Here is a 1,153,433-nt window from a genome sequence, read left to right on the forward strand (position 1 = left end):
TCCCGGCTGTTATAAACATGTAGTCCAACCTTGAGTGCAAATCATGTGGCGCTGTGTAGTGTGAGTACTGTCTATCCGTGGGATGCAGCCTTCGCCACGCATCCTCTAGGCCTAGATCTTTCAGTAGGGTACTCAGCGCTTAAGCCACCGGTGCCATTTTTCCTGCCCTGCCCTTGGACCTATCCATGCTGGGGTCTACAGTACAGTTAAAGTCCCCCCCCACACTACCGTACCCCCCGCCAGGGGGCCAAGTTTACCGTAGAGGGTCTTAAAGTAAGCCGCTGTATCGTTATTGGGGGCGTACAAATTTATGATGTGTACTTCTCTGTTTTCCAAGAGACCCGTTACCACCACCATTCTACCCTCCGGGTCCACCGTAGAATCAAGCACTCGAAACGGCACGTGGGGCGCCACCCAAGTGACAACCCCTCTGGCATACGCTGAGTACGCCGCCCCCACAACGGTGCCCTTCCATTTCCTCCCGACCACCTCCAGCCTTTCCCTAGTGAGGTGGGCCTCTTGCAGCAGGGCTATGTCTACGCGCATCCTCTTTAAATACATCATCACTTTGTTATGTTTAAGGTAGCTGTTGAGGCCCCGTACATTCCAGGTCACAATTCTAAGATTACCCGATGCCATCTAGTCGGTCTATCTCCGACCCATCCCTCCCCATAATGTTCCCCATGTAGGGTCGCTTCCTGGCTCTTTCCCTTCTGTTAACGAACCGTGCCCCCCTCCCTCCTTCCCCAACCTCACACCACTGCACACAACTCCCCCCCTCCCCACCAACCCCCAACAGTAGCCTAGCTCCATCCCTGGATCTCAAGCCTACCCACGTCTGGACCCGTCTTGTGACCAAGAACAAGGACTCCGCGGGGTGTCACCAATCTAACAGTGACCTAACTAAATGTACTACTATCAGGTGCAGAGGTTGCTCCCCAGGAGCTCCCAGTCATCTATTTAGGAGAAGTGAATTCAACGGGACCCGCCGGCAGATGCCGTGACTTCCCCCACACAAGCACAATATCAAACTATATTCTAGTCCCAATGTCATAGCTATGGCCTCACGGGTGCCTCTGCAGCGTGCTACTTATCTCCATCCGCTTCTGTCTGGGCATCCGATTCCTTTGGTCGACCTTGCATATCCAGCCAATCCATCGCGTCGCTCGGCGTCTCAAAGAAGAGGGATCTGTTCTTATGAATCACCTTTAGCCTAGCGGGGTAAAGCAACATGTAGCAGTGGCCTGCCTCTCTGAGCCTCCTCTTCACCGTTCCAAAGTTCATTCGACTCTGTTGTACAAGCAGCGTGTAATCCGGATACGCTGTTATATTCGCTGACCCCCTTTCTATCGTGCCCCCTTTCCGGAAAAATTTGAGAATCTTCTCGCAGTCACAATAGTTCAAGATCTTTGCAATCAACGGCCGCGGGGGGGCTCCTGGGGCCGGTCACCTGGTCAGGGCCCTGTGCGCCCTTTTTACCGCGAACCCCTGGGTCAGCTCTCCGCCTGTAATCTCCTGCAAAAGCATGGTTTCAACGAAATCCGTGGGGTTCGATCCTTCCATTCCCTTCGGTACCCCCACTATGCGAATGTTATTGCGCCTGGCGCGCCCCTCCACCTGCTCTGCTCTGTCCTCCAAATTGCCCACTCGTTGCACGAGGGCATGAAGTTCCTTGGCGTGTGTATTGCACGCCTCCACGGTCAGGGCCAACTCCTTCTCCAGTTCCCCAGTGCGCTCCGCGATCGTTCGCACATCCTGGCGCAACAGGTTCACTTCTTCTCGGACCGCTCCTATCTTGAGGTTTAGGCCCTCTTGCAACTCTTTCATGGCCAGGCCCAGCTTCGTCTCCCAGGCCACCTTCAAGTCGGCAATTGCTGCCAGCACCTCCTGGCTAGTACCCGTGGGTCCGTCGCTGCTGCAGGGGTATCTTTGCTCTTGCCCCCTTCCGCGCCCGAGGGTGACCTAGCATAGGTCTCCATCGTAGGCTGTTTGATCCGGGGTCGCACCACCTTGGAAGACATCTTGTTGCGTCGATTGGGCCCACGCTCTCCGCTGTATCCTCGTGGGGTTCGCTCGCCGGCCTCTTCACAGCGAGGTTTCGCAGAACCTGGATTCACTCTGCTAGCTCGCCACGACCCATGGCCTCTGCAGTGGGGGCTCGCCCTTATGTTCTTGCCTTCAGCCCGAGGCGCATGCGACCCGTCTATCTGGGTGGGTTCGCCCACGTTCCGACCAACCTTGTCTTCCTCAGTTCGTCGGACCTTTTATGGCCCTTTGTCCACAGGCGGCCATCTTGGGTGCTCCCCTTCTTTTGCACAATCGCCACCTTCTTCGGGGTCTGGTTCCGTAAATATGCAGTCTCGCCTTTGGGGAGGGCACGCACCGTGTGCCCCCCACTTTCAGATGCCTTTAGATGCACCGTGGGCTCGAAGGTCCGCCAAAAACATCACTTTTTTCCATGATCGGGATCGGATCATCGGGAGCTCCTCCAAGGAACGTCCTTTCACGTAGCCATCAAGCCATGCCCCCCCCACACAGGTTAAACTTTGCAACTCCAATGGTGTATTGAAAATATAAATGGATGAGTGTGAACATTCCCTCCAGCCCCCACCCACCTCCCTCCAACACCACAACAAACCCCCCTCCAACTACCTCCCGCCCAACTCCACAACAAACTCTCCCCCCTAACCCCCATCCTAACTCCACAACAGTAGTCCCATGTTGTCCATTAAGGCCACATATGGCAGCAATGCCGATTAATCCATGCTCCCGGGGCCCGGGGGAGGCATGTCCCGGCGCCGCATAGAACGCAGAGTGTGTCGCGGTGGGCTTGCTGGGGTGGACCAGATGGATGAGGGATGAGGGGTGTCCTCCTGCTGAGGCTGCTGATTGGTATTCGCAGCCTCAAGGGCATCTGCGATGCGTCCTAGGACGTCACATAACCTGTTGCTGCTCTCTGTGACCGCCTGACTCATTTCCCTAAACTCATCTAGCCACTCCACCCTGGCCTGGTGGTTGTCCTCCATCAACCCAGTGATGAGGGCAGTCAGCTGTGTTGCACGTAGTGCATCCATTGATGGTTGTTCATCCCTGCAGGGTATTGGACCTACATGCCTTGGCATGGCCTCGACTGGGGAAGTGGGGTCAGGATCAGCGTCTCCCTGTGTATCAGCACGTGCACTGTGGCCAGGTGTTTCAGGCTCCCCAGAGTTACAGCACTACGCCTGGGGGACATTGCTGGGCTCCGGGGTGTGGTCTGTGGGGTAGAACACCTCCTCGGACGCCCCACAGATGGACAAGAGGCTGTCCACATTCTCCTGGGTTGCCGTAGCTGCCACCTCCCCAGCAATGCTAGACTCCTCCGACCCTGGGATGGCCATTGTGGCAGGCGCCGATGCAGGGAGGGATTGGGGTGGTGCATCCTCCACTGACCTTTGGGGAGCCGGGGTGGCTGTTTTTGTCTGGGCTGGTATGCGGCGGACCCTGCCTCTGTCCGTCGAGGTGGTTGGACAGCTCGTCTCAGGCTCTCCGCTCTCATGCTCAGTGCCTGTGGGGGTAGAAGAGAGGGACGACATGAGTGATTGTTTGAGACGCTAAATACATTGATGGCTGCATTCACATTTCAGTCATTTGGGGTTTGTGGCCTTTTGGGCGTTGCAACAGCACTAGTACATATGCATGTGTATGATCTAGATGCAGGTGTCGGAGTGACTCATCCTGCCCTGGTAATGTGCAGTCTGACTCGCACACTGCCGAACCTGCTGCACAGTGTGCATAATGGGATGTGCAAGTTAGTGCACTATGGTTGATGTGCGTTATGTACTTGCACTTGTCCCTTGATTGCGTGGCAGTTGGCTCTGCATTATTTGGATGGGGGGGGGCAGCATGACAAGGTGCCTTTGACGGCCCTTCGGGGAGTATACATCATGTAAATACCATTGGCAGTGTTGTCTTTGGACACTCACCTCCATCGGCAGACGATGTTTCCCCGCACTCCATATCGCCGACGCCCTCTATCGATTCGGTCCCGATCAATGACGCGCATGTCTCCTCCCATGGCTCCAGTCTCATTGGGGAACTTGGGCCCCCTCCGGTCTGCAGTGCCAGACTCCGGTTGGTGGAGAGGAGGCTCCGCACCCGCAAGTCATCCCACCGCTTGCGGCAGTCCTTGGGGGTGCATGAGGGTGGTGCCTACTGCGCTCACCCTTTGGGCGGTTTGTGCCCAGGTGTTTTTTTTCCGGATGATTGCCTCTCGCCGCATGTTGGTGCTGAACACGACGTCAGCATGCTCCGCCAGGTTGTCCACCAGGGCCTGCAGCTCTTCAGGGCTGAATCTCTTCTTGTGGAGCCGGTCCTCAGACTTCTTTGGGGCTTTAGGCATTGTTCCTGGGTGTGTGGTCCTTTCCCAGACTTCGGATTGCTCCCAAGGGTGCTGCCTGATGAGGATGGCAATGGATTGTGTTTTTAAAGATGGCCGCCGCGCTCTTCCCGTTCCTGTGCGATGATGAAATTTCCGGTTCCGTTGTTTTGCAGTGACCGTAATTTATGGGATCCGTAAATTACAGTCACTGTTATTTACAGACGCTGCAGCTTCCGTGGCGGTATTGTTAACTACGTCTCGCAGCATGCCGGAAGGGGGTTTTACGGGTCATTTACCGGCATGCTGCTTGGTACTTTTCTGGCATGGCGAAAAGCGCGTACCTGCGATGTCGTAATGGGCCGCAATTAGCGGTCTGTCACCAGGCCCGTCTCGTACTTTCCGCCATGCCGGAAAGTACCTGTACTTACCTCCATTCTCGGAATGAGGGCCCCACACCCTGGCAAGACAGACTCATCCTTTCTTCTCTCTCTGGGGTTGATAAACCTGAGCATATAAAGTTTGGTGCTAACACCGACTCTGCTACTAAACAATGTATTTGCATCAGAAAGTTCTAGTAATAAAAAGGAACATACAATCAGTATGATGCTGATGTAAAGATTGTTTCCTCCAAATGAGTGTTGTAAAAATTGGGCAGCCAGTTGCAATGAAGAGTGTTAGCTGAGAAAGGTGGATAAGCAGAGGCTTTTTTAATATATGTAACTAAAGTGTTGAGGCTCATATCCCAGCTTTACCATCAGGCGATAGTGTGATCCTGGACAAATCATCTTATCTCATTTGTATTGTACTGCCCTTTCTTCTGTGAAAAGGTTTGCCATTTCATATTCCTGTAGAATTTTTTAGCCCATTGCCTGTCTTTTTTTTCAAGATCATTTGATTGTAAGAAGCCATGTTGAGTTATCAGGTGATTTGTCTACTTTCCAAGTCGGTTTTACAAGCAAAATTATTTTAGTTCATGAAAGTAGAACATTCACAGACAATTGCACTACACAACAAGAACTGGAAATAACGTCCTTCTGTGTTCAGATATGCCAACATTCCTGGTAGCGTCTTATTCATATCTCTGACTATGCTATAGTATATCCCCCCAGCATCCTTTCCTGGACTAGCCCAACTTGGTCCTCCCTATCCACTGCACTCATCCTCCCTTTTTCCCTTTTCCCCTGGCACTTGCCACCTTGACCAGCCCAGTACTTGCTGGCCCCCTTCTCTAGGGGCACCCCACTCCACTTCTCCATCTACCCCCTTCCCTTGCACTTACCACCTTGTCAAGCACTTGCATGGTAGGATTGTCACAAGGCCAATTTACGCATTTTCTGTTGTTCTACTTCGTCATTCCCATGCCCCTCTCCCTCTTGCTAGTGGCGCCTGGAAACACTTGTGTATAAGCGCCATACAAATGTTCAATAAATAAATACCTATTTACCTTCCATGTTACTTCCAATCGGTCTCCTGTATCCATGTTTGAGAACTTGTATGTTCTGTGAGGTTGCTAATCGTAGTTTTGTGTCTAGTGAATTTGCACCTTTTTCCTACGGCTACTGATCTGTCCTGCACAGTTCTGGTCATTGGGCTGGATTTTCCCGAATCTCGGATCTGGTAAAAAAAAGTCTCCATGAATCTCAGATGCTGGAAATCTATTTGCACCCTTCAAGCGTTTCAGTGTTTTTGACTGGCTTAAACATTTCCGAAATGGGACTCAAACTCATGATGTCCGAGGCAGGTTTGAGACACTTAAACAAAAGACCACTTGAACGTCTGGTCAAAATACCTGCCAAATGGCTACAGTGACCAGACATCCTAGTTTTGCCGGGACTGTCCCGCACTTGGGCCTCTTGTCCTGAGAGTTTTTCTAAATTAAAAACCCTGTCCCAGTTTTGGGGAAAGGGAGAGTGGGCGCCAACAATTTAACATACTGTGTATAAAGCAAATACATTTTTTTAACATCTTAGTAATTCTACACTTTATCCTGTGATGGGCTCGAACCACCAACCTTTGAAGTAGAAGCTAGGTACACTGATTTTGCCACACCTGGGTGAAAAATATATGCCCAAGGCCTCATAGCTATAAAAGCAAAGGCTCCTTTGTTTTTTAAATGCTTACATTTACAACCAAATACGCACAGTTTATTTAAAGCAGTGCTGAAATGGAGATTATTATTTACTGTGATATCACTAGAGTGGGGGAAGCCCAGGATATTGGGGGTTGGAACGGGTTGTCTGGACATGTTGGGGTTAGTCCTACTTTTTTGTTTGTGGCTGTCCAGTTTTTTTTATTTTGAAAATCTGGGCACCCTAGAAATGGCTTGTTAGGATAGTACTCTGAAGAAAATATTTAAGTAGTCTTTTATGTTTAAAATGTGTGCACCGTTCAAGGGAATGAAACGCTGCTCTCGTGGATAATCTTCCATGGGCTTATGATTAACCTCTCCTAAAAGAGACATTTTCATTTGCCTTCCTACAGTGTATCTTTGATTATTGAAGTCTCCATTGACCTAACTAGCCTGTCAAACATTATTTTACAAATGTACCACTAATTATGTTCTCTTATACTGCATACTAATACATCACTCGTTGTTTCCGCCACCTGAGGTCTATGTTGTATGGCTCATTGTGAGGCAAATTGTGCCACATTATCTTTTGTGTCTACCAGCACACATTCTACAAACTTCAAGTTCTTGGCTCTGTCACCTCAGTCAGCGTGGCTGGCTTTACCAGAACCCCTTTTTGGCTATTAGCAAGAGGAATACAGTATGATTTTCTAGTTGATAGCTTCCACGAACCCTAGCCACTCGGGCAAATCTCTAGGCCATCATGCGCCCACCACGTGACGTAATGTAATTTTGGAAGCACACAATTGCCTCCATGAACGTTCTGTTGGCCAGTAAGGGAGGCTCTCCCTTAACTTGATTTAAATCTGGTTAAACGCCCAAAACTATGCATACATTCAATGACTATCACTTCTCTTACTGTTTTCCTTTACCATCACACTGTGAGTCAAGTCTGTATGTATTTATCAAAAACATTCTTCCTCTTCCACGATCTTCTTGGCCCAGTTTCCTTTTCACCCCACAGACCATGGTCTGGGTTCCACCCTGTGCGTAGTCGCAATTCACCTCTAAACTCAAAGAAAACAATGGTGGTGGTTTGCACTGCATAAAAGGTTAATAACTTAACACCAAGCATACAACATTTTGAGTGATTGCTCTTTAAGGTCTATGTAACAAATGTGAATATTCTTATATAATCGAAACCATTTAAATTCTTATTGTTAACAAGCAATCCTACCAAATTTTTCTAAACATGTACATTTACTATAGGGCACACAGTTTCCACTTGCTACTACCCATTGATTATTCATAATTGACGCTTGGTGAGTAAGAAATAGTGTGCTGTCAGCATTTTAAGAATTGAGGTTGTGATTGACTTTTTATGGCTGGCTGGTAGCTTGAAACGTTTGCCCCTGCCTACCAGGAGGTTCTCTACCAAATTGAGCCCTTTTTGTTTTTGTTTATTTAATTTCCATAATGGCATTGGAAGATTAATCTTTTTGTATGTCTTTACCATTTTGCCTGTCCTTCTGAAAATTCCTTGCCAGAGTTCATTAAAACGAAATGTCTAACCCAATCTATAAAAAGTGAAGATCTACTTTGCTCATTGTTAATTAAATTCATTTAACAATAATAAAAATGAAATAATCTGAACCACACACTGTATTACCCCCCCAAGCAAGAATTATTTGTAATTGTAGTACTTATAACTTAAATCGTCTAAAATATACTGGGGCTAAATTTGACGAAAACTAACACATTAAAAAAAAGGTTTATTGAACTTGTTAAATAAGACTGCATTAGCTAAATCTACGCAGTTTGTGTATCCAAAATAATTATAGTCACTTATCGCCTCCTCTGAGAAATTTCATGGTCACAACAAACTCTTGAAACTGAAGTTGTGTGATAGAATGTCCACCATTTTTAAGTGATTTTCAAATAGTCATTTAGAATGTTATTTCTGAAAACATTAATCTCACTTTATCTTTTTGTACGTTTATGGCGGTACAATAAAATTATATTAAGCTACATGGGCATTTGATAAAGTACACCATGAATTTTGATCGTCTGTTGTTTGATCTCATGGGTATTTGTCAAAACGGCACCCGGATGACTCGGGATGCCCTTGAGGATTGTATACTTTCCTCTGGACCGCACCCCTGCGAACAGATATAACTACACTGCTGAGAGGAGTGGTCTGGGGGAAAGCAAAGGTATGACGGCACATCTCTCTGTTGGGTGTCCTGACCCACGTTTGAGCTATCATGCTGCCACATTTGGTGCTGTGGACTTAGAAAATCCAAGATGGCCAAAAAGCCCACATGTGCGCCAGAATCCAGGAGAACCACGCAGTTTGTGCGCACACCAAAATGGTTACCTAACTTGCCACCCACCAGTGCAAAGAAAGATCTTTGTTAACAAAATCCACTGTTACTGATGTCAAAAAGTTGCTGAAATCGTGGCTCATCGGACCATTTTAAAGATTCAACCCTTTTGTGGGGTTCCACATAACCATTTTACTGTAAGGAGCCCCATCAAAACAATGTTAAGCAAGGATTATTTACTACCATGTAAGAACAATTCCTGTTTGGAATGCATTAATCCAAGAAAGATCCCAAAAATGGATGCAGTACCAACAAAATCCTCAAGGTGGCGCTAGCGGTCTAAACTCTGACAGGAGAACTGAGTGCAGTTGCTGACAAAGGAATTTGACTCAGCTGACTTCAAAGGCTGCATTTTAATCAAAAAGTAGCCACCTGCTGTTCCCAGAGGCCAGAAGCCTGGGAAACCCTCTCACCTCAAGAGATTCACACCACAGCCCAGGATATCACATGGTCATAATAACCAAATGCAAAGTGACCCCCTGGTCTGCTGACCTAAGCCTCCTGGAGACCACACAATAGGCTCTTGCACTTGAATAGAATATGCTGATGTTGACTGTTGACTGTACACAAAGAGCTCCCAGCAGAAGACACATGTGATCACTGACCCACCCAAGTCTTGGAGACGGACTCCAACACTCTGAGAACTGAATTGAAAGCAAAATATATATTTTACAGAAACACTGATAACTCTTTGTAATCAAATGACAGGAATGTATAACTTTGAGAGCCTTAATTTAAAAAATGTACCTTGGATTCAAGCCCAAACTCCTATTTGTGTGATGTTCTGGGGCAAAACCCCCATTTATTTACACCACATACTCTGTGTTTAAGCTAGAGATATGGGAATTTACTGGAGTAGGTATGGACAGCCTGTGTATATGTGTATAACTTTTAATGAAGAATCAAGGTTGCATAACCCACTAAAATCGAAAATAAGTTGCCATTTTTGAATGCAAGCCCTCAGGAAGAGCAGAGTTTGAACAGAGTATACCTCATGTGATATGTGATTGGTGCATGTAATTTTAAACAACTGTGTATCTGTGCAATATGTATTTGAATGAAATATAGATTTGTGGGCAAACTGACCAGGGGAGGATCCTCTGACCCATAAAACCTACATCATCACTCTGACTCACATTTCCTTCCCCCAATCATGGGAGAGGGGAGAATTGGGCCAATGACAAGTAGAAAGGGGCAGGCTTAGCTAGGCCCAGGCACACACCCACTTTCAAAACACATAAAAAGAGACTGCTGGGACAGGTAGAGACATTCAAATCCAGTTGCTGCAACGCACTCTGCCGGACCACACAACATCCAGAAGATACCAGATCCAACACTTAGGGCCTCATTACACGGATGGCGGTAAGGATTTACCGGTACCGGTAAGATACCGGTACCGGTAAATCCTTACCGCCTTACTACGAGGTCCCTTTGCGGGTTGGGGGATTTAATGCCTGCTTTTTGCAGGCGTTAAAAACCAACCCGCAAAGGGACCCAGGGAGCTAATTACGGTAACGCAATTTGCGGTACCGTAATTAGCGCCTTCCCCATTCCCATTGAGCCCTATGGGGCAAAAATGGGAATGGGGAAGGGCAATGGTGGAAGGGGGAATTACCGCCCCACCAACCTTGGAATGGGGCGGTAATTTCCCTTTCCGCCAAGGCGGTGCCGGTATTTTACCGGCATGAACCATGGTGCTAATAGCGCCATGGTTCTCTGCCATCCGTGTAATGAGGCCCTTAGACTTTAAAACTCCAAAGAACTTGATTCAGAACTCAAATCAGAGGCCTAAACCCACAAACTGAGGACTCTTCTCACCAGGCCTCAGCATCCATCAAACCTAACAGCGGTAGCAGCTTCCAGGAGCCGTGCAGATCAGCGCTGTGTCTAGAGAAAGCTGTGCAGAAAGATCCAGGAGCTGTGCAGAGACGCTGTACCCAGAGACCAGACTGTGCCAGAACCGGTGCCCGACAGAACCAGAGACCAGATCGCTGTGAAGTGCTGTGCGCAGAAACCGTCCGGGGCGAAACCAGAACCGAAGCCATCTTGACCCGATCCGTGAGACCTAGATCTTCCAAAACACATTGTGAGTACAGCTAGGACGGGGTTAAACCAAATCTCTTAGTCTAATATAATATAATTCAATCTATTTAACCTACGTAGAGCTGCCCCTGTCATTTTCTAGCTGCAAGCTGTAACCTGTCGCTTTGAACTTTTGAAATTTCAAATCCGAAAAACAACCTTCACAAAATCGTTCATAACTCCGTAACCGTTTGTGCTAGGAACTTGGTTTAACTTTCCTCTGAAAGCTTAGAATATCAGCTTCTCAACAAGCCCGATTTCTTTACTGTAAAAATCAGCAGCTTTTGCCTGAACTGCTAAAATTTCGTTTGCCTCTTAAGAACCATCCCTGAATCATTGCTAGAGTGAGCCTGAACTCATTTGAACTAGATACCACTCACCCTGAACCTCCTGAAGGGAATTAAAAGCATTTGCAGCATATTTCTCACTGCATTGTCACCATATTCAAAGCATTTTGCCTGTGTTTCAAAACTCCCATCTGTTGTATGAGCTGCTGAGGGGGAATTGAACTGAATTCTATTTGATTACATTCCTAAGAACTGTGTGCTCTCATCTTCATCTCCTTACATTGCATAAATGGGGGAGTGGATTGCCAGAGAAAAGTGATTACATTGTTTTGCTGAAATCCTATCAAGTTATTTTCTGTACTGCATTTTCATTCCACATTGCATCTATTTGAAACCATAAAAGTATTGTTGCTATCTTATCCATCCTATACCCACTCATCATTGATTATAAAGAAGTGTGCTAGTGCCAGACTATCCATTATTGATTACTGCTCAGTTTAAGTGTGATATTCAATTATTAATTTATTATAAAAGTGTGATATATATATATATATATATACTGTTTAATTTTTTTTCAAATAAACCTTTTAAACTTGCAAAACAGAACTACTTCTTGGCTCAGTGGGGTCAGGGGGATTCCAAGAGAGGGGTGTTATATAGGGGTAGTCATCCAGAACTCATGAACTGGACATAAAGATATATCAATAAGGGTTTCCATTCAGTATCCCAGACTAGGCATTGACTTAGCTGTAGTGTTAAATTGAATCCTCTTACAAATTGGGGGCTCGAGCCAGACGTTTGGGTTAGATCTATCACTTGTGCAGCTTAATACGTCGTGCTAACTGACGGGATACATACATCAGGTCGGATCACCACGCTGTTTTACGCTGTAAAGCACTCTTCAAAGGGACACTCTAAGGAAAAGGTCTGTTTTGCAAAAATAAAATACTAATTTCTGTAAGTCAGGACAGAGATCAATCTCTAGAATGACGACCTTGGTAGACATGAAAATAGCGAGGGAGCACCTCTTACATAAGCTATTTGTGAGAGGTGAGTGGACTCACCAGGACCAAACGGTCTGGTTGCAGGCCATCGCGCAACAGGTCACTGAAACAGGGTCAGACATATGGAGAGATCAGGGTCCATTACATGTGGCCCTGAGTGAACTATATATGGCTCCTAAAGCCAAAGATGAAAACAATAAGATTGCCAGGATAGCGGCATACCTGTACCTATATATGGGAGACATGCAGGATAAATGTACTGAAAGCCAAGATCTGGCAAATAGGCGACAGATGGCGTTAGAGAAGGTCCAATCTGACCTGGTCTCTTCTGAGCAGAGGCTGCAGAGGAGCCATGAGTCAGAAAATGATAGTAGGCAGTATATCATTAAAATAAAAGAGGACATGGATATACTGCAACAGGAAAAGACAGACCAGGATACCAGAATTCTGGCTTTGCGGAAGGAACGCCAAGACAGTTTGGACTCCCTACTGCAGAACCAGAAAAAGCTGGAGCAACAGATCAATTTCAACAGGGCATGCACAGAGCAGGTAGCCACCCTGCAAATCCAACTAGACAGAGAAAAAGAGGAGAGCAATAAACTGATCCTGAAAGACCTGGATACCCAGGCAGAGTTTGATCAGGAGCGCCAGAAAGCTGGGGCCTTCCAAAGGCAAAGGGACGACCTGGCGTCACAAATTCAAGCTCTTGGTCAGGAAAGGGACACCTTAGGCCAGGAAGTCTGCCACTTAAGAAGAAAAATGGAAAAAAAATCACCTCGCCCACCAGGGACTGGGTGACCTCCAAAAAGAACACCAGGACTTGCTAGAGCACACCAGGAGGGTGGAGGAGGCTCTGGCAAGACAGGAGCAGGCCAATAGGGACACAGCTCAGGCCCAGTGCTCCAGGACCAATCCGGAAACGCAGAGAGAGAATGAGGCTCTCTGCCAGCACAACGATAGGCTCCAACAACAGGTAGCGATGCAGGAGAGACTGATAGAGTCTAGTAAGGCCTTAACTGAGGAACTGAAGGCGCAGGCTCTTGCATTGCAACAGGGAGCAGGGGCGGATAGAGACCAGGTTCACTGGGAAAGGGAAACTCCTGAGCATAACCTCAGGAGCCGTAGTACCAGAGGCCTTTATCTCTCTCAGTCCCTGGACTCTGCCACCCCCATGTCACCTGGCGCACATGAGCACCGGGCCACAGGGATGGCAGATTACTATCCAGCCAAAAGCATGGGGCTCATAGGCCAGTACCACCCAGGTATGGAGGGGCGGGCATCTGGGTATGGGCACCCAAGCACAGTGCAATCTAGTGGGGAACCCCAGGAGAGTAGGTCCATTAAGGGCATCCTGAAAACCTCTGCCCAGTTAGGTCAGTGGGGGGTTACCCATCAAATCCTGGCAGAAATGAGGAATCTGAAGACTCCTCTGAACGGTACAGGACACAGGAGACCAGGTCCACACATTCTGCCAGCCACTCCCAGGCTCGCAGAATCCAGGAAAACCTGGAAGATCAGACAGGAACCTCTGAGAGCAGTGCCTCTGAGTCAGAGGATGAATGGACCATGGTTACCCGAACCAAAAAGGCCAATAAGGCAAAAAGGGCCTTGCTTAAGGACCCATTGAAACAGATTAAGGCAATCAGGAGTGTCATCACGCCTTATCATAAGAACGCCAATTATTCTGTTTGGGAACACTTGGAGCTCTATGAGCAAATGATGGAGACCTTTCATTTGAAGGACAGCCAAAGCTGTATTCAGTATGTAAAGTGGACATTCTCCCCAGAGTACTCCAGTTTCTTTGTGGGGCTGGAGGACCAAAATCATTCAAGGTGGTCCACCTATAGGGCGGCCATCTTGAAATATTTTTCTGTGCACAGAAATCCCCAAGAGGCTCGCAAGGCAGCCTACAATTTGCAATGTGGGGAGGATCAGGCCCCACAAGAATTCGTGCAAGAACTGAAACATGCCTTTGCACAGACCACCAGAAGGGTGCGCACAGACAGCAGAGAATTTGTCAATACATTTTTCCATGCCTTGCCCAAATACATAATGACCCAGCTCGTGAGAGATTTTCATGAGAAAAGATCTTTAGACTGGGTCATTGAACAGGCTACCCGGATCTATGAGGTGCAGAAGCCTATCGAAAATAAAAATAACGCGCCGAAAACCCCCAAAACCAACAGCACCCCTGCTGCTGCCAAGGTGGCAGAGGTAAAGGTCGCACCCGTTTTTGATTTGGAGATGGGGGGCCTAAAAACCTGCCTGCACCAAATAATTTACAGCCCAGAAGGCCCTCGGGCCAGTCACAGACAGGGAGTCGAGGAGGTAGTCCCACAAATGGGGTCCCCCGCTCCCCTGACTATGTAAGTCCCCGCTACAAGGGAAACCGACCAACCCTGGGTTATGTGTGGACTCCTCCAGCCCAAGGGGGGGGATCCAGCCAAGCACCTGACCCGGGGAACTTCCCTCCTTACTTCCCCCAGGAGGGCAGAAATTCTCCAAATCCTGGGCAGAAATTTTTCCCCAGGTATCCACCCAATTTCCAGCCCCAAAATCCTCCACCCTTCTTTCCCCAATTCCCTGAGCCCAGACAACCTAATCCGGGAGAGGGGAGGCCAAGGGTGGAGGGGTACCAAAATCTTCCCAACCAGGGGTACTACCAGAGAAGGGATAGGTACCCTTCCCGGGATCAGCCCAGAGGAGAAAATAGAGCCCTGTATCAGCCTGAGCGGGTTTCCCAGTTAGAGCACCAGGTCCAAAATATGGCACGGGATCTGGGTCACATACTGAGGGCTCAACAGAACCCTCAGATGAGCATGCCACCGCAGAATGCCCCAAACTCTGGACCTGGTGCTCCAGAACAATGACGGGGGCAGCACCCCGATAACCCACCGGTTCCCAGGGAGGAGGCACAAGGGGAATGGGGGGTGTAAAGCCTTGGAGGAAGCTTCCTTCCCAACTTGTAAATAGCCCCTGGAAAACCAGGAACCGGAAACAAAATCTCCTGCCCCTGAATGCCTGCCTCCCAAGGAGCAGAGGGGGGGTAGGAGAAACAAAGGACCCAAACAGACCCACTTTGTGGAGGAAGTACAGGTCTTCCAATTTGTGGGAGAGGGATCCTCAGAAGATCCTGGGAAAAGGATCTTCTCCTTCAGAGATGGGGGAACTCCTCCCAAAGAAAAATGGGTCCCAACGGATGCCAATTCAGACTGGGGAGATATGGAGACTGAGCTACCGCCGCCCATCATCTCATCCCAGAACCCACAATACCGAAATCCCTGGGTTCAAACCCATCCTGATGACTGCCTCCAAAAAGGACAGGGCGGCCCAGAACCGGAACCAGGGGAACCCACAATGGCTCTGATCTCCAGTTGCCAACTTTTTCTTTCAGATTCCCAAGGCTCTCCACAGAATTCTGCCCAAATCTCTTCTCTCGCCATGTCCAAAACCAGAAAGTTAGCCCACCAGTTGTCCAAAAATGTGCATTATCTGTGCCCCCTTGACGAGAAGGAGGGAAGATACTATGCCCCGGTACAACTACAGGGGCAGGGTACAATTTTGGCACTGGTGGACACTGGATCCCAAGCTACCCTTCTGTCCAAAAGGGCCTTTGAGGAACTAAATGCCGGAAGGGGGGAGAATTACCATATTCCTCTCACCTCTCTTCCTGGACAACTGCAGAACTTTGACGGGAAGGAAATTCCCATTGAGGGGACTGCAGACTTGGACATTAAAATTTGGCGACACAAGGTGAAACACCCGGTCATAGTAGTGACTCCAGAGGGCACCCCTTGTTTAATAGGGAATGACCTCCTGAGAAGGTTGTCACCCCTAATAGATTGTGTAAACAAGGTCCTCTGGACCCAGACTAGCTTTAAAATTAAAACAGAGTGTCAATCATGTTAGTTTAAATGGCACCTGCCACATGGCTGAACAAAAATATGACCAAGTAGAATTTCACTTCCAGAACAACCAAACTCCAGACGTGACAGTAATAGCAGTAGGACAACAGACTGGTGATGGGGGGGGGGGTCTTCTCTATTTCTGAAAATCAACCTTCCTTCCAGTTTAAGGTGGTATTCCACACTGGAAGGAAACACTCTGAAATTCTTCACCAATCCACAATCAGAAACTCCCACTCCTATAGTCCAGAAAGATGTGAAATCAGCTCAGAGCCTGGCTGATATTCAGCAAATTGGAGAGCAGTTGTTCATCCCTGTTCAGTTAAATGATGGGAAGGACTCTGTTCTCGCTCGAGTGTGTGTGAACAACGGTAAGAGCTTCATCAGCGAAGCCATGTTCTGCCAACTCCCAAAAGATCCAGCCATTCCCACATTCAAACTGATAGGTGCTTCCAGGTCCGTTTCCCATTTGTCTAATTCCAAACATCTCCTGCCAAGCAGGTGTATGCTCAAAATCTCCATTGGCAACAAGAGCATAGTCCATAATTGTTGGGTCGTGCGAGACATCACTGCCGCCTTTTACTTAGGCAGTGACATTCTCAATCGCTTTGCCATTAGTTTGGACCTAATAAACTTCAAAGCTTGGTCCCGATTAGCGGATAATCCCATGGGCTTTGATGATCCAGAAAAAGCATTTAGGTCAGCTCAATTGCTACCTTATGCAGTTGAAATTCAGATCAAAGAGGAAGTCACCATCCCAGAAAGGACCCGACAATTCTCCCTGGAAGTGAAAGTTAAAAGAGGACAAAAATTGCAAAACCCTGATGCTTATATTCATCTAAATGCTTCTCTCAAACAGCAAGGGTTGGGGGTAAACCCAACTCCATTAGTCAACATAGAACCTGACACCATTCTAATAGAGGTGGATAACAGCGACTTAAAGAGTATTACTCTAGCCGCAGGCACCATTATTGGAATGGCGGTTGATGACCGACATTTTTCCATTGATCTAGGAAATGAACTGTTAGGACCAATCCCCAAGGACTGTTTTGACGGTGACAGTGATGACAACACAACACCAGACAGGATTTTCACCCGGCATGGGGGGAACTTCCTGGTGTACACTTGTTGCCCCTATGGTAAGGAAGATGTGACTTGTGACTTCAGGAGGGATGAGGTGATTTTCCAGGTCCATGAGGGCTGCCTTTCCCACCTGACGCCTCCAGTCCAAATCAGCACTCTGACCAGGGACTTCTCCACCCAGCTGGAGGAGGCCGCTGAGATAGCCAAACCAGAAGTCTTTCCAGGCTTCAGGCAGATGGTGGAAGAGAGAGTCAACCTAGCTGATGCCTGTGTGACTCTGGAACAGAAGCAAAAGTTGAAACAAGTTTTCTTGGATTTCCAAGATCTCTTTGCAGTAGACTCATATGACTGTGGCCGCACCGACATCCACACAACAACAATCCCCATGGACCCTGGAATGACTCCAGTGTTTGTGAAGCAATATCGCTTGCCTCTCGCATCCATGGAGTCCCTTACTGAAATAATTAAGAACCTTGAGTCCCGGGGAATAATCCGTCCAGTCCACAGCACTTTCAATAATCCGGTGCTGGGAATATTGAAGCCAAACGGCCAGTGGAGACTCTGCGCCGACCTCAGGGAGCTCAACAAACGGGTCCATACTTCCCGATGGCCTCTGCCCTACATTGACCAAGGGCTGGCCCAGATTCAGGGGTCACAGGTATTCACAGCAATAGACCTGACCAATGGATACTGGACCGTGCCTGTCAGTAGGGAGGACCAATACAAACTGGCTTTTACCTTTGGGGGCCAGCAGTACACATGGACCCGGACTCCCTTCGGATACCTCATCTCCGGCAATGAATTCAACATTTTCCTACATAAGGCCATGCCTGACCTGGGTGTGAGGGGTAACCTGGCTTATGTAGATGATGTCCTCATCAAAAGTTCATCTGTGGAGGAACACATAGTGGAGATCCGTTATGTCCTGACACCGTTGAGGGCCGCCGGAGCAAAACTTTCCTTTCAGAAAGCACAGTGGTGTAGAACCCGTGTTAATTTCTTGGGGCATGAGGGTCTCTGTCCCCAGGAAAAGAAAGTGGAAGCACTTCAGAAACTGAAAGACCCCACAACTCTGTGGGAACTAAGGAGCTTCCTTGGACTGACTAATTACAGCAGAAAGTTCATTGAGGGCTACGCAGAGATCACTAGACCCCTGATTCATCTCTTGAAGGGGGGGTCAAGTGGGAATGGGGTCCAGAACAATCCGAGGCGGTAAGACAACTCAAAAGAAGCCTCTCACAAGCGCCTTGCCTAGCTTACCCTGTCAGAAACAAGGAGTTCTTCCTGGAGACGCGGTTCTCTAATATGTGCTTGACGGCAGTATTATACCAAAAGCATGACAAGGTCAATAAAGTAATCTCCTATGCGAGCAAAACTTTATCCTCTGTGTAGGAAAAATTCAACGATTATGTGAAGGCACTCCTGACAACGGTGTGGGCATTGAAGAATTACCGCCCGTTTATCCATAGGGAACACATCATAGTGGAGACTCCACACCAGCCTCTGCAATATCTCCAAAGTGACAGAATCCGGGCCGGAAATGTGAGTAATTCCCGAATTACTTCCTGGATTCTGTCAATGTAAGGCTTTCCTGTGGAGGTCAGATATGGCCAAAACAAGAAGAGTCCCCTCGCGCAAGGTCTGGCTGACTTGCATGATTGTGCCAGAGAAAACTGTCTCGAGGACGAAAGTCTAAAAATCAAGGACAAAATGGAGACATACCTTAATTCCCCACACAAAGTCTTTGAAGAAGACAAGTGTGAGGGAGTGCCCTCTGTCTATGTGGATGGATGCTCTTACCATGTTGACAACGACGAGGAGAAACAACTGGTGGCTGGCGTAGGGAATGCATGGGTGAAGGAGTTCCCAGAACCCTCCGCTGGATACAAAATTGGTCCCCGAAGTAGTCAGGTGGCAGAATTGATGGCGGTGCATCAGGCCATCCTCACTGCTGTCCAACATCAACTCCACAAACTGGTCATAATCACAGATTCGGATTATGTACGGAACGGGTTCGTGGAGCACCTGGTTAATTGGAAAACCGGAGGCATGTTATGTGCTAATAACAAACCCTTGAAACATGGGAAGTTAATCCAAAACATTGATGATCTGGTCACATCGAATGGGATGACCATCTACTGGAAAAAGATCAAGGGTCATTCCAAAGTAGAGGGACCAGACAAAACTGGAAATGACTTAGCTGATCAGCTGGCCAAAACCGGGGCCATCCAAGGGGATCTAATTGAGATTGAGTCCCTGTTGGGGGAAATCCAGGTCACTGCTATCACTAGGTCCCAGACAAATGCTCACAATGATCTTTCAACTGCCCAATGGAGCAAGGAGACCCCTGATGCTAATTTGATTACAGCTCAGAAGAGGGATCCAATTATTGGTAAGTTTTACCAACACCTTGAGGACCCTGAGAACTTTCCCCTGACGGATACCGATTACATTGGGAAAGAGGACCTAAGAGTGTTGATGAAATGTCCAAAAATGTTCTGGATCCAAGACGGTTTGTTGGTAAGGAAATCCAAAGCTGGCCATGATCAGTGGGTAGTTCCTACCTCCTTCCGAAGCCTGATGTTAAGTCACGCCCATGATGCGGCTACCGCCGGTCATAGGGGGTTTCATACAACACTTGAGATCTTAAGAGAGGTTGTCTACTGGCCACACATGGGCCAGGACCTCAACCAATATTTGAAGGGTTGTGTCATGATCTCTGCTTCCAAAAGGTCAGGGTTTTCCCAACTCCCTTGGAAGCAGATCCATAACCCAGGTTCCGAGTGCCAACCAGTCCCAATTGGGACCTTTTGGACCCAGTCCTGGCGCCAGTGGCACCAGGCTCATAAATATGCCCAGTCCCAGCGCTGGAAGCGCCGGGCTCATAATGCTTGGGTGGACTTACCTGCAGCAGACCATGCTGCTTACTTGCCTGCCAGTTGAGCCTCTGATCCCCTTCTGTTTGGAACTACTTTTCCTGTTGGGTGGGGCTGGAGCCACTCTCTAGATTCAGAACACTGGAACTCTTCTGGAAAGCAGGAACTCTTTTCTTACCTAGGCGTGGCTGTGGAAGGAGACACCTAAGCACTACAGGAGGCTATTTAAACCACACCCGATGGATGAATCTTGCTTTGCGTTATTCTGCACCCTCTGCAGCAGAACGCTCATCGTGTCTTCTGCATCCGGTCCTGGGCCTAAGGAAAAAGGCTTACCATCCTGAATCCAGTCTTCAGCAACACCTATAAAGACAAGAAAGAACAGGTTAGCATTCCGGCATCTGAAAGGCAAAGGCTTACCTACTCTTCGTGCGCTCCGGAGGTCTTCACACTGCATTCCGGCATCTGAAAGACAAAAGCTTACCAACTCTTCGCACGCTCCGGAGGCCGTCGGCGCTGCATCCCGCATCTGAAAGACAAAACAAGGTGCGTTTAAAGACATTGGGGAACTTTAATACTCACGTGCCATTACTCCTTTCCACATCTAACCCAGTGGGTATTCCGGCACCCTGCAGCCGCTCCGAACTTGTACCTGCAAAATAAAAAGACAGTTAGAACGCATCGTGAAGCAGGCAACAAGCGCTTACTTACGTGCTTCTAGGCGCTTCTATTCATCACACGGGCTCCATCTTCAACTCACTCCAGCCCGTCATCCGCCATTGCCGGAACCCTGCAAAACAAGAGACATCATTATTAAAGACTTTAAAGACATTTGAATTACTCGAAACTTACCGTTCGTGCAGTAAACAACGGACAGCAGTCCTCTGAAGTCAAGAGGCCTGCGCTACCTATCCAGTGAAGAAACTGGTTACAGCACCCTGCCCCGAGCCAGATGGAGAGCTCGGCATTCACTTACCTAAGGTGAGAGCGTTAACCTTTGGGGGTCTTCAGGAGAGGAGAAGAGGAAAGAGATAGGGACACCCCAATAACCCCAGTTCATTAACCCCATATTTTCTATCTGCAGACATCTTACTCTTCACGTCAGGCATACAGTGCACAGAGGTCCAGCCCAAAGAGCCAACCGGGTGCTACACATCACCTTTGAAGATACGGTAGTCGCCCAGTCAAGACCGGCGCCTCTGCGAGAATCAGGTGAGCGTTACAGGTTGTCTTGTGTGTGCACAATTTCAGCCAACATCTCTCACACACCGGGCGCCTCTCCAAAAGAGGGGAATGACACTCCCATGGTCAGATTTACAAATCGACTTTGTAGGCCCCGTGATTCGCTCCGCTAGGGGGAATAAGTACTGTGACATGCTTGTTTACCAAGTCGGTGGAATATCTTCCAGCCCCAAACTGCAAGACAGAAACGGCAGCTGCCTTGATGATTAACCACATCTTTTCCCGTTTTGGTCTACCTCAAAGGATTGAGTCAGACAGAGGTAGCCACTTCACCAGTGAAGTGATGACAAAGGTGTGGGAGATACTGGGGGTCAAGAGAAAGCTACACATTGCTTACAGGCCAGCTTCTTCTGGAGCAGTGGAACGCTACAACCGGACAATTGTGAGCATCTTAAAAAAGTTTGTGGCAGATTCTGGGCCAAGTTGGGATATCCGATTACCTCTGGTCCTAATGGCCATCAGATCTACCCCTTCATCTGCAACCAAAATGTCACCATTCGAGTTGATGACTGGGCGCAAGATGGTGCTTCCTCAGCATTTGCTCTACAGGACCCAAGAGCAGACACTGATAAATGCCTCCACAACTCATGAGTATGTGGAGAATTTAAGGAAACACCTCCAACATGCTTTTGCTTATGCCCAGCGGAATCTAGAAAGATCAGTCGAGAGTATGAAGACCCACTATGATATAAAAACTACCCGAAAGGAATATAAGGTGGGTGATCGGGCCTATCTATACAATTTCCAAAGGAGCCAGGCCAAAGAGCGAAAATTCTTGCCTACATGGAAGGGACCGTTTGAAATTATAGACAAGATCTCCCCTGTGGCCTACAAGATCCGCATCCCCAAAGGCGGTTTGGCAGAGGGGGAAGACAAGTGGGTCCACATAAACCAGTTGAAGTGTTGCCATCCCAGGCACACTTTGCAGCAACTGGAGGAGTCCTCTGCAATCCCAGAGTAATTCAATTCCAACCCTAAAATATCCTTCATATAGCCTAACAAATTCTGTGTTTCTCAAGTTTATGTGTTCCTGTCTCTTAATTTAAAAAAATGTGCATGTTCATATCTGTTGAGTTCTAAAATATATATGCCACCCCACTATATCAATGGTGGGGGAGAAATGTCCATGAATAGGTATTGCCGCTTTTCCTTTGTCGTCCTAGGAGAAAGAAAACCTGGAGACTGGCAAAGAGGATGATCCGGAGACCGGGAGCAGAGACCCAAGGGGCGCGGGGTACCGCCCAATATTCCCATCAGGACCGGCGAGGAGAACCGATCGATCAGTACCGGATGGAGGAAAAGAGGCTGAACTGTGCCATTTGCAGAATTGGGAGAAGATTATGCGGACATACCAGTACGTGGGTCAAAACACTCTTTGCACCCGACTCCCCATCGACTCAGATTTAAAGTGCAGTCGGGTGGGGGGCTTTGTTGGGTGTCCTGACCCACGTTTGAGCTATCATGCTGCCACATTTGGTGCTGTGGGCTTAGAAAATCCAAGATGGCCAAAAAGCCCACATGTGCGCCAGAATCCAGGAGAACCACGCAGTTTGTGCGCACACCAAAATGGTTACCTAACTTACCACCCACCAGTGCAAAGAAAGATCTTTGTTAACAAAATCCACTGTTACTGATGTCAAAAAGTTGCTGAAATCGTGGCTCATCGGACCACTTTAAAGATTCAACCCTTTTGTGGGGTTCCACATAACCATTTTACTGTAAGGAGCCCCATCAAAACAATGTTAAGCAAGGATTATTTACTACCATGTAAGAACCTTTCCTGTTTGGAATGCATTAATCCAAGAAAGATCCCAAAAATGGATGCAGTACCAACAAAATCCTCAAGGCGGCGCTAGCGGTCTAAACTCTGACAGGAGAACTGAGTGCAGTTGCTGACAAAGGAATTTGACTCAGCTGACTTCAAAGGCTGCATTTTAATCAAAAAGTAGCCACCTGCTGTTCCCAGAGGCCAGAAGCCTGTGAATCCCTCTCACCTGAAGAGATTCACACCACAGCCTAGGATATCACATGGTCATAATAACCAAATGCAAAGTGACCCCCTGGTCTGCTGACCTAAGCCTCCTGGAGACCACACAATAGGCTCTTGCACTTGAATAGAATATGCTGATGTTGACTGTTGACTGTACACAAAGAGCTCCCAGCAGAAGACACATGTGATCACTGACCCACCCAAGTCTTGGAGGCGGACTCCAACACTCTGAGAACTGAATTGAAAGCAAAATATATATTTTACAGAAACACTGATAACTCTTTGTAATCAAATTACAGGAATGTATAACTTTGAGAGCCTTAATTTTAAAAAATGTACCTTCGATTCAAGCCCAAACTCCAATTTGTGTGATGTTCTGGGGCAAAACCCCACTATTTATTGACACCACATACTCTGTGTTTAAGCTAGAGATATGGGAATTTACTGGAGTAGGTATGGACAGCCTGTGTATATGTGTATAACATTTAATGAAGAACCAAGGTTGCATAACGCACTAAGATCGAAAATAAGTTGCCATTTTTGAATGCAAGCCCTCAGGAAGAGCAGAGTTTGAACAGCGTATACCTCATGTGATATGTGATGGGTGCATGTAATTTTCAACAACTGTGTATCTGTGCAATATGTATTTGAATCAAATATAGATTTGTGGGCAAACTGACCAGAGGAGGATCCTCTGACCCATAAAACCTACAGCATCACTCTGACTCACATTTCCTTCCCCTAATCATGGGAGAGGGGAGAATTGGGCCAATGACAAGTAGAAAGGGGCAGGCTTAGCTAGGCCCAGGCACACGCCCACTTTCAAAACACATAAAAAGAGACTGCTGGGACAGGTAGAGACATTCAAATACAGTTGCTGCAACGCGCTCTGCCGGACCACACAACATCCAGAAGATACCAGATCCAACACTTAGACTTTAAAACTCCAAAGAACTTGATTCAGAACTCAAATCAGAGGCCTAAACCCACAAACTGAGGACTCTTCTCAGCAGGCCTCAGCATCCAGCAAACCTAACAGTGGTAGCAGCATCCAGGAGCCGTGCAGATCAGCGCTGTGTCCAGAGAAAGCTGTGCAGAAAGATCCAGGAGCTGTGCAGAGACGCTGTACCCAGAGACCAGACTGTGCCAGAACCGGTGCCGGACAGAACCAGAGACCAGATCGCTGTGGAGTGCTGTGCGCAGAGACCGTCCGGGGCGAAACCAGAACCGAAGCCATCTTGACCCGATCCGTGAGACCTAGAACTTCCAAAACACATTGTGAGTACAGCTAGGACGGGGTGAAACCAAATCTCTTAGTCTAATATAATATAATTCAATCTGTTTAACCTAAGTAGAACTGTCACCTGTCATTTTCTAGCTGCAAGCTGCAACCTGTTGCTTTGAACTTTTGAAATTTCAAATCCGAAAAACAACCTTCACAAAATCGTTCATAACTCTGTAACCGTTTGTGCTAGGAACTTGGTTTAACTTTCCTCTGAAAGCTTAGAATCTCAGCTTCTCAACAAGCCTAGAACTCCTTATACTTTTGCCGTAATCAAGATTCACGCACTCGCAGATTTTTGCCGCGATTTGCGATTTGGCCCGATTTCTTTACTGTAAAAATCAGCAGCTTTTGCCTGAACTGCTAAAATTTCGTTTGCCTCTTAAGAACCATCCCTGAATCATTGCTAGAGTGAGCCTGAACTCATATTAACTAGATACAACTCACCCTGAACCTCCTGAAGGGAATTAAAATCATTTTCAGCATATTTCTCACTGCATTGTCACCATATTCAAAGCATTTTGCCTGTGTTTCAAAACTCCTATCTGTTGTATAAACTGCTGAGGGGGAATTGAACTGAATTCTATTTGATTACATTCCTAAGAACTGTGTGCTCTCATCTTCATCTCCTTACATTGCATAAATGGGGGAGTGGATTGTCAGAGAAAAGTGATTACATTGTTTTGCTGAAATCCTATCAAGTTATTTTCTGTACTGCATTTTCATTCCACATTGCATCTATTTGAAACCATAAAAGTACTGTTGCTATCTCATCCATCCTATACCCACTCATCATTGATTATAAAGAAGTGTGCTAGTGCCAGACTATCCATTATTGATTACTGCTCAGATTAAGCGTGATATTCAATTATTAATTCATTATAAAAGTGTGATATATATATATAGATATATATATATATATACTGTTTAATTATTTTTCAAATAAACCTTTTAAACTTGCAAAACAGAACTACTTCTTGGCTCAGTGGGGTCAGGGGGATTCCAAGAGAGGGGTGTTATATAGGGGTAGTCATCCAGAACTCATGAACTGGACATACAGATATATTAATAAGGGTTTCCATTCAGTATCCCAGACTAGGCATTGACTTAGCTGTAGTGTTGAATTGAATCCTCTTACATCTCCTAGGCTGAAAAGGAATAAAGGCTAATGTTACTCATGGATGGGGCCACACAACTCCCTCTCCAACCTACTCCCTTATCCTACCTTAGAGATCTTGATTGCTGATTGGAAACCTATATGCCTCAAAAACTTGACCTGTTGTTGCCTGAGTTCAGAGATCCGATAGCCCGCCCAGTCTCAGTCCGAGACCGTGAGCAAAAGGCTCCCAAAACAAAGTAGTCAGGATGGACCTAACCTGGGTGACACGAAAAACGGCAATCTAAGGGAATGCAGAAGGACTAAGAAAAACCACACGCATCCAAGGGAATAATCCAGAGAGTGAAAGCCAAGTCAAAATGTGATGTTCAATCCAGATGTCGTGAACAAGTGTGGAAATCCAATGTCAAAAGTCCACGAAACCAAGCCAAGTTGTTATTCAGAAGAACACCAACATCAACCATAGCAGAAAGGGATAATCCAATCTCTTAATCCAACACATAGAAACTGGGTTGAATCTAGGGAAGCAGCCCGCAAATCGGTGTGACAAACCAGGTCAATTAGTTTGACTTGTCGGGTAAGTGGATGCAAGGGATCGAAGCAAGAAGCCAGAATATGGAGTCAGAATGAAATGCTACTCACTTGTGACAGTTTGCGGACCGTGGGGTTGGCGTAATGCTAGATGTTTATTTGTGCATTGGTGCTTCACCTGCGATTCACCTTGGCAGCTTGGCTGAACATCACCGAGCGTGATGACACATAGGGCACCATGGGACCCTCCAGGGTTGTCGCTGTTGATGCACGCCTAGCGCACAGCAGTGCCAGGGAAGGACAGTATTTCTTCCCTCATTTTTGGATGTCTTCCCCATTGCACCTTTTTAATGCTGTTATACAAGCTCCATGAATGAACTGCAATTTCAATGCGTATTATGCTATTTATAAGTGAGAAAATTGTGGCTATCTATGGTTGATCGAGCATACTTCTTCTCGGTCGAAATAGTCTTGTAGAAACTTTACAATTTGAAGTGGGGTAGCGATCAATGGCACAACCAGTCATCTAAGGATGACTTAATATAGTTATTCCTAGACTTTGAGAGTTTACATTAGTTTTCAACAAAGCATTAGTGGTCTGCATCTCGCTAACCTTTAATTGCTCTGATGGGAAGCTTTGATTGAATTTTAAATTTGTTTTTAATATTTGCTAAGTACTTCATATAGATACAGAACATAATCTTTGATATGATATGGTGGATTGGAGAGACGCTACACAGCAAGGTTGATATCGATTTATACCATAAAGTTAATGTATCAATTGACATAGCTTACTGATAGCAACATCTGAACATTTTTTCTTTTCAATGTGTATACTTTCTAATCTTATTCCTTCTTACATTTTCTGTACTGTTTGAATAAAAGTATTAAAAACCAACTGAATTGTTTTTGTAAAAGTGTTCTCAAATATGTTGTGTACACTTTGATGTATGCTGCTTTTTATATACAACAATAAATCGGTTGATAACCAGTGTTTTTAAATAATACTTCATGCCCGATTCTTCAGCTTTCAAGCCCTGTAATAACGTTGCTATTAAACAATTTAACAATAGTACATGTTTCAACCTTGAAAGAACAAAGGGCTTGCCTAGGTTGCCACCTGTGACTTCAGGTTGCACACAGACCTGTGATACAAGTGCATAACTTGCTAAGATTTCTTAGAGGTTATTGGTTTGCAGTGATAAATAAAGCCTACATACATATAAAAACACAAACACAATACAGATGCTCCTAGATAACCTGCTCTGGTGATTCTAAATTATCAGCAGTACCTATGCCGCTGTTGGATGCTCGTTGCATTACAGCTAAAAGTAAATATTTTTAGCAAATTAATGCGCTGATAAAAAAAAAAAACCTTTACTTGAAAAGATGCAAGGGAATTGCACTTGATGTGCGATTATCATTTTCAGTGTGGACCGCACCAAAATGAATAACAAATGAAAATAGAATTAGTATGTACATCAAAAAATAAGCACCATCATTGTGTACTTAATTAGTTTGCATGAAAGTCATGGTTTGTGAATCTTGGTAATTCATTCTTGATTACTCAGTGTTCTATCTATTTCCTTGAAATATTGATTTTCCCCCCATACCTAACATATGTTTCACACTTGGTGGAACAAAGTCTTCAACAACGTGTGCTTCTTCAGGGTCTAAAAAATGAAGACCTTTTCACATGCTAATTAGTGCTAATATTTAATAAATAGTGTGTAAACTAAATTTAATATAAGATTGTATGATACAGTAAGATTTTTGTCTTCAACTGAAAGTAACCTGGTTCTCTGCCTCGATCACTTGAGGTGAATTGAATCTCAAGTGGAAATATCTTCCAAGCATAAGAACCGGATAGGTTGTTTAATTGGCTCTTGACTTTTCATTTGATGCTATTACCAAAGGCAAACAGGTATTTTACCCTGAGAGAAACAATATCAAATTTGAAGTGTGTTGAAGCTACCATTGGCATCAAGTGTAGATCTCAAATCATCACTAAATGTTCAATCTTACCTGTCCAATACAGAGCAAGGCTGTACAGTTGACACATGTTTGTTTCTTGGTGCCAGCAGTTCTATTTTGGACATGCACTTAAATAGTAAAGCCAATTGAAAACAAAAAGTAGTCTTGATATAATTTTGTTCTGGCAACATCTTTGTTAATAATTGCATATATGTTTAAAATAGAAATGCACTAATATAAACATTAGTTAACTACAGCCACATAAAGTATCTAACAGCAAATGACTGGAAGATCTGTAGACTGGTGGAGAGAAGGACCCTTTATGTGGAAGCTGGCCAAAAGCTATGGATTTGCTATTGGAAGGATGTTGTGTCCATGAAGGAAAATGGTCTTGCGATATTCTGTAGTGCAAGTTGTTTTCAGGTACTCCTCTTCTGTAAACTTATGCCATTATTAGTTTAGCCTCAAAGCCACTATTATGGGAGACCAAAAGGGTGTGAGAACACTTAGTGCAGGGTGGTTCACAGCTCTTTTGATCAGATGCGAGAGATGTGAGAGCAATAGCTTGCTTTAGAGGGAATAAGAAATTGACTGGATCTCTGAAGCGTTACAAAAAATATTTGGTTGTGGGCCTATGACTCACCAATAGTTAAGGAACGTTGAAAAGACTCTTGCCCTATGCAACTAAACACAGGACCTAAAAGACAAAGGGGGGTCATTACGAGGTTGGAGGTAATGGAAAAACGCTAATAACGGTGCCTCTAATAGCGGCATGTGGGATGTATCAACCCACTCATCCAAGCCCTGCAACTTCACTGTGCATTGCTGGCAGCAGGATCATCATAATGGCCGCCGGAAAGCATGCTGCTCGCCAGAAATCACCAGAAATTGTGCAGTGAAAACTTGAAAAATAGACCACCATCTACTTTTGCCTATGTCAGTGGTAACACAGGAGACCACTGCCAAACCCCCCATCCTTTGGCTGCTCACAGAGCAAAATCACTGCCAAGGAATACAGAGCTGTCTCAAAAATCTGTTTTTATTTGGTGTCACATTTGCTAAAATCATGGCTCACAAACCATCTAAAAAGATCCAACCTCCTTGTTGGGTGTTTCACATCATTATAATGCAAGAATCCACATAAATCCAATGTCAGAAAGAATCATATGTTATTAGAACAAAATCCACTTTTAAAGATACTTGATGGAAAGAAAGCTGTCAAAATGGGTGCAATACCGGTACTCACCACTACCACAAGCCGGCATTTTAAAACCATTTTCTTTGTAAAGTTGAACATGGAACCCCAAACTATGCCAAAGAAATATTTGCTATCAGAGGCCTAAGGGGTGGAGACAATTTAAAACTACATTCTGAAATGGCTTGAAGGAAGAAATTGTTTAATGAATGTGTTAAAAATGTGGGTTATATTGTAAGAAAAGATCAATTGTAGACATTGGTTGCAGAGTTAAAAAGTTTCCCACACTGGGATCAAACAAATTGCACACCTTCCCCTCGACAAAGGAAGCTTCCCCAGCCCTTGGCCAAGAGATTGACAGACTGGTGTGAACAGGAACTAGCCAAGGCACCCTGGCATGTTGCTCTCAGTCAAGACAATGGATTCTTTGGGATGAATAGGAATATGCTGATTTGGGTGTGACTGGTCAACAACTCCTGGCAGGAAACAATGTCCCTCTGAGTCAGCCAGCTCTGGGGGCAGAGACAAACCATTGTGTGAATAGAATTGAAAGCAAATGTATGTTTTATAAAAATGCAAAGTGTACCAAGCTGACAAAAATATGAAATGTTGAGGTTCTTAAAATGAAAAATTCCCTCACGATTTAAGACTAAGCTGGATGCCGTTTGATGTTCTGAGACCAAACCCCAGAATTATTAATATTGCAGCTGCAGTGTTTTTGCTATGAACATAGGAAATTACAGAGATATGCTTAGATGGAGTGTGTATGCCTGTGTAAAATTTGGTGCAGAACAAATATTGGGAAACCCACCAAAAGCGTGAATAAGTGGTCATTTCTGAACCCAAGCTCGTAGGAACATGGGACTTGAACAAAGACATGCCTTAATTAAGCTGTGATGTGTATATGTATTATGAAAAACTTGTGTATCTGGGAAATATGTTTTTTGGGAAAAATAGAGTTTCTATGAAAAAGCAAAGGGGAGGGATTTCAGTTAAGCCATAAAACACAGCATCACTCTGACACATATGCCACACTGCTCCTGTCTCAAATCAGGGGACAGGAAATTCTCTGACCTATCAGGATCCTTAGAGGGTTGGGCACAGAGAGTCAGCCTCCCCACCCCCCTTGGAAACACACAAATAGGGACTGCTGAGACCCAGATAGGACATACTCTTTTCCACTACTCAACTATTCTTGGAAGACTCCAGAACTTAGACTCCAGACCTAGAACCAACTCTAGAACCAAACTCTAGAACTTAGAAACTTAGAAGCAGAGAGGCCTAATCCAAAAGCTGAACCCTTCTAAGCAGGCCTGCAAAATCTACCAACCTGATTCTAACCCCTAAACTGCCAAGGGGCTCTCACATTCAACAGCCAGGCTGAGCTGTTTTGCTTCTCGCTAGGAACCCTGTGCTAGAACCAAGATCCAGACCCAGAAAGCAGTGCTGTATCCAGAGCCCATCAGATCCAGTCTAAGAGGCCGTCTAGACCGCTGTGCAGTGCTGAGTGCAGAACCCAGAGTGCCTGAGACCTGTCTGGTGGCGAGTGAAGCCAAACCCTTGACCAGTTCCTGACGGGGCCCCTTCCATTCCCAAGCCTAGGAGTGAGTATCTAGTCTAGAACTGTCCATAACCAATCTCTTAGTTTAAAGTAATCTTACTCCAACCATTTAACCTATCCAGAACTGCATTATAGAATCCTGTGTCCATCCTGTTGATTCCAAATCTGTAAAGCGCAATCTGTCATTTTGAAATCTTTATTTCTGAAAATCTACCTCCACAAAAACCTCTGTAACTTTTGAACCGCACGTCCTAGAACCGAAATTTAAAGCTAAGATCCTAAGCTTTCTAACAAACCCAAAATGACATTCCAATTCATTATAGTTTTTCCGTAATCACGTTTTACGCACATGGAAAAATTAATACGAATTGCAATTTAGCTCCATTTCACCACATAAAAATAGCTGTTTCTTGTTTTCAACTGCTGAAATTCGTTTCCAATCTGATAATCATTCATGAATCACTGCTGGTGTTGTCCTGACCCAATCCAAAGTAACTATCACTTATCCTGAATCTCCTTTAGTGAATTAAAATCATTTTAGAATATTTCCCCTTTCATGACAATCACATTCAAAAGTATTTTTGCCTGTGTTTAAAATCATACCTGTTTTCTCTAAGCTTTCTGGGGGAACTGGGATTGAACTGCATTATTGATTGTATTTCTGAAACCTTTGTGCCCTCATTTCCATCTCTTCATATTGCATACTGGGGGGAGTGAGTAGTCACAGGGGAAAAAGTGATTATCTTGTCTTTTGATTGAAACCATATCAAGTTTATTTCTGTGTTGCATTTTTCCCATTATTGCATTTCCTTGAATCCATATAAAGTATTCTCTGATACAGTATCCTTCCTATTCCTACTCCTTACTGATTAAAGAGATTGTTGAGACTGTAATATTATCCATTGCTGATTACCGTTCATATTCGTAAGTGTGCTATACCGATATTATTTTATTCATAAAAGTGTGATATATATATATTGTTTCATTCTTCAAATAAACCTTTTAATTTGCAAAACAAACCTACTTCTTGGCTCAGTGAGGTCAAGGGGATTCAAGGAGAGGGGCGTTATATAAGGGTTCATCATCCGGATTTAAAGAACTTTGACATAAAAATATATAAATAAGGGCTTCCATTGGGCATCCCATACTAAGCATTGATTTAGTTGGAGTGCTGGATTGAAGTCACTTACAGGCAAGGGCGCGGGCATGCGGGCCTTCAGGCCGGCAATACCGGGATGCTGTTAACAGGAGGACATCACAAGTCCGGCAGACATGCAAATACCGGCATCATGAAGGCGCTAATAGGGGATGCCAGCATGCCGGCAATACCGGCATCACGAAGCACCCGTAAACTGCTATGTGCAGTTTTCCCAACTGCCACAGGTGCACACAATCAGCACAGGTGGAGCCAATGGAATCTGGGCCAGCACATAAGGAGCACACCCACATACCACACCCCTTCCCACACCAAAATGATTCCACTAGTAGTAGCAATACTGGGGATGGAGGACATGCTTGCATTGCTACACCAGCAATAACAACAACAGCAGGCACCACAGGGGAGACACAGGAGGAGAAGGAGGGTGAGACAGGCCCAGCGTGCCCCACCAGTGCAGCCAGTGGTACCACGCATGTCGCCCCCATCCTCGCATCAGAGCCAGTCCATTCAACCTAACCCCTGAGCAGATCCACACCCTGTACCGTCTGGACTGGGACACCATCACCACCATCGTGGACATGATACACAACAACATTGTCAGCCTCATTGAAATACGCACCGCATCCACCCTCTACTGAAGGTAGTGTCGGTGCTCCAATTCCTTGCCACAGGCCCCTACCAGCACACAGTGGGGCACATGCATGGCATATCACAACCCTTATTTTCTCGCATGCTGAACCAAGTGCTGGATGCCCTCCTGAAGCACACAAGGGACTACATATCCCTACCACGGACTCCGCAGGAGATTTTTGACACAAAAGTTGCCTTCCATGCACTGGCAGGCATGCCAAAATATATAGGTGCCCTCGACTACACCCACGTGGAGTTGGTGGTCCTGCATGCCATGGAGGTGGCATACCGCAATCGCAAGCAATACCACTCCATCAATGTACAGATGGTATGTGACCGCCAGCAAGATCATCACACATTATTTTGCCCGATATCCTGGATCAGCACATGACTCAATGGTCCAGCGGAACTCCATGCTATATGGAGCGACATACAGGACGACGTGCCTGGCTGCTTGGTAAGTTGCATGACAGGCACATGGCAGTGAAAAGGGGGGATAGATGCACACACCACCATGGTGTCATTGTTGTGGTGACAGCACGATGTGCACATCACAAAACACAGTGGCCCAAAGCATCCCAAACTGAACATGACAACCAAATCCCATAGCAATGAAGTAAGCTGGACACCTATCACAACATGCCAAACTCAAAAACACCCCACATCCCACAACACATCCACCACCCATCATCGTACCTCACCCTCTGTAACACAATCCAGCAACATGCATTGAATATTCACTATGTAAATGTCTGCAGCAAATCACTACACAGAACAAGCATCCATGGGAGTGCACTGAACAAAATCACCAAGGGAATCCACTGCTTGTCACAGGGACGCCACCACCAGGGAAGTGCAGCATGTCACCATCGTGATAATCAGCACTGAATGCCTAATATTGCAGAGCCGACTGCCAACGCTGCCAGTTAGAAAATCATACAGAACACAACACATCACAAATTTGACACAAACACAGCGGTATGCGTCCACAATGCATGAGCAACATCAAGGCAGTGTACACCGTGTATCATCTAGGAGATACAACCCACATCATAAGTCCATGGCACAGAACACATTGAAGGCATTCAAATTGTGTGCATACAACCAGGGACATGTGCATGTGACCGACGATAATCTGCAGGCACGTGTGACGAGTACAGCTGTCCATCATGAATCGACTAACATATACCTTTTATTGCCTCTCATGCAGGTGATAGTGGCTATCCCTTGAAGCCGTGGCTCCTCACCCCTGTCCGAAACCCACAGAATAGGCACGAGGAGGACTACAATCGTTCCCATACCCGTGCCCGTGTGGTCATCGAGCAGACCTTTGGCCTGTTGAAGGCACAGTTTCGCTGCCCTAACCGGTCAGGTGGGGCACTCCTCTACAGGCATGAGAAGTTGGCCAAGATCATGATGGTATGTGTCATGCTGCACAACATGTGTATCTGACGGAACGTGCCCCTGCCCCCTAGTAGATGGGGAGCAGGTGCAAGTGGATCTAGGTCACCTGGCCTAAGCCCCACCCACCTGGTGCCTTCCTGTTTGCTGCTCTTTTTCACCACTTAGCAAGCCACGCCCACCTGGTGCCTTCCTGTTTGCCGCTCTTTTTCACCACTTAGCAAGCACCACCCACCTTTTTAGCCCTGCCTCTTCATTCCTGCTCCTAACTATTAGATCAAGGGCGTGTCTCACCTGGGCGTCCTAAGCGAAGGGCAGATGAAGAAAAGGGGAATTCCTGTTTGGACCTGTTCGGACCAGGAGGACCCAGGGCCCGACCCCCTGCTCAGACAGCAGGTAGGCATGCACCACCATGTTTTACTCCCTCTGGTCCCCCCGTGATGTTCCCTTGTGCCCCCTTTTCTCGCACACAGGTGTTGCCTGTTTTGCTTGATTCTTCTACCCTGCTCCCCCCTCACCCCACTCAAGCCTATTTCTGCAGGAGTCTGTCCTGATACATTCTGGTTTCACCATCACCGTCTTGTGGACACTGCTGTATTTTACTTTTATGGACTTCATTCATTCATGGTGTGTCACCCTTTCTCAACTCTCATGCTGCACTTCTTTTGCATCTTGCACTCATGGTGGCCCTGAATCATGCTGTTCCCATCTTCATCTTGTATCCTGGCTTGCAACATTATGTGTTACTACTGACTTCTGCAATTGTATTCACTCTCCCCTCTTGCTTCTCCACTCTTTTGACTACTAACTCTCTGTTCTCTCCTCCTTTCCCTTCTCCCTTTTCCTATCTCCTCCCCTTACTTTCTTCTATGCCCTTACTCTATCAGAATTGTCCCTGGACCTAGTATGATAGCAACCTCGTCTGTCTCCTCCTCCCTCCCCTTACTGTTTTTTTCCTCCTCAAACCCCCTCTAGCACTATCTGAAATGTCGTCAGGCCTAATATGATAGTCGCTTGTTTTGTTCCTCCCCTACCTTTCTGCACCCCTCTCCCTCACCTCTTGTTTTTTTTCCGGCTCTACCAGAAATGTCGTCAGGCCTAGTACGGTAGTCGCCTGTCTGTTTCCATTTCCTTCCCACTCTTCCCCCTCCCTTCCTTATCTATGTTTTAGCTCTTGCACTATCTGAAATGTCGTCAGGCCGAGTACGATAGTTAATTTCACATCCTTACTGTTCATGGCCTGTAAGAATGTCATTGTTTTTTCCCTTGTACCCTACCTTGCCTTGAAGCACTTTCAAACACATTGTGTATAGGCGCTATATAAATAAACTATCATATCATAACACATCATATCATTGAACTGCAACCACCTGGTGATGATGAAGGGGATGAAGAAGATGTGGGTGCACATCATCGCGGTGCCAATGCACAGGAGGGACGTGCTGTGTGTCAGTCAGTGATTGCACAATATTTCTAACACACATGGGTGCAGAGGCTGACATGAAAGTTGGACAGAGGGCACTGGGTGTGGGAGTAAATGTACACTATGCACTGTATATCAATAAATGACACATATGCAATAAGGAATGTCCACTCAAGATTTTTTTTTAACACAACAGGTGTATTTAACTGTCCAAAAAGATTAAAGTGCTCAAACCCTCCACCTCACACACCCTCTCCCCCTCCTCCTCCCACCACAACTCCCCCACACATGGAACTCCCCCACACATGGTGTCCAAGCAAATGCTTCATGTGTCAGTGTCTATTGCCTTCATCAGGCTGCCCCGCCTACATCCTTCCGCCTCCTGCCCCTGGTGGCGGCATGTCCGAGCGGCGCAGGGTGCACACTGACCTGCATAGGGAGCTGGTTTGGGTGGAGCTTGACGAAGAAGGGGTAGCCGCTTGCTCCATTCTGGAGGCTGGACGCTCAGCCTCCATGGTATCTGCAATGGCAGGGCACACACCTCCTCGCATAATCTATTGGTGCTTTTCACAATGACCTGCCTCAGGGAGGCAGTGTTGTCATGCCCCTCCTGCCTTTCATGGGCACTGTCTGCAACAAACTGCCTCACTAGGGTAGTGAGCTCCACCTGGCGCTGTGCTGCGTGTCCTGCCTGCTAGACCCCCGCCTGTACAACAGTGGAGGTGGGCAAATCCATTTGGGTCCTCTGTGGGACTCATGCTCCCTTGTACGGACCCCCCACCCCCCACACTGCTCCAGGGTGGTGTCATGGTAGCAATCGACAGGTGTGAACTGGGGGGATGGGGCGGGACTTGGTATTGCAGGTACGTCCAAGGAGTCGTCCTCGACAGGCACACACACCTGGCCCTGCACGTCATCATCTGTCAGGGGTGCCGTGGCAGCTGCCTTCCCAACAGAGCTGTTCTCTGCAGATTGTGCCCCTTCGACTGTCTCCTGTGCAGGTGTCACAGGTGTTGTGGAGCCTGTAATGATGGACCTTAGCAGCACCAGTGCTGTGGCATCCTGGGCGGTTTTGGTCTTCAAAGCATGTTGTGTCTTGTCTGGGTCTTTCAAAGAGGAAGGCCTGTTGCCTTCATCCCATGCTCTCTTCTGGGGTGTAGTCGCCTATGGGGGTGAATCCCAAGCCTTTCTGTTCGGATCTGAACCTGTGGGGGACCAAGAGAGGGACGGCATGAGTGATGGTGGGGGGATGGGGCGGGACATGCATACATTTGTATGATTGCTCTTCTACACATTAGAGGGGATGAGGCAGTGGAGTTTTGATGATCACGTTGCTTGCTATATGGGTGGATCATGCAAGCATCCGTCGGGGTCACTCATGTTGGGGCGGGCATATGCTATGTGACATGCATTTGTGTTGTGGCCTGCGTGCAGTGTGACTTATGACATTTTCATATTTGTGTGGTGTGTGTCAGGTCTGGCATTGGATAATAAAGGATTTGCACTACCTATGGTTAGACAAATGGTAACTCTTTTAATCAATAAAGTCATTACACTTCTGGAGCTGCCGGACTGTTGTGGGGTCCTCTGACACAAGGGCCCTGTGTCCACACAATGTACAAGAATGAAGTTGGATAAAACTATCCAGCTAGGTCTGGCGCTCTCAGTGAGGCTCGTGGTGAGCTATGATCATTCAATTAAGGTTTGTTGAATTGCAATAGTTTCCAAAACTTCAAGTAATTCCTTAGTTATATTCTGAATAAGGTATGTTAAAGGTGAGTGGTTAACAGTCCATTAGGTACAGAACCAAGAAGCAAATTGTAATGGTTGGTGTGCAGTTAGTTTAATGCCAATGCATTTCTGAGTAAAACTCCTTTGTCAGGGCATTAACCACACTTACATATGAATGTAGCAGGAGTAACATAAATTGCATGTAGAGTAATGTATCAGAAATAAGGAACATTAATGAAACACATGACGTGTACAGATTTTAAAGGTTTACATATCCACATGAGTAAATCAAGCCAACATAAAACTCAGAAAGATAACCATATTTGTGCATACACATTATGAATTTAATTTCCAGTTGCAAATGTGAGAAAAAATGAAAAAGAGAAAGAAAAAGGAAAAACACAAAGTATATAAGGTTTGTATCGTGCAATATTGGCCAATTGAATGTCTTTATCTTATGCACTATGTGCAACATTTATCCAATTACATTCAAATTACCTTTTGTTAATTTAATGGAATTTTGTACTGCTAGCATATGCCAACATCTTTTTTCGAATTGCTGTGCTGTGAAAAGAACAAATAATGTTGGCTAAGTGTGGTCATAACGTGCACGGTGCTATCAGAAAAGAATTGAGTATCATTAATGATAGAAACGGGGCTTACCAGTGTGTATTCTTTGCTTGAAAAGCTATGCTATGAAAGACAAAGTGATATGGTTTGAGTGTGGTCGTTGCGGTTCTGATAATAGCAAATATAGTTCCTGTGCAGGCTGTGACTTACCGATGCAATTTTTACAGTGTAGCAGCAAGAAAGGTATGCGTTAGTGTGCGCCGCGGTAATGGAGGGGATTTTATTGTTTCTGGTTCACTAGGCAACCCTGCGGGGCGTAACGGAACGGCTGTGGGCATGTGTCTGTGCTGCGGACGACATCTAGGCAGGGAATGTGTATGTATTGGGCCATGCATTGCCTCTTTAGACAGACAAATTGGTGGACTATCATCATACTTTCCTTTACAGTGTTTTCTTAGGACACTCACCTCCTTCCGCCAATGAGGTGGTGCCACGGTCCATCACTCCCACAACTTCAATGACCTGTATGCCAATTGTGCTGGCACAGATCTCCTCCCACCGGCTTAGCTTTATTGGTGAGCTTGGTCCTCCACCAGTAGCCATGGCTTGACTCCTGTTTGCGGACTGGATGTTCCTGACTCGCAGGCGCAGGTCATCCCATCTCTTCCAAACATCCTTTGTGCGGGGTGGAACAATTATTGTGCAGGGGTGTTGCGGGGGTGTTGCCTACCGCACTGACTCTTTTGGGAAACAAGTTCCCAATTTTTTTTTTTTATCTCTGCCTCTCTCTTGAGGCTGTTTGCAAAAACAACCTCGGCATTGTCAGCCAGGGTCTCAGCCAGCATTGTTAATTAATCTTCATTAAAGCGCTCTTTACGCTGGCGGGAGGCGCCTTTTTTTTTTACTGCCTTGGCCATGATTTTGTTGTGGGGGGTTGATGTCTGTAGTCAGCAATATGCTCCGGGTCCTGTATGCTGAGGATCGCAATGGATTGTGTTTTTCAAGATGGCCACCGTGTCTTTCCCGTTCCTGTGCGATGACACTACTTCCAGTTCCGCTTATTTACGGTCACCGCTAATAGTGGTCTAAAGAATAGTCTATAACTAAAGAAATAATGTAAAGCCAAACGTCTAAAACTGATATCATGATCACCCATGTTTAGAATCGCATATAGTGGGCAAGTGTTGTGTTGTCACTTGTCATTCATTGATTTAAAACTGCACAGCTCGGGGTGCCATGCAGAGCCCTAACGTGAACAAGGCTGACGTGGACCCTGCTGAGGCTTAGCCCTGGCTTACTTAGAGCAGAAAATCGATCAAGCAGGCACGAAAAAGAGCCTCCAACACTGACCGTACTATATGTCTAACGCCAATAGAAAAAATGAGATTAACAGATTGGTCTGTGTGACCACGTATAGTCCTTTGAGTAACCTCATCAAACAAACTGTAAATAAACATTGGCATCTCATTAAGAATAAGGGTACTCTTGAAAAAAAGCCTATTTTTGCCTTCAAGAAGAACAAGAACTAAATGACACCTTGGTCCATACATATTTAGAAGAAACAAAGAAATCCAACAGCTTATGGGCCCTTCCAAATGTTACGGGACATTACTGATGCGGCAACTGTGTAGCATGTCGCTTTACTACTCCGACAAAAACTTTTGACCATAATGACTATCACAGGACTCTTCAGACCCACACAAATTGTAACAGCAAGTTTGTTATCTATGGCATTAAATGTCCTTGCCACCTGTTATACATAGGGAAGACAACCAGACCAGTGAAGCAACGGATTTCAGAACATAGATCCTGCATTAGAAATAAGACACCTGATAAGCCTATGGTGGAACATTTCATTCGCCTGGGACATACACATGATGACATCTCTTGGACCATTATACAACAACTAATCACACAAAAAAGAGGAGGGGACAAGGACAGGGCCTTGACCAGACTTGAACAACAACTGGTCCACAAACTAGATACTGTCAAGACTGGCTTAAATGTCTCTGTAGAATGGAAACATTTCTACAGACAGTGATATCACCAGATGTTCTTGAATTGTACTGGGACAGTTACCTCTAAGAAGGAGGGCCATTCCAAACATTTTGTCTTGACATTTTACTTATAATGAGCACATGTTTCACTGTTTGGCACACAGAACTTTGGCACGGTATTTCTAATAATAGCCTGTATGATTAGCTTCAAAATGTTCGAAATACTATTGGTTTTGTTCCCTATATATTTTTCTGATATATTTTCCTGAGGTATCTTTGGTGCATGGTACCAGTGTTGCCTCTTATGAAAATGCACATGATGTTTTCTGTGGCCAATAATTACACATCCTGCCCAACTAGATTTAGAAAGAGTATGTGTTTCAACAATTTGTAATGGCACTACTGTGGACTTGATAAGCCCCCACACACGACATTGATCCTCTTTCATTAATTTTGCACACTCTGATTCCATATTGACACAAGTAGGGCCCGAGTTTGTGTTTGGGACGTGATTTTGTTTACGCATAGGGACGTAATAGTCACTAGAATTTCGAGCAGATCACATATCTGCATTGAAGCGATTCTGACAACATGCCATTATTCGCTCGCTCCTTTACTTGGCCCTGCCCCCCTTTTTTCATTTGTCTTTCTTCGCAGCTCGCGTACATGCGATAGCGGCTTTTTGGGCTATCCACGATGACAGGCACTTTTGGGAATTGCCGCACGTCGGCCTCTCGGGTTCGCCACGTAGTTATTTTTACGCTCATCCAATGAAAAGGCGCTTTTCGTGGGAGTGTCGGATGTCATCCAATTGTCTGTGACGCCGAGCCCCATGTATACGCCGTCTCCCAGGGAGACGGGTTTTTCCTCCAGCTAGCGCTCAGAACGAGAGACGCCACACGCCGTCACCTAGGGAGACGGACTCCTCCTTCAGTCAGTGTTCGTAACGAGAGACGCCGCGTTGAAGCGCTACACCATTTTTTCCAATCCAAGTAAGTGTACGAGTACAGGGCTGCGTTATGCGGTCTGGAGTCAGCAATACACATTGTTGGGTTGCACGCCATTACTACTATTTCAAATCCTCTATACGTGCTACCCCAGGCCATATAGTGAGACCACAACCTTATATTAGTATTTTTTGTCTCATATATAGATTTGGCCACACTCGAAACTATCTTGCCAATCTTGCACTGACGTGTGGGTGCAATTCATTGGGTTTTTCCAAACCTATTTTCAAGTTTGACCAGATCATTCACCGCTGCAGGTAAGACGATACTAGTTGTACATATACATATATATTTATATATTTTTGTTTATGTTACTATTCCGTAAGTCCTTTAGTGTGACAGAACACATCAGGTTGAACTCCATGTGTTTTTTTTTAGGCTTTCAATTACTTCAACCATGGGCCAGTCTCATGCAAGCATGCCATTCTTACCAAGATGGATGCCACATCTTACTCTAACACTGGCTACGTTTTAGGTAAGATTTACACTCCTTATATTGATGGAGCATTTAGCTAAATGATTGAGCATCTATTTTTTGAGCTCAAACAAATATTTAATTATGTACATTTGAGGCCACCCCTTTACTCATCACATTCCCTTTGTTAATTATAGATAGAAACCCCGGGACCCGAACAATCTATGTTTACGTCCTGAAGAAGGCCTGCATAACAAAGCTACATTCCACAGCCCTTATTATTGGCCGAAACACCTTGTGTCGACAATCACTTTTTATGTTCATCAAAGCAATGTTCAGCTGATTTCTATATGTTCATTTGATTTGCTCTTTTGACATCTGTTGTATCTGCTTTACTTATTTTTGTCACATATTTTAGCAGATTTTGTTAGTTCCATTTGAATCCAGTTCATTAACCCGGATTATACCTACCTGTATTGTGTGTTTTCATTGTTCTCTGGGTTTTCTATCCCAATATTGTGTTATCACATATTTTTGATATACTAATTAAAATGTATTAAGCCAAGACATGAACAGGTTTTGACTTCTACCAGTTTTTCAAGACAAAAGAAGAAAAATAGAAAAATCGGTTATGTTTTGGTGTGACCTCTCACCCTGAAAATTTGTTTTGTTGATTTACTTAGAGCAACTTCCGCTGTGCTGAACCAAGTTAAGGCAAACATTGCTTTCTTTTACCATCCGACTTCTTGTTTGCTCCAATGTGTGCAGGGTGCCAAAAGCCACACAAGTGCACTCCTTGAAAGGAAACGCTCCCCCGTGCTTCCCCCAAACTGGATGCCCAAAGACCCCAATGGGTGACTAATGTCGCGGCCATTTTACCAGGAGGTGTCCGAATTGGTGTTTATTGTTCTTAGCTACAAAATGGTGCTATTAGGGTGAAAATTGTAAAATATGTAATGGGCACCAAACCCAGTGTTCGTTAAATGCTTAGTGATACAGTCATACTCCCCTTTGTAAAGACTGGAGGGGGGTGTCTGTACTTCCGCTCTCTATATGGCAGAGGAGAGGCACAGAGGACCCCAGCCAAGATTCTCTGGGCTGGTTCTTAAGTACAGTGTAGTCCCCGAACCCCCACAAAGGAATGTCCACACACTGTATTACTGAAAACACAGTCTTTATATAATGTACACGATCACAATAACGCACTTTGTACTCGGAAATCAACAATGATAAATATATACAATTCTAAAGTGGTACCACCAATGTTATCGAATCTCGTTAAAGTGCATCAACAGTACGGTTAAAATGTCACACAGATCAATAATGCGGAAACCAGCAATAGAGATAGGAAGGAAAGCAAGATGGTTGAAACGGTAGGCAGGATACTGGCCCCTACCGATCGACACAGTTCTGTGTGGAGATCCCCCCACCTGGGCAACCTGTAAAATAAAGATATATAGCACAAGCCCAGTCCATATATTGTTCAATAGCCTTATTTCCTCCTATTAAGCTTTTACCCACCCCCCAATGTACCTGGTGGAGTAGAGTTCTTCGAAGACGCGTCAAAGGATCCTTCTTGAGTGACTCCCTTTAAAGCAGGAGCCACAGATCGTCGAGAAGTGTTGGAGATGGTGAACTTGTCATCGACGGCGGCGATGAGTAGTTCAAGGGTGCCGAGACCCCGATGTCGATCCAGGCGGTGCTCGTCAGCGATGTCCTACGAGGATGAGGTGTGCGGGGCACCTCGCGATGGATTGTTCAGGACAGCAAATAGTTTCAGAAGAACTGTGGCCCAACAAGGGCGTTGAGTCGTTGAAGTCTTTGTGGCCTTCAGGTGGCGGGAAACCCACCGGCGGATTCTCCTCGGCGCGTTGGTCTTCCTCGACTTTCTCCGGCGGGACAAAGCGGTCGACGCTGCGGACAAGGGAGTCCTTGGATTCAAATGTTCTTAGGCACAGGAGCGGGCGGCTCCAGTCGTCGGCGGCACGGCGTCAAGTGGTCCCCACGGCTAGGCAACACAACTTTGATGGGCCTCCAGCGGTTAAACAAACCTGTGAACCCTGGTCGACGGCAATGGAATTCGACAGCGGCGAAGTCCGGGTGCTTTGCTTCGTTCTCCTCAGCGGTCCCGTCTCGGCTCGGCAGCCTTTTGAGGTTCTGACTTCCAGGGAGCTTCGGCGAAGGTTAGCGGTGGTCGAGGGTCCCTCGGAGCACGGGAAGAGGGCACCTTACCAGGTCCTCTCTCGGATCAGTCCTTGATTAATTCGGAAGCTTTCAGATCGGTCGAAGCAAATGCAACAGCAAGTATTCTTCTTCCAGCTGGGCGTCGAGGATCAGCAGTTCCAGTTACTCTTAAAGTGTAGACGCAGCTTCTGAACGCTTCTAAACAATTTCCAGTGGTGAAAGGTCCCCAGATATACTATCTTGTCTCTCATCCACACTGCTGGGTCACTCTCAGCAGCCAATCATACAGAAGGGCATTCATGCAGTCAGTCAGCCAATCAGGCACACAGTGCATTCAGGCCATCCTCCTCCCTCTCAGACACTCACAACAAGGAATGTGGATTGGGACAAGTACCCAGCCATTCAACACTACACACTGCATTCAGGCCAGTTTCGGGCAGGGCTGTCTCAGTCTTTGTCTCTCATGCCAGAAACCAGACAACCACAACAAGAAGTGCATATTGGCCACACACTCCATTCACCCAGGTCCCACCCACAGGAGGTACCCACAACATACAATCACTGGGAAGGCTCCACCTAGTCTGGCCGGGCCTTCACCACAACACCATATATGGCACTTCCACCCAACAGCCAGTCAGGGGGAAGGGACAGAGTCAGGGCTTCCCAGGACTTTGGGAAAACAAGGTAATAGGTAATAGAAAGCAAGAGGTCACAGGGGCCATCTTGTTTTCCATCAGGAATCAACTGATTCCAATGGCAGGGCCTGGGGATCCCCAAAAGGGAGGATACTCAGCGCACCTGTCAAAGTCAGCATGGAACTACCACCAGCCCATAACCTGCTCTGCGGGCCACCCACAGGTGCCCAAAAACATACACTAGGGGCACAGGGTTGTACCCCCACCAATGGGTGCCATAAGGGTATCCCACGGGTCCGTTCACCAAACCAAAAGAGAGAGAGCTGCACCGCCAGAAGTCCCACATGAACTCCTGCACGGAAAATACGACAGAACACACGATAAAAAGCAGTAAAGGACAAGGATACGGAGGCCCTGTCCCTCAGATGCATTACCAGCATCACACCCTTTTAGACCTATTTGTCAAATGGACACCGGTATCAATTGCTATTTCAAATAAAACTTGCAAAAAAGAAGAAACTGAGAAAAGTAACTAAGGACTAAATTGCAGGTTTTGGGACAAGTACAGTAGCTTAATGTTGCTGCCCTTTACAAAAAATGTTTTAAAGTTCTTTTTTTTCAGTTATATACAGATATCAACAAAATGAGGTCATACACTGTCATGAGAAGAACACTGGGAAACATTTACCTCAAAAAGAGACACTTTACAACACACCTAGTCCCGTGACACTGAGCACACTGCATCCAAAGAACATGCAAAATAAATCCTCACCAAGAACGCTCTCCCCAACCCATCCCAAAAAGGTTGTTTGGGGGACGGGGCCGCAGTCAGATATTAAAGCAATGTGAAATGTTTCAATAATAGAGGGCGCACTACCGGGCCTAGAAACTTGTTGCAAAAGTCATGGAGCGGAAACCATTCTCAAACATACTTGGAGAATCAGCTATGTTTCATGGCCAAGATCCCTTCCGCTGAACCAGTGTCCCACAGCTTATACCACCACATATTGGTCTGCAGGCCTTCTGCCGAGCTCCACCACCTGGCTAAAGCTACTGCAGCAGCAAGTGGTTGAGTAATGCCGGTCACATTTGCACAGGACATCCGATACACCACCTTTTGGATAGAACAACCATTGGGTGTGTGGATAACAAAGCCTCTGTTGTCTTTTAATACGTGTCGGGACCGGCTTCCAGTAAATTTGGGCTTTCCCACAGGACCACCAAGGGTGCAACAAATCCCTGCAGGCTCCACAGTTCTGCCATCATAGGAGGGGATTGCAAGATTAAACTTGTGTAGCATCGCTGAGGTCATATACCACCTATGTAGGATTTTGTACCCACATTCTTTGTTGGTGACTCATGTAGATGAAGTGCCCACTCTGTGCCAAATCCCCTCCCATGAGACTTCCAGTAGCAGACCCTGTACATCCCTCTCCTATTGCTTCATAGGCAAAATTCTCAGCCGTGTCTACCCCCCAAGAATGTATATAGCATAGACATTTACTGCCCTGCAAACCCCTCCCTAATCCTAGGTTCTGGGCTGGCGTGTACTGGCCCTGCGTGTAATGGTGTGAGAAGCCTAATGACGCAACTGCAAGTGCACCGGTCGAGTTCTGTGACATGAAAATTTTCTTTTTGCTCAATGAAGGTCAGAGGGACCCCCACCTGGTATCATTGCAACGGTTCCATTTCTTAAAATCGCGGAAAAAATGGCTGTGAATACAAAATATTGTGGCAAAAATGATATAGTTTTGACGCCACAATCATGAAAAGGATGTGGGGGACACCCCCGCAACCCCAGACCCATTATACCATTCAAGGGGAGCGGGGGACACTTAAATGCTATAATGGGGTACACCTTTACCAGGTCAAACCACAGCATTTTTACTGCGATTTATTTTACCAGCAAAATTTTTGCAGCAATTTTATTACCTCATACCATTGTAACGGGTAAGCAAGACCCCCAATATTATCCAGTCTGTTGCTGCCTGATATGAATCCAGTCTGGTCAGGATCATTATTGGTCGGGGGCACCCCCCATTCATCTGCAAGCCAACACTTAAGTGCAGATCTTTGCGCCACATACTGAGCAAAGAAATCGGGTGATACGAATTGCAAACTGAAGGGTCTTTCCCTGGCTTCGGGATGAACGTCGTCATAGATTTACCCAATAGTGCCCGTTACCATGCCCGGGGCCCCAACTGGTGCCGGAAAGCCTTATAAAATGGGGCCGAAAACCATCGGCCCTTGGGCCTTCGAGGGAGGAAGGGATCGGAAAGCACTTCAAACCTCCTGTACAGAAATGGGGCTCTCCAGGTCATCACCCACTTGTTGTGTGATCCAAGGGAGGTCGGCCTCTTTGACTGATTCAGACTGTGGCTTAGAGGTCAATGGGTTGCGATAGAATGCTGAACAGGCATCAAGCTTTGCCCCCTCTTTAAACTGAAGAGTGACGTTTGTGTCAATGATATTCCTCCCACAATTTCTTGATTTGAGCCGACGTAGTTTATATGCCAAATTCTTAATGGCCTTATTGCCTTGCGAATAGTAACATTTAGTTTGGAGGAACAATGCTGCCGTATCTGCCTCCAGATCCACCCTAACAAATCTCTTCACCCTATATGCCCTTTTGGTCCCCAATTGTGAATTGATTCTCTTTCCAGTGTATCTCACCCTCCAAGGGTTGCCTTACCACCCTCCTCGATGAGAAATGCTCAGCGGCTGATAATTTTGCCTCTGACCACTGCCTTCAAAGCATCCCAAACCACTCCTGGGGAGGGGGGTGAAGTGTGTCGGCATTAGCGTCAAGCCAAATCCTGAAGAAGAGGATCATCTAATCTCCACTGTCTCGTGGGCGTATCACCCTTTGAATTCTTGTCAAAGCAGAAACCTACGCGTGATCGAATTTTGGCCCAATAATAACTTCATCTAAATATGGGACCAGGGAGAAGGAAAACAGGAAAAGGTAAATATGGGAATTACCCCCATGAGCGTGACAGAAGTGTGTATAATCCCTCACGTTGCCATGAGAGAAGCGCCAGACCTCTATCAAACCTAGTTTGTGCAGCACTCTTGCCAAAGCAATTGCATCGCTAAAATCCAACTAATGGGGGGGGTCTTGTCCAGTGTAGAGTCAGGAACGAGTTTGAAGTCTCCCCTCATAAGACACACTCCTTCAACAAGAGGCTAGTGGAGGGAGCACAAAGGATAAATAATCGTTCTTCCTGCTCATTCGGGAGATAAATGGGTACCAGGGTCAACAAGTGTCCAAACAAACAGCGCTTCACTGCTAAATATCTACCTTGAGGATCTCTCAGCATCCCTCACATGGAGAATGAGGTAGTGTTAGAAAACCTGTACCCTTCTTTTTGGAAGAACAAGAATCAAAGAATTACTTCAGAGTATCGGCTATAGAGTCTCCTTACATTCATCGTCATCGGGTGGGTTTCTTGAAGGAATACTATGTGCAGCCCCTCTGTCCGAAACTTGTCTAACAACAATGTCCTCTTAACCGGGGAGTTCATTGACATTAAGGGTAATTATCAAATGTTTCCATCTGTGTCCCTGCAAGCGAGCCATTCCTGAAGCTAACAAAGCAATAGATCCCAAATTAACAATTTCCCCAACCCAGAGGCCGCTTCCTCCTCACCCAAATGACCAAAACCCTCAAGTAACATTTTACCAAACTAACAAATCCCCACTTAGGTGAGATCTCAACAAAAACACCTAACAAAACTACCAATTGCCTGTTGCAGCTCGGGGGCTCTGGGCCAATCTATCCTGTGGCAACCGAGGGAATGCACCCCTCCTCCCCACCCCATGAGGCCCCACCCAAACCCCCTCTTAAACTCCTGTCTCGGGACCCCAGCATACTCGCAGTGCTGCATCTGAACTGGCAATGTATATGCTTTTATGGCTTGGAACCAGTGAAAGCAGGGCCAAAGTGCGAAGGATATTAGTGTTCCGTATCATGGGTCAGTGCCTGCTGCAATGATCCACGGACCCCACCAGTCCTCTTCTGGCCTTTGGACCTGCCAACTCTGGACCAGGGACCCACCTGCGGTTGACTGGTCCCAGAGGACCCAGAGGAGCCCATGGTGATAGTTCCAGATTGGGGTAGAGAGGCTTCTATCGGTGTGGGATTCATGATCCGTCTAGCCTCCTTCATGGACCTGATCACTCCATTGGTGGCATAGATCACAGCACATGGAAATCCTCATCTGGAGGAAACATTGTGGGAAAGCAAGTCCTTGCTATGTTGGGCGTTTTTTTTCAGAGCCATCGATCACAGATCCAGGAGACAAATTTAAATGGTAAAAACGATCCATATTGAGCTGAAAAACGGAGTAGTTGGGCATAGCAAGTACCACATTTAGATTGAATTGTGAACATTAGCCTGCGCCGGACCCAGACAGAATTGTGAATGATAGCAAGTACCACATTTAGATTTGGGAACATTAGCCTATGTTACATCTAGATAGGATTGTGAATGTTAACAAGCATGGGCGTAATTTTAGGGGGGGACAGGGATGTTTGTCCCCCCCAACTTTCATGGCACACTATTTTGTCGCCATTCATTTGGCCGGGGTACATTTTCTTCAGATGTCGTGTCCCCCCCAACATTTTCAGCAAAGTTACTCCACTGTTAGCAAATGCTACACTTAGAATTGTGAACATTAGCCTGCATCACATCTAGACACGATTATGAATGCCGGCCAGTGCCACATCTAGATAGAATAGCGAATATTAGCCATTGCCACATCTAGAGTGCATTGGGAATATTACCAATGACACATTTAGATAGAATTGTGAATGCTAGTTTGATTCACATCTAGACAGGATTTTAAAGATGGGCCAGTGCCACGTCTGGATATAATTGTGAATATTGGCATGCGTTGTATATAGACAGGATTCTGAATATTAGCCAGTGCCAGATCTAGATAGAGATATTCACGAGCCACATCTAGAAAGAACATGGAAATTTAGCACATATCACTTCTAGATAGCGAGGCCAATAACCAACCCACTAACAATTTCACCTTGCTGCATCAATCTCTTAAACTCTAACCAAACACAACCACAACCGCACAACAAACCACATAAACTTCACTACACCGCAACAACAAAACAAACCACACATAGCATCGCTCAAAAGCACACGATGGCTACCGACAGGAAAGCACCCCCAAGCTCAGCGAACAGTGTTAACCGAACTGAAGCTGCCAACAGCACGTCACTGCTCTCTTGCACATATCCCGCTTGTTCCCACTAACTTTACCCCACACCCACTTTCCTTTTCAGATCCGCCAGAGCGCCAGGGGACCACTCCGGTGGTTATAGTGGTATAAATATCCTTTAACATTAGCATTGGTGGAAGGAGGGGTGGTGAGGTGCGAGCTAAATCTACTCCTCCCATTCCCTGTCTCGCCCTGCCCCAACCCCCGGTTCACTGGTGGGATTCCCCAGTAAATAATTTCATTTAACACTGTTGCTTCATGTATACCACAGCCGGTGTACATTCCTACTGGCTTCTATTGATAAAACGTGTCCTGCACCACCCCTAGAACGCAGGTACCCCTGCTCACTAGTTTATTATTCTGATTCTAGCAAGGGGACTTGGCTGGAGCACCCAGGCTTATGTTGATCATTGTATGTGCAGAGTATTAAGCTATGGTGCTTCTTGTTCACAATCAAAATGGAGGCTGTGGCCGCCTGACCCCGATTCTTGGATTTCTTCTTTGCTTTGGTTGCAAGATGGCCCTGAATGCACCTCTGACAGGTAACTATTTGTCCACATTAATTTGTGGACAAATAATAAATTAGCCCTACATTCGCGCGTGTGTGTGTATGTGTGAGATAATTAGTCCTGAATGCGTTGTCCCCCTGTTAAATGATGTACTAGTGGCTCAAATCCTGCTCGACCCTATGTCCCTCCACTATTTATCTTCAGGTCTTTCAGAATAACCCGATGCTGCTGCATTGTGCAGAACAGCTGATGCGTCATCAACTATTAGGCGTCGCTTGAGCGAACGTGGGGGCGTCTTCCAGGCGCCTGGTTTTATCTGTAAACTGCCTCTGCCACTTGTGGAGAAGGCTCTGCTATTGCCGGTATCCACAGGCAACGGGGTGTCTGCAGTCCTGGTGCAAACGTCTCTTTGGCGGAAGAGCCCGTGCCAATGCAAACAGCGCGATGCTTCAGTAGCAGAGGCCCCTTTCCTTGCCTGGGAGGCAGTGAGCGCAAAGAGCCCTCCTTGCTTGCTGCCACATACGAATCTCGCATTTAATCCTGGAGGGGCCGCTTCCATCATGACAAGCCTGTGCTTTTCTCATGTAACTTCCAGTAAGTGTGATGCCACGGTCTGTGATGTGAGCGTGTTTGAAAACCTTCACTCGACCTTCTTGGGGTGGGACGTGTGTAAACTCAAGCAAAGCATTATATCCAGTGTTGTTCCAAAAATTGCATAATCTGTAAAACACGCAATCACGCAGCCAGGGTATTCTGTGGAGGCACTGCAGAGGGGAGAGGAGGAGCACCGTGTAACAGCAGAGAACAAAGGGGGCGGGGCGCCTGGCAGGGCGTCACACAGAGAACCACCAGCAAGGCGCATTTCAGTGACTATTGCAAAGGCGCAGGTGCCTACACTCTCCTTCCACCTTTGAATGAAATGTACTGTAAAGCAGCATTTCAGAGAATAACAAGCATTGACAAATCCAATAGCTTAAGCTGATATATGGGCATTCAATAAATACTGCCATAACATACCCAACAACTACCATCATGTGCTGGTACTCAGCATGCTGGACTTAGTGGCAGCAGCAGCCTGGGCGAATTGCCACCCCCCTTGCACGCCCCTGGTCAACAGGTCTGGTGCGCAATATAAGTAATAACAGTGGGCGGGGGCGACAGCATGTGCCACATTTTGTTTAATACCTCCTCGCTCCGGCGCCTCGCAGGGGGTTAATCACTGGAATAGGAAACGCATGCTAATGCATGAGCGCCCTATTCCAATGAAAACTGCCTCACTCCCGCGTCAGAGCGAGGAGGTAATCATGTGAATAGGAACACCCTATTGTTATTAAATGCGCCCGCCGCTGCAGGTGTATTTAATAAAAAAAGGGCACCTGCCCGCCGCCACCAAGCTGAGGTAGCGGGGGGGCTAATGGCGCCCTGGGGGTCATGGCACCCCGGGTGGTCGCATGGCCCGCTCTGCCCTAAAGCCGGCCCTGCTGGTACTCGACAATGCAGCAGTTACTTTATTAACAGATTGCCATCAATGGCCTGGGTACTCACAGTTTCCATGGTTCACCATCTTATCTTATTGACGCTTACAGAGCGCAAAGTTCGACCGAGGGATAACAGCAGGCACAGTTAGGCAAGCGGTGAGGAAAATTATTGAAACAAAAAAGCTTTCCAAAAGGCGACGGAAGGAGAGATGATCCTTAGTGTTGGGGGCTGCCTCCGGTCTCCGAGGCAGCCCACAGATGCAATCGGGCTCACCCGACAAAGACGGATACGCCAGTGGGCAACCGGCGAACCAAGGGTAGGGCACACCCTACTGCGCCCGGTCCACCAGGCGCAATGTTAGCCGTGTGGGGTGGTCACCCCCAGTAACCGGCAGTCGCGGCTCCGAGGGCATTCGGGCCGCACTGCTGACCAGGCCACGACCACGTGGCAGACACACAGGACACACACAAATCACAGACACGAGTTGCCGCTTCCTGGGCGTCTGCTGCTCTGCCCTCGCAGCGCCAGCAGGGCCCCTTTTATTAAATGGGCACGTGAGCGTCATGACGCAGTCACGGCGCTCACGTTGCCAAAACAACTAGACCCCCACACAACATCCCTCCTTTATTATACCCAAACAAAATCAAATAAAATCCCACCACAAACCTTTGGTGCATTCCAGTCCGCGCACCACCTAACAGCCACTAAAACTCAAACATATTTGACACTGCAAAACAAACAGGTGTGTTCCAGTCCTCACACCACGGGGCCCTCTAACGGGCCCCTTCAACTTAGAAAATCCCGGGATCAAACTGGCTCCCGGCGCCGCTGCAGGACAAGAAGAATACATTCTCTTCGTACTCCTCCTCCCCCATATCATACAGTGCTTCTCGGGGACTCTCCGCCACCTGGACCGCCGCCACCTTGGGGGTCTTTCTCCCCTTCACCTCACTCCCCCTTGATACCCCCACCATACCGGCTGGGGCTGGAGCGAGACATATTCGTGCAAAGTGATCTCCTTTCCCTCACCTCCCACAGATTTGCTCTATCGCCGGGCAGTCCTGCGGGTGTGGAAGATCCCACCCACACTGATGACATATTGTGGCATTGGGGTCTCTCTTCGGCCAGTCTCCCCTCCTCATCACTCTTCCTCCTGGCCACCTGCCAACAGCCGCCACCTCCTCAACCTTCACCCGCTGCATGGGGACCTCCATCTTTAGGTGGTGTCTAGAGGAGTCCATGACCGAGGCCCGCACCTCCGCCAGTTCCTGGGCCCGGCCAAGCTCCAGTATTCGATCGAGGGTCAGGGCTGGGTCCCTCAGAACCTGTTTGCGCAGTTTGGTGGAGCTGCAGCCATAGATGATTTGCGCCCGGATCTCGTCCTCCTCGAAATTCCCCAGGTCACAGGACAGTGCAATGCTGCGCAGCTTCCCATTGAATGCATCGAGGCTTTCCCCTTCCTCCTGCCTCGCACACCTCATCCTGAACTTCTCATAGTCCCTGTTGACCATGGGTCTGAAATACTCGTTCAGGGCTGCGATGGCTGCGCCGTACGATTGATCTCGGGGCTTTAATGTCTTGAACAGACTCTGGACGGCCAGCCCGGCAGAGTACAAAAGTGTCGGGTGTTTGGCTGCATCTTTGATCTCCATTGCAATGAAATACAGCTCCAGGTTCTCCACCCAGGTCCCCACCGGGCCCCCAGGCTTGCCGGCGCACCGAGGACATCAAAATGGGGTATTGGTGCCAGCTGACCCCGACATACTCCCCCGTCGTCCGACATGCTGAGTGCAGGTGAGGATGTCATGTGCAAATCACCGTTGTTGAGGAGCGCCCGCCGTTGCTGAGTTTCAGGCAGCTTGACCCCTGGTGGGGAGATCCTTTGGAGGCGTCCACCTGCTCCCTCGGGCAGCCGCTACCCCAGGGAATGTGGATGGGAGCAGAGGTGTCACAGTGGGCCCGTCCCCATTATTTTACCCCTGAGCACTTGCCCCCTTCTTCCAGAGGTATTCTTGATGAGCGGGTGACAGAAAAATGTCTCGGCTTCAATGTCCACCCCCCTGGGCTTTCACGTTCACACCTCTTCCAGGTGCCTCGGACACCCATTGGTTATTGACCCCAGTTGTGCCACCCTCATCCACCTCCCCAGGGGCGCACGAGCACTCCGGATGGAGCCGCTACCCCTTGGGTCTGAGGCTGATGCGGGCACAAGGATGTGTCGACGCGGATGACCTTCTGCGGTTATAGAGCCTCCCCTTTGTGAACGAGAGGATAGTGTCACTGCAGTCCCATGTGCTGCACACCAGTTGTTTTTGGGGGGGGGCACGAGATGAGGCCCTTTCTCCTGTCCTGGGGCCACACTGTGATGAGGCCCCAACCCTTTTCTTTAAGTAGGGCCGCGGCTCTCCCTCCCCACGCGGCTCCAGCCACGCGGATGCCACCAAACTCAAATGAGGCCGCCTGTGGCTCCGTCTCATGCACCCCTCCTTCTCGCACTGCGAGGAGAAGACCCTTTCGTGAACGCTCTCACCCGTCGGCAGCCCGGGGCACAGCAGGTAGAGTCCCCGCTCTGATAGGCCGCGCTGCCGCTGGCCGGAGCCCGAGGCCCCGCCCACCTCCTTTGTTCTGAGCAGGGCGGCCGCACCGTGCTCCAGTCACACGGCTGCCGGCTGCGGCCGTGTGCGCGGATCTTTTCATCCGCCCGCCGCAAACACTAGCTGGCGGGCGCGACTTCCTCGTCGCCACTGTTGGGGGCTGCCTCCGGTCTCCGAGGCAGCCCACAGATGCAATTGGGCTCACCCGACAAAGACGGATACGCTGGTGGGCAACCGGCGAACCAAGGGTAGGGCACACCCTACGGCGCCCGGTCCACCGGGCGCAATGTTAGCCGTGTGGGGTGGTCACCCCCAGTTACCGGCAGTCGCGGCTCTGAGGGCACACGGGCCGCACAGCTGACCAGGTCACGACCACGTGGCAGACACACAGGACACACACAAATCACAGACATGAGTTGCCGCTTCCTGGGGCTCTGCTGCTCTGCCCTCGCAGCGCCAGCAGGGCCCCTTTTATTAAATGGCCACGTGAGCGTCATGACGCAGTCACAGCGCTCACGTTGCCAAAACAACTAGACCCCCACACAACACTTAGTAGCACGTAGAGGCTATGGGAGCCAGTTTCACAGCTTAACCCCGGCAACGGAAAAAGCACGGCCACCCACTTGGGTGAGCCGAGCATGTGGCACTTGAATGGTGAGTGACTCCTGAGACCGTAGATATCGGGGAGAATTTAAGCTTCAAGTACCATGCTTCCATGCCATAAACATCCTGGTGCGCTATGCACCTAGATTTAAATTGGACTCTTTGAATAACAGGGGGCCAATGCAACTGTCTCAAGGCTGGAGAAATTTGCATGGATAAGGGGGTCTGTGTTACCAGTCTAGCTGTTGCGTTTTGCTAAATCTGGAGGTCAAGAACAGGCAATTGCAATAATCTATTACACTGAGCACCAAAGAATGGATGGAATAAAAACAAGCACCTTACGAAAGAACCTGAGTTTGTGGTGCCCAGATTGGCAGACAGATGCTATTTGTGCCTCAAGGAAGAGAGAGGACATCAAGACGTTGTCTAACCACACCATTGCTTCCCAATACCAATTTACTCACAACATTGCCAGCTTTCATTGTGCCAGTTTAGCACAGCAGTGGCATGTTTTATTATGTTAAATTAAACAAGCGGTGCCAGCTTCCATTATGCTCAGTTAGAACAGTAAGGCCAGATTTCATTATGCCTTATTAGTACAGCAGTACCAGATTCAGTTTTGCCTAGTTTACGCAGTAGGCCTCCTTTTGAAGAAACCAGTAAATTCCACTGAAGGGGCTCACTGCGTTTGAACTTTCAAACAAAAAGTCTCTGCTGCAATTTTTGAAATTGCACAATTTTTAATTTTTTATTTTAGTTAAACTTCAGTTCAATAAACCAATACTGAACTTTTGTTACATTAGTAAACCATCGTCTTTTACATGTTCATTCCCAAATCGTTCTCAAAGTCTAAGTCGAGGTCCACATTCATTACATTTCCTTAGGCTATTTCATGACACGTATGCTTCCAGGCAGTAGGTCTTTTCTTTCTCTCTGATTTTCTTTTCGCCAGTCGCTGACTATTTGTCGCTCAGGATCATATTGAGGTAGTCAATTAGCCTGCATGATAGCTTGATGTTCCTGCCAGCACTTACATAGGCCCACCATTCCTATATGTCATTGTTTTGCGGTTTGAAGCTACTCAAATGCAGAATCTGCTGGCTGTTGGTGCCAGTACAGGCAGTTATCAGATGCTTTAAGGACTCCATTTCTCCAGTACCACAGAATCTGCATTTATTATCAGTTGTATCCTTACTCCGTCGTATCCAGAGCATTTCCTTATTATTCAAGGCGTTTAGCCTGAATCTTAGGAATTGATTTCTGTGATGACGTGAAGGACAGTCTAATAAGTACTTTGGTTGGTTATGTAGTTTGATTTCACCTAGCGCTAGTGGAAGAGCGGTTTTGAGTTTCATGCGCTTTTCGGAGTTCGAAATCCAGTCCCATATCTCAAATTTTTTGTTTGCATGTTGCTGGCGATCTAGTAACTCCGATCTGCTAATGCTAGCAGCTTCCATGATGGCATCTAACTTTAGCTTCCACATTTGTGTTAGTTTGGATTGCATCTCTTTGTTTCCAATCGCAACGATTTTATATGCGGGAATCTTTTCACAAAGGTACATTTTCCTCAGGGTGGTGAGAGATTTCCATATAATTATCATGTGGAGAGAGTTAATTGCCAATTCATGTCTCAGCGCAGTTACTGAGATGTAATGGGGGAGCCTCAGGGCTCGTCTCCAAAAGATGCCCTCTAATCTTTGCCGAAGACAATGGTCACGATTACAACCTGCTTCGGCACCAAACACGATGGTTGGAATACATTTCTGAAGGTAGAACATCATTATTGGGGCAATCGTGAATTTCCCATAATAGTTGTTGATCTTTGCTTCTTGTAGACCTAGTTTGATCACTCTATTAGTTAGGTCTTTAGTCCATGCTGCTTCGCAAATAGAGTCATTGAACATCACACCAAGGTATCTTATGTACTTTACAGTGCTTAATGCGTCGTTTGCAATAGACCATCTGAATTTTTTGTCTTTTCTTGTAAGCACTTGTCCAATGCTTATGATCTTTGTTTTTTCTGCGTTAATCATAAGCTCATTTGTTTCCATATACTCATATAAACGATTCAAGAGATGCTGCAGACGAATCTGAGTATAATCAGTCAGCACCATGTCATCTGCATAGACAAAGCATTTGATTGTTGTTCCGTTGATCTTAGGAGGAAAGCAGTGGACTGTGTCTAGCCACACGTGCAAGTCAGCTATGAATAGTTTGAACAATTCAACTGCCAAAGGGCAGCCTTGCTTGACACTTTTATTGGCATGCTCAGATCACCTTGTTTATTCACCTTATTTGCACCGTAGTTTTAGCATGAAGTGCTTTTAGTGGTTCCAGAATTGAAGGTGGACAATTCCACTTTGTTAGTTTAGACCACAATTTCTCACGATGTATTGTGTTAAAGGCCTGCCTCAGGTCTATGAATGCAAAGAAAAATTTCTCCTTGCCCTTTGTGCCTCCAACTTTAAGACATTCAACAATAATAAGTTCACTTTGACTCCCACTCTCTCGGTGAAGCCTGCTTGACGAATATCAGTTATCCCTGACTCTGTTGCCCATGCGGCAAGCCTCTTATGAAGAAAAGAGCCAAAGATTTTCCCAATTGTGTCGAGAGGGGCAATAGGACGATAGTTCGCCGGATCGTCTCTATTGCCCTTCTTGTAAATTGGACCACGATTGCTTTTAGCCATGACTCTGGAATGATCTTGCCTTTAGACATTTTGCAGAATAGACTTTCCATATACTTTGCCCACAGAGTTCCTTATGTTTCTTCAGCAGAGATTTGGACTGGGTCGGCAGCTCTCAAGCTTTTTAGGTTTTGTATTGCCAGTTCAATTTCATCACTTGATGGAGTTATGTCCCACATCGAGGATGGGTTGTGTGATTCAGATTGAATTTCATCTGTTATCTTTTTATAAATTCCCTCAAAATACTCGACCCATTTCTCACTGGCAATTGGATTCATGGTTGTCGGTAGAGATTTTGTGTTCTTTTTTTAGAATGACCCAAATGTCACACGTGTTTTTTGTAATCAATAGTTCCAACATAAGTTCGGCACGATTTTGTTCGATTGACACAGCGTGAGACTTAAGCCAATGCCCATAGGCCTTGCATCTTTCTTTCACTTTGGTGAGTTTACATTCAGCTGGTGTCTTCATTTTCTTTATCTGTCTCAGATCTTTCCTTAGTTCCTTTTTTGCTTGGACGATGTCTTTACTGAACAAATGTTTATAAGTGTGACCAATTATTCTTGAAGATGCCTTTGTCATCTTGAAGTCTGTCAGCAAAGGGGAATAGTCCACGTTGTTCAATTGATTTAATTCAGATTGTAGTCTTTCAATTTGTGGTCCGTTGATCCTCAAACGGTTTCCCGCCGCATTTGAGGCAAGTTGTACATCATAAATGACAGTTGGTTCTCCCCAGTCGACTTCCCAGACAAGGCGTAGCAGGTCGTGATCACTGTCAGACATTGGAATTACATTTAGGCAATCCACTCTTTCGAAGACATTACGTGAAGCCCAGATGTAATCCAAAGTGTTTTGACTACACGAGCCTCGCCATGTTGGGTTGCATGGCTGGTCACCTCTGGTATTGCCGTTTACCATTGTGCAATTTCTTATTGTAAGAGCATCGGACCAGATTTGTCCTCTGTTTGCTACCGCATTAGCTGGAATCTGCAGATTCCCCTTTTTTTCATGGTCATATTTGAACCAGCTGCAGTTTAGATCACCACAAACAATTATTGATAAATTGTTATAAGTCAATATTGCTTCATCAATTAATGTTGTTACTGCACTAATGAAGCTTGTTGTGGTTATCATAGCAGGGTTCCAATATCGTTTATTAGTAATAGCATTTGGGTTTGACGACTCCAAGGGAATCAACCAGTTGTGTATTTTCAGTATTGTAACTAGGCCCGAAAAATGACGCCCAGTGGCATTTTTTCCAGCAGGGTCTAGAAAAATGATGAATCCATCACGGCTTGGTGGCTCGCGTAACCAGGTTTCCTGCAGGCATATTGCAAAAATGTTGTCCATCGGCACCTCAAAGTTATTAAACAAATGTACGAAGCCTCGTGTGTTCCAGGATCACACAATTTGGGCTGGATTGGTCCTCTTCAATCATTGTTATTGATGTTTTGCATTTGATGGTTGAATTCCAGTTCTCGTTCTTGTAAGTGCTCCTTGATTAGTTCTCTCGTTACGAGTAGCAGAAGGATATGACAGTGATTGCCGCAGTGTAGCTCGTCGTAGTTCTATTTTTTCCTCATTTTAGCGGTCCTGTCGACCCGATTTTCCATTTTGTGTCACTTGATCGGGTTCAGTGTTATGTCAAATCCAAATACAAGTAGCTCCTCAATAGCTTGCAGTAACATATTTTTCACCGCAGAAGAACTAATGTGAGGTAATACTTGATCAGACGTTATCTCAGTTGGGTGCTCTACAATTCTTATGTCATCAGAGGATATTGTTATTAGTACAGGAATACAGGCAAATAGTTCATTACGTTTGCTCTGTTTAGGTTAACCTCGTTGTCATCAGTTTGAATGTTTTGGAGACGCAATTTTCAAAGACGAGTGTTATTTTTTTGGCTTTTGCTAAGGTGTACCCTAGATGAATAATGTACTCCTTTATTCTGCTGATTTGTTGTGAGTTTGGATTGAGCTTAGAGGCAAGTGTTGACGTTGACATCCGTCCGCAAGGATTTTTCGTTTTCTTTTTTTGGGGCATTCTCAGTTGACTTTTTTGAAGATTGTACCTTTCGTTTTCTCCAGTTGTCAGCTACTGATGACCACGAAAGACCTGTACATCCAGCAGCAATCCATATTTTATGGACTCTTCAGGCTCTTCAGCAACAACTGAGTAAGTTGAAAGGTAGCATAGGTCTACCGCCGATGAGGCAGATATGCTGGCATTAATCATTTCGTCTGATTCTAGATGACAACGTTTTGCTGTTTGTTTATTAGCTTGTTGACCGTATTCTTTGCCGGTTCCTTGGTCAGGCGCAGACTGAACGACCCTCTTGTGCCTGGTGTGCGGTCAAACAGGCCGATTCTTGTCGGGGTGGTTAAGTTCCTTATGTTCTTTTTCACATTTGGACACACATTCATTTGTTGATTGATTTTCTTTCCTCGTACTGAGACATTGTTGACTTCTTTAGAAGGTCTTGTAGAATTGCCAATCATCACAATGTTTTAGCAGGGCCATTGAAGATGTCAAACGAACATTGTGGATTATTAATTGGCGCTGTTGACGTATCTGCCTCAGGTTTTTTGTTAGAAACTGTGGACTTATTTGCATTGGCTGGTGCGGGTGGAGCATCAGCTAAGCATTGCAGAGGGTTCGCTGCGTTCGTGATGCATTTGAGCGGATGCTGATTGTTTACTTCTATGTTACCGGCTTTGTTTTGTTCAGAACTATTAGTTTGGATTCCCTTTTCAGTCGATGAGCCATCCAAGGTTAAAGCCGAGGTTTGTTCGCTAAGGCTAGTGGTTGCGATTGGCCTTGTGCCTTGGTCTGTCATTGGCTCGTTTAAAGAGCACCTCCCATGCACCTTTGGAGGCTTGACTTTATTTTGTTGGAAGATAGTTTTGGGAGGTCTCTCTTTCGTTAAGATGGATTCTCGTTGGTCCTGTGCTTTCTTTTCCACTTCTCCGGTATGGTGACCCATCCATCTCACAGCCTCTAACAAACTTTCAATTAAATTATCATTTTGGCAATGGTGCCATGCAGCTAAATCGCTTAGGCATTCTTGCCATCGCACAGAGAGGTCAGCTTGCTGCTCTATTTGTTTTTGCAAGAACCCTGTGAAAAGATCACATTTTTCCATTTTATTTACAAGGTTGGACAGCATTGCCCCTTGATCACTGATTGCTCCATTCAGTGATTCATATAGTTTAGTAAACGGGAGCAGTACACTTGAGGAGGCTGCTACAATGTTGTTATTTAACTGGGTTAGGGTTTCAACAGAGACTCAATTGTGGTTCGTTTTGGGCAGATGAGTTGTTTCCATTCGTTGAAGCATGCAAGCTTTAGATGTTGAACTGGGCATCTAGTTGTGAAAGGTTTTGTGGTTTGTTGTTTGCTTGATCCTCCAGAGAAATACAATTGATTTTTTAACACGGCGTGCTCGCATTTATTGACAAGATTTCTGGGTCCTTAAATGTTGAGTGGTTTAGTTTTAGCTTTAGCTCAATAATTCGCTGTAGGCATTGTGCTCTTGAAATAGAGCTCAAATCCATAGTGTTCATTTTGGATGTCGGTTGAGGTGAACTTTGGAATGCAGCAGAGGCATCAGTATTGTCTAAATTTGTGCCTAAAGTTACCATAATGCACTTCCCTGTCACTTCAGGAACTTGACATGCATATTCACTATGGTTGCCATTTTCCTTTGTCTGGTTATTTTTTTTGCAGCTCCCGACTCTCACAGGTTGACTTCGCTGCCGCCTTATTTGCGGTTCCGTCGCTATAGTTGCTGCTGTTTACGACCGAGACACATGGACTCATGTCTTTTTTTGCTGCAATTGACTCGGACAAGTCTTTCAACGTTTCCTTGTTGAATGCGCGACTATTTACTGGCGTGCCCTGATGGTTCAAAGTAGAAGGTCCTGTCTCAGGGGAAACTACTTGAAAAGATGGAAGATGCGTTGAGGATGGTATAAGAAAGGCTTCGTTAAAGGGACTTTGTGATGTCTCGTTTCCATTTTCGTTGAATGTGCTTTTTTGGGGGGCACCTTCAATTGACTCCCACACATTGATCTTTGCAGTCTGAGGGTCAGCATTTGGTGCGTTAGATGCGCTGATTAACTCATCATCACTGATGGAGAAGGGAGAATAGAACATGTCAGAAGTATCACCATTTTCAGTGATCGTGGCCATCTTTGCATGTAGTTGTGGCACGTTAAATGCTGATAGATTTGGAACCAGCATTGTATCCAGGTCGCGCAGTGATAACAGGGTAAGCACTTTTTCCTTTGGGGTTACCACGGGTACCTCTGCGTTTTCACTGACTTCGCTGCACGGTTGCTGGATGGATGAGGAAGGCTGGGTGTGCGGGATTGACTGATGATCAACTGTTCCTGTGTTTACAGGTGTGTGATTTTGCGTGCTGTTTTGGGCACCCGAACAGTCGTAAGTTTGTTGTGAGATAGATGGGGTGGATAAATTACGGCACTTTCAGATTCACTACTTGTGCCGCCAGAGTGACTCGGAAATTGTTTTTTAGACAATGATGATGATGGTAAGGGCGAATTTACACACTTGCTTACCTTTTCACACCCGCTCGAAGTAGCTTTCATAGCTGTCCACGGGTTCAGCATGTGTCAATGCTGAAGCGGTTTCCGTCGGGTCTGAGGTCCTTCAGCAGTTAAAGTCATTATGCCCAAATGCGCTATTGGAACAGCGAGAAGGCGTGCTGTGGCGGACTGGGGCAGACTGGGACTCTGTGTCTGGACTCCGCGTGTAGGAGGGGTTTTAAAGTCACAACTAGTGGAAATAGAAACAGGACACCGCGTCGTGCAGCTCCTCTCGCCAAGAAGAACAACTGGAGACTGGGGCAGACTGGGACTCTGTGCCTGGACTCCGCAAATTGCACAATGCTGTTACGTAGTGTACAAATTGTAAAGGCCTCCCACAAGTTGCAGTTTGCGGAAGCATTTACAATGAATTCCTATGGAATGTGCTAAAAACACTTGGCTTCCATATGTAACCCCTCATGGGGAAGAACCGAAGAAATAAAATGTAAGTAAAGGCTCCCCCGGTGCGTCAGACCGTGCGGGGGACCCTTTAAAACAAAACAGAACATTAAGCATGAAGCGAGCGGAACGCCGTTGTAAAAGAACAGTTTGCCAGACCCTCATGACGTAAGTTAAGTTTGAGCCGGTGCATCCCGCAAAATCTAGAAAACAACCGTTGCCTGGTTGATCCTGCCTTTTCACTGCCACACTTGTGGTGCCCGGTTGCCAGGAAGGGTGCCATATAAAATCTCATCCACTGCAGCCCAGGCTCAAAGTTTGGTGCTTCCTGTGAGAGAGAGGGGAGCACCCAAATCACTGCTGCTTCTGGTAACCCGCTCACCATCACCTGCCCCCTGGTCCTCTGTACACAGCACTCCCCAAGTAGGAAGGGGAGCACTGCATGATTGTTGCAGGACCCACCTCCTGCCTAGACGATCCGACAAAGACTCTGCTGCTGGCAGACGCAGCCTGCGTTGAGAGAATGACTGTGGTCCCCCACTTCTGTAATCACTGCTGGGCTGCTCCTAGCATACGCACTCACCAAACGTACTCACCAAACAGCATTCAGTGTCACAAGAACCATCACCTGCAATAGGAAGAACCTTGAGACAGCCCTGGCCATGCTCTCCTTCAAGAAAGGCTTTTTGTACATACTTTTTACAGTGCACCTCTATTATATTTTTGGTTTTTGTAAAGGACTTTTTAATTTCAAGAAGTTCTTATTTTAGTTTACTGCAGCTGCTTACGGATAGTTCTAGAGTTTGTATATAGTGGCTAATGAGTTGCTATATAGCGCTTACACCCAAGCACTGTACATGGAACATATTTACATACATTAACAATCCCAACCATGGTTGGTACTCATTTATCGACCCTGTAAGGCTGAAAGGCTGAGTTGGCCTTGCCGGGATTTGAACCTGCGACCTGCAGATCACACATAGATCACACCAGTGAGCACTCAACCCGCTGAGCTATCTTACTAGCTCCCCCCCTTTTTTTGATAAAAAAAGCTAAAAAACTGCTGGTGTATTGGGATAGAACTGAAATATCTATATTTCGCTAACAACAATTAAAGGAAACGTACACCAACATTTCTTCACCTGCCTTTACATATGTGTGATTTATAGTTATTATAACCTAGTGTTTCTTCCTAGGGGGCTTGGGGAATCCTGTTAACCATTGCCTTTCCTGCTCACATCTGTTTCCCAAAGAGGTGCATCCAGGGTGAACCAGACCTCAGGTAAGCAGGGGTTCCTGGAGGCAGGTAAGGGGTAGGGTAAGTATTTAAAAGGGTTCCATGTCATTTTGCTGACAGAAATCACTTTGAAGTGATTTACTTTGAAGTGATTACTGCAAAATGTTACTTCCCATTTTTTATTTTTAGATTTGGGGGTCCCCCATGCTCTCCCTTCCCCTTCACTACTACCCCTTCTTAAGCCCCTCACCACCCACTTTTTACCCCTAAACCCACAACTCCATATATTTTTCGAGGTATTTTCAAAGTAATAATTACAAAATGATTTGCGTCGGTGAAACCACAGGATACGATTTAACAGTAACAAAAAGACTATTGCATAGTGGAACAAGTTACTTACCTTATCTAGTAACGTTCTTTCGATAGGATGTTCCTCTGACGTATTCCACATCTATGACAGGTAATGTCCACAGCTGTGCTGCTTCGGAATATTTTTCGGCAGAGGGCATCCTGCATCGATGACATCGATACGTTGTCCCTCGTGGACCTCCATCGAGGGTCGACATCACCGGATGTTATATATAGGACACACGGCGCCCGTAGATTCAGTTATAGTTTTTTCCCAAAACGTGTGGCACCAATCTCATGCTAGTATGACTGCAGAAAGCCTTGCAGAAACGTAAGCTGCAATCTCATAAGAAATTCTTAGTAGCGGGGCAGGCTTGGAGGCTTCGATGTGGAATACATCGGAGGAACATCCGATCGAAAGAACGTTACCAGATAAGGTAAGTAACTTGTTCTTCGAGGAGATTGTGTCCTCCGACATATTCCACATCTATGACAGACTCCCAAAGCAGTACCAACATACGAAGTTGGGAAAAGAATTTACAATTTATAATTTTACAATGCCCAATTCAAATTGCTGAATAAAGGACTGCCTTACCAAAGGCCAAATTCTGCCCATGGATGGAGTCCAAGGAATAGTGTCTCACTAACGTATGGACAGAGGCCCATGTGGCTGCTTCGCAAATATTGCAAATCGGAACACCCATCTGTAGAGCAGTCGAGGCAGCCACACCCCTACTATAGTGAGCCTGTAAGCCTACTGGATGGTCCTTTCCTGCCAAACGGTAACACTCAGAGATCGTCAAAATGATCCATCTAGACAAGGTCTGTTTGGAAACAGCCTGACCTAAGCACCTTCCAGCATAACCAACAAAGAGCTGATCGTCCACTGACCCGGGACATCTGTGAGAGATAGAAACTCAAAGCCCTTCTAGGATCCAACCTATAGGGCCTCTCCTTTTCCTTACCAAGATGTGGAGGAGGATAAAACGCCAGAAGGATCAATCTGGCTCAAATGGAATTCCGACACAACCTTTGGAAGAAAAGAAGGCTGCACCCGCAGGACAACCCTGTCCTTATGGAACACAGGGTGGCTTGGCGGAGAGTGCCTGTAACTCACTCACTCTGCGTGCGGAAGTAACCGCGAACAAAAATACAGTTTTAAAGGACAACAGTCACAACGGACAAGAATGTAAGGGCTCAAACGGAGCTCCCATTAAGAACTTTAAAACCAAATTCAAATCCCATCCCAGCACCTGGAAAGGTGACGGTGGAAACACATTAGTTAGCCCTTTTAGAAACCGAGAAATCAAAGGGATCCTAAAATAAGAACATTCCTCAGGCGAGCGCTTAAATATGGACAGCGCTGCCATGTAACCCTTAATGGTACCCACTTGCAGGCCCTTGTGGGCTAAAGAAAGCAAAAAAGACAAAACCAAAGGAATGGAACATTGGAAAGGATCCACATTCTGTACCCTGCACCAGTCACAGAACTTTCTCCAACGGCAACGGTACAGGGATTTTGTTACGGGCCTTCTAGCCGAAAGCAACACCTCCATCACGTCTTCGGGGAGGTACCAATCCTTATACCTCAACCTTTCAGATACCAAGCATGAAGGCTGAGAGACTTGACCTCCGGATGGAGAACCCGACCCCTCTCCCGTGAGAGCAGATCTTCTCGGTAGGGAAGATGGCGTGGAGAGCAGAAGGACATGTCTAGAGGGTCCGGGTATCACGCTCTCCTGGCCCATTCCGGAGCAATGAGGATCATCCGGGAACCGAACCTCAGCAACACCTGCGGAATGACGGGGACTGGAGGAAACGGGTACAGCAGTGGGAAGGACCACTCCACTACGAACGCGTCCCCTAAGGCTCCTCTTGGAGGAAATTCCCACAAGCAGAATCTTTCGCACTTCCGGTTGACACTGGTGGCGAAGAGATCCACTTGCGAGGTTCCCCAGAGGCGAAGATTTCCAACAGAACTTCCTGAGCCAGCTCCCACTCGTGAGAGACCGTGCTCTGCCTGCTCAGAGCGTCTGCCGCCACGTTTTCATCTCCAGCCAGATGAACTGCTGAGATTGAAATTTCCTGCTGGATGGCCCAGAACCAGAGCTGCAACACCTCCTTGCACAATGGGAGTGACCCTGCCCCCCCTTTTTTGTTGAGGTAGTGCATGGCCACTGTATCGTCCATCATAATCAGGACATTCTTCCCCCGCACAGATGGCAGAAAAGCCTTCAAGGCTAGCCTGATGGCCCGCAGCTCTAACAGATTGATGTGGAGTCTGAACTCCGACGGAGACCAACGGCCGCTGGCTGTCAACTCGTTGGCATGAGCTCCCCAACCCGTTAGGGATGCGTCGGTCGCGATCGTCACCTCCGGCTAAGGTTGCCAAAACAGAGCCCCCATCATCAGATTGCCTTCGACGGCCCACCACAGAAGATCCTGTGCAACCGAGGGCGGGAGCTGAACGGGATATGACATCCTGCTGGAGAACTGCAACCACTGCATCTTGAGAGCCCACTGCAGAGATCTCATCCGCAGCCTGGCCTCTGGCACCAGGAAAATGCAGGATGCTATGAGGCCGAGCAACTCAAATTCCGGGAGACTCTGGGCACGTTGAAATTTGTCCAACATCTGCAGAATGTGATGAGCCATCACCTGGGGAGGCGAACACTGCCCCAGGGATGTGTCGAGCACTGCTCCGATGTATGGAGCCACTGGGTAGGTGTCAAATGAGACTACTTCAAATTGAGGGAGAAGGCCAGCTTGTGAAGGGAGTGGCAGGTGATGGACAGATGATCTAGGGCTTGCTCGGGAGAGCGCGCCCTGATCAACCAATCATCCAGGTAGGGGTAGACTTGAATCCCCCTTTTCCTGGGATATGCTGCCACCACCACCATCAGCTTGGTGAAGACCCTTGGGCAGAGGTCAATCCGAACGGCAGGAACGAAACTGAAAATGCGAGTCGCCAACCGTGAACCTCAGGTACTTCCTGTGCTTGGGATGAATCGGCACATGAAAGTAAGCATCCCTGAGGTCGAGAGACACCAACCAATCCTGAAGTTGAAGGGCCTGGAGGACTTGAGAAAGAGTTACCATCTTGAACTTGTCCTTCCTGAGGAGCTTGTTCAGCCCACGCAAGTCCATGATGGGTCTCAATCCCCCGTCATTTTTCAGGATAAAAAAATAAGGGGAATACCATCCCTTGTTCCTCTCCGCTACAGGCACCAGTTCTATGGTGCCTTTCTGCAGCAGGGATAGGATTTCCTGCGCAAGGAGCGGATCCAGACGCTTCAAAGAGAGCTTCCCCGGTGGATTATTGTGAGGCCTCTGCCGGAAGGGAAGACAGTAGCCGTGGGTTATGATCTCCAGAACCCACACATCTGAAGTAATGGCACGCCATTCTCCAAGATGATGCGCAAGTCTGCCACCAACCGGCGAACCATGGGACATGGCCTCATGACTGAGCGGATGTGGCTGCAGTGCCTGAGGGCAAAGAGGCAACTGCCCGAGCGGCTTTGGCACCTCGAGTACCTTGCTTTCCACCTCTTGTACTGTTACGGTGGCCCCTTTGACTGGCAGCTCCTCTCGATCTACCAAAGGAAGAGTAGTACCGAAAGGAACCTCCCATCCCATTGCTGTCCCCTAGGACGAAACGGTGGAGGTTGATGTACTGCAGCGCTCAAATACTTCGCTGCAGCTTTGGAGGTCTGCAACCTCTCAAGGCTCTCGTCAGCCTTGCTGCCAAACAGGTGGACACCATCAAAGGGCATGTTGAGAAACCGAGATTGCACATCAGGAGCAAACCCTGACTTCCGCAACCACGCAAACCTGCATATCATGGTGCTCGCTGCCATGGACCGACTGACACAGTCTGCCGTGTCCAAACCCGACTGAACGGCTTCGCACATGGCATCCCTGCCGTCTTGCACGAGAACCATCCATTCCTCCCCTTCGGGAATATGCTCAGCCGCCAAAGATGCACAATCCCACAGCGTGTGAGTGAATCTCGCCAAGGCACAAACGGAGTTGGCTGCCTTCAAAGCCATACCCCCAGATGAAAATACCTTCTTCGCCCAACCATCAAAGTGCTTATCGTCCCTATCAGGAGGGATGGTAGAGTACACAGCCTGCTTTGCGGGGGACGTAGCCGCCTGCACCACCAAACTCTCCGGAGTCTGGTGTGTCTACAAGTAGCAGGGGTCACTACTGGCTGGGCAGTATTTTTTCGGAAGTGACTTATTCACTGCCGAGAGACTCTCCGGAGCAGTCCAAGCCGCCGCCACCCTTCTGTGCTAAGCCATGTGAAATGCCAACACCAGGTCAGTGGGTGGCCCTTGGTCCAGGATGTCCGTCAGATCATCCTGATCAAAATCAACAGGTGGAGCAGACCACCACAAGTATTCAGTCACCCTCGACATGAGACGCCTATAAGAGGATTCGGCATGCATCCCCGGCTCAGGCCTGCCAAACTCCACCTCCGGAGAGGTGTCAAGACCACAGGCGTCATGCAAGGACTGAAAGAGTTCCTCCAAATGACTGTTCCCAGACACAAGGTCATCAGGAACATCAGGAGGAACAACCATCTCCTCCTCAGACCCTTCCTCCACCTCCGAAATATAATCCAAAGGTTGGAACAAATCCAATCTGGGAGGAGGAACATAGTAGGGCTCAAAAACAGGCCTTACAGATTTACTGAGAGCCTTCCTCGGAGGTTCCACAGCCCTCCGGGGCACCTCCGGCAAATCCTCCACAAATGGCATTGAGGGCACCGAGGGAATCGGCATCGACGTCGACCGAGGCGCCGACGGCGTCAACAACCTCTTCCAGGGCGGAGCCCCGAGAGTGTCCCTCGATGTACACAGTGCAGATGGCGTTGATGAATTCTTCGAGGGCACAGCCTTGAGAGAGCCCCTCGACGGACACAGCGCCGATGGCATTGACGCCTTTTTCGAAGGCTTCACAGGTTCCAATGGTCTCGATGGCGTCGAGGACCGGGACCTGGACCTGGCATGGCTACATCGATCTCCCTTGTCCGAGCGGGACCTCGATGGCTCCCGATGATCGCGCCGATCGCCCAAGCCCAAAGGCATGCGAGTGGTGGACCGAGCCCGTTCGTTTCGGGCTTCTTTCAAAGGCATGGATGGAACTGTGCCTTGTGATTTGAAAATTGCTAACATCTGCCAGCGGAATTAATCCCATTGGGCCGGCGACGAAGATTTTGTGGGACAAGTCAACCGTCTAGCGAGTCCTCCTCCGGTGAAGACAGGGAAGGTGACCAGTGACGGCGCTTCCTAGAATGCCTCGACGAGGCAGAGAAATGGCGGGAACCACTCCTAGACCGAGACCCCCTGGACTTTCGCTGATGCAGAGAGTCACCCCTCGAGTCATCGGTTGAAAGCCCAGCAGACTTCAACTTATGGAGCTTAGACACCCTACCTACTTTCAATTTCTTCTTACGTTCCCAAAAGGCCTTAGACGTCAGGGACTGACACTCCTCGCAGTCGACGGTGGCGTGGCTTTCGCCGAGGCACCAAAGGCAGATGTCATGCGGGTCCGTGATGGACATCTTCGACCCGCAGTCCCGACACTTTTTAAAGCCCGACTTCGGGGTAGCAGAAGAAGACGAAGACGTATTCGAATAGAAGAATCAAGCGCGCCAAGATTCCGAAGCAAACACGTTGCGGAAAAAATGGAATTGAGGCTACGGGCGCCATGCGTCCTATATATAACATCAGGTGACGTCGACCCTCAACGGAGGCCCTCGAGGAACAACGTATCGACGTCATCGATGCAGGACACCCTCTGCTGAAAATCTTTCCAAAGCAGCACAACTGTGGACATTACCCGTCATAGATGTGGAATATGTCAGAGGACACAATCCCCTCGAAGTCATTTATATAGCGCCTCTTTGCATTTGTATGGCCTCAAAGCGCTTTGTAGTAGGAATGCCCGCATTCTTGCAATACAGCAGGCATACCACTTTCTTTTTGGAAAGCCTTTGTTTTACATAACGTATAATTGCCTCTATATTCTAATGTATAATGTTGCAAGGTTGCATGCTATGTTTGGTATTATTTATTTTGTTCAAATATTCAAGTTAGCATCCTATGTATATTGCAATGTGCTAAGCATTGAAACTGTAAGGGAAAATAAAAGACAAATGGAGACTGCTTCAATTTACAGTGAAGAGGTGCCGAATAATGCTTTGCTTTTTCCTCACCAGCAAACGTGACAAGGGAGCACTTATGTGATGCAAATAATTACCTACAACCTTGAGAGGAAGCACCCGCAAATGGTATTCATCCTGGACCCAAGACTTGGTTTTGAACAATTTTGAATTGACAGCAGGAAATGCTGAAAGCTCCAATATTTCTCAAAAAAAACACTGTTTTGAATGAGAACTGTGCCTGCCACACTGGAACAATGTGATTCACAGAAATATATAAACCCGAAGTATTGGTGAGATACAGTGCAGCATTACATGTCAACAGATGCAGTTTCATTCCCTACACATCGTGGAACTGCACATACAAAATACCAAGGCCGAAACGTGTCAGAAATATAATGAAGCAAGCAAGAGAATGTAGGCTGTGTTACAGAAATATTCATGTTAAAGTGAAAAAAGTAATGCGAACAATTTTGTAATTTAATAGATTGTTGCCACAGTTTTTGAATGGAACACCTGCCATGCAGAAGATGCAATTGTACCATCACCGTATATTAAGTCCTCCTGTAATGTGTAATGTGACAATTCATTTTATGTAAAGCATGTAAAACACGTGAAACAAGCAAATGAGGGGCAAGGCTCATTTATCACATCAGAAAAAAACATTAAATGCCCAGAACAAAAGACATGTGAATATACCCTTTGAGTTAATGAGCAGCCCCCACTTTTGCAAGCCGTTTAGGGACAATATATTATTATAAGTATAAGCTAAAATACCAATAGAAGCAAACATATGGTATGCTGCCTGATAACCATCAGGTTGATTCCGAGCTTCAACCCATCTTCTTGGACTTAGCAGATCAACTTTCACATTAGATGGTTGGCTTAATGAAAACACAAAATAAGGGTGCCCTGTGTCAGCAGGTCAGGTTAATTGCTGGCTGAGAGGCCTGCAACATTGGTTTCATTATCCCAGAAAACGAAAGTTGGAACACTGTTTAAGAAATAATGCGCCATTTAAATTAAAATTGCACTTGATTTTAATTAAATCCTCAACCAAATCAGTTGCATTCAAACAGAAAAATGTTATGATCAGGACACATTAATCTTTCATATGCAAACAAAATAGAGTTGTCTGTTTTTTCTAATAGTTTTTAGTTATTAATACTGATAACTTTATGATAATGAACTCCACACATCCATGTTGCATATCCAGATGTGTGTGTGTGTGAGCTGGGGAATACAGCAATCTGTGTTTCAACGATGTTACCTATTGCTACAAAAAATGAAAGAACAACTGAATTGCAACTAATTTTCCTCTGAGGATATCGGCCCCCTCCTTTTTCATATTCAAACATATGACCACCCAATGGAGATTGATGGTTGTGTTAAGGTGTTATTGTAGACAGTTTGATAAGCCAATGGAAGAATTTAACTGATCAAAAAATGGAACATAATCATGATATATGCATGGGAATATTGCACATTTTAAAAAACAGGAACACACAGGGAATAGGATTTTGACTCTGAAATTAATGCTGCAGGCAAGATTATCACCTTCCCCCGCTAGATGAGTGCTGAATGTGGATATCAGCTGTAAAATTGACCATTGTCCATGAGGGATACTGAACCAACTTAACCTGATGCAGATTTGCTTTTCTGAAAAAGGGAAGAAGGGACCAGGAGAGACCTGCTACCTGGAAATTCCCTGGGAACACTCGAGGGTCTCTGCTGGCTATGTATCTTAAAGAATTATTCAAAGTGAGTACAACAAAATACCAAAATGTAATTAGACAAATCCCCTAGAATTATTGGCCTTATCAGTACCTGAAGTGAGAGAGAATTAAATGGTGACCACTAGGGTGCGTTCATTTCAAATTGAATAACTTTTAAGATTTTGTCTGAAATGCAACGAGACTGTGTGTAAAAAACATAGCATTTTGCACACCGATTGCAGGGGATGATAAATATTATTGATAGAATCATAATAGAAATTGTAGTTTGCCGGTGTGAATTACATTGTGCTTTTTATTGTACTTAATGGTGAGGGAGATTGCATTCAAATACATACAAAAATACTTTCTCTGTGTCATGTGCACTGTTTAAAACGGGATACATTTCCTAGTGCTGTCATTGTAGCATTTTGTAAGTGAAAGTTAAATGGTACCCAATGTTTTTTCAGAGATATAGCAAACATTGGGCTGTAGTTCGAAGGTGCCCCACACTGTAACCTAATGAAGACTTGCTTGATAATGTGTGATCTGTGAAAGCCATAAATATTTAGAAAGAACTTGGAAATGTGAGTTAGCTAAGTTGTTTCATTTCCACTCCCCTAGAAAATAACACTAATCTAAATTTCATTCACCTCGTACTTTTGACCCTACACAGTGTGACTAGGTTCACGAAGTGATGTGGCAGGGGTACTTATCCTTATATTACGAAATCACAAAACCATGTTCCTATCTTGGGTGGGTGGACTGACATCATGTCTGGTCTAAATTGTTAGAACTGCTTTTCATCAGAATTCTGATGCAATTCATTTTAGCCAGCATTTCCATCACATGTACATAGATTAGAAATTCACAACCCCACATGAACTTATGTAGCTATGTATGTAACTTTCATTTTTCTATGCAACCTTTCTCTGGTACGAATAGTTGTTTTTGATACTGGAGAAAATAAAATGTTTTTAGGACTTGCTAATTATTGACTGAATTTGGTTTTGTGTAAATGTTAATTGAAAAGAGCTTAAATACAATGGACGAAAAGCAGCATTATGTTCATAGGACTCACTACTGCTTAGAGGTTGTCTTTATTTAAGATTGTCAAAAATAGTCATGGGCACCCCTCTGCAAGAACTATCACACCCTGTTCTTTAGGAAGGAACCCACTCGAGAGTCTGTAGCCACACTTTAGCTCACTCTACCTTTCACAGAAGGCAAAGATCCATGTGCATATCAGTCTTTGTCCCACCCACATGGGCGGTCCAACACTGAGATGCAATGGCAATTCTCTTGTGAACAAGAGTGCCAATAGCTACCACAGACACGTGTTTCAGCCTTGTTGAGCCTCATCAGTGAGGTGGAGCTGTGCCTTTCTGAGCTCGGTGAACAAGGGTCTACATCATGATGACCCTAGGAAACTTAGGGTCCCTAAACCTAAGTCCCTTAAACAATCAAAATATAGTCATTGGTGCCCCTCTGTGAGAACAAACATGGCTAAATGACCTGTTCTTTGGTAAGGTACCCACTCGAGAGTCCACAGCCATACTTTAGCTCACTGTACCTTTCACAGAAGGGAAATAACCATTTGCATATCAGTCTTTGTCCTGCAACGTAATGCTATGGCAATTCTCTTTGGAACAAGAGAACCAACAGCAACCCCAGACATGTGTTTCAGCCTTGTTGGGCCTCATCAGCGAGGTGGAGCTGTGCCTCTCTGAGCACAGTGAGCAAGGGGTCCACAGTGAGCTATTTTATAGCAACAAATGTAATAACACCTTTTTTATTGTAACTTAACTATATAGTTCAACTGGATTACAACGTCTGTTAAAAATAAATTGTTCTTACTGTCTACAGTGCTGTAGTCACAACCTTTATGGAAATGTGACATACAATTTGTCAGTGTTATCGTGTTCCTGAGAAGATAAAGAAAAGACTAGAGCAGGGCAGCAGACATGATACCGTCAGCACTGCCAGAGGCGCCACAATCAATGCCTGCTCTGAAATTCCTATGGTGACTGTGCAGTGCTATGGAGCAACAGATCTCACAGTTCATGGTCAGCAATTACAGCTAAACTAGTATGCATGCCCTGCATTATTACACAGATCCTCATCCAGTACTGTTATATTATTTGCATTCTGGGATTTACAATCATGGATTTATAATGATTTACAAAAATTTCAAGTCCCAGAATGCAAAGAAAAAACAGGACTGGCTAGGCATCTGCCAGATGAAATGAAGAAGGAGTTCCCTCCCAGCGCAATACCTGGGAATTCCTTTGTGTGTGCATTTTGTTTGAATCACATCTTTTCTGAAATTACTATTATTCCTGAAATATGTTGTCTTCAACAGGATCATCAGTTATCTGGAAAGTAATGGAATATGTGAACTCTTTCATTCTGGGTTCTACAGATGGTATTCCACAGAAATTGCCCTCATTGTTTTCTCCAGTTTTCTCACTAATCTGCACCACCTCAAGGCCTCTTCCATTATCATCCTCACAGACATCCTCCAGCCTTCAACCAGTTGCCCCTCTACCTACCTGCCTTCTCCAACTTCAGTATCTAAGGGACTTAACTAAATGGCTGCCCACCTCTTCGATGACACCATCTCCATCTCACAAAACAAGGATATCTCTGATACCAACTCCTCCTAGAGGGGTTTGCCCTGCCCTTGTTCCACTAATCTTCACCCTGTACTGTTCATCCTTCAGCAAGTTCATCTCTTTATTTGGGTCTTCCTACATCTTCTTCACCGATGATTTGTAAATATTATTTTTCCTTTCCTGTCTTCACCCTGTACCTCTCCTCTAAGATCTCTGACTATCTCTCAGTAGTCCACCAGTGAATGGTACTTTGTTTTAGCTTAGTTGAGTGGTAATATAGGCCCAAATATGCCAATAAAGAGAAAATCTCAATAAACAGAGTAACTCCAAGAGCACGAGAAAACACAGCTTTGTTCTGATACAGATGACCGCTGGGAGAGTATACAAAGGACAATCTCAAAATACTGTTAGGAACAAGGTTTTTAAGAAATGAAATCATCATAGCTGATTGTATAGTTAGTATAATCATTAAAAAAGTCTACTCCCGCACTTGATTTGTTGATAGAGTATATAACATATAGTTTTCTATAAGTGAACCTTTTGCTATTGGTTCTTCTACAACTAATAACTCCTTCTAGGTTCAATCTTCAAATGATACATTTCAGTCTAACGTGCTATTGGTTGGCATTCTGCTACACTAGTCGATAAGAAGAACAGGGTTTGATTGGCTATTTATGTGATCATCTGGCCTCAGCACTTTTATGCTGTGCCAAGTTGCGTGGTGAGGAAGAAGAGGTGGGTGGACCGCTATGATCCAGTTTAAAGAAGTTACTCTCTTCCTGTTTCCTCACCCAAGATCTTATTTGCTGTGACGGTTTATTGAGAAGACGCCTTCAACAAAGGGAGTTCCTTCCCACCCCACTGAATTGGTTATGCAACAAACTGTGTAACAGATTCTTTTTTAGCCCTATCTCAGACACATATCATGCCCCTTGCATCCCTCTCCTCTGAGCTAACAATGAGCCAAGAACCAGGCCGGTGTGCGGGGGGAATGTATTGATATTAATTTAAATTGAAAGTAATAGAAATTAACAAAAACGTCAAACACCACTTTATCCGTGGCACAACACAATCAACTTCTCTCAGCATAAATAAATCACACAAGTGAAATTAAAATGAACGCAATCACAATTCTTCACTTTCTGCAAATTTCAGTTTACTAAATTATTACACTGATCAATCACGAAGGCAATAATAGTGTAATGTTGTGCGATTTTGATTTTCCTGTAGGCTTAAAAGGCTTGCAGTAAGATTTCAAGAGTGGTACAAATACAATTATGATTTTGCCCCCACTTTTGATTTAAAATAAACACAGGGTGATTTAGCGGTTTGTTTTTAGACGCTTCCCCCCACCGTTGCTTTGGTCTATGTTGGGAATTCAGACAGAATAAGTGGAATGATTTGGGGAATTTTGGAATTCAGACCCCTCTTACTGAAAGGCCTGTGTTGGGTAAGCTGGATAAAAAGGTTGGACTGATTTAAGAACAAAGACACCCCTCTTCCTTAAAGAAGTAGAATTCAGCTGGACAACAAGGAGTACCCAATTAATGTATAGGCTATAGTTTTCAACTCACACTGGGAAGTGAGCTTTGTTAATTTCAGATTTTAACAAAACTCACCGTAGTGTTCTGCCAAATGGCAAATTCATTAAATTAATATTTGTGTTCAAATAGGCTAAGGATATCCATGGATTGCCCCCTCTCTGCCCCCGCCCACTACAAAGGGAAAGGATTCAAGGCAAGCAGACTCCCCCCACCTTTTGATTTCCCAGGGCTCAGTTATACTTGCAAAGCATGCCTCTGTTTAAGGTTCAGAAAAGCCAGCTGCATCCCAGGACACTCTGGAAAGATAGGGCAGGGGTATGGTCACTCCACTCTCAAAGATGGCCTCCTGCTCTCCACTATAGGACCCAGTCAGCCTGAGACCTTCCTAGAGATAGACAGCTCCACCCAGATCCACTCCCAGCAATCTCCTCTGGTGTCTCCTTGCAGCTGCCAGATGCTAAGTTTCAGCAGCCTTCCTGATGGTTTGTCTCTTCTCTCTGTATTGCCTTTCTGTCTGTCTTAGTGCAATCTCCTTTATAAAGCAGCAATGACACCACCAATTTTATAATCTTTGGGAAGTACCCTGCAATAATTCTTGCCACTAGGATTGGACAGTTACCATTCTCTCTCCTCCCAAAACCAGCCTCCAAGTCAGGATTGGTTTAGGAGTCTGGAGCAACATATGGCAATTCCCATGTGTAATCCCCCGTTGTTCTCCTTTCAACCCTTTCGCAAAAACTAGTTATGTATCACAACTTTATTATTTTACTAGAAACTTCCATAATAAACATATTTTCTAATTCAGCTAATCATGGAGAATTAGATAAACCAACCACCAAATCCTGTACCATGTTGCACGGCCATGTGGCACCTTTCTGCTGTTTCCATAAAAAGCACAACCGTTATGAATATGTAAGTTATTAAGCAAATAACCCCAATTTCATTTTCCACCCGCTCACCAACTCTCACATTCGGAACATGTTCAGATCAGCCAGAAACCTAGTTGAACTGGCCATTACAGTTCCCCGATTCACTGGTAGATGAATTTTATATGCCCCAAATTGCCTGTAAATTACATTAAAAATGCTACTTTTATGAATCCATCCACCTTATGATGGCTGAGAAAAAGGCCTAAATGATAATAGTCCTTTTAAATTAATTGTGAATCTTCATGTGAGACAAATGGCAATCCTGCCTTTTGGCCATTTGTTTTCACTTGGTCAACCCGTACACAGAGTTTTTATTAGTCTCCTTTGTGTTGGAAGCTTGCTCTTTGAAGTTGGTGCCCTCATTTTCACACATATTAATCATGCTCCAGCCAAGGGTAACTTTTCTTGATGGCAATGCTTTCAGAGCCAGCAGGTCTTCAGAACACTGCATGTTGCCACATTTCGCAGGACATTTTATTGCGGCTTGTCATTAGATGGAAGATTTGACATACAGGCCGGGAGTGGGAGATCTCCTTGTGAAGTTTTGCCCACAGCCTGCAAAAGGGTCTGCCTGGGGCTGACATTTTCCATGAAGACAAAGTGGCTTTTCCAAATGTCACTGGAGTTTTGTAGGTGAAACATATATACATTGCTTTTTGTCAACCCGCACATCATGTTTTGTTTTCCTGACATTTTTCTGAGAGCAGTGATTACTTTTTTTGTTTTACTTTTTCAAAGTGCATTTTATTTTCACATACCTGTGCAGGCCGTTTTTGTTTTCAATGTTTGAAAATCCTGTTTTCCCCTTGACAGGGATCTTTGAATCCTCCTTTTTTGTAAATTAAAATGGTGCTTATCCATTAGTAATGACAGGTAGGCCCCTTTACACATGTCTCTTTAATTTTGCTTAAAAAAACAAAAACAAAGGGCAGGCTGTTTTTTGTTTGTGTTTAAAATCCTGTCTTTTGTTTGGGGCCTTTAAATGCACCCCACACTGCCAGTCCATTTGTGGCCTTGGCATGTTGTCTCTATGTCTGAATGTACTAAGAAAATAGCAGGGGCATTATCTAATTGGGCCTGGAACAAATAACCATTGTTTGGGTTACGTGTTAGGGGACCACTGTTCAGAGCATAATTTCATCTATTTATTAGATTTCCTGCTATCCTTACGTGTGTGCTTCCGTTCGGCAGCCACTTGCGGTGCTGTGTGTTCACTCATTATGGGATCCATTGGCATGGTAGCTACTTGCACCTGGCATTCAAGGATATCTCTATTTCTCATGATTACCAACTGAAACTAATTAAACCTTGGGAAATGTTATCTGGTGTGCTTTCAGCTTGCAAAACACAACTCGCCTAGCGCACTGACCTTGATGCTTGGGACTCGTCTGAGTATTGTGGGGCCTGGAATCTTGATTTAAGCAATTTTATGTCAGACTGCAGTATTTCAGAATTGAGGCCTTACTGAGTTTGGTCTGATTAATGGCTGTACTTCTGTTCATTCTACACCATATTGTGCTCTTCATGTCTTGCATGCATGCCACCGTTCATTATTCCCAACCCGTGAATGCAGCAACCTGCACCCTCCCCCAACCTAGTCATGTCTATACTACTTGTGTAACCCCATCCGGGTATTCTGCAACCCTCCTACTCATTTGAGTGCAAACTACTTTTCTCCCTAATTGTGTCAAACAACCTAACCTAGTCTTAATGGCAGCTGCCACTAGTGTTTTGCTAACAGTTTTTAGACCCGTTCTCAGCTTGTACCTTCGTGCATACTCATGAATGGGTGGGGACGTGGCCAGACCTGGTGCAACCTTCATCTCCATTATTACATGAGCATAAGGCAGCAGTCACCTAACTCCCAGCACAGAATGCCCCATCTCTTCCCCTGGCCTATATCTGTTTCCCCTGTCATTCTACTGCTTACCAAAAGGCACACAATCTCTGAGTTCCCTCTGACAGCAATCTCAAGCTCCAACAATGTTTCACATCTACCGTCACTGCTGTTAGAATCAACGTACTGAAAATCAAGATGATCCATCCTCTTCTTACCAACTATTCCACTAAAACTCTCCTCTCCACTCTAGAACTTAGCTTGACTACTGCTTGAGCCTATCACTCTACTCATTTGCACCCCACAACAATATTCTCAGTTTTGCAACCCATACCCTCTACAATCTCCACTGATTTTCACCAACCTCTTCACCCTGCCTCCATGCTGGCATGCTCCCTGCACACAATCTTTGTCTCTTCAAGTTCCTGCTGCTGGTCTTCAGATGTATTTATGGGCTACCAATGCCCTACCTGCCTGCTTCCATCCCTGCTTCACCCTGCCTCGCAGTGCCCATCCCAACACTGTTCTCAATCATACTGTTTCTCACTCACCATGTTCAGCCTCCCGTTTCTGCTCCTTCTCTCTCCTTGCACCTCTCCATTGGAACTCCCTAACCCTTGAAATCAAAAACAGCACCAGCATCCTTTGATTCAATAAGGTTCTGTCCTTCAACCTGAAATGGCTCACACTCTCCAACGAAAGTGCCCCTATTCTTGAACGCCCCCTCCCAGGTGCACCGACATCCCAGTGTAAACATCCCTGGCTTGTCCCTTTACTAAACTTTTCGTCACACATTCATGTCCCACTTCACCCCTTTGATCGCCTGGTTTATTTTCTATTGCACACACTCTGTTGAAAAGAACCCATTAGTGGCACTTCCACGGCTATTGGACGATCCTATGAATGTGTTTCTTTCTGAAACACCATGGAGTAAAGAAAAAGATACAAAATATCATAAGAGACATAACACTGGCTAGCAGATGCTTGCAGGTTTTCTAAACTCTTCATCAACTACTAGTCCAAGCAAATCTGGGCGATATCCATGGTAGCAAAACCTGTGGATTCGAGGTCCCACAGAACATTATTTGATCTACTGAAAAAATAAAATCAAAATATATAGGGCAAGGGCAAAAAGATACAGCACTCACAACACTTTGTGGAATGCTCGACATATTTTCCTTTCTTTCCCATTGTACTTATTATATGGGTTGTGATGCACTTTTGGTTAATGTCAACAGATGAGTGGCTCAAGCAATAGCGCAGGCCTGTTGGGGGTGTGTGCAGCGCCCCCACGCGATGCCCGTAAGCACCCACCCTGTAAGGACCACACGTCCTTACAGTTCGGGCTTCCCGGTCGCTCTGACGCGGCCGGGAACGCCCCGTTTATTTATACAGCACGTGGCGGCGTGCAACGTCACACCGCCGCGTGAGCGTCCTGTTACGGGGCAGCGCCACACTCCTCCTTTTTCGGGAGGACAAACAAATGCTTTACTACTATACACTGCAAACCGCACAAAACGCTTAACAGCAACATTTCACACACCACTTGCCCAAAAACCCCTTTATTGTCAACCACCTGGGTCCCCTTACTCGACAGTCCCCGGACTCAGGTTGATCAGCCAAATGTCCCAGCACGTAATCGCTGAGGTAAGCGGGTTTCCCTCGCCCAGCCCTCTGGGGGTACCTCCCGCTTACCTCCGGCACGGGAAGTCCTTCCACAGACGTCCCCCGGACAGGGGACTCGAGTATGCTAGGAGATCCTCCTCCGTCATCTGGCATGTCCATTAAGTCTGGCTCCAAGGGGGGTTCAGTTCTGGGATCCCCCAGCTTCTTGAAGAAGCTGACAATCCGGGTGACGGCAAACCTTCCATCGGAGGCAGTCACCATGGACCCCTTTACGGCCACAACGTCTAATGGCTCCGGCTCATAGGCGAGTTAGAGCTTCCCATGGGGGTGTCTGTTGCGGGTGAGGACCTCGTCTCCTGGCTCCAGCCGTTGTGGGCGGAGGCCCCTTCGCAAGTTCTCCTAATCGATCCTCACCCGCCGGTCCACCTCGACCTGTTGGTTGTCAATCACCCCAGGCTTTTTCTCCCCCACTTTGGGCAGTAAACCCCGCGGGCAGCGCTTGAACAGGGCCTTGGCCGGAGCCACCCCCGTGGATGCATGTGGGGTAATGCGGTACACCCGCAGGAATTGATACAGAGCTCTTTGGAGGGACTGTCCCTGCCCTTGTGCGATCCTGAAGGTCTTATTCAGTGTCCGCATTAGTCTCTCAGCATCTCCATTTGCCCTGGGCCACAACAGGGATGCCTTCCGGTGCTGAACCCCGCAGCTCTCCATCAGCTCAGAGAACCGTTCACTCTGGAAGGGCGAGCCGTTGTCCGAACACAATGCGTGGGGGAATCCATGGGCCGTGAACACCTTCTCCACGGCCAACACCACGTGCTCGAAAGCCACAGACTCCACAAACTCCACCTCCGGATACCGTGAATACTCATCAACGATCACCAGGAAGTGGGTGCCTACGGTCATTGATCCAAAGTCTGCATGGACCACCTCCCAGGGCCGCGTGCCCCAGGGCATCTCTTCGATGGCCAGCTCTCGTTGCAATGGAGATGCCGCCTGGCACCAGACACATGCCGCCACAAAGTCGCCGACCTTCCGCTCCAGTTCGGGGAACCAAACCTTCATCCGCAGCCTTGCCTTGGTCTTTGCGCCACCCTGGTGTCCATGGTGGGCCAGGGTGATCACATCCTTTACCTTGGACTGGGGGACCACTATCCGGTCGCCTCGAAGCAGCAGGCCCGATGCCGAGAAGGACAGCTCTTCCTTGATCTTCCATAGCTGCTCTAGCCCCGTCTTGGCCTCCTGAGTCCGTCCTGCCAAGGACTCCAGCACTGACCTCCAGGAGCCCTGCTGCATGGAGTGCTTTAGGATTTGGAAACACTCGTCCTCGGCAGCTGCCGCATCAAGCTCCAACAAGGGCATTGCGTTCGGCGTGGCCGCTTCCACCACCATTTGGATATGATCATCAGCCTCCTCAGCACAGGTGTCATATTCTACTCCCCCACGTGCTCCCGGATGCCGGGAGAGATAGTCTAATGCGTTGTTGGCCCCCAGCCGATACACCAAGGTGACGCCATACTCCAGAAGAGCGAGCATCCACCGCTCGATCCTGGCCGGTGGCTTTGAGGATGACCCTGCCAGAATGGAAAGCAGGGGCTTATGGTCAGTCACAACCGTCACCAGGCGTCCCAGGACATAGAGCCGGAAGTGCCTGCAGCCCCAAAGGACCGCCAGAGCATCACGCTCAATCTGTGAATATCTATGTTCGGTCTCGGACAGCGCTTTGCTGGCGTACGCCACTGGCCGGACACCCCCATCACGGTCTACCTGGCATCCACAATGATCTCGGATGGTAACGCCGGGTCGAAAAATGCCATTGTGTCCTCAGCTGCCAGGGCACCTTTCATTTCTTCGAACGTCGCTTGCTCAAGTGGGCCCTAGTGCCAGGTGGATTCCTTCTTTGTTAGAGCCCTAAGGGGTTCAAATCTAGAGGTGAGGTTTTGAATGAACCGCCCACAGTAGGTGACCATGCCGAGGAAGCTCCGCACATCGGAAACCGACTCGGGTGGCTGTGCCTTCTTGATGTCCTGGACCTTCTTCGGGTCCGGTGATACCCCTCCCTCCTTGAATACGAATCCAAAGAATTCGATGGATGGGTGCAGGAACTCACATTTGTTCCTATGAAGGGTGAGGCCTAGCGATTGCAGTCTCTCAAACGTCTTCGCCAGCTTTCTCAGATGGTCCACCTCGGTCCTTGCAAACACCAAGATATCATCGCTGATGTTTAGCACACCCTCCTGATCTGCGAGGGCGCCTCGGATGATATTCTGAAACACATCCGCTGCCAATGACACCCCGAAACTCATTCTCTTGTAGCGGTATAGCCCCCGGTGAGTGGTGAATGTGGTGATATACCTCAATTCCGGGTGGAGGACTACCTGATGATAGCCCGTCCGGAGGTACAGCTTGGAAAAGAAACAAGCCCCTTGTACCTCTGCAATAATGTCACCGATGGTGGGGGTGAGATGCCGCTCCCTCTTAATGGCCTTGTTGGGCGGCCTCATGTCTACACAGATACGGACAGATTCAGGTTGCTTGGGCTTCCTCGCCACCACAATCGGGGATACCCAGGGAGTCGGGCCCTCCACCTTCTCAATAATGTCGAGGCTCACAAGGTTATCCAGTTCCCTGTCCACCTGCTCCCGGAGGTGGAACGGCACCCTGCAGTGTTTCAGGGCAATGGGCTGCACAGAGTCATCAATATGCCACCTCATCGGGTCACCAGTCATCCATCCAATTCCACTAAAGAGGGCGGGATACTTATCGAGCAGATCATTAATGTCCTCAAGGTACACTGAATATGCGAAGCTGACAATTCCGAGAGCCTCAGCGGCGGCACAGCTCAGGAGAGTGTCGGTACTTACTGGCGTTACGTAGAATCGGGCCTTGATCTGCAAGCCCTCATGTTCCACCTTTGCCACGAATGCACCGTCCAGTGGGATTGGTTCCAGTCCCCCAAATGCAAATATGCGAGCTTTCGGTGTGAGAGCTTGAGGGGCGAGTCCAGAGCATCATAATGCCCCCGGGCCATCACATTGACCGATGCTCCAGTGTCTACCAGGACCGGGACTGGCGATTGATTGACTTCCACCACGCACCTCGGTTGTCTCCTGTTCTTGCCCTTCAGGATCCCCACACTGGAGACAAAGAAAATGTTCTCTTCCTCTTCCTCGTCGGCCTCCTCCACGTGGGCATCTTCCCCGCCTTGGTCCACCTCGGCCAAGTTTGGTGGGCGGTTTTGGCACTGAAACCCGGTCCGAGCCAGGCCTCTCGGCACCATCACGGGCAGGGCTGCCTTGCACACCCTTGAGAAATGGTCAGGCAGTCCGCACCTGCCATACGTTCTTCCGGCCGCCGGACACTCAGTCGGGTGGGAAGGTCGTATCTGCATTTCTGGCAAGATTCACCTGCTCTTCCTGCTCTGTCACGGGGTCCTGCCCCAGGCCTTCCCGATCCTTGACCACCCCACCACATGGCACACACCTCATCAGACTTGACTGAGCGGGACCCCGCCTCCATCCTGGCTGCCCGAGCCTCCGCCACCTCGTGGCACCGGCCCAGCTTGAGGATGCAGGGTAGGGTGATTCCCGGCTCCCTCAGGACTTGCCTTCTGAGTTTGCCCGAGGAGCAGGCCTGGATCAGCATGGAGCGTATCATGTCCTCCGCGTCTCCCCACGCGCATGCCAGGGAGAGGCGGCACAGGCGTCCATAGAAAGTGTCCAGCGTTTCATCCTCCTTTTGTTTGGCCGACAGCATTACAAATCTCTCATAGTCCGAGTTGGCAAGAGGCAGAAAGTGAGCCTGGAGGGCAGTATTTGCCATACCGTAGGAGCCATCCCCTGCTGGAAGCGACTCAAAAATCTCCTGGACCGAAGGCCCCGCCGAGTACAGCATCGTTGCCACCCTGCTGTCATCAACCGTCACCTGTGCGGCCCTAAAGTACATATCAAGGCGGTCAACCCACCTCTTCCACCTGGGCCAAATGCTGGATGGTGGGCCCGACACGTCAAACTCGGGGATGGGCTGCAGGGCCGCATGGGCAAGTGCTTGGGCCATGATGGGAAGTCCTTGCTGAGCAATCGGCTGTGACACGGGCGGCACTGGAGCTTGACCACCCACTTGGGCTTGAGGGAGTTGTTGTGGAGCAGCCACCTGTGGCTGCACTGGAGGCACCGGAGCCTGAAGGGCCTGTTGTTGAGCTGCAGCTTGACCACCGTCCTGTTCCTCAGAATCACTCATGGGCTTGAGCGCACAGGCACCCCCTCTTGGGATCTTTGGGGCCGCAACTCAATCTCCCACTACCTCTGCAGAGTCTTGATGCCCCACCCAGGCAAATAAAGGTTCAACCTGGGGGAAGATGGTGGAACTCCGAAGGGTCCGCCACTGCAGCAGTCCACCCTGATGATGAAGAGGATGAAGATGAGGCCTCAGCAGCCTGATGATGAAGGGGATGAAGAAGCACCTGTCTCCTCGCTGCAGTAGCACCCAGTGGGTGTAGGAGTCCCAAAAATTGAGCCAAGAAAAGAGAATTGGGCTAAGCAGGCCCAGCCATTATAGCCCCTCTCCTAGTTTACACTCGACGTAGGAGGCCCAAATGATGGAAAAAATACAAAATTCGGGCATGGGCATGCAGGTATATCTGCCTGCTAGCAGTGTATCCAAAAATTAGGCCTGGATGCCACTCACCGCCCAAACCGAGCTCAGTGAAGTTCCACGGCCTCATAGACAAAATGGCCACCAGCTGCGTGTGTGATGCACGGCCACGGCATGAAACAAAACATCCGTTTGTTCCGTTTCAGGGAAGAAAAATTGCCCATATTTTTCACCGCCGGGCCCGGGCATCAGCCTCCACTCGTCGCCACTGTTGGGGGTGTGTGCAGCGCCCCCACACGATGCCCGTAAGCCCCCACCCTGTAAGGACCACACGACACACGTCCTTACAGTTCAGGCTTCCCGGTCGCTCTGACGCGGCCGGGAAACCCTGTTCATTTATACAGCACGCGGCTGCGTGAAACGTCACGCTGCTGCGTGCGCGTCCCGTCACGGGGCAGCGCCACAAGGCCGCAGGACATGGGGCAATCCCTTTCCCTGCAATGTAAGAAACGTTTCGTGTTGAAACCAACGTCACTGAGACAGGTGCTGCTCTACATAGTGTGCGTGCAGATGAACCGTGAAACTCGTCGACCAGATTGCATTGTTTCACTGAGAAGCAACTTGGAAACAGTCGTCTACTGAAGCATTTGCCTAGGGCTAAAGAGAGCTGAAAATGGCTCCAAGTTTGTTAATATAGCACTCTACGCTTGTTTTGCCCATGTTATGTTCAGGTTTGTCTGTGCTAACAGCAGCCTGTTTTGAGTGTTTTTGAAAAATGTGCTGCTTGAGTGTCTTCTTACATTACGTCATGCGTGTGCAATGGAAGCGCAGTTTTCCTGCGGGTGATGATTTCAATGAGGGAAAGGCATGCTTCTTTTCATGTGTCTCCTCTGACACCCTACACACGCTGGCTTTCTCCAATCAGCATAGGTTAAAGGGCTTTTGCTATCCCCATCACAAACATACATAGACATTGGGACAATCTGGGCGTGTAGTGAGGACTCCCCTGAACTGCAGGGCTCTACTTTATGCCTCTATTACGGATCTCAACATGTAAACACATTATAGAGCTCATGCTTCATAAATCTTCCATGCTTTCAAACATTTTGTAAAATTAACATGTAATATTACCCCATCCTCTAAAGATGAAACACTTTTCCCTGTAAGGCCTCTGCAGTTCTAATTAGCCATTATAATGTTTTGATCCCTTCCGTTCTTCTTGCACTTTTAAACCCGTTTTACGGATATACATTACACTATCTGCCTAGAGGAAAAGGCAGCTTTTGTGAAAGTGCCCCGAGGGCCAGCCCTAATTTCTCTGAAGCTCTACAGACCTATTTCTTGCTCTTGGCAATGACAGCGGAGGCAGCGCCAGTAGCAGGGCAGGGAACATGGTGGCATTGTGGTCTGAAGAGTCCTGCAGACAGCCGTATGGTGGGGGGGCTTCTCACTGTGAATCCTCGTCGGAGCAGTGGTAGGGCTCTCAGCAGTAATGGCTGAGTAGAGGAAGCTAGTAACTTTGATAACCTGCCAGGCCAGGATTAGATGCTGGATCCAATCAGAGCCCAACCAGTGCAATCACTCTGGGGGTCGTCGGTCACCTGTCACCACCTACTTAATGCTTCAAATCCGGGTTCTAAAAAGAATGAGCCCACTCGCATTCACAAGACAATCGAAGAAAAGAGGAGGTGCTGAGCGCATCTGATGGCAATCTCACCGTATTCATGGCAGATCAAAGGATGCACACCCATCTCCACAGCCCTATGAATATGCATTTGCACACGTGGAATACAGCTACATGATGAGGTGCTAAAACCATACTACTATACTTGTGATTTCTGCAGTGAACATACTGAAGAACACTGAACAGTATCTCTCTCACCAATAAATCATCTGGGCAGTGGTTCACCTCATGCATGGTCTCAGTAGAAACACTTGCGGGAGAAGGGTGTGTGTGGACACTAGGCAACAGTGCAACTGATAAACAGAGATGCTTACTGTGATGAATCAACTTCAGGGCACCATTGGTCCAGGGATGAATATTGGTTTCTGAACCATCCCTCAGCCCCACACCTCTAGTACACCAGAAGGGATCTGAACAGGTTGGAAACACAAGCAAATTATAAACCTCCTTGTCCAATTTTGGTAATGTGGATGGAACGGCAGGCTTATCTACGAAAGGTTGTGGATCGTTGGTTAGTTGCAACACAGCGAAACTAAAATTATTACCCAATGATAAAAGGGACTGTCCAGTCAAGGTTATCACAACCAACAGTTCTAGAAGACTATGAAATACAACCCTCCCTGTAAAGGAATGCAGAAGCCAGACAGTTTCAAAGAATGAAAAGGGATGCACACTGGATACTGACAGAAGGGTAGTCGGTAAAGAAATGAATCACAAAAGTTTCAACACAAAGAGATCAAAGGGTCGTAAAACGTCACTTAGGGCCTACGAAGAAGCACCAGTGCGACAGAACCACAATGCACCTTGTGCTGTAGGAGTTCTTGGGGCTTGACACGGTCGAGTCGGTTTCAGAGTGCTTTGCAGCTTCTGTAACAGAGTTCAAGATGAGAGACAGCTGCAGGTACCAGGCGGCAGGCAGTTCGGCGAACTTAGCTGGAAGGACGGCTGTAGGCTCGAAAACATCCTTTAAAGAGGACGTCAGTAGATGCTTGTGTATGCACTTCTAGCTTCTTCACTGGGCTTGTGTCATCCTTTAAGGTGCAAGGTCCAAAGCTGAGAAGAGGGGTGCAGGCAGCTGCGTTGTCCTTGGTTTGGGTCAGAGACTCCATTCCCACCTAGGAAGCTTGATACAGAGCCTAGCAGGGCACGCTGTGTGCTGGCTGGGTACCAGTCCTGGAGCTGCGGAGGGTCCTCTGGACTCGGTATCTCCCTCTGTTCCCTTGGAGATGTCTGTGGTTCCTGATTAAAGCAGCAGGTCTCCTTGAAACTATTGTGAGACCAGACTTTCTGTCTCTGTCAAACCACGTACTCCTACATTCTGAATGGGGTCTCCCTGAGGGGAGGACTACTGTAAACACACACTGCCAAGCATGACATTTCCCTGTCAAACAATATTGAAGGTAGGAGCTGGCATCAGGTTGACACAGTGCATATGAAAGGTTGTTGGGGTGTCCTCTCTCCTTTGTGGGTCTGTCTGAATTAAACTGTGATTAGTATGCAAAGTCTGTCACCAGCTTCAGGGCTTAACAAAAGGACAGGGCGGATCCATGGAGTTTTTGTTAATTAGGTTAGCCATGGCAGGGAGAAGGTTTGGCCCTCCCTCTTCTGAAGAAGCACTGTGTACTCCACCTGTCAGATCCCAACTAAATATGACAGAGGGGATGGCGCATGTAGGTTGTTTCCACCCAGAGTACACTGGTCTATGCGTATGTTGTGCGGTGAGCATGGCAAAATGTTTTCCAGAGGTTGATCTACCATCATTCAATTTCATTTTAAAATTGAAAAAAGACCAAGCGTGCGCACTGTGGGATATATTTACCCATTCAGCAGTACTTCCCCACACCACCAAGCTGCACTTCAGCAGAACCAGCAAAATGGCTGCACTTGCTCCTTTGAGCACCAAGGCCTTGCCTCAAAACTGCATTTTGCAGCGACAAATGGATGGCTGCACTGTTTTGACAAGCACCATTGGGCAAGTTGGAACAGGGAGCACCGAGAAAGGCTGCCAGGGTGTGTCAGGTGCTGTCACGTCAATGAGATAATTCACCTCACTGACTATTTCCAGCACACAGTAAGGCCCAGTCCTCTTGTCCTGAAGGGCACTGCGTTTGGCAGGCTCCATAATCCACACCCGCTGGCCTGGAGAATAGACTGTCACTGTAGCCTTCTGGTCGTGCCAGTGCTTCATCAGCTCCTGACTGGCCTTTAGGTTTTTTGTCGACTGTTCCATGTACTTTGTCATCCTAGACTGAAGGCCAAGTACATAGTCCACCATATCTCGCGTAGGGGATGAGGGATTGCCTTCCCATCCCTCTTTAACTAGTCTGAGTTTACCTTGGTCAGGGTGTCCGAACAGAAGCTCAAAGGGGCTAAACCCTACTCCATTCTGTGGCACCTCCCTCTAGGGGAACAGAAGGCATGGCAGGAGAATATCCCATCTTCGCCTCAGGTTCTCATACAAGCCACCTCTCATTCCTTTCAGGGTCTTGTTGGACTGCTCAACAAGCCCATTTGTTTGTGGATGGAAGGATGTAGAGAACAGGTAGGTGACTCCGCACTCTTCCCACATAGCCTTCGTATATGTTGATATTTAGTTTGATCCCCTGTCAGAAACGACTTTCTTGGGGAATCCAAAATGGAAGAATGTCCCAGTCAGAGCCATCACAACCATGGGGCTTTGATGCTCCTCAGAGGGACAGCCTCATGGCACCTTGTGGTATGGTCTACCACCACCACCAAGATGTATATGCTCTCTGAGCTGATTTGAGGATGCAAGGGACCCACAGTATCCATGTCTTTTCTCTCGAAAGGCCGTCCAACCACGGGTAGTGGAATTAAGGGGGCCTTTGTGGCACCACCTGACTAGCCAGAAGCTTGACAAGTTGGGCAGGACCAAACAAATTACTTAACTTTTACGCCGAACTGCGGGCAATAAATGTGTGTAGACAACCAGTCCGATGCCTTAGTCACTCGCAAGTGACTGGCTAAAGGAATTTCGGGAGCCAAATCCAAAGGGAACTTTTCGTGGCATTGGGAAATCACCACCTTCTGGTGCCCTCGCCCTCAGTATTTTGGCTCACTGTGCCTGCTTCTGCAAACCCACCACTCTTTCTGGGCTTTACAGAAGTTAATCTGATCTTGGCCCCCAGGTGATGCAATCTCATCCAGCTTGAGCAGATCCTTCAGCTCTGAGCTCACCCGGTCCTCCTCTTCAGGTTCCTGACTGTGCCAGGCAACTCTGAAGTCAGTGAGTCCCCTGCTACCAAAGTAGGGTCCTCAGTGGCTACAGTTTTGTGTCCATTGAAATACACATATTCAAGATAGAGTTGAGTATTATTGGGAACTGGGATCTCTTCTGAAGACCCAGTACTGCTCCCACTAAGTATAACCAATCCACATTCGGCCACTCCTTGGCCTAGTGGGAAGTCTTCCTCTTGGAGGCCCACACTAATGATGGCCTCTTCCATGAGTCCAACATTCACTATGGTTTGCGAGGGTAAGCCCTTGCAACCGGGATCCCCTTTCCTATGGCCCGCTCCTTAGACACAAAACAACCTTTGGGTGGCAAGAACGTAGGTGTCCCAGTGTTAGGGGTTCTGCGCTCTTCTTTTTGGTCTGTATGGCTGAACTAAAGTTTTGGGATTAACGTTCAGTATTTTAGGGACCTGTCTTTGAAGATGAATGGGTTGGACCTTTGTCCTTCCCATCCTTGTTAACTTTTTCGTCCGAAGATTTCTCTTCTGGTTTAGGTGTGCACACCTGATCCTTTTTCTGGACTCGAGTACTTACAAACCTGTCAGTAACCTTTGCAAGCTCCCTTGGGTCTGTAAAAGTCTTGTCCACAAGATGTTGGTGTAGGTCAACCTCACAATTCTTCAGTGCATGCTTACACGCAATCAAATTGTACATCCCTTTAAATGTGTCAACTTTGTAACCAGACACCCACAGGCTCAGATATTTTAATGACAAATGGGTGATGCTTCAAATGTCTGCCCACTTTTCTTTCCAAGCTCTCTGAAGCTCTTGAGATACTGTTCTGGGGTTTTACAGAACTTCCTGAGAAGGCCATATTCATGCTCTCATAACCAGGCTTTCCCTCAGGAGTTAACTGAAGAATTGCATCAGTCCCTGGTGTCTGTAAGCGACTCATCAGGGTTGCACCCCACAGTACCACATCCACCTCCTGTAGCTTAAAAGCAAGCTTGAGTGCTTCAAACCAGTCAAAAATATCCTTCCCCACTTTCCACTTTGTATGTCTGCAATAAGTCTTTGGGGATGTGCCGCCGGGCTTATCCCGGGGACCCTGGTATGAGGCACTACTGCTGCTTTCTGTAGAGGTGGATCTCTTGGCCTCCTTATCTTCGAGCACCAGCTTGCGCAGCTCTATGGTGACCTTGTCCCACTGTTTCTGTTCGTCTAGCATTAGTGCCCTCCTCTAGACGGAGCATTCTAGCCGCTACCTTGTTAAAATCCGGAACAATTACAGGGCCACTAGCGACCTTGCAGAGGCATGTGACCTGTGGATTAGCGCACTAGCCCCTGACCTCACTGATTCTTTAGAGTGTTGAGGAACCACGCTTGCCCCCCGGCGGGATGGTTGACAAGAAACATTGCTCATGCTGTCTTCCTCGTCATCTTTCATTACCCCTTCTGCAAGGTCTTCTTCATTTTGGTACTCAGGGTCTAACCCGTCTCCTGGGTTCTTCTCCCCAAACACCCTCGCTTATACCCAAGCTTGGAGGCTGGCCAGCAACTCAGGTTTATTAACCTTAATGCTTTGGGGAAGCCCCTCCCTTGACAGGACGTGCAGGATATCCTTGTTCATGTCTTTCACAGTGTCAATGTCATGATCCAGGATTATAAAAAATACCTAGTAGTGTTCTAAACTTTGCCTGCAACAGTACTTTTATTGTTGGGTGACTAAGCTGTGCACAAGGCTCCAACTACATCCGACTGCCTGCCACCAATGTGACAAATCAACTTCCAGGGCATCAGTGGTCCAAGGATGAATATCAGTTTTAAAACCATCAATCAGCCCCACACCACTAGTACACCAGAAAGGATCCGAACAGAATGTAAACACAAGCAAATTATACACATTCTTGTCCGGTTTTGGTAACGTGGTTGGAACAGCAGCCCTTTCTCTGAAATGTTAAGTATCATTTGTTAGTTGCAACATAGCAAAAATACAATTATTAGCCAATGAGAAAAGGGACTGTCCAGTCACGGTTGTATACAAATTTCTCCTGCATTGGATCTTTCATAGATTCACTGGTTTTGAATATTCCCTGTCATCAATCTGGGAATCCTCTGTAATTTAAATAATTATAAACTATATTAAAACCTTTCCGAAAGGAAATGCTACACACCCAACCCTATAGGGCCTGTGTAGCCTCTCACTTGTGCAGTCCCTCCACCTCTGTTCGTCCTTTTAGACCCTAACCAAGAGGTGGAAGGGGTTATGCTCCACCCCAGTCGGCCATCTTCAGATTTTTCACTGTGGTCTTACTAAACAGTGGAATCCTCTCAGGCTATTTGAGCTTCATTCACTTTTATCATCTAAAGCCATATTTTATTTTACCTAGGGTAGTTTTATCCCTTTATTGGGAATGTGCCTTCACTGGCTTAGCGTTCCTGGGCCCAGGTCACTCTTTTTTTCCTCCTAAACGTCGAGTGTTGGTCTCCTATGCTGTTTCCTCATGGCAGAGTCAGTACTGCAGCAAATGTGGCAAGAGGGTACTTTGTATTTGAGACCCTCACAAATATTGTATTTATTGCCCTACCCTCATGAAATTTAGCCCTACAAAATGTGTCAGACCTGTTAAGTGACTTCAATTCAGTACACCAACTAAGTCAGTGCCTAGTCTAGGATGCCCAATGAAAGCCTTTATTTATATATTTTTATGACTAGTTCATGAATCTGGATGATAAATCCTTGTATAACACCCCTCTCTTTGAATCCCCCTGACTTCACTGAGCTACGAATTAGGTTTGTTTTGCAAGTTAAAAGATTTATTGAAAAAATAAATTAATATTTGATAGCACACTTATGAATATGACAGTGATCAACAATGGATAATATTAAACTAGCACACTTTTTTAATTACTTAGGAGTTAGTATAGAGAGGATAAAGTAGCTTAGAATGCTTTTATGGTTTCAAGGAAATGCAATGATGGAAAAGAATGCAGCAAAGAAATAAACTGAGATGGTTTCCGCAAGAGATAATATGATCACTTTTTCTTTTGACAATTCACTCCCCCCCTATGCAATATAAGGAGATGGAAGGAGAGCACACAATTTGCAGGAATACAATTGAATGCAATACCAATTCAGTTCCCCCTAGCAAGCTTAGAGCAACCGGTATGCTTTTAAAACATGCAGAAATACTTTTAATGTGATTTAAAATTAAGTGAATATATGCTAAAAATGATTTTAATTCCCTTTAGGAGATTCAGGGTAGGTGACAGCTACTTTGAATTAGTCCAGGTCAACACTAGCAATGATTCAGGAGGGATTATCAGGTTGAAAACAAATTTCAGCAATGCAAGCAAGAGACAGCTATTTTTTAACGTGTGGTGAGATTGAGCTAGTTTTCAATTCGCGGCACTTTTTCCCAGTGTGTAAAGCGCGATTACGGAACAGGGCTTGTTGGAAGGCTGTGGATCTTAGCTTTAAAATGAAAGTTAAATCTCGTTCCTAGCACGTATGGTAAGATACGGACAATGTTGTGGAGGTATATTTTCAGAAAGAAAGTAAGATTCAAATGGCAAATTACACTTTCACAGGTTTGAAATCACAGAATGGACACACGATTTCTATGCAGTTCTAAATAGGTTGAAATGGGTTGAATTAGATTATTTTAAACTAAGAGATTGTTTTGCACAGCTCTGGCTGGATACTCACTCCTAATTTTGGAAGGAATGGACCTCGTCACAGATCTGGTCAACAGGTTTAGCTGCATTTCTCTCTGCTCTGCTGGTCTGGATCTCTGGTTCCGGCAAAACTTCTGGCACTGCACAGCGGTCTGGTCTGGGTCTGGTCTTCTATCGGCACTGCACGGCGGTCTGGTCTCTGGTTTTGGCAAAAGTTCTTGGCACAGGGTTCTAGCCAGAATCACACAGCTCACCCGGCTGTTGAATGGTTTGGTTAGGTTGCTGGATTCTGAGGCCTCTAGAAAGGATTCAGCTTGTGGGCTAGGCCTTTCTGCTACAAAGTTCTGGAATCTGGAGTCTGGTTTTCTAAGTTCTGGTCTCTGAATATTGTCTGGATTTGAAGTCGTCCGGCAAAGTGCTTTGCAAGAAAGTGGAAAGAGCAGTCCCTACCTGGCTCTCAGTGGCTCTTTTTATGTCTTTTGAAAGTGGGTGGGAAGGCTGACTTTCTATGCCCAACCCTCTGAAGATCCTGATAGGCTATAGGATTCTGACTGGGGAACTGAATTGTGAGTCATCCGGCATCCTTTTTATGGCATACAGAAAGAACACTCCCCTTGTCACTTTGCACACAAATCTATTTTTGACTTAAATGCATATTTATCTATGTACAATGTTTCTGATATTATATGTCCAGTTAACATATTTTCTGTAGCACCAAACCATCCGATCCCTGTCTTTGTAAGGTGTTGTGTTCACTTCTGACAGAATTCTGCCCTTTTCATCCAGAACACAACCTCTAAACTTTTCCAGAATTTACACAAATGTGCGCAATGAATATGGGCATCAGATGATGAAGTGTCAGATTTTTAACATACAGACATTTGGAGTAATACCCTATTTTCCGCTACTACCCCCCAGAACATACCGCAGAGTCCTAACACCTCTTAAAATGTGCACAGAAAAATCCCACAAATCATGATATTATTGATATAATTTTGACAATTATATACTATGAATTATCCATCTTTCTAAAATTATGCTCTGGCCCAGAGGGGTGTGGTTTCCCAAAGCACATGGGGGAATTTCTGGTTTGTCCACTTCCTCCAAGCTCAGCTGGCTCACAGAGGCAGTGCCCCTCCCATTTCCTTCCAAGAAGCCATTTACGACCCCCTGATTTAGAAATTGCTTGGAGCAAAGGGAAGTTCATTGTTCTGTTTCCCTGCTCCCAGGTACTCCTCCCTTGATTCAATCAGAGAGGTGTGATCTCCTTTCGGTGGGGGCAGCAGAATGCAGCCAGGCCTGTAAATGCAGTTGCTGGGCAAGTTTCAACTCCTGTCGGGGGTAGTTGCCGGGCAGAATTCAATCCCTTTAAGCCAGGCTTCAGCCAAATGTCACTTTTGTTCCCATTTTTCTTCATTCAAATCAAACTTACGATTTTGACACATGCAGCTAGAATGCTGATTCTAAGTTCAAAACTATGACATTTTAAACAGTTGCAACCTATGTGACACTCCAAAGTAAATCACTCATTTATTTTAAATATTTCGATTTTAGTGGTTTTAAGTCCAATTTCACTTAAGCTGCTGACATCCACAGTTAAGCCAGTTTTGTTATGAACATTATTTTAGGCTCTTCATCTTTCCAGATTTGGTATGCACACACGACTTCATTCTACCAGACGTCTGCTGGTGTTCAGTAAGATTTTTTAATATCTTGCAATGTTTGAAATAGGCATTTTGAGCTTGCATTTCAGAGAAACAAAGGTGATTTCAAAGCGCTTTTTGAGCTAACAGGCACTGCTGTTTTTCCTTTGGCACCACGTTTCACTCATGGCGCTTCCGGCCCATCACGCTCGCACTGGTGGGTGGCAGGTCAGGCGACCATTTTGGTGTGCGCAAAAACTACGCGGTTTTCCTGGATTCAGGCGCAAATGTGGGCTTTTTGGCCATCTTGGATTTTCTAAGCCCACAGCACCAAATGTTGCAGCATAATAACTTGAACGTGGGTCGATACACCTGACAAGCCCCCCCACCCGACTGCACTTTGATTTCGAGTCGAGGGGGAGTCGGGTGCAAAGGATGTTTTGATCCACGCGCTGGGATGTCCGCATCATCTTCTTCCGATTCTGCAGATGGCACAGTTCAGCACCTTTTCCTCCATCAGGGTGGATCGGTCGGTTCTCCTCGCCGGTCCTGATGGGAATATTGGGCGGAACCCCGGGCCCCTCGGATCTTTGCCCCGGTCCCTGGGTTGTCCTCCTTGGTCAGTCTCCATGGTTTATCTCTCCTAGGATGACAAAGCAAAGTGGCAGAAACATATTCGTAGACATTTCCCCCCCACTATTAATGGTGGGGCGACCATATACATTTTATACATCAGGAGACATTTGCATTCAAGAATCATAGGATTTTATAGGCTATATGTGGAATATTTTAGGGTTGTAAATGTATTTCTCCGGAGCGGCCCCCTGTGGGATTGCAGAGGACTCCTCCAGTTGCTGCAGAGTGTGCCTGGGATGGCAACACTTTAGTTGATTTATATGGACCCACTTGTCTTCCCCTTCCGCCAAACTGCCTTTGGGGATGCGGATCTTGTAGGCGACTGGGGAGATCTTGTCTACAATTTCAAAAGGTCCCTTCCATGTAGGCAGAAATTTCCGCCATTTGGCCTGGTTCCTTTGGAAATTGTATAGATAGACCAGGTCTCCCACATTGTATTCTTTCCTAGTAGTCTTCAAATCATAGTGAGTCTTCATGCTGTCGGCTGATCTTTCTAGGTTTCGCTGAGCATAGGCAAAAGCATGTTGTAGGTGTTTCCTTAAATTTTGAACATACTCATGCGTTGTGGAGGCATTGATCAAGGTTTGCTCTTAGGTCCTGTAGAGCAAATCTGGGGAAGCACCGTCCTGCGTCCAGACATCAGCTCAAACGGTGACATTTTAGTTGCAGATGAAGGGGTAGATCTGATGGCCATTAGGACCAGAGGTAATCGGATATCCCAACTTGGCCCAGAATCTGCCACAAACTTTTTTAATATGGTCACAATGGTTCGGTTGTAACATTCTACTGCCCCAGAAGAAGCTGGTCGGTAAGCAATGTGTAGCTTCCTTTTAACCCCCAGTATCTCCCACATCTTAGTCATTACTTCGCTGGTAAAATGGCTACCTCGGTCTGACTCAATCCTTTGGGGTAGACCAAAACAGAAAAAGATGTGGTTGATCATCAGGGCAGCTGCTGTCTCTGCCTTGCAGTTTGGGGCCGGGAGACATTCCACCCATTTAGTAAATAAGCATGTCACCGTCAACATGTACTTATTTCCCCTAGAGGAGCGAATCACGGGGCCTATGAAGTCGACTTGCAAATCTGACCATGGCAGGGTCATCCCCCTCTTTTGGAGAGGCGCACGGTGTGTGAGGGATGTTGGCTGAAATTGTTCACACACAAGACACCCCTTCAAGTATTGGTTGAGGTCCTGCCCCATGTATGGCCAGTATGCAACCTCTCTTAAGATCTCAAGTGTTGTATGAAACCCCCTATGACCGGCGGTGGCCGCATCATGGGCGTGACTTAACATCAGGCTTCGGAATGAGGTAGGGACCACCCACTGATCATGGCCAGCTTGGGATTTCCTTACCAACAAACCGTCTTGGATTCAGAACATTTTTGGACATTTCATCAACACTCTAAGGTCCTCTTTCCCAATGTAATCGGTATCCGTCAGGGGAAAGTTCTCAGGGTCCTCTTTGTGTTGGTAAAACTTACCAATGATTGGATCCCCCTTCTGAGCCGTAATCAAATCAGCATCTGGGGTCTCCTTACTCCATTGTGCAGTTGAAAGATCATTTTGAGCGTTAGTCTGGGACCTAGTTATAGCAGTGACCTGAATTTCCCCCAACAGGGACTCAATCTCTATTAGATCCCCTTGGATGGCCCCGGTTTTGGCCAGCTGATAAGCTAAGTCATTTCCAGTTTTGGCTGGTCCCTCTACTTTGGAATGACCCTTGATCTTTTTCCCCTTGATCCCATTCACGGTGACCAGATCATCAATGTTTTGAATTAACTTTCCATGTTTCAAGGGTTTGTTATTAGCACATAACATGCCTGTGGTTTTCCAATTAACCAGGTGCTCCACGAACCCGTTCCGTACATAATCTGAATCTGTGATTATGACCAGTTTGTGGAGTTGATGTTGGACAGTGAGGATGGCCTGATACACAGCCATCAACTCTGCCACCTGACTACTTCGGGGACCAATCTTGTATCCAGCGGAGGGTTCTGGGGACTCATTCACCCATGCATTCCCTACGCCGGCCACCAGTTCTTTCTCCCCGTTGTTGTCAACATGGTAAGAGCATCCATCCACATAGACAGTGGGCATTCCCTCACACTTATCTTCTTCAAAGACTTTGTGGGGGGAACTAAGGTATGCCTCCATGTTGTCCTTGAGTTTTAGACTTTCGTCCTCGAGACAGTTTTCTCTGGCACAATCATGCAAGTCAGCCAGAACTTGCGCGAGGGGACTCTTCTTGTTTTGGCCATATCTGACCTCCACAGGAAAGCCTTGCATTGACAGAATCCAGGAAGTAATTCAGGAATTACTCACATTTCTGGCCCGGATTCTATCACTTTGGTGATATTGCAGAGGCTGGTGTGGAGTCTCCACTATGATGTGTTCCCCCTGGATAAACGGGCAGTAATTCTTCAATGCCCACACCGTTGCTAGGAGTGGCTTCTCACAATCGTTGAATATTTCCTCCACAGAGGATAACGTTTTGCTCGCATAGGAGATTACTTTATTGACCTTGTCATGCTTTTGATATAATACTGCAGTCAAGCATGTATTAGAGAACTCTGTCTCCAAGAAAAACTCCTTGTTTCTGACAGGGTAAGCTAAGCAGGGCGCTTGTGAGAGGCTTCTTTTGAGCTGTCTTACTGCCTCGTATTGTTCTGGACCCCATTCCCACTTGACCCCCCCTTCAAGAGATGAATCAGGGGTCTGGTGATCTCTGCGTAGCCCTCAATGAACTTTCTGCTGTAATTAGTCAGTCCAAGGAGGCTCCTTAGTTCCCGCAGAATTGTGGGGTCTTTTAGTTTCTGAAGTGCTTCCACTTTCTTTTCCTGGGGACAGAGACCCTGAGGAGTAATCTCATGCCCCAAGAAATTAACACGGGTTCTACACCACTGTGCTTTCTGAAAGCAACGTTTTGCTCTGGCGGCCCTCAACTGTGTCAGAACATAACGGATCTCCGCTATGTGTTCCTGCACAGATGAACTTTTGATGAGGACATCATCTACATAAGCCAGGTTACCCCTTGCACCCAGGTCGGGCATGGCCTTTTGTAGGAAAATGTTGAATTCATTGCCGGAGTTGAGGTATCCGAAGGGAGTCCGGGTCCATGTGTACTGCTGGCCCCCAAAGGTAAAAGCCAGCTTGTATTGGTCCTCCCAACTGACAGGCACAGTCCAGTATCCATTGGTCAGGTCTATTACAGTGAATACCTGTGACCCCTGGATCTGGGCAAGCCCTTGGTCAATGTAGGGAAGAGGCCATCGGGAAGTATGGACCCGTTTGTTGAGCTCCTTAAGGTCGGCGCAGAGTCTGCACTGGCCGTTTGGCTTCAATATTCCCAGCACCGGATTATTGAAGGTGCTGTGTACTGGACGGATTATTCCCCGGGACTCAAGGTTCTTAATTATTTCAGTAAGGGACTCCATGGATGCGAGAGGCAAGCGATATTGCTTCACACACACTGGAGTCATGCCAGGGTCCGTGGGAATTGTTGTGTGTGGATGTCGGTGCGACCACAGTCATATGAGTCTACCGCAAAGAGATCTTGAAAATCCAAGAAAACTTGTTTCAACTTTTGCTTCTGTTCCAGAGTCACACAGGCATCAGCTAGGTTGACTCTCTCTTCCACCATCTGGCTGAAGCCTGGAAAGACTTCTGGTTTTGCTATCTCCGCGGCCTCCTCCAGCTGGGTGGAGAAGTCCCTGGTCAGAGTGCTGATTTGGACTGGAGGCTTCAGGTGGGAAAGGCAGCCCTCATGGACCTGGAAAATCACCTCATCCCTTCTGAAGTCACAAGTCACATCTTCCTTACCATAAGGGCAGGCAGTGTAAACCAGGAAGTTCCCCCCATGTCGGGTTAAGATCCTGTCTGCTGTTATATTATCATCACTGTCACTGTTAAAACAGTCCTTGGGGATTGGTCCTAACAGTTAATTTCCTAAATCAATGGAGAAAAGTCGGTCATCAACCGCCATTCCAATAATGGTGCCTGTGGCTAGAGTAATACTCTTTAAGTCGCTGTTATCCACCTCTATTGGAATGGTGTCATGTTCTATGTTCACTAATGGTGTTGCGTTTACCCCTAACCCTTGCTGTTGGAGAGAAGCATTTAGATGAATATAAGCATCAGGGTTTTTCAATTTTGTCCTCTTTTAACTTTCACTTCCAGGGAGAATTGTCGGGTCCTTTCTGGAATGGTGACTTCCTCTTTAATCTGAATTTCAACTGCATAAGGTAGCAATTGAGCTGACCTAAATGCTTTTTCTGGATCATCAAAGCTCATGGGATTATCCACTAATCGGGACCACGCTTTAAAGTTTATTAGGTCCAAACTAATGGCAAAGCGATTGAGAATGTCACTGCCTAAGTAAAAGGCGGCAGTGACGTCTCGCCCGACCCAACAATTATGGACTATGCTCTTGTTGCCAATGGAGATTTTGAGCATACACCTGCTTGGCAGGAGATGTTTGGAATTGGGTGTTTCCAGATCCATTTCCCATTTGTCTATCAATTTGAATGTGGGAATGGCTGGATCTTTTGGGAGTTGGCGGAACATGGCTTCGCTGATGAAGCTCTTACCGTTGTTCACACACACTCGGGTGAGAACAGAGTCCTTCCCATCATTTAACTGAACAGGGATGAACAACTGCTCTCCAATTTGCTGAATATCAGCCAGGCTCTGAGCTGATTTCACATCTTTCGGGACTATTGGAGTGGGAATGTCTGATTGTGGATTAGTAAAGAATTTTAGAGTGTTTCCTTCCAGTGTGGAATACCACCTTAAACTGGAAGGAAGGTTGATTTTCAGAAATAGAGAGGACCCCTCTTCACCAGTCTGTTGTCCTACTGCTATTACTGTCATGTCTGTAATTTGGTTGTTCTGGAAGTGAAATTCTACTTGGTCAGATTTTTGTTCAACCATGTGGCATGTGCCATTTAAACTAACATGGTTGCCACTCTGTTTTAATTTTATTGGTCGGCTAGTCTGGGTCCAGAGGACCTTGTTTACGTAATCTATTAGGGGTGACAACCTTCTCAGGAGGTCATTCCCTAGTAAACAAGGGGTGCCCTCTGGAGTCACTACTATGACCGGGTGTTTCACCTTGTGTTGCCCAATTTTAATGTCCAAATCTGCAGTCCCCTCGACGGGAATTTCCTTCCTGTCAAAGTTCTGAAGTTGTCCAGGAAGAGAGGTGAGAGGAATACGGTAATTCTCCCCCCTTCCTGCATTTAGTTCAGCAAAGGCCCTCCTGGACAGAAGAGTAGCTTGGGATCCAGTGTCCACCAGTGCCAAAATTGTACCCTGCCCCTGCACTTGGGCATAGTATCTTCCCTCCTTCCCCTCAAGGGGGCACAGATAATGCAAATTTTTGGACAACTGGTGGGCTAATTTTTTAGTTTTGGACATTGCGAGAGAAGAGATTTGGGCAGAATTCTGTGGAGAGTCATGGGAATCTGCAAGAAAAAGTTGGCAACTGGAAATCAGAGCCATTGTGGGTTCCCCTGGTTCCGGTTCTGGGCCACCCCCCCCTTTTTGGAGGCAGTCACAAGGATGGGTTTGAACCAGGGAATTTTGATGCGGTTGGTTCTGGGATGAGATGATGGGTGGCGCTAGCTCAGTCCCCACAACTCCCCAGTCGTAATGTGAATCCCTTGGGACCCATCTTTCTTTGGGAGGAGTTCCCCCATCTCTGAAGGAGAAGATCCTTTTCCCAGGATCCTCTGAGGATCCCTCTCCCTCAAATTGGAAGATCTGTACTTCCCCCACAAACTGGGTCTGTTTGGGTCCTTCGTTTCTCCTACCTCCTCTCTGCTCCTTGGGTGGCAGACTTTCAGGGGTAGAAGATTTTTTTCCGGTTCCTGGGTTTCCAGGGGCTGTTTACAAGTGGGGAAGGAAACTTCCTCCAAGGCTTTACACCCCCCTTCCCGTTGTGCCTCCTCCCTGGGAACCGGTGGGTTATCGGGGTGCTGAACCCGTCATTGTTCTGGAGCACCAGGCCCAGAGTTTGGGGCATTCTGTGCCGGCATTCTCATCTGAGGGTTCTGTTGAGCCCTCAGCTTGTGACCCAGATCCTGTGCCATATTTTGGACCTGGCGCTCTAACTGTGAAACCCGCTCAGGCTGATACGGGGTTCTATTTTCTCCCCTGGGATAATCCAGGGAGGGTACCCGGGTTGGGAAGATTTGGGTACCCTTCCACCCTTGGCCTCCCCTCTCCCGGATTAGGTGGTCTGGCTCAGGGAATTGGTGTAACGCTCACCTGATTCTCGCAGAGGCGCCGGTCTTGACTGGGCGACTACCGTATCTTCAAAGGTGATGTGTAGCACCCGGTTGGCTCTTTGGGCTGGACCTCTGTGCACTGTATGCCTGACGTGTAGAGTAAGATGTCTGCAGATAGAAAATATGGGGTTAATGAACTGGGGTTATTGGGATGTCCCTATCTCTTTCCTCTTCTCCTCTCCTGTAGACCCCCAAAGGTTAACGCTCTCACCTTAGGTAAGTGAATGCCGAGCTCCCCATCTGCCTCGGGGCAGGGTGCTGTAACCAGTTTCTTCACTGGATAGGTAGCGCAGGCCTCTTGACTTCAGAGGACTGCTGTCCGTCGTTTACTGCACGAATGGTAAGTTTCGAGTCATTCAAATGTCTTTAAAGTCTTTAGTAATGATGTCTCTTGTTTTGCAGGGTTCCGGCGATGGCGGATGACGGGCTGAAGTGAGTTGAAGATGGAGCCCGTGTGATGAATAGAAGCGCCTGGAAGCACGAAAGTAAGCGCTTGTTGCCTGCTTCACGATGCGCTCTAACTGTCTTTTTATTTTGCAGGTACGAGTTCGGAGCGGCTGCAGGGTGCCGGAATACCCACTGGATTAGATGTGGAAAGGAGTAATGGCACGTGAGTATTAAAGTTCCCCAATGTCTTTAAACGCACCTTGTTTTGTCTTTCAGATGCGGGATGCAGCGCCGAAGGCCTCCGGAGCGTGCAAAGAGTTGGTAAGCTTTTGTCTTTCAGATGCCGGAATGCAGTTTGAAGACACTCCGGAGCGCACAAAGAGTAGGTAAGCCTTTGCCTTTCAGATGCCGGAATGCTAACCTGTTCTTTCTTGTCTTTATAGGTGTTGCTGAAGACTGGATTCAGGATGGTAAGCCTTTTTCCTTAAGCCCAGGACCGGATGCAGAAGACACGATGAGCGTTCTGCTGCAGAGGGTGCAGAATAACGCAAAGCAAGATTCATCCACCGGGTGTGGTTTAAATAGCCTCCTGTAGTGCTTAGGTGTCTCCTTCCACAGCCACGCCTAAGTAAGAAAAGAGTTCCTGGTAAGAAAAGAGTTCCTGCCTTCCAGAAGAGTTCCAGTGTTCTGAATCTAGGGAGTGGCTCCAGCCCCACCCAACAGGAAAAGTAGTTCCAAACAGAAGAGGATCAGAGGCTCAACTGGCAGGCAAGTAAGCAGCATGGTCTGCTGCAGGTAAGTCCACCCAAGCATTATGAGCCCGGCGCTTCCAGCGCTGGGACTGGGCATATTTATGAGCCTGGTGCCACTGGCGCCAGGACTGGGTCCAAAAGGTCCCAATTGGGACTGGTTGGCACTCGGAACCTGGGTTATGGATCTGCTTCCAAGGGAGTTGGGAAAACCCTGACCTTTTGGAAGCAGAGATCCTGACAATTGGGGAAAGAAGGATGGATGATTTTGGGGCTGGAAATTGGGTGGATACCTGGGAAAAAAGTTCTGCCCAGGGTTTGGTGGATTTCTGCCCTCCTGGGGGAAGTTAGCAGGGAAGTTCCCTGGGTTGGGTGCCTGGTTGGATCCCCCCCTTGGGCTGGAGGAGTCCACACATAACCCAGGATGGGTCGGTTTCCCTTGTAGCGGGGACTTACATAGTCAGGGGAGCATAGCACCCCATTTGTGGGACTACCTCCTTGACTCCTGTGACTGGCCCGAGGGCCTTCTGGGCTGAGAATTATTCGGTGCAGGCAGGTTTTTAGGCCCCCCATCTCCAAATCTGAAACAGGGGCAATCTTTACCTCTGCCACCTTGGCAGCAGCAGGGGTGCTGGTCGGTTTGGGACTTTTCTGGGTGTTGTTTTTATTTTCTATGGGCTTCTGCACCTCATAGATCCGGGTAGCCTGTTCAATGACCCAGTCTAGTGACCTTTTCTCGTGAAAATCTCTCACTAGCTGGGTCATTATGTATTTGGGTAAGGCATGGAAAAACTTATTTACAAACTCTTTACTGTCCGTGCGCATCCTTTTGGTAGTCTGCGCAAAGGCACGCTTCAATTCCTGCACAAATTCTTGTGGGGCCTGATCCTCCCCACATTGCAAATTGTAGGCTGCCTTGCGAGCCTCTTGGGGATTCCGGTGAACAGAAAACTGTTTCAAGATGGCCGCCCTATATATGGACTATCTTGAATGGTTTTGGTCCTCCAGCCCCGCAAAGAAACTGGAGTATTCTGGGGAGAATGTCCATTTGACGTACTGCATGCAACTACTGCTGTCTTTCAAATGGAAAGTCTCCATCATTTGCTCGTAAAGCTCCAAGTGTTCCCAAACAGAATACTTAGCGTTCTTGTGATAAGGGGTGATGACACTCCTTATTGCCTTAATCTGTTTTAAGGGGTCCTTAAGCAAGGCCCTTTTTGCCTTATTGGCCTTTTTGTTTCGGGTAACCCTGGTCCATTCATCCTCTGACTCAGAAGCACTGCTCCCAGAGGTGCCCGTCTGATCTTCCAGGTTTTCCCGGATTCTGCGAGCCTGGGAATGGCTGGCAGAATGTGGGGACCTGGTCTCCTGCGTCCTGTGATGCTCAGAGGAGTCTTCAGATCCCTCCTTGCTGCCAGGATTTGATGGGTACCCCCCCCCCACTGACCTAACTGGGCAGAGGTTTTCAGGATGCCCTTCGTGGGTCTACTCTCCTGGGGTTCCCCACCAAATTGCACTGTACTTAGGTGCCCATACCCGGATGCCCGCCCATCCATTCCGGGGTGGTACTGGCCTATGAGCCCCATACTTTTGGCTGGATGGTAATCTGCCATCCCTGTGGCCCTGTGCTCATGTGCGCCAGGGGACATGGGGGTGGCAGAGTCCAGGGACTGGGAGAGGTGAAGGCCTCTGGTACTAGGGCTCCTGAGGTCATGCTCAGGTGTTTCCCTTTCCCAGCGAACCTCATCTCTATCAGCCCCTGCTCCCTGTTGCCATGCAAGAGCCTGTGCTTTCAGTTCCTCAGTTAAAGCCTTACTAGACTCTATCAGTCTCTCCTGCATGGCTACCTGTTGCTGGAGCCTATCATTGTGCTGACAGAGAGCCTCATTTTCTCTCTGTGCCTCCTGGTTGGTCCTGGAGTACTGGGCAAGTCTTTGCTGCAGGAGGGTTACCTCCTGGGTCCCATCCCTACTGGCCTGCTCCTTTCTTGCCAGAGCATCTTCCACCCTCCTGGTGTGCTCCAACAAGCTTTGATGCTCTTTTTAGAGGTCACCCAGTCCCTGGAAGGCCAGGTGATTTTCTTCCATTTTTCTTTTTAATTGGCAGACTTCCTGGCCTAAGGTGTCCCCTTCCTGACTAAGAGCATGCATCTGTGCCGCCAGGTCATCCCTCTGCCTTTGAAAGGCACCAGCTTTCTGGCATTCTTCCTCAAATTCTGTCTGAGTATCCAGGTCTTTCAGAATCAGTTCGTTGCTCTCTGCCTTCTCCCTATCTAGGTGGGTTTGCAGGGTGACTACCTGCTCTGCGCATGCCCTATTGAAGTCCAGTTGTTGCTCCAGCTTTTTCTGGCTCTGCAGTAGGGAGTCCAAAACTTCTTGGTACTCCTTCTGCAAGGCCAGAAATCTGGTATCCTGGTCAGACTTTTCCTGTTGCAGGATATCCATATCCTCTTTGATTTTAATGAGATACTGTCTACTCTCATTGTCTGACTCCTGGCTCCTGTGCAGCCTCTGCTCAGAAGAGACCAGGTCAGATCGGGCCTTCTCTAATGCCATCTGTTGCCTATTTGCAAGATCTTGGCCTTCAGCACATGTGTCCTGTATGGCTCTCATATATAAATACAAATATGCTGCTATCCTAACAATCTTGTTGTGCTCATCTTTGGCCTTAGGGGCCATGTATAGTTCGCTCAGGGCCACGTGTAAGGGACCCTGATCTTTCCAGCTGTCTAACCCAGTCGCATCGACCTGTTGTGTGATCACCTGCAGCCACACATTCTGGTCCTGTTCAGACCATTCACCTCTCACAAACAGTTTATGTAAGTGGTGCTCTCTAGCTATCTTCATATCTACCAATGTCGTCATTCTGGAAATTGATTTCCTTCCTGATTTACAGAAGTTTGTATTTAATTTTGCAAAACAGGCCGTCTCCTTAGAGCGTCCTTCTTTTGAGGGGTAATTTTACAGTGTAACACAGCGTGGTGATCTAACAGGATTTATGTATCCTGTCAGTTAGCACACTGTATTAAGCTGCACAAGTGGTAGATCTAATCCAGACGTCCCGGCTCGAGCCCCCACTCTGTTAAGTGACTTCAATTCAGTACTCCAACTAAGTCAGTGCCTAGTCTGGGATGCCCAATTAAAGGCCTTATTCATATATTTTTATGACTCTGGGATTCCCAATGAAAGCCCTTATTTATATATTTTTATGACTAGTTCATGAATCTGGATGATAAATCCTTGTATAACACCCCTCTCTTTGAATCCCCCTGACCTCACTGAGCCAAGAATTAGGTTTGTTTTGCAAATTAAAAGATTTATTGAAAAATTAAACAAGGTATATATCACACTTTTATAAATAAATTAATATTTGATAGCACACTTATGAATATGACAGTGGTCAACAATGGATAATATTACACTAGCACACTTTTTTAATTACTTAGGAGTTGGTATAGAGAGGATAAAGTAGCTGAGAATGCTTTTATGGTTTCAAGGAAATGCAATGATGGAAAAGAATGCAGCACAGAAATAAACTGAGATGGTTTCCACAGGAGATAATATGATCACTTTTTCTTTTGACAATTCACTCCCCCCCTATGCAATATAAGGAGATGGAAGGAGAGCACACAATTTTCAGGAATACAATCGAATGCAATACCAATTCAGTTCCCCCCTAGCAAGCTTAGAGCAACCGGTATGCTTTTAAAACATGCAGAAATACTTTTAATGTGATTTACAATGAAGGGAAAATATGCTAAAAATGATTTTAATTCCCTTTAGGAGATTCAGGGTAGGTGACAGCTACTTTGAATTAGTCCAGGTCAACACTAGCAATGATTCAGGAGGGATTATCAGGTTGAAAACGAATTTCAGCAATGCAAGCAAGAGACAGCTATTTTTTAACATGTGGTGTGATTGAGCTAGTTTTCAGTTCGTGGCCCTTTTTCCGAGTGTGTAAAGCTTGTTGGGAAGCTGAGGATATTAGCTTTAAAATGAAAGTTAAATCTCGTTCCTAGCACGTATGGTTCAAAAGATACGGCTAATTTTGTGGAGGTAGATTTTCAGAAAGAAAGTAAGATTCAAATAGCAAATGACACTTTCACAGGTTTGAAACCACAGAACGGACACACGATTTCTATGCAGTTCTAAATAGGTTGAAATGGGTTGAATTAGATTATTTTAAACTAAGAGATTGTTTTGCACAGCTCTGGCTGGATACTCACTCCTAATTTTGGAAGGTATGGACCTCGTCACAGATCTGGTCAACAGGTTTAGCTGCGGTTCTCTTTGCTCTGCTGGTATGGATATCTGATTCTGGCAAAAGTTCTGGCACTGCACAGCGGTCTGGTGTGGGTCTGGTCTTCTATCGGCACTGCACAGCGGTCTGGTCTGGTCTCTGGTTTTGGCAAAAGTTCTTGGCACAGGGTTCTAGCCAGAATCACACAGCTCGCTCGGCTGTTGAATGGTTTGGTTAGGTTGCTGGATTCTGAGGCCTCTGGAAAGGATTCAGCTTGTGGACTAGGCCTTTCTGCTACAAAGTTCTGGAATCTGGAGTCTGGTTTTCTAAGTTCTGGTCTCTGAATATTGTCTGGATTTGAAGTCGTCCGGCAAAGTGCTTCGCAAGAAAGTGGAAAGAGCAGTCCCTACCTGGGTCTCAGTTGCCCTTTTTATGTCTTTTGAAGTGGGTGGGAAGGCTGACTTTCTATGCCCAACCCTCTGAGGATCCTGATAGGCTATAGGATTCTCTGTCGCCTGACTGGGGAACTCAATTGTGAGTCATCCGGCATTCTTTTTATGGCATACAGAAAGAACACTCCCCTTGTCACTTTGCACACAAATCTATTTTTGACTTAAATGCGTATTTATCTATGTACAATGTTTCTGATATTATATGTCCAGTTAACATATTTTCTGTAGCACCAAACCATCCGATCCCTGTCTTTGTAAGGTGTTGTGTTCACTTCTGACAGAATTCTGCCCTTTTCATCCAGAACACAACCTCTAAACTTTTCCAGAATTTACACAAATGTGCGCAAGGAATATGGGCATCAGATGATGAAGTGTCAGATTTTTAACATACAGACATTTGGAGTAATACCCTATTTTCCGCTAGTACCACCCAAAACATACCACAGAGTCCGAACACCTCTTAAAATGTGCACAGAAAAATCACACGAATCATGATATTATTGATATAATTTTGACAATTATGTACTATGAATTATCCATCTTTCTAAAAGTATGCTCTGGCCAAGAGGGGTGTGGTTTCCCAAAGCACATGGGGGAATTTCTGGTTTGTCCACTTCCTCCAAGCTCAGCTGGCTCACAGAGGCAGTGCCCCTCCCATTTCCTTCCAAGAGGAAACCATTTACGACCCCCTGATTTAGAAATTGCTTGGAGCAAAGGGAAGTTCATTGTTCTGTTTCCCTGTTCCCAGTACTCCTCCCCTGATTCAATCAGAGAGGTGTGATCTCCTTTTGGTGGGGGCAGCAGAATGCAGCCAGACCTGTGAATGCAGTTGCTGGGCAAGTTTCAACTCCTGTCGGGGGAAGTTGCCGGGCAGAATTCAATCCCTTTAAGCCAGGCTTCAGCCAAATGTCACTTTTGTTCCCATTTTTCTTCATTCAAATCAAACTTACAATGTTGACACATGCAACTATCATGCTGATTCTAAGTTCAAAACTATGACATTTAAACAGTTGCAACCTATGTGACACTCCAAAGTAAATCACTCATTTATTTTAAACATTTCGATATTAGTGGCTTTAAGTCCAATTTCACTTAAGCTACTGACATCCACGGCTCAGCCAGTTTTGTTATGAACATTATTTTAGGCTCTTCATCTTTCCAGATTTGGTATGCACACAAGACTTCATTCTACCAGACGTCTGCTGGTGTTCAGTAAGATTTTTTAATATCTTGCAATGTTTGAAATAGGCATTTTGAGCTTGCATTTCAGAGAAACAAAGGTGATTTCAAAGCGCTTTTTGAGCTAACAGGCATTGCTGTTTTTCCTTTGGCACCACGTTTCACTCATGGCGCTTCTGGCCCATCACGCAAAAACTTCACTTTTTTCCTGGATTCTGGCGCAACTGTGGGCTTTTCGGCCATCTTGGATTTTCTAAGCCTACAGCACCAAATGTTGCAGCATAATAACTTGAACGTGGGTCGATACACCTGACAGACCTTCAATAAAAAAGACTCTGGAGGACAGACATAGAAGACTCCTGCTACATCTAAAAAGCAGGCAAATGTCTTCTGACGAACAATCCTCAAAGACTGCACCTTCAACATCCACCAGGCACACTGAGAAGCAAACTCCAAAGAGGACAGCTTCATCAGTGGATAGGATGGAGTCTCCACCCCCTAAGACAAAGAAGAGGAGTAAAACGTCCTCCTTGGGGTCAGGAAAATCCTCCAAGGCCCTGCAAAAGGGGGATCTTCATAAGGAAGGTAAAGATTTTAAATCTTCCTCTTCATCGGCAGATTGGTCGTCCACAGGGACATTGTCCATGCCTAACACTCTTCACCGTCTATGAGTGGCCTCCCGCCCTCTAAAACCCTTGGACTGTCAATGGAAAAATCATTGTCGACCAAGATTTCCATTATCTCATTGACATTTGTGATATCATCTTTGATATCATGGGTGTTAGTCCTTGCAGTGCACAGGGGTAGCACGAGTTATGGTTGCTTATCTTTCCATAACTGGCGAATTTCTGGGGGTTTTCAGTTTTACCTGTAACCATAACATCCCTGTAACAACGTTTGTCCATTGAATTGCATAGGTTTTTAGTAGTGCAACTTAACTATTACGTCCCTTTAACAATGTTTTTTGTCAGTGAATTTCATTGGTTTTTAGCAGGATACTCTTAGTTTGTAAAGAGGAACTGTGCAACATAGTGCAACTGCTGGCACCATGTTAATGCAGACAGCAGTCACAGATTATGCGTCTGTTTGCGGAGATCGTGTGGCATCCAACCTGCTGAGGAAGGCAGGTGCTCTCTTACATAGTGCTACCAAACGCAAAGAACATAGACAAACAGTAGCATGTGCAAGAATTGCCAGGGAAAATAGAGTAGGTTTGCAAATTGTGTACTTATGAAGCAAACAGGACAAAGGCATAGGTAGTACACCATAACGGAATGCATCAACAACAGAAGTGGCGTCTGCCTTCACCAATCTTACCGCACTGCTACTGTAAAGGGGAACAAATAACGAATGGCCAGAGTAACGACTGGAAAGTGCCAAGACCTGAACGTCACTACAATGTAGTAAGGACCCTAAACTTTGTCTAATAATTGCACAGGTGCTGCAGTATGCAATAGTACAGAAGCATAAGGTGTCTTTTTGTAATGCAGCAATGGCAAACACCTTAGAGTGGCAGGAAGAAAATTTCCCTCGTGACGCAATGACTTTCTCTAGTAACTCCATTGGTACGCACAGTGCTGTGAACCGTAAATTATGTAATATATATTGCTGCATGTACACCAAACACTTTCTCTTTTCGGTAAGAGAACATATTAGAAAGGAAAGCAAGGCAGTACAAGCAGCAAACCTTCCACAACAGCATATGGGATATATATAGGAAAGGAAAGAAACTCTGTGCATAGGGAAATGGACAGCGTGGAAGTCAAAGTGGAAAAACTGAGGTACAATTGTGCCACTTTAAAGGTTGCGTACAAGGATATATTTTGGACAAAATGAAACAGCACTGGCACACCCGCATGTGTACTCCTTCCCTGTGTGGGAGCCCGCCATTCCTTTAAAAAACGTTTCATGGGAGACGTTACGGTAATACATCAATCTCTTCCTCCTCTCACAACCAAGTTGTGCAAATCCCCATTTCCCCACAATAAGTATCCACATCTGCTACCCCTTCCCTTTCCAAATGGGCTGTATGCATGTGTACAAGTAAACAGTAATGATGAGAATGTTGCTGAGTGTTTGTGTGGTATTCTTTGTTACCTGAAATGGAGTTCTGACTCAGTGGCACACAGTCCTCTTTGCAATGACTAAAATTAAGAAAAAGATAGGTGTCCTACGGACACTGTAGCTATCCGGCTTATCCACAATGACAATGGAGGCATCTGTACGCCGCCAGCAGGCTCCGCATGTCTGCATGTTGTCCACCACTTATCAATGCGTGTGGGAGCGGACGTTTGTGCGTAGTGCAAGTACACGCATGTGTATCTGTTCCTCTGTGTCCTGGTAACATCGCCACTGTGCAGAATATGCGAAGGAACGTTAATTAGGTCGGGCATCCACCCACGTCCTACAGGTAGCTATACAGATACACATCCCACCTGCTGTACCCTATAAATAGCCAGCGTCTCCCAAAATGGTTGGCACACGTGTGGCGCACTTTCAGTCAGTAGAGAAGAGGCAACGGTGTGCATAGGACACCCAAGCATGTGCACACAATGTATTCTGCCCAAAACGCATCCAGCTAGCAGCCGTCCCAAAGGAGAACAGTGGCAACGTCACCATGCGACCGTACCCACGCTGCAGGTGGGCCCTTATTTCAGAGACAGGAGCCAGACCCTCGCACAGAGGCAAAGTGCAGGGTTGAGCAATGTACGGAGTGTTTTTAGGAAAGTACGCACTTACAAACACACCACAATGTGCCGTTGCACAGGTATGTATGTTTTGGAACAATGTAGGCTTGCTTTCTGGGTGAAAGTTGTCCACAGCAACCCTACAAAAGGGCACACTCCAGAGGTGCTGTGCAATCTGTTTGCAGCTTTTCAGAACAGAGTAGCAGGCCACATAGGTTTGCCCTATAAGTAATGGTGCTCCAAATCTGCCGTGCTACAGTGTGTCTGCAACTAATAGCGACCATGTCAGTCCAGCTGAGTACGCACAGTAATGGAGAAAATTATGAACTGGCCTGGCTGTGACCCACACCTGCGGCTGCAATAGTCCCCATTGTCCCAATCTCATGGGTAGCTAGCGGCAAAGGGGAGTATGCGCACATATGTTTCCCCAAGGACGGCAAGGGCTGTATCCCAATGAAGCAGAAACATTCCTTCTTCCCTTTCCAGTTTCATCTTTGCAGCACATCGTCATTGCGTACTGTTAAAAAGTTCCACACACTTCCAGCAATGACATTGAAGAGCTCTCCATGTAACAGTATCAGTTCTGTACAACAGTCCTCCGCGTACACACCACACCCAGAAACGTTGTTGACAATCCCTGTGGCTCCACAGTCCCATTTCCATGGCCGCCATCCTGAAAATCCCCAGATGTGGCTTTGGTGCTGCTTGCGAGTGTGGGGGAATAACTTGCAACCAGGGTAGAGGGAGATCGTTGTAAGTGGCAGCTCTGAATTTACTTTTTATTTCATGTTGTGTTTTCTTGTGCGGACATTGTTACAGTAAACTCTTCACCGCATCTTGTAAACGGGCAAACAAAACAGCATTACGAATGGGCTACAAAGAAATGCCATTTGCTTGGAAAAATTCTGCATTTCCACAACTAATGAGGTCATTGTTGCAGAAGAACATCCCAGCAGCGGACAAAAAAGTATACATGCTTCTGTTGATGAGACACCTTCCTGCCTCTGGCTGGGAACAACTTCCTCCAGGAGCAATGTCCCATACTCTTTGTGGTGTTATGAATGAGAAAAGCACCTTAGCAGTGGAAAAAAGCATCTTCACTAGATTTAGCAACCCCTTCAGTCGATGGAATAAGCCTAAACAACACACCTAACCCATCTGCATGCTGCCGTAGTGAATGAGGATAACATTGGCTCTAGCAAAAGTGTCCAGGTCTTTGCAAAGTGCATGCATGTTGGCGAAACTGCGCTCGTATACACCGTTCCACAATGCGACCACTCCTTCCAACCTGAAATTGACATCAAAGTTTCTTTCCAGGGCATACTTGTGCAGGTCTAGTAGAAAGGCATCACCTATAGGCAACACAATGCGTTTCGCCATGTCAGCCAGACTCATTATGCAGAATATAATTTACAGCAGTTTGATTTCCCCATCCTGTGAACTACACTCACAGTACCTGATTGGATAATCCCCAAAAGTCCCATGTCCATTGGCCAGCAAGGTAAGAAACGCAGATTGTGGCATGTGCGGTGCCCAAAGTACTGCGAGGGAAGCACTCCTGTAAAGCAGGAGCAGTGCTTCTTCCCTTTCCACTACATTTTGTCCATCACAACATCATTGGGTACGGGTAAATGGGCACACACGTTTCCACAAATGCCATCCAAGACGTTACCATCTAACACTGTCAGTTCTGCACAACACTTCTTAGGGACCGTTACAAATTCAGCCTGCTAGTGTGCTGGCACTGGACAGCACGTCCAGTAGAAAGTTCAGTAAAAGATTGCAAGATTTGTGCATCCACATTCATCCACTTGTGCACCCATCACCACAAAATAGAGGTACGGAAACTTTTTCTGCACTAAGTGTATGACTGTGTTATAAGTGCCTCTGTGCACAGTATCTGCCACTGAGCGGCCATTACATTCTTTAAAAGCATACTGTTTTTTTCCCTTCCCCTGCCATGAAGTGGCACTTCAGTGATATGTCCTTGCAATGTTGTCATTCAGCCATATCATACAGTGTAATATCAAAACAGGAACTCTCTGCTTTCCTTCCGACAATGCTACGAAATGTTTTTCCCATTAACCCACCTCCTACATAAATCGTAAAAAAAATATCACCAATTGCAGCATTGAATGTATCGTTCCAAGCGAAAGTAACTTTCCAAAAGATCCCTGTCTGCACAGCTGTACTTCTGTCTAGGTTGCATTATTGCAACATGCTCTTTTTAAATCTACCCCCTTCTACTCTCTGCCCTCTGGAACGCATCCAGAAGAGGAGTGCGTGACTTGGGATGGTATCTCTCCTGCCCTGAAATGTCACCAATAGCTCTCAGTGGATGCAAGTAATAAAGTGAGAAGATGCTGCATTATGCAGAAGGCCTTCTAGGCCCCGGAACCTCAATACCTTCAACTCTAACTCTCTATGGGCCTCATTACACGGATGGCGATAAGGATTTACCGGTACCGGTAAATCCTTAACGCCTTACTACGAGGTCCCTTTGCGGGTTGGGGGATTTAACGCCTGCTTTTTGCAGGCGTTAAAAACCAACCCGCAAAGGGACCCAGGGAGCTAATTACGGTACCGCCATTTGCGGTACAGTAATTAGCGCCTTCCCCATTCCCATTAAGCCCTATGGGGCAAAAATGGGAATGGGGAAGGGCAATGGGGAAGGGGAAATTACCGCCCCGCCAACCTTGGAATGGGGCGGTAATTCCCCTTTCCGCCAAGGCGGTGCCGGTATTTTACCGACATGAACCATGGCTGCTAAAAGCGCCATGGTTCTCCGCCATCCATGTAATGAGGCCATAGGTCTATATGTCTGCGTGCGTGAGCTCTTCCCTCATCCACCTCCAACTCCCTCAGCATCAGGCGCTTCTGCAGACAACCAGTTGGTGGTAGATATGCGTTTTTGCCTGGAGCCTCCCTCTGCAATAGCCTCCATGCTTCCCTGACACCGGAGGGGAACCATCGCCGGTTCCCGAAGCACCTCAAATCATTTCTCTTAGCGTCTGCTGCTTCTGCTCCTCTCCTCATCTAACTGCCTGATGTAAACTGATTCCTCATTGCTTACCTAGCGACTCTGGGATGTCGGGTCCATGTCACCTCCCCCCCGCCAGGCGAACCACTGCACTGGCTTTCTAGCAAACCCTGCACTTGAGGACTGTTTTCTGTATGCCTAACAGTGCATCCACCACCTGTTGTGTGCACTTATCCATGCACTTGGCACAAATTGGCCCATAGTTGTACTTATTGTCATTTGTTCTTCTTCCCATGTACTGAACCTTCCCCTCCCTCCACCCATGCACTTGGACGATCTAAGTCACACCTGGCCTAGCAGGGTCGTTGTCTCTGTCACCCCTCTGTTTCCCCTCCCTTGGCTTGTTGCACTTTGCTAGACGTGTGTCTAGGCGCATTACAAATGCCATTGCATACAATTGCACATCATATGATATCATACACACAATGCATGCACAACAGCAGGATGCCTGCCACTTAATGTGTACACTGCAAAGTTGTTTTTTGTTTTCCGCAGTACCCCACTTACTGCACACTTTTCAAAAAATATCATGCACACGCAGCAGAGCTTGCATGTTACTAAATGCAAACAAATATATACAGTTCATGCATACACCCAGGATGCCTGCCCCTTACCTGGCACACTTCCACCATAGCCTTCTGCACTTCTTTGTGCAAAGAGACCTTCTGGTACAGTGTTTGCATATACACCAGACCCACCAACCTTATAGAGCAGTGTCTTTCGCTCCACAGTTTCCTTTCCACCAACCTTATAGAGCAGTGTCTTTCGCTCCACAGTTTCCTTTCCATGGCTCCCATCCAGAAAAATGGCTGCATGTGGCACGTGGAAGTGTGAAAGTACAGTGTAATCCGCTGAGTTTTCATGCTAGGGATGGAGGGGGATAGGTTAGGGGGGGTAAGTGCAAAACAGGGTAGGGGCTTGGGTCTGTAGTACTGTCTCAGAAAACAAAAGTTTTTTTTGTCCTGTTTTTGTTATGTGCGTGCTTGCAAACAATTTTTTTTTAAATCTCTTTCGATGAGTTTCTGTTTGCTTCTCCTCCTGACATTTGTACGGGCTGAACGTCAACGCTTCTCTTACAGTTATACAGGATTGTCTGCAACGTTGCATGCAGAGTGGCAAACAAATCAGCATTGCCAATGGAGGTAAAAAAATGCCATTTCATTGGAACCACTGCAAATCTTGCTAGTTAATGCTGTCATAGTCGATGCAGAACATCCCAGCACTGCACATAAAGTTACACATGCTTCTGTTTATGAAACATCTCCCGACCTCTGACTGTGGGCAAATTACACCGGCATGGTCCCATGCACCTATTGGTGGTATGGAGGAGAAAATAACCTTGGCAGTGGGAAAAATCTGCATCACTGCGATCATCAACTTCTTGAGGTGACGGAGCAAACGTGAGCACGACATACACCCCAAGTGTAGTGCTCCATAATGCATGACCACAACATCCACAGTACCGACAGATGCCACACATGTACAAAGGAGAACCATGGCACCGAAACCCCACTGATACACTGTGCCCCAAAAAGCCTCCACTCCTTCCAACTGAAAGTATCAAAGCCTCTTTCCACGGCCTACCTGTGCAGATCTTGCACAAAGGTATAACCCATGATGAGCACTTTGCGTCTGTCCACCTCTGTCAATCTCTCTGCATCGAGGTTTGGGGAAATATATCACTGCCACTTCCTGTGAATCACACCCTCGACAACTGATTGGGTAATCCCCACAGTTCCATATGCAAAGGCACCATGCTCAGAAGTGCACATTTTAGCAAGTGCCCCTTCCCAGCTACAGCGAGGGCCACACCCCAGTAAAGCACAGGCATTTCTTATCCACTATTGTATATGCAACACTCCCCCATTAGGTAGTATTCAATAATCACCCATGCATGTAGCATTCACATCCAAGACCTCAGCATCGAACACTATAATTTCTGCACTCCACTGCAGACGTACCTTTACACACTCACAGTACAGGTCTTGTGTCATGTGAAAGCACCTCCAGGTAACAGCTCTCTAAACCGATGCATGCTTTCAGAGTCCACATTCCCCCAGTGCAGCACCCAGTACCACCAACTGCAGGTAGCCATTGTTTTTTTCCTCCCCGCACTCCACAAACTCCAATGACAAAATACTTCAAAGTGCAGTACAGTAGTTATTAATCTGCGCAATGGACACTACTCAAGCACACATACACTATGCAGTTGAACCCTATGCACTGGTACACACACACACTTTCTCACTGCAGCAATCAGTGGACACACTGCAGAACTGTTGACTCCATAAGCTCCTGACATACCCTGGAAAATGTACCATGTGCGAACAATATGCACACCCTTGGACATACAATGTATGCACAACTCACAAACCACACAAGAAATGCAACAATCTCAGGAGTAGTTGCAAGCAACCCACATAGCTGTTCTTGTAAGGCTGTTACGCTCACCTGGTCTTTGCGGAGGTGTTGGGGCACAGTTGCAGCCCTCCCCGAACTTGAATCACCCCATTCAGACGTCTCCCTCAGTAGAAAAGCTGTGAGCGGTGGTACATGGTGATACTGCTCCTGTGTGGAGATAATAGTGTGTGAGTATGCCAATCTGTGATTGTTGTACCTCTCAAACCCTTCACCCCAAACTACGGTTTCTGTGAGCATACGCTGGCCCATAAAGCTCACCTGTGAATTATGGAAGATAAGCTCTCCGTCCTGCTATTTCTGGCAGGGGCGCGTCGAAGGCAATCCATTAGCAGCCACACCCAAGAATACACTTGGGGCTGCTTAATGTATAGAATGTTCAATGTTAATGCATCCTGATTAATGGATGGAATGTTCAAGGTTAATGCATCTGAAGTGCTATGTCCATAATAAAAGCTTTTTGGTGTTAAATGGATGTTCTTGTTTACTTTTGTTCATGAGCCTGGTGCCAAAGGCCCCATTATAGTGTCCACCCAGGTCTCCTGTGCATGCGACCCCTTGCATGGCTGTGCCCCAGACTTCATAACCATGACAAAGGCATCCAGCAATGCATCTAAGACACTAGGCCCTCACCACACACAGCACACCCTAGTACACCCCAGGTTGTACTCCTCATGTCCTGTGTAATGCATTCCCCATCTGCAATTGCGCCTGCCACCTTTCAACCTGGCCACATCTTTGCATGCATGGCTCCATGACGTTGCTTTGGCTGTGCTGTACGGTATGTGAGTGGCTCTGTACATTGTCCATATTGCATACTTTATGATGCTGATGAATTCCTTTCATGGTGCAATATGTTAAAACAGTTCCTAAAGCAAGGGTCTCCCATAGCAAATGGAAATACTACCATATGGCTCCCTAATGTGCAACACGTGCAATGACCTACACCATGTGCTCGTGAACGCATAGCACCTCACTTTGGTTGTTCCACCAAGTGTAAAATTCCCTCTGCACCCACAGTGTAGGAATTGCAACCTATCCCCACAACCATGAAAGCAACATGTTATGCAATGATCACAAACCGCACACCAAAGGCAACAATGTAAAGCCTACTTCAACCCAGGGCACATATTTGGCGTTGCAAGGTGGCCACCCATTCATCGAAGGAGCTACGGGCTTAGCACATGCAACACACCATACTGCAGTGTACGTTCCAAGTGTCATGTGGTCTTCATTGTATTCCCCTTCTGCCATTGCTCTACCATCACTAACCGCTAGTGCCTTACCACACACAGCCAGCATACCCTAGTAAAACCCATGTTTCACTCTTCATGTCATGTGTAATGCACTCCACGTCTGTAATTGTGCCTGCCAACTTTCACCCTGGCCACATCTTTACATGCATGGCTCCATGACGTTGTGTTGCCTGTGCTAAACGGTATGTGAGTGGCCGTGTACATTGTCCATATTGCAACTTTCTGATGCTGATGACTTCCTTTCATGGCGCAAGGTGCTCAAACACTTTCTCAAGCAAGGGTCTTATAAGGGCCTCACCATAGAAAATACAAATGGTGACATGTGGTGCCCTATTGTGCCACATGGGCAATGATGAACACCATTTGCTAATGTGCGCATAGCAGCTCACTTCTGCTGTTCTACCAAGAGCACAATGTCATCCGCAACCATTGTGTGCTCCTCAGCAACTTCAAATGAATGCAGACTGACAACTGGATCACTGTATTATGTTTTGGTGGCTGTGGTGAAGGCCTAGGCTGTTGGGTGCACCCAACAGTCTAAGCCTTGGCCACACTCACCACAACATAACAGAGCCATGCAGGCAACCATGCAGGCATGTGCCAGAAATCACAAAGACAACATACGCACCAGCACTTCCACCCAACTGCTGCACCATAAAGCAGGGAGGCAAGGACACGTATTCCACTTGCCGTAATGCAGAATCATATTGCTGTGTTTGGCACCTCTATCCACTTCCAATCACAAAGGCCTTATAAGCAAGCCAACCAAACAAGACAATCTTCACAACATTTGGCCTGCTCCCAACACTCTAGTGCGTGCATAGAGCCAATGGTGCGTAGTGCACTGCAACACATACTAATCTGTGCAAGGCACACTGCGCAAGCACACTTAACAACCAGTTGCAGTGTGACCTCTTCCATTTGTACACTATTCCGTTAGTGCACCCAGTGGACACACTGCATGACTGGTCGCTGCACCATCTCCACCCATACACCGACAACTGTACGTTGTTCTACCAATCACCACACCCATGCAACTAGCATTGTGTGCACTGCAGCCAAACCACACACAATAAGCAATAATGTGGCACCTACTTTCAACCAGTGCACATACCTTTTCAACCAACGGACATACTTTTCTGTGCTAGGGCTGCAGCCATGCATCGAACGGGGCTACATACTTACCTCACACAGCATACCATAGTACACGCTATATTTCAATCCTCATGTCTTGTGCAATGCACTCCCCTTCTGCAAATGTGCCTGCCACCACTCATCACAGAAAGACATTGCGCTGCAGCTCGCATGCCATAACGAAGGCTGTCTGCAATGACCACACAAGATTGTTGCCTGTTGAGGTATCCGCCCATTGGCGGAGCATGCACGGATAGTGCTGGCACACCACTTCTCACTCCCGCACCCTTTCCATCACTTCTTCTCACCACCAGATGTCGTACACTTTGTTTTTCAGGCCCTTTTGCCGCCGCATTGTCCTCCGATACAACATACCGCCGTCATGAAACACTTTTGACGCACATCCCGTCACTGCACAGTGCAGTGCAATCAAAATGTTGACCGCGCAGCGAACAGTTAAATGGGACGCCATAGCGGAGCCAGATATGACTAATTATAGTGCGCACACTACTACGTACAAGGGGATAGCCATGCACACAATGGCTTAGAGCCTTGCCACACACACCACAACACTGTCCTCGAATACACCATGGCGGCATTTCCCAAAACCTTTGACGCACAGCACGCTTCCCTCCAGCCAACCAACGGCTGCATCCAATGTTCGCCGACATCACGGCGTACTGCAGGCCAATGAGTCTTCGGTCCGCGGCACGAACAGGCAAATGGGTCCGCAAAGCAGACCCAGATATCACACATTTTTTGGGACGTACATTTCAGATCTTTGCAACAAAAGTACTAGTCGGATTTCCACCAAACACGCAAAAGCATGCTTTCTGACTCAAGCCCAATCTCCTCCCGCAAATATGGTGAAAATCCATCCAGCCTTTTGGCCTGTAGCCGTGCACAAAGTTTTTCCCCATTCAGTCTATGGAAATATACTTTTTTTGCAAAGTTTGGTGAGAGCAAAGCTATAAGCCTGCTGAAAACGTGGTCTTCCTATCAGTTTAGCAATTTAACCATAACTACAAGGCTGCTAATGCAGGCCATGTAATATATATATATATAGAAATATATATATATATATATATATATATATATATATATATATATATATATATATATATATATATATATATATATATATATGTATATATATATATATATATATATATATATATATATATATATATATAAACCTCTTGCTATTTGACACATTCATGCTCCTTTTGGACTGCTTAGTATTCCATTCAAGCATGTGAATCTATAAAAGATCCAATGCCGGAGAAGTCTTAGTTACTTACCTGTTACCCGCCCTCTCCCCTGGGGAGTGGCTGCTCCTTTCTCCAGTCAGTCAACTGTCAGCCTACACAGTTCAAGATCTGAAGATGGTTAACTGGGGTGGATTGTATGTCCTGCCACCTCATTGGGTAGGATCTAATAGGAGCAAAGGAGGTGGAGGGCTGGTTGGGTAGCATTTCCTTAAGGAAAAGTTTGAATACAGTTCATAATTATTTAAATTACTGAGGATTCCCAGTCTGACGATGGGGAACATTCAAGTATGTGAATCTATTAAAGATATCAATGCTGGAGAAATACAGTTACAGGTAAGTAATTAAGACATCTACTTTATTATTATCCAAACAGACAGTTCTAGCAGACTACGAAATACAACCCACCCTGTAAAGGAATGCAGAGGACAGACAGTTTCAAAGAAGAAAAAGGATGCACACTGTATACTGTCATGAGGGTAGTTAGTATAGTAAATAATCACAACAGTTCAAAGATACTCGGTTTTAGCACTTGGGTCGTAAAATGTCAATAGGGGCCTTTGGAGAAGGACCAAGGGGACAGAACCACAATATACCTTGTTCTGTAGGAGTTCTTGGTGCTTGACAGGGTCGAGTCCGTTTCAGGGTGCTTTTCAGCTTTTGAAACAGAGTTCAAGATGGGAAACAGCTGCGGTTATCAGGCAGCAGGTAGTTCGGCGAGCAAAGCTGGACGGATGGCTGCAGATTGGTCTACACAGCGGCTCACATTCAGGAATCTTTGTCTCATTGCTGGTTGGTGGTTGTAAAGCACTGGTCGAGGCATCTCGAACGACTTTAGCGAATGCAGAATCACAACAGTCAGCGGTGCAGTCAATTGCAGCTCGAGGGGCTCAACGGGCTTGAAAATGTCCTTTAAGATGGACGTTGTTAGATGCTTGTCGATGCACTTCTACTAGTGTCTTCACTGGGCTTGTGTCGCCCTTCAAGACGGAGGGCCCAAAGCGGAGGAGAGGGTTGCAGGCAGCTGCCTTGTCCTTGGTTTGTTTCAGAGACTCTCTGTCACTTCCCACCTAGGAGGCTTGCTGAAATGCCTAGCAGGGCACGCTGTGTCCTGGATAGGTACCAGTCCCGAAGCTGCAGAGTGTCCTTTGGATTCGGTATCTCCCTCTGTTCCCTTGGAGATGTTTAGGGGAGGGATCTTGCTTCCGTCTTTGGAGGTCCTGGACTTCCTTCACTCAAGATGTAAGGCAGACTGTTCCTTCAGCCAGGGTCCAATGATGAGTGCTTCTTGCAACTCCTTGCAAAGTCTTCACATGATCTGCCAAAAGATGGGCTCAGCGATCTTTTAAAGCCAAATGGACTTCAGTGATTGGTGTAGGCTAAGCCGACCTTAATGAACCAATCATGGGTCCCCACCAACAATCTCCTGTATGTGTGAGTTCATAACCAGAGTGCTTTGCAACAGAAAAAGTAAAGGAGTGAAAGCATGTAATACTAAGTCCAACCCATCTTCCTGTCTGTTGTGGATCAAAGAGTCTTTCTGGTTAAGGGAGCTTTCTATGGTTCCTGATTAAAGCGGCAGGTCTCCTTGGAAGCTGTGGCGAGACCAGACTTTCTGTCTCCGTCAAATCACATACTCCTACTTTCTGAATGGGGTCGCCCTGTGGGGATGACTACTGTAAAGACGCAGCCCCAGACATCAATCGATACTGAAGGCGGAGCTGGCATCAGGTTGACACAGTGGATACGAAAGGGTGTTGGGGGTTTCCTGTCTCCTTTGTTAACCTCTGCAGCCAGGACCCATGTGGGCCTGTTGAATTAAACTCAGATTAGTATGTGAATGCTGCCACCAGCTACAGGGCTGAACAAAAGAACAGATTGGATCCATGCAGCCTTTGTTAGTTAATTAGGCTGACCATGGCAGGGGAAAGGTTTGGCACTCCCCCTTATGGAGATGTATTGTGTACTCCACCTGTCAGATCCCAACTAAATATATCACAGGGCACCACGCCTGTAGGCTGTCTCCACCCTGAGTACACAGGTCTATGTATATGTCATGCAGTGAGCATAGAAAAATGTGTTCGGCTCAGCTGCACACATTTTCCGGAGGTTGATCTACCATCATTCAATTTCATTAAAAAATGTAAAAAAAGCCCAGGCGAGCGTACACCAATCGTGCAGATGGTCGAATTCCACACAGTTACCACATCAAAGGTATGCCATTCCTATTAAATTACAGATAGAATTGATTCCACATACTGCACTTCAAACTGACATTTGTACTTAGCCATTTTGGGCGATAAAAAAAGAGCGCTATCTCATCAACACATCTACCCAATATTTTGGCCCCCAGTTTATGTCTGATACACGGACGATACAGCTGTGTGAGATTCTAGCTACCATTTTGCCATTGGTATCTCCTTGACATTCAGCAAGAGTCGAAGAGACTGCACCTGTATGCCCTGCCCAAAGAAAACACAGGCATGTATCGTTTCCTGGACCAGAGGTTAGAAGGTTCTTCTGGTGAACCCCTCAATCAAGTGAGAACCAGGATTCAATCCTGGATGAACCCCCCCCCCCCACCTCCATCAATTATCAATTGGGAAGCATGGTTCGATCCTCCCCACCAGTTTTTATTTCTGACGTTAGACACTAGTATTATTTTTATGTATGCAGTTTTTAGTGGATTTTGTAAGTTTACTGGTTCTTCCAACATAAAGTCATGTAAAAACAGTATGTCACTGTGGAGACTTGAGTTTTTATGCTAAATATTCTTTCTCAAAGACTATTTTATGGTGCACTTAGCACATCTTTGCAGGATATAAACATGGTGCTCCTTTCCACTAAAGCTTTATACAGTAGGTACTAAAGAACAGACATTTTGAGTCAAGCAGGGCATTGGTAGTCCAGCAGAACTAGCCGGCATGCAGCAATTCGTGCATTTATCCACTATCCAGTTCAACCCCTCCTAGACAATGCTGGCCATGACACCAGTCCAGTCTGGAAATATAATATCTCCAAATATCGAAAAAGGTCCCTCTCTCGATGACCCATGCACATTTCCCTTGCTGTTGTGCATTTCTGCCTCACAACCCATAATGAATAATCGTACATCTTTGTTTATAGTCCATGTCCTTTTTCCAGAATCCCGTGACTTAGAAAGGCTCAGCTTCACCTCACTGAGGAGCCCCAAAAAGGCTGAAACACATGCTGGTGGTTGTTGAAGGTTCTCTTGTTCTGAGGAGAATTGCCTAGCATTTCGGTTCTGGGCTGCCCTTGTGTGTGGGACCAGACTGATATGTAAATGGAATTTCTCATCTGTGAAGGGTGCAGTGAGCTAAAACATGGTTGACCCTCCTGAGTGCAAGAAATTCCATAGAACAGGGTATTTGACCCATGTTCATTCTCAGAAGAGGGGCTAACACATCCTTGCTTCATTTGTAATGCTTGGGGTTTCACCCTAAGTAACCAGGGGTAGTCCAGATATGGACCCCTTGCTCACTGTCCCTTACAGAGCCTCAGCTTCAACTCACTGAGGAGGCTCAACAAGGCTGAAACACGTGTCATGGGTTTCTGATGGTACTCTTGTTCTGAGGAGAATTGCCTCGCATTTTGCTTTGGTTCTGGACCTCCCTTGTCGGTGGAGCCAGACTGATGTGCAAATGGATATTTCCCCTCTGTGAAGGGTGCAGTGTACTAAAACGTGGTTGTCGACCCTCTTGAGAGAAAGAAATTCAATAGACCAGGGTTTTTGACCCACGTTCGTTCTCAGTAGAGCGGCTCTCACATCTTTGTTTCATCTATAAGGCAGGTGCCCTCAAGTCACCCAGCTATCTTGCGGAGAAACTCAGCATCTACGGGTGAACAGCGCACAACCAGAAGTCGGGACACATGCAGACTTGAAATCTGCCACTGCAAAAAGGAAAGGAACAGAAAACAAGCCTTCTCTGCCTATGCCCCAAGAATATGGAACTTCCTCCCTGTCAGCATCAGATTTACCCCCACGCTCCTCCAATTCAGAACATAACTGAAAACCCACCCCTTCAAATAGTCTCTCCTCCTCAACGCCTAGGTGATTGTGTCGCCCCCTGCACCACCTGACTTGCAGGACTGTCTGCCCTTTTCCTCCCGGCCACTCTATGCAGCTGTACCCCTCCTCTGTATCCCTCCGCCGCTGTATATCTGTTCTGTTGTTACCTCTGAAAAGAGCTCTGTTATGCATCTGTACTGTTGTATACTTCTATAAATCGCTCCGTTGCTTCTCGAAGCTAGGTCTGCGCTCAATGAATACCATAATAATAAGAAACCCTTCCATAGCATGGCAGCATGTCAAAAAGAATAAAAGAAAGGAATATGCATGATAGAAACTCTGCTAATGTGACAATTATCTTTGTGCCACTTAAAACCATGAGAGAGATTCTGTTTTCAGTTGTGCCTGCTGCTGCCTGTTCAAGACTAAACACAGAGGTTGCCAAAGCTGGCTTTGTAAATGGTACTCAACGAAGAATGGAGGCCAACAGGTAGTAGTATACAAGTATTGAGTGCAAAACGTGTAGAGAACAACCATTTTCAAGACACTACATAAAATACACAGAACAATAAAAAAAACATAGGACAAATATAACAGTGGCTAAAACAAACATAGTTGCAAACAGTACAGACAATAGCAGAAAAGCTGAGCTACACAAAGACATCCGTAACAGTCAGGGAACTCCGGAAAATCAAATCACCAGTGATCCATTAAACAGGTAATTCAATTTACTAAGCATGAAAGTTCTGCAATATGAGGACCAGCCCAAGAAAGCAGCTCAGGTTTGTTGATAGACCCGAGTAGGGATGTCAGGGGCCTGCCGTGGAAAGCACAAGACCTCGGAAGGAGAATGTCCCCCAGAGGCTACAGGGTGGAACAAAGCTCTCTTCATCACTGAAGGTAAGTTACTGTGATGCACGTTATGTACCTTTCCTGACACTATTACAAACTATTACATGAGCATGAGACTTGGAAGAATTTTTTTTAAGGGTGCTTCACTATGTGGTTTGTTATTCTCATTTAGTAAGTTGTCATTCATTTTCTCCTCATTTGGCAGAGTGTGACTTGGGTTACAGTGTTGTGTTCCTGTATTCTTCCCATTTGCAAGGGTCCTGCACATTACCAAGATGTATGTTCGTTTTCTTTAGTACAAACACCTCTGCTGCAAGGACTACTAGATGACCACAAAAGAGCCTTGCGATTTCAGGGCTGGCCCTGCTCCTGATAAAGAGGGTTTTCAATGAACGGTGCAGCCTAAAGCAGCATTTGCATTTCCTAACAACAAATTTGTGTCTGTTAAGGGAGCCTGTCCATAAATAACATGTGGTTCTGGCTGTGGAGTCCACGTGACAAGGAGAAACACAGGAGGCACGGGTCAAGGAAGAACTGGAGGTGAAAGAACCCAGAACTTTGTCCCAGATTCCCATTATCTCCACCCTGCCCATTACTTCCATCCCAATCTCCTTTCTCGGCCTTCTACTCCAGCACCCCGAAATATAAATGGCAGAACGATTTGCACTGTCTTCCCCTCTAGACCCTTAGCCATCATCCCAGTGCGCCCCGTATATCAATGTGTCCTCATTTGAGGCAGTATATGTAAATAAAACATGTGTATGTGTGCTTTTGTTGTCTGTGCTGGGGTCAGATTTGTGAGAAATCATAACAGGTCACTGCTAAGCATCCTCTGGTTTGCACAATGCAAAGCGGCACATGGTTGAAATGAGAGCCCCATCCCGCAGGACCTCCCTGTTCACAAGGCCAAATGGCAGCACATGGCAAGATGCAGTGTAGCCTTAGTACCCCCTGCCCTCACCATCACCATCACCCCACCCGTCAAAACAGCTCTCTGCATATCCAAAGTGAACTGAATGTGAAAGAGTGTACGGGTGCTTTGAATGTATTGTTTCATGAGCGTCTCACCCTCTATGTGTCCCTCATCAATGTCCCTCTCTTCCCTGCCATGCCGGCACTAGTGTGGGTATTCCCTCTATAGTACTGTAAGTTGTAAGAAGGTGGGAGGTTTTACTGGCTCAAGTAGATATCAAAGGTCTCTTGTTCTGTGCCAGAGGCAGGGGTTATGTAATGATTGACCGATGACTATTAAATATCTATTGTTTATTATTAGTTTTATTATGTTTTTTTCCTAATATGTATTTTTTGTCTCTGACTTATTTTCTGGAGTAGTCAGCTCTAGGAGCTTTGCAGAATATAGAAACAGGGTTATATTACAGATATGAAATGGGTCCCCCTCTAGATGATCAGTACTCCTTTCCTTTGGTTTTCCGCACCTTTGCCTCTCTGCCCTAACTAAATAATAATAATTGTTTGTGTATGTGCCATGTTGTTTTACTTCTTTCTGTCCACCCATTCCCCCTTGACACCCTGCCCACCCAAATTAGCTGTTGACCCCTCCATGACATCTCTTCCCTTGCTAGTACAGTCCATGACAGCTTCCTTCAGCCGCCCCTCAAGTAAAACAATGCATGGCCAAAGCTCCCAACACCATGCACCATCTCCCTCCCAGAAAACAGCTGCATGTGCATCCTAGGTGAGCTGGCCTTGAGAGAACAGCCGTTTGTGGATTGAGGCAAAGTCCCTTGTTGGAGTCAGAGAAATGGGATTTTGGTGATCCTGCGGCACCAGTGCCACTATTTGCTCTGTGATGCAGGCTATGGATGAGGAACATGGAGGTTCCCCACCCCGGTTCCATCACCAGCCTTAGAATGCAGCCTGATGTCGATACCCCCTAATGCCCCATAGTCCACCAACTTAAGGACTCACCAAAACTGTCTGGTGTATAGTACTACTCTCATATGCATAATTTCCTTGCCGCTCCATTCCCATACTCTCCGTCACCACTTATCATGTGCTGCCTCTGTGAACCCTCCTGAATGGGGGCACCAAAATAATTGGTGTTGCTGTAAAATGCATGTTTCAATGACCCCACTGATATGACTTGATTTCTCATTAGGATTCACTCTATGAATTGCTCTGCATAGTCCTTGCTCTCAGCTATTCTTATGGTGGCCCTGCCCTTTGAACCTATTCATTTTAATTGTGACTTCTCTCTTTACTTGTAGTGTACACATCTTGCCCCCATGATGTGTCTGGGTTCACCTGGAACCTCATTCAGCCATGGCCAAGAGTGAACGTTAGTGTTGTCTGAACAAACTGTGTAGGCTTGCACTTGTATTCTGATGTCTATCTTCACTAAACCCATTGTCTGGGTGTTGTAGCCATGTTTGGTTGGTGAAGGCCAAGGCCCAACCTTCTTATGCCCTTGCAAAATGCAGTTGTCACACTTTCTACCCTAGGATTTATGGTCCCTTCATCTACACCCATCCCTCTATCCCAGTACCTCTGATCTCCTTCTCTGTTGCTAATGCCATCCCTGTCTCCCCTTGTCAGGAAGTCCTGATGGCCCATGGGGATGGCCCCAATGGCCCACCCACGGAAGCATGAACTGAGTAGGTATGGTTCTCTCCATTCTCGCACTTCCTGGTCTACTTTCCATAGATCCATATGTTTGGCACAGACTCATAAAGTGGCATGCATGTGCTGCGTGCACAGAAGTGTGACATTAGGTCACCTGCATGGTATGGGTGTGCTGGCATGAATTTATTAAGGGGTGGCGTTTTTCACACTTACCCAGCAGCCCTGTCCATCATTGCTGGAATCCATCCATGATGTTTGCCAGGTTGCTTTGAGCCAAGATCATTGTGTCTTGGGTGGAGCTAGAGAATGAGGCACAAGCGTGACTGAAGAGCATGTCTCCATCACAGACCATCTGCAAATTGATGGAGTGTTGCATACCTCTGGTATGGAAGACCTGCTCTATTGCCTTGACTGGTACAAAAGCCCCTGTGGGCAGTACACTACATCAATCTCGTCGGGGAAGCCCACAATGGTATAGAACTGCCATTTGATGTGGTCTATGGCCACTGAGTCCATGGAGAATGAAATGTAGTGATGGACCCGCCTAATCATTGCAGGCAACACCTGTCGAAGGATGCGGGAAAAGCATGACTGGGTAATGCCATGCACCAGGGTCACGGTGTGCTGAAAGGTAACTTTCACACAGAAATGGAGCACCGGGAGTGTACATGTCAGTCTGCCTGTCGGGCTCAATGTAGTGCTTAATTTCTGTCAGGGAACTTTAGATGGTGCACAAGTCCAGGCGGTAAGTGGAGAAGATCTGCTGGTCTGTGAGGTGATGGTGGGACAGCCTGGGCCTGTACACCCTTGGAGTGAAGGGCCATTGGGCTCTCCTACATCTCCTGCTGCCATGGCACTTCTGCTTGGAGCCTGGAGGACAGATTGATGGGCTGCCTGTCAGGTGGGCTGGGCACAGGCTGGTGACCTGCCTGATGGAGAGGTTGGGGCACAGGCTGAATGTCTGCCTTTTGGGGGAGGGGGCTGGAGCTCGGACTGATGGGCTGCCTTTCTATTTCCAGTTTTCCCATACTTTTGTCTTCCTCTTGCTCATTTCCATTCCACCAGCACACTAGAGTCTGAATAACCCTAGAGGGGGCACGGCATGCCCCATTGTGGGAAAGCCTAGGCACTCTGAAACTACTACGGTAGGGATATGATGCAGTATAAATGCATTTTAACATTAACACAACATTGCATTTGATCATCAAGGAAAGAATTGGTATTACGTATTGCTCCATGCTTCCATTCCCTCCAGACCCAATCTTCTGTGTTTATGTGGCAACGGATATTAAGAAAAAAAGTGCTGGTTTGGCTTTTTCTGAGTATGCCACACAGGGCCTCTGCAACCAGTGGCTCTGTTGGTCATCCATTGTTAGGGAACATTATATGATATGATATGATATTTTATTTGTATCACGCTCATACACAAGTGTTTCAGAGCGCGACGAGGCAAGGGAGGGGAACAAGGGAGAACAAACAGCGATCTTACTAGGCCCAGTAACATTGAGAACGCGCAAGTGCAGGGGGGAGGGGAGAAGTGGAAAGTGCTGAGCAAAGGGTAAAACGACAACAAGTTGTAGTGCAGCCAGCAAGGTGACAAGTGCTAGGTTTAAAGCACAAACAGGGGGTGTCTGATAAGTGCAGATAAGGGGACTGTAGGGTTACAGATACAGACCCAAGTGCAAGGGTTGCCAGGAGGCAGTATGGGTGCGTAGCAGGGTGGGTAAGTACTTGGGCCCAAAATCAGAGGGAAACCAAGTGCACAGTGCTGAAGAAGACAGATCTGCAGGGGAGAGGAGTAGAAAAGGCAGAAGCAAAGAGGAAGGTCTTGAGGTGCTTCCGGAATCAGAGATGGTTCTCCTCAAGTTTCAGAGAGGCAGGGAGGCTGTTCCAGAGGGAGGCCCCAGCCGAAGACAAATAAACAGACACTGAATCCATCTCAGCTGCCTCAGATAGTGCTTGACTGTCTGTTTCTTGGTAAACTGTGTACCATTGTGGTGTTTAGCTGAAATATCCATAAGCTTCATGGGTCTTATCTTATTTGGATCATTTTGTGAGCTTACTGTCCATAGTTGTAATCACATGCCCTGCTTCTATTGAGCAAGTTAAATGCACCCTCATACTCTTGCCATCTGTTTGTTCCCAAAATACAGTGTGCTTCTGGGTGTTATGGCAGGATCCCATTATAACCTTTGAAGGTATTTGCATTCTCTATTATCTTGCCTGTGCCAGTTCCATTTGGGAATTTGGAGTATTTGTGGAATTGTTAGTGCTTTTCATAACATATTTTTTGTATTATGCTTCAACTGCAGTACTTGTCACCGACATTTGTAATATCAACTGACATTCAATGCACCCTTTGCCATGATAAGAGATCCCATGTCTCAGTAAGCAGTCATCAACACATGTATTTCTTTTTTCTCCAGTGCTGACAAACTATTTGCAACTCTACACTCACTTTAGAATGTGGTGCTAGACCCAAAACACACTGCACATGTGACATTTTCGGCCATATCCAACATGCTGCCTCTGTCTTTCATAGCAGTGACCGAATGCCATCATTAAAATGAAGCAAGCACCTGGTGACATATGGTGATGTACTGTGCTGTGCTTCAGCATATGAAGGCGTGTGCAGGCTTCATGATCATGGCATTGGTAATGTAGATGTTCGACTTGGTAAAAGGGGCAGCATGGGGAATGTATGTATTCTACAGAAACTGGTTCATTGGAACCCCTTTCCCTGTGCCTTTTTTTATTGGCGTAAAATGGGCTTCGGTTAAAATAATAATAATAATTATTATAATAATCAGTTGTACAAAGCCTCATTTTTCTTCTTGAACAAAGAATTGATTGACTAGTGATTACAGGCTAGATGCAGGGACCAGTCGCCCTCACAGTTTAGGTAGCTGCCTGAATCTGCTGCCAAGTTTTGCCTCAGTGATCAAAGTTTTGCACCTTCACTCCCCAGACAACTAGACAACCAATGCAGTTTTTGTTTTATTTGGGGCAGAGCAATCAGCCTCACAGCTGTAGTTACACTTCCCAGCTATGTTTATTTTTTAAAAAATTGACCATTTGCTATATTTGTGGCTACACTTCGCATAATGCATTTGGCAGATGCATGAGAGGCATGGCTGCTTTAGTGTTCTGTCAAGATTTTAAGTGACAGTACAGTAATTACAAAGTAAATAATAAGATGATGTTTTTCACTGATCACAGGCACCATGACTTCATACCTGTACTCAGCTTGGAAATACATTCCTTGCATAGTATTGTAGAAGAACAAGTTACTTACCAACTGTAACATTCTTTCGACTGGATGTTCCTCCCACGTATTCCTCATCTTAGATATATTCGGCAGCATGCTGCTTCTTTCGGAAATTTTTTCGCCAGAGGGTGCTGTGCTCGAGGCCGCATAGCTTGGTCCCTTGAAATCCGCCGTCGAGCGTCGACGTTATCCGTCGTATAAAGGGCTCGAGGCGCGCCCGTTGCTTCAGTTCAGTTTTTTTCGATGTTAATGGTCTCATCAGTTGTATTTGTGTCGGCAGATGTCAGGCTCTTAAGGAAGTGCAAAAGCAACAAGCGTAAGAACTGTACCGAGGGGGAGGTTGGGAGGGTCGAAGAGGAATACGTGGTAGGAACATACAGTTGAAAGAATGTTACCGTTGGTAAGTAACTTGTTCTTCGAATGGATTGTGTCCTCCCACGTATTCCTCATCTTAGATAGACTCCCATAGCAGTTGTAATTTAGTGGAGGAGGGAGTACCATAGTTCTTCAATTATGCACAGAATGAAGGACAGCTTTTGCAAAAAGGCCTCCTTGGTAAGAAGTGGTGTCTTGCACTGGGACACCCCTCTGATGAGCGTGGAAGTTGCTATGCCCCTGGTTGAATGAGCCCTTAAACCATCTGGAGGCTCCTTCCCAGCCAAATTGTAACATTCAGATATTGCTAGGATAATCCATCTGGATATAGTTTGTTTGGACACACCAAGGCCCAATTTGTGTCCAGTATACTCGACAAACAACTGATCTGTTTGTCTAAATCTTTCCAGTCTAGATATGTAAAAACTGAGAGCCCTTTTAGGGTCCAGTCTGTGAAATCTTTCCTCCTCTTTACTAGAGTGCGGAGGAGGATAAAAGGATGGTAAAGTGATTTTCTGTGACAGATGGAAATCCGAAACTATTTTAGGTAGAAAAAAGGCTTGACCTTTAAAACAACTTTATCCATGTGGAAAACCGTGTGAGGAGGCTTGCAATAGAGCGCCTGCAACTCACACACCCTGCGGACTGAAGTTAGAGCCACTAGTAGGACCGTTTTTAAAGTTAGGAGCCTTAAAGGACAAGAATGTGAAGGCTCAAAAGGGGCACACATAAGAAACTTTAAGACTAAATTTAAATCCCAAATGGGAACTTGGAATGGTGAAGAAGGGAACACATTTGTTAACTTTTTTACGAAATTGGATAACTAAAGACATTTTGAAATATGAAACGTCTTCTGAGGAACGCTTGAAGATAGATAGCGCTACCAAATATCCTTTAATAGTTCCAACTTGGAGCCCCGAGTTGGCCAAATGTAATAGAAAGGAAAGCACCATGGGAGTAGTACATTGAAAAGGATCCACATTCTTATCCCTGCACCAGTTACTGAATCTCTTCCAACAACACCGGTACAAGGATTTTGTTGCTGGCCTTCCGGCCGAAAGCAAAATCTCCATAACATCATCCGAGAGGTCCAAATCCTTATATCTCAACCTCTCAGAAGCCAAGCGTGAAGGTTGAGTGTCTTGACCTCTGGATGGAGAGCCCGACCTTTCTCTTGCGAGAGAACATCCTCTCTTTGTGGAAGACGTATTGGAGGGAAGATGGACATGTCCAAAAGGTCTGGGTACCACGTCCTCCTGGCCCAGTCCGGGGCAATTAGGATCATGGTTCTCCTGAAATTTCTCAACCTCCTGATTACATGAGGAATCACGGGGACTGGAGGAAACGTGTAAAGGAGTGGAAATACCCAGTCCACTACGAATGCATCCTCTCAGGGGAAATTCTCTTGAGCAATACAGTTCGCACTTCCGGTTTGCCCCGGTCGCGAACAGATCTAATTGAGGGGTTCCCCAAAGGGCAAAGATCTCTTGAAGGACTTCCTGAGCTAGCTCCCACTCGTGGGAGACTGTGCTCTGCCTGCTCAGAGTGTCCGAGCCATGTTCAGCTCTCCGCCTAGGTGAACTGCTGACAGAGAGATTCCTTCTTGCATTGCCCAGAACCAGAGCTGCATTGCCTCTCTGCACAGTGGGAGTGATCCTACGCCTCCTCGTTTGTTGAGGTAGTACATGGCCACTTTGTTGTTCTGTCATTATCAGGACATTATTTCCCTGTACAGAGGGCAGAAAGGCCTTCAGCGCTAGTCTGATTGCCCTCAGCTCCAACAGGTGTAGTTTGGACTCCGATAGAGATCAACGACCGCTGATTGTCAGAGGCATCCGTCACTACAGTTATCTCCGGTTATAGTTGCCAAAAAGGTTCCCCTCTGAGAATATTCTCCATGTGAGCCCACCAATGGAGATCTTGAGCCACCTTGGACGTGACTTGTAGAAGATCTGACATCTCCCCTGAAAACTGGGACCATTGAATCCTGAGGGCCCATTGAAGGGATCTCATCCTCAGTCGACCCTCTGGCACCAGAAAAATGCAGGATGCCATGAGGCCTAGCAACCTTAGGAAGTCAAACGTCGGTAGTTGTTGGGTATTCTGAAATTTTGTTACCATCTGCAGAATGTGGTGAGCTCTTTCCTCGGGAGGTGAGGCTTTCCCTGAGGTGGTGTCCGGGACCTCTCTGATGAATTGGAGTCTTTGTCTCAGAATCATTTGTGACTTTCTTGTAATTGAGGGAGAAGCTCAATCTGTGTAGGAAGTGACAGGTCATGGACAGATGTCTCTAGACCAGTTCGGGTGAACTTGCCCTGATTAGCCATTCGTCCAGATAAGGGTAGATGTAAATCCCCTCCCTCTTGAGATTCGCTGCTACTACCGCCATTAGTTTGGTGAAGACCCTCGGAGCGGAGGTCAGCCCAAATGGCAGAACTCTAAACTGATAGTGACATCCGCTAATTGCGAAATTCAGGTACTTTCTGTGTTTGAGATGGATTGGTACATGAAAGTAAGCATCCTGAAGGTCCAATGAAATGTGTCCTTCCTGAGGAATTTGTTCAAATTTCTCAAGTCCAAGATGGGTCTCAATCATCTGTCCTTTTTGGGAATGAGAAAATAAGGGGAGTACCAACCCTTGTTCCTCTCCGCTACAGGTACATGTTCTATTGCACCTTTCTCTAGCAGGGTTAAAATCTCCTGCACAAGGAGCGGGTCTGGAATTTTTACAGAGTTGGCTCCCGGTGGATGATCTTGAGGCCTTTGATGAAAAGGAAGGCAGTAACCATGGGTCACTATCTCTAGTGCCCAGGCATCCGACGTAATGCCCCACCATTTGTCCAGATACTGAGTGATTCTGCCTCCCACTGGGGTCTTGTGGGTTAAGGCCTCAAAGTGGCGTTGCAGCGGCTGCAGCAGTGGCTGAGGAGGTAGTAACCGCTGCTGTGGCTGATCTACCGCTTCTCCCTTTTCCACCACAAAAGGGTTTTCTTTGTTGTCCCCTCTGACTGGCCTGCCCTCTCCCTTTTCCAGAAGAGGAATAGAAGCGAAAAGGGCGACACTTCAAGGAAGATGACCCTGCGTAAGAGTGTTACTGAGGTTGCCTTATAGTGGCGCTCAGTGATTTTGCTGCCGCTTTCGAGGTCTGCAACTTCTCCAAACTCTAGTCCGCCTTGCTGCCAAACAACCTCAAGCCATCAAAGGGCATATTGAGTAATCTGGATTGTACATCAGATGCAAACCCAGATTTTCTTAGCCATGCAAATCTACGCAAGACTGCGCTAGATGCCATGGATCTGCTTATACTCTCTTCAGTATCCAGTCCTGACTTGAGGCACTCCTCCATAGCCTCCTTCCCATCCTTTACTATCGCCAGGAAACCATCCCGCTCCTCATCCTCCAGGATGTGATCAGCCACTGCATCTAAACACCTCCACAGGGTATAAGTGAACCTGGCTAATGTGTAGGTCACATTTGTAGACTTAAGGGCCATACTACCAGAAGTAAAAGCCTTCCTCGTCCAGGCATCAATCTTTTTGTCATCCCTGTCAGGGGGCATAGAGGGATAAGCCAACTGTCTTTTCGCAGTCGCAGCTTGAATCACCAAGCTTTCAGGCGAAGGGTGCTTAGATAAATATTATGGATCTGAGGGAGCAGGTCTATACTTTCCTACAAACTTCTTACTCACAGCTGGTAGAGATTCAGGTGTCTCCCAATTTGTCATAACTCTCTTTTGAAGAGCTTTGTGGAAGGGGAGGACTGGGTCTTTCTGGGGTCCCTCATCAATAATATCTTTTAAGTCGTCCTGGTCATATCTTGGGGACACTGACTTCCACCCCATAAAATCTATCACTCTTCCCATGAGGTTCCTATACCCTGGTTCAGCATGGTCTGCGGGGTAAGGCCTTTCAAAATCTAACTCAGGTGAGGTATCGAGGCCACTGGCTGATTGTAGACAGTCAAAATGGTCTGAAATTTTTGAATTTGCATCTACCAGTTCCTCAGGGACTTCTCTTGTCCCAAATCGAACACCAGCTGATGTAATTTCCTCATCAGAGGTTTGTTCCTCAAAAATAGCAGACATAGATTTAAAGAATTCCTGAGGGTGGAAAATATTTTCTGGTAAAGGTGGAACAGACGTAGCCTTGGGAACCGGTATGAGAGATTTCCCAGACAAAGGCGTTGACGGCTTCGACGGAATTGACACCGGCTTCGACACACTCAAAGGAATCCCTGAGGTTATCGAGGAGGGCTTCGATGTCGAGTAAGGCTTCGACGCCGAGGCCAAAGGTATCAACGCCATTTTTGGCTTCAACGGCGTCGTCAAAGGACGCGTCGAGTCGACAGCTGACTTCGACGATGAGGACGCCATTTTGTCCTCGGGCAACCTCGATTTATGCACTGAAGGTTTTTGTATAGTCTCATGAGGCGCTGGAGAATCATCGTCGGGGACGCCCTCGATTTTTTGTTGGATTTAGCGTGAGATGTTTTGGATTTCCCTCTGTCACCTTTGGAGTGGACAGGGGCATGCTCTTCACGCAACTTTTTTTGAGGGGGTAGGGCCACCTTCTGAAACATTTTTAACATTGAAGCCCTAAAGGCCTCCCATTTCCTTGGGGAATCATGTTTCGGAGGACAAGAAATTAACCTTCTGTCGGGCGAGGAAGAAGAGGACGAAGATCCATGATGTCGCTTCTTTGATTTTTTTTATGACGAGGGAGAGGACTTCCTTGAGCGACTTTTCGACCTCGATCGCCACGACTCATGATGAGATTTAGTTCTCGATTCTCTCGAGTCTTTTAGCCTTTTTGCAGACTTGAAAGACTTGAAGACATTTCGCAATGAGAAAAACTGACACGCTGTTTTCGATACACGAAGCACAAGCTTGGAAATACGTAACAGAACCAACAGGTGCGGCTCGAGCCCTTATACGACGGATGCCGTCGACGGTGGCCTTCGAGGGACAATGCTATGCGGCCTCGAGCACAGCGCCCTCTGGCAAAAAAAATTCTGAAAGAAGCAGCAAGCTGCCGAATATATCTAAGATGAGGAATACCTGGGAGGACACAATCCATTCGAAGTGTGTTTTCTTTAAAAAAAAAACAATTAACTGAATGTACATATGGGAGAAATGAGTGGGGTTCCCTTTACAGGAGGGATCATGGTTAACCCTAGATGAACTGTAAACACCGCCCCACCCCAGTGATATCATGCCCCTTTATGCCCCTAGTTTAATTTTCTATTTACTAAGATACCATTTTCCCACTTGTGGATAAAGACAATGCTTGTCCTGCTGTACACTAAAGGGCACTTGCACAGAGACTGCAGGCCCCATCCCCTGGTGGTTACTGGTGCAAGGCCGTGGGCCTGAGTTCAGCGAAGTAAACTTGCCTTCACTGGACTACACAATTGCTCGTGTAAGAGAACAGAAGTCGTCGCAGGGGTGGAGGACCTATGCCCTTCGGCTGAGTAGGCGAGGCCGTAAGCACTGCTCTGAAAGGGGTCCCCGCCTTCTGTCGTGTCCTGCTTAACCAGAAATACGTTGGTGTACTTCACTTCATGAACATGATAGTTGGACTTGTATCTTGAATTAAAGGGCTCATTGTTTGGCTTAGGCAGGATAAATGTGATGGAAGTCCTAGTTGAATGTTTCCCATACCTTCCTTGGTAAGGTGACCAAATATCTATAAAGGTAACTAGCCTAGAGGGCTCAAGTGAGTTAGGAGGATTTTTTTATCGGCCGGGTGCTGTGCTCCCTGACATGCAACCGAATGAATACATTGCCTTTGATTGCCATCAACCTAAATTAAAGTGTGAGTCTATTTTCTCCAACAGCATAGTGACCAGCTAGGAAAGAATCACGTGTTAACCTCCTGCTGATTGGCTAGTACTGCTTTCAGTCTCTAGTAAGGTGTTTATTCACATATCCTATCACATGTCCTATAAAGGAAAATTCCTATCAACCTGGGATGCAAAGGCCAATTGGCTTTCAATATTAATGTGCCAAAGATTTATATATGTAAGACCTGTAAGAGCTGCAGACCTCGCACTTACTAATAATCCTCCTCAGCCTGCCTTAGCTGCCCATGGCCCCCAGACCTCACGCAATCTCGGCATTGCTGAAATAAACCTCCAATCAACTGTTGTTCCCGAAGTCTCCTACTTCCTGAATCGGAGCCGGCACGGCTTCTTAGGTAAGCGTTCCTGGCACTGGCGCTCTTGGTGACCTTTTTGGAGTATTTGAAAGTGGCATACTTTTATTTAAAAGAAAAATTGAGCGAGTTTTAAAAAAAGTAGAAAAAAGATTGTTTTTCTACAATTTGTGCATACTTGTTTCTTTTGTTTGCGCTTACCAACTACAGCACAGATTATTTCTAGAAGCACAGCAGTAAAATCACGTTTTAATTTTTCTGTATTCTTGAAGACTGTTGCTCAGCATTGAGTGGAAACCAACTCCTTGATGGCTGCCTGATTGCACCTCAGCCTTTGTTGTCTTCTCTGGCCCCTGCCAATTTCTGCCTGCACCTTCATCTTCCAATCAGGGTGGAGCGGAAGGCGCAAGAAGGCCTGTTTTTCAAAGGCCCTTTTCTAAGGCCACTGTCAGCATCCCTGTCCACTTTCATGCCGCTAGATGAGGCTTTCTGCAACAGCCTAACCCTCCAGGAGGCTGCTACCTCTGGACTATTGGACTACCATAACTATATTACCATATTCTGCAAGGGTTAGTTCTCTTCATCCTGAGTTCCCTGTACTTCCTTTCTCGGCGGGTTCTCTCAGCTCTCCCTGTCATGTATTCATTTGAAGCTGTTCTGTAGTCACCCTTACCATCAGACTCCCACTTTAACTTCCTTAACTACTGGGCCCTCTCCTAACTTGTAAGTCAAACTTGGGTGGATTGTGCATTTAACTTGTAAGTCAAACTTGGGTGAATTGTGCATTCAACTTGTCAGTCAAACTTGGGTGGATGTGCATTTAACTTGAAAGTCAAACTTGGGTGGACTGAGCATTTATCTTTGGTCATTGATTGTAACCTGCTAGCCCAGTGACTGTTTCTATACCGCTCTACTTGCTTACTCCTTCCTCTGCCTCCTCTCTTCCCACTCATGGTGCTTTTAGTTTCCCCCATCTTTTCCAACTGCTTCTCTGTCAACTATCCTTCCGTTCTCACTAAGTCTGGTAAGAAGAAGTTCAAAAAGGATATCTTGGCCTCCAACCCTGGTCTATACCAGCGCCTCTTCCAAACAGACTCTTACTGACATCCTCTTTGCTGTTCCTTCACCCAAGCTATGGACCCTCCATATGATCTCTGTGCTCTGCCCTGTCTCGTCCTCTCCCATAAATGGTGGCACTCGCTGGGATGTCCTCATGGCTTCTTCCGACTCCTCAAGAGTCATCCTAAATGTCTACCTAAATTGCACTGTCATGGTCCAAGGCCCTCAGGCCAATCTCCTGCTCTTCGATAGGCGGTTCCCTCGGCTCATCAACTTCCTTTCATCTCTGGCTGTCCCCTCCTCTCATTCCTTGGCTACCTTGCCCACTTGTCCCTCCTCCTCTGCCCCTCTTCAGGCTACCTCCACAACTCTGCAGGGCATACCTCTGAGTTGTACCCCTCCCCGGAAGGTCTTTAAGGCCGGCAACCTTCTTCATCTTGCCACTCTCAACTCTCACTCTGCTGTCAAAAACTCCTCTGACATCTTCCACCTCCTTTAAGAACTGGATCTTGATGTCCTTGGTCTTACGGAGACATGGTTCAAGACCAGCTCTGTCACAAGCTTTGACACTCTCCTCCTTGATGGCTAGATCCTCTCCACGCCCAGATCCACTCGGCCTGGAGGGGGCGTAGCCCTGATATTTCCTGAGTGGATTCCTGCCACTATCATTCCCACTCAGACTTACTCCTCTTTCGAATGCCCTGTCTGCAGACTCTCAATCTCTCCTAGCCACTCTCTTACTGTTGCTACTCTATACCGGCCCCCTGGGAAAATCATCTCTTTTCTCTCTGAGTGGGCTGACCTCTCCTCCTCCCTCCTGGCCTCAACCACTCAATTCCTACTCCTTGGTGACCTCAACATCCACCTCGATCCCCCCTGTCCCTCATCTCTGCTCTTTCGCGACCTCTGCGATTCACTCTCCCTCTCTATCCTCCCCTCTGGACCGACACACTCTGCAGGACATACACTTGATGTCTTGATTTCTGCTGGCCTCCCCCTCTCTATCCCTATAACCACTCCTCTCTCTTGGAGTGACCACTGCCTTCTCTCCTCTCATCTCTCACTCTCTTCCCCCCAAGCAAAGCCCACCCCAACACTGCCACCTACCTTCTCGGTCATCTGACCTATGAAGCGTGTGTCAGTTGAGGCTTTCGCTGCCACCTTCTCCCCCTCCCTCCACCTCTGGCTGACTCACACACGGACACAGCCCTGTCCCTTCTCTACTCTTCGATTTCTGATACTCTTGATGCTCTTGCCCCCGTCATGAGGATCCGCTTGAAGTCCAAAGCCAAGTGCAATTCCTGGTATGACTCTGACCTAGCTACACTTAAGCGTAGGCGTAGAGCGGCTGAGAGGAAATGGGGGGCTGCTTGTTCATCCTCTGACAAACTGGCCTGTCGCCTGCTCCAAAGGCAATACCGACTCTCTGGCCGCACCAAGAAGAGAGCTCACATTCAAGCACGTGTCTCTGTGGCATCAAACAACTCGGCCGAACTCTTTAAAATCTGCAAGGAGCTTGCCAACCCTGCTGCAGTCTCTACCGCTCCTCTTGCCTCCCAGGCTCTCTGTGATGCCCTTGCCTCACACTTTATCTCCAAAACCCAGGACATCCTGACCATCCTCTCCTCCACTTCCCCGCCTATTCCCTCTCAGTCTGTGCTGGCTGACCCGCCTTTAGCCACCCCCTCACCTTCCTTCTCTTCCTTTCCTCTTTTTCCCCCTGATGAGGTCGCTAGACAAGTCCGATCTATGAAAGCCTTGTTCATCCCTGTTCCTCTAAAACCATCAAGGACCAAATTAACACCCTCGCTACGGCCCTTGCCAATTTCTGCAACCACTCCTTTGCCTCAGGCTCCTTCCCCTCCCCTCTGAAGCACTCGCTTGTGCATCCTCTTCTCAAGAAACCCACAGCTGATCCTTCCTGTCCTGCTAATTACTGCCAAATTTCCATTACTCCCTTCCTGGGTAAACTCCTGGAAAAGCTGGCCATCTCTCAGCTTAACCTGCATTCCGATTATGTTGGCTGTCTCCATGATCACCAGTCTGGCTTCAGGGTGGCCAGGAGCATGGAAACTGCTCTCCTGAACATCTGTGAAGACCTGCTCTCAAACCTTGACTCTAACATTCCCTCTGTCCTCATCCTACTCGATCTCTCTTCTGCCTTCGACACGGTCAACCATACCATCCTGCTCAACCGTCTCTGTGATAATCTGGGCATCACTGATCAGGCTCTGGCCTGGCTAACCTCTTTCCTCTCCGATCAACCCTCCCAAGTCCAATTTGGGTCCTTCCTTTCATCTGTCTTCCTCTCTAACTGTGGTGTTCTCCAGGGGCTAATTTCTCGCCCTGGCTTTCCAACCAATACCTGGCAACTCTTGCCCACCGCATTGCCATTTTCTGCTCAAACTTCCAGTGTTACGCTGATGCCACTTAACTCATTTTCAGGCTGCCCTCAGCCACCTCCTCTCCCTCTCTCATCTCTGATTGCCTAACTGCCATTCAAGATTGGTGTGCCGTCAATGATCTTTGTCTGAATGCCGGCAAGACGGATATTCTCCTCATCGGCTCACCATCACCATCCTTTCCCCTCACTCTGTGGCCGGCCCCCCTTGCCACTCCTCCTACCCCCACCTGCGAGTCTAAGAACCTTGGGGGTCATCTTTGACTCCACACTTTCCTTCTCCGCCCACATCTCTGAGGTCTCTAAAATGTCAAACTTTCTACTGCACCTCCTCAGAGGTACTCTGCCTTTCCTCTTCTTCCCCCAGAAGCTCACTATCTCCCAAGCTCTGGTTCTCTCTAGGTTGGACTATTGTAACAGCCTCCTTCTAAATCTACCTGCCTCTACCCTCTGCCCTCTGCAACTAATCCAGAACAGGACTGTAAGACTTGTCCTTGGCCTCAAGCCCTGGGATCGTATCTCTCCAGCTCTGAAATCTCTCCATTGGCACCCAGTGGATGCAAGGATTAAATTCAAAACCCTCCGCATTGTCCACAATGCTTTCTGGGGCCTGGGTCCAAAATACCTTCAGCTATCGCTCTGCAAATACCTCCCCTCTCGAGCTCTTCGCTCCTCTACCTCTAACTCCCTCAGGGGCAGTCGTTTTTCAAAGAAACGAGCTGGGGGCAGATCTCTGTCCTCGGCTGGGGCCTCCCTCTGGAACAGCCTCCCTGCCACTCTAAAACTTGAGGAGAACCATCTCCAGTTCCAGAAGCACCTCAAGACCTTCCTCTTTGCTTCTGCCTTTGCTCCCCTTTCCCCCTCTTCCCTGCAGACTCTGCTCTCTCTTGGCACTGTGCACCTGGCCACCCCTGTCCCCTGGGCCCAGGTACCTTCTCACCCTGCCACCCTCCTGCACTGCCTCTTGGCCACCCCTTGCACTGGTGATTGTATCTGTACCCATACAATCCCCACCCCATTTTCTTCTTTTTCTGCACTTATTCAGACTTACCCAGTCTGCTGCCGTAAACACAGCACTTGCCACCTGCTGGCTGCACTACCACTGTTTATTGCCTCTATTACCTAGGTAGTTTTATTTATTATTATTTATGTATTTATTTATATATTACCCTCTGCTCTGCACTTTCCACCACCCCCATCCATGCACTTTTCCCTTTTCCCTTTCCCATGCACTTGCACGTTCTCAATGTCACTGGGCCTAGTAAGATCGTTGTTGTGTTCTCCCCTGTTTCCCCTCCCTCACCTTGTCGAGCTCTGAAACACTGGTGTATGAGCGTGTTACAAATAAAATATCATTCATATCACTCATTCATACTCATCCTGGTACTCTTTGAAATGATTAAACCCCAGACTCCTCCTCTTTCCACCCCGTTAAAGGTCCCTTTTTGAAGAGTGCACTCATTGCGACTCATGACCTAAATCGTGTTGTCCACTCCACTTTTTTGATATTCACAATCCTAGAATCATCAGCCCAGAGAAGAGCATCAGGTTGAGGGAGGTTTTCAGTTCCAGATATACCATTACAATAATCCAGCAATGGTCCATAGAATTTCACTCAACAAGTATGCCATCCATTACAACTGTAGGCAAAGCACATCAAATGAAAAGGATAATCCAGCGTTAGGATGAGTGGATGCTATAGGGTGTTGTAGAGTATACTCTAGAAAATGATGAGGTCGATCTAACTGTTTACTACACATGTGTATGGTAAGTGCAATGTTTTGAGTATATTTTGCTTGGTTTTGAACACTGCAGTAACAAGGCCTCATAACGAGTGGGTGGTATCCCTGCGGTAAATCTGCCAGGATCCTGCCCAGTGCTATGAACGTTACCACAACTTGGTCCATCGCTATTGGCGCCAGATCACAAATTGGGTTGGGGTGGTAAGTCCCCATTTACATTGGACCCAATAAGGCATTGCGCTGAAAGTGGATGGAAAGTCGGCGAATGTACCCCCAGCTCAGAGCTGCAGGTGAATCCCCAACGTTCTGCCCGACTGATAGTTGGGCGGAGCGGTAATGCAGAAGTAATAACATTACCACCACATTTTTACTGCTTAGTCCAACTTGTGATGAGGGACACAGTCACTTCCTTTTGTGTGCCTGTGTGCCGTTACTGACTCCCTCTCTTAAGAGGATGTTTTAAGAATTGTGTCCCAGCGCAGATTTTACCAGTCCGCGATTAACAGGATTTTACTGAAAATCTGGCTCATTTAAGGTGCTCCACGAGTACTGGGTCGGGGATTGTGGACTGTGATATGACTCAGACTTACATGTCCTGTCAGACTGAGGAGACGGGGACAAAACTTTACTTTGCTGTGCTGTGTTGAAGTGAAATTGTATCTAGGGTACAGTAATGGAGTGTAATGGGGCTGTAACTAGAAGGGTTAAAAGTGCACCCTTACTTTTTGAGCAGTGCTTACGCGCTTTGTTTTTTTTTACAGTACAGTAATGACGTTTTTCGGTATGTACTAGCTTGTCACTTGTGATCTGTGACGTGAAAAAGATGCATGTATTGCACACAAAACAGTGGATTGAGACTGCACGGACTTCAAATACTTGCTTTTGACTGATTAAACATCCACCATTCTTGAATGGTTAAACATGATGACATTTCATAAGAGAGGGTGCCCATCTAATAATCCTCCAGTGAAATGATGTGCCTTGGAGACAAGTATGACCCAGACTCAATAGTCATCTTTAAGAGATAATGTACCCATCCTTCTTTAAGGAGAACACTGTCTGCGGGAATGATGGTACCTTATGTCAAAAATTATTATGTTCAGGGTGCACAAAAACTGAGAATTATAATGGGCAATAATGTATAACTGTGGGATAGATGCTGAGACAGGGCCTTAATTGGGTTAGGACGCCTACTGAGTTTCCAAACATCTGATTGACATGGTACTGAGGCAGCTCATAGGTCATTGGAAGCATGTTCATTAGGTTCCATGTAATTTCATTGCGGGATGTTTTTTCGCAGGGTTTTTTTACCGCACATTTTTTAAAGAAAAAACCCATCAATTTTATTTTACATTATTTTTGGGGGGTCCCACCCAAATCCCCCATTCCCTTACATTTTTTAGCTATTCCCAAACACCCACATCCCATATATATAATTTTCTAACTCCCCCAAAAAATGTGATGTTTTTTTTCGTTAAGAAATTTGCGGTAAAAAACCCAGCGAAAAAACGTCCCGCGATGAAAGGACGTTGTGTCGTTCATTAATACATAAATAAGGCATAGCTATTTGATAGCATCCCAAAGACTTGGTGAGAGGTAAGTCATGATGTCCTCCCCTCTTCCTAGGTTTCCTGTCACCACCTCCTTGACATTGTCTATACTCTCCCAACCTCCTTAACGGTTGATTCTGCCTCCTCATTTCTTTTCTCTCTCTCTCTCTCTCCTCTACCTTTTTTTCTCTCTGTCATTCTTGCCTCCTCCCCCACCACCTCCTGGTATCTGTGCTTTCCTTCCTTCACTTATTTTCCATATATCTTATACTTCACCAACCCGTCCATGTCATTCTTGTCGCATTCTGCTTCTTATAGCTGCTCTCACCCTCCTTCACCTAGTAATGACTTCTTTCTATAGACATACCTAAATGTCTAACATTTGATTACTTTTACATAGATATATCCCTGATATAATAGCCCCTCCACCCTCCACCCCCACCATGACAATCCTACCCCAAATTATGGGACAAGAAACAGACTGTTTTAAATCTGAATATTATGTTTTATTTAAAATACATCAATAAATTAACAGTGGTCCCCTAACCTTCAATTTAGCAGACGTCAATCTCAATATTCCACATAAATACAGGCCACTTGCCTACAGAGCTAAAATGCAAACTGCATGCTGTTATCTCATTTATGCTTGCATCATACTACAATATCCAATTTATTTTCTAGAATCAAACCTACATCCAAAACATGCAATCAACTATAAATGATTATTGTAGACAAAAACAGGATCTTCCGTTATGTGTAGATACTGAAATCAAAATACTTATGTTTCAAACAATACATCACTCAGAAGAAACAGTTCAATAATATGGGAACAATAATTACATTCCATGCTTATTAAAATATACCAGCAATCCATTATATCTAATAATAAAGAGATATGTTCCTAATATTTCATGCAAAAACGTCTTCTTTCATTAAAATGTCACACATGCATGGGATTCAAAAAATGAAATGAAGGAGGAATCCACAACTTCATTTTATTTAGTATTAGGAGTCAGCTTAATGCAAAATCCTTCTATTTCTGTGAAATGTTACTTTAAAAAATGACATTGGTCATTTAACTTGGTATTATTTTCTTCTGAGTCAAAGAGAGAATCTAACCTCATTCCATTTCTTCTTTGAGTAGTAGAAAACTCTACTCAGAAGGTTCTTTTATGTAATATTCAGGTTTCTTCTTTTATATAAACTACGGTTTTCACATAGCAACTAGTTTATCAATCCCTGCAAATCTGGGAAACACTTTGTCCAGTGCGCTTACAAATCCAGATAATAATTGCCCATGTGAAAATCCACAGAATTCATTAATAATTTGTAACTGTCAGAGTAAAATACGCCCTGAATGATTTTATATTCTTGGACAATCTTTTTGAAATATACTTCCACAAACTTTCATCTTCAGGTTGAGTTTCCCCTTCAGTGACTTAGCTTGTAAACAGTGTTCCTCCAAAATAATTTCCAGTATTATTGGGGTTTAATGCATTCTTGTGACAATTATCTAAATATTCTTGGAATTGTTGACTCGCTTCTTCTTTGACCTTCAAATGCCACCAAATAGGCATTTCCTTCAGTCTGCCTGACTTCTGCTCCCAAATTTCCATTCAGGTCATCTGGTTCTGCTTTAGGAAAGGCCTCTGCATTCAGTTCTCTTTGAAATAAAGGCCTTCTTAAGGGAACTTCCATGGGCTACATTCAGGTGGAATGCAAATCAGATTTTCTCCTATCGGGCAGGCTCTTTTCCATTTATTCTTCTCAAAATGCTCTTCCTTCTTCCTAAGTGTTTGATTTAAATATCAAGCAAAGTCCATCCATCCAGCATCATTTGATGCAGCAACTTTGGATGGGACAGTGTCTGTGATACGTTCCCTCAAATGACTCACTTCCACCAGGATCCTCTTCTTTGTTTCGATTGCCCCAATATATTTTAACACGTCTCAAGGAGATGTATTAGCTGTGAGTTAGCCCTCGCCTCAGGAATTATGATCAAATCGGACTGAAATATGTCTTTCCCTTATAATTCCTTATATGGACTCTAGGCCTTTATTTAGAATTATATATACAGAATCACAAGACTATCCTGAATTCAGAGGCATGTTTTAATTTTCTGTCACTGCATAAAAAAAATAGTTATTTCAATTTGCAATGTGCAAATGTATCAATAATTCATATTTTTAATCTATATACTTTGTATATGTGATTTGGGCCCCTTCTCTGAGTTAAAATCTCTTTTTAGTTTTCAAATCAGACTAAGGGTTCACATATTACAGCCACAAATTAATTTCCTTAGTTCTCACTTACAATACTGCTGCAGGGAAGAACATGTTTTGTTGGGCTCTTGATATCAATAGAAAACATCTGCTGCCATGATCAAAGTGCCCTTTTAATAGTCGTTTTAATGGAAGAGACACACATTTTACAGGAGGCCTTTTGCCAGATCTTAGGTGAGGATCTGTTTGAGGCCTCTGCTAAGTTAAGTTGTCATTACCGGATGGGCATGCAATCATCAATGTCACTGAAGGATGGCATCCCAGCTAAACTTAAGTAATCAAACTATACAACTCCTGAATTTCAATGTATTTAGCTAAGTATTGTACTTTATATGCAAGCCTTTTTCCTGGATATACATGGTGGTGCCAATAATCTCATAATACTAAAATGAGGGCACAGTTTGCTATATTCCTTTTGCAACATGGCTGCAAAAGCACAAACTCCTTTGCCTTAGCTAAAAATCAAATTAGAATAAAACACATGTTCTTATGTTTAACATTAGTTTACATAACACTTAAATGTTTAGCCATTCAAAATACACATCGTTTAATGAAAAGTGCTACATTTAGTGAAATATTTGCTTCAACCTGGACTCCACACCTTAGTCTCTACCACCTCCTTCCCAACCACCTCCTTTCTGTCATCAGCCTCCTGACAGCAACACAACCTTCTCCTCTGATCGCTAGACCTCCAACGCCGGTTTCAAACCTTCTTTTATAAACCATTGCGTCTGCTTGCTGACATGATAATTGTGTAATGTCCCTGAACTGGGGTTTTGCTATAAGCAAGGCATTGGCCCCCTTCCCTGCCAGACTACAAAACCCCAGTTTATTGTGCTCTTCGTATGCACAGTGTGGTGCCCCACGATTCTAGGTTTCAACCTGTGGGTCATTTGTTTGCTGTCTGCAGTTGCTACTGCATTGTTGCTGCTCGCATTCCCATTTCCTTGTCCTGGCTCAGTGCTTGATCTCCTGTGGATAGATGTCCTCTGTGAGCGTTTGTCGATCGGACTTGCAAATGGCTACACAGGAAAGTCCTGAATACATTGTCCAATTCTTGGACCTGCTGTAGTTGTCCACCAAGCAAATTCAGGTTTGAAGTCTCTTCTTTGTCCACTAGCACTTTTCTCCCTATCAAAGCAATTCCCTCTCTAAGTTAATTTGTCAGCTGACCCTTTAAGGAGGGCTGACCTTCCATTCCAAACAGCCAGTATTTTAGCAGAGGTGACAACAGTCCCCTAGTCACTACTGTAGGTCTTTATATGAATGGGCAGCGAGGTCCCTGTAGCTACAAGAATATGTATAAATTAAGAACTTGATGCTATACATTTCCGTTGGTTATGGTGGTCTATAGATTTCTTTATTCCTCTCCTTGAGATTAAACTAGATGGTGCAGCTATCCCTACTCCCCTCACGCCCCTTACGCTGCAAATACCTTCAGAAATCTGGCCAGTTTTGAAGGAATAGCTGAGAGCAAGAACTATGCAGAGCAATTCCATAAGTAGAGAGTAAATGCTAATGTGACATAAAGTCATATCAGTAGGGTCATTGAAACATGCATTTTACAGCAACACCAATTATTTTGGTGCCCTCATTCAGGAGGGTTCACAGAGGCAGCACATGATAATCGGTGACGGCGAGTATGGGAGTGGAGTGGCAAAGAAATAATGCATATGAGTGGAGTGCCATATGCCAGACAAAGAAGAGAAATAGTACAGAACTTATGGACTAATCAGTCGGTAACTACTGTGGCACTAGTGTGGCGTGTGTACAGGTCCATGAGACACAGCATATGTTCAAAGTGATTAACTGCACAGTGATGTGAGGGGCAAATAGTCACCTTAGAGGAGGCCATGGGCAAACATGGAGGCTCATGAACCAACGAACATTAGACAGGGACAAACCCACCACATACACCCAGGAATTCCTACAAATCCCCTGCAACCCATTTGAAGAGGACACTGTGGGGGCATGCTCATTATACATATTCAGTGATCTGGCAAGATTGCCATGGCACAACATAGGCTGCAACTAATACCACGCCAGGTGTTGTACTTATAAATATCAGAGGCAGGGGATAGGATGTTGCAGTCATCTCAGATGACAGAGAATCACTGCTCCGACAGATGCCAGGTTGCTGGGCGAGGTAATGTTAGAAGTCAAGTAGCACACATGACATGGCACCTCAATTTCATGTCTCCACATGAGATATGAACTAGATTTTCCATTTACCCTACACTGTGGGGCACATCTTGAGTCTGGTGCCGTGGGAAAGGGATATTTAAATATGCCATGCTATTATGCCCCCATTTTCTGTATCACCTAGTTCCATATTAAACCTACACAGCACAACTGACAAGTCAAGATGCTTGTGGCTGCTTATGTGCTTCTTTTTCACACCCGCCCTTGCGAATGTTCAAAGTTGCATGCAGTGGGCACAACATTTCTTAAGGGGTAACATTGGTTGCCCCTTGCATGCAATTTGCACATACACAAATGAGGACTACTAGGTTCCACCAACCATTCCATGTCAGTACAGATATCACTTAATGTCGCACAATGGAAAGGCAATCAAGGATTCCAGTGCTAAGTATAGATTGTCAAAGAACGCCTCAGAGACAGGTTTGTGTGCGGTGCTAGAAGGGGTTCCCAACCAGCATTCCTAACCATGTCGGTGTCCTGCACATGTACCTCTAGCAGAACCTCAGACATAGGTATTTCTCTCATCTGATTCCTTACCCCTACTGCAGAGCATGGCACATACAAGTCATATGTTTGCATCCACCGAAAAGCACTTTTCACACACATCCCCTCATGGGACAACACAGGTGATTTTCACATTGAATTAATGTATTGACTATCAATGCCATGCTTTGTGCCACACAGATGATGCTGCACACCCAAAGTGTCCATGGCTGATAACAACCCTTCGCAATACAGTGAATCCCAGACAGCACTGATATAATATGGCTCACACCTGCACCAACCACCCCATTGAGTGGTCTTTTGGGTTCCTCAAGAACTGATTTTTTTGCCTGCACTGTACATGTGGTGCTTTCATGTACCGTCCTGAGAAGGTTAGCCTCATCATGCTGATGTGTTGCATACCGAATACCTTGCCATCAGGCACAACATGCCCATGCCCAAGGAGGCCGATGAAGACCAGCATTCCAATAATGAAGGCCATGTCCATGACTCAGAAGCACCAAAAGGACAATGTTGTTGGGCTAGTGCTGTGATCAACAACTTCTTGCAATAGAGGTGAATGCATCCCTGTGAACAACCTGGCCCTCCTCGCCAAACCCGCTTCCTCTACATGAAGGTCTCAATGGAAATGACATCAACCACAGGACAGCCAAAGGATTTATTGCACATATAAGTGTGAGGAAGGACGCTGCTGCCCCATTAGGGTTATAGGCAAGGGGTAACAGAAAGATATCAATGTGTGGTGGAATATCCTGAAAAGCAAAGTGTCCATGAGGAGTAAAAAGAAAACATTGCCAAGGGCCATGTCACATGTGACCAAATAAAATAAGCATCCAACAGGTGTAAAAATATGGTATCAGAAAATATTGACGAGGAATTGGGAAACCTGCCAGGGATGAAATATAGGGAAGATGGAAAACTCAGAGGGTGGCCTTACTTCCTGTGGGATGTTTGAACCCACGCATCCAAGCCCTGCAACATCATTGTGCATTATGGGCAGTGGAAACATCATAATGGCTGCCGGAAAGCATGCTGCTGGCCATAAATCACCAGAAGGAGAGCAGTGAAAACCTGACTGACAGGCCACCATCCACTTTTGCCTCTGTCAGTGTTAATACAGGAGACCATTATCAGACCCTATCCTTTGGCTGCACACAGAGCAAAATCAGTGCAAAGGAATACAGATCTGTTCAAAAATCCACTTTTATTTTGTGTCAAAAATGGCTAAAATCACGGCTCACAAAACCACTAAAAAGATCCCACCTCCTTGTTGAGGGGTCAACATCATTGTCCCGCAAGAATCTACATGAATATGAGGTCCACAGAAGTGCATCTATATTTGCACAAAGTATATTTTGAGGATTGCTTATTGGTAGGGCAGCTGTCAAAAATGGGTGCAATACCGGTGCTTGACACTGACCGGCGCTAGCGATCTAAATTCTGACAGAAGACCTGTATTTCTGAAGCTAAACTGTACCCGGAGTTAGCTGAGACTTCAAAGGCTGGCTGTCCCCGGGAAGTCTTCACACCTAGTCTTCTCAGCAAGAAGGCAGGAAATCAAATGGTTCTGTTAATCAGATGGAGAGTGGCACCCTGGACTGATGCCCTGCTAGCAGGAAAAACAGGATAAAGGATTCCTTCAGCTGAATAGGGTATGTTGATTTTGGGTGTGAACTGTCAACACTGCTCTGGGGGAAGGCAAGACATCTGATCTATGAGTCAGAGCCAAACTTCTAGTGGCGGGGACAAACCAATGGGTGTACTGGCAGTGGAGGCAAATGTATGTTTTATTAAATTGCTTATAAAATATTGTATCAAGCTGACAGAAATGTACAATTTGGGGATTCTTAATATGAAAAATGCACCCACAATTTGAGACTAAGCTGGACGTTGTGGGGTGTTCTGAGGCCAAACCCCATAATTATTAATATTGTGGATGCAGTGTTTATGCTAGAAACATAAGAACTTCCAGTAATATGCTCAGAGAGGGTGTGCACCTCCGTGTAAGATTTGATGCAAAATTAATATAGCAAAACCCATCAAAAGCGCAAACAGTTATCATTTCTGAACCCAAGCTCGTAGAAACATGTGACTTGAACCGAACTGTACCTTAAGCAATCTGTCATGCAATTTAGGTAATATTAACAAGTGGTGTATATTGTAATTATGTGTTTTATGAAAAAGAAGATATGCTGTACGGACACAAAGCGGAGTGTCCTTTCCTGGAGCCATAAAGATGATATCTGATGACTCATTCTGACTCACAACTCCGTTCTCCAGTCAGAGGACAGTAAATCCTTTAACCTATCAAATCCTCAGTGGGTTGGGCATAGAAAGTCAGCCTTCCCACCCACTTTCAAAAGACATAAAAAGAGCTACTGAGACCCAGATAGGGACATTCATTTTCCACTCTTCAATCGATTTCTGCACAGCACTTTGCCAGACAACTGCAAACCCAGATAGATCCAGAGACCAGACTCTAGAACCCAGCTCTAGAACCTTAAGCAGGGGCCTAACCCAAGAGCTGAACTCTTCTCAGCAGGCCTCAGAATCCAGCAACCTAACCAAACTATTCAACAGCCGGGCGAGCTGTTTGATTCTGGCTAGAACCATATCCAGACCCAGAAAGCAGAGCTGTATCCAGACCCAGAAAGCAGAGCTGTATCCAGACCCAGACTAGACCGCTGTGCAGTGCTGATAGCAGACCAGAGGCCCCGCTGTGAGCAGAACCAGGGCCAGAGACCGTCCCGTGGCGAGAGAACCGCAGCCCAAACCTGACCAGATCTGTGACGAGGTCCATTCCCTTCCAAAACTAGGAGTGAGTATCTAGAACTGTCCAGAACCCATCTCTTAGTTTAAAGTAATCTTATTCAAACCATTTCAACCTGTCCAGAACTGCATAGAAATTGTGTATCCATTCTGTGATTTCAAAGCTGCAAAAGTTCTGAAATTTTGACTTCATTTCGGAAAATCTACCTCCACAAAAACGTCCGTATCTTTTGAACCGTATGTCATAGAAGCGAGATTTAACTCTCAACTCCTTATAGTTTTTCCATAATCGCGCTTTACTCAGTCGGAAATAGTGCCGCAAATTGCAAGTTGGCTCAATTTCACCACTTGTAAAAATAGCTGCTTCTTGCTTTCCACTGTTGAAATTCGTTTTCACTCTGATAAATCATTCATGAATCATTGCTAGTGCTGACCTGAACTAATTCAAAGTAGCTGTCACCTACCCTGAATCTCCTATAGGGAATTAAAATAATTTTTTGCATATTTTTCTCTTCATTGCAATCACATTTAAAAGTATTTGGCCTGTGTTTTAAAATCATCCCTGTTACTCTAAGCTTGCTGAGGGGAACGGGAACTGAACTGCTTTTGATTGTATTCCTGAAAACCTGTGTGCCCTCATTTCCTTCTCTTCATATTGCATAGGGGGGAGTGAGTAGTCACAAGGGAAAAAGTGATCATATTATCTCTTGTTGAAACCACATCAAGTTTATTTCTGTGCTGCATTCTTTCTCACCTTGCATTTCCTTGAACCATAAAAGTATTCTCTGCTACCTTATCCTTTCTATACCAACTCCTAAGTAATTAAAGAATTGTGCTACTGTAGATTATCCATTGTTGATCACTGTTATATTCATAAGTGGGCTATCAAATATTAATTTATTCATAAATGTCTGATATATACAAATTGTTTAATTTTTCCAATAAACCTTTTAATTTGCAAAACAACTTACTTCTTGGCTCAGTGAGGTCAGGGGGATTCAAAGAGAGGGGCGTTATATAAGGGTTTATCATCCAGATTTAAGAACTTGACATAAAAATATATGAATAAGGGCTTCCATTGGGCATCCCAGGCTAGGCATTGACTTAGTTGGAGTGCTTGATTGAAGTCACTTACATTCCAGAGCCATTCTTGTGGGAGCTACGCAATCTCTGTAAAATGAGGGTGAATGTAATGTTGCATGAGGTGTACGAGAGTGTGCACGTGCAATCGTGGAAGTTTGGTGGATTATTTACCTGGCAATCTCTATATGTTTTACACTAGGTCAAACTGCAGAATGTACATTCTGTGATTGCCAAACTTGAACCATGATGTGGCTCAAGCAATGATAAACTCTGTATAAAGGTAAATGTTGATCGCAACAGGAGGAAATTGAATGGTAAAACTGGTACTGTAAAATGGACGAAGCCTGATGTCTTCATAACAAATACGTCATTAATAAGAGTTTGTTCCATGTCATGTCATGCTACACTTTATTTTTGTTCATGCTGAGACAGAGTGGCACCTTACTTTGGGAGTAGGCTTTCAAAGTATAGCATTATGTAGCCATCTAAAGTGAGATAATGTACCATGATATGATATGATATGATATGGCATTTATAACGCGCCTGTACACAAGCGTTTCAAGACAGGGAGGGGCAAACAAGGGAGGACAAAATAACGATCTTACTAGACCTTGTGTCATTCAGATCATGCAAGTGTGGGTAAGACGGAAGGGGAGAAGTGCCAGGGGCGAGGGGATGGGGGTACTGTAGTTAAATCACAAGTGCAGCCAGCGGGTGTCTCATACGTGCAGTGAGAATAAGCTGTAGGGTTGCAGATACAGACCCTCAACTGCTGGGGAGCCCCGGAAGCAGTGCAATGGTAACTGGACATGCAGGAGCCTGATTCCAAGTTCAGAGGGTGACCAGGTGACCAGTGCGCAGACCAGTTAGGTGCATCAGCAGGGGAGAGGAAGAGAGAAATCGGAAGTGAAAAGGAAAGTCTTGAGTTGCTTCTGGAACCGGATGTGGTTCTGCTCAAGTTTGAAAGAGGCAGGGAGGCCGTTCCAGAGTAAGGCCCCAGCCGAGGAGATAGATCTGCCCCCAACTCTCTGCTTGGAGAAGCGTCTGACCCTCAGAGAGTTGGAGGTGGATGAGCAGAGAGCTTGAGAAGGAAGATGTTTTGGAAGAGAAAGTTGGAGGTAGAGCAGTCCCAGGCCCTAAGAAAGCCCTGTGGACAATGCAGAGGGTCGAAGAGTAGAGACAGGAAGATTTAGAAAGAAGCTGTTGCAATAGTCCAGCCTAGAGAGGAACCAGAGCTCTGGAGACAGTGAGTTCCTGGGGGAAAGTGAGAAAAGGAAGAATACCTCTGAGGAGGTGCAGCTGATAGTTTGACTTCTTAGTCGGAGATGGGAGGAGAGAAGGAGAGGGTGGAGTTGAAGATGACACCAAGGTTCCTAGGCTCACAGGAAGGAGCAGGAAGAGGGCCCAGAGTGGGCGGCCAGGAAGAGAGAGGAAAGGAGGGAGCAGGTGTCCCAATGAGGAGGATCTCAGTCTTACTGGCATTAAGGCAGAGATCATTGGGGGCACACCATTCCTAACACCATTCCTGAATTGCAGCCAGACAGTCTGGTATGAGAGAAGAAGAAGAGGTGGCTGAGGGGAGCCTGAAAGAGATCGGAGTGTCATCCACATAACATTGAAAATTGGAACAAAAAGTAGCGATGCAGTGGGCAAGAGGTGCCAGATAGTGGTTGAAGATCCAGAGAGAGAGGTTAGACCCCTGGGGAACACCACAAGTAGAGAGACGGATAGAAGAGAGGAAAGACCCCAATTGGACCTGAAAGAGTTGATCAGTGAGAAAGGAGGTCAACCAGGCCAGGGCCTGGTTAGTAATACCAAGGTTATCCCAGAGGCGATTGAGCATGATAGCATGGTTGACCGTGTCAAAAGTAGAGGATAGATCAAGGAGAATGAGGACAGAAGGGAGATTAGAGTTAAGATTGGAGAGCAAGTTTTCACAGTGTTCAGGAGAGCAGTTTTCGTGCTTCTGGCAGCTCTGAAGCCAGACTGGCGGTCATGGAGGCATCCAACAGATTGCTCAGGAAAGGAGTGATGGAGATCGGGCGATAGTTAGCCGTGGAGTAAGGATCGGCCGAGGGCTTCTTTAGAAGGGGGTGAACAAGAGAGTGCTTAAGGGGGAGGAGAAAGTTCCAGTGGCAAAGGAGTGATTGCAGAAATCGGCCAAGGCTAGAGTAAGGGTGTCGATGTGGTCCTAGATTGTTCTGCATGAGCAGGGGAGAACCTGCTTTACCATGAGTTCCCTATGAGGGTGTGTTTGTTAGACAGTATGAAAGAGAAAGTTGGATGTGTGACAGACAGAGCAGGTATGGCAAGAATGGCCAGATGTCTGTCCTCCTGTATGCAGTCGCAGGGTGGCACCCTTCTGTTATGTTATGGGATGTTACTATGCCTTAACTGCAACCTTAATGCACACTTTATGGCTTGTACACTGCTTTGTGATACAGTAAGGCTGCCTCACAGGACTGAGGAGCAGATCGTTCAGGCTGCAAATCAACAATATGATCGCCAGGGTACCAGAAGATCCATACTGAAGGGCCTATCATATAAATGCATTGCAGGTGTTCCTACTGTGAATGTTTAGACCAAAAAATGTTAATTAAATATTGTTTTTAAATAAAGAAAGGTGCCATGTTAGACATAGTTATGACATTTTGGAGTGATGTAATTAATACACCTTCCTTTCAGGACCAAATGTTAGAGACCCTGCACATGAGCAAACAAATATACAACTAATTTAATGGATATTTTTCAATATGCCAGTATTCTGACTGAAAGAGGGCTAAAACAAGGGTGCATACTGGCATCCACTTTGTTCAACTTATTTCTGTTAGATATAGGAATAATAACTTTTGAGGCTATTTTTGCTGATGCTCCCAAATTAGGTCATCAAACGATCATCTGGCTCCTTTATGCCGATGATCTTGTTTTATTGTCTCAAACACCCAAGGGACTTCAAAATCTACTGAACAAACTGGATGATTATGTTTGGAAAAATAACTTGACTTAATGTCGAAAAAACCCAAATTGTAATCTGCCAGAGGAAACAGAAGAATAAAACCTCACATCACATGTGGTCTTTGCATATAAGAGACTTACAGTAGTACCTTATTATAAGTATTTGGGAATACCACTTACTGGAACTAATAGTGACTCCATGCATACAGCGACACTGGATGCTAAAATTAGATCGTTAACATTTCCAGCTAAAATATTACTACACAAATATGGCTAATTTACATTGTATCATATTCTGACTTTTTTTCAACAGAAGGTTGTTCCGATTGTTACAAATGGATCCAACACGATTGTTCCCAGAATAAGACAGCACTGGGATCAGTAGAGGGTAAGTTCTGGAAATCAGTGTTGGGACTTCCAAGGTGCACGCCCTTACCACTACTACAATACGAACTAGATACGATTTACATCTATAGCCAAGTTATTTGGAAAATATGCAGCCTGTACAGGAAATGTCTAATAGGATCTATGGCTCCAAACATTTTGGGCATAGAGGCTCAGTATGTTCTAACCGCAACTGAAAGGTTTCCTAAAACGTGGTCTAATTGCGTGCTTGATGCTCTGTTTGAGGCAGGTATTTCAATCGAACTTTTGTTAATGAATCCAAAAGCAACATTTCTTCCACTGTTTCCAAAGGCTAAAGTTTCTTTATATCGTTTTGACTGGATAAGCACTCAAGTACAGTGTAAAAATATCTAGTTTCAACATGACACTATTTCCACATAAAAGCTATCGATCTGTGGAGAAATATCTAGTCAAATGTCCCTCTATGTTTATTAGAACACAAATGATGAGAATACGACTGAATCTGTGTATCACAAAGCAAATCTTAGCAAGAAAGGGAATGATCACCAAAAATCAAACTGCATGTTGCTTTTGCAATGACCAGAATCAAATTGAAACTCTTTCACATTTAGTGATTGTTTGTCCTACATTTAATACCACCCAACCAAAACATGTTTATAATCTGTGTCAATGTTTGTTTTCCTATCCTGAAGACGACATATGGGGTTTCCTATTAACTAGTGCAAGAACTGCAATACATATCGCACTTGGTCAGTTTGTCAATAAAGTTTTACCAAGAGAAATAAATCTGAGCTAGACTGCGTTATAGAATAATGAACCCTGCATGTTTAGCGAACTAGGTCATGCTGAATAATTATGTTATTTCTGTTAGCTCGAATGGCTCTAGTAACCAAACAATGCTTTTTGTTGATGGTTATCAGGTTTGTCTGTAACATATTTTAATGTTTAATATGTGTTTTATTAGCAATAACATTGATATGAACAATGACATTTTTGTATGTAAAATGAATGAAAATTTGAAAGGTTGAATTATTCAGCCAAACAAATAAAAAAATAAAAAAATGGATATTCTTCAATATGTTAATTATGGAGGCACTCACTGAACATGATTGGAAAATATTCTGATGCCCAACTCGTCTCTCTGGATCTAATGCCTGTGTTTCAACATCTTTCAAACATCTTTCCTTCCTTGAAAACTAAAATAAAACTCAAATAATAATAATTATACTTCTGCAGTACAAATGCAATCTATTTTGATTGTGAAGCTTAGTAATGTGTTTGAGTCACATACCTCTGGCTGCATGAGGCAACATTCATCCTTCTTGCATTGAGTCAATTAAGAGGAGCGATCTGATTCATTTCAAATTGATTTTGATATGTTGGTAAGTGTATGCCTAACCAGAAGAGTTTTAGGTACTGTTAATAATAGCTGTGAGACAGGCATGGCATCAAGAGAGACACAGACTCAAAAGTGTTTTAAAACCTTTATTTACCAAGGTTCATGGGGTGGTGGAATGCCTGACTGGCCCTAACTCTAAAAGGATGTTTCCCTTAACTGATGTTTCTAATGGCCGCCGTCGTCCAAAATAAATGTCTGTCTGTGTCTAAACCTGTGCTTGCCCTCATGCTGTATAAAAATGTGATAGGAAGTCTTTTAAAAAGGAAAATAGTGGTTCAACAAAAATAGCAAAACCAAAGTTGGATTCAAGAGGTCTTCTAAGTAGGTCCAGTTTGGGCAATGTCACAAATATGGGTTCATTCACAAGGGCTGTTTGTACGACCATCTCCACAGGGCTGTTACAGTGAATTCAAACACCTCCAATGTCCTCGAGTTCCTTCGGGTTTCCTTCCCGAAGCTTTAACTTGTTCACGTTCAGCTTTCAATGCAAAACACAAAAGTCTGTTTCTTCAGTAGGCCACTCAGAGTTCCCTTCTCAAAGCTCAGGCCTCTTCCAGCTTTCAAAACACAAAACAGAATGTCACTTTCTTCAATAGGCCTCTGAGGGTTCCCTTGCCCAAGCTAAGGCCTTTTCCAGCTTTCAAAATGCAAAACACAAAACAAGTCCAGATGTGCCTTTTCTCATGTACTATCTTTCCTGCATAACATCCTCTTATGGGGTAGAATCTGAGTTTTTTCGAAAATCCTAGGCTCTTTACTTTTCCTCAGTGCGACCACTCTGACCCTTTTACCCTCTCTTGGTTCATTACTTTCACTTCCTGTTGCACTTTTTATCTTCAGGTGCTTCCTGCACCATTTTCCTATTTTCCTTTGCTTTTTCCGTGCACACTTGCACTGACCTTTACTCCTTATCTTGATTGTGCATCTTACACACTTCTTTCATGCTTTTGCGCACTCTTGCACTTGTTCCTTTCTTTTCAGGTCACTCGCACCCTTTTTATACTGTCCTTTCCTTTTGTGTCTTTTGCACCGTTTCCACGGCCTTCCGGCCCCTTTCGGGTCACTCAAACCCTTCTTTTATACTGTCCTTTCCTTCGTGCCTCTTTCACCTTTTCTCACAGGCTTCTGGCCCTCTTTCATTCATAGCTTTTCATTGTCCAACACACACGCGCGTCTTGTGCTTCCACTGTTACACTGTTGCTTGTATCTTTGTTGAAGACTTCCCGTCAGCTTCAAACGAACGCTCATTCAAATGCAGTCCTCTTTCTTACATGTATCTGGCGTTACCTTGTATCGCGCTCTTTGCAAAGCTTTCCGACTCACCAGGCTGATTTCTGTGTTGCTGCTTCATTACAGCTTTTTGTTGCAAGGTCAGGGTCTCATCACCTGCCCCTCGGACATTCCTGGGGTGTCTCACCAGACCAGGGGAATGAGAATTCACATACACAGATTCTGCAGGGCACTGGCATGCCTCTTGTCTCCCGTACATGGATCCTTCTTGCCTTCATGGAGACACGGCTCCCTCGCCACGATTCTGCCTTTTCGCATGGCAGTTCCCCAGCGTCTCGGCATCCTGGTATCTGGCGTCTGGCACTGGGCAGCTCTGGAATCTCGGCTCTCCTCCCAACTCATTCTCCTGCATGCTCTTCCACTTGCTCATACATTTTTGTCAGGCCACACCTTTTATAGTGAAAATACCAGTCAAGTGGAGTCAGGTGTGAATGGTTTCTATTAGATGACTGGCCCTGCCTCACTCTATTAGTGGGACAACTTGAGTTCTTGCTATGGTAGGTTCCCCTTAATTTACCCATGTTACTCCTATGGGTAATCTTTGCTGATCTTAATCGCCTCTTCCTCGTCTCAGTATTTAGTGGAAATGGGGAGGGGAAGATGGAATGAGACTGGAGATACCCCATAAAGGCTGCGGGAGAGTAGGTTGGGGAGGTTCTGGGGCTGGGGAAACACTATGTCTCACCCTTGGGTATCCTCCTCCCAATCCCTTGTGACCCTCCAGTCAAGTGATCATTCCTTGCTTGTCCACCCCCAGGGTCAAGATCTGAAAGCAATGGCCTTTCCCTGGTCTCCTGAATGGAAGGTCATGAGGGAGTGGGTGGGAGAATACCATTAAGTTTCACACATAGCACAAAAGGAAAAGGAAATTATGTTTTAAAGAATGAATAAGCTTAAAAGAATGAATAAATGCTAAAGTATGTGTAATGTACCCTTGTGCTTACCAGGCCGTGTGGTTGACTGCCACATACGAGAACTGCGTGTCACGTCTACATACAAGTGCCACTATGAACATGCTGGTGTATATTTACGGGTGGAACGTCATTGCATATACATTGAGATAGCACCAAAAAAACGTGTGTCACAACTGGATATTTGGAACAGGAAATTCTTAAATGGTACTCAAGTTTGTAGTTCAACATCTGAAATCGGCAGTCAACTTTGGTTTTAGAAATCATTTTTTATCAAAATTTGAAAAAACGCTTAGCCCTCCATGTCATAATGAGGATGCTTTTATGAAGAGAAGAGAAGAGAGGTACTGTTTCTCAGATGGAATTTGTTTGAGTCTACTGTTAATCAGGTTGCGACAAAAGAAAACCAGTCCAATTGACCATTTAAAATAACCAAACAAGATTTTACACAGTATATGAATTGTAGTTGCTTGGGGCCTTCAGCTAGCCACCAGGCCAAAGTGGAGAGAATGGGCATAAAACAGAAGTGAATGAGCTCCAAAACTGAATTACTTGAAAGAGGATGTGGTGATCTTGGCAGCTTGTGCACCTGGTGAACCTTTCAATAACAGTTGGGATTGCTTATACGTCAGAAATGCAAGTTGGCCATTGCCATGTTCGCGACTCCCTGGTAAATGGGCAAAATGCCTCAAATATGCATTTGGGCAAAATGTTCTATTGTTTTCGATTTTGTTACATTGTTTTTATACTGCACCAAGTCACCACTGTACCGTCCAGAGAGCACAAAGTCGAGTCCTTTTTGTGCAACATCTTTAATGACATAAGCACGTCTTAGTGCTGCAGTGGTCAGGCTTTTAAACCTCAAGAGCCAGCATTTGATTGCAAGCCTGCACAGTTTGAATGCATGCACAAGAAAACAGGAGAGCAAAGCCCTTCTTTATAATCTCATAGATGGTAACAGCCAGGATCTATATACGGAAAGCAGGAAGGAAATATGGCCATTTTTAAATGAGGGTGGGTTTTGAATCATGGCTCCCTGGAAGCCAAGCATGTGGAAAATAAAATACAGCTGGGTGAAATGATGAGTCAAAAGAATTAACGTTGTCATGTATGTGTAAGTGAATTCAGATGAATCAGTAAGAAAAAGGTAGAGAGAGAGTTTCTTTAACAGTCCCTTACTCTAGAACATCGCTTCAAAACATATTTACAAATAAGTGATAGATAATCAATACAAAATAATGTCATAAAGATTCAATCCAAGATAAAAATCCCATGAGGTAGAAACTACAGTACAGTATATTACATAAAACAACCCCAAAACAAGCATTTTTGAATAATGCTAGTGATGCTAATGACCAAACATAAAAAGTAAATATGCATCAATTGTTTACGACAAGAAAAATAGTACACTTAGTTACAACTCCAAGTTACACACTGGACATGTTTCAGTCCTCTTGAAAGCTCTGGGACTTTCTTCAGGAGTAGGCATCACAAAGGAGTTTTTTTTAAAAACCTATAAAAGCTTCTTTCAATGAAGACACATTCACTTGTTTGGAGACGTGACTGTTGATAAAAACAAGAAAAAACAAAACATCAGCAATTTTGCTTGTATGTTCGGGACACTAGCTAGTTGTCCAACTGGACCCTCAGTCTTTTTACCTGGGAACACTAGTTTTTCTTCACCAGAACCTGTAAAATTAACGTCAAATTTTGCAATAGATGGAATAACCAGTTTCTGGTAGTTTTGTGGTCTCTATACCTTGCTAAATTGTAGTAAAATAGCAGGATAATTCTGGCATGAGGAAAATGGCAATTCTAACTAGTACCCTCATCTGTAATTGACTTACAGGTCCTGGTGAAGAAAATCTGATTTCCCAGTAACTAGCCCATAATTGGACATATAACCCGACGGAGGTCTGTTCGCAATAGTGTTCGCAGGTAAAAAGTAGGAAGGGTTAAACTTATCAAGCAAATACATTGCATTCCGGGGAGGCTGGCGGGCGCATGTGAATCCATGAAAGATACCAATGCTGGAGAAATGGAGTTACAGGTAAGAAACTATTCCCTTCTCCAGCATTGGATCTTTCATGGATTCACATGCTTAGAATAGATTGTATAGCAGTAACACCTGAAACGCGGGTGAGAATGTAATGTAATATACCCTCACCATAATACACAATGCATATGTACAGCAGGAATAAGTTAACTCATATAACCTTACCCACATAAAGTATACTGTCATCAAAGGTAGAAAACCGACTCTCCACAGCGCAGAGCTTACCTTACTGAAACAGATGGCGCAGGACAGCTCTTCCCATCTGCACCTCGTCCGCATGCTGCCTGGCAAGGCAGTAGTGGCGGGTAAACGTGTGGGGCACTGACCATGCTGCAGCCTGGCATATGTCTGTTAGCGGAATTCCTGCCCATAATGCTGCTGAGGAGGACGTTGATCTTGTAGATTGGGCTCTAGGATGCCCTTGCAGCGGCCTTCCGGCCTTGGAGTGGCAAAACACAATCGTCGATGAGACCCATCGAGCCAATCCTTGTTTAGAGATTGCTTTTCCCCTCGTCGACGGACCATATGCGATGAACAGTTGTCGAGTAGACCTGAGTTCCTGTGTACGATGTAGGTAAAGTTTCAGAGCCCTCTTAACGTCCAAGGTATGAAGAGCTTTTTCTGTTGCCGATGATGGGGTCGCGAAGAAAGCAGGGAGAACAATGGACGAGTGTTTGTGATACACTGTCGGAACTTTTGGGACGAACGTAGGATTAGTTGCCAGGACCACCTTGTCCTTAAAGAATCTTAAGTATGGCGGGTCTACGACCAGCGCTTGCAGTTCCGAGATTCTCCTAGCTGATGTGATAGCAATTAAGAATGCCAACTTCCACGATATGAATTTCATGTCCGACGTGGCCATAGGCTCAAAGGGCGGTTTTATTAAGCCTGCCAACACTGTGTTGAGACTCCAAGTTGGAGGGAAACGTTTTACCGGGGGAAAAGTTCGAAATAAACCCCTCATGAAGTGTTTCACCAGTCTGTCGGTGAATAGAGGAGACGACTGTCTCTTCCTCGTGAACCTCGAGACGGCCGCCAGGTGCACCTTTATCGATGTGAAGGATAAACCCCTCTCCGCCAAGAGAAGCAGGTAAGGTAGAACTTGTTCCGGCGTCACTGTCAACGGTTGTAGGCCTTGCTGTCCTCGACACCATTCACAGAACCTCCGCCACTTATAGATGTAAGATTTGTTGGTAGAAGGGGCTCGAGCCGCCTGCAGAATTTTCTGACAATCCTCCGAAACGTCTAAAGCACCGAACTCCGAAAAGTCAGGAGCCAGGTTGCAAGGTTGAGACTGTCCGGGTCGTGATGCCACACCGTGCCTTTGTCCCGGGATAGTAGGTTCGGGACTCTCGGAAACGCTATTGGATGTTCCAGCGACAGGTGAAGCAGGTCGGAGAACCACGGTTGCCGCGGCCAATACGGTGCCACTAGAATTACCCAGCAACTGTATCTGCATATCCACTGTACTGTCCTCCGTATGAGGGGGAACGGAGGAAAAGCATAAAGGAACATGTCCGTCCATGGGAAGGAGAATGCCTCCCCCATGGAACCCTCCTGAGGCCATCTGCTTGCGAATTGCTCGCATTTCTTGTTGTCCGTGGTTGCGAAAGTGTCCAGAGGGGGGTGACCCCATTTCTCGAACACTTTCATCAGCTGAACTGTGTACATTTCCCATTCGTGTATCTAGGCCATGCTTCTGCTGAGGGAATCTGCTTGCGAATTCCTCACTCCCGGGAGATGGTGAGCCACGATGGAAATCTCGTGCTTTAATGCCAGATGCCATGTTTTCTGGGCCTCTATGGAAAGAGTTCTTGATCGCGTCCCTCCTTGTTTTCTCAAATAAAACATGGCCGTCGTATTGTCGGTCAGTACTTGTACTCGCGATCCCTTGATGTGTGGTAGGAATGCCTTCAAGGCCCATCGTACTGCTCTGAGCTCTAACACGTTTATGTGTAGGAGTGACTCCGTTGGAGACCAGCGACCTTGCGTTTGAAGAGTACCCATGTGAGCTCCCCATCCGGTTAGGGACGCATCTGTGACTATGGTTCGCTGAAACTCCGGTTCCTGTAGGGGTACACCGTTGTTCAGATTGTGGAAACTCTGCCACCACTGAAGGGTCCGAAGCAGCTTGTCATCGTCGATGGTTATCTTGTCTGACCACGATCCTTGGGCCTGCGTCCATCGGTCCACGAGGAATTCCTGGACTGGCCTCATGAATAGGCGACAGTTTGCCACCAGATGGATGCAGGATGCCATGGCCCCTAGGACCGAAACGTATTTCCTCTCTGAGAGCCTGGTGGTTTGTCGTAGTCGGCTCGCCAGCTGATTGAGTTTTGAGGTTCTGTCGAGAGAAGGCTTCACTAGCCCTAACTGGGTCTCGAACTGTGCCCCCAGGAACACCAACGTTCTCGATGGCCGCAGAGAGGATTTTTTCGAAGTTTATGGCAAATCCCAGCTGTTGTAGAAGCTGCATGGTGGCTTGCAAACTTGTGTTGGTCGACGCTGGGGAGGATCCCCTTACCAGCCAGTCGTCGAGGTATGGGTATACGTGGTGGCCTTGCTTCCTTAGCCAGGCCGCTACTGGGGCCAGGCATTTCGTGAACGTTCTGGGGGAGGTCTTGAGCCCAAAGGGAAGAACCGTGAACCGCCCTATTACAAACCTCAGGAATTTCCTGTGTTTCCGACACATTGGAATATGGAAGTACGCGTCCTGTAAATCCAGGGTCGCTAGAAAATCCCCTTCTTGAACGGCGCGGATCACTTCCTGCAGCGTGAGCATTTTGAATTTTGGGCTCTTTAAAGACTTGTTGAGATCGCATAAGTCTAAAATGGGACGCCATTTGCCATTCGGCTTTTTTACGACAAAGTATCTTGAGTAGACTCCTTGACCTCTCCGTGATGTTGGAACTAATTCTATCACGCCCTTTGCTAACATGAGTGTTACCTCTTGTTGCAGTATCCTCAGATGGGAATGAGCGGTGAACGCAGGTGGAATGTGCGGAGGGCTGTGCTTGAATTGTAGAGAGTGCCCGTTCCTTATAGTGTCCAGCACCCATTGATCCGTCGTTATTCGTTCCCATTCGTCGACATATGCTGACACTCTTCCCCCCAGAACGGTGTGTTGTCTGTCACTGCTGATCTTTATTTTGCTTGTCTCTGGACGACGACGGATAGGATGGTCTCTTCCTGGACGTCTGGAAGTTCCGGCGTTGGTTTGCCATTTGGGAAGCACGCCTGTATCCCTGGGAGGGGTAAGCCGACCTGCCAAAGGATCTGTCTCCAGACGCAGAGAATCTGGAATTACCTGAAGCCCCTCTAAAGGGACGAAAAGACTTGTAGCTTCGGCCACTCTGGAGGGCACCCAATGAACGTGCCGTGTCCGAATCCTCTTTCATTCCCTTTAGGGCCTCGTCTACCTTCTCTCCGAATAGAAGGTCTCCCTCAAAAGGCATATCTAATACTTTGTATTGTACCTCTGGTCTGAAGTAGGTACACTTAAGCCATGACTTGCTTGAAGCCTGACTCAGCGAGATCCACTGTGATGTTTATTGCGTGATTGGAGGCTTCCTCACCCTCTCGGACAAGTAACATCGCTGCCTTCCTATGCTCTTCCGGAGGATGATCCAGCAACGGCGCTAGCCTGTGCCACATCTTTCTCTCGTATCTGGCTACAATAGCCAGAGAGTTTGCGGCCTTTACTGTGGTTGCTCCCACGGATAGCACTTTTTTGCCAAAGGCATCCTGGCGTCTTGCTTTGTTTTCAGGCGGAGTCGTGCACTTGTGCTGGGCCTTCGCCTTCCTCGCCGCTGCCGCCGACACCACCGATTCTGGCGTTGGTTGGGAGGATAAACACTTGGGGGTAGACTCTGGAGCCTTAAACTTTTTCTCGAGGCGTCCTTTCACTGCCGGCTCCGAAAAGGGGTGACGCATTGTCTGTAAACCCCTCCTTCCACACGTGGTCTAGTATTGGTATTGAGAACACAGACCTCCTTCTCTTACCCATGTGGTCAAACAAAAAACAGTCCTTTTTCTGTTCTTCCTGGGACAAACCAAATTCCTTACACGCCTTCTCCATCATAGAATGGAATGATGAAATGTCGTCCGGAGGGGACGGGTGAGCTGGGCTTCTTGGGGTTTCTAACTCCACCTCTGACTCCCAGGTTGGATCCCTGGAGGGGGATGATGAGATATCCGACATGGCTCCCCTGTCAGACTCCGAATCTGGCAGCTCACCTTCCTCTTGGGGTGCCAGTGCTGCGTCGGTGGATTGGACGGGCCCGGCTCGTCGACGGGTGACTGTGGCAGGTTTACCTGAGGTAGTCTCTGGTCCAACGACTGTACCAAAGACTGAAGCGTGGACAGAATTTCCAACGACAAAACAGATTGAGGATTGAGAAGAGGGGCAGATACCGGTATACCGGATCCCCTCATCGACGACTTGTCAACCACTCGTAGCCCGAGGTCTGCCGGGCCAGCTATTCTCCCGCTCTCGTCCTCCCCGAGGACAGCGACACAGCCTGTTCTTGCAATAAAGTATCCGGGGGGATCGGATCAAAAACTTCAGGCCTCAGGGCTTCCTGTAGAACCCCCGTTGACGAGGCCACCGTCACAGTCATTGTCGGTGGGACGGTGGATACCACATGCGTCAGTGGCAGGGTGGAGGCCGATGACTGGACCGCCGTCGACGACAGTGATTTAGCAGGTGGTTTAGGCGGTCCCGCCTTTTCCACACTTGGCCTGCCTTTACTCAGCTCTCGACTCGAGGTCGATCTATGGTGATCACCCGAGGAGGATTTCGGCCTTTCCTTGTCATGCTTTTTTGATGAAGATGACGATTTTTTCCGACGAGGACTCTCTAGCTGAATGACTCCGAGATGACTCTTTTTCCGTCGGTCGAGATTTCTTCGTCGGTGGTTCCGACGAGGCAGCGCGGTGTGATGTTTTCGCCGATTGTGTGGAGCCTACCTCCGAAGGGGGGTATGCCCCCGCTCCATCATTCAGCCATGCCACCAGCCGTCGATTTCGGTCTTTGAGGGTCTTTTGAGAAAACCCTTTGCATATGTCGCAGTCATCAGCCGAATGATGAGGGTGGAGGCAGTATATACAATCCATATGTCCGTCCCCCTCGTAAACTTTTTTCAAGCCACACGTCGCGCATGGACGGAACAGCGCTTTTCCTGACATGGAGGAAAATTTTCCTCGAACTCCAACTCCAGGTACACAGCCTTGTACAAAATAGTAAGACGACGCGAGGAGATCCCACTACTTTGGAGACGGTTGAAATCTGAAGGGGGGCCGCGGGGGAGGGCCTCTTATACTGGGACGGCCTACGGAGCATGCGTAGGCGGGTCCTAAAAGGACGTAGATAGGACACAAAAGTGTCGGAAGTTTTCCTATAGGAAAAGGCTATATATGTGTACCGAGGGTCCCAGTCTGACGACGGGGAATATTCTAAGCATGTGAATCCATGAAAGATCCAATGCTGGAGAAGGGTATGTTATCTCAAAGCAACACAATCCATTTCTCTTCTGTACTGATTTTTTAAAATTCATGCGGAAAATGTGCCTAAAAGAATTCTTTGCGAATACAAGTTAAGAGTCTGGCGAGTCTCGAATGGTGAACCACTCTGGACTAAAAAACCCTTCCAACTTTTGTCCATCTTCCTATGCTTTTACACCTGATGTCATGCCGCCGGCTTGCAGAGGCCACTGGCGGCTTCGAAACGCTTGGCACTGGTTGCGCCATTAGGTTGTTCCATTTTGGTTTCCGCGCTTCCTGAATCGCGGTCCAGTCTTTTGTTCAGTCTCTTTCATTTCTGTATTTAGATCCGCCCTCATTTCCGGATCGGCCCGTTTCAACTTTTGCTACCACTCTGTTGCTGTACTTTTTCCCCATAATCTGTGATTTGTTTATTAGAGTATTGTTCTTTCCCCTTTCCTGCCTATTTTTTCTCCTCCGGTTCCTGAGTATCCCGCTACTCGTCCGTACCTGCCCTTCTTTTTTCCATTTTGCCTTGTTTTTTCCTTTTCTTCCTTGCCTTCCTCTTTGCTGTCATTTTTCCCTGCCTTTCCTCCCCCTTTCCTCCGCTTGTTCCCTGCTACTGCCTCACTCCCTTCCCCTTTCACTTTCTGTCTTTGTTTATTTCTTTTATTCCGCAGACCCGTCTCCTCGGGTTGCGGCGTACGGTTCACCGGAGAATTGCCTTCTGCTAGGAAGCACCCTCTATGTTCTAATTACCTGAGAACCTCCTTCTGCTATGTTACATCTACAACGTCCAACTCACCTGGGAACTGCCTTCCGTCACTACGCCACTGTGTTCCCCCCCTTCAGGACTTCTGTGTCATAAAGATCCGGGCCACCTACCAGCTGATCCAGGACTATTCAAGTTAAACCATCCATCCGCTGAAACAACTTACTCTCAGAGGTTTTTTTTAAGCAGCTGCTTTTTTTCCTCTCTACTTGGTCCCTGCGGGAGAGGGTCCCCTGCTTCCCTGTTTAGCAGGGAATCAGGGTGGCGTCTTACTGCAGAAGACCGTTCCTCTTCACTAAAAAGAAGAAGTCTAAAAAGAAGTTAAACAGGCACGAGATCTCATCGGTAGAGACAGGTGAGGAGGAAGGGGAGGTGGATACAGATATTGCTGATATACAACCTTCTACTGCTGAACGTGATACCTGAATCTGAAATTTATGAGAAAAGAGTGTTGGCAGATGTAGCTAAATTGGAAAAGATCAAAAATCCTGGTTTTCAAAATTTGAATACTCGTGAGAAAACAGCTATGGAATCTCTGGCCAATAATGATAGTATTGTCATCAAAAAAGCTGATAAAGGTGTAGCAATCGCATTAATGAACAAAAAAAAACGATTATATTGAAGAATGTCAGAGACAACTGAATGACACCCAGTACTATAAAAAGTTGGCTGTTGACCCTACCAGGGAATTACGAACCTTGATTGAAGTGAAAACCAGCAAAGCCTGTGAAAGAGGCTGGATTAGTAAACAAGAATATGTTTTTTAACAATCTAGACCCAGTGATTCCTACATTTTACTGTCTGTCCAAGATTCATAAGACACTGGGACCCATAGTCTCGGGGATGAATTCGATTTTAGAATCTCTTTCCAAATTTTCTGATCATTACCTAAAGGGTTTTGTTCTGAATATGAAATCATATGTAAATGACACAATAGATGTAATAAAAAAATATGAGAATTTGCCATATAATGTGAATACGTTTTTTTTGTTGGGGCTCGATATTGTATCTTTGTATACGAATATTCCACAGCAGGAAACTTTGGAAACAGTGGAAGAAATTTTGCATACTAGAGTAGACAAGGATCCAGTACCAAACTCCTTTATCCTATGGTGCATTGAGTTGGCCTTAATAAGGAATTATTATGAATTCCAAGGAGTGTTTATTCAGAAAATAGAAGGGACCGCTATGGGGGCCACAATGGCCCCAAGTGTAGCAAATTTGTACGTCGAGGGATTTGAGAAAGAACATATTAATACAACTCATCCTTTTACTCAACAACTACACTCATGAGCACGCTACATCAATGTAGTCTGGACAGAGACATTTGACCAAGCTAATGAGCTTTTAGTGTGGCTAAATCAGCTCAACCGGCATCTAAAATTCACCATCAATATTCAGAAACATTCCATAGATTTTTTGGATTTGACCATTTTTCATGAGGCAGGCCGCCTTTTAGTGAAAGCTTTTCATAAACCTATGGAAAGGAATTCACTTTTGCATTGCCAGAGTCATCATGTAAAGCATCTGAGGGATAATCTGCCCTATGGTCAATTTTTACGACTCAAAAGGAATAGCAGTCAGCAAGCTTCCTTTGAGGATGAAGCATCTAAACTGACTAAGAAATTAAAACAGAGAGGATACCCGAAAAAACTTATTAAGAAATCTATGAAGAGAGCATCGAATAACAACCGGGATGCACTCCTAGAAGATAAACAAAAAAAAACACTTGGGGAACGGTTGGTTTGTGTTAATACATTCACAAACCTGAGCTTGAAGATAAGCCACATTGTCCGGAACCACTGGAGAGTGTTTTCTGATACTAACCCCGAGGTACCGATGCTACTGTTTGCCTATAAGAAATCAACAACTATTAGTAACCGGGTGAGCAGTAGTAAGCTCAGAGAAAGGGGCTCAAAATCCACGAGCCTGACACAATCCTGGGGTTTAAAACCACTGATTGGTCATTACCCATGTGACCAGTGTGTGAAGTCAAAAGAGGTAGACATTGGTCTACCGAAGCCATGGCAACAAAACCAGTTTTCAAACTGCAATTCAGATTATGCAATATACATGATTACATGCCCATGCAATTTGCGGTATATTGGTAAGACCATTAGAAAGGTGAAAATTCATATCAAAGAACATAGAAGTTGCTTGAAGACTTGGGTCCTTTTAGCACCGATGGTGAAATGTTTTATTGACAAACAACATAATCATGAGGAGTTCAGATGGACAGTGCTGCTAACGGTACAAGGGACAAATCAACATATTAAAAGCAGGATTTTGTTGAAAAAAGAGCAAAGGCTCATTTTTTTGACACAAAGTGACACCAGGGGGCTCAAAGAGGTGATTGAATGGCATTGAATGTAAGTATTAGGCCCGACGACTGATAGAAATTTTATAATAAACGTCACGTAAGTCAGGGTTTTCTAATCCTACACTTGGTTGCATTAATTTGAGACAGCGCTAAATGTGCACAGAATGGCACCCTAGTGGGTTTTAGTGACAACTAATTTTCATTTGAAAGCTGATGTACGGCACAAGAGAGGTTAGGGTGGTAGGCATGTGCCTACTGACCTTGATTGAAAACAAGTGTTTGTTTTCCTATTTACGGGCATTGTTACTAGGTGCACTGAGGGTTTCCAAGATGGACGCATTGATGTGAGAGATGTGGACTAGTCGTTGTTCAAAATGGCCAACCAATGTCCATTCCTATGGTACCATTCCAAGAGGTTGGCTATCCGATATGTTTTGGCGCCAAAACGAGTCTTTACAGGCAATAGAGAGGCCTACTTAAAGGCCCTGTAAGTAGAAAGCACTCTAGGACTCATTTTGCGAGACCAGTTCGAGGCTGTAGATGGCAAGAGGAAATAACTAAGGAGACTGAACCCCTAAAAATGCTCAGGTAAGAATGGAAGGGCATACTTAACATCGCGGTGTGTTTTGATTAATTGGGTAGGTCTTCTAAACATTGAATGAAGAATATTGAATCCTAAGTGAAGAGAACCTTAGAAAATTGGTCCACTGATTAAAATTGACTTATTAGAAATCTTATTACTAGCCTTGTTTTAGCCCCCGTAAGTTAAGGGGCACCCACTTTTTAATACCGTGTGTCTTTTACCCTGTAGAGCTGAATGAAACAAGAGTTGTCCCTGGGCCGCTGTAGCGACATAAATCTTTTGGACAGGCCACCCCAGAAAGGGTTTTAAGAAGATTGGTGACCCCGACCCGCACAGGCACACACTGCTTCTGTGAAATGGGCACTTACCCATTGGTAAGATCTTGAGCCTTGGAAGTGTAATGTAGGTGGATGATGACCCATAGTAATTTTAAAAACAATAATGAAAGATGCATCCTTATAAGATAAGAGTACCTTAACCAAGAAAAATTAACTACAAATATTGGAATAGACGAAATAACCAGTCTGGTAGTTTTGCGGTCTCTAAACCTTGCTAAATTGTAGTAAAATAGCAGGCTAATTCTGGCATGAGGAAAATGGCAATTCTATCTAGTACCCCCGTCTGTAATTGACTTACAGGTTCTGGTGAAGAAAAACTGATTTCCCAGTAACTAGCCCATAGTTGGACATATAACCCAATGGATGTCTGCTCGCACTAGTGTTCCCAGGTAAAAAGACGAGGGTCTACTTGGACAACTGGCTAGCGTCCCGAACATACAAGCAAAATTGCTGATGTTTTGTTTTTTCTTGTTTCTATCAACAGTCACATCTCCAAACAAGTGAATGTGTCTTCCTTGAAAGAAGCTTTTGTGGATTTTTAAAAAAAAACTCCTTTGTGATGACTACTGCTGAAGAAAGTCCCAGAGTTTTCAAGAGGACTGAAACAGGTCGAGTGTGTAACTTGGAGTTGTAACCAAGTGTACTATTTAAATTGAATATGTATATTTAATTGATTAAAATTAAAACACAGATCTATCCTCTTGTGATTTTGGTCATAAACAATTGATGCATGTTTACTTTTTATGTTTGGTCATTCACATATTCAAATATGCTTGTTTTAGGGTTGTTTTATGTAATTTACTGTATTGTAGTTTCTACCTCATGAGATTTGTATCTTGTATTGAATCTTAATGACATTATTTTGTATTGATTATCTATCACTTATTTGTAAATGTGATTTGTAGCGATGTTCTAGAGTAAGTGACTGTTGAAGTAACTCTTTCTCTACCTTTTTCTTACTGATTAGTCTAACCTTCCCGAAATTAGGGTAGAGGACCATTTTTGTAAAAAGTGGTTATTTGGGCTCTCTCAAACCCTTGTTTGAGTAGTGAATTCAGATGAACATGAAAGGAAATGTACTTATTTAGGAAGAGTAGACCTTATGTTTCCTACACTGGCCTTGTATAGTTATAAAGATTCTATGCTGAATTACCTGTTTGCTTCCTGACCAGATTGAGTCCCACTTTGGCACATACCTGCTTAATGCAGCCTCAGCTTATGTTCATGAAATTCCACAAATGTGGTAAATTCTAGTCCAGTGCAAGCTGACCCGACTTCAAACTGAATGTAGACAAGGCTGAGCATGTAATTGGAAAGTGGGTGCACATCTGCGCTGGTACTTTTAGGAGGTGTAGAGAGTAATCGAGTAGAGTCCAGCGGTCAACCGCTCTCAAGTAAAGGATCATTGTGTTAATTGGAAGGTGTGAAAGCCCCCTTTCATGAAGTTATACATTGTTTTGCTGAACTCATTAGTTGTAATGTGTTCAAAATCTATATAGGATTTTGCACAGGTGGCGAGGGTAATGCTGCAACGGGATATTGGAAGTGTTGTATTTATGTGTTCCTGTGCTCTCTCTGCACAACTGTTATTAAATGTTATCTCAACAAACCTCATTGAGATTTGATTAATGTGTCTGATTTCCTTAGCAAGCTCTGGACCGGACCTCCTGCAACTTCTTGAGACTTCCGAGGAACTTAATGAGCAAAGATATTGCGTTATGCAAGGCATAGCTCCTCTTGAGCTGAGGCTGGACTCTTTTGGGAGTTAATCCCCATAATCCAACCTACTCTACTCTTTCTGGGATGCAGTTACCTTGCTATTTTAATAGAGATCAGGGGTGGGTAGTGCAGGTCCTAAAAGGGATGTAAAGTCTAGTTTCCAGCTTACATTTGCAGGTCTACTGTGGACATTAAGACCCTTTTCATAAACTGAGTACTAGTCCGGTGAATTGTTTATTTTGGTGTTTTGGGCAGTGCTACCTGCCTCCTTATGGTTGATTTGAAGTGCTTAACATTAGGTATTAATGTGAAATGGCATTAAATATATGACAATGTAACCTTTCCACCTAAGCAGCTAGTGTAATAAAATCAACATCATGTTATAAAAAAAGAAGCAGTGAACAAATATAAAAAGAATAATAATGAAAACCCCTTAAAACCAAGAAACTCAAATTCGGTTACAAGATCGCAATCGGGGAGGGAGAATTTGCTTTGAATCTTTTTTTAATATTTCTTAATTCAGAATTGGACTAGACAAATTTGGAATCATGTAATGTTAGTTTTAACGAGATTTCACGTTTTATCGAACTGAATTCTTGTTTGTTTTATTATGATTATGGATTGTGTTTTTCTTTTCCTTTTGTGATTTTACGAATAATTTATGCTACTTCTATGAATCTTTTTTTTACTGTTTATTTATTTTGTGTAAGGTTTCTTGTAAACTATATACGCAACAATAAAAAAAAGAATTTAAAAACAAAAACAAAATCACAAGTGTGGAGGAGCATTCATTTTAGATGCTTTGAGGGAGGAAGTGGAACTCCTAATAGAGGTATGTGGGGCTAAATGGGACACCCACCTAAAAAGAAAAGGAAGGTATACATTAAAACATGAATTCAAGTCAAGAAACCTTAATATTTGTCAACAAAACACATACCTCCTAACAGACAAACATTGAACATCATGTCCCTGCAGCATAACACAGTGTAGCATACTAAATCTAAGTGAGAATCGCTTGGTAAAGTCGGCCAGAGAATAGGTAAAATAGCACAGCAGAGCTACATAGTAACAACACGGCATAGCATAGCATATCAAGCACATGATAATGCAACCCGGCACCACAAAGGGAGAATTTACCAAATAAGATATTACAGTTCATTTAACAGACAGACAGACACACACACACACACACACACACACACACACACATACTCACTCACTCACTTACACACTCACACACTCATTGCTCCCAGCTCACTGATTCTAGATTTGGAGTCTGCAGGTCTAGAGGTGGCTGGCAAAATGTGGGAATGGAAAGGTGTTTTGGAAGACAAAGTAAGGAACTGAAAGGCAAGAGGACTCCATCTTTCACACTCTTAATGTATTCCACTCTGGGGTAAATTGTTCTTTGCTTTCAGTAAGAGGTCTCATCTCCTGACTGCAAGAAGAAACACTTTGCCAAATGTTTTGGCAATTGAAGCATATCTCATCCTTTGAAAGAAATAGAGGCTTCCATATAATAAATATATTATTTTTTGTTTGTTCATTTGTTTATGTAGCATTAACATTCTACCTTAAATTTGCTTCATAGTGCTTTGAGGCACTGCAGCGTGTTGCTAAATCTAGGAAAGAAAATACATTAATCACATTATTTTTAAAACCCATAGCTGAGAAAGCTACATCAAACAAAAGCAGCATTAGTCCTCCACAGGGACTGTGCTGGGCCCATGTGCCTTTGGAGGGACCCTGATAAAGAGTGATACCCATAAAGCACTCTTTCTGTGCACCAGCTACCTGGTTTCAAGGAATCGCATGTAATAGGAAGCAATGGAATGTGCTGCAATGTGCATGTAATGTTGGACGCCTTTCCTATTGAAGCAAATATGTTAATAGGATTTTATACTGGGTCACATTTCCACTAGGCTTCTCAGTGGAGCGGCATGCTGTGCTTTCGCCAGAGATATCCAGACCTTAGTCTGCTTGAGTAAAGACAAGGTTGCCGGTCTGGTAACAAGGTGCCAGTAAGCTACCGGCACTGTTGTCACCGGACCAGCAAATATAGGAGGTTTGCGAGCGGGGGCCTTTCTGCCCGCCAGGTCTGAACTGGCGTGCGGAACGGCACCCGTTTGCAGACCTTGACGGATGCACCGGCACCATTCATGAATGGTGGTGGTGCATCTGTCCTCCCCATTCCCATTGAGTCCAATGGGCCTCAAATGGGAATAGGGGCAAATATTTTTCAGTGTCCGGCAATGGGCTATTACCGGGAGCGCCAGGTCCGTAATGCCTCACTAAGTCCCCATTGCTGGGCGCCAGAAAAAAAATGACTCTGGCGGCAGCCGTGCCGTTTTTACCAGCACGGCTACCGCCGGACTCATAATGAGGCCCAATGAGCGAGAGGAAGATAAGTGAATGGGAATGGGGGATATAGGTGCTACGGACACGTGGAGGGGGTGAATGTTTTGTGGTAGCATGGGTGCATATCAATCCTGTTAGGTGGACCATAGGTCTGCAAAAGGGGGGAGGCACATATGTGTTAAACCTTTGAGATAATTGGGTTTTGTTTCAAAAGCAGATTTGGAGAATTGTAAGTGAGAGAATGTGTGCAGCATCAACAAATGCACACCAGCACAAGCATATTGACATTTTCCCATTCCCAAATGCATGCATCCACATAGAAGGCAACCCCCACACAGAATATTATATTGATATATGTAAGATGAGCAGCATTTGCCTTGCGAATTAAAAAGATAATCATATGCAGGGACCAATACACATTGAGGTATCATCCCATAACTCTATCTAAGCACTGCAGAGCAGAAATAAACAGTCATAACTGCACATACATATACAACAAAGCACTACCTCCACATCCCTCTTCCATGTTGCAGTCTTTACAGTGAGGTGGATCCAATTTAAAAGGTCGGAACCTACGTTGCTTCAAATATTGTTCAACCCTTTTCAGGGTCAATCACATGATTCCTTCTGGTAAGGTATAAAGACATGGATTACCCAGAAACCACCAGCTCTGGACACATTCTTCTGCTGCATTTTAGGGTGGAGCTCCTGCCTGGCTTGATTCTGCTAGGAGCATGCCTGTTGAAGGACAGAGGGAGAAGGTAGATTTGAGGCATGCTTAGGAATGGAAGATTTCTTCCTAGGCACCTTGCTGGAATAGGTCCTATGTTTAGTGAATGTGATCATTGAAAGGCATCACTCTGGACTTCGGCTGGTCAGCAGGCCCAGATTGAGCAGAGGCTTGTGATTTTTGTTGAATGTAGGATGTGTGGGAGCCATATCAGAGGTGCTGGCTGGATCGAAGTGTTGAACATTTAGGCGGGTCAGCAAATTACATTGTTGTACCCCTGGATATTTCTTTCAAGGTTCATAAAGTATGAATCTCAGCGTTCATGGCGGGAGTGTTTCGGGGACATAAGTGTGTGAGATAACTGGCAAGTCTAAATTGTTAGAAAGGTGCTGTTTTCTGATCATGATTTCCATTTGCCAAACTATTGCATTGTGGATGATGTAGCTTTGATTTTCTTTAATTGTACAAGATGTTTGCATGTAGGCTGGGACATTTCTGTTTGGTTATAGATAGCAATGCATGACAAATGTAAAGCTTTAAATGAAAATGTGGTGCCATTTCCAGTCTCCTTTTTCATATGCCATGCTGGTGCATTCTGAGAGATGTAGTCTTAGTTTGCTTGAATTGATGAACATTTTTGTTGAAAGGTAGGTCATGGCTTTGTGTAGTCTTCTTAACTGTGTCTGCAGGCGCAGGAGACACAAATGCTGGGAGAAAGCAAATGGCTGAATAGCATATATTTACGGCAAATTGATTTGTCGCAAACATTATCAGTGGTGTGTGTAAAATGAATCGGGTATTTTGCACTAAAGTTGTATTATAAATATTATTATTGTAAATAATGTGAAACGGTCAGAGCATGACCCTGTAAAGGGGGAGGGTGCAGGGACTCTCCTCAAACTGAGACATGTGGCTCACTAGAAAAACTTCAGAGCCGTCCCAGATGCAGGGAGAGCAAGTCGAGAGGCTCCCATAAAAACATGTTCCACAAACCTCATCCCCTGTACCACTATTTATCTCCCATTGCCCCCATCACAGTTTCTAGACACACTTCTCTCTTTTCAGTTGCAGGACTCCAACTCCCAGAGTGCACGGGGGAGGAACTGAGAAAACCACATCCAAATGGAGGAGAAAACAGAAACACTGCAGTGAAGCCGAACTATGAGCCTTTGCCACACGACAAGAGCAACCAGCACCTCAGAAAAGCATAGAGCTCACATCCGAAAAATCTAGAGCCACGCCCGGCTAGTGAGGGAAACTGTTGTTGAAATTGTGCTGAAAAGGGCGGCGGGGCTTAGAGGGTTTTTAAAAGCCTTTCACCTGTGTAATTCAATACAGTTATTGGAAAAGAAGACAGGCACTGATTGGTGAGAATCAGGTGAGCACTGCAGCCATTGCAAGAGGGAGGGGGAGACAGAACCACCAGACCCACAGTATAAAAGGAGAAAGAAGGAAGCAGGAAGTGTGGGTTGTTCGGGTGAGGCCAGAGGAGGTTAAGGTGGACCAAGAGACCAGTTGGAGGGCAGATTGGAGAAGTGCAGTGTGGGGAAACCGGTTGCAATATTTAAGCAGAGTGCAGTTGAGAGATTTGTGAGAGAGATTTGTACCAGTTGTACATTGTGTAGTGTGGGAAAAGGGAGAAGGTGGTTGTGATGAATCACAGGATTCAGTCACTTCCTTCCATGGGGGAGTTTTTCCCTGTTAGGCTAGGGAGGTGAGCCAATGACGCATTACCTTCCCTAGGGGTAGCGGCACACAGGACCACAGCGGGAGAGACTTCCTCCTTCACTACAAGGACTCTCGTTTCGAAGAGGAACTCCCTAAATTACTCACAACCTGCAAGTAACAGCCAAACTCTAAAGATGCCAAAAAGAACAAGCCACTGTTTGTTATTGTGATATAAAACCATTGGTTCATTATGAAGAAACATATTCTGCTAATACTGAGAAGAAGAAGAATGCTCAAGTAATACAGAACACTAGCAACAGAGAGAAAGGACTATGATGCTCTTCTGGGGAAGGCCCAGCTACATGTCATAAAAAGAGGAGGAGGTGTTCTACAGAGGAGAGAAGCCCGGGAGTTTCAATTCTGCATTGCGATGAGAGCTGAGAGAAACCGGGAAGTGCAGCGTGCTGACCTGAAAGAAAGCTGGCATGTCAGAGTGACACGAGGGAAGCTGGAAGCAGGAGAAACTGGGAAAAGGGAACCCCAATGAAGATACCGAGCATTGAGTGGTGACGTGACTGAGACGTGGTGAACTGTTCAGTCCAACAACAACGCCGAGACCACATACCCACTTGCATCACAGAATGGATGCAGAGGAAGAGAACAAGCAGGAGAGAAGACTGAAGCCAACTTAACAGCGCAAGAGTTTCCCGTCCTGCAAACAGGCCCGGCGACGCTAACCCCAAGAACAGGAGGTAACGGGGAAAGCAGAAAACCCATTAGGGATATTGAATATAATGAGTGTATGAATAATACTCATTGAAGTAAGAGTGAAGAGTAGAAATTAAGTGATAATCATTACTGGCACAATCACACTTGTCCCAGTAAGAATGGAGAGTGGAAACAAAGTGAGAAACCTTTTGAAAGTTGTGTTGACTGGCCTAGCCAGGGCAAAATGTGGACATTGTGTCAAGAAAGGGAAATATTCATACTAAACCAAGAGAGAGAGAGAGGGGGGACCTCAGAAGATTAAAGCAAGGCTTCAAAGACACGACAGAGAAGCTGAAGAATCCTATTTCTGAACTTTATTAACTGATAAAAGTAGTTGCCAAAAACTACATGCAAATCAATTACTGAAGTGGTTTTAATGAGAAGCAGGACACAGGAGAAGGGAGTCATTCTCATGTACCTTGGTTCTTTTGAATAGTTGTAGGGCCAGAGTAGATTCGATTTGGACAGAGGACAGTTCCTCCTTTTAGGCTCACCGACTACCGATGAACACCCTAGTTAGTTTTGTATTAGGCAGGGAAACCCCATAGCTTAGGGACAGTTGGGAGATACATATTTGTCCTTTCATAAAATAAAACAAAAAATGTAAAACACTCATCTATGGCTTTCTTCTGACCCGCCACAGTGTGCATAGAAGGTAAGTGGGAGGGAAAGGTACAGAAAGCATGGGAGATAGGCATAGGAAGTGGGGTAGTAGTTAGAGTGAGAGGGAGTTGATGTTGGGAGAGGGTAGGTTTAGTAGAGAGGAGAGTAGGACTGGGGTGCAAGGAGAAAGGTGTAGGAGAGAAGTGGGGTAGGCATGTGTGAGACTAGTGAGAGTGTTGGTATTGGGAGGTGAGCAGGGCACCATATCCCTGAGTGGGAGGTGCGTTGAGGGATGTATAGAGAGATGAGAATGAACAATAGTAGCTGTGCAGAGAGAGTAGTAGTGTGAAGGAGGGAGTAGCAGTGTGGGGGATGGAGTTGCAGTGTGGTGGAGGGTGTAGTAGTGTGGAGGAGGGGAATGGTAGTGGTAGGAGGGAGTAGTAGTGTGAAGGACATACAAGTAGTGCAGAGGAGGAAATACTAGTACGGATGAGGGGAGTAGAAGGGAGTGTTAAGATCTGAGACAAGCTGGTAACATCAGAGGGTGGAGGTAGGTGGTATAAGCGGTGAGAGAGAAACATCAGAGACAGAGGAGTGACATAGGAAGGAGATAAGGTGAGTGTAGTCAAACGAAGGAGAATAGGAGCGGAGGAGAGTAGTAAGGAGATAGAGTGGGCTTGGGGGTCTGACATCATATAAATAGATGGACATATAATGAGTCTCCTGCAATTGCATACTTCCCAGACTTCCCAGACTACCAGACAGCACCCATCCACATGCCAGCTCAACATGGGTAGATAACAGGGGCTTGGCAACCCCTACCTACCTTCATATTGGCTAAAATGCACACACGCATTCTAAACCTTTCTGTTGAATTTACCATACCTTGAACTTCGGACCCCCGAGGGTGTTTACCTACAGAGTTTTTAGGCCATACCAATGGGAAAGGACGCTATACAAAAGACAAATTACATTACATTACATTACATACACCACCCTATAGCACTATTATCGTTGGTAGTGTAAGGCCAAGGTAGACGTTTCCTGGGGGAGACCATATAGACAAGGTGTTTGGCTTTATGTCCTCATGACTAGCTGCAAGAAGAGCTTACACAGAAGGGATTGCCAATTGCTAGAGACTAACCCAGATCAGGGACACCTGGGTTGGGGAGGAGGTACCAAGTGAAAGAGAGAAGAATGGCCTTAGTAAACCTCTCCACCCCTTTCCAGCATGGTGCTCTCCATTTAACAGGCTTGCGTGTCTAACAATTAAACCAACTGCCTGTCATATTAATGAATATGCTGAAATTGCTGATGAGAACAGTCGATTCCCACTACACTGTTTGTTTTGATAATAAAAACCCTTGGACTCTCTTGAAGATTTGGCAAATGATTGTACCATCTGTGACAATAAGCAGTTATGAGTCCATTTTGGCATCACTTATGTTAAACAGAGGAACAGATGGGACGATGCTGGAGCACCTGAGAGAATATAGTTTAGATTACAGTTAGAATAGGAATAGTACTGCATTTAGGGATAGGTAGATAATTTTAATAGGATGTAGTCAAGGGACGGGTCAAATATTTAAATAGCATTTAATGGAGGGAGAGGTGGAAAACTGTTATAGAATTGTGTTAAGGGACCGGTAGCAAACTGAAATAGGAAAGGCCACATTTTTGTCACTTCACTGCTACAGCATTGTTACCATCCTGCATGACATCAATACACACAAAATGTCTTAGCATTGTAAAAAGAACACCATAGAATTGACATAAACACTCATGAAAATTCTTGCCATTGTGAAAAGAAAACCATGGAATTGTTTGGAGACAGGCAGGACATGCAATTACATTCAGTGGCTGCACATGACTGTGTCAGATTTTGGTGGACATACCAAATACTAGTTATTATTTGGAGGCAAAATATGATATTATTGTTTGCTAGGAAGAGGAGGTTATATTCATTTTCTGTAACTGAGTCCATTGTCTTTTTAAGGGCAATGCCATACCAAATACTAGTTCCAGAGAAAGAGGTTTGTATTTCTTAGTAGGCTGGAAGAGATATTAATTGACTGTAAGGGACTGTGCCATCTGTTAGTGACCAGGCCAGATTCTTGTTGCAAATTGCAAACCTGCATACTTGTGAATAACACATGTTATAATTATTTTGAGACAACAGAGTTAATTCTCTGTAATTTAGTTTATTATCCTTTAGCGGCCATACCAAATGCTAGTTGCCGAGAATAATCTTGAATTTCTTAGTAGGCAGAGATTATAGTCAGTATCTGCAATTGAACTAATTGTATTTTAGTGGTCATGCCAAATACTAGTTGCAGAGAATTTGTTTTTTATTCTTGGCAGGCAGTGAGAGATTATATTCAGTTTCTCCAAGTGACTGCACCATCTTTTAGTGGCCTGGCCCAATACTAGTTATTAGTAGTTACAGAAAAGCGCCAGACAATTAATGGAAGACAGGAAGAAGTTGTAAGCAGTGGCTGTAAAAAATGTGTTGTCTTTAAGTGGCCACACCAAATGCTACTAAATAACTTGATGAGAGGTGCTTCAATCTACTCTGTGCTGTATAAGATTGTGTATCTATGCTGATACTGGAATTCAGTGAGCATTTTACCTGCTTTGATGCATTAACAAATTTGAATGAAATAATCCTGAATGATACCAATACACTGACACCAAATATTACTTATTACAAATAACAGTTTCAAAAAGTGTATTGTGTACATAGTACATTAATTCTAGTCTGTGGATTCCAGATATTTGGGATATTTTTGGATCCCGAAGTTACAAACATGATATGATGTAATATCATAAATCAATTAGATATTAAATGCTCTGTGCCTCATACAATGCAACCAAAATCTAACTTTGTTTCTCGCTTTCCTATGTTTAATATAGTGGTGGATAATGTTAGTGCCCCTATTTGTGCTTCTTCAGGGCTTGTATGGCTAGTATACAGAATATTGACTGCAATCATATATTGGCTTAATGGGTGTATTGATACAATTCTCTTTGGCTCAGGTAAATTGAGATTGCTGATGTCTATATGTTATCTTTTACTTTTCTTGAATGGCATATAGTTGAAATTAGAACAGCACCTGTATTGGTAATCCCCAATTATATTGAAGAATTATTTTATTCTCCCACTCAGATGGAGTAGTAATGTCCTCGCACAGAAAACTATCATGGGACACAAACCATTAGCATTCTACAGTGGGATTTTAGATCCAGTCATGAGAGGTCATTATCCCTGCGAAAAAGCATTGGTGCAGCAGCCTTTGTGATTGAGAAATCTGCCAGCATAATTATGGGATATACAGTTACATTATATGTTGAGCATGCTCTATCTGCCATACTTGAAAGGCCCAACGGTACATTGGCCACACAAAGATCCTCCAATTATGAAGTAATTATATCAAGACCATCTATTAAAATTGCCAGGTGTCAAGTGATAAATCCAGCAAGATTTTTATAGCAGAACCAGTAAAGGAAGGAGATAATATGTATGATAGCACTAACTACACTGAATACCATGATCAAATACCACATGCCAAGGAAAATGCCCTAGGAGGCGGGATTTTCCTCTTCACTGACGGGTCATTCTCAGTAGACCAGAGCACAGGCGAATGGCACAGTGGGACAGCAGTAGTCAAGGCATAAGAGAATGACAGCTTTGAGACAATGACAAGTGCGAGATTACCCACACATTTCTTAGCACAAGCAGCATAATTGATAGTGCTGATTTTGGCACTTGGAGCGCATGAAGAAGAGGCAGTAACAGTGTACTCTGACTCCGCCTAGGTGACATCAACAGTACATGCAGGACTGTGACAGTGAAAGAGGAGGGGTTTCCTGCATGCCAACGGCAAGCCAGTGCAGTATGCACCACTATTGGACAAGTTCATAGACACACTCCAACTCCTATCGATCATCGCTGTGGAAAAGTGTGCAAAGCACACCAGGGGTGTGAATTTGATTTCTCGTGGCAATAAGGCTGCTGAACTAGAAGCAAAAGAGCAACATATTTTCCTGAAATATCTGGAATTGCAACTGCACCAACCAAGTACACATGTGCACGCAACATGATAATAAAGGAAGGGTTCAACACACTACCCATGGCAAAAATAAAGGTATTACAAGGGAGGGCACGTCCAGAAGAGCAAGATTTATGGCAACAAAGAGGGTGCTCACTGTCCCCTACAGATGCAATGTGGAGGCAGAACAGCATCGGGAAATCAGTTATGCCTTTAGGGCTGCTTACAGTAGCACTAGACAATTGCACCACCCAGCAGAAAGTACTGATTTCAGAGGACTGGTTTGTCCCCAATTTTGCAGAAAGCATGGCTAGCTTTGTCATAAATTGTTTAACGTGCCAGAAATTCACTGCTGGGTGTACTCTGTGAACAGTGAGAGGAACAATACCCTGTCCAACTTGACCATTTCAGCATTTGCAGATCGACTATGTAGATATGGTCCAAATTTGAAACAGATACAGGTATATGCTAGTGGTCGTATGTCCCTTTTCCCGATGGATTGAAGCAGTTCTACACACGCATTCAGATGCCACATGTGCTGTGAAGTTCCTCATACATTAGGTATTTCCAAGGTGGGGAGTGTGCAAAGTGTTCAGGTCTGACAATGGACCACACTTTGTAAATGAGGTGTTTCAGCACATCATTATCCTGTTGGGAATAAAGTACACATTTTCGTTAGCTCACCACCGACAAGCAAACAGCATTTGTGCGCACCTCAATGGACTCCCAAAGGAGCAAATTGCCAAGCTGAAAGAGACACTGAAAAAAGATTGGCTATATTGCCTTCCTCTAACTCTATTTGCATTATGCAATCACCCCGGCTTAGCCCATCACCTGACTCCACATGAGCTGGTGAAGGGACACTGAATGCACACGCTCCTTGCTCCACCAACTCGAGCTCAAACTGATGCAAAGAATACTGCTATTGTGCTAGGAAAAGAAATGCACAATTATTTGACAGCTATGACGGAGTGTTTTAAATGTATGTCTTGACAGGTACAAGCGCGGCAGGCGGTTTCAACAAAGACAGATGAACCATAGGAACAAGTTGATCCTTATGTTTTACTAAATCCATTGGTGTTGTTTCCAGGCACAAGATCTTGTGCAAGAATTTTACGAGAAAGTGGCACAAACCCTGCTTTGAGGAACTGTTCGTAGCAGAGGTGGTTACGCAGTGTGCAGTAAAGGTTCAAGGAAGGCATGCCTGGTGCACCTCGGGGACTTCAAGCTCTACAAAGGAGAGACCGTCTGTCCTCCAAAATTCAGCATGATGGAGAAGATGTCAGAAGAGTCCAAACAAGGTCAATGATGAGGACCAATCTGTAGCAAGAAGAATAAAAGACACATTGCTTTCTTATATAGACACACAGACACGTTACATTGACATCCTTTTTGATGACTCTTGCCCAAAGAAAGAGTGATACTTCTACAGCAAAAGAAAAACAACAGATGTTCTCTATAGCAATAATCTTTTTCTTTGTTTTGTCCTTTTTGATGAACACTTATCTCTTTCTAGGGCCTGGAACGTTTGCTTTGTGTATTGTTTAATATAAAAGCCTACCTTGTTTTACAGAGAAACTTCCTCTCAAGCTTGACATGATTCTTCCTGTGAATGTTTACTCCTTAAAGAAACTAAAAGAAATGTTTCTCCTGGTGAAAAGGATAGGATTATTCAATAATATTAGATATTCACTTTCAGCACTTAGAAGAAATAATGCTTCTAGCTATTTTCAAAAGGTAGACACGATAGCAATAATGCTTATACCACCAGTTTTACATTGTGCAGCCTTTATTTTGATATTCTTATGGCATTAAGAGAATTGGTAATTCTAATGCAGATAGACCAGTAAACAGGAGTATAACTACCGGTACAATGACAAGTGAAATGGCAACAACATAATTCCCTATGGTAAGCACACAGAAGAACAAGTTACTTCTTACCTTGTAACGTTCTTTCGATGGGATGTTCCTCCGACGTATTCCTTATCTTTGATATTTGTATCTCCAGCTTGCTGGCCTCGGAAACATTTTTTACCAGTAGAGGGCGCTGTGCGTCGACGTCCGTCGAGTAGGTGCTCCTCGACGGCCACCATATCGACGCCGACGTCATCATGCCTATAAATGGCCACGCGCAGCGTCCGTTGCTCAGTTCCGTTTTGTAGAGTAAAGTAGTTATTGTATGAATGGTTACTACCCTTGAAGGAGCGTAAGCTGCAACCACAAGGGAAATGTTACTGCAGAGATGGATGGGAGGGGCGATAAGGAATACGTTGGAGGAACATCCCATCGAAAGAACGTTACAAGGTAAGAAGTAACTTGTTCTTCGAAGGGATTGTGTCCTCCGACGTATTTCTTATCTTTGATAGACTCCCATAGCAGTGGTATGTGATTGGAGGCGGGAGTAAGAGATGCCATATTACCCTTTAAGAATGAACAGCGTGTAACACAGCTTTGCCAAATCTAGTCTCTTGACTAGAGGAGGAATCCAGGCTATAAAATTTGGTATGTGCGGACGACCATGTGGCAGCCGCACATATGTCTCTAATTGGTACCCCTATTTGAAGAGCTGAGGATGTTGCGATACCTCTGGTGGAATGAGCCCTTAGATTTTAGGGGGGGCTCTTTCCCTGCCAATTTGTAGCATTCCAAAATGGCTGAAATAATCCATCTGGAGATGGTTTGTTTGGTTACTGGTAATCCCAATTTATGTCCTGCGTAACCTACAAAGAGTTGGTCTGCTTGTCTAATTTTAGCAAGTCTACTGATGTAAAAACTCAAGGCTCGCTTAGGGTCCAGCCTGTGTAGTCTCTCTTCCTCTTTCCCCAGATGGGGAGGAGGATAGAATGAAGGTAGAGTAATCTTCTGAGTAATGTGAAATTCCGAAACTACCTTTGGGAGGAAGTTAGGCTTCACCTGTAGCACTACTTTGTCCTTGTGAAAAGTTGTATGAGGAGGTTTACAAGAAAGGGCTTGTATCTCGCTAACCCATCTAGCAGATGTTAATGCTACCAATAAAACAGTTTTGAAGGTAAGAAACTTCAATGAACAAGAGTCGAGTGGTTCAAAAGGGGCACCTTTTAGGAAGTTTAAAACTAGATTTAAGTCCCATAAGGGAACTTGGAATTGTCTTGGAGGGTAAACATTAGTTAGACATTTCAGTTATTGTATTACCAATGGAATTTTGAAATACGATGGCTTCTCTGCAGTGCGCTTAAAGATCGATAGCGCTGCGAGATAGCCCTTAATAGTGCCAATTTGAAGGCCCGAATTGCCAAATAAAGTAAGAAGGATAACACTGCAGGTGTACCACATGAAAAGGGTTCGATATTCTTTTCTCTGCACCAGCTGCAAAGTTTATTCCAACGGCAGCGGTATAGAGTCTTAGTTGCTGGTCTTCTGACCAAAAGCAACACCTCCATGACGTCATCTGGAAGGTCCCAATCCTTGTACCAAGCGTGAAGGTTGAGGGTCTTGATGGCTAGATGGAGAACCTGACCTCCCTTCTGCGAGAGAAGATCCTCTCTGTACGGTAGACGAATTAGAGGACAGATGGACATGTCCAGAAGGTCCGGGTACCACGTTCTCCTGGCCCAATCCGGGGCAATTAGGATCATGGTCTTCCGAAACCTTCTCAACCTCCTGATCATTTGAGGAATGACAGGGACCGGAGGAAACGTGTACAGAAGTGGGAACTCCCAGTCCACTACGAACGCGTCTCCTAGAGCTCCTTTCGGGGGAAATTCCCTTGAGCAAAATCTGTCGCACTTCCTGTTGATACTGGGGGCGAACAGATCCACTTGAGGGGTTCCCCAAAGAGCGAAGATCTCTTGAAGGACTTCCTGAGTTATCTCCCATTCGTGGGAGACTGTGTTCTGCCTGCTCAGAGCGTCCGCTGTCAAGTTCTTCTCTCCGGCTAGGTGAATTGCCAATAGAGAGATTCCTTCCTGAATTGCCCAAATCCAGAGCTGCCTCACCTCTCTGCACAGTGGCAGTGACCCTACGCCTCCTCTTTTGTTGAGGTAGTGAATGGCCACTGTATTGTCCGTCATTATCAGGACGTTTCTTCCCCATACAGACGGCAGAAAAGCCTTCAGTGCCAGTCTGATGGCTCTCAGCTCCAACAGGTTGATGTGTAGTCTGGATTCCGATGGTGACCAACGACCGCTGATGGTCAAGTCGTTGGCATGGGCTCCCCACCCTGTGAGTGAGGCGTCTGTGACTACTGTTATCTCCGGCCATGGTTGGCAAAACAGTTCTCCTTTCAAGATGTTCTCTGGAGAGGCCCACCATATAAGGTCGTGGGCTACCTTGTCCAGAATCCGGAGGAGATCTGTCATCCTCCCTGAGAATTGTGACCACTGAGTCCTCAGTGCCCACTGAAGGGATCTCATTCTCAGGCGGGCCTCTGGCACAAGGAATATGCAGGATGCCATGAGGCCTAGCAACCTCAAAATGTCGTAGGCTGGGAGACGTTGGGCATTTTGAAATCTGGTGACCATCTGCTGAATATCTTGAGCCCTCACCTCTGGTGGCGAGGCTCCCAGGGACGTGTCCAGGACTGCTCCAATGAATTGGAGTCTCTGTGATGGTATCATCTGTGACTTCTTTAAATTGAGGGAGAAGCCCAGCCTGTGAAGGGAGTGGCAGACATAATCTAGTTGGATCCGAGCTTGTTCCGAAGAAACTGCTCTGATCAACCAATCGTCCAGGTAGGGGTAGACGTGAATTCCTTCCCTCCTTAGACTTGCAGCCACAACCGACATTAGATTGGTGAAGACCCTCAGGGTGAAGGTCAGCCCAAATGGCAGAACTCAAAATTGATAATGAGAGTTGCCAATTGCGAACCTCAGGTACTTCCTGTGCTTGGGATGGATAGGCCCATGGAAATAAGCATCCTGAAGGTCCAGAGATACCAACCAGTCCTGAAGCTGGAGGGCCTGAAGGATCTGAGAGAGGGTTACCATCTTGAACTTGTCCTTCCTGAGGAACTTGTTCAATTCTCGTAAGTCCAGGATGGGTCTCAGTCCTCTGTCTTTCTTTGGTATGAGAAAGTAGGGGGATTACCAGCCCTTGTTCCTGTCCGCTACAGGTACCGGTTCTATGGACCCTTTCTCTAGCAGGTCTACAACTTCCTGCAAGAGGAGCGGATCCGGCACTTTCAGAGGGCTGTTCCCCAGTGGATGTCTTTGAGGGATGCGTAGAAAAAGCAGGCAGTAACATTGGGCAACTGTCTCCAATGCCCAAGCATCTGACGTAATAGCCTGCCATTCCGTCAGATGGTGAGTTAACCTGCCCCCTACAGGTGTCTTGTGATGGGAGATCTCAAAGTGGTTTGGGAGCGGCTGATGCAGTTGCCGAAGGTAAAGTGGCTCCTGCTGATGCAGCTTTCTTTCCTTTACCCCGTCCACCACGGGTACATTTTCCTTGGCCTCTTTGAGTCGGTCGTCCTCTGCCTCTTCCATATGAGGAATAATAGCGAAAGGACCTTCCTCTCCAAAATGATCCTGAGGGACAAAAATTAGTTTGTCGGATAGCAGCACCTAGCTGCTGCTTTAGATGTTTGTAGTTTTTCCAAACTGTCATCCGCCTTTTTACCAAATAGGGAAGAACCGTCAAAGGGCATATTTAAATGTCTGGCCTGTACGTCAGAAGCAAAACCGGGCTTTCTCAACCACGCATGTCTGCGGATTGTGGTGCTTGCCGCCATGGCCCTGCTGATACTGTCAGCAGAATCGATGCCAGTTTGAAGGGACTCACACATTGCATCTTTACCATCTCTGATGATATTTAAAAATGCGTCCCTTTCTTCTCCGCCGATGAAGCACACTCCCAAAGGGTGTGGCTGAACCTAGCGAGCGTACAAGTTGCATTAATAGATTTTAAAGCCATGCTACAGGCTGAGAAGACTTTCTTAGCCATGGCATCATATTTTTTATCCTATCCTGAGGAGCAGTAGGGAAAGCAGAAGTACTGCCTGATGAAGTTGCAGCCTGGACCACAAGACTCTCTGGAGTAGGGTGCTTAGATACGTATTCAGGGTCAGCAGCAGATACCCTATATTTCGCTGACAACTTCTTGTTAACCGCAGGGACAACTTCAGGAGTTTCCCAGTTAGTCAAAATCTTTCTTTGTAAAGCAGAATGAAAGGGAACCACATGATCCTCCTGTGGACCTTTATCCAGAATATCTGTGAGGTCATCCTGTTGAAAAACAGGTGAAGGCGCAGACCAACCCATGAACTCCATAATTCTAGACATTAGGGTTCTATAAGGGGTATCAGCATGTTCCCCTGGGTCTGGTTTGGCAAATTCCACTTCTGGGGAAGTGTCTAGGCCACTTGCTTCCTTTAATGCATCCTGAAGGTCTTTCAACCTTCTTTCCTCAGAGGCAAAAGTCTCTGGTTCAGGTAATGTGGTCCTCTGCAGACCAAAAGGCCTTTCTTGATCAGAATCTTCCCTTTCTTCAAAAATTGAAGTTAAGGGGGATGCTCTGGTCTGTGAAATGGTATAAAACCCATCTCTAAGGCAGAGGCCTTCAAAAGGTCGATGTCGTCAACGCTGATGTGAAAATCCTCGAAGGCGCCGACAAAGGCGTCAAGAAAACTGGAAGAGGCCTCGAAGAACTCGAGAGGATTGGAATCCTGCTCGAGGATGTCGACGACGTTCTCGGCGTCGTGTCGGAGGCTCTCGAAATAACCGTTGGCTGTGGAGTAGCCGTGGGTCTTTCTTTTATCGGCGTCGATGTCCGCGTCGACGCCGGCGTCGACACGATTGACGGATGCGTCGAAGAACCCTTCGATAACGGCGTCGATGGCGCCGATCTATGCTTCGAAGGGGCTTTCGACGATGGCGTCGAAGATGCTTTACTTCCCGATGGCTCATGGCGCTTTCGGGTCGACTCTTTCGCCGGGTGCTTCGACTCGCGGCGTTTAGATTTTTTGGGCTTTTCACCCGGGGTATCACCCTCAGCTGACTTCGAGGGGGACGAGGCCGCTTTCTCGAAGACGCTTAGCATCTTTTTTCTGAATTCCTCCCACTCAGCCTGAGAGCTGTGTTTAGTGGGGCAATTTACTCTTTCAGGGGAACTAGAAGACGACTATAAAGGTGATCTTTTTTGTCTTTTTTTTCGAGTGTCTAGACCTTGACGAGTGGTGGGAGCCACTTCGAGACCTAGTCCGAGAATGCTTTCGACGGTGAGGAGACGAATGTCTCGACTCTACCGTGGAAACTTTCGAGGAAGTTAAAATTGACTTACCTCTCTCGAGCTTTCCCTTACGCTCCTTCAAGGCTTTCGCCGTCATGGATAGGCATTCCTCACACTCCAATCACTGGTGTTCGATTCCCAGACACCACAAACAGATCCTGTGAGGATCCGTCAATGACATTTTCTTCCCACAGTCTCGGCATTTTTTGAAACCGGACCGAGGAGTCGTCGGGTCGGAGGAGGAAGCCATCGAGTACGAGTCGGTTTTCTCGAGGAAATATGAATATATATCGACTGATGAACTGAGCAACGGTATTCCGAGGCACACGAATCGCGGAAAAACGGAACTGAGCAACGGACGCTGCGCGTGCCCATTTATAGGCATGATGACGTCGGCGTCGATACAGTAGCCGTCGAGGAGCACCTACTCGACGGACGTCGATGCACAGCGCCCTCTACTGGGAAACATTTTTTCCGAGGCCAGCAAGCTGGAGATACAAATATCAAAGATAAGGAATACGTCGGAGGACACAATCCCTTCGAAGAAAAGATTAGAAAGTAGTGTGCTAGATGACTCAAAGTCCCGCAGTAGATATGTTGATGATTCTGTTCATGTCACTAACAATTTGTGGTATAAACACATGAGCAAGGTGAGAGATGTCTGATGAGAGTTGTTTTATGTGTTCCCTCATCCCCTACGCCATGAGTGCCTCCAGAATGTTGATAGCCACAGACGTCCCCTAGGACAGAGCGCATTGCTTGACACACCTTGCACTATGTATACCTGAGGACAATTCCTAGGTCAGACAGCCTGCACAGAGTGGGTGACAAAAGATCTCCACGGGAGGATAATTTTATAAAACAAGACTACCATGATAAAAGCTGAAACACAACACAAAGTAGTAAACTACTTACCAGTAGAGGTAAATGGGGGAGGGATTAGAACAGAAGATCACAAAATGCTGCATTGTAATGATGCAAAAGGAAAAGAAATACCAGGGTGCTGGAAAAGAGGACAGTTAAACATAAAGGGATACATACTTATGGCCGAAGGATGGGGCGATGGATTAATAGTGTGCAACGCATTAGCAATCCTAGAACAGCCTGACCAGGTTTTGCAAAATGCAAATAAAGTATGCCTTGAGGAATGGCCCAAGTATACCAAATAACTCAGCTGGGTAGAAGATGAAAGAGGAACAGTGCCCATAATACAATTGAAAGAGGCCACTCTGTGCTTCATCAATAATTGTACAGGGCATGTTGGAACAAACACAAGTGCAGCAATATTTTTGATGTACCAGGCATTAAAATAGGCACAGCTGTATTAAATGATCACTATTGGGCCTGTGGTTCAAAAGCCTATATGCAACTTCCCCCAAACTGGAGAGGCATGTGCTCCCTGGTGGTAATAAATGCACCAGCCTTAGTAATTCTCCAAAGTGAGGTGCAGATTGGTGATTTCCCTGGGATGAATGCACACATAAGACCTAAGAGGTCCCTTACCCTTAGGTTCTCAAAAAGGGGTAAGTATGTTTCGAAAAAAATGACAGTGGCATGCAACAACATACCAGATGAGCATTCATTTTTCAGTACAGCAGTAATGTTCTTTGGCTCCTTCGTTAATCCCGGTTTACAAGCAAGCACTAATAACAGATAACCCTGTGGGAGCTATTGCATAACATAAACACTATTTGTAAGGGTTTAGTGCCATAAAGGAAGAGCTGAGACGAGTAAGGCTCATGACCTTTCAAAGTAGATATGTCCTTGATCTGATAAGGGCCATGGAGAGGATGCTTGTGCACAGACATTGGGCTTCTTGCTGCACATACCTACCCGCCCAGGATGAGGAAAATGGGACCTTTACAGAGGTCATAGCCACCTTAACTGAAATACACACAAAGATGGTGGAAGAGGTAGAGAATATTGCAGGTGGAAACTAGTTGAATTACCTGCTTTCCTGCATACCCACCTGGTTAGCTAATGCATTCAGAATTCTAGTGGTCTTATTGGTGCTAGTACTACTGGCCTTCTGTGTTGTAATAATTGCAATAGACCACTGTAAAAAGACTGCTAAAAGGGCAGTGGGATTGAAAAACAGTTATAAAAATATGCATTCATTTAAGGCCATATAACACTATGAAAAATGACTACTAGCATTTAATATTATTGGGGGGATATGGGAGTATTTTGCAAATGTTTTTTGGGCATGTTGTTGATTTTCTGAGGGGTTTATTTGGTGTTTCCCTTTGACTGACAACCCATTTTGTGTGCTGGTCTGCTTCTAATGTGCCCTGGCTTTGTGCTGTAGTCCTTTGATTGTTTCTGTCTTTTTTCATTTCCATAACCAACCCGTTAGCAATTGGTCAGGCAGCCAGGTGTCCCTTTGCCTCTGTCCCAGCGGCCATCTTCCCCTGCTTCCCTCTCCCTTTCTGAATGAAAACTGCAGTCCTCTTGCACAGAGACCACTTGTTAAGCAGTCCTAGGGCCTGGCAGGTGAGTGCTTTTCTTTGATTCCAGTACGTTTTTGGCTTGATTTGGGGTGCCTTTTGGAGGGATTGTGAGTATTTTGCAATCTTTTTTGAGCTAGTTGTTGATTTTATGAGGGGTTTACTTGGTGTTTCCCTTTGTGGCCATATAATACTATGAAACATGACTACTATCATGTAATATTATGTGGGAGGATTTGTGAGTATTTTGCAAATGTTTTTGGGCTAGTTGTTGATTTTCTGAGGGGTATATTTGGTGTTTCCCTTTGACTCCCAAGCCGTTTTTTGTGCTGGTCTGCCTCTAGGGCGCCCTGGCTTAGTTCTGTAGTCCTTTGTGTTTCTGGGTTTTTTCCTTTCCCTATCCAACTTCTTAGCAATTGGTTCAAGCAGTCAGGTGTCCCGTTGCCTCTGTCCTGGTGGCCATCTCTCCCTTCTACCACCCACCTTCATCCATTCTCTGACCCTCCCTCCGCACTCCCCCTGCCCGTCCTTTTGGTTCTCATTGCTCCGTGCACCCCCGCGTAACTGCAACAGCTGCGTTTCAGACGCACTACCAGGGCAGCCTTGGCCGGGCAGCCATCGGTGAAGGGCCAGAGGCAGCTCCCAACTGAGCAGCTCCACTCTGTGTTTGCCCACGTTCACCTGGGATACCTGACACAGACAACCTACAGTGATGGATAAGGTGTGGTGTGGGCAGGGATTACAACAATTATTGTACTCCATTAAAAAGCCCACTGCTCACATTACCTATTATAATATAGCCTATCTCTTTCAGGTAGCCTAATAGTGTAAGGTTACCTTAACTTGCTTATAGCCCATTTGTGTTAGTCAGCCATATCTCACATTTAGGGCCTCATCACGAGTTGGGCGCTAACCCTGGCTGTATTACAGCCGGGGCTATTAGCCCTACCGGCAAACCCCCCAGCGCTATTAGCGCTGGATCACGGGTTTGGCGGACCAGTAAGTCCCCATCGCCCATTGGGCCCATTCGGGAATTTCCCATTCCCCATTGGGCCCAATGGGGAATTTTCGGTGCTATTGCTGAAGGCAGTAATAGCGCCGAAAATCAACAAAATCGGGGCGGATTTGTCCCCAGCTCAGAGCTGGGAGTGAATCTGACAAGCCTGTGATTTGGCGCGCCGCATTTAAGGGTAACCACCAAACTCGTGATGAGGCCCTGAGCCTAATTATGTAAAGTAACCTTACCTTGCTTATAGCCCATTTGTGCTAGTCAGCCATATCTCGCATTTAGCCTAATTGTGTAAGGTAACGTTATCGTGTTTATAGCCCATTTGTTCTGACTTGAGTGTCGTGTAGACCGATGAGACCTCCGTCCCCAAGTGACGCACAGGGGAACGAATAGAAACCCGCTGTGCGACCCTTGAGGCCACAGGTGAGAGATGTCTTCCCAGATCCACGGAGCCTCTGGAACACCGATGCTGCTGTCAAGAAGGAATGAGGTTAAGCACCAGGCAATCACAATACAGGCAGGTAAACAAAAGAATCTAAAGTGTCTTACCTATCTGGTGTAAGGGAGACCCAGGTAACCTAGTAGGGAGGTTCGAGGCTCAAAAAGATACAGCGGTCCCTGGAGTGGTAGAACCGCAGGTAAGCGTGGATACGGGTAGGCCACCTGTAAGATAGGGCTTGACTTGGGCGTAGAAGTACAGCAAGATACTCAGGGATGATCCAAAGGCAAGTTGATGTGCAGTCCAAAAATCCGGCAACAGGTAAACAGTTCCAAGCAAAGGTACAAGGGGTGTCCAAGAGAGTCCAAGATAGAGTTCCGTGGTCGAGGTAGCAAGGAGCAAGTAGTAACGCCAAACAGGGTCCGAAGCCAGCTGAGAAGCAATGATCGTCCTGCCTCTCAGTTCTTTATACTGTGTGTCCCTGGGTCATGTGACGTCCACCAAGATCACGTGAGGAACGCCACACTGTATCACGTGACCGACGTGATGACGTAACGCCGCCCCTTCTGCGATATATCCTCCAAGGCAGTTGCCAATGCAGGAAAGGTTGTAATCGAGCCCGTACACCAAAGAAGGTACGGTGTTTTCGGTTCTGTGGGTTCACCGAATCCCTTGAGCCTCGAAGCTGGGGTGGAGATGTTGGGGGAATGTGAGCAGTGTTCTGATGTGGGGAGGCCTGATGTGCTGAGGATCGCCTAACATAGCCCCTCCCCAACGGCCCACGACCCCGTGGGCAGGATGGATGGTCTAAATGGAAACGGGCTACCAAGCGAGGGGCGTTCAGGTCAGAGGCGGAAACCCATGAACGTTCCTCCGGGCCGTAACCCTTCCAATCCACCAGATACTGGATCCCTCCCCTAAACCATCTGGAGCCCAAAATGGCCGACACCTCGAAAACATCAGGAGAGGTCAAGGACACCGGCGCAACAGGGGTACGAAGACGGACAGAGTCGGGACAAGGTTTGAGGAGGGAGACATGAAACACAGGATGGATGCGCCAAGAGCTGGGAAGCACTAGACGGAAAGCCACCGGATTCACAACCTTTGATATCACATAAGGACCGACAAAGCGAGGTAGCAACTTCCGACAACCCACTAGGCGAAGATGACGTGAAGACAACCAGACCCTGGAACCCACCACCAGAGGGGGAGCAGCCCGACGTTTGCCATCCACACGGGCCTTCATAGCAGCCTTTGCTTCAGTGAGATGAACCACTGTACTAGCGTGTAAGGCAGAAAGATCCCTAAGACATGTCGTGGCCGCAGGGTTCGCAGAACCAGAAGCATCAGGGACCGGCAAGACCTTGGGATGTTGGCCATAGAGGGCGTAAAAAGGAGAATAACCAGTGGCTGAATGAGCCGCATTATTATATGCGAACTCCGCAAGCCGTAAAGCGGCCAACCAAGAGGTCTGATGTTGCAATATAAGGCAACGAAGGTATTGTTCCATAGATTGATTCGTCCTTTCGGTCTGTCCATCGGTCTCAGGATGATAGGCCGAAGAATACCTGGTATCAATGCCCAATAGCTTCGTCAGGGTTCTCCAAAACCGAGAGGTGAACTGTGACCCTCGATCAGATATAATGACCGAAGGAAGGCCGAATAGCATGAACACATGTTCAAAAAACAAATCCGCTAATATAGGAGCCGAAGGGATACCTTTGCAGGGAACAAAACGGGCCATTTTAGTGAACGTGTCCACCACCACCACCCAGATGGAGTCAAAGCCCTTCGACTTGGGGAGATCAGTAACGAAATCCATCGTCAACGTATGCCAGGGCCTGGGAGGTACCGGAAGCGGAAGCAACAACCCAATTGGTCGACCCCTTTGATGTTTAGCCTGAGCACATACTGCGCATGATCTAACATAACATTCTACATCGCGCTTCATAGAAGGCCACCAACACCAACGCTTGAGAAGATCTAAAGTGCGCTCTTGTCCGGGGTGAGCGTTAAAGGGAGCGTCATGAGACCACTCAAGGGCCAGATTACGTGTGTCAGGTGTGGGAAGGAACAGGCGTTCATGTACTAACGGTAATCCATCAGAATACACTGGGTCCCATTCTCGCAACTGGTCAGAATGATTGCTAGTCCAGGATCGAACCGAGTCTATCAGTGACAATGAGGGAGTACAGAGACAAATCACATGACTCTTTCCGAGAACAGTGTCGGGGAATGTAGGCAATTGGACCCCCCCCGGGAAACGTGACAAGGCATCCGCCTTCCCATGTGCCGTTCCAGGACGGTGCATAATACGGAAGTCAAAAGAGGAAAAGAAAAGATGCCATCGGACCTGTCTGCTATTAATGCATTTCAGAGAGGCCAAATCCTGTAGATTCCGATGATCGGAGTATACTGTGATGGGATGTTTAGCCCCCAGAAGATGATGACGCCAAACACGGAAAGCGTCCATGACAGCCAAGAGTTCTTTCTCCGTAACGGTATAATGAGACTCAGTACTGGAAAACTTACGGGAGTGGTATGCCACTGGATGTAATTTGCCTGTATTAGGACATGTTTGTGACAGTACCGCCCCGAGGGCAAAGGAAGAGGCATCTGCCTCGACTATGAACGGAAGATCAGGATTGGGATGTTGGAGTACCGGTGCGGTAGTAAAGGCGGTTTTCAAAGTCTCAAAAGCCTCCTGCTGTTCTCTCTGCCACTGATATGGTACCCGAGGACTAGTCAGGGCCGTGAGTGGGGCTACAATCGTAGAAAAGGAAGAAATGAAACGCCTATAAAAGTTGGCGAATCCTAAAAAGGCCTGCAAGGACTTGAGTGTTTGAGGTACTGGCCAATCCAAGACTGCTTTGACCTTAGACTCGTTCATGGATAACGCCCCAGGGGTGATGTGGAAACCCAAAAACTCAACAGAGGTATTATGGAACTGACATTTCTCAGGTTTGGCAAATAAGGAATGTTTGCTTAAGCGGGTTAATACTTCTCGGACGTGTTTTACATGGTCATCAAGATCACGAGAGAAGATCAGGATGTCGTCCAAATACACAACCATGTACACATCCAGAATATCCCTAAAAATGTCATTCATGAATCGTTGGAACGTGGCCGGGGCGTTACATAAGCCAAAGGGCATGACAAGATATTCGTACAAGCCGTAACGAGTACAGAAAGCAGTTTTCCACTCGTCTCCCTCGCGAACGCGTACTAAATTGTATGCGCCGCGTAGATCAAGTTTGGTAAAAATGGAAGCATGTGTTAAATGATCTAAGAGTGGAGTAATTAACGGGATGGGATATCTATCCTTCTTGGTGATCGCGTTAAGACGCCGATAATCTACACAAGGACGTAAATCCCCCTCCTTCTTGGGTACAAAGAAGATAGGACTTGCCGCTGTTGAAGTGGAGGGGCGGATGTGTCCTAAACGCAGGGCGTTCTTGTAAGAGGATTCAATTCAACACTACAGCTAAGTCAACGCCTAGTCTATAATACTGAATGAAAACCCTTATTGATATATCTTTAGGTCCAGTTCATGCGTTCTGGATGACTACCCCTATATAACACCCCTCTCTTGGAATCCCCCTGACCCCACTGAGCCAAGAAGTAGTTCTGTTTTGCAAGTTTAAAAGGTTTATTTGATAACTTAAACAATAGATATATATATGATACTTTATAATAAATTAATAATTGAATAGCACACTTAATCTGATATGATAAAGATCAACAACGGAGAATCTGGCACTAGCACACTTCTTATAATCACTAATGAGTTGACATGAAATGGATAAGGTAGCACACTGGTAAATAGGAACAAAAGAAGAAAGTGGTACAAAATGCTTTATAGAGTTCAAATGGATGCAAGGTTGAATGAATGAAATGCAGTATAGAAATACTCAATATGATTTCAACAAAACAATGTAATCACTTTTCTCTGGCAATTCCCTCCCCCCCCCTTTGATGCAAGGCAAGGAAATGGAAGGAAACACACAGTTCTCAGAAATGCAATCAATGTAATCAGTTCAATCCCCCCCCAAGCTTAGACAACAGAAGTTTAAAACACAGATAGGAGTTTTGAAAACACAGGCCCAAATTGCTTTGATATGTGCTGGCAATGAATGAGAAATATGCTGGAAACGCTGTTAATTCCCTTTCAGAGGTTCAGGGTGAGTGGTATCTAGTTAATATTAGTCCAGGCTCACACTAGCAATGATGCAGGGATAGTTAACAGGTTAAACGAATTTCTGGCAAATGGAAGGCAAGCAGCAGCAGTTTTTACATGTGAAGAAATTGCAAATCGCGGTAAAATTCGCGGATGCGTGTTCCGCGATTGCGGTAAAACTATAAGGGGTATGAATGCGGTTCTTGGTGCGATTCAAAGCTACGATTCTAAGCTATCAGAGGAAAGTTACTGCAAGTCTCTAGCCCAAACGGTCGCGGAGATATGAGCGATTTAATAAAGGTCGTTTTTGGGTTTGCAAATTTCAAAAGCTCAAAATGACAAGTGCAGCTTGCAACTAGAAATGACAGGTGACAGCTAGGAGGCAGTTCTACTTAGGTTAAATAGATTGAATTAGATGAATTTAAACTAAGAGATTGGTTCTACACAGTTCTGCTGGGTACTCACACTATATTCTTGAATTAAATGGGCCTCATCACGGATCTGGTCAGGGTTTTAGACTGGACTCTGGTCTGGTCTGGTCTGGCCTCTGCACTTCACAGTGATCTGGGTCAGCTCTCTCTGCTGGTCTGGGTCTCTCTGGGTACAGCACTGCTTTCTCTCTGGTCTGGTCTCTTAGTTCTGGATAGATTGAAGTCTCTAGTTTGGCTTTCTGGAGTTTGATGGAGGTAAGTATGGATTTTTCCGGCAGAGCGTCCCGCTGCAGATGGATTTGGAAAGTCCCTATCTGTCCTGTCTGTCTGCTTTTATGTGTTTAGAATGTGGGTGTGTTCTAGCATCACTGACCCTACCTCTCTCTCAGCTTCTAATTGGTCAAACTTCCATTTATCATTTGATTGGGGAATGAACTGTGAGTCAGAGTGATGTCATTTTACAGCCTGCAGAAAGTCCACTCCTCCTGTCAACTTACACACAAATCTAGATTTGAAACAAATACATATTTGCAGAGGTACATATTGTTTTAAAATCATATGCACCCATCATGCATTACAGGAGGTATACCCTGTTCAAACTCTGCTCTTCCTGGGAGCTTGCATTCAGAAATGGCACATATTTCACTTTTTAACTGATTTTGCAATTTCTGACATTGACCCAACTTTACATACATGTGTGCAGGGAGTAGGGACATTAAAAGTAACAGATTTTTAACAGTAACAGATTTTTAACATGCATACATTTAGAGTAATATCCATTTTTCCGCTAAAACCCCCCTGAACATGCCACCGGGTCGAAAAACCTCTTAAAATGTGGGCAGAAAAATCACAAGAATTATGGTATCATTTATAAAATTTTCACATGTCCGCTCTATGAGTTATTCATCTTTTTAAAGTTATGTTCTGGCTCCAAAGGGGTGTGGTTTCCCAGGTCACATGGTATAGAAACCAGTCTTTCCAGTTTCTGCCAAGCCAGCTTGCTCTCACAGGCAGTGCCCCTCCCAGCTCTTGCCAAGAGGAAGCTACATTTTACGACTGCGGTAATAAAAACCTTTGCCTGAGTGAAGAGGGCTTTGTTCACTCTCCTGCAGAGCACAGATAATTCAATTATCAGATAGATGGCATATCCTTAGTGTGGGCAGCAAAAGGAAGGTTGGCCTGGGAACACAGTGGTGACTCAAGTTTCCCTCCTGATGGGGGTAGTTGCCAGGCAGAATTCAGTTCCTTAAGCCGGGTTTCAGATAAAATGTCACTTTTTGTTCCTCAGTTTCTGCATTCAAATAAAACTAAACATTTTTACATATGCAGCTAGAAGGCTGATTCTAAGTTTAAAACTATGACATTTAAACAGTTACAAAGGCATGTGACACCAAACATAGCTCACTCATTTAATCTAAACATTTTCGATTTTAGTGTCTTTAAATCCAGTGCAACTTAAACTGCTGACTCCATAGCAGTTTTGTTATAAGCATTGTTTTGGGCTCTTCATTTCCCAGATTTTGTAGGCACACAACACTCCATTCTACCAAATGTCTGCTGGTGTCCAGTGAGTTTTTAGATGTGTTGCAATGTTTAAAATAGACAGTTTGAGCCTGCCTTCAGAGAAACACAGGGTGGTTTTAAACTGCCGGCTTTTGGATAGTGGTGAGTACTGGTACTGCACCCATTTTTGGGATTTAAGAAAATGAATTCCCAACAGTTATGGGTTTGCTTTTGGCAATCAGCATTGCCACTCCCAATGGTTTCAGACTACTGTGCGGGTAGTCCAATGGTGGTTTTAAAGCGCTTTGAAGCTAACCGGCGCTACTGTTTTTCCTTTGGCAACCCATTTCCCTCATGGCAACCCAGCCTTTCATTCTCGCACTGGTGGGTGGCAAGTGAGGCAACCATTTTAGTGTGCGCACAAACTGCGCAGCTTTCCTGGATTTCAGCGCACATGTGGGTTTTCCGCCATCTTGAATTTTCTAAGCCCACAGCACCAAATGTTGCAGCATGATAGCTTAAACGTGGGTCAGGACACCCAACAAGCCCCCCCCACGCGACTGCACTTTTGAGTCGATGGGGAGTCGCGTGCCCATGGGTTTTGACCCACGCACCGGTCTGTCCGCATAATCTTCTTCCTCTTCTGTAGATGGCACAGTTCAGCATCTTCTTCTCCATCCGGTACTGATCGATCGGTTCTCCTCGCCAGTCCTGATGGGAGTATTGGGCGGTCCACTGGGCCCATTGGATCTTCGTTCCCGGTCTCCGTATCATCCTCCTTGGCCCGTCTTCAGGTTTTCTTTCTCCTAGGACGACAAAGGAAAAGCGGCAATACCTATTCATAGACGTTTTTCCACCACCGTTGAGATAGTGGGGCAGCATATGCATTTCATCATCACGAAACATTACATTCTTATTTTGAAAAAAAAAAACAGTATAACTAAGAGACAGTTTCATGCAAATCACAATATTTTAGAGACTAGATGTGGTATGTTTTATGATTGGAACTGAATTAGTCTGAGACAGTACCCGCTAGGATTCCAGAGGATTCCTCCAGTTGTTGCAGAGTGTGCCTGGGATGGCAACATTTCAACTGGTTTATGTGGACCCACTTGTCTTCCCCCTCTGCCAAAGGACCTTTGGGGATGTGGATTTTGTAGGCCACAGGGGAGATCTTATCGACGATCTCAAAGGGTCCCTTCCATGTAGGCAAAAATTTGCGCTGCTTGGCCTGGTTCCTTTGGAAGTTGTATAGATAGACCCGGTCCCCCACCTGATATTCCTTCCTGGAAGTTTTCAGGTCGTAGTGGGTCTTCATGCTATCAGCTGATCTTTCTAGATTCCGCTGAGCATAAGCAAAAGCATGTTGGAGGTGTTTCCTTAAATTCTCCACATACTCATGAGTAGTGGAGGCATTTATCAGTGTCTGCTCTTGGGTCCTGTAGAGCAAATGCTGAGGAAGCACCATCTTGCGTCCAGTCATCAACTCAAATGGTGACATTTTGGTTGCAGATGAAGGGGTAGATCTGATAGCCATTAGGACCAGAGGTAATCGGATATCCCAACTTGGCCCAGAATCTGCCACAAACTTCTTTAATATGCTCACAATTGTCCGGTTATATCTCTCTACTGCCCCAGAAGAAGCTGGTCTATAAGCAATATGCAGCTTTCTCTTGACCCCCAGTATCTCCCACATCTTTGTCATTACTTCACTGGTGAAGTGGCTACCTCTGTCTGACTCAATCCTTTGAGGTAGACCAAAACGGGAAAAGATGTGGTTAATCATCAAAGCAGCTGCAGTTTCTGCCTTGCAATTTGGGGCTGGGAGACATTCCACCCACTTGGTAAACAAGCATGTCACAGTCAACATGTACTTATTCCCCCTAGCCGAGCGAATCACAGGGCCTACAAAGTCGATTTGTAAATCTGACCATGGCAGTGTCATTCCCCTCTTTTGTAAAGGCGCCCGGTGCATAAGGGATGATGGCTGAAATTGTGCACACACAAGACACCCCTTCAAGTATTGGTCGAGGTCCTGCCCCATGTGTGGCCAGTATGCAACCTCTCTTAAGATTTCCAATGTTGTGTGAAACCCCCTATGACCGGCGGTGGCCGCATCATGGGCGTGACTTAACATCAGGCTTCGGAATGAGGTAGGAACCACCCACTGATCGTGGCCAGCTTTGGATTTCCTTACCAGCAAACCGTCTTGGATTCGGAACATTTTTGGACATTTCATCAACACTCTTAGGTCCTCTTTCCCGATGTAATCGGTATCCGTCAGGGGAAAGTTCTCAGGGTCCTCAAGGTGCTGGTAAAATTTACCAATTATTGGATCCCCCTTCTGAGCAGTAATCAAATCAGCATCAGGGGTCTCCTTACTCCATTGTGCAATTGAAAGGTCGTTGTGAGCATTTGTCTGGGACCTAGTGATAGCAGTGACCTGGATTTCCCCCAACAGGGACTCAATCTCAATTAGATCCCCTTGGATGGCCCCGGTTTTGGCCAGCTGATCAGCTAAGTCATTTCCAGTTTTGTCTGGTCCCTCTACTTTGGAATGACCCTTGATCTTTTTCCAGTAGATGGTCATCCCATTCGATGTGACCAGATCATCAATGTTTTGGATCAACTTCCCATGTTTCAAGGGTTTGTTGTTAGCACATAACATGCCTCTGGTTTTCCAATTAACCAGGTGCTCCACGAACCCGTTCCGTACATAATCCGAATCTGTGATTATGACCAGTTCGTGGAGTTGATGCTGGACAGCAGTGAGGATGGCCTGATGCACCGCCATCAATTCTGCCACCTGACTACTTCGGGGACCAATTTTGTATCCAGCGGAGGGTTCTGGGGACTCATTCACCCATGCATTCCCTACGCCGGCCACCAGTTCTTTCTCCCCGTCGTTGTCAACATGGTAAGAGAATCCATCCACATAGACAGTGGGCATTCCCTCACACTTGTCCTCTTCAAAGACTTTGTGGGGGGAATTAAGGTATGCCTCCATGTTGTCCTTTATTTTTAGACTTTCGTCCTCGAGACAGTTTTCTCTGGCACAATCATGCAAGTCAGCCAGACCTTGCGCGAGGGGACTCTTCTTGTTTTGGCCATATCTGACCTCCACAGGAAAGCCTTGCATTGACAGAATCCAGGAAGTAATTCGGGAATTACTCACATTTCCGGCCCGGATTCTGTCACTTTGGAGATATTGCAGAGGCTGGTGTGGAGTCTCCACTATGATGTGTTCCCCCTGGATAAACGGGCGGTAATTCTTCAATGCCCACACCGTTGCCAGGAGTGCCTTCTCACAATCGTTGAATTTTTCCTCCACAGAGGATAAAGTTTTGCTCGCATATGAGATTACTTTATTGACCTTGTCATGCTTTTGGTATAATACGGCCGTCAAGCACGTATTAGAGAACCCTGTCTCCAGGAAGAACTCCTTGTTTCTGACCGGGTAAGCTAGGCAAGGCGCTTGTGAGAGGCTTCTTTTGAGTTGTTTTACTGCCTCGGCTTGTTCTGGACCCCATTCCCACTTGACCCCCCCCTTCAGGAGATGAATCAGGGGTCTGGTGATCTCTGCATAGCCCTCAATGAACTTTCTGCTGTAATTAGCCAGTCCAAGGAGGCTCCTTAGTTCCCGCAGAGTTGTGGGGTCTTTCAGTTTCTGAAGTGCTTCCACTTTCTTTTCCTGGGGACAGAGGCCCTGAGGAGTAATCTCATGCCCCAAGAAATTAACACGGGTTCTACACCACTGTGCTTTCTGAAAGGAAAGTTTTGCTCCGGCGGCCCTCAACTGCGTCAGAACATAACGGATCTCCGCTATGTGTTCCTCCACCGATGAACTTTTGATGAGGACATCATCTACATAAACCAGGTTACCCCTTGCACCCAAGTCGGGCATGGCCTTGTGTAGAAAAATGTTGAATTCATTGCCGGAGTTGAGATATCCGAAGGGAGTCCGGGTCCATGTATACTGCTGGCCCCCAAAGGTAAAAGCCAGTTTGTATTGGTCCTCCCTGCTGACAGGCACGGTCCAGTATCCATTGGTCAGGTCTATTGCAGTGAATACCTGTGACCCCTGGATCTGGGCCAGCCCTTGGTCAATGTAGGGCAGAGGCCATCGGGAAGTATGGACCCGTTTGTTGAGCTCCCTGAGGTCGGCGCAGAGTCTCCACTGGCCGTTTGGCTTCAATATCCCCAGCACCGGATTATTGAAGGTGCTGTGGACTGGACGGATTATTCCCCGGGACTCAAGGTTCTTAATTATTTCGGTAAGGGACTCCATTGATGCGAGAGGCAAGCGATATTGCTTCACAAATACAGGAGTCATGCCAGGGTCCGTGGGGATTGTTGTTGTGTGGATGTCAGTGCGACCACAGTCATATGAGTCTACCGCAAAGAGATCTTGGAAATCCAAGAAAACTTGTTTCAACTTTTGCTTCTGTTCCAGAGTCACACAGGCATCAGCTAGGTTGACTCTCTCTTCCACCATCTGCCTGAAGCCTGGAAAGACTTCTGGTTTGGCTATCTCAGCGGCCTCCTCCAGCTGGGTGGAGAAGTCCCTGGTCAGAGTGCTGATTTGGACCGGAGGCTTCAGGTGGAAAAGGCAGCCCTCATGGACTTGGAAAATCACCTCATCCCTCCTGAAGTCACACGTCACATCTTCCTTACCATAGGGGCAGGAAGTGTACACCAGGAAGTTCCCCCCATGCCGGGTGAAAATCCTGTCTGGTGTTGTATTGTCCTCACTGTCACTGTCCACACAGTCCTTGGGGATTGGTCCTAACAGTTCATTTACAAGATCAATGGAGAAATGTCGGTCATCAACCGCCATTCCAATAATGGTGCCTGCGGCTAGAGTAATACTCTTTAAGTCGCTGTTATCCACCTCTATTAGAATGGTGTCATGTTCTATGTTGACTAATGGAGTTGGGTTTACCCCCAACCCTTGCTGTTGGAAAGAAACATTTAGATGTATGTAAGCATCAGGGTTTTTCAACTCTTGTCCCCTTTTAACTTTCACTTCCAGGGAGAATTGTCGGGTCCTTTCTGGGATGGTGACTTCCTCTTTAATCTGAATTTCAACTGCATAAGGTAGTAATTGAGCTGACCTAAATGCTTTTTCTGGATCATCAAAGCCCATGGGATTATCCGCTAATCGGGACCAAGCTTTGAAGTTTATTAGGTCCAAACTAATGGCAAAGCGATTGAGAATGTCACTGCCTAAGTAAAAGGCGGCAGGGACGTCTCGCACGACCCAACAATTGTGGACTATGCTCTTGTTGCCAATGGAGATTTTGAGCATACACCTGCTTGGCAGGAGATGTTTGGAATTAGGTGCTTCCAGGTCCATTTCCCATTTGTCTATCAGTTTGAAGGTGGGAATGGCTGGATCTTTTGGGAGTTGGCGAAACATGGCTTCGCTGATGAAGCTCTTACCGTTGTTCACACACACTCGAGCGAGAACAGAGTCCTTCCCATCATTTAACTGAACAGGGATGAACAACTGCTCTTCAATTTGCTGAATATCAGCCAGGCTCTGAGCTGATTTCAGATCTTTCTGGACTATAGGAGTGTGAGTTTCTGATTGTGGATTAGTATAGAATCTCAGAGTGTTTCCTTCCAGCGTGGAATACCACCTTAAATTGGAAGGAAGGTTGATTTTCAGAAATAGAGAGGACCCCCCATCACCAGTCTGTTGTCCTACCGCTATTACTGTCACGTCTGGAATCTGGTTGTTCTGGAAGTGAAATTCTACTTGGTCAGATTTTTGTTCAACCATGTGGCAGGTGCCGTTTAAACTAACATGGTTAACACTCTGTTTTAATTTTATTGGTCGGCTAGTCTGGGTCCAGAGGACCTTGTTTACACAATCTATTAGGGGTGACAACCTTCTCAGGAGGTCATTCCCTAGTAAACAAGGGGTGCCCTCTGGGGTCACAACTATGACCGGGTGTTTCAACTTATGTCGCCCAATTTTAATGTCCAAGTCTGCAGTCCCCTCAACGGGAATTTCCTTCCCGTCAAAGTTCTGTAGTTGTCCCGGAAGAGAGGTGAGAGGAATTTGGTAATCCTCTCCCCTTCCTGCATTCAGTTCATCAAAGGCCCTTCTGGACAGAAGGGTAGCTTGAGATCCAGTGTCCACCAGTGCCGAGATTGTACCCTGCCCCTGTACTTGTACCGGGGCATAATATCTTCCCTCCTTCTCCTCAAGGGGGCACAGATAATGTACATTTTTGGACAACTGGTGGGCTAACTTTCTGGTTTTGGACATCGATAGCGAAGAGATTTGGGCAGAATTCTGTGGAGAGTCTTGGGAATCTGAAAGAAAAAGTTGGCAACTGGAGATCAGAGCCATTGTGGGTTCCCCTGGTTCCGGTTCTGGGCTGCCCCCCCCTTTTTGGAGGCAGTCCCCAGGATGGGTTTGAACCAGGGGATTTTCTTGCTGTTGGTTCTGGGATGAGATGGTGGGCGGCGGTAGCTCAGTCTCCACATCTCCCCAGTCTGGATTTGCATCCCTAGGGACTCATTTTTCTTTGGGAGGAGTTCCCCCCTCTCTGAAGGAGAAGATCCTTTTCCCAGGATCCTCTGAGAATCCCTCTCCCTCAAATTGGAAGATCTGTACCTCCTCCTCAAACTGAGTCTGTTTGGGTCTTTTGTTTCTCCTACCCCCCCTCTGCTCCTTAGGAGGCAGACTTTCAGGGGCAAGAGATTTCGTTTCCGGTTCCTGGGTTTCCAGGGGCTGTTTACAAGTGAGGAAGGAAGCTTCCTCCAAGGCTTTACACCCCCCTTCCCTTTGTGCCTCCTCCCTGGGAACCGGTGAGTTATCGGGGTGCTGCCCCCGTCATTGTTCTGGAGCACCAGGTCCAGAGTTGGGTGCGTTCTGCGCCGGCACGCCCATCTGAGGGTTCTGCTGAGCCCTCAGTATGTGACCCAGGTCCCGCGCCATGTTTTGAACCTGGCGCTCTAACTGGGAAACCCGCTCAGGCTGATACGGGGCCCTGTTTTCTCCCCTGGGCTGATCCCGGGAAGGGTAGCTGTCCCTCCTCTGGTAATACCCCGGGTTGGGAAGATTTGGGTACCCCTCCACCCTTGGCCTCCCCTCTCCCGGATTCAGTGGTCTGGGCTCAGGGAATTGGGGAAAGAAGGATGGATGGTTTTGGGGCTGGAAGTCGGGTGGATATCTGGGGAAAAAGTCCTGCCCAGGGTTTGGTAAATTTCTGCCCTCCTGTGGGAAGTTTGGAGGGAAGTTCCCTGGGTTAGGTGCTTGTCTGGATCCCCCCCCTTGGGCTGGAGGAGTCCACACATAACCCAGGATGGGTCGATTTCCCTTGTAACGGGGACTTACATAATCAGGAGAGCGAGGGACCCCATTTGTGGGGCTGCCTCCTTGGCTCCCTGTCTGTGACTGACCCGAGGACCTCCTGGGCCTAGCATTATTAGGTGCAGGCAGGTTTTTAGGCCCCCCCATCTCCAAATCTAAAACGGGGGTGACCTTTACCTCTGCCACCTTGGCAGCAGCAGGGGTGCTGTTGGCTTTGGGGTTTTTCTGGGCATTACTTTTGCTATCTATCGGTTTCTGCACCTCATAGATCCGGGTAGCCTGTTCAATGACCCAGTCTAAAGATCTTTTCTCGTGAAAATCCCTCACGAGCTGGGTCATGATATATTTGGGCAAGGCATGGAAAAACGTATTAATAAATTCCCTGCTATCCGTGCGCACCCTTCTTGTGGTCTGTGCAAAAGCACGCTTTAACTCCTGCACAAATTCTTGTGGGGCCTGATCCTCCCCACATTGCAAATTGTAGGCTGCCTTGCGAGCCTCTTGAGGATTTCTGTGAACAGAAAAATGTTTCAGGATGGCCGCCTTATATGTGGACCATCTTAAATGATTTTGGTCCTCCAGCCCCGCAAAGAAACTGGAGTATTCCGGGGAGAATGTCCACTTTACATATTGAATGCAGCTTTGGCTGTCCTTCAAATGGAAAGTCTCCATCATTTGTTCAAACAACTCTAAGTGCTCCCAAACAGAATACTTAGCGTTCTTATGGTAAGGCGTGATGACGCTCCTGATCGCCTTAATCTGCTTTAAGGGGTCCTTAAGCAAGGCCCTTTTTGCCTTATTGGCCTTTTTGGTTCGGGTAACCCTTGTCCATTCTTCCTCGGACTCAGAGGCACTGCTCCCAGAGGTTCCCGTCTGTTCTTCCAGGTTTTCCCGGATTCTGCGAGCCTGGGAATGGCTGGCAGAATGTGGGGACCTGGTCTCCTGCGTCCTGCGCAGTTCAGAGGGGTCTTCAGATTCCTCCTTGCTGCCAGGATTTGATGGGTACCCCCTCCACTGACCTAACTGGGCAGAGGTTTTCAGGATGCCCTTAATGGGCCTACTCTCCTGGGGTTCCCCATTGAACTGTACTGTACTTGGGTGCCCATACCCGGATGCCCACCCCTCCATTCCTGAGTGGTTCTGGCCTATGAGCCCCATACTCTTAGCTGGATAGTAATCTGCCATCCCTGTGGCCCTGTGCTCATGTGCGCCAGGGAACATGGGGGTGGCAGAGTCCAGGGACTGAGAGGTATGAGGGCCTCTGGTACTAGGGCTCCTGAGGTTATGCTCCGGAGTTTCCCTTTCCCAGCGAACCTCATCTCTATCCGCCCCTGCTCCCTGTTGCAATGCAAGAGCCTGCATTTGTGCCTTCAGTTCTTCAGTTAAGGCCTTACTGGACTCTATCAGTCTCTCCTGCATCGCTACCTGTTGTTGGAGCCTATCATTGTGTTCACAGAGGGCCTCGTTTTCCCTCTGTGCTTCCTGGTTGGTCCTGGAGAACTGGGCCAGTCTTTGCTGCAGGAGGGTTACCTCCTGAGCTGTGTCCCTATTGGCCTGCTCCTTTCTTGCTAGAGCATCCTCCACCCTCCTGGTGTGCTCTAACAAGTTCTGGTGTTCTTTTTGGAGATCACCCAGTCCCTGGTGGGCCAGGTGATTTTCTTCCATTTTTCTTTTTAAATGGCAGACTTCCTGGCCTAAGGCGTCTCTTTCCTGACTAAGAGCCTGCATTTGTGCCGCCAGGTCGTCCCTTTGCCGTTGAAGGGCACCAGCTTTTTGGCGCTCCTCATCAAACTCTGCCTGGGTATCCAGGTCTTTCAAGATCAGCTTGTTGCTCTCTACCTTCACTCTATCTAGATGACTTTGCAGGGTGGCTACCTGCTCCGTGCATGCCCTGTTAAAGTCTAATTGTTGCTCCAGCTTTTTCTGGCTCTGCAGTAAGGAGTCCAAACTATCTTGGTGCTCCTTCTGCAGGGCCAGAAATCTGGTATCCTGTTCTGACTTTTCCTTTTGCAGCACATCCATATCCTCCCTCATTTTAGTGATGTACAGTCTGCTGTCATTTTCTGACTCCTGGCTCCTCTGCAGCCTCTGCTCAGAAGAGACCAGGTCAGATTGGACCTTCTGTAATGCCAGCAGTTGCCTACTCGCCAGATCTTGGCCTTCAGCACATTTGTCCTGCACGGCTCCCATATGTAAATATAAATACGCCGCTACCCTGGCAATCTTATTGTGTTCATCTTTGGCTTTAGGAGCCATGTATAGTTCACTCAGGGCCACATGTAAGGGACCCTGATCTCTATATATATCTGACCCTGTTTCAGTGACCTGTTGTGTGATGGCCTGCAACCACACATCCTGGCCCTGTTCGGTCCATTCACCTCTCACAAATAGCTTATGCAAGAGGTGCTCTCTGGCTATTTTCATGTCTACTAAGGTCGTCATTCTAGAGATTGGTCTCTGTCCTGACTTACAGAAGTTAGTATTTTATTTTTGCAGAACAGAACTTTTCTTGGAGTGTCCCTTTTGAGGAATGCTTCACAGCGTAATGCAGCGTGGTGATCCGACCGGATGTATGTATCCCGTCAGTTAGCACCCTGTATTAAGCTGCACAAGTGGTAAATCTAACCCAACGTCTCGGCTCGAGCCCCCAATTTGTAAGAGGATTCAATTCAACACTACAGCTAAGTCAACGCCTAGTCTATAATACTGAATGAAAACCCTTATTGATATATCTTTAGGTCCAGTTTATGCGTTCTGGATGACTACCCCTATATAACACCCCTCTCTTGGAATCCCCCTGACCCCACTGAGCCAAGAAGTAGTTCTGTTTTGCAAGTTTAAAAGGTTTATTTGATAACTTAAACAATAGATATATATATGATACTTTATAATAAATTAATAATTGAATAGCACACTTAATCTGATATGATAAAGATCAACAACGGAGAATCTGGCACTAGCACACTTCTTATAATCACTAATGAGTTGACATGAAATGGATAAGGTAGCACACTGGTAAATAGGAACAAAAGAAGAAAGTGGTACAAAATGCTTTATAGAGTTCAAATGGATGCAAGGTTGAATGAATGAAATGCAGTATAGAAATACTCAATATGATTTCAACAAAACAATGTAATCACTTTTCTCTGGCAATTCCCTCCCCCCCCCTTTGATGCAAGGCAAGGAAATGGAAGGAAACACACCGTTCTCAGAAATGCAATCAATGTAATCAGTTCAATCCCCCCCCAAGCTTAGACAACAGAAGTTTAAAACACAGATAGGAGTTTTGAAAACACAGGCCCAAATTGCTTTGATATGTGCTGGCAATGAATGAGAAATATGCTGGAAACGCTGTTAATTCCCTTTCAGAGGTTCAGGGTGAGTGGTATCTAGTTAATATTAGTCCAGGCTCACACTAGCAATGATGCAGGGATAGTTAACAGGTTAAACGAATTTCTGGCAAATGGAAGGCAAGCAGCAGCAGTTTTTACATGTGAAGAAATTGCAAATCGCGGTAAAATTCGCGGATGCGTGTTCCGCGATTGCGGTAAAACTATAAGGGGTAGGAATGCGGTTCTTGGTGCGATTCAAAGCTACGATTCTAAGCTATCAGAGGAAAGTTACTGCAAGTCTCTAGCCCAAACGGTCGCAGAGATATGAGCGATTTAATAAAGGTCGTTTTTGGGTTTGCAAATTTCAAAAGCTCAAAATGACAAGTGCAGCTTGCAACTAGAAATGACAGGTGACAGCTAGGAGGCAGTTCTACTTAGGTTAAATAGATTGAATTAGATGAATTTAAACTAAGAGATTGGTTCTACACAGTTCTGCTGGGTACTCACACTATATTCTTGAATTAAATGGGCCTCATCACGGATCTGGTCAGGGTTTTAGACTGGACTCTGGTCTGGTCTGGTCTGGCCTCTGCACTTCACAGTGATCTGGGTCAGCTCTCTCTGCTGGTCTGGGTCTCTCTGGGTACAGCACTGCTTTCTCTCTGGTCTGGTCTCTTAGTTCTGGATAGATTGAAGTCTCTAGTTTGGCTTTCTGGAGGTTGATGGAGGTAAGTATGGATTTTTCCGGCAGAGCGTCCCGCTGCAGATGGATTTGGAAAGTCCCTATCTGTCCTGTCTGTCTGCTTTTATGTGTTTAGAATGTGGGTGTGTTCTAGCATCACTGACCCTACCTCTCTCTCAGCTTCTAATTGGTCAAACTTCCATTTATCATTTGATTGGGGAATGAACTGTGAGTCAGAGTGATGTCATTTTACAGCCTGCAGAAAGTCCACTCCTCCTGTCAACTTACACACAAATCTAGATTTGAAACAAATACATATTTGCAGAGGTACATATTGTTTTAAAATCATATGCACCCATCATGCATTACAGGAGGTATACCCTGTTCAAACTCTGCTCTTCCTGGGAGCTTGCATTCAGAAATGGCACATATTTCACTTTTTAACTGATTTTGCAATTTCTGACATTGACCCAACTTTACATACATGTGTGCAGGGAGTAGGGACATTAACTGATGAAGTTTCAGATTTTTAACATGCATACATTTAGAGTAATATCCATTTTTCCGCTAAAACCCCCCTGAACATGCCACCGGGTCGAAAAACCTCTTAAAATGTGGGCAGAAAAATCACAAGAATTATGGTATCATTTATAAAATTTTCACATGTCCGCTCTATGAGTTATTCATCTTTTTAAAGTTATGTTCTGGCTCCAAAGGGGTGTGGTTTCCCAGGTCACATGGTATAGAAACCAGTCTTTCCAGTTTCTGCCAAGCCAGCTTGCTCTCACAGGCAGTGCCCCTCCCAGCTCTTGCCAAGAGGAAGCTACATTTTACGACTGCGGTAATAAAAACCTTTGCCTGAGTGAAGAGGGCTTTGTTCACTCTCCTGCAGAGCACAGATAATTCAATTATCAGATAGATGGCATATCCTTAGTGTGGGCAGCAAAAGGAAGGTTGGCCTGGGAACACAGTGGTGACTCAAGTTTCCCTCCTGATGGGGGTAGTTGCCAGGCAGAATTCAGTTCCTTAAGCCGGGTTTCAGATAAAATGTCACTTTTTGTTCCCCAGTTTCTGCATTCAAATAAAACTAAACATTTTTACATATGCAGCTAGAAGGCTGATTCTAAGTTTAAAACTATGACATTTAAACAGTTACAAAGGCATGTGACACCAAACATAGCTCACTCATTTAATCTAAACATTTTCGATTTTAGTGTCTTTAAATCCAGTGCAACTTAAACTGCTGACTCCATAGCAGTTTTGTTATAAGCATTGTTTTGGGCTCTTCATTTCCCAGATTTTGTAGGCACACAACACTCCATTCTACCAAATGTCTGCTGGTGTCCAGTGAGTTTTTAGATGTGTTGCAATGTTTAAAATAGACAGTTTGAGCCTGCCTTCAGAGAAACACAGGGTGGTTTTAAACTGCCGGCTTTTGGATAGTGGTGAGTACTGGTACTGCACCCATTTTTGGGATTTAAGAAAATGAATTCCCAACAGTTATGGGTTTGCTTTTGGCAATCAGCATTGCCACTCCCAATGGTTTCAGACTACTGTGCGGGTAGTCCAATGGTGGTTTTAAAGCGCTTTGAAGCTAACCGGCGCTACTGTTTTTCCTTTGGCAACCCATTTCCCTCATGGCAACCCAGCCTTTCATTCTCGCACTGGTGGGTGGCAAGTGAGGCAACCATTTTAGTGTGCGCACAAACTGCGCAGCTTTCCTGGATTTCAGCGCACATGTGGGTTTTCCGCCATCTTGAATTTTCTAAGCCCACAGCACCAAATGTTGCAGCATGATAGCTTAAACGTGGGTCAGGACACCCAACATTCTGTACATATTCTTTTAACACCAGTTCCTCCGAAGGAGACAAAGAGTAGATCCTGCCCGAAGGAACAGTGGAATCAGGAAGCAATTCGATTGGGCAGTCATAAGTTCTATGTGGAGGAAGTACCTCAGACAAGCCTCGATCGAAAACTGATTCGAAAGCCCGATATTCTGGCGGAATCCCAGACATCAACCCCCCAACAGTATGGGACTGTATGACTTCTGGATCGTCAACGGTCAGTGTGAGTTGTGCTAAGGCTCCCAAGACCCGAGAGGGTGTGTCAGGGGCTTGATGGACCGGGAGACAATAATTCTGACAAATATCGGACTCAAAGAGTACAGTGCCTGCTTGCCAATTGATCAGTGGGTTATGTTCACGTAACCAGGGAATCCCTAGTATGATACCGAATTGAGGTGCGGTGATCAAATCAAAACTTAAGGTTTCTGTGTGTATGTCTTGTATGTTCAACAAGAGGGGTGCAGTTTGATGTCTAACAGGACCAGAAACCAATGCGGAGCCGTCTACGGCTTGGACATGTTCCGGTCGTGTTTTTACCACTAAGGGTAGATTGAGGGAATGGGCCAAATCAATATCTATGTAGTTACCAGTGGCACCGGAATCAATAATGATATTGACTGCATGAAGAAGGCCAGTAGAGGGACATAGAGTAGCCTTTACGGAGATGGGTTGAACACGATCAAAGGCAAGAGGGGTACCCGGAGAAGATGATGGGACACTCGACCTGTTCTCCGGTTCTAAGGTCGAGCCATCCGAAAAACCTGACTCTTCTTGGGACGTCGAGGACACTCTTTCACGAAATGTCCAGTGGTGCCACAATAAAAGCATGCATTTTCTAACCTTCTACGTTCCCTCTCAGATGTTGTAATAGGACTGCGTAACCCCCCCACTTGCATAGGTTCTTCAGTACCGGAAGCGGGAGTACTAACAAGAGTAGGAGAGGAAGAGGCCCCCAATTCAGCTCTACGCTCCGATCGGCGTGCATCTACCTGCAGGACGAGATCAACCAATTCCTGATACTGAGTAGGCATAGAAGGGATCACTGCTAAAGCGTCTTTCATGGTGTTACTCAACCCCCTATAAAAGACCACCGCCCGCTTGTTTTCTGGCCATGATGTTTCCGCAACTAGCTGATTGAACCGGGTGATGTAATCTATCAGAGTCCTTTTGCCCTGAGTCAATTCCAACAACTCCAAATCCCTAGACTGTGCCTTGTGTCGAGTATCGAATACTCGGGACATTTCTAGGACCAACAAATCAAAGTCATAAAGAACTGGGCTATTGTTTTCTAACAGGGGATTAGCCCAAGCGGCAGCTGTTCCAGCTAAATGGGAGAGGGCGAAGGCGGCCTTAGCAGTGGACGTGGGAAAAGCCAAAGGCCTGCATAAGAAATGTAACTTGCACTGGTTGACAAAGGTTCTGAATTTCTTGGGATCGCCCTGGTAACGTTCAGGAGCAGCCAGGGGGGAAGGAGTTGGGAGGATTATTGGAGTCGGGACTGTAGAAGTAGCCAAGGGAGGGGGTGTAGTGGAGGAGCTGCCATCTCCAAACTCAGGGTCTGCAGGAAGGGAATGCTGAACGCTCTGTATGGTATCCAACCTTTGATGGATCACTGTGTTCGCGGCGGCCATATCTGCCCTTAATATTGTAATTGCCTGAACTAAAGCAGTTATGGGTTCGTCCGTGGATCCCTGCATCGTCTAACACGACTATACGGCTTCTCAGTCTGTTCTGACTTGAGTGTCGTGTAGACCGATGAGACCTCCGTCCCCAAGTGACGCACAGGGGAACGAATAGAAACCCGCTGTGCGACCCTTGAGGCCACAGGTGAGAGATGTCTTCCCAGATCCACGGAGCCTCTGGAACACCGATGCTGCTGTCAAGAAGGAATGAGGTTAAGCACCAGGCAATCACAATACAGGCAGGTAAACAAAAGAATCTAAAGTGTCTTACCTATCTGGTGTAAGGGAGACCCAGGTAACCTAGTAGGGAGGTTCGAGGCTCAAAAAGATACAGCGGTCCCTGGAGTGGTAGAACCGCAGGTAAGCGTGGATACGGGTAGGCCACCTGTAAGATAGGGCTTGACTTGGGCGTAGAAGTACAGCAAGATACTCAGGGATGATCCAAAGGCAAGTTGATGTGCAGTCCAAAAATCCGGCAACAGGTAAACAGTTCCAAGCAAAGGTACAAGGGGTGTCCAAGAGAGTCCAAGATAGAGTTCCGTGGTCGAGGTAGCAAGGAGCAAGTAGTAACGCCAAACAGGGTCCGAAGCCAGCTGAGAAGCAATGATCGTCCTGCCTCTCAGTTCTTTATACTGTGTGTCCCTGGGTCATGTGACGTCCACCAAGATCACGTGAGGAACGCCACACTGTATCACGTGACCGACGTGATGACGTAACGCCGCCCCTTCTGCGATATATCCTCCAAGGCAGTTGCCAATGCAGGAAAGGTTGTAATCGAGCCCGTACACCAAAGAAGGTACGGTGTTTTCGGTTCTGTGGGTTCACCGAATCCCTTGAGCCTCGAAGCTGGGGTGGAGATGTTGGGGGAATGTGAGCAGTGTTCTGATGTGGGGAGGCCTGATGTGCTGAGGATCGCCTAACACCATTTGTGTTAGTTAGCCATATCCTACATTTGGCCTAATTAATTGTACCTTATCTTGCTTATAGCCCATTTGTGTTAGACAGCCATATTTCACATTTATTTTATTTATTGGGTACTTATAATGTGCCTATACAGCAAATGGTGTTTCAAGGTGTGTTTTATGTAATGGTGTTTCAAGCCTATTTAGTTAAGGTAGCCATATTTTGCGTTAAACCTAATTGTGTATGGTAGTCATATTTCACATTTAGTCTAATTGGGTATGGTAGCCTTACCTTGCTTTTAGCCCATTTGTGTTAGTCTGCCATATTTTGCATTTAGCCTGATTGTGTAGGATAGCCATATCTTGCATTTAGGATAGCTGTGTAAGGTAGAATTACTTTGCTTTTAGCCGATTTGTGTTAGCCAGCCATATCTCACATTTTGCCTAATTGTGTAAGGTAGCCACTTTCTGCATCTAGCCTAATTGTATAAGGTAGCAATATTCTACATTTAGAAATTGCAGGGACTAGCCACAGATCACACTTAGATAGAATTGTGAAGATTAGTCACGCATCACACTTAGATTTGTGAAGTTTAGCCATGCGTCACATTTAAATCAATTTGTGAAGATTAGCCACGCGTCACATTTAGATAAGATTGTGAAGACTAACCATGCATCACACTTAGATTTGTGAGCATTCGCCATGCGTCACACTTAGCTAGATCTCTGGATATTACCCACGAGTCACAGTAAAATAGATTACAAAATTAACCATGCGTATCACTAGGTAGGATTGTGAAGATTAGTCATGTGTCACGTTAGATAGGATATGTAGATTAACCACCTAGAAGAACTTAAAGAGAGTAGTCAATTTATTAACCACCTCGCACTTGCTCCCCTCCAACACACCACTCATATACTATACACGCCCACTGGGCTAGCCAAATGATACACAAACACACACCAAACAAAAATAAGACTTGCATACAACAAACAATCCCTGACACTGGACATTACTCATACGGATAAAACAAGCCAGTGCACACAACCTCAACATTAAATACCAGTCAATCTACACATAAAACACACAGGCCCCAACATAACAAACATTCACATAGAAAACAACCCAGGCATTGGGCCTTACCTGTATGGATACAACAAGCCAGTGTACGCAATCAACCATCTGCAAGCCAAAACACACAGACGCCAGTTTCTCCTGGTTCTGGACCTATCCTATCACTCTACCCTCACTATCAACCGAGTGCTGTTTCTTAGAGAGCCACATGAGCACCTGGAGACTGCCTTTGTGTGGTAGTGGTACGCAGTATAAATCAACATAACATAACATAGCAAAATAGTAATACACTTTTGATGCTCAAGTGTATGAGTGTACCCAAACAAAGGACTTTCCCCATGCCAAAACAATGGAAAGTCCTACCGCCCCTCCAGGATCAAAATGTATTTGTCCTCAGGACCCTCACAATTATACCGACCACTGTGTATATTGTGATTCCATGGAGAATACTGCTATATGACCTCGAGTGTGATGAACATGTCAAACATGCAGGCACCTTGGGGGGGGTTAAAGTATAGATACCCAAAGAGTACTATGTGGGGGAGGGCAAGAAGAAGAGTGCGGTTGAGGACTTGACCAGAGGGAGGAATGTTGGGAGCCAGATGAATGTCACCCATAGCTACTGCACCATCCCCAGCCCAATACTGCACAGTTGAGAAACGTTACTCACTAAGACAACTGTACCACCCATATCCCAGGCATGTACAGCAAGATATGGACAATCTGAGCTAAAAATGATAAGAGTAATAAAACTAACATTGCAACAATACATGTACATGCATTAGACACAAAGCAAAAGTGCACTCATCATTAAGAGCATACACACTAGGTAATAATGCATTAACACATGAAGAATATCAATATAGCAATCACAAGACATGAACAATGCTAACAAAAGGATTGTATAAGCTGAATGCAACATGAATGACATGCGAATATAGCTCATTAACATAAAAAACTCGAGAGCAATGAGCAGCCATCTTTTACAAAATGGAAGCTGCAACACGCTTCCAGATAGAGAAGAGCCTCAAGACTTTGAGAGAACACAAAATGCTGAAACTACAGAAATACAGATCTGAGCAGAGCTCAGACAGTAGCAAGCAATCAAAGGTTAGCATGAATAAGAGAGGATAGGAACGGCAGAGAGAAAATACGAGATAATGATACCCAAGAGGAAAGCCATATATTTTCAGATTGCTTAAGAATACAACCAGTCTTCGTTGGACAGGTGCAGGATGACTATAAGCCATAGGACTTCATTAAGAATAACTCAAGAGTGTCCCCAGTGGTAAAAGAAACCATAACACTTACATTAATATTAGTTAACATCTTAACAAATGCAGGGTAAAATAATTCCAAACACGGTCCCATTACACTTGACCAATAATTGCAGAAAACTGTCTATTCATTAGCAACAAACAGAGATAGGACACTTGCCTTACTCCCTGCATGTACTCCCAGAAACGAGATGCCACACAAGGCCAAATAAAAAGAGATCACCCTAGCTCGTGGCCTAGAAATGAGGGATGGTATCTTCTTATTTGAAAGGAAAGCAGCGGTGGACCTCTCTCCCCCTACATCTGTCTGGCTCATGTCATGGGTTGGAACAAGATAGTGGCGCGCTCCAGCAAGACAAATCTTGCTGGAGTGCTGCCCAGTACCCACATCCAGGGGCTTGTCCACGACACTCATGGATCTACTCTGAAGCCGTGTTATTGCAGGAATGTGCAACATTTCACCAAGCAGACACATTCGGTAGACTCACCATGGGACACTGAATACAGATATAGCCAAAGCCTCACATACTGCCACCTGTGATGTGGTAAGTGGCCCACTGCTGCCTTGAGCTCTCTGCGCCTTTTTCCTCACACCTGTAGGCAATTTAAAATCTAGAATTGTCCTTTAGCATCTGCCTCAAGCTCTCTGCTTGTTCATGCCTGCATTTGTGGGAAACTTAAAATCTTGAATTGTGCTTCTGCACCTGCCGCTCTGTGACCTGCTTGGGTACATCAGCCACACCTCACTCCCTCCATTTCCTGATTCCTCGCCCCCTCCCGTGCCCCACCCATCCCACGACCCCCACATTGGTCCTGGTGCCCTTACAGCAAACACAGTCAGGGTGTAACCCATGCTCTAGGCTCCACGAGGCCCTTCCAGCAGCCGCCTACAACATGGCAAGTGCTCCACCGATGCCTCAAGCTCTCTGCTCATTTTTGCCAACACCTGTAGGCAATTTAACATCTAGAATTGTGCGTTAGCACCTGCCTCAAGCTCTCTACTCGTTATTGCCAACATTTGTAGGAAATTTAAAATCTTAAATTGTATTTCGGCACCTGCCGCTCCACGCCTGTTTGGGTGCATCAGCCTCACTTCTGCTCCCCTGATATCCCGCCCCAACTCCCAGATGGGCTCCAGAATCCCATTTAGACCAAGCATCCAGGGCAGCCCTCTGCCTGTTCAGCTCATTCAGCGAATGGCCCAGAGGCAAAAGGCAGCTCCTGAAGAAGCAGCTCCAGTTGTGTTGGCCGTTGTTAGCGGGCAGCCGTGAACCAGCAGCTACTGACAAGGTAAGTGAGGTTCGGACAGGGGGTGCAAACATCACTGCTCCCCACTTAACTGACCAACCCAATCTTATTCTCTATTGGCTGGTTGTCTGATGCGTACAGCCCACAGTTTGTATAGTACTCTTTTCTCGCATTCAGCCTGATTGTGTTAGTTAAGCCATATTTTACATTTGGCCTGATTGTGTTAATTACCCATATATTGCTTTTAGCCTGATAGCGATAGTTAGCAATATCTTGCATTTAGCCAGATTGTGTTAGTTAGACATAGCTTGCATTTAGCCAGATTAGGTCCGTCAGCCATATATTGCATTTAGCCAAATTGTGTTAGTTAGCCACATCTCACATTTAGCTAGATTGGGTTTGTCAGCCATATCTCACATTTAGCCTTATTATGTTAGTGAGCCATATCTCACATTTAGCCTGATTGTGTTAGTTAGCCATACCTCGCATTTAGCCTGATTGGGTCTGTCAGCTATATCTCGCATTTAGCTTGATTGCTTTGGTAAACCATACGTTTTAAGTGTTACTGCATTTACTGTTGTACCCCATTTTAGGACATTCTCCCTCTATCCAGGTGTCCCAAATCTAGGTGTTACTGCATTTACTGTTGTGCATTTACTGTTGTAACCACATATTAGGCCACTCTCCCTCTTTCCAGGTGTCCCAAATATATGTGTTGCTGCATTTACTGTTGTGCCCCCATTTTAGGCCACTCTCCCTCTATCCAGGTGTCCCACCTATAGGTGTTGCTGTATTTACTGTTGTGTCCCCATTTTAGGCCCCTCTCCTTCTATCCAGGTGTCCCATATCCAGGTGTTACTGCATTTACTGTTGTGCCCACATTTTTTGGCCATTCTCCCTCTATCCAGGTGTCCCAAATGTAGGTGTTACAACATTTACTGTTGTGCATTTACTGTTGTGCCCCATCCTAGTCCATTCTCCCTCTATCCAGGCATTCCAAATCTAGGTGTTACTGCATCTACTGTTGTTCCACATTTTAGGGAATTCTCCCTCTATCCAGGTGCCCCAAATATAGGTGTTAATAGATTCAAGATAACCACACTGCAGTTAGCCATATCTGGCATCTAGGCCAACTGTGTATGTTAGCTATATTTGGCAATGCTGCTGTGTCCTCAAACTGAGCTTCTCTCCCCCTTGCCAGGCATCCCAAATCTAGGTGCTACCACATTCTTTGCTGCTTTCTCAGTCGTGGACGCTCTCCCACTTACTAGGTATCCCAAAGCTAGGTATCAATGTGTTTACATTTTTTTAACTGCAATCCTAGGCCCTCACCCACTTACCAGGCATCCCCAATGCTAAATACTGCTGCTGTACCCCAGCGTGGGTACTCCACGTCCCCTGGTAGCTAAGGCTCAGGTGCATTTGGAGTAATCACTGTGTCTCCACCCCAGACACCTGCACCAATCACGGGTTTCGCATAACCCAGCTCTCCCACCTAGTACAATGGCCCAAATCTAGCTTGTTTGCTGCACCATCAGCAGTGCCCCTATGCCAGTGGTCTTCAAACTTTTTTGGACTGGGCCCCCCCGGAGCAAAGTATGGGCAGGCCGGGCCCCCCCAAAAGTGCCAGATGGACAGTATGTAGAAATCGCTATGAACTTTTGCGCGCCGTCAGCGTACCCTACTCCCAGTACAGACCCTGGGCTCTCCCCACCCTACTCCCACCACTATCCCAGTGCTGCTGCCCATCCTGCTCCCACCACAGTCCCATAACACAAGCATACACATATCCATACACATTTAAATAAAAAATAAATCGCCATAAACGTACCTCGCTTGGTTGCTAAAATGCCCCGCTCCAGGTTGCTCTGCCCGTATGTGCGAGGAGGTGCAGGAGCACCCCCTCGCACATACATACATACATGCAGTGCCCCAGCCAGCATTTCCAATGAGCTATGCAAGGCTGACGAAGCAAAACACCCCCAGCGTTGCATGGATCAGTGATCATGTGCGGCTGGGGAAATGAACTGTCACAGAGTTTCCCTTTGACAGTTCAGTCACTGGGCTGGCTCTTCGGCTCCTCCATAATGGGTGAGGCGGCCAGTGGGTGGATCCCCCCTCACCCATTATGGATGAGCCGGAAGGCTTGGACTGGCCTATGGGGCAATAGGGCGATGACCGTACCGAAAATGCAAAATGCTAGTGTAGGCCAGTAAATATGGGCCACTGTTTTGGCCAATGTGGGTCAGTTTGAGGAGTTACTTCACTATGCAGCTAGTAGTTTTGACCATTGTTGCTGAATAACTATTCTTTAAATATCACCATTTGTTTACATTTGAACAAAAAACAACCCCTTGGGTACTGTTCAAACAGTCTGTGACTAAACACTGAATATCCATTTGCAACTGCTGGCCATTTTTCCATTGGTGCCTAAGACCGTTTTATGGGCCAGTCTGACCATGTGAGCTGGCCCTTCCCATTTCATCCAATCTAAAAAAAATAAAATTAAAAAAAATAATAATGTTTTTTTTTATTTTTTTACATTTCATGCTGGGCTCTGGCGCCCCCACCTCCCTGGGATGCCCCACAGTTTGAAGACCTCTGCCCTATGCGAACGCCCTCACTGCTGCACGCAAAACACCAGGTCGTTACCAATTCAATGGCTAGCTAGCCACACAACCCACCCTCTATCTACATCAACCAAAGGGCCCTATAGAAAAATACTGAAAGATAAAAAAGGGAAAAACCACATCGGAGACAGAAAGGAAACACCTGCAAAAAACCGAACTGCGAGGATTTACTACACCTGGTTCAACAACCATAACCAAAAGAACCCCAAGACAAACACCAAAAACCAAACCAGAAACACAAAGGAAATAGCAGCTAACAACCAAATGGCGAGGATTTACAACCCATGGTTCAACAACCACAACCTCACTCCTCACGCCCACAATTCTCAGAATCAAAGGATACGGACACCTAAGGAAGCAGGGGCTTTTAGAGACACCCCCTCTGCCTCTAAAAGCCACTCCATACCCAAATGTAATAGCTATCAGACTGTAACCCCCATCTCCCGATCACACACCCTTGTCCATAAACACAGGCCATCAAAAACCACAAAGATGCTAAAGGAACACAACAACCCAAACAAAACTCAGGAAAGTGTTGCCAGTGGGCAAGGGCCTCTGCGACCGAAACACAATATTTGCAAACTCATTAATCTGGTAGACTCCAAAGGACAGCAATATGCCACGACACATGATGGGATGATGTAAAAGAAAACTAGGAGAAAGAATAAATCGAATGGAACTACACCATGGCACCCTGCCAATAAGCATAGACACGACAATGGAACACACACCCATGAGCATGACAGAAAATTGAACAAACTCGAAGAGAAGGGAAAAATCTTTATACCTAACACCATACCTGGCAATGGACCACCAACCAGAACAATTCACAACAACCAACAATGCTAGATGCTCCAGCTAGATACCAGGACCACAGAGGAAAATACAGAAACATCCAGAAGGAACAACAGTGAAAATGACGTCTTCACTCCATATATCACCAAAACACTGGAGTACCTACAGCAACTGCAATGAGATACAGTAGAGGAACCGGCAGAAGTCAGGAACCCAATATAAAACCTAGCAGATCTACTCAATGATGAAACAGACCCTACTGAGCACACCGCTCATCCTAAGAGAAACAAGATCACCATAAGGCAAAACTAAGAACAAAACAAAGCCCTGTTGAAAAAATACACTGCAATCTAATCAACACAGATCAATGTCCAAACATGCAACAGAGATCTAGGATCTACTCTACACCGGTGGAATAGACATCTTATTTGTCACAGAAACCTTGTTAGACTACTACTAAAAAGTCACACTACCCGACAAAGAAACTGAAATACCATAAAAAGTAGTAACTTAAAAGAACAACTGGAATCCTCGAAACTATCAACCTCAAGCCTGGACGGAACGGACCTAGATGAAAAAGCAGACCTAATCCAGAAATGGGTCACCGAGACAATAGACAGCATCTCTCGGGAAAAAAAAACATTATCTCCTCAAAAGCAGTGGCAATATGGTTCACACCCCACCTCAGTACAGTGAAGATAAAAAACAGAAACTTGAACTGGAATGGAGGAAAACCTATGACCAGGCGAAATAAATGAAACTATCAAAAACATACAAAAAGGACCTTCTCAAAGCAAAAAAGAAATACCACGACAACTGAAGCACAATAACCACCAACACCCAAAATAAACGATTCAAATTCGTAAATGAGATGAGAAACCCACCTGGATGCAACAACACACTGTTACCTTCACAAAAACTATGCAACGACTTTGCAGACCACTTCAAAAATACAATCACTGACATACATAGGATCATACAATGCAGACTAACCAACCAGACCGTGCACCATGCCCCACTGACCCTGGAACCACAGAACAACCTGCGAAGCTTCACACAAATATCAGTAAAGAGATTCATGAAGCTGGTGAAACTTAGCAATAAAGCAGGCTCCTCAATGGACACCTGCATACCAGGCATCTATAAATCAATTCTTACACGAAGCACGCCATTGGAATGCCACAGAAACCTCTTTAATCGATCGCTCTCAACAGGGAAAGTACCAAGGTCTTTCAAATCTGCGTACATCAAACCACTCCTCAAGGATACTATGGGTGAAGTGGAAGACCTCTCTAACTACAGACCGATGTCAAACATTCCCTATCTGGCAAAACTGCTGGAAACCTATGTCTACGAACAAACACTGGAACAATTAGAAACACATCAAATATTGGGACAGACACAAGTCGGTTTGAGACCTATGAGAAGGTCAGAGATGGCACCCCTCTCTATCTGGGATGTCCTATGGACCATTGCACACTCCAACACAAACTCTGCACTGATACAACTTCACCTCTCTGCAGCGTTCGACACAGTCAGCCACAACATCCTAATCAAGAGACTGGAAGAAATATGGATCACTGACACAGCGCTGCTCTGGATTAAAGTGTTCCTATCTGAAAGAAATGAAACAGTATGGATAAAACCATTAAAATCTGTGCCATGGGACACCACCTGTGGAGTACTGCAAGGATCCTCCCTATCCCCAAGCCTCTTCAACATTTACAAAAACAAAGAGGTGCAAGAGGAGAACACAACGCTAGTAGACTGCCTGAAAGAACTCTAAGAATGGATGAACATAAGCAGCTTCAAACTCAACCCGGGCAAGACAGAAATCATGATTAATTCCAAAAACAAGAACAACAACCAATACATATCATGGCCCACAGAACTTGGAACAGCACCCACCCCATCAAAAATAGTCAAAAACCTTAGACTCCTAACGGACAACGAGCTAACACTAGAACCGCAAGTAAACGCAATAATCAATAAATGCTTCTTCCACCTACACACAATCAAAAAGATCCTGCCATTCCTCTCCTTTACACACAAAACACTAGCCATCATCTCCTCATGTCCAGGATAGACTACGCAAACAGCCTATACCTCCAAATGCTGGATTATCTACTGAAGAAACTGCAATTAATACAGAACGCAGGGAAGAGGGATGGATGAATCTCACCCCTGCTCCCCTCTCATAAAATACATGGCCCGGAAGAAGAACGGGAGATACTGGGATCGCCCATACTATTTCAAACTGATTCCTAGCACTCCTATGATAGACAAGTATGTCGGGGGAAATCCACTCAGCCAACCCTACAACCCAGGAACAGTGCAAACGCTACCTAGAGTGGACGAGGAGATGCAGGATACAACTAAGGAGACTTCAATTGACAGTATTGACTAAAGCGCCAAGATGTCAAAGCCACTGATTTCTTTAGAGACACCATGACATAGCCGCGCTAGACAGGATGCACAGGTGCCATCGGCAAATTGGGAGACAAACACGTACCCAAATACATGACAACACATGCGTAACAGTTCTACAAGTTAGAAGACAGACACATATACATACTGTCTTTGCTTTATTATTTTGCCATAAACTAACGCAGTAACGCAGAACTGCAAGAAGCAAGAGATCCTGAGCAAGCTTGCAGATGCTTATATTCTACTAACCCTATGGAGCTGCAGGGGCACCTTTGGGACCTGATCGAGCCATGTATGACTAACGTGTGGAGGATATAGAATAGTCCAAACATGTAGAAGCCATGTTATGGTTTAGGAAAAATACAACAGGCCACAGACCGTCGGCAGGAGCTGAGCTAAGTTGAATTCAGGCTGTACAGGAAAGCAAGCAACCGTGTAAGACAAGGCCTGTTGCCAAAGCTACCAGATACAAGTGACATTCCATTCCAAGAACAGCAGTAACACCAGCTGCAATAAAGCTGAATAATTCCGAATAATTCCTCATAATTCAGAGCTTCACATGCCAAAAAACACTGTCTCTGAACATGTGAATTGGCAGGCCCGTGTGAGGAATCGAAACCGGCGCTGGGAAACAGAAGCGATCTCAGGTGGCCAGACATAAGCTTGCAACAAAGTCGTTACAACGAAAAGGCAAGTGTTATGTGATGTGAACGGGCACCCTCAAAGACTATGGTGGTAAAACACACGTTACAATGCAGACACATAGTTATACTTATTACCTTGAGAAGGTACACATCGAGCTGAGAATCATTTAGGATCCCAGGCCTGGGGACATCAGCTCTAGCCAATCACAGTTCAGCATTCTGGGGGTGGGTAGCAACGGGCAAGAACCAATTGTAAGACCCTCACACTGCAACATTGTTTAGTGATAGCAATATTGGGCCAGGCCTGTCACCTGACATGGGAAAGCCAGTAAACTAACATGTATAGGGTCTGCTATAGGTGGACTATCGCTCGGCACCCAATGCAGTGATGTGTTAGGTTTGCTGGTGTGGGATGTCTTAACCCACTCATCCAAGCCCTGCAACATCACCAGGCATTGCTGGCAGCAGAAACATCAGAATGGCCATTGGAAAGCATGCTGCTCGCTCAAAATCATCCAAAAGTGCGCAGTAAAAATCTGAAAGATAGGCTGCCATCCACTTTTGCCTATCTTAGCGAGCACAGGAGATCACTGGCCAAAACCACCATTGAGCTATCCACCAATTAGCCTGAAACCACTTGGAAATAGCAATGCTGATTGCAAAAGAAACAGAGCTAGCTTCCAAAACAAAATATTTTCTTGATGCCAAAAATTGCTAAAATCATGGTTCACAAAATCGCCTAAAAGATCCAACCTCTTTGTTGAGTGTTCCACATTACTCTGCTGCAAGAATCCACATCAATACAATGTCAGCAAGAATCATATGCTATCAAGCAAAATCCTATTTTAAAGATACTGATGAAAAGACAGCTGTCAAAAATGGGTGCAATACCGGTACTCACCACTACCAGAAGCCAGCGTTTTAAAACCATATTCTTTGAAAAGTTGAACATTTATTTATTTATTTATTTTTTACATTTGTATAGCGCGCAGGCAGCCCAAGGGCATTGTGGCGCTGTTACTTGCAGACAACTTAGTTACATTATGCATAAATTACAGATTGGGTACATAGGCGTAACACATAATATGCATAGAGGCATACACAGGTCAGGTATACATATGGCGGGTGTACATGGAACCCAAACTATGCCAAAGAAGAGAATTCCATCAAAATGCCACATAGAGTGCCACACAATGATTTCATTGTTGAAATAGACTTGATTTAAAAATATGTTTCTTATTGTGAGTTATACATAGATTTTTTTTACAAGGAAGTATGTTACAATTGATCAGAAAGTAACTTGATGCAGTTAAAACTCCAAAAGGCTTGCTTCCCATTCACACCTTTTCCCTGGACAAAGGAGACTTCTCCTGCCCCGGGTCAAGAGATTGACAAGCTGGTGTGAACAGGAACTAGCCAAGGCACCCTGGACTGATCCTCTGCTGCCTGGAAACAAGACAATGGATTCTTTCAGCTGAATAGAATATGCTGATTTGGGTGTGCCTGGTCAACAACTGCTCTAGCAGGAAGGCAGGCCATGTGACCATCTGACTCACCCAGCTCTGGGGGTGGACTAGACTGAGATGTGAATTGGATGGAAAGCAAATGTATGCTTTATAAAAATGCTTATAACAAATTGTACCAAGCTGACCAACAATTTAAACTTTGAGATGGTTACAATGAAAAATTCACTCACAATTTAAGACTAAGCTGCACGCCGGGTGATGTTGTGAGACCCAACCACGGAATTATTAATATCACAGCTGCAGTGTTGTTGCTATGAACATACGAACTTACAGTAATATGCCCAGAGAGGATCTGCATGCATGTATCAAATTTGGTGCAGAACCAATATTGGAAAACCCACCAGAATCGCGAATAAGTTGTCATTTCTGAACCAAAGCTCCTAGGAAGATCAGAGTTGGACAAGAATGTACCTTAAGTAATCTGTGATGTGTGTATGCATTATGAACAAGTTGTGCACCTTGGAAATGTGTTTGTTATGAAAGGAACAAGTTACTTACCTGTAACTGTTCTCCAGCATGGGTCTGGCATGGACTCACATGCTCATGAATATTCCCCGTCGTCAGGCCGGGAATCCTCGGTAAAGAAAAAATCAGTATCCGTTCCGTTTCTGATCTGTCTTTCTTAGTAGTAACCAATCACTGATCTCTGTGTCATACTGCCCCCAGCCAATGACTGCCCTCTATCTAAGCCCCTCCCCTGGCAGACATCCTCAGATTTGGTAGCACGTAAAGTGGCAGTATGACCAAGTGAAGAACCGCAGAGGGGAAGGAGGGAGGGTTTGCATGTGAATCCATGCCAGACCCATGCTGGAGAACAACAATTACAGGTAAGTAACTTGTTTCTTCTCCAGCATGGGGTCTGGCATGGATTCACATGCTCAGGAATATAAGAATACATAGCAGTATACACATGCACAACCACGGGAGGTGGCAACAGGCTCAACATTAAGCAATACAACAACTCAACATTAAGCATCTCTTACCTCCCCACCAGGCTCACCTTAAGCAAACAGGTTGCGCAGCACTGCTTGGCCGACCCTGGACTCCTCCCTGGAGTCCCGATCGATGCAGTAGAATCTTGTGAAGGTGTGCGTCGACCTCCACGTAACAGCCCTGCAGATGTCCAGCAGGGGCACACCAGACAGGAACGCCGTGGTAGCAGCAATCGCTCTGGTCGAATGGGCTCTCGGACGGCCGGGCAGCGGTCGGTTTGCCAACCGGTGACAGTGTATGATGCAGCCGGAGAGCCATCTGGAAATGGAAGCCTTCGAGAGAGCCTTCCCTTGATTCACAGGTCCAAAGTTCACAAACAGCTGTGATGTCTTCTGAAAACTCTTTGTGCGGTCCACATAGAACTTCAGCGCTCTAGCCACATCCAGCGAGTGCAAAGTCCTCTCGGCCGGAGACGAAGGCGACGGGAAGAAAACTGGCAACACCAAGGGCTTGTTGAGGTGGAAGTCCGACGGCAGCTTGGGCATAAAGGAGGGGTGCGTCCTCAGCAGCACCCTTGTGTTGTGAAATGTCAAGTATGGAGGCTTGCAAGATAGGGCCTGGATCTCTCCCACTCGTCGTGCGGAGGTGATGGCCACAAGAAATGCTGTCTTCCATGACAGGAACTTCAACGGCGCCGAATGCATAGGCTCGAATGGGGCCCCCATGAGCCTGGTCAGCACCACGTTGAGCTCCCACGCCGGGGCAGGGGCCTTCACCGGCGGTAACGATCGCAATAGTCCCTTCATAAATTCCTTCACCAGGCGATGAGACCACAAGGACGCCCGTCCTGTAGTTCTGGTGTATCGGGAAATGGCAGCCAGATGTATCTTGATGGAGGCGTGAGCCAGTCCAGCTTTGGCCAGCGACAGTAGGTACGGCAATACTTGAGGGGCCGTAATCCGCAGAGGGTTAATCTTCTGTGCACGGCACCAGACAGAGAACCTCTTCCACTTATGTCCATAGCATTTGAGAGTTGAGGACGCCCTGGCTTTTGCAAGAACCTCTCTGAAGTCAGCCGGGATATCGTATCCCCCAAACTCTAGTGCTGCAGGAGCCAAGCCTGCAAGTTCAGCGACTCCGGGTCGTGATGGAGAATGCCGCCTCCTTCTCTGGAGAGAAGATCCGCGTCCGTCGCCAACTTGATAGGTGGGGACGTTGACAAGTCCAGAAAGTCCGGGAACCAGATATGTCTCGGCCACGCCGGTGCGACGAGGATCATCCTGCACCTGGACCTCTTGAGCTGGTTGATGAGACGGAGCAGCAACAGCAACGGAGGGAACGCGTACAGGAACAGGCCGTCCCAAGGGAACTAGAATGCACCGCCCATGCTCCTCGGTTGTGCGAACCTGCTGGCGAAGCTTTGGCACTTGGAGTTCGTCGTCGTCGCGAACAGGCCAATCTGGGGTTTGCCCCACCGTTGAAAGAGCCGATCCACCTGGTCCTGGCATAGTACCCACTCGTGGCACGAGCGCAGCTCCCTGCTGAGTGAGTCGGCGATGGTGTTTTTTATTCCTGCCAGGTGGAAGGGAATCAGAAACATAGCCTGGGCGACAGTCCAATGCCACAGATCCTGGGCCTCCTTGGATAGGGCTCGGGATCTGGTGCCTCCGTGCTTCTGGATGTAGAACATCGTGGTGGTGTTGTCGGTGAAGATCCTCACCACTTTGTCCTTGAGGGACGGAAGGAACGATTTGAGCACCCAGAACACGGCTCGTAGCTCCAGGATGTTGATGTGAAGAGACCTCTTCTCCGGGAGCCAGAGGCCTCTTGCGTGGAGATCTCCGGTGTGGGCCCCCCATCCCTCCAGGGAGGCGTCCGTTGTTACCATCTCCTGATACGCCGGGGCCTGAAAGTCCATGCCTGCCGCGAGGAGCGCACGGGCACCCCACCATAGAATCGCCCGACGGAACTCCTCGTCGAGCCGGATCCTGTCTTCGAAGCTGCCCACCGCTTGAATCCAGCGGGCGTCGAGGAACTCTTGTAGCAGATGCATCCGAAGTCTGCAAAGGGGCACAAGGTAGATGCATGAGGACATCATCCCGAGGAGGGACTTGATTGACCTCACTCTGGCCACATCTGTGGCTAACAGGCGCTGCACCTTGCCCAAAATGGCCTTCGTCCTTTCTTCCGACGGAGATGCCAGTCGCTTCACTGTATCGAGCTTCGCTCCCAGATACAGTGCCACCTGCGACGGGACCAGATGGGATTTTGGGTAGTTGATGACGAATCCCAGCTCTGTGAGCAGGCGGGCAGTCCTCTCTGTGTGTTCGACGGCGAGTTCTCTTGACCTTGCACGGATTAGCCAGTCGTCCAGGTAGGGGTAGACGTGGATCCCTTGCAGGGGCAGCCGCGCCGCCACAGGTGCGAGGCACTTGGTGAACACCCTGGGTGCCGACTTTAATCCGAACGGCAGGGCTCTGAATTGGTAGTGACGCCCCTGGACTACGAATCTGAGGAACTTTCTGTGTCCTTTTAGAATGGGGATGTGGAAGTAAGCATCCTCCAGGTCCAGTGACAATAGGAAGTCTCCCTCCTCCAGCTGTCCCAGCACATGCTGGAAGGTGACCATCCTGAATTTCTGTGCCTTGATGTACCTGTTCAACCGACGCAGGTCCAGGATGGGGCGCTAACTGCCTGTCTTCCTTCTGACGAGGTAGAATCTTGAGTATACTCCGGAGCCCTGGAGCCTCCTGGGGACGAGCTCGATGGCACCCTTCTTGAGCATTGCCCTTACCTCCAACAGCAGTTGAGGGACGTGATTCTCCTTCCTGGCCACAGGAGGAATGCGAGGACACTTCTTTTGAAATTCCAGCGAGTGTCCACGGGCCAGGGTGTCCAGCACCCAACGGTCTGTGGAGATGGACTCCCACACGCTGACGAATTTCGTCAGCCGGCCTCGCACCGGGGTGCTTCGCTAATGGCCCGACGCTACGGCCGGTTCAGTCCTGCTTGGAAGAGGCCTTGCCGCCTTGGCCTCCTTGCCGACGGCGGCGAGACCCTCCTTGCTTGCCGCGGCCTCTGTAGGCCTCCTGGGACGAGGAGCGAGCCACCTGGCGGTAAGTAGAAGAGCTGCCGCTGGATCCCTTGGAGGCTCCCTGTGTGCCTCCAGAGCTCCGAAAAGGCCGCCATTGCAGAAGGACTCCGAGGGCTCGTGCTGTTTCCGTGTCTGTTTTGATGGCCTGGAGGGACTCATCCACCGTCTTTCCAAACAGGTTGTTGCCGTCGAACGGCATGTCCAACACTCTGGTCTGGACGTCCTGGCAAAAGTCCGTCGCCTTGAGCCATCCTTGTCGTCGGAGGCAAACCCTGTTGCCCAGTTGGCGAAATCCGGTATCGGCAATGTCCGTTGCCACCGTTATGGCGTGATCCGACGCCACCTCTCCTTCCTGCAGAATCTGTAGGGTCTCTGCCCTCTTGTCGTCCGGTAGGAAGTCTAGCAGAGGAGCTATCTTGAACCAAAGCTCCCTGTCGTACATGGCCACAATCGCTAAGGCATTGGCAGCCTTAATCGTCGTTGCCGCCGACGAGATGACTCGTCGTCCCATGGAGTCCAACTTCTTGCTCTCGCTGTCCGGCGGGGAAGTGGAAGTGGAAGTTGAAGCCGCCGCACCCGCTGCTTTCTTCTTGGCCGCTGCCGAGACGACAGAGTCCGGCATGGGCTGGGCCCTGAGGCACAAGGGGACGGCATCGGGGACCCGGTACTTCTTCTCATACCTGTCCCTCTTGGCGGGTGTCGTGGAAGGGTTCTTGAGGATAGCCAGCCCCTCGTCCCAGATGTCGCCGAGCAACAGCACCGTGAGGACCGTCTTTTTCTTGGCCTCTTGTCGTTGGTAAAGAAAACCTTCCTTTTTCTGTTCCTCAGGGCAGAACTGGAAGAGCTCGGATGCCCTGGCTATCATGGCGTGAAAAGAGCCAATTTCGTCGGGCGGAGAGGCCCGAGGGGGGGTGATGACGGGATGTCCATTGTGTCATCGCCGCCGTTGTCGTCCGTCCCCGTCACTGTATCCGTCGCTGTATCCTCCCGAGGGTCCGGCGAGGGGGATGAGGGGTCCACAGGCCTCGCGGGCATGAAGGGCAGAGCGGGATGGACTCTCCTCCGCTTGTTCGGAGGGCTTCCCGACGGGCCTGGTTCTGGACGCTCTGTCGGGTCCGTGGTAACCTCGTCCTTATCTCAGTGCATAAGGATTGGATCACCAACAAAATGGCCACCGAGCTATCCTGGGGCTCGGGTAATGGCTGCGACGGACGGGATGGCTGCTCCACTGGGCCCTCGTCGTCGCCATTGACGCTATCTTCGATCACATCAGCGGGAACCTTCCCCTGGGATCGAAGCTTCTCGAACCTCTCATTGAGGCCTATGAACCTCTCATTGAGGCCTTTTACGGTTTCCACCGGATCCTCCTCGGAGGCTGAATCTGAGTCCGTAATGGCCACGGCCCCCCCCTCTTTTTCCGCCAGGGTCTTCAGGGGGGTCTTAACGATGGTCTGGAAAGAGGAAAGAGGATTCCCTCCGCGGTGGCAGGGAAACTCTGGGCCCCGAGGCCGCCTCCACTGGCGTAGCCTCTGCTGGCTTCGCCAGGGCCACTGCGACAACCTCGATAGAGGCCTTTGCCGAGTGGATCAAGGCCCTCACCACCTTAGGTACGTCCTGGGCCTTCGCTTTGGGGGGAGGGTCATCGCCTCGCTCCCCCTCGGCTCCCTTTGAGATCGACCGGGGCCTCTCCAGAAGCTTACCCGGGTTCTCAGACTTCCTCTTTCCCGAACCAGAGCACTGGCTCGTGGTTGATCGTGCCGGGGAAGTCGCGCTCTGCCTGGCAGCCGAGGAGCCCGACCTTTCGGCGCTCCCGGTGCCCGCAGACTCGCGGTGCTTGGCCTTCTGTTGGGCCCCGTGGCCGGGGCACCCTCACAGGACGTAGAAGACCGCTCAGACTTTTTCTTCGCCTTCTCACCTGCTGTGCCCTTCCCCAGCCAGGCGGCGAGGCGGTAACGACGATCTTGCTTGGTCCGTTCCGACAGGTTCTTGCAGAACGCACAGTCCTTCTCCACATGCGTCTTGTCCTAATGAAGGCAGTAGAGACAATGTCGAATGCTCGTCCTGCTTGAAACCATTTTGCAATCCGCATCCTGGGCAGCTCCTGAACAGCTTGGATCCGGGCGTCGAGCTTCCCTTGTTCTGGGCCATGTCCGTTGAGGTAGGCCACAGATCTTCTGGAATCCTCCAAGAAGCGTAACTCGACGAAAACTTCACCCTTGAGGGGCGTAGAAGAATTCCGAAACGGGTCCCCGTTATCAGAAGTAGAAACGGTGGAGCTTGAGGCTCGATTAACTGAAAAATTGAGAAAAATCTCCTGAAAAAGCGCAAAAACGCACTAAAAGCTCGTGAGCTAAAACACGAGGACTCCCAACACTTGAACGTGCGGTAAAAATCTTAGGATGGCTGCCAGGGGAGGGGCTTAGGTAGAGGGCAGTCATTGGTTGGGGGCAGTATGACCCAGAGATCAGTGATTGGTTACTAAGAAAGACAGATCAGAAACGAAACTGATACTGATTTGTTCTTTACCGAGGATTCCCGGCCTGACGATGGGGAATATTTATGAGCATGTGAATCCATGCCAGACTCCATGCTGGAGAAAAGAGATTTTCTCTGTAAAAGCAAAAGGGAGGGATTTCTTTTGGATTATAACCACAGCATCATTATGACACCTCATGACACGCTGGTCCTTTCTCCAGTCAGAACCCAGAAAATCCTTTAACCTATCAAATCCTTAGGGGGTTGGGCATGTAGAATCAGCCTCCACACTCACTTTGGAAACACATAAAAAGGAACTGCTGAGACCCAGATAGAGACTCATTTTTTCCACTACTCAACGATTCCTGCAAAGCACTCTGCCGGACCAGATCCAGACCATATCCAGATAGAGACTCCAGATCTAGATCCAGAGACCAGAACTTAGAATCCTGACTCTAGAACCCAGCTCTAGAACCCTGAAGCAAAGGCCTAATTCACAAGCTAAATCCTTCTCAGCATGCCTTCAGAATCTTTTGCAACCTGATTCTAACCCCTAAACTTTCACTGGGCCTAACCAAACCATAAAACAGCCGGGCCATGCTGTTTGCTTCTAGCTAAGAACCCTGTGCTAGAACCCAGATCCGGACCCAGAAAGCAGTGCTGTAATCCAAGACCTGTCTCATCCAGTTTAAGAGGCTGCAGACCACCGTGCAGTGCTGAACGAGGAACCCAGAGGGCCTGAGACCTGTCCGGTGGCGAGAGTGAAGCCAAACCCCTTGACCAGATCTTTGACGAGGCCCATTCTATTCCAAAGCTAGGAGTGAGTATCTAGTCTAGAATTGTCCATAACTAATCTCTTAGTTTAAAGTAATCCTCTTCCATCCATTTCAACCTGTTGTCATGATGCCTACCCCCGGAGCACCAGGCCAGGCCCAGCACCCCCGGGAGCAGGCATCATTCCCCCGGGTAAAAGCACAGCGGCCCCTTATAGGGGCTCTTTAGACTCTGTCCTGGCGCCTTTGGCGCCAGGCTCATGTTGGACATCAGTCCTGGCGCCATAGGCGCCAGGCTCATAAAGGAAGGTGTTTTTTGCACTTACCTGATGCAGACCATGCTGCAGGATTCAGGCCTCCCTGAGACCTGAAAAGGACTATTTTTTCATTGGGACTATTTTGCCACTCGGGCGTGGCCGGGGAAGGATACTTACCTGGAACTACTTTGGGGGCTATTTAAGCCACGCCCAGACAGTAGCTCACGCTTCGCGTTGTTCTGCATCCAAGCAGCTGAACGCTCACTGTGTCTGCTCCTGCATCTGGTCTCCAGCCACACCCGCCTCAATCCTGGAACACCTGTAAGGAAAGAAGAGAAGAGAAAGGTGAAAACCAAGAATTTTATCAAAACTTCGAACCTGCATCCGGAACCTTCACGCCAGCGTTCCTGAGAAAAGACTTTCATTTAAAAGCACCGCGTTGCTCGATGCAGCGCCGCGCTTCACTCACCTGTCCTCGGGAGTTCTGGCTCCACCGCGACTGTCTGCACCGGTCGCCAAATCTCTGCGCCTAGGGGAGAGAAGAAGAGACAAAAGGTGAGCAGAAGGAACATATGAGGAAAGCCTAATTTTCCGCCATAACACTTACCGGTCTTCTGTTGGTGGACCATTCCTCATTTCGGGTTGGCGCTGCTTCGTTGGCAGGTACCGCACCCCGGCCCCTATGGGGAAAGGACAAAAGACATTACTGGAGGAATATAAAGACATTAAGAGGGATCGCCCCCATTGCTAACTCACCTGAGTTTACCATCGGCAATTGAATCCCTCAACTCATCGCCTTCATTCTACACCTGAAATAAAGGACAGATCACAGGTTAGGAAGGCAACAGAAAAGGAGGCTCAACACTTGAACTTTTGTAATCTTCATACTTACGGCGTTCCGCTCGGAAAAGTCAAGTGGATTTTGCCAGCGCCATTCTGAAAACCAGTGAAGTAACTGGACAAACACGCGCCCCTGCACCAGAAGCAGGATGGAGAGTTCATCCTTTCAAACCATAAGGTGAGCTCCAACCGGGGATTTTGGAGGAAGTTAGAGAAGAACGAAGGGGGGAAGGGGAGAGCAAGCACACTAGTCTGCAGACTGTTAATCCCCTTTCTCATCTGTAGAAGGATATTCCTACGGGCCAGACAAGCAAGATTTGAGGGTCCTGCTCAGTCGGTGTTCCGAGTTCTGCGCATCACGCTCGAAGAGGCCACAGCAACCCAGACTAGACCAGCGCCTCCGTGAGAGTCAGGTGAGCGTTACAGAACGCGAAGCCTTCCTACAAATTCCCACCCAGGCGCTATGGAAACTTCCGAGACTGATCAGTTGGCCCAACTACTGGGGGAATTACGGGCCGAAGTACACGCCGCTCGTCAAGAGACTAATGCTCTCAGGAGGGAAGTGATTGTATCAAAGGAAAGAACTGATGACCTGGCTAGACAGTTTTTGCAAGGTCAAGCTGGACACACTCCTCTACCCGGTTCCGGGGGGAACCCCGCTCCTGTGGTTCCCAGTAACCCTGTGCAGATTAATCTACCTGAAAACATGCCGCTGGCCCCACCCGAACGCTTTGCTGGGGACCCCAAACGATTCGCCGTATTCATGAATCAGTGTCGTTTGCACTTCCTATGCAGACCTGGGGCCTTCCCTAATGACCAGACCAAGGTAGCCTTTGTATTGCCATTTCTCAGCGGCTGTGTTGCCGATTGGTCAGTTCCACTGGTTACTCAAGATGACCCGATTCTCCGTGATTTTCAAGGATTTCAAGCAAGCATGGAAAGGTTATTTGCTCGACACTCTCAGGGGCAGGCTCTGGATGACAAACTTCTATCCCTGCGACAGGGCAATCAGGACCTCCTATCCTACATTGCAACCTTTAATAGACTAATTGTGGAAGCTGGGTGGCCAGAGGATAAAAGAATCACGTTATTTTATCGAGGTCTACGCGGAGAACTTAAAGATGTCCTGGCCCAAGTTGTAAATCTGCCCCAAGAATGCACAGAATATAAAGACTTAGTGGTCCAATTGGATCACAGACTTCAAAACAGAAAAGCAGATTGGTCCAAGTTTGAGACCCGGGTGTTGGTCAAGGCCCACGCTAACCCCAAGGGTGCTGATGTCTCTGAGCCTATGCAAATCAGAGGGGTTAAAGGACCTTTAACTCAAAAAGAACGTTAAAGAAGACGGCAAATGCAATTATGTCTTTATTGTGGGTCCTCTGGACACTTTCTACGAGATTGCCCGGCAAAACCGCCCAAGAAGGTGGTAGGAGCCGCTGATAAAAACCATGAAGACTGTGTTTCGGGAAACGACCACGCCTGACAAGCGTAGGGGTCCGCTTGCCGAGCTTGAAAACTAACTCTCAGACCTCGCATTTCATTGTGCCAATGGTCCTCGCAGGTCCGGAACAGCCTAAGCGGTTGCATGCAATAAAGGCATACATCGATAGTGGGGCTATAGGAAATTATGTGGATCGTGAATTGGTCTCTAGGATTAACCTCCCTCTGCGTCCTAAAACCAGCAAAGATGTCATCACCACAGTCGATGGAACCGAAATTGCCTCTGGAACGGTAACACATTCCACTGCTGAGGTGACACTTATAGGTCCGGACGGCCATTGGGAGGCAGTTGTGTTTGATGTAATCAAGGCTCCACAGTTTCAGGTTATTCTCGGAATCCCTTGGTTAGAGACACATAATCCTCGAATTGATTGGCGAGCGAAGAGAATAACCTTCCCGGATTGTGCACAAACCTGCTACCCAGAAAATCTGAAGATTAGTCTAGCGTCTGTAACCTCTGTCTCCGTGCAACTGCCTCCGGAATACCAATACTTTCAGGACGTCTTCCAAAAGGAACAGGCCAACACGTTACCTCCCCACAGATTGTACGATTGCCAAATCGATCTGGTGCCCGGTGCACAACCCCCTTGTAGCAGGATTTATGCCCTTACTGAACCTGAGAATCTGCATTTGAGACAATATTTACATCAATACCTAGCCAATGGTTTCATTCGCCCGTCAAAGTCTCCGGCATCCTCGGCTTTGTTCTTCGTGCCCAAAAAAGAAGGCGACCTTAGAACTTGTATCGACTACCGCGCATTGAACCAGATAACTGTTAAAAACCGTTACCCTCTGCCTCTGATCCCTGAACTCCTTGACCAGGTGAAGGACGCTTGCGTATACACCAAGTTAGATCTCCGGGGGGCATATCATCTGGTGCGAGTAAAAGAAGGTGACGAATGGAAAACGGCCTTCCGTACAAAATATGGATTATTCGAATACCAGGTGATGTCTTTCGGGTTGTGCAACGCGCCTGCCGCCTTCCAATTCTTCATGAACGATGTCCTTCGGGAACTCATCGATGTTTGTGTTGTCGTATATATCGATGACATTCTTGTGTACTCCTCTTTGGAATCTGATCACAGAAATCATGTCAGGGCCGTCCTTGAGAAATTGCGCCAGCACAAACTGTTTGCAAAGCTGGAAAAGTGCGTTTTCCATACCACCGAGGTTGAGTTTCTTGGATTCATCCTGACACCTAAAGGGGTCCAAATGGACTCACGAAAAGTGGATGCAATCCTCAAATGGCCATCACCTAGTTCGGTGAAAGGTGTCCAAAGCATGCTTGGTTTTGCCAATTTTTATCGCAGATTTATCCCAGAATTTTCACGTGTGGTACAACCCATCACTGTACTCTTGCGGAAAAATAAACGCTTCGAATGGACCGAGGAAGCCGAACAGGCTTTTCAGGAATTGAAAGCTAAATTCACGTCCGCAACTATTTTGAAGCACCCGCGTCCCGATCTCCCATATATAGTCGAAACCGACGTGTCCAGCTTAGCCATGGGAGCTGTCCTGTCTCAGAGAGACCCTGAAACCAACCAACTGCACCCCGTAGCATTTTGGTCCAGAAAGTTCTCGCCACCTGAGGTAAATTATGCAATCACCAACAAGGAATTATTAGCCATTAAGTCCGCCTTTAAGGCTTGGCGGCATTATCTTCTTGGCACCAGGCATACCATCACCGTGATCACTGATCACCGAAACGTACAATATTTAAAAACTGCCAAGGCTCAATCGTCACGTCAGCTCCGATGGGCTTTGTTCTTTGCTGAGTTCGATTTTGTAATCACTTAACGGCCCGGCTGTAAGAATGGCAAAGCGGACGCACTATCTCGAATAGGAATGGGAGAAATAGACACAAACTCAGAACCTGTGCCGATAATTCCCGAACAAAGAATTTTGGGGATAACCTCTTTACAAACCCTTGAAGACATTCAAGCATGGGTAAAACAACTCCTGGACTCTACAGCCTTGCAGGATTGGATCGAAAGGGGGTCTTACTTTTCGGTCAACGATGGCCTACCTTACTTCCAAGGACGCTTATTTCTGCCAGAAAAGGAATTGCAAGAACTGGTTATTTCCCTTCATCATGATACCCTGATGGAAGGACATCCTGGCATTGCCAAAACTGAGGAAAAAATTAAACGACAATTCTGGTGGCCTTCCTGGCGATAGGATATTAAATCTTTTGTGATGTCCTGTGGAGTTTGCGCCCAAAACAAAGGCCAAAAGACAAAACCCGCCGGTCTTCTTCAGCCTTTAGACATTCCACCAGCACCTTGGCACACCTTGTCACTAGATTTTATCACGGACCTGCCCCCTTGTAATGGATACAATACTATTCTGGTTGTGGTGGATTTATTTTCCAAGATGGCCCATTTTATTCCGTTGAAAGGATTACCTTCAGCTTCTGTCCTAGCCAAGGAATTCCTCGAAAATATCAGTTTGCATGGATTCCCGTCCATACTAGTCTCCGACCGGGGAAGCCAGTTTATTTCTCATTTTTGGAGAAAGTGTTGTCAACTGGCACAAATCGACGTAAGACTCTCAACCAGCCACCACCCACAGACCGATGGTCAGACGGAGAGAACGAACCAGACCCTTGAACAATACCTACGATGTATGTTGCACCAATCGGAAGGGTAATTGGAAGGATATTTTATGGGTGGCCGAATATGAATAAAATAACTCGGTACACTCTGGAACTGGACAAAGCCCATTTTATACCCAATATGGACATCACCCTCGTACTTCAGACCTGGACTCACCTCTGAGCCTTGAAATGCCTGCAGTGGACCAATTGCATTCCACGATAACTCAAGCCTTCAAGGATGCAACTGCACATTTGCAACAAGCGAAAGGGAAATACAAAAAGAATGCGGATCTGCATCGGAGTGAGGCGCCTCCATACCAAATAGGGGATCAAGTATGGTTGGCTACCAAACACTTATTGCTCAAGGGACCTCGAACTTTTAATCCAAGATATTTGGGCCCTTACTCGATCAAAGCTGTAATTAACCCAGTGGCAGTCAAGCTCGATCTACCAGCTAACATGCGGATTCACCCCGTTTTTCATGTGTCACTTTTGAAACCAGTGCAACCAGGAACCAGATTAATAAAGCCACCAGAACCAATCCAGATAGATGGGGAGCCTGAATTCGAGGTGAAGAACATTTTGGATTCTAAGATCTCAAAATCAAAACTTTTCTATCTAATTGATTGGAAAGGGTATGGGAATCCAGCGACCACGTACATGCACCTCGGCTGGTAAAAAGGTTCCATCTGAATTTCCCAAACAAACCGAAACCTCCAGAGGGAACGACCTTGGGAGGGGCCTTGGGGGGAGTGCTGTCATGATGGCTACCCCCGGAGCACCAGGGCAGGCCCAGCACCCCTGGGAGCAGGCATCATGCCCCCGGGTAAAAGCCCAGCGGCCCCTTATAGGGGCTCTTTGGACTCTGTCCTGGCGCCTTTGGCGCCAGGCTCATGTTGAACATCAGTCCTGGCGCCATAGGCGCCAGGCTCATAAAGGAAGGTGTTTTGTGCACTTACCTGATGCAGACCACGCTGCAAGATTCAGGCCTTCCTGAGACCTGAAAGGGACTATTTTTTCATTGGGACTATTTTGCCACTCGGGTGTGGCCGGGGAAGGATACTTACCTGGAACTACTTTGGGGGCTATTTAAGCCACGCCCAGACAGTAGCTCACGCTTCGCGTTGTTCTTCATCCAAGCAGCTGAACGCTCACCGTGTCTGCTCCTGCATCTGGTCTCCAGCCACGCCCGCCTCGATCCTGGAACACCTGTAAGGAAAGAAGAGAAGAGAAAGGTGAAAACCAAGAATTTTATCAAAACTTCGTACCTGCATCTGGAACCTTCACGCCAGCGTTCCTGAGAAAAGACTTTCATTTAAAAGCACCGCGTTGCTCGCTGCAGCGCCGCGCTTCACTCACCTGTCCTCGGGAGTTCTTCTGGCTCCACCGCAACTGTCTGCACCGGTCGCCACATCTCTGCGCCTAGGGGAGAGAAGAAGAGACAAAAGGTGAGCAGAAGGAACATATGAGGAAAGCCTAATTTTCCGCCATAACACTTACCGGTCTTCTGTTGGTGGACCATTCCTCATTTCGGGTCGGCCCCGCTTCGTTGGCAGGTACCGCACCCCGGCCCCTATGGGGAAAGGACAAAAGACATTACTGGAGGAATATAAAGACATTAAGAGGGATCGCCCCCATTGCTAACTCACCTGAGTTTACCATCGGCAATTCAATCCCTCAACTCATCGCCTTCATTCTACACCTGAAATAAAGGACAGATCACAGGTTAGGAAGGCAACAGAAAAGGAGGCTCAACACTTGAACTTTTGTAATCTTCATACTTACGGCGTTCCGCTCGGAAAAGTCAAGTGGATTTTGCCAGCGCCATTCTGAAAACCAGTGAAGTAACTGGACAAACACGTGCCCCTGCACCAGAAGCAGGATGGAGAGTTCATCCTTTCAACCGGGAATTTTGGAGGAAGTTAGAGAAGAACGAAGGGGGGAAGGAGGGAGCAAGCACACTAGTCTGCAACTGTTAATCCCCTTTCTCATCTGCAGAAGGATATTCCTACGGGCCAGACAAGCAAGATTTGAGGGTCCTGCTCAGTCGGTGTTCCGAGTTCTGCGCATCATGCTCGAAGAGGCCACAGGAACCCAGACTAGACCAGCGCCTCCGTGGGAGTCAGGTGAGCATTACACCTGTCCAGAACTGCATTCTAGAATCTTGTGTCCATCCTGTTGATTTCAAATCTGTAAAACGCATCTGTCATTTCTGAAATCTTGACTTTATTTCTGCAAAATCTACCTTCACAAAAACATCCGTAACTATTGAACCGCACGTCCTAGAAGCGAAATGTAACTGTCATTCTAAAGCTAAGGTCCTAAGCTTTCCAACAAACCCAAATCATTCATGAATCATTGCTAGTGTTGACCTGAACCAATCTAAAGTAACTATCACTCATCCTGAATCTCTTTTAGTAAATTAAAATCAATTTAGCAGATATTTCCATCCATTGCAATAACTTTCTAAAGCGTTTTTGCCTGTTTTAAAATCATACCTGTTTTCTCTAAACTTGCTGGGGGTAACTGGAATTGAACTGCATTCTTGATTGTATTCCTGAAACCTGTGTGCCCTCATTTCCATCTCTTCATATTGCATAGGGGGGAGTGAGAAGTCATAGGGGAAAAAGTGACCATATTATCTTTTGATTGAAATCATATCAAGGTTTATTTCTGTGTTGCATTCTTTCCCATTATTGCATTTCCTTGAATTAGATAAAGTATTCTCTGCTACAGTATCCTTCATATCCATACTCCATAAGTGATTAAAGAGATTGTCAATTTTGTAATATTACCCCTTGTTGATTACCGTCCATATTCATAAGTGTGCTATTCAGATATTATTTTGTTCATAAAAGTGTGATCTATATATATTGTTTAATTCTTCAAATAAACCTTTTAATTTGCAAAACAAACCTACTTCTTGGCTCAGTGAGGTCAGGGGGATTCAAAGAGAGGGGCGATATATAAGGGTTCATCATCCAGATTTAAAGAACTTTGACATCAAAATATATAAATAAGGGCTTCCATTGGCCATCTCATCCTAAGCATTGACTTAGTTGGATTGCTGGATTGAAGTCACTTACACTGGAGAGGGGCCCAGGTTGTGACATCATTATGACGTAATGTGCCCCCAAAACTGGCCTGCGAGCGAGAGAGTGCTGAGATGTCCCAGGATTTCCTTCTATCCTTGTACTGATCCCTTTTGGTTTTGGCTGTAATAAACCACAGTTTGAACTTGCTGTCTGGCTGGACCTGCGTTCCTTTTGGGGGAAGGTGTTCAGCCTTCCATGAGTCGCTAGTCGGCAAACTCCTAGTAGCCCTCAAACCTACCTGGGAGTTTGTCCCAACAGCAGCGGACATCCTTCTCCTCAAACTCTCACGAAGGGACCACATCGCTCCTGCGTTAAAGATGCTACATTGGCTGCCAGTCAAAAAACAAATCACATTCAAAACAAGGTGCATAACGCACAGAGCAATCCACGGCCAAGTAGCAGAATTCCTACAAAAGAAAATCACCATTTACCAACCGACCAGAACACTAAGATCCAGCAACAACATCCTCCTGGAACCTAAACCGTACACAAGGAAAAAACTTGGTGGATCATCATTCTTTTGCCTAGCTGCAAAAATGTGGAACTCACTCCCGAAAGAAATACGAAACATGAAGGACCATCTAAAATTCAGAAAACTCCTAAAAACCTGCTCTTCAACTCAGAACCGACGAAAACGAATGAGCAACACCCACACCCCTCGGAATGAGCACACATATCACAAGACGGAGGACAAGACCATACCACGGGAAGTGCAGGGAGGTGGAGAGACATCCGAATAGCAGGGAGACTCTGGTTCCCATCCAGGGCCCTACCGGAGGCTAACGAGAGCGATGGGAGCGACCTAGGCTGAACCACAGACAAAGGGCATAAGAGTTGAAGGGGAAAGAGTGGTGACAAACAGATAAACCACAGGGCTTAGGTATCTCAAGGGCACAGGGAAGAGGTCCCCCCTCCCCTAAGGGGCCCAGGCAGGCAATGGCAGATGCACACCAGGATATACCAGGGACCAAAGCGGTGGAGACATCCATTAGTCTGAACACGGGTGCAGAGGAGGCATCACCACTAAATAGCCCTGCAGACAACCCACAACCATGCACCGAATATAGGAGGGCGTCCCCCCCCCACCAAACACACCACAATACGCAACACTGGTAGGCGCGCATACCACTGGTGGTCAAAGCGGAGGTGGTATGATGGTCTTCCACCACTAACCAACTCAGCCCTCTGCTTACACCTCTCAAACTCTAAACAAAACACAACTATACCTATATTGCACAACAAACCGCACGCACTTCATTACACTGCAACAATGAAGGAAACCACACATAGCCTTGCACAACAGCACATGACAACTACTGATCGAAAAATCCCACCCACGCTCAGCGAACAGTGTAAACCGAACTGAAGCTGCCAACAGCACATAACAGCTCTCTTATGCTTTTCCCACTCAGTCCTACTAACTTATCCTACCATCTTGCTTTTCAGATCAACTAGAGCACCACTCGGTGGTGATAGTGCGTTGTATACATATCCTTTAACATAACATACCATATATGTCCTGCAATGTACCGACATTTTTTTCTTAGGGTGAGTAATGTGATCAATCAAAGCTGCAGAGCCCAACTTACATTATTCGGTCAAATGGGTTTCTTACTGACTTACTATAAGACATCTTTCAAATTTAAAACTGTGGACATTATGTTCCCATACTTCTCTTTGTTTTTAAGCAAATAGCCAGTATTGGGTTCTATTAAGACCTACTGTATTGCGTGACCTGGGCTGGGGTCACGCTCCTCAGCCTGCCCCCTCTAAGGATGAGAGAGTTCCCCCAGTAAATGTTTTCCATTTCCAGCACTGGCAATAAGGAAAGGGGCACCCACTTCATTTGTTACAAATACAGTTATAACATTTCTCTCGCTCTGTGTCGTGAAACTCTACTGAGAAGGACGTCACATCACCCACCGAATGAGTATGCTTCAGATGAAACACTATTGGTCAAGTAAACCGACAGGACTGTGGAGCAGAGAACAAAGTGGGTAAGGGAAAACAGCATAGCGGGATGGGCCGTGGGAAGGGAGATGGAGGGTGAATATCGACAAAAGAATAACGTAAGTGAAACCGTGAGAGATAGAGAAAAGAGAAAGAAAGAGAAAAAGAAAAGAGAGAAAATGGAAGCGAGTGGAGGGAGAGAAAAGAGTGAGAACGAAAGAGAAAGAGAGGGGCAATTTAGAAACGAATGGAATGAGACAAAATATAAAAACGTATTGCCATGGGCGTAATTATAGGCGGAGACAGGGGGGTTTTGTCCCCCCCAACTTCTGTGGCATGCCTTTTTCTACCCCCCATCTTTTGGAGGGAGGGCAGGGTGGCCGCAATCATCAATTATGTAATTGGACAGCGCAAGCCCAGCTGGGGTGCTCAGCAAGGCTTGCGCTGTCTCATTACATAATGCAGAGATGCCTGGCAGCTGCGCTGCAACACATTCAGGGCTGGGATGCCCTGCGTGGCTCAGTCCCTCACCCTGGCTGGCCTGACTCAAAGTCAGCAGCCAGGGTGCTGAACTGGGTGCTGCAGGGCCTGGCACCTGTGCTGTCACTCTAGCAGCATCACTTCCAGGGGCCATCAGCACAGAGCATCGCTTTTTGGCTTTGTGTTCGTGCGACACACAGACAGGAACTAGGAAGCTCAATCAGCTTCCTGGTTTCTGTCTGGAGGCACGTGAGTGCGAAGAGGTTAGGTCGGTGTAACATGAGACGTTGCTCGGGCGGCATTTGAAAGCAGAGCAGAGCAGAGGTACTTTAAAAAAAATGTATAATGTTTAATTGTGTTTGTGTATGTTCTGTCCAAGCCCTCTGAGGCAAAATACATGCAAACGTCCTAATTAGCATATGAATTGAACCATCAGAAGTGACTTCACAGAAAAGGACATTGCAAGGCGCATCATCAGTCTTTGATACTTGGAGGTACCATGGAAGTGACTTTAGAGTAAGTTGCCATAAAAAAGCCAAGGGACAAATTACTTTGTGGTGCAAAATACCTAAATTGCACTATTGTTGTATGTGGAGCAACTCTATAGTCATTAGGCTTTTCCATTATAATAGCATGATACATTAACATAAGCTTTGAAGTGAACCAGAATCACTTACAGAGATGCCGATAAGGCACACTGTGATTAAATAATTTGCTAAGGATCACGCACTTGGTTAAATGGTGAAACTGGGATGTGGACAATTTAAGCGACAATGCACTTCTTTCCATGCTTAGTTGATATAGATATCATCCCTTTAACGCGGGTCGGATCTGACGCTGCAGCGTCTCTTTTCTTCTTTTTTTGTTGGGTCCCCTGCCACCAATACTGAGGAAGCAGGGGACACCCCTGTAACCTCCGAAGCCAAAAATACCAAGCAAAAGCTGAGGGGGCACCACTGCTCTTCATGTTCGGTGTGGTGGTGACCAAATTGGGTCAAATCTACAATTCGACCACATTTTTTGGAACAATTTTGCCGAAACGATCCCTCAGAGCAACCATCCGCCCTCCCTTCTCCCCACCCCTTTCATTCAGTTGTCATGTCCCCCCCAACATTTTCAGCAGTTACTCCACTGCGTATTGCAGAATAAAGAAGGAAAATAATAACTGATGCAGTAGAGAAATGTGGGCATGTAGTGCGAGCTTAAGAGGTGGGGTAAGAAGGTGAGAGTGAGCTTGGAGTGAAGCTTGAAGGAGTGAGGGAAAACGAGATCCAGATACTGGGAGAGCACGAGGTGGGCATGTAGTAAAGCTTACTCGAAGAGCAGAGAAATGTCTTGAGAGACTAGAGAACGGGGAAGAGAGGCACACGGGGAAGCGAAGGTTATTAACAGAGAGAGAGAGGGGGGAGGAGGAGGAGGAGGAGAGACCGGCAAACTTGCTCATAAGAGGGCCGAGTAAGAGCACCCAGGGCACACAGTCCTCTGCGTAAGGGCTCGGGCCGTCAACAGTTGGGTACTTTTCTTTTTTTGGTGTCTGGCGCTTCCACTTGATATTTTAATTCCCAGGCTGGGCGGTTCGGAGAAGTTCTGACTCCACGACAAGTGCGTGCGCCTCTGCTGCTCCCCGGCGTTGAGGGAGAGCCGGCTCCGTGTGGGAGGAAAGTGCGGGAACCCCCGCCGCGGCTGTGGTGTGTGAGGAGGGAGCCGCCTGCTGCCTCCGCTGCCAGTAGCCGGCCGGCCCGCGGTGCATGTGCTCAGCGAGGCGGGCCCGCTGCTGCCGCCTGCTGGACACGGGGGTGGCTGCCGCTGATCCCACGCTCTGGCAGACCTCCTCCTCCCCCTCACCCCCCCCCCCTCCCGTCCAGCAGAAGCAGCGCTCCCCATCCCTGCGCACACGTGTAGCCTCTGCTCCAGTGCCTGCCGACTGCCCTCCTGCGCAGGAGGGGGACCGAGGGCTCGTCCTCCTGGAGTGCTGCTACTTTTCTTCTAGCAGGAAAGACTTGCCTGCGAGCTGTTCTCCCGCTCCAAAGCCTGGCTTCTAGGATTTATTCGGATGCCCATCCAAGGAATTCAACATTTAGTTACAACAAACTGGCCACGCCATTTGCCAAAAGAAATCCTTTTACCAGGCGTGTTCTGGATGTTTCTACTTAGTATAGCCTGATATTTTGACTTTTTTGGGGAGTCTCCCACACCATAAGAATTTATATTTTTGTATTACTACTTGTAGCTCTTTTATATATATATTTGACATATTTTTCTATTGCGTTGTCAGGTTGCAGCATACGCTCGTGCACCCTGTTTTTCAACATTTGGAAAGTATTCGCGCAAACGCATCCAGCTGGGATTTTTTAATTTTTTTGTTTCAGTTTTTGACAATATCAACCATTTGGGTGTGGAGGAAGATGCAGGGCTGCCTGCTGCTCGTGTGCCTGACCCTGGATATGGCCACGGTGGCCCTGAGCCTGTCTACCTGCAGCACGCTGGATATGGACCAGTTCCTGAAGAAGCGCATCGAGGCCATCCGAGGCCAGATCCTGAGCAAGCTGAGGCTCAGTAGCCCGCCCGAGGATTTCCTGGAGCCCGAAGAGGTGCCCACGGATATCATCGCCATCTACAACAGCACCCGGGACCTGCTGCAGGAGAAAGCACAGCAGAGGGCCGCCGCCTGCGAACGGGAGCGAGACGAGGACGACTACTACGCCAAGGAGGTGTACAAGATCGACATGATGCCACACTACTCGCCGGAAAGTAAGTACCAGCACCAGTCCTTCGGGGGGCTTCCGGCAGTCAATGCCCGGTGGTAGCATGCCACCGCCACTGGGCACAGCTCTCATAGTGATCGATTGCTGCATCTCATGGTCAGGGGCAGAATGCAACCCCACAACACCAGGAGAGAGCTCTCGCAGTGCCATGTGTGGAGGCAGCATGCGACCTCCACATGGGCAGTTCTGATTGTGTTCCCTGGATCCCTTGCTCGTGGGCAAAATGCCATCTCTAGACTGCAAGCCACTTCCACACCAGCAGGGCTAGATCTCACAGTGCCACCTCTGCATCCCGTGCCCACAGGCTAAAAGCCACTTCCACGCCAGCAGAGCTAGATCGCACAGTACCGCCGGCAGCCCGTGCCCATGGCCTGCATGCCACTTCCACGCCAGCAGGGCTAGAACTCACAGTGCCACCTGAATACCGTGCCCACAGGCTGCATACCACTTCCACGCCAGCAGAGCTCGATCGCACAGTACCGCCGGCATCCCGTGCCCATGGCCTGCAAGCCACTTCCACGCCAGCAGGGCTAGAACTCACAGTGCCACCTGCATACCGTGCCCACAGGCTGCATGCCACTTCCACGCCAGCAGGGCTAGATCTCACAGTGCCACCTGCATCCCGTACCCATAGACTGCAAGCCACTTCCACACCACCAGGGCTAGATCTCACCACGCCACCGGCATCCCGTGCCCACAGGCTGCATGCCACTTCCACGCCAGCAGGGCTAGATGTCAAAGTGGCACCTGCATTTCGTGCCCTTCCACACCACCGGGGATAGATCTCACGGTGCCGCCTGCATCACATCTCGAGGACCAGCTGCCAGGTTCACACCACAGGAGACAGATCTAACAGTGCCACTTCATCCCGTGTCCCAGGGGTTGCATGCCACCTCCACACAACCAGGGGTAGTTCTGACAGTGGCTCACGCATCACACCCCAGGGGCAGCCTGAAACCTCCACGTCATTCGGGGTACATCTCGCTGTGCTCCCTATAGGCCAGGGTCAGGGGCAAAATTCCAACGCCACACCACTGGTGACAGCTCTCACAGTGCCACCTGCATCGCATGCCCAGTGTCTGCATGCCACACACAAGGGGATAGATCTCAGAGTGCCACCTGCATTGTATGCCTAGGCAGCCTGCCACCTCCTCTAACACCGGGGATCTTTCTAAAAGTGCCACCTGCCTCCCATGCCTAGACAGCCTGCCACCAGCATTAGGCACATCGCCCTAAATGCCATCTGTATCCCAACGGCCACCCGTAAAATGCCACCCTCCGAAGGAAACTGTCCCTTTACCACCATCTTGCAGAAGCATGCTCCCCCCCCCCTCCCGCTCCTCCACACCGTGGACAGCTCAAACACATCAGCCCCCAGGTGCACTGTGGCGCACCACCGCGGGGTCTAGCTCTCGCAGGCTGCCTGCCCTCTCCAGTCCATGCCAAGGGGAGGCATGCCACCCAGATGTGGCTACCTCGGAGACTGGTGTCTCCAAGCATGTCACACAGCCCTTCTAAGGGGAGGCGTGACTCACGGGGCAGCCTGGCATGTTTGCCTCGTCCACACCTGACTGCACAGGCCTCAAAGTACCCCTACTTTCCAAATCCAGCTCTCCTAAAGCTTGTGCACCCCCACCCCCCTTTGACCCTAAGGCCCTAACGTCCATCGTCTTCCTCCACACACCCACGTCTTCGAAGTAGGCGCCCACTTCTGCGCCACGGAGCACCCCTTCAATGTACCCTCTATCTTCTACGGTAGGCAGCGCCCCCCTGACACCCACCTATTCCGTCACTGAGCGCATATTTCACAATCTACGCGCGCCCATAGCCTGCCCCCTTTCCCCCTTTAAAGGCGCCGGTTCCCCTCCTTCCCGTTTTAGTATTAGGCAGGCGCGTTCGCCTTTTCTAAAACGCCTTCTCTACCCAGGGGTCGCCTAGCAAAACAAGCCGTCCCCTGCACCCCTATAGCTCGTATTCGCCGCAAACCAATCGGAACTTGCCTCCCCCTCTGCCCTTGGGAGTGTAGACCCACTGCTTCATTTTTAGCCCAGCTTTGGGGGAATGGTGCCACACGACTCAGCCCCACTCCTGGTTCAAGACCGAACCACGGGTACTGTAGGGCACTCCCGAGTCCAGCCCCAGCACTCCTACCACACACCGTGCAGTCGGGAGGACGCCTCCATACACCATCGATGACCCTCCTGCCTCAATGTGCACACCCCGAGGGCGTGAGGCCCCAGGGTTCCTACTCCTCCCACGCATGGCATGGAGCACCCCAGCCGCAGCACTCCTAGCACATACCGTGATGTCGGGAGGATGCCTCCATACACCATCGATGACCCTCCTGCCTCAATGTGCACACCCCGAGGGCGTAAGGCCCCAGGGTTCCTACTCCTCCCACGCATGGCATGGAGCACCCCAGCCGCAGCACTCCAAGCACACACCGTGCAGTCGCGAGGATGCCTCCATACACCAGTGATGACCCTCATGCCTCAATGTGTACACCCCAGGGGGCGTGAGGCCCCAGGGTTCCTACTCCTCCCACCATGGGGCACCCCAGCCGCAGCACTCCTAGCACGCACCGTGCAGTGCTGAGGATGCCTCCATACACCAAGCAATGACCGTCCAGCCTCAATGTGCACACCCCGAGGGCGTGAGGCCCCAGGGTTCCTACTCCTCCCACGCATGGCATGGAGCACCCCAGCCGCAGCACTCCTAGCACACACCGTGCAGTCGCGAGGATGCCTGCATACACCAGTGATGACCCTCCGCCTCAATGTGTACACACCAGGGGGCGTGAGGCCCCAGGGTCCCTACTCCTCCCACCATGGGGCACCCCAGCCGCAGCACTCCTAGCACACACCGTGAAGTCCTGAGGATGCCTCCATACACCAAGCAATGACCGTCCAGCCTCAATGTGCACACCCCGAGGGCGTGAGGCCCCAGGGTTCCTACTCCTCCCACGCATGGCATGGAGCACCCCAGCCGCAGCACTCCTAGCACACACCGTGCAGTCGCGAGGATGCCTCCATACACCAGTGATGACCCTCCTGCCTCAATGTGTACACCCCCGGGGGCGTGAGGCCCCAGGGTTCCTACTCCTCCCACCATGGGGCACCCCAGCCGCAGCACTCCTAGCACACACCGTGCAGTCCTGAGGATGCCTCCATACACCAAGCAATGACCGTCCAGCCTCAATGTGCACACCCCGAGGGCGTGAGGCCCCAGGGTTCCTACTCCTCCCACGCATGGCATGGGGCACCCCAGCCGCAGCACTCCTAGCACACACTGTGTAGTCGCGAGGATGCCTCCATACACCAGCGATGACCCTCCTGCCTCAATGTGCACACCCCGAGGGCGTGAGGCCCCAGGGTTCCTACTCCTCCCACGCATGGCATGGAGCACCCCAGCCGCAGCACTCCTAGCACACACCGTGCAGTCGCGAGGATGCCTCCATACACCAGTGATGACCCTCCTGCCTCAATGTGTACACCCCAGGGGGCGTGAGGCCCCAGGGTTCCTACTCCTCCCACCATGGGGCACCCCAGCCGCAGCACTCCTAGCACACACCGTGCAGTCCTGAGGATGCCTCCATACACCAGCGATGACCCTCCTGCCTCAATGTGCACACCCGCGAGGGCGTGAGTCCCCAGGGTTCCTACTCCTCCCACGCATGGGGCACCCCAGCCGCAGCACTCGTAGCGCACACCCTGCAGTCGTGAGGATGCCCCCATACACCGAGCGATGACCCTCCTGCCTCAATGTGCACACTCACGAGGGCGTGAGGCCCCAGGGTTCCTACTCCTCCCACGCATGGCATGGGGCACCCCAGCCGCAGCACTCCTAGCACGCACCGTACAGTCCTGAGGATGCCTCCATACACGAGCGATGACCCTCCTGCCTCAATGTGCACACGCCCGAGGGCGTGAGGCCCCAGGGTTCCTACTCCTCCAACGCATGGGGCGCCACAGCACCCCTAGCACACACCCTGCAGTCGTGAGGATGCCTCCACACACCGAGCGATGACCCTCCTGCCTCAATGTGTACAATCCAGGGGGCGTGAGGCCCCAGGGTTCCTACTCCTCCCACGCACGGGGCACCCCAGCCGCAACACTTCTAGCACACGCCCTGCAGTGACACGAATACCCCTCCGCCACAGGGCACGGCGGCGACATAGGCCCATATCCCTTGGCTTGGCACATGAGATCCTACTGACCTGGCACCACGATCAATGAACACTCCATATTTTTCGCAAAACAATTATTTTTTAGAAAAAAAAGCTAACATTGTGCCTGAACTGTTCTGAAATAAACGAAAGACCTCGTTTCTGTGTGATTGATTTGGGCTGATAGGGTGGGGGTGTTGGGGGTTTGTCGGCACCTGTCCCTGGAAGATTCATAGCGTTGCTGGCCACCTACTTCAAGATGCCTGCTGGCATGTGCCCACTCTGTGCCCATGCATCCAGACCTATCTGTGTGGTATGCCTGACAGACAACATGCTTTCTCCCCGAGCTGCACCCGTCATGCCATCGGCTGGTATGTGCATGTGTTCTAAATGCACACCCCTTGGTATTTACTGGTAATGTCTGTAAACCACCCCCACATTTTCCTTTCTGCCTCTTTTAGAATGAGCACAACGCGGCTTGAGCCCTGCCCCCTCCCACGACGTGGGTTCTACATGGTGTTATTTGGGAGAGGCGGGGGTGGGGCGGGGACCAACGCGCATCGCTCATACAACTTGCGTGCTTGCACAGATCTTCGCTCATGCATACTGCTGGTCGGAGGATGGCGGGGTAGTGCTTCGAGTCGGTGGGGCGTGAGAGAAGGGTTAGCGCGGTCGAGGGAGAAGAAGGAAGGTGCAGCGAATAGGGGAGGCGGTGAGAGCGCACAGCTGAGCGTGGCGGAGGGAACAGTGATGCTTTCACATGGAAGGATCAGGGCTTAGAATGAGACCGTAAAGGACTAGGGTGCCTGAGTAGAGGCGAGGAAGGGTGTGGAAGAAATGAGTGGTGATTATGAGCAGGGCGACTGGACATGTGTTGTGGGGACCCATTTCAACATGTCTGTGGGCACTATGGCCTACAGCTGGGGAACCACTTTGAGGCACTGGAAGGGCGCGTTGATTATAATGAACATATAAAGGAATGTAGTGAGGGGTTTAAATGTTTCAGATTATCACAGGCCAAGTAGACCACGGGGAGCTGAAACACTAAATGGCCTCTGAAAATATATCAATCACTGTTTGTCAGCAAGGTACTATTGTATTCGAACCTAGAGTAAAAAGACAATGAGGTGATACTACATTTGCTGGATACTGCAAAGTATGAGGCAAATGAGGGCCTGAAAGCGACAGCAAAAGCAGCCTTGAGGCCCATTTCAACTGATAAGGGTGAACAGTCTTGTCCCGGTCCCTAATTGTGAGCGTCAGGGGCCAGAGAGCAGTGGTGAAACTTAAGAAGCAGCAGCGAAGTTGACAATGCACAGCTGAGAGGATGGAGTAAGTGTGGGAGTGACAGAGCACGTGCGATTGGGAAAGGCAGGAGGGCGAGAACTCATAAATGATATGGGTCGTGGGTGTTGCTGTAGGTTTGAGAGGGGCAGAGATGGAGCGCGAGTGAGTTAGCAAGGCTGGTTGAGAGCTGGATAGCGACCCGAGGCGAGAGAATGGGTACGAGTGGAGTGTTGGGGGTGAACTGTAAGGGGTGTGTATGGTAGAGAGCCTGGGTGAGAGTGCAAGGACATGAGAGACCTGGTCTGAGAGCATGAGAGCATTGTGAGATATGGGGAAGGGGGGCCGCCGAAAAGAGGGGGTAGGAATGAGAGGACCGCGGCAAAGGCGAGAGAGCGCCTGAGCGTGTGTCCCAGTGCTGCGCTCTCTTGCCCCGACGCCGCCCCAGAGGCCCCTTGCGACAGAGCGACACCTGATACGTGTGCTCGTGAGGCAGAGTTTACAGTGCGAAAACAAACAGTGCCTGTTACTTTCTCATAAAAAGAAGAGAGGGCCGTCCATTTTCCACGCTGTTCTCCAGGAAAGGCTGATAGCCGCCTTCGTAATTACTCGGCGCTTTGTGTGTTCAGATGCAGCATAACAGACTCAGTTCCGCCTCCACACCGAACACTCCCTGGCAGAGTGGTGCGCAGCAGGGGGTGGTAGCCGATTTCGGTACCCAGATAATGCCCACCCTGTGTTCTGACGTGTTTAGCATTACCAAGAGCCTTGGTCAAAGCCGTCCCCATTGTACGAGAAAAACATAAGCTTTTCAGTTAATTTGCGCGATGTTATTACAGAACCATAGTTTGTAAAGTCCCATTTAAACCCCGCCCCTCCAAAAAGCTTTCTATGAACTTTCTCCCGTGTTCTAATTAGAAAAAATGTCACAATTGGGGCAGGTTTGTCACGTTCCCTTTTTAGTTTTGGCTTTTACGTGGCTAAAGCGCCACCTGTAAGCCAAACGACTGCATTCGAGTACTGCCAGGGGGAAATGGCATACAAGGAGGGACACAAAGCTTGTAGGTGTTTCGTTATTTACCCATCCATTGACTGTCCATGGCGCTGCTAATCCACATGGTCCTTTTCCCACCCACTTTCTGCCCCTCCCCGCGCAAAACACATCCTTGTAAGATCTCTGTGAGCTAACTTTATTTTCAAGCCTTGCCATCAAACCTTGTGCTCAAAGTGTCTGCCAGCATTTTTTCCAAGTAGTCTTCTGAGAGGTAATGACTTAATTGGAACTGTAAACGAGCTACTGCTGTAATCAAAATGTTTTGACCAGGTCTGCCTTCAGCCACTCGATTTATAAGCAGAAAGTCCTGGCGTCATGTTATAAAACAAGCACTGGCAAAGGCAACATTTTTGGCTTGTGTATAAGTATAAGGCATTTGCCAGACACTGCTATTATATGTACTGACAACATTTTGCAGCTCTACCAATGATGGACAGGTAATACCACTACAGCAGTTCCTGGCAAATGCCTTTCCCAAGCATACACAAAAGCAAAAGCTTTTGCCTCCACCAATGCTTGTTTTCACAGCATCAATGAGCCGCATGAGCGTCAGAACACAAGTCTCAGGGTGGCAGGACTGGGCCATGGGGAGAGTTTGGAAGCTGTACAGAATGCCAGAGCGTAGAGCACGGGTGAGAGAACGGTGGCGGGCGAGAGATAAGAAGCGTGAGTACTGGGGATGCCTCAGAGTGCAAGGGATGCCTCAGAGTCCGGGAGCTGAAGTGATGGCGATGCTGAGAGTGCAGGGGTCTGGGAAATAGAGGACATGGCTGAGAGTGATGGTGAGATCCGGTAAGAGTGAAAGGCTGTGGGCGGTTGGGGGCGGTGGGGACTAGCAGTGACAGTGAGACAATGGATTGTTTATGTGTGTGTGAGAGAAAGGAATGAGCGAGAAAGAGCGTGTGAGTAGGGGTGAGCTTCAGAATACAGGAGTGAGAGAGAGGGAGAGCAGGGGCGTGAGTGAAAAGGGATGACAAGAGTGTGAGAGCTTTGTTGAGAGTGGGAAGGTAAAAGTGAGAGTGAGACAGCAGAGATGGGAGAAGGGATGAGAGTGAGAGAGCCATGGTATACCTGAGAGTTAGAGTTGAAGTTCCTGTGAGATTGCAGGAGTATGGGGGCGGGGGGAGAGAAAGTGAGCCAGTGGTGAAAACACGAGAGCACTGGTGAACATTAGGGAGAATGGGTGTAAGAGTTAGAGAACTGCAGTGGGAAGGCAGTGATGAGGATTAGAATGGTCGTTTGAGAGACAGAAGAGAGAGAAAGCAGCAGCGAAAGAGAACAGACAGGCCCGGCTGAAGATGTGTGGGGGCCCACATCAACATGATGGCCCCCCCTTGCTTAGAGCAGAAAACAGTCTGAGGCACCTGTGGGGTGCATCCATTATAATGGAGGCAAATAAGGTGGAGCTTAATAGCCACTGATAAGCACAAGACTGTCAGCCAGCAGGGAGCTGAAACACTAAATGCCCATTGAAAGCTATACATCCTTCTTTGTCAGCAAGTGGCTGATGTGGAGGAGCCAGTGTTAAAAGGCAACGAGGTGATAACACTTCTGTATACCCCAAGGGAAGTGACAGTAGAAGGGCTCCAGCAAATGCAGCTTGCAAGGCGAGCGCTGCAAAGCGCTCATTATAAGCCCCGGAACGGAAGTAATGTAAAAAGGAATATATTGCTGTGTTATAAGACTGCTGCACGGCAACATGAGGACAGTTTCTGCCTCCCCACCCGTGAGTCTCAAGGTGTCTTTAAACTGAAAATGTTGAAAGGCGCTGACACCGTCCCTGTGAATTGAGATGAAACTGAGTTGCAGTGGCTGTTCCCAGACAAAATGTAATAGCAGAACATATGTATTTAGTTTTGGTGTTTTAAACATTATGCATGCAGAATTAACCACTTCAAATCCCACTACTAGGCCAGACCCCCTCTCTCTCTCTCTCTCTCTCTCTCTCTCTCTCTCTCTCTCTCTCTCTCTCTCTCTCTCTCTCTCTCTCTCTCTCTCTCTCTCTCTCTCTCTCTCTCTCTCTCTCTCTCTCTCTCTCTCTCTCTCTCTCTCTCTCTCTCTCTCTCTCTCTCTCTCTCTCTCTCTCTCTCTCTCTCTCTCTCTCTCTCTCTCTCTCTCTCTCTCTCTCTCTCTCTCTCTCTCTCTCTCTCTCTCTCTCTCTCTCTCTCTCTCTCTCTCTCTCTCTCTCTCTCTCTCTCTCTCGTATTTTTGTCTCTGTATGTTTGTCTGATGCTGTTGCCTTAGGATACATAGATACAATGCCAATTTGCATAGCTTCACCTGTTGTCACCGCTAGAGGGAGCTGTTGCCTCAGGCTATGTAGCGGTCCTACTGTGTCAATGAAAACCTGCACATTGGCCCTTGTAAACAGGCTCTTACACAAGTCTTGCATAAAGAATTCACAAAAATGCTGGATACTTTTTCCTTTAATACCTGGAGAAATCTGATACACTTAAACTAGCTGGATGTGGGGAGGTGAATGCCATCTTTGACCCTCTCACCTCCCACATCTAGGGAATCGTCCTGGGAAACCGTATGGTGGCTGGAGGGTCTTAACCTTAACCACCCATAGCAGCTGCCCACAATGTTGACATATTCAGGGTTACACTAGAGCTCACACCTGATCATTGTGGTTGATGGAAGCACTGACTTTCACCACTTCATAATTAAAGTAAGTCTGAGACAATAAGTGCCAGGGCTCAAACATAAGTGCCAGGGCTCAGCCCTGGCACTCACCCCTACAAATTAAGCCCTGCCCCAGAGGAGTAAAATGATCCTCTTAAATATATCAAATATTCTGGATTTTAGCCTCCAATCTTTCAATATTTCAAGACAAACACCGCCCAGTGCCCATAACCATACCGGTTAGCAGTATCCCCACAAATTAGCTCCAGACATGACACTTACTCAACCGCTTTGCAAAAGCACACCATAGCAAAGCCGCCTCGACTCTGCGACCTACACTGCCCACTAATTTCTCGTAGAGCTCTTCCTTATCCACCCATCGAAGGAAGGACGCTCTGCCAGTCCCCTTCTCGTGCTGCGTCGAGGCACTGGGGGAATGCCTTCTACCAAATCCCAGTATGGCTGTATACCCGATATACCCACACTCCATTTCCCTCAGGTTATATACCACTCATGGAACCCCTGCCAGTCAAATATGTGGTCCATGCCCTTGAATACCTTTCCTAATGCATCTGCCAAGCAATCTTGCGCCCTGCGTACCAGCAAACCCTGTCTCCAACCCCTACAAATGTCATCAAACACCTGCCCAGATGCCTGTATCCCTGGCCAGTGGTACCCCACTTTCCCTATTGATGAGGCCGCACTGACCTGTAGCTTTGCAGCTATGGGGTGTTGCTACCAGGAGATACCGCGTCTCCAACCGCCACCAATGCAACCATACATCTTACCCAAGGCATGCACCTATGGCATGCCATCCTTTAATATCTTTGGAACTAGTCCCAAGCTGAATTCCATGAATCTGTGGCAGAATGCCAACTGGGCACCCCTGCCCACTCTGCTCTCCCGGTCGGGGCAGCCCATCTGACCCCCTCCACGCGCTGCCAGAGGGGGATTAAGATTTGCTGGGAATGTGATCCCACTGATGTCAATGGAGGCAAGTCATATTTGGATGATAACCTACGTTTGTTGTGAGGTATATTTCTTTGAAGACGATGGAAGACCTCTTTGTTTGGGAGGGTGAAACTAAGTGCAGGGCAATGAGTGGGGGAGTTGAGAGGCATGCTCCTCTTGCAAGCAGTGTGCATGCCACCCCCCCTCCCCTCGCCACTCTATGAGGAGCAGCTGGGTGGAATCTGCTGACACACCACCTGGGATCTCCAGAATGTGCTACTATATAATGGGGACCACCTGGGCCTGCACAGGGACCCACTGTTATTTGGAGCGACATGCCGAGATGGCCTCCCTAGAAAAGCTGACTAGATTATTTATCCTGATGCAATGATTGAAACTGGTGTGATTTCTACGGGTATATGATTCACGATGCTCGGCTTCCCGTTGTTGTGGTGTCACATGGTCTGGCACATAGATTTGTCTACTGCGCATGCGTTGGTTCTGTCCGCGCACAGTTTTCTGATGGGCAGTATTTACTGTTTTGGAGGAATGTTCCAGTGTGCAGTGTGCGAGACCTGGCTCCTGAAGCACTGGAATAGCTCATGTGTTCAAACTGAGAACTGCCTGTCAATCCTATTGCTCGTTTATTCCATTTCTTTGTAAAACGTTGCTGTCAAAATTACCATTTGATACTAATATTTATTATCTGAATAAATAATTAATGAACTATCTGAAAATTGAACTAACATTTAAGACCCACAAAAGTGTACGGGGAGTGGATGAGGGGGCCTGGCTCTCTGGTTTTGCTAGCTCGGAGTAACCCGGGGCAGGTATTTAGGACCCATTTGCTTTGAAAGTTCCCCAGTTGCCAGTTGTATGCTCACTGGATGTGTTCTGCACACTGTGAATAGAACCCCACCCCCACCCTGCTGCTTAGGCTGAACAGTTGACGCTGTGTCTGTTTGAGTGCCTTTAAGACATCTATGCCTCATTCTTGGATCCATGAGACTTTGCTAATTGTATTTGCCAAATGGCAACTTTACAGATTTTTTCCCTGACGTGTTTGCCTCTTTTTTTTACCACAAAAAGCGGCATGAGACTATGGGGGTCATTCCGACCCTGGCGGTAGGGGGTTAACGGCACCGGTAAGGATGCTTGTGCCGTTTACCCCCTATCGCCCTATTACATGGTTCCTTAGCGGGTTCCACCAGGGCCGGCTTTACCACCTGGCCCTAGCGGGACCCGTTAAGGGACCATGGAGCTAATAACGGGCCCGCAATTTGCGGGCCTGTTATTAGCTCCTTCCCCATTCCCATTGAGCCCTATGGGGGCTCAAATGGGAATGGGGAATGCTTTTCGAAATGGGGACTTACCTGGTCCGCATAGGTCAGAATGTCCAGTTAAGTCCCCATTCCGACAACATGGACCCGGACCAGAGTTTGGAGGCAGCCATGGTGCTAATAGTGGGTACATCTCGAGGCTTTGTTCTTGGCGACCTGTGCCTGTCCCGGATTACCAAATAGGCAAAATAGCCACTGTCCTATGGGCCTCACTCCTTTTAGGGGCCCCGTGAAAACGGATCAAAATAATATTGATTTGATCTTGAAAGAAAATTACAACTAAGCTTTCTTAAATTGTTTTCAATAGATAGAAAAAAATGAATCAACTAAAAGAAACAAAAACTTGACATTAAAAGGTCGATAGAGAAAATACTGTATTAATGTAATAACAAAAATCAGGCGCAAACTACGTACGTGAAATGTACAGTAGTGTTGGTCATCTCCATCTAGAGGCCGACGTGCACCCTACTTAGTTCAATGTTCTCCCAGTAGAGCGCGCGCACAAGAAACCTCCCGAAACAAAGCTTTCTGTGAGTTAGTGTGTCACGAGAGTTCCTGCCGACACCGGCGAGAATATATACCCGACATCTGCGTTACTGTAAGTTAGCTTTTCTGAGTTATAATGAAGTTTGATTAACTGCACCGTCTAATTTAGCAGAACAAATAAGTTTGAGTCCCGTCTTCGACAATAAAAGCAGAACAATTACATGAAAGGGTTCAAATAGATTTCCCGGATCCTGGAAAATCCGGCTCAGTGACCAGCCCTATGCATACATGACGAGAAAGCCAAGATACCACTACTAGCCTTCACAGTGGCATCTGTAAATGCCCAAACTGCACGGCAGAGTGGGCATGTACAGATTTGGGGTGGGCTGTGCCTGCAAGCAAGGTCTTCTGTGTTGGTGGACAGACCTGGCATCACACACTGGTGCATAGGAATATACTGGACAACTTCCAGCAAAACTAAGAAGCACCCACAGAGTGACTCACCAATAAAGAAAGAAACAAAAAAAAAGAACAGACCTTTTTGCTTTTCGGGTGCTTTTCCAGAATGGGAAGTAAAGGGATGTGCTCCCAACAACAATACATATTTATAAAATATGATCAGCTGAGAAGAATTTGAAATAGTGGCAAAGCTATATGGCACGCTGAAGGTTATGATAATAATTGTGAAGTCGCGTGGATCTTCACATGACGGCACTCAATTCCTGACAACTGGGTTATCCTACTAAAATTGTCAACATAGATCAGGGGGCAGCTGAAGCCTCGTAGCGGTCAGCACATAATCCCGGGGTCAAAGCTTCAAATCCTGTCAGGTTGAATCGCCCTTTAAATGGTCTGTAGGTGGATTCAATAGAGTGCCTGAGCACCGAGAGCATCTTTCCCCCACTACCAAAGCCTAGAGTCATGTCATTATGCAGGGAGAGCTGTGCCAAGGCCTGCTCATTTCATTGCCTAAGTAGCGTAGGAAGGTGGCAATGTAGAACGGGTGACAATGCATAAGGCCATGCAACTTTTTTAAAAGTACCGTGGCCCTACAGAACTAGAACGGGACGTTTCATAGGTCTGGCAAAGATTTTAGCTACAAAACAAATCATTTTGTTGACCTCACTCTGTGTGCGCAGATCTTTCCACTGCCAGGCTCATTCAGCCCTGTTTTTAGTTTTGCCTACGAGGTGGCACTGTACGTGCTTCCTAGAAGCTGACACATCGGGAAGGAAAGTGAAGCTTGCAGAGAGATGGCTAGATGGCATTGTAAGTGCTTCCCAAACCTGAAACATCTGCAAGAAAAGTGAAGCTTGCAGAGAGACGGCTAGATGGCACTGTAAGTGCTTCCTAAACCTGAAACATCTGCAAGAAAAGTGAAGCTTGCAGAGAGACGGCTAGATGGCACTGTAAGTGCTTCCTAAACCTGAAAAATCTGCAAGAAAAGTGAAGCTTGCAGAGAGACGGCTAGATGTCACTGTAAGTGCTCCCTAAACCTGAAACATCTGCAAGAAAAGTGAAGCTTGTAGAGAGACGGCTAGGTGGCACTGTGCTTCCTAAACCTGAAACATCTGCAAGAAAAGTGAAGCTTGTAGAGAGACGGCTAGATGGCACTGTGCTTCCTAAACCTGAAACATCTGCAAAACACCGCCAGCGACCATTACAGTCCCAGTGGCCGTTCCCACTCACTTTTTGCGCATCCATGCCCACAACAGACCTCCCTGCCAAAAACAGTGTACCCTGTCATGTACACTACTGTCCTGCACGTGCTTGCATTACCCACAGACATTGTCTATCTCTCTATCCCCCTCGCTCTATCTCACTCCTCTCTCTCTCCCTTTCTCCCCCACTTTTTCTCTCTCTCTCTCTCTCTCTCTCTCTCTCTTTCTCTCTCTCTTTCAATCTCTTTAATAAGAACTCCAATCTCAGTGGTGGCTATCCTCAGTTGCCATTGAGTCCTTGTTGTGCGGCTGGTGGTTCATGAATTTAGTCATTAATACTTCAGATGAGCAGGGACGCCAGCTCAACACCAGAGCCCCATGCAAAGATGGCTTCCTTCCCTCACCCATGTCTTCAGAGCCACTCTGTTCATATGTGCCAGGAGAACACTCCTTCTGTGCCCCAATCACATTTGCGCAAGTTGCAGCCATGCGCTATTTTCTCAAACAAGGGTATATTTTTGTTCTTTGTTTAGGGAAATAGCTCAATATAGGGCTGGCTGGAATCTAGCCGATGGGCCTGAACTAAATGAATGGATGGGTAGATATCTAAATATCCATCAATGATGTGTTCCATATATCAAGTAAAGCATTGATGTATAGATGCACAGTATTTACTCAAGATCACAAGGCTTTACCACTACATTAAATAAAATATCACTTAGCACGCAAACTGTGGAACGCCCTGCTCAACGCTCTCAGAGCTGAGACATCACTCAGAGCTTTCTGCAAAGGCCTCATAACCACACTATTCAACTAACCTCTCTCCTCATGCACTGCCTGTAACTAAGTATGCATCTCCCATCACATTGCATGTAAGTAAGCCTGATTTTTGGCTGTATACTGTTTTTTTCTCTGCAACCAGTCATGTCTCCTGTAACAAGCGCCACGATGCATCCGGGCTGCTGTGCGCTATATAAATGTGAATAAATAAATAAATACATGTTATGTTAAAGGATCTTGCACCGCGCACTGTCGCCACTTGCGTGGCCTCTTGGCACTCTGGCGGATCTGCAATGGGTGGGGGTTGGGAGTTTGTTAGTGGGGTTGAGCAGGAGAAGAGCAAGAGAGCTTTGATTTGCTGTTGGCAGATTCCGTTATGAGAAACCGGTCACTGGGCGTTGGTGAATTTTCAGTCGGTAGCCATCATGTGGTCTTGAAGTCTGGTAGTGTATGGTTTGGTTTCATGCAGGGTGTTGTGAAGTGCGCACCGTTTGTGGTGCTGTAGAGGTATGGCTGTGTTTTAGTTTCGAGTTTGAGGGTGAGCATGCAGAATGGTAATTTTTTATTATGGTTAGGAGCAATACATTTCCTACCCCCAACCGTTCATCTAAGTGTGACACATTAATGTTCCCAACAATCCCTCTAAGTGCGGTACATGCCCTATCCCCAACAAACCATCTAAGTGTGACACGTTAATGTTCCCAACAATCCCTCTAAGTGCGGTCCATGCCCTGTCCCCAACAAACCATCTAAGTGTGACACGTTAATGTTTCCAAGCATCCCTCTAAGTGCGGTACATGCCCTATCCCCAACAAACCATCTAAGTGTGACACGTTAATGTTTCCAAGCATCCCTCTAAGTGCGGTACATGCCCTATCCCCAACCAATCATCTACATGTCCTATTCCCAACCAACCATCTAAGTGTGACGCATTAATGTTCCCAACATTCAGTCTAAGGGCCCGATTCATGGAATTCTTTGCACGGTTCAAAGTGACTTTGCACTGTCGACACAAACCCTGATTCATGGAACTGTGCAAAGTGTATTTTTGCCGTGCAAAGTCAGTGCAAAGTTCACTTTGTACTGCAAAAATGACTTTGCACAGCAAAAATACACTTTGCACAGTTCCATGAATCAGGGTTTGTGTCGGCAGTGCAGTCACTTTTCAGCAGTGCAAAGTCACTTTGAACCGTGCAAAAAAATCATTAACAGGGCTGTGTGTGTATGGATATATATATATATATATATATATATATATATACACAGCCCGGTTAATGATTTTTTTGCACGGTTCAAATTATATATATATATATACATACAATTCCTACTTCTCCTTCTGCTTGGGCTCCAGGTGAATGGTGTTCACATTAATAAGCCTGAGTGTGGGAGTGTGGGTGTCCTCAGTCTTATGTGTCATGAATTGCAATGAGCGTTCCTGGTGATTCTGTCACATGGCCACAGTAGGCCAGACCCACCCATGATCCCTGCAGGGTCCTATGCCACCATGCAAATCCACCTTAAAGATGTGTGCTGAACCTGCCAGTGGGTACAATGAAGTTGTGACCTGGAGTGCTGTCCAGGGGTCGAACCACCACACTGCAGTGGCCGGTATGTAACCTTAAAAAAGGCAGCCATCCCCACATTATTAATGAGCCCTTGCCCCTGCTAGCCAGAGCAGACGATTACTCGAGCCAGTAGCAACTGTTTATGAAGAAGCCTGACCTTTGACCCCCAAGAGTACAAACCAAGTTGTGCCTATGTGCTTAGCCTGTCCACATGGCGCCCCAAGAGTCTGCTGCCAGTAGGCCGGGCCCAGTGGCGGCCAGTCATCCACCCTCTCCGCTCTGTAAGGTAAGGATAACTTTTTCCACCGCTTGTGCTCGGAAACAGTTATATTGGGACAGCAAAGGGCTCCGAAAACACATTGTAGAAATAGCCTTGTGTTTTTCGAGTACACGTTAATACCTCCTGAGAGAGTAGTTTTGGGTAGATAGCTTTTGCTTTCCTCGCCCCCTTAAACTTCACAGTCGATTGGAAGATTGGGACCCCGTCCTTGCATCGCAGAGGTCAAAGGTCGCAGAGGGAAGCCATGGGAAAGACTCGAGTGCTCCAGCTTTACTAGAAACTTAGGAGCGTTTGGTAACTGACTGCACCACAAGAATTGCAAATATGTTCTAAATATACCGGCGACCGCCTCTATATATCACACAAGATCGCTGGTAGCTTCTTGCTGCATATTTGTGACAGCATTCGGAACGAATATTTTTAGCAAGGCGCGGATTGAGTGGAAGGACCCTCAGAGATATTGTGTGCGGCCCCCAAGCGTATTAGTGTCCTGAATGTTATCCTTGGCTAATGGCGGCGTTGCGCAAATATGAATAGCACTGGCTCTTGGCCAATCTCCTGGGATGGATTTCAGTCGAGAAGGTATTTATGGGATAAATGTAAGACTGTGTCAACATTAGGCGAAGGATCTGATTGGGTCACGGCGCCATTGTGTTCATCTCCTCTCACACTGTTGGGGTAGAGCTTAGAGCAAAGTTATGCTAAGGTTTACTACTGGTAACGTTAAAACAGGAGCACGGAGGGGGCAGGAATCCCGCTTGATAGCGCCTCTCAGGGCCGCCTTCTGTAAAAGAGACAGGCCGCGAAAGTAGACGAACTCTTGATGCAGCTCTGTGCGTGTAGCTTTGAGGTCGCATGGCTGCCAAGGGCTCAGCTGGTTGAACCGCCCAGCAGTTCTGGACAGCCACTATAAAGGTGAATGGAAAAAAGTAACACACAATCTTGATCCCCCCTCTCTACTTGTAAGAGGAGATGGGGTGGTCGGCGAATGCATGCATGCAGATTGGAGTGGTGGTGATGAGATTGCATGTGGCATTGCTGAAGCGTGCGCCAATGATAGGGTGGCGTTTGACTCACAATGCCAAAGCAAACAAACATGTGAAGACCCCCACAGGCCATCATCTGATGTGTGTTCTAGGCAGGAGTACAACTAGGCTGAAACTTCACAGAAGGCTTGGGGGCTAACACTTCAAGTGATGGGGAAGGGGAATACCAACCCCAAAACATCCTACCTCCCACCCTAACCGACAACACACCTCAGTACCCAACTCCAACAACACTGGTTATGCAATGGAACATATAACTCTCGAAGGCCCATGTCTGCACTTCATTTTCCCAAACACACCCCAGATACACCAACACAACTCTCCACACTCTTCAAACACAACTCTGACAAACAGACAACCATACACACAATTTATATTAGCAACCGGACATGCACCTTAACCACTGCTCCAGAGAACTCACAAAATATCTAAAACGTACACACCACGAAGAGCTTTACCTTTTCACATCTGCCAACAAAAACACACCAACACATCAACCATGCGGTGCTCCCTCTGCTCCAGCATTAGTGGCCAACCCCACCTCTTGCAGGCCCTGAAGTGCCAAGAAGCTGTGAAAATTATAGGTGTGCTCCCAAATGCCCTATAATACTTTGGAATGGCAAGGAGTGTCATGCATTCTCCTGTGTGTGGGGCAGAACTCAGCAACCTCGGTGACTGACAGCAACAGGGGAGGAAATTAATATTGGCTCTGCTGTAGTGAGTCTGATACACTGGAATCTCTGGGGCACTGACCCGCTGTTGGAACTGTGGACCCGATGAATGGACATTTTTTGCATGGGTCAAAGTGACTTTGCACTGCTGAAAAGTGACTTTGCGCTGCCGACACAAACCCTGATTCATGGAACTGTGCAACGTGTATTTTTGCAGTGAATAGTCCATGCCAAGTCAGCGCATAGTCATTTTTGCAGTACAAAATATAACTCTATTCCTAACTAAGCAGGTGCATTAAGAAGCGGATCTAGAAAAACATTCATAGTCTGTAAAGTGCACTTTCCATATTTCCAAAAAGTCTCTTTTAGAAAAAGAGTACTTACTTGGGGGACACAGTCTGCCAGGGCTGCCTGGGCGGTATCTCATATATGAAGTTGTCTGCAAAGGGTCTCCTCAGCCCAGGCCCCATGTGCTGAGCTGCCCTGGGCAGCAGAAGCAGCAGGGGGGCCTGGGAAATCATTATGGCTGGGCCACATATGTCAGGAGCATCCTTGCTCTTGTGACAGCAGCAGGAGGGGCCCCAGGGGAAGTCCAAGCCTGGCTGGAGCCACCTGCGGAGATGAGGCGTGGGCTGCCAGAGAGAGAGCCTCAGGCGATGTTCATTGTCTATGTTTGAAGGGTCCCTCACGCGCCACATGCACTGAGGGTGCAGTCCGGGGGATCCCCGGCTGTACCAACCACTTTTTTTCCCCACACCTGCCTCTCAAATAAGCCCCGTTCTAAGGAGGCAGGTGGGAGGGGGTTTGCACAATTCCTTAACACAAGATTTTCTCTTTGTCTATAGTTAAACTCACACGCCACCCACTCACCAGGATTGCAGTTGCACTGCTTCTTTTGTTGCACTTCCACCTCAGGTGGGTATTCTCTACCATGGTGCAGTTTGGGATGTATGCACCCTGAGCTTCACATCTGCCCTGTTCCAAATGACTGAGGTTCAGCGCTATGTTTTGCTTGGCCCCCTGGTATCCCTGCATGCTGGAAGGCTGTCCGTGTAGAGCGAAGTCTCTTGCTGCTTCACCGAGTGTGCAGGTGGGCTTTGTTTGCCAACTAGGGATAATCGAACTATTTGTGTTGCTTCCAGACAACCAACCCACGGTCTCCTTCACAGGCCTGATTCTTTTTGAAGGGTCCTGAGGGTTTGGTTCAGGAGACCATTTGACCTAAAGACATAGCTGACTGAGGCCACATTCCCCCAGTCGCTCAGGACCTGGTCACAGGTTGCTGGCCTTCCACCCTTCCATGCTTTCCCTTTCACCCCAGAGACACTGGAGAAGCGACTTTACATATACTTCAAGTCCCGGTTCCAGGCTTTGGTTGTGCCATTCATTGTAGTATGACATTCTCTTCAGTTCATTCTCTCATGGTGGTTTTATACTTATAATATAACTTGGCTTTCCGGTGAAGAATGGTTTGCGAGTTTTCACTCTTTAGCACTGCCAAGCCCCATTGGGAGTATCGAGTTCTTTAAAATGGAATGAATCCTTGCTAGAGCATCAATCAACTGGTCAGCAGTGTATTCTCTCACAATGAATAAAACACCAAGCAACTCCAAACACAGATGCAATCAATAAGTATTCGCTATTCACTCAAAGGGTGCTGCTATGTAGATACCCTAAAACACTGCAATGAAAGCTGGCACTATCAACAGGTGAAAAGAAACAGCAATCCAGTATGCTACAGGCAGCTTCACTTACAACCTTAGAATCTGTCAAACGGCTACGTAAAGTGTTAAGATTCCAGATCCTGGTTGGAAAATGTTTGTATAATCTTGTTCCATGAACCATCTGTCGAGTCCACACTTTTGGTGCCCTCAAGGGCCTTCAATGAATGCATTGTTTTTTTTTCCCAATCTGACCACCAAGTACTATTACTTTCCCTTGAAGACGGTCCCATACTTCTAAGGAACTGAAACATGTAGGGCTTTGTATACAACACTGAGGTCCCGATTCATGGAATCTCCTGCGCAGTAAATAGGAACTTTGCGCGCCAAACCACACACAAAATCCCGTTAGTCGATTCATGGAGTCGTTCTCGGCGTGCAGCCTTTGTGGAATCTCTGCGCACTTCTCCATGAAACGGGCCCTGAATCTTTTCAAGCACGTTTCTACAATTTAAACATTTGATTTGTTATCTAATAGGGACATGGTCACATTTATTAGTGGTGTTTTATCTGACTTTTTGGATCATAAATACAATCTTACAGTAATGATGTATTGTGTGGGAATTCTTTCACAATTATTTCTGAAATCAGAAGAGCTTCTCTTTTCTAAATCTTTCACATGCTGTCCAACAGAGTTCCTTGTCTTTTTGGCATCCGACATGGAACATGGCGTGCCAGTCATGTAGAGGAATAATAGGTTTCTCCTATTTACCGTTAATAAGTACCAACACTATGTGAATGAAACTGGGGCACAAGAAGTTGAGCCTTTGTTAAGACTCTAAAATGGGATTTTATTATACTTCAGTATGTCAAGGAAAGTTCAAAAGAAGATTCTTTTGGGATCTATACTTGATAGCTTGTGTACATGAAAGAGGGTCTTTTATTTTAATATATACTTACGATTAAAAATGTTGATTTATTTTGACAGATTACATGCAAAAGAGAATATTTCACATAGTACCTCCTCAAGAATTTGAAAGTGGATGTCGCTTAAAATCATTTGTTATTAATAAACTGTCTCTTAAAGAAGGCAAGGCACAGTTGAGCAGTGCCAAAACATATCCTACAAATGTCGAAATTCTGCAAGAGCAAATAGGGCATTAGGTTACTTCCAAAGCGAGCGTGTTGCCCCTGAGCTATCCTCCCGAGACTGACAGTAACATTTGCCATCATTTTCCTTGGATTACAGAGTTAAAAGCATTGGAAATCTCTGTAAAACCGAGGTACATCACATATTTAAAAGCATTTACATATTTATCCGGAATTAAAAATAGGTTTAAATCCTTCTCATCAACACCAGCCCGTTTCCTAAAAGCTAATTGGCATTCCTCTAAGATATGGCTTTGTTCACCCACTCCTCAAACGCTTTAGGATAGTCCTACCCAGCCACTTTGCTGAAGAATATATTAAAGAGATGGGCCCGTAACAATCAGGATTCGATTTAGAACCTTTTTTTTTTTTAAAAGGGACAATAATTGCATTTTTCCAGGAGGGGGGGAAAGTCCCAGAATTAAGACACACATTTGCTACTGAAGAAGAAACCACAGACCAGATTTTGTTTAAATAGATCAATTTGCAGGGAAACGGGACCCAGGGTTTTGTTATCTTTAAAAAGGTCTAATGCTTGTAGTGATTACTCTGGCGTAATCTTCTTTATAAGGTTTGTATGACTAGGAAATGTTGTACTGCCATAGGCTACTGAATCATTCTAGATGGATGAAAAATTAGTGACCCATGTTTCCGGACTAATTCTATGACAGAAACAGTGGGAAGAGGGGTCAAGCCCCGTGCAGTAACATTCCAATAAGCTCTAGAAACACCAGACAGTCCCATCTGTTCCAATGGGGCCCAGGCTCGTGTCATAACTGATTCGTGCAAGTTTTCAAGGCTTTTCTAGACTGCTGTCTGGCAATCGCAACCCCACCGGGAAGTCTGTTAGTTATCCTTTTTCAGGACAGACAGTACCAATATTCTGACCTTTTGACAATCAGCATCAAAACAATGTTGTGTATGCAGTGAGATTATTTTAATGTTTTTATTAGTAAGCAGATTTGTCTCACGGTTTTAATTATTTTTATAAAAGCCTTTTGTAGAGAAATAGCGAGTGTGGTAGCGAGTGTGGTTTACCGCAGTGTCAGAGTGAAGGGGAGCTGTGCCTTTCCGAGTCTGTCCATAGTGGCTGCTAATTTTCTGGAGGCAGAGCCCCAACCTACACAATTGAAAACTGCATCCCAGCGCGGTGCGGGACTATGGTAGTGAGTGTGGCTTACCGTGGTTTGCTGTGGGAAGGGTAGGAAGCTGCTGTCTACTCTTTCTTTTGGGCTGAACGCATAACAAACTGCACGATGCTAGACAATCGTTATTAAGGGGTAAGCAATCTATTTTGCGACTAAGTTATAAAAACTAAAGTAAGAAGTTTCTGATCATCACGCATACAGACAAAAACCGCCATATTGACCTGATCTCGCGCACCTGCCTTAGCAATCTGTTTGGACTGCTAATATATAGTGGCAACTTTTGTATTGACTTTTCATCCTCAACAAGCAGTGACTGTGGGTCATACTGGCCTTTGAGCTGCCTATGTGGACTGGCTAGTACGTTCATAGAAAGCAGTGACTGTGGGTCTAATTGGCCTTTGAGTTGCTTGAGATTGTAAAGTGCAATTGAAATAAATTAAAAACTGCTTTGATTTCACGTGTAATGCCAGGAAAAATTAGTTTAAGAAATGTGAAACAGAAGAAAGCTGCAAACATTGCAAAAACCAATTAAACTTTAGCATGTGCAGAGACGACAACCACAATAAATTTGGAAACTGCCTCAAAATCTGAACTGGCAAAAATGGATAAAACTGATTTATTTAAAGGGAAGACTGCAATATTTGATATCCATCCAACCCCGGAAGTATGTGAAAACCTGAATAGTGCACTGGCTTGCACCACGGCAGAATTTGAAAATAATAATTCTTTGTTGAATTTGTGTTATTCCTTACATGGTGAAATTATGAATCTTGAAGTTAGTCGGGATATTGCTGATACTGCTGTACATATTAATGACAAAACAGTGATTGAGGTTAGTGGTCATTCAACCATACCTCCTGCAAGACTTTCATATTCACCGCGGCTTACGGGGATTATGTATGAAAATTCAAAGATTTTAAGTGATTTTCTTGATTTTACTGAAGCTGTTACTAGCTAAGTGTATGTGGACAGTATGTATAGTGAAAGATTCAAATAGCAGGAAGCACATAATTTGGCTACACGTTTTGCGTTAAAAATCTTGTTAAATCTAACACATAACATCTTCTGTCAAGTACAAAAGAATGCAACGTGCCTGTCTGAGTTATTACAACAAAAAAGGGGTTGTCTTGATAAAGGAGTAACTATGACTCATGCTGAGGCTATTTACGCTACTAACATCGTGCTGCCCAATGAAATCCTACCGCCTGCTCATTCTGAAATAATGGAATCAACAAAGGTAGAGATTTTGGAGTGTAGTGATGAGGATGGTTTGCGGTTTCAAGAAGGGAAAACCGAAGAATTAAGAACATAAAGGCTAAGGTTGTAACTAATAGAAATTAAGATTTGCTAGTCACCTTCTAGCCCACCTTCAGATATTGCTCATGAAAGGTAAATAATGTTCATAATGCTAGATTCATTTGTCATGAAGTGTTTAATTCATAATAATTCCCTCAACACGTGTTTCACCAAATCAATTGGCTCATCAGGAGGGTTTCTAGAAAGAAATCTTTTTCAATTAAAGTGATCAGATGCATACATGCCTTTTGTTTAAATGCTCTACTTATTTGGAAAAAAAAATTCAGTCTAATGCTATGCATCAGTAGTGCCCCATTAGTTTATCTCGAGACTATTTTAGATTCAAAATGTTCATGTAGCGCATTTCCACAGTGGTTTCCCTTGTGCTATGTTTTATCAGGTAGCGGTTCGTAAAGAGTTTTACGATTGAGACTTTAATAATTGTAGCGATCATCCTTTTTTCTTGTTGTTTTAAGGTTGTAACCAAACCTCAGGTTGTGGAAGAAAGTAATGCACAATTAGGTGAGGAAGATATCCATAAGAACCAGTCTTCCTCCAAACGATCTAGGAAAAGATTGGTGAGACGAGCAAAAAGAGCTGCTAATAAAATCAGTAATTTAACTAACTGGCTAATTGGCTCTAAGGAACCCAAAAGAAAAATTGCGGTACTACAAAAAGAGGTAATAACTGAACCTGATGGAAGTACTATGGATGCTACGGAAACATCTTTTGAAACAAGTATTGCAACTACTGTTGCAAGTGTCCAATTGAATACAGCCAAGCTCAAACAAAAACATGAAATAGTGTCTGTTGCTAGTAAAGCTAAAAATCTATCAAGTGTGATAGCGGTATTAGACCATCGTCTCAGGCTACCACTCTTCTTCCTCTTACAGAGGTCACCGTTGTGAGCATGTTCGAGGACTCAGAGAAGCCAATAAATAGAAGCTGCCTACTTAAAATCCTCAGCAATCTCCTTCCTTTAATAGTGTTAAAAAGTAGTGACTTCGGTTTTGTTGAGCAATTGGACCCATATCCGTGTTATGTAACTAGGGTACATTGCGCATCCTCCAAAGTAGTTAGTCTAATCAGGGGAAACTCGGAATCACTCCTCAATTGGGTTTATTAATTAGACTGTGAGTTGAATAGAAAAGCCCATATAAAGAGCAGAAAAATACAAAGAAGTGGGAAAGGACAAAGTTTGGGATTTTTAAGAAAGCTCTGGAAAAGAAAACATCGGCTGAGGGAAGTGTCCCAGATATTAAATCTCACTGGGAGTGGCTATGTTAATGTTTACCACCAATTATGACGAAACATTGATCCATTATAGAGATTAAATCATGGAATACCAGAGGACATGCCGAGCTATTTAGATCAGACGGCTCTAGTAAAGATCTTTTTGAGGCTGAAATCATATGACTTCAGGGGACATGGTTGATAGGAAATGCACAATTTGATGGGTATACAGTATATTTGCACCATGCCAATCGGGGCGAAAAAGGTCGCCCTAATGGTGACTTGGCTACATTAGTAGAAAATCATCTGAGATCAAAAGAGTGTATGGAAGTAGAGAATGATCAGAATGCTTTAGTGGTTGAAGTGCCAATTGAATCTAATCATAAGTTGCTCATGATAAATATATATGATCCTCCTGGAGGGTCCTTTACTATGCATATTCAACCTAAAGTATTTAATTTGTTAGGAATGAAGTCTATATCTAACTGGGACACAAATGTTTTTATCTGCGGTGATCTAAATGCAAACTGTTTAATAACTAATATTAAAAGCATATTGATTACGAGTGCCTCTGCATTCTATCGTATATACGCTCACAGAAAGAATGCCATTAGGCAGATACATTTTTTTAAGATCTTGACCTGCTGATCCTTAATTGTGCACTGAAAGGGGATATTTGAAAGGGGATATTCCCCATGTATATCTTAGGTGCAGTCATCGGCAGTATTGTTATTGGGTCCTCATCCTTCTCTATCCATGTTAGCATGGGTACGTACTTCACCCAAGTCATCCAACATCTGTTGTTGTGCTCTGCAATAGTTGTAGTATCTTCTCTCGTTATCATGTTGCTGCCAACCACTTCTATGTCCCATTTGTCACCCAGGTACACCTTTCCTGTTATTATTATCAGAGGTCTTTCCCAACATCCTTTTTTACCAGCAGCTTCAGTGGCGTACCAATCACATGGTAGGTACTGTAGTGTAACTTTCGTCGTTTCTCCTTTTTCGGGGCCGCTTGTTATGTATCTGAAGGCTTCGGCATGTAAACTGGCCTTGTGGTAGCTCAAATAACTCTTAAGGAAGTTATTTTCGTACGGGTATGTGTTTCGTGATTTCCATACCAGGTGCACCGTGTTCCCTTGAAATCTCCCTTTTGTTTGGCACAGTGCCAGGTATATTATACATCATGCTGTTTTTTCATCTATTTCCGTGGCAACGAAAGTTCGGAAAGCACTCATGGCGTATGGGATCAATGAGCAGACGTAGCAGCTGTCTTCTGTTGTTTGTTTACCTATTTTGGTCATGTGTTGGTACCACATGTTGTTAGAGACGTGTGCTGAATTTTGTATTTAGTTGTCAATAAGTGACCGCTGTAAAACGCTACTGGTTTGTAGCACATGCTTGTTTTTTGAGCCAACACTACTTTCATCACTGTTGAGTCGCAATGTGAAAATATGAAAAATTGTCGTTCATAATCTGGGGTGGCCAGTACTGGAGCGGTTGATATTGCATCTTTCAGTTCATCAAAAGCCTCTTTCATTTCCATTGTCCACCCCAACTTTTTCTCCCCTTTGTTAGCTTCTTTTAACCCCTCAAGTAGGGGTCCTATGTATGAGCTGTAATCAAACGCCCATGCTCTGCAGTAGTTGCACAGTCCAAGGAACTGCTGTAGGTCTCTCACTGTTTGTGGCAATGGTGTTTTTAAAATTGCCTGTGCTCTTTGTGGTGCAATCTGTCTCCCATTTTGGGATATAAGCTGTCCAATGTAAAGTACTTGTTCCTGACAGTATTGTAGCTTTTCCTTGTCTACCTAGTAACCTTTTTCAGCCAATATTGTCAGCATCTTTAATGAGTCCTCTCTGCATCTTTTTTCGTTTGTGCTGCAAATGATTATGTCGTCAACATACTGTAACACTGTGCTTTCTACCTCAATGTTACCCAAATCCATCTGTATTACTCTGTTAAATATTGAGGGTGACTCGCAGTACCCTTGTGGCAATCTGGTGTGTTTCCACTTTGCGTTTCTGTAAGTGAAGCTTGTCAGATCTTGTGAGTCTGGGTGCAGTGGTATTGAGAAAAAGGCATTTTTAAGGTGGATCACTGTAAACCGTGATGCCTCTGCCGGAATGCCGCACAATATTGTGGCCGGGTTTGCTGCTATGGGGTATTCTGCTTCCACTATGTTGTTCAAAGGCCTGAGGTCCTGTATGAAGCGCCAAGATCCACCTCTAGCCTTGCGCACTGGGTATACAGCTGTGTTGCATGGAGATTCTGATGGGACCAATATGCCATTATTTATAAGGGCCGTTATTGTTTCACGTATGCCCTCATCTGCCTCTTTAGATAGTGGGTACTGTTTTACTCTGGGGAGTATTGCACCCTTTTTCAATTTTATTCTTACCCCCCCTATGCGTTTTATGCACCCCACATCATAGGGGCTAGTAGTCCATAATGATGTTGGTACTTTTGCCATGTCTTCCTCAAAAAATGGAACTGGGGTTGACGTGGGTGCCTCAAGTGCCATTGCAATTTTCTGTGCCACTTGTTTGTATGTCACCCTTAGCCATATTTCCACACTCATCATAAATACCATTTCACCTTCTTCCTTTTCTCCTGAGAAGAGCTCCTCATCTGACATCTGGGTAAGTCTACATCCCTCTGCTAGTGCTATCACTGCCCTCCACGCTCTTCCTTCTCTGTCTTGGGCATGCACTGCAATGTAATCAGCGGTTGCTATATGCTCTCTATGTCCACCAAAATCACCTTTCCTTCTGGTTCGTTAGCTGGCGTTTCTGGTCTAAACAAGTAGGCTGCTGGCCTCCTCCAGATCTTTCCCTCTATCCCTGGCATCCATGCAAATGCCATGTCTGTCCCGTACTGGAACAGTTCACCATCTACTGGCTCAGCCCTAATCACTGTCTGTCCACAGTATGCCTGCATGATCTGTTGCACTGTGAGCATGTTAATTCCTGGAGTGGAGCAAATTATGCCGTCCTCCGTAAAGGAGATCGTCATATTCAACCTGCTCATTATGTCCCTCCCCATTATATTTACTGGTGAGGCACTGGAATATAAAAGTGGGACTGACATGTCATAATCCCCCATAGATAAGGGAATGTTATCAGTAAAGGGAACCAACCCCCTAGCCCCAGAGAATCCTTGGGTGTTCATGGCTTCACCTGACATCTTAAATTTACCTTCCCTTATGCAAGACCGGGTCGCCCCGGTGTCAACAAGGAATGATAATTTTTTGTCACCTATCGTTACCTCTATGCGTGGTTCCTCCGCACTATTGGGTGTTACCGACAGGATGGGACACACCAAGGTCGTCTGTGGGCTGTCCTATTGGGGGTATAATGATTGACCACTTCCCGTATAAGGGTTGTGTCCCAGCACTGTCACCCTACACAGTTGTGTTTGTTGTAGTTGGGTATTGGTTGAGGTTATGTTATGGTCTTGGACTTGTGTAGGTGGCTGTACTTGCTGTGCTAGGGGGTGTTGTGTAATCGCTACCTGTTGTTGAGGCGGTGGGTATGTCCGTGGCTGTTGTTGTGTTACTAGTTGTTGCTGTCCATTTGCCTGTTGCAATGTCTGCTGTTGCTGGATGCCCTGCTGTTCCTGTGGAAGCTCTTGTTGTCCCTGTTCATTCCACAACTGTGTGCCTGGTCTCACTCTACACGTACGTGACATGTGGCCCACCAATCCACAAATCCAACACACCGGTGGTTCCCTGTTCTGCCATGGAAAGCTTCCTGTGTTGTCCTGGTATGCTGGGTACCCGGTGGGGTAGGAATTTCTAAGGCCCCCCACCTGTTGTTGTGTGTTAAATCCGTATCCTCTCCCTCTCATTACTCCTCCCCTTCCCCGGTTGTAATTATAATACCCAGCTCCTGGCGTTGAGTATCCTCCTCCCATGTTAGTCGTGTATGGTTGGGGTGGCGGCATCTGTTGTGTTACAGTCTGCGATGATTGTATTTGGGAGGGGTCTTGTGCAGCCACTACTTGTGTGGGGCTTTGAGTTATTGTGGCAGGTGTAGTTATTAGTGCTCCTTCCATCGTGTATTTAGTTAGTTTCTTCTGTACTAGTTTAGCCTCTTCCGTTTTCCTATCCTCTTCCTTTTTTTTCATTTTTTCTTGCCATGTCCTGCGATGATGCACTATAGTCAGTTGTATTTCTGGCCATGCTTTTGCTTCCATCCCTACTACTTTCTTCAGTTGTTTCTGGACTGCTTCTGGGAGCCCCTGTACTAGTATATGATAGAATATTGCTGGTGTTTTGTCCCATTGTTCTCTAGTTTCCATACGCCACTCCTCTTGAATTTCCTGGATATAATCAACAGGATCTTCGTTCTCACGCATCTTGCGCGAGGTAATAGCTCCTATGTCTGATGTGTCCGGATACTGTACCCTCAGTGCCTGCCATAATGCATGTCTGCAGTTTGCGAATGGTGCCCCATCGTGAGATGTGTTTGTTATTGTTACCCCGGGGAAGCCTGCTCTCATCCAGATGTCATCCGCAGAATCACCTAATATTGATATGAGAAGGCCCTTTACATCTCCCACTGCCAACTTCTGTCCTGCGATGTGTTTTTCCATTTCATATATCCATTTACCCGCACCTCCACTTAATGATGGGAGTCTGCATTTTATATTTTCCTTGTCTGCATGCTTCCAAGGGACGTATTGTGGTCTAACCCCTCCCCTCTCTAGAAGAGGCATTAAGTTGTGTCCCGTTTTACCCCCTGGGTTCCACAAAATCGAGTCCTCACACCCCTCCTCTTCTTCCGTCTCTTCTACATCGTCAGCTTCGTCCATATTTCTCCTGGTCTCTACTCTTACTCCTCCACCACTTCCCCTTCTTTCATCATTTCCTTTACTTATTGTGGGCGTGTGTATTCGTTCTCCCTGCCTGCGTCCAGGGAGGTCTCTAAGCCTTCCTGCATAGGGCGTCAGATCTCTTGGGAAGAGCGCTAGTTTAGATGGGCATGTTGCACGTGATGGGCCTGGGGTGGTGGAGCATGCATGACGGGACGGTGACGGCGTGGCTTCACGTATCTGCCCCTCCGCCATTCCATGCTCCTCCTCCTCACTTCTCTGTAGTTCTTCCTTTCTCCTGCAGATCCATGGTGAGTCTTTATTTGTCCGGGTGGTGTATAGTTTATCTAGGCTTTCCCTTTCACTATTTCTTCCTTCCTTCTCCATTCCTTCTTCTTCCTCACTACAAAAGTCATTCATAAATGGCAACCCCCAAACTGTCTTTTTCCCCCCAATCGTTACTGTTCTTAAGTCTATTAGATCCGTTCCTCCCTTTTCTTCTTTGCTAATCGCTCCCCTTCGTGCCGATGTTGTTGCAACTTCTGTGCCTCTATATACATTCCTCCTTTCTTCACTCTCCCCCTCCTATCTTCTCTTTCCCCTTCGTTTCTCTCTGCTATTCCTCTACCAATTTCCTCTCTTTTCTTTTTTAATTCTTCCATTACTTCACAACTCATTTTTTCCAATATTTTTTCATCTTCTTTCTTCCTTTCCCATCTCTCCCTCTCCCTTTCTAATATACTCTCTATCATCCTCCCTTCTTCATATTTCCTTGTCGTTTCTGACAGTAATCTTCCATATTGCCATTTCTTTTTCTTTCTCCTCTTCCTCTTTCTTCCTGTCGCGCAGTGCTGCCCTTGATACCCTTTCTGCCGCTGCCTTTAACCTTTCGGCTTCTCTCCTTTGCTCCTCAGTTCGTTCTCTCATTTTTCCCAACTCATTCTTACCTTCTTTCCTTTCCCGTGCTCTCTCTCTTTCCCCCCTCTCCAACCCTCTCCCTGCGGCTGCGTGCCCCTTATGACGTTCTTATACCGCCGTCCTACTTTCACTTGCTCCTCCTCCCTCCTCTGCACTTGCCGTGGCCGGCGTTCTCCGTGCGCAGCCACGTACCTCCTTTCGCCTTCCCCCGATCAACTCATTACCGTATACCTCCGTTTCCACGCCCTTAACACAGCTCTCCTCCCCGCCACTCAAAAATAAAAGATGTCTGGTTCTCGAGATGTCCTATGTAAGCCCTGCTGGTGATGTCACCGATCTCTTCAAACTACTGGTAAGTTCTTCATATATTCTCTAAGTCCAAGATACACTTGCAATCTATCCCCGTTAACCCCACAGCTGTCTTCCTGTCACTCCTGGAACAAGGTAATCAATAATATAATCGGACTGCGCACGCTGCGTCGCCTCGCGTGTGATACGCCCCTCGACAGGAGGGCTTAACCAGCCAATTATCTTCCGTATTGGGCAACCAGCTAGCTACCGCCTACAGGGAAACGTCATCTATCTATCGAGTTTCCTGCTCGAACAATAGGGATCCTCATCTACTCATTGATCAATAATTGCCAAATCGTAGGAACCCACACACACACACCCTTACACTTTTCTCCCGTAACGTAGCGGACTGCTCTCGCACTCGTCCAGCTACCATTCATTTCATTGCCAACACTAAATTATCAGACCTTCGCCGTGCACCTGTGCAACACCTCCCACCTCCCCTATTCAATTCCTCCCTCCTCCCTCACAATTTCACATTGCTTGTTGGGTGTGGCATACTCACCAAGTTCTCTTGATGCGGGGCCGCTCGACTGCGTGCACCCCTCCAAGCGGCTCGCCACCTCTCCTCGTCTGGACTACGTCTGGACACTCGCCAACCGCGGGCGGGATACTTCTCAACTGGCTCCCGAGGGCCACTATCCGGATTGCGCTGTCCGGTCTTCTCACAGTTCCGCGATGGTCCTATAGTCCTCAAAAGGGGGGGGCAGCGGCAGAGGGGGCCGCGCCACCGGGCCTTCTCGCAACGGGAGTACTTGGAAAAATAAAAATAAAAGCGGACCTTAAACAGATCTCAGCAGTGCCTCCAACTTGTCGGGGGGGAAATTCTCCCGGGGCCGGCTGGGCCGTCCGCGGACCTCCGGGCAGGGAGGCCCCAACTCCTCCCGTATATCCCAAAGTGATAGAGTATGGGACACACGCAAGAAGCAAGGTGATTCTGCTGTTTATTAAACAAAACGGCAGGGATGGCCAAGGATCGTACGCGTCCGTCCTGACACTCTCTCCGCAGCGTGGGGCTCGCAGGCCCTTTTTACCTTAGCGTGACGCGCTACTTGCGTCACCTTAGCAAAATTAGCAAAAAACCTATCGCCACTCTGGATTGGTTCCCCGAGTGGTAGGGTTAGTATAGCATACATATAGAGGACTTGGTTATTGGTTAAGGGTCAGTCAGGTGGTATACTTGGGTTGTCCCTTCAGTTTGATACATAAAAATTGTTACATGAAGACCCCTTAGGATTGGTCAATGTTAATGGCGTCCGTGATAAGGGTCCCATGTTCTGATTGGTTCACCCGCGAGCCCCCCAGTCTGGGACCATCGCTGTTCCCAGCTCGCGGTGCACCTGTCATTTGCAACAATGTTTCACTATGGGTATGTGCAGACAATGTGAGGATTTATTCATAAGCAGGAAGGCCGACTACTCCCACCATCGCAGATGTTCGTTGAGTCGCTTAATTGTATCTGCCTGTCTCTTGAGACGGGGGATCCAGACGCCTTCTTCCTCCTGAGCTTGGCACCCTATCAAGTTCGGCTTGGTCACGTGAGGTGGGGACCGTGGTTGAGGCAGAATTCTGCACAATTAATATTGCATTTCTCACTGTGTGCCTGACTTATCTTGCAGGTGCTACCTTGGCGTCGGCTTGCGGAATGAGAGTTTGCAACTTTGTGCCCTTGACTGTCTGCTTTCACTGGGCTCATTCTGCAGGGTCAGCAACCGAATCCTTGCTCATTTAATGTTCATGGAAGCTTCTGCTTGCGGCCTACTTGGGCCTGGTGCATAGGTGGAACCATTTGATGCAGAGCGCTTTAGGTTATGGTATCATATTGCTCTATCCCCAGTATCGTGTCTTCGTTATATTTCTCATTATGGTACATGGTTTTAGAAGAAGCGTGAGCAAGCCTTTTTTAGATAAGTTCATTATGCGTCTTGCGTTTCTGCATTTGAGAAGCCTATGTTGAAAATAATAAAGATGCACGTCCGTGGGTGTGTCCGTCGCCTACGTCATAGCACTGAGTATGTTCTTCGTGTGGGTTGGTGTAGGAGTGTCCGGTGTGTATGTTGCACGAGTGTGCTGACCGTTAGCTAGGTCGTCATGGCATCTCTAACGATGTGTTGATTTGGTGCTGGATGGTTTTGTCGAGTTCATCCATGCCGCAGGTGTCGACATGTGCAGGGCAGGCAGGTGGGCATGCGGGTAGGCATGCAAGTGGGCACATCCGTATGTTCTTGTACCAGGGTATTTGGTCGTCTGGGAGATGGGCAAACTCCTCTCGTGGCGTGTGTCTGGGCCGTGATCCTCTAGGCCATGGTTGAGAGGGGATTGGTGGGAGCCTTCTGTTCGCTTTTCCCACTTCACCTTCCTTCAATAGTGTTAAAAAGTAGTGACTTCGGTTTTGTTGAGCAATTGGACCCATGTCCGTGTTATGTAACTAGGGTACATTGCGCATCCTCCGAAGTAGTTAGTCTAATCAGGGGAAACTCGGAATCACTCCTCAATTGGGTTTATTAATTAGACTGTGAGTTGAATAGAAAAGCCCCTATAAAGAGCAGGAAAATACAAAGAAGTGGGAAAGGACAAAGTTTGGGATTTTTAAGAAAGCTCTGGAAAAGAAAACATCGGCTGAGGGAAGTGTCCCAGATATTAAATCTCACTGGGAGTGGCTATGTTAATTTTTACCACCAATTATGACGAAACATTGATCCATTATAGAGATTAAATCATGGAATACCAGAGGACATGCCGAGCTATTTAGATCAGACGGCTCTAGTAAAGATCTTTTTGAGGCTGAAATCATATGACTTCAGGGGACATGGTTGATAGGAAATGCACAATTTGATGGGTATACAGTATATTTGCACCATGCCAACCGGGGCGAAAAAGGTCGCCCTAATGGTGACTTGGCTACATTAGTAGAAAATCATCTGAGATCAAAAGAGTGTATGGAAGTAGAGAATGATCAGAATGCTTTAGTGGTTGAAGTGCCAATTGAATCTAATCATAAGTTGCTCATGATAAATATATATATGATCCTCCTGGAGGGTCCTTTACTATGCATATTCAACCTAAAGTATTTACTTTGTTAGGAATGAAGTCTATATCTAACTGGGACACAAATGTTTTTATCTGCGGTGATCTAAATGAAAACTGTTTAATAACTAATATTAAAAGCATATTGATTACGAGTGCCTCTGCATTCTATCGTATATACGCTCACAGAAAGAATGCCATTAGGCAGATACATTTTTTTAAGATCTTGACCTGCTGATCCTTAATTGTGCACTGAAAGGGGATATTCCCCATGTGCCAACGTGACGTAGTGGTAATAGGTCTCCCACCTTAGATTCTATTCACGTATCTGAAAAGTTGTTTCAGCTGGCAATTCAACTGCAAATATCATTTGTAGAATTTAGCGAACATGCCATGTTGATATTTAGATTCCAACTTCCTGTAATATAGCATACTCACTTTAATAAGGTTGGCTCAGTGAATGTTAATGCTAGTGCAAGTCGGCTTTCATGGATGGACAGAAATCTTGAACAAGTAAGAAAGTGGGCAAATGAGGTGCAGGACGACTATCACTACATCGGTAGTTCTAATGATAATGTATCCTGGATCTCTTTCCATACACACAGTTTTATGACAATGGGTAATTGTCAATCCCTTAAGGAGGGACAAAATGATGGCAGATCCCATGAAAAAGTTATATATGCGGGGGAAAAAAGATGCATCAGGAATTGAGAAGGGGAATGAAATCTGATTTTCCATTGGCCGAAAAAAACAGACGATGAAATGTAAAGTGGAAAATGGGTACAGTAACTGGCTAAAACGGTATAGGATGTCTGCCAGTAATGTGGTTTTGCAAAGTGTGTTCAAGGTACTGGCCACTGGTGATAGCGAAAGAGTACAGGACAAGTTTAAGGCACTTACAAATAAAGGGAATAAGGGAATAATGAGGTTATCTGTTGTATTAACAAAACCTCATGGAAAGATTATCTGATCGAGACATTTTTGGGCAGTTACTATGCTGTGGAAAATAAATCTTCCATATAAATTGAATTTGACTTAGATGATTTGATTAATATAATGAAAGGTCTGAAATCTTTGTGAGCGCCAGGAACGGATGGCCTGTGTAACTTAATATTAAAAGTGAACCCGATATTATGGGCAGACATTCCGAAGACCCTGTTTGCAACAATAACAAGTAGTGGAGAGGTCCCAGATTCCTGGAGGATATCAGATCTTATCCCTGTGCATATAAAAGGACAGCAAGATATACCTGAAAAGTACTCACTGTTAGCCTTTACCGATATGTCCAGTACAATGTTCTGTTCTGGGCTGCTTAAAGAAATAAACAATCGGGTCAAAAACTGAAACAGCCTCTGCAGATTTCAGACTGGCTTCAGGAGGCAGTTTTCAACAAATATGAATATCTTGTTGTCGAAGGGGAAAGAGTTGTTACCTCTGTATCTTTTGTTTGTAGACTTTATGTCTGCTTTTGATACAGTGGACATGACAAAATTGTGGGCAAAATCGGAGAAGATGGGAATGCCCACACATCTTTTTTATGCAGACAATTCGATATATAAGGACAACTCAGCAAGAATAAGACTGAATAATTTGGGAGAATTGTCGGAACAGATACCTATTAGGTGGGGAAGTCAGAGAAGGTTCTGTTCTGGCTCCCCTGCTATTTAATTTGTATATTTCCTATTTTGGCGCTGCTTTAGAAGAAAAAAAGAATGCTTTTCCAAAATAGGGTGGAAAGAAAGTTGGTTGGCTTGGATACGTTGACGATTTCTTAATTTTTGATAACACCGTCATGGGAATTAGTCATAGTGTCCAAGCCACCATAAATTATGCAGAATTAAGTGGATTAAAGGTAAACCTTACGAAAACCCAATTTAAGTCAGTTGGTAGGAGATGTGCTGGGAGGTTTTCTATTAGTAATAGCCTGGATCTGGTAGACAGGGTGGCCAATTATAGATACTTGGGCAATGATTTAACGACTGAGAATAATAATGAAATGTTGGTGAAAAACAAAAGAGTTAAAGCCCTATCGACTATGTCAACCATTGCCCAGTTTTCTAAAAGAAACTGCAGGATATAGCCTTATCAGAGATATAAATATATATAAGCAGACACTGACAACATCCTTTCTTTACGCCCTTGAAACATCCTATGATGATCTAACAGATTGGGTGGATCGATTAGAGGGTCTCATATGGAGGAAGATATTGGGCCTTACTAATTATACTCCGGTTGTGTATAGGCCTTGATCTAGGCCTTATTTCGTTGTCCACTTTAGTTGATATAGAGGTAAATTGTACATTAAGATCCAGAAGGCCAAAGAGAACTCACTATTGGACATTGTTAAGATCGCACTAAATGATAACAAGTGTATTGCATTACAGGTGTATACAAAAAAAATGAGGCCATTTTTATGTAAATTGGTTGTAGGTGGCTTTGGGATTATGGAGAAAGTGCCCTATTGAAATCACTCAAGGACAGTGATGAAAAATGGGACTGGTCAAATAATCATGATATGATGGCTTCAAATACATCTCTTAGCGCATTCAAAAAGATGCATTTTATGTTTAAAAAGCCACAATATTATATTAACCTGGTCCCCTCTCCATCAATGCGAAGAAGTTTTATGGCATTCCGATTTAATAGGCTGGAGGTCCTGGGTGTTAAAGGTGCATGGTAAGGTCTTCCAAAAGAAAAACGTTCATGCAGACTATGTAAAGATGATTAGCAAATAGAATATTTTGGACACGTTATACATCTTGTCCTACAATGAACTCTATATGTGCGTTATCTGAGCCAACATGTGGAAACTTAGAGGACATTACAAGTGACCTATTTTGGTTGAGATGTGTTTTTCCGGCTATAGCTGGGGTTTGTCGATAGTGGTAGTTCTGATTTGGAGAGGTGTTGAAAGACGATTGTTTTCTATAGAAGAAGCTTTATGATTTTAATAAACACATTTAAAAAAAATGTGTAATAAAGATTGATAAAATTGTATTCATTAATATTTTTCACTTTTCTTATGATGATTTTAGGATAATAAATGTATAATATTGTACTGTACTGATGTTCCATATTGATGAATTGTATTGATTTATTATACTGACAATTATTTTTTTGATACATTTGTGTAAACGTTTATATGAACTATATACACAATAAAAAAAGAGAAGCAAATCTCAATCGCCTCCTTTGTGTCTTTAAAAAAATGCCTTGCTTTTAAGCTTATCCCTTCTGACTAATGTCTAATCCTTACTATCCCCTTCAGCAACCACGATTAAATGTGACATTGTGGAAGGCGACGTATAGGTCAACAATAAATATATATAACAAACAAACGAGACATTTTGCTCCCTTAAAACAGTTACACCTGTTCTTTAGCTTTCAGCATTGCTGCTGTTTCCTGACATTGTGTCTGTCTAATGACAGAGACCAATAGCTTCTGCCCATTTGTAGTGTAAAGATCATTTCATCCAATTAGAATGATGGGATGAAATAGTTTATCCTATCAGGGTGGCCGGATAGTTCAGGGCACTCTGATTGGATGGAAGGTATGACATTTAGCCCAATTTGAACTCCTACATTGCCAATGCCACAACATGTAGAAAGCATGTGGAATGCTGCACATTTTTGATTAACATTTGGCTTTGCTGTAAAGACTTCTAGGAGTTCCAGAGTTGTGCCAAATAGAACGGTTTGTTTCAGAAAATAATGGTGGATGGAGGTACAAAACAACCAAAAGACTAACAGTAAATCATAGTATTGATTGTTACGGCAAAAGCAGATGTGTGATTGGTCATTCACTGACATCATTCTTCTATTGACAAGTTAGATCCTTGACAACTCTGCCAGGTTATGTTTAAATGATTACACTGGTCTAGCACGAGAGTCATCAACTTGCGGCTTTCCAGGTGTTTTTGACTACAACTTCCACTTCCCCTCACCATTGACTGTGCTCGTTAGGGCTGATGGGAGTTGTAGTCCAAAGCATTTTGAGAGCTAAAGGTTGCAGCCCCCTGGTCCCGCATAAAAGACCCTTTCGGAACCTTTTTGGGCCATTCATGTCTTTGAAAGGTTCATACACACACCCATAAGGTGGCACTCTAGGGCACAAGGGGCAACAGACGGTTGTGCAAGTGTGCTGTAGCATGTTCTCAACCACTGTCTCCAAAGTCCAGGCTTAAGTTAGTAATGCACCTCCCTATCTAGTGGTGCTAAAAGGTATGTAAATGGCTACCATCATAGTGGTCTCCTGGCACTGAAGCTTGTCTGGAGTATGTATTTGGCCGTGCGTGGGTATATAGACCTGAGCGCGTGGTAGTGAAAAGCAAAAAGTGAAGAGTGAAGAAGCCTAACCATAAATGGGTAGCTGGAGCTCTTGGGTGGTATTGAGTAAAACACAGATGGGTACATCGCTGAAGTTAGCTTCGATATCTGGAATTTCTGGTGGTGCTGGTTAGAGCAGGAAGTCATGAGGAAGAAATGAGGTGAAGGTGGTCAGACAATAATAGTTCATAATGGTATCCTTTGATTTTAACAAAAAATGTTTTAATGATGTAAGTTTTAACGAAACCAAAATGCCGAAAAAATACAGAAAATAAGTTTAAATATATATAGTGGAGGTAAGGGGTTAAAAGAGATGGGGAGTGGGTCGGGATGGGTTAAACAATGGGAAAACGGGGTGGGGGGACTTAGTGGGGCGAGCCCCTACCAAATAAATAATCATCCTTATTTTTTCGGTATTTTGGTTTCGGTAAACTTACCTCGTTAACACATTTTTCATTAAAAACACATATAACCGTTTATAAGAGTGGGGTTTCAGGAGGTAATTGTACTACTTCAATAAAACTTGTATCTGGTTATGTCATGGGCTTAAGTACAAGAAGTTTGTGACATACGTTAAATGGGATTTCAGGACAGACAAGACCGTAAACCATTTTATTTGAACCTATTAAAGGTAAATAACACAATCCAAACTGGTTTGAACCTCATGGCAGTCTAGGTGCTCAATCAATCTACTCTGGTGTGGCCTTTCTCGAGCCTTCCATGGCAATTTATACTCTCTTTGTTTCCATCTTTTCCACGGAAGCGTTTTGTACCCAAGGGAATCAAGCCCTGGTTATGGTGTTACCGCTAACCCATGGCTTTATATGGAATGAGATGGGTTGCTGACCGTTCTGGTTCTCTCTGGGTTCAGGTCGTTCTTGGTCTTGCATTATGGTAATTGCCAGCTGGATGTTGTGTTTAGTCATTGGAAATCCCTTCGTTTGTGGTAGCAAGCGTGTCACTGCATTCCACCTGCACTCATTCTCGTTCTAGATTTTGCCCCGACTGCCGCCCACAACCTGCTCCTGCTCCCTCCGCTTATCTGCATGACCCTCCCCCTTCAAAATGGACATGATCTCCTATCGTCCTTTTTGCCTAACCAATCACCTTCCCGCGTGCCCATGCAATCACCTGCCCCCTGCTATTTGCTTTCCGATATTTTCCAGAGAAGTACTGATTTTAGGTGTGGGTGTGGTGCTGCAAATGGGTCCATTTCTGGCACTGGAAGTGTTGTCAATATTGTAGAGAAGGTAGCTGGCATCAAAAAACAAGCATTGGCTAATCCAACAGTGTTGGCGTTTGTTTAGGCATAGGTTACTCAGGTACCACCTGGCTATAAGGTGGAAACATCTGGAAAGTGTTGTGATTACTTGGGCATATGATATCAGCATCTGGCAAGGGCCCATCTAATTCCTGTACACAAGCCAACAGTGTTGGCTTGACCAATGCATGTTTTTAACAGGACTTCAGTCAGTGCAAGGCACAGGATATATACATAAAGTGGCTGGAGGTACACTTGCATGAGTCATTTTTATTATGAAAGTAGCACCTTTATAGCTGTGATTAGGCCATTAACTCTCATCAGACTGCTTGGAAATAACTGGCCTGCCAACGTTTGATGTTACTGCTTGACATATCTAGCTCAATGAGCTCCCAGGAGGATGTGTTTCGAGTATGAAGGGGCAAGTAGTGGTGAGAATACCCATAGCGATTAGGAAGGCCAAGGGCAGTCAACAAGTGTTTTGTATAAATACCCAAACAACAGCCACAAGCTGTGTGCCTCCTCATGTGCCATGTCATCACCCTTGTAGACGTACTCCAATGCATCAGTTTCGGCTTATAGATGGTGATTAAGTGCCACCTAATAGCCAAAACTACAAAAGCCAGGATGGTCTGACGATGCAGGGCTAGGGTGCTGCTCGCGCTGTTTGTATTCTCATTGCTCTGTAGATTATTGAAGTCAAATGACACTAGCTGGGGCTACCTTTTGAAAATTCATGCTTTATTGCAAAATATAGGAGCTCCAACAGTGTCACATATCATAGGACTTGTTACATTAGCTTCCTTTCATTGAAACAAGAAGAAAAATAACACAAACAAATAACTTGGATAAGGTAAATAATGCTAAAAAAAGGTGACATAGCTCTTGAAAATGTTTTATTATTTCTAAAAGGCACCAGGAGTCCTCTTACTTCAATAACCCAAAAAAGTGCAGTGGTCATTGATATTATGTCAATGTGGTGCAATATCTGGATCTATTTACATGAGGGGGGCAGGGAATAAACACTGAATATTCTGAATATGGGATAGAACTGATGACCTATTTTCTACTCCCGTAAGTCACTTGGCCCAGAGAGGAGAAATAGAAAACTTGAAGCAGGAAAAATGTGGTTTCAAACTTTGCAGTACTGTTGCCAGGGCTGGCCTTAGGGGGTGGCGCCCCCACTCCCGTGCACCCCTGGTCAAAAGGGGGTGGGATGCAGGATGTGCCACATTGTTTTTCTACCTCCTCGCTCCGGCACCTGGCAGGGAGCTAATCACTGGAATAGGACGCTCATGCTAGTGCATTTAATAACAAAAGACCGCCTGCCGTGCCTTCTCCCACTGCGCCAGCTCGGGGAAGCCCTTGAAAGACTCCCCCGAGCTGGCATGGCATGGGGCTAATGGCGCCCAGGGCGGTCGCCCGGCCCGCCCTGCCCTAAGACCGGCCCCGACTGTGAGGTTTGTCTTGCTTTGACAGATGCGCATGTGGGACTCGTTGTATTTTTTCTCAGTGCCCGGTTCCCTTGGTGTGCATCCTCTAGAGGGAATTCATGGCTCTGCCCGTGGCCATTGCCCAAGGGTTTGCCGCACCAACAGTGCCAAAAATTAAGCCTGCGAGGAGCAAAATCAAAGTTTCCTGTCATGCACATCTAACGTTTGGCCTATGAAAGTCATGAAGCGTTTTTTGGCAGACTATCCTTTGTTTCCCACCTTGTAGATCAATATCCCCGTACTGACCCCGTTACTACCCACAAGCTGTTATTCACCTCCCCGTTAAGGGTAGAGAAAATAATATTGTACTGTTTGCTTAGTAATGACATCAAACATATCGTGACAAGCTACCTACAAAGAAATGACATGCTTAATTGACATATGTATAAATAACTAATATTTTTTCATTCGTGAGCTGCAAGCCAATCTCAACAGTAAATGAAAGTGCAGGCTAAAGTTCAGCCCTCGCTACTTCTGTGAGCCATTTAGAGTCATTCCGTTGTAATGAGGGGAATGGCATGAATGTATCGAGCAAACACAACCCTGCCAAAGAAAGACACCACAGACTAATGCGACAGACTAATCCTAAACAAATAGCCATGCGAAAAGAAAGCACACATATTCTACTGCTCACTGTGATGGTTGAATCCAACATCAAATATGAAGAATTGTCCTAAAAATACTGATACCTTACAGAAAAAGACTATTGACCACATTAAGAGTTTGCCTGTGCAGTAAAAAGTGGCAGTAACAGAATGACATCTAGTTTTACCACACAGCCAGATTCCGGCTTTCACACCGGAAACTCCTTTAGAATGCCTGCTGGTGCGTGAATGGAAGTTCCTATTCGCAAAAGTGCTACCAGATGAAGAATTAACACATGCGTGCATCTATGGATTCCTATGGGACTCCGAAATGGGGAATAACTGCGCGGTCTGCGCGACTCCAAGGAACGCGGACCCTTCCTGGAGGGAGTGCTCTAAATGAGGCCCTATGGCATGCATCAAAATCTATTTTTTAAGTTCATACTGTAGCTCTCATAACGTCACGCTATAAAAACAACAACAACTTGGTAAGGAGACATCAGAAGAGTAAACGCCACTTTACTTTTGATATGATTTTGAGGCAAAACAACTATTTTTCGTGCAATGATTTAAAAAAAGGTGGACGTAATTGGGAGGCGGACGCGTGGCGAGCAAGACAGTATACAAGCGAGCTCTATGTTCAGAAAAAGAGAGCAGGGATGGACATGAGAGTGAAACAGGAGAGACAGCACCGACCCAAGGTGCGCTCAGGGGGATGCGGCCGCCCAAAGGTGCCCCCGCCCACGCCCCCGCACAGCAAATAAAGAGTGCATTGCCACTGGTTTACACGGCACTGAGCTGGAGGCACCAGCTCAGTGTCATGTAAACTGAAGTATCGCTCTAGCCCAGCACCTCTTAAAGAATCACCCTGCATCCTTAACCACACTTTACAAGAACAGGAGGGGGGCTCAGTTCTGTTGTTTGGGTGATACTATCAAGAACAAGTATGTGGCGAAAAACAGGACTGAGCCCCCTGCTGCTTCATATCTAAAGACTGGAGGGCACACCAAAAACTCTTGTACAGGGCGCTGGCAGACCTGGGGCCGGCACTGAGGAGAGACATAACCATGCAAGTGCACAGAAGAGGTGATGTGCATGACAGAGGCCGGCCGAGTTGAGCTCACTGAACCAGCAAGGTTAGAGTATGGTGGCAGGTGTGCAAACCTTTGAAAGACGGAATTGGATGGGGCTTTGGGGTGAGAGGTGGCTGTCTACCTGACTTTCCTGGAATGCTCAAGTTCTGGGCCTTTCCACTACCAAACCCTGCAGTCGAGGCTCCGCCCAACAAGAGAGTGACTCTGCCAGCTGGCAATGTATCAATCCTCTGAGTGATATGAAGAGTTAGATGAGCTAGGGCACCGAGTGCTAGGGCTCCCTTAAGTGCTAAGGGTGAGTATGTCCGGAATTCCCATAAGGAATCATTGTAGGCTCTGCCAACTCCACAGTGCACAGGTCTCCCGGTTGAGGGTGTACATCTCCATTATTCTCCCACTCTCATGTGAGCAGTTCAGCAGGCCCTTTATTTGAGTGAGGTGTAGGCGTGGGTTTCTCTTCTCATACTTCTTTTTTTCGTCAAACCGGAAAAGTTCCCCTTCTTTGCGCTTTGCATCTGTTACCTTGCTGCTATAGTGTCTGCAGCTCTTTGTGTGAAAAGCAACAGCTTTAGCCAAGATGCTGGACGCAGCCTTCTGCCTTGACACCGGTGTACACCCTTGCGTCTCCTTCGGGCTCACAACTAATGGGGATCGTTTGCGGTGTCTGGATATCAGAGGCGCTGAGTACTTGGGTGCTCCGGGCCTAGGCAACCCCTGGGGTAAGGAAATTGCTGAATGTTCTTACAACCGCAATTGAACTTCCATGAACTGAGGCTAGCACAGGGGCAATGTGCTGGTCTTGGAAACAAGACCACACAGAGCAACAAAGGTTTGGTCCTACATGAAAACCAACCGGGCCACATTTCTCAATTTGTGCAGACGAGATCTCCCAGAGCCCTTGCTGATTCCTAACGTGTGCCCGATCCTGCACAGAGACTTTGTCTCAGCTAAAGGGATCAACATTGGTGTTGTTCATATTGATTGGTATTTCCTGATCCCCCATGTCTGATCAGGGAATCAGAGACGTAGGTGAAGGCGCAACATCGAAGGTACAACTGAGTACAGAAAGACCCTGCCGTAGTGTGCACACACGTGTGGGCAGCTGTCATGCAAGGACATGTGCTGTCACATTAGAGGCCAGTCTCCTCTTGTACCTCACTGGTGATTTCTTGAGGGGATTGTGCTCTGTAAATGATCTCGGCCACCCATCCGCTCATATCTGCCCCACTGCAATCCCAAGGCTTATTGGGGGCTACCGAATTTGCTGTTGGTGTGTCCCTAGTGCCAAGGTGTACATGATACCAGCCCACCCCCTTCAGAGGTGAAGGGGGAGGGGCAAGTGGGGTTAGGATATGCATGCACAAAAGAGGAAAGTGACCCAGTAAAGAACTAAAAAAAGTTTTAAAGCATCCAGAAAAACAGAAACCTGGTGAAATGTTTTGTACTCCTTGTATAATTTGCTGTGATGATGAAGCCCCATGTTGCCTCTGCATTGTGCTTACATACCGCCCTGGTTTTATACCTGGCAGGCAGCATTAGAAGAACAGAAGAGGGCATAATGCCCATGGCACCTGGAATTCTAAAGACATAATTTGCTCAATGAAAAATAGGAATCCAAATTCACTTTCTAAAATCAAGTGGCAGCAAATATTTTCAATAAACACTTTCTTCTTAATGGGCAGGCAGTCACCATCTTGTTAAGCAAAGTGGTACCCACTGCTCTTGTTTCATGCACAGTATGTGGCCTCATAGCACTTGCACAAATCTGTATTATAAAACAAAGATCGTGCTCAGCATTTTGAGACAGCTAGAATCCGGACTGCCTTAAGCGTTTTGGGCACTGGGGGATGCACCCCTTTGGAGTACCCTGCCCCCTTTCATGAGGATCACCACCCATGGCTCGATATGCGGCCCAAGCAACGATAAACATGAGCATGGGCACTCCCGTAATGTCCCCTTACTCCCTTCATCCAGGCTGGAATCAGAATAATAAACAAGTGGCATTTCAAGGGCAACACTAGCAGTGCACGGCAAGGGTACTTGTATTCTAGCCCAGGTACAGGACCACTTTAACAATAGGAGCCACGAGAAGATTCTCAGGGTGTAGTACAGATGCAGGGCAGACATCAGTAGTCGTATGAAAAAGATTCACATTACCCAGCATAGACCTAGAACTCAAATTAGCAGCCTCACATAATGTGCAAGTGCTCAAGCATGGTTAATAGGTACAGGACGCAGGAAGCAACGGGGAAGGTCCACTTGCCTTAGCGTAGATGGACAATAAAGCAAGAGAACCCGAGGGGGTGGCATTACCGGTCTGGAAATGCCCCTGGGGCAATAGTTACAAGTCCGAGCGAAGTGAGGGCTATAATGTAGCCGCAAGGGAATTACAAGACCGGTAATGCCCCCCTCAGAGGATTCTATTGCTGTTAGTACCCCAGCATGTCATATCAGGGTACTAATTTCTCGAGTTGAGAAACAGTGTTAAAACTGTTTTTCAACTCGAGAAAAAAAGCAAAAGAAAATGGCTGCCGGGGAGAGGGGACTACACGTACTCCGTTCTCCCTTTTCAATCAGCCATTACAAAAATAGAAGAAAAAAAGTAAACAAACAAAATGGCCACCATTAAACAGGGAGACGAGACTACACATAGACCATTCTCTCTTTCCATAGTGGCCAGGAGTGAAAGGATAGGAATTTCGCGGGACTCAGCGCTCTGAACGGAGAGCTTCAGGTGAGTCTTTCCCAGCCGGGTAACGACCTGGCAAGGGCCAATCAGATTGCAATACTAATATGGATGAAAAATTACCAGGAAGGAGCATGTATCCAATCATAGTATCAATCATAGACTGAGATTAGAAGTAGGAAATGGTTTTCAAATGGCATCTTCCTGACTGAGTAAAGAAACCAATTGCTTTGGGCCTCATTCCAAGTTTTTGGTAGTAACCGAACAACCATCAAGTTTCCGAGTTTTTACCTCAAACTGAAGGATTTATTCTGAGCAAGTTAATTGGGGTGAATGCCCCACTTTAAGGTGGATTTACTGTGGAAGAATTTCCACTTGTGGTAAATCAAAGAAATCCCCATGGAGTCTTTTAGACTCTAGAAATGGGATTTGCACTTCTTTGCCATCACTCAAAATTTGGCAGTAATTCCACTGAGCTGAATGGCAGTAATGGTAAATGATTTTGAAATACTTTCATGGAATTGCCAAACAATTACCACCAAACTCGTAATGAGGCCTTTTGTGGTGTTCAATATATCAGTGGTCACTATTAGTATATATGAAGAAACACTATAGCCAGTTGAACTTTCAGTGAACCTTTTTTAAGGGAATACCCCGATAACTACATCTCTTGTGGGGCCTGAACACTTTTGCAGGATAGGCATTAGGAAGTTATTTGATTTGTACAGTATCATACAGTTTGGTTGAATGGTGATACTGGGCTTTGGATACCAGTCTGCCATTGCAGCACTTGAACACATTTTATCCCAGATCATATCATATAGCAAAGTGCAATTATCTGTTAATCTTCGACTGCCATTAACTAAAATAAAACCCTGTTTATAGACCTGATTTAGAAAGTACCCAAGATAACCCAATAGGACAATATTAACGTTTTATTGAAGAGATGAAGGATGTTACTGTAGCTTTCTGTTCTCTTTCATCAAAGGGAGTATACTACTACTAGTACACTAACTGTCATGGACTTAAAAAACTACTCTCCGTTTTACTGCCGTACTTTAAAGCTTTACATACACCCAACAAAAGAAACAGTGTGATAAGGACACCTGTGTAAAGTCATTGTTTGACACAGAGTTGCAGATTGTTATTCATGTTGTGATGAAGAACACTTGTCAAAAAGCAAATTGATTCTTGTGTCAAATAAGCAGACCAGAAAGAAGCTTGCCAGAGGCCTATGACATTTGGTTGGCTCTCTGCTGTCTGGGACCCCTTTCACTCAAATGTTCTACCTGAGAAGAAAGAACAGCCATTGGCACCAGAGTGGGAGAAGGAAAACATTTTCACAGAATAAAGCACAGTACTGTACATAAAAAGATTTGTCCAGAATCACAAAATTTTGTGTGGCAAAGCCCAGATATGAGATTTGACACTTAACTTCCACAACCTCAAATTGATCTGCCTAATCTCTGTTCACTACTCATGCTGTATGCTCTTCATTGAGGGCAGCTGCTCAATTTTCACAGCCTTTGTTTGCGGGAACTGAGCTTCTGACTCACACTGTACTGATTATCTATGTGAGTTTTTACCACTTTTGCTTTCTGGTACAGGTATGTGCTTTTGTGAGACAGTAGACTTTAACATCACCAAAGTTTAGATACCCAAGTTTGACAACCTCACAGAGAAGAAAGGCTGCATCTGCTTGCAAGGATTTGCTACTGTGATGTGGCTTATGAAAACAGATCTCGGCAACAAATACTTAACTCAATGAGCTACCTTCCGAATAATCATTTGTTTCAAAGTATTAATGTGCATGTCAAGTTTCGTTATTGCACATGACCAAATAATTCACCAAAGAGGAAAACGCTATACGAGTTGTGCTACAGTGAATCATTTGTTTCAAAGTATTAACGTGCATGTCAAGTTCCGTTATTTCACATGACCAAATAATTCTCCAAAGAGGAAAACTCTACACGAGTTGTGCTATAGTGAACACACAAACTGTATTTACTACGGTGTACACCCCACACATTACAGGAATAATTGATCAGATTTGACCTTAGTTGCAAACAACAGCCAGCAAGTGAAGCACCCCAGCAGGCTACTAGGCAATATAATTGTATTTGTTATTAATGTTTTGTAAAAAGAAATGTGCACGTTCCATCAGGAGGCCACTCAGGGCCCCCTCCCAGTACAGGGCTTGGGGCATGCATCCTTTTTGGCCTCCCATAAAGACATCTCTGCGCAGAATTTGAACTATATGCGCTCTGTTGCGGCCAAGTGCCACACCGTGTAATGCAAAGGCCAATGGTACTAACACAGCTTTCCAAGATGGCCGCCCTAGATCCTTAAAACAACTTAATTGAAAGGAAAAGAAAAACATTCACAGAACAAAATGAAAGCTCAAACGTAATGTTTAAACGTGGGTTATTTTAACAGGGCGAAGTTCTAAAGAAATCATTATAAGCCCCGCCCACTCCCGTACTTAAGCCGCCAGGGCCCAGTTTGAAGCCTCTGCAAGAATACTGTATAGACTCTCTCATCGATCTCCAACACATACTTCCCAGCGCTGAGAGCTTTTAAATTGGCAGGACAATGAAGTTTAGGCAATGGATATAGTTGCTAACTGCTTAGAAAAACACCATCCATACTGTATCCCACGACATTGAAAATCCACTGCATAGTGCTGACATGACCAGTTGCTTTCCTGCTTTGGATTCATTGTTTCCGGATAATTAACTGTAAAGTTGCTGGCGCATGTGGTGCATGAGCGAGTCAGAAGACTGTTTTTTTTTCCATGGAAAGGAAGAAATATATGAAGTTTGACTTTTGTCTGTCATCATCATCTGAGATAAGTTCTGTGGAAAGGTTTTCAAGTTCTTCTGAATACATGCAGATTAATGCAGTTGCATCTACTTGGAGGCAGATTTCTGACCATTTAGCAGCTGCGACATGACCCAGCAGAGTAACCCCGTTTTCCCCCCAAGCTAAGCGCTTTATTTCTAACATGTCTCCTGGGATTCTATTGCTTATAAATCAAGAGGCTGAAAGGCACACTTGCTTCAGAAGTGCCTTATTACGCCAGGAACATTTACTGACTGCGCTTACCCCATTGATATTCTGAAAGTTGCTTCTTCATACAGAAAGGGATGTTCTAAATCTCTGTAATGTGACAAGGGTGTGAAAACACTGAGGATGTGCCACTGGCGATGCAACTGTCGTATATGTAGCCCTCCAAAAATGCTGTAAAAAGTGCCAAGCCCGCTACTTATAACATTCGTTTTTACCGCACACAAGCAGCTACACCAACTCTACTAGCCAACATTAAAAACAGTTGCTAGTAGGCATTTCAAAGTGTGATTTTAACAGGGCCCAGCACAATACAGATTGTCAAAAATGTATATTTTTGTTTTATTTGTATATTTACATCCCTCCCTGGTACGAATGTTGTTTCTCCAAAGAGTTGTTCAGTTTAAGAAAGTTATGGTGGGTTTAAGAAGGTTTGAAAAAACCCTTGCACCTGAAATGTGAAGGTAGTAAAGTCCATTTGGGCCAAGTCACACATTCTACAACGCCACCTAGTAGCCATAGCTGGAAGTTCGCCTCCAGTTCTGAGTCACAACAGCAAGGCATTGAGGGTATGCAAATTAGCTCAAATGCAAATCATTTTCTGTCTTGGGTTGATTAAGCTATGTATAAAGTGGCACTGCCCTTTTAGACAAAGAACATTTCCTGGAGAAAAAGGTTTGCATTTTAGCTAAATTGCATGCCCACAATGCCTTGCTGTTGTGGCTCAGAACTGGAGGTGAACTTCCAGCTATGGCTACTAGGTGGCGTTGTGGAATGTGTGACTTGGCTCAAATGGACTTTCCTACTATATATGTGATCTGTGATGTCATAATTGTGGTCATAGGCGGCGCAACTCAGGGCGTGAAGTTAAGGTGGCGTTAGCTGAATTTCCAGGGTTTTGTTGCATTAAGTTCTTACCTTAACGTCCCTGCAACTAAAACATTTTCCTTGAATATATATATCAGCATGTTCATCTGTTATCAACTTTCAGTTGCTCTATTGGAGAATATGTGTGTGGGTGTCTAGAAACCGTGTTAAGAAAGAAGAGCAGGCTTAGCCCCATAGCAAGTCAAGCACTTGACTTATGGTAGCACTTTCTCCATGACTCTTTGCCCGGAAGTCAAGTGCAAACCGGGAAGTCCTTTGAATGCCCGCCTACCATCTTGCGTTTGGTCCGTCTAAATAGAGTAATGTGCTCTTCTAACCTGAGAATGAGATATCCAAGGTGCAAAGTTACGAAAACAAGAAAAACATCCAAGTCTTTTTATCTTAAAGAAAAAAAGGCTGTTGTGAACTTTGTTGACAGCATTTACTGGAATGTGTAACAGTGTGCTGCCTTTCGACACACGTACCTTCAGTTCAAAACATTTCAAAATTACATTGCATAAATTGCAGTAATAACGCTCACATTTGTAGGCCATTCCGCAAAATACATATTTTACTGTCAGATCGGTCTCCTTTCACATATTTCGCATTTCTTGATTAGTGGGAAAAGTTGTAGTATAAATGGCCTCTAAAGCACTTACACGCATAAAAGTAGGCCTTCCCGCCAGACGACCCCTTTAACTACACGCTATCCATTTCATAACTGATAGACAAGACAGTTTTTAAGAGATCTTGAAAACGAGTAACATTTTTAAACTAATCTACTTTGGGCATCGTTCAGAGCCCGGTGGTATTTTCTCTGGCCACAATACCACATGGAATAGCTGTTCTCGCATGTGATAGGCTTGCAGTAAGTTGAAAGTCGTGCAGACCCTTTAGTTATTTCCCAGTTTGGAGTCTATGTCTATGTCTTTGTGCTTATAACGCGCCGAAAGCCGGCAGGCATCAAGGCGCGGGGGGCACAGAGAAATGCAAATCACATTCAAGAACTTTCCGAGAGTATGGTGTATCCTCCATTCTCAGGGTGCATCAGGAAACTGCTGACTTATTGGAATACAAAGGTTTTTAATGCTTTCCTGAAACTGAGGTAGTTTCCCTCTTGTCTGAGGGTCACTGGTAATCCATTCCAATATTTGGCCGCCCTAACAGGGAAGGATCTTCCCCTTCCTGTTACTCGTTTAACCTCAGGTATGGTCAGAAGACCCGTGTCTGCTGATCTTAGACATCTTAAGGGCACGTACCTGACAAATTGTTTTTTGAAATAGGCCAGTGCTTCCCCGAGGAGACATCTGTCGACTATCGACATTGCCTTAAATTTTACTCTATCCTCTATTCTAATCCAGTGCAGTTCTTTTCTTCCTTCTGATATATGGTCCCTCTGATTTTTCTTTTTGATGATGCGAACCGCATCGTTTTGCATTACTTGGCATTTGTTTAGCTCTTTCTTAGAGGCCCCCAATAGCAGAGCGTTGCCATAGTCCAATCCGGACAGCACAATTGCTCTAGCAATAGTGGCTGAATTGATTTTGTTTATAAAGGGGCTAATAGCCCGCAGAAGGTGTAGGAAGTACCGATTATTTTTATACAGGTAGTCGACTTGAGCGCCAGTGAGGCTTCCACCATCATACCCAGGGTTTTTACTTTAGGTACCACAGGTATGAAGTGCCTTTGCATCCAAGTGTCTATGATGTATATATTTCGTCTAACTTAGCACTGTTCACTGCATAGTCTCCTGTTAATTGGAATATCAACTGAGTATCATCGGCGTAATTGGTAAAAAATATGCCGCTATTTTCTAGCAGTGAACAGAGACTTCTTATGTAGAGGTTAAACAGGAGTGGAGACAAACTAAAAAGTATCAGTGTTGTTTCTGAAATATTTTCACCCCAGTGTATTCTTACCTTCCTCTCTTTAAGGAAAGATGCTAACAAAGCCTGTGCTGTTGGCGAACACCCCACTAATTTATCCAGCGCTGATTGGAGAAGCTGATGGTCTACCAGGTCGAATGCAGCGCTGAGATCCAACAGCATGAGTAGCCCCGGTTTGGCTTTCTCAATCAGTTCCAGGATGTGTGTTTGTAAATCCAGCATGGCTGACTCTGTGCTGTGGGCCGCCCTGAAACCTGATTGTTGTTCGTGTAACACATCTGTGGTTTCAACATGTTTTTGTAACTGATTGGTCGCTATTTTATCTAGGAATTTTAAGATAAAGTTTGAGTTTGTGATGGGGCAGAGGTTACTTGGATCCTTAGGATCCTGCCCTGCTTTCTTCACTAGCGGGGTTATTGTGACCTTTTTAATATCATCTGGAACAACTCCCTCCAGGAAAGAGGCATTAACTATCCTTTTCAGGATTGGTGCAAAGAGTTCTTTATGATCTAAAATGATCTTAGTTGGAAGAATGATTTCGTCACAAGAGGTTGGTTTCATTTTCGACATTACCAGACATAAGTCTTCCTCTGAGATCGTTGAGAAGTTGAAACTCTCCCTCCCCTTTAGATTGAGGTTTTCTACCAGGGGGGTCTCAAAACTGGTGGTGTCTCTAGCTACGATGATATTATCTCTTGCTTTTGATATTTCTGCAGCAAAACCTTTTTGTACCTTGTCACAGTCTTCTTTTGATGGAGTCCAATGGAGTATTAGGGCGTGGGGGCGGCATTGCAGAAACGCAACATTAATACCTACGGTACTTCTGCATATGGGAATACTCTGTGTGGTGATATTTTTTATGTGGAGGACACTTCCTGCGCCCAAAGCCAGGGGTATTTCACCGACTCTCAGTACTGAACATCTGAATTTGGCAATACGGTCAAACTGGTGGCGATCCCATCATCGCCTCTTTTCTTTTTTTACTGCACAGCCAACCTCTTAATTAGGCCCTTTTTTGTTATAACGAGATTGGAGCTTCTTGTAGAATTCCACTGGAGTATAAGATTTTCTGATATTGAAGGGAAGGTCCATGTTTAGCTCACAATCAGTTAAATAATTCCCAGGTTTCCTTGCTTTCATTTGCCAGGACCTTGGCTCGCGATTGGGAAGTGAGCTGTCACAGGCTGGCAAGGGCACAGCAAACGGGAATGCATCTCCCGTAGACCATACAATGTGTGTTCTTGGCAAACTGACCCATAGGTCCCAAAGCACCCTGGTTCCTTGTATAGCTTCTCTGCTCCCCTCTCTTCAGTTCCGTGCCAGCCCTGTCCTGTCTCCAAACATTGCAAAGAGGCCAATAGATTGCATTGTGGGTAAGGTGTCCATGCGGGGAAGCTTTATGCCACACCGCTAGGTCGGCCATGTCGCACCATGACCCCTTGGATATCACGTTTCTACTCCTCGCTGCCTAGGAGTGGTAGCCTTGGTGAACTTGAACTGAGTCGAATGAACATAAGACAAGAACCCGGACAAAACAGGGTGGAGATTTAAAGTCGTGAAGAGAGGGGATGCGTGTGCAGAAAGAGGGTCTGTGAGAGCCATTGAAACAGCGAAGTGCATGTGGAGGATCTGGGGAAGAGATGAGGGAGGAGTGGAAAAGGGGTGAGAAAGGAGAAGTGTGAGTGAGAGGGGCAGATTTAGAGTGAGAGCGCTTAACTGAGCTCCCAGACTCCTTACGTAGGCACAGGGCAGATGATGAAACCACACGTCTGCACTTTTGTCATGGATATTGGGCAAGCCCCTGACCTATCCCGCAATGGGCTTTACTCTCGACCATTTGACTTTCATGATTGTACTTTTCCACACCAGGCTTCCATACACATCAATCACGGCAAAGCTTCATTCAACCATTCACCCCCCCATGGCTCATGTGCTCATGTAGGGTGTGGCTATTCATGGTTGCGTATGTCCTCCCGACATACATGTTACAATTCAGGATGAAGGGATAAGAGCCCAGTAAGACACAGGAATTGATAAAGGCTCTTGAGAAATAGTGTGCAAAGGTCTAGCACTTGAAATCTTTCATTTCCTTAAACCGTGGCATAGTGAGAACACACGTCAGTGGTGGTGGGGGTCTTGGATCATTACATGGGACAACTAAGACTCGCCCTCTACTTGTTTTCAGATTTAAGATTGCAAACATTACAACACTTCCTTTTAGGTCAGTCATTGGGCTAATTGCCAGAGCCACATTTTCAATGGTTTTAAGCACCACCAGTAACCCTAATGATATGATATGATAGGTTATTTATAACCCGCTTAAAACCCAGAGGTTTCTAAGGGGCAGACCTGGGGATCAAACCTGTGTTGCTCCGTGTCGTCTTGCTTCCAAGGCGAGCACGTTGCCGCTGACCTATCCTCCCGAGACATTGGACCATTACAGAACGTCTCTGGTGTACACACATAGGAGATTGTTCAATGTTGCAGTGTGTTATTTTATTTGTTTGTATAGCCCAAAAACCTAAAATGTGGCACAGAAGCACTGAGGGATATCAATACCATAAGCCAAGATGTGGGCTAAAGTAACATATTTGTTTACTGCATCCTACAGAATGCAAACCAGTTGGGTCTGGTCCATTTCTGTACTGGAAGTGCATCTCAACTTTTTGAGGCTAGATTAGCGGATATATGGCGCCTGACTCTGCATGAGGTTTCATGAGGAATTGTATTAAAAAATTGAGCATTTAATCAGAAATGACGAGTGATCGCAAAAGTAGGTACATTACTTCGCAGAGTCAGAAACCCGAAATAAAAGTTGAATTTGATAATAATAGACTGGCAGCCTGTGCATATGTGAGCATGAGCACCAGATGCATGTGGAAGAAAGGATGGTCTCCAAATCCGTTTAGCTCCTAGCCCTAATATAGAGCTCTAATGGTGAAAAGAATCCTCAACATGTCCTCAAATGCACCATGTAGACAAAGGTGACTAATATATCAGATTACACATTCCCTCAAAGTTGGCCAAAGTAGTTTTCTTGCGAAGTTGCTTTCCTAAGCAGGGTCGGACTGGGGCATAGAATTGTCTCAGGCACCAATGAAAAAGTGGCCCACCGTTGCAAATGGCAATTCATTCTTTTTGTGACAGACTGTTTCAGTAGATACAAGGTGGAGGTTTTTCGATAAAATGTGATGCAAATTGTGCATTTTAAGGAATATTCATTCAGTAACACTGATCAAAGCTACTAGCTGCATGGTGAACTAAATCATCAAACTGGCCTACATGGGGTCAAAAAAGTGGCCCAAGTTGACCAAAAAAACTGTCGCACACTAGCATTTTGCCTTTTTGGTTCGGGCATTTCCCTATTGCCCTATAAGCCAGTCCGAGCCTGTTAGTGACTAGAGAATACTTAACGTATAAACGCTGGATAGATTCTCGATAGACCTATACGAAGATTACGGCACATCTAGCGTCCCTCGTATAGATATGTTCAAATATGCACCCTTTAAAAGGAATAAGGAAACCCTGCATTGGGTACCATTCCCAGGTACGTGTAGATCTACAACCTTCACTCTGATTGGCCAAGTATTCTAAATACGTTCATACAAATGTTAGCTTATCATTTGCTTTGGATTTTCGATCTCCTCGCTGATGTTAAGACGGATGTGAGAACGTTTCTAAGCATCTGAATTATTTGCGCGTCTCTAGAGAGCACAGACTGTGTGGGTGTAGAGGGTAAACATCTCAAGAGCAATGCCCCTTTCAAGAGTAATGTCCTTTTCAAGAGTAATGTACCTTTCAAGAGTAATGCCCCTTTCAAGAGTAATGTCCCTTTCAAGAGTAATGCCCCTTTCAAGAGTAATGTCCCTTTGAAGAGTAATGTCCCTTTCAAGAGTAATGACTCTTTGAAGAGTAATGCCCTTTCAAGAGTAATGTCCCTTTCAAGAGTAATGACTCTTTGAAGAGTAATGCCCTTTCAAGAGTAATGTCCCTTTCAAGAGTAATGACTCTTTGAAGAGTAATGCCTCTTTCAAGAGTAATGCCCCTTTCAAGAGTAATGTCTCTTTCAAGTCTCCAAGACTTTGAGAAAGTTCTCTTTGCGCTTCTGTAATGTCAAAGACTATGAGAACCCATTGTTCAAATACCAGGCACTTGGGTAAGGGTTGTTTTTTCGACTTTCCCCCTTTGAAATGTTTTTTTTGTAAAATCAGTTCAAATGAATTTACTTTTAATAAAGCCAAATCGATTCAACTGAACTTGGCTCTCTTATATATAAGACGTAAATGTAATTTAAATGGAAGAAATATAACATCACTGGGGGAAAGCAACATTCCTAATTTATATTTCATTGACATTTACAGATGATTGTCTTCGAACATCTGATAGAAGATATACAGAGGCGATTTCTGAACTCATTGAAATGAGATTACAATTACTGAGAAAAAAAAGTAAGGAACCAATTTGAGCTGATTGACTTTAATAAAGCTCCTGGGTAAACATTAGTAAAGAGTTAAGTGTAGTGTTTGCCAGTCCTCTATGCGTAATTTTTGAAAAAGTGATGATATCTGGATCCGTGCCTGATGAGTGGGGTAAAGCCGATGTGGTGCCAATGTATGGGGAAGGGGCACGTTTGTCAATGATCTGCCACAGTTTAATAGGGCTAAGGTTTGTGAGTCCTTTATGAAATGGCACAGGCTAAAGTAGCTGGGCATTCATTGGGTTCTGCTGACGGCTCAGGGCTTGTTCGGCGACCGTTCTCTCTGAAACGTTCTTGTGCAATGCCAATGGAAGTACAGTTACATGTGGCACGGAGCCGTCTTCCAGCATCTGGACTGGAACTACACGTGGCTCAGTGCACGAATGCCCCCCCCCCCACCCTCCTTAGTCTGTTGCATAGTCAAGAAAGGATAAAACCAGATTCCTGTATCATGTATGCCCACTCCGATTGCATTGGCTCGTTTGTTGTGACACTATAATTTCCTCAATCCTTTTCCCAAGACGTTCGTTCCCCATGGGGAAGGGAAGTAGGAAGCAGAGAGGTCTGCATTTCCCCCACTCCTGTCCCCATGCAGTTAATACATGTCACAAAGGGACCCGGGTTCACAGGCAGCATGAACATTGCATGCTAATACACACACGTCAAAACTACCTGTGCAATCTGGAGGCCTCAGTTCTGCATTATTCTGAGTTTCTTGATTTCAGTTCAGAATGATTTTATTTGCTAGCGAAACTAATCCACCCCTAATCTTGAATTTTGGGAAGAGATTTGACAAAGTGGTCTCCCCTACAAAACACAAGTCCCCAGTGTGAATGCCCCAGAGAGCAAGAAGCCTACCCAAGTCCCTCAAAGAGAACATCTACATAAAGCTCTACTCTTCCAAAATCATATCATTGCTCAGAGAACTTAAAGAACTTCTACTTTTTGTCTTGGCCTCCCATCCCTGTTTTTGTTACTCTAAGTTAATGGTGGGCTGGTCGGTTTTTGTCCTGCTATATTTATGTGGTTGCTTGACTTTCATTATGCTCTGTGCTATGGTTCATCAAACATTGTTTTTGCTATTGCAGTGTTCTCTCTTTTCTTTTTCTCTGTTCTGTTCATCTGTTTTTGCCATCATATCAATGTTCGTACCATTTCCTTATTTTGTATAAAGCCTTTTGGTGCTAAGCACTATAAAAACAAATAAAGAAACAAGCAAATGAAAAAAACATACTTGGGCCAGAACAAAACTCCCATCCCTCCCTCTTATCCTCTGGCCAGTTCTATTGCTTTCCTCACCTTCTGTTGCACAACACTTCCTGGCACCCCAGCTCGGCTTGCAATACAAAAAGAAATACTTGCACGCATACACCACACTATGCCGAAAGCTGTGGAGTGAGCATAGTTACTAACAACCCTTAAACGCGCACTCACGGCTTTGGATATTGACATGTTCGTACTATGTCCGGAAGGAAACATGCAAAAAGTTACCAATATTTTCATTTTATTTCTTTCAGATATTTTGTGCCCGTTTCATGGAATATTTGCACTGCTGAAAAGTGACTTTGCGCTGCCGATCAAGCCTGATTCATGGAACCGTGCAAAGTGTATTTTTGCAGTGCAAATCTGGGCAAAGTCAGCGCATAGTCATTTTAGCAGTACAAAATGACTTTGCCAAGACTTTGCACGGCAAAAATACCCTTTGGTGTCGGCCGTGCAAAGTCACTTTTCAGCAGTGCAAATTCACTTTGAACGGCAAATATTCCATGATCGGGCCCTTTGTTGATAACAATGTATTAAAGTTAAGAATCATTGAACTTTTTTTAATCGTAATTGGCATGCCCTTTTATTTGACATGGTTTCTGGTTGCATGTGAGTTCTGGGTAACCTTTAACCCATCTTGCACTGTTATCACGTGATAACATTAATTCATGTATGAATTGTGGGGTTGTGTAACATGTTGCAAGCAGGACCAAATAGAACTGCTTCTGCAAGAAGTCTGAAACGTCTTCCGGTTCCCTAGCAGTTCTTATACAGTTACTATCAAGTGAACATGAAGACTCCTTTCTCTCCCCTTCACTGAGCCAGCCTGGGGAGATCTGCCAAGAGACGTGTAGTATATTACAATCATAATATAATGGGAACGCAAGACCTTTGTGTGCGCTAAATTGCAAACCTCGTCCTTTATGAAATGTGAACAAGATCACACAACTTGGTATGTTAGATATGCCTGTGTTCCGTAACATAATTTGCATTTCAAAATAATCGAATATTTTCCATACTCTACACTTTCAAATACCACCGTCTTGGGGACTGTTGAATCCCTAAATTAAACAATATTTAAGTAAGGACATTTTATTCTCAAAAAGTCAATGACATTTTTCAGTTGGTCAAACAAACATGACTGGTTGAATAACAATATTAACAACCGCTTAATAGTTTAACAAGAAACTCACTGGCCAGCACTTTCTTTAAATTGTGCTGGCACAATATTAGCTTCCTAGTGTGTGTTTCTTCAGGTCATGGGAAATAAGAATGTTTGTACATTCAGTAATTATGAACACGTGTAACAATTCCTAATTGTTCAAATGTATTCAAACCCTACATGGTAATTGCTCATGTTATTTGGGTGTTCGTTTTTCTTAAATCCTAGCAACAATCCCTCAATTCCCAGTAGCCTCCAAGATTGTAGAAACACAACATTTAAAAAAATCTATCTTTTGGATGTTTCCATGGTTATATTTGATTATCAGGCTGGCTTTGCTTGATTATATTGGCTTTCATTTTATATTTGTCATTGCATAGTACAGACAATACTGTGGCAATAAGACCCGAGGCGGCGTGCCAATACCGCCCCATGTAATGCCCCAGGGGGCCCTACTTACCCCAGGGGCATTACCGTGGGCGGTATTGGCCCGCCGCCGAGGGTTTTATAGCCATTAGTACCCCGGCCCATTAGATCGGGGTACTAATGGAATTTTTTTCTGTTCCGAAACGCTGCCGGGGGGAGGGGGAAGGTCTGTCAGTGGGAGGGGGAAGGTCTGTTTCAAGACTCAATTTCTAACTGCTGAAAAGTAAATAAATACATTAATAAAGATAGCCATCCAAAGAGTATCCGATTCCCATCAGGTTATCTGAAAGTAAAAAAAGGTGCATTTGAATTACAACTTCATTGGTTAAATGGTATAACTGAAATTGTACCTTAACATTGCACAAAACATTTGGAAAACCCTCACTTTGTGATGTCGCACAGCATTTCTAGCCAATGTTGTTAATGTTAAAATCAAGAATTTCAGGCAGCATTGTGCTTCTTCTGTGACTTCTCTGTGATGAGACTGCTCCTGACATCACAGGATGAAGCAGATCTCTCAACTGCTTGGAAGAGTGCTAGAAGTAGACACCCCCATGCTTCTGCTGGATAATTGCAGGCACCTTTGTGCTACTTCTGTGACGAGCCTGCTCCTAACATCACCTGATGAAGCAGATATCTGGCAGGTGCTTGCGAGAGTACTAAAAGTAGACACCCATGCTTCTGCTGGATAATCGCAGGCACCTTTGTGCTACTTCTGTGACGTCCCTGTGATAAGACTGCTCCTGACATCACGCGATGAAGCAGATATCTGGCAGCTAGTTGGAAGAGTGCTAGAAGTAGACACCCATGCTTCGGCTGGATAATTGCAGGCACCTTTGTGGTTCTTCTGTGACTTCTCTGTGATGAGACTGCTCCTGACATCACACGATGAAACAGATATCTGGCAGCTGGTTGGAAGAGTGCTAGAAGTAGACACCCATGCTTCGGCTGGATAATTGCAGGCAGCTTTGTGCTACCTCTGTGATGAGACTGCTCCTGACACCACAGGATGAAGCAGATATCTGGCAGCTATTTGGAAGAGTTCTAGAAGTAGACACCCATGCTTCTGCTGGATAATTGCAGGCACCATTGTGCTACCTCTGTGATGAAACTGCTCCTGACACCACAGGATGAAGCAGATATCTGGCAGCTATTTGGAAGAGTGCTAGAAGTAGACACCCATGCTTCTGCTGGATAATTGCAGGCACCTTTGTGCTACCTCTGTGATGAAACTGCTCCCGACATCACGTGATGAAGCAGATATCTGGCAGCTGGTTGGAAGAGTGTTATAAGTAGACACCCATGCTTCTGTTGGATAATTGCAGGCACCATTGTTCTACCTCTGTGATGAAACTGCTCCCGACATCACGTGATGAAGCAGATATCTGGCAGCTGGTTGGAAGGGTGCTATAAGTAGACACACATGCTTCTGTTGGATAATTGCAGGAACCTTTGTGCCACTTCTGTAACTTCTCTGTGATGAACTGCTCCTGACATCACAGGATGAAGCAGATCTCTGGCAGCTGCTTGGAAGAGTGCTAGAAGTAGACACCCATGCTTATTCTGGATAATTTCAGACACCTTTGTGCTACGTCTGCGACTTCTCTCTGATGAGACTGCTCCTGACATCATGGGATGAAGCATATCTCTGTCAGCTGCTTTGGAGAGTGCTAGAAGTAGACCCCCGTGCTTCTGCTGGATAATAGCAGGCACCTTTGTGCCACTTCTGTGGCGAGGCTGCTCCTGACATCACAGCATGACGCAGATCTCTGGCAGCTGCTTGGAAGAGTGCTAGAAGAAGAATCCCCTGTTTCTGCTGGATAATTGCAGGCACCTTTGTGCTACTTCTGTGGTGAGACTGATCCTGACATCACAGGATGAAGCAAATAACTGGCAGCTTGTTGGAAGAGTGCTAGAAGTAGACACCCATGCTTCTTCTGGATAATTGCAGGCACCATTGTGCTACTTCTGTAATGAGACTGCTCCTGACATCACAGGATAAAGGAGATCTCTGGCAGCTGCTTTGGAGAGTGCTAGAAGTAGACCCCCCATGCTTCTGCTGGATAATAGCAGGCACCATTGTGCCACTTCTGTGGCGAGGCTGCTCCTGACATCACAGCATGAAGCAGATATCTGGCAGCTTGGAAGAGTGCTAGAAGAAGAATCCCCTGCTTCTGCTGGATAATTGCAGGCACCTTTGTGCTACCTCTGTGATGAAACTGCTCCCGACATCACGTGATGAAGCAGATATCTGGCAGCTGGTTGGAAGAGTGTTATAAGTAGACCCCCCATGCTTCTGCTGGATAATAGCAGGCACCATTGTGCCACTTCTGTGGCGAGGCTGCTCCTGACATCACAGCATGAAGCAGATCTCTGGCAGCTTGGAAGAGTGCTAGAAGAAGAATCCCCTGCTTCTGCTGGATAATTGCAGGCACCTTTGTGCTACTTCTGTGATGAGACTGATCCTGACACATCTGTGCGAGCTGTCGAGGGCCTTGCGCGAAACTCTGAGAACAGTGTGGGCGTGGCCTGCGCAGATGGCTGGGAAGGGGGCAGAACCCCATAAATGTGAAACTTGTGAAAAAAGTGGGTGTTTCGAGGGACGGCATGCAGGCAGTCCTGTGCACGCCTACTATTGCGCGGACAGAGATGGATTCCAGGGTGCGTGTACTTAACCAGGGTTCCAATGTAACTTAGGGGTGCAGGAACGGTTTATGGGGGACCCTACGCAGGGTCCCCGAGATGCAGGTCTGCTTGCGAGGGACCCCACGAACTGTTTGAAGGGTGCATGTATTCGCACCCGGGGGAGCGCGCAAAGGTAGCTGATCTGGCAGTTTTTCCCTCTGCCTGTGGGCGTGTTGGGGGTGTTCCGGTGGCAACTTGCGAATACAGTTACTTTGCGTGAACAATCCATGAATATGCGGTGCACACATTTCTTCTTCTGCGCACAGGCTCGCGCAATGTCCTTCTCGGCGTGCGTCCTTTGAGCGATTTCTGAGCGTAATAGAAAACGCAAGTTTGAGCTCTGAAAAGGGGGCAAGAAGAAATATCCCCACGGGCAATGTTGGTAACATCTTGTAATACTTCTGATCACAGTCGTCTATTAAGTGTTAGAGCAATCTGGCGTGAACAGATGGCGCCGTACCGTGTAATGGCGCCACATGCATGAGTGAGGCTCGTTATAGCTCCCCAAGGGCCAGCAAGCTCCTTGCTGGGAAGTGAACTCAGTGCTGACTAGGACCCTAACGCTGCTCTGCAACATTTGATCCCAACAGCCCTATTACACTGAGCAAGCCCTTCCACCTAATGCAGGAAGTCCAGAGGGGTTTCTCACGCCAAGAGAATGTTTGAGGAAATGTGGCAAAACGGTGTATTGTACAAAACATGTTCTACATGTAAAGTGAACTGAATACAATGCAGTACGTGCTAGAGCACAGTGTTGTGTTCCAAGTGATTGCATGCAGCCCGAGATCAAGGTCTAAAGTTCCCGGTAGCGCTTTGCATTTGGGACAGCCAGTGCTATTCTGCACTCTGTGTTTAGCAATTCTATGTGCAGGCTGTGCTCTAGTGAACATCACACAGATATGAGGCCAGGAATGAATAAGGAAAGGGGGGATGGAGAAAGGTGGAGGAAGACAAGAACGTAGACAGTGGCAGAAATAAAAGGTGGAGCACAGGAATGCAGAGGAGGGAAGGAAGGCAAGAGCCCAAGACTGCGGAGAGATGGGGAAGGAGCAGGGAGGCAGAAAAGGAGGACAGGAGCACAGGAATAGAAAGGGAGGAGGAAAAGGAGGAAAGGAGGAAAGGAGCGCAGGGATGGAAAGGCAGGAGAAAAAGGAGGAAAGGAGGAAAGGAACACAGGGATGGAAAGGGAGGAGGAAAAGGGGGATATGAGCACAGGAATGGAAAGGGAGGAGGAAAAGGAGGAAAGGAGCACAGGGATGGAAAGGGAGGAGGAAAAGGAGGAAAGGGGCACAGGGATGGAAAGGGAGGAGGAAAAGGAGAATATGAGCACAGGAATGGAAAGGGAGGAGGAAAGGAGCACATGAATGGAAATGGGGGAGGAAAGGTGCACAGGGAAGGAAAGGAAGGCAGAAAATGAGGACATGAGAACAGGAATGGAAAGGTGGGAGGTAAAGGATGAAAGGAGTACAGGGATGGAAAGGGAGGAGGAAAAGGAGGAAATTAGCAAAGGAATGAAAAGGGGGAGGAATAGGAGGAAAGGAGCACGGGAATGGAAAGGGAGGAGGAAAAGGAGGACATGAGCATAGGAATGGAAAGGGAAGAGGAAAAGGAGGAATGGAGCACAAGGATGGAAAGGGAGAAGGAAAAGAAGGATATGAGCACAGGAATGGACAGGGAGGAGGAAAAGGAGGAAAGGAGCACAGGAATGGAAATGGGGGAGGAAAGGTGCACAGGGATGGAAAGGAAGGCAGAAAAGAAGGAAATTTGCACAGGAATGGAAAGGGAGGAGGAAAAGGAGGACATGAGCATAGGAATGGAAAGGGAAGAGGAAAAGGAGGAATGGAGCACAAGGATGGAAAGGGAGAAGGAAAAGAAGGATATGAGCACAGGAATGGAAAGGGAGGAGGAGAAGGAGGAAAGGAGCACAGGAATGGAAATGGGGGGAGGAAATGGAGGACATGAGCATAGGAATGGAAAGGGAAGAGGAAAAGGAGGAATGGAGCACAAGTATGGAAAGGGAGAAGGAAAAGAAGGATATGAGCACAGGAATGGAAAGGGAGGAGGAAAAGGAGGAAAGGAGCACAGGAATGGAAATGGGGGGAGGAAAGGAGCACAGGAATGGAAAAGGTAGGAGGTAAAGGAGGAAAGGAGTTCAGGGATGGAAAGGGAGGAGGAAAAGGAGGACATGAGCACAGAAATGGAAAGGGAAGAGGACAAAGAGGAAAGGAGCACAGGAATGGAAAGAGAAGGGGGAGGAAAGGAGCACAGGAATGGAAAGAGGGGTAAGGGAGGAAAGGAGCACAAGAATTGAAAAGATGGAGGAAAAGGAGGAAATGAGCACGGGAATGGAGGAAAAGGAGGAAAGGAGCACAGGAATGGAAAGGGAGGAGGAAAAGAGGACATGAGCACAGGAATGGAAAGGGAGGAGGAAAAGGAGAACAGCGGGAAAGGAGCACAGGAATGGAAAGAGAGGGGGAAGGGAGGAAAGGAGCACAGGAATGGAAAGAAAGGGGGAAGGGAGGAAAGGAGCACAGGAATGGAAAAGGTGGAGGAAAAGGAGGAAATGAGCAAGGGAATGGAAAGAGAGGGGGAAAAGAATGAAAGTCGCACAGGAATGGAAAGGGAGGAGGAAAAGGAGGATATGAGCAAGGGGATGGAAAGAGAGGAGGAAAAGGAGGAAAGTCGCACAGGAATGGAAAGGGAGGAGGAAAAGGAGGATTTACACCCAGGGAAGGGCAACCCGGAAATTAGGTGGCTGGCAAGGTGGGTGAGAATACATTGTGTACCATCTGCTTTTTCAAGTCACCCGAGGCCCTTCCCTGGATAGCACCATCTTGATTGTGGAGAGGCAGCTGGGAGCCTGCCCCTGTTGCCTCATCACATCTCCACCGCTCCTATCCCCTCCCAAAGACATCCTGAACCCTTTCTACCCCCTCCCCCCACTTAGCAGCTGGACCTAAGATTTGTACTCCAGTCCTTGCGATCCTCCTGCCCATAGTCACCATCATGGAAATAGATAAGGGACCAAGTCCCCATATCCCTGCAGGTGGTCATCTTGGTTCTTTTATACCAGAGAATGAGCTAGCACAATACACGCGGAGCCCATTTCCTGTTAAATTTAAAAACACATTATTTGCCTCCAGTGCAAATAAAGTTTGTTGCTTGTGACTCGCGTGCTGTTCGCCCATGTACGCCCTCCAACGCAGGTGTGATTGCTAGAAAGGAGGAAGAAAAGGGGGAGCACAGGAACGGAAAGGGGGCCAGAAAAGGAGGAAAGGAGCACAGGAATAGAAAGGGAGGTAGATATGGAGGAAAAGTGCACACGAATCGAATGGAAATAGAGGAAGGAAAGGAAGGAGGGCCTCAGAAAGTGATAGGGAGGAGGTGGAAGCACAGTAACAGAAAAGGAAGCAGAGAAATATGGAGTGCAGTATTGAAACAACCTCCCTAAGCTAAAATGAACGGCAATAAGTCTAGTTGTGCCCCATGCCAAGCACCACCAAAGTAAAAAGGGCTCCCTACCCAATCCAACAAACACTTTAAGAGCAAAAAGGCACGGTCACAAGTGGGGTGCACTTTATTTATTTAGGGGAATAGGAAACCTTGCCAGTTCACCACTAAGTGGTCTTGTAGGGAGTATCATGCTGCCTCCTGCTTCCTTTACTAGAAACTTTCTCTAAGTGGAAGCGATCCGTTCTTAGAGCTCCAATGAAATCCTCATACAATGAAATTAAATGAAATCATTACTCCATTAACAATGGGACGGAAAAGAAGGACTAGATGCCCATTTAAGAAGCCTAACCTTTTTAGCCCAGTTCAGGCACATAGCATACATTTTATAAACATCACTGCATTTTTGTTTTTATCGCTCGAATCTACCCTGGAGCAACTTCAACTTGTGAATAAATGGAAAAAAGGGTCTTTTTTTAAGCCTCTCTGAACAAAGACAAAAAAGCCGACGTTGTCAGATGTTGACTCGACACTAACCCAATTAGCGACAACTGTACGATCATTCTGCTGGAGAGAGAGGCCCTGTGCGCCGCTGACCTTGGCCTCCGTGTCTGGCTCCCTCTCGCTGTATCTAACCCGCAGCAGGCTGACAAATGCTGCATCTGTCCCGGCTCCTCAGGTCCCAAATAAGCCCCCATTCATGAGGTTCTGCCGCGGCGAATGGACAGAGCCGGCCCTTCATCCTGCCATTGTCAATCTCTCGGGCCGATCTTTGAAACCAGGCATCACTAAATCGAGCACTTAAGCCCGCGGTGACCCGGGGAAGCCAAGAGGGAGGTCCCTTCAAAGAGAACGCTCCATTTTCCGTTACATTATAGCACATTAAAACACCGGCCCGTTGCCAAGGCAGAACTTGGAATGCTCTGTGAAAGGTAATTTCATTTTTGACTGCTGGATTGATTTCAGTAACGGCAATTTCAACACTTCCTGGGGAAGCATAGCAGCGATTGTCATAGTAGACCCCTCATTCTTTCCATTTCATTTTGTGCCCCTCCCCTATTACTCCACAGCCTTTTCCTCTTTCCTTGGCCATGCCTGCACCTCATGTTGTCGCTGGCTCTAAATCAATGAATTCCTTTGCATTCGACGTGCACTCAAACCTCCTGAGCATTTCTTCCCCCTGTATTGTCGTTTTGGGGGTGCCTCGCGTTGGACTTTGAAATGTGAACCCACATGAGTTTCTTTGCATTACATTCTCCTCCGTGTCAGACATTGCTTTTGCTCCATTCTCTGGCTGTAGACGAAGGGAGAACTTTTGTAACCCTGGGAATAAACCATGATGGAGCATTTTCTTTTCTACTCTTGACTCATCACAGGCAGATTTGGGCTTTCCACCCACCAAAATCTGCTTGGATGGGAGGCAGACTGACGGATTCAGCCAATCAGGAGGCCAGAATATTCTGTGCACCATGATTGGCAGAAGTGTCTTAGACAGTCCCCCACTTCTCTGTTCCACCCAATCAGAGAAACGAACGGGGCTTTGGCTGATTTCAGATTGTCTCCAATTCAGTGATCATATTACGTGAAGGATGTCGATATTGCCTTAAGTAGCTAAACTATATTAAAATAATACAACTGAAACTCATTTATGAAGAACATCTATTAATTCAATTAAATGTGGCTCTGTGTTTCTATGGACTGTTGGATCTGGATTATGCACCGTTCGGTCCTGTGGCATGTGATTTGAAACCAGATTATGCATGGTCTTGTGTCATGTGATTTGAAGCCAGATTATGCACGGTACTGTGCCATGTGATTTGAAGACAGTCTTCTTAATATCACTGACCATTTCTGGATTCCACCACACATACTGATGAAGGATTGTGCCAAATACTAGTCTAAACAGGGATTCCTGTACGACCTCTCGTAAGAACACGCGAGATGCCACCACCCTACTTCAAACACCTGCTCCTCTTGCCCGGGCCACGTTGTGCCTCTAGATCTGAAAATTGACCCTGCACTATTTGCTAGGTTAGTATTTTGGTATCTAACCATGCTCATTCGTTCCAATACTTTTCATAGCAATGTAGGCCTTCTATAAATACTCCAGATCATGTAAGATACATTAAATGCAATATTTCTACAAGTCCCTATAAAACGCTCATGGGGAGAACAAATATACTGCTTGTTCTTTCATGCTGATAAATAAGATTTGTGCTGATATAAGGGGATAGGGAGTTCTTGCCGCAGAAGAAAAAGTAGATTTAGTCGATTTTTTTCAGTTGGATTTTTTCGTACATTTTTGTGGGAGGTGGGTTGAGTAGATTAATTAACGACGGGTGGTTGGGAAGGCTATGCAGTGGGGGGCGCTCCCCACATATATTCGCAGCAAAATCTCCCTGTAAAAAAAAAGAAAATTGACGAAATCTGCTACCATCAACCAGATTCGACCAGATCACATAGAACTGATATAAGGGCATCGCGGAAGCTTTACTGTAAGATCTGGAAATTGTACCAGTTGCTAGGTACTATGCTTTAAATATGTACATGAATGGTAGAAAGATAATACTTCTCTTATATCACTTTGACTCAACAAAGTCGGAAAGCACTGGTAAAAATAAATCATCATTATCAACCCATAACAATGTGGCGTTAAGCCCCCTTTTGAAAGGGGGCTTAACGCCATTAGCAACCTCGGTTACCAAATCGGTAACCCGCGGTGTAAAAAAAAGTCTTTTTAGTCACTAAACGGGACGGCTCTCGCATCCCGTTCAATGACTGAAAACACTTTGCTAAAATGGCAGCCATGGAAAGGGAAGGCGGGGTATCCGTTCGGAGCCCATCTTCCCTTTCCATAGCAGACCGACAAGCTGGGAAGTTGCGGCAGGGGCCTGCGCCGCCGCAACAAACAGGTAAGTGGGGTAGGGGAGAAGAGTTGGAAATGGTAAAAAAAAAAAAAAGGATAAGAAGGAGATGGAGGATGAGCAGCCGGGGGAACCAGCCATCAAGCGTCTCGGAACACGGACTGAGATTGTAGGTTTCAGCCCGTGTTTCTAGCCACCTGATTGGCTGGTTCCCCGTGCCGGGTTCTAAATATCATTATTATCCGCCTTACTGCTATATACTTTGTTGATCTCAGAAGAGTGAGAGGCTTGCTTGTTCCAATTGGGATTCACACCATTTCTCTTTGGGTTGTGAACAGGATCTATGCTGCAGGTTCATTAAGCTTACATGTGCACCAAAACGCTGATCGAGCTAGCCAACTGAGATTGACTTCCTGTTCTCCCAGAACATGAGTTAATGCATTGCAAAGCCTCCAATAGGTGGTATGATGCTTTGGCTTGTCTTTCATCCTCGATGCATACATGATGGGCTGCAGTGACCACCATAAACTCCTGTCAATGCTGTTAACGAATATCTGTTATGAAACAAATAATTGTCTGGGAATGTTCCTGTATTATATACTGATTGTAACTGTTCCTACAACTCACTAGCTATATTTCATATTGTTTTTTTGTAAGGTGCAGACAACACCAAAATGATATTGTAGGCTATGTGAGGGATTCATAAAGTGTGAACCTAACTGGGAATCAACTGAGCGCTGTCCATAGGGTATGCACCACATAGGCTACCAGTAGGGTGAAGGGGTATCTGAGGAGCTTTGAAGGGCAGGGGCCCCAGGTCATCTGATTAGGGATTGGCAAGATATTCTCTTAAGAGTATGGGCTCAAGGACCTTACTGAAGTGCAGAATGGAACTGGAGCTCTGCACAAGGGGTCAGCTGTAAACCTGATACAAACAATGACTACTTTTCTGCTGGAAGATTGCTGCTAGCGATTGATTCTGTGGCCATATCTTCAAAACCTGGCTTGTAAACTATTAGGTGAGATACGTGACCTCCTTGTACAAACCTCCAGCCCCCTCTGGTGAATGGTCCATGTTTTATAACACTCTATATACAAATACAAACAGATATAAATACATTAATAAATGGTCTGTCTACTAGAGATTTGTCTTGAGCTAAGTGTCTTCTTCTTGTAGTCCTTGTTTTTCTTGTCTGATATATTTCTATTGATAGTTTTTGTTTTTGTGCTTGAACCATTTTAGTTTGAATTTATTTCCTCTAATTTTTTTTGACAAAAAGCAGTGGGAGACCGCCCCGCAGCCCCTGCAGCCCCCTCCAATATTGCCTAACCCCAACGCACCATCTACATTTTTGTTGAAAATTCCAGCTAAAAATATTTAATAAAATGGTTGGAGCAAAAATGGTTAGATCGATAGACCTACTTTCTTCTTCTGCTTCTTCTCCTCGTTTTCTTCTGCATCGTCTTCTTCCTCTCCTCCTCCACCACCTTCTTCATCTTCTTCATTTTCATCGTCACCATCTCTTCCTTTTATCCAACTTGTTATGACTATTTCCCAACTAATGTTTACATTTAGGGCACGATTCATGGAATTTATTGCACGGTTCAAAGTGACTTTGCACTGATGAAAAGCGACTTTGCGCTGCGGACACAAACCCTGATTCATGGAACTATGCAAAGTGCATTTTTGGAGTGCAAAGCCAGTGCATAATCACATTTGCAGTGCAAAATGACTTTGCTCTGATGTTGCACTGCAAAAATACACTTTGCATAGTTCCATGAATGAGGGTTTGTGTCGGCAATGAAAAGTCACTTTTCAGGAGTGCAAAGTCACTTTGAACCGTGCAAAACATTCCATGAATCGTGCCCTAAGTCTTTAGTAAATCTATGATTTATGGCCCGATTTATGGAATTATCTGCGTGGAAAATCAGGACTTTGTATGCCATTGTTCATGCAAAACCCAGTTCATCGATTCATGTAATTGACTGTGCAGGACTTTTCCGGGACTTGCGTGGACTTCGTGCAGGTCTGGCACACCTCTGCGAGCATTCGAGCGCCTTGCGCGAGACTTCTCGCAGAGTGTGCTTTGCGCCTATGCAGAGTCATAAATAGGGGGCGGGACATGTAAAATGTGGATAAACAATGGAAAATGTGGGCATGTCGAGGAACGAACTGTCGCGAGATGATCGCACGCCCCCAACTGCGCACAACCAATTGTATTCAAGTAACTGACCATGCAACATCACGTCGGGGGATTCAGCATGCAAAGCCCTCGATCTATCTACCACATGAAAGCAGGAGTAAGAACTGAATCGCTCTGCGCAAAGGTATGGCCCGATCGGAAATATAGCAGTGCATACACACAGTTGGGGCACCAATTGAAAGCAGGTGAGCGAATGCAGAGTAGCAGGATGCAAGCCCAGTTTACAGGGGTTCGCGCAAATATTGACTGAAAAATAACTTGAGTAAAATGGTGTGCATGTTGTTGGGGTGTTTTGCACAGTTACGGTGCACCCTATGCAGTGTTGGCAGGGTGTTGGCTTGGTTGCAGGGGACCCCATGCAGGATTACCTGGGTGCAGGAGTTAGTGCCCAAGCGCCATGCATAGCTAGGTATTAGTGGCTACATTTGCTTTGTGGGAGTATGTTGGGGGCATTCCAGCTGGGACTTGAGCATAGAGTTACCTTGCAAGAAGGATTCCATTAATACATGCACCGCGCACAGGTGCCTCATGTGTCAGGGGGCATGCAAAGTCCTTCTCGCCGTGCGAACTTTGTGGGGTCTATGCAAACTTTTCTCTAATATAAAGATGGATGGTCATTGAGCTAAATGTCCACAGCCTGAGCCATAGGTCAAGTGCCTCCCAATTGGGAAGAGTGCATGGCATATACATAAGGCAAACACTTCTCCTGCATGGGGAATACAAAATGCACTTGTTTCTGATAGTCCGACAATTGTACATTTAAATGAAAAGACAGAGGGAGTAATTTTCAATGACCCAGTTTGTAAGCATTTGTTAAAAAAAATGCTTAAACCTTTATGTCACACGTGGTTTTTTATGCAGAGCGGTGGCTTGGATCAGATTTACCGATGCCACCATCCCCATCTAATGCACCATACAAAACGGAATATCTTTCCACCAGCAACTAATTTTGTTATTACCAGAAATGTATTGGATTCCTATTGAATCCTCCAGCTATTAGTGCCTGCTTAAAGCTAGCAGATTAATGTACATTCTGGCTTCTCTGCTGGGTTTCACTTCTCTAATTGTGGAATACACAATGTGGTCTGTCAAGTTGTCAGCCTGCCCCTCCTTTGCCACTCGGAAACGTACATTAAATTGATAGAGTTATACAGAGTGCACCCATTTGTCAGTAAATTCATGAGGATATCAGAAGTGACATCACCCACATTTTCACTCTGATAACAGGGACGTAATTTCACCAAAATGCTAGGGGTAGCGGAAGTGACCTCACATGACCCTTGACCTCTGATGTGATCACAGGAAGTGATATTTGACCCCACCCCAAAGTGACATCATGAGAATCAATGAAACATGACCTTTCACCCCTTGACAAAACAGGAAGTGGCATCACATAGCATTGTTTCAAAGTACTCTACAAAAAGAACAAGTTACTTACCAACTGTACCGTTATTTCGACTGGACGTTCCTCCCACGTAGTCCTCATCTTATGATAAGTCGTTATCTCCAGCTTTGCTGCTTCGGAAAAAAAAATTCTCGGCAGAGGGCGCTGTGCTTGAGGTCGTGGTGTTGATTGTCCCTCGACGGACTCCGTACTTTGTCGACGTCACCGATGGTATAAATAGCTCGAGCCGCGCCCGTTGCTTCAGTTCTGTTTTTTCGATGAACATATAGGAGGAACACCCAGGCGTGCCCCATGACTGATACCTTCTTCGTGAGAGGAAAGTGTAAGAAAACATAAACTGTACTGCGGGGTAGGATGGGAGGGTCGATGAGGAATACGTGGGAGGAACATCCAGTCGAAAGAACGTTACATTTGGTAAGTAACTTGTTCTTCGAATGGATTGTGTCCTCCCACATATTCCTCATCTTATGATAGACTCCCATAGCAGCGCAATCTTGGAGGTGGGAGTTCTAATTACAGTTTTCATGGACAGAATGTAGAACTTCCCTGGCAAATAACCCCTCATTGGAGGAGGCAGTATGCAAGCAGTAATGCTTGATGAAAGTATGCATTGTTTTCCAAGTTGCAGCTGAACAAATATCTGCTGCTGGGACCCCCCTCTTTAGAGCCACAGAAGTAGCCATTCCCTTTGTAGAATGGGCTCGAAGCCCATATGATGGGTCTTTTCCCGCCAATCTGTAGCATTCAATTATGGCCAAAATGATCCAGTATAACCCACAAACAGTTGGTCATCTTGTCGTAATTTAGACATGTAGATGTAAAAACTAAGAGCCCTCCTGGGACCTAGTCTATGCAGTCTCTCCTCTTCCTTGCCCAAATGAGGAGGAGGATAAAATGTTGGTAATATTATTTTTTGTGACAAATGGAAGTCTGAAACTACCTTTGGTAAAAAGGAAGGTTTAACTTTAAGGACTACCTTATCCTTATAAAAACAGTATATGGTGGTTTGCATGAGAGAGCCTGAAGTTCGCTAACCATGCGGGCTGATGATAGGGCCACAAGAAGTACCGTTTTTAATGTTAGAAGCCTCAATGGACAGGAGTGCAGAGGCTCAAAAGGTATGCAAGTCAAAAACTTTAGTACTAAATTTAAATCCAAAGTTGGGACATGAAAAGGTGCTGGAGGGTATACGTTAGTAAGCCCTTTTAAGAATTGAATGATTAATGGTATTTTGAAATATGAAACCTCTTCCGAGGTGCGCTTAAAAATGGACAGTGCAGCAAGGTATCCTTTTATTCTTCCTATCTGGAGCCCCAGATTGGCTAGATGTAATAGAAAAGAGAGCACTACTAGAGTGCCACATTGAAAAGGGTCCACATTCTTATTTCTGCACCAGTTACTAAACCTGTTCCAGCGACATCGGTACAAAGATTTTGTTGCTGGTCTTCTGGCCGAAAGCAAGACTTCCATTATGTCATCTGGAAGATCCCAATCCTTGTATCTCAACCTGTCAGAAACCATGCATGAAGGTTGAGTGTCTTGACCTCTGGATGGAGAACCCGACCTTCCTCTTGCGAGAGAAGATCCTCTCTTTGTGGAAGACGTATTGGAGGGCAGATGGGCATGTCTAGAAGGTCCGGGTACCACGTCCTCCTGGCCCAATCCGGGGCAATTAGAATCATAGTTTTCCTGAACTTTCTCAACCTCCTGATTACTTGAGGAATCACGGAGACTGTGGGAAATGCATACAGCAGTGGAAACTTCCACTCCACTACGAATGCGTCTCCCAGAGCTCCTCTTTGAGGAAATTCCCTTGAGCAGTACTGCTCGCACTTCTGATTGATTACAGTGGCAAACATATCCACTTGCGGGGTTCCCCAAGGGACGAAGATCTCTTGAAGGACTTCCTGAGCTAGCTCCCACTCGTGAGAGACTGTGCTCTGCCTGCTCAGAGCATCTGCAGCCGTGTTCTGCTCTCCGGCTAGGTGAACCTCCGATAGAGAGATTCCTTCTTGTATTGCCCAGAACCAGAGCTGCATTGCCTCTCTGCACAGTGGTAGTGACCCTACACCTCCTCACTTGTTGAGGTAATACATGGGCACTGTGTTGTCCGTCATTATCAGGACATTCTTTCCCTGTACAGAGGGCAGAAAGGGCTTCAGCGCAGTCTGATTACCCTCAGCTCCAAAAGGTTGATGTGTAGTTTGGACTCCGATGGAGACCAACGACCGCTGATTGTCAGATTGTTGGTGTGCGCTCCCACCCCATGAGTGAGGCGTCCGTCACTACTGTTATCTCCGGCCATGGTTGCCAAAAAGATTCTCCCTTGAGAATGTTGTCGTTGCAAGCCCACCATAGAAGATCCTGAACAACTGCACTCGGGACTTGCAGAAGATCCAACATATTCCCTGAGAACTGGCACCACTGAGTTCTGAGTGCCCATTGAAGGGATCTCATTCTCAACCTGGCCTCTGGTACTAGGAAAATGCAGGATGCTATGAGGCCGAGCAACCTGAGAAAATTGAAGGCCGGTAGACGTTGGGCATTCTGGAACTTTGTTACCATCTGCAGAATGTGGATAGCTCTCACCTCGGGGGGCGAGGATTTTCCCGGGGAAGTATCCAAGACTGCTCCGATAAACTGGAGCTTTTGGGATGGTATCATATGGGACTTCTTGAATATGAGGGAGAAGCCCAATTTGTGGAGGAAGTGGCAGGCGATCGAAAGATGTTCCTGAGCTTGTGTCAGAGAACTTGCTCTGATCAACCAATCGTCCAGGTAGGGGTAGATGTGAATACCCCCTCTCCTCAGACTCGCTGCCACAACCGCCAACAGTTTGGTGGAAACCCTCGGGGCAGAGGTCAACCCGAATGGCAGAACTTAAAACTGATAATGAGAGTTGCCAATCGTGAACCTCAGGTACTTTCTGTGCTTTGGATGGATTGGCACATGAAAGTAAGCATCCTGAAGGTCTAATGATACCAACCAGTCTTGGAGTTGGAGAGCCTGAAGGATCTGAGAAAGGGTCACCATCTTGAACTTGTCCTTCCTGAGGAACTTGTTCAAGTTTCTTAAGTCCAAGATGGGTCTCAATCCTCCGTCCTTTTTTGGGATGAGAAAATATGGGGAGTACCAACCCCTGTTCCTCTCCGCTACAGGTACCTGTTCTATGGCACCTTTCTCTAGCAGGGTTAAAATTTCCTGCAACACGAGCCGGTCTGGAATTTTTACGGAGTTGGCTCCCGGTGGATGATTCTGAGGCCTTTTTTGGAAGGGGAGACAGTAACCGTGAGCTACTGTTTCCAGTGCCCAAGCATCTGAGGTAATGCCCCACCATTCCTTCTGATGCTGAGAGATCCTGCTTCCCACGGGTGTTTTGTGTAACTAGGTCTCAGAGGGATTTGGGGGCGGCTGCAGGAGTGGCTGAGGGTAAAGATGCCGCTCCTGAGGTTGATTTTGCACCTCTTCCTCGTGCACCACGAGGGAAATTTCTTTTGCCTCTTTGAGTAGCCTGTCCTCTTCCTCTACCAAATGAGGAGTAGTAACGAAAAGAACAACACCTCAAGGAAAATGAGCGGAATAGGGTTTTTGAGGCTGGCGCATGGAGGCACTAAGCGATTTAGCTGCCGCTTTCGAGGTCTGAAGTTTTTCTAGGCTTTCATCAGCCTTACTGCCAAACAGCCTCGAGCCATCAAAGGGCATGTTGAGGAGGCTGCCTTGCACGTCCAGTGCAAACCCCGACTTCCTCAACCACGCAAATCTGCGTAGCACAATGCTTGCAGCCATGGATCTGCTGATACTATCAGCAGTATCCAGTCCAGACTGGAGACATTCCCCCATTGCCTCCTTCCCGTCTTTGACTATATTCAGGAAGCCTTCCCTTTCCTCGCCTTCCGGAATATGATCAGCCGCCGCCGAAATACAGTGCCACAAGGTATGGGTAAACCTGGCCAGGGTACAGGTGACATTTGTCGATTTAAGGGCCATGCTGCCTGAAGTGAAAACTTTATGGGCCCAAGCATCAACTTTTTTATCCTCTCTATCCGGAGGGATAGTCGGAAATTCAGTTTGTTTTGATGTGGATGGTGCCTTAATAACTAGACTCTCTGGAGTCGGATGCCTGTTTAAATATTCAGGATCCATACCAGCTGGTCCGTATTTCTTGGGGAAATTACTATTTGCAGCAGCAATGCTCTCAGGATTTTTTCAGTTTTTCTCCACCGTCCTCTGAAGAGCCCTGTGGAGAGGGAGAACTGGATGTTTTTGAGGACCTCTGACAATTATATCTGTCATGTCGTCCTGTTCGAAAACGGGTGAAGTGTTACCCCAACCCATATACTCAATCATTCTGGTCATAAGACTCCTGTACCCTGAGTCTGCATGTTCTGAAGGATCAGGCCTGGCAAACTCTAATTCTGGGGAGGTGTCGATTCCACTGGCAGAATGTAGAGTGTCACTCAGGTCTCTCATTTTAAACTCTTGATCAATGAGTTCCTCAGGAACTTGTTTTGTGCCATATGAAACTCCGAAAGGAGTGACTTCATCTTCCTCCGAGCCAGATTCCTCATAAATTGAGGACATGGACTTAAAAAAGTCTGACCTGGGCAATCGAGTAAATCTCCTTTCTTCCTCTACAATATGTGTCAAAGGAATGGAAAGATCCTTTGAAGTTGTCGAAGGAATCTTCGATGACTTCGAAGATGACTTTGATACAGGAGTCGAGGATGATTTTGGCTTCGATGCCGAAACGATCGATGCCGATGGCGTCGATGAAGTCGTCGAAGCCTTCGACGACTTATGTTTTTTATGTGGCACCGGAGAGGTGCTCGACTCTCAAAGAGTCCTCGACGACTTGTCGTTGACTCGAGTTTTTCGAGTATCCTCGACACTACTGGCTTTTACCATAGTAGTTTTAAACTTCCCTTTGTCGTCCAATGGAGTGACTTTAAGGGTATGGCTCTTCCGAGATTCATTTGAGGGGGTCGGGGCCGCATTCTCAAATACCTCCATCATCTTTTTACGAAATTCCTCCCATTTTCTGGGGGAATCCGATTTTGTCGGACATCGAATTTCTTCGGTCGACTCAGAAGATGATGATGAGGGAGATCTATGTCTCCTCATCATTTTTTTGGACGAGGAAGAAGAGTGTCTCGATCTACTCCTAGATCAAGATCTCTTGGAATACCTATGGTGATCCGATTCCTTCGAATCAGTCGCTTTTTTTATGTTTTTTGGACGTAGCCTTCTTAGAGGCTTCCCTCCCCACCAACAGTTTACCTCTCCTCTCACGAAGGGCCTTCTTGGTCATGGACTGGCAGGAACCACAGTCGTCGGTTCGGTGACTTGAAACGAGACACCAGAGACAAACTCGGTGTGGATCCGTGATCGACATTTATGATCCACAATCTACGCACTTCTTGAACCCAGTCTTGGGTGCCGAAGGTGTCGAAGAAGACGACATTTTCTTCACAGAAAATCTGAAGCGCGCCGTTCTCGATAGCGAAGCGATCGGAAAAACAGAACTGAAGCAACGGCCACGGCTCAAGCTATTTATACCATCGGTGACGTCGACAAAGTACGGAGTCTGTCGAGGGACAATCGACTCCATGACCTAGAGCACAGCGCCCTCTGCCGAGAATTCTTTTTTCCAAAGCAGCAAAGCTGGAGATAACGACTTATCATAAAATGAGGAATACGTGGGAGGACACAATCCATTCGAAATGTGATTACGATATCACTGTAAAGTGATATACATTTATACAAGAATGGATCATCATATGTATCATAAATATCAGCATGTATAGGCCCATATTACCAAATTACTGTGAATGCAAGCAGACGTCCAACGCCAAGCGATAATGATGTCTTATTATATAGCACTTACGCGCGTCATATAGAACAAATATACATACAATATTACCCAACCTGTGTTGGTACTCATTTATCAACCTCAGCAGGATGAAAGGCTGAGTTGACCTTGCAGGGAGTCAAACCTGCAACCTGCAGATCACACTCACAATCCAGCAGCGAGTGCACAACCCACAGAGCTATCTTAACGGCTATAGCTATCAGAAAACCAGCCACTATAGAAACAAAGAGCTACATGCTGCTGGCCACAGCCCAGGAGCCTCAAATTAATTTAAAAAAAATTAGGGGTAGCAAGGGAGACAGACCACAGGGGTAGCAAGGGAGACCTCACGGGTCACAGGTGAAGTTCTCCACCACTCATGAGCACTTCAACTATCTACAAAACGAAGGGTGCCGGGAAGACCTCTGCCACTGGGAAGAAATCCCACTGTTGCAGTGCTCCACCACTTTTGAGCACTTCAACTGTCTACATAACTGAGCGTGCCAGGAAGAATTCTGCTATTGGGAATCCCACAGTTGAAGTGTGCCTGGGTTTCCAGGCCTGTGGCATTAATACGAAGAGTGGAAGGGGTAGAGAGGGGGATTGGTACACAGGGGACAGGCCACACTAAGGAGAATACCATTGCTCTATTAATGCTGCACAACGCAACTCTGCTTCAGTGTTCTGCTTCACAGTGGTGGACCGGCCATATCGGAAACAGTGATTTTCTTTTTTTATTATTAAGTTTATTGAATTTTATAGAAAACATACAAGCAACAAACTTATCAGCATTGTAATCGTAGAACGCATTGCATAGAATCCACACCCCATATCCATCCCCAAGCTTCACAGAATCTAAAAAGCAAAACAGGCCAACTTATTATCACATGCCATCCAAAAACCCACCCCACATATCATCAAACAATTTTAACTTTTTGTTCCTGCGAAGGATAACCTTCTCAATTCTAGCCACTTGCCTCAAGTCCTCCACCCATTCTGAACAGGTCGGTCTCTCATCACATTTCCATTTTCTCAAAACAATTTTTTTCGCAGAATTTGTAGCTCTAAAAAACCAGCATTTCTGTGGATAAGTGAGATCTTCCACTTTATCATCCTCACCCAAGATGACAGTGTTATAATCAAAATCGTCTTGCAGTAATAGAACCTCATTAATCTTTTCAGTGACACTCTTCCAAAATGTCCTCAGTTCATAACAGTCCCAGATCAAGTGTTCAAAGGAGCCGACATCATGCTTACACCTCCAACAGGACTCTGAGTCAATCATCCCTCTCGCATAAAGTCTCTGGGGAGTCCAAAACACTCTATTAAGAATTTTGATTTGGCGGCATTGTTCTCCAAGATTAATGGATGTCAGAGTTACGTTTTTACAAAGAAACCTCCACCTCTCCACAGTCATATCAGAGCCAAGGACCTCAGACCACTTAGTTAACAACCCCTCTGCTGGCGTGTACTGTTGGCTCAGATTTCTATATACTTTGGACGCCATACCACCTAATGTCTTATATTCAGGTAGCCATAACTGCCAACCACCGCCATCAACAGTTCTCTGGTTCCGCGGCAAACCTCTCAATTTTCTGTATTCACCCACTGTACAGTCTCTGAGATCTTTAATTTGTGAAAGTCTTCTATAGCTGATCCATTTGCCGTCTTCCATCAGATCACTCAACCATAGTACACCACTCAGGAGCCAGTTCAACCACAATAGCGGCCTCCCATTCAGCAAAATACCTGGATTCAACAAGATAGGGATGTAATCATTATCACATACCTTACGCTTACTTTTCTTCAATAGTTCCCTCCAACAAGTTCTCAGGAATCTTGTTGGCGGAAATGAGCGATAACCAGATCCATCCACTGTGGACAGTATGGCCCTAGGCGGCAACGGAGAAGAACTACTTGATTCCGCCAGCGTCCAAACATCCTCCGAATCTTCAATAAATGGAACCAGATGCCTGGCTCCAAAGGCCAAATGATAATTCTCAAAGTCAGGAACCCCCAAACCTCCAGAGTCTTGGGGCAGCTGCAATTTCCACAAGCTGAGGCGTGGCAGTTTGTTCTCCCAGAGAAAAGACTGGATTAAACTCTCAATTTTCCACCAATGGCCCTTCTTTACGTCCAGGGGAAGCACACTGAGCACATAGTTGATTCACGGTGTTGATGTCATTTTGATGGCATTCACTCTCCCCCAGAGACTCAATTTAAGTGCATTTCATCTCTTCAGGTCCACCTCCAAAGATTGAATCACATGTGTAATATTGACATCCATTATTTTCGAGACATCATTTGTTAGCCAAATCCCAAGTTATCTCATCTTATTCGGACACCACTTAAAGGGAAAACCCTGCATCTTCAAAACAGTGCAAGTGGTTGATGCCGGCAGCGCTTCCGACTTGGTCCAATTGATCTTGTATCCAGAAACCTTGTTGAACACATCGATCAACTCCATCAGCACAGGAATGGAGCTCTCCACATTCTGAACCACCACCAGCATGTCATCCGCATACAACCAAACTTTCTGGGATGCTGCACCAAAGCGTACGCCCTCAATTCTATCCTCTTCTCTTATCCTCACAGCCAGCAATTCCATGGCGATCACAAACAGAATTGGCGACAGTGGACAGCCTTGCCTCGTCCCTCTCCCAAGTTCAAAAATGCCTGAGTCCATGCCATTAGTCCGAACACAAGCAGTCGGCCGGGAATACAGCAGTCTTATCCATCCGATCATGGTATCTCCAAAACCAAAGCCTTTCAATGTACTTAAAAGATATGTCCATTCAATACGGTCGAAAGCTTTCTCAGCATCCAAGGACAACGTCACCACATCATTATGGTGTTCTTTGCTTTCATACAGTGTCAGCAACAATCTTCTCACATTTTCTGAAACATGTCTGCCTTTTACAAATCCAGATTGGCCTACATCTATGATATCCATCAGCGCATTTTCAATCTGAGACTTCTAGGGATGGTGGCTGCTTTGGGGTGTCCACAGCGCTATCAGCCAGTGAGCGAGCAGCCGCTTCACAAACTTAACTGCACGTGCCACAGGGGGTGGAGCAAGGGCGGGTTAGACAGCATACTCCTAGGCTGCAATTGGTTCCACGTTGGACCCATACACTTTCCCAAGACAATTCTCTAGATTCAGTCTCAATGTAGTCTCTTTTTGTCTGGCAAATGCGACACCTGTTGGTCTGTTGTGCACCCTGAAGTTGCTTGGGCATTATAAGTAATAAAATGACAGAGTGTTTTTCTACTACCATATACAAAGGACACAATTTTCCGCAGACATTTACTAATATAGATATGTGTAAGGAAATACAAAAACGTTATCAACTTTGTAGCATGAAATTGATTTATTTGAATGTTGCTCAGTAGTTTTAAATGAGTGCAGCTCATGATGATGCAGAATGCCATTACACATGTATAAAAGGCAAGACTAATTGGCACTGCATGAATATGCCACATTTGTATCGAGCAGGGTTACATGCGGTAAGATGCAACACAACACGGAAAACATGCAGCGGCCCTGGAAAGTAGTGCTTCCTGGCCTGCCGATCCTTTTTTGGCAAGTCTACTGTTCTCTGGCCCACCCGCTCTCATTGGTGCATACAAGGTCTTCCCGGTTCTCGAGGTAGCATGCATCTTTGCGGATATATATATATGTGCACAGGTGTGAGAGAAATTAGAATCATATGATGCTACATTAAGTGGGGGTCATCCTTGTCAAAGCATGAGGCCGGCCTGTCCTTGTGCACAGCAAGACACACCAGGTTGCCTTCATGGATCTGATAGCGTAACAAGGGAAGAGTTTGAAATACATATGTGAAAATCAGACATTTTTCTAATTCTTTTTTGTCGATGCCTTTGGAGCTAAGCACTACAATCTCTGGGTAGTGTGCTCCAATGGCATGTTCTAGGGCCTAATTCAGGAAAATAAACCCACACCACAATCATGCTCCACACTGTGTGTCATTCTCCTAATTAGGAGTGCTGGGAGGGGTGGGTGCAATTGGGGTGGGTACAATCTCTGGGTGGTGTGCTCCAATGGCATGTTCTAGGGCCTAATTCAGGAAAATAAACCCACACCACAATCATGCTCCACACTGTGTGTCATTCTCCTAATTAGGAGGGCTGGGAGGGGTGGGTACAATCTCTGGGTAGTGTGCTCCAATAGCATGTTCTAGGGCCTAATTCAGGAAAATAAACCCACACCACAATCATGCTCCACACTGTGTGTCATTCTCCTAATTAGGAGTGCTGGGAGGGGTGGGTGCAATTGGGGTGGGTACAATCTCTGGGTGGTGTGCTCCAATGGCATGTTCTAGGGCCTAATTCAGGAAAATAAACCCACACCACAATCATGCTCCATACTGTGTGTCATTCTCCTAATTAGGAGTGCTGGGAGGGGTGAGCACAATCTCTGGGTAGTGTGCTCCAATGGCATGTTCTATGGCCTAATTCAGGAAATTAAACCCACACCACAATCATGTTCCATACTGTGTGTCATTCTCCTAATTAGAAGTTCTGGGAGGGGTGGGTGCAATTGGGGTGGGTACAATATCTGGGTGGTGTGCTCCAATGGCATGTTCTAGGGCCTAATTCAGGAAAATAAACCCACACCACAATCATGCTCCATACTGTGTGTCATTCTCCTAATTAGGAGTGCTGGGACGGGTGAGTGCAATTGGGGTGGGTACAATCTCTGGGTAGTGTGCTCCAATGGCATGTTCTAGGGCCTAATTCAGGAAAATAAACCCACACCACAATCATGCTCCATACTGTCTGTCATTCTCCTAATTAGGAGTGCTGGGAGGGGTGGGTGCAATTGGGGTGGGTATAATCTCTGGGTGGTGTGCTCCAATGGCATGTTCTAGGGCCTAATTCAGGAAAATAAACCCAGACCTCAATCATGCTCCATACTGTGTCATTCTCCTAATTAGGAGTGCTGGGAGGGGTGGGTACAATCTCTGGGTAGTGTGATCCAATGGATTGTTCTAGGGCCTAATTCAGGAAAATAAACCCACACCACAATCATGCTCCTCACTGTGTGTCAGTCTCTTAATTAGGAGTGCTGGGAGGGGTGGGTACAATATCTGGGTAATGTGATCCAATGGCATGCTCTAGGGCCTAATTCAAGAAAATAAACCCACACCACAAGCATGCTGCATACTGTGTGTCAGTCTTCTAATTAGGAGTGCTTGGAGGGATGGGTGCAATGGGTTAAACCAAGACAGAGGGATACAATCTTAATGACCACAGTTACCTCTAGTTCTAAGTGTGCAACAGCTTCCCCGCCTCTAGCACCCTCAGCCAGTGGCCCCTAGGACATCTCCAACCACAGAAGGCAATAAGGCCCTCTATGAGGCATGCTCAATTCATTTTCTACACCCTTTTCCCTTTTAGGGGATTTCAATCTCCATCTTTCATCTACTCATTTTTCTTTGTCGTTCCTCCATTTACTGGAACCTTACAATATTTCTCTGCTCGCTTTTCCCCCTTTTCATATCTCTGGTTCCTCTCTGAACCTTATCTTTTCTTCTATCCCTCGTTGCTCTCCTGTTACCTGTCTTCTCTTTCCAGCGTGCAACCATCTACTTCTCTCCTTCTCTTCCCCGCTCCTTCCCCCTCCTCTCACTTTCCCCCACCCAATCTTCTTTGCTCACATCGTAATCGCGCTGCTCTTAACCCTTCTATCTTTATCCCCACATTGTTAACTTCCCTTCCTCCTCTTACTCGTTTTTCTTTTCTTCCTAAGAAGATGCTTTATTGGTTTGAATTCTAATCTTCAAAATACTCTTGACTCATTCTATCCTGCCAAACCTTTTTGCCCTTCACGCCAACTCCTCCAGCCCTTATCCTCTCCACAACTCCTTTCTCTTTGCTCCTCCCTGCATCAAGCGGAAGGTAAATGGAATAAAGACCCCTCCCCCCCACTAATCTTTCTCATCTCTGTTTCTTTGCACTCCTCCTATGATTCTTCGCTATTACTGGCAAAAAAGACCTATGACTCTGATCTCATACTTTCTCCTCATCCTCTGCCTCTTTTTCGCCTTTGCAAACACATGCTCTCTCCTCCCCCCGACCCTTCCCTACTCTCCTCCTTATCCCCATCAAACCTTGCTTTGTTTTTCTCCAACTAAGTCTCTAAACTACGTTCCTCCCTTCTCCCTCCCACTGAACCTCATTTCCTTCGGTGAAAATCGACTCATCTCTCTCCGTATTTTCACGTCTGTTTAGCACAGCCCGGTTCCTTGCTCGTGCTCACCTCACTGCTTTATCTCTAAAATCGACCCTTTGCTCTTACCTTGTCATACCTCCCTTATGAACTCTTCCCTGTCGTCAGCTACTTTTCCTGCTTCGTTTAAGAAGGCTACTATCATCCCTATTCTAAAGAAGCCTTCACTCGACCCTACTTCTTCTTCTAATCTTTGCTTTACCTCTCTTCTCCCTTTCCTCTCTAAATTACTTAAATGGGTGGTCTATGTCCAAGTTTCTTGTTTCCGATTCTCTACTTTTCCCTCTACAATCCGGCTTTTGCCCCTATCACTTATATTGTACCGTGTTGAATGAATTTATGTCTGTAATATTTGTTTCAGAATATTGTGTCGGAAGTGATTTATTGCCATTTGTAATGAACTAAGAGTTGTGAAGTATAACGTTTTTAATAAACACAAGCAAATAGGCTGATGCTCTGCCATACATATGAAACTTCAGCATTGTATGGCCAATTACTTCCAGATTATGCCAATTATAGCGGCACGTCAGGTATTGTCATTATATGAAAAGTAGATCCACTAGATTGCCAGTTGCTGCAATAATACAGTATCCAAAAATCCAATAGATGCAAGCCACTTTCCGTGCACAGTAGTATTAATACTTTAATTAATGATAATGATTTGTTATTTATATAGCACTTTTGCCAAAGCGGTGTAGATAGCACATATTTACATACAATTATCATCCAAACTAAAATTGGTACTCATTTATCAACCTCAGAAGTAAGAAAGGGTGAGTTAGCCTTGCCAGGATTTGAGCCTGCGACCTGCAGATCACACACAGATCCCAGCAGCAAACGCTCAACCGTTGCACTATCATACTACCTTGCTATTAAAAATGCAATGCCACCATAAAAAAGTGTGTCAAAACTGTCTGCCCAGTGTAGGCCAGACACATAATAACACTTATCATGTTTGCTGTAGACTTGATGATGCACTGTAAACAATTACACGCCACAGTAAGACATACCTAGAGGGGTTGCACCAAAATGCCAATCTAACCACATAATAACACTTATCATGTTTACTTTAGATGCTCAAAAAAATATACAGTGCCACAGTAAGGACTGGATGCTCCCAAATTCCAGTCTAGCCAAGTAATTACACTTATCATGATTGCTTTATCAGAGATGCCCAGTACGAAAAGTCAAGCCACAGTAAGAAATAGCTAGTCTAGTTGCAGCAAAATGCTAGACTAGACATGTAATAACACTTATGATGCTTACTTTAGATGCCCAGAAAAGGATGCCATGGCACGGTAGGAAATTACTACACTGGCTTCACCCAAATGCCAGTCTAGACAGTTATTGACACTTACATGCTCACTCCAGTATATATGCCCAGAAAAATATGCCATGAGGCAGTCAGAACTGACTACACTGGCTGCACCGAAATGCCAGTCTAGACAAGTGTAACACTTATCAAGCGTACATCATTATAGATGCCCAGAAAAGTATGGCATGATGCAGTAAGAACTTACTAGACTGGCTGCACCCATATGCTAGTCTAGACAGATATTAACACTTATTATGCTTCCTTTTTTTATAGATGCCCTGTACAAATGTCATGCCACAGTAAGAAATTACCAGACTGGCTGAACACAAATACCAGTCTTAACAGCTAATAACACATATCATGCTTACTTCATTATAGGATGCCCAGAAAAATATGCCATGACGCAGTTTTTCAAGTACTATACGGCTACACCCAAATTCAAGTCTAGACAGGTATTAACACTTCTCATGCTTACTTTATTACAGATGCCCTGTCAAAATGTCATGCACATTAAGAAATTACTAGACTCGCTATAACAAATTGCGAGTCAAGCCCCTCATAACACATATCATGCCTGCTTTATCATGGATGCTCATTATGTGAAAGGGCACCCCCTCTTTTCCCACCCTCTTGACGCGTCCCCTCTCCCTTTCACTCTCCTCCTCCAACCACAAAATCAGTCCCTTGGCCCAGCATTACCTCCACGTCCCTGTCATGCGCAGAACAGGGGAACAAGAGCATTCTACGTCCTGCTGGGGTTACGCGAGGGTTCTTTTTTAAGTCATTCTGACTTCAAAAAGAATTGATTTCCATTACAGAAATAATGTATTTTTGAAGTCAGACTCACTTCAAAAAGAAATGAATGTAAAGAGGGCTCTCGTCTAAGAGCCCTCTCTACTTTTAGTTTCTCTCTGCCTCTGCAAACCCCAGCGGTTGAGCCAAAAGTCACACAGGAGTAGCCAGGAGTCGCAATTACGACCCCTGCCATCCCCCAATTGACATCCCTGTCTGTAAACCCCTACAAAAATGAAATTATTGTCTTCCCTTCCTTTGCTGTCCCCACTCCCCCCCCGTATTTCTTTCTCCCCCTCATCTCTTTCCTTTGTCAACTCTATATGTAACCTGGTGGTCACTTCTGACCCTGCCCTCTGTTTTACATGTCATATTGCAGCTATTGCTGAATCTTGTTGCTTTCAGCTCTTCAATATCCGTACGTCTCTGCCCTTTCTCTCCTTTCCTGCACCTAAGCTTCTCATTTCTACTCGTACATATTCTCGGCTTCACAAATGCTCTTTTGATTGGTCTTCCTTCCTACCGTCTTTCTCCCCTACATTCTATCTTCAACTCTGCTACTCATCTCTCGGTTTCATCCTCTCTCCACGCTCTCTCTTGGATTACTTTTGATAATTAAATACTGTTCCACTTTCTTACTATCATTCATACAGGCACCCATGATCTTTCTAGCTCTTGTCTCTACTCAATTTCTATGTGTCTCCTTGGCCTCTCCGTTCTGCTAATCAGTTCTTACTCTCTTCTCCCAAGCCCCCTGTGTACAACCTGTTTCCGTTCTTTTTCTTCGCTGGCCCCTACGCTTTGGAACTCTCTTCCTCTAGATGGGAGACCTTCCCCTCCATGCATCTCTTTTACACTCGACTTCAACTTTGTTCTAGTTCTGATTCTATGCGCCGTCTTCTATTTGCCATCATGTTATTTTTGCTTTACATTATCTGAACTTTGTAGCGTTGTTGGCAGAGTTTGTGCAGCACTTTGGCGAAAGCTCTTAATAAATAAATGAAATACAAATACAAAAACAAACCATCTTGCAACTTTGCCCGAAAATATAGCATTGAGAGGATGCCATTTTCTGGGATGTATTCCCTGCATCACCATGAGTAGCCACTCTCTCAAAGTTAGACCTGACGCTGATGAACGTACTGCAATGGGCACTTTGGAATTTCTGCATGCGGCCCCCTCTTTTTGTCCTCTATGTTTCTTTCTTTGTGAGCGCCATGAGGCCTACAGGTTAGTGGCGCTATAGAAAAGAGCAGATAGATAGATTATAGGTTATTTACTCCATGCAGTAAATGCCTCATGCAATGCTGACTCATAATTCCTCACTATTTTAAAAACAAGTGGTTTTAAACTATCTCTTGTTTTTACTATTACAACCATGCTCGCAATGAGGCCCTTGGCGTTTGTATGAATGCTTGTAATTTAGATGCTGGTAAAAGGTGGGCCTGCTTCAAGTCCCCACCTCCCTCAGAGCAGTACAAGCCCCTCACACTGCCTAGGTGTGGGCATAATGCTTCCTGGGCTACCTTGGCTGACTCCTCTGTGAAGGATCATTGTATGTGCGGAGTGACAATTCCCGGCATATGTGAATGACTCCCCCCACAGCACTAGCATTTGAGAGGAATGTGCAACCTCACTTGTGGCTGATAGGAATAACCTTACAAGTGTTTCAGATGTACAAGTCAGGTCTGTGATTGACGTGGCCCTAACATGTGTCTGACTGTGCTGTCAGAGGCTTAGCTGTGTCTTGTGGCTAACTGTGCAGCAGCCAGGTTGTCCATTAAATGTTCGAATGCGAAATGTGTGGGGGAGAAACAAATGGAAGTTATTTAAACAAAATCGACTTCTGTGTGTAGTTAAGAAGCGCCATACAGCAGCGCGTTTGCAAGAGACACAAGCAGCTGGCAAGCTCTGGACAATGAGTGCGGGAGAGACACTCCGTTGGTAATGAGTAGCTGGGAAGTGTAATGCAGACAGTGGGTGAGGGACATGCTCTTTGCGGACAGTAAGTATTTGGGATGTGTTAGACAGCGAAACGTAAAGTGCAGGAGACTCAGCATGCAGATGCGAGTGGGTCGGAAGTGCTTCGAAGACTGATGGTGTGGGAGAAGGACTGATCAGACAGCTGGTATGTGAGAAACTCTAGACATGCAGCCAGTGTGGGAGAAGCACTCTGCTGACACTTAGAAGCGCTAGGAGGGAACCGCTCCACAGACAGTAGGTGAGGTTTAGGCAGTATGTAACCAGTGAGATGTGAGATGGCCTGCCCTTAGGAGTGGCCAACACAGGAGCTTAAGCCACCAATTTGGAGACAGCCTTTCTATGGTGATACCCCACTTTGCTTCTTGCAAAATCCCCCTCCTAACGTCACTGGCTAAGAGCAGCATCAAAGTCAATCAGCCTCATTACAAGTGTTGCAGAAAGGCAACAACGGCGCTGGTAGTGCTACCTGCGCCGTTGTTACCTCTCCGCAACATTACGAGTTCTGCTTGCTGGTGCCGGACTGCACGCGTGGTCTGACCAGGCGTGCAGACCAGCACCCACGAGCAGAACTCGTGATTGCACCGGCACCGTTATTGACCGGCCCATTCAACTCGTGATGGGCCGGTAATAGCCCATTCGCAGGTGCCTGGGCCGGTAGCGAGTTTGGCAGTAGCCGTGCCCTTAATAAGGGCACGGCTACTGCCAAACTTGTAATGAGCCTCAATGTCTTTGTGAATTTTGATGATCTTAATGGATGTCTTTGTGCCGCCAATGCAGCTAGACCAGGAGATGTCAGAGGGCCATTTGGTTAGGGAGGGGCCAATGGGGCAGGCAATAATGACCATGAGTAGGCAACCTTTTGACAACCTTTGAATGCATGTCTCTTCATGGAGCGCAGCACCTGAGTTGCTCTCCCCCTACTATTTCTCTCTCAAGTCCTCAACAATGCATCTGTAACGCTACCTGTAACAGCACCTTGATGCCCCTGGGCTTAGTGCGCTTTATAAATGCAAGAATAAATGAATAAAAGTAAATAAACCTGTGGCTCTCCAGCTTTTTTGGACTATGTCTCCCATGATTCCCCACTGTTAACTAAACATTGTGGGGTGTTGGGAGTCAGAAGCCACAATATCTGCACAGCTACAGGTTGACCTACCCATGCTCTTTAACTTGAGTTCAGACCTAGGGAATCCCAGAGGAAATCCCCCCAGCCTCTGTTAGGCATTTCTACCCCTGTCTTCTCTGACTCCAATATAGGACATTACTTTTGGTTTCTAACCAAAGTCCAAATCATCCAAGATCATTTTTCTCTGTCGTCTTAACCCACACAAAATGCTTTCCTTCTACTTCTTCCCAGCTGCTGCAATTTAATCAGTTATGAGTATGTTCAAGTATGAATCTTTGCTCAAAACACCCGACAGGTGCTTTTGGCTCCAGCAATTTTCCATACATTTTTGTCAAGCGTTCCAACTTTCTTGGAGACATTTGTAAGCAGTTACTAAGCATAGTTTTTGGCCAAGGTGTATGTTCTGAGAGGGAAGACAGGAGGGTGGGTGTATAGAATTAGCCCTCATAGAGGAGGAAGCAAGGACGTGAAGTAAGTGAGGTAGAATTTCCATGTGCTATATGTGCCTCTTTCTTTGACTTTTGGTTAAATCTATAGGCAGTTGAAACTCTCCATCCGACACAATATCAGCTTGTCTAAAACTGGCACAACATTGATTTGTTCCTCACATGAGTATTTACATACACATATAACATGCTTTAGCCGACAATGTACATCCGTACGGTAGTACATTCTGCAATGTACACATTATGGCCCAAGCTGAGGGTTTAGGGGGGGGAGGCATTCTGCTCTTCCTAAAGCAGAATTTCAGCCGGCCTGACAGAGTATTTGCATTTTTGGCACAGACTTGGCTATCAATCTTCGTTGTCCTACACACTCTGCTGTGAATTCCAAACTCTAAAATCGGTGAATTTGTTTCACAATAGTTGCAACTCAGGCAGAAAGTATACTTCAGTAAGGCGTTAAGCATCTGCATATTGCTGTACACACGCTGGTTCAATGAGTGCCCAAATGTCAATCTAACTAACCGCAAAACCGGCAGGGTCTTGGGACACGTTCTTCCAGCAGCCAGACCACCGTGAGCCTGGAGACTAAATTGGCATGCAAATAGAAACCAGGATGCAGGCATGTGCTTGCTTTGCACACGTCTGCAGGAACGCATTGCCCTCACAGTCACAATCAGGATGGGCCGATCAATCGTTTAGTTCAGGAAGGAAATCAAGGACTACTTAGGAGTCACCTAGGGCCTGCTGCTTCTAGCTATATGCCACTTCTACAGCAGTAACCCCCTTTCACTGACAGCTGTTAAACCCAAATGATAGCGCCCCATTGCTTCATTGCTAGATTTGCACTGTACACACTAAAATACAAATACAAATGCACAGTAACCTTCCCATTATACAATTTATGTTTCACAGTTTTTCTTATTCTGCTTGCTGCTATAATTCTAAAGATTATTTTCAAAATAGGACACTTTAAGGGGAAGTGCCTAGTGGTTTCTCTCCACATTTAATGGTATTGCGTCTTTTTAGGGAAACACTCATTTTTTACAGCAGTTCAACTGGTTGAGAGACATGCTATGAGATATGTGGGGCTTTTGGTCTTTTTTATTTCACCAATAATTTTGCTTAAGAATCAAAATTATATTTTATGCAACTGTTTGTATTATTATTATAAATAATTGAATACTAAACAACAGGTTGATCACTGGCAGAGAGGTTCAAACCCTGCTCCCAAAGCTGCTCTCTTTTTTCATAATCAAGTGCCTGATACTTTACACCAACAATCCTCTGGTTGGGAAGCACGTACAAGCAAACGTTAGCTTAAACCCATCATCATCATGTGCCGGCTCCATCTTGGCAATGGTACTGTCTACACTGCAGGACAGTAGATATTGTGACGCGTCGGCTAAAACCTTGCACATGGGCAGGGTTGTTTGCACCTAGCACCATTCAGTGCACCACAGGAAAGTGCAGTTAGTTTTCTTTTAGAGATATATACGATGAAAAAAAAGAAATACATGTTTGGGCAGCGCGCAGCTTGCCAAGAGGCAGGGTATTGTATCCCATTAGCATACATTGATGTTGATGACCAGTAACGTACAGTTTAGCCGATCAACCACAATATTCAACTTACTTTATTGAACATGAAAGCTGAAGGAAATTTATTGAACATGAAAGCTGAAGGAAATGGGATATTTGTAATGTAACTGTAATTGGTGATTTATAACGCGCATAATAAATACCAAGAGGTTTCTAAGCACGGACCCGGGGATCAAACCTGTGTTGCTCTGCATTGTCATGCTTCCAAGACCAGAGTGTTGCCCCTGAGCTATCCTCCCGTGTTTGCATGTTCTCTAGCAGTTGTAAACCCTTCCAATTTTCTCCTACGTTAGGCTAGCCTAATTCTAGATGAGTTTCTACATCATGCTGATACTGTCAGATACCCTTTTTGATGCTCTACTTCTCCCCAAATGTCAATACATTCCAACCCATCTGCTGGCTTAGTCAGTCTGTGGAGCATGAACAAATAATTGGTGCTAGAAAAGTGGCTCTTCCGCTCCGACTTATTGCTAGATGGTTTTTGGTGAAATGCTTAGCTCCTGCTTGGCCGTTGTTCACAGCATTTGTGCCAAGCACATAATGGCTTGCATTTTCATGCTGGATTGTTTGCGGACTTGGCCACAATCGGTTGCAAAGTAGTATTTCTCCCCGGGAAAGGCACATTGAGCCGAAACATGATAATAGACCCTCCTTGGTGAGGTCCATCCTAAGGAACATGCTATTTGGCCTTGTTTGTTCTCATTAGAGGGATTCTCACATTAGTATTTTCATTATTAACTGTTATGTCAAACATGAATTTGTTTATAGGAGAGAGGAAAGACACAACTCCATCCATGCAACATGTTTATTCCTACATATTCTATTGTCAAGATTCACAGGTGGCAAGACTATAGTTCACAGCTTTTCGATCCTGTGATTTTTGTAAATTCATAGTTTGGAAGGGAATAGTTTCTTACCTGTAACTTCATTTCTCCAGCATTGGTATCTTTCATGTATTCACATGCTTAGAATATTCCCCGTTGACAGACTTTCAACCGAGGGTTCCCAGTCTGTCGACGGGGAATATTCTAAGCATGTGAATCCATGAAAGATCCAATGCTGGAGAAGGGAATAGTTTCTTACCTGTAACTCCATTTCTCCAGCATTTGTATCTTTCATGGATTCACATGCTTAGAATATTCCCCGTCGACAGACCGGGAACCCTCGGTTGAAAGTCTGTTGACGGTGAATATTGTAAGCATGTGAATCCATGAAAGATCCAATGCTGGAGAAACCCAGCAAATAGAATCACTTTAATTGCCAGGCATGGTGTGCAGCAGGTATTCTGCTGCAAATGTGATACAAAATAGTTTTTGTTAGGTCTTATGATCGCAGGTGGAACTCTGTATTACTGAAGATATTAAAGGTCAAACATGACTGTAAATTGGACACATGGTGGATTGGCAAACCTTAGGAATCTGGGTTCACTGCATGGGCAATATGCTGCATACATGAAGGTTCGCTTCACCGGTGATATGACTGTACAGTCACTCTGTGGGTGAGGCGCTGCTTACATGAAGGTTTGCTTCACCGGTGATATGACTGTACGGTCACTCTGTGGGTGAGGCGCTGCTTACATGAAGGATCACTTGACCGGTGATATGACTGAACGGTCACTCTGTAGGTGAGGCACTGCATACATGAAGGTTTGCTTCACCGGTGATATGACTGTGCAGTCACTCTGCGGGTGAGGCACTTCTTACATGAAGCATCACTTGACCGGTGATATGACTGAACAGTCACTTTGTGGGTGAGGCGCTGGTTACATATGAAGGATCACTTGACCAGTGATTTGACTGAATGGTCACACTGTGGGTGAGGCACTGCATACATGAAGGTTTGCTTCACCGGAGATATGACTGAACGGTCACTTTGTGTGTGAGCCGCTGCATACATTAAGGTTCACTTCTCCAGTGATATGACTCTGCAGTCACTCTGTGGGTGAGGCGCTGCTTGCATGAAGGATCACTTGACCGGTGATATGACTGTACGGTCACTCTGTGGGTGAGGCACTGCATACATGAAGGATCACTTGACCGGTGATATGACTGTGCAGTCACTATGTGGGTGAGGCACTGCTTATATGAAGCATCACTTGACCGGTAATATGACTGAATGGTCACTCTGTGGGTGAGGCACTGCATACATGAAGGTTTGCTTCACCGGTGATATGACTGTGCAGTCACTCTGTTGGTGAAGTGCTGCATACATTACGGTTCGCTTCTCCAGTGATATGACTGAACGGTCACTCTGTTGGTGAGGCACTGCATACATGAAGGTTTGCTTCACCGGTGATATGACTGAACAGTCTGTGTGTGAGCCGCTGCATACATTACAGTCCGCTTCTCCAGTGATATGACTGAACGGTCACTCTGTGGGTGAGGCGCTGGTTACATATGAAGGATCACTTGACCGGTGATTTGACTGAACGGTCACTCTGTGGGTGAGGCACTGCATACATGAAGGTTTGCTTCTCCAGTGATATGACTGTGCAGTCACTCTGTGTGTGAGCCGCTGCATACATTACGGTTCGCTTCTCCAGTGATATGACTGAACGGTCACTCTGTGGGTGAGGCGCTGGTTACATATGAAGGATCACTTGACCGGTGATATGACTGTACGGTCACTCTGTGGGTGAGGCACTGCATACATGAAGGATAAATTGACCGGTGATATGACTGTGCAGTCACTCTGTGGGTTAGGCACTGCTTACATGAAGCATCACTTGACCAATTATATGATTGAACGGTCACTCTGTGGGTGAGGTACTGCATGCATGAAGGTTTGCTTCACCGGTGATATGACTGTGCAGTCACTCTGTGGGTGAAGTGCTGCTTACATGAAGCATCACTTGACCAGTGATATGACTGAACAGTCACTCTGTGTGTGAGTCGCTGCATACATTAAGGTTCGCCTCTCCAGTGATATGACTGTGCAGTCACTCTGTGGGTGAGGCGCTGCTTACATGAAGGTTCGATTCACTGGTGATATGACTGTACGGACACTCTGTGGGTGAGGCGGTGCTTACATGAAGGATCACTTGACCGGTGATAGACTGTACGGTCACTATGTTTGTGTGGTATTGCATACATGGAGGTTCACTTCACTGGTGATATGATTCTAGCATCAATATATGGGTCAGGTGCTGCTTGCATGAAAGACCACTTGACCAGTGATATGATTCTAGGATGACTGCCTGGGCAGGGGGCTGCATGCAGGCAGGTTCGCTACACCAGTGATATGACTGTACGGTCACTCTGTGGGTGAGGCGCTGCTTACATGAAGGTTCACTTCACTAGTGATATGATTCTAGCAGTACTGCATGGGCCAGGGGGCTGCATACATGAACGTTTACTTCACCACAATGCTCATGCTTTGTCTCCATGAAGCATTGAACTATTCACTGGGACACAGTTCGGGTTTCTTTCCTACCCTGTGAGCGCATACATACGTGGCATTTAATCCAATTGGAAAAATCAGAGAATTGAATCATATTAACTGTCAGGCATGGTATGTGGCAGGTAGGCTGGCGCAACTGGGATTAGCGCGTTTGTTTTCCTATCCTGTGACATGTTTGAACGTGTAAATATGTGTCATTTTATCGTATTGGAAAAACCTGAGCAGAAAATCACATTTACTGTCAGGCATGGGATTTATCAGGTATTTTGCTGCCTATGTAATAAAAGTATAGCCTTGTAGACCTTATCTAGACGCTCCCGAGACTTTTGAATAGGACAAAACCGAGTGCTGTTGACCCCTCTCTAGATTTCGCAGAAGGTCTGCTCTCTGACAAATGTATGTTCTTGCTAGGTTTTCCTGTCGGCACAGGGAATCTTAGTGGCCTCTGATTCATGCGGGTGCTACAGTGGGCCAGCGTGGCCTGCAGAAGGGGAAGTCCTGTTACTCAGCAATGTCCAAAGTGTTGAGGGTGGTATGCAAGGAGTCTCTGCATTATGGATGCCATTGACATGGGGACAATCTAAGCTTTCGTTAGAAAAATTGGGGTTTCTTAAGTGACTGACACCTAACAAGTTAGTGACTTCCAGGTCTTCTGCAATTCAACCAAGCTCTCACCGGGACTTTAGAGTTGTGTGGCTCCGATCATGCAGTAGAGTGCACAGTGAAGGGATTCCTCCGCAGCCCTAACACCTTTAGAGCTTGCAAGAGCCACTGTGTTCTTGCTCTTGGCTTCCCTTGTTCTAGGGTTCTCAGCTGCACTCAGGCTGCTGATGGCAAGTGGAAATCCATATCACTGAAGATAGTAAAGGTCTACATTGGCAATAAACCGTACCGTGGGGCATTGGCGCAGACACCGTCCCACGCACATGAAGACTCATAGCCCCAGTACCTGAAGTTGAAAGTATTGACTGGGGGATCACAACAGCAATGGAGGGCGGGTGGTAGGTACAGTGTGTTGGGGTCACCCCACCCCCTGTAAATATTTGCTTATCTGAAGATTAATCATGAACACCTGAATAATAACCCGAGAACATGGCATTGCCATGTACCTGACCATATATGTTCATACTTTACCTACTGTACCCTCTTACAGGACCCACCTGTAGTATTACTGCATTTACTGTACCTTTTACATGTTGTAACTAAGCCTCGAGTTTCCTTGTATCTGCTGCGGCCAGTTACCTAAGTGTTCGGTGCGCATTACCAAATTAATAAACAAACAAACAAACATGGCATGCAAAGTATAAAAGCTGCATATATTTGAAACTGAAAATGCTCTGTTTAAATATTTCCTGCAGAGTAAAATCCTAGCAAGCGATTCCACAGGGATCTCTCCCCTGACCTGGGCCGTTTTAAGCAGATGCTACGTCCTAAACCAGTGGTATTCAAGCCTTTTTAAGCTGAGCCCCCGCTTGTGTAAAATATATTGTTGCTGGGCCCCCTGATGGATATCTGCTTGTACTTTCTATTAGAAGCAGACACAATACTCACTTTTGGAAGTGGCTTGTGCCCTCCCGGACATCCTTTGTGCCCCCCATGGGGGGCCAGCTCCACAGTTTGAAGACCACTGCACTAAACCAACTAATGGGCACAAATGTATTTGCCCACTGACATATTTTGCGAGTTTCCTGATTTGGGAAAATCTGGCCACTGCCAGCGCTCATTTCCCCTAGGACTGCACTGACTCTGGGAAGCATTGAATTAATCACTGGAAAGTTGTACGAGTTTTGGCCCTAAGCGTGAGCCTACAGGGGAGACTCAGGGCCTAACTCACAGAATGTTTCGCACAGAGCAAAGAGATCTTGCATTGCAAAAGTACTCTTTGCACCACACTAAATGGGCCTAATTCACACAAAAAAGCGTAAGCCCATATTTACCAACAGGTCAGTAAATCAATAGGAACACCCATGGTGGCAAATTCAAGCATAGAAATGGCATGAATGTCGACTATTCTGGCCCCATGCTGGTACCCATATGCCTATTGTGGGAAAGAGCCTCTGCCCGTGAGGTCATGATGTTATCCGAAATTCAGAAGTGTGTCTGCACATGGCAGAGATAGAGCAGTTCGTCACTGCATGCGTGTAGTGATGGGTGTGGTAATTCAGGCTCTAGCCGCGTTTTCATGCCCCTTGCCCCCCCCACCCCACACACACACGCACCCGCGCGAGCGATGATACTGGGCTGCGCACTGCATCGCATGCATGCATTATTATTCAGTTCCAATGCATGGGTAGATGTACATTGACAGCACCAACTGTCAAAATGGTGGCCACCATCGTTGGTTTCCATGGATTGCGCTTGATTTCCTCTGGTGCTGGAAAAACAAGTACAATCTATAGAAAGCAACTTCACACATGCTGTCGAAACAATGTGAACTTTTCCTCTACTATGCAGTAAATCTGCATGCCGCAGGGCACCCAGATGATTAGAACTGGACGATATCCATGTACACATGCTTTGTGCTAAAATTCTCTGCATTCGTATCAGTCAGATTAAAAGTGTCAGGTGGAGTTAGATGCACAAATACCCATTCTGGCCGCGGCCCCTCCCAAACCTGCATCTAAATCCAGTGTATGATGGATAGAAACTAGTAAAGTCCACCATGCAGAGGCCTGCATGGGCAGGTCAGCACAATAATCTGGCCGACAAAGAAGCTGGACACTAAGCGAAGCAATGATTGAGAATTAGACTGTCTGCTGCATGCATCAACACACAACCAACTATTCATTTGCCTGAGGTGGGTATAGTCATCAGAAGTACTCATAAGCAGGAGAGTATTCATGCTAGCATGTGACACATATGACAAACACAGACCACAGCAGTACGTGTGGCTGTGCCATTTAGTGCTCAAAAGGCTTGAACATATCGATGATGTCTGCATATGTGCACATGCAACCACTGGCGAACGGAGCAGTGTGTCATGAAGTGGCTTCTCTCTATAGCCTGCTTTTTCCCCTCTGTATCCCTTATTATAGTTACAGGTCCATGGTAGGCCCTGTCCTTTTATTTCACATTCATTTGTGCTCACAAATAGATACGGTGTGTGTGTCCATGCAACATGCAACTGGTTAAACATGTAACTGATTAAACAAGCAACTGTCATAATGGTATTAACTGGCCATTGATGTTAGAAAAATGGGGCAGGCACCTGAGCATCTAATAGCAGTGCCTGGCAAATACTTAATACTTATACACAAGCCAAAACTGCTGGCTTTGCCAATGCATGTTGTTAACAGGTCTTCAGTGAAGGGCTCCCATAGTGCTTTTAAATTGAGTGTCTGAGGGCAGACATGATTAAGACATTTTAAGTACACGTGTAACGGGTTTACAGATCCAATTAAGTCATTAACTCTCACAAGACTGCTTTTAAAAAACATTGGCAGGCAATTTGAGGGCAAAGTGTTATGGTAAAGCTTGATTAAAGCGAGATGAAAGAATACTCATGTGTGGGTGTTTTGGGCATTGAGGGGCAGAGATTGGGTGGGAATGGCCTTAGGGATCAGCATGGCCTTGGGCAGTCAATAGGTGGCCAAATAAGCAAACAACACCTACAAGATGTGTCTCCTTCCTCATGCCAGTTCTCCCTATCTGCATTCTAATGCAATAGTATAGTTTTGACTTATAGGTGATGCAAGCGCCACAAAATTGCCAAACTAAAAAGGAAAATGGTGCGTGCAGGTGACTGGACTACAAAGCGCCCAGATTGCGCTGTGTGTGCAGGCCATCCACATGCATATCTGGTACTGAATGGACAGGAGGGGTGTACCTCCATTACACCCAAACTGCATATACACATGTGTTTTCTTGGCAGAGTGGCAATGGAGAGGCAGTGAAAATAAGGGGCAGAACTACAAATACATGTGGAACATTCTGACTCACAAAAAAGAAGACACTCATTGCTCCTTTTCTCAGGGGTCCAATGTGCTTCTCTTGAAGACAAGCTTACTTCAAAGTTGGATCGTAAGCAAATCTGCAGACACCTCTTTTTTTAAAAATGTTTTCCCTAAAAGGGTTTCACTTGCCCCATTGTTTGAAAACACTTTCAGTGAACATTGTGGCGTGTAGCCACTTTTCACCTTCCTGTGTGAGAACTCTGCCACAGACATGGCATTTGCCACCTTTTTTTGGACCAAGATTTACTAATACAAACAATTTGTGATTGCCACAAATTGTGCACTGATTTCATTGAATTATTTGTGACTCATCATGCACACATAATTTGCGTACCAGTGCAGCTGCACCATGCACAGAATTATTTTGTGAATCTTGACCAACGGCCACATAAGTCACCGGTTTATGCCCATCACTATGCCATATTACCATACCTCCTCCTTCCCCTATCCCATCGTATAGGGAATTCAATTTGACACGTGACTCAAATAGTAGCCATCATAATTCTTTAAAGGATTGGTTTGTTATGGATTTTAACAATGATCATGATTGCCAGTCAATGCGTTCACATGATAAGGAATGATGCTGGAATTTGAATAGTGCAACATTCTCTTTAAAAACATTTTCGAGGTTTAAAAAATCCAGTGTCTTTGGCCTCTCAGTATAAAATATTGAGGGAATAGCATGGTCTTTAATCTGTGCATATACTCCACGTGCTTTTCCAAGGAGTGCATTGACGGTGGTAAAGCATTCCAAAGCTTTTCAGTTTGGACAGAGTAGTATTGTGCGCCTCACTTCTGATACTTGAACCGAGGAAAAGGTAAGCAAGCCGGCTGATGCGGATTCTAATGATGTAGCAGGTTTATATTGAGGTGATATGCCCTGAGGCGGCGGGCTGACCCTGTCAGTAACGGTCCGCCACCCAAGTTAAAGGAACAAGCAAATTCTGCCGTCAGGGGTCATATGTCCATTAGCACCCATGAGTAGGTACAAGCGTGTGCTAAAGGCGATGTGAACTTTTAAAATAAAAAAATAAAAAACGTACCTTTATTCGTCCTTCAACGCCACGTCGGGACTGGAGCCCATCTTCAGAGTTGATCCTCAATCAACACTAAAGACGTACTCCTGTACTCGACGCGGCATCACAGGATGGAGTAAAGGTACTTATTTTAACTTCATCTTTACCACCAGTGTGCAGTTACCTGCGAGTGATGAAGGCAGTATGGGGGTGCTGGGTGGGAGCAAGGTATGCCAGGGCATGGGGTGCACAGTCGTGGGGGAGCTTAGCACACGGGCTTATGCCACAAGGTTTAGCCCACGTTTTGAGTCATCTGATTGGTTGGCTCCCCCACCCAGGGTGCTAATGAACAAATGGGTTTCTAAGATATACAGGACCGCGGGTGTAGTGAGATATATTTACTAAGCAAAGTAATTTGAATTCTATGCGCTAAATCACTGGTAACCTCTGAAAGGACCTGTGTCACGGTGGTATATGCTCTCTATGGCCAAGTTGCAACATTAGTCTTGAAACCGCATTCTGAAATATCTGAAAAATATGCAGTCGAATCTTTGGGAGTTCCAAATAAATTGTTTTACAATAAATGAGCTGCTTAGAGATAAAGTCATTCACTATTTTAACTCTTGCCATGAAAAAAACAAGTTCTAGAGACCAGGCTTCCTTTAAGCATAAATGTTTAAAAGGATTTGTGTGATTTTACCGTTGCGGAATGGAAATGTCTGCATGGGAAATGTACGCAACACAAAAATGTTTGTACATTTCCCATGCGTACATCCATTGAAAATCACACAGATTCAAACACACACCCTCACACACACACCCCAACACACCCACACCACCACCCCACCCCTCTTCTTACCTTTCCTTCAGACGCGCTGTGTCCCTGCGGCGCTGGTTCCCTTTCACTTCCGTCATCGGCAACCGGTGTCGCAGGGTCCTTTTCTTTTTCTTTTTATTTTTACTTTTGCTTCGGTGAGCTGCGACGGTGTCCCCCACAACCCTACACACTATACTCTATAGTATACTGAGCGGGGAGTTGTGGGGGACAACCCCGCAGACCCCAGCTTTTTTTAATTTTTATTTTATTTTTATTTTTTTCTCGGGTGAGCTGTGGGGGTAGCCCCCGCAACCGTTGCTCACTTTTTTATTTTTATTTTTCGTTCGGGTGAGCTGCAGGGGTGTACCCCGCAACACCACGTGTTGCGGGGGACCCCCTGCAGCCACTGGCTTTTTTTTCCACTTGAGTGAGCTGCAGGGGTGACCCCCGCAACTCCCTGCTCACTATACTGTATACTATAGTGAGTGTGGTGTTGCAGGGGACACCCCTGCAGCACCTGGCTTTGGCTTTTTCTTTTTATTTGCCAACCCACCAAAGGACATACCACAAACAGTTCAAACTTTTGGTGGTATGTGTTTTAGGTCTTTTTGTAAGGTCGGTAAATTATATTCAGTAATTTCTTCCTATTCCGTTTAGAATGATGTGTCTTTGATGTGCTCATCCAAGAGTCCATGACTTAATTTAGACCATAACGGAAAGCAATGCATCTGCCAGTTCCTTGCTCTAACTACCGGCCCTCCACCAGGTAGATGACCTGAGGGTGCTTCCCCAGTGACTTGCCACGACCAGGCCTGCAAGGGTGCCCCTCTCACTCCGACCCTCCTTTCAGGCAAGGATTCCTTCCGATCATCTGTGCATGCATGACATAGCCGGTGGAATCTCTTTGGCTTTTCTGCTGGCTGCAAAGTGTGTGAGAGGGGCTACTGCCATCTCTAAGCTGGCATGGGCGGTAACAAAGATACCACAGCCGACAGCACCCTCTGTTATTTACTGAAACCGCTGCTCAGTTTAGTAACGTTGGAATGGAGGTGGGGTGGGAATAAGGTGAACACAGAGCAAGGATCAGCAGAGCTACTAGAAGCCCGTCTACAAACTGTGAGTGGCTGTCGGGGAGCTGGTGGGCTGGGGGGAAGGAAATGCGAGCCTCATAGTGCCAATCCATGCATACTCTATGGGTAGTACTCATATTATTATTATTATGGTATTTATTGAGCGCTGACTTAGCTTCGAGAAGCAACGGGGCACTTTACAAAGGTTTACAACAGTGATGCATAACAGAGCGCTTTACAGAAGTAACAACAGTACAGATATACAGCAGGGGTGGGAGGTAGGATACAGAGAGACACAGAGGAGGGGTACAGCTGTACAGGGTGGCAGGGAGGAGATGCATAACAGAGTGCTTTGCAGAAGTAACAACAGAACAGATATACAGCAGGGGTGGGAGGTAGGAACCAGAGAGACACAGAGGAGGGGTACAGCTGTACAGGGTGGCAGGGAGGAGATGCATAACAGAGTGCTTTACAGAAGTAACAACAGAACAGATATACAGCAGGGGTGGGAGGTAGGATACAGAGAGACACAGAGGAGGGGTACAGCTGTACAGGGTGGCAGGGAGGAGATGCATAACAGAGTGCTTTACAGAAGTAACAACAGAACAGATATACAGCAGGGGTGGGAGGTAGGATACAGAGAGACACAGAGGAGGGGTACAGCTGTACAGGGTGGCAGGGAGGAGAGGTGGCCACTCGCACGCTGCAGGAAGGCAGGCAATTTAGTCTAATATTAATCTGGAGGTGGTAGTGTCGGATTCATAGATCCGCCAATTCCTCATATAGAGATTGGCTTCAGTCATACATAGTTCTTACTTTTATAGAGAATTTGTTGCACTTTTTTTACATTTCATGTAAATTTCTGTGCTGAGGGTTTCACTGCGTTATTTTGCATGCTGTTCAAAAACAGGCTCCAACTTTTGCAGTTTAGGGTTGTCGTGGGTGTGTTGCTATTGTCATATATACCTGACACATTTAAATGACCATGCAAAGCTGACATGTTTTTGCAAACCTCCTCCTTCTGTGGTTCTGGTTCCACCTTTCTGTAGTGCCGATGCCATGTTTGGGCAGTGTTTCTTCACTCTTTGCTGTATCGTCTTTCCTTGCATGCAGATGCAAATTTCCTCTTGCTCCCTAATGGGTATGCTTTCTTTGTGGTAAATCATGTTATGCTACTGGGTTTTATTTAGCATGGCTTCTAGCGTTTGCATGACCTCTTGGCGCATTGGGCCCTGTGCGAAAAAGGTTGGGGTTGTAGGTAGTATTCTTTTATTTTGGGAGTATTTTCTGTTTTATGGAGTGGCTATTACGCCGCTTATTTGCAATTCTGGATGTACCTAACTTGAGGATATTGGCGATGAGGGCATTATCTAACTGAAATCCACCTTGAGTAGTCCTTCTAATTCAAATAAAAAGAAGATGGCTAAAATACATTTTCTAATGTGTTTTCCGTGGAAAGCTGGAACCCACTCTCAGCATGATGATGAAAGAACTGAGTTTTGGCGTCATGCTGAAGCAGGGTGCTGTTCTCATCAAAGCATGATGCTCTGTTCTCTTCAGTCTTTCAGTAGGCAGACTTCTCGGACTCCCCTAGTAATATTTGGGTACGAGTTGGGCTGGCAGGGATATGAACTGTTGTTCCTCTTTTTTCCAATTTAAGACTGTGGAGCGGCGGCTGTTCAAGCACGGTTCTAATCTAGGCAGTGTTCCCACTTCCTGTGCCATCCTCACACATTACGCCTCTATTTCACAATTCCTCAATGAATTTTGGATTTTAATTTGTCAACATGATCGTGGTTGTGGTTTGGTTTCTTTGACTCCTCACACGACATGGGTTAGTGAAATAAATCTGAACCAAAAGACTCCTTTTAATGTTGACTACTGTCGCATAGCGTGTGGGCAATAAAAGCTCCCACTGCCTTCTTAATGAAAAATAAAATTAGTTATCAACACAAAAATTGCGCCAGTCACCAATCAGTATATTCGAACATAGATGACGTCTTTTAAGCGACACGTGTTTCGGCCTTGGGCCTTCTTCAGAGCCAGACAGATGCCAATTAATTAGTGATAGGTATTTTCTTAACCATTCATGCAAGCTCGAGTTACTGGGTATAATCCCTCTACCGATTATGCAGAGTTCTGTTCTCATGTCCACGTCCGTTAACACGGGTTCACGACAAGCAAAGTATGGGAAATTCTCTTGCTCAACTGTAATCACGTTCTACATGCAAAAGGTCACAGCGATTATTTTGTATGGCATAGAAACTAAAAAGCTTAGAAACGAACAGCTTTGGACAACAATGGAGGGCCTTTTCTGCAAAAGAGTCCTAGGCCTTCCAAAGAGTCAGCCAATGTGTAGCGTAAGGTACAAACTAAGTTTGTCGTCATTATATGTCATGAGCAACTGGAAAATACCTGCGTTATACAGAAAATGCTGTATGGCAACTGTGTCTAACATGCTTGTAACTAAAATACCTAAATGTATATGCTTGAGTCAGTCCATGAATATCCCCGACAACGGAGGAACTATGTAGCATCTGTAATGGTAGCAGCAAATATCACAGAAGCACTCGTTATTCTTAACCCAACCAAAGAAAAATACAAGCTATGGCAATCCGATTGGATTAGTACCATAGAATTACATAAGAAGTACAGGGTGTTTAAAGAAAACCCTATTATAGAAAAGAGGTTTCAAATGATTGAACTTTATCTTCTCAAATTTCCAAATCCTACATTTCGTAACACCATATTACGTTATAGGCTAAATCTATGTAAAACTAAAGAATTACTAGCTTGTCTCTGAGTGCGAGAACTTCTGCAGATTTTACTGCAATCAAGATGAACAGGAAACCTTACACCACTTGTTAACTGAGTGTCCCACTTTAGTCCAATCAGCGGAATATACTTTTCAAATCATATTTTGGACAATATATAATGCTAACATCAGAAGAACTGTGGAAGACTTTTTCATACTAAGCTAATTGCAGCAGAATTTGCATTTGTGAAATTCATAACGCTTTTAAAATTAGATGACTGATGATCATGAGAGAGTATGAATTGAAACTTAAAAGAAATATTGTATATCAATATGAATTTAGACTCTTTGTTTCCGTGCTCTTATAACCTGTAATTGCTTGTCTGATGTTCATTTAATGTGCTGATACACCTGCAAATATGATAGGACTGAGGGCAAGGAGAATCAGAAAAGAGTGGCATGAAGATGGGAACAGAAAGAGACCCGAACTTGCATTGGGTGAGAGTTCTGAACTGGTTCTCTGGAATCACAGACACCTACTAGTAATTGTTGCCCCCTTTACAATGCAGCAAATGGTGAACTCTAGTTGGTTACTTAATTTCCTGTACTTAGAAATTAGGAATCTCCCAAATGTCCAATAGCTTCATGATGAAACACTCTTGGCATTCCAATGGCCTTTTTTGCCAGGGTGACTAACACATATATTTGCATTTCTGTTTTATTTTACTTTTAAAATCGCTTACGCCTAATCGCTGTACATAATTAATGAATTGGTACATTAGATGACATGATGACAAATTTAACACCTGAACGTCATAGAAATAAAAAAGACAAAAGAGAACCATAAAAGAAGAAATGCAAAGATACACCAGTGCTACTGTACATATAAAAGTCATGCAAATGGAATTATTGCAGAATTGACATTAAAAAATAAAAGATTAAAATGGAGGATAACAGAGGAGTCCTTGAGAGCTTTAAAGGCATCAGATGACACAAGAAGGAGGAAGTCAATACAAAGGGAGCACAAAAGAGGTCAATAGAACATAGAGAGGTTCAGGCAGTAAGGTCGATCCAACATTGAGTAACCAAAGTTACTTCTGCACAAAAGTCTGGATGACCAAGAATGGACAGCCATACCACCCAATGGCCCCACACTAAAAAATCATGCTCAAGTAAAATGACCAGTATCGGCCAAACAGCTGAAATAGTCTTTGTGCATCCCAATGCACAGCAGTAACAGTAAGATTGAACAAACCAGTCACTCGACTCAGATCCTCCAAACCATCAGTCTAGTCCACCATCCCCACCGAAGCACTGCAACCCCACGCTAGAGCCACGACACCATGATGGTGGCAGAAAACAGAACAACAGCAACAAATCCTTTACTCGAAAACGGTGCCCAAGATGGACGATAAACGTGAACACCATGGGGCAAAACAGAACCGGACAAGGGGGCTCTTAGTCCATACCAGACCTTCCCCAGTGCATCAACAAGATGGAGAGATGAAATCCACTGGGGAGATGAAAAAAAAGCAACTGTGGGAAGCAGCGCCAGTGCGAAGATCCATCACGGCACACAGGACAATGGTTCACATCATGCCACGCCACGACATCCATAGCATACTGCAGCATGCACCAGGTTCGCCGCTCGCGGGTCACTCGTTGCTCGCCATCTCAGCCCAGCCATAATCAGGCTCTGGGCAGGTAAACAGGCTTCTGCTCAAAACTCCCCCCCCACCCAGCCTCGCCAACGACGATGCCACTGATGCATCGTAAAAATGCCACTGCACCACACAGCCGGTCAGCTGCAATGGAAAGCCCCTCTTTTTCCTGTAACTTTTACGTTGTCCCATTAAATGCCAGTTTGCATTACAATCCCTTCATTGATTCTGATAGTTCCCGCACTGGAGAGAACGTAAGTGTCAGCTAGATATAGCTAAAGGAGTGAATCAGTGGCGGAATCACGTGACTTGTCTTAGTTCTAATCACTTCCCAACCAGGGGACAGTGAGATCTAACCACTGTAAATGTCCTATAGCAGGCTTTGATTAAATCAGATATGCCTATTAAATCTTCTGTGACAGTCTCATTGAAGTAACCTGATGGGAGACCTCGCAGTCATGCTTGCAGCATCCTTCATGATTTTCACACTCTGACCGAGTGAGCCTCTTAGTAGTACCTTGATAAGTGTCTCTGCTTGAGGGAAGAGTAGCGGAAAGACCTCTTCACCTTGACGATCACTCTCAACAGCTGAGTAGAGTTGGCAGAGGGGCTCTCACTGTAGATGCCAGGCATCTTGCAGAAAGGCGCATAGTGCACGCCTCCATTCTCTATCAGATCAGCAGCAATTATTCGGTTCCCTTCAGACCGGAGCAGGCATTCTTTCTGAAACAGCTGGGGATTCCAAAGGCAGGCATCCATTGCAGTGCCGTCTGCGCCAATGTCTACTCTGTTGGCACGAGAACCAGGTTAGTGTAGCCAGTGGGATAGTGCACCTCTTTATGCAAGCCACAGCCCAACGTTTCAATCCTGGCCTGTCCGATTCCTGTTTTCAGTTTCCTGATGTAAAGGAAATGGTCAATTAAAAATTATTTATGAATGTTGCACTGTGAAGTAAGTATTGTTAGAAATAGATTAAAAACACACCTGTTCGACGCCCACGGTTGGTTAATAGGTACGAGATTCGTTATAATGGCTAGATGCAATCCATACTCTTCATATTTTTGGAAGGCCCAATCGAGCACCGAGAAACCAGTTGGTAGTATCGCCTACCCATTTTCTTCTAAATAGAAATAAATATATATATATCGCCACGAGGGGGGCATTTGTAGCCATGTGTGGTCACTCCGATCCTACGGAGGACAAGTAGGTGGCCTACAGTGGGTACACTGTGAGCTCAAAAATGAAATAAATGGTTCCACGGGTAACACACGGACCACCTCCAGGTCCACAGGCATCACCGGGCTCTTGGGCACAGGACGCGATCTACCCACGGCTGCAGGGCAGTTCCAGTGTTGCAACAAGTGGTTCAGTTTTTGGCTCTTCCCTGGTAACAGAAGCCACCAGGCCTGGTCCCAGGCCATGCCACTTGGACATATCGGGTAGTTTGACCCTGCCCCAGTCAAATTAGCTGGGGTTATCTATCCCTGCCCCAGACAAATCAGTAACTGGGCATGGCTGTAGGCCATAATCAGTGCCCAGTGGGCTCATCGTATAGCTCAGGAGGGACTGATCCCTTGTCAAAATGGGGTGCTTGTAGCTGGGCCGTTGACCCGGCCCCTATTCAAGTGCTCACGCAGCATCTGGGTATTGTATATGCAATAATGGATACAAGGAAAGATCATTGATATTCTATGAAAAACATTTTGAAAAGCTACATTATCATTAAGTAACCATTAAAAACATTAAAAATTCAGTGCAAACATCTTTATTTATGGGATCTTATGTTTGCAGTGCAAAACAACAGGGTATCGAAAATGCTGGTGGAACAGTTTAAGAAACTATGCTTGGTGAATGTATGACAGAGAAAAGGGACACTGGTATACGCTCCTATGGGAGTTATTTTAGCAAGACGTGGACGCTTCTTTGGCTTACCCAGGATCATTTGCAGATTCAGCCTGTCACGTGATGGGGAGATCATGGACTTGGCAAAGAGGCTATTCACACGCACTGCTGCCTCTGCTGACATTGATTCAAACAGCTGCATGATATAACTCTTACCCACTGTTCACGTGATTTCCTGCAGTCGTGGGGAACCTGATGCTCAGAGGTCCCTCAACCTGAACCCTTTTCTTCTGAACAAAGGGTAGCTTGGGGCAGGTGGAAAACTTAGTAGTGAGGGGAACACTCTAAGGCCAGAGGAACAATTGGGGTCACAGGAAACCTGGGGTTGGAGGGAAGCCTGTAGTGAGAGACATTGTAAGGGATGAGGGAGTGCCTGGGTGTGAGGCAGACTGAGGCGCATGTGGAGTGAAGGCCAGCCAGCTTCCTAGCTAAGGGGCTCATTTCTTTTTTCGGATCGTTAATGCACAACAGCCAAGGATTATTATTAAATTCCTAGCGACAGATGCAGAACTGGGGATTTTTATACACAATACTTCCAAAATCAACTCCTCATAATAGAAAGAAAACGTACTTTCCTTAAAATAAACATGTTGACCCTCCCATTTCAGTGTCACAATATTGTTTTTCTTGATCAAAAATGTGTGCAATTGTGTTCTAGTTCAATTGTTTACATCAAAGAATGAAAAACCTCTGTTAAAACAGATTTTCCCCTATCCAATAGCCAGGCATCATGAAGGGGTCATGCTACTCTAAGGTGTTCTTATATTCATTCTCCTAATGCTCGGCACTTGTTGGTTCCTTGATTCGCCATCTCCAACTACCCACACAGATGCTGCCCAGTGCACCACCCCCCTGTGGATTGTCTGCTCCCAAACCCTTAACCCTCATTATCCTTGCAGCAGAACCCACCACCCCGTCACACAAAGACCCCATGCGGCATGTCTGCTCCCAAACCCTTAGTCTCAATATCCATGCAGCAGAACCCTCCACACAAAGACCCCATGCAGCATGTCTGCTCCCAAACCCTTAGCCCTCATTATCCCTGCAGCAGAACCCACCACCCGTCACACAAAGACCCCATGCGGCATGTCTGCTCCCAAACCCTTAATCTCAATTTCCCTGCAGCAGAACTCACCACCCCGTCACACAAAGAACCCATGCGGCATGTCTGCTCCCAAACCCTTTGTCTCAATATCCATGCAGCAGAACCCTCCACACAAAGACCCCATGCAGCATGTCTGCTCCCAAACTCTTAACCCTCAATTTCCCTGCAGCAGAACCCACCACCCCTTCAAATCATGACCCCATGCAGCATGTCTGCTCCCAAACTCTTAACCCTCAATTTCCCTGCAGCAGAACCCACCACCCCTTCAAATCATGACCCCATGCAGCATGTCTGCTCCCAAACTCTTAACCCTCAATTTCCCTGCAGCAGAACCCACCACCCCGTCACACAAAGACCCCATGCAGCATGTCTGCTCCCAAACTCTTAACCCTCAATTTCCCTGGAGCAGAACCCACCACCCCTTCAAATCATGACCCCATGCAGCATGTCTTCTCCCAAACTCTTAACCCTCAATTTCCCTGCAGCAGAACCCACCACCCCTTCAAATCATGACCCCATGCAGCATGTCTGCTCCCAAACTCTTAACCCTCAATTTGCCTGCAGCAGAACCCACCATCCCGTCACACAAAGACCCCATGCGGCATGTCTGCTCCCAAACCCTTAGCCCTCATTATCCTTGCAGCAGAACCCACCACCCCGTCACACAAAGACCCCATGCAGCATGTCTGCTTCCAAACTCTTAGCCCTCATTATCCTTGCAGCAGAACCCACCACCCCGTCACACAAAGACCCCATGCAGCATGTCTGCTCCCAAACTCTTAACCCTCAATTTCCCTGCAGCAGAAACCACCACCCCTTCAAATCATGACCCCATGTAGCATGTCTGATCCCAAACACTTAGCCCTCAATATCCCTGCAGTATAACCCTCCACCCCTCCGCACAAAGAACAAATGCGGCAGGTCTAATCCAATCTCCCAGCAGGCATGACCCCCGTGCCACGTCTTCTCCAATACCAGAAAACAACGCCCCTGCGGAGGCAACTCCAAGTCACAAAGCAGACACAACACTTGCAGTGGCATCACACACAGTCTCCCACATTACATGCTTGCTCCCACCACACACACACACAAACCCTTGCGACACTGCCTCGCCCTCACAGTTTACTGCATTCTCTGTATAACACCTCAGAGGCACCGTCCATCAGGACATTTTTTCAAGGGTTTTTCCAACTGTACTGTTAAGAGAAATCTTGAAAAAACATTTTGCTAAGTAAAAAAGACATAACTGCAGCGCTAATAACCCATCAGAAATGAGTCCGCAGCTAGCTGGGAAACCGGTGAAGCGTCAGAGCGTTTTGCTAACTGCTTTATTGCTTCTTTTTGTGAGGATGCTTGAATGCCATGTGCAGTGCTGGGGTGAAGAAGTCACTCTATGATGATTGCTGCTACTCCGTTTGCATATAATGCTAATATTATTATTATTATTATTACTATTATTATAAAATTTGAGTGGAGAGAAATGATCTTACGGTTCCTGCAATGCAAGATATTGTGTTATCCCCGCAGCCATCATGGCCGCCCGCTCCCCGGTGTATGGACTCCTGTTCGTTTGTGCAGCGCCAGCCCTTTCACACTGAGCTCAGTTATTTGGGTTTTGTAAGAGCCTTTATAGGCTTCAACCGTGTATGCAATAAACATATTCAGCCATCTCCCCTGGGACCAGGTCTTTCTAACATGTTTTTTTTTCAACTCTAGAACAGTGGGGCCCAGTCTTCAGAACTGTTGGAGCGAGTTCCCTGTGATTGGGATAAGCACAGAGCCACACACATTCAACTTGAGGCTGTCCTGAAAAAAGGGACAGATTGGGAAGGGGCATACAGTGCGGTGCTGTGCTACAATGTGGTGCCACCAATATCGACATCACACTGGCACGCAATAACAGCCGGGACATAGGTCCTACTTCATAATGAGAGCAAGACCTTTTGCAGCAGGCCTATTCAGGAAAGTAATTTTTTTTAAAAATAAATGGTCAGCACACAAAGCAGTGCGAGGGGTTCATTGCAGATCAAGCGGCCATTAGACCTTGGATGCTACTAGTGGTGGGGGTGGGGGGCGCTGTCCATTTGCCCCGATAAACTAAAACTGTGTCCCATTGGTAGAGGAGGATGGTGACAAATGTCACTTCGGAGAGGATGGCAAAGACTCTTATCCAGAGCTGAAAACTATCAAACTAAGAAGCATTGTTAAATTGAAAATATGTTCTACTTTTTGGAAATTGCGAGAATGTCTTTGGATGCCGCTGGTGATATTTAATCATGGAACAGGATGTGGGCTTGTGGCCAGGATGCTCTCTTTGGAAATTGAAGGCTTGGTTCTAATCCCGGTTTTGGCACATGTCCAAAAGTGTTGTGTGGACTGGGCAAGTCTCTTTACCTCTCTGAGTATACGACTGTGGAATGTAAACTTGCAAAAACCCACTGCATTGGGCACAAGCTAGTACTTTCCCAATAAAATGCTTCCAGCCCACCTGCCCATTACATTCTGGATTCTGTAATCACATGGAAACCACACATACACCATACTATGTTCACCTTAGAAGTGCTGTTGTCACAATATATGTTCTTGGCAAAGAGTACTCGGATTCTTGACCCAAGCTATCCGAAATAGCTTAAGCAAGTGTAGGTACTTTGAGAAGTTCTCAGCCCCTCAATTGACCCAAGCCTAAATTACCCAAGGGCACCCTCACTCACAAATAGTAATTGTAAATCACATCTCAGTAGTAGCTACTCCTTGCTTGTGTTCTCTGCCCTTGGAAGAATTACAGACACAAAGAAAACCCTAATGGGAAGTCTATTACTATGCAGGTGAAAACATTGATGAAGGAAGCTTTTTTATGAGTGTAAGTTTAAAAGAGTACTCTCATTCATTCGGGAGAACGTGCTATAGTGATTATTGCAGGCTCTATTATGCACACTAGTTGCACCTAGTCTTGTCCCAGTGCCAGCCCCAGCACACTCAGCTCACTCGCAACGCAGCATTCCGCTTGATTTCTCACCTAGAGAAGAGTGAATCCCACTGGGGAGATGCTCCCTTCATTGGTTACTTTGTGAGCACCCTTTAATTTTCAGTGTGCCCAACCTAGCATTCAAGTGCTTGAATGAGTTCGACCCCTTCAGCTTGGATTATGGGGTCAAAACCTACAAGCACAACCCAGCACTTATGTTCCACCCAAAGTCTAGTTGTATTCACCCATTCTGTGTCAAACTACAGGCAAGGCAGAAGATGTGTGGTTCAGTGCCCAAGAATCTGGAATTCCCTCCCCACCAAAGATTCAGACTCTGGTTTTGCTCTTGCCCTTCGAGAAAATGAGGTTTAATGAATGTGCATTACAAATGTGCTCAAAATAAATACATAAATACATTCGGTTAGCTTTCACCAGTCCCTCAGCCTGACTTCAACTAAACCTAACCAAGTGCTTATCTCACTACGTTGGCAATGAACATTTTATGACCATGTAATACTCAAAAGGGTCTCACATTTTCTTCACTCCTTTTCACTAGTTCTGATCCCGAATGCTGCCCATGGTTTTAGATGTAACACTTCTCTGACATCTTACCTTAGGCTTAGCTGTGACGCTTATCTGACCTCTTATCTTAGGCCTTGCTGTGGCACTTCTTTGACCTCTTACGTTAGACTTAGGTGTGATGCTTCTCTGATCTTATACATTAGGCTTAGCTGTGATGCTTCTCTGACCTCTTACCTTAGGCTTAGCTGTGACGCTTCTCTGACATCTTACCTTAGGCCTTGCTGTGGCATTTCTTTGACCTCTTACGTTAGACTTAGCTGTGACGCTTCTCTGATCTTATACCTTAGGCATAGCTGTGATGCTTCTCTGACCTCTTAACCTAGGCTTAGCTGTGACACTTCTCTGACCTCTTACCTTAAGCTTAGTGTTATGTTTAGTTTATATGACTCACCATGTTCTGCATTCTAATTCTCTTTCCTTTCATTCTGGAATTGTTTGTGTGGAGTTGTAAGTTGGTGGTCAAAGCCACAGCAGAAGCTGCACTCTGCGGGCTCAATAAAGTATCTCAAAATCACCTGGCTTTATCTTATCAATGGCAGATGTGAAATGTCCCTGAAGGGGGCGGACACAGCCCGCAGAGGACCCCCTTCCAAAATGGGGAACAACAGCAGTGTTCAACCTTCATAAACTCCACGCTGAAGAGGAGTCCAACAGCAGAGGATGCAGAGATCAGCAGGGGCATTTTGACTGGCCCGGTGCCAACTGTGATTTGGGACCCGGGCACCCACGAACGACCTCCGTTGCATTCATGCATGCATAACACAGTCTGAACACTTGTGCTGCAACGTTCGAGGAAGGGACCTTTTTATGTGCTTAAGAGCACGTTCAGTGATTAGGGCCCTTAGGAACGGGCATGCGTTGCTAGGCACTGAACCAGCAGCATCGATCGGCATCACCCAAGCCAGCAGGAGGCTTCAATTTTCTTCTTTTATGTGGACTTTGTGTTTAAAAAAAAAAGGGAACGGCTCTATGGGGACATTAAGGACAGAAATGGTACCATTTTTTTAAAAAAAGGAAAGGAATGGCTGCTGCAGGAATTCCCTCCACTCCCCCACCCTTTCTATCTGAACCTGGCAACCCTGCAGTCCCGCCTGCTTCACAACCTAGGCACATATTAATGTATTGCAACAGGATGCATTATAAGAAAAGTTGCAACTGTGCCTGCACTTATTTGCGCCAAGATAAATTACTGGTGTATTTCCTTTTGCTATGAATGACAAATCCAACAGTTCTGTTGTATTTGATAAAGTTTTTTATTTTGAATTTTCAGCCCCTCTTGAGTTTGAGGAAACCCGACGCTTGTAGCGTGAGCATCAGAATTTTCGGTGGGATTGAGCCCAAGACTAAAAGTGCTTCATTTACAACAAGAACATTATTCTTTGTGTGAACCATATTGACACATTAAAGGCCCGGATTTGAAAAAGGCGCAGGTTGTACGCCGAAACATGTGTCATCCAAGAGGGGCTGAAAATTCAAAATAAAAAACTTTATCAAATACAACAGAACTTTTGGATTTGTCATTCATAGCAAAAGGAAATACACCAGTAATTTATCTTGGCACAAATAAGTGCAGGCACAGTTGCAACTTTTCCTACAGTTTACAAACGGGGTAGAGGAACTCAGTGTCTCCGTAGTGACCTACACTCATGCGAGAAAGATCCAACCACAAAAGACAAACACCCTAAAAAGGCTAATAATCACCAAGTAACCCCAATTTGGTCGCAAAGGTACAGGCCTATGATATCTCAAAAAAGTTCCTCAATGTTAGAAAAAAGGATGCATTATAAACCTCCTAAATAAAATATGCATTTACCTTTGGAGAACAGTAGAACCCTTTCCCCGAAAATCATAATATATGTAACTTCAAGCTAATCATTATATTCATAACGACATTGTTAATGATACATTGAAAAGGAGGCACTTAATCAAGAGGCCAGAGTTCTGCCCTGCTGTGTGTTTTGCAGTAGTACATACACCATTCATCTATTTATTTGTTGATATGTTATAAATCAGTAAGGTGCCCAATGTAAATCATTTGTTTCATGGTGCCACAAGGCACTGGGGGAGCAAGGACCCAGCTAAAATGGGAAAAGGACAGGGAGGGTCTGGGCCTTCAGAGTCCTTTGTGCATTCCAGTTCAGTTATGTGCAGTGCAGGTGGAGTGGGGGGGGGGCAAGTGTAAACAATGTGCAAGGGTTTAAAGCAATTCAGTCAACATTAGAGAGGTAGATAGATCAGCGCAAAAGCCAGGAGTGTAGACATCAAGCACTTCATTGCTCATCTCACAGCTGATTCCTGGAGGCACTGGGTGCAAATCAGCATTAAGAGCTCGCAAATGTGAAGCCAGAAACTTTAAGAAAGCTGTGGAATCCACTGATAGATAGCAGCCTTTTATATTGAGTGGAGTGGGTAATCCAACCGCTGAAGCCCAGGATAGGCGTTATCTTTTTTTAAAATTTTATTTTTATATTGTGTAATAGTCTAAAAACGACTTTTCACAAACATAATAATAACAATACAATTTACAAAACAAGTGACTAAAATACATTCTAAAAACGCAAGAACCTATTATCTGTTCTTAAAAAAACAATCATGAGAAATAATGATAATATCAAGAGAACAGAGAGAATTAAAAAAAATAAATAAAATAAAGACAAAACACAAAACAAGAATAAAGCATTGGAGTATAATAGGAGAAATTCCAAGGAGAATAGTAAATTACCATTTCCCTCATCCTACAATCATTAACCGTTACAATTCCAACTGACAATCAGTTGATCCAACTAAATATTAATCTTTCAACAGATTCACTATTGCAGTTGTCAGTAGGCCTTTCGCAGAAGCAAACGGTTCCAAACCACCAATCTTTATGTACAAAGTGAGACAACCTGCTCACCCTCTTCTCAAGTGTCCCCGTGCAACTACTCACCAGATGCCTCAGAGTCTGTGGGCACAAGTCCATACATAAGAGGCAGATGTTGTCCGACAAATCCTCTTTCTGTCTAATGAAGAATATTTTACGAGCGGGTAGAAGATTAAGACAAAATCTCAAAAAGTGTGACCTGTTGACGGGATCCGGAGATCTCTTCAAGTATACAGGAAGCCATGCTTGTGGTTTATCCAAGCATATAAGTGAAGGAGAAACACTAGAAGAGTGCATGGCTACTATCGTTCGAATCCAGTGAGCCCCTTTTATGCGCTCTTTAGCTTTCTAGGGATTCTCAATCAGGACTGCCTCTGTACATTCACAAGCTGTAAGAATTCCCAATGCCAAAGACTTTAAATTATTTAGGAAGTCATTTGAGTTGCCCTCCAGAGAAAGCAAAACAAAAGATCAGTCTATAAAGGGAGATCCATTTCCATTCAAACCATGCTTTCATGGACTGGAGGCCTCGTTTGCATAGTTGGGAAGATGCAATACACTCTTCAACAGGCGACCTTCCAATCTATCCCAATCTATATTTTGCAACTGGGGATTAGCCTCTAAGCCAAATAATAATACAGGAATAGCTTTCCCAATATAATATTTTATAACTGATAGCAGGGAGAATTTACAGAATGCATTAACCAATTTCTTCATTTGAGCACCCAACTGAAGAATGCTAGTCTCCAGGAGAGATGTCAGATGCACTTTTGTGGGATAGGAATGAACCACAGAGCCTGTATACTGTACTTCTGCAGTAATCGGGATTGCTTGTTCATCTAGACACCAGAAAAGGTGCTTGGTGAATTTGAGCGGTCTCTTAAAAATAACAATGTTAGACTTAAAAGGGTTAATTCTCAAGTCATTATATCTTGCATAATTTCCAAGGGCCTTCAAACATCACTGCAGACCAATCTGGGTATAATCTAGTAAGATTATGTAGTTGGCGTATGCAATCCAGTTTATTTTGGCTTTACTAATCTTGGGACTTGCCAACGGCGACTCTTCCAACCACTTCGCAAGATCAGCCAAGTACAAGTTAAAGAGGAAAGGGGTGATAATACACCCCTGACGTACCCCGCTCTCTATTCCAATTTCACCTGACAAGTTCCCTGTTTGATCCAGTCGTATTTAGAGGATGGAGTGCATTTCCACCAGTATTGCCAGCAGATTTTCTGATAGACTCCAGCTCCTTAATTAACACCATAAATGATCTCTATTCACAGTCTCAAAGGCTTGGGATAAGTCTATCCAGGCACCGAACAGCGGAGGACCACCTTTTCGAAGTGTTTTGCTACAAACTGCACTTATCACCAAGCCATTCAGCGAGGTTGAGAGTCCCCTACGAAAACCAATTTGATGTTTAGACAAAATACCCCTTGATAGTGCCCAATTCACTAGCTCCTTCATGAATAGGCAGGCAAAGATTTTACCATCTGCATCCAGCAATAAAATTGGAGGGTAGTTTGAGGGATCTCGACGATCCCCCTTTTTGACATTATCAATAAATGTGCAATGAAAGGAACAAGAAAGTGGAGGAAGTAAAAAGACAGTCAAGTATACAATGCTTTTTAGAAGAAGAATGGTTGTACCTTTTTCCTGAATCTCACATGGTTTTCCTCGACTCTGAAGGAAATTGGCAAGCTATTCTGCAGGGTAGTGCCAGAAGCTTCAAGGGACCTTCTGTCCAATCACTGAAAAGCAGGACTTTTCCCATTGCTACAAGTCCATGATTTGTTCATCGTAGTCACCTTGCAACACTATGAGAATGGAACAGATTTTGTGACATGTTCAACATTATTTTCAGTTTTTTTTTGTAAAAGTTGGGCAATATGTGCAAATGGTATGCAGTGATTATATCGAATACAAAACAACCAATGAAAAAATACCAAATGAAAAAACAACTAATACCAAAATAACTAAATTTGAAAAAACAAAAAATGGGGTTGTGAGAGGGAATAGGAGTTTTGGGGACGGGGGAAAAGTATTATTTTTTTTAAAAAAAGGGGCTTTGGGGGGAACCCCGCCACCCCCAAAACAACGAAAAATGAATTTGTTATTTTGGAATGAGTTATTTTCTATTCATTATTTTTTCATTAGTTATTATTTAATTTGTTACAATTGCATGTAACCGTGCACATTGTATTGTTCAATTGTAATGCCAGTGAAGAACATGAAATAAAGTACTTTGGACATCGTGTTATCTAAAATATCGGTCTGTGAGCACATCATCTAGGGAAATGGAACAAGTTACTTACCTGTAACTGTTGTTCTCCAGCATGGGTCTGGCATGGATTCACATGCTCATGAATATTCCCCGTCGTAAGACTGGGAATCCTCGGTAAAGAAAAAATCAGTTTCAGTTTCGTTTCTGAACTGTCTTTCTACTAGTAACCAATACCTGGTCTCTGGGTCATACTGCCACCAGCCAATGACTGCCCTCTACCTAAGCCCCTCCTCTGGCAGCCATCTTCAGATTTGGTAGCACGTAAAGGGAGGGTTCGCATGTGAATCCATGCCAGACCTATGCTGGAGAACAACAGTTACAGGTAAGTAACTTGTTCCTTCTCCAGCATGGGGTCAGGCATGGATTCACATGCTCATGAATACAAGAATATATAGCAGTAAACACATGCACAAATACGGGAGGTGGCAAAGCTCAACATTAAGCATATCAACAACTCAACATTAACCATCTCTTACCTCACCAGGCCGACCTTCAGGCGAACAGGTTGCGCAGCACTGCTTGGCCGACTCTGGACTCCTCCTTGGAATCCCGGTTGACGCAGTAGAATCTCGTAAGGTGTGCGTCAACCTCCACGTAGCAGCCCTACAGATGTCCAGCAGGGGCACACCAGACAAGAACGCTGTGGTAGCAGCGATCGCTCTGGTTGAATGGGCTCTTGGATGGCCAGGCAACGGTCAGTTTGCCAACCGGTGACAGTGCATGATGCAGCCGGAGAGCCATCTGGAAATGGAAACCTTCGAGAGGGCCTTCCCTTGGTTCACAGGTCAAAAATTCACAAACAGCTGTGATGTTTTCCGAAGGTCCTTCATGCGGTCCACGTAGAACTTCAGCGCTCTAGCCACATCCAGCGAGTGCAAAGTCCTCTCAGCCGGCGACAAAGGCGACGGGAAGAAAACAGGTAGCACCAAGGGCTCGTTGAGATGAAAGTCCGACGGCACCTTGGGCATGAAGGAGGGGTGTGTCCTCATCACTACCCTCGTCTGATGGAATGTCAGGTACGGCGGTTTACACGAGAGAACCTGTATCTCTCCCACTCGCCGTGCGGAGGTGATGGCCACAAGAAACGCTGTATTCCACGACAAGAACTTCAATGGTGCCTCATGCCGGGGCCTTCACCGGTGGGAACGATTGGAACAGTCCTTTCATGAATTCCTTCACCAGGTGATGGGACCACACAGATGATCGTCCTGGAGTTCTGGTGTAGCAGGAGATAGCCGCCAGATGGATCTTGATGGAGGCATGTGCCAGCCCCGCCATGGCCATCGATAATAAGTACGGCAGCACTTGAGGGGCCGTAATACGTAGAGGGTTAATCTTCTGTGCACGGCACCAGGCAGAGAACCTCTTCCATTTGTGTCCATAGCACTTGAGAGTCGAGGACACCCTGGCCTTTGCAAGTACCTCCTTGCACTCCGCCAGGATATCGTACCCTCCAAACTTTAGTGCTGCAGGAGTCAGGCCTGCAGGTTCAACGATCCTGGGTCGTGATGGAGGATGGCGCCTCCTTCCCTGGTGAGAATATCTGCGTCTGTCGAAGTTTGACCGGAGGGGACGCTGACATGTCCAGAAGGTCCGGGAACCAGATCTGCCTCGGCCATGCCGGTGCGACGAGGATCATCCTGCACCGGGACCGTCTGAGTTGACTGATAAGTCGTAGCAGCAATGGCAACGGGGGGAACGCATATAGGAACAGGCCGTCCCAGGGGAATGAGAAGGCATCACCCATGCTCCCCGGCTGGGGAAACCTGCTGGCGAACCTCCGGCACTTGGTGTTCATCGCCATCGCGAATAAGTCTATCTGGGGATTGCCCCATCGTCGGAATAGGAGATCCACCTGATCCTGTCGAAGTTCTCACTCGTGGCACGAGCGTAGCACCCTGCTGAGCGAGTCGGCATGGTGTTCTTTATTCTTGCCAGATGGAAGGACCTGCGCTTCCTTGGATAGGGCTTGGGATCTGGTGCCCCCTTGCTTCCGGATGTAGAATATCGTGGTGGTGTTGTCGGTGAAGATCCTTACCACTTTGCCCTTGAGGGATGGGAAGAATGACCTGAGGACCCAGAACACAGCTCGGAGCTCCAGGACATTGATGTGAAGAGATCTCTCCTCCGGGATCCAGAGGCCTCTTGCGTGGAGATCGCCGGAGTGCGCTCCTCATCCCTCCAGGGAGGCATCAGTCATCATTGTTTCCTCATGCGCCGGGGTCTGGAAGTCCATGCCTGTCGCTAGGTGTGCGGTTGCCCCACCACCGGATCGCTTGTCGGAAAATCTTGTTGAGAGAGATCCTGTCTTCGAAGCTGCCCGCCGCTTGCCTCCAACGGGCATCAAGGAACTCCTGTAGGGGTCGCATCCGCAGCCTGCACAGGCGCACAAGGTAGATGCACAAGGACATCATGCCGAGTAGGGACTTGATGGACCTCACCCTGGCCACGTCCATGGTCAACAGCCATTGTACCTTTCCCAAGATGGCTTTCGTCCTCTCCTCCGACGGTGAAACCAATCGCCCTACTGTGTCGAGCTTGGCTCCCAGGAACAGGGTGACTTGCAACGGTACCAGGTGGGATTTCGCAAAGTTGATCGAGAATCCCAAATCCGTGAGAAGTTGGATGGTCTTCACTGTGTGATCGACGGCGAGTTCTCTTGACCTTGCCCAAATGAGCCAATCGTCCAGGTAGGGGTAGACGTAGATCCCCTGCAGGCGCAGCTGCGCCGCCACTGGTGCTAGGCACTTGGTGAACACCCTGGGCGCCGACTTCAATCCGAAGGGAAGGGCCTTGAACTGATAGTGTCACCCTTGGACCACAAATCGCAGGAATTTTCGATGTCCCTTTAGGATGGGGATGTGGAAGTAGGCATCCTCCAAGTCCAGCGAGGATCGAAAGTCGCCTTCCTTCAGCTGTCCCAGCACGTGCTGGAGGGTAACCATCCAGAACTTCTTGGACTTGGTGTACTTGTTTAGACGACGAAGGTCCAGGATGGGTCGCCACCCGGCGGTCTTCTTTCGGACGAGGAAGTATCGCGAGTACACTCCGGAGCCCCGTAGCCTCTTTAGGACGAGTTCTATGGCTCCCTTTCTTAACATCACTCGTACCTCCAGAAGTAGTTGTGGGACGTGGTTTTCCTTTCTGGCCACGGTTGGAGTGCGGTGACACCTCTTTCGGAATTCCAGGGTGTTCCCCCGGGCCAGGGTATCTAGCACCCAACGGTCGGTGGAGATGGACTCCCACACGCTGATGAATTTCACTAGCCGGCCTCCCACCGGGGTGCTTCGGTGGGGGCCCGATGCCAGGACCGGTTCAGTCCTGTTTCACTGCGGCCTTGCCGCCTTGGCCTCCTTGGCGACGATGACGGGATCCTCCTGTCTTGCCGCGTCCTCTGTAGGCCTCCTGGGACGTGGAGCGGGCCGCTTGGCGGTATGACGAGGAACCGCCTCAGAATACTTTGGAGGCACCTTGTTTGCCTCCGTAGCTCCGAATGGACGGCCATCACTGTTGAAGAACACCCAAGGCCCGAGCCTTCACGGTGTCCGCTTTGATGGCCTGCAGCTACTCATCCACTGTCTTGCCGAACAGGTTGTTCCCGTCGAAGGGCATGTCCAGCACACTGGTCTGCACGTCCTGACAGAAGTCAGTGGCCTTGAGCCAACCGCACTGCGAAGGCAAACACCGTTGCCCATCTGACGAAAGCCGGTGTCGGCTATGTCCGTGGCCACCGTGATGGGGTGGTCCGAAGTCACCTCGCCTTCCTGTAGGATCTCCAGGGCCTCAGCCCTCTTGTCGTCCGGGAGGAAGTCTAGCAGGGGAGCGATCTTGAACCACAGCTCCCTGTCGTAGCGAGCCACGATCACAAGGGCGTTGGCCGCTTTGATCGTCATTGCCGCCGATGAGATGACCCATCGTCCCATGGCATCCAACTTCCTCCCATCGCCGTCCGGTGGGGATGTAGAAGTTGACGCCATCGCCCCCGCCGCTTTCTTCTTGGCTGCCGCGGAGACTGCCGAATTCGGGGACGGCTGTGCCCTGAGACACATAGGTGTAGAGTCCGGGACCCGGTACTTCTTCTCGTACCGGTCCTAGCAGGAGCCGTAGACGGGTTCTTCAGGAGCACCAGCCCCTCATCCCAGATGTCATCCAGTAATGGAATTGAGAGGACAGTCTTTCTCCTGGCCTCCCGCCGTTGGTAGAGATAACCTTCCTTCTTCTGTTTTTCGGGGTAGAGCTGGTAGAGCTCAGATGCCCTGGCGATCATGGCGTGGAAGGAGCCAATTTTGTCAGGGGGGAGGCCCGAGGAGGTGGTAATGGAGATCCATTCCGTCGTCACTACCATCGTCGTCCTTCCCCGTCGTTGCTGTCTCCGTTCCCATCTCATCCCTCGGAGGAGGGGATGGGGATGAAGGCTGGAAGGGGAGGAGGATGGACTTGTCTCCGCTTGTTAGGTGGGCTCCCCGACGGACCAGGCCCTGCTGGGTCGTCGGTGGGGGGTAAGAGCAACCCTGTCCTTATCTCTGTGCACAGGTTCTGTATCGCCATCAGGATAGCTCCTGAGTTGTCCTGCGGTACCTCGTTGCTCTCCTCGTCGGGATCCTTCCCGTGGGCCCTGGATTCCTCGAACTTCTTGTCCAGGGTCCTTTGGACGCTCACCAACTCATCCTCAGAGGTGGTATCCGTGTCCGCTATCGACCCGGAAGCCTCCACAGGTTTCGCCAGGGCCGCCACGACTCCTTCAATCGAGGCCTTAGCTGGGTGAATCAGGGCCTTCACGACCTTGGGCGTGCCTGAGGCCTTCACCTTGGGGGGAGGGACACCGCCTCGCTCCCCTTTGGCTGAATCTGTTGGATCGACCGGGACTTCTCCCGAAGCTTACCCAGGTTCTCCGATTTCCTTTTCCCCGAGCCAGAGCGTTGGCTCGTGGTTGATGGCGTCGGTGATAATACACCCTGCCTGGCAGCCGAGGAGCCCGACCGATCGGCGCTCCCGGTGCCCGTGGACTCGCGGTGCTTAGCCTTTTGTTGGGCCTCCGTCGCCGGAGCGCCCGCAAAGGTCTTAGAAGACCACTCGGATTTCTTCCTTTTCTCACCCACTGCTGGGCTCTTCCCTTCCAGCCAGTTGGCGAGTCGAATACAATGATCCTTCATTGTCCGTTTGGACATGTTCTTACAAAACACACAGTCCTTCTCCACATGCGATTTGTCATTGTGAAAGCAGTAGAGGCATCAAGAGTGCTCATCCTCCTTAAAGACGTTCTGAAGCCCGCATCCAGGGCAGCTCCTGAACAGCTTGGCTCCAACAGGCATCATGCTTCCCTTGTCCTAGGCCATGTCCACGCAGGGTAGGCCTCAAAGATCTTCTGGAATCCTCTGTGAAGTGGAAACACGATGAAAAAATGCCCTTGAGGGGCGTACAAAATTCCGGGAAACGGATCCCCGTTGATCGGAAGTGAAGACGGTGGAGCTTGAGGCTCGATTGACCGAAAATATAAGAGTAAACTCTTTGAAAAAACTCAAAACACAGTAAAAGCTCGAGAGCTACAGCACAAGGACTCCCAACACTTGAACGTGCAGTAAAAATCTGAAGATGGCTGCCAGAGGAGTTCAGAAACGAAACTGAAACTGAAACTGATTTTTTCTTTACTGAGGATTCCCAGCCTGACGACGGGGAATATTCATGAGCATGTGAATCCATGCCAGACCCCATGCTGGAAAAACAAAATGCCTGTCATGGATGTAGTACTCTCTTTACTACTAATCCAAACCCTCAAAGATATTCCCTTTTGTAAATGAAAACTTAAATACAAAAAATATCACACTGGTCCAACACATTTCCTATTTTGAGTTGAAATATATGCATTTTTTGTTAAAAAGAGACACCTACAATACATGTTTCAACTTACATATAATGTTAGCATATTGAAATATGTTCCATTTAGCCCCTCATTTTCATGCCAGCGCTAAATGACCCGCAGCACAACAATCAGGCCGAGACAAGCAGCGCACCCGTTTTTTTTACATTTTAGGTCATTTTGATCAGAATCCCTTGATGGCACAGGGGCGTTGAGCATAGGCAACCTCTGTGCCTGTTGCCTGTGCTCCGTGCAGGAAATCCCTCAACGTCTCCACCCTTCGCTAATTGTGAAGGGGTGGATAAGCTTTAAACCTTAAGAATTCAGCCTTCTTACATTCATGACACACTGCATTCCTGCTTCTTTATGAGAGAAAAAATGAAATGCAGAATCTCAAGGACCACCCAGGTTCAGTGCCTTTTTTTTACACCTCTATTACAAACATTCAAAAGCATCGGGGGAGGCAGTGTACATGCAAGAGTAAGTGTGCATAGTAATTTTCAGTGATTAGTACTTCGTTTAAAATGTGGGGTTTACCATAGATTTATATTCTATTTCAAATTTCAGTAGTTATGATTTAGGGTATTCTGTAGGTAGAAATGAGTGTTTGATACTATATGGATTGTGATTCCAGAATTATCTAACTGTACTTCTTGCAGCCTTAAAGATAATCCTGGATGAAGCTGAAAGAAAGCTACTCAAGTGAATGACACATACATGAAACAAAAGTGGTTTTCCCAAATGATAGTCGGTATGTTTGAAAATCTCACACTAATCCATTTTTTCTCAGAAACATCTGCTACTCTTGACAGTATCTAACTAACATACTGTTCAAGAGAACTGTAAATGATATTTTGGTTAATGTAAGGCTTCTACACATTAAGTGGGCATCCCTGATCTAATACCCCCTAGTAAACAGTCCAATCCCACAGTTCTGGGCAAGAAACAGGCGGTTTGATCAAAACCCGAATGTATTTAAGTAAATGAATTAAATAAAGGTGGTTCCCACACTTTATGTAGGGGAAGAAGTATTTGGGGCACTCTGAATTTTTTTTGCAAAGTTTGGTGAGGATTCGTCCAGGGGGGGCAAAGTTATAGGGGGGTCCCAAACCTTTTTTTTTCCCATAGACTGAATGGGAAAAATTTTTTGCTCGCGCCTACAGCCCAAACCGCTGCACAGATTTCCACCAAATTTGGACCAGGAGCAGCGGCTTGGTCCCGAAAGACATTTTTGAGAACACTCCCGGTGTCCTGAAATGTTCGTAGGGGGTGTCCTGAGGACGCTGTCCGTATTGTTCTCTGTCAAGTTGAATGTGTCCTAAGAACACTCGCGGTGTCCTGAAATGTTCGCAAATAAACAAGATGGTGGTGTTCTGAAGACGCTTCTAAGAACACTTGCGGTGTCCGGGGAGTGTTCGTAGGGGGTGTCCTGAGGACGCTGTCCGTATTGTTCTCTGTCAAGTTGAATGTGCCCTAAGAACACTCGCGGTGTCCTGAAATGTTCGCAAATAAACAAGATGGTGGTGTTCTGAAGACGCTTCTAAGAACACTCGCGGTGTCCGGGGAGTGTTCGTAGGAGGTGTCCTGAGGACGCTGTCCGTATTGTTCTCTGTCAAGTTGAATGTGTCCTAAGAACACTCGCGGTGTCCTGAAATGTTCGCAAATAAACAAGATGGTGGTGTTCTGAAGAAGCTTCTAAGAACACTCCCGGTGTCCTTGAATGTTCATAGGGGGTTTCCTGAGGACGCTGTCCGTATTGTTCTCTGTCAAGTTGAATGTGTCCTAAGAACACTCGCGGTGTCCTGAAATGTTCGCAAATAAACAAGATGGTGGTGTTCTGAAGACGCTTCTAAGAACACTTGCAGTGTCCAAGGAGTGTTCGTAGGGGGTGTCCTGAGGACGCTGTCCGTATTGTTCTCTGTCAAGTTGAATGTGTCCTAAGAACACTCGCGGTATCCTGAAATGTTCGCAAATAAACAAGATGGTGGTGTTCTGAAGAAGCTTCTAAGAACACTCCCGGTGTCCTGGAATGTTCGTAGGGGGTGTCCTGAGGACGCTGTCCGTATTGTTCTCTGTCAAGTTGAATGTGTCCTAAGAACACTCGCGGTGTCCTGAAATGTTCGCAAATAAACAAGATGGGTGTGTTCTGAAGACGCTTCTAAGAACACTCGCGGTGTCCAGGGAGTGTTCGTAGGGGGTGTCCTGAGGACGCTGTCCGTATTGTTCTCTGTCAAGTTGAATGTGTTCTAAGAACACCCGCGGTGTCCTGAAATGTTCGCAAATAAACAAAATGGGGGTGTTCTGAAGACGTTTTTGAGAACACTCCCGGTGTCCTGGAATGTTCGTAAGGGGTGTCCTTAGTAGGCTGTCCGTATTGTTCGTTGTTAAGTTGAAAGTGTTCTAAGAACTATCGCGTTGTTCTGAAATGTTCGTAGGGGGTGTCCTGAAAACGGTGTCTGTATTGTTCGCTGGCAAGTTCAAAGTGTTCTAAGAACACTCACATTGTTCGCGGACATTAAAAGTTTCCCATAGATCATAGTTGAAATGTTTGACTCTATGGATGTGATATGCTGCGTTGGTTGTTGCCAGGGCATAGAGTCTTGGGTGCATGGCCATTTGGCCATGCACCCAAGACTGTATGCCCTGGCAACAACCACCGCAGCATATCACTTTCATATTTGCTTATAACTTTGGGTGAAAAACAAATGTATAAGGAACAAAGGTATTAGATTCTATGGATGTGATATGTTGCTATGGTTGTCCTTATTATTGTATACTTACTGTTTGGTCTAGTAATTGGAGTCCATGTTTTTTTTCTTCATTTCTGTGATAAAAGAAAATAGCATGTTAATATTAGTATTTTGTAATGACTTATTACATTGTATAAGCAATATACTTTTATTTTTTTTCGACCCTCATATTTAGTAGAGTACAAATCAGAGTACTGTGCAATTTGCTCAGTTTCTGTATTTGTTGCTAAAATCATTGGGTCTGTGGGAGAAAAAAAAATCCATGTTGGATTAAAAAAAACCCTTTTTCTGTTATGCTACAGTTTATTTGTTTGTTTGTTTTCAGTGTTCACTTGTTGTTTCTGGCTAATGCTTTATACTTTGCTTTGTTGTATTTTTTTTGGAGCAGTAACAGATTCTTCATTTGTTTTGATATTATAAAATTTTGGAGCAGTTAGATACCAATTGGCGTATTCTAACTGTCTATTTTTTTAATATATTTTAGTGGTTTTGATTTATCTATTTGGATATTGTTAAATTTTGGGACAGTTAGATACCAATTGGTGTATTCTAACTGTGTATTTTTTGGCCTAATTTAGTGGTATTCATTTATCTGATTAGTTGTTGTAGAATCTTTGAGCTGTTAGATAGCTTTTGGAGTATTCTAACAGTTTATATTATTTTAACACAAATTTATAATTTTGGGACAGTTAGATACCAATTGGCGTATTCTAACTGTATTTTTTGGTCTAATTTAGTGGTATTCATTTATCTGATTAGCTGTTGTAGAATCTTTGAGCAGTTAGATAGCTTTTGGAGTATTCTAACAGTTTATATTTTTTAACACAAATTTACTTAAAGGTTTAAATACAGTTTATTTATCAAATTTTGGTTTTAAGAACATCAAATAAGCGTTTGTAAGATTTGCTGGTAATCTCTGCTTTAGAGTAATGGTACTATCATTACATTCAAACCATCCACATTTCTTTTTTATATATGCCGTGTAGTGCCCTGAATTGGTTGTGGCTCCTGCGTAGTAAATTATACCTATTGTTGTGAAGGTTTTCTTACCAAGTGATATTTGACTATGTGTGAATCCAGTCATCTTGCAGTTGTTTTTGGTACCATCTGCATTGTAACGTAGAAGCATTAGTATTACGTATTTACTATGTGTTTGTATTACTAACGTGGAGCGATTATCTGAATTGCAGGTAGAGCATAATCTACCATGGTTTGCATTTTGTACAAGTTGCTGAAATGGAATGGATTCACAATTTGGTATTGATATATATATACGAAGCGTTCATTGGGAATTTCTTCTTGTGTCACATTGTTGCACAGAGTGCATGTATGTTTCCACATGTATGAAATCTGGAAGATTTCCTTTATAGGTATGTTTTTGTTTTCCAATACTTGTAGTAAGTACATTAATAGTGAATTTCACCATTCAAGCACAGTAGTCCAATTCTTGTCTTATTCCATAAACACTATGGGCCTCATTACGACCCAGGCGGTAAGGGGTTTACGGCAGCGTAAACAGCGCCGACCCTTACCGCCTGAGTACGAGGTCCCTTAGCGCCATGGCGGATTTAACACCTGCTTTTAGCAGGTGTTAAAATCCATGGCGCTAAGGGACCATGGAGTTAATTACGCCACCGTAATTTACGGTGGCGTAATTAACGCCTTCCCCATTCCCATTATGCCCTATGGGGCAAAAATGGGAATGGGTAAGGGTAAATGGGGATTGGGGACTTACCGCCCCGCCAAGGTCGGAATGGGGCGGTAAGTCCGCCAATCAACATGGCGTAAACATAGTTTACGCCATGGTGGTAAAGTCACGGCCCAGGCGGTAATTTACCGCCTGGGTCGTAATGAGGCCCTATATGTGTTGTCAGGATTGTTTTTTGCGTTTCTATGAAGTACTAACATTTGCATACACAATGGGTCTCTAAAGTGTAAGTAAATGTTGTCAACAATTGGTGGTAATTGAAATAGAATATTCATTGCTACATTTGTATAGCAATTTACACCAACTATATTTGAGAATTTAAATGGTCCAGGTAGTTCTGTATCTAACTGCTTTTTTTGGAGTTTGTCTTCCTTCTTTAAAGAAGTACCTGGTTTACTTTCTCTAATTGATTCTTTTTTGTTTGTGGTACTTGATGAAGAATTAGTTTCTTTTACTCTCTTTGGAGGATTTGCAGTGACGTCCTGTTGCATATATATATTCAGTGAAAAAACTTTGTTAAAGGGACGTTATGGTTAAGTTGCGCTACTGAAAACCTATGAAATTCAGTGAAAAAAACTTTGTTAAAGGGACGTTATGGTTAAGTTGCGCTACTAAAAACCTATGAAATACAGTGAAAAAACGTTGTTAAAGGGACGTTATGGTTCCAAGTAAAACCGAAAAACCCTTGAAATTCGCCAGTTATGGTAAGCTAAGCAACCATAACTCGCGCCACCACCGTGCACTGCTAAGACTAACACCGAGGACATCAAAGATGACATCACAAATGTCATTGATGACATCACTGATGACATCACATGTGTATGTACTTCTCATGAAATATGTGTAGAAGGGATTCTTATTATGTTGCGAAAAAAGTGTCAAGAATCATTGCAAGAAATATACCCTAATAAGTGCATTGAATGATGCATTGATATAAATAGCATCCTATTATGGGGTTCTATCTAGTATACTAAGCTACTCATACAGAAACATAACATTGTGTGCAGCGTACAAGATGAAGGTATGATATTCGTAATGTTAATATGTTGAATAATGAAATGATAATTGTTTTCTTAATAGATTTTTGTGTACTGTGAAATATGTAATAAGTAGCTAATAAAACCCATGTATTACATAATTGCATTACTGTAGACAAAACACAAAGACACAAGAACACATACCAATATGGGTATATACAGGGAAAGTGAAGTTAGCAAAAAAGCACAAGTAGTAGCAGAAACAATTCATAACTTAACTGATTAGTTTCATGCAAGTAAATGATTGCTCTGTTTCAAAGCTGCTATTTACCCTATGTATATGTATCACTTGATGTGATTGGACCCTAAGGAAAGTAGTGTGAGTACAATGTATACAAATATGACCATATACAGGGAAAGTACAGCCATAAAAAAAACAACAGAACTATCAGAAAGTGCTCATAAGTCTAGTGATTATCTTTATGCACAAAAAGGATTGCTGTCTTTCAAGCTTGTGTTTTCCCATATGTATATGTTTCATATGATGTGACTGTACTCTAAGGGAACTACTGTAAGAACCTACTAGAAGGATATGTCTACAAATAAAATAAAATTCTTAGTTTCTGACTGTTACTGAAGAAAACCATGTGGCCTAGATATGTCAGCAAAAGAAAAAATAGTGAGCCAGACATGTGATGTCATCAGTGATGTCATCAATTACATTTGTGATGTCATCTTTGATGTCCTGGGTGTTAGTCTTAGCAGTGCACGGTGGTGGCGCGAGTTATGGTTGCTTAGCTTACCATAACTGGCGAATTTCAAGGGTTTTTCGGTTTTACTTGGAACCATAACGTCCCTTTAACAAAGTTTTTTCACTGAATTTCATAGGTTTTTAGTAGCGCAACTTAACCATAACGTCCCTTTAACAAAGTTTTTTTCACTGAATATATATATATATACGCACACACACTTATGAAAATGTCCTAAGCATGATAATCCATTTGAGCCAATTCAGACATTGCAAAATGCCACTTAGTAGCCATCACTGGAAGTTCACCTCCAATTTAGAGTCGCATCAGCAAGGCACTGTGGATATGAAAATTAGCCCAAATAAAAGCCTTTTACTCCAGGAAATTGTCTTTGTCTTAGAGGGCAGTGCTACCTTATGCATAGCAGTGCTACTTTATCAACCCAAACAGACATTTTGCAAGGCTGTAAGACAACAACAACCCTGGTTTCACCCTTATTAGAAATCATCAGAGCTGTATAGTCCTCAAAGGTTTGTGGCTGGAGCATTGGGCATGTTTACAAAACACCAATAAAGTTATGGTGGGTTTCAAAAACCTTTCAACTGAAACGTGAAAGTATGATAATCCATTTGAACCAGGTCACACATTCTATAACGCCACCTAGTAGGCATCGCTGGAAGTTCACCTCCAGTTGAGATCCACATCAGCAAGGCACTGTGGGTATGTAAATGAGCCCTCATGCATGCTTTTTGCTCCAGGAAATTGTCTTTGTCTTAGAGGGCAATGCTACTTTATAAATAGCTTAATCAACTCAAGATAGACATTTTACAAGGCTGCAAGGGCACTTCCTTCTAAGACAAAGAAAATGTCCTGGAGCAAAAGGCTTGTGTAGACACGACTACATATGCAACATTCATTTGTGCTATAGTTTTTCATAAAATTATGAAAATGTACCATTTGAATCATTTTTAATAATCATACAGAATGGGAATTTGGTGTCAGATTGAAAAGAAGACGGGCAGCTTCAAAACATTCCCAGCCCATGTTTGTAACATGGTACGACTGTTCCAGTATCAGTCTGCAATGTAATGGAATATGTTATCACCGATAATCCTCAATTTTGCAAAGTGAGCTTAATTGCCTTTTTCTGATCAGCCCTTCCTTTGATCCTCCTAATTCCTGTATTATCACTTCTACAGCCACGCAACCCCCACCCCCTTTCTAACTGTACACTTCCCATCTTTTGGTCATTTGTGTGTTTTCCTCTTCCCCCGCTCCTTCTCTTTACCCACCTTTACCTTCCTCCACAGACTATGGACCAGTCCATCCTTGGTGGGTTCACAATACCCACCCCCTTTTGGACAAGCATTAGTGCTGTAATACCACAGTAGTGCTGGACGGCACATTGTTAAGATTCAATAACACAACATAACATGTAGTGCAGAGGTCTGCAGCCTCCAACTCTCTAGATGCTTTGGACTACAACTCCCATGATCTCTCACCATTGCCTTTGCTGATGCAAGATCATAAACATCTGAATAGTCAATGACTGCAGACCCTGGATGTAGAATGTGTCCTCCAAAGCATGTATGTCTCCTGTCGGTTGTCAGTCACTGACCTTAGGCAGTGGGTCTAATAGTAAGGTTGAACTATGCCGGAGGGTTATGGCTACCCAACCATGCAAGAAGTTGTTTACAAAGAATAGTTTTGAATTGTGCTATCACTTTGATTGGGAGTCACTGGGCCTCATTCCGAGATTGGTGGTAGTCCGGCACCGGTTTAGTTCAATAGGGACTTAGCGGTGTAGTCCGACCTTTGCGGGACCGGTAAGTCCCCATTGAAAATGCCATTCCCCATTCCCATTTGAGCCCCTATAGGGCCCGATGGGAATGGTGAGAGCACAAATAACGGGCTCGCGAATGTCAAGCCTGTTATTTGCGCCCTGGTCCCTTAACGGGTCCAGTCCACAATGGCTGGTCAGACCAGCCGATACTGGAGGGACCGGCTAAGTGACCTTGTAGTAGGGCGGTAAGTGATTACCGGCACTGGTCTCCTTACCGGTGCCCAGTATCCCTTACCGCCCACCTTGGAATGACCCCCACTGTGTCATTAGTGTCAGTGTGATGGGAGATGTGTGTGGTAGTCCTAAAAGGAGCTGCTTGGCATCGTTTTGGGCTTTTTAAACTTTGTGTCTTGAGGGAAGCCTGTGTAACCCTTGTAGAAGGTGCTGCATGAGTCAATCCTTTTCTTGTTGCGACTGTGGCCATGCACAGAGTCACACCGATGCAGTGTTGCAGCGCTTGCAATGGCAGTGGCTTTGCATCTGCTTATTTTTTAAGGTTTCAGATGCCTGTTGAACTTTCTGTGGTCCCAAGTGCTCCTTGAGGCTCTGATCGTTTCTTTACCGCGTGCATGGAATCCTATTGTTCGATATTATCTGAAATGCTACGTATCTGCTTTGAATTGCCACAAATCATATAAGCTGGAGGTGGAAAAAAACTCTGTTGACCAACACATTTAAATGCATTTGCTTGAGACGAAGGCTATATAAAATAACGTATTGTGAACGTATATATAAAAATGCTTTTAATGTAGTGGTATTGACTGCAAAAACAGCTGTTGGCGCTTACCCCACGTGCACTTTATATGAGAATTCATAAGAAGGGTGCGGGACACTAACCAGCACTATTGACGGGCTTCCATTTTAATATTCCTATTATGAAATAAAGTTGCCAGTACTTCAGCCTCCCCTCTGCCCCTCCCCCGCCTTCCAACCACATTTAGCCGCCTTCCATTCTGCTCGTAGTCAAACCTTGAATGAGTTGTGATCTGAAGGAGACTCTATAAGAGGCCTTTAGGAGAATGGACTTCGGCTCTTTCAGCCTCTATTGTAGCCTCTCTTAGCGCAGTTGGAGGCAACACTGGCTCTTCATTGCCTGAAACCCACATTAATAGCCCAACGGTGAACAGGAGATTAGGAAGAGTTAAGAAATGTTGTTTCTCAAAGCTTCAGGCGAAGTGGCCATACACATGCAGCCAAACGCCTGCGTGACATGTTAGGCACACGCTTTCAAGTTTGCACATGAAAAGGTACGGGTTCGCAGAGCGAACATGACATCTGGCAAAACCTCTTTATAGGATGGTCACCATGGAAAAAGACATATGGCGCCCAAATGCAACATGCAGTGAAGCGTGGGGGCAGCCACAGGACCCACAAGGGTACTTACTGAGCGGAGGATGCTGTCCCGTTGGGCGAGGGTTTAGCGCAGAGTTAAGTGACAGGGACCCTGGTGCTGAGCAGCAAATAGAGCAGGTGCAGAGAGATGCACGTTCATCCCTCTAGTGCAAGCACTGAGAGTGTGAGCACCATCGTGATAATTGGAATTACAATCAAATATCAGCTTCCTTCCTTCCTTCCTTCCTTCCTTCCTTCCTTCCTTCCTTCCTTCCTTCCTTCCTTCCTTCCTTCCTTCCTTCCTTCCTTCCTTCCTTCCTTCCTTCCTTCCTTCCTTCCTTCCTTCCTTCCTTCCTTCCTTCCTTCCTTCCTTCCTTCCTTCCTTCCTTCCTTCCTTCCTTCCTTCCTTCCTTCCTTCCTTCCTTCCTTCCTTCCTTCCTTCCTTCCTTCCTTCCTTCCTTCCTTCCTTCCTTCCTTCCTTCCTTCCGAGTCAGGTGGCTCTTGAAGCTGGAAACGGTTCATTGAGTGGGAGATGAGGATGAGGCAGAGTCTTGTTGGGCCGTCGCCTCCATGATAGTTAAAGACAAAGGGACTAATTCACAGAAGCGTTTTATTATGGCAAACCCCCATTGGAAAAGGCTCTGTGAATCAGGGCCATAGGACGCCTTCAATAAAGTGAGCTGTTTCACCGCAAGCCCAGAGCCATTGCAAAAGCAAACCAGAGGGTACCCTGTTGGAGAGTTGTGTCTGACTACATTGCCAAAGGATTACAAGCAGACGGATACAGAGAGGAGTCCAGAAAAGACAGTGGGATCCCAGTGTTTGAGGGATAGTACATTGACATATTGAAGAGGTGTGAGGAGCATTCTGACCAAAAAGAAGTACATAGCCCAAACAAAAGAGAGACTCATCCAACAGAAAGGAAGCAAGCAGGCTGCAAATCCCTCAGAGTCAGACCCGAGTCTACATGAAGAGATTTAATGATGTTAAAGAGAATGGCTGATGATTGTGCAGGCCTGCAGTCCCTTGTCACACCAGGAAAGGCTAAAGTTATTCTAGCGTTGAGAAGCCCTTGAAAAGTCGTTAGTCATGGCACGAATTGAAAGACTGATGCCTTTTGGAATCTGAAGTCCACAGTGCCTCCAAGAATTACTTGAATTTTTGGGAAAGTCCTTGCTATCATAAAATAAATCATTGTCAGAAAGACAGATGCATGTTGGTACCTGTAGTCTACAGTTCCACCAAGAAAGACTTGGATCTTTATAGCATTTTCCCAGGGAAAGTCAGTAAATAATTGGGAGATGGAAACAAACGATACATTGTTGGGGACCTATACTGCCTGGACCCTTACGGGAGTCAAGATTCATAGAAATGCTGAGAAATATCATGCCAAGTCACAGAGCCATTAAAGAGAGAAAGAGAAAGACTTGGAGCCTTAAAATGGTAGGAAAGCTCAGCCAAACACCAAATTACTGAGAGAGACAAAAACCGATGCATGTTGGAACCTGTAGCCTGTTGTCTCATCCAGAGAGGCTTCAATCATTGTAACTCTTGGACAGTCAGGATAAGCCAGCAAATCATTCAAGGGGTAAAAAACCCAAACTCTCAATAAGGATCTTGCTGTTGTAATCTTATCATGTGATCTGAAAGCAACATATCCTACTGGTAAGTGTGTACAAACTTCTTAATCACCCTTTGCATTCCAGACCTTTGATTTTTAGTTCTAGACACGTTTGCACAAATACATCTGCCATCACTGAGACTTTCTTCTCCACCTAAAACACCATCCCATTCCATGGTGTTTAAAGTCCTTTTTTAGGTTGCAATGTCTTCTGCCACTTTGTGTTGTTATTCTGTCCTTTTTGCTCTAGGAAATGTACCTTCATACCTGCTGAATTTCATATGATGGTGCCTTTGGATGCATCAAGTTATCAAAGACTTTGGGTCCTTCCTTTCCTTGTTTTTTCTTTTTTGTGGTGGGAATACCTGCGTGAGTGGGATTGGCATCTTAGACCCCATTGGGTACTTACATCTCGCTTTTTGTTCGCCCCACGCAAACAGTGGGCCTCATTCCGAGATTGGAGGTAGCTATGGCGCTATTTGCGCCATGGCTGCCTCCAATACCGGGTCCTGCACTGGTCTGGTTCAATGGGGACTTACCAGTGCATTCCGACCCTGGAGGGACCGGTAAGTCCCCATTGAAGCAACCATTCCCCATTCCAATTTGAGCCCCCATAGGGCTCAATGGGAATGGGGAAAGCGCTAATTACGGGCCTCCTAAAAGCAGGCCCATAATTAGCGCCCTGGTCCCCTAACGGGACCCGTAAAGAACGTGTGGTCCGACCACACGTCCCTTGCGGTTCCCGCTAAGGGACCTCGGAATTGGGCGGTAAGGGATTACCGGCACCGGTCTCCTTACCGGTGCCCAGTATCCCTTACCGATCAACTTGTAATGACCCCCAGTGACCCTTAGTGTAAGGGCACTACCTGTTTGTGCTTGAGAGAGACTCCATGCCCATTATTGTTGTTGAGGCAGATCCAGAATTACTTGCGGAATCCCTGTGCTTCCAGAAATATGTTGGCACTATGCTGCTGCTTGTGTATGGATTCCCTAACTTCCCCACTGCTGCCCTGCCCACTCGGTGAATGATACATTGCACACTGTATGGAAATTCTGCTGAGTCAACCACTCTTAGGTATACATTGTTTGCATAATTAACAACTGGATTTTACATTCTGCTTTGGGCTAATATGAGGTTAACACTGAGGACGAGCTCTCACTTCATTAAAGCAGCATAGTCAATGTTCATAATTAACGGTGAGCTCCTCCTAGGTGAGAGCAGGAGTTTTGTATGTTGACTGATAGGACACATACATCTGACTGGGTTGATCACAACTTTATTGTAATTGGGCACCGGAGGTTTCCGGTCTTTATTCTTGATGATTAAATGAACTACTAATCTTTACTAGAGTTTTAATGCTTATTCTTCATCCAGCAGTTACATTTCACCCTCATCCCCAACTAGTCAGTTCATTAGTCAAAGCTTCATACTATCTGGTTGCCTAGTTCTCAGCACTAAGATTTCTGTACTGAGCATTTTGTATGTAGGCACATATCCTACATCTATTGCGCCACGTACATCTTTCTACAAGTAGACACACAATGAATAATCATGCAATCGTCGTGAGAATCATCACGTCAAAACTTAGGGGGTAATTCATAGAATTCAGCGCACAAGTGGCGCACGCGGCTGGCGCACAGTGTGCGCGTGCGAATCCCTGCGCCAGCCGCGTGCGCAAGAATCCATTTCCGCGCACAGCGTATTCATGGATTCCAGCCACCAAAACCAGCCGTGGCGCACAGTGGCGCAGCGACCCTGCAGCAGCGCCAGTTATGCCCCCAAGAACGCCTCCCGCGCAGGGAAAAGCCATCAACATACCCAATCCAGCGCAAAGGGCTGCGCTAACCCTTTACCAGCACAGCAAGCGGCCTATGTGTATCACTGGGGTGCGCGGGAAGTACCTCACGCGATTGGCCCCGTGCGAGCAGGGTACGCGTATTTCAGGGGTGCGCGGGAAGTTCCACACGCGATTGGCCTGGGCGCGTGTATTTCAGGGGTGCGCGGGAAGTTCCACACGCGAATGGCCTGGGCGCGTGTATTTCAGGGGTGCGCGGGAAGTTCCACACGCGAATGGGCTGGGCGCGTGTATTTCAGGGGTGCGCGGGAAGTTCCACACGCGATTGGCCTGGGCGCGTGTATTTCAGGGGTGCGCGGGAAGTTCCACATGCGAATGGGCTGGGCGCGTGTATTTCAGGGGTGCGCGGGAAGTTCCATACGCGAATGGGCTGGGCGCGTGTATTTCAGGGGTGCGCGGGAAGTTCCACACGCGATTGGCCTGGGCGCGTGTATTTCAGGGGTGCGCGGGAAGTTCCACACGCGATTGGCCTGGGCGCGTGTATTTCAGGGGTGCGCGGGAAGTTCCACACGCGAATGGGCTGGGCGCGTGTATTTCAGGGGTGCGCGGGAAGTTCCACACGCGATTGGCCTGGGCGCGTGTATTTCAGGGGTGCGCGGGAAGTTCCACACGCGATTGGCCTGGGCGCGTGTATTTCAGGGGTGCGCGGGAAGTTCCACACGCGATTGGCCTGGGCGCGTGTATTTCAGGGGTGCGCGGGAAGTTCCACACGCGATTGGCCTGGGCGCGTGTATTTCAGGGGTGCGCGGGAAGTTCCACACGCGATTGGCCTGGGCGCGTGTATTTCAGGGGTGCGCGGGAAGTTCCACACGCGAATGGGCTGGGCGCGTGTATTTCAGGGGTGCGCGGGAAGTTCCACACGCGATTGGCCTGGGCGCGTGTATTTCAGGGGTGCGCGGGAAGTTCCACACGCGATTGGCCTGGGCGCGTGTATTTCAGGGGTGCGCGGGAAGTTCCACACGCGATTGGCCTGGGCGCGTGTATTTCAGGGGTGCGCGGGAAGTTCCACACGCGATTGGCCTGGGCGCGTGTATTTCAGGGGTGCGCGGGAAGTTCCACACGCGATTGGCCTGGGCGCGTGTATTTCAGGGGTGCGCGGGAAGTTCCACACGCGATTGGCCTGGGCGCGTGTATTTCAGGGGCGCGCGGGAAGTTCCACACGCGAATGGGCTGGGCGCGTGTATTTCAGGGGTGCGCGGGAAGTTCCACACGCGATTGGCCTGGGCGCGTGTATTTCAGGGGTGCGCGGGAAGTTCCACACGCGATTGGCCTGGGCGCGTGTATTTCAGGGGTGCGCGGGAAGTTCCACACGCGATTGGCCTGGGCGCGTGTATTTCAGGGGTGCGCGGGAAGTTCCACACGCGATTGGCCTGGGCGCGTGTATTTCAGGGGTGCGCGGGAAGTTCCACACGCGATTGGCCTGGGCGCGTGTATTTCAGGGGTGCGCGGGAAGTTCCACACGCGATTGGCCTGGGCGCGTGTATTTCAGGGGTGCGCGGGAAGTTCCACACGCGATTGGCCTGGGCGCGTGTATTTCAGGGGTGCTTGGGAAGTTCCACACGCGATTGGCCTGGGCGCGTTTATTTCAGGGGTGCGTGGGAAGTTCCACACGCGATTGGCCTGGGCGCGTGTATTCCAGGGGTGCGCGGGAAGTTCCACATGTGATTGGGCTGCGTGCGGGTATTAGGGGTGCGCGCAAAGTTTCACACACGATTGGGCTGCGTGCGGGTATTAGGGGTGCGCACAAAGTTGTACACGCGATTGGGCTGCGTGCGGGTATTAGGGGTGCGCGCGAAGTTTTACACGTGATTGGGCTGCGTGCGGGTATTACAGGGGTGCACGCACATTTTCACACGCGATTGGGCTGCGTGCGGGTATTAAAGGGGTGCGCGCGAAGTTTTACACGCGATTGGGCTGCGTGCGGGTATTACAGGGGTGCGCACGAAGTTTTACACGCGATTTCAGCAGGGTACGTGTATTTCAGGGGTGCCGGGGAGTCCTACATTTGATTTGCCAGTGTGGGTCCTCCCAGGTGTTCCCTGTACACCCTCCACGGCCCCTGCAGGCAGCCCACACCACAGGGGACTACCCTGCATCCCTGGTCATGTCCCGCAGGCAGCCCACCCAACATGGGCATGCCCCCCAGCAAAGGCACATGTCTCCTTGCACCAATGATCACCAACTCATGTCCCCTTGCACCCCCACCCCCAGCATTGCGGGGCACCTGCCAGCAGGCCCCCACCCATGTCTCCCAGCACCCCCACCCCCCCCCCCAGTCACCAGGGGCAGCCTCCACCAGGCCCCCACCCATGTCTCCCAGCACCCCCACCCCCCCAGTCACCAGGGGCAGCCTCCACCAGGCCCCCACCCATGTCTCCCAGCACCCCCACCCCCCCAGTCACCAGGGGCAGCCTCCACCAGGCCCCAACCCATGTCTCCCACCACCCCCACCCCCCAGCACTGTGGGGCACCTGCCAGCAGGCCCCCACCCATGTCCAACTCATGTCACCCACCACCCCCACCCCCCAGCACTGTGGGGCACCTGCCAGCAGGCCCCCACCCATGTCCAACTCATGTCTCCCACCACCCCCACCCACCAGCACTGTGGGGCACCTGCCAGCAGGCCCCCACCCATGTCCAACTCATGTTCCCCACCACCCCCACCCCCCAGCACTGTGGGGCACCTGCCAGCAGGCCCCCACCCATGTCCAACTCATGTCTCCCACCACCCCCACCCCCCAGCACTGTGGGGCACCTGCCAGCAGGCCCCCACTCATGTCCCCTTGCACCCCCACCCCCCAGCACTGTGGGGCACCTGCCAGCAGGCCCCCAACCATGTCCCCTTGCCCCCAGGTCCTGACGATACACAATCATGGCAGTAATGGGCAGCATACCCAGCACAAACACCCAGCCAAGGATTGCATCCACCCACATAGCAAATGCAATTAGATGATACAACCCCAATGGCAAGTATGTAAATGAACACATGTCCGTCACACACACATACACAATGGGTGCAAGTGAATGTCAAAACCCATATCATGACATGCATGAAACCAATGAGAAAATACCACAAAAGAAAGTTATAAAAACATGTATTCTCGAAGAAAATGAAGTAAACTAATCAAACATAAAACAATGGGGATAACAAAATAAATTGTCCATGTCCGATAAGTAATGTAAAAATCCAAAAAACAAAGGAATCCAAAAACTAATGTTGTCCAAAGCAAAATCATGGTGAAAAAAAATAAGGAAAAACCATTGCCTCATGGTGAACACAAATATAAATCAAAAAAATGTATTTTAAAAAATCCAACTATACACAAGAATATTCCAGGGTCCATGAGCCCAACACTATAAATGAAACCTAATACTACCTAATAAAAAAACTATATACAGAAAAGTGGCCATTGTCCGAGCGGTCCAAAAAAATCTCAAAAAATATAGGAAACCTAACACTAACTAACTAAAGAACTATATACAATGGCAGCGGGCAAGTCCTGCGGCTCACTCTGTGATGTTGCCGGCCAGGGCATCATCGAACTCCATGTCGATGTCCTGGAGGCGGGACTCTGTCCTGGCCCCGAGGTCTCGCAGGGATAACCCCATGTTCACCTCAAACTCCCTGCGAGCTTCCCCGAGTCACTCAGCCCGCCTCAACGCCCGACGCATGGAGAACTACGCCCTGACCATGGTGAGCCGCTCCTCTTCCGCCCGCTGCCGCTCCGCACCTATCCGCTGGACCAACTGCTCCCACACGGAAGACACTACCATCCCAGGGTTCTCCTGCCCTCCGGCCGATGCCTGCCCCTCTGATCTTGATGGCCCCGAGCCTTGATGCCTCCCACGTCGAGCCTGCTGCTGCCTCCGACGCCACTGCCTCTGCCAGCATGACGGCATCCAGGATGATGGAAACCACCAACGCCGTCGTGCACGTGCCCTGCCCGATGATGCCGTCACATCCTCCATCTGCTGGGGTCCAGTTGCTGTGTTGTCCACCCCTGCTGGACCTCTGACTCCCGACTGTGGCAGGGATGGGATCCCCGCCGAGCTGGCTGCATTGGTCAGGGCAGGTCCACAGGGGGCCCTGGTGGCATCTGGGCCGGAAGACGACAAGGAGAACGACTGGCGTATAGTCTCCACAGAGGAGGAGAGGGCCGCCAGATTGGCCGACACATGCAGGAAACCCCCGAACATGGCCGATCCCAATTGGGCCACGTCGGCACGGTGCTCTTCGCGATGACGTGCGTGCTCCTCCTGGGAAGCACGCACGGCATCACGAATTACAGCCGTGCGCATCGCGACCCCAATCAGGACCTTCTCCACACGGCCAGGGGTCCCCTCGTCCGCAGGTGGAGGGGAGTCAGATGACATGGACATCCCCTCTACCTGCGGACGGGCCTGGGACGGGGCATCCCTGCTGGTGCAAGGTGGTGCACCCACAGGTTCAGGGACAGCGACATGCACAGGCCCCTCCACGGTGACCTGTGCTGCCTCCTGCCCCTGCCCCTGGACTGCACCACTTGCACCAGCAGGGATGCTCCCACCAGGCCCCATGTGCGCCTCAGTGGCGGCCTCCTCCTCCTCTGTGGAAACCACCAACCTGGATGGCTCCTCGCCGTCTACCGCCGTAGCAGGCCCCTGTGGGGGCTCACCCACCCCTTCCGCTGCAGCTGTGGCGGCATCACCGCCGCCTTTTCTCCACAACGCCGTCTCCGCCCTCTCCTTCACTAGCCGCTGCGTAGAGAGAGACATAGAACACAAGCATCAGGGTACTGTACAATGGTCCCCTAGACAGGAAGCAATAGCAGATGAGTGCCACTGTCAAAGTACACTTCCATCATGTCACACCACAACACATGTGTCAGTCCAGGCAAAACACACACAGTGACAGTCATGGTGCGTGCCATGGACATTTCAATGCATGTCCAATGGACTCTCGAATCATACAATGTAATGGGACTCACATGCATCATGGGTCATGCCTATCACATGCACACACTTCACCTCAGTCACATCCATCTGGCCCCGTACACCCCAATCACAGTGCATACAAGGATGACTAGGCTGCATCAGTGAATCTGTACATTGTCACAGACATGTGTCATGCATCCATGGCACTCACAAGTCACAGACACGCAGGTCAGGCACACAGACATGGATACCACATATGCATCTGGCATCAGCACCCATCCCCCTGCCCCCACCCATGTCCAGGAACAGAGACTGCCATGCTCTCATGTGTGCAATCTGCACAGGGCTCCCCATGTTGCATTCAAACACATGCAACAACCGTGCGGTTCACACATTACAGGTCGCACATGCATTCCCATGATGTCCCTGCACACATACATGCGTACATGGCCTATGTCACACATGCAGGCAAGTATCAGACAATCAGCACACTGCAACATGCCCTGTCTCACACAGCAATGCTTGGCCACTTACCGCTCAACTCCAGACGGGTCTCCCTCTCAAGGACCTGGGCGTGGAGCGCTGGGTGTGCGCGTTCCAGGACCCTCAACTGGATGGAACTCATGCGGCCCCGGCCCCCCTCCACGAGGCGCCGGGCCTTCATGAGGGTCCTGGACCTCAAGTCCTCCCAGCGCTTCTTGACCTTCTGGATGGTGCGGGTTGCCACCCCCTCCGCGTTGATGGCAACCACACAGTCGGCCCAGATCCTCTCCCGTCCTTCCCTGTTGGCGCGGGACGATCCGAAGAGGGCATCATACTGCCCCAGGACTTGCTCCACCAGGACACCAACTTCGGTGGCAGTGAAGCTGGTGCCCCTCTGGCCGGGGGTTGCCACTGGTGCCAGATGTTGATGTGCCCGACATGGCAACCCCAGGGGCAGGAGTGGGTGGGCAACTGGGTCCTGGGGCTGGGCTGTGGAGCGATGTTATCCGAGTCGGGAGTCTTCTGTTCCAGCAGGGGTGGACACAGCAACTGGACACAATCAGATGGCTGATGTGCAGGCACCAAATGGCAGGGCACGGTGGCAGCAGGCAGGCAGGCAGGCACGTGGGAGGCTGATCGGGGCACTGGGGGGCAGTAATTCGGCCTTCTGGGCAGGAGCGTGGTCTTCCGTGTGTTTTCGCGTGGCCAGCTTGATACGGAGTGATTTGGCACGTGAAAATCCTGCACGTCAGCGTGAAAATCGAGGAAAGGCCCTTAGCGCGTAAGCGCGTCAGCACGCGTACGCGATTTCATTGGACCAAAGGCCCTTACAGCGTAAGCGCGTCTGTGACGTTTTGCGCACGGGCGTTGCCCTGGCAGGGCTTGGAGATCCCGCGTGCCTTTATGTTCTGTACGTGCTTTTCGTGCGGTGCGTGTGTTTTCCATCCGTTGGGGTTCACACGCTATTACTTCACAGCGGGTGTTGGCTACTCGTTCTTCTACACTCAAGGCAGACGGTGAGTGGTACCCCGCTCCCCCAGGCCCGATCGCGTGAAAAAGTTCACGCGAACCCCTGAAATACACGTAGCCCACTCCCCCAGGCCCGATCACGTGAGAAACTTCACGCGAACCCCTGAAATACACGTAGCCCGCTCCCCCAGGCCCGATCGCGTGAGAAACTTCACGCGAACCCCTGAAATACACGTAGCCCGCTCCCCCAGGCCCGATCGCGTGAAAAAGTTCACGTGAACCCCTGAAATAAACGTAGCCCGCTCCCCGCCCGCTCCCCCAGGCCCGATCGCGTGAGAAACTTCATGCGAACCCCTGAAATACACGTAGCCCGCTCAATCACGTGTGTGACTTCCCCCGCACCACTGAGATACGCGTACCCTGCTCGCACAGGCACTATTGCTGTATGTTGCCACTTTTGTAATGCGCAGGGACGCTACCGCCTGCCTTCGTGTGGCGGACGTGTTTGGGCTTGTGCGTGTTCGCTGTGCGTGGCTTTGCCCTATTCGATTCCATGAATACGTGTGGTTCGGGTGCGTGTGGGCGTTCCGTCTGCTTCCCTGCAGTACATCCCCAGTTACGCCCTTGTTTTCGCGAGTTGTTCCCCATTCCGCGCGTTACGCCCTGTGTTCCGCCCACTTTCTAGTGTATGCGCAGAGGTTGTCCGCTTTTACTGTGCGCATCGCGCACGTCTTTCGGGATGTTGCAGTGACGTGTGCACCATGCACGGGTTTGGCGCACATCCCGAGGAAGACATGCGCAGGGACTTCCATGAATCGCACGCGTGCGCGTGCGCCTGTTTTTTTCCGCTTGCGCCTGCTTGCGCCTGCTTGCGCGTAGATTTTCGGCGCACGTTTGTTCCATGAATCGGCCCCCAAATGTCCATCAAAACAAATCACAAACACAAATATCATCTGATTTTTTGTTCTCCTTATGTTGCATTTATTTCTTCCAATTGGGCAACCACTTGATCCACATATATATACATCCAAAAAGCTGACACGTGATTCCCATAGCCCACAACTTTACTTCAGTGGAGGCTTGGGAGCTTCTTCATGGCTACGAGATATGTATGTCTATAAAAAATATGATATACCGAAAATGAATCACCCAAGCAAATATGTAACGCTCTTATCACATCCATTCTTGTTTTATGTTTCCATCCTCATCACATATATTGTGCTGTTTGACTATCTCTATTGGCATTATTCGAACCTCATAACACGCAGCCAGATTGATATATTGCATAGCATACATTATTATATTTTATCCTAGTGCTTGTTAATTAATCTTGGGCATACCATACGCAAACAATCTTCACAATTGAATAGCACTTTAAGTTTAAATCATATTCGTTTCTACTAGTCACTCACCCGAAAACATTCACAAAAGTTGCTAACGTGAGGATTCTCATTACAATCGCATGATTATTTATTGTGCGTCTTCTTGTAGAAACATGTATGTGGTGCAATAGAGGTGCTAGTGATACTAGTGTTTGCTTTTGTAAGATTAATCCTAACAGGTCAGGACTTCACTTCACCCATGCAGTAAGTCCAAATGGCAATGAACTATAGTGCGCCGTCACCACACCCTACTTCCAGTATTATCCCTGGGCTCCCCCACCTGCTCCTAACACACTCTAGGGCTCCTGCATCCCACTTTTACCCAGTCCCTGGGCTCTCCTCACCACAGACCCTGGGCTCTCCCAACTCTGCTCCCACCGCTATGCCATGGCTCCTGTCCATCCTGTTCCCAGCACAGTCCCTGGGTTCCCCCACCCTGCTCCCAGCACATTCCCAGGGCAAATGGCAGCTGGTGAATTGTTTAATTGGAGGGGCATAAATATTTCCCCTAGATGTCTTAGCGATCGACCGTAGCGAGTGGGCCCGAACCAATCAAGGGGGGTTGGCAGGGTTTACCCCTGGGATAAAAAAAAATAATGGGTTAAAATGTTGCATTTTAGAGCATACTTTAAAAAAAATTGGGTAAAAAGCCAAACAGTTTGCAATTGCTGCTGGGGGGCCGAGGCACCACGCATGATATTTTTTACTGGACATCTATTGTAGATGTCCAGTAAAATAATACCATCCCTGAACCCGTCGGTCCAGAGCACCTCAGAAAGAGAGCTAATTTTAGCAGGTGGGTAGAGGGATTGTGCAACAAAGGCATGTTAAAAATGCCTTTGGTGTACAACCCCCCCACTCACCAAAATCAGCTCCACAGACCCAGACAAACACACCAATCACTCAATCATTTACACAAGCACCCACCACCACACACAAGCATACACGCATTCATGAACAGGAATCGGGAAGAAGGAGCTTCCTGGGTCCTGCACATGCGTGCGCAGGGGCCTGCACATGCACAGGGGCCTACGCGGGCCTGCGTATTGGTGCTGAAACGTGTGGGTGCTGAAACGCCACGCCCCAGGCTGCTCTGTCCGTGTATGCGAGGAGGCGCAGGTGGTCCGTGTATGCGAGAAGGCGCAGGTGCTCCCCCTCACACATACAGACATGCAGTTCTCCAGCTAGCATTTACAATGAGCTATGCAAGGCTCGCGAAGCAAAACGCCTCCAGCCTTGCATGGCTCAGTGAGCATGTGTGGCTGGGTAACTGAATTGTCAAAGGGAAACTGTGTTTCCCTTTGACAGTTCAGCCAGCCCAGGAGCACTCCCTCAGCTGGAAAAAGCAGATAAGGGAGTGCCCAGTGTTTTACTGGGCTGGCACCTCGGCTCCTGCATATTGGAGGAGCTGACGCCCCCTCGCCCATTATGGATAATCCGCCAGGCTCGGACTGGTCTATAGGGCAATAGGGCAATGGCCGAACCAAAAATGCAAAATGCTAGTATCGCTTCGTTTTTTGGGTCAAAATGGGCCACTTTTTTGGTCAATGTGGGCCAGTTTGATGAGTTACTTCACTATGCAGCTAGTAGTTTTGACCATTGTTGCTGAATAAATATTCTTTAAATATTACAATTTGCTTACATTTTAGTAAAAATCACCCCCTCAAGTACTATTTAACAGTCTGTCACTAAAGGAATGAATTGCCATTTGCAACTGTGGGCCACTTTTACATTGATGCCTGAGGAAGTTGTATGCTCCAGTCCGACCCTGTAAGCCGCCCCTGCCCATTTCCTCCACTTAAAACCAGAATGTAAAAAATATATATATTTTTTTAATTTCAGGCTGAGGTCTCGCGCCCCCCCTGGAATGCGGCCACGCCCCTCTCGGTGGCGTGCTCAACAGTTTGAAGACCCAATGCCACATTTATAACGAAAGCGGCAAAAACACCAACCACTGTTTTTTTTTTTAGAGGGGGGCCTTCATTTTTACTGCTGGAGTTATAATGCTGCTGGTCCCATCGAAAACGACGTGGGTATAAAGAATAGATACCATGAGGCATGATTCAACCACCTCCTGCACACTGTGGGGACGCTGATGTCAACTCATGATGAATCCCTGCACTTGATGCCAAGTTCATGTCTACAACCGAGGACTACCGGTCAGAACGAAGATGGAACTGTGCAACTATATGTGGCACAACCCAAACACTGTCAAAATAATTGACAACCAATACATTTGGGAGTGTAATAGCAATTGGCCAAATGTATTACCCCTTTGTTCTACTCAAGAGTAAACTCACCGGCTGCTCAAACATTTAAAATGGCATTCCAAGGTATCAGTTTTGTAGCCTTCTGTCAAGAGTGATCTTTGTCGAAGGACTATTGAAATTGCATAAACATGTTTTTAGATGGTTGCCATTGGACGGCTGGCGGTGCCCATTTCCACCTGCCCCTGCGTGACATGGGTCCAGGCCCTAAGCTGGACACAGCAGAGGTGACTGCGTCTGCACTCAAGACGTCCTGAATGTGTCATGGAAAGAAAGCATTGCAAGGCAATGGGATTCCATCACTCTGACATTGGCGCGAAACATGCTGCAGAGCTCTTCCAAGAATAGGATTTATAAATTCTGGATGGCTTGTGAAAATTCTAGACAGAAACAGCCAACCTAAATATTGAAAGAAAAATGTGTTTTTGCTGAACCCAACGTTTCTGGGTTAGCATAGCATTGTTTTCCTTGGAAGTCATCGGAAATGCAAGGTATCCATTTCTTAGTCACAGCTCATGGCTCAGAAACTCAGATCCCTCCCCAGACTTTTAATATCCGTAGTCTAGCAGGAAACATTCTCTCTGCAGACGGGCTGGTTGGTCTTGTTTCTGTTTCTTGATCCTCGGTGTCTTGTTTATCCAAATCATCTCAATGGAAGAGGTAATTTCGGAATTGGATTTTAGTTATTTTTCTTACCATCCCGATTTTTTTTATAAACAATCTTCTCACTTCAAACCTATCAGTGCAGTCTGACATAAACCAGACATAGGCCACACAGTATCCAGTGATTTAGACGAAATCATTTTCAGAGAGGGATGTTTTACCAGAACGATAATAAAGAAAAAACAGAACATTTCTTTGTTTTTTATGTATGGGGGTGGGGTAACCGGTAACAAACGGTTTGGGAGGGGGTTGGGGTGCAGTTAAAAATCATAGGGAAAGAGGTGGCCTGGAGAGGACCCACCTAATAGAAAAGAAAATAATTTGGGGATTTTTTTGGTGTTTTCATTTTTGGCAAAACATCTCTCTCGGAAATGTTTTTGTTAACATCATATAGAACCAGGCCACAGAGTACACATGGCTTATGGTAATGCCATACTTACAGGACCGATTAAAGGCCTGAGAATTGAACTGATCTCTACCACCAGAGAAACAGGTGTACCACGAAAGTAGTGATTCATGTTTCCACAAAGAGCGCCTTAATGTAGACTCGATCATGCTTTGCAGGCAAAGGGCACGATCCTGAAAGATTGCAATGGAGCAAATCAGATGCATGCGAGCAGCTCAGATTGGCGCCTGCTATTTTATACCTGATTTCCAAAAACTTGCACTGGAGCAAATCTGGAGATGCCAAGAGCATCTCCAAGATGACCTTGAGCAAATATTTGTTAATTGACTTTGCACGTGAACATCTCAAAGAGGCTCCAGCCTGTTCAGATGTGGTCCCCTTTCAAGATTTTGGAAGCAGGTATAAGGTAGCAGGAGAAACTCAGATTTATTCATGGTCATCTAATTTGATCCAGTGCAACTCTTTAAATCAGGCCAAAAGAGTGCAAGTGAAATGCTAGGTCCACACAATGCCTGTTTCTAGTAAAGTGGACACCATCTCACCAGGACCCCCCTGAAACGGTAAACGTACGTGGCCCTGAAATGCCCTCTAACCCTTTTCTAATCTCTAGCTTCCCTCGCTTGGGAAGTTCCAGACCACGGACAGAGGCAATCAGCCGAATATTGAGAGCAGGAAAGGCGATTTAAACTTGATGGAAATTGAAGCTGTAAACCTTCTATTTTAGCTGACTGCACAGATGCCTTCAACAGCTGGGTATTTTGTTGGCGTCTCTGGTTTCAACGGTGCATGCAGGAACTGGTGGAATGGAAGGAGTTTCCAATCCATGCCAGTAAAACTAGAGCCAGTTTTCAGTAGTGACCCATTTAGTTGAGAGTTCACAGTTTCTTGTGATTTGAAGTAGCCAGCGTTTCGAGAATGTTGAGATGGCTTTACCCATCCATTTGGGGGCTTGTTCAACTTTAGGTTGCAGGTGCATCGCTCTGCAGTAAATTTGCTTGTCAATATTTGAAAATGATTCGCGCTAGAAGTAGTTTCTAAACGCCAAACAATGTCACTTAACTGGGAATATGACAAACAAACAATTTGGCCATGCTCGTAATAGTCCTTCCTTTGTTTTTGAAACCCTAGGTAGGGGTCTCATTCGCAAGTCCACAGAGTGCAAAAACAGATGTAAAAACTTGGTGTAAAAGGTTTACAATGGATTTTGCACCTGATTTTACATTTCAGGCATTTTCCTTATTTTGGCAGACAGAGCAGAGGCACACAATGAAATTGCAGCTTCCGCCTGGTCCATAGGCCAGCAAAAACATGTATTAATGGCAGCATTCATTTTCATGCTGGTGTTCCAGCAAGAACTGCCATTGAATGCCCCCACAAGCATACAGTTCAGAAGGAATTTACACGTTTTGTACTATTAAGTGCAAACAAACACGTTATTGTGTTTTCAGCCAGGTTTAACATATTTATTCTGAACTTCATCGAGCACATGTCCAAAATTGCATGGAAGGTAGCAAAGTGCATGGAAGTGCATATCTAGCTGGACACCTCTGTACAACATGCATGTTTTCAAAATGATCTCCTAAGCTCTGTTTCAGTGCATCAACTATCCATCTCTATTACACTGTAGTTAAAAACAAGGCTTGTTGGCCACCTGTCAACATTAGTGAAACCAGGCAACACATGTTCTGTATGGGCACAGGAGTGATCCTTGCACATTGATGGTGGAGGTCAATTAATGAATTGCTCTTTTATAATGCGCCGCACACCAGAGACCTGTCTCCAAGCAAAGGACAAGGACTTTCCACCTGTGTTGCTCTGTGTTGTCTTGCTTCCAAGATAAACGTGTTGCCCCTGAGCTATCCTCCCAGCCCAGGTAGGGGTAGGTAGAGGGGCAGTACACAGAATCATGCATGGTTGCAGGATGAGCTGGAAGCATCCTCACTGGATAACTGTGGAGAAAGGGTCAATGCCGCAGCTTTCCAGAATAAATACTGAACTTTCTCTCGCATTGTAACTGGCACACATAATGATTCACCTATTTATTTTTACTCAGCATCTATATTGTATTAATCCCCCAAAACATGTTTGATGCTTAAACATTCCAAGAAAGATGGTGGTTTGTATAGATAGCTTGATCACTGTATTCCCATTCCGAAAGATAGAATTTACCACACTGTCTGATAAACACGTTTCTAAAGTGTCACACAATACAAGAAAGGTTGCAGTCCCTGACAGGTTGATAGAAGCCGCATTTATTGGGCAGACATAAAAAAAACAGTCAACGGTTTCACCCCATTAAGCTTTCTCAAGGCTCATAATGTGATTTTTAGTGACAGTTAAAGTTCTCCGCTGAAAAATATTTGCTTTTTACCTTTACTTATTTCATTTATGAAACTATACATTGCTATCATATATCCGTACCCTTATTTCATATCATTTTCACAAATAACGTGCTTTCTGTTCTATCATTTTTTTTTTAAACTTTATTTTAGGGTTTTAACATAAGCATACAAACGGCCTGTGTCTTACAGGTTCAATTAACAAAAATGAAAAAAAAAAAAGAAAACCAATCAAACGCTACGTTCATAGCACACTCAATGTATATCAGATATTCGTGAATCGAATATTCATCGGAACCTTTGTTTTTTTACCTTAACCTTAATCTGGGTTGTGATTTGCTGAGTTTTGAGATTGGGAATGTGCGACATCGGTAGCAGTAAGTAGGTAACTAATGTATGGACCCCAAATGTCAGGTGGTCGCACATGTAGGGGAAGGGTCCGTGTGAAATCAGTATCCATGTCTTGACAGTAAAGGATAACTTTCTTCCATGCGGTGAGTGAGGGAAGGGGGCCATGTCCCCAGGTCAAAGCCACCCGTCTGCGGGCGAGCACTAGGAGCAGGGAAGCCAACTTCCGCACTGGGGCTTGCAGGTGTTTTGTCATACCCAAGAGCGCGAGAGTTGGGTCAGGGGTCAGCACCTCTCCTATTATGTCGCTCGTATGTAGTAGAACTGAGGACCAGAATCGGCCTATTCCTGGGCAGTGCCAAGCGAGATGAACAAAGTCAGCGGAGGGGGCTCCACATCTTTCGCATTGGTCTGAGGCTTCGGGGTGGTGACGACGTTTCTTTTGGGGAGTATAGTATGTTTGATGCACGAAGTTGAAATGGACCTGCTTGTATCGGGTACTTAGCGCAACCTTTTGGGTTTGTCGGAGAATGTAGGTCCAGTTGTCTTCGGGTATTGTGGCATGGAGGGCCGCCTCTCATCTGTGTTTCGCCCTTACGGCGGTCACAGTTGTATTGGCGAGCAGTGATCTATAAATCATGGACACCAGCCTTCCTTCTCCCTTGGCCTGGATCACATTGTGCAATAGGGTCCATGTCGGTGGTTGTTTGGGGAATGTTGGCAAGTGGGCCTGAGGGTATGGCGCAGTCTAAAGTACAGGAAAATATCAAGTGAGGTGGTGCCGCCCCTCTCCCGGATCATTTGTGGGGTAATGAACACACCATCTGGGAAGAGGTCCCCCATGGTGTGTATGTTGGTTTTATCTAGCCAGATCAGAAAAACTTTTTCGTTGGTCAGGGGAATGCCAGGGATAAACTTGACAGGTAGTAACGGGGAGTATCTTATCTGTATTTTGTAATTACGGGCGATTTTCCTCCAGATGGCATATGAGGACAGGACTGTATTTAGCGTGCCATATGGGACCGGGAGATTGCTAAAGATGACAGCTGGTAAGAGGTCTGGGGAGGCCAAGGCGCGCTCGACCTGAACATGTGGACGGACATACTCAGAGGCATACCAATGGCTCAGGAATTGAGCCTGAGCGGCCCAGTAGTACTTTTCTATATCAGGAAGTGCTAGGCCGCCTTGTGCCACCTGTAATGTCAGTGTCGTGTAGGCGACTCTCGCAGGTTTGCCGGCCCAAATGAGTTCCAAGATGAGACTTCTGATTTTCTGCAAGAATGTGCGTGGGAGTATTAGGGGTATATTCGTGAACAAATAGAGGAGTTTGGGGAGAATCATCATTTTGGTCAACAAAACCCTCCCCCATAATGGTAGGGGAAGCGACTTCCATCTCTGGATGCGCTCACGGAGGGATTGGAACACTTGTCCGTAGTTGTCCTTAAATATCTCGTCATGGTTAAGTGACATGAGAATGCCTAGATAGCGAACCTTGCTGCTTTCCCATTTAAATCCGTGGTCGTCTCGGAACTGGGGCGTAGCTGTTGTTAGCGGGAATATTATTGATTTGGAACGATTTATTTTGAGACCAGAGACACCGCTAAATCGGATCACTTCGCGCATGATTGGATTAAGATTAGTTTGGGGATCTTTGATGAACAGCATCACGTCATCCGTCATGAGGGAGACGCTCAGTCTATGTGGGCCAAGGGTGAGGCCTCTATTAATTCGGTGCGTTCTTAGCCTAGAGGCAAGTGGTTCCATAATTAAGGCAAATATAAGGGCCGACAGGGGGCATCCCTGCCTAGTTCCGCGTTCCAACCTAACTCTGGGAGATCTGGTCGAGCCGAGGGTGATGTAGGAGGGGGTGTCATTATATAGTAGTGAGATCAACCTGATAAAAAGTTTTCCCAGGCCCATTTGTGTGAGTGTTGCGAAGAGATATGGCCATTCGACAGAGTCGAAGGCCTTTTCAGCATCTAACAAAACTGCGATGGCCTGCTGTGTTGGGTCGAGTGCTGCAATGACTCCAAACAGTCGGCGAATGCCGTATGTCGTATTGCGTCCTGGAATAAAGCCGGCTTGGTCACCCAGGACCAGTGCGGGCATGAGGGGAAGGAGGCGGTTTGCTAGGATCTTGGCCAGAATCTTGTTGTCGAGGTTAATCAATGAGATCGGCCTATAAGAGGCGCAATCGTCTTGGGGTTTGCCTGGTTTGTGGATGAGAATTACATTGGCTTTGCGGAGGTTGGGCGGAAGAATCCCTCTCTCTAGGGCCTCTTCGTACATTTGGAGGAGAAGTGGGGCTAGCGTGAGTGCGTGAGCTTTATAGAATTCGCCGGTGAGGCCGTCGGGGCCAGGTGCTTTGGTATTTGGGAGGGATTTATTTCCCTCTGTGTGATGGGCGCGTTCAGTGGTTCACAAACGTCATGGATAACCCAGTACAATTCAGTGTCATTAAGTGTCATTAAGGTAGTTCTGAAGCTCTTCCGGGCTGCTAGAGATTTGAGAGCTGTACAGGTCCTGGTAGAATTTATGAAATGTGTTCACAATGTCTTCTTCAGTGTATGTTAGGTTACCCCTCGTGTTTCGGATGCATTCCACTTGGGGGAGTGTCTGATCCAGTCTCAAAAGGCGGGCCAGGAGCGCCCCGGGTTTCTGCCCCTCTCCGTACTGTCTGATCCTGTGTCTGCGGCCCAGGAATTTCAGTTCACTTTTGATAGTTCTAACTTTAGGTCAGCCTGGGTCTGCGCGTCTGGGGATACTGTTTGCTTATTATCAAGGTCTTTCAGGCGTTGTTCGCTTTCTGTTAACTCACGTCGAATCAGTTTTAGGATGCCATTTTCCTTAGCCATGCACACGCCGCTCACGTAGCACTTCAATGTTTCCCATAGCGTGCCGGGTGAGTCGACTGAGCCTTGGTTTGTCTCAAGGAAGGTGGTGATGTCTTGCCGGAGCTCGTCTGCGAAGACAGGGTCCAACAGCGCACCCGATTTAAATCTCCAGTTCACGGGGGCTTTTGGGGTCTCGGATAACATAAATTCGAGTGTGACCATGGAATGGTCGGAGAGGGATCGTGATAGAATTTGGCAGGGGCCCCAACTGAACGGACTACGGGACGATACCAGTAGATAATCGATGCGGGAGCTGGTATTATGAACCGCTGAGTGAAAGGTGTAGTCCTGGTAATCTGGATGGGTGTGTCTCCAGATGTCGGACAGTTCAAAGGCCTGGCAGATCTCTGTCACTTGGTGACTGGCCTTGGAGATTCTGTTGCTTGGACCATGCGATTTGTCGATTTGGGGGTCAAGAGGGGTATTGAGATCTGCTCCCCAGATGATTGTTGCTGAGGTATACGCACCCAGGTTTGACATGATCCAGTTAAAGTTATTCGGTCCGTCGACATTGGGGGCATAGGTGTTCACCAGAACAATTTCTTTCCCAGCCAGTAGACCCCTTACCAACAGGAACCTGTCCTCTTCATCTTTCCTAAAGCTGATCAGGCTGAAACTGGCTTTCTTGTCGATCAGTATTGCAACGCCTCTCGCATACGAGGCGTACGAAGAAAAGTATCTATGGCAGCCCCACGAACGGGCCCAGTATTGCTCTGCCGATGGTGTAAGGTGGGTTGCTTGCAGCATAGCGATAGTGATCTTGTGCCTCTGTAAGTATTGAAGGACTTTCCTGAGTTTGGAGGATTGGTTGCTCCCTCTGATATTCCAGGTAGCGGTTTTAAGTAAACCCAGATTGCAATGACGAAAAGGAGGGGGCTGATGCCGCCTCCATCATGCGGATCAAATAGTACTTAAAGGTACGCAGGGGCCTGTTACTCATCACAGGTTCCGGACTGAAGATCTGTATTTGTAGTGCGCTTGAACTCAGTTGGTTGAATGAGAACAACTTGGTAACTCTTTGATCCCTCCCTTGTGTGGGCAAACCCCTAACAGGCCCACAGTAAACCCACACTCCCTTGCACGGGCAACTCCCAACTGGCCCATGATGAACAGTCCCTGGTAAACAAAACAGTCAGCATTGCTGTGCTAGGGGCGCTAGTGGCCCTCCAAGAGGAGGCTGGCTCCCAGTCACATTGTGAGTTTGTTCCATGGTGGTGATGTTGTTGTCTTTATAACAACGTGGAATCTCCTATTTGCGACAGCCGCGGAGTGGGTCTTTATGGCGGATCTCTTCTTGGTCTATTTCCTCTTTGGGGATTTGCATCGTTTGGAGCGGATCTGCAGCCATTGCGGTCTAGGTATTCATTAGTCTCCTCAGGCGTGTTGAAAAACTGAGTTTTGCCTCCGTATTGTATGCAGAGTTTCGCAGGGAAAAGCATGGAATACTGGATTTGATTCTCTTGTAATCTTCGTTTTACTGCTGTGAATGAACGCCTTTGCGCCTGAACTGCCTGGGAGAAATCCGGGAAAAATTGAATCTTGTCTCCGCCAAGTTGGAGCGCACCCTTGTCTCTGGCGGCTCTCAGAATAGCATCAGGGTCCCTGCAATTAAGCAGCTTTGCTATGATGGGCTGGGGATTTGCTCCTGGGACAGGTCTTGCATTGGGAACTCTATGGCCCCGCACGACCACGAAGAGTTTCGATAGGATCTCCGCTCCGAACAGGTCCGTGCAAATCTTCTCTACGTATTCTTCCATTCTTTGGGTAGGCTGATGTTCCCTAACTCCAACGATCCTTATGTTATTTCGCCGGGATCGTCCTTTGAGATCTTCGTTCTTGGCACTCACCGCCTTCACTTGCGCCTCTAATAAGGATTCTCTGGTAGTTAAGGTCGATGTACCATCATCAAGGTCGGAAACCCTCTGCTTAACAGTGTCCAGTCTATCGGCATGTTTGTCCAGTCTGTGCTGGAGTTGGTCGACTTTGGAAGAAAGGGAATCTAGTTTGCTTCCCAGGCCTCCTATCCCAGCCTTGAGATCCAGCAGGATTTCTCTGATGTCAAGTTCCTGTGACTCTCGAACTTCATGGGGCTGATCTTGAGTGAGTGATTGTGGTCTGCTGTTTGAGGCGGTTGCTTTGGCAGAGGAACAGCCTTCAAAGTTTAATTTCCTCTGTGATCTACCATTTTTCCCCATCTTTAAGTTGAATATGAATGGCGGAGTGCCAGGGGGATGGCGTGCTGTTAAGTGGCTTCACTTCAACACTACAGCTAAGTCAATGCCTAGTCTGGGATGCTGAGGGAAACCCTTATTGATATATTTTAGGTCCAGTTCATGTACTATGGATGACAACCCTTATATAACACCCCTCTCTTAGAATCCCCCTGATCCCACTGAGCCAAGAAGTAGGTTTGTTTTGCAAATTAAAAGGTTTATTTGAAAAATTAAACAATATATATATATATATCACACTTTTATAATAAATTAATATCTGATAGTACACTGAGACGTATGATGTGGATCCACAATGGGTAATGTTACAGTGGTACACTTGATTACTTAGGAGTAGTATAGAGGATGAGGTAGCTGAAAATGCTTTATGGTTTCAAGGAAATGCAAGGTGGAATAAAATGCAGTACAGCAAATAAACTTGATATGATTTCAACCAACAAAAATGTAATCACTTTTTCTCTGGCAATTCACCCCCCCCTATGCAATGTAAGAAATGGAAGGAGAAGGAAAGAGGAGCACACAGTTCTCAGGAATGCAATCGAATACAATACGAAATTCAGTTCCCCCCCAGCAAGCTTAGAGGAAACAGGTAGAAGTTTCAAACACAGGCCCAAAATGCTTTTAAATGTGATGGCAACGGATGAGAAAATGTGCTAACTGATTTTAATTCCCTCTAGAGATTCAGGGTGAGTGAGAGATGCTTGTTGGTATTAGTTCAGGCTCACTTAAGCAATGCTCTATGAGTTATTACCAGGTTGCAAATGGATTTTAACAAAGGAAGGAATGGAGCTGCTATTTTGACAAGTGGAGAAATTGAGCCAAAATCGCAAATCGCGGTAAATTTCACGAGTGCGTAAATCCCGATTGCGGAAGAACTATAGTGTAGGAAGTTGGTTCTAGGTTTGTTGGAAAGCCTAGAATCACAGCTTTACAATGGAAGTTAAACAGCGTTCCTAGGACAAACGGTTCCGGAGATACAGACGATTTAATAAAGGTAGATTTTCGGATTTAAAGTAAAACTCAAAATGACAGGTGACAGCTTGCAGCTGCAGAATTGACAGGTGACAGTTGTGCAGTTTTACAAATGACAGATGACACAATTTCTAGGAGGCTGCTCTAATTAAGTTAAAATAGCTTGAATTAGATTATTTTAACTAAGAGATTGGTTCTGCACAGTTCTGCTAGATACTCACAATATAAATTTGAACTAGGCCTCGTCACGGATCTGGTCAACATGTCCGGCGGCGGTTCTGTCTGCTCGGCAGGTCAATCAGGCACCGGTTCTGCTCACAGCGATCTGGATCTCTGGTTCTGCTCACAGCGGTCTGGGTCAGCTCTGCTCTGCCGGTCTAGCCTCTCTGGATACAGCGGCCTCTGGTTCTGGATACTGCTCTGCTTTCCGGTCCGGATCAAGTGGATTCTGGATGTAACACTGCTTTCTGGGTACTGGCAAAAGTTCTTGGCAAAAGAATTCAGACAGCTCGCCTGGCTGTGGAATAGTTTGCAAATGATTTTAAGGATGCTGAGGCCTGCTGAGAAGAGTTCTCAGTTTGTGGGTTTAGGCCCTTGCTTTAAGTTCTGAAGTAAATTTCTGGTCTCTGAAGATTGATGGATGTGAAGTCTGGAGTCTCCCGGCAGAGCGTCCCGCAGAAAATGGAATTGAATGTCTCTACCTGTCCCAGCAGTCTCTTTTTATGTGTTTTAAAAATGGGTGTGCGCGTGGCATAGCTGAGCCAGCCCCTCTCTACTTGTCATTGGCCCAATTCTCCCCTCTACCATGATTGGGGTAAGGAAATGGATTGTCATCATGATGTGGTCTGTTTATGGGTCAGAGGATCCTCCCCTGGTCAATTTGCCCACAAATCTATATTTGATTCATATACATATTTCCCAGATACACAATTTGTTGAAATTACATGTACACATTATATATTCCTTATGGTCCATGCCTGTCCACCTCTGATCTTCCTGGGGGCTTGCATTAAAAAATGACAACATTTTGCGCTTTTGAACTGGTTTACCAACATCGGACATTTACCAAAAATTACACACATGTGCGCAAGGAGTATGGACATTAATTGATGAAGTGTCAGATTTTTAACATGCAGACATTTGGAGTGAGACCCTATTTTCCGCTAGCAACCCCCCAGAATACACCACAGGGTCCTAACACCTCTTAAAACGTGCACAGAAACATCACAAGAATAATGATATTACTTATATAATTTTGACCAGTCCGCACTATGAGTTATCTATCTTTTTAACTTATGCCCTGGTCAAAAAGGGGTGTGGCTTCCCACATCACATGGTGGAAGAACTGGTTTATCCACTTCCCCCAAGCTCAGCTGGCTCTCACAGGCACTTCTCCTCCCACTTGTCCCAATAGGTAGCCACTTTATGCCCCCCCCAATATAACATTTGCCTGAGTCCATTGTTTAGTTTCCTGCAGTCCCCAGGTAATTCAATCAGAGAGGTGTCACCTCCTTTTTGTGGGGGCAGCAGAATGCAGCCAGGCCTGGGAACACAGCTATTGATCCAGTTTCAACTCCTGTCGGGGGTAGTTGTCAGGCAGAATCCAGTTTCATTAAGATAGGTTTCAGCTAAATGTCACTTTTTGTTCCCAATTTTCTACATTCAAATCAAACTGACAATTTTTACACATGCAGCTAGAGTGCTGATTCTAAGTTCAAAAATATGACATTTCAACAGTTACAAACTATGTGACACTCAAAAGTAGGTCCCTCATTTAATTTAAACATTTCGATTTTAGTGGTTTTCAGTTCAGTTTAACTTAAGCTGCTGACCTCCACAGCTCAGCCAGTTTTGTTATGAACATTGGTTTGGGCTCTTTTTCTTTCCAGATTTTGTATGCACACAAAACTTCATTCTGCCAAATGTCTGCTGGTGTTCAGTGAGATTTTTGAATATCCTGCAATGTTTGACATAGGCATTTTTAGCTTGCATTCAGAGAAACCAAGGTGATTTCAAAGGGCTTTTTAAGCTAACAGGCACTGCTGTTTTTCCTTTGGCACACATTCCACGCAATGCACCCCTGGCCCATCACGCTCGCACTGGAGGGCGGAAGGTTAGGCGACCATTTTGGTGTGCGCACAAACTGCGTGGTTCTCCTGGATTCTGGCGCACATGTGGGCTTTTTGGCCATCTTGGATTTTCTAAGCCCACAGCACCAAATGTTGCAGCTTAATGACTCAAACGTGGGTCAATACACCTGACAGTGCGATGAGAGGGTCAGCTGTGGGTACGCAGAGTGTTCTGGTAATCAGAAGGCCCAGGGGGTCTCTGGCTTGAGTCGCGATTCTTGGGTTTCAGAATCGTTTTTGCACTGTTGCCTCGGGCTGAGGGGGGGGGGCTTTCGTGTCAGCCCCGTCAGATGGATGCCAGCGAATCCCAAATAGTTGTGCCGCTTATTTCACGCTTAGGCCAGCCTTAGATTGCGCTCTGATCTGGGCTGAGCTGCACTCAGGAGCTGAGGGTGCGACTGTGCCCGATGTCTGAGCTGGCCTTCCTATGTTAGGTGCTGGGTTTGTAGGTGAAGTCTTAGATGTCTTGGGGTTAGTGGGATATCTTCTTGCAGGCTTTATAACTGCAGACCCACCGGGCATCCACTGTGAGGTTATCTTCTGGCCCCCGGGGTATTAGGTTTGTTGTGTTGCCTGCCTCTATGTGCCGTCCACCCTGGGCGGGGTGAGCGACCACGGGCGGACGTGGCGCTGGAAGCGGGGGCCACCGCCACCTGATTGGCTGATCTATGTATCCCCTCTGGTGGCCGGGCAACCGTGGCCCCCGCAGGGCCGCAAAAATCGCCGGCCAATGCTCACGGGAGCTCCGGGTGCTGGGCAGGCCTGTCGCGGGCTCCCGCGATTGTGATGGGGGCGCAGGGCGCTCGTACCTGGAATCCTGCTCTCCGCTGTGGCACTCATGGCGTCAGTGAGTCCCGCCGGCTCCTCTGACTCCCGCCGGATGCAGCCGCTTCCTCGTCGGCTCTCTCCGATCCCCTGGGAGCCCCGGCGGCGTGCGGCGGGCGATTCGGCTGTCATCAGCGATCGCTGCGGAGACCCGAGCATCCGCACCGCTCCGAGATGCAGGGCAGTGTCCCGTAAAGACGTGGCTGGTTCAGCTTTGTCATGTGCACCAGTACGCCATGGCTCCAGCGAAGCCGCGCACACTGGACCACCGAAGGGGGGGGGGAGGACCTCACAGCCAGTCGCACACGGGCGAAATCGTGGAGGGCAGAGAGATAAACACAGGCGCTTATGTAGAAACGCTGCAGCTGTCAGCAACCGGAGATTGAAAACTGTGTGGGTACCACGGAACATTCGATTTTCAGGATCTTTTAGGGAGCTCCACGGAGCTCATAGGGAGACCGCCATCTTGGACGGCTCTCCAGCGCCCTCTCGTGCTTTCTGTTCTATCATAAAGCTCTCTGGTTCCAGTGAATTTTGGATCAACATTTAACTTCAAAATCAGGACATTCGCACTGGGTGATTAGCAAAATAATGTTTGGCAGATGTAACCTTTTTGGCTTTTGTGTAGACATGGGGTAGGCATTTGTCACAGATGGCCACAGAACACGCTAACTTCCAAAAAACTGTTCAAGGGTTTTTATCAGTTTTTCTTGCACGTCCGCTGAGGGCTGCCTCTATTTAAGAACAGACCAAACCCTCCCTTACCGAAGTGTTCTTACTCATCAGTTTAGTATATACTGATTGTTTCTCCCTCCTGTCAAATAGGTTGCTGGTCTATCTAAACTCCCCCTGGGACTTCCTAGACAAGCCCCACACTAGCCTTGTTGTTAGTAGTAAAGAGGTTGTAGGATTGTGCCTTCCACACACTATTTGCCGGACTTGATCTCCTTCTACTCACACCCTGATGTTCTTCTCTCTGTTTTTTTTAACTCTTTATTTACAAGCTTTACAATTGTTAAACAAGGAAATCAAATCAGGCAACATATACAATCACTGTGCAATACTAGAAACAAAAAGTCCCCCATCATTAATCAAATACCATGCCAACCCACATAATAAATCCTAAAGAACTAATAGTGCAGTACAACGGCAAAGAAAACAACATGATGCAAGCCTTTTTTCAAAACATATCTTTCCTAATCATGTACCCAACAAAACACATAAGACAAAAAAGTTCCAAATTAAGTTCTTCCCGATTCCGCCTATGAGACAAAAGCTTCTCATAGTCTGACAACATCTGCACATCATTCAACCAATTTTCTATCTGTGGTTATTGTCTGGTTTTCCAGAACTCTCTCTTTTTCTGACTGTTATCTACCTCTGGCTACTCTCCTCCATCCAACTCCGCCTGTCATCTCTCCTTCTTCTCCCTACTTCTTCCTCCTCAGTCACACTTCTACGTCCTCCTCCACACTTATACTCCCTTCACGATACTTCTTCATCTTCCATGCTGCTATGCACTCCAAACTACTACCCCCTCCTCCACAAGGGTACCCCTCCTCCACAATACTAATACTCTCTCCTCTCCAAACTACTACTCTCCCCTTTTCATACTACTACTCCATCCCACCTACTACTCAGCCACCCTCCATTCACTATCACAATCACTTTCCACTCACACACTACACGCACACATACCCACCTTGCAAGCACACTCACAACACAGCACCGCTTGATCTAACCATCCAATGCCTCACCTGTTCTCTAAATCACCTCTACACTCAAGTCCACCGTCCTGCCTGCTGCTGGTCTCTTGGTCCGGCCACCTCCCCCTCCTCTGACATCACCCGGAAAACCCACATCTTCCTGTTTCCTATTGTCTAACTTATCCTCCCCCTCCTTCTCCCATTGGATTTCTGGCCCAACCGATATAGTCTTATCTTCCCCACCCAGGAGGTGTTACAATCATTGATGTTTACAAATAGCTGGGGCTGGCGTGCTGCAACAATGGCAGCCCGCATTGCAGAGTGTCCCAGTTTGTGTTAGAGGGTGACGTCCAGTAATCTTCAAGGTGTGTGAAGAATAGTTGGGGGAAAGCTGCTCCACAGCAAGTTCATTTTGCACTGGTTCTATTAGGTCTGGTGAAGCCGTTAATGCGCTGCATGTGCAGAGGAGCAGTGGGTGGCATGCCTGGTGGCTGTGCAGGATCTTCATTCCTTTTTGTCTCCAACTCTCTCTCTCCATGATGATTCTGGTACTTTGATGACTGGGGGTGACTAGTGTAGGACGCTGGTGGATTAGCAGTTCTGTGGGTGATCTTTCCATACTTCGGCTGTCTCATTTCTGGCTCTACACAAAAAAGAGAGAAAATGTCCATCATGATTCTCAAGCGAAGTGGGGCTATGCAAGTTGGTACTGTTGATATATAAGTAGGAACTTGGGGAGGGGACAGGTATTGGGGCCCTCCCAACTGAAGCGCGATGATTGGGGCCCTCCAGATGAAGCGCGAATTCCTCCATACCCCGTGTGATTTTATGCACTTGCTGAAGGAAAGTGGCTCTGCCAACTGGCTGCAGAGTATTTTCTTTGACCTCGCGTGAACCCATTCTGCTTTCCAACAAACCCACACCAAGCCGTTTGGAGGGATAGAGGACCGGAGAGAATGACAGGCCCAGCGTCAAGTCTTCGCTCCCTCCCTTGCACTCTCTCATACATAGGCCTTCTTTAGAATACTGGAGGTAGGAACATACACATATCAACATTTAACATTATTTTGCAGTAGAGTACCTTAATCTGTCCATGGTAAATGAGTCCCATTCTGCAACTGTATCCAAGATATTAGATGCTTGAAATGTATAGATTTCTGCAACAGTTCTTTCGGATGCAAAATATGGTGCCTGTAGCTAAAAGAAACTTCTACATTTCGATATGATATCATAAAAAGTTAGTCCTCATGGTCAAATAATTGAGTGATGTGAAGATTTTCAACACAGCCGTTTACAACACCCTTCTCCATCCCAGAATCATGCTTTTTTCCCTACTCCTCTGTCCTGCATCGATTCCAGGCCACTATGCTCAACTAGCACCTGTGGTGATGTAGCCAGCCAATTAGGCTGCTTGGATCACAGCTGAATATCACAATCCAAGCCCACGTTCTGAGCAACCTGAAGGCTGCTCACACCCGCCATGCCATCTTTCCCCCAAAATACCCTTCTCTATGGTCCATTCCCCCTGACCCCACTTACGTGATTCCTTTGACAGCGGTGCCACCGCTGCTGCCAGTCCAGCCTCCTGGGCCACCGAGGAAATGGAAAAGGGCTCTGCATGGAGCCCGGCCTTCCATCTCCACAGTGGCCATCTTAGGTAAGTATTTTCTTTGAATGTACAGTACGCCGCAAGAGCATACTGTTCATTCAAACAAAGTACATTGCTTTCAGCTACCCTGATTTTTGGATTTAAAACCCGGGGTGCTAATAGCAAACAGATCAGATCAGATTTTATTGCAATAATAATTTCTATAGGTTTGATGCCCTTACAGTACAAAGTTATGGCGCTATGAGGCACATGCTTATCTGTTCGTTTCCCAAAAACTGCTGACCGCTCCACTGCACATTTATGCTTGGCCCACAGTAGCATGATTTGATAAAACCATACAAAGCCTCCTGTCAAATAATGATGGCCTCGTCCACAAGTCTAACATTCAATATGGGTTGCTTGGATAAGCCCTTGCAAGCAAGATCCCCTTTCCTATGGCCCAGCTCCTTACACACGAAACAACCTTTGGGTGGTGAGAACGCAAGTGTACCAGTGTTAGGGTTGCCTGCGCTTTTTGTTGCGGTGTGCATGGTTGAAGTAGAGTTTTGTGATTTCCCTTCATTCTTTTGGGGACCTGACTTCGAATAGGATTGGGTTGGACCCTTGTCCTTCCCATCCTTGTTTACTTTTTTGTCCGCCGATTTCTCTTCCAGTTTGGGTGTGCTCGTCTGAGCCTTTTTCTGGACTCAACTACTCACAAACCTGTCGGCAGCCTTTGCAAGCTCCATAGGGTCTGTGATAGTCTTGTCCACAAGATGCTGGTGTAGGTCAACCTCACAATCTTTCAATGCATGCTTACATGCAATCAAATTGTACATCCCTTTAAATGTGTCAACTTCGATACCAGTCACCCACCTGCTCAGATATTTCAATGACAAGTGTGTGAAAGTTTCAAATGTCTGCCCACATTTCTTTCTGAGCTCTCTGAAGCTCTTGAGATACTGTTCTGGGGTTTTACAGAACTGAGAAGGGCTGCCTTCATAGTCTCATAAACAGGCCTTTCCTCAGGAGTTAACAGAAGAATGGCATCAGTCCCTGGTGTCGGTAAGCGACTCATCAGGACTGCACCCCAAAGTACCTCATCTACATCCTGTAACTGGAAAGCCAGCTCGAGCACTTCAAACCAGTCAGAAAATATCCTTCCTCACTTCATAGGCCTGCACTAAGTCTTTGGGGTTGTGACTCTGGGCTTATCCTGGGCACTCTGGTTTGAACCACTACTGCTGCTTTCGCTAGAGGTGGATCTCTTGGCCTCGTTCTTCTCTTCAAGCGCCAGCTTGTGCAGCTCTATGGTGACCTTGTCCCGCTGTTTCTGTTCCTCTAGTGCTAGTGTCCTCAACTCGAGCAAGAGCTTTCTAGCCACTACCTCATTAAAAGCCAGAATAATTACTGGGCAACTTAGAGACTCTGCTGAGGCCTGGGACCTGCAGGATGCCGCATTAGCCCCTGTCCTCACTGACACTCTCGAGTGTTGAAAAACCACACTTGCCCCCTGGCGGGATGATTGGTGAGAAACACTACTCATGCAGTCGTCCTCGTCATTTTTCCCCTCCGGAAGGTCTTTTCCGTTCGGGTACACAGGGCCTAGCCTGTCCCCTTGGGTCTTCTCCCCAACCACCAACGCTTCTAACCAAGCTGGGAGGCTAGTCAACAACTCAGGTTTATTAACCATAGTGCTTTGGGGATGTCCCTTCTCTTGACATAAGATGCACATGACACCCTTGGTCATACCTTTTAAAGTCTCTATGTCAAGATCCATGACTATTACTAATACCTAGCAGGGACTAAATGTTGCCTACAACCGTGCTTTTATCGTTGGGTAACTAAGCTGTGCGCAAGGCTCCAACGGATCCCACTTCTGCCACCAATGTGACAGATCAATTTCTGGGGCACCAGTGGTCCAGAGATAAATATTGGTTTCTAAACCATCAATCAGATCCAAACCTTTAGTACACCAGAAGGGATCCAAACAGATTGGCAACACAAGTAAGTTATAAAAGACCTGGTCCAATTTTGGTAATGTGGATGGAACGGTAGGCTTATCTCTGCAAGGTCGTGGATCGTTGGTTAGTTGCAACACAGCGAAAAATACAATTATTACCCAATGATAAAAGGGACTGTCCAGTCAAGGATGGATAAAAATATATACTTTATTATTATTACAACAGACAGTTCTAGCAAACTACAAAATACAACCCACCCTGTAAAGGAATACAGAGGACAGACAGTTTCTCAAAGGAACGGGAAGTACTCTGGATACTGACATGAGGGTAGTCGGTAAAGCAATCAGTCTTAAATGTTCAAGACTATTTGGTTTCAGCACCAAGGGAGCAAGGGTTCAGAAATGTCACTAGGGACCTTCAGGGAAGGACCAGGCGGACAGAACCCCAATGTACCTGGTGCTTTAGATGATCTTGATGCTTGACAGCCTCAAGTCGGTTCCAGGATGCTTTGCAGCTCCTGCGACAGAGTTCAAGTTGGGAGATAGCAGGGGGTATCAGGTGGCAGGTAGTTCGCAAGCAAAGCTGGATGGGCGGCTGCAGGCTGGTCTACATGTCCGCTCAGGGTCAAGAATCAACTCTGTGCTGGTTGGTGGATCTGGAACACTGGTCGAGGTGTCTCGGATGGCTTTATTGACTGCAGTGTGACAACAGTCAGTGGTGCAGATGCTCGTGGTTCGAGTTCTCGACTGCCTCTAAAATGTCCTCAAAAGATGGTCGCTGGTTAATGCATGTCTTGGCACTACCCCAAGCTTCTTCACAGGGCTCGTGTCATCCTTTAAGGCGGATGGCCCAAAGCAGAGAAGAGTGTTTGCAGGCAACAGCCTTGTACTTTGTTCAGAGACTCCTAGGTACTTCCCGCCTCGGAAGCTTTCCGGCAGAACCTAGCAGGGCACGCTGTGTGCCGGCTGGGTACCGGTTCTGGAGCTGCTGGATGGGTCCTCTGAGTTTGGTATCTCCCTCTGTTCCATGGGTGATGTTTAGGGGAGGAATCTTGCTTCCCTCTTGGAAATCATGGCCTTTCTTCACTGGCGGCAGCTGTAAGGCAGACTGTACCTTCAGCCAGGGTCCAAATGAGTCCTTCATGTTACTCCTTTCAAAGTCATGGGATGATCTGCCAGAAGGGGGGATCAACCCTCTTTTAAAGCCAAATGGGCCCCAGTGATTGGTGTAGGCTAAGATTACCTTAATGAACCAATCCTGAGTCCCCATCAACAATCATCTGCTATGTTTGAGGTTATAACCAGAGTGCTTTGCAACAGAAAAGTTAAGGGGTGACAACATGTACTACTAGGTCTCACCCATCTTCCTGTCTGTTGTGGATCAAAGTGTCTCTCTGGTTAATTTAACTCTCTCTGGCTCCTGATCAAAGTGCAGGTCTCCCTTGAAGTTTGTGGTGTGAACGACATTCTATCTCCATCAAATCACATACTTCTTCCCTCTGAAAGGGGGTCCCCTTGCAGGGGTTGCATACTGTAAACTGTGTCCCAGACATGACATTCACTGGCCTTCATACACAGAGGTGGGAGCTAGCTTCAAGCTGACACATTGCATATCAAAGAGGTGTTGGGGTGTCCTGCCCTTTGTTAGTTCTGTGACCAGGCCTCTTCGCAGGCCTGCTCCAATTAACTTTCATCAGTATGCGCTGCCACCACACAGAACTACAATGGGCAGGGCGGATCCATGGAGCCTTTGATATTTAATTAGGCTGGCCATGGCAGGAGGAAGGTGTTGCCTTCTCCCTTCCTGAGATGTTTTTATGTTCTCCTGGCTGTCACATTCCAGTTAAATGTGACACGGAGGTCTGCACCTGTAGGCTGTGTCCCCCGGTGTACACTTGACTATGTGTATGTTGTGCGGCGAGCATAGGAAAATGTGTGCTTATTAGCCCCACACATTTTCCGAAGTTGATCTCCCATCATTCCATTTCTTACAAAATTTCAAAAAAGCCCAGGGGAGCGCACACTCCCTGTGCAGATGGTCGAATTCCTCACAGATACCAAGGCCTGTTTGTGCAGTGTTGCCCAATGATTACTGATGCAGGCAGATGCATGCAATATTTTACTGCACTGTAGCTTTTTGTCCCGTTTCATTGCACGGCAGAATTCTTCTTCCATATATGTTCACTTCAAGGATCTAAGATTACAGTACTTTACACTCTAGGTCTGATATAGCTTTCATGTAAAGCCAGTCTTTTTTGCATATTTTTTATATATCGGTGATCAGAATACAGACTACATAAATTGTACCAGTGGTAGGTAATGTTGCACCAGTGCAGGGAAGTTATGCAATAACATTTGATTCGGCCAACCAGTACACTGATAACTAGTCCCAAATTGCCCAGTTTCAGTGCACAATCTCCCTGTGTCAGAACAATGTGTTAGGGGAATATCTAAGGGGCAACACGTTTGTCTTGGAAGCAAGACAACGCAGAACAACAAATGTTTGAATCCTGGTCCTGCACTTGGGGACTGATCCCCGGTATTAAGCAAGTAATAAAAGATGAATTAATTAGTTATACTGTCTTCAGAACACTGATTACCAGTAGGTTTCCCCAAACCATTCCTATCTACACTGCTCTTACACTGAAGCACCAGTAAAAAGAAGACATTTTGCTTTAGCTTGTTGTACAAATGTTTCTGCTGTCATGACCGACCACTAAATGCCATCTTCTCCCAGTTGGTGTTTTGGCAACTTTGCCCCATTCATGCGCACATATTACTTAATCCTATTTTCCCCTTCTTCCAATTGGTTTAATCTAAGCCTACTATCAGTGGATCCTGGGAATCAGACTCTTCTCCAAAGGATGGAAAGGCCTAAATCACCCATTACTGTGAAAATGTCTTACTTTAAGATCTATTGCATGTGGCATTTGGGCTCCAAAGGATCCTGCTTTTCCTCAGCTGCAGCGGGCTACGTGGATTAGTAGAAACTAAGGGCCAATTCATGGAATTTTTTCTTCACGGTTCAAAGTGACTTTGCACTGCCGACACAAACCCTGATACATGAAACTGTGCAAAGTGTATTTTTGCAGTGTAAACTCAGTGCAAAGTCAGTACAAAGTCATTTTTGCCGTACAAAATGATGTTGCACGGTCTTTGCATTGCAAAAATACACTTTGCACATTTCCTTGAATCAGGGCTTGTGACTGCAGTGCAAAGTCACTTTTCAGCAGTGCAAAGTCACTTTGAACTGTGCAAAAGATTCCATGAATCAGGCCCTAAGTGTTGAACAGCACAACTATAGCGCCTGCGGGGCGACGTCGTGAGCAACGCAAATGAGTCAGTGTGTGGAGCAGCTTCACTGACCCACATTTTCTAGACTCGTATTTAGAGTAGGGTGGTTGGTGGCAACTTGGTTAGGAAATCGGCAGACAGACCGGCCTATCAGAGAGGTTTCTCAAAAGGCTGTTGTTTCGGAAGGGCTTAAAGGACGGGGACAGGGCAAGATGCATATCCCTGCCTGACAGGTGACTGACTCTTGCCCAGCCCCACAGCCTTTTCAGAGACTCCAGCCTTAACAAGCTCTCGTTATCCTTCTAGGCCAATCCGCCTATGGCCCTAGTTTGCATGACGGGGGCCTTCCATCCAGGTAGGATCTTCTGAGACTGGTCGTCTTTGTCAACCAAAATTGAGCCTCGATTTGGCTGCGTTTCTTTGCCTTTTCCATTACTGTTACCGGCCTCTGGATTCCGCCACCAAAAGAGATCTGTCTTGCATAAAGTCTGACGACGCTTCACAAACGTAAGACTTTCCTTTTCCATTGGACCTAATCTCAATTTTCCTGGTGAATCATCGAGGAGACTGCTTCACTCACCTTTTTCTGGCCTCGCTGGTCTGTTTACATTTTGGAGTCTCTGGATTTATTGCTGCATTCAGTTTTCAGATTTTAATTATTCATACTTCATCTGTTTTTATCTGATTTGTGAGATGTTTGTACCGTGAACGATTTTTTGGATTGCTTCCAGTGAGTGCATGGTGTAATGCACTGTGCGTTGGCACACACACACACGTTAAATGCATGTGCACACACAGAACATTGCTCAACCTACTTATTTTTACATATTTACATACAAAGCTCTTCAGTTATCCTATTTGTTTTATTTTTTTAACTAGTTATAGATTGCAACAGCCTTGCAAAGATGCTATGCTGTGTCCTGGTTGGTGTACTCGCAGAGTGCATACGTCCATGCTCCCACCTAAGTATAGGCCTCTGACCCTAGGCCTGGGCGTGCTTTCTCAAAAGTGATCTGTGGGCTCTTGTGAATATCCTAGGTAGTAGTTTTACGGTTTGCCGCAGATGTTTCCTCCAGGCTGAATCTGCCTCAATCTCCTTTAAGAGCCATACGTATTCAAGGAAGTTTGGAAGAATTTCGGGCAGGTTCTGCTCATTCTTGGGGGAAAAACATACACAAAATAACTTAAAAAGCTTAAGCAATGGAGAGAAAGGCTGTGGCTACGGGTGAGTTTGGTGAAGCTGGGTGGGGGGAGTTAGCAAGAGGAAAATGGAGACCTGTACATCTGTGAATTGTATTCATGTAAGGCAGAACATTAAACTCTGCAGTAAGATATTTCAGTAGATTAATGCACCTATTGCAGAGATCTATGTATAACCTTCAGGCCCAAAGTTTGAATCTGGGTAAGAAGATCTCTACATTTCTTCCTTCCGAACTTAATATGGGGTGTTGTTAGAGTGCATGTCAGACCAGCAGTCAGTGAAAGGTCAGGCATGTCCAGATCTGCTTTCCATCATTCATAGGTCAACACATTGAGCATTATTGTGGTTTATAATAGTAAAATAGAGGGAATTTGTAACAAACATGAACCTCTAAAAACCCTATTGGGCTGGAGAAGAGTCAGGCATGCATTAGGCGTGTATGAAGCTTCACCCTACTGAGTTTGCTTCCATGTTCACTACTGAAGTTACTGAATAATAGGGAGAGTCCATGGATGCAAGTGAATGACCACAGAAAGGCCATTAGGGCTGAGAGAGAGTCAGCCACATGTCAAGAGCTAGTGTATCTCATCACTTGCAGCCAAAAAAACATGTAATATATTCACAAAGGTCCACATCATAGATGTCCACATTCAGCTTCCCGTTTTCATTCCCTTTGCAGATTTGCACAAATAACGATATGATTCTGCACATTTTAATGAACACCCTGAAATTCAGAAACAGGGTGCAAATTACAATATCAAGAATAAAATGTGCACCTATGCAACATGTACAGGGCAAGTGCAATGCTTGACAGGTTTATTTCAGACCTCTTCATGCATTTCTTTAAGTGTAGAATCGCAGTGACATGATGAAGTGCGCTCCCAGCATTCATGTGGGTGCAGGGAGCAGCACTGTACATGCTCCTGACACTAATGTATGCAATGGGGATGGCCAGCACATCATTTGTGCTGCAGCACAGCCCCATGACTGCACTGGCCAATTTTGTGAATAAGGTGACCTGCACATATCTCAAAGTATGCATCTTCTGCATTTTTCTTTTGTCTGCATGAATTTGTGTGAATTTGTTAGTGCTTTTTAAAAAAAAATGTGAGCTACAAACAAAGAGTTAATTTAGTTTTTTTATATTAAATAAAAAGTGTGGTGAAAGCCATTAGTCATTTAGACACTTTGCTTTCTTTGACCAATCATGGCAGGAAGCGGTCTGAACTTCTGACCACTAACTTTATACTTTGTTTGCTATTAGCATTTACGGGCAGAATACGGTCTGACCTCTTCAACCCAAGGTTTACAGCAACATTTCAAGAATTGCCATGAGCATAACCCAAATCTATCAAAAAAATTCACAAAGATTTGTCTGAACCTGAGGCACCAGAATCCAGTGAAAAATCAGGTGATTCAGGGTTCTGCCAAATGTGTTTGCCCAGACCTCACATACATCACCACATACACGCGCGACTGGGCTGAATAGCCTCTCACGACTGTGGCCAACAGTAGAGATGTGATGCTGCCCAGATCTATGCAGCTGTGCATGGGAGTGACGAGACTGCTGTGCTAAATCGTCATTCAAACAGTTTATACCTCATCAGCACTGTGCCAGATGTTGCTGACTGCTCTCTGTCTCTTTCTGATAATGCACAATGACATATTCATACTTTTAACACCCCAATGTGCCTACTCTTTAGGGCATTCCGACAGCTATGCTCGCATCGGTTTGTGGTTTATTCAGAGAATTGCTTAATTGCTACATCCATTATTGGCATTGAGGCATTGTTAGTGTTTGGTGCCAAATCACTGACCGAATAAGGATATCATTTGATGTTGCTGCTGACAACCGTTCCCGCGATCTGCAACGTTAAGCTCGCCAGATGTTTTGCGCTACAACTCCCATCAGCCCTTAACAGTATAGTCAATTGTGAGGAATCACGGGAGTCATCGTCCAAAATAACTGGAGTCGCAGATTGTCAACCCTTGACTTATAGTAAAGCACTCCTAAATAGTTATGCAGCACTTTTAATCTGTAATGTTGTAGTAATTAGTTTATTTTTTTCAATGTTTTTACTGTTGTATCTGTACTGGCTTTAATGTATTTACCTATCTGTCTCCTCATTCATGTCTACCCATATGCAGTGGTGAAGAGGCTTGAACAATGGTGAATGTTTATGTAAATATATTAGATCTCAAGGTCACAGGTTAAAAGCCTGGCAGCGGCACTCTGCCAGTCATCGTTCCAAAGGTCGATACAATTAGTGCTTTTAAATTGGGGAACAACATACAACTGCAATCTGTCTACAGCTGTACATGAGTTGTTAAGGGATTCTATGGTTCTATGGATGCTATTTTGTGTTTTTGAGATGATTTTGAAGGTACACTCGATTAAAGGGTAACTCATTATAATGGCAGATGTTGCAATGTTAACATTTGAGAAAAGCACCAGTTATTTTGTAAAAAGGGTTGAAAAAGGGAGACAAACTATCTATTGCAAAGGATTTGACACTAGCCATAAATGGACCAAACTGTTAAATAAGAGACAGATAAAACATACAGGTATTTAAGATATATACATTATGTGAATTTCACCACCGAATTCTAAGCAATGCAATACTAGATACCATTATAAACAAATGTAATGGTTTATTAACTTTGGAAGGATGAAAGGCTGAGTCAGTCCTGCCAGGATTCAAAACTATGACTGTAGTCTTTGCACTTGTCTAAGGCGAGTTCTTAACTCGTTAGCTAATCACCACATACATAGACAGGCAGAAATATAGTCACAAGGGTGCCATGGTTACTTGATTAGCAAACGTGTAATACTACGCAAGTATAAAAACATTCAAGTTTAATGAATGCACTTTATTTAAGCAGACATTCATTGTACAATGGAAAGTATAAAAGTGCTCACATTTGCCAGCTAAAATAGAGACACTTGTAAAACTGAAGGTTAATTGGTGGAAAGAGTAGAGTTAATCATGACGGCTCGCATGGCACTGGGCAGCACTCTAGGCCACCATTTTTGCAGGCTGCAGTGTCATTACAGAAGAAGAAATATCATATGCCAATCAGGTATGGCCCCACCCTGAAAGGGGCATTCAGCATGGAATGCTAGGCCACATGCTTTCAACATGAAACCAGAAGAAACCACAGTCATGTTTCGGCATCATCACTGAAGTATAGTTTGCTTACCTAAGCACACACAGCAGGTTTGAACCTTTCTTCAGCCGGCCATGTGGTTACAGAAGGGGACAGACAATATGCAAATCATGGTTGGTCCCTCCTCAAAGACCACAAACAACCCCAGATGCGTTTTTCCTCATTGTTGAGGTGTAGCTTTTGTTTCTAGACACAGCAGGCTCAGGACCTCGGTCTGGGCATACCGTTTCCACTAAGAGCGACATTTGCAATACTGAAAGTAGTTAGCTGGCTGGAAGGTTTGAATTCATCATTACCTACTGGCATTGCTCTGGGCAGCCCCCAGTCCATTGTTATTCAGCCAACCATGCGAATACAGAAGGGAAAATACCATATGCAAATCAGCTTGCTCCCTCTCCAAAAGGGGCACCTTAGGCTATACAACTAGGTCACATCCTTTCTGCACGAAATCATTAGCAACAGCAGCCATGTTTCGGCCTTATTCACCACTTTCAGTGAGGTGTAGTTTGGGTACCTATGTACGGCACGTCTAGGCATACCTGCACCATTTCGGGGTGGCATTTGCAAAATTGAACAGTGATGGCTGGAAGGTTTGAATTAATCACAGCTACTGCAATTGCACTTGGCAACCCTCAGACCATGGTTTTCCAGCCTGCCATGACATTTAAGAAGGGAAAAGACAATTTGTAAATCAGGCTTGGTACCACCACAAAAGGTTAGTCCAGGCCAAACTATGATGTCACATCCCTTCTGTAGGAGACCACAAGCAACTCCAGACATTTTTCAGCCTCGGACAATACAGCTCCATAATGGCCAACTTCAGTTAAACCTACTAGACTTGTGGCATGGCTGCCGTTATTAAAGACTGTGGAAAGTTTGAACAAAGCAATGGACTGACACTGGTTACATCCAAATAGATCCAGATATTATCAACTACTGCTGAGAGTACCTCACCATGGACAAAAACAGGGCTGGCATCGGCCGAGTATTTGGATTGCCTCCATAAGGTTTTCAATTGGGATAGGGTCACCCTTCTGAAGACATAGTGGGCCTCATTACAGGTTTGGTGGTAGCCATGCCCTTAATATGGGCATGGCTACCCCCAAACTCGGGTCTGGCATCGGGTCCCGCGAAAGGGGAATAACCGGCCCATTCCGACCTTTATTGGCCCGTAATTTCCCTTGCGCAGGACCCACAGCCAGTACGTCCCCATTCCCATTTGAGCACCCATAGAGATCATAACGGTAGCATTGCTACCATCCTGTTCTGCTCACGGGTGCCTCTCTGCATGCGTAGTCCCACCAGGCGTGCAGATCAGCACCGCGAGCATAACTCATAATGTGGCAGCATGGTAACAACGGCGCCAGTAGTACTACCGGCGCCGTTGTTGCCTTACCACCACAGATGTAATGAGGCCCAGTGTATCTGAAACATCAAGCATTAGACTGGTCTATTGGTTTCAAGTAGGGTTTCTTGACAAGTGGATTAAGACTATGCTTTAGAACCAATGGAGCAAATCCAGAATACACTCAAAAACTCTCACATTTTATAATTCCACAATACCGGTCCAGGGTGCCAAGGAAACCCTGAACTCTTTTCTTGTGGGCTACCAAGCTCCAGGAAACCCAGTTAACCCTGAAATTAGTTAATAAATTGGTGTCAGAGAGGCTCTTCTTTTCATTATTAAGTGACAGTGGATATTGTTACCTGCTGGGGAGAGCATTTTCTAATTCCCCAAGCCATAGTGACACAAACTAACTAATGGTGTGGGCATCAGGGCATTTGCGGTCAATCCTTGGTAGATTTTGATTGCAAATGACGACCGTGATGGGATGTGCTGGACGCTGGAAGTCAGACGTTGGCAATGGTGGGAATAATGGGGATTGTGGGCAACACCTGCTACATGATAGCAGTATCTGCTATTTGGTAGCAATACGTGATATGATGTGACATCGGAGCAAATGAGGGAAACAGTTGGAAAAAAGTCAAATCCTGCCTAGTGCATGCATTTTTTTACATTTATTTCATTTATGACAGGTTGGAACAAGGCCCGGGGGTATAAAAGCGCAGACAGAGAACAAAAAACATGAAGCAGATGCGAGAGAGCACATCGTAGGTAACTACATGAGAGGAGAACATTCAGGTTTACTCAAACAGGAGGGGCTTGAGTTTGTGCTTGAAGGGGCACAATGAGTCACCAGATCTGAGGTCAGGTGGCAAGGCATTCCGAAGCCTTGGGGCTGTCATGGGAAAGCAACCTTCGAGAACAAGAAATCATTTTGCTTTAGGAGTCACAAGCAATTTGGCGTGATTAGATCTAAGCGTGCACGTGAATGGGAGCCATTCCAACACAGTGGAGAGATAGATGGAACTTTTTCCATAGAGACAGTTTTGCACAATAACAAGTGTGCGAGACATCACATGCTTCCATATGCAATGAACATACAAAAGACAAGCCTTTGGCTTTTGTCAATCAGCGTTTATTATAACTCCTTGAAATCATGATACGTTCATCTCTGACTACACCTCAAAATGGATGTCTGTAGATCCGTGCTAAGTGAAAACGGGATGTGGGGGTGAGGCAGTGGCTGCCAGTGAGCTGGGACTGTGCAGAGAGAGGCAGTGAAATGCAGTCTTATTTTGGATAGGTGAGGCATAGTGCCAGTAGACCAAACATAGGCAGGACAGAAAAGGGGCAAAGGCGCGAGTGTTGGAGAATAATGTGTGACATTACTGCTCTCTCTCCTTAGAACAATTCGGCATTGTAGTCAGTGTGCCCATCGAGTAGGCGCTGATTTTTCTGTTCTGCTTTCTCATCTGACAGAATGCTATGTGCTGGATGGCATGATCACAGGAGGTCCCAGGAGGATAGCTCAGAGGCACTGTGGTCGCCTTGGAAGCAAAATAGTGCTTTGCATTGCTGTGGAGCTTAGGATGAGAGGGGAGATGAGAGGCGAGGTGAGTTGGTAGTGGAATATGGCACATCATTGCTGGGGATCTAGGTACTGGGTGTGGTTTCAACACATTTCTGTGGAGCCCATAACCCTGTAAGATATCGTTGCTCAGTTGAGTGTCTGCATGACTTTTTGCTCTCTGTGATCAGTTTGGTCTGGCTTTGTTCCAGACACGTGAGTGGCCTTTTATATGGACAGGCTTGAGCTTGCCTTAGGGTCTTTAAAATGCTGAGCACTAGGGCATGTGGACTCAAACGGAGGCCCGGTTTGTCAACTGAGTCTCATTTCCATCTTAATGATACTGAAACAGATGCTTCTCCTGCGTTTATAGTTACAGGTAGAAGTCGCGTGTTGGAAGTCATAGCAAGGAGTGCTCATAGAAGACAGTGCCTTCATAAAGACAGCATGGATTCTGCAGATGAAGATGGTGGAGCTGGTATGGATATTCCAGTGGCAATTTTAGTATTGGGGAGGGGTGAAGCTGTTGCCCAGAAGGACTTTGCTGGTTTGTCAGATGAAATATTGTCCCCTAATCAATCTGGCACTTCTGTCCAAAAGCCACCAGTTGTGAGGAAGGTGCTCCAAGCCCCACTAAAAGCATGGGCGATGCGATTTCTGAAGCTGTTACCCAGCCACTTTCCAGAAATAAGGAGGGCTCCTCTGCCCCTGGCGGGTCTGTGGTTTGGCAGTCTATGAAAGAAAAGATCATTCATGACTTGAATCAGGGCAAAACTATCCTGGATTTCAGTATTTGGGTGGATTCTTTTGATGAGATTTCCTCACTTGCCCCTTTGGACAGGGTGCGTGTAGCATGTCAATGTCATCTGTTAGAATCACACTTGAATACGAGGGAGGTAGCATGTCAAACCATTGGCTGCAGAAAATATCTTGGGTGGGTTTCCGCTACCCTCGCAAAAGACAAGAAAGCTAAATTATCCCTCACCCAGACTCACCATTTCCTCCTGTGGTCAAGATATCTGCACCAAGAAGTCAGGACTGTCCTTGATAACGCATAATGCCCAAAGAGAGTTGGTTATGGACTGTAGGAATATTGTTATCAGGAATGTAGACATGTCAGAGAGAGTTGAAACTAGAGAGGCACTGAGGCATATGGTTGGGTCGTGGCTACATTCCAAAATTGGTCCTGGCTGTTCTAGAGGGTAGGATTTTTAGACTTCTGCAAAGGTTGCATGTTAAGGACTTGTACTCCGGGAATAACATAGATTGTATTATCATAGGATGTGCCCTGCGTAACCTTCCCTCATTTCTAAGGTTATATAAAAACCTGAATAACATGCCACCGGCTTCCAACCTAAGGATTGTGCTTAATTAATGCATTAATGTTTATCTGTATCCTCTGATTGGTTTGAATTTTTACCTGTACTATATGTATTTCATTTTATTCTGATTGTTTACTCTTGTTAAGTGCCGCGAAGCATATGGCATATATAGGCACTATATAAATAACATACATGAATATTATTTCCGTGCATTTATTCACATGGGCAAATACCATACAATATACGAGAGCCCTGTAATACGGGCCAGATCCCTCAATGAAACTCCTGTATACTGCATCAATGCTGTACCCTTATGACTCAAATGCTCATTGTGATGTGAGCTGCATAATCAGTGTGTTGGGCAACTAAAGGATGGTATATGTTTGCTACGGCGCTGCTTTATGTTGCTGCATCAGACACTGTTAGGTGTGGATATATATTTTATTGTTTTTTATGACACGCTTAATACCTGATTTGGGGTTCTAAGGGCGGATTCGGGATTCCGACCTCGGTTGCTCAGCATGATGTGGCTTCCGAAACCAGTACGCTGCCCCTGTGCTATCTTCCGTTCACGTTATTGTTACATGCTATTGCAATGTTTCTACTGAGTACAAGTGTTGTTGGAATATCTTTCCACTGGGCCATGATAGGTACCCATACTGTCTGACTGACTTTTGTACATTGGTAAATGGGCGCATAAAGCACCACTCCTTCATGCCTCCACATGCACTGCTCACAGTCACATACTATTTTGCTACCTACTGCATTGCTAGAAACGTCCCATAGCTTGGGTGTGAACTGCTTCTGTGAGTGCTGACTGAGATGTGCAACGCATCGACTACAACTGAACGAGTAATTGATTTAGGGGTAAACTGTACATTGTTGATTTGCACGTCTCACCAATGCACACGTCTTGGTGCAGTGTGTGGAGCCTGAGTATTTTATTGCAAACCTGCACATTGCACTTTGGTTCGCTAATGGAAAAATATATGTCCACATTTCTTTACATCGCTGGAAGGGTGACATGATGGCTCTCCTAGTTATCAGTGATTAAAATCTAGTAGCGGATATATGAACATATCTGTCATTTTCATGAAACGATGCCTGCATTATTCTAGGTGACTGGTAGCACTTATAAAGGTAATGAATAAGAGCCCTGGCAAGGGAACCCCCTCCCAACGTGTTCTCTATACAAAGGGTAAGAGGGGCTCGGTTTGATAAAGTGATGTTAATTTTATTGATCCAAATATGCCACTTGGTTTATATTGGGTGGGTCTAACTTACTGGCTGCTCACTCACATTCAAGAAGTATGCACCCTAATTGGAAACCTCAATTGGTTTGATCTTGATTGTGCTCCCCGTGCTCTTTGTACTGTTCTGAAACTCCTATCACACAACTCCAGACTTCGTCCTATCCCTCATAGTCTGTGAGCAGGTCTCTTTAGGCCAGGTGTCTGCATCCTCTGGTTCTCCAGATGTTTTGGTCTACAACTCCCACAGCCCTAGCCACTATAGACAATGGTGAGGGGTCATGGGATTTGTAGTGCAACAAATCTGGAGAGCCACAGGCTGCAGACCCCTGCTTTAGGCCTATTACTTCAGCAACCTGAATGGTTCAGTGATGGAGTTGAGCTGTCATCAGTCTGACTCCTTTTTTGGAATAGATCCAAGTGCTAGATTATGAATAAGCGCATGCTATGCATAAAGTCATCGCCTGCATTTTCACGAGTGATTAGAAAGACAGCCAGTAAAGCCAACAAGTCTCAAGTAAACATGCAATCCATTTTTGCCTATTTTTTGTTTTGGCTATTAGGCATGAGCCTAAACTATTGCATTAGAGTACAGTAGGGAGAAATAGCACATGAGGAGGGACACTAAGCTTGGAGGTGTTTTCAGTTATGTACCCACCCATTGACTGCCCATGGCCATGCTAACCCCTATGGCCATTCCCACCCAATGCCTGCCCCTCCTTGCCCAAAACACATCCTCGTGGGATCTCTTTGAGCTAGCTCTATCAAGCCTAACCATCAAACATATGCTCCAAATGCCTGCCATTGGTTTTTCAAAGCAGTCTTCTGAGAGTTATTTACTTAATTGGAGCTGTAAACGAGCAATAGGTGTAATTAACATATCTTAACCAGATCTGCCTTCAGCCACTCGATTTATAAGCACTATTTATGTCCTTCACTGAAGTCCTGTCAAAAACAAGCATTGGCCAAACCAACAGTTTTGGCCTGTATATACGTATTAGGCATTTTCCAGTGGCTGCTATTATATGTTAAGGTACTCGCACTATTTTGCACCTGCTACCATTAATGGCCAGTTAATACCAACACAGCAGTGCCTGGCAAATGCCTTTCTCATGCCTACACAAAAGCCAGAACTTTTGGCATTGTCAATTCTTGTTGATTGGATTGTGCCTTGAGCTCTTGGTCTACCAACTGGTGACAGTAAGGACTGTACCTACTGTACTGCACTTTCTACACCTGTTGCAATGTGCTCACTGAACGGCACCCGATACTAGGTCAAGGTTAAGGTCTTGTGCTTAAAGCACATGGCCCTGAATAGACTAGCTCTGGGTTGCTAAACAAACACATCTATTTCCTTCGCCCCTGAGCCCTGCAAATAGCGTGAGACGCTGCAAGGCCCCTCAGTAATGCACAGCTTTCTCAGCTGTGACTTCACATTTTTGGGATCATCTTCCCCTCCTTCAAATCCCTTTTTTCATTCCCTGCGTTTTAAGGGCCGAGCTACAACATACGCCAGTCCTCATGTGCTAAAGAATCAACTTGTTGAAATTCGGTGGCAAGCGATTACAATTGTCTACTGAACAAGAATAATACAGATGGTGGTACGTTAAGGATGCTCGGTGCTGCACGCAATATTAAGTGGCAGGGGTGTTGCTAAATCTGGAAAAGATACAGGGCTATGCTAATGTCCAGACGCGGGCCCAGCTAGCCTTTTGGTTGTAGACCCTGAGCTTCCATCCGGGGCTAAAACCAAAAGACCCAGGGCTATAACCCCCTAACCCATGCCTCTGCTAAGTGAGCACCTTGAGGCTTTGCTGTATATTGCTTGGTGCACTGAGGTGTACCAGAAAGAATGCACCTGCTTGCTTCTAGTTTGCCTCACAGAGAATCTTGCATTGTGCACCTCATGTTTTAATTATCCAAGGTAGGCATGAGCTACATAAAACACACATACGTTACAATATATAATCCTATATTGTTCTGCACACTTCCACATAGTGATAGCAAAACAATCAGAGTGGATTTGACGGCCAGCTAGAAAGAACCTCTTGCGGCACTAAAGCGGCCTCTTTGACTGTTCAGAGTAAAATCTTCTCTCTGCAAAAGCAGCACCCGCACACAGTGCTCACTGCGAGATTGGTGATAATGGCAACATTTGAAATATTTTAAAAACCACTTGTCTTTAAAATTTCACATAATTTTGGGTTGCGATCACATGGGACATTTACCATATCGGGGTGTACAGAAAGTTCTGTGTAGGGTAAAATATCCTTGTTTACTCCGAAACAGCTTGCGTTTTGATAGTCCTTAACCAATCAATCACTTTTATTAAGCGTTCATGAATAAGTAGTTGAACGTAGAATGATAGTTTCCCGGCTAATGGTAAAAATGCAGAACCAGGAAAAATGGGAGAAATAACGGTATTTCAATATTATATTCTCCAGCGTTTTAATTCTTAAATAATGTATTAACGAGTGAAATAAAAGACTTAAGGTTATACAATTAGTAAAAGGCTTCAGATCACTGTGGGCAAAAGGGAGGTCAGGTAGAGGGGGGATGGAGGAGGGATTTCATAAAAAAAACAGGAAGGGACAGAAGGAGTATTTCATAGATCTGTTGGGGAAGGTATGCATTGGGTATTTCCTGCCACGTTCCCTTTTTCCACAATTTTCTACCACGGTCTTAGCAAGACACCTACAGACTTTTTTACTGTACCAGACACACATAATGTTCTTGTAACAGTGGAAATCATAAATTGGACAGGCCACATAATAAAAACCAAACAACCACATCGAGAGGTAGAGGGCAATTCAAACCAACAAGCGACCTCAATAAAAGGGGAGTACCCTTTAAACAACAAACATACATAGCTTGTGGCTAGTACTATTCGTTTTCCAGGGAAGACATTCACAAGTGCAGTCTTATTTTAGGCATCAATGATAAGTAAGTCAGCCAGCGTAGTAAAAAAGTATATATTTTAATAATGATTCTTCTCAATTTCAGCAACAAAGTACAATGATATTCAAACCGACATTTCATCAAGCCGGTAATCACACAGGGACCAAGGTGGTCTGGTACACAACACATTCATTTCTAGAGCAATCTCCTACAGTATCTTGCTACTAAAGTGACCCGTGTTGTGCAAATTCACACTGGACATACCACATTCAAAAGCACTCTTCCACTTGCATCCCAGTCATACCATTCTCATTCTTCATCATTCCCTCCCAAATACATACTCAATACATAAAAATCTATACAAACAAAGGTGCCCAACATGTTTCTTTCCTTACAATTTCAATGTGTTAATCACCGGAAATTCATCAGGGCTAAAAAGGTTTTGTAAAAGATACATATTTATATTACACAAGGCATCTCGGCCTCTGGTTACAGTTCGTCTATCAAGTCTTCAATCCTTGAGTCAGACTGCAATTTGTACAACTGCGGATTTCATCCCCTATAAAAAAACAGCAGACATAAGGAATGCAATGCCCAAATGTATACAAATTTTAGTATCAATTAGACTACCAATTGCAATTAATCAATATCATAGTTGTGACATTCATTTGCACCCGTCATCTCAAAACCTCATCTCTTCCTCTTCTCCAAATACTCTACAACTGTTAAATGACGCTCCCATGTCCTCTTCACGGGCTACAGCACATGTTAACCCGAGTCTTGTCCCGACTTGTCAACTGACGTTTGATTAAATTCAAAGTGGACAATGTAACAGGGATCTCGCTCAATCTAGCCTCTTATCAAAAAGGCCATCCCCTTATTTTCAGTGTTATGCCCATTGAGGTGATCACACACAATGAGAGTGTAAGAAACCGCACAGCAGCACACCCGCCTGATGCTTATCATCCTCAGCGTACCCCTCGCGTTCAAAACAAATGCTGGAGTTCTAGAACCGACAATTAGAACATCGCGCTATTGCGTCTCCTTGCAGTCATATAGACTGGAAGGCCAAACGCAGCAAGTCCGTGCCTGGTGAAAGGGTTGTAGGCGTCTGGCGTCCTCCACCGATGCGCGTTCCTTGATGGTACTGTTGTGTATTATCTCCATTCAGTCACTACCCCTGGTAAACAGTATTCCCAAAGGGTGCCGAAAAAGAACATATGGACAACAATCACCAGCAAGCTAGGTATAACTTGTGTCTGCGTACTTGGTCTCTCAGGGGCACTTAAAAGCAATTAGAACAAGGTATGATGGCTTACTCAAATGCCCTAGGCTGCATACTAAACGGTCTTAACCGGGCTGTTCGGCCAGGATTGTAGCTAGGAGAAGGATTATACTTCCTTGGTTACGTGGTGCTCCACAAACGGCATTGTCTCACCACACGAATTGCGAACGGGCTCACCAGCGTCTCCCTCTACTTCAGGGGTGCACAACTGATTTTGACAGAGGGCCGAAGGTACCTTACATGAGGGCTATAGTGGGCCGGAAAGTAAATGTGGGCGGGGCGGTAGGCGGGGCATGGCAGGAGGCTTTTTAAATCCCCAATTTGTACTAAACACATGGAAAAAGAATGTTTTTGCGGGGTAACGATTTTTATTTGCATTTCAAACTTACATTTTGTACTACACATTTTCCATTGTTATAGTTTATTTCTATTTAGTTATTGTATCACGTCTGTTTAATTAACTTATATATATTTTATTGACCCTAGATTGGACATGCCGTTATTTTGGACTGCTACAGTTTTCTATTTGGGTTGCCCAAGAGGAGTATGGCCTTCGTTGAGTCAGGTTTCCTCAAAAAGCCAAAGACGAACATCTCCTAACTGTGCCTGTTTTAGCTTTATTATTGGGTTCACTCTTGGAGTGCAACACTATGCCCCATGGCCCCTTCACCCCCAACCAAACACTATGCCCCATGGCACCCTCACCCCCAACCAAACACTATGCCCCAGGGACCCCTTACCCCCAACCAAACATTATGCCCCATGTCCCTCACCCCCAACCAAACACTATGCCCCATGGCTCCCTCACACCCAACCAAACATTATGACCCGAACCCCCCACCCCCCAACTCAGCACACACACAAACAGGCACCCATACAGACCCGAACCCCCACCCCCTCCCCAACTCCAAACCTCCCACCCCCCAAATCAGCACACACACAAACCAGCACCCATACAGACCCGGACCCCCACCCCCCCAACTCAGCACACACACAAACATGCACCCATAAAGACCCAAACCCCCACCCCCCCAACTCCAAACCCCCCACCCCCAACTCAGCACACACTCTCAAGCATGCACCCATACAGACCCGAACCCCCCACCCCCCAACTCAGCACACACACAAGCATGCACCCATACAGACCTGAACCCCCACCCCCCAACTCAGCACACACACAAACATGCACCCATACAGACCTGAACCCCCCACCCCCCAACTCAGCACACACACAAGCATGCACCCATACAGACCCAAACCCCCACCCCCCAACTCAGCACACACACAAACATGCAGCCATACAGACCCGAATCCCCCACCCCCCCCAACTCCAAACCCCCTACCCCCCAAATCAGCACACACACAAACCAGCACCCATACAGACCCGAACCCCCACCCCCAACTCAGCACACACACAAACATGCACCCATACAGACCCGAACCCCCCACACCCCAAACTCAAAACCCCCCAGCCCCCAAATCAGCACACACACACAAGCACCCATACAGACCCAAACCCCCACCCCCAACTCAGCACACACACAAACATGCACCCATACAGACCCGAAACCCCCACCCCCCAACTCCAAACCCCCCACGCCCCAAATCAGCACACATACACAAGCACCCATACAGACCGGAACCCCCACCCCCCAACTCAGCACACACACAAACATGCACCCATACAGACCCGAACCCCCCACCCCCCAACTCAGCACACACACAAACATGCACCCATACAGACCCGAACCCCCCACCCCCCAACTCAGCACACACTCTCAAGCATGCACCCATACAGACCCGAACCCCCTAACTCAGCACACACACAAACATGCACCCATACAGACCAGAACCCCCCACCCCCCCAACTCCAAACCCCCCACACCCCAAATCAGCACACACACAAACCAGCATCCATACAGACCCGAACCCCCCACCCTCCAACTCTGCACACACAAACATGCACCCATACAGACCCGAACCCCCCACCCCCCAACTCAGCACACTCTCAAACATGCAAACATACAGACCCAAACCCCCATCCCCCAACTCAGCACACACTCTCAAGCATGCACCCATACAGACCCGAACCCCCTAACTCAGCACACACACAAACATGCACCCATACAGACCAGAACCCCCCACCCCCCCAACTCCAAACCCCCCACACCCCAAATCAGCACACACACAAACCAGCATCCATACAGACCCGAACCCCCCACCCTCCAACTCTGCACACACAAACATGCACCCATACAGACCCGAACCCCCCACCCCCCAACTCAGCACCCTCTCAAACATGCAAACATACAGACCCAAACCCCCATCCCCCAACTCAGCACACACTCTCTCAAGCATGCACCCATACAGACCCGAACTCCCACCCCCCAAATCAGCACACATACAGACCCGAACCCCCCACCCCCCAACTCAGCACACACACAAACATGCACCCATACAGACCTGAACCCCCCACACCCCAACTCAGCACACAAAAAACATTCAAATCAAAATATTCATTCACATCCGACAACCCCCCCACCCCCGCATCTCAACATACACACAAAAAACATTCAACTACAAACATTCATACAGATCCGACACTCCCCCAGCCCCGCATCTCAACATACGCACGAAAAATGTTCAAATCCAAACATTCATACATATCCGACACCACCCCCACCCCCGCATCTCAACTTACACACAAAAAACATTCAAATCCAAACATTCATACATATCCGACACACATCCGACACCCCCTCACCCCCGCATCTCAACATACACACAAAAAACATTCAAATCCAAACATTCATACACATCCGACACCCCCCCACCTCCACATCTCAACATACACACAAAATACATTCAAATCCAAACATTCATACACATACGACACACATCCGTCACCCCCCCATTGCAACATACACACACAAACATAAAGCAAAACAGACCCGACACACAAACACAAACAGACCACTTACCGGAGACGTGCTGGAAGGCAGGTAAGCGGCAGGTAAGCTGGAACGCTGGAATCGTACTACGGCTGGCGTGGTCCAAGGCTGAAATGCCTTCCGGCATCAAGCCTTATGAACCACGCCATCCGTATTGCTGGCCCTCCATTGGTGCAGCACACACGCATAACGTGGCTCGTAGGAGCGACGTGGTGCGTGTGTGTGCTGAGCCAATAAGGGCCAGTGTTTTGTCCGGCCCAGAAGACAACAAAGACTTTCCTAATGGAGGACGGCCGCGGGCCGCCCTCCCTTAGGAAAGTCTTTGTGCCTCGCGGGCCGGAAAAAAGAGCATGGCGGGCCGCAACTGGCCCGCGGGCCGTATGTTGTGCACCTATGCTCTACTTCCTGCAGCTCCCGGCAGCCAAGCTTCTCTCGCTCCAGACCAAACGAAAACAGAAAAGCGTGAAACGGCGTACTAACATTCCACAGTGTGCAGGTAATTAGTGGTGGCCGAGTGGCGAAGCATCTTACCATGAGCAGCTCTGTCCGTGGGCGTGCGTGTCCTTCCAACAGCATACGTGTCGGCTATTCCAGGCTTCAACACGGCAAACGCTGTACGGTTACTGGTTTTCACATGTCAGTTCTCAATAAGCTTGCTTCCCATTGGCGCATCTAGACTTTCCAGCTCAATGTGAGCTGATGTCTTTTAGTCCTCATTCTGTGTTTGATCCATGTGAGAGCGCTGCCGAGGTTTCCGTCTCAATTTCACTCAAATGCGAAAAAGTGTAAAAAAAAATGTGTAAGGGCAGAAAATCGCCACACGACCTCAAACGATTGATGAATCACGTGCACTGCTGCCCAGCCAGTGACCCCACCGAGTCGCCACCTCTGGGAGGGCCACCCTGAACGGGTCCACACCTGCCGCAAAACAAGGTCACTCAGGCAAAAAAACACCACCAGATCGCAAACAATCGTTGAGTTATGTGCACTATTACTCGGCCCGTAATTCTGCCAAGTTGCCGCTGTCAGTAGGACTACCGGAATACCGCATGAGGATCCATGCGGTCATTACTCATAAATTAATTGGTAAGTCAGCTGCATGGTCATTCGGCTTGTAATTCTACAAGATTGCAGCTTGCAGAAGGACCAACCCATTGAGATCCATGCCGGAACGGGTTCTCTGAATCACCGGCAAAGGTTTTACACCACGCATCCCAGGATATTGGCTTCTGTATCAACTCTCTCCTAGATCATGCAGTCGATTTCCTCGTTTAGACCTGATTTAGATGCTGTTGGTCAAGAAGATAAATTGCTGTTCTTTCTTCAACAGTAACTTCCTGTCTTTATTTATGTCTATTCCCTGTTTCTGCTTGTACAAGATTGACCATTTCAGATCCTATACACGGTGGACTTGCTCTATCCAATGGTCCACCAAAGATGCATTTGGGGTGCAGTTTTTAACACAACTCCTTTGATCACCTATCCACAATTTGGCTTTTCTGTCTGTTTTCCCAATATACCGTTTTTTGCACGGACACCAGATGACGTAAATGACCATACTGCAGTTGCAATTTGTGTGTGTCTTTTGTTGCCTTGGGGTTCGCAGACCAATGTCTATCGACATGCTTTTACTCGTAAATGGGCAACACGTACAGTGTCCACAAGGATAGGTACCAACCAACTCGGGTAAACTCCACTGTTGCGGTAGTGTTCTGGGTTTTGTTGGTTTAAGACTAACGTCATTGCGTGTGATCTGATCTTTAATGTTCCGACTCCTTTTAAATGCAATGGGCCTCATTACACGGGAGGCGGTAAGGGTTTACCGGTACCGGTATTTTACCGGTACCGATAAATCCTTACCGCCTTACTATGAGGTCCCTTTGCGGGTTGGGGAATTTAATGCCTGCTTTTTGCAGGCGTTAAAAACCAACCCGCAAAGGGACCAGTGGAGCTAATTACGGTACCGCAATTTGCGGTACCGTAATTAGCGCCTTCCCCATTCCCATAGAGCCCTATGGGGCAAAAATGGGAATGGGGAAGGGCAATGGTGGAAGGGGGAATTACCGCCCCGCCAACCTTGGAATGGGGTGGTAATTCCCCTTTCCACCAAGGTGGTGCCGGTATTTTACCGGCATGAACCATGGCGCTAAAAGCGCCAGGGTTCTCCGCCTACCGTGTAATGAGGCCCAATGATTGGTCTCAGTACGGGCTGTTGGATTTTCTCCAAGATATTCCAGTTTTTCACAATTATTTTTTTAATCCTGTTAGACATGTGACTAAAGGTGTTGACAAATCCGTTCTGTTTTTTCTTTTTGCATCCTCTGTTCCTTATATTCAAGGAGAGCGTCCCTGTTGTTGTTATCTGCTCTTTTAAGTGCATTAGCTGTGACTTTAAATGGGTGCCCTCTTCTAGTCAACCATTCTTGCATTTTCTTGGCTTCCATTTTGTAGTCAGACCTTTTGGTGCTGTTTCTTTTGAGCCTAAGGAATTGGCCCAAAGGAAATTACATATTTTACATAATAAAAACCACCACACATGAACAACATATGTCAACAATTTACACTGGTAGATGTGAGAAAATGAAGCACATTTCAAAACACATAGAATGTTCCTTTTTGTTCTGATAAACCCTAACTGACAGTTATTAATAGTGAGTGTAACCCGACATGAAACAAGTTCATCCTTAGTTGTACCCCCACCCCTGCCTACTATTAGGTAAGTGGGGGGATTAGGAGGCACCCTAGCTGGCACTTTGACTATGAATGAAAAGGTATTATAGATACAGTTTCAATTCTCATTTTCTTCCCCATGCCCTTATCGACTGTTGGGTTAGTGCAAGATTAAGAGTTGGTGAGATTAATAAGGTTACTCACCGTAGTGACCACCTTACTCCTAGTCCATAGTCCCCTTTCCTCCATACTTATGGGGACATTCCTCCGCCCTGTGGGACGGGACCGGAGCACTTTGTAAAAAGCACCACATTTTTCAAACATTTTTCTTTCCTCTCTTTTTACACGGGTTATTGCAGGCGGCCATAACCCCGCCCTCCTTAGCTCAGCCCAGTTCATTGCCCATCAGTCCTTTTCTATCGCCTTTAAGCAATAACAGAGGAATCTTATTAGAGGGGACGGCGGGAGGGCGTATGGAGGAAAGGGGACTATGGACTAGGAATAAGGTGGTCACTACTTATATACTCCTACGTCCCGTCCCCTTTCCTCCATACTTATGGGAGATTCCAAAGCACTCCTCACAGGATGGAAACCCCCTACTAAAAAAGGTTTTTCAGCACAGCCTGGCCAAACTGGGCATCAGATCTGGAGCTCAGGTCCAAACAGTAATGTTTACAAAAGGCCGATGGGGAGGCCCAAGTAGCCGCTTTCGCGATGGTCTCCCAGCGGACATACCTTTGAAAGGCAACAGCAGCTGCCTTGCCCCATATCAGATGTGCATGAATCCCTCTAGGAGGCTGGAGACCCTGAACAGTGTAAGACTCCGTAAAACAGGCAGCAATCCATCTGGAGATAGTTGCTTTGGAGGCCTGCTTACCGTGCGGATTACCAAAGGTCACCAATAGTTGAGAAGAACTCCTAAATTCAGATGTTCTGTCCAGATAGAACTTAAGAGCTCTTTTAACATCAAGGCAATGCAAAACCTTCTCAGCTTCTGAAGCCGGGTTTGAAAAGAAGACAGGCAGGGAGATTGACTGATTTAGATGGAAATCAGAAACCACCTTTGGTAGGAAAGAAGGATTTGTCCTTAGGACAACCTTATCCTTGTGGCAAACCAAGAAGGGATGCTCCACCGACAAAGCTTGGAGCTCACTCACACGCTTTGCTGAAGTAACGGCGACCAAGAAAGACACCTTCCACGAAATGTGCTTAAGATCTACCGTAGCCATTGGTTCGAAAGGCTTATGGCACAAGGCCGTAAGGACCACGTTCAGATCCCACGTCGGATGCGGTTTGCGAACAGGAGGGTAAAGACGCATTAGACCCGCAAAGTGCCTTTTAACCACTGGATTTGACAGTGAAAAAGAGCACTGGCCCGTGGATAGGAGGGCGGCCACAGCCGAAAGATAAGTCCTGCATGACAGGACATGAATGCCCGACTCTGCTGGATGAGAGACAAAGGACAGCACTGTGTCGATCGTAGCCACCCTGGGATTCAGCTGTTTGGCTAAGCACCAGTAACAGAACCAACGCCCTTTGCTTCTGTACTGAGACCTCGTCGAGGGCTTCCTGGCTGCCTGAATAATGCACATGTTGTCAGCAGACATGTTGAGATGTTCTAAAGATCTGAACTCAGGCACCATACCACCAAGCTGAACGATTGTGGGGAGGGGTGCCACAGCTGCCGATCTCTCTGGTGAAGCAGATCGAGAACCAAGGGAAGCCTGATCGGTGCACACACCGACAGATGTTGAAGCTCTGAAAACCAGAACTTGGCTGACCACCACAGAGCTATGAGCAGAAGAGAACAGTTCACTGTGTTCCTCAGCTTGCAAATCGTCAGATGAATCGAGGCAGAGGCGGAAAAGCATAGGCCCTCATGTTGTGCCAGGGAATCTCAAGAGCATCTCCGAGAGAGGAGGCTCCCAGCCGATTTCTGGAGGCATACAGAGGAAGTTTCTTGTTTGCCGATGTTGCGAAGAGGTCCCCTTCCGGAGTGCCCCAACACAGGAATATCTGTAAGAGGACCTCCGCTTTCAATTCCCACTCGTAGCTGACCATTGATCGTCGGCTGAGGGCATCTGCCGTAATGTTCAGCTGGCCCGATATGTGTACTTCCACCAGCCAGATGCTATGCTGAACCGCCCATTCCCAAATCTGAATGGCAAGATCCACAGAGGCGGGGACTTGGTGCCCCCCTGCTTGTTGATGTAAAACATGGACACCACATTGTCCGAGCGGACACAAACCACTTTGTTGGCAATGACCGGCCTGAATGCCCTGAGCACCAGGAAGATAGCCAGAAGCTCCAGATGGTTTATCTGAAGGTGCTTGTCTTGGGGCGACCAGAGGTTGGAGACCTGAAGAAGATCCAACGTCGCACCCCACCCCAGAAGGGAAGAGTCCGTTGTGATTGTCACCATCGGAGCAGAGTCTTGAAAACCCGCGCCCACAGACAGATTGCTGAGAGACGACCACCACACAAGGTCCACTCTCATGAAAGCGGGAATCGATATTATCTTGGAGTCCGGATCCACAGCCTGACTCCCAAGAACTCTGAAGAGCCATCTGCGTCTGCCTCATCTTGAGCCGAGCAAGAGGAAGAGCCAATACGCACAAGACCATGAGGCCCAGAAGCCTTTGGAACCACCAGGCCGACATGCTCTCCGACTGTGCAAACATCTGGCACGTGGCCAACAGATCGCATTCTGTCCCCAGTCAGGTATACTCTTCAGTCGATCGTGTTCCAACAAAAACCCAGGAAAGTCAGGTCCTGAGAGACTGTCATGGAAGATTTCCGCCAGTTCACCGACAGCCCAAGGTGGAACAGGAGCTGGAGGAGAGACTGAAGATTGCTCGAGACTTTCAGCAGGCTACGACTGCGCAACAGTCAACCGTCCAAATACGGATACACATGGATACCCTGAAGCCGAAGATAAGCTGCGATAACCAACATCATCTTCGCAAAGACACGCGGTGCCGAGCTCAGTCCAAAGGGGAGCACTCGGAACTGGAAGTGCTCCTTCCCTACGGAAAACCATAGGTATCTCCGGTGTGGATTCCAGATTACAATATGCATATACGCATCCTGAAGGTCCACCACACTGAGCCAATCCCCCTTCTGCAAAGAGGACTTTATTTGACAAGGCGTGATCATCTTGAATTTCTCTTGGGGTAGAGAAAGATCGAAATGGGAAAGGTCTAGGATGGTGTGCAGGCCAGCCTGGTTGGGTTTGGGCACCGTAAACAGCCGGGAGTAGAAGCCCTCCCCTCGCTCCTCTAAGGGAACAGGTTGCACCGCTCTGAGTACCAGTAATTTCCGAATTTCGGCTTTGAGGGAGGGCGACCCTGACTGCTGGAAGGGAGGATTGATGGGTGGGGTAGGGGGAAGGGGGAAGCAGAAGCCCGCCCGAACGACTGACAAGACCCACCAGTCCTCAGTGATGGTCTGCCACGCCTCCCAATGAGACGCAATGCGTCCTCCCACCGGGGTCTCATGCGAGCGCAGAAAACCCTAATTTAGCTGGTTTCTCGGTGGCGGCACCACCTGAACCTGAGGAGGAGGCTCAGGAGCGGGAGAAAAACCGACTCTGTTGCTGCCTTCGGCGGGAATTTCCCAAAGGGGTGTCAACCCTGTGGGATTTTCGATCTAGAAAATCCCTGAAACCAGAGGAAGGCCGAGGCTGCGACAATGATTTCTGTGTCCTGAAAGATGGTTTTACCATGACAGACAAGGACTTGGCAGTCTGAGTGCTGTCCTTAGTTTTGGTCAGCTCCACGTCTGTTGTAGAATGAAAGAGATCCTTGCCATCAAAGGGCAGGTCCAAAACCTTATCCTGCACATCCTTAGAGAACTTGGTGGCGTGCAGCCAAGTCTGACGAGAGGTATCCACGGCAGGCATAAGGCCTCGGGCGGAGGTGCCGACATGATGTGCCGCTGCCTCCAGCAAATCCTGCGCCAGGACCCTGGCATCTGACAATCCCGCTTTGAAATCTTCTGGCTTTTCAGTGGGAATAAACTCCTCAAACTCTGACAGACCATTCCACATTTTCATATTCGCCCCTGCTAACACCAGTTCTGCATTGGCTTGGATGCAGCTGCAGGGCTGAATTAGCGAAAATCTTCCTCCCTAAGGAGTCAAGAAGCTTTTCCTCTTTGGCCAGAACCTGTGTAGCCGTTGTAGATGCAGCAGGTCTGGATTGTAAAGTGGCCACAGCCACTACCGTGGAGTAGGGGGGCGGACACAACGCTAAGGTCACCTCTTCCGAAGAATGGAGCCTGTAGGGCGCATCAATTTTCTTGTTGACAAACAGTCCAGAGTGTGGTTTCTCCCAGGCTTTACGGACCTCGGCCAAGATGTCCTTCTGCAAGAACAAGCCGGTACGCTCCGAAGGAGACAAGGTGAACACCCCCAAAAAGCACGCCCTCCTGTGGAGCAGGTGCCTCGGGTACTGGAACATCCAACAGACACATCATGTCCAGCACCCGGTCGTGAAAGGCTCTGACAGAGCGAGGCTGGTCTTCGCTGTCCAGATTGCCCTGTGCGTCGTCCGAAAGGTCTGGATCATGCTGAGTCGCATCAGGCTCCACAATAGACTTGTCCACTGGGGACAACGGAAGCAGGGGTGGAAGAGTCGGGGGAGGCCCAGCGGGTAAAGGCGGTGCCGGCAGAACCACAGGAAAAACAGCTGGGACCGTTGGCGCAGGCGGGAATATCTCCCTAAACCAGCCTCGAAAATACTCCTTCATGGGGTCGGAATGTATAAGTCTTTGAAATTTGCCGAAAAATACATCCTTTGCTGACGATTTAGGCACGACTGGAGGAGGCCTCTCATGAGCGGAGTAATTCCAGGGACGCAAGGGAGAGGGTTGCCAAGAGGGCCCTTCCGCACTAGTGTCCACATAAATCAATAGCGCCGATGCGCAGGGAGCGAGACATTGTGTGGTAGGGGCATCCAAGCATTCCAGTCATAAACTGGACGAAAAGGATGTGCACAAGGAAACCGATGGTCACCTGAAAAACTACTCCCCACACCTAGGGCTGATGGCGTAGTTGTAAGGGAGGTATCCAAAATGGCCACCGTGGACTTGGCGGGAATGGCCACCATTTTGTCGCCACCTGGGGAGAACTGCGACACGTGTGGAAGTGAGGCAGGGGTCCCCACAGGTGGGTCAGGGGTCTTTATCTTAGCCTTAACACATGGAACCTCGTCCTAGTAAGTATTGCATGTCCTAGGATGTTTCTGTGACATGCTATCAGCCAAACTAGCCTTCAAAGGAAGGACCTCGGCACTGCCAGTAACGGAGGGATTACGGTCCAAGACCTTACTTCGTGCCCCCTCAACAGATCTGGAGTCACCGCTAGAGTGGGAACGATGAGGAACACCCCTCACCCACAAGACCCTAACAGGCCTCTCAGAGCTGTTGGTCACCTTAGCCTCTAAACGAGGGACCTCGAACCCGAGTCCGGTAAAAGCCTCTTCACGACGGGTCTCGAACTTCCATTCGGTATTAACAGCCTCAACTGAGGCATCAGGGCGTACCCCTGTGTTTTTACGGGAAGCTCCAGTCAAGGAGACCTCAAAGCAAACTCCGGTACCCGACGCCCCAGTAGAACTGGGCCCACAAATAGCCCCCACAGATTGTAATCCGGTGTCAATAGGCCCCTTATGGAGGCCCTCAGAGTGCACTTTTTAGGCCTATAAGGCACCTCAGGGCAAGCCCCGGTAATAGAGCTTTTGACGCTCCTCCCAAACCGGGAAGACCCCGGGAAGGAGGCCCCCTGGCCGGGGTGCTCTAAAAAGTAAAGAACTCACCGGGCGTTTCTTCTTCTCATCGATGAAAGTTTGAAAGTGCGCCGGGGGAGTACAGTGAAACACCTCCTCCCACCGCTCTAAACGATGTTGAAGCACCCGGACCGAAAAGGGAGTCGCAGTGGTCCGGACCCAAACACTCTAAACAATGAGAATGGGGATCCGCCCTAGCAAAGCGTTGCTGACAAGAAGAACAATTTGGAAAGTCTAGCTGAAACGGAATAGACAAACTACCACACAGCCGCTAAGCCGGAGCAAGAGAGGAGGAAACTGGAAGGAAGAAATCTTCAGAAGATGCAAGTATGTCCAGTCCCGAAGAAGCGGAGAAAAGGACTGATGGGCGATGCGCTGGGCGGAGCTAAGGAGGGCGGGGTTATGGCCTCATGCGGTACCCTGTGTAAAAAGAGAGGAAGGACACATTTTTGAAAAATGTGATGCTTTTTACAAAGTGCTCCAGTCCCGTCCCAGAGGACGGAGGAATGTCCCCATAAGTATGGAGGAGAGGGGATGGGACGTAGGAGTATATGGATTATGGAGAACATAACCCCTTCTGCGGGGAAGAAACAGCACTCCCAATTACTAAATTTAGAATCAGACTACTTCATCGGTAGCTCGGTACCTCAGCGATAGATGAAGATGTGCCTTTCTGTGTCAGTTTGATGCTGGGCCTAATTGCAATACCCTGCAGAAGGGGACCCAAGCGAATTAATTGAATGATTGATTGATTACTGCACTGTTTATACTTACACCAGGCTAGGCACTTTGAAGATCAGCTCGACTCTGCCAGCACTGCCCTTGGCTCGACATGGCCTCCCAAACTCCCAACTCCAAAGTCCCCAGTGACACAGCTATGCAGCCGTGCCCTGCCTTTCGCGAAGCCCAGGGCACTCGCAGAGACCCAGAAAGAACCCATGAAGGCACAGAAAGCAGCTCTCCCTCTCGTTAGGAAAACTCACATGCAGCCAAAGCCACTGATAGAGCCTGGCTGCTCTCCCCTTCATCAGCAAGCCTGACAGCAGGACCCAGGAACCAGCTTCGGAAGAAAACCAGCTGACCCCACCTTCTGCCTTTCACTCCCTTTTAAGATTTTCAGTGGGCCCTGCCCCTTCTGCTATATCCTGTATATCCCCTTTACCATTTTCCAGCCTCTGTGACATCAGATGTCACCGCCCCTACATGAAGTCACTTCCATTTTCATCACGTGCCAGAACCTTCAAGAGCTTTCCAGTACCTTTCTGCCTCCCTCTCATGTAATTCTCCTGCCCAGGCCTGAATGACCTTTGGACAGTATTCGGCACACACCTCCCAATAATGTAACTTATTCTTCCCTCCTCTTTTCCGCTCATAACAATGAACATTAATTTCCACTGCCCCTTTTTCTGCCCTGCACACACTCTGGCTTCCAAAAGATTGGTGTCAGCTCTCAATTTTACATTATTTATGAAACTGGCAATGGCCAGCCAGCATGTTGTTTGTGTGCCTGCTTCTTTGTTAGTACACACAGAGTCTATGCTCTACAAATCTAGCCCACACAAATCAATACCCAAAGGCACCCCCCTTTTATTTTCCTAATGCTAAATTTTAGTAATCCATGTTAGTCATCCATTTATTACACTACACAACACATAGCATGTGCAGCACATTTTTTAGCAAACAGCACATATTTTTTAGCACACTCCACTTCCTACATAACACTTGAAAAGCCTCCAGAGACATTGACAGATAGGTTTTGCATTTGTATTCAGAGTTAGCCTGTATTAGGAAAGCCATTCCTGCTTCTTCATGTTGACGTGTAGTGATCATCTTGACATCTTAGTTCTTGAGTTAGAATGCGTCACATTTTGGGCCAGAGGACAGCCAGTCTTCTGCCTACAGTTGTAACTTTCATGTAAGGGACTTGACATAGTATGCGTGTGGAACATGGCTTGTGGCGGTATGTGGAACATAATTTTGGCTAGCCTATGATATGTATTTGGACTGCATGTTTCATCAGACATGTTGCATGCTACAGAGTATTGTGAAGTGGTTTCTTTGATGGATTGTGAATCAATGTAGGTATCTGAGGGTTGGATTTATGTGACCCTAGTTTTTCAGACCAAGGATTTCCCTGACTGCCCAGTTTTGCACTGTTGTTATTGGTTCAAGGACTTTCATCAAAGTGCAGAAGAGGTAAGATTTTCTTCAACATGTGTTAGAGGTTGTGCATTGATCAGTGCTGAAAATCATAAGTATGCCAAATATTCCTCCCAATTACCTGGCTTTGAGATTGGCCTGGAAGGAGGGTCCCCGGATGTTGGCAGGTTGAAAGGTAATTAGTTCACCTCAAGTGTACCAACAACATTTATTTCAGCTTGTTGATATGTAAGCACAGGTTACTGAAGCTCAATCAGTTCTGGGTGACTTAAAGCAGGATATAGTTTTTCTAAGTGTGGTCAGAGTCGTTCTTCTGGTGGATCATTGTCTGGGAATCAGCATAGAGCTGAAATGTGTAGGGCGTGGCTTCATCACCTTAACCCAAGCAGGCCAACAACATGAGGAACAAGTGCACAATTTGTACGTAAAGCAAGCTTATCGTACAATTATCCGGGGAGCCATTGGATGGTGCTGTAGAACTAATCCAAGTCTCAACAAAATCTGTTAAAACACTCCCAGATACTTTATTACAATCCACCCCCACATGTGATTGGACTGAAGCCTCTTCAAAGAAATCCCATCTTTCTCCAATTCCTACATTCTCATTGATAGCCGTTTATCTTAACTACTATATTCAGCACATGTGTAGAACAGATTCATTTGTGGTAGGTCATGACACCGGAACATGGTTAAACATTTGTATGCAAACATAATTCATTACTAGCAATAACTGGCCAAGCCCTTATAACCCAAACTCTTAATTGCACATGGCTTGCATACATATTTCAAGCGATATGAAGAAGGCTGGGTAAACACGTTCTCTTTGAATTAGCGATAACCATCTCATTCTCCAGGTCACTGGTTGCTTTGGAGCATTCTAATCTAAATAACTACTTCTTCATTTCAAACAGCACATCTGAAAATACAATTGAAACTCATGGGTTCCAATTACTTTAGCCTTGGGCATTTTCTCACCCCATGTTTTACTGCTGGCCAAAAACAAATAGCAAAACTCCTTCTGTCAAGCTCCCCTGAATTCAGGAGATTACATCTACCGTCTGCAATACTCATCAGACCATAAACCCCATGGCTGTCTCCTTCAGCAGTGCTGCCCATGAAGGTTGAAGTTACTTATTTACCCATCCTCTGGCCCCTGAAATCCTGCAGAATCAGTTTTTCAAAAGTCAATGTTCACTTGGCAAACAGCCCTGACTGCCGTGTTCCAATCAATTTGTAAAAAGCCCACTACATTTAGATTCACAAATTCCCTATGTATTGGTATCAGTGTGCAGAGCACCCCATGTGTGGATTGTGCTTATTTCATTTGGTGGTTTTAACGTTTTAGCTTTCTGTGCACATGTAAGCTAATATGTATCAGTTCTAAGCAAAAAATAACACTAAAAAGTAACATATTCCATCCACAATTAACTACACTCAATACATATGAAATTGCAACATTGTGCTCAGTTCGCCACACCCCCAGTCATCAATATGGTGCCCGCAACATAAACCCCTCTTGCTCGTGGGGACCTTTCCTGACCACCCTAACAAAAGGCAGCCCAGAATTGTCAATCAGTTAGGCAAATGGCACCATGTCATTAAATATTATGGGGTAATGCTGAACCTTGCAGCACTCCATACAGTGTTGTTATCGGGGTGAATAAGAAGTGGTCAATTATCTAATCCTTCCAAGGACTGATTCACCTATCCCCATATTGTGTTGGACACATGAAGACGACTCTTGTCAGTAAACATGGAATAGGTTTCAGTTATGCCTAGGGGATTGGGGCGGCTGTAATTATTCTTTTCTACCTTACAGTGTTCACTCTGTGCTTCTGGTTGTTTGGGATCCAGCTTGGTAATCAGGTAATCATGGGATATGGTGTTGTCCTTATTGAATTATTCAAGTTTTTGCTTCAAGTGAAAGGTTTTCAATCGGACGGAAGCTAGAAGGGACTGATGGGTTGGCAAATGTTTTTTTCAAGTGGGGTTTGATGATGGTTTTCTCAAGGGATTTAGGTGCTGGCCATTATGCATGGAGGCCATGCACAATGCTTTTGGCCCTGTTCTATGGATTTGATGCTTGCTTTTAGGAAGGCTGCAGGCTCTGGTCCCCAGTTGCAACTATCAACAAGCATGTGGTCGCTTTGCTATTCAGAGGAGGAGTGCATTTTCCCCAAAAATCGCCTGTTTGCATCCGGGCAAATTGTACGCAGCTCTCACCACTGCTAAATATCAGATCATGGTAATCTTCTGCTTGCTGCTACTCAGAGGGGAACGCTCAGCGCACCGAACTCCAGTGCTGGCCAATAAATAATGTTCATTAGAAGACTTATAAAATAGGAGACAACAGATTAGTACATGGGAAGAAGTCCGGCAACAAGCAAAAGCAAATTGAATGCAAAGGCACAGAAGAGTTGACAAGCTCAATGCAGGTTAACAAAAGATCTCAGAATATAACTCAAAATAGTGAGTTAATACTTACTTGTGTTATGGAATGCTTGTGTTAAAGAATGGGACACATCGTTTGAAGGCTGGGGTCAATTGAATGCACAATAGAAAAAGGCACAATGAAGGTCTTTATGGACTGTGTTCACTTCCCATATGTGTGTGCAAGCAGAGATTTGACTGCTACCGCGCTAATATGCAATTCGTAATAAATGGAGGGATTAAGCTGCATATTTGGAGAAACTTAAAAAGGCAGGTTTCAGAAGCAATGCAGCAGGCATGGGCAGGCTTTGATCTGTTCAGAAGCAGCACCGTATGAATAGACTGTTATTTAGGCAAAAACAGAGGCACTTAGGATGGAGACCACTTTTTAAGCAACACAGCATGACTGAAAGGGCATTGCACCATGCATGAAGAGACTTAGGGCCCAATTCATGGAAAAGTGTGCATTACTCCCACAATTGCCGCGCACCAAGAACAACACTGTGCGAAACTGCGCTCTGCATAAAAAACGCATGCCCGCATATTCATGGAATGTACAGCGCAAAGTAACCTTATTTGCCCCCACGCAAAGCCTAAACAACCAGAACAGCTACCTCTGCATGCACCCTTCAAACATTGTGTGGGGTCCTCCCGCAAGCAGTCCTGCATCTCGGGGAACCTGCGCAGGTTCCTCCGTAACTGTTGCCGGCACCCCGACAACATGCATATGATACTTTGTGACTTGGGTTAACCTCTGTAAATCTGTGTGCGAACCTCCGTAAACCGTTCCTACACTCTGCTACACTGCTTACACGCACCACTAAGGCAGATCAGAAACCTGGTTGCGTACATGCATCCCTAAATCCGACATGAAAACCCACCTCCGCGTTGCGAATCCTATGCGCAAGTGTCTTTACACCTGCCTTCGGGTAGCGTAGAGATCGAGGGATTTGCGTAGCCATTTCGATGGCGAGGGGCTGTGCGGGTGGTTCCATGAATACATGTAATTTGGTGCAATTGTGGGCGTGCGAGGGACTGCCTGCGGGCCATCTCTCGTAACGTCCACTTTTTCGCATGTTCTTCCCCATTTACTATGTTGCGCCCCCTTCCCAGCCCTCTGCACAAGCAAGGCCCACGCTCTGCGTGTTGTCTCACGCAAGGTGCTGGACAGCTCACACAGATGTGCCGAGCCTGTGGGAAATCCACGCAAGTCCAGGAAAAGTCCCACGCATTTGATTCCATGAATCGACGAAAGGGATTTGCACGCAGACAGGCGTGCAAGTACCCTATTTCCCGTGCAAATAATTCTATGAATCAGGCTCTTACGAAGCAGCACTGTTCACTAAGCAATGCTCTATAGAGCATACACAGAGACACTTTGCACTATCCTTGGCTGGTTTTAAGAAGCAGAGCTGCTTATGAGCAATGCCGCATGAACTGACAGACATCCTGTTTTAGGAGCCTTACGAAGCAGCCATCCACATAATCAAGCAGGACTCTTTAAAATCAATGCAAAATTAATAGACAAGCGTTGCAGAAAAGATAGGGAGAAAGTGCACATTTCATGATTGAGACAACCAGTATTAAGAAATACTTAACGAAAGTAATGTGAACAGCATAGCCATAGGAAAAAGCATGGAGACGAGAAACCGTTAAGATGATGGTCACGTGAGTGGAAATCGGGGTGGAAGACTGCCAAAAGCAACATTGCATGGATGGTCTGTGTCCTCAGGCTCTGGCACACAGTCTAATAGGATGGTATCCCTGCCTTCCGCCCTCCGAAGGTCACACATCTTTACCTTCGAGGTCAATATGCAGCTAGGTTCGTTCTTGCTATGGCGGGTGAAGATAATGTAACCAGGAACGTGCCCACTGCACCAAGGGGTGGCCAATTTCAGTGACTTAGAAATGAGAGGAAAGCTTTAGGCCTCTGCGAAGCCTGGGACCTCTAACAGGCTACACTCCCGTCCATACTCCACCCCCTCTCAGATCCCCACACCGTACCCCACCTTGCTTTCCTTCCGCTACACTGATGACTTAATTGAGGTTTCTTTGCAGGAGGAGAGAGAAGGGCCTTTGATCAAAGAAAGGCAGCAGGAGGCTCGTTCTAGAGCAGAAGGAAACACTTAGGTGTGCCGAGAAAGGTCAAAGGTGTTGTTTCGATGACGTGAAGAACAACATTTTGTCTGTTGGAAAACTTGACCGTACATGCATCTTTCACAACTTTTTGGTATGAGTGTTTAAAGTCCTAAAATCCAGTCACAGTGGCTAAGTCCCTTATATGTTTTACAGTATTGCAACCTTCAAAATAAAATAACATTTTTTTATTTTGGGTTATTAGGTGTCACTTGCATTCGCGTACAAATATGGAGAAATGGTAACGAGGAGGGATACACAGCTTGTAGGTGTTGTTTGTTTATTTTCAAACCCATTGACTGTCCATGGCAACGCTAATCCCTATTGCCATTCCCACCTAGTTCCTGCCCCTCCATGCCCAAAACACCTCCTTGTGGGAACTCTTTGAGCTCTCTTTAATCAAGCCTTGCTATTAAACGTTGCACTCCAAGTGCTTGCCAGTGACTTCTGAGAGTTAAGACTGAATTGGAACTCTAAACTCGCTACTGGTGTAACAAAGGTGTCTTAACTAGGGTCTGCCATAAGTCACTCGATTTATAAGCACTATGGGCCTCATTACGAGTGTGCCGGTCCGGTAACAACGGTGCCAGTAAACCTACTGGCAATGTTGTTACTGGACCGGCACACTCTGAGTCTGCGAGCGGCTGCCGTCACGGCCGCCAGGTCTGACCTAGCTGGCGGGACAGCACCCGCCTGAAGACCTTCACTGTTATAAACGGTGCTGGTGCTTCCGTCATCCCCATTCTCATGGGACTCAATGGGAATGGGGATTAAAGATTTTCCGGCGCCTGACTTCCAGTAACACCGGGGTCGTAATCCACCGGTGTTTCTGTGAAGCCAGGTGCCAGAAAAATTCACAAGTCCGGCGGCAGCCTACTGGATTTACCAGCACTGCTACCGCCAAACTTGTAATGAGGCCCAATGTGTCCTTCACTGATGTCCTGATAAATCAAGCACTGGCAAAGTGACCATTTTGGCTTGTGTATAAGTATTAGGCATTTGCCAGGCACTGCTACTAGAAACAGGTTCTCGTACCATTTTCCACCTGCTATCATCAATGAACAATTAATGCCTTTATGGCAGTGCCTGGCAAATGCCTTTCCCTTCCCTACACAAAAGCCCAGACTGTTGGCATTGCCAATGTTTGTTTCTTGTTGGGTTTACCAAAACACATAGATTGTGCAACTTCACGATAGTCTCATGCAGATCTGGTGTCAAAATAAGAAAGGACTATTTGAGTCACATAGAAGTTACTTAGAGTAGCTATGACTTACACCTGACTTACACTGAGTAAATATGAGATACTCATAAACTCATAATAACTTTGTTGTGAATCGAATAGTTTTCTCAAGCGTAAGTCAAAATTAGTTTTTTCTAGGTCGGCCCACGTGTTTGTCACCCCCGTTGGAGAAAGTGGAGACTTTTTTCGGGGGATAATTGTCATGGAAACCATCTTGAGTCAGAGAAGGGCGTAAACATGACAACATAGGGCTCCTTTTCATTGAGCCATAATGTAAATTCCATGTGTTATAAGTCTAGCGTAAGACTTAAATGCATGGAATTTAGGTTACAGCTCCATTTCAGTTATTTGCATTGTGGAGAGGAGGTGTGTCTACAGTCCATCCAATTTACGATTCCACCTTAGCCTTCCTCTCCGCCGTGCAAATACTCCAGCATTTCCACTTGCATATTATGTTCATGCTGGCACACATGCTGTGGATTCCACCTGGTTTTTACACCAGCAAAAAGAAGGTGCATTTTATAGGAATCCATTATAAACGCTACCTGTCATGCGTTCACTCATTTTGCACTGCAGAGTGCATACGCGTGCAGTACAAGCATGTTCACCGCCTTTTTACAGTTCACTTTCCCTCTCAGCCATGCAAAAGTCGACAATTGCATGAAGGGGACCTACTTATCCAAAAGAGTAAACCTTACAGGCCCCCTCCATGTATTTTAAGAGGCACTCAAAACAAAAATAAGTTCTACACGATTACACTTGAATGAAGTGCGTAGCGCTATTATTGCAGACTGCTCTTGATAGCACTTGCCCATGCTGGATAAATCTTTGTTGATAATGTTTGTTGTGATACTTTTTCTGGCAGCTTTATCTGAACACTAAAAGGCATACGGCAAAGGCAGGATCACAAACCAATCGGTGGGAATCATAATACACGGACATTTGGTTGTGCATAAAGGACTACGTGTTTTAATTGGGAATGATTTTGCTTTGGGTAAAACACTTTGTTACCAGTTGTAAAGTGTGTTATTATTATTTTTTTATTTGCATATGGTCTAAAGAAATAAAACACCTTTACAAACAGTCTTCAACAGCATCAACATTAAACATCAAAAACCTCAAACTATTTAACATATGTAAAAACGAAATATTACATATGTGTTATTAATAATGACCTACTCTGAAAAAAATAGGAAGAAAATAGGGGTTAGTGTATTTTAGTGTAGAGGAGTTTTTTTTTTTAAATCAAACTCAAAATTTGTAAACCCTGCAATCCTTAAAAACACAAATGTCTGGGCACAATGAAGAAGTGATGTCACCAGTGGTAAGGGAGGTGGTTTGTTATGATGGAATATTGCCCGTTAAATGCACTGTGGTACATGAACAGAAGTCAGAGATGCTCGTGATGATTTGAAGGAAAATACACATAGGCACCCATAGAGGCTGACAATCAAGGTAAGCATTTTATTGCACACTTCTGTGTTCAGCCTGCAGTTCCCACCTTTGAATCTTGGTATGCCTGGCCCAGACGTTTATTTACATCACTATCAAGTGGCATAACTCTTTTAGCAAGATTACATTTTTATTAGATATAGTCTCATTTGAAACAATGCTCATCTGAGTATTATTTTCAATTTATTTTCGAATTGCTGTAACTCTGCACTGGCCACTCGCAAAAGGAGCTTATGCAAAATTGATTGGACCCCCACAACTATAATTGGATCGTCACAGAGCTTTGCACAATAATAGCTACCAGAAGAACAACCTGATTTTTGTAATGAAATTAACAGATTTAATTTGCAGCTATCACTACCATTTGTTTTAGCTATGGTAACTGTACTTCTAAATTGAATATGGTTAAATGTTTGTGATCAACTACACTGCAAGTTCCTGGTGTACCCGATATGCAGAAATATTAAGGTATCCAGCGGCCAGTAGAGCAGGTCGCTCATGTGGAACTTCTTCCAGTTGCCCATCAACACCTGGTACATCAGCGGATTGTATAAAATCTCATAACATCCTTATAAGCATTAATATGGCACTCATTAGTTCATGGAGAACGAAAAAGGCAGGACTTCTCTATATCATTATCACTATATACGAATAATAAGGAATCCCTTTCTGATCAAATCATTCATGCTGTGGAATTCACCAGATTGCTATGATATATTTTCCCGATAGCGCCTGAGGATCCACTCTTCCCTCATTCCCATAGGCAGCTGGGGAGATCTCACAGCACCATTGTGCCTGATCTTTCCAACCATATGTCAGTCTTGATGCTACCCTAGGCTCGGCGTTCCTTGAATTGTGCAAAAGTGCAAGTGTCCCTTGGCTGTGCTCTGTCTCTCACAATGGACCTGGATGGCTTGTGGAGGGTGTCTATATAGCTGCCATTGTCTTTTCTGCTACAGCAGTCCAGATTACTTCAAACCACACAGGATAAACACGAGGGAGATTGATTTCCAAATGTTACCATAAGAAAAAAGGGAACATTGCGGCACACATATGTACATTTTGCAGCATTCATGCTTAATTTATAGATAGTAAATTCCCTTTCTAATATTCTTTTAATGCCTAAGAAAACAATTTTTCACAAAATAATGAACATGGAGACACTGGTTCTGTTGCCACTGAATATTAGAAATTAAACAGACAGATGGTTAAACAATATGTTGTGCCTTTTTAGTGGCATTTCAGAAAGTTTGCGGCACATTTAAAAAAGTGCACATTTCAAACTTTTTTGTTGCGAATGCAAAATCACTGTGAGCTGGATGGTCTCAGTACATGTGTCATGTTATGTCTCCATGCTGGATACTTGCTCCGAGATAGACCCGCTTTAACCTCTCTAATCGCGACCTGCAAACAGTGATGGACTGGCAACCAAAAGAGGCCCTGGAAATCATTTTCAAAGTGACCCCTTATTACACATTTTGAGCAATCCCAACCGTTTTCCAATGGGAAAATGTGGAAATACGCGAAAGAGGCCCAGGGTGCAGGGGCCTTACGGGAAATCTCTAGAGTTCCCTATAGGTCAGTCCACCCCTGCTTGCAAATATTTGCGGATCCCCCCATGAGACATTTGATATACACAGTCATACTCATAGGTCACTTGGCACTTCTGAGTTGTGCCATAAACATTTTGGGGGATCCAGGATCCCAAAATCAGCAGTTGAAAATAGAACAAATGTTATTTGTAGCACAGGTCCAGTTAGAAATAGTTTTATTTCTATTGGGAGTATTATAAATACCATGTATAGCAAAGGAGCGGCCAGTACTTGAAATAGTATTTATTGTGTTTTCAGCAAAAAGCCTAAAGGTGGTGGAAAATATGAAAAAATATATATATTTCGAGTTCAGATAGGCCTCACAGTAGAAGTGGAAAAAAGAAACCTTTCGACTGCAGGTGGGCTTGTATTAGAAGTTTACAAAGGTACTATTTGTAGGGTGAGGTTTGAAAAATCAAAAAAGAAAATTGAACGCTCATGTTGGCTTTTGCTCAGAACAAATTAAAGCACTGTTTCTAGAGCAAGGCCTGCCTGCCTTACGTTTTACAAAACGTGTTTTGCATTAGAGAACATGCACTTTTGTGCCTTGAAAGCATGCCAATTTATGGTGATTTTGTGAACTTCATGTCACACAAAATGTGGGAGTTGCATGGTGTTGCCAAGGACTCTGGCCAGAGATCACTAGGTTTCTGGTCTGGGAGATTTCAGGATCACTGTCTTTCTGGTTGAGCGGGCTGCAAGGACTGAGGTGGCGATGGACTCTCACACTAGTCTGTTAAAGCTGGCATTTGAGAATGCCCTTTTAAACATTGAAGAGAAGAGGCATTTCTTCTGAGAAGTTGTGCCAGCCTGAGAGTGCTTCTGCCATGTGGAAAATGGAGGTGATATGCCACGGTTACATTTGGCTCGAAAATGACAACCATGATTCATGGCAACTAACAATGTCTATTCCTATGCATTAATGGCTCGTTGGAAAGCTTGGTGGCCAAAACATCCTATAAAAAACTGCCAGCCAGGCCGCCGAAGAAAATACCTTATATGCCAACAAAAGAAAGCACAAATACATAATCTTGTTTTGAAGAGTAACATGCAAATGCTTTCCTATTAAAAAGTGTGACTTTAAATTCCCCTTAATGATCATTGACTCAAAGGATAGCCTGGGATCCTTGCCCTACTCAGGCAGACTTGTACAAAACAAATACCCTAATTTGAAGAAAAGGGTTTTTAGAGTTGTGCTACCGAGACAATTTGTGTGAGAAGTGTCTTCTTAGGGAATAAGTGAAAGGCGGGATGAGGGGTGTTCGGTTTTGGGTGTTCTAAACGTTCAAAGTCATGGTCACATCCCAAGCACATCTGGCCGTACTGCCTACCTGCACTTAAAAATGTCCAATGATCGTTGTCTTTATGTATGTTCACTTATGTATTGTCAATGGTGACTATTCCATTTACTCCCCTTCGCAGCATGGTCAGAATGTCCCTCAAACCCGCCCCATTGTAAGGAGCTCACCGCTTCCCGTCAAATGTGATTTTGTATCTATTGTATGTTCTTTGGTGATCATTTTTCCTCCTGAATATAAATAAATAAAATGCTCCAAATAAAGAAATATGAATGGATAAATACATAATTAAATACATTTATGGTAGGGTAGCAGGAAGGGAAGGCACATATTTTACATGCCTGAGAACTTTGCATTCAGATTTGGAGTGTTAGCTCACGTGCTGTCAACGAGGCATGGCAATTATCTTAGAGGGTCACCCTGGCTCAGACGGAAACACTTAACACTGCCTTCCTCAAACTTATATAGATGTAGGATAGCACACACATTTACTCAACGGTAAATCCAAAATTATAAAGAATTGTTCTCAAGCCTCAACGCTATCAAACAATATTTGCAAGTTCAAGGGAACACTTGTATGCACACCCAAGGGTTATGCCGTGCTATCTGCCTCATTAAGGATAATACATTATTTGAATGCTTATCTGGCTCCCGGATTGGAGTGTTGCCACATGATAGGAGGGACTCCATGCAGTGCCTTTGGGAGTTGTACCGGATGCATTTATGTTTGGAAAGCCTTGCTGATTACAAGGGAATGCAATCGAAAGAGCTGTAGAGTCTCACTGTTTTTACTTAAGCCACATGGCCATTGTGCCCTGTCAGGCACCACGAAACATGATACCTACACATAGCCCATAGTGGAATGAACCATCAGAGGAGGGTGGCGGGAGGAGATCATTTTGCTTTAGTGACGTCTTGTTGATTGATATATTTTCTTGTTACAAATTAGCAATAACAAAGCAAAAATGAAAATCATATTAAAATAAAGATGCACAAATAACGTTTACAAAATAATAACTGTCTATAATAGAGAAGGCAAAAATAAGCGAACTTTAATAGTTTATAAAAAATAATAAATACAAACTAAACGAAAAACTCTTCCAGCTGGGAGTTGGATGGTTTAGAACTGAGGGGGCAGAGCAGGGTTAAAAGAGCACCTGGGTTAAAAAGGGCACTTGGAGGTACCGTACAAAAGAAGGAGTGCTGAATTAAGCCGTGACTAATCTGCTATTAGCTCATTAAGAATCCAAATGAAATGTTAGACAGATTTTCATTTTTGAGATAAAAAAACAAGTAAAATAAAATAGTTATTTTGAATTTCTTCTTTTAAGATGTCTTCATTTTTAATATGTACATTACTTTAAATGATTTGTTTTTATTTCCACCTCTTCTCTTTTACCTCAATTTTCAGTTTCTGTTATTGGCACCTGAATGGGTGCGAGCAACCAGTCAGCTTGCTCACAGCACAGGCTTTTAGTGACAGTATAAGCTTGCTTCCTGGCAAGCTGTTGGTTGCTCGCACCTACTACGTCTCCTCTTGCATTGTGCTCCACCTGCGCACCTCTACCTGCATCAGACTTCACCTCACTCCCATATAAATCTTACTTACATGCATTCACATCAGCCCTGCTCCACACGGGCACCCCCAGCTGCCGCTTTGCTGCCCGTGGTCGCCATGAAAACAGAGGAGGTGCTCCGCATGGATCACCAGCCACCATTTCCAATGTGGCTATATTAGAAGTAATTTTCTGTTTGTGTAAACATGGGCTGTACTCTTGCTGTGGCCCTTGTTTCCCCACAGAAAAGTCTCTTAGACATCCCTGCACTTTGCCTGCAGCATTAATAACGCTGAAGGTCACCACTGGGGGCTTACCTCTCTGGTAATGGGCCTACGTCGTTGATGAAAGCCTGAGCTTTGTGATGCTCTAGCATGTGAGGAACGCTGATCATTCCCAGTCAGGTCAGCCCCCCATTGTAGATAAACTATTACAATAAACCGTTTTAAGCCATGGCATTTCCCCTAATTCTTAGGTCTACAGTACATCATGAAAAGGCTGGCAAAAAATGATTTATATTAGCACCAATTAACATAGTTAGCTAAATAATGCATATTTTTACAAACTCTACTTGGCCCTCGATACCTTAAGAAAAATAAGGATGTTGAAGCAGTTATAGATTGATTTCAAGTTTATGCTAAATTAAGATATTAAAACCATTGGAGATGTCTTAGCAATGTGAAAATAGACACTCAAACCAAATAACAAAGCAATTGGCTACTGGAATGAAGTATTGAACTGCAGCACATGTTTGGGCTGGAATATGTGACCATTGTGTGGACCACGTGGTAGAGGGCCACTGATCAGACAGAGCTCGATTCCATTTATTTATTGGATTTGTGCTGTCCTGACATGTGTGTGCTTTCCTTTGGTAGCCACTCGTGGCGCTGTGCATTAGTTCGTTATGGGACCACTTGGCACGGTAGCTTCTTGCACCTGGCATTCAATGATATGTATATTTCTCACTGCTACCAATCGAAACTAATAAACTTTAATAATTGTATGCTGTATGGCCTAGAAAACATTATCAGTGTGGTTTCAGCTTGCTAAGCAGAACTCCCCTTTAAATTAAGCAATTTTATGTCAGGCTGTAGTATTTTAGAATTGAGTCCTACCAGAGTTTGGTGTGAGTAATGGCAGTACTTCTGTTCATTCTCCAACATGTTGTGTCTTGCAAGTTCATGTTCTTTGTGTCTACATGTGAGTGTTCTTCGTGTCTACTGTGTGTTATTCATGTCTACTGCAAGTGTTCTTCATGTCTACAGTGTCCCACCATTTAATTATTCCTTACCTGTGTATGCAGCAGCCTCCTACATATGTAAATGCAACTACATGTCGCCCTACATGTGTTACACAACCTATTCTACCCTTAGTGGCAGCTGCCTGTCCCATAGTATTTTACTAACTATTTATATACGGTGTCCAGTCAAAGTTTCGAATACATAGTTTCAAAATGCAATACTTTCGAAACAAAAGGATTGAAAAAACAAATTCGAATGCTTTTTTTCTAATGTATTTTTTTTGGGTTTCGTATAGGAAAAAATAGTGTTTTTTTTCCAATCCTTTTGTTTCGAAAGTATTGCATTTCGAAACTATGTATTCAAAACTTTGACTATAAACCTTTATATACCAGTTCCCAGCTTGTATCTTCATACATACTGATGAACGGGTGGGGGCGTCGCCAGTCCTGGTGCAACCCTGATCTCCATTATTACATGTAGTATGAATTCCTATTGGGACAGGGTGTCAGGAAGTTACTTCTATTTTCTATGAGGACCTAGTCGCAATATCCAGCCTGTGATTGCTGATGGTGTATTTGGTCAGCAGGTGTTGCTGATCATCTTTTGCTTCCATTGTCTAATTTTTCACTTGCATTTACAGAGCATTGCAGTGCCCCAATTAAGTGTTTTTCTTCATCCGCTGCCAATAACACACAGGTTCTATGGTGTTGCTGCTCATACCCAAGCCGGAAGAAAGATTGTTCATATTTCACTACAATCTAGCCTCTATTGGTGGAAGCTGATTCTCCAGCAATCAACAATCTAAGCACTAGCAAACTGGAGAATCCTGAAAACCTCAACGCCAACCCATATCTAGAAGATAACTCTTGAGAAATACCCTTTCAGTTTGCATATGGTGTAAATATCAGAAATAAAACTGACAAGCTCAAGGAATAGTATTCAAATTGAAATGTAAAGGCACAGTCCCATTCAGAAGTCATAGGAGAAAGCAGTTTGGGCTGCACTGCCCCTTTTGGGGTGGTTTTAAGCCTGCTTTGCATATGGTCTTTCCTCTTTCTGTAATGTCTTGGCAGGCGAGGAACAATGGTCTGGAGGGTTGCCCAAAGCGATGCCAGAGGTCAAGATTAATTTCAAACCTTTCATCCATCACCTCTTTTGTTCTGCCAGTAGCAATACACATAATGGAGCTTAGTACCATGACTACTACATCCACGTGCTAGCATGTTGAGGAGCCTTTTTGTATGTTCCTAGATCCTGATTGGATAAATCATTAAGACGTTTTGAAGGAAAGCCACCTGCCTTTTATTTTAGTGCCAGGGTACATAAATTCCAGATGTTCAGAGAGTGGATTAAATTAGTCCTTGGGCAACATGATTAGATTTCACTGAATGAGGTGAATTCATGCCATGACTTATTTGTCAGTGGTAAATGGGGTAAGTACTAGTACATTTGCATAGAGTATCTGTGTCTTCCTGGTGATAAATTAGACCGCATCTTCTTTCCAATTTACTTTCTGTCGCTCCTAGCCTCTGCTAGGTCAGGTGTAAATCAATTAAGAGTGTGACCTGATTTGGGAATCTTAACATTGGTCTTGGGAATGAGGCTATGCATTCCCCCCACAAGCCAGCCTGGAAACTCTGCATAAAGAACATTGAGCTCAGAGTCAGGAGATTCCAAGGGGCAAGGAGAACCAAAGCTGCTTATGTCGAGGACTTCTTTGTTTCAACTGGATAGGAGCAATATAAGTAGTTGACAACAAAATAGTCAGCCCAGGCTGATAGTAGGGGTAACCTGGCCTCTATGGAGCGGTCCCCATTGAAAATGATATTAAAGGTATACCCTGTTGTATGCCGTGGTATAGGAGTAGATACTCTCACTGTGTACACTGTACATTTCTGATAAGGGTGGATAGGGACTTTGTCAGCCCGCAGTGATGGTCCTCCATCCAAATATTGAGCTCTCCCAGGATGGCCAGGCTGTTATAGTTCAAGGACAGTTTGGAGACCAGATCTGCAAGACTGAGGGAAAAGCTCTGTCAGGGCCTGAGGGGGGCGGTATAACAGGAGGAAATGAGAGGACTGTTCATGCAAGGATGTCATAGAGACAAGCTTCTGCTCACAGTCTGGGATATGCTACAAGGATCTGAATTGGAGTAGATCACCACCAGGCCATTAATTCGTCCAGTTTTTCCGTTTACCTTGATAATGTTACAACTAGGAGGTACTATATCAATGATCATAGGCCCTCAGTCTGCTGTAATCCATGCTTCAGTAATAAAGAGAAAATCTATGCTCCATTGAAGTATCAACCATATATATGATGATGATTGACTGCTGATCGTGGCTGTAACCTTTTATTGAGAGGCCAACCTCATCACAGGGAGTTCCTTCCCTCCCCAATCTAGGTATCACACAATAAACGGTTTAATGTCAGTTCTTTATTTAGCCCTATTACTGATGCATATCATACCCCTTGGAACGCTCCCCCCTGAGCTAACAATAAGCCAAGAACCTGGCTGGTGTACAGGAAATATATTTGTATTTATTTGAATGACAGGTAATAGAAAATTGCACTGAAATGTCACACACCTCTTTATCCGTGGCACAACACAATAAGCTTCTCTCTACATAAATAGCTCACACAATTTGGTTGGGATAACTTAAATCACAATATTTTACTTTATACAAATTTCTAAATAAATTATCATCAACACTGGTCCCTGAATAACATCAATTTCGTTTTGCCTGCACGCTTATATGGCTAGCAGTAAATAAACAGGGTGATTTATCAGTGGGTTTTCAGACCCCCCACTTACTTTGGTCCGTGTTGGGGAAGTCGGACAGAAATATTGACATGATTTAAGAATGTGGGATTGCCAGAGAGGCAGTGCAGAGGGGCCTGAGAGGTGTTAGAAGGAGTGGCAGGAGAAGGGAGGAAATTGATGAGATGCAGGAGATGCCTATCAAGAAGGAGGAGATTGGGTTGAGAGCCCTGGACCATAACTGCACCATTTAGATAGACATTGATGATGGTCTTCGAGGATTGGAAGGGGGCTACAATGACCTCCCTTCGGATGCCACCATTCATCGGAGAGAAGGAGAAAGAAAAGAGAACAGAGACCATATAAGCGGTCCATAGATCTGGAGAGGGAAGGACAAAGAGGTTGCCGGTGAGAGTCCGCCTGGAGGAAGCACTGATGTGGGTATCAGCGCTAGGGATGCCTGGGTTGGAGACCAGGATATCCCTCTTTAACATTTTACTTCCAGACTTAGTAAGAGGGATAGGATAGGAGACAGAGCAGCAGTTTGAGAAAATAGAAGGGATTGAGAGCACAATACAGGGTGTGAGGAGGCAAGAGGGGAGAGTGAGGAAGGAAAAAGAAGCATAGCCCAGAGCTGTGAACCACAGGAAGCACCGGAGGGGGAGGGTTCACACTGAAAGGAGGAACACAGGAGGCAACACATCACAGGGGAGTGCAGGAGCAGTGTGGACAGAAGACAGGGGGGACATCACACTGAAAAAAAACCTAAAAGGAGGGAGAAAGGCCTTGTTTTAACACAACAGCAGACAAGAAATGTGACTTTCCTGGAGGGATGTGAGAGATGGCTAAATAATACAGTTCACTGAGATGCTTAGGGCTGGTGCGATAAGAGAAATAAGAGTAATTGGAGTGGTAGGTCAGCTTAGTGGGGTGCAGTGAATGCAACCCCCCCTGTCTGCACAACACCTACCCTGTACTGACAGCAAGATGATGGCTGCAGGCTTCTTGTTTCCCTGGCTGACACAGGCAGACACCATCTGGAGCAGCTTCTGTGGGAGGTGCCCTTTGCCCCTGGGTCCTTCGTCAGAGCAGCTGCCCTGTTTGTAACAGTTAAATGGAGCCGCTCACCAAATCAGGGGTCTGGGGAGGCAGGTGGGTGTGAACGAGGAAAGGGACAGGAAGCACCGGAGCAGGCAGACTGCAATGCAGTGAGGGAAATATGGTGCCAACTATCAAAAAATAATACTTTCAAATCAGAGCGGGAGCTCCTGAATGTAACTGCTCACCTGCTCTCCAAGAGAAAGGAAAAGCCGCGCCAAATGCGGGCTAGGTACACCGAACACAAACACAATTGTGAGCCACTTGCCCAATCAGGGGTCGGGTAAGGGGAGGGAGGAGAGAGGGGACGAGGAAGGGACAGGAAGCACTGGAGCAGGCAGGCGGCGATGCAGCGAGGGTAAGATGGTGCCACGATCCAAAAATATTTTTGAAACAGAGTGGGAGCTCCTGAATGTAACTGCTCACCTGCTCTTCAAGAGAAAGTAAAGGCTGCACTGAGCGCAGGCTAGGTACACCCAACACAAACACAATTGTGGGCCGCTCGCCCAATAAGGGGTCAGACATGGTAGGGAGGAGGGAAGGAGGGAACAAGGAAAGGGACAGGAAGCACGGGATCACCTCTTCAGTTTATAATCATCTTTTATAGGCCAGGAATGGGAACCCAGCACTGATAGAAAGATGGTCCCAGAATCTTACAACCGGTATTGATGAAGCGACGTGGGCGAGGATATGCAGTAACATTCCTCTTGTGTCTCTAAATGAAATAGAGCATGTGAGGCAAGTTAAGCTCTTGAACAGAACAGACTGGATGCCTGTTTGAATGTTTGAATTGGTTATGTGTGATTTCAAGTTACGTTGGGGGTGTGGACATATCGACGGGATGTTGGAGCACATGATTTGGGATTGTACCAGATTTAGAACATTCTGGGGTGAGGTGTGCATGTTAATGAACCACACTCTGAGACTCGACTGGATGTTTGATTTCTATACCCTGATATTAGGGGATGATACGCTTTTGGATGAGCAACCAACCCGTAGTAGAAATGGATGTTAAGAGCTGCAACATTAGCGAAGAAGAGGAAGAAGAGGATTCTTAGGGGCTGGACATCTATGCAGTCGCTGATGGTAAAATCTGCACTAATGAAATGTACACGCTTGAAAAGGTCTTGTTTTTGCTGCAAAATAGGTTTCATCTGTATGAGAAGATCTGGATTAGATTTATGGATCTAGACATGTAATATGTAGGCTTGATGTGTATACTGTGGAATGAAACAGTTTTTTTTCACCGTTTTTTCTCTCTCTATCATCTGATCCTGCCAGTTATACTGCTTTCGTGTCGTTTATTGTAAATACTTGTCAATACATAATAACATTAAAAAAGGAACGACCCAGCAATCGGACTGGTGTGCACATATGAGTGTAAAATAATATATTTAAACTCACCCTGCAATCCAGTTCAATCCCTGTAACCCCAAATTCATGCCAGTCTAGTGTGTGTGCATTTTAGTTGCCTGCTGCCATAGACAAAAAACGGAAACATACAAAATGGCAACAAATCATGATTTTAATGTACCGCTTTTTTCCTGTTACCACATGTTCAGACTTTCCATGGCTTGTACTACCTTTGCATCATTCTATGCACATTCACAGGTTGCCACTATGAGAGGGCATTAGAGTTGACATGTGGTCCCAAAAAGAACAGCTCTGACTCCATTATAATAGAAGAAGAAGGACAATCTATAATAGCACTTTTGTCTTGCTGGACTTTCCCGCATCTAAGTGCTTTGATAATGTGTATTATTATCCCCACATTCACGACTTCAGAAGGATGAACGTATGAGCCAGGATTCGAAGATGTCTTTCAAACTGAACATCTGAGGGCAAGCATTTAACTCACTGAGCTAGCTTACTGGCTTCAAAAGGATGAAAGTATGAGCCAGGATTCGAACATGTCTTTCAAACTGAACATCTGAGGGCAAGCAGTTAACTCACTGAGCTAGCTTACTGGCTTCAAAAGGATGAAAGTATGAGCCAGGATTTCAACATGCCTTTCAAACTGAACATCTGAGGGCAAGCAGTTAACTCACTGAGCTTGCTTACTGGCTTCGAAAGGATGAAAGTATGAGCCAGGATTTGAACATGTCTTTCAAACTAAAGATCTGAGGGCAAGCAGTTCACTCACTGAGCTATCTTACCAGTTTATGGGAGTTCTCCCGATGCGCCAACTTTTCTGGTGCTTACAGTAGATCTCTATAGAGTGCAAACATGCAACCATAGGGAGAACGTTTGCCTACATGTAAAACATGACGCAGAGTCACAGTTGTAGATCATCAACAAACATACATGATGTGTGTTCATCGGGGACAGATTGTCTTCTCCTTTTTTGTGCACTTAGCTCAATACCAAAAAATGAACTGCATTGAAATCAAGTTGCAATTTCTAGTGGTTTCAGGAGCAAACTTGCGGCCAATTTCATCACTCCTGGCTTTTTAAAGCAAGAGGATACATTCTTCCTTGCAGGTGCAATATGTGTTAGGGGAGAGTACTAGGATATTTTAACGAGTGCTTTCTAGCCTGTTTCTTAGCGCTCTACAAGTCTACAGAAGGAATGCGCTTGAAGCATTTCTGGAAATCCCTTTTAGGAAAGCTTTGAGCTGTATTGTGCAGTTCATCTCTGGAAGGAGCCAGTCATACTAATCAATACAGCAGCATTTCCATAAAGGGCTCCAATAATTTTTATATGCAGTCATTATTATTATTATTTTTATTTATGTATTATGCGCCGAAAGCCTACAGGCGTCGGGTTGCAAACAAAACATAACAGACACAACATAAAAGATAAATCCTATAGCTTGGGAAAATACATATGAAAACCAATACGAATGACAGTGATACATTAATTAAGCACAATCCTTAAACTGGAAGCCGATGACAAATTGTTCATTTTCACACATGAACTCAAGAAAAACGAGAGGTTACTCTGGCCACAGCCTATAACGATACAGTCCAAATTGGTCTCAGTACTACAGACCTTAATGTGTAATCTTTTCAAAAGTCTAAAGTCTCGCACTCTGACACAACCATTACCAATTTTAGAATGCAGCCATGACCAGACTTTAATTGCAATCTTTCACAAGGGCTCCTATTTATAAAACAAAGAACACCCAACTGCACTTTCCGAGGATATCAAAAATCACAGAGGAGCTCTATGCCACATTTGACTGTATTTATGTATTTATGTATTCATTTGTTGGTGAGGCGCTACAGCCTACAGAGAACAAGGCACTCTGCCACAGTCCTAGCTGTCGTTCTAAGGGCTGGAATTTATGAAGGCCTGCTTGATCTATTTCCTACAAGCCAGGAGGTCCGCTATGCCAAAAGCACAAAAGAGAAGGGATTCCAGCATTTGCTAGAATGAAAAATACACGCTCGGCCAAGGCCTGAAGCCCTTTTGAACCAAAGAATGAGAAAGAGGAAAGCAGGCCTGATCCCAGTGTCCAGTGGGAATATGTTCATCAAAGGCTTCTTGATATAAAGTGTGTCATTTGTGTGGAAGGCTATGTGGGCTATAAAGAGGTTTAAAGAGCATTCTAGCTCTGTAAGTTCTTTTGTTTGTTATAATATGATCCAGGATATTCTGTAGAGCCTAGAGGGACTTACCTGCATACTGAGAAGCCCATGGCAATGTAGTAGTTTAATATGGAACCTATGACAGATCTCGCAGTTGCTGCCCAATGAGGCTCTGAAAGTACGAGGCTGCAGGTGGATTGCAATGTACAGGCCCATAACTCGAAGGTAACCTCTACTAGCCTTAACATGCATTTCCTGGAGGGTGTGTTGTTCTTTAAAATACCCAAATAAAGCAAGTCAAAACATACAGATGTTCTAATGTGATTATCCAAAGCAAAAATGAAGTGGGGATGAGTTTCATTGGCACGTTTCAGACGAACCAGCATTATACACAGTCGCCACACTCTGACTTTAGTGAAGTTCAGACATTGGCTTCAGAGCAAGTTTGGGCAAAAGGGCAGGAATGGGCCTCTGAGTGGTAAAGGGTCTTTGGGCAGGGAAGAGCCTTGCGACTGGTGTGGGCATTGGAGTGGTGATGGGCTGTTGAGCAGGAATGTGCCGTGGGTTGAGGCTGTGCCTCAGGGCAGGTGTGAGCCTTGGGGCAGGCAATGGCTCACGGCAGAGATGGACCCCCAGAGAAAACAAAGGGTTTTGGGAGGGATGGGCTTTCTGGATAATGCCAGACCTCGGGTAAGATGAGACTTGAGTAGTGATAGGCCTTATGGCATGAGTGTGCATTGGCAGGGATGGGTCCTGGACTTGGGAACATGGATGGTCCTTTGGTGCGGCTAGGAACCAACACTAAGAAGTATGTTTGGTGAAGTTGCCTTTGGCTGGGAAAACAAGGAAGCAGTGTCTGTCATGCACAGTGTGATGATGTGAGTGTTAGCCTCTTTCATTAGCACCGGATAGTTCTGATGTCTTAACTGTTAATAAGATTATTCTCCACGTTACATTTTGTGACGATTATTTTACACTTAGTTTTATAATGCAGTCCCTTTGAGCAAGAAAGTTATGGCACTCTTCTGTATGACTGCAATCATTATAATTGTGCACATAATCATTTCTTGCGAAATACGTGCAACAGCTAGCAACCAAGACAGCAGCACTTGTAATCGAGTCTTGACCTTCTTTTGTAACTTGAATGCTTCTGGTTGGCGAATCTGATGAGTGATGCAATGTATTAATATACTGATGATACAGAACTTGTCCAGTAATGTGGACACTCTTACATCAATCGGGCGGTTTCCAACTGGCCATTCAAGGGACTTCATGATAACTAAGAGCAATGATCTCTTGCTGGAGAGTATGTCACATTAAGAGCTACAACCGTGCAGAGAACCTACCTAGCATTGTCGACATTGTGTAAGGTCTATTACTTCCAGAAATTATAACTACTCACATGAGAACATTCCCTAAGCAAACCTGAGGGTTGGATGAACAGAAGACCCCGGGTGAAGGTAAAGAGTTTAATTCTGTGAGACAGGTGTCGTGTCTGCATCAAACCTTGGCTGGATCGATCCCCTCCTGCCCTCTTTATACTCCACTTCTACACTCCACTTTATACTCCATTTCTCACGACACCTTGTCTCCATGCACCCACATGTTTTAGAAACTACTCAACCACTCGCCACCGAAACCTGTACACACAAACACACACACACAAACGCACACACTTATATACACACATGGCATTACAAAGGCTGTACTATTAAACAACGATATGTACTCTTTCAAACACTAAACGTTTAATATAAAAGTGTACGACCTAAAGACCTTGCAAAATGGCATTCAGTCCTATCTGCAAGTGTGGTCGTTGGTCACCATGCTTTATCTGAATGCAACTGGATGTTGAGCGCAAATTGTGCATTTTACGGGACCCAACTATATCATGTTCAAGAGATCTTTAAAATCCATCCCAATCGAGACAGGATTCCCTGCACACAAAAACAATCATGCGGATTTCCATAGATCAGGCCAGGCATTGCAAGACCTTTACCTCGGATTTCATTTGGGGGATTTCCTCCCTGGGAATAGCCTTAAGCTTGAGTTACTAGATGAGATCGTACTGCCTTGCACACTTCCTGGATCTTCTCTGGATCCTCCCTGTATTTCTTTTTGTCTTCAAATGACTCTTTTCTTAGTTATGCTCTGTTGAGAATTGGAATCCACTCTACTCTGCACTGCACGGATGTGCTAATTATATTGTATTGCCTTCTGCACTTCCGAGATCTTTTCTGGATCGTCCCTTTATTTCATTTGTCGTTTCAATTATGCTTTGCTTAGTTGTTCTCATGTTGATTACTGGAGTGTACTGTAATCTATACTGTACTGATGTGCTAGATTATATTATTTTGCCTTCTGCACTTCCTAGGTCTTTTCTGGAGCCTTCCTTTATTTCATTTCTTGTTTTGATAATGCTTAGGTTAGTTATGCTCTGTTGGGATTTGGAATGCACTCTACTCTGTACTGTACTGATGTGCTAGATCATATTGTATTGCCTTCTGCACTTCCCGGATCTTCTCTAGATCCTCCCTTTACTTTTGTCTTTATATGACTCTTTTCTTAGTTATGCTCTGTTGAGTATTGGAATGTACTCTGCTCTGTGCAGCACCATGTTTGTTTGAATGCACTACCCGGTTCACCCTCTTGTATCGCCCAATCATTTGTTTCCCTATCCTGATGCTTTGAAACAACACTGTTGTAAGTTGGCATGTTATAAAAGACAAATAAAATCAAAATAAAAACTTGCACAACTGGCAAAATGTGCATTCTTTAATAGCCTTACTTTACCTTCATAGCTCATGGCAAATGTTTTTTAAACCTGGTAATTGAGTAGTTAAATTGCCTGCCATTTATAGTGTAAACACATTTATAGGACTCATTGAAAGGGACAATGATGATGCCACCTACCACAGTGATTAGAAGTTGGAGGAAATTAGATAACCCTGGCAGAAAAAAACGTGTTTTTTCTGGCATCTGTTGTGTACACGCAAACACTTGTTACCCACATCTCAAAGCCATGGTTTTTCGTTTTGTAGCCAATTATAATAACATACTGGGAATGCCTGTAATCCTTCCTTCCTTATCTTCCAGAACGCTGCTTTTTATGTCGCCCTGTTTATCCAGGCCTCGTTCGTTTATAGGCGTGCCCCATCCCGTTTTCTCCTATTTGGACTATAATTTGGCATATCAGTAGTAAATGGACCTCACACAATCTAACTACATTCCTCGCCTATTTTTGTACATCGATAAGATTTCCTTCCTGAATTTCGAGCAGCAGAAGGCCTGCAGAAATGTCGCCTCCTAGTGACATCTCACACTCTCACGCCTCATCCAAGCTCCCCAAATATCAATTTTCGCATTATTCTGATCCTTTTTCCTGTTTGCTCGCAGTCACGCTAAAACTATTCGCATAGAAATCATTAACACATTATCTGAATGCCGTTGGCGCTTGACCAAGAATGGGGACTGACATTTTGCCAGTGCCATCTTTGGTATGTACTCTTGGCACATTTCTTTTCACAAATGTCACTACTTTACAAAAAACAGTCAAGGGTTTAAAGCGTGACAAAACTTGTTTGCTCTCAGAGCTCGCCGGAGAAGAGATCTCGAGCACCGTGGACACATTCTCAGAACATTCTATCCGCTGGGGACTGCTCAGAGTCCGCAAATGTCTGCAAACATACACTGCTTGGGCTGATTCACACGTCAATGTCCGTGCCTAAGCTGCTTTGAAATTAGCAGGTTCAGCTTGGGGAGTCAGGCCAAATGCAGAATGCACGCCAGGGTGGCTCTGCACCACAATTCACAAGGGGATGCGCATTGATCTGCAGCAATTCTGGCTCTCCTTACCCTGAGCTTCATGTCCCCTCACAATGGCCCTGACTTCCACTGCACCGCCTCTGAAAAGATACCCAACAGCATTGATCTGCCAAAACGGAAATGCTCATGCTCTACTTTCGGGGTTTGGGAGGATAGCTCAGAGGCAACGTGCTCGCCTTCGAAGCAAGATGACATGGAGCAGCACAGGCTCGATCCCTGGGTCAGCGCTTGTGTATTAAGTGCGTTATAAATAACCAATTATAAATAAAAAAACGTTAAAAAACATTCCTCAACTGTGGCGTAAATCTTACAAAAAATGCAATTACAGTGACAAGCGCCTTAAGGCAAATATGGCTGGGGATGGAACCATGCCCCGCCCATAGGGATTCAATGCATATTCTGGAGTTAGAATGTACTTGACACCTGAATATGCACGACTGAGGCTGGCTGGCAGTCCTTTGCCCCCTCAGCCAGCCCCACCTTTACCGTGCCTCTTTGAATAATGGTCTTACAAAGTGAACTCTGTGTATGCAGACATATGAGATTGTTACGCTGATTACATCTTCAGTCAGTATTTCTCTCCTCTGGGTATATTCCCAGTGCTCTGAAACATGCTCTGGTAATTCCTCTGCTTAAAAAAGCCTCTCTTGATCCTTCTGTTCTTTCAAATTTTCACCCTATTTCGCTTCTTCCTTTTCTCATGAAGTTGCTAGAGTCTTTGGTGTCCCCTCTGCTCTCATCTTCCCTTGAATCTTTTAGCTTCTTTGATTTCTTTCAGTCTGGATTTCGCCCTGGGAGGGGCACAGAGTCATTTCTTACATCCCTAATTGACGATCTTGTCTGTCTGGTTGATCAGGGTGGTGTCGGGGCACTGATTTTATCAGATCTATCTGCTGCTTTCGATACGGTTGATCATCCCACCCTGATCTCCTGGCTAACGTCCGCGGGTCTGTAAGGCCAGGTCCTAGTCTGGTTCTCTGCTTTCTTGGCTGACCATTTTGAGTCTGTTTTTCTTCCACCTTTTTGCTCAAAGTCTGTTCCTCTCTCTTGCGGAGTCCCGCAGGGCTCTGCTCTCTCACACACTCTATTTAACATTTATATTCGATCACTTCTCCGCATTATGCATTCCCATGGCTTCCGGTGTTACTCTTATGCCGATGATACACAGATCATGGTTCGCCTGGACCTCACCAGGCCTGATACTGCTGCACAGCTTAGGGGCTGCCTTGAAGACTTGGGTTCATGAATGGCCGAGAACTGGCTGAAGTTGAATGGTGAAAAGAAGGAGGTTCTGGTTGTTGGCATCTCCAGCCCTCTGTCTTTCTGGACCCCTGACTTTTTTCCTGTTACCCTTGGCCCATTTCCTTCTCCTGCCACTTTCAAGGATTTGGGGGTTAAAATCTCCTCTTCTCTCTCTATGTGCGACCAGGTCACTTCGGTTTGTAAATCCGGCCATTTGGAACTTAAAATCTTACAGAAAGTTCTCTCTTTTATTCCTGTGCAATTTCAGGCACCCGTGGTAGCCGCTCTTGTACTAAGCAATATTGACTACTGCAATGCACTATATCTAGCCCAACCTGTTTATCTTATGCGCCATCAGCAACTTCTTCAGAATGCTGCGGCCTGGTCTGTTATCCGCCCCCCTTTTGGCGGCCATATGTCTCCTCTTCTTCGACAGCTTCATTGGCTCCCGGTCAAGAAACGTGTCCTTTTCAAGTCACTCTGTATTGCATACAGAGCTTTCTATAAATGTGGCTCAGAATACTTGCAGACCAAATACCCCTCTTATTTCTCCCCGAGACTACTTCAATCACTATCAGCCTTTCTGATCCAAATTACTCGGGTCAGATTCTCCCTTATGGGTGGCCATGCTTTTTTGGTTGCTGCGGCCAATGCTTGGAACTCTCTTGCCCTGTCCTTCATTCCACCCCTGATTATTTCCCTTTCTGTAGGGCCCTGAAATCCTTTTTGTTCTGAAACTGCTGTGTTTTGTTTTGTTGTCCGTCTTGTTCGGTGAGCGCCATGGTGCCTTTGGGTGAACGTGCGCAATTTGCTGACCCAAGTGACCAACAACATTGTATACCATCCGCTATCATAAAACGTGATTTCTTTGCACTTCGTTTGAGCAGCTTGCTTCGTCTGTGGAATCCTAACCATGCCCTAACCCCAATGAATGAACAGCATAGTAATAGCAGATAAAAGACAAGAGCTGAATTACATAAACTGCGCTGGTTGGTCCATATTCAGATTTTTGCTTCAGTGGTGCTAAATCGAAAAAGGTTGTTTTGAATGTGGTTGCTCCAAACTGCAATGGGAGATATGCTCCCCCCAATATCTGCATTTCTTATCATTTAGCTTGCAAATATTGCGCACTCAGACAATCTACACATTAAAACTAAGATAGATGTGCATGAAAAGGGGAATGTGTCCGCCAGCGCAGTAATAATATCTCCTTTTAATGCAGCCTCATGAGGAATTCCTTTGATTTCTGAGTGCTGTACTAGTTGGTGCTACTAGTTGCTGTTATTATTACCCAACCTAATGGTGTCAGATCATTCCGAAAAGGTGGCTAGAACTGTCCTTGGGTTGTTTCCTTAGACATCATAACACCTGCCTTAAAATCCCTTCGCTGGCTTCCAGTTGACCCAGCAGCTTAAAGACTCTTGGTATAGTTCGCTGGAAATACTAGGGCCTGAGACCCTGCAGTCGATAATCTTTGACGAGGCTATTCATATCTGCATTCTCCAGATCCCTGTCAGACACTCTAAGAAAAAGGAGATTGGGTGTTCCTGAGGTAGAGCTCTGGAATGATTTACCCACTCTGCCAGAGCTGAGGAAAATCACATTTGCTTCAGAAAAGGTTTAAAATGTCTCCTGTTCCAGAAAGCCTCTTTCAGTTTGTTGTTTGGCCCCACACTTATTCAGCACCTCTCCTGTTTCCCCTCCCCAGCACTTTCCCCCCTCCATTCTCATTTGCACTTTGCTTATCTTATGCTTCCGCTGCTTTTAGGGTCTCTCTCCCCCTCCTAGTTCCCTTGGGCGCCACATAGTGACTTTGCTCACAACTAGTACATTATTAATCATAATAAATAAATACATTGAAATCGCTGAGTGTGGCCTGGCTCAGATTGAACCTGTGACTCTGGGTCGTACAATCCTTTGCCTGAAATCAGCTCTTCACGCATGTGCAATGCTCCTCTGTGCAATGTAGCATGACTGGAGGTAACACAGACATGTCATTTAGCGAATGTTTTTTTAAATTTGTTTTATTTTATTGCTTTGGTTTATACAAACCTTTCCAAAATTACAATTACAAAATTCATAAAAATAAATAACAATAGAATAGTTTTAATTCACAATTCCAATTACAGTTCCGACTACATTACATTTTCAATTAACCTTTACTGATGCATCTACAACTCTAATTTAGGGCAGCCTTACATCCAAACGTTCTAAAATGTGTTAATTCGGCTTTGTTATACAGTGCTAATGTTTAGGTGTAACCTACAAATATGCCTTTGGCTCCAATAACAATCTCCTCTTTATACATCGAGCAGTGTTATTATTCTATTTAATATGTCCCTCACTGCTTCAATCAAACTGAGATACAGATGTTTTGTAAAAATGTGTTCACCCTCATTTTCAGGGCTATAGAGTTTCCATGCAACATTTCGCACCAAAGTTTGTCTCTATCAACATTTGAGATGTCACTTACAATTTCGAAAAACAATCTATTTTGTGTTGCCGTAGATTTGGACAAACCAAGAGCAAGTGTGTCAAAGATTCTGTCACACCAGTTTGCTTGCAAAACCTACACTGGTTGCTCCCATGGCACTCATCCGACGAATTGCCAAGATCTCATTTGCATTCAGAACATTAAATCTTAAGCGCATGGTCAGATTCCTAAAAGACCGTGAGGGGTATTTGACTAGGTAATTCTCTGGTTTCGGGGTCCATTTCCAGAACGAAATTACTTGACAATGGAGCTTAGAATTTAGCACAATTGCGTTATTTTCAAGCCAATCAAAAGCTTTTATGATATCCTTGTATTACTTAACAAAGTCGACAATGGCAGACGCAAGTTTAACAGTTTTTTCTTACAAGTCGTTTTCAAGGCATGCATAAAATTTCCCTTCAGATCTTCTTTTATATAATAGTACAGTGAATCCCTCTCAGCCACCATACATTTCCTTAACAGGGATAGTTTTTTAGTATGCATGATACAGGTGATAGATTGGAGACCCAGTTCGTATCGAATCAATTCTAACGGAATACACTTTGGAATGAAGAATAACATTTTACGGCAAATATGGCTTCCAATTGCCTCAAAAACAGCACTAGTGATTCCGGAAAGAATTCCATCCCATATGTTATTCTTGGAATAACTTTTAACCGGTAGAATTGAATGCATGGGGCCAATGTGAATTTCCCAAATTTTCTTTCTATTGCCTTGATTTGATTCAAGGATTCTTTGTCTTTCAGCAAGAGGTTGTTTTTCAACAAAACACAAGAACTAGAACTGGAGAATACATATCCTAAGAGTCTTAGCACAGCTTGACTCTTTATTTTCACACCACTGCAACCCCAGGAAGAGAAGAATGGGGTCACACTTTTACCGCCAGTTTGAAAAATAATGGTTTTACTAGGATTGATTTTTAGTTTCCTTTCCTCTATGAAATTGCCAAATCTTAGAGCCAATGAGCCCCTCATATTTAATGTCTTCCCTGCTTGTGATACATACAAGTTAAAGAGGGTGGCCGCCAACCTGCACCCTTGCTTCAAACCATTAGAAGTTGTTATTACATTTGACAGTAGCCCTTTATTGTTGAACCTTACCCTAATCACTGTTTCAGAGTACAAGTATATGATTACACCTAGCAGCCCACTTTCGATCCCTAAAGATGATAAGGTTTTCCATAGGGTTGGTCTATCGACTATGTCAAACGCCGTGGTCAAGTCCATTGACGCAATTTACAAATGTTCCAGTGATTTGAGTTTGACCCGACTTAATAGTTGTGATACAAGGAGACCTCCCGCATCAGTCCCAGTTAGCCTGCGGAATCCTATCTGTCTACAATCTAGTATGGAGTTATCATCCATCCATGATGTAAGTTTTTCCAGAACAATGGCGGCAAACATTTTATTCAACATTTAGTAGGATGATGGGTCGATAATTTTCCGGGCTGAGTCGGTTACCTTTCTTAAAGAGCAACAGTACATAGGACATTTCCCATGAATCGGGTGTCTTTTTTTTATTACATATATCCCAGAAAAGTAAGTGTAGAAGTTTGGACCACATGATAGCGTGACTCTTTAAATTAACAAACGACAGGTGGCTGGGACCTGGTGTGTAGGTGGATTTCAATTTCGTAATTAATCTTAGAATATTAGAGACTGAAATGTCCAAAGACCACACAACCTCTCTGTCATACTGTGGTACCCAGTCCCCTAATGATTTCTTATATAAGGAACCAAAATATTTGGACCATTCCAGAGAATCAATTGGATTGGTCTGCAACTGATGTTGGGAAGTTTGTAGACTATTTATAATACAGCAATACATAGGTGAATTCGATCCCCTCATTACTTGAATCATTGTTTCACTGTCATTTTGAGCAATTGAGGCTTTGATGCTTTTGATCCAATTTTTGTATGTTTGTTTACTTTGTTTGATCTTCAACTTTGCCTCCATAACCCCAGTTTCACCTTTCTCTATGCTTCGAATAGCTTTTCTAAGATTTGCTTTTGCATTTTCTATGGCTTGAACAAATGTATGCTTGTGGACTTTACGCTCACCTTTTTTTACAGTTGTAAATGATTTGCTGCGATTTAATGTACACATGAGGTACCGTTTACATCGGGACACGTGTGGGGACGCAGGAAGGTAGGCCATGTGTTGTTGGCGGTGTGTTTCAGTGTGAGGCCAGAGCAAAATGTCTGAGAATTGTCTTCATTTCCAGCCAATTTCAGAGACATTTCCCTCTGTCCACTCACCGAAACACGTCGCCAACAACAGATGTCATACCTTCTCGTGTTCCCACAGGTGTACCGACGAAAACGGTACCTCACATGTGTGGGTGCACCTACCGGGGCACAAAAGGAAAAGGGTAACCTGCTGGTAACCCCAAGCCTTTCGCCACAGAACATTTTGTTCATGTAGGCAACCTACAGATTTGGGCCTACCGTGTCGAAGCCAGCAAGGAAAACAGGGAACCCCATACATTTCCCAAAAGAGGACACCCGTGGGAATGCACAGAGGTCTGACTTGCGCAAATCGGCCCAGAATCTACTACCCAGAACCCCCGGCAAAGTCCAAATTTGGGGGGAAAAACACAATTTCCAGACATTTCTCTCTGCTCACCCACCGAAACACGCTGCCAACAACAGATGTCATGCCTTCCACGTTCTCACAGGTGTCCCAATGAAAACGGTACCTCACATGTGTGGGTTCACCAATCTAGCCGCAAAGGGGAAAGGCTACCCACTGGTAACCACAAAAGGGTTTGGGGAGATAACCTACAGATTTGGGCCTAGGGTGTCCAAGCCACCAAGGAAAACTGGGAACCCCATGCATTTCTGAAAAGAGGGCACCAGTGGGAATCCACAGAGGTCCAACTTGCGCGAACCGGAGCAGAATGTTTTACCCAGAACCCCCGACAAAGTGAAAAATGTGGGTTTTTTTCAGCCGATTTCAGAATTTGCCAGGGCTTCTGGGTAATACATTCTAGGCCGATTTGCGCAAGTCAGCCCTCTGCGGATTCCCACGTGTGTCCTCTTTTCAGAAATGCATGGGGTTCCCAGTTTTTCTTGGTGGCTTGGAAACCCTAGGCCCAAACGTGTATGGTGTGGGCTTGAGCGAAATTCTGCTGTCAGAAACGACTTGGAGTTAGCAGGGTTTTTCGCTTTCCCCTTGGCGCCCAGGTAGGTGCACCCAAACATGTGAGGTACCGTTTTCATCAGGACACCTGTGGGAACGCGGGACGGTAAGCCATGTGTTGTTGGCGGCATGTTTCGATGGGTGACCCGAGTGAAATGTGCAAAAAATGAATTTTCTTTCCCACATTTCGGACTTTGCGGGGGTGTCTGGGTAATACATTCTGGGCCGATTCGGCAAATCATACCTCTGCGGATTCCCACGGGTGTCCTTTTTTCGGAAATGCATGGAGTTCCCTGTTTTCCTTGGTGGCTTGGACACCCAAGGCCCATATCTGTATGGTGTGCTCGTCTGCAGAAAGTTTGAAATTCACGTATCAAAACAGACTTGGGGTTACCTGTGTTTTAGGCTTTCCCCTTGGCACCCAGGTAGGTGCACCCACACATGTGAGGTACCGTTTTCAATGGGACACCTGTGGGAACGCGGGAAGGTATAACATTTGTTGCGTTTGTGTGGTTTTCATAACGTTTTGACCCATTTGCTGGTGCCCTTTGTCACACAACCCTTTCATTTCCCAAATGTGCCCTACATTTAGTCGCTGCTTTAGGCACCATACACTTTTGAAACTGGCACAAGTCACCTACCCTTGAAAAGGTCTGCCTGTGCTCTTTCAAAAAAAGTATGCTTGCCGTTCCTCACCACATTGGTTTTCCTGATTTATACATGCTAAGTGCGTCTGTTCAGGATGTAAGCATAAAACTCCTGTGTACCATGGCTCCGTGTTTGGCTTGTGCTATTGCTTGTTTTGTAAAACACTACAAAAATGTGCGCTTTCCTAACTGCAAGAGTCGGGGGAATGTAGCACAGCATTGCTTTTCTCAAAATTCATAGAAGCCGTGCCAAGCCAATCATGTCCACCACATACCTTTTTTTCGGTCATTTTCCCGCTTTCCCCCCAATCTATGGCATTTTCCCCTACCTAGTTGTTGCCTGACCTACGCAAATCACCCCTTCCTAAACTTGGAATTTTGTCTACTTTTCAGAAATATATGCCTTGCTGTCCTACAATTCGGCTTTCCTACCCTTTTCTTCCATTCCGTCCATGCATTTCCAATTGGCAAAAAATGGCCAAAATCGCCTACTTCTCACAAAACAGTTGATAACCACATCAAAATGTTCCACTCAACCTGTTCTTGAAAGCCAGGAAAGTGGGGAATTGAACACAGCAAACCATTTGTTACTATCTCTTACAAGAAAAAAACCACAGGCTTCTTTGTACATCATTTCATTGTCATTTTTGAAAAAACCCAAAATGTTCGCCCTTTTTGTTATTTTCTCTCAACCGCCTACAGCAATTTAGGATTCATGGGTGGCGTTATGGCCGCCTACATGTGGGAAAAAAGGAGCCAAATTTGGCTGAGATATCTAATGTAACAAAAAAGTTACAAGCCATTGAATGGCCACATATCGAAATCACCAAAAAAGGCCTTGGTACTGGCGGGAATACCCATGGCACTTAAAGGGTTAAACGAATCTACGGAATATATTGCAAGTTTCATTTCATAAGAGGAGCATACAAAATATTGTGTCAGGATACAATTAAATTGTGCAAGTTTACCTGGGGTCCACTTCACTCGCCTACAATTGGTTCTGACTTTCATCTGCATCAGAAAGTGAAAGTGAATACCCTCTTCGTTATCCTTCATGCAGGGTAAATCAAGACAAAGCATGGCATGATCACTATTCAATGAATTAATTACTTTGAGATTGTTCCACATCAAGGTATTGTAAGTACTTATAAATATGTAGTCTATAATTGAACTGACCCCTCAGGCTTGACATGTGGGTATGATGTTAAATATGGGTCCAGATCCTAACTCTTACCGAAGTATAACCACTGACTCCCTCCATATCTTTTACTTGAGACCTTTGAGGGTGCAGACCTAAAAGCAGCCAGGCTCCACTACATTTCATCTGTTGTGATGTTACATTCGGCATGTAGGACACCCGCAAGTAAAATGGACCCCTGTGGGTGGATATCAAACCATTTACCAATCTGTACATTGCAACACTTCTTCAAGCTGACCATCATTCGCTAGACATGTATTCCAATAAATGTTAAACATCAGTATGTGAGCATTGCCGCCTTTGGTTACAAGGTGAAAACCAGCAGAAACAGTGGAGTCCATAACGAGGGAATTGGACTCAAGTATAATTCTATTATTGTTTCTATAAACCTGGCCAAGACCTCCACTTGGTCTGCCCCTGAACACCTTTTTTGCTGGCAAACAGATTGTGTTATGTTATAACCATTCCTGAACAGATTACATGTAGCCCAGGTATCTTGTAACATTATGAAATCAACCTTTTCAAATGTAGCACATTCTTCTGTATCCTGGAACAATTGCTTGTGACCCCTAGTGTTCCAGGAAACCAATTGAAAATGGATCTCTTCGCTAAAGGGGTTTATGTGCCTGTTTTAGTTGTGCTATTGATTCTCGCAGTGATAGAGCCAGCCACCGCCATTCTGCATATCTTTTAAATAGGACTTGGCTTCATTTATCACCTGAACCCCTCCATTTTGTACTGGGGTTACATCAATTGTTTTTCCTTCCATTTCCTCTCTGGACTTGTATCTCAAATTTTCAGTTTTTTTGGGAATTGTGTCTATGAAGGGAACAATGTCGAACCCCTTTTTTTGCAGAGACCCCACTTCTTTTAGGAGAGCTCTAACTAGGGGAGAGGTGATAATTAGCCGTACATAATCATGACGGTAGTTGTGGATAAAATCCACAAGTTGTATAGGAGATTATCAGACTTAGTTCTTTAATATCACTGAACATGCTTAGAATGTACGGTCTACTAAGTGCTCTGGGTCCCCCTTCCTCAAATACATAATAAAAGATTAGGCTAGGCTCATTAGGAAAGGCCGGGGCCCTGAGATGACCTGTTGGAACCTCAGCGTGATTGGAACTACCGGGCTTGGAATAAACACCATTTGACACATTCCGGACTAGTTTAAATCCTGCCTTGATCCTTCACGATGAGTCATTAAACACCTGTGGATTATACTCAGTTACAGAGACTCTTTTGTGTACCAGAGATGGGTTAACAACATCCTTAACCTGAAAAGGAATTGAGAATTATTTGGCCAATATATCTTTGTATCCATTTTCCATTTTCTTATTCAAGATGTTTTCAATGATGATACTCAATGATTTATTTGTTAACCCCGCCAGTGGCTCACCCGTACCTGACTGTACTTGCTTCATTTCAGCTAGGATTTTATCCCTGGTATGACTCTGGTTTTGATCTACTTTCACACCACCAGAATGGCCCAGATGACCATCATTACCCAGGTCCTCTAGCACATTACCGGACCCCAAGGAAGATTGTAAATCATCTAAACAAATTATTGATTGTTCGCTTGTGTTTGTGGGCATTACTGTTGTCAATGGACCCACCGAGGAGGGGGTGTTGGCTCACGACGGAGCATCAGGGTTCTTAAATATGTCAAATATGTCTGCCACACCCAGTTCCATAATTTTTAGGTTCCTGTCTATCCTATCTGACACCTCTTTCTGTTTTAGAGCATCTGTCAGCCTGTTTGGCCCCTCTGAGTACTCCTTTTGATTGTTAGAATCATTAACAATTGTAAGGGGTAACACAGGATTGCACCCTTGTTGAACTCTTGGTGCACTGGGTGCACCTCATGATTCTACTTAAGAGTCTTCCTTTTTTATTAGGTATTCCGCTACGTCCTCACGCAAGTCCATACGCTGCATGAACTTGCGCGAGGACATGTTGGCACCCTTATTTAGGGACATATTTCTTTTCCATTTTCTTTTCCTTTCTTTTTTCTTGGATATTTTTGTTTCCACTGGATTAGAGGCTTTACTCGCAATAATTACTTCAGCCCCAGATACCTCTGAATTTGCTATTGGATTGGGTATAGGGTGTTGGTCACTGCTCTGAATCAAAGTAGTTAAGTCAGACGCCATAATAGGTTCCCTGGCCGAACCCAGTATCTGGTCTACTTTTTCTAGTGGGAAAATAACAGCGTTTTGTTGGTTTAGATATATGTTTGTATTTGTTCTGGAGACATCACACCACTCGGCCATCATAGTACGACACAGTTCAGGCAAAGCTGTTAAGGCCATAACTATTTCGTTTAGAAGTCTGGAATGTTTTTTTTTAATTCCAGAAACATCATGCCATTTCAGTTGGCATGTCTTGGTTCTTCGGTTTCACTAGGCTTATGGCTGACACCAGTAGTGTGGTGACTGCCATCCTCTTCAGTTATGGTATCCAGGTGTTGTGAAAGGCCCAACAAGGTGATTTCACTCGTACTGAAAATTGGCAGTGTATTGTCGTACATAAAGCTCGAATTCATGTCACAATTATCAATTATGTTATTTACATGATTCACCCCTTCGCCAAACAGACATTGTGAGGATTCGGATATACCGTCATTATTTGAATTTTGATCCCCTCCCCCTTCCATAGAACATGTTTGTGCACATTCAATAAGGTATTCGTCCGTATCGGAAGACCCAGGTAGTGGAGCCGGTGTGGCCAACGCCATGCTTGTGCATCTGGTCACAACTGTGGTAGCAGATATTAATTTGCGTTTCGTTTTACTGTTATTTGTTGCCATTATGTTGAGAAAATAAACATGGTGCTACATACACCGTTGTGGCCCTCTTGTGTATAACAGACACTCTTATAGCAAGGACTCACTGCTCCAATAACGAAAATTCAAACTGCCAGCAGACTCTGTGCATACTTATATATTGGGTACTCCTGAATGCACAAACCCTGATATCGACTTGCCCAAGCCAATGCCTCACATGCCTAACAGGCTCAACCGGCTACTTAGGAGGCTACTTGCTGAGGCGCGTGCGCTGATGGCACGCGGCCTCGCTATTAAGTAGTCTCCTCCTCTATAGTGTGCGTGGCCTGCAGATAAACATATAACACGCGGTTTTAGTTTCCTTTATCTGACGATGTTAAAGGTTGTTAAGATAAATTAATCTGACAGCAGTCATTGCTTTAGAGGTCCACAGTATACAGACTTTTGTTCACGGCTGCTTGTCTTCCACAGGCTTCCACTTACCAGCACACCCAGCGTTCCAGGCTCAACAGGCTACTTACGAGGCTACTTGATGAGGCGCGCGTGCTGATGGCGCACGGCCTCGCTATTAAGTAGTCTCCGACTCTATAGTGGTCGTGGCCTGCAGATAAACATATAATACGCGGTTTAGTTTCCTTTATCTGACAATGCTAAAGGTTGTTGACAGCAGTCACTGGCTTTAAAGGTCCACAGTCCACAGACTTTTGTTCACGGCTGCTTGCCTTGCTTGTCTTCCACAGGCTTCCACGTACCAGCACACCCAGCATTCCAGGCTCAACAGGCTACTTACGAGGTTACCTGCTGAGGCACACGCGCTGATGGTGCGCAGCCTCGCTATTAAGTAGTCTCCTCCTCTATAGTGGGCATGGCCTGCTTTAAAGGTCCACAGTCCACAGACTTTTGTTCACGGCTGCTTGTCTTGCTTGTCTTCCATGGGCCTCCACGTACCAGCACACCCAGCGTTCCAGGCTCAACAGGCTACTTACGAGGCTACTTTCTGAGGCGCATTTAGCGAATGTATCTTACTTTACAGCGCCCAGCAACATGTGTGTAATCCTGCCCTTTGGATGACAGTGAATCAGTATTGCGGCATGATTACTCTGCTACCATTGATACTTTTCCATGTGTCTTTTGGAGTATAATTCTTTTTATATCTGGTGAAAAGTCTCATCTGCATCTTTTCTCTCCCTTACCTTTCCCCGCTGCTTCTCCCACACCCTGAACCCCCTCCTGATATTTCTCTGTACCCTGCTCCCAAGTGGTGTTTTCCTCTCTTCATTCCTCACTTCGGTGTTTTTGTTCCATTGGCACTTATTGGTGGAACTCCCGACCTACTGTGTATGTAAGAATCTATTTTGAAAATCTAGAGCTTGGCAAGTCCAATTTTCGAAATTTATGTGACAAGGCAAGGGATACATATGTGCCACACCTCACGAAAATGACCCTGGACAATTCCGAGATAAGCCTTTTGCAAAACATATTTTTGTGGCTCCATGGAAAACTCATTTCAACAAACACTTTGGGCCCGATGCATGGAATATTTGCCCCGTACAAAGTGAATTTGCACTGCTGAAAAGTGAATTTGCACTGCCGACACAAACCCTGATTCATGGAACCGGCAAAAAGTCAGCGCATAGTCATTTTTGCAGTACAAAATGACGGCCCGGCAAAAATACACTTTTCAGCAGTGCAAATTCACTTTGAACCGGGCAAATATTCCATGAATCGCGCCCTAAGTATTCAAGATTTTTTTTTTAAATCACACCGTTCTTAAAAGCTTCCCATGAATACATTAGATAATGTGCATTTGACAGAATAAAGATGAACATTTGTACTTACAGTGAGTCATGTTTTCCTGTTTCCCTCAACTAATGTGTATTTGGGCATATGACCTGGCAATGGCATATCCACATAGTCTAATACAGGTGCCCCGACCCTTAGTTAATACACAGCAGTGCAAGAGGTCCACTTTATTGAGGGGGCCCTCATTATTACTGCGGCTGAATTTTTCATGGGAAAAGCCTGCTGTGTGCCATTTTTCCAGTTTCTCGTTCAAGCCTCTGTTTGCACAGCCAAGCCCAGGCATGTGTACCCTGCGCCACCCCGTGCCAGTTGAACCTTCCTTCGAAATGGCCAGGCCCCGAGCCCAAGTGCTGTCTAAAAAAGCACAAAGCCAGCCGGCTCGTCGCGGTCACACCTCGGCGCGGGCCCTGATTGGCTGAGCATCTGCAGTGCCCTGAAGCTAGCAACAGTAACTGATATGGCACGCATCTTTGGTATGCTGCGGCCACAATATAATTTGAAACCAACAATTCTCCCACGCAGCGCAATACGTTTGAGTTGTTGTACTTGCAGGTTTAAAAATATTTAAGGGTCGCTCCTATTATTAGAAGCAACATTTGTTTTCCAATAGCATTTTGATATTAAACAAAACAGGATGGTTATTTCCCCATCTGTGCTATAGTATGAATCGTCCCCGTGTCCTCCACGTGCAGTATTGTACAGAGAAACACATTTTCTATTATTTTATTTTTTTGGCGGCAATCTTATTCTCTTACCAGGCAGCCTCATATTCAAGTTTCAATTTTTATTTTAACATATACTCCTCTTTTGTCTCTCTGACAGGAAAAGCGCTTTGCCGCCATAACCCATGGCAGGAGGTGCTACACAAATGCAATATAACATAACATCATTTGGGACAGAAACATTCTGTTTACAGATAAAACTGAAATGATCATGAAATAGAAGAAAAACAGGACAACATAAATTGAAAAGGAAAATATGCAACAAGAAAAAAGGGATTTTTTGTGCAAAAACAAAGATATTCAATAGGCTGTTGCATTTTGTCGCAGTTGTAGGTGGGGTAGGCTAGCGTTATGGCGGGAGTAAGGTTCTCTTTAGAGGGCAGTTTCGTGCTTTTCTCCGTCTCCTCTTTTTCACAATCCTCATATGTCAAGGATGGGATTTCCTAGATTTCTCATGAGAATGACCCCAGGGAAGTAGATTGCCTCACTCCTCCACACACCTGGGAAGAGTGCAGGTGGCAGCCCCAAAGGTCCTCTTGGGTGGAAGTGCTTTATTGATTACTTAAATGTGGGATACACGCGACAGATCACAGCTGAAAACGGACATTGCTGAAATAATAATAGCCGCGGACCGTACCATTGCTTGCGTCTAGCTTCCTATGTTTTCATGCCAAGAAGCTGAATTCCAAGCATAACGCTGTTCTCTACGCAGCCCACCTTCCTCCGGCTCTATAACAGTGCTTGTTAAATGACACTTTACCTGTCTAGTAGTTGAGTTCACTCTGTGCCGAGACACAGTCCTCCCTGTGGCTCTTTTTCCTACAGTTGTAATGTCAAATATTGACGCCTAAGCTCAGAAGAACGGCGAGCAATGCTATTGAGGAAGGGAATGGCAGTGTAGGTGGAGTGGCACCCCCGGGACAGTCATCCATAGGCCCGGAGTAGTGTCGGACATTACGCATCCTGGGTGTTCACATTGAAATATTATGCAACATCGAGTGCTTTTCCGATCGTCAGGAAATAATTGCTGATACTGTTACACCCACCGCCGTAGGCTTGTGGGAGCATACCGGTAAGAGAAGAGAGTACCAAACGCGGGCGTGGGTCCAGACCAGCAGGGCAAGCACAGACAGTGGCCTAATGCCATAAGAGCAGAGGTTTAGCAGCACAGTAGGCCAGACAGAGGCCCTGACATCAACATCCCTTCTCTTCCTCCCCTCAGCACCACCTTTTCTGCAGCTGGCAGTGGACTGGTATTCTCTATGTGGATCAGCAGTTCCTTGACTCCAACTAGGAGGGTAAAGAACATCTAATCTGGCCCTGAACCAAAATAACTCTTTCCTCAGAGAAAGGAGTAGCAGTAGTCAAAAAGAATTACCCCCATGTCCTCTCAGGAATTACCTCCAAAGTCTTAGTGGGCTGGCTGTTCCCTTTTGGAGAATGGCTTTGTGCACCCAGCTTAGAAATCAAGCTTCAGACAGAAGCCCTCTCATCCTTCCTTAGAGGTGCACCCCTTGGTGCAGTCTGAGTTCAGGAACCATTGGCAGTGGTTTCCCTCCCAGTTCCCGGCCCTACCTACTGCTGCTGTGCCGAGGTGGAAGTTCCTAGCCAAGCACCAGGTGCAGCTCCCCTGCGAGCGTTGTGGGTCAGAAACACCGTCCCATTGCTGCTCCCTGTGGTTCTCCCAATCCTGACCTTACATCTCATAGTCGCGTTCCCCCCATGTAAGCTCTGGGTAGTTAAAGCTGGCAGACGTTCTTCTGCTGCCAGGGCCTACCCGAGTGTAGGTATCCGAAACCTCTGCCATGGGAGAGGTTGCAGATCTGTGTTGTGCTTGCTTCTTAGTATTCTTCAATAACCGTACATACACTTGTTACCGTATTCAGCGGGTTTTATTACCAGTGGAGAGTTCCCCTGCAGCCACCCAGCTCCGATGCCGTTGTCTCGCTCTCGTAAACCGAGCCGCCAGCCAACGTCATCTAGAACCCGAGGTGGCACAGGTTCTGTAGATGACGTAATCACTTGTTTACATATAACATCTCCCCCCCCTTACAATTGATAAAATACTTATCACATTCTAAAATTAGCAGGAAGAAAAACGAAAACAAAATAACAGAAGAAATGGAAAAATAAAGACACTCTAACATCTACCTAAAAATTCATAACCATGGCTGCAATATAACCATCAAAGGATACGTGTTATCTCTGTCTTAAGGTGGCACAGGCGTATAGCAAAACTATCAATAATACATGAAGTCCTTCTTAAAATATGGTACTCTGCTTCTGGTTCTCGCCATACATGTATAATCCTTCCTCTCCTCCGCACTATTGGCTTGTTCATTTGTCACATCGTCTCTACCTTTATCACCATCGCTCCACACCACTCTTTTAAAATTGTCCATAATTCGCTTTGCCTTCTCATCGACTTTGACCACGTCATCACATGACCACCTGTTTCCATCTTCCAATATCACTGATTTCCCAGAACAATTCACTACCATCTGTGGGTCACGATATTTGGATTCTCCCTTCACCACTTTTCTGGGCTCTTTTACTCTCACCCAATCACCTTTCTTTATGGTATTTTCTCTCACCTTTTTCTGCTTGTCATAATATCTCTTATATTTAGCTTGCTTGTCTTTTACTCTTTGTACCACAGCTTCCATGTCTACCACCTTGTCGTTTCTCCTTGTTAACCAAGCTGGTCTTAGTCTGTTGGTAGCCACTCTTCCCCTCATCAATGTGAATGGTTCCACTTCTGTTGTGGAATGTGGCGTGACTTTATAAGTGAGTAATGCTTCTTTAAGAGTCTCTTTCCAAGAAATGTTGTTCACAACAGCTAATTGAATGGTATCTTTGATAAATCTGTTCATTCTCTCAACCAATCCATTAGCCATGGGGTGATATAATGACGTAGTTCGGTGTCGAATAGCTCTTTCTTTGAGGAACTCTTGTACATCGTTTGCCAAAAATTGCACCCCATTATCTGATACCAACTCCTGAGGATCTCCTTCCCTGTCAAATATCTCTTCCAGAAACTTCTTGACTTTTATCGCCGACATCGACTCTTCTGCAATACCACACTCGACCCACTTAGAGGTAAAGTCAACCAACACCATGATGTAAATCTTATGTGGCTCCAATATTTCAAATGGTCCTGATATATCAATGGCCAACTTCGTCCACACTGATACCGGTATCTCTATGGGTTGCAGGGGTGTACATCTGACAACTTTTCCTTTGTCACTGACTGCACATGCAGAGCAGTCCTTCACCATGTTTTCCAACTCACCCCACATCCTGGGCCACCAATATACTTCTCTTACTCTTCTTTTAGTGAGATTTCTCCCTATATGTCCTTCATGAGCTATTTGCATTATCTTCTCTCTCAACCTTGTGGGTGGTACAATGCGATCACCTCGATATATACAGCTCCCATTAAAGGACATCTCTTCCTTCTTGCCTTCCCATGGCAGTATGCATTCAGGAACCTCCTTCCAACCATTCCTTATAGCTAATCTCAATTGTTCCTGTTCTTCGTCAACTTTGATAGCTTCCTCCCAATCTTCCTTGGTGAAACCCGGATGTACATGTGCAATTACACTGTCCATTTCCACTTCACTTTTACACTCATACCCATCCTCTGAGGAGCACGGAAGTCGAGACAAGCAATCTGCAACCACATTACTCTTGCCTGGTGTATAATTGATTAGTACATTGTACTGCATTATGACTAGAATCCACCTCCTTATGCGAGGAGAGGTCAAATGCGGATTTCTTGGATTAAGAATATGAATCAGCGGCTTATGATCAGTTCTTACTTCAACGGGGATACCCCATATTAACCCTTTAAAATGTTCTAAAATCCACATAACAGCCAGAGCTTCTTTTTCTATAGTAGAATAATTCTTTTCAGCTTCTTTAAGTGTCCTAGACGCAAAAGCTATGGGAACCATCTCTCCATTTTGAACTTGTTCAAGTACTCCCCCCAAGCCTAAGTTGCTAGCATCCACCGATATGACAGTTCTGGCACTGAAATCAAACATTTTCAGGGCGGGAGCCTTGTTAATTAGTTCTTTAATTGTCTTCAATTCTTCTCCACATTCCTTCACCCACTCAAACTTCACATTCTTCTTCATCAAATTCCTCATATGTGTGGTTTTGTCTGTGTAGTGATCAATGAACTTCGCATAATACTCTGTTAAACCCAACAAACTCCTCAATTGATCCTTGTTAGACGGCTCAGGAAGTCTTAGTATAGTACCTATTAAAGCCTCTTTAGGTTTAATCCCATCAGCATCAATACAATGACCTAAATAAGTCACCTCCTTTTTTTTTATTCTGCACTTTTCAATCTTCAATGTTAGACCTTTCTGTTGTAATATTTGAATGACTCCAAGAAGCTTTGCATCGTGATCCTCTTCGCTCATGGCTGAGATTAAAATGTCATCTTGAAAATAGTAAACTCCCGGCAGACCTTCAAATAGATGTTGCATCAATCTCTGAAAAACAGCAGCCGCCGATGCTAGACCAAATGGCATCCTTTTGACACGAAACGCTCCTAATGGTGTTATGAATGACGTTAGGTGTCTAGAGGTCTCATCTAATTCAACTTGATGGTATGCTGATGATAAATCAAGTGTGGAAAAATATTTGGCCGGTTCCATAGTGGTGAGCATTTCTCCAATATTTGGTAGGGGATGTCGATCTATCCATATGTTATTGTTCAAGTCTCTTAAATCGACACACATCCTAATGTCCCCTCCTTGTTTTCTCACTATCACAATGGGTGACAACCATTCTGAACTTTCTATTGCTTCAATGATATCTTGGGAACACAATTTCTCTAATTCCTTCTTCAAAGAGTCTCGTGTCCCAACTGGTATGTTCCTTAATTTATGCACTACAGGTTTTGCTCCTCTTTTCAAGACTATGCGATGTTTAAAGCCCTTGAGAATCCCAATCTTTTCATTGAAAACTTCTGGAAATCTTTGGACCAACCCTTCGGGAGAATCACAACATTTATCCATCACGCTCAAAATGGGCTTCATTTCTCCTGGATGAATTCTGATCCTTAGTGCAGCTTGCTCCCACCAACCAACTATCGCAAAACCTTCTAGTGCTACATATAACTTACAGTAAGTTTGTCTCCCTTCAAAGGATAGTTGTACCCAAACATAGCCCACTATATCAATAGGAGATTTGCCATATCCTGTTGCCTTGACTTTTGTCATATATAGATTCTCCATCTTCTTATTCAAGATTTTTTCAAATGTCTCCTTGTCAACTATGGTGTACGGGGATCCTGTATCAACCATAATTTGTATGGTTACACCATCCACTTCCATCGGTACCCACGGACCCGCAGCTTTGTTACAGGATGTGAGAGCTAAAATCTGCATTGCTTCTTCAAACTCCTCTGAAATTGCAACTACTCCATCAGGTTGTTGACTCTCTTCGACAGTTCGCACACCAGATATGGCTTTCCTACTGTTGAATCTATTGCTTCGATAGTTATTTCCACGGACAAAGTATCTCCCCCTTCCTCTGAAGTTTCTGCACATCTTCCCATAGTGTCCCACTTGACCACATTTAAAACATTCTGCACCCACAGCCGGACAGTCTTTTTCTGCATTAGCGTGCTTAAACCACCCGCACTTGTCACAATTGTTTTGATTTCTCAAATAATTCTCTCTATGTTGCCATTGGCCTGTACTCTTGTCAGATCTCACCATTTTCCTTACCATGGCAATCAACGACTCTTCATTTATATTTGGACTCTCAGACTGTACAGCTTGAATTGTACATTTATCCAACACTTCTTGCTTATTTTGCACTTCCCGCATGCACTTGTCTCCTAATTCAATGGACCTAGCTATCTCCAGTGTTTGCTCCAACGTCGGATTCTTCGCCTGCCAAAGTCTCTGTTGTATCTTTGGATCAGCCACGTGTAGAACTATCTGATCCCTTAGATATTCGTTAGGTATGCCAGAAAAGTCACACGTCGCAATGAGACCTCTCAATGCTGCCACATACGTATCAATTGACTCATTTTTGAGTTGTTTCCTAGTAAAGAATCTGTATCTCTCTAAGACCACATTAGTTTTATTTCCAAAATGTCTACTCAACTTAGATAATGCCACTTCATACTTTCTTGAACTGGTTGTGGCATCACTTGAACTACTACCTCCAGAGTCAACATCCCCAGGTAGTGTTCTAAAAATCCTCAATGCCTCAGTACCTATGCAGTTTAACAATGTGGCTTCCTTCAAGTCATCACTGAATTTTGCACCTCCTATAGCTCTCATATACACTTGAAAATTGTCCAACCATTGTTCCCACGTCAACACTGGGCTTCCTGGATGAGCCAAAAATTTTTCCGGAGCCGGTATAGCCTGCATTGTCCCTTACTTTTCCTTTTCCTGTATTACTTATTATCCCTGTGTACTTGCATTGAATTGTGTACTCCGCGCTTTGCTTTTAAACTCCAGCGTCTGATTTAGATTATTTGCTAGTTAACTTGCCTTGCACTTTTCTTTCTTTTTTTTTTTTTTTTTTAAGAGGTTGCAGTTCGTGTTTATTAGATTTCATCCGATTATTAAATTTCTTGTGGGGTGTGCTGTATATTTTTACTACTATCAACTGGTGTTGCAGATGTCACGTTTTAATGGCGCTTCTTTCACAGGGTCCGTAGCTTCGCTGTGAAGCCTTTACAATAGCGATCCTCGTTTTTTTTTTTTTTTTTTTAAAACAATATGGTGGCACGCAAAGCACGTTATTACGGGTGCTTTACTCTAAACGTGACCGCGTCATCACGTTGCTCTTCATGGCCGTCCGTTGCAATGTTACTGTCACTGGCAGCGTCGCGCACCCACTTCAAACGATGCCCTTCACAATTGACACCGCGCGCCCTCCACAAAGTCCTCAGCACACCCACTTAATTCCAAATTCACCTGGATCCTCCTTACAAAGTAAGCGTATAGCACTTTTCCATACACTGCCGTACCTCTTTCTCTAATATGTGTCGATGTCCGTCGTTCTAATCTCTCCTCATTACTGGAACTCTCCACCACTCACAACGACGGCACCATCCTCGTCGCCACTTGTTGTGCTTGCTTCTTAGTATTCTTCAATAACCGTACATACACTTGTTACCGTATTCAGCGGGTTTTATTACCAGTGGAGAGTTCCCCTGCAGCCACCCAGCTCCGATGCCGTTGTCTCGCTCTCGTAAACCGAGCCGCCAGCCAACGTCATCTAGAACCCGAGGTGGCACAGGTTCTGTAGATGACGTAATCACTTGTTTACATATAACAATCTGCCAGAGCTGAGACAAAGAGCTGGGGTTTTCACTTGCCGCCCCTACTGTGGTGAGGGTTAGGTGCCTAGTGAAGCTTAACACCTGGATCCCCTACCATTGTTTCTGCTCAGGGTTTTTCTGATTCTCGATCCCTCACTCTTAATTCCAGAGCGAATGTTGCTTTCCCTTGCATAGCATCAATTCTGATACGTCACCTGCTCTCCTGTATCAAAGATTTATGTCATTTTTGAAAGGGCAAGTCTCTGCCCGCTTTCATGCCAAATGGAAATATAAACTGGCCTGTGAAACCATTACAGTGATGGCCAATGATGTTTAATGTTGTCCACATTTGCAGGCTGACATCGTTCCTGAAATGTGAATTCCATTATTAACACATGACACCCAAATCTATGCCAAGCTGCACATAAAACTTGGCCCACATGAAATTGTCGGTTGATTTAGTAAAAATCTGCTCATTGTTTTTACATTAAAAATCCTGAAAAGTGGGTCAAGAAAGGTAGCAACACTTCATCCATTTGTTTCTCAGACAGGTCCTACGCTGAATTCAAACCCACATCCAAGAATGTAATTGGGTGATGCCAGAGTGAACATTTTGCATCGGTTAGCCAGTTTGGGCTGCAAAATTGAATCTGAGTTAGCTGACCTAGAGGTACAAAAATATTTAAAACGGACTATAACATCACTCTAGGCATAGTCAGACCCTGGAGAGGGAAAGGGCATGGCCCTAATGTGGTGGATTGTGCGTCTTTCACAAAAAAAGGTTTCGTTTACAGCTGAGTTTCCTGCCCCTGTGGCAGCGATGGGGCATATGTTTTGCCATCCCCTGACAAACTTAGAGTATAGTTGGACCACAGTGAAACCAATTTGTCAATGCTCATACCTTTAACTCCCATGGACGGAACTGCTAAAAACATAGACTACTCTGATTTTTTGGCTGGAGGCATGAGGACAATCTCATAAGGATAGCAGCAAATAAAATACACATTCAACTTCAATTACCCTGAGCGTGGAGCTGCACTCTACTCCGTTATCCTGAGCATGGAGCTGCTCTCGACTCCATTATCCTGAGCATGGAGCAGTACTCTAGTCCATTACCCTCAGAATGGAGCTGCACTGGACTCCATTATCTTCAGCACGGAGCTGCAGTCTACTGCATTATCCTGAGCATGGAGCTGCACTCTACTCCATTATCCAGAGCATGGAGATGCACTTTAATCCATTATCCTGAGCATGGAGTTGCCCTCTACTCCATTACCCTCAGCATGGAGCTGCACTGTACTCCATTATACGGAGCATGGATCAGCACTCTGCTGCATTATCCTGAGCATGGAGTTGCACTATACTCCATTATCCTGCACATGGTGCTGCACTATACTCCATGATCCTGAGCATGGAGTGGAACTCTACTCCATTACCCTCAGCATTGACTACACTCTACTTCATTACCCTTAGCATGGAGCTGCACTATGCTCCATTATCCTGAGCATGGTGCGGCACTCTACTCCATTACCCTCAGCATGGAGCTGCACTCTACTCCATTACCCTTAGCATGGAGCTGCACTATACTCCATTACCCTGAGCATGGAGCTGCACTGTACTTGATTACTCTTAGCATGGAGCTGCACTCAACTCCATTAGCCTGAGCATGGAGCTGCACTCGACTGCATTATTTTGCTCAAATGCTCATGAATTTTAGAATGCCAAGGCCTGGATAAAGAGAAATTATGGCTACAGTGCAAAACCTAAAACACACTGACATTTGCCAGTAATGGTCACACATGCAACTAGAAGTCACCCCTGCCATGCACTGATCATGACCTCAGACAAGTCGTGAAAGATGACATCAAGCTTGGCCTGCTTGATGATCAAGAAGCTTGTTGGCAGTACAGGCGCTAGACCTGCCAGGACAGTTCTCCTTCCTCTTTCAGATGAGGAATCCATTTATACATCTGAGAATTTTGCATCTAGTGATGCATTTCTCATAGCATGTTTCCTCTCTGTAGATGCTGCACCATAAAGAAACAAATGAAAGCTGCATGGCTTTTCATCCCATTTTTCTGAAACATTGTGATTTCAATATATTATATAAAAAATGCCTTGGGGGTAGAACAACATCGAATCCGTCCAATTACGTTGCCAATCTTGGTTGCTCACGCTAATATGGGGAAATATTTAGGACCCTCCACTGCAAAGATTCACCATCCATGAGGAATGATTCCTTTAGGATGCTGGTGACCCTTCAGGAGCCGCTAAAGTCCAAACTTCTACTGAGGCGATATTGACTGAGGCGGCGGGCAGTTACTGACAGGGTCGGCCCACTGTCAAGGTTAATATTGCCATTAGCACCTGTGTAGTTACATGGGTGCTAATGGTGTATTTTCTAACTAAAAAAATAAACTTACCTTTGTTGTGTGGCCCGGTGCCACGCAGTGCTGCTGTAAGTGAAGTCCGTTTTCCATGTTGATGATTCTGACTTTATTAGCATGGAAAACAGACTTGGTTGACAACAGCACTGCGTGGCGCTATGCTGCGCAGCAAAGGTACGTTACTTTTTGTTTTCTTTGGAAAAAAAGACACCATTAGCACCTGTGTAGGAAACTACACGGGTGCTAAGCAGTGAAGGGGGAGTGGGGAAGTGGGTGCTGGCTGCCCAGGCAGCTCGGAATTCATGCTTGTACCATACAGTACAGCCCGTGTTCCGGGCCTCCTGATTGGCCAGCGCTCCCTCCCAGGGTGTTAATGTTAAGGTGTAACTTGCTGATGTATTTTCAAGCTACCGATGAACAGTTCTTCCATCTTGACTTGTGTGCAATGCTATTTTGGGACTTTATTTAACACTAATACAGCATGAATACAATGCACAATCTTTTCCATTCGCCAAGGGTTGTTTAGAATGAACAACTTCGACATATTGTAAAGCTGGGCAGATTTTTTTGTGAAGCTGTTGGCAGCTAAAATAGTGGAAATTGAAAGAGGAATTATATTGTAACCTTAAAGACATAACTCTAGAAAAATATCAGATAACATGCCAAGTGCTGCTGTTGCTACATTATTTGCTAATTATTTTGACCTACCCAATTAACATAATACACTTTCCCTCTTGTAAAATATTATTACTCCTGAGATTGTTGCCTTTTGTTATGATTATAATAACACGCAATATTTTTGCCATTTTACAGAGGATTTTAGTACCTTTAAAGCGGTAACGTGTTTGCTCATTTCTAAGGAGCAGGCAGGCTTTTGGGGTGATATGTAGCTTGTTTCATGGGTACAAAAGCTGGAATGCTACTTGTATTTGGATGTGTGTAAGCGGATTCAATTCAACACTACAGCTAAGTCAATGCCTAGTCTGGGATGCTGAGGGAAACCCTTATTGATATATTTTTATGTCCGGTTTGTTTACTCTGGATGACAACCCTTATATAACACCCCTCTCTTAGAATCCCCCTGACCCCACTGAGCCAAGAAGTAGGTTGGTTTTGCAAATTAAAAGGTTTATTTGAAAATTAAACAATATATATCTATCACACTTTTATAGTAAATTAATATTTGACAGCACACTTGTGAAGATGATAGTGATCGACAATGGATAATGTTACAGTGGTACACTCTTTTGATGGCTTAGAAGTGATAAAGAGAGGATAAAGTAGCTGAGAATGCTTTTATGGCTTCAAGGACAATGCAATGGTGAATGAAAATGCAGTACAGAAAATAAACTTGATACGACTTCAACAAAAGACAATGTAATCACTTTTCTTTGACAATTCACCCCCCCCCCGCTTTATGCAATGTACAGAGATGGAAGGAAAGCACACAGTTCTCAGGAATGCAATCAAATATAATTCAGTTCCCCCTAGCAAGCTTAGAGGAAAACAGGTAGGAGTTTTAAACACAGGCGATATACTTTGATGTGGTTGCAACTAAGTGAAAAATATGCTAAAAGGCTTTCAATTCCCTATAGGGGGTTCAGGGTAGTTGATAGATACTTTGAATCAGTTCAGGCCAGCCCTATCAATGATTCAGGGATGGTTATTAGGTTGAAAACAGATTTCAGGGATGGAAGCAAAAACAAATATTTTTACCCGTGGCTAAAATGAAGCAAAATGTCAAATCGCGGCAATTTAGTCGCGTGCCTCGAGCGCAATTACGTAGGTCGGTGCTAGTTTTTGTTGGACAGCTTAGAATCTTAGCTTTAAGATGAAAGTTAAATCTTGTTCCTAGCACAAACGGTTCCGGAGATACGGCCGATTTAGTAAAGGTAGTTTTTCGGATTTGAAATTTTAAAGCTCAGAATGACAGATGACAGTTTTCAGTTTTAAAGATGACAGAATGACACGATTCTAGGAGGCAGTTCTAATAGGCTAAAATAGTTTGGATTAGATTATTTTAAACTAAGAGATTGGTTTTGGCACAGTGCTAGCTGGGTACTCACACTAGATTTTGGACAGGAATGCGACTTCGTCACCGATCGGCTCAGGATTGGCTGGACTTCTGCTAGCGGTTCTTCACAGCGATCTGGTCTCTGGGTCTCTGGTTCTGTTATCGGTTCTGCTAGCGGTTCCGGATACAGCGGTCTCTGGTTCTGCAGGTCTGGTTCAAGTGGATTCTTAGCAAGCAGCAAACCGCACAGCCCGGCGGCTGAATAGTTTGCAAATGATTTTTGAGGCCTGTTGAAGAGAACTCAGCTTGTGGGTTAGCCTCTCTGCTACAAGTTCTGAAGTAAAGTTCTGGATCCCTGGAGTTCTGGATTTGAAGTCTGGAATCTCCCGGCAAAGCGTCCCGCAAGAAAGTGGAAAGTGAATGTCCCTACCTGGGTTCCAGTGGCTCTTTTTATGTGTTTAGAAAGTGGGTGGGTCAGCTCATTCTGCATGCCCAACCCTCTCAACTTATCATTGGCCAGTTCCTCCTCTCTTCCTTGATTGGGGGAACTGGGTTGTGAGTCAGAGTGATGAGGTAGGTTTATGGTCAGAGGATCCTCCCCTTGTCAAATTGCACACAAATCTATTTCTGATCCAAATACATATTTATCTATGTACCATTTTTCTAATATTATAGGTCCAGTTAACATATTTTCTGTAGCACCAAACCATCCGATCCCTGTCTTTGTACGATGTTGTGTCCACTTATGACAGAATTCTCACCTTTTCATCCAGATAACGACCTCTAAACCTTTCCAGATTTTACACAAATGTGCACCAGGGATATGGGTTTCAAATGATAAAGTGTCAGATTTTTAACATGCATACATTTGGAGTAACAACCTTTTTTTCCGCTACTATCCCCAAGAACATACCACAGGGTCCTAACACCTCTTAAAACGTGCACAGAAAAATCACAAGAATGATGATGTTGTCTATATAATTTTTACAAGTCTGCACTATGAATTATCCATCTTTTTAAAATCATGCTCTGGCCCCAAAGGGGTGTGGTTTTCCAAAGCACATGGTGGAATTTCTGGTTTATCCACTTCCCCCAAGCTCAGCTTGCTCTCACAGGCACTGCCCCTCCCAGTTTCTCCCAAGAGGAAGCCATTTTACGACCCCCCCAATATAACATTTGCCTGAGCCAGGAACAGTGCTTTGTTTAGTTTCCTGTAGTCCCCAGGTGCCACTCCCCTAATTCAATCAGAGAGGTGTCATCTCCTTTTGGCAGGGGCAGCAGGATGTAGCCAGGCCTGGGAACACAGCTGGTGAATTCCCTCTCCTGTCGGGGGTAGTTGTCAGGCAGAATCCAGTTTCATTAAGCCAGGCTTCAGCTAAATGTCACTTTTGTTCCCAGTTTTTCTTAATTCAAATCAAACTCACAATGTTTGCACATGCAGCTAGAATGCTGATTCTAAGTTAAAAACTATGACATTTAACAGTTGCAACCTATGTTACACTCAAAAGTAGGTCACTCATTTATTTTAAACATTTCGATTTTAGTGGCTTTCTGTCCATTTAACTTAAGCTGCTGACATCCACAGCTCAGCCAGTTTTGTCATAAACATTGTTTTGGGCTCTTCATCTTTCCAGATTTTGTATGCACACAAGAATACATTCTGCCAAATGTCTGTCATTGAGATTTTTGAATATCTTGTGATGTTTAAAATAGGCATTTTGAGCTTGCATTCAGGGAAACAAAGGTGATTTTAAAGTGCTTTTTTTTAGCCAACCGGCACTGCTGTTTTTCCTTTGGCACACATTTCACTCATGGCATTCCTGGCCCATCATGCTTGCACTGGTGGGTGGCAGGTCAGGGGACCACTTTGCTGTGCGCAAAACTGCATGGTTCTCTAGGATTCTGGCGCAAATGTGGGCTTTTCCGCCATCTTGGATTTCCTAAACCCACAGCACCAAATGTTGCAGCATAATAGTCCAAACGTGGATCAGGACACCCAACATGTTGTATCTCCAAATTTGTATTTGGATTATTTATATTATTGAGTTGTTTCAGTGATGATAAATCTAAAAAATGTGAATGTGATGATAAATCAAAGGGGATGAGAAGCCACTTTTGTTTTTCTGTTTGAAGAAGGGACAACAAATTCAAGAGGAACCATTACCACATTATCTGCATGGACTAGTCTGTATTGTGCTTGCCTGTTTCTGTATGTGGGGCGATGGCCCTAGGATTCAAATAAAAGCAATGAGGTTGGCGGTACAGTAAAAAAGTGGTGGTAATTCCGTTACTACCACTTTTTTTGGTCAGTAACAGAATTAACGCTGTTTTTACTGCACGAAAGTTTCGAGTTTGAAGTACAAATTGAGGATATACCTCCAGCAAATTTAAAGGGGTCGGGTTCTGTCCATGCATCCCCTCTTGCCGATCCCCCACCCCTCAGCCCAAATACCACCCCCTCAACTCCTCACACCATATATACATGCATATCTATATGTAATTGGTCGATTTCGACCAAAAGTGTACAAAGTGCACACTCTTAAAAAGGCATCTATAAAAATATGTATTACGGTTCAGGCATATCATATGTACCTGCTAGGTAACCTAATAGGGTGCACTAATATAAGGAAAATAAATAGGTGCAAAGGGGTTGAATATGTAACCCTAGAGCCAGTGGCCGAAGTATATGAAAATAAGTTGTTGAAATATGTTCCCTGCTGGCCTGCCCTGCTCCCTACAACCCCCATTGCCACGCCCCCTCACACGCAGGCTCCAAACCTCCAATCACAGACACCTGCTATTGAAGGGAACTTTCAGTGCAGTGCACTGAAGTGCATGTTTCAACTGTTTCCTGCACTTGTATGTGAAAACGAAACCATTTCAGAACAGTTTGTTTTTAAAACAAAAGTATAGGAACCCTAAAACTTAATAAAAGAAAAGGAGAGGAGCACTGCTTCCAACCGCTCCCTCCCACTTAGACCACTGCCTAGAGCTGGATAGCAGTGTTACCTTGTAGGTAGCTGAGATGAGAAGAAAGCTGCAGTGAGGGGCAACCCATCATTTGCCCTTTTTGTAAGGATGTGGGGGGTTAAGAAGATAGCGTTTCACGATTAAGCTAACCATTACAATGTTACTTGATAAGGATTTTGCCAGAAACCTTTTCTGAAGCACGCGTGCGTGTGTGTGTGTGTGCGTGCGTGTGTGTGTGTTTGTCTGTGCGTGTACCTATGTATATGTTCGGTTTTATATTGCCCAAACATAAGTGACAAGCAATGGAGATCAAGATGAAGTCTGACATGCCTTTTCATATTCAGTATATGTACTTGCGTGTTGCAGATTTTGTCAACCCATATTCATTTGAGTGTGTCACAGGGGGCAAGGCTATGTTACAATGCAGTCTGTACTTTTGTGGCAATTAAAACTTATGAACTCCTTATGAATCCCATAAATCATCTGATGGATGAAACAGGTCAGGTTTTGAGTGCTTGTGAGGATCTGTAGTAGAAAGGAACAACATATTGATAACTTACTTTATTTAAGTGTTGTTTATTGGCTTTCTGACTCAACAAAGGGAATAAGGGATCATTATGATGTGTTTAGTCTGCTGTTTTTTGGATTGGTCTTTTTTGGTACATTCACCTGGTGAACATGTGTCTGTTTTTTTTATTTTGAGGATTCTTAAGTAACACTGAGACCTGATGCCACCTGGTCCTATCTGTATCCTCCTGTTAGAGCGGCAGCACTGCGTCAGTTTCTTGAGGCCATATCTCCTGAGAGGAGAGCAAAGCTTGTCCTTAAAAAATAATAATCTTCTGATACCAGACTTTTATTTTCTCACATGTATTAAATATGTATCGAACCAAGGTAGAAAACACATTTAATTGGTTATCCCTTGTTGTTGCAATACTTGTCTCCCCTAAACTCCACCAGATCATGAAATGCATTTAGAACTGTTTATTAAGGGACTCTGAGCATCAATCACCATTTCATGTCTTCGGATCTAGATGTGGTGACCCCGTCCACTAAAAATAAGAATTGTGCCTCCTCTGGAATCTGTGCTGAGGTTCCATGTGGTGAAATCATAATCCTTCTGTGGTCAAAATAAATGCCTGCGTCCTTAAACACATGCCCTGATTAAGAGTGCATGTTACCTTTCTCAGCACAGCATGGAAGTTATCAGCAGTCTACTGAAAAGGCCATATTAGTGCAGTGGCATGCTGCATATATTTCTGTTTCTCTCAGGCCAGTCGCCTAAGCAGATGTAGATGACTCAATGCTTCAGATGTACCAGAATTGTATTAAAGTGTGCCATCAGTTCCAATTTAAGTTTCTGCGAAGTATATGCACCAGAACAGCATTTTATTGACTCCGCCCCCTGGTCTCTGCCCCATAATGTCAGGATCCTGATGACAATGCTCGCTGTCAAAAGACTCTGACACACTGGATTAATAGATCCTCAATTGGAGTTTATAGTTTTTGTTCCAGCAGATTCAGAGCTTTCCCTATAGGTGCATTATGATGAATAACTTTAAAATTCAACAGTTGGGCATATGGGGATTTTCATTGTGGATACAGAACCGCATGTGCATTTAAATCAATACAATTCTCAGTTTGTGCCGGATGACATTAATTCCTCCTATGCTGGGCAATTTTGCAGCAGTGCTTGGCAATTTATTAGTGACATTTTCACCTTCGTCCAGGTGCAAAATGTCTTCTTGACACTAGCCGCTCAAAACAAATATCATTGCAAAATTGCACGCACCAATGCAAAATTGCCCGCCACTGCCACAAAAAATTCCGGTGCATTTTTGTACGTCTTGCCGGAGGGTTGATTAACCAGTTCACCGGGAACCAAAATCGCAACAGCAATTCGTGGATATAGTCGTTTGCGATGCCTGGGGAGGGAATCTGATGGATACATTTTGCGTGTTGACACAGAAATCCTAGGCCCACTGTCTCCATAGGACAAACAGTGAAATGACAAATATACAAGTTGGATCCAGGCTAAGGCCTTTAAAAACAATCCTCCCACGCGACCCTGGAGCAGCTATTTTCTGCTTGATGGAAAGAAAATAATCACGCCCCTTAGGGGAGGCTTTTACTGGGAACCGTTACTGTACGCATCAGTTGGTTCCAACTGGCTCAGGTCACCTACTCATATACCATCCAGCAAACCCAACAGTGTAAATTAATACTGGAAGCGTTACTAACCTCACAAAACAAAAGGATTCCTTGTGTTACACAACAGCTGCGCTCTTGGGTTGAGCAGCAGTGGCCAGTCCTCTGAGGACACAATCAAGGGAGGACCACAGATGAATCCATCCTGTGTGTTTACATGTTGGCTCCGGGGAAGCCTTCCAAGCGTATAGTATTAAATAACTCGAATGGTAATAGGGCCCTCTAGTTCTGAGCGTGTAAGGGATATTTACTGGATGGGCTGCACGCTGGCAGGTAGGAATGCTACTTGGAAACGACTGGAAAAGTGTAGGGGGTCCATATATTGTGCAATGAATTTTGCTTTTTGGCCCAAAGGCACCTTTTTAGCAAACAAAATAGGAGCCTGTACAGCAGGGCTGTAAAACTGACTAAGCTGAAGCAGAACAGGGGCAAATATCAATTGACTTAGCCATGCATCTACTCAAATGACAGCATAATTTGTGTGATTTTCTTGAGATGTACCTGTATGTGGTAACTCTGTAGCAGTGCATGAGGGTGTGGGCAATCCAGGGTCTATTTCCCCACATCCCAATGTACCGTCCCAAGTGTAGCGAGGTAATGTAAGCACAATTTGATGTTTCGAAGTTTAATGTGGCCTGCAACAGCTGCTTGCTTCTTTCAATGTTCACTTCTCGTCCTGAGTTGGCATCTTGGTTGTAGAACCTAGTATTCTTTAGAGCAAAGTGCAGATTTCATTTTAGTGCCACATAATGATGTGTTTTATAGAATGCACATTTATGCATGTTAACCTGGTGTTCTTAATTTTGTGGCGAATGTATGTGTCTAATCAGTCTATCATTTTCATTGCAAGGCAATGCTGCATTGTAGTGACATCTTCCGGCCAACATGCATTAAATAGACAGGGTTAAAGGACAGACATTTATTTGGTCGACATACATTAAGGCAACCTTATTTCATTTAGGATGAACAGGGAACACGTGATGTAAAATGATAATCCTCCCAAAAAAGGACAGAAGGCTTTCAATTAAAAATATCTATATTGACCTAAATGCATCTGCACAAACTAAGTCTGTCTTTTGCCTGTCTACCTAATGGATGCCGATAAAAAGACCCACAGCTGCTGCATTCACTCACTTCTACCTTTCTTCATACTCCCATTAGCACTAGCTAGCACAATCAATGGTAAGGATCATGGGAACTGTAGTCCAAATATCTGGAGAGCTGCAGGTTGCATAGCCCTATCTTATGAGTTTGCGGGCACTCACTTTAGTCACATCAGTGAGATCTCACCTCATTAATCTTTTATTTCTTTTTCCAGACTGCTGTGCAAGTTTTGCCCCAGCCCCAATGGTATCAGACACTCCCTGCCCAACCTGACCCTCCCCACTTACCTGGTCAGCCCCAGGCCGACGTCTTCCCACAACAACCACGCCCTCGCCCTCACCATTGCCATGGAAATAGAAAAGAAACTTGCTCTGTTTTCTATTTCCCTTAGCACTGATCCTTTTTTTGTTTTTTTGGTATATTGGACAAGCACAATACATTGCCAATAGCATTATTGGCCCGAATGTGGGGGTGATCACAATAATCAATAGTGTCACAGAATGGAACACAGTTTTTAAAGGTGCAAGGGTGGAAGATGGAAGACAAGTTAGGTTGGAATGAAAAAACTAAGGCTGCACAGAGGAATGGAAGTCTGTTGAGAAATAAAAGCTTTAATCTGAGTTTAGTAAAGAAATTGAAAAAATGCAAGATCCCGAATGATGACCAATGTGGTCATAAAAGAAGAAATATAAGATCTATAATTATGAAAAGGAAAAACCTGTCTAGCGAAATAAGCCAAAAGAAAGTACGGTTTTTTGGAGTTAACTTCAAGAGAGAGTTACGTGTCAACAGCATGCATGTACATCCATCCAATGGCCCGTGCCAACAGCCAGATCTTCCAAAGGCTCCTTGTAGATATTTTAAAGCATAGCTAACATGATAAGAGACTTGAGTGACACCACGCAGCATTGAAAGGGGTTCTGACCTGCATGAACTCACCTGCACATATGTGATATTTCAAAAAGGAGGAGAACCAAGCCAGGATAGCCTCAGCCATGCCCACACATGTGAATAAAAGGTTAATCAAAATTAATGGTTTAATGTGCCAAAAGCCGTGGAGAGATCTGGAGTATCAGCAAACAGGTCCTCTTACACCTAGGATGAGTGTGGCGACATACGCCAACTGAAGAGTAGATTTCTTTGCGCTACTTCAGGGCGGAAACCAGGTTGACAGTGCCTAGGAAGAGTGTATTTGGAAACGTGCACGGTAGCTGATCCGGTGCACAACTCTAATCGAAGGTGCGTGCATAAAAACAGCAACGAAGTGATAGAGGACATTTAAAACAATTCACAGCATTGAGGGGGCTTTGTTGTTAAACCTGACCAGCTTTTAATTTATGAGGGACTAGCCTGGCTTAAAAGAAGCATTGACTAGGTGAAGCCAAAGGACGGAGCTGTCTCTGGCAGTTGCTGGAGAAGAGTAGCAGAAAGAGCGCCATCTTAATGGACGTACAACTTTAACCAGTTAATACTGCGATTTTCTTATCATCTAGGCAAGGGTGTTTCATCAAATCATGAAACTTCTGTAACAAACCAAACTTAATCATAAAATTGCAAAATGTAAAATAAGGTTTAATCACAGATCATATAGGAAAAGTCAAATGGAATTGTGCAACAGTTTGTTTCAAGCTGCATAACTTATCACAGAAGAACAGGCCATAGACCAGTGCATGTGAGATGTCAAATAACTCAGAGGTAACTAATACAACCTGGTATGGGGCAGTTACAGGTGGCTTATTCCACGCCATAGCAGACACCCAAGTTAGCACTGTAACACACAATTGTGAAAAACGAACGTGCTTTCACACATTACTGCATTTGTGTGTTTGAAGTATTTTGAGAGGTCTATTACCTTCACTTGTTCCCAAAAATGTAGGTGATTTTGAATAGTGCAAGTTGCAGTCACGCTGCCAGTCATCTAATGCTATGTTTATGTGGCATGCACTATCGAAGCATAACATACCTGTTACTTTGTTATTACAGTGCAATATTACAGGCCCAATGGCATCAGACACTTCCTGCCCGACCTGACCCTCCCCACTTACCTGGTCAGCCCCAGGCCGACGTCTTCCCACAACAACCACGCCCTCGCCCTCACCATTGCCATGGAAATAGAAAAGAAACTTGCTCTGTTTTCTATTTCCCTTAGCACTGATCCTTTTTTTTGTTTTTTTGGTATATTGGACAAGCACAATACATTGCCAATAGCATTATTGGCCCGAATGTGGGGGTGATCACAATAATCAATAGTGCCACAGAATGGAACACAGTTTTTAAAGGTGCAAGGGTGGAAGATGGAAGACAAGTTAGGTTGGAATGATAAAACTAAGGCTGCACAGAGGAATGGAAGTCTGTTGAGAAATAAAAGCTTTAATCTGAGTTTAGTAAAGAAATTGAAAAAATGCAAGATCCCGAATGATGACCAATGTGGTCATTAAAGAAGAAATATAAGATCGATAATTATGAAAAGGAAAAACCTGTCTAGCGAAATAAGCCAAAAGAAAGTACGGTTTTTTGGAGTTAACTTCAAGAGAGAGTTACGTGTCAACAGCACGCATGTACATCCATCCAATGGCCCGTGCCAACAGCCAGATCTTCCAAAGGCTCCTTGTAGATATTTTAAAGCATAGCTAACATGATAAGAGACTTGAGTGACACCACGCAGCATTGACCTGCATGAACTCACCTGCACATATGTGATATTTCAAAAAGGAAGAGAACCAAGCCAGGATAGCCTCAGCCATGCCCACACATGTGAATAAAAAGTTAATCAAAATTAATGGTTTAATGTGCCAAAAGCCGTGGAGAGATCTGGAGTATCAGCAAACAGGTCCTCTTACACCTAGGATGAGTGTGGCGACATACGCCAACTGAAGAGTAGATTTCTTTGCGCTACTTCAGGGCGGAAACCAGGTTGACAGTGCCCAGGAAGAGTGTATTTGGAAACGTGCACGGTAGCTGATCCGGTGCACAACTCTAATCGAAGGTGCGTGCATAAAAACAGCAACGAAGTGATAGAGGACATTTAAAACAATTCACAGCATTGAGGGGGCTTTGTTGTTAAACCTGACCAGCTTTTAATTTATGAGGGACTAGCCTGGCTTAAAAGAAGCATTGACTAGGTGAAGCCAAAGGACGGAGCTGTCTCTGGCAGTTGCTGGAGAAGAGTAGCAGAAAGAGCGCCATCTTAATGGACGTACAACTTTAACCAGTTAATACTGCGATTTTCTTATCATCTAGGCAAGGGTGTTTCATCAAATCATGAAACTTCTGTAACAAACCAAACTTAATCATAAAATTGCAAAATGTAAAATAAGGTTTAATCACAGATCATATAGGAAAAGTCAAATGGAATTGTGCAACAGTTTGTTTCAAGCAGCATAACTTATCACAGAAGAACAGGCCATAGACCAGTGCATGTGAGATGTCAAATAACTCAGAGGTAACTAATACAACCTGGTATGGGGCAGTTACAGGTGGCTTATTCCACGCCATAGCAGACACCCAAGTTAGCACTGTAACACACAATTGTGAAAAACGAACGTGCTTTCACACATTACTGCATTTGTGTGTTTGAAGTATTTTGAGAGGTCTATTACCTTCACTTGTTCACAAAAATGTAGGTGATTTTGAATAGTGCAAGTTGCAGTCACGCTGCCAGTCATCTAATGCTATGTTTATGTGGCATGCGCTATCGAAACATAACATACCTGTTACTTTGTTATTACAGTGCAATAAAACATGGCTATAGGTTACAACATTTCTCAAATGATAAATGGCACATCCATAATTACTCCTTACACACTAACCGAGGAGTCATTGAGGCAGGTTAATGACCCACTACCAAGTTGTGCAATGGTCATTATTCTAAGTGATCATGACTCCCTCCCGAGGTCTATAAAGCTATTATCATGTGCAGCTGTGAAACTAACAAGGACATTGAATCATTTTAGGGTGCTGCTCAAATCAGAAAGTTTGGAATAAAGTCTATACCAGACATTCTAGACTGAAATGCAAGCGTTATCGGAGGCTGAGAGGTGGTCTATAAACAAATTGATATGCTAACACGACGTAGAAAAAGTAAACTAGGAAACAATTAAAAAAATATATATTTTGAAATGCAAAATGTTTATTGTTCCCATTTACAACAATGACAGTGTAGTAGTCTAACAGACAGAATTAGTGGTACATACAGTGAGGGCATTATCTTTCATTATCACAGAGATTGTTATTGACCTCCTCTATGTTTATATATGATTATCTGTATTAACAACAACATTCCAATACAATGATATTAGATGAGTACATTCTTTATTTGTATTGTATTTTGTATTTTATTGATTTATAAAGCGCCTTACGCCAAAGCGCTGTACAAAGAACAACATGATACATAAAACATGAACGATAAACTGTTGAAGCATAACAATATGAATCAATCAGACAACAAAACAATGGAAAGAGCAATTAACTGAAAAGGGGGGAAGGGAGAAGGGACAGGTTCGGGGCAGAGTGAAGGAGGAGGAGGGCAAGCGGGGGAAAGGGAGGGAGGAAAAAGGGGGTAAGGAGGGGTGGGAGAGAGTCAAGGAAAGAGAGAAGAAGGGGGAAGTAGAAGGGGGTAGGGGATTCAAGGAAGAGGATGGAGAAGAAGAGATTTCAGGGAAGTGCGGAATGAAGGGAAGGTGGGGGAAGAACGGATGGCAAGAGGAAGGGAGTTCCAGTGTAAAGGAGCTAAGAGCTGGAAGGAGCGAAAACGGGAGGAGGCACTGGGAGGAGGAGGTGAAGTGAGAAGGAAATGGTCAGCTGATCGGAGGGAACGGGAGGGAGAGTAGAAGGAGAGAAGGGAGGAGAGATAGGGTGGGGCAAGACCATGGAGAGATTTGAAGACAAGACAGAGAAATTGAAATTTAAGTTGTGAGTGAAAAGGAAGCCAGCCAAGGTAGAAGAGAGAGGAAGAGATGGAATCACAGGAGGTAAGGAGACAAAGGGTGCGTACAGCAGAGTGGTAAATAGATTTAAGAGGGGCAAGGTGAGAATTAGGGTGTCCAAAGAGTAGGGAAGAGCAGTAGAAGAGGCGGAAGAAGATAAGGGAGGAGATTATGGGTTTAGTAGCGTGGAAAGTGAGAGAGGGGCGGATTTTGCGAATATTGAATAGGTGGAAGCGGCAGGAGCGAGAAGTGAGGGAGATGTGTTGATAGATTAAGTAGTTAATAGATTAAGTCGTTCATGATAGGTCTCCCGATCACTCCTGACGTCTTGTTATCAACAATATAAACACAACTCATTGTAGAGACTTTTCATCAAAATGTATTTCATGTGTGATATCATCAGTGATGTCATCAATGACATTTGTGATGTCATCTTTGATGTCCTGGGTGTTAGTCTTAGCAGTGCACAGTGGTGGCACGTGTTATGGTTGCTTAGCTTACCATAAATGGCAAATTTCAGGGTTTTTTTCGATTTTACTTGGAACCATAATGTTCGTTCAACAAAGTTTTTTCTTTGAATACATATTTATATATATATGGCAGTGAACAACAACAAAGGGGCTACACATGTGATATCATCAGTGACGTCATCAATGACATTTGTGATGCCACCTTTCATGTCCTGGGTGTTAGTGTTAGCAGTGCACAGTGGTGCGGGCAGGTCTGGTTGCTTCGCCTACCATAACTGGCGAATTTCAGGGGGTTTTCGGTTTTACTTTGAACCATAATGGCACATTTGTAAAGTTTTTTTAGTGAATTGCACAGGTTTTTAGTAGTGCAATTTAACCATAACGTCCCCTTAACAAAGTTTTTTTGAGTGAATTTTACGGGTTTTTAGTAGGTCAATTTAAGTATAACATCATTTTAATAAAAACATTTTGTACTGAATGTCACAGATTTTCAGTAGAGCAACGTAACCATAACGTCCCTTTAACAAGGTTCTTTTGCTAAACAGTATACACCTTGCGAAGAATGCCACATGACAATATGCTGGCGTACAGCACAGCGACGTGTCCCAGAAGCAGTACACACTTAACAGTAAGATCTCTGCCTCGTGGACAGTGTGGAAATAGATTTTATATTAATGTAGGAATGTCCACCTTCAACATTTCCCTTACACAGCGCCAACACGTATTGGTAGGCAGCGATTACCAATGCACTACACATTATATATTTTTAGCAAAAGTTCTACTTATCTGAAAATGACATCAGCTAAAGCCATCCCTCCTCCCCAAGAAACAGCAGCACTGCTGTAATGAAGAAGCATGAGAAACAGTGCCACTATCTTGCAAATAACAAATGCACAACATTTTTCGTCGTACATCTACCGACCCATATTACCGTTTGTTGCCTCTTTGCTCATTGCCGTTCGCAAATTGCCTTATTACCTGTCGTACCAAAAAATAAAGCCACCTGTAAACAAAGCAAATATTCCATTAAGAGCGACCTTTCACAGTGTAAATAAATTTAAACAAAAAAAATCTCATACACTCCATGTACTTCATATTTCTCAGTAAAATACATAGACGCAATAATCTTTGCCAGTAATAGTCTAGATTTGCAAAGCAGAACGTGTGCTACTAAACAATAGGATTACTGGTTATAATCCGGGGCGGCTTTGGCGGGTCGGATTACAAAACAAAATCCTTTTTCAAGATAGCCACCATAGAAAGGGAAGGCGGTTGTTTCATAAATAGCCCCTCTTCCCTTTCCATGGTAGGCTGCAAAAAGCACAAGTACCTGACGTGACGCAGAACCTGTAAATAAACATACAGCGACGTACAACGTAATAACTTACATTTTGAAATAATAGACTGGATTGTAAAAGAAAACGTTAACATTTTAGAGTTCGTAAAGTAGGTTTATTTAACAATAAACTGTCAGAGATCATCGGAGTAACCCCATTTTCAATTGAATGATAACAATGGTTCTAAGGGCGTCATTGCAAATGTTAAAGATGAGGAACACGTTGTTTTTTGCAATACAAAAATTATAGGTTCTTGGTTAAAGCAGCTGCTTTGTTTCCACAGTGATTTCCAAGAAGGCGCCATGACCTTCGGCCTACAGCACCATAAATAATGTGATTTTGCTCCGAATAGCTAATTCAGCGTACGGGCAAAGCGGGCTTAGGGTGTCATACCACATAATTGTTATGGACAGGCAACCGCTCACGAGCAGTTCTATTTGCCGTCCGAAAAAGCCCTCACTCGGCTTCTGGAAACCATGGCACGGACAGTACGGCAAGATGTACCTGGGTGGAAAACGTAACAGAAAATAAATGTCAATAACCAACCTCAAGCAAAAAATTACAAAAAAGACACAAAAGATGTGCAAAGTAATACACAAATGTAATTGGTCAAACATGACATTTTAGTGAAATGTTACTATTGACCATGTGTAAATATAGTAACAGGCTACAAACGCCGAGATTCTTTATGCGCCGTAAGATGAAAGAAAATGGCAACTACACAGGAAGACGATAATTCAGTTATGAAGACAAAATTAATGGACAAGTAAAAAAAAGTACATCTCATCATTTCAAACAAGACCAAAAGAACGTGCAAAGTGATACACAAAGCTATGTGTGCAAACATAACGTTTCAAACAAGAAATATTAACGTCAAAAAAGGATGAGTGTAGTTATACCATACAAATGCAGAACCTGTGCACTCTGCATTATTACAGGAAAAATATAACAGCGCAGAAAGATGATACTTCAGTTATATTGTAACAATTAGAGTTTCGGTAATTTAAAATTAAAAAGCGGGTCGCTGTAGAGTGGTCAAAAGTAAACTTACTTAATATTTACTGCCTCCTTTCTTTTTGTGCAAGTCAGACACCAATGTATTCGCACTGAAGAATCTTCGTGGACTGATATTGCATGTGCCTTACAAACGTTTTAAAACATAGCCTTATCAATTTCTATTTTATTCGACCCCTTCATTGCTTAAATTGCTTCTAAATTTTCCCTTTCGCTCAAGGTAAAAAAACAATGGCTCCTTATACATTCACTCGGATGCGTGGGCCTATTGAGTGTCAAACCAAAAAAGCAACTCATGTGATCTTCACTCAGAAGGCAAATACATTCTTACTTTGCAACAACATATTGAAATCCAATTATGAGGACCGCTACTCCCATACACCTCCAGAATCGCTGGTTCCAGCAAACAGTGCAGATGGTGAGTTTAGTTTTCAAAATTTAGGACCCCAATCTGACGGCAATATTATTCAAAAAACATTTTAACCCACACGCACTAATTGGTAGTGGTACAGTGAGCACGAAATTCTATTTAACCGTATGACTTTGGTGACAAGAAAAATCCACTTTTTCAGTTTGTGCTCCCACATCCCATCCCAGCCTCCTTAAAGGTCACCTTCTGAAATAGTATTACATAAGTGTGACAAGTGCAATGCTGTCTTGTTTTGTATGTGTTTATGGCGAAGTCCACGTACACCAAAACATGAATAAAAGATGGCGGGGGCACCAAAGAAAGCTGACGTACTTCACGCTGTTCCACAACCAATCAGGGAAAGCGCCACATGTCCGCGGGCACATACTTTTTCCCCCAGTCTAAGGGGAAAAGAGACGTTTTGAGAACCACCCCTTATAACTCCCCCCCCGAGAACAAACATCACCAAACTTTCCAAAGAAATTCAGAGTGTCCAATATACTTTGGCCATGCAGCCAAGACTCTACGTCCTCCACAACCACCACAGCATATCGCACCCAGTGTGGCTTGTAACTTCAATGGCCTTCGTCCATGCACCCAAGAGTCTAAGTCCTGGCCACAACCACCACAGCATATCGCACCCATTCTCGCTTGTAACTTCAGTACCTATAAATGTCGTCTTGGGTGCATGGCCTTTGGCCATGCACCCAAGACTCTAGGCCCTCCCCACAACCACCTGATTGATGTTCAATACTACGGGTGTATATATAGCTGTGATATGCTGCAGTGGTTGTGGCCAGAGGCTATAGTCTTTGGTGTAAGGCCATATATATGTGAATGCATGGGTGTCCAGTATATCAAACCCATAGTGGCTTATAACTGCAGTGCTTAAATCTGTGTTTTTGAGTGCATGGCCTTCAGGCATGCAGCCAAGACTCTACATACTGTCCACATCTACCGCAGCATATTGCACCCATAATGCCATAGTGCCTTATACATTCTCTACATACAAATTTGATCTTGTGTACATGGCCTTTGGCTATGTATCCAAGACTCTAGGCCCTCCCCACAAACACCTGATCAATATGCGAGACTACGGGTTTAGGTATAGCTGTGATATGCCAGATATGATATGATATGATATGGTATTTGTAACGCGCCTATACACAAGTGTTTCAAGGCGCGACGAGGCAGGGAGGGGGGGAAACAAGGGGAAGACAGACAAACGATCCTACTAGGCCAGGTGTCATTCAGATCGCGAAAGTGCAGAGGTAAGGGGAAAAGGAGAAAGTGCAGGGGGAGGAGGTGGGGGGAAAGTGCAGTACAAGGTAAGTAGCGTAATAAAATAATAAATAATATTAAAAGGGCCAGCTGGTGGCAAGTGCGAGGTAAGTGCAGAGCAAGTGCTGGGAAGGGGGCTGTAGGGATGCAGTGACAGTCCCACAGTGCAGGGGGAGCCAGGGAGGCAGTGCAAGTGGAGAGTGGCTGGGCCCTGGACCGAGGTCACAGAGTGGCCCAGATGCAGGTTTAGTGCAAACTTCAGTGGGGAGTTTAGCAGGTTTAGCAGGGGAGAGGGAGAGAGAAGGCAGAAGCGAAGAGGAAGGTTTTGAGGTGCTTCCGGAACCGGAGATGGTTCTCCTCAAGTTTCAGGGAGGCAGGAAGGCTGTTCCAGAGGGAGGCCCCTGCTGCGGAGAGAGATCTACCCCCAGCTCGTTGCTTCGAGAAGCGGCTGACCATGAGGGAGTTGGAGACGGATGAGCGAAGGGCTCGTGAAGGCAGATATTTAGGAAGAGAGAGTTGAAGGTATTGTGGCCCCAGGCCCCAGAAGGCCTTGTGGACAATGCAGAGGGTTTTGAACTTAATCCTCGCAGCCACTGGGAGCCAGTGAAGAGATTTCAGTCCTGGAGAGATACTGTCCCAGGGCTTGAGGCCAAGGACAAGTCTCGCAGTTCTGTTCTGGATAAGTTGCAGAGGGCGGAGAGTGGAGGCAGGCAGATTAAGATAGAGGCTGTTACAGTAGTCCAGCCTTGAGAGAACCAGGGCTCGGGAGACAGTGAGCTTCTGGGGGAAGGAGAGGAAGGGAAGAATACCTCTGAGGAGGTGCAGCTGGTAGTGTGACTTCTTAGAGACGTCAGAAATATGAGGAGAGAAGGAGAGTGTGGAGTCGAAGATGACCCCGAGGTTTTTAGCTTTGCAGGTAGGGGCAGGAAGAGGGCCAAGGGAGGCCGGCCAGAGAGCTGCAGGAAAGGAGGGAGTGGGTGTGCCGATGAGTAGAATCTCAGTCTTACTGGCGTTAAGGCAGAGGTCATTGGCGGCACACCATTCCTGGATAGCAGACAGACAGTCGGAGATGAGGGAAGGAGAGGAGGAGGCCGAGGGTAGCCTGAAAATGAGCTGGGTATCGTCCGCATAGCACTGAAAGTGGGGGCAGAGAGCGGCGATGCGTGGGCAAGGAGTGCCAGATACTGATTGAAAAGCCAGGGAGAGAGGTTGGATCCCTGGGGGACACCACAGGTGGAGAAAAAGATGTCAGAGAGGAAGGAGCCCATTTGGACCTGGGAGGGTCGACCGGAAAGGAAAGAGGTCAGCCATGCCAGAGCCTGACCAGTGATACCCAGGTTATCACGGAGACGGTTGAGCAGGATGGCATGGTTGACAGTGTCAAAGGCAGAGGAGAGATCGAGCAGAATGAGAACACAGGGAGTGTTGGAATCGAGGTTCAGGAGCAGGTCCTCACGGATGTTCAGGAGAGCAGTTTCCGTGCTTCTGGCCGCTCTGAAGCCGGATTGATGGTCATGAAGATTACCAACATATTCAGCATGGAGGTTAAGCTGGGAGATGGCCAGTTTCTCCAGGAGCTTGCCCAGGAAGGGAGTAATGGAGATTGGGCGATAGTTGGCCGGGCAGGAGGGGTCGGAAGAGGGTTTCTTGAGGAGGGGGTGCACAAGGGAGTGCTTGAGGGGGGATGGGAAGACTCCAGAGGCGAATGAGTGGTTGCAAAAGTCAGCTAGGGCAGGAGCCAGGGAGTCGATGTGGTCCTTGATGGTTTTGGAGGAACAGGGGTGAACCTGTTTAGACGAGGTTTTCATAGATCGGACTTGTCTGGAAACCTCATCAGCAGAAAAAGGTGGAAAAGCAGAGAAGGAGGGCGGAGGGGCGGCTGCAAGAGAGCAAGAGGAAGAGCAGGGAAGAGAGGGAGGGAGGTGAGAGGAGGAGAGCGAGGACAGGATGTCCTGAGTTTTTGAGATGAAGTGCGAGGCCAGTGCAGTGCAGAGGGCCTGGGAGGGGACAGGAGAGGTAGAGACTGCAGCAGGGTTGGCCAGCTCCTTGCAGATTTTAAAGAGTTCGGCCGAGTTGTTAGATGCCTCAGAGATGCGGGCTTGGATAAGGGCTCTCTTCTTGGTGAGAACGGAGAGCCGGTATTGCCTTTGGAGCAGGCGGCAGGCCAGTTTGTCAGAGGATGAACATGAAGCACGCCATTTCCTCTCTGCCACCCTGCACTTGCGTTTTAGGGTGACGAGATCCGAGTCATACCAGGAGTTACATTTGGCTTTGGGCTTCAGGCGGATTCTCATGACGGGGGCAAGGATATCGAGAGTATCAGATATAGAGGAATAGAGCATGGAGAGGGCTACGTCAGGGTGGGAGTCAGCCGAGGGGGGAGAAGGGGCTGAGAAGGTAGCAGCGAAAGCCTCAGCTGACACGCGCTTCATGGGTCGGATGACCGAGAAGGTGGGTGGCAGTGAAGAGGGTGGCTTTGCCTGTGGGGTAGGGAGGGAGAGGTGGGAGGATAGGAGAAAGTGATCGCTCCAAGAGAGAGGAGTGGAGAGAGGGAGGGAGAGGGGAAGGTCAGAAGAGATCAGAGCATCAAGAGTGTGCCCTGCAGAGTGAGTAGGCCCAGACGGGAGAATAGAGAGTGAGAGAGAGTTGCAGAGTTCGCGGAAGAGACCAGTGGGGGGACAGGAGGCATCGAGGTGGATGTTGAAGTCACCGAGAAAGAGGAGTTGGTTGGTTGAGGACAGGAGTGAGGAGGAGAGGTCAGCCCACTCAGAGAGGAAGGAGGAAATTTGACCAGGTGGCCGATAGATAGTAGCCACGGTAAGGGAATGGCTAGGAGAGAGAGAAAGTCGGCAGACAAGACATTCAAAAGAGGAGTAGGTCTGCGTAGGAGTGACAGTGGCAGGAATCCACTCAGGGAAGATAAGGGCAACACCACCCCCTGAACGGTTGGGCCTGGGCACGGAGAGGATCTTGTAGCCGTCAGGTAGGAGTGTGTCAAAGCTGGTGGCAGAGCTGGCAGTGAACCAAGTCTCAGTGAGACCGAGGACGTCGAGGTCCAGTTCCTCAAGAAGGCGACAGATATCAGAGGAGTGCTTGATGGCAGAGCGAGAGTTTAGAGTGGCAATGTGGAGAAGGTTGCCATCCTTGAAAAACTTCCGGGGAGGGGTACAGATCAGAGGTACGCCCTGCGGAGGTGTTAGAGAAGGAGTTGAAGAGGGAGCAAGAGAAGGGGCAGGGAGGGAGGGGAGAGGCAAGGTAGCCGAGGACAGAGGAGGGGGGACAGCGGGAGCGGAGAGGAAGTTGATGAGGCATGGGAAGCGTCTATCAAAGAGGTGAAGGTTGGCCTGAGGGCCTTGGACCAAGACGGTCCCGTTAGCATAGACATTAATGATGGCTTTAGAGGAGTGGAAAGGGGCCAAGAGGACATCCCAACGGGTGCCACCATTTATGGGAGAGGTGGAGAAAGGAGAGAGCACAGCGACCATGTGAAGGGTCCACAGGTCAGGTGAAGGCACGAAAAAGAGAATGTCAGTGAGAGTTTCCTTGGAGCAGGCGCTCGTGTAGGTGTCAGCGATAGGGAGGCCTGGGTTGGAGACCAGGATGTCCTTTTTAAACTTTTTCCTACCGGATTTAGTGAGGAGAGCAGGATAGTCAATGGAGAAGCAGTTCGAGTAGATAGGCGAGATAGAGAGCACCATGGAGTAGACCCAAAAAGGGCCTAGCGTCTTGGGAGTATGGCCTACGGCCTACGGCCATGCACCCAAGACTCTAGGCCCTGACCACAACCACCGCAGCATATCACACCCATGGCAGTGTATAAATTAGTAGCACACCCATACAAACAAAAATAGTAACTACAGCATGTACTCAATTGTAATGTTCGCTAACACCACGTGTGTCCTTAGAACAGTTTGAAGTTGCCTGCGCACATCACGGACTGAAGTACTATCCTTATGAGACCCCTCATTTTCAGTACTTACAAACATCCGGGACAAGGCGGGCATGGGGAATACATCATTAACACCTGCCACCTAAACAAGTACAGTATTTCACCAATCTCTTACTCTCTGAACCTCCCCAAGCACTGTAGGAGACCAAAACTGTTTCCGAAACAGCATTGCGCCTCTGGTGGCGACTGCGCTGTCGTCGGATCCAAGATGTCGGGCGCATCCACACATTCTGACGCACCTCACGGCTCGCTGCAGCCAATCGGCGAAAACGTCGCGTGTCCGCGGTCATGACGCCACCCCTTGGCCAATCGGTATCTTGTCCGCGGAGCGAACAGGGATGTGTGACCGCGGAGCAGACATAGATATCACACATTTTTTTAGACATATTTTTGGGTCGTTTTAAAGGAAACTACTGGATGGATTGTCACCAAATGTACAAAAGCACGCTTTCGGGACCAAGCCCCTGCCGTAAATTTGGTGATAATCCGTCCAGCGGTTTGACCTGTAGGCGTGCGCAAAGTTTTTCCCCCATTCAGTCTATGGGAAAAAAAGACGTTTTGGGACCCCCCCATAACTTTTGCCCCCCTGCACCAAACATCACCAAACTTTGCAAAATAATCCAGAGTATACTTTTTTTGCAAAGTTTGGCGAGGATTCGTTATAGGCCGCCCAAAAAGTGCTCTTCCTATGGAAACAGCAACTTAACCATAACTACACAGCCATTACCGTGGCTGTGTAATATATGTATATATATATATATATATATATATATATATATTTTTTTTTTTTTTTTTTTTTTTTATTTTATTTTATTTTAAAGACAGCTCAACCTCAAGTACTGTTTAGGGATGGAATGCATGCCGTTATTCTACACGTTTAGGACTTCACAAACTGTTAAGTAAGTCTGTTTTGGTTTTTATACGTTTTTATGCAGATTTTATGAGAAAATAAAATTAAAGCATTTTGCACTTTATTCAGACAGTGCTTTTGTTTTGCGCTTTTGTTCAACTCTTGATTTAACTCTTTCACAATATAGTAAACAGTATTTGAGGTTGTGTTGGCTTTTTTGAAACATTTACTGCCTTTTCTTGCGGCCATGTTAGATTACCCTCCTGGAGTAGCCATGTGCACTGCAGGAGCTTTTTTGCTTATATATATATATATATATATATATATATATATATATATATATATATATATATATATATATATATATATATATATATATATATATATACACAAAAAGGAAGGAAACCAAACTGCACTCCGGGTGAGGACAGCAATCTCCAAAACAGTAAATCCCAAAATATTATTAACTCATATCAGAAATTGAAAATTAGTTTATTTAAAAAAAAAAGTCAGACAGCGTTCACATACAACAGAGGCAGGACGCCGTAGGGCACGTCCTACTGACAACGCTCGACTCAGCGCTTGATCACGTAAAGGGGACTAGGCTAGAAAGCAGTGTAGATAAAACTATTAGTCCTATTACTGTGTCCACTGTTTGCATACACCGGCCAGTCTGAGTGTGGAATAGAGGGCAGACATGTTGGGATGAGTAGACTCAATGCAGTATAATACCGAAATGGTATACATTATTCAGACGAATGTCATGATAGTTCAGCGTTTATGGAAAGTAATAGAACATAAACCCAAAGTGGACACCCGCTAGCTGTAAAACTGAACATATCCAAATGCAGCCTTGTGTCACCACCAAAGGCTTACAGTGTTCCTATATCAACAATGCCTCACAATATATAAAAAAAAATGTAATCAATGTTTTGCAATATTATACACATAATGGCAATCACGCAACATTTGAGATCCTAAATGCATCATCAGAAGCAAGGTGCAGCATAGTGCATCAGTGTAATATTGAACATATAGCAGCATTAACAATATGGTGCAAAGTAATACATTGATCATATATCGACAACAACATTAAAATACACAGTAGTGCACGAAGAATGGATAAGAATGACGCACAGTATAACATATCAGTGCAATATTAAACACATAGCAGCATTTACAATTAAGTGCAAATAGTACATTGATCATGTTGCAGCATTGGCAATGAAATGCAAAATATTGCAAGACAGTTGATGCAGAGGTGTTGCAGCATTAATATACAATAGGCAAAATAATAAAATGGAACCATAAATGATGGCAATTAACAACACATATCTGGTGGTAAAAATGCACAAAAGACGGATAACCCAGAAATGAAGTGCAAGTGCACAACAATTAAGCAGCATCATAATACAGTACAGAAATGATAGTATAACCTTGGTGACAAAACATATATACCATCCAAGGTCTGTAATGGTCCACTGGCAACCTGTCATAGACATATAAGTAGCCATAGGTGTCTTTACAGAGACAAAACCAAACGTGCACCAAATAGGTACAACAAATCACTGGAACTGCTCAGGGTTATCCGTAATGTAAAGATAGAATGCTCAGGTCCACAATATTAAATACCACAATGTATGTCTATGTATCAATGCTCCACCCTCAGGTTTGAACATAGAAATAAAGTTAGCATAAACCATAATAGAAGGACGAGTCCACAACCACAACTCTTGCCAACAAATAGATGCAGATCATAATGAATCAAAAACACTATTGAACCCTACCACATGTGCCCAAAGTACCTAATTATATGTAACCTGTGTATTTTAATAAGTGACACAGAATCTAGCTAGAGAAGCAAAAGAGACATTGACGAACATGACCAAAGAAAAGTAAGCTAGAAATAGACCACAACATAGATGATAATAACAGACAGCTCCCCGAGTAGTCTAAGTAGATTCAGCAGCCGAAAATAAAACATATATTTGACATGGAGGTCCATCAGCCATAGGGGACCTCATATATACAAAATGCAAACAACAAAGATGAGCACATGTTGCGAAGTAAAATAACAACATGAACCAATTGTAAAATAACAACATGAACCAATTGTAAATGAATAGAATTGAGCTAGTACAGATATTTATACTCCGAGAAAGGTATAACACTCCTCGTCCACATTATGTCCATTAGGAATTTTAGTGTCGAAATCAAGGATGAATTTGGTTTCCAACTGCCTTAAATTCAAAATCCAGTCACGCCCTCTTGGATGAATTGGAACATGTACCACTGCAAAGAAAGTTAATAGGTGAAAGTCATTCCCATGTTCTTGCTTGAAATTTTTAGCCATTGGGCATGTCGGATCGGAATGTTTTATGGCTCTAAAATGCTGGAGGATTCTTACTTTAAGTTTGCAGGTAGTACTGCCCACATACCACTTCAAGCAAGGACACGAAAGTACACATACCACAAACACAGTTTCACAATTGATGGAATATCTGACCTCATAATCCATATCTGTGATCGGATGTTTGAATGACTTTTTTACCGTTGCATGAGTACACACTTTACATTTAGAACATTTAGTAAAGCTTGAGGGTGACCCATATAACCAATTAGTCACAGAGCTCTTGTTAAGAGGAAGCAGAAAACTTGACACTAATATATCCTTAAGTTATGGCACTCGCTTGTAGGTTAGCGTAGGACGTGTAGAAAGTAAGGGGCATAGGTCCTTGTCCAAAGTAAGTATGCGCCAATGTTTCTGGACAATTTTACGGATTCAGGGGATGCATTGTCAAAAGTGACAATAAGTCGAGGGTCATCATTCTTGATTAATTGTTAGGGCCGGTGCCATGTAGAACACTGTCCCTGGAGAGGCCTTGTGCCTTCAAGTAGGCAGATTCAATGATTTTTTTTATTGTAACCTTGCTTTAGGAAACCCATTCCAGCCAGAGCACAGCATTGATCATACTGCTGGATGTCAGTGCAATTGCAATGAAAGGGAATAAATTCGCCATATAGAATAATCTTCTTCCAGGAAGATGGATGGCAGCTAGTAGCATGCAGTGGAAGGCCAGTATTAGAGGATTTTTTGTATAGGGAAGTATGGATACCTGATGTATCAAGCGTGACCATAATATCAAGGTAAACAATTTCCAGTGTGGCTATGGCATTCCGTGAATTTGAGATTGGACAGATTGGTGTTAATACTCCTAACAAATAATGACCAGTCTACTTCAGTTCCCTTCGAAATAATAAAAACATCATCGGTGTACCGCCACCATGAAACAATCTGTGTTGGAAAACTCAAAGAAAGTAAATCAGATAAGAAAGTAGCCTCCCACCACCCCATGGTCAAATTAGCATAAGAAGGGCGAAGGTACTGCCCTATATGTATATAGTAATAGCACTCAGTTCAATTGTTTATTTTCAATGTAAAACACTTTACCTGAAACATCACTTGACATAAAATAACAGCTCATTAGTCACCATAGATTAACATAGCATTAAGAATAATATAATTCCTCATACACATCTGTGCATTGTAATACTATAATGTCTTTGTCTGTCTTGTATGTTTTATTCTAATTTTGGCTAACTTTATGGGATCATTTCTAAAGACTTGTGTGGTAAACATATCAGGGGCTAAAATAAGGTTAAAGAGTGTTAGTCTACATTGTATGAAATATACGTCAAGTAATAACAAAGCTAATCCTTCCTGTCTTATTTAAGCAATAAACCCCATTGGTGGGGGCATTCAAGGGGGCTTTCAAGATAGCACAGGTCATTACCTGCCCCAGTAATTCCCCCACCAAGAGGTGTTATTGCTGTGGTATTGTTTTTTTTAAAGTTGAGAAAAATGTTTGCCATTAATCAACTTAAAAAGCTCCTGTTCTGAGCCTCCTTATTTGCTGGGAAGCCACTACTCCTCCGTGCCCCCCTTTGCAGTATTAATTTGTTATATGCCAGATAAATTTAGGTTTAGTGCAACATTGTTTTTATTTTGTCTGGGCACAACCGGCAGCGACACTCAAAACGCTCCTTTCCCCTTTCATTTCCTCATCAACAATTCAATACTGGGCAAATTCAATCAAGAGTGGGTGATCCAAAGGCACGACTGCTTTGCAATCGAGATAGTGATAATATAATATAGATGTTGTTATTTTGTATTTTGTTGTTCCACTGTACAGCGCCTTGGTATAAAGCGCTATATAAATAAATAAATCAATCAATCAATCAATCAATCAATCAATCAATAATATGCCTGACTGGCTTAACCAATTCTCGGAATTGATGCTGGGAAATGGAACCAGTGGGACTTGTTAATATTATCCGTCCTTCCTTCATTTTTTAAGACACTATATTCAGTGACATCTCATTAAGTCCAATCACCTCCAATATGCCTTTCAACAAGGTTGCCTGGTCGAACAAGTCCAGAGCTATAATAACACTGTCCCAAACACAATGACATCTTCTTGATACTCCACTGCCTATTTCAATTGAATAGTAAACACTGGAGCAGACTTGGCTGACGGTGCCAATTGCTTGCAAAACACGAATCTTGCCTTTCTGGATCTGCTTGTGATAGTGAAACGTCTAAACTGATGAACCATACACAGTCAAAGACTGGCCGTTGAGAACCTGTAAAATACATTTGGTAGACTGGCAGCCCAAACGTATAGTCACACAGTTTTGCCCGTTTTCCTTGCCTCGTTTATAAAGTGGGCTTTTATTTATGTTTCATGTTAAGCCATCCTCCCAAATAGTCACAGTTGTTTGTTTAACAATCATGTGTCAACAGTGCAAGCTTCCACAGGTAAAGTATAAGTATTGATGCATAGACACAGTATTTTCAAGATTTTGTTTGGCTGTATTTATTTATTGTATACATCGAACTTTCATGGGAATCTCTTTTGCCTACCCTACAAAAGTATTCCCTGGCTAACCATTCAATAAGCCTCATTACAAACATGGCTGTCCGGGAACTACGGTACCGGTAAGCATGCCGGTACCATAGTTCCCGGACCACCATACTATGAGCTCTGCTCACGGGTGCCGTCTCACCCGCCAGGTTTTTCCTGGCAGGTGTAACGGCACCCGCGAGCAGAGCACGTCGGATCCACCGGCACAACTCTGAATGTGCCAATGCATCCAACGTTCCCATCCCCATTCAGCCCTATGGGGCAGAATGGGGATCGAGAGGCCCTTGATTCCGGCACCTGCAAATGGGCAATTACCGGGTCCAGCGAGCTCGGCATGACCCGGTTCTTGCCCATTTGCGGGGTGCCAGAAAAAATGCAACTCTGGCGGCAGCCGTGCCGTTTTTAACGGCATGGCTACCGCCAGAGTTGTAATGCGGCCAAATGTCTTTCACTTGTGATAATGGCATAGAGTCAAAAATAAATATTTCTGTAAGTGCGAGCTGGACCTCCTTTCGTTAGAATCGCTCACTTTGCTTCAATTGTTTTGACTTCATAAATGAGGTGTATCCCTTAACTAACCGGTTTAAAGAAAAAAGAGGGCATCCCATTAGAGCTGCATCCTTTGTGTAAAATAGTAGTGGAAATCTATGGGAACCGAGATATCGAACATTAGGAGTTAACTTTTCAGGGCGGCTTTCAAGTCCTTAGTATATAAGTTAAACGAGAGGGGCAAACAACACACCGTGCCTTGTCGCCCTCGTGATACCAATCAGAGTTCTGCATCTGAACAGCCCCTCTGTGGTTGTGCCTCATAACAGCCTGCATCTTCCCGTGGACCATAATGAGAAGCCTTAGGAGCCCACTGGACACCAATGCCTCTCAAGGACTCACACGTTTTCCCCTGGTCCATGAGGCCAAAGGCAGTTGAGAGGTCTATAAAAGCCTGGTACAAAATCCCCTCTCTGGTTGTAACGCACAAGGAGAAAATCAGCTAAGGTTTCAGGGCCTGATTTACCATGCACAAACCTTTCCTGAATCGTAGCTGGTTGACAGCTAGGACTGGTTCTCCTTATCTTTAGTTTCGGTAGTCATCTCATAGTATGATGTGACATTTCACTAAGTCTGGAAAAGTAAAGTGTTGGAGTAAAATGTGTTGCGTTTAATCAGGCGGTTACTCTCAACTCAGGGAGTCCCCCCTCAAGCAAGGTGGCACGCACCCAAAGCGCTTATACAGATTCAACTTTAGTGAGGCCTCTAACCCGTCTCACACCACCCCAACAAATACCCTCTATGCCCCAAAAGAGCTGGGAACCATGCCGCCTGATTAGTAAGAATATATATATATTTATCTGTTTAAGAGTTGACAAAGAAGACTAGCAACCAACATCAACCACCAATGCTGCGGCACTACACAATATCAGAACTCCAAATTACTTTCGGTTATTAAAACAACACAGGTAACATTTTGAAATATGCAGTTACAACTTCAGATTTAATTGCAAATTAACCAATAGAAAACATTCACAATACAATGGAAAAATCGTTTTGGTTTTATTTTGCGAAAGGCAATGTTTGAGAAGGAAACTGAATGGGAAAATAATTTTGCCTTTATTTTTAGAAAGGGAATGTTTGAGAAAGAAACTAATTGGAAAATCATTTTGGCTTTATTTGAAAAGCAATGTTTGGGAAAACAAACTCAATTGGAAAATCGTTTTTAAACACACATTCAAAGGACATGCAATGCTTGGCAATTCTGGTTTGGGGATGCGCATTTGTACACTTTACATTCTCTTGAAAGGTAGCATTTTAGATGGCTTCTTTTGGGATTCAGGGCCCCCCTTTCTAGACAGGAGTCAGGGATTTCAGAAGGACAGTACTCAAGTCTTTATTGTCTATACCGGCTCTAACACACAGGGCATGAACTCTGTTAGTTTCAAACTCTAACAACACTCATCCCCCAGACTTTCTATATGGGAATTGACTTAACTTCAATTCATTGCGCTAAGGATATACACAGCTTCCCCTGTACCCACAATTCAACAAACAGGATTAAGGCGGGCTGTTCCTAACACAATTACATTTAAATAGGTATGGTGGTTTTCTATAGTAGAATTAATTTGAATTGGGTTTAATAAAATGTGCCACGGATCTTCCCAGTACCACCCTCCTACCCTCTATGCTAGATGGAGAATAAGGCAGGCAGTCCTCCTCCCACACTTTTGATAGTTTTGGGATACATCTACTTACATGGGAGGCCTTGATTAGGGGGCATCTAGGGAAACACCAGGGCTCCTATGTGGATAGCATAAGTGTGGTCAAGGGCTTCAATCAAGGATTCTTTCCAGCACCCACACTTCCTTTGGCCCCTCTGATGGGGCCCCAGCTAGTTTTTAGATTTCCCTGTCTCTGATGCAAAAATGGAGGCTTCTCTGCTAGATGTTCCTCGCAAGAGTCTGACAGCAGACTATATACAGGAATAAAGTGGAAAAGCCCAGTTCCGATGCAAAATTGACTTCTTATAGGGTTGATGACACTCCTACATTAACATAATTCCCACTGTAAGGCTTGGCTAGCCCTCTCCCTTCACCTCCCAACAAGGCACCCACTGACTGCTGATAGGACCAGAAGTTGGGAGGTATGGATGATGTAGGCTGAGGGAGGAGAAATATTCGTCATCCCAAAATGGCAGGTGGGTTTTACCTTTTTTGGGTACTGAAAATCTAACAACATGGCAGCTATGCTAATTTTTCAGATAACTACATACATCTATATATGTTCTAATTCTACATTTTTTCGCGAGTCAGAAAATACAAATTTCTATTTCGTCACGCACTTCCTGGGCGGAGCCACCATTTTTCACGCTTGGTGGCTGCACCGTAATAGTCACAACTCTGACACTACATGCTTCCAACATTAATTCCACCATCTACAACTTCACCGAATTTCCAGTTCCTCAGATGTATGAAAATGCCTGAATCATAATTTTGATCATAACTTACGTTATGTACATCACAAAAATTTCATTCGTACATGGTCACAACTGACTTTTTATTCCCTTTAAAATGAACCCGAGATGAGCTTGATGGGACACATGATGCACTTTTTAATCGAGAAAATGTATTCAATGTTAATCAATGGCAATGCATCACATGGGCCCATCAGTTTCAGATGGCCCCCAACAACTCTTTAATTTATCTTTAAACATGTGACCGGCCATCTGCTGCCCCATATTTATTCTAGCCTCTTCTCCTGAGCTTCAAAGGGCCTTTGCTCAGAGCTAATGCACCCTTAATGGGGAACTTGGCCTTAAAGGTAATTTCTGTTGGTCATGTTATCTGTATCACCATAGTTCCAATCTCCCTTGCAACATTTCTTATATTTTTAACTGAAGCTCCAACACTGTTTCCTTGATAAACCCAGCCCCAAAGGTCTTGGGGTCGAAGTTTGAGTTCAGAGATAAAGTTGCAGTTCACAATTCTGAAAGGCTATAGCATATGACATTTACCCACTGTGTACATGTAACTTTCAATAGTCACCAGGGCCTTCTGGCAAGAAAGAAACTCTTTCCTCACATAATGTTTGAACAGAAATAAGTTCCTTCTGGATATTAGACACACAGATAGGCCATAGTTACATAAGAAAACAGTGTTCACTTTTACACAAAAAGAAATAGGCCTTTCCCTATAAATGTTGTCATTTTATGTGCTGAAATTAAGTCTCTGTATTCCTGAAAACTCAATTGGTTATTTGACTTTATTTCTTAAATGTAAGGTATCATTTCTCCTTTTTAGCTTCCAAATGCACAGTATTTCAAATGTATTTATTTCCTTCCATGTGCACTTCTGCAGCTTTAAATCTATCACATGTGCCTTTACGCAAAGCCAGCTTCTGCAATGCCAATTGTTTTTTTGGAATCCATTGGACAATGTTAGTAATATTTCAGTTCTGAGTCACACTTTTCTTCAGCTGAGTGCCTGTGCATTCAAACAAAATGGAAGGAGGCCCATCCTCTCTCATTCACTATGCCTTAAGTCGAAATTACTATTCTGTACTGGCTTTTATATTTCAATGGAACTCCACACTTAGCCAGATTCGCTCTCACAATGGGGCCTAGCGTGGCCTCTCCATTTCTGTTGCTCTGGGGCTGTCTTCTTACCCCACAAATGAATGGTGCAACTACAAATGCCAATTGCACAAGATTACACAGAATATGTGATCTCTTGTTCAGAGCAGGTTTCAGTAAATCCATCTGCAGACGTGCCTTGGCTTGTGGGCTCAGACTCCTCTATATTTATTTATTTATTTATATAAACGGGAAACTATGCTCTTTTGGTCACAAAAGAACATACAATAGATCGGAAATCAGATTTGACTGGGAGCAGTGAGTTGCTTACAATGGGGTGAGTTTGAGGGACAATCTGACCAGGTTGTGGAGGGGAGTAAATGGAACAGTCACCGGGGACAATACATAAGTAGACATAGATAGATTAAGGACAATGAACACTGGACATATTTAAGTGGAGGTAGGTGGTGCAGCCAGCTGTGCTTGGGATGTGACCATGATGGGTTAAGTGCTAGAGTGGGGGCAAAGGAAGTGAGGGACAGAAGCAGGTTAGAGGTGAAGGACACATGTCAGCTAACAGGGAGGTGAGAGGTAGGTTAAGAGGGCAAATCAGAGGCGTGGAGGTAGACTTTTAGTTTTTTTTTTTTTTTTAACAAATCTGTATGGACTGTTTCTCGTATGTCCGGTGGAAGAGAATTCCATGCAAGTGGAAGTAGGTGTGAAGTGAGAGAGTTCCAAGAGAGTCCTGGTAGTGAAGTTAATGATCTTGTCGAGAGGACAAAAATAATAGCTGGGGATACCAAAGAGGATGCTGGCACAGCAGTCCAGTTTAGAGAAGACAAGCGATGCTTGGTGAAAGGAAGGGGATGCTTGATTTTTCTAATATTTAGGAGGTTGAGGTGAACTGTTGTTCCAGTTTTGGAGATGAAAGTAGAGAAGGTGTGAGAAAGGTCATATTGGTAAGATGGTTGAACACAAACCTTTCGAGCACTTTAGAGTAGTGTGGAAGGAGAGACACAGGGCAAAAGTTATCTTGTAGGGTGAGGCCAGCCCCTTTCTTTTTTAGGAGATGGATGGCTGTGGCTGTTTTGAAAACAGGGGGAAAGCAAGCAGAGACGAAGAACAGGTTGAAGAGTTTAACTAGGTGAGAGGCCACTAACGGGGCAATAAGCTTGACTAGCTGATGAGCAAGAATGTCTGATGTGGCACAAGAGATCAGGTGTCCTATGCCTCAACCTCTACTAATCAGTCAAGGAGAGTGAATAAAAGATAGTTTGAAGTAATGTAGGGCTGCCAGAGTGGCAGTGTCAGTTGGATAAATCTGGGTTTCAGTGATAGCAAGAAGGTCTAGGGGAGGAGAGCTGGAGTGAAATTAGTCAGTGATAAAGGAAGTTTTGTTGCACACAGACTGAGCATTCAAGAGTGCAATGTTCAGTTGATGAGGTAGGGAAGAGGAGAGAAGATGAGTATCAGAGGAAGGGGAGCGAGGTGGATAGGTGTTAGACGAGGTTTGGGTAGCTTGTCAGCTTTGTTTTTTGGAAGGAGGAGGAATAGAGATGAATTAGTGGGAGTTTCAAGTTATGAGTTTTAAAATAGGATAGGAAAGGAGGAAGTTGTAGCATGATTGGAGAAAGCATAGGGAGAGGTGAGTTGGAGGAGCAGCAGGAGGAGCAGGAGTGAATGCATTATAGGTGGGTAGCACAGTGTTGAGAGACAGTACAGTAATTATGAAGCAGAGAGTACTCACAGGTGCAGGTGTATGCAAATAGTTGTTTTAGTGCTGTGTTGGAGTTAGATTTTAATGTTGTTTTTGGGGTGTATGCAAGGTGTTTTTGTGGCAACCTGGAGCAATCAGGGGCTAACAGGGAACACAGAATGAAATAAAGAAGCATATAGTAGTAACCCATAGCTCTGATTTCCCTTTCCTTGGATGCCCGGGTGAATGGACACCCAACGCACAGTGCTTATATACCCAAAGTAACCCGAAGTAACTTTGTCAGAGGTCACGGGGGAGTCCCTAGATCAATTCTGGATGCTTCTTCTGGGTCCCCTGGCCTCTGCAGGCAGATGCAAAGATATAATAAGGGTCACCTTCATCTTATCTTAAGTAGGCTCCTAATACAATTCTGTATTACGCCCTCTAACCACAATGAAGGCCCTTTATACATTGTTGAAGAATTTTCCCTTCCAGTGCCTGACCACTAGTATTTGTACATGGGCCGTGCCGTTGCACATCAATTCTAGAATTTATTCTCAGGTGTGTACTACAGAAACTTTGTACAGGTGCATATGTATTTTGCACTGTGTCTGCCCTGGAATAGAAGATGCACTGGACATTTTTAGTTTGGGCTGTTAGGTGGCGCTTGCACCACCTATAAACTGGACTATTGCATTAGAATACAGATAGAGAGAAATGGCATATGAGGAGGGACACACAGCTTGTAGGTGTTGTTTGTTTGCCCACCCATTGACTGCCCATGGCATGCTAATCCATTTAGCCATTACCACCCAGTTCCTGCCCTTACTTGCCCAAAACGCGCCCTAATGGGAACTTTTTGTGCTCACTTTATTCAAGCCTTATCGCCAAACTTTGCACCAAAGTGCCTGCCAGTGTTTTTTCAGAGTAGTCTTCTGAGAGTTAATGAATTAATTGGAGCTGCAAAGGCAATACTGGTGTAATAATGTTTATGTAACAAGGTCTTCCCTCAACCAATCAATTTATAAGCAGTATGTGTGTTCTTCACTGAAGTCCTGTTAAAAACAAGCATTGGCAACGCCAACTGTTTTGGCTTCAGTATAAATATTAGGCATTTGCCAGGCAATGCTATTAGATGCCCAGGTACTCACAACTATTTCTCACCTGCCACCATCAATGGCCAGTTAATAACACTATGTACGTCCCTGGCAAGTTCCTTTCCTATGCTTACACAAAAGCCCAAACTGTTGGCATTGCCAATGCTTGTTTTCAATGTCGTAAATGTGGCGCAAAGTTTCTCTACTATTGGTGCATGCATCCCAAGAATGTTGGTACTCACAACAATGTATCACCTGCGACCATGAATGGCCAGTTAGCACCACTACGAAAGTGCCTGGCAAGTGATTTTCCTATGCTTACGCAAAAGCCCAAACTGTTGGCAATGTCAGTGCTTGTTTTGAATGGCGCAAATGCGGCGCACATTTTCTCTAATATTGCTGCATGCGTCCCAAGAATGTTGGAACTGGAGATAAATAGATCTGAGTAACAAGAACTGTAAATGCTGGGTTCATGAGAGACAGGAAGTTTTGCGATTAATGTACAGTTGCGTGTAATATAATTGCTGGGTTCCTGAGTGACCGGAAGCTAGGAGGTAAATGCCAGGTTTGTGAAACATTGTAAGATTGTCATGCAATTGAGAAATCAAGTATGCCTAGTGGTGCACGGTCACGTGACAGCTGGTGTACTGCTACTAAGGCGCCATGGGGTTTCTTTCAATTGAAGTAAAGGGGTTCTGTTCACATGTGAAGGATAGTTATTATTGTCAACGTTTGTAAAAGTGAGAGCTTGTCCAAAACGCTCTCAATTCTCTCCTCTCCCAGAGACTTGCACTGCAGTTAAATCTATGACTCAGTGTAAGGTACTGAACAGACTCGGCTGCAACTATTTCCAATGCTAACCAAATGACGCCAGCCCAGCACAACAGGATGCCAAGTCGAAATTGAAGTTCTCAAGCATAAAATGTGGCAGCTCCATCATTGTGCTGTGACTCCGCAGATTCGGTGTCTGCTTCATCAGGGTCGTGTGCCCGGGGCCCGGCTGAAAGGTCTTCGCACGAGGCGCTGCACGCGCCCTGCCTTCGCCCTGTTTACTCACAGGCCCGCCTCCCCTCTCCTCGGCACAGGGGAGCCACTGTTCTCCTCTGCCCTGTGGCCTTTGCTGCGGTATCTATGTATCCATTTCTGCTCTCTGTTTCTAATCAGTGCTTACTTTATGAACGGCTCACATTTTTTGTTGTTGTGACTTGCCAGTACAGTAGCGCATTCTAAACCCTGAGAAAGCCCCATATGTGAGTAATTATTCTTTGGTGAATGTGTCGAGCTTTGGTTTGCTACCTTTCTACATGGATTTTTTTTTACGGCGCTGATTATTTGTATATTAGCAAAACTAAAGTGCATTCCTCAATGAGTTCGAAGAATAGAGTCTGCTCTAGATTGTACACAATTTATTACCAAAGAGTTCCTGGGCCTCAGGCTGTCTGGGGGCGGAACACTCGCAGTGGCAATCAATGGCATCACTGTACATGCGGGTCACTTTTTCCCAGAGGGAAAGCGTGACTGCTGCATGCTGTTTGTTGTGCAGGGGGGGAACTGCACCTATTTCTAACTTGAGACCCATGAGCAGTCCCTAAAATGAGCAAATGCGGAATAGTCTTAAAAACAGCTTCTGCCACCTGGCGGTAGAGACGCGTCTCTATTCAAGGAAGGAAGGATGGAAGGAAGAAGGATGGGAGGACGGGAGGAAGGACGGAAGGAAGAGAGGGAGGGAGGTGCAGAGGACTCGAGCTACAAAGCGAGCCACAGGACAACGGACGTGACAGAGAGAGAAAGGGAAAGACAGAATGGAAGAAAAAAGAAAGTAAGAACAAACATTTGCAAAGTCAACAGTTTGACTTTAACGTAGGCATGCAATAGGCATTTGTCAGGCAGTATAATAATAGTACGAGGTGGCCATGCAATTCCCCCAGCTGGAAAACGATGTGAGTGTCTGGTCATACATATCATAGCATAGTCTGGCAAATACCTAAATAATACCGTTGCACGTGCCAAAAGTGTTGCCTTTGCCAAAGCTTGTTTTGAACAGGATTTCAAAGCTTACATATCAAGTGGCTGAAGACACAATTTGTTAAGTAATTTTGCCTATACCAGTGGCACATTTTCAGCTGCAATTAAGCCGTTAATTCTTAGAAGACTGCTTAGAAATAACACGTTCATGCCTTTACAGCACAACATTTGATGTTACTGTTTGATAACACCCGCTCAAAGGGATTAGCATGGCAATGGGCAGTCAGTGGATGGAAGGGTAAATAGCCAACAATGTTAACAAGATCTGTGCCCCTCATTACATGTCCTATCCCTCCTATTTGTACTCCATTGTAATACATTTGGCTTATAGATTGTGCTTAAGCAGCACCTAATAGCTAAAACTAAAAAGGACAAAAAGAGTGTTACTATTAGTATTATTATCATGGTATTAGAAATGCAATACAATCCACTATGCACAAGTCATAACAGCAACAGCCATCCATAATATAAAAATATCACAATCAGAAAGTGCCAAATGCAGAATACAGTACAGAAATAAACTACATAGTGCATGCTGAGCAGGAATTTTGATAAAATGCTGGCGAACAAGGAATTATTAATTATACGCAATCAAGGAAGGATTGCATATAATAACAAAAAAAACAGAAAAGTAAGAGTGCATATTGAGGTGTTTGAGTGCCTTAATGGTACAGAAGATAAACCAGTGTGTTAAGCACTTGTTTCATAGTTCCGCCGTCAGATGCCAGATCACAGTACCAAATCCCAGTAAGGCACACTCAGTCTTTCATGTCTCTGAGTTTCATACATTTTAGTATATAAACTTTGGCAAAACAATGGGCAACGAGGATAGCTCAGGGGCAATGCATTTGTCTTGGAAGCAAGTCAACACAGAGTAACACATGTTTCAACCCCGGGCCCACGCTTAGAGACTGGCCTCCGGTATTAAGCACTTTATTAAAGATGAATTGATCAATTAAAACAATGTACCTGCACTAGAAAGTGTTACCTATACAAACTAGCGTAGCATCACTATAGTACAGGTCTTGAGCTCAGTACAGCCAGCAAGAGTTGTAAAAACTGGATAGCCTTCAGCAAGGAAGATCATTAGTCAGAAGAGGTGAATATGCTGCCAAACCTGAGACTGTGGAACCAATGTGTTGAGGCTGATATCTTGGTTTTGCCACCAGACTACATTGTGGCCCTGGACAAATGACATTATCTCACTGTAAAGTATTGTGCTGTCTTCTGTCAAAAGGTTTGCCTTCTCGCATTCAGGTGGCATTGCTTAGCCCATTTTCTGGTCTTTTAATTTGTTTGCAAGCAGTCCTCGGACCGAGACAGTGACCAACTGTAAGCCTGTTTGTTATCAGGGTTGCTCATTTGACATAACAAGATTTCGTTTGTTTCTAACATTTTAAATGTCATGCTTTACATCCTAAATAACAATCTGCAAGTCTGTGTCATCAAATAATGATTATAAGCAAGTGAACCTATCACATAGTTTCTTTTTTTAGGTGTATTCAAAGATTTAAAATACAGCAACAAAATCCAGAGTAGCTATTTAGGCTTTCATTAGTTAGTATTGCTGTACATGTAAACCTACGTGAATGAGGGAGAAAATAAAGTTATAGTCATGCTCCTTTTGCATGAGGATTGCTTAGAAATATTATCATATTGGTATATCATGTTATGTATGTACTTTCGAAGTGAAGCATGCAAAACTAGGTATGAGTTTACTTCACGCAAGTCAAACTTTTACAGATAAAACCTCCTTGATGTAAGACAAGAAATGGCAAACAATGTGGTCAAGTGCAGAAATTGCAGACAGGTTTCAAATCCCCCCTTTTCTACTTTACCAAAGTGTGTGATCCTGGACAATGTATTTAATTTCATAGCAATAATGAATAGAAACCTGCAGGCCTTTGTCAAACAATGACTTTAAGCTGTTGACCTTTTCACACAGTTTCTTTTGTCGTGAATATTTAAAACTTCAATATACACTAATAAAACCCAGATGACCTATTTAAGACTCTCATTAGGTAGTATGATGGTATGTATAGACTATAATATGTTGATGTTTGTTTATCATGTGCTTTGAATACTTCCCAAGTCAGTTCTGCAAGACAGAGTATTATTTTCCTTTTTCGAAGGCAAGCATTCCCAAATACATGTACCTTGCCACATGACAAGAAATAGGAAACAATGTGGAATTTGGAAATTGACGGCTCGATTCAAATCCCAGTTTACCACTTTAACCAAATTGTGGATTTTGGGCAACTACTTTAATCACATAATGCCCAACCTGTCAAAATAACCAGTCCTTAAATATTTCAAAATTGTTAACCCTTAAGAGTAATTTAGTTCCTAGGTTAGGCTCGGCAAAGAATCTTCACTCATGCTCAACTGGTGTTCCATCGTATTTATTCATGATGAATTATTTTGGGTTCTTATATCACACCTCATGATAATGATGTGTTGTTTATATAGTGCTTATGCCTAAACTCTTTACATTGAACATACATGCATACAATATCACGCAACCTGAGTTGGTACTCCTTTAGCAACCTCAGAAGGTTGAAAGGCTGAGGTGGCCTTGCCGGGATTTGAACCTGCAACCTGCATATCAGACACATATTGTAGCAGCGAGAGCTCAACTTGCTGAGCTATCTTACCAGCAGAGTCCAGTCTCTCAGCACAGGACCATGATTCCAATCCATGCTTTTTGTAAATGTCTTGCCTCCAAGACAAGCATGCTGCCCCTGAGCAAATCACCCAGCCCATTGATACTCGCCACTGATTTATTGCACACCACAAATTGATCTGTTCCTTTGTTCACTCATGGCAACATCACTTGAAACCATGGCCTGCTTCGAATCTGAGTCTGTATTCAGATACCTGTACCTTCCTGGTAAACTTCTAATCGGTGCCCCCTGTCTATGGCATGTACCTTCCCTGCTGCTTCCAGTTTCTCTCATGCTTGAGCACTATTGAATTCTGTGAAGGTACGAATCGGAGTTCGGTGTCTATACTGAGGCATTTATTATTCATATGTGTAAAGCACCCATACTACACAGCCCGTATGTCTTCCTTGTGGCGACTATTCTTTAAAAATGTGGCAATTATCTATTGATATGCTGCTTGTTTAAAATTCTTATTCCAGCAAGGATGGAGGAAGTAAGGAGACTTGAAGGGGCTCGAATGTTTATTTAGCAAGCTGACAGGGCAGCCTATTAAACAATGACTTGTGAATGAGTGATCATATATTCTTGGCCCTTTCGTTTATTTGGCTCAGCTGGAAGCCCAGAAGTGTGGAGCCATCCATTCCCTTGCTAAAAGATATGCCATTGAGACAAATTAACCTATAATTATTGTGTGGCACCTTGTCAAAGTCCGTAACTTGAATTGAGGTTTATATATTTTGTCTCCACCATAGAGAGTAAAGTAGATTAACAGCACTATGATTGCCACGTGCCATGCCTATCACGCATCTGAAACTACCTTGAGGAAAGAATCCAATCACTTGTGATTCTGACAAATGCTGACCACCTATCTCTGACTCAAAAATAAGCCCAACTATTAACAAAAAATACTAGTCCTTTGTCCAATAGGACTTTTATCTCCTTATGTCTTAAAGTTCTCAATGTATAGCATTTGATTGATTATTTTTGTTACAGTAAATATGCATCACAATTAGATAGATCACATACAATTTTTAATGATCATGTTGCCCAACGCATTTCGAGAAACTCTCTTCATCAGGGGCGTACTATTTTATCGAACATTTCTACAGAAAAATAATTAAAACAGATATATATCAATATTCAATTGCTTAATAACCACAAAGTATATTGTATACAGTCAGTTAAAATTACATTCAATATTCATTTGTTTGCTAACCACAGAAAATCATTAGTTCTTGATCAGAACAGAAAGCTTCTGGATGCTCCGATTTCCGGGTAATTGTTTTCACATTCAATATTCAATTGCTTACTAACCAGTAAACATCCCTTTGTTAATCACTGAAATGCAATTTTCAGTTTCAAAGAGATTTTGCTCTTTCTCTGTCTTTGTTTGGGAAACCTGTGCATATCTCGTTGCCACTCCCCCAAACCATTAATTTTACATACACCACGTCCTCCGCATTATGCCCCAGATGTTGTATGCGCCTGGTCTCAGATGGCTACTTATGCCAATGTTTCCACGAATCAGGTGCAATAACACAAGCCACATTGCACAAGTCTTTGTGGCCACAGGTGCCTTTTTCCCGTAGGACGGGACTGTGCCGGTATTTGGTGCTCCGTCCCCCTTTTTCAAGATTACGTTCCCATTGGAAACTGAAGTGGTCCCAGTTTTTTGTAGTAGGTCTTTATGGCTGGGAGACAGCAATGCACAATTTCTTACACAAGAAATGCTGTATTTTACAACTTAAGATAGTGTTAGTTTGTGATAAATGTATTATAAAGTAACACTTAAACCCCCTTCTTGTTCAAACGCGACTGAAGTGTAGTGCCTTGACAGCCACTTTCAATAGTTAGTCCTACATTTATGTTAGTTGCCCTGTCCCGGTTTTTTACTTTTTAAATCTGGTCACCCTACCACTATTACAAAATCCCAACTGCATGAACAATATAGCATGTATTTCCTGCTTATAGGACTGAAGACCACAGATTTATGAAACAACATAACTAAAGTAATAGTGCACAATTGAAGAATTTAGCATCTAAATGACTTTTGTTGGAAACCAAGTTATGTAATCAACAGGAGATACCAAGATAGTGAGCAAGAAAGTACACCGAGATAATACAAAAAATAACTAAGAAGAGATTGAAGAAACCCAGGAAGCGTTCAAGACATTTATTTCCAAGATACCTGGTTTATTTTTGGCAGTTTATACTCCTGCATCTAACAATCAAAACATATATGACTGGTCACACCATTTGAACAAAAATTAAAACATCTGCCATGGTTCAGTACATTGCCTATTATGGGGCTCTACATCCTCCACTTCATGACAGTGGTCGATATGGGTGGGGTCAGTTGGGATCGGTGCTCCTCTACTTTTTATTTAGGTTTTGCTGTTCCTATATTTTTATTTTAAAAAGTAACCATTCCGGAATGGTTTCGTTTTAAAATAGAAGTGTAGGAAGAAGTTGAAACTTATCAGTGCACTGCACATTCCCTTAAACGGCAGGTGTGTTTGTCTGCCAGTTTGGATTGCACGTGGGAGGGACATGCTGATGGGGTTTGTGGGTGGCGGGGTGGCCAGCAGGGAAGTTCCACTACTTTCGTAAACTTTGACCACTGCTTTAACCCCTTCTTGTCCCCGCCACCTGTCACCATATTCCCAGATCCCCTACTGTGCCCTAAACTTTACCTCTATGTCCCCTGTTCGATGGTTTGCACGAATGTAAATTATCGTGATTCTATCACCATAAGGCACCTTTGTGATTCTGCCTGGAGACGAACATGCAGAAACCCACCCCTGAAGGAGTGAAGAGAGGCTAAAACAATAGACTTGCAAGCAACACAAGGTTAGTAATATCAATGTCCGTAGGGGGGCGTGGCCGGAGCTCATGGAGTAAGGATGTGCCAGGACAGAGCTCCCGTCCTGATCCTTTCTGAGATCCTATAAATCGCTGACAAAGATAAGCGATAAGGCTAGAAACAACATTTCTATGCAGAGAAAGCAATTCTGCATCATATGAGGGAAAGTCTGACAGGAAACAGAGTCCCCACCTAGCAGAAACGGAACCTGTGAAGGAGCCCCCCTGGAACGGCGAAATTGGCGGCCCGCGCGATGGCCTGAGAAGTGGTGGGGGAGGGGCTCAGCCGACATTGGAGTGACAGGAGCTTGGCGAGCAACGGACAGCTCAATCCTCTTGTGGCACAGAGGCTGTGCCCACTGCCCGTGAAACTCGAACTGAGTAAGCTGGCAGAGGCGGTGAATGGGGAAGAGCTGCCCACAGAGGTGTGAAACACTGCTGGGGAACCGGAACCACTGTGGGTGCGACTGAATACCATGGCTGCACTTAGCGGGTGATTGATTGCTGTCAAGGAGAGAAGGAAGGGCGGACTAACGTGGCCCCACCACCAGGGCAGCTCACACCCGGCAGCTGCGGAGGAATGGTAGGGGATCGAATGCTGGAGAAACGGAGGCAGAACCCCAACGAGACCTGACGACTCAGTGACCTGTGAGTCGCGACACACTTTGGAGACAAACGGAGCACGCATTGCTCAGGAACTACAAAACCTGGATGCCCCGTGACTGCAGGTACGTGAAGAAGTGAGTCAAGCGCGAACTGTCCACCGCACAAAACGGGAGATCAGTGTGCTGCGCACTGCGGAACCCCAGGGATACGTAAGTGCAGCCCCCAAGCAGCCCCCAAGCCGGGAATGAGACTAGTGAACACTGATGCTGCGGAAGCGCGCCGCTATGCACAGCAATAATTAACTCACAGTGGGCGGCAGTTACAGGAAGAGCGCAACAGGTCGCAGAGATAGGAGACAACACATGGATTGGCGAAGCGACTCCACCGGCGCAGCACACACACACACCTTGTGTGGACCGCCTCCCACACCTAAAATAGCGCAGAGGCTCAGATTGAGACCAACAAAGCCCAAACCTGGGAGCAGGGGAGCTAGCACACACTGGACATAGCGAGCTGCCCAAAGGTAGATGCCCTACAGGAGAACTAAGGGTGTATTAAAGTCATTACTGAGGCCGGATTGCAGACTCAACCCTGGCGACAAGAGTGTTGAAGGCACAGAGGAAAACACAGCAAAGTGAGACTGCCCCCTGGGCAGAGGAAAGCGCAGCACACTGCACTGGGAGCTGGTAACATAGCACAGCAGCCCATATAACGCTTCCTGCTGCGGAGCTGGTGAGACATTGTATAATCAAGCACCACAAAAGTAACTCGGCAGCTGAGCTGGCAGGCTAGCCTACCTGACCTGCATGGGTAAGTGACATAGCGGATCGCCAAACCCCTAAGCGGCCCGCCAGGCAATTGCATGGGAGCTTGGGGTAACGAGACAGCTGTGCATCGCAATGGAGGCGCTCGGGGCGCACGCCAACTGGGTCCACACTGAGACCCGGCCAACACGTAGCGACAGTTTAAGAAGCACAGAAGATCAGCACGCAAACAACGGGGCACCATACCCCAGTGCTGAGACGGAAAGGCCCTATAGCAAATGACAAAAGCGGCTCCATAGACCGCGCCCAGGACTACTAGCACGCAGGGACGTGCCGAAGACACAGTGCAATAGACAAATTGCAACTGCTGCTTGACTCAGGTGGCATTCAGAGGGCTAGACGGGGGTGGGGTGGAGCCACATTGAGTGACACTGCGGCATGTCTCTGTCTAAGGGGAAATGTAAAGGGAAGACCACAATCATGGACTCCTTCAACGCTGTTACATCTAAAGGGCAACCACAAAATGAAGCAGCAGTACAACTTCCCCGGACAGACAAGGAAACTGGGACTAAAGAAAACCAGGTGTTGGATGTAATCGCAGCCCTGAAATTCTTTATCGATGCAAAGATCGAGGAAGTCAAATCGGATATGCAACTAATGCGGCAAGACATTCGCAATCTCACGGAAAGGGTCACAAACACAGAGAAAGACTTGAAAGAGATGATAGACACTACTAACAGCCTTGAGAAGATACTGTCGGAGTTAGAAAGAAGAAATGCGGCACTTGAGGACAGAGCTGAGGACGTTGAATGGGAGAGCTTTCTGAAAGATTGACCAGGGTAAAGACCCACCCTGCGTACTGTTAGGTGCCGGCCTGTTACTGACACCGCACCAACTTACACATGAAGACCCGGATGGGCCAAGATGGTGCGAGGGCGCTCGAGCGCTGCAACTGGAGAGCGGTTGCTGAGTGTGGTTATTTGTTATTGTTTAAACGGGACCAGTTAACTGCAATTGTTGGGTGCAGACTATTGAATTTAGACTGTTTCTTGGTTTGTTACATGGTCTTCAAAGAAAGCTTGCTATCGAGGAGCAATAGGATACGATGGCAATTGAAATAAGGGTAATGACATGGATTGTCAGAGGGATGGGCACATATATGCACAGAACTAGAATTAAATCCTACTTAAGGAGGAATACATTCTCAATAGCCATGCTGCAAGAAACCCACCTCAATGCCGAAGGTAATAATAAAGTGTTGGACCATCTGGGGGGGGACAGGGGTTTGGGGCTACCAATTCCAAATATGCTCATGGGGTATACACGTGGATAAATTAGGCAGTGCCCTTCAGGCTCTTCACTAAAGAGGTGGATCCGGAAGGGAGATATCTGATCATCAGGGGAAGCATAGAACAGCTAGAAATCTGTATAGTTAACTCTTACCTCCCTAAATGCGGAACGGCAGTGTACCTGACCAAACTGAGCACAAAGCTAGTCGCATTCCGAGATGTTTCTTCATTTGGGGGGGGGGGGGAATTTTAATTGTGTCCACAATCCCACAATAGAGAGATCAAACCCCCCACCACAGGGGATGAAACGGTCTTCGTCCACACTAAACTAAGTAATAAAGAACCTAGATCTAGCAGAAGTATGGAGAGAAATGCACCCTGAGAAAAGAGAATGTTCATACTACTCGTCTCCTCACGAGCTATACACCAGAATTGATTACCTATTGATCGACAGAATGACCTCCTCCAAATAGTGTTGGCATCTTAACTCTGCAGATCAATTTCAGACCACTCACCGCTAGTCATGGAGTGGAAAATGAAGGGACCTACACCACCCATACCACTATGGTGCATGCCAACAGACGCCCTCCCAGACCGTGCCTTCTAAGAGGACATTAGATGCAAAATAGTGAAATACATGGACGCTAATGTGGGGAGCGGAAAAGGCTGGGACACAATATGGGAGGCTATGAAGGTGATGGTTAGGGGAGAAGTAATTGCCAGCGCGGGCGGAATAAGGAAACTGCTCAAGGAAAAAATAGAAAAGGGAGAGGGGAGGATCCAACAGCTGGAGGCTACTGCCCCAAAGACCGAGGAAGATAGAACTTGAATTAGCGAGTGTTAGGGAGGAATGCCAAAATGCCTGGGAAAGACTGTCAAAGTATTACTACATAGCCAAGACTACCAGGGCCCATGGGGTGGGTGATGAGCCAGGGAGATTGTTGCCATGGCTGTGCAGGAAGGAAAACCCAAAACACCAGATCATGGTTATCAAAGACGAAACAGGTGAGACACATACCACGCAAATGGCAATAAATAATGCGCTCAAGGACTTTTATTCCCAACAGTACCGCCATGAAAAGCAGGTTCCCCAGGAAACCATAACAGATATGCTGGAAGAGATAGGGCTGCCCACAATAGACTATATCCAATGAGAAATACTAGGCGCGGAACTAACGGTTGAGGATGTGAGCGAGGCGATACAGCCGCTGGCCACTTGCAAAACCCCGGGGAGCGATGGGCTACCCCCTGAGTTCTACAAAGCATACAGCTCAGAACTGGCCCCGGTCCTGCACGAAGTGTTCAGGGAAGCATTCGACTCAGGGATACTGCTTAGAAGCATGAGGGAGATTCTGGTTGTTCCGATCCCAAAACCAGGGAAGCCCACGGAAGAGTGCAGCTCATACAGGTCACTAGCCATGTTAAACTACAACATCAAAATTCTTATGACTATATTGGCCAAACGGCTGTCAAAAGTGACAGGGACCATAGTGCATGGGGATCAGAATGGGTTTGTACAGGGCAGAAGCACAGCGGGGAACTTACAGAGGTTGCAACACATTATAGCACAGATGACAGATGAACAGGAAAAATATGCAGTGATCTCCTTAGACGCTATAAAGGCGTTTGACTCCATATATTGGGAGTGGCTGATGGCTACCCTGACCCAGTTCGGGCTGGGAGAATACTTCATAAGATGGATCAGGTTGCTCTACAAAGCGCCGGTGGCGAGGGTGAAAACAGGGAGGATGGTATCAGCGTTGTGGGATAGCCAAAGGGGAACTAGCCAGGGCTGCCCACTGTCACCAATGCTCTACATCCTGGGCTTGGAGCCAGCAGTTGTATATATATATAGTTGTACAGTTGTATATATAAGAAAGCAATTCTTTGATGCAGGCATAAGCGTGGGAGGGGAGTATCATGTTGTGTCATGTTATATGTACGGCTCTGTCTAAGAGACCCACACCTCAATGTACCAGTGATCTTAGATGTGCTGCAGAACTTCGCATGAATATCTGGGATTCACTTTAGCACCGAGAAATCGTGCATATTCCCACTGGCTGGGCTAGGAAGAGTCAGCGAGGCGAATATCCCAGAGGTCGGGCTCCGGTGGCAAAGACACATGTTCAGATATTTGGGGGTGAATATTTAGCACACACCTGAACAGACGCATGTGGGCAGCACAATGTTAGTGGTACAGGGGCTGAGAAACTCCATGAAATTCTGGGCTAAGCTCCCGTTGTCGGTTATGGGCAGGGTGGCAGTGGTTAAAATGATAGGCCTCCCAAGGTTGCTGCATTTCTTCCATAACGTCCTTTATTACATACCGACCTACTTTTTTGGGTTACTGGGGAAACCTTTGAGAGAACTATTTTGGGGCCCTGCCAGACATAGGCTGTCTTGGAGCACACTCACGCTGCCACATATAACAGGCGGGGTACAACCGCCGGACTTTGAGCGATATTTCCTAGCTTCGCAATTTAGCCATGTGTCCAAGTGGTTGGCAGATGAGGCAACCACGGAAACATGAATACTCAGGCAGCTAGTTGCACCAGTGCACCTAAAGGGGGTGCTATGGGTGCCGGTGAAGTGTCTCGGAGCACTACTGATGATCGTGCAGCTAGGCAGAATGGTCTGGGGCAGAGCCTTGAAATTAATGGTGCAAGATCACCCATATTCGCCTGAAAGCCCACTAGTGGCAGATGTATGTGCAACCAGAGCAGACCTGGCGAGAACCAGGCAGTGGGAAAGGTATGGCATCTCCACTGGGGCGATATGTATGAGGAGGGTTCCTTTCGAGAATTTGACTCTATGGTGGAGAGCGAGGGACTACCCGGCGGCCAGTTCCTCTGGTACCAGAGGATTAGGAGAGTAGCGAGAAACGTCTGGAAGAGTTGGCCTGAGGAGCCAGCAGCGGCGCCAATACTAACGTTACTACACAACCTGGGTGATGGGTGGAAACCGGTGTCCAGAATATACGGGCAGCTTGCAGATAGACCAAACCCGAGGAGCGATGCGCTGAAGCAGGGGTGGGAAGTGGACCTGGGTGCCAGCATAACGGAGAAAGAGTGGGAGAGGATATTGGAATACCCCAGTGAAGTGTCTAGAAAGGCTATATTCCGACTGATCCAGTTGAATGTTCTATATAAACCATACATGACACCTAGCAGAATAGCTAAATTCTGTGGCGCCACGGATCCACTGTGCCCCTGGTGTACGTCGGAGGGTGCAGACATGATGCATATGTTCTGGGAGTGTTCCAGGATACGTAGCTTCTGGCACAAGATAGAACAAACCTGTAGAAGGGACGTTGAGATACGAGTGGACGCCGAAGGAATGTTTGCTGGGAGCCTATAGGAGAGTGAGCAAATTCAGGCACCTCGTCAAACTTATGGACATGGTATGTTTGCTGGCCAAGAGAGCCATTGCAGTGGCGTGGAAAAAGCCTGGGGGCCCGCAATACGCTAGATGTATGTTGAGCTAGAGCACTGGACGGGGACGGAAACCAGAGTGTGGGGTGACGGTGTGGCAAGGGAAGGTGGGAAGGCGAGCCCTGCGTAAAAGGCTTGGAAAACAATGGTGTGGGACATGTTCCATCGATCGGATGATAACCCCACATGAAAGGGACAGGCCTGGGCAGGGTATGGTTGCAGTAAAAGTGATTATAGTCAGACACTAGATGAAAATGGAACTGTGGCCCACTTGCCCTTGCGGCCCCCGATACACCCGGTATGCTGGTTCCTCTGAAATACAGAATGGCCATCCCTTACAAACTCAAACTGAAAACCACCTGTTGATACTACAATGTTTTGAATGTTTGTTACTGTACATCATAAATGCTAATAAAAACATATTAAAATAAAATAAATAGCAATGTCCGTAAAGTGAATTGTTTCCAGCAGCGATGGCTGAAACTGGTTTGCATCTTATTGAAATGGCGGTGTAAATCATTTGGGAGCATTTGGAGCTGAAAAACATCTTGCTTTTAAAGATGTGATCCTTGATTTTAGTGGCTACGAGAGATAACAGGCTTTTTTTCCCGGTCTAGCTGAAACCTTTGTCGCGTTGTTCTGTATTCATTTCAAGTCTTCTGATTGAATAGCTCATTATTCCAATGTGAGGCTCCCTTTCAGGTCCAATTGATTTTAATTTGGATTGGAATTAACAGCTGCATGCGGATCGAACTGGCTCCAGTGGATGTGCACCATATATAAGGTACACCAAGGGTTTAAGGTCTTGGGCCACATCCCCAGCCATGGTAGCTGTGTGAGAGTTTGGTCCATAAAGATTCAGACCATTATTGCAATGATTACACAGAGGGTTGCGCACCCATGTCCTATGCGCCCACAATAGATTAGTAGGGTTTGCTGTTACCCAACTCAATGGTACCAATTTTATCTATCTTGCAAACACCATTTATGCCAAGGCACATTGCAATAGAGAGCATTGCACGGTGAGAGAAATACATGGAAACACTAGGCAGTATTTGGTAATAAAAATGTAACAAAGTCAGTATTTATTTATTTATACAAAATCTGCTGAGTGCATGATCGTCAAACAGAATCCAGAGTGTGTGAAGACCACAGAAGAGGTGAAGATTGCATGGGACACACAAAAACGACGGGGAAGCGTGGAGCAAACACAGGTCAGGCAGTGCTTCTATCGTTCCAATGGACTTCCGAAAATACAGTATGGATAGAATCATTCTTCATTGGCTGTCATTGGCTGTCATTGTGGAAGCCTCTAGGCTCGTCTTACTGTTGACTTGTGTGTTTATCCAGCTGAGCCAACATTACTGCAGCCTTTACACCTACCTTACAGAGTTCTTTCCTCACTCTCTCATAGTCCCTTCCCTAGTTTTTACTCCATGTCGAATGCGCTAAGAATAATTACATTTCTAAGAGAGCAGCCAGTTTACCTGACCCTGGCAGCTGGCTTCTGTGTCACATTGACACTGAGTCTAAAGAAGAAGATGGGAGTGCCCCAGGTTGAACCACAGACAAAGGTTCACGGGGACCAGGTAGATCGAGAGCACAGAGAAAAGGTCCAACCAACCCCCTCCACCCCCCAGATGCACCCCAAAAGGTCAGAGACAAGAGGCAGGTGTGTACGAGCATAGGCCAAAGAGAAAAATGGGTGCAGAAATATACCACCCAGGACATGGGGTGGAGGGGGAAGAGGAGGAGGAGGCACGGCACTACTAGGGAGGCGTATCAAAAGCGGCCAGAGAGTAGGAGGTGCGATAGACGTCTGCTGCTAAATCAAACTCCACTAACAATCTCACCCCTCTGCTCACACCCCTCATATTCTAAAACACAACCATACCTATACTGCACAACAAACCGCACAAACTTCACCACACCACAACAACGAAACAAACCACACATAGCCTTGCGCAATAGCACACAACAGCTACCGACTGGAAATAAATCACACCCACGCTCAGCGAACAGTGTAAACCGAATTGAAGCTGCCAACAACACATCACTGCTCTCCTGTGCCTTTTCCTGGTAAGTCCTACTAACTTACCCTACCCTCTTGCTTTTCAGATCTGCCAGAGCGCCAGGGGACCACTCCGGTGGTGATAGTGCGCGGTATAAATATGCTTTAACATAATATTGCATAACATTTGTAAAATACCATTCTAGCTCCCTATGGTCGTGTGGTGATTCCTATCCTTTACTTTATGAAACATTCTTTTGAAATGGCCAATGATTTCATGTGGATTCTTGATCTGGAAGGACAGCTCAGGTGCAACCAGCTCAGCTTTGTTAGAGGACGATGCTGTGCTTCATAGGTTTGATAGCCAACTCAGGCTTTCACCCCCCACACTACCCAGGACAATACATTGAGCACACGCTGTGGGTTATAATAATAGTAATAGGTAACTAGGTTATCCAGCGCTGTGAAACTGACTGTTTTGTGATATAGGAGCTCTATAAAACGCCAGAGCTTTGCAGATGTGTCTGCATCTGATGGTCGAATTCCCAAAGAGGTTACTAGGAGTAGAACTCTTACTCTAGGAAAGGGAAGAGAAAGTCAGAGTTACAGCAGTAACGTATTGTGAATCCACCCCCGAGTCTTTATGTAACTATGGTGTGCGAAGAACATGTTTGAGAATGGTGGTGGCCGAGACCACAGTAAATGGGCAGCCCACGGTGGGGGAAATGTGTGTTCCCAGCCCACCAAGAGACACCGCCCCTGCTCGGAGTGGTAAAGTTTAGATCAGACTCATCCGCGCAGGTCCTTTTCATCTCTATCAACTGCGTAGAGCATGACACCTGGCCTGCCTGCAAGCATGTGGCTTTTGGGGTGAAAGTCTCCTCGCTGCCATTGTACTCTCAGTGGGATCCATTTCTTTTGGGTTGCCTTGATTTGTGGTGGGGTAAGAGTGGATTGTTTGCAAGGCATGAGAGTCACGTGATTTACAAGTACATTCAGATTCACATGTATTAATTATGTGGCGCATGTGAGTTATATGTTGATGCAAAAATATGACGGTCCAAAAAGGAGAGCGAAAGGCCCGCTTCCTGAAGTGCAGCCGCAACACCCTTTTCACTGTAAGCTTTGCACTGAGAAGGCTCCCTGCTTATGGGTGCAGCTGGGGGCATCGTTTGCTTTATATGGTTCGTGAATTTATAAAAACAGTCCTTTCGAAACCCGTCTCAGGAGCCGGTTACTCGGGCCACATTTACTACAAGAACCCATTTCCGTTCAGATCGCCTCTAAAGTGTCAGATGGGAGGCTTTGCTGATCATACACTCTGATCTTTAGGCGTTTCATTGTGATCACTTTTATTCATTGACATTTGACAGCCGTGTTCATGAAATGCAGGGGAGAGTGTCGAAGGATCGCACACTTTCACTTGTCCGCACGGGGCTGTAATCCTCCCGGGAAAGGGGCCAGAATCCTGTATTGATTGGTGTCCAGGGGACGTGCATTCCTCGCTGAGCTGTTGGCTAATGGGATTCCTTTCCTGAAAATCCTCTTGGGCAACAGTTGTTTTTTAAAAAATTGGCCATGATATCCCTGATTGCAAATGGAGCATAAAAGTCTCCACCTGGGAAAACATGTTTGCACTAGTTCATTGATTTGTGAAGCAAACCTGAGGGCCCGAGCGTGGGGCCACACAAAATAACTTCCTGAATGGCCTCTTACTGGTGCTCCAAGAAATTACTACTACAACAACTACTACTACTTCCACTGCCTATACTGCTACTAATACTATTACTAGCACTACTATTTAAACTACTAATACTACTGTTACTACTACTACTTCCACTCCCTGTACTACTACTACAACAGCCACTACTACTTCCACTCCCTATACTACTTCTAGTACTACTATTATCACTAATGTGTAAACTACTAATACTACTATTGCCACTACTACTTTCACTTCCCGTACTACTAGTACTATTACTAGCACTACTATTTATACCACTAATACTACTATTACCACTACTACTTCCACTCCCTGTACTACTACTAGTATTACTAGCACTACTATTTATACTACTAATACTACTATTACCACTACTACTTCCACTCCATGTACTACTACTACTACTACAACTATTACTAGCACTACTACTTATACTACTAATACTATTACCACTACTACTTCCACTCCCTGTACTACCACTACTACTACTACTATTACTAGTAGCACTACTATTTATACCACTAATGCTACTATTACCACTACTACTTCCACTCCCTGTACTACTACTACTAGTATTACTAGCACTACTATTTATACTACTAATACTACTATTACCACTACTACTTCCACTCCATGTACTACTACTACTACTACTACCACCACTATTACTAGCACTACTACTTATCCTATTAATACTACTATTACTACTTCCACTCCCTATACTACTACAGCTACTACTACTTCCACTCCCTATACTACTACTATTACTAGCACTACTATGTATACTACTAATACTACTATTACTACTACTTCCACTCCATGTACTAATACTACTATTACTAGCATTACTATGTATACTACTAATACTACTCTTACCACTACTACTTCCATTCCCTGTACTACTACTACTATTGCTAGCACTACTATTTATAGTACAAATACTACTATTACCACTTCTACTCCCTGTACTGCTACTACTACTAATATTACTAGCACTACTATGTATACTACTAATACTACTTTTACCACTACTACTTCCACTCCCTGTACTACTACTGCTATTACCAGCACTACTATTTATAGTACAAATACTACTATTACCACTTCCACACCCTGTATTGCTACTACTACTGATATTACTAGCACTACTATTTATACTACTAATACTACTATTACCACTACTACTTCCACTCCCTGTACTACTACTACTATAACTAGCACTACTACTTATACTATTAATACTACTATTACTAGTTCCACTCCCTGCACTACTACTACTACTACTACTACTACTACTACTACTACTACTAAAAGCTATAAAATAGTAATAATAATAATAATAATAATAATAGAAAAATGCCTGATCAGCACTACTAAATACAGAGTGACAAAAATATACATTCCCTGGGTTGGTCAATGCATTCTTTAATAATTCAGAAGTCCAGCTTTAGGGTGAAAAGAGAGAACATCAAATAAAAGCCAATTTGACTCCAGGAGCCTTGCACACAATCTCAACACCATTTGTGCATGGTCTGCAAACGTAGATTGAAGAGTTTAAGACAGCCTGTAGCTCTCTCTTGTCCCTCGCTATTTAACAGGCACTTAGTATATAACTGTTTGTTATGTTATAAAAATATTATAATACATCGGAATGAAATAGCACATATATATTGACACATTACTAATAGGAAGTAAACAAAGTAAGGAAAATCAAGCTTAGTGAGAGTTATAATAGATGTGCTTGTAAAATGGAGAATATTTGCTATTTCTCATTCTTAGGCCACATTTAAAGATGTTGATAACAGATTCTCACTGCACTTCCTCTCCCTTCTGAACTTCCCTTATCAACTATAACTCTCCCTTGTACAATGCAACATACACTTGAAGATATGGTGATGTTTAGACAGATTTCACTGCCTTTTCAAATGCACTGAGCAGAAGGGATTTGTAAGTGAAACACAGATAAAGATGCATGCAATTGATACTTAAAGGCAGCAGTGCCGGAATAGTCCATCTTAAGAGCACCCTCTCTTCCTGCACCCATCATGAGTTCTTCTGCTTCTCTGAGTTCCGGAACCTAGTCTCTTCTCTCGTGCCCTGTACATTATACTCTTAGTCCCTACTCTCCATTAAGGCTGACTTTCGCTCTCAATCATCTTGCACTCCTTTTCCTCTTCATGTCTTATACCTTCGTCTCTTTCCCCCCTCCTGCCCTCTCCTTTTTTTTTAACTTTCTCTCCCTCCCCCTCATCCCATCATCTGCCCCAGCCTATATTCCTCTCTAATTCTCGTGCCCCTTAATTTTCATCTTACTGCTCTCCTTCCTGTTTTTACGCTCCCTTTTATCTCTCCCCTCTTCCCTGTTTTCTTCATAGTTCTACTGCTTCGCTGTCTCTCCATCGTCTGCCTCCTCGGCATCTTCCCTTTCTTTCTTACTCTCACGCTCCTTTCCTTCTCCCACGCCCTTACCCTTTCTCTGAATACATTTGTCGTGTTTCCACTCATACACTTTTTCAAGTTCACTCACTTTGGGTTTCTCCTTTTCACCACCTCAGTCTGTCAGGCATATGAAAGGTTGTGACACATGCATCGGACATTCAGCTGAGGTGTAGCACTTGCATCTGTCCGTTCGCTCGTCTGTCCATCCATGATTCCATCTATGTTATATATGCACGTACTATGTATGTACATAATATATAGACACGCCCACACGTACATACTTATATATACATATGCCTCTCTGGCTTTCTCACACATTCACCGCCCCCACTGTCTTCCTGTCTTCCACGCCCCCTTCCTCTTTCACCTACACCTGAATTTCTCATGTGTACATCTCAGCCATTATCTTTCCAGGAACCTTCCCTCCCCCTCTGGTTTGCTGCTCTATGGAACATCTTTGTGTCAGTGGAGTGGAGGCTCACATTGTTTGGGATGCCGCTAAACCACAAATGACTGCAGCAATCAATTCAATTCAATTACGTTTAACTCCATGGCCATGGAGTGTTAAGCAGGTGGCGGCCGGTTTTTTCAAGCAGCATCAACACCAGATAATGGAGTAGGTTTTGTGACTTTTTTGATGTTACCTTTAGCAGGATGCCAGGTGCATGACAACTCTTCTCTGGACCTGCCTTTGTTCTCCAGGATGAGGATCTGCTGTGCACATCTTTGGAGAGCAGGCTGCTTTCATTTGTCAGACTCTTTGGGCAGTGCAGCTCACGTACTTTCTGAATTTCATTTCTCCTCTGTCAAGCTGCTTGCACTTTCCTTTGCGTCCACGTGCTTTATCTGCATTTTACATCACAGCGCCTGTTCTGCAGGAGCCTGTCTCTTTTTGCCAAAGCTGACGTTCTCCGCTGAGCTGACGTTTCTGCGCGGGGATCGAAAACATTCTTAACCGAGGCTGCTCTCAGAGAGAAAGACGCGTTGGCTCTCGAGGGCTTGTGTATGGTGTTGACGCCTGCCTTCTAGTGCTGAACGACCATGTTCGGTGATTCACTGCGTCAACCGAATTGGAGGCATTCTGTTGTCCGTGGGAACTGCTCAAACTGTCACGGAGATTTCATTCACTAAAACTCATGGTCATGAAGGGATAAAATTATGGATAAAGTTAGGGGCCTGCAAAGGGGGAGAGTTCCAATTCTGCCATCTCAACTGCAAGGGCAACAAGGCGTGGCAGGCCTTTAAGGGAAGTGGAGTGTGTTAAAACTTTCCTCCATTTCCTCAACTCTTCCGTTGGGAATAGAAGAAAGGTTTCACTTATTCCTGGGGTGTTTGGGGAAGGGGGCTTTCGGAGCGTTTTGGGGGCGAAGAGGAGCACAGGGGTGATTTGGGGGCTTGCAGAGGCCTCTGCCACACTGCCAAAAGTGACACACAAATGTGTGGGTCATATAACGTTTGGATTTGTCACCACAAATATTCTTGGTTCACTTTTGGGGTAGTCGGTCCAGCCCCACAGTCAACCCAGTGAGCTAGGCGTGTATGTGATAGAAACGGGTTGTGTCACTTTCACTGGGATGGAGTCAGCAATCCATTTGGAACAATGGCATTCTGTCCAAAGTATCTCTGACCGTTTGCAGGGAGGTACACGAAATCTACTCATCTCATCCAACAACCAGCAGGAGTTTCATGCAGCCCAGTCGCCCCGCCCCCTCAAGGCATATTTAAGAGTTGGGGGCACTCCTGACACCTAGCTGGGCATTGGCTTCTTGAATCCACATGGGTGAATTGCTGGCCATCCACGTGGGAGTAGGGTGTTTTAAACCCCTTAAGTGCTGAGGGCGAATATGTTTGTCGTCAATCCCCATAATGAACACTGTAGGCTCCTCCCACATCCGCAGTTTAAAGGGACCTGAAACGCAGTTTTTGCCTCTCCATCTCTAGTTCAGGGTTGAAAAGGCAAGAAACAAATGGAAACACTATGAGCCTGATTCACATAAGCGTTTTATAAAGGCAAAACCTCATTGGAAAACACACTGTGCATAATGCCCTGCGTCTTCCTTGAGCATTCATATTGTGGGCTTTGTAGGGCATGCGGGGCTCAGAGAAGACCCCTGCTTTCTTTACACACACCCCTGTTACTGCTAAAGGGGGATCTTGAATCAGATTCGTTCTGTGATGTGCTCAAAACACCCCCCGGCACACGTCCTAATGCAAACGTTGCCGATGGAAACACACCGTGGGTACACACCCATTTACACTTGCAATTTCCCTTTTTGGGAGTCAGGCCTGTTATGGTATCCATTAACTTTGCTTGTTTGCATAAGCAGCTGGCTCACAGAGTAGGCCCCTCCTTTTAAGAATCAGAAACAGCATGTGTTTGAAGGACTGCTGGGGACAGATTTCTACAGTTGTTTTAGCCGAATTGAGTGGGGTTTAATTAAATGATAGCCCCAATCTGGTGGAGGTGACAGCATTATCCTTCCAAGTCGTTTAACAGTGTGTTATGTCATGTTAAACAGCTTTTGTACTGCACCAATGACCACAGTAGTGCTCTTACAACCTGAGGCTTGTTTGCAGAACAGTGTATTGCGCCCCCGCTAGGTGTAATCAGACCACAGTCTGTGGACGAAAAGAAAAGGGATAACACGGAGTTGATAGGCAAAGCAAGTGCTGGTTGGGAAAGACCATACAAACAGTTGGAAACATAATAAGGAGATGTTGTGGGAGGGTAGGTGATTGTGGTGGTGGAGCTGCATGTGTAATCACTGACAGAGAAGGGGAGTATAACCAGCCTGCAATAATTAGCCTTTTCATGTGAAGGCAGTTTTTAGTTCTTGATGTGTGGGCACTGGAACAACTCAGACCATGGTTATGGGATGGGCTCGAGGTGTGCTCAAGCACCCATTTGAAGTGTTTGTTTATTTTATTTGTAATGCGCTCCTCACCCGAAGGTATCTGGGCGCAACAGTAATATACAGTTTCTTTTATGTGCAAAGGTTGCATTGCAGGTGAACACAGTGGATACAGTCCATGAGTATTACAAATGGAGCACAGTAACACGATACAGATAGAAACGAGTGTTAGTACAGAGTAGGAGATAGCTATCAGATAGCATTAGAGACCAGGCATGGTTTAGTGTTACTCCTAAAACTTGGGAAGGATTGGTCTTTTCGCAGGTGCAGAGGTAGTTAATTCCAGTAAAGGGCGGCTTGGACTTGGAAACTGTGGGATGTATTTACCCATGCATCCGAGCCCTACCTCAAAACTGTGCAGTACTGACATGAAAACATCATGATGGCCAGAGCTTCCCAGAAAATGCACAGGGAAATGCATGAAGAATAGGCTGCCATTCATTTTTGCCGATGTTATGGGCACAGAAGGAAACTGCCTAAAACCACCATTGGACTACCCACACAGTAGTCTGAAACCATTGGGAATGGCAATGCTGATTGCCAAATGCAACCTAGAATTGTTGGGAATTCATTTTCTTAAATCCCAAAAATGGGTGCAGTACCAGTACTCACCACTATCCAAAAGCCGGCAGTTTAAAACCACCCTGTGTTTCTCTGAAGGCAGGCTCAAACTGTCTATTTTAAACATTGCAACACATCTAAAAACTCATTGGACACCAGCAGACATTTGGTAGAATGGAGTGTTGTGTGCCTACAAAATCTGGGAAATGAAGAGCCCAAAACAATGCTTATAACAAAACTGCTATGGAGTCAGCAGTTTAAGTTGCACTGGATTTAAAGACACTAAAATCGAAAATGTTTAGATTAATTGAGTGAGCTATGTTTGGTGTCACATGCCTTTGTAACTGTTTAAATGTCATAGTTTTAAACTTAGAATCAGCATTCTAGCTGCATGTGTAAAATTGCAAGTTAATTTAAAAAGCAACAAATAACATGACAGTAGCTGAAAGTCTGGCTTAAGGAACTTGATTCTGCCTGGCAACTACCCCCATCAGCAGTGAAACTTGAGTCACCACTGTGTTCCCAGGCCAACCTTCCTTTTGCTGCCCACACTAAGGATATGCCATCTATCTGATAATTGAATTACCTGTGCTCTGCAAGAGAGTGAACAAAGCCCTCTTCACTCAGGCAAAGGTTTTTATTACCGCAGTCGTAAAATGTAGCTTCCTCTTGGCAAGAGCTGGGAGGGGCACTGCCTGTGAGAGCAAGCTGGCTTGGCAGAAACTGGAAAGACTGGTTTCTATACCATGTGACCTGGGAAACCACACCCCTTTGGAGCCAGAACATAACTTTAAAAAGATGAATAACTCATAGAGCGGACATGTGAAAATTTTATAAATGATACCATAATTCTTGTGATTTTTCTGCCCACATTTTAAGAGGTTTTTCGACCCGGTGGCATGTTCAGGGGGGTTTTAGCGGAAAAATGGATATTACTCTAACTGTATGCATGTTAAAAATCTGAAACTTCTTCAGTTAATGTCCATACTCCCTGCACACATGTATGTAAAGTTGGGTCAATGTCAGAAATTGAAAAATCAGTTAAAAAGTGAAATATGTGCCATTTCTGAATGCAAGCTCTTAGAAACAGCAGATTTGGACAGAGACATGGCTAAATTCAGCCACCCCATGTATATGTAATTTCAAACAACTGTGTAACTCTGAAATATGTCTTTTATTATCTCATATAGAATATGTGCAATCTGACAGAGGAGTGTCCTATCTGCAAGCCATAAAATGACATCCCTCTGACTCACAGTTCATTCCCCAATCAAATGATAAATGGAAGTTTGACCAATTAGAAGCTGAGAGAGAGGTAGGGTCAGTGATGCTAGAACACACCCACATTCTAAACACATAAAAGCAGACAGACAGGACAGATAGAGACCTTCAAATTCCATCTGCAGCGGGACGCTCTGCCGGAAAAATCCAGACTTTACCTCCATCAAACCTCCAGAGAGCCAAACTAGAGACTTCAATCTATCCAGAACTAGAGACCAGAGATCCAGAAAGAGAGAAACCCAGACCAGCAGAGAGAGCTGACCCAGATCACTGTGAAGTGCAGAGACCAGAGGCGAATTTAAAACCCTGACCAGATCCATGGCGAGGCCCATTTCACTCAAGAATATAGTGTGAGTACCTAGAAAACTGTGCAGAACCAATCTCTTAGTTAAAATAATATAATTCAATCTATTTAATCTAAGTAGAACTGCCTCCTAACTGTCACCTGTCATTTGTAAAGCTGTCACTTGTCATTTTCTAGTCGCAAGCTGCACTTGTCTTTTTGAACTTTAAAATTTCAAATCTGAAAAACGACCTTCACAAAATCGCTCATATCTCCGCAACCGTTTGGGCTAGAGACTTGCAGTAACTTTCATTTTGAAGCTGAGATCCTAGGCTTTCCTATGACCCCAAAACGATAGAGATAGTCCTTGTGGTTCCTCTGTGATAGCGCTCGGCGCATCCGCGAATTTTACCGCGATTTGCAAATTTCTCCACATGTAAAATCAGCTGCTGCTTGCCTTCCATTTGCCAGAAATTCGTTTAACCTGCTAACTATCCCTGCATCATTGCTAGTGTGAGCCTGGACTAATATTAACTAGATACCACTCACCCTGAACCTCTGAAAGGGAATTAACAGCATTTCCAGCATATTTCTCATCCATTGCTAACACATATAAAAGCATTTGGGCCTGTGTTTTCAAAACTCCTATCTGTTTTCTTTAAGCTTGCTGGGGTGAACTGAATTACATTGAATTGCATTTCTGAGAATTGTGTGCCTTCCATTTCCTTGCCTTGCATCAAGGGGGGGAGGGGATTGCCAGAGAAAAGTGATTACATTGTTTGGTTGAAATCATATTGAGTATTTTCTGTACTGCATTCATTGAATATTGCATCCACCTGAGCTTACATAAAGCATTCTGTACCACCTTATACTTTTGTTCCTATTCACCAGTGTGCTACTTTATTCATTTCATGTCAACTCCTTATTGATTATAGAGAAGCGTGTTAGTGCCAGATTCTCCGTTGTTAATCTTTATCATATCAGATTAAGTGTGCTATTCAATTATTAATTTATTACAAGGTGTGACATATATATATCTATTGTTTAAATTATCAAATAAACCTTTTAAACTTGCAAAACAGAACTACTTCTTGGCTCAGTGGGGTCAGGGGGATTCCAAGAGAGGGGTGTTATATAGGGGTAGTCATCCAGAACGCATGAACTGGACCTAAAGATATATCAATAAGGGTTTTCATTCAGTATTATAGACTAGGCGCTGACTTAGCTGTAGTGGTGAATTGAATCCTCTTACAAAACTGTTTACCCCAGCTCTTTTCAGGTAGAATCTGGGCATCATTATACACTGAGATTGGGCCACTCTGGTGGGGCGAGATGAAGATTGTCTGCTGATTTGTTCTTGGAGGTACGATGGGGCAGCATTGTTCAGACATTTGTGGGTGATAGAGACTAGTTTAAATAGTATCCTCACTTTGATGGGGAGCCATTTGGTTTCTCTTCTGGCCGCGGATATGTGTGCTCTCCTAGGAATGCTTAGAGTGGATCTCAGAGCATTGTTTTGAAGGATTTGTAACTTGTTAGTGATTTGTTTGCTGGCTCCTGCATAGAGGTTATTACAGTAGTCGAGTTTCAGCAGGATAAGGGCTCTCACGAGGTGGCACTGCTTTTGGTGGATAAGTAAGGTTTGCAAGCGTGTATGAGCTTACAAGTGGTTTGTTAGTTTAGTTTTGTTTTGGTTTCTTTAGCCACTTTGATGGCGATGCCATCAATAGTGAATGCATCATATTGTGCATTGAGTTGGTTGAGTTGGGGTGGAGCACCTAGGATTAGGATTTCTGTCTTTTTGTCTTTCAGGCATAAGCCATGGACAGCCATCCATGCCTGAATGATTTGGGAGGTAGTGGTTAGGAGGGCTAGATCTTGGTCGTAGTTGCCTGATAGGGGAAGAAGTATCTGGGTATCATCTGCATAGTTGGTGTAGATGATCCCCAGAAGGTCAAATCTGTCGAATAGTAGTTTAGTGAATATGTTGTACATGGTGGGGGACACGCAGGATCCCTGAGCGACACTGCATGTGATAGGGGAAGGGTCAGCGGCAGCTGACTGGGAGAAGACTCTCATTGACCTGTTGATAAGGAAGGATCGGATCCAATCGGTGGCTTCGAGCGAGAAGTTGGCTGCCGAAGACAGGTGCTTGCAGAGAATACTGTGTTCCACCAAATCGAAGGCGGCCGACAAGTTAAGTAGGAGGAGCAGGGCGCATTGCATATTGTCCTTGAGCAAGTCAATTTCCATTTTAAGGTCAATGAGAGTGGTTTCAGTACCATAAAGTTGTCTGAAGCCAGATTGTCTGAGTTCATGGAGTTTGTTAGATTCCATATAGTGCTGGATCTGTAGGTAGGCTGCTTTATCTAATATTTTGAGAAGGAAAGGGACCGTGGTAATAGGCCTGTAGTTAGTGGGAATCGCTGGGTCGAGGGAAGCTTTCTTTAGCAAGGGTAAGACCCAGACGTCCTTCAGGTTGGTTGGGACTTTGAGGGTACGAAATTAAGCGTTTATTAATTTAGCAATGAATGGGGAAAGGTCTCTGGCAGCTTCTTTAATTATTTCAGGGGGGCAGATGTCACCTTGGCATCTGGAAGGCTTAAGAGATGTGATAATTTGTTCCACCTCAATGGTTGAAACTTGTGAGAAATTGAATTCAGGAGTGCATTTCAATTGGAGATTTTCCGATTCTGGGTCTCCGTCAGCTTTGGCAATAATGAGCCTTTTGGTTGCGATCTTTTTTTGGTGGGTGTCTATTTTGTTAGATAAAGCATTTTGAATGTCTGTACACCATATTTTATCTTTGGTACAGGGGTCTTCTGGGGCTATGGGGGAATTCTAGTTCCCTTAATATTTTGAATAGTTCCTTGGTGCTGGAACTGGCTTTGCTGATCCGGTCATTGTAAGTGTGAAGGCTTAACTGCCTGGTGACGTTTTACTTGTCCCCTGACAAAGTCCAGGGAGATTAACCTGGCACGGACAAGCCGACTGTTAAATATGACACAGCCAAGAAGTGACTCAGCAGATACATAGGCAAAGAGAAATTGTGGAAGAAAGAGGGGAAGAGGACAATTGAAGTGTTTCAGGTTAAGTTGTCTCTTCTGTTAAATGTTCATGCTGGGGTTAGATATGGTCCCTTTTGTCTCACATTGTTCAAATGTACAAAAGTCTCACACAACCTCTCTGAAAACAGGCCACAGACCCATCTACGCTACACCTACTGGCATAGTATGTAGAATGTTAATTCGAAAATGTCTTTGAATTTACAGAGCTTTTTAGGTGGGTATCTTCTTTTATGGTGCATGTTGTGGTGGGACACCCCAGGAAGGGGGATAGCTACATCTGGGTGCCATAAAGGAGGGAGTGCAATAGATGGGGGTGTTGTCTCATATGTGGGACAACAACGTGAGAATGCATCATGGGCATAAGGTCTCTTGCCTAGGGACGAGGTGGCTGATCGTGGCACTTGGTGGTTGTTCCTTTGTCTCCTCTTACATAAATGGTGTGCACCTGAAAATATTACTTTATCACACCACACGTTGCACCCCTAGTCTTTCAAGATTGTGAGTATTCACAGACAGGTCACAGAGCACTATCAAGCGATATGAGAGAACACTAGTATTTCACCCACACACTAGTCACAAGTGTTAATGTGTCATGTGTTTCAAAGACTTGTTTGCGTAACTTAACCAGTGCATACACCATTTTTGCAATGTCCCTAGCTACAACATTTCAAAGAACTAAGGTTTTAACATTTTGGAAAACGTCTCACAGTTGGCCAATCTTCCATAACGAAAAGCCGTGCAGTACCATGTTTTTTACGCAGTAATCAAATATAGTGGTTTCAAAGCATATATAAGGGTTCACAAACACCAGTTCACAGCACGTATTACTTTGCTCCAATTCTTCTCACTGTGTGCACCTTGCAAACTAGTCCAAGGCCACAGTTAAATATGGGTGATGTGGTGCCTGCACAACCGGCAATATCACTCCACTTGGTGAATGCTTGGTATCATGCATACTGAGAGAAGAACAAGTTACTTACCAACTGGTAACGTTCTTTCGATTGGATGTTCCTCCAACGTATTCCTCATCTTATATGTATTCCATCCAGCTTTGCTGCTCTTTGGAATTTTTTTCGGCAGAGGGCGTCGTGCGTCGATGTCGTCGAGTTGATGGTCCCTCGAAGGCCTCCGTCGAGGGTGACGTCATCGGGTGCATAAGTAACACGCGTGGCGCCCGTTGGCCTCAGTTCTGTTTTTCCCCCTTTTTATCTTTGATCTTGTACTGTGTAGATTATGCCGGCAGACAGGTATGAGCCTTGCGAGATTTGAGATGGCAATAACCCGGAAAAATCTACAGAGGGTAGGCTGGGAGGGTGATGAGGAATACGTTGAAGGAACATCCAATCGAAAGAACGTTACCAGTTGATAAGTAACTTGTTCTTCGAGTGGATTGTGTCCTCCAACGTATTCCTCTTCTTAGATAGACTCCCAAAGCAGTATGGACAATTCCTCTGGAGGAGGGGGTAGATTTGTCGATACTCTTAGATGGCTGAGTATAGTACTGCTTTTCCAAAAGTTAGCTCCCTAGACTGGGAAGCATCCAGGTTATAGAATTTTGAGAAGGTGTGTAGTGAAGACCAAGTTGCTGCTTCGCAAATGGATCTTATTGGAACACCTCTTTGAAGGGCCGTGGAGGAGGCGATGCCTCTGGTGGAATGAGCCCTTAACCCTTCCGGAGGGAAGCAGAATCCAGCCTGAAATTGTCTGTTTTGTCACCGATTGACCCAGTTTCCTTCCTGTGTAACCATTAAACAGCTGGTTGTCCACTCTAAGTCTGGAAAGTCTAGAGATGTAAAAGCTTAAAGCTCTTTCGGGTCCAACCTGTGTAATCTTTCCTCCTCCTTCGAAGGATGGGGTGGAGGATAGAATGCGGGTAAGACAATTTTCTGACTTCAATCAAAATCAGATATTACTTTCGGTAAAAATGATGGTTTTACCCTCAACACAACTCTGTCCTTATGGAACACAGTATAGGGTGGCCCAGAAGACAGTGCCTGCAATTCGCTCACTCTTCTTGCTGATGTTAGAGCAACCAAGAAGGCTGTTTTCCACGTTAGTAATCTTAATGGACATGTGTGCATAGGCTCAAAAGGAGCACACATCAAGAATTACTAAATTTAGATCCCAGATCGGTACTTGAAATGGGTGAGGAGGAAACACATTATTGAGCCCTTTTAAGAATTGTATTATCAAAGGAATTTTGAAGTAGGAGCATTCTTCCGATGAGCGCTTGAAAATGGAAAGCACCGCAAGGGAACCTTTTATTGTTCCGATATTCAGACCTCTATGTGCTAGGGTCAGAAGGAAAGATAATACTTCCGGAATAGAAAATAGAAAAGGATCGACATTCTTTTCTCTGCACCAGTTGCAAAACTTTTTCCAACGGCAACGGTATAGAGACTTTGTTGCTGGTCTTCTTGCCGAAAGCAACACCTCCATAACATCATCTGGAACGTTCCAATCCCTGTATCTCAGCCTCTCAGATACCAAGCATGAAGGTTGAGCGTTTTGACCTCTGGATGGAGAACCTGACCTTCCATTTGAGAGAGAAGGTTCTCTCTCTGAGGAAGACGTACTAGGGGGCGGATGGACATGTCTAGAAGGTCTGGGTACCACATTCTCCTGGCCCAATCCGGGGCAATTAGGATCATGCGGCTCTGAAACCTTCTCAGCCTCCTGATGACCTGAGGAATGACGGGAATCGGAGGGAACGCGTACAATAGTGGGAAATTCCTCTCCACCACGAAACCGTCCCCCAGGGCTCCTCTCGGGGGAAATTCCCTTGAGCAATACCTTTCACATTTTCGGTTGATTCCGGTTGCAAACAGGTCGACTTGAGGGGTTCCCCAAAGGGCGAAGATCTCTTGAATGCCTTCCTGAGCCAGTTCCCATTCGTGGGATACCGTGCTCTGCCTGCTCAGAGCATCTGCCGTCATATTCTCTTCCCCGGCTAGATGAATTGCTGTTAAAGAGATTCCCTCCTGAATCGCCCAATACCAGAGCTGCATTGCCTCTCTGCACAGGGGTAGTGACCCCACGCCTCCTCTTTTGTTTAGGTAGTGCATGGCCACTGTGTTGTCCGTCATTATCAGGACATTCTTTCCCCCGACAGATGGCAGGAAGGCCTTCAGCGCTAGTCTGATTGCCCTCAGCTCAAAAAGTTTGATATGTAGTTTGGACTCCGATGTAGACCAACGACCTCTGATTGTCAAATTGTTGGCATGAGCTCCCCACCCCAGGAGTGAGGCGTCCGTCACTATTGTGATCTCCGGCCATAGTTGCCAAAAAGGTTCTCCTTTAAGGATGTTCTCAGTACAGGTCCACCATAGAAGGTCTTGTCTGACCCTGTTCGGAATCTGAAGAAGATCTGTCATTTGACCCGAGAACTGGGACCACTGAGTCTTCAGGGCCCATTGAATGGATCTCATCCTCAAGCGTGCCTCTGGTACCAGAAAGATGCAGGATGCCATGAGGCCGAGCAACCTTAAAAAGTCGTCAGCCTGGAGATTTTGGGCATTTTGGAATTGGGAAACCATCTGAAGAATGTCTTGAGCCCTCGACTTGGGAGGCGTGCTTTTTCCTAAGGACGTGTCTAATACAGCTCCTATGTACTGAAGCTGTTGGGAAGGTGTCATCTGTGACTTCTTGAAATTGAGGGAGAAGCCCAGTTTGTGGAGGAAGTGGCAGGTGACTTGAAGATGATCCAGGGCTTGCTCGGCAGAGCGCGCTTTGATCAACCAATCGTCCAGGTAGGGGTAGACATGAATCCCCCCTCTCCTGAGGTGCGCTGCCACCACTACCATTAACTTGGTGAAGACCCTTGGGGCAGAGGTCAACCCGAATGGCAGGACTCGAAACTGATAGTGTGAGTCGCCAACTACGAACCTCAGGTATTTTCTGTGTTTGAGATGAATCGGCACATGAAAATAAGCATCCTGGAGGCCCAATGACACCAACCAGTCCTGGAGTTGAAGGGCCCGAAGGATCTGAGAAAGGGTAACCATCTTGAACTTGTCCTTCCTGAGAAACTTGTTCAAGTTTCTTAAGTCCTCCGTCCTTTTGGGGATCAAAAAATACGGGGAGTACCATCCCTTGTTCCTCTCCGCTGCAGTTACTGGTTCTATAGCACCTTTCTCCAGCAGGGTTAGAACTTCCTGCTGTAGGAGCGGGTTTGAAAGTTTCAACGGGTGTCTCCCTGGTGGATTGCTTTGAGGTTGCTTTAGAAAAGGAAGGCAATAGCCTTGGGCTATTATTTCTAGAGCCCAAACATCTGAAATAATGGCTCGCCATTCTTGCAGATGCTGCAACAGCTTGCCTCCTACAGGTGTTTTGTGGTGCAAGTCCTCAAAGTGGTTTTGTGGCGGATGTTGCAGCTGCTGATGGCAAAGAGGCTGCAGCTGGAGCTGGTTTAGCCCGTTTTCCTCGTCCACCACGAGTGGCCTTTCTTTGGCCCCTCTGACTGGCCATTCCTCTCGTCTTCCCGTATGAGGTGTAATAACGATAGGATCGTCCCCTCCATGATTGCCCTTGCGCACGAAAAGGCTGAGGTTGCCTAATAGCAGCTCCTAAGGATTTTGCCGCTGCTTTTGAGGTCTGCAACCTCTCAAGGCTCTTGTCAGCCTTGTTGCCAAAAAGGTGAGACCCGTCAAAAGGCATGTTCAGGAGGCAGTTCTGTACGTCCGGTGCAAAACCCGACTTCCGTAACCACGCAAACCTGCGCATTACCGTGCTAGTGCCCATGGACCTGCTTACACTATCTGCAGTGTCCAATCCAGATTGAAGGGATTCCTGCATGGCCTACTTTACATCTCTAACAATGGCTAGGAAGCCATCCCTTTCTTCCCCTTTCGGTATGTGCTCCGCTGCCATTGCGATGCACTCCCATAGAGTGTACGAAAAGTTTGCCAAGGCACATGTGGATTTGGCAGATTTTAATGCGATGCTCCCGGCTGAAAACACCTTCCGTGCCCAACCATCCTCACGCTTATCATCCTTGTCTGGAGGGATAGACGGGTACGCAAGTTTGTTGGAAGCTGTGGCTGCCTGTATGACCAAACTCTCGGGAGTTGGATGTTTTGACAGATAGCCGGGGTCGCTACTGGCTGGGCGGTATTTTGATGCAAGGGATTTATTTACCGGAGGAAAAGAATCCGGAGTTTCCCAATTCTTGGCCACCCTGTTTTGTAAGGCTCCATGAAAAGGTAGTACTGGGTCTTCAGTGGGACCATGGTCCAATATGTCTGTTAAATTGTCCTGGACGAATTGGGCTGGTGGTCTAGCCCATCCCAAGTAATCTACCACCTTGGTCATTAACTGACGGTAAAATGGACTGGCATGCTCTCCTGGATCTGGTCTACTGAAGTCGTTCTCAGGAGAGGTGTCAATGCCACTTGCATTGTGTAAAGACTCCACCAAATCCCTCATTCTGCTTTCCTCTGAGATCAAGCATTCTGGGACATTTGGGGTGCCATACTCCAATCCAAAAGGTACATTTTCCTCCACTGATCTCTCCTGTTCGTCAAAAATTGAGGTCAAGGATTTGAAAAACTCCTTCCTAGGGAGAGCCTTGAAAACCTTCTCTGGGAGAGGAGGAGGAAGAGGTGTAGTACCAGGCTCTGAAGGAATTACATGTTTTTTAACTTTTCCTTCTCTTTTTCTGGCTGCCCTGGCTTGGTTGGAGCCTTTGGTGCCGAGGGTTTCGGCGTCGACGTCGATAAAGGCGTCGATGACATAGTGGTCGTCGACAGGGTCTGATTCGAGGGCGTCGAGGCGGCCTTTGACGGTTTTCCCTTCGAGGTGTGATAGGTCTTGGACGGCGTCGGTGACCTCGAGCGGTCGACTCGACTCGAGCGTTTATCGCTCGGCGTCCTGGAAGGTTCCCTATCCTTCCTTTTAGGATCACCCGGGCTCGAGGGCACGTGAGTGTCGGAGCAATGCCGCTCCTGGCCGGCTTCCGAAGAAGGCACGGACCGAGGCTTCGCCTTCTCAAACACCTCCATCATTTTGACCCTGAATGCTTCCCACTCTTCGGTAGACTAATGTTTTGTGGGGCATTTTATTTTCGGAGACTCGTCTGATGATGAGGTGGAGGGAGACCTATGGCGTTGTTTCTTCGACTTTTTCGACGAAGACGATGAGCGATGAGAATCGCTTCGGGATCTAGATCGATGCCTTTCGCGTCGAGGAGATTTTTCCCAATGGGATCTCGACTCGACGCTACAGGCTTTTCGATCCTTCCGACCTACCTGTAGCTTTTCTCTCCTTTCTCGCAAGGCCTTCCCTGTCATCGCCTGACACTTAGAACAGGCCTCCATGTCGCGGCCTTCCCCAAGACACCACAAACACTCGCGGTGCGGGTCCGTGATAGACATTTTTGAGCCGCACGACTTGCATTTCTCAAAACCCGATCTCGGGATCATGGTCGGCGTCGATGACGAGGACATAATTACTTCTCGTTATATTATATTTCTTGACAGAACTTGAGGCGCGCCGAATGTCCGAAGCAACGTAACTGCGGAAAAACGGAACTGAGGCCAACGGGCGCCGCACGTGCTACTTATACACCCGATGACGTCACCCTCGACGGAGGCCTTCGAGGGACCATCGACTCAACGACATCGACGCACGGCGCCCTGTGACGAAAACATTTCCAAAGAACAGCAAAGCTGGATGGAATACATCTAAGATGAGGAATACTTTGGAGGACACAATCCACTCGAATTTACAATCATGGATCTTTGATTGTGTGCAATGTGTGCACCACCACACGTATGGCCTGAGAGACCTAGTATTCATGTAAGCATAACCCTTGTACGTAGTGCGCGCGTGTTCGAGTCTCTCTTTACATTATTGTGGAAATGCAGTACTCTGGAGTTATTGTGTAGGAAAGCGAAGTTGTCCATTTAATAGGCATAGGTTGGTGATCAGTAGCAGTCACAGCGGTGGTTATATGAAAACAATCCAGTTGCAGTCCTTGTGGTGGCCGTCTCGTGGCCATACTGCCATGCTGCCAATGCCAGGCACTGGTGGACCAGAAACCAAAAGAGGCCATGGAAATAGCATATTCAACTTTAGTGAGGCCTCCAACCTATATAATACAATTCAGTAGATACCTTCTGTACCACAATAAGCTAGGAACCAGGCCGGCGTATAGTAATAATATATTTATTTAAACTTTACTTCCTATGAATAGGAAATCAATTGCAAGGACAGCAGCCACCAACTTGGTGGCACAATACAATATCACAATTTCAACTTACTTGCATCAATTGATGGACATGCATTTCTAACAGACTTTCAGTTACTACAACAACACAGGTAGAATTTAGAGATTTGGAGTCACAACTTTCATCAGATTTCTTTGCAAATTAACTGACAGAACAACTTGAAAACACACAGTGATTACTTAGTTCATCCCAGTGCTCTTTTCTCCCAGCATCCCGCACCCTCCAGGCATCGATTAGATATGTCCCCTTTAGTTTGACGGCACAGTACCAGGAGTGGGAATACAGTTGGGAAATTGTTTTGGCTTTTTATTAGAAAGCCAGAGTTTGGGAAATTAGCTCAGTGGGAAAACCATTTTGGCTTTTTATTTGGAAGCCAAGGTTTTGGGAAATAAACCCAATGGGAAAATCGTTTTTCAACACCTGTTCAGATGAAATGCAGGGCTTCTGATATGGGAATAAATGGGAATACATGGGGAATTAGTTTTGCACACACTACATTCACTTGAAAGGCAGATTTTTAGGGATTCTTATTTTGGGATTAAGGACACCCCTCTTCTGTAAGGAAGTCAGGGGTTACAGGAAAATAGGTTCACCCAATTATTTTATTGACTATAATGGCTGTAACACACTGAGCATGACATTTGTTAGTTTTGAATTGTAACAAAACTCATCCTGTGATCTTTTTTGTATGGCAATTCATTGAATTAACTTTAATTAAATGTGTTAAGATTCTACACAGTTTTGCCCCCTCACCCCCACCCGCAATTAAATGAACAGGATTAAGTCAGGTAGTTCCCAACACAATTCACTTTTCAGGAATAAGGGTTCTTCTATGATGATTTAATCTTTTTGGTCAAATATGGCCAGGGCCTACACAGTCCCCCCCTACCGTACCCACTATGCAAGCAAGAGAGGAAGGCTGGCAGAATCCCCCCACACCTTTGTTGTCATCTGAATCAATCTACTTACATGGTAAAACGTGGTTATTGGGCACTCAGGGAATCATCATAAGAAAGCACAGATCTGGTCAAAGGCTTCTGTCAAAGATAGTCACCAGCACCCTGTCCTCATCTGGCTCCTCCAATGTCAGGCCCAGTTAAATTCTAGGTTTCCCTGTCTCTGCCTCCCCTGCAAGGTTAAAGGCCTCTCCAGGTAGACAGCATATCTCCTGGCGAGGTGGTACCCCTGTGGATTTTGGTAGCTCTCCCTGCTTCTTGGGTGAGTTGTTCCTCGCTAGAACCCTCTCTCAGGTTGGAAATTGATATTATATAGTGCTGATGACACTTACAGATTATCTGTATTTGCACGGTATGGATTGGCTACCTCTCTCCCTTCCCATCCCACCAATTCCGACCACTGACTGCTCATAGGACAAGGAGTTGGGAGATGTGTATTATGGGGACCGAAGGGAGGAGAAAAATGCATCACTCCAAAATGACATGTTGGTTTATCATTTTTTTGCAATCTCCCTACATCGGCACTATCTTTATTTTTCAGATAACTACATGAACATATATTTCTACATGGCAAATTGGGAAATACTAATTTCACTTGGGCACGCACTTCCTGGCAGGCGCTATTGTTTTCACAATTTACTCCTGACCAAAGTAATGAAAAATATGACACTTAATAATTCAGACATTATTTTCACACTCTATCACCTCACCAATTTTCCAATCCCTCAGAATTATGAGAAGGACAGACTCATTGTTTTCTTTCTAATTCAAATTCTATACATCACACATGGTTCATATTCACACGGAACTGACAGGCTTTTTATACCCTTTAATATGAGTCCTGGATAAGCTCACTGGGATGCACAATTCTCTTTTTATAAAGGAAAAAGCAGTACCATGTTAATCATAGGCAATGCATTGCATGGGCTCCTGAGTTTCACAGCCATATCCCCTCTCCTCATAAGTTTCCTTTCTCCACAGTCACATGCCATGGACATCTGCCTAGCTCATGTTACTCCACCCTGCCATTAGGTATCTTCAAAGGTCTCTTTTTAAAGCTAACGCACAGTTAAATGGGAGGCCTGACCTTCAAGGTCATTTCTGCTGGCCGTCTTATCTGTACCCTCCACAATTCTGATCTACTGTTTATATTTTTTTGCATTTTAAGCCAGGCCTGTTTTCCTAGTGGGCCTCAGCCAAAGGTCTTGAGCTCACAGTTTCAGTTCAGTGGGAAGACACCAGCGGCATCCATAATTCTGAAAGGATAGCCTTTTAAATTGACAAGATGTGTTTACATGTAACATTTAGTACCGTATCTGGGCCTGCTGTTCATAACTACAATCTTTCTTTTGTACAATATTTGAACAGATATAAATTCACTTTTGGTATTATTCACCTACAAGCCATAGTTGACATACGGAACCGGTATTCACTTCTAGAAGAAGGCCATTTTGCACGATGAAAGTAAGTGTTTTTTTTTATTTGTGACAAATGCAAAGTGCTGGGCTTCACTTTAGAGTTCTGGTTCACAGTCTTGTGCTGCCTTGAAGTCACTGTAACACTATGCTATTAGTCTCCTTAAGTGAAATTGTAGCTTTTCATATTTTATGAAATTTGCATTTCAGCCACATGTGTGTTTTCTCCATACACTGGGCACCTCCAGTAGTTTTCATTTCTCAGACACATTTCCCTTCACTTGAGCGCCTGTCCATTTTGGGAAAGTTGAACTAGGCCCGTTTCTGTTCCTTCACTAGGCCTTATGTCGGAAATCAATGTTTGAACTGGCCTGCATATTCCAATGGATTTCAACATCAGCCAGCTTTATTCTCACAATAGGGCCTTGCATGGCATCTCAGTGTCTGTCACTCTGGGGCTGCATTTTCACCCCACAGATGATCATATGAGATTTGTCTGGTGACAATTATTAGGGCAGTCATTGTGGTGGACATATGGCTGTCATCCTGCCAGTGCAATTTGATGTGGCACTTATATGACAGTCAACATTGTAAGTCATTATGGTGTTCATATGCCTGTCATAGTGGCAGTGACAGTAACATTGGAGGTAATATGGTACTCAAAATGGGCATTTTATTTGTGGTTACGTGGCAGTCATCTAGTGACCAATTGACAGCCATATTGCCTGTGGGAGTCATTGTTGTGGTCACATGACAACCATAGAGTGGCAGTTCATGTTTGATCATATGGAAATAAACAACAACCAACACACCCTACCTTCTCCTCCTTCTTTTGTTCTAATTTCAACTAGTTACCTAGCTTTTGGAGCCTTTATCACTACACATGGGACTCCACATAGTTATAAGAAAATATATACATCTGAATTGTATTATTCTCTCTGGAACACACACATACATATGTATGTATATATATCTATATATAGATATATATATCTTCTTCTTTGAACTGTTTCTCATAAAACCACAATTCATATAATATACACATTTGAATTTTGTACAAAATGGGATTAGTAAATGTGCTTCTTTTACATCAAACAGTACATTTAAATGTATTGGCTTGTAACACGCTTAAACAGGTAGAATGATGTTTTTCAACTAGTGACTTTAACAATTCAAAATAGAGGTGTATGTATTTGTTTTTTGGTCAACATTTTTTAAGAACCGCTCTCAATTTGTAGACCTTTTTTTATAATATCCTATCTTCCAACTTCCCTAGAGATAGGTTATTTCACCATATCTCTATGTTTCATTAAAAGTGACAAAACATGGATTGGATAAAAACAATGTCGACAGCAAAACATTTTGGCCCTTTACAACAAGATCTTGTTGTAAAGGGCCAATGTTTACACTGTAACTAAGCTTTGAGAAATCTTGTACTGTTGCGCCAGGATACCTAGGGGCTTGGTGCGCATTATCAAATAAATAAACAAACAAACACCACAGTCTTTTAGTAATAAAGATCTGGGCCTTCGTCAGGACAATAGTTGATACTGTGTTTCTTGATCAAATCTCTCCAACCCCTGGGCTACTTCATTGGGTCTTATTTTCTCATAAGGGGTGCACAACCTTTTCTTTATTGCTGCATATTATGTTTGAATTTCGTTACAGTCCCTTTCATTTCCTTTTCTTTCTGTGAAATTGCAGCAGCCATCTGTTTCTCAGGGCGTACGAATTTGCTGTGCTGCTTTATCCCAGACGTACTCTCTGCTTAGCTGTCGTGATGCAGTGGTCTCTCATTTAGTTCCTGTATTATTATATGTATTGTGGTTTTATGATAAACTGTTTAAAGGAGAAGAAAGATATTTATATATATATATGTTCCAGAAAAAACAATAACATTCAGATTTGTATATTTTCTTATAACTACGTGGAGTCCCATGTGTAGTGATAAAGATTAAACAAGCTATAAGGTAACTATTTGAAGTTAGAACAAATGAAGGAGGAGAGGGTAGTGTGTGTTGGTTGTTGTTTTCTGATATTACTTATCCCTGTTCAAAACTCACCCCCTGTTAACAAACAATTAAAGGATAGACCTGTTGTTTAACTAGGGATCATATGACATTCATAGAGCAGTGCAGCCATTGTGGTGGTAATATGGCTGTCATCCATTGGCAGTCATTGTGGTGGTGACATGGACATGATACTGCTAGTGGCAGTTCTTGTGATGGTAATGTGGCAGTCATTGTCGTGGTCAGATGGCTGTGATCCAGCATACAGTGTATACATACGCGTTTGCTGTATAAGTGTACGTTGTATGAGTGTATTAAAGTATGTGCACAGTATGTCCATGTCTTGTGTATATGGCGTATGAGTGTATGTGTATGAGTTTATGGCATATGGGTGAATGGTATGAGGGTGGTGCATGATTTTTTGGCATGTCAGCCTCTGGCATATAAGTGTGTAGTGCATGATTGTCATGTTTATGGCATATGGTTGTATGACATGTTCATGGCTTATGAGTGTGGCATGTGAGTGTATGGCCAATGATTGTATGAGGTATGAGTGTATGATGTAGCGGTTTATGTGTGTATATGTTGTATGAGTGTATGGCCTGTGAGTGAATAGCATATGTGTGTATGGTGTATGAGTGCATGGTGTACAAGTTCATACTGTATGAGTGTATGCCATACAATTATGGCTTATGGTCTATAGCATGCTTTTTTGGCATCTGAGTGGCATATGGGTGTTTGATATGCGATTGTTTTATGTATGAGTGTCTGTCAAATGATTGTCATGCATGTGGGGGTATGTACATATGAAGTGTCATTGTATGTTGTGTGAGAGCATGCTGTGTCAGTGTGTGGTATAAGAGTATGGGGCATAAGAATGTATGGCATTATGTGTGTGTGGCAAAACTGCATGGTGTAGGTGTGCATGGTATAAGTGTGTGTGGCATAACAGCGTGTGGCCTAAAAGAGCATGATGTGGTGTTAAAAGTGTGGCCTGTGAGTGCATTGTGTACAAGCTCATGAAATGGGTGTGTGTTGCATAAGAGTGCATGGTGTAAGACGGTGTGCTTTAAGCATGTGCAGCTTAAGTTCACCTGATTTAAGTCTACGTGATGTAAGAGCATGTGGCATAATAGTGCATGTGTAAGAGGGTGTGCTTTAAGCATGTGCGGCGTAAGTTCACATGCCGAAGGGTACTTGATGTAAGAACATGTGACATAAGAGTATGTGGCATAAGAGTATGTATTGTAATAGCATGTGGCGCACGATTGTGCGGCATAATACTGTGTATCATAAGAGTGTATGGAGTAAGAGTGTGTAGTTTAAGGCATATGAGTGATTGGTGTGTAAGTGTCTGGCATATGAGTGTATGGTGTAAAAGTGGCATACGAGTGTTTGGTTTAAATTAATATGAAATGTACATGCCTCTTATATGTATACAAAATGACATTAAAGTGAGGTTTGCCTTTTATGAGAATTCTTTCATGCATAGCAGGCATATAATAGTTTTTCATTTCATGCATGTATGCAATTATCAACTCCTGTACGTGGCAAATGCCTGTTAAAACAGACGTCAAAGGCACTCCTGACTTTGATGTAAGTTTTCACATTCATAGTAATGTACATGTATGAATGATCATCTCCTAAACGTAAGGGTATGGTATGATTCATACAGAAGTTGTACATTCATTCTGTGCATGTCTTATACACACCCTAAATGTTAAACATAACATTAAAATTAGGTACTTTTTTGATGTGAGTTTGAATATGTTCAAGAAGAGTACAGGAGTTCTACATTTTGTACACACTTTACATCTCCTATACTATTCATATATGCATGGAAACTCAAATAAAGATCAGGCCTGGCCTTGATGTGAGGATTCATATGTATAGTAGTGTACTTGTGTGAAATGCTCCTCTCCTACACCTATGTGTATAGTTCATAGATGCACATTAATTCTGCACATGTGTGATATAGCGATCCATCTTAAAACTTGAATATCTCAGAATTTGACAGCTTTATTTTAAATTTTTTGCAATGCACCAATTCCTGATCAGATGTAGGTGCATGCCAAAAATCTCGCAAATCGAAGAGGCCAGTTTTTAGATAATTGGGCTGAAAGTGTTTTTGTTTTCCCTATGAAAAGACTCCATGTTAAAAGCTTTTCAACATAGACGGGTAACATGTCTACTGCGTTTAGAGATCCTATGATCCCAAGATCCTATGGTAGCCTGTCTGTCACGTCTTGAAGATGTACCAAGATAGCCTAGTGTGCTTAGAAGCCTGTCCATAGTACCTAGAAGAGCCTATGAGGGTATCTCCTCTCTTCACACAGCGAGATAAAAGATAAGCTCGATCTGAGCTTAATGTACGTATAATACACCACTTCGGTGGACATCTGCCTCAGGCACAGCTATCCATCCACACAAATTTGAATGCAGCTACAACTACGACAAATTCGGTCTAGCTGGACACTTACGTCGTCACCTACTTACACCAGACTTGCCTCAGCACCTCTGCCATTAGCATACAGTGACAACCTACGACAATATTCAGTCTAGCTTGTCACACATCCATTCTCCTGCACTAGCGCTCTGTCATGACCTCCCTCAGCACCCAGCCACATTCCTGACCTCTTGGGTTGCTTATTAGAGCCTAGCCAGTCAATTAATGCCTAATTGTGGCCAAATACACACACACTCTAAGCCTTTTCTGAGACTTTTCCCATACCTGGACTTCAGTCTACGAGGGTGTTATTACCACAAAGCAGGTTCAGGCCATACAAATGGGAAAATGTACTATATAAATGACAACTACAATACAATGTAATTAAAACTTTTTTTTAAATGACGCCATCCAAGAATAATTCTTTGTGGTGAGGTATGCCACCAAAATGTACTGGTACAATGTATCAGAATCTTTCATGGAACAAATCAAAAGTTTTATTAGAAAATCTTATTCTCTGAAACTCCATAGAAAATGTGTGTTAACCTTAGCTATATTTATGCCCTAGCACAATTGCAAAATATAGATAGTTATATAAATCTCTGTGCAGACTAGAAATGCCTGCAAGACCTTTAAAATCCACGATGATGCATACGAGCCAGGTGACCTACACACTGTCTATGAAACAAACTAGCACATACTATATAGTCCATCCTAGGAGGGGAGCCCCTAAAGATTTGACTACTCAGTTAATGTATTTGCCAGTGTGCATATTAAGTAATGCGGTTCATCCTTCCAAGCTTCGGAGCTTGTAGAACTGGTTAGATGCCAGTGATAAGTGCTATGGAACTTGACTCTTACATTTGCATACTATCAGGGTCAATTTCCAATCATGGGCCAATTACAGCTGATTGAGTTGAAGCACACAGGATCAAGGGTCAAGGATAAGTTCTCATGTTCTTGAAAATTCTAGGAGTCTGAGTAGGTGGCTGATATTTATACCCACAATCTGTGTCACTATGCCGGTCGCGCCCCATCCCTCTCAAGTCTACACATCGCCTGTCACTATTTACTGCTACCAGCTGACATTTTGGCTGGAGTACAAATTCCTTTCTCTTGCTAATCCCATCGTCTGGATTCCCGATACAGTATTTCCTTCCTCAGTGCTTCTGCACAAGCATAAAAGGTCTTCGGCCACTTGATCCTACAATTCAAGGACATTTGTTGTCTGGACAGTGCACTCAAATTAATGTTTTTTGCACTACACTGCAGATTTATGCCTATATTGACATACATCTGCTAGGTTTACAGGTGAAGGTGTAATTGAATTTAGCGATTGTGGCATTTAAGGGCAGGGTAACAGTGTAACCCGCTAAGCTGTGAGACAGTTAGTGTTCTTGAAATGCCTTCTATTTTTTACACAACCCACAAGCCCATGCACAGACAGGGATTCGCCGAGTTTTGTCTCTCATTCTCATATGACTGTCATGTATCTCTCTGTAACATGGAACATTGATGGAGGAGATTAGCCTACTCTGGCATCCAAAATGCAGGGCACCGAGGACGTGCGTGCTCGGGGGCCTCTCCCCCCCCCACCCCCCAGAAAAGGTCATCTCCATACCGGAAAAGGCTGGAATTTGTTTTTTATTTGGGCGCCGGCATCATCCACGAAAACCAGAATTCGGTGCCCCTGCAACATTGGAAAGCCAGAAAACAACCATTCAGCAAACTCACCGTGACTAAAAAAACACCATAGAGAATTTGATGAAAAACTACTATAACCTTTCCATTTCAAGCATACACAGCTAGTATTATTTTTCTTATCTCCTCTTCTTTACCTCTCTCTCGTTTCTGTTTCCTTTTATCTGTATTACTCGTATTCCTATTCAACGCAGGTACATTTGATCAGTACAGTGTGCAGTAGGCTTGAAGACAGAAGGCTACAGACCCCCCACACCCTCCACGTTTCCATCCTACTCTTCCTGTTTCTCGTCGCTTCTTGCAGAAGGTCAGAAGCAATGGAGTGCGGGAGCCATTGAGCTTGCACTATTGGATATCGGGCAGCGATTTTGCACAAGATTATTTGATACTGACAAACACGTAATGTCTATGAACCATCTTTGATTGCTCCTTCCCAACCTGCTCCTTCCGAACGAATCCTTCAGGGTTGTATCCCCGGCTGCTCTTCCAGAGAAGGAGGAAGGGGAGGGAGAATGAGATTGGACTGCCTCCATTCACTTTGCCTGGATGACGTCAGTTCCAGATTGTAACTCCTTTCCACCTCACTTACTGTTCTCCCCATAATACTGTACTGTGGCCCATCTCCTGTTATAGAAGTGTTTAAGTGTGCGCAAAATCGGGACGTGCCTTGCGACCCCATCCTGGAAGGGGGCAGAACCTCACTGCCGATGGAAATAAGTCAGTTCACAGGTTTTATAAATAATAAATAAATCAAGTTGAGATATTTTCCGGTCCATATTCTCTGGACCAGCTGAATGGCTGTTATTGACATCTAAGATCCGATATGATGAAATAATACTGTAATGTACACCTGCACCAGAAAGTTCAAGTTATGCAAATTAATGTAGCATTGGTATGGTGCAAGTAGAGTTGTAAAAACTGGAAAGCCGCTCACAATGAAGAGCATAAAGCATCAGTCAGGAGAACGTATTAGGTAGACTTGATACAATGGAACCAAATTGATCAGTCCATATACTGGCTTTGCCTCCGGACAATACTTTGGCCCTGGACAAATCATCTAATCTCACTCTTTCATACTGTTTGCTGTCTTCTCTGAAAATGTCTTCTCATATTCTGATGGAATTGCTGTGTCCATTACCTGCTCTTTCTATGCACTAGGCCATTTTGTTTGGATGTGGTCCTAGAACAGAAAGAGAGACTGACTCTACCAGACCCATAGCAAACCTATTATGAGGTTTACTTATTTGAAAACAGTTTTTTGTTTTCTCCAAATTCAAACGTGTTACTTAACGTCATGAATAACACATTTCAAGTCTGTGTCACTCAATGACTATAAGCAAGTACTTCATCACACAATTTATTTTGTTGAGGGCATTCAAAGCTTTCAATTACAGCAGTGAAATCCAGATGAGCTATTTTAGGTGCTCAACAATTAGTATTCTGGTACTTTTGGACTGATATTTTCGATGGAGAAAATAAAGCTACAATCATGATCCTTTTGCATATCAAGTTTCTGTATGTATTGTGTATTTTTCAAGTTACTTCAGAAAAAAACAGGGTATTGTTTTGCTTCATGAAAGTAAATAAATCGCAATTGCACCTTACTGTATGATAAGAAGTGGGAAAACAATGTGGTCAAGTTCAGAAATTGCAGACTCAGTTCAAAATGAATGTTCATATGTAATCCTGGGAAATGCATTTAATCTCGTAGTGAGCATAATTAGCAATCTGAAATTCTTTGTCAGGGGCTTTCAGGTGATCACACAGTTAAAACCCAGGTGAGCTATTTTTGATACACATTAATTTATATGCTGGTACTTGTAGACATACAGCTATGAAGGAGAAGAAAGGGAACACAAATGCTCCCTGCTCCCTTTGCATAATATTTTTAAGTAAAAAAAAAAAAAAAAAAAAAAATATATATATATATATATATATATATATATATATATATATATATATATTTATTTAGGTTGCTTTATAGTGTGATTTATGTACTTTCCAAGTCAGGCCTGCAAAACACTATATTTGACTATAAGTCAAGCATTCACAAATACTTTCACCTTGCTTTATGACAAGAAGTGGGAAACATATGGTCCAATGCAGCAATGGCAGTCTGGGCACAAGTCACAGCTTTGACAAAGTGTGTGAACTGGGCAACGTAGTGAATCACATAGTGCCTAACCTATCAAAATTGCCAGTCCCTTAATATTTCACAATTGTAAGCCCCAAAGAGTAATAAGGTTCTCAGGGAGGCTCTTGGAAAAACCTTTCTCGTGGCTTAACTGTTTATAATGTTGCTACATAAATAATAATAGTGACAATTGATATACTGAACACTGCAAAGTCATGTGTTTGTTTACTCACTCATTTCAACACCACTTGAAAACCTTGGCCGGCTCCTTATCTCAGATACCTATAATGTCCCGGTAACTTCTAGTTATTGTAGTTATACTCTATCTATGTCTATGGTATAGTATGTTAAATGTTAAAGGTATTTGTACTGTGCACCGTCATCAACGGAGTTGGTACCCAGGCACTCTGGTGGATCTGTAAACGAGAAGGGGGGATGGGTTAGTAAGGTGAAGAGGGGGTAGGATAGTGAGAGGGGTGGTGTTCTGTTGGCAGCTTCAACTCGGTATACACCAGGTGCTGAGCTTTGGTGTGAGTATCAGATCAATGTCAGTCCTTGTGTGCTGCTGGTCCAGCTTATGTATGTGTACCGTCCTTGTTGATTCTGATCTGTCTACTGTATCAAGGTTTATGCATTCTGTGAGGCTGCTAATCTGAGTTTTGTGCCTATTCTGTGGTATGAATACCTTTTTACACAGCTACCTGAGTTCTGCTAAGTTTGCCCTTGTAAAGCTACTTGTTTAAGGCTCTGATTGCAGAAAGAATGAAAGTGTTAAGGAGACTTTAAGAGAGTTCCAATGTTCAAGGGCAAGAGCAAGGGCAGCATATCAAGCAATGGTTTATATCATTATGAAGAGAGTAGGGGGACTACAATAGATTATTGGATCCCTTCAATCATTAGGTGCAGAGGGGGGCCCTCAAAAGTGCCTGTGCCCTAGGTCTCAAAGTTCCATAAGATAGCCTCTTGTACATGTGGTACTGTTTTTCAAAGAACATCTCGCTGAGCACACCACTCAACCCTATGCCTCTTCTCTGCTTCCAGAGCTCTACACCACTCCTATAACTCCTACCCATCCCAGTAAACTCAATGACCCCCGAACTGGAACACCCTGGATGATTTGTCTATGGGCAGCACTCTGTTGCTTCGCAGCTCGAGTTGTTCTTTATGGATCCTGTACACACACTGCATACATGCATTCATTGGAGATGTCAAAGTTCCTTACTGTAGATCATTTACACTAGTGTACATTGCACGATTGTCAACTAAATGGGAAGGGTACAGTATGTTTTCACAAAAACAGTACACTAACCTCCACGTATAGGTTTTTCATTCATGCTTTGGCTGTTGCCTGGCAACATCCAAGACAAATCCGACAAAAACATCTACCTTGAACATTTAACATCTCATATTAGTTGAACATGTACAGATGTGTGCACGAAGCGCCATAACCCCATGCAGAAAGTTTGACTTTATTCCTCCTAGTCCCTGAAAATAATTCCCAAGTCCATGCAAACTTCCTTTCTTCCACTATGATGATGTGTCTATGAGTGCTCAAATATTCCTAGTACATGAAGCAATATTGCTGAAGCACAATTATGATGCTGATATTCATTTGTGTTGTCAAACGATTTCTGTCCTCAGTACATTGTCTAACATTTCTTGGACCAATTCACAACATCAAAGCATCACTTAAACCAATTACAGATGCAACATTTATGCATGGATAAAATACACCATTTTGACACAAGGAGGAAGACAAGGAAATTACACAATATTTCTTAAGGTTGTCTCTACCTGCCCTCCCCCTGGATGGATTCACAAATACTTTTGCACTCCTTTTTATTTTTGTGAATTATTCACATTCTCATATGCAAATCTCACCATCAAAATAGGCATGTGTGCTTTTTGTTATGTGAATTGTTTCCCCTACGTGTACAGATCCCTGTCATTAATATTGAATGGCATTACCCTATCTTCAGTCTTTCACTGTGTCCTCCAAACATATTTTGTGAAGAAAATGTGTAACATTCTGTCGCTATTACCACTGCTAGTCCACAATTTTCAGTCTCTGACCAGACGGAGCAAATTTCTATTTCAGTTGAACTTGTGAAGCTTTTCTTTTTAGATCCAGTCACAGTCAAGATGGTCCACGCTGCCCTGAGCAGTCTTAAATCTACATCTCCTATTGATCACAGTCCCCTTTGCATTTCTCTTTGCAGTATCCATTCATTCCCTTTTGAATGAATGTCTTTGTTTTCTGCTGCTCTCTATCATTCCTCTTTAAATGGAATAATCCCAGCCCCCCGAAAGCATGCTTTGGTTACTCTGCTTTCAAAGAAACCTCATTTGGATCCAACTCTCTCTGCTATTACCCCATATCTCTTCTCTTAATTATGATGAAACCTATGGAAGTCATTGTTACCTCTCAATTAACACGCCACTTAGAAATTAACCACCTTTTACATCCTTTTCAATCCAGCTTCAGACCTTTGATGGGCACTAAATTAGTTATGATCTCCATCTTGTATGACATGGCTCTACTTCCGGACCGTAGCGAGGTTGGAGTATTGATTCTCCTTGACCTCTCTGTGGCCTTTGATACCATCAACCATGATAGTCTACGCCATTGTCTTGAAAGATCTGGCATGTCTAGTCCTTCTTTATCCTGGTCCTCTTGTTTTCTCAAAGGTCGTACTAAAACAGTATCTCTTTTTCCTTTTCGCTCTACACCTACAGCTGTAACATGTGGTGTTCTGCAGGGATCTTCCCTTTCTCTCTTCTTTTCAATCTTTATCTTCGTCCCCTGGCTGATCACATTGATAAGCAAGACGTGCATTTTTGTACGTACACTGATGACTCTCAGTTACTTTTATCGCCTTGATGCACATATCTCTAATCCGCAACTGAAAATGAAATCTTGTTTAATGACTATCGAAGAATGGATGTCGAACAAACTTTTGACACTAAATGGGCACAAAACAGATTTTAGTGCTTGGATTCTCTAACCTTAATGAATCTTGGAATTCTGTGTATTGGCCGGATGCTTGGGCTTGTGTGTACCCCAGTGCATCAGTTAAGAGCCTTAGTATTAAACTTTATCGTCAGGCTTTTGAGAAGCCCAGATTTCATCCGTCTGCACCTCTGTTAATTTTGAACTAAAACTAAAAAAAGTTCCTTCCTTTTCTACCATCTGAGCTCCAGACTACAGTTTTGAACTCATCATGGGTTCGCTGGCTTATTGTAATGGAATGTATCTTGGCTAACCTGGGTTCCTAGTTCAGCGGATGCAGATTTGAAAGAATTCTACTGCACATCCAGCGGTGGTAGCACATTGTTTGGCACACTCTCATCTTCTACTTTAACAACCCCACTGGCCTGCTATAAAAATTCGTATCAACTTTAAGATTCTGTGCATTACACAGTGTGCTATTCATCAATCAGGCGCGCTCTGTCTTCAATCGAAATTGACTCAGTACACTCCCCGAGTTCCCTGTGATCTTTTTTACAGCTCTTACTGAAGATCTTGAGGTTCTGCAAGGAGGTTGTTCTTTCTCTGTTCTTAACCCTACTTTGTGGAATTCTCATTCCTTTCAACTTCACAAAATTACTGACCATCTCAGTTTTCGCAAAGGTCTTAAGAGTCACTTGTTTTAGCTGATGTTGGTTCTGCCTGTTTGGTCCACCCGTTTATGTTTTTCAGCACCTTGATGACTTTGGCGATAGTTTTGTGCTCTATAAATACAGATACCATTCCATACCTCAGAAACCAACACAATTACTGTACCAAGACTGCACAAAGGTGTCTGAGCTTTCTGCTTTCTGTCAGTGCTTGCTATAACTCCTTGATGCATAACTGCTGAATTTGATGCCGGATTGGATCGGCTCTGGAAGAGCCTGACTGCGGGTCACTCAGGATAAGTCCCCAAGTCTTACTGCAGGACTCACAAGTCTATAGTAATGGCTCCTCTTACAAACTGATAGGATGTGATCTCCAAGACTCATACTATATTCAACAGTGAAATAACTATATCTTAGAGATCAAACAATGAAATCATTATTATTGTATTCACTGAAGTAATGATTTAAGAATGTACACAAGTAGAAACCACGTGTTTTATCTTTAAAGGTTGTGTTAAGAATGATGTATGCATTTATTTATTGATGGTATTGGAGAGCCCAGACTAGACGTGGCTAACATAAGCATACCCTTGTTCCTGGGGGAAGATGCGTGCGTACAGCATCAACAGTATGCATGGGGATGGAGAAGATGAGTTGGGAAAGACCTTTTCTACTCTTTGCCCGAGTTATTTAATGTAGGAAATCAGCCTCCAACCAGTACTTCCTACATCGGGGTGTACACAGGAAAATATCTAGACTAATCCTGGGAAACATATGACTCAATCTTTTTTTTCCGAATTATTGGTTGCACATTCCCCTTCTAGCAAAACTGCATACTATAGCCTCATAGACTGAGGGAGGGATCGTTATTGCGGCATAATGAGTTATGCCTGAGGCAAAGCCGAGGGCGATCAGTTGGGGAAGGGTCATTATCCCTAGCGAGAATGACCCCTCCTGAGCTCTATAAGGCTATTAGAACATGGAGGAAGTGGCAATATATGTTTTGGAGCTTTTGTGGTGAAGTTAAACATGGCACTTTAAAAGTAAATAGACAAAACTGAGTTGGTAAATTAAATGTGGTTTTATTACTTATTACATAGTATTTAGTAGTTAGTAGTTAAGCATCTTAATTGCAACTTGGTAACTGGAACAGGTTTAACAAAGCAGGAAATTGGTGTCATGTAAGAAAGCGAAAGCATTTTCCAATGTGTTATCTTTCTTTTTCATCTGTTAAATAGCATGTTGCAACCAAGAAAGATCCTCCCAGACAGGATTTGTCCTGTTGAAACAAAACATTGACTGGAAATTGCATTGCAGTGTCCCTGTTTGCTTCTTAAAACAGACTGTTCAGAATGCAATCAATTCCAGTAGTTATTGACTGCAATGTAAACATTCTGATCGGCTTAGAGTAGGGTGTTAACGATTTCCATGTGCTAATAAGTAAGTTATTCAGTAAAGTTGCAGAGAAACTTTTCACCTCAGTGTGCACCTTTGCCCATCTCACCAGGCCAACTCTCTCTTACAACATCATAGTGTGCTTAATGTTGCACCAACTGTGACTCGGGATAATAATGAGCTCACCATATAAAGAAGAGGACTGTTGTACTGAGTTCCATCTATAAACTGGCTCCTTGTGAAACGTCTAAATACTCAGAGCTCATGCCACACAGACACCTTGGGTCTATTGGGAAGCTCAGCTGAATATTGCCTGGTTCAGATGCACCTGAGAACTTGGCAGGTCATTCATTAGCGAAGTAGAACAGGCCTTGTGCATTCACTCAGAAGATCTGGGCAACCAAGCTCATGCTAACTCTGTATTTGTAATTTCTTAGCACTTTAATGCCTTTCCTGGTCGTTCTAGCTATCAAAACCTAGATCGACAGTGGGTGTGTACATTTTCAGTTTCCTCGGTCTGTTATTTTCACTTCATTACTTTCTTTCTTATTAGTACAGCACCACTGAAATGAAGTGACATGCTACCAGTAAGGATTTCTGATTAGTGCCATGGAGTTGGGCAATAGAACCAGCTATTATTCCAATGTTTTCAGACAATGATGTTTAAGATGCGTGCTAAAGTGAACCATTGCCACTCTGAGGCAGTGCAATGCTGGGGATTTCGTGCCTAGAAACCTGACTTCTGAAGGCCGCGTGGATTGCTGAGATACTTACTCTCTGCCGTTGCCCTGCTCCAAGGGTGCAACAGCTTTTAGCAACTCTCTAGGCACTATACTTAGTCAAAAAGCTATGGGGAAGAGAAAAGGGAAGTCCACAGGTTGTCTGAGGACCATATATACTTTGGCAATGATTGAAGGATGCCTTGCCGAAACAGTGAACGATTTGTGGGCCCAGCTAGACGAGACTGGGGGGGGGAGTTAAATCATGGGAGGACTGGCAGGGCAGGGGCAATGAGAGCAGTGCGGTGAGGTGCGTGAGTGAGAGACATGAATGCTGCCAAGGAAGAGATAAGTGGCATGTGTTAAGAGAGATGGGCAGCATGGTCTAATGGATAGGGTATGGGTTGCCACTGGCACATTGTTCAGGATGGGAAATAAATGCAGTCAGCGCACAAGAGCGCCTGAGGACCAATTCCGTTGGTGACAGTGTGCGGTACAAATACCTTCAACATTAACAAGGGGAAACAAACAGGGCGAGCTATATCGGGAAAGGAAGAGCCGGGTCACGAACATCTCTACACGAACCTAGAAGGGCTCAGCCATTCAAGAAAGAGTAATTCTAAGTGACCAATGGCGGGTGTAGGCCGGAATTCCTCTATTCCGAATGGCTAATCCACCACAAACGTTCTGAAAAGCGTGTTAATAATAGCCAGACCAGGCAGAGTTCTGATGACTAATTTACTAAAATGCCTGAAAAGTGCTCTCGTGTGTATTTATTTGTTTTTATTTCCACGTGCTTAACACATTTAATGAGGGATTGTTTGCTTTGAAAATGCGAGGTTGTTAACCCTTTTTGGAATCTGAGGTGGGATGGTTCCTGTTGGCGGATTATTAGGAAAGAGTGCCTCAGCCTGGCAAAAGCAAAAAAAGAAAAGGCTTTCGCTTCCTTTGTTCTTCTTTTGGGTTTTTGGTAAACAGAGGAGGTTGGGCTTTGGTTGAGCAAATAGATTCTGATTGGCGTGTCTAGGGTGAAACTTGAGGCCAGGAAATCAGTACCTCGTTCATACGGGGCTTTAAGGAAAATCCACGGTTCTTTCAACTGGATCTTTTGGAAACATTATTGTAAGCTTTGTTCATTCTCCCTAGAAGGGCTGGCTTGCACGTTTTGGGATAATTTCTAAAGGGCCTTCTCCCTAAGGTATTAAGGGCAATCAACATTGGACCCCTTGATTTCTGTGCCTCGAGAAACAGAGCTTCACCTCACCGATACACTAGTGTCTGCGGTTGTTGTTACTCTTGTTCAGAGAAGAATAGACCAACATGTCTATGCTGCAAGGCCATTGGAGGCAGGACCAGAACGAGATGGAGAATAATGCTTCTCCTCTGGTAAGGCACAGTGGGCTAACATGTGATTGTAGAACCTCCTGAGTGGGCAGCAGCCTGCACAGCTGCCTATGTAAGCTGTGCTCATAACCACATTTTTGGGCTGATCCTTTTGCAATAGGCAGCAGTGGAAGAGAGCCAGAGCCAGCGAGACGTGCTCCCTGTAGGTGAGGTGCAACAGCAGTCTTGCTGCCACATTCTGGCCTTGTTGCAAGACTGGAGGCCCAGAAGGAGATGGTTGCCATAGGTAAAACAGGAGGAAATTAGGTTGAAGGCGGTGCACAGTGGAGACTTGAGGGATAGATTGAGGTCATTCAGAAATACATGATTTTGAAGAAGTTGAATGAGGGGGGGCAGGTGACCCTTGAGTCCGGCCATGGCCTCTCACTTCATTGAGGGGGCTGTCTTGGGGGGATTCGGCTTCAGCGAGTGGGTGTTGTTCCAGGAATTTATATATCACTAGAAGGAGGAAACAGTAGGGTTAACTTGGGTAAGTTTTCAGCCCAGGTGGGTCAGGATCTCTTGTACCATCATCAGACATGTAATAGGTGAATACTGAAAGATTAGATGCTGTTGGCCGATAGGCAAAGGTAAAGATTGAAGGAAAGGGGCAGTACGACTGCGCCATGTGGGATGCTTTATGTGATGGGAACAGAAGTGGAGAGGAAAGGATCGAGCAGAATAGTTTGCTTCCTGTAACTTAGAAAATAATCAATTCAGCGTAGTCCAGCGTAGCCTGGGAGTTGGCGACTTCATGTCATCCCTGAGGATCTGTTGGTCAACAGTGTCAAATGAGGCCTATAGATCAAGGAGCGGCGGCTTGATCATAAGGACCATTCATCCCGTCCAGCGACTGCTGGCTGTTCTCGACACCCTTTGCCCATCAGTGGGTGCTATGCAATGGGGATTTTCTTCCACGTGTTTACCCCCACAGCGCTCTCTCTGTGAACCGTTTAATAGATCTCCTTTACAGTGGACTGTGCTAATGTTTTATGATCTTACAGATGTAGTCATTTGTTAGACCGCCCCTTCCCCAATATGTATCCGAGAAATCCGATGGACAGGAAGGAGCTGCGAGGCACTACAAGGTGATAAAGGGGGGTCTTTTCAATTCACAGGTGTTCCAACACTCAGATGAAAAGAGCTGTCATTCCTTTCACCAATTTCTATCCGCAAACAAAATGCACGATTGCTGAACTTTTCCATGTGAAAGAGTTCCCGAAAAGTCCGTGCCAGAAATGTCAGAAACCTGCAGGAGTTTCAAGGTTTTCCCTCTAACCCCAGGCTTTGGTTTGGTTGCCGTTCTGCTTATGAAACTCATTCCTGTGAGACGCATTAGAGCCGGGCTACGGGATGCTTCGCATTCCAGACCTGTTGCCTTGTAAGTGTAATATTTACCAGATTTTGAGCGGCTTGGACGGAAGGGCCATTCTGCAGGAAAGGCCATTAAAGCAACCTTTTCTTCCACGCAAATAAACCTGCGAGGAGCACTTGCTGTGCTCTACTTTCCCTTCTACCAGCCCCCTGTGAAATGGAAACTGTCCAGAAGCCTTTTCCATGTCAAGGTTTCTGGATGGTAACAGAATGCAGTAATATATTCTTGCAGTTGCTATGCTTTGAAAGCTGACATTGATAAAAAAAAAAATCTGCTTTCGTCTTATATTTTTGTCTATTTTTCGTGCTAAGTGGCAGATCGTGGTTGTGATTCCCCACACTAAGGGGATTTTCAAGGGATGTCGGATCCACACTAGGGAATGGCCTTAATAGCTGCTAAATAACCCAAAAGTGAAAGCCGAGCCATAGCAGAGGACAAAATGCATGCAGCGTTTAACCCCTTCATCTGACTGCGGAGTAAAACATCGACTTAAACGTTGGCTAAAACAGACTTGTTGCAAACGTTTCGACTGTTTGAAGCTGACTTCTGTCAGCCCTCATGCAAAGCGTGCACGTTGCTGCACTTGACCACAAGGCTGACTCATAGAGGGGCATACTCACATATGCCCACTCCCTGCACCTGTCTTCTACTATGCCAGGGCTGGCCAGGCAGAGCCCGGTCTGCATCAGTCCTCACTCAAAGCATACACTTGACCACAAGGCTAACTCATAGAGGGCCATACTCATATATCCCCACTCCCTGCACCTGTCTTCTACTACACCAGGACCGGCCGGGCAAAGCCCGGTCTGCAGCAGCCCTCATGCAAAGCGTGCACATTGCTGCACTTGACCACAAGGCTGACTCATAGAGGGAAATACTCACATATCCCCACTCCCTGCACCTGTCTTCTACTATGCCGGGACAGGCCGGACAAAGCCTGGTCTGCAGCAGCCCTCATGCAAAGCGTGCACATTGCTGCGCCTGACCACAAGGCTGACTCATAGAGGGACATACATATCCCCACTTCCTGCACCTGTCTTCTACTATGCCGGGCGCGGCCGAGCAATGCCTGGTCTGCATCAGCCCTCATGCAAAGCATGTACATTGCTGCACCTGACCACAAGGCTGAGCCACAGAGGGGCATACTCACATATTCCCACTCCCTACACCTGTCTTCTACGATGGGGGCGTGGCCGAGCAAAGCCCGGTCTGCATCAGCCCTCATGCACAGCTGTAGTAGTGAAGATACTCTCACAATGTCCTGACAAATGGACACTTGTGTGACTCACATCATTCTCAAGGATTTCCTGCATGGCTACACATGTACTTATTTATCTATTTAAATAGCATATTACTGGAGCATTTGAAAATCAACATGGCATATGATGGCAGAAGCTGCACATGTGGTTATAGCTTATCTAATGTTAGCAATGCCAGGCATATGATGGCACTATTGGAGACTTTTAGGCTGAACTTGACATATAACAGTCAAATGTATTGGCTTTGTCAGTGCTCATTATTGTCTTCTTCGTTCTTTGAGAAAATAAGAAAATAAATGTGGAATAGTGTGTATATTTGCATAGGAATGTTATGCATAGTGATGTGCCATTGCCTTTGTAATGTTTGTATTTTGTTTCTGAGTTAAAAGTTTTGCATTTTTTGTAACTATTTCTGAAAAGGCCTAAGCCGTACAAACTGATAAAAAAAAACAGGGTTAGATGACTGCTTGCCTTCCAGAGTCTTTTCCCACACGGATTCAACTACTGCCGTGGCTCTTTAGATGTCGTGGTTGTTAGGTCCAAGTATCATATATTTAAATACGGGAACACATTTTTTGGTTCACCAGTTGCTTTGCAAACTTTGTGGGAGGTAAGCACAAGAATACAGTTTTGTGACCTAAGTCTTTTCATTGAAGTCAGTCTTTCGGCTGTCCTAGGCTCAGTTTCAGTTTCTATGTTGACCTGGTGCCGTTGTCTCATTCTCAATTATAAGAATTTTAGGAAAGAATTTACTTGTGAATTGTAACCTCAGCAGAAAGATGCTAGCGATGCTCTGTCAGTGAACTCAAACCATACTCCATTGTAAGCCATCCCATGTGGTTATTTGCAGAGGATCACGCATGCCAAAAAAAGAGAAGCTGGGAAGACCTTGACCAGAGTTTCTGCACATTGAAGATTCATTCCTCAGTGAAAAAATGTGCAGATTTTTGGAAAACTCATTAAATCTCTACACATAGGGCCTCATTCCAAGTAGGGCGCAAAGGGATACCGGGCACCGTTAAGGACATTGGTGCCGGTAAACCCTTTGCGCCCTACTACGAGGTCCCTTTGCGGCCCGGCCTTAACGCCTGCTTTTACCAGGCGTTATGGACGGGATCCGCAAAGGGACTTCAGAGCTAATAACGGTACCGTAATTTACGGTACCGTTATTAGCACTCTCCCATTCCCATTGAGCCCTCTGGGGGCTCAAATGGGAATGGGGATTGACATTTTCAATGGGGACTTACCGGTCCCGCAAAGGTCGGACTAGACCGGTAAATCCCCATTGAACGATGGCGGACACAGTAACGGTGATGGTGCTAGTCATGGCGCTAAAAGAATGAGGCCCATAGCCATACACCTAGTCCTCGTAACTCCATTCAGTGAATAAATGTACCCAACTTTCCCTGTCAGCATACCCAGGGCACAGCTGAACCCAGAAAGTAACAAAATTGGTTCTTTTTCCTCTGCACTAAAGACTAAGGGCCTCATTACGAGTTTGGAGGAAACAGTAGAAAATGGAGGTTATGCAATTACCACCATTTTAACTAATCTGCTACATGCCATGGTTGGAGGTAAATCATAGGAAATACTTGCAACACGTGGCAGAAGGTATTTCCTCCAGAACAATGGTGGAGCTACCACCAGTGTAAATACCATTGGCAGTAATAGCTTGATTCCCAAGTAATGGCAAATCAACACAAATAGTAATCCTGTGGATTACTGTGATTGTAAATGGCAGTATTTTAAACAGGTCTGGTGGTATTGCCATCGGTACCCTTCCTCAGGGGAGTCATCATTGTGGCTGGCAGGCACATTTGTGGATGAACGCAATAGGTTTGCTCCAATCATCATTTTAAGTTCACAAGACTGGCACCTCAATAGGATTTCTGGACATGTTGCACTGTGCGTGGATCCCCCGTCTCACAGTTTTGTATTAGGTTGTCTGGCTTTGGTTAGTTCAAAGACACTTCACTTAATCTAAAAACTTCCTGAAGTTCATTTGTTTCTGGGAGTAGTTGGTCCTCAAATAATTTCTGACTTTGAATGTATGCAATTAATTTTACATCTTTTTATTTTTCAGCTTCTCAAATTGGGTGGTTTCCTTAGCTTGACTGTTCATCTTTTCTGAATCCTGGTGTGTGGTCAGTGCACAAAGCTTTTTTTTTTTACGTCTTTAAGAAAATATTGTCCTTATTTTGAGTGTGACAGTCGCCACACGTTTTGGCAGGATTTTCCAGATAGGGTACATCTCTGGCTCTCCGTAGCCTCTGTCTGGCGAAAGCTAGCGAACCATCATTTCAGTCAATTTTAGGATCTTTCAGGAATTAAGGAGCACAAGCCATAACCAGCAGTTAGACTTATGCTGCCCTCTTCAGAGAAAGCTGTGCTTAGGAGTTAATTTATTGATCATGTGCTTGAAATAAAAGCCAGCTGGATTCGCATCAAAGAAATCAAGATCATATCTCATTTAGCAATCTCTTTGTACTTGATTTAATGTATAAATTTTATTTTCAAAGGGTTGGTTAAACAGTACACATCATGCATATATCCAGTGCCTGCCTTCAGGTGCTCAAACGATGGGGGGAAAAAATAAAGTGGGTGGTGAAAATAGCCTCGGAATGCACAAGACAAGCTTGATGAGAACCTCCAAACGGCCATCATCATCCCTTGCACGCTACATCGGGGGAGAAGCCTTGCTGTGGCAAAATCCATTAAGAACCTATACATCGCATAGTAGATTACTGCGTGACCAATTTGATCGCAAGAGAATTGTTCGCTGATTTTTGCCTGAAATTTGCGGCATATATATGTAGGGGGTGGGTTTAGGGACGTAATTAATGTAGGTGCACTAAGGGGAGGGGTGTGCGGGGTATCCCCCCGCACACGTATGCAGCAAAATCGAGCAGTCAAAAAAGAAATTCGACCAATTCTCCAGCGAGCAAATACATTTGCAGTAATCAATCTAAACCGCATGACTGCTGCATTGGAGCAAGACATAGGCATTTTTAACCTTTTATTCCCAAGAATGAAATGATGAATTCAACTCATGAAGTAGAAAACGTAGGGCCTAATTCACAGAAGCGTTTTATAATGGAAAAAACCCAATTGCAAAACGCTCTGTGAATAAGTGGCAAACCCCTATTGGAAAACGCTCTGTGAATAAGTGCCTTGGTTTCAAAACAGTTTTGCAACCTAATTCTGATTTGCTATTGGGGTTATGTTTCTTTAAGGTAATCAGATTGAGCATTCTTCCTACGACACCTGAGTGAAATTGGTGTGGGTTCGGAACTGCCGTATTCATCCTTGTCCACAGCTTTTTAGGGTGGAGCATGGCACTCACCTTTCAAATTTGGAATGACGTGTTCGCTAGGAGCTGGCACCTAGAACATTATGATTAGTCACTGTAGTCCCCATTTCAATTTGTCTGCTGCTATTCATTTCTTTGTTCTGCTTGCAGGTATTACCTTTGGAGTTTCCCAAGCCAAGATGGCAACCAGATCATTGTGTGCACTGGTTTGCAGTGGTAAATAGGGGTGGCATTATGGCAGGAAGATACTTCATAACTCTACTCGCCACTTTGCTTTTATGAATGTCACTGAATGCCTTATTAACCGGTCTTGCAAATTGTAGCCTCAGAGATCAGATGTTGTACCTAGCTCCATGCTTTTTGCACCTGAAGTGTTTTCCCAATGCTGCAGCACATTCTGTTTTTTCTACATATGTGATGCATTGGCTTCAAGCAAGGGCTACCCATATCCCCTTGCCAGGAGGGATTGCAAGGGTTGGAGTTGTCGGCTCCTGACAGCAACCACCAAACACAATGGCCCTCATCAGGAGGTTGGAGGTAACCATGACGCTTTTAGCGGCATGGTTGCCTCTTTACCGCATTCCGGTCCCGGGTTCCTCAAATGAGGACTTACCGGGCCATCGCAACCTTGGCGGACCTAGTAATTCCCCGTCCGAGGAACCCGGACCCGGTCCATCCCCATTCCCATTCGAGCCCCCATAGGGCTCAATGGGAATGTGGATGGAGCTAACAACGGGCCCGTTAATAACGGGCCCGTTGTGAGCTCCCTGGTGTCCTCGCGGGGCCCGGTATGGACGCCTGGTTTTTCCAGGCGCCTATTGCAGGTCCCGCGAGGAGACCTCGTGGTAGAGCGGAATGGGTTTACCGGCACGGCACCTTTACAGGTGCCGGTAAACCCATTCTGCCAACCTTGTGATGAGGGCAAATATATTCTTGTGAGACCTTGCTGAACTGGAGTACAGCGTAATGCAAGGTCCCTAGTGGCCTTAGCGTTATGTGAAATAAAAAGCAGTCAGGGATTGATTTAATTGCATGTCTTGTCTTTTCTTCAGGCAATTCACAGCATCAGGATACCATATTAACCAGAGATGCTGCTTGTGCTGCTTGTGTCTGTGCGCATGCGTGGGGGTGCGCGCTGCAGTTGAGAGTCTCTGAGAAATTAATTTTATAAATGGTGACTTTGATGACAAACATTCCTTCCGGCCAAATGAAAAATGGAGGGGGGGGTGTTGTTATTGCATTATTTTACTTATAAAACACATAAAGTGAGACACGCTAATTGTCATGAAAACTGAATTTCATATTCAACATGAACATGTATTTGCTCTGGTTCCTATATTGGGCATCAGATTGAGCGCTATTCATCCTGTTAAGGGGCAAATATTCTCATGTTGCCCTGCACATACTGAGCCATAATATAAAGACTGCACGTCACATGTGCACAAGTGTTTCATGGAGTCTTCCTTTCAATGGGCATATTCACAAAAGCAAAACAGGACTTACACCCATTTTGCATATGTAATTTACACACGTGTAATTTAAGAGTTGATGCCCCATAAAGTTACTGCCAGTAACTCTGAGCTTCCAAGGTAATTGGCTGAAGAACTATTTCCAGTTTTTTGAAGAAGGGATTGCAGGTCTTAATGAGGTGTTAACGCTGTTGCACGCTCCCTCAAACAGGTGCGCTCTGTAGCAGTACCTAAGTGAACCACAGAGGCCGGCTCTGAGGATATTGGGGAGGATGTGCACGTTGGTTATCCTTTTCTGTAGAGAATGGAGTTTGTTTCGGCCGTGCTAGTTAACCGATTAATGTGGCGGCATGCAGGTACTGCAAAATCCAGACCAGGCAGATGAATGCCATCCCTTCAACAAATGATCTCAAATTTCACATTGTTATGCCCAATGCTGACCGAACTCACAAAACAGTGCAATTCCTTCTTGTAACTTGACTGGGCCAATAATGCATCATCAGGACAACAAACCCATCTTTCTGAAAGCTTTGAAAGGGTTATAGATGATAAATGTATTTCTTCTCAGTTTACCAACGAGTTTGGTAGGCTTTTGCAACATGAAATATTGCACATAACTGTTGCACCGATTTGTTTACAAGCATTCCAATCCTGACACAAGTGAATATCCTTTTTATGTGGACATAATGTGTCGCACACAATGCTGTTTGCTGTTACTGATGTTTCTTAGTAGTTTTATATACACTCATCCATTGTTTAGCTTCTGATTTGGCTAATCTCTGTTTATAAATAATGGCATCAATTTCCTGGGTGCTGTGTTTGGTCTTAGTTTTTATTTAAACTAGGAATATTTTTCTGGAGGGGTCAAATAACTGGTAGTATAACAGAAGCTTTGTACTTGTGTTAATACAGATAATAGCACAGAATAAATTGTCCAAGTGCAAAAACCATCTTCTTTCAGTTAATGTTTTCCCCAGGGCAAAGGACTCAGATTAGGGCAAAGATTGTCCTAGTGAAAAAAATGCATTGCAAGTATATGTTTTTGCACTAAAGCACTTTTTTGCCCTATTGCTAGTTACACTTGTAATGACGGAAAGCTTGTGTTATGCCGTAAATATTGATTAGTGTGAATAAGATCATTTCTGAAGCACAGATTTGAGGAATTTCAGGCCAGCATTTTCAACTCTGTCACTTGTTCCAATTATTTCACATTTCTTATTTTAATCCCTGGTGCTAATGAGTTCCTGAAAGTTTTGACCTTGGTTTCTGGGGTAGGTTTTTAATTTACCAACAAGCTCGTTATGATGCCAATGACGGTAACTATTGGAATTCTTTTCTTGTGCGCCTTCACACTGTAATCACCTAGTATTTTCAGTAGCATTTCTCCTACTATACATAATGTAAATAATGTATCACATTTCTAGCTATTATTGTAGTGTTTTGGATTGATCTCATTTTTTTTTTACAATTAATCATTTTCATTACAAATATTACGACACACTCAATGAAAAGACAAATCAGCCTCATTACGAGTTGTGTGGTATCTCGGTGGTAACACCACTGAGATACCACCAAATGTTATTACTGTTACCACCTCTTGGTCTGGCGGTATTACCACTGGTGGTATTACTACCAGCAGTATTAACACAGGATTGAAAATGGTGATAAGTGGTGTTAGTCCTCTTAGGACTCAATGGGGATTTCGGCTGTATTACTACCAGCAGCATTACCTCCGATTCGGCAATGTTTGGGTGGTAAGGCAGAGGAATTACCCCAGCAGTCTGCTGAAGGTGTTTCCTCTGCCTTACCTCCAAAGCTGTAGTTCAGTTGTGTGGTAATGTGGTGGTAATGTATTACCACTGTTTTTACCACACCGCCAATGTAGGCCCAAAGTGATATATAAGGGAGACTTGCATCATGGAAAGTACTCCCACCCTCGATGTCAACTGTTTGATTGCTCTTTTTATGATGTGTGGCTGATTCATTTGAGCTTTATGATGAAGATAAAGATACCCCAGTCATCTGGAGACAATATAAAGGTCAACAGATTGGTAAAGTAGATGAAGTTTACAGGAAAATGCATCTCATCTACATTTAGCATGTACAGTGCGAGGATGCCAACGATGCAGCTATTAAGTTGGTATCCCCCAACCTCCTCCGGCATCCAGGAAAGCAGTGTAGATGCCTATTTTACTCCTTAAATCCCCGTCAATGCGCTCAACAAAGAAAAATAGGGAGTAACAGATGCGCATGCGTCTGACTCTGTATGCCACCTGCATTGCTCATAGGATGAGTTCACCAATGGCACGAGCAATTGCTTCTATGAAAAAAAGACCTATGCTATTGTGTTGTCTGGTGGGAAGACGTCATACATCCTAAACATTCTTCTTTTCATGTACAGAAATTGCTAGCAACAAAGAATGTTCAGATCTGTAATACAGGGAATGTTCTTTAAAATTCTCACAACGTAACATATAGTATAACTTGCCTAAAAATTCACCCGTCACATACTACCAATTTCCGAATATAAGAAGTTCGGTATTGTTACCTGAAACTCATATCTGCAGCACTGGTGCTAGCCGTGAGTTGCATCAGGATCACAAACAGTCCCTGGAGCTGGAAAAAAACCCTCAGCAAGTTGGCGAAAAAAGGCCAACACTGGGGAAGCAAGAGTAAAAGTGTCAAAAGTGTCGACTGCATCGAATTTCATTAAACTTTGTGAAGAAACAATGCGTTTGCTGGTAACGGCACCATGATTCGCCGGTCTTCTTATATCTGTGTAGTACTCATATTTTATCAAACTTTCTTGCCAAGAAGCAAGCATCATTTCTTATATATCGATGTATTTTCTGTTTATCCTTAACTCCTTATCATGTTTTTTTCTGAGTTATCGTTTTATTTTGGATCCTTTTTTAATCACGCTTCCTCTGTATAGCCCTCTGTTTCCCCTTGGGGTTATGGTGTGCTTACTCCAAAGTGTAACGAGACATACTAAATAAATACATCAGTCTGCAAGATCTGAGGCACCCACTGCAAAATAAACAGCCTGAAAAGTTGATCTCTCACCACGTGCATGCCGGAATGCTTGTCCAAACAGATGAAAGATGCGGCTGGTTCCTCGGTCCAGTGGCGTGGTTCTGAGGGACCTTTGGAAGCGCTGGTGTTAGCTGCAACGGACAGAGCCGTGTCGTTAGTGCACAAAGAGCTCGACGTGCCCGCTCATTTGCACTGGTATGCCCTCTAGCAAACACAGCCTTTACTCATAATGTAGCACAACCGAACGGACCTGGGTCGAGAGACTCATGATGTCAGACCTTTACGCCCTTCATTTTCTTTAAGTAAAACACCCATTTGTGACATGCGAACTGCAAGAACACAAAACCGAATCGTGGCGTGCTAGGCTTTACCGGAGCACCCCCAAACTGTCGGAAGTTGGTCACCCGATCTAATTATCTGGTTAGTAACCCCCCCAACTCCTAGGAACACTTGGCCAGACCTCAAGGTCATCGCGCATCCACAGCATGGCTTCTAGTAATAGCAGCACCCCACTAGATTTAGCCTCCATGAAAGTTCTGCCGGCCTATAAGGGGCTCTTTCGTGGTTATATCTCACACATTCATCTAACAATCACTATCACCCGCCCTTATGTTTTCATTTCTCCACATGTTGTGATTTAAGTCTGTACATTTGCCTCTCTATGACCTGTCCCACTCTTCACCTTTCCTGCTCTTCCTGGCGTCTTTTCCTTTTCACCCCCACAGACCAAGGTCTGGCTGCCATACTACATCGGGTCACAATGGCCTCTAAATGCACTTTAAGATTGCTATGAGGGTGACGTGCGCAGTATAAAAGACGACTAACACAATATACCACTGTCCACGAATGTGTGCAACAGGGGTCTTCAACCCACTCCTGAGCATATCTTTTGGACTAAGACTCCCATGATAACTCAGCATTCACTTTGCTGGCTAGAGCTGGTGGACCCCTGGTGTACTGTAATATTGCACTGTGGTGATTCCTACTGCTTCTAAGTGTTGTGAGAATAAGGGCTAATTTCTGCCAAATGAATGGTACTACATTTATTGACCATCGAAGGATGAAATGCTGAGTCAGTATATAGGAAATGCTGAACGCTTCGACCTCAGTAGCTAAGCTACGCATTTGTAAAAGTGCACCCAATGGCTAACATCTAAAACAGAACGATTGTTTGAAGGGGCTGCCCAGAGCAATGCCAGAGGTTAAGATTAATTCTAAACCTTCCAGCCATCACCTCTTTGTTTAGCTATAGTCACCCCGAGTGGGACGGGTATGCCCAGGTTTGGGTCCCGTGCCTGCTGGGCCTAGAGACCCAAGCTACTCCTCACTCATAGAGATGCGTGTGGTCTCGTGCAGAAGGGATGGGACCAAGCAGTGCGGGCTGAACTGCCCCTCTGGATCAAGCCTGATTTGCATGTGGTCTTTCCCATTTTGTAATGAATTGGCAGGCAAAGAACAATGGTCTGGAGGGTTGCCCAGAGCAGTGCCAGAGCTTAAGATTAATTCTAAACCTTCCAGGCATCACCTCTTTTGTTTAGCCAACATCCAAAACAAACCATGCTATCACAGTGCATTTGCACCATTAAAGGACATCAAGACTCAGCTGTCAAGCCAGTCTTCCATAACATATGTCTACATTGTCATGCTATAATCAAACACCTTTTATTAAATAAACACAGACATGCAGTATACAACATATACTGTATGGGTATATAGAACAGTAACCTATTCACAATTTTGTTATAGAAAATTACAGCTTAGCACAGAGTACAGACACAGCATGTACATGTCCATGGGGGTGCTGAGCAGATGAGGGTAGAGAAGACAGCGAAGGGGAAATCTAGAGTGGCTCCATAGGGAAATGCTGAGGGAGGTTGGATGAAAACACGAACAGTAATGGACAAGGGAAGAGAAGCCGTGAATCAATGGGCCACTGCAGACTACGAACGAGACGGACACATGGAAACTACTGACCATTAGAGGCACTCCAAATCTATGGACAACTGTCGCAATATGCAGGAATACTTGTCATATTTATGTGGAGTCATGCATTCCATAGTTGCAGAGGGGCAATCTGACAGAACTCTCCCAACGTTCCAAATCTATAGGTGATTTCTAGCATCTGCTGAGAAATTTCATAGTCTGTGTACATAAGAAATCTGCCTTTTCTGCAGCGAAAGCTTCACCACAGATTTGGACTGTCTCTCGTGATCATAATATGTCACTGATTCATGGAAAGTGAGAGAGGGTTATACAAATCAATGCTCTATTTCGAATATATATATTTTCGTGAGCCTGGACACTGGTGAAAAGGCAACCGAGAGCAAGATGCTACAACTTTATAAACAGCTACAGAAATCCGCTTAGGATCCGTTTCACAAAATGTTTGCTCCAACATGCATGAGAAATCTTCTCACAAAAGAAAAACAGACGCAGTTTCAGCTATGAGTGATTCTGAAGAAGAGCCCGTGCATGTGCAAATAACGCCATCTATGCTTTCTGCAGGGGTCTGCAATCTGCAACTATCCATGATTGCTTTGCTCCCTCAGCATTGTCTTTGCTGGCTCGGGCTAATGAGATGTCGATCGTAACACGTGGTGATGATGCAAAGGCTCTAGAAACCAGCCAAAATGCAAGATCTGTGTTTGGGGGTATGACCAGGTTGTGCCAAGTATATCCCCCAGCACATTCTTGATTCACAAAGGCATGGACCGAGGAATATGGGGCTCTTTTGGCAGCCTTCCCCTGGATTTGGTCTGGCCAGGCAGAGTTGCAGGATAAAACCCAAGGCAGACAGGCATCTTTGCAGATCCATCCTGCCTGGCGGTGCCTTGTATAGAAATGCACATTGACAACACAGGCATTACTATTGTGTTTTACTTTTGCATCTCTAGAACAAGGGCATACATATAAAACTGGTGTTTTAATTGATGGCTCTTTAAGGCTTGATCTCTAAAATGTGCTCACAGCACCCTTGTGATGAATTTGAATACCTCACATTAGCATACACCCACTCACACACCCACCTGGGCCTGGGGCCCAAAGTAAATCTAAACAATTGGCATGTACTATCAGCACTCAAGGCCTCTCCTCCCAGTACACGCATGTTAATGTTAATGGTAAAGGATATTTAAAGGAGTGGTCCCCTGGCGCTCTGGCGACTCTGAAAAAGGGAAGGAGGGGGTGAGTTAGTGGGAATAAGCTGAAAAGTGCAAGAGAGCAGTGATGTGCTGTTGGCGGCCTCAGCCCGATGGGTCCGTTGGCTGGGCTTGGGGTGCTTTCCGTTCAGTAGCCGTCGTGTACTGTTGTGCGAGTCTATGGGCCTCATTTCGAGGTGGGCGCAAAGGGATACCGGGCACCGTTAAGGACATCGGTGCTGGTAATCCTTTTGCGCCCTATTCCGAGGTCCCTTAGTGGGTCCCGCAATGGGCGCCTGGTTTTAGCAGGCGCCCTTAGCGGGAGCCGCTAAGGGACCAGAGAGCTAATAACGGTACTGAAAATTGCGGTACCATTATTAGCTACTCCCCCATTCCCAGAGGGCTTAATGGGAATGGGGAATGGATTTTTCAATGGGGACTTACCGGTCCCTCCAGGGTCGGAGTGGACCGGTAAGCCCCATTGAACCAGGTCGGACCCGGACCCGGTATGGGAGGTAGTCATGGCGCAAATAGCGCCATGACTACCTCCATACTCGGAATGAGGCCCTATTTGTGTTTTGTTTTGTTTTTGCAGTGTAGTGAAGTTTGTGCGATTTGTTGTGCTGTAGAGTTGTGGTTATGTTTGTTTAGAGTTTGAGAGGTGTATGCAGAGGGATACGATTGTTAGTGAGTTGGTTATTGATTCATGATTGTACGCTTGGTCCAGGCTCGGTAGGTGAATCGTATGTCAATCATTGAATCATGCCACATTAAGGAATCATGGGACCCTTATAGATCCTGCTGGCCTCAGCACGCAATGGAAGAACACTCTAGCATGCACCGGTAACTGCTGTAGCACAGGCATGTCATGAATGTATCTATTTGATAAGCCTTTGAAAGCAGTCTCTAAAATGAAGATAGCCAATCCCATGAATTTGTGCTTCAGGCACCGTGAGAATTTAATATTCAGAAGTGATAGGTCGCCACAGCAAGCTATATAAACTCATCTTAACTTAGTATATCATAGCATGATATGCTATGTCAAGGCATAACACAAAATCACAAAGCATGTCATAAGATAACATGATATTTAATGTTTGTGCTAAGGCGGCCCAAAAAGTCCGAAACAGACCCAGAGCAACTGGAGTCAATCCAAAAAGACTCAAGGAAGTAGGCAAAGTGCGCAGCAAAATCCAGCTTTATTATCATCCAAATAAAGCAGGGACAGCATACAAGCAATCAAATCTTGTGTCTCTCATAAAAACTTGAAAAAATTGGATAAATACTACAAACATCAATGATGTCACAATATAATCTCAGTTTACAAAAACCTACTGGGACTGGGGATACGTTAGTGAGCATGGCTATATATATATGGTTTCTATAGGGGCTGACATTTTCATTGGGTTACAAATATCTAATGGCTCCAACTGGAACCACCCCTATATTGATAAAGCATAAACTGCATCACCTTCATGACAAGGGGTTGGTTAGCATACTACTGGATGGGCAGCATGTCTCTTAGGATGTTGATAGGATGGCACATTGCTTACCAACCTTGGACTCTTGACAGGTTGTCAAGGTATGAGCCAGACAGGTAGTAGTTGGAGAGAGGCCCATGAACTGTTCTTTGTTCAATTAAAGAAGTTACCATCCCTCATTCTCAGGCCATGAGACCGGGCAATCTTTTTGTATTTGACCTTGTGTGGTGTCTAGTGCCTACGTGTGCTTGTAGGGAGTACTGCAGGTGTATTATCTATGTTGGTTTCTAATGAATAGTCAATGTCGCCAATTAAGGGTCACATGTTATGAGACCGTGTATGAAATGGACTTACCTTCTATTTATTGAGATTTTAGTACTGGCGTAGCGGGGGCCCTGCAGCACTTGTGGTGCGAGGGGCCCATGCCATCCCATGTCCAGGGGGGGTGCCCTCAGAAAAATAAAATATTTATGAAGGCAAAGTGACTAAAAAAAGAAACCATTTCTTTTTGAAGTGCGAGGGCTCCCCCGACCCCATCACATGGAAGCTGGAGGGCTCTATGCCATGGGGTGGTGGGAGCCCTAGGACTTTAAAAAAATGGTTTCTTTTTGTAGTCACTTTGCCTTCATAAAGAAATTATTTCTTTTTCTTTGTAACAGAAATCGTTTCTTTATGTAGACAGTGACTTCAAAAAGAAACCATTTTTTTAAGTAATAGGCCCCCCCCTCCACCCTATGACATGGGGGCCTCCAGATCAACTGCTGGATGACAAGAACTAGGGTTCCTGGCTGCTGCAGGGAGCCGAAGGCCAAGTTTCCCGGACCAAAGGAGTACAGGTAAGAAAATGTATTGTGCATAAATGTATGGGTGGCTGGCTGTGCATGTGTGAGTGTATGGTGAAAGGGTGCACACTTAAATGTATGGGTGGCTGCCTAGGTGTGCATGTATGGTAAAAGGGTGTACACTTAAATGTATGGGTGGCTGCCTGGGTGTGCCTGGATGATGAAAGGGTGCACACTTGAATGTATGGGTGACTGTTTGGTGAAAGTGTGGACACTTAAATGTATGGGTGTGCCTCTATGGTGAAAGGGTACACATTTAAATGTAGGGGTGGCTGGGTGTGCTTGTGTGTGTATGGCAAATGTTGTGTGTGCTTGTGTTCGGGAGTGCAACAAAACCTACATTTGAGGTGGGTTAACCCTTCAAATGTTGTGAGAGGTGCTAACTTCACAGCGGTGGGGGAGTTGGAAAGGCACCAGTCTCTGCCCCCCTGCATGTGCCATGTTGAATGCAAATAGTGCCACTGTCAATCACACCATACCTTTCAGGTCCAGTGCTTGCCAGAATTGTTTTTGTTTAGTTTCACTAATACTATGACCAGCATGCCACTACCAGAGACGGCCATGATTTAAGAAAGAAACCGACAGTCCTTCCAAAGGCTACAAAGCAGCCACATTAACAGAGCTACTCACCATGCTGAATCAAATACACTTACCATGGAGTATGCAGAAAGCCATGTTGAACGATACATTAGTATCCCAAGCCCAAACCTGAATTCAGATGTCACACAAGAAAAGGGGCCTCAAGAATATCAATAAGGAAACCCACCCAGGAGTAAAGAGCTGTCTCAGATTGGCCTGTAGGGTCAGGTGGGGAGCAATATCAATGTAGGGGAGGGGTAAGGATATGAACAGGAAGGTGGGGCTATACAAGACCATCCAATGAGGAGAAGAGTGAGGGGTGCTTGAGAGAGGTCAGGGAGAAAGGAGGAGGACTGAGAGACAACGTGAAGAAAGGACAGAGTATAGCATTGAGGAGATTGTGGAAAAGGTTATTAAATATAATGTGTTGGTAGTGAGAGAGAGTTGTATCAGATCATGAGAGTGAGACTGTGAGCAAGTGAGAGTCTGGTGAAAGGGACTAGGTGTAGAGAGAGAGCAGTGAGTGAGAAGAGAGAGAGGGGTGACTGAGAGGGAGAGAGAGCAAGACAATGGGGAAGGAGCGACTTAGAATGAGAGGGAATGGAGAGAGGGGAGAGGAGAGAAGTGAAGAGTGAGAGTGTGGGATGTTTTTACCCATGCATCCAAGCCCTACAATAAAACTGTGCAGTACTGGCATGGAAAACATCGTGATGGCCAGAACTCCCCAGATAGTGCACAGGGAAAACATAAAGAATAGGCTGCCACCCATTTTTGCCTATGTTGTGAGCACAGGAGGGCACTGCCTAAAACCACCAGTGGGCTACACACACAGTAGCCTGAAACCATTGGGAATGGCAATGCTGATTGCCAAAAAAGCAACTCAGAACTGTGGGGAATTCATTTTCTTAATCCCAAAAATGGTTGCATTACAAGTACTCACCACTATCAGAAAGCCGGCGTTTTAAAACCACCAGACTTTTGTGTAAAACTGAACAAATGAAACAAAACCAGACCAAGGAAAGACTTGCTAAGAGGTGGATACAATGTAAAACTATATTCTGAAATGACTTGAAGGAAGTAATTATTTAATGTATATGTAAAAATTGTCAGTTTGATTTGAATGTAGAAAACTGGGAACAAAAAGTGACATTTAGCTGAAACCTGGCTTAATGAAACTGGATTCTGCCTGACAACTACCCCCGACAGGAGATGAAACCTGCTCAGCCACTCCCCTTGCCATAAGGAGTTGTCACCTCTCTGATTAGATTAGGGGTGGAGCAGCTGGGGACTACAGGGAGTTGAACAAAGGCCTGTCCTGGACTCAGGCAAATGTTATATTGGGGGGCCGTAAAGTGGCTTCCTCTTAGGGGAAACTGGGAGGGGCAGTGCCTCTGCTAGCAGCTGAGCTTGGGGGAAGTGGATTCCACCCTGTGATGTGGGAAGCCACACCCCTTTTTGACCAGGGCATAATTTTAAAAAGATAGATAACTCATAGTGCGGACTTGTCAGAATTATATAAGTAATATCATTATTTTTGTGATTTTTCTGTGAACATTTTGAGAGGCGTTAGGACCCTGTGGTGTATTCTGGGGGGTTGCTAGTAGAAAATAGGGTCTCACTCCAAATGTCTGCATGTTAAAAATCTGACACTTCATCAATTAATGTCCGTACTCCTTGCGCAGATGTGTGTAATTTTGGGCAAATGTCTGATATTGCAAAACCAGTTAAAAAGCGCAAAATGTTGTCATTTTGGAATGCAAGCCCCCAGGAAGATCAGAGGCGGACAAGCATGGACCATAAGGAATATATAATGTGCACATGTAATTTCAACAAATTGTATATCTGGGAAGGATGTATTTGAATCAAATGTAGATTTGTGGGCAAACTGACCAGGGGAGGATCCTCTGACCCATAAACAGACTTCATCATGCTGACAATCCATTTCCTTCCCCCAATCATGGGAGAGGGGAGAATTGGGCCAATGACAAGTAGAGAGGGGCAGGCTTAGCTAGGCCCAGGCACACACCCATTTTCAAAACACATAAAAAGAGACTGCTGGGACAGGTAGAGACATTCAATTCCATTTGCTGCGGAGCATGCTGACCGACGACTTCACATCCAGACATCCAACACTTAGACTTCCAAGCTAAACAGAGACTACAGAACTTTGAACCAAGAAGGCCCACTGCAAGCAAAAGTATTTGTCAGCAGGCCTCAAAATCATTTGCAAACTCTTCCCCAGCCGGGCGAGCTGTCTGAATTCTTTTGCCAAGAACTCTTGCCAGTACCCAGAAAGCAGTGTTACATCCAGAATCCACTTGATCCGGACCGGAAAGCAGAGCAGTATCCAGAACCAGAGGCCGCTGAATCCAGAGAGGCTAGACCAGCAGAGCAGAGCTGACCCAGACTGCAGTGAGCAGAACCAGTGCCCCAGATCGCTGTGCAGTGCCGAGACCAGAACCGGAGTCCAGTCCAAAACCTGACCAGATCCGTGGCAAGGCCCATTCCTGCACAAAATATATTGTGAGTACCTAGCAGAACTGTGCAGAACCAATCTCTTAGTTAAAATAATCTAATCCAAACTATTTTAACCTAAGTAGAACAGCCTCCTAGAAATCGTGTCATCTGTCATTTGTAAAGCTGCACAACTGTCACCTGTCAATTCTGAAGCTGCAAGCTGTCACCTGTCATTTGAGTTTACTTTAAATCCGAAAAACTACCTTTATTTAATCGTCCGTATCTCTGGAACCGTTTGGGCTAGGAACGTAAACTTTCATCTGAAAGCTTAGAATCTCAGCTGTCCAACAACCTAGAACCGACTTGCTACTCCTTATACTTTTGCCGTAATCGCGATTCACGCACTCGCGAATTTTGCCGCGATTTGCGATTTGGCCTGATTTCTTTACCTGTAAAAAGATAGCAGCTTTCCTTTGCCAAAAATGTGTTTGCCTCTTAATAACCATCCCTGAATCATTGCTAAAGTGAGCCTGAGCTCATCCCAAGTATCCCTCACTCACCCTGAACCTCCTAAAGGGAATTAAAAGCATTTTCAGCATATTTTTCATCCATTGCCATCACATTTAAAAAGCATTTTGGGCCTGTGTTTCAAACTCCTACCTGTTTCCTCTAAGCTTGCTGGGGGGGAACTGAATTTCGTATTGTATTTGATTGCACTACTGAGAACTGTGTGTATTACTTCCATCTCCTTCCATTTCTTACATTGCATAGTGGAGGGGGGGTGAATTGGCAGAGAAAAAGTGATTATCTTATCTTTTGCTAAAATCATATCAAGTATTTCTGTACTGCATTTTATTCCTCATTGCTTTTCCCTTGAAATCATAAAAGTATTTTTGCTACTTTATCCGTCCTATACTAACTCCTCATTGATTATAAAGAAGTGTGCTAGTGTCAGATTACCCATTGTTGATTAACATTATATTTATAAGGGCGATATTGATTATTAATTTATTATAAAAGCGTGGTATCTATATTTTGTTTTATTTCTCAAATAAACCTTTTAAACTTGCAAAACAGAACTACTTCTTGGCTCAGTGTGGTCAGGGGGATTCTAAGAGAGGGGTGTTATATAGGGGTAGTCATCCAGAACTCATGAACTGGACATACAGATATATCAATAAGGGTTTCCATTCAGTATCCCAGACTAGGCATTGACTTAGCTGTAGTGTTGAATTGAATCCTCTTACAAAGTGGGGGCTCGAGCCGGGATATTCTGGGTTAGATTTACCATTTGTGCATACAGTGTGCCAACTGACCAGATACACATATCCGATTAGATCACCACGCTGTTTTACACTATGAAAGCACCCCTCAAAGGAACGCTCTAAGGAAACGGTCTGTTTTGCAAAATAAAATACAAACTTCTGTAAGTCAGGAAGGAACTCAAATTCCAGAATGACGACCTTGGTAGATATGAAAATAGCCAGAGAGCACTTCTTACATAAGCTATTTGTGAGAGGTGAGTGGACTCATCAGGACCAAACGGTCTGGCTGCAGGCAATCGCGCAACAGGTCACTGAAACAGGGTCAGATATATGGAGAGATCAGGGTCCATTACATGTGGCCCTGAGTGAACTATATATGGCCCCTAAAGCCAAAGATGAACATAATAAGATTGCCAGGATAGCGGCATATTTGTATCTATATATGGGAGCCATGCAGGACAAATGTGCTGAAGGCCAAGATCTGGCAAATAGGCAACAGATGGCGTTAGAGAAGGCCCAATCTGATCTGGACTCTTCTGAGCAGAGGCTGCTCAGGAGCCAGGAGTCAGAAAAGGACAGCAGACAGTACATCACTAAAATAAAGGAGGATATGGATGTGCTGCAACAGGAAAAGGCGGACCAGGATACCAGATATCTGGCCTTGCAGAAGGAGTACCAAGAAGGTTTGGACTCCCTACTGCAGAGCCAGAAAAAGCTGGAGCAACAATTAGATTTCAATAGGGCATGTGCCGAGCAGGTAGTCACCCTGCAAAGCCACCTAGATAGGGAGAAGGCAGAGAGCAATAAACTGATTTTGAAAGACCTGGATACCCAGGCAGAGTTTGACCAGGAGCGCCAGAAAGCTGGTGCCTTCAAAAGGCAAAGGGACGACCTGGCGGCACAGATGCAGGCTCTTAGTCAGAAAAGGGATACCTTAGGCCAGGAAGTCTGCCACTTAAAAAGGAAAATGGAAGAAAATCACCTGGCCCTCCAGGGACTGGGTGACCTCCAAAAAGAACACCAGAACTTGTTAGAGCACACCAGGAGGATGGAGGATGCTCTGGCAAGAAAGGAGCAGGCCAATAGGGACACAGCTCAGGAGATAACCCTCCTGCAGCAGAGACTGGCCCAGTACTCCAGGACCAATCAGGAGGCACAGAGAGAAAATGAGGCTCTCTGTCAGCACAATGACAGGCTCCAGCAACAGGTAGCGATGCAGGAGAGACTGATAGAGTCTAGTAAGGCCCTAACTGAGGAACTGAAAGCGCAGGATCTTGCATTGCAACAGGGAGGAGGGGCTGATAGAGACGAGGTGCGCTGGGAAAGGGAAACGCCTGAGCATAACCTCAGGAGCCCTGGTACCAGAGGCCTTCATCTCTCCCAGTCCCTGGACTCTGCCACCCCCATGTCCCCTCGCGCACATGAGCCCAGGGCCACGGAGACGGCAGATAACTATCCAGCTAGAAGTATGGGGCTCATAGGCCAGTACCTCCCAGGGATGGATGGGCGGGCATCCGGGTATGGGCACCCAAGCACAGTGCAATTTAGTGGGGAACCCCAGGAGAGTAGGCCCATTAAGGGCATCCTGAAAACCTCTGCCCAGTTAGGTCAGTGGGGGGGGTACCCATCAAATCCTGGCAGCAAGGAGGGATCTGAAGACTCCTCTGAGCATTACAGGACACAGGAGACCAGGTCCCCACATTCTGCCAGCCATTCCCAGGCTCGCAGAATCCGGGAAAACCTGGAAGATCAGACGGGCACCTCTGGGAGCAGCGCTTCTGAGTCAGAGGATGAATGGACCAGGGTTACCCGAAACAAAAAGGCCAATAAGGCAAAAGGGCCTTGCTTAAGGACCCATTGAAACAAATAAAGGCAATAAGGAGTGTCATCACGCCTTATCATAAGAACGCCAAGTATTCTGTTTGGGAACACTTGGAGCTCTATGAGCAAATGATGGAGACGTTCCATTTGAAGGACAGCCAAAGCTGTATTCAATATGTAAAGTGGACCTTCTCACCAGAATACTCCAGTTTCTTTGCCGGGCTGGAGGACCAAAATCATTTAAGATGGTCCACCTATAAGGCGGCCATCTTGAATCATTTTTCTGATCACAGAAATCCTCAAGAGGCTCGCAAGGCAGCCTACAATTTGCAATGTGGGGAGGATCAGGCCCCACAAGAGTTTGTGCAAGAATTAAAGCATGCTTTTGCGCAGACCACCAGAAGGGTGCGCACGGATAGCAGAGAATTTATCAATACGTTTTTCCATGCCTTACCCAAATACATAATGACCCAGCTCGTGAGAGATTTTCATGAGAAAAGATCTTTAGACTGGATCATTGAACAGGCTACCCGGATCTATTAGGTGCAGAAGCCCATTGAAAATAAAAATAATGCGCCGAAAAACTCCAAAACCAACAGCACCCCTGCTGCTGCCAAAGTGGCAGAGGTAAAGGTTGCCCCCGTTTTAGATTTGGAGATGGGGGGGTCTAAAAACCTGCCTGCACCAAATATTTCACAGCCCAGAAGGCCCTCGGGCCAGTCACAGACAGGGAGTCGAGGAGGTAGTCCGACAAATGGGGTCCCCCGCCCCCCTGACTATGTAAGTCCCCGCTACAAGGGAAACAGACCAATCCTTGGTTATGTGTAGACTCCTCCAGCCCAAGGGGGAGGATCCAGCCAAGCACCTAACCCAGGGAACTTCCCTCCCAACTTCCCACAGGAGGGCAGAAATTCTCCAAATCCTGGGCAGAACTTTTTCCCCAGGTATCCACCCAATTTCCAGCCCCAAAATCATCCATCCTTCTTTCCCCAATTCCCTGAGCCCAGACAACCTAATCCGGGAGAGGGGAGGCCAAGGGTGGAGGGGTACCAAAATCTTCCCAACCAGGGGTACTACCAGAGAAGGGATAGCTACCCTTCCCGGGATCAGCCCAGGGGAGAAAATAGAGCCCCGTATCAGCCTGAGCGGGTTTCACAACTTGAGCGCCAGGTCCAAAATATGGCACGAGATCTGGGTCACATACTGAGAGCTCAACAGAACCCTCAGATGAGCATGCCACCGCAGAATGCCCCAAACTCTGGACCTGGTGCTCCAGAACAATGACGGGGGCAGCACCCCGATAACCCACCGGTTCCCAGGGAGGAGGCACAAGGGGAAGGGGGGTGTAAAGCCTTGGAGGAAGCTTCCTTCCCAACTTGTAAACAGCCCCTGGAAAACCAGGAACCGGAAACAAAATCTCCTGCCCATGAAAGTCTGCCACCCAAGGAGCAGAGAGGAGGTAGGAGAAACAAAGGACCCAAACAGACCCACTTTGTGGAGGAGGTACAGGTCTTCCAATTTGAGGGAGGGGGATCCTCAGAAGACCCTGGGAAAAGGATCTTCTCCTTCAGAGATGGGGGAACTCCTCCCAAGGAAAAATGGGTCCCAAGGGATTCCAATCCAGACTGGGGAGATGTGGAGACTGAGCTACCGCTGCCCATCATCTCATCCCAGAACCCACAATACCGAAATCCCCTGGTTCAAACCCATCCTGGTGACTGCCTCCAAAAAGGGGGGGCGGCCCAGAACCGAAACCAGATCAGATTCCCAAGGCTCTCCACAGAATTCTGCCAAATCTCTTCGCTAGCAATGTCCAAAACCAGAAAGTTAGCCCACCAGTTGTCCAAAAATGTGCATTATCTGTGGCCCCTTGAGGAGAAGGAGGGAAGATACTATGCCCCGGTACAAGTACAGGGGCAGGGTACAATTTTGGCACTGGTGGACACTGGATCCCAAGCTACCCTTCTGTCCAAAAGGGCCTTTGAGGAACTAAATGCAGGAAGGGGGGAGAATTGCCGGATTCCTCTCACCTCTCTTCCTGGACAACTGCAGAACTTTGACGGGAAGGAAATTTCCGTTGAGGGGACTGCAGACTTGGACATTAAAATTGGGCGACACAAGGTGAAACACCCAGTCATCGTAGTGACTCCAGAGGGCACCCCTTGTTTACTAGGGAATGACCTCCTGAGAAGGTTGTCACCCCTAATAGATTGTGTAAACAAGGTCCTCTGGACCCAGACTAGTTGACCCATAAAATTAAAACAGAGTGTCAACCATGTTGGTTTAAACGGCACCTGCCACATGGTTGAACAAAAATCTGACCAAGTAGAATTTCACTTCCAGAACAACCAATCTGCAGTAATAGCAGTAGGACAACAGACTGGTGATGGGGGGTTCTCTCTATTTCTGAAAATCAACCTTCCCTCCAGTTTAAGGTGGTATTCCACACTGGAAGGAAACACCCTGAAATTCTTCACCAATCCACAACCAGACACTCCCACTCCTATAGTCCAGAAAGATGTGAAATCAGCTCAGAGCCTGGCTGATATTCAGCAAATTGGAGATCAGTTGTTCATCCCCGTTCAGTTAAATGATGGGAAGGACTCTGTTCTCGCTCGAGTGTGTGTGAACAACGGTAAGAGCTTCATTAGCGAAGCCATGTTCCGCCAACTCCCAAAAGATCCAGCCATTCCCACATTCAAACTGATAGACAAATGGGAAATGGACCTGGAAGCACCTAATTCCAAACATCTCCTGCCAAGCAGGTGTATGCTCAAAATCTCCATTGGCAACAAGACCATAGTCCATAATTGTTGGGTCGTGCGAGACGTCACTGCTGCCTTTTACTTAGGCAGTGACATTCTCAATCGCTTTGCCATTAGTTTGGACCTAATAAACTTCAAAGCTTGGTCCCGATTAGCAGATAATCCCATGGGCTTTGATGATTCAGAAAAAGCATTTAGGTCAGCTCAATTGCTACCTTATGCAGTTGAAATTCAGATTAAAGAAGAAGTCACCATCCCAGAAAGGACGCGACAATTCTCCCTGGGAGTGAAAGCTAAAAGAGGACAAAAATTGAAAAACCCTGATGCTTATATTCATCTAAATGCTTCTCTCCAACAGCAAGGGTTGGGGGTAAACCCAACACCATTAGTCAACATAGAACATGACACCATCCCAATAGAGGTGGATAACAGCGACATAAAGAGTATTACTCTAGCCGCAGGCACCATTATTGGAATGGCGGTTGATGACCGACATTTCTCCATTGATTTAGGAAATGAACTGTTAGGACCAATCCCCAAGGACTGTTTTGACAGTGACAGTGATGACGACACAACACCAGACAGGATTTTCACCCAGCATGGGGGGAACTTCCTGGTGTACACTTCTTTCCCTTATGGTAAGGAAGATGTGACTTGTGACTTCAGGAGGGATGAGGTGAGATTTTCCAGGTCCATGAGGGCTGCCTTTCCCCCCTGAAGCCTCCAGTCCAAATCAGCACTCTGACCAGGGACTTCTCCACCCAGCTGGAGGAAGCCGCTGAGATAGCCAAACCAGAAGTCTTTCCAGGCTTCAGGCAGATGGTGGAAGAGAGAGTCAACCTAGCTGATGCCTGTGTGACTCTGGAACAGAAGCAAAAGTTGAAACATGTTTTTGTGGATTTCCAAGATCTCTTTGCGGTAGACTCATATGACTGTGGTCGCACCGACATCCACACAACAACAATTCCCACGGACCCTGGCATGACTCCAGTGTTTGTGAAGCAATATCGCTTGCCTCTCGCATCCATGGAGTCCCTTACTGAAATAATTAAGAACCTTGAGTCCCGGGGAATAATTCGTCCAGTACACAGCACCTTCAATAATCCGGTGCTGGGAATATTGAAGCTAAACGGCCAGTGGAGACTCTGCGCCGACCTTAGGGAGCTCAACAAACGGGTCCAGACTTCCCGATGGCCTCTGCCCTACATTGACCAAGGGCTGGCCCAGATTCAGGGGTCACAGGTATTCACGGCAATAGACCTGACCAATGGATACTGGACCGTGCCTGTCAGTAGGGAGGACCAATACAAACTGGCTTTTACCTTTGGGGGCCAGCAGTAAACATGGACCTGGACTCCCTTTGGATACCTCAACTCCGGCAATGAATTCAACATTTTCCTACAAAAGGCCATGCCCGACCTGGGTGCAAGGGGTAACCTGGCTTATGTGGATGATGTCCTCATAAAAAGTTCATCTGTGGAAGAACACATAGCAGAGATCCGTTATGTTCTGACACAGTTGAGGGCCGCCGGAGCAAAACTTTCCTTCCAGAAAGCACAGTGGTGTAGAACCCGTGTTAATTTCTTGGGGCATGAGATTACTCCTCAGGGTCTCTGTCCCCAGGAAAAGAAAGTGGAAGCACTTCAGAAACTGAAAGACCCCACCACTCTGCGGGAACTAAGGAGCCTCCTTGGACTGACTAATTACAGCAGAAAGTTCATTGAGGGCTACGCAGAAATCACCAGACCCCTGATTCATCTCATGAAGGGGGGGGTCAAGTGGGAATGGGGTCCAGAACAATCCGAGGTAGTAAGACAACTCAAAAGAAGCCTCTCACAAGCGCCTTGCCTAGCTTACCCTGTCAGAAACAAGGAGTTCTTCCTGGAGACAGGGTTCTCTAATACGTGCTTGACGGCAGTATTATACCAAAAGCATGACAAGGTCAATAAAGTAATCTCCTATGCGAGCAAAACTTTATCCTCTGTGGAGGAAAAATTCAACGATTGTGAGAAGGCACTCCTGGCAACGGTGTGGGCAATGAAGAATTACCGCCCGTTTATCCAGGGGGAACACATCATAGTGGAGACTCCACACCAGCCTCTGCAATATCTCCAAAGTGACAGAATCCGGGCCGGAAATGTGAGTAATTCCCGAATTACTTCCTGGATTCTGTCAATGCAAGGCTTTCCTGTGGAGGTCAGATATGGCCAAAACAAGAACAGTCCCCTCGCGCAAGGTCTGGCTGACTTGCATGACTGTGCCAGAGAAAACTGTCTCGAGGACGAAAGTCTAAAAATCAAGGACAACATGGAGGCATACCTTAATTCCCCACACAAAGTCTTTGAAGAAGACAAGTGTGAGGGAATGCCCACTGTCTATGTGGATGGATGCTCTTACCATGTTGACAACGACGGGGAGAAAGAACAGGTGGCTGGCGTAGGGAATGCATGGGTGAAGGAGTTCCCAGAACCCTCCGCTGGATACAAAATTGGTCCCCGAAGTAGTCAGGTGGCAGAATTGATGGCTGTTCATCAGGCCATCCTCACTGCTGTCCAGCATCAACTCCACGAACTGGTCATAATCACAGATTCGGATTATGTACGGAACGGGTTCGTGGAGCACCTGGTTAACTGGAAAACCAGAGGCATGTTATGTGCTAATAACAAACCCCTGAAACAATGGAAGCTAATCCAAAATATTGATGATCTGGTCACATCGAATGGGATGACCATCTACTGGAAAATGATCAAGGGTCATTCCAAAGTAGAGGGACCAGACAAAACTGGAAATGACTTAGCTAATCAGCTGGCCAAAACCGGGGCCATCCAAGGGGATCTAATAGAAATAGAGTCCCTGTTGGGGGAAATCCAGGTCACTGCGATCACTAGGTCCCAGACAAATGCTCACAATGATCTTTCAACTGCACAATGGAGTAAGGAGACCCCTGATGCTAATTTAATTACAGCTCAGAAGGGGGATCCAATTATTGGTAAGTTTTACCAACACCTTCAGGACCCTGAGAACTTTCCCCTGACGGATACCGATTACATTGGGAAAGAGGACCTAAGAGTGTTGATGAAATGTCCAAAAATGTTCCGGATCCACGACGGTTTGTTGGTAAGGAAATCCCAAGATGGCCATGATCAGTGGGTGGTTCCTACCTCATTCCGAAGCCTGATGTTAAGTCACGCTCATGATGCGGCCACCGCCGGTTATAGGGGGTTTCACACAACACTGGAAATCTTAAGAGAGGTTGCATACTGGCCACAAATGGGGCAGGACCTCGACCAATACTTGAAGGGGTGTCTTGTGTGTGCACCATTTCAGCCATCATCCCTCACACACCGTGCGCCTCTCCAAAAGAGGGGGATGACACTGCCATGGCCAGATTTGCAAATCGACTTTGTAGGCCCAGTAATCCGCTCGTCTAGAGGAAACAAGTACATGTTGACCGTTACATGCTTGTTTACCAAGTGGGTGGAATGTCTCCCAGCCCCAAACTGCAAGGCAGAAACAGCAGCTGCCCTGATGATTAACCACATCTTTTCCCATTTTGGTCTACGTCAAAGGATTGAGTCAGACAGAGGTAGCCACTTCACCAGTGAAGTAATGACAAAGATGTGGGCGATACTGGGGGTTAAAAGGAAGCTACACATTGCTTACAGGCCAGCTTCTTCTGGAGCAGTGGAGAGATATAACTGAACCATTGTGAGCATATTAAAAATGTTTGTGGCAGATTCTGGGCCAAGTTGGGATATCCGGTTACCTCTGGTCCTAATGGCCATCAGATCTACCCCTTCATCTGCAACCAAAATGTCACCATTTGAGTTGATGACTGGACGCAAGATGGTGCTTCCCCAGCATTTGCTCTACAGAACCCAAGAACAAACGTTGATAAATGCCTCCACAACTCATGAGTATGTGGAGAATTTAAGGAAACACCTTCAGCATGCTTTTGCCTATGTTCAGCGGAATCTAGAAAGATCAGCCGAGAGCATGGAGACCCACTATGATTTAAAAACTACCCAAAAGGAATATAAGGTGGGTGATCGGGTCTATCTATACAATTTCCAAAGGAACCAGGCCAAACACCAAAATGTTTGCCTACATGGAAGGGACCGTTTGAAATTATAGACAAGATCTCCCCTGTTGCCTATAAGATCTGCATCCCCAAAGGCAGTCTGGCGGAAGGGGAAGACAAGTGGGTCCATATTAACCAGCTAAAGTGTTGCCATCCCAGGCACACTTTGCAGCAACTGGAGGAGTCCTCTGCAATACCAGAGGGGACCGCTCCAGATTAATTCAGTTCCAACCCTAAAATATCCCACATATAGTCTCTAAAATATTATACTCTTGTAAGACACTGTCTTTGAATGATAACTTGTATCTCAAAAGTAAAATGTTAGGTATGTTAAAGTATAAAATGTATATGTCTGCCACACCATTAGTAGTAATGGAAAAATGTCTACGAATAGGTATTGCCGCTTTGCTTTATCATCCTAGGAGAGATGAAACCATGGAGACTGACCAAGGAGGACGACCGGGGACCGGGAGCAGAGACCCAAGGGGCCCGTGGTACCGCCCAATCCTCCCATCAGGACCAGCAAGGAGAACTGATTGATCGACTGGAGGGAGGAAAAGATTCTGAACTGTGCCACCTATGGAATTGGAAGAAGAGGAGGCGAACATCCCAGATCTTGCGAGTTCCATCAGTGAAAGGGCAGAATGTCCATTGCAAGAGGGGGGGGCTTGTGGGATGTTTTTACCTATGCATCCAAGCCCTACAATAAAACTGTGCAGTACTGGCATGGAAAACATCATGATGGCCAGAACTCCCCAGAGAGTGCACAGGGAAAACATAAAGAATAGGCTGCCACCCATTTTTGCCTATGTTGTGAGCACAGGATGGCACTGCCTAAAACCACCAGTGGGCTACACACACAGTAGCCTGAAACCATTGGGAATGGCAATGCTGATTGCCAAAAAAGCAACTCAGAACTGTGGGGAATTCATTTTCTTAATCCCAAAAATGGTTGCATTACCAGTACTCACCACTATCAGAAAGCCGGCGTTTTAAAACCACCAGACCTTTGTGTACAACTGAACAAATGAAACAAAACCAGACCAAGGAAAGACTTGCTAAGAGGTGGATACAATGTAAAACTATATTCTGAAATGACTTGAAGGAAGTAATTATTTAATGTATATGTAAAAATTGTCAGTTTGATTTGAATTTAGAAAACTGGGAACAAAAAGTGACATTTAGCTGAAACCTGGCTTAATGAAAATGGATTCTGCCTAACAACTACCCCTGACAGGAGTTGAAACCTGCTCAGCCACTCCCCTTGCCAAAAGGAGTTGTCACCTCTCTGATTAGATTAGGGGTGGAGCAGCTGGGGACTAAAGGGAGTTGAACAAAGGCCTGTCCTGGACTCAGGCAAATGTTATATTGGGGGGCTGTAAAGTGGCTTCCTCTTAGGGGAAACTGGGAGGGGCAGTGCCTCTGCTAGCAGCTGACCTTGGGGGAAGTGGATTCCACCCTGTGATGTGGGAAGCCACACCCCTTTTTGACCAGGCCATAATTTTAAAAAGATAGATAACTCATAGTGCGGACTTGTCAGAATTATATAAGTAATATCATTATTTTTGTGATTTTTCTGTGAACATTTTGAGAGGCGTTAGGACCCTGTGGTGTATTCTGGGGGGTTGCTAGTGGAAAATAGGGTCTCACTCCAAATGTCTGCATGTTAAAAATCTGACACTTCATCAATTAATGTCCGTACTCCTTGCGCACATGTGTGTAATTTTGGGCAAATGTCCGATATTGCAAAACCAGTTAAAAAGCGCAAAATGTTGTCATTTTGGAATGCAAGCCCCCAGGAAGATCAGAGGCGGACAAGCATGGACCATAAGGAATATATAATGTGCACATGTAATTTCAACAAATTGTATATCTGGGAAGGATGTATTTGAATCAAATATAGATTTGTGGGCAAACTGACCAGGGGAGGATCCTCTGACCCATAAACAGACTTCATCATGCTGACAATCCATTTCCTTCCCCCAATCATGGGAGAGGGGAGAATTGGGCCAATGACAAGTAGAGAGGGGCAGGCTTAGCTAGGCCCAGGCACACACCCATTTTCAAAACACATAAAAAAGAGACTGCTGGGACAGGTAGAGACATTCAATTCCATTTGCTGCGGAGCATGCTGACCGACGACTTCACATCCAGACATCCAACACTTAGACTTCCAAGCTAAACAGAGACTACAGAACTTTGAACCAAGAAGGCCCACTGCAAGCAAAAGTATTTGTCAGCAGGCCTCAAAATCATTTGCAAACTCTTCCCCAGCCGGGCGAGCTGTCTGAATTCTTTTGCCAAGAACTCTTGCCAGTACTCAGAAAGCAGTGTTACATCCAGAATCCACTTGATCCGGACCGGAAAGCAGAGCAGTATCCAGAACCAGAGGCTGCTGAATCCAGAGAGGCTAGACCAGCAGAGCAGAGCTGACCCAGACTGCTGTGAGCAGAACCAGTGCCCCAGATCGCTGTGAAGTGCCGAGACCAGAACCGGAGTCCAGTCCAAAACCTGACCAGATCCGTGGCGAGGCCCATTCCTGCACAAAATATATTGTGAGTACCTAGCAGAACTGTGCAGAACCAATCTCTTAGTTAAAATAATCTAATCCAAACTATTTTAACCTAAGTAGAACAGCCTCCTAGAAATCGTGTCATCTGTCATTTGTAAAGCTGCACAACTGTCACCGGTCAATTCTGAAGCTGCAAGCTGTCAACTGTCATTTGAGTTTACTTTAAATCCGAAAAACTACCTTTATTTAATCGTCCGTATCTCTGGAACAGTTTGGGCTAGGAACGAAATTTATATAGGTGATATACTTTTGCCGTAATCGCGATTCACTCACTCGCGAATTTTGCCGCGATTTGCGATTTGGCCTGATTTCTTTACCTGTAAAAAGAAAGCAGCTTTCCTTTGCCAAAAATGTGTTTGCCTCTTAATAACCATCCCTGAATCATTGCTAAAGTGAGCCTGAGCTCATCCCAAGTATCTCTCATTCACCCTGAACCTCCTAAAGGGAATTAAAAGCATTTTCAGCATATTTTTCATCCATTGCCATCACATTTAAAAAGCATTTTGGGCCTGTGTTTCAAACTCCTACCTGTTTCCTCTAAGCTTGCTGGGGGGGAACTGATTTTCGTATTGTATTTGATTGCATTCCTGAGAACTGTGTGTGTTACTTCCATCTCCTTCCATTTCTTACATTGCATAGGGGAGGGGGGGTGAATTGCCAGAGAAAAAGTGATTATCTTATCTTTTGCTAAAATCATATCAAGTATTTCTGTACTGCATTGTATTCCTCATTGCTTTTCCCTTGAAATCATAACAGTATTTTGCTACTTTATCCATCCTATACTAACTCCTCATTGATTATAAAGAAGTGTGCTAGTGTCAGATTACCCATAGTTGATTAACATTATATTTATAAGGGCGATATCGATTATTAATTTATTATAAAAGCGTGGTATCTATATTTTGTTTTATTTCTCAAATAAACCTTTTAAACTTGCAAAACAGAACTACTTCTTGGCTCAGTGGGGTCAGGGGGATTCTAAGAGAGGAGGGTTATATAGGGGTAGTCATCCAGAACTCATGAACTGGACATAAAGATATATCAATAAGGGTTTCCATTCAGTATCCCAGACTAGGCATCGACTTAGCTGTAGTGTTGAATTGAATCCTCTTACAAGAGAAGTGTGGAGAATGAAGGAGAGAGGCGAGTGTGTGAACATCAGAGAGACGAATGTGGAGAGGGGGTGGAGATAGGAAAAGGAGGAGTAGAAAGAGAAGAGGGAGAAGGGCAGGATAAGAAGCAAAGTGGAGAATAGGAAGAGGAACGTGAGGAAAAGGAATGGGAAAGAGTGATTGGTGAGTGAGAGAGGGACCAGCCATTTTTGAAGGCACAATATTGGCAATCCCAGTATTGCACAATTTAGCCTAGTGTAGTGTTGGGCTAGGGAAGCCCTTATAAGAACCCCAAACAGAGACAGCTGGATAAGGCTACAGTCGTCTCACTTTAGCTAGTACCAAGATACTAAGGGTTACCTATCCTTAGTTACCATTTCGGGTTTAGGAACACCTGGGCTGGGGAGGTGGCGATCCTCGGGAAGACAAGAGAGGGACACCCATTCAGTTTGCTCCAATACCAGATACACAAATATAAGTCTGAACACCTTATTGTATTTTCAATAAAAACTGTTGAACCACACTTTAATGTCGGAAAGTTTATATGGCCATCTGTGACACACTCAACAAAGTAATAGCTTTTACATTTGATAATGGGATGGCATCATAACATAGCAATATTCTTCCACAAAGACTATCTGGAACTAGCTCTGCTCACAGATTACACAAAACGGTTTACAAATTGGCAATCAGTGGGGGTAGCAGGTTAGTCACTGTTAACAACAACATGCTGAAATTCCCCCAAATGAACATATCCACTTGGACTTTTGAAAACATTCTCTTGTACAATTCCATAGTTAAATTAATCATTTATGGAAAAGTGGCCAGTATCCCCCCCTTAAATGTTCCTCTTCCTAGTTAATTATCTCCAAAGCGTATTCTAGATCAGGAGCCTGCAACACGAGGCTTTGTACTACAATTCTAATGATCCCTCTCCAGTCACCATGCCTGTAAGGCTGTTAGGGGGTGTAGCCCACAACATCTGGAGAGCCAAAGGTTGCAGACCTCTGAGCTACAGAATTCCAGGCGATTTTAACTTGTGTAAAGATAAAAAGAACCGCAAGCATGCATGTGAATCTGTGGTGCGCGAGTACCTACTAGGTGATGAGTAAATACTGAACACGATCTACAAAGCGGGTCTGCTGGATCTTGTCTTCAACTAAAACCTAAAGTTGAAGGAGCCGTAAACTCTACCACTCTCTTGACCTGACCACAAGTGATTTCATCCACCAAGTGTATCATAAGTCTATGACGCCATGTATTTTTGTATTTGGCATCTGGGATCAGTAGCTTGAGATTCCTGAAAACAGTAACCCAGATGGTTTTGACTAGTCTTTCGAGGAAGGTCACACACAATGGCCCACAGCAACATCTATGTAGGCTGCCTCAGAAGCAGAACATGAAATGACATGACAGGTACAGAATAAAAAGTCTACATTTGTCTTAGAATCAAGCCAGCTCAATACCACCCCACTAGGTCAATGAGAAAGAATGACTCTGCCTTGACCCATCTACATGTAGGAAAAACATGAAAAGTACAACATTGCCTGCTCCAAAAACTTGGTCTAGCCGTTCAGGGGCCATCTGATTCATTAAACACCCACAAAATATACTAAAACCTCTGTTTGTAGATACACATTTAGACAGGGTCAATGGTTAGCAGAACCCTCACCCAATTCCTTCCCTTAAGAATCGGCACCGCACCTGCATAAACTGGCATGGTGGGTCAAACGGATCCATCAAAGAAGGTCCAAAGGATTGCATACTCTTTAAGATCACAATAATTCACCAACAATCACTGACAACACCAGAGTAGTACCGATCCAACACCAAACCCTGGATGGAGTGGCCATTGCTTAGAATCAATGATCCTGATTTTTTATATATTTTGAGTTTTAAAATGCGCTAACTTACAGGGGTGCTGCTTTAAAGCTCCCTGGGAAAACAAAACAGTAAATTAGGTACAATACAAAGGTTCAAAATGCATAAATGGATTAAGCGATATGGGATGAGGTTATCAACATTCTGGGGCTTGATATGTATGCATATTACAGCAACTATAAAACAAGATCATGTGGGAACAAGTCGGGTGAGCAATTAGCAAGACAAGGCCGGCAAATGTGTGGTAATCACTAAAGGGTAAATGTGGCCAGGGCGGAAGTGTAAGTCATAACATGTACATCTGGAAGAGTCAATAGTAGGAGTCACAGCGAAGGAAAGGGTATTTGATTAATGTACACGGGTAAATCAGAGCAAGAACTTCTGCTCACTGAGCCAGATTGTCACAATTCTTTTGAAACTCGTGAGGGTATATTTTGCTTTTAGGGTTGCGTGGAGGTTGTTCCAGAATGTTGGACCAAATACTCCAAGGAATCTTTCTCTGTGTTTCATTCTTGGGTTTAGTTAGGGTGATCAGATTTCCAAAACAAAAAAACCGGATGACCAACAACATAAAAGAAAGACTAACCCATCACAGCCCACCAATTACCGCCCCTCCCCAACACGCCCCCACAACCACCACCGAATCATATTTCCAGCACTTCTCCTTTCCATAAACTGTATATGATCTCATTTGTGCAGTTTTGTCTGTGAATCTTGGCATGTTAATTAAAAACAAGCGTTTTCTCTAATTGCTATTACATGGCTTGCTGCACAATCATCTACAAGTAAGTCTCTGTGGCACAGTCATTAAGTGTTGGGACTTGTACCTGAAAGGTTGGGGGTTTGAGCCAATCCTCCAACTTCAAAATTTGGGGTTTCTAAAATGAGAAAACTCCCGGGACCCCAGGACGGAGGGTCATTTCCCGGGACTGTCCTGGGAAAACCGGGACGTCTGGTCACACTAGTTTAGTTTGATTGTTAACCTGTGATATCATCAGCGTTCTTGTAAGAATGCATTTGTTTATACAAGTGTTCAGGTTTAGGGACAATTATATGGCGGGCTTGGAAAATAATACAGTTGATTTTGTGTGTTATTCTCTTTGCAATGATGAATCTTTGAAAGTTTTCCGGGCCTCGTGAGATGTGGTGCCAGGGCTTGAGTGCCCAATACGTTTTATTTTGGATATGTTGCAGGTGGTTTAGTTGAGTTTTGTTTTATCCTAGATAGAAACAATTGGAATAGTCAAAGTGAGGTTCTGGTCTCCTCAATTGTTTGTCATCTCCAAGTCGGCGACAATTCTCCTAGAGATGTGGAGCTGGAAGTGCACATTTTGAGGCATTGGGTATATGTGTGGCTGTCGTGAGAGTTTTGTGTTGAAAATGATACCTAGATACTTAACTACATAATTAAAAAACCGAAAATAAACAAACAAGCTGACATAGCAAAGCATATGTAAGTCTAACATGACATAGTATGAAATCATGAAAATGGTGCAACGGAACTCTCAAGCAATATTTTACAATATTTTGAAAGTTGCTGCAGCTTCAAGTCACTTTAACATCACTGACTAATAGTAATTGAAATATCTATGAGGTCGATTATCACACAACACAATTAATTGGCCCCAGTGCTATTAACAGATATTGCTATTAAATTCTTTTTTAAAAACATTTTTAATCTATATTTTTTTTCCTCATCTTATTGCCCTATAAAGGAAAAAAGGCGGACAGTCAATCAAAAGGACTGAAATGTGTCAGTGCTGACAATCAAGGCCAGAATCCTCTTGTAAAGGGGCTGCGTGTGGTAAATGGTGAAATGCAAAGTGCACAGGAGGTAAGCATGCATTCATCTGAACATTAGGTATGATGGGGTGCCTGAAGATGGCTTTTGGAAATTATTTCCTCCGTAAGCAAGTTACGGCTCATGACTTCAAAAGAGCAAATTGCGAGCAAAGCCACGAGAACATTTTTAACAAGTAATCGGCGAGGAGAAGCATTAAAGAGTAAACAAAGCTGGAGTTCTAATTCCCAAGTGACGCAGCAGAGCACAAGGCTTTACTTGAACGCCCCCTGTTTCCCCTGCTGCTGGACTGTATACATTGGCAGTGTTATATTTACTCACTGCACAAATGCTCATTCAATCGAGCTATTTGCATTGTACTTCAGGCTTCCAATGAGAGACCCTAAGTGTTAAAACAACAACGCAGAGATGGTGGCCCTTATCTGCTGTCAATGCGATATTGCTGTATCAGTTTACCTAACCCAGGCACGTGTAAATGAAGTGACTCACAATCTGGAATTCAGGACCCCCCAGAGTGCCCGAGTCTCTGGACCAAACCTCTTCAGTGGCGCCTACAAGAAGTAGCAACCAGCTTCACACGGACCTTTGCATGGCCCGGGAATCCATTTGCAGCGAGGCCCCATTCCCTTGCAGCTGTACGGGGCTCACTACGAGTTTGGCGGCAATAACAGTGGTAATGCTGCCAAATACAATTAATGGGACTTGAAGGGTCGTCATGATTCTGAGTCATGCGGCCCCCGGGAAACGTGCGGTTAGGGCATGTGGGAATACTGTGGTATTTCTACAGTACGGCTTGGTTATGAAACTCATGCTCTGATGAAGCAGTAAATAAATGCAGTATTCCCTATCTCACTACTACTACCACCACACTTGTAATCACCTCATTTTAGATAGCAAACTTGCTTGCTGAGGGCAGGGGCGCCGAGTACATGGGTGCTCCGGGGCTCGCTCTTCCCCCGCCCCCCACCACCGCTCAGGAACGGCCAATTGCCTGAAATGCCCCACATGTTAAAATGTTTATTTTTGTGTTGCCGCCATCCCTCCTCAGCCCCTGCATGGAAAAGCAAAGGTCTATGTTCCTGGGCAGGTGCATGTATGTTCAGCTGTCACTGGACTAGTACAATGAGCATTCTATTATGAAGATGATACTCCAAAACAAAAGGGTTTACTGCTTTGTTTCTTGTCATCATATATAAGGCTGATCATGTGGAATCATAACATCAAATACTGAACCAAAAGAAACCAACACCTGAATTATTGATCAGCAGGCAGTGCTTTCATCGACATCAGCAGGCGGCAGAGCAGGTCTCACTATCAGCATACGTTAGTGCAAATATCACCATGAACAGGCAAAAGCCCTTGTTCTCTTCACCATCAATAGCTCAGCAATAGGCAGCACATGTTTTACTATCAGCAGAAAAGGGTACACATCTCAATAGTAGTAGAGTAAATTATTCAATTACTGCGCCGCGTTTACTGCGACCCTCGAAAATGTCGACTTTTTTATTTCAACCCCCTTTTCACCCCATAAATACGTGGAGGAATGGGTACAGTATAATGCATGAAGGGGGAACTGTGAGGGTTCTCTCGCAGCATATATATGTATATATATATATGGTGAAAAGTGGGTAAAAAAGGCAGAATTTTCAGGGGTCGGAATAAACGCGGAGCAGTAATCACATAGATCCGTAGCAGAGGGCACCTTGGTCTGTCATCTAGCCTTCACGCGGGTCTCTTCCAAAGCAGAAGTCTATTTTCACTGCAGTTGTGTCATCTCCCAAGTTCAATTGTTTTCTGTAAGGCTCCTCATTGTCTGCTTCTCTCCTACGTATTGTGCTAACTCCTCACCACCTTCCATCAGTTCACCTTAACCATTAGCACCTCCTAAGGCATTTGATCCACAATGTTCTGCAAGTGCTAGAAACAATTCTCTTCCTAAAGACGTCCTCAGATATGTTCTTCCAGTGCTAGCAACAGTTATATTCCTAGAGATTTCCTCAGATGTGTTCTTCCAGTACTATCAACAAGTCTATTCCTAGAGAATTCTTCAGATGTTTTCATCCAGTGCTAGCAAAGTTCTATTCCTAGAGACTTCCTCTGATGTGTTCTTCCAGTGGTAGCAACAGTTCTATTCCTAGAGACTTCCGCAGATGTTTTATCCAGTGCTAGCAATAGGTATATTCCTAGAGACTTCTTCAGATGTTTTCTTCCAGTGCTAGCAACAGTTCTATTCCTAGAGACTTTCTCAGATGTGTTCTTCCAGTGGTAGGAACAAGTCTATTCCTAGAGACTTCCTCAGATGAGTTATTGCAGTGCTAACAAGAGTTATACCCCTAGAGACTTGCTCGAATGTGTTCATTCAGTGCTAGCACCGTTCTAATTCTAGAGACTTCCTCAGATGTGTTCTTCCATTGCTAGCAACAAGTCTATTCCTAGAGACTTCCTCAGATGTTTTATCCAGTGCTAGCAATAGTTATATTCCTAGAGATTTCATCAGATGTGTTCTTCCAGTACTATCAACACGTCTATTCCTACATACCTCTTCAGATGTGTTCTTCCAGTGCTAGCAACCGTTATAGTCCTAGAGTCTTCCTCCAATGTGTTCTTCCAGTGCTAGCAACAGTTCTATTCCTAGAGACTTCCTCAGATGTGTTCTTCCAGTGCTAGCAACAGTTCTATTCCTAGAGACTTCCTCAGATGTGTTCTTCCAGTGCTAGCAACAAGTCTATTCCTAGAGACTTCCTCAGATGAGTTATTGCAGTGCTAGCAAGAGATATAGCCCTAGAGACTTGCTCGAATGTGTTCATTCAGTGCTAGCGCAGTTCTATTTCTAGAGACATCTTCAGATGTGTTCCTCCACTGCTAGCATGAGTTCTATTCACAGAGACTTCCTCCAATGTGTTCTTCCACTGCTAGCAAGTTATATTCCTAGAGACCTCCGCCAATGTGTCATTTCAGTACAAGCATAATTATATTTCTAGAGACATCCTCAGATGTGTTTGTCCAGTGCTAACAATAGCTCTATTCCTAGAGACTACCTTAGATGTGTTCTTCCACTGCTAGCAACAGTTATTATCCTAGAGACTTCCTACAATGTGTTCTTTCAGTACTAGCACAGTTCTAATTCTAGAGACATTCTCAGATGTGTTCTTCCAGTGCTAGCAACAGTTCTATTCCTAGAGACTTCCTTAGACATGTTCTTCCAGTGCTAGCAACAGTTATAGTCCTAGAGACGTCCTCCAATGTGTTCTTTCAGTGCTAGCACAGTTCTATTTCTAGAGACTCCTCAGATGTGTGCGTCCAGTGCTACCAATAGTTCTATTCCTAGAGACTTCCTCAGAGGTGTTCTTCCAGTGCTAGCAACATTTATAGTCCTAGGCTCTGTGGGATGTCTTAACCCACTTTTGCTCTGCCATTCGGCATCACTGTGTTCTGATGGTGTCAGAAACATCAAAATGGCCACAAAACCCTGGTGCGTGCCAAACCCTCTGAAAATCGCGCTTTGCAAAGCACAAAAAGATGGCTGCCCAATCTGCCATGCATTTGTCAGTGGTGGAACAGAGATCTCACTCCTGAAACATGTCACTAGGCTCCACAACATGTGAAGATGCAGTACAGAAGGGAAAGCAGTGCTTTGCTAAAGGAAACCCCAAAATCTTGCTTTAAATCCTTTTTTCTTTGTTGCTGAAACTGCAGAATGTCGGTACAAAACACCCTCAAACATCCAAAATTCTTGCAGGGTGCTACAATTCAATCAGTTTAAGAAATCATTGTGAGCATGCAATATCCTGAAAAGCTGAAAGCATCAAGGGATTTCCACAGAAAAAGTGGCCTGCCTGTGAATCTGTCAACATCGGTGTGCAGTACCCTGGACCGCCTGAATGACAGCTGTCAAGGGCCTGCAGGATTAAACTTTAAAGATGTTTAAACTGAAATCAAATGTTTGCAATCTAAGAGGCCTGTTACTGAGAGCAACCTATGTTGTAATTGTTTAATCCCATGGTTTGAAACCTAGAATGATAATTCTAGCTGCTATTTTGAAATCACAAGTTCGTTTTAAGCTAAGGAAAAATGCAACAGAATTAACATTTAAATTTAAGCCTGGCTAAAGCTACCAAACCGGAATAACAGCTTTCCGCACAGACGCAAGCCTCTCCCTCCAGCTCCGTCCACCAGGAAATCACACCAAAGCGATAATTATAGGGTCGGGGAAGAACCTGGTCTGCTATGGGGAAGGAAACAATGAACAACTGCTGCTCAGGAAATGCAAAGTGTGAGGACAGTCGTAAAATGGACCCTGCCAAGAGAACAGGGAGGAGACTGCTTCTGAACTGAAGGGAGAGAAAAAGAGGCGGACCCAAACAGCCATCTGTGGCTGAACATTCACAAAGAACATTTTGTTTAAATACATATAACTTGCCACTTAAAATTGTCAAAAAATGTGATTTTACACCAAATGTATTTCTGCTAGAAGTATGAAACTTTAGACACTTATGCCCATGTTAAACGTGCACACTTGTAGAAATTTGCTGATAAATTGGACATTGTGTTACGGATGAAAAGGGCAAAATTCTGTGAAAAGCAGACACAAGATCCCACAGCTACGGAGTTTGGAGGAGTAGCTGCTGTACAAAATATGTAATCTGTATATGTGGTTGTTATAGAGGTTGCACATGTGTAAATATGTATTGTGTCAAAAGTAGATTTTGTGTTCAAGAGGCTAGGGGTGGACTTTAAGCCTCATAACCCCCACCATAAAGGTGACACCCTGTTTCTCTGCTCCTATCAAGGTAGAGAGGAGACTCTGAACCAATCCCTGTCAGAGGGGCAAGCTCAGGATAAACCAGCACACACACCCCCTTTATCAGAGCATAAATAGAGACAGCAGAGGGCAGCTAAAGACAGACAGATTCACCCACAATCTGAATGCTGGCGGAGCACCCTGCTGCAGAACTTTTCATCTTCCTTGCTCCAGACTCCAGAAACTTGGCAAAGCAGAACCCACTGCATAATTGAACCACTTTCAGCTAGGCCTCAATTTCCAGAACCAGAACCAACCCCACAAACCTAAGGGGAAGCATCATACTACAGCCGGGCTGCAATGTACTGCTTGCCTGCTGAAATAATTATCATCAGAACCAAAAAGGGCAGATCCAATCCAGTCCTGTGCCGTGCTGTGACCAGAGTGCCTTGCAGATCCAATCCAGTCCGGTGCCGTGCTGTGTCCAGAGCGCCTTGACGCAGATCAAATCCGATGTGCCCAGCTGTCTGTCCCAGAACCAGATTCCCTTCCTTGACCTGATCTTTTCATATCCCCATTTTGCCATCTGTTGTTTTTAAAGGGACTTAGATGCACTTATTCAGATGCCCTTGTCCCCCTTTGCGCAAATATGCAAATAAGAGGGCGTTTCTGCACATTTAAAATCGTGTCACAAATTCACAAACGCGAAGCGATTTGAAATGCGCAAAAATAAGGCTCACCCCCTGCGCCTATTCAGACGAGTTTAGGGGGAAGCAGAAATCATGCCTTGGTCATTTAATTTCTTACTCTGTCATTACTTTTTTCCATACCCTAAACAGAGATGGAAATTCTTTGTTTTTGGTGATTTCACGGAGACGGGCCCTTTAAAGGCCCATCTCTGTGAAATGCGCTCCAAGAACCACATGTTTACTGTCATTCATTAGTGTCGTGAGCACGCTCCTGACCCTAAGAAAAGCACGGGGGCTGGACAGCCCATCTTTGCGCCACTGTCCAGCCGCTCCTGGAATGTGCAGGCCACCTTTGAGGATAAGGTGACCTGTGGATTTCAGCCATGAGTACAAATGTAAAAAGAGCATCTATAAGCTTTTTTCACTTGCACTCATTTTGGAGAATGAGGTCCACAGATATCAGGGTAAAGCGCAGAGCAGTGCATTTACTATGCACAATACCCAAGAGTAATATCAGTGTCTGCGTTAGTCTCAAGATTGAGTAGATTGTGGAAAGGCATGGTTTGGATGCAGGGCATATGAACATGAAGCATATCTTTTCAAAGTACCTGCATGCAAAGAACATATCTGAAAAAGACAACCTCGACTTGTATACAAAGCAGGCATTCATCCTTATGCTGTATGCAAGGACAACAACTCTACCTAGTGAGCATTATTTATTTATTTGTGATTTATAACACACCACTCGCAAAGGGCATTTGCACAGGAGCAGCAGTTAGAGGGCAACATCGCCAAGCCTAGCCACAGCATTGTTATGCATTAGTTGGGCAAAAACAAACAAGAGTAAAACAACTGCAAGCAATGGCACATGTCATTTTCTGAACTTTTGAAAGGAATACATGTTCTGTGCTTTTCCAGTTGCAGGAGAACTTGCTGTTTTCTGTTTTAAGTATTTTTCCACATTTAACAAGACCTTCCCCAAGATTCAATTCTGGGCCTTGCCTATTCCAGAATAGGAGCCCCAGATGAAAAACACCATGTTTCAAAGTTTTGATTTGTTGGTGTTCACAGTGTGTTAGTTTATTTTTTTTTTTACATTTGCCAGATTCCTTGGTTATTTATGTATCTATTCAGATGGCTAGAAATAGAGCAGCTGGCTTGGTGTGTCATACCCATGCTCTTGAATATAATCCTCTGGTCACTGGGGAGTCAGTGCAGTGTCTAAGTGCTGGCATGATGTGGTGGCCGATTTCGAGCCACAATGTCATCCATGCCATTTTATTCTGGACTAGTTGAAGTTACAGGACCGTTTTATTTTGGAAGACCTCTGCAACTTTTAGGACTGTAAGGGCCTAGTTCACATAAGTGTTTTATAACGGCAAAACGCCATTGGGAAATGTTCTGTGAATTAGGCCCTACACATCTCATGTGTTTGCTCCATCTTGAGCAGAGGGCAGGACTTTCCTAATCTGGTTCGGTTAAACCTTTTGCTCTGTACTTAACTCTGATCCATGAAATAAGTGTTAATCTGGAATCAAGGTTTATCCCAAAGTGTTTGATTTGATTCCTTGCCATAGGTTGAGTGGCCATGGTTATTGGCCAGTTGGAAAGTAGGGTTTCTATGAAGGGTTGCTGATACAGACTTGCCTGCTGAGTTAACCGAATTAAGGTATATTTTAACTTGAAAATAGTATGGGGCTGGTTTACAAAAGGGTTTTTGAATGGGAAAGGTCTTTGCAAATCAGGCCCTATATGTGATTTATCAAATCAATGGGAACTCTATATTCCTTTTAAAGTAAATCTGTGAATGTGAAATTGTTGTGTGTTGTGAATTCTGTGCTTCAGTAGAGCATGGTTCTTGCACTTCCATCCAAATGATCAGCAATCACGTTGCTTGTAATCATTTGAAAGTGTATGTCAGTGTTTTTCAGAGGACTAGGTAAGAAAACACTGGATGTCAGAGGGACGATTTGACTTTGTTAGGAATGTTTGTAGACTTTATTTGTTTAGCAATACAATACTTGATCAAACTTAATTGCTGATGGCAAGTAATACATACACTTCTGAAATTGTAATGCCATGTCCCTGTTGCAACACAGACTATGAGACTAATAGAATCAAGTACATTGATCTGTAGGATACTTTAAGTGATAGAGGAGTTTAAAGAGCATATAGAGACACAATGCTGCAGGATGAGCCCCTTCAACAAGGGATGCAACTGTATGGTTCCTTTTTTCCACAGCGGAGTGTATTTTATTTGTTGTAATACACAGGTGTCCTTAATTAGCCCTCCTGCTCACCCCCTCAAAGGCTTTGACATCTGCAAACCACTTTTGCAGCTTAGAGACATAAAGTGTGCCGTTGTGGTAGCGATGTGGCGGTATTACCACATACCGGCAGGTTACCACACCGGCACACTCCAAGTTTGCTGGTAAGGTGGTGGATTTACCTGCAGCTCTGCGCTGGAAGTATTTCTGCCACCCTATCGACAAAAAACTGCCAGTATTACTGTCCCGGTAATACCGGTGTCGGTAATACTGGCAAATAAACCCTTGGAGTCCTTTGAACCTACACGGAATGGGGATTTACCGGCATTTCCACCATTTGGAATCTGCTGGCAATTACGGCAGACCAAGTGGCGGAAATGGAATTACAGTTTGCCGGGATACCTGCAAACTTGTAATGCCCATAATTTTACAATAAGGATGGCCTCACCTGCACTCGTGGAAATAGTGTCCTAGTCTGAGAGAGCACTCAACACATGAAAATGTTTGATTTCACAGGCGAGGGCTATCAGGTAGGAATCCAGATGGACGATTCATTGTGTAGCCAGAAAGGCTAGGGCTGGGAACCTGTCGTGTACCTTCTAGTTTCCTGATGTCTGTGTACTGCTTCCAAAACTAAAGACATTTGTCGGTCCAAAACTATAGGGAACGCTATGAACTCATTGACCTCATAGACCTGTGGGAAGGTCAAGTGATCTGCTAGCTTGCCTTTTTCAAGTCTGGCAGGATCGGGATATTCATAAAAAACCCGATTCTAACCCCTCCTCTCGACCAGTGGTCAAAGTGTACGAAAATAAGTAGTGGAACTATTTTCCCTGCTGACTTGCCCCCGCTCTCCACAAACCCTAGCACAACACCCCCTTCCACACACAAACCACCCCCCAAACACACCTGCTGTTTAAGTGAATGTTCAGTGCACTGCTCTGAAGTACAAATTTCAACTTCTTCCCACACTTCTATTTTAAAACTAAACCATTCCGGAACGGTATCTTTTTAAAATAAAAGTATAGGAACAGTAAAACCTAAATAAAAAGTAGAGGAGCACCGTTCCCAATTGCTCCCGTCCACTTTGACCACTGTCCTCGACATAGTTATGAGATTGCCTGCACCCGCTAAATTTTACGTTTATCTGCTAAACGGACTTGCCATGGTGCATATTAAAAAAATTAAAAAATAAAACCCCAGCGAGAAAAAGTCTTGATTTAGCACACATCTGACATAACACCGGACTTGCCTACACCCACGTTACAGAAAATGACTTAGACCCATGTCTTCCTGGAGCACTTATTGCATCACTCATAAGAACATTATCTCTGCATCAATCCTCAACTCTAAGAAAGACTATGGGGGTCATTACGAGGTTGCGGGGAAACTGCTGGTACTACCATTGGGCTCCATGGGATGGGAACCACTGAAGCACCGGCACCGTTGTTGTTCAGTGAATTGACTGCCGGTAAGTGCCTGAACTACGGGCAGGTCAGGCCTGCTGGTAGTTCACTGCCCCAACCAGCAGACTCCGAGTAGGCTAGTCCGGAAAAGGTGCCGGTACGCGTTGTTAGCAGCACCTTATTACTGGACCGGCATACTCATAATGAGCCCCTCTGGAAATTGCAAACCCTATGGTGAGATCCCTCCCCATATTCCACCTTTTCCTAATAGTCACCCCTCCCCCTCTTGTCAAAGATCCCTAGGTACCCCTCCACCCATCCCCTGGCAAAATGTACCATGTAAGCAACCCAGCCCATCCTATGTTTTACAGTGCACCGCTGCTGTTTACGTTTTGCGCTCCACATCAAAGCAGCGCATTAGTTAAACTGTAACACAGAAGTCCAATATGGCGGCTCACATTCCTCTTGGTAAGAATGTGCCAGCAACTAGAACATCCCCTCCACTTTGTCATCACTAATGGGTACTTCTTTTATACTCACGGCCGATAATTCGGGATCATGAATGAAAACAATGTGATCCTGTGCTAAAGTTAGCCCTGCGTCTAAAAACAGGGGTCTGGCGTTATCACGAAGCTGCAATCTAAACAGCTCTAATGGTTGCAATAGCCAGAGGGATGGAGAAAGATTCCAGATAAGAGGAAACATAACAACTGCATTAGCTAACAATCCCACAAGTCCTATAAATATTTGTGCGCGTGCTTTTAAAGTACAGCGTCTAATGAGCGGCCATTTCCGAGATTTGGCAATAATAAATCCCATAGATTTAACAGAGTGAAGAGGTTGTTAAACGTGGGAAGTGCTCCAAAGCCGCCAAAATATTTAATAAACACAAATGAAATCTAAAATAAATCTCAAAGAGTGTTCTTTACGAAAGTTAATGATAGCAAAAGAACTCCTCAGAGTTCCCATTGTTGCCAGAGAATAAGCTGCCCGCTTGGGAGACCGACGCAAAACAAGACTTGTGCCTTTCATATCAATAAGAAACATAGTTAATTAGCCCTGCATGTTTACAGCCCGTGTTTTCTAGTAAGGAAGCTTATATATGTGATATATTATGGGCTGTCCCGAGGCCCACAAGACTCTATACAAACCACCGTGTGAACAGTTTTCTGGTCACAGCAATTGAAATTATTTTTGACATGTTTTGATTTTGATTTCCTGGGGGAAAAACCTAGTTATATCATGAAATATGTGCCATGTGACAGTGAATGTACACATCGTCACCTTATGGCACTGCCAATGGCTCAAATCCATACCAATGTTTTAATTATACTAAATATTAGCACTTTGAATGGACCATTAATTTCTAGGCAGTCATCAAGGATTCCTGGACTCCAGGCAATAATCCTCTTTGTTTCTGGGTGCTCAAAAGTATCCTGATGTCTGCCTGCCCTGATGGCTGCCTTCTCTCTATCTCTCCCCGCATCCTCTGCTTTTGGGGTGAGCCAGATGCTTTTCCTCCTGGTATCTTGTCCCTCTTGCTCACTGTATTTCTAGATCCTTTTTCATGCTGCTACTCTGCTGGATTCCATGCACCCCAGCCACCTTATATGTAGCATTAGGCGGCCTGTAGTTTTAGTTGTTCCGCTTTGTGCATTGAATTGTACAGCCTAATGAATGGTGCTGGGTTGCATGGACACGTAAACCATGCCCGAAGAAATCCTGGTGGTAATAGCAACAATGCTCCATCGGTTTGGGGGCAATATCGAGAGTTATGGATCTAATTTCTCCATATCCGATCTCACCTTTGCTTTTGGACAATAGGTCAGGCATCCAGACATATAACAAGCAATACTAAGAATTGCAGTGTAAGTAATTGCTCACACCCTTCATGCGTGCCATGTAAGGCTCCTTGCTTAAATGTCTAATACAGGCGGGGTTATCATTATCTAATATCAAGGCAAACCTTTGTGCTATTGCAAGAAGACATGAGCCCTCCCAATTCTCTTAATTAAATTCTCTTTTATTGGAGTTGCTCGCAGGAACGTATGTGAATGAAAAATTAGGGGTTGACTTCCCTCCATATCCAACCCACAAATTGGTGGCCATAACTGAATATCGAATGCCCTCTTTGAGGAAACAGGGACATCCTTGAATGTTGCCACTTCCATTATCTATAGCATGTTGTGCATCTGCGCGGATAGGCAATGCCAAGCTTTTTTGATTTTTGTAAAATGATGTTGGTAATTCTATCTAGGAAATTTGGATCTACTAATTAGGTCTCAATTTCTTAATGTGCCATGCTAAAAAATGTGGTGCACATGTGTTCACTTTACAGGACCATGCACACTGACATACATCCCAGCAACGACAGTTTGTCAACATGGCAGCAACAGAGTAACATGTACATTCCTGATAAATAGCCTACTGGAACCTAAATTAATTCCAGCCGTGGACTGGCCTTAACATTGGCTTCTCAAGATTAAATTATATGTAACCCTGTATGCCCAAGACGTGGTGGCAGATCAGTTAAATATAAATATAACGCTATATCTGTTTTGATATAGTAGCCTATAGGGATATACATTATTACTTGCCAAAAACCCATCTGGTGTCTTTTTATTTTAAAACTGGTTTCCAGTGACTCCAGCAACTGCTATGCTTGTGTATCACTGAGTTTCAGCAACAACAAACTGTTGAGTCTAGCCATAGACGTGCCCTTTGTTCTCTGCTGGAATGCTGGACACCATCCCAAGGGAACAGGACATGACACATGGGGGCCAGGTTGGGATCAGTACTTCAATGGGAGCTCTGTCAGCACAATGGGGGAATCACAACACGTAGGTAATGACTGGAGTGTCTTGATGTAAAGCAGGCAGGAAGAAGCTGCATTTTAGAGTTGCCCAGAAGAGAAGTTACAACTAGGAGAGGGGGTCTGCCATTTTGGATATTCCTAGGTCACACACAGTCCCACAACATCCCAGGATCAATGAAACATCTTTTGGGCTCTGTTTCCCACCTCAAACCACTTTTGGAGCCAACTTAACTGCTTTCGAGCAATTTCAAGCTGCTGCAAGACACATCGTGCTGCCTTTGGCAATCTAGCTTTTTCTAAGCACTGCAATGCATTTTTGAGCTGTTGACTTGACCACTACATGCCTTTTCTCCAGCTGTCTGAAGCCGCTCACTACAACAGAACCACATTGCATGGTTGGATCCTATTGAACTGCCTCAACACCATCTCATCCCATTGGGAAGTACCCAAGTGTACTGCCTCTATGCCAGATCGATCTATTAGAAAGTGCCTGACTCAACCATCTTGACACCGACTTGACCCACTAGAAAGTACGTAGAAGATGGGTCTGGTGCTATCAAGACTAAAGAATGATACTGAAAAGTATCATGTCCTCCCCTTGTAAGTTTAAGGGCCTTAAGGGCCCTCCTGACAATTGGGATCCTTCTCTTCACCTTTTAAAGACACAAGGTTCCATTTTGAATATGGTGGTATCTTGGTGGTAAATCCACTGAGATACCACCAAATGGATTGGCCATTACTACTGGTCTGGTGAAATTACCGTTGGATTAAAAGTCACGGTATGGTGGTGTTAGTCCCCACTTATGGACTCCATGGGTAATTCTGCTGGAAGTAATTCCACATAAATTGCAGGTTTTGGCAGTAAGGTGGCATAATTATCTGCAGCATTTTGTTGGAGGTGTTTTCTCCCCCTTACCTCCAAATCCATAGTTTGTCTGTGCGGTAATGTGGCATTAATGCAGTGATAACTCCATTACCACCGTTTTTGGCCACACCGCCAAACTCACAATGAAGCCCACAGTCCTACAACCTAATAAGTCATGCAAAGACAAATGCCTGCAGATCCCCGTATTCATTGCCTGACTGTACCCTTTATCCAAAGTCTGCATATTCTGAGTATTTAATCACTGCGGTGGGTTGATAATGTTTTTAATAGAGTGTTGATATTTTAGGTTTAATTAAGGACTCTTATTTCCTTACCATGTGGGTTGATAAGGTTTTTATTAGAGTATTGGTATTTTAAGTTTAATTCAGAGCTGCCAGAAGCACTGATACTGCTCTCCTGAGCATCCGTCAAGGCCTACTCTCAAACCTTGATACCAACACCCCCTGTGTCCTCATCTTACTTGATCTCTCCTCTTCTGCCTTTGGCACGGTCAACCATGCCCTCCTTCTCAACCGTCTCGTGATAACCTGGGTATCACTGGTCAGGCCCTAGCGTACTGACCTCTTTCCTCTCTGATCGACCCTCCCAGGTCCAACTTGGGTCCTTCCTCTCCTCTATCTCTATCTGTGGTGTCCCCCAGGGGTCTAACCTCTCTCCCTGGCTGTTCAAGCAATACCTGGCACTTCTTGCCCACCACATTGTCGCTCTCTGCTGTAACTTTAAGTGCTATGCAGATGACACACAGCTAATTTTCAGGATACCTTCGGCCACCCTCTTCTCCGTCTCTCACCTCTGACTGTCTGCCATCCTGGAGTGGTGTGCCACCAATGATCTCTGCCTTAATGCCAGTAAGACTGAGATTCTCCTTATCGGCGCACCTGCTCCCTCCTTTCCTGTCATTCTCTGGCTGGCCTCTCTTGGCCCTCTTCCTGCTCCCACCTGCGAGGCTAAAAACCTTGGGGATATCTTCGACTCCACACTCTCCTTCTCTCCTCACATCTCGGACATCTCTAAGAAGTCACATTACCAGCTTCACCTCGTCAGAGTTATTCTTCCTTTCCTCTCCTTCCCCCAAAGGCTCACTGTCTCCAGAAATGTGGTTCTCTCTAGGCTGGACTATTGCAGCAGCCTCTTTCTAAATCTGCCTGCTTCTACTCTCCGTTCTCTGCAACTCATCCAGAACAGGGCTGCGAGACTTGTCCTTGGCCTCAAGCCCAGGGATTGTATCTCTCCAGGACTGAAATCTCTGCACGGGCTCCCAGTGGCAGCGAGGATTACCTTCAAAACCCTCTGCATTGTCCACAAGGCCTTCTGGGGGCTGGGGCCTCAATAGCTTCAACTCACTCTTCCTAAATATCTTCTTTCTCGAGCTCTTCGCTCATCCGCCTCCAACTCCCTCAAGGTCAGTCACTTCTCCAAGCAACAAGTTGGTGTAGATCTCTTTTTTTGGCTGGTGCCTCCCTCTGGAACAGCCTCCCTGCCTCCCTGAAACTTGAGGAGAACCACCTCTGGTTCCAGAAGCACCTCAAAACCTTCCTCTTTGCTTCTGCTTTCTCTCCTCCTCTCTCCTGCTGAACTCCTGGCTGAAACTGTACTGGTTACCTGGCCACTCTCTGATCCCGGGCCCAGGTTCCCTCCCCTGCCAGTTACACACCTGCACTGCCTCCCTGGCAACCTCCGCACTTGGGGACTGTTTTCAATATCCCTACAGCCCCCCACTTGCACTTGACACCTGATGTCTGCACTTACCCTTGCACTTGCCACCAGCTGGCCCTATTTCCTATTGTTTTATTTATTCTATTACCCCATGTACTGCACTGTCCCCACCCCTCCTCCCTTTCCGCACTTTCCTCTTTCCCCTTCCCCTGCACTTGCGCAATCTGAATGACACTTGGCCTGGTCGGATCGTTGTCTCTGTCTTCCCTCTATTCCCCCTCCCTTGCTGTCTCGCGCCTTGAAACACTTGTGTATAGGCGCATTATAAATGCCATATCATACCATATAAATTAGTACCCGGCTAGGGTCAATGAGCTTGTTACAAGAAAGCTCAATTGCCCTCGCCGGGGCATTACCCGACCGGGAATTCCTCACCCCCACAATGTTCCTTCCCTTATGTCTCCAGAAAAGGCTTGGAACAGGGTAATCCCCGCTCCGAGCCACCAAATGGCTGGAGACTGCCATCTTCCCACGCCATTTTGATCGAGGTAAGTGGGGTTCCCCCACCAGACCCCCCCCAATCCAAAGAATCCCCCCACCCTCCCAACCCCACTTACCTTCTTTTTTGTCCATTTCAGGCGCGGACACTCTGGGAAGACTTCTGCCCACAGCGCGTCCGCTCCCGATCTGCGACAGACCGTCATGTTGCTGGAGCTATTAATAGTAACATGAATAATGCTCAGAATAGATTTTGCATCTTATTTGAATCTTATACATTGTCTGCCATTTGTACTTGTAGTTAACCTAATTCCTTCTTTAGTTATAAGCAAGTAATGCAGAATTTATAAGCAAGATGGCAGAATTAGGATATATTGTGTTGTGGTACCCTCGTGAGATAGTTTCTTGGATCAGACAGGGTGCTGCCTTCATTTTCCTGATTTAAATCAGCGTGTCTGAGGGGCATCACAGGTGTATCAGTGTCACTCCTCCGAATAATAGTACCATCCCTGGCATATTTGTAAGGGTGGCAGTGGCCCTAGACCCAGAAGCACTACTGCTTATTGATCTGGCTTCAGTCGCCGCACTAGCGAGAATCTCATGTACTGCTTTACTTTGCAAATCGGCACTAGAATTACCTATGAACATTAGTCATGAAGGTGGTGGAAAACGCTGAAGCCAAATTTCACCACTCCTTGCCTACTTCGGTTGCCTATCTTTGTGGGCTGTAGGTTGCATCAGCAGTGGCCTACCAAGACTAACACCATTCAACCACCTATTCTGATATTGCTTTTCTAGTAGTTTATCCCAGTGAGTCTTATACATGAGCCAACATATAGTCCTATAGCACACTGTGTGAGGTTATGGCAACCAAGGTACGTTGTTTAAAGCCTGGCAGATGTGACATACTTGTTTGATAGTATTGGGGACGATCAGCATGGACCTTTATAATGTAAACCAGTGTAGAAATGTTCTTTAGAAACAGAAAGGGAAATAGGTTGGATGTGTAGGCCACCTTTCCTGCTTCCACATGCCAATTGCGCAGCAAATAGGAACAAGTGTTTGTAAAGCCAATGGGCATGGCTTTGTAAATGTAACCGATATGCATTTTTTGTAATGCCCCCACAAAACAAAACTCATTGATCCTCTACACATGCATGAAGCGGATGGAACGGATGAAGCGGATGGAACGGATTAAGCGGATGGAACGGATGAAGCGGTTGGAATGGATGAAGCAGATGGAACGAAAGAAGCAGATGGAACGAAAGAATGCCTGGTTTTGTGCCTGGTCGCAGGCGCCTTATTGATAACCACCATATCACACTACTATGCTTACTCTCTCCTATACACCATCACTCAACTACATACAGCTATACTGTGACACATTCGGTATAGCTGTTCCCATACTAACACAACCCCAGGAACTCCCATCATCCTAATAAAACACAGCTAGCTGAGCACAGACCGCTAGCTTAGGCGTCTCCTCAGGCCTAACGCAGCCGACCTCAGTCTGTGTGTCCATTCTCCAGACTGAACACATCCAACTGATTCCCCCAGCACCACACCTACTGTTAAAAAGCAGCCATCATGAAACAACCACACCAGCTGCACACATAACCGGTGCGCCCACGCACTATACGTCTCTCTCTCTCTCTCTACTGACTTGAACTGCGGTTCCCGAGGGCGTTCAACCTACCAGTGCTTTGAGGTCATACCAATGACACATAAGGCGCTATATAAATGCCAAGTAACATAACATAACATATGTAAAGCCAGACAAGTTATTGGTGCCCATGTTTAATTCTTGCACACTTGTGCTTGAGGAGAATTCCAAATACTGCCATTCCACAGGGGTGTTGCTCGGTATGGAAAAGATCTGGAGCTATGCTAATGTCAGCACTGTCAGAACTCGGGGATAGCTAACCTTTTGGTTGTAACCCCTGAGTTTCTATCCAGGGCTACAACCAAAAGACCCAGGCTATAGCTCCCGCACCACCCCCAACAACGCATCTGCCATTCCATAAGGTCAAGTTTGATAGTCATGCTCACTGTCCCCTCTGCAGTCTTATTTGTGTTTGGATTTCTCTGGCCAGCCCCTATAATGAATGTTGGAGAAATGAGCCACCACACACATCAGCATACTCACACATCCCTGTGATTTACCAAGGGCCCCAGGTACCTTTAGAAACTGACCGCTGCTGCAACTCTCCCAGAATGCTCCTTTTCTCCAAGCTGATAAATATATGTCAACAGAAGTCCAAACATTAAAAATTCAGGGGTAAATAGTTAGAGGTACAGGGTTCAAAACTGTGAAATGCAGGTTGTCATGGTAAATGGGTAAAGCTGCCTTTGGGCAAGCTCTAAACATGGAAACAATAGACTGAAATGACTGGCACCAATCTCGACCCTCTTTCATGCTCCCCCCACACTGATCCAGTACAAAGAAGTGGGGGAGCATCTTTAGAGATCTATCAGCGATTACACTTAACGTTTTCAGTTAGTATTAAGAATAACATAATGTCCCTTTAAAGCTAATCAGTCGAGGAAGGTATTTGCATCATGTTTACCTGGGGACTGAAACCTCTGGCTCTCCAGATGTTTTAAACTACAAATCCCATGATACCTCACCATTGAGTATGCTGGTTAGGGCTGATGGGAGTTGTAATCCAAAACATCTGGATAGCCAAAGGTTGCAGACCTTTGACCTAGTGGGATGTAATGCCTCTGTGCTATCAGCCTGACCAAAAGACATTGCGGCCACAACTCTCTAATTCTGCATCAATTTCAGAAGTAATTTGGAGTGACTTTATACATGTTAAGGATAGGCCACGTAATTTCAGGATCAGAGAAGTAAGCGGCCCATCGTTGACACTCATGCAAGATTGAGATGGATGCTGACAGAATCCTCCACTTACTGCAATACGAGGGCGGGGGAATCCACCATGAGAGAGATGATTTTGGAAATGAGTCTATCCAAGTTGGAAATGTTGAAGCCATATCAGTCAATTCTTTTGACTCACATATAGCCCTGGGCCAGTTTGGTCCCTGTGGATGGATGCACTTCTGCTACACAGCCAGCCTGGAAATGAGATTCCCTTTGTTGGCGCTTGGTTGTATTTTTAATCCTGACACTGTTTGCCAGACATCAACTTCAATAAATTTGTTTCAGTTTAAAAGCATCCAGCTCGACCCACCACCCCCTCACTCTCCGTACCAGGATGTGCGCGCCCTGAAGCATAGTTGGAACCAGGTTGTTAATCTATATTAATCGGTCATTCCTCTAATCAGAAACACACGTGTTTACTTTGCTGGGTTAGTAATGATGCTAAATGGTCGCTTAGAAAATTGAAGCACGCTGCCAAGGTTCACCCTGACTATTCACTGAGCTTCCCCACCCCCCACGTCCCCTCCTCCCCCGCTTTGCACTTTAGCCTTTGTGCGAACAATGTTTATTGTACACTATTTTAAACCTTTTTTTGTTAACTTTTTGCAGATGTCATCCCCCCAACCTATATCAGCCCCTACTTCCGGATCGTAAAATTTGACGTCTCTGCGATGGAGAAAAACGCTTCAAACCTGGTGAAGGCAGAGTTCAGAGTGTTTCGTTTACAGAATCCAAAGGCACGGGTGTCGGAACAGCGAATAGAGTTATACCAGGTAAAACCAAAATCACAGTTTCGCTTTAAGTATGACAGTGACTTGTGGAGACAAACAATCATTAGACCTAGTTTGAAGAAACTGATCCCAGATTTTGCCTTAGCTTTGAATGCTGGGGTTAGTAGTCCCATTCATATGATGGATAAAGCACATCAATAACCCCAAGCACGCAACATTCTGCTGGTTAAAAAGTCAAGAAAGTGGATCCCACGACATTGGATCAGGCTGGTAGCTATGCATCATTCAAGAGAACTGCATAATCCTGGCAAGTGGTACGGTCCAATGGTACATACACACATCCAGGAGCAGTTCCTTCAAACCTACAGCACGCACTGAAACGGCTTGATAAGCCCTGTGTGGTTATGAAACATACAGGCACATATTTGTGTGTGTTTGATCTGTTCTGTTACATGCAAGAAATGTGCGAGCAGATGTTCAAAGCAAATAGCACATGCCTTTTATTATTCACGTCATAAATGTTCAATTTTTCAAGCTACCTGTTTCCAACGACCCTTCACTGGCTCTCTCTATTTCTTCATCAGCAAAGGGTGCCTGCAAGGAGGGGGGGCCGAGGGGTAGGGTTGGAGGGATTAGCATTATAAGCATGGAAGCAATGGTAAAACATGCGATATTTCAAATTCCCCTCTTTTTTAAAACACAGTTTAGTTATTGTGTAGGTTTGCATGTGGTATTTACCAGATTGGGTACTTTGAAAGTACTACCTGGAGTAAACAACCAATACTTTTACCAGGATGCTCCTAGTGAAACCAGTCGCACTAACTGCGCAATGGATGATATGATATGGCATTTATGAGCCAGTCGGCCTTTTTTTGCATGCCGATATTAACAATATATGTTCATGCAGAGTTGCCTTGTTTTTGGTGCATTCCTTTACCCTTTTCTGATGGTTTACTACAAGTCAGCTCTTGGGTTTGGACACACCTACTTTAATATGTTATTTGGTTACTCTCACACATGCTTAACTGTAGGGAAATACACAAATACAGACCACATCAATCACTGTCAACACATTTTCCGCAGTGTTGGGAATTGTGGCAGACTCCCTATAGACTCCTTCTATAAGAACGCCCACCACACCACACAGCTCACTCTCTGGACACACAGACATGTGTTGGGGAAGGTAGTAAGACTCAAACCTCTCCTGCCTTGAGAGAACTCAAGCATTGTGCTGGAGAAGGCCTCAAGACCCACAACCTCTTGACAAACATACACAGCATGTGTTCGGAAAGGCCCCATTTTAGGGAAGCACATGCATGGCCTATGGGGAACTCCCACACAATCTCCCCTCTAGTGCAAGTTTATCATGACCTCCAGCTCATCCCGTGATCTCTACGTTTGTATTTATGTTTCAGCCTACATAGCACACACCTAACTATACAGCAACTGAGTGCTCTGTAATGTTGGTTGAGGATTACACCAATAGTGTTAATAAGCCCCAGAGTGGACAATGTGGATCAGTGGGGATGTCACCTACAATGGTGCTGTTCTCCCTAATGGAGGAGCTGAGGGTCCTAGGTGTTCCATAGGTACTCCCTGTAAAGCAGGGTCTTGAAGTCCTTCCCAAAAATACTAATTAGAACCGGGTAGAGTTCCTGGGATTGTAGCTTGCTAGATGACAAGAGAATGCTTGCTTCCTGTTTTGGCTTTGTGCACCAGTTTGGTCATGAGCCTTGTCATCGTCTGACACCTGGAAGTTCACATGCCACCAGAGCCAATGAGTTTTGTTACCAGGTTCCCAGACTTCTGGGGTGGGGAGAAAGGGGGTGGGTGCGATAGGTGGCAAGTATGTGATGCAGACTATCTTGGATGGGAGAGGAAACCAATGGAAGTCTCATTGGAATGTGAGATGTAGTCTAAAGTCTTTGATTCTGTAAGCAAGCAAGCAGCAGTATATTGAACAGTACTTAGCGGAAGCTCTATGTGTTGCTGAGAAACTAATGAGGAGGTCATTGCCGCCATTGTGTTGTGAGATTACTCAGGACTTGACCATGGTTACAAAGTACAGCAGTTGGAGGAAGGGCTTTCTTCCAGAGGAGTGTTAATTGGTACCAGACTGTCTGGGTTTTCTTGGGAATCTGCTTCCGGAAGGAGTTGTCAATGTCGGTAGCGGACCCAAGTGTTTTTTCAGGTGGGGCCAACAGAGAAGTCTATCTTGGTGCATGCCATTAAGTCATTTCACCACCCTTGACAGGTCTCCTGTTTAGCTGCATGGCCTAGCAGGACACATTCAGTTTTTGTAGGATTTAGATTCATGTAGGTGCTTCGATGGAAACAAGGCACTCTCTGAGGAGCAGGATGTCTTCAGTACAAGTCACTTTGAGGTTTAACAGTGGATTCGCCACATATTTTCAAGTGTGATGTTTGGGTTAGCGAGAAGTGACTGCAGCGGCTCCATGTCAATATTAAAGATCACTACTGGGAGAGGATTGGGCCTTATGAGACTCTGCAGATGACCGGACAACAATCCGACCTAAAGTTGCGCATCTAGAGTGCCTGGTGTATATCCTAGAGATAGGATATGAACCATTTGAGGACTTTGCCTCTAAACGTCATTTTGTTAGTCAGAAGGCTAATTACTGTGGTGAAGTTGCTGTGTTGAAAGCGGAGAGAGGTCAACGAGGATCAGGAGGCAGGTGTCACCTTTATCCATCATTTGGTGGGCATCTTCCTGGACAACGTGGTAGTGGCCTCCATGTTACATATGGGTTCGAATCCCACTTGGTAGTAATGGATTAGTTGTTGGTTGATGCAATGATGGCATTTTTTGGCCAATGTTATCTGAAGGATTTTGTAGATTAATGAAATACTATTTATCAGTTGGTATTTGGCAAGGCCATCTGGGTATAGTGTGGATGTCTTGAGGAGTGGTCACATTATTCCTGTTTTTAAGCTGCGTTGATAGATGCCTTGAATAAATAAAGCATTCACTATTTGTAGGCGGATCGGTGAGGGCTGTGCCCCTGATCTGTTTTATGGTGTCAGCAGGTAGAGTGTCATCAGTGTGGGCGGTAGGTTTTAGTCACGCTCAAATGTTGGCGAAGTCCTAAGGAGGGAATGGCCTTAAAGTGGGCCTTGGTTATGCTTCGCATAATGGGATTGTTAAATGGGCATGCATAGTTTTCAGGCACCACTATATTGTCTGATTTTGTCTTTTTTAGCAAAATAAACTTTCTTTGGAGTCTGGAATTATTGATTTGGGTAGTGGATTGCAGCAGTGTGTGACTTCTGCAAAGAGGCTGCTGCTGCTGCGATTGTTATGGGCTAACATGTGGTCTTGGCTTTAATGATTAGTACCCAGAGTGTGCAGTGGTATGTCTTTAAAGTGGGTAAGTCCTCAGGTTTGTATGGTTAGCCCCAGAATGTTGTAGTTTGTTAATTCCTGAGTACACTGTGGGGCGGAGTGTTTGTCTTTGTTGGACGTTCCTTTATGGGGTCATGTACATCTGTCAGCTCCATCATGGTGATATTAAAGGTAATAGAAAGGTGACATTGTCAATACAGATAGGGCTAACCAAGACCAGTGTTGTGATTCTGCTTTACGGGGCATCCTTGTGGAAGTTCTTAAAAAAGTGGTGTGCAGGCATAGTGGGCTTACTCTTTTTTAGTTTGGGCTATTAGGCGGCAGTACAACCTATAAGTTGAAACTATTGCATTGGAGTACAAATAGTCAGACATGCCATATGAGGAACACTGAGCTTGAAGGTGTTGTTCGGTTATTTGCCCATACACTTCCTACCCCTTCCCGTACAAAACACCTTCTCATGGGAACTATTTGAGCTCGCCTTATTCAAGCCTTACCATCAAACTTTGCACTTGAAGCACCTGCCAGTAGTTTTTCAAAGCAGTTGTTTGAGAGTTAATGGCTTAATTGGAGTTGTGAACATGCTACTGTGTAATACAAATGTCCTAACCAGGTCTGCTTTCAGCCACTCGATTTAGAAGCTCTATGCGTGTCCTTCAATGAAGTCCTGTTAAAAATATGCATTGGCAAAGTCAACAGTTTTGGCTTGTGTATAAGTATTAGGCATTTGCCAGGCACTGCTATTAACTGCCCAGGTACTTGCATCATTTTTACCTGCTACCACCAGTGGCCAGTTAATACCACTATGGCGGTGCATGGAAAATACCTTTCCCATGCCTAGACAAAAGCCCAAACTGTTGGTATTGTCAATGTTTGTCTTGTTAGCAGGGAGGGTCAAGATCTGAAAAAATGGAATGGAGCCATGGCATGTGGGTTAGGGTTCAGGCCTTCAATTGGTGGTGACACGGTGAAGGCAGGATTGAGTGTGTTGCCACTAACGTGAGTAGGGATTTGTAAAGACTGGAGGGGGGGTCTGTACTTCTGCTCTCTATATGGTAGAGGAGAGGCACAGAGGACCCCAGCCAAGATTCTCTATTATTAGTACGTGGTCGAGCAATCAAGGCCTAGCTTCTCAGGAGGTGATGTAGGCTGGTTCTTAAGTTCAGTGTAGTCCCCACGCACCCACACAGGAATGTCTGCACACTTTATTAGTTAAAACACGGTCTTTATATAATTAATATTCAAGGTTATGTACAATATCACGATAACTCACTTTGTACTCGGTTATCTATAATGGCAAATCTATACAGTTCTACATGGTACCACAATTACTACTCGATCTCTTTAAAGTGCATCAACTGTACGGTTAAATGTCACACAAATCAGTTCGTAAAGGAAGCCAACAATAGATATAAGAGGAAAGCAGTGTGCTAGAACAATTGGCAGAATACTGGCCCTGCTACCCAGACACAGTTCTGTGTGGAGATCCCCCCACCTGGGCAACCTGTAGAATAAAGATATATCACAAGCCCAGTTCATATATTGTTCACAAGAGTCTTTCCAATAGTTCAGCAACCCCAAAGTACCTGGCGTTGTAACGTTCCTGGTCGGGGAATCAACGGCCATTCTTGAGTGCCCTCCCTTTAAGACAGGAGTCACTGGTCGTCAAAACGTCCGGCGAAGAACAGGGTGAACTATGGAGGTGAAGTGGCAGCTTCTTTCCCAGCGGTGCTCGTCGAAGGGGAAGCGTAAACGTCCTGCAAGGAAGAGGCGTGCGGGGCACCTAGGTGTTGATAGTTCTGGACCGCAAAAGTTTGAAGAACTGTGGCCCAGTTAGTGCGTCGAGTCGTCGGCCTTTCTGTGGTCTTTGGGAGGTGGGAAACCCACCGGCGGATGCTCCTCAGTGCGTTGACGGCCTGGCCTTCTACAGCGGGATAAGGCGGGCGGCGGTGGGGATGAGCGTGTCCATGAATCGAAAGTTCTTAGGCAACGGGAGCACGGCGGCTCCAGTCGGCGACGATGGTCGTCGACGGTGGCGGACAACAGTCCAGGCGCTTCTCTTTGGGATTCCGCGGCAGTCCCCGTCTCCGGTCGGCAGCCTTTTCGTAGGTCTGTCTACCGGGGAGCTTTGGCAAAGATCAGCTGGTGCACGATGGTCCCTCGTAGCTGGGGAAGAGGGCGCCTTACCAGGTGCTCTCTGGGTCAGATCTTGGAGACACAGCCGCTTTCAGATCGACGGAATCGAGCAGCAGCAAGACTTCTCTTCCAGCAGGGCTTCAAGGTTAAACTTCAGTTTTACTCCAGTTACTCTTCGTAGTGGACTTCAACTTCTGAACACAGATTCTAGCAGTGAGAGGCCCTCAGATATACTAGTTGATCTCCCAATCATTCTGCTGGGTTGCACTGAGGCAACCAATCGGTCAGAAGGGCATTCATGCAGGCAGGCAGCCAATCAGTTGCATAGTGCATTCAAGCCATTCACTTCTCTCCAGACACTCACAACAAGTTATGTGTATTGGGACAAGTACCCAGCCATTCAACACTCCACACTGCATTCATACCAGTTTCGGGCAGGGCTTTCTCAGTCATTTTGTCAAACACCAGAAACTAGACATTCACAACAAGAAGTGCATATTCGTCACACACCCCATTCACCCAGGTCCCACCCACAGGTGTACCCACAACAAGCGGTCGTTGGGAAGGCTCCAGCCAGTCTGGTCGGCACTTCCCCACACTACCATATATGGAACTTCCACCCAACAGCCAGTCAGGGGGAAGGGACAGAGTCAAGGCTTCCCGGGACTTTGGGAAGATCAAGGTAACAGGCGATGGAAGGCATGAGGCCACGGGGGCCATCTTGTCTCCATCAGGAATCTACCGATTACAATGACAGGGCCTGGGCATCCCAAAATAGAGGATGCTCAGGGCACCAGTCATTTCAGCACAGAGCTGCCACCAGCCCATACCCTGCTCTGTGGGTCACCCACAGGTGCCCAAAAACATACACTAGGGGCACAGGGTTGTACCCCCACCAATGGGTGCCATAAGGGTATACCATGGGCCTCTACACCAAACCAAAAGAGAGAGCTTCACCGCCAGGAGTCCCACATGGACTCCTATGAGGAAAACACGACAGAACACACAATAAAAAGCAGCAAAGGACAAGGATACGGAGGCCCTGTCCGTCCAATGCATTTCCAGCATCACAGGATCAATACAAGCTGTTTTGTATCCATTGATTGTCTTTGGGTAATGGTCCCTAGTTCATTTAGTGGTGTGGGTTCCTGGAAGTCGACACGGATGTGTTGTAGTGTGAGACCAATGCAATGAGGCGATGGGAGCCTTTCCGGAATGCCCCACACTTGAGCGGCAGTGATAGCTAAGGTTAAAGGTGACGTTGTTTCTTAGCAAATTGACATTTGAGGAGCTTCATGGCTAAATTCCCTTTGCAGTCGGTATGTTGTATGGATTACACATGAGGTATGTCTAACACATGGAAGGAAGTGGGAGATAACCCTATCTCAGTGATAAAGATAGCAACAAAAACTACCTTGCTGAATGCTATCGAGCTCTGCATATTAGAATTCTAAGGAAGGAAAATATCTTATGAAGAGGCCCAGTGGCACTCTCTGGTTCAATCCCTAGTGTCTAAAAATGCAATATCTTTTTGGAGGATAGTTTCCTCTGCTATGTTCCCATCATCAAGGCCCGTTAAGATGTGTATCTTAGAATCCGAAAGGTTTTCTTACTTTGGTTTATTATTCAAGGAAGAGTGACTGAATGATATGAGAGCCGAACTAGGGATAAAAGCAAAGCGAAGCTGTGTGCCGAATATGAACTAAAGATCAATGAAAGCCAAACAATTTGTTAGAGTTCAGCTGCACTGAAATTGATCAGGCTATTAACTCTCAAAAATTGAATAAAGCACCTGGCCCGGGTGATATTCCATCTGATTTGATCAAGACGAAGCTAAACCATGGACCCCAGTCCTGACACATGTAATCAATGACACTTTTGCTATTAATAAGGTACTGCCAAATTGGTTACTAGCCGAAATTCTACCTATTTACAATGAATGCGATTGGAAGGATATGAGGCCAACATCCCTACTATCAGTACAGGGGAATAATATTGGTAAAGCATTGCTATTACGCCTTTTAGAGATGGTTAATTATAATTGCATTGTAGGCCATTCTCAAGGCGACTTTTCGAAAAATAGCAATACTGTCGATCATGGTTTCAAACTATGCGCCTTAATCCAGAAGTTTGTGATTCTGAAAAAACAGGAGTTATACTTGGTCTTTATTGATCTGAAAACCAATTTTGACAATACACCTAGAGGTGCTTTATGATTACATCTACTGAAATTGGAATTTTCTCTTTCCCTGCTAAGAGTCAGTATGATGACTTACAGTAAGAAAACAGTGATTGGTAGGTGGGGAACTAATGGTGAGAAATCACATACTTTTATAATAGAAAAAAGGCATAAGACAGGGTTGCGTCCTGGTGCCATTGTTTTTCACAATTTATATAGATGGCCTAGCTAAAGATGTTTCTTCCCTATCCTCTGATGCGCCGGTTATAGACAGAGACAATGTAGGAAAAATGTTGTTTGTGGACGATGCTGTCATTATATGTGAAACTCCAGCTGGGTCACGTCTACAACATTCCAAATTCCAAGAACTGTGTGCCAAGTATGGACTACAGATCAATGAGAGTCAAACAAATGCCATGATCTGTTCTGGGAAGATGAGGACAAATATTATAAAAACAAAATCTCATGGCTAAAAGAAGATAGGTTATATCTGTTAATTTCATTGATAATGTAGGCATAAGATTTAATGAAAGTGGGGCATGGTATAAACAAATTCAAAAACATACATTTCTGTTGGCGAGAAGAGGACTTTTGGTAAACAAATAAATTGCCCCTTAAAGATTTGATTGGTCAAACTAGCCCTAGAGCACTTCCGACTGCCCTTTTAAGCACGTTATTAGTGGAAGATCAATTTCGAAAGAAATTATTATTTCTCTCAAACAGTGTCTGACTTCACCTTTGCACCTAGAACTTGGCTGGACTAGCATAGAGTAAATAATGAATCTAAGACCGGTTTATTATTGGATAACACTCTGGATTAATCCAGCGCTGACTGTATTTTGCCGTGCTGGCCAGTGAAGGGGCACAGTCCCTGGATTGGGTCGTCATGTCAGAGAAGTCTGCCCAGATCTTGAGATTTAAAACCCTATGGCTACTGCCGGAATACATAAACACCAGCTCGAGTGGGATACTCAAAGAGAAAGCAACAGAATGTAATATTATAACGATTATGGGGGTAATTCATAGAATTCAGCGCACAAGTGGCACACGCGGCTGGCGCACAGTGGGCGCGTGCGGCAGCCTGCGCCAGCCGCATGCGCCAAAATCCATTTCCGCGCACAGCGTATTCATGGATTTAAACATCCATAACTAGCCGTGGCACAGAGTAGCACAGCGATCCTTCAGCAGCGCCAGTTACGCCGCCAACCCCTCCCCATGCGCCATGAACAGCGCACAAATCCCATACATGGCGCACAGGCCAGTGGAACAGCATACAGCCCCCCAACCACGAACACGTCTGTATAAATCCCTGCGCACCCCTCCGAATACACGTACTCCGCTACGCGGGAACTTTCACACGCTATTGGCCTTGTGTGAGCGGGTTACGTGTATTTCGGGGGTGTGTGCAAACTTTCACACGCGATTGGCCCTGTGCGAGTGGGGTACGTGTATTTCGGGGGTGCGTGGGGACTCTCACACGCGATTGGCCCAGTGCGAGCGGGGCACATGTATTTCGGGGGTGCGCGGGAACTTTCACACGCGATTGTCCCTGTGCGAGCGGGGTACGTGTATTTCGGGGGTGCGCAGGAATTTTAACACGTGATTTGCCCTGTGCGAGCGGATGGTACGTGTATTACGGGTGTGCCCCAACAAATTGACAGTGTGTGTCCTCCCAGGTGTGCCCTCTCCCCCCTCCCCAGGGCCTGCAGGCAGACCCCAAAAGAGGGGGACACACTGCACCCCTGGTCATGCCCCACAGGCAGCCCATTCACCCTGGCAAAGCCCCCGAGCCAGCCCACATGTCACCGTGAGCACTGGCTCATGTCCCCCAGCACCCCCATCCACCCAGCAGTGAGGGGCACCTGCCAGCAGGCCCCGACTCATGCACCCCCATCCACCCAGCAGTGAGGGGCACCTGCCAGTAGACCCCGACTCATGTCCCCCAGCAGCCCCATCCACCCAGCATTGAGGGTCAGGCCCCGACTCATGTCCCCCAGCACCCCCACCCACCCAGCATTGAGGGTCAGGCCCCAACTCATGTCCCCAGCACCCCCACCCACCCAGCATTGAAGGTCAGGCCCCAATTCATGTCCCCCAGCACCCCCACCCACCCAGCATTGAGGGTCGGACCCCGACTCATGTCCCCCAGCACCCCCACCCACCCAGCATTGAGGGTCAGGCCCCAACTCATGTCCCCAGCACCCCCACACACCCAGCTTTGAGGGTCAGGCCCAACTCATGTCCCCCAGCACCCCCATCCACCCAGCAGTGAGGGGCACCTGCCAGCAGGCCTCGACTCATGTCCCCCAGGACCCACATCCACCCAGAATTGAGGGTCAGGCCCCGACTCATGTCCCCAGCACCCCCACCCACCCAGCATTGAGGGTCAGGCCCCGACTCATGTCCCCCAGCATCCCCATCCACCCAGCAGTGAGGGGCACCTGCCAGCAGGCCCCGACTCATGTCCCCCAGCACCCCCGTCCACCCAGCATTGAGGGTCAGGCCCCGAATCATGTCCCCCAGCACCCCCACCCACCCAGCATTGAGGGTCAGGCCCCGACTCATGTCCCCCAGCACCTCCATCCACGCAGCAGTGAGGGGCACCTGCCAGCAGGCCCCGACTCATGTCCCCCTGCAACACGACAGGAAGCTGCACAATCCTGGCCCTCATGTGCACCAAAATACCACAGCACGCCCCCCGCCAGTCTTGACATGCAATGATTTCACCAATCCACCCCACACCGACATGCCTATGTCAGGACACAAATCAAAAATCAACCATTTACATCAACACATGTCCGTCACACACACACACACACTGTTTACCATAGATTGTGTAAACCCACTTTTTGACATGCATGAACCCAATGAGCGAATCCCACACATGGGATTAAAATATAAAAATGTATTATGAAAAAAAACAATGTAATGAAATGAAAGCCAAAAAAATAATACAAACATGAAATGAAATGCATGTCCAAAAAAATCAAAAAGGAAATGTAGATCCAATCCAAAGAATTCCTGAAGAAAAATGGTCCAAACTCACTGGCCAACAAAACAAATCCAAAGGAAACGTAATAATGAAATTCCATTGCTCCATGGTGAAATGCAAAGAAAATGTACACATGGATCCAATGTCCAACTATGTACAAGCAATTTTGAAAGGGTCCATGAGCCCAACAAAAGAACTGAAACCTATCAAAGAAACTACCTAAGAAATAACTATATACAAAATTGTGGGGCATAGTCCAATCACCCCAAAATAAATGAAAATGAAACCTAACACTACAAACTATATACAATGGGGGCAGGCTAGTCCGACGGCTCACTTCCCGATTTCCCGGGCCAGGACATCACCGAACTCCTGGTCTAAGTCCTGGAGGCGGGCCTCTTCCATGGCCCGAGGTTTCGCAGGGGCGATGCCATGTTGAACTCCAACTCCCTGCAAATTTCCTCGAGGCACTCGGCCCGCCTCAGTGCCCTCTGCATGGAGTTCTCCACCCTGACCATTGTGAGCCGTGCCTCTTCTGCCCGCCCCTGCTCCACATCTATGGCCTGGCCCAACCGCTGCCACACGGAAGATACTTGCAATCCAGGGTCCTCCTGCCCTCCGGCCAATGCCTGCCCCTCTGATGTTGTTGGCCCCGAGACATCATCGCTCCCACCTTGAGCCCGCTGCTGCTGTCCATGTGCCCTGCCCGTTGTTGCCTGCATGCCAGCCACCTGCTGGGGTCCAGTTGTTGGGGTGGCCACCCCTGCTGGACCTTCGACTCCCGACTGTAGCAGGGATGTGTTCTCTACCAGCCTGGCCGGCAGGTCAGGGACAGCTCCACAGGGTGCCCGGGTGACACTTGGGCAGGAAGATGGCATGGAGGACGACTGGCGCATAGGGAGTTCAGTTGAGGAGGGGGTCGGCAGAAGCTCCAGCACACAGAGGAACCCAGCACTGGTGACCCTGCCCAGTAGGTTGACGCAGTCATTGAGACATTCGAAATGACGTGCTCTGTCCTCACGAGAACACCGCACGTCATCCCGAATGTCATGAACACGCAACGCCACCCCACCCAGGACAGGCTCAATCCGGTCCCGGATTGCCACATCCGCAGGAAGAGGAAGGCCAGTTGTTGTGCGGCTATCCCCTCCCTGAAAACGGGTCTGGACGAAGGCATCCCTGCTGGTGCCGGATGATGCAGTCACAGGATCGGGAACAGGATTACACGCAGGCACCTCCGCGGTGGCCTGTGCTGCCTCCTGTCCCTGCCCCTGGACTGCACCTCTGGCACCAGTGGAATCCCCCTCTCCAGGCCCCGTGTGTGTGACTTCCACGGCCTCCCCCTCAACCAAACCCCCCACCAACCTGGATGACTCCGTGCCATCTTCCTCCGTAGGGCCCTGTGGGGTCTCAGCTGCCCCTTCTGCTGCCGAGGAGTCCACCTCCGACCTCCATCTCTTGGACCTAGCCCCGGCAGCTGCGGCCGCGGAGGCCGGCACCAGACTCCTCACTCCCCAACGAGATGGAAACCTGGGAGGGGAGCTGGGCCTTGCCTCTCCGGCTGGCAGTGGGATCCCTGCCTGTGTGCTCCACAGCACCGTCTCGGCCCTCTTCATCAGTTGACGTTGCAGACAGGGAGAGACAGAACACAGGCATCAGGGCACTGTACAATGGTCTGATACACAAATGACGGTTGCAGATGAGTGGCAGTCTCAACCTTCAGACATGGCCTCATACTCCCCAACACACATATCATCTCTATCAACACTCACGCGCAAGTGAACTGGAATGTTGCAGCAGCCAGCACCATCCATACACATACAACACCATGACCATCCGAAGGTTAGCCTGACATCACATGCAACACAGGGATTGGCAAACACATGCACACACGCCACCAGACGTACATGTATCTGTACATCTACACCACCTGTTGCAGTGCAATCCCGGCATCCATTTCACATCTGCCAATCAGCCTCCTACATGTCAGTGTCACATGCATCCATGTTGTATCACAGTAGCACACATGTCAAATACCCTCACACACACATGTACAACATGCACGTACATGAAGGTGGAACCTGCATCCATGTGTCACACCCCAACCATGCCATGGTACATACACAGATATGTAAACATGTGTGCACCCCAACATGCATTTGGCCTTAATGCTTTCGTACACATACACCATTGATGTGCCTCACACATGACTGGAGTCTCATGCGGCAGGCTCATTTCCCTGTACATGCACATACATATATGGTCCTTCAAAGACATTTGTGCAAACTGTACACACCTGCCACACCTCAACATGCACAGCATCCAATCAGTACGCATGCACACTTACCGCTCGACTCCGGATGGGTCTGCCTCCCAAGGACCTGGAGGTGGAGCGCTGGGCCTATACGTTCCAGGACCCTCATCTGCATGTTGATAAGGCGGACCCAGCACCCCTTCCCATGCTTTGCCTTCAGGAGACGCCAGGCCTTGCTGAGGGTCCTGGACCTGAAGTCCTCCCAGCACTTCCGGACGTGTTGCAAGTCGCGGGCTGCCACCTCCTCCACGTTGATGGCAGCCACGATGTCCGTCCAGATCCTCTTCCGTCCTTCATTGTCGGCGCGTGAACTTCCAAAGAGGGCATCATAATGCCCCAGAACTTGCTCCACCAGGATACCAACGTATGCAGCAGTGAAGCTGGTAGCCCTCTGGCTCTCTGACTGGGGGTTGCCAGTGGTGCCAGATGGTGTTGTGTCCGACATGGCAACCCCCGAGGCAGGTGTGGGTGGGCAACTGGGTCCTAGGGCTGGGCTGTGGAGCAAGGTGGTACACCAGTTGGGAGTCCACTGTTCCAGCAGGGGTGGTCACAGCAACTGGACCCCTGCAGATGGCTGACGTGCAGGCACCAAATAGCAGGCACGTGGCCAGCAGGCAGGCAGGCAGCAGCAGATGGCAGGTGGGAGCGTGCTGGGGGCTATGGCGGGCAGTAATTCGGCCTTCTGGGCAGGAGAGTGGTCTTCCTTGTGTTGTTGCATGGCCAGCTTGATACGGAGTGATTTGGCACGTGAACAAATTGCACGTCAGTGTGAAATCCGAGGAAAGGGCCTTAGCGCATACGCGTGTCTGTGACATTGCACATGTGGGCAGGCTTAAAAGATACGTGTAGGACACCATTTCCTTGTACGTGCTTTTTGTGGAGAGCGAGCGTGTGATTCTTGTACTTCTTGTCAGTTCACACGCGATTACTTCACAAGGTTTCCAGTTCGTACTCCCTGTTTCCTCAGACTGCGTTCTTTTCTTCTTTTGGCAGGGGTGTTGCCAACGCGCACACGTGCGTCTTTTTCAAGTTCTTTTTCAAGGCAGACGGTGAGTCGCGCACGTATTTTCCAACTGTGGTTGCCCCCGTGTGTCGCATACCCCTTTAGAGGTCATTGTAGGCTGCGTGTAACACGCGTACGCTTATATTTGTGTTTCTGGGTGCCACAGCGTAGTGCAGGTTCTTTTTTCCATGCACGTGGTCTACCCGGGGTTGCGTGCACATGTAATTTTGTTTTTGAGGTGCCTGTGCGTTGCGTGACCCGTCATCTTCCCCCAGGGCTCACAGACAGCCTTGCTAGAGCACCAGGATACGAATTCCATCTAGTACCCTACCCTTTTGACCCCAATTGCCCAGGACAATTATTTACTGCAACTCCCATACGCACAAAAACATCAGTGCCCTGGTTGGGAGGCGTCCAAGCAGTAAGGGAGGCAAAGGTGGCCGACCTCAAAGAGGTGGGCGTGGTGGGCGCGGTAGGGGACGTGGACAGGATTTGCAGGGTGCCCCTAGAGCCCAGTGTGTGGAGGACCAATCGGGGCCACCTATACCCCCCCCCCCATGGTTGTGGGAAATGTAGCTGACACCATCCCAGCTCAGCCCTTGTTGGACCGGCTCATTTTGTCAACTGAACCGGCACAGGATGACTCCCAGGCTGACTTCCAGGTCACCAAGTCTAAGCCACATGTGGCAGTGAAAGTTGCTGTCACCGGGCCACGTGGATCCGGGGCAGCAATGTCATCTGCTGCCCCAAGTAGCCAGGGTGAGGAGGCTGCAGGGGCAGCTGCAGCTCAATCCACCCCCAGCTCCAAGTATCCCAGCCGGGACAGTTTCGGTCCAGGTCCATCACACCGATGTTGGCTCTGCCAACATCACCCTGCAGCCAATGCCTGCACCAAGACCTTTGGTCATTGTGCATTCGCAAACTTCAAGTACCCAGTCCACCTGCACTTCTGCCCCTACTAACAAGAGCGGCGTAAGCCACTCAGGATCTGCACCACCTTCTAAGAAGAAGAGTAAGGGTGCTCTTGCACTACAGGCTGAGACCCCAGACACGAAGACACACTGTAGCATGTCAAGGAAGCCTAGCTTCAATGACGCCGAACTTGATGCACTTGTGGCCTATGTGTTGGCACATAGCCGCGAAATGGCAGTGACTGTAGGCTGCAAGACTACGCCTGCTCAACGTAGGGCCCACTGGCAGACCATCGCAGACCACATTAGTGCCCTTGGATTTGTGAGGCGCACAGCTGATGATTGCTACAAGTGGTGGAATGGCCTGAAACGCAGAGCAAAGAACAAGCTGGCTTCCAATCATGCCTCTACTCTGGTGACTGGCAGTGGGTCTCCACCAGAGGACGACCAACTCAGTGAACATGAGTCTGTTGCTGGAACCTTCGTCACAGAGGAACAGATCCAAAGCATGGGAGACCTACCAGATTATGAAGCATTGTCAGGTGAGTGTCCATGCATTTGTGTGTTATCCATGTGCATGTTGTTTGGGTGATGTGTTCTGATTGAGTGCCAGGTGAGGGTGTGTACTCCTGAGTGGCATGGGTCACCCATGTGCTTCCTCCAAACCATTCACCGGCATTGGATTTGGGTATGACAGTATCCCTTCTGACCACAGTAGCCAATTAGCACCACATTACTGCAGTTGCCCTTGAACTGTCATCTTGCAACAACACTGTTCAAAGTTTTCAGTGTTTGTTCTGCCTGATTGTTTCAATCCTCCCATTTTTGCAACGCATTTTTCTGCCCTAATGCCACATATGTGACATGCTTCTGTCATAGATTACACCCCACAATGGTCCACATTTTTTACCTTGTTATGGGGATGATTTGACCATTCAGGCTGATTGAGTAAGGGCCTGCTCACATTAATTTTTGGGTCCTGTTTGAATGTGGAACATGACTGTTGTTTTCTGTCATGTTGAATTGACCAACCATTGATGTATCCATCTGCCTTCCATCACTGTATAATTGTTAACTGGGTGTGTTGCATGCAGTGTGTGGCACATGCATATTTTGTCACACTATTTTGAATTTTTCATCTCATCATGTCCATCTCACATGGATGGGTGACAGTACTCACTCACTAACATATGGCTGTACTTGTCAAAAGTACCATGGCTATGCTACATGCCATCTGTGTGCTGGCATGTGTCATGTATGTGTATTGGAAATGCCCGTCACAGGCTAATGTGTGATGCCAGTGCTATCCAGCATGCAGCAAATGTGTTGCTTTTCCATCTTGGAGTCCTCAGTGTCTGCTTTTTGCCTCCCCTTCCAACTCATTGACAGTGCATGCATGGCAGGGTTATAGTCATGTGGGACACGTGTTATTCATGTACTGGATCTCTGGCTTGTCAGGCCTATGTGTGTGCTATGGTGCTCATGTCTGTTTCCATTTGTTGTCTTTTATGTTTATGCAGTTGATGACGCACTTGATGCTGTTGAGGTAGAGGAGATGGTGCAGACCAAGGAGTAATCTCAGCCACAACCGGGCACCAGTGGAGGACGTGGGGTGGTGGTGGGTGAAAACCCAATCCTCCTGCAGATCATACTGTCCACGGGTGTCTCTGGGTACACCTCCGCAGACCTCTATGATTCAGGTGCTGAATCGGACAGTGAGACATATGTGCCGTCGCAGGTGAGTGTTTCTGGGAGGGATGTTGTTCTGTCCAACCCACCTGCACCGGAGTAGGCCCCTCTATGGGGATGTCAGTATTGGTAACTCTGCTTTTAGCGGTTACGGATGCAGGGTCACACTCCACAACATCTGATCCTGTTCCTGGGCCAGCAGATCAGAGGGGGAATGCAGTCCTGCAGCCTCAGGCAGTGCCAGCACAGCAAGGTGCAGACGGCCTTGCCCCAAACAGGTGTGGTGCCTGCCGACGCGGTGGCCATGCGCCACCAGGCAATACTGTATGGGAAAACTCCATGTACGGTATAGCAGCACAACATGGAGCATCGTGTGAAATGATGGCTCAGGCAATGGATAGGGTGGCCACTCCCATTCTCCCACCGAAAGGCAGATGGAGCTCCAACAGCAGGCAACAGACTCCATTTGCCAATCACACAGGGAGGACATGTTGGTGTCCAACAGGGACCGACGGGCGGCACTGGAGACTCTGCGCGAAGCCATATCTGTAGAGTCACAGGGCCACAGGGAAGCCCTGAGGTCAGAACACCATTTCCTCAGGGAGACTCTGGGTGAACTTGAGACTTCCCGAAATTTTAGGTCAGGACAGCAGCTGGAGCAGCTCACACGTTCACTCTCAGCAGAGCTCCAGGCAACCTGTGCAGAGATCCGGGCATCACGCCAGGCCATGCAGGTAGAAATGCGGGCTACCCGTGAGGTGCTGCATGGGGATCTGCGCACCATCATCCTCCAGAACGAAACCTTCCACGCCTGCATGCTTGCTGCCATGGAGGACCATACCAGGGCTTTGCGTGGGCTGCCTCCCATAGCACGGCCACCTCCTGATGTAGCAGCAGAGGGTGAAGAGAGCGACAGCAGTTCTCCCACATTAGCGTAGCCGTGCAGGCCATGAGCCCATGGAGGTATTTTTATTTTTTCTCAACATCCACGCAGGTGGGTGTTGTGGTGCTCCCTGTCCTCGAACCTCCTGGGTGGCCTCCCCCCCCTTGGCCCACACATGGCCATTTTTTTTACAGTGTGTGCCTTGTGTGGCTCCCGTGGGCATCCACTGTGTATTCCAGCTGGGCACATGCAGGCTTATCCTGTCTTTGGGTTAAATGCTTGGGTTCCTGACACACACACACCTCTCCTGCTTCCCCTTTCCATGGGCTTGCAAAGGGTGTGACCAAGTGAAAGTAACTTACACAGTGACATTGGGCTCCCATGAGCTGTGTGGGCAGTCTGTAGTCAAAACTGTGTATACATCCCTAGTGGGGATTGTTGTTGGATTGAACACTGCATGGTGTATTGATATGTGCTTGTGCATCCATGTCTTTCTCCTTATTCACATGTACCTTCTTCATGTCTTCACAAGGCTGTCTCCTTTGCAGATGAAGTTCATGTTGTAAGCAGTAAACTGAAACATTTGCCTGACAGCAACACTCTGCAGTTGGAAGGGGTCGATGTGCTGGCTTAGTCAGGTTGTGAGAGTTGCACTACTTTGATTTTGTATTGTCGTATTTTGACACTGTTTCATCCTGTGTTGCTGGTAAGTATTTGGTATGTGTGCTGTTTCTTATTGATTACTGGGAGCATATTGTCTGTGGCCTGTTTACATTTGGGACAGTGCACTTTGTGACACTTGTGTCATGTGTTGTGCATTCATTTTGTTGCTTTCACATTGCATGACATGCCATGGTGTGTTGGGTAGCTGAGATGGGGAGGGGTCCGGTGACATGGCACTATTTTCATGTTGTATTTTTCAAGGGGGTAGTCTTTCATGCAGCATGAATGTGTGTCTTTTTGTCACACAGCATTGGTTGTCTTTAAGTAGGTAGGGATGCACAAAATGTAACACTTCCAGGTGACCAATCTCAGGCTGGTATGGTTGTGACAGTTGACTGTCCCTTATGTCATCATCATTGATTGTCAGCTGGTATGTGCCAGGGATGTGTGCACTCCACAGGGGTAGGATTTTAGGTGAAGTAACTAGCCACCAGCTGTGTACGGGCTGCCTCACCACGTGCCCTTTCACCTCCCATGTGCAGCGGCCGTGCATGTGGTTGGGGACGTGGGGGCACCACCATGTCCACCCGCAGGCCCCGGCGGGTTGCAACGTTGTGCAGGACACATGCTTCCACTATGATCCTGCACACTACTGGGGGCTCGTATAGCAAGTGCCGACCAGAGCAGTTAAGGGAGCAAAAGCGTGACTTGAGCACTCCGAATGTGCGCTCCACTATGCCCCAGGTTGCAATATGGGCTGTGTTGTATCTTACCTCAGGTGGTGTGGTGGGGTTCCGAATTGGTGTCATCATGTGGGTGCTCAGAGGGTAGGCACTGTCCCCTGGGGAGGTGATGATGGGTATCATTAGTGGGGTTGTGACATTACTCAGTATCTGACATGCATTATACTCACCAAGCAGACATGTATCGCCATGCCGCCCAGCTTCTAGGTCCCAGTTTAGGGGTGACATTCTGAAAATGAAACTATCATGGGTGGACCCTGGATAGTTGGCATATACTGAGGTGATGATTCCCTTGGCATCACATACTACCTGCACGTTGATGGAATGCCAATGCTTGCGGTTTCTATAGATGTGCTCAGTTGCCCTGGGTGGACGTAGAGCCACATGGGTGCAATCAATGGCACCAAGCACTTTGGGGAAGTGTGCCACCCCGTAAAAGTCCTGGACGGCAGCCTGCCTTTCTGCAGGTGTTCTGGGCATGTATATGTGCCTGCGGACTGAGGTGCGTGCAGTCATGATGGCCAACACCTGGTGTAGGCAGCGTGACTGGTGGCCTGTGACACCCCCCACACACTATGGCACTTGTCCGCTGAAATGAACCAGTGGCCAAGAAGTGCAGTACATTGAGCACCTTTTCCAAGGGGCTCAGTGTTTGGGAGCACAGGGTGGGTGATTTGAGGTCATCCTCCCACTCACTCACCAGGTCGAGTATTATGTGTGTTGGAAACCTGTACCTCCCATACACCTGGTCATCAGGCATCCCAAAAAGGCTGGTCCTGGGTATAAAAATTCGGGGCCTGGCTATCCTCCTCCTCCTGCGGTGTCCCACGACCACTGCTGCGAGGAACGGTATATTCATCATAGCGTCTGAGCTTATTTGTTGTTTGCGCACACTTTTATGCTGCACGGGGCCGCGTACGCTTGCTTCCTGCTGGCGTACGTGTTTTCGGATTAGCGCGTCTTTTTTGGCGCACGCGTTTCCCCTGTTTGATTCCATGAATACGTGTTGTAGGCGCGTGTGTGGGCGTTGCGAGCATTTACCTCCTGTACTTCCCCCGTAACGGCCACATTTTCACGTGTTGGTCCCCATTCCGCGTGTTACGCCCCGTGTTACGCCCACTTTTGTTGTGTGCGCTGCGATATGTGTGCTTTCGCTGTGCGCATAGCGCACGCCGTTTGATGACGTGTGCGCCCGCGTGCGCCACCCACGATTTTAGCGCACATCCCAGGATTTACACGCGCACTGACTTCCATGAATCGGTGTGCGCGGCTTTGGCACGCTTGCGCTGCGATTTTCACACTTGTGCTGCAGTTTTCATGCTTGCGCTGCCATTTTCCGCGCACATTAATTCCATGAATCGGCCTGAAAATCTAAAATCAAGAGCACCAAAATTGGTAGGCAATATTGCATTTATAAAACATCACTAGAATATTTCGATCAATTAGACCCCCCCCCCCACAGTCAGAGAGATTATATTCGCAATTCAGGCTAGGTATATTTACAAGCACATGTGGAATCAGAGGTTAGGTAACAAGGAACACTGCCCTTTTTGTAGAACCTGTACAGCATCCATTTTTTATTTCTTCAAACTTTAAATTTAACAGCATGTTTAAAAAAAATCATAATGCAAGAACAATAACTGAGGATATACTTCTTTGTAAATGCACACAGGTCCGTGATGTAATTTATGCGGTCGCAAATTACATATGGCGAGCATGGACTGTAAGAGGGAAGATTTTAAAACTTGAACTTCATTTTCTGCCTGAGGATCATTCATTCATAACTTTTAATCTGCACATATTTAATCCTATTTTAACCTAGTTTCTTCTGGATTTGTTACGGAAAAGTAATTTTAATTTAAATCATTTGATTACTGTATTTTGTGATGTGCGTGAATTGTTGTAATATGTTTCTATTTTATATTTTTGTGTATATAATTGTTCATATGATTGGATCTATGATTTTATGCAGTCAAATCCGAAATACAGAAATTAAAGAAAGATAAAGATAGCATTGAGCAGGTGTTTGTTAATGTCAGCTCTGTGAAGGACAACTGTGCTAGTGCTACTTAACATCATGTGGCCAAAGAGGAGTGTAGCTCGAGGTAGTGTGGAGGTGAGTGGGTAGAGGCTAAGAGGATTGGTGGTGTGATGGTGCAGTCAGCATTTGTGAGCCAGTGTCCTAGTGAGCATGCAGATGTCCTATGTCTGTAGAAGAGATGTGGGTATTATAGGAATCTAGGCTCCGCATTTCAACATCGTCATACCATGGCAGGAGAGGCTGGGATCCTCACCTTTATGCCCTAAAAGGCACAAACAGGCAATGGCCCTCATTACAACACCGGCAGTAACCAATGGCGCTATTAGCACCATGGTTGCTGCCGGTATTGTAATGAGTCCGCCAATGGTAAATGGGGAAATACCGCCCAATTCCAAGGTTGGCGGGGCGGTAATTCCCCATTTACCATTGGCCCTTCCCATTCCCATTTTGCCCCATAGGACTCAATGGGACTGGGGAAGGCGGTAATTACGGTACCGCAGGTTGCGGTACCGTAATTACCTCCGAAGTCCCTTTGCGGTTCCCTACTTTCACGGCTGGTCCAGACCAGCCGTTAAGGTCGGGAGCCGCAAAGGGACTTCGTAATCAAGTGTTAAGGGTTTAACGGCGCCGACACCTTTTACGGCTCCGTTAAACCCTTAACGTCAGGGTCGTAATGACCCCCAATGCCTTTATCTCTGTCCTTAGTTAAAGATGTTGGTGGTGAAGGCACCTAAGTAAGGTTAGTTAAGGAGTTTGTTTGGAAGGGAGTGATTGAAGTTTGCATGGCAGGCAGGAGGTGGAGTTGGTCACAGGTACTCCCAGCATTGCTAAATACTGACTACATGTGTCTCAAAAGTATCCACTAGAAGGTGGCCAAACAGCTGATCTAAGTGCGTGGGGCAGGTGGGATGCAGAGATAGCCATGGGATCAAGACACTTGCAGTGCCTTGGTTTTCTTAGGACGTTATGAATAACTTGTGTAAGCATGTACCAACTGAAGCAACACGCAACCTCTGCAAAACTTCATTCCAATATCATATTCTAAATTTCTCCTTCTGAGACATTTTGGAAACTATTGTTTTCTGCACTGATGGGATTTCTCCCACCTGTCTATTATCTAGGCATGTTTGCCTTCCAGCTATCTAGAGATATCCGCACATCGTCTCGTGTTTTCATGCCTCCTGCGATTGAGGTACCCAGCCTTATTTTCATACATGATTTCTCATTTGCAGCTGAAGCCTCGTGGTAGCATGGGTTTAACCCAACCAAGCACATTCCATTAAGTAAGACGCCCATTTTTGATGGTTTTATGTGCAACTCCATGTGTAAAAAAGTCCTTCAGTGCTGAAGAGCACCTTTCACAAATAGGTCCCTGTTGGTACCTGCGCAAGGTGTTTCCACCCTCCATCTTTGTTGATGAGGCCTGCTGTCCTTGGCATACTCACCATGAAAGATAGAATCATGCTTTGTGGATACAATTAAGTCTCAAGTAACCTGTGCCGCACGTCCAATAACCACTCTCCAAATCTTGTGTATTCTCTATGCCCAGCCCTCACTGATCGACCCCACTTAAATTTGAAATGCCATTTCATTTTGTGTCGTTCTTTTGCCTTTACCAAAACTTGGAGCTAAATACCCTACATACCCCCTCTTCGCCCCAGCCTACCTGAGACTGGCTGGTCTGCATCACAGTGTTGAAGCCAAATTTCCCACCTGTCACCTGTTATCTCTCCACTCCCTGGTTTCTCTGCTTCCCTGACTGTATTCTTCCCCCTATGATTGTAAAGTACTCTATTGCTTGCCGAATCTAGGTTTGCACTCAATAAATAATAACAAATAATATTTGTATTTATAATGATAATGATAGTACGTGTTCAATGTGGGTCACATGTTCAAGAAATATTCTCTGACAATTACTTTTTTTTAAAACTTCCATTTCCTTTATTCACCAGAAGGAACAAGTTACTTACCTGTAACTGTTGTTCTCCACCATGGGTCTGGCATGGATTCACATGTTCATGAATATTCCCCGTCGTCAGGCTGGGAATCCTCGGTAAAGAAAAATCAGTATCAGTTTAGTTTCTGATCTGTCTTTCGTAGTAGTAACCAATCACTGATCTCTGCGTCATACTGACCACAGCCAATGACTGCCATCTCTCTAAGCCCCGCCTCTGGCAGCCATCTTCAGATTTGGTAGCACGTGAAGTGGCAGTATAACCAAGTGAAGAGCCGCAGAGGGGTAGGCGGGAGGGTTCGCATGTGAATCCATGCCAGACCCATGCTGGAGAACAACAGTTACAGGTAAGTAACTTGTTCCTTCTCCAGCATGGGGTCTGGCATGGATTCACATGCTCATGAATAAAAGAATACATAGCAGTACACACATGCACAACCACGGGAGGTGGCAAAGGCTCAACATTAAGCATTACATCCAAAACTCAACATTAAGCAATTCTTACCTCCTCACCAGGCTCACCTTAGGCAAACAGGTTGCGCAGCACTGCTTGGCCGACCCTGGACTCCTCCCTGGAATCCCGATCGACGCAGTAGAATTTCGTGAAGGTGTGCGTCGACCTCCACGTAGCAGCTCTGCAGATGTCCAGCAAGGGCACACCAGATAGGAACGCCGTGGTAGCTGCGATCGCTCTGGTGGAATGGGCTCTCGGACGGCCAGGCAGCGGTCGGTTTGCCAACCGATGACAGTACATGATACAGCCGGAGAGCCATCTGGAAATGGAAGCCTTCGAGAGAGCCTTCCCCTGATTGACAGGTCCAAAGTTCACAAAAAGTTGTGACGTCTTCCGAAAACTCTTCGTGCGGTCCACGTAGAACTTCAGCGCTCTAGCCACATCCAGCGAGTGCAAAGTCCTTTCAGCCGGCGACGAAGGCAACGGGAAGAAAACAGGCAACACCAAGGGTTTGTTGAGGTGGAAGTCCGACGGCACCTTGGGCATGAAGGAGGGGTGCATCCTGAGCACTACCCTTGTGTCGTGAAAAGTCAAGTACGGGGGCTTGCAGGAAAGGGCCTGGATCTCTCCCACCCGTCGTGCGGAGGTGATGGCCACAAGAAACACAGTTTTCCACGACAAGAACTTCAACGGAGCTGAGTGCAGAGGCTCTAACCGAGGTCCCATGAGCTTGGTCAGCACCAGGTTGAGCTCCCACGCCGGGGCCAGGGCCTTCACCAGCGGGAACGATCTGAACAGTCCCTTCATGAATTCTTTCACCAGACGATGAGACCACAAAGACGTCCGTCCCGTGGTTCTGGTGTATCGGGAGATCGCAGCAAGATGAATCTTGATGGAAGCGTGCGCCAGTGCAGCCTTGGCCAGCGTCAGCAGGTACGGCAGTACTTGAGGAGCCGTAATCCGTAGAGGGTTAATCTTCTGTGCGTGGCACCAGACAGAGAACCTCTTCCATTTGTGTACATAGCATTTAAGAGTTGAGGACGCCCTGGCCTTTGCAAGAACCTCTCTGCAGTCGGCCGGTATGTCGTAACCTCCAAACCCTAACGCTGCAGGAGCCAGGCCTGCAAGTACAGCGACTTCGGGTCGTGATGGAGGATGGTGCCTCCTTCCCTGGAGAGAAGATCCGCGTCCACTGGCAGCTTGATTGACGGGGACGCTGACAAGTCCAGAAGGTCCGGGAACCATATCTGCCTCGGCCATGCAGGTGCGACGAGGATCAGCCTGCACCATGACCTCTTGAGCTGGTTGATGAGCCGGATCAGCAGCGGCAATGGAGGGAACGCATATAGGAACAGGCCCTCCCAGGGGAACGAGAAAGCCCATGCTCCTCGGCTGGGGAAACCTGCTGGCGAACCTCCGGCACTTGGAGTTTGTCGCCGTCGCGAACAGATCGATTTGGGGTGTGCCCCACCGTCGGAAGAGGCGGTCCACTAGATCCTGTCGTAGTTCCCACTCGTGGCACGAGCGCAGCTCTCTGCTGAGCGAGTCGGCGATGGTGTTTTTTATCCCTGCCAGATGAAACGGCACCAGAAACATCCCTTGGGCGACGGCCCAATGCCACAGATCCTGAGCCTCCTGGCTGTCCAACCCTGTGGCTGGGGATCTGGTACTGCCCTGCTTCCTGATGTAGAACATGGTGGTGGTGTTGTCGGTGAAGATCCTCACCACCTTGCCCTGGAGGGACGGAAGAAAGGACCTGAGGGCCCAAAACACTGCCCGAAGTTCCAGGACGTTGATACGGAGGGACTTCTCCGTCAGCAGCCAAAGGCCTCTCGCGTGCAGATTTTCGGTGTGCGCTCCCCACCCTTCCAGGGAGGCATCCGTGGTCACTGTCTTCTGGTGGCCCGGGGTCTGGAAGTCCATGCCCGCCGTCAGATGCGCGCGGGTGCCCCACCACCGGATCGCTCGTCGGAAGCTCTCGTCGAGTGTGATCCTGTCCTCGAAGCTGCCCGTCGTCTGGATCCGGCGAGCGTCCAGGAACTCCTGCAACGGGCGCATCGGAAGCCTGCACAGGCGGATGAGATAAATGCAAGAAGACATCATTCCGAGGAGGGATTTGATGGACCTCACCCTGGCCGCGTCCGCAACCAGCACCGCTGCACCTTGCCCAAGATGGCCCTCGTCCTTTCCTCCGACGGAGAGGCCAGAAGCGCCACTGTGTCGAGTTTTGCTCCCAGAAACAGTGCGTCTTGCGCGGGCACCAGTTGGGACTTGGCGCAGTTTATGGAGAATCCCAGGTCCGTGAGTAGTTGGACGGTCCTCGCCGTGTGCTCCGCGGCGAGCTCCTTTGTCTTTGCTCAGATGAGCCAGTCGTCCAGGTAGGGGTAGACGTGGATCCCCTCCAGGCGCAGCCGCGCCGCCACCGGTGCGAGGCACTTGGTGAACACCCTGGGTGCCGACCTCAATCCGAAGGGAAGGGCTCTGAACTGGTAGTGACGCCCTTGGACCACGAATCTGAGAAACTTTCGGAAGTAGGCCTCCTCCAAATCCAACGACGATAGGAAATCGCCCTCCTCCAGTTGACCCAGGACATGCTGGAGGGTGACCATCCGGAACTTATGTCCCTTGATGAATTTGTTCAGTCGTCGTAGGTCCAGGATGGGATGCCATCCTCCCGTCTTCTTCTTCACGAGGAAGTATCTTGAGTAAACTCCGGATCCCCGAAGCCTCTTTGGGACGAGCTCGATGGCGCCTTTCTTGAGCATCGCCTTTACCTCCAAGAGAAGTTGAGTGACGTGATGTTCGTTCCTGGCCACGGGGGGGACGCGCGGGCACTTCTTTATAAACTCGAGCGCGTGACCCTGGGCCAGGGCGTCCAGCACCCAACGGTCGGTGGAGATGGACTCCCACACGCTGACGAAGTTCGCCAGCCGGCCTCCCACCGGGGTGCTTCAGTGGGGGCCCGACCCCACGGCCGGTTCAGTCCTGCTTCGACGAGGCTTTGCCGCCTTGCCCTCCTTGGCGACGACGGCGGGGTCCGCCCGACTTGCCTCGTCCCCTGTAGGCTTCTTGCGACGACGAACGGGCCGCTTGACGATAGGTGGAAAATCCGCCACCGGAACCTTTGGAGGCACCCTGCTTGCCTCCGCCGCTCCGAAAGGGCGGCCGTCGTTGCTGGAGAACACCAAGAGCCCGGGCCGTCTCTGTGTCCGTCTTAATGGCTTGTAGGGAATCGTCCACTGTTTTCCCAAACAGGTTGTCCCGTCGAACGGCATGTCCAAGACTCTGGTCTGAACGTCCTGACGGAAGTCAGTTGCCTTGACCCATCCACGCCGTCTAAGGCACACGCCGTTGCCCAACTGGCGAAATCCAGTGTCAGCGATGTCCGTCGCTATCGTAATGGCGTGGTCCGACGCCACTTCTCCTTCCTGCAAGATCTCTAGGGCCTCCGCCCTCTTGTCGTCTGGTAAGAAGTCCAGCAGGGGGGCAATTTTGTACCACAACTCCCTGTCGTAGCGGGCTACGATAGCCAAGGCGTTGGCAGCCTTAATCGTCGTCGCTGCCGATGAGATGACTCTGCGTCCCATCGTGTCCAATTTCTTTCCCTCGCCGTCCAGCAGGGAGGTTGACGTAGAGGCTGAGGCCCCCCCCGCTTTCTTCCTGGCCGCCGCGGAGACGACCGAGTCCGGGTTCGGCTGTGCCCGAAGGCACAAGGGGGCCGCGTCCGGGACCCGGTACTTCTTCTCGTACCGGTCCCTTCTCGCAGGTGTTGTGGATGGGTTCTTGAGGAGGGCGAGACCCTCATCCCAGATATCGTCCAGTAGAGGTACAGCGAGGACCGTCTTCCTCTTGGTATCGCGCCGTTGATAAAGGAAACCTTCCTTCTTCTTCTCTTCCGGGCAGAGCTGGAAAAGCTTGGATGCCCTGGCGATCATGGCATGAAACAATCCAATCTCGTCGGGCGGGGAAGCCCGGGGAGTAGGTGACGACGGGAGATCCTTGTCGTAAACCTCGTCGTCTATGCCCGTCGCGGCTGTGTCAGTCCCCTTATCATCCCCACGGGTCGTGGACGGGGAGGAGGGCTGAGCAGGGCGCGATGGTTGAAAAGGAGGTGGAGGATGAATCCTTCTTCTCTTAGGAGGAGGGCTCCCAGAAGGGCCTGGCTCCGGGTCCCCCGTCGGGAGAGGTTCCTCCGTTGGTGGTAACGGCAATCTCGTCCTTAGTGTCTGAGTTGTCTTGCGGCACTGGTTGAGGGGAGTCCGACGTTCTCGTCGTCTCCTACGTCGGGGTCCCTCCCGACGGGCTGGTCTTCTTCCACGCCAACGCCGTGGCTTAAGACTTCGATCAGCTCCTCCTCAGAGGTTGAGGCCGAATCCACAATGACCTCCTGCCCCCCTTTTCTTCTCCGTCGGAGGTTTCACGGGGGTCCTGTCGATGGGCATGAAAGAGGACTCCCTCCGCGGTGGCAGGGAGACTCTGGGCCCCGAGGTCACCACCACTGGTGTAGCCTCCACAGGCTGAGGCAGGGCCACCGCGACTGTCTCGATAGAGGCCTTGGCCGGATAGATTATGGCTTTCACCACCTTAGGTGCGCTCACCACCTTCTCCTTGGGGGGAGGGTCATCGCCTCGCTCCCCCTCCGATGGGGCCTTCGAGCTCGACCGGGGTCTCTCCAGGAGCTTCGCCAGGTGCTCGGCCTTCCTCTTACCCGAGCCAGAGCGTTGGCTCGTGGTTGATGGCGCCGGGGAGGATGCGCCCTGACTGGCGTCCGTAGAGCCCGACCGTTCGGCGCTCCCGGTGCTAGCGGACTCGCGGTGCTTGGCCTTCTGTTGGACCCCCGTCGCCGGGGCGTCCTCAAAGGTCTTAGAAGACTGCTCGGACTTCTTCTTCTTCTTCTCGCCTGAGGGGCTCTTCCCTTCCAGCCAGTTGGCGAGACGTAGATGGCGGTCCTTCATGGTCCGCTCCGACATATTGCCGCAAAATGCACAGTCCTTCTCCACGTGCGTCTTGTCCTCCTGCAGGCAGCAGAAGCAGAGGGAGTGTTCATCCTCCTTAAAGACATTCTGAAGCTGGCATCCAGGGCAGACCCTGAACAGCTTTCCGGGGGTCGAGCTTCCCTTCTCCTGGGCCATGATCGAGATGGGCCTGAGAAACTTCTGGAGTCCTCCAAAAGCGTGGCTCGACGAAATCTTCACCCTTGAGGGGCGTAGAAGAATCCGATACGGGTCCCCGTTGATCGGATAAAGAAACGGTGGAGCTTGAGGCTCTTTTGACCGAAAAAGAGAACATTTTCCTAAGAAAAAGCCCGAAAAAAGCACTAAAGCTCGAGAGCAATAGCACGAGGATCCCAACACTTGAACGTGCTGTCAAAATCTGAAGATAGCTGCCAGAGGCGGGGCTTAGGGGGATGGCAGTCATTGGCTGTGGTCAGTATGACACAGAGATCAGTGATTGGTTACTACTACGAAAGACAGATCAGAAACGAAACTGATACTGATTTTTCTTTACCGAGGATTCCCAGCCTGACGACGAGGAATATTCATGAGCATGTGAATCCATGCCAGACCCCATGCTGGAGAAGGTTTCCAATCTGCACTATAGCCTCTAGAACGAGATGACACCCCATGGCACATCCCTGTGCCCTCTGCACCAAATACTCTATTCCTCACTGTAGAGAAGTATTCCCTTCTCCTCCAGGCAATGCTCACGCAGTAACAATGTCCCTACGATTAGCAAGGGATTTGTTTGGTGGGGGAAGGGTGATAATCAGCATCTTCTTACAACTTCCAGTAGTTAATTGCCTACCAGTAACAACACTGCACGTCCAAATTCTAGAATCTGCCATCCACTTACCTCTCCCCCTATTGCTTTATCATGCTGTACCCACTGCACAAATGGATCACCACTCCATGAGCCATTAAGGTGCCACTATGCTCGGCCAAGCTATTCCCCCACCACCGTTGGGGAGTACATATAGACAATGAGGCACAGCACACAGGCCCAAAGTGGTATTCAAAGTGCGCTCCCCAATGAAGGAGCATCAGCACATGATCTTTAATGGCACAACTACTGGTGGCGGAACACTTAGCCACCTTTGCATAGGACCATCCCATGCAAATGACGGACTGAATCCACATCAATGATGAGGTGTTGCAAGTGTGCCTCTGTATCATTGATAATAATAACAATAAAAATAGTAATACGTTGTATACATTGCCATATCCCCCTCCCCCTTTAAGCACGATAATACCAATTTTCATTTTTACCCAAACTCATTGGGCCTCATTACGAGGTTGGAGGTAGCCTTGCCTGTTGGACCCGGTAATTGCCCTTTCGCGTGTGCCGGGCCCGGTACATCCCCATTCCCATTTGAGCCCCGTAGCGCTCAATTGGGAATGGTGAAGGTGGTAGCAACGGTCCGTTAATAACCGTACCGGTGCTACCATCATTTGCCGTTCGCGGATGTCGGTACAGCCACCAGGTCAGACCTGGTGGCTGCAAGGGCACTCGCGAGCAGAACTCCTAGGGCCTCATTACACGGTAGGCGGTGGACCAAGGTGCTAATAGCTAATAGCACCTTGGTCCATGCCGGTAAAATACTGGCACCGCCTTGGTGGAAAGGGAAATTACCGCCCTATTGGCGGGGCGGTAATTCCCCCTTCCACCATTGCCCTTCCCCATTCCCATTTTTGCCCCATAGGGCATAATGGGAATGGGGAAGGTGCTAATTACGGTACCGCAAATTTGCGGTGCCGTAATTAGCACCAAGGTCCCTTAGCGGGTTGGTTTTTAAAGCCTGCTAAAAGCAGGTGTTAAAGTACCAACCCGCTAAGGGACCTTGTAGTAAGGCGGTAAGGGTTAACGGTTACCGGTACCATTACCGGTGACCGTTAACCCTTACCGCCTACCGTGTAATGAGGCCCCTAGTATGGTGGTACGGTAGCAATGGTGCCGGTAACGATACCGGCGCCGTTGTTGCCTTACCGCCATACTCGTAGTGGGGCCTGTACTCTATAAAGCTGAGTCAGCAATATTGGGATTCAAACCTGTGATCCGTACTACAATTGCTGAACTTACTGAGTTATCTTACCACCATACTCAGTGTTACGAAAGGGGCATTATCACAAATGTATGTGGGTTAAAAAGCACAGGTCCAAACAGATTTGCCCCTGTTTCTGTGCCCTGTGCACTTTAAGCCACAGAGGCTCCTGGATCCTTCTATTCTTCCTTTGAAGTCCTCTCTGAGCTTTGGCTGCCCCCAAACCTCAAACTAAATGACCACCTTCACTGCACATAACTATCATTGTCTTTATTTGCAAGCCTTGCAAATAATCTAAGCTCAGCTTGTTCTGTGCTCCGGAAATACCATTTCTATCCTTTGTATTAAGTTACCTTAGATCCCGAAAAAGCCCCATTCTGAAATGTAAGGTTTCCTGTGAAGTGCATGCTGAAGGTACGTAGGCGGACTAATAGGGCACAATTACGCTTATCTCTCGCTACATTCTGTCGAGCAAAGGTATATTTTTCCATCGTCTGCATCGCCACTGTTACCTGCGAGGAATATTAACTTTCATTGACAGCCTGACGCGTGGCAGGGTGCCAGCAGGCTAGTCTTTTGTCCATGCAGACCGTGCCGCTCTGGCACTACCACCTCATCGTTTCTAAAGTATGTCTGAGTCATCTGTCAGGTATTTGGAACAAAGCTGCTTTTGGAGCTGCTACTCTCAAATCGGCCCTGAGTCGTCCTGGCTATTTTTGTCAACAGAGGTTGCTATTTGGAAAGAGCTCTCTGGCGTCTCCACCAATGCGTCTGTTTACTTGTTCTTGCATATGCCAGCCAAACTGCTATGACATTGGCAGCCTGGATATTTAGCTGCTTAAAGTACAACTAATCTACCAAGACTGAGACATCCTTCGGCGTGCCCAAAGTAGCATGCACATGCTACCAAATCGCTGCAGGAAGGACCAGGGTTGCTATAGGAACAATACGCTAAATCACAGAAAAATGCAGTCAGATATTGAACGGCGTTTCAACTATCTGTGGAAACAGGTCTTGCTTCCGGTTTGCATTTCTGTACATTGATTTGGTACGTGGGTGCACGTGGAACCTTACCAAACTTTGGGTGACTCAATCTCTCTGGCTCTCACTCAGGTGTGCCCCGCTTCCAATTTATTGTTCATTCTACAGGGGTCTAAATTAGCATTTGTTGACCAGTAGCAAAAAGCAGCTCATGGGTGTCGCCATCACCCATTAGGCAGGAGCAACGTCTCGGGAACAAGGAGCTAGCACCCCAAATCTTACTTGTGTGCAAGATGCAAACCAACTTTTCATCCAGTATACATTATCCTATATGCTTTATGTGTCCCTTGGGTATGTCCTTTATTCTCTTGTATACACATTCCCAAACCTAAACCGTTAAAATTGCATGTCTATGTATAGCAGCATTTGCCTGGAGAGTCAGAAGCAACTCCTGACAGCTCCTGGTTTCAAGCTAACCAGGCTCCCCTTGGTTATAACCAGGAGCTAAATAGCTCCTGGCAATTTCCATCCCTGGTGCTAGCATTCAATATTCATAGGTAAGACTGCTTGGGGGCACCCAGTAACTTTATGGGGCGATGCAAGCGTGCCACGAGATTCTCATTGTCGGACTGTGCATTTCCTCTTTTGACATTACTCCTTTTTAGTTTTGTCTTACTATCGTGCCTTTGGCGTACATACTACCAATAAAGTTAAGGTGGGTTTAAAAAGAACATGTATGTGCTGATGGGTTTTGCAGCGCAGCATGGCGAGTTAAGCTGGTTATGACTTCACACATCTGCTCAACTTAACTGTACCTTAATTACGTTTTTTTTCAGTGAACCTCAAGGGTTTTGTTATACCATACTTTTTTTATAGCCCACTAGCCATGGCCTTTGGCCGTGACCACTAAACATGTCTTTCAGGTCCACTAGCCTCTTTATTTTAAAACACTACCGAGCCACTAGCCATGGCCTTCTGCCGTGGCCATTATGCATGTCTTTGGCCCACTATATATTTTAAAATACTACCGGCCCACTCGCCATTGCCTTCAGCCGTGTCCACTTTCCATCTTGCACCCTTTGGCTCCTTAAAATAACCCAGTAGCCATATCCTTGGCCACACCCATAAGGCCCACCTCAAAGTAGCTGTAAAACGCCACTTTTTGTTGGATTAATCTAACTTTTTAAACTCTCTCTCTTTTTTAAAACTTTTTTCCCAAAACCATGGTTATAGATGTACTACAAATAAATAACCACTATTTTTGCGCCTTGAAACACTTGTGTATAGGTGCGTTATAAATGACATATCATATCATATATCCCAATAGCCACTTAGAAAAGTGTGTAAAATCTAAAACTCTTCCCTGCCTTACAAGGCACTCATCATCAAGTGCCTCCCCCCTCTTGCTTTTTGTTTGCAAAATAGCAGCGAAATCCATCATGTGAGTGAAAGGTTATTAGAAATTCAATTTTCGGGTTTTCTATGTAGCTTAATACTCAATGCTGCCTTATAATGTATAGGTACCAAATTAACTAAGTACAACAGGGAAGAAAGAACCCTGCTCTAAACTTCTCCCAGGGAACAGAGGAAGATACCGTAGGTTCTACCAGCCAGGTGAGAAGTGCCAGAGAGTCTCTGAACAACAGACAAGGCCTAGGAGGACTGCCACAACAAGCACCAACCAGCGTTCATCTTCTAAGGATATTTTCGAGGCAGTCAAGCCCTCGAACCGTGATAGGCTGCACCACTGACTGTTGCCACGCTGCAGTCACTAAAGCCCTCCGAGGCGCCTTGACCAGCATTCCAGATCTGCAAACCAGCACAGAGACAATGATTGTTGACACCAAGACGCTGTGTAGGCCAGCCTGCAGCCGTCCATCCAGCCTCTCTTGCTGAACAGCCTACCGCATGATACCCGCAGCTGTCTCCCTTCTTGAAATCTGTTGAAGGAGCTTCAAAGCATCCTGGAACGGACTTGACGCTGTCAAGCATCAAGATCATCTCAAGCACCAGGTACATTGTTGTTCTGTTCCCCTGGTCCTTCTCCGAAGGCCCCTAGGGACATTTACAACCCCTTGCTCCCTTGGTGCTGAAACCAAATAACCTTGAACAGTTAAGACTGATTGCTTTACCGAGTACCCTCCTGTCAGTATCCAGAGTGCATCCCTTTCCTTCGTGAAACTGTTGTCTTCTGTTTTCCTTTACAGGGTGGACTGTATTTTGTAGTTTGCTAGAGCTGTCTGTTGTAATAATAATAAAGTAGATATTTGTATACAACCTTGCTTGGACAGTCCCTTTTATCATTGGGTAATAATTGTATTTTCACTGTGTTGCAACTAACCAACGATCCACGACCTGCTGCTCCGTCCACATTACCAAAAATTGGACAAGGAGGACTATAATTTACTTGTGTTCCAATCTGTTCAGATCCCATCTAGTGTACTAGAGGTGTGGGGCTGATTGATGGTTTAGAAACCGATATTCATCCCTGGACCACTTGTGCCCTGGAAGTTGATTTGTCACATCTACCACCCTCAAATGTTTTTCCTGTGCATCCACACACATTCACCAAACAGCCATGCCATCACAGCGCGAATCCACACACTTACCTGCATCACACATCACACTTACACAATCAACATCATGGTTAACTTCAGGGACGTCATTTCACCAAAATGCTTGGGGTAGCGGAAGTGACATCACAGAACTCCTGACTTCTGATGACATCACAGGAAGTGATGTAATTTGACCCCACCCCAAAGTGATATTGTGGGAAACACACCCAGGAGGGCCAGGTGGAGGAGGACTGGGGGGACCACATCTCCCCCACACAGGAGGAGCACCTTGCAGAATAGCAAACAGCAGACATGTGCGTGGGTCTCTCAATTGCTCTGCCTGCAGAGGAGGCAACGTCAGGGGTGCTGGCAGATGACAATATGCGCAAGCAGTGGTATATGATGAGGACATCAGCAGCGGAGACTCACGCACATCACCTCCCCCCACCCTCACGCCCAACATAGTTCCTCACGTGTGCCATGCCCAAGTGCCTGGGCCCAAGCCACTGCTTCCCTCGGAGCCCACCCTCAGGCTGCACTACCACTGCAGCCTGCGGGTCCATCAGATGCGGAGAAACCCGGCAATGTGGGAGGCCCAGGAAGGAGCTGCTGACTCCCACCTCGGACTCACCTCATTCCTCCTGCCCTCTCCCCCACCCCTCTCTGCGACAAGTGCCACCAAATCCTGAACAGCGCCCTCTGAGCATGGCACCATCACATACACCCATGCACATCCCCCACTGCCCCTTGTACAGCACCACACTCACACATAATAAATATATGTACAGCACAAAATAAAATAATCTCTACCACAAACACTTGTCTGTCGTGACTTGTAAGACACAGAGACATGGCCTGCCTATGTTAGGAGGGAAGTTGTGACTGTGTAAGTGGACACGATACATTGTGAACACGTTGCCACACCATGCATGTACATTGCACATATGACATCAGTACACATATTCACCCCATATACCCCTCAGATGTTTTAGTAGTTGGCATGTGTCCATTCAACATATCCACACATCAATCCAGTGACATTGTATGTTGAGCAGTATTATAGTCTCATCCCCATGTGTATCAACACCAGTATAACGATCACTCACATACACACATATGCCTTACGCACATAGGTTGTACAAGCTCAACATCACATGCCGGAGTGACCCAACAGCGTCCCTCACCTCAAGCTACATTTCCACATGCAAGCCAACATGACATACAGCTGACAGTCACGTTCCGCATTTGCCACATGTACCAGTTACAGCACCATGATGCGTGTTCAGACATGGAGATGCAGGTCATGCCATATATAATATGCACACATCCAACACATATAGCAGCGGTGCCACACAAACATGTGTCATGCAAACAAAGACAGAGCCGCAAGGTGTGCAGACCGACACACAGCACAGCAGTCCAGGCATCAGCAAACACCCCAACACCTGATGACACTCAATGGCAATGTCATTATTCCGAACATACATCAGTCTGTCTGTGTCACATAGCTATCATGCATATGCCATTTGCAGTCAAAACCAACACGCTCAGGCAATACTACCCATTAGCCCACTGGATGGATTCAATGCCCATCACTACAGGTCAGTGGACCATGTCTGCTGCATGACACTCATCAAGAACAGGTAATGCTTGATGTCACCATTCATAGGTACCCATGGCACATGCAGATACATGTGACTTACAGTGTATCACACAAGTGCCCCTGTATGTGCACTGCATTACATTCCTGACTGACAGGGTCAAGCAGCCCCCAGCATGTGCACAGCTCGCCAAGTAAATGGTCCTGTCCTGTCTGTTTGATGTATGCATCATCAACCGCTGTCTCCCAGTAGAGGTGGGATATACGACTGGAACATGGACATGCCAATGCATGGTCTCATGACCTTGTGATCTGCATGTATGCATGTGTCTGTGCCACTGTCCATGCATGGGAGAGTCAAGGCTCCCTGCATGCACCAATCCCGGTACACGTGTGTAAACTGTAAAAGAATCCAGCCAGATGCGGATTGCCAGCCAACCCATGGTGTAACTTCCGGCTTAGTATGGCACCATGGCAGCAATGAGCGTGCCTGGCAACCATAGGCCTCCGTCATTACATAAAGGGCAACCGTGCCACTACAGGTTGTTGATAGCTGACATGGAAGGAAGCAGGAAATGTTGTGGAGGCAGGGATGCCAAACACCCACTGGAGGGCCCTACGGTTTGTGCAGTAGGGTCATGAGGAGTAGGGGCAGGCAGGCCACTGCTGAGGACTCCGGTGCCTCTACCATCAGAGGTGTCAGAGAGGGTGTACTACAGGCTAGCAGAAGACCATCAGGCCCACTGGCACTAGTGCACCCTGATGAGAGCAACGTCCCCACTGCCCATGTCGAGGACTGAGTGGCCACTCCAACACATGACCTCCCCCGAATGGGGGAGGATGGGGACCTTCACCCGCGTGGGATCGGTAGAGAAACCTAGTAGGGAGGGATCCCTTGACCCACCGCCAGCCATGACTGCTCCCACCATGCAGTCAGCACCTTCTACCCAACCCCAGCCACAATGCAGGATGACTCTTCACCTTTCCGGTGATTACTCCTCCTGTACACCTCCCACTCTTATGTGACACACACGTATGCCGCACACTGTATGTAATTATCTTCATTTTTTAATATTTATGCAGTGAGGTGCCTTCCGATCTAATACCCCCTACCACAACAATTACAACATAACATTCTGGGGCAAGAAATGGGCTGTTTTTTTTATCAGAATTTCAGTTTTATTTGAAATAATAATTCAAAACCAAAGATGGTTCCCTAACTTAATTCTGGAAAACCACCCACAAAATTCCTTACAAGTGCAGAGGAGCAGTTACATGCCTCTGCAGGAAATCCCACGCCCCTACCTACTATATGTTGGAAGTCTAAGATTGTGCAGTGTTTAACACCAGCAGTTGTGCCAATACCATAGCGTATATTCAAAAGAAGAAACCGATTGAGACAACCCTATCGAATGTATCCCTGAAGAGAAGACAATCTGAGGGAGGAAATCCCTGAAGGAACATGAAAGAGCAAGAAAAGAAGATAGTGACATCACACGAGACATTTGCGACGTCTCGGGATGTTGGCTGAAGTGGATGTATGAATCCTACAAGAAACTAATGACAAAGTAAAGAGTCAAGTGAACTTCTAAGTACAAAAAAGAAGATTACATGTGCATGAAGTGCTGCAGAGAATTAACCGTTCAACAATTGTACAGACGCTGAAATGCAAGGTAGATTATGTCATCATAAGAGCTGGCTATGCGTAGTGAATAGAAGGCAGGTGGAGCCGCCATTGTACAGGAGCCGCACATCAGTGTCATACATTTAGTAAGCCAGGACACATGAAGAGAAAAGGTGAGAATTGTATAGCAGCAAGAATAAGCTGAAATCGTGGGGCTGCCTGGCGAATCTGCATGGCGAAGCTGCCTGGCCTGGAATCAAAATTGAAGCAGCCAAGGTCTGCTATCTATTTGTGAAAGGAGTGAACGTGCAAAAGATTAATCATCTCTTGTTAAGGTGCCAAGAAAGAACACAAAGAGTGCCAAGTTTTATTCATTAAAAACATTTAAAAACCTACAAAATTGACCAAAATGTGGCCTCCTGTCTCGTGAGCAAAAGATGAAAATAGAGTTGAACTTGGAGTCCTAGAACAACGATAGTGAGTGCCTGCACTCCCATGTATTCCCAAAAACAAGATTACTTTGCAAGACTAAGTTCAAAGACAATTTTCATGGTAGAAGACATGGGTGGTGAGAGATGTTGGGCTAATTGGGTGGGGAGGTAGAGTCATGCCCACAGCCTTGCACCTGGGTCTGGGCTTATGTGCTGCTAAGTGAACCAAATGTTCCAGACATGGCAAAAGTGTGCCAACCAATTGCAGAGGTCTGTAATTGTAGAGGTCCGTATAACAAATGACCTTATCGTTTGAAGACCAATTGAAAACCATGTACTTAATGATTCTGAAGATGACATGTTTTAGAGGTAGGCATATATTGTCCTCCTGACAGTGGGCAGTCAATCACAATCATCACAATCCCAGTTCTTATGTAATATATACTTCGATGTTCCCCTTAAACCAATTACAATCCCTAGTATTTTTTTCATTATTTGCCACGTAGTAGGATGTCACCTGTGACATATTTTTTAGTATAAAATGTTTATTTTGTGAAAAGATTGCTGAGAGAAAATTGAGCGAATGTCCGTTGATGTTTGCTGTAACTCCCTGTTTCAGATAGTTGTTAATAAAACAGAACTGATTTGGTTCGGTTATTTGGGCTCAGAGTTATTCTGCAAACCCATCCATTACATGCATGTTACTAAAGGGCCCTAAACTCACAAATTAGTACAGACGGCTTCCCTACAGAAGAAAGACAAAAATGGCCTGATATTTTCTCAATAATTGGATTCACAATACACACAAACATCCATTCATATAAAACCAAATGTGAATGTCTATTCTAGGTGAATGGGGTTGCCTGTAGTTTTGTGAAAAAGGGATGTGACATAGCTTTTAGACTGAACTGCCCCTTTTGGGGTGGGACCAAGCCTGATTTCTGATTTGCACATGGTCTTTCCCCTTTCTGAAATGTCTTGGCAGGCTGAAGAATGATGTTCTGGGGAGTTATCAAGAGCTATGCCAAAGATTAAGATTAATTCAGACCTATATAAGAGCTCTCAGCCAATTAGGTGGTATTAACACGGGTGAGAATGGCAAGTGTCCTGCCCACGCTCCATCGGTCACCCAAGACAGTTCCCCCGGGTGCCACTATCATGCTTCACTCATGCCTAACTAGGCTCAAGCTTGTGGGCTGTTACTGGCCCTATACGCTTCAGACGTGGAGGTGATTGCTATATTCAAAACCTTCCAGGCATTTTTGTTTTTGAAGGCCAAGGTTAGTGGCACGATAGTGTTTTCAAATATATAGTGGGCATGGCCGAAGGCCGTGCTCACTGGCCAAGGCTAAAGGCCCTGGCTAGTGGACCCGAAAGACATGTATAGTGGGTCCAAAAGAAACATATTGGATGGACATGTACAGTGGACACGGCTGAAGGCCGTAACTACTGGCCATGGTCAAAGGCCATGAATGTGGCTGGTAAAGAAATGATGGTTTAACTAAACCATTGAAATTCACTGAAAAAAACCTTAGTTAAGGTGCAGTTAAGTTGCTCAGATTTAACACAACAAACCCCTTGAAATTCAGCGGTTGAGGGAAGTCATGACCATCTATACTCAGGGCGTTCCTGTTGCAAAGTCCATGAGTTCATACATATTATAAGACAAGGGATTCACAATTACATACAAAATGGCATTATGGGGGACATAGCATTCTGGGGGGCATCAAAGGGAGCGTGGTGAGTTAAGCTTGTCATGACTTCCCACATTTGCAGAATTACAAGGTTTTTTTCGCGTTAAATCTGTGCAACTTAACTGTACCTTAACTAAGCTATTGTCAGTGAATATATATATATATATATAAATATATATATATATATAAATATAATAGAAGGTGGGCTTGCCACCCTGTAGTTACAATGAGTCGACGACACATAGGAACCCCTCAATATTCTATTGTTTATAACTTTTCATTCAAGTAACGGATGTAGCAGAAATTTCGAAAGTTATTAAAAGTCTGAGGGCCCCCCAGACTGCACAGTTTCGTAAAGATTTGTTAAAAAATAAAAAAGGTATTAAGCGTCAACAAAACATTTTTGTTTCCAAAGGTGCGGCCTACTTCTCATAAATTTTCCCATAGAAAAAAATTGTCAATTGTTGCCAAAGCGCACAGCCTAAACCACTGGATGGATTTGGACCAGGTCCAAAACACCTTGGGCACGAAGCTTTGACTCGAGATCCATGCATGGTTTGGGGTTATTTCGTGCCGTAGTTATTTTAAAATTTGACAGAGAAGGGGGTGCCCCCTTCCCGAAACATTATAGTTAAAACTCCCATGGTGAATTGCAGGATCATGATATGATATGGCATTTATAACGCGCCTATACACAAGTGATCATGGTTTTCAAATGAAACGACCGCCATCTTCATGTTCTCTCGATGCAAGAGATATTTGCGGCTATAGCCGAGGTTATGGGAAAATGAAATGCAGTAGAAAGCTATTTACAGATCAAAAAACATACAAATGCCATCAGGGTAGAGGTGGGGGATGACTAGAAAGCAGTGAGTGAAATTTGGAAGCTGGAGGGGGTCTGGGGACTGATTCTGCACAACAAAGCTTTCTGTAGCCACAAATAGCCGACATTTGAAGGCAAACTGCATCACAGAAGCAGCGTGTGCTCCGGGGTGAAAGGGAGAGGGCATGGGAGGTGAGGAGGCCGTCTGGGGGTTGGGGGGAGCTGGCACAGATGAGGGGGCACTTGGTGAAGGCCTGGGTGAACACAGAAGCATTTTTTTCCGGCTGTTTTGCCGATATTCATAGTAATATCCGAGGGTTCAAAGGACTACAGATAACCTGTGGTATGTGTAGTTTGGTACCCGCAGTTACTTTTTAAAAAGCTATTTTGATAACTATAGTGACATAGGGGGTGAAAAATCAATGGCTATTGCCAGTGACTCAATTGCCACCCAGGTATCCCATTAATGCAGTAACCAGGACAGAGTCTGCTTTGCTTCAAAGTGAGGAAGGGGCCAACCTCCTCAGGCCATATTCCCTGATAAATGAACCAAACGTACAAGACCACATGGAGGAATGGGCTGCCCCTTTTCTTGCTTTGAAACTAAGCAGGGTCAGTCCAGGTTACTGCATGGAAGGGTGACCGAATGGGCATCTGAATTATTAACTTACTTTTTTTAAACTGTGCTACTGCCAGTCCTTGAAGGTTTTGCACTGAGACACAATTTTTTGCCTTTTGTTGAATTGCATTCTGGTATTTGTAGTCTCCCAGTCAATAATACAAAATAGGTATTTTTACAACGACAGTGGGGTTACTATCCCTGCAGTAACTGGGACGAACCCTGCTTAGCTTCAAAGCAAGGAAGGTTCAGCCCACTCAGGCCACGTTGCCAAAACATGCCCCCCTTAGAAGAACACTTAGAGAAAAATGGGCTAAAGAGGTTGGATACTTCCTCGCTTTGAAACTAAGCAGTGTCGGACCCGGTTACTGCATGGATGGCAGACAGTCCGCGATCCTGAGTACCGTGTGATTTCTTAGTTTTAAATGTCTCACAACACACAGCATCTGCATTTTTATAAAACAGAAAAAAATGAAATTGAATAAAATCACATTTATGCAGAACATTGCTATTAGATAACCCTGCCCTTAAGGAGATCGAGATGCAGCACTTAACAATTACTTGGATGTACGGGCACTGTATACATCGATCCAACATACATGGGCCTTGAAAGCAATTGATCATACCTTTAAGGAGGACTCTGCCTCGATGAATCAACAAATCCAAATGGTGAAAGAAATGTTGGAACTAACTTTCAAAAGCAATATCTTCAACTTTAATAACACCTTTTTTAGACAGACCAAGGGCGTAGCAATAGGCACCAAATATGCCCCGGCCCTAGCAAACATCTTTATGGGTCTGTTTGAAGACACAATCATCTATCAAGACAACGCATATGAGAAAGAACTTGTGCACTGGATGAGATAAATCAAAGATGTACTAATAATATGGAAAGGTACAACTTCAGAATTTACGGACTTAAAGGATAGGATCAACCACAATGAAATGGGAATACAATTCACAGGCAACTTCAATGAGACAAGCATAGATTTTCTGGACCTCACAATATATACTGACCACAACCAGATCAGAACCTGTACATACCGGAAACCCAGGGAAGTTAACTCGACTCTACATGCAGAGAGCTGCCACTACAGACCAACCATTCTTAATATACCCTCAGGTGAATTTTTAAGAGCTAGAAGAAACTGTCAGACAATGGAACACTTTGAGAAGGAATGTTTGCTCCTAACATCACGTTTTTTGGCGAGAGGCTATACAGAGCGATGTGTCAAAAGAGCATTGGAAAAAAGCTCAACAATAACCCAAGAACATACTCTAACAACCAAGATCAGAGTGACGGAGCAACAAACGACTGGCTTTATCACCAAATATACTTGTGATCACAAAAACCTGTACAACATCTTAGCTAAGCATTGGTACCTTCTTAAACTGGATGAGAATATCGCAAATAATGTGGATGACAAACCAAGAATTATATACAGAAAGGCACAAACCATAAAGAACAAACTGAGTCCATCGAACTTACCAGACCTGATTGTGGAGGAACCATTGAACTGGTTAAAAGCGCCAACTAATGGATTTAGGAAATGTGGATCATGCATGATGTGCAAATTTGCACATAGCAAAACGGACACATTTACTGGCACCAACAATAGAACCCTAAAAATGTTACAATCTATCAATTGCAGGTCAAGTTACGTAGTGTATGGAATTATATGTGTTTGTAATGTGGTCTACATTGGCAGCACAATCAGAGAACTAAGGACACGGGTCAGAGAACATTTAGCCAAAGTCGGCAGCCAGGATCCGAGGCTACCACTGGCATGCATTGTCAGGAAAAACATCAGATGGACAACAAAGCAGATATACAATTTATTGGCCTCGAGAAGATCTCATTAGACAAAAGAGGTGGGAACAAGGAAAAGAAACTGAGACAAGCTGAAGCGAGAACAATCTGTAAACTTAACTCTACAGTTCTCAGATTGAACACGGACAATGAAATGGTGTCCTTCCTTTAAAGGACCCCATTCTCTCTCAGAACTAAATGTGTTTAAAGTGAATCCCCATGATTATAATATATTTTGCATATCCATAACCAATAATCTGGACAGGACACAGGACGTTTCGAATTCTTTCAAACTTTTAGAATGTTTATTAATTTCAGATGCTCATTATCTCTAGCAAGTAATTATGAATTTGAAATGTAAAGTTTTGCTCGTTCAGAAATAGATAAATATCTAAATATTAATGTGGGATACAATGTATTAATTACATGCAACAGAATAATATCTAGAATCATCTGTCAGGTGGTCTGACAGCACAGCTAAGTACTTATCTGTTTCATTATAAATACATAAAACTACAGTAGAATACAACATTATGCTACACAGAACATACGGGACTAGAGGTATTTGATTTTTTATCATCGGAAGGTTGCACACCAATGATCTATTAATACCTTAGGAAATGACGTCTCAAATCTAACACACATGATAATTTGTAAACTTTTTTATTATTTCTTAACATTCAACTATGAATGAAAAAATCGAGTCTATAACACGCTTTTTAACAATAGAGAAAGGCTAATGATACTTCCTTAAAATGGCCGCCTTAATAACACAGGAGAGGAGTTGCCATGCATATGGAAAACAGACTAGCACTCGGGTCCGTTGTTATGGCAACCAAAACACAATAATGAGGGAGAGGACGCCTATTGACGTCCCCTCTGGACATTCGACAGCACGCGATTATAAGCGAGAACATTTGTTATCAGGTAAGAGACCATCTCCCAAGTGCGGCGCACGTTTGCTTTGTAGAAATGCCTACCGCGAACCCGTGTGCGAGATATTAAACGCCGAGGGCTTCACAAATCTTTTGCCCTGCACAGCTTTCCCGCGTGCACGGACATTTACCCAGACCAATCTCTTAAGATTAGACGCTCTGTCAGAGCGAACATTATTGTGAACAGGAATGAGCATTTTCCCTTTCACATATAAGTAATGTTAATAATTTAAAGACACTATCACTGTTGATAATAATCAAAACTGCTCGCGGGCCACCAGGGAACATATATATATATATATATATATATATATATATATATATATATATATATATATATATATATATATATTTTGTACAGGACAAAATTAATGGACTCTAAAAACACTATTTTTTAAGGTTATAAGTCTACAAAACTACAGTGCAATTTCCTTTCAATCCAATGGATACATAATTAGGGATGTAATGCGGTTATCGCTAAATTATATGAAACTCTTATGGTGAGTCTGTAACCAAGCTTAAGGTGAAATTATGATTGATTTATCTTTTTTAAGGGATCTAACCCATGATTTGATGAGCGGATACTGTATGCTTAACCCAATATAGGGGCAATAGGTGAAAACAAGGTAAAACAGTAACACTTACGCTAATTTGGAATAACCATATGACAATATATGCAGCATTGACTAATGAAGCTGTGTTTTTTGTTTATCACTTGACCCCCTTCATCCCTCCCTATCCCCTACCCAATTTTTGTATGGCATTTTGTTTTTTCTGATTAAACAATTACCAACTTTTTGCTAACATAACATATATTACTATATCACTTGCATCTTTTGTCAAAACCCCCCTTCCCTCTCTCACCGTCCTTACATTCTCTACCCCCCCACTGCTAAACATGCTGCCCTCATGAACATTGCTCTTTGGAACGCCAGATCCATCTGTAACAAAACCGCTGCTACCCTAGATCTATTCTTCCGTCTTAACCTCCATTTCCTCTGCCTCACTGAACCTGGGTTCCTCCTCATAACACCTCTGTCCCTGCTTCCCTCACAATCTCCTCTTCCTCTTTTCTCCATATCCCCCGCCCCTCTGGCCGTGGTGGTGGCGTCGGTCTCCTGTACCACTCCAAATTCATCTCCTCCTCTTCATCTCCAACTCTCCCCTCTTTCCCTTCCTTTGAATTCCTCTACAAGTCTTTCTCCTCTCCCCATCCTATTTCCTTCCTGATCATCTATCGTACCTCTGGAACTCTCTCCTCCTTCTTTGAAGACCTTGATCAACTCCTCTCACTTATTTCTCCCTCCCCCTCTCCTCTTACTGTACTTGGCGACTTTAATATTCATCTTCCTTCCTCCCCCCAATCTTCCCCCCTCCTCTCCATCCTTGACTCCTACCTCCTCTCCCCCCTTCCCTTATACCCTACGCACTCCTCTTGTTCCACTCTTGACCTCATTTTTAACTCCTCCTATCCCTCCTCCCCTGTCTCTTCTCTTCCTGTTTATCTCTCTGATCATACCTTACTCTCGTTCTCCCTTTCTCCTCTTTCACCCTCCACTAATACTAATCCCTCCCCACCAATCTTCTCACGTCGCAACCTGCGTAATTTCGATCCTACCCTCTTCTCCCACACTTGCTCTTCTTCTCTCCTATCTCACCAAGACTTTGCACTACTTTCTCCCGATGATGCTCTCTCCTCCCTTTCATTTTCTATCACTACTACTCTTGACCGACTCTACCCCCTTTCTCTCTTCCGCCCTACTCAAAAACCTTCTCAACCTTGGCTTACTTCCCATCTCCACTCTATGCGGCGTCTTCTCAGGCGACTAGAGAGACTTTGGCTCAAAACTCCCTCGCTTTCTAATAAAACCTCTTACTTTTTCTACCATGCACTTTACAATTCTTGTCTTGCGACTGCCAAATCCTCCTACTACTCTAAACTTCTTCAGTCTCAAGTCTCCCATCCTCGTCGGATCTTTCAAACTTTTTCCCGTCTTCTCTCTCCTCTCACTCCTGATCCCTCATCCAATTCCTCACTTTCTCCCTCTGACTTTGCCAACTACTTTTCCTCTAAAATCATCTCTCTCAGGCAAAAAATTATCTCCCTCTCTGACTCCTCCTCTCCTCCTCCCCCCATCCCCCCATCTTCCATCATGTCTGTCTTCTTATCTGTTTTCCCTTCTTTATATCACCTCCCTTTTATGTAAAGCCCACCCAACGCCCGCCCCCTCTGACCCTCTCCCCTCTGTTCTCATCCCTAAGATCTACCCTCTTAATCTCCCTTACCTCACCACTTTCTTCAACTCCTGCCTATCCTCATCTACCTTTCCCTCTGTTTTCAAACATGCAACGATTTTTCCTATTCTCAAGAAACCCTCTGCAGATCCACTGCTCACTGCTAACTACAGACCTATTTCTCTTCTGCCTTTCCTCTCTAAAATCCTTGAACGCCTTGCCCACTCTCAATTCTCTTCCTTCGTCTCTACTTCCTCTCTCCTTCCTCCTTTTCAATCTGGCTTCTGTCCTAAACATTCCACTGAAACTGCTCTCACCTCCATTCTCAACTCGCTCCTGTCTGCTCTAAGCAATCCTCTATTCTTATCCTCCTTGATCTCTCTGCCGCTTTTGACACTGTCGATCACCCACTCCTGCTCCATACTCTCTCCTCCTTCGGGTTCAAAGGCCCTGTTCTAAAATGGCTATTCTCCTACGTTTCCGCCCGTTCCTTTACTGTCTCATGGGGAGGCCAGACCTCTCCTTCCTTCCCTCTAATTTATGGTGTTCCTCAAGGCTCTGTACTTGGCCCTTTCCTCTTCTCTCTCTACACCTCTCTCATTGCCCCTGTTATCTCCTCCTTTGGCATTTCCCATCATTTTTATGCGATGATACTCAACTCTTTCTCTCTTTCTCCTCCTTCACACCTGACATTCATCTTGTCTCACGGCCATCAAGAACTGGATGTCCTTCCGCTTTCTCTCTCTCAACACCGATAAAACCGAAGTCCTTTTCTTCCCCTCTAATACTCTTCCCCCTCTCTCTCCTCCCCCTTTTATCCATTTTCCTCTTTCTGATCTCCCTATCTCCACCCATGCTCGCAATCTAGGCGTTTTTTTTTACTCCTCTCTTAACTTCTCGCAACACATCTCACTCACCTCCCCCTCATCCCGATACCACCTCTACAACATTCGCAAAATCCGTCCCTCCCTCACTTTCCACGCTACTAAACTCCTAGTCTCCTCACTCATCTTTTCCCGTCTCTTCTACTGCTCCACTCTTCTCTTCGGACGTCCTCTTCTCATCTTGCGCCTCTTAAATCCATTTACCACTCTGCTTTTCGTACCCTTTGTCTCCTTACCCCCCGTGATTCTATCTCCTCTTCGCTCTCTCACCTTGGCTGGCTACCTTTCCACCTACAACTAAAATTCCACTTTCTCTGCCTTGTTTTCAAATCCCTCCATGGTCTTGCTCCTCCTTATCTCTCCTCCCTTCTCTCCTTCTACTCCCCCCTAGCTCCCTTCGTTCAGCTGACCACTTCCTTCTCACTGTACCCTCTTCCCCCTGCGCTTCTTCCCGGTTCCGCTCTTTCCATCTTCTTGCTCCTTTGCACTGGAACTCTCTCCCCCTCCTAATCTGATCTTCCACCACCCTCTCCTCATTTTGCACCTCCCTTAAATCCCTTCTTCTCCATCCCCCTCCGTGAAGCCCCCTCCTGCCCTCTCGTATCCCCCCCGATTTCCCCCCCTTCAATTCCTCTCCCCCCTCTCCCTTTACTCTCTCTCTCCCTTCCTTCTACACTTTTTCAATCCTTCTCCTGGTCCCCTCAACTCTCCAACTCCCATTCCACTTCTCCCCCCCTCAGGTAATTGCTCTTTACACTGTTTTATGGAATGATTCAAGTTGTAATTTTTTGCTCACACTGTTAATTTGTTGTTATTTATGTGTATTTGTTGTTCCAATGTACAGCGCTTTGGTGCAAAGCGCTCTATAAATAAATAAATCAAATCAAATCAAATCAAAATATGTGAATGAATATTTTTATTTTTGTTGTTGTTGGAATATACTCATATATACTTTTCGGTGATATACCTAATTAGCCCTGATTTGAAAAAGGTCCTTTAAGCGACCGAAACACATGTCATCAGAAAGGGCATTTACATAATAAATCATGTTTTGAAAAACTGGGCTCAGCCTCATTCTGGGTTTCCTTTTTGCTGTAAACTGCTATTAGATAAACCTGCCCTTAAGGAGTTCGAGATGCAGCACTTAACCATTACGCTACAATGATGTTATTGTTTGGATTTTCACAAGTTTCATACCTAACCTTTTATCATTGAACTTATCAAAATATAGGCTAAGTATGACATTTATGCCCCATGACACACCAAGCCATTGTGGCCTAGTGGTTAAATTCTGGGCCTCGAACTCTGGCAAACCCAGGTTCAAGGCTGTATGTTTTTTTATTGAATGTATCTAATTTAATTTAATTAAAAGAAACGCAACGCAAGTGGGAGGTGGCGAGGTTTGTTGCAGTGCAGTCCTGTGATCTTATTTAGCATGAGCGCATATAGACGTGGCTGCAATGTCAGCCACGTCTAAACATTCCTTGCACCAAAATAACGGAGCTGGAATGGCTTTTGCGCCGAAATGGGCACTGCAGCTAAATGGGAATGCCAAATCGGCCCGTGCCAAAATAATGGCGCCGAAAAGTGGTGTACCGCTTTGAGAACGCTGCTCAACCAAAGTGTGTGCTCCATGACAAATAATTTGATCTCACTGCGCATTGCCTGAAAACATTGGGAGTTCTCAAAGCCTGCAACCCGAAGGCCATGGCTAGTGGTGTGGTAGTGTTTTAAAATGGACAGTGGGCACGGCCAAAGGCCATGCCCACTGACCATGGCCAAAGACCATGCTAGTGGTCTGGAAGCGTTCTAAATATCTATGGAATAACAAAACCCCAAGGAAAAAACTTTAGTTGCATGGGTATTAAGGAAGGTGAGCAATACTTTGTAACAAAACCTTTCAAATTCAAGGAAAAACCTTTAGTTGCAGGGACGTTAAAGTGAGAACTTAATGCATCAAAACCCTGGAAATTCAGCTAGAGCCACCTTAACTTCGCACCCCCTGTTGCGCAGACTATGACCACAATGATAACATCAAGATCACAAATGTTAATGTTAAAGGATATTTTTACTGCGCACTATCACCACTGCAGTGGTCACCTGGCGCATGCAAAAAATATTTTATTTACATTTTCATCATTACTTCGTATTATTTTTCCGGGTATATTATTACATAGCACAATAGCTTGGTTAGTTAGTAAAGTGTCATTTTTATTTTTGTTTTATATTTAGTGATGCCACGTGTTTCGGCTGGTTATCCTCTTGCAAGAGCCGACATATTCCAGAATATGCATTAGAAGTAAGAAAATTAGGGATCGAACCCATCACATGCCATACCACGAAAATCTTGACTATGCCAGGTTTTGAAAAAGGCTAGCAACTAGCCGAAACACGTGTCAATTTAAGGGCATCACTGAATATAAAACGAAAATAAAAATGACACTTTGCTAACTAACCAAGCTATTGTGCTAATTGTCATTTGGCACAGTCTTGAGAAGTCACAATTCCACAGTTGCCACTAACGGTTTCTGGCTATATCCGCTTTTCTAACAAGACGCAACATACTGTTGACATAAACTTCAAGTTAATGCCTAACTACTAACAGTCAACTTAATTGAATCAGGCTTATTTAGGAGTCACCGCCCGACCAGCTTTTCTTAAAGCCCGACCCTTGTTATTCTTATATTATTACATAGAGCTGTTTCTGATTGAATAGAAGGGGCACCTGTTCCCTCCCTTTCACCATTGATTGGGCACCGGAAGGGAGTAGTTTCTTACCTGTAACTCCATTTCTCCAGCGTTGGTATCTTTCATGGATTCACATGCTTTGAATATCCCCCGTCATCAGGCTGTGAACCTCGGTCCTTTTTAAAATAGCGTTTTCACTGGAAAACTTAGACACTTTAGTGTCCTATCAACGTCTTTTTGGGTGCTTAGCTACCACCCAATAGGACGTAGGGTATAAATAGACCTGCCCCCGCGGCTTTCCTTCAGACTTTAACCTCCAAAGTAGAGGAACCAACTAGGTTTGCATGCAGGGGTGCCGGCGGGCGTATGTGAATCCATGAAAGATACCAACGCTGGAGAAATGGAGTTACAGGTAAGAAACTACTCCCTTCTCCTGCATTGGATCTTTCATGGATTCACATGCTTTGAATAGATTACATAGCAATAGCCATCATGCATGGAGGCGTGTAATGCAAACCAATATATCACAAAAGCAAACACATAAGACCAGCAAGAAGACATTAGCAGTGGTAACATTGAATCAGATACCCAGAGGCTGTGGGGCTTACCTTATTGAAACCGGTGTTGCAGGACTGCACGCCCCACCTGCACATCTGCACCATGCTGCTGTTCCAGGCAGTAATTTCGAGTAAAGGTATGCAGCACCGACCAGGAGGCCGCCTGGCAAATGTCCACCAGCGAAATCCCTGACCATAGTGCCACCGACGAAGCCATGGATCTCGTCGAGTGCGCCTTCGGACGCCTCTCCAAAGGCTTTCCCGCCTTAGAGTGAAACAAGGAAATAGCCGATGAGACCCAGCGAGTCCGTGTTTGGAGATTGCCCTTCCCTTGACGGAGGGTCCACAAGCCACAAACAGTGGTTTAGAAAGCCTGAACTCCTGGGTACGACTTAGATAAAATTTCAATGCTCTTTTCACATCCAGCATATGCAGCGCCTTTTCTGCCGATGAGGAAGCAGCAGCAAAGAATGATGGTAGCACGATGGAAGAAAGTTTATGAAAAGTAGTTGGCACTTTTGGAATAAAGTGTGGGTTAGTGGCCAACACCACCTTGTCATTGAAGAAACGTAAGCACGGAGGATCAATCACTAGAGCTTACAATTCAGATATTCTTCTTGCCGAAATAATGGCCACTAAGAGCGCCACTTTCCACGACAAGAACTGCAGGGGCGTCGACAACATAGGCTCAAACAGGGCTTTCATCAGACCTGACAGCACCAGATTGAGGCTCCAACCAGGAGGGAATTTCTTGGCTGGATGAAAAGTCTGAAACAATCCTTTTAGAAAATGTTTGACCAGCAGATCACTAAACAGAGGAGTAGCATGCCTCTTCCGAGTGAATCTAGAAATGGCCGCCAGGTGTTCTTTTATGGAGGAGAACGCCAAACCTTTCTTTGCCAAGTGCAACAAGTAGGGTAGAATTGTTCCGGTGAAATGTTTAACGGGTCCATCCCGGGATGGCCCTTACACCACACACAAGACATTTTCCATTTGCATGCATAGGAGACATTCGTGGACGGAGCTCTAGCTGCCTTCAAAATCCGGGGACTGTCACCAAAAATGTTCAGTAGGCCAAACTCAGAGAAATCATGAGCCAAGCCGTCAGGCTGAGAGAGCCTGGATCGTGGTGCCAGACTGCGCCCTTGTCCTGAAACAGAAGGTCCAGCATCACTTGCAACCAAACCGGTTCCGCTACGGATAGATGGAGTAGGTCTGAAAACGACAGCTGCCTGGCCCAGTACGGGGCCACCAGAATCACACGGCATGGATATTTCTGAACCCACTGGAGGGTCCGCCAAATGAGTGGAAATGGAGGGATTGCGTGCGCGAACCTGCCAATCCACGGGAACGAGAACGCATCCCCCAGAGACCCAGGCTGGAGCCATCTGCTGGCAAACTCCTTGCACTTTCTGTTCTCTCGAGTGGCGAAAAGATCCAATGAAGGACGACCCCATTTTCGGAAACTGCTCGACATTCGTGGAGTTGGTTTATTTCTCTGCTGAGTGAGTCCGCCTGCACGTTCATCACCCCCGGCAGATGAAACGCTACAATATTGATGTGTTGTACCAGGGCCCAATGCCAAAGTTCCTGGGCCTCTCTCAAGAGAGAGCGCACCCTGAAATGAGTGCACCCCTGCTTCCGGAGGTAAAACATTGTGGTGGTATTGTCTGTCAACACAAACTCCTGCTGTAACATGTGAAGATGAGGTTGTACAGAATATATGGGAGGAATGGGAACCGGTGAGCCCTTGAATTCCAGAGAGCCGCCCAACCGTACCGTGTCCAATAACCAACGGTCTGATGTAATTTTGTACCATTCGTCGACATGTAGAGCTACTCTGCCCCCCAGCACATTTCTTCAAAGACCGTCATTGTTATGATTTTGTTTGCTTACCTTTGGCGGAAGAGGGCTGTCCTCCTCTCCTTCTGGATGCCTGAAAATCTCGGCTTCTTCACGTAGACTGTACTGCCCGTCTATACCCTTGTGAGGAGTATCCAGACCGACCGTAACTCTGGTCTCTGGAGGCAGCAAACCGGGTGTTTCCTGAAGCTTCACGGAAGGGGCGAAAGGGGCGAAACGACCGCCCGCTTTGCAAAGCTCCCAATAACCTCGCCGTATCGGAGTCCTCTTCATGCCCTTGAGGGCTTTGTCTATTTTTTCTCCAAACAATTGTTCTCCCTCACAGGGCATGTCCAGGACCTTGTAATGAACCTCCGGCCTAGATTCTGTGCACTTCAGCCAGGCCTGCCTACGTAGGACCAACCCATTACTAATCTGTTGGAAACCAGATTCCGCTAAATCTACGGCAATGTTAATGTTGTGATTTGACGCTTCCTCACCTTCACGTACCAGCAACATGGCAGCCTTTCAGTGTTCCTCAGGTAGATGTTCTAACAAAGGGGCCAGCCGATGCCATATCTCGCGGTCGTAGCGTGCTTTAATCGCCTCCGAGTAGGCAGCTTTTACTGTCGTCGCCCCCACCATTAAAACCTTCTTTCCGAAGGCATCTTGTCTTCTAGTGTCGTTGTCTGGAGGTGTAGTGCATTTGTGCTGTGTTCTGGCTTTCCGGCAAGCTGCTGCTGACACCAATGATTCAGGGGTGGGTTGTGAAATCAAACACTTTGGCGCTGAAAAGGGGTGGCGCATGGTGCGTAGGCCTTTTTGCCAGACATGGTCCAGGATTGGAACGGAAAAAACGGCCTTCCTTCTCTTTCACATGTGGTCAAATAGGAAACATTCTTTTCGTTATTCCTCTGGGGCAGACCAAGTTCAACACAGGCTTTTGCCATCATGGCATGAAATGCCCCAATGTCATCCGGGGGCGACGGTTGCGCTGGACTCCTAGGAGCTTCCATTTCCACATCAGACTCCCATGTCGGTCTCTCGATGGTGACGAGGAGACATCAGAGATAGAGTCCCTGGGCCCATGGTCAGATTCAGAGTCCGGTAGCTCACCCTCCTCTGGATGGGAACGTGGAGGCTCTGTGCTCATCGGCCGGGAAGCCGGCAACTCAGCCGTAGACGTTAAACGCGGAGGGGCACTTGCCGCGTCGACGATAGGTGTCACCGGGGGCGTACCCACAGGAGGCAACCTTGAATCCAGTTGACTCAACATGGACTGCAGTGTAGATAAGACCTGGAGGGACAGCACTGACTGCGGGTTCAGCAGAGGAGACGCAGATGGACCAGTCTGTACTCCTGCCGTCGTTGAAGCGCCAACACACTGTAAGATGAGCCTTGTTGGGTTCACCACAGCCTCTAGTTCCTCCTCCATCGACAACACTGAAAGGGCCGACTCCTGCTGTAGCAAAGTATCTGTTAGAAGGGCGCCATACGCCGAATGCTACCACGTCCCACCCACTAGTAGCACGTTGTCCGTTGATGACGAAAACCTCGGGCCCTCGTCAACCGCAGTCACTGGAGCCGACAACACCACCGTGGAGGCAGACGCAGAAGCCGGCAGTGAAACCATCGACGACGGGACTCCCGTCGACGGGGCCGACAGCTGTGGCACAGATTTTTCAGGCGATCCCGCCCTTTCTGACTCCCTGGATAGATGCTTCAAAGACTCACTACTAGAGGATGACCTACGATGGTCTTCTGAAGAGGAGCGTTTTGAAGAGTCCTTTTTGTCCTTTTTTGAAGAAGAAGAAGAAGAAGAAGAAGAAGAAGAAGAAGAAGAAGAAGAAGAAGAAGAAGAAGAAGAAGAAGAAGAAGAAGAAGAAGAAGAAGAAGAAGAAGAAGAAGAAGAAGAAGAAGAAGAAGAAGAAGAAGAAGAAGAAGAAGAAGGAGAAGAAGAAGACATTTTCTCAGGCCTTCCCTCAGGCCTACGGGACTGGCCAGACTGACCATGCTTAGACGACGAAGAAGTCCCTTTCATCAGTTGTTTGCTCGAAGAGGGGCGGCCACTCTTGTCTGCACCAGAAGGCTGAGGCTTCTTACCCGGCGGTTCAGCCGACACCGACTGGCGAAGAACTGTAGGAGCAGGTCTCTCAGACGCTAGGCTGCGCACCGATCCCACCTCAGATAGGGGGTAGGCACCATTGTTTAGCCATGATATCAACCGCCAATTGCGGTCCTTCAGAGAAACCCTCACAGATGTCGCAGGAATCGGCGGAGTGATGAGGGTAGAGGCAATAGAGGCAGTCCATGTACCCGCCCTGTTCATATATCTTCTTCAGCCCGCAAGTCACGCAGTGCCGAAAACAAAGCTTTTCCCAAAGACATTGGGAAAAAATGACCACACACCAAATGTGTAGAACCAAAAGGAGCACAAGGTGATCCCGACACTTTGGAGACAGTTGAAATCTGAAGGGAAGCCGCGGGGGCGGGTCTATTTATACCCTACGTCCTATTGGGTGGTAGCTAAGCACCCAAAAAGACATCGATAGGACACTAAAATGTCGCTATTTTAAAAAGGTCTGAGGTTCCCAGCCTGACGACGGGGGATATTCAAAGCATGTGAATCCATGAAAGATCCAATGCTGGAGAAGCTATGTGACAAGGTTATTTTCTTGCAGCTCATTTTGCTTTCTTCTTTACTGAGGTGATATAACCTGAGGGAGCAGGCCGACCCTTCCACTAACAGCCCCCTATACAAGTTAAGGGGCAGAGCAAATTGAGATACCCATATCATGTTGTGCCGTTATCGGCAGAGTTTGCACATCCCTGAGGGTTATATCGCCATTAGCACTAGTGCAGTTGCTACAAAGGTGTTAAGGGTGCGTTTTAATTTTAAAAAAAGAAAAGAGAAATCTTACCTTTCTAGTCCCGTTTTACACAGTATTTCTTTAGTATGTCTTTAGTCCGTTTTCAATGTTGATGACTGTGATGTCATCAACAAGGAAACAGGACTCGGAAAATGATGTGTGGAAGCAGGCTGCAAAGTAAGATTTTTTCTTTTTGTTTAATTAAAACACACTCTTAGCCGCTCGAATGAGTGTGCCCCAAAATGATGTCTTCCAAACAGCTTGCAGATGGTGCACATCCCACCAAAAGACACTGGAAATCGTTTTCTAAATCGTGATCATTTAAATTGTTTGCACTCTGATGGTATCCGTGCATTATTTGCACTACCTCAAATGCTTCCCGGAATATACTTGCATTGCAGGAAGCGTTTACGTGGATTCTTATGGAATACACCAGCTTTTATCAGCACAGGAATCGTTGCCATTTTGACCAGCACCAGAATCCGGTGGTGGTTTTGTAGAGCAGAACGAATGGAGGGCGCGGGAGTTTCCCCCTCTCAACCTGCTGAATACTCACAGATCTCCCGGAGTTATACACGAGCTGTGAAACCATGTGTATGCCTTTTATGCATGTTTTCTACACCTCAGCTAACACTGCTTGCGGAAAATGGGCCTGTTGTACAGTGATTTTCAATACTCCCCATTAGCTTGAATTTCATAAATATAACACTATAAGGGTGGCTACCAAATGGGCAGCTGACATTTTCAGAACTTTGTTACTTGAAAATAAGCTTGACACCAATTTTGAAAGTATGCCACCTGCCCACTGTGCACATTACTCAGGACAGTTTATGCAGAAGTAAGAAATATTGATAGGCAGAGAGTTATAACATACTGCAGTTTCAATATATTTTTATTTTTTTCACATAGAATATCTTGTGCATTTAGCTTGTATTACACCAAGAAGAACAAGTTACTTACCAACTGGTAACGTTCTTTCGATTGGATGTTCCTCCAACGTATTCCTCATTTTAGATGTATTCCATCAAGCTTTGCTGCTCTTCGGAATTTTTTTCGGCAGAGGGCGCCGTGCGTTGATGTTGTCGAGTCGATGGTCCCTCGAAGGCCTCCGTCGAGGGCGACGTCATCGGGTGTATAAGTAGCACGCGCGGCGCCCGTTGGCCTCAGTTCTGTTTTTCCCCTCTTTTGTATCTGTGATCTTGTACTGTGTAGATTGTGCCGGCAGACAGGTATCAGCCTTGTGAGATTTGAGATTGCAATAACCCGGAAAAAATCTACAGAGGGGTCGGTTGGGAGGGTGATGAGGAATACGTTGGAGAAACATCCAATCGAAAGAACGTTACCAGTTGATAAGTAACTTGTTATTCGAGTGGATTGTGTCCTCCAATGTATTCCTCATCTTAGATAGGCTCCCAAAGCAGTATTTTGCATAGTTCCTCTGGAGGAGGGGTCAGATTATTATTATTTTCTTTTTTTTCACCAATGCCTTTAGATGGCGGAATAAAGCTCTGCTTTTCCAAAAGTCAGCTCCCTAGACTGGGAAGCAACCAGGCTATAGAATTTTGAGAAGGTGTGAAGTGAAGACCAAGTTGCTGCTTCGCAAATGGACCTTATCGGGACACCTAACTGAAGGGCTGTGGAAGAGGCGATGCCTCTGGTGGAATGAGCCCTTAACCCTTCTGGTGGGTCTTTTTGTGCTAGTCTGTAGCATTCTGAAATGCAAAGAACAATCCAGCGTGAAATTGTCTGTTTTGTTACTGATTGACCCAGTTTTCTTCCTGTGTAGCCTATAAACAACTGGTTGTCCACTCTAAGCCTAGAAAGTCTAGAGGTGTAAAAGCTTAAAGCTCTTTTTGGGTCCAGTCTGTGTAACGTTTCTTCCTCCTTAGAAGGATGAGGTGGAGGATAGAATGAGGGTAAAACAATTTTCTGACTTAAATGAAAATCAGATATTATTATTATTATTATTATTATTATTATTATTATTATTATTATTATTTATTATATTACCTTCGGTAAAAATGATGGTTTAACCCTCAATACAACTCTGTTCTTATGGAACACGGTATAGGGTGGCCCAGAAGACAGTGCCTGCAATTCTCTCACTCTTCTTGCTGATGTTAGAGCAACTAAAAAGGCTGTTTTCCATGTTAATAATCTTAATGGACACGTGGGCACAGGCTCAAAAGGGGCACACATTAAGAATTTTAAGACTAAATTTAGATCCCAAATCGGTACTTGAAATGGGTGAGGAGGAAACACATTAGTGAGACCTTTCAAGAATTGTGTTATCAAAGGAATTTTGAAGTAGGAGCATTCTTCCGATGAGCGCTTGAAAATGGAAAGCGCTGCAAGGTAACCTTTTATTTTTTATTATTCCGATATTCAGACCTCTATGTGCTAGGGTCAGAAGGAAAGATAGTACTTCCGGAATAGAACATAGAAAAGGATCGACATTCTTTTCCCTGCACCAGTTGCAAAACATTTTCCAACGGCAACGGTACAGAGACTTTGTTGCTGGCTTTCTTGCCGAAAGCAACACCTCCATAACATCATCTGGAAGGTTCCAATCCCTGTATCTCAGCCTTTCACATACCAAGCATGAAGGTTGAGTGTTCTGACCTCTGGGTGGAGAACCTGACCTTCCATTTGAGGGAGAAGGTTCTCTCTCTGAGGAAGACGTACTGGAGGACAGATGGACATATCTAGAAGGTCCGGATACCACATTCTTCTGGCCCAATCCGGAGCAATTAGGATCATGCGGTTCCCGAATCGTCTCAGCCTGCTGATGACCTGAGGAATGACGGGAATCGGAGGGAACACGTACAATAGTGGGAAATTCCAATCCACCACGAATGTGTCGGCCAGGGCTCCTCTCGAGGGAAATTCCCATGAGCAATACCTTTCGCATTTTCAGTTGGTACTGGTTGCGAATAGGTCTACCTGAGGGGTTCCCCAAAGGGCGAAGATCTCTTGAATGACTTCCTGAGCCAATTCCCATTCGTGGGACACTGTGCTCTGCCTGCTCAGAGCATCTGCCGTCATATTCTCTTCCCTGGCTAGATGAATTGCCGTTAAAGAGATTCCCTCCTGAATCGCCCAATACCAGAGATGCATTGCCTCTCTGCACAGGGGTAGTGACCCCACACCTCCTCTTTTGTTTAGGTAGTGCATGGCCACTGTGTTGTCCGTCATTATCAGGACATTCTTTCCCCTGACAGATGGCAGGAAGGCCTTCAGCGCTAGTCTGATAGCCCTCAGCTCCAACAGGTTGATATGTAGTTTGGACTCCGATGGAGACCAACGACCGTTTATTGTCAAATCGTTGGCATGTGCTCCCCACCCCATGAGTGAGGCGTCCATCACTACTGTGATCTCCGGCCATGGTTGCCAAAAAGATTCTCCCTTTAGGATGTTCTCTGCACAGGCTCACCATAGAAGGTCTTGTCTGACCTTGTTCGGAATCTGAAGAAGATCCGTTATTTGACCTGAGAACTGGGACCACTGAGTCCTTATGGCCCATTGAAGGGATCTCACCCTCAAGCGTGCCTCTGGCACCAGAAAGATGCAGGATGCCATGAGGCCGAGCAACCTTAAAAAGTTGTAAACCTGGAGATTTTGGGCATTTTGGAATTTGGAAACCATCTGAAGGATGTCTTGAGCCCTCCTCTTGGGAGGCGAGCCCTTTCCCAAGGATGCGTCTAATACAGCTCCTATGTACTGAAGGTGTCATTTGAGACTTCTTTAAATTGATGGAGAAGCCCAGTTTGTGGAGGAAGTGGCAGGTGACTTTCAGATGATCCAATGCATGCTCGGCAGAGCGCGCTCTGATTAATCAATCGTCCAGGTAGGGGTAGACATGAATCCCCCCTCTCCTGAGGTGCGCTGCCACCACTACCATTAACATGGTGAAGACCCTCGGGCGAAGGTCATCCCGAATGGCAGGACTCGAAACTGATAGTGTGAGTCGCCAACTACGAACCTCAGGTATTTTCTGTGTTTGAGATGAATCGGCACATGAAAATAAGCATCCTGGAGGTCCAATGACACCAACCAGTCCTGGAGTTGAAGGGCCTGAAGGATCTGAGAAAGGGTAACCATCTTGAACTTGTTCTTCCTGAGGAACTTGTTCAAGTTTCTTAAGTCCAAGATGGGTCTCAGTCCTCCGTCCTTTTTGGGGATCAAAAAATACGGGGAGTACCAAGCCTTGTTCCTCTCCGCTGCAGGTACCGGTTCTATAGCACCTTTCTCCAGCATGGTTAGAACTTCCTGCTGTAGGAGCAGGCTTGAAAGTTTCAACGGGTGTCTACCTGGTGGATTGCTTTGAGGTTGCTTTAGAAAAGGAAGGCAATAGCCTTGGGCTATTATTTCTAGAGCCCAAACATCTGAAGTAATGGCTCGCCATTCTTGCAGATGCTGCGGCAGCCTGCCCCCTACAGGTGTTTTGTGGTGCAAGTCCTCAAAGTGATTTTGTGGCGGATGTTGCAGCTGCTGATGGCAAAGAGGCTGCAGCTGGCTTAGCACGTTTTCCTCGTCCACCACAAGTGGCCTTTCTGTGGCCCCTTTGACTGGCCATTCCTCTCGTCTTCCGGTATGAGGTGTAATAACGATAGGATCGTCCCCTCCATGATTGCCCTTGCGCACGAAAAGGCTGAGGTTGCCTAATAGCAGCTCCTAAAAATTTGGCCGCTGCTTTTGAGGTCTGCAACCTCTCAAGGATCTTGTCAGCCTTGTTGCCAAAAAGGTGAGACCCGTCAAAAGGTATGTTCAGGAGGCGGTTCTGTACGTTCGGTGCAAAACCCGACTTCCGTAACCACGGAAACCTGCGCATTACCGTGCTAGTGCCCATGGACCTGCTTACACTATCCGCAGTGTCCAATCCAGATTGAAGGGATTCCTGCATGGCTTCCTTTCCATCTCTAACGATGGTTAGGAAACCTTCCCTTTCTTCCCCTTCTGGTATGTGCTCCGCCGCCATTGCGATGCTCTCCCACAGAGTGTACGAAAATTTTGCCAAGGCACATGTGGAGTTGGCAGATTTTAATGCCATGCTCCCGGATGAAAATACCTTCCGTGCCCAACCATCCACACGCTTATCGTCCTTGTCTGGAGGGATAGACGGGTACGCAAGTTTGTTGGAAGCTGTGGCTGCCTGTATGACCAAACTCTCGGGAGTTGGATGTTTTGACAGATAGCCGGGGTCGCTACTGGCTGGGTGGTATTTTGATGCAAGGGATTTATTTACCGGAGGAATAGAATCCGGAGTTTCCCAATTCTTAGCCACCCTGTTTTGTAAGGCTACATGAAAAGGTAGTACTGGGCCTTCAGTGGGACCATGGTCCAATATGTCTGTTAAATCGTCCTGGACGAATTGGGCTGGTGGTCTAGCCCATCCCAAGTAATCTACCACCCTGGTCATTAACTGACAGTAAGATGGACTGGCATGCTCTCCTGGATCTGGTCTACCAAAGTCATTCTCAGGAGAGGTGTCAATGCCACTTGCATTGTGTAAAGACTCCACCAAATCCCTCATTCTGCTTTCCTCTGAGATCAAACATTCTGGGACATTTGGGGTGCCATATTCCAATCCAAAAGGTACATTTTCCTCCTCGGATCTCTCCTGTTCCTCAAAAATTGAGGTCAAGGATTTGAAAAACTCCTTCCTAGGGAGAGGCTTGAAAACCTTCTATGGGAGAGGAGGAGGAAGAGGTGTAGTACCAGACTTTGAAGAAATTACATGTTTTGTAACTTTCTCCTTCTCTTTTTCTGGCTGCCCTCGCTTGGTTGGAGCCTTTGGCGCTGAGGGTTTCGGCGTTGACGTCGATAAAGGCGTCGACGGCGTCGATGACATAGTGGTCGTCGACAGGGTCAGCTTCGAGAGCGTCGAGGCGGCCTTCGACGGTTTCCCCTTCGAGGTGTGATAGGTCTCGGACAGCGTCGGTGACCTCGAGCAGTCGACTCGGCTCGAGCGTTTATCGCTCGGCGTCCTGGAAGGCTCCCTATCCTTCCTTTTACGATCACCCGGGCTCGAGGGCGCCCGAGTGTCGGAGCAATGCCGCTCCCGGCCGGCTTCCGAAGAAGGCGCGGACCGAGGCTTCGCCTTCTCAAACACCTCCATCATTTTGACCCTGAATGCTTCCCACTCTTCGGTAGACGATTGTTTTGTGGGGCATTTCATTTACGGAGACTCGTCTGACGACGAGGTGATGGGAGACATATGGCGTCGTTTCTTCGACTTTTTCGACGAAGACGACGAACGATGAGAATCGCTTCGGGATCTAGATCAATGCCTTTCGCGTCGAGGAGATTTTTCCCCATGGGTTCTCGACTCGACGCTAGAAGCTTTTCGATCGTTCCGACCTACCTGTAGCTTTCCTCTCCTTTCTCGCAAGGCCTTCGCCGTCATCGCCTGACACTTCGAACAGGCCTCCATGTCGTGGCCTTCCCCGAGACACCACAAACACTCGCAGTGCGGGTCCGTGATCGACATTTTTGAGCTGCACGACTTGCATTTCTTAAAACCCGATCTCGGGGTCATGGTCGGCGTCGATGACGAGGACATAATTACTTCTCTTTATATTATATTTCTTGACAGAACTCGAGGCGCGCTAAATGTCCGAAGCAACGTAACTGCGGAAAAACGAAACTGAGGCCAACGGGCGCCACACGTGCTACTTATACACCCAATGACGTCGCCCTCGACGGAGGCCTTCGAGGGACCATCAACTCGACGACATCGGCGCACGCCGCCCTCTGCCGAAAAAAATTCTGAAGAGCAACAAAGCTGGATGGAATACATCTAAGATGAGGAATACGTTGGAGGACACAATCCACTTGAAAGATCAATTATAAAGGTAAATTAACTTTGTGTCACCGTGGACTGGACTTAATTTGCAACTTGCAAGTGCTCCGTTTGTAGGTAAGTGTGTAGAGAGGTGATTTGTATAGTGCAATCCTACATAGAAATCACAGGAGTAGGGAGAGGATCCCCTTGTCAGTCAATGGTCCTCATTTGTCAGTGAAGTGTTCCTTGAAGAGCACGGTTTTTACACATTTCCTGATTCTCATGAGGGATGGAGCCAGCCTGATGTCAGCAGGAAGGCTGATCCAGAGCGTGGGAGCACAGCAGGAGAAAGCTTGTTGTCTAGATTTCTCCTCCTAGCACTTCATGGATTTTAGTCTGGTGATACATTGGGCCTCATTAGAAGTTTGCTGGAATTCTGGCAGCAAACGGTAATTCCGTTATCGGCGCCTGATCAGCCAGAATTACCAGCAGATAACAGGTCCCAGTAAGAGCATGGAAATCCCCGTTCCATGGAGTCCCATGGGACTCCATGGTGGGATTACCAGTATTACCGGCACCGGTAATGCCAGATGTTTTTGACGGTTGGCTGCATGACTTACCTCCAGCTCTTGGATGGAGGTAAATCAGGTCACCCCACTGACAAACTTGTAGTTTACTGGTCCAGAAACATGCCGGTAAACGTTAGTTCCGGACCGGCAAACTAATAATGCGGCCTATTCTATCCTGGTGTTGAGTTAACCCCCTAAGATGGAGATACTTTCAACTAAGTATAATGGCCTCTCCTTTTAAAGTGAAAGTAACCTCATACACAGGTAGAGTGGCAAATGAGCAAATAGCGTTTTCAATGCTATAACTAAAATAATCTGAAGACGTGGCCATGGCTTCTCTGCACCAAAGCAGCACATCACTCAGGCAAAAGTAACACTTGTAAAAATGGTCCCAAATGTTTAGCATATCCCAACCAAACTTATAAAGCTCAATTCAGAATGCAGCTACATTTAGACAGAAGACGATGTGAAAGATTACAAGTTCTGTGGCAAGATTTGATTTCATTTCATTTTTTAAAGTAGACAAAAATGAATGAAAATATACCACAATGACATACATTGAGACACACATTGGCAACACCAACAGTTTTGGCTGTTGTAAAGGCATTGGATAGGCGTTTGCCTGGCATTGTCATAATGAAACAGCTGGAATATGCTGTGACTAACTCGGCATATGATGTCAGTTTCAGGCAAATGCCTATCTAATACCGATACACAAACCAAAACCAATTTGCCAATGCTTGTTTTTAACAGGACATCAGTGCAAGATACACACGAGAGGAGATACAGATTGCTTATACATCCCATCCGATGGCTGAAACCTCACTTGGTGATAATCTTTAGTCACAATGTTTTATAAAATAAAATGCATGTGGGAGTAAAGCACTCATTGTAGAGCCCACCATATAGAGCAGGATCTTACGCGTATGGGTGACTGGGGCGGGCAGAAATACTCACGTTCCAGATTATGAACTACTCTGGTGGGACACAGCATCCCTTGTCATTTCCTGTGTCACATTGTCACTCTCTGTCCAAATCCATGGAGGACTTTCTATACAAAGATTGGAACACAATGTCCAGTCCATACATGGGCATATAATCAATTGGAAAAACTATGTCTATAAAAGCAACGATTATAATTAGCCTGCCTGACCTGCATGACCACTTTAGGTAGGTGTTAGTAATTCCTCAATTGCTCTGAACCTGTTTTAGAGGACCCAAGAAAGTCCTGATTGTGTATAAGAGAAGCTTTCCTGAGAAACGAATCTCCAATTTCCATCCATCCAAACCATAAGCAGGTCAGGACTTTAAAAACACTTGCATTTTCTTCGACAAGGACAAAAGTGTTTATTTTAGTTTATGAAGCCATCAAGTAGGCCCCATTAGTGAGTTTCTGCAGCAAATATACCATGTCGACTCTGTCAGGACATCAATGGTCATGCACAGTAAGCACCTAAAAAGTGCATCCATTTGGCAATATCTTGAAACGCCTCTCAGTGGAGATTTGCAGATCTGCAGAACTCAATTTCTTTGAGTAGTATTTAACAAGCATCAGTGGTATTTGTGCAAGATTCCGAGGTGTTTGGTCTTATCAATGCTTAAGGACTACGAAGCCGCTTCCCTGGCCCCTGTGGAGTCTGTACCTTTCTGCTGCGGTGTGGGCAAATCTGATTCCACCATCAGACCAATCAGAAACTAATGGATTATGACAGGGAGTTGATCAGGTCATTCATTTAGACGTTCGTTCTTAGTATTTAAGGCCATGGGACTGTTGACGTGACTCAAGCCAGTGTATCGTTTGCACAGCCAAAGCCCCAGTTTGAACATGTTTGATGCTTAGTCTTTTTATCCCTCTATTTGCTGTGTTCACACTTTTTTAAATCACAACCACATGGGCATCTCTACACCACGAAGATTGTTTTAAAATACAAAGATCAATGGAAAAGCAACAGAGCAAGGCATCTGCACAGATGCTTCTTAAAAAATGTGGGCTAGCTCATTACAAGATATTTTTGCCACAATTCAAACTATATTTTAGAAAGTAGCTTGCTCATTATTTTTTCTTCGATCCATCATCTTTTAGGTAAAGAAGATGCCTAAACGCAGATATCTCAGCTTTGATTTAATGCCAAATGTTTCTCACATATACCACACGTGGAGGTAAATTTAGGGCCAAATGTCGGATGTGAGGAATTGAAAGGGTAACCTGAGAAACCTGACGAGTAAGCTTTCACTAGATCCCCGAGGATCTAGGAATAACAAAGTTAATGCATGACATGTTTTCCTTTTTCAATGTGAAAGATAGAAAACATGCATTTAAACTACCTTTCACGAATTAATAAGCCTTAAAACGCTGGCAAAATTTAAAAGTCATTTTGAAAAAAAGAACCTCCAATATTAAGCCAATGCATTACGTAGTGCAGGTACTGTATGCTCAAGGTATCTTATCAGAAGCCTTTTCTGAATCCATAGCCACTCCACAGACAACCTCTGTTAGGTGTATGTAGGTGCGATGCAGCAAGATATGTCATGGGTGTTGTCAGGCCTGTTGTGTGGGCCAGGTGATGGTTCTCTCAAGCTGGCAGAGAGGTATTTATGATATCTCCCAGGTATTCCTAAAGGAGCAAAGACTTCAGCCCTTTCCTGAACTAAAGGGATGTTGGAGCTGTTCTCTTTGAAACCGAGATCTTATTCCAGTTGACTAGGACATTGGCTGAGAATGCCTGTTTACTTGTATTCCCTTTTAAGCCTAACTCTCAAGCATGGAGACAGTGTGGCTCCTAAATGTGTGCAAGCCGCAGGAGAGTTCCACTCAAATGTAGGTTGGCCTCTGGGCATTCTCGTATGTGATGCATGCTGCCTTGACCAGTATTCTGGCTGGAATGGGCTGCCGCTGTATTTGTTTTAGGAGTGGAGAGATGTGGTCACATTTGGTTCTAGTGATGATTTGCACTGAAGCATGCATGGCGGTCTATAGGGGGATGAGGTGTGAGGCAGTATTTCCAGCCAGGGTGACATTGCTGCTGTCCCAGCATGACTTGAACCATTCCCCAGAAATAGGAGTGAGTGTGAAAGGTTTGATCGTCTGGATGAGAGCTAGTTGGCACCAGGCACTTTGGGATTTTTTGATGATATGTGGGTGGAAGAACAGATCACCGTCAATGATGAACCCGAGTGATTTTGGCAATGGGCTAAGTTGCACTAGCAACCCATCTAACTGAATATCATGTAGCCAACTTTGGATGGCTTTACGTTTCAAGGGGAAGCCTACTACTAGGATGAGGTCTGTTTTTTTCAGGCTATTTTTCAGGGATGTGCTCGTCACACAGGTTTCAGTGGCTGTGAGGGAGTTCCTGGGGTCTGAGATGACACGTGCCCAATTCACTTCAAGGTATAGCTAAGTGTCAACTGCATATTGGGGCTCCGCTATACCTGGATCGGTGAGAAGTCATCCTCGAGCCTTATCTACAAATTGTTGAGTAACGGAGAGGGGATGGAACCCTGGGGGACAGCGCATGAGACCAGAAGCCTGCCTGATCTGAAATTAACCATTTCGACCGATTGATGTCTATTAGATAAATCAGAGGTGAACCAGCTAAGGTCTGTGCTGGTGAGTCTCATTCCGTCTGATAGTAGTAATTTGATCAACATGGGGTGATCTTCTGTGTTGAAAGTGGCAGAGGGCTCTTTCAGGACCAGAACTCCAAAACCTGGAGTGCATCATCAATAACCATTTAATCAATGATATGTCTAATAATGCAAGTATTATGACTAAATTCAGACCCCCTTAACTCTCCTGCTTCTGCCGGATTAAAAGTGCGCTGAATTACCTTAGCCAAACCCCCTCCAACAGAATCTCACAACAACAGATTTCACTTGAGGTTAGAAGGGGAGATTTGCTTGTAGCTTTTGGGAATGTGGATATCCTTCTCTGGGTGGGTCAATCATATGGGATAGAGGCACATCACTTAAGCGCAAACAAAAGAACACTGACAACACATTCACATCATGGGGTGCCCTTTAATCACTGTAAGGATTCCTTTGGCAAAAGTGGAAGGGTGCCAATGGTTTTTGGTCAAATTAATGGGGCACACTGTGTTTGCATAAACCTTTGTATATGATCAATCACCAGCGTAAGCACATATCATAGTATTTGTTATGATGATTGTGGTCTTTGTTTATCAGTGATGCAATGTTGAAAATACATCAGAACCTCAATACTCAAACATCCCCTACTGGCCTACTAGAGGCAGCAAGCATTCAATCATACAAAATACCCCACGCTGACACTGGGAGATGTTACAGTGTATGTATTGCGTGTTTGCAACAGACTGCTTACATCGCTGGAGCGTCAATGTCATAAATCACTGTCTGTGTGTTTTAAGTGTCTTAGGTCTGGTCAGATAGAGTACTAGCACTCTGAAGAGAAGCACTTGTAGAAGCAAAGATATCTACAAATATATCCCTGCAAATCCAAAGAAAAGAAGACACAAGCTATGTAAGCAAACTCTTCTATACCACTTTGCCCTCATTTTTGCGTGAAGGAAATACACGGGTACATGCCTAAACATTGGTCAGGAACACATGTAGGTGTGATTTGTGAAGCTCACTGGTTTTACATAGTTTGCTGCTTCCACGTGTAATGTTTTGTAGAGTTGAAAACTGACAGATTTTCTCATTTTAACAAGCAATTGCACTTTATTTGCTTAACTTCACAAACCGAAACCTTCAGGGGAGATATTTAGTTTATTTGAACATGCTCATATGTCAAGTAGGTTCAGACAGAAAATGAGTGTAATCGGCACATGGAGAGGGATTATATAAAACAACAATTCAAAGTTGATGCAGTCCCAGCTGGAGATTGATGGCGCGCTCTGATGCTAATTGGAACCATTCACGCCTGTGGTAGACCGTAGGATTTAAGTGACTCTACAATCAGGAGCCAAAGTTAAATCCCCAGTTTGCTAAACACACTTCATATGCATTGTCAGGTAGCACCCTCAATAAGCATGTGGTGAAGTTTGTGTGTCCAGCGCAACTGGAGGGTAAGAGGGTAAGAGGGTAAGAGTGGGTGCTGAAAGTGGCAGGGAGATACGTCATCAACTATCTAATCCTCCAATGCACATTCGGTCAATATATATATATATATATATATATATTCAGTAAAAAAACTTTGTTAAAGGGACGTTATGGTTAAGTTGCGCTACTAAAAACCTATGAAATTCAGTGAAAAAACTTTGTTAAAGGGACATTATGGTTCAAAGTAAAACCGAAAACCCCCTGAAATTCGCCAGTTATGGTAAGCTAAGCAACCATAACTCGCGCCACCACCGTGCACTGCTAAAACTAACACCCAGGACATCAAAGATGACATCACAAATGTCATTGATGACATCACTGATGACATCACATGTACATTTATTTACCTTTCATGAAAAGTCTGTACAAGGGATTCTTATTGTAATGTTAATAAAAAAAGTGTCAAGGATCATTGGAATAAATATCAAGTGCTAATTAGTGCATTAAGCAATGCATTTATATAAATAGCATTCTATTATGAAGTTCCATCCAGTATACTAAGGTACTCATGTAGAAACATAGGCATTGTGTGCAGCATACATGATGGAGGTGCAATATTCATAAGCTTGCCATTTTGAATAGTGAAATGATAACTGTTTTCTTATTAGAGTTTTGCGTACTGTCAAACATGTGATAAGTAGGTAATAAAACCCACTTACTACATACTTGCATTATTATAGACAAAACACAAAGAGAAAAGAACACATACAAATATGGGTATATACAGGGAAAGTGAAGTAAGTAAAAAAAAAGCAGAAGTAGTAGCGGAAACAATTCATAACCTAACTGATTATCTTCATGCAGAGAAATGATTACTCTGTTTCAAAGCTGTTATTTACCCTATGTATATGTATCACATGATGTGACAGGACCCTAAGGAAAGTAGTGTGAGTACAATGTATACAAATATGAGCATATACAGGGAAAGTACAGTAATAAAAAAAACAACAGATCTATCAGAAAGTGCTGATAACTCTACTGATTATCTTCAGCAACAGAAAGGATTGCTGTCTTTCAAGCTTGTTTCTTCCCCTATGTATATGTTTCATATGATATGACTGGACCCTAAGGGAATTACTGTAACACTGTAAGAACATACTTGAAGGATAAGTGTACAAATATAGTAAGTTTTCAATTTTTAGGTCCTGACTGTTACTGAAGAAAACCATGTGGCCTAGATATGTTAGTAAAGGAAAAAAAGGGGGAAAAAGGAAGACACAGGGCATGAGTGGGGGGTAGGGGGGAAGAAGGGAGACACGGGGCATGAGCGGGGGTGGGGGGAACAAGAGGTCAACAAGGGGCATCATAGGAGGGGGTGACAAGAAGAAGACACAGGGCATGAGCAGGGGGTGGGAGGGAACAGGAGGAAGACACAGGGCATGAGCGGGGGGTGGGGGGGTACAGGAGACAGACACGAGGCATGACCAGGGGGTGGGGGGCAACAGGTGAGAGACACGGGCATGAGCAGGGGGTGGGGAGAGCAGGAGACAGACACAGGGCATGAGCGGGGGGTGGGGGGAACAGGAGACAGACACGGGGCATGAGCGGGGGGTCGGGGGAACAGGAGACAGACACTGGCCATGAGCAGGGGGGTGGGGGGCAACAGGAGAGAGACACGGGGCATGAGCGGGGGGTGGGGGTTACAGGAGACAGACACGGGGCATGAGCGGGGGGTGGGCGGGTGGGGAGAGACACATGGGGCATGAGCTGGGGGTGGGCAGGAGGGGAGAGACACACAGGGCATGAGCGGAGGGTGGGAGGGAGAGACACACGGGGCATGAGCGGGGGCGGGAGGGGAGAGACACACGGGGCATGAGCGGGGGTGGGCGGGAGATAGAGACACACGGGGCATGAGCGGGCGGTGGGCGGGAGGGAGAGACACACGGGGCATGAGCGTAGGGTGGTCGGGAGGGAGAGACACACGGAGTATGAGCGGGGGGTGGGCGGAAGGGAGAGAGACACGGGGCATGAGGGGGGGTCGGGGGGTGGGCGGGAGGTAGAGACACACAGGGCATGAGCAGGAGGTGGGCGGGAGGGGGAGACACACGGGGCATGAGCGGGGGTGGGCGGGAGGGGGAGACACACGGGGCATGAGCGGGGGGTGGGTGGTAGGGGGTGACACACGAGGCATGAGCAGGGGGTGGGCGGGAGGGGGAGAAACACGGGGCATGAGCGGAGGGTAGGCGGGGGTTGGTCGGGAGGGGTAGACACACGGGGCATGAGCGGGGTTGTGGGTGAGGGGGAGACACATGGGGCATGAGCGGGGGGTGGGCGGGAGGTAGCGACACACGGGGCATGAGCGGGGGGTGGGCAGGAGGGAGAGACACACGGGGCATGAGCGGGGGGTGGGCAGGAGGGAGGGACACACGGGGCATGAGCAGGAGGTGGGCGGGAGGGAGAGACACACAGGGCAACGAGCGGGGGGTGGGCGGGAGGGAGAGACACACAGGGCATGAGCGGTGGTGGGTGGGAGGGGTGGGCATGAACGGGGGGTGGGTGGGAGGGATGAGCGGGGGGTGGGTGGGAGTGGTGGCCATGAGCGGGGGTGGGCGGGAGGGGTAGGCACACGGGCATGAGCGGGGGGTGGGCAGGAGCGGGGGGTGGGCGGGAGGGGTAGACACACGGGGCATGAGCGGGGGGTGGGCGGTCAGGGTAGACACACGGGGCATGAGCGGGGGGTCGGCGGGAGGGGAGAGACACACGGGGCATGAGCGGGGGTGGGCGGTCGGGGAGAGACACACGGGGCGTGAGCGGGGGGTGGGCGGTCGGGGATAGACACACGGGGCATGAGCGGGGGGTGGGCAGGAGGGAGAGACACACGGGGCATGACCGGGGGGTGGGCGGGAGGGGAGCGACACACGGGGCATGAGCAGGAGGTGGGCGGGATGGGGAGACACACATGGCATGAGCGGGGGGTGGGCGGGAGGGGGAGACACACGGGGCATGAGCGGGGGTGGGTGGTATGGGGAGACACATGAGGCATGAGCAGGGAGTGGGCGGGAGTGGGAGAAACACGGGGCATGAGCGAGGGGTAGGCGGGGGTTGGGTGGGAGGGGTAGACACACGGGGCATCAGCGGGGGTGGGTGGTGGGTGGGTTGGGTAGACAGACGGGGCATGAGCGGGGGTGGGGGTGAGGGGGAGACACACGGGGCATGAGCGGGGGGTGGGCGGGAGGTAGAGACACACGGGGCATGAGCGGGGGGTGGGCGGGAGGGAGAGACACATGGTGCATGAGCAGGGGGGTGGGCGGGAGGGAGAGACACACGGTGCATGTGCGGGGGGTGGGCGGGAGGGAGAGTCACACGGGGCATGAGCGGGGGGTGGGCGGGAGGTCGAGACACACGGGGCATGAGCGGGAGTGGGCGGGAGGGGTGGACATGAGCGGGGGTGGGCAGGAGGGATGAGCGGGGGGTGGGCGGGAGATAGAGACACAACGGGCATGAGCGGGGGTGGGCGGGAGGGGGAGACACACGGGGCATGAGCGGGGGGTGGGCGGGAGGGGGAGACACACAGGCCATGAGGGGGAGACACACGAGGCATGAGCAGGGGGTGGGCGGGAGGGGGTGAAACACGGGGCATGAGCGGGGGTGGGCGGGAGGGGTAGACACACGGGGCATGAGTGGGGGGTGGGCGGGAGGGGGAGACACACGGGGCATGAGCGGGGGGTGGGGGGGAGGGGGAGACACACGGGGCATGAGCGGGGGGTGGGTGGGAGGGGGAGACACACAGGGCATGAGCGGGGGGTGGGCGGGAGGGGGAGACACACGAGGCATGAGCAGGGGGTGGGCGGGAGGGGGAGAAACACGGGGCATGAGCGGGGGGTAGGCGGGGGATGGGCAGACACACGGGGCATCAGCGGGGGTGGGTGGGAGGAGTAGACACACGGGGCATGAGCGGGGGGTGAGGGGGAGACACACGGGGCATGAGCGGGGGGTGGGCGGGAGGTAGAGACACACGGGGCATGAGCGGGGGGTGGGCGTGAGGGAGAGACACATGGTGCATGAGCAGGGGGGTGGGCGGGAGGGAGACACACACGGTGCATGAGCGGGGGGTGGGCGGGAGGGAGAGACACACGGGGCATGAGCGGGGGGTGGGCAGGTGGTCGAGACACACGGGGCATGAGCCGGGGTGGGCGGGAGGGGTGGACATGAGCGGGGGTGGGCGGGAGGGATGAGCGGGGGGTGGGCGGGAGATAGAGACACACGGGGCATGAGCGGGGGGTGGGCGGGAGGGGGAGACACACGGGGAATGAGTGGGGGGTGGGCGGGAGGGGGAAACACACAGGGCATGAGCGGGGGGTGGGCGGGAGGGGGAGACACACGAGGCATGAGCATGGGGTGGGCCGGAGGGGGTGAAACACGGGGCATGAGCGGGGGGTGGGCGGGAGGGGGAGACACACGGGGCATGAGCGGGGGGTGGGGGGGAGGGGGAGACACACGGGGCATGAGCGGGGGGCGGGCGGGAGGGAGAGACACACGGGGCATGAGCGGGGGGTGGGCGAGAGGAAGAGACACACGGTGCAAGAGCGGGGGGTGGGCGGGAGGGATAGACACGCCGTGCATGAGTGGGGGGTGGGCAGGAGGGAGGGACACACGGGGCATGAGCAGGGGGTGGGTTCAGGGCAACGAGCGGGGGGTGGGCGGGAGGGAGAGACACACAGGGCATGAGCGGTGGTGGGTGGGAGGGGTGGGCATGAACGGGGGGTGGGTGGGAGGGATGAGCGGGGGGTGGGTGGGAGTGGTGGCCATGAGCGGGGGTGGGCGGGAGGGGTAGGCACACGGGCATGAGCGGGGGGTGGGCAGGAGCGGGGGGTGGGCGGGAGGGGTAGACACACGGGGCATGAGCGGGGGGTGGGCGGTCAGGGTAGACACACGGGGCATGAGCGGGGGGTCGGCGGGAGGGGAGAGACACACGGGGCATGAGCGGGGGTGGGCGGTCGGGGAGAGACACACGGGGCGTGAGCGGGGGGTGGGCGGTCGGGGATAGACACACGGGGCATGAGCGGGGGGTGGGCGGGAGGGGAGAGACACACGGGGCATGACCGGGGGGTGGGCGGGAGGGGAGCGACACACGGGGCATGAGCAGGAGGTGGGCGGGATGGGGAGACACACATGGCATGAGCGGGGGGTGGGCGGGAGGGGGAGACACACGGGGCATGAGCGGGGGTGGGTGGTATGGGGAGACACATGAGGCATGAGCAGGGAGTGGGCGGGAGTGGGAGAAACACGGGGCATGAGCGAGGGGTAGGCGGGGGTTGGGTGGGAGGGGTAGACACACGGGGCATCAGCGGGGGTGGGTGGGTTGGGTAGACAGACGGGGCATGAGCGGGGGTGGGGGTGAGGGGGAGACACACGGGGCATGAGCGGGGGGTGGGCGGGAGGTAGAGACACACGGGGCATGAGCGGGGGGTGGGCGGGAGGGAGAGACACATGGTGCATGAGCAGGGGGGTGGGCGGGAGGTAGAGACACACAGGGCATGAGCAGGAGGTGGGCGGGAGGGGGAGACACACGGGGCATGAGCGGGGGTGGGCGGGAGGGGGAGACACACGGGGCATGAGCGGGGGGTGGGTGGTAGGGGGTGACACACGAGGCATGAGCAGGGGGTGGGCGGGAGGGGGAGAAACACGGGGCATGAGCGGAGGGTAGGCGGGGGTTGGTCGGGAGGGGTAGACACACGGGGCATGAGCGGGGTTGTGGGTGAGGGGGAGACACATGGGGCATGAGCGGGGGGTGGGCGGGAGGTAGCGACACACGGGGCATGAGCGGGGGGTGGGCAGGAGGGAGAGACACACGGGGCATGAGCGGGGGGTGGGCAGGAGGGAGGGACACACGGGGCATGAGCAGGAGGTGGGCGGGAGGGAGAGACACACAGGGCAACGAGCGGGGGGTGGGCGGGAGGGAGAGACACACAGGGCATGAGCGGTGGTGGGTGGGAGGGGTGGGCATGAACGGGGGGTGGGTGGGAGGGATGAGCGGGGGGTGGGTGGGAGTGGTGGCCATGAGCGGGGGTGGGCGGGAGGGGTAGGCACACGGGCATGAGCGGGGGGTGGGCAGGAGCGGGGGGTGGGCGGGAGGGGTAGACACACGGGGCATGAGCGGGGGGTGGGCGGTCAGGGTAGACACACGGGGCATGAGCGGGGGGTCGGCGGGAGGGGAGAGACACACGGGGCATGAGCGGGGGTGGGCGGTCGGGGAGAGACACACGGGGCGTGAGCGGGGGGTGGGCGGTCGGGGATAGACACACGGGGCATGAGCGGGGGGTGGGCAGGAGGGAGAGACACACGGGGCATGACCGGGGGGTGGGCGGGAGGGGAGCGACACACGGGGCATGAGCAGGAGGTGGGCGGGATGGGGAGACACACATGGCATGAGCGGGGGGTGGGCGGGAGGGGGAGACACACGGGGCATGAGCGGGGGTGGGTGGTATGGGGAGACACATGAGGCATGAGCAGGGAGTGGGCGGGAGTGGGAGAAACACGGGGCATGAGCGAGGGGTAGGCGGGGGTTGGGTGGGAGGGGTAGACACACGGGGCATCAGCGGGGGTGGGTGGGTTGGGTAGACAGACGGGGCATGAGCGGGGGTGGGGGTGAGGGGGAGACACACGGGGCATGAGCGGGGGGTGGGCGGGAGGTAGAGACACACGGGGCATGAGCGGGGGGTGGGCGGGAGGGAGAGACACATGGTGCATGAGCAGGGGGGTGGGCGGGAGGGAGAGACACACGGTGCATGTGCGGGGGGTGGGCGGGAGGGAGAGTCACACGGGGCATGAGCGGGGGGTGGGCGGGAGGTCGAGACACACGGGGCATGAGCGGGAGTGGGCGGGAGGGGTGGACATGAGCGGGGGTGGGCAGGAGGGATGAGCGGGGGGTGGGCGGGAGATAGAGACACAACGGGCATGAGCGGGGGTGGGCGGGAGGGGGAGACACTCGGGGCATGAGCGGGGGGTGGGCGGGAGGGGGAGACACACAGGCCATGAGGGGGAGACACACGAGGCATGAGCAGGGGGTGGGCGGGAGGGGGTGAAACACGGGGCATGAGCGGGGGTGGGCGGGAGGGGTAGACACACGGGGCATGAGTGGGGGGTGGGCGGGAGGGGGAGACACACGGGGCATGAGCGGGGGGTGGGGGGGAGGGGGAGACACACGGGGCATGAGCGGGGGGTGGGTGGGAGGGGGAGACACACAGGGCATGAGCGGGGGGTGGGCGGGAGGGGGAGACACACGAGGCATGAGCAGGGGGTGGGCGGGAGGGGGAGAAACACGGGGCATGAGCGGGGGGTAGGCGGGGGATGGGCAGACACACGGGGCATCAGCGGGGGTGGGTGGGAGGAGTAGACACACGGGGCATGAGCGGGGGGTGAGGGGGAGACACACGGGGCATGAGCGGGGGGTGGGCGGGAGGTAGAGACACACGGGGCATGAGCGGGGGGTGGGCGTGAGGGAGAGACACATGGTGCATGAGCAGGGGGGTGGGCGGGAGGGAGACACACACGGTGCATGAGCGGGGGGTGGGCGGGAGGGAGAGACACACGGGGCATGAGCGGGGGGTGGGCAGGTGGTCGAGACACACGGGGCATGAGCCGGGGTGGGCGGGAGGGGTGGACATGAGCGGGGGTGGGCGGGAGGGATGAGCGGGGGGTGGGCGGGAGATAGAGACACACGGGGCATGAGCGGGGGGTGGGCGGGAGGGGGAGACACACGGGGAATGAGTGGGGGGTGGGCGGGAGGGGGAAACACACAGGGCATGAGCGGGGGGTGGGCGGGAGGGGGAGACACACGAGGCATGAGCATGGGGTGGGCCGGAGGGGGTGAAACACGGGGCATGAGCGGGGGGTGGGCGGGAGGGGTAGACACACGGGGCATGAGTGGGGGGTGGGCGGGAGGGGGAGACACACGGGGCATGAGCGGGGGGTGGGGGGGAGGGGGAGACACACGGGGCATGAGCGGGGGGCGGGCGGGAGGGAGAGACACACGGGGCATGAGCGGGGGGTGGGCGGGAGGAAGAGACACACGGTGCAAGAGCGGGGGGTGGGCGGGAGGGATAGACACGCCGTGCATGAGTGGGGGGTGGGCAGGAGGGAGGGACACACGGGGCATGAGCAGGGGGTGGGTGGGAGGGAGAGACACACAGGGCAACGAGCGGGGGGTGGGCGGGAGGGAGAGACACACAGGGCATGAGCGGTGGTGGGTGGGAGGGGTGGGCATGAACGGGGGGTGGGTGGGAGGGATGAGCGGGGGGTGGGTGGGAGTGGTGGCCATGAGCGGGGGTGGGCGGGAGGGGTAGGCACACGGGCATGAGCGGGGGGTGGGCAGGAGCGGGGGGTGGGCGGGAGGGGTAGACACACGGGGCATGAGCGGGGGGTGGGCGGTCAGGGTAGACACACGGGGCATGAGCGGGGGGTCGGCGGGAGGGGAGAGACACACGGGGCATGAGCGGGGGTGGGCGGTCGGGGAGAGACACACGGGGCGTGAGCGGGGGGTGGGCGGTCGGGGATAGACACACGGGGCATGAGCGGGGGGTGGGCGGGAGGGGAGAGACACACGGGGCATGACCGGGGGGTGGGCGGGAGGGGAGCGACACACGGGGCATGAGCAGGAGGTGGGCGGGATGGGGAGACACACAGGGCAACGAGCGGGGGGTGGGCGGGAGGGGGAGACACACGGGGCATGAGCGGGGGTGGGTGGTATGGGGAGACACATGAGGCATGAGCAGGGAGTGGGCGGGAGTGGGAGAAACACGGGGCATGAGCGAGGGGTAGGCGGGGGTTGGGTGGGAGGGGTAGACACACGGGGCATCAGCGGGGGTGGGTGGGTTGGGTAGACAGACGGGGCATGAGCGGGGGTGGGGGTGAGGGGGAGACACACGGGGCATGAGCGGGGGGTGGGCGGGAGGTAGAGACACACGGGGCATGAGCGGGGGGTGGGCGGGAGGGAGAGACACATGGTGCATGAGCAGGGGGGTGGGCGGGAGGGAGAGACACACGGTGCATGTGCGGGGGGTGGGCGGGAGGGAGAGTCACACGGGGCATGAGCGGGGGGTGGGCGGGAGGTCGAGACACACGGGGCATGAGCGGGAGTGGGCGGGAGGGGTGGACATGAGCGGGGGTGGGCAGGAGGGATGAGCGGGGGGTGGGCGGGAGATAGAGACACAACGGGCATGAGCGGGGGTGGGCGGGAGGGGGAGACACACGGGGCATGAGCGGGGGGTGGGCGGGAGGGGGAGACACACAGGCCATGAGGGGGAGACACACGAGGCATGAGCAGGGGGTGGGCGGGAGGGGGTGAAACACGGGGCATGAGCGGGGGTGGGCGGGAGGGGTAGACACACGGGGCATGAGTGGGGGGTGGGCGGGAGGGGGAGACACACGGGGCATGAGCGGGGGGTGGGGGGGAGGGGGAGACACACGGGGCATGAGCGGGGGGTGGGTGGGAGGGGGAGACACACAGGGCATGAGCGGGGGGTGGGCGGGAGGGGGAGACACACGAGGCATGAGCAGGGGGTGGGCGGGAGGGGGAGAAACACGGGGCATGAGCGGGGGGTAGGCGGGGGATGGGCAGACACACGGGGCATCAGCGGGGGTGGGTGGGAGGAGTAGACACACGGGGCATGAGCGGGGGGTGAGGGGGAGACACACGGGGCATGAGCGGGGGGTGGGCGGGAGGTAGAGACACACGGGGCATGAGCGGGGGGTGGGCGTGAGGGAGAGACACATGGTGCATGAGCAGGGGGGTGGGCGGGAGGGAGACACACACGGTGCATGAGCGGGGGGTGGGCGGGAGGGAGAGACACACGGGGCATGAGCGGGGGGTGGGCAGGTGGTCGAGACACACGGGGCATGAGCCGGGGTGGGCGGGAGGGGTGGACATGAGCGGGGGTGGGCGGGAGGGATGAGCGGGGGGTGGGCGGGAGATAGAGACACACGGGGCATGAGCGGGGGGTGGGCGGGAGGGGGAGACACACGGGGAATGAGTGGGGGGTGGGCGGGAGGGGGAAACACACAGGGCATGAGCGGGGGGTGGGCGGGAGGGGGAGACACACGAGGCATGAGCATGGGGTGGGCCGGAGGGGGTGAAACACGGGGCATGAGCGGGGGGTGGGCGGGAGGGGTAGACACACGGGGCATGAGTGGGGGGTGGGCGGGAGGGGGAGACACACGGGGCATGAGCGGGGGGTGGGGGGGAGGGGGAGACACACGGGGCATGAGCGGGGGGCGGGCGGGAGGGAGAGACACACGGGGCATGAGCGGGGGGTGGGCGGGAGGAAGAGACACACGGTGCAAGAGCGGGGGGTGGGCGGGAGGGATAGACACGCCGTGCATGAGTGGGGGGTGGGCAGGAGGGAGGGACACACGGGGCATGAGCAGGGGGTGGGTGGGAGGGAGAGACACACAGGGCAACGAGCGGGGGGTGGGCGGGAGGGAGAGACACACAGGGCATGAGCGGTGGTGGGTGGGAGGGGTGGGCATGAACGGGGGGTGGGTGGGAGGGATGAGCGGGGGGTGGGTGGGAGTGGTGGCCATGAGCGGGGGTGGGCGGGAGGGGTAGGCACACGGGCATGAGCGGGGGGTGGGCAGGAGCGGGGGGTGGGCGGGAGGGGTAGACACACGGGGCATGAGCGGGGGGTGGGCGGTCAGGGTAGACACACGGGGCATGAGCGGGGGGTCGGCGGGAGGGGAGAGACACACGGGGCATGAGCGGGGGTGGGCGGTCGGGGAGAGACACACGGGGCGTGAGCGGGGGGTGGGCGGTCGGGGATAGACACACGGGGCATGAGCGGGGGGTGGGCGGGAGGGGAGAGACACACGGGGCATGACCGGGGGGTGGGCGGGAGGGGAGCGACACACGGGGCATGAGCGTGGGGTGGGCGGGAGGGGAGAGACACACGGGGCATGAGTGGGGGGTGGGCGGGAGGCAAGAGACACACGGGGCATGAGCGGGGGTGGGCGGGAGGGGAGAGACACACGGGGCATGAGAGGGGGGTGGGCGGGAGGCAAGAGACACATGGGGCATGAGCGGGGGGCGGGAGGGAGGGGAGAGACACACGGGGCATGAGCGGGAGGGGAGAGACACACGGGGCATGAGTGGGGGTGGGCAGGAGGGGAGAGACACACAGGGCATGAGCAGGAGTGGGGGAGGAGAGAGACACACGGGGCATGAGCGGACATGAGTTTGTGTGCGGGCAGCAGATCCCGCTCCTCGGCCCTCCGCTGACCACTGTGTGCCGATGGCGTGAGCGGGGGGCTGGAGGAACAGGGGAGACACGGAGCATGAGTGGGGGGACAAGAAGAACACACAGGACATGAGCGGGGGGTGGGAGGAACAGGAGACAGACACGGGCATGAGCGGGGGTGGGGGACTTACTGTGCAGGTGGCAGATCCCGCTCCCGCTGACCTGACAAAGCCTCTCATGCGAGGAACAAAGATGGCGGGCGTCTCTAAAGCCACGATGCACTGCACGCTTTCACCGCATCCAATGAGAGAGAACGTCAGATGTCCGCGGACATCACGCAAGCTGCTTGCCCAATCACCGTCCTGTCCGCGGACCGAACAGGGAAGTGTGTCCGCGAAGCGGACACAGATATCACTAATTTTTTTTACCTACTTTTTGGTCATTTTTAAAAAAGCTTCTGGACGGATTTTCACCAAATTTGCAAAAGCACGCTTTCGGGACCAAGCCGCTGCTCCTGGTCCAAATTTAGTGAAATTCCGTGCAGCGGTTTGGGCTTTAGACGCAAGCAAAAAAATGTCCATTCAGTCTATGGGAAAAACAAGTTATGGGACCCCCCCTATAACTTTGCCCGCCCTGGACGAATCCTCACCAAACTTTGCAAAATAATTCAGAGTGACCCAAATACGTTGTTTGCAAAGTTTGGTGAGGATTCGTCCAGGGGGAGCGAAGTTATAAGCCGCCCAAAAAGTGCTCTTCCTATGCAAACACCAACTTAACCATAACTACATGTAATATGTATATATATATATATATATATATATATATATATATATATATATATATATATATATATATATATATATATATATATATATATACATATACATATATATATATATATATATATAATCCTAATGACTGTATTCTGGAGCCATTCAGGAAATCATTGAGTCTTTAGTCTTGGAAGGAAAACGCAAAGCTTGGAAAAACCACCATGCTCTCGATTGGTGTGGACCAATGACAGGAGACTCGGAACCATGCACCAGGAGAAGGATTTGATTGCAGAAACCTAATCAGTGTATTGTGTTTTATTGATTACTGGGGGGATAGTTCGGGGGCAACGCGTTTGTCTTGGAAGCGAGACAGCACAGAGCAACACAGGTCTGAATCCTGGTCCCGCAGAGAATGGCCTCTAGTATGTCTCGCGTGTCATAAAAGATGAATTATTGTTACAGGCACAAGGTACATTGAGTTTGTGCTCTACAGTGAAATAAAAACTCAAACTGACATATATTAAACAGTGCTTATAGTGAAGCGAGACTATGGGATTATGAGTCACAACAAAAGTAGGGTATATGTACAAAGGAGGGAGGCCCTACTCAGAGCCATTGACTATGACTACCCTCAAGTCTAAAGCAATATAAAATCTTTAGAATTTAACAGTTGACTTTCATAGATTTCAGCCATTGTTAAACAGTGAGAAAATTGCCCTTTCAAACACAAAGGAATTTGCATATGTGTGTACATTGAACATACTGATTATCCCCCTAATTGGGGCACACTGGGGAGATAAAGGCCTGCAAGCCTGAGCCTTTTCAGAGCTCAGGGATAATAACACACCTTTCTGTCCCCTCTCTATTCAAAGTACTGGCAGACTTTTTGTTCATGAAAATCATGTTATACCAATCGTGCCTGCCTGTGTTTCCTCATTACACTGCAAACAAAGATAGTTGGAAACCGAACGATGGAAGTAGTCCCTTTACTATTTCTATTGCCGTGACACAGACATGCATAAAGCAAAGCAGGGAGCCAGTCAGGTAAGTTATATTCAGTGTGGTGAGTGGTGTGGAACTTATGGGGGGGGGGAGGGGGTGCAGGGACTATGCGAAGTAAGGGAGGAACATGTCCAGGGACACCGAAGCATCGGCTGAGGAAAACAAATATTATAGACTAGGGAGAGAGGCGGAAGTGTCTTGTACGGTACTTGCGCACTTACTGCAAGATTCTCACTACTTAACTTGCCACCTGATTGGTTGTTTCCTTTCTCCTGGGCGCTACCCTATCTAACTCATGAATGACCGCGTCAGGATAGGCGAAGTGTGTCATCATCAATGCCGTTTGTTGTGCAGGAAAGCTGGACAGATGTTTATTTCTGAACATAAGTACCACATTTGTTTCCGCATCAGGTGTATCGAGAAGTCTTACTGCAGCTTCAAAAACCTTTCCTTAAGACAGCGATTTAAAGATAGAGTAATATACCACAAGTCAACATCACAAGTATATTTTCAGTAGGCAATGTGCTTTGTGCCACACAAGTACAGAGCCACCAGGTGACTCGTACTATCCTTAAACTCTATTTGATGGGGGTATCTTATTCTATATAATACGGACACAATTATGGCCAGTCTCCTTCAGAAGTCGACATTTCGTGCTTTGACGCTGGGAGAATGTTGCAGCATTTAAAAAGTCTGACTTTTGTTTTTGGAAAGTGCAGCTATCTGTGAGTTAATTCAACCAAGAGCTTTTCCTCGTTGTGAAGGTTGGGTCCCCATGGGATGCGGCAGTCATGCATCAGCTTTGCCCCCAGCAGGCACTGTTAGCTGACATCATAACTAGGGGATTATAAAACAATCTTTTGGTTCTGAAGTCACAGCTCTACAATTATAATATAATTGGGCTGTTGTCATTTCACAACTAAGGGATTATAGGGATTTTGTGTTCCATTAATTGTACGTATAGTGCTACGGTTGGCTTCATACAAATTTGCTTCACATGCATGTGTCCATGAAGCTGGCATTGGTTTTTGGCAGGATGTCTGGAACTGAGCACTCTGGTATCAAGAGAACGCCAAGGCTTCAGAGAGGACGGTCCTCCACCTAAACCCCTGATACTTCCGTGAACATCTGTACAGGTTTCTGCGAGTGCATCGGGCGATGTGTCATCATTGTAAAACTATTGCATCATTTCTCTCATATTACAGGAGTCATTCGCATGAGCAGGCCATGTCTATCCTATCCCTGAGATTGGTGAACAGACTGGAGGCTGACAGCAATCGAACATTTAAAAATAGTGGGCTTGTGTCTCAGCCAGGGTATACGACAGAAAAAGTTATTTGAACCTGGAGATCGCCTGCCCAATGCTCAAAAGAAAAGAAAACAGACACACGCTCATCAAAAACAGATCGACTGCCCACAAATTAGGTATACAGACTGGCTGACACAAATTAAACCAGAAACCCAGAATCTGTCAGGGAAACCCTTTAATGTCCAAAAACTGACAGCTATGTGACACTGTCAAATTTCAATAGTCGAGACTTTTGAATATTGACCACTTTTTTAGCTTTATTTATCTTTGTATTTAAAGGGGAATTTCATCCATGACTTTCTAACCTACAATTTTTGTTTTTCCTTCTTGACCCTCTTCAGAAATATTTTTAGTTTTAGCTGTTCGGCATTGGAGTACAGCTAAGAGGGAGATGACATGTGAGGACAGACATACTGTTTTTAAGTGTTGCTTGGTTATTTACCCACCTATTGAGGGCCCTGGTCAATGTTAATCCCTATGACATTCCCACCCACTACCTGCACCTCCATGCCCAAAACACACGCTCCTAGGATCACTTTGAACCGGCTCTATCAAGCACTAATATCAAGCCTTGGCCTGCTGTTATTTCTAATGAGTCTGATGAGAGTTAATGGCATCACTGCAGCTGTAAATGCACTACTCATAACTTAAAAATATCTTAGCCAAGGGTACCTTTAACCACTCAGTTTACAATGGTTCCTCAAAACAGACATTGGCAAAACCAACAGTTTTAGCTTGCATGTAGGTATTAGGCATTTGCCAGACACTGCAATCACAGGCACGGTTCGCGGTACGCGGTGGCGCTGGATGCCGAAAGAATAGTCTACACACGGTAACCTTCCTAACTATGGATGCACTATACACTGTAAAGCTATTGCGCTCACCTTGATCTTGGATACCACTTTCTATTTTTCAACAAACGTGCATTGTTAATGTCCAACGAATTCTGAAGGGCTCCGGCTTTGCATGGTACAGTCCTTATGGTTTACTCCTTACGTAGCGGTGGCCCCCCTTGCAAAATCATGCCAAAAAACAAAAACTCCAAAAATAAGAAAAAAATAGTTCTGTCCAATCTTTCTCCAATTGTCGAAATAGCAATTATGGAGACACCTCTCAGCGCACAAAGTATTCCATCCGCAATGAATGCCGTTGCGACAAACGACACAATCTGTCATGAAGTGGTGTTTGCATATGCATGCGCACAGGCGGAACTATCAATGCCACTTTCGCTTAAACAGTCTATTGCTCCACAGGGAGGGGATCCAGCTCGCCCTGCCTCATCCAGGAAAAGTTTCTTGAGCATGAGAATGGACTACCCTTCTTTTATGGGGGAGGGAACTAATGATCTGTTGAACACCTCGCCCTCTGATACTTCTATTCTTGCCCCGGCAGTTCTTGCAGCCCTTGAAAAACGGGTTCGGCTGTCAGATGGCCCTCCACCCCAGTTACCTTGCCCAGCTGCAAAAGAGTGGATGTTCACTTATACTGCAAGGAAAGAGCAACGCTAGATATTTCTAACATCTCATCTAGCTCCGCTACGCCCACCAACCCTCCGTTGACAACGGATCTGTGCAATGATCTGCCCTTGCTGCCCAAAATTAATCCAACTTCTTTGCTTGCTGCGGCTGCTTCATCTTCATCTTTTAGGCCCCCTATACCCCCGCTGGGGTTTGACCTGCTGGATCCCTCAGATGACTTGCAGTCCTTAGAGGCTTCATATCAAGTTCTAACTCGCATTTTGAATCTACTTGACAAAGGTCATGAATATACGCACTATGAACTTAAGGACTGCAAGTCCTCCCTGAATCAAATACTATTTAAACTTAACAAACTGGAGGGTTTCATTTTTGCGGACTCCATCCGCATGGAAGGAACAAATCCTTCAATCGGGGGGCTAATATCTGCACACACAAAAAAATCAGAAAAGGTGGAATACGTAAATACTGCTACTCAAACCGAACTGAATGACCAAGTGGTGGCATCTGCCATACTGTCTTCAATCCAGCCTAACACTTATTCATTTGCGCAATCTTTTGCCCAAACGGTTGCTGCTCCTCCAGGTCCTTCTCACCATCACATATTTACTCATGCCCAGCTATGTCAAATGGTCAACACCAACACAGAAAAGATCGATCAGATTTTGTTCTTTGTTCAAAAAAAAAATTCTATGGAGTGTCAAACTGACTGTGAAGAGGATCAAGAGGACTTGGAGGTGGATACAATCTTCCACCCAGATAGTCCATCTGCCCTTACCAACCTCTTCTCAGAGCCTAGGTGTGAAACAACGATCCCGGATGGCAAAGTTAAGGATAATGCTGGCGATGCAGCCAGTGCTGGCCAATTCTTTACTTCCCGTAAAGAAAAGCGCCTCTTCCTCAGAGCTCTAAAGAGGAAAGAGGTGAGGCAGCCGCCCCCTCCAGTGCCCAAACCACCTAATTCCAAAACAAACAAAAAAACGAAAATTGCCAATTATAAAAATAAAAATTCAGATTCTACATGAAATGACAATATTACACAGGTTTCCAAACAGTCAGCAGACAATGAATTAGGCACGTTGCCTGCTCTTGAAGGCATAGACATGGGACCGAAAATCCTCAAAACAAAAAGGAAACATGAATGCGCAACCTTATAAAGAACTAAAAGGGCCTATTTCTTGTGGACCCCCTGTGCACAAAGATAAAACACTGTTTACTGTCCAAACTCAGTTGTCAGCTTTTTTTAAGCCCATAGTAATTAACGCAGTACAGGCTGGCAATGCACACCATCAATCTCTCGGCCCTCAGGAAGGGTTACGAACATCAATGATGCAGCCCAATGTAACTAATGATTCCCCACAATCCAATCCATCTCCTACAAGGTAAATCAATTTTGATCAAATTGATTATATGAACACACAGAATGGGCATCAAATGGAGGGCCACCATCCCGCAAAGTTGCCATTTGAACGTGCAGATTCATCTAAGCCCACAAATAAAAGCAATCTATCCATTCCCATGATAATTGGCTGGGAATCTGATCTGAATATTTACGGCAATAGACGTCTAAATCGGTCTGCCCTACTGAAGACCTTTAGACAAATTCCAGCACTCAGGACGCTCCATTCAGATGATATTGAATGGATTACACTTCCGCAAGTACAAAATTACAGGATGGTATGCAAAGTGCAAACCACCATCATTTCCGATTTGATATGGCAACACAGGAGCGAACTGCAAACAATCGGCCTTTTCCCAATACCATTTGAAATTCTTGATGAGGCCATAGCCTTCAACGAAACACCACTCACACAATCTGCTCCAAAAGCAAAAATGGTAGATTCCGCAAAAGATCATGGCGGGATCCACCCAGAAGTTATTAACCAATTAGAGGCCCTTTCAAATGTTAGCAAGGATTGGTCATGCTTATCTTCCTTGTCTTCCACATTAAATCCCGCAATGGACAACATTCCTACTTAAAAAGATCCACAAATTCTCCATAGCCTCATGGAACTCTTGTGGCTATACAAATCTTCTTTCCTGGTTCAACAAGACGCATGATGTCTCAAACTACGACATATTACTTTGTCAAGAGACTATGGCCATGCATCACATGACATTGCCTGGCTTTCTAGTCTTTCAAAAACCAGCTGAGCGCGGCCCAACTGGACGCCCGCATGGTGAAATCGCTATTTGCATAAACACCAACTTGCATTTTACTACTCATGAATTTTATCAATCCCCATTGTTTGTAGCAGTTGTTATAGCCTTCCAACTCCCCATAGTGGAGTACTTCCGATGCGCATCCCTATATCACAATCCGAATCGTCTGAAAATGAACAGTGCTTTTGATCATTTGGATGCACTACTAGATAAAGTTCTCACTAAATATGCTGCTTGCCGGATAATTATCGGTGGCGACTATAACACGGAATGCTGGATGCAACCTTGTACAAACACCGTTAACGAGCTTCCCCTATCCTCACATGGCAGGGGAGTGATGTGGAAGCGGCATTTAGAACAATGGGATTCAACATTTCTCCCCAATCAACATCCTGGTTTAGATTACACCTGGAAGAGGGGTCCATATAGATCTCGAATAGACCACTTTGCTATGTCTGCAAATCTACAAGAGTGCTCTACTGCCATTTTAACTATAGATCCTGAATTTGGCGATCACATGCTGATTTCGTCAACCATACACATAAATGTAATTGCATTAGCCCAGGATATTAATCAGGGATTCTTGGAAGCTGATAGACCACATCTTTCAATAAGATGGAACAACCGTTTATGTGATAGAATTAATGGTTATATTGACAATTGGCTTGAGGGACTTCAGGACAGTCCTGGAAAATTGAAATCAATTGACAAAGATCAAACCATGTATTTGCAAATGATAACGCATACAATGGCTAAGATCCAAAAGGAATCAAACAATTCTGTTGCACCAAATAAAACAAATGACTGTCCTGAACTCCTTGTAGCCAAACAAATAAAAAATGCAGAACTGCGCAAACTAAAAAAAAAAAAACTAGTTACACATTAGATGAGTACCGTAAATTAACAACGATCTGCACCACATATCGCAATAAATGCAAAAATATTAAACGGCAGACACATATTCTCACTAATCAAAGGATAATTAACACACTATGTTGCAATGATCGAAGATCAACCTGGGCAATTCTGAGGTCAGATGCTGGTAGACTGGATAAGAATCAGGCATCTATAATAACTGCTGCGACATGGGCGAATTTTTATGAGAACAAATTTGCGGTTGCTCCATGTTTTGCTAATGTAAATGCAACTATGCCACCGACTCCGCAATCGCCTGTGATCCCATGGTGAATACAAGATATTGAGTGTGCTATTAACACTCTTAATTACTCAAAGGCAGCAGGCCCGGACGGGATACCTCCCTGTGTTCTCAAACGTCAGCCTCTACTCTGGGCTAAAGTATTGAAACCCCAATTTGATAATGTGCTTTCTTCCTTAGTTATTCCATCATCATGGTTGGGCTCTATCATTGTGCCCATTTACAAAAAGGGGGAAAGAAGTGATCCCGCCAACTATCGACCTATCGCATTGATAGATGCGTCCGCAAAAGTTTTCGCTATATTGATTCTACGGGAACTCCAATTATTTCTGGAAAAACAACAATACTTTATCTTGATTTCAGATCCGTTTCAGAGCAAGGATGGGGGCCTCCCTAAATGCTACGATAATGGCACATTTACTTGCCAAATCGAAGATTCCGGACACTGGGCCATTATATATGACTTCAGTGGATCTATCTGCTGCCTTTGACTGCGTTGTGCGTGGCTTGCTTTGGAAAAAAAATGAGAGCATTGGGCGTACCAGACCATCTTACATATCTAATTGCCAAATTGCACACTAACACCGTGTACTTTATCAGAGTCAATCAGGCTGGAGCTACCACAGGACCAATTGCGATTGCTTTAGGGGTGAAACAGGGTTGCAACCTGGCTGCCACCCTGTTTAATTTATATCTGTGTACCATCAATGATATATGGTTGGAACGAATCAGTTATCCAGCTCGACTAGGCCACCTCAAAATCCACTGGCTAGCATTTGCTGACGATATTGTCATCTTTGATCGAACTCCATCAGGACTGCAAACAAAGCTTTCATTGTTTGCGGAATATTGCCTAACTCATAATTTGCAGTTCAATGGAGCCAAGTCAAACATCTTTATATTTAACAACTTAAAGAAATGGATCTGGACTATTGGCTCAATCTCCATCCCACAGACATCCACAATTCGCTATTTAGGTTATTTAATATCTGACTCTAACGCAATATTAATGTGGAAGAATACATTAAATTCAAAAGTAAAAACTCTATCAACACAACTGTGCATGATTTTAGTTAAGTATTGTAAGTTTTCATTGCTACCATTACGCAAATTCTACATTCTCAAAGTAGAGGCAATCTTACTTTACCCACTTGACATGTGCTTGGCTAATATAAATCCCTTTTTGGACCAACTACAGGGCCGTATTTGGAAGGGTGTGCTGCGATTAGCTAATTCACTCCCAAATGCGGTTCTAAAACAGGAATTAGGACTGATATCATTGTCTGCTTGTTACAATTGGCAACAGCTCTCAAATTTTGCAAAAATGCTCTATCCACTCCAAAACTCGTTATATGAAGATCTAGGGAGGATGAATACTAACCTGAATCCTCCTTCCATTGAAACATATCATAGAAAAATGAAAGTTCTTTTGGATGAGATAGAATTAAAGCCATCTGATCTTGAATTTCACCTAGCACATGTCAAGATCCGTCTATTTGCCCACGACTGGTGTAAAACCCTAAGTGCTATGGAAAAGTTCAAGTCCTACAAAGAAGCTGCTAAATTTGCTACAGTTCGATCTCCATGTAAACAATATCTTCAACAATTTCCTTGCCCCACAGCCAGGGATTTGTACCTTAGGTTTAAACTCAACCAACTACCAACCTTAGAGAAGACAATAAACTGGAGAAAATCAAATGAGAACAGGCGTGGGGATAATTGTAGATTCTGCAAAATGCTTGACACCCATGAAACACTCAAGCATTTGACTATTCATTGTACTTATTTTGAAGTGCAGCGTAATGAATCTTTCAAAAACCGTCCTGTGATCAAATCTCTCGAAAGCAGGGAATGGCTATGGTTGGTTTGTATGTGGGGTTCTACAACCAAAATTATTTTACAGCTCACAAGCTTTCTTACCTTAGTGAATGCTGAAATAGAAAAACGCATAGCAACATAAGTAAACGTTATAATGCCATTCTGAAATGAAATATTTGAAAAGCATGTGACCCCTGTATTTCAAAGGCAAAAACTGCCAGCTGCTTTTGTATACATTTTTATATATACTGGGATGCATTTAAAGTGTCCTTTTTATTTTGTATTATCCAGTATCAGAAAACCTGAAGCTTCCTTTTAAACTCAAATCATGTGTATGAAAAATTATATGAAAATGGAAATGGAAATATGTATATTGTAAAAGCATGTTGTAAAAGTTTGTTTAACAAACTATAAGCAACGGTTTGAATAAAAAAAGTTTCAAAAAATAAATAATAAAAAGTAAAAAAAAAAATGGGCCACAATTGTCATCTGGAGTCTAGATCTCATTAGCTGGAGAACTAACAGCGATGCAGGAAAAACTATGAAGCCACCATCACTAACAGGTTGGCAGTCCATTAGTGAAACATGCCTGAATGGTTGGGTTCAGAGGTGGGGCTGTCTGTGCAGCTCATACACAGTACTGTAGCAACAGGGGGGGCATGGGGGCTACGTCTAGCTAGCTGGAAATGGGTAAGAGCAGCCTGCAGTACTCATTGACAGCACAGCAGGAACGCACATCTCGTCATTGTTTCTCATTGTCTGCTTTGTACATCCAGTGAGCCACTGGGCCTGTGATGAGAGGGGTGGGCATCAGTGGCTTCTGCTACGCAAGGTGGGATAATTTATTTACATTAAGTTGCCCTCCGACCTTTGAAGTAAACCATCTGTTGCTTCCTCAATCAAAGCAACTATATATTTGGAAGGATAGCTCAGGGGCAACACACTTGCTTTCAAACAAGAGGATGCAGTCTAACATGGGTTCAGTTCCTGTCCAAGTGCTAAGAAGCTGGAGAGGCTGGCATAAAGCAAGAAATAATGAAACAAAGAAAATAATAAAATGGGCCTTTTCTAGGGGTGATGTCATGGATCTGCTGCTGCTGTCTATGTTTAAAATAAAAAAAACTCCAATTACTATGACCTGCAACACATTCTTCCCCTCTATCTCCCATCTAACGAAAAAAAACTGTGGGTTACTTACCAAATATGCAAAACAGAAAGGTGATGACTGGAAGGTTTCAAATCATTCATAACCACTTGCACAGCTCTGGGCAACTCTCCAGTCCACCGTTTTTCTGGTTGGACATGTGTTGGTCAGTTGCTGTTTCCAGTCTGTGGCCTGACACTTGGCAGGCACTGGATGTCTGCACTATGGGTTTTAGGCCTCTTCGAAATGCTCTGTCTGTTTACAGTTTAGCTCGAGTGATGTACAATAGTCCAGGTTTTTGTTTTGGATGTCTGCTTACAATCAAAGTAATTTGGTAATATGGGCATATACACACTGATATTAACGATACATATGCTGATCCATTTTTGTATGAAATGTACATCATATTACAGTGATATAACCATATTTGTCTTAGTGTACTGAGGAACAATGCTATGTGATGCCACTTCCTATTTTGTCAAGGGGTTAAAGGTTGTGTGCCATCACTTCCCGTGATGTCACTGGGGCTTGAGGGGCCCAGTGCCATCACTTCCTGTGATGTCATCAGAGGTCACGGTTCATGTGATGTCACTTCCGCTACCCCTGGCATTTTGGTGAAATTGCGTCCCTGCTGGCGACCCCAGCTCCCTAGCACTTAGGATAAATAGAAGAAGCAGAGGAAGGAGCAAAATGCATCAATGCACGGCAGCACATTGAAAAGGCCACTATTTAACAGGAAGTAGCAAGGGAAGCCTCTGGGGAGGACGTTCATGTACGTAACGCATCATACGCCTTATGCACTTACTCTGGTAATACTGTCTGACTCCTCGTTTGCATGCCAGTTAAGCATTTTGCAATTTATTGAAAAAGATAAGACGAAAACAACTTTCTGGGCCAAATACGTCTGCTTTTCAGCAAATGTGCATATCCGCAAGCATTGCTCATGTCTTTGCACTGGAGGTGAACTTCCAGGGTTGGCTGCTGCTGTGGCATGCGTTAGCTGAAAATAGCTATTTTAGTCTGCGAATCCGTTGTGAAAGAGAGGTTTAGTGATTGGGTTACACCAAAAAAAGGGAGGCATAAGAGTGCCATAGCCACTGTAGTAGGAATGAAAGGTACTATTTTGTTGTACTTCAGTCAATCTACAGTACTTCTGGAATTTTACATTACACAAATATCATTCAAATGTAAAAACCTTTAGAAAGATTAGATTGAATCAAGAGCCCCAGGTCCTTTGAACTAACACAAAATTATTATCCTAGCCTTTCCAAGCCTTCTGCCTGGAGCCGTCGGCGGGCTTTTGCTCCAACAAACAGCCCACTGTGACAGGCAGTACAAAAGTTCGGGAAGAGGCCAGGTCGCAAAACCTGAAATGATTTATTCACAGGCTAAATTCCATTATTCAATTCCAGTACTTTCTTGAACTGAGCCCCCTGCCACGTGAAACAGCACGTGCACCAACAAAGTGCCCTGTCATTTCTACACCTTTCGGCAGGGGAGTTGCTAGGTCTGGAAAAGACCCGGGGCTAAGCTGATGTCGGAACTGCTGGGACTGGGGGCTAGCTAGTCTTTTGGCTGTAGCTCCTGAGATTCTATCCGGGGCTACAACCAAAGGATCAGGGGCTATAGCCCCCTTAGCCCCCCCCCTAGCAACGCCCCTGCCTTTCGGTAGCTTCTGAGGATTTCCTGTGAAAGAGAAGGCAATGTCTCTGGTCCTAAATCTTGGTCTCTTTTGGCTACTCTCATTTTTCATCCTCATCTGATTTCTATTGGAAGTGACACAGTGAATTAGTTGTAGTGCCGTTTGCCGTTCACTATCTCAACCCCAATGAAATGTTTCTCATGATCCTGAGAGAAATGCTATGAAAACAGCAGGGCTCTCAGTTTTCTTATGGCCAAGGGAGATAATGCCATCCAGCCCTGTTGTTTCCCCTTTGTATTCTGAGACTTGCAATATTGTTTACGTTTAAAATTAGGAAAACTACAAGTCCCAGATTTCCAAGAAGAAACAGACCTTGATGGCCTTCTGACGCATGGCCACGGGAAACTCTGACAGCTCCGAAACTATGCAGGGTAGAAAATATTTTTGGTACACATTTTTCGAACACAATTTTGGTAGTAGGGAAGAAGATATACGTTCTGCAATACATAACATACTGGAACACATTTGTGCCACTCCATTTTTGCCTCAGGTACACCTTATGCAACTGTGTATATCTGTGCGTATGCCCGCGTAATTTATAACATCTCGATGAGCTGGGAGACCATTTTGTTTTAATATTTTACTTTTGGAGGAAACTGGATCTATTTGAAGTTCAAGGAAAAGATAGGACGATCAAGAAGTCCACAGAACAATCCAGCTGACTTGCAAATGTTGGAAGGACACTTCAAGCTCCTGAATCCTAGCAGAAACCCATAGTGGCATTTAGTCGTTCAGAACACAGAACAGGCATAGATACCTACCAAGAATAGAAATATAGACCTCGTTGTTAGCAGTGCAGTCACACCCATGCCAGGATTTGTATTTTTTCTATTTATTTTGCAGGGGACAGTGGGCAGGCTAATCCCAGATAGTAGTTTTGCTGTGTTTTGCCTGAGGTCAAATCTGCATGCCCAGTCACGTCTCAGCAGTAGAGGAGTGAAATGTTTGAGAGAACTATTAATTAAAGAAATGATTAAGGAAGTATGTCCCATGTAAACCTGGGCTAATAACTCCCCAAAACCCCCAGGCGTAACCCTCAATTGCTGATTTTGGGTGATCAAGAATTGCAGCGTTCATATTTTATTCACATGTTCGGAAGGAATGGGAAGCCTGCATGCAGATTTAAGGAATAGCGCAGGGATTTGGTGCACATCATCATACTGGCGTCAGATTTGGGTATTCCTACTGGGATTCGGGAATGTTCTTAATCAGAAAACGGGTTTCGGTGGCTATATAAAGAACCAGCAACTTCCTGTTTCCTTGTTGGGTTTTGCTTGGCTGCAAGGGAAGTTAAGACAGAGCTTGAACCTTGAAAAAAGAAGCAATGCCATTCTTAAATGTGCCTTTACGCATGGAAATGATGCTTTTTCTCTGGCCCTGCAAATACATAATATGCAGGCGAGGGCGGCTGCAGTATATGGGCCGAAATCTGATGATTTAAAAAGCCTATTAGGCTGCAAGTAGTTGAAAATAGATTTCTAAATAAAATCACAAATGTCCAAACATGGCTGTACATATCGAGCTAGATGACAAGCACACATCTTACACAATAGCCATACGCCTCATAATGTATTGGGTTCATCTGTGGGCCTCACATTTGTGGAAATATTGAGAGGTAGTGATGAACCTCTGGATCCAAGAAGGAGGAAAGAGTTTGCCATGCGGTAAGCACATCAAAACGACACTCAGAGCCATGAACCTCTTAAATCTATGGATACAGCTTGACACCATCCATGGAACATCCGAGATGGTGGTACAAGAGGCAGATAACAGGCTGAGGCGAACAAGAATTGAGACTTCCCTAAGATGTTCTAGCCAAGCAAGGGTAAGCAAGAGCTGGGTTATGAAAGCTACATAGATCTAGTCGGCCCCGCCTTACGTGCACTCCCTATATTTGAGATTTAGACTGGGCAATATACCCACGGCTGCACTGCAGCAGACATAGAACATGTCTATTTTAGACCTGTGCCCTGTTTGTATTGAAAGTGATAAAAACATGCACATTTTCTTCTCATATGCCGATCTTACAGTGCTCTGCGGGTCATTCATTTGAAGCCCATTCTAAACCAGCATGGCATTAGACAGCTTGCAGAATCTCTATTCCTGTGCAAAGCAACGGGTAATGTGGCGTCAGTCACCATGTTCATACACCGAGCGTGGTGGCAGTAGAGCACGTATGACATTATGGGGGCAATTCATAGATTTCAGCGCGGAGGCAGCGCACACGAGCAGCGCAGAGAGAGAGCGTGTGCCAGTGTGCGCCAGCCGTGTGCACTAAAAAGCATTCTGGCGCACCGCGTATTCATGGAATTTCCAAGTCATTTTGTGCGCTAGCGCAGAGAACATCCCGCAGTGCCGGTTATGCCCCCAAGAACGCCCCTTGCGCAAGGAAAAGGCATTGAAATCCCCAATGCAGCGCAAAGGGCCGCGCTAACCCTGCACCAGCTCACAGGGCCGGTACACTGTAATCACATGAAAATACCACACGTACCCTGCTCACGGCAGCCAAAAGTGTGAAAATGTACAGGCGCACCCCTCGGAATACGCGTACCCCGCTCGCGCCAGGCCTATCGCGTGTAAAACTTCACACGCACCCCTCAGAATACACGTACCCTGCTCGCGCTAGGGCAATAGCGTGTAAAGTTTCACACGCACCCCTCAGAATACACGTACCCCGCTCGCACTAGGCCAATAGCGTGTAAAACTTCACACGCACCCCTCAGAATACACATACCACACTCGCGCTAGCCCAATAGGGTGTAAAACTTCACACGCACCCCTCAGAATACACGTACCCCGCTCGCGCCAGACCTATCGCGTGTAAAACTTCACACGCACCCCTCAGAATACACGTACCCCGCTCGCGCTAGGCCAATAGCCTGTAAAACTTAAAACGCACCCCTCAGAATACACGTATCCCGCTCGCGCTAGGCCAATAGCGTGTAAAACTTCACACACACCCCTCAGAATACACGTACCCCGCTCGCACCAGGCCAATAGCGTGTAAAACTTCACACGCACCCCCGGAATACGCGCAGGCAGCCCAGCCACCCTGGCCATGCCCCGTAGGCTGCCCTTCACCCCTGGGCACACAATTTGGCAGTGTGGGTCCTTCCGGGGTGTGCCCCCTACCCCCTCCCCAGGCCCTGCAGGCAGCCCATACCACAGGGGACTACCCTACACCCCTGGCCATGCCCTGCAGGCAGCCCATCCACCCTGGGCATGCCCTGCAGGCAGCCCACATGGCACCATGCACTTGTGAGCCCCAACACATGTCCCACCCAGCAGTGACGAGCACCTGCCAGCAGGCCCCGACTCATGTCCCCCTGCACCCCACCCACCCTCCATTGATGGGCACCTGCCAGCAGGCCCCGACTCATGTCCCCCTGCACCCGCACCCACCCACCATTGACGGGCACCTGCCAGCAGGCCCCGACTCATGTCCCAACAAACAACATTTCCTAACAAAACAGAGCCATGTCCCTAAAGCCAACCCTAATCCCCCTTGCCCCCCAGTCCAAGCATGCAACCATCCACAGAGCCCACTCCCAAATTACCCATGCCATGATAGTGTAAATGAACCACCATGCCCATGCAGGAATGCAAAACGGAGCCACACAGTGGCAACACATGACAGAGGAAATGTTCAATGAGACATTCACAAAACCAATGACAGAACAGAACACAAATGTAGAAGTTAGAAAACATGTATTTAAAACATAAGGAACTGACTTGGAGGAATTGTAAAATGAAAATCAATGTACAATGACAGATTTAGAAAAAAAAACAATTGTAAATCCAATGAAATAAAAAAAAATGAAAAATCATGTACAATAAAAAAGTGGTCCATTGCCAATGTCCATAATAAAATCATAATCCAAATAAAAAAAAAACATTGATCCATGGGAATATAGAAAAAGAAAGTATGTACAAGTCGGCAACTATATACAATGGAAGTCCAAATGGTCCATGATCCACAAACAAAAGGAAACAAAAAAGTCCTATGAAGAAAAAACTATATACACAAAGTGGAGCAATGTCCATTAACTCCAAAATAAAAGAAAAACAAAGGAAACCTAAGACTAATGAACTATAAACAATGGCAGCGGACAAGTCCTACGGCTCACTCAGTGATGTTCCGGGCCAGGGCATCATCGAAGTCCACGTCGATGTCCCGGAGGCGGGCCTCTTCCCTGTCCTCGAGGTCTCGCAAGGATGCAGTCATGGCCTGTTCCAACTCCCTGCGAGTTGCCTCGAGGCACTCAGCCCGCCTCAATGCCCTGCGCATGGAGTTCTCCGCCCTGACCAAAATGAGCTGTGCATCCTCCGCCTGCCACCGCTCTGCATCTATCTGCTGGCCCAACCGCTGCCACACGGAAGACACTCCCATTCCAGGTTCCTCCTGCCCTCCGCCCGATGCCTGCCCTTCTGATGTTGCTCTGATGTTGATGGTCCCGAGCCATGATGCCTCCCAGGCTGAGCCTGCCACTGCCTCCGACGCAACTGCCTCTGCCAGCACGACGGCCTCCGGGCTGATGGAATCCACTGGCACGGTCGTGAACGTGCCCTGCCCGATGATGCCGGCACATCCTCCATCTGCTGGGGTCAGTTGCTGGGGTGTCCACGCCTGCTGGACCTCCGACTCCCGACTGTGGCAGGGATGGGATCTCCACCGAGCTGGCTGCGTTAGTCGGGGCAGGTCCACAGGGGCCCTGGTGGCATTTGGGCTGGAAGACGGCATGGAGAACGACTGGCGCATAGTCTGCACAGAGGAGGAAACCCCCGACCATGGCCCCTCCCAACTGGGCCACGTCGGCACGCAGCTCTTCATGATGACATGCGTGGTCCCCCCAGGAAGCACGCACGTCATCACGAATGTCACACGTGCGCAACGCGACACCAATCAGGACAGACTCCATACGGTCATGGGTCCCCTCGTCCGCAGGTAGAGGAGTGCCAGATGACGTGGACCTCCCCCCTACCTGCAGACGGGCCTGGGATGGGGCATCCCTGCTGGTGAATGGTGGTGCAGTCACAGTGTCAGGGACAGTGACATGCACAGGCCCCTCCACGGCGACATGTGGTGGCTCCTGCCCCTGCCCCTGGACTTCACCACTTGCACCAGTGGTACCACCCCCATCAGGCCCCATGTGCTGCTCAGTAGCGGCCTCCTCCTCCTCTGTGCACACCACCAACCTGGATGGCTCCACACCGTCTTCCGCCGTCGCAAGCCCCTGTGGGGGCTCACCCGCCCCTTCCGCTGCAGCCGTAGTGGCAGACGCAGCACCAGTCCCCTCGCTACCCAGATGATGGTAATTCCCGGGAGGGTGACTGGGCCTTGCGTCGCTGGCCGGTGGAGGCATCCCTGCCGCTTTGCTCCACAGCACCGTCTCCGCCGTCTTCTTCACTCACCGCTGTGTAGAGGGAGACATAGAACACAAGCATCAGGGTACTGTACAATATTCCCCTAGACAGGAAGCAATAGCACATGAGTGGCACTGTCAAATGTCACTTCCATCATGTCTCCCAACAACACATGGGTCAGTGCAGGCAACACACATGCAGGAACCGGCATGGCACATGCAACAAAAACTTGCATCCATGTCCACCACACCGTACATACATCCAATGGTGGGCTGAAACTCACATGCAACATGGGACATTCTGATCACATGCACACGCATCACCGGAGGGTCATGCATCTGGCCCCGTATGCCCACAGACACAGTGGATACAAGGATGAGTAGGCTGTATCAGTGATTCAACACATCGTCACAGACATGTGTCATGCATCCATGGCGCAAACACTACTCTGACACACGGACATGTACATCATGCATGTCCATGACAGCAGCACACATCTATCACACCACAAACATGTCAAGGTACAGACACAGGCATACATGTGTGCATTCTGCATGCTTCTCAGCATGATGCATTGTAACACATACACCATCCATGTGGGTCACGCCTGACTAGACTCACATGCAACACTGTCATTTCCCTGCGCACACACATCCATACATGACCCACGTCACACATGCAGCCGAGTAGCTAACTACTACCACGCTTCAACATGCACTGTTTCAAACGTGAATTCATGGCCACTTACCGCTCGACTCCACACAGGCCTGCATCCTGAGGATCTGGTGGTGAAACACTGGGCGAATGCGCTCCAAGACCCTCATCTGCTGGGTGGTAAAATGGGCCCGGTGCCCCACTGCATCCGCTGCCTCGAAGAGACACCGGGCCTTCTTGAGGGTCCTGGATTTGTAGTCCTCCCAGCGCTTCCAGACGTGTTTGATGTCGCAGGGCGCCAACCCCTCCACCTTGATGGCACCCACTATGTCCTCCCAGATCCTCTCCCGTCCTTCCGTGTCGGCGCGCAATGGTGTGAAGAGGGCATCATAATGCCCCAGAACTTGCTCCACCAGGATACCAACTTCCTTGTCACTGAAGCTGGTAGACCTCTGCCTCTCTGGCTGGGGGTCGCCAGTGGTCTCTGATGGTGTTTGCCCCGACATGGTGACCCCCGAGGCAGGTGTGGGTGGGCAACTGGGTCCTGGGGCTTGTCTGTGGAGTGATGGAACACCAGTCGGGAGACTTCTGTTCCAGCAGGGGTGGTCACAGCAACTGGACCCCTGCAGATGGCAGATGTGCAGGCACCAAATGGCAGGGCACGGTGGCAGCAGGCAGGCAGGCTGCAGCAGTTGGCTCGTGGGAGGCTGCTCGGGGCTCTGGGGGGCAGTAAATCGGCTTTATGGGCAGGAGTGTGGTCTTCCGTGTGTTGTAGTGTGACCAGCTTGATACGGAGTGATTTGGCACGTGAAAAAACTGCACATCAGTGTGTAATTTGAGGAAAGGCCCTTAGCGCGTAAGCACGTATGTGACGTAACACGCGCGGGCATTTCCCTGCAACGGGTTGAGGGTCCCACGTGGGTTTCCATCGCTCTGTACATGCTTTTTGTGGAAAGCGGTGCGTGTGTTTTCCAGGCATTGGGGTTCACACGCGATTACTTCACAGCGGGTGGGTGTTGGCTATGTGTTCTTCTTCTACATGCAAGGCAGACGGTGAGTCGCACATGCTATTTTTCCCACTGCGGGTTTCCCTGGTTGTCGCGTACCCCTTTTTTTCCATCTATACTAGCATGTGTGTTCATCACGTACGTATTTTTGGGGTTCCTGGCTGCCAGAGTGTACTGCATGTGTTTTTTAGCACACGCGTGGGCTACAGGGGTCGCTTATCTCTTTTTCTTGCTTTTATGTGATGCCTGTGCGTTGCATGACACGTCATTTCTCCTAGGGGGCCACAGAATGGGACATTCATCATAGCTGTATATGCGTGTTTGTTGTTTGCGCACACTTTTGTCATGCGCAGGGACGCTACCGCCTGCCTTCGTGTGGCGGACGTATTTAGGCCTGTGCCCGTATTTTTTGGCACACGGATTTCCCCTGTTCGATTCCATGAATATGTGTTGTTAGCGCGCGTGTGGGCGTTGCAAGCATTTACCTCCCATACTTCCCCCGTTACGGCCACATTTACACGCGTTGTTCCCCATTCCGTGTGTTATGCCCCATGTTCCGCCCACTTTTCTTGTGTGCGCTACACATTGTGCACTTTCCCTGTGCGCTTCCCGCACAGCGTTTGATGACGTGTGCACCCGCGTGCGCCACCCACGGATTTGGCGCATATCCCAGAGTTTACATGCGCAGCGCATTCCATGAATCGGCGAACGGCTGCATGTGTGGCTTTAGCACGCGTGCGCTGCGTTTTTCCCGCTTGCACTCCCCTTTTCGGCGCATATTTATTCCATGAATTACCCTGTCAATCCCTTGGTGCTGCGCAGGAGGGATAAGATAATTATGCTGTAGATGATGTCTATTGTTATACTTGTGTTTTATCTGCAGTATGCCTCACAATCAGGAATAACCTCCAGAACGCAATTGCTTACACTATTCAGGTAAATGGGAGGTAGGTTATGTAACACTGGATACAGTTTTTGAAGCAATTTAGCTGGCGCTGTAACCTCAAACTGATAGCAACTGTCATGTGATTTTTAACATTATGCACTGCAAGGTGTAAATACTGACGTGGAATGTGTATTTTTTTTTTGATATAGTTCATTTTATGAACTATTTAATGTTTACTGTTATTTACTATGTTCGTGTATGGCCTAGAGCCAAAATAAAGACGCATAATCCAGGCTATACCCCCACCCCTGCAAGACAGAAGAGACATCCAATCTGAGTGTGTTCCCCACTCCTGCAAGTGAGGAGAAACGTAAAATGCAGGATGTGCCCCCATCCATGCAGGACAGGAGAGAAGTAAAAATGGAGTGTGTGAATGTCTCTGTTTAATCATTGGGATATCTGTAGTAAATTAATCATGCACACCTGTGTTATAATGTTATAGTAGACAGACAAAAATGCAGCACACTTGGTATCTCACACTCTTGTGTTGGAGCAAATGTTCTGTTAATCATCACCTCGATCAACAACATCAGTAACCAGCCCACAATACAATGTATTCTCCAGAGCCTAAGCTTGGAAAATCAATGTAAACCACAGAACCCCACTCCTGCTTCCACTGCTCAGGTTGCCCTGTCCACTGGGACACAGCAGGTCATCCTCTGACTCAAATATGATCTCCTGATGACTGGGAAGGTCATGTAGCTGTGCTTGTGAAAGCAACAGTATCTTGCTGTAGTCAACTGGGATATGGTGCTTTTTTATTTTGTTAAGAACGTCAAGTCTACATGAACTACAGAGAGGCTTCTCCTGTGGTCAAAGGCAATAGTGCTAGTAGCACCAAAAATACACAAATACACTCAGTCTATACACTATCTAGGGGGCATCTTAGGATGTCAATGGCTACATGACAAGTGTTGATGGTAACACAGACCGCTCGGAGTACCAAGCTGGCTTGTGTTGCTCATATATGCATCCAACATCTGTATAGCCATAAGCCCGCTACTGCTACTTGTTGCTGCCCCAGGCCCAAAGACACTGAAGAATGCAGAATCTGGAAGTGAGTGCCACAGAGGTGTATAAGTGTGAGTTGCACACCATACATGGGGTTCCCAAAAACCTAACACAATTGCAGTGGAGAGTGCAATACTAGATAAAGACATGCTCCTTACTGGCTGCTCGGGATGCTCAGTTGTTGTTGTATTGCCTGTCCATCAATGCTCTGATCTGCAAGCAAGTGATCTTGTAAATGACTCTCGAATGCAGTATTGTACATTCCAACTATGACTCCTCTATTTTCCATACTACTGCCCACAGTCTGGAATGAGGCCACATTCACCTTAAAACAGGGGTTAATACATTAAGCAGAAAAATACTTAATGTCTCACTTCACGTGTTTCATATATGGGGCATTCTGAAGGATTTCCAGCAGTTCTTTCAAAAGCTTCGTAGTTATTGACTTGCCAGTGTTATCATGTTCCGTTGCTCTTCTGGACAGATTCATTTTGAGCAAGTAGATCAATGGAAGGCCCTCACTCACTGAAAAAGAGCTGTGTCTCATACGTGAAGCTTCCTCAAAGGGCCATAGCAAACAGGAGACATTTGTTCATGAGATGCCACTGAGTCGCGTAGAAGAAGGCCCTATCAGGGACACAACCTTTCTGCACAGAGCGCAGGTGGCAAGTTGCTGTACTTAACCATGTACTAAGAAGTTCCAAAACATGGATATGTTATATAATGGTATATTATGTTATTGTGCTTTTGTATAGTACCTTATACCATTAGTATGATCACAAAGCCACGTGGGTTGAATGCCCTTGTAGTCCAGATCAGTGGAAAGTTAGTATAAAGTGCATGGGTGTACCCAGTATGTGTGCAACCAGTGCGATGTGTAGCTGCATTCTAATGGAAGGCATGGTGCGGTGGCTGTGTGAGGTCAGTAGAATGTGTAGCAAGGCCGTTGACCTGGGTCTGCATTCTGGTGGTGGTGCGACTTGTGTATGACATTATTTGTTGAGCTAGGACGATTTTCTGTGGGGTATAGCTGAGTTCTAAAGACTGTTGATGTGTTCATGGAGGTGAGTAGGTATGTGTGCAGCTAGGCCAAACTGATTGAGAGGTATAGCTGCATTCTATTGTTTAGTGGTGTAGAGGAGAGAGTGGGCATATTTGTATGTGTGAGTATGTGGATTGTTTGGAGAGCCATATTTCTGATTTCCTTCGAGTGTTCGCTGAGCTGACCGTGTCTATTCTAGAGGAGCATTGGTTCTCTGAGTGAAATTCTGGGCCAGATTCCTTGCCTGCTTCAGGGCACCTTCCCATGAGGTCTGTCTGTTTCAGAGGCTCGATAGAAGTGCTTGTGGGCTCATTTTTCTGGCTCCCGGGTAATAGTTTGTGGCAGGTGAGAGGGTATTCCTGTCCTAGCTCATGTTTTGGATTGTGGAATTGTATCACGTTATTGTCCCTTCCAGGACATGCAAGTGCCCGAGAGCTCCTCTGTTCGCAGGCAGTAGTGCATATCTGCAGGAGACTAGATCTAACCAAGCGAGGTTAATACTGTGCCCCGGGAGAAGGAGTTCATTAATTGCATCAGTACCTAGGCAGATCAGGGTAACTTAGATGGATCAGAGTATGCCTGATGGATGATTATGATCTGGCCTAGTCGTAAAGTTTGAACATAAGTGTTGTTAGGTTCCTGTGCTTTTGCTGTGGACTTTCAATAGGTGTCATTAGCTGTTGAACAGAGACAGAATAAGAGGAAATATGAGGCTCCTTCATGTGTACAGGTGCAAGAGATGGTATTGGTTGCTGTGAACGTCTAGGAGATGCTGTCAATTGACGTACACCATAACCCACCTCAGGATCTCTGAGATGCTGCAGAGAGAATATAGAGAGGACAACATATGGTTTTTGTGGGGTTAATCTGCTAACCAGATCCCCCTTTGTTGCAACTCCATGCCAAAAGCATAGTGCACATGTGCCCTGCTGCATCAGTAGCCTGATCCACAGGACACACTCTGTGTGTGGCACAGGGCAGGTTCAAGGTCACAAGATGACCACTCAACCACTGCAGTGACAGCAAAGTCACTACAGCACAGGGGCGACATTTCAGATATGCCTCCTGTACCCAAACTACCATGATCCTGAGTACCCCATGCTGATGGCTGGGTAATATCTAACAATAAGCTATGCCTGAGTTTAAGCATAGTGCACAGTGATACTTATGATCATGGCCGCCACATCCAAATTGATATTGCACATGCATTAGCTCCTGTTAGCTCTGCTGTGGAAGGGAATGTGTATTCCGCTCAGACGGGCCGATGCTGTCACGTGGCAGGACAGAAACCTAGAAGACCCAGCCTCTATTTGATTCTCTTTGTGAGGGCCGGTAACCCCCTCCTCCAAAGACAGCCACATAGCAGGCAGCTGTCCGGAGACCAGGTATCAAAGGAGCACACCCATTCAGAAGGAGTAACCTCAAACCAGGGTGCTGCATATCCAAATGTATTTGTTCTCGGTAGGAGGTAAGGGGGAGGTAGTAGGATAGGCAGAAGTACTCTGGACACTGGAAGAAGTCTTCCACCATCTTGTTAGTCACTGTCTCTCCTCAGGAGCAAAGCAATTTGGGTGCAAGATCAAAAGAGCAAGGTCCACTCCAGCCAGGAGCAGGGATTGGTCCCCTAAAACAGGCTAGCTTTAGACCAATCACCTGAGGACTTGTGCCCTTAAAAGAAAAAATCTCACACAGTTTCAGGAGAAGTACCTCAGTTCCTCAAGGAAGAGACGTTCTGACCATTCTCATCTGGACTTCCTTTGGGATAGTTGGACTGCCAAAAGCCCTCTACCGGAGGTGAAGAAGGAGCTATCGAAGATAGAAGGAAGATCTGTCCCCTAACCATTCCCAGGGAACATAAACCACTCAACACCGGAAACTGAAACAACTCTAACTGGGGGTTACCACCATGGCTGAGCCCAGCTAACCCGAGAACCGTCACATCATTAAATGCACATTGACACACCCTCGATCACCACTTCATGCGACATTCACCCGCTGATTCGAACTGCTGGAGCAGCACTCGACAACTTCCCCCAGCGACTAAAGCACGACTTGGCCTGGGCAGCTGTGAAGCATTCTTGGGACCGTCCCAACCTGCATCATTGCACTGCTGCTGTTCGACTGCTCAGAGCACCTGCATTCAACCCTACTCAAGACTGCTTGCTAGGGCCTCAACAATCCTACAAGCCTGACTAAGCCTGATCAGATCGCATCAACGTTCGAACATGGGTCTGATGCATCAGTGCACCAAGAACTGAATCGAGGTACTGTGACACTGAACTGCTCCCATGGTCCATTTGGGCCCTAGAGACTGGTTAGGTCACTGGTTAGGTCACAATCACGCCTGTTTTCAACCCAATTTCCTTTTTATGGCAGTACCTTACCTCCACCCTTGGAACTACAGAGTGCTACTTGCTCCAGTCTGTGGCATTTTCTCTGTTCTTTCCTTTGGGGTGGGGTTTTGTATAATAATCTCTTTTCATTATACTTGCAGATGGTGTGTTTTAATTAAAGTATATTTATAGAACCTTGATTGGACATTCTCTTTATTTTTGACTATGATACTGTGCTGTTTGGGTCACTACTGGTTCACCGTCACACCCCTCTTGAGAGTATAGCTTTCCCTCTGCCCGCATTACCAGAAAAGGCAAAGGTGGTATATCGCTTCATGGTCCCTGTTTTACCTTTATGATTGTGCCGTGTTTTGGTTTTTACAGTAGAGTGCTGAGTGGGCCATTTTGCTGCTACTCTCCCTTGTATTCCTATGAGGCAGAATACAATTCGCCACAATAGGGAGCCGGGAGAACAGCTCAGGGGAAATGCATTTGTCTTGGAATCAAGACAATGCTGAGCCGCCAGTCCTGCTCTTAGAGGTCGGAATCCATCATGAAGTGCAATTCTTCTTTAGTTATTGTCCTGGTCATCGTCATTCTCACCTTCATCATTGTTGCCATTATTGAAATCATAGACCAAAGGAGTTGAAGGGATGGGAGATTCAGTGGGTGTGCTAGGCTGAGAAACATCCTGCTCCTCTAACATGGGCAATTGTGCATGGCTCTGTTGGATACCCAATGCCCCTCAAGAACATATGCTCCTCCTGCCAGATATTCAGTGGCAGTCTCTACAGCTGGCACATCAACAGTTCCCTGCAGATCTTGGACGTGTGCATTCGGAGCATGGGATACATCTCTGATTGTGCCAGACTCTGATCTTATGGCACTTGGGATTTCTGCTGGCTACACTAAAGTGCCAGAAACAGCCAAGCAAGTGATAACATTGGAAGGACTGGTTGAAACCCCTACAAACAAAGTTTGAATGCTTGCAGTTCTTCATATAGTAGCGGTTGAGGCACAACGTGTGGTTATTGACTGATGTTGTACTACTCTACTACCGGAGATTACTACATCACCAGCAATTACAGCAGCTGCGGTTTTAGCAGTGAACCGTGCAACATTTGCATGTTCCCTTCCTTTCCCCCTCCCGTGTTTGGCCTTTGACATATAAGACAACTTAATTGGTGATAGATTTTTCATCAACCACCACAAACACTGGCAACCCTTTTTCAATAGAAGGTAGTGTTGTGTGCCCACTGCCTGTGATCACCACAACAACCACCTTCTCCAACCATTTTTTTTTTAATTAATATGTATTTATTTGATATGGATAATACAATCATCCTTTCAAATATAAACAAATATTGACAAATTGAAGAATTTACAAGGTTATACAACTAACAACTCTTAAGATTACATCATTATCATTAAAAGGAAGAATACAATATTTCATTTCTAACATTAAATACAACTAATCAAATAAAAAACATACATTATTCCAATAACATATGCAATGTTGTCATTAAAAAGAAAAGCGAAGAAGAAAAAGAAAAGAGAAAAAGGAAAGGAAAATTCAGCTCGAGAAATTGCTTCTAGGATATTCAGCAGTTTGAGAGGAAGATATTACTGTCACATTTTACAAATGTTGATTCCAAGAAGTGTACTATTGCCACATGCATACCCAATTTGGGGTTATTAGATGTTAATTATATCCATGTGGTCATATATATTTATGAGATGGTTTTTGAAATAATTTTTTCTTTGATTGGATAACATGGGGCAGTACATTATGCAATGTTCTAATGTTTCCTTTTCTGCTTTGTTTGTGCAAAAGCGGCAATAGTTGAGTTTTCTTGGAATCAATTTTCATCTAGACATGATTTCTCTGGTTGGCCAAAGATTTAAGCGAAACCTCAGGTACTGTTGGCGAATGTGCGGTGACGGACATCTTATTAGGTAATCAGCCGGCTCACAAAGCGTTTTATGTCCAAACACTCAGGGATCAAAGGTCTTATAGTTTTGACATTGTCTGAGATTTTCTATCCAGTCATGCTGATATAGCTTTTGTTTTGCACGTTGTGGGTTGGATAGCAGTAAGTCTAGAGTGATTGAGGCATCTGCTAATGCACCTAGGGTAAAGTTAGACCACGACTTGGTGAAGACATGATCCTGGGCCAAAAGATGCTGTGCCATGATACCTAGAATCCCGGGAGTAGAGATTCCCATGACAGATTTCCTAAACAGGGCACACATTCTCCATTTAACTTGTGACTCCAAGGAAAGGAGACCTAACTCGTATCGAATTATGTGAAGCAGAGTGCTCCTGGGTAAGTGCAAGAGTTGTGTCCAGAATCAGGCCTCCAGTGTAATCCACCAATTAGAGTCTTTTGACAATAGAGATTAAATTCCATAAAGTATGGTGGGAATCACTTTCAGCTGGTAGAACTGCAGAATATGCTTCCGTACTTTGCTTTAAGTACTTTAGCCCGAGATATAAGTATTTGGAGATTTGTATGTATTACATCCTCCATTGCATGATTTGTTGGCACTGCCTGAATGATCATGCCCAAATATTTGTACTGCTGGACTTTCGATAGAGGAACATTATGTAAATGCCAATTATACAACTTCATTTTATTCCTTCCATGAGGTTTACAGACCATGATTTGAGTTGTTTGATTGTTAATTGTCAGATTGTTAACAGTCACATACAAGGCTAAACAGTCAAGTAATTTTTGTAGGCCTGTCGATGTTTGCGATATGAGTATCAAATCATCAGCATAAAGGAGATGACAGATAGAATTGGGCCCCAATTTAGGAGAGTCAGATTGTACTAGGGGCGAAGCGAGGCCTAAGTCAAGTAAGAACAGGTTGTATATGAAGGACGCCAAAATGCAGCCTTGTTTAAGACCTCGACATGTTTTGATGACAGATGACAATTTGCCGGCTAGTGTCAGTCTGACTTGCATGGTCGTATTGGTATGTAGAAGCATGATCAAAGTTAATAATGAAGATGGATTGTTGTATTGGACTAGTTTGCGATACATAATGGATCGGTCGATGGAATCAAAGGCGGCTTTGAAATCTGTAAATGCTAAATATAATATTTGATTTTTGGCTGCATATTTAGATCTTAACATATTAAGAACCATAAAGTTAGGATTGCTTCCAAGGCCAGCAACAAAGCCAGATTGAAATAGATCCCTCAAGTTGCTTTGACTTGTCCAGTGATTTAGATCTCTCAATATAATTCTCGAGAAGATTTTTCCCAGGGTGTCTAACATAGCTATGGCTCTGTAGCTAGATGCTGAGGAGCGGTCACCTTTTTTATATATGGGGACTATGATAGAATGGGCCCAAGATACTGGCAGGTGCTGATTTATGTTGATAAGTGAAAATATTTTGAACAAAATAGATGCCCAAAGATCCGGGTGTTGTTTAAACATTCGATTTGAAAGACCATCAGGACCACAGGCGCCTGAATTGCTAATCCTATTAATATAAAATTGAATGTCATCCAGATCAAAGTTGAGGTGAAAACACTTATGTTCATCTCCGAGAGCCACATTTGGTGAGTTTAGGGGCAAAGCATATAGAATGGAAAAGTGAAAGATACAATCTGATCATGAGACATTATTAGCCTGGTGTACTGATTGCGAATAGTGTATAACTTTATTCAATAGTGACCAGGATCTCGCGATGTTCTTCCAATATAAAGTTGATAGCATTGCTTCACCGTTGTTTTCATAAGTTGTTGCTCGCAAAGCCCTTAAAGCATTCTTGTGTTTAGTTTTAATGCTCCTCAATGTAGATGCTCTAGTGGCAACCTGTTCATTTAATGCCTGGCGTTTTAGTCGGCGAGTGTTAGCTTTCAGAGTTTTAACTTCCCAGTTGAAGATATGAAGTTTTGGCAGACATACTATGAAATCTGGTTTACTTTTTGGAGAGTTAGAGGGTTGAAAGAGTTGCATCAGATCTGAATAGTCGGTGGGCTGATTTGTTGGGAGAGTTATTTGTCGTTGAGATTGAGCATCCAAAGAGCTACTGAATTTGCTCAAAGAGTTAGGTGACCATCGTAGACGAATGCCGCCATTATTCAGAACTAAACAGTCTTGAGGAAGCACCTGTTGCTCTGTTGGGGTTGTCCTATAAGTCATCCAGTGAGTCACTAATTGATTGTGATCACTGTTACAGTTTTCAACTATAAAGAAATCCATAATACTAGAAAGAAATTGGATGTTAACATATACAAAATCAATGATAGACTAACAAATGCCTCTTTTCCATGTAGGATGTGCAGGAATATCTGATGGAAAAGCTCCATTGAGTTTGACCAGATTGTAGTACGACGTGAAGGCTAACCATTTTCTTAGCCTGGATTTATTATTAGTAGTCAGACAAGGTATACAATCAAGGTTTAGATCGCCTGCAATAATGATGTTAGAAACAGGCGAACTAGATTTAACAATTCACTTAAGTCTTTGAGAAAACATCCATGAGATATTCCTGCAGGATCCCAGTAAACAAAGATTAAAGCCTAACCAATGTCATCAATGTATAGTTTTAGCAATTGCATATATTGATTAGGACACCTCCATTCCTGAGCAGTGGTGCCTTGTTCGATCTTAATAGCAATTAACAAGCCAGAGTGGGTCTACCAGAGGTCGCTCGAAGGGCCGGATTAAGGAAGACATCATAATTGTCCCATATAGGGACAGATGTTATCCATGTTTCCTGGAACATGAGGATATTATAATGTAGAAGTGAATTTCGGATGAGAGAAACCTCTGGTATTCCAACTGATAAGTGAGATACTTTGGGCATTTTTAGGAGGTATTAGCTAATTCGATTGTAGAACTGATCGACAACGGTACTCAGTTGAAATGGAAGAGTGTTTATTTTGGTAAATAGGCAAAGAGTTACAGCTGTTTTTTTTCGGTTTGGGACTTCAGGGTAGGAATAGGGACTTTGAGAGTATCAGTGGAAAGGACAAATCCCAGAGATAATAATTCACTTTTAGCCATCCATATGGTATTTTGAATGACTCTGGAATTTATCCATATCTTGATAGAATTGAGATTCGGTTTGGCAGGGAATTCTATTAATGCAATATCCATGCTATGAATGTCTTCACGCAATGGAATGTCGGAGAAGATGGCCAGATCTGATCTCTGATTCAGGTCATATTGGTTAGAGGGTTTTGGTTTGCAAGCTAAATTTAAGAAAAGTTAGCTGGGGGTTTTCTGTTAGAATTTCTTAAAATAGAATTTTGAGCTGAAGTGGAGACTTTATGGGTTTTACAAGTACTTGTCACTGGCTGTAAATTTGTGTGAATTGCTGATTGCAGCATTTGAAGAATTTCTGGAGTAACTTGAGCCAGTAAAGCATGTGGGTCTAGGGTCTTGCTTGCCGGTATATTGTCACACCATAACAACAGTGTGGTATCCACAATTGTTGGGAGCACCGGGGATGTAATTCTGATTAATGTTAGTAGGAACGGAATTTGCAGGTAGATTACTCATTTAGGCGTCAACTGCCTTTCTGATGGCTTGTCGATGATAGTCATCCGTGCTCACTAAGTGACCTGTTGAGGCCTTTATTCTATATGCATTGTCTACATTAGAGTGCGGCATGGTGGAGATACTATTGTTAGTTTTTGATTCTACTTGCACAGCTTTAACTAAAGCGTCAAGTGGTGCATAGGGCACAGGAGCATCGACAAGTTCACACATTGCCTTCGATGTTTTATCCAACATGAATTGTTGGTATTTTTTTGTTGCAGAAGGAGCAGCGGCAACAGTGTTTTTTTTTTTTGGAAGATTCCATTTTTTCATAAACTGATTTGTTTTAGAACTAATGATGTTTCTTTCTTTGGATTGGTTTTTAGACAGTTTGGATTTGGAGATTGCTGGAGCAATTTCCTTTTGGTTTTTGGAAAATATAGTGTAGGCCGTTTTCGTGGAAGGTTTATTCTGGTCTTGATTTGCACGGGAATACATCTGAGGTGAAGAAGTAGCTTCCACTGGCAAACTTGGTTTGAGAGATATGGGATTAACACTAGGGTCTTTAGGTGACTCCCGTGCTTCTACATTGAGGCCAGTTGCTGGGCAAACGAATTCAACATTTGGAACTGTAAGTGATTTCAACCCGGCACTTCACCTAAGTCAATGCCAAGTGTGTGATGCACAGCTGAAACCCTTAATTATTTATTTATGTCTATAAGTTCTTTTATTTCTGAACGATGTACCACTTATATCACGCCCCTCTCTTTGAATCCCCCCCCGGTCACACTGAACCAGGAAGCAGGCTAGTTTGCAAAGTTAAAATATTTATTTTATGTATTTCACAATATATAACACACTATTTTAATGGTTATACGATAATCTCCAATGGGGTGATGTTACACTAAACCATCACTTTAATCATGAGGAGTAATGATGAGAAAAGCAATGCAGCACAGAGATAATACGTTTGTGTGGGTTCAATCAAATTGCAATGTGATTACTCTTTCCCCCTGCACACTACTCAATCCTCCCAATATGTAATATAAAGAAATGGCAGGAAAGAAAACAGGTTTCAGGAATACAGAATTCAACAAAATAGTATCAATCCCAATTTCCCCCCAGCAAACATCAGAGAAAAACAGAATTGATTGGCAAACTTGTCAAAAATGGTTTAACGTTGGCTTTGCATGAATGGTAAAAACACTGAAAATTGATTTAATTCACTGAAATGGTTTCAATACTAGTGGGAGCCACTTTGCATGGTTTCAGACAAACACTAGCAATTATTAGAGAGTAAGAAGCAAGTAGAAAACTTAATTTTGAGGTCGGGTGCAATAAACAGCTATTTCACACGTTATAGGTTTGAGCCAAACGAAAAATGTGCGGCAAACTTATCTGCGCGCAGTAAGCACGATTGTGGAAGAACTATAAGGAGTGGGATGTGGAGTGGGATGTGGAAAGCTTAGGTTTCTTTACACTAGGGGTAGATTACGAAGATGCAAACTACACAACAGCACAGCCACCAACCCAGGATATCTCTGGTGGGTTTTGCCTGCCGAGACGCTCACCTTTCTTTAGAAATATATATCAGCGCAAAGATGATTTTAACACTACTATTACAAAATGACTATAGGATAAGAGAAAGAGTTCAGGCAAGACAAAAAGGATTTCTAACAATGCAGTTCTGGATATAAGAGAGGATGGATTTGGATAGGGATGACTTATGGACAGGATTTCTGGACAGGAATTCTGCTGGACACACCGGACTGGACTCAAGGCGCTCTGGTCTGCACTCATCAAGGCACTCTGGACACCGCACGGTGGGACTAGACTGGATCTCTCGGGCTCTGGTTCTGGTTCACAGCTATCTGGTCACAGCACGGTTCTACTGGGTGGATCTTTGAATTCTGGCAATAATTCTTGTCAGGAAAACAGCTACTTTATTAGGGTAAATAGGGATGAGCACGTGTTTTTGTCTTGGCTTACAAGTGCATGTGGGTGCACTCTGGCGTGCTAAAAACACATGTTAGGCCGCTAAGGGCTGTCCATGTGTCTGCTGCTTTTCGGAAGAAGAAATTCTTAAGTCTTTAATGGGATTTCTCCATCAGGCAGGTGCAGATATGTTTTAAAATACTGGAGAGTGAACAATCTATTCTCCAGTGAGTTCCTCTTTTTCAAAATCTATAAGTTAAAGAATCTTATTGGACCCTTAGTGTTCATTGATAAAGGATCCTAGTTCGGAAAACACTGCCTGTGCTTTTTTCGTAGGCACTAGGTCAGGTCTCCCAACAGCTGACCGGTTTCTGAGGTACAAGATGGTTACACCACATTCCTCAGGGCTTTATGGAGGCATCAGTGTGGGTGCCTCCTAGGTTACAATGGCAGCATGGTCTGCATTATTCCATAGCCTCTCCCCTTTCCATGTAGCTAGTGGTTCTGTGCACGGGAGGGTGAGGCAGCCTGAGACCTCCTGCTTTTGCCAAAGGGGTCTGGCGGGCACCCACTCTGATGCCTCCATAAAGCCCTGAGGAATGTGGTGTAATCCCCCTTTCTCTATTTATGTGTTTACTAAAGGGGTGGGTTTGCTGAATTGTCCTAGGCACACCCCCTAGGTAGTCCATCGGTTAGGGTCTTTCCTCTCCCTTGAATGGAGAAGAAAACAGAGTGTCCTCATGACCATGTGTTTTATGATCCAGGGAAAACCTCCCCTTTGTTTTTGCACATGAAATCTACTTTTCATATAATACATATTTACAATTTTACAAACTTGATAGCAATAGCATATCTATATCACACATTTTGTGGAGCAAGTATTCATCCAAGCCATGTTGCTGTGAGAGCTTGGGCCTGGATTTGGCAACTTTTCGCACTTTTGGTCTGGGACCCAATGTTGGATTTGTTCACAATTTTATGCATATGTGCGCATGATATCTGGGCATAATCATATGAAGTTTCATGCTTCTGACACGAATACAATTGCTACAAAACCAGATTTTTCACTGCGCCTTCTTAGAACATTGCATCGAGTTCTGAGTCCTTTTAAAACATGGTCAAAAAATTCACATTAACAATACTGGAATTTTACAATTTTTACAAATTCACACAGTCCTTTGTCAGTCCTTTTTAAAAATATACTTTCTGTGCTTTAAAAATCAACAAAAGATATTCTGATGATAGATTCTGCTTTTCCTGACATTGTGTGCTCATATTGATTCCTTTAATGAAGTGACGGGTAACACCCAGCAAGGATGTTGAATGTTTTTCTGATGTTTTGAACCATTATTTTTTATTTTAAGGAACCAAGAAAAAGGATTTCAGAGAAATGTCTGGGTTTCCTTGCAATAAAGCACTGCCTTTCATGCAGTTTCCATGTTCACTCGGTGGCCAGCCCAGTGACAGGTTTCAGCAGTGTGGTCTCCTTCCACTACTGACAACAGACAAAGTAGATTGGCGGCCATCTTCTCCGGTATCACAGCGCAATTTTCATAGGTTTAGCGCGCATAGGACTTTTGTTGCCATTTTTTTTTTTTTTATTGAAAAACTTCAGTTTGAATTCAAGTTTTGTTTTGTTTCAACAGAAAGAAATCACTTCATAACCAAGAGATAGGTTCCACCAGTCTTCTAAAAAAAAGAACAAAAAACAGACTCTCACTGCTAATTCTAGTTAAGGGAGTCCATTTTCAGAATCGAGTCAAAGTAATTCACAGTCGCACATACAAGTCTTGTGTTACTTCCTGAAATGATCCGCCCCCACCATCGCTCCATATCTTCATCTAGTGGTGCAAAGTTCCCTAGATGTAGTGAGCGTTGTTTGACAGTTTGAGTGCATTCGATTAACAGATGTTTGACTGTTTCAATTGACTGTTTACAGAAACGACAGAGATTATCGTCAATAGATTTATCTTTTCTTTGCCAGAGAGTTCCTTTCGTTTTTAAAGCATTGACTCGCAACCTTAAAAATTGGGTTTGGTGATGACGAGATGGACAGTATAATAGATATCGCGCTGGTTCATTTAGCTTCCTGTGCACGCCTCTCATTTCCTCTATTGATTTTAGTTTTGACATTTCTTCATTGGTAACAATCCATGCCCAGTTTTCAAATTTCTTTTTTGCCAGCTGTGGCCAATTAAGCAGTTCTTGATTGCTTATTTGTGCAGCTGTGAGAAATGCCGACAGTTTCTGAAACCATAGATTGAGAATGTCGCCTTTTTTTGAGCTGCCATTTTTTGCAAAGATTTTATAAGCCGATGCGGATGAATCGAGGGTCATTTTTCGCATTATTGAGATTGAGTTCCAGACCACTCTCATGTGAAGGGAGTTAATTGCTAGTTCTTGCCACAGACTAGATAGTGGTGTTGCCTGTGGCAGTTGCAGGACTTTCCGCCAAAAGTGACCTTCCAAGGCGTTCCAAGTTTGCACGCTAATATTCCAACCCGCCGCAGCCCCAAAGATTATTGTTGGGGTTACTTTTTGTAAGTAGAATTTGAGTACGGGTTCCAATGAAAATTTTCCAAAATTTTTATTGATTTTTACGGCTTGTGTTGCTAAATTCGACATTTTGGATGTTAAATCTGCGATCCATTGTTGTTCGCAGACGGAATTGTTAAATTGTATCCCCAAGTATTTTATTGAATCGACAGATGTTAAGTTGATTTCTTCGATTTTCCACCTGAAACCTTTATCTTTTTTGCTTCTAATATTTCCAACGGACATGATCTTTCTTTTCTGTGAATTTATTTCCAGTTGGTTTATGCCCATATAGGATTTCAAGCCTAGTAAGAGACGTTGTAGGCCAATTTGGGTTCTGTCTATCAGCACCAGGTCATCCGCGTAGACTATACAATTAATTGCTGTGTGATTTATTTTTGGTGAGAAGCATATGACTTTGTTCAGGTACATTGGCAGATCTGCTAGAAATAGTTTGAATAATCCAGCAGCTAGGGGACAACCTTGCTTAACACCCTTGTGGGTAGCTATTTTATTTGATGACAATCCACTGTTGTTTAGCCGGACTTTGATTGAAGTATTTTCATGTAGAGCAATGATAGGCTCTAAAATGGATGCCGGACATAGCCACTTTGACAATTTTTCCCATAATAAGCTTCGATTCACACCATCGAAAGCTTGTTTCATATCGATGAAAGCTAGGTGAATCTTGCCATTTTTATTTAAGGTTTCTAGCTTTAGAATCGTGAGAATGAGCAGATTTACGTCGACTCCGGTCCCTTTCGTAAATCCAGTTTGCCGGATGTCATTGATCTGTGACATCACGGCCCATTTTGCAAGTTTGCTACGTAGATTCGACCCAAAGATCTTTCCAATGGTGTCTAGCAAGGCAATTGGGCGATAGTTGTTTGGATCGTCCCAACTGCCTCGCTTATGAATTGGCACCACAATCGCCAATGTCCAAGATTCAGGCAGTTCTTTGGACCAACTGATTTTTAAGAATAGCTTACCAATGAAAATTGCCCATTCGTTTGGATGTTTTTTTAAATCAATATTTGAGATCAAGTCGGGTCCCGCAGCATGTGAGATCTTTAGAGCTTTTATAGCATTCACGATTTCCTCATGGCCCATCTGTACATCCCATTGAGTGTCAGCAGAACATTTTGGTGTTGGGATCTCGAAATCCGGTTTCTTAAACACCAGGGAGAAGTGCCTATTCCAAACGTCGCCTGTTATGGTGTTTATTGGGATTGAGTTGCAATTTAAAAGCTCCATATTCAGGATTTTCCATATGTCACGTGTGTTTTTAGTCATAGTTAATTGTAACATATGCTCTGCACGATCTTGCTCTATTATGGCTGCATGTGACTTTGTCCAATTTCGATACATCATGCGTCGTGTTTTTAGTTCTTTTTGGGCGTCCAACTTGGAATTTCTCTTCTTTATCAATCTCAGATCTTTTCGCAAAGCCTTTTTTTCTTCATGTAATACCTTGCAATATATATGGCGATGAGTTTGACCAAGCTTTAATGAGTTTTTTCCAGGAATGGTAAACTCTGTTAACAATGGAATATAATCAGGTCTTTGATTTCCTAGCTCAATCATTAATTTCTCCCCAATTTGTTGAATTTGATTGCTTTTTAGTCGTAGACGATTTCCACGACAATTGGTTTCTAGTGAAACTTTGAATGGATTTGTTTGCAGGATCGTGTTCATCTTGATACGTAATTGAAGAAGGCTGTGATCACTATAGTTCATTTGCTTTATTTGCAGATCCACTAGCTTAGGCACCTGGTTCTTTGAGAGCCAAATATAGTCAAGAATGCTACGTGAGGCATCTCGATACCAGGTTGGTTTAGCAGGCACGTCTCCTTTAACGTTTCCATTTAACATTACAAGATTGCGATTACTCATGGCGGTTTGCCATCTTTTTGCTCTTTCATCGAGCGCCTCGTTTTCGAGTTGCTGATACTGTTTCGACGAGTGATTTTGTTGAAACCACGTGCAGTTCATATCGCCGCAGCAGATAACTGATAGGTTGTCATTGCGTCGTCAATTAGTAGTGATATTGCCGAAATTATGCTGTCTGTGCTGATCTTTAATGGGTTCCAATAGATGTTTATAATTAATAAATGAAGTTTCTTTGTGGTATTTTTTTCCAAGGTATGTATTATAGTCCCTTGTACATACGGATTTGGGTTTATTGATATCGGAGATGACCAAGATTGAGTTATTCTTACCAATGTGATTAAGCCCGAGCTTGGGCGACCTTTCGTGTTTTTCACTGCTGTATTTAATAGAACAGTGAATCCATCACAAATTGGCGGTGTGCATAGCCATGTTTCTTGCAAGCAAATGATGAAGATATTTTCGAGTGGTGTCTCAAAATCGTTGAATAAATGCTTATATCCACGTGTGTTCCAGGATAGGAGTACCATTGGCTTATTCCTTGACACTAGTCATGGCTAATGATGTATCTTTGTTTGATTTTGATTATATTTTTTCGTAGTAATATTTCTTTTCGAGGATTGACCTGGTCTTGAGGACACGGTGATACTCATTGACTGTTTTAATGTGTCCGAGTCAATTGGGTTAGGTTGTTGTTTTTTCCCTGTGTTTGATCTTTCAACTCTGGTTGGCTCAACTTGCTCCGGTTCCGCAGAAATTTCAAACCCAAAGAATAGCAGTTCATCAACAGCCTTTAAAAGCGTGCTACGCACGCTTGCAGAGTTAATGTGTAATAGGACCTGATCTGAGTTTCTTTCAGTTGCATACTCGACAATCCGTATGTCATCTGAAACGATTGTGCGTAAAGACGGCACACATTTGAACAGTTTCATGATATTTGACCTGTTGAGGTTAACCTCCGCATCATCGCATTGTATATTTTGCAGACGTAATTTGCGACATCCACTTGAAGTTTCCATGTGTGTAGTCTCGTGTACTTTACTTTTAAAGTGAACTCGTTGAGTTCGTTGGTTGGATGTAAATTTCGGATTCAACTGTTTGTCTCCCATATGATCCTGTGTGGAGTTAACAGAGCCCCCAAATCTTGGGTGCTTTTCTTGTGACCGGGTTTTTTCTTGTTTGCCTTTCCGTTGTTTTACGGCCTGCGCTAGAGACAGTCCAGAGGACTCTTTCGTGCTCGGTAATCCGCATTCGTCAGGCATTTCCTCGCCAATCGAATATGTGGACAAATCACATAAATCGATTGAGGTGGATACGATTGTAGTGTAGCTGGTCTCAGAGTAAGAGATGATTCTTCTTCGTTTCGAGGATGGTTTGTGAATTCCTTTAGACGAGGACACTGGAATAGCTAAGTTTGCAACAGAATCAGAATTTTTCTTGTTTAAATTGTTATTACGTGTAAACAGACTCGGACGTGGCGGAGTTGATAAGTTTCTTATGAATTCTTTTTTCTTAGAGGAGCCTGCTCTTTTGGTAGTTTTTTTGTAACCTTAGTTGTTTTCCCACTTTCTTTTTTGTCAAGAAGTTTGATTACATCTACAGTAGACATGGTAGCCGTTGTTTCTACAGAGCCAGAAAAGATGCCAAATGAAGAGAAATTGCAACCTGGCAAGGCAACTTTCATTTGTAGGTCTTTTTGGTGCGGTTCAACAGTAACATCTTTTGTTCTGTTGTCCATTGATTCACTTCCATGGGTACCGGATTGAGATGTCTTGCCAGGATCAGTCGCAGCGTCCCGCCCGATGTTCTGAGACTTTAATTCATTTGTCGTTGTTATATTGGTGGCTATTAGCGACATCCATTAACTTCTGGTAGTGTCGCACTCTCAATCTCCATTAAGACTTGACATTGATTTACGGAGATTTCATCCGATGTCGTAGTTGAAGTATTGGTATTCTTTGTACTGGTATTTGGACTTACATCCTTGTGCGTCACATGACTTTGACAGTTTTGCATTGTATTTAGAGCATTTATGAGACTATCTACAAGTTTCTCCATTTGTGTGCTATTATGAACAGCCTGGTCATGTTGTCTTTGATGCCATGATGTTGATCGTTTAGCCTCGGCCTCTATTTTTGCCTTTAAGTTTGTATTGGATTTTTCAATTTCTTCCGTTTTCTGAATTAGGTTCGACAGCATGGCGCCTTGATCATGTAACCGTTCACTTAGAACTTCATAAAGTTTAATAAATGGGATCATGGCTAAAGAGGATGCCGCTAGAACATTGTTATGTATTTGCATTGCTGCGGCTGACGAGATGCTAGCTTTTGCTGGCGTTTGCCCGATAGTCTCTGCGCCACTTGCTGAGAGACACGATGCGTCCTTAGCATGCGCTCTCATTTCAGGAGTTGGATCAGCTTTCCGCAAGGAATCAAGATCCTTGTTAGTATTACTTTTCCTTGTAGATGCCAAGGGAGTGCTTGTAAATGGATTCGCTGTTTCAAGAATTGGATCCGACATTACTCCCTTGACAGTATTTCTTGTTATGATTTGTGTGTTTGAGACAATATCTTTGTCTCGGCATGAAGACATGGGTGCCCTCAAAGCTGTAGCAGCTGTGTTTAGTGACTTTACATTTCAATGGAGTTCTTGCTCGGAAGCAATATGCAGGTGATACGATGTTTCACTAACTTGCATGTTGCCATCTAGGCTCCGAGCACAGTTTATCGGCGGCTGTTGCAGGGAGCTTGCAAAGGGCAGCATCAAGCCATGTGGGTTTTTTCGGTAAGATGTGTTACCCTGTTTAGCCTGCGATTTTATAATGCTGTTTTCTTTTACAAGCATTGGTGGAGCAATAGAGATTTGGTTTGAGGCTCTTTCAGGCCGCTTTCCAGTTGGCATAGGATGAAAACGTCTTACTTTCCCTCCAGGTAGTGCTGATCCTCCATGGGTTGCATGGAATTGTATCTGCTGCAAATCTTTCGTGGTGGCATTCAACGAGGTGCGTGGGAGTTCATGAGTGCTTTCAAAGTCGCTACTGTTCGCCTCACCCACTTCTATATTGTTGTTATGCATTTTAACAGGATGGAGGCTTTGTTGGATATCCAGGTCTACATCAACAATTTGGCACTCGATTTGTTTCCCAGCTGTGATTTGGGATTGCGCCGTGTGTTCAGACTCTAATGGAATAGGGATCCCATTTTGATCACAGGTAGTTGTTTCTAGACAGTCATGCAATGTCATACATGACGTGTTAGCTTTTACGCCGCTGATTTGAGTTAAGTCAACATGTGCGGCTACCAACAAACCAGCATCTGTAAGTTCAAATGGTGAAAAGAATGCCTCAGGCGACACAGGAGAGCGATTATTCTCATTTGACTCACATATTGACTGTGAAAGGGATTTTAAGTTATTTAGTGTTAGTAAAAAAATTTTGGGAGGCGTTGTCATTGAAGTGTTTGCCGATACATTCATAGATTGCATCGCTTGTGTCTCTTGCAGAACTACTTCCGTCACCAACGGGACAGAATCTTTCTCGCAAGCTGGGCGGAGTAGGACGTTGTTGTTATTGTACACGTCGTCAGTTGGAGCAGTTCTGGTTTTTGGGCTTTTTTGAGAAGTTAAAAGAGATGTATTAGATGTAATTGTGCCCCCATTTAGTCCAGCAGATGATTGGATCTTTAGGGTTTCCGGCGTCATGTTTACTAGGGGCATCTTACGTGATTCAATTACGTCATTCAAGATTCCTTTTTCCCCCCTATCAATAGGTGACTGTAGGTGTACAATTTGTTTGCTTACCTTTCCATCATGAGGCGGCTCCTTGCTCATGACTGTCCAGGGATTTAGCATGCGGCGTTGCTGGAGGGTTTTGTTACGAGTCTGAGGCCCTGACTTCTTATTCAGTGTTTTTACAACGTCCGTCATGGAGGGGCTAAGGGCAGTCTTAGCTGCACTTGCCACGTTTGTGTGTCTATTACGCTGCTTCGATTTCGTGTCGCGGTAAGTTGTGCTTTCTTCCGTGGAGGATTTCGGGGATCAAAGAGATAGTGTCTCCGCAGTCTCCCCTATACGTATCTGGCGCCTCCAGCGCCAAACAGCCGCACAACAGCCGGCGCCCTTTACCCCTGCCGGGCTTAACGCCGCGAGGGTGGATGCGTCGCCGCTATGAGGAGGTGCTGGGTCACGTGAGGAGTCACGTGAGATGGTCAGGCCACGCCTCCTCCAGGAAGCGCCCAAGCACCGACGGAGCCCCTTCACGGCTCGGAAGGAAAAAAGATTTCAAAGGCAGCTGTTTTCCAGTTAGTGGAGCGCCGGGTCAGGCTTCAATAGTCTCTGCACACAAGCTGCAGAATGCGCCCCTCGGGCGGATGGGTCGCCGCTATGAGGAGGTGCTGGGTCACGTGAGGAGTCACGTGAGATGGTCAGGCCACGCCTCCTCCAGGAAGCGCCCAAGCACCGACGGAGCCCCTTCACGGCTCGGAAGGAAAAAAGATTTCAAAGGCAGCTGTTTTCCAGTTAGTGGAGCGCCGGGTCAGGCTTCAATAGTCTCTGCACACAAGCTGCAGAATGCGCCCCTCGGGCGGATGGGTCGCCGCTATGAGGAGGTGCTGGGTCACGTGAGGAGTCACGTGAGATGGTCAGGCCACGCCTCCTCCAGGAAGCGCCCAAGCACCGACGGAGCCCCTTCACGGCTCGGAAGGAAAAAAGATTTCAAAGGCAGCTGTTTTCCAGTGGAGCGCCGGGTCAGGCTTCAATAGTCTCTGCACACAAGCTGCAGAATCATTTTGCTGCCATTTTGCTGATTCTGGTGCCACCGGCACAGAGGGATGTCGCAGAGCAGGGCCTAGTGGGTTAAAACATCCCACAAGCCCCCCCTCGCAATTTGACTTTTGACCGTCCGTCAAGGGGAAGTCGCGAGATTGGGGTGTTCAGTTTCTTTTTGTTATGGTCCAAATGGCAAAATTCATCTGCTTCTCCCATCAGTGGTGGATCGACAGGTTCTCCTCGCCAGTTCCTGATGAGAGTCTGGAGCGATACCCCAGGCCCCTGGGGTTTTTCCTTCCGGTCCCTGGGAGGTCCTCCTTGATACTTAGGATACATGGTTTCAAATTCTAGGGTGACAAAGCAGAGCATATTTGTAGACATTTCCCCACCACTATTCATGTAGTGGGGCAGATACATACATTTTGACGTATTAGGACCATTTTTTTCTGTTTACAATTATTACTAATTATGACAGATGGAATAGTTTTATAGATGGAATTCTAGGGAACTGGACTGTCCCCCTTTGGGGTTCCAGATGAATCCTCTAGTTGCTGCAGAGTGTGCCTAGGATGGCAACACTTCAGTTGGTTGATATGGACCCACTTATCTTCCCCCAATGCCAAAGTGCCTTTGGGATATGGATTTTGTAGGCGACTGGTGAGATTTTGTCTACAATTTCAAAAGGACCCCTCGGCTAGGCAAAAATGTGCGCTGTTTGGCCTGGTTCCTTTGGAAATTGTATAAGTAGACCCGGTCTACTATTTGGTATTCTTTTCTAGTAGTCTTAAGGTCATAGTAGCTCTTCATACTGTCTGCAGATCTTTCTAGATTTCGCTGAGCATAGGCAAAAGCATGTTGAAGGTGTTTTCTCAGATTTTCAACATACTCATGAGTTGTGGAGGCATTGAGCAATGTCTGCTCTTGGGTTCTGTACAACAGATGCTGGGGAAGCACCCTCTTGCATCCAGTCATCAGCTCAAACGGTGACATTTGTGTTGCAGATGAAGGGGTAGATCGGATGGTCATCAGGGCAAGAGGTAGTCGGATGTCCCAACTTGGCCCAGAATCTGCCACAAACCTTTTTAATATGCCCACAATTGTCTTGTTGTATCTCTTCACTGCACCACTAGAGGCTATCTGGTAGACAATGTGTCATTTTCTTTTGACCCAAAGTATCTTCCACATCTTTGTCATCACTTTGCTAGTGGAGTGGCTACCTCGGTCTGACTCAATCCTTTGGGGCAGTCCAAAACGCAAGAAGATGTGGTTGATCATCAGGGCAGCTGCTGCTTCGGCTTTGCAATTTGGGGCCGGGAGACATACCACCCATTTAGTGAACAGGCATGTCACGGTCAACATGTACTTGTTCCGCCTAGAGGAGAGAATCATGGGCCCGATAAAATCGACGTGTAAATCTGACCAAGGCAGTGTCATCCCCCTCTTTTGGAGAGGCGCACAGTGTGTGAGGGATGTTGGCTGAAATTGTGCACACACAAGACACCCCTTCAAGTAATGGTCGAGGACCTGCCCCATGTGTGGCCAGTATGCAACCTCTCTTAAGATGTGAAGTGTTGTATGAAACCCCCCTATGACCGGCTGTGGCCGCATCATGGGCGTGATTTAGCATCAGGCTTCGGAATGAGGTAGGGACCACCGACTGATCATGGCCAGCTACGGATCTCCTCACCAACAAACCTTCTTGGATTCGGAACATTTTTGGACATTTCATCAACACTCTTTTCCTATGTAATCGGTATCCGTCAGGGGAAAGTTCTCAGGGTCCTCAATGTGTTGATAAAACTTACCAATTATTGGATCCCTTTTTGAGCCGTAATCAAATCAGCATCTGGGGTTTCCTTACTCCATTGTGCAGTTGAGAGTTCGTGTTGAGCATTTGTCTGGGACCTAGTAAGAGCAGTGACCTGGAATTCCCCCAACAGGGACTCGATCTCAAGGAGATCCCCTTGGATGCATCCGGTTTTGGCCAGCTGATCAGCTAGGTCATTTCCAGTTTTGTCTGGTCCCTCTACTTTAGAATGACCCTTGATCTTTTTCCAGTAGATGGACATCCCATTCGAGTTGACCAGTTCATCAATATTTTGGATTAATTTTCCATGTTTCAATGCTTTGTTATTAGCACATAGCATGCCTCTGGTTTTCCAGTTAACCAGGTGCTCCACGAACCCATTCCGTACATAATCCGAATCTTTGATTATGACCAGTTCATGGAGTTGGTGTTGGACAGCAGTGAGGATGGCTTGATGCACATCCATCAGCTCTGCCACTTGACTACTTCGGGGACCGATTCTGTACCCAGTGGAGGGTTCTGGGGCTTCATTCACCCATGCATTCCCTACGCCGGCCACAAGTTCTTTTTCCCCGTTGTTGTCAACATGGTAGGAGCATCCATCCACATACAGTGGGCATTCCCTGACACTTGTCTTCTTCAAAGGAATTAAGGTATGCCTCCATGTTGTCCTTGATTTTAAGACTTTTGTCCTCGAGACAGTTTTCTCTGGCCCAATCATGCAAGTCAGCCAGACCTTGCACGAGGGGACTCTTCTTGTTCTTCTTGTTCTGGCCATATCTGACCTCCACAGGAAATCCTTGCATTGACAGAATCCAGGAACTAATTTGGGAATTACTCACATTTCCGGCACGGATTCTGTCACTTTGGAGATATTGCAGAGGCTGGTGTGGAGTCTCCACTATGATGTGTTCCCCCTGGATAAACGGGCGGTAATTCTTCAATGCCCAAACCGTTGCCAGGAGTGCCTTCTAACAATCGTTGAATTTTTCCTCCACAGAGGATAACTCGCATAGGAAATTACTTTATTGACCTTGTCATGCTTTTGCTATAATACTGAAGTCAAGCATGTATTTGAGAACCCTGTCTCCAAGAAGAACTCCTTGTTTTTGACAGGGTAAGCTAGGCAAGGTGCTTGTGAGAGGCTTCTTTTGAGTTGTCTTACTGCCTTGGCTTGTTCTGGACCCCACTCCCACTTGACCCCCACTTCAAAAGATGGATCAGGGATCTTGTGATCTCTGTGTAGTCCTCAATGAACTTTCTGCTGTAATTAGTTAGTCCAAGGAGGCTCCTGAGTTCCCGCAGAGTTGTGGGGTCTTTTAATTTCTGGAGTGCTTCTACCTTTTTTTCCTGGGGACAAAGACCCTGAGGAGTAATCTCATGCCCCAAGAAATTGACACGGGTTCTGCACCACTGTGCCTTTTGAAAGGAGAGTTTTACTCTGGCAGCCCTCAACTGTGCCAGAACATAACAGATCTCCGCTATATTTTTCCTCCACAGTTGAGCTTTTGACTAAAACATCATCTACATAGGCCAGGTTACCCCTTTCACCCAGGTCGGGCATGGCCTCATGTAGAAAAATGTTAAATTCATTACCGGAGTTGATGTATCCGAAGGGAATCGGGGCCATGTGTACTGCTGCCCCCCGAAGGTGAAAGCCAGCTTGTATTGGTCCTCCCAACTGACAGGTACAGTCCAGTACCCATTGGTCAGGTCTATTGCAGTGAATACCTGTGACCCCTGGATCTGGGCCAGCCCTTGGTCTATGTAGGGAAGAGGCCATCGGGAAGTATGGACCTGTTTGTTGAGCTCCCTTAGGTCGGCACAGAGTCTCCATTGGCCGTTTGGCTTCAAAATCCCCAGCACCAGATTATTGAAGGTGCTGTGGACTGGACGGATTATCCCACGGGACTCAAGGTTCTTAATTATTTCAGTAAGGGACTCCATTGATGCGAGAGGCAAGCGATATTGCTTCACAAACACTGGAGTCATGCCGGGGTCCGTGGGAATTCTTGTTGTTTGGATGTCGGTGCGACCACAGTCATATGAGTCTACCGCAAAGAGATCTTGAAAATCTAAGAAAACTTGTTTACATTTTTGCTTTTGCTCCAGAGTCTCACAGGTATCAGCTAGGTTGACTCTCTCTTCAACCATCTGCCTGAAGCCTGGAAATACTTCCGCTTTCGCTATCTCAGCGGTCTCCTCCAGCTGGGTGGAGAAGTCCCTGGTCAAAGTGCTGATTTGGACTGGTGGCTTCAGGTGGGGAAGGCAGTCCTCACGGACCCGAAAGATCACCTCATCCCTCCTGAAGTCACAGGTCACATCTTCCTTACCATAAGGGCAGGAAGTGTACACCAGGAAATTGCCCCCATGCCGGGTAAAGATCCTGTCTTGTGTTGCGTCATTGTCACTATCACTGTCAAAACAGTCCTTGGGGATTGGTCCTAACAGTTCATTACCTAAATCTATGTAAAAATGTCGGTCATCAACCGCCATTCCAATAATGGTACCCGCGGCTAGAGTGATAGTCTTTAAGTCGCTGTTATCCACCTCTATAGGAATGGTGTCATGTTCTATGTTGACTAGTGGTGTTGGGTTTACCCCCAACCCTTCCTGTTGGAGAGAAGCATTTAGATGAATATAGGCGTCATGGTTTTTCAGTTTCTGTCCTCTTTTAACTTTCACTTCCAGTGAGAATTGTCAGTTCCTTTCTGGGATGGTGACTTCCTCTCCAATCTGAATTTCAACTGCATAAGGCAGCAGTTGAGCTGACCTAAATGCTTTCTCTGGGTCATCAAAGCCCATGCGATTACCCGCTAATCGGGACCAAGCTTTTGAAGGTCCAAACTAATGGCAAAGCAATTGAGAATTTCACTGCCTAAGTAAAATGCAGCAGGGATATCTGGCACAACCCAACAATTATGGACTATGCTCTTGTTGCCTATGGAAATTCAGAGCATACACCTGGTAGGCAAGAGATGTTTGGAGTTGGGTGTTTCCAGGTCCATTCCCCATTTGTCTATCAGTTTAAGTGTGGGAATGGCTGGATCTTTTGGGAGTTTGCGGAACATGGCTTCGCTGATGAAGCTCTTACCGTTGTTCACACATACTCGGGCGAGAACAGAGTTCTTCCCTTCATTTAACTGAATAGGGATGAACAACTGCTCTCCAATTTTCTGAATATCAGCCAAGCTTTGAGCTGAATTCCCATCTTTCTGGACTATACGAGTGGAAATTTCTGATTGTGAATTTGTAAAGAATTTCAGAGAGTTTCCTTCTAGTGTGGAATGCCACCTTAGACTGGAAGGAAGGTTGATTCTCAGAAATAGAGAAGACCCCCCATCACCAGTTTGTTGTCCTACTGCTATTACTGTCACGTCTGGGATTTGGTTGTTCTGGAAGTGAAATTCTATTTGGTCAGATTTTTGTTCAACCATGTGGCATGTGCCGTTTAAACTAACATGGTTGACACTCTGTTTCAATTTTATTGGTCGGTTAGTCTGGGTCCAGAGGACCCTGTTTACGCAATCTATGAGGGGTGACAACCTTCGCAGGATGTCATTCCCTAGTAAACAAGGTGTGCCCTCTGGAGTCACAACTATGACCGGGTGCTTCACCTAGTGTCGTCCAATTTTAATATCCAAATCCGCAGTCCCCTCGACGGGAATTTCCTTCCCGTCGAAGTTCTGAAGTTGTCCAGGAAGAGGGGTGAGAGGAATTTGGTACTTCTCCCCCCTTCCCAAATTAAGTTGGTCAAAGGCCCTTTTTGACAGAAGGGTAGCTTGGGATCCAGTGTCCACCAGTGCCAAAATTGTACACTGCCGCTGTATTTGGATCGGGGCATAGAATCTTCCCTCCCTCTCCTCAAGGGGGCAAAGATAATGTACATTTTTGGACAACAGGTGGGTTAGTTTCTTGGTTTTGGACACTGATAAAGAGGTGATTTGGGCAGGATTCTGTTTGGAGTCTTGGGACTCTGAAAGAAAATGACAGCTAGAAATGGGGGAAGTTTTGGGTTCCCCTGGTTCTGATTCTAGGCTGCCCCCCCTTTTTGGAGACAGTCACCAGGATGGGTTTGAACCAGGAGATTTTCATGCTGATGATTCTGGGGATTGATGATGGGCGGTGCTAACTCAGTCCCCACATCTACCCAGTCTAGATTTGGATCCTTTGGAACCCATTTTCTTTGGGAGGAGTTCCCCCATCTCTGAAGGAGAAGATCCTTTTCCCAGGATCTTCTGAGGATTCCTCTCCTTCAAACTGGAAGACTTGTACCACCTCCACAAAATGGGTCTTTGTGGGCTCTTTATTTCTCCTACCCTCCTCTGCTCCTTGGGTTGCAGACTTTCAGGGGCAGGAGATTTTGGTTCCGGTTCCTGGGTTTCCAGGGGCTTTTTACAAGTGGGGAAGGAAGCCTCCTCCACAGCTTTACACCCCCCTTCCGCTTGTGCTTCCTCCGTGAGAACCGGTGGGTTGTCGGGGTTCTTCCCCCCTCATTGCTCTGGAGCACCAGGTCCTTGATTTGAGGCATTCTGCACCGCCATGCTCATCTGAGGGTTCTGTTGAGCCATCAGCATGCAACCCAGATCCTGTGCCATGTTTTGGACCTGGCGCTCTAGTTGGGATACCCGCTCTGGCTGGTACGGGGCCCTCATGTCTCCCCTGGGCTGACCCTGGGAAGGGGAGCTATCCCTTCTCCCAAAATACCCCGGGTTAGGAAAGTTTGGGTACCCCTCCACCCTTGGCCTCCCTTCTCCCGGATTGGGTTGTCTGGGCTCAGGAAAGTGGGGAAAGAAGGATGGATGGTTTTGGAGGCTGAGATTTTGAAGGTTCCTTGGGAAGAAATTTTGTCTAGTATTTGGGGGATTACTGCCCTCCTGGGGGAAGTGAGGAGGGAAGTTCCCTGGGTTAGCTGTTGTCTGGCTGGATCCCCCCCTTGGGCTGGAGGAGTCCACACATAACCCAGGATGGGTTGATTTCCCTTGTAGCATGGGGTGATGTAGTCAGGGGAGTTAGGGGTCCCATTTGTGGGATTTCATCCCTGACTCCCTGTTTGTGATTGGCCCAAGGGCCTTCTGGCCTTGGCGTTGCTTTGATTCTGTGCAGGCACATTTTTAAGCTCCCCCATCTCCAAATCTAAAATGGGGGCAACAATCACCTCTGCCACTTCAGCAGCAGCAGTGGTGTTGGTTGTTTTGGGCCTTTTTGGATTATTTTTGTTTTCCACTGGCTTTTGCACCTCATAAATGCGTGTGGCTTGTTCAATGACCGAGTTTAGTGATCTTTTCTCGTGAAAGTCTCTCACTAGCTGGGTCATGATGTACTTGGGGAGAGCATGGAAGAAACTATTCACAAACTCTTTGCTGTCAGTGCGCACCCTTCTGGTGGTGTGCGCATAGGCACGCTTTAATTCTTGAACAAATTCTTGTGGGGCCTGATCTTCACCGCATTGCAAGTTATAGACTGCCTTGCGAGCCTCCTGAGGATTACTGTGCACAGAAAAATGTTTCAAGATGGCCGCCATATAGGTGGACCATCTAGAATGATTCTGGTCCTCCAGCCCCACAAAGAAGCTGGAGTACTCGGGAGAGAAGGTCCATTTCACATACTGAATACAGCTTTGATTGTCCTTCAAATGGAACGTTTCCATCATTTGTTCAAAGAGCTCAAGGTGCTCCCAAACTGAATATTTTGCGTTCTTATAATAGAGAGTGATGATGCTCCTAATGGCCTTGATTTGTTTTAGGGGATCCTTGAGCAAGGCCCTCTTGACCTTGTTGGCTTTCTTGGTTCGGGTGACCCTGGTCCACTCATCCTCTGACTCAGAGGCACTGCTACCATAGGTGCCTGTCTGATCTTCTAGGCTTTCCCAGATTCTGCAAGCCTGGGAATGGCTGGCAGAATGTGGGGGCCTAGTTTCTTGTGTCCTGTGGTGCTCAGAGGAGACTTCTGATTCCTCCTTGCTCCCAGGATTTGCTGAGTACCCCCCACCCCCATTGTCCTAGCTGGGCAGAGGTTTTCAGGATGCCCTTAGTGGGCCTAGTCTCATGGAGTTCCCTACTGAATTTTACCATTTGATCTCGGGGTACATGGTATTTTTGAGGATCCATTTCTCTGACCCTCCCCTCATTGGAGTCTCCATGATCAGAGAATTTGGCCCTAGTACTTGGGAACCCATACCCAGATGCCCGCCCATCCATTCCTGTGAGGTGCTGATCTATGAGCCCCATATCCCTCATTGGATTGAACTCGGCCATACCCGGGGCTCTTGGCTCATGTGCGCCAGTGGACATGGGGGTGGCAGAGTCCAGGGAGTGGAAGAGATGAAGGCCTCTGGTACTAGGGTTCCTGAGGTTATGTTCAGGTGTTTCCCTTTCCCAGCGGACCTCATCTCTCTCAGGCCTTGCTCCCTGTTGCTATGCAAGAACCTGACCTTTCTGTTCCTCTATCAAGGCCTTGCTAGTCTCTATCAATTGTTCTTGCATAGCTACCTGTCTGTGGAGCCTGTCATTTTTCTCACAGAGAGCCTCATTGTCTCGCTGTGCTTCGTGTGTCATTTTAGAGTACTGGGCCAATTTTTGCTGCAGGAGGGTTACCTCCTGAGTCCTGTCCTTACTGGCCTGGTCACTTTTTGCCAGAGCATCTTCCATCCTCCTGGAGTGCTCTAACAGTTTTGTATAATCTTTTTGGAGCTCACCCAGTCCCTGGAGGGCCAGGTGATTTTCTTCCGTCCTATCTTTTAAATAACTGACCTCCTGGCCTAAGGGGTCCCTTTCCTGGAATAAGAGTATGCCTCTGTGCAGCCAGGTCGTCTCTTTGTTTTTGGAGTGCACCAGCTTTCTGGCGCTCCACATCTAATTCTGACTGGGTGTCAAGGTCTTTCAGGATTAATTTATTATTCTCTTCTTTTTCTTGGTTTAGGCGGTTTTGCAGGGTGACTACCTGCTCTGCGCATGCTCTATTAAAATGTATTTGCTGTTCCAGCTTTTTCTGGCTCTGTAGTAGAGAGTCCAAACTTTCTTGGCACTCTTTCTGCAGGGCTAGTACTTTGGTATCCTGCTCTACCTTCTCCTGCTGTAGGATATCCATATGTTATCTTCTTTTATTTTTATCAGGCACTGCCTGGTTTCATTTTCTGACTTTTGTAGCCTTTGCTCTGCAGAGTCCAGATCAGTTTGGGCTTTCTGTAGTGATTTTAGTTGCTTGTTTGCCAGATCGTGGCCTTTGGCATATTTGTCCTGTATTGCTCCAATGTGGAGGTACAGATATGCCGCTATTTTGGCAATCTTACTTTGCTCTTCTTTTACCTTAGGGGCCATATACAGTTCACTCAGTGCCACATGTAATGGACCCTGATCTTGCCATATATTTACTCCTGTTGCAGTGGGCTGTTCTTTAATTCCCTGCAACCACACATTCTGATCCTGCTCTGTCCATTCACCCCCTGATGAATAGTTTGCGCAGTAGGTGTTCTTTTGCCATATTGATTTCTACCAAGGTCACCATTCTGGAAATATTAATTTCCTTTCTGACTTACAGGAGTTCATTTTATTTTTGCAAACAAACCAAGTTCCTTAGAACGTTCCTATTGAGGGGTGCTTTTCACAGTATAACACAGTGTGTTAGCCCAACACGGTTTATGTACCCCGTCAGTTAGCACGCTGTATTAGACTGTCACAAGTGGTATGTCTAATTCAGAAATCCCAGACACGAGCCCCCAATCCTGTAAGTGATTTCAACCCGGCACTTCACCTAAGTCATTAAATTCAATCTCAATTAATTATTTATTTATGTCTATAAATTCTTTTATTTCTGAACGATGTACCACTTATATCACGCCCCTCTCTTTGAATTCCACCCCCCCCCCCCAGTCAAACTGAACAAGGAAGCAGGCTGGTTTGCAAAGTTAAAATATTTATTTTATGTATTTCACAATATATATCACACTATTTTAATGGTTATACAATAATCACCAATGGGGTGATGTTAAACTAAACAATCTCTTTAATCATGAGGAGTAATGATGGGAAAAACAATGCAGCACAGAGATGATACTTTTGTGTGGGTTCAATCAAATTGCAATGTGATTACTCTTTCCCCCTGCACACTACTCAATCCCCCCAATATGTAATATAAAGCGATGGAAGGAGAGAAAACAGGTTTCAGGAATACAGAATTCAACAAAATAGTATCAATCCCAATTTCCCCCCAGCAAACATCAGAGAAAAACAGAATTGATTGGCAAACTTGTCAAAAATGGTTTAAAGTTGGCTTTGCATGAATGGTAAAAACACTGAAAATGGATTTAATTCACTGAAACGGTGTCAATACTAGTGGGAGCCGCTTTGTATGGTTTCAGACAAACACTAGCAATGATTAGAGAGTAACAAGCAAGTAGAAAACTTAATTTTGAGGTCAGGTGCAATGAACAGCTATTTCACACGTTAAAGGTTTGAGCCAAACGAAAAATTTGCGGCAACCTTTTCCGAGCGCGGTAAGCGCGATTGCGGAAGACCTACACATTTAGTTTCTAGCATAAACAGTGAAGAAGTTCTGGAGGTTTTTTGTGGAGGTCGTTTTTTTTCAGAAAGAGGCAAAATTGCAAAACATGGATGCGCTTTTAAACTTACAAACAAGGTTTCTTTACACTAGGGTAGACTATGAAGATGCAAACTAAACGACAGCACAGCCACCAACCCAGGATATCTCAGGTGGGTTTTGCCTGCCAAGACGCTCGCCTTTCTTCAGAAAATATATATCAGCGGAAAGATGATTTTAACACTACTATTACAAAAGGACTATAGGATAAGAGAAAGAGTTCAGGCAAGACAAAAAGGATTTCTAGCAATGCAGTTCTGGATATCAGAGAGGATGGATTTGGATAGGGATGACTTATGGACAATATTTATGCTAGTGACAGTCCTATGCTATGGATACTCACTACCAATGTTTGGACAGAACCGTCAGGGATTCAGGTCAGTCAAGATTTCTGGCCAGGATTTCTGCTGGACACACCGGACTGGACTCAAGGCGCTCTGGTCTGCACACAGCAAGGCACTCTGGACACCGCACGGTGGGACTGGACTGGATCTCTCGGGCTCTGGTTCTGGTTCATAGCTATCTGGTCACAGCACAGTTCTACTGGGTTAGATCTTTGAATGCTGGTAATAATTCTTGGAAGGAAAACAGCTACAGCACAGCCAGGCTGTTCTTTGGTTCCCCTTAGAGGTCTGGGGTAAAATCTGGTTTCTGGATTTTTAAAGGCCAAGTCGCGAATGGTTCAGCTTTGGAAATGGGCCTTTCTGCTTTCAAAGTTTCCGGAGTCTAGAGTCTGGAATATGGATTTCTCTTGCAAAGTGCTCCGCCAGCAATCGGTTGGTGGGTGAATGTGTGTCCCCCTGTGAGCCTTCAGCTGTCTTTATTTATGTGTTTACTAAAGGGGTGGGTATGCTGAATTGTCCTAGGCACCCCCCCTAGGTAGTCCACTGGTTAGGATCTTTCCTCTCCCTTGATTGGAGAAGAAAACAGAGTGTCATCATGACGATGTATTTTATGATCCAGGGAAAACCTCCCCTTTGTTTTTGCACATGAAATCTACTTTTCATATAATACATATTTACAATTTTACAAACTTGATAGCAATAGCATATCTATATCACATATTTTGTGGAGCAAGTATTCATCCAAGCCCGGTTGCTGTGAGAATTTGGGCCTGGATTTGGCAACTTTTCGCACTTTTGGTCTGGGACCCAATGTTGGATTTGTCCACAATTTTATGCATATGTGCGCATGATATCTGGGCATAAGCATATGACGTTTCATGCTTCTGACATCAATACAATTGCTACAAAACCAGAGTTCTGAATCCTTTTAAAACGTACCCAAAAAATGCAAATTAACAATACTGTAATTTTACAATTTTTACAAATTCACACAGTCCTTTGTCAGTCTTTTTAAAATATATACTTTCTGTGCTTTAAGAATCAACACAAATGTCTGTTCCCGCCCCCAAAGTTTCTGGTGGCTCAAGAGCAATCCCCGCCTTCTTCCTCTGGCAGGGGCTACTGTTACACTTGCAATCTGCATATCCTTTCAGCTAAGGAAGTCCTTTGTCTCTCCCAGGAGCAGCAGCCCAAATCTCCTCCCCTCTTCATCAACACCTGAATGTGATTTCCTGGCTTTTGGTGGGAAGTAGGAAAGGTGCCTTTTGTTGGGGAAAGCTGGGGAATTTGCTTTGTAGTTTTGGCTGCAACATGCTGACTTTAAAAATCACTTTGTTAAGTTTTCTTTGATGAAAATAAACTTACAATTTTAAAACAGGCAAACAGAACTCTAATTCCATTCTCTAAAACAAGGAGATTAAATAGTTGCAACCTATATTACTTTTGATAGCAAGTCACTTAATTCCAACCATTTGATTTTAACTGCACAAGTTTAAGCTTCTAATGCAATTACATGACAGTTGTCATACAGGCGGCCGGTGGTACTGTGCCCATATTTTGACAGATTTTCACAGGCAAGCACACTTTTTAATGTGGATATTCTGATGATAGATTCTGCTTTTCCTGACATTGTGTGCTCATATAGATTCCTTTAATGAAGTGACGGGTAACACCCAGCAAGGATGTTGGATTTTTTTCTGATGTTTTGAACCATTATTTTGTTTTTTCAGGAACGAAGGAAAAAAAGGATTTCAGAGCAATTTCTGGGTTTCCGTGCAATAAAGCACTGCCTTTCATGCAGTTTTCATGTTCACTCGGTGGGCAGCCCAGTGACAGGTTTCAGCAGTGTGGTCTCCTTCCACTACTGACAACAGGCAAAGTAGATTGGCGGTCATCTTTTCTGGTTTCACAGCGCAATTCTCATAGGTTTAGCATGCATAGGACTTTAGCTGCCATTTTGTTGATTCTGGTGCCACCGGCACACAGGGATGACGCAGGGCAGAGCCTAGTGGGTTAAAACCTCCCACAGAACCAAAGCACATATGATTTTACCAAATTCTAGGAGGCTCGTATATGTTGGCTCATGTGCAGAAGTTTGGGTGGCAACTGCGTGAAGAGATAAGGAAGGCTCCTTGGACTCAAACTTTGTGTCCATAGTGGCCGGCGTTGGATGAGTTCTCGAACATGTAGAGTGAGGATCAGACATTCGAATGTTAAAGTCATTCTGACATGAAAGTATTTTTTCAAATTGAACGGATTGAGTGGTAAGTTTTACATCAAGTGAGTCGTATAACTTGGCTAACATAGTCAGCGATAGATGAAAAGTGCTAATAGCAAGTTCAATGAGTTTGGCACCATTTTCAGGGGATGCAGTTGGAGGAACGGTGATGCTAGATTTTTGCATGGGAGTGGGTCTGAGAGGCATTGGTAAACAAAATGAGACATTTGAGATGGGGGAACTACTACTTGAAAACATGATGGGAGACTTGGAAAGGTTATCTGACAACAATTGCGGAGAGAAGCATACGTTTGATGAATTAAGGTCAATTACAGCCACATCAGACACAAGAACAATAGGTAAATCATCACTCAAGATCAAATCCGCAGTAGGCGGATTGTTTTCAAGTAGACTAACGTCCGTAATTACATTTTGCTCTCCAGTGCAAGCACCAGTAGGGGCAGGGCCTGCGCACCACACACTTTCAGATGTAAAAGTCTATCTTGGGCAGAATGAAGTGCACTAGTAATTCCTAGAGACTGCTGCTGTTGAGGATGGCATTGCTAGGGAGACATTAAGAAGCAAGCCCTTCGGCATGCCAGACTTCAAAGTGTGAAACATTGAAAACAAGTATTAACTACGATGCGCCCGAGTAGTTCACAGATGTCCCGCTTGCCGCGACGCCGAGGCGAAGAGGCAAAGAGGGACTTTGCGGGGGTTCTCGCAGTGCAAGCTGGTGCGTGCGAGGAGTCGCTATTGTAGCGACGTGAGCAAAGTGGGCGTGGCTTTAGCCAATTGTGTTGATTTACACGATGAGCAAGTCCAAACGAGCAGGTGCAAGCACAGGTACACAACAACAGATGAGGGCTCAGGGCAAAGAGGGACTTCGCAGGGCTCGGGTTATGATTCATTCGAAAACATCCATCTTTGGTTTTTGTTCGCATTTTTATGACTACATGGTCCATAATTCCCTCTCTAAAAGGTGAACACAGTATCACCCCATTACTGCGCACACCATAACGGCGCATCCCAAAATGTTGCATTTTATAAAGACCCATTTCACTGCATATATATGTGGGGGGGTTAAGTTACTAATACATGTGGGTGGGTATTGCAGGGTTCCGGGGTTCTCCCCCACATATACATGCAGTGAAATGGGGTAAAACAAAAAAAAGCTATATTTTGGGATGCGCAATAAGTAAAAATGTGCAGTAATCACATAGATCCGGTGAACACTAAACACATTTCAGATGTTTTCAGCAGGTAAGTACTCTTATCGTTGCTTTTAAGCACCACGCCCACTAATCTGCATGATGCTAGTTTGCAATTCTAAGAGACATTTTACAGTCTTGCTTAATTCTACTTACCGATTCGGCCCACTTCACTTCTGGACTACAGTGGCACAGTATCCGTCGTCATGACGCTATTTTACATATTTCCACAGTGCAGAGTAGTGACTTATGGATGCAGAGGAAGACTGGGAACCAAAGTGGCCCAGGAAATGTGTTTCAAATTGGCTCCATTTTACACAGTGTGGGCATGGGCAACCCCTTTCCCAGATCAAAATGCGGAAATAAAATAGGTAACCAAACAAAAGATGCCTTGGGTGCAGAGGCCCAAACGGAAATCTCCGGAGTTCCGAACACGGCAGTCGACCCAGGCATGGATGCCTTCACCCCCAACTCACCCAAGTGACAGATGGGCAGCGGTGTTGCTAGGCCTGGAAAAGATCCGGGACTACGCTCACGTCAGGACAGTCGGGAATTAGGGTAGCTTTTTGTTTGTAACCCCTGAGCTGCTATCCAGGGCTTCAACCAAAAGAGCTAGGGCTATATCATCACCTTCCCTCCCCCTAGCAACGCCTCTGCAGATGGGGCAGAGGTGCACAGGGAGAGGATGTGATTTTTCTGACGTCTTGCAGGTCTGACTTCTTGCTGCCCTTGTCTCTGACTCCTGTGCATGGCCACCAGACCACAACTTCCTTGTGAGGTGAGGCATAGTATGGCCATGATGTGCGTGGGAACGCGTCACTCACCGCCCATCTTATTTCTTGGGGGCAGAGAGAAGGAAACAATACATTATGAAAGAGTGTGTTAACTGGTGGCTTTTGCAATGCTGGTGTTTGATGTGTGTAATTGCAGCTGCAATGCCAGTGGTCTGAGGCATAAAATGTGAAAGAGGGTAGAGAAGATCCCAACAGTAGACAAACATCCTTTATTTCTATGAGGTTAAAAGAGCTCACCATTGAGACCGCAGGTATGTTTACCAGGTGCCTCTGTGTACTTTGCATGAGGGTATGTAATCATGGTCGTGGCCGTAAAAACACTTCTGTGATGCTGAGCTCCCGCTTCTCACACTGGCTCTTTGATGTGTCCTCCTGTGAGCTTGGCTTCCATTGATGTGTGGCAGCAACCCGCTCCCCTTCTTGACTCCATTAACGCACGCTATGCCGAGTTGCTAGCTTGTTTTTTTAAACAAGAGGCACTGGAATTATTGATTTAAAGCCCACAGCAGTCAGTTTCTTTGAGTCTCTTTGACCTCGTGTTTTGTAAATTTCATGATCCTTCATAACATTATACTCCAGTGGAACTACTTCAGAAGCCTAAGCCGCAGGAATTCACATTCAGAACTATATCGAAAGTCTTCACTCTTTTGCTGTGTGATAAATACCCTATCATACGCACACACGCTGCAGGAGTATACTGCAACAACAGGCACAATCTTCTGTTGGTGATATTTTTGTAATATGCTAATGCACTTCCTAACAGTAGTAGTTTCAGCACGGGCGGTAAATCAGAAATAAAATGAAAGTTCAGTCCTTTCAGTCAAGTGGTATTCCTGTACTGTGCCACCGGCTTTATTTACCACTTAACACCCTGTGGTAGCATTAACACCTTTCCCAGAATGAGGCCTGAGGAATGTGTGGAGTGCCTGTCAGGTGTGCGGGGGGTCAGGGGGGGTCCCTCCGGGGTGCAGATATTGGGAATACTAATGAAACATGGCATAATTACAAGTAGGGGAATTCTTTCCATGCATTTTCAGTGGGCGAGATAAGCTACGTGCACCGGACATCAGAGAAATTTGCCTGATGCCGCTCATAAATTGCCTCAATTCCATTAATATAGTATTTTGACATTTCCCTGACGTTCAGAGTAACAGTTGTGATTTACTGTGCACAAACACTAAGGTGCAGCGTCACTAATGTGGCATTTACACCTATGTTTACTGGTGGGATTCGGCATGGCATTAACGGCCCACAACCTGAGCCAAAGTAGATCAGAGCGAAGCAAGGGCCTTTAATGACCAGCTAGGCCGATAATGTGGGTAACACCGTTAGCAGTACAGGGTTCCCTCCAGAGTGCTGATAGATATGTGTATATTTTCTTATGGGAAAGTGGTACCACGCTCTGCGTGCAAGTCTATTTCCCCATATGAAAAACTGCAGGCACAACATCGGAACTCCGAAAATAGAAAACGGATGCTCTTCCTATTTTCATGGGATAGGTGGTTGAGCAGGACGATACTGAGGTGGCAGAAGGCAAATAAGCTGGGGTTTTGTTTAGGAGGGGGGTAGTACTCCAGGGGTAGGATTCCATGGGTGGAAAAGGAGCGGGTCTGACCCTGGCTGAAGGGGGAAGGCGGTGCCTGGGCCAGACTGAATGTTGACAGACAGTGAGAGGGGCCAATGGGCTACTGTGGAATGTGGGCCGTCACTGGAGATCCACGCCCAGGTTTCACTGCACCTGATTAGCTGGTGCCTCTCCCCAGATGCAAATGGTATCTGGGTTGAGGTAAGTACAGGGTGTGGAATAAAAGGAAAGACAGGATTATGCAAAAACAAGGGGGAGTCCGGGGAGTCCCTCTGCAGGCCAATAAGTCCCGGTTTCGAGAGTCTTACCCAGATTCTTTAGCTCACTATCTCTTTCACAGAGGAGAAATATCCATACCATATCAGTCTTTGTCCTGCCCTGGGGCAGTCCAGTACCAAAAATGCCAAGCAATTCTCTTCTGAACAAGAGTACTGACAGCAAGCCCAGACACGTGTTTCAGCCTCGTTGGGCCTCATCAGTAGGGTGGAGCTGTGCCTCTCTAAGAGCAGTGAGCAAGGGGTCCACGTCTGGATTACCCTAGTAGTTTAGGGTGAGACCCAAAGTTATTTGAATTATGCAAAAACAAGGGGGTCCTAGGAGTCCCTCTGCCAGCCAATAAGTCCCGGTTGTGATATCCGGTTCGGTCCGCGGACCCACTTCCCTGCTCGCTCGGTGGATGGGTCTCCGATTGGCCCAGAGGACAGTGTGGTGTCTGCGGACATCGGACTCGCCCGCTGATAGGATGGTGAAAAGCAGGAGGTGTGTAGTATTTTTGGGAAACGCAGACATCCACCGGTGTCCGCGGACATTGCGGTGGAAACATATTAAAAAACACAACATTGCCTTTGTAAAATTAATGAAGCAATCTCTGGGGAGGTGAGAGGTGATGATGAATGGATGGAATGTGGCCATAAAAAGCCAGAAAAACTGGCATTTTTCTTCTCTGATGTCTGCGAAGAGTCCGGGTAAGTGCTGTGATGTTCGTGATCATCAGAGATGTTCGGGGACATCTATTATTATTCCTGCCATACTGGTTTGGTGAAAAACAGTTTTTAGATGGCTTACAACTTTGGCGCCACTTAATGAACTGCATGACATTTTGGAATTTAATTCTAGTCCTGATTCTGAATGATTTTGCAAAGTGTGGTGCTGTTTTGTCAAGAGGGAACAAAATTAGAGGGGCGTCCCAAAATATTTTAAAGGCTTATAAATGGGGTGCCATTTGACAAATCTGCACACACGTTTGCAAATGAATTTTAGATCTATACATGAATGGTTCTGCAAAGTCTGGTGGGATTTTGTCAAGAGGGGAAAAATTAGAGGGGGATCTCAACATTTTTAGATGGCTTATAACTTCGTTGCCGTTTGACGAATGTGGACAAATGTTTTCCGAATGATTATAGACCCAACCTTCAATGTTTGTGTAAAGTCTGAATGGATTTTGTCAAGTGGGGGCTAACTCATATGAGTATTGTATGTACATACATTTTGACACTTTTGAAATAAAACATGGCGGGTTTGCAGCAAACTCGTTTAAGGAGCATTGGCAAGGACCTGAAAGCATGGTTTTGCAAAGGTGTGTGTATTTTATTTTTTGAAAAGTGTCATAATGTAGGTGCAAAAATAGTGATATACCTTTCGGGACTGAGGTATAGCCTGTGGCCATGGGTAGTGGCCAGATTGTCTGGGTCATGGCCTCCAATCTGCCTACTGGCCATGATTACGAGAAACCAGCAATGGGTTAAAGTAGGCATGGTAAAGTATGTGGTAATGTGTTTTTTTTATTTTTTTTAATTGGGGTAGGTTTGAAAGGGAATCCATGTGCTCCTAGGTAGAGGTTGTAGTAGCCTGTGGCCATGGGTAGTGGCCAGATTGTCTGGGTCATGGCCTCCAATCTGCCTACTGGCCATGATTACGAGGAACCAGCAATGGGTTAAAGTAGGCATGGTAAAATATGTGGTAATGTGTTTTTTTTATTTTTTTTAATTGGGGTAGGTTTGAAAGGGAAAACATGTGCTCCTAGGTAGAGGTTGTAGTGCTGGATGGGATTGCAGCAAATATGCATGAGTAGGGTCAGCAAGAACGGGAAAGTATGGTTTTGCAAATATGTCCTTTGATTTTTATTTAAAGTGTAAAATATAAGTACACAACACAGTGATATAGCATTGGTGTCTGGGCAATGGGCCTAGCCGTCAGCAAGGAGAAATGTGTACTGTAATTTGCCTATAAGGGCATGCGGCATGGCCAAGTGGTGGACTAGACTACAACAAACCTGCGAGATGAGTATTAGCAAGTACCTGAAAGCATGATTTTGGAAATATGTCTTGTGTTTTATTTTTTGAAAGTGTAAGAATGTAAGTAGAAAAACTAGTGATACACATTAAGTGTCTGGGTAGTGGGCCTGGTCCTCAGCAAACACAAATGTGTGCTCTGATTTGCTCATTGCGGAATGCGGCATGGCCGAAGTCTATACCCATGAATTTGGAAACTAGCCATGGTTTGAAGCCATGAGCACTAGCCATTGGTTACATTATTAGGGTACAGTGGACACTGAGCTAGGATGCAGGGTAGGTGCAGTGAAAAATAGGGGTGGTTTGGTTCAGCTCAGTTCATGGTGGAGCTGTATGCCATAGGCAATTGAACCATGATTTCCATCCCCAGCATGCGCTGCTGATAACAACAGACATCAGTATGTGTTGCAAAAGATATGTTTGTTAAAGGACATTTATAGTTCTTTCATATATATGAAAAGAGGAATTATTTAATAACTTTCATATAGTGATATAACACCATGAAACATGTTTACTTGTAAAATTGACAGAAAAAACTTTGTTAAAGGGATATTATGGTTAAGATGCATCCCACCCTTGGGACTCTTCTGCTCCAGTAGTTAAGCAGTAGTGTCCCATCTTGGCATTTCCCTCCTGGGGTCTTATGATTATTTGCCCATCTGTAATGCCGTTCTATTTATGCACTTCTCTCACTGCACAATGCGTACAGTTCTTGTGTAAGGGAAATGTAGATGCAAAAGATTTGTAAAAGATTGTTAAGTGGTAGTTGGTGTGTGGAAGCTTAATATGGTCATATGGTTATATGTACAGTTTTTGGAAGTGTTTGATGGATGGATGTGTGACTGTTTGAAAGGAGGCATTGAGGGAGTGTTACAAATATAAAATTAAGAATGGTAGAAAGGCTGCACTCAGTGCATTTCACTTTGGTAGATTTAGCCGTCGGTACATTCCCAACAGTGGTAAAGAACTGCCACACCCATAAGTATGTGCTCTGTGCTAGATTTTTAATGGGTAATGAGTCAGAATAGGTGTGATGTCATTTGTGATGTCATCTTTGATGTCCTCTGTGTGTTTGTCTTAGCAGGGCACGGTGGTGGCGCAAGTTATGGTTGCTTAGCTTACCATAACTGGCAAATGTCTGAGGTTTTTCGGTTGTACTTGTAAACATAACGTCCCTTTAACAAAGTTTTTTCATTGAATATATATAGATATATATAATATAAAATTATTTAATTGCTCTATATATTGATTCATTTTGGTCCTTTTTCCTGTTGTTTTCATACTGTTGTATACACTTACTGTACTCGTTCAAATCTGCCTGTCTTTTGGGCGGTACTAGACTGATGTGTAAATAGATATTTTTTCTCTGGTAAGGCATAGTGATCTAAAACATGATTGCAGGCCTTCCTTGGTGGGCATTTTTCCCCAGAGCTGGTTATTTAAGCCATGTTCATCCCAAGCAGAGGAGCACTCACATTTTTGTATGAATTTGAAAGACCTGGGGTTTTCATCCTAAATTAGAGAGGGTAATCCAGACGTGGATCGCTTGGTCTCTGTTCCTCAACAGACACGCTGTCATGTCACTGATGATGCCGAACAAGGCAGGAACAAGTGTTTGAGGTGGTGTGCAGTCATACAATTGAATAAATAATGTTGAATGACAAATAAATCGAAAAATGTCGAAAAAAAAAAGTTTAATGTTTTATTTTATTATTTATATTTTTTTTGGGTTCCGCATGTAAAAAAAAAGGTCAAAACAAAAACAAAAAATGTAAAGAAGTGGGTTGGGGGGAACCCACCCATTTCGAATAAAAACGTAATAAAAAAGAAATTCGACTTTTTTTTTCGACATTATTTTTTCGATTTTTTGACTTTCGACATTATTGTATTCGATTTCATGACTATAAACGTTTGAGGTTGCTGGTGGTATTCTTTTTCAGTATTTTGGTGCTGGACTGTCCTTGTTGGGGGTAGAGAGGGAGAGAACCAGAATGATATGAAAATGTATATTTCTCCTTTGGAATGGCACAGTGAGCAATACTGTGATTTCATACCCTCTTGAGTTGGGGCCTTCACCCAAAATTTTAGATGGAGCTGAGCTGTAGAGGTTTTTTTGTTGGTTGATAAATTCAAATTTTCAGAAACAAAAATAACTAATGCATATGCATTTATGATTTTCAGGTTCTAAAGTCCAAAGACTTAACATCACCGACTCAACGCTACATTGATAGCAAAGTGGTCAAAACGCGAGCTGAGGGGGAGTGGCTCTCATTTGATGTCACAGAAGCAGTCACTGAATGGCTACATCACAAAGGTACAGTTACAAAATATAGTCCAATGTGATTAACATGCATGTCATCTCTAGTATCCACAGATTTCAAAGACATTTTGACAAACTCATTCTTCATTGTATTGGTTGGTGCAGTGTTGTGGTTTTTCTGGTTCCATGATTGTCAATCATATTGGTATCTCCAATTCTATTAATGGTTTCATACGCAAACAAAGAGGTTATGGCTGGAAGGTTTAGAATTAATCTTAAACTGCTGGTAATTGTTCTGGGCAACCATCCAGACTATCGTTCTTCACCTGCCAAGACATTTACAGAAAGGGAAAAAAACATATGAAAATCAGGCTTGGTCCCACCTCCCAAAGAGGCAGTCCAGCCCAAACTGCTTGGTCACAGCCCTTCTGTACGACACCACAAGCATTGCCAGACATGTTTCTGCCTCGATGAGCGTCATCAGTGAGAAGTAGCTTGGGTCTCTAGGCCCAGCATGCACAGGACCCACGTCTGGGCATACCCATCCCACTCTGGGTAACATAGCAAAACATGCCTGGGGATGCTTGTGGTTTCGTGCAGAAGGGATGTGACCAAGCAGTTCAGGCTGACTGACACTTTTGGGATGTGACCAAGCCTGATTTGCATATGATCTTTCCCCTTCTGCAATGGCTTGGCAGGCGAAGGGCGATGGTCTGGAAGGTTGCGGAGAGCAATGCCAGAGGTTAAGATTTATTCTAAACCTTCCAGCCATCTCACCTTTTGTTTCCATACTCTATATGGTCTGAAATTAGCTAGATAGTCAGTTTTGTTGAACATTTTGTTGATGTTTACACTATTATCCATTTCTTAAAGGAAATACCAGAGGAAGGCAAACATAATGTCTTTGGAACCTTGGCCAATATTATTCCACCCGTGGAAGAAAAATCAACCCCTTATCAGTATCATAAGGCACTATCCATCATCCTTCACTAATAATTCTGGTTAAATGTTACTACTCACGAGTACCATAAGGATATAAAGACTTACCCACCGATCTTTAAAATGAAAAAGCTTCAGCTCAGAAAGCTTTTCCCTGGGGTAAGGTGTATTTACTTCTTGAAAAGGTATTATCTTACTCACGAGTAAGTTACTAATAATTTGCAAAAGGATTTACACCAGTGTTTGAAACTCAGGGGAGCTGGGAACATTTTAGCAACAACTACCAGGAGCTACGTTAGGCTCCCCAGGCCAACATATAGCAAACAGACACGCCCATGTGAATTTAACTTTGTGCATTTGGGGCAAACTATAAATACACATTAGGACACATCTATACAACATTTAGCGCGTAAGACATCATAAATAACAGACACAATTGTATGTTTCCCATTCGTAGCTCCTGGTCACTAGCTGATGCGGAATACACAGTAGCTGCTTTTAGTTCCTGCTAATGCAATCTTAATTTCGTTCCTGTACACTTAAGCCACAGAAGCTTTTTCACCTTTTTCCCGTGGTGCAGGGTTAGCCATAAGGTATGTGGGCGTTGCGTAACCTACTCAAGTTTAACATTCTGTCAGTGTAAAAGGTGTGTCTCAATGGATGGGGAAAAGGTGAATACACGCAAAACTGTAACTTTGCTTTTTATTTGCTAAACTTAAAAAAGTTTTCTCACCAACTTTTCTGAGTATGCTTAAGTTACTTTTGGCCATTCTGGGTGTTGGATGAGAGGTGTGAACGTGCACATGCTTTAGTGTAATGTGATGAATCACAGAAGGTATTTGGGGGAAAATATTCGGGAGTTTTTTTCTAACTATTTGTGTATTCAGGTTTAACTTACACAGGTTTTCCTACAATCGAAGGTTACTTCTGATTACATTATCGATATTGTTTCCTGGTGTAAATTACGTATCTGCAGGCGTCATATTTGTAGGGAGACTGTTACAAAGAGCAAAGGTTTTTGCTGCATACATTATTTTCCTTAGACAGAACAAAGTCTGGTGCCACATTCCGGAGGCTAGGAACATGGACGTTTTCCCCTGGGACAAGCACTGTTTCCATTCCTGCTTCCCGTGCTTCTCCCCCGAGCAACAGAGATTTGTGTCTGCTACCACAACGGGCTCGCCTTCCCCAGAGTCACCACTCCCCACTCAGGTGAGTGTATTGGGGGAAGGTTCCCTATGTCCTGGGAGGGTAGCTCAGGGGCAATGTGCTCGCCTTGGAAGCAAAACAATATGAAGCAACGCAGGTTTGATACTCAACTAAGACAAACTACTCAACTAAAACAAACAATTCCTGTAACAGCGCCTCAAAGCCCGCAGGCTGTGTGAGCGCTTTAAAAAATGAAAATAAATAAACAAAAATAAAATAATGCTCCCAAACTCATCTGTCAGCTGACACATTCATTCCCCGCGACCTGGCTGTGCATCACAGCATCAGACGTAGAAAGGGACTTAATGTCAAAACTCCAAACTGGCTTCCGAAAGAATGTTGGAACATCATTAAATGGGCTAATAATTAAAGCTATCCAACATCTGGCTTGGGATGGCAAATATGATTCAATCTATATCGCATCCATAGACTTTTTGGCTGCGGTGGATCAGGAACATCTGTGGTCCAAGCTCCACAAGTGGGGAGCTCCTCCAGGACTCCTGAGACTAATCATTGGCCTCTATTCATATTCAGAAATACAGGTACGTCTAAATTATTCCGACAGATTCCCACTCATGATCCAGACATTTCGGGTGTGAGGCAGTGTTGCGTTCTTGCACCCTGCCTGTTTAATCTCTATTTATCCGACATTGGGGGATTATCTAGAAGCAGGTGCATTGATCACGCCAGTGATACATTATATAAGGCCCTTCTGGCTTTCCTATGCCGATGATTTTGTCCTCCTTGTTTGTACCCCAATAGGCCTACAGAGGTTGATGGATGCCTTTGCGTTATTTATGGGCAAACACACCCTCCAGATGAATCCTAGCAAAACTAAGATTCTGCAATGCTCAAAAGGCTGTCAAACAATCGACATATAGGTCTAGAATCAGTGCCTAGGGTGAACTCCCTGATATACTTTGGATTATTTTATCATGGCCAATCCATCGCTGCATAGGCTGATAAAGTGGCGGAGGGAGGGCATCATAGCCTTATGTAACCAACTGCTGAGAGTGGATTCCCGTAACAGTACCTATTCCCTGAAAGCTAGTTTATAATTCTATCAGGGCAAAATCGTCCCTAAGATCTTGTATGGGATAGAAATCTATCCCGTAGCTGCGATGAATATGCTGCCTGTCCTAGAGGCCCTAGTCTGGCGTTGAATCTTGCACGTTCCAAACTCAGCACCCATATATGCTATTCATTATGAATTGGGCATCATCTCATGACTGGCACGATTACAGTGGAAAACACTGTCATTGCTCAGGAAAATCATATGTCCAGCACCTGATTCTTTATTTATGGACCTGGAAAGTATTCTAGTGACAGGCAAATGCCTTTGGATGAACGAGAGATTAATTTCTGCAATTATCTCTTAACTGAAATAACTAGTTCAGTGAGTGAATTTAGAGCGAATCCCTGCAGAGTGAAAAAAAAAACGATTTGAATATGACTAGGTTAACACCATAGAAAAAATGCACAGCTATTCCTCCCTGAGCCAACTGAACAGTGACCATAAGAAGCAAGACATGGTAGCCCCCTTCTTGACCATATAACCAGCAAAATGGGTCAGACTCACCTTCCTGTGTTTTCGTTAGAACCTGCATCCCGCAAAACAAATTCTGATTAGACATGGCCATTTGGATGCTGATCAGTTGGAATGTAGTTTAGGCAAGGTAGCCTTCGAGGACGAAACCTACGAGCACTTAATGATAGCATGCCCGGCACTAAAGGCACAGTGATAGAACCACCTACAAAGATTTGTGCCTGTGCTGGAAGTGGTATTGGGTATGCAAGTTTAGCCTGAGTGTCTGTCGGGCCACACAACCTCCACGGTGCTTGAGTGTCATCATTTGTTAAATTCCTTAAATTGGAAGAATATTGAATGTGGGGCTCCTCTGGAGTGCCCTTTTCTATATGCTATCGTATAGGTGACACTGGTGTGTCATTTGTGATTTTATGCACTTTTTCTGTGAATTTGACTTAGTGTAATATGACCTTTTAAATATGTGTACCCCTAGTCACTTTGTTTTAAATCATTTTATAGCTTTAGCAATTACATTTTCTTTTTTTTACTTGTTATCTTTGTTAAAGGTTCATTTGGTTTAACCAATAAACTTAGGTCCTTTTCCGGTTTTTGACACTGGCCACATTGTTTGTTATTTTTTAAAGGATGTTGGGTAGGCACAATTGGAATGACACACATTTCCTTAAAAAACCAAATGGGAGCATCCTAGACACACGGGGTGCTAATAGCGATAAAGACCATGGGGCAAGCTTTGCTTGGGACATTAACTAGGGATGGCAGGCCATTGCCACACGGCGCACCCCACCCTGGACACCATTAGCCCTTATTCAAGTTCTTCTAGAAGTGATGCCATTCGTAAGTGCATTAATTGGTCCGTAGATAAACATTTAAATTACTGATTGGTTTGCGACATTCATGAGCCACATCGAAGCTCATAGGATTATGACTTGCTGTATTGACACCACAACTTATTTCTGGCCCTTCTTGTTCCCTTCTGACTTGATCTTCAATCTAGGGGTGTGTGAGTCCTTTGTGGCATCAGCAGGGAGGAACAAAAGCCCAGTCTAGTTGGGCCCATTTGGACTAAGAAGCCTAGCCTTCATCTCCATGGAGCAGGATTGAATTGCTACTTTAACTTCTCAGAGATGTACTTGAGCAAACTTTGTGAATCACATTTGCACATGAATATCCCAGAACTGATCCAGACAGCCTCAGATTTTCTCCAGTTTTAGGATCTGTTAATCAGTTATAAGATACCCGCAGCAAATCTGAGAAGCTAAGTGCTGGGTTTGCTCAGTCTTTGTGAATTTGGCACAGCATGGCTTGCATGCCACTGCTTTGAATACAGGTTCAGAACTTATGTAATATGCTTTGGAATCCAAATGAACATAGCTTTCAATGATATTGGTTAACTGAAAGGTGTATATGTTTGCTTGGATGACTAAATCACGTTTTTTGCCTTGCAGACAAGAATCTTGGATTCAAAATAAGTTTACATTGCCCTTGTTGCACCTTTGTGCCTTCTAATAACTATATCATCCCAAACAAAAGTGAAGAGTTGGAAACAAAATTTGCAGGTAAGACTATGCATTTGTCAAACTGCATATTCTAGTACTACTTTGATTGCGTTCAATGTGCAAAATCATACATATGGTTTGCAGAAATGGTATTACATATTTTCATTTTCACTTTATTATGTGACATGGCATGCTGCCTGCTGGCCACTTCAACCAATTTTGATCTAGGTGCGCTATTATTTAAATATTAGGCAATTACATGTTTAGATAATGGTCCCTATGTAGTTTCAAGAGATGTAGTCATTGTGTATTTAGCTCCCTATTTGCTTGTTGATTTGCCTGCCCCATGTCAGGGCTATAATAGCCATGGTGGAGTGTGGTGGGATTGTCGTTGTCAAATTGTTACATATGGGTTGAGTGCAATTGGAATCCAGCTAGTATTTGGGATGAATAATGTGCCCTGCTTTCTCCAGCTGTGGGCAAATCCACAGTGATAGTTGTTATGTTAGGCTCAGGGCAGTTGTTGACCGCCCTCAACAAGCTAATGCACTTACTGGGTTTTTTAGGGATAGATTGGTAGAGAGTGCTGTATATCAAAAGTTGAGGCACTGTAGATGACGGTAGGCATACTGAGCGGCCATATATTTAGTAGTCTATAGATTATGTGCCTTCAATGGATTCTGAACTTTCTTTTCAAAGGTTTCCTTCAATAATACATGTTTCCGGGTGTTCTAAGGAACAGGGGTGTTTAGTCTGTAAGGATTGCATTTTAAGCATTCCAGAGTCTTGGGGCCACCACAATACTCAAAGGGATTTTCCCACATTCTTCTTCCATGTGGATTTTGGATTGCGTAATCTATTTACATAAGCACACATAATCTTCTGGCTTAGTACGTGTAACGATAGGGAGACACAAGTAAGAGCAATAACAGCTTATTTAGTGAGGAACCCCAGCTCTTTATAAGTGGCTCACCTTCAACTGTCACCATCTGCCTCTCCGCAGCTGATGGTCATCACATTCTTCATGACAGCACGGTATTCCAGGTGCCATTGCTGCATTTCATATGACTAGAATATTACAGTATGTAATCGGCATTAGTACCCAGTGCGTCAAACTTTCATTGTATTCTAAGCACCGATTGGTGCTTTTCAGAGCCTTACCTTATGGTAAGCCAACTCACGTTGAGCTGCATCTCTCCCTTTCCATGGCAGCCATTTATTTTTGTTTACCTTTTTTTCCCTTTGGTGTAATGGGTGCCATGGAAAGGGAGAAGGGACACATATAATCACTTCTGCTCCTTTCATGGTGGGCAGTCTTTGTTTACTATGGCCGCCATGGAAAGAGAAAATGGACTACGTTTTCATGCCCACGGCAGTCGGGAAAAAAAAAAACATTAGTATCCTGGTCTAACGGCCTTGGGTACTAATGGCAATAAGCTACGCTCAGGCCTGTAACTTTGGCCCCGGGGGCATCACCTTATGAGGTAATGGCCTGCAGGCTCGGGCCTTATTGCCTGAGTGATTGTTTGAGATCTTGGGATCTTTTGCTCTACCATGCCTTATGCATCACACAGAAAAAGCTCCATATTATTCTGTTCCATGAATCAGTGTAGCACTTTCCAAAAGGGCCTTACAAGGTTGGCTCAATATAACAGACTAATTGTGCCCCCTTTATATCTTGAGCTTTTCTATGGGCTTAAGTGTGGATTAGATTGCAATAGTCATAGGATAATTTTACAGATACAAATACATATATGGTTCAAGTACTTTTTCAGATTCGCAAGTCTATCCACTTCATTTTCTATCGAGAAGTTGATATGTTTGTCAACAGGAGCATCTGGGATTGAAGCTGATATCTGATTTGTTGTGCCAAGAGAAGACATTTGTGTTGTACAGCAGGAAGGAAAGTGTAGAACCCTGTAACATGCTCCATAACAATGGAAACCTGAAAGATTTGAGTGATCCAATTAATCTTTGATCACTAAAGTTTACGGGAAATAGTTTGTTATATCCCAAGGGCATGCCTGCGGTCAGGTTCCTGTAGTTTGCAGTATGTAGAGCTGTGGCAGCAGGCAGTATTCTGAGATTGGCAGATGGTTTGCGAAGTTCAGCGGACAAGCAGCTGCATTCTCATTTGGGACTAATAAATCTATTCTGTAAGGAAGAGTGTATCTCTTTCCTGGGTGTATGTGAATTCTACACCAAATTTAGTTAAGACTTTTTTACATGTACATCAAAATTGTCAACTTACTTTGAACTCTGAAACGTTTTTGCAAAATGGAATTCTTTTGGGAAACAGAAATTCCAGATCCATTATCCATGCCTACAATGAAAGATAATGATACTTAAGACAATACTGTGTTTCTAAATTGCAATACATATACATGTACATTTGAGCTTTATATTAGGGAGTCAGGCTAAATCCAAGGGCTATATTCTTAAAGCTAATAGCAGCTGCCCGAAGCGGGTTATTAGCCTCTGACCTGGCCGAATATTAGGCTCCATGAGGAATGTGTCTATTCATCAAGCTATCTATTAAAATTATCCTTTTGTTCACAGAATGTATTTCTCAGCAGATGCTTTTTGCTGACAAAATCTAATGATCTTACACAAATATACTTAAGCGATAATGACACAATATCAGCTTTAAAATGTGCTACACAAAAGATGCCTTAAAAATGATAATTAGAAATACATTATTGACTCTAGTTTGGAACCGTCTGTCTGATTGGAAAAACAAACATAGATCTGAATTCAACAAAAAAGGGAGAATCATGTTAATGTAAAATGGATATATTAAAATATATGATTTACTAATACATTTGGCTATTCTATAGCTCCATTATGCATGCAGTGAACAAATTAGGTCTCTGGATTGAGAATATTCTGGCAACTCTGAATATATAACTCTTATCAGTTGCACCTGTTCATGTTGGAGAACTGAAACGAAAATTAATAATATAGTTACATTTTGAATTTAATTTCTGTGGGGAGGGCTAGCTCACAGCTAACAAATCCCTTTATGACACATTGAAATACATCAGCCCAATCAAAGCCAGTAGGAGGTACAGATTGGGTGTAAGTGAATTAAGTGAACTGATAGGATAGCTCAGTGGCAACATGTTCGCCTGGGAAACAAGACGACACAAAGAAACACAGGTTCGATCCCCAGGTCCGTGCTTAGAAACCTCTGGGTATTTAAGCGCGCTATAAATATGCAACTAAGACAACAACAAAAACCAATTACGCAACAGCATTTTTTTTAAAAGAACAATTCCTGTAACAGTGCCTCGATGCCCGCGGGCTGTGTGAGCGCTTTAGAAATGCAAATAAATAAATAAATAAACTGTCAAATACAAACTTGCTGTGTCAAATGTTGCTGCATGAGGTAAGTTTGCTAGGCTTTTAAGCTTAAACACATAGGAAGGAGAGAGAGTTCTGGGAAAGGAGGAAAGCAAGAGAGCTTGTCTGACAGGAAAAAGGGAAATTGGGATTCCAAATGAAAGTAGCTGATGAGAAACATCCTTACGATGGTCTTTTCCAGATAGTGCTGACTGCAGAGCCCTTTTCCCAGGACAGACCCATATTACCTGAGAGTAATTATGGTTTCAGGTGGACAGTCTAAATTGAGTACAATGATCCCAGATGATTTAGACAGATATCCCAAGAATATAAATCTTAGATAGCAATTAAAAGTATTACAGGGCACCCTGTTGAAAAGCTATATCACTGGAGATGGGAATATAATGCATGGTGACTATCAATGAAACCCTAGGTAGATTCACCATACATGGAATTTCTCCTGCTATTTTAGATCTCTGGTGAACTTAGACATCTCATATTGAAATATAGAATGACAAGTCTTTTGATTGGTGGCAAGGAAGTGAATGAAATCTATTCCTTAATGAACACATGGAACTGGGGGGTTGTGAGGGTGAACCTGGTTTCTTGAACATGGCAAGAGAGCTAAGTTCTGCTCTCCCCCACTTCCTAAAAAGAAAGAGAATTCATGAACCCAACCTTATTAGCAACAAATTCTACATCACAACAGATATCCAATTGCATCCATGCCTAAAGTAGGAACCAATATATTTGTCCTAGGTAAAGTCCAACATTTTAGATTCCAATGGATCTGTTAATGAGTGAGCTATTTAGGAGAAACATGTTTCTCTAATGTCAATACTTGTGAATAGTTTCTGGAAACAATAAGAGCACTGTTTTGTGTCCAACATTATTCTGAGAACTGTTTCAACTTTTGATTTTAAAGTGGCGATGGATTTCAAGTAGAGGATTATAATTCCATACTATAGGATGTGTAAATCATCTTTTATGAAAATCAATGCCAATTTGTATCTAGACCGCAAAGTGTAAGTATGTGCTTATTGTTTAGTATAGTTATTCTTATTTTTTTTTCTGTGTATGGATGTTCTTGTGAGTTTGAACGCAAACATAAGTGTGATATTAGTACACGGGTTGTGTTTTAATGTCCGTAGACAAGCTGCCAGTATGCATTTAAAGATTGTGGTACATTTTTATATGTTAGAGGACCACCTTAAATGTCCTGGTTTATTATTTTAAATAAAACTAAATATTTTGATTATAACAGCCACTTTCTTAACATAGGTTGAGGGGTGGCATTATTGCTTTGGTGGTAATATTAAATTAGTCTCATTCTTCAGTAATAAGAATCCTTAGAATAATGAATATCTCATTATAGCTAGATAGATGTCATTATAGTTAAAAACTTTGAGCTTTTCTACTGGCTCTATGGTGAGTAATGCACCAATGCAATAGCACCATCACTTTTATTTCTTTAGCTATATGACAAGTTATTTTTCTAAAAAACAAACCTCTACTTGTGTGCATTGTCAGGGTGCTTATTTCTCAACTAAACCCGAAGCAAAAGCTAGTTTTAAAGAACTGACAGCAGTCCTAAATATAAACAGAGAAACAACCCACCCCTACCAACCACCAAAAGACATCCATCTCAATATACCTTTGCCTGCCTACAAGTCAGGGAATAGAGAAACCAACAAATGCCTAGGTTTTGAATATTCCAACCTGAAAAGGTCAGGGTAGATTCGAGGGTATCGCTTTTGGCCGACAGGAGTTTTTTCGATTTCTTTTCTGACAAAAATTCCATCAAAAATCCTCCTTTCAGCAAAATAACATATAACCGATTCCAGAATATGAATTTCCGCGGTCCAACGCCAAGGCTGATAAAACATGTTACCAAAATAATATTATGAAATATAGACCATACATTGCAATAGCCAATATAGTTTTACGTTCATATGTCGCACACCCAATAATGTCCTGATACGCCTGCCTTAGTCACCATATGGTAACATAAAACCCCAGCTATTCAGTTAATGCCATCATACGTCACATGCAGTTGCATATGCTCCAAATATGTAATATATAATCCTTCTTAATAGATAAATACATTCAATGTGTAATCGTGAAGGGAATCCTTGAGTAAGTTGGGAATCACACAAGAACATGGTGGCACAGAACATGGTGTGCCTCAGTAAATTCACGAATATCTATAGTATGTACTAACAGCTAAATAATAAAAGTTGGTCTAACATTACAGTTTAGAGTGTGTATTTTTAGGTTGCATATCAATGAGACTAAGATGGTCTTGTCCCATTGGCATAGTGCAAAGGTATACATGTTTGTGCATAAAATAATTGCGCATACTGACATTTTGAGGATAGGTCGCCCCCCCTGTTTACACAGGGAATCACACAAGTGCCTGTTATAGCATCTTTACTAGTCCACATGAAAAAAAACAATTTTTAAATCATCTTGGAAGTCTTCTTTTTCATAAATCAATAAATTGTATCTTAGTAATAAAATGGAAAAGAGAAATCTTAACGTCCACGTGCTGCCAACTGAAATGTGTGTGTTTGTTTCACGATTTTTATATTATTGTTTTAAATGTGTGCTTGTTTACAATATCGTTGAGTATTACACAGCTAACAGCTTGCATATATGTATTTAACGGGGATGGAGGGAGAAAGGGACAAGAAGAGAGGAAAAGAATGGAGCTTGCAGGAGGCCCTCTGCAGATGTATAAACTGGGGGCAGTAGCACACGCAGAGAAGAAACTTAACAGTGACATTGTCTTCATAGTGATACAGAGGATGTACAGGAATGCATATGTTAGCAACTGGATCCAGTGGAACCCATTTGGAAATAGTCAGGTGGTAGTCACACCTGTACACCCTACCTTCAATTCAAACACCAGAAAGGGGAGAGACTGATTACAGCAGGGTCAGGATTCAGATACGGATTACTGCTGTGAGTAGTATATGCTAGTGAAACGACCAATTGACATCAAAACAGGTTTCTACTGGAATTAATTGGAGCACATGGGTTTTGATCAAATTACTCTTACAACATTCTTGATAGCAATTTGGGAGCGTTTCCAAGAGCAGGAATGACTGAATGGAATGAATACATTGGGATGCTAGCTGGGATTTACACCACAGCCCCCTGACTGCAGGTGAAAACCCTGAGACAGAATAGGCTAATTACAAGTATATCTGTGAGCGCCCCCTAGTGCTATAAGTGCACCCCTAGTGCTGTGAATGTGCATCCTCCTTGACCGGTATGTTTTCCACCCTGAATGTCCTGTAGAGGGTGTGAAACCGAATGCTATCTGGTGTTGGTGTGAAAACCCCTTTCAAAATTGAGGCACATTGGAGCCTGGCTGTACCCACTCTACACAGAGGATGTTCAAATGCCATCTTTGCATCCATGACAGCTGCTGGGCCACAGAGTCACTGCAGGCAGGGGTAGAAATGTAACTTTTGCACATCTGCTCTAAATTATAATGATTGTCTGCCTTAATCAGACTGGTGGCAGGTCAATCTCTAAATGTAAGCTATGCTTGGTTGTGGCAGTGTGGCTTATAATAGCACACAGTGTTAAAGGCACATCAATTTGAAATCCCACCAGTGTCAAATCTGTGAGCATGGCTTAAACTGATCTGTATTGGTGTCTAAGCTGAATGTCTCCAGATCTGTCTTTTGGGACAACAGCCAGTGTACTGCCACCTTTTAATATCCAAAAGGGGGGAAAACACCTTTCCCAGGGCATGGCAACTTCTTCAGAGGCAACACTGATATGACAAAGTCTGCCTCACAGTAGTGTGCTGATCACTGGAATTCCTTTGGCGCCAGCATGCATGGTTAGGGGGTGGTGTTAGAGTAGCCTGAGAAGAAAGGTAGGCCAGGAGAGGAAGCCCACCATCTTGCTTTCTGTTGGGTCTATCTTCCCTTTCCTGTGCCCTCAATTTTTTGCAAGCAAGGCACTCTGGTGTGATGTCACTAGGTAAGGGACATTTGTTACAACAATGGGGAGAGGGCCCCTTACAGCAAGCTTTCTTCTGACCAATTCTTTGTGGCATTCTGCCTATAAAACAAGATGGGAACCCCCCTGAGTAATGGATTTCTTTGTGGGCCCTAGGTAGTACAAGAAGAATACACTGTTGGACCTTTGCTTGGAGTGTAGTCCTTTGTTCAGTCCTGTGCCAGGGAGGTGAAGACAAAAGGCATACAATTCAGAGAACAGCTCTATCCACTAACCATCACCTGGGAACAATGTGGGTGACTGATTTCTGACTGCGGTTGAACAGGAACCAGGACCCTGTGACCAAAAGTGAAGAAATCAATGTAGGTGCTAGCCAAGCTCTCTAGACAGAAGGACTCACCGTGTCCTGGGCCCCTAGATTGGGACTCCCAGCAACCATGTAACCGAGGAAGGTGCCCCTGGGTCTTCCTGTATCTCTGAACTGCCTCGACATTGGCTTGGACACCTTATTTGCTTTCCAAGCTGCTGCAAGGGACTTGCCAGAGTCATCTTTGATCTCCATGCTCGACTGCCTCCTAATTTGATATCACGTACTATTATCCCCAACAAAAATATGGCTGTATATATGGTCGTCAGGAACGGCCATAGGCGATATTTTTATTGGGGATAATATTTGGTTTTTTTGAGAGTGGAGGTTGTGGGGGTGTCCCCCGCTCTCTTTAAAATAATACAGGGGTTGTGGGGGTGCCCCCCGCAGGTTCCATGCCTTAATATCGCAGCAAAAATATGGCAATATTTTTGTGGGTATATTAACACATGGAACCCCTAATTTCTGAGTTCTCGTAATGTTGAAGCTCTGCCATCTCTGCATCTGAGACCCGCCGAGCCTTCTAGCATTCTCAATTTGACACCTCTGCCTGTTCACTAGCTTCTTCAAGCTCCCAGCCAATGCACTGCACAGCCCTGATGCTATGTTGAGCCAGATGAGTCAGTTCAGACCCAAATGTAAGTATATGCTTCTCTGCCCCTGGAGCCCACCAGGTGTTGCAGTGCCTTTGAATCTGCCCTGCCTCCCAATCCCATCATCTTCGACCTGCAAGCTGACGCCACTGCCAAACAGCACTTTATCGTTGGGACCTGCGCCACATCCTCGCACCTAGTTTGATGGTGAAAAACCTGGCTCAATGCTGTTAAGTCCCAAATAAAGAGATAAGGTACCATGAAGAGGCCTTGTCCACCTAGTGCATTTTGTGGGACCATAGTGACTTTTCAGCTCCCCCTTTTGCTCCTATTTCTTACAAGATATTTTCTTTAACACTGACATTGTGACAAGTGAGAGCCTGAACACTTCTTTCTGCTCATCTACCCAGCATGATATTCTACAACGTCTGCCTTTCTTTACATGTGTTTGTTTTTGCTTATGTTTTTAGTTAATGATGTGCATTTTTATTGTTTTATTAAAACTCTACATTTGTATAAAACCTTGATTGGACAATCTTTTATTTTGGAGTCCTTGCACTACTGCTGTTTGGGTTGCTACTCTTATCAGCTCACACCCCTCCTAAATATATAGCCTGCCCTTGGCCTGAGCGACCACACAAGGCGAAGGAGGTATACCTTTCAGGCTCTGCCTCTTTCACCTTTATGTTTGGGAGCACTGCTGGTTTAGTAGAAGTGTAAGTCTGGGTAGGTGATTTCGCATCAACTCATCACTGTACTACCGCAGAGCAGTATTCATTTCACCACATGCCCGTCGCAGACAGGAGATATTCTAATGCCTGCAGGCGCTCTTGGATGGGCTGCACTCCCTGTGACACAGCTACCACCAATGAGTCACCTAAGACTTTCTTATAACTTAGTGACAGGTCCCTGCTCCTCTTCACTATAGTCTGGTGAAGTGCTTTCTGATTACATTGCACTATAAATGCTACGCAATGTAGTAAATACAGCCTTTCTGTGATCATGTTATTTGTGCCTTCAGTGCCTGAATGCTGCATGCTGCTTATACTGGAGAGAGCTATCCTCACATTTGTGCTGAGCAAATATCCATGTTGACAGCACCTGTTACGAATACGTACACACCAATGTTCTTCCCGCCTGAATCTCATTCCAAAATCGCACCTTGCATGAGGGACGAGCTTGCCGTATCCTACACAGCATGCACTATGCACCAGCGCCTGGAACACAAGGTCCTTTCCTCTAACGGACTCCTCAGAGCCAGAAAGGACTGTGCGCTCACTGCGGCAGAGTGTGGCTAAGTCTCAGGGAGCGCCCTAGTCATCCAGCGCGTGCAGGATGACTTGCAGTCCCGGTGCGCTCCCCAAAGCCTGCCTTTTCTATTAGAACACTGTTAATACAGCGCACAGCTACTGCTGCCCATAATAATGTTGGCAACAAACTGAAAGTCTCTGTTCGGGCCAGTGGCCGTCAACTGCAATACTGTTATGATAAAACAAACACTGCGGGTCGGCGGCTGCCACCCGTAATCACATCTTGAACCAAACACCCCCAATTAGGTTACAAGATCGTGCTGGGTAATTAGGGTGCAATTTCGTGTCGCGTGACTCGCGCCCACTATAACAGTGAGATCCCACACAGTAATTCTCGTAACTAATGAAGAGCAATTATCAAGCATACAACCTAAACAATTACTCATATAAAGACATATATATCATAGAGCAAAGACAGGGTGACTTATCTGTTTGGAAGAGCAACATAAAAAGAGGAGGAGGCACAGACAGGATATGACATGAGGAATGTGCTGGAACATGATTGGTTACGAAACAAATTGACAAAAAACTACAGCGCACTGTGGACTTCTGGAGATGTGTAGTCCTGTGTAGTGGAAGTTTTGTTTAGTTGGTTGTTTTACTGTTGAAAAAAAAGAAGAGTGTAAAACAAAAAAGTGAAGATTGGAAAAATCTGCAGTGAAGAGTAGCATTAAAGAGTTTAAGCATAATGCACGCCTCCGGTCTTGACATAGAAAAGAGATTTTGTGTAATCCTTTGTAGAGTCTGTGCCATGTAGCTAGGGTCAGGTGCTGTAAGGATCCTTTGCGTCAATTTCCTTCTTGGGAATTCTTCACAAAATAAACAACATCACTTGTTATCAATAAATGCCTCCCACATTTTGTATAAACACTATTTGGCAAGAACAAACTATGACTGATAAAAAAATGTTATGCCAAACAAGAGGGGTGCCGATTTTGATACCTAATTTATGCCTGGATTATGCCTCTGTGGAGCCACTGATGCCTTCAACAATTTGAACTTTAAACAAGCATTAGCAAAGAATACAGTTGTAGCTTTTCTTTAAGCAATGGATAGACATAAGTGTATTGACCTGGTCATAAGATAGGAGCAGCTGAAAAAAGATGTGTGCAGCTGCACATACGATGGCTGTGCCTATCTAATGCTTATACAAAAGCTAAAACGGTTGGCTTTTTCAATGCTTGTTTTCAGCAGTACTTCAATGTAAGGCACAGATGTGAGTACACAAATACTTCTTTTAAATGAAGTCGCTGAGGCACACATGGAGAAGACATTTTTTATCAAACCAGGAGCGCATGTATAACTGCTATTTAACCATTAACTCCCAGTAGACTGCTTAGAAAAAACATGGAAAGCCCTATACGGTACAATGTTTGATTTTACTGATTAATAGAGGTAGCTCAGAGAAGTCCCTGGAGGCTCTAATTTGGACAGGGTGGGGCTAGTAGTAGGTGTGAAAGGTCAAAGGTATTATCATGACCATAGGCAGTCAATGGGTGGGTAAATAATCAAACAACACCCACAAGCTGTGCCTCCTTCCTCACATTCCATCTCCCTCCCATCTCTACTCCAATGCGATAGTTTTGGTGTAGAGGTGCCATTTAAGCGTCACCTATCAGCCAAAACTAAACGTGGGGTCACTCAGACAGTCTCTGCAGGGCCCAAAACAGGACAGAGAAATAACACTGAGTATACAAATCAATTTCTATTGTTGTTATTTGTCGGTGCTTTTTGTATCACAGGTTTGCGTTAAACATTTAGGACTAAACATCCTTCAGTGCTGTATAGTATTATATCTGGGAATGTTTTATTGTTGGTAATAAAAGCTAATTAGACCTTTATTCAAACGTACACCACAATCACATATGGTAATTGTTACAAGATGTGTCATAGGAGTTAGGAATATTCGATGTCAATCCTTGTTTATGCTGCTGCCATATAATAAGGTTTTCTAATAACCCAACATTTGATCAATTATAATTGTGTAGAATTGTTAACAGCTGTGGGTCTGCCATGTAGTTTCACCACAAGGACCGGCTTTCCTTTCATGCCAAGTGTATTGTAGTACGTTTTGAAATGGCACTATATCATCCAGTAGCCTGGCCTGTTTGTGAGTACCACTGATCACACATATGGTTTACCGTATATCTTTTTCTCTAACTTGGTGAAGCAACACAATGTTTTTCTAACCAGTCTATTTTTTTCCAAGGTATCGATGACTACACTATGTATACCAGTGGGGACCTGAAAGCACTTAAGTCCAACAGGAAAAGGCACAGTGGCAGGACCCCGCACCTTCTGCTAATGCTGCTGCCCTCCTACAGACTGGACTCGCAGCAGCCCAGCAAGCGCAAGAAGCGGGCGCTAGACGCCGCCTACTGCTTCCGGTAAGCCTGCATGCTAACAGCGCAGTGGTTAAATGTTGGCAACCTTGGATCAAGTGTCTGACAAACAGCCCAAAGAAATGTTATCAAATCTCGTTCCCAGTAATGGATTTTTAGAATAACAATTAAAGCTGATCTGATTGAAAATGACATTCCCAGTACTATCTATGTCCAAGATATATCTGTTATGAACAATTCAGGTATGTGCAATTAAACATATGAGTGGCAAAGAGAAAGCAAAGGCACGCAGTGCAGCTGGATCTGAATAGGGACCGCAAGGCAAGTGTCATGAAGCTTTCCACCAGTGCTACATGCAATTTATAGGAGAGGAAGTCATACAACTCCAAGCCTACATAGTTGGAAGCCCTTCCATGTTTCTGGAATTCGAAGCACGCCAGCGCTTAAACCTTTAGAAGTAAATGGTTTCCATGGTAAAAACATGGACGTCATCTGTTTGGGAAAAAACAAAACAAAAAGGCCGGTGGCAAGAGTAGCCTGCCTCCTGTTTCTCATGCCCGAACTAAAACACGGAAGACAAAGTTGCAATTGAATTTTGTAAAAATCCCAATCTGGACACACGGAGTGGAGGCAGGGGCTCCAGTGGCGGCCAAGGAATATGCAAACTCATCAGCATGTTTAGGATGACCTCTCAGGTGGCACAACTCAAAGTCTTCGTTTAAAGGTGGTGCAGGATATGGAGGTTTATATTTTCAAGACTCATCAGAAAGGGGTTCACTGCAGCACTGCACGCATCTTTCTACATCACGTAGGCCCGAACTGCCATAGGTGAATTTTGAAAGGAGAGCAAGGTCTATTATGACAATCTACTTCATTAGGCTAGAATGCTAAAGAGATGGTCAAATTCATAGTGACGTCCAGGGTTAGAGTGGGGCATAAAGGCTGTTCAGATAGCACAGTGACCGAAGCGCTCGCCCCTGATATCCAGTGCTGCTTGCTGTGGCTGGTTCAAATCCTGGCGGTGTCAACTCAGCCTTTCATCCTTCCGAGGTTGATTAAATGAGTACCACTCTATGGGATGTTAAGGTCTTCTGTTATTTGAGCACACTGAGACCAATAGGTGTGTCGCTCTATATAAGAAATACATTATCATTATAATAAAACTGTCTCAGGCACCAATAAAAATGTGGTCAACAATTTCAAATGGCAATTCATTCCTTTTGTGTCAGACTGAGTAGTACCCACGGGGGAAGTTTTTGATAAAATGTGATGCAAATTGTGCATTTTGAAGAACATTTACGCAGTAACACTGGTCAAAGTACTAGCTGCATGGTGAAGTAACTTATCCAACTGGCCCACATGAGGCAAAAAAGTGGGCAACTTTGACCCAAAAAAAGTGGACCAGTCCAGCATTTTGTGTTTATGGTTCGGGCATTGCCCTGTTGCCCGATAGGCCAGTCAGAGCCAGGTGGCGTCAAACGAGGCGTTTCCCACTAAAATGGCGCTTTAACTCTTGACAAATCACTCCGCTAAAAGGATCAGATGCTGAGCAGTTTGATCAGTCATCCACCTAATGTTGATCGCTCAAGAGTGCACCTTTTGAGCCAAATGCGGAAGTGGTAGACTTTTGTTTGCATGTTTTAAACTAGCACCGTGTGTGTTCCACTATCATATACCGCAGAACTGACGGGTGTAACTTTCCTCCATTCAAAAGGTGTTGGCTCTAGAAATAGCGCCAATATAGCAGACGGTAAGCCTGCAGGGATATACTCTGCAAGTCATAGAGATGGTCATTCTGTCATTTGGAGTAGGTGGTAACGTTATGGTACAATAGTAGAGTGCATAGTTTTCAGAGTTTATCCTATTCCGCAACAGTTTTTCCCAAACGCCTGATTCACCCTTCCACCCTTCCCCCACAGTAAGGAGCCAGGTGGCAAATACACCGGTCCCATTCACTTTCTTGAACGTTAGTATTGCGTCACAAGCGGCTGAGGCGGCCTCCTCCCTGACAACCCCTCCTCCATGTTCCCCAGTCACGAGAGAGAAATCCCACCCTCATGGTTAGCTTAAAGCATTCCAGTGCGCAGCGTCTGGAAAATGCTGTTGACAAGCCTCTGTTCAGGCAGCCAGGTGCAGTAAGTCATGGGCCACAATGCATGACCGGGAGCCCTTTGATCCGCCAACCGTTCCACAACACCTTCGCAGAACGCGCTCGTCCATTTGATGTAGGTGTTGGGGAAGAGAAAGAGAAAAGGGACGCTGCTCAGCACTTCCAACAGGATGATGGGAGATCGTGGCCCTCGACATCCAGCATAGTGTTTTCTTTCAAACTTAGAATGTATTGCTGAAGCAGGATTCGACAGGTGAAAATTGGATGGGGGTTATGAAGGAGCGCACCAATTTAGCTAAAAATGGGGTCTCGAGCACATTTTTTCATCATTCATGAATATTTTGCACAAGCGAAAGCAGTAATTTTAGCAGCCAGCTGAATCGCTCAGTTCATTTTTCACATAGAAATTGCCAGAAAACGAAATCCATGTTGTATTGTAGGTTAGCTGCTGCTCACACAGTATGCAGCAAAAGTCCCCCCCATCCCCAAGCCTTTGCCTGGAAAAGCAAGGACTCTGAGACCTCCGCAAGGGATAATTCAGCCAGTGCAAACCCTTCAGACACACAAGGCAAGGGCTCATGGTTCAAAGCATACTCCATTCAGAACAGCACCTCCGGCTTCTGACTTTTGACCCAAAGTTTCTCTCTGGGAGCTATCAAGAGTAGAGCACATTTTAACCAGGTGATCTACATAATATGCTTCTTGAGAGAAGAGAACTGCCAGGGATTGCTTCATGCGCACGGGATCTCCTCCAAGCAATGGAGGGACGATGCGCTCATCGATGCAGCTGGGCTTATTAGCAATTCCAAACGGGCCAGTGAATACCCTAGGTGCACCGATCCACTGATCTGTCCAAGATTCACTTCAACAATTACCTTCCGGCAGTACTGACCAAAATCCACACGCCAGCCACTAACAACTGGACCGCTGACAGCAGAACAATATAATGCATGCAACACAATGACCACGTGGCCCAGAACCTGGAGTGCTTGCACTGGCTCCACATCCCTGGATTTAAGGACCTCCAGCTCGATTTACAAAGACAGAGTGAAATAACACCAGCATCCAGAAAGCAACAGACACTTCCCCAGTCCTTCCACTGAAGCACTGCCCCGAAATTCATTCCAGCAGCCGCGCGTCTGCCTCCTGCTTTCATGTTCTAGTTATGGCATCCACAAATTAATGTTGAGTGCTTACATACAACTAAACCCAATGACGTCCGAGTTCATAGTATTCGAATGCACTTCAGAAAAACAAATGCATCACTCCATATCCCTCAACTGTAGCAAACGTTGCCATTCCTCAGCAAACACATATGTCAGTGTACCATTGAAGCCTTTGACCACTCACATCTTGAGGGTGGTGACACTCTACTCACAGGTCTTCTCAAATCAGCGTATACCACTATTAACAGCACTGTTATGGGCTGCCTATCCAACGGAGAGCATCCCTCCCACGGGTGCCCTTCACAGGCTCTGGAAGCAGCTTGTGTCGTCTTTAACTCCTGCTGCATAATTTATACGGTACTGATTAGATATCCTCTCCAGATGAGACCACACCATTCACAGCTGGATTTGGCCATTATATAAACACCAATCTGAGGTATGGTAAATCCCACTAATAAGCCTAATTAACCAGGTCTACAGATTTCCGATCAACAACGCGCTCAATGTATGAGTGACACCCACTTTTATGTCAATACTGGAAGGAACTCAAACAATCATTTTAATAAACACTCACATGTAACTAATAACCAGCTCTTGTACCAAAACTCTACCATCTCTCCTTACCGTTGAACCCCTTCCCATCCTGGAGATGATCCATGCAGGGCACCCCAACCTCTCTCCTCCTAAGAACACTTTACCCCTCAGCACTTGCCCCAACTCTATTTGCAAAGCTGCACTGTTTCAACAAAAAAAATAAATGAACAGGGCTCCCTTCGTCTATAAACTCTCCCCTATCTACGCAGCCTATATAATCTTTCTGTTGATGTCTTTAACACACTCACTAAACCCACATTGGACCTAATAGGGGAGCCGCAGAAGACGCTAACCTCATTAGGTAACTCATTCCTGTCTCCACACTGTCTAAGCAATGGAAACATCCTAAACCAATCTGCATGTCAAAGGCCCCATCACATTTCTCACAATGGTAACGTTTCTGATGCAGATCAAATATATTCATTATGGCACTACCATTATATAGACAAAACAGTGGAATATGTTCCTCTTAATCAAACACATATGATTCCTCATCAGCTGTCTATTAATTCTGGTAGATGAAACCGCAATTTGGCAACATAACTACCTGTTAAATTGATTAAATAAGAGAATGTATCCATTGTTTAACAATGCAGCACACTTTCAATTGTTTACATATGAAAACGTAAATCATATAACACAAATTGACGCTTAGAGGGCACAGTGATATTATCTTATGATATTTTTAATGTGTGATGATGACCCATGGGTTATCTCAAGCATGTACTATTAACTGCAAAAAACGAGAAGGAGGGCTGGCCAGCAAGGTTTATAAATTAGTTGCTGCAAGACATATAGAGAATGACAATTTACGGGAAGAATGGAGTAAGAGACTTGGTGGTGATATTTCTACTGAACTCTGGCAGAGAATGTGCAAAAATGTCAATCTTTGTTCGATTAATCTGGGTGACAGATCTAGGCAAATACAAATCTTAAACAGGGTCTATTGGAGTCCTGAACGCTTGTACAAAAGAGGTCTTGCTGATTCTGATGAATCTTGGAGCTGTGTCCACCAGGTCGGTACTTTGGAATATATGATATGGAATTGCATAAGAGTGCATTATTTTTGGCTGGAAATGTGTACAATATGTGAGGAGGTGCTTGGCGAGAGGATTGATTTTGATTTTAAGACGATGATACTAGACAGGTTGTTGGGAGATTTGACAATTTCTAAAAAATGTGGCTTCTTAGAAGTGCTAGATTTGGTAAGAATAGTTGAACGTGAAATGAGCCTACGTGGTGACTGGCAAATTTCATAAGCAGATCACCATTGCTGTGGTCAGTCTAAATATGAACACAAGTAATATGCACAAAAATAGCTAAAGAAAAATGGAATGACATAACATTTTGCCTTTTTGTTTCACAGAAATGTGCAAGATAATTGTTGTCTTCGACAACTGTACATTGACTTTAAGAAACACCTTGGATGGAAATGGATACATGAACCTAAGGGATATAATGCAAACTTCTGCGCCGGCGCATGCCCATATTTATGGAGCTCGGACACGCAGCACAGTCGGGTAAGATAATTATCTGGTTAGATGCAATTTAAGCACATCTTTCAGAATAGAAGTCTAGATTAGATTTTCTGTCTTTATGCAGTTGCCATCTAATTATGTTTAAGCATTATGCGTCCTATCAGAGCTTTTTGATCTGCAACTCCCATGATCCTTCTCCAATCTTTTAGTCAATGTTATGAAAATGATAACGTTTTCATGTTGTCAACGTAGGGATTACATCTTGTTCATTTAATTTATTTTGATGTAAAAACGCACACACATACAAATCAGTTAATTCACAATCAAACATAATCATCCTATGCGAAGATAAATAACTCAACCTACCGACAGAGTAAAAATCCTTTACTAATATTGCCATTTTGTAAAATCTATCAATACTACTTATGTTCATGTCATTATAATCAGTACTCATGATGGTGAAAACTCATGTTCATTACTTTATTAATAAGGAACTAAGCAAGCTAATCTTTTATTTATACAATACACCTTACATCACCACTACTTACCTCCTCATGAACGTTCCCCTCATTATTATCACCAGGGGGAGAGATGCCGACCAATCAGTTGTTAGGGAACCTGGGTGCAATCCGACAGTAACCACCCATGTCTCCTGGCCCACAAAGCACCTCCCCCAGGTGTTCGTCACATTTTTTTACTTATTCTACCCCACAAACAATCATGGAATCATGCAACCCCTGACCGCACTTACCTGCTCTTTACTTTCCCGCGTTATCTCGGTTTCAAGCCTCCTGACATGGATAGAAACAGTACTTACTCCCTTTTCTATTGCGGCAACCTCTATGCTTTTTTTCCCACAGGAGATTGGGTATGCACAATATGCAAGGAATGCATGTCCTGTGCAAAAAAAACATAAAATATATTAGCACCCGGAAGGAGCTCCCAGGGCGCTAACAGCGCTACACAACACCATGGTTGGGTCCACATGGCTCGGACTGGAATGCCATTACCAGCCCTGTTCCCCTAATAGCAGTGTTTATCAATGCAGCAGATTCTGATTACATGGCACTATAGAGATAGTATATTTCCTCAAATATGTTGGTTCTTTGATTGTATGTATTTATATATGTATGTGATTTATAGAGTGTAAAAACTATCTGGGAAGCCACAGAGGGCTATGTATAGGGGATGCACCAAACTGCTTACAAGGTGCTGGTGCTGCAGAGGAGGTGGGATAGGGAAAGTGGTGGAGTTGTTGCCAAAGCTAAGAATCAGGGTTGAGTGATCAGCGATTGGCGAGATGCTCTTTGAAAAGCAGGTCCTTTCTGAAGCGTAGGACGGAAGGTGCCGATCTTATGTGCCCAGATAATTAATTATTCCAGAGGCAGGGAGCATAGCAGGACAAGGCCTGGTTCCTGTTTTTTTGTTTTCCTTGCAATTCTTTGTTGTTATTACTTTGGTGATGATCATTATATTTGTTCTTTCAACTTACATTTCCATTTTACTTTTATCAATGAGTCATGCGGCAATCCCTTTAATATTTGCCTCAGTATTAATTCTTGAAAGTCATCACACACTTAAGGCATCACATATACAAATGGCGCCTGACATTTCAAAGTCAAATATAACGCAAATGGTAAGCACCAGTAAAAGTCACCACCTTAACTTGGGATTGTTTGTCTAATTTACACAGTGGAATCAATGTGAAATTGTTCATTTGTGCAAACCTCCTGCTGGGCTTCCAAACGAATGAGCAAATTCGGGTAGCCAAAAGCAATGACGTTTCTGTAATTCAGTCTGGGAGCTAGGACAGAAAATGTTCAGGTGCAAGAAATGAGGAATCCCCTAAAACAAGCACCCATTAATTATCTGCCTCATCACATCCTAGCATAATTTCGATATGCGGAAGTCACTAGCAGCAGTCCCACTGCCCACCGACCACCATCATTTCCCTTTTCCCTGATCTTACTTTTAGCCGTTTGAATTCATGCAGCCGTTAACAGCACTTAGCAATGCCACGAGCGTGCCTGTTAATAAATAATAGTGGCCAAACCGCCCCATCTTAGCAAGATCTTTGAGTTGACTGCATATTTGAAATGGATGAAGTCAAAAAGGCGAATGAGGCAACAAGAGGGCAAGCATAAATGGCAAAGCAAAGGAAGTGAGACTGAAAATCATTGGGGTACGCCTCGCACAGATGGATTTGAACGCCTAACTAACAGCTCAAATTAAACAAACGTGCCCTGGCTAATAGTACTTTTGGTACATTCATGATTAATATTCCTAAATATTACTGTCTCATTGACTCCAGTTTTAATTACCTAAACAGTATCAAAAGTTTTGGTAAGTGCTCATTACCATCGGAATGTTGACTCCATCAGAGCGCTTAAATGTGAATGTTTGCACTGAATGTGCTATGTTCACTCTGCCCTCTCAATAGCCCTAATTTTCCTGCATCATCTACCAACTAATACGTACAGTGATATAGCACTTGTGGGATATGTTCATGCGCAATAGCCTAACTAAAGATCTAATTAAAAATATACATATGGTGGAGGGCGTGGTCTGCAGCAGATCGATGAGGGCGTGAGTCCCTGTAGCTCTTACGGCCGCTACGAAACATCCTGCAAAACAGCCTGCTACCGGTGATAAACCCAAACATAAAGACTATCCCCCAAAGAACAAATGCATGGAGCGTAAATAGGAGGAAAATCAGCCAGGAACGTGACATTCTGAGAGAGTTCAGAGCCGTGGAAGATAATCAGCACGAGCGCAGCGAAGCACGAACAAAATGGCTGCAGCCAACATGACGAAGCCGAGCGCAGACTAGCCGCACCAAAAGAGAGCGAGACACACAGAAAGCATCTGGAAAGAGCCAGCGGCTGGAGGGCGGCGTACCGACCTGCACAGTGGATGAAATACCTGCTGATCATTGCGAAGGGATAGACCAAGCGAAGCAGCGACATCCGTGCGGTCACGGCGCTCCCCTACTTGGCGGTGGGAAGCATGAGAGGCGCTGCCCTGGGCTGCGGCCCGTGGACGAGGACAGCCGACCTTAATTGGGCATGTGAAGACATCCGCCGGCCCAACCTCCTGTGCGGGGGGTGTCCGTGTCTGCTGCCTCCCAGCTGGGGCGGACTGGACCGGGGGGAGCTGAACAAGCTCCACGGAGAGGCAAACAGAGGAACCTGGCAGGACCTCAGTGCCAGAATCGTTGCAAGGGGATGGAAGACCACTCCAGAGAGGGCCGCTTGTGTGCTTGGAGGGAAGGGCACACGGCAGCGGCACTGCCCCAAGGAGTAGACGACTCTTCATCAAGGAACACACATCCTGGCCCTGACACAGAGACTTAACCCAGCGGATGTGTGCGCTCCCCACCCCAGGAGGGCAAGAAGTAGACAGGATCCTGCGGTTGAGGCCCGGGCCCTCCGACTCCTTGCACACCCGAAGCGCCACTGCTTAAAAGAACGCCAGAGGGGCGAGACAGCCGGCCCGGTGTGAAGTGGAGCGGACACGGTTGGTGGCTGTGTTGTGCCCGGGCGAATCCCACTGGGACAGGGCCCAGGGGCGGCGGTGGACCTCTGAAGGGCCGGGGACCGCGAAAGGGTAGGGCTGGGATCTCGCCCTTCACTGCCTTCCGGCACAGCCTGGGTGGGCCGGTGACAAGGACACAACGGGGCTGAGAGAGTGCCCCACACCAGCGAATGCGCGTGAGGGGAATATCGGCGCATGATGGCTGTGAGGAGGCTGTGTGCCTGTTTCAGCCGCTGAATCAGTCGAGAATAGATACCAGAGCTGTGTATCTGGTGGGCGCCAACATACTCAACCATGTGATCGGTTCCGAAAAGTGGATGCGTAGGAAACCCCTGAAGGGGTTTGAATGCAATAACTATTATGAACCCAGAGCCAGTAGTTAAACGGCACCAGGACAACGACAAACCAATGGCTCACAGTATGGCCTCATGTTCCCAGCCCAACTCAAAATCTTTCACAAGGGCACAACGGTCCATTTCACTGACTCAAAGGATGCATGGAAATGGGCAGAACAACACATTGAGAGGGATTGGACGTTGGCACGAAGCAACAGAAACAGAAATCCCTGAACCCAACCAGAACGTGGGCCACCAATCCAGCAGCCACCAGCACCGGAACAAGACCCGCAGCAGTAAGAGAGGGAAGGCTGATGCTCCAAGCAGAGGAAAATGGTACCTTTTGTTATCACTATGGTCAAGGAAGTGGGGCAAAATAGGTTGATGTTCACAACGATAGGAAGCACTAATCACGGAAAGGCACAAACTTAAGCAGCCAACCCAGACGGAAGGCCCCCCTTCCCCTGGATGACACTCCCGAGTTATGGTACCGGGCAGGTGTCAGGGACTCGTACACAACAATCTAATCTAGTTTGTTTAGTTAGTAGTTGATAGATCTTCAGCTACCTTTTGCCAGTATTTGTTGTTAACCGTTCGGGTGACAGATGCTTCAAGTTGGGTGGAGTATAGGGTGGGGGAGGGGAAGTTTGAATGTATGTGTTTCGATTGGGAACTGGGTCCAAGAGTCAACTCAGACATGCTCCGTGAGAGCACCGTGTGCTGTAACGCACTCAGTGTGGTATCCAAATGCAACATGTGCGTCAATGCTAACAGTCCCATGCTACTTACTGAATGGCTACCGCTAACACCGAGATTAGAACCCTGCGTCTCCTGACCTGGAATGCCAACGGGATAGGAGGAGGTATCAAAAGACGACTCATCACACAGCTCCTGAACAGGCACGCTCCGGACGTGGCTCTTCTAACAGAAACACACCTGGCAGGCACCACATTCAATTTGTTCAAACTTACCAATTACAGGCTGGAAAGACATGCTGGCTTCACCACAGACTCCCGACGGGTACTCATACTAATATACAACAAACTGACCCTAACCCAGGTCAGTGTGGTACAGGTGGGAGATTTGCATACATCACGGGGACACTCTGGAACCAGACCGTTGCAATAATGGTAGTGTATTCGACCCCGACGCTGATAATGGCATTGATAGAGGACATTACGCCCATAATCTCCAGGGAACTCAGACCTCATGGTAATTGGTGGAGACTTCAATGAAGTTACGGAAGTGGAGAAGGACCGCTCACACTTACGAGGGAGAAACCCCTCCACCCTTACTAAACTTGCTGTGTTCATAGCCGCATTGGGTTTGCGGGATGTGTGGCGTGACTTGCACCCTGATGCGAGAGAATACCCGTACCACTCTGGAATGCATGCCTCATTATCTTGCTTAGATTACTTTTTTCTCCGGACATTAGATCTCCACAGGGCTGCATGGCAACCCTGCTGTCCCGAGGCATATCAGACCACGCCCCCCTGCTGATCGAGCTTAACACAACTAGGCCGCGCCCTCCCCCACATGGTGCCTAAATAATTACTACCTGGGCTTCCCGGAACTCATAGACCAAATACAGTTTGCGACAAAAACATATTTCGAGCTCAACATGGGATCGGTAGACGACACAGGGGTGCTGTGGGAAGCATACAAACCGGTACTACGGGGCGAAATCATCTTCTGGTCCGCCGCGTATAAAAAAAGACATCAGCAAAAGTGAGTTGAGGCCGAACAGCAAGTTACCCAAGCCGAAACAAACCACCTAACCTTAGATCAGCCTGAAACAAGTAAGCTGTTAATGTTAGCCCAAAAACACCTGCAAAATGTAGCACTAGATTGCGCTAAACAGGCCCATAGAACGATGAGGGCCAGAATATACGAGACGGGAGATAAAGCGGGCAAAATGCTGGCATGGCTAGAAAAACGAGAGGAGGGAAGTAACCATGTCAGGGTGATACGATTGGTGGGAACTGACCCCTTACTGACTGACTAGAACATAGCTGAAGGCTTTGCATCCTACTACACAGAACTATATAAACCCCCCGCGATGCCCATTGATGTCTCCATACTGGATGAGGTGGCCCTCACCGCCCTAAGTGAGAACCAAAAGGCCCTGTTAGAGAGAGATATTACAGAGGAGGAGCTAATAGCAGCCATGTCGGAACTTCAGTCAGGAAAGACACCGGGGCCGAACGGCTTCCCGATTGAGCTGTGGCGGAAACTAAGGACGAATGAGATTGCCTCTCACTAACTAAGAATGTTCCTACAATCCAAGAGAAAGGGATGCCTACTCGCAGACCTGCGGAAAGCCACGATAATAGTAATTCCCATGGCGGACAGGCCCCCAGATCACTGCAGTTCATACAGACCGATTTCCCTCATCAATAGTGAAACCAAAATATTGTCAAAGGTGCTCGCCAATAGATTACAAGTCATAACAACATTAATCCATCCTGATCAGAGTGGATTCATGCTGCAACGACCCACCCGTATGAATATACACAGAACACATGCAGTGATAGAACAAGCACACAGCATACAGGGTCACTTAGCCCTATTAGCAATAGACTTTGAAAAAGCATTTGATTCAGTGTACTGGGCCGCAATCTGGGAAACAATGAATCGCATGGGGTTTTGCCCGCAATACATATCCTCGATACAACTTCTATACAAATCCCCCAAAGCGCAAATGAGAATGAATGGGTGGCCCTCAAGATCCTTCAGATTGGGGAAAGGAACCAGAGAGGGATGCCCCCTGTCTGCCATGATATTTGCGCTAGCCATAGAACCATTGGCTGTATTGCTGAGAACATCACCAGCTTGGAATGGCTTTCACTGGGCAGAAGGACGGGAGGATAGGGTCTCCTTATATGCGGATGACCTATTACTCTACCTGAGGGATCCGTACGCCTCCTGCTCCGCGGTAACAGACCCACTGGACAGATACATATCTTTTAGCGGGTTACGAGTGAACTGGTCTAAATCAATACTGTTTCCAATAGGCAACAGTGAACTCGGTCTTATGGTTTGTCGTTAACACCGGATAACTGCCCGTTTCGAATCATAACAGGCCATTTCAGGTACCTGGGCATACAAATCACTAACAATCTAAATAATTGCATGGTTAACAACCTCCACCTGATCACAAATAGATTCACGGAGGACGTCCGGCATTGAGCCTCTCTCCCACTGACCTTGCTAGGGAGGGCAGCACTATTTAAAATGATGACCCTCCCACGCTTTCTATATTTATTACAAAACGCCCCGCTGTACATTCCACCGGAAGAATTTAAAAATATTGATAGCGTACTCAGAAAGCTTCTGTGGTGTGGAGGACGCTCACGCATTGCACTAAGTACCCTCCAGCACTCTATATGGGAAGGGGGTATTGGACTCCCACGCCTACAGTCCTATTAATGGCCATAGTGAATGACATACTACACGAAGATAGAACACTGCCACACATTACAATAGGAAGCATCGGGAGACAGGACAGACCTCATATTGAACACCTCTACAGGACCACGCGCCACTGAAACCCCTGGACAATGCTATCACACGTTTCCATAATCTGGAAAGAAACACACAAATTCATAGGGTGGGACAAAAGAATTACCCCAATACAACCACTATGGGACAATGGGAACCTGTCCGAGGTGAACAAACTTCCGAGATGGCAAAATTGGCGACAGCACGAGATACAGACATTTGGTGATGTCCTTGTGGATGGCAAACTAATACCCTTCGAATCTCTAGAATCCCGCTTCCACCTTCCACCCACCCAACGCTACCACTACACACAGATGCAACACGCATTACGGGCCCACTCTACAGAGCTGGAGAACATGGCTGAGGTTACCCCTCTTGAACGGAACATAGTTCAGGCAAACATTGAAACTAAAATCGCATCCACTATGTACAACGTAATAACTTTCTTTGCCACCGCCGAATTAACCAGTTTAAAAGCCAAGTGGGAGAGGGATGTTGGGGCCATACAAGCGGAGGATTGGGTGACGGTCCTCATGTACCCAAGGGAGGTGACCATTTCAGCCAGGCTCTGACTCATACAGTTTAAAATTCTGCATAGGGTGTACTACCCAAGAGTGACGCTCTACCGATGGGGGTAAACTCCCGACCCACACTGTCTACGCTGCAAGAGGGAAGAAGGCACTTTCTTTCATATACTGTGGGAGTGTGATTGCATTCAACAAAACTGGCAGCAATGCTGTGACAAACTCTCAAGAGTGTTAGGGAAGGAGATACATAGGGACCCAAAACTGATGCTACTTGAGGTGGAGGAGGAGGGTGAACTGTCCAGACACGAGAAACTGTTCTTATCAACAACTACAGCACTAATTAAGAGAAACATTGCGAAACTGTGGGGTGCCGAAAAAACGCCACAATATGAACAATGGTTCACTGATGTGAACATCTGTATCGCAATGGAACGGAGGGTGTACACAGCTAGAGGATGCCCGAGGAAAGTGGATAAGATCTGGAATAGGTGGGAAGAAGCGCAGTAACTAGCTGAACTTGTACAAACTGAGAGTGAATATATGGTGCACAAATGAATAGGAGACAAACTCGTTGCGGGAGGCATAATGGACGACTCTAGACCCAAACTTCTTTTGTATCAGTAAATGTTGTATGAACGGGCCTCTAGGCCAAATGTCACCGAGTTTGATGTAATGTTCATGCCACAAAATAATAAAAATATGTTATAAAAAAAAACATATACATATGGAGGGAATTAGACTACTTATATGCAGGCCAAAAGGAATTAACAACTCAAATACATGAAGGATAAGTGGCAATACATTGACATGATCAGAACAGCCGGTACTGCTATCATGTAACATAGGATGTTCCATAAGAGCAGTGCAATTGTGTTTTCTCTCACTGGCTCCAATTAAATTGTGTTAATTTCAAAGGCATCTGTCAGCTCTGTGCCTGGTCAGCTGTTTTAAGGGTGGGTCTATACGTGCACACAATGCTTCTTAGTACAACTGATTTATATACTTCACACTAGTGGCTGATGTAGACAGTGGCGAAAAGAAGTGTACATGATGTTTGCGCATATGCTGCAGCGTGGATTAACAGAGATATGTCAAATGTACCCCTAGAATCACAGCTGTATCCCTGTGATCTTCGGGATCCGCAGAACAACGCACCCAGCAAATTTAGCGGTCGCAGCACTAGAAAGAAAAGCAGCAGATCACACTGCCACATGACCATTCAGTGTCTCTAGTGAAATGGAGCAGGATCCACCTGCTTGGTCCAATGTCTGCTGCCCAGTTCATGTCTCCCCCGGCAGATAGCAGAAAGGCAGCACATGGGGCTGCATGATCACACCCCCACTGCTATCAAGTCATGGTGAGACCAGAAAAGCAAACATTTCCCTGCCTGAAATATTTAAGTTCTGTGAAGCATTTGGACAGGGGCATGTTTTGTAAGGCGAGGGGAAGAGTACCTGTCATGGTCACAAACATGTAGTTTGGCTGTTTACCCAATGAGCACAAGGTAGCCTCACACAGTAGCTTGTGTTGCTTTTCTGAACGGATCTTCTGTCTGGGCAGAAAACGCTCAGCTAAATATCGAGCAGAAGGTCACTTGATCATCGACTAATTAATTAATGGTATTCTTGAAAATAGCTTGTTGTCAACAGTAATCAGACTACTCCTGGTGCAAACATTTTGCTTATAGATGCCATACATACAGACTGCAACTTCACCGGATGCGTCTTCATATCTGTCACTGAGTATATGCACACCAAAAAGGCCAGTTTCTGTGTTCGTGCTGTAGCTGGCATCATGCCAAGTACAGTTGGAAGAGAGAGGGTGGCCCTGCAATGGATGCCTGAGTGAATTGCATTTCTATTCATAGACCTAAAGTGGGTGGCAACTCTTAAGCTTCTATTATGTGGAATATATATTTGTCGCTTGGCAACAGACACAGATGTCACAGCTATTCGTCCCACCAGCCCTTTCCAAGGCCACTTGGGTCCTAGGAGAGGATCCTTTCTTGTACACTACTATGGGAGGTATTGATGCAGCGCCTTTGTTTCTATGGTATTTCATTGATGTCAAAAGCTCTTGACCCGTCGGAGACTAGACAATAGCCAACAACAGTACCTACTGTCCTGAAGACATGGAGAATGCTTGGTGATTTAATGTGGGGCATACCAGTCATGAGGCAGAGCTCATGAGAGCAGGAAGGAGGGTGTATTAGACACTGGGCTCTATGGGGTAAATGAATAGGGAGCAAGCATTCTCTTTAGACAGTAGACTCCAGTGTACCAAGATGTGTTTTCCCACTCAGAAAATAAGCAATTGTCACTGCAATGTAAAGATTTCATACCCCATTTACACGTGTCCCTTTCTTTTTGTGTGTATTGTGTCTTTAGGTGCTCAGCTTGTACAACAACCTAAACCCAGAAGCATCAGCGTCCCCCTGCTGTGTCTCTCAAGATTTGGACTCCCTCACCATCCTGTACTACATCGGAAAAACACCGAAAATCGAACAGCTGTCAAATATGATTGTAAAATCTTGCAAGTGCAGCTAAAATACCCGAAACGGGATTATGTGTTCAATAGACACGTTACAAAAAAAACACAAAAGAACAAAACGCCTGGTTTTATCAGTGTTCAATTTCAAAACAGGAAAAACTGAAAAAACGGTACTAGTCTGAACTGTGTGTGTGAAAATATTTTCTTTAAAATAAAGAAAATTAAAAAAAAACTTGCATCAGACGCAAAATATTGAAGGCTTTACCCTGCATAGGGAGATAGATAAGAAGCAACAACCTTTAGAAAATAAACACTGGAAGAATTTGTTAGTGTTATTATGTGAAAGGAAAAACAGGAAAATCCCATTAAGTGGACTTGCTGTATCTGTCTCGTGCCTTACTTGATCTCCGAACATTGTCACGCCATAGGCCTCCTACCCATTCCTTTTAGTTGTAGAGCCAAGGTGCATTATTTATTTGTGTATAACTAAATGGTAAAACAAAAACTGAACTGTTGAGAAAATTTGGACAAAGTGAAGACCAAATAAACTACCAGAATAAAATGTATGAAGTAGTGTAAAACAACCTTTAAACTCCAAAGACATTTTTTTTTATTTTCATAACTTCTTTTTTGTCAGCTACCCTGTTTTTCCAAACGTCTGCCTTACATTTATATTTGTTTTTACTGTAATGGGGTTCTTGATTTTATTTGTCTGCTGGAGAATGGAACCGTCATTTGGAGTCAAAGAGGCAGACTATACAATTGTACTTTTTCTGATAAATTGCAAAAAATGGCAGTTATTGGACTGATGTAGCATGCAGCAGGCACGTGTCTGTTCGAGAGACCAAGTTGTGCTGCTGTATTGCTACGCTATGGGATTTTGTTCTGGTATATGTAATTGTACCTCTAGTATTAAAATAAGTGGGTAGCAGTACCTCTAGTATTACAGTAGGTGGGTACCAGGGCCAGCTTAATTGGAAACCAATCTCTAGTTCTCTATTTGCAAATGATCAATAATAAGCAACTTCATGTAAAATGTGTACATTTTCACCATATTTTTGTATTCTGTAATTTTGTCAAATAAGGTAACTTGTTCATTTGAATCGGGGGCTCTTTCCATCACTCAGAAGAAGAAAAGCGTGTTTCCCTCTAGCTGGCCAGTATGAGTAGAGTCCTATACGTCGACTTGCACTACAAACATGTTTTATAATATTTGCTGTACATGTGCTTTTTTATCTTGTTCTTCATTATGCCATAAGCTACCTGACTTTATTTTTTAAAGGATAACTACAGTATGTCGTTCTTATTGCATCCACATTTGTAAAACTGAACAATTGCAAATGTTTTAGATTATTTGTCAAGATCATGCTTTTCATTGTCAGCCAAATAGGTAGTCACGCAATACTATTTTATTTCTGAAATAGGAACAGGCACACTCTGGCCAAAGTTAAGAGTGAAACGGTTTGCAATGACCAAACAGTGGAATTCATGTTACCAATGTGCAGCAGGAGCAAAAAAAACATAAAAAAGGGATGATTCAGAAAATTATGGTTCCACTGACTTTGGAAAACACTTTAAACTCTGGAAACAAAGAAGAAGAAAAGCTGCTGCAAATCACAGATTAAAGAATTGGATGATAATTGAATGGATCGGCAGAATAAATAGCGCATTCTGCTAGGCCGCGCCTTTCTTATGATTTTGTCTTTTCAAGGTTTTTTCCCCCTCCTGGAGATCCCTATGAGAATCGCAGTACGGCACCAGTAAATGATGTGGGATGGTGTGATTGTTTCCTATGTGGCCTTGGAATGTTACTCGATATGTGGCGTTGCATATATTTTGGACTACAAGTCCCATGATCATTCACCACAGGCATTGCTGGCTAGGGGTGAGGGGAGATGAAGTTCCCAATTTCTAGTGGGCTACATAATGCGTAAACATGCTTGACCAAACAAACCACAGATGAAGTGACTGTGCAGTCAGCTGTACCTTTTCGTCCTCTCTGACTCTTGGGTACTGATTCAAACTGCACCAACCGTCGGCATCGCATTTTCCCACGATTGGTGACAGCGAATTTCTCTCTTGCTTTGTAAAATCGATATTTTTACTTGTTTTGGCATAGAGTTTCCCCTTTAATGCATTCAAATAATATGCAATACGATGAAGAAGTCTAACAATATAGAGCATACTTTGTGTTCCGTTTTGTCTCCAAAAGCAACTTGTGAAAATCTTGTAGAAAAGCAGCAAATGTCTCTCTTGCTTTGTAAAATCGATATTTTTACTTGTTTTGGCATAGAGTTTCCCCTTTAATGCATTGAAATAGTATGCAATACGATGAAGAAGTCTAACAATATAGAGCATACTTTGTGTTCCGTTTTGTCTTCAAAAGCAACTTGTGAAAATCTTGAAGAAAAGCATAATATGATTCTCAGCATGCACCACACTTAGAATTCTTACCCTAGCTTGCGCCGCATTTAGACAGAAATATGATTATTAGCATATGCCACACTTAGATGGAATTTCTCAAATTTGGCCTGCGTCGCATCTAGACGGAAGTGTGGTAATTGGCATGTGCCACACATAGATGGAATCTCAGAAATGTGATTATTAGCATATATGATTCTCAGCATGCACCACACTTAGAGTTCTGAACCTGGCTTGCGTCAAATCTGGATAGAAAGGGGACTGTCAGCAGGTGCCGCACCTAGATGGAATCCCACAATTGCAAGGACAGCAATGCCAAATAACCAACCAACTAACAATTCCATTCCTCTGCATACACCTCTCAAACTCTAACCAAACATAACCACAAACCTAAAACGCAGCAATCCGCACAAACCTCACAACAATGCAACAACAAAACAAACCACACAACAGCACACGACGACTACGGTCCACAAAACACCCCAAGCCCAGCCAACGGACCCACCGGGCTGAGGCTGTCAACAGCACATCACTGCTCTCTTGCACTTTTCCTGCTTCCTCCCACTAACTCAACCTCCCCTCCTCTTTCAGAGCCGCCAGAGCGCCAAGGGACCACTACGGTGGTGATAGTGTGCGGTACAAATGTCCTTTAACATTAACATTAACATAATAGAGGAACATGGTGGAGACACGTCTTCAACTACAAAGGGCGCATAAATCGCTTTCTTAGTGAAACACCAATAAAGGCCATTTGCCAGTGTTTACAGGAATATAAAAGATGTCTTATATGTAGCTGTTAGTCAACACTTTGCCTGTGTAGGTTGTGAACAACTTCTTGAATTCGAAATATAAACTTAGGGTTGTCAGAAAACAAGGCATCAACTTGCAAGCACCCTTATCATTAACATTCTGGAACTACACAGATAATTGCTGTGAAGTCCTAAAATGCTTGTCCATAAACATGTGTAACAGGGGTGAACTAAAGTTGTCTGGCCAGGAGAGATCATGCATGTGATTATAAATGGGCTTGCTAGCGCATTAGTGTGTGCGCACGGCGTAGCTGGAACGTTCTTCACGACATGCAGAACACCAGCACTGCTGAAGTGAATTGGAAGACTAGGGGAGCACCTTTTGTATGTAGCACCTCAATACTTCACTTTGTACAAGAAACTGTGTAGTAGAAAACACCATTTATTTGCTAAGAGAAATCGCTAATTTCTGCACGCCCTCGTCCAAAATATGTTGTCTTTGTTTTACATTAGAGAGTTATTTGCCATTGTTACTTATAACATTGGAAAACCAATCTTGGCACTTAGGCTACTAAAGATAGGAATTTGTTTGTCCCAGCCAGGTTGTGTATGGCAGCACTGGGGAAAAAACGGAACAAAAAAATGACTGTGTTGTATTTCAGTGACCGATTACTTTGTATTTTAACACAATGTATGTCTTTTTTTTTGTGGTGCTCTAGTGGTAAATAAATTATTTCAATTATAACCTGTCCTCCTCTTGCCTTTATTTAACTGTGCCATATCTTCTCAAGCTAGCTACATCTTCTCTGCATTGTGACAGTGAAAAGTGTCAACAACCCTATCATGCATCCAAACCGAGTAGAAATCTCTATTATGGATTGGCGAATTTGATGCAACACACAGCTGGATCTAATTGTGAGTTATTGTTCCGAGTTACCTCAACACCGAGGCCAGGGTAGCTGGAACCTCGGATACTCTCATTTGTTTATTTATTTTACATTTGTATTGCGTACTCAGTGGTCGAAGTGTACGAACAGAAGTAGTGGAACTATATTCCCTGCTGGCCTACCCCCACTTCCCACAAACCCTATCGCCACTCTCCCCCCTACACACAATACAAATCATCAAACACATGCACTTTCTGTTTAAGGGAATGCTCAGTACAGTGCACTGAAAGTGCAAGTTTAAACTTCTTCCAACACTTCTATTTTAAAAACGAAACCATTCCGAAACGGTTTCTTTTTAAAATAAAAGAATAGGAACAGTCAAACTTAATTTAAAAAAGTAGAGGAGCACCGCTCCCACCCACTTCGACCACTGTGCGTACTAAACTTATGCATCAAGGCGTAGCGTGCAGGTGCAAAGAACAGAAACATTATAGAGACAGGTTGTAGAACAGTGTTGAAGAAGACATGGCTTGTTCGCTCGAGGAGGAAAAAGGCAGGGTACCCTAAGTGAAAAGCCAAGTTTTCAAGTGCTTACGGATCAAATAGGATTGTACAGCTCTTAGTGTAGGGGGGAGAGAGTTCCAACGTTTTGCAGCAATGACTGGGAAGCTCGATCCACCCACTTTTGATAGTCCGAATGCCTGTTAGCATAGCATTTAAAATCTCAATTGACTGATGTCTTTGATTGTCATCCATATACCCATGCAGATTTGTTTTTTTATGTGCATTTGGGAATTAATATATCTTTATATTTTGTATAGCAATACATTTCAAGTGAGATATCCAGGTAAACTACAGTTTCGAATAGGTAATCAAGCCCTCTGACGCTTCCTGAAGATATGTCAGCACTCAATAAATATCCTAATAATAATCTCTTAATATGAAAATATTGACACATAAATAGTGGAAACTGTATTATTGAAAATGCAAGTACCATTGAGACTTTGGATCCCATTTACAATGTTTGAAATATCACAATTTAAAAGAGATAAAATGGTAGCTTCATTCAAATGAGAGCATCTTCATTCATCATTACTGAAGTGTCTGGTGTCGTCTGGGCCGTGCTGGGGGAGTCATAGCTATCACAAGGTGAACAATTCCACCCTTTATAGTTCGATGCTCTCATGTAGGCATTGCTCTGCTCTGCTCTGCCCTAGAGCAAGTTCCATGTTTTCATAGGAGTGTCTACCTACTTTCATCAACGGCACAGTAACAGTTTTCAGCGTATGCTGTGTTTTAAACACAATTCCTTTCCTACTTTGCACCTTAATTGTGCATTTGGTCCCCGCAGTATAGTTAAGGTGATGCCTAGTTCCATAGGAAATCTGAAAATTGTATTGCTAAAAGCATTTGACTTGGTCGACGGATTTGGCTGCAATTTTCCAAACAAAAGGTTTGTCATGGCCCTCTCAAGAGTGTAGATGTTTTGTTGTTAAGAAAGCAAAGAAACACTGTTTTCGGCCTAAAAAAAACTGCTTGACGGAATCAGACCAAATAAGAAAAATCTTGGGCAAGAAGCGTTGACTTAATTTCCAGAACAAGCCTAGGGTTACTCCGTCTCATAGTTCTTAAAATATGTGACTGGGAAGGGGGTGCTCCTTTCTCCCAAAAGTATAGTTATATCTCCCAATGTACATTGTAGCAGAGAGACTTTTCAAAAATGAAAATCCATCTTTTTCTATTTTTGCTTGATGCGACTGATAACCGCAGGTATTCATGGGTTATGTGAAAACAAAAAGTGAAAATATGCTATTTGAAGGAGGGAAAAGCATGAAATGGCATCAGGCTAGAGGTGTAGAGAGGGAAGAAGAAACAAACCATGTGAAATTGGGGAGTTGGGGGGGTTTAGCGACTGAATTAGAGCTTAAAGGACTTTGCATTATCATGGTAATAGCGCAGACATCGGGTGGGATAACCATGGCTACGATAGAAGATGCGATCGGGAGTGAAAGTGCATCACACTAAATTAGCAGTAATAGGGGGCAACGGGAGAGGCACAGGGAGGAAATAAGCACCTGAGGGGGTTGGTGGGCGCATGGCAAGAGGAGGCACTAGGTGAGTGCCTGTGAAGGAAGGCATGAGTTTGTGGAGTTTTCAAGCATTTTTCTGGATAACTGCAGGCATGGGTAGTTCATTGCCCCAAATAACTGTGAGTATGGGAAAAGGGTTGTAAAAATAAGGAAATTCATCCCCTTTAAGAAAAGTATTGGTGCAGCCTGTAAAGTGGCCATGGTCGAAGGCCATGGCTGGTGGGCCCCAAACAAACCCATGGGCACTGGCCATGAGTGGGCCTCAAACCAACCTATTGGTGCATGATGGCAAGTGGCTGGGGCTAAAGGCCGTGGCTAGTGGGCCACAAAGAAACCTTTTGGTGCAACGGGTAAAGTGACCACGGCCAAAGGCCGCGGCTACTGGGCCCAAAAGAACCCTATTGATGCAACATGTAGAGTGGCCATAGTGGGCTACAGAGAAACCTATTGGTGCAAGATGAAAAGGGGCCACAGTCAAAGGCGGTGGCCTCTGGCCATGGCTGTTGGCCATGGCAAGTGGACCTCTTTAAGAGACAGATTTGGCTGTGGCCACTGGCCATGGCAGAAGGCCATGGCTAGTTAGCTTCAAAGAAACCTATTGAGGCAACATGCCAAGCCAAAGGCTGTAAGCACTGACCAAGGCCAAATGCCATGTCTAGTGGCACCTTTAAAAAAGGCCATGGACACTGGCCATGGACAAAGGCTACGGCTAGTGGACTCCAAATAAACCTATTGGTGCAACATGTAAAGTGGCACAGCTGAAGGCCATGGCTAGTGGCCATGGCCAAAGATTATGGCTAGTGGGCCCCAAAGAAACCTAATGGTGCAACATATAAAGTAGCCACGACCAAAGGCCATGGCTAAGTGGTCCCCAAAGAAACGATACTATACCAAAAGCCTTGAAATTCAGTGAAAAATCCCCTTGGTTACGAGAGACTCAATTCAGCAATCCCATTTTCTGCATGTCCACCATAACTATGTGCCCCCTGTTGTGCAGCACATGACCACAATGATGACATTACAGATGACAGCACTGAAGCTATCAATGGTGACATCAATAATTATATCATAGATGGCATCATTGTGATCTAGTGGGTCTCAAAAGAAGCCTATTGGTGCAAAATGTACAGTGGTCATGGATGAAGGCCATGGCTAGTAGGTGCGAAGAAACCTATTGGTGCAACATGTAAAAGTGGCCACGGCCCGCTGCGACATGTGCAGTGTCACGATCGAATGCCATGGCTAGTGGCCCCTAAAGAAAGGTGCAACATGTACCGTGGCCACGGTCTGCTGCGACATGTGCAGTGGCACGACCAAAGGCCATAGCATGTGGGCCCCAAAGAAACCTATTGGTGCAACATGTACAGTGGCCAGGAAGAAACCCGCGGCCACTGGCCATGTCCAAAAGCTATATCTAGTGCAGCATGTACAAGGCCATGGCTAGTCGGCCCCAGAGAAACCTATCTTGTGCACAATCTTGTTGAGTATGAGAGTCGGGGGGAAACGTAAACAAATTTCCCTGCCCAGGTTAACCAGAGACCATTCCCCTTGGATCGGTTCTGAGGGTACCTGGAGGCGTAATCTGGGCATTGTGAGTTCTCCAGAGTTGCAAACAAGTCAATCTCTGGGAATCCCTTTTATGCGAAAACGTTGACAATGACAATCTCATTGTGTAGTCGCCATTCGTACTCTAAGGGCAATGAGAAGTCTCTGCTGAGCACGTCTGCCTGAAGATTCAGTTCCTCTGGAACGTGTTGAGACAAAAGAAACATCTTGTGTTTGAGAGCCCATTTCCAAATGTTCTGTGATAGTTTGGACAGCCCTGGAGAGTGAGTGCCCCTTGCTTGTTCAGGTAGCACATGGCCGTGGTGCTGTCTGTGAGGATTAGTACTGTCTTTCCCTGCAACTCTGTCTGATAGGCCTTCAGTGCTTTGAACACCGCTAACAGCTGCAGCAGATTTATGTGGTTGGATGCTACTGCTGTGGACCAAATGCCGTGCAGCGTCTGTTGGAGGAGGTGAGCTACCCACCCCGTGAGAGATGCGTCCGTCGTGAGAGTGGCTTCTACAGCGGGGGTGGTGAAGGTTTTCCTATTCAAGAGGTTTTCCCTCGACCACCACTGCAGAGAGAGAATGAGGTTTGCTGAGAAAACCACTAGATCGCCCCATTGTCCTCTTGACTGACACCACCGGCTGTTGAGCCACTCTTGCATGGGCATGCGCGATGCACCAAATAAATGCAGGATACATTCATTCCTAACAGTGGCATGGCCTTGCGTACCGTGACCTTTCGACTGGCTACCTACTGAGGTATTTGAAACAGCATTTTTTTAACCCTCTCATTGGAGGGGAAAGTGAGGCCGTCTTCTGTCCAAATTAGAGCCCCTAGAAATTGCTTGACTTGGCTGCTTATGGAGAATCCCAGACTGAAGAGTAGGTCTATCGTCCTTTGGGTGTTTGATGGGCATGTTCCGTAAGAATCCCCTGTTATGAGCCAGTCGTCAAGGTGAGGATAAACTGGGTTGGAGTTGCCTACGCACGTGAGCTGCTACTACTGCCAGTACCTTTGTAAATACCCTTGGGGCTGAGGTAATGCCAAAGGGAAGGACCTTGAACTGATAGTGTTTGTCCTCTATCATGAACCTTAGGTATTTCTTGTGTGTCGGCAACACTGAAATATGAAAGTATGCATCGTTCATGTCCAATGTGGCCATGTAATCCCCCTGCGTTAGTAGACGAATTACTTCTTGCAGCGTTACCATACAAAACATTTGGGGTTTGACATAGTTGTTCGCTGGCTGCAAGTGTAGCACAGGGTGCATGGTGAGATCCTTTGTGGGTGCAAGGAAGTACACTGAATAAATACCCTTGTTTACCTGTAGAACGGGGACGACTTCAATTGTGCCCTTTTCCTACAGGATCTCGACATCTTGCAGCAGGATCTTAAGGTGTTCTGGTGTTAGACGTCTGGACTTTGGAGGAATGAATTGAGGTGGCTGGCTAAACTTGATGCAATAACCGTGGGTGACGACTTGAGAACCCACTGGTCTGTGGTAATCCCGTCCCATGCGCATAGGAATGATGTTATACGTCCCCCGACTGGGGAGGCATGGTAGGGGACCTGGATCTGAGAGTCATTTCTGACTGGAGGCCCGGAAAGACTCGGGGGTGGCATTGCGACCCCTTCCTTTCCCAAAAACGTCATCCTCTGGGTGGATATGGATTGGAGGCAGCAGACCCCTGTCCTGAGGACCAATTGTTACCTGTGCCATATTGGTTATGTGGGGAACGAGAATAGGACTGTCCGCGAAAGGAGCAGTGAGAACTTCCCCCTCTCTGTTGAAAGGGCTTTTGAGTGATCTGATTCAAAGATTTCAAAGTCTTGTGTTCTTTCTTGGCAGTTTCCAGTGCCTCATCAAAAGCCTTGCAAAACAGGTTAGTGTCTTCCACCGGTTTGTTGATTAACGGTGCTTGTGTCTCTGGTTTGAACCCTGAGTTCTTTAACCAGGCGTGACGTTTCAAAAGGGTGCCCTGGGCTAGGGTTCTACCTGCTGTCTCACCAGCATCTAAGGTGTTTTTAAGGATGTGATGGTTTACCTGCTTACCCTCAGACACAATTGTAAGCAGGCGAGAACGCACTGGTTCGGGGACCTCCTGTAGGCCCTCTTGCAGCAGGTTCCATTGGACATCCGAATAGCTGGCCAACAGCGTGGTGTTGTTGGCAATCCGGGTGGAATAAGCAGCCGCAGTAGTGATTCTCTTCCCTAAAGTATACCATTTTTTACATTCCTTGTCCGGCGGTACCTCGCCTGTGGATAAGGGCACCCCTGCACTTTTCCTTGTTGTCGTGACCACAAGAGAATCAGGAGTAGCATGAGCCCTAATATAGGGAGGGTCAGAAGGGGAGGGGCGAAAGAGTTTCTCCACCATTGGGTTCACATCCCTGGTTTGTGAAGGTGTTAGTAAGGAAGGGGTGATGCGCCTTTTGATGGAGTTAAGTAAAGGGATAGCCTGGCTGGCAGAATGCTTCTCCTTTAGAAGGTCCTCCACGAAATCTGATTCTTGCAACGCCTCTTGTACAGCTGCTCATCCCCCAATCCGGGGTATGATCAGTGGGATCCTCAAAGGGATCATCCTCCTGCAAATAGGGGTCAGGAGGAACCTCCTCCTGATCTGTAAGGCCAAAGAACTGCTCATGAAGTGGACAAGAGGTTCTTTGAAATTTGGCCACTGTAGGGTAAGGGTCTTCTTCACTAGGCCTTTTAGGAGTGAATCTTTCAAAGAAGTCCAAAAATGTTGCCAGCCTGTTCATACACCATTCAAATTTCTCCACGGTCCATGAAGATAAGCCAGAAGGTCCAGGAGGGAAAGGGCTCCTCCTGGGGTTCCCCATGCCTAGAACGCTGAGATTTGTCAGAGGAGGTCCTAGATAAAGACCGGGGACTCTCAGAATAATCTTACCGCCCTTCTGTCTTTCGATTTGTCCCTGTGTTTACTGGCCGCCGAAACGATCTTCACAAGACTCTCGCTGATGTTCGGCGTTACCGCGAGGGGTTTAGGCTGTTTAGACGGCTGCGCCGGAGCTTTCGACGCAACCACAGCTTTATCCGTCGGCACGCTCTTAGGAGGCGTCTCGACGGCCTTGTGGCTTTTGGTGCTGGCACCCTTGCCTGCAGAGTGCCCTGACGCATTCCGCTGATGCGTTTGCGGGGAGGGCTGCTGTTGCACATTATTGCATATACGACAAATTTAGTCATACACGTAACCAATTTCTTAATTTTGAGTTCTCATCCAGTGCGTGGATGGCTGTACCTCTTAACATTGATCCCAAATTGGCAGGAATTACATTTAGCATATTTGTAAAAACCAGTGGGTTTATCCGATAACCGCCCTGTTGGTACTGGGGAGACGGCCGATTGGAATAAGATTGGTGACAATTTTGATTGTATAGATACAGCTTCTCTGAATGTTAGACTCGCATTCGCTTGTAGGTGTTGGCGAACATCCTAATCTCTAGTTAAGAGATGGCAATGTTTCCCTAAGATCTTTCTCACCTCTTTGGCTCCCTCGTTAAAGGTCGTAATGAACCTAATGCAGTTGGTTGGCTCCTGGGTCTTCAAACCTTTAATCTTCCCTACGGTGAGTACATCACTTCTAGTCTGTTTTGAACATTTGTCATACGCTTTGCTATTGATTGCTTTGGAATAACCAGGTTACTCACCGTAGTGACCACCTTACTCCTGGTCCATAGTCCCCTTTCCTCCATACTTATGGGACATTCCTCCGTCCTGTGGGACGGGACCGGAGAACTTTGTAAAGCATGAAAAAATATTTGCAAACATTTTTTGTCCTTCCTCTCTTTCTAAGCGGGGTACTGCACGCGGCCGTAACCCCGCCCATCTCAGCGCCGCCCCGCGCATCGCCCATCAGTCCTTTTCTATCGCCAAGTCAGAGACCTTTAAGCAATAACAGGGGAACCTTATTAGAGGGGACGGCGGGCGAGCGTATGGAGGAAATGGGACTATGGACTAGGAGTAAGGTGGTCACTACGGTGAGTAACCTGGTTATACTCCTACGTCCCGTCCCCTTTCCTCCATACTTATGGGAGATTCCCAAGCACTCCTTACAGGAAGTACGGGTGGATGGAAAACCCCTTACTGAAAAAGGTTCTTCAACACAGTCTGGCCAAACTGAGCAACAGATCTGGAGCTCAAGTTGAAACAATAATGTTTACAAAAGGCAGATGGGGAGGCCCATGTAGCCGCTTTTGCAATGGTCTCCGAGTGGACATATTTCTGAAAAGGAACAGCAGCTGCCTTGCCGAAACCAGGTGCGCATGAATACCTTTGGAAGGCTGCAACCCTTGGACAGTTTAAGACTCTGTAATGCAAGCCGCGATCCATCTGGTTTATGGCACAACGCCGTAAGGACCTTGTTCAGATCCGCCGTCGAGAGCGGTTTGCAAACTGGGGGATAAAGGCGCGTCAAACCTGCGAAATGTCTCCTAATCACTGGATTAGACAGAGAATAAGAGCATTGGTCAGTGGAAAGGTAGGCAGATACTGCCGAAAGATACATTCTGCATGACAAAACATGAATGCCCGACTCTGCTAGGTGGGATACGAAGGACAGCACAGTGTCAATTGTAGCCGCCCTTGGCTTTAGCTGTTTTTCTAAGCACCAATGACAGAACCTAAGCCATTTGCTCCTATACTGAGACCTGGTTAAGGGTTTCCTGGCTGCCTGAATAATGCGCATGTTATCAGCAGACAGGTTGAGATGTTCTAAGGACCTGAACTCAGGCACCATGCCGCCAAGCTGAACGATTGTGGGGAGGGGTGCCACAGCTGCTGATCGCCCTGATGAAGCAGATCGGGAGTCACTGGTAGCCTGATCGGTGCACACACCGACAGGTGTTGAAGTTCTGAGAACCAGAACTTGGCCGGCCAACACGGGGCTATGAGCAGAAGGGAACAGTTCACCGTGTTCTTTAGCTTGCAAATCGTCTAATGAATTAGACACAGAGGCCGGAAAGCATAGGCCCTCATGTTGTGCCAAGGAATCTCGAGAGCTTTGCCCAGAGAGGAGGCTCCCAGGCCATTCCTGGAGGCCTACAGAGGAAGTTTCTTGTTTGCAGACGTCGCAAAGAGGTCCACCTCCGGCATGCCCCAATGCAGGAAAATCCATGAGAGGATCTCCGCCTCCAGCTCCCATTCGTAGCTGACCATTGTCCACCGACTGAGGGCGTCTGCCTCTAACGTTCAGCTGACCCGGGATGTGTACTGCTACCAGCCAGACACCATGACGAACCACCCACTCCCAAATCTGGATGAACAGGTCCACGAGCGGGGGAGACTTGGTGCCCCCTTGCTTGTTGATGTAATACATTGACACCACATTGTCTGTGCGGATACGGACCAATTTGTTGGTAATGATCGGTCTGAACGCTTTGAGCGCTAGGAAAATCGACAGGAGCTCCATATGATTTTTATGAAGGAACTTGTCCAGAGGCGACCAAAGGTCCCAGACCTAAAGAAGATCCAATGTCGCACCCCACCCCAGTAGGGAGGACTCCGTTGTGACCGTCACCATCGGGGCTGGGTCCTGAAAGCCTGCACCCACCGACAGGTTGCTGAGAGACGGCCACCACTCCAGGTCCGCTCTCATGGAAGCTGGAATCAATATCAACTTGGAGTCCGGATCCACTGCCTGACGCCAAAAACTACAAAGAGCCATCTGAGTCCGCCTCATCTTCAGACGGGCGAGAGGTAAGGCCAAGACACAGGAATCCATGAGTCCCAGAAGCCTCTAGAACCACCAGGCCGACATGCTCTCCGACTGCGCAAAAGTCTGACCCGTGGCCAACAGATACGCCATTCTGTCCACGGTCAGGTAACCTCTGCAGTTGATCGTGGTCCAGCGAAAACCCAGGAAAATCAAGTCCTGAGAGAGCGTCATGGAAGATTTCCGCCAGTTCACTGACAGCCCGAGATGGAACAGGAGCTGGAGGAGAGGCTGCAGATTGGAGGCGGCCTTCACTGTGCAAGGGCAACGTAAGAGCCAATCATCCAAATACGGAAACACATGGATACCCTGCAGACGAAGATAAGCTGCAATCACCAACATCATCTTTGTGAAGACATGCGGCGCAGAGCTGAGGCCAAAAGGAAGCACTCAAAACTGGAAATGCTCCTCTCCCACAGAGAAACGGACGTATCTCCTGTGTGGATTCCAGATCAGTATATGCATGTACGCATCTTGCAGGTCCACCACGCTGAGCCAATCGCCCATCTGTAAAGAGGACCGTATTTGGCCAGGCGTGATCATCTTGAATTTCTCTTTGGGTAGGAAAAGATTGAACTGGGAAAGGTCTAGGATTGTGCGCAGGCCAGCCTGGTTGGGTTTGGGCACCGTAAACAGTTGGGAGTAGAAGCCCTCCCCTCACTCCCCTAGGGGAACGGGTTCCACTGCTCTGAGGTCCAGCAACTTCTGAACCTCAGCTCTGAGGGAGGACGACCCTGACTGCTGGAAAGGAGGGTTGAAGGGTGGGGTAGGGGGTAGAGGTAAGCGGAAGCCTGCCCGACTGACTGACAAGATCCACCGGTCTTCGGTGATGGTCTGCCACGCCTCCCAATGAGACACAATGCGTCCTCCCACCGGGGTCTCGTGCGAGCGCGGAGAACCCTCATTTGGCGGTTTGTCGGTGGTGTTACCACCTGAAACTGAGGAGGAGGCTGAGGAACGGGAGAAAAACCGAATCAGCTGCTGCCTCCAGCGTGAATTTCCTGAAGGGGTATCCACTCTGCGGGATTTTCGATCTAGAATCCCCCTAAAACCAGAGGAGGCCAGCTTTGTGTAACGGTCTCTGGGTCCTAAAAGGGGTTTTAACCAGGACAGACAAGGACTTGGCTGTCTGGGTGCTGTCCTTTGTTTTGGTCAGCTCCACATCCGTTGAGGAATGAAAAAGCTCCTTACCGTCAAACGGCAGGTCAACACTTTGTCTTGCACCTCCTTCGAGAACTTGATGGCGTGCAACCAAACCTGCCGAGAGGTATCAACTCCAAGCATAAGGCTTCGAGCCGAAGTGTCAACGTGATGAGCCACGGCCTCCAACAGATCCTGGGCCAAGACCCTGGCATCCGACAATCCCGCCTTACAGTCCTTCAGCTTCTCGACCGGAATTAACTCCTCGAACTCCGACAGACCTTTCCACATCTTCATATTCACCCCCGCTAACACCAGTTCTGCATTGGCCTGCCGTAGCTGCAGGGCTGAGTTTGTGAAAATCTTCCTCCCAAGGGAGTCGGGGAGCTTGTCCTCTTTCCCCAGAACCTGAGTAGCCGTCATAGAAGAGGATGCTGCAAGCCTGGACTGTAAAGTGGCCGCAGTCACCCCCGTGGAGGAGGGGGGCGGACAAGATGCTAGGGCTACCTCTTCTGAAGAATGCAGCCTGTAACGTGCGTCAATTTTTTTATTGACAAAAAGTCCAGAGTGCGGTTTCTCCCAGACTCTACGGACCTCAGCCAAAACGTCCTTCTGCAAGAACAGGCCGGTACGCTCCGAAGGAGACAAGGTGAACGCCCCCGAAAGCACTCCCTCCTGCGGAGCGGGTGCCTCGGGCACTGGGACATCCAATAGACACATCATGTCCAGCACCCAGTCGTGAAAGGCTCTAATAGAGCGGGGCTGGTCTTCGCTGTCCTGATCGCCCTGCGCAAAATCTGACAGGTCCGGATCCTGGTGAACCACGTCGGGCACCGCCTTGTCCACCGGGGACAACGGCGGCAAGGGCGGAAGGGTAGGGGGAGGCCTTGCAGGCAAAGGCGGCGCCGGCAGAACCACCAGAGGCGCGGGTGGAACCGGTGGCGCAGGCGGGCATATCTCCCTAAAAAGACCCTTGAAATACTCTCTCATGGGGTCGGTACGCATGAGTACCTGAAATTTGCCGAAAAACTGTCCTCTGGAGAAAGCTTTGGAACTGCCGGAGAAGGCCTCTCATGAAGGGGATAATTCCAGGGACGCAGAGGAGAGGGTTGCCAAGCATGCCCATCCCTAGAGGTGTCCACATAAATCAAGGGTGCCGAACCCACAGGCAGCGAGATGTTGTGCGGAAGGGGCATCCAAGCGTTCCAGTCCTAAACCGGATAAAATGGATGCGCACAAGAAACCTTATGTTCACCAACAGAACCAATCCCTACACTTGAGGCCGATGGCGTAGTTGTAGGGGAAGCACCCAAAATGGCCGCCGTGGTCTTGGCAGGAACGGCTGCTATTTTGTCGTCACCTGAGTGGAACTGCGGCACGTGTAGAAGTGAGGCAGTGGTCCCCATCGGTGGATCAGGGGTCTTCATTTTAACCTTTACACAAGGAACCTTAGCCGAGCCGGTACTATACGGCCTGGGATGTTTCTGCGACATACCAATAGCCAAACTAGCCTTCACAAAAAGGACGTCGGCACAGCCGGTAAAGGAGGAACTATGGTTCGAAAACTTACTCCTTGCCCCCTCAACGGTTCTGGCGTCGCCACAAGAGCGGGAACGGTGAGAAACACCTTTCACTGATAAGGCCTTTTCAGGCCTCTCAGAACTGTTGGTTGCCTTAGCCTCTGTACGAGGGAACTAGGACTCGGGTCCGGTAGAAGCCTTTTCACGGCAGGCCTCGAACATATATTCGGTATCACCAAGTCCAGCTGAGGCCTCGGGGGGCACCCCGGTACTTTTGAGGGAAGCCAATAAGGAGGCCTCGGAGCGAGCTCCGGTACCCCACGATTCAGTAGAACTAGGTCTTCAAGCAGGCCCCACAGGAGGGGCCTCAGATTGCACTCCGGTGTCCACAGGCCCCTTACGGAGACCCTCGGAGAAAACTCCAGTACACTTTTTAGGCAAGCCCCGGTGACAGAGCGGTCGACGCTCTTCCCGGACCGGGAAGACCCCGGGAAGGAGTCCCCCGGCCGGGATGCCCAAAAAAGTAAAGAACTCACCGAGAGTTTCTTCTTTTCTTCGATGAGCGTAAGAAAATGTAATGGGAGAGCGCGTTGAAACACCTCCTCCCACCGCTGCAATGGACGTTGAATCGCCCGGACCGAAAGAGAATCGCAATAGAAACAGGAGTCCCAACAGTGATCGGGACCCAAACACTCTAAACAAAGAGGATGGGGATCCGCCCTCGCAAAGCGCCGCTGACACGAAGAACAATTCAGGAAGTCTAGCTTAAACGGCATAGACAGACTACTACGCGATCGCTAGCGAGAGCCAGAGAGGAGGAAAAATGGAAGAAATTCTTCTGCAGATTCAAGAGCATCTAGTCCGGAACGAGCGGAGAAAATGACTGATGGGCGATGCACGAGGCGGAGCTGAGATGCGCAGGGATACGGCCGCGTGCAGGACCCTGTGTAGAAAGAGAGGAAGAACAAAAAATGTTTGCAAAGATTTTTTGATGCCTTACAAAGTGCTCCGGTCCCGTCCCACAGGACGGAGGAATGGCCCATAATTATGGAGGAAAGCGACAGGACGTAGGAGTATACCCTCTTGCAGAAAACCTGGCAGCTGCTATTCTGGCATTTTTCTGAAAGATTTTTACTTCACTGCAATTTCGCCTGATGCGTAAGAACTCTCCATAGGGTATGCTATTCTTTAAACGTGTTGGGTGTGCACTTGTGGCATGTAATACTGAGTTGGTGCTGTTTTCCTTGTTTCCTTGCGATATAATTGAGTAGTAATTTCTCCTCCTACAACATTGATCTTAATATCCAGATATACAACCTCCTCTCTATGATGCTGTTCTTTGAATCTTACATTTTCATCATTTATATTGAGGAGTTTGAAAAAATCCAGCCATTCTGCATCTGTGCCATCCCAGAGGATAAACAGATCATCTATATATCTTCACCATATTATCAACCTATTGGTAGGCACGGTCATTTCATCTGAGGCGAATATGTTTTCCTCCCATGTTCGCACAGTTGATTATAAAATTGTCCATCAAACATAAAAGTAAAATATCCAAAACCATTTGGGAATGTTCCCTGCAGCTGAGGGATCTCGTGGGCAGATACCATTTGACACATGTATACAATGAGACAACTTCCAGGGTAATCAGTAAGTATCCTTCATTCCAGGGTACATTGTTGATTTGATTGAGGAAGTCAGTTGTATCCCTTGTATAGGAAGATAAAGTTTCAACAAAGGGGGAAATGAACTTGTCGATACATTTGGAAGTGTTCAATAATAGAGAATCAATGGAAGTCACTATTGATCTGCCTTGGGGCTTCTTCTTTAATTTGTGTATTTTTGGAATGAAATGAATAATAGGTATTGTTGGAAAATCCTTACTTAAATACATTCTCTCATCCCATTCCAATAAAGCCTGTTAAAACCACCCTTGAAGCTTGACGTCATATTCGGTCTTGTATCTTGGGTAGGGATTAGTGGTTAATTTTTCATAATTATTCACATCCCTGAGGTGTTGTGTAGCTTTCAACTTGTAATCCCTTGCATTGAGCACTACTACATTGCCCCCCTTGTCAGAGGACTTGATCACAATCAAATTATTTACTCTTAGATCTTCCATGGCTTACCAATGTGCAGCTATCAAATGTTGCTTCTTCTTGACATTAGATCTGGATGACAGCATTTTTAAGTCATCTATTATCAAGTCTTCGAACAGATCAATGCTTAGCCTATTAGGGTTAAGTGGCATGAACTTGGATTTTCTTTTTAAGTTACTGTCTACTGTCATGGTGGTGTCTATGGTATCCGGGACAGTCATATTCCATTCATCTCTGTTTGGCTCCACTTCCTAAGTCTGTGGTTCCCCATTAGATAATGAGTCAAGCACACATAATGCTGGTATTTCCTTGATCTTTTAATTTTTGTGTGAAGAATCCATATTCTCATAGTGTTTAGCCAATCTTATTTTCCGTATACAGCAATGTAGATCAATTTGTGACTGTGGGTAATCAAACTTGACGGTGAGGCAATAGGAGAGTACCTTCTTCAATACTTCATTCTCTGCGGTTGTTAGAACTCTATGTGAGAGGATGACTACTTGCATTAAGTTATCTGACGTCACATCTTCTGACCCATCTGATGGCCTCCCGATTGATCTCTTTGTTTTCCTTTTTCCCCTCTGGCCGCTTTTGTTCTTCCTCGAGATTCCACACTGTACCACAATGGTTTGCCTCTGTTTTGGTTTCTTCCCTGTATTGTTTTGCCTGTGTGATGTAGGAGTCTCATCTCCTCTAAAAAATCCAACCTTGTGGGAGTGTCATCATTACTGCTAATAGAGGTCACTATCGAGGTGCTGGTACCATCTTCCACTTCTGAATCCACTTCCAGAGCATTGGGTATGATTACATTCTGTACTGTACCTATCCCTTTCCTGATGCTGCCATATTTCCTGGCGAAGGTATAAATTCTGCCTGTGGCGTAGTCATCCTTATCTCTCAGAAAAATTATTTGCTTTCTATCTTTAATTTCATTCTCATATTTACTTCTGTTCTTTTCCATCTGAATTTTCATGTCTTTTGCTATGCTTGATTCCGTCCCTGTATAGGCAACGGCCTCTAGATCTTGTATTTCCACCAGTGCTTTAACTCTATCACTTTTTGCATACTTTACCAAGACAGTCAGCATCTGACTGAGCAATCATTTGTCGTTTCCCCTCACTCTTGTAGCACACCTTGATCCGGGTCTTCATAGATCTGAATAGTTAGAATCCGCAGTCCTCTTGGTATTCGCTTGTAGTCTATGTAGATTTGGAGGGACTTCACTTCCCACCATTTAATTGTTTATTTTTTGTGCCATTTTTTCTAACTTGAAAATGTTTTGCTAGATTGTTTTAGTTTGTCCAGTCTGTATACTTTTAGTGATTTTCAGGTAGAGAGTTTCACTGAAGAGCACGGAAGCCTCTGTGTCTCTACTGTCCTCTTTGTCCACCATAATAAAACTTTACTGTCTAAACAAAGTCTGATAGGAGTTTAGTATATTGGAGCTAGTGTATACAGGACTGTGCCAATCCCAATCTTTCTCCTTCTACAAGCGTTCACTCGTGGGGATTGACTACAAAAACTGGATTGTGTCATATTCACCATCTGCAGTATATGGATTCAATCGGTACAGCATTGAATGATAGTCAGGGCAAGATTCACGGGTAAGAGCCAGCATACCTTCCAACCGCTGTCAGGGTCCTCCGACTCAGGCAGCGCGGGTCTCAGCTGCTCTCAACATGCCTACGTACTCCTGGCAGGAATGCCTTCCTGATTTATGTATCACTGTTTAGATGTGCAGCAGAGTTCACTTAAGTTTCTTTTGTTGTAAAGAAATCTTTCCGGCTTTGGGGTGACACACTCAACTAGAGAAACATTGCAGGCATTGATCAGCCTGACACAGGTGCCTGCCTTGACACGCGGCCGGCCCGCTTTCAAATATGAGAACAAAGAAGGCAGGCAGGGGAATCCTTCTTCTGCCTGCAAGCAGCGGCACTCTCTCCAATACATTTAATGATTTGCTCCAACTCCCACAGACTTCAATTCATTTCCTTTACTAAGTTGATGTGGACATAACGAACAGCAAACAACAATGCGTTTCACCCTAGCGGGCTTTGTCAGATTGTGCAAAACAGGATTCGCAAAGACTTGGTTATATCTACTTCAGTGTCCCTCTTTAGTTTTGATAACCTATATCGGCCCCATAGATGTTTAACATGGGTGATCCAGCCCGCCATGTTGGAACATATTCATAATAAACGTGGAGTCATTATTTCTTTGGCTTCAAAACTCTATATGATGTCTTCCCAAAAAATAGTGTTGCTGTTGTGCAACAGCTTTAGCGACAGACTGCTGTGGGGCTGACAGACTGGATATGAATACCATTATTAGCACTGGTGTTACTAGTGTTAATTTCTTGAGCCCGCCCCTGCTATTTTTAAACCAAATCCAAAGAGAGCCATCCCAACAGGACACACAGTAATACCCCTGCAAACAGTAGTACCCTTGGAAATGTGATTTTCAATTCCCCTTGTGAATGAATAGAAAGCTGCAAAAATACTCCATTCCCCTATCGTCATGAGAGCACAACAAACAGAAACATATGATGCAGGTATCGATGGTGGGAATTTGCTGTGGTTTCCATTCAGCATTAGCTGCTTTCTAGTGATTTTCCAAAATTGTAAACATCAAAAGTTGCTTTTGAAAATGCATCATTAGTTCCAGGCCACAAAGGGCAAAACAATTTCAAATACAAAGAACTAACCAAGAATGATTTTCCAAAGAGTTTCTTTGCCTAGTAAACTCTCACTTCTTCCAATTCCTACATTTTGGACTTCTACAGTCTCCTGCTTATATAATACTGACATGCATTCAGTGATACTTCATGTGATTTTCATATGTCTCCACCATGCAAATAAACACTGGCCTTCCTTCCATGCATGACAAAAGATTAAATAATGTGAGGGGCCCATTTCTAGCTAACAGTATTTTGCATGCTGCAGAATGGAAACAAAAAAGAAACATGTACAGTAATAACAGGCCGAACACAATTCATTGGATGTTTACAATATGAAGATGTTATGGCAGTGTCCCAGTAACTTAAGCCACTCCTACAATATTTAAAGACCATCTTCTAGCTCAGAGAGAGGTCACTCTGCCTGCCCTTTTTCCAACCCTCTTTCTCAATGCCCAGTTAGTCGCCCACAAGAGGGCATGGTGGGCCAGAACATCTGCCACTCCATTACATTAACGACAGCCATGTCATTCAGCTCCCCCAACTGATGGTCATCTGGCAATAGAGATGCACGTACCAACATGAAATGTCATTGAGCCTCTCTATGCCTGACAAATAGCGGACTGCTACCAACAACTGCAGTGGCAGTACTGGCAAGGCCCGGCTGCTGGGTAGTGTCACTGGTGAACGGTGCTCAGATGACAGAGGGCGGGGTACTGAGAGCTGATTGTGTCAGTATGTCTGGGGCCATGGATGGGTAGCTTTTCCTTACCACAGTGCCTACCACTGGAGGGTGTGTTGGGGGCGGGGGTCAGTGGCATCTGGCATCTATGCAGGACTTGTCAGGCAATACTTCTATTTGATGCAGTTGTGCATTGAGCTTGTCTCACTGTATTCCCCTCCAGCAAAATAAAATGCTGCAAGACCCATGGCGAGGAGGACACTGTCTGGGCCTTGGATGTCTGCTGTCACACGTGTCACTTGCCAAGAGACTCCTGTTCCTGCCTTGGCCCTTCTTTACACTAAGATAATTAAACTGATTCACACAGGATTCCCAGTTACACAAAGAAAGGTGACTAAAACTAGTTCTCTGGTTCACTCACACATGTCAAAATGTCTTCACAAACATCATAAATAGCTGTGATTATAGTATGTTTTTTTAATTGTAAATTAGTTTTAAATAAACTTTATACAATACATGGATAAAACAAACTCACATTCATTTACAACACAAAAATAATCACAATTCAATGAATTACATCAATTGATAAACATTCGTGTCATTCAGTAAAAGCCTCTAAAAAAACATTTCCTTCTATAATATTAAGTTTTTTAATATATTGCACAATTTGTATTAGTATCAATGTTGGTCTAACCTGCAACATATTCAACCATACATGCTCACTATTCAAGTGCTCAGTGCAATTTAGAAAACAGCTAAAATGTTCCTCTCACAAATCACATAGAGCAGGACACATTACCATTAGATGTTTTGGAGACTCCATGGGATCTTGGCAGAACGTACATATTGCACTTTTTCCCGTTGGCCTCTCAAATGCAAAACCTCTCCTGTATGTAACAGGTTGAAACGAAATTTCATAAAACTTCACTAAAACGTCTATCTGGACATGGTTTCAAATAGGGCAGAAGATTCCCCTCTTTTTAAAATCCAAACTATTCCCTTTAGACAATCTATAATTTCCTCTCTCACCACATGTGATTGCCCAATCTGTATCTAACATTTTTCTTTTTGCCTTTTCAGGATTAGATAGCAACATCTCCAAGGAAACATCAAAACTTCTCATTATTTGTTGACATTGTTCGTGACGTATTTAAAATGACTTTGCGGTCCCTTGCCCAAATTGCGGTCCCTTTCCCCATTTGGTCTCCCATTATTGCAAACAATGAGTCCTGGGAGTATACAATTACTTTACAAAATAATAACAGTATTTTCAGCCGAACTAACGATGATAAGAAATTGAAGCCCAATTCAAAACTGAGAATAGAAAGTGTAGACCATATGTTAATGAAGGTACAATTTTGCTTGTATAAAATGATACCAAAGGCTGAAGTGTAAATCAGCAATAGTTTTTTGGATAAATTTCATTTGGCAGCATACTGATTCTCTCGAGCCCAAAGTGCTAATTTTCCTATTTTGTACTCTGTTGGTCTTAATAGGGTGAACCCCACGTATATTTTATACGCGGGGTTACAGTTAGTACTGTGGAGTCAAGATAACATCTAAATTGTGTTTGCTTACATTTTCTTCCGGTAAAGCATAGAATACTAGACTTAGTTGGATTTATTGTAAGTCTATTTGTTTGCACATACTTGGAGAAACAATTGAGTATCCTTTGCAGGCCTATCAGAGTCCTATCTAGGAGCAACAGATCATCAGCGTACACAACTCAAAAGCAGCAATCACCTCCCACCCTCGGAGGAATAAACGAGGCTTCAACAAGAAACTTCCCCACGTTTGAAGGATACAAATTAAAAAGACAGGCGGCCAAGATGCACCCCTTTCTAACACCATGATCAGTTTCTATCAGCCTGGATAAATTACCATCTGCTCCAAGCCACACTCTCACCACTGTGTTACTGTGTAGTTGTATCAAAATGTCCAACAGTTGTGTCAGAATTCTCTGATCAAGTAGCTTTGACCATAGCCTCGCCCTATCAACTTTATCAAAAGCGAGACGTAGGTCAATGCAAGCCACATACAATGGATTGTTACCTTCTATACAGGCTTGGTCTATCATTGACTGTACTAGGAGACCACTTGCATCTATTCTCGTTCCCCTCCTAAAGCCTGTTTGGAATCTCAATAGGATATTTCTCATGTTAATCGACTCCTCGAAGCCTCTCAGAGCACACCATGCAAATATTTTGCTCTCCACCTCAAGGGGAGCAATGGGGCGATAGCTCACTGGATTCATGCGATCGCCCTTCTTAAATAAAGGCACAATAACCGAGTTAACCAAAATGTCCTGAAACAGAATATGGAGTACTCTAGCCCGCATTTCTGGATGCTTGTGGAGCACAAGATTGCATAGAGCATTTGGTCCAGGAGCACGAGAGTGCAAATAAGATTTTATGATTTTCTCTGGGTGTTCAATTGAAATGTCTAAAATCCAAGGATCATTGAATTTTAAATTTGATGTTTCTTCTCCACATTTCTATACAGTTCTTCAAAGTGGTTACACAAGGTTTCTTCGGGAATAGAATGAATAATTCCAGAAGATTCAGGCCCAATTTGCAAGTTAACAATGTTCCAAAAATGTCTGCTATTTTTCTGCAGAACAGCGCTTATCATCCTTTCTCCATCTCTTTGGTTGAGGATAAACCTGTGGTTCTTAATACAATTTGTATAAGACTGTCTCTCTTTATGGATATTTTCTTTTTTTGCCTCTTTATTACAGGTTCTTGATCTTAAATCTTTAATTATGTCAGGCATACGCTTTTGTCTTACCTGTATATCCTTTGTCTAAATGTTTAGACAGCAGTGTTATCTATGAGGGAGAGGGTCTTATGTCTTATAAACAGACAATCATTTTCAACCAACAGGTCATTTCATTTTTGGAGATAAATTGTAGAGTACCAAACATTGTTAACAAGTCCATTAAAGTTCTCAAGGCTCTTCTGATTCCAGCTAATTCTGTTTTTTTCTGATTAACAATAATGTTTTACAGCATGTCAATTTAGGTGCCTTGAGCGTTACATTTAGAGCAACAAGGTCATGAGTACTGATAAGTTATGTATAACTTCAAGTGATGTTGAAAAGCTAATAGATTTTTTGAAATTATAACATAGTCAAGCCAAGAGCTTAAGCTGTCTGTATGCCACATGGGATGAGAAGGGATATCTCCAAACATATGTCCATTAGCTACAAACAGTCCCTAGCCCTCCCGGAATTCTCTCCATTGAATGCCATATTCAGTTAGAAGTATGGTATGCGGGTTTGTAAGATCTATCTTTTTTCCTAGATTTATACCATCAGGAAAGCAATGTGCTGTGAAGGATTCCAATCGGGCGTCACATCGGACCGGGACCTTCGCCCGTAGCCTTAGATGTAGTGCTCGATGAGAATGCTTTTTCTCTATTTTCTACGAATTTGAATTGAGCCAATGCCCAACCCTTCTCACACCCCCTCTTAGAAATACTCAAGGTCACAATGGACCATGAACCAGGCCGGTGGATGGTAACACGATATTTATTTATTTTAAAATCACACAATTTTTACATTGGACAGCAATCACCAATGGGGTGATAACTACAAATAACACTTGGGTAACCTTCTACAAGAACATATGCAAAGCACAAATGAATGGCAGCGCTTTTTCAATTAGGATAGATAGCACTCGAGTTAAGGTATCCCCCGGCAATGTTCCCTCAACCCACAATTAATCGAATTGTAAAAGAAGCAGCAAGGTGTCAGGGATATTATGCAGCAAACAGAATCAAAATCCGACCTTCCCTCACAAAATAAGAGGCAAACCCCTTTGCAATTGCTTAAAATGACACTCAGATTTGGTTCATATGTTTTATCACAGTATCAGGGATGTAAGATCACTAGCAACTATGAAGCAATGTATTACAAAAGGCAGACAGTTCAAAAAAATGTGAACGTTAGAATCCGAGTGCTGTCAAAATTATACGTGTAAAAGTTGCATTTTCACCCTTTTCAGTTTTAAATGTCAAAACGGTTTTTAAAAACAACGGGTGAAATAAACAGAATCGAAATGCGGTTTTTAGGTTGGGGAAGAGATACATATCACAGGGACAATATGAAAGTGAAAAAGTGACTCTAGCTAAAGAATTGGATGAGAATTTCAAGGTGAAAGAAATTTGGTTTTTGGTCAAATAAAGCAGTTACAAAGAGAAAATAGGTTTGGAAAGAAAGACAAGTTTTACTTGAACTAGATTATCAAGACTATATTGTTAAAGAAAGACACGGGACGCTCCAAGGTTGATTCGCAACGTCAACCTTTTCACCCTGCGTTCAACTTTATGTGGGAATTAATTTGATTATTCAAAATATGACTAAGGACTTATGATCTGTGCAAGACAGAAATTAATAGAAATGTGGCGCTAACGCTGGGAGATCAATGAAAAGGGTGCACAGAGAATTCTAACAGTCTTAAGCCAGTTACCAAGGTATGAATAGGATTACTTAGAAAATAGAACAAATATAAAGTATCAAGATATGGTAGACTATGTGTGGCTATGGCAGGGGGTGATACTCACAATCTGCGCTTTGGGATTTGGGACAGCCAACCGGGTTCTAGACTCAAAAGGTTCTGGTCACGGCAAAGCGAGCGCCCCTTACAGCAAACAGCTGGGCAAGTCTGGATACTGGATCGCAAGGATACAGCGGGCATGCAGGTAGTGGGCATAAAGCCGGTCTGGTCACAGGATACTTCCCAAAAGGGTCCACAGCTTTTCCCCCTTGTTATTGGGATTTTAGTGGGGTTTCTGGATCAATGGCCTTGCTGGGATAGGGTCAGCTATGCTTTGGCCTTGCTGGGATAGGGTCAGCTATGCTTTGGCCTGGCAGTACAGTCTAGAATCTTGCAAATATGGATCTGGAATGTCTGGATACGCAGGCGCTGGAAGTTCAGGAGAGAGTTTTATAAAGCGGGTGACATCACTGGGTATATTGTTGGGCAGAACTAAGCTAGACCTGCCCCCAAGAATCGGCTACGACAGCCTAAGTTAAATGCCTCCTCAAGGAGCAGTCTCTTTTTAGGGAGTTGTGTTTTATGAGGTGAAAAGCCATCCCACAGTCCTTTTTGTCAAAAAAACAATCTTAACATAAATCACACATTTGTACAGTCATGGCCTTTTGGCAAATTACATAGGCAGGTTACATATTTCACACAGAGCATGGCAGTCCAATTCTCACGTTTCTAGGACTTTGTTTCGTCCATCTAAGCATTTTTTGTGGTTTTTCAATGGAATTATTTTACCTAAAATTCTATAAATTTATACATGTGAATATATTATCATAAAGCATGTAAGTATTGAATTTCAGAGTGGCATCATATACACTTTCCTCAGAATATCCAATTCTCTGCATTTCTGTCCACAACATGCCAGCGAAGGCTACCACGTCTTGTTTAAGCCACAAAAATTACATATAAACTGTTAACTTTTTACATTTCTGCGTGCTCCAATTGCGGAGATAAAAGTATCAAAGTTTTATTAATAAACTAGTCTTTTGAGCCAAAATGGGCGGCCTTTGTCCTCCAGCTGGGACCATTTTTTCTTCAGGCTACCACCAAATATCAGTTTAGCCTAGGGCTGCCCTGGAGTTTCCTCAGTTTGAGTGATTGGTGGTTGTCACTTCAAAAAGTCACACATAGGTGTCCCAGATCTATTGTCTTAAACTGAAGCCCAGACAGAAGTCTGACGAGCATGTGATATTTCTTTCTCTTGGTCAAAGTTTCAAAAGGCAACAGTTAACGTGTAGGTGTCCCAGAAATCCCTTGTGGCTCCTGTTGGGAAAAGGTCCCAGCCCCCAACTGTCCCTAGAGCCATAGTAGAACCCTGTTTGGCTAATTCTCCAGTATAGCCAATGCCTTTATTTCTTTATTTTGTTCTCAATCAGTAGCAAGCCTGTTGAGATAAAACATCCCATATATGTTTCCCAGCAAAACCCCCTTTACGTTGCTAGGCCAAGACAGGGCCTTCTTTCAACATTACACTTTTGAAACAGGCATTTTTCCTTATTTGCAAAAGCGCATTTTAACACATGGTGAAGTCAGCTGGGATGAACATTTCAAAAGGTTTTCTCTTCCTTCTGACTTCCCAACATTGTTTTGCAGCCCTATTCAATTTCACTTATACAGCAATCTGTTTAAGACACAGGTCCGCTGAAATTAACATATGCTCTTATAGCTAGGGTTTCTTTTAAGCAGTGATTTTTTACATTTTGTAGCCCAAAAGTCAAGCGTTTTTCTGTGCAGTTGAAAGTAAAGCTTTGGTTGATTTCCTGGATCTGGTCTGACATAGCCTGTTATTCAGGGATAATGCTCTCTTCTGCTGGAGCACCATCTGAATATGGATGGGCATGGCAGGGCCTCACTGATAAAAGCAGAGTAATGTAGAACAGATGAAAAGAACATCAGAGCGACATCATTTTAAATGTAAAATATTTCCCTTTTTCAATGGGAAGCTTCGGGCTAGCAGCAAAGCACTGCTGCTTGTTCACTCCGCTTCTATAGTACACACCAGAACACATTGTGGCATCCTTTCTCGGGGTGCTCCCTGTTCCAACTTGCCCAATGGTGCTTTGCAAAACAGTGCAGCCATCCTTTTGTAGCTGCAAAACACAGTTTTGATGCGAGGCAGTGGTGCTCAAAGGAGCCAGTGCAGCCATTTTGCTGTTAACTGCTGAAGTGCAGTTTGGTTATGGATGGGAATTCTGCTGAGTGGGTCAATGTATCCCACAGTGCATTTAAATCTCCTACCATGATTATCTCAGAGACTGGGCAGATATCCTTATAATTCCTCAGGATCCTCTCTAAGCCACTGATCATGGCCGAGAGATCACAATGGGCCTGGTGCCAATAGGTACAGGACACACAGGAGAATATTTGATTTAGATTTCTCCAGTAATTTTAATTTGACTGCCAACACAGCTCTGCATTCATCCGCAAACACACTCGTTATTATTCCATGGCCAATTTTAATCACTGTTCACAGGCCCCCTGAAGGCCTCAAATTGCTACCTGCTGAAAGATCAAATGTCCTTCCATACAAGATCATCTAATGCACAAGTCTCTTGAAAACACAATATGGTGTAATCCTTTAGCATTGCTATTACCAAGTTGATCTGACTCAGTTTGCTAAAACCTCTGATATTCCAAATTCCCACGACACACTTCGAGTTGTCAACCGGTTTCATAGAATCCTCAAGAGTAGCATGGCAAATCATGGATATTGTAATTACCAACATAAGTATGCTTCTTGGATGTAACAATTACCAACAAGATTTTCTCCACAAGGTGGAGATAACGTCCGCCCAATTTTTGAGGGACAGGATTTTTTTGCTAACGGGTGATCATTCATGTGTTTAGGTACCTCTTTTCTCATGGATCTTCTATTCTCCACTTCTCTAACCTCTTCTTCATCAATATGGGCAAAATAAAGCCAAGATCACACAAACTCCTTTCCGACAAGACAAGAGCAAATACTTTTTTAATTAAAATGTAATACACAACAGTTTTTGTCACATTTGTCCAGGAATTCCAATCTATCAATGTCAGCAGACACTAATGCTCTTAAGTTTGGAATTTCATTAACAATCAAAATAAAGGGGGCGTGGCCAGCAGCGAGATGGGAAAGACGTGAGAGGTGCCAGCACCCGTGGCCGCAACGCTCATCCTGTTTAAAATGCCGGATTTCTGTAAGATAAACATTCCTGATGGGTGTCGGACACCCTCGAGCATAAGTAACGCGACAAAACGACAGAAAATGTGCCTGCTCTCCGGTGCCTGGGCACAAAGAACTTTGTGCATTTGCCGAGCAGCCCGTCTTAAAGATGGACGCCCGCGTGAAATCAAACACACAGAGGCCGTGGAGCGAGACCGTGCCGCGGCTGTGCCCTGTTCTTCATTTACCCGCCAACAGCGGCAGAGGTGGGGCGCGACCCGCGGAGGGGCTCCGGCGGTGCTCCGAACCGTGGGTGGGCCCGAGCGGGCCAACAGAAGTGAAGGAGATATAGCAGGGCCCACTGGCATGCGACACTCTGGGCCTGGTTTGCCGTCGTTGAAGCCAGCCGGGGAAAAAAGAGAACGTGCAGCACCTTAACAGAGCCACAGAAGCGGCAGACCGAGGACCCGCCTGAGGAAAGGAGACCGCCCGTGGGTCAGGAGCGGGGGTGGCCCCCCCGTGGTATGCGCTGGCGCGCCACTCTGGTGGTGAGCCTGCCAGACTGACAGCGGAGTCGGTGGACCTGCGAAGCATTGCAGCAGAGCCGCGTGATATGCGGGTAGCTACCAGCAGACGGGCATTGAAGGGACCCTGGGGGACACAGAGCTACATGACTGTTTGCGCACAAACCTGGGAGTAGGGTCTGAGACGGCTATAGTTGTAACCCACACACATGGACATAATCAGCCCCACCCGTGGAGGAGCCGCAGGAGCACTGCGCCCCATACGAACAGAGGCCAAGCTACTGGAGGTGAGAGGACGGAGCCCCACGGTGCCCTGAGCCAGCGCAGCCTGGGGCCTGCACCAGCTGTGGGCGGGCCGACCCCTGGGGAAAAGCAGAGTGGACATGCATCTGCTTGGCAGCCCAGATACCCATACCTACCAGGGCAGCGAGTGGACACAATGTGGGGGCACAAAACAAGGTAAAGACACGCCGCACGACTGGGGCACGCCCGGGACACACGGCAGACAGGCCTGGCTGGGTGGCCGTGGACCCGTGCACTTGGCGGCGACGAGGCGGGGTGCGTCCCGGGGCATACACCTGGAATCCGGACAGCAGCACATCACTACGGCCCGGAGGTGGCCCCCCATACGGTGCAGGACCCCCACACACCACACCAACTTGCTAAGGCACCGGGGGGTAAAAGAGGCCTAATGCCAGGGGCGAAACACTGCAGGTACACCCTAAGAAGCAACTAGGGGGAAGCAGCAGGACTCACCAGTGCCGGTCTGGACACGGGTATCACAAACAGTCCTTACTCTACACAGGCAGTGGAGCAAGACCACAGCGCCAACAGACCACGAAGAAAGGGTGTGGTTACGATGCATACCTTTCAATTACCACAGAGTGACCGCCGTGTGGAAACTACGGCTACAAGACGCAACAGGAAGCATGGGGAAAGACAAATCGAAGAGACTTCCCAAGCAAAGCAGAATGGACCAATATACCATTCCCCTACCACAGGCTCCCGACCTCCACTCTATTGCACCGGAGGATGTGGAGCCCGACCATACAATCTCTCTGCGGTATGTCATGGCCGCCATAGCGGACTCCCGCACGTCAATGGAACAAAAAATGGACGTGATAAGCTTGGATGTATCCCTCCTCAGGCACGCCCTCCAAAAACTAACGGCACGCACTGGTGAGGCCGAACAACGGATTTCCAAGACAGAGGATGGGGTATGCGACATGAAACAGCAGCTTAGAAGCGTCACATGGAAGCTTAAGGTGCTGGAGGACAGAATTGAGGACAGAGAAGGAAGATCTAGGCACAACAATGTGCGCATACTCGGTATACCCGAGAAAGCTGAAGGCTCATGTATGGAACTCTTTCTTGAACAGTGGCTCACTGACTTATTTGAACCAGACTCCTTCTCCAAGTTCTTTTCTATAGAGAGAGCACACAGAATGCCCACGGGCAGACCGGTGCCTGGGGCTCCTCCGCGCACAGTGATAGCAACATTTCTAAACTATAGAGACCGAGACGCACTATTGCAACGTGCACGCGCCAAGGGCACGACCACCTTTAATGGCTCTAAAATCGCCTTCTTTCCCGACTATACGAGGGAGGTGCAGAAAGTGAGACAATCCTTCGACCACTATAAAAAGCAATTGCAAACAATGGGTGTCAAGTATGGTCTGCTCTTCCCTGCACAGATTAAGATCTACCACAAAGGTACCACAGTCCACTTTAATGACCCCAGAGAAGCATGGTGCTGGGCTGAACAACACATAGAGGGAGACTGGTCAACGGCTCATGGTAGTAGGGGAAGAAACCACAGACTGCCACTTGACGAACAGCGAGCATCCCAACAACCACCGGCACAAGACCTGCTGGAAGACATTGGTGGATGACCCCTGTCTTGATCTCCGACAATGCCCCGATAGAGAGCAGTGTGTACATACTGAATCACCCAACCATATGCTACACACCGTAACACCTAACACAAGGCAACACACGTTTTCTGGTTGCGGTCACGAGAACGACTCGCGTCCTCACGTCAAGGGCCCCCCCCACAGGCACACTACAAGATAGCACTAGTAGTGGCGCCCCCTGATCGTATATCGCAAGGGGGAACTACCTGTACCTAAGTTTTGTTAGTTGCATGTAAGTTGTCTGGTTGACAACTTAAAGTTCTCATGTTCGGGCGACCAATGCTTCTAGTTGGGAGGAGTATAAGGTGGGAGGTTAGGGGTTTGTTAAGTTCAGTTCAGTTCGGGACCAGTCAAGCACGAAGCATACCAACACCAGACAAGAGGGCAATAACATACGGGCACAAATCCGCCTGGAGCTTAACGTCGCGAACAGCAGCATACACCTTTCCAGCCACAGGCAAACATGGCATCATATAACGCCACCACCAGCGTCTCCAGAACACTCAAGCTCCTGACATGGAATGTCAATGGCCTCGGCAACGCAGTCAAGCGCCGCTCGGTAGGGCAATTCCTAAATAGACATGCACCAGACATATTATTTTTGTCCGAGACTCGTCTTGCGGGCACTCCACGCAGGCTTCACTATGAGCTCAAGGGGTATCATGATTCTGATACACAAAAAACTCCCCTTCGACCTGAACACAATGATCCAGGCCACCGGAGGCAGATATGTATACGCGGGAGGCATGCTCTGGGACCACTCTATCGCTCTACTAGCTATCTATGTACCACCCACCCTACTATCGCCACTATTCACCGATATCTCCCCCCTGATTACAAACAACACTTCCAACATCATGATATTGGGAGGAGACTTCAATGAAGTCATGGACACAACCTTAGACCGTTCACATTTACGCGGTAAAAATCCCAACGTACCCACTAAACTTGCCACTTTTACCAGGGCCCTGGGCCGGTGCGACGTGTGGAGAGATCTCCACCCCAACACCAGAGAATACTCCTTCCACTCTGGGGCACACGCCTCGCTCTCCAGATTAGATAACAAAGCAGTACTGTGGGGTGAACTCATATCTTGGACGACTGCACAAAGGAAAAAGCACCTACTTAAGATACACGAAGCGGAGCAGCAGGTGAAACAAGCAGGGGGAAATGCACATAACCGAAGACACGCCTGACACAAACCGCGCCTTGCTCCTAGCACAGAAGTGGCTCCAAAACATAGCACTGGACAATGCAAGATACGCATATACCGCAATGCGGGCAAGGATATATGAAACAGGTGACAAGGCCGGTAAGATGCTGGCGTGGCTGGAACAAAGGGAGCAGGGACACAGCCATGTCTGGCAGTTAGAAACAGGGGGGCCAGGCCCACTAGTGACAGATCAGGACATAACGCGAGGCTTCGCGGAGTACTACGCTGAGCTCTATAAGGAATCCACTACCTATACAGATGCTAAAATCATGGATGAGATTGATATCCCCATCTTAAACACGGCACAACAGGAGCTACTGGAGAAGGATATCACAGAGGACGAGGTGTTGAGCGCCATGTCCAGCCTCCAAACTGGCAAGTCCCCGGGCCCAAATGGCTTTCCAGTCGAGCTATGGCGATAGGTGGGAACCAACGTAATAACCCCACACCTACTGCGAATGTACCAAAACGCACGGGAACAGGGCATCCTGCCCCCAGATCTGAGAGGAGCTACAGTAATAGTGGTACCCAAACCGGGGAAACCCCCTGAAAACTGCAGCTCATACAGACCTATTTCACTCATAAATAGCGAAACCAAAATACTAGCCAAAATACTAGCGAAGTTACTAGCAGACCGTTTGCAGCAGGTCATCCCCTCCCTGGTCCACCCAGACCAGTGCGGTTTCATTCCCCAGAGATCGACGTGCATGAACCTCTACAGACTGCACTCAGCCTGGAAAGAGCCGACAGCATACAAAGCCCACTAGCTTTATTAGAAATAGACTTCGAAAAGTGCGTTGGGGGGCCATCTGGGACATAATGGGACGCATGGGCTTTGTCAGGAACTTCATGAGCTGGGTGCAACTGTTATACAATTGCCCTACGGCCAGAACTAGGGTCAACGGCTGGCAATCGGACCCCTTCAATCTGGGCAGAGGCACTAGGCAGGGCTGCCCCCTATCGGCTATGATCTTCGCGATTGTAATTGAACCCCTGGCTATCCTCCTATGAAACACATCACTCTGGGAGGGCTTCCGCTGATCTGAGACTTGGGAGGACAGATTATCGCCCTATGCGGACGACCTTCTCATCTTGAAAGACCCAATGAACTCCTGCCATAGAGTCACACATATGCTGAAGAGATACGGGATCTTCAGTGGCCTACGCGTGACCGGGTCTAAATCCCCCCTATTCCCCATAGGCAGCGTGTCAGTTACGAGCCATGCAGACTGCCCTTACCAAATTGTAACAGAACAGTTCAAATACCAAGGGTACAAATCACGAAGCATCTAGTTGACTACACATCCTTGAACCTCTACCCACTTTTGACGAGGTTCGCAGAGGACACTCGCCACTGGATCTCCTTGCCACTGACACTGATGGGCAGAGTCGCCCTATTCAAAATGATTGCTCTTCCCAAGTTCTTGTACATCCTGCAAAATGCACCACTGTACATCACACATCAGGAATTCCTCAAAATTGACCGCATCCTCCGTCGGTTACTCTGGAGTGGGGGTCACTCGCGGATGGCTCTCTGAACACTTCAGAGGTCCATCTGGGAGGGTGGAATTTGGCTGCCCAAACTGCAGACATACTACTGGGCCAGCCAGATGGCAGTGGTGAACGACTTGCTCCATGGGGACAGGACCCTGCCACACATCAGAGGGATCAACACTAATAGAACAACAACACATTTGCATCATTTGTACTGTGGTCTGGGTTGCACATCAAACTCTGACATGGCAACGCATATTGAGCAAATCTGGGTGGAAGCACACCGACACCTAGGGTGGAACAGGAAACTGACACTGGCCCAACACCTGTGGAACAACAGCCTCCTCCCCGAAATACAGAAGCTACCCAAATGGCCGTTTGGGTCCAGCGTGGTATCACCAGTATTGGAGACGTGGTGCAGGAGGATAAATTGGTACCGTTTGAGTCACTACACTCTAAATTCTCCCTCCCAACCACAGAAGGGTACCACTACACTAAATTGAAACATGCATGGTATGCCTACCGGCAGACCATTAGGGACATGCCGTAAAGCTCTCCTCTAGAGCGCAACATAGTTCTGGACCAGATAAAATGAAAAATCACCTTAACTATGTACACTGTGATCACATCCTTTGCTACACCAGAACTGATCAGTCTGAAAGCCAAATGGAAGCAGAATGTGGGACCGCTACAATCAGAAGACTGGGTAGAGGCTCTGATGTACCCTCGTGAGGTAACCATCTCGTCGAGGCTCAGACTGGTCCAACTTAAGATCCTGCATCGTACCTACTATCCAAGAGTGGCACTCTTCTGATGGGGCAGGGCGTCGGACTCGCGATGCCTATGCTGCAAACGCGAGGAAGGTACTTTCTTCCATATCTTATGGGAATGCGACAACATTCAACAGCTCTGGCGGAAATGCTGTGACAAACTGTCCAGCGTCATACGCAAAACAATACAAAGGAGCCCAAAACAACTCCTACTAGGGATCTCTGACGAATGTGATCTGTCCCGCTACGAGAAACTGCTCTGGTCAACCGCAACAGTGGTACTCAGAAGGAACATTGCGCAGCTGTGGGGATCGGAGAGGACGCCTAGCTATGACCAGTGGGTCACGGATGTGGACATCTTCGCGACAATGGAACACCTGGTGTACGCAGCGAGGGGCTACCCGCAAAAAGCGAGCAAAATATGGCGGAGAAGGGAGGAGGCCAGCTAGGCACCTGACGAGGTGCCACAGGTAATACACACGAGGTGGACTGAGCAATGCCAGGCAAGTGGGCCTGATACGAACAAACTGCTTCATGAGACCCCTCGCCAAAGGCTTGACGGTTCGAGGGGCTGCAGTCCCTGGTCTCAATTTTTTTTCTTGGCTGTAATGATTACCTATGTATTTTTTCTTTTTTCCCTGCCCTGTAATATAAAGAGTTATTTGCAATGTTTCTTTATGATTACATTTAAAAAAAATCAAAATAACATTTGTTCTGTTAAGACAAAGTGTGTTGTGGGATGTATTGATCCACTTTTGCTCTGCTATGCTGCATCACTTTGTTATGATGAGATCAGAAACAGCAAAATGGCCGCAAAACCCTTGTGCGCACCAAAACCTCTGAAAATTGCGCTTTGTAACGCACAAAAAGATGTCTGCCCAATCTGCCACGCATGTTGTCAGTGGTGGAACAGAGCTCTCACTCCTGAAATATGTCACGAGACTCCACAACAATTGAAAATGGAGTACAGAAGGAAAAAAAAGCAGTGCTTTGCTAAAGGAAACCCAAAATTTTGCTTTAAATGCCTTTTTTGCTGAAACTGCAGAATGCCGGTACAGAACACCCTCAAACATCCAAAATTCTTGCTGGGTGCTACAATTCACTTAGTTTAAGAAATCATTGTGAATTTACAAAGTCCTGAAAAGCAGAAAGCATAAAGAAATTTCCACAGCAGAAGTATCCTGTCTGTGGATCTGTCAAAAATCTCTGCGTGCAGTACCCTGGGCCGCCTGAATGACAGCTGTCAGGAGCCTGCCTGATTAAACTTTAACATGTATTAACTGAAATCAAATGTTTTCAATCTAAGAGGCCTGTTAGTGATAGTAACCCATATTGTAATTGTTTTGATCCCATGGTTTGAAATCTTGAATGAGAATTTAGCTGTGATTTGATACAACACGTTTGTATTAAGCTAAGGAAAAATTCAACAGAGTTAACAATTAAAGTTAAACCTGGCTGAGGCTACCAAACTGGAATAACAGATTTTCTCACAGAAGGAAGGTCTTTCCCCCCAGCAGGAAATCATACAAAAGCTCTAAATATGGGGTTGGGAAATAACCTGGTCTACAGAGGCATGAGGAACAATGACCAGCTGCAACTAAGGAAATGCAAGGTGTGAAGACAGTCGTAAATGGCCTCGGCCAGGAGCAAACAGGGAGGAGAATGCTCCTGAACTGCAGGGAGACAAAAAGAGGCGGACCCAAACAACCATCTGTGGCTGTACATTAACAAATACATTTTTTTTAAAAGACTTATAATATGCCAGTCAAAATTGTGAAAAATATGAAAGTAACAGATTTTTTAATCTAAATTTTGGCGCACGTTTCAAGAGGCAGCAAAATCGTGTGACAGGCTCTGGAAAGAAACGGCAAGAAATGTGATTTTACACAAAATGTATTTCCGCTAGAAGTATGAAAATTTATACACTTATGCCCATGTTAAACCCACACACTTGTAGAAATTTGCTTAAGAATTGGACATTGTGTTCATGATGAAAAGGGCACAATTCTGTGAAAAGCAGAGACAAGATCCCACAGCTACAGGGTTTTGAGGAGTAGCTGCTATGGAAAATATCTAATCTGTATATGTGATTGTTATAGAGGTTGCACATGAGAAAAATATTTAGTGCCAAAAGTAGATTTCTTGTTCCAGGGGCTAGGGGTGGATTCTCAGCCTCATAAAATCACACCATAAAGTTGGCACACTGTTTCTCTCCTCCTATCAAGGCAGAGAGTAGACTCTGACCCAATCACCTGTCAAAAAGGGCAAGCTTAGGCTAAACCGGCCCACACCCCCCTTTATAATAGCATAAATAGGGACAGCTCACCATTCAGAAGGACAGACAGATTCACTCACTATCCTGATGCTGACGAGCAGCAGGGTGCTCCGCACTCTGCAGCAGCACTCTACATGTTCCTTGCTCCAGAAACTCCAGAAACTTGGCAAAGCAGAAACCCAGTGCATAGCTGAACCATTTTCAGCTAGGCCTCAAAATTCCAGAACCAGAACCCCACAAATCTAAGGGGAAGCATCATAAAACAGCCGGCTGTGCTATACTGCTTGCCTGCTGAAAATAAATATCATCATAACCAAGAAGGGCAGATCCAATCCAGTCCTGTGCCGTGTTGCGACCAGAGTGTCTTGCAGATCCAATCCAGTCATGTGCCGTGCTGTGACCAGAGTGCCTTGCAGATCCGATCCAGAGTCCGATGTGCCCAGCCGTCTGTCCTAAACCAGATCCTATCCCCTGACCAGAATTGACGGTTCCATTTTAAATACATATCCAGTGAGTATCTATAGAAAAAATTGTGTCACTGGCATATGTACTTTGCACAGTCAATCCCTATCTTAAACCCATCCTATCTTGTATTCAGAACCTGTATTCTTAGGAGTAATTTTGAATTGTCTAAACTCGCTATCCAAACCATCCTATCTTTCCTCCACAACAAGTTCTGTTAAAACTATCTTTGCGCTGATCTTTTCTCATCTGAAGAAGGCGAGTTTCCTCTGCAGGCAGGCAACGGGTTCTCCCGTTATCGCGAATATCGCTCAGTGAAAGGTTTGCCGCAAATTTTCATTTTGGGAAATTCTTACACGTGTAAAACAGCTTTTGATTGCTTCCGACTCAAGTTTTAAGATTTCAAATTGTTTCTTGGTATTAGATCATTGCTTGTGTTTGTGTGCAACTATCCAAAGCGGCTCCCATAAGAATTTATAGCAGTTTCAGAAATTTAAACCATATTTGGTGTTTTTGCCCAGTCCATTCTAAGATAATCTTAAAAACCATTCTGACAGCTTCACAGTCAGTTCTGTTTTCTCTTGTGTTTGAAAGGGGGAAAGTGGGATTGATGTTTGAATTTTGCCATTCCTGAATACCTGCTCTCTCCTCCTATCTCTTTACATTGCCTATTGGGGGATTGAGGGGCATGCCGGGGGAAACTTTAACCCCATGCTATCCGATCTGAAACCACACACAAGTATTATTTTCTGTGCTGAATTGTTTTGCTCACTACTTACTCCTTGTATATTAAAGAGATTATTCCATGTTACCTCCGCCGACGGTAATAGTGCAAATTTTCCCCATTGGGCCCAATGGGGAATGATGAGTTCCCGAATGGACCCAATGGGGAATGGGCAATAATAACCGTTCCGCAAAACCCATGATCCAGCGCTTATAGCGCGGGGGGTTTGGCAGTAGGGCAATTAGCATTGGCGCTAATAGCACCGCCGTTACCGCCCAACTCGTGATGAGGCCCAGTACCAGACAAAAGTAAAGGAAGATCTGGATCTCCTGCAGCAAGAGAAGGTAGAGCAAGACACTAAATTACTGACACTGCAAAAAGAGTGTCAAGAAAGGTTGGATTCTCTACAACAGAGCCAACGCAAGCTGGAACAGCAATTGAACTATATTAGTACCCGGTAAAGAGACAATCTAAATGCAACAAGCATTCTGATTGGCTCTCGCCAGGTCCCTACCCGGCTGGGAATCCCTCCGTCGGGATTCCACGGCCTTTGTCCCCGGCGGGGGGCGTGGCAACCCCTCAGCCAATGCGGAGGCTCGAAGAAGGGTCTCCACGCTCCGAGCTTCCCCGCGGCTGAGAAGCTGCCTTCGCTCCCCGCCGGGGACTCGGGTAAGTCTTTTTTTTTTATTTCCTTACCTCCCTCCCACCCGCCCCCCAACTTAAATTCTTGGTCCTAAGTCCCCGGCGGGGGACGAGGGAATTCTCCAGTCGTGTGGAGACTCGGAGCGGGGCCATCCCTGCTCTGCGACTCCACACGGCTGGGGGATTCCATCGTCCCCCGCTGGGGTCGCAGGTACGTTTTATGGGGGGTTTTTCCGCTCTTCCCCGTCCCACTGCCGCCCTCCCAACCCCACTTACCTGCTTTTTGATCCTTTTCCTTTTCCATGGCAGCCATTTTCTTGGTCGTTTTTTTTTCTGTCCCAAAACGCTGCAGCGTTTCGGGACAGAAATAAATCCGTTTAGTGCCCCGGTCACGAAAATAATGCAGGCCGGGGTACTAATAGCAATAGAACCCGAGCGGCGGGGGCATTACCTGAGTCGGTAATGCCCCCGCCGCTCGGGTTCTATTGCTTAAATAGGGCCTGCGCTGGGCAGATAATTGCCCTAGAAAGGCAGATTAATGAACTAAAGGAGGAAAATAATAAATTAATAGTGAAGGATCTCCACACTCAAACAGATTTTGATGAGGAGCGGCAGAAATTATGTGCCATTAGAAAACAAAGGGACGACCTGGCTGCACAGAGGGGCACTCTAACTCAGGAAAGGGATGCCTTAGGCCAGGAGGTCAGCCATTTAAAAACCGAGCTAGAATAAAATCACCTCGCCCTTCAGGGACTGGGTGAACTCAAAATGGACTATGAAAAGCTATTAGAGCATACCAGGAGGGTGGAAGATGCTCTGGAAAAGAATAATCAGGCCAGTAAAGACCAAACTCAGGAGGTGAGTCTCCTGCAGCAAAAATTGGCCCAATACTCCCAATGCAGACAGAAAGCACAGAGAGACAATGAGGCTCTCTGTGAAAAAAAGATGACAGGCTCAATAGACAGATAGCCATGCAGGAACAACTCATAGAGACCAGCAAGGCCTTAATAGAAGAACAAAAGGGTCAGATTCTTGCATGTCATCACGGAGTAGGGGCTGAAAGAGATGAGGTCAGATGGGAGAGGGAAACCCCTGAGCATAACCTCAGGAACCCTGACATCAGGGACTTTAATCCCTTCAATTCCATGGACTCTGCCAACCCCATGTCCACTGGCTCATATAAACCAGGGGCCACGGGGATGGTAGACTTCAACACAATTGGAAAAATGGGGCTAATAGGTCAGCCCTCCCAGAAATGGAAGGGTGGGGGTCTATGTACAGGTTCCCAAATACGAGGGCCATTTTCTCTGATCAGGGAGACTCCAGTGACGGGAGAATCAGAGAACTGGGTCCTCAGAAATATCACATACCTAGGGATCAGTCAATTAAATTTGGTGGGGAATTCCATGAGACTAGGCCCACTAAGAGCATACTAAAAACCTCTTCCCAGCTAGGACAGTGTGGGGCGGCGGGGGGTACTCAACCAATCCTCGGAGCAAGGAAGACGCAGAAGACTCTTCTGAGCGCCACAGGTCCAAAGAGACTAGGCCCCCACATTCTGCCAGCCATTCCCAAGCTCACAGAATCCGGGAGAGTCTAGAAAATCAGACAGCCACCTCTGGTAGCAGTGCCTCTGAGTCAGAGTATGAGTGGACCAGGGTGACCAGAACTAAAAAGGCTAACAAAGTTAAGAGGGCTTTACTCAAGGATCCCCTGAAGTAAATAAAAGCTATTAGGAGCGTCATTATGCCCTAATACAAAAATGCCAAATATTCGGTTTGGGAGCACCTTGAATTATTTGAGCAGATGATGGAGACTTTCCACCTGAAGTACAGCCAAAGCTGTATTCGGTATGTAAAGTGGACATTTTCCCCTGAGTACTCCAGCTTCTTTGCTGGACTGGAGGATCAGAACCATTCCAGATGGTCCACCTATAGGGCAGCCATCCTGAAACATTTTTCTATTCATAGGAACCCCCAAGAGGCCCGCAAGCCAGTCTACAACGTACAATGTGAGGAAGACCAGGCCCCACACGAATTTGTCCAGGAATTGAAGCGCGCCTTTGCGCAGACCACTAGAACACTAGAAGGGTGCGCACTGACAGTAAGGAATTTGTGAACACCTTCTTTCATGCTCTCCCTAAATACATTATGACCCAGCTAGGGAGGGACTTTCATGAGAAAAGATCTGTAGACTGGGTCATTGAACAAGCAACGCGCATCTATGAAGTACAGAAGCTGCTGGAAAGTAAAAATATTAGCAAAAGCCCACAAACCAACCAACACCCCTGCTGCTGCTAAGGTGGCGCAGGTGAATGTTGCCCACATTTTAGATCTAGAGATGGGGGGGCCTAAAAACCTTCCCGCGCAGAATCCAACCAACCCCAAACACAGACGGCCCTCGGGCCAATCCCAATCAGGGAGCCAGGGTAGGCCAGAGGACCCCATACTAGCCAGAGCAGGTGTCCCAACTAGAGCACCAGGTCCAGAACATGGCAGAGGATCTAGGTCGCATGCTGAGGACTCAACAAAACCCTCAGATGAGCATGGCGGCTCAGAACTCCTCAAATCCAGGGTCTGGTGCTCCAGAACAATGACGGGGGAAGAACACCGACAACCCACCGATTCCTAGGGAGGAGGCACAAGGGGAAAGGGGGTATAAAGCCTTAGAGGAAGCTTCCTTCCCTACTTGTGAAAAGCCCCTGGAAACCCAGGAACCAGAACGAAAATCTCCTGCCCCCGAAAGTCTGCAACCCAAGGAGCAGAGGGTGGGGAGGAGAAATAAAGAGCCTAAAAAGGCCCATTTTGTGGAGGAGGTGCAAATCTTCCAGTTTGAAGGAGAGGGGTCCTCAGAGGATTCTGGGAAAAGGATCTTCTCCTTCAGGGATGGGGGAACTCCTCCCAAAGGATCCCTATCCAGACTGGGTAGATGTGGGGTCCGAGTTAAAACCACCCATCATCAAACCCCAGAATGACCAGCACAAAAATCCCCTTGTTCAAACCCATTCCGATGACTGTCTCCAACAAAGGGGGGGGGGGGGGCAGCCCAGAATCAGAAACAGGGGAGTCCAAAACTTCCCCCATATCTAGCTGTCACCTTTTTCTTACAGGTTCCCAAGATCCCAAACAGAATCCTGTCCAAATCACCTCTCTGACAGTATCCAAAGCAAAGAAATTGACCCACCAATTGTCCAACAATGTGCATTATCTTTGCCCCCTTGAGGAAAAGGAGGGAAGATTTTATGCCCCGGTCCAAATACAGGGGCAATGTCCAATTTTGGCACTGGTGGACACTGGATCCCAAGCCACCCTTCTGTCAAAAAGGGCCTTTGATCAGCTGAATTCGGGAAGGGGGGAGAAGTACCAAATTCCCCTCACACCTCTTCCTGGACAACTTCAAAACTTCGATGGGAAGAAAATTCCTGTCGAGGGGACTGCAGATTAAAAATTGGGCGACACAAGGTGAAGCACCCGGTCATAGTTGTGACTCCAGAGGGCACACCTTGTTTACTAGGGAATGACATCCTGCGTAGATTGTCTCCCCTCATAGATTGTGTAAACAAGGTCCTCTGGACCCAGACAAACCAACCAATAACATTGAAATAGTGTCAACCATGTTAGTTTAAATGGCACATGCCACATGGTTGAACAAAAACCTGACCAAATTGAATTTCACTTCCATAATCATCAAATCCCAGACGTGACAGTCATTGCAGTAGGACAACAAACTGGTGATTGGGAGTCCTCTCTATTTCTGAAAATCAACCTTCCTTCCATTCTAAGGTGGCATTCCACACTGGAAGGAAACACCCTGAAATCTATACAAATTCACAATCAGAAAATCCCATTCCTATAGTCCAAAATGATGAGAAATCAGCTCAAAGCTTGGCTGATATTCAGAAAATTGGAGAGCAGTTGTTCATCCCTATTCAGTTAAATGAGGGGAAGGACTCTGTTCTCGCCCGAGTATGTGTGAGCTTCATCAGCGAGGCCATGTTCCGCAAACTCCCAAAAGATCCATCCATTCCCACATTTAAACTGTTAGACAAATGGGAAATGGAACTGGAAACACCCAATTACAAACATCTCCTGCCTAGCAGGTGTATGCTTAAAATGTCCATAGGCAACAAGAGCATAGTCCATAATTGTTGGGTTGTGTGAGATGTCCCTGCTGCATTTTATTTAGGCAGTGACATTCTCAATTGCTTTGCCATTAGTTTGGACATAAAAAACTACAAAGCTTGGTCCCGATTAGCGGGTAATCCCATGGACTTTGATGACCCAGAGAAAGCATTTCGGTCAGCTCAACTGCTGCCATATGCAGTTGAAATTCATATTGGAGAGGAAGTCAGCATCCCAGAATGGACTTGACAATTCTCACTGGAAGTAAAAATTAAAAGAGGACAAGCACTGAAAAATCCTGACACCTATGTCCATCTTAATGCTCATTTCCAACACCAAGGGTTGGGGGTAAACCCAACACCACTAGTGTACACGAACACGACACCATTCCAATAGAGCTGGATAACAGTGACCTAAAGAGTATGACGCTGGGCGCAGGTACCATTATTGGAATGGCGGTTGATGACCGACATTTTTCCATAGATTTAGGTAACGAACTGTTACGGCCAATCCCCAAGGACTGTTTTTACAGTGATAGCGACGATGGCACAACACCAGACAGGATCTTCACCCGGCATGGGGGGAATTTACTGGTGTACTCTTCCTGCCCTTATGGTATGGAAGATGTGACCTGTGACTTGAGGACGGTTGAGGTGATCTTTCAGGGCCGACCACGTATGCCTTCCACACCTGAAGCCATTAGTCCAAGTCAATACCCTGACCAGGGACCTCTCCACCCAGCTAGAGGAGTCCGCTGAGATGGCCAAACCAGAAGTCTTTCCAGGCTTCAGGCAGATGGTTGAAGAGAGAGTCAATCTAGCTGATGCCTGTGAGACTCTGGAGCAAAAGCAAAAATTCAAACAAGTTTTCTTAGAGTTTCAAGATATCCTTGCGATGGACTCATATGACTGTGGTCGCACCGACATCCACACAACAACAATTCCCACGGACCCTGGCATGACTCCAGTGTTTGTGAAGCAATATTGCTTGCCTATCGCATCAATGGAGTCCCTTACTGAAATTATTAATAATCTTGGGTCCCGTGGCATAATTTGTGCAGTCCACAGCACCTTCAATAATCCGGTTCTGAGGATTTTGAAACCAAACGGCCAGTGGAGACTCTGTGCTGACCTAAGGGAGCTAAACAAACGGGTCCACGCTTCCGGATGGCCTCTTCCCTACACTGACATGGGGCCGGCCCAGATCCAAGGGTCGAAGGTATTCACTGAAACTGACCTGACCAATGGGTACTGGACTGTACCTGTCAGTAGGTAGAACCAATACAAGCTGTCCTTTACCTTCGGGGGGCAGCAGTACACTTGGACCCGGACTCCCTTCGGATACATCAACTCTGGCAATGATTTTAAAATATGTCTGCAAAAGGCCATGCCTGACCTGGGTGGGAGGGGTAACCTGGCCTATGTAGATGAATTCCTAGTCAAAAGCTCGACTGTGGAGGAATACATAGCGGATATCCATTATGTTCTGACACAGTTGAGGGCTGCCGGAGCAAAACTCTCTTTCCAAAAGGCACAGGGGTGCAGAACCCGTGTCAATTTCATGGGGCATGAGATAACTCCTGAAGGTCTCTGTCCCCAGGAAAAGAAAGTAGAAGCCCACCAGAAAAGAAAAGACCCCACAACTGTGCGGGAACTACGGAGCCTCCTTGGACTAACTAATTACAGCAGAAAGTTCATTGAGGATTACGCAGAGATCACAAGACCCCTGATCCATCTTTTGAAGGGGGGATCAAGTGGGAGTGGGGTCCAAAACAAGCCGAGGCAGTAAGACAACTCAAAAGAAGCCTCTCACAAGCGCCTTGCCTAGCTTACACTGTCAAAATCAAGGAGTTCTTCTTGGAGACAGGGTTCTCAAATACATGCTTGACTGCAGTATTATATCAAAAGCATGACAAGGTCAATAAAGTAATCTCCTATGCGAGTAAGACTTTATCCTCTGTGGAGGAAAAATTCAACGATTGGCCGGAAATGTGAGTAATTCCCGAATTACTTCCTGGATTCTGTCAATGCAAGGCTTTTTCCTGGAGGTCAGGCATGGCCAAAACAAGAGGATTCCACTCGCCCAAGGTCTGGCTGACTTGCATGATTGTGCCAGAGAAAACTGTCTTGAGGACGAAAGTCTTAAAATCAAGGACAACATGGAGGCATACATTAATTCCCCACACAAAGTCTATGAAGAAGACAAGTGTGAGGGAATGCCCACTGTCTATGTGGATGGGTGCTCCTACCATGTTGGCAACAACAGGGAAAAGGAACTTGTGGCCGGCGTAGGCAATGCATGGGTGAATGATGCCCCAGAACCCTCTGCTGGGTACAAAATCTGTCCCCAAAGTAGTCAAGTGGCAGAGCTGATGGCTGTGCATCGAGCCATCCTCACGGCTGTCCAACACCAACTCCACGAACCGGTCATAATTACTGATTCAGATTATGTACGGAACGGGTTAGTGGAACGCCTGGTTAACTGGAAAACCAGAGGCATGCTATGTGCTAATAATAAACCTTTAAAACATGGGAAATTAATATAAAACATTGATGATCTGGTCACCTCGAATGGGATGACCATCTACTGGAAAAAGATCAAGGGTCATTCTAAAGTAGAGGGACTAGACAAAACTGGAGATGATCTAGCTGATCAGCTGGCCAAAACCCGAGCCATCCAAGGGGATCTACTTGAGATCGAGTCCCTGTTGGGGGAAATCCAGGTCACTGCTATCGCTAGGTCCCAGACAAATGCTCACAATGAACTCTCAACTGCACAATGGAGTAAGGAGACCCCAGATGCTGATTTGATTACGGCTCAAAAAGGGATCCGATAATTGGTAAGTTTTATCAACACATTGAGGACCCCGAGAACTTTCCCCTGACGGATGCCGATTACATTGGGAAAGAGGGCCTCAGAGTATTCACGAAATGTCCAAAAATGTTCCGAATCCAAGACGGTTTGTTGGTGAGGAGATCCATAGCTGGCCATGACCAATGGGTGGTCCCTACCTCATTCCGAAGCCTGATGCTAAGTCACGCCCATGATGCGGCCACAGCCGGTCATCAGGGGTTTCATACAACATTAGAAGTCTTGCGAGAGGTTGCATACTGACCACACATGGGGCAAGACCTCGACCAATACTTGAAGGGGTGTCTTGTGTGTGCACAATTTCAGCCAACATCACTCACACACCATGCTCCCCTCCAAAAGAGGTGGATGACACTGCCTTGGTCAGATCTACAAGCCCATTTTATCGGACATGTGATTCGCTCCTCTAGGGGGAACATAACATGCTTCTTCACTAAATGTGTGGAATGTCTCCCGGCCACAAATTGCAAGGCAGAAACAGCAGCTGCCCTGATGATCAATCACATCTTCTTGTGTTTTCGACTACCCCAAAGGATTGAGCCAGACCGAGGTAGTCACTTCACTAGCGAAGTGATGACAAAGATGTGGGAGATACTTGGGGTCAAAATGAAACGACACATTGCTTACTGGAAATCCTCTAGTGGAGTAGTTGAGAGATACAACAAAACTATTGTGAGCATATTAAAAAAGTTTGTGGCAGATTCTGGGCCAGGTTGGGACATTCGATTACCCCTTGTCCTGATGGCCATCAGATCTACCCTTTCTTCTGCAACAAAAATGTCTCCATTTGAGCTGATGACTGGACGAAGGATGGTGCTACCCCGGCATATGCTCTACAGAACTCAAGAGCAGACCTTGATATATGCCTCCACAACTCATGAGTATGTTGAGAATCTGAGAAAACACCTTTAACATGCTTTTGCCTAAGCTCAACAGAATCTAGAAAGATCTGCAGAGAGTATGAAGACCCACTATGACCTTAAGACAACTAAAAAAGAATACCAAGTAGGAGACCGGGTCTACTTGTACAATTTCCAAAGGAACCAAGCCAAACAGCGCAAATTCCTCCCCACTTGGCAGGGTCCTTTCGAAATTGTGGACAGAATCTCACCAGTCGCCTACAAAATCCACATCCCCAAGGGCAGTTTGGCAGAAGGGGAAGACAAGTGGGTCCACATAAACCAGCTAAAGAGTTGCCATCCCAGGCAAACTTTGCGGCGAATAGAGGAGCCAACCGGAAACCCAGAGGGGGACATTCCAGCACCCTAGAAGAATACACCTGTTAAAACCATTAGTAAATACAGGCAGGGAATATTGTAAATTGTATTCAATGTATGCATCTGCCCCACTACACAAGTAGTAGTGGGGAAATTTCCATAACCATGCTCTGCTCTGTCTCATAGCATTGGAACCAAGAATTTAGAATTACCAAGGTGGACCACTCAGGGACCGGGAGGAAAGACCTAAGGAGCCCGGAGTATAGCTCCATACTCCCATCCAGAACCCGAGGAGAGCATGTGGATCCAGCACTGATGGGAGAAGCAGACGACTTTCTCCACCTGGACCAAAGAAAGAAACAACATCCCAATCTCGCGACTATCCATTGACGGGCGGTCAAACTCAAGTCGGGAGAGTGGGTTCTGTGGCATGTATTGACCCACTTTTGCTCTGCTATGCTGCATCACTTTGTTATGATGAGATCAGAAACAGCAAAATGACTGCAAAACCCCTGTGTGCGCCAAAACCTCTGGAAACCGCACTTTGCAACGCACAAAAAACTGGCTGCCCCATCTGCCACGCATGTTGTCAGTGGTGGAACAGAGCTCTCACTCCGGAAATATGTCACTGGGCTCCACAACAATTGAAAATGTAGTACAGAAGGAAAAAGCAGTGCTTGGCTAAAGGAAACCCAAAATCTTGCTTTAAATCCCTTTTTCTTTGTTGCTGAAACTGCAGAATGCCGGTACAGAACACCCTCAAACATCAAAAATTCTTGCTAGGTGCTACAATTCACTTAGTTTAAGAAATCATTGTGAATTTACAAAGTCCTGAAAAGCTGAAAGCATAAAGAGATTTCCACAGCAGAAGTGGCCTGTCTGTGGATCTGGCAAAAATCTCTGGGTGCAGTACACTGGGCCGCCTGAATGACAGCTGTCAGCAGCCTGCCTGATTAAACTTTTAACATGTATAAACTGAAATCAAATGTTTGCAATCTAAGAGGCCTGCCACTGATAGTAAACCATATTGTAATGGTTTTGATCCCATGGTTTGAAATCTTGAATGAGAATGTAGCTGTGATTTGATACAACAAGTTTGTTTTAAGCTAAGGAAAAATTCAACAGAGTTAACAATTAAAATTAATCCTGGCTGAGGCTACCAAACTGGAATAACAGGTTTTCTCACAGGAGGAAGGTCTTTCCCCACAGCAGGAAATCACACAAAAGCTCTAATTATGGGGTTGGGAAAGAACCTGATCTACAGAGGCATGAGGAACAATGACCACTTGCAACTAAGGAAATGCGATGTGTGAAGACAGTCGTAAATGGCCTCTGCCAGGAGCAAACAGGGCCGAGGATGCTCCTGAACTGCAGGGAGACAAAAAGAGGCAGACCCAAACAACCATCTGTGGCTGAACATTAACAAATAACATTTTTTTAAAAGACTTATAATTTGCCAGTCAAAATTGAGAAAAATATAAAAGTAACAGATTTGTGAATCTAAATTTTGGCTGCACGTTTCAAGAGGCGGCAAAATTGTGTGACATGTTCTGGAAAGAAACGGCAAGAAATGTGATTTTACGCAAAATGTATTTCCGCTAGAAGTATGAAACTTTATACACTTATGCCTGTGTTAAACACGCACACTTGTAGAAATTAGCGTAAGAATTGGACATTTTGTTCCTGATGAAAAGGGCAAAATTCTGTGAAAAGCAGAGACAAGATCCCACAGCTACGGGGTTTTGAGGAGTAGCTGCTATGGAAAATATGTAATCTGTATATGTGATTGTTACAGAGGTTGCACATGTGGAAATATGTATTGTGCCAAAAGTAGATTTTGTGTTCCAAGGGCTAGGGGTGGATTCTCAGCCTCATAAAATCACACCAAAAAGGTGACACGCTGTTTCTCTCCTCCTATCAAGGCAGAGAGTAGACTCTGACCCAATCACCTGTCAAAAGGGGCAAGCCTAGGCTAAACCGGCCCACACCCCCCTTATCATAGCCTTAATATAGACAGCTCACCGCTCAGAATGACAGACAGATTCACTCAATATCCTGATCGTGGCGGAGCAGCCTGCTGCTGAACTTTGCATCTTCCTTGCTCCAGACTCCAGAAACTTGGCAAAGCAGAAACCCATTGCATAGCTGAACCATTTTCAGCTAAGCCTCAAAATTCCAGAACCAGAACCCCACAAACCTAATGGGAAGCATCATAATACAGCTGGGCTGCACTGTACAGCTTGCCTGCTGAAAATAAATATCATCATAACCAAGAAGGGCAGATCCAATCCAGTCCTGTGCCGTGCTGTGACCAGTGTGCCTTGCAGATCCAATCCAGTCCTGTGGCGTGCTGTGACCAGAGTGCCTTGCCGATCCAATCCAGTCCGATGTGCCCAGCCATCTGTCCTAAACCAGATCCTATCCCCTGACCAAAATTGACGGTTCCATTTTAAAAACATATCCAGTGAGTATCTATAGAAAGAATTGTGGCACTGGCATATGTACTTTGCATAGTCAATCCCTATCTTAAACCCATCCTATCTTGTATTCAGAACCTGTATTGTTAGGAGTATTTTTGAATTGTCTGAACTCTCTATCCAAACCATCCTATCTTTCCTCCACAACTAGCTCTGTTAAAACTATCTTTGCGCTGATCTTTTCTCATCTGAACAAGGTGAGTTTACTCCGTAGGCAGTCATTCTGATCAAGTGGTGGTGTTCCTGTGTGGTATTCGTTTTGTTCATAGTCATACTCTAGTGTAAGAAACCCTTTCATCATTTTAAAAGAGCATTCCTGTTTTCCATTCTTGCACCTATCTTGAAAAAAACGACCTCTACTAAAACGTCCATAACTCCATTAGTTGTTGTGGTTCTAGAAATAAAATTTCAACTTCTGCTTGTAGCTAACACCCACAGCTTTCAATCGCACATAAAACCGCATTCATAAATCAATACGGTTCTCCCGTTATCGCGAATATTGCGCAGTGAAAAGTTTGCCGCAAATTTTCATTTTGGGAAATTCTTACACGTATAAACAGCTTTTGATTGCTTCCGACTTGAGTTTTAAGATTTCAAATTGTTTCTTGGTATTAGATCATTGCGTGTGTTTGTGTGCAACTATCCAAAGTGGCTCCCATAAGAATTTATAGCAATTTCAGAAATTTAGTCCATTCTAAAATAATCTTAAAAACCATTCTGACAGCTTGACAATCAGTTCTGTTTTCTCTTGTGTTTGAAAGGGGGAAAGTGGGATTGATATTGTTTGAATTCTGCCATTCCTGAATACCTGCTCTCGCCTCCTATCTCTTTACATTGCCTATTGGGGGATTGAGGGGTGTGCAGTGGGAACCTTTAACCACAGTGCTATCTGATCTGAGACCACACACAAGTAATATTTTCTGTGGTGAATTGTTTTGCTCACTACTTACTCCTTGTGTATTAAAGAGATTATTCTGTGTTACCTCACCCCATTGGTGAGTGTGGTGCACCTATTAAAACCTATTGTGATACATTTTTAAATACATTAATAAATCTTTACCTTTGCAAACCAGCCTGATTCCTGGTTCAGTGTGACCGGGGGCTTGGGGGGCTGTTCCAGGAGAAGGGCGTGATATGAGTGGTATATCGATCAGAATAAAGAACTTTTAGGCAAAAATAAATAAGGATTTCAGTTGTGCACTACATGCTAGACGTTGACTTGGGTGTATGCCGGATTGAAATCACTTACAGTGTAATCTTAACCCAGGGAATGTGAGAACATCATTTTACACCCAAAAACTTTACAGTAAGTCAGACCTTGTTTAAGTTGACTTGGTATTTTCCTGGTTCTTACTGACTCATCCATCGTTCCCAGAGTTGTGTATGCCATGAGATGTAGATGTGTAGATGTGCCTTTAATAATATTAGCACTCCTCAAGTGTGTATATTCTTCCTTGGGCATACACCTTCCCACTTGCTCTTCTGTTTGTGGTTTATAAATGTTTTTGAGCAAGTCACCCAAGTTTACGTTCCCGGTAGTGGATCTCACTACTTCACGGGGGACTGGCGGCGCAAGGATGGCTCTCAGTTCAAGGGTGTTTATTAAACTGTAAAATGGGTGAGATAAACGCCTAATCTAAATCTAAAATGGGAGCAAACTACGACCATCATATAATAATAATAATACAGTCCTAGTGGAGTCTGGTGAAATAAACAGGACCTGCACTAAAAAAAACAATTACCAATCCTTACCGCTATGCTACAAAAGTGTGGGATAATGTTCACAAGAAAAAAAAGAAGTGTTCACAAAATGATGGCCATGGTCTCCCTTCCCCACGTTTTCTAGCACAGGACAAGGCGGGACTCTTGAGCACAGCACACTCCTGAGCTTCTCCAGCATGAGCTTGCAGTCCCTTTCCTCTATATCAGGGCCCTCTGTGCCCAAGTCTCTTCTCCTGCAAAGTCTCTTGCTTCAGAGGGCCTGATATGCCTAAACCAACAAAACAGTTTGTTCTGGTAACCTTCACATCGGGTGATTGCTCTTCACCCTAGGATCCCGGTCAGCTAGCTATGATCCTTCTTTCAGCGTTAGCTCTCAAAGCACTTGCTAATCTAAACAGAGGTTTCCGAAGGGTGAGCACGTCTCGCTGGGTCACACTGTCACTCTATGGCAAGTGCGTGCTCCACAATATCACCCGGGCAAAAACGCCAGTTTCACAATTCCATCAGTCAGGTTCACACTTTCCATGGTTTACAATTTCTAAATCTCATCAGAAAGCGGTGATTCCTTTCCCCTAGCTTTCTCTTGGCATCCCCCGTCGAGTTCACATTTGCCACAGTTGACATTTCAACAAAAAGTCAGTCTAGACCCCTTAGGTTCTTCTCTTTTCCTGGGTCCGGGTCTCAGCCCCCCAGTCAGGCTTCACACAGTTCATTCATCACAATGTTCTAGTGTATGCCAGGGTTCACCCCAATTTTCAGGCATCCTTCAGTTGGGTTCAGGTCTGCCCCCACAAGGGGTCAAATACTTTCGACTGTACAAGGGGTTTGGTTTGACCCTCATATGACCACCTTGACACCTCAGAGGACCTCCCTCTTCCGGGCTCGCAAAAGTTCTCTCCAAAGTCCACAAGGGTCTCCCCCACCAGATATGGACCCTAACACAAAGTTCATAAGGGTCTCCCTCTGCCGGACTCAGACCCTTCTCACAAAGTTCATAAAGAAGACTTCCCTCCACCTGCCTCGAGTTTCCTCTCACACCTCACAGTTTTCAAAAAGGGTTTTGGGACTTCCAGCCCCAGAATGCACTGTTAGGGTTTTGCTCCCACTTCTCAGCTCCCCCAAAACGACATTTTGCATTGGGAGCTGCAGGAGCTAAAACGGCATATTATGCTGGGGTCAGGGTCTCTTTCGCTGACCCTCAGAGACCTGGGTTTGCCTGTCTGGCCGAGGGGAGGAGCACTGCTGTGGGTACCACCAGGTAAGTTTGGAATGAATTGCCTTATCATGTCTGTCCTCGTTAAGGGGACAACATGGCAGTCGTCAATTGGAGTTAATGGCCCAGGGATTCCTTTGGGTAATCCGTATTCCTCCTTGTTATTTCCTCTGCTTCGCAGTATTTGAAGGACAGAGTGAATGCAGCGTGATTCTGGGAAATGTAGTGAGTTGCAGATTTTGGGAGGAAATAGGCTGAATATTTAAAGAAAGGTTTGTCAGCAAAAGAACATGGATTATGGGGTTTGCAGTGTTCGTTTGAAGAGGTTATTGTTTGAAAGGCAGGAACAGATGCCTTGTTGTGGATGAATGGGTTTTCTCCTGCTTTTTCCGAAAGGAAAGCACTGGGGTAGGATAGGACTGTGGTGACAATATCCTATAAAAACGCAGGGATTGTCTGGTAGGGGTGTATTGCAGAAAAAGGGATACCATATAGCCAAGTGGCCAATTTTTCTAGAAGAGAAACATGGATTGTTTAAGGTGGAAGGAGTCTGTTTCTCTTGGATTTCCCGAATAGATGTTACTTTCTGGGTGTGGGCATATAACATCTCTTCTTCAAGGAAGTGGGGATTGGTCTTGTCACCTTGTTTCACTAGGGATTCAAAAGAGGGTTCTAACCCTGCCACTAAGGATGTTGCTCTCTTTTTTCCTTGATCCTCCATCAACTACTCTTCTTGATTTACCGGACAGAACTCTATTCTATGGTTCCAGTCTCAACAGAAATAACACTGTTCTAGAGAGAGGGATTGAACTTCCTCTAATGAGGTAGTAGAAGATACATTTTTCAGGTGGCTAAAATCCATTTCTGAGGTGTTGTTATTCTCAGTATGGGACTTCCATGATATCTCCTCTTCTAGGTTTTCGAAATGTTCATCCCTGTTAACCCCTCCAATGTTTGAGACGGATTCTCTACTCACATGCCTAACCTCTATTTTTGGCAAGTCCCTCAGAGATGTCCCTACGGAAGGGGGTTGGTGTTCTCTTGGCCTAGGGGGACAGACGTTCATCAGAAAGTCTAGCTCCTGCCGTGATGAAACCAGAACATTAGAAGAAAGGAAAGGAGTTTGGGTGGTGTCCCTTCCTCTATTTTCTCAGACTGGTCAGGATATCCCTCTTGGTGATGGTTGGGGAAGACCAAGGTTTCGATGTTTCTTTGGGACCGGGGTAACCACATGCTTTCATGCCAAGGTTCGCCACTGTCTCACCTCTATTTATACCTACGGGAGTGGAAGAGAAGTTAAAGTAGGACCAGTCTCAGCTCATCTCTGCATGAAAGATGGGGTAATATTTTTTAAGTCCTTCTTTCAATGGGGTACTATATAAATGGCTGAGCTGACGGGGAAGTGTATCTGTAAATCCAGAGAGATTAGTATTTTATCTCTCCCTCGTATCAGACTATTATGGGGACACAAAAGATGATCTATTTTTCCCTACACCACTTTCCTTTCTGGAGGAATTGCCTCAGGGGTTAGGAGATGGAAAGTAATTCCCATTTTATAGATGGAGTGCATTGGGTTAGTCAATGAGTCTTCCACCGACTTCACCTTATTGATGGAAAAAGGAGTCGAGGAAAATGTGCTTCCTTCTGGGTAGAAAAAGCTGGATTCACTTTTGGGAGATTGGCAGTCAGTGTATTTTTGCCTTTACCCTGGTGGTAAGGTATATGGTCTTAAGGGGTGTTGGTCTCTACTTTGGCGGGGTCCCCAACTTGTCTCAGTTGAGTTAAACTCCCACTACTGACACCATATATAAGGAAGGAGGCATGGTATCAAAATAAGAAAGACACAAGTGATCTCAGTTGAAGGGTGTCTATTAAACTGTAAAATGAGTGAGATAAATGCCTAATCTAAACCTAAATCTAAGATGGGAGCAAGCTACGAGCTTCAAATAATAATACAGTCCTAGCAGAGTCTAGTGAAATAAACAGGGCCTACACTACTAAAAAAATATATTGCTAATCCTTACTGCTACGCTACAAAAGAGCGTGGAAAGAAGTGTTCACAAAATGATAAGTCAGGATGTTATGGCCAGGGACCCCTTCCCTACATTTTCTAGCATGGGACAAGGTGGTACTCTTGAGCAGAGCCCACTAGTGGGCTTCTCTGGCATGAGCTTCAGTTCTTTTCCTCTTATATCCGGGCCATCTGTGCCCAAGTCTCTTCTCATGCAAAATCTCTTGCTTCAGAGGGCCTGATATGCCAAAACCAACAAAACAAACAGTTCGTTCTGATAACCTTCACATCAGCTGATTGCTCTTCACCCTATGATCCCCCTCAGCCAGGCTCTGATCCGTCTTTCAGTGTTATGCTCCCAAAGCAATTGCTAATTTAAACAGTCTTCTGAAGGGCTATCACGTCTCGTTGGGTGACTCTGTCATTCAATGGCAAATGCGTGCTCCACAATATCACAGTTCAGAAAGTTTAGTTTAGTTTATTATTTGTAGAGCGCACTAAACCCTGGGGCATCTGGGCGCCTGAGCATAATTAATTGTTTCAGAAACAAGAACAAAAGAGACATTAGATGCATAACTTATTGACAATGGTTACAGGTTGGTCAATCAAGCCAGCATCATAATAAAATACAAAAGGACAGTACGTACAATTGACACATGAAAACAAGATACAACGGTCGACAATGAGTACAGCCAGGTCAGTTGATCATATTGGAAACAGTAGATACAGTAAAAGCATTTAGAGCTACTGGTTGAAAAGCCAGTTTTCACTTTTGATCTAAAGGACCAGAAAGAAGGTAGAGCCCTGATGGCAATGGGGAGAGAGTTCCAACGCTTAGCAGCCTGCACCAGGTATTTGGACCCACCTGTGGTTTTCAGGTTATACCTCGCAATATTGAGGCAGTTTGCATAGATGGTTCTAGTAGGTCTAGCGGATGAGGTCCTTGAGAACTTATCAGCCAGGTATTTCAGGGCAGTATTTGACAAGCATTTGTGCGTGATGACAAGTGCACGCAAGGAGATTCTCTTGCGCACTGGGAGACAATGTAAATCACGTCTGAAGGCAGAGATGTGGTTAGAACAAGGGATATTTAGCTCTGATCTAAGTGCATTATTCTGCAGGACTTGTAATTTATTATGTTCAGTAGAACCTAAGAATAAGGTGTTACAGTAGTCCATCTTGGACAAAATCAATGCTCTGACAAGCGTCAGGCAGCTGTTGGTCGACAAGTAGAATTTACAACATTGATCAATTTGTTGGTGTAGGCAGTGGTTGAGGCTGTGCAGTTGATCTGTTTTTGAAGGAAAGAGTAGAGTCTAAGTAGACAGCAAACGTTTTGACCTCATTTGCGACTTTAGTGAGGTTTCCATCAATGTTAAAGGTCTTATATCTTGAGTCAAGTCTGTTTAGCCGGGCTTGAGATACTATGATCAGCAGCTCTGTCATGTCGCCATTAAGACACAAGTTTTTGGCAGCTGTCCATGCCTGGATTTCAAGGTAGATTTTGTTTAAAATTATGGAGTCTTCATCATAGCAACCAGTGAGCGTAATGATGAGCGTTCGTCTCAACCAGGCGCAAACACCAGTTTCACAATTCCCTCAGTCGGTTACACACTTTCCAAAGTTCACAATTTCTAAATCTCATCAGAAAGTGTGGGTTCCCTTCCCCAAGCTTTCTCTTGGCATCCCTCCGTCAGGTTCACATTTGCCACAGTTCACATTTCAATGAAAAGTCATTCCCAGTCAGGCTTTCTCTAAAGCCCCCAGTCAGGATTCGCACAGTTCATTCATCACAATGTTCTAGGGTGCATCAGAGTTCACCCCAATCCACAGGCATCCCTGAGTCGGGTTCACATCTGCCTCCACAATGTGTCCAAACAACGTTCGACTGTAAAAGGGGTTTGGTTTGACCCTCCTATGACCACCCTGACACCTCATGCCGGCCTACCCCAAGGCCTCTTGGTACTTGTTGTTTCTTCTGGGTCGGGAGAGGTGGCACCAGCCAGAGACCTTGGAATGAGTGGCCATTGGCACCAGACCACTCTATCTCTGGTGCCAGTTTCACTCACAAAGTTCCCATGGGTCTCCCTCTGCCGGGCTCAGACTCCTCTTAAGGTTCACAAAGGGCCTCCCTCTTCCAGGCTCGGACCCTGCTCTCAAAGGTTCTCTCCAAGAGTCCGCAAGGATCTCCCTCCACTGGATACGGACCCTCTCACAAAGTTTACAAGGGTCTCCCTTTGTCAGGCTCCGATCCCTCTCACAAAGTTCATAAAGAAGACTAGCCCCTGCCAGGCTCGAGTCTCCTCTCAAATATCAGTTTTCAAAAAGGGTTTGGGGACTTCCAGTCCCAGAATGCACTGTAGGATTTTGCTCCCACTTCTTAGCTCCCTAAAATGGCATTTTGCCTTGGGAGCTGTAGGAGCTAAAAGGGGATATTATGCTGGGTTCAGGGTCTCTTTCGCTGACCCTCAAAGATGTGGGTTTGCCTGACTGGCCCAGGGGAGGAGACCTGCTGTGGGTACAGTCAATCCCAGCTGCGCCTGGTCTTGACCTCTGGAGATACAGCTCCCTCTCCACAGTGCAGTCTCTCCTGGACTTACAGGTCCAGTGCCTGGGTGGTGGTTTTCTCCTCCTCCAGTTCTCCCAGGTTCTCTGCAGCTCTTCTGGTCTTCCTCTGGCTTTGTGCACCTCCCAGCATCCCCAACTCGCTCCCAAAGTGTGCTTTCCTGGCCCGCCTTTTATACTTCCTGGGAGTGGCGATTTGGTTCAGGTGTGCATGTCTGGAAGGAAATGCATGACACTGCCTGTCCTCGTTAGCCCCTGCCTGTCCTCGTTATCGGGACAACATGACGGTCGCCCATAGGAGTTAATGGCCCAGGGATTCCTATGGGTAATCCTTATTCCTCCTTCTTACTTCCTCTGCTTCTCAGTATTTGAAGGACAGTGTGAATGCAGCTGATTCTCGGAAATGTAGTGAGTTGCAGATATTGGGAGATGATCGGCTCAATATTTAAAAAAAGGTTTGTCAACAAAAGACAGGGATTATGGGGTTTGTAGTGTTCGACTGAAGAGGAGGGCAGGTTATTGTTTGAAAGGGTGCATCAGATGTCTCGTTGTGGATGAATACGTTTTCTCCTGCTTTTTCTGAAAGGAAATCACTGGGGTAGGATGCGACTGTGGTGGTTATAGCCTCTAAACAGTGAGGGGTTGTCGGATAGGGGTGTATCGCAGAAAACGGGATATCACGTCTTGCCCGAGGGCATTCCTTCCGTGGTCCCCAAGGGCACCTTGCCCAGGTAATCCTCCATCGCTTGTCCGCCCCCAGGGTCGGGATCCAAGTGTGATTGCCCTCCCCTGGCCACCTGAACAAGGGATCCCCGGGGTCTACCAGTAAGAACACCCTCAGGTTTCTCACAAATGACAGAGTATTCGCCCATGTAGCTCTCCCTATCCTTTAACACAAAGTCACCTACACCCTTGGGAGAATCTGTCAGTGACTCAACCATGCATAGGTCACTACATCCCTTGTAATCATTGCAGAGTAGTGTATTCCCATTATTTTGGCAACCACAACCATTAGATGTCATGATTGGTAGGCGACAGCGGTCTTTATTCTCAGCTAAAATCATTCCCTGTTTTTCTTCCTGTTGATATGGCTTCATTGATGGTTCACAATCTGGCCGTGTCAAGGGATGCTGAATCACATTATGTTGGAACCCTGGGAGAGGACACCTTAGCCCCCAGAGATCCAAACTTGTTTGGGTAGTGGAGGAAACTAGGGTCCCACCACTCCCCTCATTTCCTCTCTCCTGATGACAAAGTTGTTTTGACACGGGCACCCACAGATTTCCATCATGCTGGTATTTCATCACTTTCTGTACACAACAGCTCTCCTTCTTGATCTTATCACTTTCACTCTTGTTGATAGTGTTACATTTGCACAAGCCAGGTTCATGCTCTTGTTCTTTTCTTTCAAACACAGGGGACATATATGCGTTATTAGCTTTCTAATAGGTCTTACTTTTCCTGTTCTCTGTCGCATCCCCAGTGAGCACTTTTTTTTTTACAAATGTTCGAATAGACACATTTTGCTTTTCTCTGTTTTTGGTTCTTGAGTTTCTTTGTTTGATTAAGAAAACCACCTCGTTCATTTCTAGTAGTTGGTTTCACATTCTCTATCACAATTGGGGGATGAGGCAAATCAGTGATGTTATGAGATGTGGCAACTGTGTTTAACAAATTGTATATGGGGGCTTCTCTTGTATCTTGAGAAACAACGTCTCATATTTCTTCCTCTGAATCAGTCAAGATTACAATGGGAGGGTGGAGAGTTTCTTTAGCCATCTCTCCTTCTACATGAACTCTTAAGAGTCTGCCACCATCAGTCAAACACTTCGAGGATGCCAGACCTTCTATTGATCAATTTAGGTCTGCTAGCATATTTATTTGTGCCCTCACCTCATCCCAAATGTTGTCATATAAGCTCACAAATGAGCTCAGGACCATATTTATGGAGGATAAAGTCAGTGATGTAAGACAAATATGTTTAGCCTACTTCTCTCAGGGTATGGTGAATAGTATTTTCTTCAGTACCAACTCCCACGAATAATGAGCTTGGCTCAAAGTTCTGTAGCCTCTCCTTATCAATAAGATTTGTTAGATCTATTGGAGACTGATGTATATAGAGATCACAGGTTGGTTGCATCACACTGTCCCCCTGATATTGTCTTGCTTCAAGGGCAAGAGTCAGTATGTTCAATTAGGCTTTGCTCATTCATGCCATTTCCGCTGTTGAAATCATACATGTGAGTATCATCCAGGGCGGCCAAATAGATCACCCCCCTCCGATTGATTGTAGTGTTCGGGTTTGACACTTTAAAGTTGTTCATAATGGCTTGACCCACAATAGGGATGTGTGCCTGAAAGTTCATAGATGACTTATGTGTCGGGTTCAGTCATTTGGGGCAAGCTCCCAGATGCATGAATTTGTCTATATGTGGGTCAGGATAATATTCAAGTGCTTCCGAGCCATGTACTTTCTGGCGTATGGCTCCCAAGTTTGTCATTAATGTAACTAACATTTGGTCCTCTCTTAGATTTGCGACTCGTAGCCCTCGCCTTGCTACCATGGTTTAGTTGAGGTTGTATGCACAGGTTGCAATAAGTGCAGGAATTTGCACAGACGATACAAGGATAAGGTCCTGCTAGTATTGAATGCTTGAGGCTCTGTTCATATAGAAGTACAGGGGCAAGCAAAACAAGGTTAGACTGTGTTTAATGCATGCAGGAATCATTATCAACAGGGACAAGAGGGAGGGAGGAGAAGGAAGAGGTGAAGACTACAGCTCAAACGGTATGACCCCAACAGTCACCGTAGAAACACGCTTTAAAATCAACCCAAGAAAGGCTCAGGGATACCTTTATTGTACAAGTTGCCAAGTCTCTGCACCCTCAACGGATGGTGACAAATCCACTTCTGTCCCACTTCTGTCCACACAAGATCTGATTTGGGGGTAGGAGAAAGGAGGTAGGCAATATAAAACTGCACTGTAGTGTTGCGGCCTGTCCGCGGAGTACAGGTTGCACTCACTGCAGGGCTGCCAAACCAAAATAAGTAAAAAAAGACAAAGAAGCCTTACTTGGAGGGATCACCCCTCACCTCTAAACGCACCTCTCACACCGAGGCCCGAGCGTCTTGGGCAAAGAAAAGGCAGCCAAGTCAGTGTGGCCCCCAGGATGCAATTCAACTACACACCGGTGCGCTCTGTTCATTCTCAATCGGCTCAGCCGGCTCCGATAAGAATAGAGGAAAGGTCCTAGCGATCTGGAAACGATCTGGAAACATTCTGGCGTCAAGCCGTACTACGCTGTCTCACTGGGCACTGAAACAAGAGCAGAGACAGAACGTAGCCGCTTCCGACGTCAATCAGAATTTACCTTCAGGATATAGTTGATAACCATGCATAAATCACCAATACAACCTACTGGAAAACTGACTCACTTTGGTTAGAGACCACAAATCCAAAATAAAGTGGAACGGATACTACAATAATCAATATCTTAATCTTTTTCCTGGATGGTGTTCATCATCTCACTCCCAGATGGTACCCTTCCACTAAACACTACACATAAAAAAACACACACAGAGCCTATCACTTACCACATAAACATGAATTGAGCTATTCTAGGCTCTCCTCTATAGCCCTATCACACTTGCTCACTAGAGGGGCGTCAGACAACCAGAACAATGTCTAGCAGATCTCCAGCTCTCCCCTTCAGATAACAAATTTCCAAGTGTCACCGCCAAACCCATCGAAGCAATTAGTCCCTCAAGACTCGGGTACTTCTGACCCCCACCCATCAACACCACAGGTCGTGCATCTTTCTCTCTATACCACAAAGAACCCCTTACCCCCTTTCCTTGCAGATCCACATGCAGTGAGGCCTATAAAATAGGCAGAACAGTTCTATGATGGACCATCTTACATAGCATTACAATATATAGCAAACAAGTGGGACGGAATGCAAAAAAGAACTTTCTTGTTTTGGGTTTAAAGGCAAGGTGAGAGAAACAGCTGGCATTACTGATATGAGGCCTAGTAAAGGAAAGGTGCTTATTTTTGCTTTTTAAAATTGTTGAGGTTGCACAAAGGGGAAAAGTAATGGGTTGAAATGACAGGGAAAACCTTTTGGAGCGAGGAAATGTAAGGTTGAAAGTCAAAGACAACAAATTGGGACACAATACACAACACAGACAAAAGGATTTAAACAGAGATGAGAAACAACTCAAATATAATGAATGCACTGTCAAAAAAACATCACAGAACTCATCCAAAATGTACCAAAACATCTTAATACACAGGTTTTGGGCTTGCATCATAAACACCTGCTCCTACAGCCTAACAGAACTCACAAAGAGAAAGTTCAATTGAGTTGGTCCTGGTATAGGGCTCCAATTCTTGCACAGCACACTGCATCTCACAGGATGTTCAGTGTCTCTGAATGACTCACATAGAACTCATTCCACCCTAGCCCGAGGCATGTGTGGGTTTTGGCTGCTGGAAAATCTGAGGGGTTCTTGGGCGATTTTGTGGGAATTTGAAAAATCGAGGTGTTTATTCAATTTGAACCACCAGCAGGCCTGGATGGTGGTGCACACTGCCTTGTAATTGGGTGGAAAGGAAAACATTCTTTGCTATTTGTTTTCCACTGTGGGGCAAACTACCATACACCACGCTAGATAGCATTTATCATTTAATGAGACCAATTAAGTTTTGTGCTTTTCAACAATTTAAAAAGGGTAGGAAGTAACAACCCTACATCTAAGAATGATATTGTGAACCTTGCAAGAACCTTTCCTATACCAGATTGCACTGGAGAGGGGAGTGAATGAAAGAACATACAGCTGGCTATGAGTGAGAATCAGGAGAATCCACAGGAGTGTCCTCCCATAGTCTTTCTTCTTCATTCTGCATGTGTTCTTCTTCCTATGCAAAGTACTATTCATCTTCACAATAAGGGTTGTCTGTGTTTGGTTGCACTGTTGGAACCTTCGATTGGACCAAGCTACGGTATGCTAGACATTCCTGTGGCCCCTACCTTTTCCATCGAGCATCCTTTCCTTTATGAATCGTTTTACATTAACTAATGTCCACTTATGTGTTATAGTCCTTGAAGACTGCTATGTACTGGGGAGCATCAGTGACATGTGTAGGTAATGGACACTCATTGGTAAGTCCTGTTCCAAATCAGTGTAGACCTACATCTGTGCTTTCAGGGTTGAAAGGGTTTACGGATGCTTCAACAAAATAAATTACTTTGTTGCAAACACATGGTACATGCTTTTAAGGGTTAAGGGGTAAAACGGGGTGAGAGGGTTGAGGGCTTGGGGTATGAGTCATAGTGAAGAGAAAGGAGGCTTGAGGGGAAACCCCCAAATTAAACCAAAATATTTTGGGGAAAAATCAAAGTGATTTCAACGAAGTAAATCACCACTAAGTAGTTTACTTCACTGTAATAAAGTAGAATCATTGAAATGGAAGGAGACATCTTATGTGTCATGTATGCATGGCTGCATATTTTCTTCCTCTTGTTTTCTGTGCGTGGTTACATCTGCTCAGATTGTGTGCATTCCTCTCTATTTATTGCATCGTCTGTGTGCGCAAATTGTTCTGCACCTTGTACTGTTGGAGAACATTTGCTATGTGCTGCACAAGGTCTTTTTCTGGGGTCTACAATGGGCTGCTATGTGAATATTGCACTGGTTCTTTGTCGTCTCCTCTATGGGTTTTTAGCATTGTAAATTTAGACTCCATAATTTCAGTGCCTTGCCGTTTGGTGTCTTAGGACGTTAGGCAATAAGCACTATATTTTTGGTGGTGTTTGCCCAAAAATCATATGTTTCCCTGTGTGCCCATGCAGATGTAAGCTTGTCTCCAGGGGGTTTTATGTGGTCCTGTGGAGATGGGGTGCGACTTCAGAGGAGCTGTGGGTTTGTCTCGGTTTGACTGGTGCTCTTCAGCGTATGGGCCTGTTGCCCTGTCCCTGATTTAGGTGCCCTTTCAGACTTGGTCTCACCAGAGTCATGCTTCGGGTCCGATGTTAAAACACCATCTAAGACTTTATCATACTCTCCCAGGAACACCTCAGAGGTGTCAGCCCTGTCTGGCTTGTTGGTGTAGGCAGACAAACACTTTTAGTTTCTGCTTGTTTGCGTTTTCATCTTTTGCAAACATTTCCGCATCACACCTTGTTAATGCTTGGGAGCCACTGCTTGCATAGCCTATGCTTGTCAATCCTAAGAAATCCTTCACTGCATTGAGGACCAAATTTAATAGCCATTAGTACCTGACAAGGGGTGTATGGCATTCTCCCAGCCAATGAGAGGGCTCAGAACGGTAAAGACAATACATCAGGGAGGGAGGCCGCCATCTTCCCTTAACAGGAATCAGGTAAGTGCCCTCCACGTATCCTTCCCCCTCCCGTACCCCCAACTCCTTTTCCACATATCCAACCCCATCTCACCCCTAACCACTTACCTTACGCTTCCTTGTCCCTCGCTGGCACGAGGAACAATAGTGTTCCCGGCACGTCCCAAATCCAGCAAAGGCCAGCATGGAAAGGGAGAAGGGACTACATGTATGTTATGGAATTTGTAAAGTGCAACTGTGACCAAAAAAGGTATCCTGGCACTTAGGACTCTCAAGCTGAGAGTCTGGTATTCGGTAACAAAGAAGACAGAACCTGAAAATAGAAAATCAGACAGGCACTTCAACTACGAATTAAACAAAAATGTTTTCAGAGCTTTTTTGAAAAGAGAAATAGTCTTTAAATATCTAAATGGGTAGAGGAAGAGCGTTCCACAGAGCAGGGGCGGCAGTGGAGAAAGATCTGCCCCCCCCCATATTAGATATGCAGAACTCGGGGACTTGAAGCAAGCATAAATTAGCTGACCGAAGATTCTGTGAAAGAAAATACCTTTTAATTTTGTGGCAGAGGTAGGAAGCTCCACATCCACGAAAGGCCTGGTGGACTAAAATGAAGACTTTAAATTTAATACGACTGTGAACCGGCAGCCAGTGAAGCTTCCGAAGAACAGTCTAAGTCTGTGTAAAGTTAGGAAGCCCCACCGCTAAACGAGCAGCAGAATTCTTTACAACTTGCAAGCGTTGAAGAATAGTTTTGGGCTGCGCAAATAAGGTGGCGTTGCATTAATCCAAGGTGCCCATCACTCAGGTGGCCACCACCAGCTCACACACTTTAGCTGGTATGAATGGGATTTTAAAAAAAAATCTAAGTTAAAGTGGGCAGCACGACATCTCACCCTGACCTGAGATTCAACAGAAAGAGAGAATACAATCTTAACATCAAGATTTTTCACAGTTTGCAGGTAAGGGACCCAACGCAGGAGGCCAAAAAACAGCTGACCAGGGTGAAATCTCACACTTATCAGCACCCAGGACCATAACGTCTGTTTTTTCTGCATTAAACTTAAGCCAATCCATCTGCATCCAGGCCCCAATGTCAGACAAGCAACTGCTAAAACAGCTAGCAGCATGTTCTTGATCATAGTCCACACGCAAAACCAGTTGCGTGTAATCAGCGTAAGAGTAAAATCTGCATGGATAAGTTTGGCCAGAGGAAGCAAATAAATATTCAATAGAAGAAGGGAAATTGCTGCCCCCTGCGGGAACCCTACATGTAGTTCCCTTCTCCCCGATCCATGGCGGCCTTATTGATCTGTCGTTTTATCTCAAGCTGAGAAACAGCAAACACGCGATGCGATCACAGCGACGACCGCTCCGGAGTTCTGGTGTAGCGGGAGATAGCCGCTAGATGCATTTTGATGGAGGCATGTGTCAGCCCCGCCTTGGCCAGCGACAGCAAGTATGGCAGTACTTGAGGGGCCGTGATCCGTAGGGGGTTGATCTTCTGTGCACGGCACCAGACAGAGAACCTCTTCAACTTATGTCCATAGCACTTAAGAGTCAAGGATGCCCTGGCCTTTGCAAGGACTTCCTTGCAGTGCGCCGGGATATCGTAGCCTCCGAACTTTAGTGCTGCAGGAGCCAGGCCTGCAGTTTCAGCTATCCCGGGTCGTGATGTAGGATGGCACCTCCTTCCCTGGCGAGAAGATCCGCCTCCGTCGCCAGTTTGACTGGGGGGGACGCTGTCATGTCCAGAAGGTCCGGGAACCATATCTGCCTCGGCCACGCCGGTGCGACAAGGATCATCCTGAACCCGGACCGTCTGAGTTGACTGATTCTTTGGGACGAGGTCTATCGTGCCCTTTCTCAGCATGGCTCGTACCTCCAGAAGCAGCTGTGGAATGTGGTTTTCTTTCCTGGCCACAGGTGGGAAACGGGGGCACTTCCTTTGGAACTCCAGAGTGTGCCCGTGGGCCAGGCCATCCAGCACCCAAAGGTCGGCAGAGATGGACTCCCACATGCCGACGAAGTTCGCCAGCCGGCCTCCCACCGGAGTGCTTAGGTGGGGGCCCGACGTCATGGCCAGTTCAGTCAAGTTTCGCCGAAGCCTTGCCACCCTGGGCTCCTTGGCGACGACGATGGTATCCACCGCCCTTGCTGCGGCCTCTGTAAGCTTCTTGCGACGAGGAACAGGCAGCTTGGTGGTACGACGATGAACTGCCGTCGGATCTTTTGGAGGCACCTTGGGATTTGCCTCTGTAGGTCCGAAAGGACGGCCGTCATTGATGAAGAGTGCCTAGGGCACGGGCCGCCTCGGTGCCCGCTTTGATGGCCTGTAGTGACTCGTCCAACGCTTTACTGAACAGGTTGTTTCCGTCAAAGGGCATGTCCAGTACCCTGGCCTGCACATCCTGACGGATGTCAGTGGCCCTGAGGCAACCGCACCAGCATAGGCAAACGCTGTTGCCCATCTGATGAAAACCGGTATCGACGATGTCCATAGCTACAGTGATGGCGTGATCCGATGCCACTTCGCCTTCTTGCAGGATTTCCAGGGCCTCCGCCCTCTTGTCGTCCGGTAGGAAGTCCAGGATAGGGGCGATTTTGAACCACTGCTCCCAATCATAGCGGGCCACGATCGCAAGGGTGTTGGCCGCCTTAATGGTCGTTGCTGCTGACAAGATGACTCACCGTCCCATGGCATCTAGCTTCTTTCCCTCGCATCGCCCCTACCGCTTTCTTCTTGGCTGCCGCGGAGACTACGAAATTCGGGGTTGGTTGCGCCCTGAGGCACATAGGAACGGAATCCAGGACCCGGTACTTCTTCTCGTACCGGTCTCTCTTCGCAGGGGCCATGGAAGGGTTCTTCAGAAGGGACAGCCCTTCGTCCCATATGTCGTCCAACAGCGGGACCGAGAGTATGGTTTTCCTCTTGGCTTCCCGTCGTTGGTAAAGAAATCCCTCTTTCTTTTGTTCCTCGGGGCACAGCTGGTAAAGCTCTGATGCCCTGGCGATCATGGCGTGAAAGAAGACAATTTTGTCGGCGGGGAGTCCGGGCGGGAGGCGACGGGAGATCCATTCCGTCGTCGCCACCGTCGTCAGTCCCCGTCGTCGCCGTCTCTGTCACCGTCTCTGTATCGTCCCTCAGAGGAGGGTATGGTGGTGAAGGCTGGAAAGGAGGGGGAGGATGGACTTGCCTCTGCTTGCTCGGTGGGCTCCTCGATTGTCCAGGTGCCACTGGGTCGTCCGCTGGGGGTAAGGGCAACCTTGTCCTTATCTCCATACACAGGGTCTGCAAAGCCATCAAGATTGCTCCTGAATTGTCCTGTGGTGTAGGCATCGGTTGCGACAGAAGTGACGGCTGGAGCGTGGGGTCGTCCGTTTCCTCCACGGCCCCCGGCTCATCAGCTCCACCTTTGCTCTCTTCATCCGCCTTGTCGGGATCCTTCCCGTAGGTCCTGACCTCCTCGAACTTCTTGTCCAGGATAGCTTTGACGCCAGCCAGCTCATCCTCTGAGGTAGTATCTGTGTCTGTTAGGGCTAGTGTGCCCCCCCTCTTTCTCATCCGAGGGTTTCACGGGGGTCTTCACGATAGGCTGGAAAGATGTTTCCCTCCAGGGTGGCAGGGAAACTCTAGGCCCGGAAGTCGTCTCCACTGAGGTAGCCCCGCAGGCTTTGCCAGGGCCGCCACAACTCCTTTAATTGAGGCCTTGACCGGGTGAATCACAGCCTTCACGACCGTGGGCGCATCTGAGGCCTTCACCTTAGGGGGAGGGTCACCGCCTTGCCCCCCCTTGGCGTTCTTTGTCGGGATCGACCGGGGCTTCTCCCGAAGCTTACCCGGGTTCTCCAACTTCCTTTTCACTGAGCCATGAGCGTTGGCTCGTGGATGATGGCATTGGTGAGATCGCGCCCTGCCTCGCAGCCAAGGAGCCCAAACCAACAGCGCTCCCAGTGCCCGCGGACTCCCGGTGCTTTGCCTTTTGTTGGGCCCCCGTCGCCAGAGTGCCCTCAACGGTCTTAGAAGACCGCTCGGACTTCTTCTTCTCACCTGCTGCTGGGCTCTTTGCCTCCAGCCAGTCAGCAAGTCGTTTACAACGATCCTTCATGGTCCGGATGGACATGTTCTTGCAGAACGCACAGTCATCCTCCACGTGCGACTTGTTGGAGTGTAGGCACCGGGAGTGCTCGTCCTCCTTAAAGACGTTCTGCAGTCCACATCCTGCGCAGTTCCTAAACAGTTTGGATCCAGTAGGCGTCAAATCTCCTTTGTCCTGGTCCATGTCCGAATCGGGGTAGGCCTCAAAGGTCTTCCGGAATCCTCCAAGAAGAGTAATTCAACGAAAATCTGCCCTTGAGGGGTGTAGAAAATTCCAAAACGGGTCCCCGTTGATCGGAAGAAGAATCGGTGGAGCTTGAGGCTCGAATTGAGCAAAAAAATAAGAGTAAACTCTTCGAAAAAATGCAATACGAGGTAAAAGCTCAAGAGCTACAGCATGAGGACTCACAACACTTGAACATGCAGTAAAAATCTGAAGATGGCTGCCAGAGGAGGGGCTTAGGTAGAGGGCAGTCATTGGCTGTGGGCAGTATGACTCAGAGACCAGTGATTGGTTATTAGACGAAAGACAGTTCAGATATGAAACTGAAACTGATTTTTTCTTTTACCGAGGATTACCAGCCTGACGACGGGGAATATTCATGAGCATGTGAATCCATGCCAGCCGCCATGCTGGAGAATTCCTCCTGCCACAGTGATACCTCCTATTCTGGGTGTCAGCACTTGTACTGTGTTTGCATACTGCTGTGTCTGCATAGGGGCTTTTTGCGACTGCCCTTGTGGTGGATTCATTTGCACTTGCTCTTGCTGCTGTACCTGCTGTACTCGCAGTGCTTGTGCCTGATACAATGTGTGAGCTTGGGCAAACCCTTCCCTAGTTTGTATACAATATGGTGGAGGATAAGCTGTCGGCACTCTTGAAAATTGGCCATTCTTTACATTCCCTTTGCTCCCATATACACGTGCAATGTGCCCTGTCATCCCACAAGTCCAACATTCTGGAGGTGCCCGTTTGACAAGTCCCCCTTGGTTAAATCCTCCCTGGGTACTCTGATTCTCATTCTATGTATTCTGAAACCCACCTTGATTATTTTGGAATCCACCTCCTCTTCCTCTATAACCCATTGCTCGGCCTCGTGGCACAAACCTGTATCCACCTTGATCCATCGGACGCTGATTACTCGCCTGTAATGCACCCATTGCTTCCTGCATTCCCAATCCTTTTCCACCTGTCAATACCGCCCCTTCTAAGGGAAATTTTGACTTTTTTCTGAACTAACTTGGATCCTCGATTTGCCTATTTTCATCTTTCTTCTTATTTTTCTCTTGTAACAACCAACAATGGTGTACTATCGTCAGCTGTATCGCAGCACATGGCTTTGTCCCTATTTCCACTTGTTTCTTCACTTTCCTTTGCACTGGCTCAGGCAACCCCTGGCATAAAATGTGGTAAAGTAATGCCACCATCTTTTCCCAAGGCTCGCGAGTTTCAAGTTGTCATTTCTCCTTCCTGAATGTCTTGAATGTAAGCAATAGGATCTTCATATTCCTTCATCGTACGCGTCATAATTGCACACATATCTGATGTATCGGAATGCTGTACCCTGAGAGCCCTCCAGCCGTCTGCTCTGCAATTATCAAACAGCGCTCTGTCATGCGCTGTGTTTTGTGCTGTCACACTAGAATATCCTGCTCGCCTCCATATCTCATAAGCTCTTTCCCCAAGATTACCTTCCAGGAGAAAGTTTATGTCCCCTATGGCCAACGTATTTCCTCCTGTGATTTTTTCTAATTCAATATCAATTTCCCAGCACCCGAAGTCAAACTCTGGAGCTTGCACCTTAAATGATCCTTGTCCATCTGCGGCCATGGAATTTACTGTGGTCTTGCTCCCCCCTTTTCCAATAAGGGAACTGCGTAATATCTAACACAGGGTCGGTTCCCACTATTAGTCTTTCCATGGCAGGGACAATCATCCCTGTCTGTCTCCTTATTGGCAACAACCTTAACCTGCTCACATATGGCGCCGATTGTCCTTTCCCAGAGTGTTGGAGCTAGAAAGATGCAGTTTAGAGATCGCTGTGTCACAGTGTGAGTCAGCCGCAGGAGTAGGAGGAGCAGAGAAAGTAGAAGCAAAGGCATCCAGTGACACGCGCTTTATGGGCTGAATGACCGCAAAGGTAGGTGACAGTGCAGGGGTGGGATTTGCCAGAGAGAGAGAGCGTTTCAGTTAAGAGGAAAGTAGAAAGTGGTCAGTCTAGGAGAGAGGAGTGGTGAGAGGGTTAGAAAGCGGGATGGATGAGGGGATGAGAACATCCCAAGTATGTCCTGCGGACAGTGGTGTCTCTAGGAATCAAATTTAGGGGGGAGGACAGAGGGGGCCACAGACAAAGGTAGGGGGGCCACCTATAAAACACCAATGTATATGCTTTTGTCAAATTGACGCGGGCAAAGTAGTCCAAAGACGCCCGGGATAAGCCAGAGCATCAACTGTAAGCCGCATGCCATGAATCATAGGCCAGTAGAAATTACACTAGTTTTAATATTGGCCGAGGAGTACATGCAGTGCACAGCATTGGGTTCCGATGTCCCAGAATATAAAAACATATCTGGTAAGTCACCATGTACAAGGTGTAGCCTTGCAGCAGATGCACCATATTCAAAGTAGAGTGTAAAATCCCCTACAATAGTGCCTCCATAGAGCTGCTAATTACCCAATGTGTAGGCTTTAGTATCACTGCAGAAAGTACTTCTCCTGAGCGCATACAACGCAGAACTGGCCTAATTTAGAAGACTAGATTGTTTTTACAAATCATCTTATTGTCAAATGCTTTTCCTACCTCAATTGCAACATGTAACTTAACTTGAAAGCCAAAAATCTTAAAGCTAGGGCTGAAACTGAACATGCGTGTTTGTGGTCTCAAATTACAGAAAACTGTTTACATTAATAAAGATTCAAACGTGAATTTCTGTGGATCGATGCAAACCTGTCAATTACAATGTCCATCCATTTTTGGCCAGTAAGTCTGGACTTAATTGCCAGTGTGGCAAGATCTGACAGCCTTTCTTCTGTCATTGTTGTGCGCAGATATGACTTTATTAACTTTAGCGCAGAAAAGCTTCTTTCACATGAAGCGCTACTCACTGGCAAAACACAAGCAATTTTACACAGTCGGTACAGTTCGAAGAATGGAACAGCATAAGGCTCCAGAAAGTTTGTGAACTCCAGAATTGTGTTCACCTTAATGGCATTAGATGCCTTCTTCCTAGGGTTACCAGTGCCTGCTTTAGTTCTGTTTGCAAGTTATCCAGATCACAGGAGTAGAATGTGGCCATTTGTGACAATTTCTGAAAACTGTGAAAAGAATTAGATCTGGGATTTAATGATTGTATACCTACCATGATCAGCAAAGAATCTTTTGAAAAGCGTGATTTTAGTTCTGAGATTATCCGGTCAAGAACTACATACAGAAAATGTTTAGTGAAATCATCTTTTGTGCGCAGTCTTGGTCCCACAGTCTCCATTATGGCACTATTTCTTAAGTGGAAAGGCAGTCGACAATCACGCTTTTTGCGAGGTGGTTCAGCCTCATCATTTGTAGATGCTGCTATAGATACTGCTATACCGCACTTACTGCTCAGCTGGACTGCTTCGTCCCAGAGAGGTGTTCAGCTGGTGGGGAGGGGACCTGGGCCCGAAATCGGAGGGTAGACAGGTGACCGGTGTAGTTTCAGGCAGGAGTTCAGCAGGGGAGAGGAGAGACTGCAGAAGCAAAGAGAAAGGTCTTGAAGTGCTTCAGGATCCGGAGATGGTTCTCCTCAAGTTTCAGGGGGGCAGGGAGGCTTTTCCAGAGGAAGGCCCCAGCTGTAGAAAGAGATCTACCACCAACTCGTTGCTTGGAGAAGCGACTGACCCTGAGGGAGTTGGAGGCAGATGAGCAGAGAGCTTGAGAATGAAGATATTTAGGAAGAGAAAGTTGAAGGTATTGAGGCCCCAGGCCCCAGAATGCTTTGTGGACAATGCAGAGGGTTTTGAACTTAATCCTGGCAGCCACTGGGAGCCAGTGCAGAGATTCTGGCAGCTCTCTCTGAAGCCAGACTGATGGTCATGGAGACAACCAACAGATTCAGTGTGAAAATTAAGCTGGAGGATGGCTAGCCTTTCCAGGAGTTTGCACAGGAAATGAGTGATGGAGATAGGTCGGTAGTTAGCAGGGCAGGAGGGGTGGGCTAAGGGTTTCTTAAGACAAGGGTTCACAAGGGAGTGTTTCAGAGGGGACGGGAATGCTGTCTAAATTACTTAACATATCTCTAGACCTATGTAGCATATGCAGTTAGTCTGTTGGTTACTTCGGCAAGTGAGTAGAGAGGTTAGCTGGGTGCTTCCACTACTCACTGGCTACAGGGACTTAGCCTTGTGGACATGCAGTGGGTTTCAGGAGTACTCAGTCCTACTGACGTGCTACCCTAGTGAACGCAGAGTGGAGGGATTACCTGGGTGCTTCCAGTACTCACTGGCTACAGGGCATGCAGTGGGGTTCAGGAGTACTCAGTCCTACTGACGTGCTACCCTAGTGAACGCAGAGTGGAGAGGTTAGCTGAGTGCTTCCAATACTCAGTGGCTACAGGGCATGCAGGGGGATTCAGGAGTACTCAGATCTACTGATGTGCTACCCCAGTAAACGCAGAGTGGAGAGGTTAGCTGGGTGCTTCCACTAACCACTGGCTATAGGGTCTTTGCCCTGTGGGCATGCAGTGTGTAAGATGGGGTGTACACCCACAGCCAACATGCATAGGACGCTGTTGGGGGCCTCTGTGCCACCAACGGGCATCTCTCGCTTATCTGGTAAGGTATATTACGGGCAAATCAGTGTCACAAAAACATTTTGCGCAATTATATTAACCAAGTTGCTGTGGCCAAACCCACTGAGGGCAGGGCATTCCTGCACATTTCCCATCCAGAGGAAGCTTTTAAAAAGAAAATCCACTCAACTGCTTGCGGCAAAAGCTCACTTTGAAACCCAATTAAACAGCCCGCAAAAATATCCTGCATTACTTTGAAAACAATATTAATTGAGAATAATGACCTTTTGTATAGCACCCACCACTGGCCTATGAATAATGATTGGCATTGTGAGTGGCAGCGATGGCATTACTCTTGGAAGGATGGCAGAATGAGTCAGCACTGCAGGCATGCATGCCCGTGAAGCAGCCTTCGGATAAACAGCTTTGCACAAAGCAGCCTGCTGCAGGATGACACCGCGACACTGCTGTGAAAGCAGCAATGCCACACACGGCAGGTGATAACAGGAGTGGGTGCAGTGCCCACCTCACTCAACCATTTCCCTCCAGGCATGTCTCCCAGTTCTCCCTAAAGTTGGCAGAGTAGCCCGGACACCAACACAGTGGAGGCTGACACAGCGGACCCAAGGCTCCACCATAAATCACCTCAGGGTGATTGAATGAGCCCCAAAGCTCTGAAACGGGAATATCACCCCCAAAAGGTAGAGAGGATCGCAAAATGAAACAGGGCACGGTTACAGTGCGCCCCAACAACCAAAAAAAGCTGTCTATGCAAAACATAGTATACATGCATGAATGACTCTGGTAATGACTCGTTGCCACAGTGTGCCCAAAGTCCCAAACAAGGGCAGTCTGGAAAAGAGGCCTTTCATCCTTTGCCGAGTTGGGCGTTCATTATTTATCATTGGACTATCGGGTGCCTTAATACTATAGCAAACATTGTGACTCATTAATCTGCGCACATCAACAGCAGCACAGGGCTGCTTGTGAACTGCACAGTCAATGCACACTTTGCAAAAGTATATGTGGGCCTTGTGCTGCGATTATATATTTTATACAAAGCTACACAACAAACGGTTTCAATCCTTACCTTTGATGCTGAACAGGACTGGGCAGGCGGGGGTCAGGCTGCAGGCTGGATCCTCGATCCTCTGGGCATGACGGTCAGCATGGATGCAAAACAAAGAGAAGCTAGATCCCTCAAGGCTGGCAGGCAAAATGCAAGTGGCAATGTGCTGGCTGCTGTCAGTGCTGTGCTGACATTGGGGCATTTTTAATCGCTTTTATAATGGCATAGTGGCGCCTGTCAGAGTGGTAACTGTTATGTGAAGAGAACACTTGCTCACCTGCAGAGAGGCAAAGCTGCCTACAATGCATGCCCACTCCCCACAGCCCACTGCACCTCCCCTCCCATCAGAATGCAGGCACCAAACCATTCAGTGGCTAATGGGCCACCATTAGCAGTTCCCGGCGCTCCATTCTGATGGGAGGGGCTGGTCTTAGCTGCAGCGGTAACTTAACTGTTTTTACATAAGCGGACAAAATCCGGTGGAAAAATCAGCAAGGTGCAGTACTCCAGTGCACAGCCCAACTGACAGCTGAGGTAGGGAGGGGCCAATGGGAGCCACATGATTTCAGATGGGGTGCACTGGCCCCTCATACCCACCCTAGCGATGCCACTGCCTGCGGAGTGTGTCGGACTAGAGGGCAGAATGGAGAGAGGGTGTCTCAGAGGTTACAGAAAAGCCCAGAGGAGAGATTGGAAGCATCCAGGTGGATGTTGATGTCTCCGAGGAGGTGGAGTTGAGAGGGAGAGGCGAGGAGAGAACAGGAGAGGGCAGCCCACTCAGAGAGGAACAGACAACCTGGCCAGGTGGCCTGTAGATAGTGGCCACTGTCAGAGAGAGACCAGGATAGATAGAGAGCCTGCAAGACAGGCATTCAAAGGAGTAGTAGGCCTGCGTTGGAATGACAGAAGTAGGGAGCCACTCAGGAAAGATCACTGCTACTCCACCTCCGGGTCGGTTGATTCTGTTCTCAGAGAAGATCTTGTAGCCATCGGGGAGGAGAGTGTCAAAACTCGTGACAGAGTTGGGCGTGAACCCTGTCTTGGTAAGAACAAGGACATCCAGATAAAGCTTTTCAAGGAGGTGACAAATGTCACAGGAGTGTTTGACAGCAGAGCGAGAGGTAAGAGTAGCGACGTAGAGCAGGTTGCCACATTTCACAGACTTCCAGGGGGGTACATGCTTGAGGTGCACCAGCAGAAGTGGAAGAGGGGGCAGAAGTGGACAGAGCCGAAAGCGAGAGGTGGCAGAGGAGCCAGCAGGGTGCTAGTAGGAGTAGCTGGAGAAGGAAGGAAGTTAATAAGATGCATTTTGGTTAAGCAGATGGCTACAAGCCCCTTTATGGTTGTTCTCTTGGTGACTGTTGTGATACATCGCACAACCCCAACTAACCGCATTGAAGCAGCACAGTAAAGCATTTTTTAGCATGAATTATCGATATACATAATTGTGAAAGTTTGTTGTATGTGTACAGGCGATAGTGAAATTTGACCAACCCCACCCATTCACCCTGCACAGGGCGCGGTCCGGCACTGTGCTATCAGATTTGTGAAAATGTGTTTGTATGTTCGGGGTTGGCTCCAGCCCCATAACAGCTGGAGGGATGAAATGCTGGTCCAAGGTCAGCATACCAGTTTGGGGTGTACTGGAGATAGTTACATTTGACCAATGACACCCATTCACCCCAAACAGGGCGCAGTCTGGCCCTGCACTATCAGTATGGGCAATTTTGGGAGACTGACGATATCGTGATTGTTGGTTCCAGCCCCACAACATTTGGATGGCTGAAATTCTGGCCTGAGGTCAGCATACCAGTCTGGGGTGTGCTGGCGATACTGAAATCTGACCAACCCCACCCATTCACACTGCACAGGGCAGGGTCCGGCCCTGTGCAATCAGTATATGCAAGTCCAGGAGATTGATGATTTTGAACATATTAAAAAATAGGAAGTTAAGACACATGGTCAGCATATCAGTCTAGGGTGTACTGGCAATGGTGAAATTTGACCAACCCCACCCATGCACCCCGCACAGGTGTGGAGCAAGGTCGGACCCTATACTATCAGTATGGCACACTGATTAGAGGCATGATCACCACGCAGCAACTTCGAGGGGGTCTGGGCCACTTTCTCGAATATTTTCAGCATCAAAGCCCTGAAGGCCTCCCATTTTTCTGGGGAATCGTGCTTTGTAGGGTAAGTTACTCTCCTCTCAGAAGAGGACGAGGAGGAAGAAGACCTAAAACGTAGCTTTCTTGACTTTTTTGTCGAAGACGAGGAAGACTTCCTCGAGCGACTTTCCAATCTTGACCTCCTTGACTCGTGACGGGATTTTCTAACGGATTCATCCGAATCATTTAGTCTTTTTGAAGACTTATATTTTACCTCTCCCACCGCCAGCTAACCTCTGCGATCCCTAAAAGCCTTATTTGACATGGCCTGACAGGACCCGCACTCATCAACCTGATGGTCTGGGCTGAGGCACCAGAGGCAATTCCGATGGGGGTCGGTTATAGACATCTTCCTGCCACACTTCAGGCGCTGTGTTCAAGACCGCAGAGTCAAAGTCCCTCGAGGGCCGCCGTCGGATGTCAGCGTCATCCGCTGTATAAATGGCTCGAGCAGCGCCCGTTACCTCAGTTCTGTTTTTACAGTGTTCATGGTCGCATCAGTGTATCAGTCTTTAAGTCTTCAAGCTCTTAAGGAAGTCAGAGTGCAACTGGCGTAAAGTGTACGGAGGGGTAGGATGGGAGGGTTGATGAGGAATACATGGGAGGAACATCCAATTGAAAGAACTTTACATTTGGTAAGTAACTTGTTCTTTGAATGGATTGTGTCCTCCCACGTATTCCTCATTTTATGATAGACTCCCATAGCAGTGGTAATTTTGGAGGTGGGAGTACTAGTAATTTCTAATTATGGACTGAATGAAGGACAGCTTTTGCAAATAGTCCTCCTTGGTATGAAGTAGAGTCCAAGCAGTAATGTTTTACAAAGGTGTGCATTGACGACCAGGTGGCCGCAGCACAAATATCCTGCACTGGGACACCCCTCTGGAAGGCGGTGGAAGTTGCCATGCCTCTGGTTGAATGAGCCCTTAATCCATCTGGAGGCTCCTATTCAGCTAGTTTATAGCATTCAGAGATTGCTAGAATTATCCATCTGTATAGAGTTTGTTTAGATACTGCAAGGCCCAATTTGTGCCCAGTATACCCAACAAATAGTTGGTCACATTATCAGAGCTTTGCCAATCTGGAAATATAGAAACTGAGAGCCCTTTTTTGGTTCCAGTCTATGCAAACTTTCCTCTTCCTTACTAGTGTGAGGTGGAGGGTAAAAGGAAGCTAAGACAATCTTTTGTGACGGATGAAAATCAGACACTATTTTAGGCAAAAAGGATGGTTTGGCTTTTAAAATAACCTTATCCCTATGGAAAATGGTGTGAGGAGGCTTACAAGACAGTGCCTGCAACTCACTTACCCTGCAGGTTGATGTTATAGCCACTAACAGAATTGTCTTAAGAGTGAGCAGTCTTAATGGACAAGAATGTAAAGGCTCGAAAGAAGCACACATAAGAAATTTTAAGACTAGATTTAAATCCCAGATGGGCACCTGAAAAGGTGTCAGAGGGTATACATTTGTCAACCCTTTCAAGAATTGAATGACTAAAGGCATTTTAAAATAGGACACCTCTTCCGAGGAGCGCTTAAAGATAGATAGCGCTGCCAAGTAACCTTTTATCGTTCCAACTTGGAGCCTCAAATTGGCTAAGTGTAAGAGAAAAGAAAGTACTGTTGGAGTATTACAAAGAAATGGATCCACATTCTTATCCCTGCACCAGTTACTGAACTTGTTCCAATGACACCGACACAGGGATTTTGTTGCTGGCCTTCTGGCCGAAAGCAAAATCTCTATTACGTCATCCGGGAGGTCCCAATCCTTATATCTTATCCTCTCAGAAACCAGGCATGAATGCTGAGTGTCTTGACCTCTGGATGGAGAACCCGACCTTCCTCTTATGAGAGAAGATCCTCTCTTTGTGGAAGATGTATTGGAGGGCAGATGGACATGTCCAGAAGGTCTGGGTAACAAGTCCTCCTGGCCCAATCCGGGGCAATTAGGATCATGGTTTTCCTGAACTTTCTCAACCTCCCGATTACGTGAGGAATCACAAGGACTGGAGGAAACATTTAAAAGAGTGGAAATATCCAGTCCACTACGAACACGTCCCCTAGAGCTCTTCATGGGGGATATTCCCTTGAGCAATACAGTTTGCACTTCCGGTTGGCCCCGGTCTTGAACAAATCCACTTGAGGGGTTCCCCAAAGGGCAAAGATCTCTTGAAGGACTTCCTGAGCTAGCTCGCATTCGTGGCATACTGTGCTCTGCCTGCTCATAGCGTTTGCCGCCATGTTTAACTCTCCTGCGAGGTGAACCGCCGATAGAGAGATTCCTTCTTGCATTGCCCAGAACCAGACCTGCAGCACCTCTCTGCACAGTGGAAGTGATCCTACGCCTCCTCTTTTGTTGAGGAAGTACATGGCCACTGTGTTGTCCCTCATTATCAGGACATTCTTTTCCTGTACAGAGGGTAGAAAAGCCTTCAGCGCTAGTCTGATTGCTCTCAGCTCCAAAAGGTTTATGTGTAGTTTGGACTCAGATGGAGACCAACGACTGCTGATTGTCAGATCGTTGGTGTGGGCTCCTCACCCCGGGAGTGAGGCGTCCGTCACTACTGTTATCTCCGGCCACGGTTGTCAAAAAGGTTCCCCTTTTAGGATATTCTCCTTGCAAGCCCACCATAGGAGATCTTGAGCCACTTTGGTCGGGACTTGTAGAAGATCTGACATCTCCCCTGAAAACTGGGACCATTGAGTCCTGAGGGCCCACTGAAGGGATCTCATCCTCAATCTGGCCTCTGGCACCAGAAAAATGCAGGCCATGAGGCCTAGCAACCTTAGAAAGTCGAATGCCGGTAGATGTTGGGCATTTTGAAACTTCATTACCATCTGCAGAATGTGGTGAGCTTGCTCCTCGGGAGGCAAGGTTTTCCCTGAGGAAGTGGCCAGGATCTCTCTGATGAATTGGAGTCTTTGGCTTGGAATCATTTGTGACATCTTGTAATTGAGGGAGAAGCCCATCCTGTGTAAGAAGTGGCAGGTCAAGGCCAGATGTTCCTGGGCTCGTTCGGATGAACTCGCCCTGATCAGCCAATCGTCCAGATAAGGGTAGACATGAATCCCCCTTCTTCTGATACTCGCTGCCACCACCGCCATCAGTTTGGTGAAAACCCTCGAGGCAGAGCTTAGCCCAAATGGTAGAACCCAAAACTGATAATGATAACCACCAATTGCGAACCTCAGGTACTTTCTGTGTTTGTGATGGATTGGCACATGAAAGTAAGCATCCTGAAGGTCCAATGAAACCAGCCAGTCCTGAAGCTGAAGAGCCTGAAGGATCTGAAAAAGGGTCACCATCTTGAACTTGTCCTTCCTGAGGAACTTGTTCAAGCTTCTTAAGTCCAAGATGGGTCTCAATCATCTGTCCTTTTTGGGGATGCGAAAATAGGGGGAGTACCACCCCTTGTTCCTCTCCGCTACAGGTACATGTTCTATTGCACCTTTCTCTAGCAGGGTTAAAATCTCCTGCACAAGGTGCCGGTCTGGCGTCCTTACAGATTTGGCTCCCGGTGGATGATTTTGAGGTCTTTGATGAAAAGGGAGACAGTAACCATGAGTCACTATCCTTAGTGCCCAGGCATCTGATGTAATGCCCCGCCATTTGTCCAGCTACCGAGTGATTCTGCCTCCCACCAGGGTTTTGTGGGTTAAGACCTCAAAGTGGCTTTGTAGAGACCTCAAAGTGGCTTTGCAGCGGCTGCAACAGTGGCTGAGGGGGTAGTAGCCGCTGCTGTGGTTGATCTAGCACCTCTCCCTTTTCCATCACGAAATGGCTTTCTCTGTTGGCCTCTCTGACTGGCCTGCCCTCTCCCTTTTCCAAAAGAGGAATAGAAACGAAAAGGGTGACACTTCCAGGAAGATGAGTCTGCGTAAGAGTGTTGCTGAGGTTGTCTTATGAGTGATTTCGCTGCCGCTTTCGAGGTCTGCAGCTTCTCCAAGCTCTTGTCCGCCTTGCTGCCAAACAACCTTAAGCCGTCAAAAGGCATATTAAGTCATCTAGACTGCACATCAGGTGCAAAGCCAGATTTCCTTAGCCATGCGAATCTGCGCAAGACTGTGCTAGATGCCATGGACATGCTTATACTATCCGCAGTGTCCAATCCTGACTGAAGGCATTCCTCCATAGCCTCCATAACATTGTTTACTATAGCCAGGAAACCATCCTGTTCCTCACCTTCCGGGATGCGTTCAGCCGCTGATGACATGCAGTCCCACAGGGTATAGGTAAATCTTGCTAATGTGCAAGTGACATTAGTCGATTTTAGGGCCATGCTGCCCAAAATAAAAGCTTTCCGGGCCCAAGCATCAACTTTTTTTTCGTCCCTGTCTGTTGGTATTGATGGGTAAGCTGATTGCCTAGTGGAGGTTGCAGCTTGCACCACTAGGCTTTCAGGAGATGGATGTTTGGTACCAATTTATTATTTACTGCTGCAATCGAATCTGGGGTATTCCAATTTGCCATTACTCTTTTTTGTAGTGCTTTGTGGAATGGGAGAACAGGATCTTTTAAAGGACCCTCACTAAGGATGTCAGTCATGTCATCCTGGTCAAAATCCGGGGAAGCTGCTTTCCAACCCATAAAATCAATGACCCTTCCCATAAGATTTCAATAACTAGGATCAGCATGATCTGTAGGATCTGGCCTTTCAAAATCCACTTCAGGTGAAGTGTCGAAGCCACTTGCATTTTGGAGACAGTCATAAAGGTCTGTTATTTTAGACTGTGGGCCCACTAGTTCTTCAGGAACTTCCCTGTCCCAAAATCTAACTCCAGCTGGAGTGACATCCTCTTCAGAGGAATGTTCTTCATAGTCTTGGTTGTGGGTGGAAAGTTTGTTCAGGCAAAGAAGGTGGAATTTGCGTAGGTATGGATAATGGCATTGACTTGGGTCTTGGTATCAAAGAAGGCCTCGATAAAGGCGTCAAAGGCGTCGATAGGGTAGATGCTGGCTTCGAAGGTGTCGAAGAAGGCTTAAATGCTGTCGAAGGAGGCTTTGATACAGCTAAAGGGGTCGACGTCATTTTTGCCATCGGTCGCGACGCTATAGTCGTCGATGGTGTCGAGTCGAGTTTTGGTTTCGACTTCGACGTCGATGCCGATTCCGTTATCCCCGATTTATGCACTGGAGGCTTATACTTAGTGCGAGGCGTCGGGGAACTTTCCCTTGAAGAGACTCTCGACTCTTCTTCAACCCTTGCGTGTTTGGATCTTGATTTTCCTCTGTCACTTTTAGATTCAATAGAGGCATGATCACCACGCAGCAACTTCGAGGGGGTCTGGGCCGCTTTCTCGAATATTTTCAGCATCGATGCCCTGAAGGCCTCCCTTTTTTCTGGGGAATCGTGCTTTGAAGGAAAAATTACTCTCGTCTCAGAAGAGGACGAGGAGGAAGAAGACCTATGACGTCGCTTTCTTTACTTTTTTTCGTCGAAGACGAGGAAAACTTCCTCGAGCGACTTTCCGATCTTGACCTCCTCGACTCGTGACAAGATTTTCTACCAGATTCATCTCAATCCTTTTGTCTTTTCAGAGACTTATATTTTTGCTCCCCCACCGCCAGTTTACCTCTGCATTCCCTAAGAGCCTTATTTGACATGGCCTGCCAGGACCCACACTCATCAACCCGATGGTCTGGGCTGAGGCACTAGAGGCAATTCCGATGGTGGTCGGTTATAGACATCTTTCTGCCACATTTCAGACATTTTTTTTAACCCTGTCTTGGGTGTGGAGGGATTTGAAGACGAAGACATTGTCAAATAAATTCTTGATGCGCCGTTCGTAACACAAAGCAGTTGCGTCGGAAAAACGGAACTGAGGTAACGGGCGCTGCTTGAGTCATTTATACAGCGGATGACGTCGACGCCCAACGACGGCCCTCGAGGGACTTTGACTCTGCGGTCTCGCACACAGCGCCCTCCAGTGAAAACATTTCCCGAAACAGCTGAAGCTGGGATTCGATTGAATACGTGGGAGGACACATCCATTCAAAATAATCTTATAGACTCCATATACTATACATTTCTCAATAAAGTAGATAAACTCAATAAGATTCTCCAAAATGTCCATTAGCATTTTGTGTTATGCTATTGGGAATAATGGCCTGTTATCCCCCGTACCAGTACCTGCAATGGGGGATGAAGGCCATTAGCACCCTGGCTAGCCAAAGCAGTAATGTGGGTTGGTTAAAAAAAGGATTTTCCTTCCTACAATCCTTTCCATGTTGGCATGCAGGAGGCAAAGAGAAAGAGCAAATGTGGCAGCGGCATCCACCGGCAAATAAAGGTAAGTAGGGATGGTGGGGAGTAGAGAAAAAAATGGGACAGAGGGTGGGGAGAAGAAGGCGGCAGGGAGAACCGGCCATCAGGTGGTTTGGAACACTGGCTTGTACACGCGTTCAAGCCTGCGTTCCTAGCCACCTCATTGGCTCCCCCACCCAAGGTGCTAATGGACAATTGTATACTAGAGAAAAATATAAAGGGACAGAAACTATTTTCTGTCCCAAATACTTTTCTCTAGCACACAATAAGGACCATAATCGATGAACCTTTATAACTATCCACGGACTCCACAGTCCCGTTTCCAGATCATAGATCATGAAAACACCTGGATGGCACATGCACACCATCACAGAGGCCAGCCCTTCTACCCTTTTAAATTTTATATTTGTAACACTCCCTCAATGCTTGCTTTCAAAAAGTCACACATCCATCCACCAATCACTTCCAAAAACTGTACATATAACCCTATGACCATATTAAGCTTCCACACACCAACTGCCACTTAACAATATTCTACAAATCATTTGCATCTGTATTTGGGATGCCAAGGTGGAACGCCACTGGCTAACTACTGGAGGAGACGAGTCCTAAGAGTGGGATGCATCTTAATCGTAACATCGCTTTAACAATGTTTTTTCTATCAATTTAATAGGTTTTTATAAGTGAAAATGTTTCATGGTGTTACATCACTTTATATGTTATTAATAATTCCTCTTTTCATATATATCAAAGAAGTATAAACCTCCTTCAAGAAACATTTTTTTCAACACATACTTATGTCTCTCGTTATAAGCAGCGCATGCTGGGGATGGAAATCATTGTTCAATTGCCTATGGCATAAGGCTCCACTATGACCACAGCCAAACCAAACCACCCCTATTATTCACTGCACCTACCCTGCATCCTAGCTCAGTGTCCACTATACCCTAATAATGTAAGCAATGGCCAGTGATCATGGCTTGTAGCCATGGCCAGTCTTCAAATCCATGGGGCATAGGCTTTGGCCATGCCGCATTCTCCAATAAGCAAATCAGAGTACACATTTGTATTTGTCAAGGGCTAGGCCCACTACCCAGACACCAAATGTATATCACTAGTTTTTCTACTTACATTCTTACACTTTCGAAAAATAAAACACAAGACATATTTCCAAAAACATGCTTTCAGGTCCTTGCTAATGTTCGTCCTGCAAGTTTGTGGTAATCTAGTCCACCACTTTGGCTGTAACCCCAAGCAAAATATTTGTTCCCATTCAAACCTACCACTTTGGTCATGCGCAAGTGTGTACTTACATTTTATACTTTTGAAACAGGACATATCTGCAAAACCATGCTTTGAAGTTCTTGCTGACACTCCTCATGAATATCTGCTGCAATCCCATCCAGCACTTCAACCTGTACCCACGAGCCGATTTATTTTCCCATTCAAACCTACCCCAATTTCGAAAAACTTTACCTCATAGCCGGTCCCTGGTGGCCATCCCCACTTTAACCCCATTGTAGGTCCCTAGTGGTCATGGCCAATAGCCAGATTGTCCGAGACATGGTCTTATGCCATGACCCGGACAATCTGGCCACTGGCCATGGCCACAGGCTATACCTCAGTCTCCAAAGTATTATCACTATTTTTTGCACCTACATTATGACACTTTAAAAAAAACACAGAACATTTGCAAAACCATGCTTTCAGGTCCTTGCTACTGCTCCTTACACAAGTTTGCTACAAATCTGCCCATGTTTTATTTTTTCAAAAGTGTCAAAATGTACATACATACAATAATCATATAACTGAGTTTTGTCCACAATCGTGAAATGGCAACAAAGTTACAAACAAATCCAAAGCTGTGTATTTCTACCCAGCTAGCCCAGATGCACTCAACCGGGACAATAAGTACCCTCTATTTTAAATCAAAATTCATTTAAACATTTGGCGCCAACAGGGCGTAAATTCTACGGTGTACAAGCACCGCCTAAGTTTCTCTAGTTTCCAAAAGAAAATGTCATAACACAATTTAACGGTTTTAATAAGGATAAATTGTAAACACAGGTGTAAAATGAATGGAACAATCAGAACCAAGACATTAGAGTTAACTTTTGGATTTTAATCCTCTTAATCCAATAAATCGTACATGAATAAACAAAAAGTAGTACGATCAGTATACTCTATTTACATATGGAGAGAGCACTTGTGGGTGTTCCATATAACACAAGTAGGAACAAACGGCGTAGATAGAAAACAGCTTGTATAGAGCAGCACAATTGCAAATCTGTATAGCAGTTTACAGTTTACAGTTTACAAAGCTCTAAATGCATAGGTTCAACCATTCAACAATTTACAAATGAAGTCTCATATTTAGATATAACAAATGAGGCCGACGCGTTTCGGTTCAAAGAACCATCTTCAGGGGATAGACTTCATTTTTCATATTCATAACCATTAAGTCATAGCACAGTCTCTTGCTGATACAAGAGCCGAGACACAGAAAAGAAATCCAGTCAAAAAGCAATGGGTAGCCGAATGCCACAGATTGCTAGGATATCTTCAGCACGTAATGAATTAGTAGTTGTCGTGCGATGTATCTTCTATTTTCTATACATAGGGAAAGCCCGGAGAGTCTAAGGAAGGGATTTAACCCATGACCATACAAACACAGATGGAAACAAGGCATGGATCAACATTTTGAACTAAAGTATGATGGGCAACAGTTGGTATTTTTAAGGAGTCTAAATCTGGGAAAGAAATCTGTGTCTCGGCTCTTGTATCAGCAAGAGACTGTGCTATGACTTAATGGTTATGAATATGAAAAATGAAGTCTATCCCCTGAAGATGGTTCTTTGAACCGAAACGCGTCGGCCTCATTTGTTATATCTAAATATGAGACTTCATTTGTAAATTGTTGAATGGTTGAACCTATGCATTTAGAGCTTTGTAAACTGTAAACTGTAAACTGCTATACAGATTTGCAATTGTGCTGCTCTATACAAGCTGTTTTCTATCTACGCCGTTTGTTCCTACTTGTGTTATATGGAACACCCACAAGTGCTCTCTCCATATGTAAATAGAGTACACTGATCGTACTACTTTTTGTTTATTCATGTACGATTTATTGGATTAAGAGGATTAAAATCCAAAAGTTAACTCTAATGTCTTGGTTCTGATTGTTCCATTCATTTTACACCTGTGTTTACAATTTATCCTTATTAACACCGTTAAATTGTGTTATGACATTTTCTTTTGGAAACTAGAGAAACTTAGGCGGTGCTTGTACACCGTAGAATTTACGCCCTGTTGGCGCCAAATGTTTAAATGAATTTTGATTTAAAATAGAGGGTACTTATTGTCCCTGTTGAGTGCATCTGGGCTAGCTGGGTAGCAATACACAGCTTTGGATTTGTTTGGTTTTCTCTGTCCCAAGTGGCCTTGTGACGACAGCCCAATTGCACCAGAAGTCTTTGTATAACATTTGCACACTATTTCTTGTTGATACATTCTTATTCACAATCCTTCCACTCTCAAACCTTTATTTAACTTGTCTGTGCACCCCTATACTTCTCTCTTCAACAAAGTTACAAGCCATCTAAAAATGTTGAGACCCTGCCTCTAATTTTGCCCCTCTTGACAAAATCATACCAAACTTTGCAAAAATACTCATTTCTAGGTCTACAATCTTTTTGCAGAATCATTTGTGCAGAATCGTCAAATGGCACATGTATAAACCTTTAAAATATTTTGGGATCCCCCTCTAATTTTGTTGCCTTTTGACAAAACAGCACCATACTTTGAAGAATCATTCAGAGTCAGGTCTAGAATGAAATCCCAAATGTTCATGCAGTTTCAGTGAGTGGAGACAAAGAGCATCATTACACGGTAGGCGGTAAAAAACGGGATTTACCGGCATGGCGCTATTAGCGTGTCCGCCCTCACAGGAGACCGCCAATAGCGTACCATTACGAGTAAGCAGACACGCGCATAGGGCCATGCCGGTAAATGACCCTACCGCCATGCCGCAAAAGCACCTTACCGGGGCCTCCCAAAGTGCTGATAGCACCTCCGCCCTCACTCTACATGCTATTAGCGGTCACCGCTATTAGCATCGACCGTTAAATTGCGGAACCGGAAATAGCGTCATGCACCGGAACGGGAAAGAGCACGGCGGCCATCTTTAAAAACACAATCCATTGCCATCCTCTGCCCCCCGGACCATTTTGGAGTTGGGAGCTGTGTTAAATCATCCGTGACACCTGCATCATGCCCAAGGCCTTGAAGAAAACCTGTGACAGGCAGCGGAAGGAAAAGTATACTAACGAGGAACTGGTCATGTTGACACAGACCCTTGCAGAGCATGCAGAGGTAGTCTTTGCCAATGACATGCGCCGCGCTACCTTGCTGAAGAAGAAAGTCATCTTGGAGGAGGTGGCTGTCAAAGTCAGTGCCGTGGGCAGCAGCACGCGCACTGTGCGCGAATGCAGGAAGAGGTGGGACGACCTCAGGCTGCGGGTGAGGGGCATCCTGGCGGAGAACCACCGCATTGCCAGTGCCGGTGGAGATGGCTCCCCAATACGCCTGAAGGAATGGGAGGAGACATGCGCCAACATGATTGCACCGAAAGCATCGAGGGAGTGGGCAGCATGGAGGTCGGCGTGGCTACCACTTCCGATGGAGGTGAGTGTACACATGACAGGATGCGGTGTGAATGTAAAGTCACCCCCATATGTGAGCACAGACCCCAATCATGCATGGACACACATCCACACATGCATCCATCCATCACCATGTCAGTGTCAGACCCAAACACACACACATGCACACATCACCAGAGACAAGTACCAAACTCAACCATGCATGGATGAGGCACTGAACTGGCACATCACCTGCATCCACAACTGCTAAGTCCCAATGGCCACAACTGCATCATTCCTGTAATTTACATTGAGTATATTGAAACGCAACCAATGCCATCCCCCTTCTTGTCCCTGACAGGCTCACATACAGATGGGGAGGATGCCGCTGATGCATCAAAGGCACCACCTACATCCAAGAGGCCAAGGGCACAGGAGCCGGAGGATACCCCTGCAACATCCAGGGGCAAGGGGGGAAGGCCACACCTGAAGAGTGGCAGCCTACGTCATAGTGCCACTGCCAGGGCAGCAGTAGCTGCACCACCAACTGTGGCCCCACCACCGGAGGCAAACCCACTGTCAACAATGCCAGACACCCAGGGCCCACCATCAGCTGCGGCAAGCTCTGCTGGTGAGGCAGCCGCCACTGGCCCCCTGTCCGATCCAGAGGACACCCTACTCCAGCACATGGAGATGCACACCCCAAGCCCCCCAGGAAGCCCAGAGGCAGTGGCATCCCAGACCCCTGGTTCTGATGGGACTTTCAAGGACACCAACCCTGCAATCATGTCACCCATGCTACCATCACCTGTTGCATTGGAGCCATCTGAGGGCACGGCATCCAGTGCACGGTCACCCGGCACTGACCTCCAAATTTCCACCATCCTGCAGCGCCAACAGGAGCTGACCGTGCTGGTTGGCCAGCATGTCGCTGAGGCTGCCAATCTCAGTGAGAACATTGTCCAGACGGTGAGGCACTCCACTGAGCGCATGGACGCCAACACGGACAGGATATGCAATTGCAAGGCTTAGGGAGGTGCTTGTCCGCATGGCAGACACAATGGACCGCCACTTTCACCAACAAGGCCAGTCTGCCCCATCCTCGTCTTCCGGGTCGACAAAAACAAGCCCCCTCAGGCGCTCGATGCGAACCACCAGGCGCACGTCTGGCAACCCTCAAGATCCTTCCAAGGACAATTGAAATTAGGGGGTTGATGGGGATACCTCGGTGTGCATTGGCCATGGCAAAAATGGCAGAGACATGAGGGACTGTTGTGGGGGGTGGTGGGAAGGGTGTTATGGGTCTGTTGTGGGGGGTGGTGGGAAGGGTGTTATGGGTCTGTTGGGGGGGTGGGAAGGGTGTTATGAGTCTGTTGGGGGGGTGGGAAGGGTGTTATGGGTCTGTTGGGGGGGTGGGGTGGGAAGGGTGGTGGGATGTTGTGGGGCGTGCACTTCTTCACCTTTATGTTAGTCAATACACTGGTTTCTGATGAAAACACAGCCTGGGACATCTTCATTGTGTGTGTGTGTACTTCATTGGCGACAGGGTCCATTGCGTGCTCTGAGACATACACCAGTGCATTCCTCCCCATATCCATGTGACAGTACGAAAACATGTTCCACAGATTGATTGGCTGATCAGATGCTGTCTCACAGCACGTGCCTCCTGGCCATCCCCTCTTGCAACACCTGCATCCCCTTCACCTCCGTCCTCATCAACATCATCATCCTCATCATGTGCTTCTATTCCAACGTCAGGGGGCAGTGGGCCATTCCGTCTGTCACACATATTGTGCAGCATGACACATGCCATGGTGATCTTGGCCACCTTCTCATGTCCATACAGGAGAGCAGCACCAGACCTGGTAATGCACATTCAACATGACTTCAAAAGTCCAAAGGCCTGCTCGGTCACGATGCGGGTACGGGTATGTGCACGATTGATTACCTCCTCGTGCCTGTTCTGAGGTCTCCGTACAGGTGTGAGGTGCCAGGTTTTCAGGGGATAGGCCGCATCACCTGTATGGGGGATGAATGGGGTCCTGTTACTGTTCACCTCAAGGGCGGCCTGTTCACATCACACAAATTGACATTGCATTGTGATGCAAGTGCTAAAATAAGAGCATACATGCAGATGGTCTGTGTGACAGCAACGTGCAAGTGTGTGGCCGACGCTGCAAGCAGAAATGGCACAATAATGCCTACAACAGTAATTTTGACATGTCCTGGGTGTGGCCAGGTCTTAGGTGTCCCTGGCCCAGGCAAATTTTGTAGCACACTGCTTGTGTACTGACATTCTGACAGCAATGTTGCCATGCTGTGAAGCATCACTTCCGTGGTGCTATAGGTGTGTGGTTCAGTGCTATGTCTAGGGGTGTTCCCTTTGCATGCATTCAAGGGTACATTGCTGGATTGATGCTGTGATGCGCTGATTCTGTATTACCATCTTGACGCCATGTTGCTGATTTGTGTAATATGTGGCGTGGCATGATGTGCAATGGGGATGGATGTGTAATATTTTGCAGCCTGCATTGTTCTCATAGTCGTGCACCTTCAAATTGCATGTGGGTTCTTCTCAGGTACATCGTGGCCTTCCCTTAAGGACATTGGCGTACATCTGTATGTCCATTTTCCCTACGGACGCCAGTCAACACCCAGTTGGAGTATGTATCTCTCCCCCCCTCCATTCACACCCAGTTAGAGTATGTATCTCTCCCCCCCACATTCACACCCAGTTGGAGTATGTATCCCCCCCCCCCATTCACACCCAGTTGGAGTATGTATCTCCCCCCCCATTCACACCCAGTTGGAGTATGTATCTCTCCCCCCCCCATTCACACCCAGTTGGAGTATGTATCTCCCCCCCCCCAAATCACGCTGCCATGTGCTTGCCCTGCTACTCACCAAGTAGCCACGAACGTTGTCTGGTGTGTCGCTCCATGTAGAGTGGGATACTTGAGTTCCGCAGAAATACTTGCGTTCCGCAGAACCATGGAATCATGTGTTGATCCTGGGAATCTGGCACAGCAATGTGTGATTGTCTTGTTGGCGTCACATACCATTTGGACATTGATAGAGTGGAATTGCTTCCTGTTTCGGTACACTACCTCATTGTGATGTGGGACCACCAATTCCGCATGGGTACAGTCGATGGCCCCGATGCAACTTGGAATGCCTGCCAGTGAATAGAAGCCAACTTTTGTGTTTGCAATCTCCTGGGCAGTCTGTGGCATGGATATGTGTTCAGGTGCATGCTTCAGGAGTGCATCGAGTACCTGGTTCAGCATGCGTGAGGATACTGGTTGTGAGATGCCATGCTTCTGTCCCACTGTATGCTGATAGGTGCCTGTGGCCAGGAAGTGGAGCACACTCACCACCTTCAGTAGCGGGGGGATGGCAGTACTGATGTCTATGAGGCTCACAATGTCGTCGTGGATCATGTCCACGATGCTGGTGATGGGAGTCAGGTTGAATGGACTGGCTCTGATCCTGGGTATTGGTGGGTGCCTCTGTGGTATGATTAGGTGCCGTTGTGGTGCCTGCTGTGCCTGTCTTGCCCTCCTCCTCCTCCTCCTCCTGCGTCTCATTTGTGCTGCCTGTTGTTGTAGCAGCTGCGCTGCAATGAGGTCCTCCAGGCCATGTAATGCTGCCAGTATCGGAACCATCTTGGTGTGGGGAGGGGTGTGGGAAGGGGTGTGGTGTGCTCCTTTTGAGCTGCCACAGTCTCCATTGCCTTCACCTGTGCTGATTTGGTCCACCTGTGGCAGGTGGGAACACTGCTCATTTCCCTTAACGGGTGGTCCGCGATGCCGGTATTTGCACCATGGCGGTAAGGGGTTTGGGGGGATTTACCATGCCGCTATTAGCATGTGCACTGGCCTTGTGATGCTGTGCTAATAGCGGCATGGCGTAATTAACGGGATGGAGGGTCGTGTGCACGCGGCCTGCCCGCTATTAGTGGCACCGTAATTAGCAGTGCCACTAATAGCGGTGTGCCGGGTCGTGATCCACATGGGGATTTAACATTACCGGTAATACATTACCGGTAACGTTAAATCCCTACCGCCATCCGTGTAATGAGGCCCACAGTTATAAACCACCCCAAATACTGCTTTTCACCAACCGTGCAATACACAAATACGCATACATCTCCCTGAACAACTCAGATTTTCACAAACGCCACAGGACTGCCCCGGACATTCAGACTGTTCGCAGACATAGGAGTTGGAAAGCCACCCGTTTGCTGGGCTTTTTTAAGCCATATCCCATCCCGTCCTCATCAACTCTCACCTCTCCAGAGATTGTTTTATTTGTGTGACATGTGCAATGTTGTGTTTTTAATATGTTTTCACCATGGTGTTCGCGGCAATGCTGGCTATCCGTGAATCCAAAATGGCGGGCGTTTCCGAAAATCTGACGCACCTCACATTTTTTATTGACCAATCAGCGGGGCGTCCGATGTCCGCAGACCTCATGCTGCCCTATGGACAATTGTAGGCACATCCGCGGACCGAACAAGGAAGTCCACAGACCAAACTCAGAAATCACCAATTTGTTTTGTCCTACTTTTTGGTTGTTTTAAAAAGAAAATATGAGACGGATTTACACCAAATTTACAAAAGCATGCTTTCGGGAACAAGCCGCTGCCCCAGCCGCAAATTTGCTGTAAATCCAGCCAAAAATCCAGCAGTTTGGGCTCTAGGCGTGAACCGCATTTTTTTCCCAGTGAACCTATGGAAGAAACACACAGTTTGCCCCCCTTGAACGAAACCTCACCAAACTTTGTGGAATCAATCTAACAGGGCCATATGCTATGCTTTCACAGTTTAGTGAGGATTCGACCAGTGGGGGCGAAGTTATGAGCTGCCCTAAATGTGCTCTTCCTATGGGTTGAACAACTTAACCATAACTACAGGGCCGCTACCGCAGGCCCTGTAATTCAGTGAAAAATCTTTAGTTAAGGTAGAGTTAAGATGATCAGATTTAATGTGAAAAGTACATAGCAACAAACCCTATGAAAGTCACTAGTCACTAGTTACATCGTGCATGACAACACTGATACCACTACTTTGATTTATTACATTTTGAAATATGACAACTGACATTGACATTTTAACATAACATATATGTACATATTTCATACTTAGACAGTATAATATATTCTGCCATTTTATATTTAAATGGATCACACAGTATATAATTGTAAGTACATACAGACACTATTACAAAGAAGAATACTATGTAAGCATGTATATACGATGGAAGGTAATCTGTTACACTGGATAAAAAATTCAATTTATTTTCAAAAGAAATGACTACCATTGCTATGCCTATAATTAAATATTTACTTTCTAATCTTCATTTCATTTCTATAAATGTAATTATGTATTAACTGATTTGTTTTGCATATTAACCAAACTTCAAATTCTTACATTATATATTATCACAATGCACAAAAGCACATACTTTCTTTTGTATGTGATTATTTTTCATAAAACCTGTCATTTAGAAAGTAATGTGTTCATTAATTGTTAGTATAGTAAGGAGAATTATACATTTAAATGTGAACATTTATTAATTTGATAACACTTACTATTAAACATGTTTCTACTTCTAACTATTCTTATTTTTGTACTCCTACATTTACTTAATATATTGTGTTGGAAATAACTGAACATATTCACCAGAATCAAGTACATTCTCTGCAATTTAGTATTGTAATTGTGTACTAATAAATTAAATTCAATCCAAGTGTATAATGTTAATGGGTCAATTCATAGAATTCAGCGCAGAAGAAGCGCACGCACCAGGCACAGATAGGGAGTGTGCGCCACGCGTGCAAAAGGCGCAGAGCAAACAGTATTTGGCGCACTGTGTATTCATGGATTTCCCGACCCATTTGCAGCCGTGGCGCAACGAAAATCCAGCAGCACCAGTAACGCCCCCAACAACGCCCCTTGCGCCAGAAAAATCCATAGAATACGGTATAAAGGGCCAAGCTAATCCCAGACCAGCATACAGCACGCCTACACCGTAATGGCCTGAAAAACAGCACATACCCCAATTGCGCCAGCCAAAACACGTGAAAATCTACCCGCGCACCCCCTTGAAAATGCATAACTTACTCGCGCTTGCCAAAATGTGTGAAAATCTACTGGTGCACCCCCTTGAATAGGCGTACCCCGCTTGCGCCAGCAAAATCATGGGAAAATCTACACGTGCACCCCCTTGAATACGCGTACCGTGCTCACGCCATCCAAATCGCGTGAAAAAGGCCTACCGTAACCCCTTCAATATGTGTAAACCGCTCGCGCCGGCCACAATGCATGAAAACTCCTCATGCACCCCCTTGAAAATGCATAACTTACTCGCGCTTGCCAAAATGTGTGAAAATCTACTGGTGCACCCCCTTGAATAGGCGTACCCCGCTTGCGCCAGCAAAATCATGGGAAAATCTACACGTGCACCCCCTTGAATACGCGTACCGTGCTCACGCCATCCAAATCGCGTGAAAAAGGCCTACCGTAACCCCTTCAATATGTGTAAACCGCTCGCGCCGGCCACAATGCATGAAAACTCCTCATGCATCCCCTTGAATATGCGTACCCCGCTCGCGCTAGCCAACACGCGTGAAAACTCCTCATGCACCCCCTTGAATACGCGTACCTCACTCGCGCCAGCAAAATGAGTGAAATTCTAGCCGCGCACCACCTTGAATACACGTAGCCCGCTCGCGCTAGCAAAATTGTGGGAATATCAGCTTGCTCACCCCATTGCATACGCGGACCCCGCTCGTGCCAGCCAAAACACGTGAAAATCTACCTGTGTACCCCCTTGAACACGCGTACCCCGCCCACGCCAGCCAAAATGAGTGAAATTCTACCCGTGCACCCCCTTGAATATGCGTAGCCCGCTCGCGCCAGCCAAAACACATGAAAATCTACCCGCGCACCCCCTTGAATATGTGTACACCGCTCGTGCAAACAGAATTGCATGAAAAACACCTTGCGTATCCCCGTGAACTCGTGTACCGCGCTCGTGCTTGCCAAATCATGTGAAAAATGCCTCGTGTGCTGGCAGCACCTGAGAATACACCCTGCAGGCAGCCCACACCACAAGGAACCCCCCATCACCTATGACCATGGCCGCAGGCAGACCACATCACAAGGGTCCCCCATCACCCCTGACCATGGGTGCAGGCAGCCCACACCACAAGGGACCTCCCCATCACCCATGACCATGGCCGCGGGCAGCCCACACCACAAGGGCCTCCCCCATCACCCATGACCATGGCCGCAGGCAGCCCACACCACAAAGGCCCCCCAACACCCATGACCATGGCCACAGGGAGCCCACACCACAAGGGCCCCCCATCACCCATGACAATGGCCGCAGGCAGCCCACACCACAAGGGCCCCATCACCCGTGACCACTGCCGCAGGCAGCCCACACCACAAGGAACCCCCCATTACCGTGACCATGACCGCAGGCAGCCCACACCACAAGGGACCCCCCATCACCCCTGACCATCGCTGCAGGCAGCCCACACCACAAGGGACCCCCATCACCAGTGACCATGGCCGCAGGCAGTCCACACAACAATGGCCCCCCCCATCACCCGTGACCATGGCCGCAGGCAGCCCACATGGCACCATACACTTGCAGCATGCAGGCCCCAACTCATGTCCCCCACCAGTGACGGCAACCTGCAGGCAGGCCCGACTCATGTCCCCCCAACCCACCAGTGACGGCAACCTGCAGACAGGCCCCGACTTATGTCCCCCCAGCCCACCAGTGTCGGCAACCTACAGGCAGGCCCGACTCATGTCCCCCCATCCCACCAGTGATGGCAACCTGCTGGCAGGCTCAGACCCATGTTCCCCCACCCCACGAGTGACGGCAACCTGCAGGCAGGCCCCGACTGTTACGCTCACCTGGTCTCTGCGGGGACGTTGGGGCACGGTTGCAGCCCTCCCAGGATCTGGCTTCCCTGGGATCAGGCTTCTTCCACTGCTCCCATGTTGGGGACTGCTCTGGTGGTTGAAACTGCCCCTGTGAGGATACGAGAGGTCGTGAGGATGTTTGTGATATGGCTGTAATTCTCGAACCCTTCTTCCCAGAATGTGGTGAGCATGCGTTTGCCGATATAGTCTCACCTGTTTAACTATGAGGATGAGCTCTCCATCCTGCTTCTCAAGTGCAGGGGTGCTTTAATTGGACCTAGTTCCTTCACTGGTCCATGTGCGTGGCAGTTCAGACTGGCTGTGACTGATCCACTTCGAAGGTAAGTGTTCTTCAACAATGATTATTGTCCATACTCGTTTGCAATGTCTTTTTTCCCATGATTAGTGTTTGTATTCCTAGTAATGTCTGTCTTTCTCCCCAATAGGTGATGAAGGCCCAGCAGAGTCGCAGTGCTGGAAGTAAGCCCAAACGGAGCCCTGAGGAGTTTACAATGTCCCAAAATAGATGGTAAGTTTGGGCCCTAGGGTCAGTGCGAAGGTTGTGTAGCGCGTGACTTTAGCAAATTGTCTTTATGTGGTTTCTGACCTTATTTGTCCTTTTTTCCTGCAGCTATGGCCTGGCGACGTGAGATGAGGAGCAGCTGTTCGAAGATCTGTCGGCGGGTAATGGATGGCTGTAGCCACGAGGATGCTGGTCGTTAAGCGATCCCGCGTAAGAGTTGGAACTGGGGAACAGGTTAGGAGTGCTGCAGGCAATAGTATTGCAGGAGTCAGTTAGGTGCGCTTTAGACGATGGTAGATGGTATTGCTGAAAGGAGGTAAGATGCGCTTCTGGAGATGGTAGTCTTTGGGCGATGGTATTGCTGGAATCAGGTAAGATGCACTTAAGGCGATGGTATTGCTGGAATCAGGTAAGATGCGCTTCAGGCGATGGTATTGCTGGAATCAGGTAAGATGCGCTTCAGGCGATGGTTTTGCTGGAATCAGGTAAGAAGTGCTTAATGCGGCAGTGAGCGTTACGCTGCATGAGCAAACTAACGCGAGGTGCTGGCATGCGGGCGGGGTAGGCTTACATAGCCTGGTCCCAGCCACGCTCCTTTGCTCTGCTTGATGGCTCCATCCTGCCACTCCCAGAAGATGCTGAATGCATAGCCCTGTGCATTCATATGGTCACGGACGGCCTGGACGCACGTGGGAGCCCTGCAAGAGATGAAATAATACGTGGACTAGGAATAAAGTGTGCACAGCACACTTTCTCATGAGCCTGGCGCCCTGTGGCCATGACACCGACTCATGTCCCCTCACCCCACCAGTGACGGCCCAACTCATGTCCCCCCACCCCACCAGGGACGGCACCCTGCAGGCAGGCTCCGACTCATGTCTCCCGACCCCACCAGTGACGGCAACCTGCAGGCAGGCCCCAACTCATGTCCCCCCACCAAACACATTGTCACAACATAGAATCATGTAGCAAATGTCCACCCAAATGCCACCCCACGCTACCCCCCGCAGTGCAACTCCACACCCATCCATTGGCCACACTTCACAGTACTGGCCCCATGGCATGGCATTCACCAAAGCACACATGCATGCACCCATATACATGTCCAACATAGCCACACAGCAGTGACACATGCCTGAACCAATGGAGATTGACACATGAACCAAACAATTGAGACCAGACAACACTCAGATTGGACTAAATGAATATGTATTACAAAAAAAGAAAATACACAAAATAAAACAAAATGAGAATGCAAATGAAAGAACGTAAACAAACTAAATGCAAAATCCAAATGAACATGAAAATCCAAAAAAAGCGAAAATCCTGAAAGTGGTCCATGTCCAAAGTTAAGTTTGCAGTTGCAAAGGAAAAAAAAAATAATAAACCATTACTCCATTTGATAATAAAAGCCAAACAATTCACCGAAGTCCAACTATGTACAAGAAAGGATGAAGAGTCCATGATCCCAACAGGCTAAATGATCCTAAAAAACACCCTATAAAAAACAACTATATACAAAAAGTGGAGCAATGTATATGAAAAAGAAAGGAAACCTAACACTAGAGAACTTTTTTACAATGGCGGCGGCTAGTCCTACGGCTCACCGTTGTTACCAAAAGTTTTGGCCAGGGCATCATCAAACTCGGTGTCTATAGCCTGGAGGCGGGACTGTGCTCAACCCTCGAGGGCTCACAGGGATGCCGCCATGTTCTCCATCAACTCCCTGTGAGTCTCCTCGAGGAACTCCACCCGCCTCTCTGGCCGCCGCATGGAGTGCTCCGCCCAGACCATGGTGAACCGTGCCCTCTCTGCCCGCCGCAGCTCTGCATCTATCTGCGCACCATCCGCTGCCACAAGGAAGACACACTTTGTCCAGGGTCCTCCTGCCATTTGGCTGATGCCTACCCCTGTGATGTATTTGGGCCCGAGTTCTGACGCCTCCTACGTCGAGCCTGCTGCTTTTAGCCATCTGCCTGTTCCACCACAACTGCCTGAGGGAAGATGGCAACCCCCTAGGGCCGTCATGCACATGCCCTGCTCTAGGTGCCTGCACAACCTCCACTGCCAGGGGTCCTGTTGCTGGGGTGACCACCTCTGATGAACCTCTGACTCCCGACTGTGGCAGTGATGGGATCTCCACCAGCCTGGCCGCGGTGGATGTGGCAGGTCCACAGGGGGCCCTGGTGGCATCTGGACCGGAAGACGGCATGGAGGACGACTGGTGCATAGTAGGTGAAGAGGAGGAGGGGGTCGCAAGAGCGCCCAGCTCATTGAGGAAACCCCTGACAATGAGCATTCCTAGCCAGTTAATGATGGCACACACCTGTTCGTGATGACGTGCGTGGTCCTGCCAGGAAGCACGCACATCATCACGAATGACGTGTGTGCGCTTTGTGACACTGACTATGATGGGCTCAACCCTGTCACGGATTGCCACGTCCGCAGGTAGAGGAATGTCAATTGCAGTGGACTCCTCCCCTATCCACGGAAGGGCCTGGACTGAGGCATCTGTGGCGGTGCGCAGTGATGCAGTCTCCTGCCCCTACCCCTGGACTGCACCACTTCCACCGGTGGCATCACCCCCTCTGGGCCCCATGTGCGGGTCTGATGTGGCCTCCTCCTCCTCAACCACCACCGACCTGGATGCATCTGCACCATCTTCCGCACTGTCCTGCCCCTATGGGGGCTCACCTGCCCCTTCCGCAGCTGAGGAGCCTGCTACCAACCTCGCTCTCTTGGGCCTCCCCTGGGTAGCTGCGGCCACAGACATGGCACCAGTCCCCTCGCTTCCGGAAGATGATATAACCTGGGAGGATGACTGGGCCTAGCGTCTCGGGCTGGTGGAGGCATCCCCGCCGCTTTTCTCCACAGCACCGTCTCCACCCTCTTCCACAATTGCTGCTGTAGATAGGGAGACATTGAACACAAGCATCAGGGTAGTGAACAGTAGTCTGCTAGCCACAAAGCAAATGCACATGAGTGGCACTGTCAAACGTCACAACCATCATCACCCTCCACAACACTCAGGTCAGTGTACGCAACACACATCCTCAAACAAGCATGGCACATGCAACAGACATTTGCATCCATGTCCAAGGCACTGTGGTAACATCAGAAGAGGGGCTGAACCTTACATGCATCATGGGATATGCACATCACATGCACACACACCACCGGACAGTCATGCATCTGGCCATGTCTACCTCCTGTCACAGAGCACTCATTGGAAACTGTGCCGCATCAGTCAATCATGCATCGAGATGGACATGTGTCATGCATCCATGGCGATTCCCAGTCACACACTTACCACTCAGACACACGCATATCTACACAACGTGCACCTCCATGAGGGTGACATAAGCATCCATGTATCACACCACAAACATGGCCGTTTACAGACACAGGCATGCAAACATGTGTGCGTCGTCACATGCTGGTGCACATCATGCATTGCAACAGACACCATTGATGTGAAACAGGCTTGACTGTACTCACATGCAGCACCGTCACGTCCCTGCACAATGATATCCATACATGGGGCATGCCAGACATACGGCCAAGGTGCCCACTCCTGCCACACCTCAACATGCAGTACGCTGGACAAGAACACATGGACACTTATCACTCGACTCCAGATGGGTCTGCAACTGGAGGACCTGGTGGTGAAATGCTGGGTGTGTTCGCTCCAGGACCCGCATCTGGATGTTTGTCAACTGGTCCCGGCGCCCCACTTCTCCACGAGCGTCAACGAGGCGCCAGGCCTTGCTGTGGGTCCTGGACCTGAAGTCCTCCCAGTGCTTCCGGACGTGTTGGTAGTCGCAGGATGCCACCCCCACCTCATTGATGGTATCCACAATGTCCGTCTAGATCCCCCTCCGTCCTTCCTTGTCGAGGCACGATGACAAGAAGAGGGCATTATAATGCCCCAGGACTTGCTCCACCAGGATGCCAAATTCATTGGCAGTGAAGCTGGCAGCCCTCTGCCTCTCTGACTGGGGGTTGCCACTAGCCCCAGATGGTGTTTGGTCCGACATGGCAGCCCCAGAGGCAGGTGTGGCTGGGCAACTGGGTCCCGGAGCTGGGCTGTGGAGCGATGGTACAGCAGTAGGGAGTCTTCTGTATCAGCAGAGGTGGTCGCAGCAAGAGGACCTCTGGCAATGTCTTCTGTGCAGGCATCAAATAGCAGGGCAGGTTGGCAGCAGGCTGGCTGGCAACAGCAGATGGCTCGTAGGAGGCTGCTGGGGGCTTTGGGGGGTAGGTAAATGGCCTTCTGTGCAGGAGCGTGGTTTTCCGTGTGTAGTCGCATGGCCAGCTTGATGCAGAGTGCCTCCGCATGTGAAAAAACTGCACGTTAGCGTGAAATCCGATGAAAGGCCCTTAGCGTGTAAGCATGTAAGTGACGTGACGCGCGCAGGCATTGCCTTCAGAACGGGTTAAAGGTCCGCGTGGGACAGCAGTTCGCTGTACATGCTTTTCGTGGAGACCGACGCGTGTGTTTCTTCTACTTGTGTGGGTTCACACATGACATCTTCACAATGCTTAGAGTTCGTACATCTTGTTTTGGCTGTGGAGTTGTGCACGTGTGTTTTTCTTTTCCACGCAAGGCAGACGGTGATTCGCATACGGTTATTTTTCCCACTGTGGTTCCCCCTGTGTGTCGCGTACCCCGTTTTTGAGGTCAGAGTAGCCTGTGGGTTCCACGCGTATGCTTTTTTTGTGTCCCTGGGTGCCACGGCATACTGCGGGAGGTTTATTCCACGCAAGTGGGCTTCCGGGGGCTGCGTGCACGTTTGTTTTGTTTTTTTGGGGTGCCTGAGCGTTGCGTGACCCGTCAGGGGTGCGTCTACCATCACATACCCTGCCCCCTTCACCCCAATTTCCCAGGACAATTGTTGTGTGCACCTCCCATTGGAAATAGTCCATCTGTGCCATGGTTGGGGGGCCCCCAAAAGGTAAGGGCAGCAAAGCTGGGTGACCTCCCAGGGCTGTGAGTGGTGGGGCACGTGGTTGGGGTGGCCAGGGAGTCCAGGGAGGCCAAGGTTGATGCAGAGGGGGACGTTGCCAGGCTGTTCCACAGGGGCAGAATGTCCAGCCACATGCTGGGACAGCCATGCCACCACCCCCAGCGCTGCAGGGAGATGCTGCTGCTGCAGACATCCCGGTGCACACCTGACCCCACAGCCAGTATCATCTGCTGGCACGGGCCACCAGGTAGTGGAAGCCGCAGGTGCAGCTGCGGCAACCACCAGCCATGCTCGTGGTCAGCCAGCGCATGCTGCCTTGGCACAGGAGGACTCCCATGCAGATTTTCAGGTCAGGAAGGCCAAGCCACGTGTGCCTAAGGTAGTTGTGACCAAGGCACATGTATCTGGAGCAGTGGTGACATCTGCTGCCCCGAGCAGCCAGGGGGAGGGAGCTGCAGGGGCAGATGCAGCCAACCTCAGCCCGGCAGTGAGTCTGCCAGCCAGGACTGTGTTGGTCACAGCCCTTGGCACTGAGGCAGTTGTGCCGCTGAGTCCTGGCAACAGCACCCAGCAGCCAATCACTCAATCCAGGCCTTCTGTCCTCATACCAATGACTACCCACATTGGCCAGTCCACCATCGCCACTGCCCCTACCTACCAGAGCAGCATTAGTCACTCAGGGTCCGCACAACCGGGCAAGATGGGGAAGTGTGCTTCTGCACAAGAGGCTGGGACCCCAGACTCGGCTCCAGCCTCCGGCACAGCAAGGAAGAAGCCTTTCAACAAACAGGAACTAGACTTCCTTGAAGACTACATGTCGGCACACAACCCTGATATGCTGGTGGGCTCAGGTTGCCATACTACGCCTGCCCAGCATCAGGTCCACTGGCACTGCATTGCAGAAAGTGTAAGTGCCATGGGATTTGAAAGGCGCACAGCTCATGATTGCAAAAAGCGTTGGACTGACCTCCGATGCAAAACAAAAGCGGGCCTCTAATTACGCCTTGACTCTGTTGACTGACAGTGGGCCACCACCAGAGGAGGATGAACTCACTCAGCACGAGGAAATCGCTGCAGAGTTTCATCAATCGATCAGGGACTAATCCAGGGAGTGGGAGAGATGCCGGATTATGACGCAAAATCCGGTGAGTGTTGATGCATGTGTGTCTAGCTCATGTGTGTTTTGCTTGTGTAATGTGTTGTGATTGTCTGCCAGTTCAGGCTCTGTCTTCATGAGTGCCATGTGTGACACATACAATGCTTGACTGATGCGTGCTAGTCGTGATGCAGTCTGTATGCAGGCCATGTGCTGCACAAGGGGGCAGTTTTCATCACCACACATGCGCCCTACTTACATGCAAGTCACTCGGCAACCTCTCCTGTCCATGTTGAAGCTCACTGATATGTTTGCATTTAGCCTGTGGTGTGGTTCCACCCAACACTCTGCCTATGTCGTCACATGACTGGCGGCTATGTGAAGTCACCTTGCAAGCTGCTCCTCCTAACGGGCATGCTTCCTTGCCTCTCCACCACCCTGCAGCTCACTGTCTCCATGGTACTGGTGATTTCCGTATTGGACTTCTGCAATGGCCTGTTCCACTTTCCTGTGTACATGCACACTTCCCTGTGCAACCCTGCCAAACCTGTACTGTGGGGTACATCCTTTGTCCTTGATGCAGGGTGTCTCACTTGGACCGTGCAGATGGCACAGGCTCAGAGTGGACATGAGTGCTCATTCATAGACCATTGCATTCCCTGCAAGCCCCTATGGGTCCGTGGCAGGCTACTCATTGTACTACATCTCCGGTATTTTATCTGTCTCATGCTATTTGGTCATCCATATCATGCTCACTCAGGGTCACTTCCTCATTACGCACATGTTTAGGGTGTCCTTGTCTGTGTCAAGCACAGGCCTCCCTCTGTTACAGCTACCCTGCCTCTAGGCAACTGGTGTTGTGGCTTCTGTCTGTATAGATGTACTTCTGATGGTTCCTCATGTGTCCTGCTTTCTGCCCCCCTCTCATCTGCTGTAGTCTCAGTTGACTGAGATGATGCAATTGACACCTGCCAACAATGTCTGCAACTTCACACTACTCTGGTCAGCCATTCAGAGCCATACACTGCCTCCCTGCTATTCCCCGGGGGTGGGTGGGGTTCACTGCTTCCCTACAACCCAGTCCCAACACTTTGCACATGATGACTACACTTGCCCTTACAGTGCTGCCATGTCACGAGATTGACATCACTACGTTTTTGGTTCTGTTGATAGTTGAGGACGTACACATGTGCTGCACTGCACCCATGCACTTCTGAGCCATGTTTCACCCTTCAACATGCCTATTCACTTGTGTGATGTCAAAGTGACCTGACATGTATGTGTCCATGTGCCTCACTTCACTGTATTTCAATGCACTTGCATTGTTGCATTCTTTGACACGTGTATTTTTTAAAATATTTATTTTCTTGTAGTGCATGTTGACATGCATTTTACATGTGTCATGGACAGTTCTATTTGACTTACTGCTGTGGCTATTTGGAAATTGTGCCATGGCTATGCTTCGTGCCATCTCTTTGTTGCCATCTGTCATTTTCGGCTAAGATCTATGCCTGCCAGAAGGTTGTGTGTGATGCAGGTGATATGCAACATGCAGTACATGTGTGGGTTTCACATTTGACATGCATCCATGTCTGATTTCAGGGTCCCCTTCCATTTCATTGCCACTGCATGCATGCCCGATTTTGTCTCGTGTGTGACATGGCTGCCTCATGTGTTGGCTGTCAATATTGTGTTTTTTATGTGTGTGGTATGTGCTGCTGACATGTGTGCTCATGAGTTTTTTTATTTTGTTACAGGTGATGAGGCACCTGAAGCAGAGGAGGAGGAGATGGCAGACAGAGTGGAGAGTTCAGGTCAACAACTATGCACCAGTGGTGGTCGTGGGGTGGTAGGCCGCAAACATCCATCGCTGCTCCAGGCCATCCTGTCCAGGCCTGCCTCTGGGTATGGCTCTGAGGATCTCTTTGACTCTGATGTTGAATCGGATGCTCATCAATCCGTGCCGTCGAAAGTGGGAGATTCTGCAGTGGACGCTGTTCTGTCCGCCACACCTGCAGTGGGGGTTGGGCCCTCAAGGGGCCAGTCAGTGTTGGAATGTCCACCTGTGGTGGTTACGGGTGCAGGGTCACGCTCCACACCAGTTGCTCCTGTTCCTGGGGGAGCAGATCAACAGAGGAATGCAGTCCTGCAGCCACAGGCAGTGCCAGCACAGCAAGGACCACGTCTCCTTGGGCCCAACAGGTGTGGTGTCTAGCAATGCGGTGACCGTGCGCCACCGGGGAACACCGGGTGGGAGAATGCCATGTATGCCATTGCACAGCAACGGGGGGAGCGATTGAGATGTTGGCTCAAGGCACGGAATGTGTGGCTGATTCCATTTTCCCCCCTGATAGGCAGGTGGATCTCCAGCAGCAGGCAACGCAGTCCACCTGCCGCTCACTCAGGCTGGGCACGGCAGCCTCCAACAGGGCCTGCTGGGCTGAACTGGTGGCTCTGCGCTCAGCTATTGCTGCTGAGGCACAGGCCCACAGGGAAGCCCCACCTCCCACCTCCCTCAGAACTACTCTGCCTACACTCATTATGAGCCAGGGGACACGGGCAGAACAGAGGATGGAGCAGCTGAAACACACCATCTCGGCTGAACTTCATGCAAGCCGGGAGGAGGTCCGTCTGTCACATGAGGCCTCGCTAGCAGAGCTCTGTGTTACACGTGAGTCCTTGCAGGAGGAACTCTGTATTATACGTGAAGTGCTGCATGAGGACCCCGATCCATATTCCTGCAGAACCAGGCTCACCAGGCCTGCATGCTTGCTGCCGTGGAGGGTCTTGCTGGGGCTACATTTGGTCAGGCACCTGTGCCACGCGCACCTCCTGATGTACAACCAGGGGGTGACGACGACGACATATCTCTCATTCAAGTCGGGCCGTGAAGACCATGAGCCCATGGAGGATTTTTTTTAAGTCTCAACATCAACGCATGTGGGTGTTGAGGTGCACCCTGAACCTCCCCCCTCCCGGGTACCTTCCCCACCCCGGGTCGATTATGGGCATTTTCATTTTTTTAAATTATTTTGTCTCTTGTGCATTCATGTCACAGTGTGTTGCTTTGTGGCATCCGAAGGCATCCGCTGTGTGTTCCGGGTGGGCCCATAAAGGCTTGTCTCGTGTTTGTGTTTGTGGCTTGGGATCTGGACACATATGCCACTCCTGCTTCCCCTTTCCATGGGCTTGCAACGATGGCACAATGTAACACTAACTTACATAGAGGCATTGGGCTTCTGTCATATCTGTGGCCAGTCTGAAGTCCAACGTGTATATAAACCCCTAGTGGGGATTCATGATGGTTTCTCCAGTGCATGGTTGGACTGCATTTTGGTGAGTATATTGTTGACTGTGCATGATTTCATGTTGCTTATTCATGTATTGCCTTGACTGTGTACCTTGTTGAGGCACTTCATGCTGTATGCTGCCCCATGCCCACTTTGGCTGTCGAAGCCACTCTCATGATGGAAGGGGGACGTGTGGTGGCAATGTCACATTGTGGCACTTGTGCTATGGTGATTTGTGACTGTCTGACATTGTCACTGTTGGGTCCTGTGTTCATGATATGTTATGCTGGTAAATTGATAGTCCTGTGTTGGTTTAGATTATGATGTGTCACGGGATCGGCAATATGTTTCCGTTGCAGATGTGTCCACGACGGAGTACTTCACATGGAAAATGTACGCAACACTGAAGGTTCATGCATTCCCCATGCTAACGTGCATTGAATAGCCCTGAAAACACACCCCCACAACACACACAACACACCCCCACCCCCGACACCATCCCAACATCCTCCCACGCACACACTACTTGCCTTCTGAGACATGCTGTGTCCCTGCTGCACAAGTCCACTTTGACTTTCGTGATTGTGAACTGGCGCCACAGGCTAATTTTTTCCCTTTTTTATACAGCTGCAGGGGTTTCCAGGCCGCAAACGCCACTCACTGTACTGTGCTGTGTAGTGAGCGGGTTGTTGCGGGGGACACTCTTGCAGCACCCGCATTTTCATTTCTTTTTTGGAATTCCCTGAAATGCATGCCACCAAAGGTTCAAGGTTTTGGAGTTCACACGTTTGGTGGCATGCATTTACGTGCTTTTAGTATAGGTTGGATATTTTTGCTCATTCTTTTCTTCAGAGTCCGTGTCTGAGGTGATTTTCTGTGGCCTGTTTGCATTTGTAATAGTGCACTTTGTGACAAGTTTCTTTTTAAAAAAAAATCTTTATTGGTTCCAATACAAACAACATACATCAAAACAACACGCTTGGATCACTTGTACAAAACCATTGTTTTATATTAACTGCCCCCCTCTGCCTGCACAGCCCCACCATTCACCTCAGCCGCTTTCACGGGCCTTTCAATAATGTCATCCTGTGAGAAGTCCCCATCTTCTGAACCTCCCACTCTGCTCTCAAACAGAGATGCTACTAGGTGTCTCCAACCTATCAATGCCTGCACTTCTTCCTCTCCTCCTCTGGTCGAGGCTTCTTGCCACACAATTGTTTTGGCATTCGCCCATTTTCGGAGATCCTGCCACCCGGCCTCTGCATTTGGTCTCTTCTTAGCTTTCCAACTCATGGCAATGTTACACTTTGCTAGGATATACACCAGGTCTTTGATCTTGCTAACATGTCTAAGGTTTTGTGGTCTGGGTAACCCTCCGAGCATCCTCGCCCATAAGGAATCTATATCAAGAGCTATCTCTTTCTCCACTAGGAGGTGCGCCACTTCCTCCCAAAATCTCCTAATGTCAGGGCAAACGCAGAACATGTGAGCCATCCCGGCATTTACTTCCCCACATTTCAGGCATGACTGCGGCCCCGCATTTCTGAACCCAGCTATCTTCTCCGGGGTCATGTATGCTCTATGAGTTATAAACAACTGAATTTGTTGTAGCCTTATATTCCTAGAAACGTTTTGTGATACCCTTGCACTCTAAGCCACAACCCATCTCCCATCCGCTCACCTCTCTCTTCCTCCCAATCACGTCTCACTTTAATCACCTCTTTTCCAACCCGGGTCATCACCGGCTCATATATTCAGGATACTTCATGTCCCCGTTCAGATATACCACAGAAAGTTTCTACTACAGCATCAGGTTGTTGTGTCATAACCGTCTCTGTCCACTTATTCCTAACTAGCTTGATTAAACTGGCATACGTGATGTACTGACCCCGCTGCAATCCTGTATCACTTGTCAACTCCTCAAATGGGATGACTGCCCCTTCACTCCATATGGCTCAGAACGTTATACCATTATTCTCCCAATACCCCCAAAGTATAATACTTAATTGGTGATCAATCCCATCAAGCGCCACTAATGGCATTTGCGGGGAGCACGGCTCTGGATTGCAGAGCAGCCGGCAGGTCCTCTGCTATACCTGTTTACCCACCTCTAACAATCTCGACCCACTTTTCCACCTCCCGATTGGTAACCACATCCATTCCTTCAAAAAGTGAGAGGCACAAACTGCTCCAAGCAACCTGGACTCGGATGTGGAGTCATCTGCCAGCCATCGTGCCACGTATTGGAGTTGGCTGGCCAAACAATACACATCAAAATTAGGTAATCTAATTCCTCCCAGTTCGTATGTATTTTGCAATTTCCACAGCGCAACTCTATTCCTGCTATTGCCCCATATAAACCCGCTACACATGCTATTTATTTCCTCAAAAAGGCGTCTAGGTATCATGTACGGAATATTAGAAAATAAATAGAACAACCTAGGCAGTACAACAATTTTCAGCAGTGCCATTCTCCCCATCATAGTCAACGGAAGCTTAGCCCAGAATATCATACTGGTTTTTATGTTCACCACTGCTTTCACCGTATTCCGCTCATATTCAACCTCCACCGTATGATAAATAGCAATACATAGATATCGGAACAACTCGGTTACCCACCCAATCTGTAATACGGGGAGCTTGTCTATCGGTACCCCTCTATAACTGTCCAAGGGGAATATGCTGAACTTACTGGGGTTGACTGTTATACCCGACAGCTGTGCGTATTCTCCCACTACTTCTAAGACATACTGCAGATTCTCCTCAGGGTATTGTAAGTATAACAGCATATCATCCGCATACATCGAAATTAAGTGTCTCCCCCCTTTGGTGTTAATCCCCACTTCACTGTATTGTTGACGTAGATACGCTGCAAGGGGCTCAAATGCCAGTAAAAATAACATCAGGGACCAAGGGCATCCTTGTCAGGTGCCTCTGCCCAACCGCCACTAATAAGAAATAACCATCCCTGTTTTGACCCGTGCTAACGGTTCACTGTATAACAGTTGCACCCATTTAAAATATTCAGGCCCCACACCACACTTCCGTAATACCGCCAGCAGCCATGGCCACTTGACCGAGCCAAAAGCCTTCACTGCATCTAATGAGATTATCGCTATCTCTTGTGTCTGGTCTATAACATGGTGCAACCACCTAAGATTATCAGATATATTCCTCCCCGGGACATGGTCTGATGATCCAGATAAATAAGTCATTGCAGAAGGGGTTTCAACCTGTTTGCTAGCACCACCGTTAATATTTTACTATCCTGATTGAGCACTGACAGCGGTCTGTAAGACCCGCACTCCTCCTCTGGTTTGTTAGGCTTCAGCAGTGCGATGATTATTGCCTCCAGAAGGGACACGGGCAGCGCTCTGGCCTCAAGCACCTCAGTCAACATGGCTAATAAGGGAGGGAGCAACTCTTTCATGAATACTTTGTAGAACTCTCTTGGTAGGCCGTCTGCCCAGGAGCTTTACTAGTGGGTAGTGACTTGATAACCTGTTCAAGTTCTTCCAACGTTAACCATGCTTCTAGACTCTCTCTTTCAGACTCCTCCAACAGTGGGAGGGTCATTTCTGTCAAGGCCTCCTCTATGTCTGTATCCCCCTCATCTCCACCCTCTGCATATAGCTCCTTATAATATTAATAAAATCTACCATTCACCCCTCCTGGGTATCCCCTGTCTGCCGATCCGTCCCATTAATTACTCTGGTAACCTGTTGCAGAGACTCACTCTTGTACAACCATGCCAGTAGCCTGCCCGGCTTATTACCTTCAGCATGTTGTCTCTTTATACACTTCTTATAATTTAGATTACACAGTCTGTCCCAATGATCTCTGCACATTTGCTGTAGCCGGTTTATGGTCACTGCTTCCTCCGGGGATTTCCCCCCATCTTGCAGTTTAATTTCTAGTTCCCTTTCCGTCTTACCCAGGTCTCTCAAGATGCTACCTTGTATCCTGTTTGACTGCAAAATGGCAGTACCCCTCACTACTACCTTGAATGCCTCCCACAGCGTCCCTGCTAAGTCTACGCTTCCAGTGTTGAGTTGAAAGTACTCCACAATGTCTTTTTTCAAGCCTTACCTGAATACGGTATCCTTCAATGCTTCCGCTCTATGTTTCCACATCGGGATTCTAGCTCTAGGGGTTGAAAACTGCCACGTTACTATCAATGGTGCGTGATCAGAGAGGACTATGGCCTGATATTCAGCTCCAGTAATAGCTCCTAGTAACTCAGGTCGGGCAACCCAATAGTCCAGTCTGGTACTTAGGCTCTGCGGGGCTGAATAGTGTGAGTACCCCCTGTCTTGCGGGTGCTGAATTCTCCACACATCTTCCAGTCGAAAATCTCACAACAGAGTATGCAAAGCTTTCGCAGCAGGGGGGGGCTTCTCTCGTCTATTGTCTGATCTATCTAGTCTCGGGTCCAACATACAGATGAAGTTGCCACCCCAAATAACTGCTCCATTCATATATGGGCACATTTTGGCATACAAATTCTTAAAATAGGTCCCTGTATCATGGTTCGGAGCGTAGACATTAATGATATTCACTTCCACATTCTCCACTAATCCTTTTATCATCACCATTCTCCCCTCACCATTAAACAGAACATGTGGTGCAATCCATGTAAGGACCCCCCTAGCGTAAGTTGAGTATGTCGCATATAGGGTGGTGTCTTTCCACTTTTGCATCACCACCTCCATCCGTTGCTTAGTTAAATGGGTTTCCTGTAATAATGCAACATCAAATCTCAACCTCTTCAGATACATCATTACTTTGTTATGCTTTAGATAGGAGTTCAATCCCCTCACATTCCACATCACGATTCTCAGGTCCCCCATATTATCCATATCCCACTCCATTCATCTCCTCCTGTCCTCTGTTAGTCGCCCCCTTTACCTCATGAATGCAGACTTTTATTCTCATGTCTGAAACTGACTCGTGATCGCAGGCTCCACCCCACCCCACAACCCCAACACCCTTCCTACCTAACAAAACTACCCCCACCCCATTCCCCCCCAACTCCCAACCCAAATGCCCAGCTCCATCCCTGGATCTCAGGCTCCCCCGCATCTAGCCCTTTTCTACGGTTTGCACCGATAATCAGAACTCAGCAGGGTGATACTAATCTACTAATATCCTAACTACCAGCCTAAGCTACCGGGGGTACCAACACGCTTCCACTGTGGTTCCTGCATAAATTCCCATCTATCGCTCTGTCTCTAATCTAGAGGTTCAATTTGTTCCAGACTGTTTTATATTTGACACTTGATCCCCAAGTTCAGTACACAGTGTGTCACCATGCCTAGGCCTGGTAGTACTATTTAAACTCAGTCCATAATGCGTCTTAGAGACCACTACCATTCATCCGTCTGTTCTGCTCTCTGCCAGGTCATCTGCGTCCGCCGGGTAGTTCTGTGCATTCATCCACGCTATTGCCTCCTCAGGTGCCTCCTCAGGTGTGCCATGTATCACCTTCAATTTTGCTGGGTACAGTAGCATGTATTTGTACCTAGCATCTCGTAGTCTCCTTTTCACCGACACGTACCCCAACCGTTGTCTCTGCACCAAAAAGGTGTAATCAGGATAGGCCGTGATGGTAGCGGAACCTCGGTTGACTAGCCCACCCTAGCGGAAATGGTCCAGGATCTACCGATCCTTATAGTTCAAAATCTTGGCAATCAGTGGTCTGGAGGGGGCCCCTGGCTTCGGCCGTCTGGTCTGGGCCCAGTGTGCTCTTTCCACTGCGAATCCCTGAGAGAGCGTACCACTCCCAATTTCCTGCAAAGCATGGTTTATATATAGTTTGTCGGGTCCGAGCCCTCCATTCCTTCAGGTAGACCAACAATGCGGACGTTGATTCTGCGCGCCCTCCCTTCTGCCTCCTCCGTCCTATTCTCCAGGTTGTGCACTTGTTGTCGGGGTGTCGCAACTTCCCTGGCATTGCCAGCGCTGGTATCCGTAGTATTGGCTACATCTTTTTCTAATGTTCCGGTGGGCTCGGACAGCTTCCTGATGTCCTGCCGCAGCAGGTTCATATCTATGCAGACGGCAACAATTTTTTGTTCCAGTGAGGATCGCAGTTCGGCTATGGATTCGTCCATCCTACTCGGCCAGGATGACTTCAGTTCTGCTATGGCATCCAAAATCCGGTGGTCGTCCGGCGTCGAGATTTCTCCAGCTTGTGGTTCTTGCTTTTTCAATTTGGTGCCATCCGACGTGGAGACAGCCTTGGTAAATTCTTCCAGCGTGGGCTGTTTGTTTTTGACTTTATTCGCCTTAGTCGCCATGCTCTCGGTAGTCTTGATCGGCCTTGCTAAGGAATGCCCTGGAGTAATTGTTCATCGTAACCAGCTGCGAGTATGCCTCCACTTTCCGTGGCCCCTGTCCTACAGTTCCAGTGCACTTGAACTCCAGTTATGGCCGTGGTCACAAGCCCTGGTGTGGCTGCCGCGGCCCTTTGAACAGGTTAAATGATCCACTGGATGCTCACCCCTCCTATATATGAGAGATCCCAGACCACTTCACCACTATAAGCAGCACCGCCCCTGAGAATATGCTTATCAAGGCTTGCCAGCGACCCTCAGTATTCAGCACTGTACATGGGAGGCCACATCTGGTTAGGGGGAGCTGCGGCATGGGCCGGTCTCATGGGCCACAAGTTTTTTCACACACCTTGCCCCGCCGAGCTACTTCACTCTGCTTGATGTGCAGGGGGCTCCGGCACTGTGCATGGCCCGTGTAGTCGCTGGGTCACAACCTGCCAGCAGCACAGTGTACAGCCACATATATTTAAGTATGGGCAGCCCCTGTGTGCAGTGTCACACTTGCCTTCCACAGTTCAATGTACATAGGTGCCTTAACCTTTTCGCTTCCCTGGCACCGCCCAGGCTTTCTAGCCACACCGGGCAGTGGCTCTCCTGCTGCAACCGTTCCCAATGCCCTATTCAGCTTGCAGTGCCCGGTGCTACCAGAGCATGTCATAAATCATTGCGGGCACTCCGTGTCATGCATAACATGCTGCCCATCTGTCTCTTTCGATCAATATGTATGCTGGGGATGGCACCCTTATGTCATGCCCCAAGGCTGGTCTGATGAGTCTGTACCGAGTATATCGGACCTGAGGCCCGGCTCCAGCATAGTGCAGAAACTGCCTCCTCTGCAAGTTACTTCAGAGGCAATCCAAACGCTCCGGCCGCAGCCCCCATAATCAACTCCACATGCGGCTGTGCACCCCATGGGCTCCGATTAGGGCCAGGCATAAATAATGTTCTTATGAAGCCTGCCGCCAACGCAGTCTTTCGTTGCGAGCGTTACTGCTGTAGATATTTTCGCTGCTTCGTAATCAGGGTTTCATTCCACCGATGTCCGACGTTAGTCCTTTGTTCTTCATGCGGCGGCCATCTTCCCCATCGTCACGGACGAGCTTAGGAATCTTTTTTAAGCTTCTTGCGCTGTGGTCTTCTTACGGATCAATGCCTCCATGCACCTTCATGTGCCTCAATACTTCCGACCCCCGATCCTTCAGGTTCAACCTTTGTGTCCATTACTACGCAGTTTCTCACAGGATTAATAGAGGATCTGCAGGAGCTCTAGGGAAGCCGCGTCCGCTTACAAGGCCTGTCAGCCACGCCTCCACTTTCTGACAGTTGTGTCATGTGTGTTGATATTTGTATTGAAATGTTCACATTGCATGCCATGGCATGGTGTGTTGGGTGGGTGACATGGGGTTGAGGGAGGTTTATGTGACATACAAGCATTTGGATGTGCTATTTTGCATGGGGCGGTGGAATCTGTGGCTTGCATGTGTGCCTTTTGGTCACACGGGATTGTGTTTGTTTAAGTGGCTAGGGATGCACACAATGCTGCAATTCCAAGGACACATTCTCAGGGTGTTAAGGCTGTGACAGTTGACTGTCCCTTTGTCATCATCGATTGTCACCTGGAATGTGCCAGGCCTGTGTGCACTCCGCAGGGTGGGGGAGTTTAGGTGAAAAATGGAGCCACAAGCTGGGTAAGGGCTGCCTTGCCAGGTGGCCTTTCCCCTCCCATGCGCAGTGGCCGTGCATGTGGTTGTGGATATGCAGCACCACCATGTCCACTGGTACACCCCGCCGGGTTGCAACGTTGTGCAGGACAAATGCTGCCACAATGATCCTGCACACTACTGGGGGAGCATATAGTAGCTACCCATCAGAGTGGTCAAGGGAGTGGAAACGTGACTTGAACACTCCGAGTGTGCGCTCCACTATGCCCCGGGTTGAAATATGGGCTGCGTTGGATCTTACCTGGGGTGGTATGGTGGGGTTCCGTATTGGTGTCAGATGCTCAGAGGGTAGACACTGTTTCCTGCGGAGGTGATAATGTTGTCATTAGTTGGGTTTGTGTATTTGTCTTTGTGTGAAATGCATGCATGTGCACAGGCATTTGTACTCACCAATGAGCCATGTGTTGCCAAGCCTCCCAGCTTCCAGGTCCCAGTGTAAGGCTGACATTCTGAATATGAAACTGTCATGGGAGGACCCATGATAGTTTGCTTAGACAGAGGTGATGATTCCCTTGGCATCACATACAACCTGCATGTTCATGGAATGCCAGTGCTTGCGGTTGCGATAGATGTGCTCAGTGGCCCTAGGTGGACGTAGGGCCACATGGGTGCAATCAATGGCACCAAGCACTTTGGGGAAGTGTGCCACCACGTAAAAGTCCTGGACCACGGCCTGCCTTTCTGCTGGTGTTCTGGGCATGTATATGTGCCTGCGGACTGAGGGGTGTGCAGTCATGATTCCCAACACCTGGTGTAGGTAGTGTGACTGCGTGGTCTGTGAGACGCCCCCAACTATGGCAGGTGTCTGCTGAAATGACCCACTGGACAAACATTTTTTCCAAGGGGCTCAGTGCTTGGGTGCACAAGGTGGGTGATGTCAAGTCATCCTCCCACTCAGTGACCAGGTCTAGGATGATATGAGGTGGAAACCTATACCTGCCATATACCGGGTAATCAGGCATCCCAAAAAGGCTGGCCCTGGGTAAGAAAATGCAGGGCCTGGCTATCCTCCTCCTCCTGCGGTGTCCCACGATCACTGCTGCGAGAAATGGGACATTCATCGTAGCTGCATATGCTTGTTTGTTGTTTGCGCGCACTTTTGTGCTGCGCGGGGGCACCTCCACCTGCTTTCGTGTGGCGCACATGTTTCCGGCTTTGCGCGTCTCTTGTCGTGCGCAGGTTTGCCCTGTACAATTCCATGAATACGTGTTGTTAGCGCGTGCGTGGGCGTTGCAGGGATTTCACTGCTGAACTTCCCCCGTTACGCCCACATTTTCGGGTGTTGCTCCGCATTCCGCGTGTTCCACCATCTTTTTAGGTGTGTGCGCTGGACGTTGTGCGCCTCCACTGGGCGAATCGCACACATCTTTTGGGATTCGCAGTGACGTGTGCGCCACACGTGGATTCAGCGCAGGTCCCAGGTAAGCCAGGCGCTGTACCTTCTATGAATTGGGAAACGGGCACGTGCGCTACGTTTTTCAGGCTTGCCCACACATTTCGGTGCACAATCATACCATGAATCATTCCGATAATATTTGAATTTTAAACTTTATAAGTTGATAAGTACTACAAAAGAATGCTCCACATGAACTCATTTTATACTTCTGTATCAGGGTATTGTTCCATGTCATGTTGTTATTATTGTTAAGTGCAATCAAATATGTATCAAAAGAGGTCAGAAAATAATATTCAAACTTATTAAATCAGTAATATTACATTTGATGTAATTATTTAACTCATTGGTGATGTCAAGTATGAGGCAATTAGTGATGTCACCAGCCAGTGATGTCATCTATGATATCATAATTGTGGTCATACACTGCGCAAAAGGGGGCACATAATTAAGGTGGGCCTACTTGAAATGCGATTGCTGAATTTCAAGGGTTTTGTTGTGTTAAATCTGATCACCTTAACCCTCTCTCAATCAAGTTTTTTGTTTTACTGAATAATAATATCTTCACAGGACGTACATATGGACACCTGACTTTTCAAAGTCTAGTATCTGTGGCTTTCTGTGGCTTTCTATGATCTGACCAAGAAATGCTCAAGATTTATTTGTCTTTGACAAATCTTCCTGATTTTCTAGTTTTTTTTGCAAATAATGGAACTGTGGTGACTAAAGTTGGTATCACATCATCTCATTTTTTTGCTTATTTTCTAATCTTCCTAGGACCTTTGTTTTTTTGAGCGGTTCTTTTCTTACACTAGTCCTCACCCGAGAGTTTAGGGTAGAGCCCCATGTATTTGTTTTTTTTGTGAATAAGCGATGCCTCCTTAAAGTTTATGTTCTTCTTGCTGTTATGTCTAACATTTAAAATGTACTTAAGGAAAGATGCTAGGATTCTTGAATGTTGACTTGAAAATTGTATACAGTGGTGCAATCTGTGAGTTTATTGTATGATGTTGTACATCATTTACTGTTTTCTGTTCTGATCCAAATTTCTAGAAAGTATACCTTATACCTATCTTGTGTGTTTGTAACTCTTAAGTTTTCATTACATAAATTCATAAAAATATCTTCAGTATATTGTGTACACATCTCTATATTCCCTGAGTAGGAATTCCCAGAAGAAATGTTGAGTTCTTCAAATTGTGATATGTGTAGGTTCAATAGACAGGGATCAAAATTAAGATTGCATAAGCAGGAGCTAAAAGTAGTTAATGGGTATCCAGCATTAACCAGTTACCAGGAGCTACCAGAGGGACAAGGAGCATTTACATAGCGTTCTGCAAATCTGTCACGCACTCCCAAGAAGTCCAAGCCCCCACCTCCTCCCAAGCCCTTGCCTCCTTACCTGTCCTGCGGTCCGAGTGTGGGTCTTCGCGGCTCCTCACCGCCCAGCCCACTCGACCCGCGACGAAGCCCCGCCCATGCTGGCGTTCCTGGCGCTTCCATCCTCGCGGGTCTTGGGGCCTGCCATGGCGCCTGCTGGAGCGCAGGGGCACCCTCAAGCTCTGCGGGCACTCCGGGACGCCGACATACCGCAACCATGGGTCACGTGAACCGATTAGCGGTCACGTGACCCGGAGGAAAATGAAAAGACGGTCACGTGACCAGGTGGACAGTCACGTGTCCCGGAAACACGCATAACAACAGCATCAGTCCGCCCATCCAGCGCTTCTCAGCTGTTTTTGTGGCGGCTAGTGGCATTTCTTGGAACTTCCTTTGACTTCAAGGATTTTTGGACTTTGCTTGGTGTACCTGGATTGCAATTGGATCATCCCTTGCTTATAACCTTCTGGAACTGGTTTTGACCCTTTGGAACGCTGCTGGACTTCTACCTGGATTGTCCTTTGGATTTGTTCGTCCTTTGGATTTGTTTACCTAGGATTGAGACCTTGTGCTTCTGTCTACCAAGTATTGGGACTTTTGAATTCATCTTGGCATTCCTGCTGACTACCTACTTGCACTGCTGCCCTCTCCCTGAGGTTGGAACTATTAGGTCCCACGTCAGCACCGGTCATCTCTGGGGTAGGAGTCATTTACGGTCCATTTCCTTTTTGTTCATTGTGATACTAGCGTATTTGTATCTAACCCCTACCTTTTCTTTCAGCCATCCGGGACCCGGTGCATCCTGTTCCTACCTCCCTCTGCGGCCCCAATAACCAATCAGCAAGTGATGTTACTCATCTCTGATTAGTGCTTGGGGACGGAGGCACTATAATCTTCGTGGACTCCAAGGCGTAACAAAATCTAGCTTCACATAAGATGCAAACATATCATTGTGTTCATTAATTATTACCACTTACGCTTTACCTTTTGAATAGATATGTCCTAAATGTTATTTATAAATTGTGCCAAACACACAGTTAAATTCACATAGGTGTGTTTTTTCTGCATCAGTTGGTCTTGTGAGCCAAAGGTAGCTCATGTAGCTGTTTGTGTCAAATAAACCAGGCTCTTCTAGGATACAGGCACTAGCGAATTAGCTCCCAGCTCCCCTCAATTTCGAACCCTAACAGATTAAGTGCAAAGGCTGAGTTCATGCTGATGCGTTTGCTTTGTAAATTGTACTTGCCTATGTACATGTTATGTTATGTTATGGGATTTATAAAGCGCACCTGTTACCCGAAGGCTGATGGGCGCAGACTGACAAACACGAAACAAAAATACATATGCAGCATAACTATTCACTATCCGTTATCATAACCAGCCAGGCTCTAGACAAAGAGCAATGTTTTCAGCTTCTTTTTAAAGAGTTCAGTTGAGGCCAACGTTCTTATTGAGGTTGGAAGGGCATTCCAGGCAGTAGGGGCCGCTACTTCGAAAGATCCCTGCCTTGTTTTGTTGGTCTTAGGCCGAGGTACGATGAGCGTGTTTGAATTGTCTGATCTAAGTGACCTTCCCTTGACTTTCATGATTATGGCTTCCTTCAAATATGAAGGCATTTGACCTACAATGCATTTTTGCGTGATGAGAAGAAGCCTAAACCAAATTCTTTCTCCAACCGGCAACCAGTGAAGACTCCTTCTGGCCTCAGAGACATGATCTCTTTTACTTAGGCCCTTGCCCCAATTTGGATCACCTGAAGGCGATGAATCTCAATCTGGGGGATACCCACCAGAAGACTACATCCGTAGTCTAATTTTGAGCCAATGATGGCTCTGGCCAGTGTTTCTGAATTTTTTTCAGAAATAAATGGGCGGAGATGACGGAAAAGTTTAAGGAAGTAAGAGGCTGACGAGACAAGGCTATTCACCTGCGCTTTCATGTTTAGATGTCTGTCCAGACATACGCCCCGGGTCTTAACCTTAGGCAGAGTTTTAATGACACAGTTGTCCAAGTTCACATTCTTATATTCCGCTCCTAATTTATCCAATTTGCTTGGAGAGCCTACGAGAAGGAGTTCAGTTTTAGCACTGTTCAGGCACCATCCAGTTTTGGATTTTCTAATAGATTACATTAATGAAGATTTCATCTTTTTTGATGTGTTCCTGAAATGGGTAGGACGCATTGCGTGTCATCCGCGTAGTTGGCAAACACGATCCCTTCCTCTTCCAACATCTGGAAGAAGGGGATCATGAAGATGTTATAAAAACACAGAGACATGCATGCTCCCTGTGGGACTCCATACAATAATAGCATGGGATCAGCTTCTGCCAATTCACTGGCAACTCTAATTTGCCTATCCTTTAGGAAAGATGATATCCATTGAATGGCCTCTTCAGAGAAATACGCATTCTCTCTTAACCTGGTGGCCAAGATCGAGTGGTCCACCAGGGCTAAGGCCGCGGAAAGATCTAAAATCATCAACAAGGCAATCTGACCTTTATCCATACCCTGAATGAGATGGGATTTGAGATCAAGAAGCGCTGTTTCCGTGCCATGATTGGCACGGAGCCCTGATTGATAGTTGTGCAGAATTTGATTCTTTTCCAGGCATAAAGAAATCTGATTGTACGCCACCCGATCCAATATTTTAAGGAGAAAGGCAGTATTGGTAATAGGCCTATAATTAGAAGAGGTAAGCGGGCATAAGTTGTTTTTTTTTAATAAAGGTGTGAACATGAACAAATGTTGTTAAAAATCTGTCCTCAGACATTTACTGATGTGGCATTTCTCTTCCATTGAAGTAAGCTGTGAGGACCTCTATTACTTCCTGTTGTGGAAAGTCTGTGTACTTCACTTTCAAATCGAATCAAACTAATATTTTTGAAATAGGGTTAAAAGTAAAGCCTTCAACTAAGTTGATCACATCTCTCTTATCTTGCAGGTTAGCTTTTGTATTCTGAGCTAGAGGTTTAATGACTACATTATTGTATGTACAATGTGATTCTAATACAGAACCACAACCTAAACCTATTGGTCTACCTGGTGTACTTAGAGAATTTGCGTGTATTTTAGACAAGTTTGTGTTATTTAAATTACCATGTTCTTGTCTTAAATTAAGAATGTAATCTTTAACACATTTAGTAAAGTCTGTACGAGTTTTGTTTTTGTTGTGTGTTTCATTATTAAGACGATTTTATTCAATCTTGTCATATGTCTTGTGACATAATGTTACAATTTACCCTACTTTGTCTACTGATTTCATAATCATTTTCTTGTTATGTCCATGTGTATTCAGTGCTTCCCAATCTGTCCTTGAGGAATAAGATAATAACTTGTTCTTACAAATAGATTTGTCAATTTGGTGCAGAGAATCTTGTTCAAATTTTAAAATCTATCTCGTTTGGCAGTGATCTGGTAAAATAAACATGAATGTAGCCCTAAGGTGTGTTTCTTCACAAATAGCTTCTGAAAAATATACAGTTAATCTTACATTTCTGAAAAATTACCTTACCTCAATCTCAGTCTTGTTTTTATTTGGAGCTTGAGTGGGAAACAATTATAAACCTGTCATTAAGATATTTTTACTTTTACTGACCAAAGGGATAACCAGTGCCACTGAAAATTGGAACCACATTTATCATCTGTATGTCTTTCTCTTATTTTGAAACATTCAGTAACAAACACTCACTTTGGATACCCGGTATTCCGTTTGAAAGGCTGGCCTCTCTGTGCACCTCTTCCTAAAAAAGGTTTTATTTGTGGAGTGTAAGAGCTCTGTTGGTTTACATATGATGCTCCAGGCATCTCCCTGTCCCCTGATGACCCACTCAGTAAAGAATCTGGGAAAGGAACCCATTTCTTTGTGTTGTTATGTCCCCGCAATCTCAACTACTGTTAGTGTTTCGATAAAGGTTAGGGTGAATTTATAAAAACAGAAACATGACTTATTTATCGAAGTACTTGATATCTGTTTTAAGATTATTCAGTTTTCATTTAACATATTATTTTTGCAAGTGCCAATCACGTGATTAACGGAAGCTAACTTATCTCTTGCTTCACTGTTGGTGGTTTGTTCGATAAACCTTTTTCAGCTTGCTTTAATTTGTTGAATACTTGGTCTCTACTACATTTAGTTGCTATTGCACTAAAATTCAGCTTATAGCTTTAGTTACCCAAATATGAACAAGTGGCATTATTCATCTGAAGTCGTATGTTCTACCAGTGTCAGAAATATAGTGATAGGTTTAGTCTTAAGCAGGTTCTTAACTTTCCCTCTTGTGTTTCGGGTATTAAAACCATAAAAATATCTGCAAGGCCCTCAATGTGCTGCCCAGCAGCACACTAAGGAATACTATTGCTTTGCTGGTGAACCAGATCCTGCACGGTTAATGTGGACTCCAGAACCAGTCACCATGACAGGAGGTTGACATAACACAAAACTAACTATCGACATAAGACGAGCATCGGTATCACTTCAACCTTTCATTAAAATACTGATGAAATGTCAAATCAACGAAAGATACCCAAGTGTGGTACAATCATACATTGCCAAAATGTCAGTTTACTTATGAAAAGGAGGACTTTAGTTAGAGGAAAAATAACTAGAAACAATGGCCACAGCCAGACATCCCAGAGGGTAGCTTAAATAATTTTTTTTTTTTTTTTAAAAAGTAGCTGTCTATGTAGACACATGTATGGATGTAGGTTTTCTATTTCACAGAGAGAGCGTATGCATCTTCGAGGTTTCAGCACCAACCAAGAGAGATGCCAGAATGTAGATTCCCGGACATTTCATCACATCTAGACTGGACTGGATTTAAAAAATGTTTATGAGAATTATGGGAATGTCACAAATATCTAGTTGGGCTGTACTCATCATTTACTATCTAGCCTTATTCTATCTAGCATTACTATTTGCTGTACCTCACGATAAGTAAATGGTGCTTGAGAAGTGTGACTAAATGATAATTGAAACTGTCCATTTGTCATGCTATGTTAGTGGGATTTATACCACACAGTGCTGGCATTTGCATGATCTCTAGGCACTCTGGTCGGATCTGAAAATAAGAGCGTGGTGGGTTTGTTAGTGGAAGGGGGAGAAGCACAGGAGTACTTTTGCTGTGGTGTTGGTAGTTTCAGTTTAGGAAAGACGGTCATTGTGTAGTTTTGCTTCTAGGTAGTCAGGTTTGATGGGAGTGGAGGCGCTTGAGTCCAGATGGGTGGACTTGCATGCCCATGGCATAGAGAGACATTGGCCGTGTTGAGATTATGTGAGGTATTGGAGGAGGGGTGGAGTGTTTGATGTCATTGTGGTCGGTGCTTATAGATACACGTGGTATAGTTGGTATTGTGTGTGGTATGTTTTCAGGAGTATGGAGGGTTTTAATATGGGTTTGTGGGGGAAAGGAAATGTGATGCTCATGTCAGAAGGTCACAGTCGTACAGTTAGCTTTTTGGGTGCCTGAAACCCAGTGTCCCGTGGTCGACTATGTTTGTTCTCTCTTTGACAGTAATATTCTCAACAGTCTATTCTCAAAATCTAAACACATATTTATTTTAGAATCAACCTACATTTTCAGAATTCACTGCAATGCAGGAAATGTCCACTCAGTGTCATACCTATTATGAAAGATACAAGAGAACATGTGGCATACAAATATGCTTCAAATAATTTGTTTTGTTATTGACTAGATAGGGAAGGAGATGAATACCTATGCAAAGAAAGGAATGTTCAATTCTGGGTTGAACTTTAGAGCATCAGGGGTCCCCTATCTAATATCAATACAGGTTCCTCTGCTTTAAGTACTGTATTAGGGCCATATTATGAGTTCGGCAGTGTAGTTAAAAAGCAGCCGTAATTACATTAATGCCACTTTTTAGTGGTAATGGAAGTACCAATGCACCTAAAACACCGTTGCATTGTGAGTTTGACTTGAAGTGGGGGATTGAGCCTTCAGCATAATACTGGAGGTAATTCTTCCATTCTATGGCCTTACATGGGCAGATTTGCAGTGTGGAATTACTGCTCATGTTAAATTCACCTAAAATCCACATGGAATCCTACTGACTCCAAAAATGAGGATTTATACTGCCATATCATCACTCAAAATCCTGTGGTAATGCCATAGGGCCGGGAGGCAATAAAATGAATGATGTTAGAGGCAAATAAGCAGATTTACTGGCGAACACATGAGGGCCATACCGCCCCCATAATTGAGGGATATAGAGCCCGGCCGACCCTACCCCCAGAGATATCTTGCCCTGCTTGCGCAGTCACAATCTCAGCCCCCCAGCCCTCTTCTCATCCACAAATATTCTAATGCTCTGTTTGGGCTCCCGTCCTGTGAATGATTCGTCCATTCCACACCTTCTGAAGAGTCCAGGGAGCCCCTCAGCAGTATAAGGCCACTCAGGTTTAACAGATCTCTCAGATGTCCCAGCTCCTTTATTGCTTCCTGGAGCCTAAGCTCTCTTAGTCTGTCTCAACTCCTTCAGGCCTCTCAGCAGGACCTGAGTTTTTCAAGACTCCTCTGCTCTCTTATGCTTTTAAGATTGCTCAGTCCCCTTAGATTTATCAGGCCTTGAAACTCTGTCAAAATATTTTGCTCTCTGTATTCTCTTTACCCATGCTGCTGTGCTCTTTCTTCTCCAGTTCCTTCAGTACTCATCTTCACTCCTGCTTCTCCTCTCTCTGATGCTTTGAGTGGTGCCTCCTACATAGGGCCTGGGCCAGGTACTGGCACTGGATTGGTTGTTGCAGTCATGGGCTCAGTGGCGAAAATCCGATTGACCGTGAAGAAATGTAGTCCAGACTGTTGGCCATATTGGATTTATATCATTTGCTCTCATTTATCATGTGTTTGCCTAGCAGGTCCCTTTCCCCTCGGTGTGGCCTGATGTGCTGTTTTTGGGCAAGAGAGGTAAATGCTGTGTTGGTTTTGGATTTTATGTGCCTGTTTGTTATCCTTATCCCTTTACATTTCTACTTGGGTGTTCCTGTAGTTTGGCAGTGTTGCTGTTTGCAAGCCTTGCTGCTAAATGTGGAGGTTGTTATACCAGAGTTAGATTTCCCTTTTGTGTGAGGGAGAGATGTATTTTTCCTTGCTGGTATAGACAACGAATGACGGCTTTGCTGGAATATGGCTGAGGTCTCACTGTCTTCGGATGTCTTGATTCTTGCCTCTTTTACGGATGTGTCACAGCTGAGTGAGGTGGTTGCATTGATGTATTTCTCCCAGGGTTTGGAAGTGTTTTGCCTCTTGCCCCTAAAGACTGACGGAGTGAGTTCTAGTGAAATTAAAATGGATTTTCACAGATTCTGAGCTCCATCCATTCACTATCCTCCATGCTCTGACCATGGGGAGTGGAAGGAGGAGTCTGAGACCAGGTCAGGTCACTGACTCTAACACTATTTACCTTCTTCAACCTTATTTCATCTTGCAAAGTACAGTAACTGCTCCCTGTATCTCCCCATTCCATACAAGAATTGTCATGGATGCCAAACATAAAATACAAAACTCCTATTCATACTCTAAGATTAAAACTAAATTTAGCATTGGCTAGCTTAACCATGGGACATTTGGAAATTGTAAAAACATGCCATTCCGCCCAAGTCAATGTTTGTTTGAAAAATGTGAAAATCTCTTCTGATGAACTTCATACTGGCAGGGTGGCATGCTTGCGATCCCTGTAGATGTGTTCCTTTTGGACAGGGATCCAAGTGTTTCCAATGGCCACTTGGCAATGTTGGAACTTGGCTCTGGTAAAGAAGTTGCTCTTAGCCACTTTCGCCTCCTCTGGGAGAGGCATTTCTTCATATCACTCTATAAGTGGCTGATCTAGGAATTTGGTGACCTGTATAGTGCTAGCATTTTGAAACAGACACTGTTCTGGGCCTCCTACAAAAAGGTTGCAAGGTTGTTGAAAATAACTGCTTTATGATTCAAGGCAAAATACCTTCAGAAAAATGTTGAATGCTGTTACAATCTACAAATACAAATGGAGTAGGTAAAGGGCCTGTGTATGCGCTCTGCACACCTCACATTAATATTGGGATTGAGCTGCATTGCAGACGTCAGGGCCAAGAATACCCACTAATGCCTGGTAAAATAGAAAATCTATGACAAGGAGTGACACGCAAAACGCGCTCTTCCTTTGTTTAATGAGAACATTCGAATTGATGCTGTTAAATATGAGAATGAGTAAAGTGTCCAAGTGTTGGTCAGCACCAGTTGTTTATTGAAGATATCACAGAGTGTCAGCCGACACGTGTTTCGACAAGGAAAGTCGTTCTCAAGGCTGACATAAAGATCAAAATAAACAGTATAATACAATGAAACCAAGAAAGTGTTCATATACACAAAGAGAATAAACACTAAATTTTAAATAACATACTCGAGTTGTAATGGAGTGTGTTGTGGACACAGGGGCGGGCCAGAAAAGAAAGAAAAGGGAACTTAATATACAAAGCTTCTAATGTATCTTGAGGCACCATTGGCTAAAGCAATCAGCATATATCTCAGGCATTGGGTGTACTTGGACAGAGACACAAGATGACACCATACATTCCCGAAGTCAAGCTAAGTGTTAAGTGCACTGTTATGTGTTGATTGATGACCAAGAAGCTGGAAGTCAAGCAAAAACGTATGTATGTTAGTCAGCAATAGATAATAAATGAAAAATAAGTTAGCAATGGGGGCGACTACGGCCCCATTTTATGCCAATGCAAGTTTGAGACAGAGCATGTACTCCTTAACCATCGCTGGCAACAAGATCTAAGTATTTGGATCAGATACATTAACGATATCTTCGGAGTATGGAAAGGCGCAGAATTGGAACTACTAGAATTTTTTGATTACTTGAACAGCATAGACACCAGGATCCAGTTTACGCTTGAGTACTCCCGGGAAAGTATACATTTTATGGATTAAGATTAACATAACAAATACCCAATACCAGACAACTATTTTCCGCAAGCCAACAGACCGCAATAATCTGCTCCAACGACTTAGTTTCCATCAACCAAGTCTCATAAAAAATTTGCCCTACAGCCAGATGCTCTGGGTTAAAAGACTAGTGAGTGATCCTACGTACTACGACAATGAAGTCAAAGAAATGGGAAAGAAGTTTCTAGATCGAGGATATACAAAGGAAGAAGTCACAGCAGCAGAAACACGTGCAGCAACTCACAACAGAGAAGATCTGTTGAAGGCAAAAACTAAGAAGGACACCACACCACCGCTGGTGTTCGTGTCTAAATATTCAAGACAAAGTAACTGTATTAAGGTCATAATCAAAAAACACTGGAATACAGTGACATGTGATCAACGGGTTGAACACTTATTCAAAGATGTCCCCACATTTGCCTACCAAAGCAGCCAAAACCTCAAAGACAGACTAGTCAAAACAAGACTGGCACCTAAAAAGAAAACCACATAACGCATTGGCACTTTCCCTTGTTTAAATTGTAGTAATTGTGGTTACATAATGAAAGGTGAAACACTCAACCACCCGCATACTGGAGAGACAATCAGATTGAAAAGCTATGCCACGTGTGATTCACACAATGTCATATATGCAATTAAATGCCCATGCAGCCTGTATTATGTAGGCCAGACACAAAGGGTGGCCAAGGCCAGGTGGAATGAACATAGATCCTGTATACGGAACCAAAACAAAAACTCGGCAGTGTCCAGGCACTGGCATGACGGACATCACAATTTGGCCCAGATCAAATTTGTAATTTTGGAGGTAGTACAAAGAAGACATCAACATGAGAACCTTCAGAAGAGATTGGACCAACGCGAAACCTTTTGGATTGACCGGCTCAGCTTCTTGACACCGAAAGGGTTAAATGAGGAGATTAACTATATGTGCTTTTTATAAACATTGTCGATCGTCCGGAGCCATCTGAACGCTTATGACTATTAATCTATTGTACAGCGCTATTTTCACATTTCCAAATTTAACTTTGATGCATTTAGTATGACCGTGCACTCTTTGATTTAGTGTTTTTGACTTTGTTGTGTTTTTGACTTTGTTGCTTTTTATCAGTTCAATCTACACATAGACTAGTTGGCCCCCTTCAACATGAGAGGATTCTTTCATATCTGCTCTCTGAATGCGTAGCTACACAATTCGTAACATGCCCTGTAGGAGGGCACATAATGGGCAGTTTATGGCAACCATGTCATCATAGATTTGAAACTCCTACACAATGCGTTTTGCGTTGACATTTACATTTATTCACTTTAATCATCCATTAGCACTCATACTTGCGGATACACATGCCGCACATTTTTTAAGGCTTTAGCTGCACACATTTTCAGCTGACCGCCACACACAGCGATTCTCTTAAGATTCACAGTAACCTTAAAATAACACTCCACTTCAGGCATTCACTGTCACCATGGAGACATCCCCGCCCCCGGGTGCACACTCGGGGGTGGGGCGCGAGGCGTACGTGCTCCGGCCTTCCAGCTGGATCACGACGCCTCGCACAATCTCCATGGCAACGCATAAAGAGGCTTCCAGCCTGCGCGAGCACGCGTCCCCACGACTCAGTTCGGCAGAAGCTGGATAACAAAAGGAACCTGAGGTGAGTGCTCCTGTTACGGCAATAGCGCACTAACAGAAATGATCTGAAAGAGAGACACAGGCTGAAGGCATGCTTATCTCTCAGCAGGGGCAGCTTTCTACACGTGCTTCCGCACGTATCAGGAAACCAGATTTACATCAAACTAGGTATGTTGACTACACGGATCATTCTTCCAATATACATGTACCGAGGTCCAAATGGCATTTAAAACTGAAAATTATTGTGTTTATGTCTTTTTTTCATGTTGGGATGAATCGGCTGATACAACAAATGATGGTATGGGCTTTTTGGTATTCTTGCTTGAACAATTTCATGATATTATGCGATTTGTTGATTTTGCCAATAACGATGTTTCTTTGTACATAATGAGTAGCCTATTTGAGCAGCGATAAACATCTAACTAGCCTAATCGAGCAGATGATAAATTGCCTATGTACAGCCCAGACAAAGGTTTTTCCGAAATTCATTGGAAAATGTACACTTTAGGCCTACTGCAATGATTGCTCAGCTCTATATATAAAAAAGAAGTGCTATATTAAGCGCATATATCAGAAATGTGAATAAAACATTTCTGGATATACATTCAACGAGTCAGCATTTGCTTACAAAGATTTACTATTGAACAAGATATTTGAACTTTTCAGCTCCTTTGGGGGCTAACTGTGAGCGCCAGTTTTAATGAGGTGGTGTCACCTTATTTGTTTTGCTGTCTTGTATCTCTGTGGTCCTTATGCTATAGGACCATTTTGGGCTGGCAGCTCCAGGCTAAAACAATTGGCAATACGTTAAAACATTGAATGCATCATTTATCTAAGATGGTATAACAACGTGGTGCCCACCGCTCCTCTCCATTTCAGATGGTACTGTAAAACATAACATTGCAGTGTATTACAGTATGTGCCATGAGAAACGTACATCTAACACAACAGCAATGCCTTTAAATGCTTTTAAAAAATGAATAAATCAGAATTAGAATGAAGAGTGAAGGGCGGTAACTATACGTAAGCATGCATGATATTAAGAGGACAAAACTTATGTCAGTAAATATCTGGTAGAGTCTGCACGCCGCAGCATGTTATGTTATGTCATGTTATGTTAACTTGCTTTCTAAGACGCTAAGGATCCGTGAGTGCCAGTGAGTAAGAAGATTGGACTGTAAAATATAGCACTGAGGTGTATAACAATATGTGTCGTGAGAAATATCCACCTAACAGAATAGCAAGGTCTTTAAATGATTTAGACACATTCAGAATCATAATTAGAACAAAGAGTGTAGGGAAGTGACTACACACCCCATCAAGCACAGTATAAAGAGCACAAAACTCACTATCGACCGCTATCTGGCATAGACTACATGCCCCAGCGTGCAATGTTATTTTACCTTTCTTTCGTAAAGCGCTAAGGACCCATGAGTATTAGAGCACTGGATAGTGGGCAGCAGGGAAAATCTAACATTGAGGTGAATTACAGTATGTGCCCTGATAAACTTACATATGACAGAATAGCAATGTCTTTCAAAGCTCTATTAATGTAAAAACATCTCAATTAGAAAGATGATGGTTGGGAAGTGACTACATGTTCCAACATGCACAGGGCTGAGATCGCAAAACGCACTGTGGATGCATATCTGGCAGAGATTCTGCTTTATAATATCTATTCCAAACCTGTATTCAATCTTCTAGATGGTCTGGGCATCAAGCTTGCTAATTATGCGGATGATACTCAGATGATTGTGGAGCTTTCTGGATCTTATGAAGCAGACCTATTGAAAGTCGGCAAGGATTTCGGTGCTGTCAAAGCCTGGATGTTAAAGAATTGTCTTTCTATAAATGATACGAAAACAGAGAGTCTGATTCTTGGGAGTGCTGCGAAGTTGAAAAAACTGAATATCCAGTATGAGTCCTTTGTAATAGGGGGCACTGAAATACAGGTATCTGACCATTTGAAAACCGTAAGGGTCATTTTTGATTGCAACATCCATTTTAGTAAACACGTGTCTTACTTGAGATCCTGCTGTGCTTATATGACCCATCTACTTTGGCAGATATGCCCGTACATATCTGAGGAAAACATGACTCTGGTTTCAACAGCTACAATACCTTCTAGGCTGGATTATTGTAATGCGTTACTGGTTGGCTCCTCACAGGCAAATGTGAAGTGGCTGCAGACCATTCAAAATGGTGCAGCCGGAGCCGTATGCTGTATGCAGCCTGGCGCATAGAGATCATGTAACAGCTGCCCGTAGGAAGCTACAATGGCTCCCTTTTCACCAAAGGATTTGCTTTAAAGCATACTGTCTGTATAAATGTCTAGCAGGTGATGACCCAGATTACCTCATTTCGTGAATCATGAGGCTGCCGCAAAGGCGCATCTTACGATCGAATAACAAGGACCTGTTGATGCTGCCTAGATTTTCATTAAAGAGTTTTGGAGGCCTGAGCTTTAATGTTTGGGCACTGAGGGTCTGGAATGATCTTCCACAGTCTCTAAAACAAGTACCGTCAATAGCCCAATTCAAGAAAACCCTGAAGACATATCTGTTTAACGGAGGAGGGGCTTAGGATTCTTCTCTCTCTCTCTCATCGACTTTCTCCACTGTTCCGCACCTCTCTTTTGTGTTTCTTGTTTGGCTCCAGTCATGTGAGCACCCTGAGACTGCGGGCGTGCTGGCGCTATATAAACATTCTTTAGACTGAATAGATTACACATCCAAGCATGTAAAGCTATGTATGTTAAGTGTCTTTTGTAAAGCGTTGAGGGCACGTGAGTTTTAGAGTGCTGGAGTGTGAGCAGATGGTACTGTAAAGCATATCAATCAGGTGCGTTACAGTATGTGCCCTGAAGAAACTTACATCGAACAGGTCTGTAAATGCTTTCAAAAAATGAATAAAACAGAATAATAATGAAGTGCACAAGGAAGTGAATTGCAAAACAGGGCACCTAGCACCGAAAGGGATCAACTACAGTAAAAGACAAATTGAAATGGGGAACAGTGAGTACACGGGCGTTAGAAGAGCTAAGCTTGTGGTTTGGTTGATAAATAAACATTAAAGAGCATACTGGAATAAACCTCCCTGAGGACAATGCACATTTGAATGATATGTTTCCTGAAACTGGAAGTTAACAAAGAAGGTGGCAGGCATGGGTGAATGGAGGGGCATTCCTAACCATACATGCTGCTTGATTGTGTATTGTATTCTACATTAATAGGAAGTCTCACCTTGCGGTTTTCCATTTCCACCCCAATGCATGGTGAGATTCCGCCTGTGGTTAACTTTATACGGTGCTCCCGCAATAAAATTGCCTTGTCAAGCTAAACTATCCTCTGCTCATCTTGTTGACGGAGCTGATCTATAAGGGTGAATGGGAGGAGAAAGGAGAAAGTCAATGCCAGTACAACATACTGTACCCAGAGCTGCATCTCTCTCCGTTGCACAATACTTACTCGTCCAAATTCTTAATGATTCTCTTCTCTGGCTGGGCTTTTCCAGTGGTGTCATAGTAAATTGGGGATGGCGTTATAGAAATCCTGAGAGTTAGCCATTGCCGGATCTGCTGGCAAGTGCATAAGAAGAAGTAAGATCAGTAAAAGACATAATTACATTACGATACCACTTAAATTCAGAATGAACAACTGTACGATTGTTCCAAAAAGGTGGCCTTAAAACACGGTTGCATGCTACAGAGGAGGGGAAGCACGCCGCATGAGAACGAATGCATGGGCTGGATCCTTGCTTGATTGAGCACCGTATAAACAGCCATTTACTCGTGGCATCACCATTAACTACAAGTGAGGATAAGGGAGTGGGAACCACCTGAATATTCAATACAAGTCACAATGTTAAATATGGTTCAGTGGTACAACTGTGCAGTCCAACGTCACAAAATGAGTAAATGCAAATATAACCAAGAGCCAGGAAGCATGCCCGTCTTCCTCAGAACAGAAAACGAAAAATATTTATAATGTGAAGGACATTCATGATAGTGAAAAACAAATAAATAAATGATGCATACAAAATGACCATATTTATATCATATTCATATTAAACAGGCACCTGTGTCTCTTGAAATTCTGTTCACGCATATACAAGTTAAGTTATTGCTCTCCCTATTCCCTGATACTCTCACTTCTGGTCTGATAGCAGGGAACATATGCTTGTGTGCAGCCCCCCACAAGCAATGCTACTGTGTAGTACCTGCACAGAAAGGAACAGAGCATGGCATGCACTTGGAAATACCACCTGAGACTTCTTAGATCTGCCCTTGCTTACTTTAAACCTGAGTGTAAAATGACCATCCCAGAACACCCTTCATATGCTAGACACGCAGATGGAAACAAACATCAGCAGAATATTAGACAAAGGGCTCATTACGAGTTTGCCAGTATTCTGGAGTTAAAAGCAGCGGAATACCGGCAAAAGGAATTACCAATTGGTCAGGCGGTATTACCACTGGAGGTATTACCTGTCAGTAATACCGCCAGATTACACGTGGTGGTTTAATGGTGTAAATCTCCATTTTAGGACTCCATTGGGGATTTTTATGGTATTGTCAGTCAAAAAACTTCATTCCGCCTGAAAGACCATCAAAGTGCATCCTAATAATACATTTCTAATACATAATTGCAGCAAACACAGCAAAAATAGAATAATCAAAACCGTGGAAGGGGGCGCAGCCACCTTGGATGCCACCAGACAGATCTTTTGACCAAAGATGAGGAACCACCGACCCCAAGCCTCCTTAAACTCCCAAAACACCTCGGACCCAATGGAATAAGATTTGCCCCTGAGAGGGGTCTGTTACTAATAGGGTCACCCAGGGGGGACACAAGGGCAGTGTCAAAGAAGGGGCTGACTATAATCCCACTGTTTCTAGTCCTCCCGTGGTGATTACATTTTGCCAAGACATCCATTGCCATGTGGGCATCCCTTTAGACCAGTTTAACAATGTCAGTTTTGGCAGGGAATTTGAATTGTCTGGTGCACTCTAACATAGAGCCCCTGGACACAAACCCACAATCCCCCACATACCGCATCCAATGAAGGCATTTGTTCAGAAGGGCATCCTTAGGTTCTCTTGTAGTAGGAGACAGTTTTGGAATCCCATGGAGGAACACTGTGAAGCTACTACGACCTACATATGTGTGGTTCCCAGACGAAGACCTCCCCTGACCGGGGAATAAAGCATTAGCCTCCCTCTTCACTGGGTGCTTGTTGCCCATGGCCATACGAGCAGTATTCCACAGTAGTGGGGCTTGTCCCCCAGAGATAAACTCCCTGTGGGCTCCCTCGATGAGGGTGGCACCGGGTGTAGGACCACCTCTGATCGACTCTTCATGGGAGGGGGAAACAGATTAGCACAGGCAGGGAAGGGGGACAAGGGCACAAGAGATGTGCCCTCTGTCAGAAAGTGGTTTCGGCCCCTCAGACCCAGCCCCTAAGGAGCCCTCCCCTCCCCTCCCTGCCTCTCTCTAGCCCCTAGCCCACATAACCCCCCTAATCAATACCAGTAACAGATTTCTAATCTCAGCCAGCTCATTTCTGTGGGGAAGTTCTGTGGCGGATAGGGCTGGCTGGCAGTGATCTCCTTTTGAGTGGCGATTGGGAACCCAAGGAGGACTAAGACGTAGGAAGGAGCTGACCCCCGAGGGAGCAACAGGTGTGGGTTCACTCCAGATGATAGATTAGATGGAAGGCTGAGCTGATTTCCCTCCCCCGATCCATCTGAGCCCAGGTCCACTGGATCAAAAGCCAGGGGTGCAAGAGAAAAGGGAGGGTGGGTTTCAGTAATATCCAGTGTCATCTGTGGGAGTGCGGTGTCAAGTCTTGGACCAAAAGGAGGGTGGACAGGGGCCAGTGCCAGAGATGGAGCCAAAGGATTACGACTTCCAGTCAGATTTACAATGCCAGTGTAAATCCTTTTGCAGCCATTGGCCAGGGTATCAAGGAGGTCAGCGGTGGCCATACTTGTCAAGACTCCCCCAGGGATTAACAAGTCAGCAACGGGTACAGATTCAACCAGAAAGGAGCTGGCCAGACCGGGAGCGCGGAGAAGGTTCGAAACAAATCCGCGGTAATCCCAGAAGACTGTGGTGGGGACCCTGCCTGAAGGCCGTAGGAGCAGGGTAAGTCGGATAAAGGCTCCACAGGGACCCCCTCTATGTCACAAATAGTGTTTGTAGACAGTTGGGGTGCTCCATCCACACTTGAGCTCCCCAGGCTGTAAGTGATTTCAATCCGGCACACACCCAAGTCAACGCCTAGCGTGTAATGCACAACTGAAATCCTTATTGATTTTTGTCTAAAACATCTTTTATTCTGAACGATGTACCACTTATATCATGCCCCTCTCCTGGAACCCCCCCCCCCCCCCGTCACACTGAACCAGGATTCAGGCTGGTTTGCAAAGTTAAAATATTTATTTATGTATTTACAAATTAATCACACTATGTTTTAATGGGTACACAATGATCACCAATGGGGTGATGTAACACTAAATAATCTCTTTAATACACAAGGAGTCATAGTGAGCAAAACAATTCAGCACAGAAATAATGCTTTTGTGTGTGTTCAGATCAAATAGCAGTGTGGTTACTAGTTCCCCCTGTACATCCCTCAACCCCCCAATTGGCAATGTAAAGAGATAGGAGGAGAGAGCAGGTATTCAGTAATGGCAGAATTCAAACAAAATATCAATCCCCATTCCCCCCAGCAACACAAGAGAAAAACAGAATTGATTGGCAAGCAGTCAGAATGATTTTAAAGCTATCTTGAGAATGGATTGGGTAAAAACACTAAATATGGTGCAAATTGCTGAAATTGTTTAAATTCTTATGGGAGCCGCTTTGGATAGTTGCACATAAACACTAGCAATGATTTGATACTAAGAAACAATGTGAAATCTTAACATTAAGGTCGGAAAGCAATCAAAAGCTGTTTTACACGTGTCAGAATTTCCCTAAAACGAAATTTGCGGCAAACTTTTCCGCACGCGGTAATCACGAAAACGGGAGACCCATATGGATTTGGGATGCGGTTAGCTACAAGCAGACGATGAAATTTTGTTTATAGCACACACATTGAGGGAGTTATGGACGTTTTAGTGGAGGTCGTTTTTCGCGACAGGCGCAAGAATGGGAAACAGGAATGCACTTTTAAAAGACAAATGGGATTTCTTGACTGTAGAAAAAGAGAATGCCACACATGAATCTCCACAGTTCCTGGCCAAGGACCCCTTCACGCGGTGGATACTCAATTTCTTTCTGGGATTCACTTTAGTTACTCACAACACTAATGACTTATGATTTTAGAATACAAAAAAGAGCAACTCAGCGCAAGAAAAGTTCTGACAATTCAAAAATAAACAATATCAGGTTCTGAAGACAAGATAGGGTGGGTTTAAGATAGGGATTAACTATGGACAGTACATATGCTAGTGACACAGTTCTATAGATACTCACTAGATATTTTTTTAAACAGAACAGTCAGGATTCTGGTCCGTCAAGATTTCTGGTTAGGGAAGGGAATCTGATTCTGGGATAGACAGCTGGGCACATCGGATTGCACTCGGTCTGTTCAAAGCACGGCACAGGACTGGATTGGATCTTTTGGTTCGGATGATAATTATTTTCAGCAGGCAAGCAGTAAAGCACAGCCCGGCTGTACGTTTGATGTTCCCCTTAGGTTTCTGGGGTTGGTTCTGGTTCTGGAAATTTAAAGCCTAGCTGAAAATGCTTCCGCTATGCAATGGGCCTTTCTGCTTTGCCAAGCTTCTGGAGTCTGAAGCAAGTAAGATGGATATTCCTGCAGCAGGGTGCTCCGCCAGCATTCGGATAGTGGGTGAATCTGCCTGTCCGTCCGAGTGCTGAGCTGTCTCTATTTATGCTTATGATAAAGGGGTGTGTGTGCTGGTTTATCCTAAACTCGCCCCTTGGACAGGGATTGGTCAGGGTCTCCTCTCTTCTTTGATAGGAGGAGGAAAACAGGGTGTCACCTTTATGATGTAGGTTTATGAGGCATAGACTCCACCCCTAGCTCCTTGAACACAAAATCTACTGTGGAAATCTATTATTTCCACATGTGCAACCTCTATAACAAACATATGTACAGATTACATATTTTTGTAGCAGATACTCCTCCAAACCCTGTCGCTGTAGGATCTTGTGTATGCTTTTCCCAGAATGTTGCCCTTTTCATCCGGAACACAATGTCCAATTTAGGAGCACATTTCTACAAATATGCGCGTTGAACATGGGCATACGTTTATAAAGTTTCATACTTCTATCAGAAATACATTTTGTCTAATATCACATTTTCTGCCATTTCCTACCAGAACATGTCACAGAGTTCTGGCGCCTTTTCACCCGTGCATCCAGAAATTACATTAACAATGCTGTTATTTCTATATTTTGCACAATTATACATAGTAAATTATCAGTCTTTTTAAAATGTGTCTTTTGCCCTTGTTAAGCAACAAATGGTTGTTTAGCTCTACCCCTTTGGTCTCTCCCTGGGACCCAGGAACATCTCCTCCCTGTTTGTTCATTGGCAGAGAACATTAACAACCCTTCACATCTCGCATTTCCTTTAGCTGGAGGGTGACCATTGTCTTCTTTCCCACTGCAGACCAAATTCTTCCCCCACCATATAATCATCACTTAGGTGTGATTTCCTGCTGGAGAGGACTGGAGGGAGAGGCCTTACCTCTGTGAGGAGGAAAGCTGTTATTCCATTTTGGGTGGCTTTTAGCCTAGCTTAAATTTAAATGTGAAATTCTGTTGCATTTTTCCTTAGCCTAAAAACAAACATATGATTTCAAACTAGCTGCTACAACACTTATTCCAGATTTTAAACCATGGGCTCAAACAATTACAGCATAGGTTACTCTCAGGAACAGGCCATTCAGATTGCAAACATTTGATTTCAGTTTCTAAAGGTTTAAAGTTTATCATGCAGGCTTCTGACAGCTGTCATTCAGGAGGCCGAAGGTATTGCGCCCAGATTTTGACAGATTCCACAGGCAGGCAACTTTTGCTGTGGATGTTTCTTTGATACTTTCAGCTTTTTCGGGACGTTGTAAATTCACAATGATTTCTTGAACTAAGTGAATTGTAGCACCCAGCAAGAATTTTGGATGTTTGAATGAGTTTCGTACCGGCATTCTGCAGTTTCAGCAACAAACAAAAAAGAATTTAAAGCAGGATTTTGGCTTTCCTTTAGCAGAGCACTGCTTTTCCTTCTGTACTCCATTTTCACTTGTTGTCGAGCCCAGTGACATATTTCAGGAGTGAGATCTCTGTTCCACCAATGACAACATGTGTGGTAGATTGGGCAGCCATCTTTTTGGGCGTTGCAAAGCGCGATTTTCAGAGGTTTTGGCGCGCACAAGGGTTTTGCGGCCATTTTACTATTTTTGGCACCATCAGAACACAGTGATGCTGCATGGCAGAACAAAAGTGGGTTGAGACATCCCACAAAGCACCCCCTCATGACTTGAGGTTGACCACCCGTCAAGGGGAAGTCGGGAGATTGGGATGTTCTTTCTTTCTTTGGTCCTAGTGGAGAAAATCGTCTGCTTCTCCCATCAGTGCTAGATCGACATGTTCTCCTCGAGGGTTCTGGATGGGAGTATGGAGTGATACTCCGGGCCCCTTGGGTCTTTCCTCCCGGTCCCTGAGTGGTCCTCCTTGGTACTTAGAATCCTTGGTTTCAGTGCTATGAGACCGAACAGAGCTTGGTTATGGAATCCTCCCCACTACTGTTCATGTAGTGGGGCAGATGCATACATTTGACATACAAATGACAATATTCCCCACCTGTAAATCCTAATGATTTTGACAGGTGGGATGTTTTTAACAGTTGGAATTTTCTTGTGATCCGGAATGTCCCCCTCTGGGTTTCCGGTTGGTTCCTCTATTTGCCGCAAAGTATGTCTAGGATGGCAACTTTTCAGCTGGTTGATGTGGACCCACTTGTCTTCCCCCTCTGCCCTTGGGGATGCATATTTTGTAGGCGACTGGTGAGATTCTGTCTACAATTTCAAAAGGACCCGCCAACTTGGGAGAAATTTGCGCTGTTTGGCTTGGTTCCTTTGGAAATTGTACAACTAGACCCGGTCTTCTACTTGGTATTCCTTTTTAGTTGTCTTAAGGTCATAGTGGGTCTTCATACTGTCTGCAGATCTTTCTAGATTCCGCTGAGCATAGGCAAAAGCATGTTGAAGGTGTTTTCTCAGATTCTCAACATACTCATGAGTTGTGGAGGCATTTATCAAGGTCTGCTCTTGGGTTCTGTAGAGCAGATACTGGGAAAGCACCATCCTTCGTCCAGTCATCAGCTCAAACTGAGACATTTTTGTTGCAGAAGAAGGGGTAGATCTGAAGGCCATCAGGAAAAGAGGTAATCGAATGTCCCAACTTGGCCCAGAATCTGCCACAAATATGTTTAATATGCTCACAATTGTCTTGTTGTATCTCTCAACTCCACCACTAGAGACTAGCCGGTAGGCAATGTGTAGTTTCCTTTTGACCCCAAGTATCTCCCACATCTTTGTCATCACTTCGCTAGTGAAGTGGCTACCTCGGTCTGACTCAATCCTTTGGGGTAGTCCAAAACGCAAGAAGATGTGATTGATCATCAGGGCAGCTGCTGTTTCTGCCGTGCAATTTGGGGCCGGGAGACATTTCACCCATTTGGTGAACCTGCATGTTACGGTCAACATGTAATTGTTCCCCCTAGAGGAGCGAATCAAGGGCCTGATAAAATCGACTTGTAAATCTGACCAATGCAGTGTCATCCCCCTCTTCTGGAGGGGAGCACAGTGTGTGAGTGATGTTGGCTGAAATTGTGCACACACAAGACACCCCTTCAAGTATTGGTCGAGGTTCTGCCCCATGTGTGGCCAGTATGCAACCTCTCGCAAGATTTCTAGTGTCGTATGAAACCCCCTTATGACCGGCTGTGGCCGCATCATGGGCGTGACTTAGCATCAGGTTTCGGAATGAGGTAGGGACCACCGACTGGTCATGGCCAGCTATGTATCTCCTTACTAACAAACCGTCTTGGATTCGGAACATTTTTGGACATTTCATCAACACTCTGAGGTCCTCTTTCCCTGTGTAATCGGTATCCGTCAGGGGAAAGTTCTCAGGGTCATCAATGTGTTGATAAAACTTAACACTTATTGGATCCCCTTTTTGAGCTGTAATCAAATCAGCGTCTGGGGTCTCCTTACTCCATTGTGCAGATGAGAGTTCATTGTGAGTATTTGTCTGGGACCTATGATAGCAGTGACCTGGATTTCCCCTAACAGGGACTCGATCTCAAGTAGATCCCCTTGGATGGCTCTGGTTTTGGCCAGCTGATCAGCTAGATCATTTCTAGTTTTGTCTGAGCCTCTACTTTAGAATGACCCTTGATCTATCTTTTTCCAGTAGATGGTCATCCCATTTGAGGTGACCAGATCATCAATATTTTGTATTAATTTCCCATGTTTCAATGGTTTGTTATTAGCACATAGCATGCCTCTAGTTTTTTTAATTAACCAGGTGCTCCACAAACCCGTTCCGTACATAATCTGAATCAGTGATTATGACCAGTTTGTGGAGTTGGTGTTGGACGGCAGTGAAGATAGCTTGATGCACAGCCATCAGCACTGCCACTTGACTACTTCGGGGAACGATTTTGTACCCAGCTGAGGGTTCTGGGGCATCATTCACCCATGCATTCCCTACGCCGGCCACAAGTTATTTTTCCCTGTTGTTGTCAACATGGTAGGAGCGCCCTTCCACGTAGACAGTGGGCATTCCCTCACACTGGTCTTCTTCATAGACTTTGTGTGGGGAATTAAGGTATGCCTCCATGTTATCCTTGATTTTAAGACTTTCGTCCTCGAAACAGTTTTCTCTGGCACAATCATGCAAGTCCGCCAGACCTTGCGCGAGGGGACTCTTCTTGTTTTGGCCATATCTGACCTCCACAGGAAAGCCTTGCATTGGCAGGATCCAGGAAGTAATTTGGGAATTACATTTCCGGCCCGGATTCTGTCACTCTGAAGATATTGCAAAGGTTGGTGTGGAGTCTCCACTATGTGTTCCCCCTGGATAAACAGGCGGTAATTCTTCAATTCCCACACCATTGCCAGGAGTGCCTTCTCACAATCGTTACATTTTTCCTCCAGAGAGAATAAAGTCTTACTCGCATAGGAGATTACTTTATTGACCTTGTCATGCTTTTGATATAATACTGCAGTCAAGCATGTATTTGAGAACCCTGTCTCCAAGAAGAACTCCTTGTTTTTGACAGGGTAAGCTAGGCAAGGCGCTTGAGAGAGGCTTCTTTTGAGTTGTCTTACTGCCTCGGCTTGTTCTAGACCCCACGCCTACTTTACCCCCCCTTCAAAAATGGATCAGGGGTCTTGTGATCTCTGCGTAGTCCTCAATGAACTTTCTGCTGTAATTAGTCAGTCCAAGGAGGCTCCTTAGTTCCCGCAGAGTTATGGGGTCTTTGATTTTCTGGAGTGCTTCTACATTATTTTCCTCGAGACAGAGACCCTGAGGAGTTATCTCATGCCCCAAGAAATTGACACGGGTTCTGCACCACTGTGCCTTTTGAAAGGAGAATTTTGCTCCGGCAGCCCTCAACTGTGTCAGGACATAACGGATCTCCGCTATGTGTTCCTCCACAGTTGAGCTTTTGACTAGCTTTTGACATCATCTACATAGGCCAGGTTACCCCTTTCACCCAAGTCGGGCATGGCCTTGTGTAGAAAGATGTTAAATTAATTGCCGGAGCTGATGTATCCGAAGGGAGTCCGGGTCCACGTGCACTGCTGCCCCCCGAAGGTAAAGGCCAGCTTGTATTGGTCCTCCCTACTGACAGGTACAGTCCAGTACCCATTGGTCAGGTCAATTGCAGTGAATACCTGTGACCCCTGGATCTGGGCCAGCCCTTGGTCAATGTAGGGAAGAGGCCATCGGCAAGTGTGGACCCGTTTGTTGAGCTCCCTTAGGTCAGCACAGAGTCTCAACTGGCCGTTTGGTTTCAAAATCCCCCGCAACGGATTATTGAAGGTGCTGTGGACTGGACGAATTATCCCACGGGACTCAAGGTTCTTAATTATTTCAGTAAGGGACTCCATTGATACGAGAGGCAAGCGATATTGCCTCACAAACACTGGAGTCATGCCAGGGTCCGTGGGAATTGTTGTTGTGTGGATGTCGGTGCGACCACAGTCATATGAGTCCACCGCAAAGAGATCTTGAAAATCTAAGAAAACTTGTTTAAATTTTTGCTTTTGCTCCAGAGTCTCTCAGGCATCAGCTAGGTTGACTCTCTCTTCAACCATCTGCCTGAAGCCTGGAAAGACTTCCGGTTTGGCTATCTCAGCGGCCTCCTCCAGTTGGGTGGAGAGGTCCCTGGTCAAAGTGCCGATTTGGACTGATGGCTTCAGGTGGGGAAGGCCGTCCTCGTCCCTCCTGAAGTCACAGGTCACATCTTCCTTACCATAAGGGCAGGAAGAGTACACCAGGAAATTCCCCCCATGCCAGGTGAAGATCCTGTCTGGTGTTGTGTCGTCGTCACTATCACTGTCAAAACAGTCCTTTGGGATTGGTCCCAACAGTTCATTACCTAAATCTATGGAAAAATGCAGTCATCAACTGCCATTCCAATAATGGTGCCTGCGGCAAGAGTGATACTCTTTAAGTCGCTGTTATCTACCTCGATTGGAATGGTGTTGTGTTCTATGTTGACTAGTGGTGTTGGGTTTACCCCCAACCCTTGCTGTTGGAAATGAGCATTTAGATGGACATAGGCGTCAGAGTTTTTCAGTTTCTGTCCTCTTTTAATTTTTACTTCCAGTGAGAATTGTCGGGCCCGTTCTGAGATGGTGACTTCCTCTCCAATCTGAATTTCAACTGCATATGGCAGCAGTTCAGCTGACCAAAATGCTTTCTGTGGGTCATCAAAGTCCATGGGATTACCCGCTAATCGGGACCAAGCATTGAAGTTTATTAGGTCCAAATTAATGGCAAAGCGTTTGAGAATGTCACTGCCTAAATAAAATTCAGCAGGGACATCTTGCACGACCCAACAATTATGGACTATGCTCTTGTTGCCTATGGAAATTTTGAGCATACACCTGCTAGGCAGGAGATGTTTGAAATTGGGTGTTTCCAGGTCCATTTCCCATTTGTCTAATAGTTTAAATGTGGGAATGGCTGGACCTTTTGGTAGATTGCGGCACATGGCCTTGCTGATGAAGCTCTTACCGTTGTTCACACATACTCCAGCGAGAACAGAGTCCTTCCCCTCATTTAACTGAATGGGGGTGAACAACTGCTCTCCAATTTTCTGAATATCAGCCAAGCTTTGAGCTAATTTCTCATCTTTTTGGACTATAGGAATGGGATTTTCTGATTGTGAATTTGTAAAGAATTTCAGAGTGTTTGCTTCCAGTGTGAAATGCCACCTTAGACTGGAAGGGAGGTTGATTTTCAGAAAAAGAGAGGACTCCCCATCACCAGTTTGTTGTCCTACTGCAATTACTGTCACGTCTGGGATTTGATTATTCTGGAAGTGAAATTCTATTTGGTAAGGTTTTTGTTCAACCATGTGGCATGTGCCATTTACACTAACATGGTTGACACTCTGTTTCAATTTTATTGGTCGGTTAGTCTGAGTCCAGAGGACCTTGTTTACACAATCTATGAGGGGAGACAATCTCTGCAGGATGTCATTACCTAGTAAACAAGGTAGTGAACAAGGTGTGCTCTCTGGAGTCACAACTATGACCGGGTGCTTCACCTTGTGTTGCCCAATTTTAATGTCTAAATCCGCAGTCCCCTCGACAGGAATTTCCTTCCCGTCGAAATTCTGAAGTTGTCCAGGAAGAGGGGTGAGAGGAATTTGCTACTTCTTACCCTTCCCGAATTCAGTTGATCAAATGACCTTTTTGACAGAAGGGTAGCTTGGGATCCAGTGTCCACCAGTGCCACAATTGTACATTGCCCCTGTATTTGGACCGGGGCATAAAATCTTCCCTCCTTTTCCTCAAAGGGGCAAAGATAATGTACATTTTTGGCCAACTTGTGGGTTAATTTCCTTGCTTTGGATACTGACAGGGAAGTGATTTGGGCAGGATTTTGTTTGGGCTCTTGGGAATCTGTAAGAAAAAGGTGACAGCTAGATATGAGGGAGGCTTTGGGTTATCCTGGTTCTGAATCTGGGCTGCCCCCCCTATTTGGAGGCAGTCACCAGGATGGGTTTGAACCAGGGGATTTTCGTGCTGGTCATCCTGTGGTTTGATGATGGGTGGTTTTAACCCGGTCCCCATATCTACCCAGTCTGGATTTGAATCCTTTGGGACCCATTTTTCTTTGGGAGGAGTTCCCCCATTCCCTGAAGGAGAAGATCCTTTTCCCAGAATCTGAGGACCCCTCTTCTTCAAACTGGAAGATTTGCACGTCCTCCCCAAAATGGGTCTTTTTAGGCTCTTTATTTCTCCTACCCACCCTCTGCTCCTTGGGTTGCAGACTTTTGGGGGGCAGGAGATTTTGGTTCGGTTCCTGGGTTTCCAGGGGCTTTTCACAAGTGGGGAAGGAATCTCTCTCCAAGGCTTTACACCCCCCTTCCCCTTGTGCCTCCTCCCTGGGAACCGGTGGATTGTCAGAGTTCTTCCCCCGTCATTGTTCTGGAGCCCCAGACCATGGATTTGAGGAGTTCTGAGCTGCCATGCTCATCTGAGGGTTCTGTTGAGCTCTCAGCATGCGACCCAGATCCTGTGCCATGTTCTGAACCTGGCGCTCTAGTTGGGACACCCGCTCTGGCTGGTATGGGGTCCTCAGATCTACCCGGGGTTGATCCCGGGTGTTAGGGATAATTCTCATTTTATGGCTAATTTCCCTTTGCTGGATTTGAAGGGTTTGTTTCTTTTTACCTGCTAAGAGTGAGAATCTTTTTCCCACTCTTAGGCATTTTTGCTATGAGTGTTCTAGGCTATTTTCTTTTGTGTTTAATGCCTATGGGGTTTTCTCTCCCCCATAGGAACCATCTTTATACACTTGTGTTACACAGCACCCTCCGTGCAGTGACACAGGCGTGTCTTAGTGACCCCCAAACATACACTCCATACCCTGGGACTGACTACTGTCTCCCAGGGCATGTAAAGTCTCCATTGACTTTACTAGTCAAATCTTACGAACTTAACCAGTACAACCCATCTTACTATGGAGGTACTGGAAAGGGTTAATAGTTTTTCCCTTAGGTTCATTTTCGAGGGGGTACCTTAAAGTCCCGCTCTCTAAAGTTTCTGTCTGGTGGCAGTGGTTACTACCAAAAATATTCAACCGCAAATATTTCCCTATGGGATTTTCCCATTGTCCAAGACTAATACTTTTACTGACAGCCTCTAACATACCGCCGATTTATTTTATTATTAACTTTACTCTGGTAGGTTTTATTTGCCAGAACTTTAATATAACTTCTTTCTCGAGTCTTACTCCATACTCCTCACCCAGGTCAGGGATCCTTTGTTCGCTCTTTTGGCGGGCTTCTGCCAAGAAGCCCTCCTTTCGGCTACTCTGAGTCCGGGGTGGGTCTGTTGTTTGGGAGGGGGAGTAGAACCCCTGGACAGAGTTGCCACAGCAACTCAGGTCGCACTCTAACCTCATATGCTGGAGGGTCTCCCGCCACGAAGACCACTCCACTGTGTGAGCGACAGCTAGGCTGTATGAATGGGTCTCTTTCTGCATAAAATCAGGGTCCTGAGGACTGAAAAAGCAAGACGTTGCCACTGGGACTACGGAACCGAAGGGGAGAGAAGCCACAGACATCTTCAGCATCTACACCACTGGTGAAGCCCTTCCGGATCGTCCCACCACTTTTCTTCCAAACAACGAGAGGAGATCTTCATCGAAAGAGCCTTCTTCTCTTCAGCTGGTGGGGACAACCGGTTCACCCATTGCTTCCCCGGACCTGCCTTGGTCGAATCGACAGTGCACCGCACTTGGAGACCGGATAGCCAGGCAGTTATCGACCCGGACCACGATTAAAAGGAGCGTACCTTTTAAACTTCGTTTGGCAGCACCGCGGCTGGTCTCATCCCTGGGTAGTGCAGTGACTCGAGCCTTCTTCCACGATGAGAGCCTCTCTTCCTCTGCTGGGCCCCTCGAACTGCAGGAACTACCAGGAACAGCCGCCACCGCAGGAGCCGCTTCTTCACGATTAAGGTACATTGTTCCGTCAGGCCTCCCTTTTCCTGTGGTAGCCCTAAAGGTGTTTTAAATCCTTTATCTACTTGTTGGTTTGGCCGCCCTCTCTCTTAACATTGTCTTTCACCTCGCATCTACCTCTTCAATATTTTTCTACTAAAGACTTGACTGCAGCTACAAGAACATTTTTGCTCCTAAGCTCTTGGTCCTGTACCACTGACTCTAGCTCAGGCCTATTGACTCTGGCTGATTTGTTAGATCTGCTCTCACTAGATTGGCTTTCAATGAGAAATGTGTTGATGCACCTAAATCTTCTAAAACCCCCTTCCTTCCTACTGTTTTAACTCGTGGAGTACCATTTTGTTCAGTTTTCATTCACGTATCTTTCTGCTAAAGTGTCAGGATGCATTACTTGTTCACAAAACTTCAGGGAAGTGTTGCTAGGGGGTGTCTGAAGATATTTTGGTTCAACTTGTGCTTTCCCTCCCTTTCCATAAATTGTTAGAGTGCCATTTGTAGTTGGTTTTCACTTTGCCGTTTTGCTCAGTTTTCACTCTACCACAAACTTATCTACGATTGAATAGGGAGTTGTATATACTTTTCCTGGACTAGACTGAACTTACTTTATCAACTGTGATTTATGTGTTGAACTAGATGTGTATAGAATAAATATATTCTCTTTTTAATACAAAGCTTTGGTCAGTGTATCCTTGTTCCATAGTACTGTGATACCTATTGTGTAAACCCTGAATACTTCTCATCTCCCTCTTGAGATAAGTCTGACTGCTCCTCCACAGCTACCAACTAAATCTTTGTGGTACAGACTGATACCAAAGGGGATTTAGTGCTCTCAACTGTAGTCCTAATCTGGTGTAGTGCTCCCTAAGGGAACTGCACTGGATTCTGCCTAACACCGGGAAGGGTAACTATCCCTTCTCGCAAAATACCCCTGGTTAGGAAAGTTCGGGTACCCCTCCACCCTTGGCCTCCGCTCTCCCGGATTGGGCTGTCTGGGCTCAGGAAAGTGGGGAAAGAAGGATGTGTTGTTTTGGGGGTTGAGGTTAGGCGGGTACCGGGGAAAGAAAATTTGACTGGTATTTGGGGAATTACTGCCCTCCTGGGGAAAGTGAGGAGGGAAGTTTCCCAGGTTTCCTGCTGTCTGGTTGGTTCCCCCTCCTTTGGGCTGGAGGAGTCTACACATAGCCCAGGATGGGTCTATTTCCCTTGTATCGTGGGCTGATGAAATCAGGGGAGTTAGGGGTCCCATTTGTGGGGTTACCTCCCTTGCTCCCTGTTTGGGATTGCCCGAGGGCCGTCTGGGTTTGGAGATGGTTGGATTCTGCACGGGAAGGTTCTTAGGCCCCCCAACTCCAGATTTAAAATGGGGGCAACCTTCACCTTTGCCACCTTAGCAGCGGGGGTGTTGGTTGTTTTGGGGCTTTTGCTACTATTTTTATTTTCCAACGGCTTCTGTACTTCATAAATGCACGTTGCTTGTTCAATGACCCAGTCTAGTGATCTTTTCTCATGAAAATCCCTCACTAGCTGGGTCATAATATACTTAGGGAGAGCATGAAAGAAGGTGTTCACAAATTCCTTACTGTCAGTGCGCACCCTTCTAGTGGTCTGCGCAAAGGCGCATTTCAATTCCTGAACAAATTCTTGTGGGGCCTGGTCTTCCCCACATTGTAAGTTGTAGACTGCCTTGCGAGCCTCTTGAGGGTTTCTATGAATGGAAAAATGTTTTAGGATGGCCGCCCTATAGGTGGACCATCTGGAATGGTTCTGATCCTCCAGCCCCGCAAAGAAGCTTGAGTACTCGGGAGAAAATGTCCACTTCGCATACTGAATACAGCTTTGGCTGTCCTTCAGATAGAAAGTTTCCATCATCTGCTCAAATAAGTCAAGGTGCTCCCAAACCGAATATTTAGCATTTTTTTGGTAGGGCGTGATGACGCTCCTAATAGCTTTTATTTGTTTCAGGGGATCCTTGAGTAAAGCCCTCTTAACTTTGTTAGCCTTTTTAGTTCGTGTCACCCTGGTCCACTCATCCTCTGACTCAGAGGCACTGCTACCAGAGGTGGCTGTCTGGTCTTCTAGATTCTCCCAGATTCTGCGAGCTTGGGAATGGCTGGCTGAACGTGGGGGCCTAGTTCATTGGGTCCTGTGGCGCTCAGAAGAGTCTTCTGACTCTTCCTTGCTGCCAGGATTGGCTGAATACCCCCCACACTGTCCTGGCTGGGAAGAGGTTTTTAGTATGCTCTTAGTGGGCCTAGTCTCATGGAGTTCCCCACCAAATTTTACCGTCTGATCTCTGGGTAAGTTATATTTCTGAGGATCCATTTCTCTGATTCTCCCCTCACTGGAGTCTCCCTGATCAGAGAAGATAGCCCTAGCACTTGGGAACCTGTACATAGATGCCCACCCATCCATTTATGGGAGGCGCTGACCTATTAGCCCCATATTCCCCATTGGGTTGAAGTCTACCATCCCGTGGCCCTTGGCTCACGTGAGCCAGTGGACATGGGGGTGGCAGAGTCCATGGAATAGAATAGATTAATGTCTCTGGTGCCAGGGTTCCTGAGGTTATGCTCAGGGGTTTCCCTCTCCCATCTGACCTCATCTCCCTTAGCCCCTGCTCCCTGATGGCATGCAAGAATCTGACCCTTTTGTTCTTCTATTAAGGCCTTACTGGTCTCTATGAGTTGTTCCTGCATGGCGATTTGTATATGGAGCCTGTGATTTTTCTCAAAGAGAGCCTCATGGTCTCTCTGTGCTTCCTGTCTGATTTGGGAGTATTTGGCTAGTTTTTGCTGCAGGAGGCTCACCTCCTAAGTCTTGTCCTTACTGGCCTGGTCATTCTTTGCCAGAGCATCTTCCACCCTCCTGGTGTGCTCTAACAGCTTTTCATAGTCCAATTTGAGTTCACCCAGTCCCTGAAGGGCCAGGTGATTTTCTTCCACCTTTGTTTTTAAATAGTTGACTTCCTGGCCTAAGGCGTCCCTTTCCTGAATTAGAGTACCCCTCTGTGCAGCCAGGTCGTCCCTCTGTTTTTTGAATGCACCAGCTTTCTGGCGCTCTTCATCGAGCTCTGTTTGGGATTCATAGTCTTTAAGAATTAATTTAATATTTTCTTCTTTTAATTGATCTATCTGGTCTTGTAAGACGACCATCTGTTCTGCGCAAACTCTATTAAAAGTTAATTGTTGCGCCAGTTTTTGTTGGCTCTGTTTTAAAGAGTCCAACCTTTCTTGACACTCTTTTTGCAGTGTCAGTAATTTGGTGTCTTGCTCTACCCTCTCTTGCTGCAGGAGATCCAGATCTTATTTTACTTTTATCAGGTACTGTCTGGTTTCACTTTCTGATTCTTGGCTCTTTTGTAGCCCTTGCTCTGCAGAGTCCAGATCAGTTTGGGTTTTATCTAGGGATTGTATTTGCCTTTTTGCCAGATCTAGGTTTTCGGCATATTTTTCCTGTATTACTCCAATGTGGAGGTACAGGTACGCCGCTATTTTGGCAATTTTGCATTGCTCTTCTTTTACTCTTGGGGCCATATACAGTTCACTAAGTGCCTGATGTAATGGACCCTGGTCCTATAATATCAACAAACGAATGAGCAAGGTCAGGTCGATCTCTGCTGAAGAGTAACCCCTGCTACACCCTGAGTGGCTAACCCCTTGTCTGGGTGGTTCCAGAATTCTCATGAAACTGTTCTTCTGCACAAAAGGGTTTTATTTTGAAGTGCAGTCGCGTCGTAATACACTGGTATTTTTCTAAAACATAGGACATTCACATTTGAGGACATGTAGTACCTAAGTACGAATGATCAAGTAGTCAATATTTGAGACATCTACTTGTACAGTTTGTTCATTCTCTATAGGTTCCTTGGGAAGGAAGCTTAGAGAATTCAGTGGAATCATAGACAGGTAGGGGCTTGGTATGGTTCTTCTTAACATAGTGTTCCACTAGTGGTATGTCTGGTTCCTTGTTTTTTATACAAGACCGGTGCTCGCCAATTCGAGTCTTCACAGCTCTCATGGTTTTCCCAACGTATAGAAGTCCACATGGGCATTCAATGGTGCACATAACTTGTTTGGTATTACAGTTTGTGTGATCCTGTAAGGTAAATGAGATCTCTTTGAGTGTGAATACTTTGGTTGTCTCGGTGAACTGACAGGCCATGCATTTGCCACATCGGTAGTGTCCTTGGACAGGTGGTAAGTTCCATAGAGTATTGGGTTGTTTTGGAGTTTCAAGAAACGTATGGACCAGTGACTCTTTGATGTTGCGGTTTTTCTTGAAGGCAAAAAGGGGCACTTTTTGGAGAGATCCAGTGTTCTTGATCAGTGGCCAGTGCTGCTTGATTGTCTTTTTTAGGAAATTGCTGAGGGGACTGTAGGTCGTCATGCATACCAGTCTGTCCAGTTCTTTTTTGGTGGTTTTGGTGAGGCAGATAGTACGGTCCGTGTTTGCTGCTCGTTTGCTTGCGTGTTTCACAGATTTCCTCGGGTAGCCTCTGTTGAGAAGGCGGTTTTGTAGATCTGTGCCGTGTTTCTCATATGTGTCACGGTTGGTGAAATTCCTACTAATCCTCAAGAACTGTCCGTAGGGCAGGTTATATTTCAGACCTTGATGGTGATAGCTTCCAGAGTGTAGTAAGGTGTTTCGGTCTGTAGGTTTCCGAAATAGTTCTGTGTGTAGATAGTCTCCTGACCTGTAGATGTGGAGGTCTAGGAAGTCAATCCCGTGGAAGTCCCAGTGCATCGTGAAGTTGATGTGAGGATTGCATAGATTGAGCCATTCCTGAATGCAGTTAGGTCTTGTTGGTTCCCCTGCCAGATGAGGAACACATCGTCGATGTACCTTTTCCACAGCTTGATGTTGTTTCTGTAGGGATTAGTGTCTGCCATAACTGTAGAGTGGAAGCATTTCCTGTAAAATATGGCGACAGTATTTATGTCCTATGACAGAACACCTGTCTACAGCAATGTGTTTTATACAATATGGCTGCAGATGCTCTCTGAGAAACCACATCCACCTTGTATCTGGCCAGACTTTCATACAGATCCTTTCCATTTTCTAAAAACAAGAATGTGCACTGTGTAACAATTTGTTTTTTGATTTTGTGTCAAATCTTTTTTTTTTTTAAGTAATTACATCTGTAAATTGATATAAACCATTAATGTCATATACCTGTCATGAACAACATGTGGGAATGAAGTAACACAGGCCTGACTCTATACTACATGACAGCTGACACGCAAAGGGATTGACAGTGGCTGACATCATCATTATGTGCCACACCTTGCATGACTTGCATTTTGGCCCTACTCACTGCCTGCATAAACTCTAAACAAGCACTTAGGGGTGTCCAGTCATAATATCGAAAACAAAATTTCGAATGTCAAAAAAGTCGAATCAAAAACGTCGAAAAAAAAAATGTCGAATTATTTTTTTTTCGATATTTTTTTTTGGGCTCTAGTTTATATAAAAAAATAGGTAAAAACAAAAAAAAAAAGAAAAAACGGGGGTTGGGGGGGACATTATTTTTTTCGACATTTTTTTTCCGACTTTTTGACTTTCGAAATTTTTGATTTCGAAATTATGTCTATAAACCGCACTTAGGTAGTCACCCCACCACAGGGCCCTTGTTCTTCAACACGGCCCTAGCCCCAGACACCCAATGGGATTGACAGGGGCTGACATCATCACCCTGCTCCACACCTTGCATGACTTGCATTTTGGCCCGACTGACTACCTGCATCAACTCCAAACAGGCATCTAGGTAGTCACCCCACCACAGGGCCCTTGTTCTTTAACATGTCCCTAGCCTGCATTCTACACACTTGCATCCTCGACATTCGAGATGACACACTACTGCTTCAACGATCTTGGCAGCTGAATGCACTGGCAATAGGTAAGCTCTACTGAACGCGGCTTCATGCACAGAAACTGGTAGGCCTACCCTCACTGTAAGGAATCTCTAAACAGTATAACTCTGCACATTTAAACGCCCATAGCCCTTCATGCCACCTACACCATAGGATGCATGACACGTTTTGTGGCACCGTAATCCAGAACTTGCACAGCCCACATAGATCACGGTCCACCCATCCCCCAGGACCGTTGAGAAGGGGCACTCTTTTTAATCACATTGTATTAAATACAGATTTGCACTAATTTCTCCATGCACTTGATAAATGGCATTTGTGATTCCACAGAAGCCCTTTTTATCCCATTTAAGCGCACTCCACGTTTAGTGGGACCACCACTAGGTGTACTCTCACCAAATCTGTTAAGACCTACACTACCACCTCCCTAGTCACACACTAACTATGGGCTAGAGAGGAACCGCACCCTTGGGGCGTCATTTAGTAATTCTACCTCCTTATCCCCTGACAGGCGTGACCGCGCCTGTTGACAAGATGACGACTGCATCCCAAAGAAGTGGATCCTTTCACCTCTTAATCTGAGCCGCTAAGCTCCTCCGATTCGGTAAGCACCGGCATCCGCCTTACATAGTATTCATAACTTATCTCTGGTAGATCTTTTGCTGACCACGTACATCCTGACAATTTCTTTGTCTGTTTCACTCCTACAGACCACATAGGACCCTCCACTCGTAAAGATACTCCTGTCCTGATGAAGGCCTACACCATTAGAGCCCACTTAGCTCCACGCAAAATGGCCGAAACACTGTCGTGTTGACATGTATTATATGTTGTTGTTCAACTTGATAATGCCCACACTCTATGGGCCCCCTACCTGTCTATGATTCCACTGAATTCTCTAAGCTTCTTTCCGAAGGAACCTATAGAGAATGAACAAACTGTACAAGTAGATGTCTCAAATATTGACTACTTGATCATTCGTACTTAGGTACTACACTTTGTATGTCCTCAAATGTGAATGTCCTATGTTTTTGAAAATACCAGTGTATTACTACACCACTGCACTTCAAAATAAAACCCTTTTATGCAGAAGAACAGTTTCATGAGAATTCTGTGACCACCCACACAAGCGGTTACCCACTCAGGGTGTAGCAGTGGTTACTCTTCAGCAGAGATCTACCAGACCTTGCTCATTCGTTTGTTGATATTATTGTACCGACCTGAGCAGAGCAAGGCAGTAACCCGGTACCCTTCCGAATACTACTATGGACCCTGGTCCTGCCATATATCTAATTCTGTGGCAGTGGCTTGTTGTTTGATTTCCTGCAGCCAAACATTCTCATCCTGCTCTACCCATTCACCCCTGACAAACAATTTGTGCAGTAGGTGTTCTTTTGCCATATTAATTTCCACTGGAGTCGCCATTCCGGAAATATTAATTTCCTTCTGACTTATCTCAGGGTTACTTTTGCCTTTGCAAAACAGGCCCAACTCCTTTGAGTGTTTCTATTGAAGGGTTTTTTACAGTGTAGCACAGTGTGGTAGCACAACAAGGTGTATGTACCCCGTCAGTTAGCACGCTGTGTTAGACTGTCACAAGTGGTATGTCTAATTCAGGATCTCGTGACGAGCCCCCAATCTGTAAGGGATTTCAATCTGGCACACACGCAAGTCAACCCCTAGCATGTAATGCACAACTGAAATCCTTATTGATTTTTGTCTACAAGTTCTTTTATTCTGAACGATGTACCACTCATATCACGCTCCTCTCCTAGAACCCCCCCGGTCACACTGAACCAGGAATCAGGCTGGTTTGCAAAGTTAAAATATTTATGTATTTACAAATTAATCACACTATGTTTTAATGGGTACACAATGATCAGCAATGGGGTGTTGTAACACTAAATAATCTCTTGAATACACAAGGAGTAATAGTGAGCAAAAGTGTTATAGGGGAAAGTTTCGAATGCATAGGATTGAATGCCAAAAGGGTCGAATCAAAAAAACCTAAAACCAAAGGGTCGAATTATTTTATTTTATTTTTTTACATTTTTTTTTGGTTGGGGGGTCCTCCCCAAACCCCCTTTTTTGTGGTAAAACTACTTTTTTTGGAAACCCAAAAAAACATATTTTTGAAAAAAACATTCGACCCTTTGGTTTTAGGTCAAATTGAGTCAACCCTTTGGCATTTGATCCTTTTGTATTAGGTACTTTAACTGGACACCAGCAAAACAATTCAGCACATAAATAATACTTATGTGTGTGTTGAGATCAAATAGCAGTGTGGTTACTAGTTCCCCCTGCACATCCCTCAACCCCCCAATAGGCAATGTAAAGAGATAGGAGGAGAGAGCAGGTATTCAGGAATGGCAGAATTCAAACAAATTGATTTGGGGGATGGGGAGCAGGTGCAAGTGGATCTAGGTCACCTGGCCTAAGCCCCACCCACCTGGTGCCTTCCTGCCTGCCGCTCTTTTTCACCACTTAGCAAGCCCCGCCCACATGGTGCCTTCCTTCTTCCTGCTCTTTTTCACCACTTAGCAAGCCCCGCCCACCTGGTACCTTCCTGCCTTCCGCTCTTTTTCACCACTTAGCAAGCCCCGCCCACCTGGTGCCTTCCTGCTTGCTGCTCTTTTTCACCACTTAGCAAGCCCCACCCACCTGGTGCCTTCCTGCTTCCCGCTCTTTTTCACCACTTAGTAAGCCACGCCCACCTGGCGCCTTCCTGCTTGCCGCTCTGTTTCCCTACTTAAGGAGCCCTCCAGCTTCTTTTCCTTTGCAGATGGGGAGCAGGTGCAAGTAGATCTAGGTCACCTGGCCTAAGCCCCGCCCACCTGGTACCTTCCTGCTTGCCGCTCTTTTTCACCACTTAGCAAGCCCCGCCCACCTGGTGCCTTCCTGCTTCCCGCTCTTTTTCACCACTTAGCAAGCCACGCCCACCTGGTGCCTTCCTGCTTGTTGCTCTGTTTCCCTACTTAAGGAGCCCTCCAGCTTCTTTTCCTTTGCAGATGGGGAGCAGGTGAAAGTGGATCTAAGTCACCTGGCCTAAGCCCCGCCCACCTGGTACTTTCCTGCCTGCTGCTCTTTTTTACCACTTAGCAAGCCCCGCCCACCTGGTGCCTTCCTTCACCATCACTGTCTTGTGGCGAATGCTGGATTTGACTTTTATGGACTTCATTCATTCACGGTGCGTCACTCTTTCTCAACTCTCATGCTGGACTTCCTTTGCATCTTGTACTCATGGTGGCCCTGAATCATGCTGTTCCCATCTTCATCTTGTATCCTGGCTTGCAACATTATGTGCTACTACTGACTTCTGCAATTGTATTCGCTCTCCACTCTTGCTTCCCCACTCTTTTTGACTGCTTACTCTCTTTTCTCTCCTCCTTTCCCTTCTCCCTTTTCCTATCTCCTCCCCTTACTTTCTTCTAGGCACTTATTCTATCAGAATTGTCCCTGGACCTAATATGATAGCAACCTTGTCTGTTTCCTCCACCCTCCCATTACTGTTGTTTTCCTCCCCACAACCCCTCCAGCACTATCTGAAATGTTGTCAGGCCTAGTATAATAGTAGCTTGTTTTGTTCCTCCCATCCATTTCTGCACCCCTCTCCCTCACCTTTTGTTTTTCTCTGTCTCTACCAGAAATGTCGTCAGGCCTAGTATGGCAGTCGCCTGTCTGTTCCATTTCCTTTCCACTCTCCTCCTCCCTTCCTTATCTATGTCTTAGATCTTGCACTATCTGAAATGTCGTCAGGCCGAGTACGATAGTTAATTTCACATCCTTACTGTTCATGGCCTGTAAGAATGTGGTTGTATTTTCCCTTGTTCCCTCCCTTGCCTTGAAGCGCTTTGAAACACATTGTGTATAGGCGCTATATAAATAAACGATCATATCATATCAATCCCAATACCCCCAGCAACACAAGACAAAAACAGAATTGATTGGCAAGCGGTCAGAATGATTTTAAAGTTATCTTGAGAATGGATTGGGTAAAAACACTAAATATGGTTTAAATTGCTGACATTGTTTAAATTCTTATGGGAGCCGCTTTGGATAGTTGCACATAAACAATAGCAATGATTTGATACTAAGAAATAATGTGAAAACTTAAATTTAAGGTCGGAAACAATCAAAAGCTGTTTTACACGTGTCAGAATTTCCCTAAAACGAAATTTGCGGCAAACTTTTCAGCGCACAGTAATCGCGATAACGGGAGAACCGTATGGATTTGGGATGCGGATTTAGATGCAAATTAAAGCTGAGGATGTTAGCTACAAGCAGACGTTGAAATTTTGTTTCCAGGGCTGGATTGGATCTTTTGGTTCGGATGATAATTATTTTCTGCAGGCAAGCAGTACAGCACAGCCGGGCTGTACGTTTGATGTTCCCTTTAGGTTTCTGGGGTTGGTTCTGGTTCTGGAAATGTAAGGCCTAGCTGAAATGGTTCAGCTATGCAATGGGCCTTTCTGCTTTGCCAAGCTTCTGGAGTCTGGAGCAAGTAAGATGGATAGTTCTGCAGCAGGGTGCTCCACCAGCATTCGGATAGTGGGTGAATCTGTCTGTCCTTCTGAGTGCTGAGCTGTCTCTATTTATGCTTATGATAAAGGGGTGTGTGTGCTGGTTTATCCTAAGCTCGCCCCTTGGACGTGGATTGGTCAGGGTCTCTTCTCTTCCTTGATAGGAGAAAAACCAGGTGTCACCTTTATAGTGTGGCTTTATGAAGCCTAGAGTCCACCCCTAGCTCCTTCAACACAAAATCTACTTCTGGTACAATACATATTTCCACATGTGCAACCACTATAACAATCACATATACAGATTACATATTTTTGTAGCAGATACTCCTCCAAACCCTGTCGCTGTAGGATCTTGTGTCTGCTTTTCCCAGAATGTTGTCCTTTTCATCCGGAACACAATGTCCAATTTAGGAGCAAATTTCTACAAATATGCGCATTGAATATGGGCATACGTGTATAAAGTTTCATACTTCTATCAGAAATACATTTTGTGTAATATCACATTTTCCGCCGTTTCTTCCCAGAACATGTCACAGAGTTCTGGCGCCTTTTCACCCGTGCATCCAGAAATTACATTAACAATGCTGTTATTTCTATATTTTGCACAATTATACATAGTAAGTTATCAGTCTTTTTAAAATGTGTCTTTTGTCCTTGTTAAGCAACAAATGGTTGTTTAGCTCCACCCCTTTGGTCTCTCCATGGGACCCAGGAACATCTCCTCCCTGTTTGTTCCTTGGCAGAGGCCATTTCCCCCACCCTATAATCATCACTTAGGTGTGATTTCCTGCTGGAGAGGACTGGAGGGAGAGGCATTGCATCTGTGAGGAAAGCTGTCATTCCAGTTTGGGTGTTACGCTCACCTGGTATCCACAGGGACGCCACCCAGCTGGGTTACTCGCTGGTATGCTTCTCAGCTTTGCCCTGATGTGGTCTGCGGGGAAGGTTCTTGTGGTAGAATTAGGCGTGCTCTCCGTCCTGCCTTCTTTGCAGGGGCGAGTTGTCTTTCATGGGCGAGTGTGATCCAGTTACTTCACTGACGCCGGCCCGTTTGATATTGTTCAGGGAGGTCTTATTGATGTTCTTTAGTTTTGTTGCTATCCTGCATGCCTTTCTTTGTTTAAAATGTCTCTTTTTTCTCCCTTAGGTATGTGGAGCTTCAGCGCGGCGAACTGGCTTAGTTGAGCCCCGCTGGTAAATGATGGCGCATTAAGAGCACTATGATATGGTAAGTAAGCGCTATGCGCAGCACTGCAAAGTCTTGCCTTTGCTAACCTGTGTTTTCCTTCCTTGTAGGTTGCAGAGTTCTTCAGCGCAAGTGGAATGTCCGAAGTGGTGCCAGCCGAGTGGCGACCAGCCAGGTAAGCCTTTTGAGCAGTTCATAATTTGTAAATGTCTCCACAGCTTTCTTTAATGTTGCCTCTATCTTCCTCTTTCAGGTCGTTCTGTCCGGGAGGCGTGAAGATTCGAGGAAGCTGTTCTTAAGTGTTTAAAGATGAAGACTGCAGGTAAGATGCTGCTGCTAATGATTTTCCTTTTGTCTCCTTGCAGGTTCTGCTTCTCCGAGATTCGAGGGAATAGCTGGACACGGTGAGCGTCACGTTGCAAGCTGCAAAGTAACACGAAGCATGTTCTGCAGTCAGGGTGTGGTTTATATAGCCCAGGTAAAGTAGTACCAGAGAAAGTAGTTCCAGGCCTGCCACACCCAAAACACTAGACCGCATAGCTTGGTTCTTAGGAATCAAGCTATGTGGATGCCTCCATGTTGGCTGACAATACAATAAAGTAGCTCCCAAGCACATTGTTGTTCATGGTGTATGGGTCTGGCGCCATAGGCGCCAGGACTGGCCCCATGAGGGCTTTTGAAGAGGATGCCAGGCTCTAGAGGCCCGAGTCCTGACTCCACCTTGCCAATGGGTTTGCCAGAGGGGGTTTTGGGCAAGGGTCGTGACATTGGGTGGCTTTAGCCAGGCTTATATTTAAATGTTAATTCTGTTACATTTTTCCTTAGCTTAAAAACAAACTTGTGATTTCAAACTAGCAGCTACAACACTTATTCCAGATTTTAAACCATGGACTCAAACAATTACAACATAGGTTACTCTCAGGAATAGGCCACTCAGATTGCAAACATTTGATTTCAGTTTCTACAGGTTTAAAGTTTATCATGCAGGATTCTGACAGCTGTCATTAAGGCGGCCGAAGGTACTGCGCCCAGATTTTGACAGATTCCACAGGCAGGCAACTTTTGCTGTGGATGTTTCTTTGATACTTTCAGCTTTTCAGGACATTGTAAATTCACAATGATTTCTTGAACTAAATGAATTGTAGCAGCCAGCAAAAATTTTGGATGTTTCAGGGTGTTTTGTACCGGCATTCTGCAGTTTCAGCAACAAAGAAAAAAGGATTTAAAGCAAGATTGTGGGTTTCCTTTGGCAGAGCTCTGTTCCACCACTGACAACATGCGTGATAGATTGGGCAGCCATCTTTTTGGGCGTTGCAAAGCACGGTTTTCAGAGGTTTTGGCGTGCACAAGGGTTTTGCAGCCATTTTACTATTTTTGGCATCATCAGAACACAGTAATGCCGCATGGCAGAACAAAAGTGGGTTGAGACATCCCACAAGCCAAACTCCACTTCCCAGTATGTCCCTTGGCACTTTGCATGACAGGCCCCCCCCTCTTTCTTTGGCCCATGATTGGTTTCCAGTGCACCAGTGGGACCATAGGGCCTTGCAAGTTCGATAGGAGGGTGGACCTGGAGAGGAAGAGGGGGGTAAAGGGTGAAGAAAGGTCCCCTATTTCCGTAACACCAGCCATTTCTATGGTAGCACCCCAAGGGAGGCTAACCATGAAGCACACCTAGTCGGGGAAAGCAGTGGGGTTCAAATCCAGGAAAATAAGTCTCACCTCACCTCATGGGGGTCATTCTGTAGGCTGCTGCCCAGGCCTCCTTTGCCTGTTGAGAGTCCACTCCACCCCAGCGAGGCGCGAACACCCAGGTAGGAGCAAACAACCGCGGGATTCCACCTTCGCAGGTTTCAGCCCGCAGTTAGGTCCTGGTGGGGGTGGGGCTTAGGAGGAGCAACAGCAGCGACAAAAGACTCCAGGACCCCCCCCCCCGCATGCACAGTTGAAATGGCAGATAATATGCACAACTTATTAATGTCTAAAGTAGCCACCATTCAGGAAGATCTGGACCTACAGTAATCATTGGAGTGAAACTCCCTTGACGAATGTGTGGGATGATATTCTTACAAATGCCAGCAAGAGGACATCAACTTCACTTGTTTTGCTAGATCGCGCAGCAGTACTTCATACTGTTGATCATGAGATACTGATAGACTTCCTGGATGCCCCAACTGGGGTTTCTAAATTTGCCCTTGCCGGCCCTAATTTTGCTTGTTTCTGTCTGTGGGATTCTAGGCCATTAAATTGGGTACCTTTCTTTACGCTTCTACAAGTGTTGCCTGAGGGGTCCATCACGAGTCACCCCTGTCAGCACTCTTGTTCAATGTTTATATACAACCACTGCTGATCCTGTTTGATATAACTGTGCTCCATTATCCTTACTACATGGACGATACCCAGGTATACCTTGTGATCTCTGACTCTAGCAACAATTTTTGTAGCCTATCCAACTTCCAAGACAGGGTTAACAACCAGATGTTGTTGAACGGCCAACAATTAAATCCATCTAGTATATAAATCATTTTCTTAGGATCTCAAAATCTGGTTAAGGACTAATCCATCCCCATTTCACTCCTTTCTCTTTGGGCTACCCACCAGTTTTTTTTAAGAGGATCAGAAACCTATGTGGCAGTCTGATCTGAGATCTAAGTCCCAGATCAACAGGGTAGTTAATTCTGCTTATATTAGACTACAGCAACTTCGACACATTCTTCCTTTCATTTCCAATACCAAAATCACAAGTGTGGTGGCACCTTCGTGAGCTCACCATAAAAATACGTCAACGCTCTTTATACTGTCCTTCCTGATTACCAACTTATCGACTGCAGTCTGTTTAAAATTCAGCAGTCTGACTGGTAAAGTTCCAGGCATTCTCTTCCTTCAGGCAGTTCCTTCAATGATTTCAAATATGTCAAAGAATCCAGCTCAAAGTACTAAATTTAGTTTTCACATATCTTCATGGCATTGCCTGTGGTCCAGGGATGAATATCGGTTTCTAAACCATCAATCAGCCCCACACCTCTAGTACACCAGAAGGGATCCGAACAGTTTGGAATACAAGTGAATTATAAGACCTCATTGTCCAATTATTGGTAACATGGACGGAACGGGAGGCTTATCTCTGCAAGGTCGTGGATCGTTGCTTAGTTGCAACACAGCAAAAATACAATTATTACCCAATGATAAAAGGGACTGTCCAGTCAAGGCTCTACACACATATTGACTTTATTGTTACTACAACAGACAGTTCAAGCTCACTACAATTACAACCCACAATGTAAAGGAATACAGAGGACACACAGTTTCACAAAGGAAAGGGATGCACTCTGGATACTGACAGGAAGGTAGTTGGCAAAGCAATCAGTCTTACTGTTCAAGGTTATTTGGTTTCAACATCAAAGAGCAAAGGGTCGTAACTGTCTATAGGGGCCTTCAGAGAAGGCCCAGGGGGGTATAACAACAATGTACCTGGTGCTGATGAAGTTCTTGGTGCTGGAGAGCGTTGAGGCAGTTCCAGGGCGCTTTTCAGCCTGTGAGACAGAGTTAGTTGCCATATGCAGCAGCGGGTAGCAGGAAGTTCGGCAAGCGAGGCTGGACGGACGTCTGCAGACTCTCCGAAGGGGCGGCTCGCGGTCAGGAATCATTGTCTTTGTGCTGGTTGGCAGATCTGGAATGCTGGTTGAGGTGTCTCGGACGGCACTGGTGAATGCGACTTGACAACAGTCAAGCTGGATGCGGTTCAAGCAATCGACTGTCTCGAAATTGTCCTTAAAAAGATGGATGCTGGATGATGCTTGTGTGGCACTCCTCCTAGCTTCTTTGCAGAGCTCGTGTTCTTTCAAGGCCGACGGCCCAAAGCTCTACAGGGTGTTATCAGACAACGGCCGTGTCCTTTGTTTAGAGACTCTCCGTCAATTCCCACCTAGGAAGCTTGCTGTCAGAACCTAGCAGGGTACATTGTGTGCTGGCTGGGAACTGGTTCTGGAGCTGCTGGAAGGGGTCCTCTGAGTCTGGTATCTTCCTCTGTTCCCTGGGAGATGCAAAGTCTTCAGATGATCTGAACAGTGTGGAGCTCAGCCCTCTTTTAAACCCAAACGCGGCCCAGGGATAGCTGTAGGCCAAGTCTAACTTAAGTGAGCCAAATCTGGGTCTCCACCAACAATCTTCAGTGATGCTTCAGGTCAGAATCGGAGCGCTTGTCAACCGACAGGGGAAGGATGACAATATATACTTCTAAGTCCCACCCATCTTCCTGTCTGCTGTACATCAAAGTGTCTCCCTAATTAACTGAGCCCTATGCAGCGCTTGATCGCAACCTGGGCCTCCTTTGAAGTAGGGGTTGTAAGCAGACTTTCGCCTCCTACAATTCACATACTTCCCTGCTCTTAAAAGAGTGTTTCCAGACAATGCATTCACTGCCCTTTCATACCAAGGAGGGCTTTTAGTACCAAGTTGAGACACTGCATTACAAAGCGGTGTTGGCGTCTGGTCTCCATTGTCAGTTCCTGCACCCAGGCCTTCCCTAAGGCCTGCTAATTAACATTCTTCAGTATTCGCCGCCACCAGCAAGATTTGACAATGGAGATCATGCAAATCTATGGGGCCTTGAAATTCTAATCAGGCTGCCCACGGCCAAAGGCTTTTGATGTACCCGCAGCTGTCAGGTGTCAGCTACACATGACAGGTGAGAGCGGCGCTGGTAAGCTGTGTCCTCCCAGAGTACATGACTATTTTTCTGCTGTGCAGTGAGCGTGGAAAATATGTGCAGGAATGGTCCCACATATTTTCAGAGGTTGATCTCCCATCACTCATTCTTTTAAACAATCACAAAAAGCCCAGGCAGGCGCACTCTTCCCGTGTGGATGGTCAAATCCCTCACATTGCGCCTTAATATTTATCTAGAAAAATCTCCCTCTGCTGGCCTACTAGAACTCTTTGCTCACATAACACCAATGTCTTAGGATTCTTAAATCAAAATACAAAACCTGAAGAGATGGACGCTTATTGGTCGTATGGCTTCTTTTGTCGTACTTCCTCCCAATCTCTCTTCATAGACAGACATCCTTGCTGTCTTTTTGCAAGAATACAGATAGATACAGTCAATTCTTCTTTGTTTCTGTGCGGTATAATTGAATAAGCATACATCTAAATTGATGAAGTGCTGTAGTTAACAGTCTGCACCAATATGTACCACTTGGGAATGCTGATGGCCAGAGCCCTGACTGGAGACATCCTGCACATAGCATTTACATACTCATTGTGTTTTCACTGAGACTGCTCCCAAACCAGGATGTCATCATGAAAATATGTACCCTGGCATACAACCAAAAAACGTGTTCATGAGATGATGAAAGTCAGTGGATGCCAATGCAAAACTGGAGGGAAGCCTACAGAAGCAGTAAGACCCTAACACCATCACAAAAGACCTAAGGTGACAGGATGCCAACTGCATGTTATCTGGTTATCGGTTGAGGACAGGTCCAGGATAGTGAACCAGTATGTACATCCCATGTTGGACAACAAATTGTTGGTGTTGGACTGAGGATGAAGCCACCCAAATATTGACATTCATTTCTTTCAGATCACCATGCATCCTTAGTTCACCATCCCATTTTTATGTTAAGATCACCAGAGACAACCACTATGATGTATCCTCTATGACCTTATTATGCATTACTTTATCTCATTCAGCCTTACAAGCTTTCCTTGCCAACACCAGCATGTTCTTGTACATATGTATCTTTGATATCACATCCTTCTTGTTGACAATCCTGTGGGCTAAATACCTCAGTTTACACAGATCATTATTGAAAACCTCAGGTTAACTCATTTGCAGCACTTCAGGGGACTCTGGTTTGACTGCTTACTCTCTGTTCTCTCCTCCTCTCCCTTTCTCCCCTTTCCTATCTCCTCCCCTCTTCCTCTTACTTTCTTCTATGCACTTACTCTCTCAGAATTGTCCCTGGACCTAGTATGATAGCGACCTCGTCTGTCTCATCCCCCGTTACTTGTTCCCCCCCCTTCCAGCACTATACGAAATGTCATCAGGCCTATTATGATAGTCGCTTGTTTTTTTCCTCCCCTCCCTTTCTGCACTCCTCTCCCTCACCTTTTGTTTTTCTCCGGCTCTACCAGAAATGTCGTCAGGCCTAGTACAGTAGTCGCCTGTCTGTTTCCATTTCCTTCCCACTCCCCCCCCCATGCCTTATCTATGCCTTAGCTCTTGCACTATCTGAAATGTCGTCAGGCCGAGTATGATACTTAATATTACATCCTTACTGTTCATGGCCTGTAAGAATGTCATTGTATTTTCCCTTGTTCCCTCCCTTGCCTTGAAGCGCTTTGAAACACATTGTTTATAGGCGCTATATAAATAAACTATCATATCATATCATATCAATCCTCCACAGGATGGGGACAGCCTTTCCTGTCTTAAGCTCTACATTGAGGGTGTACTGTTGTTCCCACCCCAAGACAGTTGCTCCATGAAGAGCCACATGGAGCATGCTACTAACAATCTTTACTCAGAATGTAATTGTGATTGTGATAGGAGAATGATCAAAAGCACTGGGCTTGATGTATGGGGTATGCAGAGTCAAAAATAAGTCATGTAACTCAGTTCACAAAGTACAATTGAAATCATGATCTATGGTATAACCAAAATCGGCTAATATCTCCAAATGCAACCCATTCACTTTCATTATGTCCAATGGGCAGCTCTTTCCCTTCCCAATGGCATACAAAAACACCTTCCTTGCCTCACTCTTCCTCTGGATGAACGTTACTGAGGTTCTTGCTTGCCCTCTTCTCTAAGGTGCTTTCCTAATAAGCTTAGACCTGCACAGTTGGGAAAATGCACATGGTTACACAGAGCCTGCTCTTAGGAAACATGGCCTGGCACACATTATCCCTCGTGGCATTATTGGATCACCCACATCTTATACTGGCCCTCAGTTGTCCATGCAGACCAGCCTCCCAAACGTCATTAGCCAGACCACTGTCCGTCTCGCTTTGGGTCTTGACCCCTCTGACCTACTGCCTACATTTGTACCTCGTCACTTGTGTGCCTATGCTTTCCTGATTGTTTGAAGGGCCTGAACTTCCTTGCACACCAGGTAACTATTCCTACTCATGACGTCCTGCACAAACTCAAATGGGCATCTCAAATTACCTCCTCCATAGTCGATTTTGTATTTTTATTCATAAAGAGCCATTCTCAGATTTGGGCATTACTGTTCCTCATCATATGCTGGTCCCTAAAGTATTCGTCAATGACACCGGAAAAAACATAAAGTAGCTAGCACACGCAATGCCACAATGTAACTGTCCACCTCTCCCCCATTCATCTATGCCCTGGAATGGAAATTATAATGTTCCTGATTGTGGTATCATGAAGTCTGTTTCAGCCTTCTTCCTCATAGGCTGGCTGACAAGGGGGTTCCTCTTGAAAAACATCTGAAGAACTGTAGATCCCCAAATGTTTATGTACTAAGGGTGAAGCCTAAATGTTTGCCTTAAGCTGTGGAAGGAGGCACACACACAAGACCTGCATTCCTTCCTTCACAGGTGGGAATGACCTGATGGGAGGTTATCACCTTCCGAGTGTATCCCGGGCAAAGAAAGGTGGTCCCACAAACCATGTCAAAACCGAGTACACCTCATGGGGGCTGGTGACAGGGAAGGCTGGCAGGGACCAGTGCATGGTTTGAGCCTCAAAACTCACCTCTTCACCAGCATTTACTAGGTGAGCAAGCAAACCAAGGATTGTGGGGCCTCCTAGAGACACTTGAATTCAGGCAGCTAGAAGGTGGGTTAAGGACCCACTGTGATTCAAACATCAGGATCAGTCTCTCCACCCAATACCATGAACATTTCTTGTGTTTCTTGCACTTCCCTGCACTGTCCTCCACTTTTGCACACCTGCAACTAAATCTTCTCACTGTTAGAGCAAGGAGCCAATTGTAACCTATTGCCCACTGCAGGCAGCCACAACATACAGGGAGTACCAGTCCCCATGGTTCAGGGACTGGTGCACGAAAATGAAGATGGACAAATAAGAAATCCACAAATCAGGAGGCTCATACCCCCTGCTACACGCCCTGGTCAGAGCCAACAGAGAAAACAGAAGGGGTTGGCTGTTGCGTGTCAGATGAAGCCACATTTACTTCCAGTAAAGTCAGCATGGCCATAGGGAAAGGTGTTAAGCAAGGGCTTTAATCTAAGCACCTCAGAACCACATGGTTGAAGTGACAGCTGATGCTGGGTACTGAAATGACTTAGCATTAAAAGTTAAATTTCATTAGGCATCCAGGAAGGTGACTCCACTGCTGATAATAAATGTTACCCCACTTACTCAGATGTGGAACATCACGACTCCTCATCTGGTTGGTCATTGTTCAGGAAAATAAAGAATGGAAGGTAAACCACTGTCCTACCAGAAGAGATCTGGAACTACCTCCCACCTGAAATCAGGGAAATCACAGGCTTCCACCCTTTCTAGAGGAACCAAAAATATAGTTCTTTCTCAAGGAGTGAATATTGCCTACAACATGGACCACCTCTTCTGTTTCCTTAAACAGCCACAACAGGCGAATGTCTCTCCTAAATTCCATTGTCATAACCCACAAAAACCTGGCATCTCTGAAGCACATATTAACTTTGCAACCATATCACACCATCTGAGCCTGTAGCATATCTACCACCCATCAACCATGCCTTACCTCAAAAATGCCCCCACACACACATCACCATCCACAGTACTTCATAACTTGTCATCTTCTCTCCAAACCCACTCCTCATCCATTCGTATTTCTCAACTGCTATCACATACCGTCACTTCTCCACGTCACAATCAAACTGCTGTTTCACCTCATAATATGCACCAATAACCCATTTCACCTGTCCACCTATGCGTTTCCTACAATCACTGAAGATATTTCATTGTCTTTCTAATATCTTAAACATTCCCTCATTCATCCATCTGCTTCACTGTCAATTTCTGCCAGACCCTTGCCTTCTCTCTTACATGAATCCTTGGTCGAATACTAACTCTCTCGCTCACATCTGCATCAAGCCCCCCTCTGCTTACCTCTCATTCTGTGGCCCTCTTTCTTCTTCACTCTAACCGTTTGCCTTGCTCACACCCTTTACGCCATATTCTGGATCACACTCTGCCTCACCATGCACCACACATATGTCACTCTGCCTCATTGTCATGGTTCGCACTAAGAACCCCCTGGATCCGATGGGCCCCCACAGTCATCAACTCCTATAAGGACTTATCAAGCTCCAAGGGAGTGTCCCAGAGCGTCTTGGACTCAGTCCTGGCGCCTGTGGCGCCAGGCTGATAAGATGGGATGCAGCACGTGAAACTACTTGCTCAGCCTAGTGAGGCTGAGCCTTTCTGCTTTCTCTGGGTGTGGTTGAGGGACTATTTTACTTGAAGAACAGGGTGTGGTAAAGGGACTACTTTACCTGGAACTACTTGCAAGGCTATTTAAGCCATGCCCTGCAGGCAGAACATGCTTCGCGTTATTCTGCACTCCTGCAGCGTAACGCTCACTGTGTCTGTCCTGTCCTCGAACTTCTACAGCCACGCCCGTTCAGAATTTCATCCATCGGTGCCTGGAAGGAGAAAAGCAAGAGAAAACAAGTCAGTACAACAGCAAAGCCTTTCCTGCAGCATCCTTCCATCATTTGCTTCTTCAGCTGCTCCCGGACCTCCGCATCAGCTAAAGGGAAGGTATTCGTTCAGGCCGCAAGACGCACTCGGGTTCAGCATTCTTCCGGATCATCTTCGGAGCGGTTCATCCATTCTTCATTCCGACGCTGCACCGCTTCTGCAAAAAAGAAGAAGAAACAACAGGTTAGTCGCGCATGGAAGGAAAACCAGTATTTTAGACTTGCAGTGCCTCACTCTTGCGCTTCAACTCACCTGAAGGAAATCTGCTCCGCATCTTAAAACTACTTGAACCTCTATTCGAAATCCATTTGAGGCCGTGCCTGAAAGAAAAGACAAAGACACAGATCAAAAGGGGTTGATGCAAAATTAAGACTTTAAACACCTATACCAAGCAGTTATTGGCATAGAGACTTACCTGTTTTACACAACTCTCCAAGACTCGGCAACCACTCATCGGATCAGTGAAGTAACTTGATCCTGGGAAAGACTGTATTAATCGCGCCCCTGCTAGATTGCAGCACAGAGAGTCTACCTTACAAAACTCTAAGGTGAGATCAAGAGGAATAGGGTATCAGGTGGTGGAGGAGGTGGGTCTAATTCAACCCCACTCAGTGGCTCATATCTTATTTCGATCTTGCAAACGCCTCGTGAGGGTAATAGCAAGGGAGAAGTCACAGCAGCATCATCAACTGTGCAGTACCACGCCAGCGCGGACATCATTTGCGCAGCCACGTGCTACACCCCTGTGGAGACCAGGTGAGTGTGACAGAACGCAAAGCCTTATACAAAATCCTCTACCTGGGCGTCATGGAAACCTCTGAGACATATCAGCTAGCTCAGCTTTTGGGGGAACCTAGGGCTGAAGTACATTCAGCTCAGCAGGAAACCAATGCCTTGAGGAGAGAACTGATCATGGCCAAGGATCGTACTGATGACCTCGCAGGACAACTGCTTCAGTCACAGGCTGGGCAAACACTGTTACCTGGATAGGGGTCAATGGTTCCAACAACACCAAGCAATCCAGTCTAAGTGGTTCTTCCAGGGGCCGTACCCTTGGCATCTCCAGAACACTTTGCGTGAGACCCAAAAAGGTATGCGGTCTTATCAATCAATGCCGACTACATTTCCAATGTAGACCAGGAGCCTTCCCAAACGACCAATCTAAGGTGGCCTTTGTGCTTTCATACCTCAGTGGCAGTGCGGCGGACTGGTCAGTACCACTAGTCAATCGGGACGATCCTATTTTGCGGGACTTCCAGAGATTCCAATTGAACATGGAGAAGATTTTTGCCTGCCATTCCCAGGGCCAGGCATTGGATAATGAACTCTTGTCTCTACGTCAAGGCAATCAAGATCTGTTAACGTATATCGCAACTTTTAATAGGCTGGTATTGGAAACCGACAGGCCAGATGACAAAAGAACAACACTGATTCACTGAGGGTTGAGAGGTGAATTAAAGGATGTTTTCCAGAAGGATCAAGCCAACACTCTCCGTCCCCATAGATCGTACGACTGTCAAATCGATCTCACCGAACCTGAAAACCTGCATTTAAAGAAATATCTAGATCAGTACCTGGCTAAGGGTTTTATCCGCCCGTCAAAGTCCCCAGCAGCTTCCCCCTTATTCTTCGTGCCTAAAAAGGAAGGAGACCTTAGGACTTGCACCGATTACCGCGCATTGAATCAGGTCACTGTTAAAAACGGTTATCCTTTGCCTCGAATCCCTGAACTTTTGGACCAAGTTAAAGACGCCTGAATTTATACAAAGTTGGATCTCAGTGGGGTATACCTCCTGGTACGAATCAATAAAAGGGACGAATGGAAGACCGCCTTCCGCACCAAATACGGGCTGTTTGAATACCAGGTGATGCCCTTTGGCCTTTGCAACGCCCCAGTGGCGTTTCAGTATTTCATGAATGACGTCCTGCGAGAACTAATTGATGTGTGTGTCGTAGTATACATCGACGACATTTTGGTGTACTCCCCGTCTGAACAAGAACATGTGAAACACGTCTGTGCTGTTCTGGACAAAATCTGTCAACACAAACTATTTGCAAAACTGGAAAAATGCTTCTTCCACGTTACGGAGGTTGAGTTCCTTGGATTTGTCCTAACCCCTCAAGGTGTACGCATGGACTCGCGGAAGGTGGATGCCATTCTCAATTGGCACTCTCCAACCTCAATAAAAGGATTTCATAGTATGCTTGGGTTCGCAAACTTGTATCGTCGTTTCATTCCAGGTTTTTCACAGTTAGTGCATCCTATTACCTCGTTACTGAAAAAAAAATAAACGTTTTCAATGGTCAGAGGAGGCAGAGGAGGCGTTCCAGGACTTAAAAAAATAATTCATCTCAGCTCCCATCCCGAAACATCCCCGCCCAGATCTACCGTACGTGGTTGAAACCGACGCTTCCAGCTTGGCAATGGGAGCGGTCCTCTCGCAAAAAGATCCTGAATCCAGTCAGCTTCACCCTGTGGCCTTTTGGGCACGGAAATTCACGGCCCCAGAACTGAATTATGCTATTACGGACAAAGAACTCTTGGCTATCAAGGCAGCCTTCAAGGCTTGGTGGCGCTATCTCTTGGGAGCAAGGCACACGATCACGGTAATCACTGATCACCGCAATCTACAATACCTAAAGGTGGCAAAGGCTCAATCATCTCGCCAACTTCGATGGGCATTATTTTTGGCTGATTTTGACTTTGTGATCACTTATCGCCCAGGTTGTCGAAATGGTAAAGCAGATGCTTTATCTCATATTGGAGTAGACGAGGAGTCCATCAATCCAGAACCTGTGCCAATCATCCCTGGAGAAAAAAATCTTGGGAATTACAACGTCTCTAACCTTAGATGACATCCATGAGGAAATCATTCATCTCATGGATACCAACACTCTGAAGGTTTGGCATACAAAAGTGCCCACCACTCAGTCTCAAACCAATTACCATACTTTCAGGGTCGTCTTTATCCGTCCAGCAAGGAGCTTCAAGAAAAGGTCATCTCAATCTACCACGAATCACTGGTTGAAGGCCACCATAAGACCGTAGCCAAGATAAAGCAACACTGTTGGTGGCCAACATGGTGTAAAGACATCAAACAATTTGTGCTGTCTTGTGGGGTCTGCGCACAAAACAAGGCTCTAAAGAAGAAACCACCAGGCCAATTGCAACCTCTGGATATTCCAACTACACCTTGGCATACATTGTCACTCGATTTTATAACTGACCTAGTTCCTTGTAATGGGTACAACACAATTTTGGTGGTGGTGGACTTATTTTCCAAGATGGCTCATTTTATCCAACTGAAGGGGTTACCCTCAGCTTCGATCCTGGCAAGAGAATTCTTGGAACAAATAGTCCGGATACATGGATTTCCTTCTATCCTGATTTCTGACTGTGGCAGTCAGTTTGTATCACGTTTCTGGAAAAAGTGTTGCGAGTTAGCTCACATCGATGTAAGACTTTCCACCAGTCACCATCCCCAGACTAATGGTCAGACTGAGAAGACCAATCAGACTTTAGAACAATACCTCAGGTGTATGTTACACCAAACAGAAGACAATTGGAAGGACGTTTTATGGATAACTGAATACGCCTACAACAACTCCCTGCACTCTAGCATTGGACAAAGTCCTTTCTATACTATTTACAGGTTGCATCCATGAACCTCTAACCTTGACCCACTTCAACCCCTGGAAATGCCAGCAGTAAGAAGTTTGCACACGACTATCACTCAAGCCTTCAAACAAGCAACTGACCATCTGAGGCGAGCTAAATAAAGATACAAGAAATCGGCAGATATGCACAGGAGTGAAGCTCCCAAATATCAAGTGGGAGATGAAGTCTGGCTGGCGTCAAAGCACATTCCAATGAAAGGAACCCGCACCTTCACTCCCAGATATGTAGGTCCATACACCATTAAAGCCATCATCAATCCGGTAGCTGTGAAGCTGGATTTACCTTCACACTTGAAAATTCATCCCATATTCAATGTCTCACTTTTGGAACCAGTGCAACCTGGAACCCGAGTACTGAAACCACCAAAACCAATCATAGTTGACAGGGAACCTGAATTCGAGGTTAAGGATATCCTGGACTCAAAAATGGTCAAATCAAAACTATTTTATCTAATAGACTGGAAAGGATATGGACCACATGAAAGATCGTGGCAACCTAGCGAAAGCATTCATGCCCCACGGTTGTTGAAGAGATTCCATCATAATCACCCGAACAAATCGGGACCAATGGGAGAAACCACCGTTAAGGGCGGTTTGGGGGGGAGTGCTGTCGTGGTTCGCGCTAAGAACCTCCTGGATCCGATGGGCCCCCCACAGTCATCGACTCCCATAAGGACTTATCAAGCCCCAAGGGAGTGTCCCAGAGCCTCTTGGACTCAGTCCTGGTGCCACGGGTGCCAGGCTGATAAGATGGGATGCAGCACGTGAAACTACTTGCTCAGCCTAGTGAGGCTGAGCCTTTCAGCTTTCTCTGGGTGTAGTTGAGGGACTATTTTACTTGAAGAACGGGGGGGTCATTACGACTCAGGCATTAACCATGGCGCTATTAGCGCCCTGGTTGATGTAGGAGTCCGCCATGGTGAATGGCGGAATTACCTCCCCATTCCAAGGTTGGCGGGGCGGTAATTCCCCATTCACCATTGGCCCTTCCCCATTCCCATTTTTGCCCTATAGGGCTCAATGGGAAAGGGGAAGGCGGTAATTACGGTACCGTAATTACCTCCAAGGTCCCTTTGCGGGTCCCTTCCTGAACGGCTGGTGAAACTGTTATGGTAGGGACCTGCAAAGGGACCTCGTAATTGGGCGGTGAGAGATTACCGGTACCAGTACCCTTACCGGTACCGGTAATCCCTTACCGCCCAGGTCGTAATGAGGCCCAGGGTGTGGTAAAGGGACTACTTTACCTGGAACTACTTGCAAGGCTATTTAAACCACGCCCTGCATGCAGAACACGCTTCACGTTATTCTGCACTCCTGCAGCGTAACGCTCACCGTGTCTATCCTGTCCTCGAACTTCTACAGCCACGCCCTTTCAGAATTTCATCCATCGGTGCCTAGAAGGAGAAAACCAAGAGAAAACAAGTCAGTACAACAGCAAAGCCTTCCCTGCAGCATCCTTCCATCGTTTGCTTCTTCAGCCGCTCCCGGACCTCCGCATCAGCTGAAGGGAAGGTATTCGTTCAGGCCGCAAGACGCACTCGGGTTCAGCATTCTTCCAGAGCATCTTCGGAGTGGTTCATCCATTCTTCATTCCGACGCCTTGAAGCTTCTGCAAAAAAGAAGAAGAAACAACAGGTTAGTCGTGCACGGAAGGAAAACCAGTATTTTAGACTTACAGTGCCTCACTCTTGCGCTTCAACTCACCTGAAGAAAATCTCCAACTCACCCTCACCTCACTCTCTGCCGCACTCACATCCTCTGCCTCACCGTCATCCTCTCTCTCACCTTCATCGTCTACCTCAACCTCTGCCTCACTGTCCACCACACTGCAGCCCACACTATTCACTCGACCTACCTCCTCCTTTAACAGTGCTCTTAATATGTGTCATATGTTAGGTTACCTTCTGAGCCATTTTCTTCTTGTGCAATTCACTCTGACCAATTTTATGTCTGTCAACCACACTACACACCCCGCCTATTCCTCTACATATCTCTTCCTTCTACATACCCTTCTCCATTCCATGAAACATTCATGCCACCATCTATTACACACCCACATCACAATTAACACCCACATCTTCCTTCACCTCACCATCAACAAAGCACCAGTGCCCTCTATCAACTTCCACACCACCAACCAACTCACAATTATCCTCCACACCACCATTTGCATTGTACCACTAAATGCATCCACTTCTCAACCCACGCCTTGGATGTTGGTCAATTACAGGTTCTCTTCTTACAACTTAAAAACAGTTATCTGTCTGCTGCCTAAAATATATATTTTTTCAGTAATGATTGTGTAAAGTTCTCTTTCACAACTATTTCACTGTCTGCCACCAGGACGGGCAAATGAAACAAAACAAACACCTACTGACCCAAATCAAACATAGCCCACTTTTAAAACTGGGAGCAAACAGATGCTAACTTACCAGTCCAAATATAAGGGAAAAACATATATGCCAGGAAAGCCTATGGGTGCCAGATGCTACAGTGAGTACTACACACCTCAACTTAAACAAAAACCTAAATCACATAAATCCAAATCTTGAGGCAAGAGAATCTGCCCCAAAGAATGGATCAGCAATAACACACACACTTATGCAGCATATCCACAAACGATGTACTGTCAGGTTCGTGGGGAGTACAAACGGCACCCAAATCCCATTTGATGACAGCACAGCTCAGTTACTATACTAACATATGACAATTGGGGTCTTTCACAGGCCTCACCAACTCTAGCACTATCACACACATACATACACACATAACACACACACACAATGCATATGCAATCAAGTCCTGCAAGATTTGCACAATTAGTCCACCCCATATTGTTAGATCATGAAAGGCCTCCTAACACATTAGCATTCTCTCTGACGTTATTGGACAGGAATCACTCATATGCTGACCATAACCAATTTCCTGCTTTCTGGTAGCAATTGAGAGCACTCTTCTACTTCCTTCAGCTCCTCAGTTGGACATTCCCTGGTATAGGGACATTTTTCATTCGCTACCTCCCTGCTGTGCCTGCAAGCACTGCTGTTCTGCAGGGGTTCTCCAGTCTAGACTTGCGGCATCCACGAACATTGAGGTGCCCGTGCGGTCTGTGACCATGAGCAACCCCGGTGATGGCGCTCAAGCTGTTGTGCAGCCTCCTGCACAGCCTCCCATCAGGATGGTGCCATGTCAACAGGGCGCACTGGCTCCCATGCCTGAATTTGACATGTCGGGACCGCCGTCTAAGTTAGGCCCGAAGTGGATTTTATGGATCAAAAAATTTGAAATGTACTTCAGGGCCACGGGGGAGACTGATGATGATGTGAAGGTTGCAACGCTGCTTTATGTCGCCGGCTCCAAGGTCCATCAGAATTTTGAATCACTGAACGCTCCTGCTGTCACCTACCAGGCTGTTAAAGATGCTCTCAAAGAACATTTCATGCCCCTGGCCAACCAAGACAGATTTGTGATGTGTGGCGAGAGGCAGCATGAGGACGAGTCTCTTGACAATTTCTGAAGGAGACTGCAGCACCTGGCCAGCACGTGCCAGTGGGAGAATGAAGAGGGGATGGTCAGAAATCAGCTCATTCAAGGCTGCAGTTCCGGTAAACTCCGCCGCCAGGTGCTCCACGAACTGGGGCTCACTCTGATGCAGATCCTGGATATGGGTAAGGCGTATGAGCTGCCTGATAGTCGTGCCTCTAGAATGGATGCAGCGGTTAAGTCCGGGAAGGGTGAAAAGGCCTACGCCGTCGGGCATACAGTGAACTATGGGCCCCAGCGCCCAAGATGGACACAAAGGATAACCGAGCCACGGCAGAAATTTGACATCCCTCAACAGTGTCAGAAATGCGGGTACAATCTCCCACATTCCGGCGACTGCCCCGCAAAGACAAGGGTGTGTGGGTGATGCAGCACCACCGGACATTTTGCCAGAATGTGCCAGGTGGCAAACCCAGTGACCGTCTTGAGAGGCCCAAACAGATCCAATTTTAGTTGCATGGGCAAACAGAAAAGCGTGGCTGCTGTGGAACAGAATCTCAAAGAGCTAGACATCGCTGAAGAGGAGGAGGAAGAAGAAGTATTTTACATCTCGAACATTGGTTCGGCCTCGAAGAAGCGTCGACAGCCCACGTGTGTGGTCGACATCTGTGAGACTCCAACATCGGTCCTAATAGATACGGGTGCATCAGTGTGTGTGATGGCCACGTGACACTACGAGGCACTGCCTGCACCACCAGCGTTGGCCGAGACCAAGGCCAAAATATACTCGTTGGGGGTGAACATCTGCTTCCCCTCCAAGGGGTCTTTACAACGTCCATCACGCACGCCAACCACTCAATCAAGGCCAAGTTCTTTGTGACCAACATGAGCCCACATTCTGCTGAGCTGCGCAGCGTCGGAGGCCCTGGAGATAGTGCACTTTGCGCTGTCGGTGTACCAATCAGACATCCAGAGCATCACCGAACGGTTTGCAGGACTGTTCGAAGGGGTAGGCAAGATAAATGTGGAACCCATACGCCTACACATCGACGAATTGGTGAGACCAACGCTGCTGAAACATTGACGCATTCCTTTTTATCTAAGAGCGCAGGTGGAGCAGGAACTTCAAAATCTCATAGACCTGGACATCATAGAGAGGGTGGAAGGCCTGACTCCCATAGTGGTGGTGACAAAACCCAAACACCCAGGGCTGCCCAACCTAGCCATCAAGAGGGAACGCCACCTGACGCCAACATTGGATGATGTGGTGGGGAGTTACAGGGTGCCAAGGTATTCTCAAAGCTAGACCTACGCTCAGGTTACCACCAGCTTGAGCTGCATCCGGACTCCCGGTATATCACCACTTTCACTACCCATAATGGCATGTACCAATAAAAGAGGCTGAGCTTTGGGATATCCTCGGCCGCAGAGGTGTTCCAGAATGTGATCAGAGGTGCCCTTGCTGGACTGAAAGGTGTGATCAACTTAAGCATTGACATTCTAGTATATGCCCCTCGGAGATGGAACACCTGGTCAGGCCAAAGAAGGCGCTGGAGAGGATTCAGGACCTTCAGCTAACCCTGCATCGTGAGCAATGAGGGTTCTTGAAGAAGAGCATCAAGTTCTTCGGGTTCATTTTTCACGCAGGTGGGATATCTCCAGATCCACAGAATGTCAAGGACATTCAAGAGGCCAGGACACCAGACTCTCCCTCCGAGGTGCGCAGCTTCCTGGGGATGGTGAACTACTGCGGGAGGTTTCCCAAGAACCTTGCCTCCCTCTCAGAACTGCTCAGGGCCCTCACAAAGAAGGACGCCGCCTGGACGTGGTCAGCGGAGGAGCAGAAGGCTTTTGACACCATCAAGGGTGCGCTTATTGGTGAGGAAACAATGGCGTTTTTTGACCCCGAGAAGGAATCGGAGCTGGTCGTTGATGCCAGCCCGGTAGGTCTCGCGCTGCTCCAACCGGACCCTCAAAGGCAGATGCGGTGGCCCATAGCCTATGCCAGCAAAGCTCTAACAGACACAGAACAACAGTATTCTCAGATTGAGAGAGAAGCACTGGCCATTTTGTGGGGCTGCAAATATTTCCGGATATAAATCCTGGGCAAGCGGTCTCAGTCATCACGGACCACAAACCCCTAATTCCCATCATGACCGGGGCATCCTACAAACCGCCCCATGGATTGAGAGGTGGATGCTTACTCTAATGGAGCATGGGGTGAAGCTGCAGGACAGGCCAGGCACAAATAACTCAGCGGATTACCTGTCCCACCATCCAAGGGGCAGTGGCACACAGAGTGGACAGTCAGGAAGGGACTCTGCCGAGGTAATTCGACATGTGGTGGAGGCAGCCATGCCGATTGTCTTGACTCTGGAGGAGTTGGCTGAGGCCTCAGAGGCCGACAAGTGTTTCCAGCTGATACAAACCACCATGGGCAGTGGGGACTGGAAATTGGTCCTTGCGGACCTGTCCCGGAAAGGAATTGCTGCGGAGCACGACCTGCAGGCGCTATGGCGAGCATGTCATGAACTGCCTGTATCCGATGAAGGACTGCTATTGAGGGGAAGGCAGATTGTGATCCCACAGGGGCGCTGGTGGACCGGGTGTTGGAACTAGCTCATAGAGGCCACCAAGGCACCGCCAAGACAAAATCGTGACTGAGAGCCAAGGTCTGGTTCCCCGATCTGGAAAGGAGGGTCGACAAGCATGTACAACGGTGCGTTTGGTGTCAAGCGACCGCCCCAGTTGCTAAATAACCCTGTATCGAGTCCATGGAGAGGAGTGACAAGCCATGGGATACAGTGCATGCAGACTTTGGATCCAATGGGAGGGGCACGTATTTCCTAGTTCTCAAGGACCAATGGTCCCGGTTACCCGGAGGTGGCGCTAGCTGAGTCCACGTCCAGTGATCACACCATCCAGGTGCTGGACAAGATTTTTGCCACCCACGGGTTTCCGCAGGAACTGCGCTTGGACAATGGCCCCCGTTCCACGGCCGCCAGTTTGCCGCTTTCAAGGACGAGTGTGATGTGTTGCACAGGAAGGTTACCCAAGGGTGGCCACATGCCAACGGCGAGGTGGAACGATTCATGCAGACCCTCAACCAGGTGTTCCGGATCACTCAGGGCCAAGGGGGGGAATTGAGGAGAAATCTGTACCAATTCCTCCGTGAATATCGATCCACACCCCACCAGTCCACAGGGAAAGCTCTGTTCAACCGGTGTCCCGTGGCCTCATTCCTGAAGTGGGTGGTCGGGCCCCTGGGGTCATTGAGGACCAAAGGACTCTGGAAGCAAGGCGAGTGCGCAATGATCGCGAAAATGTCTGAGACATCTCAAGCCGGCAAACATCGAAGTAGGGGACACCGTCCTCGTACGGAACCAGCATCCGGAAAGGAAGTTGTCCCTCAACTACGAGCCCACCCCCATGGTGTGACTCATGTTAATAGCTCGATGGTGACGATGTCGGGCAGGAGAGGAACAATCATGAGAAACTCTTGTTTTTTCAAGAAGGTTGACATCTGGGATAACCACAACGAACCTCGAGAAGGCGGGGTGTCAACCCATGCGTCCAGTGCAGCACCTGGGCTTGAAGAAGACCCCAGGGATCCAGTGCCGGTGGAGCTTCCCCGTGATGCGAGCAGAGAGGAAGGACATTATCCCCACCGAGAGGGTCGACGATACCCGACCCGCTTCAAGGACTACGTTCTGGACCTGAGTTCCTAAGGGCCAGAGGGGACGGTAACGTTGACATTTCTTTGTTTAGTTATGTTGTAAGAATGTTTGGTTTTGTTATAAAAAAGGAGGAATGTTACGGAGTGATATGCACATGCATGCTCCTGAACGAGGCCGTGCATGTGCTTTCCAATAAAGTGAGCCCATGCTGGGCAGTTACCGGTGGGACTCCGTAGAAGGCAGACGTGCATCCTTGTAATCTTTCAAGTACGGGGCTGGGCCGCACTATGGAACGGTACCAGGGCATAATTAAGATTGTAACAGCAGGCACAAGATGAAGGACACGTCACCGCCTTTAATGTAGGCTTGCATCAGCATACATTTTAAGTGGTAAATTTGTAAAAATCAAAAGGAAAACATGTCCCAATCCTGAATGGACCTTTCTGACAAATTGGTTACAATTGCTTGCTTGAATCCGTTGCTTTTGTCTGCTGAACCCCATCTAACATCAGAGATTAGATCCACTTACTGCAACATTAGAGTAAACTACTAGCAGTACTGAGCGATGTACACAGAGGGCAGGGCACTCCAATAGGGGCCAGGTTTAATCATTTCCCTGGCCAATCCCCTGTAAAAGGTAAGCTACATGCGATATCTACCTCCATTCAATTAGCTGGACCACGACACTACTCTAGGTACAGCAAAAGCAAGAACTACTTTTTGATTACAAGCAAATTATCTGGTTACCTACTGGTAATCTGTAATACTCCTAGTCCCACTCTGCCTTGTCTGATTACTTATTCGTGCTGTGTAGTCCCAACTTTCACACCAGAAACACTTTCCATCTTTTCTTTTAATATCCATATGTCCTGCCCCTTTTCACTGAGAGTATAACCCTCCCAGGTACTATGATGCTTTAATTAAATATCACCTAAGAAATTAGGTCCCTTTATCTTGCACCAGGGATGGATAGGTGTGTCGTAGATACTTTGACAAGGAACAGTAAGACTAGGAGTGATGAATATTGCCATTAAGTAACCTGCTCATTACCTCCACGTCCCTCAGCCTTGTCTCAATACTTACTTGTGATGAATACCAAATACAGCAGTGAGAACAGTCCATGTAATAAAACAGAGACCACCAATAATGCTTCTAAAACACCCCATAACAAATGTATTACCATAACACATCAACCAAATAACCTTGAAAGTGAGCGCCAGAGCTCAAAACCCCTCCCCTTGTTCAAAAGGAGTTGCACCATGCTAAAAATAAAACAAAAAATCAATAAGCAGTGCACGAATTGCAAGAAAAACAAGATTTATTACATGCAAATACAGCGTGAAGGGTCAGTCAGCTCTGTACGACTGAAAAAGCTCACAACACACCCACAATAGTTACAGTTTTTACAGATAAAAAACACATAACAACATTTGCTACTGAAGAGGGAAAATGGGACGGTCCCTTCCCTCGACCATCGTACAAACTATGGCCGGCGACGTCACGACCCAAGTACCCTCAGCGGGATGAGTTTGCACCTCTGTCTGCTGCCTCTGATGTCAATATCCACCATGACGAGGTGGGAACCAAGATAGAGCTGAGCCCGACTACATGGACCGGCTCGACTAAACGTCATAAACCTAAGCTGCCATCGTTAGAGATGACATGACGACATAGCCACAACGGACAGAAACCCATGTGCTGCCGTGCACCTGGATCAGACACACACCAACTCACACGAAGAACACGCTCAGTGCTACGATTTAGGGGACCGTACACAATCACAGACATGCATTGTTATTATTTTTCACATAGGTCAGCAACCGCATCGCAGAAACGCAAGACGCCAGAAGTGTTCGTGTATATGCTTGCAGATGCTTCATGCTACTAACCCTGAAGATAAGACCCTATAAATGGACCAATGTAGGTGGCTTGGCGCCGATGGCGAGCGGTAGCTGATCTGCCGAGCTCCGGCCGAGACGCCGTTTCCTGATCCTTTTTCTACGGCCCATGTGAGGCCCCAGCCCTCGGAGAAGAACGTGCTGTTGGGGGAAGCGGTCCTGCATCTGAACCACCATCGGGCCCACCGAATTGGACCTCCTAGACGCCACCGTGGCCCTAAAACGGCTCTCTCCCCCTCCGCTCCGATCGAATCCAAGATGGCGTCTCGCATCGCATAGTGGAGCCTCTGAGGGGAACCCCTCCCCCAAAGGACTCCCAGGCCTGGTGGGGTGAAGCGGAAGCCCGACAAGGAGAACGACCCCCCGGGTGCCGCCCGTCTGACACCAACAGAAGACTGGCCTGGCTCGGGTCACTCCACTGATCCAGCCCCACAAGACAAGGTGCGTGAGATCTCGCATCACCTGAGTAAGGGGCCTCCCGCCTACCCCTACTCTTCTGATATCCGCCTCCGGGGGCCGCACACCCGGACATGGGGGCTGGCAAAATACAGCCCACGGCCCGAAGTCCAGCTTAAGAAGAGGGCCTCGTTAGCAACCCCGCAAGCTACCTAACTTTTGAGGCCCAGGACATCCACAACCATCACCTCAAGATGGCCGCCAAGAACAAGACCAGAGCCGCCACCATGGACTCCTTTGTTTCCACCAAGGTGAAGACCCCCACTCAAGCCAGGGCCGGCCCCTCTGAAGTCACCCAGGCGTGCGAAGGGGTGGCCGCTGATAACCACTCTCAGATACTTGATGCCATAGCTTCACTAAAAACGCATATAGACTCTAAGATCGACGAATTCAAAATAGACATTCAACTAATTCGCCAGGACGCTCGCAACTTAGATGAGAGGGTCACAACCGTCGAACAGTCAACAGAGGATACATCTACGGCCACCACAGCTATGAAGTCAGAAGTCGCCCTCCTGAGGAGGAAAGTCGCCTTCCTGGAGGAAAGGGCGGAAGAGGCCGAAGGCCGGGCCAGACGGGGCAACATTAGGATCCTGGGTGTCCCGGAGGGGAACAAGGGGGCAAACACCACATCCTTCGTCGAAACCATTCTGCTGCAAGAAATTGGGGCCGGTAAACTGACCCAGGGATTCTCGGCCACAGATCCCTCCAGAGGCGCCCTCCCCCTGGATCGCACCCCAGACCTATAATTGCTAAGATACTGAACTTTCAGGACAGAGAAACTATCTTAAGGCGATCCAGGGAGGGAGGCCCCATCGAAAGAGGGGACTCCAAAATCTCCATCTACCCGGACTATACGCAGAAGGTGCAAAGAGAGAGGAATTCATTTGTCCCGATAAAAGCTAGGCTCTGCCAACTGAACCTAAAATACAGACTACTATACCCGTCACGCCTCAGGGTCATCTATAAGGAGAAAGTGGTATTCCTCGATAACCCAGAAGCAGCCAACATGTGGCTAGAGGATAATAACCTGGCCGATGGCAAGGACAACTCACGGACTGAGGCCTAACCCCCTCGGATCCCACAAGCGACCCCCAAGCAACAGTAAGAACCACCACATACGACGCCGGAAAACAGAAGGTAATCCAACTTCAGTTTATCATTTGGAAACGGCCTCGCTCGGCTCCGCCGCCAGGCCCTTGCCCTACCCCCAGCGTAGAATTCACTCGGTCCAGGCACCCGCCTGACCCAGCTCGCGCCCGACTCCCGGATGGGCTCCGACGGCTCGAGAGCGCCTGAGCACCGCGACAATGTTGTAGTCGCTGGGCGCACCAGTTTGAGTTTTGTTATTAGTTTCACTAGTTGTACAGTCTTCATGCTTCTTTCGCCAACAAAGACCGAGATGGGTCCAGGACTTGACCCGGTAGATCGGAAACCAGTGGTATCCCCCTCGCAGCCTACTTACTGCGGATTACAGCAGAGCCGGACTCCGGGGACGGAGTCCCGCATCAGATCCGAAACTCAGACCCGATGGCGGCACAGCTCACCTTGATGACATGGAACGTGAGGGGTATGGGCTCATACCTCAGACGTAATCATATACAGTCCTACCTTAAAAGGAAGAAAGTCTCGATTGCACTCCTTCAAGAAACCCACCTCACGACGGAGGCCATGTCTAAGATTGCAGACCGATGGGCCGGGATTGCGAGAGGGTCCCCCTACTCCAAATACGCGAGAGGGGTGCTAATATGGATAAGCCCAGATGTGCCCTTCCAGATGGAGGGGTGTGAACAAGACAAAGAAGGGAGATACGTAGTGATTTGGGGCACAATGGAACAGACCCCGGTCTGCCTGGTCAACTCATACTTCCCACATCACAGGATACCGGCGTACCTCACCACAATGATCACAAAGCTGACTCAGCACCGGGACCGCACCTTTATATGGGGAGGCGACTTCAACTGCGTTGTTGACGCAAGCATGGACAGATCGCTGCCTCCCCCCCACCCGAGCTACCACGCACCCCTGGCCCTGAAGGAAACTCTGGAGTAGCTCAATCTGGTGGATATCTGGAGGGAACACCACCCGGCCGATAGGACCTACACCCACTACTCAGCTCCACACGGAGTCCATACAAGAATTGACTACCTGTTTATCAACAAGGAGCTCGCCCCACGTGCCGCAGCCACAGAGTACCTGGGGCGAACGATCTCCGACCATTCCCCACTGACCATGCTATGGCAGCTGAGGGGCCCCAGACCCCCGATCCCTATGTGGAGGATGCCGACTGCGGCACTTGAAGACCCCGAGTTCAGGGAAAACCTGGCCGAAAAATTGGAAGATTACCTGGAAATCAACATGGGGTCGGTATCCTCCTGGAGCACATTATGGGAAGCTATGAAGGTGGTGACCAGAGGAGAAATTATATCGAGAGCCGGCGGAATTCGCAGGCAATTGAAGATAACGCTTGAAGCACAAGAAGCAGAGATCTCCCGACTAGAGTCTACCCATGATAACTCCGCAGAGGGCGAGAACAAATTGAAGGAAGCCCGGGCAGAATGTCAACAAGCTTGGGAAAGACTGGAGAAATACGATTTCACCACACACACCAACAGATCCCACAAGGAATCGGACAAACCAGGGAGGTTACTGGCCTGGCTCTGCAAGCAGGAACACCCCAAACACCTCCCAATGGAGATACGGGACGCCGATGGGACATCCCACATGACTCAGCTGGGGCTCAATGACGCCTTCGCCAGATTCTACACCAAACTGTATGCCCACGAGGCACAAATTCCTACTGAAGACATTATAGACACACTTGAGGAGATAGAACTCCCCCGTATTTCACCCGAGCAGAGAGATGAACCGGAGATGGAGATCACTCTTGAGGACGTGCAAGGGGCAATCAGGTCCCTCTCTAACAGCAAAGCCCCTGGCAGCGACGGCCTCCCACCTGAGTTTTAAAAAACGTACGAGCCCATCCTCACCGCAGTTCTGCACGAGGTCTACCAGGAGGCATACACGAACGGGGTTCTCCCCAACACCATGAAAGAGACCATAATCGTTCCTATGCTCAAGCCACACAAATCACCCACCGACTGTGAGTCCTACCGCCCTCTGGCCATGCTAAACTATGATGCCAAGATTCTCACATCCATATCAGCCCGCAAACTGGCCAGAGTGGTGGGATCCATCGTCCATGAGGACCAGAACGGATTTGTGCCTGAGCGCAACACCACAGCTAACCTTAGGAGGCTACAGCATGTAATGGCCGAAAAATACGAGAGAGATGAAGACCTGGCGGTGTTGTCGCTCGACGCTATCAAGGCCTTCGACTCCATATATTGGGAATGGATCAGGGCGGTCTTGAGAAGATTCGGCTTCGGAGGGGGCTTCATCAGGTGGATCGAGGTCCTCTATAATTCCCCAATGGCAAGAGTGAAAACGGGAAGAATGGTATCAGCAGCCTGGGAAATACAAAGGGGAACGAGACAGGGGTGCCCGTTATCCCCCATGCTGTACATACTGGGCCTGGAGCCGATCGCACTATACTTCAGGCAGCAGCTCTTCGACGCTGGCATCACGGTGAGCAATGTACACCACATAATATCTCTATACGCAGACGACGTTCTCCTATACCTAAGAAACCCCGAAGTTAACGCACCGACAGCACTGGAGGTGCTAGATAATTATGCGAAGTACTCGGTGATCCGATTCAGCAGAAGCAAGTCCTCCGCATTCCCCCTGGCGGGCCTACGCAACACATCAGAAAGCGATCTCCCAGTGATAGGAATAGGTTGGCAACTGGTCAGGTTCCGGTACCTGGGGATCAACGTGAGCCACACCCCGCTATTCACGCACGAACATAACACTGAGGTCGCCATCACGAGTCTTCGACGCTCTATAAAATTCTGGTCCAAGCTCCCATTGGCCATGGTGGGCAGAGCAGCGATAGTCAAGATGATCGTACTCCCCCGTTTCCTATACTTCTTCGTGAATATTTGCCATTATGTCCGACCGCCCTTCTTCAAGAAACTGGAGGCTATCATCAAGGACTTCGTATGGGGCCCTCACAGGCATAAACTGTCGCTATCCGTTCTTTCCCTGCCACATAAAGAGGGTGGAATAAAGCTACCGGATCTCCAGCTATACTACCTGGCCGCCCAGTTAAGTCACATAACGAAATGGCTCTCGGACGAACCTTCGGCTAAGACGGAACTACTGAGGCAATCCTCGAACAACGTGATCCCCAAGGAAACCCTATGGCACCCCACACGGCAATCCCCGACCACCTTACAAGTGATTGACCTGGGTAGGAGGATATGGGCCAGGTCCTGCTACATCAGGCGAGTGCAACACCCATACTCTCCGGATAACCCCATTTTAGCAGATACCTGCCGAACGGATGCAGAGCTCTCCACAGAAAGGAGGTGGGAAGAAGCCGGCATATACACATGGGGTGACATGTTCGAGGAAGGGGAATTCAGGGACTTTGAATCTCTTAAGACCACCGAAGGAATACCCCCGGGCCAGTTCCTCTGGTACCACCGCCTCAAGCAGACTGCCAAGAAACAATGGAACGGCTGGCCGGAGGAATTTTCCCCTGACCCTCTGCTTCAAGAAATGCATGACCTCTCGGATGGCTGGAGACCAGTCTCCAGGCTCTATAGCAGACTATGCGACAAACCCAACCCTAAAGGCGAAGCTCTGAGGGCGAAATGGGAAGCGGACCTCGAGACCCCGATTACGGACAAAGAATGGGAAAGAGTGTTAATATTTCCCAAGAAAGTGCCTAGGAATGCTAGATTCGGCCAGATTCAGTTGAACGTCCTGTATAGGACATACATGCCCCCACATAGGGTCGCCTCCTTCAACAAGACATCCTCCCCTGCATGCCCATGGTGTGGGAACGATAAAGCGGATATGATCCACATGTTTTGGACTTGCACTAGGGCGATGACACTATGGTCCAAAGCCAAACAGACTTGCATGGACGCCGGAATGACAAGGTACGAATGGACTCCCGGCGAGTGCCTTCTGGGAAAGTACCCCAGACCTAGCAAGTTCAAGCATGCTGTCAGGTTAATGGATATCTCATGCATTCTGGCTAAGAGAACAATTGCAATGGCTTGGAAGACGCTGTCGGGCCCCAGGCACGAACGATGGCTCAAAGAACTCGAGAGATGGACGGTAGCTGAAACCAGGGCCTGGCAAGAAGGAATCACGTCAAGCGGCGAAACTGAGAGCGGCACCTTAGAATCATGGAAGGCCCTCCTCAGAGACATACGCTTCAGCGCCGACCACAAGCTCCCCTGAAATCTCGTAGCATCACACTGGCACCAATCCCCTGCTCCCAGCCCGAAAGGACAGCCCCTGTATGCGACCCCTCCTGCTTCCTGAAACTCTGGGTCGCTGCCCTTGACCCATCCATCCACTGAAAACTTTGCTACAACATGAAGACTGTTGTTGTTTTGTTTGTTCCTTCCCTCTTCCCTGTTCCCCCCTTCACCATTCCCTCCCTTGTTTGAATCACTGCTTAATTTCTCGTTGTATTGCACGTTTTTTTTTCTTTTCACCAAAAATCAATAGAATACGTTTAAAATAAATAAATAAATAAATAAATAAATGGACCCATGTACAAAGAGCCACACCGCACCCCCACACCTCATGCCTTATGGACCTTATACCGCCACATATAACCAAGCCGAAGTAGGCCGCAAACCAGAGTCCACACAGACCCGAACCAGTTCATACAGAGCTACAAGGTGCTGATCATGCAGCCCAGCCCTGACTAGAGCCCTGCAACCAAGGTTGCAACGTTGCAATCAACATTCCGCACTCTCCAAGGCAAGGTTACACCTCCCACTGCTATGACTCCCCGGAGCAGACATACAAATCAAATCCCTGTAATTCTGCCTCAGCCACGGTCTCTCAACACGTGACCAGGCCGACCTAGTATGATGCCAAGCCCCAAGGACTGAAGAAGCACTGGGGTCCTACGTCTGGCACCCAGCTTGCAACATAAGTGTAACAACTCAAGACAACGGCACCGATGGGAAAAGAGCGCTCAAGTAACAGGACCTGTCCATTGTTCTCCACTGACACATAGTCACACATTGTTGGCAACACAAGGTACATCGCGAGCTGGGAACGACGATGGGCCCAGGCTTGGGGGCTTGCGGATGGACCAATCAGGGAACCGGGGGCTAACTTCTGACGACATTAATACACAACCAATCACTAACTCTCTCCATGTAACCATGTCCAAGTAGCAATTTTTAGGGACAACCCAAGAGTACAACCTGATCTCTACTCTACCAAAAAAACATTTCACTATACCATCCTATCCTAAACCTACCACTCAGGGAACCAACCCGGAGTGGCGGCAGGTTTGGGGGCGAGCTTTCGCAGCTGACGCACGTTGTTACGTCACTCAGACACAAAAGGGGCCTGCAAGCCCAATTACGGTGAGAAGTTGTTTGGAACCTACGCTCCATGAACCTGTCCCTGTCTGTTTTCGTGTAATAAACAGCAGTAACCTAATTGCTCTTGTGTGGGCCTCCTACTTCTCTGGGTCAAGGAAGGAGTTAGGGCCTGCCGAGAGCAGGAGGTCCGCGGACCCCGGGTACGGCCCTACCGACCACCAGATATTACCCTAACATGTTGGAGGCACTGCTGAGATAGAACCCAGCGAGATCGTCTGCAACAAGGTGGCCCGGCAACGCGGCCCCCTCCGCCGTTGCCCCCTTGGAGGACTGTAGGACCATCGTGGACCTGTGAGACGACCGGACTGTGAAATCCCGAGAGTGGCCATCGGGAGCCAACTTTGGAAATTTCCCGTCCGCAGTTGGCGAGTGTCCAGACGTGGTCCAGGGAGGTGACGAGCTGATTGGGAGAGGTGCCCGCAGCCGAGCAGCACCGGCAGACTTGAGCCCGATGTGAGTATGGTCCATACAATGAGCAATATCATGTTGTGCGGGTGGGGGGAAGCATTGTGAATATAGTGGCGGGTGGTTTTACATGGTCGCAAAAATTTGGTTTATCGGTGTTCAACTGGCACGCAAAGTTGTAGTAAGGGAACAGAGCGGAGGTGCTCCCTTCTCGTGTTGATGGGCATATTGGGTTGGGGTAACGAGTATCCACGTGTTGGTCGGAGTGCCGCGCTGATTGGTCTGGATAGCGAACACATGTATGGGGGTGTGGTATTCCTATGAGTCGGCATTGCAGTTCGATGAATAGATGAGGATCCCTATTAATTGAGTGTTTTAGCTTAGTGAATAGATGACGTTTTCCCGCAGGAGGTAGCTAGAGTCTATCTCAGACTGCAGAAGATAGTTGCCTGGTTAAGCTGCCCTAGTGAGGAAGCGTCTCACACGCAAAGTGACGCAGCGATTGCAGCTCAATTATAATAAAAGGGTGATTAACGGATAAAGCCACTCAAGGTTTAGTGGGAAGACAGCTGTGGGGATTGCTAATGTGAAAATTGGCGCGCATTGCATGTTCAAACTGTGTATACGTAATACTTTGTCTTAGATGGTGAGTCACCCATAGGGCTCGCATAGGACATTGCGTTTTTAATTATGAAAATTGGAGCCGCAGTCAGCAGCTAGGATGAGGTAAAGGTGAGCAGGTGCCCGCTCACGGAGAACGCCGGCACATCATTGAAGGGGGTGTGCCGAGCAGCAGTGCAGCCCATGTGGGTGGGACGTTACGAACACACACAGCGCGGGCTGTGATGAGTAGACGAGAAAGGAGGAGCTTGAGTAACAACGAGAGTACACCGGACAGCGACAACACAGAGAGGGTGGGGCGGCCCAAGAGCGTGCCGCGCAGGGTATGAGGTCGCAGTCGCAGGGGATTTCGCACGCCATGGGTCGAAGGGGACCCTAGAAAGTAGAAAGGGCATGTAGGAAGACGGCAGCTCAGGGTCAGAAAGTGAAGAAATAGATATTGAAGTAATTAAGAGAATTGAACTCATATTTTTTCTCCCCATTGACAGCACAAAATCGAAGTCCCCAATTAGGGGCCAGGTGATGGTGGTATATATTTAAAAATGTCATCGTACTATGGGATAGGAAACCACGACGGGTACCACACGTTGACTACACGACTTCAATACATTTGTACAACACTGCCACCGCACAGAGACAAAATAGTAAAATACATAATTGAATGGATTAAAGGTACAGATCAAAAGATAAGGATAGCATGGCAGCCTAATGGTAGCTTTTGTAAGGACACCCAACATTCACTGTTAGCATACTTACACAACAAATACAAGGGGAAGAAATTGACAAGCCATTTAGAGGTTTTCGACCTCTGGAGGATGTTTCAGGGATACGCCCCAGGGATGATGAGCGGCCAAGAAATAAAGAAAGAATAGGAGAGCGAGGGGGAGGGGTGCAGCACGCCCCAGGACCCTCCCAGCGGTGTCGCAGACAACGCTGAGGAGAGTGAGGAAGAGACAGAGGGACCATACCCAATAAAAGAGGTCAAGGAAGAGGCTGAAGGGCTATACCCAATAAGAGAGTTAAAGGAAGTAACCAAGCCCCTAGAGTTAACAGCTGCAGAGGGATACTCGAACCCTACATACAACCCACCACTGTATGGAGGAGCACTACCGGAAAGAGTTACGTGCAGGGGGCAAAGGAGGTATGGAAGGGACACAGGTGAATGTTGATGGCATAAAGAAAGCACAGCTTGAGTTAGCAGGTATAGGGCCAGACGAAAGGATAGAACTGCAGGTGCTATTAAAACTGCAGGGGACAGTGGCGGGGAAGGAGGAGGAGGGGATGCAGGCAATAGACAGAGCGGAAGTAGGACGAATGCAGAGGGAGAGTGAGGTAAGTAACAGGGAAGAAGGGAACTCAACGAAAGAAGAAGCAGAGCTTCAGGGTAAAATAGCAGAATTAAGGAAGACACAAGGCATACTGTAAGTGGTTTCAACCCAACACTACACCTAAATCCATGCCTAGCATGGGATGCCCAATTGAAACCCTTATTTATTTATTTTTATGTCTAAAGTTCTTTTATTTCTGAACGATGTACCCTTATATCACGCCCCTCTCTTTGGATCCCCCGGGTCTCACTGAACCAAGAAGTATGTTGTTTGCAAGTTAAATGATTTATTTGAGGAATTGAACAATATATATGTATATATATATACATATATACATATATATATATATATATATATATATATATATATATATATATATATATATATATATATCTCATACTTTTATGAATATGAACAATATCTAAATATCACAATATTCATGTTTATCAATGATCAGCAATGGGTGATATGACGATAATCAACAATCTCTTTAATCAATAGGAGTATGGATGAGAAGAACAAGTAGCATAGAGTAAACTTTGTGTGGGCGAAATGAAATGCAATATGAGATTAATGCAGCACAAAAATAAAACTTTATATGAATTCAATCAAAAGCAATGTAATCACTCTTTCCCCCTGATACTACTCAATCCCCCCTGATATGCAGTATGACGAGATGGAATGAGAGAAAACAGGTTTCAGGAATAAATACTCTTAAATGCAGTTTCAATCCCAATTCTCCCAGCAAGCTTAGAGAATCAGGAATGATTTCAAACAGGTCAAATGCTTTTGAATGTGGTTTTGTAATGAATGGGAAACATGGTAAAAATTACTTTAATTCTCTAAAATGGATTCAGAACTAGTGGGAGCTGCTTTGGATAGTTCCAGGTAGACACTAACAATGATGTTTGAATGACTGATAGATAGGAAACTGAATTCAGAGGTTGAATGCCAAGAAAGGCTATTTTATATGGAATGAAATTGAGTCAAATGCAGAATCGCGGCAAACGTTTCAGCGTCTGAGAAATGCGATTACAGAAAAACTATAAGGAGTTGGCATGCGGTTCTTGGTTCGTTTGAAAGCTGAGGGTGTTAGCTTCAATTTGACACTTACATTTTTTCTCAAAAAGAGTCAAGATTTTCAAATGAAAGCTGCGCTTTTGAATATTACCAACAAGGATTTCTTAACACTAAGGAGACTATGAAGATGCGAGATACCAACGGTACAGCCACCAGTCCAGAGGCGCCCCTATCTGATCTTTGCCCGCTGCGACACTTGCCTTTCTTCAGCAACTATATTAGCGCAAAGATGATTATCACTACAATTATCACAGGATTATATGGATTAGAGAAAGATTCAGGACAAAAGATATTCTACAGTGCAGTCTGGATATGTTATAATGGGTTGGATAGGATTACTAAGGACAAGAGATTGGCTATGGACAGTTTTATGCTAAATACTCACAACTATGGTTCTGGATGGAATAGGCCCGTCAGGATCTGGTCAAAGGTTTGGACTGGCATCTGGTCGCCCACCGGACAGAATTCAGGCACCCGGTTCTGCACTCAGCACTGCCTCTGGTCACTGCACGGCCTCTGGTTCTGGATCTGACGGGTTGGTTCTGGGTTACAGCTCTGCTCTACTGGTTTGGGTCTCTGGGTTCTAGCAAGGGTTCTTGGCAAGAAGCAGAAAAACAGCACAGCCAGGCTATTGAATTATTGTGCCCTTTGGAAGTTTGGGGTTGAAATCAGGTTGCAAGATTTTAAAGGACAGCTGAGAAGGGTTCAGCTTTAGGATTGGGCCTTCTGCTTTCAGAGTTCTGGAGTCTGGATCTGGGTTCTGGAGTCTTGATCTGGGTTCTTCGTGCAGAGAGCTTCGCCAGTAAATCGGCTGATGGGTGAATGTGTGTGTCTAGGTCCTCAACAGTCCTTATTTATGTATTTCTCAAGGGGGTGGGGTAGGCTGATTATACTATGCCCAACCCTCTAAGAATCCGATAGGTCAGAGAATTTCCTCTCCCCTGATTTGAGAAGCAACCAGAGTGTCATGATGTGTCATAGTGATGCTGCCATTTACAATCCAGGGAAAGACCTCCCCTTTGTTCCTACACAGAAAGTCTGTTTTTCATATAAACATATTTCCCATAGCACCAACTTGCTAATAATACATATTTACATTACAGATTAAATAAGGCACATATCCATCAAAGTCTCATCTTCCTAAGAGTTTCGGTTCACAAATGACAATTTTTCGCACTTTTAGTTGGTTACCCAGTGTCAGATCTGTACAAATCTTTCCAGATACATGCACATATCCTCTGGGCATATTCCTGTGAAGTTTCATATTTTTAACATTATCACAACTGCTACAAAGTCAGCATTTTCGTGGTTCAGTCTTTGAATGTCGCACAAATTCCAGAGTAGTTTTAAAACGTGACCAGAATTTTCATTTTAACAACACTATATTTACAGATTTTTACCAATTTTGTTCAGTTTTCTAGGAGTCTTTTTCAAAAAGATATTTTCTGTGCTCTCTTATAAACAAAACTGTTTGTCTCCGCCCCCAAGGTTTTGGGCTGGGCCAGAGCAGTCCCAGGCTTCTTCCTGCCAGCACTTGTTTTCTGTCCCACCCGAATTAGCATTTTCCTTTCAGTCAAGGGAGTCTTTTGTTTCTGGTCAGAGCAACAGGTCAAAGTCCCCTCCCATTTCCTTTCACACCTCCCTGCCAGTTCTTCAGCAGATGGCAGGGGGGAAGATTCCTTTGTTTGGGGAGAAACTGTGGAATGTCTTTGAAGCTCAATGTGGCTGGCTTTAACTTACTTGTGAAACAATGTTTAAAAATGGTCTTTCTCTAAAATACAATTTACATTTTTACAAATATAGCCACAAATCTCTTACTTCCAGCCTTTTTTTAAAACAGAGATTGAATTGTCACCCTATATGGCTTTTGATGGGCAGTCTCTTCTCTTGCATACTTTGACTTTAAGGCATACGTTTAAATGAGTATGAGTAAATGCCGGCTTCTGACACAGGCGTGAGGCGGTACTGCGCCCATTTTTAACATATTTTTCGAAGCAAGCATCTTTGAATGAAGATTTTCTTCTGCTAAAATATGTTTCTGCTGACATTGTGCTTAAGTGAATTCTTTAAATAAAGTGATGTTTACCCCCCAACAAGGATGTTGGATCTTTTGTGAGGTTTGAAAACCATGATTTTTGCACTTTCCACAGCCAAGGAAAAATTGATTTTTAAAGCAGCTCTGGGTTTTCCTTTGCAATGCAGCAATGCTTTTTCAAGTAGTTTCATTTTCATCTGTGGGCAGCCAAATGATAGGTTTTGGCAGTGGTCTCCTGTGTTACCACTGACATAGGCAAAATGGATTGGCGGCCTATTTTTCAGGTTTTCCTGCGCACTTTCAGAGATTTTAGCGCAAAGATCTTTTTGGCGGGCATCCTGTTGTTTCTGATACAGGCAGCGCACAGTGCTGTTTCAGGGCATGGACTAGTGGGTTAAAACATCCCACAAGCCCCCCTCTTGCGATTTGGCGTTGGTCGATCAATGGGAAGTCGCAAGACTGGGATGTCAGTCTCTTTTCTTTTCGTTCCAAAAAAATGGCAAAGTTCCTCATCTTTTCCTCCATCAGGAGTGGATCGACCACTTCTCCTTACCCAGTCCTGATGTGAGTATTGAGCGATACTCCGGGCCCTTGGATCTTTCTCCCGGTCCCTGGGTAGTCCTCCTTGGTCTTAGTCTCCATGGTTTCCCAATGAACTAGGATGACAAAGCAAAAACATATTTGTAGACATTTCCCCACCACTATTAATGTAGTGGGGTCGGATACATACATTTTGATAAATCAGGACACATTTTCCTTATTGTAATTTATGGACTATATATGGAATATTTTATAGTTGGAATTCTAGGGAGCTGGAGTGATACCCTGTGGGGTTCCAGAAGACTCCTCCAGTTGCTGCAGAGTGTGCCTAGGATGGCAACACTTTAGTTGGTTAATATGGACCCACTTATCTTCCCCCTCCGCCAAATTGCCTTTGAGATGCAGATTTTATAGGCGACTGGTGAGATTTTGTCTACAATTTCAAAAGGACCCCTCCAGGAAGGCAAAAATGTGAGCTGTTTGGCCTGGTTCCTTTGGAAATTTTACAAGTAGACCCGGTCTCCTACATTGTATTCTTTTCCGGTAGTCTTTAAGTCATAGTGGGTCTTCCTGCTGTCTGCAGATCTTTCTAGATTTCGCTGAGCATAAGCAAAAGCATGTTGAAGGTGTTTTCTTAGATTTTCAACATACTCATGAGTTGTGGAGGCATTGATCAATGTCTGCTCTTGGGTTCTGTGGAGCAGAGGCTGAGGAAGCACCATCCTGCGTCCAGTCATCAGCTCAAACGGTGACATTTTAATTGCAGATGAAGGGGTAGATCTGATGGCCATTGAGACAAGAGGTAATCGAATATCCCAACTTGGCTCAGAATCTGCCACAATTTATTTTAATATGCTCACAATTGTTTTGTTGTATCTCTCCACTGCACCACTAGAGGCTGCCGGTAAGCAATGTGTAGCTTCCTTTTGACCCCAAGTATCGCCCACATCTTTGTCATTACTTCGCTGGTGAAATGGCTACCTCGGTCTGACTCGATCCTTTGGGGTAGTCCAAAATGCGAAAAGATGTGGTTGATCATCAGGGCAGCTGCTGTTTCTGCGTTGCAATTTGGGGCCGTTCAAGTATTGGTCGAGGTCCTGCCCCATATGTGGCCAATATGCAACCTCTCTTAAGATTTCAAGTGTTGTGTGAAACCCCCTATGACTGGCTGTGGCCGCATGATCGGCGTGACTTAACATCAGGCTTCGGAATGAGGGGGGAACCACCCACTGATCATGGCCAGCTAGGGATTTCCTTACCAACAAACCGTCTTGGATTCTGAACATTTTTGGACATTTCATCAACACTCTGAGGTCCTCTTTCCCCATGTAATCGGTATCGGTCAGGGGAAAGTTCTCTGGGTCCTCAATGTGTTGATAAAACTTACCAATTATTGGATCCCCTTTTTACGCAGTAATCAAATCAGCATCTGGGGTCTCCTTACTCCGTTATGCAGTTGAGAGTTCATTGTGAGCATTTGTCTGGGACCTAGTGATAGCAGTGACCTGGATCTCCCCCAACAGGGACTCGATCTCTAGTAGATCCCCTTGGATGGCTCTGGTTTTGGTCAGCTGATCAGCTAAGTCCTTTCCAGTTTTGTCTGGTCCCTCTACTTTGGAATGACCCTTGATCTTTTTACAGTAGATGGTCAACCCCTTCGAGGTGACCAGATCATCAATATTTTGAATTAATTTCCCATGTTTCAAGGGTTTGTTGTTAGCACATAACATACCTCTGGTTTTCCAGTTAACCAGGTGCTCCACGAACCCATTCCGTACATAATCCGAATATGTGATTATGACCAGTTCGTGGAGTTGATGTTGGACAGCAGTGAGGATTTCTTGATGCACAGCCATCAACTCTGCCACTTGACTACTTTAGGGACCAATCTTGTACCCAGTGGAGGGTTCTGGGGCCTCATTCACCCATGCATTCCCTACGCCAGCCACACATTCTTTTTCCCCATTGTTGTCAACATGGTAGGAGCATCCATCCACATAGACAGTGGGCATTCCCTCACACTTGTCTTCTTCAAAGACTTTGGGCCTCATTACAACCCAGGCGTTAAGGGTTTAACGGCGCCGTCGGCGCCGTTAACCCTTAACGCCTGATTACCTTTTTAACGCCTGCTTTTAGCAGGCGTTAAAATGCAAGGCGCTAACCCGCCTTGGGGCTAATTACGGCACCGTAATTTACAGTGCCGTAATTAGCGCCTTCCCCACTCCCATTATGCCCTTTGGGGCAAAAATGGGAATGGGGAAGGGTAAATGGGGAATGGGGATTTACCGCCCCACTCACCTTGGAATGGGGCGGTAAATCCGCCATCCACCATGGTGTAAACAAAGTTTACACCATGGTGGTAAAGTAGGGAACTTACCGCCTGGGTTGTAATGAGGACCTTTGTGTGGGGAATTGAGGTATGTCTCTATGTTGTCCTTGATTTTTACACTCTCGTCCTCCAGACAGTTTTCTCTGGCACAATCATGCAAGTCAGCCAGACCTTGCGCGAGGAGACTCTTCTTGTTTTGGCCATATCTGACCTCCACAGGAAAGCCTTGCATTGACAGGATCCAGGAAGTAATTCGGGAATTACTCCCATTTCCGGCCAGGATTCTGTCACTTTGGAGATATTGCAGAGGCTGGTGTGGAGTCTCCACTGTGATGTGTTCCCCCTGGATAAACGGGCGGTAATTCTTCAATGCCCACACCGTTGCCAGGAGTGCCTTCTCATAATCGTTGAATTTTTCCTCCACAGAGGATAAAGTTTTACTCGCATAGGAGATTACTTTATTGACCTTGCCATGCTTTTGGTATAATACTGCAGTCAAGCATGTATTAGAGAACCCTATCTCCAAGACGAACTCCTTGTTTTTGACAGGGTAAGCTAGGCAAGGCACTTGTGAGAGGCTTCTTTTGAGTTGTCTTACTGCCTCGGCTTGTTCTGGACCCCACTCCCACTTGACCCCCCCTTCAAAAGATGAATCAGGGGTCTTGTGATCTCTGCGTAGTCCTCAATGAACTTTCTACTGTAATTAGTCAGTCCAAGGAGGATTCTTAGTTCCCGCAGAGTTGTGGGGTCTTTCAATTTCTGGAGTGCTTCCACTTTCTTTTCCTGGGGACAGAGACCCTGAGGAGTAATCTCATGCCCCAAGAAAATTGACACGGGTTCTACACCACTGTGCATTTTGAAAGGAAAGTTTTGCTCCGGCAGCCCTCAACTGTGCCAGAACATAACGGATCTCTGCTATGTGTTCCTCCACAGTCGAGCTTTTGATGCGCACATCATCTACATAAGCCAGGTTACCCCTTTCGCCCAGGTCGGGCATGGCCTTATGTAGAAAAATGTTGAATTCATTGCCGGAGTTGATGTATCCGAAGGGAGTCCGGGTCCATGTGTACTGCTGCCCCCAAAGGTAAAGGCCAGCTTGTATTGGACCTCCCTACTGACAGGTACAGTCCAGTATCCATTGGTCAGGTCTATTGCAGTGACTAAAGTAACAACAAATCAGAGTCGAAAGGCAGTCCCCTCCCTTTCTATACCTTAAACATTGTAACACATTAGTGACAGAAGGATAATTAGTTAAAAAGTTATTTCTAACGCTAAGTCCCTAGCAATAATTAGTTAGCCCTATATGTGAGGAATCTTTTAGATACCAGGAAAGTAGTGAGAGAGGATAGGGCCAGGATCTCTATATCCCATTGTAGGCGGCACACCAGCACCAACTAGGGCGGTACCGAATGGGCATGCGATTCCTCACATAAAGGGCTAACTAATTATTGCTAGGGACTTAGCGTTAGGAATAACTTTTCAACAAAGTATCCTTCTGTCACTAATGTGTTACAACTATTGCAGTGAATACCTGTGACCCCTGGATCTGGGCCAGCCCTTGGTCAATGTAGGGAAGAGGCCATCGGGAAGTATGGACCGGTTAGTTGAGCTCCCTAAGGTCGGCGCAGAGTCTCCGCTGGCCGTTTGGCTTCAATATCCCCAGCAGCGGATTATTGAAGGTGCTGTGGACTGGACGGATTATCCCACGGGACTCAAGGTTCTTAATTATTTCAGTAAGGGACTCCATTGATACGAGAGGCAAGCGATATTGCTTCACAAACACTGGAGTCATGCCAGGGTCCGTGGGAATTGTTGTGTGGATGTCGGTGCGACCACAGTCATATGAGTCCACCGCAAAGAGATCTTGAAAATCCAAGAAAACTTGTTTCAATTTTTGCTTCTGCTCCAGAGTCTCACAGGCATTGGCTAGGTTGACTCTCTCTTCAACCATCTGCCTGAAGCCTGGAAAGACTTCTGGTTTGGCTATCTCAGCGGCCTCCTCCAGCTGGGTGGAGAAGTCCCTGGTCAAACTGTTGATTTGGACCGGTGGCTTCAGGTGCGGAAGGTAGTCCTCATGGACCCGGAAAATCGCCTCATCCCTCCTGAAGTCACAAGTCACATCTTCCTTACCATAAGGGCAGGAAGTGTACACCAGGAAGTTCCCCCCATGCCGGGTAAAGATCCTGTCTGGTGTTGTGTGGTCATCACTGTCACTTTGGTCCTAACAGTTCATTACCTAAATCTATGGAAAAATGTCAGTCATCAACTGCCATTCCAATAATGGTGCCTGCGGCTAGAGTGATACTCTTTAGGTCTCTGTTATCCACCTCTATTGGAATGGTGTTGTGTTCTATATTGACTAGTGGTGTTGGGTTTACCCTGAACCCTTGCTGTTGGAAATAAGCATTTAGATGAATATAGGCATTAGGGTTTTTCAATTTCTGTCCACTTTTAACTTTCACTTCCAGGGTGAATTGTCTGGTCCTTTCTGGGATGGTGACTTCCTCTAATTTGAATTTCAACTGCATAAGGCAGCAAATGAGCTGACCTGAATGCTTTCTCTGGATCATCAAAGCCCATGGGATTATCCGCTAATCGGGACCAAGCTTTGAAGTTTATTAGGTCCAAACTAATGGCAAAGCGATTGAGAATGTCACTGCCTAAGTAAAAGGCGGCAGTGACGTCTCGCACGACCCAACAATTATGGACTATGCTCTTGTTGCCTATGGAGATTTTGAGCATACACCTGCTTGGCAGGAGATGTTTGGAATTGGGTGTTTCCAAGTCCATTTCCCATTTATCTATGAGTCCAAATGTGGGAAGGGCTGGATCTTTTGGGAGTTGGTGCAACATTGCTTCGCTGATGAAGCTCTTACCGTTGTTCACACACACTCGGGCGAGAACAGAGTCCTTCCCTTCATTTAACTGAACAGGGATGAACAACTGCTCTCCAATTTGCTGAATATCAGCCATGCTTTGAGCTGATTTCTCCTCTTTCTGGACTATAGGAGTGGAAATGCCTGATTGTGAATTGGTAAAGAATTTCAGAGTGTTTCCTTCCAGTGTGGACACCTTAGACTGGAAGGAAGGTTGATTTTCAGAAATAGGGAGGACCCCCCCATCACCAGTTTGTTGTCCTACTGCTATTACTGTCACGTCTGGGATTTTTGTTCAACCATGTGGCAGGTGCCGTTTAAACTAACATGGTTGACACTCTGTTTTAATTTTATTGGTCGGCTAGTCTGAGTCCAGAGGACCTTGTTTACGCAATCTATTAGGGGTGACAACCTTCGCAGGAGGTCATTCCCTAGTAAACAAGGGGTGCCCTCTGGAGTCACAACTATGACCGGGTGCTTCACCTTGTGTCGCCCAATTTTAATGTCCAAATCCGCAGTCCCCTCGACAGGAATTTCCTTCCCGTCAAAGTTCTGAAGTTGTCCAGGAAGAAGGGTGAGAGGAATTTGGTAATTCTCCCCCCTGCCTGAATTCAGTTTATCAAAGGCCCTTTTTGATAGAAGGGTAGCTTGGGATCCAGTGTCCACCAGAGCCAAAATTGTACCCTGTCCCTGTATTTGTACCGGGGCATAGAATCTTCCCTCCTTCTCCACAAGGGGGCACAGATAATGTACATATTTGGACAACTGGTGGGTTAGTTTTTTAGTTTTGGACACTGATAGAGATGAGATTTGGGCAGCACTCTGTAATCTAGGGAATCTGAAAAGAAAAGTTGACAACTAAATATGGGAGAAGTTTTGGGTTCCCCTGGTTCTGGTTCTGGGCCGCCCCCCCCTTTCTGGAGGCAGTCACCAGAATGGATTTGAACCAGGGGATTTTCATGCTGTTGATTCTGGGTTTGGATGATGGGTGGCACTAGCTCAGTCCCCACATCTACCCAGTCTGGATTTGAATCCTTTGGGACCCATTTTTCTTTGGGAGGAGTTCCCTCATCTCTGAAGGAGAAGATCCTTTTGCCAAGATCCTCTGAGGACCCCTCTCCTTCAAACTGGAAGATCTGTACCTCCTCCACAAAATGGGTCTGTTTGGGTTCTTTGTTTCTCCTACCCCCCTCTGCTCCTTGGGTGGCAGACTTTCAGGAGAAGGAGGGTTTGGTTCCGGTTCCTGGGTTTCCAGGGGCTTTTTACAAGTGGGGGAAGGAAGCTTCCTCCAAGGCTTTACACCCCCCATCCCCTTGTGCCTCCTCCCTGGGAACGGGTGGGTTGTCAGGGTTCTGCCCCCGTCATTGCTCTGGAGCACCAGGTCCGGTGTTTGGGGCATTCTGAGCCGGCATGCTCATCTGAGGGTTCTGTTGAGCCCTCAGCATGCGACCCAACTCCTGTGCCATGTTTTGGACCTGGCGCTCTAGCTGTGACACCCGCTCAGGCTGGTAAGGGGTTCTCCTTTCTCCCCTGGGCTGATCCCGGGAAGGGTAGCTATCCTTCTCTGATAATACCCCGGGTTTGGAAGATTTGGGTACCCCTACCCTCTCCCGGATTGGGTTGTCTGGGCTCAGGAAAGTGGGGAAAGAAGGATGGATTATTTTGGGGCTGAATGTTTGGCGGGTACCTGGGAAAAAAGTTCTGTCCAGGATTTTGGGAATTTCTGCCCTCTTGGGGGAAGTGAGGAGGGATGTTCCCTGGGTTACCTGCTGTTTGGTTGGATCCCCCCGCTTGGGCTGGAGGAGTCCACACATAACCCAGGATAGGTCTGTTCCCCTTTTAGCGGGGGCTTATGTATTCAGGGGAGTGAGGGATCCCATTTGTGGGACTACCTCCTTGGCTCCCTGTTTGTGACTGGCCCGAGGGCCTTCTGGGCTTGGGATTGCTCTGATTTTGTGCAGGCAGGTTTTTAGGCCCCCCCATCTCCGAATCTAAACTGGGGCAACCTTCACCTCTGCCACCTTAGCAGCAGCAGGGGTGTTGGTTGTTTTGGGGCTTTTAGGATTATTCTTTTTTTCTATGGGCTTTTGTACCTCATAAATTCGGGTGGCCTGTTCATTGACCCAGTCTAGTGATCTTTTCTCATGAAAATCTCTCAGTAGCTTGGTCATGATGTACTTTGGTAGAGCTTGGAAAAAAGTATTGACAAATTCTTTGCTGTCCGTGCGCACCCTTCTGGTGGTCTGCGCAAAGGCACGCTTTAATTCCTGAACAAATTCTGGTGGGCCTGATCCTCCCCACATTGTAAGTTGTAGGCCGCCTTGCGAGCCTCCTGGGGATTTCTATGCACAGAAAAATGCTTCAAGATGGCCACCCTATAGGTGGACCATCTAGAATGATTTTCGTCCTCCAGCCCCGCAAAGAAGCTGGAGTATTCTGGTGAGAAGGCCCATTACACATACTGAATACAGCTACTGCTGTCTTTCAAATGGAAAGTTTCCATCATCTGCTCAAAGAGCTCTAAGTGCTCCCAAACAGAATGCCTAGCGTTCTTATGGTAAGGCGTGATGACGCTCCTTATCGCCTTGATCTGCTTTAAGGGGTCCTTAAGCAAGGCCCTTTTTGCCTTATTGGCCTTCTTGATTCAGGTAACCCAGGTCCACTCCTTCTCTGACTCAGAGGAACTGCTCCCAGAGGTGCCCGTCTGGTCCTCTAGGTTTCCCCAGATTCCACGAGCCTGAGAGTGGCTGGCAGAATGTGGGGACCTAGTCTCCTGTGTCATCGGGCGCTCAGAGGAGTCTTCTGATTCCTCCTTGCTCCCAGGATTTGATGGGTACCCCCCCTCCACTGTCCTAGCTGGGCAGAGGTTTTCAGGAAGGCCTTAGTGGGCCTACTCTCCTGGAGCTCCCGACTAAATTTTACAGTACTTGGGTACCCATACCCAGATGCCAGCCCATCCATTCCTGGGACGTGCTGGTCTAGGAGCCCCAGATTTCTGATTGGATTGAAATCTGCCATCCTGTGGCCCTTGGCTCATGTGCACCAGTGGACATGGGGGTGGCAGAGTCCAGGGTTTGGAAGAGTTCAAGGACTCTGGTACTAGGGTTCCTGAGGTTATGCTCAGGTGTTTCCCTTTCCCAGCGAACCTCATCTCTATCAGCCCCTGCTCCCTGTTGCCATGCAAGAACCTGCACTTTCTGTTCCTCAATCAAGGCCTTACTAGTCTCTACCAATCTCTCTTGCATGGCTACCTGCCTGAGGAGCCTGCCATTGTTCTCACAGAGAGCCTAATTTTCTCTCTGTGCTTCCTGGGTTGTTTTTGAGTACTGGGCCAGTCTTTGCTGCAGGTGGGTTACCTCCTGAATCCTGTCCATACTGGCCTGGTCCTTCCTTGCTAGAGCCTCTTCCACCCTCCTGGTGTGCTCTAACAATTTTTCATGCTCTTTTTTGAGATCACCCAGTCCCTGAAGGGCTGGGTGATTTTCCTGTAATTTCTCTTTTGATTGACAGACTTCCTGGCCTAAGGAGTCCCTTTCCTGAGTAAGAGCCTGCCTCTCTGCGCACCAGCTCTCTGGCACTCTTCATCAAATTCGGCCTGGGTGTCCAGGTCTTTCAGAATCAATTTGTTGCTCTCTGCCTTTGCTCTCTGCCTTCTCTCTATCTAGGTAGCTTTGCAGGGTGACTACCTGCTCTGCGCATGCCCTGTTGAAATTGAGTTGTTGCTCCAGCTTTTTCTGGCTCTGCAGCAGAGAGTCCACACTTTCTTGGTACTCCTTCTGTAAGGCCAGAATTCTGGTATCCTGTTGGGCCTTTTCCTGCTGCAGGATACCCATGTCCTCTTTTATTTTGATTATATACTGCCTACTTTCGTTTTCTGACTCCTGGCTCCTCTGCAACCTCTGCTCAGAAGAGTCCAGATCAGTTTGGGCCCTTTCTAGTGCCTGCAGTTGCTTACTTGCCAGATATTGGCCTTCAGCACATTTATCCTGCATGGCTCCAATATATAGGTATAGATATGCCGCTATGGTGGCAATCTTGCTTTGTTCCTCTTTTGCCTTAGGGGCCATATATAGTTCACTCAGGGCCATATGTAAGGGACCCTGGTCTTGCCATATGTCTGACCCTGTTGTAGTGATCTGTTCTGTGATTGCCTGCAACCACACATTCTGATCCTGCTTTGTCCATTCACCTCTCACAAATAACTTATGCAAAAGGTGTTCTCTAGCCATATTGATCTCTACCAATGTCGCCATTCTGGAAATATTAATTTCCTTCCTGATTTACAGAAGTTTATTTTATTTTTGTAAAACAAACCGTTTCTTTAGAGCGTTCCCTTTTGAGGGGTGCTTTTCACAGTGTAACACAGCGTGGTAGCCCAACAGGATTTATGTACCCTGTCAGTTAGCACACTGTATTAAGCTGTCACAAGTGGTATATCTAATTCAGAAATCCTGCGACGAGCCCCCAATCTGTAAGTGGTTTCAACCCAACACTACACCTAAGTCCCTGCCTAGCGTGGGATGCCCAATTGAAACCCTTACTTATTTATTTTTATGTCTAAAATTCTTTTACTTCTGTACTATGTACCCTTATATCATGCCCGTCTCTTTAAATCCCCCCGCCCTGGTCTCAGACAACGGCCCACACTTTGCAAATGAACTATTTCAGCACATCACTGCCCTACTTGGGATTAAACATAAGTTTGCCTGTGCATACCACCCACAAACTAACGGCGTCTGTGAACGCCTCAACAGCATCTTAAAAGAATCAATAGCAAAAATGCAGCAGACCACTAAGAAAAGTTGGCTTTCTTGCCTTCCTTTGGCTCTGTTTGAGTCAAGGAACAAGCCTGGGTCAGACCACCACCTTACGCCCCACCAGGGGGTGACTCGACACCAAATGCACCTTCTTTAATACCACCCACAAGAGCGATGTACGACTGTGAAGGAACAGACGATGTCTTTGGTCAAGAAATATATGACTATGTCACTTCTCTGGTTACTAGTGCCTCCTTTGTCTCTCAACAGATTCAACTGACACAGGGAGGGTCAGAGAACAATCAACAGGAAGCAACTAACAATGGGGAACAAACTGCACAGTGGGCAGTGAAATAAGGAGACACAGTTCTCCTCAGGAATTTCAGGAGGAAATGGAACGCACCTAGATTCACGGGGCCACGCGTCATCGAAAAAGTGGCACCCATAGCTTTCAAACTGACAGATAAAGACGTTTGGACACATATCCACAACATCAAGCCCTACAAAGCAACAACCGCGCCCCATCACTGCAGCGACAGGGCCAACACATCGGCAACATCAACAACAGATGACGAAAAAGACACATCACAGGCACCAGATACACCCAGGGACATAAACGAGCGACAGCCCACAGCACACCCACCCTTTGCACAGGAGATCACAGACACAAAATGTCCAACTGCACTATTGATACAGCTCTAAATGTGATGGTGATATTGGAGTGAGGCAGTAGAGAGTAAATTAAACGATCAAACAAAAGTTAATAAAGAATAAACATCAATAAGGATATTGGCAATATGCACAACACTGTGTAAACACATGCATGTTCTCTTCTCTTTTTGTTTCGTACATGCAGGTATTGTGCATTGTAATTGTTGTATGAAAATATCTGATAAAACACATCGATCACTGGGCAGGCTTAAATGTTACCTCCCAAAGACCACCCAGAAGCACTATCACACCAATTTATACACAGGATTAAAAGGCCAAAATAATTCAGGCCCAGGCGGCCACGCGTATACTATAACGCGTTTATACAATTTATCGTGCGCTCAGATCCACACTTCCACGCAGTCCTACCTGCTCTAAGAGACAGGGCGGTAAGGCAGATGAGGGAGGAACTTTTTGCATGGGCATTGAGCGACTATTTGATACGCAGGGCCTAAGTAACAAATACTAACAGTAACAATGCAAAATTTAGACAATTTCAGGGCACCTGTATCATCTGAACTAATTAGCTACAGGACGGCAGCAAAGGTAAGCTCAATATGCCAGTGGTCACAGCAACTGTAATTAACATTTTGGGGGTATTTTTGACCACTGGACTGATAACTGCCGCTGTCTGGCAGGCCTACTACGTTGTGCATGTAACTGCAAAACCCAATACTAACATTTCCCCTACCTCAGCCACAAGGAGCACTGTATCAGGTGGTATGAGTAGCACAGGACAAAATGTAAGAAGAGGTAAAGCTAGCGTTTCCCTTGATATACATGGGGTCGACACATTTTACAGAGTCTGCACACGTTTATAAAAACATGTGGTATAAACACATGTTCAAAATTGGTAAGGATACGACAAAGGACAACTGTTACATCTGCTCATCTATTCCATACGCCATGAGCGCTTCCCGAACTTTCATGGCAGCTGAGGTGCCAGCGTCCACAGCGGAGTGTCTCCTATATCTGGCACTGTTTCAGGCACGAGGATGGTTCCAAGGTAGAACGGCGACACTGAGGTGGAAATCAAGGTCAAGGTACCCTTATGAAGATAACTTCATTAAAACATTAACTATGTTCGATAATTATTGGCAACTCACAGAAGGACTACGGTACATAACAGACGGGGCAGACAAAGGAGAAACGAAAGAAGTGACACTGGATTATCTGCCATGTAAATGGAGCGCAAGTGAGGTAGGGGGTGAACCTGGCTGCTGGGCGAGACCACTGATACTAATATATGGCAAGGTGTACAAAAAGAACGGTTGGGTGGACGGAGTAGTTGGAAGCAAGATATTTACATTGGCAAAAGTTCCAGTAATAAAAGTACAGGAAGAAAATGACAAGTGCTACAAGGAATGGACAAAGAGCACAGGACTGCTCACATAGTTAGATAAGGAAGAGGAGCCATTAACAGTTATCCCAGTAGAATCGCCTTCTCTATGTTACCAGCATGATGGAGAGACCGCTGTAGGGACAAATGAAGGGTGCAAACGAACAGTGAAGCAATCTGAGGGGGGAGCTGGAACAGCAGTACTAATGGACCACTACTGGGCCTGTGGAGCAAAAACGCATATCACAGCCTACCACAATCATGGGGTGGAGTATGTACATTGGTAAATGTCAATGTACCCTCCCTGGTAGTACCACAGAAACACATTAAAATGGAAAACTTCCCAAAAATGGATGAAGGAAGCAGGAGAAGGAGAAAATCAGTGGAACAGATGCTTAGCAACTCCCAGAGTACCAACCCCACCATAAGAACGCTGGCTAGGGTAAAGGGGCAAGGAGAACCACTGACTGGGAGCTACCTCTGGGGTAAATCAGAAACAGCACTCACAGATTGACAGCAGCTCACAGATTGTTCAGTAGAGCAGCAATGTTAATTTCCTCTGTAATACATCCAGGAGTACAAGCATATGCGAATGCGAAATGGCTGCAGATTACCAGGTGGGAGCTGATGATGACGATCAATTCCACAGTGAATGGATTCAACGCAATAAAGGAAGAACTAAGGGCAATAAGAATGGTTGCCTTGCAGAACAGATATGTGCTGGACCTCCTAACTGCGATGCAAGGATGAGTTTGCGCAAAAATTGGAAGTTCCTGCTCCACGTTTGTTCCCGCGAATGACGAAGATAATGGCACTCTTTTAGAAATGATATCGCAATTGGCCAAGATGCATGCGAAGATGGAAGAAGAAGCGAAGATAAAAGTGTGGATAATTTTGTGGTCGACAAGTCGACCAGAGGGGGGACTGAAGAGGGAAAATGGGACGGTCCCGTCCCCCCACCAACGTACAAACTATGGTCGACGTTGTCACGACCCAAGTACCCTCAGCGGGATGTGTTTGCACCTCTGTCTGATGCCTCAGATGTCAATATCTACTGTGACCACGCTCCACCTGCAAAACCTGGCCACATCCCACCCAGAGCACGAGTGGGAACCAAGATGTAGCTGATACTGACCACATGGACCAGCTCGACTAAACGTCACAAACCTACGCTGCCATCATTAGAGATGACATGACGACATAGCCACAATGGACAGAAACACATGTGCTGCCATGCACCTGGATCAGACACACAACAACTCACACGAAGAACACGCTCAGTGCTACGACTTAGGAGACCGTACACTCACAGACATGCATCATTATTATTTTTCACATAGGTCAGCAACCTCATTGCAGAAATTTAAGTCGCCAGAAGAGTTTGTGTATATACTTGCAGGCGCTTCATGCTACTAACCCTGAAGATAAAACCCTACAAATGGATCTTATACCGCCACATATAACCAACCTGAAGTAGGCCGCAAACCAGAGTGCACACAGAGTCCAAACCAGAGTCCAACAGTTCATACAGAGCTACAAGGTGCTGATCATGCAGCCCAGCCCTGACTAGAGCCCGCATTCAAGATCGGGACGTTGCAATCAACATTCCGCGCTCTCCAAGCCAAGATTACACCAGCCACTGCTACGACTCCCCGGAGCAGACATACAAATCAAATCTGCATAATTCTGCCTCAGCCACAGTCTCTCAACACGTGACCAGGCTGACCTGGTAGGATGCCAAGCCCCAAGGACTGAAGAAGCACTGGGGTCCCACGTCTGGGACCCAGCCTGCAACAAACGTGGAACAACTCAAAACACCGGCAGCGATGGGAAAAGAGCACTCTAGCGACAAGTAACAGGACCTGTCCATTGTCCTCCACTGACACATAGGCACACATTGTGGCCAACACCAGGTACATCGCGAGCTGGGAACGATGATGGTCCCAGGCTTGGGGGCTCGCGGATGGGCCAATCAGGGCACGGGGGCTAACCACTGATGACATTTTAACGCAACCAATCACTAACTCTCTCCATGTAACCATTTCCAAGTAGCAATTTTTAGGGTCAACACAAGCGTACCACCTGCCCTCTACTTTACCTACAAAACTTTTCGCTATACTAAACCTACCACTCAAGGAACCAACCCGGAGTGGCGGTAGGTTTGGGGGTGAGCTTTCGCATATGACGCACATCATTACGTCACTCAGACACAAAATGGGCCTGCAAGTCCGATTACAGCGAGAAGTTGTTTGGAACCTGTGCTCCATGAACCTGTCCCTGTCTGTTTTCGTGTAATAAACAGCAGTAACCTATTGCTCTTGTGTGGGCCTCCTACTTCTTTGGGACAAGGAAGGAGTTAGGGCCTTCCAAGAGCTGGAGGTCCGCGGACGCCAGTACGGCCCTGCCGACCACCAGATATTACCTTAACACTACAAATAGCAAATGCAAGGTAATCCTACACTCCCTATTGGCTAGCCCTTATACAAAAATCCAAACTCAACATATACAAATCAAACTGATTGGTCAGGACCATTTAAATGCCGCCCCCTAATGATGACCTAACTGTGTAATCAGCAATAAATACTCAGTTTTGATTGGACATTATTGATATCACTGTTGCTACAATGGCCTTTTCCCATTGCCCAGGACAACTTCATGATGTGCATGCCTCCCAAGAAGACCCAAATCCTGAAACGAGTGTGAACAGTGAAGTCAGTAGCCTGTGGTAACAAAATGGACACAATACTACGTTCTCATGAGACCAGACATCTTGGCACCCCTCAGAGACTCTCTGATCTTGCAGCTGCGCATTTGGCGACAACAAACGCATCTCCTGTCTTGAAACATGTTGCTTTCCTACCACACATCCTCCCATATCTCTCTTGGGAACCAGGTGGATTTATAAATAAATGCAGCCCAGACACTGCTAGTGGACTAATTTCCTGGATTTATTTGCTCTATTTAGCTTGTCAGCTGCAGTTCCTATGGTCTTACCATTTCTAACTGGGGGCAGTATAGTCACAACCTTGTTCAATACCCTGGCTAGGCCATGCCTCAAGGTCTTGTTCACACAATACCATGTCCTTCACTGCCATTACATTTATCTAATGTTGGGAACATTGTGTTACCAATCTCGTGCCTGAAACATCTGGGAACAGCTAAGTCTTGCAACAATAATCAATCTTTGTGTTGCGCTTCTCCCTTCCTCCAAAGGACTTTGACAATCTGAACACTTGAAAGAGGAAGAAGAAATACAATCTAATTAAATGAACAAAACAGAAGCTCAGAAATGCGGCCTAGTGCCCTAAATGATAACAAACTACCAACTCTTAGTTGGATGTAGTTAGAAAATGGCTGGGGTTTGGCTACGGTGACAAGTGGCCCTTATGCTAATAATAATTACAATCAACCCATCATAATGCTTGCACTACCTGGCACTTCAGCCATATATCCAACACTAACACAAAGCTTGCCCTAATACAATAATAACACAATCTAATTCTCTCCACTGCAACAAAGACATAGGGCCTCATTATGAGTGTGCCGGTCTGGTAAAAATCCCAGTAAAAATCCCAGTAATTCGGGGTCTGGCATTTTTACCAGACCAGCACACTCCAAGTTTGGGAGTAGGGGCACTGAACTACCGGCAGGCCTGACCTACCAGGATTTCAGGCTCCTATCGCAAAGAATTGCCCAAATCACCGGCACCGGTTCCACCGGTGCCAGTAAATGCGGCAAACCAGTTCCTATAGGACTCTACGGGATGGGTACTTAACGCCGTTAGCTGCACCAATAATATCTTAGTAGCATCGGGATGTGGGGCGCTGGTAACGGTAAGGCGGGTTTGCCGGTAACCCAACGGTAGTACAAGTGGGTTACCAGCAAACCCGTAATCATTGATGCTTGCTAGTGAGCCTGTAATGTGGCATAGGCTTTAATGCTACGTATAATGGACTGTATATTTTGCTGCCCCTCAATTCGACATATTATTTATTTATTTGTTTATTTATTGATTTATTTTGAAGCTAACATAGCGCGCCAAGCCTGAAGGCAGCTCGGCGCTTTCCTACAGAGAGTAGAAGTTACAGATGTTACAAGGCAAGTACAAGACAGACACAGTGAAGACAATGGCAAAGAATTACAAATAGATGACGTGAACATAATAACATATAAGCATTTTGATTATCAGTAGGGGCAAGGAGGGTGTGGTGGCGCGAGCTAGGTGAAAGGGGGTGCTTGTTTGCTTAGGCATTTGTTGAAGAGGGCGTTTGAGTTGTTTCCTGTAAATCAAGAAGGTGTCTTGGGCTCTGAGTGGGAGGGGCAGGGAGTTCCAGAGTTTGCTGGCGAACATAGGGAAGCTGCTGCTGCCTGCCTTTTGGAGCTTGAATCTGGGAATGGCTAGTCAGTGCTTATAGATAGTTCTGGTGGGTCTAGAACATTGTGTTAGCATCAGGCTGTGGACAGGTAGGCAGGGGCCATCTGTTGGAGGCATTTGTGTGTGAGGGTGAATGATTTGAATATGATGCATTCCTGTACGGGGAGCCAGTGTTGTTGGTGTCTAGTGGCAGAGATGTGTGCAGACGGATATTGAGCGCAGCCCTAAGGGCATTGGTTTGTAGGGTCTGTAGTTTCTGGATGTTCTGTGTCTTCGCCCCGGCGTATTAGGCTTTGCAGTAGTCGAGGCGCGTGAGGACTAAGGGTCTAGCTAGAGTAAGACAGATGTCTGGTGAGAGGAATTTTCTGCATGTGCTAATGAGTCTGCATGTGTATGCAGTGGCTGAGGTGGTGGCCTTTACTTGTTTGTTGAGAATGAGTAAGGAGTCTAGGTGGAAGCCAAGCATTTTACCTGGTTGGTGACTTTAATGGTGTGTCCACCTATGATGAAGGACTTGAAGAGGTGATTAAGTTTGTCGATTTTGGGTTGTGAGACAATGATGAGTAGCTCAGTCTTGTCGTCATTTAAGCCTGTGCTGCGTCATCCAGTCTTGGATAGATCGGAATATGGCATTGATGGTGGCTGTGTCACTGTTGTAGTCTCCTGAGATAGGTATGAGGACCTGGGTGTCATCTGCGTAGTTGGTGTAGATGACACCCAGGTGGTCGAGGCGGTCAAAGAGCGGCTTTGTGAATATATTATACAAGGTGGGGGCCATGCAGGATCCTTGTGGCACTCCACAGGTTACTGGGTTGGAGGGGGACTTCGGCTTTGGGGGAGAAAACTTTCATGGTTCTTTCATGGTTCTGTCAATGAGAAAGGAGTTGATCCATAGGGTGGCATTGGGGGAGAAGTTAGCTGCTGATGTTAGGTGTTCACAAAGAATGTTGTGGTCCACCAGATTGAATGCAGCGGAGTGGTCTAGGAGAAGAAGCACAGCTAGTTTCCCATTGTCCCTCAGATTATCCATTTGGATTTTTAAATCCAGTAGTGCTGTTTCTGTCCCGTGTCGAGGACGGAAGCCAGACTGACGTAGCCCAGGATGTTATTGGTTTCCAGGTAATTCTGAATTTGCAGATAAGCTACCCGATCGAGAATTTTCAGAAAATATGGTACTGTTGTTATCGGGCGGTAGTTAGTGGGGGTGTTGGAGTCCATTTTTTTTTTTAGTAGGGGGGCACCCAGGCTTTCTTTAGGTCAGATGGGACACAGTTGCTTTTGAATGAGGCACTGATGAGATTGGTGATGAATAGAGCGAGTTGTGGTGAGCAGTCTTTGAGGACTGTGGGGGGTGGCAGGGATCACCTTGGTATCTAGAGGGATTTAGGCTGTGGATGATCTTCAGAACTTCTGGAATGAAGACCTCAATGAATTCAAATTGGAGGCGCTCCTTTGTGAAAGTGGCATTGGCAGAGAGGGGTGAGGATTTGTGTAATTTGTCTAAGCTGTTCTTTTTGGCTTGGATTGTAGATTGGAGGCGGCTGATTTTGTTTTGAAGGGCATTTTGGATGTTTTCGCACCAGTCTGCGTCTTTATTGCAGCTTTTTGGAAGTGGGATAGGGGTTTCTAGTTCTGAGGATTAGAAAAAGTTCATTGGTGTAAGAACTGGCTTTGGCTATTCTGTCATTGTATAATTTCCCTTTAGTGAGAAGTACTTTATGTTTGTAGTCTCTGGCGGTAGTGTCAAAGAGGTTTTTGTCAGTAGGTGTGTTTTATTTTTCCGAGAGTGATTCTGCTTTTCTTTTTGTTGTTCTTAGGTCTTTTAACTCAGGGGTGAACCAGGCATTGAGGTGGGCCGGTTGTTGTGCTTTGCGTAGTGTGAGTGGAGCAATTTTGTTAATAGCAGACAGGCTAGTGTCATTGTAGAGACTGGTCACTGAGGTGGGGTTAGCCGTGTTGTCCATGGGAGAGGCCAGGACGGATTGCAGTAGTGGGAGCAAGTTGTTGGATGTGATGTTCTTTTTGTTTCTCGAGGGAGCCTTTGGGGCCATGATGGGAAGGTTAGTGAGGCTGACTATAGTGTTTATGTTGAAAGTGATAAGGTGGTGATCAGTCCAAGGGCAGGGAGAGTTAGATGTGATGCTGGCAGTGCAGTTGATATCTGCAGGCCAGTCGATAGTGTGACCTTTCGCATGCGTGGGATTCTGGATTCTATGCGTAAAGCCAAGTGCTGATATAGTGTTGGCCAGGGATAGAGCATTGGTGTTGAGTGGGTCGTTCAGTCCTAGGTTGAAGTCCCCTAGAATGATGGTTTGCGATATGGGTTTTGTGTTAGACGAGATGAGTTGAGTGACCTCATTCTCAAAAGTGTGTGTGGACATAGGGGGACGCTAAATGGGGTGGACATTTAGTGTTGCTGTTGCTGAGAGAGACAGTTTTACAGAGAGCAGTTTACAGGAGGTATGGGGCATTGATGGCACTACTCTCATGTTCAGAGAGGATTTCGCTATGATGGCCACTCCTCCCCTTTTGGCATTGGGTCTGTCCCTTCTGCAGATGGAATAGTTGTCTGGGACAGCAAGTGAAAGTGCTGGGCCTGAGGCTTCAGTGAGCCAAGTTTCTGATATAGCTAGGAAATCTAAGTTGATTCGGGTGATTATGTCTGCAATATCAAGAGCGTGGGCTGGAAGAGATCTGGTGTTGATGAGTGCTCCCAAGATGGTTTGGTTGGGAGTGATAATGCTTTGTAAAGCGTATCAAAACTACACGCACTTCACATGTGGAAACAAATGCTAAACCAGATAATAGAAATACTCAAACTAAAATGACCGGTGGCCCATGCTAATAATATTTATGCAGCTTGAACCCCCTTTCACGTTTGGGATGTTGCATATACATACCTACAGAATTCATACCTCATCGAGGGGCCCAGAATCGAGTTGGGCATGGAACCTCTGCCACAGAGTAGGCAAGATCATATTTTTCTGAATCCATCTGCTAAGAGTATGGACCGAACCCTGCATGCCAGGCTTGTGATCCCCAATCTTAATGAACAGGCTCTCCAACTGCCTGATCGCAGCAGTTTGGTCCTGATAAGTCAACACTGCTCTTTTCATGACTAGCTCATGCAACCACTCCTCCTCGGGAGAGGCAGGGTTTGAAAATAAAGATGACAGGACAGTATTCTGCAATTGGCAAAACTGCTTTGAAAGCAAGTTACAAAAGTAACCCATGATCACACCATAGAACAAGAAAAGACTTTCAGGAACAGAGCCAAAGACAGTAGTGTCCCAGAATCCCTCAGCCTTTGGGCTGGTGTAATAGCCACTGGGAAAACAGACTTTCCTGTCAGGTATTTCAGGTTCACAGACTCCACTGGCTCAAAAGCGAGCCCTGCAACACTCTTAACACCAAGGGAGTTTCTCAAAGTGGAAACCCTGCATACACCATGGGCCTGGAACATATGTCACTTTTCAGCAGCAGGATCACAAATAGTTCACAGCTGGAGCTTCAAACCTACGGCTCATGAAAGTCCTGAATATCTGCCAAATGAGCCTGCAAAGAGGACACAGCAAGGCCCATAGCCCAGCCTCTGTAAGAATTTCAGAATCAATAGAATGGATCAATTTGGAGCCTGCATGTATCTTTTGGCATTCCACCATTAAACGTTCTTCCAATGTTTATCATAAACCTTCAGAATGGAAGGCCTTGTGGACTTTGGAATCGTCAATGCCAGCTGCAGGGTCACTCCCTGACTAAACAACCCCTTCTTCTCAATTTCAAAACGTTGCAATACGTAATGTGCTATGCTTGAGTCCCCTGAGCCTTCCTGAGAGGACACAGAAAAGATTGCAGGAGCCACACTGGAGCCATTGTCACTTCAAGGGATACCAAGACCGCCTCAACCACACTTGTGCTATCACAATAAAATCTGATCCCAAGTCCTTGAACTGGTCCAGCACATTGGGAAGCACAGGCCGATGAGAACATGGATAGAGAAGCCCTGATGGCCAGGGCACTGTTTGAGCATCCACTATCTATGCACCCAGACATGGGAACCTGTAACTGATGCAGAGAAGCTGAGCATCCTGAGGAGAGGCTAAAAGGCCCAGTATTGGCAAGCCAAGCCTCCTATCAGGAAGAAAAAAACATCTCTTCTCTGCTCAAACGTTCCGCCGGACATTGTCCAAACCCTTGATATGAGTTGCACTTAGAGACAGCAGGTTGTGCTCCGCTCAACAGCCTGACTGGAAAGCTAGCGTCTCCTAATGCCAGGACAGAGTCTCCTGTTGGTGATTCACATAGACCATTGCAGACAGTTGTCCATCCTCACCAGAACAGCCAACTTGATGTAGAGTGAGAAGACTTGTAAGTCTCCTGAAAATAGCTGCAGGCTCCCGCCAGTCAGAACAATGAGCGACCTGCAAAGGAGTCCACTGCTCCTGACAACTGAGTACCCCCAAATTCACCCCAAGCCAAGACCACTTTTAATCTGCGGCAAGGACTGCCGCAGGAGAAACAGGGCTCAAGTCGAGGGAACACGCTGTGGACAGACTCCACCCCGCTTTTTTCAAAAGTCCCTGCACTTTTTTCAGATGTTCCTTGATTTGCTAAATTCTAGTGTCACGACATTCAATTGGTATGTTAATGAGTCATGTGCCCCAAGAGATGCTGTAGACGGACTGCCTGATACAATGGCAGCAACACTCACCCCTGAGCCATACAGAACTGATACCTAATATACTGAAGGTCCTGGGAGAGCTGCAAGTGAGACTTTTCCATGTTCAGCAAAAAACCCAGATCCAGCAGCAGTTTGCATACAACCTTTTTTTGTACCAACAAGAGATCTCAAGAAGAAGACTTGATCAACCAATCGTTCTGGTATGGAAATACTTGCACCCCCCTGGCAGGAAGACGGGCATCAACCACACCCATCCCTTTGGTAAGCACCTTGAGAGACATCTTGAGGCCAGAACTGGAAATTCCTGCCCCTATAATAAATTGCTGAAAATTCTGATGCAACCTCCTGAAGGAACATAAAAGTAAGCATCCTGTGGGTAACAAGAGGCCAGAAAGCTGGATGCCTCAACTAACAGAGTAATCCTCTGCAAGGCATAAAATACGCAGTGTTACATAGCAATTTGCTATGCAATTCGGTAGGTTTGCTAATCAAATGAACACTTGTGTAGCAAAGTTAGCTATTTAAGTTGCCCTCTTCAATGAAAGCAGAGCTTGCCCTGCAGTTCTCTCTTGCCCTCGGCGCTCTCTTGACCCTCTTTTCACTGTTCACTTCAAGTGCTAATGGATGGAAAGTGCAGCAGTAATCATCTCCTCCACTCTTAAAGTACCAAAGATATGTGTAGGAGTGCTAGGCAAGAATTTCTTTTTCAAATAATTGCAAACCAGAAGTAAAATCGGGATGATACTTTTATTAAGGTTTCTATATCCTGTCTGAGAAAGACCAGTATGTGTCAACTTTATATCGTTTTAAAAAGACACTCATGCAATTCCATCCCTAAAATGTAAGCTGTTACATAACGCATAATTACAGTATTGATACTGTAAAACACTGTATCATCTCCATGCTTTAGAGTAAAGTTTAGGTTAGTGTATATGAATTTCATAGTGTCAACTATATTTAATTTTGTTGGGAAAGATGCATCATGTTGACTAGTGAACTTTTGAAAATTCACATGATCACATGATTAAATGCTTTTGATGGCATACCTAGTTATGTAACATGCAGGTTGCATACATCTTGCAACTGGTACTCAACCCATGACTGAACTCATACTCCTTGAGATTCTATATTATCACCCTGTTGCCTTATACCAGGTACTCTGAAAGTGAGATGACCACAAATTACAATATTGCACCCAGTTTGACCGGTTCTCTGCCTGCTATGCAATCCACTCTGCTTAGTCTTTCTTTTCTCTTACATAACAAATCACAAAGCAGACTAAATGCTTACGCCAAGTAGTGATCAATAGTTGCATCCAGTCTGTACATCCACAGATCTACTGCAACACCAAACACTGTAGTTAGCCACTAGAGCTCGCTTTTCTTTATGACTGTATTATATATTACCACCTGCAGGAGACAGCTGGCCAAACTGTTTTCAGAGCCTTTTTTATCATATTTACTTATTTGTGTCCATTCATCCAGCAAACCTTTTACATTTTACAGACACTCACCTATGGCTCGCAAACTCTTTTCGCCCACTTGCCCAGTCGAGATTTTATGAACGGCATGTACCATTTACAAGAGATGGTTGAAACTTTTATTTAGCACTTACTTTGCGATAAATGTCAAATAAAAGGTTCACTGTGCATGGCTGGCCTCTGGGTGGCAGGAGTGTGCCAAACATTAAGTGGGTTTGTAGTGACATGCACCATTTTACAGAAATCACATTTTAAATTGGTTGTCCTCCGTCGCTATGGGTCAAGTGCATTTCTCTTAGGTTGAATAGGTAAACTAAGTCACCCGACCTGCAGGGCTAGCTAAAGTTTAAAGAATTTGCAAGGCCTGACTCCTTTCACTAATGTCTTATTTCAGCGGTACGCAAAACTGCTGTATTGTTGCTCATTTCACGTCTTGGGTACAAATAACTTCTGGTGACATTAACAATATTAGTACAAACTCTGCTAATCAATTTTTGAAAACTAATTTATGCCTTGCTCTGTAGATGTCCATTATGTAGCGCTAAGTTTGCACAAACACGTTCAACATCTCCAGGTCTATCACCAGTGGGGACTGTCCATTTGCTTGCGGATCCACAAATAAAATCGAGAAAAAGTGATTTCTTGGGAGCCTCCTGAATCATCCCTTCCATCCACATGTTCACAAACCTTTGAGTCATAGCCAGGCACTCTTTGTTCCTTTGAGGATATGGGGTCACAATCACTCGTAATGGAGGAGCCAGGAGGCAAAATATATCTTGTACTCCCACCCAACAATCCAGTCCACTCAGCCATCAGAGGACCTGGCCTCCCTCACATTCCAGAACCACCTAAGTCTGCCAGCCACTCACCGGGCAACAGGAATTCTGCAATATAGCAGGAGACCTTGGCCAATGCCTACTCAAAGATCTGCTTTAGTCCTCTTTCGATGAGCATTTGATGTGAACCTTCCCAGGTTTCCCATCTGCCAATCTTTAGCAAGACAGCTTTCTGATGCCTATCAAAATGCGGGATCCATAGGTGAAAATGATGGCACCCAGTCTCTGCAGCCCCCACAGAAACAACCAGAGCATAAAAAGCTTCTGAACGTCAAGTCCAATATCAGCTCCATCTCTGACTGCATAGCCTGCAAAATGCTGCTGAATTAGCCCCTTCCTCCAAAGTTTTTTCCAACTGCTGAATACAACCCAAAGTGGGTTCAGGCATGTAGGGGACATACGTGACAGCCTGGAAGGCCATAGGCACCAGAGAAGGCCCTCTTCAGGTGCACCTTCCTGTTCACTTGGTGCAGCAAAGCAACCTCCTGCACCGCCATGGATGAGTGTCCCCCCAGGCTGGACAGAATCGTGACCACAGTGGAGCAAAAGGTCCTCCCCTTGAAAGGGGTAAAATATAGACATAAAGCAAGGCACACCAATCGTCTATGGCTCCTTTCAGTCTCTCAGAACCTCTTCCTTTATCTCAGAAAGCAAAGAAAGCCCAAGCTTGGTGCTGTGATTAAAGTTCCTAGCAGGAGGCGCAGTCCTGGATAACTCTGCCGTAACATCTGACATCCCATAGAACCTATATGACCGCTACCTTAACCAGCACAGCAGCAAGTTCCTCCTTGTCCAAATATTTCCTGTTGGGCTTCTCTGCATCCCCAGAGAGCCTCTGCACTGTTATGTCCCCTTTAAGAGATTGCGGAAGCAGTCATCTGTGACGCCAATAAACCCGATGAGCATCACACTGGTGTCCGTGTCTCCTTTGAAGCTCCATGGGTCTGACCTGGACCAGGTCCCCCCTTTTACATAACAATGGCGACGAGGAGGAAACCTCCCCACCGACTACAGCACACATCAGCTGTTCCTGCCTGTGGCAGGGTTTGTTTATTTTCAGTAAACCCGGCAAAGTTTTCTTCTCCCCCCGGACCCACTATGTTTCACTCAAGGCCGTAGCATGCAACGGACAGATCCGTGCATGGCTGAGGGGAGGGGCGGCTCAAACCCAAATAAAAATTAAAAAATAATAATTTTTCCATCTCTCTCTACCTTACTGAGGACATCCTCATATCAATTGCTGGAAGTACCCCTTCCTCACCACTGGACACTGCACACCGCAAGTATCAGTGACTGGGCAAGCCAGCCCCACCATTTTTTCAGCACCACGCGCTGCTACAATACGTTGCCACGCACTGACAACAACTTTGTGGGTTGCGTCTCCTAAGTTTAATGTCTGTGCGCCCAGCTGCCACCCAGGCGGCCGATGGTTGGGTAGGGTTGCAGCTCAGGAGGTGAGTGCTTGTGCACCCTAACCCCACAGATACCATCGCCAGCTGTGCCTATTCTCTCCGTACAACCAACACAGCTCGTGGACATGGCAGGCGAAGGAGAAGCGCTGCACGCTGCCAGGCTGCCACGCGCGTCAACGCAACTCGCCCCATTGCAGGAATTCGACATCTTGCGTGCTCCGTCTTCGTTGGGTCCCCGATGGATTGCATGGGTAAAGAGGTTGGATATCTTCTTCAAGGCCACTGGAGAAGATGATGATGAGACCATGACGTCCATCATGCTGTACTCAGCCGGTCCGGCAGTAGACAGTGTTTTTGAGACCCTGCAATGGGTGGACGACTCGTTTGCAGCAGCCAGAGCAGCCCTGCTGGAGTACTTTGCGCCCATGGCAATGTGGACTACGAGAGGACTCTAATGAGGACTGCTGTGCAGAAAGAAGGTGAATCTCTCGACGCTTTTCACAGCAGGCTGCGTCACATGTCAGTGGCGTGTGCCTGGCCGGACGTGGAACACGAGATACGACAAGTCATACAGGGCTATCTCGAGATCAAACTGCAAAGCCAGATACTTCGTGAGCCTGGGATCAACCTCGCGCGCATCCTGGAGCTTGGACGTTCCCATGAGCTTGCAGATGTCCGCGCCAACAAGATGTGCACAGCAATGAAGGCGATCAAGCTGGAGGACGCGTGCACAGTGGGATGGAGGCAGTTCCAGAAGAGCGACAGGCACCAGCAGGAGCAGGAAAGAAGAAAAAGGGGGTGGACAGTGTCCAATGCCTGAACTGCGGGTATGACCTGCCCCACCCCAAAGAATGTCCGGCGATAGGACATGTGTCCGGTCGCTGTGGAATAGCAAACCACTTTGCTCATGTCTGCACAGCACCGGCACCATCAACGCATTCGAGAGGCTCAGTATCCTCGAGATGGATGCCACAGCGCAAGGTTGCCCAGGTCGAACAGCCCACGGCGGAGGAAGACGAACCTGAGGAGCCGTAAGACAAAGGGGATGTTTTCTTCATCTCAAGCATGTTGGTCCTACAAAGGTCCAAAAGACGAAAGCCAAGGTGTGTCCTTCTCATCTGTGACTCCCCGATACCCATGTTGATCGACACCAGTGCTTCGGTGAGCGTCATGGAGGAGGACCATTACTGGCAACTGGAGAGTGCATCACCCCTAAGACGAATGTCGGCATCTTGCCCTTCGGCAGGAAGCAACCGCTACCTCTGGAGGGCGCGTTTGTAGCCCGGGTCACTCATGAGGACACATCGATCAGGGCCCGCTTCTTTGTAACCAAAGTCAGCGAGGTGACTCTACTAGGGTGTGCTGCCGCCGAGGCGTTGCACATTGTGAACTTCGCATTTGGTGTTCACTTGGAGGATGTTCAGACGCTGCTCACCAGATATGCAAAGGTGTTCTCCGTAATTGGGAAGCTCGTAGGAAATCCGGTGCAGCTGCACAATGACAGCACGGTACAACCGGTGCCGCTGAAGCATTGCAGGGTGCCATTTCACCTGAGAGAACGTGTGGAACAAGAGCTTGACAACCTGATCCGACTGGTCATCATAGAGAAGGTGGAAGGTCCAACTCTGTATGTCTCTCATATAGTAATAGCAAGAAAACCCAAGCAGCCAGACGCCATATGCATCTGTGTGGATATTCGCCTTCCGAACAGAGCAATCCGGTGGGAGCGACACATTACACCCACCCTGGACGACATCCTGGCGGATCTACAGGGTGCACAGTACTTTTCCAAATTGGACCTTCGCGCTGGATACCACCAGCTTAAACTTGATCCAGAGTTGCGATATATTACGACCTTCAGCACACACAAAGGTCTATGCAGGTACAAACGCCTGAGCTTTGGGGTCTCCTCGGCCACAGAGGTCTTTCAAAATTCCATCACAGGGGCGCTGCCGTGACTACAAGGAGCAATTAATATCAGCGACGACATCATGGTATGCGCGAGGTCTGAACAGGAGTATCTGGAGATGCTAGAAGGCGTACTGCAGCGCATCCAACATCTTGGACTCACGCTCCACCGAGACAAGTGTGCTCTGATGCAGAAAAAAATCAAGTTCTTTGGATTTGTGTTCCAAGATGGTGGCATATCCCCTGACCCGGAAAAGGTGAGAGGCATCAAGGAAGCCAGCGCCCTGATAAATGTGTCGGAGGTGCGCAGCTTTCTGGGCATGGCTACATATTGTGGCCGGTTTATACGAAACCTGGCAACCCTTGCCAAACCACTCAGAAGCCTAACGAAAAAGAAGTGCGCATGGAGATGGACAGCACTGGAACAGAGCGTGTTCGACAAGATCAAGGGAGCCCTGACAGCAGAAGACACAATGGCGTTCTTCAATCCAGAAAAGGATTCAGAGATAATAGTCGACACCAGCCCATTCGGTTTGGGGGCCGTCCTTATGCAGCCCGGTGAAAACGATGGGGACCGTCCAGTGGCGTTTGCCAGCTGAGCACTCTCGGCGACCGAGCAGAGATATTCCCAGATTGAATGGGTGGCCTTGGCGGTACTCTCGGGGTGCAGACATTACCATCTTTACATCTATGGCAAACCGGTGAAAGTCATCACGGACCACAAACCCCTGATCCCGATCATGACCGGATCCTCTGCCAAGCCGCCAGCGAGAATCGAGAAGTGGCCTCTTGCGCTCCAGGAATACGATGTGGAACTCGCGTTCTGCCCTGGGGCCACCAATGCTGCTATCTGTCACGCCACCACAGCCCAAAGACAGAGAACACGGAAGAGGTGGAGACGGCAGAATACATAAACAACATTGCTGAAGCGAAGGCCCCAAAACCTCATGTCACTCAACGACATTTGAAAGGCATCAGCCGATGACGAGTGAGTCAGAATTTTCCAGACAGCTGGAATGAGAGGGGAATGGCGAAGAGTCCTTGAGAAGTTTGAGGCACGGACCGCAGAGGTGAGAACAGCGCTCGAGCGTTTTTGGAGAGTGAGAGGGGAACTCACGTTCATGGACGATGGTTTGGTACTAAGAGGCACGAAACTGGTCGCCCCCGCCAACCTGGTGGACAAGGCATTAGAGCTGGCACGCAATGGTCACCAGGGTGTTGCCAAGACCAAGGCCCGACTCCGCCTGAAAGTGTGGTTCCCGGTGCTAGAAGAGTGGGTGGAGGATTTTGACCGCAACCTTGTGTGGTGCCAGGCATCGCTGCCACACAAACGAGAACCCCGGATTGAGTGCATGGACAGGAGCTGTGTACCATGGGGCATGATACACATGGACTTTGGGTCGACCTGTTGAGACAGCCATGTTGTGGTTCTTGTCGATCAGTGGTCAAGGTACCCGGAGGTCGAGTTTGTGGACTCCACAGCTCTAGAAGGCATAATCCCAGTCCTGGAGAGGATCTTTGCCAGCATGGACTCCCAGTGGAAACATACTCCGACAACGGACCTCCCTTTCAAGGGAGAGGGTTTGCAGAATACTTGTGCGACCATGGGATTGCTCACTGCAAAATCACGCCACTGTGGCCGAGAGCAAACAGGGACGTCGAAAGAGTCATGAGGACATTGAACAAAGCGTTCCGGACAGCCCATGGGCAGGGGGAGTGCGAGAAACGTGCCCTATATTAGATTCTGGCGGAGTATCGTACAACTCCTCATTGCTCTACGGGGGGACCCCACTGAAGCATTATTTCAACAGTGCCCGCGCGGTCTTCTCCCAGACCACCGACCACGATCACCAGGGGTCATTGATGATGACGCCATAGCAGAAGGAAGGAGAAGGGCAAATGAAAGGGTGAACGGCTGCAGGCGATCGGGTGCTGGTGAGAACAAGAAATGCACGAGGGAAACTGTCCCTGCCTCATGAACCTATTCCCCTCAAGGTGGTGGACACTAATGAATCAATGATAACTGCATCGGACGGAAATACGACGGTGACTAGGAACTCATGTTTCTTCCGGAAGCTGGGGCAGTCCCTAGAGTCGAGCCCCGAGTGAGGACAGGGGACCGGCTCCACGCAGGGGTGGTAAAGCATGGATTGTGCAAGAGAAGAGTCGAGCCAGGAGGGCCAGAGGTCTAGCGACGGAGGAGACAACCCTACTGACCAAGGAGGAGGTCTGACCTCGGCGGACGATGACCCAGGGGGTGAAAGGAGGTATCCTGCAAGAGAACGTCGCAGACGGCCTACCTACCTTCAGGACTTTGAAGTGAACTGCCCCTGAGAACGGAGGGCCCCCGTTGGTGCAAGGCTTCAAGTGGTATCGTTGAACTGTGATGTTTAAGTTTTTAAAGTTGATATGTTTCAATCTGATAAAGTAAAAGTGTCTATGTTCTCGGGCATGTGACCATGTTCTGTTTATGGTTGGTTTGGAAAAAAAATATGAAAAGGGAGGAGTGTTATGTCCCCTTTAAGAGACTGCATCACACTGGTGTCCATGTCTCCTTTGAAGCTCTGTGGGCCTGACCTGGACGAGCCACCCCCACCCCCCTTCTACATAACATGCACTGGCCTCTTCTTCCTCTTCAGGGTCTGCTTATCAAGAGATGAGGGGGTAGACCTCAAAGAATCCTCTACCGAGAACATGTGCCTTACCCTGGCCACATGTTCCTCTGGCGACATGGCAGCACAAACAAACCCACATCAGATCAGAATCAGCCACCAACAACCCACACAGCTCTCACCTGAACTCCAAGCACCATGACAGAAACGACTCGTGCCTGCACTCACCCATTCCTTGTCAGGACTGCCAGCACTTGTGTCCACTCAGACCATAATCAGACCCTTCATTGTCCCATGTAAGACTCGTTATTTGTATTTCACAAGTCAGAGTGCAAACAACGCCAAACGGATCTATGTGAAATGTTTGAGTTGCAAAATAACGCTGCGAAATGAACGAAGCATTCTAATATAGGAACACATTATAAAGAGCGTAGCGAAGCCATTTTTCGCTGCAATTATGGTAAAATACAATAAAGATTTAAATGCGCAGCATAACTTACTTTGTTTGACTCGTTGTTTGTAATGATTTCCACGTCTGTATTCTCGCGAGAACAGCGCACGAGGAAGTAGTGAAGCCCGACTAACGAAAAGACCCGAACGCGCGAAAATAAAACAAGTGCCCTATTTATGAAGAGAATGTTTATATCATAACTAAAACACCTGGTTTATATTTCACGCCTTCACATCTGCCGTGCGATAGTCTGTTGTAGGCATTTTTCAATATGTATTAGCATTCGATGCATCATAAGAAATTAAATGAATGCATGTGCAGAAACCTCACATGTCGAATGAGAACATAAGGGTGATTTATTTAAAAATAGCTCAATACGATCGAAGACAGTACTCAAACGAACGAAGAAGAAAAAAAACAAGCGCTTTATTTATGGAGAGAATGTTTAGTGCTCTTCATAACTTCTAAACCGGTTGTTTTTACCAATGTCACGCGTTTGCGTATGTTCTGCAATCGTCTGTAGTAAGCATTTCTAAATTATATCCAGCGTAGTCTACAATCGTCTGTAATGGGCATTTTTTAAATAAATTGCATTCATGGTGTGATGTCGACCTGCAGGCCTCTGCAGGGAGGCCAGCTGGGAGGCGCGGCCTGCGCGCGGGGGCCTGTTGCGAGTCGCGATGCGCGGGGGCGGCGCAGCAATAATTCACACGACTACCTCTGTGGTTGCGTAAACCCGGACTGGCGTTTAGACGCCAGTTCCGGTGATACCTTTATTAATCACTTCCGGCGGTGGCATGTCACGTGACCCTGCTTTCGGGACACGTGACATCACATTCCTCCCCAAGTTAGAGGCAAAATGTCCCCCCCCCCCTCCATTTTAGTCCCAGCTATTTTACTTTGAGTCTTACTTCTGAATGTGTGGGAATCCCAGTCTTTGCGGCCGTCTTCCTTGGTGTATCTCATTCACGACATATCCTTGAAGGCGGGAGGACGGTCTGGGTCTGTCTCTCAGGCAGTAACGGGTGCTCCTTTCTGGTGGCGCGTCTCCTGTGGCGGCTTCTTCTGCATCGTTAGTTTCTTCCGGTGCTTCTGTGGTCTGCTGTGGCGTGTGCGCTTGGGGTGAACGCGCCACTTCACATCTCTGGGGCGATTGTTGTTCTTCCCATAGTTCTTGAGGTACTTTCCTGAAGTGGGAGATATTTCTGGTCACCGTCTCTTTCCCTCGGGTTGCTGTGATCATGCTGTGGTTGGTGGTCGTGACGGTCCACGGGCGGGCTTCGAAATTTAAGGACATCTTCTTCGGTGTTGCCCGGTTCCTGACGAGGACCGTGTCTCCCGGGTTTATTTCTCTGTGTTGTGCTCGTCGAGCAATGCTTTCACGCTCATTGTGTCTTTCTCGTCTTGCTTCCATCTCAGTGATGTCCGGGTCAGGCGCTGCCCAGTCTGGGTGTATCGGGAGCTCTGCCTGGATTGGAACTCCAAACATGAGGGCCGCTGGGCTGACTCCTGTGGCTGAGTGAGGGGTTTGACGGTGTGTCCTCAGAAACCGGAAAACAGCTTTCAGCCAGGGGTGTCCTTGATTCTTGGCGATCCTGATGATCTTGTTCAGTGATCCCATAAAGCGCTCTGCGTCACCGTTTGCCTGAGGCCATCTCGGGGTGATGCGTTGGTGTTTGACATTGACCTCTTTGAAAAATTCTTTTAGTTCTTGACTGGCAAACGACGGGCCGTTGTCACTTTTGATTTTCTTGGGAATGCCGTGAGTTGCGAATATTTTCTCTAGTGTGAGAATGGTGGTTTCGGTGTTTGTCGATGCTACATGCTCGACTTCTGGGTATCTGCTGAATTCGTCTATTACTACTAGCAGGTATCCTTCCCCGGCGATGGTGCAGTGGTCCATACTGACTGCCTCCCATCGTTTTGTGCTTCGGGGGGCGCAGCTGAGGGGTTCGGGGTTTTCTGGTCTCTGTGATGCTTGGCATGCTGTGCAGGATTCTACGATTTCTGCGATTCTCTGGTGCATGTTCGGCATCCACATCCGGGATTTTAAGTAGGCGGTTGACTTGACGATCCCCTGGTGTCCACTGTGGGCCAGTTTGAGTGCTCTGGCCTCGAGGGATTCTGGCAATATGATCCTGTGTCCTTTCAGTATTACGCCTTCGGGTGCTACGGATAGTTCATGCCTGATGCCGAACAAAGCCCTGAGTTTGGCTTGGGCTGCGGTTGTTCGGTGAGACATTGACATGAGGTATGTTTTCCAGTTGCCCGACTGAATAGCCGCTGTCGTATGCTTCAGGACTGTGTCTCCTGCGGTTTCTTGTACTACTTCTTGTAGTGTCATTGCTCGTGGTCGGGCGCACGCTATCACGTGGCAGACGTGTTCGTCTGTTTTTGTTGCGTGGTGCTGTTCCTTGTCAGTGGCTGGCCGCGGATGGCGGGACAGGTAGTCTGCCGGGTTGTCTGATCCTGGGCGGTACTCTACTGCGATGTTGTAGGGTTGCAGCTGCAACATCCACTTTTCAATGCGGGCGGGAGGGTGTGGTGCGGAGCCTCGGAATATCGGGACCAGAGGCTTGTGGTCGGTGAAGACTTTAGCTTGCTTCCCTAGTAGGTAGACTTTAAAATGGCGACATCCCCACAGAATGGCCAACGCTTCCTTCTCGATGTGTGCGTAGTTTAATTCCGGTTTGGTGAGGGCTCTGCTGGCAAACGCGATTGGAAATACCGTGCCGTCTTTGTCTGTTTGGGTCAGCACGGCCCCCAGGCCAACTGGGCTGGCGTCGACAAGGAGTTCGGTCTGTCGGTCCACGTTGAAAAACGCCATGGTGGTGGAGGCGGATAGGGAGTCTTTTATCAGTTGAAAGGCTTGTTGGTGGACTTCCGTCCACTCCCACTGTCGATCTTTCTTGGTTAGGTCCCTGAGTGGATTGGCGATGCTTGCGAGATCAGGGATGAACCGGGCACAGTAGGTGGCCATCCCCATAAAACTTCTCACCTCCGAGGCTGACTTTGGTGGTTCGAATTCTTTTATGTCTTGTACTTTTGATGGGTCTGGGGATACTCCTGCTGCGCTGAAAATGTATCCGAAGAAACAGAGTTCCTTTTTGTTGAATTCGCACTTGTCTGCGTTGAGGGTCAGTCCGGCATCCTCGAGTCTCCTTAGGACTGCTGCGAGGCGTTGGTGATGGTCGTCCTTGTTCGATGCATATACGAGGATGTCGTCACTGATGTTGGTGGTTCCTTCGAGGCCTGTAATGACTTTCCTGATCTCATGCTGGAATACTTCTGCCGCTGATGATATTCCAAAATTGAGTCTTTTGTATCGCATCAGGCCAAGATGGGATGAAAATGTCGTGATATATCTGGATTCTTTCGATAGTTTTAGTTGATGATAGCCGGACCGGAGGTCGAGCTTGCTAAAGATTGTCGCGCCCGTTAGGTCTACAATGAGTTCGTCAATGGTGGGAGTGACATGGCGCTCACGGCCGATGGCTATGTTGGGGAGACGCATGTCGATACATATCCTTACGGCGCCCGGTTGTTTTGGCTTCTGGGCTACTACCATCGGTGAAACCCACGGGGTTGGTCCAGACGTCTTTTCGATGATCCCTGCGTCTTCGAGTTTGAGTAACTCCTTCTCCACGGCCTCTCTCAGGTGGAAAGGTATTCGCCTGTGCCGTACTGCTTTGGGTTCGATGGTCGGGTCTATGTGTAGCTTAACAGTTCTCCCTTTTAGGCGTCCGATGCCTTGGAAAAGCTTTTTGTGTCGCCCCAACAGGTCGTGTAGTTCATCGAGTTGTGTATTGAATGCGAAGTGAATCAGTTCTAACTTTTCGGCTGTCTTGCAGCTAAGGAGAGTCTCACACCCGGCATCTACTACGTATATACGGGCTCTGCAGCTGGTGTTATTGTGGGCAAAGTCGGATTTGAATGATCCTCGCACAGGCAGGGGTTTCTTTGATCCATAGGCGTATAGCCTGACTTTCCTCTTGAGGAGTGTTGGCTTGGGGTTGAGACTGTTGAATTCTGTCACGGGCATGACATTTACTGTGGCTCCGGTGTCGATGATAACTTTCAGTGGGCTTCCGTCAGAGAGGATGGTGCATGTTGGTCTCCTCTTTCGTCGTGCTTTCCGTGGGTCCACTGCCGATATTAGGTGCACTCGGTGTGTGCGTCTTTTCCCTTTCTTCCTCCTTTCTTTGCCTTGTCTTTCGGGGGATGAGTCGCTGTCGCTTTCGTCGCTATCACTCGTGGTCTGGGATCTTTGTGATTCGTCGACTGCTCTGGCTTTTCCTCTCCGCGGTGTTTGGCGTGTTTCATTGGGTGCGAATCTCCTGCGTGGTTCTTGAGATGGCCGCGGGTCTGCATCACGGTCATTTTTGTTCGGTGGGTTTAGGCAGACCGCCGCGTAGTGATTCAGGCGGTTGCATTTCTTGCACGTTGATCCCCATGCAGGGCAGGAGTCTCCTTTATGCCATGGGCCTCCGCACCACTTGCACGATTGGTCACGCCTTTGTGGTGGTTGCCCTCTCGGGTTCTGCTTCGGGCGGGTGCCCTGGTGTCGGGAAATTGCTGCTATGTCTTCTGTTGGTCCTGTGTTGTCTATCGGAAGCCTCTGGATGGCGGCTTCCATGACTGCCACTTGTTCTTCTGTTTGCTCGCGGAGTCTTGCCATCTCGAGGATGCGTGATAGTCTTACATTCTTCTCTGATAATATTGCTCTCCTCAGTTTCTCAGAGGAGATGCCGTTAATGATTTGGAGGCGTATGGCGAACTCCTCGTCCGGAAATTCGCATCCTACGGCCATTTCGCGGAGGCGAGCGTGAAACTTGTCCACTGTCTCTTTCTCCCGTTGTCTCGCCATGCAGAACTGGAACCGCTCGTAGTCGGGGTTGAGGTCTGGTTTGAACATGTTAGAAAGGGCGGCTTTTGCTGCTGTGTAGTTGGCGTCGCCGCCTCTGTTCGGTGTGGCGTTGAACAGGCGCAGGGCGGCAGATCCTATGTTGAGGAGGAGGAAGGTGCGCATTTTCTTGGGCGTAATGATGTCTCTCGCGTCGAGGTGCATCTCGAATTGTTGTATCCAAATTTCCCACCTGATGGCCGCTCCGTTGGTGAACGGGTCAAAGGGTGGCATGAACGTGGTAAGCGAGGGGTCTGAACGGTCTTCGGTGAGGCTCCTCCTCGACGTGGACCTAGCGCCGGACTCGGACGGGCTGAATGTCGGGTCGGACATGTTGTGTTCCGCGGCGTTGCGGCGTTGAGTTTCAGCTTACTGTCTGGTGGTGGTTGGGCCTGCGAGGGCCTGCAGCGTGCGGTCGCACGTGTGGCGCTTTGGTTCGGCAGGCCTGCGTCCCTGCTTCTCTCCTGTCGTGAGGTCGTGATCTGATGCTGGGCGTAGCTGCCAGGAATAGGGAGGCTGTTCCCCCGGGTTGTAGTTGAGTTGGGCGAGATAGAGAAGAAGAAAAAAAAAATTGTTTTTTTTTTTTTTTTTTCGTAGGGGCCCCGGGGTGCTGGGGCCGCTTTCCAGATCGTGGGCGGGGCCGGCGTTGTTATCTTGCCGGCTCCGCGAGTATGTAAGCGCGGGTCCGTGGGCGCGAAAACCGCCGTTGTTTTCGGGGCTCGCGATCCACTTTCCGCCTCGTCGCCAGTGTGATGTCGACCTGCAGGCCTCTGCAGGGAGGCCAGCTGGGAGGCGCGGCCTGCGCGCGGGGGCCTGTTGCGAGTCGCGATGCGCGGGGGCGGCGCAGCAATAATTCACACGACTACCTCTGTGGTTGCGTAAACCCGGACTGGCGTTTAGACGCCAGTTCCGGTGATACCTTTATTAATCACTTCCGGCGGTGGCATGTCACGTGACCCTGCTTTCGGGACACGTGACATCACACATGGTGTCACCAGAAGAGAGGTAAATACAATTTTAATAATAATAGCAAAACACGAAAGAGAAATATACGCAAACACGCTGCAAAATGAGGATAATTAGACATTTAAGACATACGCAATTATAGTACATAGGAAATTCGAATTAAAAAAACAATCTTTTTTTAAAATAATTTTTGGACTTTTCTTCCGAAAAACAACCTGCACTGGTCACCAAAGAAGACTCCACCATGGAGCTACCACCAAAAGGACAATCAGACCCCTGGATGTGGCAAAATGGCCTTGGGCTCCACCGCTCTACAGCCCCAAATGCCAATCGCTTGAGGCCAGCTAACCCCCCCAGGAACTCGTGGAGAAGAGCCTGGTGTGGTGGCAGTACAGGACAGGGGCTGAGCCATTATGGTGCATGTAAAGCAATATAGTGGCAAGAAACAAAGCAAGGGGGCTGCAAAAGGCCCAGCCCCTATTCGATCATTGTTAGCCTTTGTGTGGCCCTGATAATGTGTTTTTCAAGACCATTTATTTTGTTACTTTCACTTTCGTTTGTTTAATAACGTTATCTTCATAAGGCAAGTCTACTTTTGTAGCCCATGTTATATAGGCCCGTCTGCCCTGAAATTGTCCTCTCGTTTTGCACAATACAAGATGAGTTAGGCTGTGTGCTGTCCTTACTGGTTTATCCCTGGCCACAAACACTTTGGAGGTGCTCAAAGCATGCAGAATGAAAGAATACACAAAGCAGTTTGTATCTGATCTCTCTCTCTTCACGTTTTTCATGTGTTTGTGCCATAAATTGGATCTTATATTCACCTCGTCAATGTCTACCTTGGAGGGCTCGATCTGCCCTTATTTACTTCTTTGATCATTACTTGTTCTTATTTTCTATTTATCCCCCAGTTTGTGACAATTTTTTTAACCCCCCCTGGTCTTACCACTTCTCTTTTCCGCCGCAGCCATCGTACCTTCAATACCCTTCTCTTTGTATCTTCTTGTATCTCTACTCTCCCATCTCACTCGGCTTTTGCAGCTCTCTCGGTGGATGACGCTGCCTCTGTTTTTTCTACTTCTCTTTCTACTTCTCTTGACACTCTCTGTCCTCTTTCAAAATGTTCTCCTTCTCATAAGCCTTCTCAGCCTTGGCTCTCTCTGTATCTTCGCTCCATGTGCAGGGCTCTCCATCGCCTGGAGCATCGCTGGCATAAATCTCAATCTGTGTCTGATGATGTGCCCTTCTCTTCCTACCATAACTTATACAATGAGGCACTTCTTTCTTCTAAACGTTGTTATTACTCTGATCTTTTGCACTCTAAATCCTCCCACCCTCGCCGTCTTTTCCAATCACTCTCTCACATATTGTCTCCCCACTTGGCTGATCACTCCCTTCTCTCCACACTTACTGCATCTGACTTTGCTAATCTCTTCACTTCTGAAGTGAATTGTCTCTGTTCTGCCATTCTCCTTGCTCCCCAGTCTTCATCCTGTTCTGTTTCTCCTTCCCCCTTGCTGTGGTTATTTCCTCTTTTTCACCTATCTCTAATTTTGACACTTCCTTACTCATCTCTCGGGGCAAATCCCACTGCTTCTCGTAAAGCTCCTCTTCCATCTGCTCTCATTTCTAAAATCTATCCTTCTCTCAATTCTTACATTACTAGTCTTCTTAATTTTTCTCTCACAACTTCTACTTTTCCTCTTCTATTTATACATGCTATCATTCTTCCTGTTCTGACAAAACCTTCTTTGGATCCTTTCATTCTTTCGAGTTTTCATCCCACTTCTCTTCATTCCTATCTTTCTAAATTACCGGATCGTCTCGTCTACTCTCAGGTTTCTTCCTTTGTTATTCTTTATTCTATTCTACCTTGCTTTCAATCTGATTTTCGAGCTCTTCATTCTACGGAAACTGCTATTGTATCTGTTTGTGACTCTCTCCTTTCAGCTCGCTATGCAAAGCACTCCTCTATTCTCATACTTTTGAACTTATCCGCTGCTTTTGACACAGTGGATCACTCATTACTTCTTTCTCTCTCCTCCTTTGGCTTTTCTGGCTCTGTAATTTCATGGTTTTAATCCTATCTTGCTAATCGTGCCTACTCATTATCCTGGGCTGGTGTTAATATGTATTCCCTTCCTCTTCTACACGGTGTCCCACAAGGGTCTGTCCTTCGTCCATTTCTCTTCTCTTTGTATACTTCTCCTTTAGCTAAGTTTAGGTCTTCTTTTGGGTTGTCTCATCACTGTTATGCTGATGACACCAAACCTTTTCTATCCTTTTCTTCTTTCACCTCTGATATACATTCAAATCTTTCTGCTTGTCTTTCCATGATCAGAACTTGGATGTTGTACCATTTTCTCATCCTTAATCGATTTAAGACTGAAGTTCTCTTTTTTCCCACCAATACTATCCCACCTCCTGTTTCCCCCCATTTGTTCTTTTTTCCCCTTTGCCTATGCCCTTTTCCCTGACTGCCTGCAATCTTGGTCTTCATATTGATATGAATCTTTCCTTTGCTCATCATATCACAATTACACCTCGTTCCTGTCGCTTTCATCTTTTTAACATCCAGAAACTTAGACCTCTTCTTACCTTCAGTGCTACGGAGTTTCTAATTTCTTCCTTAATTTTCTCTCGATTATTTTACTGGTCTGTTCTTCTTTTTGGTCTCCCTGCCTGCCGTCTAGCTCCCCTTAAATTTATTTTCAATTCCTCTATCCGTCGCCTGTATTCCCTACGTATTTGTGACGCCATTTCCCCTTCCTTGACCTCTCTCTGATGGCTACCTTTTCATTCTCAGCTCAAATTCAATTTTCTCTGCATCACCTTTAAATCTCTTTATGGACTTGCTCCTATCTACCTTGCCTCCATTGTTTCCTTCTATGTCCCCTCTCATACTCTTTGTTCCCTAACCCACTTTCTTTTAACTGTACCTTGTCCCCCTTGTGCTTCCTCTTGTTTCCTTTCTTTTTCTCTTCTGGCTCCTCTTTACTGGAATGCTCTCCCTCTCTCCCTCCAGTCTATTCATTCTTACTCCACCTTCCGTAATGCCCTAAAGAACTTATTGCTTCTGCCTTAATTGTACTGTGAGTTCTACTGTAATCTATATTATTTATCCACCTGCTCATTTTCATTGTACTGTAAATTGGTTTTGGTTTCAGAAAATAGTTCATTTGCAAAGTGTGGTCTGTTATCTGACTGTAGCACTTTGCATACTTCCCGTTGGGAAAACACCTCACGTACAAGGAGCTTAGCAGCCAACTTGGCATCTGCATAGGTACATTGTCCTGCATCTATCCAGGATGAAAAGGTAAATGCGAGCACGATCATGTATCGATATTCGTTACAACTTTGGAGCATTTCGACATAGTCTATATGCAAATATAGAAATGGGTCTGTAGGGAGGGATATTGCTCCTCTCACCATACTCTAAGTATTTCATGGGGTATATATTTGGCATGCTGAGCAATTTATGATGAAATTCAGAACGTTTTCATGCAGGTTAGGAACAAACCATTCCTTAGTAAGGGTTTCTGCAAGACATTCCCTTGTGGTGTGTACTGGGTATTGCTGTTGCTCTAACGCTAGTGCAAGTAACTTGAGAAGCATTGCAGGCTTTCCTGTACTGTCTTGTTACTACACAAGGTCAATGGGGGACAATTAACACCTTGTCTTTACCCACACGTTCTGTTCTTCTTGTGGTGTGCGTCCCTGCAGCTTAATTAACTGTTTCAATGGCAATGCATCATAGGTCCCTCTCATCATCATGTTGCGCTCCTTTTTATGTGTAGTGTATGTTATTTCTAGAATTTGTCAAAAATAGGCTGCCCTTTTTACTTCTGCATCTGCTGCTTCGTTACCATGGGAAATCAAGTCTGTGCCATTAGTATGGGCTGTGAATTTCACTATGGCAGCCACCGATGGAGATGCCATCACCTTGATCAGTCTTTCAAATAATGCGTCATGCTGTATTGGAGTCCCATCTGAAAATCCCTCCTTTTCCATTGTGACTGTCCTGAATGTACTGTGGACGTCACATAGGCTGAATCTAAATATATTGTCAGTACCTGGTCCTCATGTTGTTCAAATGCAACTGTCATTGCCACTAACTCTGCCGCTTGCACTGCAAAATGTCCTGGTAACCTAGCACTTTGCACTACCTCAAAATCATCAACTTTCCTGTTTTCCACTGATGAACCAGTATGCCTCAAACACATGGTCTGATCTATTATTGATGATCCATCAACGAAGACCACCTCTCCTTCTTCTGGTGCTATCTCCTTCATTTAGGGAATGTCACTGTATATGTCAACGTATGTGGTACAATCATGGACCCAATCTCCTTCCTCCACTGATCCAGCAACAAATGACACAGGGTACACTGTGTGGCACTTAACCCTTTTAATTGATGGGTTGGACAATATAACCTCATATCCAGATGCCCTCTGCTGCTGAGCATGGATTTTGCTTTCTTAAGAATGTCAAAAAGGCCATGTTCCACATACATTGTGACAGAGCAGCCCATTGTTATTCTGGAGCACTTTTCTATTGCAATCACTGCTGCAGCTAACACTTGCTCACATTACTAATGTCCTCTCATCACTGGACCGAGACTCCCACTGTAATATGCTAATGGTTTGTGTCCCATTGAAGTCTTTTTTGTGAGGGTAGCCATCATCACATACCCATTTGAATGGGAGAACAAGTAAAATTCTTCTTTATAATCCTGTATTCCCAACTTGGAAGCTGTACTTATAGCTTTTTTCAGTTCGGCAACTGCATCAGTCCTCTCACCTGTCCACAATATGGTGCTGTTTTCCTTCTCTGCTTCTTGTAGATCTTCCAATACGGGCAAAACATATGATCTGTAGTCAAAGGCCCAGACACAGCAGTAATTACATAGCCCCAAAAATGGTTGCATGCTTTTCACTGTCTCTGGTCGAGGCATATTACTTATTGCCTCTGCTCTTTCAGGTGTCACCTTTCTCACTTCTTTTGACCTTAGCTGGCCCACATGAAGTTCTTCTTCCTGACAATAATGCAATTTCTCTGTTTGTCTACTTTGTGTCCCTTTTCAGCCAACAGGGTCAATATTGTCACTGAGTCAGTCCTACACTTGTCTTTTGTGGTGCTACACACTAACAGGCCATCTATATATTGTATGATGGTACAGAGGGTTTGCAAGTTACTCAGGTCCATTTGGAGCCCCCTATCAAACACAATAGGGGATTTACAGTATTCCTGTGGGAGTCGTGTGTGTCGTAGTCTGGTCAATCTATAGGGAAACAGTGTCAAATACTGTGAGTATTTGTGTAAAGACATGGAAACGAAAGCCTTCTTCAAATCAATCACTGTAAAATGTGTGTCTGTGGGTTTTATGTTACATAAAATGGAAGCTGGATTTGGCACCACTGTAAATTCTGCTTTCATAATGTTATTTAAAGGTAGCAAATCCTGTATGAATCTCCAAGACCCCCCTTTTGATTTTTTCACAGGGTAACCAGCTGTGTTACATGGGGATTCAGACGGTACTATTATCCTGTGCTTCATCAGAGCGACAATGGTTTCATAGATGCTTCGTCTGCCTCTCTAGACATGGGTTACTGCTTCACTCGGGGCAAAATTGCTGCTTTCTTCAATTTTATTTTCAACGTTCCAGTTCCTTTCAATAATCCTACATCATAGGGTCTTTTCGTTCATAATTCACTGGGCACTTTTGCCAAGTCTTCTTCCAAATATTATGCAACACTTCTAACCAATGATATTATCTGGGGTGTTTCCCTGTATTGTACCTGCAACTGGCACGAATGCAGATTTCGAAAATAACTTCATCATCTGTTTCATTGTCTTCAAATAAGTAATCATCTGTAATGTTGCTTAGTCGATGTACTGAGTCAAGTGCTATCACTGTGTGCCAACTAACAAGTTCATCATCCGCTCCATGTAGTACTACCCTGGACACTCGCACCACAGCTGCCTCTAGATGTATCTTTATAATCTCTCCTTCTGCTACATCCATAGGCACTTCTGCTCTGAATAGAAACCTTGCAGGCAAGGACAACAATTTGCCATTTATCCGCGGGAGCCATACTAACAACACCTGTACTCGGTAAAAGAATACTTCTGCAGTCAACGATGCTCTTCTCAGTTCCCTTTGGTCATAAAATGCTTGCATGAATTCCTTTGCATTTACATAATGAATACCATGTGTCAAACATATTAATCCTTCCACAGTAAATAAAGTCGTCATATTCGGCTTGCTCATTAAGTCCCTCTCCAATATGTACACTGGTGTCTTTCGTGAATATAGCAATGGTGCAGCCAATGTGTGTTCAAATACTGCTATGGTAAATTTTTCAGTAAACTGAACCTTTGTTATAGCCCCAGAGAATCTTTGCATGTCCACCACATTTTTTAATAGTAGAATCCCCCCCCTTCCTTAACACAAGATCTTGCTGCCCCGGTGTCTAATAAAAGGAAAATGTTCTGTCTCCTATTATAACCCACCCCAGGGGTACTTCATCCAGGTCGGGAGGTACAAATAATACTGGACACATCACACCAATATGTGGGCTGTCCTATTGTGGGTACATGCTCATCCCTGTCCCTGTGAAAGGATTCCTTCCCATAACTGTCACTCTCCCTACTCCGGGCACCAGTGTTTGTGGCAATATGTTCCTGTCCCACTGTCCAAACATCTGTGTTTTCATTTGTAATGCGTTTGATGGCTGTTGTGTTTGCTTTATCTGGGATATCGGTGGCTGTTGCTGCAATATCTCCTGTTGTGGATGTGGTATGTATTGCGTTCCTTGTTGTGCTCGTGGCTGGTCATTACACTTTGGATATGATTGGTAATTTGTGTAATCAAATGTATCATGCTCTTGCTGCTATTGTAGTGTGTCATAAGCACTGTATGCTGGGGTAGACATGCCCCCCTGTTGGGTCATACTTCTGCCATCCCTGCTGTACCATCCCTCTGCTCCTTCATGCCCATGAATAATGCCCCATTCTTCCACATGTCCAACACTGCCGCCCAAATCCTCTGGGACCCCCAGAACTTGGTCTCATGCCATCAAATCCTTCTCTGAATCCAATTCCAATGCCATACCCTCATCCTCGAAGAACGTACCCCCTCCCTTTGGGATAATAATAACCTTTCCTTCTCCCTGCAGAATATCCACTGGTACCTGGCTGTAGACCTTCCTGCCCATGCTGCTCTCCCCCAACATTTGTAATCATTGCTCCCTCTACCGATATCTTTGACAATTTCTTTTGCACTAATTTTGCTACCTCCATCTATCTCTCTTCATTTTTCCATATGCCTTCTGATTGTTCCCCCAATATAGAAGCAAATAATCTTTTAATATCCTCTATCTTCTATTGCCACTGTCATGCCTGATGTTTGCTTTTCCAACTCATAAATCTACTTCCCTGCTCCTGCTGTGAGTGATGGTAATTTAGTCATTAAGTTGTCCTTGTCTGTCTGTGGCCATGGTACACACTGAAGCCAGCCTCATCCCTTTCTGGTGCAAAGGTAATTGCGTCAGCCCTGCCTTTCGTACAGGTACAACCACACCCTTCTTTCCTTTGACTGTTATCACTATGCATTTTGTTCAATGGCCTGGTAAGTTCCTTATTCTATTTACATATGGCGTATTCCTTCCTGAATGTACTGCTGGGAGAAGCTCTGGGAGCGATGGTCCCACATTCTGTTCTAACTCACTATCCCTCACTTCCATTAGTGGACAATCTTCTGGTGATCCAGGCACATCTACTTGAAGAGCTTGAGTCACCTCTGCATCTCCCTTTTCTTCCTCTTCCCAATCTTCTTTCTCTCCCTCACTTTCTTCTATCACCTTATTGCAGGTACTTCCAAGACTTCCCTCTTTCTATCTCCCCTATTATGTCTCTGCTAATGTTGTCATGAATCTCCCGTGTGTACTCCTCTCTTTCCCTGTCCGCTGTCACCTTCCTATTAATGCTAGCATTAACCTCCCTCCTGTACTTATCTCTCCTTTTCTCTTGCACGCCCCTTCTTTCCAATGCCTTTACATTGTCATTTTCAGTGTTTATGTCATCTATTTTAAATACTTTTTGGCCTTCCGTCCATTTGTCTGGTGTAATTACTTTCTCCTGCCCTCCCCTCCTATACTTTGCATCCTCTCTGATTTTTCCTTTGCTCCTTTTAATTTCACTTCTGTACTGCGCTGCCTTATTTTTCTGCTTGCAATATCTATGCGCTTTGTGTATCGCCCCGTTAGCCTTGTGCACCAATATTATCTTGTTCTTCCTGCGGTGAAAATGTAGGATTTCTATAGCCTCCTACCGCTTGTAACAGGTAACCCTGGCACAGTCAAAAGTGAAACATCTTATTGATTAAAGGGAGGTGCAGTTGGTCGTGTAAATTATCTGTATTCTCTTTTTTAACAAGCTCCTCCGCCTCCTCAAACATTTCCCATAGCTCAAGCATACTTAAACTGTTTTGCAATGTGTTCCCCTTGTATGTGACTTGCATATATATGAACATGTGTTGCAGCAAGCTTTTCGAATGTGTCCCTTCTTGAGGCCAACGCTGATACATTTTGCCAGTTGTCTCTTTGATCCATTGCATGGGGTATTTGACAATCTTCTCCTTATATTGAGGAAGCGATTTGCACAAATTAGCAATGGTGGTGTCTGCCATTCCAACAATGTAGACAAAATCAACTTACCAAAGAAAGTCGACAATCGCCACAGCAACACACCTTCGCACCTCCTTTCCTTTCAACACCCCTCTCCTTCATTTCTTTATAATGTGAATACAATGACGTGTCCCGCCCGAACCACGTCATAAATACAACAAAACCCTCTTACACCACACCAACAACGCACAATCCCAATATACTCCATACTTACCTCCAAAGAAACCTAACTAATATGCTACCAACACACAAGAAAACACCTCTGCTTCCCTTTTATATACAGCATAATGGTGGCAAATAATCAATATAAACCAAAACCCCTATTCAACACAGCTGTCTCTCCTTTATATGGAGTATCTCCTCTTTATCTATTTTTCACAGCCCCTCCGTAGGAGTCTGTGCTTTATGGCCTACCACAAGATCTTTCCCATCTATTGTCAGAAGTATCTTCGCTTTCTATCTCCAATATACTTTTAAACTTAAAACAACATCAACTCTGCCCTCCCCGCAGGAATTTTCATGCACAGCTATGCTCACAATCGTAGGATCCCAGAGGTCCGTCAGTGTCGAGTCCCCTCTATCAGCTTGCTCCACCCTCTGCACCCAGTGTGCTATCTGAAAACTGGGCAGGACTTGGCGAGAAATGGGGCTCCTGCCAACCTCTTCATAGGTGTTCACTTGAACCGCTCCCTGCAGGCGGACTCCGCTGTCCAAGGGAGACGCAGCAATAAGTCCTAGACCCTCCGCCAAACACTGGGTATGTCAGCAATGCGTTCAAGTGTTAAGGTGGTCCCTATCTATAATCGATAAACAATATCAAGATAAACTCTAGGACATCTATTAACTACAAGTACACAAGAACATCCAGCTTTATTCAAACATGAACGTCTGGGAAAACACATAAAAGCATTCTCAATCGTTACAATACAAAACACAAGCATTTAAATGAAAAACACATCATAAATGGCATCATGGCTAGTGATAAGAAAACAATTTTACTGATTCGTCCGATTGGTTGGTAAAATATAACACCTATACGTTCCATAAGCAAAGGCTACTACTATTGGATATTCTTTAATTGATAACTCCTTCTAAGTTCGTCCTACTAAGCAATGTTACATTTTATACTATTGTTTCATTGATTGGCTCTATACTATGGTAGCCAACCTGACAGACAGGATTCCAATTGGCTGCTAGTTTGCTCATTCAACCCTGGTCACTTTAATATGATGCCAAAGTGCATGTTGAGCAAAGGGAAATTAATGGACTGCTATGATTCAGTTTGAAGAAGTCACTCCTTTCTTGTTCCCAAGCCCAAGACCTTCACTGCCAATTTGTTTGTGGCCTCGTCATGTTGTCACTATGTCTTATCCTTGGCCTCAAGCCCAGGGACAACATCTCTTCAGCCCTAAAATATCTCCACTGGCTCCTCTGCATCATCCACAAGGCTTTCTGGCACCTGGGACCCACCTACATCCAAACTCTCTCTTTCTAAATACCTCCCTGCTAGAGCCCTTTGGTCTTTTAGCTCCAACTCTCTGCAGATCAGATGCTTCTCTAAGCAGAGAGTGGGGGATGGTCCATCTCCTCCGCAGGAGTCTCTATCTGGAATGATCTCCCTGTCCCTATCAGACTTGAGCTCGATCTCTTTAAGTTTTGGAAGCTCCTCAAGACCCTCCTTTTCTCTTTTTCCTTCCCTCTCCCCCTCCCATGATAATACCCCTGCCTGCCACAGTGACTGGCTGCCTGGTTCCCTCTGAGTTCTACAGGGCATTAGGCCCCCCAGCCCAGTCCAGCCCCCTCCTCGCACTTAGCATGTGGACCCTCATCCCCGGCAATCCCTGGCACTTGCCCTTCTGGTTTAGTATTAGGGCTTGCTTAGCCCCTATGGCCCTACCTGCCACACCCCTCTTTCACTTGCAAACTCTTCTCTTTACCGTGCACCTCCTTTCCCACCCTAGCACTTCGCACTTTACTCTACCGGAACCCCCCCACCCTCTCACTTCTTGTCCTACATTTGCACAATCCGAATGTCACAAGGCCTAGTAGGACAATTTTTACTAATATCCAATAAATAACTGAAATAAATCAAATGTGTCAAGGGAGTATCAGGTGTGCTATATAGTTCAGCCTGGTATAAATTATCATTGTTCTGATCAAGTTGTGGAATTCCACTGTTCAGAGCTCTTTTTCTTGTATTTTTTGAGTTTCTCTGCTATTCTAGCCGTGTGCGCCGCATTGTGCGTTTATTCATTAGGCGGTTATCTGGCACAGTAGCGTTTTGCACCTGGAGATTGAGGCTATCTTTACCTTCTCACTGCTACCAATAGAAACAAATTAACTTTAGTTGTATGTGTGCTTCTGGAGAATGTTATTAAGTGTGGTTTAGATTCCCTGTCAGGGCCTCCTTCCTTACTGACCCTGAAGCCTAACTGTCTGTCAGAACATTGTGGGGCTTGGGACTGTGCGCAAACAATTTTGATGTCCGTAATCAGTATTCCAGAATAAAGGCCTTTCAAAGTTCTTGTCTGCAAAATGGCAGTACTCTGCTTCAGTTTCTGCCATTTTAATATTCTTTGTGTCTCGTGCGTTGCATGCAGCCATACATTGTTCCCTGCCCATTTATTCTGCAACCTCTCCCTACCTATGCACATCTTTTATGCTACTTGTGTACTCTACCTGTGTATACTGCAACCTTTCCCTAAACTTGTGAGTGCACTCTACTTCTCAGCCTACTTGGGTGGCATGAACTATTCTACTCTTTATGGCAATTGCATTTTCACTAATGTTTAAACTGGCTGTTTACAGGTCATTTGTCAGCTTGTACCTTGGATCACCTATGTGACCATGTGGAGGCGGGACCAGACTGTTGATTTTAGCTGCATCATCACACTACCCTTTAAGACAAATACAATGTCCTGGAGAAAAAGGCTTGCATTTGGGCTGATTTGCATACCCACAATGCTTTGCTGAGGTGAGTCAGAAATGGAGGTGAACTTCTAGCCATGGCTACTCAGTGGCGTTGTGGAAAGTATGACTTAGTTCAAATGTGCAATCCTACTTTCACAGTTCAGGTGAAAGTTTTTTTAAATCCTTGTGAAACTCACCATAACTTTCTTAGTGGATTGTATTACAGCGTCTGTGGTAGCGGGCGTGTAGTTATGGTTAAGTTGCTCAACCGATAGGAAGAGGAGTTTTGGGGTGGCAGTTTGATGAATCTTCATGAAACTGAAAAAAAAGCATATCGCCACCTCTGAATTATTCTGCAAAGTTTCATGCAATTTCATCAAGGGGGACAGTTATAGGAAGGTCCGAAAACTTTTGAACTCCATATAGAAATGAATGGAAATAAATGCTGTTTGTGGTTGCAGCCTAAACCGCTGGACGGATTTGCACCAAACTTGCATGAGGAGTGGCAGCCTAGTCCCGAAAGCATGATTTTGCAAATTTGGTGGGAATCCTCCATTCAGTAGATTTAAAAAAAATTCCCAAAATGTAACTCAAAACAATTAGTGATATCTCAGTCTGGGATTTGCGGACTCACTTCCTGGTTTGGTGTTAGCGGATACCTCTGGGCCAATCACGAGCCAGGTAAGTTTTGTGTACATCGCACTTCCCGCTGATTGTACAATTAAAAACACAAGGTGTGTCAAAACATTTGAAATGGATGCCATGTTGGATTTGCAAACGGTGCCCATAGTCTGCGGACATTGTGGTAAAAGCCTATTAAAAACACATTACATCTGGCAAACAAATGAAACAATCTCTCGGAAGGTGAGGGATGATGAGAATGGGATGGGATATAGCCAGGAAAAACCATCAATCAGGTGTTTTTTTCTTATCAGATGTTTGGGGACATTTTTGTGATGTTCGCAATCTTAACAAATGCTCGAGGACAACCATGCATATTTATGAATTAGAGGGTCAGTGAACAGCAGCTTTTGCAGGGCTTGTGAATGGTGCCATTCCATGAAACTACATGACATTTTGCACTATAATTGTAGATCCAACATTGAATGCTTTTGGAAAGTTTGGTTCCTTTCCAACAAGACGGTGCAAAACTGGAGGGGGTGTCCCAAAATATTTGAATAGTTTAAAAATGTGGTGCCGTTTGGGGGGCGCCTTTGCGCGCATCGAGCATGGCTGCCTAGAGGGAGAGCTCCGGCTCGAAAGCAATCCTGTTACAAAATATATCCTTTCAGAGCCGTCCCAGACACATCAAGCAGCTGGAATCCGGTGGTGGAAGGCGGAAGGCGCAACCTGGGGAAAAAAAATGGTGTAAATCCGTGACTGCGTCAGCGAGATATTGCCTCCGAAACTCCCGGCAGCCGAGAGGCTACGTGTGGCCACCTGGAGGCTCCATGAACACATAGGCTGCGAGCCGTGCTGGGGGAGGGGCGTCACGTTGCCAGCAATATCCTGAGGCTAAAGGAGGACGCCGAGTGGCAATCCCGCCCTGGGGCGGCTGTAGCGGCTCCAGTAAACACCCCTCGCGACCCGTAGAAGGTAACAGGAGGAGGAGGAAGCGGGGGAGAAAGACCCAGAGGCCGTGTGCTGCTCCCGCCGAGTGCGCGGCTGCAAGGCGCTGTGACTGCTGCGCGTACCCGCCTCCGGGCTCACGTCTCCGCGCGGCGCTGCCCGTGGTCTCTGCTGAGGGGAGCGGGCTAGATTGAGGACACGCGGGGAAAGAGCCCCCCCCGCACCAAGTAAGTGATACCGGGCCGGGGTAGAGACCCTCTTGGCACTTCGGGCGCTGGTGAGGTGGACTTTTTTCAAGCATACGACCCAAGGTGGTAACCGCCAAAGGGGGGGGGGGCCCACATCATACATTGTAGCTGCTGTCCCAGACAGACCACCAGGCTGAACCTCGACGACTGCGGGGGAGGTAAACACCAATCCCAAGGCGCGGAACAACAGCCCGCAACCCTAATATGTCCTAAACAACACGGACACATCCAGGAAGCCCCCGCGGACGATTCCTGTTGCTCCAGGTGCACCATCACGCGCCCCGACGAGGCTCTCACTCAAACAGGCCTGGGGATTAGTCAGGTGAGATCTCGCCACCACAGAACCGCCAGGCCCACTCCTGGTATACATTCAGCATATCCTGAGCTGGGAGCAGACGTGCAGGGAAACATCCCCCCTCATCTTGAGCTATACAGTGTTGCAGTGGGCAACAACACGTGGGAGAACACAGTCCACCCTCAACTGTAAGTTACAACACATGGGCCGCAACGAGAAGAAGGGCACAGGAGGGAAAAAGACCGGCCCGATGGATATCTCTGCCAGTTCGCAGCCACATGGGGCGACTGGGAGGGCACCACCGACACCTGATAGATAGGAGAATGATCCTATAGACCGCCTAGCAACGCTGGTGCAAAATGGGTTCATGGCTGTGAATGTAAAATTGGATGACATAGTGGCGACAATCGGATCCCTGAAAGCACGAGTGGAAAAAGAGAGCGCACGTATCACAGAGGCAGAAAACAGGATAAGCGCAAGCGAGGACATGATATCAAAACACAGTCGCGAACTGTACAAAACTCAAAGCAAGTGCGAAGATCTCGAATCGAGATCCCGGAGGAACAACATCTGGATTGTTGGGGTTTCAGAGACCTTTGGCAAAGGCCCCATGGAGAAACAAGTGGAAATCCTGTTGAAAGACATCCTGGGAGCCGACTCCTTTTCGGAACACTTTCTAATTGAAAGGGCCAACCGTTCCTTAGCACCGCACCCGAAACCAGGAGCTCTCCCTCGCACTATAATCGCACGGCTCCTTAACTACAGGGACAGAGACACCATACTTCGATTGTCAAGGGAGAAAGGAACTTTGCATCATGACCAAAACAGAATTCATATATATCCGGACTTCTCAGCCAACGTACAAACGCAAAGGAGATCCTATGAAGGGGTGAAAAGGCAGCTACGGATGCGCAATATACCGTATGCCCTTATCATCCCGGCGAAGATGAGAATACAACACGGGGGGAGAGCTCACTTCTTCAAGAACCCCACATAAGCCATGACATATTGTTGTAAGTGGGAAAAGGGACAGAGCCCCTTTAAGTGGGGAGCCCAGGACTATGGGAGGGAGCAGGAAGCGGGAGGAAAGGGAGGGGCAAGGGAAGAGGGAAGCCAGTAAGGCCATGGAGGAATAAAGAGAAGGTTGGAGTGCACAATGGCTCTTGTGTGGTTATTGGGCGTACTTGAAGCAGCCCCAACAGGGGACCCAACAACTGGCGATGAAGGGAAACGTCCCGCGCCGTGGAGGAAATGGTGAAGGGCCTGTGTGCCCAGCAGTGAAGGGCCCGTGCGCCCAGCAACAATGGAGGGCTCGTGTGCCCAGCAGTAACAGGGGCCCGTGTGCCCAGCGGCGACGAGGCCTGTGTGCCCGGCAGTAGGAGGTGGGCCCGTGAGCCCTGCAGCGGGCCTGCGCGCTCAGAGTAACGGGCCTGTGTGCCCTCGTGGTGGACCCGTGTGTCCTGCAGTGGGCCTGTGCGCCCAGGAACAGTGGTGGGCCAGAGCGCCCTGCAATTACAAGTGGGGACGTTTCCCCTCATCGCCAGGAACAGTGGTGGGCCAGAGCGCCCTGCAATTACAAGTGGGCCTGAGTACCCGCAGTGGGCCTGCGTGCCCAGCATCATCGGGCCTGCGAGCCTGCGCGAGCGGCCAGGCCCGTGCGCCCAAAGTGTGGTAGGGCCTGTGCGCCCAGCAGCAGAGGAGGTGGAGGCCGGTGCGCCCAGCAGCACCTGGGGCCCGTGTGCCCGTGTGCCCGCTATGAACAGGGGCCCGTGCGCCCAGCAGCGGAGAGACGGTGGACCCGTGCACCCGCAGCAGAAGAAGACCCGTGAGGAGTTCCGGAGGAGGGTCTGTGAGCCCAGCAGAAGGAAGACGTCGCGGGAGCCCACCCCGACAGCAGAGAGGACCGCCGGACACAGCCCAGCAAAGGGAAGACGTCGCGGGAGTCCACCCCGACAGCAGAGAGGACGGCCAGACGCAGCCCAGCAGAGGGAAGATGTTGCGGGAGCCCACCCCGACAGCAGAGAGGACCGCCGGACGCAGCCCAGCAGAGGGAAGACGTCGCGGGAGCCCACCCCGACAGCAGAGAGGACCGCCGGACGCAGCCCAGCAGAGGGAAGACGTTGCGGGAGCCCACCCCGTCAGCAGAGAGGACCGCCGGATGCAGCCCAGCAGAGGGAAGACGTCGCGGGAGCCCACCCCGACAGCAGAGAGGACCGCCGGACGCAGCCCAGCAGAAGGAAGACGTCGCAGGAGCCCACCCCGACAGCAGAGAGGACCGCCGACCGAAGACCAGCTGAAGGAGGAGCCGCCAGGAGTCATCCAGCAGAGCCGTCGGAACGAATCCAACGGCAGGTGGAGGCCAACGCAGAAGGGGGCCCCAGTAGGAAGAAGAGCCGCCACCAGGACTACGGAGCCGCCGAACAGCAAGGAGAAGACCATGCCTTCAGCCACCGTGACAGCGCAGCAGGCCCGGCTGTTTGCCCGCGTCATCCGTCGGCGGCAACAAGAGTAGGAGTATAAACGGACCGCGGCAACTGCAACCCCAACAAGTAAGGTGTTCTGTCGGGGGTCGAGAAAGAAAAAAAAAAGGGGAAAGGGAATCCCCGTGTCTCCCACATAGTGACAGTCAAATAGAAAGAAAATGACACATGTATCCTGAAACGCATGACCTAGTGGCAGTAACCCGCGTCTCCTGCTAAGTGACATTACGACAAGTATAAGTGCACCAGCGGAAATTAAAGGCAAACCCGAGAGCCCAGTAACCACACACGATCATGCCGAATAAAGGGTGGTAGCAATGAACAGCCCACAAAGCGTGCCATAACTCTCGTGCAGCCGCGAGGAAAAGGGTAATGCTCGCGCGAGCGCAAAAAAAATATATAATAAAATATAGAAGGGACAACATTGGGAAGCAAGGAAACAAGCCCAACAGTGTCACAGGACACCCTTCTGGCCGCGGGACGCCAGCCCACGAGCCCACTAATAGGTCTCACACAAAAAAAAAAAAAGGGACAGCAGCGCACGTCGGGACCACGCCTCGCAGGCCACACGTGTTGCCAACGCTATCACAGCAGCCCACTACGCGGATCAAGTGGATAGAGTGCCACCTCACATTGAACACAGCCAACACCCCACCAGAGTTACCTGCCACCATGCAGGCCACCGGTGCAGGAAAAGTGGCAGGCCCACAGAAGGACAATACCAGCACAATTTGTGCATCACCACGAGGACAACCACAAGGTGGAGAACCATCACGCCTCTCACACCCCTGCAGACTGCCGAGAACCAAGGGAACACATTTGGATACTACCAGCAGCCCACAAGAAGTAAAGTGGCGTCTGAACTGCCACTGCTCAACCCGGGGGTACCAGTAACCACGCCACAGGCCAACCAACGGCCCATGACCATCCAGAAAGGCAGGAGCGACAACCAAGGCCCTACTGCGACGTGGAGCACCACAACGCGCCCGCACCATGAATGACCAAACACAAGCAGATGCCGATGCAGGCGTACAAACCCTAGCAAACCTGGGCCCCACATCATATGCCGCGGCCATGAGAAGACCCGACCCATTCGCCTTGAACCCGCGCCACGACCAAGGAACAAGGTGGGAAGAATGGATCGAAGAGTTTGAAGACTTTCTAGGAGCAATAGGGAACAAAGACCCACCAAACAAACTCAGCATATTTAGGAACTTGGTAGGAAAAGAGGTAAAGGACATCATCAAGACAATCCCAGCACAGACAAAACAACATACCAACGTCACCTCGAGGCAGTCAACGACAAGCTGATAGTAGGCTCCAACAAAGACTACGAATGCCTTGAATTCAACCAACACAGGCAGCGTCCGCACAAATCCATTGGAGAATTTGTCTTACGTCTCCAGCAGAAAATAATAAACTGCGACTTCTCCAACTTCAAGGATGAAGATGCTATAAGACTGCGGATCATAGAAGGGTGCACCTCGTCAACGCTCAGAAAACACCTTCTCAAAAAGCCCCTGTCCCTGGCGAAAACACTCAATCTGGCGAAGACATACGAGAGAGTTGAAGCACAGGCAGCCGCCATTGAAAGAAACGTTGAACGCGACATCATCGCAGCCCTCACAGAAGGGCAACCGCAACAGTCTAAGCCCACTCGACCCTGGAGAAGGAGGAAACCTGGAAGACACCGGCAACAAAGCTCGAACAAAGAGCAGTTCCTCGGGCGAGGGTGGAAACACACACACAGAGAACCATACCCAGCCGTTGGACGAACATGCTGGCGCTGTGGCCAGGAAGGTCACCTTCAGGAAATGTGCAGAACAGGACCACCCACAAGCTCTGCAAACCAACCCACACCTTCAGCCCAGACAAGATACCCTAGTCCACAGATGGCACGGTTAGAGATCAGAAAAGACATCAAGGCCACGAACACCAGCCCACCGAGACGTCACAGACATGCACACCCCCTCTACCCAGAGATAGCCCACCAAAAGGGAGACGGACCGGCACTTGGCACACGAACGCCACCCGTTCTGCGAGAGAACTATGAGTCTCGCAACCACCCAGTACCCTTCGAGATATCGTACGGGGGGGGATGCGGAAGCCACAGGAAATGTTGGTACAAGGCAACTGTACCAGACAGGGGCGGAAGAACAACCCCTAGACAAACCCCAGGACCATGCCGGCCAGTGGAGGACCGCACCGACAATACAGCCAAAAGGTCAGTCACGACGCGACCCAACCCAAGGAGGCCGCAGAGTGTCTGACGCCATCCGCATTATACCGAGTCCCGCCACAGGGCACAGCCGTCTTAGCCACCGGACAGCACTACAGCATGCACTCACCAGCATTCACTATAGGTCATTCAGAGTAACCCACAAGAAGGACCACGTGCCCAAGCAAGATGCGGGAGAAGAAAACAAAGCCAGAGGACAGACGAACCGCGCAGACCCCATCCTAGCAACAAGGGATAGAGAGCAGGTGACAACTATGACAGAGAACTACGGCAACATGACGCCAAAGGACTCCCTCCTCCACGAGCTATACTTCGAAGAGCAGGAACCAATGAAAGGAGAAGCGATTGAGAAGAAGGAAAAGGAGAGAGCAAAGACTTATGAAGCACCGCAACGAGAGAGCCTGGAAGAGACCCACGAGCAACCAGGCAGGCCCCACCAAGCCACAAAGAGACCCCAACGTCTCATTGAGCAAATGTGACCCCGGAAGTCTCATGTTAAGCAAGGGGGAGGTGTTGTAAGTGGGAAAAGGGACAGAGCCCCTTTAAGAGGGGAGCCCAGGACTATGGGAGGGAGCGGGAAGCGGGAGGAAAGGGAGGGGCAAGGGAAGAGGGAAGCCAGTAAGGCCATGGAGGAATAAAGAGAAGGTTGGAGTGCACAATGGCTCCTGTGTGGTTATTGGGCGTACTTTAAGCAGCCCCAACAGGGGGCCCAACACATATGTGGAAGATTCCATTCCATTGCCTCCTGGAAATCAAGCGGTGGGCCAAAATGCGAGACCACAACTGAGAGATGAGAGGCGAGACCCCACAGACTGAAAGGGAGAATCCTAGCCAGCTACCTACCCCCAGAAGAAAGGACAGCTCCGTAACATGGACGGCCTGAACAAAGACTTATGAATAACTGAGCTGTGAGCCTCCGTTGGTGCAAGCCGGGTGACTGCAACGTGCAACCCTCAGGAAAGCTCCACTAGTTTAAGGGAATGAACATTGCAGGGCAGCTGCGTCAAGATGGGGGAGGTGATGTGGGTGGGGGACCAAAGTATTACAGGATGTTTAGCTCCGTTGAGCAGTGTGGGATTGGGTGGGGGGTGTTGAGGTTCTGGGACTCAGTTGGAGGAGTCCAACAAATTAAAAATGGTGGTGACATTGCAGCACATGGAATTCTCCTGTGTGACAGCAAAACAAGAGACAAAACGAGGGTATACAGATATGGCTCATCCTAATGTGAAGGCCCGAGGGCTGAGACTAAAGCTTCTCACATGGAACGTCCGTGAGCTGAACAACCTGAGCAAGGTGGGGACTTATGTCACCCGACTCCATCCCAAGATAATCATGTTGCAAGAAACTCATACACTTCGGAAGGTCAACACTGAGATCTTGAAGGGGTGGGGTCAGCATAGATATTATACTGAATACTCTTCACAGGCAAGAGGAGTATTCATCCTGATCCACCCCTCCGTTGTTTTTCAATTTGGAAGAAGTAAAATAGACCCTCAGCGTCGCTATGTTATAGTGTGGGGCAGCATCGCTGGGGAAGAACTAATATTAGTGAATACTTATGGTCCGAATGTGGACGACCCTGATTTCTATAAAAATGTAATGCAAGAGATAGGCTTCTCTGGGAGCGAGCAAATATTATGTGGGGGGATTTCAACACCATCTTAGATATTACTCTAGACCGCTCCACCTCTAAACACAGGACTCCCACAAAAACAGTTGTTATCCTACAACATATCCTGGCGCAACTAACAATGGTGGATGCCTGGAGAACACTACACCCCAAAAAAAGACAGTACTCGTTTTAAACCTTAGGTGCGCGACACATAGTCTCGTATAGATTACTGGCTGGTGTCCGCATCTCTTATGAACCAAATCGACAATAGTGAAATGCCTCCCCGTACCCTATCGGATCACTCCCCTATCCTTTTAGACATGACACTAGGCAATCTAAAACCCCAGGTCAGAAGATGGAGGATGCCATCTGACATCCTTAAGGATCCCACAGTGGCAGAGGCACTACATACAGAGGTAGAATTCTTCCTTGAAACAAATAAAGACTCAGTCAATAGATATGTAACTCTATGGGAGACATTTAAGGTTTGGGTGAGGGGGGTTCTGATCTCCAAATCCACGGGGCTGTTGAGGTCTGTCAGGGTGGAACTGGCAGAAACAGAGAAACGGCTGGGTGAGTTGAGTTAGAGATGCGATATACAGCCGCACATGAGGACAACATCCTGGCGGACATCAATAGTAACCTGCAAGAGTTCAATAGATTAGCTACCAGGGAACTGCTGTATATGGCAACTCCGGTCAGAGCACGCCGGTATGGCAAGGGGAATAGGGCGGGTCGCACCCTGACCAACCTGTTGAAGGCCGAGAGACACCATACAATGATCTCTAGCGTAATAGCGGGGGACGGCACGATAACCACAAGTGAGGAGGGCATAAATAGAGAATTCACCCATTTCTACACAGAACTGTATGCCAATCATGACCTGAAAACACCCACTGACATCAGAGAATATTTAGAAAACATTACACTCCCGACATTGCCAACAGAGCATAGACTGCTGCTGGACCAGTCCCTAACGGTCGAGGAGATAAAGGAAGCAATAAAATCACTAGCTAACGGAAAGGCACCCGGCTCTGATGGACTGGGAGCCGAGTTATACAAGGAGCTCAATGAAGAGTTGGCCCCGGTACTACTGTCCGTGTTGAAAGAGGCCATGGAGTTTGGGACACTTCCGGCATCCATGAGGGTCATAATAACGGTGCTCCTCAAGCCCAGGCGCCCGCCGAATGAGATGTCCTTGTACCGGCCCCTATCCCTTATAAACTGTGACACAAAAATATTTGCAAAGATCCTGGCCACGAGACTCCTACCCAATATGCCCGAGCTGGTGCATCTGGACCAACGCGGATTTATACCCACCAGGTCGACAGCACTAAATCTCCGTAGGTTCTTTGGTATTATGGCCCAGATTAAGCCAGAAGCCCAGGCGGTGGCCGTATCTCTAGATGCTGAAAAGGCGTTTGATTTGGTGTCATGGACATGCCTGTTCATGGTGCTTGAGAAATTTGGACTAGGCTCATACTTCCTAAACTTTGTTAAGTTATTATATACTAAGCTGGGAGCTAGGGTATTGACTAATCGCACCATGTCTGAATGGTTTGCTCTGGGAAGGGGTACGAGACAGGGGTGCCTATTCTCCCCCATACTGTTCGCCCTTACAATGGAACCAGTCACAGCAGCAATTAGGGAACACCAGGGACAGAGGGGTATAAAGATGTCGGGCCTGACCCAATCTATATCTCTATACGCAGATGACAATCTGTTATACGTCTGAGAGCCAGACACGCACCTGGGGCCAGTAATGGAAACCGTGCATGAGTTTGCAGAATACTCAGGATACAAAACCAACTGCTCCAAATCTGAAATCTTCCCCCTAAACCCTGCCACTAGATGTCCAAACAACACACACGGCTTACAATGGTCCCCTATTAAGATACGATACCTGGGTGTTATTGCCTCGGGAGAAAAAGCATCCCTATTCTCGAACAATCATGGCTCCTTATTAAATACGATTTCTACTAAACTCCGCTTCTGGGCCAAACTTCCCATTTCACTTATCGGTCGGGTCGCTATACTGAAAATTGTTATTCTACCCAAGCTACTATCTATATTCACTAATATCCCGATATGGCCTGGTGGGCGGTTCTTTGATACTCTTAGATCCATGGCCGTAGAGTTTATCTGGTTCAGGGGGGCGGCCGGAATGAAATGGGAAAAAATGGTGGAACCCTATAACAAAGGTGGCATATCAGCTCCAGACTTTGAATTATATTACCTAGCGGCACAGGCCAAGGTTGTCAAACACTGGTATGATGAGCAGGATACCTCACCCCACATCTGTTTAGAGAAACACGCAGCACGCCCGACCGACTTAAGGTCAGTCATCTTTAAAGAAAAACACAAGGATGAATGTCCATTTGATCCAGTCAGTACGACAGTGCATGCATGGTCCAAGATCTACCGTAGGCTCGGGTTGGAGACACCACACTACTCGGAGGCCCCGTTCTGGAACTTCCCCGGTATAGCACCCACATACGATTCAGATGTGCAAAAGACATGGGACCCAGAGGGAGAATTTAAAATAAAGGACATATTCCCCAACGGTAAATTTATAACATTAGAAGGGTTCAAAACAGGGATGGGGAGAGACCAGTTGATGGTATTACAATATCACAGAATGAAAATGGCATTTAAGGCTAGATGGCCACTGTTCCCAGACGAGCCCCCACCACACCTGTGCCTGGTGGCTCTGTCCACCCGGTCGGGAACCAGTGTCTCGGGACTTTACACGGCTGTACAGGCCAACACCCCAACGGTAAACATGATAAAGACCTCCTGGGAAACAGATCTGGGAACTACATAATAGACAGATCCTGTGAGAGATACTGTGAACTGACCAAGAAGGTATCCATGAACACAGGCCTTCGGCTGATCCAGTTTAAGGTGTTGAACAAGTTACACTATACCCCCCAAAAATTCACACAAAACAGTCCCGGCAGGTGTCAGAAATGCGGGGCTGATCAAGCTGACTTGTTCCACATGTACTGGAGCTGCCCCACATACGTGTATTCTGGGGGGAGGTGGAGAAAATCCTGGAAGAATTCACGCAGATACCGGCAGACCTCACACCACAAAAATACCTGTTGGGGGATATAGGAAAGCGATTTGACGTAATCAGAAGACTCTTTAACATTGCATGCGCGGTGGCCAAAAAGTGCATTCTGCAAAAGTGGAAGAGTGCACAGGCACCACAAGTGAAACATTTTCTTAAGGAGCTGATGTATGTTAATGAACGCGAGGAACACTATGTAATGTCACTCCCGAACTCATGCAAACCAAAGGACATCTGGGCCCCGTTCAGAGTATATCTATGCGAAATGGACTCGACTAGTGGTAGCCCGGCGGGGCCCAGCAATACGGCCTCTGTAATACCGCATAATATGTTATGTAATTGAATTGAACGTCCCTGATATGGATATGTATGGAATGTTGTGTTGCTGCAATGTTGGTATCACAATTATTAAATAAAGTTTACAACAAAAAAAAATGTGGTGCCGTTTGACAAATCTGCACATATACTTGCAAAAAGATTATAGATCCGAATTTGAATGTTTTTGCAAAATTTGAATGGATTTTGTCAAGCAGGGGCTAAGTTTTATCACCATGTTTTGTGCCTACATTTTGACACTTTTCAAAAATAAAACACTGCCTGATTTGCAGCAAACTTGTGTGAGGAGCATCGGCATGGACCCGAAAGCATGCTTTTGCAAATGTTTCCATGTTTTATTTTTTGAAAAGTGTAATAATGCAGGTACAATAAATAGTGATATAACTTTGGTGTCTTGACAGTGGGCCTGGTACTGTGTAAGGACACATGTCTACTATGTTTTTCTTTTTGGGTCTTCAGGCATGGATTGTGGAGACTAGCCTTGGCTGCAACCAGGGCTGGACTGGGAACTAAAAGAGGCCCTGGAAATGATTACTGGGGACCAAAAGAGGCCCTGGAAATAATGTTCAAAGTGGCCCCATATGGCACCTTTTCAGCAAGCCCAATGCTTTTCCTGTGAGAAAATTTGGAAATACCACTCAAAAGAGGCCCAGTGTGCAGAGGCCCACCGGGAAATCTCCAGAGTTCCCTATAGGCCAGTCCACCCCTGGCTCCAACCCATGAGCACTGGCCATTGGTCACATTATGGGGTATAGTGGACAGTGCATCAGGATGCAGTGAAGTATATAACAGGGTTGGTTTGGTGGGGCTGCGGTTATGGTTGAGACTCATGCCCTAGGCAATTCAACCATGACTTGCATCCCCAGCATGCGCTGCTGAAAACGACACACATCACTGTGCATTGCAAAAAAAAGATCTTTTGAAGAAGGCTTATAGTTCTTCCATATATGTTAAAAGTGGAATTATTAATAAATCATACACAGTGCTGTAACATTATGGAACATTTTCATTTATAAAAAAACATATAAATTCAGTGGAAAAACCTTTTAAAGGGACGTTATGGTTAGGTTGCACTAATAAAAACCTATGGCATACACTGGAAAAACATTCCTTTGTCTCGTCAATAATCTCTTCCTTACCCTCGCTCTCATTTTTTTCATTACTGATCTAATGATGCCCTCGCTCTTTTTCACTCTACACTTACTTCAACTCTTGACTCCTCTACCTTGCCCACCCTGTCTCTCCTTCCCACAAACCATCCTAACCTCGGCTTAATCCCCATATCCTTTATTAATGTTACACTGTCCACCATGAGCAGCATCAATGGAACAAATTGTGTCTTCCTCCTGCTTTCATCTCTTCACTCTTCCAATGCCTCAGCTCTACACCATTAAAAAGCACTACATTCCTGATTTCATTCTAGCCTACTTGCCTCATCAATGTCACCTTATTCAACTCAACTTGTAAGCTTCCTGCTCTTCCCACCTCCTGATACTACTTTGTTCTCTCCCCTCGTTTCTCTAATGTTGTTGTCAATTACTTCTCCATAAACTTCTTCAACCACACTTCTCTCTACCTGCCTTTCTTCCTCCCTGATCCCCTTGCCCTATCCCTTCCTCTCCTTCCCAGTCCCTTTCCTCCTTCTTGCCGCTTTCTGATTCTGATATTAAAAATGTATTCACTTATGCCCATCACACTGCCTTCCCGACGTATCTCTTACCTTCATCTCTTGTTCACAAAGGCTTTCCTCTTCTCTTGCCCTTCCTGACTGCCCTAAACTCCTCTCTCTCTTCGTCTATCTTTCCTTCAGACTTTAAGCATGCTACCATTCTTCCTTTTCTGAGAAAGTCTTCTCTTGATTCTTCTTTTACGTCTGACTTTAAACCTATTCTCTTTTTCCCTTTCTATGTAAAATTTCTCGTGTGTGTGCTCTATTCTCAGGTTTATGCATATCTATATCAATACTCTCTCCTTCCTCTGTACCAATCCGTTTTTCACTCTATGCATTAGACTGAAATGGCCTTGCTCTATGTCACCAATCGTCTTAAATATGCCTGCCATGGCAAATGTTCTTCTCTTCTAATTCTGCTTCATCTCTCAGCCTCCTTTGACACTGTTGATCATCCCCCTCTTCTTATGACACACTCCTCCCTAGACTTTCTAACTCTTTAATGGTTATCCTTTCATCTTATCTATCCAATCACACTTTCTCTGTCTTTTGAGCGTCACCCTAACATTCCAATTTAGCATTCCTCAAAGATTTGTCCTTGGTCATCTCCTCTTTTCTCTATATATTTATCCACTCTCCACTATTATTGCTACATTTGGCTTTTCTTTCCACTTTTACAGTGACAACTCTCAAATATCTGTCTCTTTCTCTAACTTCTTTGATAATCTTAACTCTTGCCTATCTGTCTTCTTGAAATGGAAATCTGGATGCACTGTCGCTATCTTCATCTAAATCCCTACTAGACAGAAGTACTCTTTAGCCTCTCGCTTATATTTTCCTCTCCCCTGCTTCTTCCCTCTCATTCGCACCCATACTCATTTGTTTCTCTCTCACTGCTCATAATCTTGCTGACTTCATTGAGTTATCTTTTAATTTGCCCTCTCAGATCCCCTACATTTCTTACATATGACTTTTTTGATTGTTTAACATTCATAAAACCTGCTTTTGTGGGAGTGCTTTGCAAGTGCTTTTCTGCTGCCTTGAAAGCCTCACTTCTCTCTGCTGTTTCACTGGACTTACTGGAGTGCCGCTATCACCTGAGCTGCCCCTTCCGTGAAAATAACCATTTGACTTTGGTACGCTCAACATTGTCTCTATAGATATTGAAAACGTACGCTTCAAAATAACTCATAACTCTTAACTAAAGTCAACTTATTGTTCATATCTAGAGCCTGACCAAGCTCCGCCTCCATCTCCCAGAAGCACTATATAATTCTCAGCATGTTCGCATTGCACGCGCGCATTGTGGGAGTGCTTGGAGAGTGTTGTTCTGCTGTGTAGCTGAACAGTTTACAGCACTCATACTTGAATTTCATCGCGCCCAACCTTTATATTTCTGCTCTCCCCCCCCTTGCCAAATCAACATTGTGCGTTATAAATTGAAAACAGCCATGCCTCTTCATGCCGATAAGCTGCCGGAATCTCACAACCTGCATCATCTGCGGAATCGGAAGAACCCAAGATCAGTCGTAAAAATTAAAATATCAAAAGGACAGAGATCGAAATCATTGAGCAGTGATATCAGGCCTTTTTGGCCGCCCCATCCTAAAGAACAAATCATGGAAGACTTAACCCTACAATCCATAAAAACATTTCCTTCCCATCCACAACAGGACAACTTGAAGGGATCAACAGCCAACTCGTGGACTTTGAACCTCAAGCTTTTGCCTACAACATGTGCTCATGATGTGGCAACAACTGACCCTATATCTGATGCAGATCTATTAGCTTCTCCAACGCAAGTTTGCGCCTCAACTAATTTTACCTCTGAGGCCATTGCCACGAAAACCGAAATTCAATTATCATTACCTCCGACAACGACCAAAGCTAGATTCCATACAACAGACAATTCGGGCATACCTGCCCTATATTCACAAATACTTAAAAATGCCGTTAACAAATCTAGAGTGGAAACTTCTCAAAAATCCAGTGTTAAACGAAGAAAACATTGATTGCCCCGTCGAAGAACTAAATCAACAAAATGTGACTATTGTAAGACATTGCAGTACTGATGCTATTCCAACAAATATTGCAACATCTGTAGCACCAAACAAAGATGCATTGCAAGAATATGCCGTGATGCATACAGTATTGGAAACTCAACTTGGATCGCCCAACATGCATATGTCAAACCTATCACACTCACCAATTCTGTATCCAAAGTCTGCTGATTCTACGATCAATTTGTCCATATCTTTAGCAATGTAATTTTTCAAACCCACCCCAAGACCATTGTTGGGCTTAAAACAACTATCCTTTCCCTCCTATGAAATCACCCTAGCGGCTATGAATAATGGGCTCTGTAGCCTAACCAAAATCTATGAAACGTTGTGAAAAAACAGATTTACAAACTATCCTATCGAACGTCATATCTTCAAAAATTGATTGCATAGCCGCCGAATTAAATCAGCAAAGTATGATCATCGCCAAATTTTGCAATAGTGTTCCTGCCCCAATATCTCCAGAGGCACCGCCAATAGCGGCCTTGCAACCCATAACGGCCTACGGGGTAGGTTTGGCAGCAACTGTGATATCTATTGTTTTATCTGAAGAGACTAACTAATAGTATTTCGACATCAAAAGTGGAAGAAAAAATACAAGCAAGCAAGTACTGCTATAGGGGAAAAAAAGAAAAATCAGTCGGGTGGAAAGAAATCCACCAGCGCGAGATCCCAAAAAATAATCTGTACTTTGACTACTACATTGTGACAATCTCTTCCTAATCGTCAAGACACAATTGTTCTCACCCTCGCATAAACACAACCTGAACCAAGAAATCTAAAATCGCGAGCACATAATTCAAATAACAGTTTTCCTGCTGAGAATGTCATAGCACTAAATGAAGAAATGGATGCAGAAATGATGAACTTCTCAACCTATTCAATCACCTCACTACCTCAAGATAGAGATAGCAAAGTCCCTTCCATTCTCAGATTTCCAATGAAATAACAAAAGCCCTTACGTGTGAATCACATTCAGAAAATTATTTATTTATGACATTAGAGTAGAAAAGATTGCGCTCCTCTAAAAGCACTAAAGTAACATGCTATATCATTCCATCGCATATAAACAAATCACCATTGTTACAAACTATAGGGCTTTTGCTTTCAAACTATGCTGAACAACAAACCACAGTCATAACTTCGGACCGAGAAGTTAAGAACCCAAAAAAGCAGCTTAAAACAAGCTGATATGCTAACCCTGACCATGAGAGCTAGCAGAATTCCTTACCCTAATCGAACACCGCTATTATTAGTTCTCTTCAAAACAATCCCTCAACTAAATCTTATTGAGACCCAAGATATTTATTCCATTTATATTAGTAATACTCGAAAGATGGACACTGTAACTCTAACAATCCCATCCCAGAATATGGAATGCAAAAGACATCCTATACCAACAGGGTTGTACACTAGCCGTCAAAAATTCACACCCTATCACAAGAGAGAGATACCCAACTACATCATCCACTGACAGAGAGGCCTCTTCTAAACACGAGAAGCCTAAACAGTTAGTTATAAATTGTGAAGGCACCAGAGGGCATCTTAAACGTGAAGTTTTTTTTCAAAGTGACTGTCACTCCCCACAAGAAACAAAAAGAGCTATTAAGGACACTAGCCATAGGAAAATGAATAATGCCAAACAAACCCCTCAGTCAATTCAATGAAGATGGCTTTATGGAACACCAGAGGATATAAAAATCTCATGAAAACAAATAAAAAATCATCCTCTGGACATTTACAATCTTATTGTCCTACAGGAAACTTGGATAACCACCCAGCCCAAGTGGCCTAACTACAAGATATGTTGGGTACCTGCTGTAAAACAAACAAAAGGCAGACTTATGGTTGGCCTCCTGGCAGTGCTTAGACTAGGCTTGAGTGGAAAATGATCATTGTGGAGTTCTCCCCAACCCTGTATCCAACCTGTGAGACTGGAATTTGCAAACCCTCTGCACCCTCTGGTGTTCCACTCTGCCATACTTAATTTATATTGGAATTCTGCTATCATGTCTGATGACGTGTTTTTCGGACAACTAATCCAGATACTGAATATAATTGCAAGCGAAGCAAACTATCATACAGCATTGATAGTAGGAGATTTGAATATAAGATGCATCGCCCCAAATGATTTCAATGCTTACATCAAAAGCCTCCAGATGGATGAACCTGGTGGCTTAAAGAAATTCTACTCTCCTCAATGGTACTATTGAAGGCGATACCCCTCCTGGCCCCACTTAGAAAAGAAACCAATCCACTGCAATATTAAACTATGTCTTCATGTCTACTCAAGCAATGAACCTTGTGGAGAGCTTCACGATCATCTCCACTGCAGATCGCGACCACAGTATATTAGAAACAGTCTGGATGCAATCAACCTGCCCCTCGAGACAACTATGCAGAAATTATCTGAAGGGAGAAACCGAACCAAACGAACCATTCCGAAACTGAACAACCTGCTAGACAAATTGATCAATGACTCTTCAGGTGCTGAGAGAAATTCTTTAGCAACATCACAACCTTCTTACAATCACTTCCTTTCTCTGTACCATGAACAATCTCAACAAGGACATCGTCCTGATTATGTACAAAAGCACAGATATGATCCCGAGATCAGCAATAGAAAAGCAAAAATGAGGAAAGAATTAAAAAATATTCAATCCTGATCCCTACTATACTATAAAAGAAAGGCTGCCAACATTCGCACTGAATATAAGAATTACTTAATCCAACATAAATTACTTAAAACACAAAAAGATAATAAAAATATGCTACTTACATTAACATCGAAATCCAGTGCTCAAATCTGTAATCTTCTAAAAGTTGAAGCCAACACTGGAACACTATCACTCTTATTAAACGTGATAGCCGAACACACGTGGGTATATCATTTCACCACTATTTGCAGAACCTTCCATCACCAGCAAGGTTGTAAGACTGCATACTAATAACATCGATTTGTTGACAATAGACATTACAGACATCCTTATGTAAATCAAAACATTGAGTTCCTCAAGAGCCCATGGGCCTGACAGACTCACAAATGCAACCATAAAAGCTCATCCTGAGAAATGATCTGCGATCCTGTATGCCATATATCAAACAATCACCCAAAAAGGCATTATTCCATCTCCATGGAAACAATCAATACTTATTGCTATATTTAAAAGGGGTGATAAAAACAGACCTACCAATTACAAACCCCTGGCCCTTTTGGATTCCCTTGGGAAAATCTATGCTATACTATTACTCAGAGATCTGTCTAAATGGCTGAAGCCAGCAAACATGCTGGACCCTCACCAATTGGGATGTCTTTGTGGACTAGGCACAGCTGCCACCTATTAATAATCTCCACCCTAAAACAACAATCTATCACCTCTAAACAACCAATATATTTTGCCTTCATAGATTTTAAACAAACTTTCGATTCAATCTCCTGCACCCTGTTATGGCAAAAACTAACAACAGCAGGTTGCCCAACATACATCTTGAATTTATTACAACAATTCTACACTAATACATCCATCAGAAGGAAGCTAAACCAAGAAGGTCTATTATCTCGCTTCATTAACACATATCACAGGCTACAAACATGGATGCATCCTGGCATCAACTTTTTTACATTTTTATATTGGAGACATTCAAAAACAACTAGGACATTGTAAGAGGATTCAATTCAGCACTACAGCCAAGTTAACGCCTAGTCTAGAATACTGAATGAAAACCCTTATTGATATATCTTTAGGTCCAGTTCATGCGTTCTGGATGACTACCCTTGTATAACACCCCTCTCTTGGAATCCCCCTGACCCCACTGAGCCAAGAAGTAATTCTGTTTTGCAAGTTTAAAAGGTTTATTTGATAATTTAAAATAGATATATATATCACGCTTTATAATAAATTAATAATTGAATAGCACACTTAATCTGATATGATAAAGATCAACAACAGAGAATCTGGCACTAGCACACTTCTTATAATCACTAATGAGTTGACATGAAATGGATAAGGTAGCACACTGGTGAATAGGAACAAAAGTATAATGTGGTAGAGGATGCTTTATGTAAGCTCAGGTGGATGCAATATTCAATGAATGCAGTACAGAAAATACGCAATATGATTTCAACCAAACAATGTAATCACTTTTCTCTGGCTACTCCCCTCCCCCCCTTGATGCAAGGCAAGGAAATGGAAGGAAAACACACAGTTCTCAGAAATGCAATCAACTGTAATTCAGTTCAATCCAGCAAGCTTAAACAGAAGTTTGAAAACACAGGCAAATGCTTTGATAGGTGCTAGCAATGAATGAGAAATATGCTGGAAACGCTCTTAATTCCCTTTTAGAGGTTCAGGATGAGTGGTATCTAGTTAATATTAGTCCAGGCTCACACTAGCAATGATGCAGGGATAGTTAGCAGGTTAAACGAATTTCTGGCAAATGAAATCAGGCAGCAGCAGTTTTTTTTTTACATGTGAAGAAATTGCAAATCGCGGCAAAATTCGCGGATGCGCCGAGCGCTATTACAAAGGAACCGCAAGGACTATCTCTACCGTTTTGGGGTCCTAGGAAAGCCTGGGATCTCAGCTTCCAAATGAAAGTTATTGCAAGTCTCTAGCCCAAACGGTTGCGGAGATATGAGTAATTTAGTAAAGGTCGTTTTTGGTTTTGTAAATTTTAAACGCACACTTTTTCAAAATGACAAATTTTACTAGAAATGACAGGTGACAGATAGGAGGCAGTTCTACTTAGGTTAAATAGATTGAATTAGATGAATTTAAACTAAGAGATGTGTTCTGAGTTTTGCTAAGTACTCACAAGAGATTTTGAACAGGAAAGCGACTTGGTCACGATCTTCAGTCTGGTCAGGTCTTTCCGGATTCTGCTCACAGCGCCTGGTCTGGTCTCGGCTAGGCACAGCACTGCTTTCTCTCTGGTCTGGTCTCTGCTAGGCACAGCACTGCTTTCTCTCTGGTCTGGTCTCTGCTCTGGATAGATTGAAGTCTCTAGTTTGGCTTTCTGGAGTTTGATGGAGGTAAGTATGGATTTTTCCGGCAGGGCTTCCAGCGGCAGATGAAATTGAATGTCTCTATGTGTCCTGACTCTCTGCTTTTATCTGTTTCTTGAGAATGGGTGTGTGTGTTGCATCACTAGACTTGCCCCTCTCATTCGTCATTGGTCAGGCTTCCATTCCTCCGCTTGATTGGCAAACTGAACTGTGAGTCAGATTGATGTCATTTTATGATCTCTTGAAACAACCTCCCTTATCATCTGTGCACCCAAATATATATATGATCAAAATCCATACTTCAGAGTTACACAGTTGTTTGAAATTACATATACATGGTGTGGCTGAATTTAGCCATGTCTATGTCCAAATCTGCTCATTCTCGGAGCTTGCATTCAAAGAGTGTACATAATTGACTTTTTAACTGCTTTTTCAATTTCCGACATGGACCCAACTTTACATACATGTGTGCAGGGGGTAGGGACATTAACTGATGAAGTTTCAGATTTTTAACATGCACACATTTAGAGTAATATCCACTTTTCCGCTAAAACCCCCCTGAACATACCACCGGTTCCTACCACGTCTTAAACTGTGGGCAGAAAAATCACAAGAATTATGGTATCATTTATAAAATTTTCACATGTCCGCACTATGAATTATCCCCCTTTTTATAAAACCATATCCTTGCTGCAGGGGTGTGTCTTTTCAGGTCACATGGTACAGAAACCAGTCTTTCCAGTTTCTGCCAAGCCAGCTTGCTTCTCACAGGCAGTGCCCCTCCCAGCTTCTCCAGGAGGAAGCCACTTTTTACGACGTCTGTAATAAAAACCTTTGCCTGAGTGGAGAGGGCTTTGTTCACTCTCTGGCAGAGCACAGATAATTCAATTATCAGATAGATGGCATATCCTTTGTGTGGGCAGCAAAAGGAAGGTTGGCCTGGGAACATAGTTGTGACTCAAGTTTCACTCCTGATGGGATCCGTTGCTAGGCAAAATCAAGTTCCTTAAGCCAGACCTTCAGCTAACTTTTTGTTGCTTTTAAAATAACTTGTAATTTTACACATGCAGCTAGAATGCTGATTCTAAGTGCAAAACTATGACATTTCAACAGTTACAAAGGCATGTGATACCAAACATAGGTCACTCATTTAATTTAACATTTTCGATTTTGGTGGTTTTAAATCCAGTTGCAGTTAGGCTTAAGCTGCTGACTCCATACCATTTTTGTTATAAGCATTGTTTTTGGCTCTTCATTTCCCAGATTTTGTAGGCACACAACACTCCATTCTACCAAATGTCTGCTGGTGTCCAGTGAGTTTTTAGATGTGTTGCAATGTTTAAAATAGACAGTTTGAGCCTGCCTTCAGAGAAACACAGGGTGGTTTTAAACTGCCGGCTTTTGGATAGTGGTGAGTACTGGTACTGCACCCATTTTTTGGGATTTAAGAAAATGAATTCCCCACAATTCTAGGTTGCATTTGGCAATCAGCATTGCCATTCCCAATGGTTTCAGACTACTGTGTGGGTAGTCCAATGGTGGTTTTAGGCAGTTTCCTTCTGTGCCCATAACATCGGCAAAAATGAGTGGCAGCCTATTCTTCATGCATTTCCCTGTGCATTTTCTGGGAAGCTCTGGCCATCATGATGTTTTCCTGTCAGTACTGCACAGTTTTGAGGTAGGGCTCGGATGCATGGGTAAATACATCCCACAAGCCCCCCTCTTGCGATGGCCATTCGGTTTCACTGATGGGACTCGCAAGATCTGGGATGGTTCCTCATCTTCTTCCAATAGATGGCACAGTTCAGCATCTTTTCCTCCATCCGGTCGGATCGATCGGTTCTCCTCGCCGGTCCTGATGGGAATATTGGGCGGTACCCCGAGCCCGTTGCGTCTCAGCTCCCGGTCTCCGGATCGTCCTCCTTGGCCCGTCTCAAGGTTTTCTTTCTCCTAGGACGACAAAGGAAGAGCGGCAATACCTATTCATAGACGTTTTTCCACCACCGTTGAGATAGTGGGGCAGCATATGCATTTCATCATCACGAAACATTACATTCTTATTTTAAAAAAAAAACAGTATACTAAGAGACAGTTTCATGCAAATCACAATATTTTAGAGCCTAGATGTGGTATGTTTTATGATTGGAACTGAATTAGTCTGAGACAGTACCCGCTAGGATTCCAGAGGATTCCTCCAGTTGTTGCAGAGTGTGCCTGGGATGGCAACATTTCAACTGGTTTATGTGGACCCACTTGTCTTCCCCCTCTGCCGAACCGCCTCTGGGGATGTGGATTTTGTAGGCCACAGGGGAGATCTTATCGACGATCTCAAAGGGTCCCTTCCATGTAGGCAAAAATTTGCGCTGCTTGGCCTGGTTCCTTTGGAAGTTGTATAAATAGACCCGGTCTCCCACCTGATATTCCTTCCTGGAAGTTTTCAGGTCATAATGGGTCTTCATGCTATCAGCCGATCTTTCTAGATTCCGCTGAGCATAAGCAAAAGCATGTTGGAGGTTTTTCCTTAAATTCTCTACATACTCATGAGTAGTGGAGGCATTTATCAGTGTCTGCTCTTGGGTCCTGTAGAGCAAATGCTGCGGAAGCACCATCTTGCGCCCAGTCATCAACTCAAATGGTGACATTTTGGTTGCAGATGAAGGGGTAGATCTGATGGCCATTAGGACCAGAGGTAATCGGATATCCCAACTTGGCCCAGAATCTGCCACAAACTTCTTTAATATGCTCACAATTGTCCGGTTATATCTCTCTACTGCCCCAGAAGAAGCTGGCCGGTAAGCAATATGCAGCTTTCTCTTGACCCCCAGTATCTCCCACATCTTTGTCATTACTTCACTGGTGAAGTGGCTACCTCTGTCTGACTCAATCCTTTGAGGTAGGCCAAAACGGGAAAAGATGTGGTTAATCATCAAGGCAGCTGCAGTTTCTGCCTTGCAATTTGGGGCTGGGAGACATTCCACCCACTTGGTAAACAAGCATGTCACGGTCAACATGTACTTATTCCCCCTAGCCGAGCGAATCACAGGGCCTACAAAGTCGATTTGTAAATCTGACCATGGCAGTGTCATTCCCCTCTTTTGTAAAGGCGCCCGGTGTGTGAGGGATGATGGCTGAAATTGTGCACACACAAGGCAACCCTTCAGGTACTGGTCGAGGTCCTGCCCCATGTGTGGCCAGTATGCAACCTCTCTTAAGATTTCCAATGTTGTGTGAAACCCCCTATGACCGGCAGTGGCCGCATCATGGGCGTGACTTAACATCAGGCTTCGGAATGAGGTAGGAACCACCCACTGATCGTGGCCAGCTTTGGATTTCCTTACCAACAAACCGTCTTGGATCCGGAACATTTTGGGACATTTCATCAACACTCTTAGGTCCTCTTTCCCAATGTAATCGGTATCCGTCAGGGGAAAGTTCTCAGGGTCCTCAAGGTGCTGGTAAAATTTACCAATTATTGGATCCCCCTTCTGAGCAGTAATCAAATCAGCATCAGGGGTCTCCTTACTCCATTGTGCAATTGAGAGGTCGTTGTGAGCATTTGTCTGGGACCTAGTGATGGCAGTGACCTGGATTTCCCCCAACAGGGACTCAATCTCAATTAGATCCCCTTGGATGGCCCCGGTTTTGGCCAGCTGATCAGCTAAGTCATTTCCAGTTTTGTCTGGTCCCTCTACTTTGGAATGACCCTTGATCTTCTTCCAATAGATGGTCATCCCATTCGAGGTGACCAGATCATCAATGTTTTGGATCAACTTCCCATGTTTCAAGGGTTTGTTGTTAGCACATACCATGCCTCTGGTCTTCCAATTAACCAGGTGCTCCACGAACCCGTTCCGTACATAATCCGAATCTGTGATTATGACCAGTTCGTGGAGTTGATGCTGGACAGCAGTGAGGATGGCCTGATGCACAGCCATCAATTCTGCCACCTGACTACTTCGGGGACCAATTTTGTATCCAGCGGAGGGTTCTGGGGACTCATTCACCCATGCATTCCCTACGCCGGCCACCAGTTCTTTCTCCCCGTTGTTGTCGACATGGTAAGAGCATCCATCCACATACACAGTGGGCATTCCCTCACACTTGTCTTCTTCAAAGACTTTGTGGGGGGAATTAAGGTATGCCTCCATGTTGTCCTTTATTTTTAGACTTTCGTCCTCGAGACAGTTTTCTCTGGCACAATCATGCAAGTCAGCCAGACCTTGCGCGAGGGGACTCTTCTTGTTTTGGCCATATCTGACCTCCACAGGAAAGCCTTGCATTGACAGAATCCAGGAAGTAATTCGGGAATTACTCACATTTCCGGCCCGGATTCTGTCACTTTGGAGATATTGCAGAGGCTGGTGTGGAGTCTCCACTATGATGTGTTCCCCCTGGATAAACGGGCGGTAATTCTTCAATGCCCACACCGTTGCCAGGAGTGCCTTCTCACAATCGTTGAATTTTTCCTCCACAGAGGATAAAGTTTTGCTCGCATAGGAGATTACTTTATTGACCTTGTCATGCTTTTGGTATAATACTGCCGTCAAGCACGTATTAGAGAACCCTGTCTCCAGGAAGAACTCCTTGTTTCTGACAGGGTAAGCTAGGCAAGGCGCTTGTGAGAGGCTTCTCTTGAGTTGTTTTACTGCCTCGGCTTGTTCTGGACCCCATTCCCACTTGACCCCCCCCCTTCAGGAGATGAATCAGGGGTCTGGTGATCTCTGCGTAGCCCTCAATGAACTTTCTGCTGTAATTAGTCAGTCCAAGGAGGCTCCTTAGTTCCCGCAGAGTTGTGGGGTCTTTCAGTTTCTGAAGTGCTTCCACTTTCTTTTCCTGGGGACAGAGACCCTGAGGAGTAATCTCATGCCCCAAGAAATTAACACGGGTTCTACACCACTGTGCTTTCTGAAAGGAAAGTTTTGCTCCGGCGGCCCTCAACTGTGTCAGAACATAACGGATCTCTGCTATATGTTCCTCCACAGATGAACTTTTGATGAGGACATCATCTACATAAGCCAGGTTACCCCTCGCACCCAGGTCGGGCATGGCCTTATGTAGGAAAATATTGAATTCATTGCCGGAGTTGAGGTATCCGAAGGGAGTCCGGGTCCAGGTGTACTGCTGGCCCCCAAAGGTAAAAGCCAGCTTGTATTGGTCCTCCCTACTGACAGGCACGGTCCAGTATCCATTGGTCAGGTCTATTGCAGTGAATACCTGTGACCCCTGAATCTGGGCCAGCCCTTGGTCAATGTAGGGAAGAGGCCATCGGGAAGTGTGGACCCGTTTGTTGAGCTCCCTGAGGTCAGCGCAGAGTCTCCACTGGCCGTTTGGCTTCAATATTCCCAGCACCGGATTATTGAAGGTGCTGTGGACTGGACGGATTATTCCCCGGGACTCAAGGTTCTTAATTATTTCAGTAAGGGACTCCATTGATGCGAGAGGCAAGCGATATTGCTTCACAAACACTGGAGTCATGCCAGGGTCCGTGGGGATTGTTGTGGTGTGGATGTCGGTGCGACCACAGTCATATGAGTCTACCGCAAAGAGATCTTGGAAATCCAAGAAAACTTGTTTCAACTTTTGCTTTTGTTCCAGAGTCACACAGGCATCAGCTAGGTTGACTCTCTCTTCCACCATCTGCCTGAAGCCTGGAAAGACTTCTGGTTTGGCTATCTCCGCGGCCTCCTCCAGCTGGGTGGAGAAGTCCCTGGTCAGAGTGCTGATTTGGACCGGAGGCTTCAGGTGGGAAAGGCAGCCCTCATGGACCTGGAAAATCACCTCATCCCTCCTGAAGTCACAGGTCACATCTTCCTTACCATAGGGGCAGGAAGTGTACACCAGGAAGTTCCCCCCATGCCGGGTAAAAATCCTGTCTGGTGTTGCGTTGTCATCACTGTCACTGTCAAAACAGTCCTTGGGGATTGGTCCTAACAGTTCATTTACAAGATCAATGGAGAAATGTCGGTCATCAACCGCCATTCCAATAATGGTGCCTGCGGCTAGAGTAACACTCTTTAAGTCGCTGTTATCCACCTCTATTGGAATGGTGTCATGTTCTAGGTTGACTAATGGAGTGGGGTTTACCCCCAACCCTTGCTGTTGGAGAGAAGCATTTAGATGTATGTAAGCATCAGGGTTTTTCAACTCTTGTCCCCTTTAACTTTCACTTCCAGGGAGAATTGTCGAGTCCTTTCTGGGATGGTGACTTCCTCTTTTACCTGAATTTCAACTGCATAAGGTAGCAATTGAGCTGACCTAAATGCTTTTTCTGGATCATCAAAGCCCATGGGATTATCCGCTAATCGGGACCAAGCTTTGAAGTTTATTAGGTCCAAACTAATGGCAAAGCGATTGAGAATGTCACTGCCTAAGTAAAAGGCGGCAGTGACGTCTCGCACGACCCAACAATTATGGACTATGCTCTTGTTGCCAATGGAGATTTTGAGCATACACCTGCTTGGCAGGAGATGTTTTGAATTGGGTGCTTCCAGGTCCATTTCCCATTTGTCTATCAGTTTGAAGGTGGGAATGGCTGGATCTTTTGGGAGTTGGCGGAACATGGCTTCGCTGATGAAGCTCTTACCGTTGTTCACACACACTCGAGCGAGAACAGAGTCCTTCCCATCATTTAACTGAACAGGGATGAACAACTGCTCTCCAATTTGCTGAATATCAGCCAGGCTTTGAGCTGATTTCACATCTTTCTGGACTATAGGAGTGGGGGTTTCTGATTGTGGATTAGTATAGAATTTCAGAGTGTTTCCTTCCAGCGTGGAATACCACTTTAGACTGGAAGGAAGGTTGATTTTCAGAAATAGAGAGGACCCCCCATCACCAGTCCGTTGTCCTACTGCTATTACCGTCACGTCTGGAATTTGGTTGTTCTGGAAGTGAAATTCTACTTGGTCAGATTTTTGTTCAACCATGTGGCATGTGCCGTTTAAACTAACATGGTTGACACTCTGTTTTAATTTTATGGGTCGGCTAGTCTGAGTCCAGAGGACCTTGTTTACGCAATCTATTAGGGGTGACAACCTTCTCAGGAGGTCATTCCCTAGTAAACAAGGGGTGCCCTCTGGGGTCACAACTATGACCGGGTGTTTCAACTTATGTCGCCCGATCTTAATGTCCAAGTCTGCCGTCCCCTCGACGGGAATTTCCTTCCCGTCAAAGTTCTGCAGTTGTCCAGGAAGAGAGGTGAGAGGAATTTGGTAATTCTCTCCCCTTCCTGCATTCAGTTCGTCAAAGGCCCTTCTGGACAGAAGGGTAGCTTGAGATCCAGTGTCCACCAGTGCTGAGATTGTACCCTGCCCCTGTACTTGTACCGGGGCATAATATCTTCCCTCCTTCTCCTCAAGGGGGCACAGATAATGTACATTTTTGGACAACTGGTGGGCTAATTTTCTGGTTTTGGACATCGCTAGCGAGGAGATTTGGGCAGAATTCTGTGGAGAGTCTTGGGAATCTGAAAGAAAAAATTTGCAACTGGAGATCAGAGCCATTGTGGGTTCCCCTGGCTCCGTTTCTGGGCCGCCCCCCCCTTTTTGGAGGCAGTCGCCAGGATGGGTTTGAACCAGGGGATTTTCTTGCTGTTGGTTCTGGGATGAGATGGTGGGCGGCGGTAGCTCAGTCTCCACATCTCCCCAGTCTGGATTTGCATCCCTAGGGACCCATTTTTCTTTGGGAGGAGTTCCCCCCTCTCTGAAGGAGAAGATCCTTTTCCCAGGATCCTCTGAGGATCCCTCTCCCTCAAATTGGAAGATCTGTACCTCCTCCTCAAACTGAGTCTGTTTGGGTCTTTTGTTTCTCCTACCCCCCCTCTGCTCCTTAGGAGGCAGACTTTCAGGGGCAAGAGATTTTGTTTCCGGTTCCTGGGTTTCCAGGGGCTGTTTACAAGTGAGGAAGGAAGCTTCCTCCAAGGCTTTACACCCCCCTTCCCTTTGTGCCTCCTCCCTGGGAACCGGTGATTTATCGGGGTGCTGCCCCCGTCATTGTTCTGGAGCACCAGGTCCAGAGTTGGGTGCGTTCTGCGCCGGCATGCTGATCTGAGGGTTCTGCTGTGCCCTCAGTATATGACCCATATCCCGCGCCATGTTTTGAACCTGGCGCTCTAACTGGGAAACCCGCTCAGGCTGATACGGGGCCCTGTTTTCTCCCCTGGGCTGATCCCGGGAAGGGTAGCTGTCCCTCCTCTGGTAGTACCCCTGGTTGGGAAGATTTTGGTACCCCTCCACCCTTGGCCTCCCCTCTCCCGGATTCAGTGGTCTGGGCTCAGGGAATTGAGGAAAGAAGGATGGATGATTTTGGGGTTGGAAGTCGGGTGGATATCTGGGGAAAAAGTTCTGCCCAGGGTTTGGTAAATTTCTGCCCTCCTGTGGGAAGTTTGGAGGGAAGTTCCCTGGGTTAGGTGCTTGGCTGGATCCCCCCCCTTGGGCTGGAGGAGTCCACACATAACCCAGGATGGGTCTGTTACCTTTGTAGCGAGGACTTACATAGTCAGGAGAGCGAGGGACCCCATTTGTGGGGCTGCCTCCCTGGCTCCCTGTCTGCGACTGGCCCGAGGACCTTCTGGGCCTAGCATTATTAGGTGCAGGTAGGTTTTTAGGCCCCCCCATCTCCAAATCCAAAACGGGGGTGACCTTTACCTCTGCCACCTTGGCAGCAGCAGGGGTGCTGTTGGCTTTGGGGTTTTTCTGGGCATTGCTTTTATTTTCTATGGGCTTCTGCACCTCATAGATGCGGGTAGCCTGTTCAATGACCCAGTCTAAAGATCTTTTCTCGTGAAAATCCCTCACGAGCTGGGTCATGATATATTTGGGCAAGGCATGGAAAAACGTGTTTATAAATTCACGGCTATCCGTGCGCACCCTTCTTGTGGTCTGTGCAAAAGCCCGCTTTAACTCCTGCACAAATTCTTGTGGGGCCTGATCCTCCCCACATTGCAAATTGGAGGCTGCCTTGCGAGCCTCTTGAGGATTTCTGTGAACAGAAAAATGTTTCAGGATGGCCGCCTTATAGGTGGACCATCTTAAATGATTTTGGTCCTCCAGCCCCGCAAAGAAACTGGAGTATTCCGGGGAGAAGGTCCACTTTACATATTGAATGCAGCTTTGGCTGTCCTTCAAATGGAAAGTCTCCATCATTTGTTCAAACAACTCTAAGTGCTCCCAAACAGAATACTTAGCGTTCTTATGGTAAGGCGTGATGACGCTCCTGATCGCCTTAATCTGCTTTAAGGGGTCCTTGAGCAAGGCCCTTTTTGCCTTATTGGCCTTTTTGGTTCGGGTAACCCTTGTCCATTCTTCGTCGGACTCAGAGGCACTGCTCCCAGAGGTTCCCGTCTGTTCTTCCAGGTTTTCCCGGATTCTGCGAGCCTGGGAATGGCTGGCAGAATGTGGGGACCTGGTCTCCTGTGTCCTGCGCAGTTCAGAGGAGTCTTCAGATTCCTCCTTGCTGTCAGGATTTGATGGGTACCCCCTCCACTGACCTAACTGGGCAGAGGTTTTCAGGATGCCCTTAATGGGCCTACTCTCCTGGGGTTCCCCATTGAACTGTACTGTACTTGGGTGCCCATACCCGGATGCCCACCCCTCCATTCCTGAGTGGTACTGGCCTATGAGCCCCATACTCTTAGCTGGATAGTAATCTGCCATCCCTGTGGCCCTGTGCTCATGTGCGCCAGGGGACATGGGGGTGGCAGAGTCCAGGGACTGGGGGAGATGAAGGCCCCTGGGGTTAGGGCTCCTGCGGTTATGGTCAGGAGTCTCTCTTTCCCAGCGGACCTCACCTCTATCCGCCCCTGCTCCCTGTTGCAATGCAAGAGCCTGCATTTGTGCCTTCAGTTCCTCTGTTAAGGCCTTACTCGACTCTATCAGTTTCTCCTGCATCGCTACCTGTTGCTGGAGCCTATCATTGTGTTGACAGAGGGCCTCATTCTCCCTCTGTGCTTCCTGGTTGGTCCTGGAGAACTGGGCCAGTCTTTGCTGCAGGAGGTTTACCTCCTGGGCAATGTCCCTATTGGCCTGCTCCTTTCTTGCTAGAGCATCTTCCACCCTTCTTGTGTGCTCTACCAAGTTCTGGTTTTCTTTTTGGAGATCACCCAGCCCCTGGAGGGCCAGGTGATTTTCTTCAATTTCCTTTTTTAAGTGGCAGACTTCCTGGCCTATGGCGTCTCTTTCCTGACTAAGAGCCTGCATTTGTGCCGCCAGGTCGTCCCTTTGCCTTTGGAAGGCACCAGCTTTCTGGCGCTCCTGATCAAACTCTGCCTGGGTATCCAGGTCTTTCAGGATCAGTTTATTGCTCTCCTCTTTCTCTCTGTCTAGTTGGATTTGCAGGGTGGCTACCTGCTCTGTACACGCCCTGTTGAAATTGATCTGTTGCTCCAGCTTTTTCTGGCTCTGCAGTAGGGAGTTCAAACTGTCTTGGTGCTCCTTCTGCAAGGCCAGAAATCTAGTATCCTGTTCTACCTTTTCCTTTTGCAGCACATCCATATCCTCCTTTATTTTAGTGATGTACAGTCTGCTGTCATTATCTGACTCCTGGCTCCTCTGCAGCCTCTGCTCAGAAGAGACCAGGTCAGATTGGACCCTCTCTAATGCCATCTGTTGCCTATTTGCCAGATTTTGGCTTTCAGCACATCTATCCTGCATGTCTCCCATATATAGGTACAGGTATGCTGCTATCCTGGCGATCTTATTGTGTTCCTCTTTGGCTTTAGGAGCCATATATAGTTCACTCAGGGCCACATGTAAGGGACCCTGATCTCTATATATATCTGACCCTGTTTCAGTGACCTGTTGTGTGATGGCCTGCAACCACACATCCTGGCCCTGTTCGGTCCATTCACCTCTCACAAATAGCTTATGCAAGAGGTGCTCTCTGGCTATTTTCATGTCTACTAAGGTCGTCATTCTAGAGATTGGTCTCTGTCCTGACTTACAGAAGTTAGTATTTTATTTTTGCAGAACAGAACTTTTCTTGGAGTGTCCCTTTTGAGGAATGCTTCACAGCGTAATGCAGCGTGGTGATCCGACCGGGTGTATGTATCCCGTCAGTTAGCACACTGTATTAAGCTGCACAACTGGTAAATCTAACCCAACGTCTCGGCTCGAGCCCCCACTTTGTAAGAGGATTCAATTCAGCACTACAGCCAAGTTAACGCCTAGTCTAGAATACTGAATGAAAACCCTTATTGATATATCTTTAGGTCCAGTTCATGCGTTCTGGATGACTACCCTTGTATAACACCCCTCTCTTGGAATCCCCCTGACCCCACTGAGCCAAGAAGTAATTCTGTTTTGCAAGTTTAAAAGGTTTATTTGATAATTTAAAATAGATATATATATCACGCTTTATAATAAATTAATAATTGAATAGCACACTTAATCTGATATGATAAAGATCAACAACAGAGAATCTGGCACTAGCACACTTCTTATAATCACTAATGAGTTGACATGAAATGGATAAGGTAGCACACTGGTGAATAGGAACAAAAGTATAATGTGGTAGAGGATGCTTTATGTAAGCTCAGGTGGATGCAATATTCAATGAATGCAGTACAGAAAATACGCAATATGATTTCAACCAAACAATGTAATCACTTTTCTCTGGCTACTCCCCTCCCCCCCTTGATGCAAGGCAAGGAAATGGAAGGAAAACACACAGTTCTCAGAAATGCAATCAACTGTAATTCAGTTCAATCCAGCAAGCTTAAACAGAAGTTTGAAAACACAGGCAAATGCTTTGATAGGTGCTAGCAATGAATGAGAAATATGCTGGAAACGCTCTTAATTCCCTTTTAGAGGTTCAGGATGAGTGGTATCTAGTTAATATTAGTCCAGGCTCACACTAGCAATGATGCAGGGATAGTTAGCAGGTTAAACGAATTTCTGGCAAATGAAATCAGGCAGCAGCAGTTTTTTTTTTACATGTGAAGAAATTGCAAATCGCGGCAAAATTCGCGGATGCGCCGAGCGCTATTACAAAGGAACCGCAAGGACTATCTCTACCGTTTTGGGGTCCTAGGAAAGCCTGGGATCTCAGCTTCCAAATGAAAGTTATTGCAAGTCTCTAGCCCAAACGGTTGCGGAGATATGAGTAATTTAGTAAAGGTCGTTTTTGGTTTTGTAAATTTTAAACGCACACTTTTTCAAAATGACAAATTTTACTAGAAATGACAGGTGACAGATAGGAGGCAGTTCTACTTAGGTTAAATAGATTGAATTAGATGAATTTAAACTAAGAGATGTGTTCTGAGTTTTGCTAAGTACTCACAAGAGATTTTGAACAGGAAAGCGACTTGGTCACGATCTTCAGTCTGGTCAGGTCTTTCCGGATTCTGCTCACAGCGCCTGGTCTGGTCTCGGCTAGGCACAGCACTGCTTTCTCTCTGGTCTGGTCTCTGCTAGGCACAGCACTGCTTTCTCTCTGGTCTGGTCTCTGCTCTGGATAGATTGAAGTCTCTAGTTTGGCTTTCTGGAGTTTGATGGAGGTAAGTATGGATTTTTCCGGCAGGGCTTCCAGCGGCAGATGAAATTGAATGTCTCTATGTGTCCTGACTCTCTGCTTTTATCTGTTTCTTGAGAATGGGTGTGTGTGTTGCATCACTAGACTTGCCCCTCTCATTCGTCATTGGTCAGGCTTCCATTCCTCCGCTTGATTGGCAAACTGAACTGTGAGTCAGATTGATGTCATTTTATGATCTCTTGAAACAACCTCCCTTATCATCTGTGCACCCAAATATATATATGATCAAAATCCATACTTCAGAGTTACACAGTTGTTTGAAATTACATATACATGGTGTGGCTGAATTTAGCCATGTCTATGTCCAAATCTGCTCATTCTCGGAGCTTGCATTCAAAGAGTGTACATAATTGACTTTTTAACTGCTTTTTCAATTTCCGACATGGACCCAACTTTACATACATGTGTGCAGGGGGTAGGGACATTAACTGATGAAGTTTCAGATTTTTAACATGCACACATTTAGAGTAATATCCACTTTTCCGCTAAAACCCCCCTGAACATACCACCGGTTCCTACCACGTCTTAAACTGTGGGCAGAAAAATCACAAGAATTATGGTATCATTTATAAAATTTTCACATGTCCGCACTATGAATTATCCCCCTTTTTATAAAACCATATCCTTGCTGCAGGGGTGTGTCTTTTCAGGTCACATGGTACAGAAACCAGTCTTTCCAGTTTCTGCCAAGCCAGCTTGCTTCTCACAGGCAGTGCCCCTCCCAGCTTCTCCAGGAGGAAGCCACTTTTTACGACGTCTGTAATAAAAACCTTTGCCTGAGTGGAGAGGGCTTTGTTCACTCTCTGGCAGAGCACAGATAATTCAATTATCAGATAGATGGCATATCCTTTGTGTGGGCAGCAAAAGGAAGGTTGGCCTGGGAACATAGTTGTGACTCAAGTTTCACTCCTGATGGGATCCGTTGCTAGGCAAAATCAAGTTCCTTAAGCCAGACCTTCAGCTAACTTTTTGTTGCTTTTAAAATAACTTGTAATTTTACACATGCAGCTAGAATGCTGATTCTAAGTGCAAAACTATGACATTTCAACAGTTACAAAGGCATGTGACACCAAACATAGGTCACTCATTTAATTTAACATTTTCGATTTTGGTGGTTTTAAATCCAGTTGCAGTTAGGCTTAAGCTGCTGACTCCATAGCATTTTTGTTATAAGCATTGTTTTTGGCTCTTCATTTCCCAGATTTTGTAGGCACACAACACTCCATTCTACCAAATGTCTGCTGGTGTCCAGTGAGTTTTTAGATGTGTTGCAATGTTTAAAATAGACAGTTTGAGCCTGCCTTCAGAGAAACACAGGGTGGTTTTAAACTGCCGGCTTTTGGATAGTGGTGAGTACTGGTACTGCACCCATTTTTTGGGATTTAAGAAAATGAATTCCCCACAATTCTAGGTTGCATTTGGCAATCAGCATTGCCATTCCCAATGGTTTCAGACTACTGTGTGGGTAGTCCAATGGTGGTTTTAGGCAGTTTCCTTCTGTGCCCATAACATCGGCAAAAATGAGTGGCAGCCTATTCTTCATGCATTTCCCTGTGCATTTTCTGGGAAGCTCTGGCCATCATGATGTTTTCCTGTCAGTACTGCACAGTTTTGAGGTAGGGCTCGGATGCATGGGTAAATACATCCCACAACATGTCAGAGCTTTCCCCCAAAACTGGGACCGCACCCAATAGCATGGCTTCTCTATGCGCACAATCTTGTCCTGGCTGACCCCCATCTGCCTCCAGAGACAACTTTGTGCACTACAGAACTATGTATTGGAGAATAAGATGACAATTAACACTGACAAATCTAGCATTCTGAAAATGCTGGCCAGCAGAGAGAAGAATAAAACTTCCAGGCTCAGGTGGTCCATAGGTACAAACTCCCTTGCCATCGTTCATGAATACAAATACCTAGGGCTGAATATTAATGAAACATATCTGATATACCCTACAAATTGGAGTTAAAACATAAAATGCAATCTTTATGCTCACAAGTCATGTTAATCCATTGAAAATATGGCAAATTCTCCTCCCTCCCTTTGATAACATACTATAAACAATATGTCACACCTGCAATAACATATGGTGCCCAATCTAAACTCCCTGAAAACCATCCTGTTTGGAGGTACTGAGAAAGTTTATTCTGGAAATCTATGTTATCGCTCCCTAAAAGTTTCCCTATTCCAATGATTCAATATGAATTGGGATTGTTCTCGCTCAGGGTTGTAAAGGAGGTCCCAAATAAAACCTGAACTCCAGTCACCCATTTTGAAGTACCAGGAACGTTCACACCAAAATATGTTACGTATGATGAGCAGATAAATCAGCAGAGAGACGTAGTAGAGCTCTGCCCAATACCTATCAGAAGGGCAACTCCTATTGAAGTACCGATACCCAGAAAACCATGGACAGTAAGGTATCCATTAAGAAACCCCTACCAGCATATGAGACGAAATGAAGATTGCCTAAGTACTGTCCCGGAAGAAACCAAAAAGGTCTTAATGGAAGACGAAATGGTGACATCACGAGGACTCGGACAGACTCACAGATAGAACAAATGACCAACCATGAATGACACAAAGAGACAAAATGCCCTGAGAAAAGAGATTGTGAGCTTAAAGGGATAGAAAGCTGTTACGCTCACCTGGCTCCCACAGAGGCGTCGATCTGGACTGGACTGCTGCGATCTCCATTAATGTGACGCGTAGGGCCGAGATGACGGACTGGACTGGCCCACCTAGCTTCGTTTGCTTGGCCCGTAGGAATATTCTTCTGAAAGGGAATTAACCAGCCGTGGAGTTGAGCGTAAATCCCCCCACCCCGTTGTTCTCCCCACTGATCACCTTGGATGTCCCCTCTTATAGTCTCACCTGATGATTTGAAAAGATGAGCTCTCCATCCTGCATTGAGCACAGGGGCGCGTAGATAACCAGTTGCTTCACTGGCTCAAAGGAATTGGTGAGTTCCAGGACAATATTGACTCCGATATTCCCGGCAAGACGCCGTATGTAGTTCGTAAGAGTTCAAATGCCTGACTTTCACTCTTGTCCGATTCCTTGCAGGTTGCAGCTTGACCTTACTGAAGAGTTCCTTGTGGCAACCGGTAATGTTCTGGTAAGGATTTGTATTATCCAACACAGTTCGATAAAGTAATGTCCATATGTAACCTGTTGCTTTCTCCCTTATTCAGGCGCTGAGAGAAAGTATGAAGTCTCGGGGAATAATGCCTCCGGCGGTAAAATCAGGTAAGTCTTTTGTGCTGAGGAGGGTTCCCCTTGTTAGTCCCTTGTTTCACCTTGCTGTCCTTTTGTTTCCCCTTAGGGGCCGGGGTTCGGCTAGGATGCAGTGGAAGCTGCGCCGACCCGTGAAGAAGAATAGTACCCCCGGTGGTAAAATCATGTAAATCCATGGGGGGTATTCCTCTGTGTATTCCCTTGGCTCACCTTGCTGTTCTTGTCTTCTCCTTAGGTGCCGGAGTGCGGCGGTAACATGCAGGAGGATGCAGTGAAATGTGAAGATGCTGCGAAGACCGGTGAGTTCAGCGCGGCGCTGCAGCAGGCGAGGCGACGCGCATAAAATAACTTCTTTCTTCCAGCTCGAAGGTGCGATGAATCGGGAATTCAGGTAAGGATCAAAGGTATTGCTCTTGTTCTAACCTTTTCTCCTTCTTTCTCCCTTTTTCGAGGAGCTCCAAACTCGAGGCGGGCGTGGCAGAAGACTGGATGCAGACTTGCAGGCACGGTGAGCGTTACGCTGCTGGATGCAGAATAACGCGAAGCGTGTGCTGCTTTTCGGGCGTGGTTTAAATAGCCTCCAAAGTAGTCCCAGGTAAGTATTCCTCCCCAGCCCCACCCGAGTAAAAAAATGGTCCCTAGGTAAAATAGTCCCTTCCAAGCCTCTTTTGGCTTGGAGCTCTTGCAGCATGGTCTGCATCAGGTAAGTTTGCAGCATGGTTTGCATCAGGTAAGTTTTAAACTATGAGACTGGCACCTATGGCGCCAGGACTGACACCATAGGCACCAGGACTGCACCCAAATAGCCCCTAGCAGGGGTTGTTGGGCTTGCTTGGGGTAACTTGATGCCTGCTTCCGGGGTTGCTGGATTTGGTCTGGGTCCCCGGGGATAGGCATCATGACAGCACTCCCCCCCCCAAAGCCCCTCCTAAAGTCGTTCTTCCCTGTGGTTCCGGTTTGTCTGAGAAATTTCGGTGGAATTGTTTTACCAATCGGGGTGCATGAACATGGTCACTAGGTTCCCATGACCTTTCCTGTGGTCCGTAACCTTTCCAGTTGATTAAATATTTTTTTTTTGACTTTATCAGTTTGGAGTCCAGGGTATTCTTAACTTCAAATTCGGGTTCTCTGTCTACAAGGATGGGGTCTGGTGGCTTGGTTAGTCTTGTCCCTGGTTGTACTGGCTTCAAAAGTGACACATGAAAGACGGGATGAATTCGCATGTTAGCAGGTAAGTCCAACTTGACAGCCACATGGGTTGATAATGGCCTTAATAGAGTAAGGTCCCAAATATCTGGGGTTAAAGGTCCGTGTCCCCTTTAGAGGTATATGTTTTGTGGCAAACCATACTTGGTCCCCTATTTGGTATTGTGGAGAATCACTTCATGCCGATCAGCATCTTTCTTGTATTTTTCTTTTGCCTGTTTTAAATGTGTACTTGCTTCCTTAAAGGCTTGTGTAATCGTAGCGTGCAGATAGTCCATTGCGGGCATTTCTAAGTGTTGGGGTGAGTCAAGGTCTGAGGTTCGAGGATGGTGCCCATATAAGGTATAAAAAGGGCTTTGTCCAGTTCCAGAGAGTACTGAATTATTGTATGCATATTCGGCAATCCAAAGAATGTCTTTCCAATTACTCTCCATCTGATGTAACATACAACGCAGGTATTGTTTGAGAGTCTGGTTGGTCCTCTCCGTTTGACCATCGGTCTGGGGGTGGTGACTGGTTGATAACCTCACATCGATTTGCGCCAATTGACAGCATTTTTTCCAAAAATGTGAAATGAATTGACTGCCCCGGTCAGAGACCAATACGGACGGAAATCCGTGTATGCGAACAATGTTTTCGAGGAACTCCTTGGCCAGGATTGAAGCAGAAGGTAATCCCTTTAAAGGAATAAAGTGGGCCATCTTGGAAAAAAGATCCACAATAACTAGAATGGTGTTAAATCCATTGCATGGGGGTAGATCAGTAATAAAGTCTAACGATAAGGTGTGCCATGGTGTAGGCGGAATGTCTAAAGGTTGTAAGAGTCCAGCTGGTTTTTTCTTTTGACTTTTGTTGTGGGCGCAAATGCCACAAGACATCACAAATTATTTAATATCCTTTCGTCAGGTGGGCCACCAGAATCGTCTTTTAATTTTAGCTTCAGTTTTTGCAATACCTGGGTGCCCCTCCATTAGGGTATCATGATAACGGGAAATGACTAGCTCTTATAGTTCCTTGTGTGGCAGAAATAGCCGTCCTTGGTAATAAGGCAGATCATTGGTGACAGAGTAGTCCGGGCCTTTCTTTACCCAGTCCTGCAAGGCTGTAGAATCAAAGAGTTGCTGGATCTTTTCTGAATGTCCTCTATGATCTGTAGAGTAGTCATGCCAAGAATCCTTTGTTCAGGAATTATAGGTATTGGTTCAGGGTTCACTTCTGCCTCTCCCATCCCTATTCGGGATAAGGCGTCTGCTTTACCATTCTTACAACCTGGTCGATAGGTTATCACGAAATCGAACTCAGCAAAGAACAATGCCCATCGGAGTTGATGTGATGATTGGGCCTTGGCTGTCTTTAAATACTGTAAGTTCCGGTGATCGGTGATCACAGTAATGGTATGCCTGGCACCGAGAAGATAGTGCCGCCAAGCCTTGAAGGCGGATTTAATGGCTAATAACTCCTTATCGGTAACTGCATAGTTTAACTCAGGTGCCGAGAACTTTCTGGACCAAAATGCTACTGGGTGAAGCTGGCCAATTTCAGGGTCCTTTTGAGACAGGACAGCTCCCATGGCTAGACTGGATGCATCAGTTTCCACTATGTATGGAAGTTCAGGGCGCGGGTGCTTTAATACAGGTGCAGACGTGAATTTCGCTTTCAGCTCTTGGAAGGCATTTTCAGCTTCTTCAGTCCACATAAAGCGTTTATTTTTTCGCAAGAGTGCTGTGATGGGATGTACAACGTGTGAAAAATCCGGGATGAATCTGCGGTAGAAATTGGCAAAGCCGAGCATACTTTGTACTCCTTTAACTGAACTTGGTGATTGCCACTTAAGGATTGAGTCCACCTTTCGTGAGTCCATTCGGACTCCCTTTGGGGTCAGGATAAACCCAAGGAATTCAACTTCTGTGGCATGAAAAACGCATTTTTCTAGTTTTGCATATAGTTTGTGCTGGCGCAATTTCTCAAGGACTGCTCGGACATGCTTCACATGGTCAGATTCTGAAGAGGAGTATACTAGAATGTCATCGATATATACAACAACACAAACGTCAATGAGTTCACGAAGGACATCGTTCATGAAGTATTGGAAGGCTGCAGGTGCATTGCACAACCCGAAAGGCATCACCTGGTATTCGAATAACCCATACTTAGTGCGGAAAGCAGTCTTCCATTCGTCGCCCTCTTTTACACGTACCAGATGGTATGCCCCCCAGAGATCTAATTTAGTGTATATGCAAGCGTCCTTCACTTGGTCTAGTAGTTCAGGGATCAGAGGCAATGGGTATCGGTTCTTAACAGTTATTTTATTTATTTATTTATTTAAATTTATATAGCGCGCAAGTAACCCATGGGCATTGAGGCGCTGTTACTTGCAAGAGCTTAGTTACAGGCAAAGAGGCATTCATCAGTACATTATGTATTCAACAGGCATAGAGCTGCTGTTTTGGTTGGTACAGTTGGTCATTAAAAACAGTTTATGCACTGGAACATAGGAGATGTATTCAACTGGTGCGAGGAATCTTATGTGAATAAGATGGTTTTTATGGATTTGCGGAAGGTGCAAAGGGAGGCCTCTCCTCGGATTATAGGAGGTAGGGCGTTCCAGTGAGTGGGTGCGAGATATGGGAAGCTGGAACCGCCAGCTCTGGCTTTTTTACTAATGGCACAGAAAGCATGTTAGTATATGGTGATCTGGTTGGCCTCGTAGAAGAGACGGGGTGGATCCTTTGGGAGAGGTAGTCGGGGGCAGTAAGGTGAAAGCACTTGTGAGTCAGTGTCAGCGTTTTGAAGATGATCCTTTCTTTTATTGGGAGCCAGTGTGCTCGTTTTCTGGCTTCCGAGATGTGTTCTCTTTTGGCAATGCCTTGGGCTGCCCTGAGAGCGCTATTCTGCACGATTTGTAACCTCTCTAGGTTTTTGTTGGATGTACCTAGGAAGAGTACATTACAATAGTCAAGCCTAGATCCAGTGATGGCTCTGGCTATGTTAGTGCAGTTCTCTTTGGAGAGAAAGGGCCTGACTGCGTTGATTAGTTTGGCATGATATGCAGCTGCAGAGGCTATGGCGTTGACTTGTTTATCCACGGATAGGTTGGAATCGAAGTAGACGCCAAGTGTTTTGACTGATTCTGAGACAGGTATTTTGATGGAGTCTATGGTGAAATGACTGAACTGGGAGTCTAGATTTTTCAGGGTGTCGGGTGAGCCTACCAGGAGGAGTTCAGTCTTGTCTGAGTTGAGGCATAGTCCATTGTCTGCCATCCAGGCTTGGATGGTGTTGTAGAGGTTGTTGAGGGTCATGGAGTCAGTGTCGTAGTTGCCAGTGAGGGTGAGGAGGATCTGTGTGTCATCAGCGTAGTTGGTGTATGAAATGCCCATGTCGTCAAGGATGAGAAAAAGGGGTCGTGTGAAGATGTTGTAGAGGGTGGGTGAGAGGCAGGAGCCTTGGGGCACACCACAGGGTATGATAGTAGGTGAGGCGGATGCTAGGTCTGAGAATACTTGCATGGTTCTGTCTTGTAAGAAGGAAGTGATCCATGCTGTGGCTTCAGGGGAAAATTTGGCCGTAGAGGAGAGGTGGTGGCATAGGACGTCATGATCCACGAGGTCGAAAGCCGCGGATAGGTCAAGAAGTAGGAGAAGTGCTGGTTTGCCCATGTCTCTGGCATCGTCCATTTGGTTTTTCAGGTCAAGTAGGGCGGTTTCGGTCCCGTGTCTGGGACGGAAGCCTGATTGTCGGAGTCCTAGGAGTTTGTTCTCTTCAATGAAATGTTGAACCTGCAGGTATGCTGCTTTGTCCAGTATTTTGAGGAGGAAGGGGACAGTGGTGATGGGTCTATAGTTGTTGGGGTTTTTTTTAGGAGAGGGCGGACCCAGGCTTCCTTGAGTTATCTGGTTCAATGCGCGGTAGTCTATGCATGTTCTGAGGTCACGTTCCTTTTTGGGCACGAAGAACAAAGCTGAAGATGGAGGGGACTTGGATGGGCGAATAAAGCCATTGGCAAGGTACTGGTCTAAGTATTGTCGTAGGTGAAGGTTCTCAGGTTCCGTAAGAGCATAGATCCTGCTACAAGGGGGTTGTGCACCAGGTATGAGATCGATTTGGCAATCGTACGATCTGTGAGGAGGTAAGGTGTTTGCCTGTTCTTTTTGGAAGACATCCTGGAATTCTTGGTATTCAGGAGGTAGTTGCATGACTGCTGTGGTTACTGTGGCCAGGCCTGCGCTCAGATTTTTCTTTGGGTACCAGGTTTGCGCACAATCCGGGAAGGTTATTCTCTTCTCTCGCCAATCAATACAAGGATTATGTGTTTCCAACCAAGGTATTCCCAATATTATTTGGAACAGTGGGGCCTTTATTAGATCAAACACAATAGCCGCTCGATGCCCATCCGGACCCAATAATGTCATCTCTGCGGTGGAATGAGTTACAGGCCCAGAGGCAATTTCAGTTCCATCAACTGTGGTGATGACATCTGAGGTGGTTTTTCGGCAGAGAGGCAGATTCATCCTGGAAGCCAATTCGTAGTCCACATAGTTTCCTATGGCCCCGCTATCAATGTATGCCCTTACTGCGTGCATATGCGATGGCTGCCCTGAATCTACGAGGACCATTGGTATGATGAAATGCGAGGTCTGAGTATCCTTCTTCAAGCTCGGCAAGCGGACCTCTACGCTTGTCAGGCGTGGTCGTTTCACGAGTCTGACTCCATATGGCTTTTATCAGCAGCTCCTACCACCTTCTTGGGCGGTTTTACAGAGCAATCCCATAGAAAATGCCCAGAAGTTCCACAATATAGACACAATTGCACTTGCTGTGTCCTTTCTCTTTCCTTCTGGGTTAAGAGTCCTTTAACCCCTCCGATTTGCATGGGTTCTGAAGCCTCTGCTCCTTTGGGGTTAGCATGGGGTTTGACCAACACCCTGTTCTCAAACTTGGCTCGATCAGCATTTCTGTTCTGAAGTCTATGATCTAACTGGACCACTAAGTCTATATATTCAGCACAGTCTTGAGGTGGGTTCACGACTTGAGCCAAGACATCCTTGAGTTCTCCTCGAAGCCCTCGATGAAATAACGTGATTCGTTTTACCTCAGGCCATCCAGTTTCCACTATCAACCTATTAAAGGTCGCGATGTAAGATAGAAGGTCCTGGTTACCCTGTCGTAGGGACAAAAGTTCGTTATCCAAGGCCTGTCCTTGGGAGTGCCGGGCAAATAGTCTTTCCATGCTTGTTTGAAAGCCCTGAAAATCCCGAAGAATTGGGTCATCCTGAGTAACTAGTGGAATTGATCAATAAGCTGCACTGCCGCTGATATATGACAATACAAAGGCTACCTTGGCTTGATCGTTTGGGAAGGCTCCAGGTCAGCATAAAAAGTGCAAGCGGCATTGGTTAATAAACACGGCGAACCTTTTGGGATCTCCAGCGAAGCGTTCGGGTGGAGCTAATGGAATATTTCCAGGTAGGTTTATTTGCACAGGGTTACTCGATAACACAGGAGCTGGATTTCCCCCGGAACCAGGTAGGGGTGCTTGTCCATCCTTACTTTGCAATAGTTGCCTAGCAAGGTCATCAGTTTGATCCTTTGACAAAATCAGTTCCCTCCTAAGGGCATTGGTTTCTTGACGGGCGGAATGCACTTCAGCCCTCAGTTCCCCTAGTAATTGGGCCAATTGGTCAGTCTCTGAGGTATCCATTGTGATGCTGGAAATGCATCGGAGGGACAGGGGCTCCGTATCCTTGTCCTTTACTGCTTTTTATCGTGTGTTCTGTCATTTTTTCCGTGCAGGAGTTCATGTAGGACTCCTGGCGGTGCAGCTCTCTTTCTTTTGGTTTGGTGAACGGACCCGTGGGATACCCTTATGGCACCCATGGGTGGGGGTACAGCCCTGTGCCCCTAGTGTATGTTTTTGGGCACCTGTGGGTGGCCCGCAGAGCAGGTTATGGGCTGGTGGCAGCTCCATGCTGAATTTGACAGGTGCGCGGAGTATCCTCCATTTTGGGATACCCCGGCCCTGCCATTGGGATCAGTTGATTCCGGATGGAAAACACGATGGCCCCGGTGGCCTCTTGCTTTCTATTACCCATTACCTTGTTTTCCCAAAGTCCAGGGAAGCCCTGACTCTGTCCCTTCCCCCTGACTGGCTGTTGGGTGGAAATGCCATATATGGTGTTGTTGTGAAGGCCCGGCCAGACTAGCTGGAGCCTTCCCGGTGATGTATGTTGTGGGTACCTCCTGTGGGTGGGACCTCGGTGAATAGAGTGTGTGACGAATATGCATTCTGTGTTTTGGGTGTCTAGTATCTGGTGGTTGACACAATGACTGAGACAACCCTGCCTGAAACCAGTATGAATGCAGCTTGGAGTGTTGAATGGCTCGGTACTTGTCCCAATACACATAACTTGTTTTGAGTGTCTGGAGAGAAGTGAATGGCCTGAATAACTCATGTGCCTGATTGGCTGCTTGCCTGCATGAAGGCCCGTAGTCATGATTGGATGCTTGAGTGTGACCCAGCGGAATGAATGGGAGATCAACAGTATATCTGGGGACCTCTCATTGCTAGGAATCGTGTTCAGAAGCTGAAGTCCACTACGACGAGTAACTGGAATAACTGACGCTTGACCTTGAACCCCTGCTGGACGAGAAGAATTGCTGTTGCTGTCCTTCGCAATCTGAAAGCTGCTGTGCTTCCAAGGACTGACCCAGAGAGGACCTGGTAAAGCGCCCTCTTCCCGAGTTACGAGGGACCATCGTGCACAGCTGGTCTTTGCCAACGCTCCCTGGTAGACAGACCTTCGACAGGCTGCCGACCCGATACAGGGACTGCTGCGGAACTCCAAGGAGAAGCACTCGGACTGTTGTCCGCCACTGTCGACGACCGCCGTCGCCGACCGAAGCCGCCGTGCTCCCGTTTGCCTGAGAACTTCAATTGATCATCGGACGCTCTCGCCTGCATCGTCACCCGCTTGTCTCCCGCTAGAGAAGGCCCGACCGTCGACGCACTGAGGAGCATCCACCGGTGGGTTTCCGCCACCTAAGGACCACAGAAACGCCGACGACTCGACGTCCTAGCTAGGCCACAGTTCTTCATCATCTCTTTGCAGTCCAGAACTATCGTCACCGAGGTGCCCCGCACGCCTCTTCATTGCAGGACGCCCACGCTCTGTCGTCGACGAGTACCGCTAGGAACGAAGCTGCCACTTCCCTGCCATAGTTCACCCTGTTCACCGTCGGACGTTCGACGACCCGTGACTCCTGCCTTAAAGGGAGGGCACTCAAGAAGGGCCGTCGATTCCCCGACACCGAACGCCAAGTTCCCCGACACCTTTCGACGATCCGTGGCTCCTGCCTGAAAGGGAGGCACTCAAGAAGGATCAGTCGATGCATCGTCGGAGAACTCTACTCCACCAGGTACATTGGGGGGGTAAAACATTAATAGGAAGAAGTGAGACTATTGAACATATGGACTGGGCTTGTGCTATATATCTTTTATTTACAGGTTGCCCAGGTGGGGGGATCTCCACACAGAACTGCGCCTAGAGGTAGGGGCCAGTGTTCTGCCTATTGTTCCAACCATCTTACGTTCCTGCCTATCTCTATCGCTGGTTTACCCGTTATTAATCTGTGTGACATTTTATCCGTACAGTTGATGCACTTTAATGAGGTTTGATAACACTGGTGGTACCACTTTAGAATTCTATATATTTATCATTATTGACTTCCGAGTACAAAGTGCGTTATTGTGATCGTGTAGAGACCTTTGAATATTAATTATATAAAGACTGTGTTTTCAGTAATACAGTGTGTGGACATTCCTTTGTGGGGGTTCGGGGACTACACTGTACTTAAGAACCAGCCTGCATCACCTCCTGAGAAGCTAGGCCTTGATTGCTCGACCACGTACCAATAATAGAGAATCTTGGATGGGGTCCTCTGTGCCTCTCCTCTACCATCTAGAGAGCGGAAGTACAGACACCCCCTACCAGTCTTTACACTGGTGGCAGCGGTAGGATGCTTATGGTTTTAAGAATCAGTGTATAACTGTGCCACTTACAAAATATCTGCACTTTATCCGATTAAGGTTTGGGTGTGCACAAAATAACTGCATTACAAGCAATGGAGTCTATTGCGAATGGTAAATTGACTCGGATGAGCTAAGAGGCTCTCCAGAGTGCTTGTGAAGCCAGGGAGTTAGACTTTGTGGATAAGTCTAGGGCTGAGCTGATAGCTGCCCTGGTGGACTACCAGACCGATGGTGAAACTCTTGATGAGGGGGGGAATGCAACCAATGAGGACTCTGCCCCTGGGGTTTCTGCTGAATCTGTTTCTGGGAATGCCGCCATTCCTGCTGCCTCTGTTCCGAACCCCAGCAATACATTGGAACTTGAGTTATTAAGGATGAAATTGGCCTTTGAATATCGCAAGTTGGAAATAGATGCTGAGCTTAAGAAAGAGGAGTTGGCTCAACAAGTGGAACTCAAGAATAGGGATCTTGAACTCAAAGACAAGGACATTGAATGTCAGAGAATCCAGCTAGAGAAAGCTCGAGTGGAGACTTCAGCAAAACCCAGTGAGAGTGTCAGGTCCCCAGCAACTAAATTTATGAAGGATTTGGTTGGTGTGTTTTCGGAGGGTTCTGATATCCTCCAATGGATTGAAGCGTTTGAAATGGCTTGTGCAATTCATGATGTTGACAAAAGAGATTGGGCTGAGTGTTTGCTAAGCAGAGTGCCTCAAACTGAATATGACTGTATTCTGAAGCTGAGTGTGGAAGAAAGGGGTCAGTATGAGTGTATGAAATCTGCTTTGATTGCCAAGTTTGGCAAGACGCCTACCCAATACCTTAAAAGGTTCAGGGATTTTAAGAAAAGAGAGAATATGTCTTGGGTTGACTGGGTGAGTGCTGCACACATGAATATGATGGGGTGGATTGATGGTTACAAGGTGAAAACTTTTGTTGAATTGTCCCACCTGTTGTTTTTTGAGCACTTTTCTGAAGCCTGTTCACCAGAGCTGCGTCAGTATGTTGCTGACCAGAACATTTTGGATCCCTTTAAGTTGGCTAGGTTGGCTGACAAGTGGGTCTCCCACCGGGTATCACCTAAGGACTCCAGTGGGAAGGACAAGGACAAAGAAAAGGGGGCCTCTCAGAAAGCCGAGGAGTCCCAAAAGCAGTCACAGTCGAATAAACCTAAACCCTCCTCTCCTAAGACCCAAAAATCTAGTGGGGATAAGTCATCTGTGGGTGGGAATAAGAGTAGTGGTCCACCTGCTGCAAAGCAGGCACCCGGTGGTTCCAGTACCGTAACCCGCACTCCCAGCACTTGTTGGGACTGTGGGGCTCTGGATCACAAAAGGGGTGACTCCAAGTGTAAAGGTAAGGCACTCGGAGTACAGGCTGTCAGCCTGACCTACCCTTACCCCATGTCTGAGGTGGAGGCCACTGTCCTCCCCTCCTCTGCAGGAATCACTTTTGGTGCTCCCGTGGAGATTTCCTTAGTGTCCCTTGGGGCCTGGGACCAGTACGCGGAAGTACTGGCGACTATCCCACAGACCACCCGTAGATTTTCTAGAAGTGTCCTCCTGAATGGCCAGCCTTCTACTGGTTTGAGAGACACTGGGGCAAGCATGGTAGTGGTAGACAGGACCCTGCTCAAGCCAGAGGACTATGTAGATGCTCCTCTGAGAACCACAGGGTTAGCTGGTGGGCCTCCCAAATTATCACCTGTAGCCCGAGTCACACTCGTAATTGGAGACAAGACAGCAAAGCTTCCTGTCCTGGTTCAGGACAACGTCCCGCAAAACATTCTGTTAGGTAGTGATCTAGTCGAGTTGGGATTGATCGCCAATGGTCTTCCCATGACTGCTGCTGCGGTCACTAGGTCACAGGTGATACCGGGTCTGGCTGTGAGTCAGGTATCCGAGCCGAAGGCGCGGCCTAAGGCACGACGAAGGAAGAGCAAGAAGGCCACCTCGGTGGAGGGAGCTCCTTCTCTTCCTGCTGTTCCTACAGCACCCATTGGGATCCATGCTCCGGACGGGCTGGGTCCAGTGGTAAACCCTGTCTCAACTCCTGTGGGAGAAGAGCCAGAAGACTCTCCTGTGGGAGAGGTTCACAACCCGGAGGATCATCCCGAGCTTCAATGCTTGTTAGCTGAAGGGGGACCCTCCCGGGCAGACTTCTGTAAAGGACAGAGAGAGTGTCCCTCTCTCGAGGGTCTGAGGAAGCAGGCCCTGTCCCAGGCACAAGGAGAAGTGCCTAGGACTTTCCGGATTTATTGGGAGGGTGAGCTCCTTGTCAGTAAGCCCACTAAGCCTGAACCTGGTGCCCTCAAGCGGTTGGTGGTACCCCAGGTTTACAGGCCCTTCCTACTGCAGTTGGCGCATGAGGTGCCCTTGGCTGGTCATCTTGGCACCAAGAAGACTAAGCAGAGGCTCTCTGCCCATTTCTACTGGCCCCGGATGGGAGTAGAAGTGGAGTACCACTGCAGGACCTGCCCAACTTGTCAGTTGTCTGGCAAGACTGGAGGCAGTGTCATTGCCCCACTGCAGCCATTGCCAGTGGTTGGCACACCGTTTGAGAGGGTGGGCATCGACATCGTCGGTCCACTTGACCCTCCCACGGTTCATCTTGGTTTTGGTAGATCATGCCACCAGGTACCCTGAGGCTATACCCCTTCAGACTGTTACTGCCAAGGTGGTTGCCCGGGCCCTCCTCTGCGTTTTCACCCATCTTGGATTCCCCAAGGAGGTTGTCTCTGACCGAGGATCCAACTTCATGTCTAGTTACATGAAAACCATGTGGAAAGAGTGCGGGGTAACCTACAAGTTCTCCACCTCTTACCACCCTAGACCAACGGTCTGGTGAGAGATTTAATAAAACTCTCAAGGGCATGCTAGGTGCTTTGGAAGAGCCCCTAAGGAGAAAATGGGATCTCCTCCTGCCATGTCTGCTGTTTGCTTACAGAGAGGTACCTCAAGAGGGCGTTGGTTTCAGCCCCTTTGAGTTACTGTTTGGACATCCCGTGTTGGGGCCCCTCGCCTTGATCAGAGAAGGTTTGGAAGCCACCCCTCCCGGTCCCGCCAAGCAAGTGGGGGACTATGTGTTAGGCCTCAGATGGAGGATGACACAGATGATGGGTCAAGCAACGGCGAATCTCAAGGCCAGCCAGGAATTGAACAAATACTGGCATGACCTTAAAGCAACGCAAGTGGATTGGACTCCGGGACAGGAGGTCCTCGTGATGGAGCCTACCAAGCCTCGAGCATTGGCAGATAAATGGACTGGACCCTTCAGGATAATCACCAAGATGGGCGAGGTCAATTATCTGGTTGACATGAGAATCCCAGGGGTAGCACCTCAGGTATTCCATGTTAATAGGCTCAAGCCTTTCCACCGGCGAGCCAAAGTCTCATGTCTCTTGCTGGCTTCAGAGCAAGAAGAGGATGAGAGTGAGCCCCTTCCTGATTTGCTGCATAGCAACCCTCAGGATGGCTCAGTGGAGGGAGTGCAGCTCTCTCCAGATTTGACGACCGAGCAGCAGAGGGCCTGCCAGACTTTGCTCCAGAAGTATGCCTCTCTGTTTTCGCTGACACCAGGCCTTACACCGTGGTATAAGCACGAGATTGACACTGGTGACAGCGTGCCTGTCAAGAGCAGGAGCTACCGAATGTCAGATACGGTTAAGAACCACATCCAGGCTGAGGTCGCCAAGATGTTGGATCTGGGTGTTATTGAACCCTCAACAAGTCCCTGGTCCAGTCCAGTGGTCCTTGTCCCCAAAGCAAGTTCCCAGGCCCGTATCAAGGATTGGAGGTTCTGTGTGGACTACTGAGGAATCAATGCCGTCACCAAAACTGACGCGCACCCATTGCCCAGGGCTGATGAGCTCGTGGACACCATAGGTGCTGCCAAATTTGTGAGCACCTTTGACCTCACCTCAGGCTATTGGCAAATAGCTCTGACGGACCATGCCAAGGAAAAGACGGCGTTCCCAACACCAGAGGGACTCTACCAGTTTAGGGTCATGCCTTTTGGGTTGAAGAATGCCCCTGCCACCTTCCAGAGATTGGTCAATCATGCTCTCAGTGGGCTGGAAGCCTTTTGTGTGGCTTATTTAGACGACATTGCTGTCTACAGTTCCACTTGGGAAGAGCACTTGACACATCTGGGTAGAGTGTTGCAGGCCTTAAAAAGGGCTAACCTCACTATCAAGGCCACCAAGTGCCAGATAGCTCAGGGGAAAGTCACGTATCTAGGTGGGGGGGGGTCAAATCCAACCCCTCCCCAGTAAGGTACAGGATGTACAGGACGTACAGGACTGGGAGACTCCCACATCTCAAATCCAGGTGAGAGCCTTTTTGGGCCTCACCGGGTATTATCGCAATTTCATGGCGGACTATGGAACCATAGCAGCACCACTGACAGCTCTGACTTCACTCAAGCAGCCTAGGAAGGTCAATTGGACTGAAGACTGTCAGAGGGCCTTTAATGGCTTGAAAGAAAGTCTGTGTCGGGCACTCGTGTTGTGTGCGCCTGACTACAGCCGACCCTTTATCATCCAGACGGATGCCTGCGACACCGGAATTGGAGCTGTCTTGTCCCAGTTAGATGACAAAGGGAGAGAACATCCTATCATATTCATCCGTAGACAACTCAAGGGTAGAGAACTTAGGTGGGCTACTGTTGAAAAGGAATGTTTTAGTATAGTTTGGAGCCTTAGGCGTTTTAGGCCCTACCTTACGGGGTCTACCTTCAAGGTCCAAACTGATCATAAACCCTGAAGTGGCTTATGCAGATGAAGGGTGAGAACCCGAAACTGCTCAGGTGGTCCATTAGCCTGCAAGGCCTAGACTTCACCATACAGCACAGACCAGGGAAGAGTCACGATAATGCAGATGGCCTTTCCAGAAGGTATGTTGACCGTCTGGGTGAGGGTGTCTATCCCGTGGGAGATTAGGCACCCTCCACCTCAGTCTGGGGGGGGGGGCGACTGTGATGCTGGAAATGCATCGGAGGGACAGGGCCTCCGTATCCTTGTCCTTTACTGCTTTTTATCGTGTGTTCTGTTGTGGTTTCCACGCAGGAGTTCATGTGGGACTCCTGGCGGTTCAGCTCTCTTTCTTTTGGTTTGGTGAACGGACCCGTGGGATACCCTTATGGCACCCATGGGTGGGGGTACAGCCCTGTGCCCCTAGTGTATGTTTTTGGGCACCTGTGGGTGGCCCGCAGAGCAGGGTATGGGCTGGTGGCAGCTCCATGCTGAATTTGACAGGTGCGCGGAGTATCCTCCATTTTGGGATACCCCGGCCCTGCCATTGGGATCAGTTGATTCCGGATGGAAAACAAGATGGCGGCGGTGGCCTCTTGCTTTCTATTACCCATTACCTTGTTTTCCCAAAGTCCTGGGAAGCCCTGACTCTGTCCCTTCCCCCTGACTGGCTGTTGGGTGGAAATGCCATATATGGTGTTGTTGTGAAGGCCCGGCCAGACTAGCTGAAGCCTTCCCGGTGATGTATGTTGTGGGTACCTCCTGTGGGTGGGACCTGGGTGAATAGAGTGTGTGACGAATATGCTTTCTGTGTTGTGGGTGTCTAGTATCTGGTGGTTGACACAATGACTGAGACAACCCTGCCCGAAACCGGTATGAATGCAGCTTGGAGTGTTGAATGGCTTGGTACTTGTCCCACTACACATAACTTGTTGTGAGTGTCTGGAGAGAAGTGAATGGCCTGAATACCTCGTGTGCCTGATTGGCTGCCTGCCTGCATGAATGCCCGTAGTCATGATTGGATGTTTGAGTGTGACCCAGCGGAATAAATGGGAGATCAACAGTATATCTGGGGACCTCTCACTGCTAGGAATCGTGTTCAGAAGCTGAAGTCCACTACGACGAGTAACTGGAATGACTGACGCTTGACCTTGAAGCCCTGCTGGATGAGAAGAATTGCTGTTGCTCTCCTTCGCAATCTGAAAGCTTCTGTGCTTCCAAGGACTGACCCAGAGAGGACCTGGTAAGGCGCCCTCTTCCCGAGCTACGAAGGACCATCGTGCACAGCTGATCTTTGCCAACGCTCCCTGGTAGACAGACCTTCGACAGGCTGCCGACCCGATACAGGGACTGCTGCGGAACTCCAAGGAGAAGCACTCGGACTGTTGTCCGCCACTGTCGACGACCGCCATCGCCGACTGGAGCCGCCGTGCTCCCGTTTGCCCAAGAACTTCAATTGATCATCGGACGCTCTTGCCTGCATCGTCACCCGCTTGTCTCCGCTGGAGAAGGCCCGACCGTCGACGCGCCAAGGAGCATCCACCGGTGGGTTTCCCGCCACCTAAGGACCACAGAAACGCAGACGACTCGACGCCCTTGCTGGGCCACAGTTCTTCATCATCTCTTTGCGGTCCAGAACTATCGTCACCGAGGTGCCCCGCACGCCTCTTCCTTGCAGGACGCCCACGCTCTGTCGTCAACGAGCAGCACTAGGAAAGAAGCTGCCACTTCCCTGCCGTAGTTCACCCTGTTCACCGTCAGACGTTCGACGACCCGTGACTCCTGCCTTAAAGGGAGGGCACTCAAGAAGGGCCGTCGATTCCCCGACACCGAACGCCAAGTTCCCCGACACCTTTCGACGATCCGTGGCTCCCGCCTGAAAGGGAGGCACTCAAGAAGGATCGGTCGACGCATCGTCGGAGAACTCTACTCCACCCGGTACATTGGGGGGGTAAAACCTTATTAGGAAGAAGTGAGACTATTGAACATATGGACTTGGCTTGTGCTATATATCTTTTATTTACAGGTTGCCCAGGTGGGGGGATCTCCACACAGAACTGCGCCTAGAGGTAGGGGGCAGTGTTCTGCCTATTGTTCCAACCATCTTACGTTCCTGCCTATCTCTATCGCTGGTTTACCCGTTATTAATCTGTGTGACATTTTAACCGTACAGTTGATGCACTTTAATGAGGTTTGATAACACTGGTGGTACCACTTTAGAATTGTATATATTTATCATTATTGACTTCCGAGTACAAAGTGTGTTGTTATGATCGTGTACAGACCTTTGAATATTAATTATAAAAAGACGGTGTTTTCAGTAATACAGTGTGTGGACATTCCTTTGTGGGGGTTCGGGGACTACACTGTACTCAAGAACCAGCCTGCATCATCTCCTGAGAAGCTAGGCCTTGATTGCACGACCACGTACCAATAATAGAGAATCTTGGCTGGGGTCCTCTGTGCCTCTCCTCTACAATATAGAGAGCGGAAGTACAGACACCCCCTACCAGTCTTTACACCCATAACGTCTGGGTAGGAATTTGTAGGTAGGCTTCGCGTTCTGTTACGCTCACCTGGCTCCCACAGAGGCGTCGATCTGGACTGGACTGCTGCGATCTCCACCAATGTGACACGTAGGGCCGAGGTGACAGACTGGACTGGCCCACCTAGCTTTGTTTGCTTGGCCCGTAGGAATATTCTTCTGCAAGTGGAGAAAGGGAATTAACCACCCGTGGAGTTGAGCGTAAATCCCCCCACCCCGTTGTTCTCCCCACTGATCACCTTGGATGTCCCCTCTTATAGTGTCACCTGATGATTTGAAAAGATGAGCTCTCCATCCTGCATTGAGCGCAGGGGCACGTAGATAACCAGTTGCTTCACTGGCTCGAAGGAATTGGTGAGTTCCAGGACAGTATTGACTCCGATATTCCCGGCAAGATGCCGTAAGTATGTAATTCGTAAGAGTTCAAATGCCTGACTTTCACTCTTGTCCGATTCCTTGCAGGTTGCAGCTTGACCTTACTGAAGAGTTCCTCGTGGCAACCGGTAATGTTCTGGTAAGGATTTGTATTATCCAAAACAGTTCCATAAAGTAATGTCCATATGTAACCTGTTGCTTTCTCCCTTATTCAGGCGCTGAGAGAAAGTATGAAGTCTCGGGGAATAATGCCTCCGGCGGTAAAATCAGGTAAGTCTTTTGTGGTGAGGAGGGTTCCCCTTGTTAGTCCCTTGTTTCACCTTGCTGTCCTTTTGTTTCCCCTTAGGGGCCGGCGTTCGGCTAGGATGCAGTGGAAGCTACGCCGACTCATGAAGAAGAATAGTACCCCCGGCGGTAAAATCAGGCAAATCTATCGGGGGTATTCCTCTGTGTATTCCCTTGGCTCACCTTGCTGTTCTTGTCTTCTCCTTTGGTGCCAAAGTGCCGCGGGAACATGCAGGAGGATGCAGTGAAATGTGAAGATGCTGCGAAGGCCGGTGAGTTCAGCGTGGCTCTGCAGCAGGCGAGGCGGCGCGCATAAAATAACTTCTTTCTTCCAGCTCGAAGGCACAATGAATCGGGAATTCAGGTAAGGATCAAAGGTATTGCTCTTGTTCTAACCTTTTCTCCTTCTTTCTCCCTTTTTCTAGGAGCTCCAAACTCGAGGCGGGCGTGGCAGAAGACTGGATGCAGATTTGCAGGCACGGTGAACGTTACGCTGCTGGATGCAGAATAACGCAAAGCGTGTGCTGCTCTTCGGGCGTGGTTTAAATAGCCTCCAAAGTAGTCCCAGGTAAGTATTCCTCTCCAGCCCCACCCGAGTAAAAAAATAGTCCCTAGGTAAAATAGTCCCTTTCAAGCCTCTTTTGGCTTGGAGTTCTTGCAGCATGGTCTGCATCAGGTAAGTTTGCAGCATGGTCTGCATCAGGTACATTTTAATCTATGAGCCTGGCGCCTATGGCGCCAGGACTGATGCCATAGGCACCAGGACTGCACCCAAATAGCCCCTAGCAGGGGTTGTTGGGCTTGCATGGGGTAACTTGATGCTTGCTTCCAGGGTTGCTGGACTTGGTCTGGGTCCCCGGGGGTAGGCATCATGACAAAAGCTATCAAAATGTAAGACACTTAAGCTATAAGCAAAATGAATACAGTCGATCAGTTTACACCTGTACATATGCTTGGAACCGCAAGAAAGCTCAGAAAACAGTGCGGCTTGCTATGCTAGGTAGAAGAATAGCGCGGCAAGCACCATTATACATAATCTACCTCAAAACGAAGCACAGTATTATAAGTGCGATTCCACTTTGCATGAAAAGCACAATCAACTCAGGTCACTAGAGGCCAAACAAGACAAGATTCATATTCTAGCAAAAGGAGAAGAGACGGCTGAATCGATACTCAGCAGGTGCAGCTCATGCCAGGAGAGCCAAGGTCATCCCAATAGAAGGAACGAACAGTAGCTACATCTAATTGTAGCATAAGAATAGAATATCCTGTCTCTGAAAGTTTGAGATAAGGAAGCGTAGGCAGGTGGCTGAGCTAAATAAGAATCAAATACACAAATTGAGAGAAACAAGACAAATTCACGGTGTGGGTATCACATGACCAGCCGAGCGAGAAGAAGCACGGGTTCACACCTATGCTTGGCATCTGCCCAGGCAGAGATATCAGAACTTTTCCAGACAGAAGATGCAGTTTCAAGGCCAACCACAGTAAAATAATTGACACATAGTTGCTGAAGCAATGATTGATTATAACCTTAATTGAAGGAAGGCCGGGTAGCTGAGGGGCACCCTGCACCTGGCTGACCATTCTGCGTTCTGCTAAGCAAAGTGGAAATGTATGCATGGGGTTGGTGCCAACCCAATCAAAATGGACCAAATAATGTAGGGTCCTATAGTTAGTAGAACCAATGGGACGTTGTACTTTTAGTGATGTCTACAGTAGTCATATTTGAAGGAAGGGCTTAGAGGCCCACCTGACAGTGTTTACCCAATCCCCTCACTCCGTTACCATATACAGATATAGTACCTATATTAAAGTTACCTTTTCCTAACCAATAGAATTGCATGTTAAACTCTTGAGTGTTACTCGTCAATTATGACGCATTTTGAGTATAAAAGTTATGATTTGTATGAAGTTTGTTGGAGTTGAAGCGGGAAGGATGATCGCATCACTGCTGATTTCTATGATTCCCCGTTTTTTGTACTTGTCATTAAACGGACTCCCTTTGCCAAACCATTGAGTTGTTGTCACGATGCCTGCCCCCAGACATCTGAAGCAGACCAGTCAACCCAAAATCCTGGCACCCATGGGGACCTATAAGGCCCCAAAAGGTTGCCTAAGGGCTTCCTGGACTCAGTCCTGGCGCCATTGGCGCCTGGCTCGTATGGCCTTTTTCAGGAAAGTCAAATTACCAAGTGGTAAAGCTAGGTACAGCCCACCATGCAGGACATAAGACTTACCTCAGAGTCCTTATTGTCAGGACTCAGCCAAGGGATCAGCGAAGCTAACTGAGTACCCAAGTTTCAACGCACCCCTGCATACAGACGCAGGATGGAGAGCTCATCCTTCTTAGCAATCAGGTGAGACGCAGTAAGGAGAACAGAAGGAGGGTACAGAAGCAGAAGCAGTAGTTAGATCTTCTCCTATTGGTTAGCTAACTTACCATTGTCCTATTGTAGGAAAATCCTCCTTCGTGCCAGACAGTCAAACTCAGAGGGCAAGTGCAGTCTCTCGTCACTTCACTACGGGTCACGCTGGTGGAGACCGTTGCAGTCCAGTTTCGTTCGGCACCCCTGTGGAACCCAGGTGAGCGTAACTTAACACGAAGGTTCCACACAAATTTCTACCCAGGCGTCATGGAAACCACAGAAACTGACCAATTAGCCCAGCTTCTGGGGGAGCTTAGAGCTGAAGTACATTCCGCCCGACAAGAAACCAATGCTCTAAGAAGAGAACTGATTGTGGCCAAAGAGCATACAGATGACCTTGCCAGACAACGACTTCAATACAAAGCTGCCCATACATCATTACCTGGACTAGGGGGAGTGTCAATCTCAACTCAGTCAAGCAGCCCAGTACAGGTGGTACTACCGGGGGCTATACCGTTAGCCCCGCCAGAATGTTTTACGGGGGACCCTAAAAGGTTTGCAGTTTTTATGAACCAGTGCTGCCTACACTTTCTATGTAGGCCTGGAGCCTTTCCAAATGATCAATCAAAAGTGGCCTTCGTACTATCATACCTCAGTGGCAGTGCCGCAGATTGGTCCATTCCACTAGTTGACCAAGATGACCCTCTTCTCTGAGATTTCCAGGGATTTCAACAAAGCATGGAGAAATTGTTCGCCAGACACACTCAAGGTCAAGCGTTAGACAATGAACTTTTATCCCTAAGTCAAGGGAAACAGGACCTATTAACTTACATCGCAACTTTCAATAGGTTGGTGGTAGAAACTGGTTGGCCTGAAGACAAAAGAACTACAATATTCCATCGTGGATTGATGGGGGAACTAAAAGACGTTTTGGCGCAAGTGGTAGACCCACCTCAAGACTGCGCTGAATATATAGACCTGGTGGTACAGTTGGACCACAGACTTCAGAACCGGAAAGCTGATCGAGCTTGATTCGAGAATCGGGTAATGGTGAGACCAAGAGATAACGCCTCCAAAAGTACAGATGCACCCACACCCATGCAGATAGAAGGAGTCAGAGGGCCGTTGTCCAAAGCAGAAAGAGACAAAAGAAAGCAACAGCAACTGTGCCTATATTGCGGATCAGCAGGGCATTTCTTGAGAGATTGTCCAGTGAAACCACCTAAGAGGACCGTAGGAGTCGCCGACAAAGTCAGTACTGAACCAGAGCCAGAAAACTCCCCCGCCCGACAAGCATAGAGGTCCGCCTGTCGAGCGAGAAGAAGGACTCTCAGACCTCACACCTAGCTTTACCAATGATCCTCATTAGTCACCAGCAACCAACGCGTATGCATGCGGTCCGAGCATACATTGATAGTGGAACCATAGGTAACTATATGGATCAAAACCTGAACTGTATTACTATGCAGTAAGCCCAAATGCACGCCTAATGGAATCTAAGTTCAAATGTTCAATTATTGCCACATAAACAGATTATTGCCCCTAGGGGCTTGGATTAATGCAGATAATTCCAAAAAGTCTTTTTCTGAATTTGTAAGAATTATTCTATACAGTTTTCAGCCGTACATTCAATGAAGAACGTGTATTTCAATAGACCAAATGTATAGACCAGTATTTACAGCAATATTAAGGAATGTGGTTCATTTTAATTGACCAATCAACGTTTTTCCAAAGTTACATTTCTAACAAGATCGTCTAGTCAAACAACATAAAACATAACATAGGCATAACAATGATCATGCAATTGTTACAATGTTTGTAGCAAACATCTAAGACAACTGTCTCATGGGGTGATCAGCTCCCTCTATGGAGGCCCTTTATGGGTTTTACAAACAATCAACTTCCTCAAGGGAAGCCCTTTGTGGATTTTACAAATGACCAACACGTTTCGGATCTAATGATCCATCTTCAGGGTGGGGGCTTCACTGTTCCTATATACGATGAGTTATTAAAAATGGGTAATATCCTTAATTCTTTTCCTATGAAAAATTCAAAAGGACAAGTATTATAGTCTTATTTATTAAGTAGGCTAAGTTGAATAGATGGCAAATCAAAGAGAGGCTAATGCCACTAACCTCTCCCGGGGGAATGGTGGATTCCAAGTATTGGCCTAACAAAAGGAAGCAAGAAAGTCACTCAAGTAAGTACCTTCTACTCCAAGAGCAAGCCACTCACAATTAAGTTGCATAATATGAACTAGACCCATACACTCACCCAGTCTTCAAATGAGGATCACTGGGAAACGGCAAGACACGGTCGGCAAAACCCCAAAGAAAGTGAATGTACTAATTAAGATTGAGTTTGATTCACTTATTTCCACATGGTGAGGATATCATGAGTTGTCAAGAAAAAGGCTTAAGGCCAGTCATGAGTTGTAAATAGGTCGGTAGCCCAACGGGTGGTATTGTTTCATTCTAGTAGTATGTGTATCACACCAGGGTGTAAGAGACACGTCCAGTGACTAACATGAAGCCTGCTACGTGACAAGCTATCTCACATAGTCTGCACACTCACCTAATGTCAGAGCTTCTCAGTATGTGCCAACTGCTGCAGTGAGCGCGGCGCGACTGAGGTTGGCATTCTATGTTGTCCCGGCAACCCCGCGCCTACGCACAGGCCGTCGGGAGTCAGCCATCTTGGTGTGGGCGCTCGACCGGAGCGCCGTTGTCAAGGAGATACCAGAAGCTATTTGTGTCGACATGCTTATTTGTTCTGTTTAGCATTTATTTAGCATTTGTCTTCATTAGAAGCCACCAGGCTGCTGGGTCCCAATTGGGAATTCGGGTTCCCAGGCCCACTAAGGTAAGGACTCAAGGCAGTCGTAAGTGATGCGAATAGGGGCACAACCGCGGCTCAAATGAATCCGCGGGGTGCCCCCATTTCGCATCCATTTTGAAGATTATGAAATTAGGGGTTTCGGTGGGACCGTACTAGTGCTGCTATTTAAAGTGATACAGGGTCTGGCATTTTAGTTCAAATGATACACAAAGACGAAAAATTCCAACTGAGGTACAGCATCAATGTAACAACAACATACATTTATGTTCCATATTAACAGTGTTACAAAACCAGAAGACAATTCGAACAAATCAGTTAAAATTCAATGAGATACCAAACACAGTCAACTCAAAAGTTACGTGGTGTAACGAAACGTTCCAATGGACCATATCTTTAACAATGTAGAAAAACTGATACACAAGAAAAGGCTAATGCTGTATGTGAAATACAAGTTTCTGTGGTTATTCGATGCAAAAGCACATTAGGTCCAACTCGGTACTCATGCCTCGAGGGCTCAATGAGTCCAAAAGTTCAATCCATAAAATTTCACGTTGCGCCAATTTGCGTTGTACAGCCCCCCCCTCTGCTGCTTGATGTCACTTGCTCTAGGATGACACATTTTAACTGCGCCACAGTATGGCGTGCCTCTACAAAGTGAACTGCAACCGGCGATTTCTGGCTCTTGGTGCGGATATTGGACTTATGCTTGTTCCATCTCGTTTTTGCTTTCCTAGCAGTCATTCCTACATAGTAGAGTCCACATGGGCATTTAAGTGCATATATTACATTTTGGGCATCACAGGTGCAAGAGTGCCGTAACTGTATGTGTTTCGCAGAATGTGGATGTGTAATGTAATTGCCTTTCATGATATTGCTACAGTGCTGGCAGTTGTAGCACGGAATTGTTCATTTTTGTTGGGTTGAGGTGCTGGGAGATGGAATCTCAGCTTTCACCAGGCTCTTACGTAGAGATTTACTATTTCTGTAAGCGAATGTAGGGGAGGTCAGGAAACAGATGTTGTATATGGATCACTAATTGGCTACAAGGATGAATCTTTCTCTTTGCAAAAAGACCACAACTGATTTAGTCACCACCGTCGACGGAACTGAAATCGCTTCTGGTCCATTGACTCACTCAACGACGGAAATGACACTGTTGTGTCAAGATGGGCATCGAGAAAACATTGTGTTTGATTTAATCAAGGCTCCACAATTCCAAATAATTCTTGGAATGCCATGGTTGGAAACACATAATCCTTGCATAAACTGGCGTGAAAGGAGAGTGACCATCTCGGATTGTGTACATACTTGTTATCCGGAACAACCCCCGATCAAGAAGGTTGCCACGATCATGAGCCCAACAAATCTGCTATCCCAGGATTACCAGGATTTTCAGGATGTATTCCAGAAAGACCAAGCCAACACCTTACCACCTCATAGACCATACGATTGCCAGATTGATCTCATACCAGGCGCACAATTTGCATGCAGTAGGATCTAAGCCCTTACAGAACCCGGAAATCTTCATTTAAGGCAATACTTAGACCAGTATTTGTCTAACGGCTTCATTCGCCCATCCAAGTCCCCCGCAGCCTCTCCTTTGTTCTTCGTCCCTAAGAAGGAAGGAGACCTAAGAACTTGTATTGACTATCGCGCGTTAAACCAAGTAACAGTAAAGAACTGGTACCCCTTGCCCCTAATCCCGGAGTTATTGGGCCAAGTAAAAAAATGCTTGCATTTACACTAAGTTGGATCTTCGAGGGGCGTACCACTTTGTACGCGTGAAAAACGGGGACGAATGGAAGACCGCTTTTCGTACCAAGTACGGATTATTTGAATATCAGGTGATGTCCTTTGGGCTTTGTAACGCCCCGGCAGCGTTTCAGTATTTTATGAACCATGTCCTTCGTGAACTAATTGATGTCTGTGTCGTCGTGTATATTGACGATATCTTGGTATGCTCATCTTCTGAACAAGACCATTTGAAACATGTTCGTGCTGTACTCGAAAAGTTACGTCAACATAAATTGTACGCAAAATTGGAAAACATTTTCTTTCACACTACCGAGGTTGAGTCTCTGGGGTTTGTCCTGACCCCAAATGGAGTGCGAATGGATTCCCGAAAAGTAGATGCCATCCTCAAGTGGCCCTCACCCACGTCAATAAAAGGGGTACAGAGCATGCTTGGATTTGCAAACTTCTACTGCAGGTTAATTCCTGGCTTTTCACATTTGGTGCACCCCATCACATCACTATTATGGAAAAATATAAGATTTCAGTGGTCAGAAGAAGCAGAAAAAGCCTGCCAAGAACTAAAACAGAAATTCACTTCAGCTCCAGTGTTGAAGCATCCACGCCCAGAGCTTCCGTACGTGGTTTAAACTGATGCATCGAGCTTGGCATTGGGGGCAGTCCTTTCGCAGAAAGATCCTGAAACAGGTCACCTCCATCCATTAGCATTTTGGTCACAAAACTTTACAGCGCCTGAACTAAATTATGCTGTCACTAATAAAGAACTTCTAGGCATTAAATCAGCATTCAAGGCCCAGTGGCACTACCTCCTCTACGGTGATTACGGATCATAGAAACTTACAATACCTAAAGACGGCCAAGGCCCAATCATCTCGTCAACTTAGATGGGCATTATTTATTGCGGAATACGATTTTGTAATTACTTACTGACCAGGCTGTCAAAACAGCAAGGCAGACGCTCTATCCCGCATAGGAATGGAAGAAGCATATTCAAAGCCAGAATCAGTGCCCATAATCCCGGGAGGAAGAATTTTAGGAATAACTACCGCACTAACTCTAGATGACATCCATGTGAAGATTTAACATCTCCTCGACTACACAGCTTTACAAGATTGGTCAAACAAAAGCACAAACCATTCAGTTATTGATCATTTACCTTACTTCCAAGGACATCTTTATTTACCTAGTAAGGAACTGCAGAAACAGGTTATTTCCAACTATCATGAGTCCTTGGTGGAAGGCCACCCGGAATTGCAAAAACCGAAGGTAAAATCAAGAGACATTTCTGGTGGCCAACTTGGCGAAAAGACATTAAGCAGTTTGTGCTATCTTGTGGCATTTGTGCTCAAAACAAGGCCCAGAAGAAGAAACCAGCAGGTTTATTACAACCCTTAGATATTACTCCTACACCCTGGCATACATTATCTCTTGATTTTATCACAGATCTTCCCCCCTGTAATGCATTCAACACTATTCTAGTAAAAGTGGACCTATTTTCCAAGATGGCCCACTTCATTCCGTTAAAAGGTTTACCCTCAGCCTTGATTCTGCCCAAAGAATTCCTTGAACACATCGTCCGAATACACGGGTTCCCTTCAGTTCTAGTGTCCAATCCTGGCAGTCAGTTTACATCACAATTTTGGAGAAAATGTTGCCAATTGGCCCAAATTGATATAAGACTTTCGACCAGCCACCATCCCCAAACCGATGGTCAAACCGAGAGAACTAACCAAACATTAGAGCAATATCTACGGTGTATGTTACACCAAACAGAAGGCAACTAGAAAGACGTTTTATGGATAACTGAGTATACATACAACAACTCTTTACACTTCAGCACTGGTCAAAGTCCATTCTACACCATATATGGAAGGCATCCTCGAACTTCTGAACTTGACCCGCCTCAACACTTGGAGATGCCCGCTGTAAGCAATTTACACGCTACCATAACACAGGCCTTCCAAAAGGCAACAGAACATTTAAAACAAGCAAAAGAAAGGTACAAGAAAACCGCTGATCAACATCGGAGTGCTGCCCCAAAATACCAGATCGGAGATAAGGTCTGGCTAGCCTCAAGACACATACTGCTAAGAGGAACCCGCACATTCAATCCCCGATATTTGGGACCTTATACCATTAAAGCCATCATCAACCCAGTGGTAGTCAAATTAGAACTACCTCCGAACATGCAAATACATCCAGTATTTCACATTTTACTTTTGAAACCAGTGCAAACAGGAACCAGGCTAACAAAATGACCTAGTCCCATCGTAATAGATGGTGAACCAGAATTCGAAGTAAAAAACATTTTAGACTCGAAATTGGTAAAATCAAGGCTCTTCTATCTGCTTGATTGGAAAGGCTATGGGCCACAAGAACGGTCATGGGAACCGAGCAACTATATTCATGCACCACGACTGATAAAACGGTTCCACCTGAACTTCCCAGACAAGCCAGGACCAGCAAGAAGAACCACCTTGGGAGGGGTCTTGGGGGTGAGTGCTGTCACAATGCCTGCCCCCAGACATCTGAAGCAGACCAGTCAACCCAAAATCCTGGCACCCATGGTGGCCTATAAGGCCCCAAAAGGTTGCCTAAGGGCTTCCTGGACTCAGTCCTGGCGCCATTGGCGCCAGGCTTATATGGCCTTTTTCAGGAAAGTCAAATTACCAAGTGGTAAAGCTATGTACAGCCCACCATGAGGCTGCTTGAAGGGACTACTTTCTTCAAGGGACTATTTCATTGGGTGTGGTACTGGGACTACTTTACCTGGGAACTACTTTTGGGAGGCTATTTAAACCACGCCTGGAGAACAGAAAATGCTTCGCGTTATTCTGCACTCCTGCAGTGTAATGCTCACCGTGTCTGCAGCTTCGGTCCAGTCTTCAGCCACGCCCGATCTGTCTACTCGATCTGCATCTGCAAAGGGAAAACAGAGAACAGGTTATAGCAAGAACCTTACCTGGATTCACCCCCGCAAGCATTTGGGAGTTTGTACCTGCAAGGGAAGGAACACCAGCGACCGCGCTATTCAAGGAAACATTTCAAGAACAATTAGCATAGCGCAGCGAATTACTCACCGATGCTCCGTTCATCCAGGTGATCCAGCGAGGCACTCTAGAGTAATCACCGCCCGGAACAGCCACATCTGTGAAAGACAAAAAAAGACAATCGGTGAGTTACTTCTCGCTATAAGACATTCAATCCGGCGCCGCAAGATACTTACCCGAAGCTATATTCGTTTGTGGTCTTGCTAATCACCCTCACACGTGCTTCGTTTCTGAAAGTGCCGCACCTGCAGATAAGAAAGAGAACAACAGGTGAAAAGAGCAAATGAACAATACCGCATTTTAAGACATTATTCTTTCTTCGTAATACTGAAATTTACCTTGGCATTTACATCACTCTCTTGGAGAAAGAGAAACCTGCCTGCAGCAATTCTGCAAAAAGGGGAAAAAAACACTATGAAGACAATAGTGCAAAAGTGAACTAAAAACAATTAGAATTTAAAAGCAGGACATGAGACTTACTTCGGAGTCCTTATTGTCAGGAACTCAGCCACGGGATCAGTGAAGCTAACTGAGTACCCAAGTTTCAATGGACCCTTGCATGCAGACGCAGGATGGAGAGCTCATCCTTCTTAACAATCAGGTAAGACGCAGTAAGGAGAACATAAGGAGGGTACAGAAGCAGAAGCAGTAGTTAGATCTTCTCCTATTGATTAGCTAATTTACCATTGTCCTTTTCTAGGAAAATCCTCCTTCGTGCCAGACAGACAAACTCAGAGGGCAGGTGCAGTCGCTCGTCACTTCACTACGAGTCATGCTGGTGGAGACCGTTGCAGTCCAGTTTCGTTCGGTGCCCCTGTGGAATCCACGTGAACGTAACAGTTGTCCTTATTGATTGGTGTTGGAGTAATAAATATGCACACTCATCCATCTCAAGGGTGCAGCTATCTCATCTTAAAGTACTTCGGAGCAAACCTCGTCTCTATGGGCCGGCCGAGGGTCTTCGGAGTACAGGGTGATTGTAAGTTGGAACTCTATAACGTTTTACAGAAAATGCTTAATGCAAGACATGTTTGAATCAACTCTAATACCAGCGATCGTATTCACCATAAATAACAATACTAAGATACCTGGAAAGAACGCTGCATTTCAATCATGGAAAATACTGATATTGATAAAACAACACTAATACCAAACTCTGAAAGAGCAAAGCGAAAACTCTGGTATTATGACTGGGATCATACTAGGGTGAAATGTACTTTTTTCAAGGCATTCAAATGAGTACATTTTCCACTAAAAATGTTCATCCAAATTACCTACAGAAATTCCCAGACCAAACCTACCGTACGCAAATAATGAGGCTACGATTTAATCTATGGCCGACAAGAGCGCTGCTAGTAGCCCGATCCAAAGATCAAGACTGTATATCCACATGCAGATTTTGTAACTTGGAAATCTTTCCTGAAACCTTTAAACTTCTGTTTTTACACTGCAGTGAGCTAAAAATGCTACAGAAAAAATAGTATTCCACATTCTTCTTTGATTTTCCCAGTTTAGTACCCCACCAATTGTGTTTCATGATTGTAAATGCACAAAATATCTCTCTAAATATAGCTACTATTAATTTTCTACAAAGACTAAGCTTGTGTATATAACATACCAAAACTATATGGAGATAACTCGCAATTGCAACCTCGACCCCAACTAAAAAGATCAACATCCTCTACTGCACATGATTAGATCATTTTATACACATGGCAAATTTTACTTTCGTATTCTGCTCTATGTAATTGCTGTGCAAAGTTTGTCAATCATACAGCTAGACAACAATTTAAAAGTGAATGTAATGTGCTTTTAAGAATGCATATCTTCTATCGCACAGAAAATGACATGACATTTTACCTGAAATTTGATATTTATGATTTTAATGTGATCATTTTTATGCATTTCAAAAGTTGTAATTTACAACTTAAACAAATAAAAGTTTTATATATATTCATATAAAACCTGCCATCTACATTCTTTTACTCCAATTTACAGACTTATCTCTCTCTGCCTTGGTATTCTCTCAACTCTTCTACTGCTCTACCCTGCTTATAAGCTTTCCTTCCCATCAGTTAGTACCTCCTTTCTAGTCATATCCTCTTATGTTTCCTCCTCGCACCCATACCCCCACTTCTCTTCTTTCACTATGCTGGTTATCCTTTGAATCCCATCTTCTCTTTGATATTTTTGCATGGTCCTTTGGCTGAGTTTCAACAAATGTAGAGCATGCATTTGAAATACTGCACATTCATTCAATATCTCCAGAGAAACAGCACACTGCAGCTACTTTACTTTGGGATATTTCTTATCACACCTCTGTCTCCTTATTCATGTCAAATAAAAGGGAATGAATGCGGAATAAACATCATGAAACTAGATTACTTTTTGACTAAAAATAGAAATATGCAGATGACACTGAATGGCACTTATGCCCACATTGTACTTCACAGTGCAAGTAAATTTCTTCTTGCAATAGCTTTCAGCGTTTTATCTGTGCAAAGCCCTGCCAACTGTCCTTGGCCTCATGAAACTTGGCAAGAGAAATACACTTTAAAAAAACACAGTAAGACTTTGAGAAATATAAACACAGTATTACATTCACGTTAAAAATAGAATCCCTATTACAGCACCTAAAATGAAGTGAACTACTTAACCTAAGTTACCTGGTATCATTCACATCACCAGCCCCTCACTTAACCTCATATTTACCTAGATTTGTTGGCAGTATTTCCAACTCAATTTGGCAGGGAAATCTTCCCCAGTCTTTCTGCCTGCCTCGCACAGGGCCAACCCAGATAAGGACAGCTTCAGCATCAATCAACTTGCCAGCACTGAACTCCGTCTGCCCAGCCAGCACTCTGCGTCTCACAGAGCCCGAAGAGGAACTGCCTCCTACTCTGTCTCAAAACCCTTTTTAACAAACCCCTTTGTCAATCTAAAAAGACACCTCCCCTTGACCAGATCATCCCACTAAGAATCACGTGATCTGCGGGTTTTCTTCACTCTAATAACTGCATTACTGTACAAAAAGGAAACATTTTTCTCTTGTGCTTCCTGCTTCAAAACAAAGCTGTTTTTCAGCAGAACGGAACTTCCCATTTTTCAGCTTACCACACACCGCAAATCTAGCCTGCACGCCTAAAGTAACTTTTTCTTCCCATTTTCAGAGTATCATATATTTTCATTAGTCTGCATTCAGCTTATTTCAGGAACGAATTTGCACTAAATGGTATTATGGGAATCTGTTACATGTTAACTGGGTTGGGTTAATTAGTATGTTAATTTATATTAGTATTATATTCAGTGCAGCTCAGTTCATTGCAATATCATCCTGAAGCAAAGTGCCATTTCAATCATGTGCTCTGTGCATTGGCATCTATTTAATTCTGCCTGAGACTCACACTCTTGAGTCCAGTAATGAGTTTCACACCCTTGGCCCCAGTTGAAGTTCAAACCCACGCTAACATGTGAATGCTACAATGCTGTTAAAATTCAGAGTCCATACTCCTACAAACTCCAGTTTGTGATCCCAGTTAGAGGACGTAGACCAAGGTTATCCAACATACGGCCCGCGGGCCACAATTTGGCCCTCCCAGACATTTGATGTGGCCCGCGGGGCTCAAGAGAGTCTGTGGACCCGATTTATTTATTTATTTCTGCAATGTTGGTCGAGTACTGTACCCGACCAACATTGTAGAAATAAATAAATAAACCGGGCCTTGGCAGAGGAGCAGGACGTGGGGAGGACTGTTACTGCCTCTGGTGCCCCCTCCAAGGGGGCACCAGAGGCAGTTACAGGCCTCAGCCGCGGCCCAGTTTATTTATTTGCGCAATGTTTGTCGGGTCCGAGGACCCGATTAATTTATTTATTTCTGCAATGTTTGTCGGGTATGGTAGGTGCCCGACCAACATTGCAGAAATAAATAAATTAATCGGGTCAACGGACCCGACAGACATTGTCCAAATAAATAAATAAACCGGGCCATGGCAGAGGAGCAGGATGTGGGGAGGACTGTTACTGCCTCTGGTGACCCCTGCAAGGGTGCACCAGAGGCAGTTACAGGCCTCAGCCACGGCCCGGTTTATTTCTTTATTTGCGCAATGTTTGTCGGGTCCGTGCACCCGATTAATTTATTTATTTATGCAATGTTTGTTGGGTATGGTACCCGACCAACATTGCAGAAATAAATAAATTAATCGGGTCCACGGACCCGACAGACATTGCCCTAATAAAGAAATAAACCGGGCCGTGGCAGAGGAGCGGGTTGTGGGGAGGACTGTTACTGCCTCTGGTGACCCCTGCAAGGGGGCACCAGAGGCAGTTACAGGCCTCAGCCATGGCCCGATTTATTTATTTATTTGGGCAATGTTTGTCTTTGTCTCTGCAGCAATGAATTTGCCCAGATTACCAGGGCTCAAGTCGAGGGTACGTGGTTGGACTGAGTCCACCCACATTTTTAAGAGGGTGGACTCAGTCCCATTGAACCACAGCCATTTTGTATGCAGGCTGGACAACTCACCACTGCACTAAATAACCTGATGAAAAACGACTAAGGTGAAATGTCCAATTTCGGTACTGCAAAATTCAGGGAAAACCTTTGTATTGGTTCTTGAAGTTTTGGAGTTTACATGTGCACATTTTAACGTGTTGATTTTATGGAAGGTGAATGCCTTTTGTCCTATGCAATTTGGGTGGTTGTGAAAAGCCAATTTAGTGAAATATGCATATTTCAATTTGAACTTCAAATATCTGATGTCACATCACATTGCAACACAGTTTACCTTTTTGATATGTGGGCGGATCCATGTGCAAATGGGCAGACTCTTCTGTGACTATGGGCGGGGCATACATCTCAGGGTTTTTGATTTTCAAATGTAGGCAGGTATGCCTCGAAGGGGGCACCAGAGGCCTCAGGCACGGCCTGGTTTATTTATTTATTTGGGCACTGTTTGTCGGGTCCGTGGACCCGATTAATTGATTTATTTCTGCAATGTTGGATACAGGTACCCGACCAACATTGCAGAAATAAATAAATTAACCAGGTTGTGGCAGAGGAGTGGGATGTGGGGAGGACTGTGACTGCCTCTGGTGACTCCCGCAAGATGGCACCAGACGCAGTTACAGGGCTCAGCCACCGCCCATTTTATTTATTTATTTTGGTAATGTTTGTCGGGCCCGTGTCTTATGCCTGACTCCCACATGTCGGCTGCGAGGAGCCATCGTGAACCACACACAGTGCCCGGTTTTCCACTCCACATTACATGGGTAGAGGAAGGAGAGGGCCTGTTGTGGTTTAGCCGACTGGAAGTCTGACTGCAGGTAAAGACCCCAAGAGGGAACATTGCGAACATGGTTTGCTGCAAACTTACCCATGCCCTTTCCTGGCCACATGGAGGCTGGGCATGGGGACGTTGGCCCTAAATGCTGTTGGGTAAGCAGAGGCTGGCCGTACCTCTTAAAGGGCATGTGGCCGTAGGCCAACCGTGAGGACTCTTGCGTTACCGGGTGCTGGCCACATCTTCTAGAGTTGGGAAATGTGGAGGATCCACAGTTGCCTCTGCCAGGTTTTACCTTCAGAACTTTTTGCCCTTTCACCAGCACTACAGGCCCAGTGTGCCACGAAGGGCAGGCTTCAGCAATTCTGTTCAGCCCAGGTCCCTGTGGGGAGACCGAACCAATTAATTTATTTCTGCAATGTTGGTCGGATACAGGTACCCAACCAACATTGCAGAAATAAATGCATTAACCGTGTTGTGGCAGCAGTGGCGTCACCATTAACACAGAAGTAATGAATGTGTATTACAGAGGTAAGCTGGCATATGTATTGGGCACACTGCACATGCTCAGGCAGCATCAATCATGCTTTGTACAGGACAATGCTGGCCTAAATTGGGAACAACCAGCATAGACATGTTGTCACAGAGGCATATTTTGGGCACAACCAGCATGCCAATGTGTTACATCAGTGACAGTGCTGTCTTACACTGGACACAGTGATCATTAAAATGTGGTGTGATTTAAAATGTTCTTGTCTGCTGTTGGTGACATGGAATGTACATGTTCCTCTTTATAACTGATTGTAAACTTATGGCTTTTTGGTCACTTTTCCTGCTGTAAAATGCACCATTTCAGCCCCATATATGGAAAATAAATCTTGGGGGCTTAGGGGGCGACCCCCTCAAACCATCCCAAGATCCTTATAGCTCCCTCGCTACGCTCGGTCACCCCCACTTTTTCAGAAAAATATCAACACATACACACTGGAAGAAATCACAAGAAACTAACCTTGATCACTTCCCCGGACACCAAAAGCTATCTTTGGGACTGCATGGCTATCACTGCCTGTGATGCTCTTGTGTCAAAGGTCACACGCTATCGCTTTTTAATATACAGCTTTGGGTGAGGTTGTTGACTTTTGGCTTGCTGGTCCACCGTCTGACAAAAAGTTAATGCTTCGGCCCCTCATTCAGAAAGGTTGGACAAGCCTGACGTAGACAGTGGCTCTGATGCATTATGGCACCAAATAGATTCAGGCGGAATGTTTAGTTAATGGGCTCCACTGGATAACAAAGCCAAATATTTTGCAGCAAAACCTCTCATTTTCGAGTGTGATACTGCTGATCAGTAGAGTCGGAAAGATTGAGGCAGACTCTCCAATTAGTGGGAATGGTCTTAGTGGTTCCACTGGCTTGTATAGGAAAATAGATTGATACAGAGCCTCCAGTTTGTAATTGTGGTACTAGGACTTAGACAATAGCGTTGCTGGTTCATAGGGCAAAAACAATGGTCTCCTAGCTGGTAAAACATTGCACTAAACTGAGATCACAGATTATTGTACTGTCCACAGTTTTTTAATACTGTATGCCACCTGTCTAGAGGTAAATATCGTTTTGTAGAGTCAAATATATCATGGCTTTACTTCTAGTATGCGAGTACAGTACTAGGACCTAGACAATGGGCCTCATTACGACCCTGGAGGTAACCATGGCGCTATTAGCGCCATGGCTGCCTCCAAAACCTTACCGATTCCGCCATGGTGAATGGAACAATAACCACCCCATTCCAAGGTTGGTGGGGGCGGTAATTCCCCATTCACCATGGCCCTTCCCCATTCCCATTATAGCCCCCATAGGGCTCAATGGGAATGGGGAAGGCAGTAATAACGATACCGCAAATTGCGGTACCGTTATTACCTCTAAAGTCCCTTTGCGGGTCCCGTCCTTAATGGCTGGTTTTACCAGCCGTTAAGGGAGGACCCACAAAGGGACCTTGGAATAGGGCGGTAAGGGATTACCGGCACCGGTGCCTTTACCGGTACCGGTAATCCCTTACAGCCCAGGTCGTAATGAGGCCCAATGGCTCTACTAGTTGCAACTTGCTGGAGCCAACTATAACATTGATGAAGGGAAAACAAACCTTTCGCTGGTGAATTTCAGTCAAGGGCCTTGGACTATCTGACAAGAGTGAGCATTGTAAGCTCATGTAAATTTTGTAAGTTTGCATATCGCAACTACTTTCACGGTCTAAGTCACCACCAACTTTCCCGATGGTGCCGCCATTCACGTGACTGTAGCTTGATTGCACATGAATACTCATCATCTCAATAAACTATTGTGTGCTGTGGTTCATCCAGCTGTATTCTTCAGTATTATGAAGCCCTTTTCGCTTTTTATGAAAGTAAGCTTCCTCACGTGTGTGCCATTGAGGCATTTGCTGTGGTCTGAGACAATAGCCCCAGCAAATAAACATTCACAATGCAGTTTAGATATGAGAGGCAGTTTAGGACTTCAAAGCTAACTGGGCAAGTATGGATGGCTACACACACTGCGTTCCAAACAGGTATTGCAGTGGGTCATGATGAGAACACAGGTGGCATGTGTCCAGAACACAGGCATCACCCATCTGGTGTGCAGTATGCCCTTTGTAGTCTTGTGGAGACAGTGAGCATACTGGAAGCCAAACTGAGGAGGGAAGGGAGACTCTCCCACATCCTCTTACATGTTTCTATGATATGAAAGATTATTTTGGTGCCCCCTGAACTGGTGACAGAAGCTGAGAAAAATAAGCGGGATCTAACAGACCCTACAAAATTTGATGCTTTGAATTACACTCAGTCAGTATAGGTTATTTGATGGTTGTAAAGGAGATGGAGGCACAACTGCAGATTTCCCAATATATCTTGGACACTGTTGGAGTAGCTAAAGTGGGTGCATATCATCACATGATACAACATCTGCAATCAGGGCATGTGAATGGTTTCACCTAGACTTAGGGCATCAGCAATAACAAGAAACCCATTGACAGGTGCTACAAAATCGACTTGCGAATCATGCAAAGTGAGTTTATGTGCCACAGTCACCTTCACCTTCTCTTCCAAAACAAATTCCTCCGTGGGACTTGCTTTCAAACACTGCCATGCACAAGGCAACCCACTTGTGAATGGAAATTTGCAGATTCTGCCCAGGGCTTTGCTAATGTGAGATAGGGAGGAAGGGGACCAAGTGTCTGGTATTGACCAGGAAATCTGTGACTTGAACCGTGGTCCACATAGGCATTATATAGGTGGGATTTCTTATCCTCATTACCACTGCTTCTTTAATATGGTCATAGAGGGAACTAGCATTGAATCTTAGGTTTCTAGTACCAATCGACATGGTCACAGAACCTTCTGGAACCACACTTGTTGACATTGGAGTAGGGCATAATATCTATTCCCACCATTAGACAACAGTTGTCCCTGAATGGACATATATTTCCATGTATTTTGTAATATTTGGTAACATGCTTAAATGCCGGATCAGTGGAGGCAGGGCATATTGAGGGGGAAATGAGTTGTCTGTGTGCTGTGGTATTTACAGCTAAACATGATGTTCCAAAAAGGCTTGTGAAAATCTGGTAACAAGAGTATCTGCTGCAAATGTGCTCTTTGTCTGCTGTTTCGGGGTGGGGGCCGTCTCTTTGCGTATATGGAGGTGGCAAGATGCTTTCTGCTATAAAATAACTCGATATGCTTGATATGATCAATCTCTCCTCTTTGTTGGTGTCTGCTAAGGGTACTTCACAGTCAATACTGTATTAGTGCCATTGATTGAGGAGCCAGTGTTGTTAATGTGAATGACTACTTGGTTGTACTACGATTAGAATGTCATTTTTTCAGGATATTTTGAAAAAATACTGCACACAGGCATGCAGGCAGTATCTGAAGTTGGAGTCTCTCTCTTGCTACCTATGATGATTAGCAGAGCAGGCAACTGTTTATTTAAGGCACGTGATTATACTATGGTGTTATTTTTGTGACTAATGAACATTAAAGGACACAATCAACAAGCATGTAGCTGACGGATATTCATTCATATTTTGATGTTCCATAGTAACAACCTTCAATTCAAGACTTGGTTGAGCTGAGCATGACAGGTCCTGAAGAAGTATTGACTCTGCCACTCAGTGGTTTTAATTAGTTAAAACCTAAGTTGATATAAAATACCTATGAAATGATGTTAATAATTCACTCTATTTCATCCTGATTGTAGATTATGTACACTTGAACCCACAATTCATTCGTGTACAATTTTCCATGTAAATCCGCATGGAATCTTTTTCTTGTTGAATGTGCTGTTGTCACGATTCCCTTTTTATTGGTGCATATTCTGTATAGCGTATCAGTGTATTAATGCACATCACCATTAGAGGTTGTTCAATGTTTAGTTCTGAAAAATGTATTTGATTTATTTTGTTAAATGAACAGCAATTTCTATTATGGTGTCCGTATTTTTTGTGCTCAGTCTGCTCTTTTTTATATGAAATAGAAAATATCTCAACCAGTTCATAATTTTCCTTTTCACACTATATATGTAATGGACACATTTTCAGTACCCATGAGAACTTTGTTTTGTTTGTCTTGGGACGGTTCCGATTGTGTCCCCATTTTAGTTTGGGGCACACACTCCTGTGTTGTAGTCTGATGCTTGCTTCCTGTTCACTGTGCATGTACTTGACAATTTCTTGGATTTTGTTTATTTTATTTTTATTTATTTTTATTGTGCAATTAGTTTAGTCATTTGAAACTTTAAGCACATATGGTAAATAACAAAAAAAAGAAAAATCAGAAAAACAGTACAATTTCCTCGTGCAAATCACAAAGTTTCCCATTGGGTTATATAAAAAGACTTTACCAATAATAAAATGGAAAGTAACATTTAGACTTTCCACTGTAAAAATAACCTATATAGAATGTTCAAGAGAAAAAACAGCATACAAACTATAATATATTTACATTGTATTTAATTTCCTTACATGATCTAGAAAGTAAGGGCTTTCACCAAACTTAAAAAAAGTTGGCCCGACTTCTGTTTTACCACTGGCTAGAGCACTTTTTTAAAATCTCTTTCCAAATATCAAATGCAGCTGTGCATGCAACTACAGAGGTTGCCCCGAAGATGTATGACCAGAACTGGTCACCTGAGCAGTCATTCGGGTCATTTGTGAACTTATCTTAGCTTTTATCATTTAAATACCTCAAGGTCAGGACATGTCGGCTAGTTTCTATCTCCTTGATACACAATCTATATAATCTATCTAGATAAGGAGTATTTGTCATAGCTCCTATAAATTCCCTTGTGGGTAACACGTTCATACGTAAGTACAAGCCGAAATGCCTAAGCTCCATAATACTAAGTTTCGTCAAATATTAGGATGAAGTGTGTCTTAACCAACCCTGACTTACCAAGTCCTGATAACCTGACTTTTTGTATAAATTATCGACATTAAGGAGGTAATTCATAGAATTTAGCGCACAAGTGGCACACGCGGCTGGCGCACAGTGTGCGCGTGCGAATCCCTGCGCCGCCGCGTGCGCCAAAACCCATTTCCGCGCACAGCGTATTCATGGATTCCAGCTACCAAAACCAGCCGTGGCGCACAGTGGCGCAGCGACCCTGCAGCAGCACCAGTTACGCCCCCAAGAACGCCTCTCGCGCAGGGAAAAGCCATCAAAATCCCCAATCCAGCGCAAAGGGCTGCGCTAACCCTGTACCAGCACGGCAAGCGGGCTACGTGTATCACTGGGGTGCGTGGGAAGTACCTCACGTCATTTCAGCTGGGTACATGTATTTCAGGGGTGCGCTTGAAGTTCCACACGCGATTCCATCAGGGTACGTGTACATCAGGGGTGCGTGGGAATTTTCACACGTGAATTCAGCAGGGTACGTGTATATCAGGGGTGCGCGGGAAGTTCCACATGCAAATGTCCTGGCTACGTGTATTTCGGGGTGCGCGGGAAGTTCCACACGCGATATCAGCAGGGTACATGTATTCCAGGGGTGCGCTGGAAGTTCCACACGCGAATGTCCTGGCTACGTGTATCTTGGGGAGCGCGGGAAGTTTCACACGCGATATCAGCAGGGTACATGTATATCAGGGGTGCGCGGGAAGTTCCACACGCGAATGTCCTGGCTACGTGTATTTCTGGGTGCGTGGGAAGTTTCGCACGCGAATGTCCTGGGTACGTGTATCTTGGGGTGCGGGGGAAGTTTCACACGCGAAATCAGCAGGGTACATGTATATCAGGGGTGCGCGGGAAGTTCCACACGCGAATGTCCTGGCTACGTGTATTTCGGGGTGCGTGGGAAGTTTCACACGCGAATGTCCTGGGTACGTGTATCTTGGGGTGCGCGGGAAGTTTCACACGCGAAATCAGCTGGGTACATGTATATCAGGGGTGCGCGGGAAGTTCCACATGCGATTCCATCAGGGTACGTGTACATCAGGGGTGCGCGGGAATTTTCACACGTGAATTCAGCAGGGTACGTGTATATCAGGGGTGCACGGGAAGTTCCACACGCGAATGTCCTGGCTACGTGTATCTTGGGGTGCGCGGGAAGTTCCACACGCGATATCAGCAGGGTACATGTATATCAGGGGTGCGCGGGAAGTTCCACATGCGAATGTCCTGGCTACGTGTATTTCGGGGTGCGTGGGAAGTTTCACACGCGAATGTCCTGGGTACGTGTATCTTGGGGTGCGCAGGAAGTTTCACACGCGAAATCAGCAGGGTACATGTATATCAGGGGTGTGCGGGAAGTTCCACACGCGATTCCATCAGGGTACGTGTACATCAGGGGTGCGCGGGAATTTTCACACGTGAATTCAGCAGGGTACGTGTATATCAGGGGTGCGCGGGAAGTTCAACACGCGAATGTCCTGGCTACGTGTATTTCGGGGTGCACGGGAAGTTCCACCCGCGATATCAGCATGGTACGTGCATTCCAGGGGTGTGCTGGAAGTTCCACACGCGATATCAGCAGGGTACGTGTATTACAGGGGTGCGCGGGGAGCACCACACGTGAATTGCACGTGTGGGTCCTCCCAGGTGTTCCCTCTACACCCTCCACAGCCCCTGCAGGTGGCCCACAACACAGGGGCCTACCCTGCACATGTCCTGCAGGCACCCCATCCACCATGGCCATGCCCCCCAGCCAACCCACATGTCAACTTGCACTACTGCCCACCAACGCATGTCCCCCTGCACCGCCAGCCACCAGGGGCAGCCTCCACCAGGCCCCCACCCATGTCCAACTCATGTTCCCCTGCACCCCCACCCCCCAGCACTGTGGGGCACCTGCCAGCAGGCCCCCACCCATGTCCAACTCATGTTCCCCTGCACCCCCACCCCCCAGTAGTGCAGGGGCAGCCTCCACCAGGCCCCCACTCATGTCCCCTATCACCCCCACCCCCCAGCCACCAGGGGCAGCCTCCACCAGGCCCACACCCATGTCCAACTCATGTTCCCCTGCACCCCCACCCCCAGCACTGTGGAGCACCTGCCAGCAGGCCCCCACCCATGTCCAACTCATGTTCCCCTGCACCCCCAGCCCCCAGCACTGTGGGGCACCTGCCAGCAGGCCCCCACTCCTGTCCCCTATCACCCCCACCCCCCAGCACTGTGGTGCACCTGCCAGCAGGCCCCCACCCATGTCCAACTCATGTTCCCCTGCACCCCCACCCCCCAGCACTGTGGGGCACCTGCCAGCAGGCCCCCACCCATGTCCAACTCATGTTCCCCTGCACCCCCACCCCCCAGCACTGTGGGACACCTGCCAGCAGGCCCCCACCCATTTCCAACTCATGTTCCCCTGCACCCCCACCCCCCAGCACTGTGGTGCACCTGCCAGCAGGCCCCCACCCATGTCCAACTCATGTTCCCCTGCACCCCCACCCCCCAGCAGTGCAGGGGCAGCCTCCACCAGGCCCCCACTCATGTCCAACTCATGTTCCCCTGCACCCCCACCCCCCAGCACTGTGGGACACCTGCCAGCAGGCCCCCACCCATGTCCAACTCATGTTCCCCTGCACCCCCACCCCCCAGCACTGTGGTGCACCTGCCAGCAGGCCCCCACCCATGTCCAACTCATGTTCCCCTGCACCCCCACCCCCCAGCAGTGCAAGGGCAGCCTCCACCAGGCCCCCACTCATGTCCCCTATCACCCCCACCCCCCAGCAGTGCAGGGGCGGCCTCCACCAGGCCCCCACTCATGTTCCCTATCACCCCCACCCCCCAGCCACCAGGGGCAGCCTCCACCAGGCCCCCACCCATGTCCAACTCATGTTCCCCTGTACCCCCACCCCCCAGCACTGTGGGGCACCTGCCAGCAGGTCCCCACGCATGTCCAACTCATGTTCCCCTGCACCCCCACCCCAGCACTGTGGTGCACCTGCAAGCAGGCCCCCACCCATGTCCAACTCATGTTCCCCTGCACCCCCACCCCCCAGCAGTGCAGGGGCAGCCTCCACCAGGCCCCCACTCCTGTCCCCTATCACCTCCACCCCCCAGCACTGTGGGGCACCTGCCAGCAGGCCCCCACCCATGTCCAACTCATGTTCCCCTGCACCCCACCCCCCAGCACTGTGGTGCACCTGCCAGCAGGACCCCACCCATGTCCAACTCATGTTCCCCTGCACCCCCACCCCCCAGCACTGTGGGGCACCTGCCAGCAGGCCCCCACCCATGTCCAACTCATGTTCCCCTGCACCCCCACCCCCCAGCAGTGCAGGGGCAGCCTCCACCAGGCCCCCACTCATGTCCCCTATCACCCCCACCCCCCAGCAGTGCAGGGGCAGCCTCCACCAGGCCCCCACTCATGTCCCCTAACCCCCCCCTGCACTCCCACCCCCCAGCATTGTGGGGCACCTGCCAGCAGGCCCCCACCCATGTCCAACTCATGTTCCCCTGCACTCCCCACACCGCAGCACTGTGGTGCACCTGCCAGCAGGCCCCCACCCATGTCCAACTCATGTTCCCCTGCACCCCCACCCCCCAGCAGTGCAGGGGCAGCCTCCACCAGGCCCCCACCCATGTCCCCTATCACCCCCATCCCCCAGCAGTGCAGGGGCAGCCTCCACCAGGCCCCCACTCATGTCCCCTATCACCCCCACCCCCCAGCCACCAGGGGCAGCCTCCACCAGGCCCCCACCCATGTCCAACTCATGTTCCCCTGCACCCCCACCCCCCAGCACTGTGGGACACCTGCCAGCAGGCCCCCACCCATGTCCAACTCATGTTCCCCTGCACCCCCACCCCCCAGCACTGTGGTGCACCTGCCAGCAGGCCCCCACCCATGTCCAACTCATGTTCCCCTGCACCCCCACCCCCCAGCAGTGCAAGGGCAGCCTCCACCAGGCCCCCACTCATGTCCCCTATCACCCCCACCCCCCAGCAGTGCAGGGGCGGCCTCCACCAGGCCCCCACTCATGTTCCCTATCACCCCCACCCCCCAGCCACCAGGGGCAGCCTCCACCAGGCCCCCACCCATGTCCAACTCATGTTCCCCTGTACCCCCACCCCCCAGCACTGTGGAACACCTGCCAGCAGGCCCACACGCATGTCCAACTCATGTTCCCCTGCACCCCCACCCCAGCACTGTGGTGCACCTGCAAGCAGGCCCCCACCCATGTCCAACTCATGTTCCCCTGCACCCCCACCCCCCAGCAGTGCAGGGGCAGCCTCCACCAGGCCCCCACTCCTGTCCCCTATCACCTCCACCCCCCAGCACTGTGGGGCACCTGCCAGCAGGCCCCCACCCATGTCCAACTCATGTTCCCCTGCACCCCCACCCCCCAGCACTGTGGTGCACCTGCCAGCAGGACCCCACCCATGTCCAACTCATGTTCCCCTGCACCCCCACCCCCAGCACTGTGGGGCACCTGCCAGCAGGCCCCCACCCATGTCCAACTCATGTTCCCCTGCACCCCCACCCCCCAGCAGTGCAGGGGCAGCCTCCACCAGGCCCCCACTCATGTCCCCTATCACCCCCACCCCCCAGCAGTGCAGGGGCAGCCTCCACCAGGCCCCCACTCATGTCCCCTAACCCCCCCCCTGCACTCCCACCCCCCAGCATTGTGGGGCACCTGCCAGCAGGCCCCCACCCATGTCCAACTCATGTTCCCCTGCACTCCCCACACCGCAGCACTGTGGTGCACCTGCCAGCAGGCCCCCACCCATGTCCAACTCATGTTCCCCTGCACCCCCACCCCCCAGCAGTGCAGGGGCAGCCTCCACCAGGCCCCCACCCATGTCCCCTATCACCCCCATCCCCCAGCAGTGCAGGGGCAGCCTCCACCAGGCCCCCACTCATGTCCCCTATCACCCCCACCCCCCAGCCACCAGGGGCAGCCTCCACCAGGCCCCCACCCATGTCCAACTCATGTTCCCCTGCACCCCCACCCCCCAGCACTGTGGTGGGCCTGGGCACCTGCCAGCAGGCCCCCACTCCTGTCCCCTATCACCCCCACCCCCCAGCACTGTGGGGCACCTGCCAGCAGGCCCCCACCCATGTCCAACTCATGTTCCCCTGCACCCCCACCCCCCAGCAATGTGGGGCACCTGCCAGTAGGCCCCCACCCATGTCCAACTCATGATCCCCAGCCAACATGTCATCACAATCTAGATCCCTGGTCCCTATGGTCAGCCTCCAAATGCAAAACACCCACCCGAGTATTGCATCCACCCACTCAGAAATGGCAATAACATGACAGAACACCAATTGCAAGTTTGGAAACAAACACATGTCCCTCACATACACCCAATGGTTGTCAGTGAATCTCAAAACCCATATCATGATATGCATTAAACCAATGAGATGATACTACACATTGAAGTTCGATCAAAAAATATGTATTAAAGGAAACATAAATTGAATCAAAAATAAAGAAACAGAAATGGGAATGTACAAAAATGAAAAGAAGCATGTCCGTGAAAAAAAGCAAAACCAAAAATCATAATCCAAAGGAATGGTGTCCAAAGTCACAGTCCACAAAAGAAAATCCAATGGAAAATTATAATTGAAAGCCATTGCTCCATGGGTAAATTGTGAAAGAAAAAGAAAATCCAACAGTGAACTTTGTACAGACGAACAAGCCAGGGTCCATTATCCCAACAAAAGAAATGAAACCTATCTAACAACACTAACTAATAAAAAAAACGATATACAAAAATGTGGCCCATTGTCCAAAAGGTCCAAAATAAATTCAAAAACAAAGGAAACCTAACACTAACTACATAACTATGTACAAGGGCAGCGGGCTAGTATGACGGCTCACTTTTGGATGTCCCGGGCCAGGGCATCATCAAACTCCTGCTCAATGTCCCGGTGGCGGTCCTCCTCCATGGCCCCGAGGGTCCGCAGGGCCGTTGATGTGTCCACCTCCAACCCCTGCGGATTGCCTCGAGGCACTTGGCCCGCCTCATGGCCCTCCGCATGGAGTTCTCCGCCCTGACCATTGTGAGCCGTGCCTCTTCCACCCGCTGCCGCTCCGCATCTATGGCGTGGCCCAACCGCTGCCACACGGAAGACACTCTCTGTCCTGGGTCCTCCTGCCCTCCGGCCGATGCCTGCCCCTCCGATGTTGAAGGCCCTGAGCCTTCATGGCTCCCACCACGTTGCTGCTGCTGCTGTACCTCTGCCCATGCACTGCCTCCTGCTGCCTGCACATCCTCCGCCGGCTGGGGTGCAGACGTTGATGTGGACACCCCTGCTGGACGTCCGACTCCCGACTGTGGCAGGGATGCCTCCTCCACCAGCCTGGCCGCACCGTCAGAGGCAGCTCCACAGGGCACCCAGGTGACTGATGGGTGGGAAGATGGCACGGAGGACGACTGGCGCATAGGGGGTTCAGTTGAGGAGGGGTCGTAGCAAGCCCCATCAAACGGAGGAATCCGGCCTGGGTGACCTGTCCCAGTAGGCCGACGCGGTCAACGAGCCATTCGAGATGACGTGCAGTATCCTCATGAAAAGACTGCAGGTCACCTCACATGGCCCGTTGACGCAACGCCACACCAGTCAGGACAGGTTCAACCCGGACCCGGATAGCCACGTCCGCAGGCAGAGGAAGGCCAGTTGTCGTTAGCTCATCCCCTGCCTGAAAACGGGTCTGGACGTAGGCATCCATGCTGGTGCAAGATGATGCAGGGACAGGATCAGGGACAGGATTGCACACAGGCACCTCCGCGGCGGCCTGTGCTGCCTCCTGTCCCTGGTCCTGCACTGCACCACTAGCACCAGTGGGATCCCCACCTCCAGACCCCGTCTCTGTTGCTTGCACGGCCTCCTCCTCAACCAAACCCCCCACCAACCTGGATGACTCCGTGCCATCTTCCCCCGTTGGGCCCTGTGGGGTCCCAGCTGCCCCTTCTGCTGCCGAGGAGTCCAACTCCAACCTCCGCCTCTTGGACCTCCCCCCGGCAGCTGTGGCCTGGGACGCGGCACCGGACTCCTCACTCCCCGACGAGATGACAACATGGGAGGGGAGCCGGGCCTTGCGTCTCTGGCTGGCGGTGGGATCCCTGCCGCTGTGATCCACAGCACCTTCTCCGCCCTCTTCATCAGTTGACGCTGCAGACAGGGAGAAATAAAACACAGGCATCAGGGCACTGTACAATGGACACATACACACATGACAGTTGTACATGAGTGGCATTGGCAAACCTCAGACATGCCATCACAATCCCCAACACACATGTCATTTCAACTCGCACACATGAGCCATACCACAGCCATATCGCAACTGCCAGCACCATCCATACACATACAACAGCATGAGCAGGAAAAGTTGAGCCAGACATCACATGCAACACAGGAAGTGCACTACACATGTACACACATCACCACACTTGCATGCATGTGTACACCTCTGCCAAGTGTCGCACTGTTCAGATGGGCATCCATGTCACATCTGCCAATCAGGCTTCCACATCCCGCTGTCACATGCATCCATGTTGCATCACTGTTGCACCCTTGTCAAATACACACAAATGCACATGTACACAGTGCTGATACATGCATCTGAAAACAACATACATGCTTGACATCACGAACATGTCTACTTACATACACATTCATCCAAACATGTGTGCCCACACAACTGCATTTGGCATGCAAGCCTACACACACAAGCACCATCCATGTCTCACACATTACAGCCCTCGCATGTGTTAGCCTCACGGCCCTGTACACCCCCGCCCATACTCGACCCCATACAAACAGATGTGCAACCTGCACACTACTGAAACATCACCACACGCACAGCTCACAATCATGATGTATGTACACTTACCGCTCGACTCCAGATGGGTCTGCCTCTCAAGGACCTGGACGTGGAGCGCTGGGGATATGCGTTCCAGGACCCTCATCTGATCTTCCGACAAGTGGCCCCGGCGCCCCTTAGCATCCCCTGCCTTCAAGAGGCGCCGGGCCTTGTTCAGGGTCCTGGACCTGAAGTCCTCCTAGCGCTTCTTGACATGTTGTAAGTCGCGGACTGCCACCCCCTCCACGTTGATTGCAGTCATGATGTCAATCCAGATCCGAGTCCGTCCTTCCTTGTCGGCGCGGGAACTTCCGAAGAGGGCATCATACTGCCCCAGGACTTGCTCCACCAGGACACCAACTTCCCTGGCACTGAAGCTGGTGCCCCTCTGCCTCTCTAGCCGGGGGTTGTCAGTGACGCCAGATGTTGCAGTGCCCGACATGACAACCCCAGAGGCAGGATTGGGTGGGCAACTGGGTCCTGGGGCTGGGCTGTGGAGCGATGGAATCCCAGTCGGGAGTCTTCGGTTCCAGCAGGGGTGGTCACAGCAACAGCACCCCTGGCTGATGTGCAGGCAGCAAATGGCAGGGCACGCGGGCAGCAGGCAGTCAGGCAGCAGCAGATGACAGGTGGGAGCGTGCTCGGGGCTCTGGGAGGCAGTAATTCGGCCTTTTGGGCAGGAGCGTGGTCTTCCGTGTGCTTACGCATGGCCAGCTTGATACGGAGTGATTTGGCACGTGAAAATTCTGCACGTCAGCGTGTAATTCGAGGAAAGGCCCTTAGCGCGTAAGCGCGTCTGCACGCATATGCAATTTCATTGGACAGAAGGCCCCTCAAGCGCAAGCGCCCCTGTGACGTGACGCGCACAGGCGTGCATGGGCATTTCAGTGCACGTGAAAAACTGTACGTCCGCGTGTAATACGAGGAAAGGGCCCATGCGCGTAAGTGACGTGACGCGCGCGTGCGTTTCCCTCAGCACGGGTTAAAGGTGAGCGGGCCCAGCAGTTCGCTGTACGTGCCTTTCGTGGAGACCGACGTGTGTTGCTGTTTCCTGTTGTTTCGCGCACCATCACAACTTCACAGCTATCAAGGACATATCTCTTCTTTTGGCGGGGTTATTGGCTACGAGTGTTTTTCTGCATCGCGCTAGTCAGATGGTGAGTCGCACACACTCTTTTTCCCACTGCGGGTGCCCCTGTGTATCGCACCCATTTTCGATGTCATAGTAGCCTGCGTGTCCCACGCGTACACGTTATTCGTGTTACTGGGTGCCACCGCGTACTGCGGGAGGTTGAATCCACGCACGTAGGCTGCAGGGTTGCGTGCACGGTTTTACTGCAGTTTTGGGGTGCCTGAGCGTTGCGTGACCCGTCACTACATCACCGGGGTCACATACAGCCTTGCAGGTGCAGGGGGGCTGTTAACATTTTGCTTCCCACCCCCTTCACCCCAATTGCCCAGGTCAATTGTGGTGTACACCTCCCATTGGCACCACTCCATCTGTGCCGGCACTACTACATCTGTGCCATGGTTGGGAGGCCACCAAAGGTGAGGGGTGCCTCAGCTGGGCGTCCTCCTCGTGGCGGGCGTGGTCGGGGACGTGGCCGTGGTGACCAGGGAGTAGGGGGACTCCAGGGTGTCCAGGGCGGCCACAGAGGGGGAAGAGGCAGGGGTGCGCCACTTGAGCACAATGTTGTGCCATGTGTCGGTGCAATCATGCCACCACCCCCTGTGGTTCCGGGGGATGCAGCTTCTGCATCTGGCACTGGCGCCCGTGTGACCCGGCAGTCCGTTCCATCGACTGCCACGGGCCCAAGGGTAGTGGTAGCTGCAGGTGCAGCTGTGGACACCGCCACCCAGGCTCGGGGTCTGCCAGCGCAGGCTGCGTTGGCACTTGAGGAGCCCTTGGTAGATCTCCAACAGGCCAGGAGGGAAACCATAGGGGCAGGCCGGGCTGCTCAGACCAAGACACTGTCCCTGGGGCAGTCATGTCATCTGCTGCCCCGAACAGCCGGGTGTTGGCAAGTGCAGGGCAGATGCACCCAACAGCACCCCGGTTGTGAGTCTGCCAACCAGGACCATTGCGCTCAATGACCCTGCCACAGCTGATGTTGCTGTGCAGGGTCCATTAGTGGGCACCCAGCTGCCACTGACACAAGTCAGGCCTTTGGTCATCCCTCCACCTGCCACTCCCTTGGCTCAATCCACCGAACCCACTGGCCATACTGGTCAGGGCGGCATTAGCCAGCCAGGGTCTGCGCCACAGTCCAAGAGGAGGAAGGTTGCACCTGCAGCACAGGTTGGGACCCCACACACAGCCACGACCTCCTGCACGTCGAGGAAGAAGCCTTTCTGTAAGCAGGAACTGGACTTCCTCGTGGACTACGTGCGAGGCCACAGCCGTGACATGCTAGTGGGTGCCAATAGTCAGACTACGGCTGCCCAACGTGACACCCACTGGAAGCATGTTGCGGAACATGTCAGTTCATTCGGCCATGAGGTGTGCACGGCGCAAGAGTGCAAAAAGCGTTGGAATGACATCAAACGCAGCACTAAGGCTAAGCGTGCCTCTAATTACAACTTGACTCTGGTGACTGGCGGTGGGCCTGCACCAGAGGAGGAAGAGCTCACTCCGCATGAGGCACTCATTGCGGAGTTCATACCACCTGAATTGGTCGAAGGAGTGGGAGAGATGCTGGACTTTGATGCCCAGTCCAGTGAGTGTTGATGCGTGTTTGTTGAGGACGTGTGTGTTTCACTTGTGGGATGTGTTGTGCATGATTGCCGCTACATGTGACGTGTACATGGTTCTGATGTGTAAGTAATGCAATGCTTCCGTCATGCATGTCTTCTCTGCCTGCATGCGGGGACTCCATGTAGGCATGCTCCCTTGCCCCTCCTCCGCCACTCTGCACCCCAGTTCCACCTTTGCACTGGTGTTCTTCAATCTTGCCAATGTGTACTTTCTTGTTCATGCGTCCTGTGTAGATGCTAACTTCCAGCGTAGAATCTGCCAAACATATGCCGTGTGGTACAGCCTTAGTACTTGATGCAGGGTATCTCACTTGTACTGTGCATAGGTCAGATGTCCCGCAGGGACATGAGTGTCCATTCATGCTCCATGTACATTGCATGCATGCCCCTATGTGTCCTTGACTGGGTGATCACTGTAATACAAGTCCTTGGTTACATACATTGCCTGCCATCTCATCAGCCTTCCCATGTCAACTGTGGCTCAGTCCTGCGTTGCACACATGTTTAGGGTCTGACAATCTGTGTGACTCACAGGCCTCAGCCTGTTCAATGGCCAATGACTCTGTCCAACTGTTGTTGTGTCTTCTTCACACATGGGCGGAATCCAGAGTTTTCATCATGTGTCCTGCTTACTGTCCCAGCATCATTTGCAGTGTTGTCACTTGAATCACATTAAGCTGTTGATGCCAGTCAACACTGCCTGTCAATACACAGATGTATGGTCAGCCTTTTGATACCATGCTAGGCATCCCTGCTTTGGTACTGGGGTGGAGGGGTGCTTGGCTTCTGGATATGGTACACATTGAATGCACAATGCACGTGATGTCTGAATTTGACATTGCACTGCCTTCACATTTCCTGGCACACACCATGGAGTCCTTGTACATGTAGGTAGTGAGTGGCGTACACATTTTCTGCACTGCATAGACCCACTTCCATGTAAACTGCCACCTTTCAACAGGTCTGATCACAGAAGCTATTCAAAGTAGACCCAGCATGCATGCCAGGTCATATGTTGTGTGTCACATGTCTGCCCGATGCGTTTGCTGTCGGTGTGTGTGTGTGTCCTTTACATGTGTATTGACCTTTTTCTCTCTATTTTTCAGGTGATGACGCAATGGAGGCGGAGGATGGTGTTGTCATGCCAGACACAGGGTTGTTACCACTACATCAACCCGGCACTAGTGGGGGTCGTGTGGTGGTAGGCCACGAAAACCCCCAAGTGCTACAGTCCATCTTGTCTCTGGCTGCCTATGAGTCCAGCCTTGATGACAACTCTGACGTCCATGTTGAGTTGGATGAGCATCAAGTCCATGTGTCAGGGGTGAGTGATTCTGATGTGGACACTCCTCTGTCTGCGACCCCTGCACTGAGAGATCAGACAGTCTTGGTTCCTCCGCCCGTGGTGGATAGGGACGCAGGGTCACCCTCCACACCAGTCACTGATGTGCCTGGGACATCACGTCGACGGGGGCATGTAGTCGTGCAGCCGCGGGCGGTGCCAACACAGCGAGGACCCCCGGTCCTTGGGTCCCACAGGGGTCAAGCCCGGTAACGCGGTCGCTGCGCGCAACTGCAGTATACTGAGTGGGAGCAAGACATGACTGCCAATTCAGAACGGCAGGGGGCAGCAATGGAGAACATCGCTGAGAGCATGGAGCGTGTGGCCCGATCTGTGCTCCCCCCTGCTAGGCAGGTGCTTCTCCAGCAGCAGGCGGCACGGTCCATGGCCCGCTCGCTCAGGCTGGGCATGGTGGCCTCAGACAGGGCACGCCAGGCTGAAATGTCGTCTCTGCGTCAAGCAATTGCTGCTCACGCAGAGGAGCACATGGATGCCCTGAGGGAGGAGTATGCTTTCCTCAGATCCACTCTGGGTGTCCTTATGATGTCCCAGAGGCAGCAGGCAGAGGAGAGGTTTGCACAGCTTGAGCGCACCATCTCGGCTGAGCTACAGGCTTGCCGGGAGGTGCAGCGGTTGTCCAGCCAGGCCTTGCAGGAGGAACTCCGTGTTACACGTGCTACCTTGCAAGAGGAAGCATGTGTATCACGTGAGGTTCTGCATGCAGACCTATGTCACATCGCCACACAGAACCAGGCTCACCCGTCCGGCAGACTTGCTGCCGACGAGGGGCAAGCTGCGGCTAGGCGTGGCCAGGCTACTGTGCCACGTCCTCCTTTACAGGATGAGCCAGACTCGGACGACCATCTATCTCCCACATAGGTCGGGCTGTGCAGGCGTTGAGCCCATGGAGGCTTTTTTTTTGGCTCAGCATCATCGCATGTGGATGTTGAGCAGCACCCTGTACCTCCCACCTCCTGGGTGCCACCCCTCCCCCCGAGTCGTATGTGGCCATTTTTGATTTTTCTTTTAGTTTAGTTAGTTAAGGTTCTGTTTGATAGTTAGTTTAATTAGGTAATGTAGGTTTTCCATAGTTAGTGTAATTAGTTAATATAGTTTAAAATTGCTTGTCTATTGTGCTTTCATGTGACAGTGCGGTGCTTTGTGGCTTTTGAAGGCATCCATTGTCTGTTCCAGCTGGGCCCTTCAGGCTTGTCTTGTGTACGTGTTTGCTGCTTGGGGTCCTTGACTCACATATGCCACTCCTGCCTCCCTTATCCATGGGCTCGCAAGGATGGTTCGGTGTCACAAACTTTTACACAAGGGCTTTGGACTGTCATATCTGTGGCATGTCTGGTGCTGTGTGACTTGTGTTTACACCCCTAGTGGGGATGATTTTGGTGTTATTGTCCACTGTTCAGGTTTTGCTAGATGGGGTGTTTCATGATTAATGTGTACATTAATTGCTATGCATTGTGTAGTATGTTTCCTATCTTTACTGTACACGTGCTTGTTGCAATTCACGCTGTAGATAGTGTTCCACACTTTGGATGTGAATGACGGACTGATGGTGTGAATTATGATGTGACTCTCTGACATGGTCAAGTAATGAGATGCCTGAAGAGACACACACAGATGACTTTGAAGCATTAATCATGTGTTTCATGCCCTTTCTGCAGGGGGATGAGCCTCCAGAGCACCTTTGCCAGCAGACATGGCCCATTGTACGACGGAATTCTGGACACGTTTGTTGGTGCCCACATGCACATGTGTGCACAAGCAGAGGCACAGGGATTGCAGACCTACATCCTAGAACTGCTGACGTGTTCCAAGGAACTCCAGGCAAGGTGAGCAGCACAGGGGGGCCACAACACAGCAAAGCTTGCACCAGGCGAGTTGCACATGCAGGCTTAGTCACAGCACCGAGGGTGAGCTTGGACGAATATTGGTGTTGAAGCACACAATGCAGCTCAGATGTGTTGGTGGACTGATGGCTGTTGATTGTGAGGTTGTCTGGGACACCTGCAGGGGCAGTGGCACATACCCTACGGTACACCAAGGTCCATCGAGGCACTTGTATCAACCATGTAGCCTTCAGAGACATGGAAAGGGGCAGCTCACAGAGACATACAGCAAGGGACATACTCGGGTGCAGTGCATTTCATTTCCATGTACTTTATGATGAATGCACTGCCAACTTTGTTTCGGTCATGGTCGTACGCAACTTGCTCTGAAGTCATGGCTTGCTATATGGGTCTGTCTGCTTACCCAGGGAACATTGCATGCTATGTGAATTGTGACACATTGGTGTTCCATTTGCCACGCACCCACCGGCGGATGACTTACTGCATTGACTGTGTATGACCCATCACAGGGGTAATGTTATATATGAGTACGAAGCATCTACAACAGATTGTCTGTTTGTAGAGTAGTTTGTTGCTATGGGGCATGTTTGGTGGTGTGTTTTTGTGTAATTGGCACGTACAGGTTGTTGACTGTGGCTCTCTTTGCAGCATTGCAGTGCTCCTGTAACCGGACCTGAGAGTGCGCAGGCAGGAGGCCAGCACTCAAAACCAGAGCTAAGTGTCTTGTTGTTTTTCTTTCAAACTGCTCTGCATAGGCTTGCTGGGGGGTGCACTAATGCATGGATGTATGTGTGATTCAATTTGGTATGTTTTTTTCCCCCTAATCACCCGGAATCCTATGCAATTTTGAACCCTGTACCCTCTACCCGGTGTTCCTGCTTACCGTACCTACCCAAGCAACGTTCCCTAACCCTCCTTCCCCGCTGGGGTTGCGGATGCCTGTGTAAACCCCGAAATTGCAGGCACCAAAACCCTAGAGGGGGTGGTTGGTTCGTACCACTCCTAAGCCTGGACTACAGAAGGCCATGACAATGATGTCCAAGTTTGTTTGGATTGTGTATGTGTTCATGCAGGTAGTACATTTTCGTGCATTCCCTACTTTCATGTGTCATTCCTCCTCCCCTCTCCTGCCACTCATTCCAGTTATCCAGTGTGCCAACACCTGTCCCGACTGCATATCCCTGAACCTCCTTCCCCACCAGGGTCTCAGGGGCCTGTGTGAGTTTGACCTTGCAGGCACCTGGGACAAAGTGGGGGTTTGTGACACTCCCGCGCCTGTACACGGGACCTGTGACAGTACACATCCGTTCATGGTGCATCATCCTATGTTATGTACCACACATGGTTCACATCCTGTTGTGACATTGTTTTACTGTGCTACCTTGGTTGTTGCTTCATTGTGGTAGTACTTGGCCTTTGTGAGGTACTGCTACGTCAAGTCTTCTACTGGAGGGTGTTCTGGTTCGTTTTTATGGCTTGGATTTTGTGATTTTGGAAATGAGTGTGGATTCTGAGGGTGCAGGCACCTTTTTACACACAAGGTGGGAGATGGTGACGAAGGGTAAAGGTGATCCTGTGGCCAGGTGGAATTGAGGGTTGAAGGCTCCATGACCCTGGTGCAGTTGTTCAGTGGGTCATGGTCATTTGTGAGGGGGGGGGTTGTTGTTGATAGTTGCCTTGCCCTGCAGTGTGATGGGAACCCTGACATTGTAATGGTGGTATCCTATGTACATGTTGTGTTCTGCTGATCAATGCCTGTTCATGTGTTGTGTTTACCTTTCAGGTGCGAGGGGATAGTTATGGTTTGACATGCTGGGGTGTACACATGGTGAATGTTCACATGTGATGTCTAGAGAACACTGATGGTCACTTGATTGCACATGCATATGTTGAGTGCATGTCCTTGCTGACCCACACACTTGCACTCTGATGCACTACATGTACTCCCACCCTTGCATATCCACGTGTACACTGTTTGCCTTCTGGTGCCCACTGTGTCCCTGCAGCACATGTTCTGTGACCAATTATGGATCCTGTACATGCCTAATTTGCTTTTTGATGTGGTCTGTCGCTTAGATGTGATGCTCATGCTGTGCATCACACACAATGGCTGTTCACTGTGCTGTGCACTAAGCAGTGTGTTGCAGGAGTAGGACACAGCACACAGAAGCTGCAGTGTTGATTTTTCAATGCACAATGTGCATGTAGACAGACATTCATTGTTATGTTACATCTACAACTCTTGTAATGCATTTGGAAATGACTTATTTTGGGTGGGAGGTTGTTGGTCTGTCATTTCATCTGATTCCAGTTCAGGCATCATTGTCTGATGCCACTGTACATTTTGGACATGGCAATGTGTACCTTATTGTTACTGTGTTGGTGTATGGGTATTGCTTGCCATGTCATGTTGTGGTTTGGGAGGGTTTGAGTGACATAACAGTGATGGCCATGGCCTGTTTTGCAGGTGTGTGTGATGCACACCTTGCATGTCAGGGTCATCCGCTTCTCAAAGCAACTAGCTGGGGGTAGATCTCTCTCCGCGGCAGGGCCCTCCCTCTGGAACAGCCTTCCTGCCTCACTGGAACTTGAGGGGAACCATCTCCGGTTCGGGAAGCACCTCAAGACCTTCCTCTTTGCTTCTGCTTTCTCTCTGCCTCTCCCTTGCAAAATTCTTCACTGGAACTGCACTGAATCTGCAACTGGGCCACTCTCACCGACCTCGGTCCCTGGCCCAGCCACTCTCCACTTGCACTGCCTCCCTGGAAACCCCTGCACTGCGGTACTGTCTCTCTATCCCTACAGCCCCCCCTTCCCAGCACTTGTCTGCACTTACCTTTGCAGTTGCCACCAGCTGGCCTATGTATTTGTTTTTTGGTCTACTTCCCCTGTAATGCACTCCCCCCTCCCCTTCCCCTTGCACTTTTCCCTTCCCCCTACCCCTGCACTTGCACAATCTCAATGACACCTGGCCTAGTACTACCGTTGTCTGTCTTCCCTTGTTCCCCCCTCCCTGCAACCTCGCACCTTGAAATACTTGTGTATAGGCAATATCATGTCATGTCATATGTGAGCCTTATCATATGAGAGCTTGTGTTTAAGTTGCTAGGGATGCAGACGATGTGGCACTTCCATGGCAACTATCTCAGGGTGGTAGGGTTGTGACAGTTGACTGTCTCTTTGTCATCATCGATTGTCACCTGGTATGTGCCAGGCCTGTGTGCACTCCGCAGGGGTGGGAGTTTAGGTGAAAAATGTGGCCACAAGCTGGGTCCGGGCTTCCTCGCCACGTGCCCTGTCCCCTCCCATGGGCAGCGCCTGTGCCTGTGGTTGGGGATGTGGGGGCACCACCATGTCCACCGGGACGCCCTGCCGTGTTGCAACATTGTGCAGGACACATGCTGCCACAATGATCCTGCACACTACTGGTGGTGCATAGAGTAGCTGCCCGCCAGAGCAGTCAAGGGAGCGGAAACGTGACTTGAGCACTCCGAATGTGCGCTCCACTATGGCCCTGGTTGCAATATGGGCGGCGTTGTATCTTACCTGGGGTGGTGTGGTGGGGTTCCGGATTGGCGTCATCATGTGGTTGCTCAGAAGGTAGGCACTGTCCCCTGGGGAGGTGTAAATGGTTGTGATTATTGTGGTTTGTTTATTTGTGTGTGTGTGTGTGACATGCATGCATGTGCAAGGGCATTTGTACTCACCTAGGAGCCATGTGTCGCCATGCTGCCCAGCTTCCAGGGCCCGGCTCAGGGCGGACATTCTGTATATGAAACTGTCATGGGTGGAGCCAGGGTAGTTTGCATAGACAGAGGTGATGATTCCCTTTGCATCGCATACCACCTGTACATTGATGGAATGCCAGTGCTTGCGGTTTCGGTAGATGTGCTCAGTGGCCCTAGGTGGACGTAGGGCCACATGGGTGCAATCTATGGCACCGAGCACTTTGGGGAAGTGTGCCACCCTGAAAAAATCCAGGACAACGGCCTGCCTTTCTGCGGGTGTTCTGGGCATGTATATGTGCCTGCGGACTGAGGGGAGCACTGTCATGATTGCCAGTACCTGGTGTAGGCAGCGTGACTGGGTGGCCTGTGAGACCCCCCCACTATGGCAGTAGTCCGCTGAAATGACCCAGTGGCCAGAAAATGCAGGACATTGAGCAGCTTCTCCAAGGGGCTCAATGCTTGGGAGCAAAGGGTGGGGGATTTAAGGTCATCTTCCCACTCCCTGACCAGGTCTAGGATGATGTGGGGTGGAAACCTATACCTGCCATAGACCTGGTCGTCAGGCATCCCAAAAAGGCTTGTCCGTGGTGCGAAAATGCGTGCCCTGGCTATTCTCCTCCTCCTGCGGTGTCCCACGATCAGTGCTGCGACAAATGGGGCATTCATCGTAGCTGTATATATGTTTTTTTGTTGTTTGCGCGCACTTTTATACTGTGCGCAGGGACGCTTCCGCCTGCCTTCGTGTGGCGGACGCGTTGACGCCTGTGTGCGTCTTTTGCCGTGCGCGGGTTTCCCGTATTCGGATCCATGAATACGGGTTGTTCGCGTGCGTGTGGGCATTCCCTGTAGTTCCCTGCAGTACTTCCCCAGTTACGCCTTCTTTTTCACACGTTATTCCCCATTCCGCGTGTTACGCCCACTGTTCCGCCCACTTTGGTTGTGTGCACCGCGTTATGTGCGCTTTTGCTGTGCGCGTAGTGCACGCCGTGTATGCCTGCGTGCGCCATGGCTGGATTGGGTGCACGGACAGCGGGAAACACGCACAGCGTCTTCCTTGAATCGCACACGTGCGCGTGCGTTGCGTTTCTCGCGCTTGCACTACCTTGCGCCTGCTTGCCCATGGATTTTCGGCGCACGTTTGTTCCATGAATCGGCCCCTGAGACTCATGTCCCAAAATCTGGCCTTCTTTTTAAGTTTTTTCTCAAAATTGGGAACTTGTTCCAGTATGTCAGGTTCCAGGTTCAGTTGTTCAATAAACATGACCGCCATTTTTTTAAGTGATGCCAAAAAGCTGTTATTACATTGATTTTCCAAACTTTTCCCCATCAACATGAAAAGCTGATTTGACTCCCAACTGCTTCTAATAAATTTTGCAAAAAGTTACGTTCTTTGAACTTACCAAATTGTTTTTATTAAGGTTACCCCATATTCCAAACGTAGGGCCTGCACAGGAACTGCTCTTGGAACATAGATAAAAGATCGTAGCATTTTCCCTTCTAACTGCTATTACCATGCTATCTGTTCAGAATTGAGTGCTGCCAAACCATAAATTACTGTGGGAATTATGCTCAATCTGGATCCCTCAACGTTGTTACCTCCACAGTGGGCTATGTAGTGTTTCATTGCCTGCCACTTCCCCCAAACTTTTTCATTCACTTTCTCCTTATAAAAATCCCCACTAGGATTTGACGTTATGAAGAAACCCAGATAGTTATACTCTAGTACACTAACTAATGAAAGATCATACAATTTCCAAGTACATCTTTTATTACCGATGTTCTTTTTGCTTACCCATAAAGGTTTTATTTTGGCTACGTTGATTACCATGGCATTATCCTCCGCATATTTCTCCAATGTTTTTAGAGATCTTCGCTATCCTATCTGGGTTTGATCAAATAAGATAACATCATCAGTATAAGCCAACCATGGTATCATAACACTGTTGATCCTTGATGGGAAATGTTTTATCTGTGCAAATATTGATTTCTTATCCGCAGTGAACAAATTATAAAAGATCGGTCCTAAGACCCAACCTTGTTTCAAACTTTTATTTGTATTTTGAAATTCTGTACATTGTCCTGCAGCATCAGACACATGGCAATTGATGTGTTAGTATAAAGCAATTGCATATAGTATAGCAAGTTCTTGTCTATACCCCATTTTGTTAAATTATTCCAGAGACTATCACGTGGGACTAGGTCAAATGCTTTAGAAAAATCAATGCAGAAGCAATAAAGATGCTTTATGTTTTTATTCTCAGATTCATCCCTCAGGTATTGAACCACACATATGTTTATTATGGTGTTATGCTATTTCCTAAAACCGGTCTGATAAGGGCTTAATATTTCTTTATCTTCTACCCATTTCGTTAGTTGTCTAAGTAATATACTAGCAAAGATGTTTTGACTAGTGTCCATTAGTGATATTAGTCTATAGTTCTGAGGGTCTAATCTATCTTCTTTTTTGAAAATCGGCACCAAAATAGCTTTATGCCAACTTTCAGGTATATTTCTGCTTTTTTCTATATGTTTGTACGAAGATATTAATATATGCGCCCATAACTGAGGGTGTGCTTTCAGGACGATGTTTGGGATCCCATCGGGTCCTGGTACCCAAGAGCTTTTTAGTCTCGAAATTATATTGCACAAACATTCTTCATCTATCTCGAAGGTTGACATATTAGATGAGGATTTATTCTCAAGAGTGCTTTTTAGGTTAACATCGTTGTCATAATACAGTGCTGCAATGTAGTTTAGCCATTGTACTTCAGGAATAGTGTTCAACTCCATGGGAGACGTGTCTTTTTTAAAGGCGTTAAACTTAGACCAAAAGAATTTGCTATCGTGGGACCGTAGCCAATGAAACAGTAATAAACAATTAAAATTATTTCTGCCCAATTTATGTTGCTTCAGCCAATTCTTGTACCGTGCGGCCAGTTTTCCTAACTCAAACTTTTTGTTTGCTTAAATTCATTAAAGCGTTTTTCCTAATTAAGTTTGTTTTCGTTTTATATGCTTTCTTTCTGTCTGCTATTTTAACTTTGTAAGGTTGCCTGATTTTATTTCTGTTTTTACTATTATAGGCCCTTACCCGATTTATTTTTATTCCATGAGAGTTAGCATATTTTTCTAACAATAATATTATGTCTCCATGGACTCCATCTAAATCTTGGTCAATATTGTCGTTTTTTTTTGTTTGGAGTATGTCATTAATACTCTTAATTATTTTGTCCAACCAATTTAATTATTGTCCCCTCGGAATCCCCACAAACTCCTACCATAGTTTGTTTGTTAGTTTTGGTCCTTTTGATAAACCAACAGTGTACCAATTCAGAGTTGCATAGTCACTCTTTGAATTTGGGGAAATATCTACTTCACTACATATCGACTGTGTAACTCTATCTGTAATTATATAATCGATGAGCGATCACGCTTTACTGTTTGACCAGGAAAATGCATCTTTAGAACCAAACATGTTTTTAAATTTTAGTAAATGAAGTCATGGCGAACCATTAATTTCACCCAATCATTGTTTCTTTTATACATTCCCTTATGATATTCGTGCAGATCTTTTGTATTAAAGTCCCCTGCTATTATTACAGGACATTTTCGATTTTGAATAAACCAACGCAGTATTACTTCCTCTATACTCTGGATGATTTTCTCTGTAAAACCTCTGCCTTGGGCATCATATATATTTATTAACAAAATAGGGCTTTTTGAAGCTCCAGATAATGTGAGCATAGTGGGTAAAACGTATGGTATTTGTGGTTCAATTTTGACAATTTCCAAATGATGCTCCACCCAGGTGCCAATGGCTAGACCCCCACTTAGTCGGCCCAGACCAGGCTTTGTTGCCAGGTTATGTACTATATGGAAGCCCTCCAAATGAAACTACTCAGTACACCAGGTTTCCTGTAAATGAAACACATCACAAACTCTGATATACTCAAGACCTTCAAAGTTCAACAGTAACAAATTGTAACCACGGGTGTTCCATAATGTCCATGATAACCAATCGTATTCGAAACCATATCAGTTAGCTCCATTGCTGATATGAGTAGGCTGACAAAGCACCACTTCACGGGTGCTTGTTATTGCTGCATCTCTCTCTGTTTGTAAAGCTCTCAAGGACTCCCTTTCCGTTATATAATCATAAGAGCCCTTGACTCTTGATGTATTTCTAGATCTTATATCCTTGGTTTGCACCAATCTGCTCTTTTTGTGACAGAGTATCAATGATAAACCCACGTGGGTTAAAAGATGGGCATTAGATTTGAGCAAGGCAATTATAACTAGTGATGAGAATTCTACCAGTGCCCAGTTTGTATGGCTACCAACCCTGGGTAGTTCGATCCTTTTCATATATGGAGAGGTTATCAAGCTTAGCTCTGGTATGTCACAAAATATCGTCAACATTTGTGAACGATTTAAGAAAGGACTGTCGCCTGTCGGGTTTAATTTTTCAAATAGAACACATAGTTCCAGTTTGTTACCCAAAATGTGTTTGTTTTCAATTTGAGCCATCTTTGGAACTTTTTCTCCAATGTCTTCAATTGTCACACTTGAAGGTAACGCCGTATTTGGTTTTTGTTGTTGCAATTGATTCTGGCCCACCGTTTTCCCCACAATAGATGGGTATCAGGTAATATTATCCCCATATATATGGTCGTCGTAAATAATATCGCCGGAAAAAGGTTGTGGCGATATTATATGGGTGACCATATATATGGGGACAGGGGCAAAAAAAAGTTTGGGGGTTGCGGGGCTGTCCCCCGCATGTTCCATGCAATAATGTCGCCACAAAAAAGCGCCAATTTTTCGGCGATATTTTTGTATGGCGAGATTTTTGTGGCAACATTATTACATGGAACCAATAGATGTTGTCACATTTGGCCTATTTGTTCCTAACGGTCCTGTTAACAATGTGGTTCTCACCAATCCATCAGGTAATGCTCTTGTTACCTTAGTCAGGCCAGAACTGGTTGATACTTTTTTTATACTTGGATCCACTTTAGGTTTTTCTATTTCATGAGATTTTTTAACCAGAATTTCCACTTGCTTGGTTCTTGTATCATTGGGTTCATTTTAATTGGATGTGGGTGTACCACTTCTTTTACTTTTGCAGTTGAAACAAAAATGTCCTCAATGTTCCACTGGGACTCATCCTCCACTCCAGGGAGACGATGGATAAAAGGAGAGGGGTCTAGATTCAGAGAAGCTTTGTCATCCTGTATTAAGGTTGAGGAAGACTGCAGCGGTTTAGCCCATTATTTGCTTGACTTTTGTTTGGTCAGTATCTGGGTGATTGCATCCAGTTTTTTTATGGATAATGATGAGATTGTTTTCAAGCTGGCCTGATCCTTGAGTAACTTTGATGTCAATCGAGATAAAACTTTGATTTTGTCAGAATATCACCCAAGGAATTTAGGATCATCAATTCCCTGTTTTTACTTTTTGTTATTTCGTCATTTATACCATAGATGGATTCATTTTTGTTATTCGTAGACAGTGATGAGTCATCCGCTTCTGCTGAGACCAATGCTTCGAGATCAGGTGAGTACAAAAGGTTCGAGAGATTTATGTCTATAATATTGTCATCATTGTCTGAGATCTGAACTCTGTGTCCCTCCCAATGATGCACGTCTCAAGCATTCAACAAGTTAAAGAAGCAAATTGTTATTATCTATAGATCCGAAATGCCCTGATTCAACTGATTCATTGGGCATTGCAAATTGCTCTTTCTTGGCTAAAGCTGTCTGTTTCGGTTCCGCCGAAAAGTACTCCGAAATTGTAGATTGATGGTTTATACTATGGTTGTTTTGCAGCAATTTATTCTTCTTCCGCTTGTTACTTGTCATTGATAAATTGTCTCACATCCCACGCATCGCTCTTACCACTGCACTTCGCATTTAGTATTTAGTTGCACCTTAGATTTAGAAGAGGCTGGGCCCCCTGTGCCCATTGTCGAAAAATGTATATTGGCTCAACCAAAGCTTTAGTCGTACTTCTTATCGACCCCAACCTTAGTCAAAAGTATTCAATGATCAGCAGGACTTACTCTCACAGGTACAACACACTTAAATTAAAATCTGATGCTCCAATACAAGAGAAGGAATATCAACTAGCGTGGGTCAAAGGCCATATGCCCACAGTCCTGCCTGATTAGAGATATCCCGGGCTTGGATTTAATACAGACCCACCTGTGTTTCGGAAAGAGTAATCACCAGCACGGGTCAAAGGCCTTAAGCCCACAGTCCCCGCCTGAATTGGAAGGGGCCAAAAGATTGCTTATTATGTAAATGGAAAACCAGCTATAACACTCTGCTATTTTTCATGATGCTCCCAATGCTCTGACAAGCAGTAAAATATGTGCTATCTAAGGTCCACACAGTCATTCCGTACTGTGAATTTGATGCACAGAGAGAGGTTATTCAGCCGTTCTGCCACAGGGTGTTTTGGGAGATGAAGTTCCTTATAAGTAAATTATTAGAACTCTGTTCTGAATAACAATCGACGGGTAACTCGATTCTGTGAACTTATGTTTTCAAAATGACTTGTGTAGCTGTATCAGTCTGCCTCACTTCACAATGTCCCTTCCAGCTATAATACCGTCATGCGGCTTGTTTTCAATGTCTCCGCTTTCCCGGTGAAGCCTGAAGTAAGCCGATGTTTCACACAGCAAGAGGCACAAAATACCATCTGTTAGCTTTACCTTATGGATTTAGCATATAAGTCCATTAGCCTCACCTCCTTCACTGACCGCTCTGCGGCGCAAAGGAGGTTTTGAAGGTTAGGGATCTGCAAGCTCCTTCTCACAGCCACAACAGGAATAGTAGAAAAACTGGCCTCACACTGACTGCCTTCAATTCCTGTACTCACAATCTGAAATGCTCAGGACGTCTTCTCATTCTCTCTCATTTCCTGGATTTCCCATGGTGAGGAATTGCCAACATGTGGGAGTTTGTTCTGTTTTATAGATTTTTATTACTGTGCAACTCTTTATAGGTACCAGACCTTTCCCCCTTGCCTGATTACTGGGTTTTGGAGTGTCTTGATGACTTGTGTTGACACATTTAACTTAGAGTATGTGTATTTGTCCTTCTGAGCTATCTTGATCTTTACTCAGCCACCCATATTGATGCATCAATGAGTGGTGAAATTTCTTTGTTGCCGGCATGTTCTAAGGAAGAGCAGGAGTACTTGAGTCAGTTCCCGCTGGATTGAGTTTGCAAAGAGTCGTGCCTCCTTTCATCAATCCAACCGATATGAAGCCTGTGGTTTAAGGTCACTCTCTGGGAAGCTAGCTACTTTTGTGACTTCTTCATGGCATTCAGAATTGGCTGCTCTTGCCTTTTGCATGGTGTCTTCCAACTCTCTGTTAGGCCTTTCCACCTTGCCATTTCCCTAATGGTGGTACAATGCCGCTCTTTTGAAAGGAAATCGCCATGCCACCTACATTAAATTGAAAATTGGACACTATTGTCTGAAACAATAATTGGCAATCCTTCTCTTTGAAAGACATTTGTGATGTGTTGTTAGGGTTGTTTATGTGGTAATGGCATGCCGAAAATCCACTTGGATGCTTTGCTGATAAATACAAGTGTGAAGCAGGTGTCATGTAGTGAAGCAGCGCAATGAAATCGATGCCTACATTGTCCCATGTGGTTCTGCAGTGTTCTACCACTGTCATAGGTGTGGTGCATTTGATCAATTATTTTGCACTTTTTTTGGCTTGGGGAGCATACGGAGATGTGACATTGCATATCTCCATCCATGCCACAGCACCGCTACCTGTCTCGCAGGTAGCATTTGGACTGTGTGATGTCCAAGGGGGTTTCATGAGCCACGGTCAGCATGCTTTTCTTTAACGATGTGGGTGGAATCAGTTTGTCATTCCTTTGTAGTAGGCCACTTGTTTGATAATCTCAGAGGCCACATTGCAGTTAGGTGCTAAACTGTGGAAAATGTTTATTGAAGGACAATTTTGTCCGGCATAGGATTAAATAAAATGGAGTGTGGTATTGCTGTTTTTGTTTGCCATCAATTTGCTCTTGAAGATGCAGGCAGATGTGTCTTTGGCAGTATCTTGTGTGGTTGCTAATGTTGGGATTCATGTACAGCGTCCCAGCCAGGCCAAGCGATTCCAGTTGAGAGAGACCTATTAGAATTAACTATCGCAGGAACAGATTGAAGGCGGTGCAGCAGAAGCATAAGTTGTTCTAGTTAGGTTGGACACATATTACATACTCACATATAGCAACACTGAAAGAGCAATAAAATGTATTGTTGTTGTTGCAGAGGTCATAGATAGGCAGCAAATAGACCTGCTGTTTTGTTTTGGTCTGTATTTGTAGTAACATAGTATAATGTGATGTGCAGGATAGCCTCAATTAGGTGGAAAATGGAATCAGCACGGTATTGGGGTAAAAGTGAGGTTGGTGTGTTAATGTGGCAGGAGTGTCACCATTTTGGATGTTAAGGCCGAGCATTCAATGAATAAAGTAGAACGCATGCCATAGTGTGGGACTGCAGCTCTGTTAGTTCAGCTACAAAAGCAATGCCTGTTTCCCGTTCCCCAGGAGAGAAACCAAGGGTACTGGCAGCCATGGTACACAGATAGGTGCTAATTGTGTCCAGCTGCAGAGCTTGAATAGGGTGGGAACCGAATGTGAGCTGGTAGGAATGTGCCCTTTGGAGGTCAAATTCATGAGAACAGGGCATACTGTTTTGTGATGCCAATAGGCAAGATGAAGATTTAGAGCACTACTGCTCTCCCCAATGAGCAGTCACCCCAAATGAATTACAAGTAGACACACAACCGAAAGCAAGTAAAACCCTGAAATTCAGACTCAGGACCAGTGCCCCGGTCACGTCACTACTGGGCACCTGGGGTACGGAGGAGATAAGGGGGGAGCCATGTCTGGAACGTCCCGTGATTTGGAATGAGAGGAGCAGAGGTGGTACCAATCAATTAAGTGCAAGGTCAGGGAGGCAGCTTGTGTGTACCATGTCGTCTTGGTTGATGGGAAGGCCTATTGTCTATTAGTGCAGAGTTACTTTAATCGCACCTGGAACTGGTCTCAATTTACAGGTAAATCAACAATGGTGGTACAAGATGAAATGAACTTCACTCAGGCAGTCACCACCCCTTCCCACTCCAAAGGCTGGATCCTTGACTGGCTGTTGAATCTTAACACATTAATAACGATTACCAAAGTGGGCCCCCTTTCTTGGAATGACCAATTAAGCTTACCTCAGTAGTCCACGACTGCCTGCAAAGACGCCAACTACCTTCCCATATCCTTGAGGCACACCAGCAAACTCACCATTGAGAGCTTGAACCTACAATCTGCACCTTTCTATCACCACTGCCAGACAGCAACGACCCGAAGCAATTATCACCACCTACAATGCCACCCTTCTACAAACATTTGACCTTCATGCACCACTAAAAACCTTGCTCCCAAAAGAAACCACAAATAACAAATGGTTTACAGAGGAGCCAATCACCCTCTGCAGACACAAACTAGCCCATGAACACCTCTGGAGAAAGAACCCCTCTGCAACACACAAAGAGGCTTCCACTCCTCCTCTAAGATCTACAAAGCGGCGATTATTACAACCAAATCCACTATCTACAATAATAGAATCAGGCAAGCTGGCTCCAACACCAGGGAGCTCTTTAAAATAGTTAAAGATCTTGAATCCCCAGCACCTCCCACTACCAGCTTCCCCAAAGACAAAGCTTGGTGTACAGTTGTCCAATCAGCGTTAGCCGACAAATCCCACAAACTTACAGCCAAAACTATTCGAAGAAATCTATACTCTCTACAAATGATCCATCCCCCCTTGACCAAACAGAATCCACCACAACCATCCCTTTCCCCTTCTACTTTACTCCGGTCACACCCTCTGGCATCCAAACCATCATTCAGCACCTCAAACCCTTGAACTGCAAAGCCGATATTTGCTATGCCCACATCATCAAATTGTGCTCAGACCCCCCAGCACCCATCATCTCCAAGTTCATCAATGCCTCCTTTGCCACTAGCTCAGTCCCAACAGCTATCAAAGAACCTTGCATCACACCCCTACTAAAAAAACCTTCCCTTGAACCCACCCTGCATACCACCTACCACCCCATCACTACAGTACCATACCTCCTTAAAATCCTAGACTGCACCACATACACTCAACACCAAGCCCACCTGGCGGTCCACAGCTTCTTGCCTCACAGCAATCTGGTTTAGGATCCAGGCACAGTATGGAAGCCGCTCTCCTTGACCTTAAGATCCAGCTCAATGGCATACGTGACTCTGGCGGACTCACCAACCTCCTTCTACTCGGCCTCTCTTTTGATTTGATCTTGTTGACTTTGACATCCTTTGTCAACACCTCACCTGCAAATTCAATTTCTCCAGAGAAGCTGCAAGCTAGGCCAAATCATTTCTCAGCAAACAATCCTCTAAGGTTTTCTTTGACTCTGAAGCAGCTGACCCCAACCCCGTACCACATGAGGTACCTCAGGGCTCCTGCATCTCCCCCTCTCTCTTCAACATGTATACAAAACCCCCATTTGGCCACGCCGACAAGCTTAAAACCCCCTACAAAAACTTTGCAGATGACACCCAAATCCTACTGCAACTCACTGGGATTCACAGCCAATATCAACCATGTCAACAGCATCATACAGACCTGGATGGCCGAACACCATCTCTGCCTGAATGATGATAAAATGGAGCTTCTCATTGTGGGTTCCCCTCATCACCTCAAATCTCTGGACCATGTCTTTGCATCTTTCTCCATTGACGGCAACACCAACGCTGTCTCCAGTCATCGAAAACCCTGGGCATTTACCTTGATTCAGAGCTATCTATGCACAAAAACATCAATGCCCTCGTCTCATCTGCAGCTTACTGCACAGAGCTAATGAACCTCAGCAGAAAATATCTGTCCACTGACAATTGCCTTACCCTATCCAGGGCTAGCATTGGTAGCAATTTGGATTACTGCAACGCCCCTCTTTCTGGCACTTCTACTAAAAACATCTCTAAACTACAACTGATCCAAAACAACGCCCTTCAGGCTAACTGGGGCATGAAGTGAACTGATCACATCTCCCAAGCCAGGTTGGATGCCCACTGGCTACCCGATAAATCCTGCATTGAGTTCAAGATTCTATTAATAACTCACTGCTGCATCCAGCGTATTTCCCAAACATCTAAACCCTGCTGCCTGCGCTCCTCTACCGCCCTGGCCCTTGTGACACTAAAATCTTCCAGAAAGAGAGCAGGGGGAGCCAACTTTCTTGTCACAAAATCCACATTGTGGAACACCCTACCTCCATGCTTTCAAGAAGAACCATCTGATTCCACCTTCAGAAACTGCCTGAAAAAATATAACTCAGACACTGTTTTTATTTAACTAACTTGCACCAGCACCATGATAGCTCTGGGTCTGGGTGCTGTAAACAAATATAATAAATATATTAAAAAAAATGAGAAACCACCAACCAAGTAGATAGATTTGATGGTGATGATGTAGGGAACCACGCGTTTAGGCGAATGAGTTTAGATTAAAAGTGGCCAATTGGCCCAGCAACTATAACGGTGGGGGCATTAGCATGTTCTACAGGCGGTAGCTAATGAGGGTCGAGGGATTATGTTGTACTCATTATGTATAGTATTGTTAATTTGCAGTTTCTCTGCTATAAAAGAGGTAACATCTTGAGATAAGAAGCTCCATCTCCATTCAGGTCTATGGGACCGTCTCAGATGATTTTGCATGTAGTAAAACCATGTTTCCTCTTGCAAAAAGGTGCAGTGATTATTTGACCTTCTTGGATTATATGTACAGGTCACTTTCCTTTCAATGTGGTGACCCTGATGTGATCCCAGACTCTTTGTGAGGTCAGGGGTGTCCCAGCCATGCATCCTTAGGTGCGGCTCCCATCTGCAGCAACAAGTCCTCGTGCATGACTTGAAGAGGTTTGCGGGTGCTGTATTGTCAGAAGGCATCCCTGCTTATGGAGCAGGGCGTTGCTTCCAGATTTTGCAGGCCAATGACGGGACCCCGTATCGGAGGAGCTCGGGAGAATACATAGATGTAAGTGCAACTTTGTGGTAGAAAACAATAAGGGGAGAGTTGGTATGTATGGAGTGATTTGTTGGTGAATGAATGGAGTGTGAATAGCCACGTTCTAATGTATAGTGGTTTTATATAAGGTGACATCACTACACATGATATGAGGAAAGTGATGAACAGAGTTCTCTGATTGTGACGGAAAGGCATGGCTGCAGAAATAAACAAAAGCTGAGTAACTGGGAGCCCTACGCTCAGCAAAACAGAGTGTGAGCAGCTAAATACCCTTATCCTGAGGCAAGGGGTTAGAGCAAGGGTCTACACCATTTGTAAACAAATGTGTTTTTTGTGTGGGCGCGTTATATGGCGGGTCCAGGATTCCTTTGTCTGGCATAAGGGGGCATAAGGAGATTTAAGTTTTTTTTTGGATGTGCTGTGATGTGAATTGGGGATTGTGGTGGTGTGTGAGAAGTTGTCTGGGGTATTAAGTCTGTGGTGTGTAGGGCGAAATGGATGGGGAGGGAAAGACAGGGAATGTGGGTGGTGTTGGGAGGGGGTAGGGAGATCAGCGCCACTGGATTTGTGTTTAAAAAGCAAAGGATTGTTATAGGTTTGAACTAGGCATAAAATTAGTTCTCTCCCCCACTTGAATATATGTGCACCGCGCTCCGGCTTTATAGAGAGAAAAGCATAAAATACCACAAAGAGTGGGTCGCTGACATGAGGTAGAATGTACAAGCCACGGCCTGAAGAAGAAATGAGGATTCTAAAATGGGAAACATTGTAATATAAGCACCCTGTGTCACCCCAACTCCTAGTGTAGCCCCTGAATCCAGTGATACCCCTACAACCACCAACAGAGGGATGCTACCAAAGGCAAGCAGCAGCAGGTTACTCTAATCCAGAATATGTACCTCAAACAGCCCCATGGCAGTCAGTGTCCACAACATATGAGAATGTCCCACTGCCCCTAGCAGAGAATGCTGCACACAATCCATTATTTATGGAGACAGATAATACGCCACAAAGAAATTTATAAACAGTGCTTTGAAGGACAGAGGCAGAGCTGGTGCGACTAAGGTTGGAAAGGTGAGAGGGGAGAAGGGTGCTAACAGGTACTGATGAATGGTGAGTGGGGGATATTTTGTTTAGGATCGATAGTACTGCGATTAGGGATGTACACGTTGAAACTTAGGATACTGGTTGCGATGATGAAGATTATTGAGAAGAATAACCAGGAGCGCAGGGTTTAGATTATGAATCAATCAGGTCAGATTCCAATGCAGAAGTAGTAGGGGAGGAATGAGGTAAGATGAGGAGCAGGGGGATAAGGTGCCACCCACAGTGACACCAAGAGTAGAAGGTTTCTGGAGCCCGAGGCTGAGAGTGTGACCAGGTCACATGACAGTGGTGAAAGGGAAACGAGGGGGGAGAAAATTACCAGCAAAGCAGATCGGAATGCAGTTTCTGTTGTTACATGAAGGTCCAGGCAGAGCACAGTATGTCCCCTAGCCGCATATGGATAGAAATACTTTAATGAAGGCACTACCATCGCTCGACACAGGGGCAGGCAAGTGGATATATGCACTCAAGAAACAGACAGCAGGCATTGCACTAGTGGTAGGAGACATGAAAAGCGTGTTTGCCACAGTATTAGAAGATCAAGCAGATGCCATTTAGAAAAAGGCAGGATATCTCTAGGGGTATGGATGGGTGATGACAATCATGATGGGGCACATTTTAATGATTGTCATGCTAGAGTGTGGGCAGCCTTAAGAAATGCATATCCTGACACATGTGATATACATTCAGTTATGGCACATACTATGAAGGATGATGAGGAGCCAGAGCAATACATATTACAGCTTCAGAAGATGTGGAGGGCTAAATCAGGGGAAACATGGGATAAGACGATTGCAATATTTTATCTGATGATGAAGAAGGGACTCCAAAGTAGGTGCAGAATGATTTAGATATGGTATTAAGGATCAAGGCTAAGGGATGGGCAGAGATTCAGGCAATTATATAATTGCAAACGATGACAGAAGAAAGAAAAGTAATTAGTGGATAATGCACCGAAAGCTGAATCAAAGTTAGTACAAAAGAAGTTAGCCAAGTTGAGAATAGAAGGAGCAGTGATCACGGGTCTGCCTGTGGTACAAGGAGAACAGTGAGGGACTCAGGTGGACAGAAGGGTAGTGCCGGAATGGGCAGTAGGATATGAATACTATCCAGACAACACAGAGCACAAGGGAGGTTACCAGTAAGGCTATGCAAGTGTAAGAGGAGGCTTTCAAGGATTGCAAGGACATAGAGGAGGAGTATTTAGTGGGATGGGGATATGATATTGGGGACCAAGACCGTGTTGGTCATGTGGAAAAAGGGGCCATTTTCCGCGAGAGCTTATGAGTAGGCAAGCGGATGCATATGATCCCTGCGCATGTCCCAGTGGGTCGATGACCCTCGTCTTATACACACAGCAGTATGGAATGATGCCTCTAAGTGCCCCATCTGTCACAGTGCCTGTGTAGGCACCCCAGGAAGGACACCCACAACAGCCCCAGTGTCAGTATCAGATGTCATTGCACAACAGGTGCAACTATAGCAGATGCAGCCACCAGCACTAAATAGCACACCTGTGTACACGCAACAACAAACACAACAATGAGCATCACAGGTATCGGATCACATGCTTTACCACATGGTACAGTGACACAATATTAAGGGGTGAGTGTGGTGGGCGATAACCCTTTCATGTTCCCAGGATCAAACACCCACCCAGATTAGGACAGATTCGGCCAGTCCACAGAGAGCTTTTGCATGCCCAGTGGTACAACATTCTTTCATCAACAGACTTTTTCTGTGGGTTTTTTTGCCAACATTTTTCAACAAAAAAATCATTGAAAAATATAGGGTGGGGGTGTTCATATAAGGGGTGGGGGATCAGGAATAAAGAAAAAACAATAGGGGTATGGGAGCTTGGGTTGGAAACCCCCAAAATAAAAATAAAAATAAAACTCAATTTCAATTAATTTTTTCATTGCAAAGTATTCATTAAAAAACCATAAAAATAAAATATGTCGATTAAATGACATAGAACCGTGCCCAGTTCTATTAGTTACTGCTGACCCAGAAGAGGAACCCCTGATAGGTGTAGAGATAAGCAACAAATCATTTGTTTTCATGGTTGACACAGGTGTGACAAAGTCATGTATAAAGGAAGGGTGCTCTCCCTTATCAAGTAAAGTAATGGACACACAAGGGTTCTTTGTTGCAATAATTTGGTTCCATTTAAAGAAGACTTACCCTTTAAGGTAGGTAACAAAGAGGTGCTACCTCCACTATTGTTTTCAACTGCAAATCCAGTGAAATATTTAGGCAGAGATCTGTTAATCAAGCTGAACATGACAATGACATTTTCGGAAGAAGGGTAGTGTGCTATCCACCAAGAATTTTTTATGTTACAGTGCTGGTGATAACACAAGCATTGTATGGTGATGCTACTAGAGGAATACCTTTGCATCCGCATTTGTTTATGTATAAAGTGACAGTGTTGTTGAGTTGGGTGCCCGGTATTGGAATGTGCTATCAACATCTTTGTTTCAGACTGAAATGGCCCAAGATTATGCTCCGGAGGCCATCATTATGCTAGAATTGGAGGGGGTGTTGATTGCAGATTATAAATTAGTGCTGATAGGCACTGATGAGGAGGGAGACGAGTGGGGTACAGTTTTGTGCATCGACCAGGCTCAACCACTGAGCAGGTTATCAGATGGGCTGGCTGTTGTTTGAGGATGCTGACAATGATGATGAAATTATCCTGCAGGTTTGTATCCTGTTTTCAAATAATGATTCAGCATAGGAATATCCCTTGTCCTATATTTCTTGCTAAATGCATGCCTGCACACTTAAAGGAGGATTGTTTACAAGTCCCAAGCACCTTATGTACGGACAACCCTCACAATGTAGGGTTCTTGAAAAATATAGGGCAGTGTGTATCAAGTTGAAGCAAGGAGCAGTGTTACTGTCATGCCCACTGTCCGAACAGCCCTGCAATCACACACCCTTCCATCACCACAGGCCAGGACGCCTTCACATTTATACATGAAAAGCATCCGTAGATCCAGAAGGGCTGGGGGACAAGCTAGTTGGGCTTATTTATGGTACGCTAGGCATCTAGGGCAGGTAAAGGATAAGGATTGCAGAACATTTCCTGGCAGCTCCAAGATGGCCAACCATGGGGCCAAGAACATCTCTGAAGGCTGCATAGCAGTTGATGGGTGTGGTTTCCTATAAAAGCCACATCCAGGGTTTACGGCACTGCTTCATGTTAATCTGCAACCTGCATTTTATCGCTTACCGTGGCTCCTGCTCCTTGATCCTGCAAAGTGAGGAAGAAAAGAACCTGGGCACTGGATAGCAGCAGCACAAGTAAACAAGGTACTGCAAACACTCACCTGCTTTTACTCGGCTCCTCATAGCTCCCCACAAACTCCGTACAGCACCGGCTGGGTCTCTCATTTGGCGTGCAGATCTCTCCGCTCCGGAGTTCCAGGCACCGCATCTACAATAAAGAGACAACATTAATGTAACCAACGGAACACAGTAAGCAGCTGTCAGCTGTGATTTCCCTCTGACATTTCACTTACCATTGGAAACGTTGTGCTTCGCTGCAGCAGCAGCAGCTAGACTTCAGCTCATCCACAAGCAGCAGCTGAGAATGGCATCAGGAAGAGATACAGGGATATCTGGCATTCCGTGGGGTGCAGAGAGACAGTTGGGATTGCACAACTCAACAAGAACTACCCCCACAAGGATGCAAGTGGACGCAAGTGGACATTCCAAGGCCCAAGGCCAATGGACAGCCCCAGAACCACCTAATAAGGCAGATGAACAATAAATGCACCCCCCAAACAGCCTAATTGGGCATATGAACAAAGACAGCCACACAGACCACAAACGGGCCACAGCTGATCTGGGCCTGGAGACCAGTGAAGTTGCTGGTGTGCCGATAGAAGAATAGCACCCCTGCTATAGAAAGCATTTCTGAGAGTTCAGCCTTTCAAACACACAGGTGAGCCCAGTATCC

At 46.2% G+C, this 1,153,433-nt stretch overlaps 1 protein-coding gene and 2 long non-coding RNA genes across 5 annotated transcripts; 1 reads left to right on the plus strand and 2 right to left on the minus strand.

The window, feature by feature from the left end:
• Positions 1 to 185,011: 185,011 nt before the first annotated feature.
• On the minus strand, positions 185,012 to 185,612 carry LOC138468153 (uncharacterized). The gene is made up of 2 exons (XR_011268216.1): positions 185,531 to 185,612; positions 185,012 to 185,289 (listed from the first exon to the last, which is right to left on the minus strand). It is a non-coding gene; the product is annotated as an uncharacterized lncRNA (long non-coding RNA).
• A 62,445-nt stretch (positions 185,613 to 248,057) lies between these two features.
• Positions 248,058 to 810,882, plus strand: TGFB2 (transforming growth factor beta 2). 2 transcript variants are annotated; one of them, XM_069608582.1, is made up of 8 exons: positions 248,058 to 249,313; positions 304,457 to 304,543; positions 633,241 to 633,404; positions 774,029 to 774,161; positions 779,250 to 779,360; positions 791,100 to 791,277; positions 796,469 to 796,622; positions 806,865 to 810,882. In XM_069608582.1, exons 1-8 carry the CDS (start codon positions 248,968 to 248,970, stop codon positions 807,021 to 807,023), a joined length of 1,332 nt encoding a protein of 443 aa, XP_069464683.1. In that variant the 5' UTR covers positions 248,058 to 248,967; the 3' UTR covers positions 807,024 to 810,882. The 2 variants fall into 2 exon arrangements, with proteins under 2 accessions (XP_069464683.1, XP_069464684.1); XM_069608583.1 differs by lacking the exon at positions 304,457 to 304,543 and having other exon boundaries at positions 248,062 to 249,313.
• LOC138468152 (uncharacterized) lies at positions 781,297 to 936,582 on the minus strand. 2 transcript variants are annotated; one of them, XR_011268214.1, is made up of 3 exons: positions 936,479 to 936,582; positions 936,254 to 936,384; positions 781,297 to 781,623 (listed from the first exon to the last, which is right to left on the minus strand). It is a non-coding gene; the product is annotated as an uncharacterized lncRNA (long non-coding RNA). The 2 variants fall into 2 exon arrangements; XR_011268215.1 differs by lacking the exon at positions 781,297 to 781,623 and adding an exon at positions 933,694 to 933,896.
• Positions 936,583 to 1,153,433: the final 216,851 nt, after the last annotated feature.

Source organism: Ambystoma mexicanum, chromosome 4q, assembly GCF_040938575.1.
Source record: "Ambystoma mexicanum isolate Mex_15411 chromosome 4q, UKY_AmexF1_1, whole genome shotgun sequence".
Lineage (NCBI taxonomy): Eukaryota > Metazoa > Chordata > Amphibia > Caudata > Ambystomatidae > Ambystoma > Ambystoma mexicanum.

Excerpts from the sequence above, each read along its gene's own strand:
- TGFB2 (XM_069608582.1), top strand. The coding sequence starts at position 248,968 with ATGCAGGGCTGCCTGCTGCTCGTGTGCCTGACCCTGGATATGGCCACG. Across the intron at positions 304,544-633,240 it reads ACAATTACTGAGAAAAAAAA|ATGTCATCCCCCCAACCTAT; the intron begins GTAAGGAACCAA and ends AACTTTTTGCAG. Across the intron at positions 779,361-791,099 it reads GTTGGAAACAAAATTTGCAG|GTATCGATGACTACACTATG; the intron begins GTAAGACTATGC and ends TTTTTTTCCAAG.